Source organism: Typopeltis vanoorti, chromosome 20, assembly GCF_054136105.1.
Source record: "Typopeltis vanoorti isolate ZY-2024b chromosome 20, IOZ_Tvanoo_1.0, whole genome shotgun sequence".
Taxonomy (NCBI): Eukaryota; Metazoa; Arthropoda; class Arachnida; order Uropygi; family Thelyphonidae; genus Typopeltis; species Typopeltis vanoorti.
In genome coordinates, this window is record NC_143568.1 from 21,130,604 (window position 1) to 22,284,036 (window position 1,153,433).

Sequence of the window (1,153,433 nt, forward strand, 5' to 3'; positions counted from 1 at the left end):
TATTATTATCCCCTTACATCATACATTAGGACTTTCTTCCTAGGCACAAGCAAATGTCAGCAGAATAATTATTCATTCGCTAATTTGAGGAAATGACATTTTACAAGTTCAAGCAGAAATCTGCTTCTGTTCTTGACCATGCATGAAATCTGTTTTTGCCTTTCCCGTAAACGAGGGCACCATTTCTACACTTTTAATTATGTGTAACACACACACACACACACACACACACACACACACACACACACACACACACACACACACACACACACACACACACACACACACACACACACACACAAAGCAACTTAGCCTCTTATCAATGTATATATTAAATAGACAAAGTAAAAAAAATCTTATATAAAGTTGATAAATTTGTACCATTCCGAAAATTGAGAATAATCCACATGATATACAAAAGCTACAATGATAAACTTATAAATTCGATCATTTATTTTATTTGCTCGAATAACGTCGAATTATTTTTAATCCAGTGAGGGAGTTGGCAAAATTATTTGTTCTGGTACCCTAGATGGATAAATGATGTGAAATTTCGTTTAAAGTTATGTTTTAAAAATCAAGTTGTCATGGGATCAATTCTAAAAAGTTTTTTAGGGCATTCTGAGGAGTAAAAGGAGTCAAACACACACACACACACATACACACACGCACACAAATATTACAGATACTAGATGTTTCAAGAAAAATAAGTTTTATTGCTTCTACATCTTCTTCGGTTACAGCAATTAAGACATACTTCGATAGCGGGATTAAAAACCCGAGTTTCCGGGAGGAAAAACCCTGCTATCTCCGTATGAGATCGGTTAACTCACAATGAAGTGAGTAAACCTCTACAAACAATCATCCCGTCATGAGTAAAACTGAAGTTAAGTCTTTTCCGGTAGAAGGACGTCAATCATCCAACTGCTTTATGAAGACTTGCATTTCTGAAAGCGGCTACAAAATATCGCCTTTTGTACTTGAGTAGAATCTTCTGAATTCAGCAATGGAAACTCTTCCGTGTTTTACAACAAATCTCTCTCTGTTACCTTTAAGAAAAGGAAAAGAATTCATTACTCAACCGGATCTTTAGACGAGATTTCCCTTTCGGAAGGACACCAGCACGAACAATGAGTGTCACCGTTTCCTCCCCCTCCTAACGGGCAAACATATGCTGCGCTGATGGCCCCACCCCATCGTCCGGATCCGGTTGTGCTGATCAATACTCAGCTTAACCTAACTTACGTAACTAATTGGCTCGTGGCTGCCAGCTCAGAAGAGCGGCTCAACACGGCCTGTAACTCTGTGACGAACCCCTTCTGGATGGACGCGCCGCATTTCAACTACGCAAGACGTTGTGTAGGAACTATCACCGTATCCTCCAACTCCTAACGATGAAAGTTCGACTACAGCAAGGTGCCGTTCAGTTAAAAGCCAACACGCCCATCGTTCGTCACATTTTGGGCTTCTCAACGAATGAGAATGATCACCTTCAGACCAACAAAAACAAAACCAAATAACTGAAAAAGACAATAACAAAAGAAAAAAAAAACCAAATCTGAAACCAATGTTGAATTTCCTAATCAATAATTAAAATTACCATGAAATGGAAAATAAAAACTAGATGAATAAATAAACACTCTCATTAAGAATAATATATAAAATTAGCTTTTTCTTGCATTTTACACTCGCCACTCATGACACCATTCACTCGCATGCAAGTTACCAATCAATCATTGATCTGAAGTTTTCATCTTTTTGTCAACTTCTGTAAATTCACTTGTGACATCGCATAGATACTTAACGGAGACGAAGCGTTCTATCTTCCGATTGAAGAACTAATTCCTGTGGCAAATGTAGTGTTCACTTTAATCTCAACAGAAGAACCCACCATTGTATGGGTTCTTTTGTTGTGAAAGTAAATTTCAGCTTTTCTGTCAACAATGGAAAGCATCCTAACTGAGGCATTTGCTGTTGAACCAACGATTGTTGATTCTTCATTGTTTAATACAGTTTGCCTCTATGAAATAAATAAATCTGAAATAAATAAATATGAAATAAAGCTAGTAGCTAGGACAGATTTTAAGATGAATGCTACATAATGTTTTTGTGAACGGTAGAAGTGAAAACGAAGGGGGGTGATCAAGAATGATCTGTGTTTTTTTCTTTCATGGTTGTGCTTCTACTTCCACATGATGCTATGGGGAAGTGCAAACGTAATTTTCTCCCCGCATTTTAGATTAGTCGAAAACTCAACTGTGCTTAATATTTTTCAACTTTCTGCTCAAAGCTTCCGTTTTCAGTGTGTTCTTATAGCTTGTTAAAAAAAAAAAAGAAGTAAGGACTGTGATTTGTACCGAGTGTTCAAAGAACAATACCTAAGTTCAAGATACCAAGCAATTTTATAAGCTAGGTTTTAATCTTTTTTTCCCAAGCAGGCAAACAGACAAGTAAGTGAAGTTTGCGCCTGCACGTAGTGCATCTGGCTCCCACTGATGAGACCTCAATAAAGGTCGAAACCGGTCTGGGTAATGGCCCTTAACTTTAATGCATAGCTTCATACATCTCCACAAGGGGATGTGCTTTGCATTAGAGGAAAATACTAAGGAAAGTGATTGGAGCTTACTCCACCTTTACCACGAGTTGCCGCAGACGTGCACTACGTGCAGGCGCAAACTTGACTTACTTGTTTGTTTGCTTATTTGGGAAAAAAGGATTACAACCTAGCTTATAAAATTGCTTGGTATCTTTAACAGCATATACCCAAGTTAAAAAACTTTCTAAATACCTAAGTTGTTGCAGCTCAGTTGGGAGGAAATCTGCCTTCTATTTGAAAAAAAACAAAACAAAACAGTGGTTTGGATCTCGTTTCTAAATCGCAAGGAACACACACACACACACACATATATATTTTGACTACAGGCAAGTTCTAGGCCGTCACCAGATTAGATCGCGCCTTGAGGCGAACAATTAAATATCCCCCCCAGATCCGATTATAAGACAAAAATATAAGAAAATCTCCAATTGCTATTTTGTTTTCATTACAAGAGAAACATTAATGCAAAACAATTACATAACAATATTAATTAAATGTCTCTACGGGGATATCGCGCAATAAAACTGTTTATAAGCTCTTCTAAATTTAAATTATAAGCTATGTCCGCCTCTATCGATATAGTTGCTGGACCAACCAATCTCTCTTGGGTGACTGCTGTTCGCAAATAATTTTTAATCAGTTTAAGCTTGGAAAAATTTCTTTCCGCACTTGCTACGCTAACAAAAATTGTTAACAATATCCTTAGGGCGGTGTTTCTACAAGATTATAGTTATATATATATATATATGATAAAATTTGGTGAGGATCACTTTTGTGTTGTATTATTTTTGAGAGAATTTTTAATTCTTTAAATAAACCTATTGTATCTACATCAGATGTAAAATATCTTGTTGCCCTAATACGGCGCCTACCGCAATATGGCTGAACGAATGCCTTTAATTAAGTGGCGCCTCTCTATGCTACACCCTGTCGATGGTACAGCGCGCGCGTACGCACGCACGCACGCACGCACGCACGCACACACACACACACACACACACACACACACACACACACACACACACACACACACACACACACACACACACACACACACACACACACACACACACCGGAAGGTCTTATTCTCTCCATTTCTGATAATTCTGAAAGGATGAGTTTTTTCTTCGACTTTCTTCAGTTTATGGGATGAAATACCTGACGAGGAAAAATCTCGCTTTGCCTGCGCCAGAGATCGACTAACTCGGAAACCGTTCGAAGAAACGCTTGAAAAAAGTTCTTCTAGTTGCGACTAGAACTGAACTTACGCCATTTTTCGGAGAATTTTAAGTCATTAGTATGAAAATCGACTGTAGAAGACAGACAACAATATTGCAGTGTGCCTTCTCTTCACTGTATGCCGTTGAAAATTAACTAATCTTGGGCCAGCTATCTCTCATTGGCTACCGGTGAAGAATGAACTTATCACTCAGTCTTGAAGAGTTAGAGAAGGCTAGCAACTCCCTATAAGGAAATAAAATGCGTTAGAAGATTTAAGAGCATGTAATTGATATTTATTCTTCCCACTTTGGTCTAATATGGCTTAGCGTAGTTGCATCCACTGTACTGCTCTCCTTAACTGGCAACAGGTCTTTGTCAGCATTGGATTAACAACCATAGCTACAGTTGCAACAATCTCCCCCTCCATTCTCACAGTTCCCCGAGAGTGGAAAAGCAACTTTCTCCTGTAAGTGTAAAGGTCAAGGACAATAGGAGTTGAGCCGGTATAGCTCAGTGGAAGTGGTGGTTGTACTTGACGATACGTGATTTCCTGAAGGAAGACTCAGGTTCAAATCCAGTCACCGACTAGAGGAACTTTTTCTAAGCCTTTCTTCGACCAGTTCTCGAGTTAATCAATCTCTGGCACATGCATGCGGGTTGTTTCTCCAGGAAACTCGGGTTTTTCGTCCCACAAACTCAAGAAAATCTACCGTAAAACCAACACCATCTCAGACAATGAATATATAGTGTTAGGATTAGAGACCACGAGGTGGCGGCACTTGTCAGTCGCCTCTCTTCAGAATCTGGTTGTTTGTGATTGTCTTGGGTCGGCTGTCACTAACTGTCCTGCAGAGAGTTCGATTTCCACAGGAACCTCCGGTGGATATCGATCTGTTTCCTCAGTTTCCAAAAAGCTGGGCTAAAACGGCCTTGCTTACTTCCTGTATGGGAATCAAAAGGTGTGAGCGGTTTTTTAGCTGTTTTCTCACTATTACCTCACATCTCCAGATCCAAGGGCTCATCAAGGGAAGGAATTCCACTCCACTGCACATAATTCATCATCATCTCCACTACTTATGTAATCGGCCAACCACACAGTGCCATCAACCATCCATCATCAATAGTATTTATTGTTTGTAAATTAAGGGTAGTTCTTCTGTCAGATTTGCTGTCTGCAGGATGATGAACCCCAATTTCAGGGAGAATACCACTGCTATCTCCAATCAATCGAATAGCACAGCGTAATGTGGTTTTTGCAGTTCTGCTACGGAAGAAAAATTTTCCTGCCCAAACATGGGACTTCTCAAGGAGGAGCAAATCTGTAAGCTCTTTTGCCCTGAACTTTGTTACTTTAAAATAAATTTGAAACTTAGAACTAAAGGAAACATCAAAATTGTGGTATGCGATGAAATCGAGTTAGGAAACAGTGATAATAAAAAACGACTTTAAAAAAGCGTAATGATAACTGCAATGCATACACTGTAATTCGATGAGTGCGACAATATTAATAAACAAAGGCGAAGCTGACAACAATTTAATCCAAGATGATCCATGATTTCATTGGCGTCCAGGAGTAGAAGAGTATGGTACACAATTGTCGACCGTCGTGGTCCCTATCTCTATCACAGGATGCAATGGTTGGTTTCTTTTAAATTACAGTGGAAGTAACTAATTCTAATGCACATGTAGCGGTTTTGTTAATTTCATATGTTCTTTTGGCCCATTTGCCTGTTGGGAGATGAATACCCGAGTTTCTGGGAAGACATTTACAGATATTCTACACTAGAGTCATAGATTTAGTTGCTTCAGCTAAATTCATACATTCTACATGTGAAACTATGCATGAGGAGCCATTGAATTAGAAAAACCCATAACAGAATATGGCAATAGAAATCCTCTTCAGATCGTCTGTTCCTGAAATGAAGAGAGCTTTAACTGTTGATCCGTAAAATTACTTAAAAGCTGATTTGTGGTTACCTAAGGCAATGTCGCAAATTCTTGCTTGTGTTCTTACATCCAATCTTCTTGCTCTGTTTATGAGTTACATATAATCAAAGGAAGCTTGATAATATTTTATTCAAGTTTAGATCTCAAAGGCCTTAGAAGTACATAAGTCAATAACGCGAAAACTGTATTTAAATCCTACATACAAGTAATAGACAAAAAATGAAACATTGAGCTATCGGGTCGCGTTATGGGCAGTAGCAATACAGCGACTACGGTGCACCAAACACAAATTCAGCTGGTATGCAAATATACTTTCGACATTACTAAGTGTATATAAAGAAAAACGGCAGGTGCATCTGTGACCAGAACAGCAGAAATTGTACATGTTAGCCGAAGAACGGTCTCTAAGGCAGTGTTCCTGAACGTGGAGCATACGCCCCATAGGGGGAAATTTGAATATTTTGGGGGGGAATTAGAAAATGATGTTGCATTCGTCACCTCATCACTGATATACTCAAAACACTCACCATTGTCGGCGAGGGGGACATCAAAATCTTTAAGGCGTTGAAGTGGGGCATGATCCAAAAAACGTTGGGAAATACTGCTCTAAGTATGTCAGCATGTCAGTCGAGAGGACACGCATATCAGCGAAATGCAGTAGTGGACGAAAGGGCTTACTGCAAGAGAGAGACGTTCGAGCATTAATGCGTTGTACTACCAAGAAAAATAGGCGGGCTACTGTGGAGCAGCTGTGTGAAAAATTCAAAACCGGTTGTGAGAAATCCATTTCAACGAAAACCCTGCGAGGAATTACATAGAGTTGGATATCAGTATCGGGTTGCGTTACACAAGACTTTGATCACTTTCGTCAACTCACGTCGTCGCGTCTAATGGTGCAAAGATCACATGGATTGGACTACACAACAGTGGAGGGATGTGGAATGGTTCGATAAATCCACGTTCACACTTTTTGCTGTAAACGGACGAATAAGTTTATGGCGTCAGTCGAAAGAAGCTTACCAGCCAAAGTGCTTGTTTCCCACTGTGAAAGGTTTTGGTGGCTCAGGGGAACATTCTCATGGTGTGGTTTGGGTGCACTTGTTATATTGGAAGGCAAAGCGGATGCTGCACGTTATCTTTCAATCATAAGTGATCAACTTCATCCCATGTTGACACACTTTTCTTCTATGCAGCCAGCCACGTTTCAACAGGATAATGCTTGCATTTCTCGAGCAAATGAGATCACCGAGGGTTTGCTGAACATGACAGTGAGATGTTCTGGCTGCAATGGCCATCCCCATCGGTAGACTTAAACCCTATAGCACATTTATGGAACATTTTGGAGCGAGCCTTCAGGCAACGTTTCCCACCTCAAAAGAACAAATGCTAATTGATCCAGTTTCTGTAGTACGAATGGTGTAAAATTACGTCTATTGAGTTTCAAATACTGACAGCGCCTCTCCCTCGAAGAATGCTGGCTGTACACGGCGGACCAACATCAATCGAAACGGGTCATTGTTTCTATTTTTTCCCCCATTACCTTTATGGATTGCAAGAAATTAGAGCCCTCACACTTTCTTTTGGAATATGTATGGGTAATCTTTAAAAGGTATCTAGAGTAAACTTCTTAATTCGGAAAAAGTATTCGAAAATTTCAGAATAACCAACGCTGATTTCAATAGCGCATGTAAAAGTAAAATAGTGCATGTGAATGCAAATAAATTTTTTAAAAAATTACATAGCTACTAAAAAAAAAATGAGCTAACTCAGGTTTCGTTCCTGCATAGGGGGTAGGCGAGTCCGTATTAGCCCGTATCTAATTTTTGAAAACTAAGTGCGTAGTTCAATCTTCACTAGTAGCCAATCAATGATAGCTGGCCCAAGGCTATCACTAATTAATCGGTATGCAGTCAGGGAAGAAGATGGCTAACAAGTGCCACCATCTCGTGGCCCTAATTTTTTTTCTATTTTTTGAAATGTTTGAATTAATGTTTGAAAATAGTGTGGGTTCGACGGCTGTGGATTGAGTTTACAGTATGAAAAAACCGAGTTCACTGAAGAAAAAATCCGCTTCCCAGAGATCGACTAACTCGAAATCCGGTCGAGAAAAATTTAGAAAATGTTCCTCTAGTCGCCGACTAGAATTTACCCAAATATTTTGCCATGCGATCAAGCATCGTAGAGTGCAAACGCGACTTCTGCTGAGCTACACAGGCACTAAATAAATAAATCAAAAAAAAAAAAAAAAAATCAGCTAACGCCTTTTTATTCCCGTATACGGGAGTAGGCGAGGCCATTTAGCCCTATCTAACTTTTAGAGACTGAGTGGGCAGTTCAATCTCCACTGGTACCCAATCAGAGACAGATGGCCCAAGGCTATCACTAATTAAGCGGTACACAGTGAAGAGAGACGGCTCAAATGTGCCGCCATCTCGTGGTCCCTAACCCTAACACAATATATTTAATGTCTGAAATAATGTGGGTTCACATTATTTTCTACCGATTTTCTTGAGTTTACAGGACGAAAAACCCGAGTTTCGGGAGGAAAAACCTGCTTGCCCGTGCCAGAGATCGACTAACTCGGGAACCGGTCGAAAAAAGGCTTAGAAAAATTTCCTCTAGTCGCCGACTATACTCGAAACCAAGTCTTCATTCGTGCGGCCAAGCGCGGTGGTGTGCAAACGCCACATTCACTGAGCTACACAGGCTCTAAATAAATAAATAAATAACATAAGATCCTGTGTAGCTCAGTGGATGTGGCGTTTGCACACCACAGCGCTTAGCCGCACGAAGGAAGACTTAGTTTCGAGCCTAGTCGGCGACTAAAGGAAATTTTTCTAAGCCTTTTTTCGACCGGTTCCCGAGTTAGTCGATCTCTGGCACGGGCAAGCGGGGTTTTCCTCCCGGAAACTCGGGTTTTTCGTCCTGTAAACTCAAGAAAATCGACCGTAGAACCCACGTTATTTCAGACATTAAATATATTGTGTTAGGGTTAGGGACCACGAGATGGCGGCACATTTGAGCCGTCTCTCTTCACTGTGTACCGCTTAATTAGTGATAGCCTTGGGCCATCTATCTCTGATTGGTACCAGTGGAGATTGAACTGCCCACTCAGTCTCCAAAAGTTAGATAGGGCTAAATGGCCTCGCCTACTCCCCGTATACGAGAATAAAAAGGCGTTAGCTGATTTTTTTTTTTTATTTATAAATAACATATTGATTACTCACGGGTCTTTAGTTTGTCATTACCAAAATTTTAGGACATTTTTAACTGAACGCCTAAATATATGTCTATATTCTTCAGTATATATTCTCCTGTCTCCTTTACCTAGGTGTAGGATTTTCACAACACACCGAAAAGCTCATTGTGGGTGCCGTGTTGTTATTACCACTGACGAAAGATAAGTGGTATTTCATATTTCAGTTAACAATATTAGGTTAAATCATTGTAGTTTTTGTTTTATCAGGGGTGGGTGGATTGAGTTAATTAGGTTGTAAGTAAACCTTAAAAAAATCAGCTAACGCCTTTTTATTCCTGTATACGGAGTAGGCGATGCCGTTGTTAGCCCTATGTAAATTTTGGAGACTGAGTGGGCAGTTCAATCTCCACTGGTACCCAATCAGAGATAGCTGGCGCAAGGCTATCACTAATTAAGCGGCACGCAGTGAAGAGAGACAGCTCAACAAGTGCCGCCATCTCGTGTTACCTAACTCTAATACAACATATACTTAATGTCTGAAATAGTGTGGTTTATACGGTCGATTTTATTGAGTTTACGGACGAAACACCCGAGTTTCCGGGAGAAAAAACCCGCTTGCCCTTATAAAAGATCGACTAACTCTGGAACCAGTCGAAAAAAGGCTTAGAAAAATTTCATCTAGTCGCGACTAGATTCGAAACCAAGAAGTCTTCCTTCGTGCGGTCTAGGACCATGGTATGCAAACGCTACATCTGCTGAGCTGCACAGCTTGCAAGCAAATGCATTTCTTTGATGGATACTGGAAAATATCCATAAGTAAATCTTGTAATTTTTTATTATTATTTATATTTTTAAATGCGATATTGTCGGTTTGTACAGCACAGTGTGTGTGTGTGTGTGTGTGTGTGTGTGTGTGTGTGTGTGTGTGTGTGTGTGTGTGTGTGTGTGTGTGTGTGTGTGTGTGTGTGTGTGTGTGTGTGTGTGTGTGTGTGTGTGTGTGTGTGTGTGTGTGTGTGTGTGTGTGTGTGTGTGTGTGTGTGTGTGTGTGTGTGTGTGTGTGTGAAAATTAAAGGATTTATGGGAAAAGACATACTTCTGAACTACTGAGCATTATATGTTTTACACAGCGAATGTTAGTCGAGTAGACAGTATGTTAACGTCGAAATTAATATTGAACGTGCTGCGGTGAAAATACAGGAAAAGGAACCAGATTTAAACAAGCAAACGGCACTTGCATATTACGCTTCACAGAACAAAGCGCGAAATCGAAAATTTGCAGAAGCAGCAAGAGATTAATAGTGCTGAGAAGTGAAAGAATTAGATGATGCGAGATAAGAACCAGATAATTTGAACAAACGAGAAAAACAAGGTGAAGAGAAAATTATATATGGAGACCCTGTAATCAGAGGAGAACTTAACGAAGGGAGTTGTGGGACGAAAATGAAGAGCGAGAAGTTGAGGATTGTGTCTCCTGTCACGTTATAATAGGGGGTGAATTGAGGAAGATGGAGTTGATAGCAAATGAGTCAATGCGCAGGCGATGCAGAAGGAGTGATGCAGAATTTGTGGACCTGTAGCCGGAGTTTGATACGAAGCAGGATTTGTATAATGCTTGTGGACTGCATCTAAATGGTTTTGATGTTAGGTATTTATAGAAAGCTTTGTTCATCGACAGTGCTGAAGTGCAAATTCAGGAAAATACAAGCAGTTAGGGCGGATGCAGGTGAATGTGTGTTAAGGTACTTATGAGGAGAGTGAGTGTAAGAATGACCAACAAGTGCAGTATCACTCAAGCAAAACTATTGATTAGGGTAGTCATGCAGAATGTAAAGTTGTTTGGGACCCCAAACGGCATTTCTATATACTAATGTATCAGGGATAAGAAGGAGGAGTTTTGGGCATTGGTCAGTAAAACCTCGCCAAAATTTATAAGCATTAGCGAGACATGGCTAACAGCAGACCACATAGTTACAGGGATAGAATGTGAAGTGTTTAGTATTTTCAGGAAAGAGAGAGAAGACAGGATAATAGAAGGAGGGGTACTGCAGATGATAGCAAATGAATTGCAGCCAAATGAATAGGAAGTAAATGGAAGGGTGGCTGTTCATTTGAAGCTGCCTTAATGTGAGATCAAGGCCAATAAGACAAGATATCTGATCGGTTGCTGCTATCGATAAGGGATATTTTAAGAATGAGCCAGAAATTAGTACAATGGTTGTAGCTCGAGTGATTATCATGGGGGACTTCAACTGCTAATATATAGATTAGGAGGAAAAGAGATCACACAGCAGGAAGGAAATAGAATATATACATCTACTGAGAAATAGTTATTTGAAACTGCATGAGATGGAGGGGACACGGAATGCAAGCGTATTTGAACTGGTCAAAATAATCAGAGGAGCTATCCATAACCAAGGTGGCCACACTGCTCCCAAATGGAGTAAGTGACAATGCGGTCTCCTCATTTGAGTAAAAGTGATGAAAGAATATTCTGTGAGTAACGGGTGTATGTGGAACTTCAAGAAAGATGATTATGGCAAACTTAGGAGGAGGCTCAAAGCTATGCCACTGCATATAATCTTGCGATGGACGGATGTGAGTGACGCATGGGAAATCGTTAAGGAGATTCTAGAGGAAGCAATTTTAAATTGTGTGCCTAAGGCAATCAAGGCTAATCAGGTAGGAGTTAGGGGAATGAGTAATATCATTTAGCACGAGCTGCAGAAGAAGGAGATGCTGTGAAGGGTATATCAAGAGAAAGGTGACCAGCAAACTAATGAACAGTACAAGTTTAGGCAAGAGAGGTCACCAATATGGTAAAGAAGTTGAAAAACCCATATTATGAGCAGAAACTAGATTAGCACGCAAAAGTAAATCCTAAAGATTCTTTCATTACATGGCAAGTAAGAGGAAGAATGACTATGGAAGATTAACTTTAATGAGTAGTGATGGTCACTGGGTGATAGAAGCAGATGAAATAGTTGTATTACCATTTTGCAAGGGTATATCACCCAAATGAGATAACCGCTTTAACATATTTGACAGACACTAGTGTAGAACACGAGGTGGATGAATTCTTAGTATATTGCAGAATTTAAATGTGAATCAGCTGTGGGGATGTCTATGGGAACTGGAAATGCCTCTGACTAGGCTGTTTAATTCAAGTCCCAGCTTTGATAGCATTCCAAGGGATTGGAAAGAGGTGAAAATAATTTCCTTGCATGAGGGAAGTTCTAAGACTACCAATCAGTTATAGACCAATCAGTATCTCAGGTGTGGTAAAAGTACTGGAAAAATTGGTCAAAAACACAATTCAAGAATGTAAATGCATGGATAAGAATATGATACTCTATGAGAGGCAAAATGACTTTGCGAAGGGTTCGTCATGATTTAGTAATTCAGTAACTTTTTATAATAAAGTGTCAAATGAGCTGGAAACAGGTAGACAATGAATTTACTGGATTTTGCAAGGCATTTGAGTGAACACCAAATGGAACTTGTAAATCAAATGAGAACAAATGTGGATGGATAGGTTATTGGTTGTGTGAATAAGAGGTGGATGTGCTCAGCAGGTATCAATATTGATATAATGAGGAGCAGAAGTCAGGCGAAATATGATGACTAGTGTTGTGCCATAAGGTTTAGTGCTAGGACATTATTGTTTAATTTGTGATATATTGTTTAATAAATGATATAGGAAATAATTCAGTTGTTTGTTGATCATGTAAAATTAGGTAGAGCAATAGGATGATTGCAAGATGATTTAAGTAGCCAGTCAGTTTGAGCAAAAATAATGGGTGTCATCCTCATTAAGAGGATAAATGTAAATTTATGCATTTGGGATAAACAGATTATAAGCTATGTAGCGCATTGATGCAACTGTACTCCAGGAAACAGACGAAGTTGCAGATTTAGAGATGGTGGTAGACAGATTTACAGTTTAGAGGACTTGCTAAAGTTGCTAAAAAAAAGCTCATAAGATTCCTTGATTATTGAAAAACACATTAACAAGTAGAGATAAGGAAGTTCTTATTCCTCTTTTTAAGGCCTTGACATGTCTGCATCTGGATTGCTCTACTAATGTATGATCTACATGGTTTCTTGGAAATAGTGGAGAGAGTTCAGAGGTGAACAACCAAGATGGTGAGTGGTCTGTGGAATGTTTTCTATGAGGACAGTTTGAGGATGTGGGCATCAGAAGATGTTTGATAGGCGATAAAGACAGGATATGATATAAACATTTAAGATACTTGAAGGCTTTTTACAGAATTGATGCAGGGGAAATGATTTTGCACTTGGCTAGATGGGGTTAAACAAGAGGTAATTCCTGGATTTTTCGTCTGTGGACTTGTGAATAAATGAATGGAATGGGTTGTCAGAGTCTATTGTTAGTGCTCTGTCTATTATTGAATTCGAGGAGAGGTATGATAGATTGTGGATAATTTGGGTATCCCGCGATGGGTCTTTGTACTCCATGGAGGTACCCATACAACAACAACAACATTAACAATAATAATAATAAATTAGAACTCGAGTTTCTGTGAGGAAAAGTCCCTCCACTTGTGAGACTTACTAACTTATCTTGAACTGAAAAATCGTGTTAATCTTGAACTGAAAAATCGTGTTAGTGGTCTTTGCGCTGTCGACAGGATTAGAAGTCAGGTAGTTCCAACTTATGGGCTTTTATCAAATCGATTTATGTTAATATAGCAGGTTCTCTTTAACTACCAAAAATGTAATGTTTGCGAAGGTCTTATAACAGCTTCGGAGTATTTATACCATAAAAGTCCATACCTCTGCCAGAATTATATAGAGCCCTGTGAGGTCTGATCCAAAGTTTTTGACTGGTAGTAAAGGAAATTTTGAACTTGCCCTCTTAATGTGTACTATTATCTTTAAAGTAATTCTAGACAAATTTCCCTGTGTCAAGTAATCTGCAAAATCCATCCCTGAAGGGAATGCATTCACTTTTCACTTTCGGTTTTCTTTAATTGATTTAATGACTTCAGATCTATTTCTCTTCATATGAATCATGAAAAAAAGGCTCCCTGAAACACTTGCATTTCCATTTCTGGCCAGCGAACTTCTTTCCATTCTTTTAAAGAAGTTCGCTGGCCAGATAAAGCAGTGTGCGTTTCTTGGTGCAAAAACAAGTTGATATATATATATATTTCTCTGATCGCTTTCTTCTTTATTTATCCAGCTGTAATATACAAGTTGTAATCCAAAAGTTGAAAGCTCCAAGGAAATATAAAATAACCAATCTTATTGTTACAGTAGGAAGTAGTTAACATGATTTCAAAGAATTTCACTTTTTTTGGCAAATTTTATCATTGAAATGACTGATTGAAACTAAAATTTAAGTTACTGAACACGTTCAAAATACTGGAACGAATACTAAACTAGGAAACCGACAGAGTTGTTTCCACTGTAAAATTCAACGAGAGGTATGAAAAATCTGGGTTTGATGTTTGTTATGATATGGAGGATCTTTATATGGACTTTTCAAGTGACGATAAAGTAGGTCTTCTATGGAGATAACATTTTATGCTTCTAGAATTGCTATGTAGTGGGTAATAGACAGAATAGTGACTTGTGTGCTGCGGATTGTGTAGTGAAGAGTGGCCTCTCATGAGGAGTTAGAATCTGGAGGTGTCTTATTCTTAAAGTAGCTTCTCCAATTTGAAGGTTAGCAATCATGATATGCTAATATGTCTGTATTTGCGACCTATCATAATTATACATTGAACTAGTACTGTAACTACACTCCAAGAACCAGTTACAACAAAATCCGCTAAGCGAACGCCTTTTTATTCCCGTATAGGGAGTAGGCGAGGCCCTTTTAGCAATATCTAACTTTTGGAGACTGAGTGGGTGGCCTTGAGCTGGCTCAAGGCTATCACTAATTAAGTGGCATGCAGTGAAGAGAGACGGCTCAACAAGTGCCGCCACTCGTAGTCCTTAACCAGAACACAATATATTTGATGTGTGAAAATTGTGTGGGTTCTACGGTAGGTTTTCATGAGTTTACAGGACGAAAAACCGAATTTCCAGTGCCAGAGATCGACTAACTCAGGAACCGGTCGGAAAATGGCTTAAAAATGTTTCTATAGTCGCCGACTAGATTCGAAAGCAAGTCTCCCTTCGTGCGGTCCAGCGACGTAGTGTGCAAACGCCACATTCACTGAGCTACACTGGCTCTACAGTTACAACGGGGATATATGTATTCTACATCTGTACAGCAGCGAACAAATTAATCCAAACAAGCCGAATTTTTTTGTCAAGATTTTGTTGTTTGTTTCGTTTTGTCTTTCAGCTCACAATTTTGGTTTTCCTTTCGGTTTTACTTCACAACTTTGGTTGAGAGCTGCTTGTTTTAACTGTCTCTAAGATGTTTATTAATAGCGTTGTGCGATTTTAATAGTGTAAAGACATCGGCATTCGGAGTTTTTATTCACTTTGTGTGTGCCTATAAAATGGATACATCTCCAAGAAAGCATTCAAAAATACGTACTTTTTTTCAGCACACATCCTTCACTCAAAAAAAAAATATATATATATATTAATGAATGTGGCTTGGTTTTGATACTGCTAATGCGATTTTAAAGACGTTTAGGGAGAGAGGTACCTTTTTTTTCTGACAGAAAAGGAAAATGCAAAATGTTCTGGAGTTGTTTTACACATAACGGGGTAGGATTACCTGTGCCTGTTGATGGTATGATAAAAAATGACCAATGCATAAAAGTATCAGATCAAAAAAGAAAAAGAACTCATCTTCCAATAGGATCCCAGTCCATCCAACACTTCAAAAAAGTGAAAGAGTTCCTCAGAAATCACAAAATGTGTTCCACATTGGTAGAGTCCATGGCAAAGTGAATTAATGAACTTAATAAGAACAGAGAAGCAGATATGAATTATTCGGTAAAATTGGAGTTTAATTTTGATACTTATTTTCTTGCGTAATTAAAATTTTTCTTTAAAATGTGAGGGTTCGGATTAATTTGTTCGCTACTCTATGCGTACACAGGAAAAGTTTGCCTTTTTTGAGGAACCAAAACCCCGACTTTCTGAAAGAAAAAAACCTCCATCTGAGTGTGAGACCGGATAGGTGGCATTTTGATTGAAAAGCCCTGATAAAGTTCTTTGCGTCGTAGATGAGATTCGAATCAATCTATTTCCCACCAAAGCGCTTCGTCGAATCAATTGAGCTATCGACTGTGTCATGGAAGTTTTATCTGATAAAAATAATAATATTCAGTCAAAACAAAGAAATAACGTGGATATGGATGAACAAAATCAATATAAGAGGTATTTAATAATGTATTCCTAATGATAGGTATATGATTTTTTTTCAATGCACCTAAATGTGATCGTCAAAATTTTTATTATTATTATTATTATTATTATTATTATTATTATTATTATTATTATTATTATGGAAGACCTCCAGGGAATCATGAACTCATCGCAGGAGGCCATAATATTTGCACCAGCTCTCATACCTGTTCTTGAATTCATACACTCTACTTGCACATACACACACCACAACCAACAGTAATCCATTCTAATCACGCACTGCGCTATGAGAGACAAATCTAGCCCTAATCCCTTTCTAGATAGCATTTTTTCTCAACTTTCATGGATGCCCTCATGTCTTTTCCCTACTCTCTATAAAATGAAACATTCCATCTACTGAAATTCTGTATAACCTTTTTAGAAGTTTGCTGGAGAAAAAAGGTTGACAGATAAGGGTTGAAATTTGTACAAATTCTCAATCTGTCTTCATAATCTGTATTCCATTATCATAATATCATTTTAACACTCTCCTTTGCCCTCTGTACACTGTATCGAAATCACTAATGAAACTTTGACACCTAACCTGCGCACAGTAGTCCAAGTGAGGTTTTATCAAGGCCTTGTAGAGATGCAAAATGATTTCCTCATCTTTACATGTCAAGGTTCGTTTCAGTATTGACATTATTATCTGAGTTCTATTCACATTTTTTGCTTTATGACCCTTGAACTTTATCTTCCTGTCTACTGAAACTGAAACTACAGATCCCTAGTCTTCAGTTTCTTCTAGCATTATCTCACTAATATAATACGACATTGGATATCTAATCACTCCAAAGTGCAACATTTACTGACATTCAACTGACATCCATTTTCACATGCCCACAAATCCGGACTACTCAAATCATTCTGCATGTACTGCATGTCAGCAGCACTGCTGATTACCCTACCTATCTTTGCATCATCAGTAAATAGCTGTATGTCGCATGTCGAATCTTCCCAATGTCGTTCATGTTCTGACTCAATAACAATGAACCAAGGACTGATCCTTAAGGCACACTATTGGTCATTTTTAATCTTGCAGATTCATTATTCCCTATCTAATGTACGACTTTTTGATATCTGTCAGATATCAAAAAGTCAGATATCTTACCCATGCCAATAGTTTATAATCCAATCTCATATTCTCCAATTTATGCAACAATCTTCCATGCTGTATTCTGTCAAAAGCCAGCAAAATCCAAAAGTATCACGGTATATCAATTTCCCACAGTGGTAGAATGTGAGCAAGTTGGTATAACACGACTTCCCTTAGTAAACCAATGCTGTTCGTTACAAAGTAGATATTAAAAATATAATAAAATAAATGTTTTAACAAATTTTATTCACAAAGGGAGTAGGTGAAGCTCCCTACCTTTTTAAAGATCGATGGACAGCTGGACCCATTCAGCCATACCGATAATGAGTTGAGCAATCGATGAACTAAGAAGTTTCTGTAGCTCAGTCGGTTTCGAGGATGCCGTTTGGTTGGACAGACCTGAGTTAAATTCCGTCTAGGACGCAAAGAACCTTTATTAGGGCTTCTTTTCAACTGATGGTGAGTTAGTTGGTCTCATACAGAAGGAATTTCTTTCCAGAAACTACTCGGATTTTACATTCAGCAAAATAGACAAACCGGTCATTTAAAAAATAAATAAATAAATAAAAAACACCACTTAACTGTGACAGTGCAGTGGCCTGTGTTGCTTTGGCCGTAACTCCTAATCATCGATAATTCAAGGCTTTCAGATGGGAGAAAGAAAGATTACTGCAGACAAGTGCCAATATCTTGTAGCCATAGCAGATGTATATTACGTCTGAAGTACTGTGGTCGATTGTTTGAGGTATGAATTAAGATCACGAGTTCCCAGAAGGAAAACTCTACTTTCCTACACCAGAGATCGATTGGCTCGGAACTGGTTGAAGAAAGGTATCGAAAAAATTTCTCAAGTTGATTATTAGAACTGAGCCTATAACAGCCTTTCTTGAATTAATTAATTCTATTAATTGAATTAATATCTTTAATTTTATCATGACTCTGATGAAAAATGTTTACTCTTTTAATACACAGACCAGTAATCATAATAATAATCTGTGCAACCCAAGAATGACAACTCTGTTATTATTATCATCTAACCTCCATAGAGGCAGAGACTCATCGTGGGTTGGTATTTGTTATGTTTTTTTTTTTTTTTTTTTAGGAATAACCTTGGAAGGAGAGGGTATGCTTTATACCTTTGACAATGAATAATATGTTTTAGATATAAAAACAAACAAATCAAGGACCTTGTTTAATTGCTCTTTGCCCTTACATAGACCAGTTAAACCAGTCCCTCAAGAAGGACATTCATGTAATCTGAATTAAGAGCGGATGGCCGTAATTACGGCTTATCATGTTTAACTTCAAAGTTAAATATGTTACGTGACGGGATAGCAAAGGCTGAAACGTGGCAACTTGCGCGATGGATTTTTATTTTAATATGCTCTCCCTGTTTGTCGTTTTGTCGCTATCGTTGCTTGGAATCGAGCCGGAGTCTGTATGTCAGCGAGAGGGCCACGTGACGCTTGTGGAAAAATTGACAACATTTGGAGGTGTCACGTTAGCTAAAATGCCTGATGGAAATCTTAGTCCTGGAGATCCTAATTCGTTTTCAAGACCCGACTTATGTCTTTTGAAGCATATTCATGTTGATTTAGACGTCGATTTTAATAAGCGCATACTCTCTGGATATGTGGATCTAGATGTAGAAAAGAAAGTTCCTAACGTTCAATATTTGGTATATTTGTTTTCCTTTGGATACTTACATGATGATTGTATACAGTAATAAGAGAATTAATGAAACATCATAGCTGAAGTTTCATTTAATTCGCCTAAATTGTTATGTGAAACGACAGCTTTCCCGGAGTGGATTATTGGTATTTGTACTTACCGCTTAGGCATGATGATTTATTTGAAAATGGAGAGGTGCAAGAAATAACTGTACGGTTTACATTATTTAGTGTACTTGCGATGACAGTAATTGGGATATAGGTTACACTTAAATGGCAAATTATTTATTTAACTTTTTAAAGTTTTTGTATGGCTGGGATTTTGCCGCCCTCCAAACTTATCTTTCCTAAGCATTGCCTTAGGAAATAGAAGTGGTACTATCTAACTGCCAGTGATCGTAGAAAATGCTAGGGAGCGAAATAGTAAAACTTGAACATATGGTATATGTTCACATCTCTATGGAAAATTAACTTAGCCTTGGGTATGTTCAGGTTAAATGGAATTTCAGTCGGTAGACCAGTATTAAAATTGCATGTATAGAACTGTATTAACGTATACACGTTTTTCACAACATATCAATAACAATATGAGGCTTCATGATCATTAATGCAAACTCTTCAAGTTTCTTGGTCCTCTTTGCCTATTTCAACTGTAATACTTTTAATTCACTAGAACAGAATAACAAGTAACAGCTATGTATTGCACTCTCTTTGTGTTACAAGTACAAGGAGAACTCAATATATGATACGAATTAAGAGTCCAAAAGGAAAATTTGCTTAGTAAGAATAACTAAACCTCTTAGGGGGAGAAAAAAAAAGGCAATACACAGGTAATAGTTACAGCTACCAGAAGTATTTAATGGAACAGTTTGAGACAGACATTTTTATTTAGGTTAAGTTGATGAAGAGCTTTGCAGCTTTCTTATAATATTTTTTAATTTAAATTTTAATATTTTTTTCTTATTTTTTTTAATATTATAAAAAAAAAAGCTTATTTTTTCCCCCCCAGTTGCCCCTGCATCTGGGAGAAATAGTGCGATGGGAAGGAACAGATTTATGTGATTCTGATGTCTTATGCAATCTTGACGTTCCTTTAAGTTTGCAGTTGTTATTCCATTGTACCTAAAGAGCAACAAGAGCATGATCAGAAAATGAAGTTGGGCTTTTGTTAGAGCACAAATTGTAAATAGTAATTTGTTGAATCATAAATAAGATAGAAAGAGACTTGCAAATTAACAGCATGAAAAAGCCTAGAATATCTTCTCTGATAAACCTTTGAGATACAAAATGCAAACACCAGAAATGCCTGATTTCAGAGATTGAGGATGAATGCAGGAGTTATTACCTTATCTGCAAGTTGGGAGTTATAGCTGTTAAGAAAATTGTGGATGAGTTAGCATGTGAAATTCTTGTTGTGAAAGACCTTCCATGAATTGTGTGTGTGTATGTGATAAAGCAGTTTTAATAGTATTGGAATTATGAGAAGGGTGATGATGATTGGATGTTGTCTCAATGAATCATCCTGTGTTGAATGTTATACTATAGATTGAAAACTGTAAGATGTCTTGTTGGAGTTATTACCTTATTTGCAAGTTGGGAGTTTTAGCTGTTGAGATAATTGTGGATGAGGTAGCTTGCTGAAGTTCTGGTTGTAAAAGATCTTCTCTGAATTGTGTGGGTTTGCTAAGCCAGTTTTAATAGTATCTGAATTTTGAGAAGGACAATGATGATTGGATGTTGCTTCAATAAATCATTTTGTCTTGAATGTCATACTATACATTGAAAACTGTAAGTTGTCATCTCACTGCCTTTAGATAAATAAATCTAGGAATGAGAGGCTGTTAATGGTTTTTGTTGCCAGAGCAAATTTGATTCAAAGAATCAAATTTGCTCTGGCAACAAAGAGATTAGTTTTGTGGAGGAAAATGTACAGATTTGAGAGTGAGGAATTCTGTAAAAACATCATCCAGAAAGTGGAATCATATGGAAAGGAGTAGAGGTATTCAAGATTGAGATGACCTTCGCAGTTCCAATTTATACTGTGGACCGAAAACTTAGTAGAAAAATTTGCATGCAGTTCCAATTTACACTGTGGATTGAAAACTTAGTAGAAAATTTTGCATGAATAAGAGCATATAATTGTTTTTCTATTTTTTCCAATGTCCATACCATACATTTCTTCAATCAGAAACAAAAGTAAATGTTTTGTAAATGGGATAACATATGAAGTAGACAAAGACATAAATGCCAAAATTGTACCATGAATTTTATTATAAAGGCCAAAGTTACTGAAGTGCACAAATAAGATGCCTCCAAATTGGAATAAAGAAAAATAGTAGAAGTTTTGTGAATGACTGTTTGACTTATAGTATAAAAGTATTGTGAATAGTTATGCAAGGCTTGTTAATGCTGTGCTCAAAGTAACTAATAGATTATTATTCATGTAAAATTTATGTTTATACTTTATTGGAATAACGTGCAGAATATGTATAGTAGTTGAAATATGCTGGCTGATCTGGCTTTCAATATCCAGATTTTGCAAACTAGGCAACAACAATACTTTTTTTGTGTGGAGAGAATATTAGCATTGGAGAGAGAAATTTTCATTCAGCAGTCTCTACATTTTTAGAATTCTATGGAAAGTATTAACTACGTGCTGTGGTAAATGTTAACAGTAGCCTACACCAAACGAATACTCATATTAGAATGCATTTGTACACAGCAGCATATACACCATTAAAATTTGCAATATCGATGGTAGTTTCATCAGCTGCAGTGTAGGCTTTCAGTCATGGTTAACTCTCATTCTGTTCTGATGTTAACGTGCAGAATATTTTGCACCCAAGGAAGGATGAAATCCATTTCTGAATGTTTAACAACTGGATATGGAATTGCCCTCTCCTAATCCACCTTTTCTGACATCAAAAACAACACTTCATGGCTGAAGGATACTGTTTCATGTCCATGACTGAATAAATCATTAACATTGTGTAAAATTGCCATACTAGTGCAGAATATGTTAATCAACAAACATGCAGATTTTTCCTGATTTTCAAAATGCAACTCAGAGTTCTTTATAACTTATTGTTCATGAAAAAAACATGAAGAAATAGCTTGCTCGCTGCATGTTATTAATCTTTCATCTCTTTTTCATGCAGGACTTCCTCGAACTTCTCTTTATATTAATAAATGTTTTTGAACAATTTCAAAGTTTAGATTTGATTCACCCGTAGAAGTGATAATACTAGAGAATTGTTCATCTTTATCACCTCTAGAATACCTAGAGGTGATAAAGATGAACAATTTTACTGACCCAGTTTAAACTTGCTTGCAACAGTGATCAGAATAGTAAAGTGTTGATTTGTAAAAGAATAACAATCTTATGGTGATGGAGTAAGTCATCATTAAATTCCTGATATGTACCCTCAAGGGAGTGTACTTTTCATGTAGTACTAGATATTATTATTACATCACACCTCCAGGGAGTCCAAAGACTCATTGAGGGAGAGTATCTACTCTACAACTCCTCGTCTCACTACTCCTCCGACTTTCATCATATAACACCAACGCCATCTACTGCCGACTACCACTTCTAGTACTTTCACAGACATCCATGCCCATGGCGGGATTCGAACCCGCAGCCTTTTGCCTGGAGAGCGAATACTAGCCACTCGGCCAACCATGCTGGATATGGAATTGTCCTCTCCTAATCCACCTGACATCAAAAACAACACTTCATGGCTGAAGGATACGGTTTCATGTCCATGCCTGAATAAATCATTAATATTTTGTAAAATTGCCATACTAGTCCAGAATATGTATATTATATTTATTCTAAAGCACTTAGTCTTCCTCTAGGTCCTGTTTCTTTGCTTTAGATGCCTCTTTGCCAACTTTTCTTGTCTCATTTTGTGCAAGTGAACAATGTTAACCTGAGATTAGCTTGCTCACACATTTCTGAATACTACCAATACCAAGTTCCTTTTGGATATCTTCATTTTTAATATGATTCTGCCCGATATCATTTGTTCACTTATTTAATTTTTCTTTCATATTTGTGGTCTTCAGTCTTTGATCAACTGTTTTATTTCTAACCCAGCTCTACATCCATAAGTTAAATTTGGTTTGAACATAGTGCATATAGCTGCTTTTATTGTTTGACTAATTTCTCTTTTTTTTTTTTCATGTAAATTTATTCACTTGAGTCTCTGCCATACCAGCTTTTGCTCATTCTGTTGTCTTTACTAAAAATTGTGCTTAAATAGCTGAAACATTTACTTGTTCTATAGGTTTCCTATTCAGGATACAGCTGATGTCTTTAGTGTTTATACATGTTTTCATAATTTTTATCTTTTTTACTAATTTTCATACCAAATTTGTTAATGCAGTTATTCATTTTAGTTGTACTTTAGGACTTTATCTTTATTTAAGACATGTACTTTATTTAAGAGTATAATATCATCTGCAGAAAGTAAACAGCTTAGATTAGTATATCTAATTTTGATATTATGCCTAATTCCACTTTCCTTTATAATGTGATCTATACAGATGAATGAGTGGAGGCAGGTTGCATTCTTGTTTCATGCCTGATTTTTCATTAGTCTTACTGTACACTCCCCCCTTCAATTCTAACTGCTAAATTGCAACTCTGTAGACTACATATTGTTTGATATGTCTCATATCCACCACATAGTTGTAACATTTTTAACAGATTTTCTCTTGACTTCTTGTGATATCCTTTTTACAGCTCTACAAAATTAAATTCACATCCTTGTTATTTTCATATAATTTCTAAACTATTATTTATCTTAAAGTGAAAATCTGATTCTGACAATCTTGCCCCGAACTCCGCTTGTTTTTCTCCGAGTTTCTCTTCCACAGTTTTTTCAGTCTTTTTAATGTCTGGGTCTTTTTCCTGCCATGTTGACAGAAAAAAGACCCAGACTAAGTGTTTTGCTAACTTTTCCTCACTCATTCTATTTAAGTGGCCATACCACCTTAGATTAGCTCTGCTTACACATTCTTGACTCAATCCACCTAGACCTTCATCTTCCTCTGGGTCTCTTTCCTGCCATCTTCGCATCAAACATCTCTTTTGCTAATCTTTCTTCATCCATTCTATTTAAGTGGCCAATACCACCTTAAATTAGCTCTGCTTACACATTCTTGAATACTAATAGTGTCAAGCGCCTTTCTGATATCTTCATTTTTAATAAGATGCTGCCATTGATGTCATTGGTTCACTTTCCTAATGCTTCGCGGAACCCTCATATCTATGGTCTCTAGTTTTTGACTGAATGCTTTGTTTTTAACCCAACTCTCAGATGCATAACTTAAAACTGGTTTGAACACTGTCTTGTATACTTGTATATGTCTTGTGTACTTGTATGTCTTGTATATCTTGTATACTTTGAACAATGTCTAGTTTGATGTTTTGGCTAATTTCTCTTTTATTCCATATAAATTTATTCAGCTGGCTACCCACCATACCAGTTTTGCTTATTCCGTTGTCTATTTCCAGATTTAACCTGCGATGTTCACTAAAAACTGTGCCTAAATAACTGAAATATTTTACTTGTTCTATAGGAACTCCATTCAATATGCAACTGAAATTTTCTTGCCTATTTTCATAGTTTTTGGTCTTTTTATTGCTAATTTTCATGCCAAATTTGTTGCAGGTTATTCAATTTAGTTAGAGAATCCTGAAGACTTGCACTAGATGTGTTTAGGAGTACAACATCATCTGCATAAAATGAAGCGCTAAGTTGGAAATCTTCAATTATATCAGGCTTAATGCTGCTTTCTTTCATAACGTGATCCATATACATGAACCTTGTCTTACCCCTGATTTTACATCAAACCATCTTCCTGTATTTTCTTCAAATGTAACTGCTGACTGACAGCTTAAATATAGACTATGTATTGCTCTGTATAATGTTCCATTCACCCCATACAATTGTAGTGTTTTGTAAAGCTTTTCTCTGGGAACCTTGTCATATGCCTTTTCCAGATCTACCAAACTAAAGTACAGATTCTTGTCATATTCTCATGATTTCTCAACTACTTGTCTTAAAGTGAAAATCTGATATTGACAACTTCTATTTGGCCTGAACCCAGCTTGTTTTTCTCCAAGTTTCTCTTCCACAATTTTCTCAACCTCTTTTCAAGTATGCTTGCATAAATTTTACTTGGAATACTTAGAGGAATAGAAAAATTCCTCTGCAATTCTCATATTCAACTTTTTCTTTTTTATACAGGGTGTCCCAAAATTCATGCAAGAAGTAATTTTGATAGAAAACACAGGTTTTTAATTAAAAATTGTAATTTCTTATTGATTCATAAAGTATACAGTATAGGGTTATGCATGGAATAGCATATCGGGTAAATGGCCTCCACGGCTTTGCTGGCACATGCACACTCTTTTGTCGAAATTTTCCATGACCATTTTGCTTAAATGTGGCTGAATTTCGTTGATACAGCGCTCAGTTTCCTCCTTCAAGGCGTGGGTGGTCGTGGGCTTGTTGGCATAAACCTTAGACTTCAAAAAACCCCAAAGAAAAAAATTCCAACGGCGTTAAGTCACATGATCTGGGCGGCCAATTCTGATCACCAAAACGGGAAATTACACGACCAGGAAATGACTCGTACAGTAATTGAATTGTTTCTCGGGCTGTATGGCATGTGGCACCGTCTTGTTGAAACCACATGTCGTCCACATCTATATCTTGCAATTTAGGCACAAAAAACTAGATTATCATGTCGCAATAGCGAGCACCATTAACTGTTATTGCCTTACCAGCCACATTTTCAAAGAAGAATGGACCGATGATGCCTCCAGCCCAAAATCCGCACCAAACAGTGACACATTGTGGATGCATTTGTTTCTCAACAATCACTCGTGGATTTTCTGAACCCTAAATGCGACAATTTTGTCGATTAACGAAGCCATCAAGATGAAAATGAGCCTCATCGCTGAAGATGATTTTGTTCGAAAAATAAGCATCCACTTGTTGTTGTTCCATAATCCAGTCAACGAACTCTCTTCGCTGTGTGTGTGGTCATTTTTAATAACCCTGAACTGTCATGCTGTCTTTTTTTTCTCGTTGGCAACACTTTACCGCACAAATGGCGCTAAATTTAAATCTTGCGTGAATTTTGAGACACCCTGTAGATGGTACTATGAGAGCTCTACTCCAGTCATTGGGAATTTGACCGTCTGAATAATCCAGTGTAGCAACTACAAAACTTTTATACCTCCATACTTAAGCATTTCCGGTCGAATATCATCTACTCAAGCTGTCTTTCCATATTTCAAGTTTTTGATTTCTCTTGAAAATTTTTTAGTATGGTTCTGTCATGCTTGGTTCATTTAACAGTGTTTTATGGTAATTATTTATTTCAGACAACAAGGACATCCTATCTTCAATTTTCATGTCACCTTTATCATCTTTGATTCCTTTTACAGTACTGTTTCCTCCATTTCTAAGCTTCTTGAATAGCCTTCAGAATATTTTGCCATTTTCTTCATATTTATTATCCATACTCTTATCAAAGTCTTCCCATGACTTTTGTTTAGCTACTTTTACACATAGCTTAGCTCGCTTACATTTCTCTGTATTTTTTTTTTATGACATCTGCTGACTTATTTGCTAGGAACTTTTGGTATGCTTTCTTCTTTTCCAGGACTACTTCTTTAACATCTTGTGTCCACCATGGTGTTCTTATTTTTCTATACTTGCAGATAACTTCACCACATACCTCCCTAGCAGAATCAATCAATGTCTTCTTCAGGGTTTGCCAATGATACTCCAAGGTTTGGTTCTTGTTTTCAAATTGCTGCAAATTTATTTCAATAATGTTTGCATAGTTGAGTCTACAATTTACCTGTAAAAGATGCTCAACTTTAATTCTTTTAAAAACTTTCTTACATGCTGTTCTTTTCAATGTGATATCCATTTTTATCCTACTTAGTACTGTATTCTGAATCAGTCTTATGATATAACTATCAACAGTGACATAGTTCTCTCTCCATGTGAACTTGTGCACATCTTTATGTTGAAACATGGTGTTAGTAATGATCAGTCCGTGTCTTGAGCAGAAGTTCAGCAAATACTTATCATTATTATTAGCTTTGTCCTTTTCTCCAAATTTTCCCAAAATGTTCCTATATGCCTGGTGAGATTCATTTCCTGCTGTGTCGTTCAGATCTCCAACAAGGACCACTTTTTCCATTTTCTTTGTCAGCTGCCTGACAAAGAAGTAGTCCTGACAAAAAATTCTTCCACTTCTTCCTTAGAAGAACCTTCTGTGAGGCTATAGGCACAAATAAGTTTCATTGCCCATTTTGAAGTTTGCCCACATAACTCTACCGGAAACTGCCTTCCAATCAAGAAGTTAACTTCATGTTTGATGTTGAATCCTATCGCTATTCCTTCCTTTCCTTGATCATTATCTGAAAATAGCATCCTATACTTATTATTTAGTAATACCTCAATATGAATTTTCTTGCCCAAAAAGATTAATATTTTCATATTAATCTTTTGGGTAAGAATCTGTTTTTCTTCGGTCTGCATATGAATGAATGAATAATTGGTTAAAGGTGAAATGTATAACAGAAATTTATGCTGTAACCCTTAGCCAGTAGTGCTCATTTACAGTAAGATTGTGTCACATGATCCATTAATGGCAGCCTACTGTAGCAATACTTGTCATACCTCTATAAATTCATTTACTGTTTATTGCACTCCTCACGCCCCCCCTTAGGCAGTAAGTACCATCGTCCATCTTTTGCCATGAGAAAAATTATTCCTCAATCTTTGATCACACCTCTTGCTCATATCCAGGAATGAAATGTTCTCTATCCTGTATTTATATATATATATAATGTTAAAAATACCAAGCTATTTTAAACCTGGTTTTACTCCATTTCCAAGTAAGCAAGTCTAACTGATCCTGCACGTAGTGCAAGACCAAGGCAACTCATGGTAAAAGTAGAATAAACTCTGATCACTAATCTTAATATTTACCCTTAATGCAAAGCACATCTCCTGGAGGAGATGTATGATGCTTTGTATTAAAGGTAAGGGGCCACTACCCAGACCGGTTTCGACCTTTATTGAGGTCTCATGAGGGAGCCAGGCTAGAAATACCAAGATTTTAGTAATACAGAGCTTATAAGTATTTTACCAGAACAAGTTACCATAAGGTGTTTTAACCTTATTAAATAAAAATTTCAGGAGGAGATATAAATGTAGAAAGTATTTTACCTTGGGTATAATAAATGTTAAAAATACCAAGCTATTTTAAACCTGGTTTTACTCCATTTCCCAAGAGTAAGCAAACAGACAAACAAGTCAAGTTTGCACCTGCAAGTGAGTGTTGTAAGTCTATCTGATCCTGCATGTAGTGCAAGATGAAGGCAACTCATGGTAAAAGTAGAATAAGCTCTGATCACTAATCTTAATATTTACCCTTAATGCAAAGCACATCTCCTGGAGGAGATGTATGATGCTTTGTATTAAAGGCAAGGGGCCACTACCCAGACCGGTTTCTACACTTGCAGGTGCAAACTTGACTTGTTTGTCTGTTTGCTTACTTGGGAAATGGAGTAAAACCAGGTTTAAAATAGCTTGGTATTTTTAACATTTATTATACCAGGTAAAATACTTTCCACACACACACACACACACACACACACACACTCTTAGATCTGCGCTTGTTATTTTGGTCTATTTTCCACACTGTAAACTACATTCTTTCAGTCTACCCTTGACCACCATTCTATAGATTTTAATGTCATTTTAATTATTATTTTTATTACATGACACCTCCAATGAGTCCAGAGACTCATTGAGGGAGGGCGCCTACTTCACAACTCTCCATCTCCACTACTTAATCCACCAACTACATCAACGCCATTACCACTAGTATTTTTTTCTGTAAATTACATGTGTTTTCAAGACCGATTTGTGGACCTTTTCCAATCAAAAGGTGCTATGTACCATGGAATGCAGGAGTGGTGTAGAGGGTACAAAGGCAGGTAATTAAGCCTGCGTAGCACCTCTGGAAGAAGCTACGCAGGCTTAATTACCTGCCTTTGCACCCTCTACACCACTCCTGCATTTTCCTGAAAACCTAGGTAACCAAGTCTTGGTATATAGCATATGTACAGTCGAACCACAACCTTACACTAGTGGCCAAAATTGTGGAAACCTTTTGGAAAAAGTGTATTTTTGAGGTTTGATGGCTCATAACACCACTTTTTTTGGTGTAATACTTTAAAATTATATATCAATGGAAAGATAATTTAATTAAGAATGTAATGCAATAACTTTTATGAAGGATTTTTTATTAGAACAGGCAGTTATAAAGAAGAAAAGTGAAACACATAGAAAAAATTAGATATACAAAAATTCTCACAATGCGAGTTAATACTTAGTTGGGTAAACTTTAGCATTTATTATGGCCTTACAATGCCTTCCCATGGAGTGAACCAAATTTTTTAGTTCTGCAGCTGTTATAATGTGAAACCAAGGTTGCCAATGGTTATCCTTCTTTTCTGAGACACTGCTCCATCATACACAACTTGCTGGTATCATTCAGAAAACCAGTCTCCGATCCGTCTAATCAATATACTGTCTATTCCCATCTGTTGCAGCTTGTACACAAACTTATGATGTGGTAATCTATCAAACGCTTTTGCAAAGTCCAAGAATATCATTTTTGAAATTATGGATTCTACAACCGTGTTAAAATAACTCTTTTTATTATTATCCCAACGTTTCGATCTTCATATCAAGATCATCATCTGGAGCATACATAAATATACAGGACAAGCTACGTTACATTTGAAACTGAAAGCTAGAGAAACAATGATTTGATCACATGCTACTCACTGGCATGACCTCTAGTGAAAAAAAAAAAAAAAAAAAAAAAAAAATTGTCTACTTCACTAGTTGCTACATCACACCAAAACATGTTATGAACGCCAATTTAAAGACGTCTGTGAGATCATTATCAACCACCCCAATCTAAACAGTAATAATGGACTAAAAATCCCATATGTATGGGATTTTAAAATCCCATACATATGGAAGGAAATGTGCTTTGCATTATGAGATACTAAGGCAAGTGATCAGAACTTATACCACCTTTACCATGAGTTGCCCCAGTCCTGAAAATACTTCAGGTGCAAACTTTGTTTACTTACACTTGGATAAAGGATTAAACCAAATACAGGTAACCCTCATATAACGCATTACTTATACAGCGTGGTTTCGATATAATGTGGTCTACAAATTGTAGTAACCCTTGTTCATTGCAGTACTTATACAACCCGGTTTCGATATAACATGGTCTACAAATTTTAGTAATACTTTATCTTTTCATATTTTTCACTGCGCGACTTAAAAATCAAATTTTATTTTCGTTAAATTTGCGTCTGCCCGTATCACACATCTAGTTATAAGTAGGGAAAATACCCTTCAGCACTCATGTACATCAGTTATTTACAGTAAATGAAGACAATTGAATTTGTCTTCGTTTTCTTCCAGGAAAGCACATTAAAAATCATAAGTATGTTAATCTCAAGCTGAGCACTTTATTTTCTGATAAGTATGTATTGCTTTTCTGATGAACAATATGTATTGCTTTTTTTGTGTAAAAAATTTATTTTTATAGTAATGGCCACTTTTAGAGGGCTTTTGCGATATGGTTGAAAACGAAATTAGTAAATTAATTGATGGGAAAAATGAGGAAAATTCTGGTGAAGATTCTGATTGTGATGAATACATTAAAGAATTCATCTTAAAGAAATTAGCAGAAGGATTGGACTTGGCAAGAAAGTTAGGAAGCTATTTTATGGATAATGATCCCTCAATGGAGTGCTCCGGAAAATTCACGAGACAATTTGATATTTGTTTAGTTCCATATTATGAACTTATTAAAAATTGCAGCATAGTGGTAAGCAAGGTCTTATTAGCAACTTCTTGATAACTAAACCAGCCGAAGTATGCAATGAGATTTATGCAAATTGATGTCCAAGAGATTTCAAGTGATGACGTCTGGCCAATCGTAAATAAAGAACATCTATGAAATGTTAGTTTTGAAGACAGTGATGACAATTAAAATGTGCAGCTTATTTTATTTTCCCTAAAACATTTATGCATTATGTGCAATCAAGTTTATGTACAGTTTGTAATTTTATAAGTTTATATTATGTATTTGTTTCATAGTTTGTTTTCTTAACTTACATGAATTACCTGAATTAAATAAAAATTTTTTTTGTTGGGTATGTCATTGTTGTTTATATAATTAAAAAAAAAAAAAAGATTTTGGAAGCTAACCCTACTTTTCTGTGATATAAGTCTCGCATAATGCGTGATCTAAGTCCCTTGGCATTTCTAAGGAACCTAACATCTGCATCATATGAGGGTTACCTGTATATAATTGGTAGCATAGCCAAGTGAAAAAACTTCCATCAACTATCTCTAATCCAGAGAATTTTAATAATAAGGTATTGACACTTTTTTGCAACTGGTATATGGTGATATGACTTCTGCATTATTTCCACCTTGGTATCACCACCTCTAGGTCTGACTCCCACTGACGAGACCTCTAGGTCAAAACCAGTTGGATGCCTGAGTAGTGGATAGCAGTGCTGTAGCCAATGAAGTTTACTGAGGCACGGTTGTTGCTGCTACCCAGCAACTGTTGGATAGCAGCCTGTATGTGTGTGTGTGTGTGTGTGTGGGGGGGGGTAATGAATGGCAATGCTGTAGCCGATGAAGCTAACTGAGGCACAGCTATTGCTGTTACCCCACAGATGAAATATGAGCAGCTCTGCTCAGTGGTGGGGTGAGTGCTACAGGGTAAAGCCAACACTGAGAGTTCTTCTCAGTGACAGGGTGAGTCTGTTACTGAGGGGAACAACGTTGAGTTTTTGATCATGCGGGTTGCTCATTATTGGGTGATCCGGGGGATCCCATGAGTTTTTAGAGAAGTAATCTCACACTTATTATAGGAAACCCAGTCTGGGTAGTGACACTTTCCATAATGCATAGCATTATACATACCCATAAGTATAATACCCATCACGAGTTGCCCCAGTCCTGAAAATACTTCAGGTGCAAACTTTTTTGCTTACACTTGGATAAAGAATTAAACCAAATATATAATTGGCTGTTTAGTTTTATATGCATAAAAAAAATAATGCAATTTGCTTTAGATTTTGGACACCAGAAATCTTACCATTCACAATGTCTCAGATAAGAAGACAGGAAAAAAACTAGACTTCACTGTTGCAGATCCCTTTAAAACATTTGGCTCAAAGTTTGAAATTAGAATTCCAGAAGACACCAATAATAGGTATTTCATATTGCATTTCTGTTATTTAATTAAGAAATAATGTTTAATTTAACCATTGAGTAGACTTATTTTCAGGAAATGATGTCTTGTTCTGTGAAAAATCAATATCATTACATCTTGTGTAATGATATTGTGTAATTTTGAGGTGAGTGTTACTGTGTGATATTTGTTAGTTGATATGTGGTGTTTGGTTAAATTTTTTAGCTAGCATTATTTTAAATTCTTTGTTTCTTGTTTAGAGCTGCGAGCAAAATGGTGGTGAGAGAGAGAGAAAGAGAGATCATTGAGTAGGTCAACACAAAAGGCAAAGTGAATGGTATGGTGTCATGAGTGTAATATATATACATGGCAAGACATTTTGGAGAGGTTGAATAAGAGAGAGATGAGCAAGTGTATGTAGAAAGGGTGACATGCTAATGGACCAAGAGTCTTCTTTAAATCAGAGTAGAGAACATCAGAGTTTCAGAAATTCACTTGCCACGGGTGAGTTGTCAGCAACAAATGGCAAGTGAATTTTCAGCCTCATTCTAGATGCTCAAAACATATTGCTTTATTTTCTTCACATAATTTATACTTTTTTTCTTTTTCATTTTAAAACATCTCATTCACTTTCAGGCTATTTGATTACTAGTGGCCTCCACTGAATGTAATAAAGAAGTTTTATTTTCAACCAGGAGATATGGTTTCTTATGTGATTAATTTAATAAATTAATTCCTTCATAGACTTTGTCACTGCCAGATATTAGTTTGGATGAAGATATTCTCAATGATATCCACATTCTTATTTCAGAAATTTGAAGCATTCCAAACTATGACAACAGTTGGTACTATTTTTCTCTCACTCTCTGTTATGAATTTAAGTCTACTCTGCATTTACAAATTAATTTTGAAATAAATAGTCACAAATTCTCAAACAACAGAGATACCCTTAAACAAAACAAAATTTAACAAGACCGATTTTTTTTGTTTGTTTTTTTTGTTTTGCTGTCAACTGTAATGCAAAATAAGACATTTATATTCTTATTCAGGGCAAAAAAACCTGAGTTTCTAGGAGAGAAAAACCTGCTTGCTCATGCCAGAAATTAACTAACTCAGGAACCAGTTGAAGATAGGCTTATAATAAGTTCTTCCAGTCGGTGATTAGACTTGAACTTAAGTATCTTTTGGTAGCCTAGTACAGAGAATACAAGCGGCTGTTGCACTGAGTTACACAGGCCTCGTGACTAGTAGATTTAAGTGGTATTTCTGGAGCCTTGGGGAACGTGGCATATTAAGTGAAATGGATGTACAGAAAGAAGGTAACCATTAAGAAAGTGTTCGAAATTGATGGCAAAGAAAAGAGTGTGACTGACAATAAGAAAGCATCGAATAATTAGGATAAAAAAAGAGGGTGCAATTAATGTTGAAAGTTTATTTTTCACTTGGTCAGAATATAATAAATTTAGTTTAATCCTTTATCCAAGTGTGTGCAAACAAAGTTTGCACCTGAAAGTATCTTCAGGACTGGGGTAAAGTGGTACAACACCGGGCGATTCCTTGCAAAGGTGGAGCAAGCTACCAACACTCCTATCTCAGTATCTCCCATAATGCAAAACACATCTCCAGCTCCCACTGAAGAGACCTCAATAAAGGTCGAAACTACTCTGGGTAGTGGCCCTTCCCTTAATGCATAACATTATACATATCTGCAAGGAGATGTATTTTGCATTATTATTGGAGATACTGAGATAGGAGTGTTGGTAGCTTGCTCCACCTTTGCAAGGAATCGCCCGGTGTTGTATCACTTTACCCCAGTCCTGAAGATACTTTCAGGCGCAAACTTTGTTTGCACACACTTGGATAAAGGATTAAACTAAATTTATTATAGGTGCAATTAATGGTAAGATAACAAGTAAGCTGGTGACAAAACAGCATATATGAATGACAATAAGATAGAAGTAAAAAATTGAACTGACTAAGGTAGTTTCTGACCTCTGGAATGTTGAGTATGAGGAAAGATTGAGAAGATGTAATTTGCAGTGTCTGGTGGAGAGAAGGAAGAGGGGAGATATGATAGAGACCTACAAGCTGGTAAGGGGTTGTTATAAGATCAATAGTGGAGAAGTTCTACAGAGAATAGTGGGAGATCAGGGGAGAACCAGAGGTCATCCCTGGAAACTGTATAAAGAGGGTGTGAGTAGGGGAGTGAGAGGCAGGTTTTTTTTCGTGCAGAGTTGTGAATGATTGGAATGCCTTGCCTGAGAGTGTGGTGTCTGCAAGGAGTTTGAGTGTGTTTAAGACACGGTATGATGAGATGTGTTTGTGATAAAAGGACCTCCCAGATGAGTCTTTGACTCCATGAGGTCTTGGGAAATAATGATAATAATAATAACAATATTGAAAAGTTATGCAAGATTTGAAAGTAGAATTCATGAAGATAAGGCAAGAGATGAAATGTATGTGGTGTAAAATGAATAGAATTGTAGATATTTATGAAAGAGTGAAGAAGACTGAAATGAATGATGTAATCTGATTATTAAAAGTGTGGTGAATAAGAGGATGCATAAGGTTAATTTTCCTGAAGGTAGAATGAATAGAATGATTGAGGCATTGGAAATGAGGAGAAAGTGAACAAGAGTTGTTGGTGGCAGTAGGAATGAATGACTTGTTTAGAAACAAGAAGAATGGATATCGGGGGTAGGTTGAGAAAAATAAATGATAATAGTGTTGTAGAAAAGGTAGTGTGTTACCCAAGTATGAAGGGAGTTGAGATGAAACGAAGATTAAGAATGGTATGCTAGTGGAAATGTCTGAATAGAAAGGAGTGAAGTTTGTGGATGAGTTTGAGGGATGAATGGAACTGTATGAGTGATGAGTTGCATTTGAATGGTTTTGATCCGAGTCATTTGGGGAGGCTGCTGCTGGAAAGGAGATCGATGAGTGTGGAGAACTGATGTAAGCAAGAAGTGATGTGGCAAGCGAGAAGGGATTGAAGGAGCATTTTTGGAGAATGAGAGAACAGGAATGCAAGACAGATAGGCAAATGGGGGCAGTAGTGTGAATAGGAAGGACACAACATGAGAAAGGTCAATGTTCAAAGAAGTAGTAAAAGTAGACAGGTTAAAAATAGGATAGCCCGGGATGTGTTGGGGGGGGGGGAGAAGTCATTTGGGTCTGGAGAGGATTCTGGTATGGGTAACGTGAGAGAGAAATGGCTGGAGGAGGGCATGAAGCTATATCTAATAAGTGGTATCAGTGGAACTTATCATAGGCCCAGAAATTAACTGTTATGTTCGTACACAAAAGCTAGAAATAGCAGAAACAGAATTGTTGCATTGATTGAGTTCATTTACCAAAAAATTGTTGGAATAAGTGTGTAAACGTAGTTGGATGTATTCATAATAGATATATTCACCTGAAAATTGTTGGAATAAGTGAGATATGGTTAGATGAGAATGACATTCTGTCAGGAATGAAGATTGACAGATATGATGTTTTTCATGAAGATAGGGCAGAAGGGAAGGAGAAGTATTGTTGATGGTAGCAGAGGAGTTATCTCCATCTTAGTTGGAGGTGAAAGCAGAGAACATTGGCAGTGGTTTCGAAGCAATATGGTTTGAGGTAGAGGGGAACAGACTGAAATATCCAGTTTGGTGTTGCTATAGTATAGGCCTGGTAATTTGGAGGATAGTGAAACAGAAATGTACAGGCAGATTGGTCTTCCTAATAAGAAAAGGGTGATTTTAATTATAGTAATATAGATTGGAATAAAGAGAGCTTCTGGGGGCAAAGAAAATGAATTTCTTGAGTTTTTGATGAACAGCTACCTTAGGAAGTATGTAACAGAGAGTACACAGGGATCAAGGGTCTTAGATTTAATGATCTTATTAGAAAATGTTATTTTGAATGAGATGTCAGATTTCTCTCCAGTTGGTGTTAGTGATTACTTCATTGGTGGCCACCCATATGAGGACTTCTGTGTGAAAGGGATATATGTGGAACTATAAGGCTGGTGATTATGACAATCTGAGGAGACATCTTGCATTTATATCATGGAAAGGAGATCATTGCTGCTTGGGACTTGTTCAGGAACTGTCTGGAAAAGATAATGTCTGAATGCATTGCTATGGTCAGGTGGTCAAATAAGATGGGGTGTGAAATGGATGGATGAAAAGGTAAAGTGTGCAATTTGTAAGAAGGCTCTATAAAGGCAGCACAAGATGAGTGGTAGTAATAGTCATTTGCATGAGGAGTAAAAAGGACAAGCAAAAAAGGTATCTCACTAAGGAGAGCAAAAGTACAGTATGAGCAGCAGTTAGCTAGTGAAGCCAAAAGAAATCCTAGGGAGTTTTTTTTTTTTTTTTGGCTAGAAGAAGAATAATTTTGGAAGGATGATATTAGTTAGAAAAAATGGTAGAATGATAACCATGTGGAGAAATATAGTAAAGATGTTAAATGAGCGATTCATAAATGTTGTATTTCATCCTTGTGAAAATGACATCGTGCAGAATTTGAGTGCATTGTGGAGGGAGGAGGAGGAGACAATGATGGTCAGTGAGGAATTGAATAGACTTGATGTCAATAAGGCTGTAGGACTTGATGGTATATCACCATATGTCTTGATGCATGTTCCACAGAGATAACAGCTTGAACTTACCTCTTTAACATGAGTCATAGATTTTCCCAGGTTCTGAAGGAGTGGAAAGAGAACAAAATTGTTCCTCTTCATAAAGGAGTTAATAAGATTAAACCTTCAAATTATAAGCCTATCTGTCAGGAGTTGTGGCAAAGGTGTTAGAAAGGACCAAGATGCAGAATTCAGTTGACGACAACATTCTCTTGGACAGCATGAATTTCCTAAAGGAAAATCATGTTTAGCAATCTCTACTTACTTATTATAGATAACAGATGCATTGGACAAAGGGGGTTGCGTACACAGTCATATATTTTGCTAAAGCCTTTGATAAATTGCCACACTACCAAACTGGCAATTAAACTGGAATGGATAGGGTTGGATAGTAGATTAGTGCACTGGATTGGGGATTGGCTGCCTGATAGCTATCAGCAAGTTGTGCATGGGGAGTGGGGGGGTGATATCCCAGAGGAAGAAGGCCTCTGGTGGTGTGCCACAAAGTTCTCTTTTGGGAACATTGCTGTTTAATTTGTATGTAAATGATATTGGGAAGAACTGGAATGATGATGAACAAACAATTGTACATCATCAGAATGTAGAACTTGAGAGCAACGGTTAGGGAGGAGTATCCAATTATGGTGAGTGAGCAGGAGGTATATGAGGAATCGATTAAATTTGATGTGAGATCGGCTGTGGGACGTGATGGTATATCGGCATGTGTGTTGAGGGAATGTTTCAGGAGTTAACAACAGCATTGAGGTAGCTCTTTAACAAGTTCCAAGGAAGTGGAAAGAGCACAAAATTATTCCGCTTCCTAAAGGAGTGATAAGCCTATGACTGCAAATTACAGCCAATTTGTTTGTCTGAAGATAGGCTAGTGAGGACCAGGATTCAGAATTAGATTAACAGTATTCTCTTTGATGGACAGCATGTGCTTGCTAAAGAAAGATTGTGCTTCAACAATCTATGTATAGCAAGATATTGGGCAAAAGGGAATGCACACAGTGGTATGTTTAGATTTTGCTAAAGCATTTGATAGATTACCACATGACATGCTAGTAGTTAAATTGGAACAGATTGGGTTGGACAGTAGATTAGTGCACTGGATTGGAGATTGGCTGCCTGATAGGTATCAGTAAGTTGCGTATCGGGAGGGGAGTAATATCCCAGAGGAAGGTCTCTAGTGGTTTGCCACAAAAGGGTCTATTTTGGGACCAGTGCAATTTAATTTGTATGTAAACGATATTGGAAAGGGCTGAAATGGTGATATAGAGTTGTTTGCAGATGATGTGAAATTGGGAAGAGCTATGAGGAGTAGAATGGATGTTATATCCTTTTAAGTTAACTTGAATGGGCAAATGAATAGGACTGCTAGTTCAACATAGCAAAATGTTTAGTTTTAAAGTTCCAGAAGAACAGATGGGATGCAGAGCATGAGATTGGTGGAGGAGATAGGGAATCTGGAATGTTTGTGGATAGGGACTTGAAATTTTGATGACATTTTTTAAAACTGTGAGGACAGTTTTAGAAAATAGCACATTATGACAATGATGTGGCACTGACATAGAAGTAAGGATGATATTATGATTTTATTGTATAAGGCTTTGATCAGATGGCATATGGATTACTGTGCACAGATTTGGTCGGGTTATGTTAGCAAAAAACATAAAGATGAAGAAATGTTGAAAAGGGTTCAGACAGGATTGACTGAACCCTTTCATTCAGGGAATGCAAATTGTAAAGTCTAGTGGATAGAAGGAAGGGAGGGGACATGATTGAGATATATAGTTGGTAAAGAATTATTACCAGATTAATGTGGATCAGATTTTTCATAGAATGGGTGGAGACGGGGGGAGAAAAAGCATCCATCTCTGTAAGCTGTATAAGAAGGGTGTGAGCAAGGTGGGGTGGGGAGTAGGTTTTTTGTGTGGAGAGTTGTGGGTGGGTTGGAATGTATTGCCTAGAAGTGTGGTTGATGTGGACACAGTGAATGCATTCAAGTCATGGCATAATGAGCTGTGTGTGCGTGTTTTCTGGAAACTTTGATTTTTCCATCACCTATATAGGCAAATTGTCCAGAGAACATGCACAGTTATCAGTCAAAAATATAATTAGGTGTTAGCTTGTTTAGTGTGTAGATTGTGAAATACATAGTAATGTCCTCCATTGATGAGTCACTGAACTCCAGAGTTGTTAAAATTATAAAATAATTATTTCTAAATTATTATATTAATTTTAACAATTAAATTTATAAACTTAATTGATAATAATCTTTATTACTATTTCTTTATCATTTGATTGATTTTTTGAAAATCAATACATAAATCATCCCTATGTCCTGTTTACATTGTATGATATCACCATGCTACCTTTCAGTCAGTCTGTTGTTTTACATCAGTCTTGTGGAAGGAATAATAATGTATTTCTCAATTTGCAGGGATATCGCCATTGATAAAACTGGAAATTGTATTGTAATTGCAAGGTGGGATGAGGAGTAGGCTTTTTGTGGCTAATGCTACTCTTAGAAGGCATTGCAAAACAAAAACTTGTGTACGATGTTTAATTAGCAATCTGACTTGTTCACACCTGTTGTGCTTGATTGGAGGTAACAATTGTGAAGTCGTGTACTGCCTACTTTTTCAGGTTATTTTTGATTTTAATGGTTCAGTTCACACATTTAGTTCATTTTGAAGAGGTGACATTATTTAAGCTAATGTAACATTTTGAAATTTAAAGATTAATTCTGAATTTTCATTTTTATAATTGCATACTTTTTCTAGTTTTCTTTGTCTCCCATTAGTGTTCTGTTATCAGTGTATGAACTCCCATTTCCTTCCTGTTATTTCCTTTGTTCTCTTTACCACCATTTTCTTTGTTTACCTTAGCTACAGTTTTCTCTTTTCTTTTATTTTCTAGCTTTAATATAGAACATAAATTTTTATCCAGTACTCATACACAAAATAAAGTTGTTGGATTACTCCAACAGCTTTATTTTGTGATGTTATTTATTTTTTCTATTTCCATATTTAATTTTCAATCTTGACTAAAAACTATGCCTTGAATAGCTAAAGTATTTTACTGGGTTCTCCATCGAGAATGCAGTTGAAATTTTCTACTGTTTTCATAGTTTTGATGATTTTCATATCAAATTTATCACAGCTGTTATTCAATTTAGTTAACAAAATCTGAAGACTTACACTAGATTTGTTTAGGATTACGTAATCATCTGCATAAATCAAAAAAAAAAAAAACTAAGTTTGATATCTCTACTTATATCAAGTTTGATGCCACTTTCTTTCATAATGCATCTTATTCGTATTCATCATCTAGATGATGAATAAGAGTAAAGATAGCGTGCATCCTTATATTACTGATTTTACATCAAATCATCTGCCTATATTTTCCTTCAATTCTAGCTGTTAACTACAACTTAAGTATAGACTATATATTGCTCTGTATAATTTTTAATTTACCCCATATAATTGTAGAATTTTGAAAAGCTTTGCTCTGAGCACTTTTTCATAAGCCTTTTCCAGATCTACAAAACTTAAATACAGATCCTTTTCATATTCCCATTATTTCTGAACTATTTGTTATAAAGTGAAAATCTTATTTGGCCTAAAACAGCTTGTTCTTTTCTAAGTTTATCTCCCACAATTTTTCTCAGCATCTTCTTAAGTATGCTTGCATAAATCTAACCTGGAACACTTAGTAGGAAAATTCATCTGTATTTCTCACATTGAGCTTTATCCTCTTTTTCTTTGACTTTTCTCATACAATCAATCAGGTGACACCCAAGTCGATGTGAATTCTCCTCATGTTGGACTGTCATGTTTATTTCTAGTTTAAGCTAGTAGAGAGACAGTTTAGTAGCTATAAACAGGATGCAACTATTAAGGTGAGAATTGAGCTTTGGTTGGAAACTCTGTTTGGTTCTCTGCATTCCTTACAGGTGATGTGGAGGTCTCCTCCCAGTCATCTGGGTTTGATCCTTATTATTATTATTATTATTGTTGTTGTTGTTCCGGGAAACTCCAAGGAGTCGACAGACTCATCGAGGGAGGCCCTAACATCATGTCAAGAACAACTATTCAACATTCACACAGTATCTATCATACCTTGCCTCGAACTCATTCACGGTCGTAGCACCCATTCTTGCAACCCATTCTTGGTACTATCATATTAGATATGTGTGGACAGACTTATGTGTTCGTCGAACATGTTGTTTATTTTTTTACGGCATATATTAGAACACAGAAACTAAGTAAATAATTAATTTATTAACTTATTGCTGATATTTCGCTGGTGTTATAACCAGCATCTTCAGAGCACAAAAACACAGTTTGTTACAATACGCGAGACTATGACAACATGGTGTAATCAGCAGACTGGTTAAACAAAATTGTAGCAGCAAACACAAAGACTAGAGTCTTGATTTTTTGGTGCCTCTATCTGGGGGGGGGAATCTATAAACGAGCGAGTGTAGCTATTATGTGAACAGATTAACGCCACTTGTCTGGAACTAGCAAAATCAAATTCAACACTCAACACGCTACGTGAATCACTTTATAATATTCTAAATACGGAACTTTGGGAGATCCTAGATAACATCACTAACGCAACGGCGAAAAAAGAATTCGACAGAGTCAAAAACCGGCACCAAAATAAGTTTGAAAATCTCCAACAACGTAACACCAGACAAACACCGCAATTACAACAAGACCTCGTCATCGTGAATCTATCGTTGCTCACTTTAAGCAAAGAAGCCACTAGTGCTTTAAGTCAAGGGCACAATTTTGCCGTCATTCCCAAACAAGTTCCAAAAGCCGAAATAATGGCGTCCATTGAACGAGGAATATACGACCTGCCTCCAATAATAGCTAACAACATACATTTAGATGTGGCCAACATCTTAATCAAGTCCAAGCCTTCCAAAAATAACATCCCACATAAAGAATTCATTGCTATAAAAGAACTACAGAACAACAACCAGATTATCATAACAAAAGCAGACAAAGGAAATGCAACCGTAGTGATGGATACAACAGAATATGATAACAAAATGCACAGACTATTACAAGATCAGTCAACATACAAAATTATAGATCGCAATCCCACCAACACACGAAAGAATAAGGCACGAAAATTATTGAAAAAAGTCACCTCCTGGCCCAAAGACACAGTAAACAAACTCAAGCCCTTCCATGTTCAAACACCTAGGATCTATGGAGCACCAAAAATTCACAAACAAGGCACACCCTTACACCCAATTGTGGACAGTATAAATAGTCTCACATACAAATTGGCTAGACATTTAGCGAAGCTACTAGCCACTCTCACAAACAATTCTCCCTCCTTTGTCAAAAATTCGGCCCACCTAAAAAGCATCTTACAACACCTGACCCTAAAAAGCACAGACTTAATAGTAAGCTTTGATATCACCTCACTATACACAAATGTACCACTTACAGAAACCCTCAAACTACTGAAGTCCCACTTCCCCCCCTGATATATTTGAACTATTCAAATTCACAATACATGCAGGATATTTCACATGGAAAGGGAAAATATACAAACAAATAGATGGGACAGCCATGGGCTCCCCCCCCCCCCCCCCAGCCAACTTTTACATAGAACACCTGGAAAAACTAGCAATCAATACAGCCACTCTCAAACCAACACTTTGGCTACGCTATGTTGACGATGTACTGGCTATTTGGCCACATGGCCCAGAGACATTGGAAACATTTTTAGCGCATTTAAATAGCCAACATCCAAAAATCCACTTCACTATATAACTGGAAGCTAATAACTGTCTGCCCTTCCTGGATACACTTATCACACGTCTTCCAGATGGTTCCTTATCATTTTCAGTTTTGAGAAAACCCACACATACAGGGAGATACTTACACAAACAATCACACCATCATCCTTCTCAACAATATGGCATTTTAAAAACACTCATCCATAGAGCGAGAGCAATCTGTTCCAATGACAATGCTCTTGCTGCTGAACTGGCTCACTTACGCTACATCTTCTTGGCCAATGGCTATAATCAACACAAGATAAACAAAATACTAAACGCTCCTAAGAAACCCCTCCTACCATCCACCACAGAGAACTACAACAAAACAATCACCATCCCATACATCAAAGGCACATCCAAAAAGATTTCAAGAATTCTCAATAAACATAAATTACGCACTACATTCAGACCATGTAGCAAATTAGCTACCCTTATCCGCTCACCCAAAGACAGCATTCCCCCTTATCACATCCAGGAGTCTACCAAGTACCCTGCTCATGTAATCAAGCCTACTACGGTCAAACAGGAAGAACCGTGAACATCCGCATCAACGAACACAAAAGATACGTCCGGAATTATCATTATGGCAAGTCGGGCCTAGCAGACCATGCTCTGGATACCCCTGCACACAGGATCAATTGGAAAAACACAAAAGTACTACACAGAAACTCTTATAAGTCGAAAAGATTGTTCTTAGAGGCGACAGAAGCCCTGAAACACACTCCAAATCTCGACAAATATGGCTGTATTAACTTGCCTAAGATCTGGGAGACAGTCATCCTTAGAAAAAACTAGTATGCCTTTTTTTTTTTTTTTCCAGATAGAGGGCACCAAAAAATCAAGACTCTAGTCTTTGTGTTGCTGCTACAATTTTGTTTAACCAGTCTGCTGATTACACCATGTTGTCATAGTCTCGCATATTGTAACAAACTGTGTTTTTGTGCTCTGAAGATGCTGGTTATAACACCAGCGAAATATCAGCAATAAGTTAATAAATTAATTATTTACTTAGTTTCTGTGTTCTAATATATACCATAAAAAAAATAAACAACATATTAGATATGTTGCCTCTTCCATCCAAAAAATTAGGTTTTTCTCTTTTGTTAAAGGTGTTACAGCTATAACTCTGTCCATCATCTTCTCATAATGAGCTCAATGACCTGCCATGTCCATGTAACTTGGGCTTCTTAGAAATCTGATTACTACTAATGTTAATGCAGTTAATCCTATCTACATTATCTGCTATGTCTGTAATTGCATATGTTCTTCTGGCATGTTTTGTGAAATAAAAAATCATGCCATCTCTGTATGAGACCAGCTAACTCACCCTCACGTGATGAAAAGGATGCAATAAAGGTTCTTTACATCCTAGACAGCATTCAAACTCATATCTTTTCATTTCAGGGTCATTGTCAATACCAACTGAGTTGCAATGGCTGTAAATGTACCAGTCTCAAATTCATTCAGCCACTGAATGCTGTTCTCATATTTATGGTGGTGCCACTAAGAGCTCTCTAAGATCAGGCTGAAGCTTGCATTTTCTACCACTATTTTCATGGTCACTGTTCATCAGAATTGCTGTTGATAATTACCCTATTCTTCTAGTTCTGTTGAAACATGTATAGATTACCTTACCTTCTCCATGTTTCCTTTACTAGTAATCAATTCTCCTTTATAAAAAATATTCTTCATTTCAAAAACTATTAAAAACTGCTTTAAAAAAGAGACATCCTGGAGTCATTAAGTGGCTGTAAAAAGTTCCATGTTTGGTCTCTAGAGTAGGATTTTCATATTATGTAAAAAAAAAAAAATTAAAAAAATTTTTTTTTCATCTTTATTATTTATCCACCAGCAGTACTAAATAAAAAACCACCTGGTTACACAAGCCATGATAAAGTTTAAAGACTCATGTGGTTGCTCTTAATCTCCAGGACATTTGATCAAATTTAGTTATAGAGGGCTCCTTATCAAGCTACCATGTTATAGTTTGTCTTCTATCCTTTGTAATTGGATTGCCAGTTACTTCTCTGGTTGTTCATTGCATAATATTTATTGATTTCTCCCTACCCCCCCCTCTATGTTATGCTGTGAACTTTTGCCCATCCTCTTTCTCCTATAAAGTAATGTCCATCTCTCATTAACTTCCACTTTGTTCTTATCTCTGCTGATAATAGCATGCTCTATTCTTCTTATTTGACAAACTATGCAGTGATGCAAGTGATTCAAGTTTCTATAATCAGTCTTAAACAGTGATCTCCTCATAATTCTCTAGTGGTATGAAGTAATCTAGACAATATATTAAAATTGAGAAGGAAAATTACTTTCTTTTTCAATTCAGGCAGATGAATGTAATATTTATTGTTGTTGTTATTTGTCATCTCCATGGAATTAAAGACCCATTGTGGAAGATCCACTCTAACTATTGTTTACACAATACCTATCATACCTTTTTTTTGAACTTATTCACTGATAAGGCACTCACAACCACCTCTGGCCATTCACAATCACTCAAGCAAAAAACCTAGTCCTAACACCCCTTGCTTATTCATACTCTTATGCAAGTTCTAGGAGTGAGACCTCCTCCTCCCATTCTCTTTTCCTGCCATGTATTAAAAAAAAAAAAAAAACTTTGGTGACAATCCTATAAATTCCTATAATAACCAATGTTTATATTATTTCTCCTCTTATTTGCCCATCAGCCAATTTTTGAACCCCACAGCCTTCAGTCTATTCTTCTACCATAAAACTGGAACAATAATCTTGGTCACACACCTCTAGATCCTCTCCACTGCTTCATCCCCACAAAATACAGGGGACCAGATTTGTGCACAGAAGTCCAGATGTGTCCTTATTAAAGCAATATTAAGTGAAATAAATCTCTTTATTCCTGCTTGTCAGTGTGTTCTTCAACAAAGACATGCTGTCTTGTGGCAAGCTTTGCAATATATCCTCTAAACTTCAACTACAGATCCCAAAATCCATGGCCTCATCTATGAGAGTGGTTTGAAAAGTTCATAGCCTAACAATGAAAAAACGAATTTATAATTTCAAAATTATTTTTATTTTTCAACATAATCAAGATGCTTACACTTATTCTAGCAATGCTCCAGTGCCATTATCCCATCCCTATAGTGGTTCTTAGTAAGATCTGCAAAATACTCCTCTACAGCTGCAATTGCCTCTTGATTCGAAGAAAAACGCTGACCAGCGAGGAAGAGTTTTATTTTGAGAAGAGATAGAAATCAGAAGGAGCCAAATCTGAGGATTAGGGTGGATGTTCCATCAATTTATAGTGCAGATCTTTAATTTTCCCATTGCTAAAACACTGTTGTGGGAAGGTGCATTGTCCTGATGAAAGATGATTTTTTTTCTTCTGCAAACCAGGTCTTTTCTCGTGAATTTTTTTGTCTAGTGTGGTTAAAAGATCGGAATAATATTCCCCTGTTGTTTTACCCTTTTCAAGATAATTAATAAACAAAATGCCTTTAGCATTCCAAAACACCAATGTCGTGACTTTTCCTGCTGAAAGAACCAACTTTGTTTTCTTTGACACTGAACAACTGGCTTCTGTCCACTGTTTTGACTGCTATGTGGGTAATGGTGAATCCAAGTCTCATTCATAGTAATAAATTGACTCACAAAATCATTTTTATTCTTGTTAAAATGCTCCAAGGACCATTCACAGATTTTCATGCAAGTGCTTTTTTGATCTGCTGTGATCCACCTTGATATTTATTTTACCGAAGTCTTCCCATGACTTTTGTTTAGCTAGTTTTACAGAGTGTTTAGCTTTCTTACATTTGTCTCTTTTTTATCTCGAAGAGCACAAGCTGACTTATTTGCCAGGAACTTTCGATATGTTTTCTTCTTTTCCTTCACTGCCTCTTTAACTTTCTGTGCCCACCATGGAGTTCTGATTTTTCTATCCTTGCAGACAACCTCACCACATGCCTCTCTGGCTGAATCAGTCAGTGTTTTCTATGGGGCTTGCCACTGAATCTCCAAGGTTTGGTTCTGTTCTCAAACCGCATTTTTTTCTTGAATAATGTTTGTATATTTTATGTTACAGTTCACATGAGAGCTGTTCAGCTTTTTTTTGCTTTAAAACTTTCTTACATGTTCTTATTTTCAGTATGTTATTCAATTTTATTCTGCTGAAGACTGAATATTGATCACTTCCAATTTCAAATTTTCTGTACACTCTAGTATTCTGAAGCAGTGAGAAAACATCACTATCAACAATAATATAGTCACTGAGGCTTCTTATACTTTGCCTCTTCTCTCCATGTGAATTTGTGCACATTTTTATGTTGGAACATTGTGTTAGTAATAACTAGTCAATGTCCTGAGCAGAAATCCAACAGGTATTTGCCATTTTTTGTAGCTTTGCCCTTTTCTTCAAATTTTCCCAAAATATTTCTGTATGTGTGATAATCATTTCCTTCTCTACTATTTAGATCCCCAACAAGGACCAACTTTTCCTTTTTCATTGTCTCAGTTGCTTTCTCTAAAGCCTCAAAAAATTCCTCCACTTCTACCTTAGTAAAACCTTCTGTGGGACCATAGGCACAATAATAAATTTAGTTTAATCCTTTATCCAAGTGTAAGCAAACAAAGTTTGCGTGTGAAGTATCTTCAGGACTGAGGCAACTCATGGTAAAGGTGGACCAAGCTCTCATCATTCCTTGTCTCAATATCTCCCATAATGCAAAGCACATTTCCTTGCAAATATGTATAATGCTATGCATTAAGGGAAGGGCCACTTCGACCACTTCAATTAAGGTTTCGACTTTTATTGAGGTCTCGTCAGTGGGATCCAGACCCAGAAGTGGTGATACTAAGGCAGAAGCAATGGAGAAGTCATATTTACCTATACGAGTTTCCAAAAGGGTACCACCTTATTATTAAGTTACTCTGGATTTAGAGAAAGATGTTAGATGTTTTTTCCCACTTGGTTAGACTATAATAAATATAGTTTAATCATTTATCCAAGTGTAAGCAAACAAAGTTTGCATCTGAATCTAAACTTCTCTAAATACAGAGTAATTTAATAATAAGGTGGTACACCTTTTGGCAACCTGTATAGGTAAATATGACTTCTACATTGCTTCTGCCTTAGTATCACCACTTCTGGCTCTGGCTCCCACTGACAAGACCTCAATAAAGGTAGAAACCGATTTGGGTAGTAGTCCTTCCCTTAATGCATAGCATTATACATGTCTGCAAGGAAATGTGCTTTGCATTATGGGAGATACTGAGACAAGGAGTGCCTTAGTCCTGAAGATACTTCAGGTGCAAACTTTGTTTGCTTACACTTGGATAATGGATTAAACTAAATTTATTATAGTTTAACCAAGTGGGAAAAAAATAAACTTCCAACATAGGCACAAATAAGTCTCATTGTCCAGTTCCCCATTCTGATATTTGCCCACATCACTCTACTTGATATTTTTTGCCATTCAAGAAGATTAGCATTTTCTTTTGTGTTCAATACTATAGCTACACCTTCTTTTCCCTGATTGTCATTGCCTGAATATAACATTTTGTTTGTATTGCTGATAGTCAAATCCAATAAAGGTAATATAGAACTTAAGGATATTTTGACTAGAAGAATGTCAAATCTCCTTTTCATATGATTAGTTTGGTAAGAAATTCTTGCCCAACAGTATTAAAAATCTTCAGAGAAGACATTGATATGTAAGAATGTGAGAGGAAAAATTATCAAAACAGGTATTTGAAGCAAAATAGCATGAAAAAGACATAGCAAAAGACCTATAAAGGTAGGCTGACATGTAGGAATGCTTTAGAAAACTGAAATGTAAGAGCTGATCAAATTGAAGACCTGGAAAAAATTTGTTGATTGGGAAGTAGATGAAATATTGTTAGGCTGTCATAATATATATATATATATATATATATACACACACACACACACATACACAAACATGATAATATTGAAGTTAAATGGTTAATCAGATTGCCATGGGAGAATGTTTAGAGATCACTGTTTAAGGTTGGAGCAGTTTTAAGGCTGATGTGTCTGTGAGACATGATTTTACTTTAACAGAAGAAGATACTAGTTTTTTTTTTTTTTTTTAAAAAGTAATGTTTAATTACTTATTTCAGTAATGATTATCATCATGAGAGCAGGACTTACTAAAATTGCTAGTGATATAGAATTGATTCAGGCACATGGATGACTGCATGATGGTTTGACTTATAATGAATGCTGTTATTGAAAGAAAGTTTCAGAAGCCAGTTTCTCATATCCTTGAAGTAAACATTAAATCATTTTTACTTAGATTTGGATAATGCTATTAATTTAAAGAATGGAAGTTAATTTTAAGCAGCTAGAATGTAAAGCAAACTCGTAGGCAATGCTTTTGCTAAAGACCACCTGAACTGAACAACTAGAAACACATCATCCAAACCTAAATAAAAATTATTTCAAAGATAGAAATGTTATGCATTTTTGGAAATTATGGAGACAACTACCGTGTTTGAATAAAAACTTTAGTTTACTATTACTAAAATTTTACAATTCGACGTTTCGACCTTTATGTTAAGGTCATCTTCTGGAGCGTACAAATATACACAGGAAACAAGCTATACTACAATCATACTGGTTCGTTAAAGACACTGACTAACCGCTACCACAATTGTTGGCCTGACCTCTGGTGGAAAAAAAAAAAAAAAAAAAAAAATTGTACATCAGCGCTAAAGTCCTATTATTTGTGTTGTCTACTATATACATATATTAACATTTTATTAACATCATTCCAGCCAGTTGGAGTGGAATGGTTTCTAATAATAGCAGATTGGCTAGAGTCCTGACTTGTGTTGAATCTTTCAAATTAGGTTGGCTGAATGTGTGCCATCCAGATCCTTGGAATTTTCATACCATCTTTATTGTTGATATTTGGGTGGTTTATCAGGATTTCGCAGGATTCTTTAAATTTTCTTTCGTACCATGTTTTTGTACGGTGTAAGGAGCAGGTTCTTTTCCAGTTGATTTGGTGTAAGGTGTTGAGTGCGTGGTCTGAGAGGCCTGCTTCACCATAATGGTTATATTTAATGTGTCTAATGTGTTCTTTTTTGCGTATAGGGATTGTCCGTCCTGTTTCACCAATGTACGGTAAGTTACAGGTGCAGCGGATGCAGTAGACTCCAGGATGTGCTAATGGGAGGAGAGGGTCCTTAGAGGAGCTGAATATGGTTTTAAGTTTAGTGGGTGGTTTAAAGGTGGCATTAAGGTTATAATGTTGTAGGATTCTGTTGATTTTTTCTGATAACCCTTTAATGTATGGGATGGCTATGGTTTTACTGTAGTCTAGATTCGTTTTTGTTGTGGTTTTATAGAGTATTTTATTGACAGTATTTTTGTTATAGCCATTGTTTATGAATGTGTCACTAATGATTTTTAGTTCTTGTTTTAGGGCCTGCTGGTTAGAGCAAATCGTTGTGGCTCTGTTTTTAAGGGTGTTTATGACTCCATATTTTTGTGCTGGGTGGTGATATGAATTCGCATGTATGTATTGGCCCGTGTGTGTAGGTTTTCGGTAGACCGTGAAGGATAGATTGCCTGAAGGAAGACGTGTAACTAGTGTGTCTAGGAACGGGAGCGAATTTTGGTTTTCGATTTCGATGGTAAATTGTATGCGTTCGTGTTGTTTGTTTAGGTGGCTGAGGAATGTGTTTAGCGTTTGTCGACCGTGCGGCCAGATCGCGAACACGTCGTCAACGTATCTGAGCCAGATTGTCGGTCGAAGCGTGGCGGAATCAAGAGCCCTTTGCTCAAAGGTTTCCATGTAGAAGTTCGCGATTGGGGGGGATAATGGTGAGCCCATGGCCGTACCTTCCTTTTGTAGGTAGAATTTGTTTTGCCACACAAAAAACGGACTTTAGTACGTGGGCAAAGAGGGCCGTAATGTCGGGCGGAAATTTGTTCTGTAGTAGGAGAATTGTGTCATTGATGGGGACATTAGTGAAAAGGGCAGAAACGTCAAAACTGACTAATAAGTCGTCTTTGTCGAGTGTTATGTTTTTGATTATGTTTATAAAGTGTTGTGTGTTTTTTACGTAGGAGGGGGAATGACCTACCAACTCCTTGAGTGTTGCCGCTAATTTCTTGGCTAGGTGGTAATTGGGACTGTCTATTCCTTCCACTATTGGTCGAAGGGGCACATTTTGTTTGTGTATTTTCGGAACCCCATATATTCTGGGGGGGCGGGCGTAGTGGGGTTTGAGTTTTTTAACTGTGTCTGGTGGCCAAGAAGTGACGGACTGAAAATTCGGTATGAAAGACGGTATGAAAATTCCAAGGATCTGGATGGCACACATTCAGGCAACCTAATTTGAAAGATTCAACACAAGTCAGGACTCTAGCCAATCTGCTATTATTAGAAACCATTCCACTCCCACTGGCTGGAATGATGTTAATAAAATGTTAATATATGTATATAGTAGACAACACAAATAATAGGACTTTAGCGCTGATGTACAATTTTTTATTTTTTATTTTTTTTTCCCCACCAGAGGTCAGGCCAACAATTGTGGTAGCGGTTAGTCAGTGTCTTTAACGAACCAGTATGATTGTAGTGTAGCTTGTTTCCTGTGTATATTTGTATGCTCCAGAAGATGACCTTAACATAAAGGTCGAAACGTCGAATTGTAAAATTTTAGTAATAGTAAACTAAAGTTTTTATTCAAACACGGTAGTTGTCTCCATAATTTCCAAAAATGCATTCGGATCACCGTGCAAGCCTAAAAGAAAGGATTCAGATCATCCATGGAAATGATACCCACAAGCGCTGCAATCGCTATGGTAAGCTAAAGATTCGTATTTCTCTTCTGATCAATCGGCTGGCCTTTTTAAAGAGATGCAGAGACAATAACCTCATTCCGATCTGCATCAGGCTAAAAAAGAAATTTACGTCCGCTAAGGCACTTCGTATCTATGACCGCACAGAAAAAGCAATGCTTAGGGAACAGATCCAAACAGCCCGCCGAAACCTAGCTACAACACAAAATCTAGTCTCTGAATTACAATTAGAACTATCCAACTATGTTAACCAAGACATTCTACAAACACTTGAAAGAATTACTGACAATTCGGCCAAGCATACCCTGGAAAAGAACAAAGAAAAACTCGAGAAAAAATTCCACAGGTTGAAACAACGACAAAATATGGCGGCCAATCAGAGGACTTCCTCCCCGAGAAACAACAATGAACAACAAACAAGGGAGACAAGGAGCGACCAACCACCGACAAGCAAGAACCATGTGATCAACTTATCAAGCCACACCCTGAACAACGGCGAACTCACGCTGCTGAATAAAGGACTGAACTACGCAATAGCGCCTAAAAAGGTAAACAAATTAGATTTTATCTACCACATTGAAAGAGGCATCAGATCCCTACCTAACAACATAGCAGACAAAATACGACTAGAAACCAGTAATGTCCTAAATACCAAGAAAACCATACAGAATAACCTGACTAAAACAGAATTAGCAGCAATTAAATCATTAAAAGCCAAACGAAACATAATAATAACGAAAGCTGATAAAGGCAGTGCCACTGTTGTCCTTGACAGGTCAACATACATACTGCAAATGAACCAACTAGTAGCCGATAACAACACATATAAAATGGTGAATTATAACCCAACAAAGAGGATAAAGGACAAAACAGAAAAACTATTAAAGTCCGTCACTTCTTGGCCACCAGACACAGTTAAAAAACTCAAACCCCACTACGCCCGCCCCCTCAGAATATATGGGGTACCGAAAATACACAAACAAAATGTGCCCCTTCGACCAATAGTGGAAGGAATAGACAGTCCTAATTACCACCTTGCCAAGAAATTAGCGGCAACACTCGAGGAGTTGGTAGGTCATTCCCCCTCCTACGTAAAAAACACACAACACTTTATAAACATAATCAAAAACATAACACTCGACAAAGACGACTTATTAGTCAGTTTTGACGTTTCTGCCCTTTTCACTAATGTCCCCATCAATGACACAATTCTCCTACTACAGAACAAATTTCCGCCCGACATTACGGCCCTCTTTGCCCACGTACTAAAGTCCGTTTTTTGTGTGGCAAAACAAATTCTACCTACAAAAGGAAGGTACGGCCATGGGCTCACCATTATCCCCCCCAATCGCGAACTTCTACATGGAAACCTTTGAGCAAAGGGCTCTTGATTCCGCCATGCTTCGACCGACAATCTGGCTCAGATACGTTGACGACGTGTTCGCGATCTGGCCGCACGGTCGACAAATGCTAAACACATTCCTCAGCCACCTAAACAAACAACACGAACGCATACAATTTACCATCGAAATCGAAAACCAAAATTCGCTCCCTTTCCTAGACACACTAGTTACACGTCTTCCTTCAGGCAATCTACCCTTCACGGTCTACCGAAAACCTACACACACGGGCCAATACATACATGCGAATTCTATCACCACCCAGCACAAAAATATGGAGTCATAAACACCCTTAAAAACAGAGCCACAACGATTTGCTCTAACCAGCAGGCCCTAAAACAAGAACTAAAAATCATTAGTGACACATTCATAAACAATGGCTATAACAAAAATACTGTCAATAAAATACTCTATAAAACCACAACAAAAACGAATCTAGACTACAGTAAAACCATTGCCATCCCATACATTAAAGGGTTATCAGAAAAAATCAACAGAATCCTACAACATTATAACCTTAATGCCACCTTTAAACCACCCACTAAACTTAAAACCATATTCAGCTCCTCTAAGGACCCTCTCCTCCCATTAGCACATCCTGGAGTCTACTGCATCCGCTGCACCTGTAACTTACCGTACATTGGTGAAACAGGACGGACAATCCCTATACGCAAAAAAGAACACATTAGACACATTAAATATAACCATTATGGTGAAGCAGGCCTCTCAGACCACGCACTCAACACCTTACACCAAATCAACTGGAAAAGCACCTGCTCCTTACACCGTACAAAAACATGGTACGAAAGAAAATTTAAAGAATCCTGCGAAATCCTGATAAACCACCCAAATATCAACAATAAAGATGGTATGAAAATTCCAAGGATCTGGATGGCACACATTCAGCCAACCTAATTTGAAAGATTCAACACAAGTCAGGACTCTAGCCAATCTGCTATTATTAGAAACCATTCCACTCCAACTGGCTGGAATGATGTTAATAAAATGTTAATATATGTATATAGTAGACAACACAAATAATAGGACTTTAGCGCTGATGTACAATTTTTTTTTTTTTTTTTTTTCCACCAGAGGTCAGGCCAACAATTGTGGTAGCGGTCAGTGTCTTTAACGAACCAGTATGATTGTAGTATAGCTTGTTTCCTGTGTATATTTGTACGCTCCAGAAGATGACCTTAACATAAAGGTCGAAACGTCGAATTGTAAAATTTTAGTAATAGTAAACTAAAGTTTTTATTCAAACACGGTAGTTGTCTCCATAATTTCTAAAAATGCATTCGGATCACCGTGCAAGCCTAAAAGAAAGGATAGAAATGTTATCTCCAGTAGGAACGTATCATTTATTTTATTTATTTTTTGAAAAGCATTTATTGTACTTGAAGATAGCTTTATCCATAGAATGTCATGTTTTAATGGTTCTGTAAATTGGTTCAACTGCTGTCATCACAATTGACTCATGCCTGAATTAATTTTTATTGCTGTATAGTGGTTTTCTCAGTTTCAGTTGTTTTTTCTGATAATTCTAATTAACATTACTAGCAAAATATAAACATCTTAATTAAATATAAGTAGCTTTCATAGAAGAATGCTTTTATAGTCAACTCTTCTTGCATGAGAGAGAAAAAATCAAATCAAGAAATAAATATTGAAATAAGAATTAATCAGATTGCCATGGGAGAATGTTTAGAGATCCCTGTTTAAGGTTGGAGCAGTTTTAAGGCTGATGTGTCTGTGAGACATCTCCCACTTTAAGGAGAAAGGTGACCGGCAGGCACATGAACGGTATAAAGCGCAGGCCAGAAGGGTGACGAGTGTGGTAAGAAAAGCAAAAAGGGATTACGAAAGAACATTGGCCATGCGGGCTAAAGAGAATCCTAAACAGTTTTTTTAGATATGTAGCAAGTAAAAGGAAAAATGTACATGGCAGAATGATTTTAAAGAATGCCGATGGTAGGGAGGTAACTGAATCAGTTGAGATAGCTGAGTTACTGAGTGAGCACTTTGCAAGAATATATCATCCAGGTGGTGACATTGCAGAAACGAATAAACCAGTAGATTATACGGGAATTGTGGTTAATGAAGTGGAGGTGAGTAGTGTATTGCATAACCTCAATGTCAATACATCTGTGGGGTTGGATGGTATACCAGCTCGTGTAGTACGAGAAGCAGCTAATGAATTGTCAGTACCCTTTGACCATTTTGTTTAATTTGAGTCTCGGGTCTGGGTTAGTCCTGAGCGGGTGGAAGGAGGGGAAAATAGTTCCACTGCATAAAGGTGGTTCCAAGACCGCTGTTGTAAATTACCGACCAATTAGCATATCAGGAATCATTGTCAAGGTCTTAGGGAAATTAGTCAAGAAAAGAATACAGGATTGGATAGATGAAAATGGGATATTGTATGGGGGATAACATGGTTTTGTGAAGGGTAGATCATGCCTCAGTAACTTGCTCATGTTTTATAACACAGTAACAGCTGAATTGGATAGGGGTAATGGGTTTACAGTGATACTACTGGACCTTGCCAAGGCCTTTGACAGGATACCACATGGAACCCTAATCAGTAAACTGGAGCAGATGGGGATAGATATAGGGTTGGTAAGATGGATAGGAGGGTGGTTGAATGAGAGATACCAGAGAGTGGTTTATTCAGGAGCGGAGTCAAAAAGACGTCTCATGACTAGTGGAGTGCCGCAGGGCTCTGTTCTTGGACCACTGCTTTTCAATTTGTTCATCAATGATATTGGAAAGGATTTGAGAGGAAGTGTTCACTTGTTTGCTGATGATGCAAAGTTGGGTAGAGCAATTGTGAGTGCACCGGATGTCAAAATTTTACAGGATGATTTGGATAGTTTGGAGGACTGGGCTAGGAAAAATGGATGTCAGTTTAATGCGGCAAAGTGTAAGGTTATGCACTTTGGGGTGAAAAGAATAGCAGCAGTATATCGCATAGGTGGAACTGTACTCCAGGAGATTGAGGCCAGGGATTTGGGAGTGCTGGTGGATAGGGAGTTGAAGTTTAGGGGGCACATTGCAAAAGTAACTAAAACAGCTCACCAAATCACTTGGCTTATGAAAAATACTTTAACATGCAGAGAGAAGCAAGTTGTTGTTCCTCTGTATCGAGCCTTGATAAGACCCCATTTGGACTTCTGTGCCCAGTTATGGACACCAGGGTTTCTTCGTGATGGGGAGGAAGTGGAGAGGGTCCAGAGACGAGTGACCAAGATGATAGCAGGTCTGTGGAATGAACCTTATGAGAACTGGTTGAGGATTTGTGGGTTGCAGAAATTGGATGATAGGCGAAGGTGGGGTGATATGATTGAGACATTCAAATTAGTGAAGGGTTTTTATAAGATTGATCCAGAAGATATTTTTGAAAATATGACTGGTGGTGGGAGGACTAGGGGCCATGCATGGAAGCTGGGCAAGAGCATGGTTGACAAGGGTGTTAGAGCTAGGTTTTTTACTTGCAGAGTGGTATATGAGTGGAATAAGCTTCCAGAGTCTGTTGTGGGTGCTACGACCGTGAATGAGTTCAAGGCAAGATATGATAGATACTGTGTGAATGTTGAATAGTTGTTCCAGACATGATGTTAGGGCCTCCCTCGATGAGTCTGTCGACTCCTTAGAGTTTCCCAGAACAATAATAATAATAATAAGAAGAAATTGGAGGACATTATTAATATATAGAAGGAAGAGAATGAAATAACAGCCTTGTAGTGTATTATCATTAACTGCAAAGTTTGAGGATAATGATTTAGTGTGCAAATGTATAGAGAGAGCATATAGTGGGAACTTCCTTGAAGATACAGGAAATATATAGGAAATGTATACATGATATAGGAAATGGCTTAAAGGGAAATATTCAGTTGTTTGCTGATGATGCAAAGTTGGGTAGCGCAATAAAAAATCAAGCTGATGTTGAAAGTTTGCAGGATGATTTAAATAAGCTGGTAAAACGGGCAAAAGAGAATGGATGCCAGTTCAATGTGGAAAAGTGTAAAGTCATGCATTTTGGGATTAAAAGATTACCAGCTGTGTACTACATTGATGGAAAGGTACTCCAAGAGATTGTTGAGGCTAGGGACTTAGGGGTGTTGGTAGATAGGGAGATGAAGTTCGGAGGACACACTGCTAAGGTGTCCAAAATTGCAAATAGGATTACTTGGTTGTTGAGGAACACGCTGACATCCAGAGATAAAGAGGTTATTATTCCCCTTTATAAAGCATTGATACTTCCATATTTGGATTACTGTGCTCAGGTCTGGTCACCTGGATTCCTTGGAGGAGGCTGTGGAGAGGGTTCAGAGAAGAGTGACCAAGTTGGTGAGTGATGTAAAAAATGCTCCCTACATTGATAGATTGAGAGCTTGTGGATTGCAGAGATTGGTTGATAGGTGAAGAAGAGGGGATATGATAGAAATATTTAAATTACTGAAAGGTTTTTATAGGATTGATGCAGGGCAAATGTTTCAGCTGTGTGATAGTGATGGAAGAACAAGAGGTCATCCCTGGAAATTAAAGAAGAGTGTGGTTAACAAAGGTGTCAGAACAAGGTTTTTTTTTGCCTGGAGGGTGGTGAATGAGTAGAATTCATTGCCTGACTTAGTTGTGAGCTCTTCGTCTGTAAATGAATTCAAGAAGAGATATGACAGATGTTGTTTTGCTAGTTTGGGTCTCCTGCGATGAGTCTACTGACTCCATGGAGATCTGGCATGTTTTTTAAAGGAAATATTGTTGAATACAGACTTTTCATCCTAGCATATCAGTATATTCAAATCTTTAAAGTAAGGTAATGGATATGTTTTTCAAATTGGAGTTGTTTTACATAGAAAGGCCAATAAGAACTAATAAGTTAGTCAATAATTGCTAGGTATTTTGTATATGGAGCCTCCTATGCAATCCCTATAAATTTTTTTTTTTTTTTTTTTGGAAAGCCATAAATCATAGCTTTAGCTGATGAATGTTCTGAGTTTATGGATGAGTGAAATGGCTGTTGTCTTGGCTTAAGATAAGGTCGGGCAGTTATTTAGCAGTAACCCCAATTTTCTGTTCTAGTTGTTTTTGTCATGGATCACAACTTCTTTTGCTTTGTCAGCATTCTTTTTCTTCAGTTATGTTTGATAGAAAATCATACCTAGCATATTGTTTAAGAGATTGTTGGTGAATAGTGACTATATCCAGACTTGGCACTGCTGAATTTTTAAAGTATAAATGATGAAATTGGATTTTTTTTTTTTTTTTTTTAAGCAAAGATCAAGTTGCACATTATTACAGTTCCACACACACAAGTCAAAAGATTCCACTTCATCAACATCCCAGCATCAGTCTTTATTACCTTTCTATAGCCAACTAAGAACCACTTGAGAATGGCTACTGAAATACAGTTGAAGTGTCATGGGATACAGCAAAAACATACCTTATTACATAATGGTAAATTTTTTTTTTTTTTAATATTAAAATGCCTTCACTTTATGTGCCAATAAAAATTTATATAATTTATAAAGGTGTTAAGCGAGTTTAGTAGGATAGTAATTTGAATCCAGAGCTTTGTTTCCTTTCTTAGGAAGAAGTTGAACATAGGCTTATTTCCAAAGTGCATGATAATTACAAGGTGAATTAATTTCAAAACTGAAGAATTTGGAAACACAGCACCAAACATTAGTCAGCATTATAGTGCAAGTCTTCAAAACATCTTCCTTTTACTCTCTTTTACCTTGCAGTGTCGAGGGTTTATTAATCGTCAGACCTCAAACCGTTCACAGGATAAAGTGGTTAGGATACGCTCTACACGTATCCTATGTCCTGTAGTGTTGAGTTCTCAAGGCCAGTTTGCCTGCTTTGTGGGATGAAAATCTCCAAGATAAACTGAGGAAAAAACCCTACTGTCCACACCCAAGATCGACTAACTTGGTTATGGCTGAGGAAGATCCTTCAGCTTCTCATGTCACCGACAGGAATCGAACCTAGGACACTCCTTCCGCAGGCATATAGTTGCAAAATGCACAGCCTAACCTGGAAGGTTAGGCTAACCGTGCGTCTTCAAAACAGACTTCTTAAAAACAGCTTCTTTGGTATATTGACCAATTATTCTTTTGATCTCTTTCTGGCATTCAAATCAGAGGCATTGAATGTTGAACTTTTTTTAGATGGTTAGTTTTTTTTTTTTTTTTTCATTGCCACCTGTTGATTTAGCCTGAAGGAGTACAGAAAAAAAGACTACTTTTTGTAAGGAGGGCTTCATGCTGATAGTTGACTCACTCCCTAAATTCATAGAACTATGTGATGTTGGTTTCAGGGTTTTTGCACAGGTTTTGTATAATCACTATTAATTTTTTTTTTTTAATTAATGAAAAAGTTTAACAAAAGTGTTAAGAATACTAGTACAGTCATACCCCGACTTACGCGAATCCGGAGTTACGCGGTTTCTTATACGTACATATTCCCGTCCTGCTTCACGCCTCACCACTAGTTGTATCTTTCAGGTGCCAGCTGCATTCACCAGTGTCGCACATGCTGTGAACAAGCACTAACGTGTTTTGCGCGGTCTCCATTCATACACGATTTTTAGAATCTACAAACCTTGCGATTGTTTAATGTTATGTTCTTGATAAAAATTTTATCACATAAAAAATAATAATGTCATCCAAAAGAAGCAAGTCTGATTCTTCCACTGCTAGCAAGAAAAGAAAAACATTGACTTTGGAAACAAAACTCAACATTATTATGGATTTTGAAGGCGGAATGAAAATTTGTGAGCTAGCAAAGAAGTTCAATTTACAGGAATCCACAGTAAGAACAATCATAAAAGAAAGATTTACAGATTTTGGAGGACATAGATTCTAACGAGGAACGAACTGTAGCCACAAGGCAAGGAATAAAAAAATCATTAGCTTGCAATGAAGAAATTTTGCGTGACAAGAAAAAGGCCTTATGCCGTCAGACGAATCTATTAGATTTTATGAAACCATCGACATCGAAATAACTTTCTTTTTTTTTATGTACGAAAAACTACAATTATGATTATATTTCTTAAAAAATATAGGTGTTTTTGTAAACCTTTGGTCCCAATTGTTTGTATATATAAATTACATGCAAAATTATACCCCGAGTTACGCGAATTCGACTTACATGCTTTTTGTTGGTCCCACCTACCGCATAACTTCGGGGTTTTACTGTACTAATAAAAAGGATATGAAAATTAGATAACATAAAAGAATTCATTTTAAATTTCCAGCCTCTTTAATTGGACTTGTTCACTAGCTTAAAATAATAAGTTAATATACATTTCATTGAACTCATTCTTATAATAATTCAGCTGTTTTCATGAATTACATTCTTTAATTTTGAATGTCAGAATATGCTTATCTGATTGTTCATTTATTGATATAATTTTCCCGAGGTGCAGATTACAGATTCAGATAATGTATTCCACTGCTTCAACATCTAGTGCCCTTCAGTGGCTGAAGCCTGAACAGACTGTTGGCAAATATTACCCTTATCTCTTCAGTCATTGTGAGGTATCAAACTATTTTTCTTTGTAATGTGCAATATTTATTCACTTTTCACTTTTGTTTTTTATATAGCTTTACCATAAGGATTACTTATGAAACCTCATCTTCTGCTAGTGCTCTTCAGTGGTTGGAACCAGAACAGACTGCTGGAAAGCAACATCCATATCTCTTTAGTCAGTGTCAGGTAGTAATCAGTTGTATTTAGCACCATGAAACTTTTTTAATTTTTAAATGTTAATGCAATGAAATCCTGCTTAACTGAGATCAATTTTCTGACAAGTGAAAGTGCAAAAATAAATAAAAAAAAGTCATAAATGGATATTAGTTAAGCATATATAACAGTGATTTATCAAGTGCTGATTCACCACACACTCAATCTTGCAATGTAATAACTACAACTTAATGTTTTTAAATCAGTGTCTGTTGTAAAACGATCATTTTCTCTGCAATGCCTGATGCACATATTTTGTCAGATATCTCCCTCCACTTTTGGAGTAGTAGAATAATAATTCATTTCGATAAAGATTTCTATTCACAGCAGATAAAGATGAACATCTTTTTTTCATCCATATACCCTCAGCCTTCATTTTGGGTTCATTATATTGCTGAAGTTTTTGCTATCTAGTCCCATAAAGATAAGATAGATTTTCTAGATAAAGTAAAAAATGTTTACTTTATCTACATGATAAAGTAAACTTTATCATGTAGATTGATATAGAATCTCTCTTCGCAAATATTCTTCTTGAGGATACACTACATCTACTTTTAGAAGCATTTCCACAAGATATAGTGAAAGTGTATTTGAATTTGCTATGCACTCTGGATATTTCATTTGTCAGAATAAAGGTACAGGCAAGTTGAAGGAACTGCAATGGTAAGCCACTCTTCCCTGCACATGCTAACTTTTATTTAGAACATTTAAAAGACATCCTTTTCTCATTCATGCACACTCAGGCTTCATTGTGGGTTTATTATATTGACAATGTTTTTGCGATCTGGCCCCATAATGAAGACACATTGCCTACTTTTTTATTGATTATAAACAACTTACATCCACAGATTAAATTTACTATAGAAATGAAAAAAAAAAAAAAAAAAAATTCAATGTGCTCATACTGTTCATTCTACACCTCAACTATTACATCAGGAACTCTTAAAATATCAAACAATATATAAAGTGACAGTATGTCAAGTTCCAATTCCTTACATTTCTGGCATCTCAGAATCCATTTCCAGAATTCTTAAGAAATAGAATTTAGTGTCTACTTTTCTTCCTATCAACATCTTCAAAAGATAAATGGTCTCCTATAGCTCTCTCTCTAGTGTCTACCAAGTTCCTTGTGACTATCATCATTCTTACTTTCGACAAACTGGACGTTCTATGGAAAATACAAGAACACCAGTCTTACATTAGCAACAGTAAATCTGGAAAAATCTGGCTTGGCATAGCACAGATTACATACAGACCACAACATCCTATGATCTGAAACTCACTTATTTCAGTGTCAGTATAAATTTTAAACACTTGTTCAAAGAAAGCACTAAGGCTTTACTTCATTTAAACTTAAATCGGAGCAACTGCTCTCTAAGATATGGGAAAGTCGTATTTCAATCACACATCAATAATTTATTTTTTTTAAGAGCTAATGAATTATCAATGTTTTCTCCCTGGTGCAGGACACCAGAGTGTACAGAGAATTTGAAATTGGAAGCGATCACTATTTAGTCTTGAGCAGGATAAAATTGAATTTCATATTGAAAAGAATAACATGTAAGAAAGTTTTAAAGCAAATAAAAGTTGAGCAGCTCTCAGATGTGAACTGTAGACTAAAATATACAAAGATTATTGAAGAAAAAATGAAAGAGTTTGAGAACAGGAACCAAACCTCGGAGATTCAGTGGCAAGCCTTGAAGAAAACGCTGATTGATTCAGCCAGAGAGGCATGTGGTGAGGTTGTCTGCAAGGATAGAAAATTCAGAACTCCATGGTGGATACAGGAAGTTAAAGAGGAAGTGAAGGAAAAGAAGAAAGCATATCAAAAGTTTCTGGCAAATAAGTCAGCTTCTGCTCTTAGAGAATACAGAGACAAATTGAAGAAAGCTAAACACTGTGTAAAACTAGCTAAACAAACGTCATGAGAAGACTTTGGTAAGAACATAGAAAATAAATATCAAGAAGGTGGTAAGATATTCTTGAGGTTGTTCAAGAAACTTAGAAATTTATGCAAGATGCTGTAAAAGGAGTTAGAGATGATAAAGGTTACATGAAAACAGGAGAATAAGATATCCTTGAAGTATGGAGTAATTACTTCGAAAAATTGCTAAATGAAACAAGCAGTGATTGCACAGTGGTAAAAAAAAAACACTCAACAGGCTTACAGTCAGGAATACATATCCATACTTGAAGTAGAAAAAGCCATCAAAGGCTTGAAAAATGTAGAAAGGCAGCAGGAGTAGATGATATTCGACCAGAAATGCTGAAATATGGTGGTATAAAAGTCTTACAGTGGCTGCACTGCATAGTTCAAAAAGCCTGGACAGAGGGACGAATTCCTGATGATGGGAGTAGAGCTCTAATAGTATCCGTATATAAAAAGGGAAATAAAACTGAATTGAGAATTACAGAGGTATTTACCTACTGAGTGTTCCTGCAAGCATACTTGAAAAAGTTGAAGAATTGTGGAAGAAAAGCTTGGTGAAGAACAAGCTGGATTCAGGCCAAATAGAGGCTGTCAGGATTACTTTATGACATATAGTTGAGAAAGCATGGGAATATAACAAAGATCTGTATTTAAGTTTTGTTGATCTGGAAAAGGCATATGACAAGGTGCCAAGAGAGAAGCTATTCAATATGTTACAGTTATATGGTGTCAATGGGGCATTATATCAAGCAATACTTAGTCTGTAGTTGAGTTGTAAGTCAGCAGTTAGAATTGAAGGAAGTACAGGAAGACGGTTTAATGTTAAATCTGGTGCAAGGCAAGGATGTACGTTATCCCCATGTATGGATCACATTATGAAGGAAAGTGGTATTAAACATGATATCAGAATTGGAGATGTTAATGCAGGCGATGTTATACTTCTAAATAAATCCGCTACAAGTTTGCAAGAATCCCTGACTAAATTGAATAACTGTTGTAATAGATATGGTATGAAGGTCAGCATTAAAAAGACAAAGACAATGAAAATAGGTAGAATTGTTGAAAATGTCAATTATGTTGTGAACGGGGAACCTGTGGAACAAGTAAAACATTTCAGCTACTTAGGCACGATTTTTACTGAAGATGGTAAATTAAATATGGAAATAGACAACAGAATCAACAAAGCTGGTATGGTAGGAAGTCAATTGAATAAATTCATATGGAATAAGAGAGAAATTAGTCAGAACACTAAATTAGCTGTATACAAGACAGTGTTCAAACCAGTTTTAACTTATGGATCTGAGAGCTGGGTCAGAGAGTCCTGAGAAAGATTAGAGGCATGAAACAGATGGCATCCATGGCAATAGCATATTAAAAACAAGGATATTAGGAAAGAACTTGACATTGAAAGAACTTGGCATCCAGGAATGCATTAGCAGAGCTAATCTTAGGTGGTATGGTCACTTAAACAGAATGGGCGAGGAATGATTAGCAAAATTAGTGTTCTCTGCCAGGTTGGCAGGAAAACAACCCAGAGGAAGACCAAAATATAGGTGGATTGATACGGTACAAAGTGCCTTAGACGATAAAAATATAAGATCTGATAATGTTGGAGTCTTGACAAGTAACAGACTGATTGGAGCAAAATTGTAGATAGGAAGTTAGTAATGATGTAAACTTTTCATGTAGTACTATCATATCCTGTACACCCTTTGAGGGTACATGTCAGGAATTTGATGATGATGAATTATCAATATTGCAGTATTTCTTCAGTTATACCATCGTGTTTTATGTATAACATTAATGAGCTCTTAGTTTTTCAAATTAATCTGCTGTTTGCATTCTAATTTGTGATTAACTATTATTGCCACTGATGAAGGCCTGTAGTATTCAGGCTGAAATATATGGTATTAAATGAATAGTATTACTTATTCCTTGTGTTTTTTCATGTTAATTGCAGAAAGCTAAAGAGCATTGTCAGCTGCATTCTGAAGAAAGCCAATTAATATTTGGTGGGGGGGGGGTTGGATTTCTGATATTATATTGTCGTAAGTAAACCACTTTAAAAATTGTATACACCATGAATTCTGGTTTTTGATTTATAAATAGCTAGATATGATAGATTCAAAGCGTTGACAGTTGCTCTTCTACTGTATACTATTACTAAAATGTGTGATTGCTTCTAAAACTACATTGTTTCTTTATATGACAAGTTGTTTCACCTGTTGAATTGATTTCTTTTTCTTCACAAATATTCAACCCATTGACATTCTTTTTCAGTGATTCATTTAACTTGCTTTAAAATTTAGAATCACTTGATCCTTTTTAAGCAGGAAGTTACTTGAGGCTTCATTTTTCCCTGTCCAAATCTTTTCTTCAATTTTTTTTTTTTAATTAGAAAATGGCATGTAATAATCAGTGCTTTTTTTCTAGGAAAAAAAGGTGCCAGAACTCGCATCTTGTTAAGCTTTTTATTAAAGAAAATGATATTCAGATCTTAATTTAAATGAAATATAAAGCAGCTGTTGCTGTCACAGAGTCGCATAAATGAATTAAATATAATTTAATTTTGTGTGCAGCAAATTCTCTGTGATCGAACATTTTTTTTCGAAGTGAGCTCATCTGTAGCTTCCTATCTTTGCCAGAATATGTAATCTCATTGTTGGCCCATTCTTTAGAAATTTTCATTCCCATCTTTGTTTCAATACCAAGAGTTCTAACTTTTCTGCAACGTGTACAGCCAAGTTTCTCTTTGCAAATATACATCCATTCATTTTTCGAACAAAAATCATTTTTTTGATCTAATATCCAGCAATTGGGCCAGTCATTTTCAGTTTGACCTTGCTCCTCAAGATTAGCTTGAGATGATTTGAAATCTGTTATTATTCTGGGCTTTTTATTAATGGGACCGGTGGTTGAGAAGTAATTGGAAATCTTTTTCATTTTCAAACTTGGGGCCACTCTTTAACACTAAAGAGTAAAAAAAAAAAAAAAAAGTTAAAGGATATGAAAATGATGACGTTAAATTTATGTCAGTTTAATAAAGATATTTTTTGGATAAAGAAGTATTTTACCGAAAATATTTTGCATGTTGTCAATCATGTGTCCATACAGCCACAAACGTAGATCCTAATGGCGTGCTCATCTGTAGATGTGTTATGTACGCGCGAACATTATTTCAAAAATTACTTTTGAAAAATTAAAAAAATCTGTAAAAAAAATAGGTGCCGGAACACCGTTCCGGTGCGTTATGCCAGAAAAAAAGCACTGGTAATAATTAAGAAAGCTAAATAACTTGAGTAACCAGAATAAAGAACAGTTATGTATAGTCACCAGAAGAATTGTGGATAAATATCTCCTTTTTCAAGAAAAATTTTTATATCATTAATTAATACAAGAAATCTTTCTAAAAATTGACTTCTGCTGGGCCAGCAAACATTATTGTACAACAGAAGTTCCCTATCATCATCTGCCTGTAATTTAAATAACTGCCATTGCAGGGCTTTTCCTTGAACAGAATTTACAATTTTAAATGTAATATCCAAAACATCTTTTGTGTTTAATCTTTTACTACACAGTACTTGCTGGTGAATAATACCGTGGTATATTAAAAAATCTGGATATTTGTCATCTTTTTTACATAATGAAATGAAGCCTGATTTATAACCTATCATTGCAGGAACACCATCGGTAGTAATAGACACAAGTTTAAAAAGCGGAAGTTTGTGTTGTTTCACAAATTCATCAAGTGCCGAAAAAATGTCTTCTCCCCTAGTCCTTCCCAATAATGGTATAATTTTCAAAAGTTCTTCTTTACTGGAATAATCTTGAAATACCATGCGAATAAATACCATTAACTGAACAATATCGGTGAAGTCGTTTGATTCATCGAATTGTAATGAAAACGCAACACACAGGCGAATGTCTGACATTAACCTGGCCTGGAAACTTTTCTCCGGCAATTGGAACTCTTCCTTTCGGAAATTTGAAACCTTGTCTGCGTCCTAGAACTAGTCTCTCTCTAGCAGCATCTTGAACCGAGAAGCTCCTTTCTGGAAGCAGGAAACTCCTCTCTCAAGCAAGGTGGATCCGGGCAGTCTCTCTGAGGGCGACTCTGGACCGGGTGGCCTCCTCTCTGACAGCAATTCTGCAACCGGGACCCCTTCTGCTTGCTACAGTCACTTTTTATTAGACCTCCTCTGAGACCTCGCATGAAGTTTGGCAATCCCCAAAGAATCAGTATGAGTCTTTCATCTTAAGTTTTAAGTTCGGCACGCCTTTTGTTCTCTTCCGCTTTCTTTTGATTGTAAGTTGCCGGCCATCGGAAAGTTGTTTGAACTCTTTTCTGACTGACTTCAGGTTTACACCTAGAGCCTGCAAGCCTTTCTCATACATACAAGTTTCAATAATAATCTTTCTAATGCGCCATGTAGAGCTTCTACAACAAAAACATTGCTTTTGTTTTTAACGCTCTAACATATTCTTATTAAAGCAGTATATACAGTTAGCTTCAAAAGAGTTATTTACAAAAACATCTAATACAAGCTATACCAAGACAAAGTTTATTTTTTTACAATATTCACATGGGACTTTAACCTAAGTAAAAAATCGATGTAATGTGCTTTGGAATATTTAATATTTAAGCTACAGTCGAGTTTTTACACTTTGCTTATAATCGTATTCAATCAGCTCGCTGTTTGACTTCCAAATTAATTTATTTACCCGGACTTATAAGAAAATGACTGATTTGACAGTTTTAACGAAAAATAAATAAACAATAGTAATACACTTAAAGCGAATTAAAATTAATACAAAATAATGATAAATAAAATATTATATTTTCAGTTTTAATTAAATTTGTAAGTAAGGAGGAATACACGAGATCGACCAAAAATCGCTCTGCGATCGATTTGTTGAACACCCCTGGCCTATGATCTGATACATAAGATGGATTAATGGATCACTTACAAGGTTTCAGTTACCTGACCTAAATTCTGTGTCTTTTTATTATAAACATTTGAAAGCCTTAGTGTATTCTACTCTAGTGAGAAATGTTGACGAATTGCAGGAACATGGTGAACATGCATGTGCTGTCTTCAGATGTGAAGTTGTCATTGTCAAGTCATCACAAAAGTTGTGGCTGGCAGCAGGGGTCATTTTGAACACTTATGGTGTGCATTCATCCTATAATTTTGTAATTAAATCCACGTAAGCAATCCCAAGATCTATAACACAACAGTGCTGTGGGGAGGGAGGAGGGGGGTTAAGTGGTAAAAGAGAAGAAAGGAATGTCAATGTTTCTTGAAGAGCTTGGGGTTGCATTCTTTGAGAAAAATAACATGGGAGAGACTGGTCTTTAGGCTATAAGAAGATGAAGGAAGAGAATATTGCCAATTACCAGTGAATTTATGCTTATTTGTTGCCATTTTTGTCATTATTATGCTGCTTCTAAGTCTGTATCTCATAATTGTAAGGTTCCTGGACCCATGTTATCGGGACCCTTTCATTAGTTGAGAGGTGTGGAATAGTTGGATAGGGGTATTGGAATCATCCTCTCTGTATATGTGTGTGGAGAGAGAGAGAGAAGGAGAATGTAAACATGTGCTAAGATGAGATCAAGGTTGTTATCACAAAGAGAGTGATAGTATGCAAGGAATGACACCGAGAGTACTTTTGCCAGACCAAAAAAGCATTTATTTCAGTGGTGATGTAAGGAATTTGGTTAATAAATCAACTTGTGCTGCCTATTTTAACTGGTCAGGATTTTAATAGTTACTTGAATCCTGGTGGTTGGTTATCATACATCTTCATTAATGCCATAAGCATTAGGAACAAAGGTAGTGAATCTTCAGCAGTAGTAAATCATATGGGAACAAAAGTGATTGGCATTAGTGAGACCTGGCTAACAGCAGAGGATATGTTTACAGGAACAGAATGAGTAATAGTATAGTGCATTCAAGGAGGATAGGCAGAATTGAAAGAATGGGGGAGCATTGCCTATGCAGAGGGATTAAATCCAACTAGAATCCAAAATGGTAGTTGTGTTAGCATGAATAGTACAGACAGTGGATTTGAGGCTGGTTATCATCTTGGTAAAGTTAAAAGGACAAAATACATAGTTGTATGCCGCTACAAATCAGCATTATCTGAAACAAGATTGCAAACTGTATAGACAGATAAACAAATATAAGTAAATCTATCATTATGACTGATTTCAATTATGGCATATAGACTGGAGGAAAGAAAGCATGCAAGATGAAGAAAAGAAAGCAGTGTGTAATGGAAGGTACTTTTGGTGCAAGAATATTGGATCTATTGATAGCATCTGATAATCTATACATAAATGAGATGGCTCTTTTGCTTCTAGTTGAAGAAAGTGATTGCAGTTTTAACTTGGAAGGTATCCTGTTCAAACTTCAAGTTATATATATATAAAAAAAAGGATATGTGTTACCTCTATGGTATTTGCTATAATAGATGGACAAGACAGTTTAAAGCAGTAACCTTAGCATGAAAAACTGCAGAAGAATCACCAGTGGATGGGAAGTGATCAGAGAACATGTGATGGAAGCTATATTTGATTACACCTTTGACAGTTGAGAGAATAAATTTCATGAGAGTTAAATAATTGAAGCAAGAGCTAAATGGAAAAGAAATATAGAAAAGTGATGACCAGACCCAACAGTATAAAAAACAATCTTGGAGAGATAGCTATAGTGAGAATGGTGAACTCGAGTATGAAAATAAGTTAGCTGAACAAGTAAAAGGAAATCAAGAGAAACTTTTTTCACCGTGCGGCAAATTAAAGGAAAAATGGCCATGGAAGAATAACCTTAGTAAATACAGAGGGTAGGAAAGTATTGAAACTACATGTTTGAATCAGTGAACATGATTCGAACATGTAGTGAGATAGGATGTCAGTGAGGAATGTGCAAGAGAATTAGGTGCCTTTGATTGATCATTCAACTATCTCAACATAGCACATTTCCTAATGAGTGTAAGGAGAGCAAGATAATTCCATTATACATGAGTGTAGATGGGACAGAAACACCTAATTATATAAAAATTAGATTATTATTATCTCTGAAGCAGTCATTAAGGTGTTGGAGAAGCTAATTAGGATTATCATTCAGAAATGAGTAGATAGCACTTTTATCCTCTGTAGAGGATAGAGTGGCTATGTTGAGTGTGGATCTTGCCTTAGCAATTTTCTTGTTTTATACTAGAGCAACTGCAGAGTTAGAATCAGGTAAAGAAACGATGCTCTACTACACAATGATCCGCTCATATGACTCTTCAATTATGACTGCCCATTGATACAATCATGCATTCACTCATACAATGTTTTTAGCAACATGATGCTGTCATAAATCAACCGATGCACAGTACTTGTAACCTTAGTTTATTTATGACTAAGGTTACAAGTACTGTGCATTTTTTTTGCTTCATCTCTATGGGTTCATGTTTTGCTATGAATTCTAAATTGTTTATAACTATTATTTTATTTTATTGTTCTTAATAATGACAGATAAAATTCAAAGTAAGAATGCTGTTGTTCCAGTGAAAAGAAGTCGTAAACCTGTTGCATCATTCTAAGACTAATATTGTTAAATATTAAGATGAGAGTGTATCGAACACTGGGAGATGCTGCAGGATAGGTTCACCATACGCTATGTTTAAAAACAAAGTTCTAAGTGATACTACAATCATACTGGTTCGTTAAAGACACTGACTAACCGCTACCACAATTGTTGGCCTGACCTCTGGTGGGAAAAAAAAATAAAAAAAAAAAAAAAATATATATATATATATATATATATATATACACATCAACGCTAAAGTCCTATTATTTGTGTTGTCTACTTTATACATATATTAACATCATTCCAGCCAGTTGGAGTGGAATGGTTTTTAATAATAGCAGATTGGCTAGAGTCCTGACTTGTGTTGAATCTTTCAAATTAGGTTGGCTGAATGTGTGCCATCCAGATCCTTGGAATTTTCATACCATCTTTATTGTTGATATTTGGGTGGTTTATCAGGATTTCGCAGGATGATTCTTTAAATTTTCTTTCGTACCATGTTTTTGTGCGGTGTAAGGAGCAGGTGCTTTTCCAGTTGATTTGGTGTAAGGTGTTGACCACACACTCAACACCTTACACCAAATCAACTGGAAAAGCACCTGCTCCTTACACCGCACAAAAACATGGTACGAAAGAAAATTTAAAGAATCCTGCGAAATCCTGATAAACCACCCAAATATCAACAATAAAGATGGTGTGAAAATTCCAAGGATCTGGATGGCACACATTCGGCCAACCTAATTTGAAAGATTCAACACAAGTCAGGACTCTAGCCAATCTGCTATTATTAAAAACCATTCCACTCCAACTGGCTGGAATAATGTTAATATAATGTTAATATATGTATAAAGTAGACAACACAAATAATAGGACTTTAGCGTTGATGTGTGTATATATATATATATATATATATTTTTTTTTTTTCCCACCAGAGGTCAGGCCAACAATTGTGGTAGCAGTTAGTCAGTGTCTTTAACGAACCAGTATGATTGTAGTATAGCTTGTTTCCTGTGTATATTTGTATGCTCCAGAAGATGACCTTGACATAAAGTTCTAAGTGAAGTGAAAAGTATTTAAGTCATACGACTGCTTAAAAACATTAAACCATCACATGCATCTTCAAGTGAAAAAAAAAAAATAAAATTAAAGGAAAAAAAAAGTGGTGATTTACTATACAACTGGGGATTATGATAATCTCATCAAAACATGTTTTTCCAGTTTAACAGATTACCATCAGTATAGTTAAGTAAAATATCTATTTTATAAATTAATATGGAAAAATCTTATGAGATTTCACTTCATTCAGTGCATAATATGATAGAAGCATTGATGTTTTTTTATTTTATTTTAATTAGTATTATGATTTCAGGCTATCCATGCAAGATCCATGCTTCCCTGCCAAGACACACCTTCAGTGAAAACAACATATTCTGCTGTCGTAAGTTCTTTACTTTCTCTATTAGTAGTGTATTATCTTTCATGTATGTATTCAAAACTAACTAGATAAGTTAAAAATCTTCATTTCCAGATCTGAAAATAAACATTTTAAATGGCACTACTGTACTGAATCCCCCTCTTCAGAAGTGTTTCAGTTATAAGCAACAATAACAGCCAAGTGAGTTGATGCAGTTAGGAAACTTTAAAAGAATGAAATATAATTTTGTTAGGATTGTAACTATTTGAAATTCAACTGTTATGGTCATTATGCTGAAAAGAAGTTTCTGGCTTGATTGGTTAGTGTTTTGATAATGTCCGACTGTTGTCGGAAGGAGGGAGAAGTTTAATAATTGTTCAGCAGAGTATGGTAAATCTCTTTTTTTTCCTCTTTTTGTTGAGTTGGATTCTTGGATATTGGTTATTGAAATAGTTGATTAAGGCATCACCATCTCTCAGTTAATTGTATTGCTTAATATCATAGATTGCTAGATTTGCCTAACACAAATGAATAAGAAATCTTTTACTTACTTCCATTTTTCAGAGTACAAGGTACTCGGAAAATTGAAACATTAGTCTCACAAACATAGAAAACATGTTATGAAGTAGCAGAGCTTTCTAGAAATATAGGTAACTGGCTCGATTTAATAAAACCAGAATCTGATTTATCCAAACATTATTCTATATGTACGACTAAATATTATATCAGAGTTTGACTTTAGTGCTTGTAAGTGAATGCTTATAAAGAAGCAGTGTTCCGTTTAAGTTTGACTTTTTGCATCCTGCTATTTCATGGTGGAGCTAGAAACTGCCATTACTTGTTACACGTCAACAGGATGTACTCATGATGCAACAGATGAATTTTAAGCAGTATATAGACACTCTCTGTAGGTGCTGTGAGTGGCTTTGGTTGTTGTCCCAGAGGCCTTAGTATTTCTCTTTCTTCTATCTTGGAGAAAGCTCCATGTATCTATATTTATTAAGGTTAAGATGGTTTTAAAGCATGGCTGCAGAATTCCATGAATTCTCACTTGTTTACATTTGCTGCAGTATAATGCTGATTCTGGGATGTAAAACATGTTTCTTCCAGGCCTTGACTGTTCATAGTGTGATAGTAGTGGATGTATTTTTTATATGGTTCTGTGCATCAGGAAATCAAGTCAACCTTGATTTCCTGATGCCGATGAAGTGCATGGAGTTTTCACAGACTCAGAACTGAAAGTAATGTTTGGATTAATCTTGGATGGGGATGTGGATTTTCAGCCAAAGTACTTGTGGCATGTCTGTCTGTATGAACATGTACATATAAGAAAGTTTATTAGCAATTTAAATAACTAGATATTTTGATCCTGATTTAATAGGCTAACCATCTTCATTGTAACTGACAGAATGACAATAGATTTCATAATAGAGAAACAAATGACATACTACAGTAGTCACAATACAGTAGATATGAAATTGATACATATATATATAAAAAAAATATAAAAAATTCCAGTTAATAAGGATAAGACTTCTAAATCCTTGGTAGGGAAAGACGGTCATTACAGTTCATGTTGAGGCATTGTAAAAGTGCTTTGTGCTCTTTGAATAAGCAATCAAATTTGAAACCACAATTTGAATTGTCAGTTATTTAGATTAGTATCGGCAGGTCCTAGAACAGAAGATTCTATGGTCAATGTCAGCTCCCTGCCATGCAAGATAAGACTTAATGGGGGCCTGTTTTTATAAAGGATGTAGGACTGAAGTTCTCCCAGTCTCTTAACCGAATGTCATGTTTTGTTCAAAATACAAAAGAGGGCAATCACATGGGACCTGGGAGGGGGAGAGAGAGAGAGAGAGAAAAGTTTGCTTTGGTGGAAGGTAACATGGTGAATTTATTGACATGAAAGAAAAGAAAGCTGAAAAATATTTCAAGTCATTAAGAGTTTATGAAAATACAAACTTTTGACAGCAGTTTCCTTGATAATGCACACTTTAGACATACTGGAAATCTTCCTCTCCTGCTCTCCATCTGGCATGCTGACAACTTTAGTATATCGTAAACTTGCCTTCACTGGTCACTACATACAACATGACTCAGCACTTCATTCTTGTCAGAAAATTATCATCTGTTACAATCTCTCTTTTAATCTAGAACTGGACAGTATTCAAGGGATCATGCAGCAGAATAGCTTCAATCTATAAAGATATAGCACATAATAGTGGCTTATCTGTTCCTAAGAACTGTGTCCCTGTACATATAGTCCTGTCCTTTATATTACGAATCTCAGAACCACTGCAGGATACTGAAAAGTATAATTTGGGGATTACTTTCTTTCCTGTTGATAAACTCTTCTCTGTGTTACCTTCCACCACCACCAACAATAATAATGTCTCCTCTCTACTTCTAAGGTGTTTACCAGGTCTCTTGTGATTTCCTTCTCTCATATTTTGAACAAATAGGATGTTCCATTTAGAAAAGGCTGCAGGAACATCAGTCCTTCATCCTTTGAAAAAATAAAAAATAAATAAATATCTTGTCTAGGATCCTCTTCTTACCTAAATGCTATTTCATATTTGAGCACTTATTCAAGGAGAATGCTGGGGTGCTTCTACATTGCATAATCTTGAACCATAATGACTGTCTCCATACCAAAAATTTGGGAAAATCTTATTCTTATTAATTGCATACAATATTTATTATTATTAAGAGAGACCTCCAGAGAATCAGGGACTTTCAGTTGAATTCCTGATTACTCTGCCTATCTTTGCATCATCCAATGATGCAAAGATAGGCTGAGAAATATACAGCAAATAGCTGTATATTTCCTGTTAAATCCTTCCCAGGTGTTATTAATGTAAAGATTGAATAACAGTGAACCAAGGACTGATCCAGAGTGTACTACTAGGCAGTCACCTTAAATCTTGCCGACTTTCATCCTCTTATCTATGCTAATACTTTATAATTCAATCCCATATGCCTCAAGTTTTGGAACAGCCTTCTGTGCCGAATCCTATCAAAGCTTTAGTAGTCAACAAGCATCATAGTATATCCATCCCCCTTGTCTGACTCATCCATCATGTTATTATAAACGTGAGCATGTTACTCAAACATCACTTTCCCTTAGTGAACTCATGCTGTTCATTGTAAATTATAGATTCTTGCTGAGACTCAAATTATACAGCCAGGTCAAAGGAATAGCCAGTTTCATCTGAATGCTCTTAGCATCTATGCTGATATCCCATTCGTCCCTGTTGCCAAATTCTTGTTGAGTTTGTGCAACATCTCTAGTACCTACTCCTCATACTGAGTTTATTCATTCAGTGAAGAGATAGTAAGCTCGATGCTACATATAACCTGGTTTGGTAGCTTTTAGCAAAATGAATACTCATTAGTTGAACAATCTCTTTTGCGTCTGTGACCTAAATACTGTCTGCATTGATGAGAATATTCTTTCTCATTTTTTCTTACTTTTTCCCAACATAACGATGGAATTCTTTTGGGTTGTCTTTAGCTTGCAGTGCCAGTTTCTTTTCATACTCACACTTATCTTTCCATACAATAGTTGTAACTCTTCTGGGTCCACACCTTATAGTTATTATAACTGACATCATCCTCATGTACATGGTATTTTGGTATTTCTTCCACATAATCTTTTCTTAAGAATTTCTTGCTAAATAAGATTGCACATGCATTTCACTCTCACCCTGTTTTTCTTCAAACTCTAGGGACATGTTCCAATATTTCACCACTGTCGGATTGTGATAGATTGGAATTTTAGCAACTCCAATCTTATCACAGTCTAACATGCATTTCCAAACAAAAAAGGAATATAAATACATGTGATTGCCTCTGAGTATTAAATTAATGCTATATAAACATATCAAGTAAATTTTACTATGAGAAAACAAATAAGTGTGCATTTAGTACCACTCACAAATGAGTTAAAATCAATAATGGAAGTGTAAACCTTTAGCAGAGTTTTATAAAGTAATATGTATTCAAAGATATAGAATGTTAGCACAAATTCAAGATGGGGGAGAAGTGAAGTCCAAAGGTCACGGAGCAGTAACCCAAGGAGCGGCTCGCCCCGAGCAATTGCGTGACATTAGCGCACGTGCAATAGCGGAGAAGGCTGGATGCCGTGACGTAAGACCACGTGAGTGTGTTGGTTGGACATCGCGGAATGCGAGAAATGCCGAGAAAGAAAAGTGGAAATAAAAGGGTCATGCACCCCTCACAAGAGGCTTTTTGTTCCTGGATCTCCTAGAGTGTTTGTCTCGCGGTGCCGTGAGCAGGTGAAGGGTGGCAGTGCCTCCATTCCGGAGGATTTCGATAAAGGCAGCAGCAGAACTCAGCGGTCGTATCTCCGCAGAAGGAATAAGCCCAGCAGTCCATAGAAAGCCAGATTGGAGCACGTGGACATTTCGTTTGTGGAAAGGCAGATTCTGGTAGACCATTGACACGATACAGAACAAAAGGGCAGATAAGTAAACTTTATCTGTATTTAGATGATTGTGAATGAGAGATTTGTGCCACATTGTAAAAAAACAGAAGAAAGAACATTAATGATATTAATTAGGACCATGTTGCTATGATATAGAGAGGGTTACCTTAAATCTTACTGTCTCCTATTGTGATAGAGTTACATAACATGTTATAGGAGGTTACGAATATGCCTAGAGTGAGGAATTGCTATTTAATGAAGGGATTGTAAAAGATATAAATGCTATCTTGTGGGTTTGATTGAATTACAGAAAGTTAGAGAGTTATTGTGATAATCATGCGTGATTAAGGTATTCTGGAGTATAAGTAAGAATCTTACTTTAGAGAATTACAGCATAATCATTTTTAAGTATACTTATATTATTGTATTGCTTTAACTCTATCCTGACTGTCAGGAACTCCCTTAAGATGGGAATTAAGCTTATTGTATTGTATGTACACATTTATGATATCTAATAAGCCTTGCTTTTGTATCTAACTAAGCTATCTGTGAATTTTGGAATCCGATGCACCTCTTATAAAAGTAATAATATTGCTATGCGGGAGACTAGAGAAAAGTAGAGTTTGGCCACATCTGCAAAGTTACTAGGTATCACTTAAGTACTGTCTTGAGATCACCTCTTGATTGATAATGTTGTTTAATCTAATAGTGCTAAGTGGCACAGCGAAATATAAATTTTCTTGGCGTTTTACGAGAGGTAGATCTCAGACACTCTGGTGTTGCCTCGATCTCGAGGCAATTCCATTGTCCCCTACGTGATACCCATATGAGAGTTTAACGGGGATCTGACCCAAAGACTAAAGGATAGTTATATGAGTAGAAAGTCGACACAACACCAGTGATGTATTTTTCAAATACTTCCAGTGCACTGTCAACATCCTTCCCATCTATCAACTGATATCATGGGATCAAACTTAGTATTCTTATCAGTTGGTCATAATTGACATTCAAAATGTAATCATTTTCTAAATGGAATGTCCATACATTTAAGCACTTCCCAGGTCAATACAATATGAACACTGTCACCAACTGTGGAGGCAGAACAGGCAAAATCCCCTCTGACACTATAATCAGGTCTAATTATAGCAGCATGATCACATCTTTGACCTCAAGGTCCTTCTATCACATGCTGCTTAATTAAGTTGTCATGAAAGCTCAGTAAATTCAGCTTTATTCTTTTCATGAAGCTGAATATATATTTGGTATGTGTTTTAGAAAATTTTTCCATTTGCTTAGAAATTAAATTAAACTTGTCAAGAAATTATATTCTGTTTAATCCTTTGTGCAAGTGTAACAAACAGTTGTGCATAAAATATCTTCATGACTAGGCTATATACTTCACATCAATTGCGTGATTATCTATCCCATAATGCACAGCACACTTTCAGAAGTGTATGTTGCTATGCGTTATGGGAAGGGTCACTACTAAGACTGGTTTTTACCTTTATTGAGGGATGCCTCTCCAAAAATCCTGAATGATCTACAGGATCACTCTAAATCTCATTGAGTGAACCTAAAAGATCACTACTAAACTCATTACTGCTGACCTGAATTACTCCAGGACAGGAAACTCGGTGGTCATTCCACCCAGTAACAGGCAAAAACTTGCCATCGAGCAGAATCTCTCTATTCCCCAGAAAGCAAACAAACCCAGTGATGAGCATTAATAAATGTCATCAACAGGAGCCAGATCCAGAAGAGATATCAATAACACCAACAACAAACAACAGCGCTACCAATATAAGGAGTGAAGTGAGCTTTTCATATTCTCCTTTATCTGTGTAAAAAGTCATGCTGGTAAGAATAGTTTGTGAGTTTTCAGCTCGCCCTTTGGAGGCTGTGGGATTAAATGCACTCAATGGATAGTAAAATGGCCTTAGGTCTTTTATGCTTTGGTGGTCATATTCATCGTAGTCTGCAGCTTGTTTGATCAGTTGATTTGGGTGCGTGGCCACGTTTGAAAAAAACTTTGTTGCTAGATAATGAAGAAAAGAAAAGATATATGGGATATTGGTATTACGGTGAATATGTTAATTTATGATGAACCATGGGGCATCTAATATCATATGTAAACGTTTGTTTTGTACTTGTAGTCTTAGTGTGTTAGATTTGGAAATATGGCTCCAAACTGGTAGGACAAGCAATTTTAGATCATATCACAATCTGATAAAATAATGGTTTTATTTCTTGTATTTAGTTTTGCTGTGTCAGTTAATCATGGGATAATGTTAAGCAATAGCTTTGAATACTTTTGTACAGATGAGTTTGCTGTGACTATTAAATCGTAGTCCTTGCATCCCAAGATATTTAGTTTCTGTTTGCCATGGAATTTTAGTAGTAAACAGTTGAATATCTCTTTTGAGAGATGCTAGCCTTCTGGTGAAGAGCATGTCTGTGCTTTTTTAAGGGTTACTTGAAACTCCAATCGGAAAACCAATTTTCCAACATGGAGATACCGTCTTGAAGTCTTCTAGTTACCAGGCAAAGACAGAGATCTTGTCAATATTGCAGTATCATCTGCATATAGAGCTATGATATCATCTTAGGGTTTTGTGGGATATCTGCCATGTAAATAGAGATAAAAATGGAGCCAATAAGGAGCCTTGTGGAACTCCAACTAAAATTTTGTGGTGGGTAGAATTTGTGCCACTAATCTTGACCTGCATTTTTCTGTAGCTGAGGTATGATTTAATTAGACGTATCATATTTATTGGTATATTTACTCTGATAAATTTGTATAGAGGACCTTGGTGCCAGATTTTATGAAAAGCTTTTGCAGTGTCCAGGAATACAGAACCACTCTGTTGTTTCCAGTTATATTCTGCAGTGATATATTTGACAAGTCTATGGATTTGTTGAGATGCCAAGGAAGAATTAATGCAGAAGTCATATATTTCATATTTCTTCTTATTATTATTAAGAGAGACCTCCAGGGAGTCAGGGACTCATCGAGGGAAGCCACATACTACATGCACCAGCTATCATATTTATCCTTGAATTCATTCACAATGCTTACATTCACAACATCCATTGGCATTCCAATCACTCACCACTTTATGAAAGAAAAATCTAGTCCTCACCCCTTCTTAGCAGCATTTATTCATTCTCAGCTTCCAAGGATGCCCTCTTGTCCTTTCTTCATCCTCCATAAATATACAAGTAGTAAAAAAGTGTATCATCTTATTGCTAAAATACTTCCACTTGGTTAGAAGTTAAGGGTAGTGACCCTTTAGTGATGCATGCTGTGCATTATGGGATACTAATGCAATCAATGTGAAACCATCATCCTCTATAGTAGCCTACTCATGAAGATAATAAGTTTAGTTTAATCCTTTATCCAAGTGTGAGCAAACAAAGTTTGCGCCTGAAAGTATCTTCAGGACTGGGGTAAGGTGGTACAACACCGGGAAACTCATTGCAAAGGTGGAGAAAGATCTCATCACTCCTATCTCAGCATCTCCCATAATGCAAAGCACATCTCCTTGCGGATATGTGTAATACTATGCATTAAGGCAAGGGCCACTACCCATACTGGTTTGACCTTTATTGAGGTCTCGTCAGTGGGAGCCAGGCCCAGTAGTGGAGACACCAAGGCAGAAGCAGTGAGTGGTCATCCCAATCTATAGGGTCATCCCAATCTATAGCCAAAGGGTGTACAACCTTATTATTAAATTACTCCAGATTCAGAGAAAGATGTTGAGAGTTTATTTTTCACTTGGTTAGACTATAATAAGTTTAGTTTAATCCTTTATCCAAGTGTGAGCAAACAAAGTTTGCACCTGAAAGTATCTTCAGGACTCAGGTAAGGTGGTACAACACCCACTGACAAGACCTCAATAAAGGTCGAAACCGGTTTGGGTAGTGGCCTTTGCCTTAATGCATAGCATTACACATATCCACAAGGAGATGTGCTTTGCATAATGGGAGACACTGAGATAGGAGAGATGAGAGCTTTCTCCACCTTTGCAACGAGTTGCACGGTGTTGTACCCCCTTACCCCAGTCCTGAGGATACTTTCAGGTGCAAACCTTGTTCGCTCACACTTGGATAAAGAATTAAACTAAACTTATTATAGTCTAACCAAGTGAAAAATAAACTCTCATCTCATGAAGATACTTTACGTACAAGCTTTGCTTATTCTTGGATAAAGAAATATATAATTTCTTGACAAGTTTAATTTCATATATACAGGGTGGCCCATAAGTCATGGAACACTGTAGAAAGGGCCTGTCTTTGTGAAGCAACTGCTTAAGTTTCTTTTTTTATTAGTTATGAAAAACCATATCACATAAATGCCTTTTCAGCTTTACTAAGACAGTTCTTTTCTATGGAATATTCCATGACTTATGGGTCACTTTGTGTGTGTGTGTGTGCACGCACGCATGCATGCATGCATGCACATTAGTAGCTTAGTTGTGAAGACTTCATGCACAAACTTTGTTTATGCTTGGATAAAGGATTAAAGAAATATTTAATTTCTTGGCAATTTTAATTTACACACACACACACACACACACACACAGTGTGTGTGTGTGTAAAAAATTACCTATAGATTTCATATCTGCTATACCGCATTTTGACCACTTTAGCTTGTGGTTTGATTTTTCTCACTCATGAAATCCATTGTTGTCAATTCTACCTTTATTGAATTGTCTGTTATTTAGATAAGTAATTCACTTTTTTTGTCTTTGTCTTCCAGATGATTTTTCAAATTTCCTAGGTTTGGGTTTTGGGATAAATGATATACTCTTTGGCACTGTTTCTATTAATGCAAAGTTAACTTTTTTTTTTAATTCACTGAGATGTGTACTTATTATCTCATTGTTGTAATTAATGTCTATGATGATAGAAATGAAACTAGTGAATATGAACAAGTAAACAAATTTCTTGTTATATAACAGTTTAGGAAACTTGTAAAGCTTTCAGAATTGTTAAATAATTTTTGTGATTTAATGGCATTCTTTTAAGTTAAGAGCATATGTACTTATACTACTGTATTATGCACATCTAAAAAAAAAAAAATTGAAAATTAATATTATTTTAGCCCTTAAACAGGTATGCAATATTACACCTTTTTTTAGTGCCAAATAGATAGAAGAAAAATAAAATATATTGATTTTTAAAGAAACATCAACAGCCAAACTAGCTGATTTTAACTTAATTATTTTATAACAGAAAAATATTTCTTAATCAATAGAATACATCAAAAGATTCTGGCATTTTAGACTGTGTGGAAAATTTGCTCATGTTTTATCATGTGGTGGGGTGCTTGCAGTGTCCTCTGTTTGGGAGTCTTAATTAAGGATTGACTATTGGTTATCAGAGAAGAAAAGAACTGAATAGGCTTCCATTTAGCAATGCATATTATTAAAAGAAGGAATTCTAAATAGCTATTCATTATTTTATATCAAATAAAAGGTGATATATATATATTTGCCTTTGAAGCTGTAAAAGGTTTCAAAAGTGATAGTTCATGAAACTACATACCTTTCACAGCAGTTGGCTTGTTATTGCACTATTTGAGATCTCTGCTCAGGCCCACATATATATTCATCTTTTGAGTTGTTTTTTTATTAAAGGCTTAACTGACCCAACAGCTGTTTCAAGCTATTCTTTCTCTACTGAGATAATGGTATGCATTTTTGTAAGCTCTTGATCACTTTTAAACCTTTAAAGTTTCAAAAGTGATTAAGACTGGAAAAGATTCTTCCCATTCACCTGGCCAAGTTCAAACAGAAAACCAGAAGAATTCAAGAATTATCTTAATAGCCTACACCATAGTATGAAGTTTACCCTTAAACTTTATACTATGGCAAGGTCATTGTATAAAGGTAAAATGGCAGGTCATTCCTTCATTCCTATAAGGCTTTCTTATTCAGTATACAGAATACTCACCAACACTAATGGATTCCTCCATGCTTTTCATCACCCACCCTCTTTGCATAAGGTGGGAATAATCAGGGACAGAGCATATAACATCTCCAGCAATGTAAAGAAGAGAAATAAAGAACTTAGTTACTTCATGCATACTCTTTCCCTTAATGGAATTGAACACAAGACGATCACCTGGATTTTGCAGACTTCCCCTAGACATTGCAAATAAGCAAGGCTTCAAAGACAATGTCACCTCCCCTTACATACATAACATTATGGACAGAATGTCTTGTGGTCTCTGAAGTCATGGCATAAAAGTCGCTTTCACTCCATTCTACAAGATCTCTAAATTCTTAGTCTCTAAAATCTCCTCACCCTCCCTTCAAGAAGCCTGATCTGTGTCTACAAGATTAACTGTTTGTGTGGCATTTGTTATGTTGGGCACACTGAGTGTTCTGGAGAAATTTGCATGTCAGAATATTTTAAAGATGTCAAGAAGAGAAGAAAAGAAAACAGATCTGGTGTATCTTTTCATACAACCAGTGAAAACCATTCTGGTACTGTGGCAAAAAACAGAAATGAATTATACTGAATATGATTGTTGTTCAAAAATTTAAAGAAGCTTCTGAAATGCTACACACCACTCCCACTCAGTGCATTAAGTTTGGTTTTCATTCACCAAAAATCTCACATTTACAGACCTTGTCTGTGATTTGCATCGTGTTAAGCATGTGACAGTATTAGCTAGTGCACAAAAAAAAAATCTTAATTTTTGTCCATTGTATTCTTTTTGTATTGCTTTCTGTGATACTTCTCTAGCTGTTTGCTTTATAAGCATGGCTCTTACAGAGTTTACCTGTCAGCACATGAAACTAGTTGTGCTATTGTATGTTTAACAAACATTTTATGTAGGTTTTCATCATGTGGTAATTATACTAGAATTTTGAAAACCTCTTATCAATTCATAACTGTTTGGAAACTCACTCATATGAAAACAGATTAATTGGTATTGTACATTGTTGGAAAGCTTTATTTGTTACTTCCAGTTAGTGGCTAAAGTAAAAGTGGAATAGGCATAAAAGAACAGCTCTTATGCCATTCTTCTTATTTTTACTACAGTAAAAATGTTCTTTGGAAATTTCAGAATGTTTTTCTGATAATTATTTTATCAAAATCATTTAACACATTTTTATTCCATGATTCCTCATATCTAGTATTATTTATTAACATACTAGATCACGGTTCCAAAGGATCTTGTCGTACTAATGAGTGCTGTAAGGGAAGAGCAAGAATCATCTGGTGATGAGTCAAAGAAGACATATAAATTTTCTCAAAAGGTAACATTATCATTCTCACTTTAGTTGCTGTTTTAAATGAAATCATTGGATTTACATTTACCTGATTTCCTGTGTACTATTTATCTCTGACATTTATATATATTATTTATTTTTTTTGTTATATAATTGTTAGTAAATGTTATTTGTATTATGAAGTTGGTTAGAAGAACTGCAAAAATTTATGGTATATGTTAAAATATATATACTAAATAATGCTTCATTATTTGACTAATAAAGTTTCTCTAGCATCACAATTCTATTGGTTTAACATATTTATGTTTTATTATTATTACATAACACACCTCCAGGGAGTTCAATGACTCATCGAGAGAGGGTACTCTTCATCTCCACCAACACCATCTACTGCCGACTACCACCACTGGTATTTTCACAATCACAAACATCCATGCCCACAGCAGGATTCGAACCTGCAGCCTTTTGACTGGAGAGTGGACACGCTAACCACTTAGCGAGCCAGGTTTGGGGCAAGAAGAAATTTCTAACGTGGTCCTTGACTGATAACAAGATGTTTTCTCTCATAGTGCATATCAGCAGACACACCACATATTCTGATGGATACTTCATTTCCAACCAAATAGGTTGGGGAGGGGATTGGATACTTTTGTTTCAGGATATATTATAAACCAGTAATTAAGAAGAATCCTATGTTTCATTGGTATATTTAAATTACTAAATCGTGTAAATATGTGAACTGACAGAATGATTGGCAAACATAAGGGATTGAAAGAACAAGTGTGATTAGATACTCTTTCATTAGAAACAAGTGAATTACTAATAATTTACAGATGTAGTGTTATGTATATGTCCAATAAGTTACTGGGGTGGAGCAAATTACATGTGGTCATATGACCTTTAGACGTTTGCATTTATGATTGGAATAATTAAAAAATAAAATAAAAATAAAAACCTTATTATGTGAAATTTGTTTTGAGTGGAGCAAGAATAGATGTGGGTTGTTGAAACAGCAGCCTGTCTTTTCAGTTTGTTGTGCTTATGTTTATTTATTCCCATTTTTCTGATGAAAAATAATTTCCAATCATCATTGGAATTATTCACCTGTTCAAGAATTCTACCTTCATCTTGAGTATTCTTGTCAGCAGCTCTTCTCTCTTATCAATTATAGATATCCTGCATATGCTAGTATTTTGTTGGAGATTACTAGGTGTAGTCCTCTTCTTAGAAAACATAGGATTCAATCAAAAATTCTCAGTTACACAAAATACATGGTATTTTCTACAACTGAAAATAATGTTATAGCTGTTTAAAATGCAATAATGAGTGCAGAAACTAAACAATGTATAAAGATTGTGTGTGTAACTTGAAATCAGTTCAAATTGCATTTGAGAATTTTATTATCATTAAAATAGCTCACAAATCCTAATTTTAAAAATAAAATTTTACCCAAAAAGCTAATAATAATGGCAAATACCTGTTGGATTTCTGCTCAGGACATGGACTGGTTATTACTAACATCATGTTCCAAAATAAAAATGTGCACAAATCACATGGAGAGAAGAGGCAAGGAATAAGAAAAGTCTCCTTGACTATGTTATTGTTGATAGTGATGTTTTCTCCTTGGTGCAGGACACCAGAGCGTGCAGAGGATTTGAAATTGCAAGCAATCACTATTTAGTCTTGAGCAGGATAAAATTGAATTTCATATTTAAAAGAATAACATGTAAGAAAGTTTTAAAGCGAATAAAAGTTGAGAAGCTCTTAGATGTGAACTGACTAAAATACACAAAGATTATTGAAGAAAAAATGAAAGAGTTTGAGAACAGGAACCAAACCTTGGAAATTCAGTGGCAAGCCTTGAAGAAAACGCTGATTGATTCAGCCAGAGAGGCATGTGGTGAGATTGTCTGCAAGGATAGAAAAATCTGAACTCCATGGTGGACACGGGAAGTTAAAGAGGCAGTGAAGGAAAAGAAGAAAACATATCAAAAGTTCCTGGCAAACAAGTCAGCTTTTGTTCTTAGAGAATACAGAGACAAATATAAGAAAACGAAACACTGTGTAAAACTAGCTAAACAAAAGTCATGGGAGGACTTTGACAAGAACATAGAAAATAAATATCAAGAAGGTGGCAAAATATTCTGGAGGTTGTTGAAGAAGCTTAGAAATGGAGGAAAGAGTGCAGTAAAAGGAGTTAGAGATGATAAAGGTGAAATGAAAACAGGAGAAAAGATATCGTTGAAGTATGGAGTAATTACTTCGAAAAATTGCTAAATGAAACAAGCAGTGATTTCACAGTGGTAAAAAACACTCAACAGGCATACAATCAGGAATACATATCCATACTTGAAGTAGAAAAAGCCATCAAAGGCTTGAAATGTGGAAAAGCAGCAGGAGTAGATGATATTTGACCAGAAATGCTGAAATATGGTGGTATAAAAGTCTTCCAGTGGCTGCACTGCATAGTTTAGAAAGCCTGGACAGAGGGACGAAATCCCGATGATTGAAGTAGAGCTCTAATGGTACCCATATATAAAAATGGAAATAAAACTGAATGTGAGAATTACAGAGGTATTTCCCTACTGAGTGTTCCTGGCAAGATCTATGCAAGTATACTTACGGAAGAAAAGCTTGGTGAAGAACAAGCTGGATTCAGTCCAAATGGAGGCTGTCAGGTTCAGATCTTTACTTTACGACAAATAGTTGAGAAAGCATGGGAATATAACAAAGATCTGTATTATATTCATATGTTCTGATGTTCTTATATTAAGTTTTGATGATCTGGAAAAGGCATATGACAAGGTGCCAAGAAAGAAGCTATTCAATACGCTACAGTTATATGGTGTCAATGGGGCATTATATCGAACAATACTTAGTCTTTATTTGAGTTGTAAGTCAGCAGTTAGAATTGAAGGAAGTAAAGGAAGATGGTTTAATGTTAAATCTGGTGTGAGACATTATCCCCTCTGTTATTCATTATGTATGGATCACATTATGAAGGAAAGTGGTATTAAACATGATATCAGAATTGGAGATGTTAATGTCAGCTCTTTGCTTTATGCGCACGGTGTTATACTTCTAAATAAATCCGCTACAAGTTTGCAAGAGTCCCTGACTAAATTGAATAACTGTTGTAATAGATATGGTATGAAGGTCAGCATTAAAAAGTCAATGAAAATAGGTAGAATTGTTGAAAATGTCAATTGTGTTGTGAACGGGGAACCTGTGGAACAAGTAAAACATTTTAGCTACTTAGGCACGATTTTTACTGAAGATGGTAAATTAAATATGGAAATAGACAATAGAATCAACAAAGCTGGTATGGTAAGAAGTCAATTGAATAAATTCATATGGAATAAGAGAGAAATTGTCAGAACACTAAATTAGCTGTATACAAGACAGTGTTCAAACCAGTTTTAACTTATGGATCTGAGAGCTGGGTCAGAAGTAAAACACTTGACCAAAGACTGGAGACCACAGATATGAGAGTCCTGAGAAAGATTAGAGGCGTGAACAGATGGCATCAATGGCAATATCATATTAAAAACGAGGATATTAGGAAAGAACTTGAATTGTCAGCATCCAGGAATGTGTTAGCAGAGCTAATCTCAGGTGGTATGGTCACTTAAACAGAATGGGCAGGGAAAGATTAGCAAAACAAGTGTTCTCTGTGAGGTTGACAGGAAAACGACCCAGAGGAAGACCAAGATATAGGTGGATTGATACAGTACAAAGTGCCGTAGACAATAGAAATATAAGATCTGATAATGTTGAAGTCTTGACAAGTAACAGACTGATTTGGAGGAAAATTGTAGATAGGAAGTTAGTAATGACGTAAATTTTTCATGTAGTACTATCATATCCTGTGCACCTCTTGAGGGTACATGTCAGGAATTTGATGATGATGAATTTTACCAAACAAATTGCAACTAACATGGCCATATATATATATATATATATATATATATATATATATATATATATGGAAAACTGCAAAAATGCAACTGTCTATATAATATAGGCAAGTGCATTTAATGAGTTAAAGCTCCTACATGAAATGCTGCCCAGAATAAACATGTTAAAGTAAGTTAAGTTAAGACTTCCAAGAAACACAATGGTGGCTTTACACCAGACAATCCTGTCAATTTCACCAAACATCGATGCCCATAGCATCGATGTTCGGTGAAAGTTGTGTGAAGTTGTCCTTTGGTCAACAAGACTAGCAAATGAGTAATGGATAATTTAATTCTTCCCGAACTGTGTAAGTTTTACAGATTGTATCCAATATGACACCAAACCATGCTATACAGTTGGTACTACTGCAACATAATTTGACAAAAATGATCTAGAACAACTTGAGTGACAAGCACAGATTTCTAATTTCAAATCAGTATAACAATTTTGAAACAAAATAGAACATCTAGTATATACCAGACCACACATTTAGCATACTTAAAAGAATGGAAAGTACGACCAGGGCCAAAAGAGGGTAGCTCACTAGTGTATACAATTTAAATTTCTCTAAAATGTGGCATTATCTCAATACTTTAAATATCATTCCCATACATCAGGGATATCAGAACCTATATAGCTGCGGCCATTAGTTACAAGAAAATAAATCTTTTAATATATGTGTATATATATATATATAATAGCTGGAGGTTGTAATCCCTGAAGAATACTTAATTGGATATTTTGTCCAAAAATTGAAGTAGTTCTCTTTCAGAGTAAGACCAGATTGTAAAGATATCGTATACAAGGTTGAGAAGAAATGGTATTAAAAATCTAACTGTTTAAATTTATTAAATTAAACCAGCCCTGAAGTTGTCTTCTTTCTTACCACTTATCAAAAATATATTATCACCTCTGTCCTTGCTTGGTATTTATCAAATACGCTGTTCTTGTCATCTTTGCAACATTGGAACAGACTAGCTATTCTGTTATTATAATCCAAGAATATCAAGATTATATAATATTTCTGAAATCAGAAGGTTCAGGACTTGCTTCTCATGCCATCAACAGTAGACACAGAGTTCACTGGAACCAAACCAAGATGCTGCACTACATCAATAATAAGGCATTAATAATAATGCCTGATTATTAATAAGGTATTATGATTAGATCTTAAAGCTTGAATTATTTGAACTCTGCAGGACCAGGACTTCATGAATGAAGAAGAAAAAGAAGAGTGGAGTGCATTATTATCAGCAAAGCTATGGATAGAATTTAAGATTAGTGAGGGAAGGTCATTGATGCATAGGAGAAAGTGTGGTGAATGCACACACAGGAACTTTGGGTACCAAGCATTAATAGTAGTTAAGAAAACATCTAGTGTTAGGTGAGTGGAGAAGATTTTGTGGTTGTTAGATGGATGGTTTGGCTGTCGCTTGCTTACAGCAAATACCTCAGCTTCTCTTCCAGTTTTGTCAATAAAATTAAAAAACAAAATGGGAGCTAGTTGGAATTGTAGACATTAGTCACCAAGAAAGTTGCCTTAACTCTTTGGGTAGTTTGAACGCAGTAAATCAACCTTCAAGAAGTCAAGGAGATTAAGGTGATTTTCAGAACTAGGGAGCAGTAAAGAGTAGATGAATGATATTTTATGGGGAAAGGAAACCTTAAGCATTGAGAAGCCCTTGAGATTGGTCAAAAAAAAGAACATTGCCAGAAGGAATCATAGAAAGTATAGTTTGGACATTTAACATGGACTGTGGCTATTATAGTTAAAATTTGGTGTTTGGTCAGAAACAGGTTAGGTCTGGGTGTCAGCAACCAATGATGCACATAATTTAAGTTTATGTTAAAGCCACCAATATTGGTGATGTGGATTTTTTTTTAATAAACAAAAATTAGGAAATGGGCACGCAATGAGAAGCTTGCCTCACCTATATAGAGAGCATTTGGCTTCTATACTATAAGCTGGCCTCAACAGCGTTTTCCAACACATTATAGTATATAGCCTTTCTTCAGGAGCAATCTGACAGTAAAGATTGTAGCAGTATGCACCAGTTGATTGGGAAGCTTCCTAATATGTTGCTGTCAGATTTAGTCCAGTGTACCATGTGTCAGTCAACCTGCAAAACTGCTTTACTGCTGTATCCCCAAATGGAGGAGGCACTGGTTCTCTTTATTATTTTAGCATAATATGTATATGCCAACTTAGTTAGCTGAGTGGATAGCATATCTTCTCTGCAACTAACAGGCTAGGTTTGATTCCCATTGTAGGCACAGATGTTTCATGGTGGGCAAAGAATTTCCTTGCCCAGTGAGAGACCACCATTCTGCCTATTTGGAGGCCTAAAGTGGCTTGAAAAAACTTTCATGTTTGGTCTCTGGAGCAGAGTTTCCAGATAAGAATTAAAAATAAAAATAAAATGAAGAACTTGGCCTACTAGTGTAGCAATCACATAAAATAAAATAAATGCATTCTGCTAAGAGTGACTGGTTAACAATAGATCAGAATGTTCAATTATTTTGACCAAGTAACTTTCACTGTGCAACTAATGCAAAAAAAAAAAAAAAAAAGTTTATTTCTAAACTGTGCACTTTTCTAGTTAATAGTAGTCATAAAATCAAGGAACTCATTGGAATTTTCACCCAGCAAATGGAAAACATGGGTATAGCAGATGAACTATACATCTAAAAATTACAAGTAAATTACACTTATTCTAAAGATTCTCCATTAATAGAGCAAGATGAGATAACAACTTGTCTGTGAAAAAAAAATAAGTGTTCAATATAATTTACTAGAGTTTTTTCTTCAAATTTGCAGGGAGTCTAATCTGGATGTGGTATTATCTGTGGATAATTTACACTTGCCAAATTTATACACTGACATAAAAATTTAGTATATTTTTTCTACATGGAAAAATGCAATGGTGCAAGAAAGAGTATGATGAAAGTTGGTCAGTGGAGCAACTTTCATCATAGTGATGATTAATTAGTGATGCTGATACTGAATGCATATTAATGATCAAAGTGGTATTAAATTTATAGCAAATTTTGTGTATAACAGTTAACTAAGACAAAAATGGTGGTCAACCAGATGCAGAGCATGAAAATTCAGATTGTGTGGATTTTACTGAGATGGTTTATTGTCAGGCAAATGTGGCAGATGGGTTTGTTGCATGATAAACAAGAGGGTGAAAAAGTGAGAGATTGTAAAAAGTGTGATATATTAATGGATTTTGGTGATTTGAATGAAATTTGGGAACTGGAAGTGAAGAATACCAGCTGAAAGGCAGTGATGGATAGAAGACTAAGAATGATAGACAGGAGAGAGTGAGCAAGAGTGTGGAGAACGTGATTGTGAATACAGAAATTATTAAAAAAGGAAAATCGAGCATAATTGCCAAAGTGTGCCTGACTGCTGAACGGAAGAAAGTCCGACTTATGGAGCAGTAGTGTGAATAATTGCTGAAATGCAAGAATTTTAAAGAATGAAATGATTGAGAGACGAGGCGTGTACAGAATGAAATTAGATGTATGGTGGATATAAATGGAACAGTGCAAAAAGAATCAAATGAAAGATAGTGGAGAAAAAGAAGTAATAAATGACTCAAGAATATCACTATGTTGAGATTTTATCATAAAAGTGTGGTGAATGACAGCGTGCACAAGGTTTGTTTTCTAGAAGGGAGAATGAATAGGGTGATTGAGGTGCTGAATATGAAAAGTAAGCATCCGAGGGAGTTAGTAGTTGTAACAAATGATTTAGTTCGTATAGGGAAAATGTAATGATGGATATCAGGGGATTATTAAGGAGAGTGATAGGCATCCGTGTAGTAGAAAAGTAGTTTTTTTTTTTGAAAATTAGCCATTCGAGCTAAGAAATATCTGAGTAAGTTCTTTCAATATGTGGCAGGTAGAAGAAAAAATGACTATTGGAGGATGCTAGTTGATGACACTGGCAGGTTAGTAACCGATGTGTTGATTGGATGTAATCAGATAAATTAATCACTGATAAATTCAATGATTAATTTATCAGTGTATTTCATCCTTGTGAAAGTGACATCATAAGAAGCTAGTGTGTAGAGGGTATGGTGAATGAGTGGAAATTGCATGAGGAATTAAGTAAACTTGAAGTTAATAAGACAGTAGGACTTGACAGTATATTGCCCATGTCATGAGGCCATGCTCTGTGAAATGAATGACACTTTTGGCACACCTTAACATGTCTCTTGCAACAGAGCAATTCCCAAAGGAATGGAAGGTGGGAAAAATTGTTCCACTTCACACAGGGTGGAGAGATTAGACTAAGGTAACAAATTATAGACCAGTCTGTGTGTCTGGGATTGTTGTCAAGATATTAGAGAAGTTGATGGACTAGGATTCAGAAATGGATTGATAATAGCAGTATTCTTTATGATGATTAGCATGAGTTTGTTAAAGGGGAGGTCGTGTTTTAGCAATCTGCCTACATATTACAACGAAGTGACAGATTCACTTGATAAAGGAAACGCGTGTATAGTGGTATACTTGGATTTTTCAGCAGCCTTTGATAGACTACCATATGACAAGCTAGTAGCTAAATTGAAACAGATGAGATTAGATAACAAACTAGTGAGTTGGATAGCTGATTGGCTAGCGGATAGATATCAGCAGGTTATGTATGGAGGAGTGGTATCCCAAAAGAGAAAAGTTTCTAGTGAATCACCACTCCTGTGACATTAAGTAGTAACGTTCCGGTCAGTTTTTAATACCATTGTAGTTTAACTTGTACATTAATGATATTGGGACTGGCTTAACTGAAGATGTGCATATGTTGTGGCCTTGCACAATGATCTGAATAGACTGAGTGAACAAATGAGTGGAGCTGTCATTTTCATGTTGCAGAGTGCAAGGTTGGAATGCAGAGTATACAATTATGGGGGAATTTTGAAAGAACTGGAAGAGATCTGAAAATAATTATGGACATTGTGAGGTTATGATCCCTTGTACAAGACTTTGATCAAGCTATGTATGGACTACTGCGTACACATTTGGTCACCTGGTTTTCATAAGGATAAGGATGTATTGGAGAGAGTCCAGAAAAGGTTTATTAATGTTAGGCCTATGGAATGTCAGATATGAGTAGAGATTAAGGAATTGCAACTTAGGGACTTGTGAATAGAAGAAGAGAGGATATGATTGAAACATAAGTTGATGAGGGGGTTGTTATTGGATTAATTTGGAGGAGATTTTTTTATAAAGTAGAGAGAGGCAAGGATAGAACTAGAGACTATCCCTGGAAGCTGTATAAGGAAGGTGAGAAGCAGATTCTTTGCATGGAGAGTGACTGGTGAGTGAAATGCATTGCCTGAAAATATGTTGAGTGTGGAAAATGTGAGTGGGTTTAAGGCACAGTTTGATGATCTTTTTGCATGAGAGAGTATAGATCTCCCATGATGAGTCCTTTGATTTCATGGAGATCAGATGGTAATAATAATAAATTTACCAAATTAGTAATTGTTGCATAGCAGTAACTTTTTGTTTGCCATGAAGAAATGCATGCTTAGCTAACATCAGCATAACACAATAACAAAAGCTGTGGTGAGTTAACTGTTGCCCCAAACCATCTGTGAAATGGAATTTCTCTGCATAGTGGCCAAAGACTGTACCGGAAAGTTCCTAACATGTTAGATATATTGGAATTATTGTTAAAGCAAATTGGTATATAATCTGAAACATATTAGAATGAGTGCATAAATATCTTTTCTTTGACTACCATGATATGCAGTTTTTTATGTGACTCACCTATAAAAAGCTTTGAGCCTGTAGAACGTATTAGTAATGTGAGCAGGATAAGGGTTAGGAAAACCTTTGCTCAGATCAAACATGGAATTTTTGGAGCAACTTAGACCACAAAAAAAAAAGTAGTGATGGTTTTCATACCAGGCAGAAATTCAGCTACCATCTGAAGACAATGACAAAATTCAGAGTAGGATTCTTATCCACAGTTGGCTGGAGAACACCTGCCCAACTTACTGGTATGAAATACACACACACACGGAATGAACATTTAAATTATATTTTTAAAAAAATATTTTTTAAATTTTACATCATTCCATATGACATTTTGACATACCGTGTGTGTGTGTGTGTGTGTGTGTAAATGTAAGTATAAAATATATTTTAAAATATTTAAATAAATGTATATTAGCATAAAATATATATTTAAAAAGTCCATTATACAGTATGTTATGAAGCAATATATTTGATTGAAGGTATATCTGTTAAATATACCAAATTAAGACTGCTGAAAATTTGTTTTAATCTACTAGTTGCATGCATATTATAGTACACTTCTCCGTTAGGCTAAAATAAAATAATAAACTAAATTGATATAACATTAATTGGGTTCACACTATGATTATTTCACATTCAGAATTCATGTTGTTTTATAATATGTAGTGATGAGATGGCTCAGATCTCTTGCACCAGGTTTTTGAAAGATGATCAAACTTTGTTTTACATTGATTAGGTTGTTGTTTTTTTTTTAAACACTTCCAGTGATTCTTTGAATACTCTGAAGAATTTGTAGTTAATTGACCATTTCTGTAAGCTGTGTAGTATTTAATGGTTTTCACTGTTGTATGTGCCGTACTATTTCTGATTTATGCTTTTCACTTTTCTTTACTTTCTTGGTGTTTTCTGACTCTCCTGACCCGCCTGTTTCTCACATAGCATTTTCCAGGTGAACAATTTTTGAGTGGTGAGTGAAGAGGTTCTGGAAGGCAAATGGAATGTGATATCTTGTTTGCCACAGAAAGCAACTTTTATGCCATGTTGATGCAATATCTTTGAGATCTTTTCCATGAGACAGGGGGATAAGCATTTTTTAGGATGCTCTCTATTATTTTGTTGGATCAGTTTTATTTCAAAGCATAAAACTGATCTTTGAGTTTGTGACTTTTCCCATACTGCTGGAAATGTTATATGTCTGTCTTATAGGCATTTTATAATAACTTTTTGTGATGATTGGTGATGGAATATTACATGCAGGTATTATTATTATTACCCAAGACACCATGGAGTCAAAGACTCATCTGTTAGGTCCTTTTATGATATACACAGCTCATCATACCCTGCTTTAAACACACTCAAATTCTCTGCAGACACCACACTCTCAGGCAAGGCATTCCAATCCCTCACAACTCTGCATGAAAAAAACTTGCTTCTCACTCCCCTACTCACACCCTCTTTATACAGTTTCCAGGGATGACCTGGTTCTCCCCTGATCTCTCACTATTCTCTGTAGAACTTCTCCACCATTGATCCTATAACAACCCCTTACCAACTTGTAGGTCTCTATCATATCTCCCCTCTTCCTTCTCTCCACTAGACTCTGCAAATTACATCTTTTCAATCTTTCCTCATACTCGACATTCCAGAGGTCAGAAACTACCTTAGTCAGTCGCCTTTGGACCCTTTCCAACATCTCTTCATCCTTCTGAAAAACTGGTGACCAAATCAGGGCACAATAGTCCATGTGTGGCCTAATCAAAGCCCTATACAATGGAACAAGAATCTCCTTCTACAAGTCAATGTCCTCCACATCATTCCCAGAAGCCTGTGTGTTGTCTTCACAATTTTGACTATCCCCTAAATTTCAGATGGTTATCCACTATCACCCCCAGATCTCTTATTTCCTCCACCTCCGACAATATATCCTTACCAAGCATAAATTCTGTATCCCATCTTTGTTTTCTAAATTTTAAAACCTTGCAATTTTGCAACATTGAACTTACATCCCCATTTTTCATGTGTGCATATGCGTTCATGTATATGTGCACACATGCACCCATCTGGATTTTCTATTGATTGAATGGCTAAGTTTATTTTGTTTAGAGACATCTAGGAGAGTATCTAGGCAGAATCTATTTTCTAATTTTGGCATTAAACTTTGTACCCTGTGTAAAGGTGTATGCATTCACAGTGCTAGGCTGTCTGAAGAAACATCATTTATAAGTTTGATTCTAGTTATTAACTAGAGGAATTTTTTCTAAACCTTTCTTTGGCCAGTTCCCAAGTTAGTCAGTCTCTTGCAGAGGCAAGTAGGCCCCCCCCCTCCTGAAGACTCAGGTTTTTAAATTTGCAACTCAAGAAAAGTGACCATAGAACTTGCACTATTCCAGACAATAATACATAATAATAGGGAACACATGATGGTGGCAATTATCCACCATACTCTCCTTCCTAGATGCCTATTAAAATCATTAGTCACGAGATTTCAAAAGTTAGGGCTTAAGCAACTGCAGCCTCATCTACTCCCCTAGTAGATGACTTTTTTAGCAGATAGTGGAAACGTCATACTTGGATGAATGTTAAAATGATCAGCAAAATCCAGTAAATTGTTTTGCCAAGCTGAGCCACAAAATTAAGATTTTTTTTTTCATTTTTTTTTTTAAATTTATAGCTGTAATTCAAAGAAATTCATCCTCCAAAATCTCCCCATTCGCCACTCAAAAAACCCAGACTGTACAAGATCATATTTGTACAATCTTGCATAGAAAATTCGTGTGGAATTTTCTATTTAAGGCAAACATGCTGGTTCAGGAGAAATACATATGTCAGAATGCATCATGGATGTCTTAAAAAAAATTTTTTTTAAAAAAAAGCATAAATTAGGACTCAGTACATATACCAAAGATAAATCAGTTGGCAGTGTATTGAAATGACCTATATTGATTACAGTTCTTCAAGAGGACTCAGAGAATTATTGGAAGTGTTAAAAATAAAAAATCCCTAATCATATAACAAGAAACAAGATGTGATTCTTTGTCAGGTTTGGTGATATTTGATCAAAAACCTGGTACAAGCAGATCTCAGTATTTTGTGCATCACATCACCACATATATATAGTGTAAATTGTACACATGCAAGGTTGTTAGTTCATATCAAATATTATGTATTATTGATATCATTGGCTTGCTTGTTGCAAAACACAATTTATGTAATATACATTCAGTTTATTTCACCTTCCTGAAAAAATGTACTATAATATACATGAAACTAGTAGAGAGTAAACCTTATTGTTCAGTGAACAGCCTCCATGTAGTACATAAGTACCACATGGAGACTGTGTTACATAAGTGGTACAAATAATAAATTTAGTTTAATCCTTTATCCAAGTGTAAGCAAACAAAGTTTGCGCCTGAAAATATCTTCAGGACTGAGGTAAGGTGGTGCAACTTGCAGCAAAGGTGGACCAAGCTCTCATCACTGCTTGTCTCAGTATCTCCCATAATGCTAAGGGTGTAAGGTCCAGTGACCATGTCAGCCAGGCTGTGGGACTCATTTGGCCTATCCATCTGCCAGGAAGTTTGATGTTCAAAAGGGACATGACTTCATGATGGATATGTGACAGTGTATCTTGCTGAAAGACAGTATTTGGTCTGTCATTCAGAAGTTGTGGCAATAGCCATATGTCACAGTGCACAATTCTGGTTACATTTCTTCAGGAAACATGAAAGTTTATAAACTTTATCTTCTGTCAGAGCACAAAACACATTTACCTTTTGTCTGTCCCTTGAATGTTGAAGAGCTACATGTGGAGTTCTTGCACATTCGTAATCTGAAACTCAAACTCTGAGTTTCTTTTTCCGTTACTGCATGTTGTATTTTCCTATTGCCAATCATTTCTTCATAAAAATTGATAGAAATCGCTCACATAATTTTAACTCACCCTATATATATATATATATATATATATATATATTTTTTTTTTTTTTTTTTATTTTTTATTTTTTTTTTCCAGTTAGTAAAATGGTTTATTTTGCTTAAATGATTTCAGGTGCCTATTCCCAGTTACCTGATTGCAATTGTTGTTGGAGCTTTGGAAAGCCGGTATGGTACATTTTTAAGAGTACTTAAAATTTCTTTATATATAACATATATATTTAATGATTCCTTTATATGTTGATTAAGCATATGGAAATTTGTCATATCATGTCATTGCTCCATCAAGGATGTATTTCCAAATGCTTCATTTCTTCAATACAATTTTTCCGTTTGCAAAACTGTTCAGCATTCTTAGTGAAAATTTTCTACCACCATTCCATCATCTCATGTTTCATTTAATAATCTTTTAATGTAATTATTCAAAACATCTAGAATATTTAATTTTTATGGCACTTTTATCATCTTCCATTTCATTTACAGTACACTTTTCTCCATTTCTAAGCTTTTTCAATAGTCTTCCAGGACATTTTACCACCACTCTGATATTTATCTATTTTCTTACTAGAAAATTTTCCAGTGATTTTTTTTTTTTTTTAGCTGCTTTTACACATTGCTTTACTCAGGTACATTTTTCTCTGTATTCTTAGTGTTGTTCATCCCTGTCCTGTAATATCATGATTAGTTTAGGTATATTGTTTCACTTCACTTCTTTATTAGATACCATTGAATTACTCATTCAAGATTTCCTTTCTGATATTGTTAAACTTCTTGATTTTGTTATTTTACCTGGATATTTTATCTTTCAAAATAAATTGTACCAACCAATTGAAGGTAGAGGAATGGAAAGTTCTCCTTCATCAACACTTGCAGAACATTTTGAACCTACATCTCCTCAGTGATATTTCTCCCAAACCTATGCTTTAGTACAGATATGTTGACATCCTTGCAATTTGAAACAGTTCTTCTGATCTAGAATATTTCATTTTCAGAATAAAAGTAGTTCGTTCCATAATACACTTCAGTTTTGACAAAGAAGAAAACAATGAATTAGCCTTTTTGGATTTGCTAATTTGTCAGCCAGATTCTCACTTCTTTCATCACTTCTCAATGTTTCTAAAGAAAACTTACACTGGCTGTTATATTCAAAGTCAGACTATCATCCTAGTCAAAAAATTGGTACTTGACAAATGGTTTTCATGAAGCCTTTATTAACAATGCTTTCAGTAGTTATGATTCCTGCCCTTTCTGCCCAAGAAATTATTATTCATGTATAATTCTCCATGCTAAAGGAATACCTGAACATATTCTAAAATTTTTTAAGTAAAGCTTTGCATTATTTATGTGGAACTTCATCTTGTCAGAAAAATATCCATGTTTTTTCTCTGTACCTTTCCAAGTGTTTACCAGATCCCTTCTTTTTGGCCTATCTTATTTTGTGCAATCTGAAAGACTTGCCTCTATATATGGCATTTCTATTTCTTGTCTGACTATTTTGTTGCCTAAATTTATGTGCCACAAGTGCAATGAATTTTGTATATAACTGTTTTTTTTTTTTTATACGAGGATGTGTGGAGGCTTTGGTGGGTGCAATAACCTGGAAATCTTATATATTGGGAAAAAAAAACTTTTTAATGTTGTAATCATGAAGCATTATTGCACAAACCTTTGTCCATAACATTCTTGATACAAGGTAATGTAACTGCATTTTTAAAATCTTGTTTATTTGAAGGAACTCATAGAGGCATAACAAGAATTTTGTTAATTGTCTTTGTTTTGCAACCATTGAGGGAAAGAGCATGCCTCAGGTAATGCAGCTCTTCATTCTTTTTTTCTAATGTATTGAAAATGTTGTAGTTTCTGTTATGGAATGTTTTTATCATGCCTATGTTTTGTAATGGATGGTAGTGGTGGTGTGAAGCTAAATTTTTTGTTTAAATTATATTTCTATTGACAACAGATAAGGCTTTATTGGACATAAGTCTGTCTTCTGAACTGTGGGACAGACACATCCAACAATGCTTTTCTGTTTTCAATAGAAAGAAATATAATTTAAACAAAATTCAACTCCTTCAGAGGGACAAAGAAACATTAAAGATAGCGAGACTTCTTGAAAGTTGTAATAATCTCTCTTCAAAAGTTTAATCTCATATGGAAAAGAACTTTTTTCCAATAGGTTTTTATTTTGCCTTATCTCTAGATAAATATCCCTAAAGTGGATGTGACACATGTCAAGAAGGGATTATGCCATTTTCAAAAGATTCTACAGACCTTATCTGCATTCTGATGTCTACTGTGTTACTCAGAACTAAATTACAAAACCTACAAATATCCCCAAATTAGAATAAACGATTCTCAAAAATTGCAACACAACAAAAACATTGATTGTCAGAGGATAAAGAAAATGCAACAGTGGTGATGAACACAAATCGGGGTTGCAAATTTACCAACTTTTTTTTTTATTACTGGTAATATGGTAAATTTTCAAAATGTTACCAGTAATTTTTAAATTTTGACTCCAAATGTGAGAATTTGAATAAATAACATTGTGCTAATGAATTTTATTTAACACTTTGGAATTGCAACAAATTACAAAAATATCCTTCACAAATTTGTACCAATATCTGTGTGAAATGTTATCCAGATATGTTGTGTTCCATGAAGTTGTCAATAGTTGTTGAAAGTTTTTACTTGGTTATACTATAAATTAAAGATACCAAGAAATTATGTACTTGGTTTAATCCTATTTGAACCTTGGTATCACCTCTGGGTGATACCGTGTCCGGCTCCCACTGATGAGACCTCAATAAAGGTCGAAACCAGTCTGGGTAATGACCCTTCCCACAATGCATAGCATTATACGTGTCTGCAAGGAGATGTGCTTTGCATTATGGGATACTAAGGCAAGTGATGTGAAGTCATACCACCTTTACCATGAGTTACGCCAGTTTTGAAAATACTTCAGACACAAACTTTGTTTGCTTACACTTGGTTATATGATTAAATCAAGTATATAATTTCTTAGTATCTTTAATTTGAAGTTGGCAGTAGTAGGTGAAATAGGATTGCCCAAGGCTTTTCTTTCAATTTGTTGATACTTTGTTTTTAAAGGAGAAATAACCAGAATGTATAACAAAATCAGATATTTAAATTAAGGGAATATTAAATCCCACATTGTTTTAAAAGCGAATAAGAAACTCAAAGATTGGAATCGGAGAGTTTCATGCCGAATATAGTGAATATAAAGTATCGGCGATTACTAGCGTGAGCTAATGCAAGTAGTCCTAGTACGTAGTACAATCTCGGGCAACTCACAGTAAAGGTGGTAAAGTTCTGATCGCTATTCTTGGTATTTTCCATAATGTAAAAACACATTTCCTAGGAAATGTATGCTGTTATTACATTATGGTGGGAGGTCACTACCCAGACCAGTTTCATCCTTTATTGAGGCTTCATCAGTGAGTAGCTAGACCAAATAAATACCAAAGGGTATAGCGAAAAGAACTTATATACTCTGCTATATGAGTTGTCAAAAAGGTGTAATATTAGATTACTTAAATATAAAGAGCCAATAGGCTTCATTTCGGCGATATAAACATTATTTAAATTAAGGGGATATTAAATCCCACATTGTTTTAAAACCGAATAAGAAACTCAAAGATTGGAATCAGAGAGTTTCATGCCGAATATAGTGAATATAAAGTATCGGCGATTACTAGCGTGAGCTAATGCAAGTAGTCCTAGTACGTAGTACAATCTCGGGCAACTCACAGTAAAGGTGGTAAAGTTCTGATCGCTATTCTTGGTATTTTCCATAATGTAAAAACACATTTCCTAGGAAATGTATGCTGTTATTACATTATGGTGGGAGGTCACTACCCAGACCAGTTTCATCCTTTATTGAGGCTTCATCAGTGAGTAGCTAGACCAAATAAATACCAAAGGGTATAGCGAAAAGAACTTATATACTCTGCTATATGAGTTGTCAAAAAGGTGTAATATTAGATTACTTAAATATAAAGAGCCAATAGGCTTCATTTCGGCGATATAAACATTATTTAAATTAAGGGGATATTAAATCCCACATTGTTTTAAAACCGAATAAGAAACTCAAAGATTGGAATCAGAGAGTTTCATGCCGAATATAGTGAATATAAAGTATCGGCGATTACTAGCGTGAGCTAATGCAAGTAGTCCTAGTACGTAGTACAATCTCGGGCAACTCACAGTAAAGGTGGTAAAGTTCTGATCGCTATTCTTGGTATTTTCCATAATGTAAAAACACATTTCCTAGGAAATGTATGCTGTTATTACATTATGGTGGGAGGTCACTACCCAGACCAGTTTCATCCTTTATTGAGGCTTCATCAGTGAGTAGCTAGACCAAATAAATACCAAAGGGTATAGCGAAAAGAACTTATATACTTTGCTATATGAGTTGTCAAAAAGGTGTAATATTAGATTACTTAAATATAAAGAGCCAATAGGCTTCATTTCGGCGATATAAACATTATTTAAATTAAGGGGATATTAAATCCCACATTGTTTTAAAACCGAATAAGAAACTCAAAGATTGGAATCAGAGAGTTTCATGCCGAATATAGTGAATATAAAGTATCGGCGATTACTAGCGTGAGCTAATGCAAGTAGTCCTAGTACGTAGTACAATCTCGGGCAACTCACAGTAAAGGTGGTAAAGTTCTGATCGCTATTCTTGGTATTTTCCATAATGTAAAAACACATTTCCTAGGAAATGTATGCTGTTATTACATTATGGTGGGAGGTCACTACCCAGACCAGTTTCATCCTTTATTGAGTAGCTAGTCAATCTTGCATAATGTGTAGCTAGACCAAATAAATACCAAAGGATATAGTGAAAAGAACTTATATACTCTGCTATATGACATCAGTGAGTAACTAGACCAAATAAATACCAAAGGGTATAGCGAAAAGAACTTATATACTCTGCTATATGAGTTGTCAAAAAGGTGTAATATTAGATTACTTAAATATAAAGAGCCAATAGGCTTCATTTCGGCGATATAAACATTATTTAAATTAAGGGGATATTAAATCCCACATTGTTTTAAAATCAAATAAGAAACTCAAAGATTGGAATCAGAGAGTTTCATGCCGAATATAGTAAACTATAAAAGTATCGGCGATTACTAGCATGAGCTAATGCAAGTAGTCCTAGTATGTAGTACAATCTCGGGCAACTCACAGCAAAATCAGATAGTTTAACAACATCTGAAGGAAATTCTTCTTGAAGTAATTCAATGGTGTCTGATAAAGGAATATTATTAAACAAGGATACAACATCTAAACTGATCATTTTTTTTTCTGTCGATGTTTATATTTTTTTTGGATTATATATGAAACAAACTATTTGATTAGCCAAATCAATCTTGGTCCCAGTTAGTTGTTAATTAATGTTCTAACGTATTAACTACGACTCTTTAATAAATTTAGTTTTCACCAATTTAAAAAGTTATTAGTTCTGCAGTGTTACACCAGCATTATCTGAGCTAATTCAGTGACCATGGAAACTGTTAAGTATCATTGTTTCTCAAGTGTTTTGATCTGTTGAGTTTATTGCAGTAACATACCCTGTTGAGAGACTGCAAATTCATCATCATTTATTTATAATTTTACAATTCTAAATAGGGAAATTAATCAAAACAAATAAGTAGTCTGTGTACGCTAATACAGGACTTGGAGGTTCTTATGATGTGAAGGAAAACCAGACTTCTCTGTCATATGCTAACTAACGGATCTCTGACAGAGAGTTGGGAAGAAACGAAGAGAACATTGCGATGTATTTCCAATATTGAGTTCGGGATCTGCCTCTTGTTCTTATTCTGTCTGTAGGGACACAGAGGACCAGAACATCAGAAGGTGCAGAGGGTGGGTGTCTGAGTTGGTGGCCGAGCCATTTTATTTGGTTTCTTTGAACAGTGCTGGCTGGAGGATCTTGCTGGGTTTCATCTAATATAGTAGAGTTGGGAATGTGGTCTTGCCAAGAGTAATCCAGGATATTTTTTAGACGAGCAGTTTCAGAGCTGTTTAAAATATTGGTTGCTGCTTTTGTTGAGATGTTCTGGGTCTGGGAGCCATATAGTAAGATAGACTGGCTGGTGCACTTGTAAAGATGAACCTTCATCTCCTTTGAGATGAGGCTCGATTTCCATTTTTTTATTAAAACTTCTGTGGAACTGGAGTGCTTTGTTTTCTTGTCTGAATGTCTGTTAAGGAATCTGAAATGTGTGATCCTAGGTATACAAAGTCCTCTACTTCATCAAGGTGATCATTTTGATTTATATAGATGTGCCCATCTATCTGATTTTTTAATATCTTTGTTTTTTGGGAGTTTATTTTTAGTCCAAATACTTCTACAGTTCTCTTAAGGCTGTTGAAGTGGTTTTGGGCATCTGTAATGTTGGGGTCAGTAAGGACTATATCATCCTCAAAGCTCAGGTCTTCAAGGTGCATCTGTATATATGAGTCTTTGATGAGGATTCCAGATTTAGCTTGAATCAATTTAAAAATATAGTCAACCACTATGATGAATAGATATGGAGCCAGAGTATCTTCCTGTCGGACTCCTGTGGTGATGGGAAAACTGTCTTTTTTGTCTCCATTAACTAGTACTGTGGCTTGATATCCTTGGTAGGGTGCCTTGACTGCCCTGATAATTTTTGGTGGAATGCCATAAAGTTTGAGTGTTTCTCATAGTCATTCCCTATCAGTAGAATCAAATGCTTTAGTAAAGTCAATGAAGTTCAAAAGCAATGGTAAGGAAACCTTGGGTTGCAAATTATGGAGATAGAATTATTATTACCCTAAGTCCCCATGGAGTCACACTCATCTAGCAGTTCCCTTTGTCATACAACTCATCATACTGTGTCTTAAACACATTCAAATTCTCTACAGGCCACACTCTCAGGAAAAGCATTCCAATCATTCACTACTCTGCATGCAAAAAACCTGCTTCTCACTCCCTTGTTCACACCCACGTTATACAGCTTCCAGAGATAACCTCTTGTTCTCCCCTGATCTCCCACCATTTTAGGAAAAACCTTTTCAATATTGATCTTATAACAACCCTTTACCAACTTGTACGTCCCTATCATATCATCCTTCTTCTCAATTAATTATTAATTAGAAGTAAACTAGAATTAATTATCCCGTTTGAGTAAACTTCTATGGTGATGGATGAAGAGAATAAGAATATTCAAAGGTAACAAGGATGTATTTGGTGTGTCATTTGTATAGCTGTGTATTCTCAGGTGCATTTGTTTCTTAGGAGAAACTGCAGGTTTCCTTATGCACATAGTAAGAGTTCTGAAAAATATTAAGCATGAGCTGCATCTTCTATGATTCATGGATCATTTCTTCTTTCTGTTTTTGATATTTTAGAATTAATTTCCTTTATATGCATTTCTTGAAAATTAACTTGAGAAACAATTAAATGAAACAATTTTCTGCTAATATGTTTCTATAGAAAATAAGTCCAGTGCTAGTAAGTTAAGAATGAGTATCACACTATGTTCCACAGTTTCATTATTCAAGTAAGATTTACAGGTTTGTATTCAGGATTATAGTCTGTTAAAAAGAGATGCATGTTATGAATGGAGTTATAAACATTTCTGTTCTTCTTTGAGATAATGTTTTTTTTACCTTAAATTTGTTCATAATGGTATCCATAATAAATCTTGTGCATATACAGGGTGTTCGGGATAAATTTGACATATTTATAATTAATTATATTTTTCCGTAAGTTACATGTATTAACACACACTTCTCTTCATTTAAAAGTTTGGACCCTTCTTCATTCACATACAAGATGTCAGAAAGGATGGATAGCTGGAACCCACCTGAATCATGGAAGAGAATAACTTGTATCATGATGATTCGTGCCCGCCATCAAAATAAGGATATTACGACTGCTGCCCAATGCTCCCTGAATACAGTAAAAACAATCAGGCATGAACTAGAGACTTGCAATGGTGACTACGAGGATGTAGCAAGAAGAAAGATCCCTAGCAGACGATCTGATTGCGTTCGTACAGCAGAATTCCTCGCAAATCTGCAGGAACAGGTGTTGAAGAACCCTGGCATTGGAATTCGGGCTTTGTTCGTGGAGTTGCTAACTGTAGTCAAGCCCTGGATAACAAGGGTAGGCAATGGTAGGCCGTATGTATGGCAGCAGGATTCGGCCCCTTGCCACACCTCTGGGAAAAGTCAAAAATGGTTGTCTGAAAATTTCTACGACTTCACCAGTCCAAATGTTTGGCCTCCAAACTCCCCAGACCTTAACCCCATGGATTATTTTGTATGGGGCGCAGTTGAAAAAGACACCAATCGCACTTCCAGTAATACAAAAGCCCAGTTAATGGATAAAATTAAAACAGTTTTTGCGGCCCTTCCCAGGGAGACTGTAGCATCCGCTTGTTCGAGGTTCCGAAGCAGAATTGAAGCTGTGATCGATGCTAATGGTGGCTATTTTGAGTAAATCTTGTTGATAGTATTGTAATTAACACTGCCTGTAATGTTTTTTTGTCAATTCATTAAATTTAATAGATACAAAGAAGATTTTCTTTTTCCTTACGAAACTGTCAAATTTATCCCGAACACCCTGTATATGCTTGAATTTTGACATTGTGCATGTGCGTACACACACACACACACGTATATGCATATATATATATATATATATATATCAAGATGAAATGCATAAAAAGACATTGAGCAGCACTAAACGTGGCTAGCTTTTCACATCATAAACAAAACATTGTCTTTCAATTATTAGATCACGGAGTTTGGATAATTTGTTATAATATCACACCCTACAGAGAAGTTGGTTGACATGCAAGGGTTGGTTAATTGAAGAGTCATTGTTTCTCCTTTTCTATCCACCAAACTCTGCAGTCCGCATTCCCTCAGCCGATCCTCATAATTAACATTGTACAGTCCTGAAACCTTCTTTATCTGCCTCTGCATTCTTTCCACAGTTAATTTATCCCCTTCAAATCCTCAAATTTGAGAACAATAGCTAAGTGTGGTCTGATCAGGATCTTATACAATGGAATGATAACTCTTCTTTTCTGCAGGTCAGCATCCTTCTCAGTATTGCTGCAATCCTCTGGGTTACCTTCACCACCTTTGCAATATGCTCCCTGAATTTCAATTTTTTATCAATCATCACCCCCAGATCTCTTGTTTCCCCTACTTTCTCCAATACAGCTCCTCCAATTGAGTATGCAGCCTTCCATTGATGTATTCCAAACTTCAAGACTTTACATTTTGCTGCATTAAACTGAAACCCTATTCATTTGCCCATCTGTATAGTTTATTCAAATCCTCTTGCAGGGCCACCACATCTGCACTATTACTAGTAACACTAATAACTCTTCCCAGCTTCACATCATCTGCAAACAACTAAATATCTCCTTGCACCTTCACATCAATGACATTGTCAATGGATATTGACAATGTCATTGATGTGAAGGTTAAACAATACAGGCCCCAGTACTGAGCCCTGTGGAACCCCACTTTTAACCTTCTGCTTCCTTGATATTGTTGCCCCACCATACACAACTCTGATACCTATCAGACAGCCAATCCTGAATCCAGTTGACTAACTCAACATCTAAACCCATGTGCTGCAACTTAAGTGTCAGCTTATCGTGTACCCTATCAAATGCCTTTGCAAAATCCAAAAAAAGGCAGTGTATGCCTTTCCCTTCAACTGCTCTTGTCACTTTATTATAAAAGGCAATCATATTAGTTAAGCAAGAGTGCCCCTTAACAAATCCATGTTGATTCTCACAGATAACATTACTCTCATCTGCCCAACACTGTATATAATCCCTCACTAATTTCTCCAAGACCGTAACAACTACTGATGACACACAAACTGGCCTATAATTAGACACTTCCAGTCTTCTGCCACCCTTATGCAATAGCACTATGTTACCTTCCTTTCATTCCTTAGGTACCTTTCCCATAGCCAAACTTTCACTGAAAAGCCAGGTCAAAGGAGCTGTCAGTTCTGTAGCACATTCTCTCAAAACCCATGGTGAAATACCATCCAGTCCTCCAGCTTTACTGACATCTAGAGTACTCAGTATTTGGAACACACACTCTCTTCTTGAACCTGCCTTACCCCTTTAGTATTAAAACCTTCTTTTCCAGAATGAAATACTCCAATAAAGTGCTCATTGAACAACTCCACTATGTCTTCTGCATCAGTCACTCTATTCCCATTTTTATCCCACAATGTCAATCTATTTCTCCTCCTACTGGCCACATTAGCTAAAAAATTCCTTAGATTTTCTTTGGATCTTAGTGCCAATCTTTTCTCATATTCCAGTTTTGCCTTCCTCCTCATACTAGTCACTCTTCTGGCCTATGTCTTATATTCTTCATGCATCTGCTCTAACCCTTCTTATATCTCTTCCGTAATCTCTTTTTCACCTGCAGTTCTTGTTTGATATTGTTTATTCATTCACTTTACACCAAATTGTGTCTGCTTCACTCATGGAATACAGCTTACTATTGCTGCTAACAAATATTTCTTCACAATTTCCCAAGCACTAATGATATCCTGGCCTTCCAATTCCTCCCTCCAAGGAACTGCCCCAAGTTGATATCTAAGACTATTATAATAGCCTGCCTTATAATTCCACTTTATATGTTCCTATTCATCTTCCAAGTCAAAATCATATGGTCACTCTCTCCAACTGGGGGAAGAGATGTCATCTCAGTTATTATCAGCTCTTCTGATGCAATGACCAAATCCAAAACTCTTGAACCCCTTGTTCCCTGTATCACATGTTGTCTAAGACATTTGTCTCTCAAGAATTCTAGAAATTCCATTCCCTTATTTGCATCATCTCCTGCTCCCCACCCTCTATACTCCTTGGCTTGTAGCACCACCCCACTAAATATCCTGTCTTACCCACCTTTACTTCACACCATATGCTTTCAAAATCATTAGTGTCACTGCCTTCCAAAGCCTCTACTCTTACAGGATGTCAGTCATCACTTATCATAAGCAGTACTCCACCACCACGTTTTCCCCTCCTATCCTGCCAAAAAATGCTGTACCCTGCTATTTCTATTCCTGTTATTATATCTTTCATAAACCACATCTCAGTGATCCCAATAATCTTTGGCCAGGCTGATGCTATCAGCTCCACCAATTCATCTCCTTTATTCTGGATACTCCTGGCTTTTAGTATAAAGCATAAAAATGTCATTGTTTCTATATTTATTATTATTCTCTCCAGATCCCACTGGACTCAGTGTTACCTGATGCCATCCCCATTCCCACAAGGGGCCTGCTACCATCCACCCTGGGAATTCTAGTTTCCCTGCATTGACAAGCATTGACTCTTTCAGAAAATGGCAATCTCTATCTCCAGATGTCTACGTCCTTCCTCATTCAAATGCAAGAATCTCCCACATACAGTTCCCTCCTGTCCTCAAATGCCCTCCATGCTAAGCTCCACATTATCATACCAGGGTAACACATATGCTATCTTTCCTCTCTACATTTTCTTTTGTGCAACCTCAAGCATGAATCTCAGATCTCTCACCACTTGATTTACACTGCCTCTCAAGTCATTCATGCCCACCATCACAATCATTTCATCCACCCTTTCACCTCTGCTTAATTGCCATAGCTGCACTTTCTGTCGTTCCTCCAGGTAAACACTCCTCTGGCATCCTATCTTGCACACCACAGATCATCAAGTCTCCATACATCACACTTCTTACCACCCTGTTCCTTGATTGCTTACCTGCATCTCTCAGTCTCTCTCTCCTCTAACCGTTTCTCTCAGTGTTCCCCAACTTACCTGCTGTCCTGGCATCACTCAATCCCTGGTTCCAACACTCCCTCACATTATTCTCATTCTCTCTCTCTCTCTGTCTGTTTCCATTCTCTCCTCTTCTATCATTCCCATAATTCTCTCTCTCATTCCCTTCCTTCCACTGTTTCTAATCTCTACTTTTCTATCATTTCCATACCCCTCTTTCATTCCCTCTCTTCTACTGCTCGTATTCTCTCCTCTTCTATCATTCCCATAATTCTCTCTCACTCCTCCTCTGATTCGCCTTGCATTCATCTCTTCCATTCACCCACTCTCATCTTTCATGCTTCTCATCTCATTCCTGAGACATTTCAACTCCTCTCTCTCTCTCTTTGGAAGTTAGTCACTCTTACTTGCCATTCATCCTCCCAATCAAGACCATCTCCAAAAAATCACAATCATTCAAGTCTTCCACACTCCCCATTCTTATTTTTTCATTCATATTTCGCTCGTTATCCTCACCTGTCACACTACTTGTCTCTCGAGATTCTCCCACTCCTGACGCAATGAGGTCGATTATCGTAATATCAAACTCACTGAATTCCTCCCATTGCCTACATTTTATGCAAATGCACATTCACCCACCACATCCAACTGCTGGGATGCATACATGCCACAAAATCCTTTGTTACACAAAATAGAGTCCTTGAATGGGAGAGGATTTGGTGACACTATTTTTAATTGGAGCTGCGGTTGCCACCATCATTAACTTAGGCCGAGGAACTACAACTAAACACTAAACTATATTTAACATACTAAACAACAAAAACTTCTTCTCTTCCACCGCAGATGCGTTTGACTCTGACCTTGCCTTCTCAGTAACCCAAAAATAACACAATATAACAATTAAACTCCAAAAGAAGCACCACTAAAGAATACTTATGCTACTGAGAAAAAAATGTAGCACAATTTGTGACAGAGTCACATTCTAGGAGTAGTTAAAAATCCTGAATATTTGTTGTAATTAAAGCAGTATCATCTGCATAGTGTGTTATTTATTAATTGGCCATTCATGATTACTCCTTCTTTTTCTTCTTTCTAAGGCCTTGAGAAATAAGACTTCTGTTAAACAAAAGTGGGGATAGTACACATCCATGTCTCTCATCTCTTTCAATTTTAATATTTCCTGTCTTGATGTCTATTAGGACAGATGCAATCTGTCCTCAGTAGAGGTTTTTAATGTTTATAACATCCTTATCATCTAGACCTAGTTCTAATATGTTTGAGTTTATTATGCTTTACCTTATCAAATATCTTTTCAAAATCAATAGAACAAATATAAAGGTCAGTTTTTGTTGTTCTCTACATATTTGTGCTTAGATACATGAGCAGAAAAGTGCTTCTCTTGTTCCTAAGTCATTTCTGAAACCAAACTGAGATCATCACATTTTTGGTATATTCTGTTATGAATATTTTGAGAGTCTGGTTCATTAGGCTAATCAGTATAAAATTACCATAAGTTTTTGTATTAATTTTTTTTAGGCAATGCAATGAAGATTAAGTTCATCCAGTCTGTGAGGGTAGTTAACTGTCATAAATTCTGTTGTTTTATTTTATAGCTTTATCAATATTACTGTCAGGTCCACATGTTTTACCATTTCTTGATAATTTGATCATATTTACTACTTCAGACTTCAAAGTAGGTGGGCCTGTGACTATATTGTTTGAATTTGTTAAGTCTTGTCTATTATTAGAAAATAGTGCCTTAATGTATTCAGTCCAAACTTGTTCTTTTTTAGATGTTTCTAGGATTATCTCTCCTTCAGTAGCACACGGTGTTGATGTTGTTTTTTCATCGTTCCTGATAATTCTTTAATTTTTTTGTGGAGATTGAAGTCATGTTTTTTGTAGATCCTCAATTTCATTCCATTTTTCTTTCATCCAGTTTTCTTTGAGTTTAGATTTTATCTTGACCTGTATCTCTTTATATTTTGGTAGTATCTTTATGCAATAATAAATTTAGTTTAATCCTTTATCCAAGTGTTAGCAAACAAAGTTTGCGCCTGAAGATACTTCAAGACTGAGGCAACTTGTAGCAAAGGTGGATCAAGTATCATCATTCCTATTATCAGGAGTGATGCAAAGCACATCTCCTTGCGGATATGTATATTGCTATGCATTAAGGGAAGGGCCACTACCCAGACCGGTTTCGACCTTTATTGAGGTCTCATCCTTGGAAGCCAGGCCCAGAAGTGGAGATACCAAAGCAGAAGCAATGGAGAGGTCATCTTTACCTATACAAGTTGCCAAAAGGTGTACCACCTTATTATTAAATTACTCTGGATTCAGAGAAAGATGCTGAAAGTTTATTTTCTACTTGGTTAGACTATAATAAATTTAGTTTAATCCTTTATCCAAGTATTAGCAAACAAAGTTTGTTTGCGCCTGAAGATACTTCAAGACTGAGGCAACTCGTAATGGGTGGACCATGCTCTCATCACTCCTGTCTCAGTATCTCCCACAATGCAAAGCACATCTCCTTGTGGATATGTATAATGCTATGCATTAAAGGAAGAGCCACTACCCAGGATTAAACTAAATTTATTATAATAGGAAGGAGTGTGTAAGATAACTATGAGTTATGCAGAGCCAAGCAAGAACAATTTCCTGTTTATAGTCCCTGTGTAAACTAGACTGCCACAATTTAATTTCAGGCTTTATTTGATAGAGCTTATATCTGCAAGGAGATGCCCTTTGCATTAAGGGAAATTCTAAGACAAGGAGTGATGAGAGCTTGGTACACCTTTGCTACGAGTTGCCTCTGTCTTGAAACATCTTCAGGCACAAACTTTGTTTGCTAACACTTGGATAAAGGATTAAACTAAATTTATTATAGTCTAACCAAGTGGAAAATAAACTTTCAATATCTTTATGCAGTCTGCATTGCTCCATATTGGATAAGATCTCAGCAGTCATACAATCTTTCTGCTTGTGAGATGTTAGTTTAGTTTCTTCCATAATTCATTCATTCTATAGTACGCTCACAGTTTGTAGATCTCTGCTTGGCAACTTGCTGAAGAGGAGAAAGAAATGAAGGATGTACAATTGGTCGCCAACATGCGAAGTCGCATGCTTTCTTGTCTGTTGCTGTACTAGTAGTAGCTTGATTTTTGTTGTCGCTTTTTTGCATTATTTTTTTATTATTAATTTGTATGATGGATCCAATACTGTCAAGAAGTTCTGGTGTTAAACCTTTCAGTAGCTCTTGCAAAAGAATATTGAATAACGTGCTGACCTTCTGCAAAAAAGAATTGTTAAAAGGCAGTCTCCTTGTTTCCCTTTCTCAAGTCATAAAACGTGCAAGTGCAATTGCAGGCGTATCGGGGTTGACTGTTAAAAGAATTCATAGGGAATCAAAAGGTGAAGGTAAGCCAAAATTTAAATCTCCTAAAAAAAAAAAAAGCGCCAGAGAAAGAAAATCATCGAAAATGTAGCTTTGAATGATTTTGATGTAGACGTTATAAGAACTATTCATGAATTTTACATGATCAAGAAAAGAGTGCCAACTGTTCAGAAATTGATTCCTGTTCTTAAAGAAAAAATTAATTTTCCTTGGAAAAGAGAAACTTTAAGGAAAATACTTTATGAAATCAGATTTTGTTTTAAAAAGATGGCGATTAAGACACCGATTCAGATGACTGTGAAGATTAATAGGATTTGATAATGGTATTATTTTCTAACCTTTTTTTTTGCATGGGTTTGTTTAAAAGAGTCACAAGTCATAAATAATTAATCAGTTTAGGACATTAAAGCGTCTCAGTTCTCTCAACTGTAAGTTTAGAATATCTAAGTTCATTTGAAAAAATTACTGTTTTTCTGTATAATTATTTTTATTTTATACAAAACTTTCTTAAAAATAAATTTTGTTACATTTTTGTTTTATGCTATACCTTTTTTAATTTTGTTAATACTCGATGTACATTTTTCTAACTATTATACAAGCAAAATAGTTACCACTTTAAAAACTACAATGTTTGTAAAAGAAAAACTAAATTTTCCGACCTGTAATAATAAACTCATCCCAGAAGACTGATTGATTACCCTGTTATCGGAATGGATTCTCCTTTTTGTGGCATGCGCAGAAGTGTCGAAGAGTCTCAAATCTGTGGGCGTACTACAGTTTGTCATCACTGGAGTTCCAAGTAATTTTTTCTATAAGTTCTAATTTAAGTTCTTTTTTTATTTTTGTGTTCATTAAGTGTTTTAAATTTAGCTTTTTCATTTGTTTTGCATTCTGGATTTTCTTTAGTCTCAGTTTGAGTTCTGCTACTAATGGATTATGGTCTGAACCAATGTAAGTACTACGATAGGTCTTTTACTCCTTATGCTTCTTCTAAAACGCTAATTGACTAAAATGTAATCAGTTTGGTTTCTGACTGTACTGTTGCTATTGTCTTGTGGAGATTCCCATGTGTAGAGTCTTCTGTTTGCTGGCTCAAACCACGTGTTTGTAATTATTATGTCTTCTTCTTTGTCAAAATTGTATTAAGTGATCTCCTCTATAATTTCTTTACCCAAGTCCAAACTCCTACTGTGACTCCAGATGCTCTTTTCTCTACTTTTGCATTATAGTCTCCCATGATGAAGTTGATGTCATGTTTCTGTGTTATTTTGAGAGGTTCTTTCAGTTGAGACTAAAAAAGTTCAATTTCTCTATCATCCTTGTCTGCAATTGGTGCTTAGACTTGTATAAAATTGATATCGATTGCTTGGTCCGTGAGTTGTAGGAGCATTAAATTATTTGAGAATGGAATAAAGTTGAGTACACTTTTGGATTGTTTCTTTACTTATTAATATTCCTACTCCACGTCAGTGAGTATTATTACTGCTTCCAGAGTAACATAGGATCATATTATTGGAGCAGCATTTACCTGAGCTTGGCCATCTTATTTCACGCAGGCCTAAGATTTGTACTTTTAGTCTTTTCATTTTTTCAATAACATTTCTCAGTTTTTCCAGCTTTAAACATAGTTTTAACATTCCATGTTCCTATTTCGATTGGTTTCCCAGAGATTCTTAGCACCCCTGTCTTATTTAAGGGATGCCAAGAACTCAGGGCCATTGTTCTTGTTGTATTTGCCATGGTGGCTGGTCTGGGGAGGTTGAATGCAGTAGTTTTCCCTCTTGCTTTCTGCATCACAGTACTGTGGCCATTAAGGAAGTTCTATCCATGCCTATAGATATTCAGTCTTGAACCTTGCTGATGTCATTGATCTCTTCAGACTCAAGATCAGTAATGGTGTACACTGCTGCCCGCAACCATGGAAGTTGATTCGCCATATCTGGCTACTCCCACTGCATAAAACAAAATGAAATAGCAAAATAGGAAAGATTCATCCCCTAGCCCTCAAATACTCGAATAGCATTGGAGCTGGGGGGGAGGATTAATATTAATCCATAAGAGAAATTTTCAAAAATTCTGTTTTAATAATGTTTTTATTCTTCTCAGCATGCTTATGACACTAAGTACTTTAGTTAAAACAATTTTCTGGATTTATTTGTTATATAGTATTACTCATTATATTTTGATTTAATAGAAAAATAGGGCCAAGGTCACATGTTTGGTCCGAAAAGGAGATGATTGATAAGGCTGCTTATGAATTTTCAGAGGTGAGTTCTCTTCCTGAAAAATTTTTATAGGAACTTAAAATGAGTTTAATGAATATGTAACTAGGGAAAAGATTTTCTTTGTTACAAAAAGAGTATTTTTTTAATTACTATATATTTGAAGAACCAAGGTTTTATATATACTGAATATAAACTATTCTACCCATAATTACTGATACAACTTGAACAGCACATGAACTTTAATCTATCAGTAATTCATTTATAGCTTTCAGCACATACAAACCACATTTATATTGGGTATATAGCAGCACCGAATGTTCAAAATATCCCCCTTTTGCCTTCCCACATGCCCGAAGTCTGTGAGACCACATATTGATAGTGGCATGCACAACATCTAATGGAAATGCTGTCATTGCTCACTCCAAATCCTCCTTCAGGCTGGTGATGCTGGGATGTCATTTCTTGCAAACTACTCTCTCAAGCTCTGACCACAATTTGAAGTCCAATGGATTCAGATCAGGACTTCTGAGCAAAAGATAAAATTTCATATTTTGTCCAAAAGGGATCCTCACTGTTAGCTTATACAGTTGGAAGGAGACAGTAAGAGTGTTTTTTGTATTTTGAAGTGTGATATATTGCTTGTATAGTTAGGTTTTATTGATTATGCTGTGGATGGGGGTAATGTATATATTTTTTTTTAAATAATTTTTTTTTTTTTTACATAAAAGTTTTTGATTACTCATTCTCTTAATGAACTAAATGGTAAATAATTTAAGAGGACAAGTTATGTGAATGATATTCTGAGATATGAATCTGTGTGTAAGTTGATTGTAGTTTAGTTTCAGATAGTTTTGTATTTTAAGTTGAGTTAAACCATTTGGAATGGTTTAAAGTGATATTGGAGGGGAGACATTGGAGAAATTATTACTAAATAAAATAAGTGACAAATATGATTTATCATAATTCATTTTTATAGAACAGTCAAAAATTATTGGTTAAATTAAAAAATTTTCAAAGCAGAAATTTTGTGTGCACAGTTAATAGGCATGTTTGTGTGCATGTGCACACATTCTCACAACTTAGAGGGAACATTGATTGTAAACCTATAGTACATTAGTATGGTGGATGGAATAAGAGTTAAGTAATCTGGGAACTCTGTTGTAGAGACCAAATATGAGCTTTTCAAGCCACTTCAGGCCTCCAATAAGCATGATTGGCAGTTGTTTCACTCTGTGGAAACTGCCACCTTAGAGATTAATAAACATCCACATCCCTGTGGTATTATTCAACTCGCATTCTGTTGGTTAGAGAGTGGATAAGTCAGCCACATCGACATCATTGTCATGCCAGATTATTATTATTACGGGCAACTCCAAGGAGTCCATAGACTCATCGAGGGAGGTCCTAACATCATGTCAAGAACAAGTATTCGACATTCACACAGTATCTATCATACTTCGCCTTGAACTCATTTACATTCATGGCACCCACAATAGATTCTGGCAGCTTATTCCACTCATTCATCATTCTCCAAGTAAAAAACCTAGCTCTAACACCCTTGCTAACTTGCCCAGTTCCATGTATGACCTGTCCTCCCACCACCAGTCCTATTCTTAAAAATATCTTCTGAATTAATCTTATAGAAACCCTTCAGTAATTTGAATGTGTCAATCATATCAACCGATTTCTGCAACCCACAAATCTTCAACCAGTTCTCATACAGGATCCAGAGACAAGTGACCAAGATCATAGACCTGCTATCATCTTGTTCACTTATCTCTGGATCCTCTCCACCCCCTACCCATCAAGAAGAAACCCTGGTGCCCATATCTGGGCACAGTAGTCTAGATGGAGTCTTATCAAGGCTCGATACAGAGGAACAATAACCTGTTTGTCTCTGCTTGTTAAAGGATTTTTCAGCAACCAAGTGATTTGATGAGTTGATTTGGCCACTTTTGCGATGTGCCCCCTAAACTTCAACTCCCTATCCGCCAACACTCCCAAATTCCTTTCCTTGTCAATCTCCTGGAGTACATTTCCACCGATGTGATATACTGCTGCTATTCTTTTCACCCCAAAATGCATAACCTTACACTTTGCCACATTAAATTGACATTCATTCTCCTTAGCCCAATCTTCCAAACTATCCAAATCATCCTGCAAAAATTTGACATCCTGTGCACTCACTATTGCTCTACCCAACTTAGCATCATCAGCAAACAAATGAACAGATCCTTTCCTATATCGTTAATGAACAAATTGAACAGTAGTGGTCCAAGAACAGAACCCTGCGGCACACCACTAGTCACAGGCCATCTTTTGGACTCTACTCCTGAATAAACCACTCTCTGATATCTCTCCATCAACCACCCTCCTATCCATCTCACCAACCCTATATCCATCCCCATATGCTGCAGTTTACTGATTAGAATTCTATGTGGTATCCTGTCAAAGGCCTTAACAAGGTCCAGTAGAATAACTGTAAACCCATTACCCTTATCCAGTTTAGCCGTCACTGTGTTTATAATACGTGAGCAAGTTACTGAGGCATGACCTACCCTTCACAAAACCATGCTGTTCCCTATACAGTATCCCATTTTCATCTATCCAATCCTGTATTTTCCTCTTGACTATTTTCTCCAAGAACTTGACAACGATTCCTAATATGCTGATCTGTCGGTAATTTACAACAGCAGTCTTGGAGCCTCCTTCTTTCCACCCCTCCCTTTGTGACTAACCCAGACCTGAGACTCAAATTAAACAAAATGGTCAAGGGCACTGACAATTCTTTAGCCGCTTCACGTACCTCATGAGCTGGTATACCATCCAATCCCACAGATGTATTGACTGAGGTTTTATAATAGACTATTCACCTCCACTTCATTCACCACAATTCCCATATAAGCTGTTGGTTCTTTCATTCCTGCAATGTCACCACCATGATGATATACTCTTGCAAAGTGCTCACTCAGTAATTCCACTATATCAACTGATTCGGTTACCTCCCTACCATCGGCATTCTTTAAAATCATTCTGCCATATATATTTTTTTCTTTTACTTGCAACATATCGAAAAAATTGTTTGAGATTCTCTTTGCCCTGCATGGCTAATGTTTTTTCATAATCCGCTTTTGCTTTTCTTACCGCACTCATCCCTTCTGGCCTGCACTTTATGCCGTTCATGTGCCTGCCGGTCACCTTTCTCCTTAATTTCTCTCCACAGTTGTTTCTTTTTTTGCAGCTAAGCTTAATTCATCCATTTAATCCCTACTTGATTTATTATTCGGACTCTAGGTATACCATCTGCCATTGCCACCTGCAAACACTTCTTAACCACCTCCCATGCACTATCAACATCCAGCCCTTGCAGCTTTACATGCCATGGCACTGAACCAATCAAACTCCTAAGCTTGTCATACTTACCAGCCCGATAATTCCACATGTACCCTGTCTTAATTATAAATTCCACACCTTTAGCCACCTCCCAATTTAAGACCCTATGATCACACTCACCAGTCGGTGGCAACGTGGTCATATTCGTTACAACCAAATTCTCAGATGCAATTACTATGTCAAGCACTCTCTGACCCATAGTATTTTCCATTACATGCTGTCGCAGATAGTTATCCCTTAATAACTACATAAAATCCAATTCCTTCCTCCTGTGCGTCCTCTCCTCACTCCAATCAATACGACCATAGTTGAAATCTCCCATAATAATCGCCCTCCTTCCACTCATTTCTTCTATTTGCTTGTGCATACTGTCTCCACCATCTTTTCCATCACCTGGTCTATAGCAGCACCCAATCGTATATTTTGTTCTGCTAGCCACAATCTCACACCAAATGGCCTCAAATGTGCTCTTTTCTCTATCCTGCAATTCAACTTCTATTCTCCTTGGGTGTAGCTCATCAGCTATCATCAATAACATTCCCTCCCCCCCATTTTATTCTCCCTGTCACTCCTGAACACACCATACATCTCACATTCAATCCCACTTGCTATATCATCTTCTGTCAGCCATGTTTCACTATTGCTAATAACTTGTGGCCTGAAAGTGCCAACCAAGGCCAAAAATTCTTCCTTGTTGTTCCTAATACTTCTGACATTAGTATACATGAATTGCAGAAGCCCATTTTGCCATCCTTATTTTGATGCCTTATACTAACTATTCCATTCTGATTTGTTGTCCTTCTTACTCGCTCGTACACATTTATACACTCAACTGTCTCCCTAAAGTCTGCATATCTACTTCCCCTCCCCCCCTTAATAACTCTAGTTTCCCTGATTTCGCACATCCACTTCATTCAACAACACCTTTTCAAGTCTTCGTACACCAAATCCATTCAGATGCAAACCATCCATCTTATATAAATCCTTTCGCCCATCGAACTCACTCCACACGTCCACAAATTCGACACCACTCCTTCTGTATAATCCATGCATAAAGTCATTAGCAATTATGATCCTCCTTCTATACTCTTCACTGTCATTCTGCGGCAACAGACTCGCCATCCTAACTCTCTCACTTTTCTCTTTTGCTACCTTGAGTAATTCCTTCAAGTCCTCTCTCATAGCCATGCCATTTTATCTCCTTTCAAATCATTCATTCCTGCTACTACTATCAATTCTTTCACCCTTTGCTTTTGCATTCTGATAGACTTGCTTACATTCTTAATGTTCACAACAGGTTGGTACGATTTTGTCAAATTCTCATCTATCACACCTCTTACTAAAGAATCTTCTTACAATACTCGCTCTTTCATTTTGTTTACACTCACAATCGTACTTTTATTTTACTTATCATACTTTTGCCATTTATTAGTTGGTACGCTTGGTAAACATTTTTGCAAAAGCTCCAGCTGCCAATTCGCCCTATGCATTGCTCTGCACAACCGTGCAAGCTCACTCATTGCATCTATCTCAACATTTTTATTATCCATTAAACTATTCATTCTGTATTTGTACTTTCATTCTCACTTTCAACGCCGCTCTCACAGCTATCTGGTACTATCTTGCAAATATCACTATTCATACCTCTCGTATCACTATTTTCTACATTCTGACTTTCAACAACAATATCACTCTCACAACCTGAAACACACTTTAAATCCTTGCTTTCCTTACACTTTCTGCACATGTTCACTCCACTGTCATCATCTAACCAGACTCCAACCACTCTCCTCAAAGCATACATCTCACAAATGGTGCATTGAATAAACTCCTTTATATTAAAATGAAAACTGGTATATTGAAGAAATTATTTCTTTTTGAAGGCTGAATACATTTTTTATTATAAATATTATTCCAGCAGCTTTCATCATTGAAAGCCACAAGGCTGTGGGTTCGAATCCTGCTATGGGCATGGATGTTGTGATTGTCTGTGAAAATACTAGTGGTGGTGGTGGATAGTAGATGGCATTGGTATAGATAATGGTAATTCTTGTAGATAAACTTATACGTTGGTTACACATGACTCCAAATTTTTCAGGAAATGACAGCATATACTAAAATGTTAATTAAGAAAAACTTTAATCAATACTTTCCTATATTTCGGCAATGTTACATTGCCATCTTTTGGGAACAAAAAACAATGATATGTGCAATCAGGCACTAACAACTAGCAAATGAGACTAATGAAGGCAACTGAAATGGTCCTAGAGTCCTAAAGGTGCCCCCTAATGGGCTAAATTGGGTTGTCTTGGCTGATGTTCTTAGGATGCAAGCTTCCCAAATCAGGGGCAGTTTCATGCACCCAAATTCATTGAGATTTGGGAAGATTTTTAGAGCTGAGGCTGATTCCAGGAACAATCTTTCATATTTTTATTTGCTGCTGTGTAGTAAAGTGGCTTTCTTCCAGCTTATTCTGTGGTGAGTATCTAGAGCATGGTCAGCAAGTCCTGAGTTGGCTGTATTGGTGAAATCGGATGTAGTCTTTGTGTTTGAATATCCTGATATTAGCTGTTCTGCCTGTTTGGCCATAATACAGTTTTAAACTGCAAGGGACCTTGTGTACTCCAGGTAGGTCTAGGGGGAATGTTTGGTGGAGCGGATTTGTTATGATCCATCGAGTCGTTTCTGACTCCCGGCGACTCCACGAACATACTCTCCATTCCGATCTGTCCCTGACCATGTCTTTCAGAACCTCCAAGCTCACTCCAGTTGCTTCTTTAACTCCATCCATCCATCTAATTCTTGATGGAGCAGATAAGGGATGCCAATTTCTTATATGGTTTGTAACAGGTGGTCAGATCATATTTTATTTTTTTATGATTTTGGTTAGCTTTTCAGAAGTGCCCTAAGGAATGATGATAGATTTAGTGTAATCTCTGTTATGAAAGGGGGGGGCGGGGGGGATTGACTGGTTTTAATATTTTTTGGATTTTTTCGGGGTTGTAGCCATTAGCTTAGAAGGCATTAAGGATATGGTTAAGTTCAATAGTTAGGGCATTGCTATCTGAACAGATTAATTTAGCACTGTTATATAGGGTTTTTATATTATTGTGAGGAGGTGAGTGGTGTGATTGCTGGTGAATGTATCTACTTGTATGCATTGGTTTTCTGTAAACAGAATGCCAAGGATCCATCAGGCTGGCATTTAATCAGAGTGTCTAGGAAAGGGAGACTTATTTTCCTTTTCCAAGGTGAACTGGATTCTGGAGTATTGATTGTTTACGATGAATTAGAAATAAAACTGAAATACTGGAGTCCACATAGTTACTGACAAAACTTAAGGGAGTGAACAGACTCAACAGCATTGGAATCATTCATTTTGATAAATTATCGATATTACTGCCATGTTAAGAATAATTACATTAATTAATTTCCTGATATTTTGACCTTCATATTAATGTTATCTGAGTATACACAAAAAGAGAGAAAAGCTACATAACGATTCAAACAATATGCTGAAGTGACACTAATTTGATCAACCATGATTCTACTGTCCTGACCTCTAGTGAGCGAAAATAAACTGCACTAAAGCTATATCCTATTTTTACATGGCCAAAGAACAAATATTATTTTCAATAATTTAACATAACATAAGTGTTTGTTATATTAAGGCTAAGATCTTGGAGTACTCTAGTCTTAATTATAATTTATAGTGACCACTTAGAACAAAAGGTTATGTGGGTAGAATATGTGCTATCCATATTAGGATTTTTAGATCATCATCGTTGTTGAGATTTGGGTGGTTGATTAGAATTTCACATGCCTCCACAAATTTTCACCCATACCAAGTTTTGGTGTGACGTAATGAGGGTATATTTCAGTTAATTCTATGTAGCATATCCAGGGCATGAACTGGCAGAATCTTATTCAAAATGAAGATAAATCTTTGGGAGGAAAATGACATTGTTAGCATTCAGGAATGTGAGCAGAGCTACACTCAGGTAGTATAGTTACTTTAACAGAATGGGAAAGTAAATATTAACCAAACCAGATGTCTAGTGCCAAAATGGCAAGAAAAAGATCCCAAGAAATACTGAAATCTAGATGTATTGTACCTTAGAAGACTGAAATGTAAGATCTGACAATATTGGAGTCCTAATAGATGTAAGATAATTTGGAAAAAAATTTTCTCTAGATAGATAGCAGTAATGTAACACTATCATTGTATTCTGTACATTGAGGATACGTATGGAGAATTTGATGATTAATATGTTATCATGTTATGGTAGATATCATATGTCTGATTTGTTATGCCATATCTTACTATGATTTTACATATGCTTTAGAATGCTACTTCTCATCTGAATAACTTCCTATCCTCTGTGATTTTCACATTCTCAGATGTGGAATGTTACCACTATAGTTTAGGCATCCTCATTTTTTTTTTTTTTTAATACTGGATTATTTTTTTTTTAACACAAAGCAGATTGATTGACTTCATAATACTGACTCATATGTTTCACAGCATGTAATACTTAGTTTTGCTGCATAGTTCTTTTTCAATTATTTCCAGGATTATTGTTTATCTGAAAATTGATATTGACATTAATGAGTCTCTCAGTTTAATTTCAAATTCATCATAACATGCTAACTACTCCTTTAATTTACCTAGACTACCTGTGTTGTTTAGAAAACATTCATGAGTTTATCCTCGAAACTGCAGTTGGAGTGATTTGAAAGAAATGTCAGTGATATCCTTTCTGTCTAAACTGTATTTTCTTTTCACATTGATTGTACCTCCCTGTTTTTCTCTCAGAAAATATAATTTATTTAACAATGGCTTTTATATGGATTAATCTTCTATTTTTCACTAGCATTCTATCATTTTTTCATCAATGTCTCCATTCTCTATACGTTTTCACAATTGGTGTGTATGATGCTATATACGAATCCCTTAAAACATTTACTCTGGCATTGAAACTGATCATGAACAGCTTGTTCATGATCAATTCTACAAAATGTCACCCTCAAAGTGTATTCTTCAGAATATCAAACAGGTGGTGGTCAGAGGGTGCCAGATCCATGTTATGTACAGGATGGGGAAGATCAATAGACTGCTCACATCAATAATATCATCACTATACACACTTCTCAAATGAGTATGAATTTTCATCACTTATCTTCCACAGTAAGGAATGCAGTCATCATTCTCTGCTTTGTGCATGCACCTATAACTCCAAATTGCAGGCAGTGATTTGAGATCATGCTGTTTTTCACTTGGGCAGACTGCTCTAGGAAGAATAACAGTAAGGATTTTCACATGTATCAAAAGGTAAACACAGTCAAGTTTATAAAGAAGCTTGAATATAAGCAATGCCATATAATACTTTACCTATAATATTTATATATATATATTTTATTAATTGGTCCATATCATTTTAAACTAGCCATTTGAAAAAGAGGTATTTTTGCTAGTCACCCTGATGACCACAGTGTTTTAATAACACTTGCAAGTTACTAGAAAACAAAACAAAAAAAAACAAAAAACATGGTATATCTGATTATTGTGACAGTAGGAATTTTGTTTTCTAATAGCCCTACTCGTCTGAAAAATGACTAACCATTTGAAATGGTCACACAAATAGTTTTAGTTTCAGTGTAAAAAAAATACTAAAAATGCAAATCACAAAAACATCATTAGGAATAGCAATTTTTGTGACTATTTCCTTGGGTTTGCATCACTGGAGTTAGTTAGCATCTTAGGAAAGTTGGTTGCACAGATTTCCAGAGTGGACAGATTAATTATATGAAATTGTCACAGAGAACATGACTTTGTTAAGAGGCAGTCATGTATTGCTGCTCTATCATTGTTGAATTGGACACAGACATGACTACATCATGACATTACTATGCTCTACAAAATCTTTTGAAAACCATGTCAGGTTATTGCATAGATGTGCTTCACAAGTCTGTAAAGAAGTGTTAAAGACAACATTGATGAGGAAGAATGCTGTTAGTATTCCTGTAAAATCCTTTTCTAATTACAGCTCAATTATCATGCACAAATCTGCTTGTTTGAGTTTTGGTGAATGTTAAAGTGGTGAAGAAACAAAGATGAGTTAAGTAACATCAGAAATGTGAAATTTTGACTACAGAAGATTAAGAAAATATGGATGATAGAATTGGATAAATATAGTCAACCTGTTACTATAAGTAAACATTATTATAGGGAATTTTCAGAATTTTCTCATTATAACAAACAGTCAAAAAAAATGTAGTGAAAAATATGCTGGTGTTTTGTGTAGGATTCGTAGCAAGTGTTTTTTTGCTGGATTTTCAAGTACACTACTTGGAAAGAAGTCAACGGACACCTGCCGTGTAACAAATCAAGTGGTTGTAGCAAGTATAAATTGGAGGAATATGATGCTCCCAAGTCAGCGCAATCGTCCTGGTGAAATGGCTGTGAGAAGTGAATTTGACGTAGCTTGAAGGAGGCATGATAGGATGCCACATTGCAGACCTATCAGTTCGGGAAATTGTAGACAAATTGGACCATCCCAGGTCGACAATCAGTAATACCATACTGAGATGGGAGCACAGGGAGTCAACTGCAAGTGCTACCTGCAGTGGATGACCCACCACGTTCAGCAAACATTACCATAGGGTGCTATGAAGATTAATAAGCAAAAACTGCCATTCATCGGCCAACACATTGAATGCAGAATTCCAGGCATTGACTGGAACATGAACAAAAACAATCATAACCAAGGCTCACAACATGGGTTTCCATGGTAGGACAAAAATACTCAAGCCACACATTACCCGAACCAACATGCAGCATCTTCAATGGCGCAAAGAGCATGTACAGTGGGACATGGAAACTTGGAAGGCTGTGTTATGGAGCAACGAATCATGTTACATCCTCTACTGAGCAGATGGACAGGTGTGAGTGTGGTGGATGCCCAGTGAACATCTCTTACCAAAGTGCCTAATCCCAACTATGAAATTCGGAGGTGGCAGTGTGATGGTATGGTCCTTTTTTTTTTCTGGTTTGGCCTCGGACCTCTGTGGTGCCATAAACATTGAACTCCAAGGGGTTCTGAACATTCTGTACCATGTAATATTTCTTACTTTGTGGTTTCTTTGGAACTGACCATTGTCTCTTTCAGCAAGGCAATGCACTGTGTCATCATGCTGTTGCTGTAACTGCATGGTTTGTGGACATGAACATCATGACACTTGACTGACTTCTACAGAGCCTTGATCTCAACCCTAATGAACATCTGTGGGATGAAGTCAAGGGACATCTGCCCAACAATAGTCCAGGACTTCATTACATGCCTACAGGAAAAATGGTCCAAAATTCTCATTGATGCTTGTGCATGCTGTTTTCAGAAAGTGATCATATTTCATGCACTGTTTGTTTGCACTTGTATCTAGGAAATACAGTAATCCTTCAGTTATCTGACTACATCAGGAGAGTATAGAACAGTTTGCCAGTTAGATAACTGAAGTTCAAATACATGGTGCTGTTACTTAACATGTTACAAATACATGGTGCTGTTACTTAACATAACTATACATAATAAATAACGGAAAAACTCACGTAGAAATATTATTTATTAGTATAATTTTCGCCTGTGTGTCACAGGCATCTTCAGTACAATTAGGCACAAAAATTAAACATTAACTGACAATTCCAAAAAGCGCCACCTAAGTAGCTGGTGTAAGATAACTAAAAAGGTCAATAACTTTCCTAAAAAAAAAAAAATGTAATACAATAAAAAGTTAGGAAAGATTAGCTGATTTGTAAAGTACTATCTCCCATAAAGGGGATAGACGTAAGCCGTCGGATCTGTTAGGAGAATGAAGTAGAGTTTCACATGCTTCTTTATAAAGGCGTTCCATGAGAAACTGACTTTTGTGAAGAACTCTTGTCTTTCTCCAATGAACTCTGTGTCTAGTGAAGATGGCATGTTCTGCAAGTCCAGACTTTTCAGGTTTAAAGTATTCAATATAAGATTGGTGTTCTTCTAGTCGAATGGAGGCAGATCTTCCCGTTTGTCCGAAATAACATAATCCACAAGAGCACGGAATCTGGTAGACACCTGGATAATTAAGATGTGGAAGCTTGTCCTTTGGAGAAGCGAGAAAGGTGGAGATTTTTCTAAACGGTCAAAAGGCAACAAAAATATTCAGTGGTTTTAAAATTTTTGCTATACGTTCACTGATGCCTTGTATATAAGGGATGGTAATGCGCGTTATTTCCTCTGTGTTTGAAGAGGGAGACATATTAAATCTACTCAAAGTTCTTTAATGAAGGAATTCTTATAGCCATTAGATAGAAAGGAAGAAGTTATATATCGTATTTCTTTCTGTAAAAGATCGTCTGTAGAACAAAAGGAGTGGGCCCGATGAACCAGTGTTTTAATAGTTCCTGCCTTTTGACTGGGATGGTGATGAGATTCCGCATGGATATAATGGCCTGTATGAGTCTTCTTTCTATAAACTGAGAAATGTAGGTTACCATCTGGTTGGCGAAGAATTAGAAGATCTAAAAAGGCTAACTGCTTATTTGATTCTACTTCTAGGGTAAACTTGATCCTAGGATGAAATGCGTTTAACTTATTGAGAAATTGTTGAAGTTCATCAGAAGAGCCATTCCATACAGCAAAAATGTCTCATCGACATATCTGAACCAATGAGTAGGTCTGGGAGAAATATTGTCAAAGATACGTTGTTCAAAATGTTCCATAAAGAAATTGGAGATAGCAGGAGAGAGAGGATTACCCATTGCTGTTCCTTCAATTTGTTGATACAACTTATTTTTAAAAGAAAAATAACCAGAATTTATTACAAAATCAAATAAGTTTACAATGTCTGGAGGAAATTCCTGTTGTAGTAATTCAATACTTTCCGAAAGAGGCACATTTGTAAATAAAGAAACAACATCTAAACTGATCATGATATCAGAAACGTCCAAATGAAGATCTGAAATTTTATTTTTAAAATCCAAAGTATTTTTTATATAAGTATAAAAAATTTTGTTGCCTTTTGACCGTTTAGAAAAATCTCCACCTTTCTCGCTTCTCCAAAGGACAAGCTTCCACATCTTAATCATCCAGGTGTCTACCAGATTCCGTGCTCTTGTGGATTATGTTATTTCGGACAAACGGGAAGATCTGCCTCCATTCGACTAGAAGAACACCAATCTTATATTGAATACTTTAAACCTGAAAAGTCTGGACTTGCAGAACATGCCATCTTCACTAGACACAGAGTTCATTGGAGAAAGACAAGAGTTCTTCACAAAAGTCAGTTTCTCATGGAACGCCTTTATAAAGAAGCATGTGAAACTCTACTTCATTCTCCTAACTTAAACAGATCCGACGGCTTACGTCTATCCCCTTTATGGGAGATAGTACTTTACAAATCAGCTAATCTTTCCTAACTTTTTATTGTATTGCATTTTTTTTTTTTTTTTTTTTTTTTTTTTTTTTTTTTTTTTTTTTTTTTTTAGGAAAGTTATTGACCTTTTTAGTTATCTTACACCAGCTACTTAGGTGGCGCTTTTTGGAATTGTCAGTTAATGTTTAATTTTTGTGCCTAATTGTACTGAAGATGCCTGTGACACACAGGCGAAAATTATACTAATAAATAATATTTCTACGTGAGTTTTTCCGTTATTTATTATGTATAGTTATGTCTACTCACGGTTTACCTCTTTTAAAACTTGTTACTTAACATGTTAACCCTTTCAACGGTTAATTGAAGTTTTGTTCATTTGAAAGTTGAATAATTGAGCAATTACTGTATGATTTATGACCATGGGTCTAGGTCCTTCTGATAAAATCTCGATAACCAGTTTGGATAGTGATTGTCATCATAATGCATGACATTATGCATGCCCAAGAAGGGCATGTAAAATAAATAGAGAGTAAGTGACATCAAATTATCTTGATGTCAGATAACTTGATGTCACCTGCTCTCTATTTATTAGTTTGTTTGTTTTTTATGTTGCTCCCATCCATCAAAGGTTATTTGTAAACCTATAGTACATTTTGTACTGTGGATGGGCTAGGGATTTTTTGTTTTCTATTTTTTATCAATTTTATATATTTTTTTGTATTTTTCATTTGTTTATTTTGTACGTGCTCTGGAGACCAAACATGGAACTTTTCAGCCACTTAAGGCCTCTAATAAGCAGGGCAGTGGTCTCACGCCAGGTGATGACATTCATCTTCCACCTAAAGGCAATCACAAACATCAATGCCTATGGTGGGATTCGAACTTGCAGCCTGTTGGTTGTGAGAACTGATTTTAGTGAGAACTGATTTTAGGTGCAAAAAAACAGGATATGTCAGAGACATGATCTTATAACATAGGTATGGGAGATTTTTTTAACACATGATAAAAAAAATGAATGAGGAATGATTTTATGAAGTTGGGTAGGAGGAAAATCAGTAAAGAAATGAGGAGCATATTTATTTGTGAGTGCATAGAATATGATGCTAAAGACAGTAGTGTTGAATACATCAAAAGAAATTTAATGAGAAGTATGTTAGAGATTGTCATAGAATTTTCATAAGCTAGCACAAGCATTCTGTGATGAGTCCCATGACTCCATGAAGGTACCCAAATAATAATTAAGAAAATAACCTAAATATTTCACCTTGGCAATAACAGTTACTTTCAGAGATGTTCCATACTCTATTGCAGATTTCTCAGTTTCACTGAGAGAGCTTTTTTCCTTTTTTATATAGGGTTCTTCTTTCTGTTTATTCATGTCATATGCAATATACATATGGATCACATGACATTGTGTGATCCTTATGTAAATAAATAATATATAGTATATTAGGAAATTATTAAATGCATCACAGCCTCAGTGGCCTCCCGCTAATCTAAAGAATATGACCTATAGTATTCGTAAATTGCCTTTCTAAATTGAAGAGGCTTAATATAGTTTCTAAAAGTTCATGGTCACTGAAAATTAAATATATTGTTTACAACAAGATCCATGGTGCTATTTTATTATTATTTATTTTTTACAGACTGAGAAAATGTTACATACTGCTGAAGAATTGTTAGGACCTTATGTTTGGAAAATATATGACCTATTAGTTCTTCCACCTTCTTTCCCCTTTGGTGGGATGGAAAATCCATGTCTTACCTTTGTTACGCCAACATTACTCGTAAGTAATTGTTAATAATAGTTTTCTCTGAAAATGTGATGAAAAATTCATGGATTGATATAGAAATTATATAAATTTCACAATTTCTTTTGTTTATAATAAACTTCAATTTTATACCTCTAGGCTGTCGGACTTTTTTCCTCTTCCGCACTTTCTCTATGTTTCCATACGTGAAAAGAGAGAAAGTAGAATTTCTTGGAGGTGTGTGTGTGTGGAGAAAAGACAATGTTGTGGTTAGATAATAGTTTCATGTTTAGTTCATGGATGAGGTATCTCTTGACCTGAATCATCTCAAAAAAAAAAAAAGTGAAACATGCTAGAAAATATGGAAATCATTCTTTTTAATTGAAAAGCCACTGTCATGTTGTGCCATGCTTCAGCAAACATTGCTCTTATACTAGATCATAATAAAAAACTTACTTGTGAAAACATTGACTAATTTTATATAACTGGTAAGAAGTTTTTGTCATTTATGATTAAGAAAGAATGTAGTGTGGTAATTAACAATTTCTATCTGAGAATATAAGACTGAAAGAAGAAAATCAAATTTGGCAACCTTTCTCTATGATTAAGAAGTGGTGCTGTCATATTAAAAGAAAGTATGAACAGTTAGAGATTCTTAACCATTTAAATCAGAGGTCGGCAACGCATTGCCTGCGTGCGCCATGGCACCTGCAATGAATTTTTAGTGTGGCTTCAGAGAAATTATTGTACATTGCTTTGGAGCTCGCAGTGGTAATTTTGCAGCGTAGATCGCAGCATATCTGAGAGATACATTCATTACTAGTATGTGCTAAAATGCAAGAAAACATAAAGAAAAAACACTGCAAATATAATACATGATGGTACAAATTAAGTGAATATTGAATCTAACATTATTTCATAGCCGAATATAGAAACTACAAGAGTTTCGTGCCGAATACATAGAAACTAAAAGTCGACAGATGCAAGCATAAGTAGTGCCTTATGGACAATTCGTAGAAGGTGGAGAAAGCTCCAGACCTCTTTCCTCAGTATTTTCCATAAATGTAAAGCACATCTTGCAGAGGTCAGCAACCTTTTTAATATGAAGAGCGCAATATAAAATTTGAAAATTACGGAGGGCTCATGACATAGGCATTTTTCTTTCATTTCAGGCTTAGAAATTCTATGATTAGTTGTTTTTAAGAAAAATGAGATTTCAAATTTTAACATTATTTTATTTACCTCGCTTTTACAACATATTTTTGTCACATATGAATGAATATGAAATACCATTAAAAATAAAAAAAATTAATACAAAAAGAATATTCATGTTAACAATTAGCATGTATCTGTCAGATCAGATGCGAGCGCCTTGCTTTATCAATCATAAAGGGCTTTGTCTATATTGAATGAGCTGTGGAGGCTCTTGTGACGTCTATTTTTCCTTCCCATGATTTCACTATTGCTTTAGCTCTTCTGATCCAAACACCTGCTCAGACTGAATAACAGAAATCATCCTCGCAGGAATGAAGGCTTTCATCCCTCATTCTACTCCAAACTCTCAGCCACCATCCAAGCCTTGGTTCTCAAAAAAGTGTGTGTGAATGCTGTAAAAAGAAAAAAAAAACCTTTGCTTACCACGAATGGCTCAAGACCAAAACTCCAGCTGCCCACTCTGCCTATGCTGCAAACTCACCTCTTGCCCAAATGCCTCCTTCTGGTTCCTTGCCAAGGTCATTGGGTGCAACTTATGCCCACCGAGGTATCCTACACTCTCACATCCAAATGGTACTGTAGTTAACTCACCTAAAGACAAGGCCAACTTGCTGGCATCACTTTTCTCTCCTAATTCCTGCATTGAATATTGGAGGCAGAGTTCCCTCCACTCTACCAAGAACAGCTCCCTTCATGGAGCCCAGTCTTCTGACAAAAAGAAATCCTAAGAATCCTAAATAACATTTACACAAACGAGGCTTCTGGTCCTGATGGTTCCCCAGAACTAACACCTATCCTCTCTCCCCTCTTCAACATATCCTATTCAACTGACATGTACCCCAACATGGAAACAGATCCACATCCAACCCATCCTAAAGAAAGGTGATGAAATTCAACCAACAAACTACCATCCAATTTTGCTCTCACTTCTGTTCTCTCTAAAGCTATGGAGAAGGCCATCAACAACACTTGAACCACCTAGAATCACACCAACTAATTAGTGACTAGCAGTATGGTGCCACTTGTGATCTACAGCTGATCCTCTTGCTTACACCACTCACCTCTGGATTCAGGCTATGGAGAAACTCACATGGTTGCCCTCGACATTTCAAAGGCATCCAATTGGGTTAGGCACAAGGGCCTACTTAACAGACTGCCATCTTATGGTCTGCCTTCCTCACTCTGCAACTGGATTGCCAAGTTTCTCACTGATCACTCACTGCATGCCATGGTGGACGGTTTACTCTCCTCAGATTAACAGTCTACCCCACTCTGCTTTCCGACCTGCTCTCTCAGACTTCCAATCCTATCCATAGCTTTGCTGATGACAGTATACTCCATTCTTCTTTTTCATTTGACAAATTTTGCAGTGCTCAAGATTTACCACAACCAGCGACTTGAACTCAGATCTCCTAGTTATATCTCAGCGTGACAAGGACAACCTTGTAAACTTCAATGCCACAAAAACAGCATTCAAGAAATCAAGTTTTTTTTCTTTCTCAAGGTGTTACTTTATCTTTAGTTTTTTTTAAATATCTGATCCATATACGAAAGACCATATGACCTATAGCACATTAGTGACGTGTGTGGGCAAGAGGAATAGAAAAAAAGAGGAATCTGTTCACATTTTGTTTGAACAGCTGAGGGTTGTAATCTTTGGGTAAGGCAGAGTGGGAAAGACTGTTTCCCCCACAAAAACAGTCCTGTCTGATCTCTTACAGGAAAGAGCTTGTATGCTCCCCCCCCCCTTACCCTCAGTAATACTGTGATATCCAAGCACAGTCCGATTTCTCTTCTTGGACTGACCTGTACCTCAGATCTTTTCTGGCACAACCACGTTTCAACTATAGCTTCTGTAGCTGCCAAAAAACTTGTACTTTTTTTGCACAAGACACTACTTTACACCTTCAGAGCTGCTAACTCTATACATAGCCTAAATCTGCCCATCAATGGAATATTGTTCCCATATTTGGGGTGGTATACCAAAATCCTCTCTAAGGTTGCTTGACTCTATCCAGAAGAGGGTAATCCAGCTAATTAATGATTCCTATCTCACAAACCCTCTTCAATCCCTCTTTCAAGGACATTCAGTTTCTGTTGTACCTCTTCTACAGATGCTTTCATGGACAGTGCTGTGCTGAATTGGCAACTATTATTTCCCTGCTCTCCTCCAAGATCATTAAAACAAGAGTCACTGCTAACCAACACTCTTTTACAGTCCACCTTAAAACTCACCAAACTAACTTCATTGGCTCCTCTTTTATCCCATCTACTTCTGTGTGGACAAGAGGAATAGAAGAAAGGCGAAATCTGTTCACATTTTGCTTGAACAGCTGTGGGTTGTAATCTTTGGGTAAGGCAGAGTGGGGAAAACAATCTCCCCCACTCTGCCTTACTCAAAGATTACAACCCACAGCTGTTCAAGCAAAATGTGAACAGATTCCTCCTTTTTTCTATTCCTCTTGCCCACACACCTCACTAATGTGCTATAGGTCATATGATCTTTCGTATATGAATCAGATATTTAAAAAAAAAATGAAAGATAAAGTAATACCTTAAGAAAGAAAAAAAACTTGGTTTCTTGAATGCTGTGTTTGAGCTATACAATACATGTTTAGAAATATTGGAAGCTAAATGCCAGTTCAGATTTAATAAATGTTCAGATTTGGGTATTATGAATGTTTTTTTTTTCAGTATTAAGAGCAGAGTTAAAATATTAAAGTTAGCAGGATTATCAACTTTCCATTGTAGCAAGATTGGACAGTTTTTAAGATTGAAGTATTGCACATTTGTATAATTCAAGGTTTGCCAAATACCTATAACAAGCCTTGCACTTCTTTTGCCCATTGGCCAAGTTTTGTTTATAGCTGTGTTAATGACTGTTTAGTTTCCTAAGTATCATGTGACCACCTAGAGAGTGGCAGAAAGAAAGCATGGTATAACATCAGTTATTCCATTCTCACTTCACGTAAGTTTCCATTCGTATTGTGCGCTTGCATCTGATGTGATGACACTTATCATGAAATAGTGTTTTGTATTAAATATTTTATTTTTCTTTATGTAATTTATTTGTGTATTAAATTCATCATGTCTATGAATTATGTTAGTATTAATAATAATGATAAAATCTTATCTGAAACACATTATAGCAAAATTCCTGTGTAATTGTTTGTATTCAGCTTTATTTAATTTTATTTTTATTTATTTTTTGTAGCTTGATTTATGGGGAACCCATCGATGGGCAAGAAGAAACTTTTTCACATTTATCTTAAAGAGCTGTGGATTGTATGCTTCCTTGGGAAGCACATAAGATAGTAGACTTTTCCAGAGGGCAGCAGTGGAAGCATGAACGAACAGGTGGAGAAAATGTTCTGTGAGTTTGGAGATGCCCTATGAGAGAGAAAGAGAGTTGATTAGTTTCTGCATGCAGCTGAACTGATTTGACAGAGTGGAGTATTATTGATACTAATTCTGATGAACAGAAGCCGTAGAAGTATGTGTAGAAGATGCATTCAGTGGAAATGGAGTGCCTATTTGAAAATGAGTGAAGTGTATTAGTGAGTGTGTGTGTGGGGGGGGGGAGATCATTGATCAGTCTGACTGTCCTTTTTAGAGTCTAGTAATTTTTGAGAGTTCTTAAGAGGCACTACTGCAGATTTGTGATTTGTAAAAAGTTAGAAGTTGTTTGGAATTAAAGTAACACCTTGAGTGAAAAAGAAAACCTAATTTTTTGGAGGCAGAGAAAGCAGTATTTGTAATGTTTGTGTCAAGAGAGATTTGAAGTTAATGTTAGGCAAAGAAGGGAAAACAATTCTCTTTTGTGAAATAGTGTTTGTGCATGAAGTATGTATCAAATCGTGAAGATGCTTCATTTGCAAACATTGTTTGCTCACACTTGGATAAAGGATTAAACCAAGAATATAATTTATTGGCCTCTTTAATAAATAGTATAACCAAGTGAAAAAACTTTCAACATCTGTCTCTTATCCAGAGTATTTTAATAAGGTGTGACACCTTTTGACTACTTGTATATGTGTAATATGACTTCTGCATTATCTTAACTTTGGTATCTTTTCTGGATCTGGCTCCCACTAATTAGACTTTAATAAAGACGATTTTTGTATTTAAAAAGAAGCATTCTAAGAGATATCAAATTTTTGGCTAGGTGGTGTAGACCACCCACATTCAATATTCACCAGGGAGAGATAAAATTCTGTCTATTTTTACTGTGAGAGGTTTTTAAATGGTTCCATCATCTTAGTTCACTGTGGGCTTATGGTCATTTGTAGGGATGACTGGAGAGCAATCCCAGGCAGAGAAAGCCAACTCAAGACAGTTAACCCAGATGAGACTAAACACCTCGGTATTAGTCAGCTTTGCACTTTAGTTTCAATTGGTCTTTTGGTTGTTCATCTGCATGAGATTGGTGAAAAAGGAAAATCTTTGGCTATATGGTGATATAAAAGAGCTAAGGGCTTTTTCTCTATCTCTCACACTATCTTTTCTTTCTCCTAATACTACTAAGCTCCCTTGCATCTCTAAACTAACTACTCTAGGCCTATGATGAACAACCCTTTACTTTTCACCTTAATAAACGTCGAAATTGGTCTGGGTAGTGGCTTTTCCCATAATGCATTTCATTATACACATCTAAGTGGGTGGATTTTGCATTATAGGATATGAAGGAAATTGATGTGAAGTTATTAGCCTCTGTATACAAGTAGTCCAGTCATGAAGGTATTTCACATGCAAAATTATTTGCATGTGAAATACCCTCACTTGGATAATGGATTAAACCAAGAACATAATTTCTTGGCCTCTTCAGTATATAGTATAACCAATTAAAAAAAAAACTTTCAGCACACAAGATCAGAGCACTACCATTTCTATTCCATATATCCCAGGTACATCTGAAAAGTTAGCCAAAGTACTATTGACACATAACATTCAAATCACATATCAAATGAGCAAGTTGATCCTCTCTCTCTTCCCCCCCCTTTTTTTTTTATATTAATCCCATACAGGACAGGTTGAAGGACCTATAAGTGCTATGTCTAGAGTACAAATGTATTGACAATTTTTTTATTTATTTATATTTGTTGTTGAAGAGTTGAAGGTAGTAGCTGTATGGAAATACATCTTGCAGTCAGCTGTTCAAGAGGATGGAGGTAGATGAAATAAGAGGAAGAAGAAAAGTAGATTTGGTATGTTTGCAGGTGCATAGTAAGGGAGTACTTAGCAGTTGCTGCTGCTCCTGTATTAACAGGCGCAACAAAAAGTGGAGGAATGATGGTTGCCGCTTCAGTGGAGAAATGACTATTGAATTACTTGTAGAATAGACATAGCTGAATTTGCATCTATGAGATAGAGATTGAAGTGAATCAGTAAGAAAGGGATTGTCTGAGCCAAATTGCTCTCCTCTGAACAGTATTAAGAATTTTTAGAAAAGTTTTAGGTGCTTTTCCCAAACATTAGTATTCTAAGCATGGGTGAATTTGGATTTTATATATTGTTAACAGGTGGTTGGATGTAAAATAGCATCTTGAACAAAAGTGTGCCTAGTTTTATGGATGCTGAGGAAGTTGCTGTTGTAATGGGTTTGTGCCAGGAGAAGCTGGAGGTAAATAATAGTTCAAGCAGAGAGAAAAATAGTCTTGTCTGGTGACTTATGTTACTGAGGATAAGAGAATGTGAGCTGACATTACTTTTTGCAAGAGAAGAGGCAGGACTGTTTTGGTAGCACTGAACGTGACCAGATTTTTTTTTCACCCCATTGAAGGATAGTATGTAGAGTAGTATTTAAGGCACTAGTTATAGATGATCTTGATGCTTGGGATATCTGTGCATTGCATGCTTTGCCAAATAAGTAGAGTGGATGGAGAGAACTATCATCTGCAAAGCTATTGATAGGATTGGTGGTGATAGATGATGTGCATGAGACAGAGTAGACTGTAGGACAGAGTCCCAAGGTACTCATGCATTGTTGATAAAGCTTGAATTGAAGAAGCTAGTGCCTCAATTAGAGGGTGGCAGGTAAACCAAAGGATGGCAATTTGTTTAGCAGACCTCAATGGCACATACATAGTCAAAAGCTTTAGAAATGTCAAGGGCAACAGCACAAGTTTCTCTGAACCTTTCCATTACACATATCCAGTGGTAGGTGATGTAAGCTAAGAGATCAGCAGTGGATCTTGAATGAAGAAACCATACTGGTAGTTACTGATTAATTGGTGGGCCTCTAAGTACTGGAGAAGTGTCATGGAAAGGTTCAGAGAAACTTGTGCTGTTGCCCTTGACATTTCCAAAGCTTTTGGAAATGTCAAGGGCAACAAAAAGAAGTCTACCATCAAACTACCGACCAATTGCTATCACCTTTGTGCTCTCCAAAATAATGGAGAAGGTCAAAAGAGCCAATAGCAATTGGTCGGTAGTTTGATGGTAGACTTCTTTTGCCTTTTTTGGAAAATGATAGATATGAGATTGCTTCTGTTTACTGGGATAAGTACTAGATATGTATCATAGATTGTAGAGACAATGCAGGATGAGTGTTAGATCTAGATCTGGTACACAGTGTTTGAGAACAATTTGAGAGATGCCATCAGGACTAGAAGTCTTTTTAGTGTCCAAATTATTTAGTAGTTTTCTGATTTTTGATCTTGTTTTTGATTAACTATAGGAGACATGCTCTATTTGGATTCCTGTATGGTAAGCAGTGATGTCCCTTGGTCATCTTTGCAGGAGCTCAAGGTGAAGAGTGATGCCAGGATGTCAGCTTTATTTTTGGGCAAAGTAACAGTTGTGCCCTCAGAATGAAGAGAGAGGTGAAGTGCAGGAGAGCAGTTGCCCAACAGCCTTGACAAGGAACCAGAAGGTACAGCTTCCACTTGGACAAGAGACTTTTTTCTGTTGGCCTTTATGAAATCAGATTTGGATCTACTGATGACTGATTAATCGCATATGTTTCGTGTTTTGATGTAGGCAGAGTGTGAAGTTGGAGTTCATGTAGTAAGCTGAATTTGTTTTTTCTTCAACTGCTTTGATATGCTGTTGAAGTTTCTGTTGAACCAGGGCTTGGAAAGCAGACAAGGATTCTGAATAATGCCAGTGAGGATACTTTTGTGGCTTGTTCAGAGCATGTGTTAGGGTCTGTTGAGCTGAAGCAATAGTCTGACTATGGAAAGGAGGAGTAGAAATTCTGGAGGTCATCCCATTTGTCACTTTTGTGCCAGAGGATGCGTGATCAGGAGTGGCTTGAGGAAGGGTGTTCTGTGAGAAGAGATCCAGTATATTGGGTGAGTGAAGAGAATTGTCAGGAATTTGTTTAGATAGATGAATGATTTGCAATAGGTTATTGCTTATGGCAAAAATTTCCAGCTTGGTCAGCAGTTTTGGAGAAGAGGAGCCAATTGGAATTATGGACGCTGAGTGTACCTAGGAAGATGACCTCACTATTTTGGATGGCTTGATTGCAGGTCGTCGAATTTAATGAAGAGGTCTGAGTAGTTATCGGAATTTAGAGAACAGTAAATGCAGTAAATGATTACTAGATTGGACAAGGAAATTGAGCCAGAGGAGGTCAAAAGCAGGTAATTCTAAATTAGCCTCTCTCTCTCTCTCTCTCTCTCTCTCTCGCATGCAGTGTGTACAAAAGCACCCTTGTGGCAAAAGGAATTGTGTAATTTGGACATTGGAAATGGACAGTAGAGGATGTAGTTCATTATGATATTCACTATCACTTAGTCTTCCAAGACCAGACCTCTTAAATACAGTGTATCATTTATGTTGGTGCTAATGCCACAGATGTTAGTGAAGTGGATGTGAAAGTGAGTTTTTAATTAGGAGATTCTGGCATAATTTGTATGTAGTGATTGGTTGTATTGTTTTTTTTTTTACCTGAATTAGTTTTATGGAGCTTCCTTTTAATCTGTGTCACTGTCATTATAAGGTTCATTGTTAGTTTATTCATGGTTAGATGGAAGGATAGAGTGGGGGACGTGCAATGAGAGAAGATGGACTCTTGGCCATGTCATCCATACAGAGAGTGACCAGTCTCCTTGCCATAATGTGACCTCAACAGTGCCTACAGCATACCACTACTCTGACTCCTTTGTTAGGCATGACCTGGCAGAGTATGTGGCAGCAGAATTATCTACAAGTTGATTGGGAAGCCTCCTGAGTCATTACTGACAGGTTTGGGCCCATGCACTAACTCGCAGCCTGCCTACCACCATTTTAACTCTGTACCCTCAAAATGAAGGAGGTTACAGGTCTCTAAGTATGTATGGCATGGCTTTGAAGGATGTCACTCTCTCTCTCTCATTGCATGGAGAATGGGGGAGGAGAACAGAAATCAGGAGATGAGACCAAACATGGAATATGTGACTTCAGGCCTCCAAATAAGCCGTACTACAAACTCCATCTCCAATGTCCTCTGGCATATCCTGTAGTGTATGAAGTTCCCTGTGGCATAGCTAATTATGGACAGACAGGAAGATCTGTTAACATCTGCCTGGAAGAAGATAAATATTATGGCAAATCAGGACTGGCAGACCACTCTTTTGACACTCCTTCACACAGAATTATTATTATTGCTATGTGATGCCTCCAAGGAGTCCAAAGACTCAACGAGGAAGAGCACCTACTCTACAACTCTCCATCTCCACCACCCACATGAACGCCATCTACTGCCCACCACTAGTATTTGTGTTTTCAAAGCTGATTTGTCTGTATGTGGGATGAAAAATCCAAGTTTCCAGAAGAAAAACCTTGCTACTCTCCTGTATTAGATCGGCTAACTCACCTTCAATTATTTAAAAAAAAAAAAAAAAACATATTAAGATTCTTCTCATCATAACAAGAATTGAGCTTAGACCTTTTTCAGTCGAAGTGCACAATGTACCATTGTTCTTCCAATTGCGCTATAGAGGCACTAATTAGATGGAAGAAAACCAGTGTGCTATATAGAAGTAATTACAAATCATAAAGACTATTTTTCAGAGTCGACAATGGCTATGAAGCATTCTCCTAATATTAACAAGTATGACTGCATTAATCTGCCAAACATTTGGGAGGCTGTTATCTAAAGATCAATTCCTACTCACTTGTAGTGCTTTTTTTTTTATACAAAATTAGAAGGCGAGATCTTTTGTCCATTACAGTTTGAATTGTTTCTATTACTCTTCATTGCATTTAAACTGTAACTGTGTTGTTTTGCTCTGAAGATGTTCGGTTGTATAGGAATTCTTCTTCTTCTTAACGTTTGTTGCACTTTAAGGCAGGGTCCATTCATGTGCACTGCTTCCTCCATCTATGCATGCTTCTTGCAGAGAAGATGCAAGAATCATGCATAAGTTGGTATGGCCATGGGGCTTAATTTTGACAGCCAACGACCAAGAGTCGACCAAAGACACCTTGGCTTGATCGCGTGACTAAAGACATGCATACTTCAAAATTAAGCCCCATGGCCAATTTTGCCACAGAGTCCTCATTGCTATGTAGCACATGGCTATACCATCTTGTATCTTTTCTGTTACTGGTGCGATGCCGAGGATCTTACATATGTTGGTGTTTGGTATTCAGTTGATCCTGATGATGGCAAGTGTCCATCTCAGCAGTCTCATTTTCATAGTATGGAGGATTTCAGTGTGTTTCTTTGTTGTTGGCCAGCATTCTGCTCCATACATGGCTACTGGTCTAACAACTGTTCTATAGATCTTGGATTTTAAGTATAGCAGGATCTTCTTATTACAAAGAACTCCAGTGACTTGGCACTTTCCTCCATCTATGCATGCTTCTTGCAGAGAAGATGCAAGAATCATGCATAAGATGGTATGGCCATGTATCCATCCAACATTGGCTTGGGCTTCAGTATCTGTTGTTGTTGTATTGCCATTTGAGTTAGTACCTAGTGCTGGATACTAGGTATTTGAACTTTGTGAATTTTTCAGTCCACACCATCTGAGTGTGCCATCAGTTTGGTCACCTCCTTGCATATATTCTGTCTTCTTGGTGTTAAGTCTCATTCCAAACTCATATAAGTGAGTTTTCCATTTCTGCACAAGATGCTGGAGTTCATTTTGCAATGGAGTGCTAAGTATTACGTCATCTGCATATAATAGTGTTCAAGAATGTGGCTTTTGAATATCCTTGGTTAAGTGTCCTGGTGAAAAGGTAGGAGTTCACCAGGAATCTGGTGAACTCCTACCTTTGTCAAGAAGAAGTCTGTGTTTCCTACTGTGCAGTGTACTGCACTAGTGAGTTTTGATATAGCATTTTTATGCATTGCACATAGGCTTTGGGTACATAATGCGTTCTCAAAGTGTGGTTTTATAGGAATTATTTCAGGATATTTGATTAGAATTATGTTAGAAAATTGCATGTACAGACATTTTAATAATAGTTAATATTGTTGTTAATATTTCTTTATTCATCGCCAAATTCCTGATATGTGCCTTCATTGAGTGTACAGGATGCTATGACAGTACTATCTGATTATGTTTATTTTATGAAATTTTCCTCCACAGTAGTGTTTTATTTGTCAGGACTCCATCACAGGAATGGTTTTGAACCAAAATAAAATTAAAATGTTCCTCTTGGAACAGTTCAAAAGGAACTTTTTTAGCTGCATAAATTAATAATCCTGGATAGAAAATTTTTTGCTATCATGATTTTTTTTTTTATCTATCCAGATAGCTGTCTGGATTGGAATAATTTATTTGTTCTTCTGAAGATATATATCCTGGTTGGAGCAAAAAAAAAAATTTCACCCTCAGAAAATAATGCTTCGTCTGAAAAATACACATGCTTACACACACTGTATGTGTGTGTGTGTGCAAGCATGTGTATTTTTCAGACGAAGCATTATTTTCTGAGGGTGAAATTTTTTTGCCACTTGGAAAATATACACTGTGTGCATGTTCGTGTGTTTTGCAGATGAAGCATTATTTTCTGAGAGTGAAATTTTTGCATCAACCTGGAAATATATCTTCTGAAATACACACATACACATGGCTCCAGAAATACATCTTAAATCTACTTTATATGAATATTTTTATAGGTGATGTTTTAAAAAACTAAATGTTATAATGACAAAGTAATACATCGACATAATTATACAGAAATATGCTTTCTTGTAATGTGGATTTAAAATGAACACCACAACACAGCTCATCGCAACTCACTTTGGGCTTTCCTTTGTTTATTGTTTATAATGATGGGTGAATTTATATTAATTCTCCAAAAATGATTTAATAGGAAAAACAAATAATAAAATTCATGAAAAGAAGAAAGATAGCTATATGTGTGGAGATGCTCACTTTTTACTATGCATTCAGTCACATGATCTGGTCTTTTACTTATCTTTGTAAGATAATTATGTTTTTTTTTTTAAGTAACAATATTTAAAAGCATTTTTGTTTTGTAAAATTTTCAAGCATTTAATTTAAAAACAAAAAAACAAAATAATTGCTCCTCCGGATTAAATTCTCAAAGACAAACATAGAGCCCAAATATCAATTGCTTCATAGGATAGAAATATATGTACAAAAAAAAACATCATTCTACTCTGCTATTATTGTCTGAGGGTCAAAAAAAAAAAAAAAAGATTTCTTATTCGGATGTGTTGGTCTTTCAAGGCACACCTAACTGCTTCAATCCACCCATCTTCTGGTCTTCCTTTGCATCACTTTTGTAGCATCAGACACCTGTTTCACTAAATTTTCTTTTCCCATTCTGTTTAAGTAACCCTACCACCTTTCATTGGCTATGCTCACACATCTTAAATGTCAGCAGTGTTAGGCTGGCATTCAGGATGTGTTGATGTCTTCATTTTTAATAATTCTGCCATGGTGCTATCTGTTTATATCTCTTAGTTTTCTCTGCTATAAGTTTGCACCAGTCTGTTCAATGTGAATAGTCAGGTGTACTCATATAGCAGTTCCCTAAGATGTTATATAATCCTGACCCATAAAGTTTTATTTTTTTTCCCCCTTTAAAAAAAAAACACACAATATCATAGTCTTGACCATTCATTAGTTAAGATTTTTTTGTGTAACATAAATTATGTGCACATTTTGGAATGATATTTCTTCAAGTTTTTTTTTTTATTTTTTTATTTATTTACTTGTTAGGCTGGTGACCAATCATTGGCTGATGTAATAGCACATGAAATAGCTCATAGTTGGACTGGTAATCTAGTAACAAACAGAAATTTTGAACACTTCTGGTAAGTATATATCTCTTTAGATTAATTCAGTAATTTCTTATAATTGTTAAAGAATTACTATCTGATCTAATTAAGGATTATTAATATCACATTATACAAGTGTATTCTGATTTTCTATGGAAAATCAGTTTTTCAGAAAGAAAAAAAGTTTTTCCTTAATCATTGCAGAAGAAATGCAGATATTGTGCAAGAAAGAGAATTACTGTTATAGTTTTTTATTTATTTTTTTAAATTAGTCTCTCTTAGAAACAGTATATATAATTTGAAAGAATTGTGTATTTCTATATGTATTTTACTTCTTTTATTGTTTCATTTACTGAAATATTATTAAGAGAGATGTCCAGGGAGTCGAGAACTCATCAAGGGAGGTCACATGCTACCCACACCAGCTGCCATAGTTCTTGAATTCGTTCACATTACTGCACGCGCGCGCACAACATCCAATCTATTCCAATCACTCTGAGAGAAAAATCTATCTCTTCCTTCTTGACAGCATTCTTTCTCAACTTTGATGAATGAATCCTCATCCTTTCCTTACCTTTCATATAATGAAATATTCCATCCACTGAAGTCCTGTATGATCCTTTCAGAAACTTGTCTCAATCATATCACACCTCTTTCTCCTGTTTACTAGTGTCTGCAGTCCACAAAAATGATATCAGGATACCAATCCTGATATCATTTTTAGCACTCCACTATATCAGAATCACCAGGAAACCAGACCTGCACACAATAGTCCAAGTGAGTTCTTATGAAAAGTCATGTCAAAGTTTTTTCAATATTGCAACTATCCTCTGAGTTATATTTGCGATCTTTTGCTATGTGGCCTTTGAACTTCAACTTCCTATCTACTGAAACTCCAAGATCCCTAGCCTGATCAGTTTCTTCTAGCATAATCTCACCAATTTAATATCACATTAAATACCTCATCACACCAAAGTGCATTGGCTACATTTACTAACATGGAACTGATAGTCATTTACACATGCTTCCACAGATCCAGCCTGCTCAAATCGTTCTGCAAGTACTGCATATCAGTCACATTCTTCATTACCCTGTTTATCTTTGCATCTGCAAATAACTTTGTCACATGTCAAATCCTGCCTAATGTCATTAATGTAAAGTTTGAATAATAATAGACCAAGGACTGATCCTTGTGGTTCACCATTACCTTAAATCTTGCAAACTGATACCCTATATATCTTGCTCTGATATGTTACTCAGCCATCCTCTTATCTGCATCAATATTTTATAATCCAATCCCATATTCTCCATTGTATGCAACAGTCTTCCATGCTGTATTCTGTCAAAAGCCTTAGCAAAATCCAAAAGTATCATGATGTATTCATTCCCATTATCTAATTCAATGATAACATTATTAGAGAATGTGAACAAGTTGCTCGAACATGACTTTCCTTTAATAAACCAATGCTGTTCATTGCAAAGTATAGCTTCTCTGTCAACCCATTTCTGTATGCAATCTTTTACCGACTTTCCCAAAATCTTCACCACCACCACTCCAGAGATACCTGATAGATCGATAGTTGAATACATCAGTCTTTGCACAACCTTTATACAATGGGATTAGCATTCATTCCTTCCACTCCTGTGGAATCTTACCTGTTCTGAGTCTCAAATTATATAGCCTGATCAAAGGAACAGCCAGTTCAGCTGAACCCTCCTCTTATACCAGACTTTCTTCATCCATTGAAGAAGTAGCAATGAGTGCAATGTTGATAGCTTTTAGCAAAATGGGCACTCATTAGTTGAACAATATCTTCTGCATCTGTCACCTGCATGCCATATCCATTCATTAGAGTTATTCTTTCATATTCATTCTTTCTTTTACTTGCAATGTAATGATAGAATTCTTTTGGGCTGTCTCTTTAGCTTACAGGGACAGTTTCTTTTCATACTTAGACTTTGCTTTTCATACAACAGTGGTAACTCTTCTGGCCTGCACCTTATAATTTACATCACTGACATTATTCTTATGCACACAGTATTCCTTCTGCATCATGTTTTTTTCTTATAGATCCCTTGCTTAACAAGATTACACATCCATTTCACTCCTATGCTATTTATTCTTCAAACTCTAGGAACACATCCCATTAAATCATTTAAGTATTTTTTTTAAATGCTTCCCATGCACTGTCAGTATCCTTCTCATCTAGCAACCAATACCATGTTAAAGAACTTAGCATACTCCTCAGTTGGTCATAATTTTTTGCTTTGTAGTGCAGCATATAACCTTTTCTGAATGGAACATTTATAAACTTATAGTCAATTCCCAAGTGAGTATTGCATGATCACTGTCACCAACTGGAGGTAGAATGTTGTTAACTGAACTCCCCCCCCCCCTCTGTCACTATAATCAGATCTAACACTCTTTGACCTCAAATTCCTTCTCTCACATGCTGGTTGTGGAAATTAATAATAATAATAATAGACCAAGGACTGATCCTTGTGGTGCACCATTACCTTAAATCTTGCAGACTGACACACCATATATCCTGGAAGTTATCTTGCAACAGCTCAGTAAATTCAGTTTCTTTCTTTTAATGAGATTTCACTGCTCAATCAATGTTCAGATATTTAAAGTCCCCCATTATGATTACTTGTTTTTCACCTATCATCTTTATTTGGTAATGCATTTCTTCACTAGGAACTGATCCACTAGGTCTGTAACAACACCCCACTATTCATTTGATCTTGTTAAACTCCACCTCACACCAGATTGTTTCAAACTCACTGCCATAGGAAAAACTGTTACTAGTATTGTAGTCATAGGTCTCAACTCTAACCAGATTCAAGTTATCCAATATCATTAGCAGCATACCATATACACACACCATCCACTGAATTAGAAATTTGTTTTATGCACAGGTATGCAATTGTCAATACAAATCCTCTTCAGTTGCGTGCACATAGTTCAGTGAGATATGGGCTGGGAACAGCCTTCATTAAATGCTTTGGTCAATTGCTGCACACAGGAAGTTTGTTTGTCTGTACAAGCCTTCTCAGATGATGGCAATCTCATTCCTGTAGACCAGTGTTTCTCAACTTGTGGTCCGTGACGATGGGACAGGTGGTCTGCAGGCAGACTTAAATTAATTAATTAAATATATATTTTTTAATTATTCAAACAAAACAAATTAAAATTGAATAAGTAAGTAAAAATGACTGAAATCAAATGGAGACTTAAAAAACAACAAATAGCATCAGAATGTTTAAAGGCAGAAACAATAAAACTATATTGTTGTTCACTTCACCTCTCTTTTATTGTTCGTCATTCTGCTGCTACAATTGCTGTTTTGTCAGATTTGAAGTGGACATGTGTTATCCACATTTCCACCAATTGCTTGTTGTTTATTGATTTTTATTATTGAAGGTTTCCCTCCTTCAACCAAGGCTTGGCATATCTTCAGAAGTGCTAAGTGATACTTAGATAAAGTGTGTCATGAGTTAACCCCAGTATTTATATATTTTTCGGAAATGTTTTTTAATAATGGAAAAGTGGCTTAGAACTAGGACTAGGTTGTGCAAAAAGAGCAAATGAAACAGGTGATGCTAACCGTAATTGTGAAACGTGTTGTAATGGCGAGTAAATCTGATACTATTAAAGTAGTAGAAACAATCAGTTCAAAGAAAAAATACAGTAGGAAATATAACAGTTCATATTTGGAATTCAGGTTTACTTGGTGTGGAGATGAAAGTGAACAGAAACCTCAATGTGTTTTGTGTTATGAAGTGTTGTCGAATGAGTGCATGAAACCTGCGAAACTCCAACATTTAGAAACTAAACATTGTGATTTGAAAAATAAGCCAATTGAATTTTTTCAGCGACTCTTAGAGACATTAAATCATGGGGAAGATATAGTTTTGGCCATGGGTTTCATTAATAGCAAGCCACTGGAAGCATCCTATCTCTTAAGCTTGCAAAGCAAAAACAGGGAAACCTCATTCTATTGGGGAAAATTTGCTACTTCCAGCTATAAAAGATGTAAAAACTATGTTTGGCAACAAGTTACTAAAAGATGTTGATTTGATTCCTCTTTCAAATGACACTGCTGATGGCAGGTGATGTAGAATTTCAGTTAATCGAAAGAGTTAAGAAGAGCCCTTATTATGCGTTACAAATAGACGAGACTACTGATGTTACAAATTATGCACAGTTAATATGCTGTGTAAGATATACGCATCATAACTTTCATGATGATATTCTGTTTTGTAGAACTTTGCCATCCTGAAATAATTACAATAATTATTACAGGATTCAATAATTACATAATACACAAAGGGATCCAGTGGGAAAAATGTATAGGCTTCTGTTTGGATGGAGCTCGTGTTGCCCTTGTAGGCAGGCATAGTGAGGTTGTTTCTATGGTCAAGGAAGTAGCTCTGGATATGAATTGCATACATTGTTTCATACATAGGGAAGCATTAGTTTCCAAAGGAATGCCACCAGATTTTAAAACTGTGCTATACAATGCTGTAGAGCTACTTCATCATCATGCATATCAAGGATTTAGGCTTAGCGTGGCCTGTTCCGGCCTTCGAAATCATCATTGAATCGTTCGAGAGAACATCCAGGTTTTCTTTTTCCTAATGGGCATTAGGGGCAGTCATCTTGATTGTAAGGGAAGTGGCACTCCCATGGACCCCTAGCTGGATTTATTCTCTTCTTCTTCTTCTTTGAGAATGATCCACTCACTTTAATCTTTCCTATAAGGACCTATTCAGCCAACTATTCTTATTTTATGACCTTTATGAAGTAAAACTTTAATTCCAACATTCTAAAATGTTATTTTTCTTGCTTTTCTGTTCGCAAAATTGCCGATGACATTGTCGAAGTCTATTTCATCACTCAATTGCTGTTGTATGGCAAGATTTCTTAAATGCTGAAAAAGTGCCGCCCAGGGCGGATTCCCCCCCCCCCCCCCCCCAAGCTACGCCTCTATAGTTTAGTGGTCCGTAGAATTGTTTTAGGCATTTTACTGGTCCTTGGGCTTAGGTTGAGAAATGCTGCTGTAGACTATCTTAGGACCACAATTATGTCTCTTAAACAAGCAGTGTGGGGTTATTTTTCCACTGATTAAATACCCATGATATCTTGCCTTTTGAGAACCAGTCAGCTCTGCTGGTTTCAAAATTATGGCTCCAGCCAGATAGGCACCCACAATAAGCCCTTTATCGAGCTCCGAAACATCTTTTCTTTTTCCTATTGTGATCAACACTATTGACAATTACTGACAAGCAACATTCTTAAATAGTTGCCTAGAACACATGATGGTGCACATAACATTGGTATGTATACTTGAACTATTATTATATGACACCTCTGGAAGTCCAAAGACTCATCGAGGGAGAGCATGCTAACAGCATCGAACAATTGATTCCTTCCAACTACTAACCATGCTCAAACTTGCTTAACTTCTTTTGTGAGCCATTAGCAGCAGAGGCACTACCAATCGACCAACCTTTACTGGCAACTATGTATCATGTTACTAGGGAGTGTGCTCCTTCACTTGGAAAAACCTGAATTTGAACTCCTAGATGGAATGCAATTCTAGGAGTTCAAATCTTGAATTTGAACTCCTAGAATAATATAACAAGAATGCAAGATCTTGTTATATTATTCTCTATATCTAGAAAATAATTCAGTATAAAAGTGTCCCTGTCATTGAATTTTCTGTTATATAACCTTAATTTTTCTGGGTGACTTTTCTGGTTTTGTCAGATATCACAATTTATGTATGATCACAATTTATGATCATCAGTCAGAAGATGATCTCTCATTGTAAATGTATGCAGTAGTTTAGTGCTTTATTTAATGGTTGCTGTCTTAATTCAGCTTGTTTTTTTTGAAAAGCTGGCTGTAATAATAAGCAAAACATCAGCAGTTTAAAAAGAATTATTTTCTTTGTATGACATTTTTCTAGCATTGTTTTCAGTTTATTACTGGAAAAACTCATTTAATGACATGAGAATATAAATTCAATTTTTAAACATTAAGATATATATAAACATTCACAATCATCCAGGGTTATAAATCAGTTCAGTTATATAATTTGCAAATTTGTAAATTTTCTGAATTAATATATGTCACGGCATATTGAAGTTTTTCATTAAACTTTGATCATTATAATAGTAGTGGCAAAAATTTTATGTGCACCATAGTTGATTTAAAAATTATTATTATTATTATTATTGTTCCGGGAAACTCCAAGGAGTCAACAGACTCATCGAGGGAGGCCCTAACATCATGTCAAGAACAACTATTCAACATTCACACAGTATCTATCATACCTTGCCTTGAACTCATTCACGGTCGTAGCACCCACAACAGACTCTGGAAGCTTATTCCACTCATTCACCACTCTCCAAGTAAAAAACCTAGCTCTAACACCCTTGTCAACCACGCTCTTGCCCAGCTTCCATGCATGGCCCAATGAAGTAGAAAAGACTTCAACAAAGTTGCATAATTACATCTCACTATTATTTACCTAAACCTGAAATATATGCATGAGGGAACACTCACATGACAGAGAAATGTGAAATCTGAAACATTCTTATAAAAACAACTAATAAATCTAAGAACAATGGTAACAAAGTAAATGGTAAAGAAAGAGGTTTGTGTGATTGGTCAAGTAAAATAGAAAACATGACAAAATTAAAAAGAAAGTTATCGGAAATGATCAAAACAATAGAAACAGAATTAGAATACAAACAGGAAACAAAAAAAAAGTACAAAAGAAAAAAGGGAAAAAAAGGGAGAGGGGAATTATAACAGTACTATGAAGAATATTTCATTTTGAGTAAAGGGGATAAAAATCCCTTATTGTTTTTCAGCCAGTATGCGAAACTAAGATCTAAGAAACTAAAACAATAAGGGATTTTTATCCCCTTTACTTATCAACCTCGCCAGAAAAAATAGCCATTTGGCTTTTCATCTTAATATTTCATTTTATAAGTTTGGAAAACTGGACAATAATCTTAGAAATGTGGTTAAATTAGTTTTATTATTTTATAAATTTTAATTAATTTTAACCTTTGTAGTAAAATTAATAAGCTCATATATATGAAACAAAGAATGATGATAGTGAAAAATAAAAAAAATTTTCAGAGGATAATATAAATAGAGAAAATTATTTAAAAGCACTTCTTGGAATTCTTTAAGAGTTAGGAACACTGGAACTCAATTGGATTCATGGGACTGGAAACAGAAGTATTAGTACTGTTATCTGTTTATGAAAAAAAGGAATTATTCTCACTGGCTTTCATACTGAGAATAATTTCTGTAATTCATTTGCAGCAGTTAGGGTCAGATGAGTGGAAGCAGTAGTCAGACCAAGGAAAGTAGGAGCAGAAATTCTAGAGAACATTTCAATTGGCTCTTATTGTACCAGAGGATGTAAAGTTGGGAGTGGTTGGAGGAGGGGTTTTCTCTGATAGAGCAGATTTGTTCAAGATTGTGGTCTCAGTTGTAGAGGAAGGAGAGGTAACCTCTGTGGTGTATTTGGAAGAAGGTCAAAAAGAGATTTGAAATATTTTGGGAGTGAATCAGTTATCAGGAATTCAAGTAGGTAGATGTACATCTGCTTTTGACCATATCTGGCTCAAGTTTTCCTTGCCCCATTTAGTAACACCAATAACCACTCAGACCTCTTCACTTTTCTTCCCATGGAACTCGACCATATGCAATCCAACTATCTAATCTGTTAGATATCCAACTATCTAATGTTGAGGAAATCAACCTCAACATCCAAAATTTCAACTGGCTACCATATATCAACACTACCAACCAAGCTGGATGAGAAGCAGAAGTCACTGCTATAAGTAATGACCTAACACTGGGAAACGTGTGCCCCAGTTGTGGCAAAAAGTATAATGGGGTGTGTAGTTTGGTCATTGGAGATGTAGCTGCAACGTGGGTTTCTGTCAGGAAACCCACGTTGCAGTCCGGAAGACGGTAAATGTTAGTAAAGTAGATGTGAAAATGAGTTTAGTAAAGAGATTCTGTCTTGGTTTTGACTTTTTTGATGGGATTTGTTTGAGGGAGATTCACTTTCATCTCTGTTATTGTTTTCTAAGAGTCTTAAGTTTAATCATGATTAGATGGAAGGTTATAGTGAGGACATGCAGTGAGATTCTTGGATATAACATCTATAAAAAGAGAAACCAGTCTCTTTGTGATGATGTGTCCTTGAAAGTTCCCCACGCATACCACTACTCAGGCTCCCTCTCCAGACATGACCTGAGTATGTGGCAGTAGGATTATGTGCCAATTGATCGAGAAGCCTCCTGACCTGACCTGTTACTGATAGTTTCGGGCATGCACTAACTGCCAGCTAGCCTGCAGCCACACCATTTTAACTGATGCACCCTGAAAATAGAGGATAATGTGGCTATTTAAGTATATTTGTCATAGCCTTGAAGGGTATCACTTGCACTGCATAGAGAAGGGGAAGGGAGAAATGGAAACTAGAATCTCTGCTATGGAGACCAAACATGGCATTTGCCTCAGACCTCCAATAAGCTAGACAGTGGTATTTCATTGGGTGATGAACATCTACTACCTCGTAGTGTATAGTGTATATTTCTTCCAACTGGGAAAGTTTTGCATTAGGAATACTCTCTGATTTTGCCAGAGCCAGTTTTGTGTAAACAAGTTGCACTGCAAGAAGGCAGGGTTGACTTGACAGAGAAGCTGTATATTGTGCATTGCTGTCCATTAGTGGCACAAAACTATGTGCACATAGTTTTGTGCTATCTTTGGACTCCATTTTGATGCTGAAGTAAGAATATTATTGAAAAATGGAACTTGCCAAGCAATCTTGCTAAGATTTACAGACAGGAAGAAAAAGAAAACTGAAGGTACTTTACTTTAGTCCTTAAATTTGAATAATTGCTCTTTCTTGGTTGGTCAAGTGGTTAGCATCCCTGCTTTCCATCAAACAGGTCATTTTAAATCTTGCTGTTTCATGGTTATTTGTGAGGTCTTGAGATCAATGATTTCCATCATCCAATTATGATAACCACTCTACTTATTGGAAATCTGAAAAAAAAGTTGCATGTTTGATCTCTCTCGAAAATTAAATAAAGCAGATAACCTAATTCCTAGCCCACCAGTAATTCTAAATACACCCTCTGTCCAAAAAGAAACTGAACTTTTTGAAAATAGAAGAAATTAGTGCCCCACCTGTAGTATCTTTTTGTTGTCGAAAGCGGCAACCTTCGTTAGTGTTGTGTCAACTGTTTATGACATTTGTTTCGTTAGAAGCCGAGTTATAATGTCAAGAATGACTGTGTTTTGACGAACGGTCAGAAAATGAGTTTCAAACAGAGAACTGCGATTGACTTTTGTGTTAAACTTGGTAAAAGTTTTACTGAAATGCATACAATTCTTCAAAAGCATACTCAAGTTTACGAATGGTTTAAGTGATTTCAAAGTGATCGTGAGATGCTTGAGGATGACAAAAAGCCGGGCAGTCCAAAAAACTGGACTGAGCAAAGTTAACATCCAAAAAGTGCGTGATTTCATCAAAGAAAACCCAAAATCATCTGTGAGATTGATTGAAGATGAATTGGGGATTCCAAAATCAACTGTGCACAACGTTTTGACTGAGAGTTTGGTCCTTCGTAAATTGAATTCATGATTTGTTCCCCACAAGTTGACTGATGACCAAAAAATGTATCGAATTGAACACTGCAAGGACCTCATTAAAACTGCTCGTAAGGACTCGAACTTCCTTGAAACGATCGTTACTGGTGACGAGATGTGGTGTTTTGAGTATGAGCCTGAAACAGAGTGCTGAGTGGAGACCACCAGAAGAGGGGGCATCTGAAAAAAAGTCGCTTGGAGAAGTCAAAAGTAAAGACAATGCAATTTGTTTCTACGATTCCAAGGGCATTATCCACCAAGAATTTATTCAGCTTGGCCAAATGGTCAATGGTGAGTTTTATCTCGAAGTTTTGAAGCGAATGATAGCGAGAATTTGTCGCGTATGGCATGAATATTGTGATGCAGGCAGCTGGTCACTTTTGCACGATGATGCACCATCTTATCGTTCAAACATTGTGAGACAGTTTTTGAGCAAAAACCAAGTTTGTGTGTTGGATCACTCACTGTATTCACCTGATTTAGCACGTGTGAGTTTTCTCTTCCCCCGACTTCATTTGTTGATGAAAGGAAAGCGATACAACACCATTGAAAATGTTCAAGTGGCAGTAACCACAACCCTGAACAGTATCCCAAAAACCAATATAAAAAAACTCATTTAACAAATTAATTGACCGTGCTAAACACTGTATTGAAGCTGAGGGAGAGTATATTGATTGAAATAAATGATTTGAATAATTATAATTGGCCTGTGTTTTCTTTTCTATCATAAGTTCAGTTTCTTTTTGGACAGAGGGTGTATAAAGTAGCGCACACCTTTTTGTGGTTGGGATTCACATTAAAAAATAAATGCTAATCTTAAAAATTAGCTTAAAGTGTTTGATTGTGACACAAATTCACAGGAATCTCATTGCCCAATTATCTCTCTAATACCTATTTATATCTAATTCAATTATTTCCACTCAAAATGTACTTTTCAATTCAAAAGGCAAGAGAATTCTGCAGCTACATAATGCTTTAAATTATAGGCTTAAATTATGAAATTATTATAGCTTAAATGATGGTTTACTGTATCTATTGGTAGCCTCATTGCTCTAGCTGCTTCGACATTGATTCTTGACACCCAATAATTAAAGCTAGTCTTTAGTTGAGTTGTTAATCTTTTTTTCAATCTAAGAATATGCATGCAAGATACACTATGCTTATAAGCTGTCCCACTTTGGCCAGTCAGGCAGATCCTTCTCATCATACAGGAACATGAAGAGGATTTCATCTATTGATTCTTTGAGAATAACAAATATATGTGATAAGAAATTATATAAACTGTTTAGCTTTCAGAATTGTTCATCGCTTTTGAAATCTCATCTTAGTACTTATGTAGCCAGTCCAAGTATCTATATTCCCCTTTTTATTTTTTAAATGTAATTTATTTTAGGTTAAATGAAGGTTTTACTGTATTTATTGAACGAAAGATGGCAGGACTGATGCACGGAGATCCTCTTCGCCATTTTGAAGCAATTGCCGGATGGAAAGAGCTACAATATACGGTAAGTTTTGCTTAATTTGTATCATCTTGAACTGGATTTTTCTTCTCATAATCAAATTAACAACTATATAACAACAGACACAAGTCGAGGACAAATAGTCCTTGACTCATGTCTTGTTGCTGAGAGAAACTTAGCATGTTTAAAAGGAAAATATGGCTAAAATTTATAAGTTTGAATTGTAAATAAACAAATAGCAGTGCCAAGCACAGATAATTAGAATATGATAATTGTAAAATGTTTTTACAAAAGCTTCCATAATAACAATACCTTTTGATTGGTTTCATATCCTTTGTCTGTTATATCCTGTAAGAGACCTTTATGACAACTTCATCTGAATATATGCAGTATACATATACAGTACAAGTCTCCGTAACTCATTTGGTATAGACGAAGCCCTTTGGTTGGAAAGACCTGCGTTCAATTCCCATCTACGGCGTGAGGAACCTTTATCTGGTCTCTTTTGACTAAAGGTGAGTTAACCGATTACGAAGGTGGTGATTTTTTCTTCGTGACTTGGGTTTTTCATCCTTCAGAACAGGCAAACCAGTCCTGTTAACATACACGGCTACAATCATAAAATATACTACAGCAAGGAAGGCAACAGGAAACCATCTTGCTCATAATGATCTCCATAGTACGGTAGAATATTGTAGAATATAGACCCCACACTAGCCATATGGCTGAAATTAAAATATCCTTATAGACGTGTATAATGCTATGGGTTATATGCCCAGACTGACTTTGACCTGGATAGGATATCCATACAGTTGAATAATACTATGGTATGAATGTTTGTAAAAATTATTTGTCAGCTTGAAAATTATTAGTACTTCCCCTTTTTCCCAAATAGTGGGAGATGACTTTCATTGCTAGGTGTGATACTATCATTTTCCTTACTGGAGACCTGAAATGGCATAAAACAGTGTTTAGTCTCATCTCTAGGTAGAGTTCCTGTTTTTTTTATTATAACCAGTGTATAACTCTTTACTCACACAGGCTGGAATCTTATAGTACCAATGTGCTATAAGAGTTCAGCTTATAGTATTGTTTTAGCAAAGATTTAAAAAAAAACAAATAACTTATTTTACAGCTTTTCTTCTGGGCTTCTCACATAAGTTATGCCAAGATAATATAGTTAAATCAATGTACCTGTAGCAGTTATTCCTGGACTTCCATTACAGTGTGCAAGGTGTTTTGCTCAAGTGGTGGTGGTATTTTTTTGCATTTCTTTGGTTGATAAATAACACTTACGAATGCTAATCAAATGAAAATGTATGTAAGCAAAGTTTCTTCTATATAAAATGCAAGGTTGTTATATTGAAATATAAATTTTGCATAAGAAGTCCAATTCTGTGTATAGTGCCCACCACATTGTGCTCATTTCAAGGAAGGATGCTAAGATAAACTTACTTATTGGTGACCAAAGTGATTTTAAAAAAATCGTAAATTAAAGATGCCTATAAATTATATTTTTGGTTTCATCCTTTATTCAAGTGTAAGCAAACAAAGTTTGCAGGTGAAGTCAATTCATAGCTGGGTTACTTGTATACAGAGGCTAATGACTTCACATCAGTTGCCTTGGTATCCCATAATGAAAAGCAAATATCCTTATAGACATGTATAATGCTATGGGTTATACGTAGGACCACTACCCAGACTGAATTTAACCTGTATTGAGGTCTCGTCAGCGGGAACCAGACCCAGAAGTGCTACTGAGGTTGAAGTAAAGCAAAAGTTGTATTTTCATATACAAGTAGCCAAAAGGTGTCACACCTTATTACTAAAATACTCTGGATTAGAGGTAGATGTTGAAAGTTTTTTTCACTTGGTTATGCTAGCCTCTATATACAAGTAATGCAGTGGTGAAGTGACTTCATGCACAAACTTTGTTTGCTTACAGTTAGATAAAGGATGAAAATCAGGAATATAATTTCTTGGCATCTTTAATTTATAGTATAACCAAGCGAAAAAAACTTTCAACATTTAAAAAAAAAATGGTTTGATCATTAATGCACTTCCTTTGAATTATCTAATCTTTAACCTGCCACAGACTTATGGGCTACAGGCTTGCAAACCTTTTGTAGTGGAATTATTTTCAAAAATATTAAAATAATTTGTCACACATTATAAACTAATTTTAATGACTTGATAAACTTTTTTTATTTAATGTGAAATCCTATCCATTAACCTATAGTATTAGTACTATGTCATTGAACTTTTTCAAGCCACTTCAGGCTTTCAGATAGCAGGGTGTTTTTCTCACATTCTGGGTGATGAAATTCATTTCCCACCTAAAAAACATTTGCAAAACATCCATGCCAGCAGTGGAATTCAAACCATGTTTTGTTAGTTGAAGAGAATGAAAATGCTACCCAATCAGCCAACCATGTGGTAAACAGGCTCACTAGATCTGTTACAGTATTACTAAGCATCCTGAGAGAAAAAAAAAAAATTAATTATATAAGTATATATTGCATTCTTTCAAGTAACTGCTACATGTGGTAGGAGAGAACATTAGTAGAGTTTAGGGAAACCGAGAATTATGGCTTATGTGGCAGCTACCCTACCCCTTCCCAAACACACAGCACTGGTATGCTGTAGGTTTTACAGTCTTTTATGTGTGGAGTTGATATTAAATGGAGGGGGGGGGGGGGAAGGTTGTGTTGTTTTTGTAATTTTACATACTGTCATTTTCACACTGTTTGATGGTGTGCGAAGCAGGGGAAAGATGCTTTTATATCATGTCATCAGAGTATTTTAGGAATTTTGTTTATTACATATTGGAAATAAGGAACTATTACTGCACTTTTTATTCTTGATTGTTTATCCTTGTCAGGAGGACGTTTGCAAGGACTTGTTGATCGTCTTGTACATACATCCATTTTGAGAAGGGATAGCTAAATACATTTCAGTTCTTGATATTGTTTTTTTTCAATTTGGGAAGCAAATCAAAGCATGGAAGTTTCATATCAATATTATTTAGGGGACGAAGGAGTACTTATCATTCATAACTTTTCATAAAATCAAATGCAGATGTGAAACATGTCTTGCACTGTCATACAAAATGTGGAATATCTAACCAGAGGAGTTTCTTTCTTTATTTTGAAGTCTTATTTCACAGAACCAGAACAACAGAAACAGTACATACGCATGTATCACCCATTTGTGATTCATGCATGGCATGTACCTTTTCAAATGACTATCATAGAACTTGGACTTTCCTTAAATCTTTTTAGTGTCATTTTTGCTTCAGGACACATTTTGCTATTTTTCATTCCCTAGTCTGTTATTAATAAGAAGCCTGAATGGCAAAGAAATGGAGCTAGTTGAAGAATTAGATAAGTACCAGATCGACATAATAGGGGTGACTGAAACAAAAAAGACAAAAACTGGTGAAATCTTCCAATGTTATATTCAGGCAATAACAATCAAGGAAAAGAAGGAGTAGCCATAGTATTCAACACAAAATACGAGGCTAATCTTCTTTCTTCTTGAATGGCAGGCAGTCTCAAGTAGAGTGATGTGAGCAAATATCAGAATGGGGGATTGGACAGTGAGACTTATTTGTGCCTATGGTCCCACAGAAGGTTCTACTAAGATAGAAGTGGAGGAATTTTTTGATGCTTTAGAGAAAGCAACTGACATAGTGAAAAAGGAAAAGTTGATTCTTGTTGGAGATCATTTCCTACTCTGCTTTAAGATCCCCAACAAGGACTAACTTTTCCTTTTTCACTGTGTCAGTTGCAAAAATATTTTGGGAAAATTTGGAGAAAAGAGCAAAGCTAATAATAATGGTAAATACCTGCTCAGGACGTGGACTGGTTATTACTAACACCATGTTCCAACATAAAAATGTGCACAAATTCACATGGAGAGAAGAGGCAAGGAATAAGAAAAGTCTCATTGACTACGTTATTGTTGATAGTGACGTTTTCTCCCTGGTGCAGGATACCAGAGTGTACAGAGGATTTGAAATTGGAAGTGATCACTATTTAGTCTTGAGCAGGATAAAATTGAATTTTGTATTGAAAAGAATAACATGTAAGAAAGTTTTGAAATGAATAAAAGTTGAGCAGCTCTCAGATGTGAACTGTAGACTATAAAATACACAAAGATTATTGAAATAACAATGAAAGAGTTTGAGAACAGCAACCAAACCTTGGAGAAAACCCTGATTGATTCAGCCAGAGAGGCATGTGGTGAGGTTGTCTTCAAGGATAGAAAAATCAGAACTCCATGGTGGACACAGGAAGTTAAAGAGGCAGTGAAGGAAAAGAAGAAAACATATCAAAAGTTCCTGGCAAATAAGTCAGCTTTTGCTCTTAGAGAATACAGAGACAAATGTAAGAAAGCGAAACACTGCGTAAAACTAGCTAAACAAAAAGTCATGGGAGGACTTTGGCAAGAACATAGAAAATAAATATCAAGAAGGTGGTAAGATATTCTGGAAGTTGTTGAAGAAGCTTAGAAATGGAGGAAAGAGTGCTGTAAAAAGAGTTAGAGATGATAAAGGCGAAATGAAAACGGGAGAAAAAGATATCCTTGAAGTGTGGAGTAATTACTTCGAAAAATTGCTAAATGAAACAAGCAGTGATAGCACAGTGGTAAAAAAACACTCAAATGGCATACAATCAGGAATACATATCCATACTTGAAGTAGAAAAAGCCATCAAAGGCTTGAAATGTGGAAAGGCAGCAGGAGTAGATGATATTCGACTAGAAATGCTGAAGTATAGTGGAATAAAAGTCTTACAGTTGCTGCACTTCATAGTTCAGAATGCCTGGACAGAGGGACGAATTCCTGATGATTGGAGTAGATCTCTAATAGTGCCCATATATAAAAAGGGAAATAAAACTGAATGTGAGAATTACAGAGGTATTTCCCTACTGAGTGTTCCTGGCAAGATCTATGCAAGTATATGGTTGAGAAGAATTGTGGAAGAAATGTTTGGTGAAGAACAAGCTGGATTCAGGCCAAATAGAGGCTGTCAGGATCAGATCTTCACTTTATGACAGATAGTTGAAAAAGCATAGGAATATAACAAAGATCCATATTTAAGTTATGTCGATCTGGAAAAGGCATATGACAAGGTGCCAAGAAAGAAGCTATTCAATACGCTGCAGTTATATGGTGTCAAGGGGGCATTATATCAAGCAATACTTTGTCTTTATTTGAGTTGTAAGTCAGCAGTTAGAATTGAAGGAAGTACAGGAAGATGGTTTAATGTTAAATCTGGTGTGAGACAAGGATGTACATTATCCCCTCTGTTATTCATGATCTATATGGATCACATTATGAAGGAAAGTGGTATTAAACGTGATATCAGAATTGGAGATGTTATTTCAGCTTGCTTTATGTGGATGATGTTATACTTCTAAATAAATCCGCTACAAGTTTGCAAGATTCCCTGACTAAGTTGAATAACTGTTGTAATAGATATGGTATGAAGGTCAGCAATAAAAAGACAAAGACAATGAAAATAGGTAGAATCGTTGAAATTGTCAACTGTGTGTTGAACGGGGAACCTGTGGAACAAGTAAAACATTTCAGCTACTTAGGCACGATTTTTACTGAAGATGGTAAATTAAATATGGAAATAGACAACGGAATCAATAAAGCTGATATGGTAAGAAATCAATTGAATAAATTCATATGAGAAATTAGTCGGAACACTAAATTAGCTGTATACAAGACAGCGTTCAAACCAATTTTAACTTATGGATCTGAGAGCTGGGTCAGAAGTAAAACACTTGACCAAAGACTGGAGACCACAGATATGAGAGTCCTGAGAAAGATTAGAGGCGTGAACAGATGGCATCAATGGCAATATCATATTAAAAATGAGGATATTAGGAAAGAACTTGACATTGTCAGTATCCTGGAATGTGTTAGCAGAGCTAATCTCAGGTGGTATGGTCACATAAACAGAATGGCGAGGAAAGATTAGCAAAACAAGTGTTCTCTGCCTGGTTGACAAGAAAACGACCCAGAGGAAAACCAAGATATAGGTGGATTGATATGGTACAAAGTGCCTTAGACGATAGAAATATAAGATCTGATAATGTTTGAGTCTTGACAAGTAACAGGCTGATTTGAAGGAAAATTGTAGATAGTAATGATGTAAATTTTTCATTTAGTACTATTATATCCTGTACACCCCTTGAGGGTACATTTTCAGGAATTTGATGATGATGATAGTCTGTGTACCACTTCAGATTAGTTCTGCTTACACTTTTTTTGAATACTAAGTATAATCAGTTTTATTTTTATTTTATCCTTATTATATTTTACTTTATTTTATCATCTTTATTTTTAATGTGGTTATGCTATTGAAGCCACTCATCACTTATCTGATTTTCTTAAGTGCTGTCATATCTATTATTATTAATATTCAGGCCTCTATTGAGTCAAGAGACTTATATCACCTCTACTTCTTTCTACCAAACTCGGCAGTCCACATTCCTTCAGCTGATCCTCATAACTAACATTGTACAGTCCTGAAACTTTGTTATCTACCTCTGTACCCTTTCCACAGTTAATTTATCCCCTTCAAATACTGGGGACCAAATTTGAGAACAAGTGTGATCTGATCAGTCTTATACAACGGAATGATAACTCTCTTATCTCTTCAGGTCAGCATCCTTCTCAGTATTGCAGCAATCCTCTGGGTTACTTTCACCACCTTTGCAATATGTTCCCTGAATTTCAGTTTTCTATCAATCATCACCCCCAGATCTCTTGTCTCCCCTACTTACTCCAGTATAGCTCCTCAAATAGAGTATGCAGCGTCCCATTGATCTGTCCCAAACCTCAGGACCTTACATTTTGCTGCATTAAACCGAAACCCCCCATTCATTTGTCCATCTGTCCAGTTTATTTAAATTCTCTTTAAGTGCTGCCACATCTGCACTATTGCTAATAACCCTGCCCAGCTTCACATCATCCTCAAACTAAATATCCCCTTGCAATCCATCGACAATGTCATTGATATAAAGGTTAAACAATACAGATCCCAGTACTGAGCCCTGTGGAACTCCACTTGTAACCTTCTGCCTACTTGATATTGCCCCACCATACACAACTGTGATACCTATCACAGCCTATCCTGAATCCAGTTGACTAACCCGACATCTAAACCCATGTGCTGCAACTTAAGTATCAGCTTATCATGTAGTACCCTATCAAATGCCTTTGCAAAATCAAAAAAATTGCAGTATATGCCTTTCCTTCATCAACTGCTCTTGTCACTTTATTATAAAAGGCAATCATATTACTAAAGCAAGAGCTCACTTTAACAAATCCGTGTTGATTCTCACAGATAACATTACCCTCATCCACCCAACACTGTATATGGTCCCTCACTAATTTCTCCAAGACCTTAGCAACTATCGATGACACACAAACTGGCCTATAATTAGACAGTTTGTAGTCTCCGGCCTTCAGTCAGCCTTGAAGACTTTTGTGTATTGTAACTTGGTGTCTTGAGTGATTTTTCTCGGGTTCCATTTGATTTTATTTAGCTGACACCACACTATCTCTTTAAACATATTTAGCTCAGTGGGACTGTCATGTCTTTGTTTTAAACCTAATTAATGCTGCTATAGAATATTTGATGCTGACTGCTTTGTCTCCTATCTCTCAATTACATGTGGTTTCCAGCATCTTTCTACTAGTAAAAAATAAAATAACTACCCAGTCTAGCCATAAATACTGTTACAACTGGAACACCACATAAACTTTTAATCTATCAGTAATCATTACAGCTGTCAGCACATACAAACCACATGTATAGTGGTTTGTAGTGTGCATATAGCAGCATTCAATGTTTGAAACTTCCCCCTTTTGCTTTCATACACACCTGAAGTTCACGAGCCCACATATCGATGAAAGCATGCACAACATCCAGTGGAAATGCTTCCACTGCTCACTCCAAATCCACCTTCAAGCTAGTGATGCTGCGCTGTCATTTCTTGCAGGCTACTATCTCAAGCTCCAACCACAATTTGAAGCCCACTGGATTCAGATTGGGATTTCCAGACTGCCAGTCAGATGGTGATATGTGGTCAGGCACATTTGTCTTCAACCACTGTTGTGTTGTCCTCACCTTGTGTGCAGGAGCTGATCCTATTGTAAAATCCACTGCCTACCGTGAAACAGGATTATGTTCAGGAGCCTTACCACAGGTTTTGTTATGGTGTGTTGATGCACTTTGACCAAGGTTTTGGTCCCTTTCTCGCAGAAATGCAAGTTGGATACTCACCCCAAACCAAACCATCACTGACATGGGGTGATTACCTCACTGAATCCTCATGGGTGAAAATATAGTGAAAATTTTCTCATCTGTGAAGGATATCTATGCGACTATTGTGCACATACCATGGAGGACTGCGTTTGATTTTATCACCATCTTCTGCATAAGTTATGATGTTAGGAAGTGCCCAGTGGAATAACGATAGGCTCTCACCCCAAAGTCATTAGTACACATGACATCATTCTCTGCAAAACGTTAATCTCTCTCTCTCTCTCGACATCACTTTCTGCATTCTCACAAGATTACGATTATGCCTTCACAGCCCTCACAAGCTGTTGCGTGCTAACACATTTTGGTCGAACTGTTCTTTGGCAGTCAGATACATCTTCTATATCATTATAATAGTCAATAGTTCAATACACAAACATTCTACTGATTCTGAGTGTTTTTAGCATGTTGAAAGTAGCAGGTGGCTAGTTCTGTGTCTGTGCCAGTGTGGAAATTGTAGCAGTATTTATGGCAAGACTGTATAAATAAATAAATAGATGCCTTCATATGATAGCAATTAACTTATCCTTAAGTTGAAAAAGCTATTATACAGGGTACTTGCATCTAAGATCGATTTAAATCCATGACTTTTCAACTTAAGAGCTTCATCTCTGCCAGGTGAACTGTGGCAGCTCACTCGCCATACCAGCCTTACTTTTTCTATTATCCATATTTAATTTACCATTCTTACTAAAAAATTGTGTACCTAAATAGTTGAAATATTTTGGTGTTCTAGAATGCAATTGATATTTTCTATTTTTTAAGCTAATTTTTATACCATGTTTGTTTAGCAGCTATTTAATTTGATTAGACACTTCAGTTCTTCATGTGGAGGTTTAATGGAATATTAACAGCACTAAGAAAGGATTAAAAGCTATTTTAATTCTTCCAAATGTCTCAGTAACTGAATTTCACCTCAGTTACTGAGACATTTTCAGATAGTACTGAACATGTGGGTATGCCCACAGGATCTTCTGGAAGAAAAAACAGACTCTTTATTAGGATCTGCAGCTGCACTCAGAAATTGACTGAATTCAAATAAATACAGATGCAAGAAAGTTTCCAAAATATGTGAGATGCCCTCTATGGGTGTTTGTAGAAGGCCTAGGTTGTACATTGGGATCTGAGGTTTAATGTTTCACATATTTTGGAAACTTTCTTGCATCTGTATTTATTTGAATTCAGTCAATTTCTGAGTGCAGCTGCAGATCCTAATAAAGAGTCTGTTTTTTCTTCCAGAAGATCCTGTGGGCATATCCAATACATGGATGTACAAGACCAAATTGACCATAGATATGATTGCAGATGTATGTTTTTTATTCATCTGTGTGGATGGTTGTGATCTGCCTGTCTGTTCACAAAGTATGCCAACTTGTAGGAACAGGGCACTTTATATACTACAGGCACTGAGAGAGGAGGACATTGATCTTTAGTGGAACAGATAAACATAGCAAGTTTCCAGTGAGACTTGAACACTGCAAAGGCTGTATTTTTTAAAGACCTGGCTATTTTTTTCAGATATACCTCAGATATAGGAGGTTGTGAGGATATATTGGAACAATTAAAATAGTTTTTAATCCTTTCTTAGTGCTATTAAAACTCTAGTATGATGTCCTCCCAACACTTAATCCTTAACACACTTGAATGCTTGTTGAAATTTACTTTTTCTTCAAATATTTCTATGGTTGCTGTTCATCAGAATTGGCATTGGCAATTCCTCAGTTCTCCTCTAAATTTTTTAAAAGATGTGCGTCAGCATTCCTTCCACTGCTGTCTTATTTAGACAGTCGGTCCTCTTATGTTTTTCCTGCTTATTAAAATTTACAGATCTTCAAATTCAGTGCTAACATTTTTTTTCCTAAATTTTCTGCCCATTCACAGTATTAATATGCTATCAGTTGAAAAAAATAACCGGCGTATGGGATTACTATTAAAAAAAAAAAAAATTAGTAATCAGAAATTACTGCATAGAACCATCAAAAAGGTAATCCTGTAATGTATATAATCAAGTTGCTTAAATTTACATAATTTATTATATAGATTAAAACAAGAGGTGAGGATGATCCACTGACCAAACTGGTCCCTGATCTTAAAGGAATAGATCCAGATGATGCTTTCTCTACAGTTCCTTATGAGAAAGGCCATACATTTCTGTTTCATTTGGAACAAATACTTGGAGGCCCAGGTAAGTAAACTAAAATATAAGTGTATGTTGCATTGGCTTCAATTAATCCCAGTTAAGTAACTAATGAAAATAAATCATAAAGAACATCTCTTTACCCCAACTGGCCACGACGTCCATAGACGTTGAGCTAAATCTATTTTGAATAAATGAATAACATGGATAAGAGGTGCAATTTGGTGTCACTATTTCATCCACATTGACCGGTAGGGAAGTTAATGAAGAAAAGATCCTAAAAGAATTCAGCTTGGTTTTTATTATTAAAAAAATTTCATCAGTTTAGAAGATTCATCACAGGAAATCTCACTCATCTAGAAAACTTATCTATCATTTTGAACAGTCATCTGATTTACATTCCTAACATTCTCAGTACATGCTCTGCTAATGCATTCCACCCAACAACCCTCTGTTAAAAAATCGAACCATTACTATGAATATTAAAAATTCTGCTAGTTCTGAGGGCATACTCCAGTTGTTCTCAAACATTGTGCCCCAGAACTAATACGTGTTCAGTATATCGTCTGTACAATCTTTTATATTTTGCCAGTACTTATTCTAATGAAAGCAATTGTATATCCAGTGTATTCCAAAAAAAAAAGGGGGTGGAAATAGAAGTTTACTGTCAAAATACAAACCAATCACCATCACCTCAGTCCACACCAAAATCATTGAGAAAGTGATCATTAGCCAACTTCTCCAGTACCTACAGGCCCACCAATTAATAAACAGCTGCCAGTATGGATTTGGCCATTCAAGATTCCCACTGACCTCTTAGTTTACATCTCCCACTACTGGACATATGCTATAGAATGGTTCAGAGAAATTTGGGCTGTCGCTCTTGACATTTCCAGACCTTTCGACCATGTCAGGCATTGAGGCCTGCTAAACAAATTGCCATTCTTTGGTCTCCTTGCCACCCTCCAATATGGGTAGCCAGCTTTCTCTCTGGTTGTTCACTACATGTCATGGCAATGGCTCCCTCTCTTTAAACTTCACTATCAGTGAAGGAGTGCATCTCAGAATTCTGTTTTATCATCTACCCTTTCTCCTGTACATAAATAACCTACTTTGAGTTATCACTAATCCTATTCATAGCTTTGCAGATGATAATACTCTCCCTTCATCCTCATTTGACAAACCATGCAGTGCTCAGATATCCCAGGCTTCAAGATCATCTACAACCAGTGCCTTAAATGTTGATCTGCGTACCATCCTGCAATGGAACAAGAACAATCTGGTAACCTTCAGGTCCACCAAAACAGGCTTCCTTTTTTTTTCACAAAAGAGAGCTCAATAACCCTTACTCTCAGTAATACATGAATCACAAAATAGGATCAAATCTCTACTTGAACTAACATTTGCTTCCGATCTCTTCTGGCATAAACATATCACATCAATATCTTCTATGGCATCAAAGAAACTAGACTATTCTTTTATTCAAGATGCTATGTTATACCTACCCAATTCTTAACTCTATACAAATCCCAGATCTGTCCATCCTTAGAATGCTGCTCAGATGTTTGTATTGGTCCACATAAAATTTCTCTAAAAATTCTTGATGCTGTTCAGAGGCGAGTACTTCACATAGATGATCCGTCTCTTACAGATTCACTTCAACTTCTATCTCACAAATACAGTTTTTGGCACTGTCTTGATTCGGTTCAGTGGAGAATTATTCAGTGCATAGATGCTTCTCTTATAGATTCACATGAACTTCTATCTCAAGGTGCAATGTTTTGGCAATGGCCATTACTCCATTGAACTGGTAACAGTCTTTCCTCCACTTTCTATTAGAGCTGTTTATGGGGGGGAAGGGGGGGAATTGAATCACTCTTCATAACCATTTCACAGTCTACATTGGTGGTTCCCAATACCATGCTCATATCAGAGTTATGCTGCTAGATATATTCTATTGAATATCATCATTAACTTCTTCCTGACATGTACCCTCAAGGGATGTACAAGATATGATAGTACTACATGAAAAATTTACATCATTACTAACTTCCTATCTACAATTTTCCTCCAAATCAGTCTGTTACTTGTCAAGACTCCAACATTATCAGATCTTATATTTCTATCGTCTAAGGCACGTTGTACCATATCAATTCACCTATAACTTTGTCTTCCTCTGGGTCGTTTCTCTGCCATCCTGGCAGAGAACACGTGTTTTGCTAATCTTTCCTCGCCCATTCTGTTTAAGTGACCATACCACCTGAGATTAACTCTGCTAACGCATTCCTGAATGCTGACAATGTCTAGTTCTTTCCTAATAACCTCGTTTTTAATATGATATTGACATTGATGCCATCTCTTCACTAATTCAATATTTTTTAATTCAATTCAATTTTTTTATTAATTCAATTATTCAATGTATTTTAGTCTACAGTTCACATCTGAGAACTGTCAACTTTTATTCACTTTAAAACTTTCTTACATGTTATTCTTTTCAATATGAAATTCAATTTTATCCTGCTCAAGACTAAATAGTGATCACTTCCAATTTCAAATCCTCTGTACACTGTGGTGTCCTGCACCAGGGAGTAAACATCACTATCAACAATAGCATAGTCAATGAGACTTTTCTTATTCCTTGCCTCTTCTCTTCATGTGAATTTGTGCACATTTTTATGTTGGAACATGGTGTTTGTAATAACCAGCCCATGTCCTGAGCAGAAATCCAACAAGTATATGTCATTATTATTAGCTTTGCTCTTTTCTCCAAATTTTCCCAAAATATTTTTGGTGTCTGACAATCATTTCCCACTCTGCTATTTAGATCCCCAACAAGGACCAACTTTTCCTTTTTCATTGTGTCAGTTGTTTTCTCTAAAGCATCAAAAAATTCCTCCACTTCTACCTTAGTAGAACCTTCTGTGGGACCATAGGCACAAATAAGTCTCATTGTCCAATTCCCCATTCTGATATTTGCTCACATCACTCTACTTGAGACTGCCTGCCATTCAAGAAGATTAGCCTCATATTTTGTGTTGAATATTATGGTTACTCCTTCTTTTCCTTGATTGTCATTGCCTGAATATAACATTTTGTATTTATTGCTCAGAAAGATCTCGCCAGTTTTTGTCTTTTTTGTTTGTCATCCCTGTTATGTCTATCTGGTACTTATCTAATTCCTCAGCTAGCTGCATTTCTTTGCCATTCAGACTTCTTATGTTGATATTGAGTTGGGGTGTGCTTTCAGATTTGTTCTAGTAGCTGACTTTTCGCTGTTCGCCCTGGTTCCCTGGTGAAAACAATGGGGGCCTTGTTTAACCAGGCGACGCCCCAGCCGGCATGAAATTTTGTCTTGTTGTACCATTATTTTGTATATTGGTTTAAGCCAATAAGAATGCAATTTGGTCAGCTAAATCCCAAATTGCCAGACCATCCTCGTTCGTTCAGTATCCAGGTAGATACCCAACATGGTGCACTACGAGAAGGTGAGGATTGGACATTAGGTCAGAAGCCCTGGTCGGTTCTCCACATTCCTTTAAAGGCTATGTGGAGGTCTCCTCTCAGTTATACAGCTTTGACCTTTAAGCACCCCACACATACAAGGGTGGACTGAAAAGTTCTTGGCCTCGACCATAGATGGCGACACTATCGGCGATTTTTTTTTTTTTTCTAAGTTGGTATGTCTGTCATAAGCATCCATGTGAAATTACAAGTCATTCCATCAAGTAGTTTGTTTTATAAAGCTGTCTGAAGTGAAAGCATTGTCTGTATCCCTTGAAATTGATAAAATTGAGTATCATGCGGTTATAAATTTCTTTGGAAAAGAAGTCTTAATGCCAAAAGAAATTCATTCGAAGTTCATAAAAGTTTATGGGCACTGTTCTCCTTCATTTTCAACAATTAAGAAATGGGCTGCCGAGTTTAAATGTGGCCGTACCAGTCTTGAAGATGATCCACGTGATCCAAAAAGTGTAACAACACCAGAAATCATTGATCAAGTGCACGATATGGTATTGGATGACTGGTGAGTCAAAGTGCGTGAAATTGCTGAGACTATAGGCATTTCAAAAGAACCTGTAGGATATATTTTGCACGAAGAATTGCATATGAAAAAGCTTTGCGCAAGATGGGTGCTGTGTTTACTCACAGCAGATCAAAAATGCACCTGCATGAAAATATCTGAACAGTGCTTGGAGTGTTTTAACAAGAATAAAACTGATTTTGTGCTTCAATTTATTATTATGGATTAGACTTGGATTCACCATTATACAAACCAGAATCCAAACAGCAGTGAAAACAGTGGACAGAAGCCAGTTGTTCCGCTCTAAAGAAGACAAAGTCTGTTCCATCAGCAGGAATGGTCATGACATCGGTGTTTTGAGATGCTAAATGCATTTTGTTTATTAATTATCTTGAAAAGTGTAAAACAATAATCGGGGAATATTATTCTACTCTTTTAACCAGACTAGACGAAAAAATTCATGAGAAAAGACCCTGTTTGCAGAAGAAAAAAATAATCCATCAGGACAATGCACCTGCCCACAAAGGTGTTTTTGCAATTGGGAAAATTAAGGGATCTGCACTATGAATTGTTGGAACACCCACCTATTCCCCAGATTTTGCTCCCGCTCACTTCTGTCTCTTCCCAAAACTAAACCGCTTCCTTGCTGGTCAGCACTTTTCTTCAAATCAAGAGATGATTTGCATCTGTAGAGGGGTATTTGCAGATCTTACTGAGAACCACTACAGGGATGGTATAATGGTGCTGGAGCATTGCTGGAATAAATGTATTAGTCTTAAGGGAGATTATGTTGAAAAATAAAAATAATTTTGAAATTATAAATTTTTTTTCATTGTTAGGTCGAGAATTTTTCAGACCATCCTCGTGTGTGTGTGTGTGTGTGTGTGTGTGTGTGTGTGTGTGTGTGTGTGTGTGTGTGTGTGTGTGTGTGTGTGTGTGTGTGTGTAACTTGGAATGGAATATATATATTCCATTATATCACTATTCTGCCAGATTTCAATCTCTGCATAAACATGATCTCTTGCCTTCCTTCACTGCATTTTTACTCTTATTTCCAAGGGAAATATTGTGATGTCATATATTAGGCAAAGGGGTCCATAAAATTTTAAAAAGGTCACCAGAGTGCTGGGTGTTCAAAAGATGGAAACCCCACTGGTCTAGATACTGCTTTGGGTTCTTCATCTCTGGGCTCTCGCATTTCTTCATCACATTGGAAAACTAGGCGACCAGTACATTTGTGGTTTTTGATCATTGCTTTTTACAATGGCATCATCTCTATTTTTGCTTGTCAGTATCTTACTTTAGGGTAAGAAGTCTAAGAAGAGAATCCTGGGGCTGTACTGGTTATTTAACTTTCATTTTCTTTACTTATTTACACAAAATCACAAGGCATTGGTGATAGAATTTATTTGTTTGGAAGACTAGATATTTTGGTCTGAAACTTACACACCATTTTCAGTGGCAGAGTGACAGTTGATTACAAGGTAGAATGCAAACAGTGGATTGAGTTGAAACAGAAAGAACCATGTGATGTTATGCTTACAACAACATAATGTTTGTAACTGAGGAAACATAGGCTAATCAAAACTGTAAAAAAAAAATTATGTGTTATTCTAATAAGACTTTCCCATATTTTAGATGAAGATATACAGTTGTTCTGCTTTCAATTGTATCAGAATGACTGCCTATCTTTAGTAATGGGGTAGTCCTTTAAGCTATTGGGCACTTTTGCAGTTTGCTCTCTGAACTTCAGTTCTTGGAGTATAGTTCCATCAGTGTAGTACACAGCAGGGAATCTTTTTATCCCAGAATGCATAACCTAACACTGTACCACATTAAACTGACAGCCATGCAAAAAGTTAGAAGTTTTTTGCATCTTCGAGAGGGATTCAAACTTTGGTCTATCCCAAACTACATTGTCATTACCCACTGCTCTACATAACTCACAAATTTGGGCACAACAGTGTGACTGCTGTTTGTCAGTGGAATTTGCTAATACTTTAAAGGCAAAGTGGAGCAAGATACCACTACATTATCTACCTGAATCTAGTAGAAAGTCTTCCAGATTCATTTAAACAGTTATGGCAAAACAGAACAACACTGCTAATGTATGTCACTGAAACATGTTATATATATAATCTGTACATGTTTCATAACTTGCAGGGTTACATGTGTGAGGTGGGAAGAAGGGGAATAGTTTGTGTCTGGTAGGAAACAATAACAGAATATACTGCTATATTTATACACTGGTGTTCAAAAGCTAAGAGCAAACTACATTTTTACCTGTATATGAAAAAATTTTCTTGAAAAAATGTGGACAAATTTATTGCCAGCATACTAATAAATTATGTTACACAAAAAAGATGTTATAAATTTCATACAAATTAAATTGCAGTATGTTTTTGGCAAAAGTTACAAATTTCCCAGGGATGTATGTAGTTAAGGATTTAATGTAAGTGCTTACAGAAAACTATGCGGAGATACACATCTGTATGGAATATGTCTCCACCTCGAACTGTGATGCAGCTCTCACAACGTTGTAGCATGCTTAGCTCCAAGTGATTCAGGAATTCTTGAAGCAAACCAAGGATAAGGCCTTGTTTGTTTTCTGGAGGGGAATTTCAAGCAGCAATGATTCTCCCTATTATGTCCCAAACATGTTCTATGGAGTTGAGATCTGGGGAGCATGCTGGCTACTGGATTTGATTAATATCCTTGGTCTCTAGAAGTATCTCCACTGCTCTTGTATGATGTGGTGTGGCATTGTCATCCATAAAAATGAATCCTCGCCTACAGCACCACAAAACATACATTGAAGAACTTTGTTGCAATATCGTTTACCAGTCGTATTCCCTTTTTCCAGCACTTGTAGCTCGTTGCATCCATTAAGCATAATACCTCCCCAGACTATGACCCTAGCACAATATCTATCCTTTTTTAAGAACATTCTCATAATGATAATCAGTACCACTTTCACTCCAGATCAAGTGTCTTAGAATCAGAGTAAAGACTAAAACAACTCATATGTAGAATACATTAGCCCATTGGTGTCTTGTCCAATTTTTATGGATACAACACCACTGAAAACATGCTCTACAATGAACTGTGGATAAATGGACACAGGCTAAAGGCCTTTAGGTGTGTAGGCCTATGTGTTGCAGAAGTCTTGCCACAGTTTGTCAAGATATCCATGTACCTGTGCTTGAACAGAGCTGACCTTCCACGGTGTGTCGATTGCGTTTTGCTGTTATAACCAAAAATTTGTCTTTGTGATCTGTGATAGAGTGAGGACAACCTTTAACTAACGTGTGGAACACATTCCATTGGTTTGAAATGTGTCCTGAACCTGGATACGATGCTATGTGAGATTCCAAACTCTTTGGACAATATCAGTAATTCTGCAGCCTTCTTCAAGCTTTTCAATAATTCTTCTCCCCAAGAAATCATCTATGTTATCTTTTGAGACATCCAAGTTTGCAACTTTATTCCTTCATGAAAGCACTTCCTTAAAACAATTTGCTTCATGCAGCCTTTTGCCCTTGTCTTGTTGAGTGCTACCACGTGAATCCTTTATGTGTGATTCAAAAATTTGAATGTGTATTCACTTTATATTCAAAATTTCCAGTTATACAAATTGCCACAAGCCGATTTGTCTGAATTTGCAGTGGTGATCTTCAGAAATAGTGTTCATCCTCAGGTTTTGAACACCAGTATATAAATGCAGCTGTGTACTTCTTCAGATATACAAAATTATTGTCTACAGATTCTTGTCCTTCACTTGCAAATGTAGTCATAAAGACCTAATACTTGAACTTAATGATTACTTTAGATCTCCCAAATTTTTCTTTTTGTCTTACAGCATCTGTTAGGATATCAGAAGCATTCCAGACAGTACATGGTCTTTTTCAGCTATATCATCATTGAGGTTGGCTGAGGATAACATATAATGAGAGCACTGTCATCTTGATTCTCTAGTACTCTGTCTCCAGCATGCTGTTCAATAGTTGTTCCATCTGTCCATATTATACATTATCACATTCACACCATACACAATAAATCCAGAATATTTTGTAGGCCATGTGTAAGCTTAACACTTCAAAATAAGGTTTGCAATTCAGTGAAGAAATTATCACTGTTCTGATTTTATGCTTCGAGGATTTTGGCTGGTTTGATAATAATGAAGCCGATATAGGAAAGAGAAATATGTCCCTCCAGTTTCTTCATTGCTAAATATGTGTTTAGTCTTGGTGATGTGTGATATCTTCGGGTGGTTTATCATACTCATTTTGTATGATAATGGAATTCGTTTTCATGCTCATTATTAATAAGATGGTAAGACAAAACATACTCCAAGAGGGTGATGAATAATTTATGAGCTTTATAATGATGTCAGGCAGCAGGAAAGCATATATTATTGTGGTTGATTTCCTATAGATTGATTTTTAGCTTTTTCTATGATCTGATCAGTTTTATATCCAGGAAAGAAAGAGAACCACTTGTCACCAGTTTACTGGTAAATTTTAATAGTGAGGTGTTAGTAGTTGAGATTTTTAAGGAATTGTTGAATGTGGCTTCATACTAAGAAAGCATCAATTAATCTTTTCCATAATTTCAGCTTGAAGAGATATACTTCTGACACTTTTTTTAAATTATATTTTATTAGTTGTTTGGCTGTCTTTTCAGATGTACCTCAGATATATGGAATAGGAATGGTGGTGTTTTGTGCTTTGAAGAGGAAGTAAGAGGACCATGTACTTTATCTGTTTTGTAGGAGCTGTAGCCATTGGCCATTATGGTGGTGATAGTTTTCTGTGGAAAGAGCTCCATTATTAGAATAAATAGCCATATCTCTGTGTGTTAAATTAAAGATTACTTGTTTTTAAAATTCCATATTGTTGGGCAGGATGATGTGATTGTTTATGTAGATAACTTTCTGCGTAATGGCTTTCTATAAATGGAAAAATATAGTGGAAAGGTGAATCAATGTGTCAAAAAAAGATGGATATTTGATTCTTTTTCTTCTGCGAAGTAAATTTTGGAGTGTTGGCTGTTAAGGTAAGTTCCAAGGAATCCAAAGTGTTTTTCCATGGGACCAAATGGCAAACACATCATCAACAAAATGTAATAACCACACTAAGAATTTGTAAGTAGCTGGGATAAATATTTTGTTCTCAAAATGGTCTGTGTAAAAGATAGCTAATGGGTAGGGGGCAAAAACATTGCAGTATCATGAATTTCTTTGTAGAGTTTTCTTTGCCAAGTAGAGTAATCTGCATACATAGGAAATTTGAATAATTCAACAATAACAGAGGGGAAGTTACTTTATTAAATCAAGAGTGTCTGTTAATTGTACATTAGTAAGTAATGAAGTGACATCAAAACTAACCATTATGTCTGAATTTTTAAGGATGTGATTTTTAACCAGTGATTTCAAATGGACAGCATTTTTTTTTTATATATAAAAGTCGAGAAGTTGCCAGTCAGTAGCACAAGTGACTTAACTGTTCAAGTTTATAAGGAAGACTATATATATACCATCAGCTATAGTTGATACACCACATTCAAGCCATATGTCAAATTGGCAATTTGAATCTACTCTCCTAAAGATAAGTTCCAACATATCCTGAGTTAACAGTAACCAATATTTTGTTCTTGGAAACTTGGAAAAGTGATAATAAATGAGGATGATGGAGAGATCCTGCAGGATGACTTAAATTGACTGGTAGTATGGGCAAAGGTAATTGGCTACCAGTTTAATGTGCCGAAGTGTAAGGTTATGCACTTTGGGAAAAAGAGATAACAAACTGTGTACTATATTGATGGGACTGAACTGCAGGAAACTGATGGGAGATTTTTATTTTTTATTTTGTGTGTGTGTGTGTGTGTGTGTGTGTGTGTGTGTGTTGGGGGAGTGACTGTGGACAGGGAGTTAAAGTTTAGAAGGCATATTACAAAGGACGGTCTAAACAGCATATCATATTACATGTTATGTGGTTGTTGAAGACCACACTAATAAGCAGGGATATGGAGGTTATTCTTTCCTTTAATAAGGCAACGTCTGGACTACTGCCTACATAGATCTGGTTACTTGGATTCCATGGGAATGAAATGGTAGAGGATCATGATAAAGATTGTGACATGTCTATGGAATGCTTCCAGTGAGAGTAGATTGAAGATCTGCACTCAAAAAAATAAACTGACTGATACTCCACAAAAAAGGAGTATTATAGAAGCATATTAGTTAATAAAGGGATTCTACAGGATTGACACTGAGGAATTTTTCCATACATAGCAGGAAGGAAGAGATTGAGTGGTCACATATGTGAAATTGTCTAAGAGTGTAGTTAGCAAGTGGGGGGCTAGGACTAGATATTTTGCTTGTATAGTGATGAAATTTGTTGCCAGGTTGAGTTGTGAGTGGTTTGTCACTGAATGAGTTGAGGAGACCCATTATTCGTACAGTACTTACTACTGTACGAATAATGGGTCTCCTGCAATGAGTCTTCTTACTCCATGGATATACCTGTATAATAATAATAGATAAAAAGTTCTGAATTTCTGATTTAGATGTAAGTTTTTGACCTAAATTAATTTTAATTTTATACTCTGCACATATTTAGTTCATTATGAAGATTTCAGATAAGTGACATTAATTTTAAGCTAATGCAACATTTTGAAATCTAAACACTAGTTCTGGATTTTTGTTTTTATAATTTTGTACCATTCTCTCTTATGTCTTCAATTCTTGTTTGCATTTGTACTTTTTCATGTTGTCAATTTATGTGCTTTATGTATGGTTATTATCAGGTTCTTTCTGTTCTGTTGAAAATTGTATCATGTACAATTTTCCACCATTTCTTTTGTTCTATTTCTTAGTTTCTTTTTTTTTTATTTCCTATCTTTTATTTTACGCCTTGCAATTTCCTTTTGTTTTAATTCCCATGATTTTTTGTTATTATTTCCCTTGATTTTTGATTATTCTGTTTCCCATGAGTCTCCTTTGTTGGAAGTTTTTTCACTTGGCTATGCTACCAATTATATATTTGGTTTAATCCTTTATCCAAGTGTAAGCAAACAAAGTTTGCGCCTGAAGTATTTTCAGGACTGGAGTAACTCGTGGTAAAGGAGGTATAAGTTCTCATCACTTGACTTAGTATCTCCCATAATGCAAAGCACATCTCTCTCTCCTTGCAGACATGTATAATGCTATACACAAGTTGCCCCAGTCCTGAAAATACTTCAGGCGCAAACTTTGTTTGCTTACACTTAGATAAAGGATTAAACCAAATATATAATTGAGTCTCCTTTGTGTTCTGTCCTAAATGTATGATTTTTGGTAGCATAGCCAAGTGAAAAAACTTCCATCAACTTATCTCAAATCCAGAGAATTTTAATAATAAGGTGTGACACCTTGTAGCAACTGGTATAGGTAAATATGACTTCTCCATTACTTCCACCTTTAGCATCACCATCTCTGGGTCTGGGTAGTGGCCTTTCTCTTAATGCATAGCATTATACATGTCTGCAAGGAGATGTGCTTTGCATTATGGGAGATACTAAGGCAAGTGATGAGAACTTATACCACCTTTACCACGAGTTACCCCAGTCCTGAAAATACTTCAGGTGCAAACTTTGTTTGCTTATACTTGGATAAAGGATTAAACCAAATATATAATCGAGTCTCCTTTGTGTTCTGTCCTAAATGTATGATTTTCCACTATTTCCTCTGTTAACTGATTGTGACATCATTGTGTTTATAATTGTGAGAAGCTTATAATGATATTGGTTGCATGGTACTTAAGTCATGACTTTTCCATAGTTTTAGTGTATAATTTTGTCAGTCTCTGTAATGTGCATCTACTATAATTTGTAATTGAAGGGAAAGTAAGAACTATTTGGTTAGGATCAGGTTACTCCAGCATTCATTTGGTGTTAAAGTAAAATTTCTCCTTTTGCTAATAATGTAGAGGAGTTCATTGTTCAGATTATTTCTCTGTTCTTTTTAAGGATAATTGTTAAAGATTGGAAGAGTGAATAGTGAATTGGGGATTGAAATTTATTGTTAATAACTGCAAATATATGCAGTTTGATAAGATAGTAGTATTAGAAAAAAATTAAAGGAAGTTGAATAGATTAATGAGTAAATGGTTTGCTTTTTGGTACTAGAGAATTAAGTTTAAAAATTATATTTCTGATATCCTCCTGTAAGTCTATCAGGCAATATTGAGTATGGCTCTTAATTGCTTATCCATATTACCAAACTTTTCTGGATGGGATTGAGACTGAAAAAAAAAAAATTTGAAGTTTATTAGTTAGTTCAATCATTGAAGTAGGAGAAATTTCTTGTACTTGGCTCAACCAATCTCTATTTGAGGGCATTATTATTATTAGATCTTCAGGAAATCAAGGACTCATTGAGTAGGCCATACATCATTCACACCAGCTGTCATACTTTCCCTTAAATGAATGAGTTTTTCACACTAGATACACTCATTACCCTTTCTTAACCACATACAAACTTAACTTCCACAGATGCCCCCTTGTCTTCTCTCCACCTTTCATATAATTTTATCAACCAATATTATTATTATTATAGCATGGGCACCTCCATGAAGTCCTGACTCATCATGGGAGATCCAAACTATCAACACATTATCTGTCATACCTCTCCTTGAAACCATTAGCAGACAGAGCACTCACAACTTACTCAGGCAACCCATTCCATTCAGTCACCACTCTCCAAGCAAAAAAATCTAGTCCTCATGCCCTTGCTAACCACACTTAACCAACTTCTAAGGATGACCTCTAGTTCTATCCCCTCTAGCCAAGTGCTGAAACATTTCCCCTGCATCAGTCTTATAAAAGCTTTTAAGTAGCACATTAGTATCCCACCTTTGTTGCCTATCAATCAACTTTTGCAATCCACAGACCTTCAGTCTGTCTTCATAAGAAGCATTCCACAGACCACTCATGATCTTGGTTACTCACCTCTGGATCCTCTTCACCGCTTCCTCATTTCCCAGAAACTCAAGTGACCAGACCTGAGCATAGTAATCCAGGTGTGGTTGTATCAAGGCTTTTTATAAAGAGGATTGATAACGCTCTTATCTCTGCTTGTTAGTGTGTTCTTCAATAACAAGTAATCCTGTGAGCTATCTTGGCATACTTTAGCAGTATGCCCTCTAAACTTCAACTGTCTGTCTACCACCATCCTCCAGTCCCTGGCTTCAATTTCATGGAGTATGCTTTCCTCAATGTGATACACAGCTTGTAATCTTTGTATCCCAAAATGCATAACTACGCTTTTCCACATTAAATTGACATCCATTATATTTTGCCCATACTGTTAGCCTATTTAAATCATCCTGCATGCTTTCTACATCACCTTGCTTAGCTATAACCTCACCCAACTTTGCATCATCAGCAATCAAATGAATATCTCCTTTCAGGTTATTTCCTATATCATTTATATCCTATATTGCCTTCTCAAACGTTATAGACCTCTATCACATCACCCCTCTTTCTCCAGTCTGACAATTTCTTCTCCACATATTCTATCTGTCCTCGTAATCTACATTCCACAGTGTCAGTATCATCTATATAACTATTTTTCAGCCTTTCCACAGCTTCTTTATCTGTTTAGAACCCAAGAGACCAAATCTGTACACAGTAGTCCAAGTTAGGTTGTATCAAGTAAAGAAGTAAAATGACTTCCATATCCTTACATATGTCATTTCAGTGTTGTAATTGCGACTTCATCTACCATAACTCCAAGATCTGTAGCTTCATCAGTTACTTCAAGCATAATCCCACCAATATAATATGCTGTTGGATATATTATCATAGCAAAATGCATAAATACACTTACTAACATTGAATTGATAGCTTTTATCACTTCCACAAATTTCTACATTATTCAAATCACCCTGTAAACACTGTATATCAGTAACATCTCTGATTGCCCTGCTTATCTTTGCATCATTTCATTCATTCATCAGTGGCTTTAACAGGCACTTAAGTGCCCATAGTTTCTTCTCCACATGATAATGTAAGGATAAGGCAGTTATCCCTATGCCTCTAAGTATTCGTGTCTATGAATTGTGTGTGTTCTACTAGCCGGTTTGCCTGTTCTGAGGGATGAAAAACTCGAGTTTCTGGGAGGAAAAAACCCTCTATCTCCATATGAAACCAGCTAACTCACCTTTAGTCAAAAGAGACCAGATAAAGGTTCCTCACGTCACTGACGGGAATTGAACCCAGGTCTTTCCAAACAAAGGGCTTCGTCTATACTGACTGAGCTATGGATGCTCTTTGCATAATCAGCAAACAACTGAAGATTTCCTGTCAGCCACTTTCCAGTATCATTAATTTATAGATTAAACAATGGTCCAAGGACGGACCTGGGTCACACACTGGTAGATTAAATCTGGCAGATTCACATCTCCCATATACCACTTTCTGATACCTGTCTGTCAGCCATCCACTTATCCAAACTAATAAGTTATATTCCAACTCATATTATCCATATATTCAACTCAACATATATTCATCTCATATTCTCTAGTTTATGCAACAGCCTTTCATGTGGTATCCTATCAGATACCTACACAAAGTCCAACAGAATAATAGTGTATCCATTCCCTTTAAAAGCAGCTGTAGCATTGTTATAAAATATGAGCAAATTGCTGAGGCATGACCTCCCTTTAGTAAACTCATGCTGTTTCTTGCAAAGCAGCTTCTTTTTCCACATATTTCTGTATGCAGGTTCTTACCAGCTTCTCTAAAATCTTCATAATCACTCCAGAGATACTGATAAGTTGATAGTTGGACATATCAGCCTTTGCACCACTTGTGCAATGTTATTATCATACATTTTTTTCATATCTGTGGAATCTTTCCTGAGCTGAGACTCAAATTATACAAACATGTCACTGCTTTTGACACAACAGTACTGTCCATTCAGTAAAGTTATTCTCCCACATTCATTTCTTCTACTTGCATCATAACAATAAAATCCTTTCATGTTTGCCTTTAGCCTGCACAGTCAGTTTCTTTTAATACTCAGATTTAACTTTTTACACAACACTCGTAACTTCTCTGGACTGCACTTTATATATTTCATGACTTCTCTCATTATTATTCTCATGCTATTCCTTCTACAACATCTTATGGATCTCTTGCTTAGGAAGATTGCACCATTTCACTCCCACCTTATTTGTTATTTGATCTCTAAGGACACATTCAGTTAAATCTAGGGACACTTCCCTAATGTGTCCCTAGAGATCTGAAAGCTTCCCATTCAGTAATTGATACATAGAACCAAAGATAGTATTCTCCTGAGTTTGTCATAATTTCTATATTTGTAATTCAACATGTAATCTTTCTGAATTGGAACATCCATATAGTTGGTTACTTCCCAAGTTAGTGTCGCATGATCACTGTCAGCCACTGGTGGCAAAACAATTACTTCCTTAACTGAGACACCTGACATTATGATCAAAAGTAATAATCTTTGTTCTTGAGTTGCTTCTGTACATGTTCTTTAGAAAGGTGTCTTGCAACAGCTCAGTAAATTCTTCTTCATTCATATTATGAGTATAGAAACAAGTGATTCTAGTGGTTAAGATATTAAGTAGATTAGGCCCATTAGTTACAAGCCTTATTGTAAATCAAAGATTTGGAGAGCTAATGTGCCTGCTGTTGTAACTTGGATAATTGGTCTTCCAAATGTATCAGTTTTTTCTTTGGCATTTTAGTTTTTGCTACACCTTTGGAATGATAAGAGCAGTAAACTCTTTTTGAATATTCAGCATGTGTGGCAAAGTTTGTGATGTCAACTTGTTATGCATATTTCATCTCAAATTCTATGCTACCATACCCAAGCAATATTCAGATAATTTAAGTCAACTATAATGATTATTCATTTAGTACCCATTAGAGTAAATTGGTGATGCATTTCTTTTTCCCCAGCAGCTGAACCGCTAGGTCTGTAGCAACACTCCACCAAATATTTCATGCTTTTAGCCTCCACTTCACATCATATGGCCTCCAACTCGTTGCTATATGGGATGTATTACCATTACTGCTTTCATGAGTTTCTATCCTAATTGAACTCAAGTCATCTGATATCATTAGTAGAACTCCCTCTAATAAAAAGATAGTAAAGATAAAAAGAAAGTAAAGATAGTAAAAGATACTAATAAATGATAAAAAAAAATAGGTCAAGATAAGAGAAAAAACATACCAAGTTCTTAATTTTTTTAATTTTATTTTCACTGTTAGATCAAATTTATGTAACTTTAAGAAAGAACCACATAGTTGTTATGACTGAAATATAGGTTATTTAAAACATTCATAAGGATTATTTGATTTTGCACTTTAAACACATTAAGATTGTTGTCTCTTTGCATGAACACACTATGTAAAAAAATAAAGTAATGCAAGTGAGAGAATGAATAGGAGGAAAAGATAACAATGTCAAGTAGATTAATTTTTGTTTCTCATGTTGATTTGGTCATAGTAGTGATTATTTGTTGTAGCTCATTTGCTTGTTTTGTTTTGCCAGTAACAAATTAATCTCAAGCTGTGGAGTTGACTTTCCTCTGGGTATTTTAATTTTTTCCTCACAAATATAAAATTGACCACAAACACATTTGGTGGTAGTTACATGTACTATGGATTTGGATAATTCATGAATTTATGCTGTTTTTACCTTAGTTGGACTTGAGTGTTCTGGTGGAAAGCCAATAATAATAATAATATCGACATCACTTTCTTCATCAGGTGAAACAAGTGATTCTAGTGGTTAAGATATTAAGTAGATTAGGCCCATTAGTTACAAGCCTTATTGTAAATCAAAATTTGGAGAGGTAATGTGCCTGCTGTTGTAACTTGGATAATTGGTCTTCCAAATGCATCAGTTTTTCTTTGGCATTTTAGTTTTTGCTACACCCTTGGAATGATAAGAGCAGTAAACTCTTTTTGAATATTCATGTATTCTTGGAAAGTTCTATAATGTTTTGCTACCTACCTCTATTTTACATGAGAAAACTACAAATTTAACAAAATGTCTGGAATATTTATATTATCTCTTTCTGAGATAATGCATAGCTGAAAACTAAACAAAATAAATTAAAGATAAGAAGAAATTATATGCTTGGTTTAATCTTTTATCCAAGTGTAAGCAAACAAAGTTTGCACCTGAAGTATTTTCAGAACTGGGATAACTTGTATATAGGAGCTAATGACTTCACATCACTTTCCTTAGTATTCCATAATGCAAAGCAGATATCCTTATGGACATGTATAATGCTATGCATTATGGGAAGGGTCACTACCCAGACCAATTTCGACCTTTATTGAGGTGAAAAAGTAAAGGATTGCTCATCATAGGCCTAGAGTAGTTAGTATAGAAGTGCAAGAGAGAGCCTGATAGTATTAGGAAAAAGGAAGACAGATAGATAGCATGAGAGAGAGAAAAGGCCTCGGCTCTTTTATATCATCATATAAAATGACTATCAATCATTTCATTATCAGCCAAAGACGATCAGTTTTCCTTTTTCACCAATCTCATATATGAACAACCAAAGTACCTATTGAAAATAAAGTGCAAAGATGACTGATACCTAGGTGGTTAACCCCCATCTGGGTTAACTGCCTTGAGTTGGTCTTCTCTGTCTGGGATTGCTCTCCAGTCATCCCTGCAATTGACTATAAGACCACATTGAATTAAGAGGATGAAACTATGTAAAAAAACCTATCATAGCAAGAATAGACATAATTTTATCCCCCCCCCTTGTGAATATTGCCTAATGTCTGTAGTCTACACCATCTAGTCATAAATTTGATATCTCCTAGAATACTTTCTAAATACAAAATTTGTCTGACTGAACAATAAAATTTCCACAGTACAATATTATAAAGCATTTGGATGTAATATTGCTGGTTTTCAAATCCATGTTTCTTTCTAACCTTCCATAAATGGTATTTTAATTCATTAATTATAAAAATCAAAATTATATTCACATTGCTTGACAGGTGGTGGGTATTGCAAAAAAAATAACCTTTTCTGTTGTAATGGAATGTTCAACACATTAAATAATCTGTTCCAAATATGCAGGGCAAGAGGGCAGCTGTAGAATGCATGTTATATGGTTTCCAATTCAGTAATAGATGTCACAGATTGGATCTCCGATGTTAAAGTACCTCTATTTGATGGTATAGACTGGAAGGCAGCCATATGCAATTCTCCAAGCAAGATCCTTCCTGTTAGGTTATCCTTGGAACTTCAAGTTATGAAACAAAATATTGTTGTCAGTACCCAACTGTGCAACTTCACGGCAAAAGAGATTAAAGATTTCATTATACCAAATTTTACTTTTTTATAATGGAAAGAATGTCAATTCCAGAGTGTTTTAGTAGTCTTACAGTTAATCACAGAGTGTTGTGGTATTTAGGAACAATCTCAGCTTTTTGACCTTTATAATCATTAACTCCAAACAGGGGAAGATGAAAACCCAAGTAGTACCGGAAAAGGTCTGTGCATGTGTGATTAGTCAGCAATATTTTATGGATTTTAGAAGCTGTATTGCTTAAATAGCAGAATTTTAAGACTGGAAGTCCAAATCCTCTGTGTTTCTTTGATAGTTGAAGAAATTCCTTTTTAACTTTTTGGTATCGGCTGGACCAAAAAAAATTGCACAGGTTTACTATATAATTGCTTTTCTTCAGCTTCTGTGATGTTTATTATGTACAACCGAGCAGGAAAGATTATGGTTTTAAGTACAGGCAGCCCTCCGTTTACAATGGTTCAATTTCATTTTATGCCGCTTCACAATAACGCTGGATGTCTGCATGTGCTTTCTTACTGTAGTGTGGTCTGACTGAGGAGAATGACTCTAGCAGGCACTCTAGTGTTTACTGAGCTACTACGACATATATGTATCAAACCTAGTTTTACTGTTGAATCTACCTAATTGTTCTATTTAATTTTTTTTTTTTTTACATACAATGTCTGATAAAAGAAGTGCAGAAAAGTTAGCAGAACTTGGTGTTAAGAAGGCGTGGAAATCATTCACGCTTGAAAAGAAGATGGAGGTGATTCGAAGAATGGAAGATGGGCAAACACGTGCTAATGTCTGTAGAAGTATGAACTTACTTCCATCGACTGTTATTACAATTATGAAAAATGCTGATAGAATAAAACAGTCTGTGCAACAATCTACGCCAGTACTAAATGCAAAACGTAAGTTATAGCAGGGGTAAATTTCATGAAAAAATTGAAAAATTATTATCATTATGGGTGGGTGACTTGAATCAGAAAAACTCCTCTGATGTAGGCTGTTTTAACTGAGAAAGCAAAAAAACATTTTTAGGAAGCAAAGGTTGGTTCATGAAATTTAAGTCTCGAAATAAGTGCCATAGTGTCAAATTATGTCGTGGGGCGGCAAGTGCAGATGTTGCAGCAGCGGCTGCTTTTCCTAAAGAATTTCATGACTGTGTAGAACAAGGAAGTTATCCTTCTGATCTTATTTTTAATGTTGATGAGACTGGGCTCTACTAGAAAAAATTGCCATCACACACCTTCATTTCCTATGAAGAACATTCTGCTCCAGATTTTAAAGCTGCAAAAGATAGACTTATGCTTTTGTTGGATGCAAATGTCTTCAGAACTTTGAAGCTTAAACCAATGTTTGTGTACCGTTCATAGACACCATGTGCCTTCAAGGGTCTAAAAGCTATGCTGCCAGTCTATTGGAAATGGAACAAGAAAACTTGGGTTACACAAGATGTTTTTATAGATTGGTAAACAAATTATTTTTGTCCTACTGTGCTTCGCTTCTGTAAAGAAAATGATTTGCCAGCCGAGGCATTGCTTCTCTTGGATAATGCCCCTGGACATCTTCAAAATCTTGCTGAAATAAGAACACCATTGGATGTCAAGGTTGTTTACATGCCCCCAAACACATCGCTTTGGCAACTGATGGATCAGGGGATTATATCAATCTTCAAAGCCTATTACCTCCGTATAACATTTATGGAAATGGTAAGAGTCTTGGACACTTCAGGAAAAACTATTAAAGACTATTGGTGGTCATTCGATATTTTGAAGGGCATTAACAGCATCAAGGCAGCTTGGAACGAAGTGTCAGCAAAGTGTTTAAAAAGAGCGTGGTGAAAACTTCTTCCAGCATTTATGCATGACTTGGAGGAATTAGAGCAAGAGGAGAATGTTATTGAAGACTGACATCTTCAATAACATTCTTCTCTTGCTCCAAGCTTGTGCGAGAGGTGGGATTGGATGATATTACAGCTGAAGATGTGACGGAAGTCTTAGAGCCATGATAAACCACTTTCCAATGAAGACTTAAAAGAATTAGCCAAACAATTAAGTCAACATCCAAAGGAGGAGAAAGAAAACGAAGAAGGTCCTCTGAGAGAGATAAAAATGGCTGATTTACAGTGCATTCTTGCAAGCATAGAGACATTGACTGATAAACTCTGCGAAACGAACCCGATTGGGAACAAAGTGCAAACGTAAAAAGGAGTGTAATCGCATCTATTCGACCTTACACTGAACTCCTTAAAGAAAGAAAAAGAAAATCTAGACAGTTCACACTGGATACTTTCTTCAAAAAAAAATGCAGGTGATCCAAAACCAGGAACTTCAACGTAGAAATATGTAATATCTTTTTGAAGTTTCATATTTTTTGTATGTAATTTTGTTTTGTTTTCGTTATTAATAATTTTATTTTAACAAATATATATGTATGTATTATCAAAGCTTTAAACATAATAATGTCATACATACTTCATGTGCATATTTTTTGACTGCGCAGAACATAACTTTGTACCTCCTATTAAAATGGTTTGTTTTATGCAGATTTGGTTTACGCCTGTTTTTTAGGAATGAAAGTGAGGCGTAAACCGAGGGCTGCCTGTACTATGGCTTTAGAAAAGGAGAGTGGCTCTATTTTCCAGGCTTCTAACATTTCAAAGTTCTTGGACTGGTAATATTGGGTAAGTGGAGAAGGGAATTCCAAGTATTAATGAGGGGTCCTCTCTTAGGGGTTAGTCCAAAAGGAACACCTCCAAGATCCCACTTTCCATAAACTTTTAATTTTGTCTTGGCTGCATTAATAATTAATCCACTGCTTTTGCTGAATTTTTCCAAAATATAAAAAAAAATATATGGAATCATTGTCCTTCAGAGTTCTTACTACATCATCAGCATATGCTAATACCTTATTTTCTTTTATAGTTGAAGGAACTGTTATTCCTTACACAGCATTGTATTGTTGACTTCCTCTAAGAAAGGTTCGAGAAGCATTGCAAAGAGCAGTGGACTAAGAGGGCAACTTTGCTTGATTCCTTTTCGAATTTTTACCAGGTCTGACAGAAACCCCCATTAACTAGGAGGCAGGTGGTTGAATTGGCATAGGCTCCTTTGATAATGGATTGCAGTTTTTTACCTACACCAGTTTGCTGGAGGATGTGGAATAGAAAGGGATGCCAGACATTATCAAATACTTGAGTAAGGTCTGCTGATAGCACTGCCATCGACCGCTTTTTCGTATTAACTAAACAAATTAGATCACATAGCAGAATAGATTAAATTCTACTTCTCAACCTCGTACTCCATACACCTGTGTGCTTTTAATTATGTATCTCATTCCCACTGTGAGCCTGTTATTGGCAATGTAGAAAATATCTTGCAGATATTTTTAGATTGAAGAATAAAAGTATTATTCAGTATTAGATAGAGAAATAGGTCTCCAGCTGCTGATTAAGGCGTGATCTCTATTAGGTTTAGGAATGAGGACAGTATGTCTTACTACAAATTCACTTGGTATGTGTCCTGATGAGAGAGAAAGGAATTAAATAGCGTAACTAGAATTGGAAGAATAAAATCCCAGGCCTCGCGATAAAGTTCTATCCCTTGACCATCAGGTTCTGGGGATTTTCTTGTCTGGCATTCTTTATAGGCTGTGGTAACTTCAGATGCTGTAATCAGTCTGTCAAGTCCATCTTGGATATGAACAGGAAAGCCATTAATGTTCCAAGAGTTAAAATTTCCAACAGTACTATTGTCTTCAAACAGATTTTTGTAGTGTTTTTGGAAGGAGTAAAGGATGTCTTGAGTAGTGGGCATGTCTCCTCCATCAGTGCAGATTTGAATGATAATCCTTTGCAAAATTTTGTGAATTGTCTATTGAAAAATGCAGCTGAAGGGCTATCTGCTAAGCGCTGATGTATTCTTATCTTAAAATTTCTTTCTTCTACTTGTTTCTGCCTTTCCACTTCTATCTCTATGTTAATGTTTCTAATGAGGTTGCTACGTTCTATACCATTGTGTTAGTTTGTTGCGAACCAGCTTCTCTCTTTATACAGGTCTTTCAACTGTTTCCTTTCAAGGAAAGATCCCCATTCCATCATATTCTGCTTTACTGCTTGTTTGAATTTTAACCACATATCCCAATTCCAGATAACATTATTCCAATTTGAACAGAGGGTCTGGAATTTAGTTTAAAAGATCAATGGAAAATTTGGAAGTCTCCATGATCCAGAAGAGATCTCTACTTTTTTCCATGCAGTGGAACTTAAGTAGAACTGGGTTATGATCTGACATGTTGATGTCAAGATGTTTTTATCTGAATTAACCTATTTATAAGGGAAGAAGAGATATAAATTCAATCAATACGAGTACCAATACCTTGATTCATGTACGTGTATGCCTGGAGATTAGGATTGCGAATCCTCCATATGTCTACTAGTTGATCATTGTCAAGACATGTTTTTAACTGTGCATATCTCACTTTTCCACTCATGAGGGTGTCCTCCTATTTTGTCTAATGTGGAGTTTTCAATACAGTTCCAGTCTCCAGCTGCTATGTGATGTATTGGGCACCATATAAATATGGCTACAATTCCTGGAAGAATTTTTGTCTAACTGTTCCATTGGATGGAGCATAAACATTTATAAACCTTATTACACATCCACAGTAATTCCAATCTATTGTCAAGATTCTCCCTTATGCATACCTTTGGATATCACAGAATGACCCAAGGAGGGGTTATTCTGTAATATCCAAAAATATAAAAAAAATATATCTGTAATATAATAGCTAGTTCTAGGGGCAAGAATGAGAACTCCTACTGCAGCCCTGTTAAATCTTTCAAAGCTCCAATAAGAAAGAAGCGAATATCTATCTGTTAAACTTTTTATATCTGTAGAAGTATGTTTCTTGAATAAATAAAAACCTGATATTATGGCATAGCATAAGTTTCCATATAGTTGTTTAATTTGCCTATGGATTCCTCAAATATTTAATGAGGCAATGCAGAAAGGAGATTCTATGATTAATGACGTGTCAGTGGTAAGGCTTTAACTTCTAAATTTTGGATGATCCCAATGAGGTCTTCAATCTGTGAAGGAGCAATTGTGTAGCCTGCTTCTTGTAAACTGTTTTCCAGTTTTTTTACAGCTGCTTTCCGTTATTTCAATTTCATGCCTATCATTATTGATTTGGAAGCTAGTTATTTTCTTTTCATGTAGATGATAATTGTACTGAGAAAACTTTGAATCAGTAAACTTTATTATATTTTCTTTAATTGTATCTCTTGTTCCCTTTATTAGCATGAGTTGGTTCTTCATAATCCATAAACTCTTCTGAGTCTGAAGCGTTTTCATTTGATGCTCCACAGTCTTCTTCAGCTGTACATTTTTTATTACTTCTTTTTCTTTAGATGTAGTTCTTTTTTTTTTAATTTTTTTTATTTATCCTCAATTTTTTTTTTATTAATTCACTTTCTTTTTTTGATGATCTTGTCTGCATATTAAGCTCTTTCAGTTGTCTTGCTTGCTTTTCTGTTTCTTCTCCAGTTTCCCCTTGTAGAACAGTTTCATGTGTTTGCGTTTTGTTTTGTACCTGTTCAGTTGTTATACTAGGTTCATCATTGGTAATTTCCACCGATGTTCCAACAATATTTGACTGGGAAAGTGGCTTCTGCAGTTCTGGTATTCTGGGGCTAATTTCTAGCTGATTTGGTTGTACACTTTTTGTGATTTTACCAAGTGTAGTTTGTTTAAAAGCACCGTCTTGACTAGACTGAATTTGAAGATCTGAGAACTCTTCATTATGTCTCTCCGATATATATACGGTGTTCTAATGGGCTCTACCTTTGCTCCCACTCTTTCAGCAAAAGTTCTAAAGGGAAGGGACAGGTGTTAATGTGATTTTAAGAACTTGCGCATTTCTGACAGGGTTTGAGACTGATTAGCAATATGTCTGATCTCCATGCAGTTGAAACATTTAGATTTATGGCAGTTATCACCCAAGTGATCATATGAACCACAACGCAGGCACTGCCATTGTACTGTGGGATAGTTTACCATAACTTGGGTTGTACAGATGTTGGCAAAATTTGGTACAGGCGTCTTCATATCATTGTGAAGGTGACATCATGAGAAAACCAATTTGGATTCTTTACCTGATATACCCTTTCGTATATTACTAATCTTACCCCATTTCAAAAATGTGTAAGAATTTCATTACTGTTCTCTATATATTCCATTGGAAATCTTTCTATTTTTACTGTTTTTACCTAGCTCCCAACCATTACAGGAATAACTGTGCTATTCCTGTAAAAGATAAAACCTTGTAATAGTTTGTCCCTTGTTTCCACATCTTTAACTTTAATTAAATATTTCCCTCTGCTATAAGGGGGTGAAGGAATAAATCTTATTTGCGCTGACTATCTCTTTTAAATCTTAGTTACCCATCTCGCTTCTTCACATCCAGGAATTTCAATTACTGGAGTTCACACCCTTGGAGGAATTGGTACCATGATCTCAGATTAGGAAAAGACTATAACCTCTGTGTTTGATTGTAAGAGAAAAAAAACCTTTCAGTCATAAGATTGAGAATTAAATAATCCCATGATACGAAATAATTCTACACCACCAGCAAATGCTTTATTTGAGCTACTATAAAATGGTGGCTGTGATACCACTAAAAGTAATCCCGTAATACAGATATTAACTGCACTACCAGCAATCTTAATGTTTATTTTAAAAAACAAAACAGTGCTAGTGGGGACTAAACCACCACTAGCACCAGTAAAATAAAATTAAATTAAAAGTGAAAAGCAAATGAAAGAAAACCAAAGTACTGATACATGTATAATGCTATGCATCATGGGAAGGGTCACTACCCAGACCAGTTTTGACCTTTATTGAGGTCTCTTAAGTGGGAGCCAGACCCAGAGGTGATACTAAGGTTTAATTCTTTATCCAAGTGTAAGCAAATACTTGGATTTCTGCACCTGAAATATTGTATTGGACTGGGGAAACTCGTATATTAGGAGCTAATGACTTAACATCACTTGCCTTAGTATCCCATAAAGCAAAGCAAAGCCTTATGGACATGTATGCTATGCATCATGGGAAGGGTCACTACCCAGACCGGTTTCGACCTTTATTTGAGGTCTCATAAGTGGGAGCCAGACCCAGAGGTGATACTAAGGTTGAAGTAATGCAGAAGTCATATTTTCATATATGAGTAGCCAAAAAATGTCACACCTTATTATTAAAATTCTCTGGATTACAGATAGTTGTTGAAAGGCAAGTAATGTGAAGTCATTAGCTACTATATACGAGTTGCCCCAGTCCTGAAAATACTTCGGGCACAAACTTTGTTTGCTTCTGAAGTGTTTAGTATTCCTTCTGTTGTGTTTATTACTGGATTAGAGAGAGAGAACTTAAGAGCTGCTTTTATGACTGTTAATTCACAAGTGAAGTTTGAAGCTATTTTGGCTGTGGTTTTAATTTTGCATTTCCTTGCCTCCAGGTAGAGTTAGAAAAACCCCTGATCCTCCTTGGTTGAGGTCTTCATCAAATGGTCCATCAGTATAGGCAGTGACATAGTTTAGTTTATTTAAGTGATGTATAGTGTCAAGTCCTTTTCTTTTATTTTCATGCTGTGAATCCTTTTTTGAAGAAATCTAGAACCTTCTTAAGTTAATAATTTTTTTTCTGGTAGCATAGTGGAAAAGAATTTCTCTTTGCTTATTTCAATGGAGAGGTGCTCTAAGTTGACCTGTTTTCTAATTTCATGATCATATTGTAAAGTAGATGATCTCTTTAGTCTATATTTTCCTGTCCAGGCATCAAAAGTCCTAAGTGAGGTGTGATCCTGTTGTTGGCTCTGATTCTGTTAGTGAATTTAACTGTGGAGAGTTTTCTTCTGTCTTCTAGTATGTGAAGCCTACATACTTAGAAGGCTGTGGATGAGACTGCATTTATAATAATTTTTGCTGCTCTTGATTGTACTCTAAGTTTTTCTTTTGAACTAGTAGAAGCTGGAGCCCAGATTGGTGAGGCATATTCCATAGTGGGTCGTATGAGGATCCTAGTCTCTGCTATATATACATAGTGTATATAGATATGCAAACTTTGCTTATCTTCATATGATATAGTAAATATCTTGGAACAGAGTAGTCCTGCTTTTATAAAGTTTGTAATTTTATCATTAACAAGATCTTTTAGATCTTGTCATTCATTATGTTTAATATGTTGAGGCTATTATTATTACATGACACCTCCAGGAAGTCCAAGGACTCATCAAGAGAGGGCACCCACTTACAACTCTTTGTCTCCACTACTCAATTTACCAACTACAATGAACCTCAACTGCACCAATGCCATCTACCGCTTGCCACCACCACAGGTATTTTCACAGACAATCACAAACATCCATGCCCACGGTGGGATTCAAACCTGCAGCCTTTTGGCTGGAGAGCGGATATGCTAACCACTCAGCCAACCAGGCCGGCTATGTTTGATGCATGTTACAGTATTAACATTTTATCAGCATTAGTGCAGTTCCATCAGTATATTCCAAAGCTTATATACCAGGATGTTTATTTTTTTATTTTTTTTCATAAATGAATTAATCAGATTTTTTTTCTTCAGTGGTTTTGATCAAAATAATTTTTAAATGAGTAATTCTCATTGAAAGATTCACATACGAACATAAGTAGTAAGTTATAAATTATGATAAATTTACTCATAGGGAGCAAAAGAAACTTTCTCCATTTAGTTCTGTTCATTTTATTAATTCTGCTTTACAAAAATTGGATATGTACTTATGCTCAATGTGTTTCTACAAACTGTAATATCAAAAAAAGAGGTGTATGATCAATTTTTGTGCTTTGTGTTTATCATGCATGCATGCATGCTATGAAATGTTTTGCATGATTTTATCGCTGTTTTTGTAATAATGACTTTCACCTACTTTTGTTATACATAATTAATGCAGTATTAATGAGATGGCATGTTGCCCTCTGTGCTACAAGAATGTGCAAGAGATTTGACAATGTCTTTTATGAAGTTGTTCAATCTAAGTCTTAGATCTGACAAGGTTTCAATTAGTAGAAAGAGCGTAGGATAGTTCAATTGCATAAAGGTGGCTCCTAGACAGAAGTATCAAATTACAGACCAGTTATGTCTCAGGGATGCTGGGCAAAGTGTGAGAAAAGTTGGTTAAAAATTCAGGAATGGGTGGATAGAAATATGATGGTGAGCAGCACGGCTTTGTAAAAGGTAGGTCTTGCATTAGTAATTTATCCACATTTTATAAAGTGGCAGTGAAATTGGATAAAGAAAATGGTGACATCATGATGCTATGGACTCTGCAGAGGCACTTGATACAATACTGAATGGACAGCTATTACATAAGTTGGAGCAAATGGGGATGGATACGAAGCTGGCGACATGGATAAGGGAGTGGCTGACAGAGTAGTATAGTGGACTGGAATTTAGGAGAATGAGGGTGTCTAGTGAAGTGCCTCAAGATTCTGTGCAAGGGCTACTACTCTTTAATTTGTATATTAATGATATAGGGAATGATTTAAAGGGGAAGAGATATGTTCAGTTGTTTGCTGATGATGCAGAACTGGGGAGAGCATTAGTTAATAAAAATGATGTACACATACCAGCCACTAAATTAGAAACCTTTTTATGCAGTTGTACGTAAATATCACTTATACAACATGTGCAAAATACTTAGTCACGTGTTCTAGGCAACTATTTAAGAATGCTGCTGGTCAGTAATAATCAATAGTGTTGATCACAATGAGAAAAACAAAGGATCTTTTAGAGTTCAATAAAGGGCTTATTGTTGGTGTCTGCCTGGCTGGAGCCATGATTTTGAAAACAGCAGACCTGACTGGTTTCTCAAAACGGTGAGATAACCTGGGTGTTTAATCAGTGGAAAAATAATCAACATTACTTGTCTAAAGGACACAGTTTTAAGACACAGACTGTCTTAAAACTGTGGTTAGAAACTTAAAACTGTCTTAAGACAGTCTGTGAGGAACGAGATAGCTGTCATATGAAAAGCCTTGTATGGATAAGCTGAACTTCTTGTGTGTGCAGCAATTGACCAAAGCATATAATGAAGGCTGTTCCCGACTCATATCTCACCAAACTATGTGCAGGGAATTTAAGAATCAGTATTGGCAGTCGTATCCCTATATTGAAACTGCTGATTTCAAGAGTACCATGACTGGACACTGGAGCATCACAGAAAAAAGTTGTGTGGTCTTAGTCATGGTACACCTTGTTCTGTACCGACAGTAGGCAGAGAGTTTCAGGAGCCTCATGAAGCAATGATCCTAGCTTGCCTTGTAAACACAACTTAAAGTTCTAGAGGTGGTGTCATAGTGTGGGACATGTTCTGTTGGTATGGAACTGGTCCCCTGATATTGCTAGAAGGTTTGATGTCCTCTAGGGAATATCTGAACATTGTTGCCAATCAAGTCCATCCTGCAATGTTGTCTTTTGATCCAGCAGGTGACGGTTGTTTCATGGACAACAATGCTACTGTCCATCAGGCAAGGATTGTTCAACAATGGTTCTGCAAGCATGCCAGTGACTTCCACCATCTTCCCTGGCCAGCACATAGCCTGGATTTGAAAATCCCCATTGAGAATATATGGGACATGTTAGAAAAAACTGCTCCAGGAACAAAGTCCTCTTCCATCCAAACTGAACCAGTTAAAGGACTGTGTGGTGAATGCCTGATATGTTGTAGCCATAGATGCAATCCAACACCTTGTGGGCTCTATGCCAAACTGCATATGTGTTAGAATTCAGGCTAAAGGAGGTATTATAAAAATTTCAATTCAGTGGCTGGTATCTGTAGATATCCTGCAAGATGATTTAAATATATTGGCATTATGGATGAAAAACATAATAGCCAGTGAAGTTTAAAAGGTTGTGTGTGTGTGTGTGTGTGTGTGTGAGTGAGTGAGAGAAAGAATGATCATTAATTTGGTTAACATGAAGAATTGAATGACTAGAACCGAGATTAACAAGGTTTTAGTATAAAAACACTACTAGTTTCGGCCTGTAACAGCCTTCATCACGTGACATTATAAAAGAAAGAAAAAACACTAAACACTGAAGATTAAAGACTATGAACAACATAGAGACTCTCTATGTTGTTCATAGTCTTCATAAATATATATATATCCCTTTTTATAAGACACTTATTCTACTACACTGTGCTCAGATTTGGTCACTCGAGTTTCTTAGGAGATGGTATAGGTGGAGAAATGAGTGGCCAAGCTGGTGACAGGTCTGTGGAATACTCTCTACATGTATTTATTTTATTTATTTATTTTTTTTTTTTTTGTGGTTCTACCCATGAAAGGGGCTAAGGACTTTTTTTCCCATTTTTATTAATTTTATATACTTTTTTGTAATTTTTTATTTATTTTTACATAGTCTAGAATTCCTACTCTATAGACCAAACATGGAACTTTTTAAAGCCATTTCAAGCCTCCAATAAGCAGGTAGTAATCTTTCACTGGGTGATGAAATTTATCTCCCACCTAAAGACAATCAAAAACACCCTTGGTAACAGTGGGATTCAAACCTGCAACCTGTTGGTTGGAGAGCTTGTATGCTATACTAACCACTTGGTAAACTAGGCAGGCCATTTGGTTTGACTTAGGAGTTGATGAAAATTAAAGCTGATAAAACTGTTATCATTCTTATGTTTTTGGATGGTCATGAATCTTCACTCTATGCTTGCACACATATGCTATATAAATTGATACAGGGGTTTGTTTGACTTTCATTGTTTCTGGACTCCTCCCTACTGCTCTTTGCAGTAGTGATGTGTTGTTGGGTGGGTGGGTGGGGGGGCTTCTGAAATAAGAACTAAAATTTGAAAGTAACTGAAAATTATTTTATCTTCCTGATATGTGACATCATTTCTGTTATTCACTTTTGGCATGTTGTTTTGATTGCACTTTGGAACAGATTTTACTGCTAGAGGATGAAGATTAAAATATATGAATCCTCCTACAAATTTATAAAAAAAATGCAATGTTTCATAAAAATTCTAAATCATAATTTGCAAAATAGTGTCAGACCTTAGTGGGCTTCTGTAGAACACAGTTTTAAAATCCTTGAATATTGACAAAATAAGGATATAATTTTTATATATTATTATATACAATGATGATACTATATCCACTTATTATCCTTCATTTCTTACAAACTGTTTGTTTCTGCTGGCTGTGACTAGTCATAGAGACTAGTATTTAATACAAGTTGTATGTAATATACAAGCCAGATATAATATTTAGTTGCCAGACTGGTGGGCCAGGTGATTAGCTTATCCACTCTCCACCCAACCAAAAGTCCACAGGTTCAAATCCTGCCAAGGACATGGATGTTTATGATTGTCTTTAGGCTGGAGATGGATTTCATTACCTTGTATCAGACCACTGCCCTGCTTATTTGGAACCCTGAAGTGATTTGAAAAATTTCATGTTTGGTCCTCTTGAGCAGGGTTTTTGGAATGTGTAAAAAATAACATATATAAAAATTAATAAAAATAGAAAAATCTTCAGCCTACTCATGGTACCAATGTACTACAGGTCTACAGCCTTTCCATCAATGGAAGTCACATAAAAAAAAAAAAAAAAAAAATTGTTAAAAAATATGTGAAAAAAACCGCCTTAAAAATTTTGGGGGCTTGTTAAATCTATTAATTTACATTTTTTTTGAATTCATTTCTTAGATGTATTTGATCCTTTTATGAGGGCTTACATGGAAAAATATAAATACCAATCTATAGATACAGATGAATGGAAGACTTTCCTTGAAGAATATTTTCATAATAAGGTAATCCGTTAAATTCTATAAGCTGGACACCCTATCATTTATTTTTTGGTATAACGTCTATACCAAATAACAGTTTGAATTTGATATGTTTATTCTAATAGTGTCTTGAAGGTAATTATAAGTAATTTGAATACCTGTAACTATAATGCTTCTATTTTCTTTGATGATAAAAGTGGCAAAACTTGTATATCTTGTTCTGATACATTCCACAAATTCTCAGGATAAGAAAGGATTCCATATAAATGAAGATTGTGAGTAATGCAAGACACACATTTATTTCACTTCACTGACAATGAAAGGAGCCACTGCCTTCAAGGCAGAAATGTTATATTTTAGGATGTAAAGGATCTGTAATATTAAATACGTGGTGTCATTTGGTCATCCCTTTAGAAATATCCAGTACTATCCTGAACGTTCTGAGAACTATCATGTTATTATTCTGTCTTCTGTAGTTTGTACAAAATTGAAGTGAGGTATGAACAAGTCCATTGCCTACTGTGGAGTACAACAGATCAAACAGTATTAATTGAATTAATTTGATTATAATACTTTTTTTTTAAGCCTCTACATACTAATTAACTGCTGATATCACTGGATTGTTTGTGTCTGCTTTCTACTGAAATGAATGATTTACAATCAGAATAGAAGTTACTCACCTCCACATTTGTATTTTCATCATTTCAAAGTTTTTTTTAAAGCTTTTGTCAAAATTCTGGAATCCTTCATGTATTGTATCTTTATCTGTAACAGTTGATCATACCAGGAAAGCTCCATTTTCTGTTTTGCTTGTTGAAAGTTTTTTCAGTTGGCTATACAAATAAATTAAAGATACCAAGAAATTATATACTTGGTTTAATCCTTTATCCAAGGATTAAACCAAAGTTTGTCCTGAAGTATTTTCAGGACTGGGGCAACTCATATAAGGAAGCTAAGACTTCACATCACTTGCCTTAGTATCCCATAATGTAAAGCACATCTCCTTGCGGACATATATAATACTATGCATTATGGGAACGTCACTATCCAGACCAGTTTCGACCTTTATTGAAGTCTCTTCAGTGGGAGCCAGACCCAGAGGTGATACTATAATGTATAGCATTATATATGTCTGCAAGATTGCATTATGGGATACTAAGGCAAGTGATGTGAAGTCTTAGCTTCCTTATACAAGTTGCCCCAATCCTGAAAATACTTCAGGCATAAACTTCATTTGCTTACACTTGGATTAAGGATTGAACTAAGTATTAATATATAATTTCTTGGTATCTTAAATTTATAGTATAACCAAGTGAAAAAACTTCCAATAACTTTCTCTAATCCAGAGTAATTTAATAATATGGTGTGACACCTTTTGACAACTTGTATATGAAAATATGACTTCTGCATTACTTCAACCTTAGTATCACCTCTGAGTCTGGCTCCCATTGAAGAGACCTTGATAAATCTGAAACATGTGACTTGTTATCTGGAACTATACACCTTGCCCATGGTGGTGTCTGGTGACTTCTTTCCAAGCAGTGTATACAAAAAAGTGAATATGTAATGTAATATCACAACACAGATATTTAGAAAATCCCTGTAATGAAAGGGATCATACGAGAAGAGTCTTTAAATCCATGTATATTTAACATAATTATGGATGAAATAATAAAAATTTAAGAAACAGGAATTAAATGGAGTGCTTAATTACTGCAAAGGGGCTAAGAGGTGTATAATTTAGAATGCCTAATCTAGACAGCAAAATTCACTGAAATTCATTTGCCACTTCATCTATCCACGGATGCATTCAGATATCAACTCACATCTCAGTTGAAATAAACTTGAAGTTTATTAGGTTGATTATGAACTGTATTGCTGGATAACTGAGAGGTGACCTCCATATTGTCTTTTAAGGAATTTACATAACTGATCAGGGGTTCTGTCCAATTCTCACCTTGTGGTGCACCCTGTACATAACTGGATAATGAAAGAGCAAGGATAGGTTAGCAATTTGTGAATTATCCAACCAAATTATATTCTTACTGCCTTAAAACTCTAATGCAAAATGTTGATACAACATGTCAGAATTTTATGCTGGATAGGGTGCCACGCAATTAAACAAGCCTCCTGCCCCATAGCATCATCAAAGTTCAAGATTGGCTCCATCAACATAAGCATCAGTGGGAAACAAATGGAACTAGAAGAAGAATTGGATGAGTACCAGATAGGCATAAATAGATCTTACCTAAAGAAAGAAGACAAAAACAGGTGAGATCTTTTTAAACAACAAATACTAGATTTTGTATTCAGGTAGTGACAATGAGGGAAAAGAAGTAACTATAGTATTCAACACTAAATATGAGGATAATATTCTTGAATAACAGGCAATATCACATAGAGTGATATGAGCAAATATCAGAATGAGGAACTGAACAATGAGACCTATTTTTACCTGTGATCCCACAAAAAGTTCTACTATGGAAGAATTAGAGGACTTTTTTTCAAGGCATTAGAAAAAGCAGCTGACACAATAAAAAAGGAAGAGGTGGTGCTTGTTGGAGATCTAAACAGTAGCATAGGAAATGATTACCAGACATAGAAATGTTTTAGAAAATCTGGAGAAAAGAGTAAACTTAAAGTACTGCTGGGTTCAGGACATGGACTACTTATTACTAATCAGAAAAACATTCCTCTGATGCAAGCTTTAACTGAAAGTAAAAACAATTTTTGAAGATCTTAAAAAGACAGATGGAGGCAAGTCTACAGAAACGGATAAGAAAATTGTGGAAGGGAAACTTGGAGAAGAACAAGCTGGATTCAGACCAGACAGAGGTTATTGGGGTCAAATTTTCATCTTAAGACAAGTAACTGTGAAATGTTGGGACTATGACAAGATCTATATTTGAGTTTTGTAGCACTGAAAAGGCATATAACAGTGGGCCAAAAGAAAAGCTGTTCAAAATGCTACAGTTATATGGTGTAAATGGGACATTATTTTAGTCTTTATTTGAGTTGTAAGTCAGCAGTTAGAATTGAAGGAGGTATAGGAAGATGGTTTGATGTTAAATTAGATGTGAGACAAGGAGGATTAATATCTCCACTCTTGTTGTTGTGTTGTCCTTTGAGGAGTCTTAAATATTTCCATGTGCTCTTTGAACTGCTTTGGCTATGTTTTATGATTTTGTTCATATAGAGTTGTTCAAGATTAGAGTCTATTGCTTGCAAGGCTACTGTAATTGCTGTAATTAGGTAAAAATGTGAGTGGGTGTCAGTCAGTATTAAGGCAGTTATTGCAGTTTCCATATGTTCTCGTATCATCTGTATTGATCTTCCTTCCTCTAAGATGTCCTGTTTGGAGTCTTGCTATAATGGTGGAGGTCATTCTGTCAACATTAATTTCAGGAATTTGGTTTTGTATCCATGATTTTAGTGGAATTAGTTTAGATTTTGCTAGGGTGTTAACATCAGCAAGAGTTATCATGTCAGTTTCTTGGTTGAACTCTGCCTCTTTTGCTAATTTATCAACTGCTTCATTATAATTAATGTCGACATGAGCAGGAATCCATTGCAGAATGCGACTTTTTCCCAGACACTTTAGTTGGCTTAAGAGTTTATGGATATCTTGGGTGAGCTTCATGTTGCCATTTTTGATTGCCTCCATAGCTGATCTTGTCACTTTAAATTATAATTCCCTCTGATTGTTGAGATGGTGATAATTTTAAGTAAGTAAGCTTCAAGTACTTTATTTATTGCATAGAGTTTGCTGGTAAAATTGGAAGCAGTTCTCCCAGATCCAACTTTTATTGAAATTTTTTTTGCCTTTCGGGAGTAGGAGTGCACCAGCATTCCCATTAATCATATCGGTATCTGACGATCCATCAGTATAACAAGTAACCTGTTTGGAGGATGAAAGAAGTTTGATAGTATTTAGACCTTTTTCTTTAAGCATTTCTTTTGATTCTTTTTTTGTACAGAGTTCAGTAAGGTTTAGATTTATGGAGATATTTGAAGGTAAAGGTCTGGAAAATAGAGGTTCTTTGCTTATGTGAGCATTTAGATAATCAAGGCCTTCTTTCCTGATAGTGTCATCATATTGTAAAGTTGATGGATGATCTGCGAAGTCTGCATTTTTGATTAGAATATTCATAAGTTTTTAGAGAGATATGATCGCTTTGGTAGCTTCTGATATTATTAATGAATCTTTATATTGGCAAATTTCCGTCTGTCCTCCAGCAAGTCAAGCCCAAATTCCTTTTGGGCTCTGTTGTTCGTGGATGAGATTGCACCAATGATAATCTTTGGCCCTTTTGCTTTGTCTAATTTTTCCTTTACCAATGAAGCAGAAGGTGACCGGATAGGTGGTGCTGCATATTTCATTATTGGTCTTATTAGTGTAGTGTAAATAGTTTTGAGAATTTTTGGCTTCACATCCCAGTTTGTTCTGCAAAGCCTTTTCAATATATTTAGTTTTTTGAGAGTCCTGTTGGAAGTGTCAGAAATGTGTTTAGCAAAACGTAATTCCTCAGGTAATACCAGGGTTTGGATTTGCGACTTTTATAACCTTTTGTAAACAGGATTCACATAACCAAATAGATAAACAAATAAGAGACAAGATTATGAAAGATAAGAAATTATCCTAAGTAAATTTGTAACAAAATTTACTTTAAATCAGGTTAAATAGATCACCATGTAAATTTGCATATTTTCCATCAAGAGCCCGGACTGGAGCCCCAGACACATCAACTGTTCTGGATGCAGTAGCATTGATTGGTTTCTTCCTGTGATTCTTCATTGGAAAATTTGCATGCCTTTGGCATGTGGTATATAGTCCTTCTATAACATCATCTGCATCTACTTTATGCAGATGATGTTATACCCCTAAATAAATTTAGTACAAGCCTGCAGATTACCTGACTAAATGGAATAACTGCCATGATAAATTTGGTAGGAAGATCAGCAATAAACAAACAAAGGCACTGAAAATAGGCAAAAACAGAAAATATCAACTGCACTCTGAATGGATAAACTGTAGAAGTAGTAAAACATTTCAGCTAATTAGGCACAATTTTTAGTGAAAATGACAAATTAAATATTGGGGGAATAGACAACAGATTAGTTCAGCTGGTGTTATAGGAAGTCAACTAAATAAATTTATATGGAATAAGAGAGAAATTAATCAAAACACTAAACTAGCTGTATGCAAGACAGTATTGAAATCAATTTTAACTTATGGATCTGAGAGTTGGGTTAAAAATAAAACACTTGATCTGAGACCATAGATAGGAGAGTTCTGAGAAAGATTATAGGGGTGAATAGATGGCATCAATGGCAGTATGATATTAAAAATGAGGATATTAGGACAGAACTTGACATTGTTTGCATTCAGGAATGTTGTTAGCAGAGCTAATCTCATGTGGCATGGCCACTTAATCAGAATGGAAGATGAAATTTAGCAAAACAAGTGTTATTTGCCAAGATGGTAGAAAAAAGACCCAGAGGAAGATCAAGATCTAGGTAGATTGATACAGTGGAGCATGTCCTCAGAAGAGAGAATATAAGATCTGATAATATTGGTTCTTGACAGATAACACATTAATTTGTAGGAAAATCATTGATAGAAAGTGAGTAATGATGTAACTGTTTTATGTAATATCATAATCTACTGTACAACACTCCCTGAGGGTACATATCAGGAATCTGTTGATGAAGGGAAATGGAATAACAGAGCCTCCGTAGCTCAGTAGGTATAGACGAAGCCGTTCGGTCGGAAAGACCTGGGTTTGATTCCCGTCACTGATGTGAGGAACCTTTATCTGGTCTCTTTCAATTAAAGGTGAGTTAGCCGGTCTCATACGGAGGTAGAGAGTTTTTTCCTCCCAGAAACTCGAGTTTTTTTGTCCCTCAGAATAGGCAAACCGGCCGCTTGAACACGTGCTACTACAGTCAAAAAATATACTTAATCCCTCATTAGGAGAGCTCAACCAGTCCTAAGAGGCAGTTCAGGAATGGGGAGAACCCCACATGAATAAATAAATAAATAAATAAATGGAATAATAATCAAAAAAGAAAATTTAATATGGTTGGATATGCAGTTGATGGTGTATTACTTACAGGAAATGATCTCCAAAGCTAATTATGGTCAAAAGAGAAATCAAAAGCAATAGTAATGTCAAAATAAATATGCTATTTATTCCATTAAACCTTAAAATGAATCATTATGATGTAAATTGGATGAAATGGAAAAAAGTAAAAAGATAAATAAGTTTCATTAATTGAAAAAAATACATGTGAGTTGTTGACATGTTGTTCCTGCATGTATTCTTTTGGGGACAAAGCCATCTGCTTAGCTTGCAGACACACACACAAACATTGTCTTTATTTTCAAAATAAAAAAGTTATATATTTATATATATATTTTTAGAAACTAACTGTTCTTAACCCTCTGTTGCCTATAGCCATTTTTATAGAGATTGCTAATAAAATTTGTAACCTAATAAATTTTTCTTCCTTCTGTGAGGTATCTGTGGATGAGAATACATCTTTAGAACTGCTAATTGTCAAAATTTATTGAATGTGAATCTCTGCTGGTTTCGCATACAATATAACAATTGAGTTACACAATAATCAAATATTGGAAAGCATAAACATGAAATATTTGAAAAAAGACAATGGTGAGAGAGCACTCATGACTTCTGTTGAATCATAATGGTTAGCTATGTGATGAAAAGAGCATCTGAGATCAGCATGCATCAGGATTTTGATGAATGACCATCTTCACAGGTCAATTCACTGAATTAGAAACTTTTATTTAATACAGTGTTGGTCCCCCTTTAATCTGGATTACAGCACATATGCCATTTGGCATAGATTCCACGAAGTGTTGGATTGCATTTATGTTTACAACATACCAGGCATTCACCAGACAGTCATTTAACTAGTTCAGATTTGACAGAAGAGGAGTTTGCTCCTATATCTGTGTTTCTAACATGTCCCATACATTCTCAATTGAGTTCAGATCTGAGCTTTGTAGTGGCCAAGGAAGATGGTGGAAGTTGCTTTCATGCTTGCAAAAACCACTGCTGAATAATTCTTATGCTATGGACAGTAGCATTGTTGTCCATGAAACAACTGTTACCTGCTGGATAAAATGTAAACATTGCAGAATGGTCTTGATCAGCAACGATGTTCAGATATTCCTTGTAGGACGCCTGACCATCTGGCAATATCAGGGGACCTATTCCACACTTAAAGAACATGGCACCACCTCCAGTACCTTTAGTTGTGTTTATAAAGTTCATTGCTTTGTGGTGCTCCCGACAAACTCTTTGCTTGCTGTTGGTGCAGAACAAGGTGTACTATGACTCATCAGACCACATGACTTTTTTTTTCCAGTATCCAGTTACTGTTCTTGACACCACTGTAAGCAAGTTTTCTGTTGTTCGCAAAAATCAGTAGTTTCTGTATATGTGACTACCAATACCTATTCTCTTCAATTTCCTGTGCATAGTTCAGTGAGATATGAGTCGAGCACAGCCTTCGTTAAATGCTTTGGTCAATTGCTGCACACAGTAAGTTTTGTATGTCCATGCAAGTCTTCTTAGATGACAACGATCTCGTTCTTGACACACTATATTAAGACCACAGTTGTGCTTCTTAAACAAGTAATGTGGGTTATTTTTCTACTGATTAAACATCCAGGATACTTTACCTTTTGAAAAACCAGTCAGTTGTGTTGTTTTCAGAATTGTGGCTCCATGCAGATCTGCATCCACAGTAAGCTCTTTATTGAACTCCAAAAGATCCTTTGTTTTTCCCATTCTGATCAGCACATCGATGATTACTGACCAGAAGCATTCTTAAATAGTTACCGAGAGCACATGCAACCAAGTATTTTACATGTATGCTGCGTAAGTGACATTTACGTACTTCTGCATGAAGATTTTTAATTCAGTGGCCAGTATGTGTAGTACTTAATATCTGTTACATGTGCTACTAATCTTGATTTATGTCTTCTTTTTTTTCTCCACATCCTTGATGTGCTCCGACATGCAGGTGTCTTCCAAATGGCTCATCTCTTTTTTTTAATGGATTTTGATCCTTGTTGTCTTGTCCATGGCAGACCAAATATATGGGAGGGATACTGTTCCTCTATACTCCTTTTTTTCTCTATCCATCTGTTTGGGAAGCTCTTTTAGAATGCTGTCAACCACTTTTAAATGGATCAGACTGTGGTATTTGAGTTTTTGGCTTCTCTGTACTGCTGGAAATGCTATATGCCTTCTTTTGAAGGGTTTTATAATACCCATTTTTTTCGTGATGGACTTTGCATGGAGATATATTCCTGTATGTGATAGTTAGTGTAGTCAGGATGCAAACTGAATATCAAAGTATATTTTGTTCAGAAACCTCCATTAGTGTGTCTAAAAAAAAAGCAAAGATCTCTCGTTTTCCGATTCAGTTGTGAACTTAATACAGGGATGAATGTTATTAAGATGATCAGCAAAGTCTTATAGTTGCTTAGTTGTTTTTCAGAGAATGTGATAAATCTATTATCCAGATATTGCAGCAAGAGGTCAGGGCATAATGCATAATTCACTAGGACCTGTTTTTTCAAATGATTCCATGAAGATGTTAGCTAAGAGTGAAGGATTAATAAGCCCATCACCAGGCCTTTTTTTTTTTTTTTTGTTAGTAGAATTTGTCCTAGAATTGAAAGAATGTTGTTAATGAAGTGTTCAAATGACTTCGTCTGGTGGGAATAGTTCTTGTAGTTTCTGTTCAAGGAAATTTGTTGAATAGGTTGATGATGTCCAGACTTGCTAGTAAATCTGAAGATTCTGTAACACAATCCTTTGTTTGTTTTTCAGTGAAGTGTGTTGTGTTTTTCTGATGTAGATATCCATCTTGCCTATGAGCTGGATTATCATCAGTGCTAGACAGAAGAGAAGTTGGTGAATATCCAGTATTTCCTTTTTGGCAAAGTGGTAGGTCTTGTTTGTGTACCTCATGAACTCCATAACTTCTTGGAACTAAATGATGTCTAGATGTGAGACTTTTCTTGATATCATCAGGCCAGTGGATGAGATCTGTGATTTAATTATTCATGTTGTGGGGGGGGGGGGTGCCAAGTGGAGTCCCAGTCAAGTGAATTGTAGGTTTTTGTATCACTGGGTAAGTTTTGCATTTTAGAAATAATGATGTTATCTTTTGTATCTTAAGATTGAAATATATTTTATGCTGGGCAAGCATAAAAAAATCCACAAAGAGCATATAAGTGTTAGCAGGTTTCAATTCTCTCAAATAAATTCATAAACTTTCTCTCTTCACACATTTAGCAACTTCCTTACTGTGGAACACCACAGACGGACTTGCTTCAAACAAAGCTTATTCAATTTCCACTGCAAATAAGGAGACTTCAAAGAAAAAAAAATTTCAAATAACTTTTTCAGCTAATGGTAATGCCATTGGTAGTCATGAAGAAGAAATGTGTTGAAAAAAATGCAAAACTTGGATGGCAGCTACTTCAGTCAACATGACTGAAATCCCCCACTTGACATACCCACATCATGATGAACAATTTAATCAGAGATTAAATTGCTATTCGCTTTGTATCTTGACCACAGGTAAAGATTGAAATATATTTTATGCTTGGCAAGCATAAAAAAATCCACAGGCAAACAGAAGTAGCCTCCACACAGAGCATATAAGTGTTAGCAGGTTTCAATTCTCTCAAATAAATTCACAAACTTTCTCTCTTCACACATTTAGCAACTTCCTTACTGTGGAACACCACAGACGGACTTGCTTCAAACAAAACTTATTCAGTTTCCTCTGCAAATAAGGAGACTTCAAAGAAAAAAAAAAAAAAAATTTAATAACTTTTTCAGCTAAAAAAGATTGGCTTATCAAATGTATACCCTACAACAGGGGTTCCCAACCTTTTCGTTTCCTAGAGCACATTCTAAAATACCGATAGGGCGATGGGCACCATCTATTTTTTCAAGCAAATTTTTTTAATTCTTTTGTTAAATGAATACATACAAAGTTTACATTATAATCAAATGTTTTATTATTTAAAAGTTTACATTATATAAAAATTTAAATATATATATATATATATGTGTGTGTGTAAGTTAGTGTGATCTTTGGCATTGCATTTCATTGGCCAGTGCTTCATAATTAGGAGCATATGATGATATTCCAGTTCTTAAACTGGAATGAACAACTTAGAATGCACGTCTACTTTACATTGTATGCGTTTAATACTCGTGTCATTAACCATGTGTCATATAGCATACCATGAATTGTTGCGTGATTATTTCAAACTATATGGCACATGGTTGAACAGCGGCGGGCACACACAAATTGGTCGACAGGCACCATGGTACCCACAGGCATAGGGTTGGGAACCCCTGCCCTACAACAATTGTAATGATATATTTCTTGTGTGCTTACAATTACTGAACTCCTCATCTCATCTAAAGGTTTCAATTTTTCCTTATCTCCATGTAATATACCCAAGATTTACGTAATTGCTAATGAAGAGAAGAGGTACCCGTGGGCATAGGGTTGGGAACCCCTGCCCTACAACAATTGTAATGATATATTTCTTGTGTGCTTACAATTACTGAACTCCTCATCTCATTTAAAGGTTTCAATTTTTCCTTATCTCCATGTAATATACCCAAGATTTACATAATTGCTAATGAAGAGAAGAGGATGAAGAAATTACCAATAGATGCTGCAGACTTAATCTGGATTCAAATCCATAATTCTGAAAGCCAGACAGCCATGGAGAAATATCCCAGCTATTTCTGGTCAAAGGTAATGCCATTGGTAGTCATGAAGGAGAAATGTGTTGAAAAAATTGCAAAACTTGGATGGCAGCTCCTTCAGTCAACATGACTGGAATCCCCCACTTGACATACCCACATCATGATGAACAATTTAATCAGAAATTAAATTGCTATTCGCTTTGTATCTTGACCACAGGAAGATATCTCCATTCAAAATCCCACAATTACAAAAAATGGATATTATAAAACCCTTCAAAAGAAGGCATTTCCAGCAGTACAGAGAAGAGAAGCTAAGAACTTAAATACCAGTTTGATCCTACCAAAAATGGTTGATGGCATTCTAAAGGAGCCTCAAATAAACAGATTGACAGAAAACATGAGAGTGTAGAGGAGCGGTATCTCTTACATTTGGTTTGTCACAGACAATATAGCAAGGATATTGTGTCAACAAAGAATGCAAATTGCTTTCTTCATGCTAAACAAGATCTCAAATCACCTTCAACATCTAAACTCCCCATTTGTCATTCAAAAAGGCAAGTGTGTACAATATCACTAGTTCATGTTAAATTTTCTAAGCCCAACAGATGGGCCAATCAGGAGACATACACATGTTACAATACTTCAAGAATGTGGGGGAAACACAAATCGTGATTAGCAGTGCAAGCTTTGTGAGAGCATTCTCAGTCATTGAAAGTATTAGAAAACGCATATTAGTGCAACAAGAAGCATGTTTTTTTTTTTTCTTTTTTTTTTATGTGGTTACCACCCACGAAAGGTTATTACTAAACCTATAGTACATTTATACTATGGGTATAAACGTGAGTGGGCAAGGATTTTTTTTTTTTTTTCCATTTTTGTATATTTTTTGTAAATTTTTATTTATTTTTACATTGTCTGGAAACCTGCTCTAGAGACCAAACAAGAAACTTTTTCAGCCACTTCAGTCCTCTAATAAGCTGGGAGGTGGTTTCACACTGACAATGAAATCCATCTTCCACCTAAAGACAATCACAAACATCAATGCCCACAGCAGGATTTGAACCTGCAACCTGTTGGTTGAAGAGTAAATATGCTAACCACTTAACCAACCAGGGCAGTGATATGATCCTACATCAGATTTTTTTATCTTTCAGCAAAAACCTGATTCACAAGATCTCAGATGCTCTTTTCATCGCATAGCTAGTCATTAGGAGTTCTCTCTCTCTCCCTCCCCATTGTTAACCTGTTTTCAAATATTTTATGTTTATGCTTGTAACCCAGACTTTTTTTTGTTGTTTTTCTAAAGAAAAGTACTGTATTATACTATATGCAAAACTAGTAGATATTCAATAAAATTCGACAATGATGAACAGTCTTACATGTGGAATTTAAAAAACTGAAGACTAAGAACATTAATTTTGTGCAACAATTTTTTTTATATTTTGCTTATCATTTTTAATGTTTTTTTTGCAATCCTATCCTTGAAGGGTTGTTTTCCCATGCTGCTGCAATACTGCAGACGATGGGCAGAAAAGCGAGAAAACAAACTTTTTCACATTGGATTTGAAGACTTGCAGATGTACTCTCTAGGTAATACATCAGGTGGAAGACATCATTTGGAACAGTAGATGGAATGAATGAAGAGGAAGAAAAATTTTTTAAAGCAGGAAAATAAACTTCAATTTTCTTACAGTAGTAAGGTGATGTGATGACTTAACCAGCTTAGCAATATGGCCTCTGAACTTTAACTCTTTTGGCCACTATAATTCCCCAAATCTCTAGCTCCCTTCACTACTTGAAGCATATCTCCATATATTAATTACCCTTGCTTTATTTGCTTTTATTAAATTGTATTTAATAAAACTCATGCTGTTCTCTAGAAGATACCAAGTGCTTTCTACCTGCCTTTGGATGTAATTCCTAATTTATCTATTTGTTACTGTGGTGACCACACATACTAATTAGTTCATAATTCGTTGCAACTTTCTTAGCTCCACTCTTGTATAATAAAATTATTTTTCTCTCCTTCATTCATTAGGAATTATGCATGTGCTCAGACTCAAGACAAACATCAGGTCAGGAACATTGCTAACTCTATTGCAAATTCCATGCTAATATCTCATTCTATCCTGTTTTACTGCTCTATTAAAATCAAGCTCTTGAAGCAGCTGTAATATATTTAACTCATCTATCTCTATTCTTTCATCTAGTTCCATTTTAGCATCCTGAAAACTAACAAGCCTGTTTGGAATGGATATCTCACCAAAGTGAGCACATAAGTCAGCTATTACTGGTGTCTGACACTCTTAGCATTCACTAAGATAATTCTTCCTTTTACTTGCTAAATAGCAATAAAATTCACTCAGATTTTCCTTGGCCTCTTTTGCTAACTTTTTTTCATAATCTAATTTTGCATTTCTCACCATAGCCCATCACTCTACTGGCCTGCTCTTTATCTTCATGAACCTCATCATCACTGTTCCCATGATATCAGATTCATAATATTCTCTCTTTATGCAGCTCATACTTTAAATATTTGTTCATCTGTTTAATTTGTATGTGATTTATTTTTCTAACTCTGGGTATGCCGTTAGATATAGTTTTCTTCAAACACCCTTTTACTACCTTTCATGCACTTTACTACTATGCAGATTCACATGCAAAATATACTGATTTCAGGTGTTTTTTTTTCTTCAGAAATAGCATTTACACAAGTATTTGTTAGTTGAGCTCATCTCTCTCTCTCTCTTTATCATTTATCAATGAACTATAAAAGGACAACATTAAAATCATAAACATTCATGGTAATTCACTTTACAGTGTTGTTCACTCAGTATACACTTCACCTATTTACATAGTAATCTATGTAGCCTGATTTAAAGTAAATTTTGTTACAAATTTACTTTAAATAATATCTTATCTTTCATAATTTTGTCTCTTATTTGTTTATTTATTTGGTTATGTGAATCCTGTTTACAAAAGGTTATAAATGTATTCTATATTAGTATCATGGGTGGACTAAGGATTAGATAATTTGGGATCCTTGCTCTAGAAACAAACATTGAATTTTTATATGCCATTGCATGCTCAGTAAGCAGCATGGTGGTCTCACACTTAACATTGAAATTCATCTACCACATAAAAACCACAAATAGCCACCATGTGAGATGTTAATTAATTATAAATTATTAAACTAGTCTTAGTAAGCAATTAACATCAGTTTTCATTAGTAAAAAATCCAAATTTGTTTCATTTTGTAATGTAAAATATTTCTTCTCTATACTACATCTAAATAGGGAGATATCCTTGCAAGTATTGACTGGAATGCTTGGCTGTACACCCCTGGAATGCCTCCTCTCAAACCAGAGTAAGTGTAGATGATTCCAGTATTTTTTCCTGCTGCACTCCTATCAGTGCACTGATATTTGACATCCATTCTTATTCTTTTGATTAGCAATTTTCATTTCACTAAAAAGTGAAATTAAAAATATTGAAATAACAAAATATTGAAATTACATCTTTATTGTGAAATTCAGGTAAAAAAATTCTGTAAATTGAATCGCAATACACCAGCTTCATGCACTTAACATGGCTAAATGCTTGTTTTCTATCTAAAATGCAATTCACATATTAATTATAATTAACCAATATAAATTTAATTAATATGTGAATTGTATTTAGATATTTTTCGAAATAAAGCAATTGATGAACAGAATGGCATGTACTAAGTTTACTGCTATACATGGTGAAGCTGTCTGGTATGGGAGTAATGTGAGCAACTAATTTTTTTTTTTTTTTCTGTCAAGCGAGCTAATTTCTTCTGTTGCATTCAAAATGAACCCTGTCATTTGTTAGGATTAGGTTTTGTTTTGTTTATCATTATGGCAAATATTTCATTATCATTAAATATCATTATAGCTAATGGCAAACATAAGGAAAAAGTATAAAAATTACTGTACACTTTGTTTCCTTCAAAGACTGCAATTTTTTTTTTTTCCTTCTCTGTCAAGGACTATTCATTTTTTTCTGCTGCATTCATAATAAATCCTATCATATGTTAAGAACTAGGTTTTGTTTTGTTTATCACTAATTTATATGGCATCATGTTTATGACGTAAGTGATTCCATTATTTATTTTTTAATGGTGCACAATCACAACAGCATGCTAAGTTATATATTATTTGCCACAGTATGAAATAGACAAGATGATACTAATTTATAAGTTAACCAATTACCCAGTACTTTTCTTCTTATGTTCAGTAAAAGCAGAGTGAACTATTTCATGATAAAAATATTTTTTAGATGAAAATACAATCAACTTCAACAAATACCATTGTGACAACTCGCTCACTGTATTCAACTATCCCTGCCAAATCGCTATAGACAGTGTACAGTGTAAATACACCAAATTTTCTAAAGAAAATTTGGTGTATTTGCACTGTTCACTTCACTTGACAAGCTATTCACTATAAGAAACTGCTCTTGTGGTACCTTGAAGTTTTCTGTAATGAAAGTTTGTATACTCAACAGTTAGTACAGGTCAAGATCAGAACAAAATCCAGGAAAATAAATAAATAAAAATTTACTCACCAACTGAGAAGTTTAAATTATGCTGAAAGTCTCGTAACCTGCATACTGTCCAAACAAAATATAAAACAAAATCAAGTATTGTTCATTGTAAGTAGGGGTTGACTTCATTCAGCATTGTCTGAAGCTGGCAGTAATTCTGAAGAATGATTTGTTAGATTGCCATCTCTCACCTATAGCAGAAGCATAGTGGTAATGCAATGTAGCTCTGTCCATGGCTTGTTTATGGCTTATTACATTGAGAGTTTTATTGTAATTCAACTGCTGATCTGATATTTCATTCAAACGAAGGGTAAAATTCACAAGTTTTAAATATTTGCATACAGTCCTCAACTTATGATAATGGTATTCCATTCTGATCCCAAAACTTATCTGATAATTCTAATATAACATCAGTTTCTTGATACATACTCTCAAGGCGTCGGGGGGGGGGGGGATACAAGATACCAAGACATTACCACATAATTAAGTTTACATTATTACTAATCTCCTAGCAACAATTTTCAGCAAAAAACTGGTAATTAGTTTACAGAATTAACAATGCATATAAAGTATGTTAATTAAAGGTAACTTTAATAAATAACTTCTATATTTCGGCAACGTCACGTTGCCATCTTCAGGAACATAAAGATATGGTATGTGCACGCAGGCACTAACAAAAGCAAATGAGGAAGAAAGCAAGAAACTAATATTGTTCCTAAAGTCCTAATGGTGCCCTCTGGTGGGCTAATTTGGTTGACTTGGCAGTTGGTCTGAAGTTCTCAAAATGTAAGTCTCCCAAATTTGGGGTAGTTTCATGCACCCAAATTTGTTGAGGTTAGGAACGTTTTTTAGAGCTGCTGAAGATTCCTTGAATAATCTTTCGTATTTAAACTTGCTGCAGTGTATTATTTTTGTTTTCGTCCAACGAATTCTATGGTGGGTATCTAAGGCATGGTCTGCCAGACCAGAGTGGCTGTACTGTACTGATATTTGTTGTTCTGCCTGTTTCGCCAAAGTAGGACAATTTGCAGCTGCAAGGGACCTGGTATACACCAGGTAGGTCTAGGGGAAGTGGTTGGTCTTTGGTAGAGCGGATAAGGGATGCCAACTTTTTATATGGTCTGTAACAAGAAGTAAGGTCATATTTCTGAGGATATTGGTTATTTTCTCAGAGGTGCCCTGGATGTAAGGGATGGTGATAGATTTGGTGTAATCACTATGGGATGTAATGGCACATTTTGTTTATGTATTTTTGGGAGAGAACGTGGGATTCGCAACCTGCCTAACAACGTCAGACTGGATGTAGTCGGTGTTCTCACTAAAGCCAAACCTCCAAAAACCAACTTATCCAAAGATGAATATGCAGCCCTACAAGAAATGAAGAATAACAAAAAAATAGTAATCACCAAAGCGGATAAGGGAAACGCCACTGTGGTGCTAAATCAAAAGGATTACAAAGGTAAGCTTAGTGCTTTAGTACTAGACCGTACTACTTACCTCCCTATTGAATATAATCCTACCAGCTCTCAGATTAGAATTCTCCACAGACTCCTTAAGAAAGTCACTTCTTGGCCTGTGGAAGTCACTAACAAACTAAAACCTTATAACTCTAAACCCCCCCGATTATATGGACTCCCAAAAATACACAAACAAAATGTGCCATTACGTCCCGTAGTGGATGGCATTGATTCCCCCACATATAAATTACGCACTATACTGGCAACACACCTTCACACATAAAAAAACTCAGCCCACTTTAAAGCCAGTGTAGAAAACCTCTCACTCCAACACACTGACATAATGGTCAGTTTTGGCATCTCCTCCCTATTCACTAATGTCCCACTCAAAGAAACTCTAGAGCTCATCCAAGCCAAGTTTCCTCCTGATATCTCAGCCCTATTTCAGTTCACAATGAGCCCAGGCTATTTCGTTTGGCAAGGAAAGTTCTACAAACAGATAGAGGGGACAGCCATAGGTTCACCACTTTCCCCACCCTTGGCCAATTTCTTTATGGAGACCTTTGAAGAGAAATCCTTAAACTCCGCCCCACAAAAACCCACTATTTGACTTCGTTACATGGATGATGTGTTCGCTATTTGGCCACATGGCTCAGACTCACTTCACTCCTTCCTAACACACTTAAACAACCAACACCCCAGAGTCCAGTTCACCTTAGAAAAAGAGGAAAACAACACCCTCCCCTTCCTAGACACTTTAATTACCCGCCAGCTTGATGGATCTTTGGTTTTCTCTGTTTACAGAAAACCCACCCATACTAACCAATATCCTCAGAAAATATGACCTTACTTCTTGTTACAGACCATATAAAAAGTTGGCATCCCTTATCTGCTCTACCAAAGACCAACCACTTCCCCTAGACCTACCTGGTGTATACCAGGTCCCATGCAGCTGCAAATTGTCCTACTTTGGCCAAACAGGCAGAACAACAAATATCAGGATTTCAGAACACAGACTACATCCGGTTTCACCAGTACAGCCACTCTGGTCTGGCAGACCATGCCTTAGATACCCACCATAGAATTCGTTGGACGAAAACAAAAATAATACACTGCAGCAAGTTTAAATACGAAAGATTATTCAAGGAATCTTCAGCAGCTCTAAAAAACGTTCCTAACCTCAACAAATTTGGGTGCATGAAACTACCCCAAATTTGGGAGACTTACATTTTGAGAACTTCAGACCAACTGCTAAGTCAACCAAATTAGCCCACCAGAGGGCACCATTAGGACTTTAGGAACAATATTAGTTTCTTGCTTTTGTTAGTGCCTGCGTGCACATACCATATCTTTATGTTCCTGAAGATGGCAACGTGATGTTGCCGAAATATAGAAGTTATTTATTAAAGTTACCTTTAATTCATATACTTTATATGCGTTGTTAATTCCGTAAACTAATTACCAGTTATGTATGACCAACGTATAAGCCTTGCTACTAGAATTTTCTTCAAAATTAGTTTTAGTTGTGAGCACTCCAAGATTCTCATATCTAATATTTCTATCTTCTAGGAAACTTGTGACTGAATCAATCCATCTAAATCTTGGGCTTCTTCTGAAGCTCTTTTCTGTTGTTTTAGCAACAAATACCTGTTTTTCTAAACTTTACTCTCCCATTCTGCTCATGCGACCATACCACCTTAGATTATCTCTGCCTACACATTCTTGAATGCTAACACTGTCAAGTCCCTTTCTAATATCTTCATTTATAATATGATTCTGCCATTGATACCTTTGCTCTTCTCATTTTTCTCAGAACCATTATATAGTGGAAATATTTTACTTATTCGATATGTTCTTCATTCAGAATGCAACTTAGTTTTGGCATTTTTATTGCTTATTTTTCGTGCTAGATTTGTTACCGATGTTCTTTAGTTATAGAATCCTGAAGACTTGCACTGTACGTGTTTAGCATTATATCTGCAGAAAGCAAAGTTTTTTTTTTTCCCCCCTAAGTTTTGATATCTCTGATTCTAACATCAGGTTTAATACTACTTTCTTTCATAATGCAATTCATATAGATGATGAATAAGAGTGGATATGGTGTGCCTAACCCTTTTATATCTCCTCCTTACCGGCAATCACCATAACTTAGATCGTTCACCCAGCACGTAGAATTTTCGTCACATGGGTCTGACCTCACAACGTCCATTCTCTCTCCACTTGTTTTCTTCACGTGCCGTGAGCATGCGACTGCTGGAGGCAACCGTCTGCTTGCCCCCAAACTTTGAGCTTTTGTTCAACAGATTATCTTTGCCGTTTCTCTTGCAAGTTATTTTACATCAAAGGTAATATCAACTCTAAATCAATATTATTAACTTACACTTATCATTGGCATTTTTTTCCCCATACATATATATTTTTTTTTCTTTTATCAAGTAGATAATGTCTCCTTGAGTTATTTTACAATTAAATAAAATTTAATTGTAAAATAACTCAAGGAGTTATTTTACAATTAATTTTAAAATTACAATTTTATTGTAATTTTAAAATTACAATAAAAAATCTTTAAAACTAATGTATTCAATATTATACAAAGAGCACAACAACACACACTTAGAAACAAGCATATATTTAAATTTCTTATGGGGTCTTTGCCTGTTAAACGGTGATAAGTGGAATCTTAGTATTCTAGACTTATCAAAGTTTAACGCTTGACAACCTCTATTTGGCCTGAACCAGTTTGTTCTCTAGATTTCTCTTCCACAATTTTTCTCAACCTCTTCTCAATTATTCTTGCATAAATCTTATACGGAACACTTAGTTAAAGAAATTCCTGTGTAATTCTCACAATCAGCTTTATTGCCTTCATTACAGATGAGAGCTGTGAGAACTCTACTTCAGTCATCTGGAATTTGACCTTCTAACCAGGCCCTCTGAATTATTGCAGTGTAGCCATGGCAAAACTTATTTGATATGCATTTCTCATATATATCTCTATACAATGCTATTGTATACTGCTAATGTGGTGTTTTGGCTAATTTCTCTCTTATTCCGTATATCTATTCAGCTGACTACCACCATACCATCTGAATATTCTATGTTCAGATGCATTCTGAACTTCAGAATAGACTACTTCAGAATGCATCTGAAGTATTCTATGTTCCTATCTATTTTCATAGTTTTGGTCTTCTTATTGCTGATTTTCACAGCAAATTTGTTACAGCTGTTATTCAATTTAGAGAATCCTGGAGATTCACTAGATATGTTTGGGAATTCAACATCACCTTTGGCCCAAACCCAACTTCTTGTTCTTCAAGTTTCTATTGCAAAAAGTTTACCTAGAACACTTAGCAGAAGAAATTCCTCTAATTCTCGCATTTAGCCTTATTCTTTTTTTTTTTTTTAATAGATGAGATCTATGAGAACTCTATTCCAGTCACCTGGAATTTGACCTTCTGGTCAGGCTCTCTGATTTATGTAGTGTAACCACTACATAATTATACCCACTTATACCTCCATGTTTAAGCATTTCCAGTCAAATATCATCCATTCTAACTGCCTTTACTCATTTCAGGCTTTTGAGAACTTTATCTGCCTCAAGTATTAACATGTACACTTTTCTACATTTCTCTTGAAGATTTTTACTACTGTTCTGTCACTGATTGTTTCATTTAACAGTCATTGTAAATAATTACTCCAGATATCTAGAAAATCTTTAAGTTTTCATTTCACTTTGATATGATTTATTTTATAGCACACTCTCTCTCTCTCTCTTTGATTCTAAGCTTTTTCATTAGCTTCTAGAACACATTTTGCCACCTTCCTGATATTTATCTTACGTATTCTTACAGAATTTTCCCATTACTTTTTGTTTAGCTACTTTTACACGTAGTTTAGCTTTTACATTTTTTTTTTTCTTGCATTCTTTTACAGTATCTGCCGAACTTATTTGCTAGGAACTTTTAGCATGCTTTCTTTTCCAGTACTGCTTCTTGTGTCCACCATGGTGTTATTAATTTTCTATCCTTGCAGACAACTTTGCTGGATGCTTCCTCAGCTGAATCAATGTTTTCTTTACTTTGTCACTGAGACTCCAAGGTTTGGTTCTTGCATTTGTTCAATGTGATATTCATTTTTATCCTGCTTAAAACTTAATGATGAACATGATCACTTGCAGTTGCAAATCCTCTGTATACTTTTGTATCTTGAATCAGCAGAAGGATATTACTATCAATAATAGCATACATTTATTTCATGTCTTTGCTTTTCATAAACGTGTGCACATGGTTATGTTGGAATATGGTGTTAGTAATGACTATACCATATCCTGGACAGAAATCCACCCATACAGGCAGATACATCCACCAACAATCCCACCCCCCACCCCCCTCACAACAATATGGAGTGGTAAAAACACTATACAACAGGGCTAAACTAATTTGTTCTAATGACATAGCCCTTAACACTGAACTAAATCACATCCTCAACACTTTCTCAGCCAATGGCTACCCCCCCCCCAAAAAAAAAAAAAAATCCAAAAAATATTAAAACCTACAAACCACAGCCCCCCCCCTCCTTCCCCCCCCCTCCACAAAAAAGATTACTCTAAATCCATCACCATTCCCTACATCCGAGGCACCTCAGAAAAAATTACCAAAATTCTAAAAAAACATGACCTCACCTCCTGTTACAGGCCTTACAGAAAATTGGCATCCCTTATCCGCTCTACCAAAGACCAACCACTTCCCCTAGACCTACCTGGTGTATACCAGGTCCCTTGCAGTTGTAAACTGTCGTACTTTGGCCAAACAGGCAGGACAGCGAATATCAGAATTTCTGAACACAAGGACTACATCCGGTTTTACAAGTATAGCCATTCTGGTCTTGCAGACCATGCTCTGGATACTCACCACAGAATACGGTGGAAGAAAGCAGCAATAATACACCGGAGCAAATATAAATTCGAAAGATTATTTATGGAATCAGCCTCTGCCCTAAGAAACTCTCCAAACCTCAACAAATTTGGTTGTATGTGACTGCCCCAAATTTGGGAGGCATACATCAGCAGACCTTCAGCCCAATGGCCAAGAATGCCTACTTAGCCCGCCAGAGGGCACCTGGCGCATCAGGACTTCTAGGAGAACGATAGCTTCATATCTTCATTCTCAGTTACTGTATTGTTAGTGCCTGTGTGCACCTGCCTTTTTGTAAGTTCCTTTAGAAAATGTCAATGTGACATTGCCGAAATATCAGAAATATCTATTAAAGTATTATTTAATTTATATTCGGATCTACGTTGTTTCAATTCCCTAAGTGATTTAGAAATGCTACCATCTTGATCACTCGCTGCTCAGATCTGTGTGCAGTAGTCAAGACTGGGTCTTATCACTTGATAAAGAGTAACAATAACCATATTGTCTCTGCTCGTCAAAGTATTCTTCAGTAACCAAGTGATCTGATGAGCTGCTTTAGCCACTTTTACTGTCTGCCCCTCTAAACTTTAACTTCCTATCCACTCCCAAGTGCTCTGGCTTTGTCTATTTCCTGGAGTACGGTTCCACCAATGTGGTATACCACTGATAATCTTTTCACCCCGAACTGTCTCCAACTTGGCATAGACCCATCTTTGTTTGAGAACTGTCTGCCTAGAAGGGCTCTATTTATTTTGTATGAATTAATTGTGTTGTGTTAAGTGTTATAACTAGTGACCACGTGAGTGTGGAATGTGTGATAACTTGTGTTGAGATAATGTTAAGTTACATATAGAGGGTCCAAGCAAATTTGTTCATGTATTTCATTAGTAGTAATGAACCAGAGGCCTTACTAAAATTTTATTCAGATTACCTAGTAGTAAGACTTTCATGTATCATTTCTTTAATTAATAAATATGTTTCTTAGTACCTGCCTGATCTGGTTTAGTATATGAATTCAAACAGCCACTCATAAAAAATATTATCTAACTTAGCGGGAAGAACCCACGTGTATAATTTAATGAAGCGGACCACGACTGCATGCAAGAATATAGTGAACGGAAGTTAGATATCTATTGTAGTTTAATTACTGTGTATCGCTATGAGAGAGCCATCCTGGATAAGAATCTCATCTATCCTCGGTATTGGCTGGTGCAGTTAAAAAATAAATTTGTCAATGCTTAATCAGGTGGACTGTCTCCTCTGAGACAGTCCACCTGATAAGCTGTTTAATGGCTGCATCTCATTCTAGGACAAAGCCCTAATCATTAAGTATCCTACACGTGACTAAACTTAAGAGCGGCCAAAGATTTTGTTTAATTAAATAGGGGAAAGATTTAAGAGATCCCGAAAACAAAAGTTAGTAAATAGATCAATCACAGTGAGTTGATCTTTGAATTCATATCAGGCAGGCAAAAGACTAGTGAGAAAAATAATATATTAGAATACTTCAGTAACATCTTATTGTGAGCCAAAATACCAACTTGTCTCTGCCTACAAGTTCCAACATGGACAACGAAGAATTTTTTAGATCCTAAATCCTGCACAGGTATTCCCACAATATTCTGGGAAAGACACTGATGATGTGGTGGCCTTCTTCAAATACATTGAAGAACTAAGAAAGATTGGCCACTGGAGTGATTTCCAGCTACTCATATTGCTACGCAGCAAATTAGTGGGGAAGGCCAAAACATATCTCTGTTCATCCCCGACCCTTAAGGAAACACTTGACTACAACAGATATAAAGAGATCTTAATCTCACAATTTTCTAAAGTCAAGAATGTAGGGCCTAACCTATGGAAGCTCCATAGGTACAAGGAGATAGAGAGAGTGTATCTGACTTTTATGACAGAATACTCACTCTCTCAAATACCTTGAACGTTCCAGGTGAAGACAGACACCACTTGGAATTGATGGTTTTCCAGCACTTTAGGATGGGCCTGAAAAGGGAATTGAGAGAAACAGCCTTTGGAAGGGGGATATCTAACCTGAAAGAGTGTTATGCAGCAGTAAAAGAAAGAGAGCATCTGATTGGAGACATATGTCCCGCAGTCAGCATTGGATCCCTCAACATGATTCAAGAGAAAAGGGAAAACAATAGGGATCCTAGAATCGTAAATGAAAGTCAAGAAAGGAAAGAGAGACCGAAGGCACAGAAGGGCAGTGAAGAAAACAGAACAGAGTCAATTTGTCAGGTTACTGCTAACAATCCCAACCTTAGCGAAGTTCGCCAGATAATTAAACAAGAGGTGGAGAAACTTCATCAACTCATGATGGAACGCTTTGATAATGTGATTGGTCAACTGATGACAAACTCTACAAAGTCCCAGGAAAACTGCATCACTAAGGATGAGAGAACAACTGAACTAATTCACAGGGAAGTAGAAAAGCTACAAAAGCCTGTGCTAGACAAAATAGACTTTATAATGCAAAAGTTGGCAGAACTATCCACTCGAGATAACACATATGCTCCTTTGTCCTCGGACGGAGATTATGACAAGAGTAATCAAACAGAGCCCCAAGGTGCTACAGGTGCAACAAACTGGGGCACATTGCACGAAAATGTGATGTCAGACAACGGAATCCAAGAAGGGAATATCAGAAAGAATATAGGTCCCACATTTGCACCAGAAATACCTGGGAAAGAAATCAAAAGGGTCAGAAACAATTCCCTGGTATTTATGTAGAAGGACGAATCTGCAATAGGAGATTTAAAGCCTTGGTGGACATAGGTTTCCAAGCATCCTTTATCTCAGAAAGCCTCTTGAGGGAGCTGGAACCCCATGCACAGGGCAAAGTGAAATACCTAAAGGAAACCATAAAGCTAGTTGGGATATCCCCAGTGGTAGTTCACGTGAATAATTCTATAAGGGTAAAGGCAAAGCTGCCTGAGTTTAACATGTACGCCTGGCACCAGTTTCTAGTCTTACCAAGAGATTCTCCCCCATATCCAAAACTGATACTAGGAAATGATTTTTTGAAAAAACATAAATTCACATGCGATTACAGTAGAGAGGAAATGTGCTTTATGGGAAGAAAGAGAAATGTGAGAAAACCGAGTAAGGAAGAATCACAAAACGTAAGTGCAAGAAGGCTCATGTAAAGTGGGGATCCCAGAGAGCAAGTAAAGGAAGACTCTCAGACAAAGGCTCTAAACCTGTTGCATGCAACACAACTATGTCGGTTGAGGCTGCCTGTTCAAAGGATCCTGACACCATTAATCAAATAGGCAAGTTGGTAATCACTGATTGAAAGGTCGCTTCCGAATATGAGAATGAAAGAAGCATGAAGACTAGGGCAGATAACCGTAAGGATGAGGACACAACAAACTCCCTCAAACGAAAACGAGGTGCCAGACATGAAAGAAAGAAAAGGAAGCAAAGAATTCATGATCACACGGATCACGAGAATAAGGAAGCTAAGAAAGCTACTAAGCATACCTTATTCAAGCATAATATGGGTGATAGAAAAACAAATCTTAAGGGGAATGATTTAGAAAACAGGAAGAAGAAAGCTGTAAAAGAATTTTTCAGATGTAAAATTTTTTCTTAGATGGTAGGGACCTATGTTGTGTCCTGAATAAACCAAGAAAAAGAATTACCAATTTTATTTATTCAGGAACAACTCTCTTTGAAAATAGGCAGAGAATGTGGTGTGTTGGCTATAAACTGGAAATGTATATATATGTATATAACACTAAGATAGGAGAAAGAAATTATATAACAAATGAAACAAAATTGTAAGACCTAACCTGTTATGTATAAGGGTCTGATAGAGAAATTATTTAATGTACTGAATTAATTTAAGAATCCCATTTTATGTGTCATAAGATAGCAAAATCTGTAAGCCAGAGTCCAAGGGTCACCTTTTGACCGTCCAGTGTTACGTGTGCCGGGGAGGGGAGGGGGGAGGATTATAATTATTATTATTATTATTGTTCCGGGAAACTCCAAGGAGTCGACAGACTCATCGAGGGAGGCCCTAACATCATGTCAAGAACAATTATTCAACATTCACACAGTATCTATCATACCTTGCCTTGAACTCATTCACGGTCGTAGCACCCACAACAGACTCTGGAAGCTTATTCCACTCATTTACCACTCTCCAAGTAAAGAACCTAGCTCTAATACCCTTGTCAACCACGCTCTTGCCCAGCTTCCATGCATGGCCCCTAGTCCTCCCACCACCAGTCATATTTTCAAAAATATCTTCTGGATCAATCTTATAGAAACCCTTCAGTAATTTCAATGTCTCAATCATATCACCCCTCCTTCACCTATCGTCCAATTTCTGCAACCCACAAATCTTCAACCTATTCTCATAAGGTTCATTCCACAGACCTGCTATCATCTTGGTCACTCTTCTCTGGACCCTCTCCACTTCCTCCCCATCACGAAGAAACCCTGGTGCCCATAGCTGGGCACAGAAGTCCAGATGGGGTCTTATCAAGGCTCAATACAGAGGAACAACAACTTGTTCGTCTCTGCATGTTAAAGTATTTTTCAGAAGCCAAGTGATTTGGTGAGCTGTTTTAGTTACTTTTGCAATGTGCCCCCTAAACTTCAACTCCCTATCCACCAACACTCCCAAATCCCTGGCCTCATCAATCTCCTGGAGTATGATTCAACCAATGTGATATACTGCTGCTATTCTTTTCACCCCAAAGTGCATAACCTTACACTTTGCCACATTAAATTCACATCGATTTTTCCTAGCCCAGTCCTCCAAACTATCCAAATCATCCTGTAAAATTTTGACATCTTGTGCACTCACAATTGCTCTACCCAACTTTGCATCATCAGCAAACAAGTGAACACTTCCTCTCAGATCCTTTCCAATATCATTGATGAACAAATTGAAAAGCAGTGGTCCAAGAACAGAGCCCTGTGGCACTCCACTAGTCACAAGATGTCTTTTAGACTCCACTCCTGAATAAACCACTCTTTGATATCTCTCCTTCAACCACCCTCTTATCCATCTCACCAACCCTATATCTATACCCATCTGCTCCAGTTTACTGATTAGGGTTCCATGTGGTATCCTATCAAAGGCATTGGCAAGGTCCAGTAGTATCACTGTAAACCCATTACCCCTATCCAGTTCAGCCGTCACTGTGTTATAAAACGTGAGCAAGTTACTGAGGCATGATCTACCCTTCACAAAACCATGTTGTCCCCCATACAATATCCCATTTTCATCTATCCAATCCTGTATTCTTTTCTTGACTAATTTCTCTAAGACCTTGACAATGATTCCTGATATGCTAATCGGTCGGTAATTTACAACAGCAGTCTTGGAACCACCTTTATGCAGTGGAACTATTTTCCCCTCCTTCCACCCGCTCGGGACTAACCCAGACCCAAGACTCAAATTAAACAAAATGGTCAAGGGTACTGACAATTCTTTAGCTGCTTCTCGTACAACACGAGCTGGTATACCATCCAATCCCACAGATGTATTGACATTGAGGTTATGCAATAGACTACTCACCTCTCACTTCATTAACCACAATTCCTGTATAATCTACTAGTTTATTCGTTTCTGCAATGTCACCACCTGGATGATATACTTTTGCAAAGTGCTCACTCAGTAACTCAACTATCTCAACTGATTCAGTTACCTCCCTACCATCGGCATTCTTTAAAATCAATCTGCAATGTACATTTTTCCTTTTACTTGCTATATATCTAAAAAACTGTTTAGGATTCTCTTTAGCCTGCATGGCCAATGTTCTTTCGTAATCCTTTTTTGCTTTTCTTACCACACTCGTCACCCTTCTGGCCTGCGCTTTATACCGTTCATGTGCCTGCCGGTCACCCTTCTCCTTAAATTCCCTCCATAGTTGTTTCTTTTTTTGCAACTCAAGCTTAATGGTGTTATTCATCCATTTAACCCCTACTTGATTTATTATTCGGACTCTAGGTATACAGTCAGCCATTGCTTCATGCAAGCACTTCTTAACTACCTCCCATGCACTATCAACTTCTAGTCCTTGCAGTTGTACATGCCATGGCACTGAACCAATCAAACTCCTAAGCATGTCATACTTTCCAGCCCGATAATTCCACATGTACCCTGTCTTAATTGAAAATTCTACACCTTTAGCCACCTCCCAAGTTAAGACCCTATGATCACTCTCACCGATTGGTGGCAATGTGGTCATATTTGTTACAGCCAAATCCTCAGATGTAATTACTAGGTCAAGCACTCTCTGACCCCTAGTATTTTCCATTACATGCTGTCGCAGATAGTTATCCCTTAATAACCGCATAAAATCCATTTCCTTCCTCCTGTGTGTCCTCTCCTCACTCCAATCAATGCGACCATAGTTGAAATCTCCCATAATAATCACCCTCCTTCCACCCATTTCTTCTATTTGCTTGTGCATACTGTCACCACCATCTTTTCCATCACCTGGTCTATAGCAGCACCCAATTGTATATTTAGTTCTGCTAGCCACAATCTCACACCAAATGGCCTCAAATGTGCTCTTTTCTCTATCCTGCAATTCAACTTCTATTCTCCTTGGCTGGAGCTCATCAGCTATCATCAACAATACTCCTCCCCCCATTTTATTCTCTCTGTCATTCCTGAACACACTATACCCATCACATTCAATCCCACTAGTTATATCATCTACAGTCAGCCATGTTTCTCTAATACCAATAACCTGTGGTCTGGAAGTGCCAACCATGGCCAAAAACTCTTCCTTCTTGTTCCTAATACTCCTAGTATTAGTGTACATGAATTTAAGACCCCCATTAGCCCCAACCCTACCTTGATGCCTTATATTAACTATCCCACTCAGATTTGTTGTCCTTATTTGCTCTGGCATATTATATTCATTCTTACATTCAACTGCCTCCATAAGGACTGTATCTCTACTCCCCCCCCCAACAAATCTAGTTTCCCTGAATTTGCACATCCACTACATTCAGCAACACTTTCTCAAGTCTTCTTACACCGTAACCATTCAAATGCAAGCCATCCATCTTATATAGATCCTTTCGCCCATCAAACTCACTCCACACATCCATAAATTCCACACCACTCGTCATACATAACCCACGCATAAAGTCATTCGCAATTATAGCCCTCCTTTTAAACATTTCACTGTCATACCGTGGCAAAAGACTAATCATTCTAACTCTCTCACTCTTTTCTTTTGCTACCTCAAACAATTCATTCAGGTCTTCTATCATTTCCATTTTATCTCCTTTCAAATCATTCGTACCTGCCACAACAATCATTTCTTTCACCCTTTCCTTTTGCTCTCTAATAGACGCAGTTATGTCCTTTATGGTCGCACCAGGTTGGTACGATTTTGTCAAATCCTCTACTAACACACCTCGTACTAACGAGTCTCCATACAGCACTCTATCCTTCATTTTGCTCATGTTCACATTCATACGTCTATTTTTCCTGTCATACCTTTTATTATTGGTTGGTTCATTCAGTCTACTTTTGTTCATGCACTCTAGCTGCTGTTTTGCTCTTTCTATCGCACTATTCAACAACAACACGATCTCACTCAATGCATCTATCTCATCTTTTTTGTTCTCTGAGAAACCATTTATACTATCATTCACACTTTCTACATTCACACTCTCACAATTTTCATGTACAACCTTGCCGTTTCTTGTCATATCCCTATTTCCTTCATTCTGAAGGTTGACAAAAATATCACACTCATGATCCGAAATACACTTCAATTCCTCATTCTCCCTACATTTTCTACACACATTCAATCCTTTATTATCATCTGACCGCACTCCGCAAAGCTACATTTCACAGCTAGTACACTGACTCATTTCTTTTATGCTACCGTTCTTTGATAACGATGGCAAACCTTCATTACTGGCCGCCATTTTCCTTCGCACAGGTGCCATCCTTATTTGCAACGTGTTTTGTCAAATTATACGTTATAACACACCAAAAATAGACGCACTAAAATACGCAAGGCAAACAAAACAAAACTACACAATATTAAGTAATTTGTATCGATAACTGAAAATGATACTTATCTTATCTGGAGCTTGCACGAACACTACACATTACGAATTCATCTAGCAGCGACTTCCCGACATAGATTATGTTATAAAACACTTTAGTACACTAACCACGCTAATAAAGCTCCAATAATATACCAAAATTACACACTTAAGTCCATTAAATTGAATCCAAAACACCAATAAATCAACAAAAAACACAAATCTCTCAGGAGCTCTCCGATAACACGTCCGTTCACCAGCTAGCCTCGACACAAAAATTAACCAATTTACAACAGCAGTCTTGGAACCACCTTTATGCAGTAGAACTATTTTCCCCTCTTTCCACCCGCTCGGGACTAACCCAGACCCAAGACTCAAATTAAACAAAATGGTCAAGGGTACTGACAATAAGAAAGAGAAACTAGAGCGCTTTCTAAGAAAACATCAAAAGCATGTGCGATGTAGTGGAAGGAGCTGGATGCCGTGACGAAAACCCACATGACCGTGTTGGCGGGCATCGCGATATATGAGAAACACTGGGAAGAGCATGAAAACAAAAAGGTCAAGCAATCCCCACTTGAGGCTTTTTTGTTCCTGTTTCCTGACCTCTCGGACGTTGGTCCAGTCCGCCCCTACAGAAAAGTTCCAGGCTGGCCGTGGAAGGTATGAGTTGTCTGCCACAGCGTATGGAATAGGGCTAGCTATTTCCTTGGACGAGTATAGCTATGCTATATTGTGCAACAAAAAAAACAAGTAGATGCCGTCCATTCTGGCTAAGCTCCTGAGCCACATCGCCCTTCCCACTGAGAATCCGGCCGTAGAGTCGTCGAAGGTGACCAGACGAGCAGCAGACTGAGAAGAAGCCTTGATGCCCAGACAAGGCAAAAGAAAGGAGCGAGTATCATTTCAGAGATGGTAATGTAGACTCTTGTGTTATATTTTCCAGTTAAGGAATTGTGTGTTTTCCAAAGAACATTTTGTGTAGTGGACTTATTATATGCAACCTTAGGAACTGTCTCCAACTTGGCATAGACCCATCTTTGTTTGAGAACTGTCTGCCTAGAAGGGCTCTATTTATTTTGTATGAATTAATTGTGTTGTGTTAAGTGTTATAACTAGTGACCACACGAGTGTAGATTGTGTGATAACTTGTGTTGAGATAATAATGTTAAGTTACATATAGAGGGTCCAAGCAAATTTGTTCATGTATTTCATTAGTAGTAATGAACCAGAGGCCTTACTAAAATTTTATTCAGATTACCTAGTAGTAAGACTTTCATGTATCATTTCTTTAATTAATAAATATGTTTCTTAATACCTGCCTGATCTGGTTTAGTATATGAATTCAAACAGCCACTCATAAAAAAATGTTATCTAACTTAGCGGGAAGAACCCATGTGTATAATTTAATGAAGCGGACCACAACTGCATGCAAGAATATAGTGAACGGAAGTTAGATATCTGTTGTAGTTTAATTACTGTGTATCACTCTGAGAGAGCCATCCTGGATAAGAACCTCATCTATCCTTGGTATTGGCTGGCGCAGTTAAAAAATAAATTTGTCAATACTTATCAGGTGGACTGTCTCAGAGGATATGTTTAATGGCTGCGTCTCATTCTAGGACAAAGCCCTAATCATTAAGTTTCCTACACGTGACTAAACTTAAGTGCGGCCAAAGATTTTGTTTAATTAAACAGGGGAAAGATTTAAGAGAACAACGAGTTAAGTATAGACTAACCTTAAAGGCTAAAAGCAAAATATAGAAAAAGATTAGTTATAACACTATGTTCACTGAGCATCTATAGATGCCGTATGGTCACTCCGATGCTCGGTGATGTGCCACACCAGGCCTCGCCATGTAGTCCTGTTGTTTGCTTTTCTGGTGGCCTCAACTCGCTCCACACACACACCATCCATCCATCTCATTGATGGTCTACCCCTGCCTCTTTTTCCAGGAACTTTACCTTCTATTACTGTTCTGAGAAGTCCTCCTTCCATCATTTCTATGTATCCAAAATATTTTTGCTTTCTTCTGTCAATATCCTTAAGGAGCCTTAAAGTTCTACTGATCTTTTCTAAAACCCATTGATTTGTATGCCTTTCAGTATATGATATCCTCAACAGCCTTCTGTAACACCACACCTCAGAAGCAGATGTCTGTTTCTTATCTGACTTCTTTAGGTTCCAAGTCTCACATCCATAAGTCGCTGTTGGAAAAACAACTGCATCTAAAATCCTCAGCTTTGTTCCCATGGAGATAGATCCATCCTTCCAGATTTTAGACAGGTTTCTGACTGCTGTTTTAGCCATTCCTGACCTTTTTCTGATGTCTTCTGAACAGCAATTCTTCACACTAATAATGGATCTCAGGTACTCAAACTTGCTGACTTCCTCAATTCTTTCTCCATTAAGGTACACTTGTTTCTCAAGAGCTTTCCTGTTTGCATTTCCTTTGAGAACCATAATCTTTGTCATTGCTAGGATTGAGTTGAAGGCCTCTGTTATTACTGATCTTGTTAACTTTGTCAAGAATTAGTCCCAGTTCTTCCATGTCATTACAAAGGAGTACTGTATCATCAGCATACCTCAGATTGCTGATCAATCTACCTCCTATCCTAATTCCTGTTCTGAGCTCATCCAATGCTTCACGCATGATGTCCTCCGCATATATACTAAACAAGTGAGGAGAAAGTAAACATCCTTGCCTAACTCCTTTTCCAACTTGAAGCCAGCCAGTCAATCCAACACCTGTTCTTACCGTGGCTTCTTGCTCCTTATACATGTTGGCTATCAACCTGATAGTGTGTTGAGGAAAACCCATTCTTTTCATTACTTCCCACAGTTTCACATGCTCAACACAGTCGAAAGCTTTAGAGTAGTCTAAGAAACACATTACCAGAGGGAGTCTGAATTCTTTATATTTTTCTATGATCTGTCTAAGGCAAAGGATCAGAGCTGTGGTTCCCTTACCTTTCCTAAAATCTGCTTGTTCCTCGGGCATCTCTGCCTCAACTTTGGCCTCAATCCTGTTTAGCATGATCTTCAATAAAATTTTGATAGCATGAGATATCAAAGATTTTGATATCTCATGCTTGCATGAGAATATCAAACTAATAGTTCTATAATTCTTGCATGTCTTCATATCACCTTTCTTAAGTAGTGGTATGAAAACTGACTTCTTCCAGTCTCTAGGCCATGAGCCTGTCTCCCATATCCTTGTAATCAATCTATGAAACACTGTTCTCCCTCCATCCCCTGTGGCCTTAATTAACTCTGCTGGGATTTCATCTGCACCTGGAGCCTTATTGCTGTTAAGCTGCTTAACTGCTCTTTCAACTTCATGTCTAAGTAGAGGAGCTTCCAAATCAAAATTCCTGGTGAGAGGGCCTCCACATTTTCTTTACACACACTCTGCTGTACAGTTCCTTACAGTATTCTTTCCATCCATTTTTGATTTTCAACTGTTCTGTTAGTAATGATCCATTCCTGTCTTTGATGACATTCAATTTAGGCTTCAACTTGTGCTTTAAGTCACGAACTAAATAAAACATTATTTTATAATTGTGCCTTCTCATCTGAAACTCTATTTTTTCACATTTGTTAGTATAGAGCTTTTCCTTGTCCAGCTTGATGGCGCTTCTGACTTCTCTATATAATCTCTTGTATTCTTCAGTCGCTGTCTCTCTTTGTTTTTCCAACTGCCTTCTTTTGATTAGTTTCCTTGTTGAATCTGATATCCTTGGGTCTCTTGGTCTACTTATTGGGCCGAAATACTTCTTCGCTGTATCATGTATTATCACCTTGACTCCTTCCCAAAGCATTTCTGGTGAGTTCTCCTCGTTGGTTTTCAAAAAATCATCCAACTGAGTTGATGTTTCAGCTCTTACTAGCTGATGGTCTGTACCACAATTTGCTCCAGAACAAGTATGTACATCAGAGATGCTTGTCTTCCACTGCTGGAGACCCAGGATGTAATCAATCTGGTGCCTTGACCTATCAATGTTAGATGTCCAAGTATAGGTCCATCATTGGATGTTTCTGGAAGCAGGTATTGGTAATAACTAATATGTTAGCACGGACAAATTCCAACAGTCTTTCACCATTGATGGTGTTACGTTCACCCAGACCAAACATGCCACACTGTGGTCTGACTCTCATACTCTTTCCCACTTTTGTATTTAATATTTTATATTTATTTTGTATTTAATAGGAATCCTCATTCTCTTCTTCAGGCCTGTCCATGTGGGGTGCATAAACTACCACAATTGATACATTGGTAAGCTGAGCCTTAAATCTAATAGAGAATATCATGTCATTAATGGGATTATAACCAAGAAGGCTTCTTGCCTGAGCTGTCTTCAGTATCACAGCTACCCCATGATGTTTTGAGTCGCCACCTGAGTAAATAACTAGCTTACCATCCTCTCTTTTGAAGTGACCTTCTCCATTCCATCTGGTCTCTGTAATTCCAGGATGTCAATTTTATACCTATCCATCTCTTTACAGACAATCTCGAGTACCCATCTGTAGACCCCGGACATTCCATGTGCCTATGTAAAATTCCTTTCTAAGGTTAATCTTATACCTTCTGCATTGCTTATTCACAGTATCGCTGACTTTTGGTGGAGACTGTAATATACTTTTCGAACAGGACCCTCTGCCTAAGCCCTGAACGTGGGTTCTGATTATTCTGCGCGACAGCCGATGCAGCATGAGATGCATTACAAGGCACAACCATATTAGCATTTTCTAATACTACTTTCAGAAAACTAAATATATAGAAATCATCCAAATATCATAATAAAACTAAAATAAAGGTTTTCAATAGAATGTTAAGGATAAGCTATTTTAAAAAATATATTGATCCAGTTTATTGCACAGTATTGCAAAAAAAAAGACATTATTTCATCATTTCCAATAACAGTTTTGCTAATTATTTTTTTAACATTACTAAGCTAATTTTAGATTCTGTATTTAATATAATCAATTCTTATTTAGATATGATACAACTCTTGTTGACCGATCCACCTCTTTATGCCAGCAGTGGGTGAAAGCAGATGATAATGATCTTGAAAAATTTTCCTCTTCAGATATAGAAGGAATGACATCAAAACAAATTTGTGAATTCTTAGCACAGCTTCTTAACGAGGTATATCTTTTTCTTTTGTAAGTTAATACTAGAGTATTTGTAGTGAAGAATTTATGGAGATACAAATACGCGTGTTGAAGTAATTACTTATAATTAAGAAAATAACCCTCGATGTTTCAACCTCTGTATCGAGGTCATCATCAGGAAAACATGTACAGAACACAAGCTATGTTAAACTACACAAAATAAGATAAATCTTGTTCAGGGTTATTTTCTTAATTATAAGTAATTACTCCAACATGTGTGTTTGTGTCTCCATAAATTCCTCACTATGAATGCTGACCACTGTGTAACCATAAAAGAAAGACTAGAGTATTTCTGTACATTAATAAATAATGGATAAAACATTTAATATTTTAATTTCTGTTTTATTAAGTATAGTTATTTAAAAAGTAATGATGAATGAACTTTGGACAAACCTACTCATGTTTCTTCAACACATTCTTCTCCTTCTTGAATTTTAATGTTGTGAAGAACTGAAAATCTGAGTTCACAAAGATAATAGTATAAAAATTAAAGTACAACTTTAAGAACCTTCTTTTACAGTGAGGTGTTTGAATCATTTTGAATAACTACTCTTTTTTTGAGTTTGTCTTGTGCTTTGCTTCTTTTTTGAATGGTTTTTCAAAAAAAAAGCAAAGCTTTGGGTAATTCAGATGTGGAAAAAAAATAGTATCTTCAGCTTTTGTCAAGGAAACTACACTCAGTGTCATCCCCTGTGTAGAGTGAAGTGTACCCAAACTGAATATTAAATAATCAGGCATCGGGCTGCCCAACAGTATATCACAATCGATGAACATGGATAAATGTGATCTTAACAACTTTGATCATGAACATATTATTGATGTGATAATACGTCCATGATGGATCATTCTATTGCCTGAATGGTAAGAACCCTAGGGATCTTGAGGACAACCATATCAAGGATCTACCATGAGTATACCACCAATGGATGTACCACCCAGAGAGCAAATGGTAGCCAACCACATGCCATTGATGACTTGGGTCGACGTAGACTGTCCAGCCTTATACAGACCAACCGCAGGGCAATGATGGCACAAATCACATCCAGTTTCAACGTTGGAAGTCCAAGCAGTGTCGGCAAATGAACAGTACAGCATATCCTGCGTACCATGGACTATGGGAGCTGACACCCTAATTGTATACCACTGTTGACAGTTTGTCATTGGGCATTATGCCTTGCCTGGTGTTGGGACCAAGAGTGGACCAGAGGCACACATCATCTGATGAATTCAGTTATCAGTTCTACCAAGCTGATAGCACGGTGCAGGCGTGCTGTCAGTAGCATGAGGCCATGGCCCCATCATGGCAGATCTGTTCTCTTCAAGAAGGTGATGGTGGTGGCGGCTCTGTGATGGTTTGGAGATCCTTTTTGTATGACTCATCAGGTCCCTTGGTGTCTGGCTGATCACCTACACACTTGCTTGGCCTTCATGCATCTTGCAGCCGATTTCAGCAGAACAATGCGACACCGCACCAGGCTACAACCAATCAGGCATAGCTTGAGGAACAAGTATAAATATGTACGGTACTTTAAATAAAAAAAAAAGGAACATAGGTAAAACTTTTTTATTTGACTTTCTTCAATGATTATAAATTGTATATTACACTTTGTATATTATAAAACATAAATCAACCTGAACTCGGGAAAATAAAATCCAAGTTAATGCGATCCTTGAGCTTGATGTCTGCTGCAAAAAGATTTTATTTGAGGTACTAATTTAGTCGATCTCAAATCCCCACGATTTACAATATCCAGATGATTTCTTTTTTTTTAAGTAGCAAGTCATTTATAGCACTAAAGCCACATTTAACTAAATATGACGACGGGAAGGGCATCAGTATTTTTTTTGCAAAACTAGTTGAATTTCGGTATTTCATTTTTGTCTCGTCAGAAAGCCATGCCATTGTTCCTTTTATGTTAAATATATTTTTAATAGACTCATCATTTTGCTTTTCTGAGAATACTTCTTATGGATATATGGATATTTATGTTGACTGCTGTACTAGTGATGTCAGCTTTTTTTCTCAGAAAGTCAGGGTTGCAACATTAATTTATCGCCGACAAAGGTGTTTTTGAGTATATTGGTGATGAGGTGATGAATGCAACATCATTTTCTAATTGCCCCCCAAAATATTCAAATTGTCCCCTTGTGGGGCATATGCCCCACGTTGAGAAACACTGCATCAAACCCATGTATCTGGGACCAATATATATCAAAGGCACATTTCTGGACAATGCTGCAACAGGCATGGCTGGAATTAGCTACGGCAACCCTCCAACATCTGGTGGAGTCAATGCCTCGGAGAGTACAGATTGTTATTCGCACTAGAGGAAGTCTGACATGCTGTTAGGTAAGTATATCTAATGTTTTGTCTACCTTTGAGTGTAGATTTACATATGACATATTTACATTTATATTTTTCTGTATGTTGTTGATCATGGTATTCAAAATCAACTAAGTATAGTTACTTATCAGGTTGAACTTTTAGTGTCCAATCCACTGGATTTACCTGTTAATGATTTAATGCAAAATGATTGCTAGATGAAATCCATGGAGACTTGCATTGTGAAGGATATTAGAAAGCTCTGAAGAAGAATAATTGAATCTTCTGTGCCTTTGAGAGGCAGAGAGAATATTAAATACGATTTAAAACTAATTCCTAAGAGTAAAATACCCTTTGTGAATTCTCCACATAGTTCTAAAATAATTCAATGGATTTATGCAGGTCAATAGAAATTCCCATCAGATACACCATGTAATAAAAGAAGTTATGTCTGTTTAATCTTGCTAAATTTCCTTCTTAAAAAATTATTTATGTAGGTACTCCATGGATTCAAAAGACTTATCGCAGGGGATCCACACTATCGATTAATACAATACCTGTTATACATCTCCTTAAACTTATTCACTGTTAGGATGCTTACAACCACCTCTGGCAATCCATTCCACTCATTCACCACTCTCCTGATAAAAATAAGATAGAAATGAATATCAGATTATATATATATATATATATATATATATATATATATATAATCTGATTTTATTTTATATATATAATCTGATCTATTTTTTATATATATATATATATAATATATATATAAAAGAAAGTTTTAAAAATAGTCAATCAGTTTTAGTGATGAACTGTGGACTCAAATATACAAATATTATTGGAGAAAAACTGAAAAAATTTGAAAACAAACCTAGGAGACTCAGTGGCAGACTCTGAAGAAGACATTGATTCAGCATCAAAAGCATGTGGTGAAGTTGGCTGAAAATTAAAAAAATCAGAACTCCATGGGGGACTCAGGAATTCAAAGAGCCAGTCATGGAAAAGAAGATATCGTATCGAAAGTTCCTTTCCCGTAATTCAGCATGTGTTCTGAAAGAATGCAGAAATAAACATGAGAAAGCTAAGGAATGTGCAAAAGCAAACAAACTGTCTTATTTAGTTAAAAGGTAAATTATGCTAGTTGATGCTGCTTCACATCACTAATATTTAGATTTACTTTATTTTGAAATCATAATTCTGTGCTTAAAAGGAAACTTAATATAGCTGATTAAGTAATTTTTAATAATATTCAGTGTTGTTGCTATTTCAGGAACCACCCTTATCTATACACAAAATGGAAAAACTCACAGATGTTTATTCTTTAAAAGATATATTGAACTCTGAAATTCGTTTCAGGTATGAATTTGTTTTAGTTACTAAGTCTCATTGGCAATTTTTTTCAAATAATCTTAGAAATTATTTTGAAAATAATTCCTAAGATATATTATTGATTTTGCTAATATATAATATTATTTTGAAAAATAATAAACTTTAAGAAATGGTATTGCTGTTACTTTGTAAGATCACTAAACTTTGGTTGGAAAAACAAATCCCATCTAGAATGCAAAGAACATTTATTACATTCTACTACTGCAAGTGACTTAAGTCCTCATGCAGATATCACAGGATTCTCCTCCTGGAAACATTCAATTTTTCCATCCCACAGAACAGAAAAAGAAAATTACATTGATAAAATTAACTACCTTGTAATAGTTAATTATGTTTTATATGAAGCCATAGAGCCTAACATATAAAGGGAAAATGAGATAAGCATTTTATAATAATAATAATAATTATTATTATTATTATTACACCCTCCATGGAGTTGGCAGACACATCATGGGAGATTCATTTAAATGATAACATTTATTATTGCTGAATTTTAAAATTGATAACACTCTCTGCATTAACAATATACTGCATTCTGGTAATGCGTTCAATTCACTGGGCTTTCCATGTAAAAAATATACTCCTCTTCGCCACATTCGTAACTTCCAAGGATGGCCTCTAAACAATCTTTCTATAATCCCCTATGGATGAAATCCTCTCACAAACTTAAACATCTATCATATCATCTCTTTTCCTCCTATCCACCAAACCCTGCAATTCCTCAACCTCTCTCCATAGCCAGCATTCCAGAGTCCTGATATTGTCCTGTCACTTATCTCTGAACCCCCCTCTCCAGTGTTTCACATCACACTAAAAACCAGGTAACCAAATCTGAGCACAATAGTCCAAGTGTTGTATGACCAGTGCTTTAATACAGTGACACAACCATCTCCTTATCCCTACATCTTTTCATGACTGCATTGTGATAGGCAGTCTTTACGACATTTGCAGTATGTCCTATAAACTTCAGTCTTGTCAACCATTATTCTCAAATCTTGTCCACTTCCTGCAGTATACAGCACCATCGATATAGTACACAGCCTTATATTTCTGCACTCTAGAATGCAACACCTTGGACTTATTAATATTAAAACTACAACTGCAATTCTTTGTCCAAGTCAAAAGTCTACTCAAATCTTCATGAAGGGAATTAACATCAGCCGTGCTGCTTATAACTTTGCATCATCAGGAAACATCTGAAGATCACCAGTCATTCCACATGATATATCATTTACAAACAAGTTAAACAACAGGGGTCCAAGAACAGAACCATGACATGCAGCTGGTTACCTTCCTTTTTTTGAGATGCATCATACACAACTTGCTGGTATTGTTCAGAGAGCCAATAACCAATCCATCTTACCAATATATTGTTGATCTATTCCCATCCTGTGCAGCTTGTACAAAAACTTACCTTGTGCTAACCTATCACACTTTTGAAAAGTCCGAAGAATATCACTGTACATGATTCTCCCTTGTTTAACACACTCATTACCATATCATAAAGCAAGTAAATTACTAAAACAAGACATACCTTTTACAAATCCCTGCTGCTAATTATAAAGAATATTATGCCCATCAATCCAATCTTATATTCTATTGTTGTTAAAGTTTTTACACTTGGTTATACTATAAATTAAAGATCCCAAGAAATTATCATATCACCTATCAGGACAGGCAACTTGTATATAGAAGATCATGACTTCACATTACTTGCCTTGGTATCCCATAATGCAAAACACATATCCTTACTGACATCTATAATGCTATGCATTATGGGAAGGGTCATTAACCAGATGGATTTTGACCTTTATTGAGATCTCATCAGCAGAAGCCTGACTGAGAAGGGATACCAAGGTTGAAGTAATGCAGAAGTCATATTTTCATATATGAGTAGCCAAAAGGTGGCACACCTTATTAAAATTCTCTGGATTAGAGATAATTGTTAACAACTATATCAAATCTGTATAGTCATTTCTTGAACAAGCATGAAGATATTGGTATCAGCAATAACATAGGCAATAAGGCTCTTATTATATGTTATGTCTTCACTCACTTTGGATTTGTGCACATCTGTATGTTGGAACATGGTGTTAGTAGTGACTAGTACTGAACAGAAATCCATCAGATACTTAGTTCAGGTCTTGACAAATATACTCACCCATGGCAACTAGATTTTTACCATCTGGTGAATAGTTGCAGAATGGACAACATAGAATATTTTATATTTAATAAAAAGTAACTTTATAAACAAAATATTGAAAGTTTTTTCCCCTTTGTTATACTATAAATTAAAGATGTCAGGAAATTATATTCTTGGTTTCATCCTTTATCCAAGTGTAAGAAAACAAAGTTTGCACCTGAAGTTATTTCAGCACTGGGCAACTCGTATATAGAGGCTAATGACTTCACATCAATTACTTTAATATCCATAATGCAAAGCACATATCTTATGGACATGTATGCTATATATTATGGGAAGGGCCACTGCTCAGACCGGTTTCAACCTTTATTGAAGTCTCATCAGTGGGAGCCAGATCCAGAAGTCATACCAAGATTGAAGTAATGCAGAAGTCATATTTTCATATACAAATAGCCAAAAGGTGTCACACTTAATTACTAAAATACTCTGGATTAGAGATAGATGTTGAAATTTTTTCCACTTGGTTATAAAGGTAAGCAAACAAAACCCAGTCGTGAAATGACTTCATGCTCAAACTTTTTTTTGCTTTCCCTTGGATAATTCATGCATGAACTTTATACAAGTAGCCCAGTCATGAAGTGACTTCATTGCAAACTTTGTTTGCTTACCATTGGATAAATGCATGAAACCAAAGAACATAATTTTTTGGCATCTTTAAATTTATAAACAAACTCTTATTTTAACTTAAAGAAATCCAGATGAATATTAGTAATATAAAGGACTATTCTAGTAACAAAAATTAATGTACAAATTATATTTTTTGAAAAATCTGTGTTTATTTTTTTTTATTGTTTTTCCTATTCTTATACTTTATTGACTTTGCTTTCTTGAAATTACTCTCACAAGGAAATGTTCTCCAAACCACAAAACAGCACTATACCACTAATCACGTTATGGAACTCCTACTGACTGACTTGGACATATTATTGAAAACAATTAGCTTTCTTCTTTCCTTCAAATGTTCCCAAAACATTTTATATGTCTAATATTGATTTCCAACTATGCTGTTTAAATCACCAAAACTGTCTTTCCTCTTCTTCCTTAATAGAACCTTCTGTGGGTCTAATAGGCACAGGTGAATCTCATTATCCAATTTCCCACTTTGATATTTGCCTCAACACTTTGCTTGAAATTACCTGTCATTTAAGAATATTATCTTCATTTTCAATGTTGAACACTATAGCTACTCCTTTCTTTTCCTTATCATTATTGCCTGAATATAACATCCTGTAGTTTTTGTTCCATTAGCTTACTTTTTGCTGTTTTTCCTGGTTGCACAAGGAAAATAGCCAAGTATCCTTGTTTAACTGGGTGGTGCACCAGCAAGAATGACTTTTCATCTCCTTGGATCATTGTTTTTGGTTTAAGCCAGTACAAAATATGGTTTGGTTAGCTAAGCCCCAAACTTCAATCTCATCTACTCAGTATCTTGGTAAATTAAAGATGCCAAGAAATTATATTCTGGGTTTAATCCTTTATCTAAGTGTAAGCAAACAAAGTTTGCACATGAAGTAACTGCGTAACTTGGCAACTCTTATAGAGAGGCTAATGACTATGCATCACTTGCCTTAGTATCCCATAATGCAAAGCATATATCCTTACAGACATGTATAATGCTATGAATTATGGGAAGGGTCATTACCCAGACCAGTTTCGATCTTTATTGAGGTCTCATCGGTGGGAAATAGACCCAGAAGTGATAGCAAAGTTGAAGTAATGTAGAAGTCTCTAATCCAGAATGTTTTAGTGATAAGGGGTAACACCTTTTGGCTACTTGTATATGGAAACATGATGTCTGCATTACTTCAGCCTTGGTATCACTTCTCAGTCAGGCTTTCACTGATGAGACCTCAATAAAGGTCAAAATCCATCTGGGTAGTGACCCTTCTCATAATGCATAGCATTATACATGTCTGTAAGTATATGTGCTTTGCATTATGGGATACTAAGGCAAGTGATGTGAAGTCATTAGCCTCTATATACAAGTTGCCCAGTCATGAAATTACTTCAAGCGCAAACTTTGTTTGCTTATACTTGGATAAAGGATTAAACCAAGAATATAATCTTGGTATATTTAATTTATATAGTATAACTAAGTGGAAAAACTTCTAACGGTATCTTGGTAGATACTTACTAGCAAGTTGCACCATAAGAATGGGAGAATTAAACATTCAATCAGAAATCTCAATCGGTTCTCTGCATTTCTTTAAATGGCTATGTGGTCTCTTATCATTTGTTTAGCTTTAATCCTTAAGTAGCCTCTTTCTTGAATGTTAAGGATCATATTTATTATCCTAATCATTGTATTGGCTCAAAATAAGAACAAGAGGAAAAAAATTTGTATATTTCATTTCAAATTTTTGACCAATTTTCATGAACAGAAATATCAGAAAAATGCTAGTCTTTCCACAGTCATCAACATTTTACTGTGAACTACAAAAAATAAAAAATTTAAAACCTCTCACTAAATTTTGAGAAATGTAACTTTAGAGAAAGAGACAGAGAACATGCTCTATGATCTTTGTATTCTAAGTGTAAATATGAGAATAAACATCAGGATTTTTTTTTTTATTATCATTATTAAACCACCAAAAAGAAAATGCCTTTTTTAATGCTTATGTTAATTCTGTTTAATGGTTAGCTTTCTAGATTCAAACTCACATGAATAGTTTATTGTAGTTGGATATGTTGCTGTTGTAAATTGCATTTAGAACAGTGACTGCTTATGGTGCTTGCATTTGGACTTTTCAGTAGTTCGTTATAGTAGTGTTTGCTATAATGAGTGTTCACTATCTTTTTTTGAAGAACTGATTGAAGTATAGTAATATTGAATAATAATGTCTGTGAATACTTTTACAGGTGGCTTCGACTTGGACTAAGAGCTCACTGGAATGATATTATACCTTTAGCTGTAAAATTTGTCTCAGAGCAGGGAAGAATGAAATTTGTTCGTCCAATCTTCAGGTAAAATTTAGAGTTTGCAATTATCTTGATTACTTTACAGATATTTTCATATAATACTAATTAGCTATTATTTTATGGAGATGGCAGGCTTTTTCTTTGAAATTTTAATTTTCCCTTCCCATAAAAACTGTTGAACTGTTTATAGAATGTACATCATCAGACATGATGAGCTCACTTGTTTTATCATAATCCTACACGTCAACAACAACCTGTTCATTATATTCTGAAAAAAAATTCCTTTACTGCATCTTTATTATTAAGAGAAAACTCCAGGGAATCAGGGACTCATTGAAGAAAGCCATATCTTTTCTTAAATTCATTCATTTACCTGACTCATCATTTTCAATGGCAGTCCATTCCAATCATGCACCACTCTGAGTGAAAAATCTAGCTCTCCCCCTTTCCTGATGTCATTCATCCTCATCTTCCAGTGATGCTCTCTCATCCTTTACCCATCCTCCATAAAATGAAAACTTCCATCTACTGGTATCTTGTGTGACCTTTTTTTGTTGTTGTTGTTTAACAGTTATCAACAACTGTTAGGAAAAGAAGATATGGCGGTTGAGTTTTAATGACTTTTCATTTTTTCATAGTCTTTCATATAGAAAAAAGAAAATAGAATACGTTGTAAATCTTAAAGGAGATAAAAGGATTGAAGAAACTGAAGATGACTAGTTTACTTTATGATTTTTTAGAGAAAACTGGCAATTAAAATTGCAAGTGTTTTTGTAATTCTTTAAAAGGGAATTCTGTAATATTCAAATTAAGAATTTCAGATTCAGAAGTTTTATTTCCTGTTCTTTGTAAATAAAAGTGCTTTAATAAGTTTGTCGGCAGCCACCTGTAATCATTAACTTGACGATGAATGAATTTTTTTTTTTTAATTTTAAAATGAAAAAAAATATATATATTGAATTCATTTAGAATGAAGCTGAAAATCCACTTGCCTGTGGTGAGTTCGATTTCTGAAGCCCTAATACCACCAATATAATATGACATTGGATAGCTCATCACACCAGAGTGTGTGACTTTACGTTTAATAACGTTGAACTAATAGCATTTTCACGTGCCCATAATTCCAGCCTATTCAAATCATTCTGCAACTACTGCATATTAGTTGCAGTCCTATTTTCTTTGTATGCAACTCCTGCTTAATGAAGCTATTTATCCATCTAACTCTAGGTACACATTCAGACACTGCTTTCTTCAAACACTCCCCCTCCTCCCATGCACCAACACCTCTCCCCTCCAAATTCTTGTGTCATTGCTCTTCTGAAAGCTGTCTCCTCATCTTGTCACAATCACCTGCTTTGTAATTACACATCTATCTCCCTTCTTAATAGAAAATTCTGCATGTCTGGCAGTCTCCCAGGTCAAGACTACACAATCACTTTCTCCAAGTAGAGGCAGCATAGCTAGATTGGTTAGTGTTGTGATCAGATCTAGCACTCCTGAACCTTGTGTCCCCTCCATTACATGTTGCCTCAAGTAATTCTCTCAGCAGCTATATAAATTCCATTTCCTTCCCTCCTCGTGATCATTCCTCCTACCAATCTATGTCCCCATAGTTCAAATCCCCCATAATAATTACTCATTTAATTTGTGAGTGCAGGTCATCTACATTCTCCCATGTACTCCCTGGATTATAGAAACAGCCAGTTACATATTTTAAGCTATCACATCAGATAGCTTCAAATGAACTGTCCTCTGAATCCCTCCCCCAATGTAGAAATACATCAGGGGGACAGGGATTTAGTTCCTGATACTTTAATTCCTCTGCTATCATTAAAAAAACCTCTCCCCATGACCTGTTCCTTCTGTTCTCTCTCTCTCTCTTTCCCTTCCCCCTTTTTTCGCTTCTGTGTCATACCATCAAAAATTTCTCCAACCACCCAGTCTCTCACTTTGTTTGTGAGGAACTCCATTTAAATGTGTTGTCTTTTCCATTACTATCTGGTCACTCTCTTCATAATATCCTTTCTTAATAGAAATGAGGTCATATCTTAGGTCATACCTTTTGTTTTCACCTTTATCATGCCTCTTTCTATTAAGAAAGGATATGATCTATTAAGAAGATGAGCTCACTATTTGGGTAGCTTGATTGGAGGTGGTAGAGTTTCATGAAAAGGAATGTGAAGGATTTTGAGTGGTTATCAGCGTTTGGAGACCGGTAATGAACAAGTGAATGTTACTAAATGGGGCAAGGAAAACTTGAGCCAGTGAAGATCAAAACCTTTTTAAATTAAAAATTCTAAATTAGCCTTTCTCTGGCAGTCTATGTCAGATTTCACAAAGGCACTGGTGCCAGCCACTTTTGTGGTGAAAAGAATCGTGAAGTGTGTAGTTTAGGCAATGGTGGTGAACAATAGTAGACATAGCTGCAATCTGTCAAAAATAATACGTCTGGTCTGGAAGATTGCAAATGATGGTGAAAATCATTCATGTTTGTGTTAATAAAGTGGATGTGAAATGTTAGTAAAGTGTATGTGAAAGTGAGATTTTATTGAAGAGATTTTGATGTGAAGGAAGTATAAAAAGAAATATGATTAGCAATTACAAAGCACAGTCAAGAAGGATAACCAGCATAGTATTGAAGACAAAGTTAGATTATAAAAAAAATAAATCTCAAAGAGTTTATACTGTGTAGCAAGTAAAAGGAAGAATGATTATAGAAGAATAACAAATACATATGACAGTAAGGACAGAAGGAGAAGATATAGTTAAATTAATGAGCGATCAGTGCACAGATCATTTATAGTCTTTGGTCAGCATGGCTTTGTTAAGAATAAATATATTCTTTCACTGTTAAAACTAGCTGCTTGTGGTGATATTATTTTCAAGACCATTCCACATCTTCACCTTGGTCTTACTCTATTTCTCTTCCCCTTTGCTATGGTATGTAGTCCTCTACTTTCTTTGCCTCTGTTATCCTGCATTCTTTCTACATGATTTTTCTGTTCATTTCATTTCAGATCCAATCATTTATTGGCCATATTTTATAATTTTCTCTGATTTAGTTAGTTCCTAAATTTGTTTAATGTTGTTACATTTCACCTTCAGTGTTTCATAATGTTTTATCTCAATGGTGTCATTCACATATCTAATTTTTGTGGTTTCTGCTGCATATATACTCGCTTTCCATAATTATACACCATTACACTGCTGTACTTTGCTAATTCATTTGACAGGATACTACATGGAACTCTGTTATATAAATTGAAGTGTTGATATGGATAAGAGAGCGACTGATGAATGGACCTCAGAGTAGTATATATGGCAGAGAAGAATCCAGGAGAAAATAGTGATGGTACTGGGCTGCAGGGCTCTATGCATGTGCTTTTGGTTATTTAATTTGTATGTTAGCAAAATAGGGAGTAGTTTCAGAGGAATATTCAGTTGTTTATTAATGATGCTAAACTGATAGGAAAGCAAAGTAAATAAAGGTCATGTAGAGATGATCCTGCAGAATGATTTCACTAGACTAACATTGTAAGCAGAAGGATAGCAGTAGCCAGTTCAGTGTGGAAAACCTTACATATTTCCATGCTGAAACCCTTTTAGTCCAAAAGTGTATGCTCACTTTTCGGGAAAAATATTTAAATTGCTGCATGTTACATTGCTATGATTGCACCAATAAATTTATTTGGTCATGAATTTGGGGATAGTGGTTGACAGGGAGACAAGGCAATATAGTGTAGATGTCACTTGAATGTTGAAAAATAATTTGACAGTTAAAGATAAAGTTATTATTCCTCTCCATTAAGACAACATGTGGTAGTATTATACTTTGATATTATGTCTTCTGGCTAGTCTGCCCAGAATTTTTGCCTAAGTTTCTTTGGCAAAAAATCTGCTGTACAGATTTTTTTGCCAAAATTCCATTTTCTCATGGGATGAGAAAATGGAATTGATTCTCTGCTGACCAGGATGGTGACAATATATAAAATATTCAGTGTTAGAATAGTTGGAAGACTTGTGGGTTATAAAATTTACTTGGGAAGTGAAAGATAGGGGACATGATAGAAGCATCTAAGTTATAAGGGGATTTTATATGATAGAAGAAATTTTTCAATTTCAACATTCAGGGATTGAGTAAAAGTGCAGTTAACAGCGATATAAAATATGTGTTTTGCTTGGAGAGTGTTGATGGGTGGAATTTATGGAGATGGGTGATGGGCATTATATGAATACTGGTTAATGTGAACTGCCTATAATGAAATGAGTCATCAGATTCCATGTACCTAGATGATAATGATTGTTTATCATTCTGTGTGTTGTGCCATTTTTCATGTCTTTAGCATTTGTTCTTAAAACTCCTAAGAAACTCGATTTTTTATGTTATCCACTTTCATACTTTGACCATATCACTCGAAACTAAATTACCACCTAGAAATATCCTGAAATTAGGATTAACACTCTTAAAGAATTACTACAGTAAAAACATTGTGATAAAGTGGACAAAGGAAATACACCCATGGAGATGAACACAAATGATGAATACATGAGAAAAATGAACACTCTTCTAGAAGATTCCAAGACCTATACAGCCTTAGACTGGCAACCCATGTGGCACATACATAATAATAAAACTTTAATTGGTTGGAAGAAATGAAAAAATCTCTAACTTCGAAACATCCTTTAGTTCCATGAATTTATGGAACGCCAAAGACCCATAAATAGGATATTTTGTTATATCCTAGTGTAGATGAGAGAAAGAGAAAGATTCCCTGAATTTAATCTTTGCAAATTTTTCAAACCTATTAGCTTCACACACAAAAAAGATGGAATCTTTTGTGAAGAATAGCTTATATTTTATTGAAATAGTAGAGGATTTAAGTATAGAACCTTCAGACATCCTAATCAGTTTAGATATCAGTCTTTTCACCAGTGTCTCTAGGGATGACATACTGGATCTTCAAAAACTTTTTTTCCACCAAATAATCAGACTATTCAAACTGCATGGAAAACACTTTCTTCACATTTCAGGATACATCTCAGGAACAAACAGAAGGACTTGCCATGGGTTTCACCCCCCCCCCCTTGTCACCAGCTCAAACAAATCTCTTTATGTGCAATTTCAACAAGAAATTGCACATTTCAGTGCTATTGAAAATGATCACAACAAACCAAAAACTTTGCATTATATTAATGACATTTTTTTTTGTTGCTGTTTGGTTGGGAACAACAGACAATCTGATTCAATTTAAAAATTATCTGAACAGCTTGCACCCAAACATAAAATTCGCTCATGAACTGGAAATCACAAAACATCACTATTCCTTGACATCCTTCTCGAAGTAAATGAAGTGGAAGGGGTAAAAAAACTTTAATATTTTCAGTATACAGAAAACCTACTGCAACTGGATTGTTACATGGTACTTCACACCAATATCCATTACAAAATAGAACCTAGAACATTTCCAGTACAGTGAAAAACCACTGTCTGAGACATATTCTTGCCTTCAGTTGGTACAAACCAAAGATGATTAACAAAATTCTTGATATGCTTCTGAGAGCTGTTTACATAAACAAGATTTCAAGAATGCAGTTGCATTACTTTAAATCAAGAATGTTACAAAATTGCAACAATGCTTCATGATTACAATGTTAAAGTGGCTTTTTTGTCAATGGATAAGGTTCTTACATCCACATCCTCCCATGAAAAAAACCAGGAGTTACAAAATTCACTGCTCTTGTGGCACTTGCTACATGGGCCAGACAGGAAAGTCAGGAGAGATTTGCAAATCTGACCACATAAAGGATGTTGAAAAAAGAAAATGGCATAAATCAGGATTAACCTTCCATACAACAAGCACAGTTCACCAAGTAGTTTGGCAAGAAACAGAAATGCCATATAGTGATCAGAATTGTTTTACAAAGTTTAAAGACATGCTCTGTATTCCCACACAATGTAATAAAAATTAAAGCTAAATTGTTTGGTTTGCTTTCATCAAAAAGCTGATATCCACAGATATGAAATATGACACGTGTCATGCCACAGAATGAGATAGCAACAAATAGTATCATTCCAATGCATACATTGTAATTAATGCAACAAATAGTATCATTCCAATGCATACATTGTAATTAATGCATTTTTTTTTTTTTTTTTTTTTTTTTTTTTTTTTTTTTTTTTTTTTTTTTTTTTTTTTTAAATAAGTTTTTGTACCCTTGATGATGTAAGTCTGGCAACCTATGAAAAACTTGTTGGTTTGTATTGCTTATTTTAATATACTTGTTCTATGTTTAGAAACATGGTCTCAATACCAAAAATTAACTGAACATTTTAAATTTTCCTTTAAAAGAACACCAATAAAAACTAGCCAATAAATTTAATATTTAATTTAATATTAACATAACTTTTTCAGTTTATAAAAAATGATATGCAAAAATCTCATATGCATAGCTTACCACAGTGACAACATTAGAAATTATCTCCACAGGATAGGCTGTTATTTATCTATGTAAATCTAGAATTATTTGAATTTGTTTTTTCAATCATGCATATATTATATGTTATATTTAAGATTAATTTACCATTTTCATTTTAGAGATCTTCATGCTTGGGATGCAACTCGAGAACTAGCTCTAGGCACTTTCAAATCCCTTAAAGATACAATGATGTATGTTACAGCATATACAGTATGCAAAGACTTGGAGTGTGATTTCATGGGATAGAAAACCATCAACACATTCATTCTCTTTGTGATGGGAAATATGAGTGTCTTCATAAAACATTTCTTATTCTCTTATAATTGTGCACATTATGTAAATTTTTTTCTTTAAATCAGAATGCACTACTGCTGATAAAATTTTATATGAAGAAATAAAATAATATACAATGTTTAATTTTTTCTTCATATGTTATTAACATTTATATTTTCTGTATGAACCATAAAATAACATATCAGTGAGCATTAGGAATTTTCAACTCTAATATTCATCTATTGTAATGAACTAACCAGTTTCTTAGATATTATCTCATAGTCCTGTACAAACCTAACAAATGACAAAATGTCACAATAAGAATAGATTTTTATTTTTCAGTTATACTATTCATGTAAAAACACAAATAAGATAGACCTTAATTACAAATTTTCAACACTTCATCCTTTTTACAAAACATAGGAATAAAAGGAACAATGAATGTATGGCCATACTTATGAACAGGTGCACGAGGCTATAGCTGGGGTTCCCAAAAAAATGGGACCAATTTAAGGGCCCGGAGCACTCTGGTGCCTTAGGCTCTGCCTGCCTTGGAAAAAGCAAGTACGGCCCTACATGAATGCACTGTATTGTACAGGCACTATCCAAATATCTTGAAAAGCCTAAGTGATAATTGCTTTGTGATAATGGTTTACTAGTCTTTTTAGCTTAGTAGAATAGTTAAAGTTTCTGCTTGTTCCTTATAGATTCTTTCAACTAATCATTTTAAGGTTGAATGGAATAAATACAGCACATATGAGTCTAAACAGTTGATTCTTTCAACTAGCATTTCTAATACATTGTACAGCTTGCATATCTAAAGGAATTGGTGATTAACAACACAAAGGATTTTTTTTTTCTTCATTTTATTTTCAGGAAGTTATCATGAGGATAGATTATAAAGCTGTAAAATACCTTAAATGCTCTGGTTGGCAATACTTTTGTTCACCTTAAGTAGAACATCATGTTTTGCTCTTACTTGGTAGCATAATCAGGATGAATATCCAGTATGAAAAATCTCAGATGACTCACATAGTGTTTTTAAACATTTCGGAGTTGAAAGCAAACTCATACATGTAATGTATATAACACGTTTGTCACATGCAGTTAATTGTTTTGCATGACTAGTAGGTGATTGTTGGTGTCATGTTCTGATGTATTGTAGGAATGCTTGACTTTCAAATGTTTTGCAGAATGAGACCCTGATTCCTATTCAGACTGCCATGTAAGTGCACAGTATCACTTATTCCATGACAAGATCAACCTGGAGATTATTTTGCAAGATAAGGTATTGAAGCCGATAACCTTTTCATTTTATGGTGTTCCACCCTTAGTTTGTGGGTGACATTGCTACATTAACTGAACTTTCTAAAATTTCTTAACTTCTCCCAATCTGACCTACATAAGCTTGGAGCGTATAAAATCATTTGTTCTTACAGTAGCTTTTATAGATCCTAGGATTTTTCTGGACAGAATACTATTTTTTGGTTAGTTTTTAAAAGGCTCCAAAGTATGTGAACTGTTTAAAAGGATATTCTCACTCCTATGTCATGTATAGATGTTTTATATAGTGAGATGTCACCAAAGTATGGTAAACAAATGAAGTCTTTATATATGAGATTCATGTAGTCTATAAGAGATTTCTTCTGTGTATAATTCATAAACAGCTCTTTTTTGGGGTATCTGTTAAGCATAAATTGATCATAAAGAAGGGCTCCCCCCCCCAAGTCCAAGTAAGATATTGGTAGAGAATGTTGAGAATTCAGGTAGTGTTTTCTGTATTCCATGTCTATTTTCATCTTTGTAATGCTAATTTTCATAACTTGTTGCAGCAGTTATTCAGCTTAGTTAGTCCTAAAGATCTAAAGATTTTTAATGTATTTATTTAGATATGTAACTTTATCTTCATAAAGAGTTGAGTTGAAAATATTTTGATTTCACAATCTGGTTTAACCACTCAACCAGCATACATGATAAGGTATTGAGGCCTTATCATGGTTTTAATGACATGATGCTGCCATGAATAAACTGCTGATGACTGCAGCAATATTATGGGACTTACTCTCCACAAGCATACAATAGGGAGCAATAAGAATTTTAGACCATTCTTCTTGTATGCATGTAATAAGGTCCTGGACTGTTGTGGTAGACATCCCTTGCCTTCACCTAGCAGTCCAGTTCATCCCATATATGTTCAGTAGGGTTGTGATCTGGGCTCTGGAGGCCAGTCAAGTGTGTTGACGTTCATGTCCACAAGCCACGCAGTTATAACAGCAGTCTTATGACACAGTGCATTGTCTTGCTGACAATGGTTAGTTCCAGAAAACATCACAAAGTGGGAAACATTGCATTGTCCAGAATCTTCAGATACCTCTTGGAGTTCAATGTTCAAAGCCAAACCAGAAAAAACAGGACCATACCATCACATCACCACCTCCAAATTTCATAGTTGAGGTTATGCACTCTGGTAAGAGATGTTCACAGGGCATCCATCTGCTCAGTAGAGGATGTAGCTTGATTTGTTACTCCATAACACAGCTTTCTAAGCTTCTACAACACACTATATATATATATATACTCTTTGCACCAGTGAAGATGACATTCATGTTAGTTTGGGTAATGTGGGGGCTTGCATATTTTAGTCCTACCATGAAAACCCATGTTGTGAGCCTTGGTTCTTAATCTTTTTGTGCAGATTTATTTTTCCATTGATGCCTGAAACTCTACATTCAACGTGTCAGCCGATGAATGGCAGTTTTTTTCATGGCATCCTAGAGTCACATTTGTTGGGTGTGGTAGTCATCCACTACAGGTAGTACTTGCAGTTGGCTCCCTGTGCTTCAATCTCAGTGTGGTATTGTTGATCTGGGATGGCCCAATTTGTCAACAGTTTGCCGAACAGATAGACCTGCAAGATGGCATCCTATCACAATGCTTCTTTCAAAGTCCATCGCATCCATTTCAATGGATACAGTTACTGACTTGTGTTATATTCCTGCAATTTATACCGGCTGTGAACATGTAACTCATTGCATGGTATGATATACCTAACCCATAGGGATGGCTGTTGACTTCTTTCCAAGCAGTGCATATCTGATACCCTAATGAATGCATGTGACAAATTCTCATGTTCTACCTTAAGATTAAGCATAACGTGATGATTTGTTGTTTCTCATGATGAACGTGTTAAATCAGTTACTAGTGTTATCCAAAGTGTTGAAGCATAGAGTAAAAAACAAAGAATTATTAGTTATTTTCCTCTTCCACAGTTAAGAAATTAAAAGTAAGAGTGAAGAAAGGTAAAAGTAAGGTTGGGGGGGGAGACTTCTGTGCAAGGTATAACTGGCGAAATTATCAAAGTAAGAGACTTGGATGTGCGTTTAACAAATTAGAAGTCTCGGAGTGGGAAAGAAGATAAGCATAAAAATTTCTAAGGAATGAGCAAACAGTGAATTTACCTATTTTGGCAAAAGTAGACAGCAACAGCTACTGTCTTTAAGAAAGAAATTTTTTAATCATAAGGAAACAATGGGATATAAAGCTGCTATCTCAGCTTTTTGCAGAAGCTGAGAAAGACTCCCTTGAAAATCTGTGTTTAAAAAGAATCTCATGAAAACTTAATAACAAAAAATTTTGCATACCACATATAAAGTGACCAAAGAAAATCAATGCTTTCATTACTTTGAATCAGTGGTTGACCAACAAGAATTAAATGAGATTGACATGGGTCATGAATACGATCTAAAGTCAATCTCATTTAGTTTAGTTTCAACTAACACTTATATTAAACATTCTGAACCACATTAGTTATGAAATGAGAAAAAACACTTAGCTAGTAAAATCATCATGCTGCTCAGTAAAATTTCACTGATGATTGAGAAATCAACCACGTTAATTAGCAAATCCACTTTAATTATCCAACTTTGAACTCGAAACTTTTACTGAGAAACTGTTTCAATTGACTTCAGTCATACAGAATGACAGAAAACTTTAAAATCTCATTTAGTCTGTGTAGCATCATGTAATCATCAATTAGAATGTTGGTGCACATATGAACTACAAAAAAAAAAAAAAAGTACAACTACTTCATGAAAGACAGTTCCAGGACAATATTTCAAAGATCCTGTCAGAAATCTATGATTTCGATGAGTATCGTTTCATGGGATAAATTGATAGAAATTATTCTCCAATCGATCTGAAAGCATTCTACAGAACATTGAAACAATCAATAGAAAGCAGACTAGTGTTGACGCTGATTTGCAGCGTCAACTAAAACACTGAGCCTGTGTAGCTCAGTGAATGTGGCGTTTGCGTACCACGGCGCTTGGCCGCAGGAAGGAAGACTTGATTTCGAGTCTAGTCGGCGACTAGAGGAAATTTTTCTAAGCCTTTTTTTTGACCGGTTCCCGAGTTAGTTGATCTCTGGCACGGGCAAGCAGGTTTTTTCTCCCGAAAAATCAAGAAAATCGACCGTAGAACAACATTATTTCAGACATTAAATGCGAATGTTAGGGACCACGAGATTGTAGCACTTGTTGAGCTGTCACTTCACTGTGTGCCGCTTAATTAGTGATAGCCTTGGGCCAGCTATCTCTGATTGAGTACCAGGGGAGATTGAACTGCCCACTCAATCTTCCAAAAGTTAGATAGGGCTAAAAACGGCCTTGCCTACTCCCTATATACGGGAATAAAATAGAGTTAGCTGATTTTTTTTTTTTAACTAAAATACTTATTAAGAAACGCTGACTTGAAGATATTAACTCTCTCGAGTGACATTTGGCAAGAGAAGTTAAATTGTTAATTAGACTTCAATGAAATGTGAGAGAGATACAGTTAGTGGATTCTGTAAATACCTAACTGATCAGGTGGTTTCAAAAAACAAGCATTTGATGAACGCTCAGAGTACGATACCCATTTCAATACGTGAATGTGAACAAAGATTTTTACTAATGAAGTTGATCGCCATCCCAAAGCTTCATTGATAAAAATAATTTATTCACCACTAATTAAAATTGTAGGTCTGCCACTAACACACCTCTATCGTGACAAAAAGTATCCGATCAGTGACTGCGACACCAACGTTGTATGTATGTGTGTGTGTATATATATATATATATATATATTAGGATTACTTTTCCTTAATACATCAGTTTTGTTCAAACTGAACAGTTATGAATATAAATATGATTAACAAAGAAATAAAATTTATTACAAAAAATATTTTATAGTTACGTTTAACCAGAAATTAGGTGAATGGAAATCAAACACTGAAAAAAAAAAAATATGCAATCATTCTTTGATTGGGAAATATGTATCCGATCTCAAAGTCAAGTTTGTTTGTTTTTTTTGTTATTCCTCCTTTAGCACGAATGATGGTTTTCATCCTTCATGGCATGGACTGAATAAACCTCTGACAGTCAACCCTTTCAAAAGTTTGTACCTATCAATCGCATCACCCTTCTCTTGTTTTCTAGTGTCTGCAGCCTACAAATTCTCAATCTATCTACATAATCAGTATTCTGCAATCCTATTATCATTTCTGACACTCTGCTTTGCACTCTCTCCACTGTATCAGAATCCCCACAGAAATCAGGAAACCATACCTGCATGCAAGTGAGATCTTATCAAGGTCTTGTAAAGAGGCAAAATGACCACATCTTTACATGTCAAGGTTCATTTCAGCATTGCAGTTATTCTCTGAGTTGTATTTACAGTTTTTGCTATATGACCCTTGATCTTCAACTTCCTATCTTTTAACACTCCAAGATCTCTTGCCTGATCAATCTCTTCTTTCATAATCCCACCAATATAATACGACATTGGATATCTAATCACACCAACGTGCATTACCTTACATTTCTTAACGTTGAACTGACAGCCATTTTCACATCCACAATTCCAACCTAATCAAATTATGAAAGTATTGCATATCAGCATCGCTCCTTATCACCCTACCTATCTTTGCATCTTCAGCAAATAGCTGTATGTTGCATGTGAAATCATTCCCAATGTCATTTATGTATGCATTGAACAATAGACTGAGGACTAATCATTGAACCACACCACTGGTTACCTCAAATCTTGCAGATTCACCCCTCCCGTATACACACCAGGGGTGTTTAGACGCACCCCCCACTTGTAAACAACCTTCAGCGAGATCATGGAAGTGGAAGACATCGTAGAATCAATAAAGGTATGTACCAAAAAATTTTTCCACCTCTTTTATTCTACCTTAATTGCCTTCTATACTCACCAATAATGCCCTAAATATATATACCCCTTTGAGTATTGATAGCCAATGTATTTAAATAAGGGTTACTCCTAAACAAAAACAGGCTATAATAGCCATAATTATAATAACAGTGTTTAAGAGGAGTAACATGGGATTTCCCAGAGACTATACTTAACAAAAAAGCATGTTCAGTGTGATTGAAAACTAGCCCAAGTTCTTTTGAGTTAGCTTCTTAATTGTAACATTCTCTTCTTGTTTGGACTCCGTATCTTCTTCATATGCGTGCTATTCTTCTAGTTGAAGGAGACCATTCTCGCTTAAGTGTTCTGAATGGGAATCGAGCAAGTTTCTCACATCTTAGTTATCCAGTTCATTAAATCCAAGTTCTTTTCTAATTGCGCTAATTTCTTCAATGTTATCAGCTGAGTTATTAAATCCAATGAAATTTCGCATAATGTAAAAAAATTCGTGTTAACTGATTAATAGTATAATTTCACTCAATCGCGCATATCGAATTAGCATTAAGCGAGTTATGTCCGATTTTCTTCCCATATTCCCCCCCCTCCAAATATTCTTCATATATCTCTCCATATAAAACATCAGTAATGTCCTAGAATTTGGGTAAAAAGCCAATGACATTATGAAAAAGGGATACTCCTAAACAAAAATAGGCTAAATAGCCATAAAAGTAATACTTCCATATGTTTAGAGTCCGAGGTCATTTGCTCAAAAAGCACGCTAATAGAAATCAAAGAATGGTCCTTGACATCTGGAAATCATTAATTAACATGTCTAAAATTAAAGATGTCCTATGCCAGCAATGGCATACAGAGTTTACACAACAATAGAAAGACTGCATGTAACGCGCCCAATAATACTTGATTAGACTCTCGTTCCAGTCTTTAGTGCAGATATTAACTGCTGTTGGAAAACTCTTACTTTTTTGCTGATTTTTATTTATGTTAAATGATGATGCTGTTAGCCATATAGACAGCAAAGCATGTCCAGGAAATATATCTAGTATAAACAAACAATTGCGTGTCAGTTAAAAACTTGGTTATTATCAACCAAGCTAATGTACTCGCAATGAATCGCAAAAATATTAACTAATACTCATGCGTTGAAGATTACTCGAAATACTCAAGCTACCAACGTTTATACCACACATTAAATTTTTGAAATGTTATTAATGAAAAAATGAAATATGTTAAGAAAATGTGAAACCTGAAATCCTTTCTTTTAAGCTTACACGGTGATCCGAATGCATTTTTGAAAATTATGGAGACAATTACCGTGTTTGAATAAAAAATTTTGTTTAATATAACTAGAAATCTACATTCGACGTTTCGACCTTTATGTCAAGGTCATCTTCTGGAGCATACAACTATACACAGAAAACAAGCTACACTACAATCGAACTGGTTTGTTACAGATACTGACCAACTGCTACAACAATTGTTGGCCTGACCTCTGGTGAAAAAAAAATTATACATCAACGCTAGAGTCCTATTATTAGTGTTATCTGTTGGTTGTAGAAATACATTGGGCACAACAAGTATCTATCTATCTCTCTATATAGATATATTAACATCATGTACATTCCAGCCAGTTGGTATGGAATGGTTTCTAATACTAGCTGGAGATTGGCTAGAGTCCTGACTTATGCTAGATCTTATATATTAGGTAGGCTGAATGTGTGCCATCCAGATCCTTGGAATTTTCATGCCATCTTTGTTGTTGATATTTGGGTGGCTTATCAGGATTTCGCAGGCTTCCTTAAATTTCCTTTCTTACCAAGTTTTTGTGTGGTGTAAAGAGCAAGTGCTTTTACAGTTGATTTGGTGTAAGGTGTTGAGTGCATGGTCTGAGAGGCCTGCTTCACCATAATGGTTATATTTAATGTGTCTAATGTGTTCTTTCTTGCGTATAGGGATTGTCCATCCTGTTTCACCAATGTACGGCAAGTTACAGGTGCAGCGGATGCAATAGACTCCAGGATGTGCTAATGGGAGGAGAGGATCCTTAGAGGAGTTGAATATGGTTTTAAGTTTAGTGGGTGGTTTAAAGGTGGCATTGAGGTTATAATGTTGTAGGATTCTGTTGATTGGAGCCTGTGTAGCTCAGTGGGTGTGGCGTTTGCACACCACGGCGCTTGGCCGCATGAAGGAAGACTTGGTTTCGAGTCTAGTCGGCGACTAGAGAAAATTTTCCTAAGCCTTTTTTCGACCGGTTCCAGAGTTAGTCGATCTCTGGCACGGGCAAGCGGGTTTTTCGTCCCGTAAACTCAAGAAAATCGACCGTAGAACCCACATTATTTCAGCCATTAAATATATTGTGTTAAGGTTAGGGACCACGAGATGGCGGCACATTTGAGCCGTCCCTCTTCACTGTGTACCGCTTAATTAGTGATAGCCTTGGGCCATCTATCTCTGATTGGTACCAGTGAAGATTGAACTGCCCACTCAGTCTGCAAAAGTTAGATAGGGCTAAATGGCCTCGCCTACTCCCGTATACGGGAATAAAAAGGCGTTAGCTGATTTTTTTTTTTTTTTTTATGATTCTGTTGATTTTTCCTGAAAACAGTTTAATGTATGGGATGGCTATGGTTTTACTGTAATCTAGTATGGAGTATTTTATTAATAGTATTTTTGTTATAGCCATTATTTATGAATGTGTCGCTGATGATTTTTAGTTCTTGTTTCAGGGCTTGCTGGTTAGAGCAAATTGTTGTAGCTCTCTTTTTAAGGGTGTTAATGACTCCATATTTTTGTGATGGGTGGTGGTATGAATTAGCATGTATGTATTGGCCAGTATGTGTCGGTTTTCGGTAGACCGTGAAGGATAGACTGCCTGAAGGAAGACGTGTGACTAGTGTGTCTAGGAACGAGAGCGAATTTTTGGTTTTCGATTTCGATGGTAAATTGTATGCGTTCATGTTGTTTGTTCAGGTGGTTAAGGAATGTGTTTAGTGTTTGTCGCCAGTGCGGCCAGATCGCGAACACGTCAACGTATTTAAGCAGGACTGTCGGTCTTAGCGTGGCTGAATCAAGAGTCCGTTGCTCAAAGGTTTCCATGTAGAAATTAGCGATTGGGGGGACAGTGTGAGCCCATGGCTGTACCTTCTTTTTGTAGGTAAAATTTGTTTTGCCACACGAAGTAACCTGACTGTAGTACGTGGGCAAAGAGGGCAGTAATGTCGGGCGGAAATTTGTTCTGGAGTAGGAGAATTGTGTTATTGATGGGGACATTTGTGAAAAGGGCAGAAACGTCGAAACTGACTAATAAGTCGTCTTTGTCGAGTTTTTTACGTAGGAGAGGGAATGACCTACCAACTCCTTGAGTGTTCACGCTAATTTCTTGGCTAAGTGGTAATTGGGACTGTCTATTCCTTCCACGATTGGTCGAGAGGAACATTTTGTTTGTGTATTTTCAGGACCCCATATATTCTGGGGGGGGGGGGGAACGGGCGTATTGGGGTTTGAGTTTTTTAACCATGTCTAGTGGCCAAGAAGTGACGGACTTGAGTAGTTTCTCTGTTTTATCCTTTTTAGTGAGTTATAATTTACCATTTTATATGTGTTGTTATTGGCTACTAGTTGATTCATTTGAAGTACATATGTTAACCTGTCAAGAACAACAGTGGCATTGCCTTTATCCGCTTTCGTTATTATTATATTTTGTTTGGCTTTTAATGACTTAATTGCTGCTAATTCTGTTTTTGTGAGATTGTTCTGTATGGTTTTCTTAGTGTTCAGGACATTACTAGTTTCTAGTCGTATTTTATCTTTTATATTGTTAGATAGGGACCTGATGCCTCTTTCAGTGTGGTAGATAAAATCCAATTTGTTTACCTTTTTAGGTACTATTGCGTAGTTAAGTCCTTTATTCAGTAGCGTAAGTTCGCCGTTGTTCAGGGTGGGGCTTGATAGGTTGATCACATGGTTCTTGCTTGCTGGTGGTTGGTCGCTCCTTGTCTCCCTTGTTTGGTATTTCATTGTTGGTGTACATTAAAAAATTATAAATAATTAAAGCTATTTTAAATCTGGTTTTACTCCATTTTGCTTACTTGGGAAATGGAGTAAAAACCAGGTTTAAAATAGCGTGGTATCTTTAACATATATATTTTACCTTGATTACCTTGATGGACCTGTGCTTTCAGTCAGGATTTCTCCATGACTGCAGGTCGTAAAGAGTCCAGCTGTTCCTGTCTTGGGCTTTTCTTCTCCATTTTCTTCCAACTTTCTTAATCATTGGGTCTTCCCACCTTAAGGCTGGTCTTCCAGGTTTCCTTTTGGTATCTCTCGGATACCAGAATATGAGACAACAGATGACTCTGTCCATCTGTTGTCTCACATTCTAGCGAGATGTCCTGCCCATCTTTTGCTGTTGTAGATTGTTTTTATTATATCTGTGAGTCCAGACTTCTTCCTGATTTCTGTGTGTCTTACGTGGTCTATTGTGTTTATATTGCATATTCTTCTTTCTATTGCACGTTGAATTGTTATTAGGCTTTGTTCTTCTTTTTAAGTTATGTTCCATGTTTCACTGCCATAAGTTAATGCTGGTAAGATGTGAATATTGAAAAGATGGGCTCTTATGTCTATATCTATGTTTTGGTTGGTAATTGTTGATTTTATTTTATTGAAGGCTATCCAAGCAGTTCTCTTTCTCCCTGCTATTAATGATATATATCATTTGATATATCATCATTCATTTTTATGGACTGGCCGAGGTAGATGTATTCTTCAACTTTTTCGATGGTGTGAGATTCTAGAGTGATTGTGTAATCTTTACAGTATTTGTTTTTCATCCATCTTGTTTTGTTAGGGTGTATTACCAGTCCAATTTTTTGACAGTTTTGGCTTATGTTATTCAGCATTGATTCTAGTAGTTTGAGTGAGTGAGATATTAATACCACATCATCGGCAAATAATAGGATACTTAATATTTCACCATCAATGTTTATTCCATCGTTCATGTCAATTTTTCGAATGATGCTGTCCAGAGTAGATGTGAAGAGATTAGGTGATAAGACATCACCCTGACGTACTCCGATACTTAAGTTAATTTTAATCGAGTGATTGAAAAGGGTGATATTTGTTGTGCTTTCTTTGTAGATATCTTTTATGAGTTGGATGTATGCTTTTTCTACGCCTTGTTCTATTAAAGCTTGGAATACTGCGTTATGCTCAACAGTGTCAAATGTCTTTTTAAAATCTACAAAAAGAAGACAAAGTGGGATCTGATATTCTCTGCATCTTTCTAGTAGCTGAGTAATAGTTCGAATGTGATCTATTGTTGAAAAGCCTTTTTTGAAACCAGCCTGTTCTTTGCAGCTATTTTCATTGATGGAGGTTTGTGTTCGGTTTAGGATGATTCTGGCGAATATTTTATATGTATGTGCTAATAGACAGATAGGTCTGTAGTTACTGATGTCTTCTTTATTACCATTTTTATGCAGAATTATGGTCTTTGATGTTTTCCATTCAGTAGGTACTTTCCTTAATTGTATATATATATCGGGTAAACCTTTCTGCTAGAGCTTTAAAGAGTATTTCTCCACCCATTTTTAATTCATCAGATTTTATACCGTCAATTCCTAGTGATCGGTCATTTTTCATATGGTGGATAGCCATTTTTATTTCTTCAGGTAGGACAGATGGTATTTCCAGATTTTCCAAATTTTCGTCTGGTATTGGAGCTGTGATTACTTGTTTAGATGAATAAAGGTTCTCATAAAACGATTTCACTATTTTTTCCATTTCACCTCTGTTTGTGTGTCTGTTTCCTTGATTGTCTATGAAGGCTGACGGTAGTGGTTGCTTTAGATTTATTTCTTTCTCTACTTTTTTTTAGGCTACTGCCGGGTCTAGCTGCTTCTGCCAATTTTGTTGTTCTATATATGTTATAGTCGTCTTTGATATTGTGCCTCAGTAGTTTACAAATAATTTTATATTCTATACGATCTTTCCCTGTATCTTTCAGATTCTTCTTTTCTTTAATAGTTCTATTGTTCTTGCTGATAGACGTTTCCTGGTCTTAGGGGGAAGTTCATACGGGGTTCTTTCTTTGCAGTTCATTAATTTATTGTTAAAGTTTGTTAAATCTTCGTCGATGTCATTTTTTAATTTCCAGTCGGCTTCTTCCACCTTTTTTCTAAATTCTTCTGGGTTTATCTGTTTTCAGCGTTTTTTTTTTATGGTTGGACTGTGCTCGTATGCGTTCTTGATGTTTTTTTAATGTATTTTGAGAGTGGCTCTTATTGGACGGTGGTCTGAATGAATGTCGCAGTAAGTTTTCCCAATGACTTTTACATTTTTTATTATTCTTTTGAAATCTGTTAGGATGAAATCAGTTTCATTTCTTGTCTCTCCATTTGGAGATTGCCAAGTCCATCTTTTTCCAGTTCTCTTTTTAAAGAAACTATTCATAATGTACAACCTTTCTGCTTCTACAAATTCTGCCAGGAGTTCACCTCGTTCATTTCTTTCCCCTTTTCCCCCACGGTCCAATGTATTTTTCTTCAATAAATCCTGTACCAATCTTTGCGTTGAAATCTCCACACGCTATTGTGTATGTTTTTTTTTTCCAGTAATGTTTCTCATTATATATATATATATATATATATATATATATATATATATATATATATATATATATATATACACAGGGTGTTCGGGATAAATTTGACATATTTATAATTAATTATATTTTTCCGTAAGTTACATGTATTAACACACACTTCTCTTCATTTAAAAGTTTGGACCCTTCTTCATTCACATACAAGATGTCAGAAAGGATGGATAGCTGGAACCCACCTGAATCATGGAAGAGAATAACTTGTATCATGATGATTCGTGCCCGCCATCAAAATAAGGATATTACGACTGCTGCTCAATGCTCCCTGAATACAGTAAAAACAATCAGGCATGAACTAGAGACTTGCAATGGTGACTACGAGGATGTAGCAAGAAGAAAGATCCCTAGCAGACGATCTGATTGCGTTCGTACAGCAGAATTCCTCGCAAATCTGCAGGAACAGGTGTTGAAGAACCCTGGCATTGGAATTCGGGCTTTGTTCGTGGAGTTGCTAACTGTAGTCAAGCCCTGGATAACAAGGGTAGGCAATGGTAGGCCGTATGTATGGCAGCAGGATTCGGCCCCTTGCCACACCTCTGGGAAAAGTCAAAAATGGTTGTCTGAAAATTTCTACGACTTCACCAGTCCAAATGTTTGGCCTCCAAACTCCCCAGACCTTAACCCCATGGATTATTTTGTATGGGGCGCAGTTGAAAAAGACACCAATCGCACTTCCAGTAATACAAAAGCCCAGTTAATGGATAAAATTAAAACAGTTTTTGCGGCCCTTCCCAGGGAGACTGTAGCATCAGCTTGTTCGAGGTTCCGAAGCAGAATTGAAGCTGTGATCGATGCTAATGGTGGTTATTTTGAGTAAATCTTGTTGATAGTATTGTAATTAACTCTGCCTGTAATGTTTTTTTGTCAATTCATTAAATTTAATAGATACAAAGAAGATTTTCTTTTTCCTTACGAAACTGTCAAATTTATCCCGAACACCCTGTATATATATATCAGCTTATAGACATATTTGAAAATTAATAATTATACTGACTAAGAACACAGAGAAAGGTAAGAAAACTTTAATATAACATGACTAGTGTCGTCGGAACGCCGACTTCTTCAGGTGTGTAAATAATAACAAAAAAAAATGGAAAAAACAAGGTAAAAAACATGGACTTCTCAAATTAACAAATTAGGAACTGTAACAGTCATATCTGAACTGATGTCCGCATGGCAGGACTAGCGTGAATTGTGAGTGGCAACTGATTCGAGAGCGCCAGAACTCAATCACTGCGCTGTGGACGTCGGGCAAACTGTAGCTTAAATTGTTCGTGTGATGGGTCCAGAACTATCTCTTTAGATTCTACGATACGTCTCTCAAGTTCGTCACCGCAATTATAGATATTGATCGTAAGATTCTAGTGTATCTGGTGTTGAAGTTCTTCTAGATTGGAGTTAGCGGAGAAAAGAACATGACTGGAGAGTGCGCTTGCACGGGTTCTTATGTAAGAGATGTCACGCTGGTGTTCCTCAAGATGTAGTGAAATAGACTTATCAGTCTGTCCTTAAATAAAGTTTACTGCAGTTGCAGACGACTTTATAAATTCCTGGAAACTGAAGCTGGTTTTGTTTTGGTTTGGGGCGACTCAGAAAAGAACGAAGCTTTAGTAGGGGGGGATGAAGCAGGTTTTAATGCTGAATTTCTGCATTATTTTGGCCAGTTTTGGAGATAGAGAGCTTATGAACGGCAATTGGATGTGAGAAATAGGATTGGAGTTATCTTCTTGTCGAGGTTACCAACTCTCTCTGATACCTAATCTCCTACAAGGGAGCTTCATAACACTAACAACAACCTTCTCAGATCTACTTCAGAAATTCCTAGGCACACTAGACTATCTCTCGCTCTCTCCATGTCCTTATTCCCCGTTTGTACGGCCTTCCGAAGATCCACAAGGTAGACACACCTTTAAGACCAATAGTTGAAGGTATTGACTCACCTACTTACACCCCTCTCTAAATACCTAGCCGTTTCCTTAAAACATCTCATTGGTAATTCTTCCTCTTATATCAAAAGCTCTGAAGATTTCATTTCGAACACGAAAAATTTAAAACTTGAGGATTCTGACAGAATGGTTACTTTTGGCATTGTCTCTCTTTTTATAGATGTGCCAACAGAAAAGTACTCAATCTGATTAAAAAAGTTTCCAAGAAAATCTTTAAGCTCTGTATTACTTAACCTTGGTATTTCTTAGCTTAGCTCCCACTGATGAGACCTCAATAAAGGTCGAAACCGGTCTGGGTAGTGGCCCCCTTGTCTTTAATGCATAGCATCATACTCTCCTCAAGGAGATGGGATTTGCATTAAGGGTAAATATTAGGAATAGTGATCAGAGCTTATTCCACCTTTACCACGAGTTTCCTAGACTTGTACTACTTTGTCGGTCACTTAGACTTACACTTCGTGCAGGCGCAAACTTGACTAATTTGATTGTTTGCTTACTTGGGAAATGGAGTAAAAGCAGGTTTAAAATAGCTTGGTATATTTAACTTTAAGTAAGAGCCTGTGTAGCTCAGTGGATGTGGCGTTTGCATACCACCGCGCTTGGCCACACGAAGGAAGTCTTGGTTTCGAGTCTAGTCGGCGACTAGAGGAAATTTTCTAAGCCTTTTTTCGACCGGTTCCCGAGTTAGTCGATCTCTGGCACGAGCAAGCAGGTTTTTCCTCCCGGAAACTCGGGTTTTTCGTCCTGTAAACTCAAGAAAATCGACCGTAGAACCCACATTATTTCAGACATTAAATATATTGTGGTAGGATTAGGGACAACGAGATGGCGGCACATTTGAGACGTCTCTCTTCACTGCGTACCGCTTAATTAGTGATAGCCTTGGGCCATCTGTCTCTGATTGGGTACCAGTGGAGATTGAACTGCCCACTCAGTCTCCAATAAAGTTAGATAGGGCTAAATGGCCTCGCCTACTCCCGTATACGGGAATAAAAAGGATTTTTTTTTTTTTGGTATCTTTAACATATATTATACCCAAGGTAAAAAAAATTTCTACATCTATCTCTTATCCTAAGGTTTTTATTTAATAAGGTCAAATCACATTATGGTAACTTGTTTTGGTAAAATACTTATAAGATCTGTATTACTTAACCTTGGTATTTCTTAGCCTGGCTTCCACGGATGAGAGCTCTATAAAGGTCGAAACCGGTCTGTTTATATATATATATATATATATATATATATATATATATATATATATATATATATATATATATAAACAAACCGGTTTCGACCTTTATTGAGGTCTCATCATCATCTCTCTCTCTCTCTCTCTCTCTCTCTCTATATATATATATATATATATATATATATATATATATATAGAGAGAGAGAGAGAGAGAGAGAGAGAGAGAGAAGCAGTTGAAGTAAAGTGTTGTCTGTATCCCTTGATAAGGATAAAATTGAGTAGCGTACGGTTATAAAAGAAGGTTTAACGCCAAAAGAAATTCAATCGAAGTTCATAAAAGTTTATGGGCACTCTTCTCCTCCGTTTTCGACAATAAAGAAATGGGTTTCTGAGTTTAACCATGGCCGTATCACCCGTGATGATGATCCACGTGAAGGACGTCCAAAAAGTGGAATAACACCAGAAATCATTGATCAAGTGCATGATATGATATTGGATGGTCGGCGAGTCAAATTGGTTGAAATTGCTGAGACTATAGGCATTTCAAAAGAACGTGTACGATATATTTCGTTTGAAGAATTGCATATGAAAAAGCTTTTCGCAAGATGGGTGCCGTGCTTGCTCGCAGCAGATCAAAAACGCATTCGCAGGAAAATCTCTGAACAGTGTTTTTGGAGCGTTTTAAACTGATTTTGTCATCGATTTTTTACTATGTATGAGACTTAGATTCACCATTACACACCAGAATCCAAATAGCAGTCAAAACAGTGGACAGAAGCAGGTTGTTCGGCGGCAAACTGGACAAAGTCGGTTCCAGCAGCAGGAAAGGTCATGGCATCGGTGTTTTGGGATGCTAAAGACATTTTGTTTATTAATTATCTTTAAAAGGGTAAAACAATAACCATGGAATATTATTCCGAGCATTTAACCAGAGTAGATGAAAAAATTCTGAGAAAAGACCCGGTTTGCAGAAGAAAAAATCATCTTTCATCAGGACAATGCTAAGGTGATTTGGCAATGGGAAAATTAAGGGATCTGCACTATGAATTATTGGAACATCGAACATCCACCCTGTTCCTCAGATTCGGCTCATTTTGACTTCTATCTCTTCCCAAAACTAAAACTCTTCCTAGCTGGGCAGCATTTTTCTTCGAATGAAGAGGTGACAGCAGCTGTAGAGAAGTATTTTGCAGATCTTACTGAGAACCACTACAGGAACGGGATAATGGCGCTGGAGCATCTCTGGAATAAATGTATTAGTCCTAATGGAGATTATGTTGGAAAATAAAAATAATTTTGAAATTTATAAATTCGTTTTTTCATTGTTAGCACACACACACACACACACACACACACACACACACACACACACACACATATATATATATATATATATATATATATATATATATATATATTATATGTGTGTGTGTGTGTCTCAGCCAAGTAAATCCGTTATATCATCAGCTAACGCCTTTTATTCTCCGATTGGGAATAGGCGAAGCCCGTTAAAGCCATAGTGAGCAGTTCAATCTCCACCAGTAGCCAATCAGAAATAGCTGACCCAAGGCTATCACTAATTATAAGCAGCCACCAATGAAGAGATAGTCAAACAAGTGGGGACAAATCTTACTTAAAGGGCACTTACCCCTAACAGGATATGTGTCTGTTAAATAATGTGTGTTCTATGTCGAGTTTCCTAAATTTACGAAAAGAAAGGCTTACAAAAAGTTCTTCCAGTCAGCACTAGACTTGAACTTAAGTCTATCGTCATGCGGCTTTGCACAAGGGATGCAAGCGTCACTTCCACTGAGCTTCACAGGTCTCATTGTATCGTGCGCGCGCACACCACACACACACACACACATGTTGACAAAAGTATTTGGACACCCAGGTGTGATCAATAAATGAGTTTTAATTACATTTCTGGTACCAAATGAGATCACCTTTTGCCTGAATGACAGCAGCTACCCTTTAGGGAAATGCTTTCAACTAATTTATGTAATGTCGCAAAGGGAATATTCTTGCATTCCTCCTGCAAAGCTACCCCAATTGCTGATGACAGCTTCTGTTGTATGGAGCGATTAGCGTTCTAATTCTAACAAAGTTGCTCGATCGCATTGAGGTCTGGACGGTAAGCCGGCCAGTCCAACACTTCTATGTTGTTTTGTGGAATCCAGTCTCAGACATGATGTGCTGTATGGTATGGAGCATTGTTACGTTAAATCGTGCGAAGGTCACCACCAAAGTATTTTCACATCGTCGGGAGCATAAATTTGTCCAGGATGTCCAAGTAGCCATCAGACGTCATTATTTTGGGCACGTCCACCAATGGTTTAAGCCCCATCCAACTGAAACACTCCCATTCTATTACTGAGCCTTCATCAGACTTGACAGTTGGGATGATGCAGTCCTATTGGAATGGTTCCCTGGGTAATCTCCCAATTTAAACACCACCTTCAGAGTGAAACATTTGGAAGCATGATTTGTCACCCCACGTAACCCCTTTTCTAATCATCAACGGTCCAGGAATGGTGTGAAAGACACCAGTCCAAACGTGGTTTGGCATTGAGGGGAGAATGTGTAGCTTGTTTGCAACACCTCTGCCATGGTAACAACTCTCTTCAGACAGTTCTAGTGATGACATGATATGTCCCTGTAGCATTTTTCAGGTTGACTTCAAGGTCTGCCACTGATTACGCGTAGACTGCTAGAACATTCCGAGAGTTCGTCGATCTCGGTCAAAGAGTATCTTTGGTTTTTTCCTGCTGTGGTAGCACTGCAGGAAACAGGGCCGCCTCTAGAAATTTTGTCACCCCGTGTAGTAGCATATTTTCCACCCATCCCCCCCTTATTTTTCGTATAGTTTATGCCAATTTTGCCATCCCCCAAAAAAGCTTGTCGCCCAATGCAAATACACGTCTTGCACCGTCGGTAGAGCCAGACCTGGTAAATAATATATATACAGTGCTGTAACTAGGCAGGTGCACAGGCACGGGGTCTAGAATGAAGGAGCCCTGAAATGAGGTATCAAAAATAATCAATATTATATTTTCATTTTCAAAATTTAAATTTTGAGGCAGTATGAGCTGACTTATAAACATATTTGATAATATGCGATATTTATGATATACGATAATAACTGGCAGAGCCTGTGTAGCTCAGTGGATGTGGCGTTTGCCAACCACAGCGCTTGGCCGCACGAAGGGAGACTTGGTTTCGAGTCTAGTCGGCGACTAGAGGAAATTTCTTTAAGCCTTTTTTCGACCGGTTCCCGAGTAGTCGATCTCTGGCACGGGCAAGCAGGTTTTTCCTCCCGGAAACTCGGGTTTTTCGTCCTGTAAACTCAAGAAAATCGACCGTAGAACTCACATTATTTCAGACATTAAATATATTGTGTTAGGGTTAGGGACCACGAGATGGCGGCACATTTGAGCCGTCTCTCTTCACTGAGTACCGCTTAATTAGTGATAGCCTTGGGCCATCTATCTCTGATTGGTACCAGTGGAGATTGAACTGCCCACTCAGTCTCCAAAAGTTAGATAGGGCTAAATGGCTTCGCCTACTCCCCGTATACGGGAATAAAAAGGCGTTAGCTGATTTTTTTTTTTTTTGATAATAACTGGCGAAGCGGTTAAAGTGTCCACTCTCCACCCAGAAAGCTGCGGGTTCGAATCGCTTTTTTTTTTGCTGTTTATTTTTCCAAAAAAGGGGAGCCAAAAATAAAATCTTGCACAGTACCAATGAAAAACTATTTACTACACTGTATACATATATCGTATTCTTACTAACTTCAGGTAGCAATTCGCAGAATAGCTCATCCAGTGTGCAGTGATGGCGAAAGGAAGAGAGAACGTAAAGTCTTCCGATTTATAAAATTTAGTACTAAAAGCATGTAGCCCTCTTGAGAGAATGAGAAGGCATTGATATTAAACTAATCGTATTTCTAGTTTTTTAAAGATCTTTCACAAATCTAACTTAAGCTTATCGCGTCAATTTATAGAATTAAATATCCGCAGTTCATTCAATTAAGTTCTAGGAAGAAATGTATGTGGATTTCACAAATACTAATTCGAGAATTACATGAAAGAATTCTCGAACTTATAAGCATTCCACAAACTGAAACAAATAAAGAACTTTTCAATATTTTTAGTAAAGTCTGTCACTTTGTATAAATTATAATATATATCATATTAAAAAAAAATTGAGATTTTTTCTTTTGTTGATCTTTGTTATATTGAAATTCCAATGTATTTGTTTCTAAGTTATGAGTTAACAAAATAGATGGCATGCTTTGTTTCTGTCTGCTGTCACAGATTGGATGCTACAACATAGATAAACATATAGTATATGAATTTAGAGTCGGGGTTTGGGTGCTGATTTAATTATGATCGATTTTTAAAGCGCACATTGTCATGCTTGAAAGGTATTTATGGCAATAGTTTTATAATAAAAATTCATAAAGATGGGCCCAAGGCCAGTATTAGAAAAGCTTCATTATTTTTTATTTCATTTGTAACTATATAATGCAAAGCATAGAATTATACGGTGTGGGATTCAAAGAATTTCTGTGACAGCCATAATATTAATATATAGCAGTGAACTGGCAAAAGAAAGAAAAAAGTTTCGTCACGTGGTTTTCAACCTCCTTCTAGGGGACATTTGAAGAAGAAGTGAACTGACAAGGATTTGTTTACGAAATTGCATCTTATGTGATAAAAGTAACTCAAGTGCCGAGGAAGTTCGAGGTCGGCTAGTTCCGAAGCGGCTACGCAACATTTTTTTTTTTTTGCTATTATAGTATTGCTCAAATATCAGGGGAACCTGCATTCTTAATAATTAAAATGCTTCATGTGTAGGCCCTGTCGTGGTAACGTTTCTTATACAATAAATGCAAGGAGATAGTTATAGGTTCAATTCCAGTTACCGCTTAAATTATTATTATTATTATGGGCAACTCCAAGGAGTCCTTAGACTCATCGAGGAAGGCCCTAAACATCATATTCAGAACAACCATTCAGCATCCACACAGTATTTATCATACTTTGCTTTAAACTCACTCACTTTAAACTAGCTCTAACACCCTAGCAAACCACATTTTTGCCCAATTTCCATGGACGGCCCCTATTTCTCTCACCACCAGACCTGTTCTGAAAAATTTCCTCTGAATTAATCTTGTAAAAGCCTTTCAGTAATTTGAATGTCTCAATCATATCACCCCTCTTCTGCCTATCAACCAATTTCTGCAACCCATAGATCTTCAACCTGTTCTCATAAAGTTCATTCCATAGACCAGCTATCATCTTAGTTATTCACCTCTGGATCCTCTCTACCTCCTCCCCATCAAGAAGAAACCCTGGCATCGAGATCTGAGCACAGTAGTCAAGATGGGGCAGTTGCGTAGCTAGAGGGGGGGGGGTCTTCCCTGGGGCACTTTGAACCTTTTTGAACTTTTACAGTTAATCCTAAAGTACAGTCTCAAGAACGCAGTTCCAACTGCTGCAAATTTTCCTCACGATTGCTGTAAGTGTTGCTAGTTGTGGGTGGAGTTTTTCTAAATAAAATTGATTAAGAATTACCTACATTATTATGAAATGGATTTCGACAATGTCATCAATGATTTTGCTAACAGAAAAGAAATATAACATTTTAGAATGTTGAAATTAAAGTTTTACTTCAAAGATAACCATAGCATTTTAATTTATTTCCCTATACGTCGTTTTGACTTTCTGTAGTATTTTTGGTGTGTATTGAGAGGGGAGGCAAACTCAGGGAACACCCCGGATGGTAAAAGCTCTAGCTACACCACTGAGACGGGGTCTTATCAAGTCTCGATAAAGAGGAACAATAACTTGCTTGTCTCTTTGCTCGTCAAATCAAAGCATTCTTCAGTAACCAAGTGATCTGATGAGCTGATTTAGCCACTTTTGTAATGTGTCCCCTAAACTTCAACTCCCTGTCTGCCAACACTCCCAAATCCCTGGCCTCGTCAATCTCCTGGAGTACAGTTCCACCAATGTGGTACACTGCTGCTATTCTTTTCACCCCAAAATGCATAACCTTACACTTTGCCACATTAAACTGACATCCATTCTCTTTAGCCCAGTCTTCCAATCTATCCAAATTATCCTGCAAAATTTTGACATCATGTGGATTCACTATCGCTGTACCCAACTTTGCATCATCAGCAAACAAATGAACCGTTTCTCTCAGATCCTTTCCTATATCGTTAATGAACAAATTAAACAGCAGTGGTCCAAGAACAGAACCCTGCAGCACACCACTAGTCACAGGCCTTCTTTTGGACCCTACTCCTGAATAAACTACTCTCTGATATCTCTCCATCAACCAGTGGTGTAGCTAGAGCTTTTGCCGCCCGGGACGGTCCCCGAGTTTTCCACTTCTCTCAATACATAAAAAGTCAAAATACCAAAAATACTACAAAAAGTCAAAATGACATATAGGGAAATAAATCAAAAACACTATGTTTATTTTTGAAGTAAAACTTTAATTCCAACATTCTAAAATGTTATATTTCTTGCTTTTCTGTTAGCAAAAAACATTGATTACATTGGCGAAGTCTATTTCATAGTAATGTAGGTAATTCTTAATCAGTTTTATTTAGAAAAACTCCTCTCATAACTAGCAACATACAGCAATTTTGAGGAAAATTCACAGTAGTATTACAATATTTGGAAATTAGTTCTCGAGACTGTAAGAATTAACTGTAAGAGTTCAAAAAGGTTCAAAGTGCCGCCTGGGGTGGACCGCCCCCGTTGCTCCCCTCTAGCTACGCCACTGCCATCAACCACCCTCCTATCCATCTCACGAACCCTTTCTCCATCACCATATGCCGCAGTTTACTGATTAGAATTCCATGTGGTATCCTGTCAAAGGCCTTAGCAAGGTCCAGCAGTATCACTGTAAACCCATTACTCTTATTCAGTTCAGCAGTCACTGTGTTATAAAACGTGAGCAAGTTACTGATCCATGATCTACTCTTCTCAAAACCATGCTGTCCTCCATACAGTATCCCATTATCATCTATCCATTCCTGTATTTTTCTCTTGACTTCTTTCTCCAAAACCTTGACAACAACTGATATGCTGATCGGTCGGTAATTTGCAACAGCAGTCTTGGAGCCTATTGCATAAAGGAATGGAATATTGTAAAATAGTTCCATTCCTTTATACAATGGAACTATTTTACACTCCTTCCATCCCCTCGGGACTAACCCAGACCTGAAACTCAAATTAAATAAAATGGTCAAGGGCACTGACAATTCTTTTGCCACTTCACGTAAGACCCGAGCTGGTTACCATCCAAACCCACAGATGTATTCACATTAAGTTTATAATAAATTTAGTTTAATCCTTTATCCAAGTATGTGCAAACAAAGCTTGCGCCTGAAAGTATCTTCAGGACTGGGGTAAAGTGGTACAACACCGGGCAACTCCTTGCAAAGGTGGAGCAAGCTACCAACACTCCTATCTCAGTATCTCCCATAATGCAAAACATCTCCTTGCGGATATGTATAATGGCCCTTCCCTTAATGCATAACATTATACATATCCGCAAGGAGATGTGTTTTGCATTATGGGAGATACTGAGTTAGGAGGGTTGGTAGCTTGCTCCACCTTTGCAAGGAGTTGCCCAGTGTTGTACCACTTTACCCCAGTTCTGAAGATACTTTCAGGCGCAAACTTTGTTTGCACACACTTGGATAAAGGATTAAACTAAATTTATTATAGTCTGACCAAGTGAAAAATGAACTTTCAACTTCAAAATATTCACATTAAGGTTTTGTAATATACTATTCACCTCCACCTCAATTCCTGTATAAGCTATTGGTTTCTTCATTCCTGCAATATCACCACCTGGATGATATACTCTTGCAAAGTGCTCGCTCAATAATTCCACTATTTCAACTTGTTCATTTACCTCCCTACTATTGGCATTCCTTAAAATCATTCTGCCATATACATTTTTTTTTTTACTTGCAGCATATTCAAAAAACTGTTTGGCATTCTCTTTAGCTTGCGTTTGCTAATTCCCTTTCATAATCTGCTTTTGCTTTTCTTACAACACTAGCTACTCTTCTGGCCTGTGCTTTATACTTTTTGTTGCCTACAGGTCACCTTTCTCCTTAAATTCTCTCCACAGTTGTTTCTTTCTTTGTAGCTCAAGCTTAATGGTGTTATTCATCCATTTAACCCCCACTTGATTTACTATCTGGATGATATGGTATGTAGTCAGCCATTACCTACTGCAAATGCTCTTTAACCACTTCCCATTCACTGTCAACATCCAGCCTTTGCAGTTTTACATGCTATGGCACTGAACCAAGCAATCTCCTAAGCTTTGTCATACTTACCAGCCCGTTATTTTCCACGTGTACTGTCTTAATTGAAAATTCCACAAATTTAGCCACCTGGGAGGTGGCTAAATGTGTGGATCAAGACCTTATGATCACACTCACCAATTGGTGGCAGCGTGGTCATATTCATTACAGTCAAATTCTCAGATGCTATTACCAGGTCAAGCATTCTCAAACCCCTAGTATTTTCAATTACATGCTGTCTCAGATAGTTATCCCTTAATAATTGAATAAAATCCAGTTCCTTCCTCACATGTGTCCTCTCCTCCTTCCAATCAATGTTACCATAGTTGAAATCCCCCATAATAATTACCCATCTTCCACTCATTGAGTCTATTTGTGTTATTCCATTTCCTGGTCTATATAACAGCACCCAACTGTATATATTTTGTTCTGCTAGCCTTGATCTCCCACCAAATAGCCTCAAATGTGCTCTTTTCACTATCCTGCAGTTCAACTTCTATTCTCCTTGGCTGCAGTTCATCAGCTATCATCAATAACACTCCTCCCCCATTCTTTTCTCTCTGTCCCTCCTGAACACACTATACCCTTCACATTCTATCCCACTAGCTATATCATCTTCTGTCAGCCATGTCTCACAAATGCCAATAACCTGTCGCCAGGAAGAGCCAACCAAGGCAAAAAATTCCTCCTTGTTCCTAATACTCCTGGTATTAGTGTACATCATAAAGTGCAGAAGCCTGTTAGCCCACCCCTATCTTGATGTCTTCTACTAACTATCCCATTCTGGTTTGTTGTCCTACATACTAGCTCAGGCATATTATACACATTCTTACACTCAACTGCCTCACTGATGTCTGCATATCCACCCCCCCCCCCCCAATAGCTCTAGTTTCCCTGATTCTGCACATCCACTTTCACTTCATTCAGCAACACTTTTTCCAGTCTCTGCACACCAAATCCATTCAGATGCAAACCACCCTTCTTGTATAAGTCTTTTCGACCATCAAACTCATTCCACACCACTCCACCTGCTTAACCTGCTCATAGATCATTCGCAATTATGGTCCTCCTTCTCAACTCTACTCTGCCATACCACGGCAAGCGGCAACAGACTCACTTTCTTTTGCTAGCTCTAGTAATTCCTTCAAGTCCTCTCTCATAGCAAATTTTTCCACCCTTTAAATCATTTGTTCCTGCCACTATCATTTCTTTCGCCCTGTGCTTTTGTGCTCTAATATTATTAGTCTGTTATTCCGAGTGAGTTGATTTTTGTTGCAGGCAAGTAGAGTTTTTCCCCGAGAGGAAAACTAAAAAAATTGCCCTTAGAACTTACAGACAGCAATAGGAGTGTTAGGATTTAGGGAGTTGGGTTAGGAAACTGCCACGAAATGGCGGCAATTTCCTTCTGTACTCATTTTCCCCAACACCCTGAAGGCATCGAATGCCATGGGTTTAGCTTTTGATTGTTAAGAGTGGGCTGCCTACATCCCTTGGAGAATACAAAGGCATTAGAGATTATATTTTATTTTAATTTTTCACAGTTAAAATGAGAATGTCTAATTTTTTTTTTTTTTTCTACTCACACATTCACCTCTGAATCCAGCATCCCCATGTTTCATGTCACATTTCATGCTGGCCTGGTTGGCCGAGTAGTTAATGTATCTGCTCTCCAGCCAAAAGGCTTCAGGTTCAAATCCTGCTGTACGCATGGATGTTTGTGATTGTCTGTGCAAATACTAGTGGTGGTAGTGGCCAGTAGATGGTGTTGGTGTAGATGATGCGGTTCACTGTAGTTGGTGGAATGTGAGTGGTGGAGACAGAGAGTTATAGAGTAGTTGCTCTCCCTCAATGAATCTTTGGACTCCTTGGAGGTGTCATGTAATAATAATAATAATTATTATTATTACACCCCCATTTCCCTGTTTGTGTTGCACTTCCACTCTCTCATTTACTTCACTCATGATATTCATCTCTCCATTTGCAAGCCTCCCTATCCTGCTTTCTTGCTCTTTCATATCATCTCGTACCACCTCAGATCTCTTCGTTACAGTTATTACTTCTCCTTCCAGTAACAATCTCTTGAGCTGACTCACACCAAAACCATTTATATACAGCCCATCTTCTTTATAGAGTTTCATCCATCCTTCAAATTCATCCCACACATTCACAATATGCACTCCTTTTCCTCATAGCCGTGCTAGCATAGCATTCAATCTTTGCTTGCAGTTTTCATCACTCATACCTTGGCAACACACTGACTACCTTTCCTATCACACTGTTATCTCTTACTCTTCTTAATAATGTCCTGATATCCAATCTGATACTTTCCTTGTTCCCATCAAAATCATTCATCCCTACTACAACCACCAACTCTTTTGCTCTCTCATTCGTCATGTCCAATGCTTCAATCACTCTGCCCATTCTACCACCAGGAAAACAAACCTTATATACCTTCTCATTCGTTAGAGGTGTGGTGAATATACATTCACCACACCTCTAATAATGGAATTTCCATAAAGAGCCACTCTCAGATCATTTCTTACATCTTTCACATGCCCATCTTTCCTTGCACTCTTTTTCACTCTTTCATGTATGTCTGCAATTCTTCTCATTTTATTTCGCATGTACTTCATCTCTTCTCTCATTTTCATCAACTCTACTTTCATCAACTCGGCCACCTTGGTTGGCCGAGTGGTAAGCGTATTCGCTCTCCAGCCAATAGGCTGCCGGTTCAGATCCCTCCGTTGGCTTGGATGTTTGTGATTGTCTGTGAAAATACTAGTGATGGTGGTGGGTGGTAGATGGTGTTGGTGTGGTTGCGGTTCATTGTAGTTGGTGGATTGAGTGGTGGAGACAGAGTTGTACTCCTGTTGGACTCCCTGGAGGTGTCATGTAATAATAATAATAATAATGTGTGAATCCAATATATGGTAACATAAAGATTCATGTCTGATATTATCATGCAGTTTCATATGATGCATTTGGTTGTGCAGCATCTGTAGCAGCCCTCACACTAATGTGATATGAGATCTCCAAGGAATAATGAATTGACTTGTGTCCTCAGCAACACTCTGACCTTGTAGTTGACGCTGCTGATCATGTACTTCATTATTGGTTGGTGCAACAGCAGTAGGCACTCTGGATGATCCCAAAATATCATCATTATCGTGGAACTATTACTTTGATGTGAAGGACTGGCAAAAGGCAAAACTGCAGTTGCAGGTAATAAGCGTTAGACAAGGTTCAGTATGTTGTATCATATTATGTGCAACTTGAACAAGAAGTAGATAATTCAGGTGACACAGAACAGGAACTAATATTTGGCTATCACCACATGGCCTTGATTCTATGTTATTTCATTGAGTTTTGACTAACTCAACAGTATTAAGAATAGGTGTCATTGATCTGATATTAATTCCATAACTGGAATTAACATCAGATCTTGGTGCATATTGTCAAAAGATGTTGTCACGGCCAGTGGTTCCTCCATTTCTATTACTGTATCTTCATTCTCCCAACACTGAACTCTGCACATGGAATTAATAATAATAATTAAAAATTAATAATTTCTGAGCTGAACTAATATATATACTTGAATGAGAAGCAGAAACTTCACTTAGTGTCAGAGCTTTCAGGAACTGAAAGCTCTGACCTTCCTCTACTTGCAAATAACTCAATTGGCCTGTTAGTATCTTCTGTAGTGTGTGTCTTGTTCATGCATTCTTGATGATATGTTATTTTTATGTCTAACACTGTTAGAACTGCTAAGAAATCTACTCCAAGATGTTCCTCTTATTTACAGTGGCAATTCTGTGCTGTGTTCAATTTGGTTTCACCTCAGCAAATAACAAGGCCACGTTACGTTCACTCTTCTCCTGAAGATTAATATTGGAAGTATCCTAATGGTGCAACCTCTATGCAGATCTGCATGTGAGCAAATTCAAAAGACATAATTCAGAAACAGAGCATCTGTGGAGAAAATGATTGAAAGGAGCCAGCAAGATGGGAATCATCTATTAAGTGAATAGCTCTTCTGGATACAATCTAGCATTCTGAGGGAGATTTTTGGTGCTCTACTCTAAATGTGGATAGATTTCAATATTTAAGTAGCTGGATCTCAGAAAAAGGAACTTCATAGTTGGATATTAGAAATAGAATAGGCAAAGCTAAATCGGCATTTATGGAAATGAAGAGAATTTTAATCAACAAGATTATTAAAATAGATGTTAGAGTTGGCATAGTTAAAGCAACAGTTTGGAGTATTGCAAGTTATGGAAATGAGTCATGGACACTCAGAAAGAGAGCTATGGATAGAATTAATGCATTGGAAATGTGGTGTTATAAAAAGATGGAAAAATTAGCTATACAGAGAGAATATCAAATCAAGAAGTTTTAAGAAGAGTTGGGATGGAAAGAACACTGTTCAAGAATATTATGCAAAGAAAGACCAGATTTGCAAGGCATCTTCTGAGAGGTTCTTTGGGACACCTGACAAGAACTATATTACAAGGGAAAGTTGAAGGGAAGAGAAGACATGGAAGACCAACTAGAGAGTGGTTCAATGACATTGTGAAATGGACTGGTTTAAGAATGACCGAGGCGACAGACAGAGAGAAATGGAGAAGAGTTACTCATCTGCTGCAACCCTCTTGCTAGAGGATGCTACCGGACGACAACTCTAAATGTGCTTTGGGATTTATAAAATACAGTTGACAGGCTTAGGTGTTGGACATTATTCATAATTTATTTTAATTTTAATGGTATTACAATAATATTATCAAATACCAAACAAAATTAAATTATATAAAGTTGTTTATTAACTAACATATATTTTGCTGGATTTCAAACCAGTGAAACATGTGTTGCAGTTTGAGTGAAACAATTCAAATTGCAACCAATAAAAGATCTAAAGTCTTAATTTGGCACCCTCTAATGTTGAATGGAAAAGGTATTGCAGTTGAGTAGGAGTTGATCTCAAAATGAGAGTCTCCAAAATGTTTGGCAGATCCCTGGAAACTGTATAAAGAGGGTGTGAGTAGGGGAGTGAGAAGCAAGTTTTTTTCATGCAGAGTTGTGAATGATTGGAATGCCTTGCCTGAGAGTGTGGTGTCTGCATAGAAATGCCAACTTGGTTGGCCAAGTGGTTAACGTATCTGCTCTCCAGCCAAAAGGCTGCGGGTTCGAATCCTGTTGTGGGCATGGATGTTTTTGATTGCCTATGAAAATAATAGTGATGGTGGTGGACAGTAGATGGCATTGGTGTAGATGGCGAGGTTGAGTGATGGAGACGGAGAGTTGTAGAGTAGGTGTCCTCCCTCTCGATGAGAATTTTGGACTCCCTGGATATCTCAAATAATAGTAATAGTAATGCAGCCATACTTGTTATGGTTAAGAGAATGCTTCATAGCCATTGCTAACTAAAAATAGAGTTGTGTCCTGTAGCAAGTAACCTAACCTGTAGCAACTTCGATATAGCACATTGGTTCTCTTCCATCTAATCCTGTGTGAAGGGATGTCCAAAGTGTGGTCTGGCAAGTCTGAACTAAGACTTTTTGATATCTGTCCATCAGACACCCTCCAGTCCAAATCACCAGATTCGTACCTATCCCTATTTGTTCCAATTTATGCAACAGAATTCTATGCGGAATCCTGTCAAATGCCTTTGCAGTGTTCAGCAGTAATGCAAATCTACCTTTCACAAAACTATGTTGCCACTTATAAAGTGTCATATTCCTTTCCACCCAGTTGTGATTTCTGTCTTTTAGTAATTTCTTCATTATCTTAACCACCACTTCTGAGATACAGATCGGCCTATAATTTGCTACTTCAATCTTGGAGCCTTCTTTATGCAGTGGGACTATTTTCTCACTCCATTAGCACCCTCTCAGAAGTGCTAATGGAGTGATAATTCCCTTGCACAATATTTCATTTAATCCAGTGGCATGTTTGCATTAAGGTTCTGCAATATCCTAAACACTTCCAATTCTTCGACTTCTATTCTCCCATCAGTCAATTAATGTCTAGTGTCATTATTATTTTTATCATCCCAAGACCTCCATGGATTCAAAGACTCATCTAGGAGGTCCTTTTGTCATAAGCACAGCTCATCATCCACACCTTGAACACACACACACACACAAATTCTCTGCAGACACCACACTCTCAGGCAAGGCATTTCAATCATTCACAACTCTGCATGCAAAAAACCTCCTTCTCAATCCACTTCTCACATCTTATACAGCTTCCAGGGATGATCTCTGGTTCTCCCCTCATCTCCCACTGTTTTCTGTAAAACCTCAATAGCATTGATCCTATAACAACTCCTTACTAACTTGTAGATCTCCATCATATCACCCCTCTTCCTCCTATCCACCAGACTCTATAAATTGCATCTTCTCAATCTTTCCTCATATTCGATTTCAGAGATCAGAAACTACCTTAGTCAGTTACCTCTGGACCCTTTCAAACATCTCTTCGTCCATTTGAAAACCAGGTGACCAAATCTGTGCACAGTAGTCCATTTGTGGCCTAATCAAAGCCTAATGGAACAAGAATCTCCCTACTAATACAAGTCAGTGACCTCCACATCATTCCCAGAATTCTTTGTGTTGTCCTCACAATTTGGCCATGTTTCCCCTAAATTCAGATCCTTATCCACTATCACCACAAGATCTCTTATTTCCTCCACCTACAACAGTTATCCTCACCAAGCATAAATTCTACACCCCATCTTTGTTTCCTAAATTTTAAAACCTTACATTTTGCAACATTAACTGGCACATCCCTATTCCCTTCTCATTCACTCAATTTATTGAAGTCTTGTAAAGCCACAACATCTTCTCTACTCTTCATAGTTCGTCCCAACTTCGCATCATCTGCAAACAACTGTATATTCCCATTCAAATCTTCACCAATATCATTAACTTACAGGTTAAACAGCGATGGCCCTAAAACAGACCCGTGAGGCACATCACTAATAACTTTCCTCTTCTGTGATATTACTCCCACATATACAACTTGCTGATACCTATCAGATAGCCAGTTTCCAATCCAAGGCACTAATCTAATATCCATTCCCATCCGCTCTAGTTTGACTATCAACTTACCATGCGGTAATCTCTCAAATGCCTCTGAAAAATCTAAGTATACTACTGTGTATCCCTCTCCTCTGTCCAAGGAAGCTGTCACCTTATTGTAATGATTACTAAAACATGACCTTCCTTTAGCAAATCCATGCTGTCCATCAAGATAATACCATTGTTTTCAACCGGATTCTGGATCCTAGTTCTCACCTGCTTCTCCAACAACTTAACCACAACACCAGACACACAGATAGGCCTATAATTTGATGCTTGAGTTCTCTCACCTCACTTATGAAGTGGCACAATCTTGCCCTCTTTCCACTCCTTTGGAACTTGATCCAATGCAAGATTCATATTAAAAAATATGTCAAAGCAGATGTCAACTCCCTGGCACATTCCTTCAGAATATGTGATGATATATTATCAAGTGCCACAGCCTTATTAACATCAAGTTTGCTCAATTCCCTATACACATCTTGATCACTTACAGTCAGACTCTCCTTCCCCATCATCAACTGCTTTCAATCTCTCCAGGATGTCACATTCACAAGAAAGACCTTTATGAACTGCTGATTAAGTATCTCCACTATATCTTCCACAGTAGTTGTCCTTATTCCATTTTCTACAATCAATATCATCCTTCCATAATCATTCTTTTTTTTTGCTGGCTACATATTGAAAAAACTCCCTAGGATTCTTTTTGGCTTCATTAGCTAACTGCTGCTCATACTTCACTTTTGCTGCCCCTCATCAATCATGTAGAAAAGGGTATATGTGGTTCTACATATACCCTTTTCTTACAGAGGTTCTCACACTGCTGGCAACCACCCAGGTAATCACCTCATGGTCACTCTCACCGATTGGTGGGTGATTTGACACTTCATTTATAATTACATCCTGTGATGAGATGACCAAATCCAAGACCCTCAATCTTCGTGTGTCCTCTCTTACATACTGTCTGAGGTAGATATCCCTCAAAAATTCAAGAAACTAATTTTCTTTACTTCCAGTTGCTATCTTATCATCCCAGTCTATGTTGTCACAATTAAAGTTGCCCATAATTATCACCCTTTTCTTATGTGCTTGACTAATTTGATTATACATTTCATAGTCACTACCATCCACATTACCAGGTCTATAATATCATCTGGTACCTTGAGATACGAGTGCCCCAACATACGAGTTTTTTGAGATACGAGCCGTCACTAGGTCAATGATTTTTTGCCTTGAGTTACGAGCCAGAATTTGAGATACGAGCCTGCTTCGGTGACGTCACAACCACCACTCTGCTCAGATTCCCGAGGATAGGGTCAACCTATCCTTCATGCAAATGCAAGTGGCGGCTGCAAGATCGAGCCGCTGCTCGTATACCACTCAGAAAACCCCAGAGCATTCAAGACACATAAGGTTTTAAAAGAAAAACTGCAGGTTATGTGGAGAGCAAACCCAAGGGCATGGGTCACCAGGCAGTTTTTTGTGCAGTGGGTCAACTTGGTCTTTGGTCCTGCCGTTAAGGAATACCTCGAGGTCAATGATTTACCCCTGCAAGCCCTTCTCATCCTTGACAATGCTCCTGCCCACTCACCAAACCTTGAGGACGACATCCTCGAGGAGTTCAGCTTTATAAAGGTTCTCTACTTTCCACCCAACTCCTATCCTACAGCCCATGGACCAACAGATGATCTCCAATTTCAAGAAACCTTTTACCAAACACATATTCCGATGCTGCTTTGAGGTTACGGAGAGCACAAACCTCACCCTTTGAGAGTTCTGGAAGGACCACTACAACATTGTCATATGCCTCAAAATTATTGATATGGCCTGGCAGGGTGTTACAAAAAGGACCTTGACCTCTGCATGGAAAAAGCTGTGGCTGAAAAGGACTTTGAAGGATTTAGACCTGAACAGGAAGTGCTGGAGGAGATTGTGTCCCTCGGAAAGTCCATGGGCCTGGAGGTGGATGAGGGAGACATCGAAGACCTTGTCGCCGCACATTCTAAGGAACTGACGACAGAGGAGTTGACGGAACTACAAACGCAGCAACATATGGAGGTTCTGCAGGAGATTGGTACAACCGCAGAGGAGGTTATCTCTTCAAGTGAGATAAAGTGTTGGCAATGTGGGAAAAGTTTCGGTCTTTATTGAAAAGAAACACCATGAAAAAGTTGCAACTGGTCGTGCAGCGGTGCTATTTAATGACACTTGCCTAACTCATTTCAGATACATTCTAAAAGGGAGGAAGAAACAAAGTCCCTTGGACAGGTTTCTATTGAAATGTCCTGCAGATGAAAGTGATGAAAGCGTGGCAAAAAAGAAAAAAACTTGTGAAGAAGAAAATTAAGTTAAGCAAAAGTGAAGTGAAAGAAACAATTAATACCATATGCTAATCGGCTCCACCAACATCTGTTTATTTCTTTAGATTCTCTTTTACACGTATGTATGTACAGTATTTGGTTTTATTTTGTTTGTATACAATATTTGTTCATTATAAATACATTATTATAAAAAAATTGGAGTGGTTTTTTGGGGGCTGGTATGAATTAATCTCATTTTAATTAATTTCAATGGGGAAAGCTGATTTGAGATATGAGCATTTTGACTTATGAGCTCAGTCATGGAATGAATTAAACTCGTATCTCAAGGTACCACTGTATATTATTCTATTTGCCTCTATCTCACACCATACTGCCACAAAATCACTGGCACTATTTTTCTCTTGTGTCTCTGCTTTGTATGGACATAACTCTTTCTCTATCATCAATAGGACTTCCTCCTATGTTTTTACCCTTTCTATCCTAATGAAACACATCATACCCTTCCATCTCCATTCCTGTCAGGATCTCATTCTCGTCCAACCATGTCACACTTATTCTAACAATTTTGGGGTGAGCAGACTCAATTAATGCAACCATTTCATTTGCCTTGTTTCTTATACTTCTAGCATTTGTATGTAAACACAACAGCTTATTCCTGGATCTATAGCTAGTTCCACTGATGCCACTTATTTGATGTGCCTTCTCCATGCTTAACTCTGAGCCATTGCTTTTTCTGCTTATTCATCTTAAAACCTTCTTTAAATCCAACTGTTTTCCCTTGATCCCAGGTCATCCCCTTCCTTTTTTGTCTACACACACACATCCTCTTAGAGCATATACCTTTCTCATGATGTGTTCCTCTGTCCACCCTGAGCCTCCCTGTTTCTCTGTCTGTCTTATACACCTGCTCTCTCTCTCTCTCTCTCTTTCTCTATACCCATGCTGCTCACTTCTTCATTTATAACTACCTCTTCAATCTATCCCGTCTTACTCTCCTATTCTTCCACATTGCTTTCCGCTTGATCAAATTCATGCTCGGCACTCACTTCTCTACCTTTCAGCAGCAGCAGTCTCTCCAAGTGACTCACACTGAAACCACTCAAATGCAGTCCATCTCTCCTATACAGTTCACTTTGTCCTTCAAATTCATTCCACACATTAACAAACTGCACTCCTTTCTCTTCACACATTTCTGCTACCATTTCATTCAAAATCCTTGCTCTCCATCTCATCTCATCTCATCTCACCAGTGTCATACCTGGGCAACATGCTTACTACCTTTGCTATCACACTATTCTCTTTTATCCATCTCAACAACCTCAGTTGGTATTGCAATATCTCAACAACCTCTAAAAGTATTGCAATATCACCTCCAAAATGGTACACCCTTAGAAAATAATCCCTCAGTAATTCAACTATTTGGTTTGCTTCTGTTACCTCCCTATCATCAGCACTTTTTAAATCCTTCAGTAGCCGTTTCTCAGTTTACTTGCCACATAGCAAAAGAACTCTTTAGGATTTCTTTTGGTCTCATCAGCCAGCTTTCTCCATAATTAGTTTTAGCTTTCCTTACCCCATAGGCCACCATTCTTGCTTGTGCCTCGTACTACTATGAGCATGCTGATCATCTTTTCTATATACTCCCTTGACAATTTTTTCTTTGTGTATAACTCCTGCTTAATGATGCTATTCATCTATTTACCTCCTACATGATTTATCTGTTTGAATATGAGTATACAGTCTGATACTTCAAACACCACTTGACCACCTCCCATGCACCACCAGCATCTCTCCCTCTGGCACTACTGAAAGCTGACTTCTCAGCTTGTCATATTCATCTGCTTTGTATATGTACAAAGAATATTAATCTTTTGATTAACATTGTATCATTTGCAGAAATTTCATCAGGAAATAATTTTCATTTTCTCTTTTTGTTTTCCTTTCATTCCTCTCTGTTATTATTATAGAAATTGTTCTGGAAATACAAAATAATAATAATAATAATAATAATTATTATTATTATTATTTTGTATTTATAATACAAAATACAAAATAATAATAATAATAATTATTATTATTATTATTATTATTTTGTATTTATGGAACAATTTCTGTAATTTATTATAGAAATCTATAATCTATTATTATTCTGCAAGTTTCTGCTTTGTGAAGGACAGTATTACTTAGTATGTTACCTTGTGTTGCAAAAATTATCCTGACATCAGAGTGTTTCTCAAATCTCAATACATCTTTGGCCATGATCACTTATCACTTCTGCTTCCTTGAATTCCTTATGTTAATCAAATGCATAGTATCCCATCCTTGCCTTTAAAATTCAAACCGTACACCTCATATCATTGAATCGATAGTTTCATTCATATGCCTATAGAAGTCTATTTAGATCCTCCTGAACATAGGGAACGTTGAAAGTGGCAGTGAATGTGTGTATGAAGATGTGGGTGGGGAAGTTGAGACTGAGCAGATATGTGTGGTAAGTGACAATAAAGGTGATTGGGCAGGTATGGTGGGGAAATCACAACCAACAACTTGCTTGGATTGGACTGGTTATAGACCTAAAGAATTACTGTTTGTTTACAAATGCCAGAGTTATCAGAAATAAGGAAGATGAAATGGTTTCACTGATTGAGTTTATTCGCCCCAAAATCATTGGATTAAGTGAAACATAGTTGAATGAAGATGATATTCTAACTGGAATAGAAATGGAAGGACACACTATTTTTTGCAAAGCAGGGGAATTATGTCCACATAAGGTAGACATAAAAGAGGGAAATGGAGGCAATGGTTAGGTCTGCGCGGTTAGCCTAGTGGCTTTGCGCTTTGCAACCATATGCCTGGGGAAGGAGTGTCCTAGGTTCGATTCCCGTCCACGACGTGAGGAGCTTAAGGATCTTCCTCAGCCATAGACAAGTTAGCTGGTCTTGGGCAGCAGGGTTTTTTCCACCAGTTTATCTGGGGTTTTTCATCCCGCAAGCAGGCAAACCGACCCCGTGAACCCACAGGTTACAGTCATAAATACTTACTTCAAGGAAGGCAACGGGAAACCACCTTGCTCATAATCATCTCTCCCTAGAATGGTAGCTTATAGCTACCCTCCCGCGGCCGTATGGCAGATGGGAACCAGAAGAAGAAGGTTATGAAGCAGTGTGGTGTAACGTGGAGGTTGACAGAAAGACATATTTAGTTGGATGTTGCTATAGGCCCTGGAATGTGAAGGATGATGAAGAAATGTATAAACAACTTGGATATTGAAAAGGGAAGGGTAATTATTATGGATGATTTTAATTATGGTGGAGATAGCATTTGGGAATGAGGAAAACGAATTTCTCGAGTTCTTGAGAGATAACCATCACAGGCAACATGTAAAGGAGAGCATGTAACAGCAAGAGTTTTAAATCTGATCATTTCATCAGAGGATGTAATTGGGAGTGGGGGAAAGTGTGAGCATGATCACTCTCACTCACTCTCATTCCTCCAGATGGTGAGAGTGATCATGAAGTGATCACCTGGGTTGTCGCTAGCCATATGCACACTTTTTGTGAAGAAAGGATATGTGTGGAATTATAAGGCTAGTGATTATGACAAGCTTGGAGCTATAGCATGGAACAAAGTTGAGCAGAGTAAGAAAATAAATGCTTCTTGGGAACTGACAAAGAAATACATAACAGCATCAATGTGTGAATGTGTTCTGAAGACCAAAAGGCTGAATAAGGTATGTGTAAAATGGATGAATGAGAAGATTAAACATGAAATCTGGAAGAAGAAGAAGAAGAAGAAGGTACTTTGGAGTACCTTCAGTTACATGAAGAGTATAAAGAACAAGCCAGGACAGTGACTCAGTTAGTAAGGAAAACAAAAGTGCAGTATGAGCAGAAATTGGCAAATCAGGTTAAGAAAAACCTTAAGAGTTTTTTAGATATGTGGCAAGTAGAACGAAGAATGATTGTGGTAAGATGATGTTAATGGATGAAAATGGTAGTTGATAACTGTTGCAGAAGACATTGTTGAGGTATTCAGTGATCAATTTATAAGGGTGTTTCATCCTGATCAGGGTGGAATCATGAAGAACTTGAGTGTAGAGAACATAGGAGAGAATGGCTTAATTTTGAGTGAGTAGGAGGTATTTGAGGAAATATCCTTGATGTCAATAACGCAATAGAATTTGATAACATATCACCACTCATCTTAAGGGAACGTTCCAGGAAATTGGCATGCCTGTTTAATAAGAGTCTTACAACAGCATAAGTTCCAAGGGAGTGGAAGGAGGGTAAAATTGTTCCACTGCTTAAAGGTGGTGATGAGGCTGTAGCTTCAAATTATAGATCAGTCTATATATCTAGAGTTGTGGTTGAGATATTGGAGTGTTTGGTGAAAAGTAGGATACAAAATGGGTTGATAACAGTATTCTGTGTGGTTATCAGCATGGATTTGAGGGTGATCATGTTTTACTAACTTATTTATGTACTATAACAAGGTGACAAATACCTTGGACAGGGGAGGTGTATATACAGTGGTGTACTAGGATTTTGCAAAAGCTTTGGATAGACTGCCACATGACAAGCTGTTAAATAAATTGAAACATATGGGATTGGATAACAGATTATTTCTGAGATGGATCGATGACTGGCTGTCAGATAGATATCAGAAAGTTGTATATTGGGGTGCAGTATCCTGAAAGAGGAAGGTCACTAGTGGTGGCAGGGATCAGTTTTGGGATCATCGTTGTTCAATTTGTATGTTAACGATATTGGGATGGGTTTAATTAGTGATATACAACTGTTTGCAGATGATGCAAAATTGAGGAGAGCAATACAGAGTCAAGTGGATGTTATGGCCTTACAGGAGAACTTAAATAGATTTCATAAATGGGTAGCATTACAACATTGAACTGATAGTTCAATGTTGCAAAGTGTAAAGTTTTGAGATTTGGTTAGGCAAAAATGGGATGTAAAGTATACACTTGGTGGGGAAACTTTAAAGGAAGTAGAGAAGATGAGAGGTCTAGGAGTGATGATGGAGAAGAACCTGAAATTCAGAGACCACATTGCACAAGTTGTGAAGATGTAACATTGCATAATGGCAATGATATGCAGAAATGAAGTAGATAAGTTGTGATGCCATTGCATAAGGCATTGATCATCCTCATATGGATTATTGTGCACAGATTTGATCACAGGTTTTTATGGTGAAGAGGATATGTTGGAAAGGGTCCAGAGAAGATTCACAAAGGTGGTTAGTGGTCTTTGGAATGTGGAATACAAGGACAGATTGAGAGAATGTAAGTTGCAAATTCTTGTGAATCGGAGGAAGAAGGGAGGGGGATATGATTGAGACATATAAGCTAGTCAGGGGTTGTTATCAGGTTGAGATAGGAGGGTGGAGGAGAACAAGAGGCTATCACTGGAAACTTTATAAGAAGTGTTTGAGCAGAGGAGTGAGGAGTAGCTTCTTTGCATGGAGAGAGGTAGGTTGGCGAGTGGAATGCATTGCCTGAGTGTGTTGTGAATGTAGACGCATGGAATCAGTTTAAGTCATGGTTGGATGAGCACTGTGTGCAATAGGGTGTACATCCCACAATGAGTCTGACTTCATGGAGGTCAGATGTTAATAATAATAAATAATAATAACAATAACCTGATGCTTTGACCTTCATATTACAGTCATTATCTGGAGCACATATATATGAAGAGACAAGTGGCATTACATTTGTCCTTACAGTATGCCAGAGTACTTCTGATTTGATCAACGAACACTATTAGGTTTGATTAGTGGTGATTAAAAAAAAACACATCAAAGCCTATTATTTATATGACAGGAAACCCTATAAATCATTTTTATGGCCTCATTAATGCTTTATAAAATGGAACAATAACTATCCTAACCCTTGTTGTCGTTGTGTTTCTCAACGACCATATAATTTAATGCGCTGTTTAGGTCATCTTTGCAATATGACTTCTACACTTCAGTTCTTGCTCCACAATCACCTCCCAGTCCCTTGCCTTATTAACTTTTTTGCTGTTTAGCTCCATCAATATAGCATAGCACATGATCTCATCCTCTTAAAGTGCATCACCTTACACTTAGCCACATTAAAGTGACAGCCATTTAACTTTACTCATACCAACAGCATATTTAAGTCATCTTGCAAGATCTCTACATCACCTTCGTTGACTATGGCTCTTCCCAGTTTTGCATCATAAGCAAACAAGTAGATATTTCCTCTCATATTATTTTCATATCATGCCTTCTCCTGAATTCACTCTATAAACTACTCTTTGATATCTGTCATCAATCCTCTAATCGAAATCACCAGATTCGGATCCATTCCCATTTGCTCCATTTTATACAAACAGAGTTCCATGTATAATCCTGTCAATTGTTTTTGCCAAGTCCAGCAGTATCATTATTATTATTATCATCTCGGACAACTCCAAGGAGTCAACAGACTCATCGAGGGAGGCTCTAACATCATGTCAAGAGCAACTATTCAACATTCACACAGAATCTATTATCTCGCCTTGAACTCATTCATGGTCATAGCACCCACAACAGACTCTGGCAGCTTATTCCACTCATTCACCACTCTCCAAGTAAAAAACCTAGTTTTAACACCCCTGCTAACCACACTCTTGCCCAGCTTCCATGTATGGCCCCTAGTCCTCCTAACACCAATCCTATTCTCAAAAATATCTTCTGGATTAATCCTATAGAAACCCTGCAGTAATTTGAATGTCTCGATCATATCACTGCTTTTCCACCTATCAACCAATTTTTGCAACCCACAAATCTTCACCCTGTTCTCATAAGGTTCATTCCACAGACCTGCTATCATCTTGGTCACTCGTCTCTGGATCGTCTTCACCTCCTCCTCCCCTCAAGAAGAAACGCTGGCACCCATATCTGGACACAGTAGTTGAGATGCGGTCTTATCAAGGCTCGATATAGAGGAACAATAACTCGTTTGTCTCTGCTTGTTAAAGTATTTTTTTCAGCAACCAAGTGATTTGATGAGCTGTTTTGGACACTTTTGCAATGTGCCCCCTAAACTTCAACTCCCTATCCACCAACACTCCCAAATCCCTGGCCTCATCAATCTCCTGGAGTACGGTTCCACCAATGTGATAACTGCTGCTAATCTTTTCACTCCAAAATGCATAACCTTACACTTTGCCACATTAAATTCACATCCATTTTCCCTAGCCCAGTCCTCCAAACTATCCAAATCATCCTGCAAAATTTTGACATCCTGTGCACTCACAATTGTTCTACCCAACTTTGCATCATCAGCAAACGAACACTTCCTCTCTGATCCTTTCCTATATCGTTAATGAACAAATTGAAAAGTAGTGGTCCAAGAACAGAACCCTGTGGCACACCACTAGTCACAAGCCATCTTTTGGACTCCACTCCTGAATAAACCACTCTCTGGTATCTCTCCATCAACCACCCTCCTGTCCATCTCACCAACCCTATATCCATCCCCATCTGCTCCAATTTACTGATTAGAGTAACGTGGTATTCTACTGGACCTTGGCAAGGTCCAGTAGAATCACTGTAAACCCATTACCCTTATCCAGTTCAACCGTCACTGTGTTATAAAACGTGAGCAAGTTACTGAAGCATGATCTACCCTTCACAAAACCATGTTGTCCCCCATACAGTATCCCATTTTCATCTATCCAGTCCTGTATTCTTCTCTTGACTAATTTCTCCAAGACCTTGACAACGATTCCTGATATGCTAATCAGGCGGTAATTTACAACAGCCGTCTTGGAACCTCCTTTATGCAGTGGAACTATTTTTCCCTCTTTTCACCCCCTCGGGACTAACCCAGACCCGAGACTCAAATTAAACAAAATGGTCAAGGCTACTGACAATTCTTTAGCCGCTTCACGTACAACACAAGCTAGTATACCATCCAATCCCGCAGATATATTGACATTAAGGTTTTTCAATAGACTACTCACCTCCACTTCATTCACCACAATTCCTGTATAATCGGTTGGTTTATTCATTTCTGCAATGTCCTGGAAGATATATTCTTGCAAAGTGCTTGCTCAGTAATTCAACTATATCAGCTGAATCGGTTACCTCCCTACCATCGGCATTCTTTAAAATCATTCTGCCATATACATTTTTTCTTTTACTTGCAACATATCGAAAAAACTGTTTAGAATTCTCATTAGCCTGCATTGCCAATGTTTTTTCATAATCCTTTTTTGCTTTTCTTACCACACTCGTTACCCTTCTGGCTTGTGCTTTATACCATTCATGTGCCTGCAGGTCACCTTTATCCTTGAATTCCCTCCATAGTTGTTTCTTTTTTTGCAACTCAAGCTTAATGGTGTTATTCATCCATTTAACCTCTACTTGATTTATTATTCGGACTCTAGGTGTACAGTCAGCCATTGCTTCATGAAAACACTTTTTTACCGCCTCCCATGCACTATCAACTTCTAGCCCCTGCAGTTGTACATGCCATGGCACTGAACCAATCAATCTCCTAAGCTTGTCATATTTTTCCAGCCCGATAATTCCACATGTACCCTAATGTACCCACATGTATCATAACTTACTTTATTATACAAAGTAAGTTACTAAGGCAAGTCCTACACCTACACATCCACCTTTCTCACAGCTTGAGAAAGGTGATTGCTCCAAGAGAATGTGAGAGCATGTGTAGACAGAAAAGTAATGGGATGACCTGGGATCAAGTGGAAACAGTTGGAATTGAAGAGGATTCTAAAATGAATAAGCAGAAAGGTAAATGGCCCCAGTCGAGCATGGAAAGATCACATCGAATGAGTGGTATTAGTGAACTTGCTGAAGATCCAGGAATGAGCTGTTGTGTTTATATATAAATGCTAGAAGTGTAAGAAACAAGGCAGAAGAAATATTTGCACTAATTGAGTCTGTTCACCCAAAAATTGTTGGAATAAGTGAGACATGGTTAGATGAGGATGACATCCTGACAGGAATAGAGATGGAAGGATACGATATGAAAAAGGGAGAGTGCTATTGATGATAGAGAAAGAGTTATGTCCATACAAAACAGAGATGCAAGAGGGAAATAGTGCCAGTAGTTTTGAGGCAGTATGGTGTGAGATAGAGGCTGGAATGAAATACTTGGTTGGATGTTGTTATAGACCAGGTAATGTGAATGGTGGTGGTAATGAAATGTATATTCAAATTAACCAAGTAAATAAGAAAAGGGTGATCATTATGGGTGATTTTAATTATGGCAATATAGACCGGAATGATGAAATAGCAACTGGAAGTAAAGAAAATTAATTTCTTGAGTTTTTGAGGGATATCTACCTCAGACAGTATGTAACAGAGGGCACACGAGGATTGAGGGTCTTGGATTTGGTCATCTCATCAGAGGATGTAATTATAAATGAGGTGTCAAATCATCCACCAGTTGGTGAGAGTGACCATGAGGTGATTACCAGGGTGGTTGCCAGCAGTGTGAGGACCTCTGTGAGAAAAGGGTATATGTGGAACTACAAGGGGGGGGGGATTATGAAGAGCTCAGGAGACAGATTGCAGGTGTAGCATGGAGTGAGGAGTTAGCTTGAAAAGAGATCAATTTAGCTTGGGGGATTTTCAAAAACTATCTAGTAAATGCAATGTCTAAATATATTCCATGTGTAAAAAGGTTAAATAAGTTAGGTGTGAAATGGATGAATAAAGAGATTAAGCATGCGATACAGAGAAAAAGGGCATTATGGAGGCAGCATAAGAGAAATGGAAATAACCAATTCCACGAGGACTACAAAGACCAAACAAGGCGGGTGACTTGGTTGTTGAGGGTAACTAAAGAGAGGTATGAACAGCAGTTAGCTAATGAGGCCCAAAAAAGAATCATAAGGAGTTCTTTCGATATGTAGCCAGCAAAAGAAAGAATGATCATAGACGTATGACACTGATTGTAGAAAATGGTATAAGGACAACTGCTGTGAAAAATATAGTGGAGATACTTAATCAGCAATTCGTAAAGATCTTTCAATCTTGTGAATGTGACTTCATGGAGAGATTGAGAGCAAGAGGTGTATGGGGAGTTGCGCAAACTAGATTTAAATAAGGGACTTGATAATATATCGTTGTGTATTCTGAAGGAATGTGCCAGGGAGTTGACGCCAGCCTTGACATATTTTTTTAATACGAGTCTTGCAGTGGGTAAAGTTCCTAAGGAGTGGAAGAAGTGCAAGATTGTGCCACTTCATAAAGGAGGTGATAGAACTCAAGCATCAAACTATAGGCCTATCTGTGTGTCAGGTGTTGTAGTTGAAGCTTGTGAAAACTAGGATTCAGAATTGGATTGACAACAATGGTATTATCTTTCATGGACAGCATGGATTTACTAAAGGGAGGTCATGCTTTAGTAATCTACTTACTTATTACAATAAGGTGACTACTTCCATGGACAGAGGAGAAGGATACACATTAATATACTTAGATTTCGCAAACGCTTTTGATAGATTACTGCATGATAAGTTGATAGTCAAACTAGAGTGGATGGGGTTGGATATTAGATTGCTGCATTGGATTGGAGACTGGCTATCTGATAAGTATCAACAAGTTGTGTGTGTGTGGGGAAGTGATATCCAGCAAAGGGAAAGTTACTAGTGGTATGTCTCAGGGGTCTGTTTTAGGGCCATTGCTGTTTAACTTGTATATTAATGATATTGGTGAAGATTTGGATGGAGATATTCAGTTGTTTGCAGATGATGCAAAGTTGGGACGAAACATGAAGAGTAGTGAAGATGTTGTGGCTTTACAAGAAGACTTGAATAAATTGAGTGATTGGCCACAGGAATAAGAATGTGAGTTCAATGTTGCAAAATGTAAGGTTTTAAAATTTGGAAAACAAAGATGGGATGCAGAATTTATGCTTGGTGAGGATATATTGTTGGAGGTGGAAGAAATATGAGATCTGGGGATGATAGTGGATAAGGATCTTAAATTTATGGGACACATAGCCAAAATTGTGAAGACAACACAAAGACTTCTGGAAATTCTTGTTCTGTTGTATAAGGCTTTGATTAGGCCACACATGGACTATTGTTCCCAGATTTGGACACCTGGTTTTCAGAAAGATGAAGAGATGTTGGAAAGGGTCCAAAGGCGATTGACTTAAGGTAGTTTCTGACCTCTGGAATGTCGAGTATGGGGAAAGATTGAGAAGATGTAATTTGCAGAGTCTGGTGGTAGATATGATAGAAACCTACAAGTTGGTAAGGGGTTGTTATAAGATCAATGCCAGAGAAGTTCTACAGAAAATAGTGGGTGATCTGGGGGAGAACCAGAGGTCATCCCTGGAAACTGTATAAAGAGGGTGTGAGTAGGGCAGTGAGAGGCAGGTTTTTTTTGTGCAGAGTTGTAAATGATTGGAATGCCTTGCCTGAGAGTGTGGTGTCTGCAAGGAGTTTGAACATGTTCAAGGCATGGTATGATGAGCTGTGTGTGTGATAAAAGGACCTCCCAGATGAGTCTTTGACTCCATGAGGTCTTGGGGTAATAATAATATTGAATATATTATTTAAAAGATAGAGGTCATTATTGTCAAGTTAGTTCAGTGATACACCCTCATCCATTTGTGTTGGCACTACCCACAGAACGTTTCCTATTAAAGTCACCCATGAATACTATGGGCAGTGGTGAGCTATAGAAATTTTAACAAAGGGCTCACATCGTCGAGCAGAAAAAAGGCCATATTTCACACAAAAACGTTTATCAATACTGCTTGTGTACAAATGCCAATCAAAAAGTATAAAGGGAGATCCTGTAAAGGCTATCATTTTTAAACTAATATTTCATGACCTAAACATGAAATATTTGCACACAATCATCTGTGTTAATTTATCTTACATAAGAAAAACATTTTTTTACTATTAAAATATAATAAGAATAAAATCTTTTGTAATCCCACATATGAAATAGGCTGCATTTTTTATAAACAAAATGAATTTCTTTTGTTTGCAATAGAAATTTTTACGACAAACATAATAATAAATAAATATTGCTGAACACAATAATATTTGAATTATATTTTATTTCTCTTTGTTTTTATACTTCAAGTGATAATCAATGGTACCAATCAAGGGGCATTATTTTATAGTCCTATTTATTTATTTATATGCTATTACCAAAAATGAATTCTTATTTGTAAAATGGTAGTAACAGTAACTATAATATGTTATTTAATAAAATCACTTTGTTAGGTTACCATATGAGTTTGTCACTTAATATATTTCAAAAAAATTATGTTTTTTTTTTTTGTTTTTTTTTGAAAAAATAAAAAAGTAAACAAGAAGAACAAGGGGCTCACAAATTTGAGAAAAATTTAACAAAGGGCTCTGGTGAGCCCCTTATAGCTCACCACTGAGTATGGGTCCAGGTAATCGCAAGATAAGCTTATCAACATCTATTTCGTTTAACCAGCACCCAGTGGTAATAAATTGAGCATACTGTAATACTGTAATAAGAAATGCCATCGATAAGTGAATCGCTACTGAATCAAGAGCAATATTAAGTTGGACATGATGGAAAAAGGAGTATCACTGCCCATAGCTACTCCTCCATGAGTAGGATTATTTGGTATTAGCGGTTAAAATAAGTTATGAATATTGAATATATTATTTAAAAGATAGAGGTCATTATTGTCAAGTTCATTCAGTGATACAACCTCAACCTGTCCAGTTCTGTTTTTGTGTATAACAGTGAAATTCCTTAGGTTGGATCCTCATTGGATCTTAAATATGTTTCTTACAGACAGAAACAGAAAAGGTTTGTGTTTCTGCAGTAAAAATCTTGATAGCATTGATATTCTGGCAAAACCCACAACATTTCAATTGTAAAAAATGTCCTATTGTTTTGGTTTTGTGGACTTGTCCATTTTTCAGGAAGGTGAGGATATACCTTTGTCAGGCTGATATTTATTAATTGATTTTGGGAGGTATAGGTGGCCATTGGCTATCTTTTTTTCTGGTAAAATATGAGGATTGTTTGAAAAGTTTGATAAAAAAAAATAAGTTAAACACATTTTTTTGGAAAACATCACCTTTATTTTTCAACATAGTCTCCATCGAGGTCTACACATTTGGTCCAGTGAGTTTCCATTTTTTCATCCCATCTAAAAAGTTGGATTTGTCAAATTGTGCAAAACAGTCATAAGTTTGATGACAACTTTGATGACATTCTTGTTTGAAGAAAATTTTTTTCTCACCGAGCCAAATTTTTAAGTTTGGGAACAAGAAGAAGTCACACAGGGCCAAGTCTAGAGAATACAGTGGAAATGGAACCAATTCAAACCTCAATTCATGCAATTTTGCCATTGTGATGGCCGATGTGTGGGATGGCGCATTGTCTTGATGAAAGAGCACTTTTTTGTGCACCAATCTTGGCCATTTTTTCTTCAGTTCTTCTTTTAAGTGGCCCAACAATGATGCATAATAGACTCCTGTTATTGTCTTACCATTTTCCAAGTAGTCTATCATGATAATTCCTTGGGAATCCCAAAAAAGCAGTTGCCATCACCTTCCCAGCTAACAAAACGGTCCGCTTTTTTTGGTAATCTTTCACCAGGCATTGTCCACTGTTTTGACTGCTGCTTGGACTCAGGTGTGTAGTGGTGGATCCAAGTTTCGTCTGCAGTCATGAATTGATGCAAAAAATCCTGCGAATTGCAATTAAACATCGCCAAACACTGTGTTGAAATGCCTTTTCACATACGTTTTTGATCAACAGTCAACATTCGTAGCACCCATCGTGCAAACAGCTTTTTCATGTACAATTTTTTGTACATGATATTATACACCCATTCAGTTGAGATGCCTATAATCTCAGCAATCTCACACACTTTCGCTCGACAGTTTTCCGTAACGATACCATGGATTTTGTCAATCATTTCCTTCGTAGAGACCTCAGTTGGGCATCTGCAGTGCACTTCATCTTCGATGGACTTACAACCATGTTTAAACTCATTTATCCAAAAATAAATAGTCTTTAATGCTGATGCAGAGTCCCCATGAACTGCATCTAACTTGGCTTTAATCTGCACAGCCATCCACTTCTTCAAATAAAAGTGTTTTATCGCTGCACGAAACTTGTTTTTCTCCATTTTTATGAAAAATGTGAACACTGTCATTTAAAATGTTTGCCAAACGAGAACTACATGTGCACATAGCTAAAATTTTGCCAGGGGTCATGAAAAGATGATACGTGCTGAAACTGGTATGAATGGTGTTGCCATCTATTGGAAATTTACCAAATGTTCAAACAACCCTCGTATTCAATACATCTTATATGTCGGGGTCAGTTGGCAAATTTAATTTACCTTCAGCAAATACCAAAGTATGCTTCTTTCTGTGGGATTGTCTGGTGGTTTCTCTTAAATGATATCCTTGCCATAATTTTATTGACAAGTGGGTTCTCATTGAATGGTACCATTTTTTGGAGTTGTTTCCGGAGTGAGACCATAGATTATGTGATCGATGCACTCAGCAGAGACTCATGATCATAAATTTCGGATATGGTGAAATTATGAAATGATGGAATAGACATGTGTTTGAGATGCTGTTGACATATTCTTTGCTGCCACCTTCTCAGCATATGAGTATCTCCAGACAGGTGTAGTGGTGGTGGTTAACTTCCTTTTTTGCATTGTGATATGATATATTTTGTCCTTTTTTTTTTTTTTCATCTTTCCATCTTTGACGTGCATGGGAGTAAGCTGAGTGATCTTCCTGACAGTTGACACATTTAGCTTTTTTTTTTTTTTTTTTTTTTTTTTTTTTTTTTTTTTTTTTTTACGCAAAGCAAGATTTATTATCCTTCTCTTTACTACCACATTGGGCACAGGTGGTGGTAGAGCCACAGCAAGCAGTTTGGGCACACCCATATTTCTGACATTTAAAGCAGATTAGGGATGTACAGTCTAATAGGACAGTTGAGATACCCTGCTTTTACAGATGTTGGAGACTTGAGTGTATCAAAAATAAGGATGATGTTCCTGGTCTGAACCAGGTGACCATCCCTGTGTATCAGGATGTGCCTTACACCTGTCACTACCTGATCTTTAAGCTCTGAACATATCTCTTTATCAGCAACATCAAGGAGATCCCGTTCTGATATCAATCCTCTACAAGAATTGAGTGTTTTATGAAGTGTTACTGTGATTGATATTCCATCCATTGATGTTGCTCTCAGCAGTTTCTCAGAATACTGCTGACATAATGTTTCCACAAAAATATCACCAGTCCTTCTAAACCTTTTTGAATAAAGAAGGGTGGCATTTTCCCTATTGGATTTTCATTTGTTGTGTGAAAGATTGGAAACACTGTTTCTAATTAGTGTTTCTAATTCAGAGGCCAGAGTAGTGCAAGACTACTAGGATCTTCCTTTCCAGATTTCCCTGGGTCACACTGCGCAACAAACATGATGGGAGGACATTGGATCCCAGTGATAATGGCTTGGGAAAAAAAAGACCGCAAAAAAAAGAGTCAGGAGAAGTACAGCAAAGAATATGGGAAGAAAAGTGAAGAAAAAGAGTAAAAAGGGCCATTACTGGGAGGACCCCTCCATCATGAACATGTGCCCTACAGGAAGGAGTCAATCTGCAGGGATGAAGACTCTCTCTCTCTCCCTGAGTCATGATGGATGTATGACTGCAGATGTTTAAACACTTTATGAAAGAGATGTAAGAGAACAGGAGTAACTGTAATTGGATGGTAGTCAGAGGGTACAAATGCATCTTCCTTCTTTGGAATGAACACTGTCTATGGAATGAACAAGCTCTGCACAGTAAAGCTGCCTGATGAACTAGTTGGAATTGAAGACTATTTCATCAAAAGAAGAAGGACAGAAAAGTTCTGCTTCCAGAATGGACCCTGAGACAGAAGGAAGTACTAAATCAGGTAGGTATGGTGGAGGGGAAAAGACATCCCTCCAAAAGTAGACTAACTTCTCATGCATCTCACTTGGAGGAGGAGGAGGAGATACTCCATCAAGCATTGTTCTAGCACAAATGCTTCTATTCTTTTTTTATATAATGCCTGCATTTGGGCATAATGATGCTTTCTGTCTTTCTGTTTGGATTGAACAGATGATGCAGGACATTACTAAGTAGGAAGGAGGATGTAGCCTGGAAAATTCTATTTCTAAATAAGGATTCAACTTTGTTGTAATAGATACCTCATTGAGTGACAATCTAATAATATTCTTATTATGCTTAATAATGCTGATCTAACCTTATGACTATACTGAAGAAGAAGAGGGTAATTGAGATTTTGTAAGGCATACTTGAAGAGATGTTATTGTACTGGCCTTACTCCTCTCTTGAGATAATAGCAGTGGAGCAGGAGGTATACGGGTGCTTTTGTGGGATCTTCTATATAGATGTCTGCAGGGATGTAATTTATGATGTGATCTGATTGTAGCTGTTGTCTGCCTTAGCAGAACCTCTGCCAAAACGTCATTGATGTGAACTGTATCTTCTATAGTTAACAAAGCTTCATGGAAGGCAAGACAGTGTTCCTCTTCAACAGTCTGCCATGCCTTTGCATGGTTGGTACAAATTTCATCATTAACAGCAACAGGATGTTTTGCACAGTGGTGAACACCAAGACCAATAGAGGTGGTAAATTCTCGCTGACATTCTGGGCAGACAAAGTTATCTTTGAGATAATAGTCCTGGTTGGACTAAGTTATATTTTGATAGCTGGATGTTGTACGAACACTGGAAGTTACAGAATATTCCTCTTCAGTAGTCCATTGTGTTTTTGCCTGCTCAGTATAAACTTCCACATTAGTAGCATTAGGATGTTTTGCATGGCATTGAATGCCAAGACCAGTAGCAGTGATAAAAGCTCTAGCTCTCTGACAGTATGAACAGACAAATTGTCTCTGAGGTAATGGTCCTGCTTGAACCAAGATATTTTGAAAAATGGATGTTATGGGAAGAGTTAAAGGTCTCAGAAGGATTCACAGAGTGAACCCTTCTGAGACTTTAACCTTGACTACTCCTTCTGGAGTAGTCAAGGCTTTACTGCAGTTGGGAAAAATATATTGTATCTGTGTTAATGGTTGCAACAGAATCATATTCATTCTAGAATTCAGTGCTAATCTAATGGCTGATCTTCTCATGGAGGTGGTTGAAGTTAATTTGTAGGCATTGCTGGAATGGGTGACGCAGACATTGCCATCCAAGTCAAGTAGAAGATCAGTCATGAGAGTGGAGTTCCATGGTCCCTCCCTAAGTGAGAGAGCGACGGTCTCTATTCTGCTTTGTTGTACTCATAGTGATGGAGGAGCAAACCCTACTGGGCTGCTAACTCTAAAAGGGAGAAAATAGCATAGTAATTTAAGTACCCAAAAGTACCTAATCAGGTCCCACCACTAGGAGACAACCCACTTCTGCACTTGCCAGGTGTCTCAGACCCAGTGGGCATGCTGCCAAGACTTCAGGGACCCTACATATAGTTGTGTATATATATATATATATACCTTCTTGATAACAACCTTTTCCTGTTTGACCACCTTCCAAACCAGTTTGACCACCTTCCAAACTTCTTGGTAAGCATGATCACGCTTACCAAGAAGTGGCAGTATTGATTCATTCACAACCACATCTTGTGAGGATATCACCGAACCCAACATCTGAAAACCTCATGCTGCTTCCATCACATGCTTCTTATGACAGTTATCCTGTAGTAACTCAACAGATTTACTCTCTTTGTTACTATACACTGTCTCTTCTTTTCGATCCACATTCCTATTATTAAAATTTCCCATTAGGATCACTTTCCTTTTACTTGTCAAATTAATTTTTCTAAACATTCCACATTCCCTGGCCTATAACAAACATCCTATTAGGTATACTCTTTTATTGATCTCAACTTCACATCAAATATCTTCAAAATCTTCACACACACATTACTGTTTTCCATTTCCACTCTTGAAGGACACAGTTCCTCTGGTATCATTAACAGTCCCCCCCGTCCTGTTTTCATCTTCCTATCCATTCAGAAGATATTCTGTATCATATAGAAAATCCTGTCAGTATATCATCTGCAGACAACAAAGTTTCACTTATATCAATTATCTTTGGGCATCCTGAGATGAATGCTGCAAACTCATCTCCTTTATTTACGATATTCCTTACATGAGTATACAAACAACAGTTTCCCAATCTTTGAGTCCATCCCACCAACACCATCACTCTGTACTCTCTCTCTACTCTATTTCATCTGACCATCCCTGTTTCCCTTATTTTTGATCCTCATTTTAATTCATATCCTTATCATCCCACTTTTTTACACTACATCATTCTACCCTTCCATGATCACTTACTTTTGTATCCATCGTCTTCCTGGCCTTCCACAACCTGCTTCTCAACCTCTCTCTCTCTGACCCTTATTGATACAAATTTCGTATGAACCCTGTGAACAGAATTTTGTCAGCCATTTTGTCATCCAGTATCGTTGCTCTCCTTCTCAGTTCACTACTGTCATATCTGAGCAACAAACTAACCACTTTCCCAATGACACTAGTATCCTTCATCTCCTGTAACAACTTCGTATTCTTTTCCACATTTTTATCTCTCTATCAAGTCATTTATGCCCACTACTACCACCAATTCTGACACTTGTTCCTTCTTTCCATGCAAAGCATCATATATTCATTTCATTGCACTACCTAGTAATCGTCTTATTTACCTTATTATTTATCACACCTTTAATGATTGAATCACCATATAAAGCCACCCTATGATCTTTAGATACTTGCTTCTTCCTATTAACCTCCTCGTTTGCATTAGTTAATCTTTTTAAAGATTCAATTTCCTCCTCCTAATGTTTAACCTCACTCTTCTTTTTCATTAACTCCTACCTAAGCTCTTCCATGCACTTCTGTTACTGTCGTTGCCATCACTTCCATCCATTTTCTAATTTCTTCCGAGTGACACCATTCTCATTTTTGGAAAGTGCCCTAACCTTTCATCACACTTTTCACACTCTGTAATTATTCCTTCTTCTCATTTAACATAAAACTCCATGAATCTTTAACATTTTTGGGCATATACGTGTAACAATTGTCGCAGTATATTTTTATTATTATTACATAACACCTCCAAGGAGTTCAATGATTCATCGAGGGAGGGTGCTCTCCATCTCCACCAACTGCAACTACCTTCATCATCTACACCAACACCACCTACTGCCGACTACCACCACTAGTATTTTCACAATCACAAACATCCATGCCCACGGCAGGATTCGAACCCGCAGCCTTTTAGCTGGAGAGCATACACTAACCACTCAGCCAGCCAGGCCTGCCACTGTAAAAAAAAAAATAAAAAAAAAAAGTTCAGCTATCTATGCATGAAATTCCATGTGGATAGATAGCTGTTTGTTTCTTTGTTTATTTTTATTTATATATTTTTCTATCATTTTTATTTTCTAAATTTGCTCAATAAAGAATTTTGAAAACTCACTGTCATTAAGTGAGCTTTAAAATATGTTTTTGTTTTCATATAACTATCTAAAATGGTCTATATGTGGAACTGTAAGGTGGACGATCATGAGAAACTCCATAGTCAACTAGCATCAATACATTGGGTTGATGAATTATGTAGAAAAACATATTGAAAGTGCATGGGAAATAATAAGACAGTATCTAATACAAGCAGTGCATAACTGCATATCAAGAGTTAAGCAAATAAATAGAGTAGGAGTGAGATGGATGAATAGTGAAATCAAGCAGTGTTACAAAAGAAGTTGTTATGGAGGACGTACAGGATAGTTTGCAACGAACAGATGCATGAAGAATATAAACTGCAGGCTAGAAAAGTGACAAGCGTGGTTAACAAAAAAAAGTAGAATATGAGACATTGGCCAGTCAGGTCAAAACTAATCCAAAGGAATTTTTCTGCTGTATAGCAAGCAAGAGGAAAAATAATTAGTGCAGGTTGACACTGGCGGATAGTTATGAAAGCAGAGTAACCATAGCAAATGATATAGTGGAATTATTTAATGAACACTTCATCACTATATATCATAGTGGTGTGAATGATGCTGTTCAACATGTAGAAGGGAGGCTAGTATTAGGAGAATTAAAGGTAAAAGAATCAGAGATGTATTAAGCATTGATTTGGATAGATGTTAATAAGGCTGTGAGAATGGATGACATACCACATATTTTTAAAGAATGCACAAAAGAGTTAACCATGTCCTTGACTTGGTTATTTAATGAAAGTCTTGCAATGGGTAAGGTTCCTAAGGGAGGGAAAGAAGGCAAAATAATACCTCTCCACAAACATGGTTCTAAAACAGAAGTTTCCAATTATAGACCAGCCTGTATATCTGTTGTGATCAAAGTATTGGAAAAATTTGTTAGAAATAGAATACAAGATTGGGTTGATGGACATAAGATTGTCTATGATGGTCAGCATGGGTTTTTGAAGGATCGGTCTTGTTTTAGCAATCTGCTTACGTTTTATGATAAGGTGATGAATGTGTTGGATAAGAGAGATCCATATTCAGTGATTTTCTTGGACTTTCCAAAGGCATTTGATACATTACCACATGACCGATTGGTTTATATAAAATTGAAAATACCAGCAAGTTGTGTGTGATGGAGCAGTGTCTCAGAAAAGGAAGATGACCAAGTGATGTCGAGGTTCTGTACCTGGATCCTATGTTTAACTTATTTGTTAATACATTGACAAATAAGTTAATAAGCTGGGGGATCTTCAAATGTTTGCTGATGATGCAAAGTTAGGTAGCATTATCATGAGTAGTGCTGAGGTTAATTCTCTACAGGAAGATTAGACTTTTGAATATACTTTTAGCCTGGACAAATGAGTGGGGTTGCAGTTTTAATATTAATAAATGCAAGGTGTTACACTTCGGGATACAGAGATATAAGGATATGTACTGTGCTGTACTGTACTGTACTGGTGGAGCTGTACTACAGGAAGTTGATATCTTGGAGTGATGGCAGATAGTGGACTGAAATCCTGAGGACACATCACAAGTGTTGCAAAATCTGCACATTGTATTTCTGCTATGATAAAAAGTGCATTGACATATTGGGATACGGAGGCGATGATGCCTCTATATAGGGCATTAGTCAGCCCACACATGACTATTGTGCTCATATTTGGTCACCTGGTTTTCATTGTGATCTGGAAATACTAGTGAAGATCCAAAGATGAATGACCAAAGTGATATCAGGACTCTGGAGTGTTGGTTATGACGAGCATTTGAGAGAAGGTGGATTACAGAGGTTGGTGGATAGGAGGAAAATAGGAGATATGATAGAGACCTTCAAGTTAGTTAAGTAATTCTATCAGATTAATAAAGAAGGAATTATAAAAAAAAGCAGTTGTTAAGGTGGGAAGAACAAGAGGTCATAACTGGAAGTTGTATAAAGATGTGGTGAAGGGTGTGAGAGTAGATTTTTTACATGGATAGTTGTTGGTGAGTGGAATGCATTGCTGGAGTGCATTGTGAATTCAAGGAGTGTAAATAACTTCAAGGGATAATTTTCTTTACAGGTAATTATTCTAGAGTAAAGATATGCGCAAATAGATATCTCAGAGACTTAGCCTCTTCTTTACCAGGACCACACTGCATTCACATCCTTCTAGAAGTGCCCCGTTTTCACAGAACAGTGCAGATCTAGACTGGAAAGTCAAAAAATATTCCAGAGGAAGACAATGGCAAACCACCTCTGTACCTTGTCAAGAACATTCCATGAACATGCCAAAAATGAGAAAGTATGATATGGTGCTGGATGGTAAGACCCCCAGGCCTGAAGGCATCCAACATGCAACTGGGGAAGAACAGAGGGCTTCCACAAGTAGAACTAGTTTTTATGATGTGTCCAGGTCAAACCTAGAAGGAAGCTTGGTCATGGATGTTGCTGGTTGGAAAAGGGAGGCTCCCTGTTTCACAAGAAACCACAGGATTGGAACTTGGAATGCTAGAAGTATGAACCAAGGATAATAATAAGGATAATAATAAAGATGTCAATAGAGCACAAGAAGCTGGATATATTGGGAATGAACTTAGATGGACAGGAATGAACCAATTTTCAGTCATGGAACTATATGGTGTATTACTCAGGACATGAGACAAGTCGAAAAAATGGAGTATCTTTCTTACTCAGGAAAAAGATGACTATGTATGTATTGGGCTATAATTCAGTGAGTGACAGAATCATTTTTCTCAGAGTGAGTGAACATCCAATGAATATGACCATCATCAGGTTTATGCACCTACTACAGAGGCATCAGAAGAAGACATTGAAGAATTTTATGGCAAGTTACAAGTAGTGATAGATGCAGCACCAAAGCGAGATTTATGGCTACTTATTGGAGGTTGGAATGCAAAAGTGGGAGAGACTGAGGAGCAAGGAATAACAGGTCATTTTGGTTTAGGTATTTGTAACACTGTAGGGAAGAGACTAGTTGAGTTTTGTGCAGAGAATTCTTTGTTTGTTGCTAACACCTGTTTTAAACAGCACAAAAGAAGATTGTACACATGGATATCACCTGATGGACAATACCGAAAACAAATTGACTATATACTTGGACAAAGAAGATGGAGAAGTGCAATTCAGTCTGTCAAGACTTTTCCAGGTGCAGACTGTGGAACAGACCATGAGTTGTTAGTGGCTATGATACATGTGAAACTACGGAAACTGAAAATAACACAAATGTCAATCAGATATGATCTTGGAAGCATAACAGCTGAATACAATATTAGCATACAGAACAGATTCAACACACTCAGTTTGTGTGAAAGAGAACCAGATGAACTATGGGAAGAGGTTAAAGATATAATTAAAACAGAAGCAAAGAAGAATATTCCAACAGTTTGTAAGAAGTCCAAATGGCTGTCAGAAGACACCATCAAGACTGCTCAGGAAAGGAGGAAAATGAAGGCCACAGGAAATTTGCAGGAAGGACGGCATTTGACTGCAGAGTTTCAACTACAAGCCAGAAGAGACAAGGAAAAATACTTTAACCAAGAATACCAACAAATAGAAGACCAAAACAAGAAAGGAAAAACAAGAGATCTTTTCAAAAAGATCAGAGAACTAACAGGGAAGTTTAGTGCCAAGGTGACAATATTGAAAAGTAAACACAAAGGATATCTTACAGAAGCTGCAGACATCACCGAAAGATGAAAAGAGTATAGAGAAGCCCTTTACAGAAAGGACTCCAAAATTACTGAGAAATTTGAAGAGCAGGATTACTGTATACACAGGAGCCAACACCACTGGAGAGTGAAGTGGGGGTAGGCACTGCAACAGCTATCCGGTAAGAAAGCACCAGGAGGAGATGGAATACCCATTGAGCTGCTCAAAGCCCTGGGAGAAGAGGTAGTTAAAATTTTAACAGCTCTATGTCAGCGAATTTGGATCACAAATTCGCTGACATTTTCCATTCTCTACATGGCCTAGGGAATGGAAAAAATCAGTTTATAGACCTTTATTGAAGAAAGGCAATGCAAGAGAGTACTAAAATTACAGAACTATAGCACTGATTTCTCATGCAAGTAAAATCTTACTTAAGATCATTCAGAAAAGACTGGAACCATTCATGAAGAGAGAAATGCTAGATGAACAGGCAGGATTTCGAAAAGGCAGAGGAACAAGAGATCAAATTGCCAATGTGAGATGGATAATAGAAAGAGCACAGGAATATAACAAGAATGTCTACCTTTGTTTCCTTGACTATAGCAAGGCTTTTGACTCTGTAGATCATGTGAAATTGTGGAATGTGTTAAGAACAATGGGAGTCCCAGAGCATTTCATTATCCTTCTGAGGAATCTTTATTATGAACAAGAAGCTAGTGTTCTAACTTCTTTTTCAAGATCTTCTAAGATCTTGGAGAAACTGAGTATTTCACAATAGGTAAAGGGATGCGACAAGGATGTATTTTATCTCCGTGCCTGTTTAACTTGTACAGCGAATTTAAGAATGGCAGGGCTGGGGGGAGTCTTCATTTGGAATTAAAATTAGTGGAAAAAATATTAATAATTTGAGGTATGCAGATGATACCACCTTGCTAGCAGAATGCAAAGAAGATTTGAAGGAACTTATTATGAAAGTTAAAGAAGAAAGTGCTAAATATGGTCTTAAACTTAACCTCAAAAAGACAAAAGTTATGACAACATGTGAACTTAATGATTTTGAAGTAGATGGGGAGAAAATGGAAGCAGTTAACAATTTTATGCTCCTAGGATCCCGAATTGATAAAGATGGTTATTGTACTGAAGAAGTTAGAAGAAGATTATTATTCGGAAAGAAAGCAATGACAAATTTAAGCAAGATCTTTAAAGATTAGCCTTGCAACAAAAATCAGAATCGTGACAGCAATGGTATTCTCTGTGGTACTATATGGATGTGAAAGTTGGACCCTAAGAAAGAGTGAAAGAAGGAAGATAGATGCATTTGAATTATGGGTTTGGAGACGCTTATTAAGAATGCCATGGCCTGCAAAGCAAACGAATAAATCTGTGATAGACAGAATAAAGCCAGATTGCTCTGTCGAAGCTATGATCATCAAACAAAAATTGTCATACTTCAGACATATTATGTGAGCAAATGACAGTCTGGAGAAGATGATGATGCTTGCTAAAGTTGATGGAAGCAGGAGAAGAGGAAGACCAAGAATTAGATGGGTGGATGGAGTTAAAGAAGCAACTGGAGTGTGCTTGGAGGTTCTGAAAGACATGGTCAGGGACGGATCGGAATGGAGAGTGTATGTTCATGGAGTCGCCAGGAGTCGAAAATGACTCGATGGAACATAACACACACAGAAATAACTTCAAAATTCATTATGATAGACATGTTGCTGGTTTAGTGAGCCTCCCACTATGAGGCTCTTGATTCCATGGAGGTTACCAAAATAATAATAATAATATTTTAGTCATTAATTTCTGAATGGTATAAATTAGAATTAATATGTTTGCTCAGATCCATATTATGTTTTTATTTGCAGAAAGGTTTACTGAAGAAATTGCCATTAGAACAGCAGAAATTTTTTCATATACACACATATCCTGTCTATAAAAGAGTTACAATATATTATTTTATGTAACATGTAGCAAGGTTTAATTTTTCCTTCAGCTGAATATGGATAAAGGCAAGTTAATTGCCATAATCTTAGCCAACATTGGTGTTAGTATGTGCATCGCCATTGTTCCACCATTCTTTCCTGGTCAGGTAAGAAAATGTATAAACTTCATATTGTTATTGATGCATTTATGCATTATTACCTTTTTTTCTTTAATATTTATAGGCTTATTTAAATTTATTTTAAGTTTAATTATAAAATGATAATATGGCATACTTGAAGGAATACATTTAGACTTATATTGAGTTTCAATATGTTTCTTATATTATTATAAAATGAACAGATGAAAAGCATTTATTAATGTTATGAATCTTTTCTTTGATTGCATATGATGCAATCCAGAAAAAGAAGAAAGTCAACAGGTGTCCTGAGAGAACAGAGAAAAAAAAATCTTAATCTGTAACCTGTGTATAAGAGCACTTAAACAAAAGTTATGGGAAGACTTTGGTAAGAATATAGAAGATAAATATCAAAACGGTGGCAAAATGTTCTATAAGAGATTTTGAAAAAGCTTAGAAATGGAAAAAAAATACTGTAAAAGGAATCAGATGATAATGGTGATATCCATCCTAGTTGTTTGAAGTAATTACTAATAACAGGTAGTAATAATTAATAGCAATTAGCAATAATAGGTATAGAAATACAGACAATTCATTGATGTTTCTTTATACAAATGCCAGGAGTATCAGAAATGAAGGAGATGAATTAGTGCATGGGTAGCTTCATCTGTTCAAAAGATTATTGGGATCAGTAAAACCTGGTTGAATAAAGAAGATATACTGACAGGAATAAAAATAGAGGGGTATAGTGTTTTTCATCAGGATCGGAAAGGCAAATGTGGTAGAGTGGATTATTGCTTATAAGTGATGAGTTGTGTTTTCTCAGAGCGGCGGATTTGGAGAGAAAGTTCTAATAGTTTTGAGAGTATATTATTATTACATAACACCACCAGGAGTTCAAAGACTCATCGAGGGAGGGCACCTACTCTACAACTCTCCGTCTCCACCACTCCACCAACCGCAGCTATCATCTACACCAATGTTATCTACTGCCCACCACCACCACTAGTATTTATGGAGTGAGGATGTTGCTATAGGCCAGGGATAGAATTTGAAGAGCAAGAAATGTTTAGGTAGTTAAGTTTCACAAGTGCGAAACAAGTGATCATTATGGGAGATTTTAATTACAGTAGCATCATAAATTGAGAAGAGGAAACAGCACATAGTATTAAGACAGATCAGTACATAGTATTAAGGGAATGAAATTTCAGAAATTCTTGAAGGACAGATGCCTCAGATAACAAGTAGTAGAAGAAACAAGAGGCTCAAGAGTTTTGGATTTGGTCCTGGCATCATAGAACCTGACTGTAACGGAAATGTAATTCCTTCCACCAGGTGGAGATAGTGATCATGTGGTCTTGACTTGAGAGATGAAGAGATATTATTATTATCACGTGACACCTCCAAGGAATCAAAAGACTCATCGAGAGAGAGAGGGCACCTACTCTAGAACTTTCTCTCTCTCCAACACTCAATCCACCAACTACAGCGAACCACAATCATCTACACCAATGCCATCTACTGCCCACCACCACCACCAGTAGTATTTTCACAGACAATCACAAACATCCATTCTCACGGCAGGATTTGAACCCTCAGCCTTTTGGCTGGAGAGCAGATATGCTAACTACTCAGCCAACCAAACCAGTGAATATGTGTAAATATTATTATTATTATTATGGTTATCTCCATGGAGTCAGTAGACTCATCGCAGGAGACCCAAACCAGCAAAACAATATCTGTCATATCTCTTCTTGAATTCATTTACAGACAAAGAACTCACAACTAAGGCAGGCAATGAATTCCACTCATTCACCACCCTCCAGGCAAAAAACCTTGTTCTCACACCCTTGTTAACCACACTCTTCTTTAATTTCCAGGGATGACCTCTTGTTCTTTCATCGCTATCACACAGCTGAAACATTTCCCCTGCATCAATCCTATAAAAACCCTTCAAATTTAATCATATCCCCTCTTCTCCACCTATCAACCAACCTCTGCAATCCACAAGCTCTCAATCTATCAATGTAGGGAGCATTTTTTACATCAATCACCAACTTAGTCACTCTTCTCTGAACCCTCTCCACAGCCTCCTCATCTCCAAGGAATCCAGGTGACCAGATCTGAGCACAATAATCCAAATGTGGAAGTATCAACACTTTATAAAGGGGAATAATAACCTCTTTATCTCTTGATGTCAGTGTGTTCCTCAACCACCAAGTAATCCTATGTGCAATCTTGGACACCTTAGCAATGTGTCCCCTGACTTCATCTCCCTATCTACCAACACCCCTAAGTCCCTCATCAATCTCTTGGAGTACTGTTCCATCAATGTAGTACAGAGCTGGTAATATTGAGAAGAAAAGAATTTATGTGGAATTATAAGGCAGGTTGTTATAATAATCTTAATCCAAGTGTGATAATGAAAAGGGACGCTATCACCAGTGCATGAGAATTAGCAAAGAAATATTAATAGCAGCAATGGTAAGTTGTATACCTCGAGTTAAAAAGAGAACAAGATTTGATGTAAAGTGGATGAGTTCTCAAACGAGAACTGCAGATGAAAAGGAGATTATGGAAAAAGTATGAGGAGATGGGTGGAGAGCAGTTGCATGAGAAATATGACAGGCTAGGAAAGTGACTAGCATAATAAGGAAAGCAAAACTTAAATATGAGAAGAGATTATCCTGAGATCCAAAGGAATTCTTTCATTATGTGGATATTAGAAGAAGAAATTATTGTGGAAGAATGACAATGTTAGACAGAAATGGGAGTTGAGTGATTGATGCAGAAGACATAGTGGAGTTGTTTAATGATCACTTTATTAGAGTATTTCATCCTGGAAAAGAGGTTTTTATTTCTAGAGGGATGAGGAGGGTCAAGGTTTGGAAACACAGAGGAGAGTGTGTTAGAAATACTAAGTTCTCTGAATGTCAATAAGGCAATGGGACTGGATAGGATTTCATGTGTTTTTAGAGAATGTGCTAAGGAACTGACAACTCTGCTGACTTGGTTTTCAGTGACAGTCTAGCTGTGGGAAAAGTTGTCCAAGAAGTGGAATGAGGATAAGATAGGCTTATTGCCTAAGGATGGTGGTAGAATAGATTGGTCAAACTACAGGCTGGTTTGTATTTCTTCTGTAGTTAGGATTTTTTCCAAAATCCTAACTACAGAAAAACCAGGAAAGGATTTAACACAAGCAAATAATTATTGATCTATTGCTCTGACCAGCTGCCTTTATAAGATATTATAGAAAATGGTTAATTCATCTACTGAAAAGTTTCCTCCCATTGTAAACAATGTTCTATATGTTGATGACTTCACAATTTACTGTCACTCTCATAACATGAGAATAACTGAAAGACAACTTCACAAGTGATTGATTGTGTCTGTCTCTCTATGGGCTCTTAGTAATGGGTTCAGGTTTTCAGTAAAAAAAAAAAGTGTGTATGTACACTTCTATCGAATGCACTCTTCATCCAGATCCTGAATTAAGAATGGGACAAACTGTTATCCAGTAGCAACAGAAGCTAAGTTCTTGGAACTGCTCTTTAAGAGAAAACTTGCATTCCTTGCACATTTGTCAACTAAGAGAAAAGTGCAAGAAAGCACGGAATCTCTACACTCCATCCTAAATTGAGTGCAGAGATTGCTTCGTCTTTATTCTTGCACTTATTCATTCAAAACTGGATTATGGGTCTCAAGTATATAGTTCAGCAAGGTAGAATAACCTGCAATGGTTGGATCCCGTCCATCATCAGGGAATACAGATAGCTATTAGTATGTTTTGCACATTGCTCACTTAGTCTTTATGTTGAAGCAAATGAATTGGCTCCATAACTTACACAGAAACAGTTGTCTCTTAATTATGTCCTAAAAATAAAGTCTCTTCCAGAGCATTCTATGTGGACTAGTCTCTTTTCTCTGCATTGAGAAGCTCAATATCACACACATCAGACTGTCATATGTCCTTTTGGCATGTGTATGTGTGTTGCAAGCTGTTGCCATGAATGTTGACACCAAACATAACAGAATCCCTCCATGGCAGGTTTGTACTCCACCCTGCAACCTTTCACTTTGTCAAGTACAGATCTCATACTCTTATCATCTGTCTACCTGCAATTGTTTAATGCACACAGAGCATATATATAGTTGAAGTCCCTCATAATGATCACTTGCTGTGTACTTGCCAAACTAATTTTCTTAAACATTTCCTGCTCATCACCAATTATATTCCCTGGTCTATAGCAACAGTGCACTAAATATCTTGTCTTATATTTGTTTCAATAATGAGTTGGCATAATTAAAATAATTATAAAAACAGAGGAAAACTCGCATAAAAAACTTTATTAATGTCGAATTTTTACCTAAGTATCATAGGCATCATTAGTACAAGATCACAGAAAGGCAAATAAACAATAACAGACAATTCTAAAATGTGCCACTTAACTAACTAATGTAAGATAACTAAAAAGGTCAATAATTTCCTAACTTATTAAAAAAAAAAACTATATATATATATGCACACATACACTCCATGGACAAAACATTAGAGATACCTACCTAATAGCATGTCCGTCCTCTTCTAGCATGAATAATAGCCTGTACTCTCCGAAGCATTGACTACACCAGATGCTGGAGGTATTTCCAGCCATGCCTGTTGCTGCATGGTCCACAACTGAGCCTTAGACATTGGGCCCGAATTCATGGATCTGATATCCTGCTCTATAGCATCCCAGAGAGAGAGAGAGAGAGAGATTCGATCAGATTTAAATCTGGGGACCTTGGAGGCTACTGTATGTCCCAAACTCAGATGAGTGTTCCTCAAACCATGCCTGGATGGTTGCGGCCTCAGTGAGTTGGCACATTGTCCAGCTGAAGCATAATGTGTCACATGAGAAGGCTCCCCAGACCATCACAGAGCCACCACCTCCTTGAACAGAGCTGACTTGGCATGACGGGGCCATGGCCTCATGCTGTCAACACCACACCTGCACCCTCCTGTCAGTTCGGTACAACTGATTACGAGATTTGTCAGACCACTCGACTCTGGTCCACTCTCCAGAGATCCAGTTTTGATGATCCCAACACCAGGCAAGGTGCAATGCACGATGATGAGCTGTCAACAGTGGTACATGATTAGGATGTCAGCTCATGTAGCCCATGGTATGCAGGGTGTGCCATACCATTCGCTTGCTGCTGCTGCTGCTTGTACCTCTGACATTGAAACTTATGTGATTTGTACCTTCATTACCTGCAGTTGATCTGTATGAGCCTTGACAGCCTACATCAACCCAGGTCATCAGTTGCGTGTGGTTAGCCGCCACTTTCTCGCTGGCACTGGTATGTCCATTGATGGTATACTTGTGGCAGACCCCTGATATGGTTGCCCTCGAGAACCCTAGGGTTCTTACCCCTTGGCCAATAGAATAACCCATCTATCTTGTGTTGATAATATGTTCACAATCAAAGTCGCTAAGATCACTACATTTACCCATGTTCGTCGATTGCAATATACTGTTGGGAAGCTCAAATGTCTGCCTGCCTATTTACCATTTGCATTTGGTTTGGGTATGTTTCATTCTGCACGGAAGATGCTAATGTCAACTTCCCATTTCTCCTATCTAATGTTTTGTTCATTGAATGCACACACACACACTGTGTGTGTTTGTGTAAGATGATCAAAATTAAAGTATCCCTCTTTAAGGTCTTGTAGAATGCCACCCATAATCCAAATGCTGTGAAACTTTGTAGGAGTATATTTTGCATTGTGCAGAAGTGTATCTAAGAAAAAAAGTATTTCCAAGATCCATCAACAGGAAGCACTGTATGATGTACCGAATATAGATGTATTAATTTTTCTGTGTTTATAAGAAGAAGAAAAGTGACACAAGTATAAATAACACATTTTTATCATTTCTATTATGCATTCATGGGCTGTACTGTTCAATGTGCTGTCCTTCCTGGTATGCCACGTTTGCATCATTAGCACAGTGTGTAAAATGGCAGAATGCAGCTGTTTGGGACTAATGTCGTGCACTTTCTGCTTTATGCTCTCTTTCAGCACTGGCACATTATCAGAATGATCCTGATAGACAGTAACTTTGGGTGAATACAAAGGAATTTGTTGGATTGTATGCATGTTTTGCATAGCCCATACCTGACGATTGTGTTTATTCACAGCTCTGTTTAGGTGAAAGTGAGTTTCATCTTCCTACAAAATCATCCATGGCCACACAGCTCCCAACTGCACTCAAGCAAGGAGTGTTAAAGTGAATGTCAGTTGACTTTCAAAGTCCTACAGGTGCAACTGTGTTAGGGTGAATTTGAATGGGTAGAAATGTAGAATTTTCCAACAGTTGTGTAAGACATATCCATATATCTTGATATATGGATATGTCCTGCTCCACAATGGCAGTAGCAACTTCATTCACTTGTAAACTGATTAGTTTACAATCTCTGCTAGGTCTAGCTACCAACAATGCCATTTCTTCAGAATGACTCGTCATTTTTCACAGAGGTACATGGAGAGTGCAGACCTCATCAACATTTGTTCAGGCAACGAAATTCACAGAGTGCAGCAACAGCATTGCAATTGTTTAGGTAGTACAACTTCATGAGCAAAGCACATTGGGCCAAGGTTAGTGCCATCACTGTGGACGGTATTGACAACCAAAATGAAGGTTAAAATCCAATGTCCACCTTCTTTAAAACCATCCTAGTACCTGAGTTGTGTGATATGCAGATTCCATGCATTTGGTGTTTACAATGACCCTGTCAGTGAATTTTGGAACAACTTTTTTTATCTCAGATACCGCTTCCGCATGACACATAATGTGTTCCTGCAAAGTTTCACAGCATTTGGAATACTGGATGGCATGGCACTTAACAAGACCTTAAACAGGAATATTAATTTTGATCACCCTGTACATATACAAAATAAAGTTAGGAAAGATTAGCAGATTTAAAAAGTACTATCTCCCATAAAAGGGATAGACATATACCAACAAGTTATATACCGGCATAATTGTCAGCACCTGATCTATCATGTTATAAAATTAGTTTTTTAAATTTTCAAAACTAGACAAAGTTATTTTAAATTTTTAAAAATTTTCATTGTTCCTTCTGTTATCCACACAATGGGTATGCCTTCGAGTTCTGGGGAAATTATGATAACTTACACATTTTCCCTGAATTTGCATGAAGCAGTGGCCAGCAAAAGCTCAAGCAGCACCAATATTTCATTACCAGGCTCAGCTGGAATTGGTCGAAGGTAGCAGGATTCTGATAATCAGTGAAAAGAAGCCGGCCAGAGTCTTAGCTACAGTGAATGGAAAGACATCAGTCTCAGTCCTGCTGAAAACAATGGACAGAGGTCAGTATTCTCTCTCTCTCTCGCTCTCTTTTATGTCAACATTGTATCTAATATCTCCACACGAATTACTACTACTGGGACAACGACCACCACACATACAAACATACAACTAACCAACTGCATTTGCCAAGACAACGGAATAGTAATTTTTGCAATTGAAAATACCCCATTAGAGAGATATTTAGACTCAGTTGGGCATTTTCTGCCAAAAATATAACCCACATTTCAAGGGTTGCCAGACCATACAAATGTACTTTAACAATGCATCTTGCTCTGAGACATTAATTGAAAAAGGAATAAACATCAGAGCATGCCATATGAATGTCTCACAATCTCGCAAGCTTCTGCAAAAGTAACAGTGTTAAATGTTCCATCAAATACTCCACCAAATTCTTCATGGATTACTGCCAAAATAAGGTGCAGGGATGACAGGTAAAATCTGAATGCTACGAGCCTCTACCACTAGGACTGAGTTACTTACATCAAAAGTTTTAGAAGACAGCTCTAATGCACTTTGGTGACAACATAATTGGCTCCATACCTAAAATAATCAACATGGAAATAGATGTAGTACCTTACATTTCTTATATTACTGTTGCTGCTCAGTGCTTCTACTGCCACAAAGAAAGGAAGTTATGTTTGTATATACACCCAAAAATGAGAAACCGGCTAACAGTACTACCAACCCTAACAGATCAGAAAAGTAGAGGTATGAAACATTCAACTCAAAAAAACAGAGCATTCCTAACAAACAACAAAAGTCTCAAGCAAAAAACTCTGTCATATACTGAGGAGATAAAATCAAGTGGCACTAATGAAACCCAGTTTTCGGAAGAACTTATGCCAACATTGTCTAAAAGCCATCTTAGAGAAAAGGAAATAAGAAATAGACAAATAACCAACTCTGATAAAAAATAATGATGAGGAGCAAGAAACAAAAGCAGAAAAAGACAGAGATGAACCAGCACAGCTGCAACAGAGAATATTTGCCTACAAACATTCTGGAACCCACCCACCTACCCCCAACAGCCTGCAGAGGGGATGAGGAGAACTAGCTTCTTGACTCCTCAGATGATGAAGAGAAAACTGAAAATGCAGGTCTTCCTCACATTGAAGGCCCACTAACAAATGTTAGCTTCAGAGCTTTCTTGAGGAAGTTCGAGGCTCTTCACAAAAACTGCTGACAGCATACAACTACACTGCCAACATCAGTGGCCTTATTACCTACCTAGAAGAATTAAGAACCATTCTGACAGGAAAAAGAGGAAGAAAACCATCAATCTCAGGAAAAGAATATACTACCTGATTAGCAGGCTTGAGTCCCAGCAGCAGCGTAATTATCCCTAAAGTAAGTGAGAATTACTCCTCCAAACTAAATAAATCAGGATATAATGAGCACCTCAGTAAACTTTCTCTCACTAAATGCTAGAGGATGTGCCACGCCACCGTGAAATGGGCTTGTCCTTGCCCATTGGCCAGAAACAGTTATGCTGCAGGAAACTAACCTCCATTTCACTAGCAAAGCTTCAGATCTATGTACCATTTTCTTGCCATACTTCATGGATCAGAATCAGTATTGGAATCCACAAAAAAGCACCCTAAAATTACAGATCATTGATACCGTTCCTAGGTGTGCAATATATGCACTCATAACAATTCAGACAGGAAAGAAAATACATATTATTAATGTTTACATGCTACAAAGCGAACAGCTTGTAGTTCAGGTAGTAGAGTTCATCCAAAACCACCTCAGCAAAGTCAGTGACCATCACATATTCGCAGGGTATTTAACTGCACTCAGGATCATGCAATGGACAGACATGCCAAGAACATCAGCTCTTACTAGCTCAGCTTTTCCAGGATGTAATCAATGACTGTGAGCTGACTGATATCTTCAGACTCCTGCACCCACATGAAAAAGTGTTCTCCTGGAGGGGCCAAAGGTGGTCCTACCAGAGCCCTATACCAGACACTGCTCGATAGCTACCCTTCATAAGGAGAGTCACATACCATCTATCTCATGCATCAGACCATGATTCTTTCTGAGCATTTGCATTCCTAGATGCACTGGATACAAAGGAGGAGCATATTGGATATTTAATAACAGCCTACTACAAGACACAGAATATCTCAAAACCTCCAAAAACTATATCTCAACTCTCATCAGAGACATGCCTATTTCCCAACCAATTTCTGAGTAATGGGCACTCTTTAAGGTCAAAATCAGGGTATTTACTCACCAAAGGAATTTGAATAAACAGTCAGTCCTAAAAAAAAATCTGCAACAACAACAGTAATTACATCATTAGAAATCTGAATATCAATCCCTAGAAGCCACCATCTGCTCACATTTGAGCACTCTGCAAGAGGAACACTAATGAGAACATGACGCAGATACATTAACTTCACAACTGCACCCACGAAGTATTTCTTTTCACTGGAAAAATGCCAACAAGATTGATAACAACAGATAATAGAAACATCATAGAAAATCATGATGAAATCCTTTTATATATACCTTGCAGTACTACAAAAATTTATACCAAGCTAACTCAACATCCATGGATACCACTGATATAATTCTCTCTGATGTGAAAAAACTCTCACCAGCAATGTAGCATAAGACAGAACTTCCCATCATGCTACATGATTTGACGACAACTGCCTGCACCTCCTTATCAAAAGATAAATCTCCTGGCATAGACAGGCTCACCACTGAATAATACCAGTCCTTCTGGGAACAGCTTGGACCTATCTTCTACAGAGTATACATTGAAGCCAATACCAGTAGCTTCCCACTCAATATCACAACATCTGTTAATGAGCTTATCCCAAAGAAAGGAGATGCGACAAAATTAGGAAACTGACGACCATCATAAACACCGACTGCAAAATAATATCAAAAGCCATTGGCAACAAACTTAAACCCACGCTGAAACAAAATAATAGATAGGCATCAGAGCTATTCCATCTCTGGATGATCTAGCCATGAAAATTTACACCTCATAAGGGATCTCATAAGCATAGACAACAACAACAGTGAAACAATGGGTCTTGTAACACTAGACCAAACTTTTGACTGCATTGAACATCCATACCTATTCAACTGCTTGAAAGCCCTCGGCTTTGGCTCAGGCATCATTCAATCCATTAAGATGTTATATGCTAAAGCATACTTTTTGCATGAAAATAAACAACAGGTTCACCATATCTGTACCTTACAGCAGAGGTATTAAACAAGGCTGTCCACTTTCCAGTCCTCTTTACATAATTGCCATAGAGCCCTTTTTGCATAAAGTAAATATGCTGCTTAGGGCATCCCATTGTAAACTTTTTTACCAAGTCATAACCCTAACACATATGATGATGATGTTACAGTTATAATTTGCAAAGAAGAGGATTTCTATAACATACTAACAGTACCAAGCAGCCTCAGGAGCCAAACTAACTGCACATAAAACCATAGGACTGTGGTGTGGCAAATGAAAAAACTGAACCGATTCCCCAACGTCTGGTCGCTGGTCCGCAGAGGAAAACAAATACCTGGGAATTTATCTAGGAAACATGCCATCTTATGTGAATAAGAACTGGGAAACACTAATTAAATGTTTCAAGCAAGCACTGGGAAAGTGGGCAGCAATGCGAGCCTCTACCCCCCCCAATAATTGTTAACCAAATAGCTACCAGTATCCTTTGGCATATACTAAAGATTCTCGCACTACCAGTACAATTTATCCAACAAATACAGTCAACCATCTATCGACTGATATGGAACCAAACAAACTGGCTTTCCTACTCCAAGTTAAAGAGGACAAAACTTGACCTCCATTGACAACAGGATAACAATATTTCACACTCACTTTCTCCTTAATATGCTACAACAGGAAATGGCACACAACCGCACTACCAAATATATTTTCAGTTCTGCCACTAGAGGTCTCTCTTTCTCCACAACTTTAAAAATGACAAGAGCACATGTGCCAGTGAATGTAACATATTTCTACAAAGATACAAAGAATGAAGAAGTTAAGTCTCCAGCACACAATGAAGACAGCATCACTTCCTGAAATCCTCATGGAATCCATCTTCCATAACATGATGGTAAGAAACCCCATCACTCAGAAAGAGATTTTCTTTCCTGCATGGAGCTGCTGAGGCATGAGGGTCTTGGGTGACATTCTTTCTCCGAGCCTCACTTTGCGCTTTCCAAAATCACTCGCAAACTTAGAATACAGGAATCAGGCTGAGCAGATACACACTGTGAAATCTGCTTTTCAAGCTAATATGCCTGATAACATAACTGAAGAGGGGTTCAATCCTCCTGATGCAGAAGATCAGGTGCCTATCTTCTTAACAAAAATAAACAATGCATGGGAGAAACTTACACCCTGCAACATAAACAAAATCTACAGCACTAATACAACAGTCAAACCAAAGCACTTCATTGGAAAATCCTGTATCATCCCACTAAACACTATTTCACTAGGACCTACCATATAGCACAAGAGCCACCAAACCTGACTCAGATATTCCGTGGAAAATGTGGCACAGTTCACCACCCACTCCAACTATATTATGGAAATTTATCTGAAACCTAGATGCTTTAGATAACTGCCGGTTCTGTTACCAATCAGGAACAGTCCTGTATATCTACTTAGAATGTCTGTGAACACTCAGTTAATCCATTTTTCTCGGGGAACAACAGCCTCGACCTGCAGTTGCCTCCATACAGAAGAATATCTCAATCTTGTCCACGCAGAGTCAAATAAGCATTTGATCTACAACTACTTCTTCATTACTATGAAAGTAGTAATATACAGTTTCTATCTTCACACAAGACCAGACAGCACAATGGTTTCACTGAGAGGAGGCTGACTATCTCCTTGCAGCCTTCAAACAAAAAGTGAGAAGTCATATCCTACATGAGCATCATCACCACAGGCTGAACAACACCTAAGACCTTTTCCACCCAGACTGGAATCCACAGAATCAACTCCTGGCTGAGCAGGGTGACTGCATCACAGTCCACTTTCCAACATAGAAGTGACATCATCTCTCTCCCCCCCCTCCCCACTAAAGAAAGGGGAAAGAAAGATATTTTTGTGCTTAACAGCGTGAATAATGATCATCTGTTAGTTTCATGTAAATATGTATTATTGACTTATAGCAAATGTTTATTTCTTATAAGATATAGTATTATGTCATAATAACTGTTAATGGTATAAAAAGTGTAATTCATCTTATAACAACTGTTATTCCTATGTAATATACCTCAACAAACAATGAGCATGTAACCTCTCTGCTTGACTGCAGAACCAAAACTGGTAAATCCTGAATATAAGATTGTTATTTAAAAAATAAATAAATAAATAAATAAATATATATATAAAAGTTAGAAATTATTGAAATTATTGTTTAATTGCCTTTCTTGATCTTGTGCTGACAATGGATATGACACTTAGGCAAAAATTCTACATTAATGAAGTTTTTTACATGTGTTATCCTCCAATTTTATAATCCTTTTAATCTTGTCTTATAAATGGCTATCTCACACTATATAATCTCAAAGCCATTATATGTTATTTCCACTATGATTTTCCACTCTGAGAGGGCATAATTCATCTTTTATCACGAGTAATACTCCAACACCATTTTTAACTTCTGTGTTCTGATTTTTCTATCTTCGCTGACAACCTCACTGCATTCCTCAGGCTGAATCAAGCAATATTTTCCTCAGGATTTGTCACTGCATCTCAAGGTTTGGATCTTGTTTTCTAACTCTTTCATTTTTTCCCTGTGTGTGTGTGTCTATCTGTCTATCTACAGTTCACCTCTGAAATCTGCTGAACTTGGATTCATTTTAAAACTTTCTTACAAACTCTTCTTTTCAATATGATATTCAGTTTTAGCCTAAATAAAACCAAATGTGATTACTGCCAGTTTCAGATCTTCTGTATTCTCTTGTGTCCTGATCCACTAGGAAAACATTGCTATCAACATTAACATAGCGAATGAGACTTTTTTTTTTTTTATTTCTTGCATCTTCTCTCCATGTGAATTTATGTAGTATTAGTGATATTACTAATACATGGCATTAGTAATAACTAGTCCATGTCCTGAACAGAAATCCAACATCTACTTACCATTATTATTAGCTTTGCTCTTTTTCCAAACTTTCCCCAAACATTTCTATATATTTGATAATTGTTTTCTACTCTACTGTGTAGATCATCAATGAGGACCAGTTTTCCTTTATTGTTATGTCAACTGCCTGCTCTAGTCCCTCAAAATTCTTCTACTTCTTCTTTAGTACAAACTTCTGTGAGACATAAGCATAAATAAGTCTTATTATCCAGTTTCTCATTTGCCCACATCATTCTACTTGATATCAGTTGCCATTCAAGATTATCCTTGTATTTAGTGTTGAATGCTATGCCTTTCTTTCCTTGATCATTATTGCCTGAATGTAACATCTTGTATTAGTTGTTAGAAAGATTTCACCTGTTTTTATCTTCCTTGTGTTGGTAACACCTGTTATGTTGATCTGGTTCTTATCTTGTTTTTCTGCTAGTCACATTTCTTTTCCATTAATGCTTCTTATTTTGATGGTGCCTATCTTGAACTCTGCTGATGTTGATTCGGGATTTGTTTCAGTGGTTGACTTTTTGCTGTTCAACCTGGTTTCCTGACAATAACAACAGGGACCTTGTTTAACCAGGTGATGCCTCAGCCAGCATGAAATACTATGTTATGCCGTTATTTTGTATTATGGTTTAAGCCAATTAGAATACAATTGGTCAGCTAAATTCCAAATCACTAGTCCATATCCTCGTTCATTCAGTATCCAGATCGTACCTACTAATGAGGTGCACAACAAGAAAGGAAGGATTGGACATTAGGTCAGAAGCCCTGGTTGACTCTTTGCATTCCTTTAAAGGCTACATAAGATCTCCTCTCAGTTATTCTGCTTTTATCCTTAAGTACCACAATTTATAGAAAAGTGGATATGTAAGTAGTAATGAATGTATATGAGTAGACAGCAAACGAATAGTATGGCCTGGGATTCAAGAGGAGCATTTGAATTTGAGAAAATTTGAGATAGCGGTTGATAGTGAGAATGGATAAGGGCAGGAATGCAGGGATCATATCTGAGTAATGATGTCAGTAGAACTGTTATAGTCTCAGAAGTGAACTACTATATTTGTTTACAAATGCAGGAGCACGAGAAATAAGAAAAATAAAATTGTGGCACTGATTGAGTACATTCATCCAAAAATCTTGGAATAAGTGAGATGTGGTTGTATAAGGATGACTTCCTGACTGGAATGGAGATAGAAGGGGATGATGCTTTTTAAAGAAGATGGAAAGTGCAGGAAGATAGGAGTGCACTGTTAATGATAGCAGAGGTGTTTTGTTCCATGCAAGAAGAAAATAGTGGCATTGGTTTTGAGGCAGTATGGAGTGAGATACAGGTAGAAAGGATGAAATATGTAATTGGATATTGCTATAGACTTGTAGTTTGGAGGGTGGCAACAAGGAAATGTACAGGCATTTAGCCTAGCAAATAAGAAGAGGGCAATCATTACAGATAATTTTACTTATATTTTTTTTATTTGAATGAAGGGATATCATCCAGGGATAAAAAGAACAAAGGATTACTGAAAACGAAAGCCAAAAGACTTCACTTCGGCGATGCAAAATTATTCAAATTAAATGGATATTGAATCCAAAATTATTTCAAAACTGAATAGAGAAACTACAGGAGTTTCAGAGAAACTACAAGAGTTTCATGCCGAATATAGAAACTATAAAAGTACGCTTGGATCTGCAGAAACGTTCATAGTTTCTATATTCAGCATGAAACTCTTATAGTTTCTCTGAAACTCCTGTAGTTTCTGTATTTGGCTTTGAAATAATGTTGGATTCAATATCCACTTAATTTGAATAAGAGAACAAAGGAGTTTTTGAGGGACAACTGTTTTAGACAGTATAACATATCACTCACAAGGATTAAATGTGTCTGTTTGATGATTTCATCAGAAGATGTAATTATAAATTGATTGCTCAAACTCCTTCCAGTTAGTGAAAATAACCATGAGGTGAATACTTGAGTGATAGCCAGCCATATGACAGCTTCTGTGAAGGAACTTCTACTGTGTTCATGATTATGCAAAGATTAGGAGAACTTATCATGCAAGGAGGAATTGGGCAGGAAGGTAGTTAGTGCTGCTTGGGCAATATTCAAGAAGTATGCATCATCATCATCAGCCATTGTCGATCCACTGCTGGACGAAGGCCTTTCCAAGATTACTCCAAAACTCTCTGTCCATGGCTCTCCTTTTCCATGTCACTCCTGCATATCTGATGATATCGTCAATCCACCGTGATTTAGGTCAGTGTCGTGGTCGTTTTTTCTCTCGTGGAATCCAATCCAGTACTTCTTTTGTCCATCGCTGATCTTGTCTTCGAGCAATATGCCCAGCCCATTGCCACTTCAGATGTTTTACTCTTTCTATGATGTCAGAGACTTTGGTTTGATTTCTTATCCATGTATTCTTTTTGTGATCCAATCTTGTGATACCAAGCATACTTCTTTCCATACTAAATTGCGTTGCTCTTAATTTTTGAATTTCCTTTGCATTCAGTGGGCATGTTTCACTGCCATATGTCAGTATAGGAAGAATACTATAAAACTATAAAAGTATTGGCAATTAGTAGCATGAGCTAATGCAAGTAGTCCTAGTACGTAGTACAATCTTGGACAACTCGCAGCAAAGGAGGTGAAGTTCTGATCGCTATTCTTGGTATTTTTCATAATGTAAAAACACATTTCCTAGGAAATGTATGCTGTTATTACATTATTGTGAGAGGTCACTACCCAGACCGGTTTCAGCCTTTTTTGAGGCTTCATCAGTGAGTAGCTAGACCAAATAAATACCAAAAGGGTATAGCCAAAAGAACTTATATACTCTACTATACGAGTTGTCAAAAAAGGTGCAACCATTAAGTTACTTAAATATAAAGAGCCATTAGGCTTCATTTCGGCGATATAAACATTATTTAAATTAAAGGGATATTAAATCCCACATTGTTTTAAAACCGAATAAAAAACTCAAAGATTGGAATCAGAGAGTTTCATGCCGAATATAGTAAACTATAAAAGTATTGGCGATTACTAGCGTGAGCTAATGCAAGTGGTCCTAGTATGTAGTACAATTTCGGGCAACTCACAGCAAAGGAGGTAAAGTTCTGATTGCTATTCTTGTTATTTTCCATAATGTAAAAACACATTTCCTAGGAAATGTATGCTGTTATTACATTATGGTAGGAGGTCAGTACCCAGACCGGTTTCAGCCTTTTTTGAGGCTTCATCAGTGAGTAGCTAGACCAAATAAATACCAAAAGGGTATAGCAAAAAGAACTTATATACATACATTTCCTAGGAAATGTGTTTTTACATTATAAAAAATACCAAGAATAGCGATCAGAACTTTACCTCCTTTGCTGCGAGTTGCCTGAGATTGTACTACGTACTAGGACTTCTTGCATTAGCTCATGCTAGTAATCGCCGATACTTTTATAGTTTACTATATTCAGCATGAAACTCTCTGATTCTGATCTTTGAGTTTCTTATTCGGTTTTAAAACAATGTGGGATTTAATATCCCCTTAATTTAAATAATGTTTATATCACCGAAATGAAGCCTATTGGCTCTTTATATTTAAGTAACTTAATGGTTGCACCTTTTTGACAACTCGTATAACAGAGTATATAAATTCTTTTCGCTATACCCTTTTGGTATTTATTTGGTCTAGTTACTCATTGATGAAGTCTCAAAAAAGGCTGAAACCGGTCTGGGTAGTGACCTCCCACCATAATGTAAAAACAGCATACATTTCCTAGGAAATTTGTTTTTACATTATGGAAAATACCAAGAATAGCGATCAGAACTTTACCTCCTTGCTGTGAGTTGCCCGAGATTGTACTACGTACTAGGACTATTTGCATAAGCTCACTCTAGTAATCGCCGATACTTTTATAATTTACTATATTTGGCACGAAACTCTCTGATTCCAATCTTTGAGTTTCTTATTCGCTTTTAAAACAATGTGGGATTTAATATTCCCATAATTTAAATAATGTTTATATCACTGAAATGAAGCCTATTGGCTCTTTATATTTAAGTAGGAAGAATACACTGGTTAAAAACTTTTCCCTTCAGGCATAATGGTAGTTGGCTTTTGAATATTGAATGTAATTTTCCAAATGCTTTCCACCCAAGCATCGTGTGCCTTTTAATTTCATCCATGATATTTTGTTCCATTGATATCTGTTGTCCTAAGTATATGTAATGATCTACTTGTTTAATTTCCTCATTATTGATTTTTATTATTTTTGGTTGGACGTAGCTATTGAACATAACTTGGGTCTTCTTTAGGTTTATCTTTAGGCCTGGTGTTCTGCTAGCAATTTGGAGCTCATGGATACGAGTCTGTAATTCATGTGCAGTTGAAGTAAAGATAACTATGTCATCTGCAAAGTGTAAATGGCTTAAATATCTTCCATTTATCTTCAGACCTTTCCCCTCCCAATCAAGAAGTTTGAATATTTCTTCTAGGCATGCCACGAATAATTTTGGAGATATTGTGTCGCTCTGTCTTATACTTCTCTGTATTCACACGCACTAGAGATGTTTCCATTGAAATGAATTGCTGCTGTGGCATTGGTGTATTCTGATTTGATTGTTCTGATGTACGGCTCCTCCACTTGTTTGTTTCATAATGCTTTAAGTATTGCACAAGTTTTAAGTGAATCAAAAGTTTTCTCATAGTCAATAAAACCAAGACATAGTGGTAATTGATATTCATTACACTGTTCAATAATCTGCTGTACAACTTGAATATGGTCCATTGTACTAAAGTCCCTTCGAAAGCCTGCCTGTTCTTTTGGTTGTGCTAGGTCCAGAGTCGCACAAAGCCTATGAACTAAGACTTTTGTAAACACTTTGTAGACCACTGATAGTAGACTGATAGGTCGGTAGTTCGTCAAGTCTTCTATCTCACCTTTTTTATGTATCAGAATTAGGATAGCCTTCTTCCATGTTCTTGGTACATCATTTTTCTTCAGGCATAAAGTAAATAGTTTTGCTAAGAGTTTGTAGATTATTTCTCCACCTGTTTTTAGAAGTTCAACTATAACTCCATCCTCACCTGCAGCTTTCCCATTTTGGATGCTCTGCATAACTTCTGGTAGAATGTGACACTTCAGCTGTGTCGTAATTGTCTTCTTCTTCATTTAATTCATCATCCTGATATAATATTGAGTAGACTTCTTCAATTCCTTTTGCTATAGCACATCTGTCTCTGGTGATGGTCCTGTCTTGTAGTTTGACTGCAACTATCTGTTTACTGTTCATCAATTGCTGTTTGGCTTTTTTGAGACTACGGTTGTTTTCAATTGTTTGTTGTATGAATTTACAATCAAATTTTCTTATTTCTTCTGTGATACGTTTTCTGATTGTTTTGCACGATTCAGTGTATTCAATTTTATTCTGTAGGTTAACTGATTGTTTCATTTCTCTTCGTTTCTTCAGAGATTTTGTCTTGTTTCTGTTCTGTGGTACCAGCTATTTCAAGTGAGCATTGCAAAAGTTTTGGATAATAATGTCATTACTTTCTGATTGATCAGCACTGATAATAAGATGTTTAAATCTATTGTTTAAATTAAGGGGATATTAAATCCCACATTGTTTTAAAACCGAATAAGAAACTCAAAGATTGGAATCAGAGAGTTTCATGCCAAATATAGTAAACTATAAAAGTATCGGTGATTACTAGCTTGAGCTAATGCAAGTAGTCCTAGTATGTAGTACAAACTCGGGCAACAGGCAGCAAAGGGGGAAAATTCTGATTGGTATTTTCCATAATGTAAAAACACATTTCCTAGGAAATGTATGCTGTTATTAGATTATGGTGGGAGGTCACTACCCATACCGGTTTCAGCCTTTTTTGAGGCTTCATCAGTGAGTAGCTAGACCAAAATTAATACCAAAGGGTATAGCGAAAAGAACTTATATACTCTTCTATACGAGTTGTCGAAAAGGTGCAACCCATTAAGTTACTTAAATATAAAGAGCCAACAGGCTTCATTTTGGCGATATAAACATTATTTAAATTAAGGGGATATTAAATCCCACATTGTTTTAAAACCGAATAAGAAACTCAAAGATTGGAATCAGAGAGTTTCCACTTTCTTTGTGTTTTTTTCTTGAAAAAGGAATTCATTATATATATATATATATATATATATGACAGAATGATCATTGACTCGGTTAACATACATAGTTTTATGAAAAAAATTGAATGACTAGAACCGAGATTTAATTAAAAAAGGTTTTAATATAAACACACTACTGGTTTTGGCCTGTAACAGCCTTCTTCAGGTGACATTATAAAAGAAAAAACACTAAACATTGAGGGTTAAAAGACTATGAACAACATAGACAGCCTTTATACATAATTAGCATGAAAACGTTGTAGTTGTATTTGAAGCTGTTCTTTCATTTATTGCATTGTTGGGAGAGTGCGTGCTTGCTGCATCACGTGAATGCCAGTACATGATTACAGCTGAATGACTATCTGGGAGGTTGTAGCTTAAGTTGTTATTTAGATGAACAGGATTGAAGATGATTTCTCTCGATTCCACAATTTTTCTCTCTATTTCATCACTGCAACGGAAGATGTTTGTAGATTTTTCCCAGCAGACTTTGTGACTTTGGTTATCATCATTAGGATTAGCCGAGAAAAGGATATGACTTGATAATGCACTTGTTTGCTGTCTCTTGTAAGTAATGTCTCTCATGTGTTCTTCCATACGCATTTCGACAGATTTGTCTGTCTGCCCGAAATAAGGAATATCGCAGTCACATAATATTTTATATATGCCAGGGTATTTGAGTTGATGATGACAAGGTTTTGGGTGGCTAATTAAGGAATGGATCTTTGGAAGTGGAGTGAACAAGGTTCTGATATTGTATTTTTTTAGAACTTTTGCTAATTTATGTGAAACAGTACTTATGTAAGGAATAGATATATTGCTTTTGAATCTATTTGTTTCTTCTGAGTGATGTCTAGGAGGATTAAGAAGGAATTTGTTAATGATTTTCTTGGAATATCCATTAACTTCGAAAGAAGTTTTCAGATGGTTTATTTCTGTAAGCAGTTCATTTGGATCATCAAGAAGAGAACGGGCTCTATGTCCCAAGGTGGAAATTATTCCAAGCTTATGAGGAGGGAAATGATGGGACTGACTGTGCAGATATCTGTTGGTATGTGTGGGTTTTCTATATATTGATATTTTTAGTTTACCAGAAGAGCGAGTCAGTTTGACATCAAGAAAAGGCAAGGAATTATCCGTTTCAAGCTCAGCAGTAAACTTAATACTTACATGTCGGCTATTGAGATGTTCGAGGAAAACCATAAGGGATTCATGTCCATGGCTCCAAATAATGAAGACATCATCCACATAACGTTTCCAAACTTTAGGTGTTAAAATAAAGGAAAAGATAGCCTTGGTTTCAAAATCTTCTAAGTAAATATTTGCAAGAACTGGAGATAAAGGATTACCCATAGCCAGTCGATGATTTTGTTTGTATATATTATCTTGAAATTTGAAGTAACCGGACCTGATGCATTCCTTCATTCCTTCCCCAAAATTAATACCAAAGGAGACACTACTTACAAAAATAGAAAAAGCTGCTTCTTTTCTCCCTCCACAAGATGCAAACCTTCTACGTATTGAATCAATCTTTATTATCAATAACGCAAAACCACCTGCAGACAACATTACTTCAACTGAACGCAAAGCTATTAAAAGTTTAAAAAACAACAGAGATATAATCATCCTCCCTGCAGATAAAGGAAATGCAACAGTCATCCTGAACTCCGAAGATTACAAGAATAAAATGATGGAATTACTACATAATGATACCTACTCAATACTTGAGAGAGATCCAACTCGTGAACTTCAAAATCGTACAAACAACTTATTAAAAACAACAACTGAATTATCCCGAAACGTCCGTTTATCTCTACGCTCTCTCCATCCGTTAATTCCTCGCATTTATGGTGTTCCTAAAATCCATAAAGAGAACACCCCATTACGCCCAATTGTAGAAGGTATCGATTCTCCTACATACAATCTTTCAAAATACCTTGCCAAATACCTCAAAAGTTTTTCAGAGAAATCACCATCCTTTATCAAGAACACTACAGAATTTGTTACATACATCAAGGATATTACAGTTGATGAAAATGACATCATGGCTAGCTTGGACATAACTTCTTTGTTCACTAATGTCCCAACAGATGAAGTCCTAACATTACTCAAGGACAAGTTATCCAAAAAAATGTTAGCCTTGCTTACACATTGCATCAGGTCCGGTTACTTCAAATTTCAAGATAATATATACAAACAAAATCATGGCTATGGGTAATCCTTTATCTCCGGTTCTTGCAAATATTTACTTAGAAGATTTTGAAACCAAGGCTATCTCTTCCTTTATTTTAACACCTAAAGTTTGGAAACGTTATGTGGATGATGTCTTCATTATTTGGAGCCATGGACATGAATCCCTTATGGTTTTCCTCGAACATCTCAATAGCCGACATCAAAGTATTAAGTTTACTGATGAGCTTGAAACGGATAATTCCTTGCCTTTTCTTGATGTCAAACTGACTCGCTCTTCTGGTAAACTAAAAATATCGATATATAGAAAACCCACACATACCAACAGATATCTGCACAGTCAGTCCCATCATTTCCCTCCTCATAAGCTTGGAATAATTTCCACCTTGGGACATAGAGCCCGTTCTCTTCTTGGTGATCCAAATGAACTGCTTACAGAAATAAACCATCTGAAAACTTCTTTCGAAGTTAATGGATATTCCAAGAAAATCATTAACAAATTCCTTCTTAATCCTCCTAGACATCACTCAGAAGAAACAAATAGATTCAAAAGCAATATATCTATTCCTTACATAAGTACTGTTTCACATAAATTAGCAAAAGTTCTAAAAAAATACAATATCAGAACCTTGTTCACTCCACTTCCAAAGATCCGTTCCTTAATTAGCCACCCAAAACCTTGTCATCATCAACTCAAATACCCTGGCATATATAAAATATTATGTGACTGCGATATTCCTTATTTCGGGCAGACAGACAAATCTGTCGAAATGCGTATGGAAGAACACATGAGAGACATTACTTACAAGAGACAGCAAACAAGTGCATTATCAAGTCATATCCTTTTCTCGGCTAATCCTAATGATGATAACCAAAGTCACAAAGTCTGCTGGGAAAAATCTACAAACATCTTCCGTTGCAGTGATGAAATAGAGAGAAAAATTGTGGAATCGAGAGAAATCATCTTCAATCCTGTTCATCTAAATAACAACTTAAGCTACAACCTCCCAGATAGTCATTCAGCTGTAATCATGTACTGGCATTCACGTGATGCAGCAAGCACGCACTCTCCCAACAATGCAACAAATGAAAGAACAGCTTCAAATACAACTACAACGTTTTCATGCTAATTATGTATAAAGACTGTCTATGTTGTTCATAGTCTTTTAACCCTCAATGTTTAGTGTTTTTTCTTTTATAATGTCACCTGAAGAAGGCTGTTACAGGCCAAAACTAGTAGTGTGTTTATATTAAAACCTTTTTAATTAAATCTCGGTTCTAGTCATTCAATTTTTTTCATAAAACTATATATATATATATATATATATATATATATATATATGTATATATCATGATATATATATATATGTATATATGTATGTATGTATATATATACAATGTATGATGTGGCTTTTTATCATATAATTGTGCTTCGTTTTTTGCTGTACATACATGTCCTTCAGTAGAGTGTTGTTGGAATTTTGTTTGTTTAATTGTGTTTTTGCTACTTGTGTGTTCCTACTGCTTCTGCTCTCTTCTAATGGCATCCGTAATGCAGAGCACATTGGTGGCATGGAAAGCTTTAGCACAAAGATTGAATGTTACCCTGGATTTTTCCCTGTGGATGCATTGCAAAAATTGTTTCATGTATGTACTGAAAAATATGAAAGATTTGTGGACTATTAGAGTGAATGAAAAGAAGGAAAGCATTAATATATGTAAAAAGTATATTGATAGGTTAGGTTAAAGCATCTAGAAATGGGAGCTTAATAAGTTTAAGTTTATGAAAAAAACTGCAAAGTATACTCTATTCAATCACAAAAGAAATTATGAAAGAATTAAACCAGGAATCAGTAGTAGACAAAATTAAAAAATATAAACATGAATGGATGGAACATGTTGAAAGCATGAAAACAGAAAGATTACAAAAGCATCTCTTAAATTACAAACCATTAGGAAAAGAAAACCAGGATGCTCTCAAAAAAGTTCAATGATTAGTTTAAAGCCAGAACTGGCCACTGTAAGCCTAAATCCTTGAAAAGCCTGATGATGATGATGATGAATTTAAAACAAAAAAAGGGACATCAAACTGAGGGAGGAGGGTTGAGATTTCTTCAAAAAAAAAATAAAAAATTCAGTGACCTAAAATTCACTAAAAAGGTACCCTTGTTCTTTTGTTACATTTTTTAATGTAAAAATATTTAGTATTTTAATATAAAGTAATTGTGTAATTAAATTCACATATTAATTTATTTAATAATAAGAAAGTGAAATTATTTAAAGTAAAATACATAGCAAGTACCATAAAAAATTAAGTTTGAAATCCCAGCAGTTTTTTTTTTTTTTTGGAATTTTTCTGTTTTGGCTGATGCAGCTGATCTCTTATATACTTTTCAGAACAATGTATCTTTTTTAATATTATTTTTCTTTATGCATAAACTCATGAGAATAATCACATTTCATTCCTTTGAAATAGATTTTTATAATTATCTTTAATTTTACTGTTTCAGTATGTAATCAGTTTTTTAACCTTGCTCTAATAAATTCACTAAAGGAAAACTTTTTTTACTTGAGTAATGGAACCAGGCAGTGTCAAAATAAATTCAACTTTTTTTTTTTAAATTCTTAAAAGGAATGTTTCATTATGGAGTGTTGCAAAATTGTGTGAAAAAAAAGTCAAACATTTTGATAATAGAAAGAAATCCATATATGATTTACAATAAATATGTTTGCAATAATACTCTTCATTACTGCATCAGTTTGCTTTACAAATGTTACTTGATAACATTTCATTTTGGAAATCAGATATTGAAAAACAGGACATATTGTCATCCAGAAAGCATCTCTGAGGGCGCCAAAAAATTTTGTGAAAATGAGACGGATGGTCACGCTATGCTAAACAGCTACCATATTATTATTCTGTTCTATTTAATTACAATTCCAAGAATCAACAGTATTATATTACTAACATTCTAAGAATTTCAAATAAATTGCACAGTTCAAAACTGACTATAATTCAGAATATTTTCAGAAATATTATTGCTTCCCTAATTCCCCAAGGATGTTTCCTTCTTACTCCAGTTAATGTAAATCTAACTGAGGTATCTCTCAGAGTACTGTTAACTAATTTTTTACTGTGATTGAACCAAAAAAAGCTACCTGATCTAAAGAATCTGCATCTACAAGAGACCCATGTTATAATTAAAAAATAGCCAAGTTTTCAGTCAGTGGGAGAAAAGAAGGTGGCAAAACAAACAGGATGATAAGACATATTTCAAAATATAATCCAATCTGTATATCTTAAATTGTTTAAAATGTTAGAATATTTGGTTAAGCTGCAATCCAGATTTAGTTCATTACAGCAGGATTCTCAGTAATCAGTACCATAGGTTTGTTAAGGAGAAGTCATGTTTTAGCAATTATTATTATTATTTACAGCATCTCTATAGAGTCTGAGACTCATTGCAAGAGACCCAAATCAATCATCATTATTATTATTATGGACGACTCCAAGGAGTCCTTAGACGCATCGAGGTAGGCCATAAACATCATGTCAAGAGCAACTATTCGACATTCACACAGTATCTATCATACTTTGCCTTGAACTCATTCACTGTCATAGCACCCACAACAGACTCTGGCAGCTTATTCCACTAATTCACCACTCTAAAAGTAAAAAACCTAGCTCTAACACCCTTATTAACCACACCACACTCTTGCCCAGCTTCCATGGATGTCCCCTAGTCCTCCCACCACCACCAGTCCTGTTCTCAAAAATATCCTCTGAATTAATCCTGTAGAAACCCTTCAGCAATTTGAATGTCTCAATCATATCTCCCCTTTTCCACCTATGAACCAATTTTTGCAACCCACAAATCTTCAACCTGTTCTCATAAGGTTCATTCCATAGACCTGCTATCATCTTGGTCACTCGCCTCTGGATCCTCTCAATCTCCTCCCCATCAAGAAGAAACCTAGGTGACCAAATCTGGGCACAGTAGTCGAGATGGGGTCTTATCAAGGCTCAATACAGAGGAATTATAACTTGCTTGTCTCTCGTCAAAGTATTCTGCAGCATCCAAGTGATTTGATGAGCTGATTTAGCCACTTTTGCAATGTGTCCCCTAAACTTCAGCTCCCTATCCACCAACACTTCCAAGTCCCTGGACCTTCTTTGGTGCTGAAGAAGTATGAAATTGGTTTCCCTATTCCACAAATATACACAATACATATACACAAATCCTATCATTCTTCTCCTTGAATCAATTTCACCGTCAGGGAGCTCACAATCAATTCTGCAATCCATTCCATTCACTCACCACTCTCCATGCAGGAAATCTAGTCTGCACCCCCTCCACCCCCATTAACCACACTTACAAAACTTCTATGGATCGCCCCCTAGTTCTCTGACTATTTGTCATATATAGAAAAAATTCACTTGCATCAATTTTATAAAACCCCTTTAATATCTTAAAACTTTTTATCATTTCCCCCTCTTTTCTGCATATCAACTAAATTTTGTAACCCATAAACCTTCAACCTATCCTCGTAGGAATATTCCACAGACATGTCACCATCTTGGTCACTCGTCTTTCCTGGACCCACAAGAATCATAGTGTGGCTGAATCATAGCTTTATAGAGGGATATAAAGAGGAATAATAACTTCCTTATCTTTGTTAGTGTGTGCTTTTCAACATCCAAGTAATTATTTGACCTATGTTGCCAACTTTTGCAATATGCAATCTACTTACATATTACAAGAGATGACAAATGTATTGAACAAGAGAGATGTATATACAGTAATGTATTTCGATTTTCTAAAAGCTTTTCATAGATTGCACATGACAGTTAACAGATTAGTGATTTGGATATGTATCAGCAAGTTTTGTTTGGGGAGCAGTACCTTAGGAAGAGGAAAGTTACTTTATATGTTTGTGATGCTGTAAGAGGTTTAAATGGGGATATGCAGTTGTTTGCCAGTAGATGATACAATGTTGGGGAGATCTATGAAGATTGGAGCAGATTCTTTATAGCACAGATTGAATAGACTGAGTTGGAAAATGAGCTTACTGCCAGTTCATTCCTTGAAATGTCACTTCGAAAGCATAGACAGTTACGAGATAATTACTTGAAAAGCACATAACTGAAGGGATACGTGGTATGAGAGTGTTGGTCCTGGTCATTGGTTCAGAGGATATATGCATAAGTAAGGTGTCCTGTTACCTCCAATTGGTGAGAGCGATCATGTGGTATTGACTTGGGAGGATGCAAAATTTGTAGATTTCTCTCTTAAGAAGGGTTAGGTAATTATAACAAGCTTTGGAGTGAGCTTGCAGCAGTCCCATGGCAGAACATATTGCAGGGGAAAGATGTTAGCAGTGCATGGGATAAAATAAGCAAGTATCTGAGGAAGGCAATATCAGATTGTGTCCCCATGGTCAGGAAGACAAACAAGGTGGGCATTAGATGGATGAGTAGTAGTATCAAGCTTGATCTGCAAAAAATGAAAATGTTATGGGGAATTTAAAAGGAGAAAGGCGATCAGTACACCCATGAGCAGTACAAGGCTCAAGCTAGGAAGGTTACCAGCATAATAAGAAAAGCTAAATCAGATTATGAGAAGACCTTAGCCAAGGAGATCAAGGGTAATCCCAAAACATTCTTCTGCTATGTGGCAAGTAAAAGGAAGAATGACTTTGGAAGGATAACCTTAGTGGGTACTGATGGTATCAAGGTGACCAATTCAGATGTAATAGTAGAGTTACTGAGTGATAATTTTTCAAAAGTCTATCACCCAAGTGAGAATATCTCTGTACCTGTAGCAATAACTAATGTGAGAATTGAAGTTAAGAAAGCAGCGGTACTTAGTATATTGCAAAATTTAAATGCGAACACTGCTGTAGGTTTAGATGGAATATCAGCTCGGGTGTTGCGTGAATGTGCAAAGGAATTTTCAACACCTCTTACTTAGTTATTTAACTTAAGTTTGAACTTCATTCCCTAGGGAGTGGAATGAAGGAAGGCAAAGTACTTCCTTTGCATAAAGGTGGCTTTAAAACTGCCGTAGTTAATTACAGACCAATCACCATCTCGGGAGTGGTGGTAAAAGTATTGGAAAAGTTGGTTAAAGACAAAATTCAAGAATGGGTGGATCAGGATATGATACTCAATAAGGGGCCAACATGATTTTGTTAAAGGTCGATCCTGCCTTAGCAATTTATTACCTTTTATATAATAGAATGACATCTGAGTTGGACGAAGGAAATGGCTACACAGTGATACTTCTGGATTTTGCTAAGGCTTTTGACAGGATACCCCATGGAATAATGTTGTGCAAATTGGAGCAGATGGGGATGGATACTAAACTGGTGATATGGATAGAAGAATGGTTTGGGGAGAGATACCAGAAGGTGGTGTATGGAGGAGCAGAGTCCAGGATGAGGCAGGTGACCAGTGGTGTGCCTCAGGGCTCTGTGCTTGGGCCATTGTTGTTTAATTTGTACATAAATGATATAGGAAATGGCTTAAAGGGAGATATTCAGTTGTTTGCTGATGATGCAAAGTTGGGTAGCGCAATAAAAAATCAAGCTGATGTTGAGAATTTGCAGGATGATTTAAATAAGCTGACAAAATGGACAAAAGGTAATAGATGTCAGTTCAATGTGGAAAAGTGTAGGGTTATGCATTTTGGGATTAAAAGATTACCAACTGTGTACTACATTGTTGGAACAGCACTCCAAGAGATTGATAAGGCTAGGGACTTGTGTTGGTAGATAGGGAGATGAAGTTCAGAGGACACATTGCTAAGGTGTCTAAGATTGCACATAGGATTACTTGGTTATTGAGGAACACATTAATATCCAGAGATAAAGAAGTTATTATTCTCCTTTATAAAGCATTGATACTTCCACATTTGGATTACTGTGCTCAGGTCTGGTCATCCGGATTCCTTGGAGATGAGGAGGTTGTGGAGAGGGTTCAGAGGAGAATGACTAAGTTGGTGAGTGATGTAAAAAATGCTCCTTACATTGATAGATTGAAAGCTTGTGGATTGCAGAGGTTGGTTGATAGGTGGAGAAGAGGGGATATGATAGAAACATTTAAATTACTAAAAGGTTTTTATAAGATTGATGCAGGGAAAATGTTTCAGCTGTGTGATAGTGATGGAAGAACAAGAGGTCATCCCTGGAAATTAAGGAAAAGTGTGGTTAAGAAGGGTGTGAGAACAAGGTTTTTTGCCTGGAGGGTGGTGAATGAGTGGAATGCATTGCCCGACTCAGTTGTGAGTTCTTTGTCTGTAAATGAATTCAAGAAAAGATATGATAGATATTGTTTTGATATTTTGGGTCTCCCGCGATGAGTTCTACTGACTCCATGGAGATACCCATAGTAATAATAACAATAATAGATGGGATCCAGTATATATAGTTAGTGGGGATAACTTGAAGATGGAGAAGGTAAGGGTTCTAGTAACTGATGATGAAGAACAACCTCAAATGTAGAACCAATGTGGTAAAATTGTCATGATGGTGCAATGGATTATGGTAAATGATGAGGAGGATGTTGAAGCATAGGAATAAAGAGGTTATGGTTTTATTTATAAGGCCTTGATCAGGACAGTAGGGATAACTGTGCACCAATTTAGTTACCCGTTTTTCAAGAGAAGAAGGTATTTTGGAAAGGATTTAAAGAAGAGTGACTGTGATCACTAAAATATTGCATATGAGGATAGAATGAAAGAATGCCTTTTGATAGGAAGAAGGAGCAACATGACTGAGACATAAGTTGGTGAAGAGTTTTTACAAGATTAATATAGAAAATATTTTTCATAGAATGGATGGTAACAGTGGTAGAACAAGAGGCTATCCTGGAAGCTGTGAAAGGAGAGTATGAGCAGGTAGGTAATGAAGTAGGTCTTCAAGGGTCGTAGGATGCTGTACCTGAGTGAGGTGAATACGGAAACAGTGAATTAGTGTAAAGCATGACTTATATGTAACAGTGAGGACCTTCCATAGATTCTTTGCTTGAAAGTTATTCAAGTCCAAAACAACATGCAGCTTTAATTCGTAAATCTGCTTTTAATATCAAAAGCTTTTTTTTTTTCATTTTCTTTTAATGTAGCTCCCACCCACAGAAGGGTTGTTTGTAAACCTATAGTATGTTTGTACTGTAGGTGGGCTAAGAATATTTTATTTTATTTTATTTTATTGATTTTGTATTTTTTTATTAATTTTTTTACCTAGTCCAGATATCTGTTTACATCTGTCCACATTTGAGGAAACTGTTATTCCTCATGTTAAATCTCTTCATTTAAAAAAATAAAATGTTTAGTTTTTCATTAGTTGTTTCTACAGACTATAACAGATCATTATCTAGTTTGAGCCAGATAATAAACTGGTAGATGGATTTGGCAGTTTTAAGGTATAATGTTTTCATCGGGGGGGGGGGGCTCTAGTGCTAATTGATTGTTTAATTTACATTTTCTACACTTATCATTGGTTAATGAAACAAGGCCCAAACTACCAGCAGTAAATTACATAAAGAAATGAAAGTAATTAATCTTTATTAACTCCTTATCCTCATTAATTCAACAAAAAATATTTTTAATATTTTGCATAGAACATTTATTGAAAACTATTTAATTTAGCTACCTGTTTTTTAATCAGTTTCCTTGCCTCTGATTCATATAATAATATGCCTTAACATTGCTATTGGAGTTCTTTATTTTGATTTTATTATGGTATTTTGAAGATTTCCATATATTACTTGATTTTTTTGAAAGTAGTATTAGCTTTTGTCAGTCTTTGCATTATAATTCTTGTCATTTCTACCTTTAGTATCTACATTTGCTCCCAAGTATGTAAAATTCTTAACTTCTTCTATAGCATGCTGATCAATTTTGATCTCTTTGTGGCATTTGCTGTTTAGTTTAAGCACTTTCATTTTAGTCATTTATTTTAAGGCTAACCATTTGAAGCCATCTAGTGTCAGGTGGAATCTACCAAGATCAATTACACAGTGGGGTGTTGTTACAGACCTGGTGGATTGGTTGCTAGTGATGAAGAAATGCATCACCAAATAGAGATGATGAGCACGAAAAGAGTAATCATAATGGAAGACTTTAATTATCCAAGTATTGACTGGGAAGCAGTAAAATCGCATGAGAAGAATGAAACTGAATTTATTGAGCTGTTGCGGGACTTCCTCAAGCAGCATGTGACAAAAGAAACTCGAGATCAACGAGTGTTAGATTTGATTATAGTGTCAGAGGGAGTTAAATATTTTTAATATTTTGCATAGACGTTTATTTTGAAAACTATTTAATTCTGAGCAGGGAAGTAAGAAAGTAGATCTTCAAGGATTGTAGGATGCAGTACTTGAGTGTGGTGAATACAGGAACAGTTAAAGTTGTAATTATTCTGCCTCCTGTTGGTGACAATGATCATGCAGTACTCACTTGGAAAGTGATGATTAAGTTTATGAATGTTCCATTCCAAAAAGGTTACATGCTGAACTACAAAGCTGGAAATTATGACCACCTGAGGAGTATACTGACTTCATCAGAATGGTATCGGTTGCTGGATGGGAATATTGACAGTGCATGGGAAGCATTTTAAAATATACTTAAATGATACAATATCTGAATGTGTCCCAAGAGTTCAAAGATTAAATAGGGTAAGAGTCAAATGGGTGTGTAATCTTATTAAGCAAGAGATTTATATGAAACGGATGATGTAGAATGAATACTGTGTGCATATGGATGATATCCGTTATGAAAATTATAAGCAGCAGGCCTGAAGAGTCACAACTGTTGTACAGAAAGCTAAGTATGAGTATGAAAAGAAACTGGCTCTTCAAGCTAAAGACAACCCACAAGAATTCTATCAATATGCTGCAAGTAAAAGAAAGAATGAATATGAAAGAATAACTCTTCTGAATGCAGATGGTGTGAGGGTGACAGATGCAGAAGAGATTGTTGAACTAATGAGCGCCCATTTTGCTAAAAGCTATCATTCTGGTGTATGCAACATTGAGCTTACTGCTAACTCTTCTGAAGAAACTCAGGTGTATGAAGAGGAGGTATTAGAGCTGTTGCACAAACTGAATAAGAATTCAGCAATAGGGACTGATGGGATATCAGCATTTGTGCTAAAAAAGTGTTCAGCTGAACTGGCTATTCCTTTGACCAGGCTATATAATTTGAGTCTCAGAACAGAGAAGATTCTGCAGGAATGGAAGGAATGTATGACAATCCCATTGCACAAGGGTGGCGCAAAGGATGGTTCATGGACAATTCATCGCGACAGGGAAAATTAAAATTCATCGTGGAAAAAATTCACTCAAAGCGTTATTCGTTAGAAAATTGAAATGATATTGCTTTGATACTGATATATGAAAAGTAAATGCAGTGCAAGATAAATTTCACAAAATATAGTTTTTTATGTATTTATTTATTACATGTTTAAATTTTAATTAGGTTTTCATAATATTTTTATTCTTATACAATGATTTATGAGTTTCCTAATTTTCGGTTTCGTCTTAAAAACTTGTAAATATTTTTTATTACTTAAATACTAAATGTTCTGCTGATGGAATATTAATATTTACAAAACTAAACTGAAAAAAAAAAAAAAAAAAAATATATATATATATATATATTATCTGAACTAATTCAGAAGATCAAGTGTTTCAATTATTGAATACACGTGTATTTTGAAAATAACTCCACTATTCCTGCATATGAAAGATGTGTTGTACGCGATTGTCATTTACAGAGCTAGTTTAAGATCATAGATGAACTTTACATAAATCCTATCATCATTATGAAAATCAGCATAAGCTAAATTGCCATCTAAGGCTTCAGTACTAGTCATTACCTTTTCCTCCAATACTAGTTTTTTATAACACTAAGAAATTTTATATTTCATATTTAGTCTTCTTTACTGGAAAAATATATATAAATAGATAGGTATAGATGCATGCTCCCAAAGTGAAATACTTAATTAATTACTTCTCTTGTGAAACATTCTTATGTGGGAAATTTTTTCCTTTACATATATCCACGATGAATTTTCGTGCGACTAATTTTCCCCGCGATGAATAGTCTCCGTGAAGAATTTTCCTCGCAATGAATTGTCGGCGATCAATTTCCCCACGATGAATTGTTGGCAATGAACTGTCCGGACATGAAGACCGACGTATCCAACTATTGTCCATTCAGTATCTTAGGAGTGGTAGTGAAGATTTTGGATAAATTGGTTAGGACCCACATTCAGAAATGGGTTGACAGTAAATCTCTACTTTGCAATGAACAGCATGGGTTTACTAAGGGAAGATCATGTTTTAGCAACTTCCTCACATTCTATAATAATTTTACCATTGAGTTGGACAAGAGGAATGGATACACCATGATACTTTTGAATTTTGCTAAGGCTTTTGACAGAAAACAGCATTGAAGACCGTTTCATAAATTGGAGAATATGGGTTTGGATTATAAAACATTAGCATGGTTAAGAGAATGGCTGACTGACAGATATCAAAAAGTGCTATTCGGGAGATGCAAATCTTAAAGATTTAAGGTAACTAGTGGTGTACCACAAGGATTAGTTCTTGGTCCACTGTTATTCAATCTGTGCATTAATGATATTGGGAAGGATTTGACAGGTGACATACAGTTATGGGAAAATGGATGTCAGTTCAATGTCAGTAAATGTAATGTCATGCACTTTGGCATGATTAGATACCCAGTGTCATATTAATTGGTGGGATTATGCTAAAAGAAACTGATCAGGCTAGGGATCTTGGAATGTTATTAGATAGCAAGTTGTAGTTCAGGGGTCATGTAGCAAAGATTACAATTGCAACTCAAAAGTTAATTTAAATGCTGAAATGAACTTCCACATGTAAAGATAAGGATGTCGTTTTGCCTCTTTATAAGGCGTTGATAAGATCTCTCTAGGACTATTGTGTTTAGGTCTGGTGTTCTGGTTTCCATTGTGATTCTGATACATTGAAGAGAGAGAGAGAGAGAGTGCAAAGGAGAGTGTTAAAAATGATATTGGGATTGTGGAATACTGATTATGAAGACAGATTTAGAATTTGTAGACTCTAGCAAACAGGAGAAATGTGTCCTCCCTCGATGAGTCTCGGACTCCCTGGAGTCCGAGACTCATCGAGGTTACTCATCATAATTTCAGCTGTTTTATAGCAGTCTTCCGAGTTTGTTTGTATATCATTGTATTTTAATGATTATTGATCATGCTAATTAGTATTTAAATGGTAAATAAATTTGATTAATAGTTTTCCTAGTCTGTCACAGTTTGAGGGAACTATTATTTTTTACTGTCATATATCATTTAATTTTTTTATTGTTATTTCCATAAACTCTAACAGTTCATTACGGTATATAGTACAGGCTAGAAGGGTAACGAGTGTGGTAAAAACAGCAAAAGCCGATTATGAAAGGAAACTAGCTATGCAAGCAAAAGAGAATCCCAAACAGTTCTTTCAATATGCTGCAAGCAAGAAAAAAACTGTACATGGCAAAATGATTTTAAGGAATGACGATGGTAAAGAGTTCACTGAACCAGTCGATATAGTGGAGTTACTGAGCGTGCACTTTGCAAAAGTATATCATCCAGGTGGCGACGTTGAAAAAATGAAGGAACCATTAGTTTATATGGGAATTGTGATGAATGAAGTGGAGGTGAATAGTCTATTACAGAACCTTAATGTGAATACATCTGTGGGATTGGATGGTATACCGGCACGGGTCTTGCATGAAGCGGCTAATGAATTATCAGTGCCCTTGACCATGTTGTTTAATCTGAGTCTCAGGTCTGGCTTAGTCCCGAAGGCGTGGAAAGAGGGGAAAATAGTTCCACTGCATAAAGGAGGATCCAAGACTATGGTTGCAAATTACCGACCGATCAGCATATCAGGAGTCGTTGTCAAGGTCTTGGAGAAAGTAGTCAAGGGAAAAATACAGGAATGGATTGATGAAAATGAGATACTGTACAGAGGACAGCATGGCTTTGTGAAAGGTAGATCATGCCTCAGTAACTTGCTCAAGTTTTATAACAGGGTGACGGCTGAACTGGATAAGGGAAATGGGTTTACAGTGATACTGCTGGACCTGGCAAAGGCATTTGACAGGATACCACATGGAATTCTAATCCGTAAACTACAACATATGGGAATGGATATAGTGTTGGTGAGATGGATAGCTGGGTGGTTGATGGAGAGATATCAAAGAGTAGTTTATTCAGGAGTAGAGTCCAAAAAACGGCCTGTGACTAGTGGTGTGCCACAGGGTTCTGTTCTTGGACCACTGCTGTTTAATCTGTTCATTAACGATATAGGGAATGGTCTAAGTGGGACAGTTCATTTGTTCGCTGATGATGCAAAGTTGGGTAGGGCGATAGTGAATGCAGAAGATGTCAAAGTCTTGCAAGATGATTTAGATAGATTGGAGTTCTGGACTAAGGAGAATGGATGTCAATTTAATGTGACAAAATGTAAGGTTATGCATTTCGGAGTGAAAAGATTAGCAGCAGTATACCACATTAGTGGAACTGTACTCCAAGAGATTGATGAGGCCAGGGACTTGGGAGTGTTGGTGGATAGGGAGATGAAGTTTAGGGGGCACATTGCGAAAGTAGCTAAATCAGCTCATCAACTCACTTGGTTGTTGAAAAATACCTTGACGAGCAGAGAAAAACAAGTTATTGTACCTCTGTACCGAGCCCTGATAAGACCTCATCTCGACTACTGTGCCCAGATTTGGTCACCTCGGTTCCTTCTTGATGGGGAGGAGGTTGAGAGGATCCAGAGGCGAGTGACTAAGATGATAGCAGGTCTATGGAATGCACCATATGAGAACAGGTTGAAGATTTGTGGGTTGCAGAAACTAGTTGATAGGCGAAAAAGGGGAGATATGATTGAGACATTCAAATTGCCAAAAGGATTCTATAGGATTAATTCAGATGATATTTTTGAGATCAGGACTGGTGGTGGGAGAACTAGGGGACACCCATGGAAGCTGGGCAAGAGCGTGGTTAGCAGGGGTGTTAGAGCTGGGTTCTTTACTTTTAGAGTGGTAAATGAGTGGAATAAGCTGCCAGAGTCTGTTGTGGGTGCTATGACAGTGAGCGAGTTCAAGGCAAGGTATGATAGATACTGTGAGAATGTTGAACAGCTGTGTGAACATGATGTTTAGGGCCTCCCTCGATGAGTCTAAAGACTCCTGGAGTAGCCCGTGGTAATAATAGTAATAGTAATAGTAATAGTAATTACATAGCTGAGCCAGCTAATGAACATTTAGTGGAATATGCAGTTTAAGGCACAATGTGCTCATTGTGGGGGGGCACAATGAGCAACAGTGTGAAATGCCTCTTTTTTGTTTAACTTATATTTGATGCTCTTATTATTAGTTGCTCTGAAAATGGCTCTTGAAATAAGGCCAAAATATTGATTGATTTTTTTTGATTGTTGTGAAATATATTTAAATTATTTTCAGGCTTTAAAGAAAAATATAAATCCAGCACTATATTCTCTGGTGTTCGCTGTTTTTACTGTGTCAAGATTTCTCTCTTCACTCTTGTGGGCTCGTTGGGTATGTACATGGAGGTTGAATGAAATTTGAATAGAAACAAATAATATTAAAATAAAACCAAATTAATAGGAATAAGAAAAATCAAATTAAAAATTAAATATTGATTAAAAAAAATTCATATTACAGATGCTTTGCCATTAATTCTTTTCAATAAAATGATTTTTTAATTATCTTTGGAATTTTAAGCTTTATGAATTATTAGATTGCATTCCAGGAGTTAGGAAAACAAATTATGGCAGAGTAGCACAAAAATAGATACATGCAAGAGAGGAGAAAGCAGAGTATGAAGAAGCAAAATAGGGAGTGAAAGAAGAGTTTTACACCATAATAAGAAGAGTGTCTTGAAGTTGCCTCAAGTTTCTCTAGGGCAAATAGTAAGGATATTAGTGATGCCATCAGAATGCAGAGATGGTAAGTGAATGACGTTGATTATATTGGCAGGTACAAATGATCTGGCAGACAATACGAGGGTGTGCTGAAAAGTTGTGATAATCACCATGAAGGAATTGAGGTAGAACCATGTAACTTACAGGTTATTCTGCATATTCCCCATGTAGTGTTAAACACTTGTTACAATGCTGCTGCATCATTTGCAATCCTCTGAGAAAAAAAAGTCTTTCCCTTGTTGCACAAACCAGTCCTCAGCTGCAGATATGACTTCATCATCTGTTGTTAATTTTGTTCCTTTCAAGTGTTTCTTTAAATTTGGGAATAGGAAATAGTCAGATGGGGCCAGGTCTGGTGAATAGGGTGGGTGAGGCAGACACTGAAAGTCCACGTTGTGTATTGTCTGTTGGGTTTCATGAACAGTGTGAACAGGTGCATTGTCCTGCAAAAGCAATGTGCCTCTGCTCAGTTTCCCGTGGTGAAATTTCAGTACTTCCTTCAGAGCCGTTGAAAAACTGATGTTGTAACAGTTTCACCTTTTTTGCAGTACTTGGTAAAGATTAGACCATCCATATCCCGAAAGATAATGGCAAGAACCTTCCCTGCTGACTTTTGGGTATGGAACTTCTTTGGCTGTGGAGAACCTTTGTGTCTCACTCCACTGACTGTTGTTTGGTCTCTGAGTCATAGTGATGAAGCCATGTTTCACCAACAGTCACAATACAAGCCAAAAAATTTGCACCTGATTTCTCAAAATGATCCAAAATCCTTTGAGATGAAAGATCTCTTTTTTTCGACATTCACACATTTGGGGACCCACTTCACTAAGACCTTCTGCATGTCCAGATGTTGGTGGATAATGACCCCAACTCATTCCTTGGATATCCCTAGAATCTTTGCAATGTTTTTGGATGGTATTCATTTATCATCAAGGATCAGGGCATGCATTGCATCAATGTTTTCAGGTGTGATCGCTGAAGATCTTCCTGACCTGGGGGCATCTGTTGTCTCAGGATGCTTAGTTTTAAATATCGCCACCCATCTGGCAACTGTTGGATACGCTGGAGCATAGTCCCCTAAAGTCTCACACGAAGTTTGAATCTCAGTTGCAGACTTTTCTCGCAGTATGAAAAACTTGATGATAGCCTGCACCTGTGCCTTTCAATTTCTTCAAAACCTCTGACGTGTTATATATCCTAAAAGAAAAAGAACAAATTATTATAATTTGATGAAGCATGGGGTTTAATGGGTTTTAAGATGTTCTTTCTTGCGTTATTCTTCTTCTTATTATTACGTGACACCTCCAGGGAGTTCAAAGACTCATCGCGGGAGGACACCTACTCTACAGCTCTCTCTCTCTCTCTACCACTCAATCCACAAACTACAGCAAATCACATCATCTACTGCCCACCACCACTAGTATTTTTACAGACAATTACAAACATCCATTCCTGCAGCGGGATTCCCGCAGCCTTTTAGCTGGAGAGCGGATATGCTAACCACTCGGCCAACCAGCCGGCATATTAGTTATATACCAGTTATATTAGTTGCTTTCATATCATTTTTGTTCGAGGTGTTTATCAGAACTTTTCAGCCCCTGCCCGCCTTCATAATATGGAAGCCAAGAAGATATGAGAGTTGTTGGAACATGCAAGTGAGAGAGCAAAGATTGTCAGTTTGTTGCCATGTGTGATAGAGATCAGTTGAGAAGAATGGTTAGGAATGAGTCAGTGCATAGGTTGTACAGGAGATTACTGCAGGGTTTGTGGATGTATGAAGTGAGTTTGATGGATAAAAGAACTTATATAAGACTGATAGTTGACATTTCAGTGGATTTGGATTTAGGTTTATTGAGCAAGTATTGATAGGTGAGAGTTCAAAAGTGCAGAATCAGGGAAACTACAGTTTTATTTTTGTTTTACAGTCATGGCCGAGTGGTTAAGGCGACGGATTAGAAATCCCCTGGGGTTTCCCTGCACAGGCTTGAATCCTGTCGACTGCAAAAAGTTTTGTTGGCCTGGTTGGCCAAGTGGTTAGTGTATCTGCTCTCCAGCCAAAATGCTGTAGGTTCAAATCCCACCGTGGGCATGGTTGTTTGTGATTGTCTGTGAAAGTGGTGGTGGGCAGCAGATGGCATTGGTGTAGTAACGGTTCATTGTAATTGGATTGAATGGTGGAGACAGAGAATTGTACAGCAGATGCCCTCCCTCAATGAGTCTTTGGACTCCCTGGAGGTGTCACATAATAATAATAATATAGGTGACAGGCAGTTCTGAATTGGAGTGAACAAGTGGAAGAATGATCAAAGCTGCATGTAGCTCTTCAGGTTATGAAATTGAGCAAGAGAGACAACACTAAGTGTGAGGGAGGTTGGAGCTGAAGAGGATGTTGTAGTTTATGTATACTGTTACTAAAAGCATGCAGAATAAGGAGAGGATTTTTTTGAATTGGGTAGTTCAACTTAGCCAAAGGTTATAGGCATTATCAAGATTGGTTGACAGAGGATGATATAATCATAGGGATAGAATGCAGTAGGTATTGTAGTTTCAGAAAGCACAGAGGAAACAGGATGTGGGAGGTTTTGCTAATAATAGCAGAACTGAAACCAAACAGAATAGGAGTTCTGCAGGAGGATAGTGCATTTATGACTACTTGGTGTGAGATAGAGGCTGACAGGTTAAATATGCAGTTGGTTACTGCTATAGGCCAAGGGTTACAAGGAAGAATATAGATGGCATGAAATGACAAATTAGCATGAGTGCAGATTGAGTAGCTATTATTGGGATTCAGTTACAGACCAGAAGAAAATGATTCCATTTTCTTCTGGTCTATCAGCATTCCTCTTTCCAAGTTATGCTGCTAAGAGATAATTATGTGAGATAGCAGGAATGGAGAGGACTCAAGGTATGGGAGTGCTATAGATCTTTGTGATAGCATCAAAGAACTAAGCAGTAACCAAAGTAGTAATATTGCCTCCATTTAGGGAGAGTGATGATGATGCATCTTGATCTGAGAATTGCCAGACGTGAAATTTTCAGTTAAGGAGTAGAATTACAAAGCAGATGATTATGACAAACTGAAGAGCCAGCTTGGAGCAGTACCATAGCATAAAAATCTGGAGGTAAAAGATGTTAGCATTGCATGAGATATAGTCAAGGGATGTTTGATGGTTGTATCTATACCCAGAGTCGATTGAATAAACCATGTAGGAGTTAGATGGATGAAGAGTATCATTAAGAATGACCTACAAAAAGAGAAAAACTTGTAGAGAGCATTTAAAGAGAAATGCAGTCAGCAAGCTCATGAGCAGTACAAGGCACAGAAAAGAAGGATTACTGGTTTGGTAAAGAATGGAAAGCAAAAGCAGATTATGAGAGGAAGCTAGCCAAAGAAAATCCCTGAGTGCTTTTGCTGTATGCCAAGTAAAAGGAAGAACAACTGTGGAAGGATCACCTTAATGGGAGCTGATGATGTGGAGGTAACAGAAGTAAACAAAGTAGTTGAATTACTGAATGATCATTTTGCAAGGGTGTACCATTCAGGTAGAGATATTGCAGTACCTCATGGACTGATGTGAGAATAGAAATAGAGGAGGTGCTTAGGATATTGCAAAACCTTAATGTCAGTACAGCCATGGGATTAGCTGGGTTATTAGTCCATTTATTATGATAATGTGCAAGGAAAGTGGCACCTCCTCTGCCAAAGCTGTTTCATATAAATTCTTTAGCCCTAGGAAGGTGTGAAGGGAGCAGAAAGAAGGAATCGTATAAAGGATGTTCTAAGACAGAATAGATTGAATTATCAAATTACAGACCAGTCAGTATCTCAGGAGTTGGTAAAAGGCAGAATTCAGGAATGGGTGGATAAGCATATGATATTCTATTGGAGGGACAGCATGGGTTTTTTGAAAGATAAGTCTTGCCTTAGTAATTTGCTCACTTTTTTTTTTAATAAGGTGGCATTTGAATTGGATAAAAGAAATGACTGCACAGCCATACTGCCGGACTTCGTAAAGGCATTTGACAAGATATTACATGGAACTGTACTACATAAATTGGAACAAATGGAATTAGATATGAAGCTAGTGATATAGATAAGAAAATAGCTTATATATATCAAAGAGTAGCATAAGAGATTGAATCTGGGAGAGGATGGTTAACTAGAGATGTAGTGCAGAGCAGCCACTATTTAATTTGTACATCAATGATATAGGAAATGATTTAATGGGAAATATTCACTTGTTTGTTTATGATGAAAAACTTGGAAGAACAATAATCAATGAAGAAGATATAGTGATATTGCAGATGACTTAAAAGGCTGGCATTTAATAACATCTGCTATTTTAATACCTACATACATACATAGTTTATTCACAATATGATACAATGTGAAAAGGGAAAAGCAATTTATATTAAAAATTAAATATTGCAAATTATGGTCTTCCAAGTCTCTCTATCTTGAGCTAGATGGAGTTTTGCAGTTCAGCCAACTGATGGTTTCATATATGTATTGCCAAAATTGTTTGCATGGTCTTCCTCTACTGCGTTTGCCATCTTCTGGTTTGTACAGGATGAGAGATTCCAAAAAGGGCAAGACTTCAGGATGTCTGAGTTGATGCCCAAGCCATCTGAGTTGTAGTTTTTTGACTATACTGAAAAGTAGTTCTTGCTTAGCCAGATTTAGCACAGCAGAGTTAGTGATGCAGTCCATCCAAGTGTATCCAAGGATCAGTCTGAGACATGTAGTTCCAAAGGAGTTAATTAGATCTGTAGTTTTTTTGGTGCTTATTGTCCAGGTTTGAGAACCATGCAAGAAGATGGATCTACTGGTTGCATGGTATAGTATAATTTTAATTGTATCTTTAATGATACTAATGATGATTTCCAGATGGGATGGAGTTTGTTATGGGAGACTAGAGCCAGCTGTTTACGTTTTCTGATATCATTTTCTGTATTGCTGATGTACGTTCCAAGGTATTGAAAGTCCTTGACTCTCTCTAATGGTTTATTGTTTATATGAAGTATAAAGTTTTCACAACCTATTGAGAATACTTTGGACTTTTGGATGTTGATCTGCAGACCAATAAGTTTAGCCTGTGCCTCTAGTAGACTGAGATGTTTTTGTGCATTGTTGGTTCTGTATCAATAAGTACAACATCGTCAGCAAAGCTAAGATCAGTTATTTGCATAGTGTGGGTAGATGTTTTAATGTTAAAACCAAGATCTTCTGTGTTGATGTTCCAGAAGATGTTTTCTTCAGTCCAAGCATATTAAAAACAAATGAGGTGCTAGTACATCATGTTGCAGGAATCCTGTTGTCACTGGAAATGATTCAGATGTTTCTGTTTTAAAGATTACTGTAGCATTGTAATCTTTATGAGGCATTGAGATTGCTTGTATGAGAGTTTCGAGGGTAGACCATAGAAGCTAAGTATTTTAAACATTGCTTCTCTATTAATGAAGTCTAAAGCTTTTTTGAAGTCTGTAAAGGTTAAAATGAGTGGTAAGTTTTTATCACGTGAACCTTCTATGATTCTTTTGATGCAGTGTATCTGTTCTATTGTACATTGTTTTTTTAGAAATCCAGCTTGGTTTTTTTTTTCCTTAAAAGTGGTGTTAAGAATAGAGTATCATCCTACAATAGGATGATACTCTATTCTTTTGAGTATCATCCTATTGTAGATTTTAACTATGGTTGATAGCAAAGTAATGCCTCTGTAGTTATCCATTCTATTGAAACTGCCCTTTTTGGGTATAGGGACAATAAGGCCTTGTTTCCATTGTTGAGGTATTATTCAAGTGTTTAAAGCTTGATTCATTATGGCAAGGAGATTGGAATATGTATTATACCCAGCATTTTTGAAAGCCTCTGCTGTAATTCCATCAATCCTTGGGGACTTCCTGCTTTGGTTCGATCTATTTTTGTTTTTAGTTCCATTTCAATGAAGTCTTAACAATTTATTGGTAGAGTGGTGGTTAGATGCAGGTCCGCTAGCTGACTTGAATGTTGTGGATTATCAACATTCAGTAATTCTTGAAAGTAATTTCTCCATTCTTTCATCAAGTTCGAATTTACTGATAGCTGTCTACCATTTTTGTCATGTGTGACAATATTTCCACTTCTTTTTGTTTTATGGTGATAGATATGATTTATCATTTGAAAGGTGTTTCTAGTATTGAGTTTATTTTTCACTTGGTTAGACTATAATAAGTTTAGTTTAATCCTTTATCCAAGTGTGAGCAAACAAAATTTGCGCCTGAAAGTATCTTCAGGACTGGGGTCTCCTATAGGTTGGGATGACCTCTCACTGCTTCTGCCTTGGTATCTCCACTACTGGGCCTGGCTCCCACTGACGAGACCTCAATAAAGGTCGAAACCGGTATGGGTAGTGGCCCTTCCCTTAATGCATAGCATTACACATGTCCGCAAGGAGATGTGCTTTGTATTATGGGAGATACTGAGATAGGAGTGATGAGAGCTTTTTCCACCTTTGCAACGAGTTGCCCGGTGTTGTACCACCTTACTCCAGTCCTGAAGATACTTTCAGGTGCAAACTTTGTTTGCTCACACTTGGATAAAGGATTAAACTAAACTTACTGTGTTTCTAGTATCCCCAGTTTTATTATAATTTTCAAGTTCCTCGCAGTATTTATTTATTTGATTTTCTTTGTCTTTGGTCATGAGTTCATTGACTTGGTTATTTAAAGTGTCTAGTTTATCTTTATTTATTTCCTTCCTGTTTAAGCGGTAGAGTTTCCTTGCTTTATTTCATTCATCTATATATTTTTCAGTTTCAGGGGTGATCCATTTTTCCGAGTCTTTTTTGTTGCTATTTTTAAGAATTTTTGGATGTTATATTTATTGCTTTAATGATACCCTTATACTTTTCATTAACTGGATCTTTAAGAATGTTTTCTATATTGTCTTCTAATGTGCTGTTGAAAGATGCTGCAATTTGTGTGTTATTTAGTTTGTAACAGTTGTATTGTTTCTTTTTAGGCTTGTTATTTTTAGAGGCTTTTAGTGAAAGTTTAATGTGGGCACTGATTATTCTGTGGTCAGAGTTTAGTTCAACCGTGTTATATGCTCGACAGTTCTTGATTGATCTGATCCACTTTCCATTGATTAGTATGTGGTCTATTTGGGAATGAGAATCATTTGGATGTTCCCAAGTCCATAGTCTTCCTTTTGGATGGGGAAATTTGGTTTGGATGATTACTGTGTTATAGCTATTGCAGAAGTTCATAAGAGAATGTCCATTGTTATTTGTGGTTTCATGATAAGTGTATTTACCCACGTTTTTATTAGTATTGTCAATGTCTTTACCATTAAAATCGCCACCCAATGTCACACCCAGTGGGTGTGACATTGTGACAATTCACAATGTCCCAGTTCACAATGTCACACCCACTGGGTGTGACATTGTGAACTGGGATGTTCATGACAGTTTCAGAAAGATCTTTATAATAGGTGTCTCTGTTTTCTAGTGGAGCACATTCTGTAGGAGCATATGTGGATATTATTGTCAGTTTTGGGTTGGTACTTATGGTTATGAGGAGAATTCTTTCAGATACCTTTTCAATTGATGTTACTTTTTCTGCTAGTTCCTTCTTGAGCATTATTACAATCCCTCCAGTACCATCATTGTTTGCTGAGTTATAAATAAATCTCCATTTTTTGTCAGCTCATGATGTTTCATTCATTTCGTGATTGTCATTATAATAAATTTAGTTTAATCCTTTATCCAAGTGTGAGCAAACAAAGTTTGTGCCTGAAAGTATCTTCAGGACTGGGGTAAGGTACATCTTTCTCTAAATCTAGAGTAATTTAATAAAAAGGTGGCACACCGTTTGGCAACTCCTATAGTTAGAGATGACCTTGCTAATGCTTCTGCCTGGTATCTCCACTTGGGCCTAGCTCCCACTGAAGAGACCTCAATAAAGGTCGAAACTAGTCTGGGTAGTGGCCCTTCCCTTAATGCATAACATTATACATATCCACAAGGGGATGTGTTTTGCATTATGAGAGATACTGAGATAGGAGTGATGTTAGCTTGCTCCACCTTTGCAACGAGTTGTCCAGTGTTGCACCACCTTATCCCAGTCCTGAAGATACTTTTAGGTGCAAACTTTGTTTGCTCACACTTGGATAAAGGATTAAACTAAATTTATTATAGTCTAACCAAGTGAAAAATAAACTTTCATGACTGTCAGTTCTCCATCTATGTTCTTGTATACATATAATGTCTATGTTGACTTTTTCTGCTCCTCTAAGTAGCTCAAAAAATTTTCCAGTTTTCTTGAGTGTCCGTACATTATATGTTGAGAAGATGACATTAGATTTCTATAATTTAATTTGATCACACTTTCTTGTACCTTTATTCAGCCAAGAATTTCCTGGAAGGCTTTAATCCTTGGTATGCATAGTAACTATATCAGCAGTTGAAGCACAAGTCTGTGTGGAAGTAGCTGATATTATCTCGTTTCCTTTCATAATCATTTAATATCCACATATTGGGTGATTGGCCCTAATATGTTTTACCAGTCACGTTAAGCCTACTGGGAATTCACTCAGGGTCCCCAGGGGCACCACGAGAATGCGTCCTTTTGCTTGTCGTCCTCAACGTGCTTTTACTTGTTAAGTTGTTTTACCTTAAACAGTGCAATGCCATAGTGGCCCCCTTAGTTGGTGGTGTTCCCAACTTGTGTGTCTTGAAAGAGAACATAAAACAGGCTGTTATGAACATCTAGTCTGACTCCTTATGCTCAGCTGTAGAGCATGTCGCACACCGGATGCAATTTTTTGTACATAAGAAAGGTCAACACATTGAAAATTGTGTATGTGATCCAGAGGACCCTGATTCTGATGAATAAAACATCATTTCTTGTGAGTTCAATCAGTACATTAATTTCTGTGTCTTTTGCAAGTTGTTGTTTTAGTTTAATTATTATTATTCTTATTATCATTGTAACGTGCCACATATCCAACTTGAATGAGTGATGCAGCTGTCGCTTATGTCGTCGAAATGTTATTATTCCATTTTATTTGCCTTTAATGTAATTATCTGCCTGTTTTCTGCTCTACCAGCACCAAAATTTCCCTTATCGGTGACTTTTGGTACTAAATCTTTTTTTCGCGGAAATCATCTCCCCGTGCCTTCAAAAATCTCAATGTAAAATTTGGTCTCATTCCGTGTATTGGTTTTAGCTACAGATGCCTCCGAAAAGGGAAAGTTATTTTATGGCCACCCTGTATTTTGGGAAGAAGCGATCACAAGCTGATTACTACATTGATTTAACTGGACTATGGGAAATTGATGAGATCAGGGATTGGAGTGTAATTGTGGATGGGGAGTTGAAATTTAGTGGATATATTGCAAAGATGACCAGAACAGCACATTATTTTGATTTTGAAGATTATACTGAAAAACTAGGATAGGGAGGTTGTAATTCCTCTTTATAAGGGTTTAATAATGTCACATTTGGATTGTACACAGATCTGGTCACCTGGATTCCTTGGGAATGAGGAATGGTGGAGAGGTTTACAGATGAGTGACTTGGATTGTGACTTATCTATGGAATGTTCCCTATGAGAACAGATCAGACATCCGTAGGTTTCAAAGCTAGTCCATAGGCATACGTTTTCATTTAATAACTTATGTTTATGAGATTGACACAGAAGACTTTTTTCCCAATACATGGTAGGAAGTAAGAAAGCAAAGAATTGTTTCTGGAAATTGTGTGAGTGTGACTAGCAAGATTATGTGCTTTTTTTTTGCTTGGAGTGGTGTTGAATAGTAGATTGCCAGAAGCACTTTTCAGTGCTTCATTATCACTGAATGCATTTAAGGATTGGAAAAATGGTTAGCATGAGCCCTGCTATGATGAGTTTTTGACTCCATGAAGATTCGTAAGAAAATAATAATAATAGAGGAAGAGTTCATTAATAATAAAAGAAAAAAGTTATCTAAATTGCCCAAATAATTTCCAATATCTAATGTATGGAAAAAGTATGGATAAATAAATAAATAATGTATGGATAAATATATGCAAAATGTGTGGATAAATAAAAACTACAACTTTTAAGTAAACAACAGCATGTATATTCAAATTTTCAGACTCCCTATGGGCCAAAACATCAGCAGACAATGAGCAGAATTGTTCCTAGCACACATAGAATCCTCCCCCCCCCCCCAGCATCACCTTTTGTGGCCAATATGTGGATGATATTCTATGCATTGGAGAACCAACACACATCATCACCTTACAAGTGTCCCTTAACAATTACAGCAACAGACTAAAATTCACCATAGAAACCGAACAAATCCACCAATTTTCTAAACCTGACATTAATCAGAACAAACAACAAAATAGCCACGGAAATATACCACAAACCCAAGCATATCGGAAACTACCTCTATTTCAACTCAAGCCATCCATATTCAGTTAAAAAATCGGTCATCCTATCACAATTTATAAATGCTTACAAGTTTTCAACTAACCGTAATTATCTCAACACAGAAATAAAGAAACTAACACAGATTTTTAAAAATCGAAATTATCCTACATAACCAATAAATTACGCAAACAGGACAGCAAAAACCTGTCAAAGCAACCCAACAACCAAAACAAACTTCCCAACACAAAAAAAGTTATCAACCTGCCATACACCCAGAACACATACAAAGCCTACAAATACATTTTCAACCATATTGACTATAAGCTGGTATTCACCACAAACCAAAAATTGGCAACACTTCTAAAGCATACTAAATCTCACACACACACCCTCAAAGAAATATTACAACACTACAATGTAGTCTACAAATTTCTTTGCCAAAAAGATTGGGATGTTACCTACACAGGTTCTACTATCAGGTCTTTCTGGACAAGACTGCAAGAACACTTTCGTGAGTGTAACATCCCTATTCCAGAACACTTAAACACTAGACAACAAAAAGAAAAATAGAATATAAAGTACAGTGAAAACAGAAATAGCAGTTCGTGCCCTTGAACAGAAACATACCCTGCAAATCGACATGGCCATAATAATAGACAGACAAGACAATGAAACAATGCTTAGAATATCGGAAATGATAGTCATAAAATATGATGCAAACTCAATCAATGTCCACCAACACTACATAATCTCTGAGTGTTGGAAGCTCCATAACATAAAAATTGGGTCACAGCTCCAACCACTAGGCGATAACACAAGCACTTCAAAAGCAGAAACACCAAGCCAATATGACATAGCATCCACTTCCCCCATGAGTTTCAACGACGATGAACGGCCGAAATGGCTCACACCCCGTTAACTGCCTCCCCTGACCCCTTCTCCCATAAACCCTTCCTCAAAAAAAATAATTTCTATTTTTCAGAACCTTTTTTTTTTTTTTCATCTCTTCCCCCTCCAAAAAAGCGCTCTGCCCACCTTTAATAATAATATTATATATATATATACTATATAGGGGTGCTTAAGGGTCAAAGCTGTATAACTGAGAGGAGACCTCCACATAGCTTTTAAAGGAATGCGGAGACCCAACCAGGGCTTCTGACCTAATGTCCAATCTTCACCTTCTCGTGGTGCACCCTGTTGGGTATCTACTTTGATACTGAACGAACGAGGATGGGCTGGCAATTTGGGATTTAGCCGACTAAATTGTATTCTTATTGGTTAAACCAAAATAAAAAATGATGGTACGACATGACAAAATTTCATGCCGGCTGGGGCGTCGCCCAGTTAAACAAGGCCCCCGTTGTTTTCGCCAGGGAACTAGGGCGAACAGCGAAAAGTCAGCTACTGGAACAAATCTGAAAACAAACCCCAACTCAACATCACCAGAGTTAAAGATTGGTACTATCAACGTAAGAAACCTGAATGGCAAAGAAATGGAGCTAGCTGAGGAATTAGATAAGTACCAGATCGATATAATAGGGGTGACTGAAACAAAAAAGACCAAAACTGGTGAGATCTTTCTGAACAATAAATACAAAATGTTATATTCAGGCAATGACAATCAAGGAAAAGAAGGAGTAGCCATAGTATTCAACACAAAATACGAGGCTAATCTTCTTGAATGGCAGTCAGTCTCAATTAGAGTAATGTGGGCAAATATGAGAATGGGAAACTGGACAATGAGACTTATTTGTGCCTATGGTCTCACAGAAGGTTCTACTAAGGTAGAAGTGGAGGAATTTTTTGACGCTTTAGAAAAAGCAACTGACACAATGAAAAAGGAAAAGTTGGTTTTTGTTGGGGATCTAAATAGCAGAGTAGGAAATGATTGTGAGACATACAAAAATATTTTGGGAAAATTTGGAGAAAAGAGCAAAGCTAATAATAATGGCAAATATCTGTTGGATTTTTGCTCAGGACATGGACTGGTTATTACTAACACCATGTTCCAACATAAAAATGTGCACGGCACAAATTCACATGGAGAGAAGAGGCTAGGAATAAGAAAAGTCTCATTGACTATGTTATTGTTGATAGTGATGTTTTCTCCCTGGTGCAGGACACCAGAGTGTACAGAGGATTTGAAATTGGAAGTGATCACTATTTAGTCTTGAGCAGGATAAAATTGAATTTCATATTGAAAAGAATAACATGTAAGAAAGTTTTAAAGCAAATAAAAGTTGAGAAGCTCTCAGATGTGAACTGTAGACTAAAATACAGAAAGATTATTGAAAAGAAAATGAAAGAGTTTGAGAACAGGAATCAAACCTTGGAGATTCAGTGGCAAACTCTGAAGAAAACATTGACTGATTCTGCCAGAGAGGCATGTGGAGAGGTTGTGTGCAACGATAAAAAAATCAGAACTCCCTGGTGGACACAGGAAGTTAAAGAGGCAGTGAAGGAAAAGAAGAAAGCATATCAAAAGTTCCTGGCAAATAAGTCAGCTTTTACTCTTACAGAATTCAGAGACAAATGTAAGAAAGCTAAACAGTGTGTAAAACTAGCTAAACAAAAGTCATGAGAGGACTTTGGCAAGAATATAGAAAATAAATATCAAGAAGGTGGCAAAATATTCTGGAGGTTGTTGAAGAAGCTTAGGAATGGAGGAAAGAGTGCTGTAAAAGGAGTTAGAGATGATAAAGGTGACATGAAAACAGGAGAAAAAGATATCCTTGAAGTATGGAGTAATTACTTTGAAAAATTGCTAAATGAAACAAGCAGTGATGACAGCACAGTGATAAAAAACGCTGACCTAGCATGCATTCAGGAATACATATCCATACTTGAAGTAGAAAAAGCCATCAAAGGCTTGAAATGTGGAAAGGCAGCAGGAGTAGATGATATTCGACCAGAAATGCTGAAGTATGGTGGTATAGTCTTACAGTGACTGCACTGCATAGTTCAGAAAGCCTGGACAGAGGGACGAATTCCCGATGATTGTAGTAGAGCACTCATAGTACCCATATATAAAAAGGGAAATAAAACTGAATGTGAGAATTACAGAGGTATTTCCCTACTGAGTGTTCCTGGCAAGATCTATGCAAGTATACTTGAGAAACGGTTGAGAAGAATTGTGGAAGAAAAGCTTGGTGAAGAACAAGCTGGATTCAGGCCAAATAGAGGCTATCAGGATCAGATCTTCACTTTACGACAAATAGTTGAGAAAGCATGAGAATATAACAAAGATCTGTATTTAAGTTTTGTCGATTTGGAAAAAAAGGCATATGACCAGGTGCCAAGAAAGAAGCTATTCAATACGCTGCAGTTATATGGTGTCAAGGGGGCATTATATCAAGCAATATTTAGTCTTTATTTGAGTTGTAAGTCAGCAGTTAGAATTGAAGGAAGTACAGGAAGATGGTTTAATGTTAAATCTGGTGTGAGACAAGGATGTACATTATTCCCTCTGTTATTCATTATCTATATGGATCACATTATGAAGGAAAGTGGTATTAAACCTGATATCAGAATTGGAGATGTTAATGTCAGCTCTTTGCTTTATGCGGATGATGTTATACTTCTAAATAAATCCGCTACAAGTCTGCAAGATTCTCTGACTAAATTGAATAGCTGTTGTAATAGATATGGTATGAAGGTCAGCAATAAAAAGACAAACACAATGAAAATAGGCAGAATCATTGAAAATGTCAACTGTCTTGTGAATGGAGAGCCTGTGGAACAAGTAAAACATTTCAGCTACTTAGGCATGATTTTTACTGAAGATGGTAAATTAAATATAGAAATAGACAACAGAATCAGCAAAGCTGGTATGGTGGGAAGTCAATTGAATAAATTCATATGGAATGAGAGAGAAATTAGTCGGAACACTAAATTAGCTGTATACAAGACAGTGTTGACACCAGTTTTAACTTATGGATCTGAGAGCTGGGTCAGAAGTAAAACACTTGACCAAAGACTAGAGACCGCAGATATGAGAGTCCTGAGAAAGATTTGAGGCGTGAACAGATGGCATCAATGGCAATATCATATTAAAAATGAGGATATTAGGAAAGAACTTGACATTGTCAACATCCAGGAATGCGTTAGCAGAGCTAATCTCAGGTGGTATGGTCACTTAAATAGAATGGGAGAGGAAAGATTAGCAAAACAAGTGTTCTCTGCCAGGTTGGCAGGAAAACAACCCAGAGGAAGACCAAGATATAGGTGGATTGATATGGTACAAAGTGCCTTAGACGATAGAAATATAAGATGTGATAATGTTGGAGTCTTGACAAGTAACAGACTGATTTGGAGGAAAATTGTAGATAGGAAGTTAGTAATGATGTAATTTTTTCGTGTAGTACTGTCATATCTTGTACACCCCTTGAGGGTACATGGCAGGAATTTGATGATGATGATGATATACTATATAAAAAAAAAACTGTTTTTTTTCCAAATTAATTCTCTCACATTGCCTCACCCCCCCCCCACACTTTTTCCAAAAAAAACCCTTTCCTTTTAACAGCCTAACAGCAGAAGTATACACATTGCAGAAAGAAGACAGCAACAACATCCATCTAAAAAAGGTATGTGTGAATTCTCTTTCTCTATTATTCTTCATATGCATCTGTAATTCCCTAAGAATTCTTGAGTAAAAAGCCAGTGACATTAAAAAAGGGGCACTCCTAAACGAAAGCAGGCAAAATAGCTGTAAAAATAACAAAAACTACAACATATTCTTAAGCATGGTGCAGAAATATGGATTTTCATCCTTATCTTCATACAAGCTGTAGAATTTTGTGTGGTATGAAATTGACATTTTATGTAGCTTTTATGCTACTTCTATATGTACAGTAAACCCTTTCCGAGTGCGGATTTGTAGAACACGATTTTGCACATGCGTGTTATCTTAATTGTTTCCATTTAATTTGTCCAGTGCTAGAATTTGCTAGAATATCATTCATATGTGGTATGCTGCAGAGCATTAGCAGACTAATACAAGAATTAGCAGAGAAACTTAATTCATCATGGTCGACTGTCCAAGAGCACTTACATAAGAGTGACAAGGTTCTTAAACAGGGTGTATGGGTACCTCATGAACTGTCAGAAAACAATAAAGCAGAGATGGGCAGTTTGCAATTCATTATTGACCAGACAACAAAATGACCCCTTTTTGGAACGAGTCGTAACTGGTGACGAAAAATGGGTGCTGTATAAGAACAAAACGCAAAAAACAGTGGCTTTCTCCAAATCAAACTCCAATTCCAATACCTAAAAATGGACTTCATCCACAAAAGGTTCTTTTTTGCGTTTGGTGGGATATCCATGGAATTATTCATTACGAACTCATGGAACAAGGTACGACTATCACAGCAGCCATCTACTATGAACAATTAGAGCATTGTTAATCTACTATGAACAATTAGAGCATTGTTAATCTACATCAAGCATTGTTAATCAAACGTCCTGCACTTGTCAATCGAAAAGGGGTAATTTTGCAGCAAGATAATGCAAAACCATATTCTGCAAGAATGACTCAAGAAAAAATTAGGCAGTTAGGATGGGAACTTCTACACCATTCTCCATATTCGACGGATTGCCCCTAGTGACTATCATTTATTCAGGTCCTTAGAATACAGCATAAGAAATAAAAACTTCCATTCGCAAGATGATGTCCAGAGGAGTTTGATATCATTTTTTAACTCCAAAGAAAAAACTTTTTTTTCAAAAAAGGAATTCTAAACTTAGTAGATCGTTGGAATAAGGTTATATTTAACAATTCCGATTAATTAATTATATTAAGTTGAAAAAATTGATTACTTTCTGGTCCCCCTTATATATCACCACGTATTCTGAAGGAATGTGCCAGGAAGTTGGCACCGGCCTTGACATATTTTTTTAATACGAGTCTTGCACTGGGTCAAGTTCCTAAGGAGTGGAAGGAGGGCAAGATTGTGCCACTTCATGAAGGAGGTGATTGAACTCAAGCATCAAACTATAGGCCTATCTGTGTGTCAGGTGTTGTAGTTAAGTTGTTGGAGAAGCTTGTGAAGACTAGGATCTAGAATTGGGTTGACAACAATGGTATTATCTTTCATGAAGAGCATGGATTTACTAAAGGGAGGTCATGTTTTATTAATCTACTTACTTATTACAGTAAGGTGACTGCTTCCATGGACAGAGGAGAAGGACACACAGTAATATACTTAGATTTCACAAAGGCTTTTGATAGATACCGCATGATAAGTTGATAGTCAAACTAGAGTGGATGGGGTTGGATATTAGATTAGTGCATTGGATTGGAGACTGGCTATCTGATAGGTATCAACAATGGAGCGATATCCACGAAAAGGAAAGTTACTAGTGGTGTGCCTCAGGGATCTGTTTTAGGGCTATTGCTGTTTAACTTGTATATTAATGATATTGGTGAAGATATGGATGAAGATATTCAGTTGTCTGCAGATGATGCAAAGTTGGGACGAACCATGAAGAGTAGAGAAGATGTGGCCTTACAAGAAGACTTGAATAAATTGAGTGATTGGGCACAGGAATGGGGATGTGAGTTCAGTGTTGCAAAATGTAAGGTTTTAAAATTTGGAAAAGAAAAATGGGATGCAGAATTTATGCTTGGTGAGGATATATTGTCGTAGGTGGAAGAAATAAGAAATCTGGGGGTGATAGTGGATAAGTATCTGAAATTTAGAGGGACACATAGCCAAAATTGTGAAGACAACACAAAGGCTTCTGGGAATGATGCGTAGAATACTGACTTGTAGAAGTAGGGAGATTCTTGTTCCATTGTATAAGGCTTTGATTAGTCCACACATGGACTATTGTGCCCAAATTTGGTCAACCTGGTTTTCAGAAGGATGAAGAGATGTTGGAAAGGATCCAGAGCTGACTGATTAAGGTAGTTTCTAACCTCTGGAATGTCGAATATGAGGAAAGATTGAGAAGATGCAACTTGCAGAGTCTGGTGGACAGGAGGAAGAGGGGAGTTATTATTATTATTATTATTATGGGCAACTCCAGGGAGTCCTTAGACTCATCGAGGGAGGCCACAAATCATATTCATCGCAACTATTCGACATTCATACAGTATCTATCATATCTCGCCTTAAACTCATTCACTGTCACAGCATCCACCACAGACTCTGGCAGCCCATTCCACTCATTCACCACTCTAAAAGTAAAGAACCCAGCTCTAACACCCTTACTAACCACACTTTTGCCCAGTTTCCATGGATGTCCCCTAGTCCTCCCACAACCAGCCCTGTTCTCAAAAATATCTTCTGAATTAATTTTATAGAAACCCTTCAGTAATTTGAATGTCTCAATCATATCTCCCCTCCTCCTCCTATCAACCAATTTTTGCAACCCACAAATCCTTAACCTGTTCTCATAAGGTTCATTCCACAGACCTGCTATCATCTTGGTCACTCGCCTCTGGATCCTCTCAACCTCCTCCCCATCAAGAAGAAACCTAGGTGACCAAATCTAGGCACAGTAGTCGAGATGGGGTCTTATCAAGGCTCAGTACAGAATAACAATAACCTGCTTGTCAACGTATTGTTCAGCAACCAAGTTATTTGATGAGCTGATTTGGCCACTTTGGCAATGTGCCCCCTAAACTTCAACTCCTTATCCACCAGCACTCCTAAATCTCGTGCCTCATCAATTTCCTGGAGTACAGTTCCACCAATGTAGTAAACTGCTGCTAATCTTTTCACCCCAAAATGTATAACCTTCCATTTTGCCACATTAAATTGACATCCATTCTCCTTAGACCAGACCTCCAATCTATCCAAATCATCATGCAAAATTTTGACATGATGTGCATTCACTATTGCCCTACCCAACTTTGCATCATCTGCAAACAAATGAACTGTTCCTCTCAGATCATTTCCTATATCATTTATGAACAAATTAAACAGCAGTGGTCCAAGTACAGATCCTTGTGGCACACCACTAGTCACAGGCCGTCTTGTGGACTCTACTCCCGAGTAAACCACTCTCTGATATCTCTCCGTCAACCACCCTCCTATCCATCTCACCAACCCTATGTCCATTCCCATATGCTGCAATTTACTGATTAGAATTCCATGTGGTATCCTGTCAAAGGCCTTGGCAAGGTCCAGTAGAATCACCGTAAACCCATTACCCTTATCCAGTTCAGCCGTCACTGTGTTATAATACGTGAGCAAGTTACTGAGGCATGACCTACCCTTCACAAAACCATGCTGTCCCCGATACAGTATCCCATTTCTATCCAATCTTGTATTTTCCTCTTGACTATTTTCTCCAAGACCTTGATAACTATTCCTGTTATGCTGATTGGCCGGTAATTTTCAACAGCAGCCTTTGAACCACCTTTATGCAGCGGAACTATTTTCCCCTCTTTCCACCCTACTTGGAACTGACCCAGACCCGAGGCTCAAATTAAACAAAATGGTCAAGGGCACTGACATTTCTTTAGCCGCTTCACGTACGACACGAGCTGGTATACCATCCAATCCCACATATGTATTGACATTGAGGGTCCGTAATAGACTATTTACCTCTACTTCATTCATCACAATTCCAGTATAAGCTTTTGATTCTTCCATTCCTGCAATGGAATGGAAGAACCAACAGCACCTGGATGATATACTCTTGCAAAGTGCCCACTCAGTAATTCCACTATATCGACTGATTCGGTTACCTCCCCACCCTCGGCATTTTTTAAAATCATTCTGCCATGAACATTTTTCCTTTTACTTGCAACATATTGAAAAACTGTTTGGGATTCTCTTTAGCCTGCAAATGATAGAGACCTAAAAGGTAGTAAGGGGTTGTTATAGGATCAATGCTGGAGAGGTTCTACAGAAAATAGTGGGAGATCAGGGGAGAACCAGAGGTCATCCCTGGAAACTGTATAAAGATGGTGTGATTAGGGGAGTGAGAAGCAGGTTTTTTTCATGCAGAGTTGTGAATGATTGGATTGCCTTGCATGAGAGTGTGGTGTCTGCAGAGAATTTGAGTGTGTTTAAAGCATGGTATGATGAGCTGTGTGTATGATAAAAGGTCCTCCTAGATGAGTCTTTGACTCCATAGGGTATTGGGTAATAATAATAATAATCAGCCAGTCTTATGAACACATGCAGTTGACAGCCATATTATTTTCAAATATCTGTATGGAGTTCAGAGACTCATCGTGGAGACCTAAACTATTATGATATGCTAATGATAAATAATATACCCATGCTCATGCCTCAGTAATAATTTTAAATAATCAAAAGTTGGATTTTTTAATAATTATTCAAAAAAATATATTTTTTGGATTTGTAATATTTCACTACATGAGTTAATTAGAGATAATTAACAAAGCTATTTGTGCTCTTGAAGAAGAGTTTTCGTGCACTTTAAATCATGAGCTTTGGTCAGTTTTACATGACATCTCGTGTACCGCAGCAGACAAAGAATTTGAAAAAATACGAGGTCGACAGATAAAAAATTAAAAAAGAACTCTACTATCGATCCAAAACTTCCCACTAACACCATAATCAACCTTTCTTCAGTCGCCATGAAGCCTGAAGCACTCAGTGCGCTTTCACGTGGCCACAACTTCACCATTGCTCCCAGAAAAATACCTAGTGAGGATATTATGATCCAGATTGAACGCGGAATCTGCCACCTTCTGAATCAAATTGCCAACAGTGGAAGACTCGATGTAGCTTGTGTCCTCTCCAAAACAAGACCACCAAAAACCAACATACCCAACAAGGAATATAAAGCTCTGCAGGAAATGAGGAATAATATAGAAATAGTTATCACCAAAGCAAATAAGGGAAATGCAACTGTAGTCTTCTTCTTCTTCTTTCACTCTGCCTTATCCCATGTTAAACGGGGTCGGCGCATGAATCTTTAACCTTCCTCTTCCAAGTTCTCCGGTCCAGGGCATCCTTTGGACTCAATCCTTTCTCCCTAAGATCTGTCATCTGGCTGGTGACTTGGAAATGCAACTGTAGTACTTAACCAAAAGGACTACAGAGGTAAGCTTAATGCTTTTCTATTATATCGGGCTACTTACCTCCCCATCAAATACAATCCCACCAACTCACAAATCAGAAAACTTTACAAGCTCCTTAAGAAAGTCACTTCTTGGCGCTTGTAGAAGTTACTAACAGATTAAAACCGTTTAACTCTATTCCCCCCCCCCCCATATTTATGGACTCCCAAAAATACATAAAGAAAATGTGCAATTAACATCCCATCGTGGATGGAATTGATTCCCCAACATACAAATTAGCTAAACATTTGGCCAAAGCACTCACACACTATACTGGCAACACACCATCACACGTAAAAAAACTCAGCCCACTTCAAAGCCAGCATAAGAAAACCTTACACTCCAACATATTGACATAATGGTCAGCTTTGGCGTCTCCTCCTTATTCACAAATGTCCCATTCAAGGAAACTTTAGAGCTAATCCAAGCTAAATTTTCTCCCGATATCTCATCCCTATTTCAATTCACAATGAACTCAGGCTATTTCGTTTGGCAGGGAAAATTCTACCAACAAATAGAGGGGACAGCCATGGGTTCACCACTCTCCCCACCCTTGGCCAATTTCTTTATGGAGACTTTTGAAGAAAAAGCCTTAGCTTTTTCTTCAAAAGCTTTTTCTTCCTCTGCCCCACAAAAACCAACCATATGGCTTTGCTACGTTGATGATGTGTTTGCTATTTGGCCACATGGCTCTGATACACTGCTCTCCTTCTTAACACACTTAAACAACCAACATCCCAGAATCAAGTTGACTCTGGAAAAAGAGAAAAACAACAGCCTCCCTTTCCTAGACACACTAGTTACCAGCCAGCCTGATGAAACCTTGGTTTTCTAGTTTATAGAAAACCCACCCATACAGGCAGGTACATTCACCAACAATTCCCCCCCCCCCCCCTCACAACGATATGGAGTGGTGAAAACACTTTACACCAGGGCTAAACTAATCTGTTCTAATGACAAAGCCCTAAACACTGAACTAAATGACATCCTCAACACTTTCTCAGCCAAGTGTCTACCCCCCTCAAAAAAATCCAAAAAATATTGAAACCAAAAAACCACAATCCTCCGTCCCCCCTTCACAACAAGGATTACTCTAAATCCATCACCATTCCCTACATCCGAGGCACCTCGGAAAAAAATACCAAAATTTAAAAAAAACATGACTTGACCTCCTGTTACTGACCATACAGAAAATTGGCATCCCTTATCTGCTCCACTAAAGACTAACCACTCCCCCTAGACCTACCTGGTGTATACCAGGTCCCTTGCAGCTGTAAACTGTCTTACTAAAGGCAGGACAGCGAATATCAGAATTTCGGAATACAGCGACTATATCCGATTTCACAAGTACAGCCACTCTGATCTTGCAGATCATGCTCTGGATACACGCCACAGAATACGGTGGAAGAAAGCTACAGTAATACACCATATCAAATACAAATTCGAAAGACTGTTCATGGAATCAGCCTCAGCCCTAAGAAACTCTCCAAACCTCAACAAATTTGGTTGTAAGACTGCCCCAAATTTGGGAGGCTTACATCAGCAGATCTTCAGCCCAATGGCCAAGAACACCTACTTAGCCCACTAGGGGGCACCATCAGAACTTTTAAGAGAACAATAGCTTCATCACTTCATTCTCAGTTACTGTGTTGTAGTGCCTATGTGCACGTGCCTTTTTTTGTAAGTTCCTTTTGAAGATGGCAACTTGATGTTGCCAAAATATCAGAAATATTTATTAACGTGTAATTTAATTTATATTCTTATCTACGTTGTCAATTCCTTAAGTGATTTAGTAATGTATAACCGACGTATAAGCTTGTCTATGAGAATTACATGAGTTAAAGATTAGGATGAAAGAAAGAACCATATTAACATTGGATTGGATTATCTGCTGGTTGTAGGTGTGTGAAACTGCATTCAAAATGGAAGTAGAGAAAACAAATATAAAGGGAAAAGTAGTTCAATGAGTTTGAATTTGAATAGCATAGTGCATTAGAGATAATTGAGTGGATAATTCTAATGAATAGTGTTCTTGGTAATGCCTGTAGAAAAGGCATTCACCATAAAATAAAAATCTATGCAATGAACAGATCATGAGAGGATGTGGTTAGAAATGATTATATGGATGATTATATTATATGGATTAGATATATTGTATTTTCAGGAAGGACTGAGAGAACAAAGGAACATAAATTTTACTGATGATTGCAGAATTTCAGTCAGCAAGAGTGGAGGTTCAGCATGAAAACAATACCAGGTTCTTGAGCGACAGTGGATTTGAGTTTGTCTAGTGTAAATTATAAGCCAGTGGGATAAAATACTTAAGGCCTGTTCATAAATTACATAATGCATGCTGTTTTCAGGAATTTTCGATCCTCGCTCCTCCTATATCGCAAACTGTCACACAGCAACCTTTCCCTTAAAAACTGCATAACAACTAAAATGTGAATAATATTATTTTAATAACTTGGCTTCATAATACAAAATAAAATATATTACTTTATTTAATAATAAGATGAAGATTCTTCTTGTTTGAGTGCCATCTCCTATCGGAGGTCGGTTGACCACCTTGGCAAATTTTGAGCAATCCTCAGCCACTCTGAACAGTCTCTCAGAATTCACACCAGTCCACTGTCTGATGTCTGCCAGCCAAGATTTTCTTCTTCCATTTAACTTTCCTTTTATAATCAATTGAAATATCTTATATTTTTCTTGAAATATCTATGATTCTTGATTGGACATTTTTGCTGTCCATGGGATTTCATCTGTATAACCACATCTCAAAGGCTTCAAGTGTTTTTATCAGTGTTGTTTCCAAGGTCTATTTTTTACACTGTACAGCAATACAGACCATACATAGCATTAAACCATGCATACTCTTAATTCTCGTGGAAAGGCTTAGACGTTGGTTATGCATTTTCACTAAATTATTTCAGGAAATTACAACATACTAGGATATACATTAAAATAAATTTTAATATATTTCAGCAACGTCACGCTGCCATTTTCAAGAACTTAGGTACAAGATATGTGCACGCAGGCACAGCACAAACAATAAATGAGTAAGAAGAATGAAGCTAATATTTCTCCTAAAGTCCTGATTGTGCCCTCTAGTGGGCGATGTTGGTATTCTTGGGCGATTGGGCTGAAGGTCTTCTGATGTAGGTTTCCCAAATTTGAGGAAGTCTCATGCAGCCAAATTTGTTGAGGTTAGGCTCGTTTTTTAGGGCTGAAGCTGATTCTATGAAAAGCCTTTCATATCTGTATTTGCTACGGTGTATTATCCTGGCTTTTTTCCACCGTATTCTATGGCAGGTATCCAGAGCATGGTCAGCAAGACCAGAGTGGCTGTATTGGTGAAACTGGATGTAGTCCTTATGTTCTGAAATTCTGATATTTGCTGTCCTGCCTGTTTGGCCAAATTAGGACAGCTTACAGCTGCAAGGGACCTGGTACACACCAGGTAGGTCTAGGGGGGGAGGTTGGTCTTTTGTTGAGCGGATCAGGGATGCCAATTTTTTATATGGTTTGTAACAAGAAGTTAAGTTATGTTTTTTTAGGATTTTTGTGATTTTTTTCTGAGGTGCCTCGGATGTAAGGTATGGTGATGGATTTAGAGTAATCCTTGTTGTGAGGGGGAGGGGAGGGTTGTGGTTTACTGGTTTTAATATTTTTTGGATTTTGGGGGTGGGGGGGGGGTAGCCATTGGTGAGAACGTGTTGAGGATGTGGTTTCGTTCTGTGGTTAGGGCATTGTCATTCGAGCAGATAAGTTTTGCCCTGTTGTGTAGTGTCTTAATGACTCCATATTGTTGTGAGGGCGGGGGTGGGATTGTTGGTGAATGTATCTGCCTGTATTGGTGGGTTTTCTATATACTGAGAAAACCAAGGTTCCATCAGGCTGGTGGGTGACTAGTGTGTCTAAGAACGGAATGCAGTTGTTTTTTTCCTCTTCCAGGGTGAATTTGATTCTGGGGTGTTGGTTGTTTAAGTGTGTTAAGAAGGAGAGGAGTGCATCGGAGCCATGTGGCCAAATAGCGAATACATCATCTACATAGTGAAGCCAAATGGTTGGTTTTTGTGGGGCAGAGTTCAAGGCTTGCTCTTCAAAAGTCTCCATATAAAAAGTTGGCCAAGGGTGGGGAGAGTGGAGAACCCATGGCTGTCCCCTCTATTTGTTTGTAGAATTTTCCTTGCCAAACAAAATAGCCTGAGTTCATTGTGAACTGAAATAGGGCTGTGATATTGGGAGGAAATTTAGCTTGGATTAGCTCTAAGGATTCTTTGAGAGGGACATTCGTAAATAAGGAGGAGACATCAAAACTGACCATTATGTCAGTGTGTTTGAGTGTAAGGTTTTTTATGCTGGCTTTGAAGTGGGCTGAGTTTTTTATGTATGAAGGTGTGTTGCCAGTATAGTGTGAGAGAGCTTTGGCCAAATGTTTAGCTAGTTTATATGTGGGGGAATCAATGCCATCCACTATGGGACATAATGGCACGTTTTCCTTGTGAATTTTTGGGAGTCCATAAATCCGGGGGGGGGGGGGTATGGAGTTATATGGTTTTAGTTTGTTGGTGATTTCCACAGGCCAAGAAGTGACCTTCTTAAGGAGCCTGTGGAGTTTTCTAATTTGTGAGTTGGTGGGATTATATTCGATGGGGAGGTAAGTGGCACGATCTAACAATAGAGATTTCAGCTTACCTGTGTAATCTTTTTGGTTCAGCACTACTGTGGCATTCCCTTTGTCAGCTTTGGTGATTATTATTTTCTTGTTTTTCTTTAATTCTAATAGAGATTTAATTTCTTTACTGGGCATGTTGGTTTTAGGTGGTTTGGCTTTGGTCAGAACACAAGCTACATCCAGTGTAATATCGTTGGCGACGTGGCTTGGGAGGTGTCGGATCCCGCGTTCAATCCGCGAAGAGAAACGGTGCTTCAATTTCACACAGTTGGGGATTACCTGGTTATCCCGGCAGCGCTTCAGGAAGGCGAGACGATTCAGTTGTCTTGCTAGTTTCAACTTCAATTTACCGTAATGGCGTGCTTTACGTGCGGTAACATCTCCGTGGATTATCGTAATTCTCGTGGAAAGGCTTAGACGTTGGTTATGCATTTTCACTAAATTATTTCAGGAAATTACAACGTACTAGGATATACATTAAAATAAATTTTAATATATTTCTATATTTCGGCAACGTCACACTGCCATTTTCAAGAACTTAGGTACAAGATATGTGCACGCAGGAATTGAAGCACAGTTTCTCTTCGCAAAAGGCACTTCGTATCTATAACCGTGCCAAGCCTTACTCAGAGAACAAATTGCCGCCACTCGCCGTTTCCTGAGTGAAGCTAACTCAGATATACAGGCACTCGAAGATGATCTTTCAGGCACCTTAAGCCACGAAATTTGGTCGATTTTACACGACATCTCGTGCACTGCAGCGGAGAAAGAGTTTAAATTAGTCCGAGACCAACACATCAAAAAATTCGAAAATTTAAGAAAGGTCGCGATCTCTAAACCGCAACTTCCTACCAATACAGTAGTGAATCTGTCATCACTAAGTGAGAAACCTGAAGCACTCGTTGCCCTCACACGTGGCCACAACTTCGCCATTGCGCCCAAAAGAACCCCTGCTGAGGATATCATGATACGGATTGAACGCGGGATCCGACACCTCCCAAGCCACGTCGCCAACGATATTAGACTGGATGTAGCTTGTGTTCTGACCAAAGCCAAACCACCTAAAACCAACATGCCCAGTAAAGAAATTAAATCTCTATTAGAATTAAAGAAAAACAAGAAAATAATAATCACCAAAGCTGACAAAGGGAATGCCACAGTAGTGCTGAACCAAAAAGATTACACAGGTAAGCTGAAATCTCTATTGTTAGATCGTGCCACTTACCTCCCCATCGAATACAATCCCACCAACTCACAAATTAGAAAACTCCACAGGCTCCTTAAGAAGGTCACTTCTTGGCCTGTGGAAATCACCAACAAACTAAAACCATATAACTCCATACCCCCCCGGATTTATGGACTCCCAAAAATTCACAAGGAAAACGTGCCATTATGTCCCATAGTGGATGGCATTGATTCCCCCACATATAAACTAGCTAAACATTTGGCCAAAGCTCTCTCACACTATACTGGCAACACACCTTCATACATAAAAAACTCAGCCCACTTCAAAGCCAGCATAGAAAACCTTACACTCAAACACACTGACATAATGGTCAGTTTTGATGTCTCCTCCTTATTTACGAATGTCCCTCTCAAAGAATCCTTAGAGCTAATCCAAGCTAAATTTCCTCCCGATATCACAGCCCTATTTCAGTTCACAATGAACTCAGGCTATTTTGTTTGGCAAGGAAAATTCTACAAACAAATAGAGGGGACAGCCATGGGTTCTCTACTCCCCCCACCCTTGGCCAACTTTTATATGGAGACTTTTGAAGAGCAAGCCTTGAACTCTTCCCCACAAAAACCAACCATTTGGCTTCGCTATGTAGATGATGTATTCGCTATTTGGCCACATGGCTCCGATGCACTCCTCTCCTTCTTAACACACTTAAACAACCAACACCCCAGAATCAAATTCACCCTGGAAGAGGAAAAAAACAACTGCATTCCGTTCTTAGACACACTAGTCACCCGCCAGCCTGATGGAACCTTGGTTTTCTCAGTATATAGAAAACACACCAATACAGGCAGATACATTCACCAACAATCCCACCCCCGCCCTCACAACAATATGGAGTCATTAAGACACTACACAACAGGGCAAAACTTATATGCTCGAATGACAATGCCCTAACCACAGAACGAAACCACATCCTCAACACGTTCTCACCAATGGCTACCCCCCCCCACCCCCAAAATCCAAAAAATATTAAAACCAGTAAACCACAACCCTCCCCTCCCCCTCACAACAAGGATTACTCTAAATCCATCACCATACCTTACATCCGAGGCACCTCAGAAAAAAATCACAAAAATCCTAAAAAAACATAACTTAACTTCTTGTTACAAACCATATAAAAAATTGGCATCCCTGATCCGCTCAACAAAAGACCAACCTCCCCCCCTAGACCTACCTGGTGTGTACCAGGTCCCTTGCAGCTGTAAGCTGTCCTAATTCGGCCAAACAGGCAGGACAGCAAATATCAGAATTTCAGAACATAAGGACTACATCCGGTTTCACCAATACAGCCACTCTGGTCTTGCTGACCATGCTCTGGATACCTGCCATAGAATACGGTGGAAAAAAGCCAGGATAATACACTGTAGCAAATACAGATATGAAAGGCTTTTCATAGAATCAGCTTCAGCCCTAAAAAACGAGCCTAACCTCAACAATTTGGCTGCATGAGACTTCCTCAAATTTGGGAAACCTACATCAGAAGACCTTCAGCCCAATCGCCCAAGAATACCAACATCGCCCACTAGAGGGCACAATCAGGACTTTAGGAGAAATATTAGCTTCATTCTTCTTACTCATTTATTGTTTGTGCTGTGCTTGCGTGCACATATCTTGTACCTAAGTTCTTGAAAATGGCAGCGTGACGTTGCCGAAATATAGAAATATATTAAAATTTATTTTAATGTATATCCTAGTACGTTGTAATTTCCTGAAATAATTTAGTGAACATGCATACTCTTAAGCTCTAAATTTAAATTGTGGTTACACAGTGTTGATTTCATCAGGAGAAAATTTTTTCTTGTCATTTCAATACTAACTTTTATTTCCATTTCTCGGTTGCTTTCTTTATTTAACCAGCATCCAAGATATTTAAATTTTGTTGCTCTTTCTGTTTGTTTCCTGTTTAAAGAAAGTGCTGAATTAAGAATTGGTTTCTTGCTTATGACAATGAATTTAGTTTTGGCGATATTTATTTTTAATTCCATTTTTTCACTCTCTTCATTTACTAGTTCCAGAAGATTTTGAAGATCCTGAATATTGTTAGCCAGGAGAGAGCTGTGTCATCAGCATATCGGATGTTCTTGATGACTTCACCATTTACATTAATCCCTTCCTCTCTTCCTTTTAAGATTTTTTGAAATATGACTTCTGAGTATATGTTAAAAAGGAGAGGTGACAGCACACATCCTTGTTTTACTCCTCGTTTGATTTTAATGGAGTCTGTGATAATATCATCAACTTGAACAAATGCTTTTTGGTTCCAATATAAGTTTTCGATGATCCTGATGTCTTTACCATCTAATCCAATTATTTAATAATTCGATCATTTTAGTATGTTGGACTTTGTCAAATGCTTTCTTGAAGTTGATGAAGCAAATGAATACTTCCTTGTTTTGGTCACTACATTTTTGGAATAAGATTTGAGAACAGAAAAGAGCCTCTCTCTCTCTCTTTCATTCTCAAATCCTTTTCTAAAGCCAAATTGAATATCACTGATGGTGTCTTAACATTTTCTGTATATTCTTTTTTGAATTATGTTCAGAAACATTTTGAGAAAGAACATGACTCATTAGACTGATCATTCTATAGTCATTACAAGTTTTCCCATTTGCTTTTTTTTTGGTAGCATGACGAGGGTCGACTGTAACCAATCTTGAGGGATTTTGCCTGTATTATTGTAGATCTTATTAAATAGCTTTACTTATATAGTAATATTGTCGCCTTCTAATAACTTTACTATTTCTGCTGGTATTCTATCAGGACCTAAGACATTACCATTTTTAGCTGAGTTCACCGCACATTCTACCTCTGATCTTAGAATGCATGGACCTTCCATTTTTCATAAGTATTTTCTGGGTTTTGTCTGTTATCAGTAAAGAGTTTTTCTACATATTTCATCAATTCTTGTATTTTCTCATCCTTTTCAGATATTATTTCTCCCTTTTTGTTTTGAAGGATATATAGTTAGTTTTTTCATAAATATAAAACGGGGGTCTCTTTCAGCTTTTTGTGTAGATTAAAACTGTCATGCTTTACCTGTAGAAATTCTATTTCTATACATTTTTCATTCATCCAGATTTCTTTTGCTTCTTTGATCTTGCCTTTAATAATTTTCTGAACCTCTTTATGAAGTTTGTTGGACTATGATTTTTATATGATCTGTGTTGATCCATGAGAGAAAGAATTTTGTCAGTTATGCAATCTTTTTTTTTCACTGTTCTATCAGGACACAAAGTATTGGCACATTTCTCTATGAAGACAGATTTTAATTTGTCACATGATTCATCATCCCTCATGATGTCATCATTCTTGATAAGTGATATCTCTTGATTCAGATCTTGACTCGGTTTTTTTTTCTTATCTCTGGGTTTTTTAACTTTCCTAGATCAAACCTCTTTTGCCTGCCGATGTTTTCAGTCTAAGTTTTAACTCTGTCACCAGTAGATTATTATCAGTAGCAATATCCACACTAGGATAGGTGTTTTTGTACTCTTTATGAAACTTCAAAATCATTGATTAATTAGCAAGTAATCAATTTGGTTTCTGACTATATTTGTATTATTATCCTGTGGTGATCACCATGTATATAGCCTTCAGGATGGTAACTTAAACCATGTGCTTGTGATTATTAGTTCTTCTTCTTGGCAGAATTGAATAAGATGGTCTCCTCTGACATTTTTTGTTCCCAGTCCATATTTGCCAACTATATCTCCACTTCTACCTTTCCCAACTTTAGCATTGAAATCACCCATGATGATGTTACTATCATGTTTCTTTGTATTTTTCATTAGTTCTTTTAATTGATCATAAAATTCTTCGATCTCAGTATCATTCTTATTAGCAGTAAGGGCATAGATCTGTATAAGATTGATATCTAGTGGTTGACCTTTCAGTTTAAATAAGATCATCCTATCTAAGTAGGGAATGAAGGTCAACGGTGATTTATTGGCATTTTTGTGTAATATTATTCTGCCTCCATTTTGGTGATTGTTTTTGCTGCTTCCAGAGTGGTACATGTCATGTCATCAACTTGAGTTTTGCCTGATCCTGGTCACCTAACTTTACTCATTCCTACATTCCCAATTCCAAGTCTTTTCATTTCCTAGATAGTGTTTCTTAGCTTACCTACTTCATACAGTTTACTGACATTCCAGGTTCCTAGTTTTAGTGAACACACCATTTTGAGCACAGAAATTCTTCACACCCCTGTCCCATTTAAAGGACACCAGGAACTTGGGGCCATTTGTCTAGATTTGCTCGCCATGGTGTTTATTCTAGAGAGAACAGAGCAGTAGTTTCTCCATTTGCTTCTTTCTGCTCTGCAATATTACAGATGTACACAATAATCTGTATTACCATCTGAAATGTTCTAATCACAAGATTTACTGTCATCATGAGACTTCAAACTTGTGTCAGTACTGACAAAGCTGCTTCCCTTTGTCAGAGGATTGAATTCTTTAATTTTCCTTATAACCTTAGGTAGGGGCCCTAACCAAGTACTATAACCTGAGCTAGCTGAGCCCAGGTTGTTTATAGAGGTTCTGCTCCTCTGAAGATTCTTCCACACATTTCACCATTAGGATATGAATACTCTTCTGCTAACTTGTTTGTTGTTCTTCACAAGGTCTGCAAGCATCCTTGTAGGGAGTTACCCATGGAAGGTCCCAGGGAGCATGACAGGGATGGACTTGCCACACTCCCCCATAAGATGATTAATAATTCTTATGGTTATTTTAATAATAATAAGGTGATGTTGGAAGAAGATCACTGGTAGAACTGCTCATGCCAAGATAAATTTTATTTTCTGTAATGTTGGTGAAAATTGGTTTGCAGTTTGGTGATTATTTCTTTATTAGTGATAGTTGAAACTGAATGCATAGTAATTGTTGATGCATAGTAAGACTTTGTCTTGATTTTTGTGTTATATGGCTTACTGTTAATGAAGGCAAAATGGTGGTGAGAATGACCAAAAATGGAAAGTGGTGAGTGGTGTAGATTTTTCAAAGATGGTTCACTGTTGGGAGTGTAATATATAGGGGAATGTGGAAGATGTGTTTGTCAAGAGAATGAACAAGAGAAATGAAAGGATATAGATATGAGAAAGTGTGATATTTGGATGAATTGCAAAGAGTGAATATTCGATGAAAGGTGGAAGATGGTGAGGAGTGTGGAAGATGTGTTTATTGAGAGAATTAACAAGGGAAATGAGAGAATGTGGATATGAGAAAGAGTGATATTTTGATAGATTGCAGGATATTAAATGAAAGTTGAGAACTAGGAGTGAATATTACATGAAAATTAGAAGACAGCTAGGAGCACCAGAAGGGTGAGGGAGAGAAATATGAATGTGAAGAATATGATTGTAAATACTAAAGAGTCTGAGAGAGCAAAAACAAGCATGAGTGCAGGACTAGAACATAGCATGCCTATGTATGTCTAAAACCATGTCACTGGTATTTTTCTGAAGAATGTATTTTTTTAAATACAGGTAACCCTCATATAACACGGTACTTATGCAACGCGGTTTCGATATAACGTGGTCTAAAATTGTAGTAACCCTTGTTGAACACAGTACTTATACAACACGGTTCCGATAAAAACATGGTCTACAAATTGTAGTAACCCTTTATCTTTTCATATATTTTTCACTGCGCAACTTAAAAATCAAATTTTATCTTCGTTAAATTTGTGTCTGCCTGTATCCCGCATGTAATTATAAGTAGCGAATTTATATTAGGGGAAATATCCTTTAGCATGCATGTACCTCAATTGTTTACCATATAAAACGTTTATTGTTGAAAATTGTCCTAGTTTCTGTCAGAAAAATGCATTAAAAATCATAAGTGTGTTCATCTGTTGCTTTATATGTAATGCTTGTTTTTTTGTGTAAAAAATTATTTTTATAGTAATGGCCACAAACTACAACGAAAGGGAAAAACCAACATTGAAAACAAAATTAATTTCTCTGGAAGAAAAATATTCAAAATCTTGGATCGGTTGAAAAATGGAGAAAAATCAGGAGTTTTTGCAGGGACTTTGAATTTAAATGAATCAACAATTCGAACAATCAAACAAAATGAACATAAAATACTAGAAAGTGTAGTATTTTAAACGATAAGTGCAAAGCTCGTGTACGCGATATTTTAATGGAAAAATGGAGAAATCTCTAATGATTTCGATAGAAGATTGCACCTCAAAAGAAAATTCCTATGGATGGAAATCTTATTAAACAAAAAACTCTCAAAGTTTATAAACATTTATAGTGCATACCAGGTGTTCAGTGCGGATGAATCCGGGTTATATTTGAAAAATGTGCAAAAACGCACCTGTATTTCGAAAAATGAAAGACCAGCTCCTGGATTCAAAGTTTCCAAAGATAGAATTACTCTACTGTTTTGTAGTAATGCATCAGGTGATTACATGACAAAACCAGTGTTTATGTATTTGTTTCATAGTTTATATGTTTTCTTAACTTACATGAATTACCTGAATTAAATAAAAATATATTTTTTGTTGGATATGTCATTGTTGTTTATATAATTAAAAAGAAAAAAAAGAAGAAAAAAAAAACGATTTCAGAACATAACCCTACTTTTTCTATGTGATCTGAGACTCGCATAACGCGATTTATATAACGTGGCATTTCTGCGGAACCTAACATCTGCGTTATATGGGGGTTACCTGGATATTATTTGTAAGAGATAGCAACTGACTGATACACCACCAAGTGGCAGGTAGGGTAGCAGCGTTAAATACTCCTACCGCCATCCTTACCCAAAGGAATGTGTTTTTTCGCTGTCCATGGCCTCTTGTGTCTGAGCATGCTTCATTTTTTTCAGTGAACACCCTGCATGCTATCTTTAAAAAGAAATATTAGTTATATTTTGTATGTTGCACTGGGAAAGGGTTGTGAAAAATGAAATCATTAAAACAATAAAAGACTGGAACAAATACTAAACCAGATGGGATGTTGGGACAACAGGCATAAACTGGACATATAGTCACTCTATTCATTGTGATGTTCTCACAATTTTAGCCATGTGATCCCTAAACTTTTAAGTTTCTGTCCACCACCACTCTCAGATCCCATCTCTTTCATCTCCATCAAAATTTCCCTATTAATTATATGTTCTGAATCACACCCCTGCCTGCCAGCAGAGAAACATTAAAATGGCAGCTTTACTCACTTGCCACAATACATGCTCTACTTCTCAAACATCCCAACTTTGTATCATTTGCAAACAGCTGCATATCTCCAGTTAAGGCTGCTTCAATGTTATTAGCATAATATTTCCAGCCTGTTTTTCTGAGTGATTAATATATGCAATGTGTCTGTTAGGGACTGTTAAAAAATACTCCTTTAGGTAAGGATGGTAAAAGGAGTATTTAACGCTGTTACCCTGCCTGTCAATTGGTGGTGTAAAAACTAGTTGCTATCTCTTACAAATAATATATTTAAAAAAATACATTCTTCAGAAGAATATGAGTGGAATCTTATTAGAGATAGATATGCCCAATCAACTGATTAAAGTACATGAATATTTACCAGGAACAATTATTCTGTTTATATAATTTTTTAGAGGATCATTTAAGGGTCAAAGCCAAACTGGGAGGAAACCTCCACATTGCCTTTAAGGAATACAGAGAACTGACTGGGTATTCTGACCTAATGTCCAATCCTCATACTGAAGGAACGAGGATGGGCTGGCAATTTGGGGCTTAGCCAACCAAACTGTACCCTCTATTGGCTTAAACCAGATATGAATATGATGGTACTACCTGGTACATGATGTGATTTCATGCTGATTGGAGCATCGCCTGGTTAAACAAGGCCTCTGCTAATTTTGTTAGGGAACTAGCATGAACAGTGAAAAGTTGGCTAGTGGAATAAGATCTAGCTGAACATCTAGAAGAAGAAGAATAAACTCAACAGCAGAAGAACTGAAGATAGGAACTATCAATATAAGGAGTATTAATGGAAAGGAAATCGAATTTCCAGAAGAATTGGAAAAGTTCCACGTGGACATAATTTGCAGTACTGTGAGATCTTACTAAATGATAAGTATAGGATGTTAGTAGATTAGGTAATGATGATCAAAGAAAAGAAGGAGTAGCAATAGCATTCAACATCAAACATGAAGATGAACTTCTTGATTGGAAGGCAGTTTCAAGTAGATTTATGTGGGCAGACTTCAAAATGAGTACATGGAGAATGAAACTTATTTGTGCCTATGGTCCCACAGAAGGCTCTTCCAAGAAAGAAGTGGAGAAATTTTTTGTCATTAGCATAGGCGGTTGACATAAAGAAAAAGGAAAAAATGGTCCTTGTTGGAGATCTGAACAGCAGAATAGGAAATGATTCTCACCAGGCATATAGGAACATTTTGAGAAAATTTGGGGAAAAGGGCAAAGTTAATAATAATGGGATTTACTGGACTTCTGCTCAGGACATGGACTAGTCATTACTAACACTATGTGTCAACATAAAGATGTGTACAAGTTCACATGGAGAGAAGACACAAGAAATAAGAAAAGCATTATTGACTACATCATTGTTGATAGTGATATCTTCATGTTCGTCTGGGATACAAGAGTGTACAGAGGATTTGAAATTAGAAGTGACCATTACTTAGTACTAAGCAGGATAAAAAAGGATATCACAATGAAAAGAACAGTATGTAAGAATGTCTTAAAAAGAATGAAAGTTGAGCAACTTTTATCAGTAAATTGTAGACTCGACTCTACGAACAGTATTGAAGAAAAAATTAAATAAATTGAAAACAAGAACCACACCTTGGAGTTTCGGTGGAAAAGTCTGAAGAAGACATTGATTGATTCGGTAGGAGGTTTGTGATGAAATTATTTGCAAGGATAGAAAAATAAGAACACCATGGTGGACACAAGAAGTTAAAGAAGCAGCCCTAGAAAAAAGAAAGCATACCAGAAGTTCCTAGCAAATAAATCAGCAGATGAACTAAAAGAATACAGACAAAAATTTAAGTGAGCTAAGCTACGTGTAAAAGTAGCTAAACAAAAGTCATGGGAAGACTTTGGTAAGAATATAGAAAATAAATATGGAAGGTGACAAAATGTTCTGGAGGCTATTAAACAAGCTTAGAAATGGAAGAAAGAGTACTGTAAAAGGAATCAAAGATGATAAAGGTAACACTAAAATTTAAGATAAGGTTATCCTAGACGTCTGGAGTAATTACTTTGAAAGACTCTTAAACGAACCAAGTGGTTACAGAACCATACTAGAAAATTTGTGTATCTTGAAGTAGAAAAAAACTCTGTTAAAAACTTGAAATGTAGAAAGGCAGCTGGAGTAGATGATATTCGACCAGAAATACTTAAGTATGGAGACATAAAAGTTTTGCAGTGGCTACACTGCATAATTCAGAGGGCATGGTCAGAAGGTCGGATTCCCAATGATTGAATAGAGCTCTCTCATAGTACCCATCTATAAAAAAAGGGAATGAAACTTTATTCGTATGGCATAAATAACAAAACATGCCAAAATCGTTCTAGCTCAATTAGCATTACACAGGTTGCACTCAAGGAGGCGAGCCAGATTACACTCTGGGAATAAAACTGAATGTGAGAATTACAGAGGAATTTCTCTACTAAGTGTTCCAGAGAAGATTTATGCAAGTATACTTGAAAAGAGGTTGAGGAAAATTGGGGAAGAGAAACTTGAAGAAGAACAAGCTGGTTTCAGGCCAAGTAGAGGCTGTCAAGATCAGATTTTCACTTTAAGACAAATCGTTGAGAAATCATGGGAATGTGACAAGGATCTGTACTTCTCTATTTGGTAGATCTGGAAAAGGCATACGACAAGGTGCCAGAGAAAAAATTTCCAAAGCACTACAGTTATATGGGATGAATGAAACATTATATACAGCAATGTATAGTCTATATATTTAAGTTAGAATTGAAGGAAATACAGGAAGATGGTTTGATATCAAATTTGAGTAAGACAAGGATGCATGTTATCTCCACTCTTATTCATCATCTATATTATTATTGTTATTATTATTATTATTGCACCCTCCATGGAGTCAGCAAACACAATGTGGGAGGTTCATTCAACTGACAACATATTTATCATACCGAATCTTAAAATTCTTAATACTCCTTGCAATAACAACACATTCTGTAATGTGTTCCATTCACTGACAATTCTCCATGTAAAAAATCTACTCCTCACACTCCTCTTCACCACACTCTTACATAACTTCCAGGAATGGCCTCTGGTTTTTCTCCTCTCACCTTCTACTCTTTTTATAATCTCATCTGGATTAATCTGATAAAATCCTCTCACTACTTTAAATGTCTCTATCTTATCACCTCTTTTCCTCCTATCCACAAAACTCTGGAATCCACATTTCTTCAACTTCTTTTATCGCCTTATACTAAGGCAATATCCCGATATTGCCTTAGTCCCTCGACTCAGGATCACCTCCAATGTCTCCACGTCACAATGGTGACCAGATTTCAGCACAATAGTCCAAGTGTGGTCTGACCAGTGTTTTTACAGTGGCTCAACCACTTCCTTATCCCTACATGCTAGAGTACTTCTTATCATAACAGTGCTACAATGTGCAGCCATTGCAACAATAGCAATATGCTCTCTGAACTTGATCTGTTGTCAACCATAACCCCCAAATCTCTAACCTTATCTATATTTCCTACAGTACTTCGCCATCGATATAGTACACAGCCAAAATGCAAGACCTTGCACTTTTTGATATTAAAACTACAACCCCACTCTTTTGTCCAAGTAAAAAGTCTATTCAGATCTTCCTGAAGGGAATTAACATCATCAGTCTACTTATTCTTCCCAATCCTTGCATCATCAGTAAACAACTGATGATCCCCACCTCATTCCACATGATATATCCATATTTACAAATTTAGGACACCAAACACACGTGTTGAAAAGATTATTTTACTAATAAAATACAACTTGATATTTTGACCCCTGTATTGAGGTCATCATCAGAAGGATACATGTGTAAAGGGAACCAAGCTACATGCTCTAGCCCTGTATACTGGTAAATTAAATCAACGTTTTTAATTAATCCTTTTCCTAGCCTGACCTCTGGCGATAATTAAAGTCTACTACAGACCTACACACACAGGCCAGTACATACACAAAAATTCTTACCACCACCACCCAACACAAAAACTAGGTATCATAAGCATCCTTAAACACAGAGCTCAAACTATTTCTTCTAATGAACAAGCTCTAAACCAGGAATACAAGATCATCAACCAAACATTTATAAAAAATAGATACAGTAAAAAACCCTCCTTCTTTGAGACATGCTAGTATCTTTTAGAGAGCCAATCTCTGATCCATCTAACCAATATACTATCTATTCCCATCCTCTGCAGCTTGCCAACTTATTATGTGTGTGTGTAATCTATCAAATGCTTTTGCAAAGTCTAAGAATATCACTATATGTGATTCTCCCTTATCTAACACACTTGTCACCTTATCATAAAATGCAAGTAAATTACTAAAATAGGACCATCTCTCCAACACCTTGACCACAACCGCAGTTATACAGACTAGCCTATAATTTGAGACTTCTGTCTTAAAAAATTCTTGTGGAGTGGTACTATTTTGCCATCTTTCCACTCTTTTGGAACCCTATCCACTGGAAGACTTTCATTAAATAACTAGGCCAATGGCATAGGCAACTATGTTGCACATTCCTGAAGAATATGTGGTGATATGTCATCCATTCCCACAGCCTTGTTAACACCTAACCCAAGTTTCACTTATTCCAATTATCTTTGGGCATACTAACTGAATCAATGCAACAAACTCAGCTTTCTTGTTTCAAATACTCCTTGCATTTGTGTACAAACATAATCTCTGTGTCTTGAGGCCATTCTACCAGCACCAACATTCTCTGTTCTAGCTGCTATACTACACCTCTCTCTTCGATCTGACCATTTCCGATTTCCATTCCTACCTGTCTCATCCTCATCTTTATGCATTCCATCGTCTTATGTTGCTGCAACTACATCTTCAACATCATATCTGTCTTCCTCCTGCCATACAGTCTGCTGATTTAGGCTATCCTGCTTCACAAGTAGATCCTGATCATATGCTACATTAACTTATAGACTTTGTGCCTTCTCAGAAAACAATAACCTTTCTAAATGCCCAGAACCACACTCATTCAAATGCAATCCATCAACTTTAAACCATTTCAACTTTCTTTAAAATTCACTCCACAGATTTACAAATTTGAAACCATTTGCCTCACACACCTCAGCCATCTTACTGTTCATTATTTCTGCTCTCCTTCTCAATTCACTGTTGTCATATTTGGCAACATGCCTATGACTTTTCTAACAATGCTATTCTTCTTAACCTGCTGCAACAACTTCCTCAAGTTTCTATCACATTCTTTTTTTCTCTCAACTAAGTCATTTATGCCCACACTAATTTTGACTGCTGGTTTTTCCTTTTCTGCAATGCATCAGTTATTTGCTTCATTGTTCCACCTGGAAAGCATGTTTTGTGCACTTTATTTGTCATCACACCTCTAATGATCTAGTCTCCCCATACAATGATATACAACTATCCTTTGACTCTTTCTTCATAATACTAATTTCCTCCTTCTCATTCTCATCAGCCAATCTCTTCTTTAAATGTTTAACATCCTCTTCTGGATGTTTCATTTTGCTTTCCATTTTCACTAACTGTTGCCTAAGCTCTTCTAATATAATAATAAAAAGTGATAGGAAAAATAAGAGTATGAGTGTGAATGTAAACAAAATGAAGGAGAGTGTGCTGTATGGAGATTCGTTAGTACAAGGTGTGTTAGTAGAGGATTTGACAAAATCATACCAACCTGGTGCGACAATCAAGGATGTAACTGAGTCTATTAGAGAGCAAAAGGAAAGAGTGAAAAAAATGATTGTTGTGGCAGCTACGAATGATTTGAAAGGAGATAAAATGGAAATGATAGAGGACCTGAATGAATTGTTTGAGGTAGCAAAAGAAAAGAGTAAGAGAGTTAGGATGATTAGTCTTTTCCACGGTGTGACAGTGAAGTGTTTAAAAGGAGGGCCATAATTGCAAATGACTTTATGCGTGGGTTATGTATGATGAGTGGTGTGGAATTTGTGGACGTGTGGAGTGAGTTCGATGGGCGAAAGGATCTATATAAGATGGATGGCTTGCATTTAAATGGAATCGGTGTAAGGAGAATTGAAAAAGTGTTGTTGAATGAAGTGGATGTGCAGAATCAGGGAAACTAGATTTATTAAGGGGGGGGGGGAGTAGATATGCAGACCCTAGGGAAGCAGTTGAGTCTATGAATGAGTATAATGTGCCCGAGCGAATATGGACAACAAATCAGAATGGGATAGTTAGTATATGGCATCAAGGTAGGGATGGGGCTAATGGGGGTCTGAAATTCATGTACACTAATGCTAGGGGTATTAGGAACAAGAAGGAAGAATTTTTGGCCATGATTGGCACTTCCAGACCACAGGTTATTGGCATTAGTGAAACATGGCTGACTGTAGATGATATAGCTAGTGGGATTGAATGTGATGGGTATAGTGTGTTCAGGAATGATGGAGAATAAAAGGGGGGAGAAGTATTGTTGATGATAGCTGATGAGCTGCAGCCAAGGAGAATAGAAGTTGAATTGCAGGAAGAAAAGAGCACATTTGAGGCCATTTGGTGTGAGATTGTGGCAAGCAGAACAAAATATACAATTGGGTGCTGCTGTATACCAGGTGATGGAAAAGATGGTGGAGATAGTATGCACAAGCAAATAGAAGAAATGAGTGGAAGGAGGTTAATTATTATGGGAGATTTCAACTATGGTCGCATTGATTGCAGTGAGGAGAGGACACACAGGAGGAAGGAATTGGATTTTATGCAGTTATTAAGGGATAACTATCTGCGACAGCATGTAATGGAAAATACTAGGGATCAGAGAGTGCTTGATCTAGTAATTGCATCTGAGGATTTGGCTGTAACAAATATGACCACATTGCTACCAATTGGTGAGAGTGATCATAGGGTCTTGACTTGGGAGGTGGCTAAAGGTGTGGAATTTACAATTAAAACAGGGTACATGTGGAATTATCGAGGTGGTAAGTATGACAAGCTTAGGAGTTTGATTGGTTCAGTGCCATGGCATGTACAACTGCAAGGGCTAGAAATTGATAGTGCATGGGAGGCAGTCAAGAAGTGTTTTCATGAAGCAATGGCTGACTGTATACCTAGAGTCCGAATAATAAATCAAGTAGGGGTTAAATGGATGAAAACACCATTAAGCTTGAGCTGCAAAAAAAAGAAACAACTATGGAGGAAATTTAAGGAGAAAGGTGACCGGCAGGCACATGAACGGTATAAAGCACAGGCCAGATGGGTAACGAGTGTGGTAAGAAAAACAAAAAAGGATTACGAAAGAACATTGGCCATGCAAGCTAGTGAGAATTCTAAACAGTTTTTTCGATATGTTGCAAGTAAAAGAAAAAATGTATATGCCAGAATGATTTTAAAGAGTGCCGATGGTAGGGAGGTAACTGATTCAGTTGATATAGTTGAGTTACTGAGTGAGCACTTTGCAAGAATATATCATCCAGGTGGTGACATTGCAGAAATGAATGAACCTATAGATTATATGGGAATTGTGGTGAATCAAGTGGAGGTGAGTAGTCTATTGCATAACCTCAATGTCAATACATCTGTGGGATTGGATGGTATACCAGCTCGTGTTGTACGTGAAGCGGCTAAAGAATTGTCAGTACCCTTGACCATTTTGTTTAATTTGAGTCTCGGGTCTGGGTTAGTCCTGAGGGGGTGGAAATAGAGGAAAATAGTTCCACTGCATAAAAGAGGTTCCAAGACTGCTGTTGTAAATTAATGACCGATTAGCATATCAGGAATCGTTGTCAAGGTCTTGGAGAAATTAGTCAAGAAAAGGATACAGGATTGGATAGATGAAAATGGGATATTGTATGGGGGACAACATGGTTTTGTGAAGGGTAGATCATCCCTCAGTAACTTGCTCACGTTTTATAACACAGTGACGGCTGAACTGGATAAGGTTTACAGTAATTCTAGTGGACCTTGCAAAGGCCTTTGACAGGATGCCACATGGAACTCTAATTAGTAAACTGGAGCAGATGGGGATGGATATAGGGTTGGTGAGATGGATAGGAGGGTGGTTGATGGAGAGATACCAGAGAGTGGTTTTTTCAGGAGTGGAGTCCAAAAGACGGCTTGTGACTAGTGGTGTGCCGCAGGGTTCTGTTCTTGGACCACTACTTTTCAATTTGTTCATTAACGATATATTAAAGGATCAGAGAGGAAGTGTTCACTTGTTTGCTGATGATGCAAAGTTGGGTAGAGCAATTGTGAGTGCACAGGATGTCAAAATTTTGCAGGATGATTTGGATAGTTTGGAGGACTGGGCTAGGGAAAATGGATGTCAATTTAATGTGGCAAAGTGTAAGGTTATGCATTTTGGGGTGAAAAGAATAGCAGCAGTATATCACATTGGTGGAACCGTACTCCAGGAGATTGATGAGGCCAGGGATTTGGGAATGTTGGTGGATAGGGAGTTGAAGTTTAGGGGGCACATTGCAAAAGTGGCTAAAACAGCGCATCAAATCACTTGGTTAGTGAAAAATTCTTTAACGAGCAGAGACAAACAAGTTATTGTTCCTCTGTATCGAGCCTTGATAAGACCCCATCTCGACTACTGTGCCCAGATATGGGTACCAGGGTTTTTTCTTGATGGGGAGGAGGTGGAGAGGATCCAGAGACGAGTGACCAAGATGATAGCAGGTCTGTAGAATGAACCTTATGAGAACAGGTTGAAGATTTGTAGGTTGCAAAAATTGGTTGATAGGTGGAAAAGGGGTGATATGATTGAGACATTCAAATTACTGCAGGGTTTCTATAGGATTAATCCAGAAGATATTTTTGAGAATAGGATTGGTGTTAGGAGGACTAGGGGCCATACATGGAAGCTGGGCAAGAGTGTGGTTTGCAGCGGTGTTAGAACTAGGTTTTTTACTTGGAGAGTGGTGAATGAGTGGAATAAGCTGCCAGAGTCTGTTGTGGGTGCTACGACCGTGAATGAGTTCAACGCTAGGTATGATAGATACTGTGTGAATGTCGAATAGTTGTTCTTGACATGATGTTAGGGCCTCCCTCGATGAGTCTGTGACTCCTTGGAGTTGCCCGGAATAATAATAATAGTATGGTTCCGACACTGTACATATATTGTAGATATTACGGGCAGTATACAGTAGATAATAAATGTAAATACAGATTGTTATAATTGAATTAATTTTTTTTTTAAATTTTAAATAAATGGTGGATTTTAAACAGTTTGCTTATACTAAACATTTTACACATTAACAGGTAGTTCAAAAGCATGTTTCATGCAGTCCACTATATTAAGAGCAATTGTTGGAATTCACTAGATGATTGTGCAAATCTGTCCATAATTGCTTCTGCATGCAATTCATCTAACAATTCCTTTTCAGTGGATAGCAACATGTATGATTCCAAGTTCTCCTCAGACAGTGAATTTCTAATCCTTGTCTTTATTATCTTTAGCTTTGAAAATGTCCTCTCACATTGGACTTGAGTAACTGATAGTGTTTAGAAGACTTCATAAAGTTCATAAAGGTTATCATATTCCTTGTCATGAAGTCTGTTGGATGCCAGAATTTTTAGTACACACGATGGGCAAGTGCTACAAATTTTACACTTGCTGCAACTGGAATCCAGATTCTCACCATCATTAAGCAATAGCTTTAATACATCAAAGTTCAAAGCAAAAGAAAACAGTTCCAATATTACTTGATCTTTGCTGATTTGTGGAGACAGCTTAATATCATTATTATTATTATTATTATTATTACATGACACCATGTAATAATAGTGAGTCCAGGGAGTCCAAAGACTCATCAAGGGAGGGCACCTACTCCACAATTCTCCATCTCTAACACCAACTCCATCTACCCCCAATCACGGCCACTAGTATTTTCATAGAAAATCACCACATCAATGCCCACAGCAGGATTTGAACCTGCAGCCTTTTGGCTGTAGAGCGGATATGCTGACCACTCAGCCAGCCAGGCCAGTGATAAATAGATTTATCTTCCAGTGCTTCTTCTTCAAGGTCCTTCTCTGCAATTGTTTTAAGCTTTGCTTGGTCCAAACAGGATAAATCTTTATACAACTTTTTGTGTTGTACAAAGTGTGAATCTAGTGACTGGACAATGCAGTCCATTATTAGGTTAAACACATTTACTTGAAAATCAGCTAGAGAATCTGAGGAATTTCCTTCATCATCTATAAACTCATCTGCCATTCTTTTCTTCTTCCCCTACCTCTTAACTGGCAATGCTGTTTCCAAAGAGTCAATTTTCAATGTTTGATTATCATCCATATTCAACTGTGAAATCTTGTCATTACATTTATTTACAAATTCTGATGCCTTGCTGTGAACATTATCAAATGTTCTTGTCTGTTCCTTCAACTTTGTTGAGCTGAATCTACTAAACTCCATGCAGTAAACATATCTAAACCACTTGTCTGTAAATAACTTGATAATTGGGCTGTAGTTTCAAATATATATACAAGTAAGTAAATGCTGTCAATATTGTTTCAAACTTTAGAAGGTTTTGAAGTAAAACATTTGCTTCTTGTTTTGTTTTTGCATGAAACTTGTCTGAATCTTGTATCATTCATAAGCATGTCAATAGATTTACAAAATTACTAACAGCTGCATTCAAAACGTCCAAATATAGTTGTTGCTGCATTGGATTTTCCTGACCATCTTGTCTCACCAGTTAGCTTTAATTGTTTCATTTTTTCTTGTTCTAGATGTTTTCTAAACATCTAGAACCAAACAGCCATTCTCGTGTGTGATGTTGTCACAAAAGTTGCTGAATTCTGGAGCAAATTGAAAAAAGAAACTGCAGGCATGCAACATTTTGTTGTTTCAGTTATCACCAAATTCAGGACATGGACATAGCACCATATATTAACATGTTGATCAGTCACATCAGTAATTTCCTTTGTAAACTATTATAATGGCCATGGTAGCTTGCAGCTCCATCTGTACTATCAGATAAAATTTTACTTTGTAAACCATTATACTGGCCATGGTAGCTTGCAGCTCCATCTGTACTATCAGATAAACATTGGGATCAATTTTAAGATGCTGTAATGTTTCAGTCAATAGATCAAAAAGTCCCTGTTCTGTAATATCATTACTTGGCACAACTGAAAGTAGTTGCTCACAGATAACACCTTTAAGCACATACCGAATAATAATGCTCAACTGATCGATGGATGAATTATCTTGTGTTGAATCAACTTGAATAGAATAATGTTTTGCTTGAGAAACTTCACGACTAATTTTTCTTTTATCTTATTCTCCATAATTTGGATTAACATGTTAATAGTGTTTTACTCAGGTATGTAAAAAGTCCACCACAACCTTTACTTTCAGCTTGTCCTTGTTGTTCTAATTATTTGATTCTTTGTATAGACCTGTTTTGTGTTGCAAAAACGTGAGCTTCCATAATGGGGTCATATTTTGCCATCCACTGCACTGTAGCCAAAAAATTGACATGATTCAGAACCTCATTATTGAGAGTGTAGGTCAATTCATTTCTGTGACCTTGCAAAGGAATTGCTTGCTTGCCTAACATCTTCATTATGTCTGTAAGCCTCATGACAATACTCCTCTGCTTCAATACTTCTTTCTTTTTAATTAGTGAAGATGCAAAAAATTATCTAAGGTGCTATCATTAACCACACTGATAAATTACTGAACATTTCTGACGTGTTGTTGTTGTCGATTCGTTTAAAGCCAAGCTCTGGCTAATACACCTGTAGTCACTAAAGTCATGTACAAAGGGTGATGGATTAAAGTGTTGGGAGACTCAAGGGCCAAGCAGTATGAACAATAGAAGCACCTGTTTTCTTTGTTATATGTTAGCCATTTTCTTGGGACTAAGTCATTCATAATTTTCCTCTTGTACAAATGAGCATCAAATGGTGGATCATCAAGTGGCTGAAATGGATGTTCAGCAAAAAAGTGTTTCAGATTTACTCATGATGGATATTGGAAGATTCCAGCAGTTGGTCTTTCATTTTCTTGTGTAGGTTCATTTATAAGATGTACTTCAGAAACCAAGTCATTTATGCCTGAAGATATAGCTGATTCCCCTGTAACTAGTTGAAGCTGTGTGTTCAGATGCTGCAACTACAGGTAGTAAAGATACCAGAACAATGAAGCCAGAAGTACTGGACCTGGGGTCAGTGATTAAAGGATGCTATTGTATTTGTCTCTACATTCAAAGTAGCTCTTTCCTATTCTTGTAACTCACAAGTCATTGCATCATCACCACGAGTATTGTTTCTTGCTTCTTGATTATTTGTTGCAGAACTGTACATTGATGTGGATGGTGGTTGTGGTATTATAAGATCTGTAATAGACCTGCATCGCTTGACTGATTCCTGTCTTTCTGCTTCTTGTCACTCTTTGCGTTTCAGTGATCCAGATTTATGCTTTTTTCTTTTCCATGCTGGTAGGGGTAATATTCCTAAAATGAAAACTTAATTAAAAATAATCCACTTTGGGAAAAATGAACATCTACAATTACAATTACGCTGCAAGAACACATCAATGGAAATATGCTTTATAGATACATCTATTATTATTAACAACAATTTTAACAGTCACAGTAATTTTAATTGCAGAGTAAATAAAAGGTATCATTATTTATTGAACTTCCATTATGCATATATATATATTATTATTTGAGACTGCTGCTTAAATATAATTACTATCTAGTATTTTTATACTAATTTTATGCAGTGAAAGAAAATACATTATATTTAAATTAAAGGGCATTGGGCAGTATATAAAAAATATTAATTAAATACATACCTTTTATAAAACACAGCAAGCACAAGGTGAAGAGCTGATAAAGCGCACTCAAACTGAGACCGACGCAATTAAAAATATTTGCTGTCTTTGCAATGTATGCAATATCTCAATACAAAGTTGACTCCAGCTGCATATCACGATCCCAGGCTGGGATTCCCAGCTAAGCTTCATTGTGCAGTCGCATTATTAAAAATCCGAGCCTATATAACATATATGTCGGCCTCACATAACCCGAATCAGAATTATTTTTTCAGAGTTATTTATTAAATATAAATAAAGATAAGGTATTTTCTTAAATATAAGGTATCCTCAAAAAATGATTTTATTAATTTTTTTTATTAAAATAATAATACAGTTTAAATTTTAGTTGCATGCAGTAATAATATTGGAACTTCCACTCTATTTTCAAGCTACTAAAAGGTCATTAACATTTTTAACATATTGTCTAATGTTTAAGGGATCCCACTTGCAGTGGCATAGCTAGAGCTTTTTGCCACCTGGGGCGGTCCCTGAGTTTGCAGCTCCTCTCAATACACACCAAAAATACAACGAAAAGTCAAAACAACATATAGGGAAATAAATTAAAACACTATGTTTATTTTTGAAGTAAAACTTTAATTCCAACATTCTAAAATGTTATTTTTCTTGCTTTTCTGTTAGCAAAATCACCGATGACATTGTCGAAGTCTATTTCATCACTCAATTGCTGTTCTATAGACAGTATGGCGAGATTTCTTAAATGCAAAGTGCTGCCCATGGTGGACCATCCCCTCCCCCCCCCCCCAGCTATGCAAGGCACTGCCCACTTGCCATCGGGCTAGCTGATACCCTGGCCAGTCCGTCACTGCTCATACTTTAATGCTTTCTTTCTTCTCGTTTACCCAAACAGTCCGTAAATTTTTCACATTTTTCGGTGCACGCACGCACACATAACACATATAGCAAATTTTGCAATGCATCCACTGCAAATAATCCAAGGCAGATTTAGATCTCCGTACCAAAACATTACATGCTGTCAGTGTGAGTTCCTTTGTCGACAACATTTTCAGAAGCAGTAGGACGAAAAAGCAAGTAGCAAAATATAGTATAAACAAAAAAAATTCCAAGAACAACACTACTTGAATGACATTCGTATCCAAACTGAAAAAAAATGCAATAAAAAGCCACACTATACGCTAATTAAAAACACTTTTTTTTAACACAGCTCAAATCTACTGCTATTCACTTACGACACCAGTGACACTACATGGATCACATTATGAAAGAAGGTGGCATCAAGCCTGATATTAGATTGGAGATGTCAAACTTAGCTCTTTGCTTTAAGCAGATGATGTTGTACTCCTAAACACATCTAGTCCAAGTCTCCAGGATTCACAAACTAAATTGAATAACAGCTGTAACAAATTTGGCATGAAAAAATCAGCAATAAAAAGCTCAAAACTGGAGCATGGAAAACTTCAGCTGTTCTGAATGGTGATCCTATAGAACAAGTAAAATATTTCAGCTATTTAGGCATAGTTTTCAGTGAAGATGGCAGGTTAAATCTGGAAATAGACAAAGATAAGCAAAGCTGATATGTTGGGCAGCCAGCTGAATAAATTTATATGGAATAAGAGAGAAATTAGCCAAAACTAGCAGTATACAAGACAGTGTTTAAACTAGTTTTAAGTTATGGATAGAAATAAATAAATTTGGTCACCTGGTTTTCAGAAGGATGAAGAAATATTGGAGAGGGTCCAGAGGCGAATGACTAAGGTAGTTTCTAACCTCTGGAATGCCGAGTATGAGAAAAGATTGAGAAGATGCAACTTGCAGAGTCTGGTAGATAGGAGGAGGAGATATGATAGAGACCTACAGGTTATTAAGGGGTTGTTATAGGATCGATGCTGGAGAGGTTCTACAGAAAATAGTGGGAGATCAGGGGAGAACCAGAGGTCATCCCTGGAAGCTGTATAAGGAGGGTGTGAGTAGGGGAGTGAGAAGCAGGTTTTTTTTTATGCAGAGTTGTGAATGGTTGGAATGCCTTGCCTGAGAGTGTGGTGTCTGCAGAGAATTTGAGCGTGTTTAAAGCACGGTATGATGAGCTGTATGTATGATAAAAGGACCAAAGGACCTCCTAGATGAGTCTTTGACTCCATGGGGTATTGGGTAATGATAATAATAATAATAATAAAACACTTGATTAAAGACCACAGATATGAGGGGTCTGAGAAAAATTAGGGCAGTGAACCAGTGGCATCAGTGGTAGAATCATTAAAAATGAAGATATTAAAAAGGAACTTGACATTATTACTATTCAAGAAAGTGTCAACAGAGCTAATTTAAGGTGGTACTGCTACTACTATGTTCACTGGACATCTACAGATGCTGTATGGTCACTCCGATGCTCGGTGATGTGCCACACCAGGCCTCGCCATGTAGTCCTGTTGTTTACTTTTCTGGTGACCTCAACTCTGAAGATCAGTTTAAGGTGGTATGGCCACTTAAATAGAATGGTGTTCGATGCCAAGATGGCAGGAAAGCCCAGAGGAAGACCAAAGTCTAGGTGAATTGATTCAGTCAGAAGTGCTTTAAAAGCATGAAATATTAGATATAGCAATATTAGAGCACTCACAAGTAATAGATTGATATGGAGGAAAATTATTGATAGGAGATTAATATTAATGCAGAGTTAATCACAGTGCTGTCATAGTAACCCAAACATCCCTTGGGACTACATATCAGGAAATTGATGATGATATAATTTTTTAATGTATGCATATCTAATATAATGACTTATTTTTATTTAAAGTACATCAGCATATTTCTTTAGGAAGAATTTCATTTTTGAAAATAGTTTTTAATTGAACTATTTTATAGATCCAACATGTCAGTCAATAAATAAATATTTCAAAATATTATATAATTTTAATTATTTTATCCATCCCCCTCCCCCATTCACTCTCAAAATTGTCCCTGTTTAAATGATAATTATATAGTCACCCTAACAATGGATTATTGGCAGTGATTCGACCTTGACATGCAAAAGCAAAGAGGTTATGGTTTTCTTGTATATAAGGTCTTATTCAGAATAGTTTTCATCACCTGATTTTCAAGGGGGGATGAGGATATCTTAGAGTGTCCAAATAACATTTTTTATTTATTTATTATTATTTGACACCTCCAGGGAGTCCAAAGACTCATCGAGGGAGGGCACCCACACCACAACTCAGTCTCTGCCACACAGTCTACCAACTACACCATCATCATCAAATTCCTGCCATGTACCCTCAAGGGGTGTACAGGATATGATAGTACTACATGAAAAAATTTACATCATTACTAACTTCCTATCTACAATTTTCCTCCAAATCAGTCTGTTACTTGTCAAGACTCCAACATTATCACATCTTATATTTCTGTCATCTAAGGCACATTGTACCGTATCAATCCACCTATATCTTGGTCTTCCTCTGGGTCGTTTTCCTGCCAACCTGGCAGAGGACACTTGTTTTGCTAATCTTTCTTCGCCCATTCTGTTTAAGTGACCATACCACCAGAGATTAGCTCTGCTAACGCATTCCTGGATGCTGACAATATCAAGTTCTTTCCTAATATCCTTGTTTTTAATATGATATTGCCATTGATGCCATCTGTTCACGCCTCAAATCTTTCTCAGGACTCTCATATCTGCGGTCTCTAGTCTTTGGTCAAGTGTTTTACTTCTGACCCAGCTCTCAGATCCATAAGTTAAAACTGGTTTGAACACTGTCTTGTATACAGCTAATTTAGTGTTCTAATTTCTCTCTTATTCCATATGAATTTATTCAGTTGACTTCCTACCATACCAGCTTTGCTGATTCTGTTGTCCATTTCTATATTTAATTTACCATCTTCAGTAAAAATCGTGCCTAAGTAGCTGAAATGTTTTACTTGTTCCACAGGTTCTCCATTCACAACACAGTTGACATTTTCAATGATTCTGCCTATTTTCATTGTCTTTGTCTTTTTATTGCTGACCTTCATACCATATCTATTACAATAGCTATTCAATTTAGTCAGAGAATCTTGCAGACTTGTAGTGGATTTATTTAGAAGTATAACATCATCCACATAAAGCAAAGAGCTGACATTAACATCTCCAATTTTGATATCATGTTTAATACCACTTTCCTTCATAATGTGATCCATACATAATGAATAACAGAGGGGATAATATACATCCTTGTCTCACACCAGATTTAACATTAAACCGTCTTCTTGTACTTCCTTCAATTCTAACTGCTGACTTACAACTCAACTACAGACTAAGTATTGCTTGATATAATGCCCCATTGACACCATATAACTGTAGCATATTGAATAGCTTCTCTCTTGGCACCTTGTCATATGCCTTTTCCAGATCGACAAAACTTAAATACAGATCTTTGTTATATTCCCATGCTTTCTCGACTATTTGTCATAAAGTGATCCTGACAGCCTCTATTTGGCCTGAATCCAGCTTGTTCTTCAAGCTTTTCTTCCACAATTCTTCTCAATCGTTTCTCAAGTATACTTGCATAGATCTTGCCAGGAACACTTAGTAGGGAAATACCTCTGTAATTCTCACAATCAGTTTTATTTCCCTTTTTATATATGGGTACTATGAGAGCTCTACTCCAATCATCGGGAATTCGTCCCTCTGTCCAGGCTTTCTGAACTATGCAGTGCAGCTACTGTAAGACTCTTATACCACCATACTTCAGCATTTCTGGTCGAATATCATCTACTCCTGCTGCCTTTCCACGTTTCAAGCCTTTGATGGCTTTTTCTACTTCAAGTATGGATATGTATTTCTGACTGCGTGCCTGGTCAGTGTTTTTTATCACTGTGCTGTCATCACTGCTTGTTTCATTCACCGACCACCACCACTAGTTTTTCCACAGACAATTACGAACATCCATGCCCACTGCAGGATTCGAACCCACAGCCTTTTGGCTGGAGAGAAGATATGCTAACCACTCGGCCTTACTAATAAGTCATTGTTTGCTTCTCTGGAATATGGGATATGAAGACAGATTTAGCTAATGCAGTTTGCAGAGCCTTGTGATTAGAACAAGGGGAGGGAATATAATTATAAATTAGTGGGAGATTGTTACCAGATTCACATGGAGATTTTTCTCAGAGTAGAAGGAGATAAGATACTAAAAAAGGCCATTCCTGGAAGCTGTATAGGATGTATATGAGCAATGCAGTGAGTGAATTATGAATGAGTTAAAACCACAGTTCAATAATGTTTTTTATATGAAAGTGTGAACCTTCTACACGAGTCCATGTATGTGTGATGATGAAGACGATGATAATTAAACTGTAGGAATTATTCAAAAAGATTATCAGAATCATAAGTGTTCTTGGACAATATTTGTCTAAATGTGTAAAGATATGAGGTGTGTGTTATTCAACTCATCAGTTGTCCACACCCCATTCATACATGTTTACTAAGTTTCACCTTAAGAGATATAAACACCCATTGCATCTAATTTAAGAATATCAATACCTATTGCACCAACAGAATCTGTTTGTTACAATATAATCCAGTGATGTCTGTTGTCCATGTTAATGAAAATACCAAGTTATTCATACTTTGTGACGATGAAATGCAATTACTGACTTGTTTTGTATAGCATAAGTTAATTAAAATTAACAGTATAAATTATATATATATATATATATGAGAACAGTCATTAAAGCTTTTCTATATATATATATATATATATATATATATAAAATTAGGCTTTGGCATTATGGCATGGAAAGATGGTCATTCTCTGTATGGATGCTACATCGAAGAGTCTTCTCCTCTCACTGCACTATCACACCTTATCCTTCCATCTAACCATGAATGAACTTATGATGAATCTTACAAATGGTGACAGTGAGACTGTGGTGAAAATGAATCCCAACAAAAAAAAACAGGACACAAAAACAATGAATCACAACATACGAACCAAGCCAGAATTTCCTCAATAAACACTCACTTTCACATCCACTTTACTGACATCTGTGGAATTAACACCAATATAAATGATGTTCACTATCATTTGCAGTCATTCAGATCAGACATCTTACTCTTGACAGAAACTCATATTCCAGCTACATCCAATACTGTGCACCTCCAATGCCCAAATTACACACTTTGAATTGCTTTCTGCAGAAGAGTGGCACCTCTGCTTTTGTTAGATCTAACATTGCTTGCAAAGAAATCTAATTTAGAATCCCCTACTTTTGACCTCTGGCTCAAGATTCTATGTCCCATTTAGGAACATTCATTTCCTGCATTTACTGATCTCCAAACTCTGGTAACCACTCTGACTACTTCAGATTCCCTGAAACCTGATCATCTGCAATCCAGCTATTAAAATAATGTGGTCATCTTCCTAAACACAAGGGCCACAATTCCAACTGACTGCTCTTTTCCAGTACCACTGGCCAAGTCAGATGAGAAGATGAAGTCTTTGGTATAACAGTGACTTCACATAAATCATATATCCACATTCAGAAATTCCTGATAACCCTCTTCACTCTCCCAATCCTCTGGATCTCTTTTTTAACCACTCCTTCCAGATACATTGTAGGGGTCACCTCTCCTCTTGGCAACTCAGACCACAATCTTGTACAAGTCTCCTCTCCCACAGAATGCCCCTCCTCCATTCACTCTTGACCTCACATCTTCTGGCAGTACAAAGAAGCCAATTGGGATGACCTCTGGAATTTCTACACCTCCTTTCCTTGGTTTAACTATTGCTTCTGCTCATCTGACTCTGACAACTGCTTCAAAATGAGTTACAGAAATTATGAGAGAAGGCCTTCATCCCTCATTCTACCCCAAATCTTCATATACCTGCCTTCCAAACCCTGGTTCAACAGAGAGTATCAAAGCAGTTGCAGGAAAATTTCAGTTTGCTGCAGGTGGCCTGCATTAAGAATTCCAGTTTTTATACCCTGCCTGTGCCAAAGTACACAAATGCAAGTCATCATCAAATCTAAATCATATTTCATAAAGGCTAACAACAGAAAACTTGCCTTCTGGTCCCTTGCTAAGACCACTGAATGCTCACCTTCACTTCCACCTCTCTCCTCCTGATGGCACAACTGTAACTTGCCTACCTAGATGACCGAGAAAAATCACCTCCTACCTTACTTAAATCTGAATATAGTATTGTATGCCTCCTGTAGTTTTACAACAAAAAGACATAAAATTACTATAAATAACTTGGACACTAAAAAGGTTTCTGGTCCTGATAGTTTTTCTTTGACTGTTCTCAAACATGCTTCAGAGCTAACATTTGTCCTATATCCTCTCTGCAATCTATTGTACATAGCAGTACTTATCCCAATACGTGGAAGCAGTCTCATATCTGGCCTATTCTAAAAAGAGGGAGATAAAAGTCTACCATCAAATTGCTGACCAATTGCCATCACCTCAGTCCTCTCTGAAATAATGGAAAACATCAAATAGCCAACTTTTCCACCACCTAGAGGCCCACAAATTAATCAGCAACTACTAGTATGGATTCTGCCATTCAAAATCCACAGATGACCTCTTAGCTTACATTACCCACCACTAGACATATATCATAGAAAGGCCAGCTGAAACTTGTGCTTTTATTGACATTTCCTGATCTTTTGACTTTGTCTGGAATCAAAGCCTGTTAAACAGATTTCCATCGTTTGGTCTCCCTGTTACCCTCTGTAATTGGGTAGCCAACTTTCTCTCTGATCATTCTCTGTGAGTCATGATGGATGGTTCCCTTTCTTTGAAGTTCACTATCAATACCTCAAGGCTCTGTCCTATCACCTAGTCTCTTTCTCCTGTACATAAATGACTACTCTTATACACCACTAATCCTATCCACAGCTTTGCAGGGGATAGTACACTCCATTCATCCTACTCATTTGACAAACTGTGCAGTGCTCAGACATCCCAAGCTTCAAGATCATCTACAATCAGTGCCTTAAACATTGATCTTTGTACCATCTTTCAATGGAGCAAAGACAATTTGGTTACCTTCAATGCCGCCAAAATGCAGTGTTGCTTTTTTTTTTTATCAAAGAAAGAGCCATATAGCTTCATTTCAGTGACATAAATTATATGGAAATAGTGAATATTAAAGATTATTTCAAAGCTGAATATGTAGAAAATTTGAAAATTTCAAAATTTTGATCTGAGCTTATGAGAATACAATTCTCAGCATTGGAGTTGCCTTAGCTTGCACTACTTAAAAGATGCAAGCACTGCCCAGACATCCACATATTCACCTTTTATTAGTGCATTTGATAAAGGTTTCACTGACCTGACAGTTGTTTTGAACTGGTTGGTTTTCATCAGTCTTCTCTCTCAAAATGATGAAGACTGATCAATATTGACAAATCACCAGACAGGATGAAATCTCTCTCTGCTTGGACTAACATTTACCTTCAGTCTCTTTGGCATAAACACATCACATCAATAGTTTTCTCAGAATGCAATAAAACTAAAGAAGATATTTTTTTACCCACCCAACTCTTAACTCTATAGAAATTAAAAATCTGCCCATCCTTAGAATACTGCTCACACGTTTGGGGCGATGCACCTAAAACTTCCTTGAAAATTCTTAATGCTGTTCAGAGGAGAGCAGTTTGGCCCATAGATGATTCCTCTCCTATTGATTCACTTCAACTTCTATCTCACAGATGCAGTGTTTAAGCCTGTCTATTCTACGGGTACTTCAGTGGTCATTACTCCACTGTACTGGCAGCAGTCGCCTATTCAGTTTCTGTGAGCCCAGTGAAAACAAGAGCAACAGCTGTCCAGCAGCCTATGCAAGCATATCAAACTTGCTTCTCTTCTTTCTCTTTTATTCCATCTACCTCTGTCTGCTGGAACAGCCTTCTGCACAAAGCATTCCCAGATGACCATAGTCTATAATCTTTGCCCCTGAAGAAGGTAGGAAAGAGGATTCCGAACAGTTTCATGAGGAACTACAAAATCACTTAAATGTTAGTCGATCTCTGGCACGAGTGGGTTTTTTCTCCCGCAAACTCAGGATTTTTATCCTGTAAACTCAAGAAAATCAACTGTAGAACCCACATTAATTCAGCCAGTAACATATTCTGTTAGGGTTGGGTACCAAGAGATGGCAGTACCTGCTTGCTGGTTTCTCATTGGTGGTGGCTTATAATTTTTTTTTTTTTTTTTTTTTTTTATGTTGGGCCCATATACTGGAGGTTGGCTGGTCAACCTATAGTACGTTAATACCATATATGGGTGATGGTTGTGAAAGGAGAAACTTGTTTACATTTGATTTGAACGCCTGTATATTGTATTCCTTGGGAAATACATCAGGGGAAGACTGTTCCACAGTACTGCAGTAGCAGGGATGAATGATGAGGAGAAGAAACTTGATGCTGTTTCAGATGAACCTTTCCTGTGAAAGTATTTATAGAATATACAGATTGCAGAGACCAAGCGTCTATGTGAAAGTGGGGGGAGTGAGTTGGTGAGGGATGGGTCATTTATTAGTCTAATTGCTCTCCTCTGTATTGAGTCCAGCATTTTGAGGGAGCTTTTTTGGAACCCCACTCCAGATGTGAGAGCAGTTTTTGAGAGCTGGGCGGATTAGTGACTTGTATAGTGTTAACAGCTGTTTAGAGGTAAGTAGCACCTTGAGTGAAAGAGAAAAACCTAGTTTTTTGGAAGCTGAAGATGCAATGGTTGTGATGTGTTTATGCCAGGAGAGGCCTGATGTCAAGGTAATTCCGAGAAGAGAAATTTCATCTTGTCTGTGAATTTGAGTGTTATCGAAAACAATGCTAGGGGAAAAATGGTTCTTTTTTTGTGAGAAATAAGACAAAACTGGGTTTTACTAGCATTGAAGTTGACAAGGTTGTCTGAGCCCCCATCAGAGGATGGCTTGGAGGTCGGAATTAAGGGCAGTGGTGGTTGATGTTCTGTGGGATGAAGTGAGTTGTGTTGGGTAGGGTTTGTCAAATGAAAGGGAGGAATGTTGTGTGCTGTCGTCTGCAAAACTGTTTATTGGGTTACAGGTCAACTGAAGTAAGTCATTGATATATAGAAGGAAGAGGGTCAGCGAGAAAACTGAACCTTGAGGGACCCCGGCATTAGTTGCATGGTGAGAGGATAGGGAGCCGTCTACCATCACACGTAGTGTGCATCCAGACAGGAAACTGGCAATCCATCTGCAGAAGTCCTGAGGCAGCCCAAATGATGGAAGTTTGCTTAGTAAGCCTTTGTGTCAGACTTGGTCAAAAGCTTTGGTGATATCAAGTGCAACTACTTGGGATTCGCCAAATTTCTCCATAGCACTTGTCCAGTAATGGGTGATGTATGAGAGTAGATCTCCTGTTGAACGGCTTTGGCAGAATCCATACTGGTGGTATGGATTCCATTAATAGCTGGGTACCTTCGAGGTAGATTAGGATTTGAGAGTTGATAATTTTCTCCATTACTTTAGATAGGACTGGAGTGAGTGACATAGCGCAGTAGTTAGATTGCAGTGATTCGTCACCCTTTTTAGGAATGGATTGAATATAGGCCAGTTTCCAGATTTGGGATATATATACCAGTGGAGTAAGAGAGTGTGTACAGGTGACATAGGATAGGAGTTAGTTCAGATGTACAGATCTTCAGAATAATTGGAGGAATTCCATCTGGGCCAGGAGACTTTTTTGTGTCTAATTTAGACAGCAGGTTTGTGATATCTTTTTGACAAAAGGATATAGGGGAATTGTATGTTGGGCAGTTGGAATGACTGGAGGGCATCTGCCATCGTCAGTTATGTGTGCATTGGAGGCAAAGTGTGATGCCAGGAGGTTAGCTTTTTCTATGGGTGATGTTGCAAATGAGCCATCTAGGTATGACAGAGGTGGGAATAGTGTGGGCAAAAGTTACGGCCAATTGCCTTGGCAAGGGACCAAAAGGCACGGCTTCCGTTTGTACAGGCTGCAAGCTTCCTGCTTTTTGCCCATTCAAAATCTGTTTTGGAAGTATTGATAGTTTTCTTGCATTTGTTTCAGGCTTCAGTGTATGCATTGAATGAGGATGGGGTTCTTGATTTGAGCCAGTTGTGGTATGCCTGATTTTTCATTTGTACTGCCTTGGCACATTTTTTGGAGAACCAGGGTTTAGTTAGGGGATGACAGGTCTGAGTAGTGTGGGGAATATATGCTTTCATGCCAGCGAGGATCACTTTGGTGATGCGTTCGGTGCATATGTCTGGACTGGAAGACCGGAAACAATAGTCTAACCATGAGAATGAAGCATAGTAGTCTCGGAGGCTGTCCCATTTGGCACTATTATAATGCCAAACTACTCTTGTGTGGGAGTAACTGTGTATGCGTTGTTGCATGGGGAAGGAGATAAGCACTAAGTTGTGGTCAGAATTACCCAGGGGACTTACTACATTCACTGCATATTTGGAGGGGTCATTAGTAAGGAAGAGATTTAGAGTATTTGGGGAGTGGTTGGGTTATCTGGTATTCTGATCAGTTTTTGAACAATTTGCGTGAGGTCATTAGTGACTGCAAATGTTTCGGCATCTCTGCCTGCAGGATCTGTATGACTGGAAGAGGAAAGCCAGTTGGTGTTATGGATGTTGAAATCACCCAGGAGGATGATTTTGCTGTTTGGGGAGTGGGACTGGAGAAAATCAACTTTTAAGGAGAGGAAATGAAAGAGCTCTGAGTGATTGGTGGTGTTAGGAGAACAATAGAGACAACAGATGAATTTGACTGAGTGGGGGAGGGATATCTTCAGCCAAAGAAGGTCGAAGTCGGGTGATTCCAAGCTAGTTGTTCTCTGGCAGGGTATGTCAGAGCAGATATATGCACAGACCCTTGGGTCGGAAGGAGTTAAATAGTGTATAGTTAGGAAGGTTGAGATGAATAGTGCTGGGAGGTGAGATTTGAGTTTCGGTTAAAAAGAGTAGGTGGGGTTTGGTGGACTGCAGGTGGTAGTGGATGCTATTCAGGTTAGAGTTGAGGCCAGGATGTTGGTGAAGTGAACATGCAAGGTTCTGTAAGGCATGGATTTAACCCCAAGGGTCCTGCATGTTTCCTATGCAGTGCCTGCATGCTGGTGTTCTTGGTGGCTACTGACGTCACTTGGTTTTTGTAAGTTTAGTAAGTAAGTTTAGTTTTTGTAAGTTGCTCATACGTGCTCTCACGAGCACGTATGAGCGACTGGGGCCAAATGTCCTTTAGCTTGTTGTTTATCGCTGTTATAAGTTTGGTTGTGTTTATTGGTGAGTCGCAGGTCACTTTCACGAGACATGGAGAGTTCGTTCCATCTTTCTTTTTTTTTTGATTATGGGTCCGATACGATGGCATTTGACGATGTTTCTGGGAACGAAATTGCATTCTCCTGCAAGTTTGCCGATATCTTCTTTTAGGGATTTACCATTTTCTGTTGGAAAGTTCAGTGATAATTAGTGATATTCATGTGCCAGTTATCTCTGATTGACTACCAGTGGAGATTGAACTGTCCACTTAGTCTCCAGAAGCTAGATAGGGTTAAAAGGCCTTGCCTACTCCCTATAAAGGGAATATAATATTAATGCTAGAGTTAGGTAATCCAATCCCAAACGTCTTAGGAAAATAGAGAAATTTACATGTATAACAATGGTCAAGAGCTATTAGACTTCTGTACTAGCAATAATTTTAAAATAACGAATACTTTTTTCAAAAAAAGAATATAAATAAATATACTTGGAATGGCAGAGGAACAAACGTTATAATTGATTATATCATTACTAATCAGAAACTAGCTTCGCAAGTGAGAGATATACATGTTAACAGAGGAAGTGAAATTTTTTCAGATCAATACTTGTTAGTCTCTAAAATAGAAATACTAGCAAAAGGGAGAAAGGAAGTAAATAAGAAGAAACAAGAAATAGAACCAGTATACATAGTTTATCTGTTACAAGAAGAAAGCATTAGAATGCTATATCAATCGTGATTAACAGATTATCTATAAGAAGCCCAAACCAATGAAGATAGAGAAGAAGATAATAAGTTTAGTTTAATCCTTTATCCAAGTGTGAGCAAACAAAGTTTGCGCCTGAAAGTATCTTCAGGACTGAGCTAAGGTGGTGCAACACCAAGGCGACTCGTTGCGAAGGTTGAGAAAGCTCTCATCACTCCTATCTCAGTATCTCCCATAATGCAAAGCACATCTCCTTGCAGATATGTGTAATGCTATGCATTAAGGCAAGGGCCACTACCCATACCATTTCGACCTTTATTAAAATTTCATCAGTGGGAGCCATGCCCAGTAGTGGAGACACCAAGGCAGAAGCAATGAGAGGTGGTCATCCCAACCTATAGGAGTTGCCAAAAGTTGTACACCTTATTATTAAATTACTCCGAATTCAGAGAAAGATGTTGAGAGTTTATTTTTCACTTGGTTATACTATTGAGAGTTTATTTTTCACTTGGTTAGACTATAATAATTTTTGTTTAATCTTTTATCCAAGTGTGAGCAAACAAAGTTTGCACCTAAAAGTATCTTCAGGACTGAGCTAAGGTGGTGCAACACCAAGCGACTTGTTGCAAAGGTGGAGAAAGCTCTCATCGTCCTATCTCAGTATCTCCCATAATGCAAAGCACATCTCCTTGCTGATATGTGTAATGCTATGCATTAAGGCAGGGGCCACTACCCATACTGGTTTCAACCTTTATTGAAATTTTGTCAGTGGGAGCCAGGCGCAGTAGTGGAGACACCAAGGCAGAAGCAATGAGAGGTCATCCCAACCTATAGGAGTTGCCAAAAGGTGTACAACCTTATCATTAAATTACTCCAGATTCAGAGAAAGATGTTGAGAGTTTATTTTTCACTTGGTTAGACTCTAATAAGTTTAGTTTAATCCTTTATCCAAGTGTGAGCAAGCAAAGTTTGCGCCTGAAAGTATCTTCAGGACTGAGCTAAGGTGGTGCAACACCAAGGTGACTCGTTGCAAACTTTCTCCACCTTTGCAACGAGTATGGATAAAGGATTAAACTAAACTTACTATAGTCTAACCAAGTAAAAAATAAACTCTCAACATCTTTCTATGAATCCGGAGTAATTTAATAATAAGGTGGTACACCTTTTGGCAACTCCTATAGATTTGGATGACCTCTCATTGCTTCTGCCTTGGTGTCTCCACTACTGGGCCTGGCTCCCACTGACAAGACCTCAATAAAGGTTGAAACCGATATGGATATGGGTAGTGGCCCTTGCCTTAATGCATAGCATTACACATATCTGCAAGGAGATATGCTTTGCATTATGGGAGATACTGAGATAGGAGTGATGAGAGCTTTCTCCACCTTTGCAATGAATCGCCTTGGTGTTGCGCCACCTTAGCTCAGTCCTGAAGATACTTTCAGGTGCAAACTTTTCTCACACTTGGATAAAGGATTAAACTAAACTTATTATAGTCTAACCAAGTGAAAAATAAATTCTCAATATAGAAAAAGAATGGAATACTAATGATGATCATCCATAAAGCAGGCTGCTGATGTCCGACACAGATATTCCCTATATATGTGTTCCAAATTTTTAATTTGGAACACAGATATAGGAAATGTAATAAAAGAAAAACAAATGGCTTACAAACCACTCCTTCAAAAACATACAAAGGAAAGAGAAGAAATATACAAAAACAAAAGAAATATAGCTAAAATCATAGTACAGAAAGCTCACCAAAATTCTTGGGACATGGAAAACAACACAGCCTACAAAATATGAAGATAATTAAACAGTGAAGAAAGAGATACAGCACAAATCAACATAAAAGAAGAGAAACAATGGATAGAGCATTATAAGAATTTATGGTATAACCCAAACTTAATAACAGAAAATAATAATGAAGATATCAGTACTGATATAGAACCATTAAAATTGGAAGAACTAAAAGGAGCAATAAAGGTATCAAAAAATAGAAAATCGACTGAGTTAGATGGCAGAGTTACAGAGCTTTTGAAATATGGCAGAGAATATTTACATCACAGAGTCTTAAAATTAATATTTAAGTTAAGGGATATTATATCCCATATTGTTTCTTAGCCGAATAAGAAACTCAAAGAGTTTCATGCCGAATATAGAAACTATATAAAGTTTGTCGATTCCAAGTGTAAGCAAATACCTGGATAGTGCAGCAACTGACCCTTGAAGGTAGTGCAAGCTGAAGCAACTCATGTAAAAGGTGGAGCAAGCTCCAATCACTATTCTTGATATTTACCCATAATGTGAACTTAACTCCTAGGAGCTGTATTATTGTTCAACATTATGAGAGAAAGTCACTACCCAGACCGGTTTCGACCTTTTTTGAGGTCTCATCAATGAGTAGGTAGACCATTCGGCATTAAACTCTTTGAGTTTCTTATTCGGCTAAGAAACAGTATGGGATATAATATCCCTTAACTTAAATAAGTTCATGTCACCGAATTGAAGCCTTTGGCTCTTCATTATAATTAATACATTAAAATTAATAAATAATTATTGGAGGAAATGTGAGGTTCCATCAGATTGGTTAAAAGCTGAGGTTATAACTATATTTAAGAAAGGAGACAGATGATTGTGGAAATTACAGAGGAATAAGTTTATTAAATATAGGCTACAAAATTTACAGTAAAATCCTGAATAAAAGACTTAGAAATATTGCAAACAATCTACTTTCAGAAAAACAAAATGGCTTCAAACATGGAAGATCAAGTATAGACCATATTTATGTGTTAAAACAAATTATTGAAAAAAGATGAGAATTTTATTTAGACATTCATATGGCCTTTATGGATTAAGAGAAAGCTTTTGATAAAATACACAGAGAAAAACTATGGAATATAATGAAAAAACAAAGATATCCTTGTTTTTTCATTATATCGGTACAAGCTGTACAAAGTTTACATAAAAATACAGTTACAGTTAGGTAATTAATTAACAAAAGAGATTGAAATAAATCAGGGTATCAGACAGGGATCTCCAACTCTATTCAACATATATATATATATATATATATATTGACGAATTGTGCTACATTTCTCTCAGTATTAGAAGTGTTCTTTAGTGGTGCTGCTTTTGAAATTTAGTTGTTGTTTTATATTGTATTATTTTTGGGTTACCAAGAACACAAGGTCAGAGTCGTACATCGGCAGTAGAAGAAAAGATAAGTTTTTTGTTATTCGCTATTTAGTTTAGTTAAATATAGTTTACACTTATAGTATTAAGTAAGTAAATTTGCTTATAGTAGAGCATATAACATAATATTTAGCATTTAGGTTTTGGTTGATTGGTAGAGCCTCTGCTACTAATGGCTCATCAAAAAGTTAAGCAAGTTTGAGCACGGTTAGTAGTTGGAAGGATCAATCATTTGATGCTGTTGGCACGCTATCTCTCGATGAGTCTTTGGACTTACTGGATGAATAATAATAATAAATTTAGTTTAATCCAAGTGCAAGCAAACAAATTTGCATCTGAAGTATCTTCAAGACTGAGACAACTCGTGGTAAAGGTGGACCAAGCTCTCATCACTACTTGTCTGAGTATCTTTGTGCTTTGCATTATGGGAGATACTAAGACAAGTAGTGATGAGAGCTTGGTCCACCCTTGACCACGAGTTGCCTCAGTCCTGAAGATACCTCAGGCGCAAACTTTGTTTGCTTATACTTGGATAAACAATTAAACAAATTTATTATAGTCTAACCAAGTGGAAAAAATCTTCCAACATTTAGATTTAGTTGTAGTAGTATTTAGAATTTAGCATTTCAGTTGTTGTAATTCCTCGGCACAATATAAATGGTAGCTGCCGCTGAACCAATTACAAATGGTGTGTGTCACTAAGTCCTCCCCCATTCAAGGATTCTATTTTACGTAACATAATAAAGGATTTTGTGGCATGTATGCATCCCAGCAGATGAATATGTGGTGGGTGAGAGAAGGGGGAGTGCGTATATGCTTAAAATCTAGGCAATGGGAGGAATTCAGTGAGTTAGATGCTATGATATCCGACCTCATTGCATCAGGAGTGGGAGATCTTCGAGAGATGGGTACTGTGATAGGTGAGAATAATGAGCAGCAAAATATGAATGAAGAAATAAGAGTGGGTAGTGTGGAAGGCTTGAACGATTGTGAAGTTTTCAGAGATGGTCATGATTGGGAGGATGAATAGCAAGTAAGAGTGGCTAACCTGCAGAGAGAGATAGATGAGCTGAAAGAGATGGTGGAATGTCTCAGGAAAGATGAGAAGTATGAAAGACGAGATTAGGCGAATGGAAGCGATGAATGCAAAGCGAATCAGAATAGGAGTGAGAAAGAGTTATGGGAATGATAGAAGAGAGAATAGAAACAGTAAAAGAGAGGGAATGAGAAAGAGGTATGGGAATGATAGAAGAGTAGAGAATAGGAGCAGTAGAAGAGAGGGAATGTTAGAGAGAGAGAGAGAGAGAGAGAGAGGTATGGGAATGATAGAAGAAGAGAGAATAGAAACAGTAAAAGAGAGGGAATGAGAAAGAGGTATGGGAATGATAGAAGAGAAGAGAATGGAAACAGACAGAGAGAGAATGTGAAGAATGCGAGGGAGTGTTGAAACCAGGGATAGAGTGATGCCCAGACAGCAGGTAAGTAGAGGAACACAGAGTAAAACAGGTAGAGGAGAGAGAGTGAGGGATGCAGGTGAGCAATCGAGGAACAGAGTGGAAAGAGCTGTGATGTATGGAGACTCGATGATCCGTGGAGTGCTAGATAGATGCCAGAGGAGTGTTTGCCTGGAGAAATGATAGAGAATGTGGCTATGGCAATTAAGCAGGGTGAAAGGGTGGATGAGATGATTGTGACTGTGGGCCCAAATGACTTGAGAGACAGTGTAAATCGGGTGGTGAGAGATCTGAGATTCTTGCTTGATGTTGTATGAAAGAAAATGCAGATTGTAAAGGTTGTGTGTGCGTGCGTGTGTGTTGCCCAGGTATGATAGTGGCGAGTTGAACAGAAGAGCAGTAATAATGAATAGCCAGAATGTGTCAGAAGAGAGGATTGGAGTATGTGAGAGACTGCTTGCATTTGAATGAAGAAGTACGTAGGCATCTGGAGAGATTGCTGTTTTCTGAATGAGTTGGTGTGTCAATGCAGGGAAACTAGAATTCCCAGGTGGATGGTAGCAGGGGTAGCATCTTATGGGAATGGGTGCTTGGGGAAAGGAGGACAACATCAGGTAACACTGAGTCCAGTGGATTCTGGAGGAGATAATGATAGGTCTAGAAGCAGTGACATTTTTATGTTTTATACTAATGCTAGGAGTATCCGGAATAAAGGTGATGAATTAGTGGCACTGATAGCGCCAGCCTGACCAAAGATTATTGGGATCTCTGAGACATGGTTGACGGAAGATGATATAATAACAGGAATAGAAGTAGCAGAGTACAGCATTTTTCAGCAAGATTGGAAGGGAAAACGTGGTGGTGCAGTACTGCTTATGATAAGTGATGATTTACGTCCTGTAAGAGTAGAGGCTTTGGAAGGCAGTGACACTAATGGTTTTGAAAGCATATGGTGTGAGGTAGGGGGGGGGGGGGGGCAAGACAGCATATTTGGTGGGTGTTGCTACAAGCCAAGGAGCACAGATGTTGGGGAGCAGGGGATGTTTAGGCAGTTGAGCTTGGCAAGTGCAAGAAGAACAATCGCTATGGGAGATTTTAACTACAGCAGTATAAGCCGGGAAGAGGAAAATGCATGTATAATAAGGGTATGAAATTTCTAGAATTCTTAAGGGACAAATGTATTAGGCAATATGTAATAGAGGGAACAAGTGATTCAAGAGTTTTGGATTTGGTTATAGCATCAGAAGAGCTGATAATAACTGAGATGATATCTCTCTTACCAGCTGGAGTGAGTAACCATGTGGTTTTGACTTGGAAGATGAATAGACATGCAGGAGTATCAAAGAAAAGGGAATGTATGTAGAATTATAAGGCGGGTGATTATAATAGTCTTAGATATCAACTTGGGACAGTTCCATGGAGGGAGGAATTGGAAGGGCAAGATATTATTAGTTCTTGGGAAATTGCGAAAGAATATTTGTTAGCAGCAATAGTAAGCTGTATTTGAATGCTATATGTTTAACTATATCAATGATATAGTTCACAATGTTAAAGGAGATATATTCAGTTTTTTTTGCTGATGATACTAAATTAGGAAGAGCAATGTCAAGAAGTTCTGATGTCATTGTTACAAGAGGTTTTGAACAGATTAGTGCTTTTGGCTGAAGAATGGGGGATGTCATTTCAATGTTACCAAGTATAAGGTTATGTATTTTGGTCAGAGAAGATGGAATGAAGTTTACCATATTGGAGGAACTTGCTTCAGAAAGTGGAGGAGGCAAGGGATCTTTGGATTTTGCTGGATAGGGAACTGAAGTTAGGGGACACACATTGCAAAAGTTGTAAGGGTTATCCAGAAAACTGCTGCCATAATGCAAAGAATGCTGTGCTGTATTGATAATGATGGTATAGTTCCACTGTATAAGACACTAATCAGGTCCTCATTTAGATTTCTGCGCAGGTCTGGTCACCTAGCTATACTGGTGATAAGGAAATATTGGAGAGAGTGCAGAGATGAATAACTAAACATAGCTTAGTGGATAAGAGAAGGAGGCAGGATGCTATGATTGAGATGTATAAGTTGGTGAGAGATGCCTATCATAACAGATACAGAGGAATTACTGTGTAGGATAACAGATGATATGAGAACAAGAGATCATACCTGGAACTGTGCAAAGGTCAAGTGAGTAAAGAAGTGAAAAGAAGATTTTTTGCTTGGCAGGTGGTGAATGAATGGAATGCGTTGCCAGATGGTGGCTGCTATAGAATGGGTGGTGTGTGCTCCAACATTGAATATATGCAAGCCAAGGTACTATAGTTATTATCATCTGTGAGTGTTCAACATCCTGTGATGAGTCCTCTTGGACTAGATGCTTGGAAATAATACCAACATTATTTCTTTTAATAAATATGAATACCAACACTAATAAATAACTTTTAATCAAGTTATTATCAGCAGATATTTTGCATTGCATATTTTCATATGCAGAATGATATGAAATACATATGTGCATGCAAGCACAGCAGCAGCCCACAAACCAAAAAAAATGTTCTTATAAAATTACTAGATAATGTTAAATCCCTCTAGATTTAGGGAGTTCCCAAAATACACAACGGAGATAATTTTGAACACCATCTGTGAAGATAGATTCATTCTGTTCCTTTTACCAATTGACAAAGGATTTATGTACACTATTCCTTTTATCTGCATTGCAGGTTCTCAGCATTTGTTCTGCTACTAACAAAAGACCGTCTTGTATATGTAAGGTTTCTGGATACTTGTTTATTGGGATCTGTTTTGTTTGCTTTGAGAGAATACGACTTTAAAGTACATACAGGGATATTATGAGAAATTATTAATTGGTATGAGACCTAACAGAGAGAGAGAGTCATGGAAACTTAATCTTAATGAGAGGAATGATGAACATCTGTGTGTGTAAAAGTGACAATGTTATATAACTGTTTTAATGATGGAATGTGCATTATCCTGGAAATGATTATGAGTAGAGTATGTTTTTGTTCTCATCTGGTTCAGATTTAGCATGTGCAAGGATGTCTGCATAACTAAGGCACTAGATAGAAACAAAGTTCAGCAATTTTTCCAACTATAACATGCAGACTACAGAGAAGAGTATACAAAAAAAACATGCAGGTAACTTTTGTCTGTATACAAATGCTAGGAGTATAAGAAACAAAGGGATAGAATTTGTTGCCTTGATGTGAATACATTGTGGACCTGAGATTGTAGACATTAGTGAGATATGGCTTTCAGAGTGGACATACTAACTAGTATTGAGTATAAATGGTACAGTATTTTTAGAAAGGATAGGCGAGAAGAGGATATTACTGTGTATCCCTCTCCTCTGTCCAAGGAAGCCATCACCTTATTGTAATAAAAAAGTAGATTTCAACCCAATTCTGGATCCTATTTCTCACAAGCTTCTCCAACAACTTAACTACAACACCTGACACACAGACAGGCCTATAATTTGATGCTTGAGTTCTAATCACCTCCTTTATGAAGTGACCCAATCTTGCCCTTCTTCCACTCCCTAGGAACTTGACCAGTGCAAGACTTCTATTAAAAAACTATGTCAAGGTCGGCATCAACTCCCTGGCACATTCCTTCAGAATATGTGGTGATATATTATCAAGATATACGACCTTATTTACATCTAGTTTACTTAATTCCCCATACACCTTTTGCTCACTTACAGTCAGTGTCTCCTCCCAACCATCTCTCAATCTCTCCATTAAGTCACATTCACAAGATTGAAAGACCTTTAAGAACTACTCGTTAAGTATCTCCACCACACATTCTGCAACAGCTGTCTTTATACCCTTTTCTCCAATCAGTGTCATCCTTCCATAATCATTCTTTCTTTTGCTAGCTACATATTGAAAAAACTCCTTAGGATGCTTTTTGGCTTCATTAGCTACTGCTGTTCATACCTCGCTTTAGCTACCCTCACCAACCAAGTTACCCACCTTGCCTGGTCTTTGTAATCCTCATGGAATTGGTCATTTCCACTTCTCTTATGCTGCCTCCATAATGCCCTTTTTCTCTGTATCGCATGCTTAATCCCTTTATTCATCCATTTCACACCTACCTTGTTTAACCTTCTCACCCTTGGAATACATTTAGACATTGCATGTACTAGATAGTTTTTGAAAATCACCCGAGCTGCATTGATCTCTTTTCCAGTTAACTCCTCATTCCATGCTACACCCGCAAGCTGTCTCCTGAGCTCTTCATAATCATCCCCCTTGTGGTTCTACATATACCCTTTTCTTACAGAGGTCCTCACACTGCTGGCAACCTCCCAGGTAATCACCTCGTGGTCATTCTCACCAATTGGTGGGTGATTTGACACCGCATTTATAATTACATCCTCTGATGAGATGACCAAATCCAAGACCTTCAATCCTCGCATGCCCTCTGATGTGGTATTGGAATGTCCCCCAGTTTTAAAGAATAAATAATGTAGGATAGAAATGGATATGCAATCTTATTAAGCAAGAGATTTGTAAGAAAAAGATGATTTGGGAAGGAATATCATGTGCATAAGGATGACATGTCAGTTAGGAAAATTATAAGGAGCAGCTCAGAAGAGTTATAACTGTTGTACAGAAAGCTGAGTATCAAAAGAAACTGGACCTGTAAGCCAAGATACAGCCCAAAGGAATTCTATCATTACACTGCAAGTAAAAGAAAGAAAGAATATGAAAGAATGATTATATAACTGTATAAGAGTGAAGGACTGCATTTGGATGGTTTTGGTGAGAGTTATTTGGAAAGGCTGCTGCTGGAAGGTTGAGAAATTGAAATGGGGCTTATTAATGAAGAAGTGGATAGAATGATTGTAAAGAATGAAAGAACAAGTGTACAAGATAAACAGGGAGATTCAGGTTGGAATGGGAAACATAGCATGAGAAATGTTGATGTTCCAAGAGGATGTGAATGTGTGTGTAGACAAAAAAGGGAAGGTGGGATGACCTGGGATCAAGGGAAAACAGCTGGATTTGAAGAAAGTTCTAAGATGAATAAGGAGAAAAAGAAATGGCTTGAGTTAAATATGGAGAATTCACATTCTAATAAGTGGCATCAGTGAAACTTGTTATGTTTGTATATAAATGCTAGAATTACAAAAAACAAAGGAAATAAAAGTTGCATTGATTGAATGAGGATAACATCCTGACAGGAACAGAGATGGAAGAGTATGATGTACTGTATTTTTCGGATGATAAGACGCACCCCAAATTTATGAGACGATTTTTAGAAAAAAATATTTTATTATATAAAGATATTTACAAATTCTTACTTAATTTTTATTTATTGTTACAATCATTTGTATTAGCAATATTCAGTTCATCTTCACTCTCGGTACTATCACTGGTCTTGTTAATGTCACCGTTCATATTACTTTCGTCTGAACTATTGTTGTCACTCCCTTCAAAAACTGCGTCATCTTCAGTACCATCCATCGTATAACTTATCCCGTATTTCTTAAATGACTTTATAATCGTCTCTTCTTTCATAACTTCCCATGAATTTTTCACCCAGGTACATACTTCTGAAATTGTTGGCCGTTTCATACGTCCTGTTGCTGTAACATCATAATTTGGCTTTGCCATCCATTTGCTCCACTCTTCCTAAAATGTTTCAATAAAAGATCCATCCAAGGGATGTGATTGACTTGCAAGGCCTCCAGGAATGACAGCTAATTCTGTATTCATTTCTTTTAGAAGCTTCTTGGTTGATTCTGTTTTATGCGCTCTGAATTGATCCCACACTAACATTGCAGGCTTTTTAAACAACACACCTGGACGTTTTGCCCATATCTTTTTTATCCATAATTTCATTCCTGTTTCGTCCATCCAGCCTTTATCTTGAATGTGGATAATAATGCCACGACGAATTTCATCTCTCGGTAATGTTTTTCTCTTAAAGATTAACATGGGGGGGGGGGTAGTTTTGTTCTGTTTGCACAACAAGCTAAAACTACAGTGTAGTGAGTTTTTTCGTGACCTGTTGTTTTGATCACAATTGATTTGGTGCTTTTTGAATCTACTGTCCGATTTGAAGGAACATCAAAAGCTAGAGGCATTCATCCATGTTTGCAATTTGATTAAGCTCGAAGTTAAATTTCCTTCTCGCTGATATGACAAATCTATGGAATTCTATAATTTTAGTTTCATAGTCAGCCGGCATTTTTTGGGCTAGAGTGGTTTTTATACGCATGCATAACCCGTGTCTTTTCATAAATCTAAAGCACCAAGACGGTAATCCGGTAAAATCTAAAATTCCATTAGCAGTTGCCCATCGTTTCGCTTCAAAATTTATAATTTTCGTAGAAACAGATATTCCCATGTTTCGATGATTTGTTACCCAAATTTTCATTTGTACTTCTAATTCTAACCATTTTTCTTGTGTTTACATAGCAGTTTTAATTGTTCCTCTTGTTTTCTCCACTCACGAACCATTTTTTCTGTTGGTGGTGGACCAAAATGTCTTTCTGCTGCTCTGTTTCCATATTGTTTTGCATAATTTATCACATTTAATTTATAACTCATGTTATATGAAAGTCTTTTTTGTTTTACACTCATTTTTTCTAATTTTAAGATAAAAATTTTAACGACTAAAATAATTCAAATGAACCATACAAAAGCACATATGTTTACACACTAATGACCATTGATGCTCTAAATCACCCATATGCAGCAAGATAACTTAGGTACCTACCTTCAGTGGCGTACTTACTAACTTTATTAAAATATTGCACCAGTAATTGAACTTCGCTAACAGCTTCGGTACAGTGTAAGGATTCGTATTTTAATGTTACCTTCGGACCATAAGACGCACCCCCAATTTTAAGTCGATTTTTCTATGTAAAAAGGTGCATCGTATGGTCCAAAAAATACGGTATTTGGGAATACCGATAAAAAGGATTGGGGGGGGGGGGAGAGTTCTATCGATGACAGAAAAATAGTTATGTCCATACAAGGTACAGATACAAGAGGAAAATAATGGCAGTGATTTTGTATGGCATGAGATAGAGGTTAATAGAATGAAATAATTTGTTGGATGTTATTATAGACTTGGTAATGTGGATGGTATTGAAATGTATAATCGAATTAGCAAATGGGAAAAGGGTGATCATTTGGGGATTTTAATGTGTGATGTGATTGGATTGTAATGTGATGCGAGGAGATGTGATTTTAAGTACAGCAACGCAGACTGGAAGTAAAAAAAAATTAGTTTCTGAGAGATAACTACCTCAAACAGTATTGTAAAAACTCGATGTTACAAGAAATAATAATACCTCTAGTACATCGATTTTTACAGTAGGAACACACCTTAAATACCTTGTATAAAATATATCTATGCTTCCTATGTTTAAATTTTGTATAAACACCAAAATAAGCCCAAAGGGAATTGACTCACTCATTGTTTTAAAAACAGAAGTAGGATGTTTGAAACCAAGGGTAACATCGCTAAGTCAGCAGTTTCCTCTGAAAAGTGTTTACAAGTCCTGTAGCAGGTGACCTTCGGGATCAGTACTGAAAAGGTGCAGCTGGCATCAAACGGAAAGTCCCATAGGCCACAGCCGGATTAAGGATGCAAAAAAGGGAAGAATAAGATTTGTCGGCGAAAGTTCAAGAACTGCCAAACTCGTGCTGTTGTCTGGGGTTCTTGTTAGTACCCCAGTTCTTGTAAGTACGCAGTTCCTCGCCGGTCAGTTCCAGACACCGGAAGAAACCTATCCAGTATCCTGTTGGCCGATGCGATCCCTCGACAGTGCCCTGAGACTCTTATCAAGGAGAGGAAGAAAACACAGAACGGAGAAGAGACCCCTGAAGTACTGGTAGAAAATAAACAGAACAAAGAGGGAAGATGTGTGCAAGACAGTCAAAGACCCACGTGAGCCAGAATGTTCATTTCTTTTATGTGTGCGAATTAAGACCCTAAAGAACTTTTGAACTGTTTAGTATATAAAAATAGAGTTTTGTCGTGCATGAATTATTCGTAGATCTGTATAAATGATTGATAAGCTAAACATGAGTGTAGTTAAATTCCCTAGGAAGTAATTGGGCTAATTGAATTCCCTTCTAATAATTATATGTGTGCTAATTTGAATGCTTGTTGTAAATAATAGGAATGTTTAATCTAGAAAGGATCAAATCATGCTAATGTGATCACCAGTGACATAACTAAGTTCTTAAGTTAGAGAGTGAGAATCTAAGAGATATATAATGAGTGCATGGTGCATGTGTAAAGGCTAATTATGATTGTTATTCGCACCTAAAATATTTGCTTGTTATATGTGAAAAGTCTTTGAAAAGTTTGTAATATGAAATGTACCAATTAAGATTTATTTGAGAGGGTATGAGAGAGTTCATTAAGCATCACACCTGGGAATATATTCAAGACTAAGAATTTCTAAGGTGAATGAAATATTAATTTCATGTATTATATATGACTATCTAACCAGTAATTAAATTTTGATTGTTTATTAGTACATAATGATTCTGTCTCAGTTTAATCTTTTTGCAATGCACTGATCCCAAATAAAACTAATTCGGACCTGTAAGGTGGGGAAACCCAGAAGTTATTGGTTATTTGAGTTCAATATAGAAATTTAGGTCATGACTGCAAACCGTGCTAAATTTTGAATAAGTTCTTTGTTCAACTAGGGTATTAATGCTTTCTTGTGTCTTAAGGGGAACTTCTGAGGCGCAGTCTTGAAATTCAAATAAATATCTAGAGATCCCAGGCACAAGGGGGAGTACCTTATAATAGGACAAAAAGGGAGTAAACTGAAAGTAAGATTAAGTCTATAGAGAAACCCCTAAGAGGAATTAGAAGTCGATATAAGGTAAAGAGATAAAAGTAATACATAAAGTTAAGAAATAAATAAATAAAAGCTGAAACAACAATTAGAAAGATATTACAGTGTCGCAGCATCGACATAAGGTTAGAAAAGTAATAACGTCAACGAGAGATACCGAACATTTATTATATAGAAATACAATTTAAGACAATAAAGAAAAAACAAACAAATAAAAGTGTAAATATTATTACAATGGTGCAGCCGGTAGGATAAAATATTTGCATAATTTTTGAATGAAACTATTTTACAGTATGTAACAGAATGTAATTTTACAGTATGTAAAATATTTTGTATTTTGTATGTATTTTACAGTATGTAAAATATTTTGAATGCAAAATATTTTACAGTATGTAACAGAAGGCACACGAGGATTGAAGGTCTTGGATTTGATCATCTCATCAGAGGATGTTATTATAAATGAGGTTCAAATCACCCTCCAATTGGTGAGAGTGACCATGAAGTGATTACCTGGGTGGTTATAGGCAGTGAGGACTTCTGTGAGGAAAGGATTTGTTTAGAACTACAAGGCTGGTGATTATGAGAGGCTCAGGAGACAGCTTGCAGGTGGTGTGGCATGGAATGAGGAGTTGTTTGGAAAGGAGATCAATGCTGCTTGGGTGATATTCAAGAACTATCTAGTAGAATCAATGTCTAAATGTATTCCAAGGGTGAGAAGATTAAATAAGGTAAGTGTAAAAATAAATGAAGAGATTAAGCATGCAATACAGAGAAAAAAAAGGCATTATGGAGGCAACATAAGAGGAGTGGTAATAATCAATTCCATGAGGAATACAAAGAACAGGCTAGGAGGGTGACACAGTTAGTAAGGATAGCAAAAGTTCAGTATGAGCAGCAGCTAGCTATAATGAAGCAAAAAAAAAAAAAAAAAATTCCAGGGAGTTCTTTCGATATGTAGCCAGCAAAAATAAAAACAATTGCAGTAGGATGGCACTGGTTGGAGAAAATGAGAAAAGGACAACTGCTGTGGATGATATAATTAAGATATTTAAGCAATTCATAAAGGTCTGTCATCCTCGTGAATGTGACATCACGGAGGGTTTGAAAGCAGTGCATAAGGAGGATGGGAGACTGATTGTGAGCAAGGGAGGTGTATGGGGAATTGAGCAAATTTGATGTTAATAAGGTTGTGGGACTTGATAATATATCACCAAATATTCTGAAGGAATGTGCCAGGGAGCTGACGTCTGCCTTGACATATTTATTTAATATGAGTCTTGCACTTGGTCAAGTTCCAAAGGAGTGGAAGGAAGGCAAGATTGTGCTGCTTCTCTCAAGGTGACAGAACTCTCAAGCATCAAATTATAGGCCTATCTGTGTGTCAATTGTTGTGGTTAAAGTGTTGGAGAGGCTGGTGAGAACCAGCATCCACAATTCATTTGCATTCCTCAAATTTAAAAAAAAAATGACATGCATGAAATTAAAATGAATTACTAATGAAATCAAATAGGAACTATTTAGCAATCTTTGCCATGTCACCCTTGAACTTAAACTTCCTATCTAAAACTAGAACATCACTAGTCTGATCAGTTTTCTAGTAAACCTATCAATATAATATGGTGCTATATATTTTATTATAATGAAGTGCATGACTACATTTTCTAACATTAAACTGATAGCCATTTTCATATGCCTTCAATTCCAGCCATTTCAAATAATTCATTCCAGATTACTCTATCTTTGCATAATTTTTGAATGCAACTATTTCCACATATTCTGTATTCCAGCTCCCCCCCCCTTTCATCACAGTCTAACATTCTCTTGCAATTCTTCTATCCATGGAAGTGCTTCTAGCTGATTTCTAATTATTCAGCCTCCAAGTCAAGATTACATGATCACACTCACCAGTGAGAGGGGGACAAAAATTGTGTCTCAGTTACCATCAGATTCTCTGATGTACGGAGCAAATCCAAAACCATGGAACCTCATGTTCCCTCTACTACACATCATCTAAGTCATTTGTCCCTCAAGAATTTCAGAAATTCCATTCCCCCTCAATTTGTACTGTTATAGTTAAAATATCCCATAATGATCATTCCTGTTGCATTCACCAAACTGATTTGCATAAACATTTTCTATTTCCAACATCCCACTAAATGTCCTGTTCTGCCCACTTCCACCTCACACCATACACTTAAAACTATCATTGCCATTTCCTTCCAAATTCTTTGGCTTATGACTTATCATAAGTACCCCTCCACCACCTCATTTGTGCTTTCTATCATGTGTAAATATGCTATACCATTCTACTTCTATTCCTGTAAGAACATCATCTTCTGCCAACCAAGTTTTCACTGATTCCAATAATCTTTGGACAAGCTGAGGCTATCGATGTCACCAATTCACTTAATTTATGCATGATATTCCTGGAATCTGTATGAAGAAAAAGCAATACACTGTCACCATTGCTATCTATTATTATTTCCTCCAGACGCCATTTGACATTGCAAATGTACCATACATTTTCCAATCTCCCAAGTGGCGACCCCACAAGAGGCTGCAGCTGTTAACATGCAAACTCTATTTTTTACTGTCTAACACTCTCATTTGCCCAGAGAACAACAATCTCTCCAGATGCCTATGCTCTATCAGATTCAAATACAGTTAATTTCTTGTATACAGCTCTCTTCTATTTTCAGATGCACTCCAAACATCCACATATTCCAGACCCCCCCCCCCCCTTCATCACATTTTCACTATTATGTCATTCACTGCTGCTCTCCTCCTCAGTTCTGCATTATCATATGTCATGGGCAGTCATTATCTTCCTTCTCACACTTGTCTGCTACAGTTCTTAACATTAACCTCAAATGAATTTTGTTTGGTTAGATTCACATAGTTCTTCACTTTCTTACATTTTTCTGAATTCTCTCAAGAACACATGCTGACTTTCTTGCCAGGAACTCTCAATATACTTTCTTCTTTTCCTTACTGCCTCTTTAACTTGCTCAGTTTACCACAGCACTTTGAGTTTTCCATCTTGCAGACAACCTTGCCACATGCCTGTTTAGTCTAATCAATGTTTTCTTCAGCATCTGCCAATGAATCTCCAAGCTCTAAATTTATTTTTTCTTGAATACATTTTATCTTTGAAAGTTGCTGAACGTGATTCTTTTTAAAATTTTCATACATGCTTTTCTTTTCAGTATGCCATTCAATTTTATCTGCTCAAAACTAATAATGGTGATCACTTACTATTTCAAATCCTCTGTATACAATCGTGTCTTGAACCAGTGTGATGATATCACCATCATTGAGAATATAGTAAAAGTGAGGTTTTTTTTTTCATTGTCTTTTCTCCATGTGAATTTGTTAGTCAGTGTTAGAAAATAGTGTTAGTGACAAACTAGTCCATGTGCTAAAAAGAAATTCAGTAGGTATTTACCATTATTATTAACTTTATTCTTTTCTCTAAATTTTTCCAAAACCTTTTTATAGTCTGGTCATCATTTCCTACTCTGCTGTTTAGATCTCCAGCAAGAACCAGTTTTTCCTTTTTTGTTAGGGCAGCCACCTTCTCTAATGACTCAAAAATTCCTTCACTTCTTCCTTCATAGAACCTTCTGTGGGACCATGCACAAAATAAGTCTCATTTTCCAATTTTCTGTTCTGTTATTTACATGCATCACTCTACTTGACATTGCCTGCTATTCAAGAATATTACCCTTATATTTAGTGTGAATACGATAGCTATTTCTTTTCCCTGATGATTACTGGCTGAACATATCTTGTATTTCTTGATTATGAGAATCTCACATGTTTTTGTCTTCTTTATTTTGGTAACGCCTATTATTTCGATCTGGTACTTATTCAATTCATCTGCTAGTTCCATTTCTTTTTCATTGACTACGTATGTTAATTGTGCTTATTTTGAAGTCTGTTGATGTTTAGTTGGATTTTTTAACTATGCAATGCCTGAGTTGACATGAAATTCTATTATGTTGCACCATCATGTTATTTTGGTATTTAAACAATAAGAATATACTTCGGTTGGCTAAATCCCAAATTTCCAGATCATCCTTATTTGTTTACTATCCAGACATATTTACTAATGTGGCAGATGAGGATTTGTCATTAAGTTAGAAGCCCTGATTAGTTCTCTGAATTCATTAAAAGGCTATGTCAAGATCTCTTCCCAAGTTATCCAGCTCTGATACTTTAGTCTTTCCATCCTGCCACTAGGTTTCCTCTCTCTCTCTTTGATCTATATCTATCCACTTCTTTTGGTAGCTAATATATTTCCGTTCTAAACAGATGTTCTTTCCATTTCTCTCTATATTCCTTGAGCTTTTTATTTACATTATAAATATCTAGTTCTTCTCTGATATCTTAATTTCTTATATGGTTGTATAAGATTGTATTTGATTTTAAAATACAATCGAAAAAAAAAAATTATACATCAACACTAGCGTTGATGTATAATTTTTTATTTTATTTTTTTTTTCGCCAGAGGTCAGGCCAACAATTGTTTTAGCGGTTGGTCAGTGGCTGTAACAAACCAGTTTGATTGTAGTTTAGCATGTTTTCTGTGTATAGTTGTATGCGCCAGAAGATGACCTTGACATAAAGGTCGAAACGTCAAATGTACATTTTATTATATTAAACTAAAGTTTTTATTCAGACACAGTAGTTGTCTCTATAGTTTTCATCTTGTTTTTTTATTCAGTGTCCTTTTAATTGTTCCACAGATTTTCTGAAATTTCTATCTCTTTTTTTATCTATATGTTTATCTTTTAGATATGTTATTATGTCTAAATAATTAAACCGTGTCATCTCATCTTCTTTTTCCTTCTTTTACCTTGCGATGTCAATGGTTTATTAATCATTGGACCTCAAACCGTTCACAGGATAGGGTGGTCAGCCCTATGCCCTGGTGTATCCTATGTCCATAGTCTTGAGTTCTCAAGGCTGGTTTGCCTGCTTTGTGGGATGAAAAACCCCAGGATAAACTGGGGAAAAAACCCTACTGTCCACGCCCAAGACCGGCTAACTTGGCTATGGGCTGAGGAAGATCCTTCAGTTCCTCACGTCACCAACGGGAATCAAACCTAGGACACTCTTACCCAGGCATATGGTTGTGAAGCATACAGCCACTAGGCTAACCGAGCGGACTAAAACTGTGTCATCTGTTCTATAATTTAATTTTCTATAACTATTTTTGATCTACATGATCTCGAAATTTTTAAATTGCATTATTGCCTTACTTTATTTAATTCGTAAGCTGATTTTTGAGGGTCATTTTCATTGTCTTGTAACATAATCTGATCATCTGCATATAGCATGTATTGATAACAGTTCTTCTGGTTAACTGGGTAATAAAGCTGGATACTTGATTGTTATTTTCCATATTTTAATAATCTGATCAATATTATTATCATTCAGAACTTCATGGAATCAAGAAACTCATCGTGGTAGGACCTTCCTAGGAAACACAAAGTCTATCATACCACTCCTTGGACTCATTGACCGTTCTTGCTTTCATGGTTCAACCACCCTCCTTGCAAAGAAACCACTCCTCACCCTCTTTCTCACAGCTTCCTTTCGTAACTTCCAGGAATGGCCCCTTGTTATTCTCTCCTTCCCGCTGTTCCACCAAGTGAAAGAATGCTCCAGTGTCAACCCTGTAACTGCCTCTCAACAGTTTAAAAGTCTCGATCATATCACCTCACCTTCTTCTAACCACTAAGCTCTGCAGTCCACATTCGTCAGCCGATCCTCATAACTAACATTGTACAGTCCTGAAAACATTTATTTTTCTTATCTGCCTCTGTACCCTTTCCACAGTTAATTTATCCCCTTCAAATCCTGGGGACCAAATTGAGAACAATAGTCCAAGTGTGGTCTGATCAGGGTCTTTACAACGGAATGATAACTCTCTTATCTCTGCAGGTCAGTATCCTTCTCAGTTTTCTATCAGTCATCACCTCCCAGATCTCTTGTCTCCCCCACTTCCTCCAGTACAGCTCCTCCATTTGAGTATGCAGCCTACCATCGATGTATCCCAAACTTCAAGACTTTTACATTTTGCTGCATTAAACTGACACCCCCATTCATTTGTCCATCTCTCCACTTTATTCAAATCCTATTGAAGGGCTGCCAGATCTGCACCATTACTGATAACCCTTCATCTGCAAACAACTGAATATCCCCTTGCAATCCATTGACAATGTCATTGATATAAAGGTTAAACAATACAGGTCCCAGTACTGAGCCTTGTGGAACTCCACTTGTAACCTTCTGCCTCCTTGATATTGCCCCACCATACACAACTATCTGATACCTATCAGACAGCCAATCCTGAATCTAGTTGACTAACCAGACATCTAAACCCATGTGCTGCAACTTAAGTATCAGCTTATCATGTGGTACCCTATCAAATGCCTTTGCAAAATCCAAAAAAATGGCAGTATATGCCTTTCCGTCATCTACTGCTCTCGTAACTTTATTATAAAAGGCTAGCATATTGCTAAAACAAGAGTGCCCATTAACAAATCCATGTTGATTCTCACAGATAACATTACAGTCATTTGCCGAACGCTGTATATGGTCCCTCACTAATTTCTCCAAGACCTTAAGAACTACTGATGACACACAAACTGGTCTATAATTAGACACTTCCAGTCTGCTACTGCCCTTGCACAATAGCACTATCTTACTTTATTTCCATTCCCTGGGTACCTTTCCTGTAGTCAGACTTTCATTGAAAAGCCAGGTCAACAGAGCTGTCAGTTCTTTAGCACATTCTCTCAAAACTCGTGGTGAAATACCATCCAGACCCCAGCTTTACTGACATCCAGAGTACTCAGTATTTGGAACACACTCTCCTCTTGCACCTCTAAACCTCGAACTTGCCCTATCCCTCTAGTATTAAAACTTATTTCTCCAGGATGAAATACTCCAATAAAGTGTTCATTGAACAACTCCACTATGTCCTCTGCATCAGTCACTCTATTCCCATTTTTATCCCATAATGTCATTCTTCCACAATCATTTCTCCTCCTACTGGCCACATAGCTAAAAAATTCCCTAGGATTTTCTTTGGATCTTAATGCCAATCTCTTCTCATATTCCAGTTTTGCCTTCCTAACCATACTAGTCACTCTCCTGGGCTGAGTCTTATATTCATCATGCATCTGCTCTCCACCACTCTCCTCTCCTTTATATCTCTTCCATAATCTCTTTTTACCCTGCAGTTCCTGTTTGATATTGTTTGTCATCCACTTTACACCAAATTGTGTTTTCTTCTTCACTCGTGGAATACAGCTTACTACTGCTGTTAAGAAATATTCCTTCACAATATCCCAAGCACTAATGATATCTTTCCCTTCCAATCCCCCCTCTCCATGGAACTGTCCCAAGTTGATATCTATGACTATTATAATCACCCGCCTTATAATTCCACATGCATTCCCTTTTCTTTGATACTCCTGCATGTCTATTCATCTTCCAAGTCAAAACCACATGGTCACTCTCTCAAACTGGGGGAAGAAATGTCATCTCAGTTATTATCAACTCTTCTGATGCTATGACCAAATGCCAAAACTCTCAAACCTCTTGTTTCCTCTATTACATGTTGCCTAAGACATTTGTCCCTCAAGAATTCTAGAAATTCCATTCCCTTATTACTACATGCATTTTCCTCTTCCCAGCTTATACAACAGTATAAGCTGGGAAGAGGAATTATCAGCATTTTTAATTTATACATTAATAGCTTTTAACAGTTTTATAGAATTATATCTTGTTTGATCTGATTTGTTAATCTTAGCATAATATATCTTTTTGTAGTTGACAAGAGGTGAAGTTGGTTGTAAATTCCTTTTTATGTCAGGATTATTTTTGGTTGGTGCTCCTACTGCACTGTTTGGGTAAGTTTTTAAATATCTATCTTTACCTCCATTAGCAACAATTAACTAGATACTAGTATCTATAAATCCATAGTGTAAATTAAGGAATCATCTAAGTATAACCTAAACAGACCATGCATCCGTAATTTAAGTGTGGTCTGTTTCGGTTATACTGACCGCACTTAAATTACAGATGCATTGTACTTTTTTAATAACAAAGGAAAATGCATTTTATCTGCAGCCCATCAATTTCCCTAAAATTTCTAGTGTAGGTATATTATATATGTTTATTTATAAAAGTTTTTAAAATCCAATTGAATAAACTGCATTTCAAAATAAAATTATTTCTTGAATTAGGTACTGTTGTTTATGGATCAACAAAAAGAAAGTCCAGAGTAACTTGTTTTGTTAATATTTGTGTTCTCACTAATTCTCTCAATTAACCAATGAAAACAAGAAATTGTAAAATCTTTTATGGATTTATCTTCTCATAAAATTTAGCAGTTCATTAGAACACCCCTAACAGAGAATAACCATCCAAGTACCATATTTTTTCTTTTAGAGTTCTGACCAGTTCTTTGACTGTTCTAAGTGTATATTTTTATACACTTAGAACAGCGAAATAAAATAAATTCACTGAGTCTACTTTCCTGTATCTCCGATTGATAACCACAGTCTTCAGTAAGGGAACAAGGGAGATGCATAAATTGGACAAGGGAGAAAGTTTGGTGGATTGGTAGAGCCTCTGCTACTAATGGCTTACAAAAAAGTTAAGCGAGTTTGAGCACTGTTAGTAGTTGGAAGGGAATTAATCGTTTGCTGCTGTTGGCACACCCTCCCTCAATGAGTCTTTGGACTCCCTGGAGGTGTCACATAATAATAATAATATATACACAGCGGTATATTTAGATTTTGCAAAGACCTTTGATCATTTGCAACATTACAAGCAGGTAATTAAATTGGGAAGGGTGCTGATGGATAGTAGATTAATGTTCTGGATAAGAGATTGGTTGCCTGATAGATATCAAGTTGTGTACAATATTCAAGATAAGGAAAGTCACTAGTAGTATGCCTGAAAGGTCTTCTCTTTGATTTTGTATGTTAATGATATTGGAAAGGGTTTGAATGCTGATATGCAGATGTTGTAGTCTTGCAAAAGGACTTGAATAGACTGGCTGAATGGGTAGAGTGGGGTTAGCAGTTCAGTGTTGCAAAGTGTAAAGTTTTAAAATTCAGGAAGCATAGATGGAATGCAGATCTTAGAGAAAGTGGAGGAGATGGGAGATCTGGGAGTGATGGTGGAATGTACAAGGACCTGAAATTTCAGGGACATGTTGCTAAAATTATGAGGACAACACACAGCAGATTATGTCAGTGATATGGAGGACACTGATGTGTAAAGATGTTATGGTTCTATTTTATAAGGGCTTGATCAGGCCACGTATGGATTAATGTTGCACATATTTGGTCACCTAGTTTTGAAATGGATGAAGAGATATTGGAAATGATCCAGAGAATATTGACTAAGGAGGTTGCTAGTCTCTAGATGTGGGATATGAAGATAAATTGAAGGAATATATTTTGCAGAGTAGTGGATTGGAGGAGGTGGGGGTAGAAAGATTGACATATAAGCTGGCAAGGGGGTTATTACTAGATCAGTATGAATGAGGTTTTTCATAGATTGGAGGTGGACAGAGAGAGGACAAGAAACCATCCCTGGATGTTGTATAAGGGGGGTGTGAATAGGGACAGATGAGGAGTAGATTTTTTTGCATGGAATGGGTGATTGGAATACGTCTAAGACATGGCATGATGAACTGCATGTGCAATGGTAAGATTGCTCATGATGAGTCTTTGGACTCTATGGAGGTCTGATAATAATAATAACATTATGACAATATACAGTTCTGTACTAAATCGAGGAAATTAGGCATAAAATTTAGGTAGCTACAGTACATAGCATATAGCAAACTAATTCCAGTTCAGAACAACATAACAAACAAGTAAAACTTTAGGTTTTCTAAAGTACTTTATGTTTTTCAGTATTATTATTATTATTATTATTATTATTATTATTATTACTACTCCAAGACCTCATGGAGGTCAAAGACTCATCTGGGAGGTCCTTTTATCACACACACACACATCTCATCATACCGAGCCTTAAACATACTCAACTCCTTGCAGACACCACACTCTCTCAGGCAAGGCATTCCAATCATTCACAACTCTGCACGAAAAAAACCTGCCTCTCACTCCCCTACTCACACCCTCTTTATAGAGTTTCCAGGGATGACCTCTGGTTCTCCCCTTATCTCCCACTATTCTCTGTAGAACTTCTCCACCATTGATCTTATAACAACCCCTTATCAGTTTGTAGGTCTCTATCATATCTCCCCTCTTCCTCTTCTCCACCAGACTCTGCAAATTACATCTTCTCAATTTTTCCTCATACTCAACATTCCAGAGGTCAAAAACTACCTTAGTCAGTCACCTTTGGACCCTTTCCAACATCTCTTCATCCTTCTGAAAAACCCGGTGACCAAATCTGGGCACAATAGTCCATGTGTGGCCTAATCAAAGCCTTATACAATGGAACGGAACAAAGCCTTATACACGTGTAGAAGTAGGGAGACAAGAATCTCCCTACGTCTACATGTCAGTGTCCTCCGCATCATTCCCAACAGCCTTTGTGTTGTCTTCACAATTTTGGTGATGTGTCCCCTAAATTTTAGATCCTTATCCACTATCACCCCCAGATCTCTTATTTCCTCTACTTCAACAATATATTCTCACCAAGCATAAATTCTGCATTCCATCTTTGTTTTCCAAATTTTAAAACCTTACATTTTGCAACATTGAATTCACATCCCCATTCCTGTGCCCAATCACTCAATTTATTCAAGTCTTCTTGTAAAGCCACAACATCTTCACTACTCTTTATGGTTCGTCCCAACTTTGCATCATCTGCAAACAACTGAATATCTCCATCTGAATCTTCACCAATATCATTAATATACAAGTTAAACAGCAATGACCCTAAAACAGACTATTGAGGCACTCCACTAGTGACTTTCCTTTTCCTGGATATCACACCCCCATACACAACTTGTTGATACCTATCAGATAGCCAGTCTCCAATCCAATGTACTAATCTAATATCCAGCCTCATCTGCTCTAGTTTCACTGTCAACTTATCTTGAAGTACTCTATCAAAAGCTTTTGTGAAATCCAAGTATATTATTATTGTGTATCCTTCTCCTCTGCCCAAGGAAGCAGTCACTTTATTTTAATAAGTGACCTCCCTTTAGCAAATCCATGCTGTCCATCAAAGATTATACCATTGTTGTCTACCCAACTCTGGATCCTAGTTCTCACAAGCTTCTCCAACAAGTTAACCACAACACCTGACACACAGATAAGCCTATAGTTTGATGCTTGAGTTCGATCACCTCCTTTATGAAGTGGCACAATCTTGCCCTCCTTCCACTCTCTAGGAACTTGACCAAGTGCAAGACTAGTATTAAAAAAATATGTCAAGACAGGTGTCAACTCCCTGGCACATTCCTTCAGAATATGTGGCGATATGTTATCAAGTTCCACAGCCTTATTAATATCTAGTATACTGAAATCCCCATACACCTCTTGCTTGCTTACAGTCAGTCTCTCCTCCCCATCATCTACTGCTCTCAATCTCTCCATGAAGTGACATTCACAAGATTGAAAGATCTTTATGAACTGCTCATTAAGTATCTCCACCACACATTCTGCAACAGCTGTCTTTATACCATTTTCTCCAATCAATGTCATCCTTCCCTAATCATTCTTTCTTTTGCTGGCTACATATCGAAAGAACTCCTTAGGATTCTTTTTGGCTTCATTAGCTAACTGCTGTTCATACCTCTCTAGCTACTCTCACCAACCAAGTCACCCTCTTTGCTTGGTCTTTGTAGACCTCATGAAATTGGTTATTTCCACTTCTCTTATGCTGCCTCCACAATGCCCTTTTTCTCTGTATTGTATGCTTGATCTCTTTATTCATCCATCTCACACCTACCTTATGCTTGAAAAAAAAATGTCCTATAAAGATAATCAGTTTAATGAACTACACTCCTGGTTTTCCATGAAACTTGACAAAATCTTAACCATCCTTTATTCTCTCTAACTTTTAATTCACACCACATTCATAGACTAGCAACTTTCTATAATTAAAAATGATTCTCTCATACTAACAAATAATATGCAATATCACTGTATAGCTTGTTTAGATAGAGATAAGTCATTATTATTGGTTTAAGTACACTGTTTGAAAACAAATATATTCTGAACAAACAGATGAGATTTTCTTTCTTTTTCGTTAGGAATTCCTATATTAAAAATGGAGATTGCTTCAAATCACAAATAATGACCTTAAAATAATTAATTTTCTCCAGGAAAAAGTTGCTAAATTTAATTGGTCTTTTCATATCTAATTTATATGATAGCATGAAGTACATGGACTTATATATACTAAGTTCACAAAAAACAGTTTTGTGGTTTATTAATAAAATCATAATTTAATTTTATGGCTTAGTTGGTATCGATGATGCCCTTTGATTGGAAAGAACCTGGTTCAAATGCTATCTAGGATGTGAAGAACCTTTATCAGGACTTGGCAAATGAAAGTGAGTTAGCTGGTCTCATACAGAAGATTTTTCTTCCAGGAACTTAAGTATTTCATCCTGCAAAACAAGCAAATGAGCCAGAAGAACTCGATGACAGTGCAGATAGGATTAACTGCCCTGTCATAAGTAGTAACCAGGTTTCTAAGACATCGAGTTACTTGGCTGCGATCAAGCCATTGAGCCTAACATAAAAGTAAGGGGGGGGGATGATATAATTAGCATGTTATGGTTTCTTTTTGAGTAAAATTATTTACATTTAAATAATTAAATATGAACAGACTTCATTGTATTGCAAGTTCCAATGAATTATATACAGTTTATTGCTTATTTAACGTCACACAATGGCATCGAAAGTGTCATTGTGTGAAATTAAATAAGCAATAAACTGTATATAACAGTTTTTTGAAGGACTTTGTTCATTGCAATGTGTGTAAAATGTACTTGTTACTGAAGATAAATTTGGTTTGAAAGCAAAAGTCATGGGAGTGCATGCCTATACTATGAAAGTGAGTGTTAGAAGCACTGGTTGGTTTGAGCAGTGGAAGCAAGTCCTTCAGGTTGAGTCATATACACATATGATTCATCCTGATCATCAATCACATCACATACACGTATGCGATGGTCTAGTGGAAGATAGGATTCAGAGAGAGAGATTAATAGTAATATGATTGAGAGAGAAAGAATAAAAGTGATGTACAAAAGAACAGTAGTATGACAGATATGAAGAATGAAGAGTTGGTTATAGTAATAGAGGAGAGATAGTGCAGTTACATGGAGTAATACACAAGACGAAGCATGAGCTAAAGTGAATGCAGAAACATCTGGTGAGTAGCTCAGCTAAACATAAAGAAAGACGTCCAAGAAAAGAGAAACGAATACTTGACTAAGAGAGAAGGAAAAATTAAGGAGAGAGTCTTATATGGTCTACTATAAGAGTTTTGCTTGATTGACAAAATTATGCTTCCCTGGTGCAAAAATTAACAATGTTATCAAGGCTATTAGAATGCAAAAGAATAAAGAGAAAGCATTGATTGTTTTGGCTGGAATGAATGATTTTGAAAGAAGGCAAGTATGGCATGAGGGAAGACATGAAAGAGTTACGAAAAGTAGCAAAAGTAAAAGAGCGAGAGAGTTAAGATAGTGAATCTGTTGCCGTGGTATGACAGAGTTGAGTTGAGAAGGTGTGCCATTATAGTGGGGTCAATGCAGGAGGAATGATATGGAATTTATCGATATTTGGCGTGATTTTGATGGACAAAAGAGCTTATACAAGATGAATGGTTTGGTCTGAAAAAAAGGTGTTGTTTAATGAAGTGAAATTGAATATGCAAAATCACGGAAACTACAGCTTTTAGGGAGTAAGCTGTTAAGCGAGTTGAGTGTAAGAATATGCAGATAACTTAGTTATCACCACTGGTAACAAACGAAAATGAGATAGTTATTATAAAGTGTAAGGACAGCAGTGGTCCTGAACAGCTATTGTACTTTATGTACACTAATGCTAGGAGCATTCAGAACAAGAGGAAGGAGTTTATGGCATTATTACAACCTACTCAAAGGTTATTGGTATTGGAGAGATATGACTGACAGAAGATTATTAGTCAGTGGGATACAATGTGAAGAGTATAGTGTTTTCAGGGAGGATAGATAGAAAAGAATGGGGGGAGGAGTATTATTGATAACAGCTGATAAACTGAAACCAAAGAGAAAGTTCAACTACAGGCCAGTGAAAATAGCACATTTGAAACTATCTGGTGTGAGATACAGGCCAGCAGAACAAAATATACACTTGCTTGCTTCTATAGACCAGGGGATGAGAATAGTATTCGTATGCATTGGCAGATAATGAGTGTGTGTGTGTGTGCAGTAATTATTCTGGTGACTTCAACTATAGGAACATAGATTGGAAGGAGGAAAGGACACTTAGGAAGAAGGAAATGGAATTTATACAGTTGCTGAGGAATAATAACCTAAGTCAGTATGTTATGTAATGTACTTGGGGTTTGAGAGTGTTAGATCTAGTAATTGCATCAGAGAATTTGTCTATAACCAATATGACGACATTCCCATCAACTGGTGAAAGTGATCATATGGCTTTGACCTGCAAGGCTAAATATGTGGAATATTCAGTTCAGAGGGGGAGATAGTATATGTGGAATTATAGGGCCTGTGAGTATGATAAACTTAGGAGATTTCTTGGAGCAGTGCAATGGCATGTGAAATTGCAAGGACTGGATATTGTAGTGCATGGGAAGTTGTAAAGGAGTGTTTGAAGGAAATAACAGCACACTGCATACCTAAAATCAGGAGCATAAATCAAGCAGGACATAAATGTACGAGAACCATCATTAAGTAGTAGCTACAAAAAAAAAGTAAATTCGTGGGTGGGAATTTGGTGGGCACATGAGCAGGACAAAGCACAGACCAGAAGAGTAACCAGTATGGTAAAAAAGGCAAAATCAGTGTATTAATTAGCAAGGAAATTAACAATACAAGGCAAAGATAATCCAAGAGTTCTTTCAATATGTTTTAGTATTTAAAGGAAGAATGATTATGAAAGAATTATTTTAATGAATGCCAATGGTAGGAAGGTAACTGAAATCAGACTGAAATAGTGGAATTACTAAAAAAAAAAAACACTTTTCAAGAGTATATGATCCAGGTAGACATATGACAATAACAAGAGAGGCAAGGGCTTATATGAAAATAGATAAAATGAACTGAAGGTGCATAGGATTTTACAGAACCTTGATGTGAATACAGCTATGTAAGAAGATGACACCAGCTCAAGAAAGTATTAAGATACTGGCAGTGCCTTTCATAACATTGTATAATTTAAGTCTTAGTTCTGGGTTAGTCCCAACAGGGTGGAAAAAGAGAAAAATAGTTCCATTCCATAAAGGAGGTTCCAAGACCTGAGATAGCAACTTACTGACCAAGCAGCATATCAAGAGTGATAGTCAAGGTATTGGAGAAGTTGGTTAAGAGCAAAATACAGGAATGGATAGGCAGAAATGGGATAATATGGGATGCAACATGGCTTTGTTAAGGGTAGGTTGTGCCTCAGTAACTTGCTTTCCTGTTATAATACAGTGACAGCTAAGTTGGATAAAGATAATTGGTTTAGAGTGATACCGCTAGGCTTTGCAAAGGCTTTTGACAGGATACCACATGGAATTCTAATCAATAAATTACAGGACATGGAAATAGATATAAAGTTAGCAAAGTAGATAAGAGGGTGGTTGATGGAGAGATATTAAACAGTAGTTTATTCGGGAGTAGAGTCCAGAGCCACAGAACTCAGTTCTTTGGCCACTGCTATTCAATTTGTACATTAACGATATAGGAAATGATCTCAGAGGAACTATCCAGTTGTTTGCTGATAATGCAAAATTGGGTAGAACAATAGTTAATAAAGATAATAAAATTTTGCAAGATGATTTAGATACACTGCCACAGTATGGACAAAGGAGAATGGATGTCAGTTTAATGTGGCAAAGTGTAAGGTTATGCATTTTTGGGTTGTAAAGATTACCATCTGTGTACCACATTGATGGAACTGTACTCCAGGAAATTGATGATGTAATAGATTTGGAGGTGTCAATGGGTTACACAAATTGATTGATAGGAGCAAGATCATAGTTAGCAGGAATGTGAAGACTAGATTTTTATGCTTGGAGAGTAATGAATGAGTGGAATAGGTTGTTAGAGTCTGTTTGGGTGCCATGACTATGAATGAGTTCAAAGCAAAGTATGATAGATATTGCACAAATGTTGGATAGTGCTTCGCATAATGTTTAGAGCCTTCCTCGATGAGTCTTAGGACACCATGGAATTGCCCATAATAATAATGATATTACGGGCTACTCCAAGAAGCCCTTAGAATCATCGAGGGAGGCCCTAAACAAATGTTGGATAGTTCTTGACATGAACTATCTAATCTATCAACTTTGCTTTGAACTCATTCACAGTCATGGCACCCACAACAGACTCTGGCGAATTCCACTCATTTACTACTCTCCAAGCAGAAAACTAGTTCTCATGCTTTTGCTTACTACACTCTTACTCAGTTTCCATGGGCCCTAGCTCTCCCACCACCAGACCTGTTCTGAAAAATTTCCTCTGAATTAATGTCGTAAAAACCCCTAAGTGATTTGTATATCATATTCATATTACTCCTCTTCCTCCTATCAACCAGTTTCTGTAACCCACAAATCTTCAACCTGTTCTCGTAAAGATAATTTCATAGACCTGCCACCATCTTGGTAACTTTCCCTTTCTACCTCCTCCTCATCAGCAAGAAACCCTGGCACCCGGATCTACATGCAGTAGTCAAGATGGGGTCTTATCAAGGCTCCATAAACAGAAACAGTAACCTGCTTGCCTCTGCTCGTCAAAGTATTCTTCAGCAACCAAATGATCTGATGAGCTGCTTTAGCGACTTTTGCTATGTGCCTTCTAAACTTTAACTTTCTATCCACTAACACTCCCAAGTCTTGGGCTTCATCAATTTCCTGGAATACAGTTCCACCAATGTGGTATACAGCTGGTATACACCCCAAAGTGCATACCCTTACACTTTGCCACATTAAACTGACTTCCATTCTCCTTTGCCGAGTCTGCCAATCTATCCAAATCATCCTGCAAAATTTTGACATCATGTGTATTAATTATTGCTCTACCCAACTTTGCATCATTGGCAAATAACTGAACAGTTCATCTCAGATCCTTTCCTATATCTTGAATGAATAAATTAAATAGCATTGGTCCAAGAACAGAATCTTGCAGCACACCACTAGTTACAGGCCTTCTTTTGGACTCTACTTCTGAATAAACTACTCTCTGATATCTCTCCATCAACCACCCTCCTATCCATCTCACCAATTCTGTATCCATCCCCATGTGCTGCAGTTTACTGATTCGAATTCCATGTGGTATCCAGTCAAAGGCCTTTGCAAAGTCTAGCAGTATCACTATAAACCCATTAACTTTATCCAACTCAGCTGTCATTGTATTATAAAACATGACCTATTATAGTTTTGCATATCTTGGGAAATTTTACACATCGACCTTTATTGAGATTGGGTCGGTTAAAATCTGCTGCTGATTCCAAAAAAAAAGTTTCATGTTTGTATTTACTGCAATAATGCATACTGATTTGAAGTATGGTAGTACAGGGTGTCCAGAACATAGTTTTCTAGACTGGCATTGTAGTGTCAGATGTATTTAAGTTTTTCCTGATTTAATAAATTTTGGATGAAGGATTTAAAATGGATATTATTATTATCCAAGACCCCATGGAGTCAAAGACTCATCTAGGAGGTCCTTTTATCAAACACACAGCTCATCATACCGTGCTTTAACACACTCAAATTCTCTGCAGACACCACACTCTCGGGCAAGGCATCTCCCCCACCCTAATCACATCCTCTTTATACAGTTTCCAGGGATGATCTCTGGTTCTCCCCTGATCTCCCACTATTTTCTGTAGAACCTCTCCAGCATTGATTCTATAACAACCCCTTAATAACTTGTAGGTCTCTATCATATCTCCCCCTCTTCCTCCTGCCCACCAGACTCTGCAAGTTGCATCTTCTCAATCTTTCCTCATACTCGACATTCCAGAGGTCAGAAACTACCTTAGTCAATCGCCTTTGGAGACTTTCCAACATCTCTTCATCCTTCTGAAAACCAGGTGACCAAATCTGGGCACAATAATCCATGTGTGGCCAAATAACTCATCTATTATCTAACCCCATCTGTTCCAGTTTATTTACCAGCTTGTCATGTGGCACTTTATTCCAGGCCTTTGAAAAATTCAAGTCTACCATTGTGTTGCATTTCTTGTATCCAGTGAATTTGTCACTTTGTTGTAGTACATAAACAAATTGTTAAACCATGACCTCCCTATAACAAACCCATGTAGACCATCACAGAGAATATTGCTGAGGGGTGCTTAAGGGTCAAAGCTGTATAACTGAGAGGAGACCTCCACATACCCTTTAAAGGAATGCGGAGAACCGACCAGGGCTTCTGACCTAATGTCCAATCCTCACTTTCTCGTGGTGCACCCTGTTGGGTATCTACTTGGATACTGAACGAACGAGGATGGGCTGGCAATTTGGGATTTAGCCGACCAAATTGTATTCTTATTGGTTAAACCAAAATAAAAAATGATGGTACAACATGACAAAATTTCATGCCGGCTGGGGCGTCGCCTGGTTAAACAAGGCCCCCGTTGTTTTCCCCAGGGAACCAGGGCAAACAGCAAAAAGTCAGCTACTGGAACAAATCTGAAAACAAACCCCAACTCAACATCACCAGAGTTAAAGATCGGTACTCCATTTCTTTGCCATTCAGGTAAGAAGCCTGAATGGCAAACAAATGGAGCTAGCTGAGGAATTAGATAAGTACCAGATCGACATAATAGGAGTGACTGAAACAAAAAAGACCAAAACTGGTGAGATCTTTCTGAGCAATAAATACAAAATGTTATATTCAGGCAATGACAATCAAGGAAAAGAAGGAGTAGCCATAGTATTCAACACAAAATACGAGGCTAATCTTCTTGAATGGCAGTCAGTCTCAAGTAGAGTAATGTGGGTAAATATGAGAATGGGGAACTGGACAATGAGACTTATTTGTGCCTATGGTCCCACAGAAGGTTCTACTAAGGTAGAAGTGGAGGAATTTTTTGATGCTTTAGAAAAAGCAACTGACACAATTGGTCCTTGTTGGGGATCTAAATAGCAGATTGGGAAATGATTGTGAGACACAAAAATATTTTGGGAAAATTTGGAAAAAAGAGCAAAGCTAATAATAATGGCAAATATCTGTTGGATATCTGCTCAGGACATGGACTGGTTATTACTAACACTATGTTTCAACATAAAAATGTACACAAATTCACATGGAGAGAAGAGGCTAGGAATAAGAAAAGTCTCATTGACTATGTTATTGTTGATAGTGATGTTTTCTCCCTGGTGCAGGACACCAGAGTGTACAGAGGATTTGAAATTGGATGTGATCACTATTTAGTCTTGAGCAGGATAAAATTGAATTTCATATTGAAAAGAATAACATGCAAGAAAGTTTTAAAGCGAATAAAAGTTGAGCAGCTCTCAGATGTGAACTGTAGACTAAAATACAGAAAGATTATTGAAAAAAAAATGAAAGAGTTTGAGAACAGGAATCAAGCCTTGGAGATTCAGTGGCAAACTCTGAAGAAAACATTGATTGATTCTGCCAGAGAGGCATGTGGTGAGGTTGTCTGCAAGGATAAAAAAATCAGAACTCCCTGGTGGACACAGGAAGTTAAAGAGGCAGTGAAGGAAAAGAAGAAAGCATATCAAAAGTTCTTGGCAGATAAGTCAGCTAGTGCTCTTAGGGAATATAGAGACAAATGCAAGAATGCTAAACACTGTGTAAAACTAGCTAAACAAAAGTCATGGGAGGACTTTGGCAAGAATATAGAAAATAAATATCAAGAAGGTGGCAAAATATTCTGGAGATTGTTGAAGAAGCTTAGGAATGGAGGAAAGAGTGCTGTAAAAGGAGTTAGAGATGATAAAGGTGACATGAAAACAGGAGAAAAAGATATCCTTGAAGTATGGAGTAATTACTTTGAAAAATTGCTAAATGAAACAAGCAGTGATAGCACAGTGGTAAAAAAACACTCAAATGGCATACAATCAGGAATACATATCCATACTTGAAGTAGAAAAAGCCATCAAAGGCTTAAATTGTGGAAAGGCAGCAGGAGTAGATGATATTCGACCAGAAATGCTGAAGTATAGTGGAATAAAAGTCTTACAGTTGCTGCACTTCATAGTTCAGAATGCCTGGATGATTGGAGTAGATCTCTAATAGTGCCCATATATAAAAAGGGAAATAAAACTGAATGTGAGAATTACAGAGGTATTTCCCTACTGAGTGTTCCTGGCAAGATCTATGCAAGTATAATTGAGAAACGGTTGAGAAGAATTGTGGAAGAAAAGCTGGGTGAAGAACAAGCTAGATTCAGGCCAAATAGAGGCTGTCGGGATCAGATCTTCACTTTGCGACAAATAGTCGAGAAAGCATGGGAATATAACAAAGATCTGTATTTAAGTTTTGTCGATCTGGAAAAGGCATATGACAAGGTGCCAAGACAGAAGCTATTCAGTACACTACAGTTATATGGTGTCAGTGGGGCATTATATCAAGCAATACTTAGTCTGTAGTTGAGTTGTAAGTCAGCAGTTAGAATTGAAGGAAGTACAAGAAGACGGTTTAATGTTAAATCTGGTGTGAGACAAGGATGTACATTATCCCCTCTGTTATTCATTATGTATGGATCACATTATGAAGGAAAGTGGTATTAAACATGATATCAAAATTGGAGATGTTAATGTCAGCTCTTTGCTTTATGTGGATGATGTTATACTTCTAAATAAATCCGCTACAAGTCTGCAAGATTCTCTGACTAAATTGAATAGCTGTTGTAATAGATATGGTATGAAGGTCAGCAATAAAAAGACAAAGACAATGAAAATAGGCAGAATCATTGAAAATGTCAACTGTGTTGTGAATGGAGAGCCTGTGGAACAAGTAAAGCATTTCAGCTACTTAGGCACAATTTTTAGTGAAGATGGTAAATTAAATATTGAAATAGACACCAGAATCAGCAAAGCTGGTATGGTGGGAAGTCAATTGAATAAATTCATATGGAATAAGAGAGAAATTAGTCGGAACACTAAATTAGCTGTATACAAGACAGTGTTGACACCAGTTTTAACTTATGGATCTGAGAGCTGGGTCAGAAGTAAAACACTTGACCAAAGTCCAGAGACCGCAGATATGAGAGTCCTGAGAAAGATTAGAGGCATGAACAGATGGCATCAATGACAATATCATATTAAAAATGAGGATATTAGGAAAGAACTTGACATTGTCAGCATCCAGGAATGCGTTAGCAGAGCTAATCTCATGTGGTATGGTCACATAAACAGAATGGGCGAGGAAAGATTAGCAAAACAAGTGTTCTCTGCCAGGTTGACAAGAAAACGACCCAGAGGAAGACCAAGATATAGGTGGATTGATACGGTACAAAGTGCCTTAGACGATAGAAATATAAGATCTGATAATGTAGGAGTCTTGACATGTAACAGACTGATTTGGAGGAAAATTGTAGATAGGAAGTTAGTAATAATGTAATTTTTTCATGTAGTACTATCATATCCTGTACACCCCTTGAGGGTACATGGCAGGAATTTGATGATGATGATGGTGATGAGAATATTGCTGTTATCAACCAATTCTAGATTCTAGCCCTTACCAACCTTTTCAACATCTTTACTATTCCAGACACATAGATTAAAGCAGAATTCAAAATCTGTCTTATCACTTCCCCTCTATGTGAAGTGGAACATTCATAACATCATCCTCCATTAATCATTCTTTCTTCTACATTTCAACATATGATAGTGAAAGAACACTAAGATTTTTCATAGGCTAATTGGCTAATTTCTGTTCATACTTCACTTTTGCTATTCTTACCAAATGAATCTCCTTCCCTTCCTGCTCCGTGTACTCCTTGCAACTGATTGATGTCCTTCAACTTGTGCTGTCTCCATAAATCCTTCCTTTTACTGCTGATTTATTTATCCTTTTCACTCTTTTGGGATACACATAGGTATTGCTACTGTTAATTATTTCTTAATCATTGCTCAAGCAGCACCTAAATCATTTTTCCATGCTATAGCTCTTATATGTCTACTAGGTTTTTCATAATCACCAGCCATGTAGTTCCACATATATATCCTTCACTAACAAAGTTTTCATATGACTAGCTACAATCTAGGTGATCACCTCATGATCACAGTCACCAACTAGGAGATTAGATACTCCATTCAGAATCATATCCTCTGATTTGATCAGATCTAAGATTCTCAAACTTTGTGTGGTCTGTTACATGTTGTCTAAGATGGTTGTCTCCTAAGAACTCAAGAAATTCATTCTCCTTATTTCCAAATGTCATCTCGTCATTTCAGTCAGTATTACCTTAATTAAAATTACCCATAGTGATCACCCATTTCTTTCTCACTAAGTCAGTTTGCCTATACATTTCTTTTTCTTTACTCTCCATATTCTGTGGCCTATAGCAATATCCAACTAAATATTTTATCCTATTAACCACCTCCACCTCACACCATACTGCTTCAAAAAGTTATCAGGCAGTAGTGATCAGGGAAGTAAAACATAGCTAATGGCATTCAATATCAGACACAAAAATAAACTTGGATGTCAGGCAATTGTAAATAGAGTGATGTGAGCAAATTTCAAAATGAGAAATGTGCCTGCAGTCCCAGAGAAGGTTCTACTGAAGAAAAAATGGAAGAGTCTTTCATTTCATTAGAGAAGGTACTCGACATAAAAAAGTAAAGGCTGATTCTCGTTAAAGATTTAGACAATAGATTAGGCAATAAATATCAGACATATAAAAATGTTTTTGAAAATGGAGACTTTAGAAGCAGAGCAAACAATAATCATAAGTACTTGCTGAATTAGTGTTCAGGACATGAATTAGTCCTTACTAACACCATCTCCAAATATAAAACTGTGCACAAATTGGAAAGATGACACAAGAAATAAAAAAAAAGTCTTATTGACTGTACTATTATTGATAATGATATCTCATGGTGGATTCACACGTAAGATTATAGAGAGGATTGTAAACAAGTCATTGATTGTACTATTGTTAATGATGATATCTTCATGGTGATTCCACATACAAGAGTATAGAGAAGATTATAAACAGGAAGTGATGACTATTTGGTTTTGAGCAGGATAAAAGTGAATATCATATTGAAAAGGATATGTAAGGAATGATTGGACATAAAACAGAGGCAATATGATTGAGAGCTACGCAGATTTTCAAAACCTAAGGATGAACACTATTTCTAAAGATTGCAACTTCAAATTAGATGAATTACTTTGAGGTAGTTTGTCTATCTGATCATTCCGAGTATAAAGTGGGTATACATTCAAATTTTTTAATTGCACGCAAAGGGGTCATCATGGTAGCACTCAACAGGATAAAGGGCAAAAGGTTGCACTAAGCAAATTGTGTTTAAATGAAACTCGTTTCATGAAGGAATAAAGTTGTAAGAATAAAGCTTGGAGAAGGCTGCAGAATTACTGATATTGCTAGAGAGTTTGAAATCTCACATAATGTCGTATCTAGGCTCTGGTCAGCATTTCAAAACCATTGGAATATATTCCAGAGCATGAAGACAGACGTTTGATTATAACATCAAAACATAATCGACACACCACAGCAGGTCAACTCCATTCAAGCACAGGTATGCAGATATCTCAACAAATTGTGGCAACATGTCTGTGACAAGTAGACCTGAAGGGCTGTAGTCTGTGTCCCTTTATCCACAACTCATCATAGACCATGTTTTCAGTGGTGTTGTATCAATAAAAATAGGATACTACACCAATGGGCTAATGCACTCTTTACAGATGAGAGTCATTTTAGTCTTTTCTCTGATTCTAGGCAACACTTGATCTGGCGTGAAAGTGGTACTGCTTACCATCATGAAACAATTCTTGAAAGGGATAGATGCAGTCATGCTGAGGGTCATGGTGTAGTGAAGCATTATGCTTAATGGATGCACACCGAGCTACAAGTGCTGGAAAAAAGGGAACTGTGGCTTGTGAATGATATTGCAACGAAGTTCTTCAGTGTCATGTTCCATTGTTTCATGGTGTTGTAGGCAAAGAATTCATTTTTATGGATGACAATGCCACATCACATTGTACATGAGCATGGAGTTAGTTCTGGAGACCAAGGATATTAATTGAATCAATCCCATGGTACATGTTTGGGATGCAATAGAGAGATGCATTGTTGCTCAAAATTCCCCTCCAGAAAACAAACAAGGCCTTATCCTTGCTCTGAAGGAGAAGTGGGCAAGTTTGCCTCAAGACCTCCTGAATCACTTGGTGCTGACCATGATATGACATTCTGAGATCTGATCACAGTTTGGGGAGGATATATTCCATACTGAAATGTCTTTGCATAGTTTTCTGTAAGCACTATGCATTAATTTCTTAACCACATCCTTAGGAAATTTGTAACTTTTTCCAAAAACATATTGCAATTTAATTTGTACAAAATTTATAACACATTTTTTGTGCACCATAATTTATTAGTATGCTAGCAATAAATTTATGTCCACATTTGGCTGTATCAATGAATATTTTTTCACATATAGGTAAAAATGTACTTTATCCTTAGCTTTTGATCACCAATGTAGTTACATTGTTGGGACTAGGGAGATCTTTCATATGGTGGAGCAAGGACAATGGACCATCCCGGGATGCTGCAAATGGAAGCGGTGAGCAAGAGTTTGAGAAGTGGATTTTTTGCATGGAGGGTTGTTGAACTGTAGAAGACATTTCCTGATAGGGCAGTGACAGTATGAATAGTGAACAAGTTTAAGGAGTCATAGCGAAGAATTTATGGAGACACAACACACATGTTAGAATAATTACTTTACTTATAATCAAGAAAGTAACATTTGACATTTCAACCTCTGTATTTATTGACGTTCAGGACTGGGGTAAGGTGGTACAACACCAGGCAAACTCGTTGCAAAGGTGGAGCAAGCTACCAACAATCCTGTCTCAGTATCTCCTATAATGCATAACACATCTCCTTGCGGATATGTCTAATGTTATGCATTAAGGGAAGGGCCACTACCCAGACTAGTTTCAACCTTATGAATAAGTAAAGCCGTCTCTAAAAATTCGGACGATCCCTAGGCCACTCAATCGTGGGCGAAAGACCTTCCATCTCAGCGTTGGCTCCACTCAGTGATGGCCTTCCACCCACACGCCACCACCGAGCATAACCGCTCAAATTCCGAAGAAAAGCATTCACCGACAAAACCCCTCAGCGGGCCGTGCCTGGGAACACTTTCCCCGGAGACTCAAATTGCTCTCTTAAGGCAAAAACCTTAAGAGAGCGAACTCATAATAATAGCCCCCACTAGTTTCGACCTTTATTGAGGTCTCTTCAGTGGGAGCCAGGCCCAAGCTGAGATACCAGGCAGAAGCATTCGCAGGTCATCTCTACCTATAGGAGTTGCCAAATGGTGTGCCACCCTTTTTTAATAAATTACTCTGGATTTAGAGAAAGATGTTGAAAGTTTATTTTTCACTTGGTTAGAGTATAATAAATTTAGTTTAATCCTTTATCCAAGTGTGAGCAAACAAAGTTTGCGCCTGAAAGTATCTTCAGGACTGGGGTAAGGTGGTTGGTAGCTTGCTCCACCTTTGCAACGAGTTGCCCTGGTGTTGTACCACCTTACCCCAGTCCTGAAGATACTTTCAGGCGCAAACTTTGTTTGCTCACACTTGGATAAAGGATTAAACTAAATTTATTATTAACCTCTGTATTTAGGTCATCATTAGGAAAACATACATGTGTACAGGACACAAGCTACATGACACTATGCTATACAAAAGTAAGATGAATGCTTGTTAATCAGTCTTTGACTCCATTGGGTGTTGTTTAATAATAATAATAATTTACCCTATCCTGACCTCTAGTGAAAAAAAAAAGCATTAAAAATTAATTCACAAAATAACAGCCTTTTCATGCTAATATACAGATCATAAAAAAAAATGTATAGCAAAACTACATTAAACAATTTCTAAAGTCCTCGCATATTAGGGTTTTCTTCTCTTTCTTTTAAGGTTACACGGTGATCAGCATTCATATTTATGAAATTAGGGACACAATACACACATGTTGAAATTATTATTTTTACTAATTATTAATAAAATAACACTTGACGTTTCGCCCCCTGTATTGAGGTCATCATCAGAAGGAAACATGTGTATAGGGAACCAAGCTATAGTTCGCCCACTGATTAGAGATCCTTCGACACTTCTGCGCTCTCAGAAAAAGGAGAATCCATTCCGATAATAGGGTAATCAATCCGCATTGTGGGATGAGTTGTTTATTATTACCGGTTGGAAAATTAACTTCTCTTTTATGATTATTGTAGTTGACTATGTTGCTTGTATAACAGTTGGAAAATTTTACCTATAAAGCACGTGATTGCGTGTTGGCGACCAATTCAGACGTCCTTCATTTCTTTCTCCCCTTCAGCATGAATCGATTATTCTTGGAAAGACGCGAAGCAGGGACCTACAAACGGTGGGCGAACTATACATACTTTTGCACTCTATACTGGTAAACTAATTCTACACTATTAATTAATCTATTTCTTAGCCTGACCTCTAGCGATAATTAAATAAAATAAAATAAAATAATAATTGGGAAAAAAAATTTAAATAAATAAAAAGAAAAATATATTTTTTTAAAATAATTAATAAATAAAATAAATAAAAAACTACAATAAACTCTGCTAAAGTCCTCATGTACTAAGATTCTTCTGAATTTGTACAGTGCAGATTGTCATTCTATGATTTTCTTAAGGACTTGTACAATTCAAGTTGTTATTGAATGTTAAAGGGGAAAAAAAACACTTCACCAAGTCTTCTTGTAGTGGGATTTTCCTTTGGCTTGTTCTGGTTGCTATAAAGGTTGCAAATGAGTCCTCCACATTCTTGGAATGGTTAGGCCATCATTTTTGTTCAGATTTGGATTATGTTTGAGCATTTCACAAGCTTCTTTAAATTTCCTCGTACCAGGTTTTGGTGTAGTGTAGGGACTTGGTATTTTTCCAATCAATTCTGTGGTATATTTGGAATGCATGGTCAGAAAGGCCGGTTTTTCCAAAATGGAGGTATTTAATGTGTCGTTTGTGTTCGTCGATTTTCAAAAAACTGCCCTTTCTGACCACGCACTCCAAGCATACCACAAAATTGATTGGAAAAATACCAAGTCCCTACACCTCACCAAAACCTGGTTCGAGAGGAAATTTAAAGAAGCTTGTGAAATGCTCAAACATAATCCAAATCTGAACAAAAATGATGGCCTAACTATTCCAAGAATGTGGAGGACTCATTTGCAACCTTTATAGCAACCAGAACAAGCCAAAGAAAAATCCCACTGCAAGAAGACTTGGTGAAGTGTTTTTTTTCCCCCTTAACATTCAATAGCAACTTGAACTGTACAAATCCAAAAGAATCTTAGTACATAAGGACTTTAGCAGAGTTTATTGTAGTTTTTATTTATTTTATTTATTAATTATTTTTAAAAAATTATTTTTATTTTTATTTATTTATTTAATTTTTTTTTCCAATTTTTATTTTATTTTATTTTATTTAATTATCGCTAGAGGTCAGGCTAAGAAAAAGATTAATTAACAGATTAATTATTAGTTTACCGGTATAGAGTGCAAAAGCATGTAGCTTGGTCCCTTATACACATGTATCCTTCTTATGATGACCTGAATACAGGGGTAGAAACATCAAATGTTATTTTATTAATAATTAGTAAAATAATCATTTCAACACGTGTGTTTTGCATCCCTAAATTCGTAAATATGAAGGGTTTTCTTCTGTTTGGGGTTGTGATGCTATATGGGTTGAAGATGTGTTCTCCAAATTCTTGGAATAATTAATCCATCATTCTTGTTCAGATTTGGGTGATGTATCAGCATTTCACAGGCTTCTTTGAACTTTCTTTCAAATCAGGTTAAGTAGTGTTCTGTTTTTCTATTTACTAAAATAAAAAGACAAAGGCTTCATTTTGGCAATGCAAAATTATATAAATTAAGTGGATATTAAATCCAACATCATTTCAAAGCCGAATACAGAAACTATAAAAATTTCGTGCAGAAACTATAAAAGTTTTGTGTGAAAATTGACCAGAGAGCTTGCGGGAATACATCGCTGCCATACTACGACTTGCCCTAGCCGAATCTAATATGAAAAGCACGAATGCTAAAATCACCCATATATTGCCTTCTTCTTCTTCTTCTGCGTCTATGATCTCTTGTGCTTTTAAATGTTGAGATTTTGCCAAAGAGATTTCCATGCCATCCTGTCCAAGGCTTGTTGTTTTGCTTCTTTCCAGTTAATTCCCTTCTTTTCCAGTTTTCTTTAATTTCCTTTTGCCAACCTTTCCTGGGCCTGCCCATGTTTCTTTTCCCTATTTTCTGGCTTTCGTATACAGTGTTTGCTATTCTTCCTTCTTCCATTCGATTAAGATGTCCAAACCACCTCATTTGGGCTTGTGTTATGAATTGGTTCAGAGGTGCAACTTGAAGGCTGTCTCTTATAGTTTGATTTCTTATTGAGTCTAGTCTTATTTTTTTGTGCCACTTTCCTAAGATATTTCATTTCAATTGTTTGTAGTTTATTTGTGTTTCCTGTTATTAAACACCAAGACTCGTAACTGTATGTTAATGTTGGTACAAACACTGAATGGTACTCTGCCATTTTGGTATTCTGGGTAACTTCTTTCTTTTCTAAGAGTGGACCTTTCATTGCAGAGAATAGCTTTGTTACTCCAGTTATCTTGTTAATTTCTGTGTCTAGTCTACCATCTTCTCGTGTATATATATATATATGTTAAGAATACCAAGCAATTTTTAAACCTGGTTTTACTCCATTTCCCAAGTAAGCAAACAGACAATGAGTCAAGTTTGCGCCTGCAAGTGATGCAAGTCTAGCTGATCCTACAGGTAGTGCAAGACCAGGGCAACTCGTGGTAAAGGTGGCATGAGCTCTGATCACTAATCTTTATATTTACCCTTAATGCCAACACACATCTCCAAGAAGGATATGTATGATGTTTTGTATTAAAGGCAAGAGGCCACTACCCAGACCGGTTTCGACCTTTATTGGGGTCTCATCAGTGGGAGCTAGGCTAGAAATACCAAGATTTAGTAATACAGAGCTCATAAGTATTTTACCAGAACAAGTTGCCATAAGGTGTTTTAACCTTATTAAAGTAGTGAGGGACAGTGTACAGCATTGGGCAGATGAGGGTAATGTTATCTGTGAGAATCAACATGGATTTGTGAAAGGACGCTCTTGTTTTAGCAATATGCTAGCCTTTTATAATAAAGTTACAAGAGCATTAGATGAGGGAAAGGCATATACTGCAATTTTCTTAGACTTGGCGAAGGCATTTGACAGGGTGCCACATGATAAGCTGATATTTAAGTTGCAGCACATGGGTCTGGATGTCAGATTGGTCAACTGGATTCAGGATTGGCTGTCTGATAGGTATCAGAGAATTGTGTATGGTGGAGCAGTTTCCAGGAGGCAGAGGGTTACAAGTGGGGTCCCACAGGGCTCAGTACTAGGACCTATATTGTTTAACCTTTATATCAATGACATAGCCAGTGGATTACAGGGGGATATTCAGTTGTTTGCGGATGATGCGAAGCTGGGAAGGATTATTAGTAATAGTGCAGATGTGGTAGCCCTGCAAGAGGATTTAAATAAGCTAGATGGATCGGCAAATGAATGGGGGTGTCAGTTTAATGCAGCAAAATGTAAGGTCTTGAGGTTTGGGAAACATCGATGGGATGCTGCATACTCTATGGGAGGAGTTATACTGGAGAAAGTAGGGGAGACAAGAGATCTGGGTTTGATGATTGATAGAAACCTGAAGTTTAGGGGACATATTGCAAAGGTGGTGAAGGTAACACAGAGGATTGCTGCTATTATGAGAAGGACACTGACCTGCAGAGATAAGAGGGTTATCATTCCGTTGTATAAGTCTCTGATCAGACCACACTTGGACTATTGTTCTCAGATTTGGTCCCCAGGATTTGAAGGGGATAAATTAACTGTGGAAAGGATACAAAGACGGATGACAAAGATGGTTTCAGGACTGTACAAGGATAGTTATGAGGATCGGCTGAGAGAATGTGGACTGCAGAGTTTGGTGGATAGAAGAAGGAGAGGTGATATGATTGAGACTTTTAAACTGTTGAGAGGTGGTTACAGGGTTGACACTGGGGAGTTCTTTCGCTTGGTTGATCAGCGGGAAGGAGTGATGACAAGAGGCCATCCCTGGAAGTTACGAAAGGAAACTGTGAGCAAGAGGGTAAGGAGTGGTTTCTTTGTGTGGAGGGTGGTTGAGCCGTGGAATGCATTGCCTGATGGAGTGGTGGGAGCGAGAACGGTCAGTGGGTTTAAGGAGTGGTATGATAAACTTTGTGTTTCTCAGGGGGGGGGGGACCTCCCCTCGATGACTCTTGACAGACTATGTCTTAGAAAGGACCTCCCTCGATGAGTCTTTTGACTCCTTGGAGGCCTGAATAATAATAATAATAATAAAAATCTCTGGAGGAGATATAAATGTAGAAAGTAATACTTTCTACATTTATATATATATATATATATATATATATATATATATATATATATATATATATGATCCCAAGTATTTATAGGAATGAACTTGTTCCAGTTGATGGTTCTCTGTTTTTATTATGTGTTTTGGTTGGTTTCTAGATATGATCATTGTTTTAGTTTTATTTATATTTATGGTCATATTCCTTTTCTTTGTTTCTTCATACCAAACATTGATGTTGTACTGCAAATCTTCAGCTGCATTTGCTAGAATCACTACATCATCTACAAAAGCCATATGTGAAATCCTGGTTTCTTTCAGTTTCCTGTATCCTAAGTGGAATTTTTTTGTTTTTGTTTGGCATGCCTTTAAAATTTCATCCATTACTATAATGAAAAGAAGAGGGCTGAGGATACAGCCTTGCCTCAGTCCTACATTTGTTTCAAATTCTTTTGATCTATTGTTACAGGTTCTCACATAATTTCTATTACTTTTGTAGAGGCTTTGTATGGCTGCTATTAAGGTATCTTGTTTTTTTTTTTAATGTTTGCCATATTAAGTGTCTGGGAACTCGGTCAAAGGCCTTTTCGAAATCTATAAAACATTCATGTAGTTCTTTTTCATATTTTCCATATTTCAATGTTTTCTCTGATATTTGTCTAAGACTGAAGATAAGATCCTGTGTGCTTCTATTTTTTCAAAAGTCATATTGCATCTTCCAATAATTCTTGGAAGTACTGTTTCCATCTTTCCATGATGTCTTCGGAATTTGCGAGTAACTTTCCATCCTTATTTTTGATAAACTTTATGGGGCATTCTTTCTCTGACCTTATTCTTCTTAAAACATTATAGAAGAGTTTTCGGTTTCCTTTAAAATTTTCTTCTAAAGTATGTCCAAAGTCATCCCAGCATTTTCTTTTCTCTTCTTTCACTAAGGTTTTAACTTTATTTCTTTGGCTGTTGTATAGTTCTCTATCAACCTGCAGCTTTGATATTGTATATCTCTCTTCCACAACTGCTTTTTCTTTTTAATTTTTTCTTTTAGTTATTCAGTCCACCAGGGTGTTTTATGTTTCTTCTGTTTATTATTTAATGATACACCACAAATTTCTTTGCTTGTTTCTAGAAGAAGTGTTTTGAACCTGTACCATAGACTTTCTACATCTTGGTCTTCATATATCTCTTTTTCTACTTCTTTCATCTTCTCTTCTATTTTACTTTTATACTCAATGGCTATTTCTTCTTTCTTTAGTTTGTAGTTCTTTATCTTAATATTTATTTTTTTCACATTTTTCAACTTTTATTTTATGGATCGTTTCCAATACTAGTAAGTAGTGGTCACTGCCTATTTCAGGACCTCTATAGACTCTTGCATTTTTTGTATACTTCCAGTATGATCTGCTTATGATGCTGTAGTCCAGAGGTCGGCAACGCAGTGCCCACGGTTGCCATGGTGCCCGGAGTGAATTTTTAGTCTGCCTTCAGAGAAATTATTGTAAACTGCTTTGGAGCTCACAGCAGTAATTTTGCAGCGTAGATCACAGTATATCTGAGAGATACGTTCATTACTAGTATGTGCTAAAATGAAGAAACATAAAAAAAAGCACCAAATATAATACATGATGGTACAAATTAAGTGAGTATTGAATCCAACATTATTTCATTGCCGAATATAGAAACTACAAGAGTTTCGTGCTGAATATATAGAAACTAAAAGTCAGCGGATGCAAGCATAAGTAGTGCCTTATGGACAATTCGTAGAAGGTGGAGCAAGCTCCAGACCTCTTTCCTTGGTATTTTCCATAAATTTAAAGCACATTTTGCAGAGGTCAGCAACCCTTTTAATATGAAGAGCGCAATATAAAATTTGAAAATTACGGAGGGCTCATGACACAGGCATTTTTTCTCTCATTTTCAGGCTTAGAAATTCTATGATTAGTTGTTTTTAAGAAAAATGAGATTTCAAATTTTAACATTATTTTATTTACCTCACTTTTACAGCATATTTTTGTCACATATGAATGAATATGAAATACCATTAAAAATAAAAAATGAATACAAAAAGAATATTCATGTTAACAATTAGCACGTATCTGTCAGATCAGATGCGAGCGCCTTGCTTTATCAATCATAATGGCAAATGTATTTGTTTATTATACAATAATAGTGTGGCTATTTCTAAAAAAAGTAATATAGAAAGACATTTCAAAACCATTCATGCCAATTGTAATTTTAAGTTTAATTATTTAAATCAGGAGGAGTCGGCAATGCAGTGCCCACGAGCGTCATGCCACCTGCAGTATTGCGCCCTTCATATTAAAAAGGCTGCTGATCACTGCCATAGTCAATTATAGAGTTCTCATTTCTACTGGGCTCTTCCCTGGTAAACTTATGGATTTCTTTATGCTTGAAGATAGTATTCGCTATTACTAAATTATAAGGCCAAGATTTATTATTCTTTCTTCATTATTATTCCAGGTTATTTCTCCTTGTGATCCCAAGGATCCTTGTTTCCTCGTCTACTTGATTCCCTACCTGGCCATTAAGGTCTCCTAGTAGTGTAATATGCCCCTGAACTTCTTCAATTGTTTTTTGTAAGAGTTCAAAGAATTCATCTTTAATTTCTTTATTACAGTGTTTCTCAACCTGAATTAAATTAATTAAATAAATATATATTTTTTAATTATCTAAACAAATTAAAATTGAATAAGTAAGTAAAAATTACTGAAATCAAATGGAGACTTAAAAACAAACAAACAAATATCATCAGAATGTTCAAAAGCGGGAGCAATAAAACTATATTGTTGTTCACTTCACCCTTTTTGTTATTCGTCATTCTACTGCTAAATTTGTAGAGGTAGAATGACAATAATAAAAGAGGGTGAAGTGAACAACAATATAGTTCTGTTGCTTCTGCCTTCCCCCTGCTGTTTTGTCAGATGTGAAGTGAATATGTGTTATCCACATTTCAACCAATGGCTTGTTGTTTATTGATTTTTATTATTGAAGGTTTACCTCCTTCAACCAAGGCTCAGTATATCTTGAGAAGTGCTAAGTGATACTTGGACAAAGTGTGTCCTCAGTTAACCCCAGTATTATATATTTTTCGGAAACATTTTTCAATAATGGAAAAGTGGCTTAGAACTAGGACTTTGAAAAGAAGGACAAAGGAAACAGGTTATGCTAACCCTAATTGTGATACAAGTGTTGTAACGGCAAGTAAATCTGATACTATTAAAGAAGAAGAAACAAGCAGTTCAAAGAAAAAATACAGTAGGAAATATGACAGTTCATATTTGGAATTCGGGTTTACTTGGTATGGAGATGAAAAGTGAACAGAAACCTCATTGTGTTTTGTGTTATGAAGTGTTGTCGAACAAGTACATGAAACCTGCAAAACTCCAATGACATTTAGAAACTAAACATTGTGATGAAAAATAAGCTAATTGAATTTTTTCAGCGATGCTTAGGGACTTTAAATCATGGGAAAGATATAGATTCAGCCATGGGTTCCATTAATAGCAAGGCACTGGAAGCATCCTATCTCTTAAATTTGCGCATAGCGAAAACAGGGAAACCTCATTCTATCAGGGAAAATTTACTACTTCCAGCTATAAAAGATGTGTAAAAACTATGTTTGGCAACAAGCTACTAAAAGATGTTGATTTGATTGCTCTGTCAGTCACAGAATTAATGATATGGCAGGTGATGTAGAATCTAAGTTAATCGAAAGAGTTAAGAAGAGCCCTTATTATGCGTTACAAACAGACGAGACTACTGATGTTACAAATGATGCGCAGTTAATTATTATTATTATTATTATTATTATTCAGGCCTCCAAGGAGTCAAAAGACTCATCGAGGGAGGTCCTTGCTAAGACAAAGTCTGTCAAGACTCATCGAGGGGAGGTCCCCCCCCCCTGAGAAACACAAAGTTTATCATACCACTCCTTAAACCCACTGACCGTTCTCGCTCCCACCACTCCATCAGGCAATGCATTCCACGGCTCAACCACCCTCCACACAAAGAAACCACTCCTTACCCTCTTGCTCACAGTTTCCTTTCGTAACTTCCAGGGATGGCCTCTTGTCATCACTCCTTCCCGCTGATCAACCAAGCGAAAGAACTCCCCAGTGTCAACCCTGTAACCACCTCTCAACAGTTTAAAAGTCTCAATCATATCACCTCTCCTTCTTCTATCCACCAAACTCTGCAGTCCACATTCTCTCAGCCGATCCTCATAACTATCCTTGTACAGTCCTGAAACCATCTTTGTCATCCGTCTTTGTATCCTTTCCACAGTTAATTTATCCCCTTCAAATCCTGGGGACCAAATCTGAGAACAATAGTCCAAGTGTGGTCTGATCAGAGACTTATACAATGGAATGATAACCCTCTTATCTCTGCAGGTCAGTGTCCTTCTCATAATAGCAGCAATCCTCTGTGTTACCTTCACCACCTTTGCAATATGTCCCCTAAACTTCAGGTTTCTATCAATCATCAAACCCAGATCTCTTGTCTCCCCTACTTTCTCCAGTATAACTCCTCCCATAGAGTATGCAGCATCCCATCGATGTTTCCCAAACCTCAAGACCTTACATTTTGCTGCATTAAACTGACACCCCCATTCATTTGCCCATCCATCTAGCTTATTTAAATCCTCTTGCAGGGCTACCACATCTGCACTATTACTAATAATCCTTCCCAGCTTCGCATCATCCGCAAACAACTGAATATCCCCCTGCAATCCACTGGCTATGTCATTGATATAAAGGTTAAACAATATAGGTCCTAGTACTGAGCCCTGTGGGACCCCACTTGTAACCCTCTGCCTCCTGGAAACTGCTCCACCATACACAACTCTCTGATACCTATCAGACAGCCAATCCTGAATCCAGTTGACCAATCTGACATCCAGACCCATGTGCTGCAACTTAAATATCAGCTTATCATGTGGCACCCTGTCAAATGCCTTCGCCAAGTCTAAGAAAATTGCAGTATATGCCTTTCCCTCATCTAATGCTCTTGTAACTTTATTATAAAAGGCTAGCATATTGCCAAAACAAGAGCGTCCTTTCACAAATCCATGTTGATTCTCACAGATAACATTACCCTCATCTGCCCAATGCTGTACACGGTCCCTCACTACTTTCTCCAAGATCTTAACAACTACTGATGACACACAGACTGGCCTATAATTAGACACTTCCAGTCTGTTACCACCCTTATGCAATGGCACTATCTTACCTTCCTTCCATTCCCTGGGCACCTTTGCCAAAGCCAGACCCTCATTGAAAAGCCACGTCAAAGGTATTGTCAATTCCCCAGCACACTCTCTCAAAACTCGTGGCGAAACACCATCCAGTCCCACAGCTCCACTGACATCCAGAGTACTCAGTATCTGAAACACACTCTCCTCCTGTACCTCCATACCTCGTACCAGTCCTATCCCTCCAGCATTAAAACCGACTCCTCCAGGATGAAACATTCCAATAAAGTGCTCATTGAACAATTCCACTATGTCCTCTGCATGAGTCACTCTATTCCCACTTTTATCCCACAATATCATTCTTCCACAGTCATTTCTCCTCCCACTGGCCACACAGCCAAAAAATTCCCCAGGATTTTCCCTGGATCCTAGGGCCAATCTCCCCTCACACTCCAGTTTCGCTTTCCTTACCACACGAGTCACTCCCCTGGCCTGTGTCCCATATTCCCCATGCATCTCTTCACCTGTCTCCTTATATCTCTTCCACAGCCTCTTTTCCACATGCAATTCCTGTTTAACACTGTCCGTCATCCACTTCACTCCAAATTGCGCCCTCTTCCTCACTCGTGGTATACAACCCACCATTGCTGATAACAAATACTCCTTCACAATTTCCCACGCACTGGTGATATCCCTGCCTTCCAATTCCTCCCTCCATGAAACCCCCCGAAGTTGACGTCTAAGACTACTATAATCACCTGCCCTATAATTCCACATAAGTTCCCGTCTCCCCGACACTCCTGCATGTCTATTCATTTTCCAAGTCAAAACCATATGGTCACTCTCTCCAACTGGTGGGAGAGACGTCAACTCAGTTATTATCAACTCTTCTGATGCTATAACCAAATCCAAAATTTTTGAACCTCTTGTTCCCTCTGTTACATGTTGCCTAAGACATTTGTCCCTCAAGAATTCTAGAAATTCCATTCCCCTATTGTTACATGCATCTTCCTCTCTCCAATTTATACTACTGAAGTTAAAATCTCCCATAACAATCATTCTTCTTGCACTTGCCAAACTTAGCTGTCTAAACATCTCCTGGTCCCCATCCTCTGTGCTCCTGGGTCTGTAGCAACACCCCACTAAATATCCTGTCTTGCCTACCTCTACCTCACACCATACGCTCTCAAAATCATTTGTCTCACTACCTTCCAAATTCTCCACTCTTAGAGGACATAGGTCATCACTTATCATAAGCAGCACCCCACCACCACGCTTTCCCCTCCTATCCTGGCGAAAAATGCTATACCCAGCGACTTCTATCCCTGTTTTTATATCCCCTTCTGTCAACCACGTCTCAGTGATCGCAATAACTTTTGGCCAGGCTGATGCTATCTGCACCACCAATTCCTCTCCCTTATTCCGGATACTCCTGGCATTAGTATACAGCATATAAATGCCATTGTTTCTATACCCAGCATTATCCCTTCTAGACTCCACTGGGCTCAGTCTTACCTGACATTGTCTCCCTTCTCCCAAGTATCCATTCCCACAAGAGGCCACCCCTGCTATTATCCTCCCTGGGACACACTGACTCGTTCAGAACAGCAATCTCTCCAGATGCCTACGTCCTTCCTCATTCAAATGTAAACGGTCTCTCGCAAACAACTCCTCTCTTTCCTCAAACACACTCCAAGCATCCACATATACCCTAATATGCTACGAAAGATATGTGCATGATAATAACATTCATGATGATATTCTGTTTTGTAGAACTTTGCCATCCCAAACAACTGGAGAAGAAATATTTCACACTCTCGATAATTACATAATACACAAAGGGATCCAGTGGGGGAAAATGTATAGGCTTCTGTTCAGATGGAGCTCTCACCCTTACAGGCAGACAGGCATAGTGGAGTTGTTTCTATGGTCAAGGAAGTAACTCTGGATATGAATTGGGTACATTGTTTCATACATAGAGAAGCATTAGCCTCCAAAGGAATGCCACTAGAATTTAAAACTTTGCTATATAATGCTGTAAAGCTAGTTAATTTTATTAAAGCTCGACCGTTAAATAACAGGTTATTTTCAGTACTCTGTGGTGAAATGGGCAGTGAATATATACAACTTTTGCTTCATTTTGAAATTTGCTGGCTTTCTAGGGGCAAAGTACTATCAAGGTTATTTCAATTAAGGCACGAAGTTTTATTGTTTGTAAATGAACATAATTCTGATTTTGCATCACTTCTTGTTGATGAAGCATGGTTATCAACACTATCCTATCTTTCAGACATTTTTTGGAAATTAAATGAACTAAATCTCTCCATTCAGGGAAATTCTTTAACTATTCTTGATGCCTACGACAAAATAAAGGCATTTGAGATAAAACTGGTTTTATGGATTAATATTTAAAAGACAGACAAATTGCACCTTTTCCAACATTGGAATCCTTTTTAGTGGAAAATGATATTTTTGTTGATTTTGAGTTTCTGGAAAGAGTTTGTGACCATCTCAAAAATCTAAAACGGAATTTTGAAACATATTTTCCAAATAACTTTTATAAGAAATTTCTGTGGGTTCGTGATCCATTTCAGGCTTGCAGTCACGAGAACGACCTTTCATTATCGAAAAAAGAACAGTTAATTGAGCTTTCAAGTGACAGTGGACTTAAAATGCAATTCCATGAACTTGGTTTGGCTTGATTTTGGATCTCGCCTTCAGTGAGAAGTGAATTTCCAAAATTATCTGAACAAGCATTGAAAATCGTCGTGTAGCTACAACCTATCTTTGTGAGAAAGGATTTTCATCGCTCCTTGAAATAAAATCAAAATACAGAACTCGTCTTCTTCTCGATATTGGTCAAATTCAGTTGAAGATCGGCACACAATTATGATCAATAATTAGATCATATTATTTATTGTTTAATAAAAATTAAAACTTTGTTCAATGATGATACACTTTTAATCATTTACTTCCAATTTAATTATGTTTCCATATATATTCAAAACATGCTTTTAGATTTATTATGTTATAAATGGCTCAGCTTTTCCGAAATGTTGATAATTCCTACTTAGGCTTTTAAAAAAATTACGAAAAGTCAAAATGACATATAGAGAAATAAATTAAAAACACTATGTTTATTTTTGAAGTAAACTTTAATTCCAACGTTCTAAAATGTTAGTTTTCTTGCTTTTCTGTTCACAAAATTGTTGATGACATTGTCGAAGTCTATTTCATTACTCAGTTGCTGTTTTATAGACAGTAAGGCAAGATTTCTTAAACGCCAAAAATGTGTCACCCGGGGCGGATCCCCCCCCCCTCCCCCAGCTACGCCTCAGTGATCCATAGAATTGTTTTCAGCATTTTACTGGTCCTTGGCCTTAGAAAGGTTGAAAAATGCTGCTTTATTAGCATTATCATTTGGGCCATATGCAACAATTACAGTGAATACTTGGTTATCTGATTTAAATCTATAGTGATTGTCAACAACCTTTCGTTTATTAGTTGCCATTTAGTAATATATTCTTTGAGATCTGATTTAATTATGCATGCTACTCCTTGTTTTCTCCATTCTCTTGGGTTTACCCCTGAATAGAAAAGCATATATCTATCTTTCATTTTCTGGCAACCTTGACCTTTCTTTTTTGTTTCTGTGACTGCTAGCAGATCCAATCTCAATTTTTTAAATTCATCTATTAATTCGTTTTCTTTTCCATGTAGACTTTTAATGTTCCATGTTCTGTATCTCATGTACCTTTTTCCTCGCTGTTAACCATTTAGGCAATTCAGCTATCTCTTTATTATTTCTTTTAATGGGTGAAATTTTAAGGTGTGTAGGGGATTAGCCTTCAGCACCTTGAGTCTGGTGGTGGTGGGGCTGCTACCTTCGAGGTCCCCCAGACCAGCCTATGAGAGAAGTGTAAGAGAAGTATAAGACAGAATTCATTAAAGACTGGAATGACATAGCAGAATTTCTTGCACCTTGTGATAATCTACATAATTGATATTCTAAAATAGTTTAGTCATTACCAATCCTGTCGACTGCTCCATTGTTATTTTTTATAGATTATATATTCCCTCTTTTTTTATTTATATATATTATATTCCCTCCTTTTTTTATATATATAGTATATTAACTATTTAGTCTACCGGCTGTGCCTTTGTTAATAATTATACTATATACTTATGAGGTGATTTATTATATAAATCTCTTTTACTAACAATTATTTTTATTTTGACTCCGAGTGTCCCTATATGTTATTGTATTGCACAAAAGTTCACTCCAATTGGTGCAATGACTTTAACTATCTCTTTCAGAATCCAACTAATCATTGACTCAAAACCAAGTACAAAATAAACACATTTAATAAAACTAAAACAATATATATATACACTTCTAGCAATAATACATAACTATGACTACAGATTATATGGATCCAAGGCCTTATTTAAAAATATAAACTTACTCTTAAGACTACACACTTTTTCTTTCACAATCACAAAAAAATGTTCATAGTCTTTTTCTCTTTCTGTTAAGGCTCTTTTCCAGAAGTTATACGGCTCTGTACTTCATTTTCAGGATCCTTTTCATCAATCAATGTAACACACATAAAAGGCTTCTTGACTAAATCTTGTTTCCTTTTAGTAGCAATACTCATCAGATCATGCATCCTTAATACCTATAAATCTTCTTAATCAATATATTTTCTAAACATTCACTTTCAAGCATCCTTAATACTTATAGAACTTTCTTATCAATATTTTCTCTAAGAAAAACATTCACTTTAGAATGTAAGCAACAAGTTCTTCTTTCATTCACAATGCTAAATGACAGTCTTAACTTTTTCCACTTAAAAAAAACTTACAGTTTCAAGATTTCCTTTTATTCATTACTTATTCCTCCTTGAAACCTATTATTTCCACTATTCCTTTTTCGGAATACACTATAAAATTCCTTCCGACTGCCACACACAAAAAAATCAAGTTCCTTCCAACTTGAATATTTACCGGCCAGTGTTCTAAAAACTTCCGAACGCTCTCTTGTTTACAACCGTTACTTGGATACGCAACGCTTTCCGTGTCAGCTGTCAATCACATATCAAATCCTCTCCGGGAGCATGCGCACTCCACAAAAGTCAGAAACTACGCACTACAATAAAATGGCTGACTCGCTGTATCCATTAGCGCTAAGAGAAAGTCTTTCACAAAACACAAAATTCACCAATTTTAAACCACAACAAACTTTCTTATAAGTAACACAAATATTCAGTTTTGTAAGTACATCAAATTTTTTTTACTTCTTTACATGTTACTTCTAATATAATATTTTCATAACGAGCACATCACAAGTGCAGACACTGCGTGTATGAAAACAAAACTAGCAAGCATAATTAACACGTAAAAATATTCAGAATTTTTAATATGATTATTTTTACACTATCCTGTTGGTCTGCTGGAGGTATTTCATTCCCCTCCTACCCTTCATAGTAAACTATGATGAGCTTTCTCCGATCTGCCACCAGGAGACATGCTTGATGGGGGGTTACAGGTGTCTCCACATGGGTATATTGCCTTCTGTTGGTCTATTTTGATAGGTTTCATTAGTCTGACAGCTGTTTCAAACTCATTGGTTTCATCAAAGACTAGGTAGAAACCTAAGATAGCAAAACTCTTTATTTTAGTAAATGCTTTATGCACTGACTGAGAGTTTGCTTATGGAAAATACACCTCTCCAACACTTCAAGGAAACTTCAAGTGTCGGAGAGGTACGGCTAGGGCAACTTATAGTATGGTGGCGGTGTATTCCCGCAAGCTCTCTGGTCAATTTTCACATGAAACTTTTATAGTTTTATTCGGCTTTGAAATGATGTTGGATCTAATATCCACTTACTTAATTTATATTTTTTCTATGTCCGTAATTTATGGTATGGTTATGGCATTCTTGGAATCTTTTTTGCTTTTAATGGCATTTTTGTGGAGGATCTTGTGAACTATTTTTTTAATGTAGCCATTTTTTACAAATGTTTGCTAATAATTTCAGATTCTTTGTTCAGAGCCTGTTCATTGGAGCAAATTGTTAGGGCTCTGTGTTTGAGGGTGCTGATAATGCTTAGTTTTTGTGTTGGATGGTGGTATGAATTTTTATGTATGCATTAGCTCTCTGTGTAGGTTTCTGGTAGACTCTGAAGGAGAGGCAGCCTGAGGGAAGACATATGACAAGTATGCCTAGAAAAGGAAAAGAGTTGTCATTTTCGGTCTCGTTGGCGAATTAGATACATTTGTGTTGTTTGTTCAGGTGGCTTAAGAATGTATTTAGCATTTCACGGCCATGGGGCCAAATGGCAAAAATATCATCAAGATATATAAGCCAGACTTTAAGCTTTAGACTCTCTGAATTTAGAGCTTATTGCTCAAAGTCTTCCATGTAAAAATTAGCTATTGTGTGTGTGTGTGTGTGTGGGGGGTGATGAACCCATGGCTGTATCTTCTTTTTATATGTAAAAATAATTTTGCCACATGAAATACCTAGAGCGAAGTATATGGGCAAAGAGGGCTGTGATTTTGGGAAAGAAATATGTTCTGTAAGAGAAGAATAGTATCATTGATTGGGACATTAGTGAGAAAGGCAGTTATGTCAGAGTTGACTAATAAATCTTCATCATTGAGTGTGATATTTCTAATTTTGTCTATGAAGTGTTGTGTATTTTTTTATGTAAAAATTAATACCACATTATTATTACTAATACCTTGTGGTAATAATCAATTCCACGAGAAATACAAAGAACAGGCAAGAAGAGTGACTCATTTGGTAAGGTTAGCAAAAGCATTATGCTTAATGGATATCAAGTATTGGTATGAGCAGCAGTTAGTTAATGAAGCCAAAAAAATGTGGCCAGCAAAAAAAAAAAAAAAAAAAAGAATGATTATGGTAAGATGGTATTGATTGGAGAAAATTGTATAAGGACAACTGCTGCAGAGGATATATACTGTAGTTGAGATATTTAATGAACAATTCATATAGGTCTTTCATCCATATGAATGCAACATCTTGGAGAGTTTGGAGAGTAGTGAATGATGCTGACTGTGAGTGAGGAAGAGGTATATGGGGAATCAAACAAACTTGATGTTAATAAGACTGTGTGACTTGATGATATATCACCACGTATTTTGCCATAGAGTTGAAATCTGCCTTGACATATTTGTTTAGTCTATATTTGTTAATATTAGTCTTACATTGGGTCAAGTTCCAAAGGAGAGTGGAAGGAGGGTAAGATTGTACTGCTTCATAAAGGCAGTGACAGAATTATTATTATTATTATTATTAAAACAAGACCTCATGGAGTCAAAGACTCATCTAGGAGGTCCTTTTATCTTACACACACATCTCATCATACCGTGTCTTAAACACATTCAAACTACTTGCAGACACCACGCTCTCAGGCAAGGCATTCCAATCACTCACAACTCTGCACGAAAAAAACCTGCCTCTCACTCCCTTACTCACACCCTCCTTATACAGTTTCCAGGGATGACCTCTGGTTCTCCCCTGATCTCCCACTATTCTCTGTAGAACTTCTCCACCATTGATCCTATAACAACCCCTTACCAACTTGTAGGTCTCTATCATATCTCCCCTCTTCCTTCTCTCCACGAGACTCTGCAAATTACATCTTTTCAATCTTTCCTCATACTCAACATTCCAGAGGTCGGAAACTACCTTAGTCATTCGCCTTTGGACCCTTTCCAACATCTCTTCATCCTTCTGAAAACCCGGTGACCAAATCTGGGCACAATAGTCCATGTGTGGCCTAATCAAAGCCTTATACATTGGAACAAGTATCTCCCTACTTCTACATGTCAGTGTCTTCCGCATCATTCCTAGAAGTCTTTGTGTTGTCTTCACAATTTTGGTGATGTGTCCCCTAAATTTTAGATCCTTATCCACTATCACCCCCAGATCTCTTATTTCCTCTACTTCCAACAATATATTCTCACCAAGCATAAATTCTGCATCCCATCTTTGTTTTCCAAATTTTAAAACCTTACATTTTGCAACATTGAACTCACATCCCCATTTGCTTGCCCAATCACTCAATTTATTCAAGTCTTCTTGCAAGGCCACAACATCTTCACTACTCTTTATGGTTCGTCCCAACTTTGCATCATCTGCAAACAACTGAATATCTCCATCCAAATCTTCACCAATATCATTAATATATAAGTTAAATAGTAATGGCCCTAAAACAGACCCCTGAGGCACTCCACTAGTGACTTTCCTTTTCCTGGATATTGCACCTCCATACACAACTTGTTGATACCTATCAGATAGCCAGTCTCCAATCCAATGCACTAATATAATATCCAACCCCATCCGATCTAGTTTGACTGTCAACTTATCATGAGGTACTCTATCAAAAGCTTTTGCGAAATCCAAGTATATTACTGTGTATCCTTCTCCTCTGTCCAAGGAAGCAGTCACTTTATTGTAATAAGTAAGTAGATTACTAAAACATGACCACTCTTTAGCAAATCCATGCTGTCCATCAAAGATTATACCATTGTTGTCAACCCAACTCTGGATCCTAGTTCTCACAAGCTTCTCCAACAACTTAACCACAACACCTGACACACAGATAGGCCTATAGTTTTGATGCTTGAGTTTGATCACCTCCTTTATGAAGTGGCACAATCTTGCCCTCCTTCCACTCTTTAGGAACTTGACCAAGTGCAAGACTCGTATTAAAAAAATATGTCAAGGCAGGTGTCAACTCTCTAGCACACTCCTTCAGAATACGTGGTGATATATTATCAAGTCCCACAGCCTTATGTACATCTAGTTTACTCAACTCCCCAAACACCTCTTGCTCACTTACAGTCAGTCTCTCCTCCCCATCATCAACTGCTCTTAATCTCTCCATGAAGTCACATTCACAAGATTGAAAGATCTTTATGAATTGCTCATTAAGTATCTCCACAACACATTCTGCAACAGCTGTCTTTATACCATTTCCTCCAATCAATGTCATCCTTCCATAATCGTTCTTTCTTTTGCTGGCTACATATCGAAAGAACTCCCTAGGATTCTTTTTGGCTTCATTAGCTAACTGCTGTTCATACCTCTCTTTAGCTACTCTCACCAACCAAGTCACCCTCCTTGCCTGGTCTTTGTAGACCTCATGAAATTGGTTACTTCCACTTCTCTTATGCTGTCTCCACAATGCCTTTTTTTTCTGTATTGCATGCTTAACCTCTTTATTCATAGAATTCAAGCATCAAATTATAGGCCAATCTGTGTGTCAGGTGGTTAGTGTTGGAAAGGCTGGTGAGAATCAGGATCCAGAAGTGTGTTGACAGCAATGGTATTATATTTGATGAACAGCACGGATTTGCTAAAGGGGAGGTGATGTTTTAGTAATCTACTTACTTATTACAATAAACTGAAAGCAACATTGGATGTAGGTGATGGATACATTATTGTTGGAAGTTTTTCCCACTTGGTTATACTATAAATTAAAGATGCCAAGAAATTATATTCTTGGTTTAATGCTTTATCCAAGTATAAGCAGAGTTTGCATCTGAAGTATTCTCAGCACAGGGTAACTCCTATATAGAACCTAACGACTTCACATCACTTGCTTTGGTATCTCATAATGCAAAGCACATATCCTTATGGACATGTATACAATCAAAAAAAAAAAAAAATCAGCTAATGCCTTTTTATTCCCATATATAGGGAATAGGTGAGGCCTTTTTAACCCTATCTAACTTTTGGAGACTGAGTGGGCAGTTCAATCTCCACTGGTACAGAATCAGAGATAGCTGACCCAAGGCTATCACAAATAGCAGCACGCAGTGAAGAGAGACATCTCAACAAGTGCCGCCATCTTGTGATCTCTAATCCTAACACTCGTATTTAATGTCTGAAATAATGTGGGTTCTATGGTCGATTTTCTTGAGTTTACAGGACAAAAAACCCGAATTTCCAATAGAAAAAACCACTTGCTCGTGCCAGAGATTGACTAACTTGGGAACCAGTTGAAAAAAGGCTTTGAAATTTTTCTTCTAGTCACCGACTAGATTCGAAAACAAGAAGTCTTCCTTCCTGCAGTCAAGCACCATGGTATGCAAATGCCACATCCACTGAGCTACATAGACGTGTATAATGCTATGCATTATAGAAAGAGTCACTACCCAGATTGTTTTTGACCTGTATTGAGGTCTCATCAGTGAAAGCCAGGATATGTACTTTGCATTATGGGATACTAAGGCAAGTGGTGTAAAGTCATTAGCTTCTATATATGAGTTGCCCTGTCCTGAAAATATTTCAAGTACAAACTTTGTTTGCTTACACTTGCATAAAGGATTAAACCAAGAATATAATTTCTTGGCATCTTTAATTTATAGTTGTATATTTAGACTTTGCAAAGACTTTTGATAAGTTGATAGTCAAACTAGAGCAGATGAGATTGGACATTAGGCTAGTGCATTGGATTGGAGATTGGCTGTCTGATAGATATCAGCAAGTTGTGTATGGGAGAGCAATATCCCAGAACAGGAGAGTCACTAGTGGTGTCCCTCCTGGTCTGTAGAGATAATGACAGGTATTAGCTCTGGAGCACAGTGTTTGAGAACAATTGGAGAGATGTCATCAGGACTAGAAGATTTTTGTAGTGTCCAAGTTATTTAGTAATTTTCTGTCTTTTTGTCGAACACTACAGATGGCATACAGTGCTTGGATTCCGATGTAAGGAGTTGATCTCCTGTAATCATCTGTGCAGGATTTTTGGGTAAGCTTTATCTTTGAGGAAAGTAATATTGATGCCATCAGGATGAAAACAGGGTGGAATTGCAGATGAGCAGAAGTTGCATCCAATGGCCTTAGCAGTTTTGCATTTTTACAATCCTCCATTCAAAATTTCCGTAATGTAACACAGAGTCTCATTCTATCATATTTGTGATAGAATGAGATAGTGATGTCTACATTATTTTTTTTTCTATCAAAGAATTTCTAATTTACCCACTTATAATTGGTGAACACCAATACCATATTAATCTGGTAGAAAGGCTTATTGTACGTTGGCTATTCATAACTATTATTTTTCATGAAATTACAATGTATACCAAATTTCAGCAATATTTCATTGCCATCATCTGGGATCACAGAACATTTGTGTGCATATAGGCACTAACACTGGGTAAATGAAGCTGAAGAAAGGCTACAAAGTCAGGCCTAGAGTGCTAAATGGCACCCCTAGTGAGTGGACTAAATTGGATGGTCTTGGCTGTTGGGCTGAAGATCTGAGGATAAGTGTTTCCCAAATTTGGGGCAGTTTTGTTCACACAAATTTGTTGAGATTTGGAAGGTTTCTCAGGGCTGAGGCAGATTCCATGAATAGCTTCTCATATTTGTATTTGCTGTGGTGCCTTCTTCCAGTGTATCTTATATCATGGTCATCAAGTTCAGAGTGATGTAATGTTGGAACTAGATGTAATCCCTGTGTTCAGAAATTCTGATATTGACTGTCCTGTTGCCTGTTTGGCTGTAGTATGACAATAGGCCTGGTAGTCACCTGGCAGGTCTAGGGAATGTGGCTGTCTTTAGTGCAGCAGATATGGGATGCCAGTTTTTATATGGTCTGTAAGTGGTTGTCAAGTTGTATTTTGTTATGATTTTTCTTAATTTTTCAGATGTGCCCTGGATGTAGGAAATGGCGATACATTGTGTTTTCTCTGTGCTGAAGGGGTAAGGGGAGGGGTGGAGAGTTGTGGATATTGGGTTTAATAGTTTTTTGGATTTTGTGGGGATTGTAGCCATTGATTGAGAAAGTGTTGAGAATGTGGTCAAGTTCAATAGTTAGGGCACTGTTGTCAGAGCTGATTGATTTTGTCCTGTTATATAGGCAGTGGTGTAGCCAGAGCATTTGCCCCCTCTCTCAATACACGCCAAAAATACTACAAAAAGTCAAAACGACGTATAGGGAAATAAATTAAAACACGTTTATTTTTGAAGTAAAACTTTAATTTCAACATTCTAAAATATTATTTTTCTTGCTTTTCTGTTAGCAAAATCGTCAATGATATTGGGGAAAGTCTATTTCATAGTAATGTAGGTAATTCATAATCAGTTTTATTTAGAAAAACTCCTCTCACAACTAGCAACACTTACAGCAGTTGTGAGGAAAATTCACAGTACTATTACAATATTTGGAACTAAGTTCTGGAGACTGTATTTTAGAATTAACTGCAAAAGTTCAAAAAGATTCAAAGTGCTGCCCGGGGTGGACCGCTGCCCTCCCAAAGCTACGCCTCTGTATATAGGGGTTTTATAATCTCATATTGTTGAAAGGGGGGGGGGGGTGACTGCTGGTGAATTTTTGCTTGGAGAGTGGTGAATAAATTGGGTTATGCATGTTTTGTTAGTGAATGAGATTGAGTAATGATATAAACCTACAGAAAGAAGAGACCAAAACGTCCAAGATTAAGGTGGAAAGATCAATTTCATCTGCAGAGCGGAAACAGGACATAAAAAGCCTATACCTGAATTGCTCGGATGACGACGACGAGTTTGAGTAGTGTGTTCTCCCACAAAAGACTGTAGAGACAATCTTATAATAATAATAATACGATGAACAAAATATGGGCACCTCATACTAATGGCTCGCGCAAAATGTTAAGCAAGTTTGAGCATTGTTAGTAGTTGGAAGGGGTTCAATCATTCGATGCTGTTGGCACACACCTCGATAAGTCTTTGGACTCCCTGGAGGTGTCAAATAATAATAATTATGAAATACAATCTATCATACCTCTCCTTGAACCCATTAATAGACAAAACACTCACAGCTGACTCTGGCAATCCATTCCACTAGTCACAACTCTCCAAGCAAAAAACCTAATCCTCATGCCCCCTACTAACCACACTTTTATTCAACTTCCAGGGATGACCCTTTGTTCTGGTCCTTCTAGCCAAGTGCTGAAACAATTCCACTGCATCAAACCTATAAAACTTTTGAGCAACTTAAATGCTTCTATCATATCCCCCTCTTTTGCTCCTATCAACTAACCAACTTCTACCATCCACACACCTTCAATCTATCCTCATAGGAAACATTCCAAAGGCCACTCAACATCTTGGTCACTCACCTCTAAATCCTAAAGCACAGTAATCCAAATGTGGACATATCAAGGCCTTATAAAGAGCAATAACAACTTCCTTATCTTACATGTTAATGTGTTCTTCAATAGCCAAGTAACCTTAGCAATATGTCCTCTAAACTTTAACTCTCTGTCTACCGCCATCCCTAAATTTCTAGCTTCATTTGTTTCCTGGAGTACAGTGCCATCAATGTAATACACAGCTTGTAATATATTTTCACATCACCTTGATTAACTATTACGCTATTAATTTTGCATCATCAGCAAACAACTGAATATTTCCTTTCAGGTTATTTCCTGTATCATTCATGTACAAATTAAACAGCAATGGTCTCAGCACTAAACCTTGCAGCACACCACTAGTCACCTGTTTTCACCTCGATTCTGCTCCTCCATATTCCACCTTTTGATATCTGTCCAGCAGCCACCCTCTTATTCACTTAACCAGTATCACAACCATCCCCATATTGTTCTAATTTTTATAACAGGCGAGGCATGTGAAGACAAGGAATTAATGCTAAATGACTTTTTTTTGCACATCTTGGACATGAGGTGGTGTTCAGTCAGTCAGCTTCCATAATGTGTTGTCATAGGCTGCATTATTACTTATCAGTTAGTTTTTATGCAAATACAGCACAATTAGAGAATTTACAGAACAATCAAGCAGACCACATAAACTAATGGAAAAAGATATGTGTATGCTGAAAACAGGTGTGAATTCCTCTGATTTTGCATCAATGATACTCTCGACCAGGCATTCATTGCATCTACAGCAATAAAAGTTTCTGCCAGAGCCATTATGTACTGAAATCTGTAACTTCAGTGAATGGCTGCTGTATACAAGCTAAACCTCATCCCAAACAATGCTCATCCTCATCACAAAAAGCAAGCCTTATGCTTTTTCAGTAGCTTCACATTAGACCATTAGAAAGCTATAATAAGATGATTAAAAGTGTGCACTGTGATGATTAATCACAATGTCAGAAGAATGTTATATACCAGAGTTTATCATTTCATTTGTTAAATGTCTTGGTGTTATGCTGTTGGAATACTTTTGACATTCGAGACAGTTGCAAATATTTCTGTGGTTTAGTTCTGTGGAAAGTTTTCAGTATCGAGACCACATTATAATATAAATAAAGATTTTAATAAAAATAAGCAATTAAAACCTGACAAGTTTTGTACGTCATAAGACTTACATCATCAGTAGTAGTGGTACATAAAAGTTTTACACAAAAGCCTATTAAGAATTAATTACACATATTAGATGTTTTTGATAACTTCACAACTGTTAAATAATTGATTAACCAGAATACAAATGGTAAATTTGTTACTATGCTTGTTGGAACATTTCTAGTTGTTGCTATCATGTTCTGTGGCATTACACGTGTTATCTCCTGTGTCTGTGGTAATTAATTTTTGATGAAAATAGACCATATTCAATGCAAAATTAAGCCTTGATTTTTATTGCATTGTTTTGGGATCCTAAGCATTTGCGAGGCTTCTTTAAATTTTTTTAAAACAATTATCATGATCAATATATGACATTTTTTGTTGCCAGCGCACTTGATTGCTAGCAGTGGTTGTGTGGAATGCCATGCCTGATTTATGCTCTTCTTTTTTTTTACTGTCTTTTGCATGTTCAGACATTCGGATCTCTCCCAACCTTCCTGTCTGATCTATGTTATAAATGCCACAAAAGTAATAAATCCCATAGTCACCTGGTTTTTTCATGGGGTAATATGGAGGTTTTGGTGGATGTAAAAATCTTGATTTTTTTTGTAAAGACCCTTTTATATTGTATTCACGGAGCAATGCAGCCACTTTGTCTGTGACATTCTTGATGTAAGGTAGCATAATTGCATTCTTGAAATCTTGTTTAAGTTAAGAGAGTTGCAGGAGATGTATTAAAAATTATTTTCTGATCATCTTGTGTTCAAAACCATTAAATGTGAGGTTCTTCTGTTTCAGGTAGTGCAATTCTTCATTTCTTTTAATTGATGTGCTTGATATATTGTATGCCCTGTCTCATAAAGTTTTAATTATTCCTATCTTTTGCAATGCACGTGGTGTGAAGAGGCATTTAAAAATATATTGTATGCCCTGTCTTGTAAAGTTTTAATTTGACTATCTTTTGCAATTGATGGTGGTGTGAAGCAGCATTTAAAAATCTTCCTGTTGTGATAGGTTTTCTGTATATGGAAAAGGATAATCTTTTTTTTTCTCTTTGTTTACTTCAACAAGGATATCAATTTTTTTTTTTTTTTTTTCACCAAAAAAAATTATGTTTCTTGATATCTTTGTCGAAGTAAACAAAGAGGAAAAAAAGGTAATCCTTTTCCATATACAGAAAACCTACCACAACAGGAAGATTTTTAAATGCTGCTTCACACCACCATCAATTGCAAAAGATAGTCAAATTAAAACTTTACAAGACAGGGCATACAATATATCAAGCACGTCAATTAAAAGGAATGAAGAACTGCACTACATAAAACAGAACCTCACACTTTTTTAATACATCAACTGCAACTCCCTTAATTAAACAAGTTTTAAAGAATGCAATTATGCTGCCTTACATCAAGAATTTAATAAAATCTTTATATTATAATGCAGTCTCAATACTGAAAACTTCCCACATTCAGGGCAGTTCTTTGTTGCCTGCACTTTGGTACAGCAATCCCTTGATTAATGCACCTCCGATTAGTGCGCCTCTGAAATTCAATTAGTGCATCTATATACATCTTAAAAATAAATGTTACAGATTTTAAAAATTTCTGTGTATACATTTTTATAGCTAACTATTTAAAACATTTTACCAAGATATTTTTTAATGGCATACGACACTATTTCCATGTACACTATCTTCAAAATTTATGTCATCTGCTAATTATATAGTATTTTGATGATCATATCTCGTGCCTTCTTTGCAATTATTTTCCTTACTTTTTTATTTTAAAGTATTTTCCCAATCTTTCATCATGAGTAAAAAAGAATTAGTGAGCAAAGAAATGGAAATGTGAAAATGATTCGAAAAGTAATCTGATTGGAAGAAAAATTTGAAATAATAAAGAAAAATGAACAAGCCAAGTCAGACCAAAGATAGGAAAAGAACACAAAAATGGGTGAATCAACTATAAGAGCCATTTTAAGCAATCTGCTGAATACAAAGAGAAAGGTAAGGCTGCTTCAAGTTTATCATGCATGCAGTCAAAATCAAAGTATTATAATGATTGAATTAGACAGACTTCTATATGGATTGAAGACTGTAACCAAAAACGGATCCCGCTAAGTACTGTCCATATTAAATCAAAAGCATTAAGTCTTTTTGCAATCTTAAAAGAAAGGGCAGTCAATGATGGAAAGGAAGAAGAAGAATTCCAAGCTAGTGCTGGGTGGTTTGAATGTTCCACAAAGAGAAATAGCCTACATAAAGTTCTAATGCTGCAAATGCAGTAAAGGTGACCACAAATTATCCAGAGATTTTGAAGAAAATTGTGGAAGAAGGGGACTATTGGGATCAACAAATATTTAATGTCGATGAAATTGGCCTTTTTTGGAAGCAAATGCCTTCCAAGACGTTTCTGCCAAATCAGAAAAATCTCAGGTTAATCCTGGTTATAAAGTCACAAAGTTGAATGAAATTACTGCTACCAATATGTGAAGCATTTGGAATCACATTCTTTCACATTGTGCAAATGATTTTAGAGGCTTTTCAAATGAATCTAATTAATTAAATCTCATTCTGAGAAATTGAGTGATTCCGACCTGATAAATTTAGATGCAAAGCGGAAAGATCCTGAAGAATATGAAGAAAATTTAAATCACTTACTAGCCCAAAGAGATTCAGAAACAATTTAAAAATATTTTTCGTGCAACCGAAGTTCTTAAGCAGCAATGCTTAGAGGCTGACCCTGGTGAAGAAAGAACCAGTAAAATTTGCAGAAGAGGCAATAGGGCAATACCATCAGTTGTATGAAAAAAAGAAACAGAATGCTCACCAAACTATGTTAGCTAAATTCTTTGTTAAGAAGTAGAATAATAAATTTATATTCTGAATATGTTTTATTGTCTTTCAGCCTCATGGTTTTCCTTTAACTAGGCCCTGAGACATACTCTAATTCTTTTATAAAAAAATTAAACAGAAATAAAAAAAAAAATATATATATAAAAAAAAAAAAGAAACAGAATGCTCACCAAACTATGTTAGCTAAATTCTTTGTTAAGAAGTAGAATAATAAATTTATATTCTGAATATGTTTTATTGTTTTTCAGCCTCATGGTTTTCCTTTAACTAGGCCCTGAGACATACTCTAATTCTTTTATAAAAAAAATTAAGGGTCAAAAAAGAAATTTGAGGAACGAATTATACATTTTCTCATAGGTTATTATATTCGATTAGTGCGTTTTTGATTAATGTGCCTGTTTTGAAGAACGCATTACGCGTATTAATCGAGGGATTGCTGTAGTTCTATGAAAATGAACTAGTTAATACTTACGTCATAATCCAGTCCAACTGCACTAGAGACCCAAATTTGTACATTTTTCCCCAAGCCATTTCATGCTGCTAGTAAACAGGGTAGGGTAGTGGTCTCACACCAAGCAGCAAATATTGTCTCACTACAAGCAATGTGGCTGCATGGTTTGAAGAAATTAAAGAGTGTAGCGATTAAATTGCACAGCAGGAGTCTAATCTAAATCCTGAAGATGAGACAAATATATACCGATACATACTTTTGTTATAAAAACTGCCATTTTGTAGAGGTGTGGGCAAAAATACTAATCTGTTTATCAATATTTACTGGCAATATTTTGAAGATAACTTCCAAATATTGCCAGTAAATTTTGACTTAACAATTTTTTTAAGTTATCTCCTGAGTTTTCAGGAGATAACTTAAAAAAAAAAATGGGGGGGGGGACTTTTTATTTACATTTTTTTGGAATAACTACTAAAAATGTCTATTTCCAAAATGTTCCCGAACAAGGGGGGGGGGGGGAAACAAAGACTTCATACTGTATCATTTTCAAAAGTCAGATGAAAGATTTTGATGATTACATCCTAATAACTTAACGCTTATGTTAGAATTATTTAATGATTCAATTGTGTAATATCCTAGTGAATTTACAAACCTCTTAATTGTAATATTTTAAGGATGCTGGAGTTTATTCACAGAAAATGGTCATTTTTCATAATTGCAATTCTATTACGTATAACGGCTGCTGTTGGTACTTCAGCTTTTAGTCTGAGCCTCTATACTATAGTGCAGATGCTCTTTGAAACCAAGGCTAGCTCAGCTTTTGTAAGTATAATTTATAAAAATATTATTATTAATATTTATTATTATTATTCAGGCCTCCATGGAGTCAAAAGACTCATCGTGAGAGGTCCTTCCTAAGAAACACAAAGTCTATCAAGACTCATTGAGGGGGAGGCCCCCCCCTTGAGAAATACAAAGTCTGTCATATTACTCCTTAAACTCATTAACCGTTCTCACTCTCACCACTCCATCAGGCAATGCTTTCCATGGTTCAACCACCCTCCATGCAAAGAAATCACTCCTCACCCTCTTGCAAACAGTTTCCTTTCGTAACTTCCAGGGATAGCCTCTTGTCATCACTTCTTTCCACTGTTCAACCAAGCGAAAGAACTCCCCAGTGTCAACCCTGTAACCACCTCTCAACAGTTTAAAAGTCTCAATCATATCACCTCTCCTTCTATCCACTAAACTCTGCAGTCCACATTCCCTCAGCCAATCCTCATAACTACCATGGTAGAGTCCTGAAATCATCTTTGTTATCTGCCTTTGTACCCTTTCCACAGTTAATTTATCCCCTTCAAATCCTGGGGACCAAATCTGAGAACAATAGTCTAAGTGTGGTCTGATCAGAGTCTTATACAACTGGATGATAACCCTTTTATCTCTGCAGGTCAGTGTCCCCCTAAATTTCAGGTTTCTATCAATCATCAACCCCAGATCTCTTGTCTCCCCTACTTCCTCCAGTATAACTCCTCCCATAGAGTATGCAGCATCCCATCGATGTTTCCCAAACCTCAAGACCTTACATTTTCTTGCATTAAATTTGCTGCATTAATATATCATATAATATAATCAGGAGTGTTATATAATAATGAAATTAAAATAAAGTAGATAGCAAATTGTAAAGTGTATACAGTGCGATTTTTTTTCATATAATTGTGCTTTGTTTTTGTCATGCTGGATAAGTCTTCCTCTGCAGTGTTTGTTATTGGAATTTTGTTAATTTGTGTTCTTGCTACTTAATTGTGTTCCTATTACATTCTGCTTTCTGAAAATAGCATTAGTAAGTGTACCTCTGCAGCATGGAAAGCTTCAGCATGAAGCAGTGGCAGCCCGTACATAAGCAGTAAGACACTGCAGCACCCCCAAGGAAAAAATTAAAAATTTAGATTTTTTTTGTGTTTATAAATAATAACATTGCTTACAACCAGAAGTGGCGCTAGGGTCTTTGGTGCCCACATGGAATTTCTATCTAAGCGCCCCTGTAACGATCCGGGCATGTGTGTGCAGGCACAAAGGGGGTGTCTCCCCGGTGGTGGCGCCCCCTTCGTAGCGGTGCCCGCATGCTCTGAATGCCCGCTTCCACCAGCTCTGCTTACAACATTATATAAATGCAATACAACATGTTAAAGGTTACAGCTTATGTTTTCGCATTGATTAAATAGTCGATAATTGGAATTGTTCAATTAACGCTTTAGATTATGAAACAAATGCATTGCGATCTTACGCCGATATTCGTTTGCGCTTGACATTGCACGTTACGTCATTCCCACACTTCCCAAATGGCAGTGTATCTTTAGTATGCTTATGCGCATTATTTCTGTGAGATATGAAACATTTACTATTGATGCGTGTGCGTGGCGAACTATTTTTTGTCAGTCTTATTTTATTTTGTTAAAATAACATATAATTATTTATTTATTATAGATATTTTGTTAAAAATATGAAAAGAAATATATATTATTTCAATTATCATTACACGAAACAAATGCACTGCGATCTAACGCCGATATTCGTTTGCGCTTGTCATTGCACGTTACATCATTCCCACACTTCCCAAACAGCAGTGTGTCTTTTGTATGCTTACGCACGTTATTTCTGTCAGATATGAAACATTTACTATTGATGCGTGTGCGTGGTGAACTATTTTTTGTCAGCCTTATTTTATTTTGTTAAAATAACATATTTATTTATTTATTATAGATACAAGGTTGATTTATGACGAGTGTCACTGTTGAAAATATGAAAAGAATTATATTTTTCCAATTATCGTTACACGAAACAAATGCACTGCGATCTAATGCCGATATTCGTTTGTGCTTTTAATTGCTATTGATACGAAACTTTTTTTATTGATGTTTGTTCATGGTGAGGATGAAATATTTTTAAGTTTTGACCTGGATGTTTCTCAGTAGATGCATTGCAAGAAGTGTTTTATGTATGCACTAAAATGTGAAAGATTTGTGAACTGTTAGTATGAATAAAAAGAAGGAAAGTGCTTATGTATGGGAGATGTGTAATGATAGGTTAGAACATTTTGAACTGGGGGCTAGTGTCGTCAGTAGTAAACAGAAATCGGTGGAAGTGTTAGTAATGATAACCAAAGGAACATAGTGGAAGATCTTAAGCAAGATTTGATGAAAAAGAGAAGTGAAATGAAGCATCTAGATCTATATTAGATCAATATGTGTATTAGATCCAACATTATTTCAAAGCCGAATGTTTGTACAAACTATAAATGTTTCGTAAGTTGGCCTGAGAGCTTACAAGAATACAGTCCTCGGCATCCCTGAGTTGCCCTAACTACTTAAGTAATGTAAGCTAAGGCAACTTGGGGATGCCAAGGATTGTATTCTTGTAAGCTCTCCGGTCAACTTACAAAACTTTCATAGTTTCTGCAAACATTTGACCTTGAAATAATATTGGAATTAATATCGACTTTGCCTATATAATTTTACATTGCCGAAATGAAGTCGTATGGCTCTTTCTTTTAGTAATAGACAATTCATAAGTTTTAAATTGCACATCTGTTCTGAGTGGTACTTGATTATCAGATCGACTGTCGCAGTATTGCAATGCTTGTGTTCAAGTAACCCTTATTTTGCTTAATAACGGCCCCAAAGTGTAGTGATGCTAGCAATTCGGATATGCCAAAGAGAAGCCATAAAGTGCTTCCTTTTAAGTGAAAAAGGTGAAAGTCCTCAACTTCATAAAATAATAAATAAATAATAATAAAAACAAAACGTATGCTGAGGTTCCTAAGATTCCATTCACATTCGGATAACTTTTATTACAGTATGTTGTTATGATTGTTCTATTTTATTATTATTATTGTTAATCTCTTACTGTGCCTAATTTATAAATTAAACCTTATCTTAGGTTTGTATGTATAGGAAAAACATAGTATATATAAGGTTCAATACTATCCACAGAGTGTCTTGGAACATATCCCCATTGATAAGTGGGGACTACTGTATTTCTATCTTGTAAGGCACTTTCTACTGTATCAATACACCTATGGTCTTCCTGTGGGTCTTTTCCTCGCCAACCTGACAGAGAACACTTGTTTTGCTAATCTTTCCTCTCCCATTCTATTTATTTATATATAAAGTTCAGTATTATCCACAGTGTATCTTGGAACATATCCCCCATTGATAAGTGGGGACTACTGTATTTCTATCTTGCAAGGCACTTTTTACTGTATCAATCCACCTATATCTTGGTCTTCCTCTGTGTCTTTTTTCTGCCAACCAGGCAGAGAACAGTTGTTTTGCTAATCTTTCCTCTCCCATTCTGTTTAAGTGACCATACCACCTCAGATTAGCTCTGCTAAAGCATTCCTGGATGCTGACAATGTCAAGTTCTTTCCTAATATTCTCGTTTTTAATATGATATTGCCATTGATAACATCTGTTTATACCCCTAATCTTTCTCAGGACTCTCATATCTGTGGTCTCCAGTCTTTGGTTAAGTGTTTTATTTCTAACCCAGCTCTCGGATCCATAAGTTGCCATGGCCACCGGCCTGGTTGGCCAAGTGGTTAGTGTATCTGCTCTCCAGCCAAAAAAGCTGCAGGTTTGAATCCTGCCATGGGCATGGATGGTTGTGATTGTCTGAGAAAACACAAGTGGTGGGCATTAGATGGCATTTGGGTAGATGGTGCCTCTCACTGTAGTTGGTGGATTTAGTAGTGGAGATGGAGAGTTGTAGAGTAGGTGCCCTCCCTTGATGAGGCTTAATAATAATAATAAGTTAAAATTGGTTTGAGCACTATCTTGTATACAACTAATTTAGTCTTTTGGCTAATTTCTCTCTTATTCCATCTAAATTTATTCAGCTGACTTCATACCATACTAGCTTTGTTGATTCTGTTGTCTATTTCCATATTTAATTTACTATCTTCACTAAAAATTGTGCCTAAGTAGCTGTTTATGTTTTACTTGTTCTATAGGTTCTCCATGATGCAGTAGATATTTTCAGTGATTCTGCCTATTGTCATCGTCTTTGTCTTGTTATTTCTGATTTTCATGCCAAATTTATTGCAACAGTTATTCAATTTTATTATTATTATTATTACGGGTATCTCCATGGAGTCAGTAGACTCATCATGGGAGACCCAAAATATCAAAACAATATCTATCATATCTTTTCTTGAATTCATTTACAGACAAAGAACTCACAACTGAGTCAGGCAATGCATTCCACTCATTCACCCACCCTCCAGGCAAAAAACTTCGTTCTCACACCCTTGTTAATCACACTTTTCCTTAATTTCCAGGGATGACCTCTTGTTCTTCCATCACTATTACACAGCTGAAATATTTCCCCTGCATCAATCTTATAAAAACCGTTTAGTAATTGAAATGTTTCTGTCATATCCACTCTTCTCTGCCTGTCAACCAATCTCTCAATCTATCAATGTAGGGAGCATTTTTTACATCACTCACCAACTTAGTCATTCTCCTCTGAACCCTCGCCAGATTCGCCTAATCTCCAAGGAATCCAGGTGACCAGACTTAGCACAGTAATCCAAATGTGGAAGTATGAACGCCTTATAAAGAGGAATAATACCTCTCTATCTCTGGATGTTAGTGTATTCCTCAATAACCAAGTAATCCTATGTGCAATCTTGGACACCTTAGCAATGTGTCCTCTGAACTTCATCTCCATATCTACCAACACAAGTTCCTAGCCTCATCGAACTCTTGGAGTGCCGTTTCAACAACGTAGTACACAGTTGGTAATCTTTTAATCCCAAAATGCATAACCCTACACTTTTCCACATTGAACTGACATCTATTACATTTTGTCCATTTTGCCAGATTATTTAAATCATCCTGCAAACTCTCAATATCAGCTTGATTTTTTTATTGTACTACCCGACTTTGCATCATCAGAAAACAACTGAATATCTCCCTTTAAGCCATTTTCTATATCATTTATGTAAAAATTAAACAATAATGGCCCAAGCACAGAATCCTGAGGCACACAACTGCTCACTTGCTTCATCCTGGACTCTGCTCCTCCATGCACCACTTTCTGGTATCTCTCCCTGAGCCATTCTCTTATCCATATTACCAGTTTAGTATCCAACCACATCTGCTCCAATTTGCACAGCAGTATTCCATGGGTTATCCTGTCAAAAGCCTTAGCAAAATCCAGAAGTACCACTGTGTTGCCATTTACTTTGTCCAACTAAGATGTCATTCTGTCATAAAAAGTTAATACATTGCTAAGGCAGGATTGACCTTTAACAAAACCATGTTGGCCCTATAGAGTATCATATTCTGATCCACCCATTCATGAATTCTGTCTTTAACCAACTTTTCCAATACTTTTACCACCACTCCCGAGATGGTGATTGGGCTGTAATTAATTACTGCAGTCTTGAGGCCACATTTATGCAAAGGAACTACTTTGCCATCCTTCCACTCCCTAGGGACCATGCCAGAATTCAAACGTAAGTTAAATAACCAAGTAAGAGACTTTGACAATTCCTTTGCACATTCATGAAACATCTGAGCTGATATTCCATTTAAACCTGCAGCAGTGTTTGCATTTAAATTCTGCAATATACTAAGTACCTCTGATTTATTAACTTCAATTCTCACATTAGTTATTGCTACAGGTACAGAGATATCCTCACTTAGGTGATAGAGTTTTGAAAAGTGATCACTCAGTAACTCTACTATTACATCTGAATTGGTCACCTCATACAATCAGCACCCACTAAGGTTATCCTTCCAAAGTCATTCTTTTTTACCTGAGGATAATCCTAAAGAGTAATCCCAATGGGTAATCCCAAAGAGTTCTTCCACTATGTGGAAGAACTTTTTGGGATTACCGTTGATCTCCTTGGCTAAGATCTTCTCATAATCTGATTTAGCTTTTCTTACTATGCTGGTAACCTTCCTAGCTTGAGCCTTGTACTGCTCATGGGTGTACTGATCGCCTTTCTCCTTGTAAATTCTCCATAACATTTTCTTTTTTTGCAGATCAAGCTTGATACTACTACTACTCATCCATGTAACGTCTACCTTGTTTATCTTCCTGACCATGGGAATACATTCTGATATTGCCTTCCTCAAATACCTGATGATTTTATCCCATGCACTGCTAACATCTTTCCCCTGCAATATGTTCTGCCACAGGACAGCTGTAAGCTCACTCCAAAGCTTGTTATAATTTCCTAACCTGTAGTTCCGTATATACCCCTTCTTAAGAGAGAAATCCACAAATTTTGCAACCTCCCAAGTCAATACTACATGATTGCTCTCACCAATTGGATGTAACGAGGACACCTTACATATGCATATGTCCTCTGAATCAATGACCAGTTCCAACTCTCTCACACCTGTTTCAAGTAATTATCTCTTAGAAGGTGTACGAATTCCATTTCCTTTTTGCTATGCGATATTTCCTTCTTCCAGTTGATATCACCATAATTAAAATCCCCCCATAATAATCACTAACCCTGCACTCATTGCACTAATTTGCTGATGCATGAATTCAATATCACTCCCTGTAACCTCTGGCCTATTTCACTAACCAACTGTATATTTGGTTCCATTGGTTACTATTTCAGACCAGACCGCCTCAAATGAACTATCATTAACATGTCTATCCTCTTGATATACTACTTTCTTTGGCTGCAACTCATCAGCTATCATTAACAGTACTTCCCCCCCCCCCAACCCCCCATTCTATCTTCTCTATCCTCCCTGAGAATACTGTGCCCATCACATTCAATTCCAGTAACCACATCTTCTGCTGACAGCCAAGTTTCACTAATGCCTACAACGTTTTGTGAGATTGCACTGACTAATACCAAAAATTCTTCCCTCTTATTTCGAATGCTTCTTGCATTATACAAAAATTGCAGATTCCCTTCAGTTTTTGTACCAGCTTTAGAACTGATATACATGTCACTAATTTCCATAGTCCACTGCCAATTCTTATCCACTCTATTCTGCAATTTATTCTGCAAATAAGGATCAATAAATATACATTCCCTACATAAGTTTCTCCCTCTTACACTCAATCTTTTCAATTTTAGTTTCCCTGCCCAATTACTTCAACTTGTTCAGAAAACAGTAACTTCTTCAATCGCTTATGACCTTCCATGTTCAGATGCAACCCATCTCTTGCATACAGCTGTCTTTTGCCTTCAAACACACTCCAGACATCAACAAATTCCAGACCTCTTTTTTTGCACATTCTTGCAATCATACAATATCATTCATTATCATCGCTCGTCTACTTAACTCATGATTGTCAAAACGAGGCAGCACACACACACACATTATCCTCCCTTTGACACTTCTTTTCATGATATCTAACAATGTTCTTAAATCTTTTGCTACCCAATTAATACTACCACTCAAGTCATTTATACCCACCATAACTATCATCTTTTTCTGCATCATGCCCTCTCCTTATTGCTAAAGTCACTCTCTCTATTGTTCCGCCAGACAAGCACTCCTCAGTCATATCGCTCTCCATCCCCTTAATCATAGAATCACCATATATTGTACCACTCATAACTTCATTCAAATTCAAACAAGTGTCACTCATGGCCTAATTTTCTACACTATTCAGTATGACTCTCCCAGTTTCATTACTTTCCCTCAACACTCTTTTACTTACTCCCTCACTTTCACGACATCTCATTTCTTCTAGACCTCTTGTGCTTTCATTCTGTTGACTCCCAATCACTCTTGTACTATTTATTACTTCATCTTTCACCAAAGACTCTCCCTTACTTAATCCTGTTCTAGTTACTTCAGCTAAAGTAATCTCCAAGTCCTAATTTCTCTATTCAACACATTTAAAGTTTTAATTTTCAGAACGTTCTTACCGAGCACCAGTTCCTCTTGTAGGAGATGAAGGTCGCTTTTCATTTTCATGAACTCCTGCTGAAGCTCTTCTGTTACAGTCTCAACGTCTGTTTCCATTCCTAATCACTCCAGTCTATCCCGACACTTCTCACATACGTCGACGTTTTCATTCTTCTCAGTTAGCCAAAAACAGTCCACGGGTCCTTCACATTCTTCAGTGCATACATATAGCAGTTTCCGCAACACATCCACTGTGAAAAATCCAAGGCAGAGCCAGACTTTCGTATAGAAGTCCTCCTCTGAGCCACTGATGTACATTTCTTGTTGGACGCCATCTTTAGATGCTGAAGTAGTGCAACAAACAGCAGCGAAAACACAATATATATACAACAAATGTTTCAACTATAACACCACTGAAGGACACTTGTATCCAACCGATACAAGTGTCCTTCAGTGATGTTTAAAAACACTTTTTCTAGCATAGCTCAACACGACCACCACATTCGCTAGCGCCACCGACACATAGCGCCACACCAATTTAGTTAGGGAATCTTGCAGACTTGTACTTATTTTATTTAAAATTATAACATCATCTGCATAAAGTAAAGCTGAGATTAACATCTCCAATTTTGAAAACAGGTTTAATACCTCTTTCCTTCATTCTGTGATCCATATAGATAATGAATGACAGATGGAATAATGTACATCCTTGTCTGACACCAGATTTAATATCAAACAATCTTCTTGTACTTCCTTCAGTTCTAACCACTGACATGCAACTCAAATAGAGACAAAGTATTGCTTGATATAATGTTCCATTGACCATATAACTGTAGGGTTTTGAATAGCTTTTCTCTTGGCACCTTGTCATATGCCTTTTGCAGATCTACAAAACTTAAATACAGATCTTTGTTATATTCCCATGATTTCTCATCTATTTGTTTGTAAAGTGAAAATCTGATTCCAACAGCCTCTTTTTGGCCTGAATCCTGCTTGTTCTTCACCAAGCTTCCCTTCCACAATCCTTCTCAATTGTTTCTCAAATATACTTGTATAAATCTTACCAGGACCACTCAGTAGAGAAATATGTAATTCTCACATGCAGTTTTATTTCTCTTTTTTATATATGGTACTATGAGAGCTTTACTTCAGTCACCTGGAATTCATCCCTCTGTCCAGGCCTTCAGAATTATGCAGTGCATCCACTGCAAGACTGAATTACTTCCATACTTAACCATTTCTGGTTGAATATCATCTACTCCTGCCTTTCCACATTTCAGGCTTTTGATGGCTTTTTCTACTTCAAATGTTGAGTCTGAATGAAACTTGAATTAAAGTAATTTACATTTCATACAGACTTAACATGGGCCTTACACTTGGAAATAAATATTGATATATCAGACTTACTGAGCACTTGTGAATTAACCAAATGTTACTAAAATGTTAATAAATCCTTCAGTTTTAAATGTTGTCTTATATTGTAAAGTTTTATGAATTATTAAGTTGCTTAAACCTTAATGTTTTGTAAGTACTTAACAATTGCTGGAAAAGAGAGATAATCCTATTATGCGAAAATGACCGAAGTCTATAACACATGCAACGGAGTACAGATATATCTTTTGTAAGCACGCTGCCTCCCCCCCCCTTCTCCTACACTTCATAGATTGCGAATGGATTCTGTGTGGGGCGCTGTGTACTTGGTGACATGGGAAGACACTAAAGATATTGGAAAGAGAAATTGATGATGTAGTATGAACGGTTGGCACGCAGTTTAAAAGGGCATGCAGTTCCGAAAATCTGGCCTTGCTCCTGTTCTCTGGTTCCCGTGCTCTCAGATGGTCTCGTAGGTCCTGGATCTCGTGCGTTTTGCGGTCGTGCTGATGTGTGTGGAGCCTCCACGTGGTATCTCCTTCGTTCGATGAGGTTTTCGAGACAATGACTCAGAAGTCTACCACTCAGCGGTCAGCCCAGCAGACGTGGTGTCTAGAACGTAATTCTTAAAGGATAGAATTATAATTTGTGTTTTGTATGAGAAAATTTTGTTGAGAGCAATCTGAAAAAAGGAAAATATTGAATAGGTCTGTTAAATAATGTACATAGAGTTGAAGGTTAAGAGTGATATATCAAGTGAATATTTAGTTATCATGAGTGAGATTCTTTGAATGCAATCCATGAGAGAGATTAAGAAATTGTAAACTGAGTGCTCATTCGTTGTCTATTTTAGAATGTCTGTTCAGTTTAGTACTATAAAGTGTATGATATGTCTTTTGAATTAAATGTTTTGTTTTGAGTTTAACTGCTGCCTTGCCTAAATTTTGTTCTATTGCACTTGCTCATAAAATTTACCAACCATAGTGGGAAGTTAGATAATAGATAGGCTACGACTGTAGAAAAGAGAATTATAGTTTAATAAGATTGAATGCTAACTGTGTTCTGGTTCCTTGGTCATACAAGCTTTGTTAATCTAGGATTTGGGATGGCGCAGACAAAAAATAAATTTTCCCTAAATCCGAATAAGGAATTAGAACCAGTGCTGAGACAAAGGAATAGGTATCTGCCATTAGTAATTCCTTTGTCCCACAAACCAATAGCTTTACTCTTATTAGTAATTCGGCCTAGAGATTAGTTTGAGTTAAGGAGATAAACTTTATAATATAGAGAAATATTGTAGAAGAAAGACATTGGAAAGATTTTACAATTTAACAATGGTGAGCCAGCCAGGATTTCGATTTAGGAAGGTTTAAGTACGAAAGAGATAAGTATAAGTAAAGTATAAAGAATATTAAAAACATTAATAAGACGTATAAAAGGATATTCTGTACGAATTAACACAAGTGTAGATATGTATTCCTGATTGCATGCCTGTTGAGTGTTTTTTTACCACTGTGCTGTCACTGCTTGTTTCATTTAGCAAATTTTCAAAGCTCTAAGAGCTTCGAAAATTCCTGACTTATTTGCCAGGAATATCGATATGCTTTCTTCTTTTCCTTCACTGCCTCTTTAATTTCCTGTGTCCACCATGGAGTTCTAATTTTTCTATCCTTGCAGACAACATCACCGCATGCCTCTCTGGTTGAATCAATCAATCTTTTCTTCAGGGCTTGCCACTGAATCTCCAGGGTTTGGTTCATGTTCTCAAACTCTTTCTTTTTTCTTGAATAATGTTTGTGTATTTTAGTCTACAGTTTACATTTGAGAGCTGCTCAACTTTTATTCGCTTTAAAACTTTCTTACGTGTTCTTCTTTTCAATATGAAATTCAATTTTATCCTGCTCAAGACTAAATGGTGATCACTTTCAATTTCAAATCCGCTGTACACTCTAGTGTCCTGAACCAGTGAGAAAACATCACTATCAATAATAACATAGTCAATGAGACTTTTCTTATTCCTTGCCTCTTCTCTCCAAGTGCATTTGTGCACAGTTTTATATACATAACCAGTCCATGTCTTGATCAGAAATCCAACAGGTATTTGCCATTAGTATTAGCTTTGCTCTTTTCTCCAGATTTTCCCAAAATATTTTTGTATGTCTCACAGTCACTTCCTGCTTTACTATTTACATCTCTAACAAGGACAAACTTTTTCTTTTTCATTTTGCTTTCTCTAAAGCCTCAAAAAATTCCTCCACTTCTACCTTTGTTGAACCTTCTGCAGAACCATAGGTACAAATAAGTCTCATTGTACAGTTCTCCATTCTGATATTTGCCCACATCACGCTACTTGATATTGCCTACTATTCAAGATCAGCCTCATATTTAGTGTTCAATACTATAGCTACTCCTTTTCCCTGATTGTTATTGCTTAGAAAGATCTTGCCAGTTTTTGTCTTTTTTGGTTTCAGTTTCCCCCTATTATGTCAATCCGGTACTTATCCAGTTCTTCTGCTGGTTCCATTCCTTTCCCATTCAGGCTTCTTATGTTGATAGTACTGATCATGAAGCCTGGTGAATAAGACAAATTCTTATTTGTCTTATTCAACCAATAAGAATGCAATTTGCCAATAATTTCGGATAAATCCCAAATTATCGGCATATTCTCATTTGTTCAGTATCCAGGTAAATAACAGGGTTCACCATGAGAAGGTGAGGATTGGACATTAAGTCAGAATCCCTGGTTGGTTCTCTGTATTCCTTTAAAAGATATGTGGAGGTCTTCTCTCAGTTATACAGCTTTGACCATTAAGCACTGGTGTAAATGATGCCATGCAGTGTATAGAGGGAAGGCAAGTATTGGGGGAACTGGAAGTGAAAAAATCAGAGGGCATGTTGTTGATTGGGTTAGACGTTAAAAAGTTGTGGGAATGAATGACATATCATTATGTGATCTTAAGGAAGGTGAAAAACAGTTAGCTATGGCCTTGACCTGGTTATTTAATGAAAGTCTTGCACTGGGTAGTGTTCCTAATGAGAGGAAAGAAGACAAAATAGTACCACTTCACGAGCAGGTCCTAGGACAGAAGTTTCCAATTATAGACCATTCTGTATAACTGCAATTATAGTCAAGGTGTTGGAGAGATTAATTAGGATAAAAATAGAAGATTGGATTGATGGACATAGTATTCTTTATAATAGTCTCCATGGATTTGTAATGGGTAAGTCTTGTTTTCACAATTTACTTGCATTTTATAAGGAGACGAGCATGTTAGATAATGGAGAATCATAATATTCTTTGGGCTTTGTAAATATGTTTGATAGATTACCACATGATAAGTTGGTGTGCATGCTGCAATGGATGGGAATAGATAGTATATTAGTTAGATGGATTGGTGATTGGCTCTCTGAATGATACCCGCAAGCTGTGTATGATAAAAGCAGTGTCTCAAAATAAGAGGGTAATCAGTGGCATACCCCAAGATTCTGAAAATCCTGACTGAGGATTTTCAGTTGTTTGTGCAAAGTTGGGAGAATTATATGTAGCACCGTTGATGTTAATTCCCTGCAGGAAGATTTGAGTAGACTTTAGACTTGGACAAGGAGTGGGGTTGTAGTTTTAATATTAATAAATGCAAGGTGTTGCATTTTGGAGTGCAAAAATATAAGGTTGGATAATATATTGATGGTATTGTACTGCAGAAATTTGATGAAATTTGGGGGTGATGGATGATAGTAGACTGATGTTTAGAGAGCATATTGCAAATGCTGCTAAGAGTGCACATCGTAGTATTGCTATGATAAGAAATACTCTAACTACTGTAGGGATAAGGAAATGGTTGTGCCACTGTTTAAGACACTGGTCAGGCCACACTTGGACTATTATGCTCGGATCTGGTCAACTGGTTTTCACTGTGATGTGGAGACATTGGAGAAGGTCTGGAGGTGAGTGACTAAGGCAATATTGCCGCTTTAGAATGTTGGCTATGGAGAGAAGTTGAAGAAATGTGGGCTGCAGAGTTTGGTGGATAGGAGGAAAAGTAGTGATGTTTAAGTTAGTGAAGGAATTTTATAGGATTAATCTAGAGATGATTATAGAATATAAAAAATAGTAGTGTGTGAGATAAGAAGAACAGAGGCTATCACTGGAAGTTACATAAAAGAACGTGGTGAATAGGAGTAGATTTTTACATCGAGAATTGTCAGTGAATGGAACACATTACTGGAATATGTTGTTAATGCTGGGAGTGGAACTAAAAGGCAGGTGATTATGACAAGCTTAGAAGGAATCTTGAAGCTGTGCCATAGCATAAAAACCTGTAATGGAAAGATATTAGCAGTGCATGGAGATGATGGTCAAGGGATGGTCAAGAGGGAGAGTATAAGATTGCATACCCAAGGTCAGGAGGGTTAATCATGTAAGGATTGGATGGATGAGTAGTATCATTAAGCAGGAGCTACAAAAATAGAAAGTGTTATGTAGGTTATATAAGGAAAAAGGTGACCAGCAAAGATCATGGACAGTACAAGGATCAGGCAAGAAAGGTGACCAGCATGGTAAGAAGGGCAAAATCAGAATAGCAATCTGAAGGAAATCAAAATAAGTTCTTTTGTTACATGGCCCATAAGATGTAAAATGACTATGGATGTATAGCCTTAATGAGTACTGATGGTCACGAGTTGACAGAAGCAGATAAAATAGTTGAATTACTGAGTGACCACTTGCAAGGGTTTAGCATACAAGTGAGGTTAATGCTGTGACAAATGTGATAGAGATTTGTATAGGAACAGAGGTGGATAAATTGGAAATTCTTAGGATATTGCAGAATCTCAGTATAAATAGAGCTGTGGGATTACATGGGATATCAGCTCATGTTTTGTAGATATATGCATGGGAACTGGCAGTGTCTCTGACTTGACTCTTTAATTTAAGTCTCAGCTCTAGAAGTAGAGTTCCGAAGGTGTGGAAAGATGGCAAAATAATTCCCTGGCATAAGGGAGCTTCTTAGACTTCAGTAGCCAATTATAGACCAATCAGTATCTCAGGAGTGGTGTGTTGGTGGTAAAGAGAATTCAAGAATGGGTGGATAAGAATATGATACTCTGTGGAGATAACATGGCTTTGTGAAGGGTCAATCATGCCTTAGTCATTTACTAAATTTTTACGATAAAGTGACAGCTGAGTTGGATGGAAGAAATGGCTACACAATGATTCTGCTGGGTTTTGCAAAGGCATTTGGCAGAATACCTCATGGAACTCTGTTATGCAAATTCAAACAAATGGGGATGGATATGACGCTAGTTATGTATATAAGAGGGTGGCTGCTGGACAGATAGATATCAAAAAGTGGTATGGAGAGGCAAAATCGAAGTGATTACTGGTGTGCCGCAAGGTTCAGTGCTAAGACCACTACTGTTTAATTTGTACATAAATGATATAGGAAATATCCTGAAATGAATATTCAGTTGTTTGCTGATGATGCAAAATGTTCAGAGCAAAGGAGAATAGATGTCAGTTTAGTGTAAGGTTATGCATTTTGGAGTGGAAAAATTACCTACTGTATACCACGTTGATTGAACTGTGTTTCAGGAAATTGACAATGTCAGAGATTTGGGAGTGTTAGTGGATAAGGATAAATTAAAGATAACAAGAAATTATATACTTGGTTTAATCCTTTATCCAAGTGTAAGAAAACAAAGTTTTCACCTAAAGTATTTTCAGAACTGGGGCAACTTGTATATAGAAGCTAATGATTTCACATCAGTTGCCTTCCCATAATGCATAGCATTATACATGGCTGCAAGATATGTGCTTTGCATTATGGGATACTAAGGCAAGTGATGTGAAGTCATTACCTTCTATATATGAGTTGCCCCAGTTGTGAAAATACTTCAGGTGCAAACTTTGTTTGCTTACACTTCAATAAAGGATTAAACCAAGTACAGTCGGATCTCTTTTTATGCAGTAGATACGTTCCACAGAAAACCGTATATAAATAATCACACAAAAAAAACACCTAACTTACGTTGAAAAATTAGGGATACGTTACATAATTTTCTAAAACTGCATAAAACCAAAGCAATGAATTAAAATAAACCTAAAATTGCATAAAAAAGTTTATAAAAATTCAGAATAAGAATGCCTATGTTTGTTTTAAAGCTTTATTCATTTAATTTTATTGAAAAGTAGTGCATTTTTTTGAAAATTATGGAGACAACTACCATGTTTGAATAAAAACTTTAGTTTAATATAACTAAAATCTACATTTCACGTTTCGACCTTTATGTCAAGGTCATCTTCTGGAGCATACAACTATACACAGAAAACAAGCTACCCTAAAAGAAAGGTTATTGAAAAGTAACATTTTTTTTTTACATTGTTTCATCAGAATTATCGTCGCTATTAGACAATATTCGGCAACGTTTGCGAACTGGTGCAAAATCACTTTCATCACTAGAAGAGATTGTCAGTGCATCAGAAAGGGAATGGTTCTTCACAAACAGAATTAGCTTCACCTCCGTTCTGTGCTGATGTTTTCCTTCTGACAATGTAATCAGTGATTAAACTTTGTGATGATAATTTTACTAATTTTTTATACAGCTCACGATATCCAGACATACAGTTCTTCAGCTCACTTTGGAATTTAAAAGCTCGTTCAGAATTTGTGTCATCAACAAGAAAATGATTTTCCAATTTATTGCACAGTTCAAAACCTTGAATTATATTTGCAGTGAGGGGACAGGTTTTTCTTTTGCTTCACTATCGTTTTCTGGATCTTCGACAATATCTAAAGTTAATCGATATCCAATAATATAATCGTCACTTAAGGCATTATCCACAAGCAATTCGTCCACATCATTCTGGTGGAATGTATCAAAACCTCCACCAGTTTCATTTGCCAAAGTAATGATTTCAGCTGATAATGTAGATGTTTGAATGGTTCCATTGTTTGCAACACATTCAGGCCAAGTTGCTTTCCAGCAAGCATTTAAAGTTTGTAGTCTTATTTCAGCATAGCATATGCAACATGATTTAAACAGTCCAAAATAGAAATTTTTTTCAAACGTCAGTTACTATTAATGATTCATTTTCTAGTTTATCCAATATAAATTGAAAAGTGTGCTTAACGTAATATGTTTTGAAAGTAGCAATTATACCTTGATCTAGTGGCTGAATAATACTTGTTTTATTGGGTGGAAAAGAACACTATCTGCATATTTGGATGTTCTAAATGCAGATGACTTGGTGCATTGTCAACAATTAATAAAACTTTAAAATAGAGAGCTTTTTGATTCATATATGTTTCCACTTCTGGTACAAAGCAATTATTGAATCATTCAGTAAATATAGCAGCTGTTATTACCCAGACCTTTGTATTAGTCATCCAATGTACCGGTAGCTGTTTTAGATCTTTGTCTTTTAGAGCATGTGGTTTTAGATTTACTAAGAGGGGTTTCAACATTCAATTTCCTGATGCAGTGTTAAAAGTAACAAGATTACTCGATCTTTGCTTGCTTTAAATCCACTTGCTTTTTTCTCAGACTTTGCGATGTAAGTTTGACAAGAAATTTCTTCCAAAACAATCCTGTTTTGTCAGCGTTAAGCACTTGATCGGGAAAATATCCACCATCTTCAATACTTTTGGCTAACTTCTCTTGAAAATTTTTGGCTGCTTCTTCATCTGCTGCTGCAAACTCGCCTGTAATCTTCAAGTTATGAAGTGCATTCCTTTTTAAAAAACTCGGTTAACCATCCTTTGCTAGCCGAAAATTCTTTATCAGCTTGGGAAGCCATAGTAGACGGCTCCAATTGCTTCATCTCTTCATAAAACCAAAGGGTTTTTTTGTTTAATTAAATAACCACTTATAGGAATTCTTCTTTGAGTTAATTCTTCAATCCAAATTACGAGCACTTGTTCCATTTTTTCTAATAAAGCATCACTTGAGTACAATGATAATTTGGCACTTAGTTTTGTGCCAGAAATGACAGATTTTCTTATTGCGACTTCATTCTTTTTAATTGCTCTTATAGTAGATTCGCCTAAATTAAAATGTTTACCAATCACTGTAGATCCCTCTCCTTTTGCTAAGCGATCTAAAATTGCAATTTCCATTTCCAAAGAAAAGCAATTTCTTTGGTGCTTTTTTTCCTCCATTGGGCCAAATTAAATCTTTAAAATAAAAATTAGCAAAATTTAGAATTTCGATAATGAAAAGGCAAACACTTACTCACATGCAAAATTAAACTTCATGGACACTCACTGCTTACACATTATCACGTTCCGCCAGAACGTGCTGCAACACGCTGTTCGTTATGTACAATGTTAAATTAGTTTTGAAGTTATGCACCTCATAACTTCAAATCTGCATAAAAAGAGACCCGACTGTATATATTTTATTGGTATCTTTAATTTATAATATAACCAAGAGAAAGTTGTTGGAAAAATTCCAACAACTCTCTATAGTGGATAGGGAGTTAAAGTTTAGGTGGCACATAGCAAAAGTGGCTCAAGTAGCTCATTAGATTACTTGGTTAATGAAGAATACTTTAACGAGCAGAGACAAGCAAGTTATTATTCCTCTTTATCGAGACTTGATAAGATCCCATCTTGACTGTTGCACACAGATCTGGTGATGTGGATTTCTTGATGATGAAGAAGAGGTGGAGAGGATCCAGAGACGAGTGACCAAGATGGTAGCAAGTCTATGAAATGAACCAACGAGAAGGTTGAAGATTTGTGGATTACAGAAACTGGTTGACAGGTGGAAAAGGGGTAATATGATTGAGACATACAAATTACTGAATGGTTTTTGCAAGATTAATACATAGGAAATTTTTTAGACCAGATTTAGTGATGGGAGAAGTAGGCAGCCATCTTTGGAAACTGAGCAAGGGTGTGAGAATTAGGTTTTTTGCTTGTACAGTGGTGAATGAGTGGAATAGGTTGCCAGAGTCTGTTATGAGAGCCATGACTGTGAATGACTTCAAAGAAAAGAATGATAGGTACTGGAGCAAAAGTTGGATAGTGTCTGGCATGATGTTTAGGGCTTTCCTTGATGAGTCTAAAGACTCCATGGAATAGCCCATAATAATAATTTTAAAATATCATCTTCAACTCAACCTTAATTTTTTTACTTTTTTTTTATGATATAATTAAAACTTTAGCATTCAGAACCTTGGCAATTAGAACCTAGAAACATATCATTAGATGCATTCTTTCTCCTTAACTACTTTATCCACACATGGCTTACTTGTGCTATAGGTTTTGCTCAAATCCTCAGGGATATTTGCTTAAATTTTCTATTAGGGATAAGGACAACCTAGATATCATCCTTGTCCCAAGTTGTTTAGCATAATCATATGGTCTTGATTTGGAAGATGAATATGCATGAATCACAATGATGAAGGAAAAAGAAATTTTTCGGGAATTATAAGACATAATAGAATTAAACATTTCCTAGTTAAGAAATATTTATTAACAGAAATGGTACATTTTATACTCTGAGCATGAAAAATAAAAATATATTGGGGTGACAAGGAAATCAAACAGGAATTGCAGATGAAAAGAATTCTGGAAAAGATATAAAGGAGATAGAGGAATTGGTTGCATGAGGAATACTGTTAACTCTCATTATTATGAAAGTATCAAAAAGTCCTGATAGAATCCTCATAAGCACAATGCCATTATTATTATTATCCCAAGACCCCCATGGAGTCAAAGACTCATCTAGAAGGTCATACACAAAGATTTTGTTGTACCATGCCTTAAACACACTCAAATTCTCTCTGTGGATACCACACTCTCAGGCAAGGCATTCCAATCATTCACAACTCTGCATGCAAAAAATCTGCTTCTCACTTCCCTGCTCACAACCTCCTTATACTGCTTCCAAGGATAACCTCAGTTCTCCTCTGATTTCCCAACATGGCCTAAAGACATTCACAAGCATCCATGGGAACAGTGGGGTTTGAAACCTCTCCAACATTGATCCTATAACAATCCTTACTAACTTGTAGTTCTCTATCATATCACCCTCTTCCTCCTATCCACTAGACTCTGTAAATTGCATCTTCTCAACCTTTCCTCATATTCAACATTCCAGAGATCAGAAACTACCTTAGTTGCCTCTGGACCCTTTCCAACATCTCTTCGTTCTTTTGAAAACCAGGTGACCAAATCTCTGCACAGTAGTCCATGTGTGGCCTAATCAAAGCCTTATATAATGGAACAAGAATTTCCCTACTACTAAGTCAGTGTCCTCTGCATCATTCCCAGAATTCTTTGTGTTGTCCTCCAATTTTAGTAATGTGTTCAGATCCTTATCCACTATCATCCCAAGATCTCTTATTTCCTCCACCTCTAACAATTATCCCAGCATAAATTCTGCATCCCATCTTTGTTTCCCAAATTTTAAAACCTTACATTTTGCAACATTGAACTGGCACATCCCCATTCCCTTCTCATTCACTCAATTTATTGAAGTCTTCTTGTAAGGCCACAACATCTTCTTTAATCTTCATAGTTCGTCCCAACTTCACACCATTCCCAAACAACTGAATATCCCCATTCAAATGTTTGCCAATATTATTAACATACAAGTTAAACTGCAAGTTAAGTTGTCTATGGAAGAGCAATATCCAGAGACAACTTGCTGATAGCTATCAGATAGCCAGTCTCTGATCCAATGCACTAATCTAATATCCAGCCCCATCCGCTCTAGTTTGACTTTCTACTTATCATGCGGTAATCTATCAAAAGCCTTTTTTGCGAAATCAAAGTGTAGTACTGTGCATCTCTCTCTCCTTTGTCCAAGGAAGCCTTCACCTTATTGTAATAAGTAAGTAGATTACTAAAACATGACCTCCCTTTAGCAAATCTATGCTGTCTATCAAAGATAATACCATTGTTGTCAACCCAATTCTGGATCCTAGTTCTCGCCAGTTTCTCTAACAACTTAACCTAACACACAGATAGGCCTAGAATTTGATGCCTGAGTTCTTATGAAGCGACACAATCTTGTCCTCCTCATTTGGAACTCGACCCAGTACAAGACTCATATTAAAAAAAAATTGTCAAGGCAGATGTCAACTCCCTGGCACATTCCTTCAGAATATATGGTGATATATAATCAAGTCCCACAGCCTTATTTACATCTAGTTTGCTCAATTCCCCATACATCTCTTGCTCATTTACAGTCAGTCTCTCCTCCCCATTATCAGCTGCTCTCTCTCTCTCTCTCTCTCTCTCCATGATGCATTCACGGGTCTGAATTCACATTCAAATCTCAATTCATTTCAGAATTGAAGGATGTACATGTAGGTGATTTAACAGAACTTTATCATCTAGATGGATCTCATTATGTAGAAAAGTGTCATTAAATATGATATTAAAATTGGAGATATTAAACTCAGCTCTTCATTTTTTGTACATGGTGTTATACTCCTAAAGGAATTCAGTACAGATCATTAAAAACTATTTGACTATATATATATATAAAGTATGGAATAGCTAGGAGCATAGAAAATATTAACAACATTGTCAAGGGAACGATCAAACTAACAGAAGAGGTAAAAGATTTTAACTATTTGTGGTTGCCTACCTGATTGGTTAGGTGGATAGTGTCTCTACTCTCATGCCAACAAGCTATTTTTTTCAAACCCCACTGTTCCCATGGATGCTTGTGAATGTCTTTAGATGATAGACAGTTTTTGTCACCTAGTTGGAGATGACTATAATTTGTTTACTGGAGGCCAGCAACTTGAAAATATAGCATGTTTGATTTCTACATCAAGGGAAACCAGGTTGAAACCTAATCCTTCAGTACTAATTTGAATGGGATTCACATAAAAAAATTAACAGTTCACATAAAGAAATAAAAAGATGATGAATGATAGAATTATATTAAAAATTTTTGACATGAAAGAATGTATGAGTAGGCCTAATCTAAAGTTGCATGGTCACCTAAACAATATTATAGAGATTGGCAAAAGAAGTGTTTGATAAAATGAATAAACATGCACGCACACACTGGATCACAAGCGAATCAGTATACACTACAGTGAAATATGATTAAACTAAATTCATTATAGTCTAACCAAGTGAAAAATAAACTTTCAACATCTTTAAGTATAGCTGTTTTGGTCAACCGACTTCTAGTGGGGAAAAAACCTTAAATACATTGGTAAAGCTGCATCAGTGGTTTACAATAGTCATTTTACTTTTACTTTAAAGTACTGTTTGTTGTCTGAGAAGCATGGATCATCATAAAATCAAATTCTTCCTGGTAAAATATATGGATCTTCCTTCTTGAAAATTTGTTTTAGTTCTTTTTCTGGATTGTTTTTCTGGATCTGGGTTGGAAATCAGCTATCCAAATCCGTGGGACTTTTAAGCTATCATTTTTGTTGAGATTGGGGTTGATGGATATGCATTTCACAGGCATCTCTGAATTTACATTCATACCAGGTTTTGGTCTGATGTAAGGATTGGATGCTGCCTTTCCAGTTGGTCCAGTGATACATTTGAAGTGCATGGTCAGAAGGGCCCAATTTTCTGTAATGAAGGAGAATGATGTTTTGTTTATGTTCTTCTTTTCATTTGGAATTCTACATTCTTTTTCCCATGAGTATGGTAGGTTACAGGTGCAGTTGTTCTAGTATACACCTGGATGGGCAAGAGAAAGAAGGGGGATATTTAGAATAGTTATAATTATTATTATTATTAAGAGAGACCTCCAGGAACTCATTGAGGGAGGCCATACTATTTGCACCAGCTGTCATAACTGTTATTGAATTCATTTGCACTGCTTGCACAAACAGCATCCAATGGCAATCCATTCCAATCATGCACCACTCTATGAGAGAAAAAGAGATCTCACTCTCACCCCCCACCCCTTCTTGACAGCATTCATTGACAACTTCCAAGGATCACCTCATGTCCTTTCCCAACCCTCCAAAAAATTAAAAATTTCATCTACTGAAATTCTGTATAACCCTTTCAGAAGTTTGTAACTCTCAATCATATCACCTCTCTTTCTCCTGATTGTTAGTGTATGCAGCATACAAATATATATATTAACCTGTATGGAATCCTAAGTGAGGTCTTAGGATTCCATACAGATTCTAAGATTCCATACTTAGAATCCTAAGTACAAGTGAGGTCTTATCAAGGCCTAAAAAATGTAAAGAGGCTAAATGACTTCCTTATCTTTACATGTTAAGGTTTGTTTCAATTCCAACCCTATTGCAATAAGGATTGCAATTATTCTCTTCAATTCCTGTCTACTAAAACTCCAAGATCCATAACCTGATCAGTTTCTTTTACCATAATCCCACCAATATAATACGACACTGGATATCTAATCACACCAAAGTGCATGACCTTACATTTATTAACATTGAACTGAGATAGGGTTGAGATTCTTTTTGTTTTCATTAGTAGCTTAAAAGTGACCTTAATATTTTTGTAGCATATTGTCTATTCTTTCAGATATCCCCAATCTATATAAAGAATGGCTATGGTCTTATGGTATTTTTTTATTATTATTATTTTTGGTTGTATCTTTGTGAAGGATTCTGTGTATTGTTTTGTTATTGTAGCTATTTATTTTTTATAAATTCTTTTCTTATTTATAATAATTATTTCATATTCAAGTTTCAGAGCCTGCTCATCAGTGCAAATTAGGGCACTGTGTTTTAGGATACTGTTGACATATCACCAATACTAACAAGTCATGTTTTTATTTAAAAAAATGGCTGCAACAAGAAAACAATACATGGAATCTTTCAAAAAAAAAATGCAACTAGAAAATGAAATTTTAAGTTTGTGTTTTTAATGGCTTTTTTTTTTTTTTTTTTTTGTTACACGTTTCTTTTATTGCTAGTAAGACACAAAATCTTATCCTTAAGAATCTTATGAGTATTATAATAAGGCCATAGCCATCCCTTAAAAGAATAGACAACACACTTCAAAAATACAGCCATAAGGCCACTTTAAGTAACCAACGAAAGTATGCTCAGCTCTTTTAAAGACCTTCTTTCCTTTGTCCATCAAGGTATATATATATATATACCTTGGATGACAAAATATTGCAGATGGATGACTCATCTGCAATCCCCACTTAGCATAAAGAAAAAGAACTCCAACATTTTTCAAGGAGGAATAATCCACATATTGAATACCAGGAAGAATAGAATTTTAATTTTATAATAATCCAGTAGCTCTCAGACCAAAAACAGAGCTTAAAGTAAAAGTACTTTATAGGAAACTATTAACTGCTAATATAGTTTTATCAATGTATTTATGACTTTTTTGCACCAGAAATCAGGCTGCAGTCATCAGTTGACCACAGCAATTATTATACTTGGCCCACTGTAGTGTTTACTGACATAGCCTGCAATGCAGTGTGTGTTCTTGAGGATAACCTTGATATAAAGGTTGAAACATTGAATTTTATTCTAATCTAATTAAAGTAAGTTCTCTAACACAATAGTTGGAAACCCAGAGAAAGCACAAGATCTAGGTAAATTGATGTGTTTATAGAAGTATCGTAAAAAATTGAAATATAAGAGTTACAGTATTGGAAATTCAACAAATAATAGATAAGAAGATTTATGATAGGAAGTCAGTGATAATGTCACCTTAATCATACAATGCCATCATAGAATTTTGTTCATTCCTTCTGGGGACATATCACAAATTGATGATGACACACATACGCACACATGCACACACAAAAATTTGATCAGGAAAGTTCTCAGAGAAAGCTTGTTGTTGAGGAGCTGCAGTAAAGGTCAAAATTTTTTTGTTTACTGTTCTTTATTAGAATTAATTTCACTGGATATTATCCTTTGAATATATGCAGTATTATTATTTCAAGTGATCATTCATTCATTAATATCATTAATGTAAAACCAGTGTAGTAGAACAAATAGAGAGCCCTGGCATACCACTGGTCATGTGTCTTCTTGATTCTTTGCCATCATATTATACTATTTAATTGTCTGTCTGTCTGTCTGTAAGCCAACGTGTTATCCATATAATGAGCTTCATATCCATCCCCATTTATTCTAGGTTGCTTAACAGATTTCCATGCAACATCAGAAGTCCAACAGTGTCATAGTGTGACTATCCCCTTTATCCAACTAAACTGTCACTTCGTTATAGAAAGAGAATAAATTAAGACAAGACCTCCACTTCACAAGGCAATTATTCCCCATAAAGTACCATATTCCTGCCTAGCTGTTCCTGAATTCAGAGCTTAATAACTTTTCTATAACCTTAACTAATACCTGTTGTTATTATTATTATTAACGTCAGACCTACATGGAGTCAAAAGACTCATCATGGGAGGTCCAAAATCCTGCAAAGAGTCTTTTGCAAAAAAAAAAAAAAAAAATCATTGAACCATGGCATTGCTCACACCATCCTTATACAGCTTCTGCAGATGGCCTCTTGTTCTACCCTTGTTTCCCCTTTACTCTATGAATAATCTAGTCCACATTCATCTGGTAACAACCTGTTCCCAACTTTTACATCATATCCCTTCTCCCTCTATTTATAAAACTCTACAAACTGCATTCCCTCAGTCTGTCCTCATATGTAACATAACATTCTATAGATCTGACAGTTAACATTTCAGGATTCATTCTAAGATATCTTCATCCGTTGAAAACCAAATCTTTGCTCAGTGGTGTCCATATGTAGCCTGAAGAAGACCTTACACAAGGAAATTGTAACTTCTCTGTTTTTGAATGTCAAGATTCTCCTATCTCTGTCATAATCAGTTATTATGATGTTCTTACAGATTTTAGCAATGTAACCCTAAATTTCAATTCTCTGTCCACTGTCACTCGTTTATCCCTTTCACTGCTTCCCTCTGAAACAGTCTTCCATGTTTTCCAACGAATGCAACCCACAGCTTTTCAAATCAAATATCAATAAGTTCCTTATTGTCCATCCATGATAAAATTTAAAAAAAAAATGTCATTTCTCATCTTAATCATTTCATTCTAGCAATCATGCTCTCTATTGAAGGTGACATTTCTGATATTGCAGTTCTTTAATTTGCAATCTCTGTCTTGGAACCTCATATGTAATGGAGGAATTTCCTTACACTCAGTGACCCACCAAGCCTGAGACTTAATTGAACAACCTGATTATTACAAGCCCTGCCAATTCTCTTGCATTTCATTGTGGTACATCCTATCTAATCCCATTGAAATTTCTTAATATTCTTAGCACCTGTTTCATTCATATCTATTTTCACCCGATTCATTATGTTATCTCTGACTGGATGATTCATCTTGTGATATTATCATTCACTAATTTAACTTTTCTTATGCTTGGGTAAAGAATTAAACAAGAATATAATTTCTTGTCTGGTATAAATTTCTTTCTAATCAAGTGGAAAACTTCCTAAATCGCCTCTCATTCAGTGTTTTAATGATATTCTGATAAACCACTTTTCTACATGGAATCTTTCATGTTCCATTCTATTTAAGTGAGATTTGCTTTGCTGTGATCATGAAGTTTTCGCCTGGGTGATTGGTTAGCCATCCAAGTGAACAGCTCATTATAGCCACCACCACTGAAGCTGTACTGAGGAAAGTATATATAGAACTACAAGGCTGGTAATTAGGAAAGCTCAGCAAATTTCCTAGAACAGTATGAGCATGAAATGAGGAGTTAGGTACAATAGAGATCTGTGCTGCTTGGGTAAGAAATGTTTTAAATTAAGTGCTGTGTGAATGTATTCCAAAGTTCATTAGGTTAAGTAAGGTAAGTGTAAAATTTATGAATGGAGAGACTAAGCCTCTGGAAGAAAAGAAGGCATTATGAAGAGAATATAAGGAGAGAAAGAGAGAGCAATAATCAGTTATATGCAGTGTAAAGAGCAGAACAGAAAGGCAACTTTGTTTGAGGAAGGTGAAACAGAAATTTACAAATCATGCCAAACAAAAATTTCAGAAAGTTATTTCTATATGTAACAAGTAAAAAGAATGATTATAGAAGGATGATATTAGTTGATGAAAAGAGAAGACTTATTAGTATGATTATCCCAAGACCTCATGGAGTCAAAGACTCATCTGGGAGGTCCTTTTATCACACACACAGCTCATCATACCATGCCGTGAACACATTCAAACTCCTTGCAGACACCACACTCTCAGGCAAGGCATTCCAGTCATTTACAATTCTGTACAAAAAACACCCTACCTCTCACTCCCCTACTCACACACTCTTTATACAGTTTACAGGGATGACCTCTGGTTCTCCCACTATTTTCTGCAGAACTTCTCCGGCATTGATCCTATAACAACCCCTTGCTAACTTGTAGGTCTCTATCATATCTCTGCAAATTACATCTTCTCAATCTTTCCTCATACTCAACATTCCAGAGGTCAGAAACTAACTTAGTCAATTGCTTTTGGACCCTTTCCAACATCCTTCTGAAAACTAGGTGACCAAATCTGGGCACAATAGTCCACGTGTGGCCTAATCAAAGCCTTATACAATGGAACAAGAATCTCCCTACTTCTACACATCAGTATCCTCCTCATCATTCCCAGAAGCCTTTGTGTTGTCTTCACAATTTTGGCTATGTGTCCCCTAAATTTCATATCCTTATCCACTCTCATCCCCAGATCTCTTATTTCTTCCACCTCCAACAATATCCTCACCAAGCATAAATTCTGCATCCCATCTTTGTTTTCCAAATTTTAAAACCTTACATTTCAATTTACTCGATTTATTCAAGTCTTCTCGTAAGGCCACAACATCTTCACTACTCTTCATGGTTCGTCCCAACTTTGCATCATCTGCAAACAACTGAATATCTCCATCCAATTCTTCACCTATATCGATAATATACAAGTTAAACAGTAATGGCCCTAAAACAGACCCCTGAGGCACTCCACTAGTGACTTTCCTTTTCCTGGATATGAGGTACCCTATCAAAAGTCTTTGCGAAATCTAAGTATATTACTGTATATCCTTCTCCTCTGTCCAAGGAAGCAGTCACTTTATTGTAATAAGTACGTAGATTACTAAAACATGACCTCCATTTATCAAATCCATGCTGTCCATCAAAGATAATACCATTGTTGTCAACCCAACTCTGGATCCTAGTTCTCACAAGCTTCTCCAACAACTTAACCACAACACCTGACACACAGATAGGCCTATAGTTTGATGCTTGAGTTCGATCACCTCCTTTATGAGGTGGCACAATCTTGCTCTCCTTCCACTCCTTAGGAACTTGACCAAGTACAAGACTTGTATTAAAATGTCAAGGCAGGTGTCAACTCCCTGCCATATTCCTTTAGAATACATGGTGATATATTATCATATCCCACAGCCTTATTTACATCTAGTTTACTCAACTCCCCAAACACCTCTTGCTCACTTGTAGTCAGTCTCTCCTCCCCATCATCAACTACTCTCAATCTCTCCATGAAGTCACATTCACAAGATTGAAAGACCTTTATGAACTGCTCATTAAGTATCTCCACCACACATTCTGCAATAGCTGTCTTTATACCATTTTCTGCAATCAATGTCATCCCTCCATAATCATTCTTTCTTTTGCTGGCTACATATCAAAAGAACTCCCTAGGATTCTTTTTGGCTTCATTAGCTAACTGCTGTTCATACCTCTCTTTAGCTACCCTCACCAACCAAGTCACTCTCCTTGCCTGGTCTTTGTAGACCTCATGGAATTGGTTATTCCCACTTCTCTTATGCTGCCTCCACAACGTTCTCTTTCTCTGTATCGCATGCTTAATCTCTTTATTCATCCATCTCACACCTACCTTATATAGTATTAGATCTGAAACGGCTACCTCACTCTAAATGAGGTTACCCTTCCAGAGTCTAACAATAAACATAAATTAAATAAGCATACTTATCATTTGGCACAGTGTGACTATGTTTTTATAGGAAATAACATCTTCCAAATTAAATTTAGAACTGTTTAAAATGAAGTTAATGTATTTATATATATGAAATGAAAATGTAAGTCAACAAAAAGGGGCAGTTATAAGAGAAATTTTCAGTAATATTGTACAAGTAAAAGAATGCCAATAATTTGGCAGAATGAGGCAAAGGTTGCCCAAATGCTACAAGAGCAGCGTAAGCACCCGTGGGTGTTGCATCTGAAAAAGTTTCATGATGCATACATTCCCGGAATTAGAAAGCCCTCTATGAGGATCGGTGAGGTCACCCAGTCAGGGACCAATCGGCAGGACGATAGAAGAAATCAAACTCGGAAAGATTGAGCTCTTGGGGAGCATATAAAACCCGCAACACTGAATTGAAACGCCCCTGTTTTGTTTGTTCCTGTATTCTCACTGTGTGCTACAAGTGTTCATCGTGGTTCAGGTCTTATTTTTAAGAGCTGACCTTCGAGAAGTTCCAGCATGGCACTGCCACAGAGCACGGCAAGATCAAACGTAGGCCGTCAATGAGAAGAAGCGTTGACGTAAATCCATAGCAAAGAAACAGCGCCCGATTCAGGAAGGGCACGTGAATCCCACGTGCTGGTAGAATCAAGATAGCCTGAATCTTCACAAAGAAGGAAGGATGAAGAGAAACCGAAACAGTGTAGATAAGTACTTTCATATGTTCTAGCCCCTTTTAGAGAAATTGACTAACAGTATGGAAAAGAGCGTATTTCGAATTTGTGATAAAAGGAAGTATGAAGAATTGAAATTTATGTGAATAACTCTATACCTTTGGACTGAATTTTAAGAACTATTAGTTTATTAGATATTTTGTCGTGATCCACTCGAGGGAAAATATTAATGTGCTAAATGCCTATCTGGTCTAATGTGTTGTAAACTAAAATATCAAATAAGTTGAAAAATTTGAATTGTAAAGATTTAGAAATCAATGTTTATTTTTAAGAATGAGAGAGTGAGAGGAAAGTAAGAGTTTAACTTAGTATTAATAATTGTTTTGTTCCTGTATTATATTAAATAATGAATTCATTAAAATTGTTTGATATCTCTCATGCCTGTGTTTCTGACCATGCTGACTGACCCTGACCCTTCATAAAAGTTTGAACCTGTGATCATATATATGCGCTGGGATATCCCAACTAAGTAAGAAAAGGGGCATGACTGCAAATAAACTAGAAAACCTAAGGCTGCTGAATTTTAGTAAATGATATTAGTAGCACCTGATACCCTATACCCTTAAGGCTCAGGCTGGCACAGTAAATAAATTTGCCTGAGTGAATAAGGATAGCTTATAGTGATCAGGGAAAAGGCATTTCTGGGGGCCCAAAATTGAGAAATTTGCTAGATAAGCGATAAGATCACGTATTCAAGTAAGATAGATGACTTAGGGATACATGAAGTTGAAGACAGCAGATAGAAGCCAAAATATATATAGGAAAGTAAATCACGCACAAAGAATAATATATAAAGATAAAAGATATAACAATGAGCAAGGGTAGAAACGAAACATAACAATGGCGCAGACCCGACGACAAAAACATTAACAATAGCCTTCTCACCCATGGAATACACTTAGACATTGCATCTACTAGATAGCTTTTGAAAATCCCCCAAGCTGCATTGATCTCTTTTTCAGCTAACTCCTCATTCCATGCTACACCCGCAAGCTGTCTCCTGAGCTCTTCATAATCACTCCCCCCCCCCCTTGTAGCTCCACATATACCCTTTTCTCACAGAGGTCCTCACACTTCTGACAACCACCCAGGTAATCATCCCATGGTCACTTCCGAAATACACCCTACCTTTCATCCATTAGAACAGTACTTCCCAAACTTCTGGATGTCAGGGCCCCCTTTGCAAAAATTAAAATATTTCACAGTCCCCCTCGAAAAAAAAGTGTAATAGAGAGATATATTATTATAATATTTATTGTATTTATATTCAATACAAAACATACACAGTGAATATTGCAAAAATCAAATGCATATATTACATTTTTTGCCTCTTACCGTTTGGTTCTGAAGACGATGCAGGCTGCTCTCGTAAAATATGAAATGCTTTCCTTTTTTGAGTCTGCTTCTGCTTCTTCTGATTGTTCACGGGATTTTTTTTTATTTTTTATCAGCCACTTATCCATCTCAGGGTTAAATTTTTTAATGTAGAATAGATCAAATAATATCACGACTTACCGATACTGGCACACCACAAACTGATAACATGAAATTAGTGAATATTACCTGAATAAGGGAATCCCCAGACCAGGAACATTTTTCTCTTTTGTGACTTTTCTCCCTTTACAGTAATTAAGCCTAATGCGAAACAGACAGCAAAGGAGGCAGGTTATTAAAACGTGCATATGATTGGTGCGGTATTAACAAAAGATCGTGCAACTGAAAGATAAAAGCAGAGGTGACAATTGAGTTGAAATGCTAACTCTCTTCAACCAAATTCCATATGTGAAACTGCCATAACATTCATTATATATATATATATATATATATTGCTTAGTTTTAACACTTTTACGAATTTTAACACGTTCGGTTGAATTTTATTGCTACCTTGGGAAATCGAACTCACACACACATCTAATTAATAACAATAGTTTTTAGTTAGATATGTTTGCCCATGCAACATATGGTTTTGTTTCAGTCTATACAGCATAGTTTCTGTATGAGGGGACATGTGATTCATTAATTAGTGTGTTTTTTTCCCAGTTGTCTCTAATTGCACTATTTGTTGAGAAATATATTACACAGACTCTTTATACCTTATTCACTGGCATAATAAAAGTACTTGTTTTTATTGCCTCTGCAGTATAGTGGCTGTTAGGGAGGGCATGTTGTTTACCACTGCAAGCGAGTTACTATCTCCCCACATGAACTTGTTTAAGCTTTTTTTCATGTGTGAAGTATATGCAAAACTTTTATTGGTAACAGAAAACTAGCTCGAATGACAGTGATAATATAAAACGAGTTTTGATATGTATATAAAGTCAACATCAACAGTCCAATTATGAATGTGTGATGAAAAGGACAGGAAGATTTGGAACTTCCCTGAATAGCATTCGAAGTAAATACAATTAACCACTGCTTTGAAACGAAACATATGAATAAGCAATATTTACTGATATTCATTAAGTGCCGAAAGTTTGTGAACTAACACCAATGTGTGAATTTTTCCATTAAAATATAAAAAATAACAAAAAAAGAAATAATAAATAATAAAAGTTAAATATGTTTCTTTTAAAATAAAAAAAATCTACTTAGTCTTAAAACATTTTAAATTTGTTTTCATTATTTCACGCCCCCCCCCCCCCTTGAACAAAACCTATGGGCCCCAAGGGGGCCACGGCCCACAGTTTGGGAAGTGTTGCATTAGAAGATAAATTGAAGTATTTAATGAACCTGTCATTAAAGTATTTCATTATTATAAAATTTGAGCTCTGCATAAATGTGATATTATGCAGAGCTCAAATAAGGATGGAATGCCAGACAAGAAACTGGTAGTTAATGAGCAGGTGGGTTGTAAGAAATTAAGTAAATGTGATCTTAATAAGACTGTAGAACTCAATGACTGATCACTACTCAATCACAGATCACAAATCTTGCAATAGGACAAGTCCCGAAGGGTTTAACGAGAAAATTATTCCACTTCACAAAGTGGGGGAGATGGGGTTGATAATATTGGGACTTTGGATTATAAGCCAGTCTGTATAATTGAACTGGTTTAAGGTTTTACTAACAGCACAAAGCAGAAGACCGCTATCAATAGATAGGCAGCTCATCAGTGAGATATGTATGAATGAGATGATGAGGTGAGTGTAAGGAAATGAAAGTGGATTTCCATTTGTATCACATAATTCCTGGTTTAATCTGGCCTTCAAATTTCATTCGATGTTAACAGATTAATAAATAAATCAGTGCATTAATGAATCAACAAGGTGGTATACAACAAAATGCTGCCTCTTCTATTCTTCCAAGAAAACTCGGTGACATTTAAGTGAGTTCGATTTCCAGGAATAACATTGAGTAAGTATTGGCAGAAAACAATACTTCTAGTTCTCGAAGATTAGTGGATCACAAACTAAAAAAGGAAAAAGGGGAAAATTTCACTCCACAAAAAGTTTCTAGTCATTAACATTATATCAGCATTATATGAACATTATATAATCCACAACAGGAGATGAGTCTAATGGCATGGATAGGGGAATAGCTGATGGACAGACACCAGAGAGTAGTATATGGTGGAGTGGAGTCTAGGAGAATGGTGGTGACTAGTGGTGTACCTCAGGCTTTGGTACTAGGGCCACTACTCTTTAATTTGTATATTAATGACATAGGGAAAGATTTATTAGGAGATATTCAGTTGTTTGCTGACAGTGCAAAATCTGGGAAGAGCAGTAGTTGATAAATGTGATGTAGGTATTCTGTAGGATGATTTAAATAAATTGGCATTGTGGGCAAGGATAATGATTGTCAATTTAATGTTGCAAAATGTAAGTTATGCACTTTAGGTTGAAAAGGTAGCATATGGTGTATCATATCGATGGTATTGGCTTGCAGGAAATTGATGAGGCTAAGGACTTAGGGATAATGGTAGACAAAGAGTTAAAGTTCAGAGGATATATTACAAAAGTTTGTAAAATAGCCCAACGAATTACTTGGATGTTAAAAACATGCTAACAAGATAAGAAAGCTATTATCTCTCTTCATAAGGCTATGATTTGGTCACATCTTGACTATTGCGCACAGATTTGCTTACCTGAGGTTTCTTGAGGACCAGGAGGTGGTTGAAAGATTCAGAGATGAGTGACCAAGATGGTGATTGGTCTGTGGAATGCTCTCTATGAGGATTGGTTGAATGTTTGTGGATTGCAAAGTTTAATTGATAGGTAGGAAAGAGCGGACATGATAGAAATATTTAAGATATTAAAGGGGTTTTATAAAATTCATGCAAGTGAAATTTTTCAATATATGACAAATAAGATGTAACTATTCTACCTCCAGTTGGTGACAGTGATCATGCAGTACTCACTTGGGAAGTGACTAAGTTTATGAATGTTCCATTCAGAAAAGGTTACATGCTGAACTACAAAGCAGGAAATTATGACCAACTGAAGAGTATACTGAGTTCAGTGGAATGGGATCGGTTGCTGGATGGAAAGAATATCAACAGTGTATGGGAAGCATTTAAACAATACTTAAATGATGCGATATCAAATTTGTCCCAAGAGTTTGAAGAATAAATAGAATAGGAGTCAAATGGATGTGTAATCTTATTAAGCAAGAGATTTGTATGAAACGGATGATGTGGAAGGAATACTGTGTGCATAAAGATGATGTCCGTTATGAACGTTATAAGCAGCAGGCTAGAACTGTTGTCCAGAAAGTCACAGCTGTTGTACAGAAAGCAAAGTCTGCTTATAAAAAGACACTGACTTTGCATGCTAAAGACAACCCACAAGAATTCTAGCGATATGCTGCAAGTAAAAGAAAGAATGAATATGAAAAAATAACTCTTCTAAATCCAGATGGCGTGAGGGTTACAGATGCAGAGGAGGTTGTTCAGTTAATGAGTGCCCATTTCGTTGAAAGCAACATTGAACTCACTGTTACCTCTTCACTAGATGAAGAAATGCAGGTGTATGATATGAGGTTGAGGTATTACAGCTGTTGCACAAACTAAATAAGAATTCAGCAATAGGGACTGATGGAATATCAGCACGTGTGCTAAAAGAGTGTTCAGCTGAACTGGCTATTCGTTTGACTAGGATGTTTAATATGAGTGTCAGAACAGGGAAGATTCTGCAGGAATGGAAGGAATGTATGGTAATTCCATTGCACAAGGGTGGTGCAAAGATCGAAGTATCCAACTATCGACCAATTAGTGTCTCAGGAGTGGTAGTGAAGATTTTGGAAAAATTGGTTAGGGCCTGCATTCAGAAATGGATTAACAGTGAATCTCTACTTTGCAACGAACAACATGGGTTTACTAAGGGAAGGGCATGTTTTAGCAACTTGCTCACAATGTTACCATTGTGTTAGACAAGGGGAATGGATACACCATGATACTTTTGGATTTTGCTAATGCTTTTGACAGAATACAGCATGGCAGACTGCTGCATAAATTGAAGAAAATAGGTTTGACTTATACAATATTAGCATGGATAAGAGGATGGCTGACTGACAGGTATCAAAAAGTGGTATATGGAGGATCTGAGTCTGCAAGGTTTAAGGTAACAAGTGGTGTACCACAAGGATCAGTGCTTGGTCTACTGTTAATCAATCTGTATATTAATGATATTGGGGAGGATTTGACAAGCAACATACAGTTATTTGCTGATGATGCAAAGATAGGTAGGGTAATCAGGAAAGCTGCTGATATGCAGTCTTTGCAGAATGATTTGAATAGGCTGCAATTGTGGGCATGGTAAAATGGGTGTCAGTTCAATGTTAGTAAATGTAAACTCTTTTCACTTCAGCATGATTAGATATCCAATGTCGTATTATATTGGGGGATTAGGCTAGAAGAAACTGATGAGGCTAGGGATCTTGTAGCATTAATAGATAGGAAATTGAAGTTTAGGGGCCATGTGGCAAAGATTGCAAATACAACTCAAATGATAATTGCAATGCTGAAACGAACGTTCACATGTAAAGATAATGTTATTTTGCCTCTTTACAAGGCCTTGATAAGACCTCACTTGGACTATTGTGCGCAGGTCTGGTCTCCTGTTTCCGTTGTGATTCTGATATATTGGAAAGACAGATTGAGAATATGTAGACTGCAGACACTAGCAAACAGGAGAAAGAGGGGGTGATATGATTGAGGCTTACAAATTTCTGAAAGGGTCATACAGGATTTCGATTTATGGAGGAGGGTGGGAAAGACAAGAGGGCATCCTTGGAAGCTGAGAATGAAGGTCGCCAAGAAGGGTGTGAGGGCTAGATTTTTCTCTCAGAGGGTGGTGCATGATTGCAATGGATTGCCATTGGATGTTGTGAGTGCAAGCAGTGTGAATGAATTCAAGAATAAGTATGATAGCTGGTGTGTGTAGTATGTGGCCTCCTTCGATAAGTCTCTGACTCCCTGGAAGGCTCTCTTAATAATAATAATAATAATAATAATAATGGTCAGAGAACTAGGAACCATCCATGGAAGTTGTGTAAGAGTATGGTTAGTAGCAGTGTGTGTACCAGATTTTTTTCAATGGTGGAGAGTGGTGAATGAGTGGAATGGATTGCCAGAATTGATTGTGAGTTTCCTAACAGTGAATGGATTCAGGATCTTTTTCTGTCCAGTTTATAAACTTAATACCTTCTTTGTCTCTCAAAAAAAAAAAAAAAAAAAAAAGTCTGCCTCTTTCTTACCTGGGTGTTTACATAATCCCTTGTTCTTGCAGCCTATGTTATTATGGACAGATTGGTTGTTCCTCACAAACTCGTCTTGGAGAACATCAAGAATATATTTCACTTAAAGAGCATGATAAATCTGGTTTACTGAACCATGCCTTGTATACAATACAGAATTCAGTGGAACAATGCTAAAGTCCTACATAAAAGTTATTTTCTTCTGGAATAATTGTACAAAGTAGGCTGTGAAGCAATTCACAATCCTAACCTTAACAAAAATGATTGTATTAAACTTTCTCAAATTTGAGAAGTTATCCTAACTAATACTCACCATTCATGTGTTTCATAAAAATTTTAATTAATTAATTATTTAAATTTAAAATATTTTATTACTTTTATGGCTATTATAGCCTGTTTTGGTTTAGGAGCATCCCTTATTTTAAATACATTGGCTTTTTTACTCAAGAAAATTTTTAGAGCATTATAAGTGTATGTTAAAGGAAATTATAGCAGAATGATTGAGGAAGAAAATTTTGTACATACCTTGTTTAGATGCTAGGATGACTTCATTCTCCATATTTTTGCTGTCGGGCTGTTAAAAGGGGGGGGGGGGTGTTGATGCAAGGCAGTAAGAATAATTTTGAAAACCCGGGTTTTTTCTAAAATAATATATATACATATATATACCGGGTGATTATAAAATAACGTCAAGTGTTTAGAGCCCTCTAGCGAGTAATGTATTGGATGAAACACACCAATATTCGGTAGACGTACACAGTGGAACACGGGATTCGATGTAATGAAAAAAAAAATACTACCAAAAGTCGCCCATAGGGGACATTTTGGTGCTGTTTACTGAGTAAAATGCATTATCACATTTCTTGTGAGCGATGATGCAATAAAAGGAAAGTCTGTGAGATTTCTTATCATTCGTAGACGAACTGCTTTTTGATGCCTCTTAGCTTATGTGAGCGTGCTTTGTTAGTCAAACTCTATTATCAACGGAACAATAATGCCAGTGCTTGTCTTCGTGATTTTCGGTGCATAAAAAATTTACGAAAAGGACCGATTAGCGTAACAAACTTACGAAAACTGATTCGCCGATTTGAAACTACTGGAACTCTAATGGTGCAGGGGATGCAAACCAATCAATCACCAACAAGTTGAACAAGTTGCAACTGCTGTTGTGGAACAGGAGATGATGAATGTGCAGGGTACCAACAGTGCACAAGCAAATATCCTGGCAAATGGATATCACATACACAACGGTGTGGAAAATCCTACGTCAGATGTTGAAGTTTTACCCCTATAAAATCAGTCATGTTCAAGGATTGCGCCCTAGGGATGCGACCACACAAATTCACTTATCTTTGAGATTCTTAACGCACATGGAAGTGGATGATGCATGGCCGTGGCAGATTTTATGGAGTGACAAAGTGCACTTTTATTTGAACGCCGATATTGACACACGCAAATGTTGCATATGGGCTGCAACTAATCTGCACGTGTGTCTGCATTTGCCCAAAGTCACAGTATGGTGCAGATTTACGGCATCTTTTATCATTAGTCCATACTTTTATGAAGACAATCACCAAAATGGACCAGTGACCTGTTCCGTCAATGCTAACAGGTATGCCAATATGCTACAGAACTTTGTGGTTCCACAACTGTAGCAAAGAGGATGTCTCGATTTGACCATCTTCATGCAGGATGGTGCACCACCCCACATCGGACTTCAGGTACAGCGTGTTTTGCGACAACATTTCTCTGACAGAAGAATCATTAGTCATGCATTTCCCATGCCATGGCTACCGAGATCGCCTGATCTCAATCCTTGTGACTTTTGGCAGTAGGGATTTCTTAAAAGCATTATATATCAAGGACATGTACCCGATATTCCAACTTTGAAAGATCAAATAATGTTACACGTGAGACAAATCAATTCCAATATGTTGCGAACCACTGTGGAAAATGTCATGCACGGTATGCAGTTCCTGGAACATCAGAATGGTGGTCATATTGAACCTCGTTTGTAATTAACAATAAACGTCATGAAATTGATGTGTGCTGTCTCTCATTTGCCAGTTAGTCATTCATTAGTCACACCTAATAAAATTAATTTGGCAGCGCCAAAATTTCCCCTGTTGGAGACTTTTAGTACTATTTTTTTTTCTTTAAATCGAATCCCATGTTTCACTGTGTGCATCTACCGAATATTGGTGTGTTTCGTCCAATACATTACTTGCTAGAGGGCTCTGAACACTTGACATTATTTTATAATCACCTGGTATATATTATTATACTTAAGGGCGCTTCTTTGGGGAAGGGGAAGGGTTTTATGGGAAAACTGGGGTGGGGGAGAGCGTTTCCCATAAAACCCTTCCCCTTCCCCAAAGAAGCGCCCTTGAGTATAACAATATATATATATATGTATAATCAGTGGTGAGCTATGGAAATTTTAACAAAGAGCTCGCATCATCGAGCAAAATGTTAAAAGTTTATTTTTCACTTGGTTAGACTATAATAAATTTAGTTTAATCCTTTATCCAAGTGTGAGCAAACAAAGTTTGCGCCTGAAAGTATCTTCGGGACTGGGGTAAGGTAGTACAACACCAAGCAACTCGTTGCAAAGGTGGAGCAAGCTAATATCACTCCTATCTTAGTAACTCCCATAATGCAAAACACATCTCCTTGCAGATATGTATAATGTTATGCATTAAGGGGAGGGCCACTACCCAAACTAGTTTCGACCTTTATTGAGGTCTCTTCAGTGGGAGCCAGGCCCAGACGTGGAGATACCAGGCAGAGGCAATGGCAGGTCATCTTTCTCTAAATCCAGAGTAATTTAATAAAAAGGTGGCACACCGTTTGGCAACTCCTATAGGTAAAGATGACCTGCCATTGCTTCTGCCTGGTATCTCCACGATTAAACAGATTAAATTAAATTTAATCCATTTAATCGTGTTTAGGATTAAACTAAATTTATTATTATCATCGAGAAAAAATAAATAAATAAATAAAACCACATATTTCACACCAAAACTTTTACTAATACAGCTTGTGTACAAATTCCAATCAAAAAAGTAGGAGAGGATAATCAACTTCTAAAGGCTATCATTTTTAGACAAATATTTCATGATCTAAACATGAAATATTTGCACACAATCAACTGTGTTAATTTATCTTACATAAGAAAAACATTTATAACTATCAAAATATAATAAGAATGAAATCTTTTATAAAACATTTGATTGGCTACTGGTTTTACCATATGATTGGCTACCAGAAGGGAGAAGGGTGCACTTAAGTGTGTGAAGGTGTGTGAAAATAAAATAAGTGCATGCACTTATTTTATTTTCAAACTTGAGCGCATTCTTCATAGAGGAGTTGAAACATTAATTCCAAATAATCTATACACTGCTGATTAGACTAATTTTTCTTAGGTTACCATATGAGTTTGTCGCTTAATATGTTTCAAAAAATTTTTTTTTCGAAAAAATAAAAAAGTAAACAAGAAGAATAAGGGGCTCGCAAATTTGAGAAAAATTTAACAAAGGTCTCGTGCGAACCCCTTATAGCTCACCACTGTGTATATATATTATTTTAGAAAAAACCCGGGTTTTCAAAATTATTCTTCCTGCCTTGCATCAAACACTCTCCTCCCCCCCCCTTTTTTTTTTAACAGCCTAACAGCAGAAATATGGAGAATGAAGTCATCTTAGCATCTAAACAAGGTATGTACAAAATTTTCTTCCTCAATTATTCTGCTATAATTTCCTTTAAAATACACTTATAATTCCCTAAAAATTTTCTTGAGTAAAAAGAGAGGAAGATGCATGTAACAATAGGGGAATGGAATTTCTAGAATTCTTGAGGGACAAATGTCTTAGGCAACATGTAACAGAGGGAACAAGAGGTTCAAAAATTTTGGATTTGGTTATAGCATCAGAAGAGTTGATAATAACTGAGTTGACGTCTCTCCCACCAGTTGGAGAGAGTGACCATATGGTTTTGACTTGGAAAATGAATAGACATGCAGGAGTATCAAAGAGACGGGAACTTATGTGGAATTATAAGGCAGGTGATTATAATAGTCTTAGACGTCAACTTCGGGAAGTTTCATGGAGGGAGGAATTGGAAGGCCAGGATATCACCAGTGCGTGGGAAATTGTGAAAGAATATTTGTTATCAGCAATGGTAAGTTGTATACCACGAGTGAAGAAGAGGGCGCAATTTGGAGTAAAGTGGATGACAAACAATATTAAACAGGAATTGCATGCGAAAAAGAGGCTATGGAAGAGATATAAGGAGACAGGTGAAGAGATGCATGAGGAATATAAGACACAGGCCAGAAGAGTGACTCGTGTGGTAAGGAAAGCGAAACTGGAATATGAGAGGAGATTGGCCCTAAGATCCAAAGAAAATCCTAGGGAATTTTTTAGCTATGTGGCCAGTAGGAGGAGAAATGACTGTGGAAGAATGATATTGTGGGATAAAAATGGGAATAGAGTGACTGATGCAGAGGACATAGTGGAATTGTTCAATGAACACTTTATTGGAGTATTTCATCCTAGAGGAGTCAGTTTTAATGCTAGAGGGATAGGACTGGTACGAGGTCTGGAGGTACAGGAGGAGAGTGTGTTTCAGATACTGAGTACTCTGGATGTCAGTAAAGCTGTGGGACTGGATGGTATTTCGCCACGAGTTTTGAGAGAATGTGCTAGGGAATTGACAATACCTTTAACGTGGCTTTTCAATGAAAGTCTGGCTTTGGCAAAGGTGCCCAGGGAATGGAAGGAAGGTAAGATAGTGCCATTGCATAAGGGTGGTAACAGACTGGAAGTGTCTAATTATAGGCCAGTCTGTGTGTCATCAGTAGTTGTTAAGATCTTGGAGAAAGTAGTGAGGGACCGTGTACAGCATTGGGCAGATGAGGGTAATGTTATCTGTGAGAATCAACATGGATTTGTGAAAGGACGCTCTTGTTTTAGCAATATGCTAGCCTTTTATAATAAAGTTACAAAAGCATTAGATGAGGGAAAGGCATATACTGCAATTTTCTTAGACTTGGCGTAGGCATTTGACAGGGTGCCACATGATAAGCTGATATTTAAGTTGCAGCACATGGGTCTGGATGTCAGATTGGTCAACTGGATTCAGGATTGGCTGTCTGATAGGTATCAGAGAGTTGTGTATGGTGGAGCAGTTTCCAGGAGGCAGAGGGTTACAAGTGGAGTCCCACAGGGCTCAGTACTAGGACCTATATTGTTTAACCTTTATATCAATGACATAGCCAGTGGATTGCAGGGGGATATTCAGTTGTTTGCGGATGATGCGAAGCTTGGAAGGATTATTAGTAATAGTGCAGATGTGGTAGCCCTGCAAGAGGATTTAAATAAGCTAGATAGATGGGCAAATGAATGGGGGTGTCAGTTTAATGCAGCAAAATGTAAGGTCTTGAGGTTTGGGAAACATCGATGGGATGCTGCATACTCTATGGGAGGAGTTATACTGGAGAAAGTAGGGGAGACAAGAGATCTGGGTTTGATGATTGATAGAAACCTGAAGTTTAGGGGACATATTGCAAAGGTGGTGAAGGTAACACAGAGGATTGCTGCTATTATGAGAAGGACACTGACCTGCAGAGATAAGAGGGTTATCATTCCGTTGTATAAGTCTCTGATCAGACCACACTTGGACTATTGTTCTCAGATTTGGTCCCCAGGATTTGAAGGGGATAAATTAACTGTGGAAAGGATACAAAGACGGATGACAAAGATGGTTTCAGGACTGTACAAGGATAGTTATGAGGATCGGCTGAGAGAATGTGGACTGCAGAGTTTGGTGGATAGAAGAAGGAGAGGTGATATGATTGAGACTTTTAAACTGTTGAGAGGTGGTTACAGGGTTGACACTGGGGAGTTCTTTCGCTTGGTTGATCAGCGGGAAGGAGTGATGACAAGAGGCCATCCCTGGAAGTTACGAAAGGAAACTGTGAGCAAGAGGGTAAGGAGTGGTTTCTTTGTGTGGAGGGTGGTTGAGCCGTGGAATGCATTGCCTGATGGAGTGGTGGGAGCGAGAACGGTCAGTGGGTTTAAGGAGTGGTATGATAAACTTTGTGTTTCTCAGGGGGGGACTTCCCCTCGATGAGTCTTGACAGACTTTATGTCTTAGAAAGGACCTCCCTCGATGAGTCTTTTGACTCCTTGGAGGCCTGAATAATAATAATAATAATAATAATAATAATAATAAAAAAAAGCCAATGTATTTAAAATAAGGGATGCTCCTAAACAAAAACAGGCTATAATAACCGTAAAAGTAACAGTTTCAAGAGGAGTAACATGGGAATTTTCCCAGAAATAATATCTATATTAAAATATTTTATTTTTTATTTTAATTTATTCATTGATATCTATTAATGTAAGCGGAGTTATCTTCTTGCAGTTGATAGCACATATAATACCACATGCTTTCAATTTAATTGTTTTCATTTTTATAATTATATCTTCTTATTGTACTGTATTGAAAAATGGCTATGAAATATAGTCAAAAATTCTACCGAAATAAATAATTATGTAAGTGACCTCTGTAGTTATTTATTGTTATAATGTATCCATTAAATCTCAGTATTTAAGTCAATCCAGTGCTTTTTTGGGCAGGAGAGTAGGCAATGGCATGGCTTACCAGCACCTTTATTAACAGTGACATACGACATACAGATGTGGTAGATTTAGAAATTTTTAGTATTCAGTACTTTTTAAAGATGTTTACATGAAATGTAAACATGTTTTCATTTTTTTGCATATATATATCAAGATTTCCTGGAATATACACCACTGAAGTTCAGGAAATGATGATGATGATTAACTCATTTCATTCATAGCAGATGAGAGGGGGGAAGGAGAACTTGTCTATAAAGGGTGTATAAAAGTGATGAACTGTATATTAGGAAGTTAAGAAACAGATTTTTATTTTATTTTAATAAGGAAAACAATAGATGGCTAGAATGCATTTCTAGCCATCATGGTGCAGTGTAAGCTGGGTGTGAACATCAGTAGATACGCTGGTATTTGGCTTGTGACTCATAGAGGATTGAGGATAATAATGGCAATAATAAGATATAAAACAATTGAAAGAAATATTTTAGCCTGGTATACTAATTCATGTTACATCCTGTTTAGTGTCAATCATTTGTACATAACAAACTAATAACCATAATTTTTCATATTTTTTCAGGCAACTATAGAAGGTACTTCTTCATTTGCATATATAGTTGGATTGCCAATTTCAGGAGTACTTTATCAAGTGAGTTATATTATTATTTAATTAATTTTTTTATTATTATTTCTTATGGTAATCCTCCCCCCCCAGACACACAATATATGGATATCAAGGATGGATGAGAAAAGAAAAAAGCAAATGCTTTATTGACATGTGATGCATAGATTTGCAGTGAAACAAAAAACTGGGAATTTCAGGTGACAGCAGGAGAAGAAATGAACAAAAATTATTATTATCCAATAAAGAATATAATTTGGTCAGCTAAAAAAAGAAAGAAAAATTTTTTAAGGGACAATTTTCCTTCTTTTTTTGTTCATTTCCTCTCCTGCTGTCACCTTGAAAGGCTCAAAATAGTCAAAAACAAATATCAGCACAAACAAAACTGATTTTGAAGGAGAAAAAGCAGAAAACCTGCATCATGTTCAAATGACAGTAATACAAACAAAGGAATTGCAATGTGGTATTTAGCTGACCAAATTATATTCTTTATTGGATTAAATCAAACAAGAATGATGGTAGAACATGATGAAAAATCAAGTCACTTGGTTAAACAATATCCTCCTGTTTTTGTCAGGGTACCATGTGTGAACAGCAAATAGTCTGGAACAAACTCAGCATCAGCAGAATTCAAAATAGCAGCCATAGACCATAGACCTGAAGAGAATTGTAACTAGCAAAAGAATTAGAGAGGTACTGCATTTACATAATTAATTTTTACTGAAATAAAGAAGACAAAAACAGGTGAGACTTGTCTAAATAACAATTTCAAGATTATATTCAGGAAATGATGGTCAGGGAAAGGAAGGAGTAGATATAGTCTTCAAAACTGAACATGAAGATAATTTTCTTGAATGGAAGGTAATATCAAGTAGAGTGATATAGGCAAACATCAAAATGAGAAACTGAAAAATGAGACTTATTTGTGTCCTTGGCAGGAAGCTCTACTAAGGAAGAAGTGGAAACATTTTTTGTCATTAGAGAGGGCAGCTAATATAAAGAAATAAGAAATGTTGGTCCTTGTTAGATCTGGTGATCTAAACTTCAGAGTGGGAAATGAATACCAAATATACAGAAATGTGTTGGTAAAATTTGGAGAAACAGGCAATGATGATGATGATAAAAATGTAAGTACCAGCTTGATTTATGTTCAGAACGTGGACTAATTATTGATAACACCATGTTCCAGTATAAAGATATGCACAAATATATGTGGCAGAATATACAAGGAATAAGAAAAGTCTTGTTGGCTATGTTATTGTGGATAACAATATCTTTATGCAAGTTTAGGACACAACAGAGGATTTGAAATAGGAAGTGATCACCATTTAATTTTGAGTAGAGTAAAATTGAATATCACACTGAAAAGAAAAATACATAAGGAAGATCTAAAACAAATCTAAAGTTAAAAATGAAGACATTAGAAACAAACTTGACATTGTTTGAATTCAAGAATGTGTGAACAGGGCTAATGTAATTTGGTATGATCACTTCAATAGATGGAAGAGATGAAAGATTAGCAAAACAGGTGTTTGATGTCATGATGACAGGAAAATGACCCAGAGGACAACCAAGGACTAGGTGGATTGATTCTGTCAGAAGTACCTTAGAAGAATAAAATGTTAGATATCAATATTTCAGTGCTGACAAGTAATAGACTAATTTGGAGGAAAATTATTGACAGGAGATTAATAATAATGTAAAGTTAATCATATAGTGTTGTCATTATAACCTGAACACTCCTTGAGGATACATATCAGGCAATTGATGATAATTTTTAAAATTAAAAAAATATTAATTAATATTTTATGATGCTGTTACAGTTATTAATATAATTATAATTAATCTTTATTCAGTGCAAATATAACCAAATTTGGCACATACCAAAAAAGTCTCCTGGCCCTGATGTCATCCCTCTAATTTTTATAAAGGCCTTTGCTCCAGAGTAGACTCCTATTTTATGCTGCGTGTTTACATTTTCTTATTCCCCTGTTATCTATCTTGCAGTCTGGAAATTAGCTCTTTACCTTCAACCTGCCATCCAATTTCTCTCACCTCAGTTCTTTCTAAAATAATGGAAAGAAGCACAGGCACAGTGGCGTTTGCACTCTACAGCGCTTGAACGCACAACAAAAGGCTTTCGAATCTAGTTGCCAACTAGAGGAACTTTTTCTAAGCCTTTTCTTGACCGGTTCCAAAGTTAGTCGATCTCTGGCATGGGCTAGTGGGTTTTTCCTTCCTGAAACTCGGGTTTTTCGTCCTGTAAACTCAAGAAAATTGGCTGTCGAACCCACACTATTCTCAGACATTAAATATATTGTGTTAGGGTTAGGGACCACGAGATGGCGGCACTTACTAGCCACCTTCTTCACTGAGTGCCGATTAATTAGTGATAGCCTTGGTCCGGCTATCTCTGATTGGCTACCAGTGGAGATTAAACTGCCCACTCAGTCTCCAAAAGTTAGATAGGGCTAAAAAAGGCCTCGCTTACTCCCTATATGGGAATAAAAATGTGTTAGCTGATTTTTTTTTTTTTTTTTTTTGGAAAGAAGCATCAACAGCCAACTCCTACACTACCTTGAAGACTCCCATCTAATAGTGACTAACAGTGCAGATTCCTTCACTGTCGATCAACAGGGTATCAACTAATCTTCCTCACCCATCTCTGAACAAACACCCTGGAAAGGTTTGGAGAATCTAAAGTTGTTGCTCTTGATATCTCCAAGGACTGAGTTTAGTACAAAGGTCTATTTGGTCTCCCATCTGACTTCTGAAATTAAGTAACCCAAACTTTTTGGCCATACGCTTAGAATAATGGTAGGGTCACACAAGGTCCTGTTCTCTCGCCCACTCTCATCCTCTTATACAAAAACGATCTACTCCAGCTGATTGCCAATCTGGTACACAGTTTTGCTGATGAGAACTGTTGCACTCCTTTTCATTTGATAAATCCTGCAAAGAACAAATCACCACAACCTCCAGAACCGTAACCTCTATTACCTTAAATTCCGATCTTCAAAGCATTCATCATTGGGGTTTAGATAACATTATCAACTTCACTGCTAGCAAAAGCACAGCTCTGCATTATTTCCCACAAAAAAAAAGAAGAATCCTTTTATTCCAATCTTACCCTTGATTATACTCAAATCCTTATAGAAGAGGAGATTCACCTGTTTGGAATAACTCTAACCGCTAATCTCTCTCTCTCTTTGCACAAACTTATCACAAATATTGCTCCTTTGCATCCAAAAAATTAGGCTTTCTCTTTTGCTTGAGGCAGTACTTTAACCACAAACAGCTCTTAACCCTATACAAATCACAAATCCACCCAACCATTGAATACTACTTTCATATCTGGTGTGATGTCCCTAAGAGCTCCCTGAAAATACTGGATTCTACACAGAAAAGAGTAGGTAACTTGAATGACAACTCCTCTCTCACTAATATACTCCACTCATTTTTGCACAGACGTTCGGTCTCTGTGGCCTGCATCTTCTATGGCCACCTCATCTGAATTGGCATCAACAATTCCCCAATATCCACTGAGCAAATTCCTATTCTTCGTTTATCCCTTCCACTGCTGCCCTCTGGAAGTGTCTTTGACTGCATGTGTTTCCAAAGGAATACAGCCCACAGCTTTTCACATCAAATGTGAATATTTGTTCACATTTGATGTGAATTAGTTCCTTATTGTCTATTCACAATACTAGTGTACTAGTGGTTGACCAACTCTCATGGATGGGTTCTCCATAAAAAGTATCATGCTTGGTGGAAGATTCATAAAAAATTCAATGTTAAATGCAATTCACTGAAAAAAAAAATTTTAGCACTACACGATTAACCTTCCAACCAGCCAGGACATATATACATGTCCAGTAAATCCTGGATAAGATTTAGACCACCTGTTGAAAGAAAATTGATGTGCAGTTTGACCTTGTCCATTAGAAGATGCAATAATCCTTCACGCTGAGGAGAACTCTTAACCAGATTACCTCTCTCGTACATGGCTTGGTTCAGTTACCTATGGCAAGAAACAGTTGCTTGCCGTTTGCTCAGTATCTGGAATCAAAGTTATATTAGACTAAATACCTACAAGTTATATTTATTTTTGCTACTTGTTTTATCATATAATTATAGTTTTTTAATGCCAATGCAAAATAAGAGATCCTTTCATACTTTCTTCACTTAATATTGTATCACTTTGGAAGATCGATGTCACTATCAATTTTTTTGCTAATTATCTTAGTCACTAATACACTTTATTCTTTCAGAACTTGATTCAAGGTAATTATTTTTGTCAAACAATTATTTTATAAATTCATGAAAATCCGAATCTTAAAATAAATACAGCCTCCATCTGTTCCAAATTAAGTTTTCTTTATTTTTTATCCATAATCTTAGTTTGAATGTTAGTTCATAGACTGTGTGAAGGTTTGCACTTTTACGATTTTGCTTTCTATAGAATCCTACATAAATCTTGAGTCATGTCACGTAATGTATAATCTTTATAACATAATCTGTAGTTCTTTGCACTTCAGCTTTCTTGGTTTCACCCAATCACTCACCAGAAATCGAAATAAATGGTGGTTATGAAGTCAACTGTTACGTACATATTTTCTGCTAAATTTGATATTATGCTTCAGTTTTGAAGTAGTGATTTCCCTACAGTTTATCATTCAAAATATGTGTAAGTGAATGCATCAAAATGAAATTTTATTTCCAAAATTTTCATAATATAATTAAAATTGTATTTAATCTTTGATGGCTAACCCCCCATCCAAATTATCACACACACTCACAAACAAACATATATAAAGACTGCTAGGTAAATATGTCCACATTCTTTTTGTTTGAATTTGGTATTTTTCCAAAGTAATTGTACCAGATAAGTTTTAATATTCTGATACCAAAATTAAATTGTGATTATAAATCATTAAATTATGTGATATTTGGGAAATTAATGTTTAAAAGAAAATTTCATCCTACAAAAAGCAATATCAGAATAAATTGTTTCGAATATCTATAAATCAACCAGAGGTATAAAAAAAAACAATCTTTGTGTATTCAGCTATTGTTAGAGACTTTTTACTGTGTCTACTGGATGTGTTCTTTCTTCATTTTCTCAGTAATTTTCATTAGCTTATAGCCTATTACTCTGAGACACAATTCATTTCTGAGATGGCAAGTCATAACAACAGTAGCATCAGTTTTGAAATACTTTCTCGCTTTGTGATGATCACCCATCTTGTGCATGAAGACATGTCTAAACTACATGCGAAATCGCTATCTTCACAGCTAGAAAAATTTCCATTATCAACATCAGCAGAGCAAGAGCTGCTTGAAAGGCAGCTCCAGATTTTCTGCATCTCCAGAACTTTTCTTTTTTTACCCTATACAAACAAAATTCATGTATAAGTGCTGTGCTGCACCTTATGCCATTCAAAAGCAGATGGAAATGTAAACAGTATATTCCCCAAAAGAAAGCAAAGTATGGTTAAAAAAAGAAAAGTTCAGGAAATGCAGAAAAAAATTTCAAGCAGCTCTTACTCTAATGATGTTGATGAGGGAAATTTTTCCAGCTGTAATGATAGCGATTTTGCATGTAGTTTAGACATGTTTTTGTGAGGAAGATGGGTGATTGTCGCTAAACATATACCAGCTTGTCAGAAGTTTTTTCACTTGGGTATACTATAAATTAAAGATGCCAAGAAATTATATACTTGGTTTAATCCCTTATCCAAGTGTAAGCAAACAAAGTTTGTACCTGAAGTATTTTCAAGAGTGGGACAACTCGTATAAGGAAGCTAAGACTTCATATCACTTGCCTTAGTGTCCTATAATGCAAAGCACATCTCCTTGAGGACATGTATAATGCTATAGATTATGGGAAGGGTCACTATCTTTTAATAAAGGTCGAAACCTCAATAAAGGTTTCGACCTTTATTGAGGTCTTGTCAGTGAGAGCTCCCACTTAATGCCCCTATGGGTAGCAACCCTTCCCATAATGAATAACATTATACATGTCACTCGCCATAGTATCCCATAATGCAAAGCATTATGGGATACTATGGCAAGTGATGTGAAGTCTCAGCTTCCTTATATGAGTTGCCCCAGTCCTGAAAATACTTCAGGTACAAACCAAGTAGATAATTTCTTAGTATCTTTAATTAATAGTATAACCAAGTGAAAAAAAAACTTCAAGCAATTTCTCTAATCCAGAGTAATTTAATAATAAGGTGTGACACCTTTTAGCAACTCATATATGAAAATATGACTTCTGCATTACTTCAACCTTAGTATCACCTCTGGGTCTGACTCCCACTAATGATACCTCATTAAATCCGGTTGGTGGTTTGATTCTGGGGGAGCAGAGTTTTTGCTCCCTTAAGGTTTTTGCCTTAGGGAGCTTTTGAGCATCCAGGGATTTGGATCCGTTGGGTGGCCTGAATTAGGGATTCCTTGGCTGATGCTTCTTTTCCTGGAATTTGAGCTGTTCTGCATGATGGTAGGGGAGCCTGTCACTGAGCAGAACCACTGCTGAATTAAATGATCACTCAGGTCACTCATTGTTGGGTGATCTGAGTGATCACGCAAGTTTTTGGAGAGGTAACCCTGCACTTAAACAGGTTTCCCTGTTTAAGTGCAGGGATCTGTAAATAGGAGGTACAATCTGTAAATAGAAGGTACGCTTGCACGTGCTATCTTGCCTGTTGAGCTTGTATCATTTATCAGTAAATAGAAGTAACTGTATAACATTCATAAGCATTCATTTTTGTGAATTCATAAAGAAAAGACTTCCGATGTCCTTTATTATTGGTTGTACTGCTTTATATGAATTAGCGATTTTGATAAAATACTGTTATTAATTTTAGAAATTCTGCATTGTCTAAATCCGTACTTTAAAATATGGAACTGAAATTCCTGGGATTCCATGGAGGTGTCATGTAATAATATTAATAACAAAATAAAACAAAACTAGATATGTGACTAGTAATTATCTTTGGAACTTGTCTAATGAAAGAGAAGTTGCAGCGAAGGACTCAATGATTTACATAAATGTTTTCTTTCCACACACACACACACACACATATATATATATGTACACATACATATGGGGGGGGGGGAATCTGTGTAATAGAATAACAGTATTTTGAATATATGCATACTGTATGCAAGTTAATAAGATTTTCTTATATTTCAATATGAACTTTTAGAAAGCAAGCAAGCAGGTCAATGATAATTTATAACTTATTTATGTTTACATGTATAAATATATACTTTTAAAAAGAATTGAATGACAAAAACCGAGAAAAAAGGAAAAAGGTTTAATAGTATCACACGACCAGTTTTGGCTTTTTACAGCCTTCTTCAGGTGTTTTTATAAAAGAAAAACCTTAAACATTGAAGATAAAAAACTGTGAATAGCACAGGAAAGTCACTATACATATTTAACTTGAAAACGTTGTAGTTAACGTATTCAAAGTAGTTCCTTCGTTGGTCACATTGTTGGGTGAGTGCGTGCGTATGGCATCTCGTGAGCGCCAGTATTTGATCACAGCAGAATGACAGTCTGGGAGGTTATAGCTTAAATTATTATTTAAATGTACAGGATTGTGGATGATTTCTCTAGATTCTACAATTTTTCTCTCCAATTCGTCATGGCAAAGGAAAATGTTGTTAGATCTATCCCAAAGGATTGTATGACCATGGGTTTCATCATCAGAATCGGCTGAAAAAAGGACATGGCTGGATAAAGCACCAATACGTGTTCTCTTGTAAGCAATGTCCCTCCTGTGCTCCTCCATACGCAATTCAATAGACTTAGCTGTCTGGCCAAAAAAGGGATGTCGCAGTCACACCATATCTTATACACACCGGGATATTTTAGATTGTGATGGCTAGGCTTTGGATAACTCACTAGGGAGCGGATCTTTGGAAGCGAAGTAAATAAAGTAATAATTTTCCATTACCATAACAAATTGGAGAGAAAAATTGTAGAATCTAGAGAAATCATCCTCAATCATGTACATTTAAATAATAATTTAACACGTTCACTGCCATGCTACTTCGGCATAGTCTGTTCCCGTACGCCAAGCAATTTCACTTCTCCAAGGTCAGTGCGGTAAGCGTCATACAAGTATACTCGTAGTTGGCTTGTGCAGAACGCATATCATCTACGAGTATACACAGTTTTGCTGCTAGCTCCACAAGCCAAGCATGTTCACTTCTTCAAGGTCAGTACGGTAATCTTGTTGCCGGCGGTAGGCATCATACGAGTATACTTGTAGATGGCTTGTGTAGCTCATATACGAACTACGAGTATACTCGTAGTTGGCAGCGAACAATGTGACCAACGAAGGAACTACTTTGAATACGTTAACTACAACGTTTTCAAGTTAAATATGTATAGTGACTTTCCTGTGCTATTCACAGTTTTTTATCTTCAATGTTTAAGGTTTTTCTTTTATAAAAACACCTGAAGAAGGCTGTAAAAAGCCAAAACTGGTCGTGTGATACTATTAAACCTTTTTCCTTTTTTCTCGGTTTTTGTCATTCAATTCTTTTTAAAAGTATGTTTAACAACCGAGTAGATGAACCTCCATGCATATATATATATATATATATATATATATATATATATATATACATACATACATACATACATACATACATACATATATATATATATATATATATATATATATATATATATATACACATACATACATATATACATATGGGGTGGGATCTGTGTAATAGAATAACAGTATTTCCAATATCATTATAAATCATTATAATCATTATGGTATTACTAGTTTGGATGAGCTCCACAAGAAAAAAAAAACATCAAAAAATGCATGATCAGCATATGGACATTACAGGTTCACAAGCCAATTTCTTTTATGATGCATCTGCACCTTATACATAAAGCATTGCACCATCTCATCATAACACCTGTGCTCTTTATTTTGATAATAGAGGTTGGGAATTGCCAAATTTCTACACTGAAACATATATACAAGATTGCTTTCATTCAGCAAAAAATAATACTTTTTGGACATAGTAATCCTAGTCTGTATGGAAACAAAGAAGAATTTTATGACTGGTTATGCAGGCATCAAAACCAAGGGGAGAAAAAAGAGTTTAAATGATGAACATAGGCTTCTACTGGCACATTGTTTTTTCAGATTTGACAAGTGAAAGTGAAGATCAGCAGCAGCTGTTAATAATAAAAGAGGAAGGGTGAGAGAGAGGCAAGAGAAAAAAAGTTTTCAGTTATAAAAATGCTGATTATTTAGCTCAGAAAGGACGTATCAAAATTATTCTGGGAACTATGAGCATGTAAGCATGGACTATGAAGTATTAGATATTTTGTGAAAAGCAAGCCATGAGGAGATATCGAATGTACATAATTGTTCCCCCCCCCCCCATGTATACGTGTGTCTCACCATAGGTTTTAAACCTGGTCTTCCACTTAGTTATGAAGTAAATGAACATTCAATGTTTTTAGTTCTTGAAGCTCAAGAGTTTCTCTCCTACTTCTATAAGAAGTAGCCCATATAAAAATGTATATGTACCAGATAAAAATCTGATTTTTTTTAACTCAATAATGTAGAAGTAATGCTAATTATAGTTTAAAAACAAATTACAGTCTTCTCTTCAGCGATGTGTAGGTTTACCCATTGAAAACCATGTAGTGTAGTGTATCATTTTGCATTCCATATGTGAAAAAAAAAAAATTACAATTCAGAGTATAAGTTTTCCCTTTCTTTGGTCATGTGCTGAGCAAAAAAGAGACTTTTTTTGTGGTTCTTTCTTTCTACTTCCTTCTTGTTTTAGTACACAAGAAAGAGACTATGATTCTTCTCTGCTACAATCTTATCTTTCTGCAGTGATTTGTGATTTTGAAGGATCACAAAGTTGATTCTTGATTTGATTTAATCAAATGTCCAGTGATTGGAATGCAATGAGTACAGAGATGGCATGATTTTATGAGCTGTGTGTGTGTGTGTGTGACTGAGGGACCTCCTTCAATGAGTTTTGACTCCCATGAAGGTCTTATAATGAAGATGATAATAATAACAGAACTGAAAGTTTGGAAGACAGAATGAGGAATGTGATGTGTGGAGATTCTGGGAATTGAAGTACACAAGGTATGTTAGAAGAATATTTGCTGGGAATGAAGAGAGTAACTGTAGCAATGAGTCACCAAAATGTATTGGTTAATACAGTTGACCCAAGGAAGAGTTTACTGGGTAACAAATGATATGAGAACGAGGAGGAGTGGTTCCTTGCATAGAGGGTGGTTGAACCATGGAATGCATTGCCTGATAGAGTGGTGAGAGCATGAATGGTCAGTGAGTTCAAGGAGTGTTATGATAGACTTTGTGTTTTCTAGGAAAAACTTCCCACAAGAGTCTTTTGACTCCATGGAGGCCTGAATCATCATCATCATAATAATTATAATATATGCATACTGTATGCAAGTTCGTATGATTTTCTTATATTTCAATGTGAACTTTTAAAAAGCAAGCAGGTCAATGATAATTTATAACTTATTTATGTTTACATATATAAATAACATAGTTAAGAATAATGAACCTCATGGAAAGCATTTTAGTCAATTTTTCATCTGGGATAAGTATTATTTTGTACTACTTTCATTACTGTTCATTCTTACTTATTAAAGCTGACCACAATTATTTGAAATTAGAAATGGGGCATATATTCTGGCTGGGTATACTCTGTTGTGGATAGCAATACTAAATAAATGTTAGTACTATTTATGAAATTTTAACAAATGTTCATTCAATTTACACAGAATAAGCAGTGATAAATATGATTTGGCAGGTGGTGGTGGGGAAATCAAATTTTATGAGCAGTGCCATTGGTAAGCAGGAATCAGGCAAATTATTTAAACAAGAAAGCAATTTATTGATAGTCAAAGAATGTACAAAAAGGTCAATACTAAAATTACAAGCAAATTCAGGTTCTGTACTTCAATAGCAACTCATGAATGCAAATACAATCATATACAACGGAATGATAACCCTTTTATCTCTGCAGGTCAGTGTCCTTCTCATTATTGCAGCAATTCTCTGTGTTACCTTCACTATTTTTGCAATATCTAACCTAAATTTCATGTTTCTATCAATCATCAACCCCCAGATCTCTTGGCTCCCCTACTTCCTCCAGTTTAACTCCTCCCACAGAGTATGCAGCTTCCCATCGATGTGTCCCAAACCTCAAGACCTTACATTTTGCTGCATTAAACTGATGCCCCCATTCATTTGCTCATCTAGCTAGCTTATTCAAATCCTCTTGCAGGGCTACCACATCTGCACTATTACTAATAACCCTTCCCAGCTTCACATCATCTGCAAACAACTGAACATCCCCTTGCAATCCACTGGCAATGTCATTGATATAAAGGTTAAACAATATAGGTCCTAGTACTGAGCCCTGTGGGACCTCACTTGTAACCCTCGGCCTCCTTGAAACTGCACCGGTCTAGGTAGTGACCCTTCCCATAATGCATAGCATTATACATGTCCACAAGGAAATGTGCTTTGCATTATGGAATACTAAGCTAAATGATGTGAAGTCATAGCTTCATTATATGTGTTGCCCCAGCCCTGAAAATACTTCAGGTGCAAACTTTGTTTGCTTACACTTGGATAAAGGATGAAACCAAGTATATAATTTCTTGGTATCTTTATTTTAAATACCAGCTTGTTCACAGTTTCCATTCATAGTTAAGCCAGGAACTACTGAAGATTTTGACACAGCAACATTTTAGGCATCTATTTCTAGACAATGATATTCTTAATGTATGGAAGCGAAATCTGGACAATAAAACAAAAAGACAAACAAAGATTAACAACACAGAAATGAAGTTTATGAGAAAAACTGCGAAGTGTACCCTATTTGATCACAAAAGAAATGAAGAAATTATGAAAGAATTAAACCAAGAACCAGTAATAGAAAAAATTAAAAAATATAAACATAAATGGATGGAACACGTTCAAAGAATGAAAACAGAAAGATTACCAAAACAAGCCTTAAAGTACAAGCCATTAGGAAAACGAAAACCAGGACGTCCTCTTAAACGATTCAACGATGACTTCTAAGGCCGGAACAGGCCATGCTAGGCTTAAATCCATAATGATATTCTTTCCTTCATAGTGGAACAGACTTGCCTTTATGCTTGCCAACAACAACAGCAAGTTGAGTACAGTCTGCATTCTCGCAGTACACTTTGGAGACCAATTGATATCAACATGCCACTTACATTTATGACGCTCTTCATTGTGCAGGGTATCATAAAAACCCCGCTCAAAACATGTATTTCTACATGTATGGTCTATAGATTGGATTCCGAACACGTCAGTGTTTTGTGATGTTATGACTGAAAAACAATTCAGTCTCATTGTGAAGTGTTTGCATTTTCAGGATAATGAGGAATATGATCAGGCAACACATCCTTGCCCAGTCCTCAACAAAATTTATGATTTTCTGATGAAAAGTGATCTAAAGAAATTTAGATCATTATACATTCCTGAGAGAGATAGACGTGATTATCAATGAAAGCCTTATGCCATTCAATGTAAACAGTATATTCCCCAAAAGAGAGCAAAGTATGGTGTAAATTTATTCTTTGCGAAGTGCAAAGCGGATAACTTTGAGATTTTAAATCTTATAGGGGAAAGCAGATTGTACTCAAACATGATAAATATTCAGATCTTCCCTTATCGATGCTGTAGTAATGGAATTACTAGACCAATTGCTGGGAAAGGTTACTCAGTTATAATGGATAAGTACTGTGTGTGTCCTGAACTTGCTGATTTGCATTTACAGCATCATACAGATTGTTATTGTACCTAAATGCAAAAAGGTGAGCATCCTCCAGATCTGGCATTAGGAAAACTGTCAAAGTTTTCCACTAACCACTTGGCCAACCAGTGGTTGGTCAAGTGGTTAGTGTATCCACTCTCCAGCCAAAAGGCTGCAGGTTCGAATTCTGCCATGTGCATTAATGTTTGTGATCATCTGTGAAAATACAAGTGGTCGTGGTAGTGTACCTGTGGTTCATTGTAGTTGGTAGATTGATTGGTGGAGAGAGAGAGAGAGTTGTAGAGTAGGTGCCTTTCCTTGATGGGTCTTTTGACTCTCTGGAGGTGTTATTTAATAATAATAATAAATCCATGGAGAAGTATGGTTTCAAGAAAGACAAACCCATTGCTTTGTGGGCATATACCGACACTATGGGAGGAGTCCAAAGGTGCGATCTGTAGGTATCATTTTACTGTGTAATGAGGAAGCAGTGTAAAAAATATTTCATTGGACATATATTGAATTTTATTATTTGGAACAGTTTCCTCCTTTACAAGAAAAGATATGTCTACCATAACATATCTAGATTACAGATTAGAAACTGCCAAAGTATTGCTACAAGTTTATTTATGGTCTTTCTTCAACAAGCTGGAAAAACAGACAATCCTTCCAGATATCTGTAGTTGTATGCTGCCAACTCTAACTATTTCTCAGAAACTTTATCACTCACAAAAATAAATAAATAAACACTACAAGCAAAGTTCCATACTGTTCAAGATATATAAATTTTGAACAGTATGAAAACAAAAATATTCCCTTTCATGGCCATCAAGACACTTTTCCAGATTCCAAGTACTGATAGAGAGAGATGGCTGAGTGTAGTGATTCCAGTTCTTCTTGAAGAGAAATTTGTTTACGTTGTTTTTATAACACACAGAATAATATATCATTCCTCTCGAAGTGGCTAATAGAACTTTTTTTAAGGGAAAAAAGTAAAAATCAGGAGGATCATTAGGACACATGCCCTCTAGGTGCAAACACCTAGAGGGCATGTGTCCACATTAGGACACATGTGTCCACAACCGCAAAAGTTTGGAAATCTATAACACTTTAATGCTATATGTAATTAACATCACAGATAAGACTAAACTTTTTTTTTCAAGCCTCCAATAAACTGGGTGATGGCCCTGCACTATGCTATTTACAGAACCAAATCTACCCGCCTAAATATTTTCATAAGCATTTGCCAGTATTGAAGATTCTAATTTGCAACCGCTTAATAAAAAAAGCAGTGACCCTCTCCAGTTGGCTACCCAAGTTTAGTTGTCTCAATCAGGAAAATAACTGAGTAGACTAAGACTGCAATTTTGTTTTGATTGGAATTATGGCAAAAGCAACTATGAGACAAGTACACTGTGTGTTTATTTTCCAGTGCTTTGCCTGTTTTCTGAAAAACGTGACTTCCTGGTAGGGAAATACCATCATAACAGTAAGAGACTAACTTATTTTCAGTAAAAAGCCTGATGAAGTACTACATAGGTTTCAAACTAAGGTTTTATAAATGAAGAAAACTGTTGCAATCTCCACACATCTGCTTCAGAGTCATACTATGGACGGCATATCTCATATCTGGGAAATGGATTTATTATTATTATTATCGAAGACCCCTCATGAAGTCAAAGACTCATCTACGAGATCCTTTCATCAAACACACAGCTTATCATACCGTCCTTTAAACACACTCAAATTCTCTGTAGACACCACACTCTCAGGCAAGGCATTCCAATCATTCACAACTTTGCATGAAAAAAAACCTGCTTCTCACTCCCCTACTCACATCCTTCTTATACAGCTTCCAGTGATGACCTCTGGTTCTCCACTGATCTACTACTATTTTCTATTTCTCCAACATTGATCCTATAACAACCCCTTAATAACTTGTAGGTCACTATCATATCTCCAATCCTCCTACTCCTGTCCACCAGATTCTGCAAGTTGCATCTTCTCAGTCTTTCCTCATACTCGACATTCCTGAGGTTAGAAGCTATCTTACTACCTTCATCCCTCTGAAAACCAGGTGACCAAATCTAAGCACAATTGTCCATGTGCTGCATAATCAAAGCCTTATACAACGGAACAAGAATCTCCTTACTTCTACACATCAGTGTCCTCCGCATCATTCTCAGAAGCCTTTGTGTTGTCTTCACAATTTTGGATATGTGTCCCCTAAATTTCAGATCCTTATCCACTATCAGCCTGATAGGTCTCATTTTCTCCACCTATGACAACATATCCTCACCAAGCATAAATTCTGCATCCCATTTTTGTTTTCCAAATTTTAAAACCTTACATTTTCCAACTGAACTCGTATCCCCATTCATGTGCCCAACCACTCAATTTATTCAAGTCTTCTTGTAAGGCCACAACATCTTCTCTACTCTTCATGGCTCGTCCCACCTTTGCATCATCTGCAAACAACTGAATATCCCGATCCAAATCTTCACCAATATAATTTAATATACAAGTTAAACAGCAATGGCCCTAAAAAAAAAAAACCTGAGGCACACCACTAGCGAATTTCCTTTTCCTGGATATCATTCCCCCATACACAGCTTGTTGATACTTATCAGATAGCCAGTCCCCAATCCAATGCACCAATCTAATATCCAACCCCATCCACTACAATTTGACTATCAACTTATCGTGCGGTAATCTATCAAAAGCCTTTGCAAAATCTAAGTCTATTACTGTGTATTCTTCTGCTCTGTCCATGGAAGCAGTCACCTCATTGTAATAAGTAAGTAGATTACTAAAAACATGACCACCCTTTAGCAAATCCATGCTGTCCATCAAAGATAATACCATTGTTGTCAATCCAATTCTGGATCCTAGTTCTTACAAGCTTCTCCAACAACTTAACTACAACACCTGACATACAGATAAGCCTATAGTTTGATGCTTGAGTTCTATCACCTCCTTTATGAAGTGGCACAATCTTGCTCTCCTTCCACTCCTTAGGAACTTGACCAAATGCAAGACTCGTATTAAAAAAAAAAAGTTAACCCTGGCATCAACTCCCAGGCACATTCATTCAGAATACATGATGATATATTATTAAGTCCCACAGCCTTATTTACATCTAGTTTGCTCAACTCTCCATACACCTCTTGCTCACTTAACAGTCCGTTTCTCTTCCCCATCATCAACTGTTCTCAATTTCTCCATGAAGTCACATTCACAAGATTGAAAAACCTTTATGAATTGCTCATTAAGTCTCTCCACCCACACATTCTGCAACAGCTATCTTTATACAATTCTCCTATCATCATCCTTCTATAATTATTCTTTCTTTTGCTGGCTACATATCGAAAGAACTCCTTAGGATTCTTTTTGGCTTCATTAGCTAACTGCTGTTCATACCTGTCTTTAGCTACACTCAACAACCAAGTTACTCTGTTGCTTGGTCTTTGTAGTCCTCATGGAATTTGTTATTTCCACTTCTTTTATGCTGCATCCATTACCCTTTTTCTCTGTTTTGCATGCTTAATCTCTTTATTCATCCATTTCACACCTATCTTATTTAACCTCCTCACCCTTGGAATACATTTAGTGCGTCTACTAGATAATTTTTGAAAATCCCTAAGCTGCATTGATCTCTTTTCCATTTCAGCAGGCAAATTTGTTTGATTTGCACGGTTGAAGAGCTCTTATTTCTAAAAAGGAATGAACTGGGATAATTTTTCTGTTGTTTCAGAAATCTCATGATCAGTTCTTACAGTGCAAAGTTTTCTGGATGAGCTATTATTATTATTATTTCTGCAAGACCTCATGGAGTCAAAGACTCATCTGGGAGGTCTTTTTATCACACACACAGCTTATCATACCATGCCTTGAACACATTCAAACTCGTTGCAGACACCACACTTTCTGGCATTCCAATGAGTGGTGTAGCTAACGGGGTGCAGAGGAGGCGGTCCGCCCGGTGCGGCACTTTGGACCTTTTTGAACTTTTACACTTAATTCTAAAATACAGTCTAGAGAACTCAGTTCCAAATATTGTAATACTACTGTGAATTTTTCTTGCAATTGCTGTTAGTGTCTCTAGTTGTTAGAGGAGTTTTTCTAAATAAAATTTGATTAAGAATTACCTACATTACTATAAAATAGACTTCGCCAATGTCATCGATGATTTTGCTAACTGAAAAGCAAGAAAAATAACATTTCGGAATTTTGAAAATAAAGTTTTACTTCAAAAATAAACAGCGTTTTAATTTATTTCCCTATATGTTGTTTTGACTTTTTGTAGTATTTGGGGGGGGGGGGGGCTTGAGCAGGGGGTGGCAAATTCACAGACCACTCCGGGCGGCAACAGCTCTAGCTACGCCACTGATTCGAATCATTTATAACTCTGCATGAAAAATACCTGCCTCTCACTCCCCCTACTCACACCCTCCTTATACAGTTTCTAGGGATGACCTCTGGTTCGTCCCCAATCACCCACTATTTTCTGTAGAACTTCTGCAGCATTGATCCTGTAACAACCCCTTACCAACTTATAGGTCACTATCATATCTCTCCTTTTCCTCCTGTCCACCAGACTCTTCAAATTACATCTTCTCAATCTTTCCTCATACTCAACATTCCAGAGGTCAGAAACTACCTTAGTCAATCGCCTTTGGACCCTTTCCAACATTTCTTCATTCTTCTGAAACACAGGTGACCAAATCTCGGCACAATAGTCCATGTGTGGCCTAATCAAAGCCTTATGAAATGGAACTAGAATCTCCCTACTTCTACACGTAAGTGTCCTCCGCATCATTATCAGCAGCCCTTGTGTTGTTTTCACGATTTTGACTATGTGTCCCCTAAATTTCAGATCCTTATCCACTATCACCCCCATGTCTCTTATTTCTTCCACCTCCAACAATATATCACTCAACGTCAACAAGCATAAATTCTGCATCCTATCTTTGTTTTCCAAATTTTAAAATCTTACATTTTGCAACATTGAACTCACATCCCTATTTCCATGCCCAATCACTCAATTTATTCAAGTCTTCTTGTAAGCCATAACATGTTTACTGCTCTTCATGGTTCATCCCAACTTTACATCATCTGCAAACAACTGAATATCTCCATCCAAATCTTCACCTATATCATTAATATACAAGCTAAACAGTAATGGCCTCAAAACAGACCCCTGAGGCACTCCACTAGTGACTTTCCTTTTCCTGGATATCGCTTCCCCATACACAACTTGTTGATACCTATCAGATATCCCATCTCCAATCCAATGCACTAATCTAATATCCAACCCTATCTGCTCTAGTTTGACTATCAATTTATTATGAAGTACTCTATCAAAGGCCTTTGCAAAATCTAAGTATATTACTGTGTATCCTTCTCCTCTGTCCAAGGAAGCAGTCACTTTATTGTAATAAGTAAGTAGATTACTAAAACATAACCTCCTATTAGCAAATCCATGCTTTCCCTCAAATATAATACCATTGTTGTCAACCCAACTCTGGATCCTAGTTCTCACAAGCTTCTCCAACAACTTAACCACAACACCTGACACACAGGTAGGTCTATAGTTTGATGCTTGAGTTCAATCACCTAATTTATGAAGTGGCACAATCTCCCTTCTTCCACTCCTTAGGGACTTCACCGAGTGCAAGACTCGTGTTAAAAAAATATGTCAAGACAGGTGTCAACTCCCTGGCACATTCCTTCAGAATATGTGGCGATATGTTATCAAGTTTCACAGCCTTATTAATATCTAGTATACTGAAATCCCCATACACCTCTTGCTTACTTACAGTCAGTCTCTCCACCCCATCATCTACTGCTCTCAATTTCTCCATGAAGTCACATTCACAAGATTGAAAGATCTTTATGAACTGCTCATTAAGTATCTCCACCACGCATTCTGCAATAGCTGTCTTTATACCATTTTCTCCAATCAGTGTCATCCTTCCGTAATCATTCTTTCTTTTGCTGGCTACATATCGAAAGAACTCCTTAGGATTCTTTTTGGCTTCATTCGGTAACTGCTGTTCATACCTCTCTTTAGCTACCCTCACCAACCAAGTCACCCTCCTTGCCTGGTCTTTGTAGACCTCATGGAATTGGTTATTTCTACTTCTCTTATGCTGTCTCCACAATGCCCTCTTTCTCTGTATCGCATGCTTAATCTCTTTATTCATCCATCTAACACCTACCTCATTTCACTTTCTCACCCTTGGAATACCCTTAGACATTGCATCTACTAGATAGTTTTTGAAAAAGCTGCATTTATCTCTTTTCCAGCTAACTCTTCATTCCATGCTACACCTGCAAGCTGTCCTCTGAGCTCTTCATAATCATCTCCTTGTAGTTCCACATATACCCTTTTCTCACAGAGTTCCTCACCCTGCTGGCAATCACCCAGGTAATCACATCATGGTCTCTCTTATCCCAGAAATCATCCCACCAACGTGGATGATTTGACACCTCATTTATAATTACATACTCTGATGAGATGACAAATCCAAGACCCTCAAACCTCCATGCCCTCTGTTACATACTGTCTGAAGTAGTTATCCATCAAAAACTCAAGAAACTCATTTTCTTTACTTCCAGTTGCTATCTCATCATTCCGGTCTATATTGCCATAATTAAAATTGCCCATAATGATCATCCTTTTCTTATTTGCTTGGTTAATTTGATTATACATTTCCTTATTGCCACCATCCACATAACGCAGTCTATAACAACATCCAACCAAGTATTTCATTCTGTACACCTCTATCTCACACCATACTGCCTCAAAACCACTTGCAACTATTTCTCTCTTGCATCTCTACTTTGTATGGACATAACTCTTTCTCTGTCATCAATAACACTCCCCTCCCTTTTTACCCCTTCTATCCTCATGAAACACATCAAACCCCTTTCATCTCTATTCCTTTCTGGATGTCGTCCTCTTCCAACCATGTCTTACTTATTCCTACAATCTTTGGGTGAACAGACGCTGCAATTAATGCACTCATTTCATCTGCCTTGTTTTTTATACTTCTAGCATTTGTATATAAACACTACAGCTAGTTCCACTGATATCACTCACTCGATGTGATCTCTCCATGCTCGACTGGGACAATTTCCCTTTCTGCTTATTCATTTTAAAACCTTTTCAATTTCAAAAAAAAAAGCTATGAAATCCTCAACAATTAGCAGATGTAAAAGTAGCACTTGGAAGAGTTTCCGCTGGTCCTCCTAGAACATACCTTGCTTTGAATTTTACATTACTTGAAAGAAAAACAAGAAATATGGCTACTCTCAGAATATAGAACGTAGAAAGTGTTATTATTGTGAAGATATCTTCCAGTATCTGTGGGCTTTCTGTAAATGAATAATTTGACACTGTTAGGTTGTTTTTCTATCAAGATATCTAAAAAATGCAGTTGGTTGTTGTTTTCTACTTTCAGAGTGAATTTTATCTTGCTATGTATTGAGTTGATTTTATCCACAAACGATTTTAGGTTGTCTAAGCTGTCTTTCCATATGATGAATATATCATCCACTTATCTCCACCATGTAGATGGTCTCGGAGAGATTGCAGAGAGAATTTCTTTTTCAAGTTTTTCCATGAAAAGGACTGCACAAGATGGTGATAGTGGGCTTCCCATTGCTAGGCCTTCTAATTGTTGGTATATGGTGTTGTTAACCTTGAAGAAATTAGATTGAAGGCAGTGTCTAAAAGGTTCTTAAGTTCCTTAAACGTTGCTGGGAATTCTCCATCATTCCTAAGTTCCTTATAGTCAGAGGTCATATCAATTCTATATCAGCTAAAAAAATTTATCTACGCACTTCGTTGGTGCTTGTTAGAGAAAGGATCCAACGCACGAGATACGAACTTAATAAAAGTGATATTAATTGCCGCAAGTTCTTTGATGCAATTTCCAACAACGTAGAATACACCATATGGAATCAATTAGATCAAATGATACAACGCAGTTATGAAAAAACTTTCAAACTTTATAAGGACAAACAAATTAGGAAATTCAATGAACTTTACAAGAAAAAATATAGGACACAAAACAACCTCGCGGATCACAAAGTGATTTTCAATTTGTCAAATCATAGCCTCACAAAAAATGAATCTGATATTCTCAAAAAAGGTTTTAATTTCGCGATTACGCCCAAACACATTCCTAAAATGGATTTTATGTGTGGAATTGAAAAAGGCCTATATCCACTACCAAAAAACGTTGCCGGCACTATTAGATTCAAAAGTACAATAATCCTAGCCAAAGCCAAACAACCTGTTCTCAACACGTCTCCTTATGATAGAAAGGCAATTCTCAACTTGAAGAAAAATAAAGATAGTATTATTACAAAAGCTGATAAAGGAAATTCTACAGTTATTCTCAACTCTAAAGATTATTATGATAAGTTAAACGTATTACTATCAGACACCTCAACTTATAAAATCCTAGACAGAGACCGCACAATAAAAAATCATAATGAAACAAACCAACTAATCAGAAATTGTAACAATTGGCCAGAAGAAGTGAAGAGAACACTAAAATCCTCACATCCTATCACTCCAAGACTATATGGGGCACCTAAAATACATAAACAGGATATACCTCTCCGTCCAATAGTTGATGGAAGATCATCACCAACCTACCTTTTGGCAAAGCATCTTGCAAACTTTTTAAATAATAAAATAAGATCAACAGAATCCTATATCAAGAATAGTCAACATTTTGTAAATAAACTCCAAGCCATTAAGATTGCACCAACTGACATGCTAGCCAGCCTAGATATTGTATCCCTTTTCACCAGTGTTCCAGTAGAAGAGGTAATAAACATCAGCCAAGACCTCTTTCCTCTAGACATCACACAGATGTTTAGACACTGCCTTCAATCTAATTTCTTCAAGGTTAACAACACCATATACCAACAATTAGAAGGCCTAGCAATGGGAAGCCCACTATCACCATCTTGTGCTTTCATGGAAAAACTTGAAAAAGAAATTCTCTCTGCAATCTCTCCGAGACCATCTACATGGTGGAGATATGTGGATGATATATTCATCATATGGAAAGACAGCTTAGACAACCTAAAATCGTTTGTGGATAAAATCAACTCAATACATAGCAAGATAAAATTCACTCTGAAAGTAGAAAACAACAACCAACTGCATTTTTTAGATATCTTGATAGAAAAACAACCTAACAGTGTCAAATTATCTAAGTGTTATTATTATTAGTAGTAGTAGTAGTAATTTTCATTTTACATTTTGATAACACAATAAGTTTTCTAATATAAATTGATACATACATGGAAGGAGTCCCTTTATCCCACATGTAGTAGTAATAGTAATATTTTACTACATGTGGGATAAAGGGACTCCTTCCATGTATGTATCAATTTATATTAGAAAACTTATTGTGTTATCATAATGTAAACTGTATTCTATAATAACAGCATAGTGATAATAACAGTAATATAATATTCTGTTATTATTCACTCAGGAAGAACAAATAAAATAAGATTAACTGATACTGTCATTGTCATTTTTTTTCCTAATGAGAAAGAAAAAAACCATACCTACAGAGTAATCGTCAATGAAGATGTTCATGTTATCTCATAATATTCAAATTCTGTTTTTCATGAAATATCAATTTTTATCAATCCAGGAAACAAGCTACAATTGAAAAGTAAATTATTTCACAAAAAAATTTTAAAAAATAAAATAAAATACATAAATAATAACGTGAACATTTCCCCTTTGCAGCGCACAGCATTGATGTGAGTTCCAAATTTCTTGTGTGGGAGATTTATATATATATATACTCTATAATATAAAATGATAAGCCTTTTTTTTTTGTAATGTTTTTGTGTCATGATGTTTTTTGTCAAGTTATTTGAAATATTTTGAAACTCAGGGTTACCCTGAGTGTCGAGTCATCAGAATTCAAGGAGAACCGGCCTACCAGTCCGGAACTCGGGGTGGGGGTGGGGCATAGGCGTCAGGGGGGGTGGAGCCCCCACCTGTAATATATAAATATATATATATATATATATATATATATATATATATATATATATATATATATATATATAACCGTATATTTTTCAAACTCTTCTGAATAGTAGGCCTGAATCATTCTCTGAGATATTTTATTTCTTAATTTTTAAAACATTCCGTGTACCACAATCCTGTCTAATGCAACTGTTTTTGAAATGTGCCTATTATAAGATTGTTTTTAATAAATAAGAATATAGTTTGCCAAAAGTGAAACTTTGTGCATTAAATTTTCAAAGCAGTGTGTGCCACAGATTAGAAATTTTTTTATTACAAAAACTGCAAAGTTTTGTAGTAAAAATTTCTGCTACAATAAAGTTTGACAGATTCAACAATATTATTGCTTTATTTCTCTTTCTTTATAGAATTACTCTGTAGGATTACTCTGTGGGAGAAAAATGGTAAAATGTTACTCTTATAATTATATCAGATATTCTGCAGGCAACTTAGACTATTGTTCTCAGATTTGGTCCCCAGGATTGGAAGAGGATAAATTAACTGTGGAAAGGGTACAAAGGTGGATAACAAAGATGGTTTCAGGAGTGTACAAATCAGGGGCACACTAGTAGTGTCCGGCACCTGTGTGCAAAACTTTAGTTGGTACCTCTATACCCTCCCCCCCCCCCCAATAAAAAATCACTTTATAAAAATGTATCAGTGAGTTAAAATGAAATACGAAATATATTAATTATAAGTTTATTGAACAAAAAGCAGAAATTACAAAAAAAAATGTATAAAAAACAATAAACATACAAGAAGGGTACAAAAACAACAAAAATAATCTGAAAAAAAAAAAAAGTAAATAAATAATAGTAACTTACAAGTATATAAAATAGGAACATATTAAACATTATTGGGTAAAAAAATAGTTAAATATTTAAACAGAAAGAAAAATCACTTAGTGAATTGAACTTTTCTAGTTTTCATTAATGAAAATTCTCAAATAATATCATGTATATCAAGTTGATCCAAAATATCAGACTCCATTGATATAATGGCAAGATTTGAAAGTCTGTCTTGTATGATTGTGGAGTGCAAGTATTTTTTAATAATTTTAAGTTTAGAAAAGGACCGTTCTGCAGATGCTATTTATATATCGTTTATATATCATTTTTAAAATTAGAAATAAATGGTTGACAGTCTAAAATTTCTTCGCATAAATCATCTGTGTCAATGTGTGAACGATTCTCATGTGTTAATTTTTGTCGTAACTTTTTACAACAAGATAATAAATATTCTTTATTTCGTGAAGTACTTAACAAATACAAAAACTGAAAGGAATTCATATGTTCTTTTAATAAAGTAAATCTTTCCTTCAAAGATTGTAATATTTGATCTATTATGCAGAGAAAAAAAATTACTTTAAATGAAATTTCAGGATCTACTATATTTTCATTTTCATGTTCGTAATCAAATTGTGTTGTCTTTTTACGTTGCCTTAGTGGTCTACTACTACAAAATACAGATTCTGCAACATATTTTGCTGCAATTAATTTTAGTTTTCTACAATTTCTTCAGTGGCGAATTCTCCATGCTTGCTATGCTAGCTGTGCAAGCTCATTAATTGAGAAAGAAGTAATATTTATTTGTTAATAAATGCATGCATTTATAAGCATTCTATTTAGGCTTTTATTTTTGTAGACAGAAGGCGTCTTAAGCTTGCGCTGCAATAATTGAGCTTTGCATTGTGTATCGAAGGCCAATGCTTGCTCGTCTAGTCAAAGCTACCTTGGCTTGCTTGGTTGTAGGGCTTCCAGGTCCTCGCTGCAGCACTGTGATTTCATGCATGCGCATAGCCATTTCTGCTCCCTTCACGTCGTCTTAAACACAAGGCCACACGGTCAAAGTAGCTCTAGCCAGTGAGCGTCAACCAGCTTTTACAAGTGCGCGTGTTACTGGAAAATTAAGTTACAACCAACTTTTTATAACGATGTTATTGACCAGTTCATAAAGAAGAACTGTAGGGTAGAATTTGTATTGAAGTAGCTAAACTGAAAAAGATAGAATATCATTTGTAAAATAAATGTTGTATTTGTATGACTAAATATACATAAATTTCTAAATATATAGTTTTAAATGGTGAGTAATTCATTATTACGCTAATCAGACTTCAGTCACACCTCTCACTCCCTGAATGATAACAAGAGCAAGCGTGAATTTCAAGACCAGCCTTCACCCTTGAATTTCTTTGAAAGTTTCATCCAACCTATAATCATTTAAAAATTGATTTAGATCATTCAATTCATCTAAAGTAAGTTGGAGATTCATAGATAAAGACTGCAGAATTTTGCTGACAAAATTCACTTTATTTAAAATATCATACCAAATCTTTGGTGCCTTTACTATCCTGGCACCTGTGTGCATCGCACACATTGCATATATGGCTGGCACGCCCCTGTGTACAATGTTAGTTATGAGGATCGACTGAGGGAATCTGGACTGCAGAGTTTGATGGATAGAAGAAGGAGAGGTGATATGATTGAGACTTTTAAACTGTTGAGAGGTGGTTACAGGGTTGACACTGGGGAGGTCTTTCACTTGGTTGAACAGCTGGAAGGAGTAATGATAAGGGGCCATCCCTGAAAGTTACGAAGGGAAACTGTGAGCAAAAGGGTGAGGAGTAGTTTATTTGCATGGAGTGTGGTTGAACCATGGAATGCATTCCATGATAGAGTGGTGAGAGCGAGAACAGTCAATGAGTTTAAGTAGTGTGTTTCCTAGGAGGGACCTCCCACGATGAGTCTTGATAGACTTTGTGTTTCCTAGGAAGGACCTCTCGCAATGAGTCTTTTGACTCCATGTAGGCCTGAATAATAAATATAGTGAGAAAATAATCATCTGCACATTCTTTTCAAAAAACACAAAGAAAGAACATTATAAATTCACCCATTATATATTAACATGGGAGAATACAAGAGGGCAAAAATCTGTAAATTGATTACATTATAATGAATAGAGAAATCATGCCAGAAAAAAAATATTTATGTAAGAATTCTAACACCAGCAAATATAATGACATTTTCTTCTAGTTTAGATACATGCCATTGTTTAAGTAGCTAAACTTTTGCTACTGTATTTTAAAATGCATGAGCATGTTTTCCGAGTGATTTACATTTGTAACAATTGTCTTGAGAATGAATTTTAAAATAAATTCTCTGAAATATCTGCAGATTGAATAGGTTCATAACTCCTCCCCCCTCAAAAAAAAGAAAAATGATTATGTAACACATATGTGCCTTTTCTTTAAAATAATTCAAATCCTCTTTTTCAAGATAAGTAAGAATATAACTATTAATTCTTTATAAATTAAGAAATTATTTTGGCATAAATACCGTATCAGCCTGTAAAGGAAATGTCAGTATTTCTGTATTAGGATGTCTGCTAATCAACAATTGAAAATGAAACAAGACATTCTTGATGTATCCTGCATAGCTTGAGACATTTTAGTGCAACTTCTGATGACGTGTTCTCTTTTCTTTCCCCATAGCAGTGAACACGTCGTCAGAAGTTACACTAAATGTCTCAAACTATGCAGGATACATCAAGAATGTCTTGTTTCATTTTCAATTGTTGATTAGCAGACATCCTAATGCAGAAATACTGACATTTCCTTTACAGGCTGATACAGTATTTATGCCAAAATAATTTCTTAATTTATAAAAAATTAATAGTTATATTCTTACTTATCTTGAAAAAGAGGATTCCATTTATTTAGCTTTTCCTCCTGCCGAGAGAATTATTATTATTATCCAGCCCTCCATGGAGTCATGAGGACTCATTGTGGGTGGTCGTTTTTAGGAAACACAAAGTTTCTCAGACCACTCCTTGAACCCATTGACTGTTCCTGCCCTAACCACTCTCTCAGGCCATGCATTCCACGGTTCAACCACCCTCCATGCAAAGAAATCACATCTCACCCTCTTGTTCACAGCCTCCTTTCATAACTTCCAGGGGTGGGGCCTTGTCATTACTCCTTCCTGCTATTCGACCAAGCGAAAGAACTCCCCAATGTCTACCCTGTAACTGAATCTCAACAGTTTAAAAGTCTCGATCATATCACCTCTCCTTCTTCTATCCACCAAACTCTGCAGTCCACATTCCCTCAGTCGATCCCCATAACTGACATTGTACAGTTTGAAACCATCTTTATTATCTGCCTCTCTACCCTTTCCACAACTAATTTATCCCCTTCAAATCCCAGGGACCAAACCTCAGAACAATAGTCCAGGTGTGGTCTGATCAGGGTCTTATACGACGGAATGATAACTCTTTTATCTCTGCAGGTCAGCATCCTTCTCAGTATTGCAGCAGTCCTCTGGGTTACTTTCACCTCCTTTGCAATATGCTCACTGAATTTCAGTTTTCTATCAGTCATCACCCCCAGATCTTTTGTCTCTCCTACTTCCTCCAGTACAGCTCCTCCAATTGAGTATGCAGCCTCCCATCGATGTATCCCAAACTTCGAGACTTTTACATTTTGCTGCATTAAACCGACATCCCCATTCATTTGTCCATTTCTCCAGTTTATTCAAATCCTATTGAAGGGCTGCCACATCTGCACTATTACTGATAACCCTTCCCAGCTTCATGTCATCTGCAAACAACTGAATGTCCCCTTGAAATCCATTGACAATGTCATTGATATAAAGGTTGAACAATACAGGTCCCAGCACTGAGCCCTGTGAAACACCACTTGTAACCTTCTGCCTCCTTGATATTGCCCCACCATACACAACCCTCTGATACTTATCAGACAGCCAATCCTGAATCCAGTTGGCTAATCTGACATCTAAACCCATGTGCTGCAACTTAAATATCAGTTTATCATGTGGCACCCTGTCAAATGGTTTTGCAAAATCTAATAAAATGGTAGTATATGCCTTTCCCTCATCAACTGCTCTTGTCACTTTATTATAAAAGGCAATGATATTACTAAAACAAGAGCACCCCCTTCACAACTCCATGTTGACTCACAGCTAACATTACCTGCATCTGCCCAATGTTGTATACGGTCCCTAACTAAGTTCTCCAAGATCTTAACAACTACTGATGACACACACACAAACTGGCCTATAATTAGACACTTTCAGTCTGCTACACCCTTGTACAGCAGCACTATCTTACCTTCCTTCCATTCCTTGGGTACCTTTCCCACAGCCAGACTTTTATTGAAGAGCCAGGACAATGGAGCAGTCATTTCTTTAGCATATGCTCTCAAAACCCATGGTGAAATACCATCCAGTCCCTCAGCTTTACTGTATCTAGAGTACTCATTATTTGCTGTTACACACTCTCCTCTTGCACCTCTAAACCCTGAACCTGCCCTATCCCTCTAGTGTTAAAACCTATTTCTCCAGGATGAAATACTCCAATAAAGTGTTCATTGAACAACTTTACTATGTCCTCTCCATCAGTCACTCTATTCCCACTTTTATCTCGCAATCTCATTCTTCCACAATCATTTCTCTTCCTACTGACCACATAGCTAAAAAATTCCCTAGGAAGTTTTTTTTTGGATCATAATGCCAATCCTTCTCATATTCCAGTTTTGCCTTCATCACCATACTGGTCACTCTCCTGTCCTGCGTCTTATATTATTCGTATATCGGCCCTCCACCTCTCTCCTTATATCTCTTCCATAAACTCTTTTTCAACTGCAGTTCTTGTTTGATATTGTTTGTCATCCACTTTACACCAAGTTGTGTCTTCTTCGTCACTCGTGGAATACAACCTATTGCTGCTAACAAATATCCTTTCACAATTTCCCAAGCACTAATGATATCCTGGCCTTCCAGTTCTGCCCTCCATGGAACTGCCCCTAGTTGATATCAAAGACTATTATAATCACCTGCCTTATAATTCCATATGCGTTCCCTTTTCTTTGTCACTCCTGGATGTCTATTCATCTTCGAAGTCAAAACCACATGGTCACTCTCTCCAACTGGTGGGAGAGAAGTCATCTCACTTATTATTCTTATATTATTATTATCATATCACATTATTATTATTGAGTATTTCTAAGAAGTAGATTATTTCAGAAATAGCAACCAGCAGCATTATAAGTATTAATATTTACAATTTTTTTAAAGAAAAAGAAACAAAAATAATACTATACATTATGTATAATATAATAACACTATACTATACATTATATATAAGGTCATCATCTGGAGTATACACATATATACAAAGAAACAAGCTGCACGACAATCTACATGGCATGCTAAAGTTACTGACCAACCGTTACAACTATTGGCCTGATCTCTGGTGGAAAAAAAAAAACTTTCTATGCAGTGGTGAGCTATAAGGGGCTCGCCCGAGCCCTGTGTTCAATTTTTCTTAAATTTGTGAGTCCATTGTTCTTTTTGTTTACTTTTTTATTTTTTCAAAAAAAAAATATATAATTTTTTGAAATATATTAAGCGATACTCATACGGTAACCTAAGAAAGTGATTTTATTAAATAAAATATTATAGTTACTGTTTCTACTATTTTACAAATAAGAATTCACTTTTGGTAATCACATATGAATAAATAGGACTATAAAATAATGCCCCTTGATTGGTACCATTGATTATCACTTGAAATACAAAAACAAAGAGAAATATAACGTACTTCAATGTTATTGTGTTTAGATAATATTTATTTATTATTTATAGATTGTTTGTCATAAAAACTTCTATCACAAACAGAAGAAATTTATTTTGTTTATAAAAAATGCAGATTATTTCATATGTGTGATTATAAAAGATTTTATTCTTATTATATTTTGATAGTAAAAAAATGTTTTTCTTATGTAAGATAAATTAACACAGATGATTGTGTACAAATATTTCATGTTTAGATCATGAAATTTTTTTTTAAAATTGATAGCCTTTACAGGTTGTCCCTTCATACTTTTGATTGGCATTTGTACACAAGCTGTATTAATAAAAGTTTTTGTGTGAAATACAGCTTTTTTTTGCTCGACGATGTGAGCCGTTTGTTAAAATTTCTATAGCTCACCACTGTTCCTACGTCAAAGCTAGAGTCCTATTATTATTATTGTTATCTATTAGGTTGCAAAATTAAATTAAGCTGGAGAAAAACATGTTTATAAAAAATTAATAAATTATTTTTTTAATAAATAAATTAATATATTATTTAATAAATAATAAATAAATAAAAAAATTACTTAAATAAATATCTATATAAATTACAACCAACCGCTATGGATAGTGGCTAATAAAAACTGAAAAATTGTTTAGAGTCCTAAAGTCAGGGTTTGCTGGAAACTAAATGGACCGAATGTGTGCCATCTAAATTTTTGGGATTTTTATGCCACCATTATTGTTAAGATTAGGGGGTGGTTTATCAAAATTTCACAGGCTTCTTTAAATTTCCATTCTTACCAGGTTTTTGTATGATGTAATGCACAGGTACTTTTTCAATCAATTTGGTGTAGGGTGTTAACTCATTTTATCCCAGCGTACTCATTTGAGTACAGCACCTAAAATGGCCTAGTGGTGACATCTCTTGCACGACAGTCAAACATTGGGGAAGGTTAGTTTTAGAAAGCCCTATTCTGCCACATTTTCGCAAATTAAAAGTTAGGTGACGCTGTAGTCATACTTTTTCAGTACATATTCTAAAACTGACCTGTCAATTCCTGTATGATAATTCAAGTGCTTTTTTTCTTATAGTTTTTTTCAAATATTTTTTCATCGTGCTGACTTTATGTGTTACGAAGGTAAGTACTAAATACATTTTTTATATATCAGCACCTCTGTTTGATTATGCATTGAGAACGTGTACAAAATGGACCTGTACTCATTTGAGAATGGTGGGCTTATGAGGAGTCAATATATTTTTTTTGTTCTAGGTTTAGTACCTCTCAAAAAAATGGACTGCGATGAATTTCAGCCAATAAGTCCAGTTCAATTTTATGGAAAGCGTTACAGAACACTTGGGTTAGCTGCGGACCACATAACAAATTTCAGTTGCAATTCCAAGATATATCCATAGTTATCATTCCTCCCGATGTTGATTATCAAACGAATAATGAGGATATTGATGATGATGATCATCAGCCTGACCTCCTTCCCAATAACGTTCCAGGGGAAATCGAGCTTCGTTATGCATGTGACGAATTAGACAGTGATGACGATGATCTTCTTCTAGCCACGATAAGACAACGTTGCTTGGCTGCACAAGGTAAAGTAATTATCAATGAGCCAGTATGGAGAGAAGATATCTTAGACATCAGTATGGCAGTAACTACAAGGTATGTGTACCATCTGAATAATGTGAAGGACCAAATCCAAAATAAAACTCCAGTTGAAATATTTGAAAGATTTATCAATAAAGAAATTATTACCGTTATTATTGAACAGACCAATTTGTACGCTATGCAGAACAATAATCATGTATTTCAAGTAACTGAAGAAGACATCAAGGTATTTATCGCAATTCTACTTTTGAGTGGATACCACAGGTTGCCAAGAGAGCATCACTATTGGTGTTTAGATGAGGATCTCCTGGTTCACCCAGTGGCCAACACTATGTCAAGCAACCGTTTTCAAGAAATCAAGAAATATCTATATTTGGTCGATAATTCACAAATAGATAAAGTAAAACATTGGTGTTCTGCTGCCAAAGAAAAGATAGGCATGCCTCAACCAAAACTGTTTTCCTCGTATAATGCTTCAATGGGAGGTGTCGATCTTTTTGACCAAGCTGTCAATACTTACAGAATTAGCATACAAGGAAAGAAATGGTGATGGCCACTTTTTACTCACATGCTGAATGCTGCTCTTGTCAACTCTTGGAGGCTACAAATGATAACTGATGGCAATAAAAAAAAATGGATTTGTTAACTTTCCAAAGGAAGGTAGTATGCCATTATCTGAGATGTTTCCAGAAATCTACCTACTCTAGGAAACGCTCATCTGGTTCGATTCCAACCAGCCTAATTCGCAATGAAGAAGACCACTTTCCAAAAAAACTTGACAAACAACTTCGATGCTGAAGATGTCATCAAAGAGCATGTTGGGAGCGTATAAAATGTGAAGTCACATTGCATCTGAAACCTGAATGTTTCATAACTTTCAGGTTTCAGTAGTTATTTATAATAAATAAAAGGATTTTAGTATTATGTAAATTTTAGTAATTTTGATACCTGATCTGCTCATTATACTCATATGAGTACACACATTTTTTTTTTAAATTATGCTTCTTTTTTTTAACTGTCAGTATAGTTTTAAGTTTATTTTTCACTTGGTTAGACTGTAATAAATTTAGTTTAATCCTTTATCCAAGTGTAAGCAAACAAAGTTTGCACCTGAAAATATTTTCAGGACTGGGGAAAGGTAGTGCAACACCAGGCAACTCCAAGCAAAGGTGGCGAAGCTGTCATCACTCCTTGTCTCAGTATCTCCTATAATGCAAAGCACATCTCCCTGTGGACATGTATACTGCTGTGCATTAAGTGAAGGGTCACTACCCAGATCAGTTTCAACCTTCTGCCTTAGTATCTCCAACTTGGAGATACTAAGGCAGAAGCAATACAAGAGCTCATATTTATCTATAGGAGTTGCCAACAGGTGTACCACCTTATTATTGAATTATGCTGGATTTACAGAAAGATGTTGGAAGTTTATTTTTCACTTGGTTAGACTATAATAAATTAAGTTTAATCCTTTATCCAAGTGTAAGCAAACAAAGTTTGCACCTGAAAATATTTTCAGGACTGGGGTAAGGTAGTGCAACACCAGGCTACTCCAAGCAAAGGTGGCCAAGCTCTCATCACTCCTTGTCTCAGTATCTCCCATTATGTAAAGCACATCTCCTTGTGGACATGTATACTGCTTGCCACTGACAAGACCTCAATAAAGGTTGAAACCGGTCTGAGTAGTGACCCTTCCCTTAATGCATATCAGTATACATGTCCACAAGGAGATGTAAATTTTAATGTGCTTTGCATTATGGGAGATACTGAGACAAGGAGTGATGAGAGCTTGGCCACCTTTGCTCAGAGTTGCCTGTGTTGCACTACCTTACCCCAGTCCTGAAAATATTTTCAGGTGCAAACTTTGTTTGCTTACACTTGTATAAAGGATTAAACTAAATTTATTATATGTCAGTATAGTGTAGCATTTTGACACATTTTCAACTAAATAATATGAAAAAAATTGCCTTTTTTAAAAAAAAAAATTCTTGGGATCAAATGGGTTAAGAACGTGATCTGAGAGGCCTGCTTCATCAAAATTGTTGAATTTAATTTTTTGTCGTTTGTTCTCTTTTTCGTGGATAGGGATTGTACATCCAGTTTCCCAATATAAGGTAAGTTACAGGTGCAATAGATGCAATAAACTCCAGGATATGCCAATGGAGGAGAGTATCCTTAGAGGAGTTGAATATGTTTTTTAATTTTAAAGGTGGTTTAAAAGTGACATTAAGATTGTAATGCCACTATTAATTTTTTCTTATAACCCTTTAATGTATGGGATAGCTACGATTTTACTGTAATGTATATTATTTTTTGATGAAGTTTTATCAAGAACTTTATCAATAGTATTTTTGCTATAGCCATTATTTATAAATGTATTGCTAATTATTTTTAATTCTAGTTCATTGGAGCAAATTGTTATAACTCTGTTTTTTAGGGTGTTAATGACTCCAAATTTTTGCGAAGGGTGATGATATGAGTTAGCATGTATATATTGGCCATTATGTATAGGTTTGTGGTAAACAGTGGAGGAAGACAGCCTGAGAAAAGACATGACTAGTGCATCCAGGAAAGGGAATGAGTTCTGATTTTCAATTTCAATAGTAAATTGTATGCACTCATGTTGTTTGTTCAGGTAGCTAAGGAATGTGTTTAAAGTTTGGCAACTGTGTGGCCAGATAATGAAAACATAATCAACATATCTAAACTAAACTGTATGTTTTAGAGTAAAGGAATCAGGAGCATATTGCTCAAAAGCTTCCATATAAAAGTTAGCAATTGGGGGGGGGGGGGAGAAGTGAGCCCATGGTGTATCTCCTTTTTTGTAGGTAAATTTTTTAAAATTTTTTTTATGCAAAATTTATTTTGCCACAGGAACGTAGTATGTGGACAAAGAGAGTCGTAATGTTGGACGGAAATTTGTTCTGTAGGAGAACAATTGTGTCACTGATTGGGACATTTGTGAGAAGGGCAGAAACGTTGGAACTGACTAATAAGTCATCTTTGCTGGGTGTTATGTTTTTAATTTTGTTTAGAAAGTGTTGTGTGTTCTTTAGAAAGTGTTGTGTCTCCTTGAGTGTTGACTCTAATTTCTTGGCTAGGTGATAATTAGTGCTGTCTATTCCCTAAACTATTGGCCAAAGTGGAACGTTATGTTTGTGTACCTTGGGAACACCATATATTCTGGGAGAACAGCGTAATGGGGTATAAGTTTTTAAACAGTGTCTGACTGCCAAGAAGTGATGGACTTAAGTAATTTCACAGTTTTTTTTTTCTTTATCCTGTTCATCAGATTATAGTTCACAGACTGATATGTGCTGTTATTGGAGACTAGTTGATTCATCTGATGGATGTAAGTTGATCTCTCAAGGACAACTGTTGCATTACCTTTGTCCGATTTTGTTATAATTATATCTTGATGAGCTTTTAATTATTTGATTGCTGCTAGTTCTGTTTTTGTAAGACTGCTACATATGGTTTTCTTTTTATTGAACACATTGCTGGTTTCTAAATGAATTTTATCAGCTATATTATTTGGAAGAGACTTAATGCCTCTTTCTGTGGGGTATATAACATCCAGTTTATTAACAGTTCTAGGTACTACTGTAAAGTTTAGGCCTTTATCTGTTAACGAAAGTTCACCATTATGTAAGCTATGGCTAGATAGGTTGATCACATGACTGTTTCTTGCATGTTTGCACAATTTGCTCTAATGAACAACTCTTAAACACGAATTAAAAATAATTACCAGTAGATTTATAAATATTGGCTATAGCAAAAATACTATTGATAAAGTTCTTCATAAAACTTCATCAAAAAATAATATACATTACAGTAAAACTGTAGCTATCCCATACATTAAAGGGTTATAAGAAAAAATTAATCGAATCCTACACCATTACAATCTTAATGCCACTTTTAAACCACCTTTAAAATTAAAAAACATATTCAACTCCTCTAAGGATCCTCTCCCCCATTGGCACATCATGGAGTTTATTGCATCTATTGCACCTGTAACTTACCTTATATCAGGAAACTGGACGTACAATCCCTATCCATAAAAAAGAGCACAAACGACAAAAAATTAAATTCAACAATTTTGGTGAAGCAGGCCTCTCATATCATGCTCTTAACACTCTACACCAAATTGATTATAAAAGTACCTGTGCATTACATAATACAAAAACCTGGTATGAATGGAAATTTAAAGAAGCCTGTGAAATTTTGATAAATCACCCCCTAATCTTAACAATAATGGTGGCATAAAAATCCCAAAAATTTGGATGGCACACATTCAGTTCACTTAGTTTCCAGCAAACCCTGACTTTAGGACTCTAAACAATTTTTCAGTTTTTATTGAAGTATTTATTATTTATTAATTTTTTCCTTTTTCTAAACATGTTGCTCTCCAGCTTAATAATTTAATTTTGTAATCTAATAGATAATAATAATAAAGGACTCTAGCTTTGATGTAGTAAGGTTTTTTTTTTCCACCAGAGGTCAGGCCAATAGCTGTAATGGTTGATCAGAAAATCTAGCATGCCATGTAGATTGTAGTGCAGCTTGCTTCTTTGTATATATGTATATACTCGAGATAATAACCTTAGTGTGAAGGTCGAAATGTCGAGTGTTTATTTTGGTTTATATTAAACTAAAGTTTTACTCAAGCACAGTAGTTGTGTCCATAATTTTCATAATGTATTAACGCTTAGAATAATTTCAGCAGACAGCTGACTTTAGAATGCAAAGAAATAGTACAGAATTAGAAGCTTCAATGATACAACAATATTATTGGCTAATTTCTTTTGTGAAAATGGTAAAATGTAGTATAGATTTTGAATACTGTCTGTGAAAGCTTTCAAACCAATAGAAATTTAAAGTAGTTATGTAATTGAGTTACAGGATGGGAGAAGGATGAGGGGGGGGGGGCAGTAATTGAGTTCTTCAAAATGAGCATAAATTTTGAATCATTCCATATAGAACACATCAACAGTGGTCGCACACTGGATTTTTATTATTATTATTATTCAGGCCTCCATGGAGTCAAAAGACTCATCATGGGAGGTCCTTCCTAAGAACATAGTCTGTCAAGACTCATTGAGAGGAGGCCCCCCCTAAGAAACACAAAGTTTATCATACCACTCCTTAAACTCATTGACCGTTCTCACTCTCACCACTCCATCAGACAATGCATTCCACGGTTCAACCACCCTCCATCCAAAGAAACCACTCCTCACCCTCTTGCTCACAGTTTCCTTTCGTAACTTCCAGGGATGGCCTCTTGTCATCACTCCTTCCCGCTGTTCAACCAAGCGAAAGAACTCCTCTGTGTCAACCCTGTAACCACCTCTCAACAGTTTAAAAATCTCAATCACATCACCTCTCCTTCTTCTATCCACCAAACTCTGCAGTCCACATTCCCTCAGCCGATCCTCATAACCAAAATTGTACAGTCCTGAAACCATCTTTGTCATCCTTCTTTTACCCTTTCCACAGTTAATTTATCCCCTTCAAATCCTGGGGACCAAATCTGAGAACAATAGTCTAAGTGTGGTCTGATCAGAGACTTATACAACAGAATGATAACCCTTTTATCTCTGCAGGTCAGTGTCCTTCTCATAAATGCAGCAATCCTCTGTGTTACTTTCACCACCTTTGCAATATGTCCCCTAAATTTCAGGTTTATATCAATCATCAACCCCAGATCTCTTGTCTCCCCTACTTCCTCCAGTATAACTCCTCCCATAGAGTATGCAGCATCCCATCGATGTTTTCCAAACCTCAAGACCTTACATTTTGCTGCATTAAACTGACCCCCATTCATTTCCCATCTATCTAGCTTATTCAAATCCTCTTGCAGGGCTACCATATCTACACTATTACTAATAATCCTTCCCAGCTTCACATCATCTGCAAACAACTGAACATCCACTGGCAATGTCATTGATATAAAGGTTAAACAATATAGGTCCTAGTACTGAGCCCTGTGGGACCCCACTTGTAACCCTCTGCCTCCTTGAAACTGCTCCACCATACACAACTCTCTGATACCTATCAGACAGTCAATCCTGAATCCAGTTGACCAATCTGACGTCCTAGTACTGAGCCCTGTGGGACCCCACTTGTAACCCTCTGCCTCCTTGAAACTGCTCCACCATACACAACTCTCTGATACCTATCAGACAGTCAATCCTGAATCCAGTTGACCAATCTGACGTCCTAGTACTGAGCCCTGTGGGACCCCACTTGTAACCCTCTGCCTCCTTGAAACTGCTCCACCATACACAACTCTCTGATACCTATCAGACAGTCAATCCTGAATCCAGTTGACCAATCTGACGTCCTAGTACTGAGCCCTGTGGGACCCCACTTGTAACCCTCTGCCTCCTTGAAACTGCTCCACCATACACAACTCTCTGATACCTATCAGACAGTCAATCCTGAATCCAGTTGACCAATCTGACATCCAGACCCATGTGCTGCAACTTAAATATCAGCTTATCATGTGGCACCCTGTCAAATGCCTTTGCTAAATATAAGAAAATTGCAGTATATGCCTTTCCCTCATCTAATGTTCTTGTAACTTTATTATAAAAGGCTAGCATATTGCTAAAACAAGAGTGCCCTTTCACAAATCCATGTTGACTCTCACAGATAACATTACCCTCATCTGCCCAATGCTGTATACGATCCCTCACTACTTTCTCCAAGATCTTAACAACTACTGATGACACACAGACTGGCCTATAATTAGACACTTCCAGTCTGTTACCACCCTTATGCAATGGCACTATCTTACCTTCCTTTCATTCCCTGGGCACCTTTCCCACAGCCAGACTTTCATTGAAAAGCTAGGTTAAAGGCACCGTCAGTTCCCTAGCACATTCTCTCAAAACTCGTGATGAAATACCATCCAGTCCCAAAGCTTTACTGACATCCAGAGTACTCAGTATCTGAAACACACTCTCCTCCTGTACCTCTAAACCTCGAACCTGCCCTATCCCTCTAGCATTAAAACTGACTCCTCTAGGATTTCATCCTAGAGGAGTCAGTGAAGTGTTTGTTGAACAATTCCACTATGTTCTCTGCATCAGTCATTCTATTCCCATTTTTATCCCACAATATCATTCTGCCACAGTCATTTCTCCTCTTACTGGCCACATAGCTAAAAAATTCCCTAGAATTTTCTTTGGATCTTAGGGCCAATCTCCTCTCATATTCCAGTTTCGCTTTCCTTACCACACTAGTCAGTCTTCTGGCCTGTGTCTTATATTCTTCATCCATCTTCTCTTCACCTGTCTCCTTATATCTCTTCCATAGTCTATTTTTCGCATGCAATTCCTGTTTAATATTGTTTGTCATCCATTTTACTCCAAATTGTGTCTTCTTCACTCATGGTATACAACTTACCATTGCTGCTAACAAATATTCTTTCACAATTTCCCACACACTAATGATATCCCGGCCTTCCAATTCCTCCCTCCATGAAACTTCCCAAAGTTGACGTCTATGACTATTATAATCACTTGCTTTATAATTCCACATAAGTTCCCGTCTCTTTGATATTCCTGCATGTCTATTCATTTTCCAAGTAAAAACCATATGGGCACTCTCTCTCCAACTGGTGGGAGAGATATGATCTCAGTTATTATCAACTCTTCTGATGCTATAACCAAATCCAAAACTCTTGAATCTCTTGTTCTCTCTGTTTCATGTTGCCTAAGACATTTGTCCCTCAAGAATTTTAGAAATTCCATTCCCCTATTGCTACATACATCTTCCTCTCTCCAATTTATGCATGCTATGAAAAAAAAAGTCTAGTCCAATTTTAAGCAAAGGACGAAGATGAAAAATCCCTGATAAAATATCATTGGATATAAATTTTTGATATTAAAAAATACTCGCAATAGGAAACTTAGTAATGCAGTTTAACATCATTTGTTCTTCATAAAAACAAAAAATCGTTTCTAAAACTGAAATGTGACGATCCACATAAATGTATTTTGCAAGGAAAGAAAGCAAAAGGTCATGCTTATTTCAATAAATGTTATTTAAAAAATATAAATATTTGACATAATATTTTCATTGCAAACAAATATTTTAAAATTTGTGAAAATAAAATGCTTCTGTATTATCAGTAAAGTGAAAGAACATAAAGTTGTCTTGTTCTGTATCCTCTGATTGAAGACTAAAAGACAGCAGATTTAGTATTGCTAATTAGATTCGTTGCAAAGGATGACCTGCAGTTATATCAGGATTGATATTTATTTTCGCACATGTGAAATTTGTGTTTATTTTTGGAAAGATACACAATAAATAAATTGTGCAGCAAAAAAAGGTCAAATATTGTAGGACAGTAAAGGAAATTCCAATTAACACAGTACATGTAAAGACAAGTTACATAAAGGTCGCTCCACCAGAGTTAATCTGCTAATGGCTCTAAAATTGCCATTAAAGGATTAACGGTGGAGGAGGGTAATTACATGATAAAAGGTAGAATGCTGATGAAGTTTTGATCCATGAAAAATGCAGGGTGATCTGGCATTTCATCCACCTCGGTGGGTAGGGAAGTTAAGTTTACATTATTATTAATCTCCTACCAACAGTTTTCCTCCAGATCAATCTGTTACTTGAACATTCCAATATTGTCATATCTAACATTTTGTACTTCTAAGGCACTTCTGACCGAATAAATTCACCTAGACCTGGGTCTTCTTCCTCTGGATCTCATTCTACCATCTTTGCATCAAACACTTGTTTTGCTAATCTTTTTACTCATTCTATTTAAGTGGCCATACTAATGATATAATATTTTCAAACAAGTTGAATGCTAATAATGTCAAGTTCCTTTCTAATGTCTTCATTTTTAATATGATTTGCCATTGATGTGCCATCAGCTCACTCCCCTAATATTTCTAAGAACTTTCAGAATCTGTGATTTCTAATCTTTGATGAAGTGCTTCATTTCTAACCTGTCCCTCCAATCCATAACACTTAAAACAAGTTTGAACATTGTCTTATATACTGCTAATTTAGTGTTTGGGCTAATTTTTCTCTTATTTCATATAAATTTATTCAACTGGCTACCCACCACACCAGCTTTACTTATTCTGTTGTCTATTTCCAGATTTAGCTTGTCATCTTCATTAAAAACTGTGTCTAAATAGCTGAAATAGTTTGCTTGTTCTCTAGGTTCTTCATTCAGAAAGAATCATAAAATACTTCATTCAGCTGAAGTATTTTATGTTCCTGCCTAATTTCATAATTTTATTTATTTTTTATTGCTGATTTGCATGCCAAATTTGTTATAGCTGTTTATTCAATTTTGTTAGAGAATCTTGGAGACTTGCACTAAATGTGTAGGAGTACAACATCATCATCTGCATAAAGCAAAGAGATAAGTTTGACATCTCCAATTCTAATATCAGGCTTGATGCCACTTTCTTTCATTATTTGATTGATATGGATGATGAATAAGACTGAGGATAATGTGCATCCTTGTCTTACTCCTGATTTTATATCAAACCATCTTCCTGCATTTCCTTCAATTCTGACTGCTGACTTACAACTTAAACATACAGTATGTGTTGCCCTGTATAACTTCCATTTATCCCATATAACTGTAGTGTTTTGAAAAGCTTTTCCCTTCACACTTTGTTGTATGGCTGTTTTTGAGTTACAAAACTTAAGACAGATCCTTGTTATATTCCTATGATTTCTCAACTATTTGTCATAAAGTGAAAATCTGATCCTGACAACCTCTATTTGGCCTGAATATAGCTTCTTCTTCTTCCACTTTTTCGTCCCCAATTTTTCTTAATCTCTTTTCAGGTATACTTGAATAAATCTTACCTGGAACACTTATTACAGAAATTCCTCTGTAATTCTCATCTTCAGCTTTATTCCCTTTTTTATAGGTGGGAACTATGAGAGTCTACTCCAATCATCTGGAATTTGACCTTCTGACCAGACCCTCTGAATTATGCAGTGTGGAAACTTGTATTATTTCTCTTGAAAATTTTCTACTACACTTCTCTCAGTGCTTGTTTCATTATTATTATTATTATTATTATTATTACGGGTATCTCCATGGAGTCAGTAGACTCATCGCGGGAGACCCAAACTATTATTATTATTATGTTACACCTCCATGGGGTCCGAAGAGTCATCGAGAGAGGGCACCTACTATACAGCTCTCTGTTTCCACCACTCAATCCACCAGCTACAATGAACTGCAACTACACTAATGCCATCCACCACCACTAGTATTTTCACAGACAATTACAAACATCCATTGCCCATAGCAGAATTCAAACTCACAGCCTTTTGGCTGGAGAGTGGATACGCTAACCACTTGGCCAACCTGCCCGTGTGAGACAGTCTAAGGGTTTTTCAAATGGAAAGCAAGTCAAACAATTCTCTGCTTTCTAGACAGTAAGCAATCTTTTTAAGAATTGTTCATTGACTGAGCTATGGAGTTTCCACAGGAATTGGCTAATTGAGGTATTCCCTAGAGGCATGGTGCATAAATTTGTGAAAGTAGTTGTTGATGGCAATGAAAATATAGGATAACTAATCAAAACATAAAGGAAAGAGAAAGTGGATTAGCAGATAGCAAAAAATTAACACTGGTGTGTGGAGGGGAGGGGGCAGTGCTAAGTTTTCTTAACAGAGAAAAGAATGTTTTCATTTACACTGTTCACCTGAAGATTACCAGAATAAGGGCTATGCTTTTATTATAAAATGCATGACAACTGATTGTTGATTCAGTAATGTCTACTCAGTTCAGACATTTCATAACAATCAACTATAACAGTTATGAATTAAATATGACAATGGGAGCACTGCAGGTAGACAATGAATATTAACATCCAAAGTTTTGCCTACTTTTTTTTTATACAATGCTGAAGGCAGGTATTAGATAATTGGAAGTCCTTCTACAGAAGTATCAGACATAATTCCTTTTTCAGGCCAGTTCAGTCCTTTGATAAGCAAGATTGTGATCTCACATTAAGATTGACAAAAATGTCAGAATAATGTCTTTAACAGGTATTTAAGCCGAATACTCTCTAATATGTGAGTGTTTGCAAACTAGAGTTGGTTAACTTTTGCTTCTCTATTACATAATTATTGAATGTGACATCTTTCCATTTAGGCCTAGATTCTGTTTATTACTTCTAACATAATTTTCCATACATGCAATAAAAATATAACACATTTTCTTAAATTAGTGACTCCTCCTATCAAATGTCATTGAATGCAAGTAAACTTCTTTCTCACCAATATTTATACATACCCCAAACTATGTTCAATTACTTTTAAATGCTTTTAAAAACTTATTTTTATTTTATTTTCCTTAGAATAAGTTCATTACACTCCACCATTAACAGAATTAAGGTGCTTAACACCCTATCAAAACAATATCTATCATACCTCTTCTTGAATTCATTTACAGATGAAGAACTCACAACTGAGTCAGGCAATGCATTCCACCCACTCACCACCCTCCAAGCAAAAAAAATCTAGTTCTCACATTCTTGTTAACCACACTTTTCCTTAATTTCCAGGGATGACCTCTTGTTCTTCCATCACTATCACACAGCTGAAATATTTCCCCTGCATCAATCTTATAACAACCTTTTAGTGATTTAAATGTTTCTATCATATCCCCCTATTCTCTGCTTATCAACCAACCTCTGTAATCTTCAGGCTCTCAATCTATCAATGTATAGAGCATTTTTTACATCACTCACCAACTTATTTTAACAGTCTTTCAAAGTAATTACTCCAGACAATTAAGATATCCTTATCTTTAGTTTTCATGTTACCTTTATCATATTTGATTCATTTTGCAGTATTCTTTCCTTCATTTCTAAGCTTTTTCAGTAGCCTTCAGAACATTTTCCCACCTTCCTGATATTTACCTTCTCGTATATACTTACCAAAGTTTTCCCATGAATTTTATTTATCTACTTTCACACATAAATAACATAACATAGCTTAGCTCCCTTACATTTTTCTCTGTATTCTTTTAGGATATTTGCTGACTTATATAATCAAATTAGTCAAGCAAATAAGAAAAGGGTGATCAATATAGGCGATTTTAATTATGGCAATATAGACTGGAATGATGAGATAGCAACTGAAAGTAAAGAAAATAAGTTTCTTGAGTTTTTGTGGGATAACTACCTCAGACAGTTTGTAACAGAGAGTATGGAGGTTTGAGGGTCTTGGATTTGTCATCTCATCAGAGGATGTAATTATAAATGAGGTGTCAAATCATCCACGTTGGTGGGATGATTTGTGGGATAAGAGTGACCATGATGTGATTACCTGGGTGATTGCCAGCAGGGTGAGGAACTCTGTGAGAAAAGGGTATATGTGGAACTACAAGGAGATGATTATGAAGAGCTCAGAGGACAGCTTGCAGGTGTAGCATGGAATGAAGAGTTAGCTGGAAAAGAGATAAATGCAGCTTGGGGGATTTTCAAAAACTATCTAGTAGATGCGATGTCTAAGGGTATTCCAAGGGTGAGAAAGTTAAATGAGGTAGGTGTTAGATGGATGAATAAAGAGATTAAGCATGCGATACAGCAAAAGTGGGCATTGTGGAGACAGCATAAGAGAATTGGAAATAACCAATTCCATGAGGTCTACAAAGACCAGGCAAGGAGGGTGACTTGGTTGGTGAGAGTAGCTAAAGAGAGGTATGAACAGCAGTTACCGAATGAAGCCAAAAAGAATCCTAAGGAGTTCTTTCGATATGTAGCCAGCAAAAGAAAGAATGATTATGGAAGGATGACACTGATTGGAGAAAATGGTATAAAGACAGCTATTGCAGAATGTGTGGGGGAGATACTTAATGAGCAGTTCATAAAGATCTTTCAATCTTGTGAATGTGACTTCATGGAGAGATTGAGAGCAGTAGATGATGGGGAGGAAAGACTGACTGTAAGCAAGCCAGAGGTGTATGGGGATTTCAGTATACTAGATGTTAATAAGGTTGTGGAACTTGATAATATATCATCACATATTCTGAAGGAATGTGCCAGGGAGTTGACACCTGTCTTGACATATTTTTTTAACCCGAGTCTTGCACTAGGTGATGTCCCTAAGGAGTGGAAGAAGGGCAAGATTGTGCCACTTCATAAAGGAGGTGATCGAACTCAAGCATCAAACTATAGACCGACCTGTGTGTCAGGTGTTGTGGTTAAGTTGTTGGAGAAGCTTGTGAGAACTAGGATCCAGAGTTGGGTTGACAACAATGATATTATATTTGATGGAAAGCATGGATTTGCTAATAGGAGGTCATGTTTTAGTAATCTACTTACTTATTACAATAAAATGACTGCTTTCTTGGACAGAGGAGAAGGATACACAGTAATATACTTAGATTTCGTAAAGGCTTTTGATAGAGTACCTCATGATAAATTGATAGTCAAACTAGAGCAGATAGAGTTGGATATTAGATTAGTGCATTGGATTGGAGATGGGCTATCTGATAGGTATCAACAAGTTGTGTATGGGGGAGCGATATCTAGGAAAAGGAAAGTCACAAGTGCCTCAGGGGTCTATTTTGTGGCCATTACTGTTTAGCTTGTATATTAACGATATAGGTGAAGATTTGGATGGAGATATTGTTGTTTGCAGATGATGCAAATTTGGGACGAACCATGAAGAGTAGTGAAGATGTTATGGCCTTACAAGAAGATTTGAATAAATTGAGTGATTGGGCAAGGAAATGGGGATGTGAGTTCAATGTTGCAAAATGTAAGGTTTTGAAATTTGGAAAAAAAAGATGGGATGCAGAATTTATGCTTGGTGAGGATATATTTTTGGAGGTGGAAGAAATAAGAGATATGGGGGTGATAGTGGATAAGGATCTGAAATTTAGGGGACACAGCCAAAATTGTGAAGACAACACAAAGGCTTCTGGGAATGATGTGGATTACAATGATGTGTAGAAGAAGGGAGATTCTTGTTCTGTTGTATAAGGCTTTGATTAGGCCACATATGGACTGTTGTGCTCAGATTTGGTCACCTGGTTTTCAGAAGGATGAAGAGATATTGAAAAGGGTCCAAAAGCGATTGACTAAGGTAGTTTCTGACCTCTGGAATGTTGAGTATGAGGAAAGATTCAGAAGATGTAATTTGCAGAGTCTGGTCGACAGGAGGAAGAGGGGAGATATGATAGAGATCTACAAGTTGGTAAGGGGTTGTTACAGGATCAATGTTGGAGAAGTTCTAGAGAAAACCAGAGGTCATCCCTGGAAACTGTATAAAGAGGGTGTGAGTAGGGGAGTAGGAGGGAGGTTTTTTTCGTACAGAGTTGTAAATGATTGGAATGCCTTGCCTCAGAGGGTGGTGTTTGCAAGGAGTTTGAATGTGTTCAAGGCACGGTATGATGAGCTGAAAGTTTATTTTTCATTTGGTTAGACTATAATAAATTTATTTTAATCCTTTATCCAAGTGTAAGCAAACAAAGTTTGCACCTGAAAATATCTGCAGGACTGAATATGGTGTTGCACTTACTTACTGGGGTAAGGCAGTGCAACTCATAGCAAAGGTGGAGCAAGATACCAACACTCCTATCCCAGTATCTCCTATAATGCAAAACATATCTCCTTGCAGATATGTATAATGTTATGCATTAAGGGATTGGCCACTACCCAGACTTGTTTCAACCTTTATTGAGGTCTCTTCTGTTGGAGCCAGGCCCAGTGGTGGAGATACCAGGCAGAAGCAATAGCGAGGTCGTCTTTACCTATAGGAGTTGTCGAAAGGTGTGCCACCTTTTTTATTAAATTACTCTGGATTTAGAGAAAGATGTTGAAAGTTAATTTTTCACTTGGTTAGACTATAATAAATTTATTGTAATCCTTTATCCAAGTGTGAGCAAACAAAGTTTGCGCCTGAAAATATCTTCAGGACTGAATATGGTGTTGCACTTCCTTACTGGGGTAAGGCAGTACAGCTCCTGGCAGGAGATGTGTTTTGCATTATGGGAGATACTGGGATAGGGGTGTTGGTATCTTGCTCCACCTTTGCTACAAGTTGCCCGGAGTTGTACTGCCTTACCCCAGTAAGGTAGTGGAACACCATATTCGGTCCTGAAGATATTTTCAAGTGCAAACTTTGTTTTCTCACACTTGGATGAAGGATTAAAATAAATTTATTATAGTCTAACCAAGTGAAAAATAAACTTTCAACATCTTTCTCTAAATCCAGAGTAATTTAATAAAAAAAGTGGCACACCTTTTGGCAACTCCTATAGGTAAAGAGGACATCGCTATTGCTTCTGCCTGGTATCTACACCACTGGGCCTGGCTCCCACTGAAGAGACCTCAATAAAGGTCAAAACTAGTCTGGGTAGTAGCCAATCCCTTAATGCATAACATTATACATATCCGCAAGGAGATGTGTTTTGCATTATGGGAGATACTGGGATAGGAGTGTTGGTAGCTTGTTCCACCTTTGCTATGAGTTGCCCTGAGTTGTACTGCCTTACCCCAGTAAGGTAGTGCAACACCATATTCAGTCCTGAAGATATTTTCAGCTGCAAACTTTGTTTGCTCACACTGGGATAAAGGATTAAAATAAATTTATTATGGTATGATGAGCTGTGTGTGTGATAAATGGACTTTCCAGGTGAGTCTTTGAATTCATGAGTGCTTGGAGTAATAATAATAATATTATTAGCGATAGTATTATATATAATTGGTGGTATTTTGTTTATTTTTGACTGTGTCGTTAAGTGGTGGTGTTTAGTCAACTTTTATTACACGATAAACATTTTTCATTATGGCACTGATGCATGCAAGAAAAATGTCAACCAAGACATCGATGTTGACTGATATCAACATGCAGAATTTAGTTCAGTGTAGTGTGTGTTTAATGTATTTGTTGCCAAGAGTGAATGGTTTGTGGTATGAGAGTGAGAATTCAGAAAATATTTGTTGGAAATGTTACATAAGTGAGTATAAGAAATGCAAGTCATGTCGGGAGTGAAAGAATCAAGTGACTGATATTATAGATATAAGGCAAGATTGTGTAAGTGTTGTGAACAATGTAGTGGAAGCAGTGAATGATAATGCACAAAATCCAAATGAGAATTTCAAGGAAGTGATTGGAAGTAATAATGTGGATGATGAGATGCTAGTATAGAAAGAAATTGCACTCTTGCACAGACTCCTTCACAGGACAAAACATGAGCTCGAGTGACTGGAGAAATTATTGGTGTGTGGTACAGAAGGATAGAGAATGAAAGAAAGAGTGACTGGGAAAATCATAGAAGTGCAAGAAACTGGGAGAAAAGAAATAGTATTGTATGGAAATTTGATGATAACAGTATACTTAATGAGAAAGTGATGAAAGCATGTTTTCCAGGTGTAAAGATAAAGGATCATAGTGAAGCTGTAAGTTTGCAGAAGAAAGAAGCAAACAAATCAATTGTTTTGGTAGGCACAAATGGTTTGAAAAGTTTGAAATATGCAGTGAGAAAAGATATGAATGAAAGAGTTGTTAGAAGAAATAAAAGTCTGTTTCTTGTAACAACTTGTGAGTCTGCTGCCTCGATATGATAGGATAGAATTGAGAAGAAGGGCCATCATTGTCAATGAGATGATTGTGCAGGAAGAATGGTGTGCAGTTTATAGATATGTGGAGTGAATTTGATGAATGTAAGTACCTGTATATGACTGATGGACTGCACTTAGATGGTTTTGGAGTTAGGTGCTAAAGAAAGCATTGTTCAGTGAGAGTTTGGAAGTGCAAAATCAGGGAAACTAGAGATATTAAGGGGAAAGCAATCAAACATGTGTCTAGCCACCCCAGAGATAAGTATAAGTACAGGAATGATTATGAAGTGCTTGGTGCAGTTTCCCATGTTTTGAATCAGATTGGGCAGGTAATGATATTATGTAAGAGAATGTTGAAATGCATGTACACGAATGCCTGAAGCATAAGAAATAAAGGATAGGAGTTTTTAGCATTGGTAAGCTCAGCTTTACCAAAAATTATTGGCATCAGCAAGACCTGGTTGTCAGAGAATGATGTAATTACATGGACAGAATGTAATGGATATTGTATCTTCAGAGAAGATAGAAGTAATAGGGCAGGAGGAGGGGTATTATTAATGACAGCTGAAGAACTTCAACCATCAAAAATAGAAGTTAAGGAAGATTGTAGATCTGATGGAAATGGTTCATTTGAAGTTGTCTAGGGTGAAATAGAGGCCAATATTACAAAATATATTGTTAATTATTGCTATAGACCTGGGGATTCAGAAGAAAATGTGAACAACATGCATCAGCAGATGAGCACAATGAGTGCAGGCCGAGCAGTTATTATGAGAGACTTCACCTATGATGATACAGATTGAAAGGAAGAAAGGGCACATGGCAAACTGGAAATGGAATTTATACATTTACTAAGGAATAATTACCTTAAACAGCATGTGATGGAAGGGACCGCAGGGGGGGGGTGAGAGTGTTGGATCTGGTAAAAGCATGAGAACAATTATCTATCTATAACTGCAGTAGCAACTCTACCTCCTATCGGGGAAAGTGACCATGCAGTTCTTGTCATGGGAAATTGCCCGACATGGAAATTTCAGTCAAGAAAGGGTTTATGCAGACTACAAAACTGTTATAACAAACCTAGGAGGCAACTTGGAGCAGTACTATGGCATAAAAAACTACATAGAATGAATGTTATTAGTGCATGGGAAGTGGTCAAGGATTGTTTGAGTGAGACAGTATCAGATTGCATATCCAGGGTCAGGAGGATAAATCGAGTGGGGATTAAGTGGATAACTAGCAATATAAAGCAGGAGCTGCAAAGAAAAAAAGCATATCATCATACCCATGAGCAGTATAAAGCACAAGCAAGAAGGGTAACTAGTCTGGTAAGAAAGGCTAAATCAGATTTCAAGAGAAAATTAGCTAAGCAGGCCAAAGTAAATCCAAAGGAATTTTTTCACTGTGTAACAAGTAAGAAAAAGAATGATTATGGAAAGATACCTTTACTCAGTGCTGATGGTAGGAAAATGACAGAATCAGAAGAAATAGTTCGGTTACCAAGTGATCACTTTGCAAGAGTTTATCATCCAGGTGGTGACTTTGCGGTTACTGAGGTGACAGAGACTGATATGAGCATTGAGGTAGATGAAAAGTAGGTATTCAGTATATTGAAAAATATCAATGTAAATACAGCAGTAGGCCTGGATAGTATGTCTGCTCATGTGCTATAAAAATGTGCACGTGAACTTGCAGTACATCTGGCAAAGTTGTTTAATCTATGTCTCGGCCCTGACTGAGGTGGTAAGAGAATAAGATAGTTCTACTACATCAAGGTGGTGAGACAGAAGTAGCAAATTATAGACCAATTAGTATCTCTGGAGTGGTGGTTAAAGTATTGGAAAATTTTATTACAAGTAAAATTCAGGAATGGGTAGATAGGAATATGATACTTTATAGGGGGCAGAATGGCTTTGTAAAAGGTAGGTCCTGCCTCAGTAATTTATTCACATTTTATAATAAGGTGATAGCAGAATTAGATAAAGAAAATGGCTACCCCCCCCACCATGATACTGCTCAATTTTGCAAAGGCATTTGACAAAATACCACAAGGGTTTATCGGAAAACTATTACACGAGTGGGAGAAAATGGGAATGGATGTAATGCTGGTGGCATGGATGGGGGTTGCTGATAGACAGACCTCAGAGGGGTAGTGTATGGTGGAGCAGAATCATGGCAGATGAGGGTGGCTAGTAGAGTACCTAAGGGCGCTCTGCTAGGACCGCTACACTTTAATTTGTATATTAATGCCATAGTAAAAGATTTGAAGCGGGACATTCAGTTTTTTGCCGATGATACAAAACTAGGGAGGGCAATAGTTGAAAAGGTGATGTAGATATCTTACAAGATGATTTAAATAAATCAGCAGTTTGAGCAAAGAACGATGGTTGTCAATTCAATGTTGTAAAATGTAAGTTAATGCACTTCAAAATGAAAAGATTATACACTTCTTATCATGTTAATGGTACTATTTTACAGGAAATTTATGAGGGTAGAGATCTAGGAGTGATGGTGGATAGAGATTTGAAATTCAGAGGACATATTGCATTCAGAGGATTACTTGGATGCTGAAGAGCACATTGATAAGTAAAGGTTAGGAAGGTTATTATCCCTCTTTATAAAGCTATGATTCAGCCACATGTTCACTATTGTGCACAGATTTGATCACCTGCGTTTCTTGGGGATCGTGAGGTGGTGAAGATTCAGACAAGTGACTAAGCTAGTGACAAGTCTGTAGAATGTTCCCTATGAAGATAGATTGAAGGTGTGTGGGTTGCAGAGTTCAGCTTACAGGCAGAGAAGAGGGGGATATGATAGAAACTTATAGTTACTAAAGGAACACTATAAGATTGACACAGAAGAAATTTTTTAATATTGGGGAGTAGGGAGAAAACAAGAGGTCACGCTTCTATCTATCTATCCCAATGGCTTTAACAGGCCTTTAAGGCCCACAACCTTCCAAGCATGCTTGGATTTCGTAACCGAAATACGAGGATAGAATGGTCACTCCTATGCCTCAAGGTATTCTTGGCTGTATCCCTGTGTGTGTTCACGGGGCTGGTTTGCCTGCTTGCGGGATGAAAAACACCAGATAGACTGGCGGAAAAAACCCTACTGCCCGTGCCCAAGACCGGCTAACTTGGCTATGGCTGAGGAAGATCCTTCAGCTCCTCACGTCTCCGACGGGAATCGAACCTAGGACACTCCTTCCCCAGGCATATGGTTGCGAAGCGCAAAGCCACTAGGCTAACCGCGCGGATGGGGTCACGCTTGGTAGCTGCCTAAGAGTGTGGTTAGTAAGGATGTGCAGACTACGTTGTTTTCTTGGAGAGTGGTGAATGATTGGAATGGATTGCCAAAGGGGGTTCTGAGCTCCCCGACAATGAACAGATTTAAATAGACTTATAATAAGTATTGTGTTAATGGATAAAGTGAGTCTCCCACAATGAGTCTTTAGACTCCATAGAGTACCCATATAAATAATAATAATGAATAAAGTTTGTCAAATGAAGAAGAGGAATGGATTAGAAGAGAAAGAGAAATGAAAAGGAGAAAGCCATTAACTGTGACACATAATGAATAATCAGAGAGGAAGATGGCAACTCATTGCAGAGAGTAGAAGACAGACCATATGACTGAGCAACTTCTGTGCTAGACTTGATCACATGCTCTAGAAATATCAAGAGTGACCACATGAGTTTCTTCAAACCTGTCCATTGGCCTGAGTCCAAATATGCATGGTGAATTGGAAATTGGCTGTGGATTGAGTAGAGCAAAATCCATATTGCTTATTACCAATTAGCTCATGGGCCTCCAAGTGGTGAAGAATTATCTCTTGATTTCCTTCATCATAATTTTTGAGAGAACTGAAGTAAGAGCAGCTAAAGTAGTTTGTTGACTGACTTTTATCAGTTTTTATGAATGGATTGAATATAAACTCAATTTCTTGCTATAGGATAGAAGCTATTCAAGTAGGAAAGATTAAAAAGGAATAGGTATTAATTTTGTGGGCACATTAATTTTTAGCACAGTATAATATCAGATCAAGTGGCTTGTTGGTGTCTGGGGTATTTGGGATTCTAATGTATTCTAATGATTTCTTTCTGACAAAATGGTTATCACTGCAGAAGTTAAAGTTGAAGAATTATTATTATTATTATTCGTGACACCTCCAAGGAGTCTGAAGACTCATCGCGGGAGGACACCTATTGTACAACTCTCCATCTCCACCACTACACCGAACTTCTACTACCAATCATCTACATCAGCACCATCTACTGCCCACCACCATCACAGCTATTTTTTTTTGTCTGTAAATTGCATGTATTCCGAGGGTCGATTTGTCTGTATGTGAAATGAAAAACCCAAGTTTGTGGAAGAAAAAACCCTGCTACCTCCATATGAGATCGACTAACTCGCCTTCAATTGAAAATGTCCATATAAAGATTCCTCCCGTCATAATGAGACTCGAGTTTAGGCCTTTTCCAATTAAAGGGCACAACATACCGTCGTTCTTTTAATTGCGCTATGGAGACACCTACATATGCCTCTTTAAAATTTCTGTACTAGACTTGATGATGCAAGTAAGTCAGCCTTGTGTTTGGATGAGTGGAAGATTTAGAAAATTGTTCTACTTCACAAAGCAGAAGAGAACAGGATGCCAAGATGCCATCCAACATAGCAGCATTATCAGGCAGCATATGTATAGACTACCATATACATATACATTTTGTCGACTATTTTTCAAGAAAAATAGATGAAAGAATATGAAGCTATATTGAGAGAATAATATCTGCATAGCCTGTATAGATAACAGAAGGAGAACGAGTGGTATAATTAGACATATAAGTTGAAGGGATTCATGACTTATTTTCACAGTATTAACAACACCACACAATTTTATCAAAAAGATGTTTTATTAACTGCGTATATTTCGCTGATTTTCAACTCAGCATCATCAGAGCACAACACACTTGTACATGCAACAGTGAGTGAGTGAAACTATACAATTGCAATGGACAAAAGATCTAGGCCTATTTTTGGCACCCTCTAATGAAGGAAAAAAAAAACAGCTATGCAGGACTTTCTCTTAAGATAACAGTCTCCCAAATTTTTGGCAAATTAATGCAACCATATTTGTTAAGGTTGGGAGAATTCTTCAAAGCATTGATGACTCAAAAAATAATCTTTCAGATCTGTGATGACTCCTAAATAGCACATTCGTTTTTCTCCATTTAGTCTTGTGTGAAGGAGTGTCCAAAACATGGTCTGCCAGTCTCGACTTGCCATAGTAATAGTAGCAAATGTATTTTTCATGTTCTTCAAGGCGGATGTTAACTAATCTTCCTGTTTGCCCATAATAGTCCAAGTCACAGTCACAAGAAACTTCATACACTCCTGGGTGTGCTAAAGGGTGAAATTTATCCTTAGGCGAGCTGATCAGAGTTGCCAGCTTGACTTAAGGTTTGAAAGTGGTGCGAAGGCCATGTTTCATCAATACTTTGGCTATCTTTTCTGATGTACCTCTGATATAAGGAATAGAAATGGTCATGTTGTGTTCTTGTGTATTAGGAGAGGGCAGAGTAATGGGCTTATGTAGTATTTTATTGTTGAAGGGAAGAGAAGTTGAAGATTTGGTATAATATTAATACAGAGATTTTTGATCGAGTAGAAGACAGTGTTAGACCAAAAGGTCATTCATGAAACTTATCTAAGAAGGGCATGATCAGGTGAGTGAGACGTAAGGTTTTTTGCTCAGATAGTAGTTGGTGACTGAATACATTAACTGAAGAAACAGTGAAGAAGTTTAAAACATAGTTTGATGAGTATTGTGTTTGGTAGTGTTCACCTCTCCTAATGAGTCTTCAGCTCTCAATCTGATGAGGATAATAATTTGTATACCAAAAAAAAAAAAGCAAACAGCCTGCACTATTGTCATTATCACTAGGCTTGTCATTACAGCAAGTTGACTAAATATTTTATTATACTTATTTGAGGAACTGGGAGTATTTTGTTTTTCATTATAGTAATTAAGGAATTTAGTCATTTCTAATGACTGGATAACTGTTTCACTTGGAATTGCGGAATGTTTTTATAGTTGAAGAACTTAGTACCCAAGCAAACTTAATTAAGCATGAAGTCTTTCATTTTTAGTTTCACTGGTACAGTTATGACCACAACATGGGTTTATATCACTGAAAATTATGTTAGTAGAATTATATTGAATTTGTTATCCATCAGAAATGCATGTAATCAACTATGTTCAGGTTTCAGGTTTCTACCTTCCATTTTGCTGCGCTGGTGGATTTGTCATTATTATTTCCATCATTGTTTATTTTATAGTTCCTGATTATTGTGGTAAGCATAATATTATTTGAGTTAATTGAGATATGTATATTTTACAATGAGAATCAAAATAAGAAATATATATATCTATATTGCTTAATTTGTTAAGTTCGTTATATTATTATTATTTTCCTGACCCCCATGGAGTCACAAGACTAATCATGAGAGGTCAACACTAACGAACACATTACACAATCATACACAGTCTGCATGTTCACCACCTTTTTAGTCATTGCATCCCTTGCTCCTACTACTGATATCCCCATGATTTTGCCAACCCTTCCAGCTTATTCAAATCATCTTTATTATTATTTTTATTATTATTACGTGACACCTCCAAAGAGTCCAAGACTCTTTGAGGGAGGGCACCTGCTCTACAACTCTCCATCTCTACCACTCAATCCACCAACTACAGTGAACTGCATCATCTTCACCAATGCCATCTGCTGCCCACCACTAGTATTTTCACAGGCAATCACAAACATCCATGCCCACGATGGGATTCGAACCTGCATCCCTTTAGCTGGAGAGCAGATACTGACCACTCAGCTTCACATCATCTCCAAACAACTGAACATCTCCCAGTAGTTCTGTGACAATATCATTGATATATAAAGGATGAACAGTAATGGTCCCACGACTGAACCTGGGAACTCCACTTGTAACCTTCCTACACCCTGATACTGCTCTCCCATATACAACTCTGATATCTATCAGAGAGCCCGTCACCAATCCAGTCCACTAACCTGATATCCACACCCATATGATGCAACTTAAAAATCAACTTGTTATGTGGCATCCTGTCAAATGCCTTGGAAAATTCCAAAAAAATGACTGTGTATGCCTTATCTTTGTCCACTGCTCTTGTTACTCTGTTATAAAAGGTAACCAGATTACTAAAACCAAGAGCACCCTTTAACAAATCCATGCTGGTCTACATAAATAATATTACCCTCATCTTCCCAATTCTGTGTGTGAGTTCTTACTAATTTCTCCAAAAACTTAACATCTACAGAAAAAATACAAATAGTTTGATACCTACATTCTTTCACTCTCTAGGAATGTGTCCCATTATAAGACTTTCGTTAAACAGCCAAGTTAATGGCACAGTCTGCTTCCATAGCACATTCCCTTAAAACGTGGTGAAATTCCATTTCTTCTGCCTGCTTTACTGACATTTAGTGTACTCAGTATTCTGAATACATCCTCTTCATTCACTTCTAATACTTCACCACTCATTATCCTTCTAGGAATAAAGCCTGTAGTACCAGGATGGAACATGCTAATAAAGTGATCATTAAATAGCTCAAATTATTATTATTATTGTTATTATTAGTGACACCTCCAAGGAGTCTGAAGACTCATCGCGGGAGGACACCTACTGTACAACTCTTCGTCTCCACTACTACACAGAACCTATACTACCAATCAGCTACATCAATGCCATCTACTGCCCACAACCACCATCACCACCGCTAGAATTTTTTGTCTGTAAATTGCGTGTGTTCTGAAGGGCCGATTTGTCTATATGTGGGATGAAAAACCCGAGTTTCCAGGAGAAAAAATATATAAATATATCATCTGCTTCGGTCACTTGATTCCCATCTCCCTCCTGCAAGATAATCCATCCACTATCATTTTTCCTCCTACTCACCACATACTGAAAAAAACTCCTTGGATTGCAGTACCAGAGTCCTCTCATATTCTGATTTTTCTCTTCTTACAATACTAGTCACTTTCCTAGCATGGGTCTTATATTCCTCATGCAACTGCTCTCCACCTCTCTCTTTATATGCCTCATATAATAATCATCTCTTTTTCTTTTGTAATTTCCCCTTTTATTCCTTTTATCATCCATTTGACTCCAAATTGCTTTATCTTTTTCACTTAGGTATACAATCTGTCAATGTTGTCAACAATTTTTCTTAAGTATTTCCCCTGCACTAATTGACCCTTCTTCCTTTAAATCCTTTTAAAGAAAGAGAGGTCAAATGAATGCATGCAAGTCACCTGCCTTATAATTTCACATGACTTTCTTCTGTTTTGATATCTACACATGACTGTTTATCCTCCAAGTCAGGACTACACGGTCACTCTCAGTAACAGTCAGATCCTTTGATGATATGACCAAATCCAGAACTCTCAATCCTTATGTTCCCTCCATTACATACTGCCTAAGACAACTGTTTCTCAAAAATTCTAAAAATTTTGTTCCCTTATTACTGCATGCTGTCTCCTGTATCCAGTTTATATCACTATAGTTAAAGTTCCCCATAATGATTGCCAAACTAATTTGCCTTAACTTTGTGCTTGCCAAACTAATTTGCCTTAACATTTCCTGCTCATCACCATATAGATGGTGACGATCAGGAAATGTTAAGGCAACATCCCACTAAATATTTTGTATTGTAAACATCTATCTCACACAATATACTCTCAAAGCCATTAGTGTTATTTCCACTGAGATTTTTCCACCCTGAGAGTGCACAATTCATCTCTTATGAGTTACACTCCACCACCATGTCCACCTTCCCTATCCTTCCCTTTTCTTTTTTTTTTTTTACTTTCCTTTCCCTAACATCATGTATATAAAACAGCTAAAATTTAATAGTGCTCTAATTAAAAAAAAAATTAATAAATGAAATGTTATACATCTGCACTGAACATCATAGCAAATTTGGTACAGTAACTTGAGTTAATAGAGATTACTTGCGTTAGTTGCTATATTTATTATTTTATATTGATAATCATAATAAAAAATATAAATCTATGTTGATGTGTTATTTTTTTTCATAAATTAACAATTTGGATTTGTGTTTTGGTGTTGTTGTTTTTTTTTTAATATTTTTCATAGCTTAGCATAACTAAATGATTGTGGAGCTTTATGTGTTTGAAAGAAATGTTTATTTGACTATTTTTTTGAAGCTTAAGATGAATGATGACAAAATGGCAGTACAAATGAGATCTGCACATTTCGCAGTATGGAAATCAAAGGTAGTTAATGGCATGGACTTTTCAAGAACAGTTTATCATGAATGCGATATATATATATATATATATATATATATATATACATGGCAGAACATGGAGATTGTGTTTGTGGAGAGACTGAACAAGAGAGAGTGAGAGAGAGAGAGAGAGAGAGAGAGAATGGATATGTCAAAAGTGTGATATTCTGTTTGACTATAAGTTATTTGTAAATGCAAAACTAGCTAATGGAATGAAAAAGTGTGTAATTGCAGAGCAAATGATTGTATGAATCACAGAACAGAAACAAGCAGAATTGTGGAAGTAAATGGCTGTGTAAATCATGAAATTATGCAGAATCCCTGCAAAATCCCTGCAATCTCTCTCTCTGACTCACACCAAATGTATTTTAAATGCGACATGCACTTTTTGTATATTTCCATCCTTCCCTTAAATGCATTCCACACATTTATGAACTCTACTCCCTTCTTCTCACACAGCTCTGCCAACATATACTATTCATGATCTTTGCTCTCTCTCTCTCCCAACTCATCATTATCATACCTTGGCAACTCACTGACTGCCTTTCCAACCACTCTGTCATCTTTCACTGTCCTCAGCACCTCCTCATTATTCATTCTCACATTCTCTTTATGTCTAACCAAGTCATTTTTCCAACACCACCATCACCACCACCAACAACAACAACTTGCCTACTCCTGTGCTTCTCATGTCTAATGCATCAATTATCCTGCTAATTCTCACTTATGGAAAACCCACCTTATGGAATCTATCATTTACCACATCTCTAATAATGGAATCTCCAGCATTGCTGCTCTCAAGTCATTTGTCACCTCTTTTCTCTGCTTTCCTTCATCCTAACCTTTTCTTCCATTCCTATCCACCAAACATCTCACTGTGCACATTTTTCATTTCACTTCTCATTGCAGAGCAAATGACTATATGAATCACAGAACAGAAGCAATCATAATTGTGATAGCAAATGATTATGTAAATCATGGAATGGAAGCATTCAAGACTATGAAAGTGGAAGGAAGTATAACTAATGAAATAAAAGTTGGTGACACTGTGGAAGCAAAGGAAATGAATGACAGACTAACAGATGGCACAGTTACCAGGATGCAAGACTTGAAAATGAGTCTTGCATCCTCGTAATTGATCTCTGCTTGATAGAGATCAATTACCAGGAAATATATCATATGAAGGATATGATATTTTTTGTGAGGATAGAAAGGACAAGCAGGTAGGGATGTGTGATGTGAGCAAGAGAGCAGAGAAAGTAAGAGTTGAAACAAAAGATCAGGAGAGAGATCGCAGCTGGTGAGACTAAAGTGGTTGTAAATGAGAACAGTAGTAGTAGTGTGAGATATAATGAAGAATGAATTGTTGGAACAAGAATGCAAGATGAACAGAGAAAGTCAGTGTGTCTCCTTATACAGGGAGACACAGTATAAGGAGAGTGGATGTTGTAGATAGTAGTGAATATGTGTGTCAGGATGGTGAGTATGGGAATGGAATAGCTTAGGATGTATGGGGTGTAGTTGAGTGTTAGGAGATAGGTTAAGTTGTGATAACGATGGTAGGGAATGGTTAGGTGTGGAGAAATTATGACCTACAAGTGGCATGGGCAGTGCTGGTTATACACCTAAAAGTGAATTGGTTTGTTTATTTACAAATGTCAAAAGCATTAGAAATAAAGGAAATTAAATGGTTTCGCTAATTGACTTTATTTGCCCAAAAATTGTTGGAATAAGTGAAACATGGCTGGATAAGGATGATATCCTGACAGGAATAGAAATGGAAGGATATGATAATTTTTGTGAGGATAGAAAGAACAAGCAGGGAAGAATGGATCCTATTAATGATAGCAGGTGAATTATATCTGTGCAAAGTGCAGATGTAAGGCAATGACTTTGAATCATTGCCACTATTTAAGGTAGAGATTGAGGTTGACAGAAAGAGATATTTAATCGGATGCTGCTATAGTACAGAGAATGTGGAGGGTGATGATGAAGAAATGTATAAACAACTTGAGTTAGTGAACAAGGGAAGGGTGATTATCATGGATGATTTTAATTATGGCAGTATAAGTTGAAATGAAGAGATAGCATTTGGAAATAAGGAAAATTAATTTCTTGAGCGACACCTATCTTAGGCAGTACGTAAAGGTGGACACACGAGGATTGAGAGTGTTAGATCTGATCATTTCATTTCAGAGATAGCATTTGGAAATAAGGAAAATTAATTTCTTGAGCGACACCTATCTTAGGCAGTATGTAAAGGTGGACACACGAGGATTGAGAGTGTTAGATCTGATCATTTCATCAGAGGATGTGATTATGAGTGAGATTTCACGCTTTCCTCCAGTTGGTGAGAGTGATCATGAAGTTATCACCTGGATTGTGGCTAGGCATATGAAGACTTCTGTGAGGAAAGGATATATATGGAATTATAAGGCTGGTGTTTTTGAAAAGCTGAGGAGACAGCTTTGAGCTATAACATGGAATAAGATGTTGAGTGGGATGGAAATAAATTCTTTGTGGGAACTGACCAAAAGATATTTAAGAACATTGATGTGCAAATGTATTCCGAAAGTCAAACTACTGAATAAAATAGGTGTCAAATGGATGAATAAAGGGATCAAGCATGAATTTGCAAGAAGAGGATACTGTGGAGATATATAAAAGTAGCAGTCAATTGCATGAGGAGTATAAAATGCATGCCAGGAAGATGACTGAGTTGGTAAGAACAGTAAAACTACAGTATGAGCAGAAATTAGCAAATCAAGCCAAGAAAAACCCTAGAACGCTTTTCATATATGTAGTAAATAGAAGGAAGAATGATTATGGTAAAATGATGTTGTTGTTGTTGTCATGTGGGATTCCCCCCAATTTTCCTCATCCATCCCTTTAGGATCGTTGAGGTTGTGCCCTCCAATGAGACTTCTAAGTATGTGCTTACGGGGCTGGCTTGCCTGTTCTGAGGAACAAAAATAACATGATGTTAATGGATGAAAATGGTATAATGGTAACTTCTGCAGAGGACATAATGATATTTAATGATAGGATATTTAGTGAACAATTTATAAGGGTGTTTCCTTCTCATTATGATGGGATCATGAGAAGCACAAGTTTAGAAGAAATAGGAGTTATATAAGAAATGTTATATTGAGGAAATAAATAAGCTTGATGTCAAAAATGCAATAAGATTTGAGGACATATCATCACATCTCAAGGGAGTGTTCCATAGAGGTGGCAGTAGCACTATCATCTGTTTAATCTTGTTTAAGTCTTGAAGCACAGGTCCCAAGAGAGTGGAAAGAAGGTAAAATTGTACCACTGCATAAAGGTCATGATAAGGCTGAAACTACAAATTATAGGCCAATCTGTATATCTGGAGCTGTGGTTAAAGTATTGGAGAAATTAGTGAGAACTAGGATACATAAATGGGTTGATAACAGCAATATTCTCTGTGATTGTCAGCATGGGCTTGTTAACAGGTAGGTATTAAAGAAAGATCGTACATTACCAACTTACTTATGTACTATAACAAAGTGACAAATGTATTGAAGAAGGGAAATTATTATTATTACGGGCAACTCCAAGGAGTCCTTAGACTCATCGAGGGAGGCCCTAAACATCATGTCAAGAACAACTATACAACATCCACACAGTATCTATCATACTTTGCCTACTGAAAAATATCTATCATACTGAAAAATATCCTCTGAATTAATCTTATAGAAACCCTTCAGTAATTTGAATGTCTCAACCATATCACCCCTTTTCTGCCATCAACCAATTTCTGCAACCCACAAATCTTCAACCTGTCCTCATAAGGTTCATTCCATAGACCTGCTATCATCTTGGTCACTCGCCTCTGGATCCTCTCCATCTCCTCCCCATCAAGAAGAAACCTTGGCACCCAGATCTGGGCACAGTAGTCAAGATGGGGTCTTATGAAGGCTCAATACAGAGGAACAATAACTTACTTGTCTCTGCTTGTCAAAGTATTCTTCAGTAACCAAGTGATTTGATGAGCTGATTTAGCCACTTTTGCAATGCGCCCCTAAACTTCAATCTTCAATTTCCTGGAGTACAGTTCCACCAATCTGGTATACTGCTGCTAATCTTTTCACCTCAAAATGCATAACCACTTTGCTACATTAAATTGACATCCATTCTCCTTAGCCCAGTCCTCCAATCTATCCAAATCATCCTGCAAAATTTTGACATCATGTGCATTCACTATTGCTCTACACAACTTTGCATCATCAGCAAACAAATGAACAGTTCCTCTCAGATCCTTTCCTATATCGTTAATGAACAAATTAAATAGCAGTGGTCCAAGAACAGAACCCTGCAGCACACCACTAGTCACAGACTGTCTTTTGGACTCTAATCCTGAATAAACTACTCTCTGATATCTCTCCATCAACCACCCTCCTATCCATCTCACCAACCCTATGTCCATCCCCATATGCTGCAGTTTACTGATTAGAATTCCATGTGGTATCCTGTCAAAGGCCTTAGCAAGGTCGTACAGCAGTATCACTGTAAACCCATTATCCTTATCCAGTTCAGCCATCACTGTGTTATAAAACGTGAGCAAGTTACTGAGCCATGATCTACCCTTCACAAAACCATGCTGTCCCCCATACAGTATCCCATTTTCATCTATCCATTCCTGTATTTTTCTATTGACTACTTTCTCCAAAACCTTGACAATGACTCCTGATATGCTGATCGGTTGATAATTTGAAACAGCAGTCTTGGAACCTCCTTTATGCAGTGGTACTATTTTCCCCCTCTTTCCACCCCCTTGGGACTAACCCAAACCTGAGACTCAAATTAAACAAAATGGTCAAGGGCACTAAAATTCCTTAGCCGCTTCATGTACGACACAAGCTGGTATACCATCCAATCCCACAGATGTATTGACATTGAGGTTTTGTAATAGACTATTCACCTCCACTTCATTCACCACAATTCCCACATAATCTGTTGGTTCTTTCATTCCTGCAATGTCACCACCTGGATGATATACTCTTGCAAATTCCACTATATCAACTGATTCAGTTACCTCCCTACCATCGGAATTCCTTAAAATCATTCTGCTGTATACATTTTTTCTTTTACTTGCAGCATATCGAAAAAACTGTTTGGGATTCTCTTTATCTTGCGTGGCTAATTTCCTTCCATAATCCGTGTTTGCTTTTCTTATCGCACTCATTACCCTTCTGGCCTGTGCTTTATACTGTTTGTGTGTCTGCAGGTCACATTTCTCCTTAAATTCCCTCCACAGTTGTTTCTTTTTTTTTTCAGCTCAAGTTTAATGTTGTTATTCATCCATTTAACCCTTACTTGATTTACTATCCGGACTCTAGGTATACAGTCAGCCATTACCTCCTTCAAACACTCCTTTACCACTTCCCATGCACTATCAACCTCCAGCCCTTGCAGTTTTACATGCCATGACACTGAACCAAGCAATCTCCTAAGCTTGTCATACTTACCAGCCCGGTAATTCCACATGTACCCTGTCTTAATTGAAAATTCCATACATTTAGCTACCTCCCAGGTCAAAAGTCATTTAGCCACCTTATGATCACACTCACCAATTGGTGGCAACATGGTCATATTCAATGCAGTCAAATTCTCAGATGCAATTACTAGGTCAAGCACTCTTACATTACGTAAGAGTGCTTGACGATTGCATGCTGTCTCAGGTAGTTATCCCTTAATAACTGCATAAAATCCAATTCCTTCTTCCCATGTGTCCTCTCCTCCTTCCAATCAATGGTACCATAGTTGAAATCCCCCCATAATAATTACCCTCCTTCCGCTCATTGCGTCTATTTGCTTTTGCATACTATGCCCACCATCTATTCCATCACCTGGTCTATAGCAGCACCCAACTGTATATTTTGGTCTGCTAGTCTCAATCTCTCACCAAATAGCCTCAAATGTGTTCTTTTCACTATCCTGCAATTTAACTTCTAATCTCCTTGGCTGAAGTTCATCAGCTATCATCAATAACACTCCTCCCCCCCATTTTTTTCCTCTGTCCCTCCTGAACACACTATATACCCTTCACATTCTATCCCACTAGCTATATCATCTTCTGTCAGCCATGTCTCACTAATGCCAATAACCTGTGGCCAGGAAGAGCAAACCAAGGCCAAAAATTCTTCCTTCTTGTTCCTAATGCCTCTGGCATTAGTATACATGAAGTGCAGAAGCCCATTAGTCCCACCCCTATCTTAATGCGTTATATTAACTATCCCATTCTGATTTGTTGTCCTTCATATCAGCTCGGGCATATTATACACATTCTTACACTCAACTGCCTCACTGATGTCTGCATATCCCCTCCCCTCACCCTTCTAAAAGCTCTAGTTTCCCTGATTCTGCACATCCACTTTCACTTCATTCAGCAACACTTTTTCCAGTCTCCGCACACCAGATCTGTTCAAATGCAAACCATTCATTTTATATAAGTCCTTTCACCCATCAAACTCACTCCACACGTCCACAAACTCCACACCACTCCTCCTCCTGCATAACGTGCGCATAGAGTCATTTGCAATTATGGCCCTCCTTCTCAACTCTTCTCTGTCATACTGCAGCAGCAGCAGCCACACTATCTTAACCCTCTCACTCTTTTCTTTTGCTACCTCTAGTAATTCCTTCAAGTCCTCTCTCATAGCAAATTTTTCACCTTTTAAATCAATCGTTCCTGCCACTACTATCAGTTCTTTCACCCTCTGCTTTTGCGCTCTAATGTATATAAAATATATACATTGACAGTGGTATACTTAGATTTTTTCAAAGCATTTGATAGACTTCCACATGACCAGCTGTTAAATAAATTGAAACAAATGGGATTGGATAGCAGACTAGTGAGTTGGATCAGTGACTGGCTGTCAAATAGGTATCAGAAAGTTGTATCGTTGCTATTGTTGTTCAACTTGTATATTAATGATATTGTGATGAGTTTAACTGGTGATATGCAACTATTTTCAAATTATGCAAAACCAGAGAGAACAATAAAGAGTCGGGCAGATGTTATGGCCTTACAGCAGGATTTGTATGAATGGGCAGGTAAGGTGAACTATCAGTTCAATGGTGCAAAGTGTAAGATTTTGAAATTTTATAAGCAACAATAGGATGCAAAGTATACACTTGGTGGTGAAACTTTAAAGGAGGTAGAAGAGATTATTGTGTACAAGGACCTGAAATTCAGGGGCCACACTGTGCACAACTTGTAAAGTCATCACATCAGATAAGTGTAGCACAATTGGAAGAAAGATTACATGTTGCAACCTTTGAATGGAAAAAGCCTAAGATCGCTTCTCATTATGATGAGAGGAATCTTTATGTAGTTTTTTTTTTCAATTGAAGGGGAGTTAGACGATCTCATACAGAGGTAACAGGGATTTTCCCGGAAACTCTGGTTTTTCATCCTGCATACAGACAAATTGACCATGAGAACAAATGCAATTTTCAGATAAAATTACTAGTAGTGGTGATGAGTAGTAATGGTGTTGTGTGTAGTTGATGGATTAAGTGGTGGAGACAGACAGTGGTGGAGTAGAGTGTCCTCCATCTGCAAGTACCCTTGCAGGTGTCATATAATAATAATAATTGCAATGATGTGGAGGACCTTTACATGCAGAAATAAAAAAAGGTTATGATTCCACTCTATAAATCCTTGATCCGGCCTAATATGGATTATTGTTTACAGATTTGGTCACCTGGTTTTGATTGTGATGAGTTGGATATGTTGGTGTCCAGAGCACATTCACAAAGGTGGTCTTTGGAATGTGGAGTATAAAAGACAGATTGAAAGAATGTAATTTGCAAAACTTCATAAATAGGACAAGGAGGTGTGGTTATGATTGAGACATAGTTGGTCAGGGGTTATACCAGGTGAACATGAAAGAAATTTTCCTAGAATGGGACAGGGGTAGAACAAAAGGCCATACTTGGAAACTGTATAAGGAGGGTGTTAGCAAAGGAGTGAGGAGAAGGTTCTTTGCATGGAGAGTTGTTTGTGAGCAGAATGCGTTGCCTGATTGTGTTGTAAATACAGACTCATTGAATCAATTTAAGGTACGGTTTGATGAGCTTTGTGTGTACCTTCCACAATGAGTCTCTGACTTCAAAGAGGTCAGATGTTGATGATAATAATGTTGTGGTTTGATGTACCGTGTGTGTGTGTGTGTGTGTGTGTATTGTCTCCACAACTCCACTTAATATCTCTCTTGTCTTGTCAGATGTCATCTCCTTCCAGGAGGTCTTGACTACCATGAGCTTCCATCATGTACGATTTTGTGCTTCTCTTTTGCATTCTTCATAGGACAAAAAGGTCCAGTTCTTAATATTTTCCATCCAATCTGTTCTTTGTCTTCCTCTTTTTCTTTTTCCTTGTATCATTACTTCTAGAAGTGTTTTTGTAGGGATTCATGCCTTAGTATGTGACCAAGGTAGGTGATTTTCCTTTTCTTAATGGTTTTTAACGGATTCCTATCTTCTCCAATCATCTCTAAGAATTCTTTGGAAGATCCACATCTCAAAGGCTTTTAGTTTATTTTCACAGTATTTTGATATTGTCCAGGTTTCTGCTCCATATAGCAGTGTTGACCGTACATAGCATTTGGACAGGCTAATTCTTGTTTTTGTGTGAATTTCCTTTAAAGTCAGAATGTTTTTCATACTAATGAAGGTTGATCTATCAATTTCTATTCTGCTTAATATTTCCTTATCACACTTTCCATTCTCTGTAATTAGTTGACCTAAATATATATAACTTTCTACTTGATCTAAAGTATTTCCTATGATCTTAATATTTATATCAGATATTTTCCTTTTTTCTCTTATTACCAGCATGGTTTTGGTTTTGGTTTTTTTTTTTTTTTTTTAAGTTGAAATTAAGGCAGTGTTTTTCACTTAGCTTCAGCATCTCTTCTAGTAGGTTTTGAACATCTTTTTTATTTTCAGATAGCAGTACTGTATCATCTGCATATCTTAAGTTGTTTATATTCATGACTCCTTTAAATTCTTCTAATTGCTGGAAGATATTTTCAGTATAGAGGTTAAACAATATAGGAGATAGAACACAGTCTTGTCTGACACCCTTCTTTACTGGGAATTCCTCCGAGATTTCTCCTGATATTTTTATTGAGACAGTTTGCTCCCAATATAGATTTATCAGTAATCTGGTATCTTTACCATCTACTGCTAAATTTCTGATGCATTTGATTAGTTGTTCATGTTGTATATTGTCAAAGGTCTTTGTATAGTCAATAAAACATAAGGACTTCTTTCTGCTTCTCCAGATATCTTTCTATAATAGTTCTAATGTTGAAGAGTCCTTCTCTAGTTCCTTTATTTTCCCAGATACCAGATTGTGTTTCATTAACCATTTTGATTTTGTGTTTATTTCTTTCTAGGATGATATATAACATAACTTTTGCTATCTGACAGATCAGACTGATTGTTCTGTATTCTTCACATTTGATTGTCTTTTAGGTATTGGTAGGAACATTGATTGCTTAAAATCTTTTGGCAGGTGTCCAGTTTCGTATATTTTGTTACATATGTCAGTCAGTGATCTTATAGCCTTATCATCTAAAGCATTTAGATATTCTTCTAATACTATCCATTCCTGGAGCTTTTCCTGGTTTCAGTTTCCTAATGGCATTTGTTACTTCCCAGGTAAGAATAGTAGTCCCGTTCAAATCTTCTTGCATTGGCTTATCTATTCTGTCATGATTGTAGAGCTCCTTTGAATACGCTACCCATCCATCCCTTACTTCGTCTTTCTCCATTAGGATGTTTCTACTGGTATCTTCAATGCAATGAGAGCCTATCCTCCTAACTTTGAAGTTCTCTGGTTTTGTGCTTTTTATCCAGAAGTTCAATTTCCTTGCATTTGTTGTTGAGCCATCAGTGGTGAATTCTCCATGCTTGCTATGCTTGCTGTGCAAGCTCATTAATTGAGAATGAAGTAATATTTATTTGTTAATAAATGCATGCATTTATAAGCATTCCATCTAGGCTTTTATTTTTGTAGACAGAAGACGTCTTAAGCTTGCATGGCAATAATTAAGCTCTGCATTGTGTATCGAAGACCGATGCTTGCTCATCTAGTCAAAGCTACCTTGGCTTGCTCAGTTGTAGGAGTTTACAGGTCCTCGCAGCAGCACTGTGATTTCATGCGCGTGCATAGTCATTTCACGTCATCTCACTCTATTGCTTAAACCACAGGCCATACGCAGTCAACGGCTCTAGCCAGTGAGCTTCAGCCAGCCTTTACAAGTGTGTGTGTTGCTTGGGAAAATTTAGTTACAACCAACTTTTTATGACGATGTTATTGACCAGTTCATGAAGAAGACCCGTAGGGTAGAATTTGTATTCAAGTAGCTAAATTGAAAAATGTAGAATATCATTTGTAAAATAAATGTTGTATTTGTTACATAAATTTCTAAATATATAGTTGTAAATGGTCAGTACAGGTAATCCTCATATAACGCGGTACTTATACAATGTACTTTTGACAAAAACACAGTCTAGAAATAGTAGTAACCCTTTATCTTTTCATATATTTTTCATCGCGCAACTTAAAAATCAAATTTTATCTTTGTTAAATTCGTGTCTGCCCGTATCGCACGCAGGTAGTTATAAGTAGCGAATTTATATTAGTGGAAACATCCTTTAGTACAGCACTTCCCAAACTGGGGGCCGTAGGTTTTGTTGAGGGGGGCCGTGAAATAATGAAAACAAATTTAAAATGTTTTAAGACTAAGTATATTTTTTTATTTTAAAAGAAACGTATTTAACTTTTATTATTTCTTTTTTGTTATTTTTTATATTTTAATGGAAAAATTCACACATTGGTGTTGGTTCACAAACTTTGCTTCCTGCGTATTTCAGCGCTTAACGAATATTATTAAATATTGCTTATTCATATGTTTCATTTCAAAGCAGTGGTTAATTGTATTTACTTCGAATGTTCTCCAGGGAAGTTCCAAATCTTTCTGTCCCTTTCATAACGCGTTCGTAATCAGGGACTGTTGATATTGACTTTATATACATATCAAAACTCGTTTTTTATTATCACTGTCATCCGAGCTAGTTTTCTGTTACCAATAAAAGTTTTGCATATACTTCACACATGAAAAAAAGCTTAAACAAGTTCATGTGGGGATATAGTAACTCGCTTGCAGTGGTAAACAACACGCCCTCCCTAAGAGCCACTATACTGCAGAGGCAATAAAAATAAGTACTTTTATTATGCCAGTGAATAAGGTATGAGGAGTCTGTGTAATATATTTCTCAACAAATAGTGCAATTAGAGACAACTGGGATAAAAACACACTAATTAATGAATGACATGTCCCCTTATACAGAAACTATGCTGTATAGACTGAAACAAAACCATATGCTGCATGGGCAAACACTGTATCTAACTAAAAACTATTGTTATTAATTAGATGTGTGTGAGTTCGATTTCCCAAGGCAGCAATAAAATTCAACCGAACGTGTTAAAATTCGTAAAAGTGTTAAAACTGAGTAATATATATATATATAATGAATGTTATGGCAGTTTCACATATGGAATTCGGTTGAAGAGAGTTAGCATTTCAACTCAATTGTCAGCTATGCTTTTATCTTTCGGTTGCGCGATCTTTTGTTAATACCGCACCAATCATATGCACGTTTTAATAAACAGACTGCCTTTGCTGTCTGTTTCGCGTTAGGCTTAATTACTGTAAAAGGAGAAAAGTCACAAAAGTGAAAAATGTTCCTGGTCCGGGGGATTCCCTTATTCAGGTAATATTCACTAATTTCATGTTATCAGTCTGTGGTGTGCCAGTATTAGTAAGTGGTGATATTATTTGATCTATTCTACGTTAAAAAAATTTAACCCTGAGATGGATAAGTGGTTGATAAAAAATAAAAAAAAAATCCCGCGAGCAATCAGAAGAAGCAGAAACAGACTAAAAAAAAAAGGACAGTATTTCATATTTTACCAGAACAGCCCGCATCGTCTTCAGAACCAAATGGTAAGAGGCAAAAAATGTAATATATGCATTTGATTTTTGCAATATTCGCTGTGTATGTTTTGCATTGAATATAAATACAATAAATAATATAATAATATATCTCTATTACAATTTTTTTTCGAGCGGGCCATGAAATATTTTAATTTTTGCAAAGGGGGCCCTGACATCCAGAAGTTTGGGAAGCACTGCTTTAGTACACATGTACGTCAATTGTATACCGTATAAAGTGTTTATCGTTTTCTGCCAGGAAAGCGCATTAAAAATAATAAGTCTCAAGCTGAGCACTTTATTTTCTGGTGAATTACATACATAATTAATATGTAATGCATTTTTATGTAAAAAAATTATTTTTATAGTAATAGCCACAAATTGCATTGAAAGGGAAAAAATGAATATTGAAAAGAAAATTTGTCTCGAAGAAAATTTCTCTTGAAGAAAAAAATTAAAATCATTGATCAGTTGAAAAATAGAGAAAAACCAGTTGTAAGGACTTTGAATTTAAATAAATCAACAATTCAAACAATCAAACACGAAGAACATAAAATCTGAGAAAGTGTTTATTGCCGGGTCAATGGTAAGTGCAAAGCTCGTTGCTCGTGTACACAATTTTCTAAGAGAAAAATTAAGAAATCTCTAATGATTTGGAAAGAAGATGCACTCAAAAGAAAATTCCTTTGGATGGAAATCTTATTAAACAAAAAACTCTCAAAGTTTATAAACATTTATAATGCAGACCAGGTGTTCAATGCTGATGAATCCAGGTTATATTAGGAAAAAAATGCCAAAACACACCTATGTTTCGAAAAATGAAATATCAGCTCCTGGATTCAAAGCTTCCAAAGACAGAAGTACTCTACCATTTTGTAGTAATGCATCAGGTGATTACATAACAAAACTAATGTTTATTAACTGATCCTCAAATCCTCGTGCTATGAAAGATTAAAATATGCACTTATTTTTATTTTGCCTAAAACATTTATGCATTACGTGCAATGAAGCTTAACACGTTTTCGCTGCCAACTACAAGCATACTCGTATGATGCTTACCGCCGGCAACGAGATTACTGTACTGACCTTGAAGAAGTGAAAATGCTTGGCTTGTGGAACTAGCATCAAAAGTGTGTATTCTCATAGATGGTATATGCTCTGCACAAGCCAACTACGAGTATACTCGCATGACGCTTACTGCCGGCAACGAGATTACCGTACTGACCTTGAAGATGTGAAATTGCTCGGCGTACGGGAACAGACTATGCCGAAGTAGTGTGGCAGCGAACGTGTTAATTACAATTTGTAATTTTGATAATTTTATACTATGTATTTGCATCATAGTTTATGTTTTCTTAACTTACATGAATTAGCTAAATTAAATAAAAATATATTTTTGTTGAATATGTCATTATATATATATATATATATATTTTTTTTTTTTTTTTTAAAAAAAAAACGAAATTGGAACATAACCCTACTTTTTTGTATGTGATCTGAGTCTTGCATAACGTGATTTATATAATGCGACATTTCTATGGAACCTAACATCCGCGTTATATGAGGGTTACCTGTAATTCATTATTCCGATAATCAGATTTCAATCACACCTCTCACTCCTAACTGCGAGCCGTAGTTCTTTTGCAATTCTACATTCTTTCCTGATCTCCTTGTTTAAGTTCTTGTATTCAGGACGATTTTTATGTTTCTTTATTTCCTCCCTCATTTTCAGTATCTTGTCATTAATCCAGGGCTTACTCATTTTCTTCTCAAATTTGGGAATTGTTTGTTTTACTGCCTTTTTTATGCCCTCTTTAAATTTCTGTCGTCTATCTTCAATCTCATCTTTAGGGTAAGGATGCTTGGTGGGATCAGGAACATTAACAGCAGTGGATTGTGCCAGTTCCTTTAAAATTTATCTTGTATTTCTTGATTTTTAAGGGAGCCAAGATCATATTTTTCTATGTTTAGAGGTTTCATTGTTTTCTTTAATTTTATTGCTACTTTAATGACCACAGGGTTGTGGTCTGATTCAGTATCAGCCCCTGGGTATGTTTTGGCTTGTAAGATGTTATTCCGGAATCTTTTTTTAATCATTATGTAGTCAATCTGGTTCCTACAGCTGCCTCCAGGACTTTTCCATATGTAAAATCTTCTAGAAGGGTGGCTAAATAAAGTATTTGCTATTACCAGATTGTTTTCTTTCTCCTCTTGAATTTCTATGTCCCCATGGTTTCCCATGCAGGAAGAGATCTTTTCTGAGCCTACTTTAGCATTTAGATCTCCCATAACGATAGTTTATGTCATCTGATTTAGCGTTGTTTAGTGCATTTTGAATGTCTTCATAGAAACATTCTACATCTTCATCTGGGTAATCAGAAGTAGGTGCACATATTTGGATAATAAAAATATTAAAAGGTTGAGCTGCAATTTTTAATGCAATTATCCTGTCACTTATGGACCAAAATCCAAGTAAGGATTGCACAATCTTATTTTTTATATAACTGTCTCCACATGAGTATATAATTGAATAGCTCTGTTTATTTTTCCTATTAGTCCATTTGACTTCACTGATACCAGCAATGTCAATTTTCATTGCTTAAAGTTCTTGTATAAGGTTATCTTACTTCCCAGCTTCATATAAGATCCTTACATTCCAAGTTGCAAGCCTTAAGAGAAGATTCTTGGTTTTCAGATGTGAAGGATCAGGAGATACCCTCCCTGGAGGGTTTAAGGTATCTTCATCATATGCTATTTTCATAGTATCCATCTTACGTTCCCAAGTTTCTTTCTCTTCTTCCCTGTAATGTTTCCAAGAGACAAAAGTTGCAGAGAGTCCAACCTTGTCTCTATTTCTTAAATCTGACATGGTTCTCTGTTTCATGGGTTACTACGTGGTGAGGTTCCTGTCTCTTCTACGGAGACTGGCCACATCTCTGTTTTGTCTCGGAGTGTGCCCGGATTATATCACATAGTTTGCTGTCATGCCTTCATTACCATTGTCAAATTAAATTTTGGTCATCTGTTAACTCAGCCATTCCAGCCTTCAAGTGCAACAAGGAGGAGACAATCTCCTTCACTATAGCATAAAATGCTGATACCCTCATTTCGTTTTGCATGCCAGTCGAGGCATGGTCTTGGGTGCGGCTGCTAGTGCACTCTACCAGCTGCTTGGAGCAATAAGTGAGAGTTGTATGAGCAGTGGGGACCAATTCCACCCAGCCACCAAATATTTTGATGCGACTGCTGAGCAGGCAAAGGCGCCACCCCTACTACCCATACCTTACACCCCACTTAATATCTATTTATTAATAATGAATCTGTTAATAAAAACTGAAGGCTGAAGACATTCACTTTGTATTGATATCAGTTTATGTATGCATCTACAAACACCAGAATTTTATTTTCATTGCCCTTTGAACAAAAAACTGAGCTTAGTTTATACAGGTAAGATGCTTGCTTTGTTCAATCAGTATGATGAAGTAACCTTGGCAGATTGTTGTTGTTAAGAATATCATAACATATATGGAGAAATTTGTAGTGGACAAATGGCAGAACTGTAATAAAATGTTGGATATGTGATCTGGCATTTTATAACTATCACAGGGACTTGTGGGAAAAATGCAAGAAGTTATTAACAAGTAAGACACTATATTAGTTCTTACTGCTTATTTTTTTCATATTAATATCTGAAGTATACATTCTAGCTCCTCCATCTTGGTCACTGGTTAGTTTTGTTTCCTTCCACATTGACTTGAGTATTTCCTGTGTCTTCAGTATCTGATATTTTGCCTATTCAAGTTTGGTTTCATAAGGTCTCAGCCAGTTCTTTAGAAAATCCTTCTAACTTGAATATTCATCTGTGAGTCATTCACATATTTTCTCATAGTATTCTGTCATCAGAATCTAGTGTTCCTGTCTGCAGAAACAGGACCAAGAGATATTGTAACTTGGCGAATTTATAGAACATGTATCAAAATAGTATTCAAAACACATACCCCACTAGACCCCACCTTACCAAAAGTGTGACTATATTTACTTCCAAAACGCATATATATTCTACTAAAATATTATCATTACTGCTGTATCTTCTGTATTTTTACATACCAGCTATAAGCAAATACATTTTCATAAATATTTAGAGAATATTTTGAGAATAATATCTTTTTTTTACCAGATGAGTTACGAGCAGGAAGAACAGAGGTTATGTCAACTTATAGATGACTCTTTGACAGATGAGGAGCATTTAGCAGAGATGATGATAATGTAATTGATTTAGAATTAATCAGTAACCATGAGTCTGATACAGAACAAGACTGTAAAGAAGAATCTTAAGCAATACGTAACCTAATATCGATTAAAAATATATGAATTTCTATAATACACTACATTATTTGGATGGGTTTGTGGGACCCCACCTTACCACTTTTGTTACATTTTCCCACCTCACCAGCACTGGGTTAAATAAATGTTCCCCTCTGGAGGACAAGTTTGTAGTACTGGTCAAATTGCCTTTCATATATACATTTTTAATTTGTGTAATAAAATACCTTTTATTATTAGTATTATTAACAAATCTCTCAGGAGTCATTCAACTCCTCACTGCTTGCTCATTCAGCAGCATATGTACCATATTTAACCTTAAACTCATTTGTCTTTTTCCCTCTTATCTATGAATAATCCCCTCTGTACTGATCCTGTAAAATCACTATACCAACTTAAATATCTCTGTCATAATCACATTTCTTTTGCCTCTCTTCATTAAACTGTTTCATTTTCTCACCTCTATTAATAACCCAAAGGCCTGGTTCACCTTAGTTACTTATGTTTGGACCCTCTCTAGACTTTCCTCATTACAGTGAAGATCAGAACTAAATCTGTACAATTTCTATGTGGATAAGCTAATCAGTCTCTGCACATGACTTTGTATAATAATACAACCATTTTCTTTTTTTTGGATATCCACTCTTTCACCCTTTGCACTTCACAGAAAATCAATATGAATACTACACACATACACAAGCCCAAATTAAGTTACATTTTGACTTAGCTCCACCTTCCCATACGTACCTTATAGACTCAAAGATCGAGAAATAGATCAACTAAGGACTTGATTGTCATCATCACCATCATGACTTGTGTATATATCTTCAAAAGGATATACTAGGTACTTGATAGTCCAACACAATATTTTGTGACTGTTTCTGCTCAACGACTTTTATATATTTATTCTTTTTTTCAAATTGGTCTGTTGTTTGTCAGCCCTGATATGATCAGTATTTATATTCTGAGTTGTAAAGCACTCCAATGCAAACTGTCTCCTCTCATCTGTATCTTAGTAATCTTTTCTCCCATTTTTGCTTTCATCATTTATTGCTCTTTCATCTTCTGTTATGTTTAAGGGATCATTGCTATCTCAAAATTCTAATATCTGTGAAAACTCTTATATCTCTCATATATATCTAGCCTTGGATCATCTGTTGGATCATGGGCTTAAACTCCAGCCCATGTGCTAAAACACATTTGAACATTCTCTTATATGTTACTTTATCAATGTTTTGATTGATTTTGCTCCCAATTCCGACCATGCTAACCTTGCTTATTTTCCATATTTAATTAAATACTTCTATATTTTATCTACTATCTTCTTAAAAATTATGTACAAATAGCCAAAAAATCTGCAGTCTGTTCTATAGGTCCATCGTTGAGAATGAAAGTTGATGTTTTCCATTTCCCTATTTTCTGTTTTCCTGCATTTATAATTTTAGCCATTTTATTATTGATTTTCATAACAAATTTGTCACATTAATTATTGATTTGGTTAAAGATCCTTGAAGACTTGCAGCAGATTTATTTAAAAGGATAACATCATCTGCATAGAGTAAAGAGCCAAGCTTAAACTCCTCCCATTTAAATACCAATTTATTATTATTATTTGACACCTCCAAGGAGTCCAAAGACTCATCGAGGGGAAGGCACCTACTCTACAACTCTCTGTCTCCAACACTCAATCCACCAAGTACAGCAAACTGCATCATATATGCCAATTCGATCTACTGCCCACCACCACCACTAATATTTTCACAGACAATCACAAACATCCATGCCCAATGCGGGATTTGAACCCTCAACCATTTGGCTGGAGAGAAGATACACTAACCACTCAGCCAATCAGGCTGTATTGCTCTCCATTTACAACATATGGATTTAGTATTAAAGCCTCCATTCAGTAATGACTTTCAGTTGGAAAGACCTACTTCAAATCCCATTTAGGATGAAAAAAAAAACCCTTTATATGGACTTTTAAGCTGAAGATGAATTAGCCAGTCTCATATGGAAGGAAGGAAATGGAATTTATGCATTTACTAAGGAATAATTACCTGACACAGAATGTGATGGAATATATTAGAGGTTTAAGAGTGCTCGATCTAGTAATTGCATTTGATAATTTGTCTATAAGCAATATGACCATGCTGTCGCCTATTGGTGAGAGTGATCATATGGCTAAATGTGTGGAATTTTCAATTAAGAGGGGGGGGGACAGGTGGAATTACAGGGCTGGTAAATATGACAATGTTAGGAAATTGCTTGGATCACTGCCATGGCATATGAAACTGCAAAGGCTGAATGTTGATAGTGCATGGGAAGTGGTAAAGAAGTGTTTGAGGAAAGTAATGGCTGCATATCTAGAGAGACAGGAGAATAAATCAAGTGGGAGTTAAACGGATGAATAACATTATTTCAGAGGGAATTCAAGTGGAATGGTGATCAGCAGGCACGTGAGCAGTGCAAAGCACAGGCCTGAAGGTTAACCAGGTTGGTAAGAGTATGAAAGGAAATTAGCAGTGCAGGCCAAAGATAATCCAAAACAGTTTTTCTGATATGCCCTAAGTAAAAGGAAGAATGTTTATGGTAGATTGATGAATTCCAATGATAGGGAGGTAACTGAATCAGTTAAAATAGTAGAATTACTAAGTGAATATTTTGCAAGAGTATATCATCCAGATGGAGATATTACGGTAATGAGAAGACTTGTATGGGAACTGAGGTAAATGAAATGGAGGTGCATAGCATATTACAAATCCTTAATAGGGAATACAGCTATGTGATTAGATTGTATACTAGCTCAAGCTTTATGTGAAGGTGCTAGGGAGTTGTCAGTGCCTTTGACCACATTGTTTAGTCTAATCTCAGCTCTGGGTTAGTCCCAAGGGGGTGAAAAGAGATGAAAATAGTTCCATTGCATAAAGGAGGCTTCAAGATTGATGTAGCAAATTACCAACTAATCAGCATAACATGAGTTGTTGTCAAGGTACTGGAGAAGTTGGTCAAGAGCAAAATACAGAAATGGGACACTGTATGGGGCAACATGGTTTTGTGAAGGATAGTCATGCCTCAGTAACTTGCTCACGTTTTATAATACATTGAGAGCAGAGTTGAATAAAGGTAATGGGTTTACAGTGATACTGCTGGACTTCGCAAAGTCATTTGACAGAATACCACATTGAATTCTAATCAATAAACTGCAGCACATGGGTATGGATAAAAGTTTGGTGATGTGAATAAGAGGGTAGTCGATGGAGAGATATCAGAGAGGAGTTTATTCAAGAGCAGAGTCCAGAAAAAGGCCCGTGACTAGTGGCATGCTACAGGGCTCTGTTCTTCAGTCACTACTGTTTAATTTGTAATAATGATAATTATCATTAATGATAATCATAAGAAAGGATCTGAGAACTGTTCCGCTGTTTGCTGATAATGCAAAGTTGGGTAGAGCAATAGTTAATACAGATGTTAAAATTTTGCAAGATTGATTTGGATATACTGGCAGTCTGGACTAAGCAGAATGGATGTAAGGTTAATGTGGCAAAGTGTAAGGTTATGCATTTTGGGGTGAAAAGATTACCAGCTATATACACATTGATGGAACTCTACTTCAGAATTTGATAGATCACTAACACTCCCAGAGATTTGGGAGTGTTAATGGATAGGGAGTTAAAATTTAGAGGCCACATAGCAAAAGTGGCTAAAGAAGCTCATCAGATTACTTGGTTACTGAAGAATATTTTGATGAGCAGAGACAGGCAGGTTATTATTCCTCTTTATCAAACCTTGATAAGACCCCAACCTGACTACTGTGCACAGATCTGGTCAACTGGGTTTCTTGGCAATGAGGAAGAGGTGGAGAGGACCCAGAGGTTTATGACCAAGATGGGAGCAGGTCTATGGAATGAAACTTATAAGAACGGTTTGAAGATAATGTGAATTACGGAAACTGGATGACAGGCAGAAAAGGGATGATACAATTTACTGAAGGGTTTTTACAAGATGAATACAAAGGAAATATTTCAAAACAGGTTTGGTGGTGGAAGAACTAGGGCCATCCTTGGAAACTGAGCAACGGTGTTAGAACTAGGTTTTTGGCTTGAAGAGTGGTGAATGAGTGGAATAGGTTGCCATAGTCTGTTGTGGGTGCCACAACTGTGAATGAGTTCAAAGCAAAGTATGATAGATACTGCACAAATGTTGGATAGTGATCGCATGATGTTTAGGCCCTCCCTCAGTCATTCTAAGGACTCCATGGAGTAACCTGTAATAATAATTATATGCTTTTTCTTTATCTGTTCGTTAATGCTTATATAGATTTGTTTGGTATTTCACTGATTTCTCAATTGTTTGTCATATGGTAAAAATTTGATCTTTAAGCCATTCCAATCATTCACAACTCTGCATGAAAAAAACCCTGCTTCTCACTCCCCTACTCACACCCTCCTTATACAGCTTCCAGGATGACCTGGTTCTCCCCTGATCTCCCACTATTTTCTGTAGAACCTCTCCAACATTGATCCTATAGCAACCCCTTAATAACTTGTAGGTCTCTTTCATATCTCCCCCTCCTGTCCACTAGACTCTGCAAGTTGCATCTTCTCAATCTTTCCTCATACTCGACATTCCAGAGGTCAGAAACTACCTTAGTCAGTCGCCTCTAGACCCTCTTCAACATCATAGGAGGGCGCTAGTGGGTCAAGCGCTACGAACGTGCTTTGAAGAGCTCCTGATTCAGATAAGTTTTACTAGGAATAATTAAGTATATATGCGTAATTGTTTAAGTAAGAGCGGCTGTAAACGTTGTACGCTACCGATATTATTAGTGTGGGTTTTTTTTTCTTGCTTAAACTAAATACGAAAACGTTAATATTAGACCTAGTAACCTGCAGAGAAAAAAAAATGGCGGCTGCATTGTCATTCCATGATTTTAATTTGGATTTCAGTAGGTTCGTTAAGTGTGAGGTCTGTTATATGTATTCCTTCGATTACATAAATGATTTGTGGATGTTTAGTGCGGATGGAAGAAGGGTGTGTGCGAAATGTGACCTGAACGAGGAATTGATGAATGCGAATATGAAGTTGATGACAGAAAGTGCTAGTACCGATTGTGTCTCGAGTGCACGTTTGAAAGAGTATGGCGAGAAAGACAGGCGAAAAAATGTTAAAAAATCAGGAAAAAAGAAAAAGAGCGATTTGATAACCGTAACGGATGTTAAAAGGGACGAAAGTGAGGCGGAAAGAAACGAAATTGAGAGAACGAATGAAAGTAGAAATGGTGTGGTGCAGAAATCGCAAGTAAAAAAAATCGAAAGAATGAATGATAGCGAAAAAAGAATGACTGATGGCGAAAGTTGGACGCATGTTGGAACGAAAGTACTGAACCAAAGAAAGATGAATGACAGTAAAAGTGAGAAGAATGATAGCGAAAGTTGGACGCATGTTAGTCCGAAAGTACGGAAACAAAGAAAGATATGTGAGAGTGAAAGTGAGAAGAATGACGGTGAAAGTTGGACATATGTTGGACCGAAAGTACGGAAACAAAGAAGGATGAATGAGAGGGAAAGTGAGAAGAGAGGGTCGAGAGTTAGAAAGATTTAATGATAGAATGAATGTGTCGCGAGGTTCAGAAGGTGAATTGGATTGGATGAAGCAAGAAATGAAATGGATGCGGAATGAAATTAAGAGAATGCAGGTCAAAACTATTAAAATAAATCATGATGGCATGAAAGAGTTAACAAAAGATGAGCGAGTGGCGTTGTATGGCGACTCCATTATTAAAGGTGTGCTAGAGGATAAAATGCACAAGGTATGTTTTCCAGGCGGTAAAATGAGTAGAGTGATTGAGGCATTGAATATGAGGTGGGAACGAGCAAAAGAGTTAATTGTATTAATTGGTACGAATGATTTGAGAGAGAACAAAGAGCATGTCAAAATGAATGTCAGGAGACTGCTTGGAAAGATAAAGGAGAATAGTGTGATAGGAAGGGTGGTCAGTGTGTTGCCTAGGTATGATTGTGGTGAAATGAGGCGGAGAGCAAGGATTATGAATGATATTCTGGCTGAAATGTGTGAGGAGATGGGAGTACAGTTTGTTAATGTGTGGAATGAGTTTGAGGGACGAAGTGAGCTATATGGGAGCGATGGACTGCATTTGAGTGGTTATGGTGTGAGTCGCTTGGAGAGACTGCTGCTGGAAGGTAGAGAAGTGAATAGAGAGAATGAATCAGATCGAGAGGGGAGTGATGTGGAAGAGCAGGAGAGTAAGATAGGAGAGATTGAAGGAGTGGAAATGAATGTGGAAGTGAGTGGTATGAGTATAGATAATGAGAGAATGGGTGTGCAAGAGGAGCAGGGAATTCCAATGGGTGTGCAAGAGGAGCAGGGAAACGGGGAGGCTCAGAGTGGACAGGGATACACAGCGTGAGAAAGGTGGATGCTCCAGTAGGAGGTGAGAGAATGTGTAGGCAGGAAAGTAATGGGATGATCAGGGATCAAAAGGAAACAGATGGAATTGCAAAGGGTTCTAAAATGAAGAAGCAGAAAGGGAAATGGCCCCAGTCCAGCATGGAGAGATCACATCAAGTGAGTGGTATCAGTGGAACTAGCTGTAGATCCAGAAATGAGTTGTTGTGTTTGTATACCAATGCTAGAAATATAAGAAACAAGGCGGATGAAATGGTTGCACTAATTGCGTCTGTGCACCCAGAGATTGTCGGAATAAGTGAGACATGGTTAGATGAGGATGACATCCTGACAGGAATAGAGATGGAAAGGTATGATGTGTTTCGTGAGGATAGAAGGGGTAAAAAGGGAGGGGGAGTGCTATTGATGATAGAGAAAGAGTTATGTCCATACAAGGTAGAGATGCAAGGGGGAAATGGGACCAGTGGTTTTGAGGCAGTATGGTGTGAGATAGAGGTGAATAGAATCAAATACTTGGTGGGATGTTGTTATAGACCTGGTAATGTGGATGGTGGTGATAGTGAAATGTATAGTCAAATAAGCCAAGCAAATAAGAAAAGGGTGATCATTATGGGTGATTTTAATTATGGCAATATAGACTGGAATGAAGAGATAGCAACTGGAAGTAAAGCAAATGAGTTTCTTGAGTTTTTGAGGGATAACTACCTCAGACAGTATGTAACAGAGGGCACAAGAGGATTAAGGGTCTTGGATTTGGTCATCTCATCGGAGGATGTAATTATCAATGAGGTATCAAATCATCCACCAATTGGTGAAAGTGACCATGAGGTGATTACTTGGGTGGTTGCCAGCAGTGCAAGGGCCCCAGTGAAAAAAGGGTATATGTGGAACTACAAGGGGGGTGATTATGAAGAGCTCAGGAGACAGCTTGCAGGTGTAGCATAGAATGAGGAGTTAGCTGGAAAAGAGATCAATGCAGCTTGGGGGATTTTCAAAAAATATTTAGTGGATGCAATGTCTAAATGTATACCACGGGTGAGAAGGTTAAATAAGTTAGGTGTGAGATGGATGAATAAAGAGATTAAGCATGCAATACAGAGAAAAAGGGCATTGTGGAGGCAGCATAAGAGAAGTGGAAGTAACCAATTTCATGAGTTCTACAAAGACCAGGCAAGGAGAGTGACTTGGTTGGTGAGAGTAGCTAAAGAGAGGTATGAACAGCAGTTAGCTAATGAAGCTAAAAAGAATCCTAGGGAGTTCTTTCGATATGTAGCCAGCAAAAGAAAGAATGATTATGGAAGGATGACATTGATTGGAGGAAATGGTATAAAGACAGCTGTTGCAGAATGTGTGGTGGAGATACTTAATGAGCAGTTCATAAAGATCTTTCAATCTTGTGAATGTGACTTCATGGAGAGATTAAGAGCAGTTGATGATGGGGAGGAGAGACTGACTGTAAGTGAGCAAGAGGTGTTTGGGGAGTTGAGTAAACTAGATGTAAATAAGGCTGTGGGACTTGATAATATATCCCCACGTATTCTGAAGGAATGTGCCAGAGAGTTGACACCTGCCTTGACATATTTTTTTAATACGAGTCTTGCACTTGGTCAAGTCCCTAAAGAGTGGAAGGAGGGCAAGATTGTGCCACTTCATAAAGGAGGTGATCGAACTCAAGCATCAAACTATAGGCCTATCTGTGTGTCAGGTGTTGTGGTTAAGTTGTTGGAGAAGCTTGTGAGAACTAGGATCCAGATTTGGGTTGACAACAATGGTATAATCTTTGATGGACAGCATGGATTTGCTAAAGGGAGGTCGTGTTTTAGTAATCTACTTACTTATTATAATAAAGTGACTGCTTCCTTGGACAGAGGAGAAGGATACACAGTAATATACTTGGATTTCGCAAAAGCATTTGATAGAGTACCTCATGATAAGTTGACAGTCAAACTAGTGCAGATGGGGTTGGATATTAGATTAGTGCATTGGATTGGAGACTGGCTATCTGATAGGTATCAACAAGTTGAGTATGGGGGTGCAATATCCAGGAAAAGGAAAGTCACTAGTGGAGTGCCTCAGGGATCTGTTTTAGGGCCATTACTATTTAACTTGTATATTAATGATATTGGCGAAGATTTGGATGGAGATATTCAGTTGTTTGCAGATGATGCAAAGTTGGGACGAACCATAAAGAGTAGTGAAGATGTTGTGGCCTTGCAAGAAGACTTGAATAAATTGACTGATTGGGCAAGCAAATGGGGATGTGAGTTCAATGTTGCAAAATGTAAGGTTTTAAAATTTGGAAAACAAAGATGGGATGCAGAATTTATGCTTGGTGAGAATGTATTGTTGGAAGTAGAGGAAATAAGAGATCTGGGAGTGATAGTGGATAAGGATCTAAAATTTAGGGGTCACATTGCCAAAATTGTGAAGACAACACAAAGGCTTCTGGGAATGATGAGGAGGACACTGACGTGTAGAAGTAGGGAGATTCTTGTTCCATTGTATAAGGCTTTGATTAGGCCACACATGGACTATTGTGCCCAGATTTGGTCACCCGGTTTTCAAAAGGATGAAGAGATGTTGGAAAGGGTCCAAAGGCGACTGACTAAGGTTGTTTCTGACCTCTGGAATGTCGAGTATGAGGAAAGATTGAAAAGATGTAATTTGCAGAGACTAGTGGAGAGAAGGAAGAGGGGAGATATGATAGAGACCTACAAGTTGGTAAGGGGTTGCTATAGGATCAATGGTGGAGAAGTTCTACAGCGAATAGTGGGAGATCAGGGGAGAACCAGAGGTCATCCCTGGAAACTGTATAAAGAGGGTGTGAGTAGGGGAGTGAGAGGCAGGTTTTTTTCATGCAGAGTTGTGAATGATTGGAATGCCTTGCCTGAGAGTGTGGTGTCTGCAAGGAGTTTGAATGTGTTTAAGACCCGGTATGATGAGATGTGTGTGAGATAAAAGGACCTCCTAGATGAGTCTTTGACTCCATGAGGTCTTGTTTAATAATAATAATAATAATAATAATCTCTTCATCCTTCTGAAAACCAGGTGACCAAATCTGGACACAATAGTCCATGTGTGGCCTAATCAAAAGCTATACAATGGAACAAGAATCTCCCTACTTCTACAAGTCAGTGTCCTCCGCATCATTCCTAGAAGCCTTTGTGTTGTCTGCACAATTTTGGCTATGTGTCCCCTAAATTTCAGATCCTTATCCACTATCACTCCCAAATCTCTTATTTCCTCCATCTTGGACATTATATCCTCACCAAGCATAAATTCTGCATCCCATTTTCCAAATTTTCAAAACCTTACATTTTGCAACATTGAACTTACATCCCCATTCTCATGCCCAATCACTAAATTTATTCAAGTCTTCTTGTAAGGCCACAACATCCTCTCTACTCTTCATGGTTTGTCCCAACTATTTCGAGCTTCTTGAAAGCAAAACCAAAGGATGTGATGAATGCAATAGACAAACAGAAAAGAAAAGTTTACAGATATTAGTGCCTGTGGGCACAAATGATTTAAGTAGTGATAAATATAGTATAAGTATGAGAGAGTGAAAATTCTTAGTTTATTACTAAGACTCAATACTGAGTTAAAAAGGAAGGCTATGATAGCAAATTATTCAATGTGCTGACTGTTTAAAAAAAAATGGGTGTGAGTTTTTGGATATGTAGAGTGAATTGATAGAAAAGACCTGTATAAAAAGGATGGATAGTACTTGAATGGATTTGGAATCAGGACCCTTGAAATTATTTATTGGAGTGAGACCTGATGTAGTGAGAAATGAAAATGAGATCATCTTGATAGGATCACAGAGAATTTGTAAGTTCAGTTGATATACAAATATGATAATGATATAAATGTCAGTGAGCATGGTTATGAATCTGGTGAAGGGATGGACCTGTATACTTTGGGTTCAGACTTTTTGAGTGTGCTTGGGGACAAAAAAGAGGAAGTTGCCAAACCAGGCCAAGTAGACTGCAGGTGTAAGTATATGAAGTAGCAAGGATGTCTATACACAAATGCCAGGAACATCGAGAATAGAGGATTGGAGCATATTGCTTTGTAACTATGCTGTGGCTTAAGATTGTTGGCTGAAAGTTTATTTTTCACTTGGTTAGACTATAATAAATTTAGTTTAATCCTTTATCCAAGTGTGAGCAAACAAAGTTTACCACCTTACCCCAGTCCTGAAGATACTTTCAGGCGCAAACTTTGTTTGCTCACACTTGGATAAAGGATTAAACTAAATTTATTATAAGATTGTTGGCATTAGTGAAACCTGGCACTCAGAGTCGGATATAGTAACTGGAATCAAGTGTAAGGAGTATAGTATTTGTACGAAGGATGAGGTAGGAGAGAGAGAGAGAGAGAGAGAGAGAATACTATTAATGATAACAGAATATGAGTCCATCTAGGGTAGAAACTAATGAAAACAGGAGTAGCTATAATGCTCCATATATAGCAAGTTTTGAGGGTATCTCGTGTGAAGTGGAGATTAACAGGATAAAATACAGGGTGTTCGGGATAAATTTGACATATTTATAATTAATTATATTTTTCCGTAAGTTACATGTATTAACACACACTTCTCTTCATTTAAAAGTTTGGACCCTTCTTCATTCATATACAAGATGTCAGAAAGGATGGATAGCTGGAACCCACTTGAATCATGAAAGAGAATAACTTGTATCATGATGATTTGTGCCCGCCATCAAAATAAGGATATTACGACTGCTGCCCAATGCTCCCTGAATACAGTAAAAACAATCAGGCATGAACTAGAGACTTGCAATGGTGACTACGAGGATGTAGCAAGAAGAAAGATCCCTAGCAGACGATCTGATTGCGTTCGTACAGCAGAATTCCTCGCAAATCTGCAGGAACAGGTGTTGAAGAACCCTGGCATTGGAATTCGGGCTTTGTTCGTGGAGTTGCTAACTGTAGTCAAGCCCTGGATAACAAGGGTAGCCAATGGTAGGCCGTATGTATGGCAGCAGGATTCGGCCCCTTGCCACACCTCTGGGAAAAGTCAAAAATGGTTGTCTGAAAATTTCTACGACTTCACCATTCCAAATGTTTGGCCTCCAAACTCCCCAGACCTTAACCCCATGGATTATTTTGTATGGGGCGCAGTTGAAAAAGACACCAATCGCACTTCCAGTAATACAAAAGCCCAGTTAATGGATAAAATTAAAACAGTTTTTGCGGCCCTTCCCAGGGAGACTGTAGCATCAGCTTGTTCGAGGTTCCGAAGCAGAATTGAAGCTGTGATCGATGCTAATGGTGGTTATTTTGAGTAAATCTTGTTGATAGTATTGTAATTAACTCTGCCTGTAATGTGTTTTTGTCAATTCATTAAATTTAATAGATACAAAGAAGATTTTCTTTTTCCTTACGAAACTGTCAAATTTATCCCGAACACCCTGTATATGGTTATGGCATAAAAGAAGGATAGTATTTGCTGAATGTGCATTGCTTCTTTGAACTAGGATAAATTAATTCACCATAACTTCAAATAAATACAGGGAGTCCCTGCTTTGTGAGTCTTTATTAACCAAGCCCCTGCATTTACATAGTTTTTGTGGCAATACATGCCAAATTGTTTCTTTCTTCCATATATCTCTTATGCTCACTTGAGTCACGTTGTTTCTTTGTTGCTGTTGCAAGTAAATAGCCGCATCATGATTTTGCTTAGATTTACAGTAGTATCTTTTTTATTTTGCATGTTATTACTGTTCCTTTGTGTACAAATCTTAAAAGAATTGGCAAAGGCAGTTCCTGTGTATAAAAGAAAGCATACACTGTGGCTGGATATTAAAGTTGATGTTATTAAGAGCAAGCAAAGTAGTAAGTGAGTGAGTCAGTGACATTTATGTATAACTTGATATGCCAGAGATGTGAACAGCTATGTGGAGATCGAGGAAAATTCGGTCATTGGAAAAGAGACTAATGACCCTGAACCAGAATCATCTAGTCTCCAGACACCTGAGTAGTAAATGATAATAAGATAGAAGTTCACTTAGATTTTCATTTCTCCTTCATTTTCTGACTAACAAACCAGCAATTTAAATGAGTCTTTTACATGTGTCTTTCCATAAGTATGAGTGTCAGTTTTTGTACAATAAACATGCATTTTCCATTGGCATAGATGTCACATCCTGTCATAGTCCCCGTTAAACCTTCATCGCATTTGCCAGAATACCACTTGAAAAACTACTATTCAGGATGGCTCATAAGTCACAAAGGAGTTTAAACATTTATTAACGTTTTACTTATTAGTTCTTTTTATTTTTTTATTATAATATATAAAAGATTATTAATAATAATAATTATTATTTTTATTATTATTATTATTATTATTCAGGCCTCCACAGAGTCAAAAGACTCATCGTGGGAGGTCCTTTCTAAGAAACACAAGTCTATCATACCACTCCTTAAATGCATTGACCGTTCTCGCTCTCACCATTCCATCAGGCAATGCATTCCATGAGTCAACCACCCTACATGCAAAAAAACCACTCTCACCCTCTTTCTCACAGTTTCCTTTCGTAACTTCCAAGGATGGCCCCTTGTCATGACTCCTTCCCGCTGTTCAACCAAGCGAAAGAACTCCCCAGTGTCAACCCTGTAACCACCTCTCAACAGTTTAAAAGTCTCAATCATAACTCTCAATCATAAAAATCTCAATCAATCAATTAATAATAATAATATATTATTATTATATAAAGGACCCATTTAAATTGCTGGTTTGGGGTTAGTCAGAAAATGAAGGACAATCAAAAACCTAAGTGAATTATTTACTTCTCTCTTATCATCATCTGCCAGAATGGTTGGCAGAGTGGTTAGCGTATCTGCTTTTCAACCAAAAGGCTGTGGGTTCGAATCCCGCCGTGGGCATGGAAGTTTGTGATTGTCTGTGAAAGTACTAGTGGTGGTCAGCAGTAGATGGTATTGGTGTGGATGATGAAGGTAGTTGCGGTTGGTGGAGACAGAGAGTTGTAGAGCAGATGCTCTCTCTCGATGAGCCTTTGGACTACCTGGAGGTGTTATGTAATAATAATAATAATGATGAAATACAGAACCCGGAGAATTTTTTATTAATTATGGAAACCCACATCACTTAAATGCCTTCCATTTTCTGCTTCACAAAGACAGGCCCTTTCTATCCTAATATCTGCACGAATGTTCTCCTTCAGCTTTTGGATTATCTGAGACTTGTTCATGTACACCTTTTACTTACAAGTAAACCCCATAGGAAGAAGTCGGGAGCCATCAGATCTGGAGAACATAATGGCCAATTAATTGCAGATCTTTTCAAAATTATTCGCTCACCAAATATTTGAGTTCCATTGTGACTGTAGCAGTGTGGGCAGTGAAAAATCTCCATTCTGAATTTCATTTATAACAGAAAAAACAATAAAAAAAATTATTAAATGTTTTAACCCCTTTGTGACTTATGGGTCACAAATGGGAATGATACAAAGCTGAAGGCTTGGTGGAGAAGGGGGGGGGGGAGATTTAACAAGCATATACCAGAGAGTAATATGGGGTGGAGTGGAATATAGGAGGAATGATGTTGACTAGTGGAGTGCCTCAAGGCCTTGTACTAGTGCCACTACTTTTTACCTTGTGTATTAGGGAATGATTTGGGGAGGGGGGATATTCAGTTGTTTGCTGATGATTCAAAAGTGGGCAGGACAGTAGTTAATAAAGGCGATTTAGATATCCTGCAGGGTGATTTAAATACATTAACATTGTGAATGAAGATAATAGTTATCAATTTAATGTTGCAAAATGTACGATTATGCACTTTGGATTGAAAAGATTACATGGATGGTACTGGATTGCAGAAAATTGATGAAACTAGGGAGAGGTAATGGCAGATAGAAAGTTTAAGTTCAGAGGATACATTGCAAAAGTTGGCAAACTAGCTCAGAGGATTACTTCGATGTTGCAAAAGAGACTAACAAGTTAAGATAGGGGTGATTATTATCCCTCTTTATAAGGCTATGATTTGGTTGCATCATAACTACTGTGCACATTTTTGATCATCTGATTTTCTTGGGGATCAGGAGGTGGTGAAAAAGAACCAGAGATGATGGCCAAGCTAGTGACATCTCTGTAGAATGCTCCCTATCCCTCAATTATGGTTATCAAATCAGAAGCAAAGTTTATTTGATAGGTGAAAAACAGGAGACATGATAGAAACTTATAAGTTACTGAAGGAGTTCTATAAGATTGACACAAAAGAAATCTCTCAATATATGATGAATAGAGAGAGAGAACTGTGGCTCACCCCTGGAAGTTGTATAAGAGTATGGTTAGTAAAGGTGTGCAAACTAGATTTTTTTACTTGGAGAATGGTGAATGAGTGGAATAGATTGCCAGAACTAGTTGTTAGTTCCCGACAATGGTAAGTTCAAGGAATGTAAGATGGATATTGTATAAAGGTTAATGTGGGTCTCCAATCCTCACCTTCTCGTGGTGCACCCTGTTGGGTATCTACTTGGATACTGAACGAACAAGGATGGGCTGTCAATTTTGGATTTAGCCGACCAAATTGTATTCTTATCGGTTAAACCAAAATAAAAAATGATGGTACAACATGACAAAATTTCATGCCGGCTGGGGCGTCGCCCGGTTAAACAAGACCCCCGTTGTTTTCACCAGGGAACCAGGGCGAACAGCGAAAAGTCACCTACTGGAACAAATCTGAAAACAAACTCCAACTCAACATCACCAGAGTTAAAGATTGGTACTATCAACGTAAGAAGCGTGAATGGCAAAGAAATGGAGCTAGCTGAGGAATTAGATAAGTACCAGATCAACATAATAGGGGTGACTGAAACAAAAAAGACAAAAACTGGAGAGATCTTTCTGAGCAATAAATACAAGATGTTATATTCAGGCAATAACAAGGAAGAAAAGAAGGGGTAGCCATAGTATTCAACACAAATTACGAGGCGAATCTTCTTGAATGGCAGGCAGTCTCAAGTAGAGTGATGTGGGCAAATATCAGAATGAGGAATTGGACAATGAGACTTATTTGTGATTATGTTCTCCCACAGAAGGTTCTACTAATGTAGAAGTGGAGGAATTTTTTGAGGCTCTATAGAAAGCTACTGACACAATGAAAAAAGGAAAAGTTGGTCCTTGTTGGGGATCTAAATAGCAGAGTAGGAAGTGATTGTCAGACATACAAAAATGTTTTGGGAAAATTTGGAGAAAAGAGCAAAGCTAATAATAATGGCAAATATCTGTTGGATTTCTGCTCAGGACATGGACTGGTTATTACTAACACCATGTTCCAACATAAAAATGTGCACAAATTCACATGGAGAGAAGAGGCAAGGAATAAGAAAAGTCTCATTGACTACGTTATTGTTGATAGTGACGTTTTCTCCCTGGTGCAGGATACCAGAGTGTACAGAGGATTTGAAATTGGAAGTGATCACTATTTAGTCTTGAGCAGGATAAAATTGAATTTTGTATTGAAAAGAATAACATGTAAGAAAGTTTTAAAGCGAATAAAAGTTGAGCAGCTCTCAGATGTGAACTGTAGACTAAAATACACAAAGATTATTGAAGAAAAAATGAAAGAGTTTGAGAACAGGAATCAAACCTTAGAGATGCAGTGGCAAACTCTGAAGAAAACATTGATTGATTCTGCCAGAGAGGCATGTGGTGAGGTTGTCTGCAAGGATAAAAAATTCAGAACTCCCTGGTGGACACAAGAAGTTAAAGAGGTAGTGAAGGAAAAGCAGAAAGCATATCAAATGTTCCTGTCAAATAAGTCAGCTTTTGCTCTTAGAGAATATGGAGACGAATGCAAGAATGCTAAACACTGTGTAACACTAGCTAAACAAAAGTTATGGGAGTACTTTGGCAAGATATAGAAAATAAATATCAAGAAGGTGACAAAATATTCTGGAGGTTGTTGAAGAAACTTAGGAATGGAGGAAAGAGTGCTGTAAAAGGAGTTAGAGATGATAAAGATGACATGAAAATGGGAGAAAAAGATATCCTTGAAGTATGGAGTAATTACTTTGAAAAACTGCTAAATGAAACAAGCAGTGATGACAGCACAGTGGTAAAAAAATATGCCCAGGCACGCAGTCAGGAATACATATCCATACTTGAAGTAGAAAAAGCCATCAAAGGCTTGAAATGTGGAAAGGCAGCAGGAGTAGATGATATTCGACCAGAAATGCTGAAGTATGGTGGTATAAGAGTCTTACAGTTGCTGCACTGCATAGTTCAGAAAGCCTGGACAGAGGGACGAATTCCCGATGATTGGAGTAGAGCTCTCATAGTACCCATATATAAAAAGAGAAATAAAACTGAATGTGAGAATTACAGTGGTATTTCCCTACTGAGTGTTCCTGGCAAGATCTATCCAAGTATACTTGAGAAACGGTTGAGAAGAATTGTGGAAGAAAAGCTTGGTAAAGAACAAGCTGGATTCAGGCCAAATAGAGGCTATCAGGATCAGATCTTCACTTTACGACAAATAGTCGAGAAAGCATGGGAATATAACAAAGATCTGTATTTAAGTTTTGTCGATTTGGAAAAGGCATATGACAAGGTGCCAAGAGAGAAGCTATTTAATTCACTATAGTTATATGGTGTCAATGGGGCATTATATCAAGCAATACTTAGTCTTTATTTGAGTTGTAAGTCAGCAGTTAGAATTGAAGGAAGTACAGGAAGATGGTTTAATGTTAAATCTGGTGTGAGACAAGGATGTACATTATCCCCTCTGTTATTCATTATCTATATGGATCACATTATGAAAGAAAGTGGTATTAAACATGATATCAAAATTGGAGATGTTAATGTCAGCTCTTTGCTTTATGCGGATGATGTTATACTTCTAAATAAATCCACTACAAGTCTGCAAGATTCTCCGACTAAATTGAATAGCTGTTGTAATAGATATGGTATGAAGATCAGCAATAAAAAGACAAAGACGATGAAAATAGGCAGAATCATTGAAAATGTCAACTGTGTTGTGAATGGAGAACCTGTGGAACAAGTAAAACATTTTAGCTACTTAGGCACAATTTTTACTGAAGATGGTAAATTAAATATAGAAATAGACAACAGAATCAGCAAAGCTGGTATGGTGGGAAGTCAATTGAATAAATTCATATTGAATAAGAGAGAAATTAGTCGGAACACTAAATTAGCTTTATACAAGACAGTGTTCAAACCAGTTTTAACTTATGGATCTGAGAGCTGGGTCAGAAGTAAAACACTTGAAAAAATACTAGAGACCGCAGATATGAGAGTCCTGAGAAAGATTAGAGGCGTGAACAGATGGCATCAATGGCAATATCATATTAAAAACGAGGATATTAGGAAAGAATTTGACATTGTCAGCATCCAGGAATGCATTAGCAGAGCTAATCTCAGGTGGTATGGTCACTTAAACAGGATGGGTAAAGAAAGATTAGCAAAACAAGTGTTCTCTGCCAGGTTGGCAGCAAAACAACCCAGAGGAAGACCAAGATATAGGTGGATTGATACGGTACAAAGTGCCTTAGACGATAGAAATATAAGATCTGATAATGGTGGAGTCTTGACAAGTAACAGACTGATTTGGAGGAAAATTGTAGATAGGAAGTTGGTAATGATGTAATTTTTTTCATGTAGTACTATCATATCCTGTACACCCCTTGAGGGTACATGTCAGGAATTTGATGATGATGATGATGATGATGATGAAGAAATTTTCACTGTTGATTGTCATTTTTAGATCCCCATTATCCACTTATAACTAATACTCCCTCTGTATTATAATATATCTTGATATAAATGTAATATGAAGTAAACAGTAACTTTCTATTATTTAATTTTAAAATTTGCTTCTGATTTGATAACCATAATTGAGTTAGTAATTTTATTCATTTAATTTAATTTAATAAGTGAACATGTGTTAAACATTAAATGTTATGCAACTGCAATGATCATCATATAATAAAAAAGAATAAGAATATTTCTGCACACACATGCACATGTATTGATTGATTGAGTGATTATTTTTTTATTATCTTATTCTTTTTTTTTTATTTTAGTGACATCCAAAGAAAAATATGGGATTAAAGAATTCCTGAAGGTTTCACTGGTGTTAGTAGGACTTGTATATATCTGTTTAACAAGATTATCATTCACTTTCATGAATACAGTGTTAGAAGTTAATTTGTTAGAGGTAAAGAAAATGTGTGTTACATGTATCTTTATAAAATAATATTATATAAGCTAAATTTATATATAAGAAAAAACAATAACGATTGATGTTGTTTTTTGCTTTTGCTCTTCACAATGTGAATGTGTAAATGAAAGAAGATAAAAAATAAATCTGTGTAAATCAGTGAAGAGTCTCTGTAGCTCAGTCAGTATAGACAAAGCCCTTTGGTTAGAAAGACCTGGGTTCGAAAAACTCGAGTTTTTCATCCGCTGAACAAGCAAACTGGCCCCATGAACACACGCTTCTACAGACATAGGACACCTCCAGAAATAAGGATTAACCATCCTATTCCGTAGGGCTTTGATTCTGAATGCCTACATGGTAAAATGTGTAGGCATGATTTTCCTAATTTACGCATGAGTATAAATTAGGATAGGATAGGAAATCAGCCAAGCAAAATACACTATTATTTTCATTAAGAAATTGAAGTTTCTGAAAGTGAGATCAGTATTATGATATAATTGCATGTATGATAGTGATGAATAAGCAGAGAGCAAAGATCATGAGTGATATGTTAGTGGAAATGTGTGAAAAAGAAAGGAGTGCAGTTTGCAAATATGTGGGATGATTTTTGAGGGATGAATGAAACTATATAAGAATGATGGACTGCATTTGAATGGGTTTGGTGAGGCTGCTGAGAGTGGATCTGAGCAAAGAAGTGATGTAGAAGAGCATAAAAGTAAGGAAGGAAAGATTGAAAGAGCACTTATGAATAGAGAAATGAGTATCACGAGTGAGGAAAATGAGAGAACAAGAGTTCAAGACAGGCAGGAAAAAGATGGAGAGGGGATCAGGGTGAAGAGATCAGCATGAGAAAGGTTTATGCTGGATATGAATGCATGAGTATACAAGACAGGAATGGGTTCTGGATGCATGACTTGTTATAGACCCAGAAATGAACCATTATGTTTGTATAGGAATGGTACAAGCACTACAAATAAGGAAAACAAATTGATTGAGCTCATTCACCTAAAAATTATGTGAATAAGTGAGATTTAGTTGGATGAAGACAACATCCTAACAGGAAAAGAGATGCAAGGGTGTCATGTTTTTCTTGAAGATAAAAAAAGGAGGTGGAATGCTGTTGATGATAGAAAAGAAAGAAGTTGTGCCCATGCAGGGTAGCAATGCAAAGGGGAAATAGTGGCAGTGGTTTAGAGGCAGTGTGGTGTGAGATAGATGTGAATATAATGAAATATTTAGTTGGATGTTGTTCATACACCTAGTAATGTGCAGGGCACTGACAGTGAAATATATAAGAAAATTAGCCAACAAATAGAAAATGGTGATCATTATGGATGATTTTAATAATAGTAATTTAGATTATGTGATAACATCCAAAAGTAAAAAAATTAATTTCTCAAGTAATTGAGAGATGACTTATCTTAGGCAGTATGTAAGAGAGGGCACATGAGGATCTTGGATTTGATCCATCAGAGGATGTCATTATAAATGATGTGTCTAATCTCCCTCCAGTTGGTCACTCCCAACTGGAGGGAGATTAGACCCAGGGCCAAAAAGTGATTATGAGGGTGGCTGCCAGCTATATGAAGACTTCCTTGTGGAAATGATATATTGTGGAACTACAAAGCTGGTGATTATGAAAAGCTCAGGAGACAGCTTGCAGCTGTATCATGGAATGAAGAGTTGGATGGAAAGGAGATCAATTCTACTTGGATGCTATTCAAGAATTATCTAGCAGAAGCACTATGGAAATGTATTCCAAGAGTCAGAAGTTTCAGTAAAGCAAGTGAGAAATAAATATACATGCAGTCTGGAGGAAGAAGGCATTATGGAAGCAGCATGAATGAGCAGTATTAATGCATGAGGAATATAAAACAGACAAAAAAAAGAAATGTATGCGCAGCAGTTAGCTAATGAAACAAAAAAAAAATAGTAGCCAGTGGAAGAAATAATAATTATGGAACGATGATATTGATTGGTGAAAATGGTAAAAGGATAACCACTGCAGAGGATATAGTTGAAATATTAAATGAGCAGTTTATAAAGATATTTCATCCTCATGAATGTGACATCAGACAGAGTTTAAGTACAGCAGAAAGGTAATAGGAAAGACTGACTATGAGTTGAGTAGGAAGTATGTGTGGAATTGAGTAAATCATGTTAGTAAGGCTTTGGGACTTGATGATATATCATTGCATGTTTTGAGGGGAATGTGCCAGGAATATGACATCTGTTTAATTTAACACTCAAACTTGGACAAACCTGTTAATTCTGAAATACCTGTCTTACATTGGGTCATGCTTCAAAGGAGTGGAAGGAAGGCAAGATTGTACCACATCATAAGGGAGGTAACAAAACTCAATCTTCAAATTATAGGTCAGTCTATGTGTCAGGCATTGTGGAATGTTGGAGAGATTAGTAAGGACCAAGGTCCAGAATTAGACCAACAACAGTGACATTCTCTCTGATGGATAGTGTGTTTGTTAAAGGAAGATCATGTTTAATAATCTGCTTACTTTACAATAAGGGTGACAGATGCATTGAACAAGGGAGATTTATACACACTAATATAGTTATATTTTGCAAAGGTTTTTGATAAATTGCCACGTTGATGGTTAAATTAGAATGAATGAAGTTTGAATAATAGATTAGTGCATTTGATTGGAGATTAGCTATTTGATATTAGCAAGTTGTGTATTGGGGGGGGGGGGGGTCCCGAAAGAGGAAGACCACTGGTGGCATGTCTCAAGAGTATGTTTTAGGACCATTGCTGTTTAACTTGTATGTTAATAATATTGGGGAAGGAATGGAACATGCAGTTATTTGCAGATGATGCAAAGTTGGGAAAAACTTTGGGGAGCAGAACAGATGTGGCTTTACAAGAAGGCTTGAATAGACTGAGTGAATGGGCAAAGGAGTAGGTTGCCAGTTCAGTGTTACAAAAAGTTTAAGGTTTTAAAATTTGGAAAGCAAAGATGGGTTATAGAGTATGTAATTGCTGGGAATATATTGGAGGAGGTGAAGGAAATCAGAGATCTGGGATAATGGTGGATAGGGACCTAAAATTTAGAGGGACCATTGCTAACTTTGAGGACAGCACATTGCATACTGGCAGTATGCTGACTTGTAGAAGTAAAAAGATTATGATTCCATAGTATAAGGCCTTGATTAGGTCAGCCATATATGGATTATGTACAGAATTGGTCACCAGGTTTTCAAAGGTGATTGACTAAAGTGGTTTCTGATCTCCCACATCAACCTCTCTGACAATAACCACAACTCTAGACATGCAGATTGACATATAATTTGCAGCCTCAGTCTTATCACTACCTTTGTAAAATAGAACAATATAGTCCAGTTTCCACTCCTTTGGAACTCTCCTTCCTTTATCAAAAATTCTATTCACTTTAAAACCTTAATAAAAAAAAAAAAATTAAAAAAAAAAATCTTAACCTGAATGTCTCAGACATCATGTTCAGCTTTGATATTACTTCTTTGTTTATCATTGTATGATATAGAAACCATAGATCTTATCAAGCCATATTTCCCCTGACATATTTGAATTTATTCAAATTCACCATTTATTCAGGTTATTTTTTATGGAAAGGAAAAATATACAAACATCTAGATGGGACTGCATTGGATCCCCCCCCCACCTTGTGTTAAATTTCTGTTTGGAATTTCTAGCAAATTCAGCAGGCATTTGGCAAGCTACATGTAAATCATCAGTTTGGCTATACTATGTACAGCAGTAGATGATGTGTTTGCTATTTGACTTCATGTTCCAGACATGAAGCTATGAAGCATTCCCTCAATCTCAACAAATACTGCTGCATTAAATTTCCAAAGATTTTAAAATCATCATTCTCTAAGACCACATTTAGCCTGACTTCTGAGTTAACTTCAGTTTTATCTAGCACCTAGAGGGCACCTTACTAGGACAATAGTTCATTTTTTTTATTAATAATTTGAATTTGTTTCTACAACTATCTAATTGAGTGCTGTGTGTCTATCATATTTGTGATTTTGTGCTCTGTGGATGCTGGTCAGAAATTCAGTGAAATATCAGCATGATGAATAAATTAATTCTTGATCTTCATCTATTGTTTCTACCATGAAGCACTGTTATGAATAAAAACCAACACCTAAGCCTATGTAATACATACGGAGGGAGAGCGTCAGAGGAGATCGTGTGGGATGCAAGTGAGCAAGGAATTAATAGATCCGTAATAAGTGTATTGGAGGAATGATAGTGTGACCGTGACAATGATGTGAATGAGACAATAGTGATAGTTGGGATGATGAATGACCTGAGCATTAGCATGAATCAGGTGGCATGAGATCTGAGGTTAATGTTAGTGGTCATGCAGCAGAAAAGTGTGAGAGAGTAAAGATAATAAAATTGCCCAGATATGATATGATGATTCAGAGTTGAGAAGAATAGCAGTAAAAATGAATGTATCAAAAGAGAAGTCTGGAATATGTGAATGTATGGACTGCATTTGATGCTAGGAAAAAAAAAAGCTGTATGCCAGAAATGGGATGCATTTCAATATTGAAGGATACAGGCATCTAGAGAGTTTTTTGTTCTCTGGGAAAGTGGGAGTGACTACATCAGGAAAGCTAGAGTTGCCATGGTGGAGGTAGCAGGGACGGTCTATTGTGGGAATAGCCACTTGGGAGACTGGAGATATTTGCTATATCACAAAGTCAAATGGATTCTGGGGGGGGGGGGGATAATAGTAGCATGTCAACATATTTATTTTTATTATTATTATTATTTCGTGACACCTCCAAGGAGTCCAAAGACTCATCGAGGAAGGGCACCTACTCTACAAATGTCCATCTCCACCACTTAATTCACCAACTGCTACTACCATCATCATCTACACCAATGTTACCATCATCATCTACACTACTGCCCCACCACCACCACCACCAGTATTTTTTGTCTGTAAATTGCACATGTTCTGAAGGTCGATTTTTCTGTATTCAGGATGAAAAACCCGAGTTTCCAGGCAAAAAAACTCTGCTACCTTTGTATGAGATCAGCTGTCTCATATATCATATCGCTGATATCATATATGATATCAGCGATATCATAAGTATGTTGACAATGAGTGATATAGAAGATTCCCTTTTTTCGATGAGTCCTTCTCTGGAGGGGTTTCATAATCGTAATAAAAGTCTAAAAATAGCATTGCTATGTGAGCACATAGGTTTCACAAACTATCACACACATCTAATGAACTTCCAAACCAAAAATTTATTTAAATATTCTTGAAGGTCTTGACATCCTCATTTTCCACATTGTTTGCCTTATTTTATTATTCTCCATTTCACTCCTGCCTTCTTCTTCTTGCTCATTACATTGCAGATTTCATTTGGTCTGCTGACCAGTCTTCTCTCATATTGCACTTTTTCCTTCCTTATCATGCTTGTCAATTTTTTATCTTGCATTTTACACTTATCAGGAATCTGAATATTGCTTGCTATCTTATTGACTCTCTGCAACATCTTTTTCAGTACTATTTGTTTTATTTTGCTGTTAATCCATTTCACTCCCACCTTAATTATTTGCCTGATTCTCCCCCCCCCCCCAGTGTACATTTACACCTTGTTTCGGATATACTCCAACCAGTTTTTTGTGCATTATCAATCTCTTTCCCTTGCAGCTCATCATTCCTTGGTATCAATATAAGTTCTCTACATAACTTTTTATAATCACCTGTTCCATATAGTTCCATACATGCCTCTTTTTGACATTCATTTGCTCATCTTCCCGAGTCAGTATCTCATACTCACTCTCATTAGCTTGATGGCAGGTCTAATACCATATTCAAAACTACATCCTGTGAGGCCAAACTATTTCCAGTTTGAGCACCGTAAAACTTTGTCTTTCATCACATACTTTCTAAGATACTTCCTTTAAAAGCTACAAATTCACAGCAACACAGTATTGATAATTTCCTTTGTTTCTGCTACAAAGTGTGTACTTTCTTTTTTCTCTTGATGACCTATATAAATTCCCAATTTATCACTAAATAAAGATTTCATAATCATTGTTTCCCATAGGTTGTGATTTTCAAGTACTAGATTGATAGATATGGAGTGTTCTGTTATTCTTCTGTAAATGTAAATTTGATTTTCTTTTTTTTATTTACTTAACAGTTTACATAAATAATAAAAATCTCACATCTTTTTTCATCTTACATTTAAATTAAAAAATAAGATATCGAATTGCTTTATCACACTTTGTAAATTTAATTATAATACAGATATCTCTGCTAACTGGCAATTTAATTAAAGCAGTTGCTAACCATCAGGTTAGGATGATCATTTTATAATACAAAGTAGAAAATGTGTGGCTAAATATTCTGCAATTTAATGTTTATTTAAGTTAACTTAGATAAAAATCCTTTTTAATTTAGTTTGAGATTGATATGCATATCAAAACACGTTTTGAATGTTCAAGTTCTTCTGTTTTTCTTTTTCATCCAACATTGACTAGGCAGAGGAAGCAGCATACAATAAGGGAACTGAATTATTAGACTTCTTGAGGGACAGCTGTCTTAGGCAGCATGTGGCATAGGGAACACAAGAATCTAAGAGTTTTGGACTTTCATAGCATTGGAAGATCTGATTTTGACTGAGATGTCATACTTGCCCCCAGTACTGATTGGAGGATGAATATATATGTAGAAATATCAAGACAGAAGGAATTTGTGTGATTATAACAATGGGCTTATAACATCAGGCTTAGAAATTGGCTTGGAGCAACACAGTGGATGAAAGAATTTGAAGGAAGAGAGGTCAGTAGTGCATGGAAGATATTTAAGAAAGAATTGTTGACTGCAGTGACAGATTTACCTCGAATGAAGAGGATAAAGCAATCTGGAGCAAATGGATGGCTAGAAAAATTAAACAGGAATTGCAGATGAAAAGGAGATTTTAGAAAGCATATAAAGAGAGAAGTGGAGAACAGTTGCATGAGGAATAGAAGGTGCAGGCTAGGGGCTAGTACAGTGAGGAAAGAAAAATTAGAATATAGGAGGAGATTATTAGTGCTGCAATCCAAAGACAATTCCAAGGAGTTTTTTGTTATGTGGTCAGTAAAAGGAAAATGGGATAAAGTGTTAGAAATTAGTAGAAGTGAATGAAGAGGATGTATATGTATTCCAAATACTGAGTGTGCTAAATGCCAGTAAGGGGACGAGATGAAATGTTGCCACATGTTTTAAGGGAATGTGCTGTGGAACTAACTGTGTCATTAACCTGGCTGTTTAATAAAGGTCTTGCAATGGGACAAGTTCCTAGAGAGTTTAGGGAAGGCCATTGCATGTGGGTGGTGGCAGAATGAAAGTATCAAACTATAGGCTAGTTTGTATTTTTTCTGCAATGTTAAGATTTTGGAGAAATTGGTAAGAACTATATTCAGATTTGGGCAGATGAGGGCAATATTATTTATGCAAGCAAGCATGGATGAGTGTACGGCATACCTGTCATGCATATATATTATTATTATTATTATATTTTTAACCAACATGACAAGTTGGTTAAAAAAAAAGTTATCTTATATTGGATATTTATCTGATATCAGATAAATATCAGGGAGGTCACAAGTGGAATTCTACTGAGTCAATACTGGGACCATTACTGTTTAGTGATGGCAGTGATACAGTCGCTGGACTACAGAAAAATATTCATTTGTTTTCAGATGATGTAAAACTTGGGAAAGTTATTAGTAATAGTGCTGATGTTTTGGCTCCACAAGAGAATTTGAATAAGTACAAAAGGTAAGCAAAGGATGAGGATATCAACTTAATGCTATTAGAGGGAAGGTTCTGCAATTCAAGATCTGCACATCGGTTGCTTTACTCACTTAGAGGCATTATACTGGAAGAAATGGAGCAAGAAAGCAACAATGGATCTTCAGAGTACATATTGTAAAGGTTTTGAAGTACAACTCAGAGAATTGACTATAAGATATAAAAGGCTGATGTTCCATTGTATAAAGCTTAGATGATACTACATGGTCACTGGGAATGAAATAACCTTGGAGAGGTTGCAGAGACAGCTAATGAAATGATATTAAGACTTATAATGTCAGTTATCAGGATAAACTTAGGACATGCAAACTACAAAGTTTGGTGGGTAGATGATGAAAGGAGAATATGATTGACAAATTTAAGCTGATGAGAGGTTATTATATGGATTGATACTGGTAAGATTTTTCATATGGTTGAATGATGGGAAGGAACAAGCACTAGAGACATCCCTGGAAGTAGCAAAAGGAAGTGGCAAGTAAAAGGGGAAGAAATAAATATAGGTATCCGGGAAGACTCCCATGTCCCACCTTTTAAAGGGAAGAAGTAAGTTTTTTTTGCATGGAGAGTAGCAAGAGTAAGGAATGCATTGTTTGAGAGGGTGGTAAAAAGTGCAAACAGCAGATGAGTTTAAGAAATGATATGATAGACTTTGTGTTGTCTAAAGTTAACCTCCCAAGATCAATCTTATGACTCCATAGAAGTCATGAAAATACTATTAGTACTACTAATAATAATGATTAGCTTATTATTATTATTATTTACATTTTGTTTGTGAAGCTGAAAATGGAAGGCATTCACATGATGTGGTTTTTCATAACTAATATAAAAAAAAGCTAGTGATGTTAAAAAAAGAAAACTTATGCAGTTGCTTCACAAAGACAGGCCTTTTCTACAGCATGTTACATGACTTATGGGATACCCTGTAGCAGTAGTACACTAAGGATTTAATCTTGGGAGGGGTGGGCAGTTGAGTAGACGATTTGAGAATAAACACTACGCATTGCATACGACCTATGACTGAGCATTTGCAATGATTGCTAATTCATAAGTAGTATAGAAATAGAAGACATGACACAACATAAATAAAAAAATGAATTTTAATTAGGAAAAGATTTTTGGAAACTTTTCTAGTGTTTTTTACCTTTTTCTTTGGGGAGGGCAGGCTCCCCCCCCCCCATAGGTGCACCACTGCCGTGTAATTACGAAAGAACTTGCCCACACAATAAAACAAATGAATAAAATGAATAAAACAAATGAAAAAAAGGTATCCAAAAATGGAAATTACATTTGGAATCAAAAATAAACAAGCTTTGAGCAAATTTAAAGAATTTAAAGCAAGGAAAATTTAAAAGATCAGTGCAGTCGTGTAAAATGATACAACCTTGAAACAAATCAATCACTGAAGTATCAGAAGAATTAAAACGAAGAACTGTGGCCACTGCAATAAAAAAGATTATTCTCTATGAAAGCAGAATAAGTTAATACAGGTAACATATTCACATCAAGACTAAATAACATCAGTTTTATCAAAATATTGATGGGGAAATCCCCAAACACTGTTGAACACCTGAACGCAGAAGATCAAGCTCTGGAAAGAGTTCTGGGATAATCCAAAAGAACAACAAAACTAAGATAAATGATGTTGAAAAACATCTGAACAACACTCAGATGCAAGACCTTGTGATAACCACAGAAATGATCTGAAGGCAAGCAAAGAAAGTGAAGAACTGAAATGCACAAGGCAAAGATAACTTGCATGGGTTTTGGCTCAAATACTTGACTAATACTCATGCTCAATTGGCTCAACTGAAGAGTGGATCACAATTAGAAGGACATTTCTGACTTTGAAAGAACATAGAAAAGAAGCTGTCCCAAGTAATTACTGCCCAATAACTTGCCTGCCAGCAACATTCAAATTATTCAGTGGGCTTCTTGCAACTTCAATTAGTCAATATTTATCTTGACACCAAATTCTGCCTATCGAACAAAAAGGATGCTGCTGAAACTAACTCAAGAGGAAGAAAAGACAAGTTGCTAATTGACAAAATGATTTTTAAAAATTCAAAAAGATGAAAAGTAAACTTATATATGTCATGAACTGATTACCATTCAACTTCTTGCCACATACTTGGATTAGAAACTGTCTAGAAATTTTTGGAGCGAGTAAAACATCAGAAAATTCTAAATAGCTGTCATGACCACATGAAAACTCAACTAATAGTCAATGGAGATAATGTGTGTACAGTGAATATCAAAAGAGGGATTTTCCAAGATGACTCACTATTACCACTATTGTTCATCCTAGCACTGATTCCTCTAACTTTCTTGCAGAAAGATTGCTCATGCAGACTTTTTTTATGTAGTTCCAACCCACGAAAGGTTATTAGTAAACCTATAGTACATTTGTAACTATGGGTTGGCTAAGGGGTTTTTTTTTCTCATTTTTATCAATTTATTTATATATGTATATATATTTCGTAATTTTTTATTTATTTTTGAATAGTCTGGAAACTCTAGTCTAGAGACCAAACATGATACTTTTTCAGGCCACTTTAATAAGTAGGCAATGGTCTCACACTGGGCAGTGAAATTCATCTCCCATCGAAAGGAAATCACAAACATCCATGCCCATGGAGGGATCCGAACCTACGACCTGTTGGTTGAAGAACAAGTATGCTGACCACTCAGCCAACCATGCCTGCAGACTATGAAGACATGATCAGGTTGCAAAAGCTGTGCATTGGAGTGTGTGTAGAAAGATGGTTTCTTAACTTACAAAACTCCTTAGGAATACTCAGATGAAAAAAGTTATTGATAATAAAAATGCAAAGATATTATGTGACTAAATTCAGACAGACAGACATCTGGAACATAATATAGCACACATCTCTGCATTTGAACAACAACATCTGTGATTTATTGATGTGGATATACCAGGGGATAGCAGAGTAGAAGAAAAAGTGCATGAAAAACTAATGAAGTATAGAAATCTGGAGATTAAAATTCAATCACTTTGGAAAAAAAAAAAAAACAATGACATTCCCCATTGTCATAGGAATGCTAGGAGTAATATCAAAACCAGTTATGAAACTTGGAAAAATCTTAGCCTCCCAGACACCATCAAAACTCCAGAAAACAGTACTCTTAGGAACATTTTACAATGATATCTAGTCGATTCCTAGTCCTTTAGATAAGGCCCGAATTGGACATTTGCAAGTCCAAGATTTTATGCTATTATTCTTTCTCTCACTCTCTCTCTCTCTCTCTCTCTCTCTCTGACTGTGAACCCTGTTAATTGAATATAATAATAATAATAATATGTACTCTGTCAAGACATAGAAGATACAGACATGAGTTCTTTATTCACAATTCTTGCAAACTTTGGGTTTTCATGGATGTTGCTTAACTGAACCTATAACCTATTAATAAATTGACAGCGGCAGCTGATCAACACATATAGCCAACTTCAAACCCATCCAACTAGCTTTTTCCTTTTTTTCTTTCTTTTTTCTTTCATCCTCTCCACATCTATTTTCTGGAACAGCCTTTCTCATCTGATGTTCTAGAAGGTTCTTTCTGGAACGTTATATATATAATCATTGGCAGGTATGAAAATATACAACCATTGACTTTTAGAATGGAAATTCTGTATTACATGAATACATACAAGGGGGGTCTGAAAAGTTTTTGGCCTCGACCATAGATGGCAACACTATCAGCAAGAGCTTTTTTTTTTTAAGTTGGTACATCTGTCATAAGCATTCATGTGAAATTGCAAGTTCTCTCAAGTAGCTTGTTTTATACAGCTGTCTGAAGCAAAAGTGTTGTCTGTATCCCTTGAAATGGATAAAATTGAGTATCGGGCACTATAAAATTCTTTGTAAAAGAAGGTTTAACGCCAAAAGAAATTTATTCGAAGTTCATTAAAGTTTATTATTATTATTATTATTGTTCCGGGAAACTCCAAGGAGTCGACAGACTCATCGAGGGAGGCCCTAACATAATGTCAAGAACAACTGGTCAACATTCACACAGTATCTATCATACCTTGCCTTGAACTCATTCGCAGTTGTAGCACCCACAACAGACTCTGGAAGCTTATTCCACTCATTCACCACTCTCCAAGTAAAAAACCTAGCTCTAACACCCTTGTCAACCACGCTCTTGCCCAGCTTCCATGCATGGCCCCTAGTCCTCCCACCACCAGTCATATTTTCAAAAATATCTTCTGGATCAATCTTATAGAAACCCTTCAGTAATTTCAATGTCTCAATCATATCACCCCTCCTTCACCTATCGTCCAATTTCTGCAACCCACAAATCTTCAACCTATTCTCATAAGGTTCATTCCACAGACCTGCTATCATCTTGGTCACTCGTCTCTGGACCCTCTCCACTTCCTCCCCATCACGAAGAAACCCTGGTGCCCATAACTGGGCACAGAAGTCCAGATGGGGTCTTATCAAGGCTCGATACAGAGGAACAACAACTTGTTTGTCTCTGCATGTTAAAGTATTTTTCATAAGCCAAGTGATTTGGTGAGCTGTTTTAGTCACTTTTGCAATGTGCCCCCTAAACTTCAACTCCCTATCCACCAACACTCCCAAATCCCTGGCCTCATCAATCTCCTGGAGTACGGTTCCTCCAATGCAATATACTGCTGCTATTCTTTTCACCCCAAAGTGCATAACCTTACACTTTGCCACATTAAATTGACATCCATTTTTCCTAGCCCAGTCCTCCAAACTATCCAAATCATCCTGTAAAATTTTGACATCCGGTGCACTCACAATTGCTCTACCCAACTTTGCATCATCAGCAAACAAGTGAACACTTCCTCTCAAATCCTTTCCAATATCATTGATGAACAAATTGAAAAGCAGTGGTCCAAGAACAGAGCCCTGCCGCACTCCACTAGTCACAAGCCGTCTTTTAGACTCCACTCCTGAATAAACCACTCTCTGGTATCTCTCCTTCAACCACCCTCCTATCCATCTCACCAACCCTATATCTATCCCCCATCTGCTCAAGTTTACTGATTAGGGTTCGATGTGGTATCCTATCAAAGGCCTTGGCAAGGTCCAGTAGTATCACTGTAAACCCATTACCCCTATCCAGGTCAGCCGTCACTGTGTTATAAAACGTGAGCAAGTTACTGAGGCACGATCTACCCTTCACAAAACCATGTTGTCCCCCATACAACATCCTATTTTCATCTATCCAATCCTGTATTCTTTTCTTGACTAATTTCTCTAAGACCTTGACAATGATTCCTGAAATGCTAATCAGTCGGTAATTTACAACAGCAGTCTTGGAACCACCTTTATGCAGTGGAACTATTTTCCCCTCTTTCCACCCGATCGGGACTAACCCAGACCCGAGACTCAAATTAAACAAAATGGTCAAGGGTACTGACAATTCTTTAGCTGCTTCTCGTACAACACGAGCTGGTATACCATCCAATCCCACAGATGTATTGACATTGAGGTTATGCAATAGACTACTCACCTCCACTTCATTCACCACAATTTCCGTATAATCTACTGGTTTATTCGTTTCTGCAATGTCACCACCTGGATGATATATTCTTGCAAAGTACTCACTCAGTAACTCAACTATCTCAACTGATTCAGTTACCTCCCTACCATTGGCATTCTTTAAAATCATTCTGCCATGTACATTTTTCCTTTTACTTGCTACATATCTAAAAAACTGTTTAGGATTCTCTTTAGCCTGCATGGCCAATGTTCTTTCGTAATCCTTTTTTGCTTTTCTTACCACACTCGTCACCCTTCTGGCCTGCGCTTTATACTGTTTTTGTGCCTGCCGGTCACCTTTCTCCTTAAATTCCCTCCATAGTTGTTTCTTTTTTTGCAGTTCAAGCTTAATGGTGTTATTCATCCATTTAACCCCTACTTGATTTATTATTCGGACTCTAGGTATACAGTCAGCCATTGCTTCATGCAAACACTTCTTAACTACTTCCCATGCACTATCAACTTCTAGTCCTTGCAGTTGTACATGCCATGGCACTGAACCAATCAAACTCCTAAGCTTGTCATACTTTCCAGCCCGATAATTCCACATGTACCCTGTCTTAATGGAAAATTCTACACCTTTAGCCACCTCCCAAGTCAAGACCCTATGATCACTCTCACCGATTGGTGGCAATGTGGTCATATTTGTTACAGCCAAATCCTCAGATGTAATTACTAGGTCAAGCACTCTCTGACCCCTAGTATTTTCCATTACATGCTGTCGCAGATAGTTATCCCTTAATAACTGCATAAAATCCAATTCCTTCCTCCCGTGTGTCCTCTCCTCACTCCAATCAATGCGACCATAGTTGAAATCACCCATAATAATCACCCTCCTTCCACTCATTTCTTCTATTTGCTTGTGCATACTGTCACCACCATCTTTTCCATCACCTGGTCTATAGCAGCACCCAATTGTATATTTAGTTCTGCTAGCCACAATCTCACACCAGATGGCCTCAAATGTGCTCTTTTCTCTATCCTGCAATTCAACTTCTATTCTCCTTGGGTGTAGGTCATCAGCTATCATCAACAATACTCCTCCCCCCATTTTATTCTCTCTGTCATTCCTGAACACACTATACCTATCACATTCAATCCTACTAGCTATATCATCTACAGTTAGCCATGTTTCACTAATACCAATAACCTGTGGTCTGGAAGTGCCAACCATGGCCAAAAACTCTTCTGTCTTGTTCCTAATACTCCTAGTATTAGTGTACATGAATTTAAGACCCCCATTAGCCCCAATCTTACCTGGATGCCTTATATTAACTATCCCACTCTGGTTTGTTGTCCTTATTTGCTCTGGCATATTATTTTCATTCTTACATTCAACTGCTTCTAAGGACTGTATATCTACTCCCCCCCCCCTTAATAAATCTAGTTTCCCTGAATTTGCACATCCACTACATTCAGCAACACTTTCTCAAGTCTTCTTACACCGTAACCATGCAAATGCAAGCCATCCATCTTATATAGATCCTTTCGCCCATCAAACTCACTCCACACGTCCACAAATTCCACACCACTCGTCATACATAACCCACGCATAAAGTTATTCGCAATTATGGCCCTCCTTTTAAACATTTTACTGTCATACCGTGGCAAAAGACTAATCATTCTAACTCTCTCACTCTTTTCTTTTGCTACCTCAAACAATTCATTCAGGTCTTCTATCATTTCCATTTTATCTCCTTTCAAATCATTTGTACCTGCCACAACAATCATTTCTTTCACCCTTTCCTTTTGCTCTCTAATAGACTCAGTTACATCCTTTATGGTCGCACCAGGTTGTACGATTTTGTCAAATCCTCTATTAACACACCTCGTGCTAATGAGTCTCCATACAGCACTCTGTCCTTCATTTTGTTCATGTTCACATTCATACGTCTATTTTTCCTGTCATACCTTTTATTAATGGTTGGTTCATTCAGTCGACTTTTGTTCATGCACTTAGCTGCTGTTTTGCCCTTTCTATCGCACCATTCAACAACGCGATCTCACTCAATGAAGTTTATGGGTACCCTTCTCCTTCGATTTTGACAATTAAGAAATGGGCTGCCGAGTATAAACGTGGCCATACCAGCCTTGAAGATGATCCACGCGAAGGGCGTCCTAAAAGTGTAACAACACCAGAAATCATTGATCAAGTGCACGATATGGTATTGGATGACCGGCGAGTCAAAGTGCATGAAACTGCTGAGACTATAGGCATTTCAAAAGAACATGTAGGATAAATTTTGCATGAATAATTGTATATGAAAAAGCTTTGCACAAGATGGACCATGCTTGCTCACAGCAGATCAAAAACACACTTGTATGAAAATCTCTGAACAGTCCTTTGAGTGTTTTAACAAGAATAAAACCGATTTGTGTGTTGATTTATTACTATGGATGAGACTTGGATTCACCATTACACACCAGAATCCAAACAGCAGTCAAAACAGTGGACAGAAGCCGGTTGTTCAGTGGCAAAGAAGATAAAGTCGGTTCCATCAGCAGGAAAAGTCATGGCATCGGTGTTTTGGGATGCTATAGGCATTTTCTTTATTAATTATCTTTAAAAGGGTAAAACAATAACCGTGGAATTTTATTCCGAGCATTTAACCAGAGTAGATGAAAAAATTCATGAGAGAAGACCTGGTTTGCAAAAGAAAAAATCATCTTTCATCAGGACAATGCACCTGCCCACAAAAGTGTTTTGGCAATGAGAAAATTAAGTGATCTGTGCTATGAATTGTTGGAACATCCAGATTTGTCTCCCTCTGACTTCTATCTCTTCTCAAAACTAAAACTCTTCCTCCCTGATCAGCATTTTTCTTCGAATCAAGAGGTGATTGCAGTTGTTGAGGGGAGTATTTTGCAGATCTTACTGAGAACCACTACAGGGACATTATAATGGTGCTGGAGCATTGCTTGAATAAATGTATTAGTCTTAAGGGAGATTGTGTTGAAAAATAAAAATAATTTTGAAATTATAAATTCTTTTTATCAATGTTAGGCCGAGAACTTTTCAGACCACCTTCGTATTATGTAGACCATTTGGAAGAAAAAATTTCAACCACCCTAAATCCAAAACCATTCCTCCAGATCTCTGTTGTATTGATTTATATTGAAGATGTTTATTAACTCAAAACACATAGATCAAGAATTGAATGCTTTTCTACAAAAAAATCAATGCTCTCCATCCTAAAATCAGAGTTACTCTTTAAAAAAGAATCACAAGCAATCAATCTTATCCTTTTCCAGTGTTCATTTTAAATGTAAAATATGTGTGTGTGTGTGTGTGTGTGTGTGTGTGTGTGTGTGTGTGTGTGTGTGTGTGTGTGTGTGTGTGTGTGTGTGTGTGTGTGTAGAAAATATTTTACCTTGGGTATAATAAATGTTAAAGATACCAAGCTATTTTAAACCTGGTTTTACCCCATTTCCCAAGTAAGCAAACAGACAAACAAGTCAAGTTGCGCCTGCACATATTGGAAGTCTAGCTGACCCTCAAAGTAGTGCAAGTCAAAGCAACTCATGGTAATAGCATGAATTGCCTTGACTTGCACTACTTTGAGGGTCAGCTAGACTTCCAATACGTGCAGGCGCAAACTTGACCTGTTTGTCTGTTTGCTTACTTGGGAAATGGAGTAAAACCAGGTTTAAAATAGCTTGGTATCTTTAACACACACACACACACACACACACTCACACACAAATATATATATATATATATACATACACCTATTCACTTCTGTCTATCACACACCATTTTATCTGGATCACCAAATTTCACTCTTCTCATTGGGTACCAAAAATCATTTAAGAAATTATTCAGCTTTCCACATACTCCAAATCAAGATGAAATTCACACAATTCCTATCTCATATATTAATAACGCTATGGGACTTGATAATATATCAAGTCCCACAGCATTATTAACTTATATATACATGGTGATATATAATACTGAATATATCACCACGTATTCTGAAGGAATGTGCCAGGGAGTTGACATCTGCCTTGACATGTTTTTTTTAATATGAGTCTTGAACTGGATCGAGTTCCTAAGGATTGGAAGGAGGGCAAGATTGTGCCACTTTATAAGGGAGATTGTCAAACTCGAGCATCAAATTATCGACCTATCTGTGTGTCAGAGCTTGTGAGTAAGTTGTTGGAAAAGCTGGGGAGAACTATGATCCAGAATTGGGTTGACAAGAATGGTATTATCTGTGATGGACAGCATATATTTGCTAAAGGGAAGTCATGTTTTAGTAATATACGTACTTATTACAATAAGGTGATGGCTTTCTTGGACAGAGGAGAGGGATACACAATAATATACTTAGATTTCGCAAAGGCTTTCGATAGATTACCACGTGATAAGTTGATAGTCAAACTAGAGTGGATGGGGTTGGATATTAGATTAGTGCATTGGATCGGAGACTGGCTATCTGATCTGTATCAGCAAGTTGTGTATGGGGAGTAATATCCCGGAGAAGGAAAGTCACTAGTGGTTTACCTTAGAGGTCTGTTTTAGGGCCATTACTGTTTAACTTGTGTGTTAATGATATTGGTAAAGATTTAGATGGAGATATTCAGTTGTTTGTAGATGATGTGAAGTTGGGATGAACTATGAAGAGTAGAAAATAAATAGAGTTTATTCTATAGAAAAAGACTTGAATAAATTGAGTGATCTGGGGATGGGGATGGAAGTTCAGAGTTGCAAAATGTTAGGTTTTTAAATTTTTGGAAACAAAGATGGGATGTAGAATTTATGCATGATGGGGATATTATCAGAAGGGGAGGAAATAAGAGATCTTGGGGTGATAACGAATAATTATCTGAAATTTAGGAGACACGTTGCCAAAATTGTGAAGACAACACAAAGACTTCTGGGAATGATGCAGAGGACACTGACTTGTAGTAGTAGGGAAATTCTTGTTCCATTATATAAGGCTCTGATTAGGCCACACATGGACTACTGTTCTCAGATTCATTCACCTGGTTTTCAAAAGGACGAAGAGATGTTGGAAAGGGTCCAGAGGGGACTGACTAAGGTAGTTTCTGACTTCTGAATGTGAGGAAAGATTGAGAAGATGCAATTTACAGAGTCTAGTGGATAGGAGGAAGAGGGGGAGATATCATAGAGACCTGCAAGTTAGTAAACGACTGTTATAGGATCAGTGTTGGAGAGGTTCTACAGAAAACAGTGGGAGATCAGTGGAGAACCATAGATCTTCCCTGGAAACTGTATAAGGAGGGTGTGAGCAAGGGAGAGAGAAGTATGTTTTTTTTACATGCATAGTCGTAAATGATTGGAATGCCTTGCCTGAGAGTGTGGTGACCAGGGCCAGCAGAAGTGGGCATGCGGGCACCACTGCTGCGGCACCGTTCATAAGTTCATTTTTAAGAAACAAAAATTTTATGATGAAAACAAAAAAATCTTAGAATGATCAATATTAAAATAAATATTGGCCAGATACACCAAATAAAAATTTTAAAAAATTGTATATTAGCCTCTTTGATTAGCCGGCTGTTTACAATTTTGCAGTGAGAGCAGGCTAAATGCTTGCCTAAAGAATGTTGTGTCTACTCAGTCTACCTAAAGTGAAATGGTGAACGGTTTTATGTGCAGAAACGAATTTTCATACAAAACATTTGTTGCTAGTTAACCAGTCATATGGTACACATCTCAGTAGGCTAGTGACAGTAGTGCAGTGTGGACTATTATTTCGTGTCTGTGTTGTGTAATAATTTCTTGTGGATATAAAATAGAAATGGAATCAAAAATTAAAAAAAAGTTATCCGGTGCACAAAATCGTAAGCGTCGTGCTGCGAAAGAAGCAGATGTTAAGAAACAAACTGGGGCTCATAATAAATTTGTTAAAATATTAAAATGTTCTGATGCAGATTATAACCAACTCGATACATCAGAAATCAGAGTTGAAGAACCGTGTACATCATCCAGTTTTCATGAACGTACTATTGCAACTATTGAACAAGATAACAAGATGCATGATTTAAGTGAAAAATAGTTAGGAGAAGATTTAGTTGTAGTTGACCATGAAACTAACACATTGTTAGTCTCTAAATTTAGAAGATCCAGGTGAATGGGGAAATACTGATGAAAACTTACGAGTTGTTTTAATTGAAATGGGACCTGTTCAAAAGAAAAATATAATATATCCCAGAGATACATATGGTCATAAATTTGGTGACAGTATTATAATTGAAAAATGGAAAACGGTGACCTAGTGCCAAGAACATTGCTCATTTATTCCGAAACTTTAAATTCTGTTTTTTGCTTTTGTTGCAAACTTTTTGCACCTACTGAATCAAGTAGTCTTTTAGAAGGTTATAACAATTGGAGAAATGTAAGTGCAACTTTGCATAGACATGAGACTAGTTTAACTCGCATGAAAAATTTCTTAAAATGGAAGGAAGTTGATAAAAATTTAAAAAACAAAACTACTATTTGGACGAGTGTTTTAGAACACTCGATTGAAATTATAAAATTCCTTGGTAGCCAAAATTTAACTTTTTGCGGATCATCTGATAAATTATATGAAAGAATTAATGGCAGTTTTTTAAAATTATTAGTCGAACTGTTTGCAAAGTTTGATCCCATTATGGAAAATCATGTTGAAAGGACCCTACAACGAAACAATAGAGCACACTATTTGAGAAAAGACAGTCAAAATGAAATATTGGAAACTTTAAGTAATGCAATCAGGGATACAATTTTATTATCAATTCGAAAATCTAAATATTATTCCATAATTTTAGACTGCACACTTGATGTAAGTAAAACAGAACAAATGACGATTATTATTCGCTTTGTTTCCTGTGACAATGGAATTGTTAAGATCAGGGAAAACATTTTAGGTTTTGCAGATATATCAGATTCCACAGTATGTGATTTATGTGCAACAATAATGGAATAACTGGAAAAATGGAACATTCCCATTGAAGACATGCGAGGTCAAGGGTATGACAATGGGACAAATATGGGCTCCAAAATTTGCTTTTAAACAAAAATCCTTGAGCTTTCTAAAAGTTCCTAAAGTTCCTAAAAAAATTAACATTGAAACAGCCATTAGATACGCAATGGGAAAGTAAAATTAATGCAATCCGCCCTCTACGATATCAGTTACGAGAAATTTACGATGCACCTTTTTGAAATTTTAAATAATGAAGATTTTAATAAAGACACTCAGCATGAAGCACAAACATTATGTGCTAAAATAAAGGACTACAAATTTATTTGCTCTCTTATAACTGGGCATGATTTACTTAACAGAATAAACCCTGTGAGTAAAATGCTTCAAGACAAAAAATGAACATTACACTTTCTTTAGAATCTATCAAAAACTTAAAAATATTCTTACAAGAGTATCGATCAGATACAAATTTTAAAGAAGTTCTAAAACGGCAAAAGAACTGAGTGAAGAGGTGGATGGAGAACTAGAATTTAAAACTGGTACAGAAGTCCGACGACGAAAGAAGACAAGGCAATTTGACTACAAGCATCATGACGAAAGGCCACAATCGCCAAAAGATAAATTTACAGTGAATGTGTTTTATACACTTCTGGACTTTGCAATGTGTTTGTTAATAGAATGTTTTGAACAACTAAAAACATATTATGATAATTTCAATTTCTTGTATAGATTACTACAAATTAATAACGAAGATTTATGAAGAAATTATAACGATTTAGAGATTCTCTTGAAGGACAGTGACAATAAAGACGTAAATGCAGTAGAACTATATGACGAGTTATGTACTTTCTGGGATATTTTTCGGAAGGATAATTTAAATATTCAAAACCCTTTCTATATTCTTAATTTTATTTTGTCCAATAATTTATCTTTCCCTAACTTTTCAATTGCTTTAAGAATACTGTTAACCTTACCTGCTAGTGTAGCGAATGGTGTACGTTCCTTTTCCAAGTTGAAATTGATTAAAAGTAGGTTTTAATTTAAAACCTACTTAAGAACAGGTATGTGACAAAAAAGGCTTGTTAGTTTGGCATTAATAGCTATTGAAAATGATATGTGTGCGGAATTAGATGTTATGACCGTTATTTCTAATTTTATGAATATGCAATCAAAAATCCTAAAATTTTAATTAAAAAAAATGTCAAGTATATTTATGTAATTTAATTTATTTTCTGTTATTCTGTAAAGATGTTATTTTTTGAATACTTATATTAAATATTCTAATTATTTTTGAATTCTTTTATTATTTTCTCATCTATCTTGAGTTTCTTTTATTTTCCTAAAAGATAGTTCCACTTATAAAAATTATTAAAAAATTTTTTACATTTTACAAGTTACTAAGAATTTAGTAACTTGTAAAATGAAAGAATTTTTTAAACTTTAGCTCAAATAAATTTTAACTTTAATTAAAATTCATTTTAATTTTGTTAGCGATTCAGGTCGGTGAGAAGACTATAATCCCTGTATCATTATATTCAACGATTAAAGTGAAGTGGCTTTATCAAAATTTGCTTGAACTTTTGAGAATTTTTGACTATTCGGGTTTTTAACGATTATCCTGCTTAGTCAACACCCGCGGTTCGTCACATTTAGCGAACCAACGTGCGGCTGTTCTGTCAAAATTTATTTAAGAAATTTCAAATAATTTAAATTTTTATTATCGTAAAAGAACCACACATGCCCGGATCATTACAGGATCATTACGCTTAGAGAGACATTGCATTCGGGCGGCAAAGAACCTAACGCCGGCTCTGGTGGTGTCTGTAGAGAATTTGAGTGTGTTTAAGGTGCAATATGATGAGCTGTATGATAAAAGGACCTCCTAGATGAGTCTTTGACTCCATGGGGGGTCTTGGGTGGTAATAATAATAATAATATGTAAAAGACATGTTCACAATGTGTTAGAAAAGTTTTCAAGAACTTTCAGCTTATTAACAGTTTCAAAACTATCAGTCAAAACCACCAGCTGTTTACATTGATGTACTTGCTATCAAGTGTCATTCTCCTGTGATTTATTTTAATACTATCTAGTTGGCCAATCAGCTTTGAATCTGAATTAGTCCAACATGGAGCTCACACTGGTCATAGAATGATAGTTTATTTATTCCCAAAATTTGGGAAATTGCAAGTTTAAACTCTATTAAATAATTTTTATTTATTTTTTAGAATCCAAATAGTGTTAAATTTTAAACCTAGTATAAATGCACTTGCATCTAAAAGAGTTAACTATTGTTATAGCTTATGGTCGTAATCTGTTGGATCCAAATTTTCTATTGTTTTTCTTTGATCAATCAATTAATTAATTCAACATTAATTAACATTTTTTAAAAAAATTTTTACTATAGTTTTGTGTTCTTCAACTTATTTAACGTCTTGTACAGTAGAACATTAATTTCTTTATCTCTGCTTGTCATTATCCTCCTCCTCATCATCACAGCTCTAACTATATGTTATGAAACTTGTTTATGCATTGTGATTGGTTGTTAAATAAGAATTTCTTATTCATCTTAAAATATATTTTCTGATGTCATTTTAAAAGCACTATAAATAAAATTGTTTGATTCCTAAAGTATTTATTTCTGTTTCACTCAATATTTATAGCTTCATGCAAGCTATGCACAAATTGGCCTTGTGTTCTCCAGCAATAAACTTAGTTACTTTATTGCCGTAATAATAGTTGGGATATTCATAGATAAATGGGTGAGTTGATGCTTTTATTTTATCTCTAAGTAAAATTTATATTGATATTTTTAATATATTTTTTGTTGTCTCGTTTGAATTTTTTCTGCATGTGCAGAAAAGATTATAGCAGAGGTAGCCCCCATCTTGGCTCTCGAGATGCATGCGGCTCGGATCCATGCATCATGTGGCTCTTCATGCCCTACCAGAAAGAAGTAAACAAAATGAGAAGAGGCAACAACAAAAAAGAGAAACACAATAAAAAAAAGAGGGAGAGAAAAACATGGTTAATAAAAATTACAATAAGAAAAATTTTAAAGTCGAAACACAATAATTTTAGTTACTTATTTACTAGTATCCATTGTCTTAGCAAGTTCTTTAAAATTAGGTGTGTAATTAGTCAAAGCAGTTCTTACAAGCTCGTTCAAATGTTCATCATGTAAAACAGATTGATATTTAGATTTAATAAATTTAAGAGTTAAATATAGCGCTTCACAGGAGTGCATGGTACCAAAAATGGAGATCAGTTTTCTGCCACTGCTTAAGTGTTGGATACCGTTGGTCTGGAACTTGCTTTCAAACCTCAATTATGCAATATCCACTTTTCTTCACTAGCTTCAATCCTTCGTCCTCTTGAAGTTCCGAAAGCTCCAGTTCTGCATCTGCGACAATCATCACAATTGGTTTTGAAATAGGACAACTGCACGCAAACATGTTTGTGAAGAAAGGATTTTCCAAAAAAGCAAATGTTGACTTAAGTTCTCTAAGGTCGCAAACTCGATTGTTGAATTCTTCGGCCTGATCATTTAATTTGCTTAACATAAGATTCCATTTCTAATTCCACTCCTGGTGAATTTTAGCAGTATTTTCTTTAGACATACGAAGTGAGTAAAAGTTTCATTTTGCAAGTCTCTCTGGAAAAGTTGCAGTTTGTTTTGGAAGCTTAGCACAGTCTGTGTGAGATTGGTTATTAGTTTTTCTTTCCCTTAAAGTGAAACGTTTAATATCTGTAGATGCTGGAAAACATCCGTGAAATATGCCATGTCTAACAACCACTGAATTTCTTCAAGATGAGGGAAAAATTTCTCCTTCTCTCTAAGAAACTGTTTGATTGGGTCTAACAACAACTACAAAAAAATTGCTTAATACATTGCTAACTGAGAGCCAACTTACTAAGCAAAACCATGATATGTCGTTAGGAATCTCGTCACAATTCAACTCATCAAGAAAGTTTTTGAATTGTTGGTGTGTTTTAGCACTTGAATGAATAAAATTGACAATTCGTAGCACTACTTCCACTACATGTTCAAATTTAAAACACTTGGCAACTCAATGTTCCCTGTGAATAATGCAATGCACAGGTAGGAAAGCAGGATATGATTCATCATTCCCAAGGAGCCTCATGAGCCCTTTAGTTTTTTTACCCCTCATTGCTAGAGCACCATCATTTGCAATGCTGACAATTTTTTCGCGTGATACCGAAGCTTTTGTAAGTGCAACATCGAGAGCTTCTTTGATGTCAAAGCCACATGTTATATCTTTCAAAGCTATCTCCAATAGCTCTTCCTTGACGTCCAAGTCGTCAGCTACAAAGCGGACAAATGTAGCTAGTTGTGGTTTGTCCTGAATATCTGTAGATTCATCCAAAGCCAGACTAAATGTAGCACAGTTTTTCAAGTTATGGTGTAAGTTATTTACAATGTCAGCACTGATAACAGAAATTCTCCTTTCACTTGTATATCCCAGTAGCACAAGAGGCCAGATCTCTGGAACTTTTCTTTAAGAGAATATTAAAATTCTCTACATGCATTGTCATCTTCAGGAAAAGTGCAAAAGAGCATTGAATATCCTCTACTGAATTGGCCACTGATTGAAGTTCTTTACTATGCATTTATTGTGCACTTCTGCACACAAAACTTGATTATGGATCCCAGGTTTATAGTTCTGCAAGGAAGAGCATGCTCTACTGGGTGTTGGACCCTAACCATCATCAAGGTATTTGAATAGCTACTGGTACCTTTCACGCATCACCCATTCAAAGTCTTTATGTAGAATCAAATGAACCCCCTTTTATCACTCAGACGAAAATATTTGTTGCTCAACTATGGCCTAAAAATAAAGTCCCTTCCTGATAACTCTACATGGATCAGTCGCTTTTCCCTATGTCATGAGGTTAATATCAACTCACACTTATAATATAACAGAAAACTCCTACCAAAAGTGCATAATTTATACAGACTCTTTAAGCTCTTTACAAGTTATCTCTTCTCTGGTGTATAATCCACACCCAGTGCTTGATGAGATGCTACCACTGTTATAGAAAATAAAGATCCTTAATATCGACGTTCAGTTTTGTTGGATCCCCAGCCACATCAGAATTAAGGGAAATGACATCACAGATGTGGCTGCTAGATCAGCTCATTCCTTCTCGACATCTTGTTTGACCATTCCATATACTGACTACACAAATAATAAAATCAAAGTTAAAAGCCCAATGGCAGTACTCCTGGCAGGAAGCACTAACAAACAAACAAACTGCATGAGATTAAACCTGAAATTAGGCACTGGCAGTCTAGTCAACATAGGAACAGGAAAGTAGTAGTTCTGGCTAGGTTCCGCATAGACCACAGTCATCTAATCCACTCATATTTACTGAAGGCTGATAACCTACCTATGTGTGAGGAATGCAACACTTGTTTCACTATTAGTTGTATTCTGGTAGAGTGCCGGTGCTTCACACAAGAAAGGAATAGCATCTTTACTCATCTGACCAAGCCTTATACATTCAGACAGATGCTGTCAGACTCAGACAAACTGCATGATGCTTTTAAATTTCTACAAAAAATCAACCTGTACAAACACATTTGATTGTAATTTTATCTATAAATAAATCCCACATTGCTCAATTTTGTGCATACACATAATCTTATTATTTATCCTTGACTATTTATGTACTTCTACAACTTCGCTGTAATTTTACTCATATGTAGATACCACATTGTTCAATTAAATTTTAGTACATAAATATTATTTAATAAACCCTAACTATATATGTATTGCTGTAACCTCCAACCTTGTGTACTACTCATGGCCTTAGATGTGACTTTATTTGTATGTGAATGCTACACTACTTAACTTGATCTTTGTACATACAGTTGTACATATATACTAAGTTGTCCTCAGCCACTTGTGCGCTACTGTAGCCTTTACTGTACTTCTGTTTATATGTAGCTGCTGCATTTTTTAATTTAATTGCGTGCATATTATCTACTGATTGACCCTGTGTACCACTGTGGTCTTTGCTGTGGCTTTTTTTATATGTGGAAGCCACATTGTTTAACTTGACTTTTGTACATATACCTCTCCACAACTTTCACATTGTTCCTATCCTCCCATTCCGGAATTCTCTTTTTGACCAATTTTTCCAGTACTTTTACCACTACTCTTGAGATACTAATTGGTCTATAATTAGTTACTGCAGTCTTAGAACATCCCTTATGCAAGGGAATTGTTTTACCCTCTTGCCACACCCTTGGAACTCTACCAGAGCTAAGACTTAAATTAAAGAGCTATTTAGGAGTTGTACAAAGTTAACATCCAGACCAATGAACGTAACACTTGAGAAGAAAAAGACACCAAGTTGTTTGGAGATGTATCCTCCTTGTTGTTGAAAGTTTTTTCACTTGGTTATACTATAAATTAAAGATACCAAGAAATTATATACTTGGTTTAATCCTTTATCCAAGTGTAAGCAAACAAAGTTTGTGAGAATTAAAGAGCCAATTAACATTGACTATTTAGGTGTTGTACAAAGTTAATATCCAGACCAATGAATGTAACCAGGGCCGGCTGGTGTCATGTGTGAAGTGTGCGATATACATAGGTGCTGCAGAAGAAAAGGCGCCTAAAAGATTTCAAAAAATATAATATGAGATAAGAGTTTAAACGAACATCGAACGGTGCATATAATTATGAATATACATCGTCTTCCATTCGGGCCCCTTCAGATCTTCCCGGAAACGAACGAATAAATTTTGAAATTGTGTCCTGGACCCGATTATATCACTCTAATTTTTTATTAAAATTTACAAAAATATACCTAAAATAGTTCTTCTTTATTTTTTGATGTATCATAAATCAACTTATGATTAAGTTCCATGTAAAAAAAATTGTATAAGCAGGACTAATCCATAGGTAACATTATACTGTAAATCAGTTTTCATTTGTTTTTCATTTCCTGTTCGTTTTATTCACACTTTATTCAAAAAAAAACTTTTTTGGAAAGGCACCGAACATTAATCGCACACACAAGAAAAAGGACTAGGCGCCGCCGCTGAACATAACACTTGAGAAGAAAATTACACCAAGTTGTTTGGAGATTGTATCCTCCTTGTTGTTGAAAGTTTTTTCATTTGATTATACTATAAATTAAAGATACCAAGAAATTATATACTTGGTTTAATTCTTTATCCAAATGTAAGCAAACAAAGTTTGCGCCTGAAGTATTTTCAGGACTGAGGCAGCTCTTGGTAAGACTTCACATCACTTGCCTTAGTGTCCCATAATGCAAAGCACATCTCCTTGTGAACATGTATAATGCTATGCATTATGGGAAAGGTCATTACCCAGACCTGTTTCCCTGTATTATGTGTGGGGGTTACCTCTCCAAAAACTCGTGATCTCCCAGATCACCCAACAATGAGTGACCTGAAGGAACTTTTAACTCACCATTGTTCCACCCAGCAACAAGCTCACCCCGTCACTGAGAAGAACTCTCAGCAGCGTTGGCTCTACCCAGTGGCAGGCCCACCCCACCACTGAGCAGAGCTGAGCCTCAGTTAAAACTTCGTTGACTACAGCATTGCCATTCATTACCCCTCAACCCAAGGGTAACAGCTACAGCATTGCCATCCATTACCCTGGGCAGAAACTCTGCTTCCCCGGAATCAAATCACCAACCCGTTTCCCTGTTTAAGTGCAGGGTTACCTCTCCAAAAACTCATGCGATCAGCCAGATCACCCAACAATGAGGGAAACTGGTCTGGGTAGTGACCCTTTCCATAATTCAGATAAGTTTTACTAGGAATAATTAAGTATATATGCGTAATTGTTTAAGTAAGAGCGGCTGTAAACGTTGTACGCTACCGATATTATTAGTGTGGGTTTTTTCTTCCTTGCCTAAACTAAATACGAAATCGTTATTATTAGACCTAGTAACCTGCAGAGAAAAAAAAATGGCGGCGGCATTGTCATTCCATGATTTTAATTTAGATTCCAGTCGTTGCGTTAAGTGTGAGGTCTGTTATATGTATTCCTTCGATTACATAAATGATTTGTGGATGTTTAGTGCCGATGGAAGAAGGGTGTGTGCGAAGTGTGACCTGAACGAGGAATTGATGATGCGAATATGAAATTGATGACAGAAAGTGCTAGTACTGATTGTGTCGCAAGTGCACGTTTGAAAGAGAAGGGTGGTGAGAAAGACAGGCGAAAAAATGTTAAAAAATCAGGAAAAAAGAAAAAGAGCGATTTGACAACCGTAACGGATGTTAAAAGGGACGAAAGTGAGGCGGAAAGAAACAAAATTGAGAGAACAAATGAAAGTAGAAATGGCGTGATGCCGAAATCGCAAGTAAAAAAAATCGAAAGAATGAATGATGTCGAAAGTTGGACGCATGTTGGAACGAAAGTACTGAACCAAAGAATGATGAATGACAGTAAAAGTGAGAAGAATGATAGCGAAAGTTGGATGCATGTTAGTCCGAAAGTACGGAAACAAGGAAAGATATGTGAGAGTGAAAGTGAGAAGAATGATAGTGAAAGTTAGACGTATGTTAGACTGAAAGTACGGAAACAAAGAAGCATGAATGAGAGGGAAAGTGAGAAGAGGGAGTCGACAGTTAGAAAGTTAGAAAGATTTAATGATAGAGAGAATGTGTCACGAGGTTCGGAAGGTGAATTGGATTGGATGAAGCAAGAAATGAAATGGATGCAGAAAGAAATTAAGAGAATTCAGATCAAAACTATTAAAATAAATCATGATGGCATGAAAGAGTTAACGAAAGATGAGCGAGTGGCGTTGTATGGCGACTCCATTATTAAAGGTGTGCTAGAGGATAAAAAGCACAAGGTATGTTTTCCAGGCGGTAAAATGAGTAGAGTGATTGAGGCATTGAATATGAGGTGGGAACGAGCAAAAGAGTTAATTGTATTAATTGGTACAAATGATTTGAGAGAGAACAAAGAGCATGTCAAAATGAATGTCAGGAGACTGCTTGGAAAGATAAAAGAGAATAGTGTGACAGGAAGGGTGGTCAGTGTGTTGCCTAGGTATGATTGTGGTGAAATGAGGTGGAGAGCAAGGATTATGAATGATATTCTGGCTGAAATGTGTGAGGAGATGGGAGTACAGTTTGTTAATGTGTGGAATGAGTTTGAGGGACGAAGTGAGCTATATGGGAGCGATGGACTGCATTTGAGTGGTTATGGTGTGAGTCGCTTGGAGAGACTGCTGCTGGAAGGTAGAGAAGTGAATAGAGAGAATGAATCAGATCAAGAGGGAAGTGATGTGGAAGAGCAGGAGAGTAAGACAGGAGAGATTGAAGAAGTGGAAATGAATGGGGAAGTGAGTGGTATGAGTATAGAAAATGAGAGAATGGGTGTGCAAGAGGAGCAGGGAAACGGGGAGGCTCAGGGTGGACTGGGGTACACAGCGTGAGAAAGGTGGATGCTCCAAGAGGAAGTGAGAGCACGTGTAGGCAGGAAAGAAAAGGGATGACCACAGATCAAGAGGAAACAGATGGAATTGCAAAGGGTTCTAAAATGAAGAAGCAGAAAGGGAAATTATCCCATTCCAGCATGGAGAGATCACATCGAGTGAGTGGTATCAGTGGAACTAGCTGTAGATCCAGAAATGACTTGTTGTGTTTGTATACCAATGCTAGAAGTATAAGAAACAAGGCGGATGAAATGGTTGCACTAATTGCGTCTGTGCACCCAGAGATTGTCGGAATAAGTGAGACATGGTTAGATGAGGATGACATCCTGACAGGAATAGAGATGGAAAGGTATGATGTGTTTCGTGAGGATAGAAGAGGTAAAAAGGGAGGGGGAGTGCTATTGATGATAGAGAAAGAGTTATGTCCATACAAGGTAGAGATGGCAGAGGGAAATAGGGCCAGTGGTTTTGAGGCAGTATGGTGTGAGATAGAGGTGAATAGAATCAGATACTTGGTGGGATGTTGTTATAGACCTGGTAATGTGGATGGTGGTGATAGTGAAATGTATAGTCAAATAAGCCAAGCAAATAAGAAAAGGGTGATCATTATGGGTGATTTTAATTATGGCAATATAGACTGGAATGAAGAGATAGCAACTGGAAGTAAAGAAAATGAGTTTCTTGAGTTTTTGAGGGATAACTACCTCAGACAGTATGTAACAGAGGGCACACGAGGATAAAGGGTCTTGGATTTGGTCATCTCATCGGAGGATGTAATTATCAATGAAGTATCAAATCATCCACCAATTGGTGAAAGTGACCATGAGGTGATTACCTGGGTGGTTACCAGCAGTGCGAGGACCTGTGTAAAAAAAGGGTATATGTGGAACTACAAGGGGGGGGGGTGATTATGAAGAGCTCAGGAGACAGCTTGCAGGTGTAGCATGGAATGAGGCGTTAGCTGGAAAAGAGATCAATGCAGCTTGGGGGATTTTCAAAAAATATTTAGTAGATGCAATGTCTAAATGTATACCACGGGTGAGAAGGTTAAATAAGTTAGGTGTGAGATGGATGAATAAAGAGATTAAGCATGCAATACAGAGAAAAAGGGCATTGTGGAGGCAGCATAAGACAAGTGGAAGTAACCTATTTCATGAGGTCTACAAAAACCAGGCAAGGAGGGTGACTTGGTTGGTGAGAGTAGCTAAAGAGAGGTATGAACAGCAGTTAGCTAATGAAGCCAGAAAGAATCCTAGGGAGTTCTTTCGATATGAAGCCAGCAAAAGAAAGAATGATTATGGAAGGATGACATTGATTGGAGGAAATGATATAAAGACAGCTGTGGCAGAATGTGTGGTGGAGATACTTAATGAGCAATTCATAAAGATCTTTCAATCTTGTGAATGTGACTTCATGGAGAGATTAAGAGCAGTTGATGATGGGGAGGAGAGACTGACTGTAAGTGAGCAAGAGGTGTTTGGGGAGTTGAGTAAACTAGATGAGTAAATAAGGCTGTGGGTCTTGATAATATATCACTGCGTATTATGAAGGAATGTGTCAGGGAGTTGACACCTGCCTTGACATATTTTTTTAATAAAAGTCTTGCACTTGGTCAAGTCCCTAAAGAGTGGAAGGAGGGCAAGATTGTGCCACTTCATAAAGGAGGTGATCGAACTCAAGCATCAAACTATAGGCCTATCTGTGTGTCAGGTGTTGTGGTTAAGTTGTTGGAGAGGCTTGTGAGAACTAGGATCCAGAGTTGGGTTGACAACAAAGGTATAATCTTTGATGGACAGCATGGATTTGCTAAAGGGAGATCATGTTTTAGTAATCTACTTACTTATTACAATAAAGTGACTGCTTCTTTGGACAGAGAGAAGGATACACAGAAATATACTTGGATTTTGCAAAAGCTTTTGATAGAGTACCTCATGATAAGTTGACAGTCAAACTAGAGCAGATGGGGTTGGATATTAGATTAGTGCATTGGATTGGGGACTGGCTATCTGATAGGTATCAACAAGTTGTGTATGGGGGTGCAATATCCAGGAATAGGAAAGTCACTAGTGGAGTACCTCAGGGGTCTGTTTTAGGGCTATTACTATTTAACTTGTATATTAATGATATTGGCGAAGATTTGGATGGAGATATTCAGTTGTTTGCAGATGATGCAAAGTTGGGATGAACCAGATGAACCATAAAGAGTAATGAAGATGTTGTGGCCTTGCAAGAAGACTTGAATAAATTAAGTGATTGGGCAAGCAAATGGGGATGTGAGTTCAATGTTGCAAAATGTAAGGTTTTAAAATTTGGAAAACAAAGATGGGATGCAGAATTTATGCTTGGTGAGAATATATTGTTGGAAGTAGAGGAAATAAGAGATCTGGGGGTGATAGTGGATAAGGAACTAAAATTTAGGGGACCCATCGCCAAAATTGTGAAGACAACACAAAGACTTCTGGGAATGATGCGGAGGACACTGACGTGTAGAAGTAGGGAGATTCTTGTTCCATTGTATAAGGCTTTGATTAGGCCACACATCGGCTATTGTGCCCAGATTTGGTCACCTGGTTTTCAGAAGGATGAAGAGATATTGGAAAGGGTCCAAAGGCGACTGACTAAGGTAGTTTCTGACCTCTGGAATGTCGAGTATGAGGAAAGATTAAAAAGATGTAATTTTCAGAGTCTAGTGGAGATATGATAGAGACCTACAAGTTGGTAAGGGGTTGTTATAGGATCAATGGTGGAGAAGTTCTACAGAGAGTAGTGGGAGATCAGGGGAGAACCAGAGGTCATCCCTGGAAACTGTATAAAGAGGGTGTGAGTAGGGGAGTGAGAGGCAGGTTTTTTTCGTGCAGAGTTGTGAGTGATTGGAATGCCTTGTCTGAGAGTGTGGTGTCTGCAAGGAGTTTGAATGTGTTTAAGACACGGTATGATGAGATGTGTGTGAGATAAAAGGACCTCTTAGATGAGTCTTTGACTCCATGAGGTCTTGTTTAATAATAATAATTATACATGTCCATAAGGAGATGTGCTTTGCATTGTGGGATACTAAGGCAAGTGATGTGAAGTCATACCACCTTTACCACGAGTTGCTGCAGTCCTGAAAATACTTCAGGCACAAACTTTGTTTGCTTACACTTGGATAAAGTATTAAACCAAGTATATAATTTCTTGGTATCTTTAATTTATTGTATCCTCCTCAGTTTATGCTAGGAATAGTTAGAGGTAAGGAGAAGTGAACTGAAATCTTGATAGCGTTGTAGGTGGCTTGATTGTGATTGCTTGAGTGTAGATAGAGACAAAAGATTAGTATTAAAAAGGCATTGGTTGTAGAAATCTTCAAGCTTGGAATAGTTGTAAACTGCATGGTTTGTCAAATAACTAGGAGAAATAGAGCATACTATTATCAGCAAAACTGTAGAAATATGAATCTGGAAATCACAGAGAGAAAGTCATTTATAGGCAAAAGTGTTAGAAGAGAGTTCCTTTCTATACCAAAGCAAAAGTACTTTAGTATGGAATGCTGAACATTATCCACCAGAGAGAAAGAGAGAAAACTGGCTGTTCAGTTATAAAGGAAGACAATATAATAACAATTTGCTGAGTTGCCTTCTATGTCAAACTATATATGTTACTATCGAGGTGGCTAAGATCAACAGTAGAATTTTCTCCAAATGTTTCCATGGCACATGGCCAGAAATGGGTGATGTCAGCAAAGAGAATTGCCATGGATGTAGTATTACAGTATTTGTATTGGTGGATCTCTAGAAGGAAAAAGTTGATAATAGTCTGAGACTTTCTCCATTATTTTTGAGAGGACTGTGAAGAGTACTGTCAATCAGTAGTTTGATGGCTGACTTTTATCTCTGTTTTTATTTGAAATTGGCTGGATACAGATTTGCTTCCATACTGTAGGATAGACACCAGCTGAGTATAAAAGAGTATGGAGATGATCTTATATCAATAGAATAGAATTAACTTTTTTAAGTACAGATGAAGTGGAATCCCATCACTACCAGGAAATTTTTGGTATATTCAAGATTATTTTGGATATCTTTTTAGTGAAAGGCCAGAAAGGAGGTTTGAATGACAGACCATAACAGAACCATAACTGGTTCTGTTATGGTTGAAGATGATTTTCCTTGGTCACTTGTGCTGTTAGAGTGGAAGAATGATCATTGAAAGTAAGTTTTGTCATTAGGTGTTATTGATATAGTGTCATCTGGATGAGAGATAAGCATACAGAGTGACTGAAGTTTCACCTAGTTTACCTTTACAGCAAACCAAAAAGCATAACTTTCATCAGGAAGAAAGATTTCGTTTGAATTATTGCAGGTTTCAGGTAGGTTATGAACCTGGAGTTTCTGTCTGAAGTCACTGAGACTTGTGATATGCTGCTTTTTTTATTGGAATACCTTGGCACACTTTTGGTAAACCAAGGTCTTAGGTTGCAGGTAGGAAGTTTAGAATGGGCAATGAAGACTTGTTCTAACATGAATGATTTCTGTAACTCAATCAAAGCAAGTGTTTGGATTTGGAGGACAGAAACAATGGTCCCCATGTAATGAGGAATAAAGTCCCAGAATTCATCTCACTTGATGCTGTTGTAGTGCCAAACAACAATGAAAGTGGCTAAGAGAAAGTTGTTCCATGAAAGATGAAACGTGTACAAAATTATGGTCAGATTTGTGGCTTGGAAAGAAATATAATTAAGAAAAGATGTGGAGGAGTGCCATGTATTCTGTTGTAGGCTACTGCAGATGTACAGACTAGTATTCTTTCATACTACTCTCCCAAACCTTTTGATACCCATGTGATGTTTATCTGCTATTTTTTTCCCAAAATCTTCTTGTGACATTTTTTTTAGTATTTGGTTATTGTTCACACAATACAGCCTTCTTGCATATTCTCTGAAGGTCTAATGCAGATTTACTTATAAGGAATATTTGAAAAAATATCTTTCTTTTTTTTTTCCAGAGTCCATGAGAGAATTCCAAATTTTAATTTTCTGGTTGCGATAACATAACCACTGTTGAAAGTTTATTTTTCACTTGGTTAGAATATAATAAATTTAGTTTAATCCTTTATCCAAGTGTGAGCAAACAAAGTTTGCGCCTGAAAGTATCTTCAGGACTGAGGTAAGTTGGTGCAACACCAGGGTGACACCTTGCAAAGGTGACGTATTAAAAAGGTGAAGCAAGCTACTATCACTCCTGTCTCAGTATCTCCCATAATGCAAAACACATCTCCTTGCGGATATGTCTAATGTTAAGCATTAATGGAAGGGCCACTACCCAGACTAGTTTCGACCTTTATTGAGGTCTCTTCAGTGGGAGCCAGGCCCAAGTGGAGATACCAGCCATAAGAATTAGCAAGGTTATCTCTACCTATAGGAGTTGCCAAATGGTGTGCCACCTTTTTAATAAATTACTCTGGATTTAGAGAAAGATGTTGAAAGTTTATTTTTCACTTGGTTAGAATATAATAAATTTAGTTTAATCCTTTATCCAAGTGTGAGCAAACAAAGTTTGCGCCTGAAAGTATCTTCAGGACTGAGGTAAGGTGGTGCAACACCGGGGCGACTCCTTGCAAAGGTGGAGCAAGATACTATCACTGCTATCTCAGTATTTCCCATAATGCAAAACACATCTCCTTGCGGATATGTCTAATGTTAAGCATTAATGGAAGGGCCACCCCAGACTAGTTTCGACCTTTATTGAGGTCTCTTCAGTGGGAGCCAGGCCCAAGTGGAGATACCAGCCAGAAGGATTAGCAAGGTCATCTCTACCTATAGGAGTTGCCAATAAGGTGTTGCACCACCTTACCTCAGTCCTGAAGATACTTTCAGGTGCAAACTTTGTTTGCTCACACTTGGATAAAGGATTAAACTAAATTTATTATATTCCAACCAAGTGAAAAATAAACTTTCAGCATCTTTCTCTAAATCCAGAGTAATTTATTAAAAAGGTGGCACACCATTTGGCAACTCCTATAGGTAGAGATGACCTTGCTAATCCTTCTGGCTGGTATCTCCACTTGGGCCTGGCTCCCACTGAAGAGACCTCAATAAAGGTCGAAACTAGTCTGGGTAGTGGCCCTTCCATTAATGCTTAACATTAGACATATCCGCAAGGAGATGTGTTTTGCATTATGGGAGATACTGAGATAGGAGTGATAGTACTTACTCCACCTTTACAAAGAGTCGCCCTGGTGTTGCACCACCTTACCTCAGTCCTGAAGATACTTTCAGGTGCAAACTTTGTTTGCTCACACTTGGATAAAGGATTAAACTAAATTTATTATATAACATAACCACTGAACATTTTCTCAAAATTTGGTCACCCTAGTTATGCCAGTTCATATCTGAAAGGTATGTGATTATTTTCAAAACTAGATGGTAGCCATTTACTCTTTTGTATCCTCTGTACCCAGTACATTCATATCCTAGATCAATTTTAAGATATTGCTCTCAACAGTAAGACTTTTTTTATCATTTATGTTCTTTCCATGTGAATTTATACATTTTTAAGTTGGAACATGATTACTGATGACTAGTCTGTGTCATGAGAAGAAATCTTGCAGGTACTTAACCCTATTATTAGCCTTACTCTTTTATCCAAATTTTTGAATGATATTATGGTTCCATGAAAATTCATCAAAAAGGCAATTCATCGAAAGACAATTCATCGAAAATTTAAAATTTTTGATAATGTTATGATAAAAGTGATCCGTTTAGAACAAAAACTGAACTGTGCAGACAGCTTCTTGTACTAGCAACTTCTACTAATTCCGCTAAGTCAGAGAGTTATTGTAATACATAATTTGGACAAGTTATTTCTTTGTTGCCCTGAATATAGCTTAACTAATAACTGAAATGGTTTTTTCTTGTAAAAGTTTCAAATAGCGAATCTGAGTAAAATTCATCCCATAATAATTCCTGTATTGAAGTCGCATATTACTACTAGCAACAATAATAATAATAATGGAGCCTGCCTTGTTCAGAGAAAATGGATCAATTTTTTCATAACATTTTCAAAAATTTAAAATTTTCAGTTAATTGTTTTTTCGATGAATTGCATTTTCGATGATTTGTCGTTTTCGATGAATTGCCTTTTCAATGAACTCTCCGGATACCGATATTATTGTAGTCCAGGGGTTACATTTCCAACTCTGGTAGTTAGGGCTCAAAAAAAAAATAGCTTTTTCTTTATGTTGGCTACACTTTCTACTAAATTCTGCTTTCTCATTAATGACACCTTCCTTCAGTGAGACTGGAGGAGCTAATATGTCATGTCTTCCAGTTTTCCTGTTTTAAAATTTTGTCACATTCCCTCTTTTAAAGTTGATTTTCATGCAAGAAGTTTATCTACATGCTTAGTGTGAAACACTGTAGCTACTCCCTCCTGTCTCTGTTTAATGAATAAATCTTTATTTTGTTTCATTAATTTTTAATTTTTTTAATGTACATGGTATTTCTCTAATTCCTCTGTTTGCTGTATCTCTTTTCTGTTGATGCATAATATACTCTTCTTGCCTGTCTTCAGTTTGAGTTTGTTTAAGACAACTCTTATTAGTAGTTCTCTTTCTTTCTTTTCCCCTCCCCCATTGGCCTTCTTATACCTAGAAGTGAGAGGAGAATTAACCTAATCATAGTTTTAAAAATAATTAGACATGTAGGAGTATTATATCACTGTCTTTGTTATTATATTAGTCTATTCAGATTTTGTTTACAAAAATTAAACAGAATAAATATGACTAATGAAATTTTTTAAAATGTCAGAATGCTCATGTCCCTAGGGTTCGAAGAACAAATAACATGGGAATGAAATGGATGCAGGTATTGTTTACAATATTTAAACAGACAATAAATATGACTACTGCAATTTTTAAAAATATTAGAATGCCAATGTCTCTAGATCTAGTTTGAAGAACAAGTAGGGTGAAAATGAAATGGATGTCCAATTGTACGAAGAGATCTATGAGATGACGTGGAAGGAAATATCGTAAGAATCGGAGTGAGAAGAGTTATGAAATATGTAAAACAAAGGCCAGAAAAGTTATGAGAATTATATAGAAAGCTAACTCAGAGTATGAACAGAAATTGACCGTGTGGGCTGAACACAGTCAATGACAACCCCAAAAGAATGTTATTGTTTTGCTGTGTTGGATCCTACTTTGTCTCAATCTATACTTTGGATCCGACATTTAGTTATTACGATGTTCTTAACCTAAAAAAATAGTTGCTAATTGATTTCTAATACAAATATAGAGAAAATTTATATTTATAGACTGCGCCACTCTATATCTGAATTAGTTCAAGAATTGAAGATAAATCAACCCTCAACCATTTCTCCTTAATATATATACTGGCCGAGTATATTTGACTTACTTAATATACCCGCTTTGGTTCGAATATTTTATGAATGGTGCAGTAAAAGAGATTCAGGCAAAATACAACTTTAGATAAACAAAAACAAACATTTAATTTAGAATCACAAATTTTACACTTAAATTCAAATCAGTAATTAAGATATCACAAACATTTTAACTCCTCAGGTAAATTCAATCATTCAACTCATACAATGGTAAACCTGTTATCTCTATAAAACAGTCTTCTCACAGTTCCTTAAGTTCCAAATACAACAAAAATTGCAGTAATCTCTTCACAAACAAACACTTTTAAATTTACACTTCAGTTAATCTTCGCAATAGTTACTGTTAACATAAGGAAATTCTAGGATGAAACACACTCACATCTCTGCATAGGAATATTAATGGTTGGAATAATCTTACCGATAATCTTCTTTCTTCATCAACTTACACACAAACACTTTTTATAACCGTAAACACTTTTAACAATTAACAGCACTCATTAAAATCAATCTTCTAAGCATTAACTGAATTAATTCACGGTCACAATACACATAATCAGTAGCGCTTCTTACATGAAGCACTACTGATCACTCATGAATTTAAAGTAACACAATATAATTCCTTAACTTGAGGTTTTATATGCACAGTTATTCACTCTTCCAGCATTCAATTAATTCTTTAGACACTACAATCCTAAACACAGCTAACGGTAAACTTCAGTTTTACAGCCTCTACTATTCTCTAGTTACTCGATGCTTTATTTCAAGATTCTGCGTGTCCTTGACAGGTCGGCCCTGAAATTATATCTCAATTCAAGTATCGCTAGTCTAATTAATAGTCTCTCAGCTGTTTTCCGTAGCTATAATTGTTATTCTACAACTTATTAGCTAACCGCCTCTCAACTAGTAGACGACTTTATTAGCTGCCTGAGTGACTTGCCGACTCGCTATTATCGCACTGTAATTGCCGAATGCTCCGATTCCAACCTGATGCCAATCCTCTCCTTTCTCTCTCTCTTAATAAATCTAATCTCTGTTTTATAATTTCAGCGTTCTTCCTTTTTTATATCCATTCTTCCCGCCTAAATTGTTCTCGTGATCTCTTTTTACTAAAACTCTTTTCAATAAACCTTCTCCTCACGTTCTGTTCTAAAAACATGCTCGTTCACTTACATACGTCTCCATGACAACCAAACAAAATATAATAAAATTGAGGCATCGCATAACGCTAAACTTTTACAAATAGGAATAAATAAAGAATATTTACATTTCAATTAATGCGCAGTTAAAATATCAAATACAAATTCTTATAATATTAACATAGTAATAAATAAAATAGCTTAATAATATTTAATACAGTCTTTTCATTATTAATACATATATCTTTGATTAAATAATTAAATATTAAGTAAGGTTAAAGGTAGTTATATGAATAGAATATTAAATTTTAAACAAGTAAATTACATTAAATAATATTTACAAGTCTAGCCTTTGTGATGGAAGATCATGTTGGATTCTGAACCAAATAATAATTACTCTAATCTCTACATAATCAGAATCCAACAGCTGCAAGTAAAAAAAAAATTTTAAAAAAAATGAACGTGGAAGAATAACTTTAGTGGATGCAGATAGTATAGTATACCCACAGATAAGAGACTCTTCGACACTTCTGCGCATGTCAAAAGCAGGAAAATCCATTCCGATAATTGGGTAATCAATCCTTATTGTGGAATGAGTGTTTATTATTACACATCAGAAAATTAACTTCTCTTTTATGATCATTGTAGTTATTAAAGTGGTAACTATTTTGCTTGCGTAGCAGTTGGAAAATTTTACGTATAAAGCACGTTATTTTGCGTGTTGGTGACCAATTCGTACATTGCCTTATTTATTTCTCCCCTTCAACATGAATTGACTCTTCTTGACAATCTGCCAATGACAGCTCTCGCATATGTGATCGGACTATACCCTTGTGTTAGAAGCAGATGAGATTGTTCAAATAATGAACGCTCCCTTCAGTAAGATCTATCAACCAGATGAATGTAACATGACACAGTGCTACCACTTAGAGGTGCATGAGAAGGAGTTCAGGAGCTCTTGCATAACCTGTATATGAATTCAGCAATGTGGACAGATAGTATATCAGTACATATGCTAAAGAAATGTTCATCTAAATTGGGTAGATCCTTGAGATGTTTGTGTAATCTGAAAGTATCAACCTGGGAATGGAAAAAATATATGATAATCTCATTGCACAAAAGTGAGTCAAAGACTGATGTGTCTAATTATCGACCTGTCAGTATATCTAGAGTGATTATGAAGATTTTACGGAAGTTGGTAAAAACTTGTATACAGAAATGGTTTGATAAGACAAGCTATATTTTGCAAAGAACAGCACGGGTTTACTAAAGGGAGGTTATGTTTTAACAATTTGCTCATATTTTATAATAATATTATGACTGAGTTGGACAAAGGGAATAGATACACCATCAAATGACTTAGCAAAATCCGACAGTATCTGTTAAATACAGTTGGATTTAACAGATACTGTTGACTTAGCAAAATCCAACAGTATTTAATAGGATATCACATGAAAGTCTTCATACAGAAAGGCTTAGGTGTTGTTCATTATCCATAATAAAGCTTAACTGTATAACTAACACCAAGAGGGGAAAAAATCACACATTTCTCTCTTGTTTTCTCTCTCTCTCTCTCTCTCTCTCTCTCTCTCTCTCTCTCACACACATCTTGATGGCACAATGGTATCACCACCTAAAAATAAGTCAGACTTATTTTTAGGTGGAGAAGGACATCAGAAAAATACTCAAATAACCTTGATGCTAATAAGTCTCACAGTCCTGATGGTATCCCTCCACTTGAACTAAAAGCTTGTGTTTCAGAACCAACACCTATCTTGTATCACCTCTGCAAGCCATCATGCTTATATGGTATCCATCCGGTAGGTTGAAAGCAAGTTTTCTCTGTTCCCACAAAGAGAGATAAAAGTCAGCTTAAACTATCATTGTATTGCTCTCACTTTAATACTCACAAAAATAATGGAAAAGTTCATCAATAACCAACTGCATCACTACTTTGAGACTCACCAATTACTTAGTGATTACCTATATTTATTCCACCATTCCTACTCCACAGCAAATCTGCTAGTTAATGTTATCCACTCTTGGATACAAGCATGGAAATGTTTAGAGAAACTCAAGTGGTCACTCTTAATATTTCCAAGGCATTTTGCACATCTTACCAAACTATTATCTATCTTTATGGTCTTCTTCCTGCCCTCTGTAAGTGGATTGTCATCTTCCTCTCCAATCATTCACTGCAGGTCATGTTGGATGGTTTCTTCTCATTAGATTTTTCAGTTAATGCTGGATACCCCAGTGCTCGGTTCTTTCATTTACACACCTCCTCCTATACATCAATGAGCTTCTCTACTCTCCCTTTCTCTTTCTCTCTCTGACATCTAATGCCATTCATAGTTTTGCTGGTGATTGTTTTCTCTATTCCTCTTTTTCATTTCCAAAACCTGATATTCCTCAGATTTTGATTTGGTTTGGTTTATTTAGGTTTATGGCTGAAGCAATTCAGGCTATGAGGCCAGTGTATTATGTATGTTAATTGCATGTTTTCTAATAGCCAGTTTGCCTGTTCTGAAGAATGAAAAACCTGAGTTTCCAGTCAAAAAAAAACTCTCTATCTCCATATGAGATCAGCTAATTCACCTTCATTTGAAAGCTCTAATAAATGTTCTTCACGTCCTAGGCAGGATTCGAACCCAGGTCTTTCCAACCAAAAAAAGAGCATCATCAAAACTGACTGAGCTGAGCTATGGAGGCTCCTGGTCCTCAGGTGATTCAGACTTTAAGAACTATAATCAGTGCCTTAAACACCGATCTCCTTGTCATTGTCAAGTGGGGTGATTGTAACCTAGTGAGCTTTAATGCCACCAAAACTTAATGCAGTCTTAATTTCCCTGGAAGAAAGGCTATGCTTCACCTTCCCTCACTATATCCATACTGTTGGGCGGTGAATTTTGAGGGGGGAATTGATTATGGAAATTGATATCTTGGTCTGACTTACACATCTAGCCTAACCTGGCACAAACACATCAATCCACAAAGTGAATGTTTTTGTTCTCTTAAGGTTTCTGTTTAATCTGTGAGGAGAATTAATCAGTTCGAAACAGCTGTCAGGCAGTGAAGCCTTATCAAAATGGACCAATAGGAGGCGATATATGGACGCTTGGGCAGCGAGCATGTTTCTCATAAGGTCCACAGTTGGGAAACTCATAAATGCCGGCCAGTGTATTCCCATAAGCTCTCTGGTCAAATTTTGTATGAAACTTTTATAGTTTCTGTATTCGGCATTGAAATAATGCTGGATTTAATATCCACTTGATTTATATAATTTTGCATTGCCGACATGAAGCCTTTTTGGTTCTTTATTTTAATAAATACTTTATGCACTGACCAAGAGTTCGCTTACGAAAAATACACCTCTCCGACACTTAGACTTCCTTAGTACTGAATGAGAGTTTTTGCTCTCTTAAGGTTTCTGCCAGGTCTCTGAGGAGAACCAATCAGTTTTTGAAACAGCTGTCGGGTCATTGAAACCTTATCAAAATGGACCAATAGGAGATAAATATATGGACGCTTGGGCAGCTATCATGTTTCGTATAAGGGAAACCGATCTTGGGCTGAATTGGCCACTGTCATCCTTTACTTTCCTCTAATAATGTACAAATATGAGCAGCTACTGGTCAATTCTCATATACAATTTATTCCCAAACATATTGAACCAACTTCTCATCATCCTTCTTCATTCATTACATATACTTCTGTTCTCTGGAAAATTCTTCACCATACTGTTTTTTTCCAATGATTACAACCTCAAGCTCTTGAAGAAACACATCAAATTCCTTTCTTCTCTCTAATCACTTGTCCACATATGACAATGTTGTGACATAGGTCTTGTGTGGGGACTGGTATTAAAAAAATATCTTCGACTTGTACTCAAATGTTGTGTTGCAAAACCGACACTCATTCTGTATTATCCTCGCACTCTTTATATTCATCTGACATCTACACATGGTTCCATGAAAATTCATCAAAAAAATAGTTAATCGAAAGACAATTCGTCGATCAACAATTTGTCAAAAATGCAGTTCACCGAAAATTTTAACTAAAATTTCATTAAATTGATCCAGCCAAAGCGGAATTGCTAATATCATTTTGAAACTTTTTTTTGAAAATGTTATGATAAAAGTGATCCATTTAGAACAAAAACTGAACCGTGCAGACAACTTAATAGAAGTTAAGCTGTCTTAGCTTATCTTCTACTAATTCCACTAAGCCAGAGAGTTATTGTAATACATAATTTGGACACATTATTTCTTTGTTGCCCTGAATATAGCTAAACTGAAAACTGGAACAGTTTGACATTTTCTTGTAAAAGTTTCAAATAGCGAATCTGATTTCAGATTCGCTATTTGAAACTTTTATTCATCCCATAATAATTCTATTTGAATTATTATGGGATGAATAAAATTCATCCCATAATAATTGCTGTATTGAAGTTGCATATTACAACTAGTAACAATAATAATAATAATGGAGCCCTGCAGGCTGGGCTTTTCCTCCTGGAAACAGGCAAATCAATCACATGAACAGACATAAACAGTTATTGGACAAGAAAAACAATAAGAAACCATATTGTTCTATAATTATTCCCTATTAAAGTAGCATTGTTTTCTCACTCTGCATGGTTCAGTATTTGTTCTAAATGGATCACTTTTATCATAACATTTTCGAAAAATTAAAATTTTTGGTGAATTGTTTTTTCTATGAATTGCATTTTCGATGAATTGTCATTTGATTAATTGCCTTTTCGATCAGTTGTTTCTCCAATGAACTCTCCTATACACTTAGCATGGAAGTAAGTCTATATTCAATTCATTCCAAAAAAGGACAAGATAAAAGTTTTCCATATTATTTAATAGAGTAAGTGGAATCTCCTTTAGAACTGTTCTGTCAAATTTTGTAACTTCTGTTGACTGTTATTTCCATGCTGTGCTTGAAAAGTAAAGAGAGATCTATAAACTTCTCTGCTGAAGGAACAGATATATGCATGCATAATAGGTGAAATTAAATTTTATATTGTGATCAAAGGAATCAGAGAGGTAAGCTTTCAATTGAATGGGTGGATGAATGAATGGGTGGAAATGAAAAAGAAAGAGCAGTGATTACAATTAACAACAGCAAAGGAAATTAAGTTTCCTTTATAGTCAGATGAAACTTATAGCTGAATGCATTGTTTCTTTCTTTTTTTGTTTCTCTCTCTCTCTCTGTGTGTGTGTGTGTGTGTGCGTGCACACTTGTATTGATTAATATCATCTCTTAGAGATGAAATCAAATCTTATGTTAATATATCCTATTTGTGAAAATTATAAAGAAAATTCTGCTAGCACACAAAGAGAGATGCAATGCATAATGTGAACTGTTAAAAAAAAAGATAAGTATTCAAAAGGATTATTTATTTGTATAGTTGTATGGTATTTTGTTAGAATTTTACTGTCTCTGTGTTTTCTTCACATGTATCGATTATATTTAACACGGGAACTGCCAGTTTTAGTACTACATCTAGTCCCCACACCACCACCACCATTTAAAGAGTATGTTATTCCTAACCTAGTTGATGATATTGTAGCTTCATAGTATGTATGCATCTTATTTAAGAATATGGCAAGTGGGAGACAGGAATGTATATATGTGCATGAATTGTGGCAGTTGGAGATGCTGGAAGATGTGTCTCGATCTCAGGATTTAGCAATGGTGCTTTGGAAACAGGTGATTTTCAGTTTGTGGATGCCAGTGGTGTATTGGAGGATGGAGAAAATGTTAAAGAACTAGATATAGATTTATCCTTGGGAAGTTTAATCAGCAGACATGAATTTTCTCATGGCCATGATTGTATGAATGTCAGTTGAAAGCAGAATGTGTGGAGAGAGAAATAAAAATCTAAGAAAGGAAATAGAAGGAATGAAGCTGAGTAGAGAGTGAATGAAAATCTTGGGAAGATAGAGGGGCTGGCTAGTGTGAGAGAAATGAGAGTAGGTGTAAGAGAATGACATCAGAGAGCAAGAGAGTGAGAGGAAGGTGAGAGAATGGGAGTGAGTGTGTAAAGAGTCAATTGCAGAAAGACAAGAGAGGGTGGAAGCAAGAGATAGAGAGGGAAGCATGGGAGAGAAATGAGAGAGAGAGAGAGTGGGAAATTGGAAGCCGTAAGTCAGGGATGCCAGTGAGAGAAGAATGAATTAATGAATTTGTTCAGAGTGTCATCTATGGAGATACGGTGATTTAGGGTGTATAGAATAGGGTGCCAGAGGAGCCCTTTCCTGGTGTAATAATAGAGTATGGCAATGAAGAAGTGTGGAAAAGAATGGTTGGGATGAATGACCTGAGAAGTAATGCATATTGTGTGCATGAGATTTGAGGTTGATGTTAGACATGATGCAGCAGAAATGTGTCTGAGGAAGATAGTATGTATGTTACTCCAGTATGATAATGCAGAGTAGAGGAGAAGAGCAGTGATGACAAATGAGATGATAGTGAGAATGTGCAGGATAAGAAGTCTGGAATATATGGATGCATGAAGTAGGATAGAAGAGATCTGTATGCAAGAGTTGGATTACATTTGAATGCAGAAGGGCAGAGGTATTTAGTGAGACTGTTGTTTTCTGAGCATGATTGTGTCGGGACAGGGGAAACTAGAATTGCACTGGTGGAATGTTGCAGGGATGGGCTCATGTGGGGATAGTGGCTTGAGAAATGAAGGAATGCACACTATATTACAGAGTCAGGTGAGTATGAGGAGAGTAATAATGACTGTAAGAATACTGGCAGTACACTGTTTTTTCTGTATACAAATGCTAGGAGTATTAGAAATAAAGGGAATGAGTTTAGGGCATTGATTGAATCAGTCTCTCCAAAGGTTGTTGGTATTGGTGAAACAACTTAGTTAACTGATGGATGAAATGGTTGCACTAACTGCGTCTATGCACCCAGAGATTGTCAGAATAAGTGAGACATGGTTAGATGAGGATGACATCCTGACAGGAATAGAGATGGAAAGGTATGATGTGTTTCGTGAGGATAGAAGGGGTAAAAAGGGAGGGGGAGTGCTATTGATGATAGAGAAAGAGTTATGTCCATACAAGGTAGAGATGCAAGAGGGAAATGGGGCCAGTGGTTTTGAGGCAGTATGGTGTGAGATAGAGGTGAATAGAATCAAATACTTGGTGGGATGTTGTTATAGACCTGGTAATGTGGATGGTGGTGATAGTGAAATGTATAGTCAAATAAGCCAAGCAAATAAGAAAAGGGTGATCATTATGGGTGATTTTAATTATGGCAATACAGACTGGAATGAAGAGATAGCAACTGGAAGTAAAGAAAATGAGTTTCTTGAGTTTTTGAGGGATAACTACCTCAGACAGTATGTAACAGAGGGCACAAGAGGATTAAGGGTCTTGGATTTGGTCATCTCATCGGAGGATGTAATTATCAATGAGGTATCAAATCATCCACCAATTGGTGAAAGTGACCATGAGGTGATTACTTGGGTGGTTGCCAGCAGTGCAAGGACCCCTGTGAAAAAAGGGTATATGTGGAACTACAAGGGGGGGTGATTATGAAGAGCTCAGGAGACAGCTTGCAGGTGTAGCATGGAATGAGGCGTTAGCTGGAAAAGAGATCAATGCAGCTTGGGGGATTTTCAAAAAATATTTAATGGATGCAATGTCTAAACGTATTCCAAGAGTGAGAAGGTTAAATAAGTTAGGTGTGAGATGGATGAATAAAGAGATTAAGCATGCAATACAGAGAAAAAGGGCATTGTGGAGGCAGCATAAGAGAAGTGGAAGTAACCAATTTCATGAGTTCTACAAAGACCAGGCAAGGAGAGTGACTTGGTTGGTGAGAGTAGCTAAAGAGAGGTATGAACAGCAGTTAGCTAATGAAGCTAAAAAGAATCCTAGGGAGTTCTTTCGATATGTAGCCAGCAAAAGAAAGAATGATTATGGAAGGATGACATTGATTGGAGGAAATGGTATAAAGACAGCTGTTGCAGAATGTGTGGTGGAGATACTTAATGAGCAGTTCATAAAGATCTTTCAATCTTGTGAATGTGACTTCATGGAGAGATTAAGAGCAGTTGATGATGGGGAGGAGAGACTGAATGTAAGTGAGCAAGAGGTGTTTGGGGAGTTGAGTAAACTAGATGTAAATAAGGCTGTGGGACTTGATAATATATCACCGCGTATTCTGAAGGAATGTGCCAGAGAGTTGACACCTGCCTTGACATATTTTTTTAATACGAGTCTTGCACTTGGTCAAGTCCCTGAAGAGTGGAAGGAGGGCAAGATTGTGCCACTTCATAAAGGAGGTGATCGAACTCAAGCATTAAACTATAGGCTTATATGTGTGTCAGGTGTTGTGGTTAAGTTGTTGGAGAAGCTTGTGAGAACTAGGATCCAGAGTTGGTTTGACAACAATGGTATAATCTTTGATGGACAGCATGGATTTGCTAAAGGGAGGTCGTGTTTTAGTAATCTGCTTACTTATTACAATAAAGTGACTGCTTCCTTGGACAGAGGAGAAGGATACACAGTAATATACTTGGATTTCGCAAAAGCTTTTGATAGAGTACCTCATGATAAGTTGACAGTCAAACTAGAGCAGATGGGGTTGGATATTAGATTAGTGCATTGGATTGGGGACTGGCTATCTGATAGGTATCAACAAGTTGTGTATGGGGGTGCAATATCCAGGAAAAGGAAAGTCACTAGTGGAGTGCCTCAGGGATCTGTTTTAGGGCTATTACTATTTAACTTGTATATTAATGATATTGGCGAAGATTTGGATGGAGATATTCAGTTGTTTGCAGATGATGCAAAGTTGGGACGAACCATAAAGAGTAGTGAAGATGTTGTGGCCTTGCAAGAAGACTTGAATAAATTGAGTGATTGGGCAAGCAAATGGGGATGTGAGTTCAATGTTGCAAAATGTAAGGTTTTAAAATTTGGAAAACAAAGATGGGATGCAGAATTTATGCTTGGTGAGAATATATTGTTGGTAGTAGAGGAAATAAGAGATCTGGGAGTGATAGTGGATAAGGATCTAAAATTTAGGGGACACATCGCCAAAATTGTGAAGACAACACAAAGACTTCTGGGAATGATGAGGAGGACACTGACGTGTAGAAGTAGGGAGATTCTTGTTCCATTGTATAAGGCTTTGATTAGGCCACACATGGACTATTGTGCCCAGATTTGGTCACCTGGTTTTCAGAAGGATGAAGAGATGTTGGAAAGGGTCCAAAGGCGACTGACTAAGGTAGTTTCTGACCTCTGGAATGTCGAGTATGAGGAAAGATTGAAAAGATGTAATTTGCAGAGTCTAGTGGAGAGAAGGAAGAGGGGAGATATGATAGAGACCTACAAGTTGGTAAGGGGTTGCTATAGGATCAATGGTGGAGAAGTTCTACAGCGAATAGTGGGAGATCAGGGGAGAACCAGAGGTCATCCCTGGAAACTGTATAAAGAGGGTGTGAGTAGGGGAGTGAGAGGCAGGTTTTTTTCGTGCAGAGTTGTGAATGATTGGAATGCCTTACCTGAGAGTGTGGTGTCTGCAAGGAGTTTGAATGTGTTTAAGACCCGGTATGATGAGATGTGTGTGAGATAAGAGGACCTCCTAGAAGAGTCTTTGACTCCATGATGTCTTGTTTAATAATAATAATAATAATATAACTGAAGAGGATGTTCTAAGAGCATATTTCAGCAGGATAAGGAAGGTAAACATGGTGGTGGAGTGTTACTCATGATAAAAGATGATTTATGTGCTCTCTCAGGGTGGTGTTGTATCATACTTCTTGCTCAATTATGTTTTATCGTCTATAACTCTCTCTCGTTAGTATTTATTGGTTGTAGACTGATATATCAATCGAATATGGAGAAAATTTATATTATACTGTGCCATTCCATATTCAGAAATGGCAAGAGCAACTTAGATAAATCAACCTTCAACTGTATCAGGTTATTAAGTTGATTTTAGGCCGAGATTTTTATTTTTATTACATAGGGTTCCCGCTGAGATTCGAATTATTTTAATGAATATTCCAGGGACATTACGATTGAATGAATATAAAGCTCTCATTAAGTCACTAGTATATTACTCAGCTGAGCTTAAACTTTATGATTAAAGATTATATTTAACAGATCTTATCCTTCTTATTACAAAGAACTTATGTCATAACTCTACTCTGATTAAGGTTACATTTCACTACATTTTTAAATATCAGATCAGTTCAAGATATTCAGAAGAATACAACTCATGAACATTCAGACATTCATTTGTAATTCTTTAGGCTCAGTTAATCAATTTTAGTTCACGTAAGTTTGAGATTCCTAAATTACATCAAATAGGCTTCACAGTATTCTCATTCAGTTAAAGAACACTTAATTCAATAACATAGCATTTATCATTTGAAGAGGGAAAAGTCTTAGCACATCACATATTAAATCTTGACTCGCTGAATACTGCAACTAGGAACAATTTACTTTCAGCAGAATTAATTTTTGTTACTTCTTGCTAAGTATAGTAAAGGTAATCTTATCAGAATATAGCTTCAACACATCATAAGTAGATCGAACAACAATTTTTACGTCCTTGCTGACTTTTACTATGTGGTAACACAAACTTAAAAGAATCTTCCATTTCCACGACTGATTTATACACTCAGGAGAATATAACCTTTATGCACTTGGTTTAAGTTATCTACTTATTTCTTCGTTTTCTTATACGTATTAACCTATTTCTTGCACTATTTCACTGCTAGGCATTAGGAAGTTTAGGTAAAAATCCAACTCTGAAAAAGGTAAGTTAAAATACCAAGCGATTCCCAATTCTTTAAATACCATTTTCGGCACGTCAAAATTCCCCTCCAGTCTCCAGCTACCGTTCTCTATACTCCCCTATTCGATTCTGTTTTTTTTTTTCGTTTTCATATCCTCTCCTTCCTTTTTCCTGCGAAAAACTGGTTCTCACTGGTTTAGCTCACATCAAACTTGCCTTTCCCTTCGTATATAGTAGTTCACGCTCCAGCACGCACTACGAGAAATTTGCATGTTTTCTTATAACAACCAATCAAATGATACCACAAAGAATCTTCTGGATATATTAAAATTACATATATTACAGTTTCTTATATTATTATCAAAGGAATAAAGTAAATAAAATAATTGACACTTTAATACAGAGCCTTTTCATATCTATATGTTTTCAAATCGCATAAATAAAATTAACTAACAAAATTTAAAAGGAATTAGATGAATAATATTTTATAAGCAAGAACACTAACAGAATAAATTTAAATAACTCCTGCTTATGATATGGTAGATGATGTTAATTATGAATGAAGTATTATTATTATAAATATCTTCATTCACAATTTAACAAAGGCTCACTCTTTCTCTGAAAAATTTTTCTTTAAAGAAAAGGTTTTCTATTCACATAAATTTCTGGTAGGATTCAGATTTTCTGCTTCTTTCTTGATGTTTCAGATAGTGCCTAGTCTGAATAAAATCTAATTTCTTATTACAGTCTGTGTATTTATCTCTCTCCACTACTCCAATTGAATTTTTGCTGTTTTTATCACAGCTAAAAATTTGATTGCTACACTTATAGCAATCAAATTTGATAATGATAATCATGTGATAATGTCTTTTCAGGGCAGAAGTTCTGTTCTCTGTCACTAGAATTAAGTCTTAGTTGTCTCACGACTGGGTGATTTGTTCTATTGGTAATCCCTTTGTGATCACTCATTCCTTTGTAATTTCTTCCTCTTCTCATATTTCTAGTTATGATATGTAAAGCAGATACTTTGACAAAATTAATTTCAACTGACAGTTGATTTCCAGCACCAATTTCTTGTTCAGGATTGGACATTTAATGTTTTGATGTTAAGTCAGTGTTAAGTTGTGTCACAGGCTGATCAAGTACATTAGTGTTTGTATCACTATCTTTCACAGTTGGTTTATTTACTGATAATTGCACTCTGTTAAGAGTTTCTTCTTCATTAGGTATACAAAATCTTCCTGTTAGATGTTTCTTTTCTGTGCATACAGACTTATTATTTATTCTGACATTTATTTTGCTATTCATTGAAAAGTCACAAGAGAAATTATGCTTCTCCATAAAATTTGTTCCTAATATTATATGAGAACCCAAGCTAGGACTGAAAGGAACAATAAGTAAGTCTTGGTATACACACAGTCTAATATCTGATAGATAAATTTTTGTGCGAACCTTTTCATATGCTGTAGAGTTCGAGTCAGAGAGAGTGGTAATTCTGACGGGTCTCCTTAATTTGGTAACGTTTTTCCATAACTTATTTTCAAAAAATACTACTCACTGATGGTTGAGGCATTACAACCTGTGTCAAACAGAATGTTACATTTATAACCTTGGACATTTCCTGTAATCCTCATCATTGATTCTCTCAATCTAGAGAAATTTCAAAACTTATTATACTCTCTGTGAAGAATGTGTCCAAAATTTGAATTCCACTTGTTGTCAGAGTAATTTCTTCTATTATTATTATTATTATTATTATTATTCAGGCCTCCAAGGAGTCAAAAGACTCATCGAGGGAGGTCCTTTCTAAGACATAAAGTCTGTCAAGACTCATCGAGGGGAGGTCCCCCCCTGAGAAACACAAAGTTTATCATACCACTCCTTAAACCCACTGACCATTCTCGCTCCCACCACTCCATCAGGCAATGCATTCCACGGCTCAACCACCCTCCACACAAAGAAACCACTCCTTACCCTCTTGCTCACAGTTTCCTTTCGTAACTTCCAGGGATGGCCTCTTGTCATCACTCCTTCCCGCTGATCAACCAAGCGAAAGAACTCCCCAGTGTCAACCCTGTAACCACCTCTCAACAGTTTAAAAGTCTCAATCATATCACCTCTCCTTCTTCTATCCACCAAACTCTGCAGTCCACATTCTCTCAGCCGATCCTCATAACTATCCTTGTACAGTCCTGAAACCATCTTTGTCATCCGTCTTTGTATCCTTTCCACAGTTAATTTATCCCCTTCAAATCCTGGGGACTAAATCTGAGAACAATAGTCCAAGTGTGGTCTGATCAGAGACTTATACAACGGAATGATAACCCTCTTATCTCTGCAGGTCAGTGTCCTTCTCATAATAGCAGCAATCCTCTGTGTTACCTTCACCACCTTTGCAATATGTCCCCTAAACTTCAGGTTTCTATCAATCATCAACCCCAGATCTCTTGTCTCCCCTACTTCCTCCAGTATAACTCTTCCCATAGAGTATGCAGCATCCCATCGATGTTTCCCAAACCTCAAGACCTTACATTTTGCTGCATTAAACTGACACCCCCATTCATTTGCCCATCTATCTAGCTTATTTAAATCCTCTTGCAGGGCTACCACATCTGCACTATTACTAATAATCCTTCCAAGCTTCGCATCATCTGCAAACAACTGAATATCCCCCTGCAATCCACTGGCTATGTCATTGATATAAAGGTTAAACAATATAGGTCCTAGTACTGAGCCCTGTGGGACCCCACTTGTAACCCTCTGCCTCCTGGAAACTGCTCCACCATACACAACTCTCTGATACCTATCAGACAGCCAATCCTGAATCCAGTTGACCAATCTGACATCCAGACCCATGTGCTGCAACTTAAATATCAGCTTATCATGTGGCACCCTGTCAAATGCCTTCGCCAAGTCTAAGAAAATTGCAGTATATGCCTTTCCCTCATCTAATGCTCTTGTAACTTTATTATAAAAGGCTAGCATATTGCTAAAACAAGAGCGTCCTTTCACAAATCCATGTTGATTCTCACTGATAACATTACCCTCATCTGCCCAATGCTGTACACGGTCCCTCACTACTTTCTCCAAGATCTTAACAACTACTGATGACACACAGACTGGCCTATAATTAGACACTTCCAGTCTGTTACCACCCTTATGCAATGGCACTATCTTACCTTCCTTCCATTCCCTGGGCACCTTTGCCAAAGCCAGACTTTCACTGAAAAGCCACGTTAAAGGTATTGTCAATTCCCTAGCACATTCTCTCAAAACTCGTGGCGAAATACCATCCAGTCCCACAGCTTTACTGACATCCAGAGTACTCAGTATCTGAAACACACTCTCCTCCTGTACCTCCAGACCTCGTACCAGTCCTATCCCTCTAGCATTAAAACTGATTCCTCTAGGATGAAATACTCCAATAAAGTGTTCATTGAACAATTCCACTATGTCCTCTGCATCAGTCACTCTATTCCCATTTTTATCCCACAATATCATTCTTCCACAGTCATTTCTCCTCCTACTGGCCACATATCTAAAAAATTCCCTAGGATTTTCTTTGGATCTTAGGTCCAATCTCCTCTCATATTCCAGTTTCGCTTTCCTTACCACACGAGTCACTCTTCTGGCCTGTGTCTTATATTCCTCATGCATCTCTTCACCTGTCTCCTTATATCTCTTCCATAGCCTCTTTTTCGCATGCAATTCCTGTTTAATATTGTTTGTCATCCACTTTACTCCAAATTGCGCCCTCTTCTTCACTCGTGGTATACAACTTACCATTGCTGATAACAAATATTCTTTCACAATTTCCCATGCACTGGTGATATCCCGGCCTTCCAATTCCTCCCTCCATGAAACTTCCCGAAGTTGACGTCTAAGACTATTATAATCACCTGCCTTATAATTCCACATAAGTTCCCGTCTCTTTGATACTCCTGCATGTCTATTCATTTTCCAAGTCAAAACCATATGGTCACTCTCTCCAACTGGTGGGAGAGACGTCAACTCAGTTATTATCAACTCTTCTGATGCTATAACCAAATCCAAAATTTTTGAACATCTTTTGTCCCTCTGTTACATGTTGCCTAAGACATTTGTCCCTCAAGAATTCTAGAAATTCCGTTCCCCTATTGTTACATGCATCTTCCTCTCTCCAATTTATACTACTGAAGTTAAAATCTCCCATAACAATCATTCTTCTTGCACTTGCCAAACTTAGCTGTCTAAACATCTCCTGGTCCCCATCCTCTGTGCTCCTGGGTCTGTAGCAACACCCCACTAAATATCCTGTCTTGCCTACCTCTACCTCACACCATACACTCTCAAAATCATTTGTCTCACTACCTTCCAAATTCTCCACTCTTAGAGGACATAGGTCATCACTTATCATAAGCAGCACCCCACCACCACGCTTTCCCCTCCTATCCTGGCGAAAAATGCTATACCCAGTGACTTCTATTCCTGTTTTTATATCCCCTTCTGTCAACCACGTCTCAGTGATCGCAATAATTTTTGGCCAGGCTGATGCTATCTGCGCCACCAATTCCTCTCCCTTATTCCGGATACTCCTGGCATTAGTATACAGCATATAAATGCCATTGTTTCTATACCCAGCATTATCCCTTCTAGACTCGACTGGGCTCAGTCTTACCTGACATTGTCTCCCTTCTCCCAAGTATCCATTCCCACAAGAGGCCACCCCTGCTATCATCCTCCCTGGGACACACTGACTCGTTCAGAACAGCAATCTCTCCAGATGCCTACGTCCTTCCTCATTCAAATGTAAACGGTCTCTCGCAAACAACTCCTCTCTTTCCTCAAACGCACTCCAAGCATCCACATATACCAGTCCTCTCTTGTCACACATTCTCGCTATTATGCCATTCAATATCACCGCTCTTCTGCTCAGCTCATCACTATCATACCTAGGCAACACGCACACTATTTTTCCTCTCTCTGTCTTCTTCCGTACAGTCTCAAGCAAAAATCTCATATCTCTCGCTGCCCGACTTACATTACCACTCAAGTCATTCGTTCCTACCATCACAATCATCTCATCCACCCTTTCACTTCTCTTAATTGCCATAGCCACCCTTTCTATTGTTCCTCCTGGCAAACACTCCTCACGCATCCTATCCTGAACACCACGGATCATTGAGTCACCATACATTATACCTCTTACCATTCCATCGCTCCTATTGTTTCCATTCTCTCCTCTTCTTTCATTCCCATACCTCTCTCTTCTACTGTTTCCATTCTCTCCTCTTCTTTCATTCCCATACCTCTCTCTTCTACTGTTTCCATTCTCTCCTCTTCTAGCACTCCCATACATCTCTCTCATTCCCTCTCTCCTACTGTTTCCATTTTCTCCACTTCTAGCACTTCCATATCCCTCTCTCATTCTGTCTCTCCTACTACTCTTTCCATCCGCTCATCTTCTAGCATTCCCATACCTCTCTCTCATTCCATCTCTCCTACCATTTCCATTCTCTCCTCTTCTAGCACTTCCATATCTCTCTCTCATTCCGTCTCTCCTACTGTTTCCATCCTCTCGTCTGCTAGCATTCCCATACCTCCCTCTCATTCCCTCTCTTCTACTGTTTCCAATCTCTCCTCTTCTAGCACCCCCATACCTCTCACTCATACTCCTTAAATTCTCTCTCTCTCCTACTCTGATTCGCCTTGCATTCATCTCTTCCATTCTCCTAATCTTATCTTTCATACTTCTGCTCTCATTCACTAGACATTCCACCTCCTCTTTCAACTCATCTATCTCCCTCTGCAGGTCAGTCACTCTTAATCTAAATTCACTCTCCCAAACAAAACCATCTCCTAAACTTCCACAGTCACTCACACCTTCCACACTATCAACCATTATTTTCTCATTCTCTCCTATCATACTACTTGTCTTCCTACATTCATTCTCCGTTCCTGGAGCAACAAAGTCGGATATCGATATATCTAATGTACTTATTTCCTCCAACTGCCTGCATTTTGCGCACATACGCTCTCCACTCTCTTTAACATACCACATATGTAATTCCTTAGAAGCATACATGCCGCAAGTACTGCATGCCACAAAGTCCCTTATGATATTGCTAATAATTGAGTTCTTAAATGGCGGAGGACTTGGCGTTACGCCACTTGTGACTGCTGCTGAATCCACCATCATTCCTTACTGCCGAGTAGCGTAATCCTTAATAATTATTCAATTAATAAATAAGAGGGGAAAAAAGTACAAACATCAGAACATTTAAGTACTAATATAATTAAATAAAATGAAATATAAGAAACTATTAAAGAAGCAATTCCTGGCAATGTGTCCAACTTTGTTGCAAATAAAGCACTTAGGAGGATCTCTATATCAGTGAGATATTCTCCCTTTGTCTGAAGTTGAGAAACAATGGGCATCTGTTGTTTAACATTCTTTAGAGCTTGCATTACCTTATCCAGATTAGCCAAAATGGGTTTATTTTGTCTTTCTACTTCCAGTTTGATCATCTTGCTAATTTTATCTGCTGTGGGCTTGTAGTCTTCTTGAGATTTCTCAGTGATTACTGCTAATTGTTTCATCACTTCACCAAAACTATTCATTATTGGTTGTTGCAACTTCTTTACTGGTGAACTAAGGTTTGTACTTCCTTCATTAACTTATTGTTAGATTGTTCATTACTCTCAGATAAACGGTTACAATTTATGGAATTCTCTTCATTAAGTTTCTTCCCTCCCTCTTTCTTTTTATTCTCCTTTGAGGTTTCATTTAGGCCTAGGGAACAATCAGTCCTTATAGCTGTTCTTTCTCTTGGACAGCTATAAGGCACTCTAGTGTGATGATCTTCTTTTTATAGGCTGTTTCCCTCAGTTCTGGCTTAACACCTTGTCGAAACTGTTGATATACTGCCCAATCCAAATGAGGTTTATCTGCATTGGATACATTCAGACTGTTAGAAAGAGTTAACAAGTGATTGTAGAATTCAGCAACACTCTCCTTATCCTTCTGTATGATCCTTTGTAGTTTCCACAGATTTGGTCCAACACTTCTCAGTTTAGAAAATTGAGATAATAAAATTTCCTTAAATTTTGAGTATTCAAATGTTTCTCTAAGTATTGGAGATGAGTATAGAAATGTTTTTGCTTTATGAATTAATTTGTTTCTGAGTAATATCAATAACTGAAAGTCAGTCCAATTTGCTATCTCTCTGAGTTTATCAATACAGGTAAAAAATGACAATACATCATCTGATTCCTCTCCTAAAAATTGAGGAAGATGCGACTAACAGGAAGATTTTGTATACCTAATGAAGAAGAAACTCCTAATAAAGTGCAATCATCTGTAGATAAACCAACTGTGAAAGATAGTCATACAAACACTGATGTACTTGATCAGACTGAAACACAACTTAACACTGACTTAACATCAAAACATCAAGTGTCCAATCCTGAACAAGAAATTGGTGCTGGAAATCAACTGTCAGTTAAAATTAATTTTGCTAAAGTAACTGCTTTACATTTCAGAACTAGAAATGTGAGAAAAGGAAGGAATTACAAAAGAATGAGTGATTGAAAAGGGATTACCAATAGAACAAATCACCCAGTCATGAGACAACTGAGACTCAATTCTAGTGACAGAGAACAGAACTTCTGCCCTGAAAAGACATTATCACACTATAAGTGTAGCAATCAAATTTTTACCTGTGATAAAAACAGCAAGAATTCAAGTGGAGAAGTGGAGAGAAATAAATACACAGATTGTAATAAGAAATTAGATTTTATTCAGACTAGGCACTATCTGAAACCTCAAGAGAGAAGTAGAAAGTCTGAATCCTCCAAGAGATTTATGTAAATAGAAAAATTTTTCTTTAAAGGAAAATTTTTCGGAGAAAGAGTGAGCCTTTAAACATGGTGGTGGAGTGTTACTCATGATAAAAGATGATTTATGTGCTCTCTCAGGGTGGAGAATCTCACCAGAAATAACACTAATGGCGTTGAGAGCATATGATGTGAGATAGATGCTTACAAGACAAAATATTTAGTGACATTTTGCTACAGACCAGGGAATATAGATGGTGATGAGTAGGAAATGTTTAGGCAAATTAGTTTGGCAGGCATAAAGCAAGCAATCATTATTGGGGACTTCAACTGTAGTGATATAAACTGGACACAGGAAACAGCATGCAGCAATAAGGGAACTGAACTTTTGATTTCTTGAAGGACAACTTTCTTAGGCAGCATGTGTTGGAAGGATCAAGAGTTTTGGATTTGGTCATAACATCAGAGGATCTGATTGTGAATAATATGATAGACTCCTGCTCCCTGTTGGTGAGAGTGACTGTGTATTCCTGATGTGTTGGATGAATAGGCATGTGGAGGCATCAAAACAGAAGGAAGTTATGTGAAATTATAAAGCAGGTGACTATCATAGACTTAGAAATCAGCTTACAGCAGTACAATGGATGAAAGAATTTGAAGGAAGAGTAGTCATTAATGCATGGGAAATACCTAAGAAAAAATTGTTGACAGCAATGACAGATTGCATACCTCGAGTGAAAAAGATAAAGCATTTGGAGTCAAATGGATGATAAAAGGCATAAAAAAGGAATTGTGGAAGAAAAAGAGATTATGGAAGGCGCATATAAAGAGAGGGGTGGAGAGCAGTTGTGTGAGGAATATAAGGCTCATGCTAGGAAAGTGAATAGTTTTTTTTTTTTTTTCACTATGCGGCAGATAGGAGGAAAAGTGATAGTAGATGGATTATCTTGCAGGATGGAGATGGCAATCAGGTGACCGAAGCAGATGACATAGTTTAGCTATTTAATGATCACTTTATTAGAGCATTCCATCCTGAGGCTTGTACAACATTATTCCTAGAAGGATAATGAGTGGTCAAGTGTTAGAAGTGAATGAAGAGGATATATTCTGAATACTGAGTACACTAAATGTCAGTAAGGCAGAGGGACTAAATGGAATTTCACCACGTGTTTCAAGGGAATGTGCTATGGAACTGACTGTGGCATTAACTTGGCTGTTTAACAAAAGTCTTGTAATAGGACATGTTCCTAGAGAGTGGAAGGATGGGTGGGAAGGAGGTAAGATAGTACCATTGCATAAGAGTGGTGGTGGTGGTGGTAAATGGAAGCATTAAGCTACAGACCTGTTTGTATTTCTTCTATAGTTGTTAAGACTTTGGAGAAATTGGTAAGAACTCATATACAGAATTGGGCAGATTAGAGTAATATTATTTATGTAGGCCAGCATGGATTTGTTAATGGATGCTCTTGTTTTAGTAATCTGGTTATCTTTTACAATAGACTAACAAAAGCAGTGGATGAAGATAAGGCATACACTGTCATTTTTTTGGATTTTTCCTAGGCATTTGACAGGGTGCCACATGACAAGTTGATTTTTAAATTGCATCATATGGGTGTGGATATCAGGTTAGTGGATTGGATTGATATCAGAGAGTTGTATGTGGGGGAACAGTCAGGGTATAGGAAGGTTACAAGTGGAGTTCCACAGGGTTCAATCATGGGACCATTGATGTTCATTCTTTATATCAATGATATTGTCACAGGACTACAGGGAGGTGTTCAGTTGAATGATATAATCACGTAATCACAAGAAAGATATTTATTTAACCAAATATTTCGGTCTGGAAATAGCAGACCATCGTCGGTGGTATTAATCTTTCTTGTGATTACGTGATTATATCATTCAGTCTTATGTCGCAAGTATCCTTAAAACAACAGGTGTTCAGTTGTTTGGATATTGTGTGAAACTTGGGTGGGTTATTAGAAAAAGGTTGTTAGTGCTCGTGTTTTGACTCTTCAAAAGGATTTGAATAAGCTGCAAGGGGGGCAAAGGCATTTGGATGTCAGTTTAATGCAACTAAATATAAGATTTTAAAATTTGGGATCCACAGATGGGGTGCTTTATACTTACTTATACTGGAAGAAGTGAAAGAAGCAAGTGATCTTTTAGATAGGGGTTTAAAATTCCGAAGATATATTGCAAAGGTTACAAAGACATCGCAGAGAATTGCAGCAATATTGAGGAGAACATTGACTTCAAGAGATAAAAGTGTTCTAGTCCCATTGTATCACCAGGATTTGAAGGGGATGTAGTAACCTTAGAGAGGGTGCAGAGATGGGTAACAAAAATGATATCAGGACTGTACAACATTGATCATGAGGATAGACTGAGGGCATGCAGATTGTAGAGTTTAGAGGATAGAAGGCATAGGAGATATGATTGAGACATTGAAGGGTTATTTTTGTATTAACACTGAGAAGATTTTTCATATGGTAGAACGAGGGAAAGGAGCAAGGACTAGGGGGCCATCCGTAGAAGTTGCAAAAGGAGGTGGTGAGTAAAAGGGTAAGAAGTAATTTTTTTTACATAGAGAGTGGTAGAAGCATGGAATGTATTGCCTGAGAGGGTGTTGAACATGCAGGCTGTGGATGATTTTAAGGAGTAGTATGATAGTCTTTGTGTTGACTAGTGTTGTCCTCCCACAATGAGTCTTTTGACTCCATGGAGGTCAGGAAAATAATAATAATACAATCAATAAATAAATTATCTAGTAAATTACTTGTATGAGTCTAGAAGAGAATGTTCACACAATGTTCAATCTGTAGAATAGTCTTAAATTTAAAACCCATACTGAATTTATCTTTCTATTCAAAAAGGATTTTAGAGGCTAAAATTGTTTATATTAAATACTTTTTATAGTTTTATTTTTCTTTCTTTGTACTTTTGATAACAATTTTGAATATCAGTGTTGATTTTGATGCATATTGATGATCTTGAAGTTTAGTGTATATTGATTCAAACTGTTTATTGATTTTGATATTGATACACCAGATATTGATTTTGATATTGATACACCAGATATTGATTTTAAAAAAATCAAGGCACCCACAACTTGCAAATTGAAACTATCCTAATGACCAATGAACAAGAAAATCTGATCATATCTCGCCTATTCTGTGACTGTAATTAATATTTTAGACTAGATAGACAAAGAATGGAGTTAACATAACTCATTGATGACTCCTTTCTTACAAATGTGTTGTGACTTCTATCCCACAGATGTGCTGTTTAGCCTTTTGTGTTTTTCTATAGTACTTCCGTGAGTGTTGTTTGAGTGAAAAGATAGCATGAACAGTAAATGTTCTCAGTGTCCAACAACAAACCTACTGAATTAGCTCCTCTTTCATTCCATTTACTTCACTTCTTTTCTCCGGAAAATTCCTCATGCCAATTATTCCCAAAGGACTACAGGAATAAGTTCTTGATGTCTGCCTGCACATACTACTAAATGCTACTGGTTCTACAACCTGCTATGTAGTACTAATTCTCTTCTTCTTCTTTTCATCCATTTCAGTTCGACAGTTCATCATCCCATCTTTTTAGGATGTCCTCTGCCTCGTTTCCCCTTCTTTTGGAATCCACTTTGATAGTATGGTGGTCCATCGCTCGTCTTCTCTTCTGGATAGATGTTTGTCCATTTCCATTTTAGACGCTTGTGGTAAAGAATGATGTCTGTGATAGGAATCTGGCTTCTTATCCTTCTTTCTTATTCTTAATGTGATGCCTAGCGTCAGCCTTTCCATTTTTCTTTGAGTTGTTGCTAGATTATTTGTCAGTGCTTTTGTCAGAGACCAAGTTTCACAACCATATGTGATGACTGGAAGAATACACTGGTTAATTGAATGTACATCTACTGGAGTACATTCAATTTTCCAAATGTACTCCAGGCTAGTTGAGCTCTTCTATTTATTTCCTTTTGGAGTCCACTGTTTAGATCAATGAGATGACCTAAGTATGTGTATGAAGAGACTCTTTCCAAGAAATAATTTTCTATTATTATGTTTTTTGTTGCTACAGAATGATTAAACATGGTTTTAGTTTTTTCTCTGTTTATTTTTAGACCAACTTTCCTGCTTTGATTATTAGATCTTTAATTATATTAAGGTCTTTTGGAGTGTTTGCAAAAATTATATCATCTACATATCTTAGGTGTGTTAAGTTTTTGTTATTAATTTTTATACCAAAGTTTGTCCAGTTTATATTATTAAATATTTCTTGAAGGACAGCTATGAAGATTTTGGGTAGATGATGGTCTCCTTGTCGGACACCTTTTTCAGTTGGTATTCTATTTCTAATTGTGTGAAGTTGTCACACAATTAGAAATAGTAAGAAGCAGATTATTTATAAATTAAATAAATTTATTTATTTATTAATAAAAATTAATAAATAAATAAATAAATTATTAATTTTATAATTAATAATTAATTAATAATATTTATTAATTATTTTCATAATTAATAAATGCTAAACAGAGAGGCAACTGGTTTTCTTATGCTTTTTCTATTCTTCGTTTTACTGCATGAATATGATCAATTGTGTTATAGTCTTTACAGAATCCTGCTTGTTCTACTGGTTGATTTTATTATTATTATTATTTGACACCTCCAGGGAGTACAAAGACTCATTGAGGGAGGGCACCTGCTGTACAGCTCTGTCTCCACCATTCAATCCACTAACTATGCCAATACCTTCTCCTGCCGACCACGACCACTAGTATTTCCACAGACAATCACAAACATCCATGCCCACGTCAGGATTTGAACCCACTGACTTTTGGCTGGCGAGTGGATGCACTAACAACTCGGCCAGCCATGCTGGCAAACAACAACGCCCAAACAGGGATTTGAATCTAAAAGAGGGGTTAACCTGTTTGTTATTACTTTCGTGAGAATTTTATACAGATTACAGTGAATACTAATTGGTCTATAGTTCTTTACTTCTTCTTTGTCTCCTTTTTTAAATAATAGTATCAGGGTAGCATTTTTCCAGTTAATGGTATCTTCCCCTAATCTAGACATAAATTTAGTAAGTTTGTGACATGCTGAATTATGTTGTTTCCTTCCCATTTAATTAATTCTATGTATATTAGATCTTTACCTGGACATTTTCCATTTTTCATTTGTTTTAATGCTTGTTTTTATCTTAACTGAAGTGAATGGTGGGATGAATTTCATATTTGATGGGGAAATGTTATTTATATTTAATTTATCTGTTGAAGGATCACTATAGAGTTCTCTATAAAATTCTTTTAGTCTTTTTAAGATTTGTTCTTGATTCCTTATTGTGGTTCCATTCTTGCCTCTTTTATTGCAGTTATTTGACCATTACCAACTGATAAATGTTTTCTTAGTATTTTTATTGTTTTCAATTATTTATTTTATTTTTATAGTGTTATAAGATCTTATTTCATTTCTCATATTTTTCCTTATTTTTTGCGAAGTTCTACATATTCTATTTTAGAAGTTAAGTTTTGGTTTTGTTTCATATTTTACCTCTTTTTTAGTAGTTGTAAGGTTTTCTCTGAAAGTTTTTGGTCTCTATGCTTGTTGCTTTTGAATTTGCTGGCTGCTGAGATTATTGTTTCTGTTAGGCTTTTGTTCATTTTATTTATGTCTTCTTCAAATATGTTTATTAAGTCTAGTTGTTGATTAAAGTTTTCTTTATAATCTTTTTCTTGTTTTCAATAGGTTTTAAATCAAAACTTCTTGATTTTTTGCTGTTTAGCCATTTTATTCTTTCCAATTTGGGGTTTATTTTAATTTTGTCTCTTACCAGTCAGTGGTCACTTCCTGTTTTTATATGATTTAGTACTGAGGTGTCTTGGACTATTTCTTTATTATTACACAGTATATAATCTATTTCATTTTTTTATTTCTCCATATCCATTTTCTTTTCAGAGCCTTCTTTAAATAAATGTGTTCATAATATAAAGCTTGTTACTGATAGAGAATTCTGTAAGAGCCATTTCTGAGTTACTATTTGTACCATATATGTATGGTCCTATTGTTTTAATTTTAATACCAATGGGTGATTGGTATTAAAATCACCCATTACTATAGTAAAGTTTTGATTGCTATTTCTGTTTTTGTCTAGAGTGTGCTGCAGTAAATCATAAAATGCTTCATTCTCTTCATCAGAGTGGGATGAGGTGGGGGCATATATTTGGATGATCCTGATTTTAAGTCTAAAGTTTATTTTAAGTGTGATTTCTATTATTCTTTCATTTGTATAATTAAATTATTCAATAAGGTAATAAGGTGTGCAATAAACATTCATCCCATCTGTGTACTTCACTTAAGCTTGTGATATTATTATTATTATTATTATTATTATTACATAACACCTCCAGGGAGTCCAAAGACTCATCGAGGGAGGACACCTGCTCTACAATTCTCCTCCATCACTCCACTACCTTCATAATCTACACCAGCGCCATCTACTGCCAACCACCACCACTATTTTCACAGACAATCACAAACATCCATGCCCACAACGGGATTCAAACCTGCAGCCTTTTGGCTAGAGGATACACTAACCACTCGGCTAATCAGGCTAATACACTAACCACTTGGCTAGAGAGCGGATACACTAACCACTCGGCTATTTAATATGTTGTGATATTTAGATCTGGGGAGGGGTGTGATATCAGTGATGACAGACAGGAATGGACACGAGGAGAGTGTGGAGGAGTCATATCTGAGAAGTGGGATTAGTGGGACTTGTTATAGAAATATAAATGAACTAGTGTGTACATTTACAAATGGTAGAAGTATTCAAAACTAGGGGAATGAAATTTGGCATATGGATATCCTATTTAATATGTTTTAGTTTGCTGCAAGATGGTAAGGTCTTCCTCTTTTTTAAGTGTTCTACAATTAAATGTTCCTATATAGAGGAAAAGAGGTTTGATTAGTATTGTATTTATGATTTCTATGGGCTGTTCTGTTGCTTAATATTTGGGAAAGATTTTCCACTACATCGTGCTCCAGCCTCCATACTCTGGTTTCGATCAGAGTAATCATATTGTCAGAGAAATTGAGTCACATTCCAGTGTTTGCCCATTTTGGCCATGGGCTTTATGGCCTTTCTTTCTTCTTCTAGGCATTGTAGTGAAAGGGTTGTGGCTTAATCTCCCATGCTGGCCACTACATGTCTTGGGAGATGCATTTTATAGCTTTCTGCAAGCTCTTTGATCAGTATCAACTTAGCCATGGTTCATTTGTGTATATCAGTTCAAAAGGATTAAGATAGTCAAGGATGTGCGGGTGATATTTAGGTCTGGGGGAGGGGTGTAATATCATTAATGATAGACAGGAATGGACACAGGAAGAGTGTGGAGGAGTCATATCTGAGAAGTCTGGTTAGTCGGGCACTTGTTATACAAACAGAAATGAACTAGTGTGTATGTTTACAAATTGTAGAAATATTCAAAACAAGGGGAAAGAAATTTGGCATTCATAGAGTTCATTTGCCCAAAAAACTGTTGGTATTAGTGAGACATGGTTGAATAAGATGACATTTGGACAGGGATAGAGATGGGGGAGGTATGTAGTCTTTCATGAAGACAGACAAAGCAAGAAGAGAGGAGTATTAGCGATGATAACAGAGGAGTTGTGTCCATCTAGGGTGTAGATTCAAGGAGCAAATACTGACAGTGGTTTTGAAGCAGTATGATGTGAAGTGGAGGTGGACATGATGAAATGTTTAATAGGATGTTATTATAGACCTGGTAATGTGGAAGGTGGTGAGAAGGAAATGTTTAGACAAATTGGTCTGGCTAATAAGAAAAGGGTGATCATTATGGACAATTTCAATTATGGTAATATAGACTGAAATGAAGAGATGACATCAGGAACCAAAGAGAATAAATTTCTTGAGTTTTTAAGGGATAACTACTTTAAACAGTGCATAACAGAGCCCACATGTGGATCAAGGGTCTTAGATTTGATTATCTCATCAGAAGATATTGTTGTGAATGAAGTTCCACTCCATAAAGTGATCACTTGGGTAGTGGTCATCCATATCAGGATTTTTGTGAGAAAGGGTTATATGTGGAACTATAAGGCAGGTGATTATGGCAAACTCAGGAAGTGGCTTGCAGCGATATCATAGAATGAGGAATTGCATGGGAAGAAAATCAATGCTGCTTGGTCTCTACTGAGGAAGTATCTGGCAGAGGCAATGACTGAGTGTATTGCAAAGGTCAGGAGATTAAATGAGGTAGATGTAAAATGGATAACTGAAAAGGTGAAGCATGCAGTCTGGAAGAAAAAGGCATTGTGGAAGCAGCACAAGATGAGTGGAGATAATCAATTACATGAAGAGTACAAATAGCAAGCAAGGAAGATGACTCACTTAGTAAGGGTAGCAAAAGTGCAGTAGGAGCAGCAGTTAGCAAATGATGCTAAAAGAAATCCTAAGGAATTTTTTCCACGTGTGGCCAGTAGAAGGAAGAATGATTATGGGAGGATGTTTGTCAATGATAATGAGAGAATGATAAACACTGCGGAGGATATAGTAGAGATGTTTAATGAGCAGTCATTAAAGAATTCCATCCTTGTGATTGTAACATAATGCAGAACTTGAGAGCAGTGGGAATGGGGAAGAAACCAATGTTGGTGAGTGAGCAGGAGGTATATGAGTAATTGAATAAAATAAACTTGGTGTCATCAAGACCATGGGACTTGATGGTATATCAACACATGTCTTGTGAGGAAAAGTTCCAGGGAGTTAACAATGGCTTTAATTTACATTTTTAACACGAGTCTTAGCTTTAAGGAGCCAGGTTCCAAAGGAGTGGAAAGATGACAAAATTGTTCCACTTCATGAAGGGGGGGGGGGGTGATAAGACAGAGGCTTTGAATTATAGGCCAGTCTGCTTATCTGGAGTTGTAGTCAAGGTGTTGGAGAAACTAGTGAGGATAATGATTCAGAAATGGATTGACAGCAGTAGAATGCTCTTTAATGGACAGCTTGAGTTTGCTAATGGAAGATCATGTTTTAGCAATCTGCTTACTCATTATAACAAAATGACGAATACATTGGAACAGATGGGGTTGGATTGGAAATTGGCTGTCTGATAGGTATCAGCAGGTTGTATATGGGAAGCGATATCCCAAAAGAGGAAAGTCACTAGTAGTGTGTTCCGGGGGTCTGTTTTGTGGCCATTGTTTTTAATTTGTATGTAAATGACATTGGAAAGAGCTTAAATGGTGATATACAGTTGTTTGCAGACGATGCAACGTTGGGGAGAGTTATGAGAAGTAGAATGTATGTAGCTTTGCAAGAGGACCTAAATAGACTATCTGAATGAGTGAGCATCTAGGGATATCAGTTTAATGTTGCTAAGTGTAAGGTTTTAAAATTTGGGAAGCAAAGATGGGATGTGGAGTATAGGATTGGTGGGGATATTTTAGAGGAGGTGAAAGATCTGGAGAGTGATGGCAGATAGGGACTTGAAATTTTATGGACTTTTTGCTAAAATAGTGAAGACAACAGCAGTGTTGTCTTCAAGTCTTTGATCAGACAGCATATGGATTGCTGTGCACAGATTTGTTGACAAATTTTCAAAAGGATGATGAAATGTTGGAGATGGTTCAGTGGAAATTGACTAAGTTGGTTTCTGGAATGTGGACTATGAGGACAGGTTGAGAGAATACAAATTACAAAGCCTATTGGATAGAAGGAACAGGGAAGACATGATTAACATATAAGTTGGTAAGGGATAATTACCAGATTAATGTGGATGAGATTTTGAATATCTGGAGATGGGGGGAGGGGGTGAAGAATGAGAGGACATCCCTAGAAGCTGTATAAGGTGGGTGTGAGCAAGGAGGTGAGGAGTAGATTTTTAGCATGGAGAATGGCGAGTGATTGGAATGCATTGTCTGAGAGTGTGGTGAGTACAGGAACAGTAAATATATTTAAGTTGAGATATGATGAGCAGTGCATGTGGGAGTGTGACCTCCCACAATGAGTCCCTTAACTCCATGAAAGTCTATTGATGATAATAATAATAAGATTTAATAACCTGTGGTATACAGTACTATCACTGTAGATATTGTGAACATTGTAAAGCAATATGAAGCTGGATTTGAAACTAAGACTAGATTTGAGACATTGCATAATTAACAAAATCAATCATTCTAATTTCACTTATAAGAATTTTTTTTGACATTTATTTCTTAGCAATGAAATTGCATGTTATGAAAGTTTTTGAAACATTTCTAGTAATATTTTTTTTAATTTTATTTATTTTTATAAAGGGAATACAGCTTTTAATATATTTTCCAAAGATTATCTTTAGAATCAGTTTTTCTAAAGACTTCAAGCACAATTAGTGTAACGATTTTTGATTAATAGAAATTGTATGTATTAAAAAATATATAAAAAAACACTTAAGCAGCTTTAAAAAAAAAAAAATATATATATATATATATATATATATATATATATATATATATACAAATGCAAGTAGTAAATAATTTTTGTCTAATGCTTTTCAAATTTGATGAAGCTTTCAAAATTACACCTTTCAAAATTTCATAGATTTAATGTTTTGTTTTCAGAAAGTAATTGCTCCATTCTTGATAATTGGGCTCATGTTAAAGTTCTTTGCATATTTGTTATGGACATCTCCACACTATTTCCCTGTTAAACAGTATGTAATTTTATTTAAAACCAATAACTGTCTAAATTTCTTGTAGTTCATAAATGAAGATAACTAAAACTGTTTTGTCCCAATAATACGAGGATGGTCTGAAAAGTTCTCGGCCTAACAATGAAAAAACGAATTTATAATTTCAAAATTATTTTTATTTTTCAACATAATCTCCCTTAAGACTAATACATTTATTCCAGCGATGCTCCAGCACCATTATCCCATCCCTGTAGTGGTTCTCAGTAAGATTAAGATCTGCAAAATACCCCTCCGCAGTTGCAATCACCTCTTAACTCAAAGAAAAATGCTGACCAGCGAGGAAGAGTTTTAGTTTGAGGACGAGATAGAAGTCAGAGGGAGCCAAATCTGGGGAATAGGGTGAACGTTCCAACAATTCATAGTGCAGATCCCTTAAATTTTCCATTGCCAAAACACCTTTGTGGGGAGGTGCATTGTCCTGATGAAAGATAATTTTTTTCTTCTTCTGCAAACCGGATCTTTTCTCACGAATTTTCTCATCTAGTCTAGTTAAAACATCGGAATAATATTCCCCGGTTATTGTTTTACCCTTTTTAAGATAATTAATAAACAAAATGCTTTTAGCATCCCAAAACACTGATGCCATGACCTTTCCTGCTGATGGAACTGACTTTGTCTTCTTTGGCACTGAACAACCGGCTTCTGTCCCCTGTTTTGATAGCTGTTTGGATTCTGGTATGTAATGATGAATCCAAGTCTCATTCATAGTAATAAATCAATGCACAAAATCAGTTTTATTCTTGTTAAAATGCTCCAAGTACTGTTCAGAGATTTTCATGTGAGTGCATTTTTGATCTGCTGTGAGCAAACACAGCACCCATCTTATGCAAAGCTTTTTCATATGTAATTTTTCATGCAAAATATATCCTACACATTATTTTGAAATGCCCATAGTCTCAGCAATTTCACGCACTTGGACTCACCAGTCATCCAATACCATATCGTGCACTTGATCAATTCAAATTCTTATGATTTTCATCTTGTTCTGTCATCCACGATGGGAATTCAATGGGTGAGGTTTGCCTTAAGTGTCTGCTTCACTATGTAATTCAGAAGGAGATGAAACAGTTGTTAAGAAAATGGTGACTGCAATAAGCGTTTTTTTTAACGACTGCGTAATAGAATATTTATCTGTTTTGTTTTCTTTCATAGGCTAAGCAAAGCGTGGGAGTCGTTGATCAACTTCAAACACTTGGAAGGTCAACTTGATCGATGATTTCTGGTGTTTTACACTTTTTGGACATCCTTCATGTGGATCATCTTCAAGGCTGGTACGGCCATGTTTAAACTCAGCAGCCCATTTCTTAATTGTCGAAAAGGATATTGAAGAGTGTCCATAAACTTTTATGAACTTCGAATGAATTTCTTTTGGCGTTAAACCATCTTTTACAAAGAATTTTATAACCGCACATTACTGAATTTTATCCAATTTCAAGGGATACAGACAACACTTTTGCTTCAGACAGCTGTATAAAACAAACTACTTGATAGAATGACTTGCAATTTCACATGGATACTTATGACAGATGTACCAACTTGGAAAAAAAAATCTTGCCAATAGTGTTGCCATCTATGGTCGAGGCCCAAGACTTTTCAGACCACCCTCGTACGAATTCATTATTATTATCATTACATCACACCTCCAGGGAGTCCAAAGACTAATCGAGGTAGGGCATCTACTCTACAAGAGAATTTCCATTCTAAAAATTAGTGGTTGTATATCTTCATACCTGCCAATGTTTATATATATAATGTTCCATCTCATGTAATGCTCTAGATAGAACCTTCTGGAACATCAGATGAGAAAGGCTGTCCCAGAAAATAAAAATAGATGTGTAGAGGATGAAAGAAAAAAAAAACTAATTGGATAGGTTTCAAGTTGGCTTTAGGTGTTGATCAGCTGCTGCTGATTTATTAATAGGTTACAGCAGTGTTTCTCAACGTGAGGTGTATGCCCCACAGGGGGACAATTTGAAAATGTACATGAACATATTTATACATTATACTTTTTCAGAACTTGGCTGACTATTATGCTAGAGAGGGGACATCAAAATCTTTGAGACGTTGAGGTGGGGTGTGATCCAAAAACGTTGAGAAACACTGGGTTACAGGAAGGTGGGAAATGATGATGGTAGTTCAATTAAGCAACATCCATGAAAGCAGCATCAATAAAGAAGCCATAAGATACAAACAGACCAACTGTGATACCTATTGTGAATCTGCAAGTGAGAGTGGTCTCTTCAGCTGGCTAAATCAACTTTTATAATAAATTTAGTTTAATCCTTTATCCAAGTGTGAGCAAACAAAGTTTGCGCCTGAAAATATCTTCAGGACTGAATATGATGTTGTACTACCTTACTGGGTAAGGTAGTCAACACCGGACAACTCATAACAAAGGTGGACCAAGCTAACAACACTCCTATCCCAGTATTTCCCATAATGCAAAACACATCTCCTTGTAGACAACACTTACCTTACCCCAGTAAGGTAGTACAACACTATATTCAGTCCTGAAGATTTTCAGACGCAAACTTTGTTTGCTCACACTTTAATAAAGGATTAAACTAAATTTATTATAGTCTAACCAAGTGAAAAATAACTTTTCAAAATCAACTTTTACTATATGCAAAATACAAGAACAGTACTTTAAGGTAGATTGAATTCAGAATTTAATGACTGCCCAGGAATGAAGCAATGTTTGGGGTGGAAGGGAATGCTGATTTTTGTTTAAGGAGATATAGATATCGTGTGTCTATGCCACAAAAGTGTTTTTTGAAGATCTGAGTATTATCACAGATAAAGGGACACAAAATAAGATTTTCTGTAAGAAAGGACTGCATTTTCTTTGCATCTAAGATTATCCATGCCTCACTTAAGAATGGCATGGTGATCAGTATGTAAAGTTCTAGTCTTGAATGATCTTGGAATGTTTAAATGGAAGCACATATTCCCCTTTCCCATCCCCTAAGTAAGCCTTGGCTCTCCAAAAAATGCACCAAGAGTACAAATGAAGAACCAAGTATACCACAAATGGCAATTAGCAAGAACTCTGTCTTATCTCACTACTTACACCGAAGCCTGAAACAGCTGCATGAAAATCATCAATGTATTGAAAACTGATTTCCAAAGAGCCAAAAGCAGGTAACTTGCATCATGCCCAAATGGCAGCCATTCATTTTGGTCTCTGACCATGGCTTTTTCCCCAAAACTGCTCCCATCTTTTCTACACCTATATGGGTCTTGTACATCACTCACAGAGAAAGCCAATCTCCTGGCATCATACTTTTTCTGAAATGAGTTATTTTTGGTAAACGTTCTCCAACCATTCCAAACACCCAATACTCAATGCTTCATCTAACTTTTCACCAGGAAGTGATCAGAAAAATCCAATCCAAAATAGAAACCAAAAAGTCCCCTGGCCCTGGTGGCATTCCTCCAATTGTCCTGAAGATTTATGCTCCAGAGTTTACTAATGTTCTGTGCCACCTCTTTATGGTCTCTTACTCTACCGGCACCTTCCCCACACCATTGAAGTTAGTACATGTCCAACCTATTCCCAAAAAAGATGACAGATCCTTATCATCAAACTACTGCCCAGTCTTTCTTACCCCAGTCATCTCCAAAGTGATGGAGAGAATTATCACAGCTAACTCCTATGCAATCTTGAAAGTAATAAACTAATAAATGACTCCCAGTATGGATTCTGCTAATGCCATTCAACAAGTGATCTGCTCACCTATGTCACATATCTCTGTATAAGCACAACGGAAAAGTTTAGTGAACCCAAGTGGTTGCACTAGATATCTCCAAGTCTCTTTGCTGGGTCTGGTAAAAATGCCTGTAAGCATCTACTATTCTTTTTGTCCCATGATTTCTGCAACTGGGTCAACAGTTTTCTCACTAGATCCATGTAATGGTTGACAGTTCCCTATTTTCCAACTATGCAACTAATGCTGTTATCCCAGAAAGTTCTTTCTTTTCACTCACCCTATTTCTTCTATACATTAATGACCTACTCCATTTTCCCTCCAGTCCAATATGCAGTTTGCATACATTATATTCCTTCTTGTCACTTGGTAAACCTTGCACCAAACAAACGACCACAACTCACAGCAATAGCCTCTGCAAGTTCTGATTTCCAGACCATCTTTGAAACACAGTTCTGCCTTATTTCCCACAAAAAAAAAAAGAACCATATTATCCCAGCTGACTTTGACAATCCCCAAATTTCTAGGCAAGATGATCTCTCTCTCTCTCTATCCCCCCTTGGGATTACTTGGACATCAAGACTCTCTTGGGATAAATACATTACAACTGTTGCTTCCTCGGCATCCAAAAAAATTAAGATTCATCTTTTGTTCAAGGCATTACTTTAACCCCCCCCCCCCCACGAACAGATATTAACCCTCTAAAAATAGTGTTTGGGGGGGGTTTGCAGAATAGAAAAAGAAACAAAGTGAAAGCTATCCTCCATGACATGCAGTAAGCAGCCTAAGAGAAAAATGACCATTCATTTGCAAAGAATGAGAAACAGAATTTAGGTGATGTGATGTGATGCTTAGAAAATAGCTACCTAAACAAGCTTAATTGTCAGATCCAATGAAAAGACTTGGAAATGTCAAGAGTGAGTGCGTGAGTTTTTCTATCTCTTTCCATGATACACCACTACCAGGAAGCATTGGCAACCTTCTAGGTAGTGAAGAAGTTATTGATGGTCTTTATCTATCATTTTAGATAGATAAAATGATATGAAAAAATTTATCATTTTAGAGAGAGCTGAGACAAGAGTAATGGGAAGTAATTCAATGGCAAACTTGTATCTCCCTTTTAAGAATGGTTGTATATATGCTAATGTTCAAACTGTAGAGATAGAGGGCAGAAGAATATGAGAATATCTAGAGAGCACAAGATGGTCATTAATTCTGAAACATGTTTTTTATTACCACTCGTGGGGAATAATATTGGAACCAGATTTTATATAAGCTAACAAGAGATTCTTCTGATGTCTTTCTAATGAAAGATCAAAGCAATGGATGCAATTTATTGTTTTTATAGAATTGTTTGTATTATAAGAGGTGAAATGACGATGTTATCAATCCAATTGAGGAATAGCCATGGATGTTAAAATGCAATCAAGAAATAATCATGGATAGGAACCAGGAGGCATCACTACCATTTGTGCAAGTTTTTGTATTTGGTCCTTTCAAATTGAATTGGAATTCATTAATGTATTGACCCAGTTGTTGCAAGCTTCTGAATAAAGTAAGAGTGAAATTGAACATTTTATTTCAAGCTCATGATGTGCTGCACTTTTGTATGGACTATGTTGACATACTTTTTAGAGAACCAAAACTTGGATATTGTGAGAAAATGTTGAATGGAAAGGAAGCTTGAAGCTTGTCATCCAGCAAGAATTATGTCTGTAACTCAAACATCCTGTGTCTTAATATCGAAAGTATAGTCTTAATATGAACAGTTTGAGTATAAATTCCAGAACAAACTCATGCAAAGGTATGGATAAGGAATGTTCTGTTAGAGGAAACTTGCACCAATTTATGGTCCCAATTATATAGAGATCTGACTCCTGTGGTATGTATACAAAAAGATAACTTGTTTAGGAAAAGACCAAGAGTTCAGATTTTCTCATATTCAGTGTGTAAATTTATGTAGAAGATGAATTTCAACACTTGGTGTGAGACCACCACCACTCTGCTTACTGGAAACCTGAATAGGTCTCAAAAATATGTGTTTGGTCTTTGGAGCACAATTTCTAGCTTATCTAATAATAATAATGATAATTATTATTGTTAGATAATAACTTTATTTGATACACGTAATTGATACATAGTCAAAACAAGATATCATTTAAACTACATTTGACTGGTGATACAGAGCAATTCAGATTCTGCCCAAGAATATAAGAATAGTCTGTCAGATAGCGTTGTAAAATATGGACTGTTCCAAGTAATACTGTTTTTAGTAGAGCATGTGGGGGCGGTCACTTCAGTGATGTTCAATTGCTGTAAATAGTTGGATAGGTTCTTTGAAATTGCACTAATAACTATTAGGATGACTTTGATGTGTTTAAGCCACAGCCGGGCCAACTTTGATTCCAGATCTCTATATTTGTGTGAGGTGTGAGGTAGAGGTAGACAAGACAGGATATTTAGTGGGGTGTTGCTACAGACCCAGGAGCACAGAGGATGGGGACCAGGAGATGTTTAGACAGTTAAGTTTGGCAAGTGCAAGAAGAATGATTGTTATGGGAGATTTTAACTACAGTAGTATAAATTGGAGAGAGGAAGATGCATGTAGCAGTAGAGGAATGGAATTTCTAGAATTCTTGAGGGACAAATGTCTTAGGCAACATGTAACAGAGGGAACAAGAGGTTCAAGAGTTTTGGATTTGGTTATAGCATCAGAAGAGTTGATAATAACTGAGATGACATCTCTCCCACCAGTTGGAGAGAGTGACCATATGGTTTTGACTTGGAAAATGAATAGACATGCAGGAGTATCAAAGAGACTAGAACTTATGTATAATTATCGAGAGGTGGTTACAGGGTTGACACTGGGGAGTTCTTTTGCTTGGTTGAACAGCAGGAAGGAGTGATGACAAGAAGCCATCCCTGGAAGTTACAAAAGGAAACTGTGAGCAAGAGGGTGAGGAGTGGTTTCTTTGGATGGAGGGTGGTTGAACCGTGGAATGCATTGCCTGATGGAGTGGTGAGAGCGAGAACGGTCAATGAGTTTAAGGAGTGGTATGATAGACTTTGTGTTTCTTAGGGGGGGGGACCTCCCCTCTATGAGTCTTGACATTATGTTCTCAGGAAGGACCTCTCACGATGAGTCTTTTGACTCCATTGGAGGACTGAATAATAATAATTATTTAGTAATTTTTTCCGGTTCTTTGTCGATGTTCGATATCTGGTCTATTGTGTTCCAAATGCCGATCAGTTTGTATTCTAAATCCCAGAGAATTTTTTGCTGTTTCGTTTTCCAGTACTATTTCTATTTTATGCTGCCACCAGTTATCAGAAGTAGATAGTCACATTTTTTTGTATGCATGCGAATGAATTATTTTGACCACTTGATCATGGTGGTATTTATAATCAGTTTGAGCTATCTTGCTGCTGGCACTGATTAAGATGTTCTACAGTCTCATCTTTCTGATCGCATGGTCTGCATTTGCTGTTATTATTGATGCTCAAAATTTTTGCTTTGATTGCAGTAGTTTGTAATGCCTATTCTTGAGCTGCTAGAATAAATCCTTCTGTTTCTTTTTTAATATATCCATATTGTAGCCATTGAAACGTCTTGTTCACGTCAATTTTTTCCTCAATATCTCTAAGAAATTGGCCATGCAAGAGTTTATTTATCCAGTGCATATATTGGTTATTTTGCTGTTCCTTTTTGTAATTAGATTTGTTTCCTGTGGCTTTCAGAAAGCCGTCTTGTGTAATTGCTTGAAGCATTTGCTCAGAGCTATTGTCGATGTAACTTTTTAAACTAATTTCTTCTTCTTCCACAATCTGTCTCACTTGCAGAAGATCCCATCCACCTATTCTCCTTGGTAGGTACAACCAGTCAACATCATTTCATGGATGTAATGCATGATACATAGTCATTAATTTTCTAGTTTGTGGTCCAATTTGTCCAGGTCTTCTTTTGTCCAATCTATTATGCCAGCTGTGTATTGGATCACTGGTATAGCCCAAAAATTCATTGTTCTGTGTTTAATTCCATTTAGTTGTGTTTTCAGAATATTTTTAACTCTTTTGATGTATTCTATTACTGCCTGTTGTTTAACTTTTGAGTGGAGAATATCACTGGCTTCTAATATTTCTAGGTATTTATAGTGTTCATTAGCTGAAATTGTTTTTATATATTTCTCTTGATCAAAATGAAAATTGATAGTGTCATTAATTTTTCCTCATTTAATTGATAAAATTGCTCATTGATCTAAACCAAATTCCATTTTGATGTCCTAACTGAAAATACGAACTGTGTTTAATAAAAAGTCTATTTACTGTGCTGATTTTCCATAGAACATCAAGTCATCCATATACAACAGATGGGAAATTTTAATATTATATTTGGGAATTTCATAATATCTCTGAATCATTCATTATTGACTATTAAAGTTGTTTTCCATGATTTCATAGCAGCAGCCAGAAACGAACGTATGTGATTTCCAAATTCCAAATATTTGTAGTGATTTTAGGATCCAGGAGTGTGGGAGGGAATCAAATGCTTTCTTATAGTCTATCCATGCCATGTTTAAGTTAGTTTTTCATCTTTTTGAATTTCTAAGAATCATTTTATTAATAAGGATCTGGTCTTTTGTTCCTCTAGATTTTCAAAAAGTACCTTTTTTCAATTGGATGAATCTGATTATCTGATAAGTAGTGGTATATAGAATTTGCTATGACTGCAGTGACAGCTTAAGCATAGTTGGTAGGCATGTTATTGGATGATAGATACTTGAGTCCACACCTTTATCTTTTATGAAGAGAAAAGTATGCCCAGATATCATCCAGTCTTCCACTGAGCCAGACTGCAAAAAATAATTAAATTGTTTTACCATTCGATCATGTAGACTGGTTAGATGCTTTAACCAAAATCCATATAGTTTGTCTTTGCCAGTTGCACTCCAGTTTTTTAATTTTCTAGCTTGTGCACTGACCATTTCTTTGGTGATAATGACATTTTGCATTTGTTTTTGTTTCATTTCTGATTCTATATCCTTAATCCATGAGGCATCTTTATATGTTCAATAGGATTATCCCAGATTGACTTACAAAATTTGAGTGTTTCTTCTTTTTCTGGTGAATTGTTTGCATTTGTATTTCTCTGGAGAGACTGAAAGAAATGACATTGGTTTTGTCAAAATTGCATATTTTGTACATATTGGTTTATTCTTGCTTCATATCTTTTAATTTTCTATGCAGTCGCTATAATTCTTTGTTTTAGCTCCTTGGTAACTTCAGCAATTGTTTTGTTGGTGAAATTATATGTATTAATCAGTTGTTTTTGATGTTATTATTTTTCAACTGTCCTTCAAAACTCTTTTAGTTGCTCAGCTCAGCAAAGTTTGTTGACTTTTCGTTCCAACCAGATTTTCCCTGGTGCAGATTGCTTCATTCTCATCTTTTGCTCTTATGGTTTGCAACCAAACTTCACTTTGATGATGATATAGTGCTGTATAGGAGTTGATTTCTTTCCTTTATACTGTTGGTTGGGATGTTTTTAACACAGCATTTTCATCAAAGAGGAGCTGTTTTAGCTTAGATTTATGTAAAGCTTTTAATTGTGGTAGTCTTATATGGTCATTTATGGAGTTCATGTTCCAATATCCCTGACTTCATTTTTCACTGTACTTCTGTCAAAACATTCTGAGATATGTTGTCAGCTTGATGCTTACTGAGTTGAATTCCAAAGTTAGATATAGCTGCCTCCTGATGATTTGCTGTTACTGGAGTTGTTGGTTTATTACGTAACTCTTGCATCTCAAGTTCAATAAATATTTCGTTATGGAAAATGAAATTCTTTTGGTCCATAAGTCTTTGTTCAGTTATTGCAGATTCTGGGAATTTTTGTTTCCAAATTAAATGCATACATTTTCTATAACTCCATTTTTCTAGTGTTGATCTGTAAAAACATTTCACAACTTCTCTGTTTTCTTCTACAGTCCATTTTTTATGTTTGGTTTCTTATAGTTGCTTTTCAGCTTTTTGCCCAGCAAGGAGAGCTGGGTTCTGTAGCCCACTTGTTGCCTGATACCCAGGATCCCCATCGTTTGATGCAGTCCTTGATGACCTAGGCGTCAACTGATCTGGTATATGGATTTCTTCTTGCTTTTCACCATTAAGATGGGAGATAGAACACTGTTAGTCTGGCTCCTCAGTTGAGACCTGTCTGACAAGAGTGGCCCTGCTGGTAGCTATGCTACCACCAGCATAGTTCTCAACATCATTGTAGCACACAAGCCCCACTGCCACAACAAGGCCATGTTCCTTGGAGGGATTATTATTATTATGCAAGCTCCTCCAAGAAGGCAAAATCTTATCAAGAGAGGACCTCTTGCAAGTCACACAGTGCCTAAATACCTATCATATCTTTCTTTGAAAATCTTCACTAAAAATGTACCTAACAGTATCCACTGGTAACCTATTCTACACACTAGACTGCATCCCCCTCTGTTCCAGCAACCAAGCAGAACAACTTGCTATAGTTTATTCACTTAAATATCTCTGGGAATTAGAACTCAACACCTCTCATCAAAAGACAGCAACAATTTACAGTGACAGTAGAAGCACTATGGATGACATAAAAATTCAGAACAACCATCTAGTGTTAATCTCACTCTAGAGGGATAGGAAATCAAGTTCTGCTGGGTGAGTGCATACTGGGGTAGCAGAAAACAAGAGAGAGAACAAATCATCTGGCTAAAGAAGCGGCTATAAACGAACAGTTAGAAATAAGTCACCAAAAGTACTCAAAATCTGCTATAACAACACTTGCTGAAGAAATAAGCCTAAACTTGTGGGAAGTGGAAAACATCCAAAAACAGATCCTCAACAAAAGAATTCTTGGCACATATGAGAAGCAGACTCTGGCTGAAAATACATGCCATCTCTCCAGGTTTAACCATGCTACTAACAGGACATGGAAAATTAAGACACTACCTTCACAGATTCCATATTCTGGAATTGTCATTATGCATTTGTTGTCCACACCTTCAATAGACTGTTAATCACTTACTTTATGACTGTCATCTACTGGACTCCATTCATATGCCCCTAATGCAACACATCATCAATTCAGGAGACGAGTGGCCAATGTCAAAACAGAGACTTATCCAAAAGTATCACTCAGAATTACTTAATTTTGTCACTGTTAATGTAATATAAATTACTGTAATGTTTGGATTGTATAGTGTAAGTATATGTAGATATAAAAATATCAATGTAAATATGCATATTGATAGAAAAATGTAAATGTAAATTTAACATAAATGTTAATCAGCTACTTGGAAGCTACAGTATGTAAACATGTGCCTTGTATACAATGGAGCATGTAGGAAATAAATTACCTTCTGGTAGGGTTACTATTGGGAGAAAAACAAACACACATACACTCACACAGTGCGTCTACAGGTGTGTGTGTGTGTGTGTGTGTGTGTGTGTGTGTGTGTGTGTGTGTGTGTGTGTGTGTGTGTGTGTGTGTGTGTGTGTGTTGTAATTATTATTATTATTATTAACACACACACACACACCCTGAGAAAAATCTGGACCTCACATACTTCCTAACCACATCCTTATGCAATTTACAGGAATGACCCAGAGTTCTCTACCACTTTCCCCAATCTGTAAAATTTCACTCATGTCTATACTGTAAGATCCCATTACTAACATATGTGTTTCTGTTATAGCCCCCCCCCCTCATTCATCTATTACTCAAACCTTGAAAACCACATTCCCTCAATTTCCCTAGTGTGGTGTTTCTGAAACTTCAGATATTCGTGTACCCCTTCTTCAGTTTTCATTATTACCATATACCCCCTTATCAAAATAATAATAAATAAATAAATAAGTGTATTTCATTGTAAATGTCTATTTTATTTGAATTTAGATGTTGTAAACAAAAAATATGATTTATTTGTTATAGACCAAATTTATAAAGATGCTATAAACAGTTACTTAATTTAAATAATTTATCATCAATGAGAGGAGTGAAATTGCTTATGGTGGGATAAAATTTCAGCAAAATTTGGTTCTATAGTTGTTAATTTCAATCTCAGATGTGGTTCGACATCTATATGGATCCTCTTCTTTGTCTTAAGATCTTTGTCTATTGTCGACAGAACCTTTGGCATAGATTTGTTGATATTGAAAGGATATTGTATCCACAAAATATTAATGTCCAATTCAGGGAAATACTTTTCTAGATTCATTTGTATCTTGAATATGAAATATAGAAATTCCCTTGCCTTGTAAAGACAAATTAAGATTATTTAATTATTATTATTATTATTATTATTGTTCCGGGAAACTCCAAGGAGTCGACAGACTCATCGAGGGAGGCCCTAACATCAGGTCTGGAACAACTATTCAACATTCACACAGTATCTATCATATCTTGCCTTGAACTCATTCACGGTCGTAGCACCCACAACAGACTCTGGAAGCTTATTCCACTCATTCACCACTCTCCAAGTAAAAAACCTAGCTCTAATACCCTTGTCAACCACGCTCTTCCCAGCTTCCATGCATGGCCCCTAGTCCTCCCACCACCAGTCATATTTTCAAAAATATCTTCTGGATCAATCTTATAAAAACCCTTCAGTAATTTGAATGTCTCAATCATATCACCCCTCCTTCGCCTATCATCCAATTTCTGCAACCCACAAATCCTCAACCTATTCTCATAAGGTTCATTCCACAGACCTGCTGTCATCTTGGTCACTCGTCTCTAGATCCTCTCCACTTCCTCCCCATCACGAAGAAACCCTGGTGCCCATAACTGGGCACAGAAGTCCAGATGGGGTCTTATCAAGGCTCGATACAGAGGAACAACAACTTGCTTCTCTCTGCATGTTAAAGTATTTTTCATAAGCCAAGTGATTTGGTGAGCTGTTTTAGTTACTTTTGCAATGTGCCCCCTAAATTTCAACTCCCTATCCACCAGCACTCCCAAATCCCTGGCCTCATCAATCTCCTGGAGTACGGTTCCACCTATGTGATATACTGCTGCTATTCTTTTCACCCCAAAGTGCATAACCTTACACTTTGCCACATTAAACTGACATCCATTTTTCCTAGCCCAGTCCTCCAAACTATCCAAATCATTCTGTAAAATTTTGACATCCGGTGCACTCACAATTTCTCTACCCAACTTTGCATCATCAGCAAACAAGTGAACACTTCCTCTCAAATCCTTTCCAATATCATTGATGAACAAATTGAAAAGCAGTGGTCCAAGAACAGAGCCCTGCGGCACTCCACTAGTCACAAGACGTCTTTTTGACTCCACTCCTGAATAAACCACTCTCTGGTATCTCTCCTTCAACCACCCTCCTATCCATCTTACCAACCCTATATCTATCCCCATCTGCTCCAGTTTACTGATTAGGGTTCCATGTGGTATCCTGTCAAAGGCCTTGGCAAGGTCCAGTAGTATCACTGTAAACCCATTACCCCTATCCAGTTCAGCTGTCACTGTGTTATAAATCGTGAGCAAGTTACTGAGGCATGATCTACCCTTCACAAAACCATGTTGTCCCCCATACAATATCCCATTTTCATCTATCCAATCCTGTATTCTTTTCTTGACTAATTTCTCTAAGACCTTGACAATGATTCCTGATATGCTAATCGGTCGGTAATTTACAACAGCAGTCTTGGAACCACCTTTATGCAGTGGAACTATTTTCCCCTCCTTCCACCCGCTTGGGACTAACCCAGACCCGAGACTCAAATTAAACAAAATGGTCAAGAGTACTGACAATTCATTAGCTGCTTCTCGTACTACACAAGCTGGTATACCATCCAACCCCACAGATGTATTGACATTGAGGTTATGCAATAGACTACTCACCTCCACTTCATTCACCACAATTCCCGTATAATCTACTGGTTTATTCGTTTCTGCAATGTCACCACCTGGATGATATATTCTTGCAAAGTGCTCACTCAGTAACTCAGCTATCTCAACTGATTCAGTTACCACCCTACCATCGGCATTCTTTAAAATCATTCTGCCATGTACATTTTTCCTTTTACTTGCTACATATCTAAAAAACTGTTTAGGATTCTCTTTAGCCTGCATGGCCAATGTTCTTTCGTAATCCTTTTTTACTTTTCTTACCACACTCGTCACCCTTCTGGCCTGCGCTTTATACCGTTCATGTGCATGCCAGTCACCTTTCTCCTTAAATTCCCTCCATAGTTGTTTCTTTTTTTGCAGCTCAAGCTTAATGGTGTTATTCATCCATTTAACCCCTACTTGATTTATTATTCGGACTCTAGGTATACAGTCAGCCATTGCTTCATGCAAGCACTTCTTAACCACCTCCCATGCACTATCAACTTCTAGTCCTTGCAGTTGTACATGCCATGGCACTGAGCCAATCAAACTCCTAAGCTTGTCATACTTTCCAGCCCGATAATTCCACATGTACCCTGTCTTAATTGAAAATTCTACACCTTTAGCCACCTCCCAAGTCAAGACCCTATGATCACTCTCACCGATTGGTGGCAATGTGGTCATATTTGTTACAGCCAAATCCTCAGATGTAATTACTAGGTCAAGCACTCTCTGACCCCTAGTATTTTCCATTACACGCTGTCGCAGATAGTTATCCCTTAATAACTGCATAAAATCCAATTCCTTCCTCCCGTGTGTCCTCTCCTCACTCCAATCAATGCGACCATAGTTGAAATCTCCCATAATAATCACCCTCCTTCCACTCATTTCTTCTATTTGTTTGTGCATACTGCACCATCTTTTCCATCACCTGGTCTATAGCAGCACCCAATTGTATATTTAGTTCTGCTAGCCACAATCTCACACCAAATAGCCTCAAATATGCTCTTTTCTCTATCCTACAATTCAACTTCTATTCTCCTTGGCTGTAGCTCATCAGCTATTATCAACAATACTCCACCCTCCATTTTATTCTCTCTGTCATTCCTGAACACACTATACCCATCACATTCAATCCAACTAGCTATATCATCTACAGTCAGCCATGTTTCACTAATACCAATAACCTGTGGTCTGGAAGTGCCAACCATGGCCAAAAACTCTTCCTTCTTGTTCCTAATACTCCTAGTATTATTGTACATGAATTTAAGACCCCCATTAGTCCAACCCTACCTTGATGCCTTATATTAACTATACCACTCTGGTTTGTTGTCCTTATTTGCTCTAGCATATTATATTCATTCTTACATTCAACTGCCTCCCTAAGGACTGTATATCTGCTCCCCCCCCTTAACGAATCTAGTTTCCCTGAATTTGCACATCCACTACATTCAGCAACACTTTCTCAAGTCTTCTTACACCATAACTATTCAAATGCAAGCCATCCATCTTATATAGATCCTTTCGCCCATCAAACTCACTCCACACGTCCACAAATTCCACACCACTCGTCATACATAACCCACGCATAAAGTCATTCGCAATTATGGCCCTCCTTTTAAACATTTCACTGTCATACCGTGGCAAAAGACTAATCATTCTAACTCTCTCACTCTTTTCTTTTGCTACCTCAAACAATTCATTCAGGTCTTCTATCATTTCCATTTTATCTCCTTTCAAATCATTCGTACCTGCCACAACAATCATTTCTTTCACCCTTTCCTTTTGCTCTCTAATAGACTCAGTTACATCCTTTATGGTCGCACCAGGTTGGTACAATTTTGTCAAATCCTCTACTAACACACCTCGTACTAACGAGTCTCCATACAGCACTCTGTCCTTCATTTTGTTCATGTTCACATTCATACGCCTATTTTTCCTGTCATACCTTTTATTATTGGTTGGTTCATTCAGTCGACTTTTGTTCATGCAATCTAGCTGCTGTTTTGCCCTGTCTATCGCACCATTCAACAACGCGATCTCATTCAATGCATCTATCTCATCTTTTTTATTCTCTGAGAAAAAACCATTAATACTATCATTCACACTTTCTACATTCGCACTCTCATAATTCTCATGTACAACCTTGCTGTTTCTTGTCATATCGCTATTTTCTTCATTCTGAAGGTTGACAAAAATATCACACTCACGATCCGAAATACACTTCAATTCCTCATTCTCCCTACATTTTCTACACACATTCAATCCTTTATTATCATCTAATATATACAGTAAATATATCTGCCTTGTATGCTAATTGAGCCATTTCCAATTATGTAAATGTTTTTCAATTCAAGTTTTTCGAGAATAACTTGTAGTTCATTCCGAAGTTCAAATAAACGAGTAAATACTTTTCCACGAGAAAGCCAACAAACATTGCTATGGAAAAGAAGTTGTGTAGGATTACTTCCCATTTCTTCGCAAAGTTGAGAGGAAAGTCTGGCATTTAGAGGACAGCCTTTAATATAATTTATGATTTTTACAACTTCATCCAGAACTTTTCTTAGGTCTGTAGACTTTTCTTAGGTTTGGCTACATGTGTAGCCAAAGCCTTCCTATGTATGCAGCAGTGTGTCAGCTTTGCATCTGGTGTAACAGCTGGAATCCTTGATACAGGCCCTTTTTTTTTTTTAGATCCGATCATGGATTTCGCTCCATCCGTATTTATTCCAACACAACTTTTTCAATCAAGCTTGTTTTGATGCATAAATGTATTTATATTGTTGAATATTTCTTCTCCTGTTGTATGTTCTGGCAAGGGATGGCAATATATAAAAGGTCATCATCAAGTTTTTGATTTTTTTCATACTTAGCGAACACTAGAAGATTTGCAAAATTTGTAATGTCAGTGGATTCATCAACCTGCAATGCATTGCATAATAATGACTCTTACGTATATCAGATAACAATGTTTGTTTTATATTTTCAGCCATTTCAGTGATTCTTCGATGAATGGTACTATTTGAAAGGCAAATACAATCAAAAGACTTTTTTTTTGCATTATCTCCGATCGTAATTTCTGCTATTATTTTTGCTGTAGGCTTGACCAAACGGCGGTCGGTCTGTCGGTTGTGTGTGTGTGTGTGTGTGTGTGAGAGAGAGAGAGAGAGAGAGATGGGTTACCATTGCTGGATTGGGGAAACACCAATTGTTTCCACTGCACCACTTTTTGCTGTTAATAGCAACACACGATATGAATCTTCTAAAGCCTTCATATTTTCCACCTGACACAATAGACATCATTTTTTGAGATTCTTTTAAATTTTTTAGTTTATTTTGAAAAAATTCTACAGATTTGTCCTTGTAATCATTATGTTTCAATTCAAAATGGTGAATTAAATTAGATGGTTTCATGCTTTAATTTTTTAAAGTTTCACCACAAATAACATAATGGAATAGGTTCCTCTTCATTTCCCATCCATGAAAATCCACATTTCAAGTAACTCATATCATACTTATGAAGTTTTTACATCTTCTTCCTAGTTGGTTCTTTAGAGATATCAGACGACACACCCTTATCAATTTTATTTGATCCAGATACAATATCAATGTTTTCTTGTTGCTTACAGCTACTTGTATCTGCTATATTGCTCTCTTTTATGCAATTTATAAATCCAGTCTTTAACCAATGATCCATACTTAAGAATTTGAAAGCTAAAACAATTGCCCTATTTACTTGAATATAACTCGTGCTTTTTTTCCCCAAAATGAAAGCTAAAAATCGTGGTGCGAGTTATGTGGAGATTTTCGGAAACTGAGTTTTCAAGAAGAAACTGAAACTGGGTATAACTTACCAAGAAGCTGTTATTCGTAATCGCTACTTCCAGCCTCGAGAGCGGTTTCCTTGTGTGCGTCGTCAAAGTCATCTACCCAAATAGCGTCATCTTCTTTCCCATTATTTCAAGCAAAAATTACCAGTAATTTACGACACTTGAGATACATAATGAACAGTCATTCACAAATGAGAAGTGAAAGCAAAGCATGAAACAGACAGCAATGGCAGGCCAGTAGAGATAGAGCAGCTATGAAGACGTACATATGATTGGTGCAGTATTAACAAAAGATGGCGCGACCCAAAGACAAATTCAAGTGGACAGTTGAGTTGAAGTGCTAATTCTCTTCAGCCAAATTCCATATATGAAACACTTTCACTATATATTTCTTAGTTTTAACACATTCATGACGGGGTGGTGTCAAGCAAAACCATGTGTTGCCGGTGCAACATATGGTTTTGCTTGAGTCTATACAGAATAGTTTCTGTGTGAGGGGACATGTGATTGATTAGTTAGTGTCGTTTTATCCCAGTTGTTTCTAATTGCACTATTTGTTGACAAATATATTACACAGACTTCAAATGTACCTTATTCAGTGATACAATAAAACTAGTTTTTCTTGTGGCTGCAGTATAGTGGCTGTTGGGGATGGTGTATTGTTTGCCACGGGGAGTAAGTTACTATCGCCCCAAGGTGAACGTCGGGGTGATAGTAACACGCTTATATATATATGTTTAAAATAATCCCTTTTTTTCTTAATAATTATTCCATGTGTTAATGATGCATAGTTGAAAATTGCCACGTAACCCCTGAAGACCTTTCATGTACCCCTGGGGGATACATGTGCCACACTTTGAGAAACACTGCCATAGTGGGTGGTGAATGCTTTGAAATATTCACTATCTACTAGGACAACTTAATCTACCCTTCACCATGAAGAAAAATTTCTTTCTCATTTCCTTAATCAATATTTTCCAGCAAGGCTCTCTGTCTCCCATCAACTATTACCCTGTGCAATAATCTCTCCCCATCTGTTTCAGTCATATCACTCTTTCTCCTCCTATCTACCCAGCTCTCAGACTACATTTCCTTACTCTTTCTTTTTCCTAAACATTCCAGAGTCCTGGGACAGCCTTAGTTACTTGCCTCTGTCCTCTCAATGTTTCTTAATTGCTCATCCAATAAGGTGACTATCTATGCACAGAAATTGAAATATGGCCTGATTAGTGCCTCATTCACTGGAAATGTCTTGGTTCTCACATTATAGCAGCAGTTTCTGGGTAACCTTTGTGATATGTCCCCTAGACATCATTTCATTTAACCACCAAGATCCCCAAAATCCACCTCATGGAACAAAGTTCCTCTGATATGATAAACCTTATTCCATCTTCTCTGCCCAAAATACATGACTTCACACTTAGCAACATTGAAGTGGCATCCCCATTCTTCAGATCATAACACCAACATATTCAAATTCTCTTATAACAGCATCGTGTTAAAAATTTTGGACATCATTCTTCCCAATTTAGCATCATTAGCAAACTAGTGAGTATCTCTCCCTCTGACTTCAAACTGTATCTTTCATAAAAAAATAATCATAGTGATTCTAGAACAGAACTCTGCAGTACCCACTTGTCATCTTTTTTTCAGGACACTTCACCCCAATACAGCCATCCCTGTAACCAAACTACCAACTGACTATCCATTCCCATCTGGCTCAATTTCAAGTAATTTATATACTTGAATAAATTACTTGAAATGTTGTGGTATTCCATCAAATGCTTTAGTAAAATCCAGAAAAATCATTGTATTAAGCATCTTCTCTGTCCAGTACACTAGCCACCCTGATATAAAATGTGACCAAGTTAAAACTTCTTACCAAACCCATGCTGCTCTCTCAAATGACTTCCATTACCATCAAGCTAGGTTGGTATTCTGTCTCTGATCGGTCTAATACCTTCACCTGATATACACAAGGCAATAGTTGGATACCGTTGACTTGGATTCTTCCTTGTGCAATGGAACTGTTTTTTCCGACTTTTGTTGAACAACATTAATGTGGAGTACGAGGACAGATTGAGAGAATGTTGTAAGTTGCAAAACCTTGCGAATAGGAGTAAAAAAAAAAGGGGGGGGAGCAGGATATGATTGAGACATATAAGCTAGTCAGGGGTTGTTATCAGGTTGATATGGAAGAGATTTTTCTTAGAATGGGAGAGGGAGGGGGTAGAACAAGAGGCCATCGCTGGAAACTGTATAAGGAAGGTGTGAGCAGAGGAGTGAGGAGAAGGTTCTTTGCATGGAGAGTGGTTGGTGGGTGGAATGCATTGCCTGAGTGTGTTGTGAATGCGGACACTTTGAATCAGTTTAAGGCATAATTAAAAGAAACACACGTGTTAACCACAGTGAAAATTATTTAATTGTAAATATTTCATCCTAAGTATCTTAGGACATCATCAGTACAGGAGTTTTAAACAATAATAGGAATAACATACAGTTAGGGCGCATGATTACAATAGAATCTCATTAAACGTGCATAATGTGCGTGCTACAGTAGTACAAAAAAAAAAAAAAAATTATTTAACACAATTTTGTATGACAATTTCCCATACTTTAGGAATAGTAAGAACGTCGTTGCAGTTTAAGTTTGGTCTGTGTAGTAGGGCTTCAGAACTTTCTTTGTATAAACATTCATGTTTATATAAAGATCTATGTAAAAGTCTAGACTTTTCCCAATGGATCCTATGGTTTGGATTTTCAATTCCGTGTTGAGAGAGGCCAGATTTCTGCAGTTTAAAAAGACGAATGTGGTCTTGATGTTCCGAGATGCATTTCTGAACAGACCTACCTGTCTGTCCAAAGTAAGATTATTTGCATGAGCATGGAATCTCATAAACGTCAGGCAACATCAAAGGTGAGAGTTTGTCCTTAGGAGAAGGTAACAAGTTGTAAATTTGGTTGATACTTTTGTAAGTAGTGGCAAAATTGTATTTCTTCATAATTTTAAAAAGACGTTCTGAGATGCCTTTAATGTAAGGTATGGGAATCCTATGGACTTCTTCCTGTCTGGTTTGATGTGTGGAGAAGTGACTACTGATGATTTTTTGAGTTGTTTTAGGATTATATCCATTTAGGATGGCTGTATTTTTGATTACTTCTAATTCCTGGTTTAAAGATTCTTCAGAGGAGCAGAATTTGTGTGCTCTGGAAACTAGTGATTTAATAACGCCAGATTTCTGAGATAGATGATGAGCAGAAGAATTGTGAATGTAGCGACCTGAGAATGTAGGCTTGTGAAAGACAGACGTGGCGATGAAACCGTCTTCTTTTCTTTGGATGCGTAAATCCAAAAAGGAGATACCCTGTGGAGATTCTTTTTCTAACATAAAGTTGATGCAATGATGAAGAAGGTTAATTTTATCTAGAAACAGTTGTAATTCATGTTCGGGATGATACCAGACTGCAAATACGTCGTCGACATACCTTAACTAAATTTTTTTGGATTGGGTTCAAAAGTAAATATTTTTTCCTCAAGGTGTTCTAGAAACAAATTTGCTAGGTTTGGTGATAAAGGAGATTCCATTGCTGTTCCTTCTTCTTGCTTGTAAATTTGACCTTTCCAGGTGAAGTAACCTGATGCAATAACAAACTTGAACAATTCAACTATATCAGACGGAAATTTTTCATCGTCACATCAACTTCTTCATCATCGCATCAACTTGACGTTAGAAAAAGAATCTCCACAGGGTATCTCCTTTTTGGATTTACGCATCCAAAGAAAAGAAGACGGTTCCATTGCCACATCTGTCTTTCATAAGCCTACATTCTCAGGTCGCTACATTCACAATTCTTCTGCTCATCATCTATCTCAGAAATCTGGCGTTATTAAATCACTAGTTTCCAGAGCACACAAATTCTGCTCCTCTGAAGAATCTTTAAACCAGGAATTAGAAGTAATCAAAAATACAGCCATCCTAAATGGATATAATCCTAAAACAACTCAAAAAATCATCAGTAGTCACTTCTCCACACATCAAACCAGAGGAAGAAGTCCATAGGATTCCCATACCTTACGTTAAAGGCATCTCAGAACGTCTTTCTAAAATTATGAAGAAATACAATTTTGCCACTACTTACAAATCTATCAACCAAATTTACAACTTGTTACCTTCTCCTAAGGACAAACTCTCACCTTTGATGTTGCCTGACGTTTATGAGATTCCATGCTCATGCAAATTATCTTACTTTGGACAGACAGGTAGGTCTGTTCAGAAATGCATCTCGGAACATCAAGACCACATTCGTCTTTTTAAACTGCAGAAATCTGGCCTCTCTCAACACAGAATTGAAAATCCAAACCATAGGATCCATTGGGAAAAGTCTAGACTTTTACATAGATCTTTATATAAACATGAACGTTTATACTAAGAAAGTTCTGATGCCCTACTACACAGACCAAACTTAAACCGCAACGACGTTCTTACTATTCCTAAAGTATGGGAAATTGTCATACAAAATTGTGTTAAATATTTTTTTTTTTTTTTTGTACTACTGTAGCACGCACATTATGCACATTTAATGAGATTCTATTGTAATCATGCGCCCTAACTGTATGTTATTCCTATTATTCTTTAAAACTACTGTACTGATGATGATGTCCTAAGATACTTAGGATGAAATATTTACAATTAAATAATTTTCACTGTGGTTAATACGTGTGTTTCTTTTAATTATGATCGCACCAGAGGTTTCTTTATTTAAAAAAGTTTAAGGCATGGTTGGATGAGCATTGTGTACAATACTGTGTACCTCCCATGATGAGTCTCTGACTCCATGAAGGTCAGATGTTAATAATAATAATAACAATAATAACATCAATTCAAGGGCATTGCTAGCTCTTTTGCATGTTCCCATTCCATTAATATACACGGTGATATCCCATCAAGTCCCACAACCTCATTAACATCCGAGTTACATAAAATTCTAAACACTTCCCATTCTTGAATAAGAAGAAGGACACTGACAGTTCCTTCTTCTTATTCAAGAATGGGAAGTGTTTAGAATTTTATGTAACTCGGATGTTAATGAGGTTGTGGGACTTGATGGGATATCACTGTGTAATAGTGATATCCCATCAAGTAATAGACACACAGAATATTATTGAACATTTTCACTGCATCTTCCATCAATGATGCCTATGTTCCATTTTCAAATCTTCCACATTCACTCTTTCTTCTATTAGCAGTATAACTGTAGAATTCTCTAGGATTTTGTTTTCCTGCTTCAGCCAATCTTCTTTTATATCCCAATTTCTCCTTCTTTACTACCTTGTTAGTGACCAGTATTCTAGTCAACAATGCCTTATACTCCTTGTGTTGCTGAGGAGTTCCCTGTTCTTTATATCTTTTCCATAACATCCTCTTTCTCATTAGTTCCTGCATAATTCCATAATTCATCCATTTTATCCCCATGTTTATTTATGTAACCTTAGAATACAATCTGATATCACCATAAGTAATTAATTTCTGATCAAATCCCAGGCATTTGTGATTTCTCTTCCCTTCAATTTATTAAGCCATAGCAGATCACTTCTCTGTTTTCTTAAATTATCATAATCTCTTTCTGTATAATTCCACACATCGCTTGTTCCATGAAGCTTCTCACAATTACTTCATTGTGGGAAGTATACTACATGTTAGTGTACTTCTGATCATAACGATAATATGATATTCAGTCTACTGTCAACTATCACTCCCAGATCTTGAATCTCATTTACTTCCTGCAGTGTAGTTCCATCAACATAGTACGCAGCTGTATATCGGCACTCCAAAATGTAGCACCTTGCACTTATTAATATTAAAACAGCAATCCTACTCAATTATTATATTAAAGAAGGATATTAATATGACATATCTGTATGTGTATTTTTGAAAGGTAAGGATGACATAATGCTTGGTATGTAACTTGATCTGTGTTGAGATGGTATATTATTATTATTATTATTATTACGGGCAACTCCAGGGAGTCATTGGACTCATCGAGGGAGGCCCCAAATCATATTCATCACAACTATTTGACATTCATACAGTATCTATCATACCTCGCCTTAAACTCATTCACTGTCACAGCATCCACCACAGACTCAGGGAGCGCATTCCACTCATTCACTACTCTAAAAGTAAAGAACCCAGCTCTAACACCTTTATTAACCACACTTTTGCCCAGTTTCCATGGATGTCCCCTAGTCCTCCCACAACCAGCCCTGTTCTCAAAAATATCTTCTGAATTAATTTTATAGAAACCCTTCAGTAATTCGAATGTCTCAATCATATCTCCCCTCCTCCGCCTATCAACCAATTTTTGCAACCCACAAATCCTCAACCTGTTCTCATACGGTTCATTCCACAGACCTGCTATCATCTTGGTCACTCGCCTCTGGATCCTCTCCACCTCCTCCCCATCAAGAAGAAACCTAGGTGACCAAATCTGAGCACAGTAGTCTAGATGGGGTCTTATCAAGGCTCGATACAGAGGAACAATAACCTGCTTGTCTCTGTTGTCATCGTATTCTTCAGCAACCAAGTGATTTGATGAGCTGTTTTGGTCACTTTTGCAATGTGTCCCCTAAATTTCAATTCCTTATCTACCAACACTCCTAAATCTCGTGCCTCATCAATTTCCTGGAGCACGGTTCCACCAATGCAGTAAACTGCCGCCAATCTTTTCACCCCAAAATGCATAACCTTACATTTTGCCACATTAAACTGACATCCATTCTCCTTAGCCCAGACCTCCAATCTATCCAAATCATCCTGCAAAATTTTGACGTCATCTGCATTCAATATTGCCCTACCCAACTTCGCATCATCCGCAAACAAATGAACTGTTCCTCTCAGATCATTTCCTATATCATTTATGAACAAATTAAACAGCAGTGGTCCAAGTACAGATCCTTGTGGCACACCACTAGTCACAGGCCGTCTTGTGGACTCTACTCCCGAGTAAACCACTCTCTGATATCTCTCCGTCAACCACCCTCCTATCCATTTCACCAACCCTATGTCCATTCCCATATGCTGCAATTTACTGATTAGAATTCCATGTGGAATCCTGTCAAAGGCCTTGGCAAGGTCCAGTAGAATCACCGTAAACCCATTACCCTTATCCAGTTCAGCAGTCACTGTGTTATAATACGTGAGCAAGTGACTGAGGCATGACCTACCCTTCACAAAACCATGCTGTCCCCGAAACAGTATCCCATTTTCTTCTATCCAATCTTGTATTTTCCTCTTGACTATTTTCTCTAAAACCTTCACAGTGATTCCTGATATGCTAATCGGTCTGTAATTTACTACAGCAGTCTTGGAACCACCTTTATGCAGTGGAACTATTTTCCCCTCTTTCCACCCGCTTGGGACTAACCCAGACCCGAGACTCAAATTAAACAAAATGGTCAAGGGTACTGACAATTCTTTAGCTGCTTCTCGTACAACACGAGCTGGTATACCATCCAATCCCACAGATGTATTGACATTGAGGTTATGCAATAGACTACTCACCTCCACTTCATTCACCACAATTCCCGTATAATCTAATGGTTTATTCGTTTCTGCAATGTCACCACCTGGATGATATACTTTTGCAAAGTGCTCACTCAGTAACTCAACTATCTCAACTGATTCAGTTACATCCCTACCATCGGCATTCTTTAAAATCAATCTGCCATGTACATTTTTCCTTTAACTTGCTACATATCTAAAAAACTGTTTAGGATTCTCTTTAGCCTGCATGGCCAATGTTCTTTCGTAATCCTTTTTTGCTTTTCTTACCACACTCGTCACCCTTCTGGCCTGTGCTTTATACCGTTCATGTGCCTGCCGGTCACTCTTCTCCTTAAATTCCCTCCATAGTTGTTTCTTTTTTTGCAACTCAAGCTTAATGGTGTTATTCATCCATTTAACCCCTACTTGATTTATTATTCGGACTCTAGGTATACAGTCAGCCATTGCTTCATGCAAGCACTTCTTAACTACCTCCCATGCACTATCAACTTCTAGTCCTTGCAGTTGTACATGCCATGGCACTGAACCAATCAAACTCCTAAGCTTGTCATACTTTTCAGCCCGATAATTCCACATGTACCCTGTCTTAATTGAAAATTCTACACCTTTAGCCACCTCCCAAGTTAAGACCCTATGATCACTCTCACCGATTGGTGGCAATGTGGTCATATTTGTTACAGCCAAATCCTCAGATGTAATTACTAGGTCAAGCACTCTCTAACCCCTAGTATTTTCCATTACATGCTGTCGCAGATAGTTATCCCTTAATAACCGCATAAAATCCAGTTCCTTCCTCCCGTGTGTCCTCTCCTCACTCCAATTAATGCGACCATAGTTGAAATCTCCCATAATAATCACCCTCCTTCCACCGTTTTCTTCTATTTGCTTGTGCATACTGTCACCACCATCTTTTCCATCACCTGGTCTATAGCAGCACCCAATTGTATATTTAGTTCTGCTAGCCATAATCTCACACCAAATGGCCTCAAATGTGCTCTTTTCACTATCCTGCAATTCAACTTCTATTCTCCTTGGCTGGAGCTCATCAGCTATCATCAACAATACTCCTCCCCCCATTTTATTCTCTCTGTCATTCCTGAACACACTATACCCATCACATTCAATCCCACTAGTTATATCATCTACAGTCAGCCATGTTTCACTAATACCTATAACCTGTGGTCTGGTAGTGCCAACCATGGCCAAAAACTCTTCCTTCTTGTTCCTAATACTCCTAGTATTAGTGTACATGAATTTAAGACCCCCATTTGCCCCAATATAATTAGAAGTGTTGAAAATAAAGAACCAGTAATGAGGAGTGTTTAAGGGTCAAAGCTGTATAACTGAGAGGAGACTCCACATAGCCTTTAAAGGAATGCAGAGAACCGACCAGGGCTTCTGACCTCATGTCCAATCCTCACCTTCTCGTGGTGCACCCTGTTGGGTATCTACTTGGATACTGAACGAACGAGGATGGGCTGGCAATTTGGGATTTAGCCGACCAAATTGTATTCTTGTTGGTTAAACCAAAATAAAAAATGATGGTACAACATGACAAAATTTCATGCCGGCTGGGGCGTCACTCGGTTAACAAGGCCCCCGTTGTTTTCGCCAGGGAACCAGAGTGAAAAGTCAGCTACTGGAACAAATCTGAAAACAAACCCCAACTCAACATCACCAGAGTTAAAGATCGGTACTATCAACGTAAGAAGCCTGAATGGCAAAGAAATGGAGCTAGCTGAGGAATTAGATAAGTACCAGATCGACATAATAGGGGTGACTGAAACAAAAAAGACCAAAACTGGTGAGATCTTTCTGAGCAATAAATAAAAAATGTTATATTCAGGTAATGACAATCGAGGAAAAGAAGGAGTAGCCATAGTATTCAACACAAAATACGAGGCCAATCTTCTTCAATGGCAGTCAGTCTCAAGTAGAGTAATGTGGGCAAATATGAGAATGGGGAACTGGACAATGAGACTTATTTGTCTCATTGTCCAGTTCAACAGTAGAACACAGAAGGTTCTACTAAAGTAGAAGTGGAGGAATTTTTTGAGGCTTTAGAAAAAGCAATTGACAATGAAAAATGAAAAGTTGGTCCTCGTTGGGGATCTAAATAGCAGAGTAGGAAATGATTGTGAGACATATAAAAATATTTTGGGAAAATTTGGAGAAAAGAGCAAAGCTAGTAATAATGGCAAATATCTGTTGGATTTCTGCTCAGGACATGGAGTGGTTATTACTAACACCATGTTCCAACATAAAAATGTGCACAAATTCACATGGAGAGAAGAGGCAAGGAATAAGAAAAGTCTCATTGACTACGTTATTGTTGATAGTGACGTTTTCTCCCTGGTGCAGGATACCAGAGTGTACAGAGGATTTGAAATTGGAAGTGATCACTATTTAGTCTTGAGCAGGATAAAATTGAATTTTGTATTGAAAAGAATAACATGTAAGAAAGTTTTAAAGCGAATAAAAGTTGAGCAGCTCTCAGATGTGAACTGTAGACTAAAATACACAAAGATTATTGAAGAAAAAATGAAAGAGTTTGAGAACAGGAATCAAACCTTAGAGATGCAGTGGCAAACTCTGAAGAAAACATTGATTGATTCTGCCAGAGAGGCATGTGGTGAGATTGTCTGCAAGGATAAAAAAATCAGAACTCCCTGGTGGACACAGGAAGTTAAAGAGGTAGTGAAGGGAAAGAAGAAAGCATATCAAAAGTTCCTGTCAAATAAGTCAGCTTGTGCTCTTAAACAATATATAGACAAATGCAAGAATGCTAAACACTGTGTAAAACTAGCCAAACAAAAGTCATGGGAGGACTTTGGCAAGAATATAGAAAATAAATATCAAAAAGGTGGCAAAATATTCTGGAGGTTGTTGAAAAAGCTTAGGAATAGAGGAAAGAGTGCTGTAAAGGGAGTTAGAGATGATAAAGGTGACATGAAAACGGGAGAAAAAGATATCCTTGAAGTATGGAGTAATTACTTTGAAAAACTGCTAAATGAAACAAGCAGTGATAACAGCACAGTTGTAAAAAACTATGCCCAGGCACGCAGTCAGGAATACATATCCATACTTGAAGTAGAAAAAGCCATCAAAGGCTTGAAATGTGGAAAGGCAGCAGGAGTAGATGATATTCGACCAGAAATGCTGAAGTATGGTGGTATAAGAGTCTTACAGTGGCTGCACTGCATAGTTCAGAAAGCCTGGACAGAGGGACGAATTCCCGATGATTGGAGTAGAGCTCTCATAGTACCCATATATAAAAAGGGAAATAAAACTGAATGTGAGAATTACAGTGGTATTTCCCTACTGAGTGTTCCTGACAAGATCTATGCAAGTATACTTGAGAAACGGTTGAGAAGAATTGTGGAAGAAAAGCTTGGTGAAGAACAAGCTGGATTCAGGCCAAATAGAGGCTGTTAGGATCAGATCTTCACTTTACGACAAATAGTCGAGAAAGCATGGGAATATAACAAAGATCTGTATTTAAGTTTTGTAGATTTGGAAAAGGCATATGACAAGGTGCCAAGAGAGAAGCTATTCAATACGCTGCAGTTATATGGTGTCAATGGGGCATTATATCAAGCAATACTTAGTCTTTATTTGAGTTGTAAGTCAGCAGTTAGAATTGAAGGAAGTACAGGAAGATGGTTTAATGTTAATTCTGGTGTGAGACAAGGATGTACATTATCCTCTCTGTTATTCATTATCTATATGAATCACATTATGAAGGAAAGTGGTATTAAACGTGATATCAAAATTGGAGATGTTAATGTCAGCTCTTTGCTTTATGCGGATGATGTTATACTTCTAAATAAATCCGCTACAAGTCTGCAATATTCTCTGACTAAATTGAATAACTGTTGTAATAGATATGGTATGAAGGTCAGCAATAAGAAGACAAAGACAATGAAAATAGGCAGAATCATTGAAAATGTCAACTGTGTTGTGAATGGAGAACCTGTGGAACAAGTAAAACATTTCAGCTACTTGACTTCACCATACCCTGGTATGGTGGGAAGTCAATTGAATAAATTCATATGGAATAAGAGAGAAATTAGTCGGAACACTAAATTAGCTGTATACAAGACAGTGTTCAAGCCAGTTTTATCTTATGGATCTGAGAGCTGGGTCAGAAGTAAAACATTTGACCAAAGACTAGAAACCACAGATATGAGAGTCCTGAGAAAGATTAGAGGCGTGAACAGATGGCATCAATGGCAATATCATATTAAAAACGAGGATATTAGGAAAGAACTTGACATTGTCAGCATCCAGGAATGCGTCAGCAGAGCTAATCTCAGGTGGTTTGGTCACTTAAACAGAATGGACGAGGAAAGATTAGCAAAGCAAGTGTTCTCTGCCAAGTTGGCAGCAAAACGACCCAGAGGAAGACCAAGATATAGGTGGATTGATACGGTGCAAAGTGCCTTGTACGATAGAAATATAAGATCTGATAATGTTGGAGTCTTGACAAGTAACAGACTGATTTGGAGGAAAATTGTAGATAGGAAGTTAGTAATGATGTAATTTTTTTTCATGTAGTACTATCATATCCTGTACACCCCTTGAGTGTACATGGCAGGAATTTGATGATGATGATAACGAGGAGTGTCAAAAATATTTATCAGATAGCCAAAAAAGCATGAGTAAATCTAATAATGAAAAAATTAATTAAACAAGTATGCTTTTAAAAAAACTGAAAATAAAGAGAAAAAAAAAGGAACAAAAAAAAGCCTGTTATATACATTCCAAGCTAGCTACTGGTTCATTTAAAATGCTGTCAAGTGTAAAATAGGCCATTAATTGCCTCATGGTTTTATGAAATAATGTATTAAGAAGAGTCAATTGGATATGAGAGTATTGGAAATTTGGTTGGTTTAAGAGTTGTGCAGAGTACCTTATTTTGTTTAATTGCCACAAGGGTGAGAGTAGATGGGATCTTTTTTGTGTTTATGGCATATTGGACAGTTCCTATTGCTAGGAGTTCTTTTTTTTTTTTCTTGGAGATCAATAATTGTGACCTTTTCAATTTCAGTGATGTGTTTGGATTGTATTGCATATAATGATATCCCAATACATTAGTCCAAAAAACGGCCTGTGACTAGTGGTGTGCCACAGGGTTCTGTTCTTGGACCACTGCTGTTTAATCTGTTCATTAACGATATAGGGAAGGGTCTAAGTGGGACAGTTCATTTGTTCGCTGACGACGCAAAGTTGGGTAGGGCGATAGTGAATGCAGAAGATGTCAAAGTCTTGCAAGATGACTTAGATAGAATAGAGTTCTGGACTAAGGAGAATGGATGTCAATTTAATGGGACAAAATGTAAGGTTATGCATTTCGGAGTGAAAAGATTAGCAGCAGTATACCACATTGGTGGAACTGTACTCCAGGAGATTGATGAGGCCAGGGAGTTGAGAGTGTTGGTGGATAGGGAGATGAAGTTTAGGGGGCACATTGCGAAAGTAGCTAAATCAGCTCATCAACTCACTTGGTTGTTGAAAAATACCTTGACGAGCAGAGAAAAACAAGTTATTGTACCTCTGTACCGAGCCCTGATAAGACCTCATCTCGACTACTGTGCCCAGATTTGGTCACCTCGGTTCCTTCTTGATGGGGAGGAGGTTAAGCGGATCCAGAGGCGAGTGACTAAGATGATAGCAGGTCTATGGAATGAACCATATGAGAACAGGTTGAAGATTTGTGGGTTGCAGAAACTAGTTGATAGGCGGAAAAGGGGAGACATGATTGAGACATTCAAATTGCTAAAAGGATTCTATAGGATTAATTCAGATGATATTTTTGAGATCAGGACTGGTGGTGGGAGAACTAGGGGACACCCATGGAAGCTGGGAAAGAGCGTGGTTAGCAGGGGTGTTAGAGCTGGGTTCTTTACTTTTAGAGTGGTAAATGAGTGGAATAAGCTGCCAGAGTCTGTTGTGGGTGCTATGACAGTGAGTGAGTTCAAGGCAATGTTGATAGATACTGTGAGAATGTTGAACAGCTGTGTGAACATGATGTTTAGGGCCTCCCTCGATGAGTCTAAGGACTCCTGGAGTAGCCCGTGGTAATAATAATAATAATAATAACAATACTGGGATATCATTATTTTTTTGTTTGTTTGTCTGGGTAATGGAAAGTAAGTAGCCTGATATGGAAAAATTGTAATCTCAGTTCTATTAAGTGTGACCTTATAGAATGAATGGTGATATAACGTAATAGTTATCGCATCCTGATTTGGGGTTAAATTTGTAAACACCATTATGCCATAATAACATGTTAATTGTAGTTTTGTGTTTTAGTAAGTTTTGTAGTTTGTTGCTAGTGTTGCCACTGTGAAGACAATTTTATAATTGGAATATTTGAAGATGTGTTTTTATGACTTTATAAATGTTATAGATATATGGAAATTTTAAGACTATATGGGGGTTTAGATATGTTGCTTTTAGAAGATGGTACGTGATTTGAGCTGGGTGCATAGCATGATCTGTTAGTTGTTGGGGCTACTGTTCAGGATGGAAGATCTCCTTCAGATGTGCAGTTTCCTAGTTTAAGGCAGTGACAGAAGATGAATATTTTTAGGTGTTAATGAACTGTATTAATATGACTTTTTTTGATACAATAAGGATGACAAGAGGTGAAATGCTAATAATTTCCAATGTTGATAGGTTTGTGGTATACTTTAGTACCGATGTAAATGGTCAGACCTAGTAAGGGAGAAATTTAAGAAATTTATAGATTTATTTTCTTCCTATTCAATGGAGAATTTTAATCTGTGGCTAAACATGTTCGAAGAATGGAATAACTGTTGTCCCGATACATAGATCATCATCCATATACCATAGTAAGAGATGCTAAGAAGAGGAAATAAGAATAAGAAGTGAAGAGAATGAGAGAGAAATAGTGTTTCCATATGTGCAAGGAAAAGTTCAGTGAGTAGACCACTAATGTTTTGGTCCAAAGGAAAGATTGAAAATTTGTTCCTCAAAGTGGTCATTGTATAAAAAATATTAATTTTTTAAATAATAATCCTTTTGAATCATAGCTGTTAGCTTTGGAGAGTAACACCTAAAGCCATATCACCAAAGTATAGCTGAAACAATCTTGGATAAATATTCACAAGATTATTTCATCTGCAGGTGAATTATCAAGTTTCATATGAAGTTGGCAAGATTTTTCTAAAATGATGCCCCCTCCCTTCCTACATACACATATATAAAACAGACAAATTTCCTGGAGAATATATGTAATAAACAGATATAATAAATAGACTCACCTCATGACTTAGTTATCTTTCAATAATTCTAAACCAACTCTATTAATAAAGCAAGTTATTTGGTTAAGTCTTACAGCATGCCAAAGGGGAGGGGGGGGAAAAAAGCCAAGAAAAGTGGCAGGAACATGTTAATTGTCCATGTATGTTATTATTATTACTACTCTAACCTCCATGTAATCAATAGACTCATTGTGAGAGGCCTACTCAGCCAGCACCAAATACAAAATGCTGGCATGGTTGGCCATGTCATTAGTCTATCTGCTCTCCAGCCAAAAGGCTGCAGGTTCGATTCCTACCATGGGCATAAAGGTTTGTAATTGTCTGAAAAAATACTAGTGGTGGTGGTGGGCAGTAGATGGCATTGGTGTAGGTGATGATGGTAGTTACGGTTCCCGTAGTTGGTGGATTTAGTGGCTCAAGACGGAGAGTTGGTGCCCTCCCTCGATGAGTTTTTGGACTCCTTGGAGATGTCATGTAATCATGATAACAATAAAAAATACTGCCATAATGAAATCTGAAGAGGAACTCTGACTCCCACAATAAGTTTATTGACTCCACAGAGGTTAGTGTAATAATAATAATAATAACATAAAAAATCTACACCTAACACCCTTCTTCACCACATCCTTATGCAACTTACAGGGATGGCCTCTCATTCTTCCTATCTTAACATCTACTATTTTTATAATTTCTTCTGTATTAATTTATCAGAATCACCTCAACTTGAAAGTCTCTATCATAGTTCCTCTTTTTCTTCTATCCACCAAAATCTCTAATCTACATTCGCTCAACCGATCTTCATAACCAGCACTCCAGAGTCCCAAAATCACTTTAGTCATTCATCTTTGTATCCTCTCTAGTATTTCCACATGAGACTGAAAATAGTCAACCAAATTTGATCACAATAGTCTGTGGGTCAGACCAATGCCTTATATAGAGGCACCACCACCTTCTTATCCCTACATGTCAATGTACTTTTTATCATAACAGCACTATGATGTGCAATCTTCACAATATTTGCAATGTGCCCTCAGAACTTTAGTCCACTGTCTACCATCAGCCTAAAATCCCAAATCTCATCCACTTCCTGAAGTACAACAGCACCAATATGTAGTCTTATATCTCTGTATACCCCAAAGTATACAGAGATATAACCTTGCATTTATTAATATCAAAGCTGTAACTCCACTCATTGGTCCAAGCTGAATATTCAAAGTTTCCTGTAGAGAATTAATATTGGCAGTATTACTGATAATACTACCTAGCTTTGCATCATCAACAAACACTTGAAGATCCCCAGTAAATCCACATGAAATATCATTCACAAATATGTTAAGCAGTAGGGGGGGGGGGCAAGAACAGAATTCTGAGACATGCCACTGGTCATCATTCTTTTCTGAGAGACTGCTCCATTATACACAACTTGCTGGTAATTTTCAGAAAGCCAATCTTCACTCCATCTAGCCACTCTGTTATCCAGTTCCATCTTCTGCAGTTTATATAATCTGTCATGTGGTAATTTATCAAATGCCTTTGCAAAGTCCAAGAAAATCACTGTTTATGAATCTCCCTTATCCAACACATTCTTCACCTTATAAAATGTAAGCAGATTGCTGAAACAAGACCTGCCCTTCACAAACCCATGCTGACCATCACAGAGAATCTTATGTTCATCAACCCAATCCTGTAATCTATTCCTAACCAATTTCTCTAACACTTTGACCACAACTGCAGGTAACAGACCACTCTATAATTGGAAAAATCTGTCCTAGAACCATGCTTGTGGAGATGTACTATTTTGCCTTCTCTCCTTGAGATCTTTCCTCAGTGCAAAACTTTCATTAAATAACCAGATCAAGCTCATGCTAACTCTTTTGCACATTCTTTAAAAATATATGGCGATGTGTCATCCATCCCACAGCCTTATTGACATCTAACCCAAGCAACACTTCATACACCTCTGATTTGATTTTTTTTACCTTTAATTCTCCTAATACTTGCCCCACTTCATGTTGCATAGCATCATTCATACCAGTAGGATATATATTGATGAAGTGTTCATTAAATAATTCTACTATATCATTTTCTATGGTTATTCTGCTAACCATAACTAAGCCATATTATTTTTCCTCTTGCTTTCCATATAGGAAAAATTCCCTTGGATTAGCTTTCAATTGACTGGCCAATCTCTCATATTCCACTTTTTCCTTTTAACCATGCTTGTCACTTTTCTGACCTGAAGTTTATATTCTTCATGCATCTGTTTATTACAGACTGTCATGTACCTCTTCCATAACAACTTCTTTTGCCATATTGCTTGCTTGATTTCACTGTTCATCTATCTCACTCGTACTCTGTTTATTCTCTTAACTCTTGGTATGCAGTTATGCACTGCTTGTGTCACTACTACCTTATCGTTTCCCATGCACTTTCAACATATATTCTGCACAATTCATCAACCCAGTGTATCGATGCTGGTTGACTTCAGAGCTCATAATCACCACCTTATAGTTCCACATATATACCTTCTTGATAACAATATTTTCCTGTTTGCTACTTTCCAAACCAGTACCTCATGATCACTCTCCCCAACAGGTTGCAGTGATGATACCTCATTCACAACCATATCCTCTGAGGATATCACCAAATCCAACACCTGAAAACCTCATGTTGCTTCCATCACATGCTGCTTAAGACAGTTACCCCACAAAAACTTAACAAATTCACTCTCCTGTTACCATACGCTATTTCTTCTTTTCAATCCACATTTTTAAAATTAAAATCTCTTATTAAGATCATTTTCCTTTTACATGCCCATTTGTGTAAACATTTCACAATCAGTGCTGTTGGCATTCCCTGGCCTATAACAACATCCTATTAGATATTATTATTATTCTCTGAGACCTCCAAGGGAGTCAATGACTTATCAAAGAAAGCTATGCACCCAAACCAGCTGTCATACTTTCCCTTAAATTTATTCACACTAGATGCACTCACTACCTCTAAAGGCAAACTTTTCCACTCATTCATTGATGTGTGAGAGAAAGACACAGATCTCATCCCTTTCTTGACTGCAAACAAACTTACTTCCATAGATCCCCCCCCCCCCATGTTCTCTCCCCACCATCCATATAATGAAAAATTTCATCATATGATATCCTATAACACTCATTCAGAAGTTTATAGACCTGTATTATATCATCCCTCTTTCTCCTGTTAATAAGAGTCTGTTATCCACATACTTGCAAACTGTCCTCATAATCTAAATCCTATAATCCCGATATAATTTTTTTCTCTTCTTTCACCCTTTCCAACCTAGTATATCAAATCTGCACATAATAGTCTAGGTGCAGTCTTACCAAGGCCTTATAAAGACACAAAATGATTTCCTCATCCTTACATGTCAATGTTTGCTTCAACATCACAATTATCCTCTGAGTTGAATTTGCAAATTTTGCTATGTGACTTCTGAACTTCAAATTCCTATCCACCATTATGCCAAGATCCCTAGCCTCATCAGTTTCTTGTACCATAGTCCTGCTAATATGCTGCTGGAAATATTATTTAATGTTGAGCAGGATAAAATTGAACTTCATGTTTAAAAGAACGGTGTATAAGAAAGTTTTGAAATGAATCAAAGTTGAACAGCTATCAGATGTGAACTGTAGACTCAAATACACAAACATTATTCAAGAAGAACTGAAAGAGTTTAAAAACAAGAACCAAACCTTGGAGATTCATTGGCAATCCTTAAAGAAAACTTTGGCTTATTCAGCCAGAGAGGCATGTGGTGAGGTAATCTGCAAGGATAGAAATATCAGAACCCCATGGTGGACTCAGGAAGTTGAGGCAGTTCAAGGAAAAGAAGAAAGCATATTGAAAGTTCCTGGCAAATAAGTCAGCTTAAGAAATACAGAGAAAAACTGTAAGAAAGCAAAATAAAGTAAAACGAGCTAAACAAAAGTCAAGGAAGGCTTTGGCAAGAACATAGAAAATAAATATCAGGAAGGTGGCAAAATGTTCCGGAGGTTATTTAAAATCTTAAAAATGGAGGAAAGAGTATATGTAAAAGGAATTAGGGATGATAAAGAAGGCATGAAAATTGAGGATAAAGATATTCTTGATATATTGAGTAATTACTTTGAAGATTGCTAAATGAAACAAGCAGTGACAGTATGGTGGTAGAAAACACTCAACAGGAATGCCATCTGGAATATATATTTTTACTTGAAGTAGAAAACGCTATCACAAACCTGAAATGTGGAAAGACAGCTGGAGTAGATGATATCCAACCAGAAATGCTAAAATATGGAGGTATAAAAGTTTTATGGTTACTACACTGCATAATTCAGAAAGCTTGCTCAAAGGGTCAAGTTCCATATGATTGGAGTAGAGTGCTTAAAGTACCCATCTATCAAAAAGAGAATAAAATGTGAGAATTACAGAGGAATTTCTCTGCTGAGTGTTCCAGGTAAGATTTATGCACGCATTCTTGAGAACTAGCTAAGAAAAATTGTGGAAGAGAAGATTGGAGAAGAACTAGCTGTGTTCAGGCCAAACAAAGGTTGTCAGAATCGGATTTTCACTTTAAGACAAATAGTTGAGAAATCATGGGAATATAACAAGAATCTGTATTTAAGTTTTGTAGATCTAGAAAAGGCATATGACAAGGTAGAAGAAAGCTGTTCAAAATGCTCCAGTTATATGGTATAAATGGGACATTATATATCACGTAATACATGGTCTTTATTTAAGTTGTAATTCAGCAGTTAGAATTGAAGGGAGTACAGGAAGATGGTTTAGTTTTAAGTCAGGTATGCCACAAGGATGTACATTATCTCCACTGTTATTCAGCATCATCATCTGCATGGATCAAATTATGACTGAAAGCACTTTTAAACCTGATATCAAGATTGGAGATGTTAATCTCAGCTCTTTACTTTATGCAAATAATGTTATACTTGTAAATAAATACAGGACAAGTTTGCAGAATTCCCTGACCAAACTGAATAACTGCTGTAATAAATTTTAGTATGAAAATCAGCATTAAAAAGAGAGACAATGAAAATAGGCAGGAACATTGAAAACATGAACTTCATCCTGAGTGGAGAACCTGTAGAACAAGTAAAACATTTCAGATATGTAGGCACACTTTCTAGTGAAGAGGGCAAATTAAATTTGGATATAGTCATCAGAATTAGTAAAACTGGTATAGTAGGAAGTGAAGTGAATAAATTTATATGGAATAAGAGAGAGAGAGAGAGAGATTAGTCAAAACACTAAACTAGCTGTATACAAAACAGTCTTCCAACTAATTTTTACTTATGGATTTGAGAGCTGGACTAGAAATAAAACTCTTAATCAAAAACTGGAGATAACAAATATAAGAGTCCTGAGAAAGATTAGGGGGCTGAACAGATGGTATCAATGGCACTATCATATTAAAAATGAAGAGTTTTATTTCTAATCCAGCTCTCAAATCCATAAGTTAAAATTAGTTGGAACACTGTTTTGTATACAGCTAGTTTAGTGTTTTGACTAATCTCTCTCTCTCTCTCTCTCTCTCTTATTCCATATAAATTTATTCACTTCACTTCCTACTATACCAGTTTTACTAATTCTGATGACTATATCCAAATTTAATTTGCCCTCTTCACTAGAAAGTATGCCTACATATCTGAAATGTTTTACTTGTTCTACAGGTTCTCCATTCAGGATGAAGTTAATGTTTTCAATGTTCCTGCCTATTTTCATTGTCTCTCTTTTTAATGCTGATTTTCATACTAAAATTTATTACAGCAGTTATTCAGTTTGGTCAAGGAATTCTGACCAAAATGTGTTAGCATCTCAGGTGGTCACTTAAACAGGATGGAAAAGGAAAGATTAGCTAAGCAAATGTTCTTTGCCAGGATGGCAGAAAAAAGACCCAGAAGAAAACCAAGATGTAAGTGGATTTATACAGTAAAAAAGTGCTTTAGAAGACAGAAATATAAGATCTGATAATATTGGAATGTTGACAGATAAAAGGCTAATATAGAGTAAAATTGTTGATAGGAAGTTTGTAATGATGTAATTTTTCATGTACTGTCATAAGATCCTGTACATCCCCTGATGGTATATGCCAGGAATTTGATGATGATGGAAATCTCATCACACCAAAGTGCATAACTTTACACTTACTAATGAAACTGATAGTCATTTTCGTTTTCCCAAATTTCCATTTTATTCAAATCATTCTGTAAGTTAGATATCACTACTGGATATAAGTAGCATACCTGACTGCTCTGCCTACCTTTGCATTATTAGCAAACAGTTTCACATCTCTTGTTAGATCCTTTCCAATGTTATTAATGTATAAATTGAACATCAGTGGCCCAAATACTAAATGCTGAGGTACACCACTGGTCACCTTACATCTGGCAGATTCACACCCACCATATACCACTTTTTTGATATCTGTCTGTCAACCATCCACTTATCCAAGTCAAGAGTTTATATTCCAATTCCATATTCTCCAGTTTATGCAACAACATTTCATGTGATATCCTGTCAAATGCCTTAGCAAAATCGTAGTGTATCTTAGCATTATCATAGTGTATTCATTCCCTTTATCCAACTTGGCCTTTAAAACATGACCTTCCTTTAGTAAACCCCATGTTGCTCCTTGCAGTGTAGCTTGTTTGTTTACCCATTTCTGTATGCAAATTCTTGCTAACTTCTCTAAAATCTTCACCACCACACCAGGGATACTGATAGGTCAGTAGTCAGACACATCAGTTTTTGATATCTGTCTATCAACCATCTGCTTACTGTTCTATTCTATTACATATACATGTATTATTCTTTACTATTCTATACTATACACACATGTATCATTCTAGTGATCTCAACTTCGCACCAAATAGCTTCAAAATCTTTACATGTATACTACTGTTTATCATCAGTGTGCATATTATGTATTTTTCATGTGAATAAATTATGGAGACAACTACCATGTTATAATATCATAACTTCATTTTAATATAAATCAAAATAATCACCTGATGTTTTGGCCTTCATATCAAGTTCATCATGTGGAGTATACAAATATACGTATATACAAAGAAACAAGCTGTATCACATGTAGTATGCTAAAGTGATTTGGTCAACTGTCAAATGCCTTAGCTAAATTATAGTGTATCCATTCCTTTTATCCAACTTGGCTGTAACTTTGTTATAAAATATGACCAAGTAGCGCATGATGGTAGGACTGTGTTTAAAGAGCTCCAAAAGCTAAATTATTTATTTAGTTTTAAAAAATAGCATTATCAGTTAAAAAATTGTGTTAGTTAAAAATCAGTTAAAAAGACTAAATAATGTTAATTTAGTCTTTTGTAATATAATAAGTAGCATAGCACATGTCACCAATGCAAAGCAGAACAATGCAGTCCAAGTCTTTATCATTGTTTAAAGAATTTAATCAAAGGGACTTTGTGCAGTGCAGTGCAGTGCAAAATATATGCATTACCAAAGGCAGCTGGAATTTAGTTTGTAAACAATATGAGTGGGAAAGTGTGCTGAAAATGTCATGAGTGAAGATCAAAAGTGTGTCTCAGGTCGTGAAATTGAAGTAGCGGATGCAACTCAGAATACAATTGTAAATTGTGAAGTAACGCCAGATAGCACTGAGAGGATGATTAAATGTGGCATGGTTGAAAGTGAGAGTAAAAGTGTTGAATGAAAGAGTAATTTGACTGATGTAAAGAATGAAGAGTTGGGTGCAATGAGGAAGATAGTTAGGTTGTGCAGAGTGATACATAGAGCAAAACGGCAGCTGAAGTGAGGATAAGCTGATAACAAAAAGAAAGAAGAGCGAGATAAGAAAAATGAGAGAATGACCAAGAGAGGAAGAAAAATTAAGGAGCGAGTATTATATCGCAATTCAATCGTAAAAGATGTGATCGATGAGAGTTTGACAAAATCATGCTTTCCTGTTGCGAAAACTAATGATTGGTGAGGCTATTAGAACACAAAAGTGTAGGGTGAAAGAAATTATTGTAGTGCCTGAAACAAATGATTTAAAAGGAAAAAAGTGTGGTATGAGAAAGGACATAAAAGAATTACTGGAAGTAGCAAAAGAAAAGAGTGAAAAAGTTAAGATAATGAGTCTGTTGCTGCAGCAACAGACTCATTATCTGTTGCTGCAGTATGACAGAGTACAGCTGAAAAGTAGGACCATAATAGCGAATGATTCGATGCATAGATTATGCAGGAGCAATGGTGTGGATGTGTGGAGTGAGTTTGACAGGGAAAATAACTTATTATTATTATTACCCCACCTCATGGAGTCAAAGACTCATCTGGGAGGTTCTTTTATCACACACACACACACACACATCTCATCATACTGTGTCTTAAACACACTCAGACTCCTTGCAGACACCACACTCTCAGGCAAGGCATTCCAATAATTCAAAACTGCACGATAAAAACCTGCCTCTCACTCCCCTACTCACATCCTCTTGATACAGTTTCCAGGGATGACCTCTGGTTCTCCCCTGATCTCCCACTATTCTCTATAGAACTTCTCCAGCATTGATCCTATAACGACCCCTTATCAACTTGTAGGTCTCTATCATTTCTCCCTCTTCCTCCTGTCCACCAGACTCTGCAAATTACATCTTCTCAATCTTTCCTCATACTCGACATTCCAGAGGTCAGAAACTACCTTAGTCAGTCACCTTTGAACCCTTTCCAACATATCTTCATTCTTCTGAAAACCAAGTGACCAAATCTGGGCCCAATAGTCCATGTGTTGCCTAATCAAAGCCTTATACAATGGAACAAGAATCTCCCTGCTTCTACACATCAGTGTCCTCCGCATCATTCCCAGAAGCCTTTGTGTTGTCTTCACAATTTTGGCAATGTGTCCCCTAAATTTTAGATCCTTATCTACTATCACCCCTAGATCTCTTGTTTCCTCTACCTCCAACAATATATTCTCACCAAGCATAAATTCTGCATCCCATCTTTGTTTTCCAAATTTTAAAACCATACATTTTGCAACATTGAACTCATATCCCCATTTCCGTGCCCAATCACTCAATTTATTCAAGTCTTCTTGTAAGGCCACAACATCTGCACTACTCTTTATGGTTCGTCCCACCTTTGCATCATTTGCAAACAACTGAATATCTCCATCCAAATCTTTGCCAATATCATTAATATACAAGTTAAACAGTAATGGCCCTAAAACAGACTCCTGAGGCACTCCACTAGTGACTTTCCTTTTCCTGGATATCGTACCCCCATACACAAATTGTTGATACCTATCAAATAGCCAGTCTCCAATCCAATGCACTAATCTAATATCCGATCCCATCTGCTCTAGTTTGACTGTCAACTTATCATGAAGTACTCTATCAAAAGCCTTTGCAAAATCCAAGTATATTACTGTGTATCCTTCTCCTCTGTCCAAGGAAGCAGTCACTTTATTGTAATAAGTAAGTAGATTACTAAAACATGACCTCCCTTTAGTAAATCCATGCTGTCCATCAAAGATAATACCATTGTTGTCAACCCAACTCTGGATCCTAGTTCTCACAAGCTTCTCCAACAACTTAACCACAACACCTGACACACAGATAGGCCTATAGTTTGATGCTTTAGTTCAATCACCTCCTTTATGAAGTGGCACAATTTTGCCATCCTTCCACTCCTTAGGAACTTGACCAAGTGCAAGACTCGTATTTAAAAAATATGTCAAGGCAGGTGTCAACTCCCTGGCACATTCCTTCAGAATACACGGTGATATATTATCAAGTCCCACAGCCTTATTTACATCTAGTTTACTCAACTCCCCAAACACCTCTTGCTCACTTACAGTCATTCTCTCCTCCCCATCATCAACTACTCTCAATCTCTCTCCATGAAGTCACATTCACAAGATTAAAAAAATCCTTTATGAACTGCTCATTAAGTATCTTCATCGACATTCTGCAACAGCTGTCTTTATTCCATTTTCTCCAATCAGTGTCATCCTTTTATAATCATTACTTCTTTTGCTGGCTACATATCGAAAGAATTCTCCCTAGGATTCTTTTTGGCTTCATTAGTAAACTGCTATTCATACCTCTCTTTAGCTACTCTCACCAACCAAGTCACCCTCCTTGCCTGGTCTTTGTAGACCTCATGAAATTGGTTATTTCCACTTCTCTTATGCTGCCTCCACAATGCCCTTTTTCTCTGTATTGCATGCTTAATCTCTTTTTTCATTCATCTCATACCTACCTTATTTAACCTTCTCACTCTTGGAATATGTTTAGACATTGCATCTATTAGATAGTTTTTGAAAATCCCCCAAGCTGCATTGATCTCTTTTCCAGCTAACTCCTCATTCCACGTTACATCAGCAAGCTGTCTCCTGAGCTCTTCATAATCATAATCATCCCTTTGTAGTTCCACATATACCCTTTTCTCACAGGGGTCCTCGCACTGCTGGCAACCACTCAGGTAATCACCTCATGATCACTCTCACCAATTGGTGGATGATTTGACACCTCGTTTATAATTACATCCTCTAATGAGATAACCAAATCCCAGACCTTTAAACCTCGTATGCCCTCTGTTACATACTGTCTGAGGTAGTTATCCCTCAAAAACTCAAGAAACTCATTTTCTTTACTTCCAGTTGCTATCTCATCATTCCAGTCTATATTACCATAATTAAAATCACCCATAATGATCACCCTTTTCGTATTTGCTTGGCTAATTTGATTATACATTTCACTATCACCACCATCCACATTACCTGGTATATAACAACATCCCACCAAGTATTTGATTCCATTCTCCTCTATCTCCTCTATCTACTCAAAACCACTGGCACTATTTCCGTCTTGCATCTCTACTTTGTATGGACATAACTCTTTCTCTATCATTAATAGCACTCCCCCCCCCTTCCTTTTTACCCCTTCTATCCTCACGAACCACATCATACCCTTCCATCTCTATTCCTGTCAGGATGTCATTCTCTTCAAACCATGTCTCACTTATTCCAATAGTCTTTGGGTGAACAGACGCAATTAGTGCAACCATTTCATCTGCCTTGTTTCTTATACTTCTAGCATTTGTTTACAAACACAACAGCTCATTTCTGGATATACAGCTAGTTTCACTGATACCACTCGCTCGAAAATATCTCTCCATGCTCGACTGGGGCCATTTCCCTTTCTGCTTCTTCATTGGTTTGCATCTGAATGGATTTGGTGTTCAGAGACTGGAAAAAATGTTGTTGAATGAAGTGAAAGAGGATGTGCAGAATTATGGAAACTAGATCTTTTAGTGTGGGGGGGGGATAAGCTGTTGAGCAGATATGCAGACATCAGTGAGGCAGTTTGGTTTAAGAATGTGTATAATATGCCTAAGTGAGTACCACTTATAACAAACCAGAATGGAATAGTTAGTAGAAAGTGTCACAATAGCGGTAACCCTAAGGGGATTTTGCACTTTATGTACACTAATACCAGGAGCATTAGGAACAAACAGGTGGAATTTAGCATTGGTTGGCTCATTCCAGGCAAAGGTTATTGGCATTAGTGAGACATGGCTAACAAAAGAATATATAGTTAGTGGGATAGAATGTGAAGAGTATAGTGTGTTCAGGAAGGACAAAGAGAAAAGAATGGGGGGGGAGTGTTATTGATGATAGCCAATGAACTGCAACCAAAGACAGTAGAAGTTAAACTGCAGGACAGTGAAAATAGCACATTTGAGGCTATCTGGTGTGAGATTGAGGCCAGCAGAACAAAATATAAAGTTGGATGCTGCTATAGACCAGGGGATGGAAAAGATGATGGAGATAGTATGCATCAGCAAATAGACTCAATCAATGGAGTACAGGTAATTATTATGGGAGATTTCAACTATGGTAACATTTATTGGAAGGAGGAGAGTTCATATGGGAGGAAGGAAAAGGATTTTTTGCAGTTACTAAGAGATAATTACCTGAGACAACAGTAATGGAATATACTAATGGTTCGAGAGTACTCAATCTAGTAATTCCATCTGAGAATTTGTCTATAACGAATATGATCATGTTGCCACCAATTGGTGAGAGTGATTATATGGCTAAATGTGTGGAATTTTCAGTTAAGATGGGGTATATGTGGAATTACTGGGCTGGTATGACAACTTTAGAAAATTACTTAGGTCAGTGCCATCCCATGTAAAACTGCAAGGGCTGGATGTTGTTAGTACATGGTAAAAGGTAAGTGGTAAAAGAGTGTTTGAGAGAGGTAATGGCAGATTGCATACCTAGAGGCAGGAGAGTAAATCAGGTGGAGTTAAATGGATGAATAACACTACCAATCTGGAGCTGCAAAAAAAGAAACAATTGTGCAAGGCTTTGTCTGGATGTTAAGGAGAAAGGTGATCTGCAGGCACATGAACAGTAAAAGGCACAGGCCGGAAGGGAAAGTAGTGTGGTAAAAAAAGACAAAAGCAGATTATGAGAGGAAATTAGCAATGCAGATAAAAAAAGAGAATCCCAAACAGTTCTTTCATTATGCTGCAAGTAAAAGAAATAATGTATACATCAGAATGATTTTAAGGAATACCAATGGTAAGGAGGTAACTGAATCAGTCGAAACAGTAGAATTAACTGAACACTTTGCAAGAGTATATATATCATAACTGAACACTTTGCAAGAGTATATATATATATATATATATATCATCCAGGTGGTAATATTGCAGGAATGAGGGAACTGGTGGCTCAAACAGGAACTGAGATGAATAGCATACTACAGAACCTTATTGTAAATACAGCTATAGGATTGGATGGTATACCAGCTTAAGTTTTACATGAAGCAGCAATGGAATTGTCAGTGCCCTTGACGATATTGTTTAATCCAAGTTTTAGCTCTGGTTTAGTTCCGAGAGGATGGAAAAAGGGGAAAATAGTTCCATTGCATAAAGGAGGATCCATCATCAAATTCCTGATATATACCCTCAAGGGGTATACTACACGAAAGATTACATCATTACTAACTTCCTAGCTACAATTTTCCTCCAAATCAGTTTGTTACCTGTCAACACTCCAACATTATTAGATCTAATATTTCTATCTTCTAAAGCACTTTTACTGTATCAATCCACCTATATCTTGGTCTTCGTCTGGATCTTTTTTCTGCCGACCTGGGAGAGAACAGTTGTTTTGCTAATCTTTCATCTCCCATTCTGTTTAAGTGACTATACCACCTTAGATTAGCTCTTCTAACGCATTCCTGGATACAAATAATGTCAGATTCTTTCCTAATATCCTCATTTTTAATATGATATTGCCATTGATGCCATCTGTTCATGCCCCTAATCTTTCTCACCACTCTCATATCTGTGGTTTCTAGTCTTTGGTCGAGTGTTTTACTTCTGACCCAGCTCTCAGATCCATAAGTTAAAGTTGGGGGGAATACTGTCTTGTATACAGCTAATTTAGTGTTTTGGTTAACCATATAAATTTATTCAGTTGACTTCTTACCATACCAGCTTTGTTGATTCTGTTGTCTATTTCCATATTTAATTTATCATCTTCACTCAAAATCATACCCAACTAGCTGAAATGTTTTACTTGTTCTATATGTTCTCCATTCACAACACAGTTGATATTTTCAATGTTTTTGTCTATTTTTATTGTCTTTTGTCTTTTTAAAGCTGACCTTCACGCCATATCTATTACAACAGTATATTCTCTTTAGTCAAGGAATCTTGCAGACTTGTAACAAAGGGGATAAAGTACATCCTTGTGTGATACCAGATATAACATTAAACCATCTTCCTGTACTTCCTTCAATTCTAACTGCTGACTTACAACTCAAATAAAGACTAAGTATTGCTTGATATAATGCCTCATTGACACCATATAACTGTAACATTTTGAATAGCTTCTCTCTTGGCACCTTGTCATATGCCTTATCCAGATCTACAAAACTTAAATACAGATCTTTGTTATGTTCCCATGATTTCTCAACTATTTGTCGTAAAGTGAAGATCTGATCCTGACAGCCTCTATTTGGCCTGAATCCAGCTTGTTCTTCACCAAGCTTTTCTTCAACAATCCTTCTCAACCATTTCTCAAGTATACTTGCATATATCTTATCAGGAACACACCCTAGAGAAATACCTCATTCTCACATTCAGTTTCATTTCCCTTTTTATATATGGCTACTATGAGAGCTCTACTAACAATCATCTGGAATTCATCTGTCCAGGCCTTCTGAACTATGCAGTGCAGCCACTGTAAGACTTTTATACTTCAATACTTGAGCATTTCTGGTCAAATGTCATCTATGTCCTCCAATGACTTTTGTTTAGCAAGTTTTACACAGTGTTTAGCATTTTTACATTTGTCTCTGTATTCTCTAAGAGCACAAATTGACTTATTTGCCTGGAACTTTTGATATGATGCTGTCTTTCTTTCTTTCACTGCCTCTTTAACTTCCTGTGTCCACCATGGAGTTCTGATTTTTCTATCCTTACAGAAGACCTCACCATATGCTTCTCTGGCTGAATCAGTCAATGTTTACTTCAGGGCTTGCCATTGAATCTCCAAGGTTTGGTTCCTGTTCTCAAACTCTTTCATTTTTTTTTTTTTTAATAATGTTTGTGTATTTTAGTCTACAGTTCACATCTGAGAGCTGCTCAACTTTTATTCGCTCTAAAACGTTCTTACATGTCATTCTTTTCAATATGAAATTCAATTTTATCCTGCTCGAGGCTAAATGGTGATCACTTCCAATTTCAAATCCTCTGTACACTCCGGTGTCCTGCACCAGGGAGAGAACATCACTATCAACAATAACATAGTCATTAGACGTTTCTTATTCCTTGCTTCTTCTCTCCATGTGAATTTGTGCACATTTTTATGTTGGAACATTGTGTTAGTAATAACCACTCCATGTCCTGAGTAGAAATCCAACAGGTATTTGCCATTATTATTATTAGGTTTGCTCTTTTCTCCAAATTTTTCCTATATATTTTTGTATGTCTGACAATCATTTCCTACTCTGCAATTTAGATCCCCAACAAGGACCAACTTTTCCTTTTCATTGTGTCAGTTGCTTTCTCAAAAGCCTCAAAAAATTCCTCCACTTCTACCTTAGTAGAACCTTCTGTGAGACCATAGGCACAAATAAGTCTCATTGTCCAGTTCTCCATTCTGATATTTGCCCACATCACTCTACTTGAAATTGCATGCCATTCAAGAGATTAGCCTCATATTTAGTGTTGAATATTATGACTACTCCTTCTTTTCCTTGATTGTCATTGCCTGAATATAACATTTTGTATTTATTGTTCAGAAAGATCTCACCAGTTTTTGCCTTTTTGCAAATTATTGACTGATCAGCATATCAAGAGTCAGTGTTATAGTGTTGGAAAAGTTGGTCAAGAGCAAAATACAGGAATAGATAGATTGAAATGGGATACTTTTTGGGGACAACATGATTTTGTGAAGGGTAGGTCATGCCTTAGTAACCTGCTCACTTTTTATAATACAGTGACAGCTGAGTTGGATAAAGGTTTATAGTGGTATTGCTAGACTTTGCAAAAGCCTTTGACAGAATCCCACATAATTCTAATCAGTAAACTGCAGCACATGGGGATGGAGACATATCAGAGAATAGTTGACTCTGAATAGAATAGTTGACTCAGAGAAAAGAACAGAACCCTGCAGTACACCACTTCTTCAAAAGAAGTGGTGTACTGCAGGGTTCTGTTCTTGGACCAATACTATTTAATTTGTTCATTAAAGATATAGGAAAGGATATGAGAGGAACCGTTCAGTTGTTTGCCGATGATGCAAAGTTGTAGAACAATAATTAATACACATGATGTAAGAATTTTGCAGGATGATTTGGATAGATTGGCAGACTGGACAAAGGAGAATGGAATTCAGTTTAATGTGGCAAAGTGTATGAATATGCATTTTGGGGTGTATTCCAGCTGTATACCACATTGGTGGAACTGTACTCCAGGAAATTGACAAAGTCCGAGAGTTGGGAGTGTTACTGGATAGGGAGCTCAAGTTTAGTTTCACATAGCAAAAGTGGCTAAAGCAGCTCATCAGATTACTGGTTGCTGAAGAATACTTTGACGAGCAGAGACAATGAAGGCAGAAAAGGGGTGATATGATTGAGGCATTCAAATTACTGACTGGTTTTAACAAGATTAATTCAGAGGAAATTTTTCACATATGGTGTGGTGATGGGAGAACTATGGGCCATCCATGGAAACCAAGTAAGAATGTACTTAGCAAAGGTGTTAGAACCATGTTTTTTGCTTGGAGAGTGGTGAATGAGTGGAATAGGTTTCCAGATTCTGTTGTGGGTGCCATGACTGTGAATGAGTTCAAAGCAAAGTATGATAGTTACTGTGTAAATGCTGAATAGTTCTTGACTTGATGTTTGTTGCCGCCCTCGATGAGTCTAAGGACTCCTTGGAGTTGCCCATAATAATAATAATAATAAAAACTGTTAACACTGCTGGTCAGACCTCCAGTGTAAATATAAAAAAAAGAACTTTATTGCATCAAAGCTAGAGTCCTATTATCTGTTTTATTATTATTATTTGTCACCTCCAGGGAGTCCAAAGACTCATCGAGGGAGGGCACCTACACTACAACTTGGTCTCACAATTCACCAACTGACCGCAACCACACCAATGGCATTTACTGCCCTACTACCACTAGTATTTTATTTCCGCAGACAATTGCAAACATCCATGCCCACAGCGGGATTCGAGCTGGAGAATGGATACAGTAACCACTCGGCCAGCCAGGCTGGCCAAGAAATTTGCTAGAAATTGCTAGCAGATAAATTAACAAATGTTAGACTAGCGATTACTCACAATTAAATTAATTTTAATCCATAAAAAAAAATGAACATAAAAGACATAAAGTTTACTAAGTATGGTAAATTGGGCCTGAGATCATATTCTTACCACTCTTGACCAAAATTATTGGAAAGGTATACCTGTTCCTTATATCATACACATTCCTAGTATGAATGCAAATTTAAAGAAGTTTTTATATACGATAAAGTTACTATTGTGGAGGTGCAAGGTATTGAAATTTGGTGCGCAAAGTTGGGTTGCAGACTATACCATTAATGGGGAAATTTTGAACAAGGTGGAAGAGATGAGACATCTGGAATTGAGGGCGGACAGAGACTTGAAGTTTTTGGGTCTAGTTGCTAAAATTGTGAGAATATCACAATGGATTATGGCAATAATAATAATAATTATTATTATTATTTACTTTCATGCAGTTGGGAGAGACTCATCATGGGAAGTTCATTCAACTGACAACATATTTATCATACTGAATCTTAAAATCCTTAATGCTCCTTGCATTAACAACACATTCTGGTAATGCATTACATTCACTGACAATTCTCTGTGTAAAAAATTGACTCCTCGCACCCCCTCTTCACCACACTCTTACACAACTTCCATGAATGATCTCTGGTTTTTTCTCTCTCACTTTCTGCTCTTCTTATAATCTCATCTGGATTAATCCGATACAATCCTCTTACGAACTTAAATGTCTCTATCATATCACCTCTTTTTTTCCTATCCACTGACTCTGCATTCCACATTTCTTCAACCTCTGTCCATAGCCAACATTCCACATTCCTGATATTGTCATAGTCACTTGTCTCTGGACCCTCTCCATTGTTTCCACATCACACTGAAAATCAGGTGACCAGATTTGAGCACAATAGTCCAATGTGGTCTGACCATTCCTTTATACAGTGGCACAACCACTTCCTTATCTTTATATGTTAGAGTACTTCTTATCATAGCAGCACTATGATGTGTAACCTTTGCAACACTAGCAATATGTCCTCTAAACTTCAGTCTTCCGTCAACCATCATTCCCAAATCTTGAATCTCATCCACTTCTTGCAGTACGGTACTGTTGATATATTACACAACGTGATATTTCTGCACTCCAAAATGCAACACCTTCCACTTATTAAAACTAGAATACCACTCCTTTGTCCAAGTCAAAAGTCTATTCACATCTTCCTGAAGGGAATTAACATCAGCAGAACCACTTGTAATTCTTCCCAACTTTGCATCATCAGCAAACAACTGAAGATCACCACTCTGTCCACATGATATATCATTTACAAACAAGTTAAACAGCGGGAGGACCAAGAACAGAATCCTGGGGCATGCCACTGGTTGCCCTCCTTTTTGGAGACACTGTTCCATCATATACAACCCGTTGATATCATTCAGAGAGCCAGTCTCTGATCCATCTAACCAATATATGATCTATACCCATCATTTGCAGCCAGTACACCAACTTATCATGTGGTAATCTATCAAATGCTTTTGCAAAGTCCAAGAATATCACTTTATATACTTCTCCCTTACCTAACATGCTTATTACCTTATCATAAAATGCAAGTAAATTACTGAAACAGGACCTGCCCTTTACAAATCCATGCTGATCATCATAAAGAATACTATGTCGATCAACCTGGAGACTTGTATTAGAACCATGCTTGTGGAGTGGTACTATTCTGCCTTCTTTCCACTCCTTAGGAACCTTAGCCACTGGAAGACTTTCATTAAATAGCCAGGTCAAGGGCATAGCTAACTGTTATGCACATTCCTTAAGAATACATGGTGATATATCATCCATTTCCACAGCCTTATTAGCATCTAACCTAATCAACACCTGATACACCTCTGATTTTTCACTTCCAATTCTCCTAATATTTGCCTCTCTTCTATATATTGCATGGCATCATTTATGCCAGTATGATATATGCTGATAAAATGCTTGTTCAATAATTCCACTAGATTCTTTGCAACTGTCATTCTGCTGGCATGACTATCCACTAGTGTAAATCTGCCATAATTATTCTTTATCTTGCTTGTCATATAGCAGAAAAATTCCCCTGAGTTAACCTTGACTGGACCAGCCGGTCTCCTCTTTTCTTTCTTAACCATGCTCGTCACCTTTCTAGCCTGCACTTTATACTCTTCATGGATCCAATCACTACCAACTGTTTTGTACCTCCTCCATAGTATTTTCTTTTCTAGCCCAACCTGCTTGATTTCACTGTCCATCCATTTCGCTTCTACTGTATTTACTCGCTTAACCCTTGGTATGCAGTTGTACATTGCTTTTGTCAGATACTACCTTATGAGTTTCCAAACATTGTCAACATCTTTTCTGCTCAGCTCATCTACACAATGTACTGATGCCAACTGACTACAGAGCTTCCTATAATCATCCACTTTATACTTCCACATATATCCATTTTTGGCAACAACCTTGTCTTGTTTCACCAATACCCAAACAAGTAACTCGTGATCACCCTCACAAACTGTCGGCAGTGTCCATGTCATTTTCAACTACATCTTGTGAAGTTATCACCAAATCCAAAACATTAAAATTCTCTAATTGCTTCAGTCACATCCTGCTTAAGATATTTATCTCTCAAAAATTCAACAAACTCAGTCTCCTTGTTCCCATACACTATTTCCTCCTTCCAGTCTATATTCCTATAATCAAAGTCTCTCATCAGGATCACTTCTTTTTAGATGCCCAACTAATTTGCCTAAACATTTCACAATCAGTATTCTCTAATTTTCCTTACCTATAACTGCATCCTATCAGATATACTAGCCTATTAATTTCAACTTCACACAAAACAGATTCAAAATCTGTACATGCTATCAACTTCCACCCTTTGTGGACACAATTCCTCTATATTTGAAATTATATATCCTTCCACTTCTATTCCTGACATCACCTCCTCCTCAGACAACCAAGTTTCACTTAATGCAATTATCTTTGGCATACTGACTCGGTCAATTCATCAAACTCAACTTTCTTGTTTCAAATACTCCTTGCATTTGTGTACAAACATAACAATTCCTGTCTCTTTGTGGCCATTTTACTAGCACCAACATTCTCTGTTTCTATCTGCCAAAACACAAATCTCTCTTTCTTCAATCTGACCACTCCCATTTCCCTGATCCTGACCTTGATTTCCATTCCTACCTATCTCATCCTCGCCTTTATGCATTACCTTCTGCTGCTGTAACCACATCTTCAACCTCATATCCATCTTCCTCCTATCATACAATGTACTTTTCGGCTGCACAGCTAGACTCTGATCATTTACTACACTAACTACTCCGTGCCTTCTCAGAAAACAATAGAGTTTCTAAATCCCCAGCATCAAATCAATTCAAATGCAATCCATCAACTTTAAATCTAATAAATTTAGTTTAATCCTTTATCCAAGTGTGAGCAAACAAAGTTTGCGTCTGAAAGTATCTTCAGGACTGGGGTAAGGTGGTACAACACCAGGGTGACTCCTTGCAAAGGTGGAGCAAGCTACCAACACTCCTATCTCAGTATCTCCCATAATGCAAAACACATCTCCTTGCAGATATGTCTAATATTATGCATTATGGGAAGAGCCACTACCCAGACTAGTTTCGACCTTTATTGAGGTCTCTTCAGCGGGAGCCAGGCCCAAGTGGAGATACCAGTCAGAAGCATTAGCAAGGTCATCTCTACCTATACGAGTTGCCAATTGGTGTGCCACCTTTTTAATAAATTACTCTGGATTTAGAGGAAGATGTTGAAAGTTTATTTTTCACTTGGTTAGAATATAATAAATTTATTTTAATCCTTTATCCAAGTGTGAGCAAACAAAGTTTGCACCTGAAAGTATCTTCAGGACTGGGGTAAGGTGGTACAACACCAGGGTGACTCCTTGCAAAGGTGGAGCAAGCTACCAACACTCCTATCTCAGTATCTCCCATAATGCAAAACACATCTCCTTGCGGATATGTCTAATATTATGCATTATGGGAAGAGCCACTACCCAGACTAGTTTCGACCTTTATTGAGGTCTCTTCAGCGGGAGCCAGGCCCAAATGGAGATACCAGTCAGAAGCATTAGCAAGGTCATCTCTACCTATAGGAGTTGCCAATTGGTGTGCCACCTTTTTAATAAATTACTCTGGATTTAGAGGAAGATGTTGAAAGTTTATTTTTCACTTGGTTAGAATATAATAAATTTAGTTTAATCCTTTATCCAAGTGTGAGCAAACAAAGTTTGCGCCTGAAAGTATCTTCAGGACTGGGGTAAAGTGGTACAACACCAGGGCGACTCCTTGCAAAGGTGGAGCAAGCTACCAACACTCCTATCTCAGTATCTCCCATAATGCAAAACACATCTCCTTGCAAATATGTCTAATATTATGCATTAAGGGAAGGGCCACTACCCAGACTAGTTTCGACCTTTATTGAGGTCTCTTCAGTGGGAGCCAGGCCCAAGTGGAGATACCAGTCAGAAGCATTAGTAAGGTCCTCTTTACCTATAGGAGTTGCCAATAAGATGTTGCACCACCTTACCTCAGTCCTGAAGATACTTTCAGGCGCAAACTTTGTTTGCTCACACTTGGATAAAGGATTAAACTAAATTTATTATATTCTAACCAAGTGAAAAATAAACTTTCAACATCTTCCTCTAAATCCAGAGTAATTTATTAAAAAGGTGGCACACCAATTGGCAACTCGTATAGGTAGAGATAACCTTGCTAATGCTTCTGGCTGGTATCTCCACTTGGGCCTGGCTCCCGCTGAAGAGACCTCAATAAAGGTCGAAACTAGTCTTGGTAGTGGCCCTTCCCTTAATGCATAATATTAGACATATCCGCAAGGAGATGTGTTTTGTATTATGGGAGATACTGAGATAGGAGTGTTGGTAGCTTGCTCCACCTTTGCAAGGAGTCACCCTGGTGTTGTACCACCTTACCCCAGTCCTGAAGATACTTTCAGGTGCAAACTTTGTTTGCTCACACTTGGATAAAGGATGAAACCAAATTTATTATATTCTAACCAAGTGAAAAATAAACTTTCAACATCAACTTTAAATCCTTCCAACTTTCCTTCAAATTTTCCCCACAGATTTACAAATTGAATCCCCCTTTGCCTCACACAACTCAGCGATCTTACTATTCATTATTTCTGCTCTCCTTCTTAATTCACTATTGTGATGATGACATTGACATGCAGAAGCAAAGAGGTTCTGTTTCCCTGTTCATGGCTTTGATTAGGCCACAAAATAGAATGCTGTGCACATATTTGGTCATCTGGTTTTTAGGAGGATGAAGATGTACTGGAAAGGGTAAAGAGAAGGTTTACTAAGTCAGTGTCAGGTCTATGGAATGGAAGATATGAGAAGAGATTGTGGGAATGTAAGCTGCAGATCCTTATGAATACAAGGAGAGGGGGATATGCTTGAGACATACAAGTTGGTGAGGAGTTGTTACCAGATTAATGTGGAGGATATTTGCCATAAAGTAGAGGGAGAAAAGGGTAGAGCAAGAGGACATCCCCTGAAGTTGTATAAAGAGGTTGTGGGGAGGGGAGCGAGAAGCCAGTTCTTTGCATGGAGAGTGATTGGTTAGTGGATCAGTGGTGGAGACAGAGAGTTGTAGAACAGGTGCCCTCCCTCGATGAGAGTTTGGACTTCTTGGAGGTGTCACGTAATAATAATAATAATGCGTTGCCTAAGAGTGTGGTGAATGCAGAAACTGTGAATGGATTTAAGGCACGATTCAATCTTTTTTTATGAGAGAGAGTATGGACCTCCCACAATGAGCCATTTGACTACATAGAGAAAAGATGTTAATGATAATTGTGGTCTAAGAATCCCAAAAATATGGATGGCACCCATTCAGTCCACTTAACTTCTTTTCATGTATTGCAGCAAACCTCAGTTTAGGACTACAGATAATTTCAGCTCTTATTTCATAAATTGGCCACCATCAATACTGTTTTTGTTCTAATTCACCTAGCCAGTTTCCAGCCAACAGATAACGGGGCTCTAGCTTTGATGTAAGGTTTTTTTTCACCATAGCTCAGGCCCTGCCAGTAGTGTTAATGGTTGACCAAATTAGTGTTCCATACTATGTATGTTGTAGCATAGCTTGTTTCTTTGGATGTATGTGTATAATCCAGATGATGACCCAATATGAAGTTCAAAATAGGTGATTATTTTGGTTTATATGAAGCTGAAGTTATTACTAGAACATGGTAATTGTCTCTATGATTTATTAAAATGAATGCTGATCATTCTGTATTTGGGAAAGAAAGGATCATATGTTTTTGTGGCTATTAACTTTGCACATGATGTGTATGTCATCTGAAGCCATTTAATGGCACTAGTCTAAGCAGTAACTAAATAAGCTGCCTGGTTACCAGGCAGCTTATTTACACCTTGATTTGAGAGATAAGATACTGATATTATATTAATAAAATTGCAGTTATCAGAATGGACTAAGTGATTGGTTATATATGAATAGCATTTATTAAGAATGATATGAATTTATTAAAAATGGTAGTTACCAACCTATGGAATGTCGAATATGAGGAAAGTTGAGAAGATGCAATTTATAGAGTCTAGTGGATAGGAGGAAGAGAGCAGATATGTAAAGACCTACAAGTTAGTAAGGGATTGTTATAGGATCAATGTTGGAGAGATTTTCAGCAAACAGTGGGAGATCAGGGGAGAACCAAAGGTCATCCCTGGAAGCTGTATAAGGAGGGTGTGCACAGGGGAGTGAGAAGCGAGTTTTTAGCATGCAGAGTTATGAATGACTGGAATACCTTGCCTGAGAATGTGGTGTCTGCAGAGAATTTGAGTGTGTTTAAGCCACGGTATGATGAGCTGTTTGTTTGATAAAAGGACCTCCTAGATGAGTTGTTGACTCCATGGGGTCTTGGGGTAATAATGATAATAATAATAATAATATCTTAGCAGAAATGTGTCAAGAGAAAGGAGTGCAGTTTATGAATATGTGGGATGAGTTTGAAGGATGAATGGAACTGTATAAGAGTGATGGACTGCATTTGAATGCTTTTGGGATGAGTCATCTGGATAGGCTGCTACTGGAAGGAATAATGTTGCATGCAGATAATGGATCTGAGCAAGTAATAAATGATGTAGAAGAGCAGAAGAGTAAGGAAGAAGAGATTGAAGTGGTGCTTATGAATGGAGAAGTGAGTAGCATTAGTGTAGAAAATGAGAGAACAAGTGTGCAAGAGAGATAGGGAAACAGGAAGAGTCAGGGTAGACAGGGGAACACAGCATGAGAAAGGTAATGATCGGTAATGAGAGAGAGAGAGAGCTATGGCTGGGAAAAATATGGAGGGGTCATGTTTATGAAGAGCTATCAGTGGAACTTGTTATCAACTTAGAAATGAACTATTATGTTTTCATAAGGCAAACAAAATTATTGCATTGATTGAGTTCATTCACCCAAAAATTGTTGGAATCAGTGAGATATAGTTGGATGAGGACAACATCCTGACAGGAATAGAGATGAAAGAGTATCATGTTTTTTGTAAAGATAGAAAAGGCAAAAAAGCGAGGTGGAGTGCTGTTGATGATAGAAAAGGAGTTATGTCCATGCAAGAAGGGGAGAGATAGAAGCGAAGAGAATGAAATGTTTAGTCAGATATTGCTATAATGTGGAGGCTAATAACCATGAAATGTATAAGCAAATAGGAAAAGGTGAATCATTATGGCTGATTTTAATTATGGAAATATAGCTTGGGATGACAAGATAGCATCTAGAAGTAAAGAAAATGAATTTTTTTTTTTAATTTTATTTTTTTTTAAGAACAACTACCTTAGGAAGTATATAACAGAGGACATGCAAGGGTCAAGGGTATTGGATTTGATCATCTCATCAGAGGATGTCATTATAAATGACATCCTCTGATGTCATTTATGATGATGTTAGAGGTGGCAAATTTCTTTCTATCTGGTGAGAGGACCATGAAGTGATTACCTGGTGGTTGCCAGCCATGTGAGGACTTCTCTAAGGAAAGGATATATGTGGAATTACAAAGCTGGAAATTACAAAATTACAAAACTTGCAGCTGTAGCATGGAATGAAGATTTGGGTGGTAAGGAGATCAATGCTACTTGGGTGATATTCAAGAATTATCTAGCCAAACCAATGCCTAAATGTATTCCGAGGCCAGAAAGTTAAGTAAGGTAGGTGTAAAATGGATGCTTTCTTTTAGTGTTGCACGGTGATCAGCATTCATTTTAGAAATTATATAACAGAGGAAATTGTTCAGGGCATGATCAGAAAGGCCAGCTTTACCTGATCATGCTCTGAACACTTTACATAGAATTGACTGGAAAAGCAACAGTTGCTTACATCACCAAAACATGGTATGAACGCAAATTTAAGGAAGCCTGTGAGATTCTTATCAACCACCCCAATCTGAACAATAATGATGGCCTAAAAATCCCTTGCATATGGAAGGTACATATTCTACCCGCAGAACCTTTCTCCCCAAGAGTTAACTGTAAACAGGATTGTAGATAATCCAGAATCCTAAATCTAATATAACAATTGTAATGTTAAAAATAAGACATCATTATCACTGTAAAAAAACTATCTATAAGAAAGAAATTTTCTCTCATGTTATCTTAAATAGAATTTAGTTTTGATGTTGTTTCTAAATAATTAAATTAATTTGTAAGTTTATCTGTATTTTTTATTTATTTATTTTTTCACTAGAGGCCATGCCAGTAGAATAACTGGTGATCAAATCATTGTTTCTTTAGCTTACTGTGTGAAATGTAACTCAGTTTGTCCTTGTATATTTGTATATACTCCAGATGATGATCTTAATATAAAGATCGAAACATCGGGAAATTAAAATAGTTATTTATAACATGGTTGTAAAGTCCATAATTTCTAAAATGAAAAAAATGAGTGTGAAATGGATGAATGCAGAGATATAGAGGAAGAAGAAAGAATTATGAAGGAACCATAAGATAAGTGGTAATAATAATTTTAATAATAATAATAATAAGAGCACAAAGAACAGGGAGAATGAATCAGTTGGTATGGGTTTCAAATGTGAAGTATGAGCAGCAGCAGTTAGCTAATTAAGCCAAAAAAAAAAAAAAGAAATTCTTTCAGTATGTAGCCAGCAGAAAAAAAAAAACATTGATTAAAAAAATGGTAAAAAGGTAATTGCAGAATATATAGTTCAGATATTAAATGAGCAGTTCATAAAGTATTTCATCCTTTTGGCATCATGAGAGCAGTTGAAAAGGAGGAGAGGCTGATTGTGAGTGAATAAAAGATATATGGAGAATTGGAAGTTTTTTCACCTGGTTATACTATAAATTAAAGATACCAAGAAATTATATACTTGGTTTAATCCTTTATCCAAGCATAAACAAACAAAGTTTGCACCTGAAGTATTTTCACGACTGGGACAACTCATGGTAAAGGTGGTATGACTTCACATCACTTGCCTTAGTATCCCATAATGCAAAGCACATCTCCATGCAGACATGTATAATGCAATGCATTATGGGAAGGATCACTACCTAGACCTGTTTAAGTGCAGGGTTACCTCTCCAAAAACTTGTGCGATCAGCCAGATCATCCAACAGTGAACAACTCGAGTGATCATTAACTCAGCATTGGCTTCTCCCAGCAGTAGGCTCACCCCACCACCAAGCAGAGCCATAATCTCAGCTGTAACCCCACTCAGAGACAGGCAAAACCCTACCCCCTTGCAGAGTCACTCATATCTCAGGGAAAGGACCACTCCTTCTGCGCAAAGCACATCTATGAGAGCCAGACCCTGAAATGGCAATAGCCGAGCCTCATTTAAAACTTCATTGGCTACAGCATTGTCACGACCACTCTCACGGATGTGCTTTGCGCAGAAGGGGCAGTGACCTTTGGATAGTGACCCTTTCCCATAATGCATTGCATTATGCAGCAGAAAAAAAATGATTGTAGGATGACATTGATTTAAAAAATGGTAAAAGGGTAATTGCAGAATATATTAAATTTTTGAAATATTAAATGAGCAGTTCATAAAGATATTTCATCATTTTGGCATTATGAGAGCAGTGTAAAATGTGAGCCAGACCCTGAATGTGCTTTGTGTTATTGGGTACTATGGCAAGTGATGTGAAGTCATACCACCTTTACCATGAGTTTCCCCCGTCCTGAAAATACTTCAGGCGCAAACTTTGTTTGCTTACACTTGGATAAAGGATTAAACCAAGTATATTACATTGAAATATTTGATGATACAAAGTGTATGAGTGGTGTATTTTATCCATATTGGCGTTGAGGTGGTTAATATGTGTCTTACATTGAGTCACGTTCCAAAGGGGTGAAAAACTCAAGCTTCAAATTATAGGCCAAATCTCTGTGTATCAGATGTTACAATTAAAATGTTAGAAAGGTTAGTGAGAACCAGGATCCAGAATTGGGTTGATAACAGTGGTATTATTCTCTTTGATGGACAGTATGGATTTGGTAAAGGAAGGTCATGATTTAGTAATTTGCTTTCTTATTACAATACGGTGACAGGTGCATTGGACAAGGGAAATGGATACAAAGTAGTATATTTAATTTTTTTCAAAGGTTTTTGATAGATATTCACATGATTAGTTGATAGTTAAGCTAGAACAGATGGGGCTGGATATTAGCTTTCTCTATTAGACTGAATGGATACAGGAGTGGACTTGCCATTTCAATGTTGCAAAATCTAAGGTTTAAAATTTAGAAAACAAAGATGATACACTTTGTGGATATTCTCAAACATGTAGAAAGGCTTATATGTTCGTTGTACATGTTGAATAATTTTGATGGTATATATTAGAACACTGACTGATAAGTAAATAATTATTTATTGACTTATTACTGATATTTCGCTGGTATTCTAACCAGCATCTTCAGAGCACAAAAAAACAGTTTGTCACAGTGCATGAGACAACAACAATCTGGTGTAACAATGGAATGGGGATGGGACTAGTTTGAACAACTGTAGCCCCAACATAAAGACTAAAGTCCTAATTAGTCGCCCTCTATTTAAAAAAAAATTAAATTAAATTAAAAAAATAAAACAGAACGAAAGCAGGTACTAGTTCTGTCTTAAGATGATTGTCTCCCAAATCTTAGGCAAATTTATACAGCCATACTTGCTGAGGTTTGGAGTGTGTTTCAAGGCTTCTGTTGATTCTAAGAACAATCTCTCTGACTTGTAAAAGCTTCTGTGCAGCACTTTTGTTTTGTGGACACCCCTAAGCTCAGGATCAACTGGTGCAGATCAGTGGTTCAGCTATCTGTCTATTCTAACTGGCAACTGCCATTCCTCCAATTTATGTTCTTCTCTACTGTATATTTGCAGTTCTTTCAACTGCAAATATACTAAACCTGCTCTTATTTATTCTCTTTTCTTCCATTTACCTCTGTCCTCTGGAACAGCCTGTCACAAGAAGTATTTCCAATCCACTGCAATCTTCAACTCTTCAAAAAAAGTGTCAATAAATTTTTATCTGACTCCTCACCTGCACTGCACTGCAGATACAGCACTGATGTCCTATGACCTCTCGTGTGTAGGATCAATATAAATATATATTTTCTGTTTTTTAAATTTTAGTTTATAAATTTTCAGATACAGTTTAGAACATGATATATTAAAAATCACTGTGGTATTTTGAGAAATCCTATCCTAATTTCACTCTGATTTTCTAATTTCTAATCCTGTTCTAATTTCACTCACTTCTGGTGGTCAAACATGACTAAAGATGGTGGCATGAATGACTTGAAGGTAGTGTGAATAGGGTAGCAAGATATCTGAGGTTCATGCTTGAGATTGTATGGAAGAAGACTGAGAGAGGAAAGATAGTGAGTGTGTTGCCCAGGTATGATAATACAGAGCTGCAGAGAAGAGCATCAGTAATGAAGAAGATAATAGCCAGAATGTGTTGAAACAGATGCTTGGCATACATGGATTCTTGGAGGGCATTTGAGGACAGAAAGGAATTGTATGCAAGAGACAGCTTGTATTTGAATGAGGAAGGATGTAAGTATCTGGAGAGAATGCACTTCTCTGAACAAGTCAGTGTGTCAATGTAGGGAAACTAGAATCATCAGGGTGGATGGTAGCAGGGGTAGCCTCTTGTGGGAATTGGTGTTTGGGAGAGGGGGGGGGAATCAGGTAATGTGGAATCCAGTGGAGTCTGGAGAGGATAATGATAGGTATAGAAAGAGTGGCAATGCCTTGATTCTTTATGCTAATGCCAGGAGTATCTGGAATAAAAGAGATGAATTGTTAGTGCTGATAGTGTCATCCTGTTCAGCGATTGTTTGGATCTCTGAGATGTAGTTGACGGAGGCGATATACTGACAGGAATAGAAGTAGGAGGGTATAGCATTTTTCGACAGGTTAGGAAGGGAAAATGGTGGTGGAGTACTGCTTATGATAAGCGATGACTTATGTCTTCTCAGAGTGGAGAATTTGGAGGACAATGGCACTAATGGTTTTGAAAGCATATAGTGTGAGGTAGAGGTGAGTAGGAAAGATATTTAGTAGGGTGTTGCTACAAGCCAAAGAGAGCATAGAGAGTTGAGAATGATTATTATGGGAAATTTTAACTACAGCAGCATAATTTGGGTAGAAGAAACCTGCATGTAGTAATAAGGGAATGGAATTTCTGCAATTCTTGAGGAACAATTATCTTAGACAACATGTAGTAGAAGGAACACAAGGTTCAAGAGTTTTAGATTTGGTCACACATCAGAAGAGCTGATTTTAACTGTGATGGCATCACTGCCCCTGGTTTGAGAGAGTGACCATGTGGTTTTGACTTGGAAGATGAATAGACATGCAGGAGTATCAAAGAGAAAGGAATGTATGTGGAATTATAAGGCAGATGATTATAATAGTATTAGATATCAACTTGGGGCAGCCCCATGGAGGAAGGAATTGGAAGGGCAAAATGCCATCAGTGCTTTGGAACTGGAACTTGTGAAAGAATATTTAGTAGCAGAAATAGCAATTTTATATTGCAAATGAAGAAGAGAACACAATTTGGTATAAAAGTGGATGACAAACAATATCAAACAGGAACTGTAGGTAAAAAAGAGGTCATGAAAGAGATGTTAGAAGAGGCGTGGAGAGCAGCTGCATGAAGAATATACACCAGCCAAGAATGGTAAGGAAGCCAAAACTGGAATATGAGAAGAGATTGGCTGTGAGACCCCAAGAAAATCTTAAGGAATTTTTAGCTATGTGGCCAGTAGGAGGAGAAATGATTTCATTCTGGAGAAGTAAGTTTTAATACTAGAGGGATAGGGTAGGTTCAAGGTTTAGAAGTAATTCTTGTAGATAAGCGTATATGTTGGTGATACATAATTAATTAACATATACTATTATATTAATTAAAAAACTTTAATTAATACTTCCTGTATTTCGGTAATGTTACATTACCATCTTCAGGGAACATAAAAAATAATGATATGTGCACTCAGGCACTAACACTGAACAAATATGGCTGAAGACAACAACTGAAGTCGGTCCTAGAGTCCTAAAAGGTTCACCTAGTAGGCTAAATTGGGTAGTAGTCTTGGCTGTTGGACTGATGTTCTAAGAATGCAAGCTTCCCATATTTGGGACAGTGTCAATGTCCCACTCAATGATACTTTGGACCTCATCCAAGCCAAATTTCCTCCCAATATCTCAGCCTTATTTCAGTTCACAATGAACTCAGGCTATTTCATTTGGCAGGGAAAATTCTATAAACAAATAGAGGAGATAGCCATGGGTTCTTCACCTCTGGCCAACTTCTTTATGGAGACCTTTGAAGAAAAAGCCTTAAACTCAGTACCACTTAAATCTACTGTTTGGCTACGCTATGTAGATGATGTGTTTGCTATTTGGCCGCATGGCTTGGACACACTTCGCAACTTCTTATCACACTTAAACAATCAAAACCCTAGGATACCTTGTTTACCTTGGGAAAAAAAAAGAAAACAATAACAATCTCCCTTTCCTAGACACTCTGATTACGTGCCAGCCTGATGGATCCCTGGCTTTTTCTGTTTACAGAAAACCTACACATACAGGTGGATACATACACTAGCAATCACCCCCCCCACCTCCCAACAATATGGGATTATAAAAATCCTATATAATAGGGCAAAATTAATCAGATCAGATAACATTGCGCTTACTACTGAACTTAACCATATTCTTAACACTTTTGTAGCCAATGGCTACAACCACCATAAAATCCAAAAAATATTAAAACCAATTAACCTCCCCTCCTCCATAACAGGAACTACTCTAAATCTATCACCATTCCTTATTTGGGATACTTCTGAAAAGCTAACAAAAATCCTAAAAAAATATGACTTGACAACTTGTTACAAACCATATAAAAAATTGGCATCTCTTATCTGCTCCCCCAAGGACCAGCCACTTCCCCTAGACCTACCTGGAGTATACCAGGTCCCTTTTAGTTTCAAACTGTCTTACTATGGTCAAACAGGCAGGACAGCTAATATCAGGATATCTGAACATAAGGATTATATCCGTTTCCACCAATACAGCCACTTAAGACTTGCTGACGATGCTTTGGACACCCACCATAAAATACACTGGAAGAAAGCCACCTTACTACACCGCAGCAAGTATAAATATGAGCTTAGTGCCTGCGTGCACATATCATTATTTTTTATGTTCCCTGAAGATGGTAATGTAACATTACCGAAATATATGAAATATATTAATTAAAGTTTTTTAATTAATATAATAGTATATGTTATCTTTCCCTTAAAATTAACAGTTTTGAGGTTTGGAAGTGCAAGAAGAAAGTGTGTTTCAAGTACTGAGTACTGTATCTGTCAATAAAGCAATGGGACTGGATTGGGATTTGCCATGCGTTTTGAGAGAATGTGCTAAAGAACTGACAGCTCCCTTAACTTGGTTTATATATATGAGTCTGGTCACTGGAAAGTGCTCAAAAGGAAGGAGGATAAGATAATTTCATTGAATAAGGGTGGTAGTATAATGGAAACGTCAAACTATAGACCAGTTTGTATTTCATCAGTAGTTGTTAAGATCTTGGAGAAATTAGTGAGGGATCATTTATAGCATTTGGAAGACGAGGATAATGTTATCTGTGAGAGTCAGCATGGATTTGTTAAAGGGTGCTCTTGTTTTAGTAATGATTGCCTTTTATAATAAAGTGACAAGAGCAGTTGATGGGGAAAAGGCATATTCTGCCATTTTTTTTGGACAAAGACATTTTTCATGGTACCACATGGATAAGCTGCTATTTAAGTTGCAGCACATGAGTTTAGATGTCAAGTTAGTGAACTCTGATAGATGAGAGTTGTGTATGGTGGAGCAGTATCAAGGAGGCAGATGGTTACAGGTGGGATCCCACAGGGCTTAGTACTGGGACATGTATTGTTTAACCTTTATATCAATGACATTGCCAATGGATTGCAGAGGAAGAGGGTATTCAGTTGTTTGCAGACAGTGTGAAGCTGGGAAGGGTTATTAGTGATAGTGCAGATGTAGTAGCCCTGCAAGATGATTTGAATAAACTGGGCGGATGGGCAAATGAATGGGATATGAGTTTAATTCAGCCAAATATAAAGGCTTGGAGTTTGGAATACATTGATGAGAGGCTGCATGCTCTGGTGGATGAACTGTACAGGAGGAAATGGGGAGGCAAGGGATCTTGGGGTGATGACTGATAGCAACCACAAAATTCAGTGAACATATTGCAGATATGGTGAAAGTAATCCAGAGGATTGCAATACTGAATAGGATACTGTTCTCCAAAGACAAAAGTTGTCATTCCATTGTATAAAGCTCTCATCAGACCACTCCTATTTTGTGCTATTGTGCTCAAATTTGGTCCCCAGGATTTGAAGGGGATAAAGTAACCATGAAAAGAGTGTAGAGGCAGATAACAAAAGATGGTATCAGGACTGTACAATGTTAGTTATGAAGATAGGCTGAGGTAATGTGTACTGCAGAGTTTGATAGATTGAAGGAGAGGTGATATGATTGAGACTTTTAAACTGTTGAGAGGTAGTTACAGGGTTGACAGTGGGGAGTTCTTTCATTTGGTGGAATAGGGGTAAGGAGCGAGGACAAGGAGTGGTTTCTTTGTGTTGGATGCATTGCCTGTTGGAGTGGTGAGAGTACGAACGGTCAATGAGTACAAGGAATGGTATGATAGACTTTGTGTTTTCTAATGTGGGACTCCCACGATAAGTCTTGTGGCTCCATGAAGGCATGAATAATAATAATAATAATAATAATTAGAGGGAATAATCAGATGGCATCAATGGCAGAATCATATTAAAAATGAAAAAGTACCTTAAAAGACTGAAATGTTTCATGTGACCATATTAGAGACCTGACAGATAATAGATTAATTTAGACGGAAATTGTTAATAGATAGCTGCTAATAATGAAATTAAACAGGAACTGCAGATGAAAAAGAGGTTATGGGGAAAAAAAAATTGATAAGGAGAGAGAGAGATGGAGAGCAATTGCATGAGGAATATAAGTCTCAAGCTAGTAAAGTAACTGGTATGGTAATAAATAGGAAGGCAAAAATGGAATACAAGAAAAAATTAGCACTGCAATCCAAGAAAAATCCTACGGAATTCTTTTGTTATGTTAGCAGAAATTCTTGTGGATGAATGATCATGTGGAATAGAATGGAGTTGAGTAACCAATGCAGGTGGCATAGTGGATCTATTTAATGATTACTTTATTGGGGTATTTCATGCCAGAAAAGCAGATTTTATTCCTGGAGGGAAGGACAGGGTTAAAAGTTTAGAAGCATGAGAAAAATGTTTTTTTGAATATCATGTACTCTGGAAGTCAATAAGACAGTGGAATCGGATGAGATTTCACCATGTTTTAAGAGAGCCTGCTAAGGGACTGACACTTCCATTGACTCAACTGTTTAGTTAAAGTCTAGCTACTGGGAAAGTGCCCAGTAAGATATTGTATTCAAAATTGGACAGACGAGGGTAACATTATCTGTGCAGATCAGAATAAATTTCTTAAGGGACATTCTTCTTTCTTATTTGCATACATTTTATGATAAAGTAACAAAAGTATTTGACAATTCTAGGCATATATTTTGCTATTTTTATTTTATTATTATTATTACGTGACACCTCCAGGGAGTCCGAAGACTCATCGAGGGAGGACACCTACTCTACATCTCTCTGACTCCACCAACTACACCAATGCCATCTACCACCTGCCACTGGTAATCAACATGGCAGGATGTTGGTGATTATCCATGGCAGGATTCAAACCCGCAGCCTTTTGGCAGGAGAGTGGATATGCTAACCACTTGGCCAACCAGGCCAGCTTTAATTTTTTTTTTTTTTTTTTTTTTTTTTTTTTTTTTTTTTTCAAATGCATTTGACAGGGTGTATATTATAAGTTGATATTCAAGTAGTTGTAACACATGGAGTTAGATATCAGGGTTCTATATGGGGAAGGGGGAGTGAAGTATCAAGATGAAGGAAGATCACAAGTGATATCAAGACTCGGTACTGGAACCTTTGCTGTTAAACCTTTATGTCAATGATGTTGTCACTGAATTGCAGGGAAGTTTATATGCCATGCTAGTTGCAACTCTTTTGGCAGAATTTTATTTGAAGTTTGCATTTGTGATCTGTCTTAATGACATTAAAAATTTCAAATGCAATTGAACAAACACTTATTTCATGTAATTGAAAATTTGGACAAATGTTAGGACAATTATTTTTAGTTACATACAGCGCTTGTATCAACGAATGGTTTTGCTTGAGTCTATGCAGCATAGTTTCTGTGGGAGGGGGATATGTGTTTCATTAGTTAGTGCATTTTTATCCCAGTTGTCTCTAATTGCACTATTTTGTTGACAAATATATTACACAGACTGCGAATCTCTCTACCTTATTCAGTGACACAATGAAATTACTTGTTTTTCTTGCATCTGCAGTATAATGGCTGTTAGAGAGGGCATGTTGTTCACTATATAGGGATGCTGCTTCCAGTCTTCAGACAGTATACATGTATGGAGTAAAATTTATTCCTAACTAAAAATGAATCCATCTATATTCTATAAGAAGAATGCATCTGATGAAAGCCAACAAACCAGAAACATATGTTGGAAATCCACATGTTCTAGTGATGAGTCTCCTGAGCTTCTGTCAAAAAGAAAAGAAAAAAAAACACTCGATGAAGTTTGAATTTTTGGAGTCGTAGTGAGTAAGATATTTCACAAAGTAAGATTTCTGATCTTCAGTTTCAAACAAATAGAATTCAGTAAGTAACATTGCAATGCTGGTTCAAGAGTACATTAGAGAAGATGAATTAGTTTTACTACTTGATGCGGAAAACCCATCTGCAGTGTACTCTGCATTTCTAACTGATGACAAAAAAAGATGGAATTTATGGTAAGAGAAACTAACAAATATGCAGATCAGTGCTTATCTACAACATAAGATTATGAAACTCCGGGTAGATAAGTGAATTTCAGGTAGATAAGTGATTTGTACAAGAATTAAACTTATTAAGAACAAAATTATTTATGTATATATTATATTACTATGTAACACAACACTAATCATTAGTAACTAAAAGAAATATCAGAAAATAAAGTGAATAACGGGTATCCCTTGCTTAACGCAGATTTGATTATCGCAGCGAAATTAATTGCGGCAAGAGTTTTGATTAACACGCCTTTAAATTTGCCATGCAAAATCCAAATGGTCATCCAAATTCTCTTAATGATCTGTGTGAGAATGTGAAAGTTTTATTTTTCCCACCAAATACAACATCATTGTTAAAACCTATGTACATGGGAATCATTGCAACTTTCAAAGCCTATTTTCTTAAGGTTACACTTAGGTGTAACCTAAGCTGCTAGTTTGTTTACAATGTTTTTATGTTCCTTTCAATTTGCATTTACTAGTTTTTTATGCTTTTCCGTAAACGCCTTGAAAAAGCTAGACAGTTTGCTAGCGAAACTGGTAGGCAAATAATGTAAGAATGTTTGTATGCATTATAATATGGTCAGTATTAAAACAATAAGTTTGTATGTTTAATATTCAAAAACTATTTTGGATGAAGCGGTAAAAATTATCAATTATGTAAAATCTCAACTACTTCAATCCAAATTATATAAAATTATTATTACGTGACACCTCCAGGGAAGAGTGTCCGAAGACTCATCGAGGGAGGGTACCTACTCTACATCTACACCAACTGCAACTATCTCATCGTCTACACCAATGCCATCTACCACCACTAGCATTTTCACAGACATAAACATCCATACTCACAGCGGGATTCGAACCTGCAGCCTTTTGGCTGGAGAGCGGATACGCTAACCACTCGACCAACCAGGCCGGCAAAAAATTTCCAAGTCATCCAAATAGGGATTTCAGTTGTAACCATTTTGTAATATTTGCAGTTTTATTTTATATTCCAGTACTCTAAACTATTACTCTAAAAAGTTTGTGCAATGAAATGGGTACTGCACATAATGCACTTTTATTGCATATTGAAGTTAGTCTTGTAGATAGGCTTATACGTTAGTAACATATAACTATTAAATTATTTCAGGAATTTACAATGTATACTGGAATATTAATTAAAAGAAACTTTAATAAATACTTCCTATATTTCGGCAATGTCACATTGCAATCTTCATGGGAACATAAAACTATAACACGTGCATACAGGAACTACAGAGAGCAAATGAGGCAGAAGAGTGTTGTTCCCAGAGTCCTAAAGGTGCCCCTTAGCAGGCTGTATTTGGTTGTTTTGGCTGTTAGGCTGAAGTTCTCAAGATGCAAACTTCCCAAATTTGGGACAATCTCATGCACCCAAATTTGTTGAGGTTTGGAAAGTTTTTTAGACCTGAGGCTGATTCCATGAACAATCTTTCGTATTTAAATTTGCTGCGGTGTAATAACATCGCTTTCTTCCAGCGTATTCTGTGGCGGGTATCCAGAGCATGGTCTTCCATCCCAGAGTGGCTGTATTGGTGAACCGGATGTAGTCTTTGTGTTTCAATATACTGACATTTACTGTCTTGCCTGTTTGGCTAAAGTGGGACAGTTTACAGCTGCAAGGGACCTGGTATACTCTAGGTAGGTCTAGGGAAAGTGGCTGGTCTTTGGTGGAGCGGATAAGGGATGCCAACTTCTTATATTGTTTGTAACAAGAGGTCATATTTTTTTAAGATTTTGGTTAACTTTTCAGAGATGCCCTGAATATAGAGAATGGTGATAGATTTAGTGTAATCTTTGTTATGAATTGGGGGGGGGGGGGTTGTAGTTAACTGGGTTTTTTGGGGGTTGTAGCCATTGGCTAAGAAGGTGTGAAGGATGTGGTTTAGTTCAGTGGTTAGGGCATTGTCATCTGAACTGATTAATTTTGCCCTGTTATATAGTGTTTTTATAACCCCATATTGTTGTGAGAGGGGGGGAGAGTGGTGAACCTATGGTTGTTCCCCTCACCACTCTCCCCACCCCTGGCCAACTTGTTTATTGAGACTTTTGAAGAGAAAGCCTTAAACTCAGCCCCACAAAAACTCACTGTTTGGCTACGCTATGTTGATGATGTGTTTGCTATTTGGCCACATGGCTCAGATACACTCCACTCCTTAACACACTTAAATCACCTTGGAAAAAGAAGAAAACAATAGTCTCCCATTCTTAGACACTCTAATCACTCACCAGCCTATGGATCCTTGGCTTTTTCTGTCTACAGAAAACCTATTGACAGACAGATACATTCAACAGCAATGACTACAACATCCAAAAAATATTAAAACCAGTTAACCACAACTCCCCCCCCCCTTCATAACAAAGATTACACTAAATCCATCACCATTCCCTACATCCGCACCTCTGAAGAGTTAACCAAAATCTTAAAAAACTATGACCTGACTTCTTGTTACAAACCATATATGAAGTTGGCATCCCTTATCCACTCCACCAAATATCAGCCACTTCCCCTAGACCTACCTGCAGTTTACTAGGTCCCTTGCAGCTGTAAACTGTCCTACTTTGGCTAAACAGGCAGGACAGCAAATGCCAGGATATCAGAACACAAAAACTACATCTGGTTTCAACAATACAGCCACTCTGGGCTGGCAGACCATGCTCTGGATGTTCCTTCCCTTTCTTCCAGAATACGCTGGAAAAAAGCCACGTTATTACACTGCAGCAAAAAATATGAAAGATTGTTCATGGAATCAGCCTGAGCTCTAAAAAACTTTCCAAACCTCAGCAAATTTGGGTGCATGAAACTGCCTGAAATTTAGGAAGCTTGCATCTCTTGAGAACTTTAGCCTAACAGCCAAAACAGTATAGCCTGCTTGGGGCACCTTTAGGACTCTAGGAACAATGCTAGTTTTCTCTCTTCTGCCTCATTTTCTCTTTGTAGTGCATGTGTCATAGTTTTAAGTTCTCATGAAGATGCTGATGTAACATTGCCAAAATATAGGAAGTATTTATTAAAGTTTCTTTTAATCAATATTCCAATATACGTTGTAAATTCCTGAAATAATAATTTAATAGTCATACTGAAGTGAGATGGCTATCCAGAGGAAAAGCATTATTGAGCCTTTTTAACTTCGTAGTGAGTTATTGGTCTTATTGATGTCACATAATTTTGGACAAAATTTTATTGAATTTTTAACAAATTCTTTATGGTTGATGAGTCTTGCATATCTGTCAGATATTTTTACAAAGTGGAATGAAATTAACTTATCATTACAAGGAAAGAATATTATAATTTTTAATATAAGAAATAAATTGATTCTTTTGACAGGAAGTTACAATTCTGGATTGCTATAGTTGAACAGAATAATTTTGATTGTTTTCCCACCTTGAATAAATTTTTGACTGAAATATATTCTAAAGTAAATGAAGAAGTTTCTAACATCATTTTAGAACACTTACAATCAACCCTTTTGCAATAGTTTCCAAAATCCAATGAGGACAATTCCTGGGTTCTGAATCCATTTAGTGACATCTAAGCCAGCAGGTTTCAGCGCAAGTGATTATGAAAATCTATTTGACTTAATTAGTGACTCTGATTTAAAACAAAAATACAAGGAACTGCCATTAAATGATTTCTGGACAAATTTAACAGAAGAGTACCCAGCCTGACAAAACTAGCTACTCTTGTTTTATTTCCTTTTACAACGACATATTTATGCGAGGCAGGATTTTCATATTATGCTGCAACCAAATCTAAGTTCAGGAACAGACTCTACATGACACCAGATATGAGAATTCAACTTTCTAATATTGTGCCTGATATCAAAAGAATTCGTAATTCAAAGACCTGAAAAAAATTGATATATATACGCTAGTCTATTTTACTGTTTTTATGTGTTTTGTTTTAAATAATTAACATTTGAGAATAAATGTTTGTTTTTTCTTAACGCTTAGATTTATTCATTTATTTTATTTATTATTTATACCTACCTACCCTACAAAATAACCAAGGTGTTCCGTTAAAATAAAATTTCGGGATTTGCAAAGTGTTTCGTCGTAGGAAAAGTTTAAGAAACACTGTTTTAGTAAATCAAGTATAGTAATTAATAATCAAATATATCATTCTCTTTAATTATTGTTTTTGAATATATTCTGAAAAGAACATTTGAAGTGCCTCCATAGTGCAAATGGAAAAACGATGGGACATTGCACCCTTCAAGTGGAAAAGATCCACGTTCACTCCTCTTCTTCATGAGAGAAACCTTTTTGAAAAGTTAACCAAAGGCTTTAAAAAGTTAACCAGTCTATACAAAAGTCTTTGTATAGACTTTATGAACTGAAGATGACTTAGCTGATCCCATACGTGGAGAAAAAGAAAAGATAACAGAGTTTTCTCCCTCCTGGAAACTGGTTTTTTCCACGATGAGTTTCTGACTCCATGGAGGTTGGATGTTAATAATAAAGAACATTCCTCCCCCCCCCCCCCACTATGCAGGATTAGTTACAATCAAAGAAACCATCACGAAAAGCAGTTCATCTAATGATGCAGGAACGAAATTGCCAGTAATTCTGCTCACTTTGCCAGATGATTAGGTTCGGGGCAGGAAAGCTGTTATTGCCCAGACATGAACATGTTAATGGATCTAAATGTAAGGCCTTGAAATTTGGGATCCACTGATGAGAGGTTGTGTACTCTATTTTGGAACTTCCTTTTTGTATAGTTCCAAAATAGAGTACACATTCTCTCTGGATGAGCCAAGGAATCTGGGGTGATAAAAATCTGCAGTTTAAGGGCATATTTTGAAGGTGGTGATGGTAGCCGAGAGGATTGCTACAATACCTAAGAAGGACTTTGACCAGTAGAGATAACAGAGCAGCAATTTTATTGCGTAAAGCCCCCAGTCAGACATCTATATATTATTGTGCTCAAATCTTGTCATCATGATTTGAAGGGGATAAAGTAACCTTAGAGAGAATACAGAGGTGGATAACAAAAATGATAGATAGGTTGTATAATGTCAATTATGAGGATAGACTGAGAGCATGCCAACTGCAGAGTTTGGTGGACTGAAGATGAAGGTAACATGTTGAGAGGTATTTACAGGATTGACACTGAAGAGATTTTTCAATAGTAGAACAAACGGAAGGAACACAGATAAAGAAGCCATCCCTGGAAGTGGTGAAAAGAAGGAGGTAGTGAGTAAGAAGGTGATAACTGGCTTTTTTTCTTGGAGGACAGTTAGAATGCATTGCCTGACAGTGTGGTAAGAATACACACAGTGAGTGGCCTTAAGGAGTACTGTGATAGACTTCCTGTTGTCCGTGATTGGCCTTCTGCACAGTCTTTGGACTCCATGAATGTCCTGAACAGTAGTAATAATAAGAACTTTTTTTTTTCCTGGAAGGAAAGGATATGCTTAACAAGAAATTATATTGTTGTTTACATTCTCATTTTAGGTCACTGGGAAAAGTTGATATGAAATCAGTTACAAGTAGTTTTGTCATGAAGATATATTTCACATACAAACGTCTCTTCTTTGTTTACTACAAATCTTTTTCTTCTTATTATTATTATTATTACATGACACATCCAAGGAGTGCAAAGACCCATCAAGGGCACCTACTCTACAACTCTCCATGTCCACCACTCAATCCACCAACCACAATGAACCACAACTACCATCATCATCTACACCATAGGTGGCCAACAGCAGGCCCATGGGCCACATGCGGCCCATAACATGATTTTGTGCAGCCTGCAGCAGGATAAAAACTATATTAAAGTATATGTATTATCAATTTAGCTATTAGTTTCGACCCCAGATTTTCTGATTGATATACTAGTAATATTCAGGTTTCTAGTAATAAACAAGTTTCTCCTTTCACAACCCATCACCCATATACGGTACTAATGTACTATAGGTTGACCAGCCAACCTCCTGTATATGGGCCCAACATGAAAAAAAAAAAAAAAAATAATATATATATATATATATATATATATATATATATATATATATATATATATAATATATATATATATATATATATATATATATATTCATTATTTCTGATGGCGGAAACAATTTTTATTCTCAACACGGAATCAAAATTGCTTTAAAAAGATTACTCATTTATAAACTCTACTGCTTTTCTGTGCGAGTTATAGTAGTGGGAGTGGTAGATTTCTATGCACTCTAGAGTAACTCATCATTGAAAGTCACTTGCTGTGCTTTAGTTACAGCGATCAATTTCACAGTTAACAGTGTCACTGTTGCAGTTTGTGTCCCCTGGTCAGTTACTTCAGCCTTTGTGTACTATGAGTAAGAAACGTAAGATCTGTGAAGAAAACAAGTCATTTCAGAAGAAATGGGAAAATGAATTTCTCTTTATAAACAATAACGACAAACCACAGTGCCTTGTGTGTTTGCAAGTATTGTCTGTGCACAGGGAATAAACCTCAAACGTCACTACATATACAGCACCATGCTGCTAAATACCAAGAATACGTTTTCGACAAATATACTAAAATTGTACGTAATTTGAAGAGAAAGGTTAGAACTCAATGTGAAGTTACAGGAACGTAACCAAACAATTAATATGATACTAAACTCCTTAAAAAATTGAACAAATTTCAGTGGCTAAATGTTAGTTAACATCAGTATTATTGATGTTATTGTGAGACAAATACCTTTCTAAAAATATTAGATGGAAATAATTCTTCTGCATAACTTAGAATCTTCAGGTAACATATCCATATACAACACCCAAGGAAACTAGATAACGGTGAGAATAAAAACTGAGGTCTTTGCTGTCCTCTGGAATTGTGTATTGGATTTAATTTATTGAAAGTTCTACTGTTTTTTTTTCTGCAGAATAAGGGTCTCTCAGATCTTCAAGTGTTTTATGCATCTGTATTCCATCCTAATCTAACATGAGATAGTGTGGCCACTTCTAATAAGAGATGCTGAGACTTGTATTTGTTTTTGTGGATGGTGGCGATTTTCCTATATACAGTGGTACCTCTACTTATTATTATTATTATTATTATTCCTGATACCTCCAAGGAGTCCGAAGACTCATCGTGAGAGGACATCTACAATTCTCTCTACACCTAACCTCTACTACGAATTATCTCCATCAACGCCATCTACCGCCCACTTCCAACACCACCACAACTAGTAATTTTTGTCTGTAAATTGCGTGTGTTCTGATGGGCCGATTTGTATGTATGCAGGATGAAAAACCCGAGTTTCCGGGAGAAAAAGCCTGCTACCTCCATATGAGATCGGCTAACTCACCTTCGATTGAAATCGACCAGATAAAGATTCCTCCCATCGCGACGAGAATCGAACTTAGGCCTATTCCAATCGAAGGGCGCAATGTACCGTCGTTCTTCCAATTGCGCTACGGAGGCGCTTATGAACTGCTTGACATACAAACTTTTTTCATATCCCATTTTGACCTCTAGATACAAACCTAGACTCGAGATACGAACTGTGATGCTTTTCCTTTCAAATGAACTAAAGCCTGTTTTACATTATACTTATTTTAACTTTTTATGCACGTTTAGCTGAGCGCACGCTGAACTGTCTCTAGTGTAACGATTGTTGCTACTATGTCGTATTTATCTGAAATACGACGAACGCTGCATGTATTTCCTTTTTTGTGTATCTATTTTGGTATTTGTGTAAACAAACAATACACTTCCTGAAGATTTTTTTAGGTTTGTATTTATATGTATTTCTTTTTATAAGTGACTTGTTTTATTGTAGCTTCATGTTTATTTTCTGAATAATCTACCAGATAAGCATCATTTCACTGATCAGCGTATTATTTTCAACATGGGGCCAAAGAAAACTAAGAAAGAAGAGAAGAAGAAAATCACAATAGAAATGGAGAAAGAGATTTGTGGAAAAATATGAGAAAGGAGTCAGGCAAAGTGATGTGATCTGTGCAAGCAGTATGACTTGTCCAAATCCACCATAGCTACAATTGTCAAGAAAGCAGATTTTTATAAGGAACTGGATGTGGCCAAAGGAGTATCTATTGTGTCATCTCGAAGAAATAAAGTTAAGGACAAAATGGAAATTTTACCACTCGTCTGGATTAATGACATGCAACTGAAAGGAGAGTATGGTATACCTTGGGTATGCTATACATTAAAGATATCGAGCAATTTTAGAAACTTGGTTTTAATCCTTTTTCCCAAGTAAGCAAACAAGCAGGTAAGTCAAGTCTGAAGTATTTTCAGGTCTGAGGCAACTCATGGTAAAGATGGAGTAAGCTCTGATTACTTTCCTTAATATCTCCCATAATGCAAAGCACATCGAAGAAATAAAATTATAGACAAATGGAAACTTTACCACTCGTCTAGATTAATGACATGCAACTAAAAGGAGAGTATAGTATACCTTGATATCTTTAACTATACGTTAAAGATATCAAGCAATTTTATAAACTTAGTTTTAATCATTTTTCTCAAGTAAGCAAACAAGCAGGTAAGTCAAGTTTGCACCTGAAGTATTTTCAGGTCTGAGGCAACTCTTGGTAAAGGTGGAGTAAGCTCTGATCATTTTCCTTAGTATCTCTCATAATGCAAAGCATATCTCCTTGTGGACATGTATGATGCCATGCATTAAGGGAAGAGCCACTACCCAGACCGGTTTTGATCTTTGTTGAGGTCTCATCAGAGGGAGCCACTGATTTATTTACAAAGATTTTTTGCAGAACTTGCCATCCACTAGCAGTAGCAAAGACATCGGCGAAGAGTTTAAAGCTAGCAAAGAATGGTTTGAGAAATTCAAGAATAGAACTGGTATCCATAGTGTTGTTAGACATGGAGAAGGTGCTAGTGCTGACAGAGAAGCCACTAAAAGGTTTGTGAAGGAATTTCAGAAACTGATGGAGTCAGAAGGTTACAGACCAGAACAAGTTTTCAACTGCGATGAAACTGGACTTTTCTGGAAGAAAATGCCTAAGAGAACGCTCTCATTAAGGAGGAAATGGCATTCCAGGACACAAGCCAATGAAAGACAGACTAACTTTGCTTTTTTGTGCCAATGCCAGTGGTGACCTGAAGATAAAACCTCTGTTGGTTTACCACTCTGAAAATCCTAGAGTCCTTTAAAAAGCAGGAAGTTAACAGGCACAAACCCAGCATTATGTGGAGAGGTAACAGCAGAGCCTGGGTAACCAGGCAATTTTTCTGTGAGTGGATGACAGGGGTCTTTGCTCTCACAGTGAAGTGGGTCTTGTAGATTCCAGCACAACCACCACAGTTGGAAGAAGATTTGGATGAAGAGTTTAATTTCATCAAAATTAAGTTCTTGCCTCCTAATACCACACGACTCCTACAACCAATGGATCAATATGTTATTTCCAACTTCAAAAAGCTTTATACCAACGCTCTTTTCCAAAGATGTTTCAGTCATCACTGACAGAATTAACCCTTAGGGAATTTTTCATTGTTTGCATCTTATTAGTCAGGCATGGGAAGATGTTTCTGTGAGAACTTTAAAATCAGCCTGGAAAAAGGTATGGCCCAACTGTGTCTGAAGAACTGCATTGGAAGGACCTGAAAGCAAAATTGACATTGTAGATACAGTTGTCTCACTATGCAAAACAATGCATTTGGAAGTTGATGAAGTAAACATAGAGGAGTGGTAGAGGAGCATAACGTTGAGCTGACCACTGAAGAGCTACAGGAGTTAAGAAGAGAGCGGGAATAGAAAAGGATGAGGAGGAAAAGCAAATGTCTTCAGAGGATGAAGAAGATAGCAACAAAAAGGGAGCAATTCCAACAAGTGACGTAAAAAAAATCTTGAAGCACTGGGGCGAATTGCAAGAATTGGTTAACAAGTGGCATCCAAATCAAGGTGTTGTTTCTAGAGCCACCAATATCTTCAATGACAATGTCATTAATCACTTTAGAAGGGTGCTAAGGAAAATACAGATTCAGTCAACATTGGATAGGTTTTTTAAAGCTCCCTCACCTAAGAGACAAAAAGAAGCAACTGATGACAATAAATCGAAAACTCCTTAACCATAAAACCAGCCACAAGAAAATTGATTTTTTTTACAATTTAACAGAAGATGATTTTCACACTAATCTTGTAAAACCAAAGATTTCATAAATAAAAATTAATATGTAAGTATATAAAATGCATATTTATTGTGTAAAAATGATCCTTCTCACTCCTTCTCCATTTCTTTGCATTTTCTTCATTTAGTTGAGAATAGTTTTTTATTTTTTTTTATTTTTGAATCTGGGAATGGATTATTTGATTTCCCATAAGAATTAATATAAAATTTGGTTTCGAGATACATGCTTTTCGAGATAGGAACCGCGCTCAGGAACAAATTAAGTTCGTAAGTCTAGGTACCACTGTACTTGATTTTGTATCAGATGTCCAGCGCATGATTTGCTATACTTTCCTGCTATATAGTTGCTTTGTGTGCTGTACATAATTTAAAAAGTGTTGATGGTATAGAAATTACAGAAGCAAATCAAATAGTTCAGTTACTTAGTGATCATTTTGCAAAAGTGTACCGTCTTGGTTGTGATATTGCAGTGCCGAATGTCTCATCGACTGATGAGAGTCTAGAGATAGATGAAATAGAGGTGCTTAATATATGACAGAACATTAATGCTAACACTGCCATTGGGTTAGATGGCATATTGGCCCATGTGTTACGAGAATGTGCAAGAGAATTAGCACCTCCTCTAACCAGGCTGTTTAATTTAAGCCTCAGTTCTGGGAGGATTCAGGGCAGAGGTAGCAAATTATAGACCAATCAGTATATCTGGAGTGATGGTTAAGGTTTTGAAGAAATTGATAAAAATTAGAATTCAGGACCAGATGGACAGCAATATGATACTTTATAAGGGGTAACATGCTTTTGTGAAGGGTAGGTCTTTCCTTAGTAACTTGCTTATTTTCTATAATAAAGTAACAGTTGAGTTGGATAAAGTAAATCCTTACTGAGTGATACTGCTGGACTTTGCAAAGGCATTTGACAGGATTCCATGCAGAACTCTGTTGCATAAATTGGATCAAATGGGTATAGATCCAAAGCTGGTCATTTGGATTAGAGGGTGGCTGATGGATAGATATCAAAGAGAGTGGTTTATGGAGGAGCTGAGTCCAGGAGAAGGCAGGTGACCAGTGGTGTACCTCAGGGCTCACTTCTTGATCCTCTATTGTTTAATTTGTACGTTAATGATGCTGGAAATAATTTGAAAGGAAATATCTATTTGTTTGCTGATGATGCAAAATTAGGAAGAATAATAGTCAGTTCAAATGATGTAGATATCTTATAGGATGACTTAAATAGGCTGATGATATGGACTGAGATAAATGGCTGTCAGTCAGTTTAACATGGCTAAGTGTAAGGTGATGCACTTTGGGAGGATGAGATCACATACTGTTTACTATATTAATGGAACTGAACGCAAGAAGTTGACAAGGTAAGGGACTTGGGAGTAATTGTGGACAGAAAATTTAAGTTTAGATGGCATATTGCAAAGGTGGCCAAAACATCACATCAAATTACATGGTCATTGAAGAACACACTGACATGCAGGGATAAGGAAGTGATTATCCCACTTTATAAGGCATTAATAAAACTGCATTTGGATTATTGCACACAGATCTGGTCACCTGAATTTCTTAGTGATGAATAAATGGTGGAGAGGATTCAGAGGCGAGTTACAAAGATTGTAACTCACTTTTTTGGGCTCCAAAAACTAGCTGATAGATGTAGGAGAGGATATATGATAGAAACATATAAATTATTTAAGGGGTTTTATAGGGTTGATACTAATGACTTTTTTTAAGCCCATTGCAGAAAGGGAAAGAACAAGGGCCATCTGTGGAGATTATGTAAGAATGTGGTTAACAAGAGTGTTAGGACTACATTTTTTGCTTTGAGGGTTGTGAATAGGTGGAATGCATTGCCAGAGGTGGATTGTGAATGCTTTGTCTGTGAATGAATTTAAGGAGAGGTATGACAGGTATTGTCTGAATAATGGTTAGTATGTCAATGTCAATCAAAAGACTCATCTCCCACAATGAGTCTTTTGACTTCATGGAGACACCATTATAATGATAATAATAATTTATTTTTAAGTATATCTGTTATTTATACAAAACATTAGAAACTAGTAATCTCAATTGTGATGATTTTACAGAGACAATGCAAAATATTTCTTTCTTCAATACTATTTCAGTACTGTTTATATTAATTAATTTCACAGTTATATAAATTAGTGTGTATTAGAAAAATGATATTTGTTAATTAATTTAGATCACTTTTACAAGTTACATCTTTAGTTTGCTTATCTGGAACAGCAGATGCCCTACTGCTAAATGGATCATTCAGTCTTATGAAAAATGCAGCTCTGTAAGTATTCTAATATATTGCTTCTATAAAGCAGCAATTCTAGATTTCAGACATCATAATGATATTTTTTTCTTTTTTTTTTATGTGAATCTCATCTACAAAAGGTTGTAAACCTGTTGTACATTTAGTATTCAGTGGGCAGGAACTCTACTCCAATGGACCAAACATGGAACACTTTCAATCTTAAGGCCACCTAAAAGAAGGGTATTGATCTTACACTAGATAATAAAATACACTCTTGCCTAAAGGCATTCACAAACATCCCATGCCTGCAGTGGGATTCAAGCTCATGAAGTATTGACTTCATGGCCACTTGACTAAATAAGCTGGCAAATGAACTGTAACATTAACTATATCAACATCAACTCATTGCCAACTGCCAGAGATAAGAACTTCTCAGTTTATTTTTTTTTCAGCCGATTTCTTGCTTGCTTATTCCCATTATATTTTCTCTTTGTGAAAACATTTTCTGGTTTACATAGATCATTATTATTATTATTATTATTTGAGAATAAATATTTAGAAATTCACTACCACAATCATGCATAGATCATATCAGCTCCTATTAATACGTACATGTAATCACCACCAAATCGCTGATCACTGTTTTATTAAATATCTGTTCCACAATATCCCCTGAACTTCCCCCACACGATGCAAAACTCCACCATACACACACATGCATATGTCATAGTAAAAAGCATTACTGATAACCTTATAACTTTATATGAGAGCCTCTGATTCCTGTTTACAGAAATAAACAAAACAGCAACAAAACACCTAAGAAAGACAAACACATAACTCATTGATAAATGAATTAAAGATGCCATGAAATTAGATTCTTGGTTTAATCCTTTATCCAAGTGTACGCAAACATGTATATGGAAAAAGAGTCTGTTGTGGGTGCTATGACAGTGAATGAGTTCAAGGCAAGGTATGATCAATACTGATCATACCTTGAGAATATCGAATAGTTGTGTGGACATGATGTTTAGGGCCTCCCTCGATGAGTCTAAGTACTCCCTGGAGTTACCCATTATATCCATGTTGAATCTCATCACCATCCCAGTCAAAAGGCAGGAACTATTAAAACACTGGTTCATCGGGCCCACTCCTTTTGTTCTTCAGACGATCTTTTACAGAAAGAACTACAATATATAACTTCTTCCTTTCTATCTAATGGTTATAAGCATTGCTTCATTAAAAGAGCTTTCAGTAGTTTTAATGTCTTCCTTTTCAAATACAGAAGAAATAACGCACATTCCTATCCCTTATGTACAAGGCATTAGTGAACGTATAGCAAAAATTTTAAAACCACTGGATATTTTTGTTGCCTTTCGACCGTTTAGAAAAATCTCCACTTTCCTAACTTTTTATTGTATACTTTTTTTTTTTTTTTTTTTTTGTTAGGAAATTTATTGACCTTTTTAGTTATCTTACACCAGCTACTTAGGTGGTGCTTTTTGAAATTGTTAGTTATTGTTTAATTTGAGCTTAAAATGTACTGAAGATGCCTGTGACACACAGGCAAAAATTATCCTATTAAATAATCTTTGTACGTGAGTTTTCCGTTATTAAATTTGTATCGTAACATAATAAAGGACTTTGTGGTATACAGCATTTGCAGCATGTATGCTTCCCGGGAGTTGGATATGTGGGAGTGAGGGGGGGGATACATATATGTGCGAAATGCAGGCAGTGGGAGGAAATCAATGAATTAGATATTTCGACAACTCACCTAGTTGCTTCAGGATGGGAAATGAATGTCGGGAGACGAGTAGTGTGATGGGAGAGAATGACGAGTAAAGTATGAGTGAGAAAATAAGAGTCGGGAGTGTGGAAGGCTTGAATGACTGTGAAGTTTACGGAGATGGTTTTGATTGGGTAAATGAATGGTGAGTATGAGTGACAAACTTGCAGAGAGGGATAGATGAGCTGAAAGTGGAGGTGGAATGTCTTGTGAATGAGATGAGAAGTATGAAAGATGAGATTAGGAGAAGGGAAGAGATGTATGTAAGGCGAATCAGAGTAGGAGTGAAAGAAAGTGAGCTGAAAGAGGAGGTGGAATGTCTTGTGAATGCGATTAGAAGTATGAAAGATGAGATTAGGAGAATGGAAGAGATGTATGTAAGGCGAATCAGAGTAGGAGTGACAGAAAGTTTTGGGAATGATAGAAAAGGAGAGAATAGAAGTAGTAGGAGAGAGGGAATGAGAAAGAGAGCTTTGGGAATGATAGAAGAGGAGAGTATAGAAGCAGTAGGAGAGAGAGAGAGAGCTTTTTGGGAATGATAGAAGAGGAGAGAATGGGAACAGTAGAAGAAAGGGAATGAGACAGTTATGTGAATGACAGAAGAGGAGACAGTAGGATAAGTGGAAGAGAGGGAATGAGCGAGAGGTATGGGAATGATAGAAGATGAGAAAATGGGAACAGTAGAAGAGAGGGAATGAAAGAGAGTTATGGGAATGATAGAAGAGGAGAGAATGGAAACAGTAGGAGAGAGGGAATGAGAAGAATGTAAGGGAGCATTGGAACCAGGGATAGAGTGATGTCAGGAAGACTGGTAAGTAGGGGAACACAAAGAGAAAGTGTTAGAGGAGAGAGAGAGAGAGAGAGAGTGAGGGATGTATGGGAGCAATCGAGGAACAGGATGGTAAGAGGTTTAATGTATGGGTTCTCAATGATCCGTGGTGTGCAAGATAGGATGCATGAGGAGTGTTTGCCTGAACGAACGATAGAAAATGTTGCTAAGGCAATTCAGAGGGGTGAAAGGGTGGATGAGATCATTGTGATGGTAGGAATGAATTACTTCAGAGGTAATGTAAATTGGGCAGTGAAGGATATGAGGTTCTTGCTTGAGGTAGTACGAAAGAAGACGCAGAGAGGAAAGACATTGTGCGTATTGCCTAGGTATGATAGTGACGAGCTGAGCAGAAGAGCAGTAATGTTGAATAACATAATAGCTAGAATGTGTCAGAAGAGAGGATTAGAATATGCGGACGCTTGGGGTGCGTTTGAGAACAGAGAGGAATTGTATGCGAGAGACCGCTTGCATTTGAATGAGGAAGGACGTAGGCATCTGGAGAGATTGCTGTTCTGAACAATCAGTCTCTCAATGCAGGGAAACTAGAATGCCCAAGGCATTCTGTGGAAAGATGATATTGACTGTGGAAGAATGATATCGTGAGATAAAAATGAGAATAGAGTGCTGATGCAGAGGACATAGTGGAATTGTTCAATGAACACTTTATTGGAGTATTTCATCCTAGAGGAGTCAGTTTTAATGCTAGAGGGATAGGGCTGGTTCGAGGTTTAGAGGTACAGGAGGAGAGTGTGTTTCAGATACTGAGTACTCTGGATGTCAGTAAAGCTTTGGGATTGGATGGTATTTCACCACGAGTTTTGAGAGAATGTGCTAGGAAACTGACAGTGCCTTCAATGAAAACCTTTTCAACGAAAGTCTGACTGTGGGAAAGGTGGCCAGGGAATGGAATGAAGGTAAGATAGTGCCATTGCATAAGGGTGGCAACAGACTGGAAGTGTCTAATTATAGGCCAGTCTGTGTGTCATCAGTAGCTAAGATCTTGGAGAAATTAGTTAGGGACCGTATACAACATTAAGCAGATGCGGGTAATGTTATCTGTGAGAGTCAACATGGAGTTGTGGAGGGGGCGCTCTTGTTTTAGTAATTTGCTTGCCTTTTATAATAAAGTTACAAGAGCAATAGATAAGGGAAAGGCATATACTGCCATTTTCTTGAATTTAGCGAAGGCATTTGACAGGGTGCCACATGATAAGCTGATGTTTAAGTTGCAGCACATGAGTTTGGATGTCAACTGGATTCAGGATTGGCTGTCTGATGGGTAGGATGGGCAGAGAGTTACAAGTGGGGTCCCACAAGGATTGCAGGGGGATATTCAGTTGTTTGCAGATGATGTGAAGCTGGGAAGGGTTATTAGTAATAGTGCAGATGTGGTAGTCATGCAAATGGATTTGAATAAGCTAGACAGATGGGCAAATGAATGGGGTGCAGTTTAATGCAGCAAAATGTAAGGTCTTGAGGTTTTGGGACGCATCGATGGGATGCTGCATACTCTATTGGAGGAGATATACTGGAGTAAATAGGGGAGACAAGAGATCTGGGGTTGATGATTGATAGAAACATGAAATTGAAGGTTTCAAAGTTGCAAAGGGGGTGAAGGTATCACACAGGATTGCTGCAATAATGAGAAGGATGCTGACCTGCAGAGATAAGAGTTATCACTCCATTGTGTAAGACCCTGATCAGACCACACTTAGACTATTGTTCTCAGATTTGGTCCCCTGGATTTAAAGGGGATAAATTAACTGTGGAAAAGGTACAGAGGCAGATAACAAAGGCAGTTTCAGGACTGTACAATGTTAGTTATGTGGATCAGCTGAAGGAATGTGGACTGCAGAGTTTGGTGGATAGAAGAAGGAGTGGTGATATGATTGAGACTTTTAAACTGTTGAGAGGTAGTTATAGGATTGATACTGGGGATTTCTTTCGCTTGGTTGAACAGTGGGAAGGAGTGATGACAAGAGGTCAACCCTGAAAGTTACAAGAGGAAACTGTTTGCAAGAGGGTGAGGAGTGGTTTCTTTGCATGGAGGAAGGTTGAACCATGGAATGCATTGCCTGATGGAGTGGTGCGAGCGAGAATGGTCAATGAGTTTAAGGAGTGGTATGATAGACTTGTGTTGCCTCCCGTGATAAGTCTTTTGACTCCTTGGTGGCCTGAATAATAATAATAATAATTTGTGAATATGATAATGACACAAGGACTATTCTGAAACAAAAAAACTGCAATAAATTGAAATTAAAAACTGCGATAATCACACTTTACAAACAGGGGAAAGAAATGACATTCAGAACTAGAAATCTCTTAGCTAACTTACCAGCCATCTCTAAAATTCTTGAAAAAGTAATACACACAAAACCACTTATAGAAATGCATCATCTCACAAAAGTCGTACAGCTTCTCGAAAACAATAAGAGCACCACATTACTTGACATTACAGACACACTAAACAGAGTCCTTGATAAAAACAAATTGCTATCCTTATTCTTCTTGACCTAGCCAAAGCTTTTGACACACTTGACCATTAAATACTGCTAACCAAATTATACTCAGTTTGAATAAAAAGTACCCTACATACCTGGTTTAAGAATTATCTCTCAGAAAACAAAAATAGGCATAAATTATAGCCAGAGTGTACAGATACAACACAGACCATGAAACCAGAGTATACAGAAAAGTATACAGAAACAACACAGACCTTCAGAGTCCCTCAAGGAACAATATTATCACCTACTCTGTTCGACATATACAAAATACAAAAATAACATTCACAAATGGCCAGAGTCAAATATATCAATATGCAGATGATACACATTACTAATAGTGTTTACACAAATCTTAGCACTGCTTTCTCCAAAGCACAACCTCACCTAAACAAAATAACTACTACTGTTTCTATCACAGTTCAGTTATAGTAAACAACAGTAGAATTCAAGTGCTAATTATAAAGAACCAAAAAATCACATACCTTAAATCACTGCATTAACAGTAGCCTTCACCATTCTGAAATCATGCTCATTCTTTATATAAACAGAACCTTAAATGGACTAAACATACCTACATTACTCTGCACCATTGCTGCCAATTTCTTCCAAGCAAAAGACATCATGAGAACTAACATAGAAAATCTCATATATAAGGAAATTTGTGAAATGATACTGAAATACAGTATAACTGTCTACACAATCACAGCAAACAGTCACCTATCGTTTTTCCATTCAAAAAAACACTGAAGATTTGTTTCAATGTTTCATTGGAGGTCCAATACACATCAATCAGTAACCAAACCCTTTACAAACCCATAACACAAAATTCTAAGCATAAAAAGAGAACATGTACTATTACTAAGAAATTATTTCAATAATGCTTACCATAATAACAGACACATATGTTGTAACACTACAAGGTACTACAATATCATGTATACTAGGCATACAAAATCGAAAACATCAGTTGCACAACAATAATAAACGTTAAATCTTGATTTTATTTAAGTTAAGGGATATTAACTTAAACTTAAACTAAGGGTGTGGAATTTTCGATTAAGACAGGGTATATGTGGAATTACCGTGCTGGCAAGTATGACAAGCTTAGGAGATTGATTGGATCAGTGCCATGGCATGTACACCTGCAAGGGCTGGACGTCGATAGAGCATGGGAAGTGGTCAAGGAGCATTTACAGGAGGTAATGGCTGATTGTATACCTAGGGTCCGAATAGTAAAACAAGTAGGGGTTAAATGGATGAATAACACCATTAAGCTTGAGCTGCAAAAAAAGAAACAACTGTGGAGGGAATTTAAAGAAAGGGGTGAACTGCAGGCACACGAACGGTATAAAGTGCAGGCCAGAAAGGTAATGAGTGTGGTAAAAAAAAGCAAAAGCGGATTATGAAAGGGAACTAGCTTTGCAAGCAAAAAAGAATCCAAAACAGTTCATTCAATATGCTGCAAGCAAGAAAAAAACTGTACATGGCAAAATGATTTTAAGGAATGACGATGGTAAGGAGGTCACTGAATCAGTCGATATAGTGGAGTTACTGAGCACACACTTTGCAAAAGCATATCATCCAGGTGGTGACATTGAAAAAATGAAGGAACCATTAGTTTATACGGGAATAGTGATGAATGAAGTGGAGGTGACTAGTCTATTACAGAACCTTAATGTGAACACATCTGTGGGATTGGATGGTATACCGGCACGGATCTTGCGTGAAGCGGCTAAAGAATTATCAGTGCCCTTGACCATGTTGTTTAATCTGAGTCTCAGGTCTGGCTTAGTCCCGAAGGTGTGGAAAGAGGGGAAAATAGTTTCACTGCATAAAGGAGGATCCAAGACTACGGTTGCAAATTACCGACCAATCAGCATATCAGGAGTCGTTGTCAAGGTCTTAGAGAAAGTAGTCAAGGGAAAAATACAGGAATGGATTGATGAAAATGAGATACTGTATGGGGGACAGCATGGTTTTGTGAAGGGTAGATCATGCCTCAGTAACTTGTTCAAGTTTTATAACAAGGTGATGGCTGAACTGGATAAGGGAAATGGGTTTACTGTGATACTGCTGGACCTGGCAAAGGCGTTTGACAGGATACCACATGGAATACTAATCCGTAAACTACAAATATGGGAATGGATATAGGGTTGGTGAGATGGATAGGTGGTTGGTTGATGGAGAGATATCAAAGAGTAGTTTATTCAGGAGTAGAGTCCAAAAGACAGCCTGTGACTAGTGGTGTGCCTCAGGGTTCTGTTCTTGGACCACTGCTGTTTAATCTGTTCATTAACGATATAGGGAAGGATCTGAGTGGAACAATTCATTTGTTCGCTGATAATGCAAAGTTGGGTAGGGCAATAGTGAATGCAGAAGATGTCAAAGTCTTGCAGGATGACTTAGATAAATTGGAGTTCTGGGCTAAGGAGAATGGATGTCAATTTAATGTGACAAAATGTAAGGTTATGCATTTTGGGGTGAAAAGATTAGCAGCAGTATACCACACTGGTGGAACTGTACTCCAAGAGATTGATGAGGCCAGGGACTTGGAAGTGTTAGTGGATAGGGAGATGAAGTTTAGGGGGCACACTGCAAAAGTAGCTAAATCAGCTCATCAACTCACTTGGTTGTTGAAAAATACCTTGATGAGCAGAGACAAGCAAGTTATTGTACCTCTGTACCGAGCCTTGATAAGACCTCATCTCGACTACTGTGCCCAGATTTGGTCACCTCGGTTCCTTTTTGATGGGGAGGAGGTGGAGATGATCCAGAGGCGAGTGACTAAGATGATAACAGGTCTATGGAATGAACCATATTAGAACAGGTTGAAGATTTGTGGGTTGCAGAAACTAGTTGATAGGCGGAGGAGGGGAGATGTGATTGAGACATTCAAATTGCTAAAAGGATTCTATAAGATTAATTCAGAGGATATTTTTGAGATCAGGACAGGTGGTGGGAGAACTAGGGGACACCTATGGAAGCTGGGCAAGAGTGTGGTTAGCAGGGGTGTTAGAGCTGGGTTCTTTACTTTTAGAGTGGTAAATGAGTGGAATAAGCTGCCAGGGTCTGTTGTGGGTGCTATGACGGTGAACGAGTTCAAGACAAGGTATGATAGATACTGTGAGAATGTAATCGCATAGTTGTGTGGACATGATGTTTAGGGCCTCCCTCGATGAGTCTAAGGACTCCTGGAGTCACTCGAAATAATAATAATAATAATTACATCCCATATTGTTTCATAGTCGAATAAGAAACTCAAAGAGTTTCATGCTGAATATAGAAACTATATAAAGTTCAGCGAGTCCAAGCATAAGCAAATACCTGGAGTGTGCAACACCAGGGCAGCTCATAGTCCACCTGGTAGTGCAGCATGGGGCAACTCATAGTAAGGGTGGAGCAAGCTCCGATCACTGTTCTTAGTGTTTATCCATAATGTGAAACCCAGCTCCTAGGAGCTGTATTGCTGTTCTACATTATGAGAGAAGGTCACTACACAGAGGTTTCAACTTTTATTGAGGTCTCATCAGTGAGTAGGTAGACCTAGACAATACCAAGTTTGTAGCAAACAGAACTTACATACCCTACTATAAGAATTGCCAAGAAGGTGTCCTAATAAATTACTAATTATATGAAGAGCCAAAGGCTTCAATCTGGCGACATGAAATTATTTAAGTAAAGGGATATTACATCCCATATCATTTCATAGCCAAATAAGAAACTCAAAGAGTTTAATGCCGAATATAGAAACTATATAAAGTTGGGCGAGTCCAAGTGTAAGCAAATACCTGGATAGTGCAACACCAGGGAAACTCGTAGTCCATCTGGTAGTGTAACACCAGAGCAACTCATAGTCCATCTGATAGTGCAACACAGGGCAACTCTTAGTGAGGGTGGAGCAAGCTCCGATCACTGTTCTTGGTATTTACCCATAATGTGAAACCCAGCTCCTAGGATCTGTATTACTGTTCTACATTATGAGAGCATTTCACTACCCAGACCAGTTTCAACCTTTATTGAGGTCTCATCAGTGAATAGGTAGACTTAAATAATACCAAGTTTGTAGCGAACAGAATTTACATATCCTGCTATAAGAATTGCCAAGAAGGTGTCCTAATAAATTACTAATTATATGAAGAGCCAAAGGCTTCAATTCAGCAACATGAAATTATTTAAGTTAAGGGATATTACATCCCATATTGTTTCATAGCCGAATAAGAAACTCAAAGAGTTTCATGCCGAATATAGAAACTATATAAAGTTTGGCAAGTCCAAGCATAAGCAAATACCTGGATAGTGCAACACCAGGGCAACTCGTAGTCCATCTGGTAGTGCAACACGGGGCAACTATGAAGCCTTTTGCTCTTCATATAATTAATCATTAAATCTTGAGCTGTGGAAACTGTATCAATACCCTTAGTATAGCAAAAAATGACACCCATGTAAAATGTAGAAACCACAATAACAAATGCCAACAAAAAAAAGAAGAAAAGAAACATAAATAGATTATATTACTATTACTATTACTACCCCAAGACCTCATAGAGTCAAAGACTCATCAGGGAGGTCCTTTTATCACACACACACACAGCTCATCATACCATGTCTTAAACACATTCAAACTCCTTGCAGACACCACATTCTCAGGAAAGGCATTCCAATCATTCACAACTCTGCACGAAACAAACCTGCCTCTCACTCCCCTACTCACACCGTCTTTATACAGTTTCCAGGGATGACCTCTGGTTCTCCCCTGATCTCCCATTATTCTCTGTACAACTTCTCCAGCATTGATCCTATAACAACCCCTTACCAACTTGTAGGTCTCTATCATATCTCCCCTCTTCCTCCTGTCCACCAGACTCTGCAAATTACATCTTCTCAATCTTTCCTCATACTCGGTCAGAAACTACCTTAGTCAGTCACCTTTGGACCCTTTCCAACATCTCTTCATCCTTCTGAAAACCCAGTAACCAAATCTGGGCACAATAGTCCATGTGTGGCCTAATCAAAGCCTTATACAACAGAATAAGAATCTCCCTACTTCTACACATCAGTGTCCTCCGCATCATTCCCAGAAGCCTTTGTGTTGTTTACACAATTTTGGCGATGTGTCCCCAAAATTTTAGATCCTTATCCACTATCACCCTCAGATCTCTTATTTCCTCTACCTCCAACAATATATTCTCATCATCATCATCATCATCAAATTCCTGCCATGTACCCTCAAGGGGTGTACAGGATATGACAATACTACATGAAAAAATTACATCATTACTAACTTCCTATCTACAATTTTCCTCCAAATCAGTCTGTTACTTGTCAAGACTCCAACATTATCAGATCTTATATTTCTATCGTCTAAGGCACTTTGTACCGTATCAATCCACCTATATCTTGGTCTTCCTCTGGGTCGTTTTCCTGACAACCTGGCAGAGAACACTTGTTTTGCTAATCTTTCCTCTCCCATTCTATTTAAGTGACCATACCATCTGAGATTAGCTCTGCTAACGCATTCCTGGATGCTGACAATGTCAAGTTCTTTCCTAATATCCTCATCTTTAATATGATATTGCCATTGATGCCATCTGTTCACGCCTCTAATCTTTCTCAGGACTCTCATATCTGCGGTCTCTAGTCTTTGGTCAAGTGTTTTACTTCTGACCCAGCTCTCAGATCCATAAGTTAAAATTGGTTTGAACACAGTCTTGTATACAGCTAATTTAGTGTTCCGACTAATTTCTTTTTTATTCCATATGAATTTATTCAACTGACTTCCCACGATACCAGCTTTGCTGATTCTGTTGTCTATTTCTATATTTAGTTTACCATCTTCAGTAAAAATTGTGCGTAAGTAGCTGAAATGTTTTACTTGTTCCACAGGTTCTCCATTCACAACACAGTTGACATTTTCAATGATTCTGCCTATTTTCATTGTCTTTGTCTTTTTATTGCTGACCATCATACCATATCTATTACAACAGCTATTCAATTTAGTCAGAGAATATTGCAGACTTGTAGCGGATTTATTTAGAAGTATAACATCATCCGCATAAAGCAAAGAGCTGACATTAACATCTCCAATTTTGATATCAGGTTTAATACCACATTCCTTCATAATGTGATCCATATAGATAATGAATAACAGAGGGGATAATCTACATCCTTGTCTCACACCAGATTTAACATTAAACCATCTTCCTGTACTTCCTTCAATTCTAACTGCTGACTCACAACTCAAATAAAGACTAAGTATTGCTTGATATAATGCCCCATTGACACCATATAACTGCAGCGTATTGAATAGCTTCTCTCTTGGCACCTTGTCATATGCCTTTTCCAAATCGACAAAACTTAAATACAGATCTTTGTTATATTCCCATGCTTTCTCGACTATTTGTCATAAAGTGAAGATCTGATCCTGACAGCCTCTATTTGGCCTGAATCCAGCTTGTTCTTCACCAAGCTTTTCTTCCACAATTCTTGTCAACCGTTTCTCAAGTATACTTGCATAGATCTTGCCAGGAACACTCAGTAGGGAAATACCTCTGTAATTCTCACATTCAGATTTATTTCCCTTTTTATATATGGGTACTATGAGAGCTCTACTCCAATCATCGGGAATTCGTCCCTCTGTCCAGGCTTTCTGAACTATGCAGTGCAGCCACTGTAAGACTCTTATACCACCATACTTCAGCATTTCTGGTCGAATATCATCTACTCCTGCTGCCTTTCCACATTTCAAGCCTTTGATGGCTTTTTCTACTACAACATGACAAAATTTCATGCCGGCTGGGGCGTCGCCCGCCCAATATATTCTCACCAAGCATAATTTCTGCATCCCATCTGTGTTTTCCAACTTTTAAAACCTTACATTTTGCAACATTGAACTCACATCCCCATTTTCGTGCCCAATCACTCAATCTATTCAAGTCTTCCTGTAAGGCCACAACATATTCACTACACTTCATGGTTCGTCACAACTTTGCATCATCTGCAAACTGAATATCTTCATCCAAATCTTCACCTATATCATTAATATACAAGTTAAGCAGCAATGGCCCTAAAACAGACCCCTAAGGCACTCCACTAGTGACTTTGCTTTTCCTGGATATCGCTCCCCCATACATAACTTGTTGATACCTATCAGATAGCCAGTCTCCAATCCAATGCACTAATCTAATATTCAATCCCATCTGCTCTAGTTTGACTGTCAACTTATCATGAGATACTCTATCAAAAGCCTTTGCAAAATCCAAGTATATTACTGTGTATCCTTTTCCTCTGTCCAAGGAAGCAGTCACTTTATTGTAATAAGTAAGTAGATTACTAAAACATGACTTCCCTTTAGCAAATCCATGCTGTCCATCAAAGATAATACCATTTTTTTCAACCCAACTCTGGATCCTAGTTCTCACAAGCTTCTCCAACAATTAACCACAACACCTGACACACAGATAGGCCTATAGTTTGATGCTTGAGTTCGATCACCTCCTTTATGAAGTGGCACAATTAATATAAATAGATTTTATTAATCCCACTCTCGTCAAAAACACTAATGCCAACTTAGAAGTTAGTAGGATTATACTGCTTCATTGTCTCTTCACTTAGCATTACTAATATTATCATTATTTAACAAATTTTCTTAAAACATGTATCGATTCCTTTACATTACTTTAGGCCATAATTTATACACACAAATCATGTAACGTACAATATACATCATATATTATTTTATAACTTGAAATTAAAGATGCCAAGAAATTATATTCTTGGTTTCATCCTTTATTCTCAAGTGTTTGTGCCGTAAGTAACTCCACAACTGGGCTACTTGTATATAGTGGCTAATGACTTCACATCAGTTGCCTTAGTATCCCATAATGCAATGCACATATCATTGCAGACATGTATAATGTTATGCATTATGGGAAGGGTCCAGACCAGTTTCGACTTTTATTGAAGTCTCATCTGTGGGAGGAACCAAACCCAGAAGTGATACAAAAGGTTGTTGATATCTTGCTTGCATCACACACTGCACTTACATGCACTTCCATCTAGCATTACTTTCTCCAGTGTAATCGCTCCAGAGCCATTCAAATGCAACCCATCATGCCTGTATAATTCTATTATTCCTTCTCCAATTTTCAATTGGTCATAACCATCTGCTCTGTATTTCCACATATATCTTTTTTAACTCTGAATACATATAAATATATATATATCAGTGGCATTATGTGCCTATTTAGGTTGGGTGTACTGTCATGTGGCTTATGGAATCCACTCTACTATATATATGTTACCGCTCATATTTCTCAAATTTACTATATATGTGTTACCGCTAAAGTGCAGAAATCAGTTATTCTGCAGATTATCTAGGTATTGTGCAGATTAACTAGGGTGATCCGTTAACGTGCGGAAAATTGTTTCATTTCTCAAATTACCTAGGTAATCTGCAAATTACCTAGATAATCTGCACATTACCTACTAGGCACTCGTTAAAGTGAAAATAAGATCTTTGCTGGAACAACAGCAATGTTTCTGTACACATAATGTTATTTATTTATTTTTCGATATCTAAAGAATCAAGTTAATACAATCAAACAATCAACAAATTAGCTGATACAATCAATCATCAATCAATTAAAAAACTATAATACAAAGAATCAAACGGTTTAAAATATTATTACAATTAAGGAAATAAATTTGAAAACATAGGATAAAATTATGTTTACTTATTAAAAAACCAAACTAAAAGTGGAGGGAGAGGGGGAAGGAGTAGGGAAAGGAAATGAGAGAAACAAACTTTTGAACTTTAACGATAGGGAAGCCGTTAATGTGCACATTACCTAGGTAAAATGCGGAAACTCTTGATTCTGCACATTAACGGAGCAAATCAGTTAATCTGCAGATTAGCTAGGTAATGTGCACATTAACGGCTTTCGAACTTTAGCGGTAACATATATATATATATATATATATATCAGTGGCATCATGTGCCCATTTAGGTTGGGTGTGCTGTCATGTGGCTTATGCAACCCACTCTACAAAATTCATCAGTTTGACGGTATAATTGCATTTTTATTGATGTATGAATTAAGAGTGCCTAAGGCACTCTTATTTGAGCCAATGCAATTAATTGTAGGATAATTTTGAATATTTTAATTTATCAATTAATATAATTTTAGATATGTTGAAAGTTTATTTTTCACTTGGTTAGACTATAATCAATTTAGTTTAATCCTTTATCTAAGTGTGAGCAAACAAAGTTTGCACCTGAAAGTATCTTCAGGACTTGGGTAAGGTAGCACAACACCGGCAACTCGTTCCAAAGGTGGAGCAAGCTAACGTCACTCCTATCTCAGTATCTCCCATAATGCAAAACATCTCCTTGCGGATATGTATAATGTTATGCATTAAGAGAAGGGCCACTACTCAGACTAGTTTCAACCTTTATTCTGTGGGAGCCAAGTCCAGAAGTGGAGATACCAGGCAGAAGCATTAGCAAGGTCATCTCTACCTATAGGATTTGTCAAATAATGCATAATGTCCTTAATGCATAACATTATACATATCCGCAAGGAGATGTGTTTTGCATTATGGGAGATACTGAGATAGAAGTGATGTTAGCTTGCTCCACCTTTGCAACGAGTTTCCAGGTGTTGTGCTACCTTACCCCAGTCCTCAAGATACTTTCAGGTGCAAACTTTGTTTGCTCACACTTGGATAAAGGATTAAACTAAATTTATTATAATTTTAAGTATGGAAAGCATAAAGGTCAATTGAACAATAGCTGTGCTTCACACATGCTGTTTATGTGAGGAGCACAAAGAGTTTATGCTTTGTGGTGAGATTAGATTATCATTGGCAAATACTAGAGTGAGACAGAAATAATTTCAATTTTGATATGATTTTTAAATACAGCCATATAATACACATAAAAATCGTAATAAGTAATCATTTGAGAAATTATTATTTTTCTGGATTGAACCAAAGAAAGGCTGAAATAACTTGCTTGTTTTACTTATTTATACGCAAGTTCCAACCTTCTTTGACTATAATCATCATGCAATCCGTGAAATCTCTGGCAGAAAATGGACATTCAGCAGATCATCAACACTGTTTCCTATCGTAAATATGGGAAAAAAGTTATAAATTATTTATAAAAAATTATATATTAAAAACTTGTCTATATCTGTGTCCTAAACACGTCCATTCACACTTCATGCATGCAAAACATTTGACCGGTTTTGACAATTGAACACTGTCATGACAAATGACAGTGTTCGATTGGATTGGTTGACACAACAGCCAATCACAGTCACTGATTTCTGGGTGCTATTTCTCAGTGCACACCCTGCCTCACCTTCTGAGTGGTTTAAAACCACTGGAATGCTCAGAATTTGACCATCCGCTGTACGTCTATTCAAAGGGCTCAAAGGTATCCGTATTTGTGACTGCACACCCAGACTGTTAACATGAATGTGATGCAATATTTACATGTCAAAAAGCATCCTCTTCATGAAGCATTAGTATATTGTTTTTCATTTTAAGAATCACGCAAAGCCAGGAAATAATTGGGAGCATCTTTAATAAATAAATGCAAAATATAATATCAGTGATATTCCTATTAAGTCCACCTCAGACCTTACACACCCATATGCCCCTGATATATGAGGTGTGACAATTTAATTTCCAGAATGCACCTGTAATAAACCTACATTTGGAACTATACATGAGTGGCTACTGTCGCCTTTGAAGTAATACCCTTGTGCATTTATATACTAGTTTAGACAGTGTTCCCATTTTCGAAAACATGCCTGGAACTCTTTTTCCATAATACTCGTGAGTTCCTTTATCACATTATGCTGGGTATCAGAAAATCTTCGTCCTTTTAGTGCAGTCTTTGATTTTGGAAAAAGATAGAAATCACGGGGAGCTAAGTCAGGTGAATAAGCAGGATGACCTAATTCGGTAATTGATTTTTTAGCCAGAAAAATCAATGGCTTTATGCATTGTCATGATTTCTTTTGTATATCCAATTCTTCAGTCAAAATTACCTTGACTATTTCTCGATTCATTTGCAGTTCATCAGCCATTAATTCATGGTCTGTCAAACTGTACCAAATCTTGCACTCTGTTCACATTTGCATCCTTCATTTTTGTTTTTGGCTGCCCACTTTTGGAGTCGTTGTTCACATCTTCTTGCCCACCATTGAATCTCTTATGCCACTCGAAGACACGACTTTTTCAGAGCATCCACACCATATGCCATGTTGTTAATGTTGCTTCTGCAACAGCTCCAATGTTTCAGTAACAATTTTGCTGATTTTCACACAAAATTTGTTCTTAACATGCCACTCCAAATTTCAATCACACATTTTTATGCCAAAATTTACATGCAGTTCTCTATTGTTTTTGCAATAGCCAACTAGCAAATGGCTCCATCGGTTTGAGATTCACACACATGAGTTAAAAAAGTACCAACACAATTACTCATGTAACTCCAACCAAATCACCACACGGGCAACACTATGCAGCCATTCCGGGAATTAATTTGTCACACCTCATGGATGTGTAAAAGATTGGTCTGAAAAGTTCTCGGCCTAACAATGAAAAAAAGTAATTTATAATTTCAAAATTATTTTTATTTTTCAACATAATCTCCCTTAAGACTAATATATTTATTCTAGCGATGCTCCAGGCGCCATTATCCTGTCATTGTAGTGGTTTTCAGTAAGATCTGCAAAATACCCCTCTACAGCTGCAATCACCTCTTGATTCGAAAAAAAAAAAACGCTGACCAGCAAGGAAGAGTTTTAGTTTTGGGAAGAGATAGAAGTCAGAGGGAGTCAAATCTGGGGAATAGAGTGGAAGTTCCAGCAATTCACAGTGCAGATCCCTTAATTTTCCCATTGCCAAAACACTTCTGTGGGCAACATTCTTAGTTTCAACATTTCTCTATAATAATTTATATATTATTCTTTTCTTTTGTTTTATTGTTTTTTTATGTAGTGCTTGTGGATTTGCAGAAGACTTAAAAACTTATGGATTTCTTGCAATGGTATATAATGTGGGAGTTTATTTTGGGTAAGTGCTTTATTTTTTTATTTAGAATATTTTATTTTACTTTTATAGAAGGTGCATATCAAAATGCCATATTCACAGTGCGTGAAACAACACTGTAAATATGGCATGTAGATCACTCTTTTCTCTCATATAATTTGCATATCATTTGTCTTTTTTTTTCTTTGCTCCTCCCCCCCTCAGTTTTCCTTCCATCTATGCAGAAAATGTTTCCAAGCAACTAGAAATTTCTAAATAAGATTAGATGTTCCCAAATAAGACTAAAATGAAGGCAGGAGAATAAAAGACAAGATTAAAATTCAGTTCCATTTGATATCTTATCAACCAAATCTTTCTACTATTTTTTATTGTGCCAACTCTTTTCATTTCCACAGAATAAGCTGGGAAGAGATTATTAAGTTTTTGTCATCATTGTCAACAATAATATAACAAAAATAGTTTAATCTGTCTACAAAAGTATTAAAATTGTTGTTATTGTTATCAAGAAACTTAAGTTCATCTAGAGTTACAGTGACATAAACTCCATAAATTTATCATTTGATTCTCTCAACCAAATTCCCATAATCTACATCTGTAGAGTCTTTTGCCAATGAATGTCGGTATTAAATTCCATGCCTTCTCTTTCCATGAAAGAGCTATGGCATGCTTGACCAACATTATCCTAAAGAAATGCTTCACATCAACTCTCTGGATGGGATGGGATTGGATAATAGACCATTGGAATACTGGGGTATAGAGTGAAAAATCATGATAAACATTCTTCATATCAGATGGATGTGTTCAGCAACTGCCTGGGGAATGTCTTTTTATCTCACTGTATTTGTCATCCTGTAAGTGTGGTAGCAATAGTGTTGTGGTATGGGGATGCTTCTCCTTGTTTGGCCTAGAAAATAGACATGAAATGTTATGTTGGCATCCTGAATAATTCTATGTTCCCACTGGCTTTTCTGTAGAAATAACCCAGTATGGTAATGTACAATAAGGGAATAAGGAGAATGAATTTCTTGAGTTCTTGAAGGACAACTGTCCGATCATATCACCAGGCAATGCAAATCATGAATTGAGTGTCTGTCTCTACCATTTTGGCATGAATGACCATGTGGTAATCACTTGAATTTGAGTTAGTCATGTGAGAACTACTTTGGGGGAAAGAATATATACAGAACTACAAGGCCAGTGATCATGAAAAACTTAGGAGACAAATGGGACCACTAGCATTGAAAGAGGAGTTGGACAAAAAGGAGACAGATGCTGCTTGGACAATGATTAAGAGATATTTAACAACAGCAATGTCTGAGTGTATTCCAAAAGTGAAAAGCCTTAATAAGGTAGAAGCAAAATGGATGACTGAAAATGAAAGGTAATCGATTTGATAGTACAAAGAGCAGGCCTTGAAGATAACTCAATTGGTAAATACAGTAGAGGTGCACTATAAGCAGAAATTAAGCAGTCAACCCAAGAAAAATCCTGGAGCATTATTATTATTATTATTATTATTATTATTATTATTTTCGGGCTACTCCAGGGAGTCCTTAGACTCATCGAGGGAGGCCCTAAACATCATGTCCACACAACTATACGACATTCTCACAGTATCTATCATACCTTGCCTTGAACTCGCTCACTGTCCTAGCACCCACAACAGACTCTGGCAGCTTATTCCACTTATTTACCACTCTAAAAGTAAAGAACCCAGCTCTAACACCACTGCCAACCACACTCTTGCCCAGCTTCCATAGGTGTCCCCTAGTTCTGCCACCACCAGTCCTGATCTCAAAAATATCCTCTGAATTAATCTTATAGAATCCTTTTAGCAATTTGAATGTCTCAATCACATCTCCCCTTTTCCGCCTATCAACCAGTTTCTGCAACCCACAAATCTTCAACCTGTTCTCATATGGTTCATTCCATAGACCTGCTATCATCTTAGTCACTCGCCTCTGGATCCTCTCCACCTCCTCACCATCAAGAAGGAACCGAGGTGACCAAATCTGGGCACAGTAGTCAAGATGAGGTCTTATCAAGGCTCGGTACAGAGGTACAATAACTTGCTTGTCTCTGCTCGTTAAGGTATTTTTCACCAACCAAGTGAGTTGATGAGCTGATTTAGCTACTTTCGCAATGTGCCCCCTAAACTTCATCTCCCTATCCACCAACACTCCCAAGTCCCTGGCCTCATCAATCTCTTGGAGTACAGTATACAGATTAGCAGCAATATACCACCCATGTGGTATACTGCTGCTAATCTTTTCACCCCAAAATGCATAACCTTACATTTTGTCACATTAAATTGACATCCATTCTCCTTAGCCCAGAACTCCAATCTATCTAAGTCATCCTGCAAGACTTTGACATCTTCTGCATTCACTATCGCCCTCCCCAATCATCAGCGAACAAATGAACTGTTCCACTTAGATCCTTCCCTATATAGTTAATGAACAGATTAAACAGCAGTGGTCCAAGAACAGAACCCTGCGGCACCCCACTAGTCACAGGCCGTCTTTTGGACTCCACTCCTGAATATACCACTCTTTGATATCTCTCCATCAACCACCCACCTATCAATTTTTTTTCTTTCGACATGTAACAGTTCAAGAAAGAATGATTATGGAAGGATAAGGCTGGTAGATTGGTAACTGCTGCAGAGAATATACTTGAGATATTCAGTGAGCAGTTTATCGGGATGTTTCATTCTCATGAACATGTTATCATGAGGAACTTGAGCATAGACGGTATAGTGGAGAAAATAGTGAGTGAGTGGAAGGTATCTGAAAACTGAAATAAACTCCATATTAATAACTCATTAGGACTTGACAGAATATCACAGATTCTCTTGAAGGAAATGCCCCAGGGAGTTAATGACACTCTAGACACACCTGTTTAACATGACATTCTAGAGGGCAAGTTTGGAAGGAACAGAAAGACAGTCAAATCGTTTCACTTTTCACCTGGATGATAAGATGACTGAGACTGCAAATTATAGGACATTCTGTGTATCTGAGATTCTGGTCAAGGTGCTGGAAAGTTTCGTAAGAGGTTATAATTCAGAATTGAGTTGATAATATCAGTATTCACTATTATATTAGCATTAAGGGGAAGTCATGTTTTAGCAAACTGCTTGCGTACACTTTCTAATCAAAAATATCTGGACTCCTGCACATCCTAATTCTCACTTTAATATGAAATGGTTTTAATATGGAGTTGGTCCACCCTTTGCTGCTATAACAACCTTCAGTCTTCTAGGAAGACTTTTCACTAGATTTTGGTATGTTGCTGTAGTAATTCCCTTCCATTCCAGTCGGTCACAAACTGGACAGTTTGGCCTGGCTCACAATCAGCATTCCAATTTTTCTCACAGGTGTTTAATGGGGTCAAAATCTGGGCTCTGCACAGACCAGTCAAATTCTTCGACACATCTCATCAACTATTTCTACACGGATCTTGTTTTTTGGACAGGGATATTGTTGTGTTGATACTGGAAAGAGCCTTCATCAGACTGTTGCCATGTGAACTGGAGTTATTATTATGTGCAATTCCATGGTGTCCTTAGACTCATTGAGGGAGGCCCTAAATATCATGTCAAGAACTATCCAACATTTGTGCAATATCTATCATACTTTGCTTTGAACTCATTCACAGTCATAGCACCCACAACAGACTTTGGCAACCAATTCCACTCATTCACTACTCTCCAAGCAAAAAACCTAGTCCTAACACCCTTGCTCAGTTTCCATGGATGACCCCTAGTTCTCCCACCACCAGTCCTGTTCTGAAAAATTTCCTCTCAATTAATCTTGTAAAAACCCTTCAGTATTTTTTATCTCAAACGTATCATCCCTTTTCCACCTAACAACCAGTTTCTGTAACCCACAAATCTTCAACCTGTTCCTGTAAAGTTCATTCCATAGACCTGCCACCATCTTGGTCACTTGCCTCTAGATCCTCTTCACCTCCTCCCCATCACTAAGAAACCTTGGCACCCAGATCTGCACCCAGTAGTCAAGATGGGATTTATCAAGGCTCAATAAAGAGGAACAATAACCTGCTTTTCTCTGCTCATCAAAGTATTCTTCAGTAACTAAGTGATATGATGACCTGCTTTAGCCACTTTTGCCATGTGCTCCCTAAGCTTTAATTCCCTATTGACTAACACTCCCAAGTCTCATGCTTCGTCAGTTTCCTGGAATATGGTTCCACCAATGTGGTATACTGCTGATAATCTTTTCACCCCAAAATGCATAACCTTACTAGTGTGTCTAAGAAAGGAAGGCAGTTGTTTTTTTATTCTTCCAGGGTGAATTTGATTCTGGGGTGTTGGCTGTTTAAGTGTGTTAGGAAGTGCATCGGAGCCATGTGGTGCTCCTCACCCTTGGCCAACTTTTATATGGAGACTTTTGAAGAGAAAGCCTTAAACTCTGCCCCACAAAAATCAACCATATGGCTTCGCTATGTTGATGATGTGTTCGCTATTTGGCCACATGGATCCGATGCACTCCCCTCCTTCCTAACACACTTAAACAACCAACACCCTAGAAACAAATTCACCCTGGAAGAAGAAAAAAACAGCTGCCTTCCTTTCTTAGACACGCTAGTTGCCCGCCAGCCTGATGGAACCTTGGTTTTCTCAGTCTATAGAAAACCCACCCATACAGGCAGATACATTGACCAACAATTCCTCCCCCCACACACACACAACAATATGGAGTCATTAAGACACTACACAACAGGGTTAAACTTATCTGTTCAAATGACAATACCCTAACCACAGAACTAAACCACATTCTTAACACTTTCTCAGCCAATGGCTACCCTCAAAAAAATCCAAAAAATATTGAAACCAATAACCTCCCCCAACACACACACACAACAAGGATTACTCTAAATCCATCACCATACCCTATATCCGAGGCACCTCGAAAAAAATTACAAAAATCCTAAAAAAAACATGACTTAACTTCTTGTTACAGACCATATAAAAAATTGGCATCCCTTATCCACTCTAATAAACACCAACCTCCCCCCCACTCCCTAGACCTACCTGGTGTATACCAGGTCCCTTGCAGCTAGCCAAACAGGCAGGACAGCTAATATCAGAATTTCAGAACACAAGGACTAAATCCGGTTTCATCAATACAGCCACTCTGGTCTTGCAGACCATTCGCTGGATACCCGTCATAGAATACTATGGAAGAAAGCCACAATAATACACCGTAGTAAATTCAAATATGAAAGGCTTTTCGTGGAATCAGCCTCAGCCCTAAGAAACAATCCAAAGCTCAACAAATTTGGTTGCATGAGACCGCCACAAATTTGGGAAAACCTACATCAGAAGAACTTCAGCCCAATCGCCCAAGAATACCAACATTGCCTGATGGAAGCTAGGGGGCACCATCAGGACTTTTAGGAGAAAGAATAGTAGCTTCCTGCTTCATCCTCATTTACTGTTTGCTGTGCTTGTGTGCACATGTCTTGTTTTTAAGTTCCTGTGAAAATGGCAACATGACGTTGCCAAAATATTAGAAGTGTATTAAAATTTATTTTAATGTATATCCTAGTATAAATTGTAATTTCCTTAAGCTATTTAGTAAAGATGCATACTATCTCCATCTTTTTTATCCCCTGGTCTATAGCAGCATCCAACTATATGTTTGGTTCTGCTGGTGCTCAATCTCACACCAGATAGCTTCAAATGTGCTATTTTCACTGTCCTGCAATTGAACTTCTACTCTCTTTGGTTACAGTCCATCAGCTGTCATCAATAACGCTCGTCTCTCTTCCCCCATTTCTTTGTCTCTATTCTCCCTGAACACACTGTATCTTTCACATTCTGTTCCACTAACTGTGTCATCTTCTGTCAGCTATGTCTTGCTAATGCTAATAACATTGAAAGTTTATTTTTCACTTGGTTAGAATATAATAAATTTAGTTTAATCCTTTATCCAAGTGTGAGCAAACAAAGTTTGTGCCTGAAAGTATCTTCAGGACTGGGGTAAGGTGGTGCAACACCAGGGCGACTCCTTGCAAAGGTGGAGCAAGATACTAACACTCCTATCTCAGTATCTCCCATAATGCAAAACACATCTCCTTGCGGATATGTCTAATGTTATGCATTAAGGGAGATACTGAGATAGGAGTGTTAGTAGCTTGCTCCACCTTTGCAAGGAGTCGCCCTGGTGTTGCACCACCTTACCCCAGTCCTGAAGATACTTTCAGGCTCAAACTTTGTTTGCTCACACTTGGATAAAGGATTAAACTAAATTTATTATATTCTAACCAAGTGAAAAATAAACCTTCAACATCTTTCTCTAAATCCAGAGTAATTTATTAAAAAGGTGGCACACCATTTGGCAACTCCTATAGGTAGAGATGACCTTGCTAATGCTTCTGGCTGGTATCTCCACTTGGGCCTGGCTCCCACTGAAGAGACCTCAATAAAGGTTGAAACTAGTCTGGGTAGTGGCCCTTCCCTTAATGCATAACATTAGACATATCCGCAAGGATGTGTGTTTTGCATTATGGGAGATACTGAGATAGGAGTGTTAGTAGCTTGCTCCACCTTTGCGAGGAGTCGTCCTGGGGTTGCATCACCTTACCCCAGTCCTGAAGATACTTTCAGGCGCAAACTTTGTTTGCTCACACTTGGATAAAGGATTAAACTAAATTTATTATAATGCTAATAACCTTCAGCCAGGATGAGCCAACCAGTGCTAAAAATTCCTCTTCCTTGTTCTGAATGCTCCTGGCATTAGTGTAAATAAAGTGTCCACTATTATGCAAAAGCCCCTTAGGTGCATCACTGTCCTGACACTTTCTACTAACAATGTCATTGTGGTTTGTTACCAGTGGTACTCACTTAGGCATGTTATACACATTCTTACACTCAGCTGCCTCGCTGATGCCTGCATATCCACTCAACAGCCCCCCCCCCCCTTAAAGGTCTAGTTTCTCTGATTCTACACATCCACTTTCACTTCATTCAACAATACTTTCTCCAGTCTCCAAACACCACATCCATTCAGATGCAAACTATGCTTCTTGTATAAGTCCTTTCACCCATCAAACTCACTCCACACATCAACTAACTCCACAATACCCCTCCTTCATAACCTAACCATTGATTATTCACTATTGTGGCTCTCCTTCTCAGCTGTGCTCTGTCATACCTTCTTTCACCATACCCTTTTCTGCTCTAATAGCCTCACTAACATCATTAATTTTCACACCTGGAAAGATGTGAAACTCTTGTCAATCCACATCTTTTATGATTGAACCTCCGTACAACATTCGCTCCTTGATTTTTCTCTGTCTTGGTCAAGCCCTCATTTCTCTTATCTTGAGCTTCTTTCTTTCTGTTATCAGCCGAACCACTCACCCAACATTTCTGCATTCGCTGCAGCTACCTCTTCATGCTGTGTATCACTCCATGCAACCAAGCTATCTCCCTCATTGCAGCCAACTCTTCATTCTCGACATCAGTCATGCTATTCTTTCATTCAACACTTTTACTCTCTCTTAATCTTATCACATTTAATCTCACTGCCATTAAATCACACACATTTTCAATCATATTCTGAGTTCCATCCACTACCTTGACTTGCAACCTGAGACACAATTTTAATCCTCTCTCTCATGGCATTTTTAGCACTCTTTCCCACCACTATCGCCTTCAAACCAAATTCCAGCTGCTTTCTGCATACATTTTGCAGACATTGCACTGCATGAAGTCACCTTGATTAAATTCTTTAAACAGTGACGCCTTGGATGATAACCAAGATCCATAACCAAGGTGGCTACATTACCTCCGATTGACAAAAGTGACCATGCAGACCTGACTTGGGACATTGTAAAGCATGAGGAGCATTCTCTCAAGAAGGGGTATATGTGAAAATACAAGGCAGGTGATTATTACATTCTTAAGAGGAAGTTTGAACCTGTACCATAGAATAAAACACTGCAAGTGAGGGATATTAGTAGTGCACAGGAAATAGTTAAGGGACATCTAGAGGAAGCAATAGTAAATGTTTACCTAAGGTAAGGAGGGTTAATCAGGTTAGATGGATGAGTAATATTATAAAGCATGGGCTGCAGAGAAGAAAATGCTGTAGAGGGTAATCTAAGGAGAAAAGTCAGCAAATTATAGACCAATCAGTATCTCAGGAGTGCTAAAAGTACTGTTAAAATTGGTCAAAAAGAGAATTCAAGAATGAATGGATAAGAATATGACACTGTACGAGAAGCAACATGGCTTTGTGAAGGATCAGTCATGAATTAGTAATTTACAAACATTTTATAATAGAGTAACAACTGATTTGGATAAGGGTAATGGCTACACAGTGGTTCTGCTTTTGCAAAGGTATTTGGCAGAATACCTCATGGAACTCTGTTACTTAAATTAGAGCAAATGGGGATTTAATTGGAAAAGGCCTAAATATGGACTTCTTCAATCGAAGGTGAGTTAGCCAATCTCATATGGAGGTAACAGGGTTTTTCTCCCGGAAACTCGGATTTTTCATCCCTTATACAGACAAATCAGCCTTTCAGAACACACACAAAAAAATATTAGCTGTGGTAGTTGTGGGCAATAGATGGTGCTTCTGATGTAGATGATTGGTAGTAGAGGTTCGGTGTAGTAGTGGAGACAGAGAGTTGTACAATTGGTGTCCTCCCGTGATGAGTCTTCGGACTCCTTGGAGGTGTCACGAATAATAATAATAATATGATACTGGCTATGTGGACAACAGGGTGGCCTGTACAGATATCAAAAAGTAATATATGGAGGGGCAGAATCTCAAGATAACTAGTGGTGTGCTGCCAAGTTCAGTCCTGGGATTACCACTCCTTAATTTATACATAAATGATATAGAAAAGAACATGAAATGAATAGTCAGTTGTTTGCTGATGATGATGCAGAGAGCTTGCAGGACAATTTAAATAGGCTATGAATTTTAGGATTAACATAGGCTTATCCAGAGATAAGCCTATGTTAATAGATATTAGATATTAGTTAATAGATGATGCAAAGTTGGGAAGAAGTATGAGCAGATATTGTAGCCTTACATGATGATCTGAATAGAACTGTGTGAGTGGGCAGGTAAATGAAACTACCAGTTTGATGTTGCAAAGTATAAGATCTTGAAATTTGGTAGGCAAGGATGCAGTGGCAGCCCGTACATAAGCACTGTGACACTGCAGCACCCCCAAGGAAAAGATGAAAAATTTTAATTTCGTTTGTGTTTATAAATAATAACAGTGCTTAAAACATTATATACATGCAATACAACATGTTAAAGGTTACAGCTTATGTTTTACCATTGATTGAATAGTTAATAATTGGAATTGTTCGATTAACACTTTAGATTACAAAACAGATGCACTGCGATCTAACGCCGATATTTGTTTGCACTTGTCATTGCACGTCACGTCATTCCCACACTTCCCAAAGCAGTGTATTTTTAGTATCCTTCCACACGTGATTTATGTGAGATATGAAACTATTATTGGTGCGTGTGCATGGTGAACTATATTTTGTAAACCTTATTTTATTTTGTTAAAATAACATATAATTATTTATTTATTATAGATACAAGGCTGAATTATGACGAGTGCCACTGTTGAAAATATGAAAAGAATTATATTTTTTCAATTATCGTTACACGAAACAAAAGCACTGCGATCTAATGCCAATATTCGTTTGCACTTGTCATTGCACATTACGTCATTCCCACACTGCCCAAAGCAGTGTATTTTTAGTATCCTTAAGCACATTATTTCTGCGAGATATGAAACGTTTATTATTGGTGCGTTTTCATGGTGATCTATTTTTTGTCAATATTATTTTATTTTGTTAAAATAATATATAATTATTTATTTATTATAGATACAAGGCTGAATTATGACAAGTGTCACTGTTGAAAATATGAAAAGAATTATATTTTTTCAATTATCATTACACGAAACAAATGCACTGCAATCTAATGCCGATATTCGTTTGCGCTTGTTATTGCTATTGATACGAAACTTTTATTATTGGTGTTTGTTCGTGGTGAGGATGAAATATTTTTAATAAAGTAATTTTTAATATGTAAATTTATTTATTAATAAATTCGTTACTGATTAGATTTTTTTTTTTTTTTTTTTTTTTTTTTTTTTGTATATGCAGCACTCCCACTTAAAATTTTCACTGGCTGCCACCGCAAGGATGGGATTCAGAGTATATAGTTCATAGGTAAATTTCAAACAAGATAGAAAATATGAGAGATCTAGAAATGGTGGACAGAGATTTGAAGTTCATAGGGCCATTGCCAAAATTTTGATGACATTGCAATGTATTATGACAATTATGCAGAGTATCTTTACATACAGAAGCAAAAGGTTATGGTTTCCCCTTGTAGAATGCCTTGATCAGGCCATACATGAACTACTGTATGCAGATCTGGTTGCCTGGTTTTCAAGAGAATGGTGATATCTTAGAGTGAGTGAGTGCAGAGAAGATTCACTAAGTTGGTACTGGGCCTCTGGAATATGGGCAAAAGATAATGGATATCAGTTTAATGTGGAGAAATGTAAAGTTATGCATTTTAGGATAAATGGATTACAAGCTGTGTACCACATTAATGGAACTGTACTCCAGAAAATGAATGAAGCTATAGATTTAGGAGTGGTTTTAGACAGAGTTAAAAGTTTAGAGGACATATTGCTAAGGTTGCTAAAGTAGCTCATAAGATTACTTGGCTATTGAAGAACACACAAATAAGTAGACTTAAGGAAGTTTTGATTCCACTTTATAGAGCCTTGATACGTCCACATCACATTTGAATTACTGTACTCAGGTCTGGTCTCCTGGGTTTCTTGGGGATGAGGAAGCTTTGGTGAAGATTCAGAGGTGAGTGGTGTATGGAATGTTCCCTATGAGGATAGATAGGATAGATTGATGGTGTGTGTGGATTGCAGAAGTTGGTTGATAATAGAAAATGGGGGGGGGGGTGATAGAAACATTTAAGTTACTTAAAGGGTTTTATAGGATTGATGCAAGGGAAATGTTTCAGCACTTGGCTAGAGAGGCCAGAACAAGAGGTCATCCCTGGAAGGTGAATAAAGATGTAGTTAGTAGGAGTGTAAGGACTAGGTTTTTTGCTTGGAGAGTTGTGAATGAGTGGAATGAGTTACCAGAGTCAGTTATGAGTGTTTTTTCTGTTAATGGATTCAAGGAAAGGTATGATAGATTGTATAGATAGTTTGGATCTCCAGCAATGAGTCTTCAGGCACCATGGAAGTGCCTGTATAATAATAATAATATTAAGATAGGCTTTTCCAGAGATATGAAACTGTTTACGATTATGATAATGCAAAGTTAAGAAGTATGAGCAGATATTATAGCCTTACATGATGATCTAAATAGACTGTGTGAGTGGGCAGATAAATAAAACTACCAGTTTGATGTTGCAGAGTATAAGATCTTGAAATTTGGTAGGCAAGGATGGGATTCAGAGTATACAGTTCATAGGTAAATTTCAAACAAGATGGAAAATATGAGAGATCTAGAAATGATGGACAGAGATTTGAAGTTTATAGGACCATTGCCAAAATTCTGATAACATTGCAATGTATTATGGCAATTATGCAGAGTATCTTTACATGCAGAAGCAAAAGGTTATGGTTCCCTTGTAGAAGGTCTTGATCAAACCAGGCAACCAGATCTGCATACAGTAGTTCATGTGTGGCCTAAGGGAATGGCGATATCTTAGAGTGAGTGAGTGCAAAGAAGATTCACTAAGTTGGTACTGAGCCTCTGGAATGTGAGATACGATGAGATATGATGAAGAATTGAGAGAATACAAATTGAAGAGCCTCGTGACTAGAAGGAGGAGAGGGGACATGATTGAGGTGTGTAAGTTGTTAGAGAATACAAGGGTAGAAAAAAGGTTGTATGAGATTGTGGCCTTCCTGCAATGAGTATTTTGACTCCATGGAGATCTAATAATGATAATTGTATGGACATAGTTTCAGGAAAACAAGAGTCTTGATCTGAAGTATATTTTATAGAGCAGGCCTGCACAACTTGATTGTCTTTGAGGGCCAAACCCAACTTGACCACCTGACCAAGGGCCAGATCACTTCAGACCTTGAATCTTAGACTAGTCTACCTCAGCTAAACTTAAGTAAATTTGTTAGTAGGTCTACAGTAAATACTAATTAATATGCATATTTTAATTTTTTAGAGAGTTACAATTAAAATTATAATCAAAATTATTTCTCATGCACTGGTGATAACTTCCCTTTTCATTATCACACGTGGATTAAGATTATTATAACAACCTGCCTTATAATTCCACATAAATTCTTTTCTTCTCAATATTACCAGCTCTGTACTACATTGATGGAACAGTACTCCAAGAGATTGATGAGGCTAGGGACTTAGAGGTGTTGGTAGATAGCGAGATGAAGTTCAGGGGACACATTGCTAAGGTGTCCAAGATTGCACATAGGATTACTTGGTTGTTGAGGAACACACTGACATCAAGAGATAAAGAGTTTATTATTCCCCTTTATAAAGCGTTGATACTTCTGCATTTGGATTACTGTGCTCAGGTCTGGTCACCTGGATTCCTTGGAGATGAGGAGGCTGTGGAGAAGGTTCAGAGAAGAGTGACTAAGTTGGTGAGTGATGTAAAAAATGCTCCCTACATTGATAGATTGAGAGCTTGTGGATTGCAGAGGTTGGTTGATAGGTGGAGAAGAGGGGATATGATAGAAACATTTAAATTACTGAAGGGTTTTTATAGGATTTGATGCAGGGGAAATGTTTCAGCTATGTGATAGTGATGGAAGAACAAGAGGTCATCCCTGGAAATTAAAGAAGAGTGTGGTTAACAAAGGTGTCAGAACAAGGTTTTTTGCCTGGAGAGTGATGAATGAGTGGAATGCATTGCCTGACTCAGTTGTAAGTTCTTCATCTGTAAATGAATTCAAGAAGAGATATGACAGATATTGTTTTGCTAGTTTGGGTCTCCCGCGATGAGTCTACTGACTCCATGGAGATACTCGTAATAATAATAATAATAGTTGCAAAATTCCTCAATAAAAATCACTTAAACATAAACACAAAATTTACTAATAATTTCACTGAGAATATCACACTTATTCTCAGTGAAATATCAGTGACTGAATGTCACATTGCATTTCTTTGTTGCCACTATTTTATCAAAGTTTATGGTGTCATGTTTGAAGTGGCCATTCTTAATATGGCCTCTAAATTGATATCACTTAATGATGAACGCTGTTTGGTATTGTTCAAGTTCATGACCGAAAATGTTTGTTCACAAGTATATGTGCTCCCAAACATACAAAATACCTGGTAGGCAGTATCCAACAAACTTTTAAATTTATCCTGATCCGTAAAGTGCTCTCCCTATGATTGACCAGATAGTTTTCAGAACACTAGAGATCAATAACTTCCATCCTGCTTCGACAGAAAATGGATCCTCAATCACTTTTATGCGGACTTCGTCTTCATTACTCAGTGGCATTCTTTTCTTGAAACTCCTCATTTTCAAGGGATATATGCTTCTTATATTTTCCACCCACCATTTAATGATAATCTGATGGAATATTCTGTCGAAAAGTTAAGAAATGTGACATATCCCCTTTACCAAGTTGATTTTCAAACAAACTTAATTTCATTTTAAATGCCTTTATAAGAGACATTAACTGAAAAACAAACTTATTTTTTCCTTGAAGCTGTAAGTTAAGGTCATCCAAGTGACCCAAAATGTCACACAAGAAAAATAAATGTTGATTCCATTCTTCATCCATTATTTCTTTGAATTTTTCCATTTCTTGAGATTCCAAAAATTCAACTAGTTCATTTTTTTAGAGCGACAAAGCGTGACAAAACTTTACCATGGCTCAACCAACATGCATCAGTGTGGTATGGTAGATCCCTGTACTCGGCATCATTTTCTTTTAGAAACACCTGAAACATTCTGTGTTTCAAACCCTGAGCTCGAATATAGTTGACCAGAGCAAATACTACTTTAATCACATGATCAAACTGCAAAATCTTTGAACATAACACCTGCTGATGAATTAGGCAGTGAAATTTTGTCAGTGGTTTATCTGCATACTGTTCAATAAATGTTGCAGCACCAACATTTTTTCCATGCATAGATGGCGCACCATCAGTGCAAACTGCTACTAAATTCTTGAAATTTAAGGATAGTTTTTCGGTTACACACATCTTTACATTTTCTGCAATCTCCTTTCCTGTTGTTCTTCCTTTCATTGAACACAAACCAGCGAACTCCTCTGTCACCTCAAAATTTTTATTAACATCTCTTACACATATTAAAAGCTGTGCAGTATCTTTCAAGTCAGTACTTTCATCCATAGCAAGCGAATAATAGACAAATTCACTAGCCGATTTTTGCTGGTTATCTTTAAGATCCTCGGCAATATCAGCCACCCTGCACTGTGAACAGTCGTATGGGACAAACTGATATTTTCAAAATTATTTTTCTTATCAGGACATAATTTGGAAACAGCAATCATCAGACACTTTTTTTTATCAACTCTCCTTCAGTAAATGATTTGCCAGCACAAACTATTTCTTGTGATATTTTTAAGCTTACCTTTGTGGCATCTTCATTTGCAAATGAAACTTTTTTTTAAAGGCTTGTTGTTCATTGCTAAGGACTTTCAATAACTTTGCTGCTTTTATTTGCTTTTCACTTGCATCCAACTTGCCAAGGTTAGGATGTTTCGATTCAAAATGACGTCTCAGATTGTACTCTTTTGGCACAGCGATAGATTCCCAGCAAACAATGCACACTATTTTGTCCTTAAACAACATAAAAAATATTTGTTTGTCCACTCAGGGTTAAATGCTCAATGTTTTGAATCTATTTTACGCTTTTTACTTAAGCTCATTGTGTCGAGATTGACAATATTAATTACAAAAAACTAATGATGAAAAACTCACAATAATGCAGGTTATGATAACAGTTATGTAATGTATTGCTCCAGCTACAACCAACCACTACACTGCCAAAGCCAGTCAAGGCACGGCCAACTTTGTGTAATACGATTCGTTCTCATTCTTAGACATCAAGTCATTATCATGGAGATGTAACTTTGAATTTCCCACAGCGACACTAGTGCTAACAAAACCTCGAAGCAATTATAATAATTTGTTATTAAATACGACAGTGGGAATAACTCCAAATGTAATTTATTTTCAAGTTGAAAGAAACATGATTGTGACATTAATTGCATAAACGTAAATATGCAGAGTCTTAGTAAAAATTTAATTCAAATCGTCTAATTTCATATTCCCCATATGATTAATTAATTTCAGTCAGGCCGATGGGCCAAAATAAATAGCATTGCGGGCCGTATGTTGTGCAGGCCTGTTATAGAGCCTTTGTTTTATATAAGGTTCTATAAAATATATAATTTTATAGGAAGTGCTATAAGTAATGGGCCAAGATGTCTGTTTCACTAGCAGTTTGACCCATTCCTCCACCTAAATGACAAAATTGTCATTTAAGTGGAGGAATGGGTCAAAGTTTTCATATCTTTGATCAATAATTAATGAAAAATCTGTTGATGATGATAGTTTCTTCTTAATTGCAGACAAAGCAGTTTCAATATTGTACTGCTGTTTCTATAATACTTATGAGGATATGTAGAATTTAAGTGTATGCAGAATTTTTACAGATATATTATTATTATTATTATTATGGACAATTCCAAGGAGTCCTTAGACTCATCGAGGGAGGCCCTGAACATCATGTTCATCAACTATTCAACATTCAAACAGTATCTATCATATTTTGCCTTGAACATATTCACAATCATAGCACTCACAACAGAGTCTGGCCACTGTAAAAGTTAATCCTATAGAAACCCTTCAGTAATTTGAATGTCTCAATCATATCCCCCCCCTTTTCTGCCTATCAACCAATTTCTGCAACCCACAAATCTTCAACTGTTCTCATAAGGTTCATTCCATAGACCTGCTATCATCTTGGTCACTCACCTCTGGATCCTCTCCACCTCCTCCCCATCTAGAAGAAACCCAGGCAACCAAATCTGGGCACGGTAGTCGAGATGGGGTCCTATCAAGACTCGATACAGAGGAACAATAACTTGCTTGTCTCTGCTCGTCAGTGTATTTTTTAGCAGCCAAGTGTTTTGATGAGCTAATTTAGCCACTTTTGCAATGTGCCCCCTAAACTTCAACTCCCTATCCACCAACACTCCCAAATCCCTGACCTCATCAATCTCCTGGAATACTGTTCCACCAATGTGGTATACTGCTGCTAATTCTTTTCACCCCAAAATGCATAACCTTACATTTTGCCACATTAAATTGACATCCATTCTCCTAGCCCAGTCCTCTAATCTATCCAAATCATCCTGAAAAATTCTGACATCATCTGCATTCACTATTGCCCTACCCAACTTTGCATCATCAGTAAACAAATGAACTGCTCCTCTCAGATCCTTTCCTATATCATCAATGAACAAATTAAATAATACTGGTCCAAGAACAGAACCTTGCGGCATACCACTAGTCACAGGCAGTCTTTTGAACTCTAATCCTGAATAAACTATTCTCTGATATATCTCCATCAACCCCACCTATCCATCTCACCAACCCTATATCCATCCCCATATGTTGCAGTTTACGGATTAGAATTCCATGTGGTATCCTGTCAAAGGCCTTAGTCAGGTCCAGCAGAATCACTGTAAACCCATTACCCTTATCCAGTTCAGCCGTCACTGTGTTATAAAACTTGAACAAGTTACTGAGGCATGATCTACCCTTCACAAAACCATGCTGTCCCCCATACAGTATCTCATTTTCATCAATCCATTCCTGTATTTTTCTCTTGACTACTTTCTCCAAGACCTTGACAACAACTCCTGATAATATGCTGATTGGTCAGTAATTTGCAACAGCTGTCTTGGATCCTCCTTTATGCAGTGGAACTATTTTCCCCCTCTTTCCACCCCTTCAGGACTAAACCAGACCCGAGACTCAGATTGAACAATATGGTCAAGGGCACTTACAATTCTTTAGCTGCTTCACATAAGACCCATGCTGGTATACCATCCAATCCTACAGATGTATTCACATTAAGGTTTTGTAATAGGCTATTCACCTCCACTTCATTCACTATAATTCCCATATAAACTAATTGTTCCTTCATTCCTTCAATGTCATCACCTGGATGATATACTCTTGCAAAGTGCTCGCTCAGTAATTCCACTATATCAACTTATTCAGTTACCTCCCTACCATCGGAATTCCTTAAAATCATTCTGTCATATACAGTTTTTCTCTTGCAGCATATCGAAAAAACTGTTTGGGATTCTCTTTAGCTTGCATGGCTAATTTCCTTTCATAATCCCCTTTTGCTTTTCTTACCACACTCGTCACCCTTCTGGCCTGCGCTTTATACCGTTCATGAGCCTGCCGGTCACCTTTTTCCTTAAATTTCCTCCACGGTTGTTTCTTTTTCTGCAGCTCAAGCGTAATGGTGTTATTCATCCTTTTAACCCCTACTTGATTTACTATTCGGACTCTAGGTATAGAGTCGACCATTACCTCCTGCAAACAATCCTTGACCCCTTTCCATGCACTATCAACATCCAGCCATTGCAGTTTTACATGCCAAGGCACTGAACCAAGCAATCTCCTAAGCTTTTCATACTTACCAGCATGGTAATTCCACATGTGCCCTGTCTTAATTGAAAATTTCACGCATTTAGCCACCTCCCAGGTCACTGGGAGGTGGTTAGATGCATGAAATCACTTTCACCAATTGGTGGCAACATGGTCATATTCATTACAGTCACACTCAAGTTCTCAGATGCTATTACTAGGTCAAGCACTCTCGAACCCCTAGTATTTTCCATTACATGCTCTCTCAGATAGCTATCCCTTAATAACTGCATAAAATCAAGTTCCTTTCTCACATGTGTCCTCTCCTCCTTCCAATCAATGTTAATAGTTGAAATCCCCCATAATAATTACCCTCCTTCCACTCATTGCATCAGTTTGTTTATGCATGCTATCTCCACCATCTATTCCATCACCTGGTCTATAGCAGCTCCCAACTGTATATTTTGTTCTGCTAGTCTCAATCTTGCACCAAATAGCTTCATTTAAGCTCATTTCACTATCCTGCAATTCAACTTCTATTCTCCTTGGCTGCAATTCATCAGCTATCATCAGTAATACTCCTCCCCCCATTTTATTCTCTCTGTCCCCATTTTATTCTCTCTGTCCCTCCTGAACACACTGTACCCTTCACATTCTATCCCACTAACTATATCATCTTCTGTCAGCCATGTTTCACTAAATCCAATAACCTGTGGCCAGGAAGAGCCAACCAAGGCCAAAAATTCTTCCTTCTTGTTCCTAATACTCCTGGCATTAGTATACATGAAATGTAGAGGTCCATTTGTCCCACCCCTATCTTGATGTATTATACTAACTATTCCATTCTGATCTCTTGTCCTTTGTACTAGCTCAGGCACATTATGTACATTCTTACACTCAACTGTCTCACTGATGCCTGCATATCCTCTTCCCCCCCCCCCTTAATGGTTCTAGTTTCCCTGATTTTGCACATCCACTTTCACTTCATTCAGCAACACTTTTTCCAGTCTCTGCATACCAAATCCATTCAGATGCAAGCCATCCATCTTGTACAAACAAATCCTTTTGCCCATCAATCTCACTCTGCACGTCCACAAACTCCACACCACATCTTCTGCATAACCTGCGCATAGAGTCATTTGCAATTATGGCCCTCCTTCTAATCTCGTCTCTGTCATACCGCGGCAACAGACTCGCTATCCTAACTCTCTCACTCTTTTTCTACCTCTAATAATTCCTTTAAGTCCTTTCTCATAGCAATTTTATCTCCTTTCAAATCATTTGTTCCTGCCAGGAAGAGGCAACCAAGGCCAAAAATTCTTCCTTCTTGTTCGTAATACTCCTGGCATTAGTATACATGAAATGCAGAGGTCCATTTGTCCCACCCCTATCTTGATGTATTATACTAACTATCCCATTCTGATCTCTTGTCCTATTATGTGTAGTTAATTAACATTTTGTTGTTTGAGATCTGCATAAAAGGGAAATTTTTGTGTGTGTGTGTGCGTGCGTGTGCACGTGCATGAGTGTGTATTCTGTTATTACAAGTAGCACATTTGGTGACCAGATCTGAGCACAATAGTTCAAGTGTGGTCTGATCAGTGCCTTATATAGTAGCATAACCACTTCCTTATCCCTGCATAACATCATACATAAGTTATTGTTTAAATAGCTCTTTATTACTATGGAGGTCACTGAAGAGCACATCATGCTTTATGAGGCACATCGCCATACACTTCTTGCAACAAAAATATGCAAGAAGTGTATGCCAATAATCTTTTGAATGTGCAAAAGTGCCAGTGATGGTTCCAAAAAAATTTCAACAAGGGGACTTTAGCTTGAAGGACTCCCCTCGTTCTGGGCGCCCTCTCTCTTTCTTCTCTCTCTCTCTCTCTCTCTCTCTCGATAATGTTATGCTGGAAGCCTCTATTGCAAGAAATGCAATGCAACTTTTGAACACTTAGCCCAAAACTGTTGAAGATTTTGCAAAAGATCTTAATTCATCATCATCGACCATCAATCACCATTTGCAAGAACTTGGAATAGGTCTTAGCTCAGCAATTTTGTTCCTCACAAACTGATGAACAACAATTGAAGAGAGCACATCAACATCTGCCCTGCTGTTTATTATCAAGAGATTTGACCATTTTTGAGTCATTAGTCACTGGCGATGAGAAGTGGATACTTTACAAGAATGTTAAATGTTGAAGGCAGTGGGTTCGTTCAGGGGAACAGGCTAAACCTCAACCAAAACAAGACCTTCACCCTCAGAAGGTTTTGTTAAGCATCTGGTGGGATATGACTGGTATTATGCACTTTGAATTCTTGCCACAAAACCAAACAATCACAGCTGAAGTATACTGTGAACAACTTGATTGACTGAATGAAAAATGGAGAGAAAAGAGGTGTTCTCTGGTCAATCAAAAGAGTATTGTTTTTCACCATGATAATGTATGCCCTCATAGTGAAAGAATCACCTGTACCAAGATTGAGGAACTCAGCTGGGAAAAGCTTCGACATCTTCCCTATTCTCCTGATCTTGCATCTTAAGAATACCACTTGTTTTGAAGTTTGCATCATTTCATTAATGAAAAACAATATGATACATTAGAGGCACTGAAATTGAGCCTGTGTGACTTCTTTGCCTCCAAATTTCTTGAATTCTATAGAAAAGGCATTATGAAACTTTCACAACGTTGGAAGAGAGTTACTGATTCCAATGGAGAATATACTTGATTAAATTAGCAAGTGATTTATCTTTTATATCTTTTATAATCTTTCAAAACTTAATGCTAAAAACGACATTACTTTTGGAATGGCATGATATGATATTCATACATTATCTCACTAGCTGATTTAATCAATGTTTTTTGATTCAGTATTTCCCATAGTATGGTACATATATCCCCAGAAATATTCAAGGCGCATCATCACACACTTCTTACTTGAAGTGTGTGATGTATGGCGATTGCAATACACTTGAACAATAATTTAAACTTCATTTTTTTTTAAATTTTCATTGCTTTTTTTCCTTTTGATATTTTTGTTAGTTGTATTGCTTGAGATAAGTGCAGATCTCTATTCTATAATTAATTTTGTTTGATAACTAAAAATCTAAAGGAAGTTTTAGACAGTCTCTCAGCATGCAACGAAATTAGACCTCCATTAGGCCCACATCTGGTTGACAGGACGATCATGTGCAAACTGCATGGTTTGAATAATTTATCCACGTGGTAACTCAGCTAAATTTTGCAGTCATTTGTATCTTAAATTGTAACTTTTCTAGGTGATCGTTTCACCATCTAAGCATGCATCTATATTAATTGTATCACAAGTTATGACCGATGTTCGGGTTATACATGCAAAGTTGGATTTTCTGTGCTTTTAGGGCTGAAAATAAAAAAAATTAAAAAAAAAAGAAGAAACCATCTTCTTGATGCAAACCCCACCTATGGCTGTAAATAACAAGTATATAATCAAATATTTCATCAAACTAACTTCTTCCCAACAGAAACAGTTTCATTCATCTCATTAAATTTTTATTATTGAAAATTTAATTTTATAATTTTTGTTTCTATTGTATGCATATTGGATTCATATAACTCAGATGTATTTCATAATTTAAAAAATGTTTCACATGTTTGTAATTAATTATAATGCAAATGTTAAAAAAAAAAAAAAAAAAAACCTCTAGAATAATTTGTGTTTGAATGAAGTATTGTTATAACTACTCCCAAATTCTTTGTGTGTTTGGGGGTGGGGGTACTCTAGTGTTACTAAACTTTTAAAGGGGTACATGGAAACTGAACGTTTGTTAAACACTGTTTTATGATATGTATAATTTCCTCTCAATCAAAATACCAACATCCATTTATATTCATTAACTCCTAATGCATGTCCCAACTTGCATTCAATTCGACCTTCTTAGGTGTATATTCTTACACTTGTGCACATTAAATTTTAAACTACATTTCCCTGTTCACTCTTCCAAACTTTTTTAACAATCATCCTTTAATGAACTGAATTTATCTTAACAGTTTTATCTACCACTCAGCTTACAGAGAAATTTTACTCTTAATATTTGTACTTAAATAATTAATGAATATGTTTAAATGGATCCTAAAACGGTACCCAAGGAACTAAGCACCTAACTCTTAGATGTCTCTCTCTCTCTCTCTCTCTCTCTTCTAAAAACTACTTCTTAATATTAGCTTACCAATTTCATACCTATTTTGCTGTAATAGTCATGGATACCAATTTGCAAGTCTTTGCTAAAATCTAAATGTCATGCCATTACTAGAGTCTTTTTTCTTTTGACACCTCTTCATAAAAATTTAGAATTTGTCAAAATCAGATACAGTCCTTGAATAAATGTTCAGATAGGACATCACTTGCTGTCTTACCAACAAGGGATCTCTATCAAGGACATTCTGAATAGAAATCCTAATTCATTTTTTACTTGTTTTAATAATTTTATGAGAACAATCAGTCTATTATTTTCAATCACCCTGTTTTATGAATTCATATGATCCATGCAAATTATTATTATTATTACTACCCAAGACCCCATGGAGTCAAAGACTCATCTAGGAGGTCCTTTTATCATACACACAGCTCATCATACCATGCTTTAAACATACTCAAATTCTCTGCAGACACCACACTCTCAGACAAGGCATTCCAATCATTCACAACTCTGCATGCAAAAACCTGATTCTCACTCCCCTGCTTACACCCTCTTTATACAGTTTATAAGGATGACTGCTGGTTCACCACTGTTTTCTGTAGAACCTCTCTAACATTGATCCTATAACAAACCCTTACTAACTTGTAGGCATCTATCATATCTCCCCCTCTTCCTCCTATCTACCAGACTCTGTAAATTGCATCTTCTCAATCTTTCCTCATATTCGACATTCCAGAGGTCAGAAACTACCTTAGTCAGTCACCTCTGGACCCTTTCCACCATCTCTCCATCCTTTTGAAAACCAGGTGACAAAATCTGTGCACAACAGTCTATGTGTGGCCTAATAAAAGCCTTATACAATGGAACAAGAATCTTCCTACTTCTACAAGTCAGCATACTCCGCATTATTCCCAGAAGCGTTTGTGTTGTCCTCACAATTTTGGCAATACATCCCCTAAATTTCAGATTCTTATCCACTATCACCCCAAGATCTCTTATTTCCTCCACCTCCGACAATATAGCCTCATCAAACATAAATTCTACATCTCATCTTTGTTTCCCAAAATTTAAAACCTTACATTTTGCAGCATTGAACTCGCATCTCCATTCCTGTGCCCAGCCACTCGATTTATTCAAGTCTTCTTGTAAGGCCACAACATCTTCCCTACAATTCATGGTTCATCCCAACTTTGCATCATCTGCAAACAACTGAATATCTCCATCCACATCTTTGCCAATATAATTAATATACAAGTTAAACAGTAGTGACACTAAAACAGACCACTGAGGCACACCACTGGTGACTTTCCTTTTCCTGGATATTGCTTCCCATACACAATTTGCTCATACCTATCAGATAGCCAGTCTCCAATCTAATGCACTAATCTAATATCCAACCCCATCTGCTCTAGTTTGACTATCAACTTATCATGCGGTAATCTATCAAAAGCCTTTGCAAAATCTAAGTATATTACTGTGTATTCTTCTCCTCTGTCCATGGAAGCAGCCACCTTATTGTAATAAGTAAGTAGATTACTAAAACATGACCTCCCTTTAGCAAATCCATGCAGTCCATCAAAGATAATACCATTTTTTTCAACCCAGTTCTGGATCCTAGCTCTCACAAGCTTCTCCAACAACTTAACTACATCACCTGACACGCAGATAGGCCTATAATTTGATGCTTGAGTTCTATCACCTCCCTTATGAAGTGGCACAATTTTGCCATCCTTCCACTCCTTAGGAACTTGACCCAGTGCAAGACTTTTATTAAAAAAATATGTCAAGGCAGGTGTCAACTCCCTGACACATTCCTTCAGAATACATGGTGATATATTATCAAGTCCCACATCCTTATTAACATCTAGTTTGCTCACCTCCCCATACATCTCTTGCTCACTTACAGTCAGTCTCTCTTCCCCATCATTAACTGCTCTCAATCTCTCCATGAGATCACATTCACAAGATTGAAAGACCTTTATGATCTGCTCATTAAGTATCTCCACCACACCTTCTGTAGATGTTCTCTCTCATGAACAACACCATTTGCAGTGTCATCATCATCTGATGAGATGATGAAATTCAAGATGTTTTATCCTCATATGCCCTTCCATTACATATTTTCTGAAATATTTGTTCCTCAAAATCCCAAGAAATTCATTCTCTTTGTCTCCAGATGCAGTCTCTTCAATTCAGTCAATCTGTATTATCATAATTAAAATCATTCTTTCCTTATTTTCCAAGCCAATTGGCCTAAACATTTCCTTGTCACCACTCTTCACATTCTCAAGCCTATAGCAACATCCAACTAAATATTGCATCTTTTCCACCTCCACTTCACATTCCTCTAAACTGCTACCACTATTTTCTCATGGCATCTCCATCTCGCTCAGGCATAACTCTTTTGCTATCACAACAGCATTTTCCCTTCCTTTTTTTCCCTCCTTCTTATCTTCATAAAAACACCATACTTTCTGTTTCTATTTCCATCATTATCTCATTCTCATGCAATCACGTCTCATTTATTCCGACACTTTTCAAATGAATAAGAAGAAGATACTCTATTAAGGCAATAATTTCTTCCTTCTCTGACACTCTTTACATTTGTGAACAAACTAGTGACTCATTCCTGGGTCTATAACCAAGTCCTATCCATGCTATCTCTCAAATGTGACACCTCCACATCCCCTCTTATCTATTTCTCTTTCTCTCTCTCTCCCAACACCCATTCCTTTGTTTTTTTCAAACACATTCACTATTGCTTTGATTTTTTTATTCCTTTTTAGTTAAATATTTGTAATATATGGCATTTATTTATTTATTTTTCTAAATTGATACCTTTTTTTAACTAATTTTTAAATGTAACAGAATTTTTTAATAATTTTTTTGCAAAACAGCATCTTTCTTTTAATGTAGTGTCTGTCTAACCATTTTGCTTGTTGCTGGTACCAGCTCTGATAGTGAGTATTGTGACTCTACAGATGCAAACTGGTAATAGCTGTAATGATGATATATGAAAAAGGGAAGGGGATATTTAGATGTAAGTTACAAGCAGGATCAAAATGTTTTTTTTTCTTTTTTTTTTTTTCACTGTTAACCTAATGCAGAAATAATGTTAAAATTATTTTATCTGCATTTATATACTGTTTTAACTACTATACTTAAAGATTGTTATTGTATACTAAAGAAAATAAAAGTTTTCATGTCTATTCAAAATGGTTATTTCAGTTTTATATTTTCCAGATCTTTTTTGGGTGCTGTAAGTTGTGGAATAATGATTGATTATTTTGGCTTAACAAAATCTGCCCTAATTGTGGCTTGCATCTTTGGCTTTATGGTATGAAAAATATTTAATTTTTAGAATATAAAATATATTAGTATTATTTTATGCTATTGTGCAGCTAGCATAAAAGTTTTGCTTGTCATATCCTGTCATATTTTGGCTTCAACTCTTAAATCCTAAAATACTGAATAGGTGTAGAAATGATATCAACAAAAATTATTATTATTTAGGCCTCCAAGGAATCAAAAGACTCATCGCGGGAGGTCCTTCTTAGGAAACACAAGTCTATCAAGACTCATTGTGAGAGGTCCCTCCTAGGAACACAGTCTATCATACTAATCCTTAAACTCATTGGCCGTTCTTGCTCTCACCACTCTATCAGGCAATGCATTCCATGGTTCAACTATCCTCCATGCAAAGAAACCATTCCTCATCCTCTTGTTCACAGTTTCCTTTTGTAACTTCCAGGGATGGCCCCTTGTCATCACTCCTTGCCGTTGTTCAACCAAGCGAAAGAACTCGCCAGTGTCAACCCTGTAACCATCTCTCAACAGTTTAAAAGTCTCAATCGCATCACCACTCCTTCTACCCACCAAACTCTGCAGTCCACATTCCCTCAGCTGATCCTCATAACTAACATTGTACAGTCCTGAAACTGTCTTTGTTATTATCCACTTCTGTACCCTTTCCACAGTCAGTTTATCCCCTTCAAATACTGGAGACCAAATCCGAGAACAATAGTCTAAGTGTGGTCTGATCAGGGTCTTATACAACGGAATGATAACTCTTTTATCTCTGCAGGTCAGTGTCCTTCTCATTATCAATCATCAACCCCAGATCTCTTGTCTCCCCTACTTCCTCCAGTTTAACTCCTCCCATAGAGTATGCAGCATCCCATCGATGTGTCCCAAACCTCAAGACCTTACATTTTTCTGCATTAAACTGAAACCCCCATTCATTTGCCCATCTAGCTAGCTTATTCAAATCCTCTTGCAGGGCTACCACATTTGCACTATTACTAATAACCCTTCCCAGCTTCACATCATCCGCAAACAACTGAATATCCCCCTGCAATCCACTGACAATGTCATTGATATAAAGGTTAAACAATATAGGTCCCAGTACTGAGCCCTGTGGGACCCCACTTGTAACCCTCTGCCTCCTTGAAACTGCCCGACCATACATAACTCTCTGATACCTATCAGGCAGCTAATTCTGAATCCAGTTGACTAACCTGACATCCAAACCCATGTGCTGCAACTTAAAGATCAGCTTATCACATGGCACCGTGTCAAATGCCTTTGCTAAATTCAAGAAAATGGAAGCCTTATCTACTGCTCTTGTAACTTTATTATAAAAGGCTAGCATATTTCTAAAACAAGAGCACCCCCCCCTCCCTCACAAATCCATGTTGACGCTCACAGATAACATTACCCTCATCTGCCCAATGTTGTATACGGTCCCTAACTAATTTCTTCAAGATCTTAGCAACTACTGATGACACACAAACTAGCCTATAATTAGACAATTTCAGTCTGCTACCACCCTTATGCAATGACACTATCTTACCTTCCTTCCATTCCCTGGGTACCTTTCCCTTAGCCAGACTTTTATTGAAAAGCCAGGTCAAAGAGCTGTCAGTTCCTTAGCACATTTAATCTCAAAACTCATGGTGAAATACCATCCAGTCCCACAGCTTTACTGACATCCAGAGCACTCAGTACTTGGAACAAGTTCTTCTCCTGCACCTCTAAACCTTGAACCTGCCCTATCCCTTTAGTATTAAAATTTACTCCTCCAGGATGAAATACACCAATAAAGTGTTCATTGAACAATTCCACTATGTCCTCTGCATCAGTTACTCTATTCCCATTTTTATCCCACAATGTCATTCTTCCACAATCATTTCTCCTCCTACTGGCCACATAGTTAAAAAATTCACTAGGATTTTCTTTGGATCTTAGGGCCAATCTCGTCTCATATTCCAGTTTCGCCTTTCTTACCATACTAGTCACTCTCCTAGCAAGTGTCTTATATTCTTCATGCATCTGCTCTTCACCTGTCTCCTTATATCTCTTCCATAGCCCTCTTTTTCACATGCAGCTCCTGTATAATATTGTTTGTCATCCACTTTACACCAAATTATGTCCTCTTCTTCACTTGTGGAATACAGCTTACTATTGCTGCTAACAAATATTCCTTCACAATTTCCCAAGCACTAATGATATCCCAGCCTTCCAATTCCTCCCTCCATGAAACTTCCCCAAGTTGATGTCTAAGACTATTATAATCATCTGCCTTATAATTCCACATATGTTCCTGTCTCTTTGATATTCCTGCATGTCTATTCAACTTCCAAGTGAAAACCACATGATCACTCTCTCCAACTGGTGGGAGAGATGTCATCTCAGTTATTATCAACTTTTCTGATGCTATGACCAAATCCAAAACTCTTGAATCTCTTGTTCCCTCTATTACATGTTGCCTAACATATTTGTCCCTCGAGGATTCTAGAAATTCCATTCCCTTATTGCTTCAGGCATCTTCCTCTCTCCAATTTATACTGCTGTAGTTAAAATCTCCCATAACAATCATTCTTCTTGCACCTACCAAGCTCAACTGTCTAAACATCTCCTGGTCCCCTCCCTCTGTGCTCCTTGGTTTGTAGCAACACCCTGCTGAATACCCTGTCTTGCATATCTCTACCTCACACCATATGCTTTCAAAATCATTAGTGTTACTGCCTTCCAAAGCCTCCACTCTTAGAGGACATAAGTCATCACTTATCATAAGCAGTACTCCACCACCATGCTTTCCCTTCCCATCCTGCCAAAAAATGCTGTACCCTGCTACTTCTATTCCTGTTATTATATCATTTTCTGTCAACTATGTCTCAGTGATCCCAATAATCTTTGGCCAGGCTGATGCTATCAGCACCACCAATTCCTCTCCTTTATTCCGGATACTCTTGGCATTAATATAACGCATAAAAATGCCACTATTTCTATACCCAGCATTATACCCTCTAGACTCCACTGGGCTCAGCACTACCTGATGTTGTCCCCCCTTCTCCCAAGTACCCTTTCCTACAAGAGGCCACCCCTGCTACCATCCACCTTGGGAATTCTAGTTTCCCTGCATTGACACACTGACTCGTTCAGAACAGCAATCTATTCAAATTCAAAGGTCTCTCGCATACAGTTCCTCTCTGTCCTCAAACACTCTCCAAGCATCCACATATTCCAATTTTCTCTTCTAACACATTCTAGCTATTATGTTATTCAATATTACTGCTCTTCTGCTCAGCTTATCACAATCACACCTAGCAATACGCACACTATCTTTCCTCTCTGCATCTTCTTTCATACTACCTCAGCAAGAATCTCATATCTCTCGCTGCCCAGTTTACATTATCTCTCAAGTCATTTGTTCCTACCATCACAATCATCTCATCCACCCTTTCACCTCTCTTAATTGCCATAGCCACACTTTCTATTGTTCCTCCAGGCAAACACTCCTCACACATCCTATCTTGCACACCACGGATCATTGAGTCACCATACATTACACCTCTTACCATTCCCTCTCTCCTACTGTAAGTGGTTCAATCTTGCAGTATTTCTATCCGATGTTACACTTAGAGATAATTTTATTAGGAACAGCATTTAATAACAAGTGGGATCCCCTTTTGCCCTTAAGAATGGCCTGTATTATCTGTGGCATTGATTCAACTAAGTGTCTAAAACTTCCTCTGAGATGTTTGTCCACTCTGTCATAATGGCATTCTCCAGTTGTTGTTGATTGGATGTTGTATGTTGCTGCTGCAAACTGCTCATTCCACCTCATCCCTAGATGCTCTATTGGGTTGAGGTCTGAAGATTAAACTGGCTATTGAAGTAAAGGAAATTCACTGTCATGTTCCTCAAACCACTTCAACATTCTAAACATTTTGTAGCATGGTGCATTGTGTACCCATTCTTTTGGCAACACCAAAATCTCTGGACAGGATGAGATTTCTCTTTTTGTTATAACTCTAAGAAGAGAAAACTAAGAACTTTCCTAGTAAAGCAAAGCCATATTAGTCATGTCTACCTATAAGTTAGTGTCTATATCAGGTGTAGTGGTGAATGTGTTAGAAAGGCTGGTCAGAGAAATAATTCAAATTTAGATTGAGAATTAAAATATTTCAAGAGAGCAGCATGGGTTTGTTAAGAGGAAAGGAGGTCTTGCTTCAGTAACTTGGTTACATTTTATAATGGGATGACTAGTGTATTGGACAGAGGAGATACTTATATAGTGATTTTTCTGTATTTTGCCACAACATCTGATAAAATGTCACATGATGAACTACTGTTGAAATTGAGCAGGATGGGATGGATAGATAGTGAGTTGGAACCTTGGTTACAGGGGTGGTTAACTGATGGGAGCCAGCCATTTGTGTATGGGTTACAGTCAAGATTCCAGTAATACAACCTTAAATCTACTAGCCACAAAAAAATTTTGCTCACCCAACATATTGGTTTACTTCCTATAAATATTGTTATATGTGATGTGTTAAAAATATAAATGTTAGATGATAAAACAAAGTAATACATTCTATAATGCTTAATCCAAATTTTGAATGCAATTCAGAACAAAGCTGAAAATTTACTCACCACTCGTCTCTTATAACTCGCCACAGGCGAGTTATAAGAGACAAGTGGACACTGTGATTAGGGCTGCAGAATCCTGAAACGAGAAGATGATAAGTGGAGTACCACAGGATTCTGTTCTAGGATCGTTGTGTTTCATTGAGATAAAATATTCAATTGTTTGCCAATGATTCTAAATTAGGAATAACTCTAAGAACCAGAATAACTCTAGAACCAGAGGCCATCCTCAGAAGTTATGTAAGAATGTAGTGAAGAGGGATGTGAGGTGTTGATTTTTTTACATGGAGAACTGTGGGTGAATGGAACTCGTTACCAGAATATGTTGCTAATCCAGGGAGTGTTAAGGATTTTAAGATTCAGTGTGTCAGTTGAATAAACCTCCTATGATATCTGCCAACTCCATGGAGTGTATGATAATAATAATAATAAATTGTATATTACACTGAAGGCTTTGGAAGAATGTTGTTCAAAATTCTCCATGATATAGTTAGTCAGTGTGATAGGATGCATTTGGGGATAACTCTGTATAATGTACATCACCGTAAAGAAATTAATTAGTGGACTGTTTAATTGAGCATTATGATTTTTTTTATCCTAGTTTACATACAGTAAATACATATATAATATTCTAGCAATAGATTTGGTTACCTGGTTTCCAATGAAATGAAGAAATCTTAGGGTCTGGAGAATAGTGCATAAGCTGGTGTCTCTAAAGACATCTTGAGGGAATATCATCTGCTGAGCACAATGGATGGGAAGAGAAGGGATGATATGATTATGCAGTAGTTTGTGAGGAATTTTGTGATAGATTAAAGTAGAAGAGATTTTTTATAGAGCACATGAAGACAGAAGTAGAACAAGAAACTATTCCTGGAAGTTGTATAATGAGAGTGTGAGCAGGAGAGGGAGAATTATTTACTTGGAGAGTGGTAAAGTAGGCTTCTTCTGCAACTTTCCTTTTCTGTCATAAATCCATCAAATTTTCTCCTTGGGTTGGTTTTATTTTATTTATTATTTTATGTGTATCCCACTCTTGGTGTTAACCTATACTGCATTAATACTAGGGAACTTTTTTTTTTAATTTCTTGCATAGAAACCCTTCTCTAGAGACCAAACATAAAAAAAACTTTTCCAAGCCCAAACATATCCACTTCATGCCGCCAATAAGCAGGCTGGTTGTCTTACACCAGACAATGAAATATATCTCCTACCCAAAGATCATCAACTTCTATACCCATGGCAGGATTCAAACCCTTTGTCTGTAAGTTGGAGAGAGCATGTATATTAATCACTCCATCAATCAGGTCAGCAAATATAATTCTGCTAATTGGAAAGATATATAATATCTTTAAATCCGGTGCTGCTATGATTGCAGAGATAAATAAAATCTTTAAATATAGAGACTGTCCAATACTCATTTTAAATCTCAACATGGTGAACCTAGTCATAAACATATCCAAATGTAATCCTTATTATGTACAAGAGCTCTTTCCAGCATAAACCATCAGACTTTTCCAACAGTTTAGATAGAAAAATTTTTCTAATATGATAATCATCATAGATGATCAGCATAGAAATGGAATAGATTGGAATGTGAGTGGCATAGTTGAGACTGAGCAGATATATGTGGTAAGCTGTAATAAAGGTGATTGGGCATGGGCAGGTGTGGTAGGAAATTCACAGCCCAACAAGTGGCTTGGGTAGGATGTCATAGACATAAAACATGAACTGCTGTGTTTATTTACAAATGCTAAGCATATCAAAAATAAAGGAGATGAAATTGCTTCACTAATTGAATTTATTTATTTGCCCCAGCGTTATAATAAGTGAAACATGATTGAATGAAGATGATATAATAGAAAAATATAAACAACTTGGATCAGTGAACAAAGGAAAGGTAATCATCAATGGCGGCTCATGGCTTGAAAACGTGGGGGGTGCTGCAACTTTCGAAATATACTACACACTATAAGTACAGTGTATACATGTTTGGATAAAATATCAAAATTATGGTAAAAATTTAAAAAAAAAATTAAACATGAAACAGTATTGCTTATTATCAATAAAATTATAGTTTGGTATAATTCAAAATTACTTAAAAATAAAATCCATTATCATAACCCTAATAATGTTCTAAAATAAAAACTATAACAAATTGTCTTTAAATGTAATGTCCAAATATTTAAAGAGATGGAGTAAACACGATGAGCACTACGAACACTCTACTACTGCATATAAACAACAGTGGAACTGCACGACACACAGTGCAGATGCTAATAGCTCGCATCTCACTATGACATGCATATGCTTGTGCACGTAGCAATATGACACTGTGGTAAACACAGTGCTGCTAGAATCCTTCGCCCTCCTAAGTGCTACAGGATGGATTTTTATTATTTTTTATACAAAATAAGAGAATTGTATAGGATTGTTGATGATAAAATTAAATATTACAAGCAAATATAAATAAATTAATAAATATATTTATATATCGAGAAAAATTGGGGGTGCTGCAGTTCTGCAGTGCCTATGCAAGAGCTGCCCCTGGTAATCATTATTAGGAATGGAAAGGTACAGCGTGTTTGTGAGGATAGAAAGGGAGGGGAATGTGCTGCTGATGGTAGCAGGGAATTATGTACACATAAAGTAGGCATGAAAGAGGGGAAATTGTGGCAATGGTTTAAAGGTAGTGTGGTGTGAGGTGGAAGTTGACAGGAAGAGGTATTTAGTTGGATGTTGCTATAGGCCAGGGAATATGGAAAGTGGTGATGAAGAAAAGTATAAAAAACTTGGATCAGTGAACAAAGGAAGTGTAATCATCATGGGTGATATTAATTATGGCAGTATAGATTGGAATGTAAAATGGATGAATGCCGGCCTGGTTGGCCGAGTGGTTAGCGTTTCCGTTCTCCAGCCAAAAGGCTGCGGGTTCGAATCCTGCCGTGGGCATGGATGTTTGTGATTGTACGTAAAATACTAGTGGCAGTGTTCAGAGGTAGATGGCATTGGTATAGATGATGAACATAGTTCTAGTCAGTGGATTGAGTGGGGGAGAAAGAGAGTTGTAGACTAGATGCCCTCCCTTGATGAGTCTTTGACCTCCTTGGAGGTGTTATGTAATAATAATAATAATGAGGGGCTTAAGCATGAAATCTTGAAAAAGAAAAAGGCACTTTGGAGGCAGTACCAGATAAATGATGGTAATAATCAGTTATATGAAAAGTATAGAGAACAAGCCAGGAGAGTGACTCAGTTACTAAGGGCAACAAAAGAGCAGTATGAGCAAAAATTGGCAAATCAGATGAAGAAGAAAAACCCTAGAGAGTGTTTCTTTTAGATATGCAACAAGTAGAAGGAAGAATGATTATGGCAAGATGAGGTTAATGGATGAAAATGGTAGGATGGTAACTGCTACAGAAGACATTGTTGAGTTATTCAGTGATCAATTTATAAGTGTGTTTCATCCTCATCAGGGTGATATCATGAGAAACTTAAGTGTAGAGAACATAGGAGAGAATGGCTTAATTGTGAGTGAGCAGGAATTATTTGAGGAAACAAATAACCTTGATGTCGATAAGGCAATAGGATTTGATGACATGTCATCATATGTCTTAAGGGAATGTTCCAGGGAATTGGCAGTAGCATTAGCATATTTGTTTAATAAGAGTCTTACAACAGCACAGGTTCCAAGGGAGTGGAAAGAAAGTAAAATTGTTCTACTGCATAAATGTGGTGATAAGGCTGTGGCTACAAATTATGAGGTGCTATCAAAAAGAATCCAGAGAAGGTTAATAAAATCTTTACAACTTACCCAATTTAAATTTGGACTCAAAGTACTTCTGAGTTCATGCAGCGATCCCACCACTTTTACCATGCTCCAAATGCTTCCTGGAAACTTTTTTGTTGAAGCATATCAAGCACCACTTGCAATTCATCTTGGGTCTCCTTAATGGTATCGAACTGCTGCCCCTTCAGCTTCAATTTCATTTTTGGAAACAAAAAGAAGTCCCAAGCAGCTAAATCTGGCAAGTAAGGATTTTGACAGACATTCACATGGTGTTCCTTCTGGTCAGAAGTCAAAAGACAGAAATGAACTTGGCAATGATCTGATGCATGTTCAAATCTCTTGTGATGATTGCTTGAGCTGCTCCATATGAAATCCCAACTATGTTAGCAACTTCCTGGATGGTGATGTGTCGATCTGCATAGATGATCTGTAGAATTTTTTCAATATTTTCATGGGTCATACTGCTAGACGGTCGTCCCAGCTTCTCACCATTCATAGTGAAATTGCAGAGCAGCATAAACACATGATAAGAATAACGTACGTTATGCAAGTTCTGGTGCACACAGCTCAATGCACATGGCTGGCTGACTCAATAATGTCTACACCACTGACATCTGGCAGTGTGAGACTGTAACTTGATTTGTCACTAAGAATCCGGCACAGTCCGGTTTCTTTTTGATAACACCTCGTATATGCCAGTCTGTATATCTGGAGTTGTGGTGAAGGTATTAGAGTGATTGGTGAGAAGTAGGATACAGAAATGGATTGATAACAGCAGTATTCTCTGTGGTTATCTACATGGGTTTCTTAAAGGGAGATCATGTTTTACTAACTTAATTATGTACTATAACAAGGTGACAAATGTCTTGGACAAGGCATTTGTCATCTTGTTAGGGAGATTCATATATAGTGCTTTACTTAGATTTTGTAAATGCTTTTGATAACTGCCACATGACCAGCTGTTAAATAAATTGAAATGGATTGGATTGGATAACAGACTTCTGAGTTGAATCAGTGACTGGCTGTCAGATAGGCATCAGAAAGTTGTATATGGGGGTGCAGTATCAAGAAAGAGGAAGGTCACTAGTGGTGTGCCACAGAGGTCAGTTTTGGGGATCATTCTTGTTCAATTTGTATATTAATGATATTGGGATAGGTTTAGCTAGTGATATGCAGCTATTTGAAGATGATGCAAAATAGAGGAGAGCAATGCAGAGTCAAGCAGATGTTATGACCTTACAGAAGGACTTGAATTGATTGCATGAATGAACAGGTAAGTGGAACTGTCATTTCAATGTTGTGAAGTATAAGGTTTTGAAAAAAGATTTTTGGTAATTTTTGGATGGGATGCAAAGCATACATTTGGTGAGGAAACTTTAATGAAATTCAGAAGCCACATTGCACAAGTTGTGAAAATGTTACACTGGATATTGGCAATGATGCGGAGGACAAGACCCCTTACATGCAGAAATAAAGAGGTTGTGATGCCGTTCTATAAGGCTTTGATCAGGCTTCATATGGATTATTGTGCACAGATTTGGTCAGCAGGTTTTCATGGTGACGAGGATATGCTAGAAATGATCCAGAGAAGATTCACAGAGGTGGTCAGTGGTCTTTGGAATGTGGAGTATGAATACAGATTGAGAGAACGTAAATTGCAAAGCTTTGTGAATAGGAGGAGGAGGAGGGATATTGTTTTGAGATTGATCTCTATGATGATTTTTTTTCTACCTCTGTAAAGAAAGATTTTTATTCCGATTGACGCAATGACTTTTAACTGTTTCTTTTAGAATCCGGAAATCACTCACTCAAGACCAAATACAAAAATATACACATTTAATAAAACAAAACAATATATACACTTTAAATAAAATTACATAACTACAAAATACTGGATCCAAAGCCTTTTAAAATAAATCTATACTTTAAATATTTTCTTATCAAAAAATATTAAAATCACCCATTCTCTGATTCATTCTATTACTGGATTTTTGACATATACAGTAAAACCTCGATATAACAGATTAATTCAGGTGAGGGGGGCAGTCCGTTAAATCCGAAAGTCTGTTATATAATAAAGTAGATTTTCCGAATGCATATGTTAAAAAATTGACAAATTAGCTAATTTACATGTTTTTACTTATGTAGAAACTTTTATGTAATTAAAATTAAGTACTGTATCTATGAAAAGTTTAATTTCATAGAAAAGTTTTCTATATGTATTATTGCTTATAACCTCACTGTAGTTTTGAGACTTTTAAAAAGAAGTCTGCGATCTATATCGAAATAAATAAACAAACATCACATATCACAAATTTTTTTTATTTTGTCTTTGTTATTTTTGATATCCTATACAGATTGCTTTTTTATGCCATATTGCTCACATATACGAGACACAGACACTCCCAAATCCAAATTTTGTTTGACTTTAATGTTAAATGAACTCTTTTCCGTTTGTCCATATTTTAAGGTTAGGGTTACAAAGATGTGTTTTACCATTTATACATATCTAATTTTAAATTTATATTGAATAAGTCTATAAAATGCATACGTGCATAAACCATTCACTGCTAGTAAACAAATGCACATTATTGGGCATGGTTTAACACACGTCGGAACATCGGCCGGCACACGTTAAAACTGCCACAGAAAGTCATGCCACGGGACAAAAGAACCAAATACAGTACGATTGGTGTGATCATGTGCTAATCATTCACTGAACATGTTTTATGAGTGTGACTCATTTATGTCTGCTAAATTACTACAATGTTTTTCCAACATATGATGGCCTATTCGCCAAAATTTGTTTAAAATAACAGGAAATTAATAACAAAAAATAACTGTTAATTTAATTATAAGCAAATCTTGGTTAAAAGCATTTTAAAATTAACAGGGTGTCATGTATGTCACACATGACATATGGGCCGAAAATTTTGTCCGTTAAATCTGAAGTCTGTTAAATCGAGGGTTTACTGTACTTAATCACATCTACCACACTAAACACCTTGTTTTCACAATAATAAAATGTTCATAGTCAATTTCTTTGTTAGGGTCTTTTCCGAAAATATAAACATTTTCTTCTTTCCATGGGATCTTTTTCTCATTACCCCTATGTAGCATACAATATTATTTCTCCTGTCTCGCTTACATATAAATACTCTTACCTCTTGCAGTTCAATTTGATGCACAATTTACTGTACCAGAGAAAAACAATTTCTTCTACTACTTCGTAAACAACATATCCAAGTTGAGCTAATTCCATCGCCTTTTCCAGTAGAAATAACAAATAGATCTGGCATCCTTAAGACAGATGAAACTTTCCAATCAGCATTTCCTCAAATATTCAATTAGAGCAGTGATTGCATTATCTTCTTTTATTTACTTAATTCCTATTAACAGTCTCAACTACAATTCCTTTTCAGAATCTTGTATTAAAAATTCTCCCTACTGGCATGTAAAAACTTAAAGCTTTCTAACAACAAAATTTCCCAGTGTGTGTTAAACTTCTTAAACTTCCATTAGCTCTCTCTTGTTTTTCTTGTTACCTTGATACCGAATGCTCTCTCTGTCAGCTGTCAATTCACGCATCAATCTCCTCAGTGATTATGCGCACTCCTTGTAAGTAGCAGGCGAGAAGTTAAGTATAATAGCTGACACGTTGTCTCCGTTAGTGTAAACAAGAATGTCTTTAAAAAAAATACAACACTTAATAATTTTAAACTACAATAAAAATTCTGAAAGTAACACAACTATCTAAATCCAATAAGTACATAAATTTTTGAAACATTTTACATTTCATTTTGACAAAATAACATTAATAACAAGCACATCACAAGTGCCAATAATGCGTGTTATGAAACCAAAACTAATAATATACTAAACAAACCATTTGTAAAAATATTTATAATTTTAAATTATGACTATTTTTACGATCCAGAGAAGATTCACAGAGGTGGTCAGTGATCTTTGGAATTTGGAGTATGAATATAGATTGAGAGAACATAAATTGCAAAGCTTTATGAATAGGAAGAGGAGGACAAGGAGGAGGGATATGATTGAGACATAAGCTAGTCAGGGGTTGTTATCAGATTAACATGGAAGAGATTTTTCATAGAATGGGAGAGGGATGGAGATAAAACAGTGACCATCACTGGAAACTGTATAAAGAGGGTGTGAGCAGAGAAGTGAGGAGAAGGTTCTTTGTGAATGTAGACATATTGAGTCAGTTTAAGGCATGGTGGATAAGCTTTGTGTGCGATAGTGTGTACTTTCCACGATGAGTCTCTGACTCCATGGAAGTCGGATGTTAACAATAATATAATAAATTTGGATGAAAATCAGCAATAAGTCTGTTCGGTTAGCCTAGTGGCTGTGTGCGCTTCGCAACCATATGCCTGGAGAAGGAGTGTCCTAGGTTTGATTCCCGTCGGTGAGGTGAGGAGCTGAAGGATCTTCCTCAGCCATAACCAAGTTGGCCAGTCTCTGGGCATGGACAGTAGGGTTTTTTCCCCAGTTTATCCTGGGGGTTTTCATCCCACAAAGAAGGCAAACCGGTCTTGAGAACTAAACACTACAGGACATAGGATACATTAGGGCATAGGGCTGACCACCTTATCCTTGAACGGTTTGAGGTTCGATGATTAATAAACCCTTGACACTGCAAGGTAAAGGAGGATAAAAAGAAGATCAGATGACATGAGAATCAGCAATAAAAAAACAAAAATAGTGAAAGGCAGAAATGATGAAAACATCAGATGCTACTAATGGGAAATTTAGAGAACAAGTAAAAGATTTTGACTGTCGTAAGCCCAGTATTTAGGAAAGATGGCAAATTAAATATGAAAATGGACAATAAGCAAAGCTAGTTTTGGTAGAGAGTCATGCCTTGCTTATTGCATATAAACTTATTGAATCATCTTAATATCACATGAAATAAGAAAGATATTAGCCCAAAACAGCAAAGTAGCAGTGTATTACAAGACATACAAACCAAATTTAAGCTTATCAACCTGAGATCTGAGTTAGAAGTAAAAGTTGATCACAATCTGGAGACCACAGATATGAGAGTTTGATAAAAGTTAAGAGAGAGTAAACAGATGGCATCAATGGACAGATATTAAGAAGGAACTTGACAGTAGCATTCAGGAATGTGTGTGTGGAGAGCTATTCTCAGATGGTATAGTGACTTAAACAGAATGGGAAAGAAAAAATTAACAAAATAGGTGTTTTTTATCAGGATGACAGGAAAATGACCTAGAGAAGGCCAAGATCAAAATGGATTAATATAGTTAAATAAATTTAGTTTAATCCTTTATCCAAGTGTGAGCAAACAAAGTTTGCGCCTGAAAGTATCTTCAGGACTGGGTTAAGGTGGTACACACCAGGGCAACTCGTTGCAAAGGTGGAGCAAGCTACCAACACTCCTATCTCAGTATCTCCTATAATGCAAAACACATCTCCTTGTGGATGTCTAATGTTATGCATTAAGGGACGGGCCACTACCCAGACTAGTTTCGACCTTTATTGAGGTCTCTTCAGTGGGAGCCAGGCCCAAGTGGAGATATCAGGCAGAAGCATTAGCAGGTCATCTCTACCTATAGGAATTGCCAATTGGTGTGCCACCCTTTTTTAATAATTTACTCTGGATTTAGAGAAAGATGTTGAAAGTTTATTTTTCACTTGGTTAGAGTATAATAAATTTAGTTTAATCCTTTATCCAAGTGTGAGCAAACAAAGTTTGCGCCTCAAACTTTGTTTGCTCACACTTGGATAAAGGATTAAACTAAATTTATTATACTCTAACCAAGTGAAAAATAAACTTTCAACATCTTTCTCTAAATCCAGAGTAAATTATTAACCAAACTTTGTTTGCTCACACTTGGATAAAGGATTAAACTAAATTTATTATACTCTAACCAAGTGAAAAATAAACTTTCAACATCTTTCTCTAAATCCAGAGTAAATTATTAAAAAAGGGTGGCACACCAATTGGCAATTCCTATAGGTAGAGATGACCTGCTAATGCTTCTGCCTGATATCTCCACTTGGGCCTGGCTCCCACTGAAGAGACCTCAATAAAGGTCGAAACTAGTCTGGGTAGTGGCCCTTCCCTTAATGCATAACATTAGACATATCCACAAGGAGATGTGTTTTGCATTATAGGAGATACTGAGATAGGAGTGTTGGTAGCTTGCTCCACCTTTGCAACGAGTTTGCCCTGGTGTGTACCACCTTAACCCAGTCCTGAAGATACTTTCAGGCGCAAACTTTGTTTGCTCACACTTGGATAAAGGATTAAACTAAATTTATTATACTCTAACCAAGTGAAAAATAAACTTTCAACATCTTTCTCTAAATCCAGAGTAAATTATTAAAAAAGGGTGGCACACCAATTGCCAATTCCTATAGGTAGAGATGACCTGCTAATGCTTCTGCCTGATATCTCCACTTGGGCCTGGCTCCCACTGAAGAGACCTCAATAAAGGTCGAAACTAGTCTGGGTAGTGGCCCTTCCCTTAATGCATAACATTAGACATATCCACAAAGAGATGTGTTTTGCATTATAGGAGATACTGAGATAGGAGTGTTGGTAGCTTGCTCCACCTTTGCAACGAGTTGCCCTGGTGTGTACCACCTTAACCCAGTCCTGAAGATACTTTCAGGCGCAAACTTTGTTTGCTCACACTTGGATAAAGGATTAAACTAAATTTATTATACTCTAACCAAGTGAAAAATAAACTTTTAATATAGTTAAAAGTATCTTAGAAGACTAAAATATAGAATCTGTCAGTGCTAGTATACCAGTTTATTGCACAGATTTACAACTTTTCTTGGGAAGAATCTACATAAATATTAATAAAAAGAAATGAAGTGAATCATAAATGATTAAGGTATGAAAAGCATTCCAAAAGTGATACCTTCATTATAATAGCTCTCCTATTATATACCATAAACCAATTACTATAAACTGACCTATCCATAATTTTCACTCTGAGATGTATATTCTATTTTCATCCCTTGATATATGATTTCCAATGGAGCCTACCTAGCCCAGGCTTTAGAGAGAATGTACATAACTTCATCCACTTCAACATCTATCAAAGAGACCAAATTGAGTTATGGAACATCCAAAACTTGGCTCCATTAGCCCTTGGGTTATTTCCTAAATTGAAGGCACATCTAACTGGTATTCATTTTGAAAATTATAAATAGGTCAAAGCACAGGGGAAAAAAATGGTTTCCAAAATCAACTTGAAGAGTTTTACTACAGTAGCTTTGAAAAGCTTATAACACAGTAGAGAAAATTTATTATAAAGGGCAGAGATTATTGAGAAATAGTATATGAGATAAAGCAGAGATTTCAAACTATCTTTTTTTTTTATTTCACTGAGATATCTCTTGTGGGCGATTGCTATCACAATAGAGATTAATTTTGGAACTCTCCCCCCACCCTTTTCTTCATATATTCTTACTTGTGTCTTAATATAATCCATAACTCCATTGTATTCCTGAAATAAGACTTTTCCTTATGCTGTACTGAGTTATTTTGTTTTGCTTATAAAGATAAATAAATTTATATAATAAAAAATTGAATGTTTGATTTGATTATATTATTTTATATTTGTAATGAAAAATTTTTTTTTTGATGTAATTAGAATTTCTTTGAATTTTCAGCTATTAATCTATGTTAAAGTTTTATTCTGCTTGAAAATAAAGAATATACAGCCAGTTATACAATATCAAGTAGAAGATGAACAGCAATCTTTAATCTGAGCCTTCATACATGATTTATTTTTTTTATTTAGAAGGATGGATGGATGTGTGTGTGTGTGTGTGTGTGTGTGTGTGTGTGTGTTAGAGTTTATTCAAACCTCTTACAAAATCTTATATAGATGTCTTATGTACTTGTAACTATTTTTTTATAAAATTATAATAAAATAATCTGTGACAAAATCATAACCTCCATATGTTCACTCTTCCCAGCTCCATCTTCTTAATGATAAATTTATATTCAATATCCTGTCTATTAGATAACAAATATAAACTTATCTTGATATGCCCATAGAACATGTTGTAAACTAACAAAGTATAGTAATGATGGAAAAATCATAAAAAGTGCATTTGTATTCTAGACTTTCCTAGAACAATGAATCTACTTATAGCTACAATTCTTAGAACTGCTGCTGCATTGTTGTCATTTACATCAAGCAGGTAATTAATTAATTGGCTAATTTATTTAATCTTTATACAGTGCAATAGCATTCATACATAATGAGATCATCAGCATCATAATCAAATTCCTGACATATACCCAGAGGAGGGTGGAGTGGACGGTCTGCCTTGGGCGGCAAAAGGAACCTTTTTGAACTTTTGCAGTTAATTCTAAAATACAGTCTCGAGAACTCATTTCCAAATATTGTAATACTACTGCGAATTTTCTTCACAATTAATGTAAGTGTTGCTAGTTCTGAGAGGAGTTTTTCTAAATAAAATTGATTAAGAATTACCTATATTACGATGAAATAGACTTCGCTAATGTCATTGACGATTTGCTAACAGAAAAACAAGAAAAATAACATTTTAGAATATTGAAATTAAAATTTTACTTCAAAAATAAACATAGTGTTTTAATTTATTTTCCTCTATGTCATTTTGACTTTTTGTAGTATTTTGAGGGGGGGGGCAAATTCAGGGATCTCCCCGGGCAGCAAAAGCTCTAGCCACACCACTGCATATACCCTCAAGGAGTGTACATGATATGATAGTACTACATGAAAAATTTACATCATTACTACTTCCTATCTGCAATTGTCCTCCAAATCAGTCTGTTACCTGTCAAAACTCCAACATTATGAGATCTTATATTTCTGTCTTTTACTCTATCAATCCACCAATATCTTGGTCTTCCTCTGGGTCTTTTTTTTTGCCATATAAATTTATTCAGTTGACTTCCTACCATACCAACTTTGTTGATTCTGTTGTCTATTTCCATATTTAATTTGCCATCTCCACTATAAATCATGCCTAAGTAGCTGAAATGTTTGACTTTATTCTATAGGTTCTCCATTCAAAATGCAGTTGATATTTTCAATGTTTCTGCCAATTTTCATTGTCTTTTTAATGCTGACCTTCATACCATATCTATTACAACAGTTATTCACTTTAGTCAGGGAATCTTGCAGACGTGTAGCCAATTTATTTAGAAGTATAATATCATCCACATAAAGCAAAGAGCTGACATTAACATCTCCAATTTTGATATCAGGTTTAATACTACCTTCCTTCATAATGTGATCCATATAGATAATGAATAACAGAGGGGATAACGTACATCCTTGTCTCACACCAGATTTTACATTAAACCATCTTCCTGTACTTCCTTCAATTCTAACTGCTGACTTACAACTCAAATAAAGACTGAGTATTGCTTGATATAATGCCACATTGACACCATATAGCTGTAGCATTTTGAATAGCATCTCTCTCTCTCTTGGCACATTGTCATATTTCTTTTCCAGATATACAATACTTAAATACAGAGCTTTGTTATGTTCCCATGATTTCTCATGAGAATATAACACGTAAAGTGAAAATCTGATCCTAACAGCCTTTTTTTGGCCTGAATCCAGCTTGTTCTTCACCAAGCTTCTCTTCCACAATCCTTATCAATCCTTATCAATCGTTTCTCAAGTATACTTGCATATATCTTACCAGGAACACTCAGTCAAGAAATACCTCTGTAATTCTCACATTCGGTTATATTTCCCTTTTTATTTATGGGTACTATGAGAGCTCTACTCCAATAATCTGGAATTCATTCCTATGTCCAGTCCTTCTGAACAGCCACTGTAAGACTTTTATACCTCCATACTTGAGCATTTCTGGTCAAATATCATCTACTCCTGCTGCCTTTCCACATTTCAGGCTTTTGATGGCTATTTCTACTTCAAGTATGGATACATTCCTGACTGCATGCCTGATGAGTGTTTTTATCACTGCTTGTTTCATTTAGCAATTTTCAATGTAATTACACCTACTTCAAGGATATCTATTTCTCCGGTTTCATGTCACCTTTATCATCCGTAATTCCTTTTTACAGCACACTTTCCTCCATCTGAACTTCTTCAACAACCTCAAGAATATTAATATTATTATTATTATTATTTAGACCTCCAAGGAGTCAAAAGACTCATTGCAGGAGGTCCTTCCTAGGAAACACGAGTATATCAAGACTCATCATGGGAGGTCCCTCCTAGGAAACACAAAGTCTATCACACCACTCCTTACACTCATTGACTGTTCTTGCTCTCACCACTCTATCAGGCAATGCATTCCACAGTTCACCCACCCTCCATGCAAAGAAACCACTCCTCATCCTCTTGCTCACAGTTTCCTTTCGTAACTTCTAGGGATGGCCCCTTGTCATCACTCCTTTCCACTGTTCAACCAAGCGAAAGCACTCCACAGTGTCAGCCCTGTAACCACCTATCAACAGTTTAAAAGTCTCAATCATATCACCTCTCCTTCTTCTATCCACCAAACTTTGCAGTCCACATTCCCTAAGCTGATCCTCATAACTAACATTGTACAGTCCTGAAACTGTCTTTGTTATCTGCCTCTATACCCTTTCCACAGTTAATTTATCCCTTCAAATAGTGGGGACCAAATCTGAGAACATTAGTCTAAGTGTAGTCTGATCACGGTCTTATACAACGGAATGATAAAGCTTTTATCTCTGCAAGTCAGAGTCCTTCTCATTATTTCAGCAATCATCTGTGTTACCTTCACCACCTTTGCAACTTTGAAACCTAGAATTCCAGGTTTCTATCAATCATCAACTCCAGATCTCTTGTCTCCCCTACTTCGTCCAGTATATCTCCTCCAATAGAGTATGCAGCATCCCATCGATGTGTCCCAAACCTCAAGACCTTACATTTTTCTGCATTAAACCGAAACCCCCATTCATTTGCCGATCTGTCTAGCTTATTCAAATCCTCTTGCATGATTACAACATCTGCACTATTACTAATAACCCTCCCCAGCTTCACATCATCTGCAAACAACTGAATATCTCCCTGCAATCCACTGACAATGTCATTGATATAAAGGTTAAACAATATAGGTCCTAGTACTGAGCCCTGTGGGACTCCACTTGTAACCCACTGCCCCACCATACACAACTCTCTGCTACCTATTAGACAGCCAATCCTGACATCCAAACCCATGTGCTGCAACTTAAATATCAGCTTATCATGTGCCACCATGTCAAATGCCTTTGCTAAATCCAAGAAAATGGCAGTATATACCTTTCCCTCATCTACTGCTCTTGTAACTTTATTATAAAAGGCTAGCATATTACTAAAACGAGAGCACCCCCTTCACAAATCCATGTTGACTCTCACAGGTAACATTACCCTCATCTGCCCAATGTTGTATATGGTCCCTCACTAATTTCTCCAAGATCTTAACAATTACTTATGACACACAAACTGTCCTATAATTAGACACTTCCAGTCTGCTACCACTCTTATGCAATGGTACTATCTTACCTTTCTTCCGTTCCCTGGGCACCTTTCCCATAGCCAGACTTTCATTGAATTGTCAAAGGAGCTATCTGTTCTTTAGCACATTCTCTCAAAACTCATGGTGAAATACCATCCAGTCCCACAGCTTTAGTGACGTCCAGAATACTCAGTATTTGGAACACGCTCTCCTCCTGCACCTCTCATTGAATAACTCCACTATGTCCTCTGCATCAATCACTCTATTCCCATTTTTATCCCACAGTGTCATTCTTCCACAATCATTTCTCCTCCTACTGGCCACATAGTTAAAAAATTCACTAGGATTTTCTTTGGATCTTAGGGCCAATCTCTTCTCATATTCCAGTTTTGCCTTCCTTACCATACTAGTCACTCTGCTGGCCTGCATCTTATATTCTTCATGCATCTGCTCTTCACTTGTCTCCTTATATCTCTTCCATAGCCTCTTTTTCACATGCAGCTCCTGTTTAATATTGTTTGTCATCCACTTTACACCAAATTATGTCCTCTTTTTCACTTGTGGAATACAGCTTACTATTGCTGCTAACAAATATTCCTTCATAATTTCCCAAGCACTATTTCACAATCTCGCCACGTTCTTGATATTTTTTCTATGTTCTTACCAAAGTCTTCCCATGACTTTTGTTTAACTAGTTTTACACAGTGTTTAGTTTTCTTACATTTGTCTTTGTATTCTCTAAGAGCACAAGCTGACTTATTTTGCCAGGAACTTTTGATATGATGCTGTCTTCTTTTCTTTCACCGCCTCTTTAACTTCCTGTGTCCACTATGGAGTTCTGATTTTTCTATCCTTACAGACAACTTCACCACATGCCTCTCTGGCTGAATCAAAAAATGTTTTCTTCAGGATTTGCCACTGAAACTCCAAGATTTGGTTCCTGTTCTCAAACTCTTTCATTTTTTCCTGAATAATGTTTGTGTATTTTAGTCTGTAGTTCACATCTGAGAGCTGCTCAACTTTTATTCGCTTTAAAACTTTCTTACATGTTCTTCTTTTTAATAAGAAATTCAATTTTATCCTGCTCAAGACTAAATGGTGATCACTTTCAAATCTTGTAGCATTTGTGCATTAATCTTATGTTTTGTCAAATAAGTTCTGTTTATTTTCCTGAAGTATTTCATTTCAAAAGCTAACAGTTTCCTCTCTACTTCTTTTTTAAGTTTCAGTTTCTGCCCCATAGAGAGCTGTTGGTAGATCTATATTTGTGTATAATGTTATTTTTTTGGTTGTAAGAATTTTGTTGGTTTTCCAAATTTTATTAAGTTTATGCATCATTCATAATACAGAGTCTATGTTTTATTTTTGCTATATCATTGCTATGATATTAAACAAGAGAAGTGAGAGAGAGAGAGAGAGAGAGAGATAAATTCTGTAGAACGTATGTGTTAATGGATTGCAATGATTTGAATGAAAGTTAAGAAGTGAAGTGAAGAATACCAGACAAAAGGCGGTGATGGATGTAAGACTAAGAAGAGCGACTGTGAGAAAATGAATGTAGAGGATGTGATTGTGAATACAGAAATAATTAAAATGGGAAAAACCAGGTGTAATTATGGAAGTATCCCTGACTGACGAAGTAAAAGCTGGTGTGTAGAAGAAAGTTGGACTGACAAAGCAATTGCGGGAGCGATTGCAAGAATGCAAGAGTTGAAGAATGAAATGATTAAGATGAGGAATAAAATGAGGTATGTACAGAATGAAATTAGATGTATGGTGGATACGAACAACAGTGCAAAAAACTAAAAAGAAAGCAGAGAGAAAGAAGTATCAAATGACTCAAGAAAAACAATATATGCAGAATCTATCATAACAGGTGTGGTGGATAAGAGGATGCACAAGGTATGTTTTCCAGGAGGAAGAATGAACTGGATAATTGAGGCACTAGTTATGAGAAGTAAGCATGCAAGGGAGTTAGTGGTTGTACTTAGGACAAATGATTTGGTTGGGCATAGGAAGAACATGGAATTGGATATCAGCAGATTATTCAGTAGAGTGAAAGCCAACAGTCTGGTGAAAGGGTTGTTTGTGTGTTGCCCAGGTATGACAATGATTAGTTGTGGTGGAGAGCAAAGATCTTGAATGGAATGTTAGCAGAAATGTGTAAAGAGAAAGGAGTGCACTTTGTGAACGGGTGGGATTTTGATTGCTGCTGGAATGAAGGAAGTGTAATGAGTGATGCATACAAAGTATTGGTAGAAGTCAAAGATAAATGAGCAGGAGTGTGGACTAGATAGACTGATGTGGTTGTAAATGGAGAAGAGAATGTGACAACAGGAAAGCAAGTTGGACAGGGAAACTGGGTGGACGAGGGGACATCAGGGTCACGGTGTAAGGTGAGCGGATTCTGGAAGTAGTAATGAATGCAAGTTTGTGGATGGTCAGTGAAGGAATGGAATAGCCAGGAACACATGGGGGGGGGGGTAGTCTGGGAGGCTATGTGAGGTAAAAGATGAGCAGACAGGAGCAGGTGAGGAAAAGTCACAGATGAGGGACAGCATGAGTAGGACTGGCTATAAACCAGTCCTACTTATGCTGGACTTGGTTTTTTTTTTATTTGAGAAATAAGAGCATCAGAAATAAGGAAGATGAAATTGTTACATTGATTGGGTTTATGTGTCCAAAAATAATTGGAATGAGTGAAACACGGTCAGATAAGAATGACATCTTGATGGGAACAGAAATAGAGGGTTATGATATTTTTCATGAAGATAGTTGCAGTTGATAAGGGAAAGGCATATACTGCCATTTTTTTGGATTTTGCAAAGCCATTTGACAGGGTGCCACATGATAATCTGATATTTAAGTTGCAGCACATGAGTTTAAATGTCGGGTTAGTCAAATGAATTCAAGATTGGCTGACTGATAGGTATCAGAGAGTTGTGTATGATGGGGCAATATCAAGGAAGCAGAAGGTTACAAGTGGGGTTCCACAGTACTTAGTACGGTCTCAGTACTGGGACCTGTATTGTTCAATCTTTATATCAATGATATTGTCAATGGGTTGCAAAGGGACATTCAGTTGTTTGTGGATGATGTGAAGTTGGAAAGAGTTGTCAATAATAGTGCAGATGTGGCAGCCCTGAAAGAGGATTTGAATAAACTAGACAGATGGGCAAATAAATGGGGGTATCAGTTCAATGCAGCAAAATGTAAAGTCTTGAGGTTTGGGATCCACCGATGAGAGGATGCGTACTCAATTGGAGGAGCTGTACTGGAGGAGGTAGGGAGACACAAGATATCTGGGGGTGATGATTGATAGAAAACTGAAATTCAGTGAGCATATTGCAAAGATGGTAAGGGTAACCCAGAGGATTGCTGCAATACCGAGAAGGACGCTGACCTGCAGAGATAAAAGAGTTATCATTCCATTGTATAAGGCCCTGATCAGACCACACTTAGACTATTGTTCTCAGATTTGGTCCCCAGGATTTGAAGGGGATAAATTGACTGTGGAAAGGGTACAGAGGCAGATAACAAAGACAGTTTCAGGACTGTATAATATGAGTTATGAGGATCGACTGTGGAAATGTGGACTGCAAAGTTTGGTGGATAGAAGAAGGAGAGATGATATGATCAAGACTTTTAAACTGTTGAGAGACAGTTACAGGGTAGACATTGGAGAGTTCCTTCACTTGGTGGAACAGCGGGAAGGAGCGATGACAAGGGGCCATCCCTGGAAGTTATGAAAGGAGGCTGTGCACAAGAGGGTGAGAAGTGGTTTCTTTGCATGGAGGGTGGTTAAACCTTGGAATGCATTGCCTAAGAGAGTGGTTGGAGTGAGAACGGTCAATGGGTTCAAGGAGTGGTATAATAAACTTTGTATTTCCTAAAAACGACCTCCCACGATGAACCTTTTGACTCCATGGAAGCCTGGATAATAATAATAATAGGAAAGACAAGAAGGGAGGGGGAGGGGAGTGCTGCTGATGATTGCAGAGGAATTATGTCTGTACAAGGCAAAAAAAAGTGGCATTAGTTTTGAAACAGTATGGTGTTGAAGTGGATGTTGATAGAAATATTTTGTGGGATGTTGCTACAGGCCAGAGAATGTAGAAAGTATATAAGAAAATGTATAAGCAACTTGGCTTAATGAGCAAGCAAAGGATGATCATTATGGGTGATTTCAACTATGTCAATATTGACTGGAATGAAGAGATAGCATTAGGAAATATGGAGAATGAATTTCTTGAGTTCTTAAGGGACAACAATCTTAGGCAGTATAGAGGGCACATGAAAGTTAAGAGTCCTAGATCTGGATATATCATCAGAGAGTGTGATTGTGAGCAGAGCATCTAATCTTCCTCTGGTTGGAGAGAGTGACCATGAAGTGATCACATTGCCTGCAGCTAGTCACACGAGAACATCCATGAAGAAGGGATATATGTGGAACTGCAAGGCTATGGAAACCTTAGGCGACAACTGGAAACTAGCATGGAAAAAAGGAGTTGAGTGGAAAGGATATAGATGATGCATGGACACTGATCAAAAACCATTTAACAGCAGCTATGTCTCAGTGTATTTTAAAGGTGAAAAGGCTAAACAAGGTAGGAGTAAAATGGATGAATGAAGAGATTAAGCATGAAATTTGGAAGAAGACATTGTGGAGTCAACACAAGATGAATGTTGGTAATGATCAGTTACATGAAAAGTACAAAGCTCAGGCCAGGAAGGTGACTCGGTTGGTAAGAGCAGCAAAAGTAGAGTATGAGAATAAATTAGCTAATCAAGCTAAGAAAAATCCTGGTGAGTTCTTTCAATATGTGGCAAGTAAAAGGAAAATTGAATATGGGAGGATAATGCTAGTTGATGACACTGGCAGATTGGTAACCAACACAAGGATATAGTTGAATTATTCAATGATCAATTTATGAGTGTTTTGCATCTAGTGAATGCAGCATCAGGAGAAGCTGAGTGTGGAATGTATGGCAGAGAAGGGACTGGTGGTGAATGAGCAGGAAGTATATGAGGAATTAAGTAATCATGATGTTTATAAAGCAGTAGGATTTCACAGTATATCACCACAAGTCTTGATGGAATGCCCAATGGTTACAAATTATTGGCCAGTATGTATGTCTGGGGTTGTTGTTAAGGTATTGGAGAAGGTGGTGAAGACTAGGATTCAGAAATGAGTTGATAATAGCAGTATTCATTATGATGGTCAGCATGGGTTTGTTAGTGAGAGGTCATGTTTCAGAAATCTGCTTACATATTACAACAAAGTGATAGGCTCACTTGATAAAGGAGAGCATATACAGTGCCGGATTTACATATAAGCTAAAAAAGCTACAGCTTAGGGTCTTGCAATCTGCTGGGGCTTCAAATAAAAAAAACAAAAAGATCAGCTGATGTATTTTAAAACAGTAGGGGGCCTCTGGATTTTGTATAGCTTAGGGCCTCAGCAAGTCTAAATCCAGCCCTGTGCATATACAGTGGCATATTTGGATTTTTCAAAGGCCTTTGATAGACTGCCACATGATAAGCTGGTAGATAAACTGAAACAGATGAGATTAGATAACAGACTAGTAAGTCGGATAGGTATCAGCAGATTGTCTATGGAGGAGTGGTATCCCAAAAAGAGGAAATTCACTAGTGGAGTGACAGAAAGATCTGTTTTTGGGACCATTATTGTTTAACTTGTATGTTAATGACATTGGGACTGGCTTAACTGGAGATGTGCAGCTGTTTGCCAATGATGCAAAGTTGGGAAAGGCTATGAGAAGTAGAGCAGACGTTGCAGCCTTGCAGGAGGATCTGAATAGACTATGTGAGTGGGCAAATTATTGGGCTGTCAGTTTAATGTTGCAAAGTAAAAGGTCTTGAAATTTGGTAGGCAAGGTTTGGATGCAGAGTTTACAATTATGGAGAAATTTTGAAGGAGATGAAAGATCTGGGAGTGATGATAGACAGAGACTTGAAGTTTAGGAGTCACATTGCTAAAATTGTAAGAACATCCCAATAGATTATGGCAATAATGAGAAGGATATTGATATGCAGAGGCAAAGAGGTTATGGTTCCCCTGTATAAAGCTTTGATTGGGCCACATATCGACTACTGTGCACAGATTTGGTCACCTGGGTTTCAGGGTGGATGAAGATGTATTAGAGATGGTCCAGTGAAGATTTATTAAGTTAGTGTCAGGTCTATGAAATGTCAGATATAAGAAGACATTGAGAGAATGTAATTTACAGTCTTGTGAATAGAAGAAGAAGAAGAGGGGATAGGATTGACACATAAGTTGGTGAGGAGTTGTTACCAGATTAATGTGGAGAAGATATTTCATAGTGTGGAGAGCAGCAAGGGTAGAACTAGAGGCCATCTTTGGAATCTGTATGTGAGCAGGGGAGCAAGAATTAGGGTCTCTGTGTGGAGAGTAATTGGCGAGTGGAATGCCTTAAAGTGTGGTGAATACAGAAACTAAAATTGACTCCTTCCTCCTGTGACTATAGATCTCTCACAATGAGTCCTTTGACTCCATGGAGGTCAGATAATAATATTATTATAATATCATTTAAATTTGAAGTCAGGTTTGCTCCTAGTAATTAAAACCATTAACTTGTTCTGTGGTTTTCTGATTCCTGGACATTTCCTAACATAGGCCATATGGAACTTACACCAAGAGTCAGGCAATTAAATAAGGTAGGAGTAAAATTGATAAACAGCAAAATTACACAAGCCATTTGGGAAAAGTTGTTATGGAGGAGATATAGGATATTAAGTAATGACTATGATCAGATAGATACATGAGGAAAGAAAAAGTGTAATATGATAGAAGATTGACCAGTCACACCAGAGGAAAGCCAAGGGAGTTCTTCCACATTGTGCAAACAAGAGGAAGAATTATGGAAATGTGAGACTCGTGGATGGTGATGCAGTCAAAGTGATCACTTTAACTGCATTACTCAGTGGCAGCCTGTGAAGCTTTAAGTGGGAGTGCTGCCTATACAAAATAATTTTTAAAAAATTATTTTTTTCCTAATCAGTAACCAATTTATTAATAAATAAAGAATTTTTTTAAAATTATTTTGTATAGGCAGCACCCCCACTTAAAGCTTCACGGGCCGCCACTGGCATCACTCTTAATAATTACACTATATCCTTCTGTAGTGTTGTTGTATTTCATACTAGTATAAATCATTCTTTGTGGAGAAGGGTAATATTTTTTTTTTATTTAGTACCACTCACGAAAGAGTTTTTGTAAATCTATAGTACATTTGCACCTTGGTTGGACTAAGATTTTTGTTTTCTGTTTCTGTTGATTTTATATATGCAATATATATATATATTTTTGTATTTTGATTTATTTTCTACATAGTCTTGAAACTCTTCTCTAGAAACCAAACATGGAACATTTTTCAAGCCACTTCAGACCTCTAATAAGTGGCAGTGGTCTCATATCAGGTGGTGAAATACATTTCCCACCTAAGGACAGTTGCAACATCAATGTTCATAGCCAAATTTGAAACTACAGTCTGTTGGTTCGAGAGCAGATATGCTAACCACAGCAGTGTAATACCCAGAAGGAAGAAAAATACTGTACAGAATAGAAATTAATGAACCAGAAGTGTAATGAGGTATGGATTATGTTAATATGACTGTTCAGCTAGATGATATGTTGCCATATATTTTTAGGGAATATGCAAAAGAATTCATTCTGCCTTGACCTGGTTGATTGACATATAAGAAATAAAAGGAAGGACGAAATAGTGCCACTGAACAAAAGTGATGCTATGACAGATGTTTCTAATTATAAACTAGTCTTATGTCTGCATTTTTATGTTGAAGGTATCACACAGATTTTTTATGAATAGGACTGAGTTGATAGGTATAGAATTCTTTATGATGGTCATTTGCAAAGGTACAAATATTATTATATTTGTATTATATAAGACCTGGTATGATGAGATGTGTGTGAGATAAAAGGACCTCCTAGATGAGTCTTTGACTCCATGAGGTCTTGTTTAATAATAATAATAATAATAATTATTATTATTCAGGACCTTCATGGATTCACAAGACTATTACTGGGAGGCTTTGATTAGGCCACACATGGACTATTGTGCCCAGATTTGGTCACCTGGTTTTCAGAAGGATGAAGAGATGTTGGAAAGGGTCCAAAGGCGACTGACTAAGGTAGTTTCTGACCTCTGGAATGTCGAGTATGAGGAAAGATTGAAAAGATGTAATTTGCAGAGTCTAGTGGAGAGAAGGAAGAGGGGAGATATGATAGAGACCTACAAGTTGGTAAGGGGTTGTTATAGGATCAATGGTGGAGAAGTTCTACAGAGAATAGTGGGAGATCAGGGGAGAACCAGAGGTCATACCTGGAAACTGTATAAAGAGGGTGTGAGTAGGGGAGTGAGAGGCAGGTTTTTTTCATGCAGAGTTGTGAATGATTGGAATGCCTTGCCTGAGAGTGTGGTGTCTGCAAGGAGTTTGAATGTGTTTAAGACCCGGTATGATGAGATCTGTGTGAGATAAAAGGACCTCCTAGATGAGTCTTTGACTCCATGAGGTCTTGTTTAATAATAATAATAATAATTATTATTATTCAGGACCTTCATGGATTCACAAGACTATTACTGGGAGGCCCATCCTAGAAAACACAGTCTTGAACCCATTCACTATTCATACTCTCACACTCTATCAGGCAATGCATTCCATGGTTCACCAATCCACCATGCGAAGAAGTCACTTGCTCATGACTTCCTTTTGCAACTTCCAGGGATTGCTCTCTCTTGTCCTTGCTCCTTCCCCCTATTCCACCAAATGAAAGAACTCCCCGGTATCAACCCTGTAACACTAGCTCTTAACAGTTTAAATGTCTCAATTATATCACCTCTTCTTCTTCTTCTATGCACCAAACTTTGCAGTCCTCTGTCTGTCCTCATACCTAACATTGCAGTCCTGATATCATCTTAATTATTTGCTACTGCACTGTTTCCAAGGTTAATTTATCCCCTTTAAATCCTGCAGACTAAATTCGATCAGAGTAGTCCAAGTGTTGTCTAATTGGGGCTTTATATAATTGAATAACAGCTCTTTTATCTCTGCTGGTCATGTCCTATTCAGTACTGCAGCAATCCTCTGGGTTACTTTCACCACATCTTTCTATCAATCATCACCCCAAGATCCCTTGCAACCTCCCCCTGCATCCTCCTTCATTCAAGAGAGTATGCAACCTCTAATAGATGTATCACAAACTTCAAGACAACATTTATATGAATTAAACTAACATCCAATTTATTTGCCCTTCTCTCCAGTTTATTCAAATCCTCTTGAAAGGTTATCATATCTGCACTATTACTAATAACTCTTCCAAGCTTCATATCATCTGCAAACAATTGAATATCCCCCTTGCAATCCATTTACAGTGTCATTGATTATTTATTTAGTGTATGATGTACAGGTCTCAGAATAAAACATACAAATTACATAAAACAGCATAAAAACAGTTGTAAAAATCATATTAATATTGGTACACTAGGTTGAATTGATTAAACATCAAAATTAAGAATCAGGAGTCAGAGCTTAATCCTTAAATCCCAGATCCACTCCAGGGATTCTGGGGTCAGTTTAAAAAAGTCCTCTTTAAAACCCGAGAATGAGTAGATACAGCACTCAAGCACAATGTGATTGATAGTGTGGATTCCTCTTCCGCATTCACAGTTTGGCGTATCGGACCAGTTCCATTTATGCAAGAGATGCTTACATCTCCCATGTCCTGTTCTGATCTGATTTAAAGTGGTCCATACATGTCTAGGGAGATTGAAGCCCTCTAGACGAGATGTCGGATTTGAGATGGGTATTTGAAGATTGGAAGTATGTTGAAACTAATACTCTCCCCATGACTTGCATAGGTCGAAGTTCTAGTCGTTTATTTGTATTCCACTCCTCCAGTCAGGGGTGCCTAGATTTCAGTCTTTGTGAAGTATGGAAGGAAATGTCTTGGTGGATAGGCAAGGAACTGTTTCCAATTATTTTTGTCCATAGTTTGCTTAAGGTTTGGATCCTGAAGAGCGAGGGAGGGGCTATATTACCGAGAGTTGGGAGCCTCTAGCCAGGAATAGATCTTAAAGCTCCAGAGATTATCCTCATAGTTTGATTCAGCTGGACATTGACTAAAGAAGCGTGTGTGTGCTGTTCAGCCACACAGGAGCACAATACTCTGCTGTGGAATAGACCAAAGACAGTGTGGTAGTACACAGTGTGTTGGCATCAGCACCCCAAGAAGTACCAGCAAGTATGCATTATATTATTACGAGTTTTTAATTTCCCAGCAATATTTTCTAGATGATATTTAAATGTCAAACTTCTGTCTAGGGTAACTCCTAGGTATTTTGGATGATTTTTAAATTTCACCTGTTTATTTCTGAAGTAAACTTTTGGGATATATTTGGCCTGGATATTACTTAAATGAAAGGATGCTACTTCAGTTTTGTTCTAAAGTATTATCAAGTACAGCCAGATCTTCAGTTAAGGTGTTCTCAGCTTTTTGGAATGTTGAGTTGCAATGGCAATATTGTCAGCATACATGAATCTCCGTGATGCTGTCTCTGGGATATCACTAATATATAAGTTAAAGAGCAATGGGGCAAGAACTGACCCCTGAGGTAGGCCATTTTTAATCTTAAAGAATTTACTTTGGGATTCATTGAGAGATACTTGTATCCATCTGTCTGCTAGTATTTGATTAAATAAGTTGGCTAGTTTTGGTGATGGGATAGTTTCTAGGAATTTTAAGATAAGACCCTCTCTCTACACTGACAGCAGAGCAGTCCACGAACACTGCTATTGTTTTCAATTGTTTTTCATAACCTTTCTCTATAAAAGTTGTCAAGGCCAGTACTTGATCACGACAACTTCTGTCAGGTTTGAAGCCAGCATGTTCCTGTGGAGTTCGTTCTGTTATGTATACTTGAAGAAATTCTGTTGTATAGTATTCTTTCGAGAAGGTTCAGGCAGATACTTAACAAGGCAATAGGATGGAGTTGGAAGCAATTGTAGGGTCTTTGCCAGGTTTTAAGACAGCAATGCTTTTAGATCTTTTAAAAATTGATGGAAGTATGCCAGAGTTCAGGATATTATTGTACATAGCAGTAAGCCATTGAATAGTTTTGGGTCCACAGTTCTTAATGAATTCAGGGTAGATGTTATCGAGTCCAGCCGCCTTCCCAGTCCTCAATGAGTTAATTACCTGGGAAGTGAAACCCTGAGATAGTGATGACGGTGGAAGATCTGTTTTAAGATTTTTTAGTTTTTGTTTCACCTCTCTCGTAGCTACTTTATCTTGAGGATATTTAGTCATCAAGACTATATGCTTTGCAATGTGTTTTGGGTCTATGGCGGGAAGTTTACCAGAAGTCCTTGTATTAGGGTCAAGCTTCCTAATCAGGGACTAAGCTTTTCGACTGGAATGATTAAAATTATTCATTGTTTTAATCCATTTGTCTTTTCTAGCATTGTCAAGAGACTTCAGTAGCTCAGTGGCTACTGTAGGGTTATTATTAGTAGAGAAGTCTTTATACAGTTTTTCACTGTCACTATTCCAGCCTGGGATATATTTTCTCCTAAAACCTCTTGTAATGGTTCGTTTGGCAGCACCAATAACAATGCCAACAAATCTATTGTAATATTGTGTACAGTGGGTTTTATGAATCTTATTACAATGTCAACCTGTTTCTTAAAAGAATCCCAGTCAGCTTTGAGAAAGTTCCATCTAGGTTTTAATATTGTTCTTATGATTGGAATATTTAGGCCTACTTTATAGATTATAGGTTAGGTCGATGTTGGCTATTTGGAAAACTGTCTAATACTTTCCTAGAGATGGGAATTTGACCGCCATACAGTACAGAAGCACAAATCATGGTTATATCCTCTTTCCCAATCAGAGGAGAGAAAGCTCGGTTTATCTTTGGCATCAAAGATCAGATAGAGGTTTTGATTTCCATCCAGTTCACTAGTAGGGTGCCATTTAGGTCATCCTTTCTATAGCCCCAAAGGGAGTGATGACTATTAAAATCTCCCAGGATTATGCTTGGATGTTGTTGCTGGGACAGTACTTGATCAGGCCATTTAGTTAAGGGAGGTTTATACACGTTGATTATAGTATAACCAGATATTATAATAGATACACTATATATGTATATGTCCTTGCTGGTACTTGGTTCACAGATCTTATAATTAGAAATGTCATTTTTTATATATGTTGTTTTTATATATAACTGCATAAACCATACCATATTTGGGATGGTTTATGCAGTTAATCATCTTGTAACCATATATTTTCCCTCTCATTAGTAGATCTAGATCATCCTTAGTGTGAGTTTCCTGTACTACAACTACATCTATTTGATGGTAATTCAGGATCTTAGTAAGAACTTCCCAGTACTGAGTCCTGTGGGAACCACACTTGTAACCTTTTGCTTCCTTGATATTGCTCTATCATACACAATTCTCTGATACCTATTAGACAGCCAAATGCCAATCTAGTTCACTAACCTGACATCTAAGCATATATGTTCTAACTTAAATATCAGCTTATCATGTGGCATCCTGTAAAATCCAAAAAAAAAAAAAAAAGGCAGAATATGCACTCATGCTGAATAGCTTAGAAAATGAGGCCGTGAGTGACACTTGTTTGGATTTGAATGAAGTTATGAGTGGTACAATATAATATATAGCGATTCTATGATTAAGTGCATGGAGAGCGGTATGCCTGAGGAGTGCTTGGCTGGTGGAACAATAGAGAGAGTGGCTTTAGCAATAAAGAGAGGGCATGATGCAGAAAAAATGATAATTATGGTGGGTACAAATGACCTGAGTGGTAGTATTAATCGGGTAGCAAAAAATTTAAGAACATTGTTAGATATCGTGAAGAAGAAAAGTGTCAAAGGGCAGCACACACACACTGATAGTGTGTGTGCTGCCTCATTTTGACAATTATGAGTTAAGTAGATGAGCGATGATAATGAATGATATGATTGCAAGAATGTGCAAAAATAAATAAATAAAAAAAAGAGGTCTGGAATTTGTTGATGTCTGGAGTGTGTTTGAAGTCAAGAGATAGGTTGCATCTGAACATGGAAGGTCATTAGCAATTGAAGAAGATACTGTTTTCTGAACAAGTTGAAGTAATTGGGAAGGGAAACTAAAATTGAAAAGGTTGTGTGTAGGAGGGAGAAAACTTATGATTGTGTATTTGTTGATCCTTATTCGCAGATTAAATTGCAGAATAGAGTGGATAAAAATCAGCATGGGACTACTGAAATTAGTGACATGTATACCAGTTCTAAAGCTGATACAAAAACTAAAGGTAATCTGCAATTTTTGTATACCAATGCAAGAAGCATTTGAAATAAGAGGGAAGAATTTTTGGCATTAGTCAGCGCAATCTCACCAAAAGTTGCAGGCATTAGTGAAACTTGGCTGTCAGCAGAAGATGTGGTTACTGAAATTAAATGTGATGGGTACAGTATTTTCAGGGAGAATAGAGAGGGGGGGGGATACTTTTGATGAAAGCTGATGAGTTGCAGCCAAAGAAAGTAGTATATCATGAGGATAGACATGTGAATGATAGTTCATTTGAGGCGTTCTGGTGTGAAATAGTGACCAACGCAACCAAATATACAGTTGGTTGCTGCTGTAGGCCAGGGGGTGATATTGAATTCACGCATCAGCAAATTAGTGCAATGAATACAGGGTTAGTGATTATTATGGGGGATTTTAATTATGGTGGTATCAATTGGAAGGAGGAAATATCACATTCCAAAAGGAAATGGAATTCATACATCTTCTAAGAGATAATTACTTGAAACAGCACATAACTGAAGGGACACGTGGTGTGAGAGGTGTTGGACCTGGTGATTGGTTCAGAGGACATATGCATAAGTAAGGTGTCCTCTTTACCTCCAATTGGTGAGAGCAATCATGTGGTATTGACTTGAGAAGTTAATTTGTGGATTTCTCTCTTAAGAAGGGGTATATACAGAACTATAGGTTAGGTAATTATAACAAGCTTTGGAGTGAGTGTACAGCTGTCCCATGGCAGAACATATTTCAGGGGAAAGATGTTAGTAGTGCATGGAATAAAATCAGCAGGTATCTGAGGAAGACAATATCAGAATGTATCCCCCCCATGGTCAGGAAGACAAACAAGGTAGGCGTTACATGGATGAGTAGTAGTAGTATCAAGCTTGATCTGCAAAAAAAGAAAATGTTATGGAGAATTTACAAGGAGAAAGGCAATTAGTACACCCATGAGCAGTACAAGGCTCAAGCTCGGAAGGTTACCAGCATTGTAAGAAAAGCTAAATCAGATTATGAGAAGACCTTAGGCCAAAGAGATCAAGGGAAATCCCAAAGAGTTCTTCCGCTATGTGGCAAGTATAAGGAAGAATGACTTCGGAAGGATAACTTTAGTGGGTGCTGATGGTATTGAGGTGACCAATTCAGATGTAATAGTAGAGTTACTGAGTGATCACTTTTCAAAAGTCTTTCACCCAAGTGAGGATATCTCTGTACCTGTAGCAATAACTAATGTGAGAATTGAAGTTAATAAATCAGAGGTACTTTGTATATTGCAAAATTTAAATGCAAACACTGCTACAGGTTTAGATGGAATATCAACTTGGGTGTTGTGTGAATGTGAAAAGGAATTGTCAACGCTGCTTACTTTGTTATTTAATTTAAGTTTGAACTCTGGTATGGTCCCTAGGGAGTGGAAGGAAGGCAAAGTAGTTCCTTTGCATAAAGGTGGCTCTAAGACTGTGGTAGTTATTATTATTATTATTTGACACCTCCAGGGAGTCCAAAGACTCATCGAGGGAGAGTGTGCCAACAGCATCGAACGATTGGTCCCTTTCCAACTACTAACCGCACTAATTACAGACCAATCACCATCTTGGGAGTGGTGGTAAAAGTATTACAAAAGTTGGTTAAAGACAGAATTCAAGAATGGGTGGATCAGAATATGATACTCTATAGGGCCAACATGGTTTTGTTAAAAGTTGATCTTGCCTTAGCAATTTATTAACTTTTTATGATTGAATGACATGACATCTGTTGAAAGTTTATTTTGCACTTGGTTAGAATCTTCAGGACTGAATATGGTGTTGTACTACCTTACTGGGGTAAGGTAGTACAACACCGAGCAACTCATAGCAAAGGTGGACCAAGCTACCATCATCCTATCCCATTATCTCCCATAATGCAAAACACATCTCCTTGCGGTTATGTATAATGTTATGCATTAAGGGATTGGCCACTACCCAGACTAGTTTTGACCTTTATTGAGGTCTCTTCAGTGGGAGCCAAGTCCAGAAGTGGAGATACCAGGCAGAAGCATTAGCAAGGTCATCTCTACCTATAGGAGTTGCCAAAAGGTGTGCCACCTGTTTTATTAAATTACTCTGGATTTAGAGAAAGATGTTGAAAGTTTATTTTTCACTCGGTTAGACTATAATAAATTTAGTTTAATCCTTTATCCAAGTGTGAGCAAACAAAGTTTCCGCCTGAAAATATCTTCAGGACTGAATATGGTGTTGTATTACCTTACTGGGGTAAGGTAGTACAACACCAGGCAACTTGTAGCAAAGGTGAACCAAGATACCATCACTCCTATCCCAGTATCTCCCATAATGCAAAACACACCTCCTTGCTGATATGTATAATGTTATGCATTAAGGGATTGGCCACTACTACCCAGATCCAGACTAGTTTCGCTCTTTATTGAGGTCTCTTCATTGGGAGCCAGACCCAGAGGTATCTCCACCTCTAGGCCTGGCTCCCACTGAAGAGACCTCAATAAAGGTCGAAATTAGTCTGGGTAGTGGCCAATCCCTTAATGCATAACATTATACATATCCGCAAGGAGATGTGTTTTGTATTATGGGAGATACTGGGATAGGAGTGATGGTAACTTGGTCCACCTTTGCTACGAGTTGCCTGGTGTTGTACTACCTTACTCCCAGTAAGGTAGTACAACACCTACCTTACCCCAGTAAGGTAGTACAACACCATATTCAGTCCTGAAGATATTTTCAGGTGCAAACTTTGTTTGCTCACACTTGGATAAAGGATTAAACTAAATTTATTATAGAATGACATCTGAGTTGGACAAAGAAAATAGCTACACAGTGATACTTTTGAATTTTTCTAAGGCTTTGGACAGGATACCCCATGGAATACTGTTGCATAAATTGGAGCAGATGAGGGATGGATACTAAACTGGTAATATGGCTAAGAGAATGGCACAGGGAGACATACCAGAAAGTGGTGTATGGAGGAGCACAGTCCAGGATGAGGCAGGTGACCAGTGGTGAACCTCAGGGCTCTGTGCTTGGGCCATTATTCTTTAATTTGTACATAAATGATATAGGAAATGGCTTAAAGGGAGATATTCAGTTGCTTGCTGATGATGCAAAGTTGGGTAGCACAATAAAAAATCAAGCTGATGTTGCAAGTTTGCAGGATGATTTAAATAAGCTGGCAAAATGGGCAAAAGGTAATGGATGTCAGTTCAATGTGGAAAAGTATAAAGTTATGCATTTTGGGATTAAAAAGATTACCAGCTGTGTACTACATGGATGGAACGGTACTCCAAGAGATTGATGAGGCTAGGAACTTAGGGGTGTTGGTGGATAGGGAGAATGAAGTTCAGGGGACACATTGTTAAGGTATCCAAGATTGTACATAGGATTACTTGGTTATTGAGGAACACACTAACATCCAGAAATAAAGAGGTTATTATTCCCCTTGATAAGGCATTGATAGTTCCACGTTTGGATTACTGTGCTTAAGTCTGGTCACCTGGATTTGAGAGCTTGTGGATTGCAGAGGTTGGTTGGTTGATAGGCGGAGAAGAGGGGATATGATATAAACATTTCAATTACTAAAAGGTTTTTATAAGATTGATGCAGGGGAAATATTTCAGCTGTGTGATTGTGATGAAAGAACAAGAGGTCATCCCTGGTAAATAAGGAAAAGTGTGGTTAACAAGAGTGTGAGAACGAGGTTTTTCACCTGGAGAGTGATGAATGAGTGGAATGCATTGCCTGACTCATTGTAAGTTCTTCATCTGTAAATGAATTCAAGAAGAGATATGATAGATATTGTTTTGATAGTTTGGGTCTCTCGCGATGAGTCTACTGACTCCATGGAGATACCCGTAATAAAAATAATAATAGTCAACTGCTGTTGCAATTTTTTTATAAAGGGCAGTCAGATTACTAAAACAAGACTGCCCCTTAACAAATCCATGCTGACTCTCACAGATAACATTAACCTCATCTTTCCAATGCAATGCAATAATCCCTCACTAATTTCTACAAAATCTTAACTACTGATGAAATACAAGCTGGTTTGTAGTTTGACATTTCCATTCTACTACCACCCTTATTCAATGGAATTATCTTACCTTCCTTTCATTTGAGCACTTTCCGGTGGCCAGACTCATATATATAAACCAAGTTAAGGGAGCTGTCAGTTCTTTAGCACATTCTCTCAAAACCCTTGGTGAAATCCCATCCAGTACCATTGCTTTATTGACATCAAAGGTACTCAGTATTCGAAACTAACTTTCACAATCTAAACCTCGAACCTGCCCCATCTCTCTAGTATTTAAATCTACTTCTCTAGGATGAAATGGAGAGTTCATCCTAGAGAGTAGTTCAAGTGTTCATTGAACTACTCCGCTCTGTCTTTGCATCAGTCATGTACTCCCATATTTATCCAACAATGTCATTCTTCCATAATCATTTCTCCTAAGCCACATAAAGAAGAATTACTTAAGATTTTCTTTGGATCTCATTTCCAATTTGTTCTCATATTTTAGTTGTGCCTTTCTTGTCATGCTAGTTATTCTCCCTGACCTAAATGTTATATTCTTCATGCATCTGCTCTCCCTCCTCTCTTTATATCTCTTCCATAACTTATTTTTTACCTGCAGTTCTCGTTTTATATTATTTGTCATCCACCTTATGTCAAATTGTGTTTTCTTTTTCACTGATGGTATACAGCTTGCCATTTCTGCTAATAAATTAGAAATGGATGCAGATGATGCAAAGTTGGGAAGAATTATAAGTAACACTGCTGTTGTTAATTCCCTTCAGGAAGATTTGAATAGACTTTTTACTTGGACAAAAGAGTGTGGGTTGTAGTTTTAATATCAATAAGTGCAAGGTGTTGCATTTTGGAGTGCAGAAATATAAGGCTGTGTACTATATCGACAGTGCCATACTGCAGGAAGTGGATGAGATTAAAGATTTGTGAGTGATGGTTGACAGCAGACTGAAGTTTAGAAGGTATATTGCTAGTGTTTAAGAAGTACTCTAATGTGTAGGGATAAGGAAGTGGTTGTGCCACTATTGTGCTCAAATCTGGTCACCTGGTCTACAATGTGATGTGGAGACATTGGAGAGGGTCCAGAGACAAGTTACTAAGACATTGTGAGGACTTTGGAATGCTCATAGAGAGAAGTTGAAGAAATGTGGATTACAGAGTTTGGTGGATAGGAGGAAAAGAGGTGATATGATAGAGACATTTAAGTTAGTGAGAGGATTTTATCAGATTAATTAAGCAAAAGATCCACAAGAAGAAGATGATGTAGAAAGAATATTGTGAGAATAAGAGTGAGAGGATTTATTAAATATATAAAGCTCAGGCCAGAAATGTAACGAATATTGCGCAGAAAGCTAAATCGGAATATTGAAAAGAAATTGGCCATGCAAGCTAAAGAAAATCCAAAAGAATTTTATCGTTATGCCGCAAGCAAAAGAAAGAATGAATGTGAAAGAATAACTTTATTGAATGCAGATGGTGTCAGTTAATGAGGGCTCACTTTGCTAAGATATATCAATTAGGTGTATGTAACATGGTGCACAGTACTACTGCTACATTGGATGAAGAGTTATATGTTCATGAAAATGAGGTTGAAGAGCTTATGCATAACTTGGATAAGAATTTGTCTACAGGGACAGATGGAATATCAGCTTTGTTTAAGGAGTATTCAGCCGAATTGGTTTAGCCCCCCCCCCCTCACATATTTGTATAACTTGAGTTTCAGCTCAGGAATGATATCACAGGAATGGAAGGAATGAATGATAGTTCCATTGTACATGAGTGGTGCAAAAACTGATGTATCTCTAGTGTGGTAGTGAAGATTTTAGAGAAGTTGGTAAGAACTTACATACAGAAATGGGTAGACAAACAAGCTATATTCTGCAAGGAGCAACATGGGTTTACTAAAGGAAGATCATGTTTTAGTAATTTGCTCATATTATAACAATGTTATGGCTGAGTTGGATAAAGCAATGGATACACTATGATAATGTTGGATTTTTCTAAGGCATTCAGTAGGATTCCACACGAAAGGCTGTTGCATAAACTGGAGAATATGGGAAAAGAGGTGATACGATAGATACTTGGATCAGGGGGTGGTTGGTAGACAGATATCAAAACGTGGTGTACAGTGGGTGTGAATCTGCCAGATATAAGATGACAAGTGATGTACCTCAGGGTTCAGTCCTTGGGTTGCTATTGTTCAATCTGCATTAACGACATCAAGCAGGGTCTAACATCAGATGTTCAATTGTTTGCCAAGATGTGAAAATAGGCAGGGCAATCAGGAATGCTGCTGATATTCAGCACTTACAAAATGATTTGAATCGGCTGGAAATTTAACCAAAGATTTAAAATATGATTGGCAGTTAAATCTGACGTTTTTGCGGGTAAATTTGAAAACTCCAATATTTTTAATATATAGTTTATGGAATATGTGTACTGGAGATATTTAAAAACTTTCGCAGCTTACACATGTAAAAAATATATATAGTTAAATAGTAACATAGTAAAACATACTAACATTGGAGTCATGTCAATCGCATTTACATCCAAAGCACTAGGCCTCCTAATAAAAAGATCATTCGTAGTTCGATTCTAGTCTCCTTGCTTCGAACAGTTTCTGAGTTAGCCGATCTCTGGCACAGAAATCAGAGAGAGCTACTTTTGACCGAGGTGACATATTGTTTGTGCGGTGTTATTTAGTGCTCTTAAAAGATAAGTATTTTTTTTCATATTTTAGTTAATATTATGTTAACTCGTTTTTGTTTTATACGGATGTGTGATAGACTGAGTTATTTAACTTAAACCTTTAAGTAAACCTAGTTTTTCTTTAAATGCAGTGTTAGTATGGCGCCAATGCTAGAGCAAGAGCAGTAAAGACATCGTTGCTGAACAATTTGAATTTCCGTGATTTTGTACACTGCATTCGGAGAGACAGTACCGTCGAAACGGTGTAGCATAGAGGCAGCCTGCCTCAAGTTGCTGATTAATAAGGGCGTTGTTCAGCCATATTGCGGTAGGTGCCGTCGTTACGTTAACAATTCCTGTTAGCGTAGCAAGTGCGGAAAGAAGTTTTTCCAAGCTTAAACTGATTAAAAATTATTTGCAAACAGCAATGACCCAAGAAAGATTGGTTGATCTAGCAACTATATCGACAGAGGCAGACATAGCTTATAATTTAAATTTAGAAGAGCTTATAAATATTGTGCGATATCCCCGTTGAGCAAACATTTAATTAATATTATTATGTAATCGTTTTGCATTAATGTTTCTCTTGTAATCAAAACAAAATAGCAATTGGAGATTTTCTTATATTTTTGTCTTATAATCCAGTGCCTCCCAAACTTATGGATATAAGGCCCCCTTTGGAAAAATTAAAATATTTCACGGCCCCCATCGAAAATACAAACATATTATAATATTTATTGTATTTATATTCAAGATTTTGCATTTGTAAGCGTTTGGTGCTTCTTATCGATACCTTTTGAAATAAAACTTATTTGAATAAGCATATATTTACTAATATTCATTAAACACCCAAATATGCAGGAAGCAAAATTTGTGAACCAACACCTTCTTCTTCTGCAGCTTTTCCCACTTAAGTAGGGTCGCTATTTGTGGTGTGTCTCCTCCACAACCTCCTGCCTTGGGCTGTAGTAGCCACATCCAAGTTCTTCATCCTAAAGTCCATCTCTTCTTTGGCCATCCGTGCTTTCTCTTCCCCTGCACATCCACCTCCATGACCATTCTTCCCACATACTCTTCCTTCCTCCCTCATCACATGACCAAACCATCTCAACCTTGCCTCCTATATCTTTGCTCCTAAGTTCGTAACGTTCACTTTGTAACGTTAACAAAATCATTTCTCAGACGATCCTTTCTGGTCGCACCGCACATTGACCTAAGCATTCTCATCTCCACTACCTCCATCCTGCTGATGTTATTTTTCCTCAGGGTCACAGTTTCCATAGCATATGTCATAGCTGGTCTCACTACTGTCCTGTAGATTTTGCCTTTAAGATTGATTGGTACCTTCTTATCACATAGCACTCCAGTTCCTCCATCCTGCTTGTATCCTGCATTCCACTTCCTTCTCAGCCTCACCATCTTTCATTATTGAACCTAAGTATCTAAAGTCACTGACCTTCCATGACCATTCTTCCCACATACTCTTCCTTCCTCCCTCATCACATGACCAAACCATCTCAACCTTGCCTCCTATATCTTTGCTCCTAAGTTCGTAACGTTCACTTTGTAACGTTAACAAAATCATTTCTCAGACGATCCTTTCTGGTCACACCGCACATTGACCTAAGCATTCTCATCTCCACTACCTCCATCCTGCTGATGTTATTTTTCCTCAGGGTCACAGTTTCCATAGCATATGTCATAGCTGGTCTCACTACTGTCCTGTAGATTTTGCCTTTAAGATTGATTGGTACCTTCTTATCGCATAGCACTCCAGTTCCTCCATCCTGCATTCCACTTCCTTCTCAGCCTCACCATCTTTCATTATTGAACCTAAGTATCTAAAGTCACTGACCTTCCTGATGACATTTCCTTCCAGCTCTAGATCTGTCGCCTGGCTGCCATCCACTTTGCAACACATACTCTGTCTTACTTCTGCTCAGTCTCATACCTCTCTTCCAGTACTTTCCTCCAACTTTCCAGTTTAGCTGCCATTTCTCTTGATTCTGCACACAGCACGATGTCATCTACATACAACATAGTCCAAGGCGCATCTTCTCTCACCACCTCCATCAGAATATTAAACAGAAATGGACTTAATGCTGACCCTTGATGCAAGCCAACTGTCACTGGAAAACTTTTTGTCCCTCCCAGGCAGGTTTGAACGCTTGTCTTCACATTTCTGTACATCTCCTGCACCAACCTAACATATTTCTCTAGTACCTTCTCCTCCCTCAAACACCTCCAGACTTCTTGCCTTAGCACTCTATCATAAGCTTTCTCCAGATCAATAAAAACCAGATGTAGCTCCCGTTACTTCTCTCGAAACTTTTCCATCATTGGTCATCGATCGATCAGGCATGAAGCCAAATTGCTCCTTTGCAATCTCCACCTCCTTCCTCAGTCTTCCATCAAGAACCCTCTCTAGGATCTTCATTGTGTGAGACATCAGCTTTATTCCTCTGTAATTCTTACAGTCTTGGGCATCCCCTTTACTCTTGTAGATGGGGACAAGCAGGGCTGACGGAAGCGGGCGTGCCGCTGCCGGAGGCATCATTCATAGGTTCATTTTTAAGAAACAATTTTTATCATGAAAACAAAAAATTCTTAGAATGATCAATAAATTAAAATAAATAAGGCCATATACATCGAATAAAAATTGAAAAAAAATGTATATTGCCGCCTCTCTGATCAGCCGGCTGTTTACAATTTTGAAGCGAGACCAGGCGAAATGCTTGCCTGCAGAATGTTGTGTCTACTGCAGTCTATCTAAAGTGAAATGGTGAACGATTTTTGTGTGCAGAAACGAATTTTCGTACAAAACATTTCTTGCTAGTTAACCAGTTATATGGTATGCATCTCGGTAGGCTACTGACAGTAGCGCAGTGCACACTATTATTTCGTCTCTGTGTTCTGTTGTGTAATAATTTCTTGTGGGTATAAAATAGAAATGGAATCAAAAATTTAAAAAAAAAAAGTTATTCGGCGCACAAAATCGTAAGCGTCATGCTGCGAAAGAAGCAGATATTAAGAAACAAACGGGCTCTTAATAAATTTGTTAAAATATTAAAATATTCTGATGCAGATTGTCACCAACTCGATATATCAGAGTTGAAGAACTGTGCACATCATCCAGTTTGCATGAAAGTACTATTGCAACTATTGAACAAGATAATAAGACGCATGATTTAAGTGAAAAATAGAAGATTTAGTTGTAGTTGACCATGGAACTAACACATTGTTAGTCTGTAAATTTAGAACATCCAGGTGCAAGGGGAAATATTGATGAAAAATTACGAGTTGTTTTAATTGAAATGGGGCCTGTTCAAAAGAAAAATATAATATATCCCAGAGATACATATGGTCATAAATTTGGCGACACGTATTATAATAGAAAAATGGATAATGGGGAGCTCGTGCAAAGAACATAACTCATTTATTCCAAGACGTTTTTTGCTTTTGTTGCAAACCTTTCGCACCTACCGAATCAAGTAGAAGGTTATAACGATTGGAGAAATGTAAGTACAACTTTGCATAGACATTAGACTAGTTTAATTCACATGAAAAATTTCTTAAAATGGAAGAAAGTTGATAATTTAAAAAACAAAACTACTATTGATTGCCAGACTCAATGGAAAAGAAACATTGGACAAGTGTTTTAGAACGCTTGATTGAAATTATAAAATTCCTTGGCAGCCAAAATTTAGCTTTTCGCGGATCATCTGATAAATTATATGAAAGAAATAACGGCAGTTTTTTTAAATTAGTCGAACTGTTTGCGAAGTTTGATCCTGTTATGGAAAATCATGTTGAAAGGACCCTACAACGAAACAATAGAGTACACTATTTGAGTAAAGACAGTCAAAATGAAATATTGGAAACTTTAAGTAACGCAATCAGGGATACAATTTTATTATCAATTCGAAAATCTAAATATTATTCCATAATTTTTGACTGCACACCTGATATAAGTAAAACAGAACAAATGACGATTATTATTCGCTTTGTTTCCCGTGACAATGGAATTGTCAAGATCAGGGAAAACTTTTTAGGTTCTGCGATATATCAGATTCCACAGGACGTGGTTTATGTGCAACAATAATTATTGAACAACTGGAAAAATGGAACATTCCCATTGAAGACATGCGAGGTCAAGGGTATGACAATGGGGCAAATATGAAAGGGAAAAAATATGGGCTCCAAAATTTCCTTTTAAACAAAACTCCTCAAGCTTTTTACATGCCATGTGCTGCTCATACTCTAAATTTAATCATTAACGATGCAGCCAAAGTGAATGCATATACAATTAGTTTCTTTGCAATTATTCAAGAAATATACAATTTCTTTTCATTCTTACAAACGTTGTTGGGCAATCCTTTTAAAGGATTGCCCAACGTTTGTAAGAGAATGAAATATCCTTCATGCTGAGTTCGTAAAAATATTGACGTTGAAACAGCCATCAGAAACGCGATGGGAAAGTAAAATTAATGCAATCCGCCCTCTACGATATCAGTCAGGAGAAATTTACGATGCACTTTTTGAAATTTTAAATAATGAAAATTATGAGCCTGTGTAGCTCAGTCGATGTGGCGTTTGCCAACCACGGCGCTTGGCCGCACGAAGGAAGACTTGGTTTCGAGTCTAGTCGGCGACTAGAGGAAAATTTTTCTAAGCCTTTTTTCGACTGGTTCCCGAGTTAGTCGATCTCTGGCACGGGCAAGCAGGTTTTTCCTCCCGGAAACTCGGGTTTTTCGTCCTGTAAACTCAAGAAAATCGACCGTAGAACCCACATTATTTCAGACATTAAATATATTGTGTTAGGGTTAGGGACCACGAGATGGCGGCACATTTGAGCCGTCTCTCTTCACTGAGTACCGCTTAACTAGTGATAGCCTTGGGCCATCTATCTCTGATTGGTACCAGTGGAGATTGAACTGCCCACTCGGTCTCCAAAAGTTAGATAGGGCTAAATGGCCTCGCCTACTCCCCGTATACGGGAATAAAAAGGCGTTAGCTGATTAATAAAGAAACTCACCATGAAGCACAAAGATTATGTGCTTCATGCTAAAATAAAGGACTACAAATTTATTTGCTCTCTTATAACTGGGCATGATTTACTTAACAGAATAAACCTGTGAGTAAAATGCTTCAAGACAAAAATATGAACATTACCCTTTCTTTAGAATCTATCGAAAACTTAAAAATTGTCTTACAAGAGTATCAATCAGATACAAATTTTGAAGTTAAAAACTGCAAAAGAACTGAGTGAAGAGGTGAACGGAGAACAAGAATTTAAAACTGGTACGGAAGTCCGACGACGAAAGAAGACACGACAATTTGACTATGAGCATCATGATGAAACGCCACAATCGCCAGAAGATACATTTAGAGTGAATGTATTTTATACACTTCTAGACGTTGCAATGTGTTCGTTAATAGAACGTTTTGAACAACTAAAAACATACTATGATAATTTCAATTTCTTGTTTAGATTAGTACAAATTAATAACGAAGATTTACGAAAAAATTGTGACGATTTAGAGATTCTCTTGAAGGACGGCGACAATAAAGACATAAATGCAATAGAACTATATGACAAGTTATGTTCTTTCCGGGATATTTTTCGGAAGGATAATTTAAATATTCAAAACCATTTCGATATTTTTAATTTTATTGTGTCCAATAATTTATCTTTCCCTAACTTTTCATATGTTTTATGAATACTATTAACCTTACCTGTTAGTGTAGCGAGCGGAGAACGTTCCTTTTCCAAGTTGAAATTGATTAAAACCTACTTAAGAACAAGTATGTTACAAAATAGGCTTGTTAGTTTGGCGTTAATAGCAATTGAAAATGATATATGTGCGGAATTAGACGTTAAGACCATTATTTCTAATTTTATGAATATGAAATCAAAACCCTAAAATTTCAAGTATATTTATGTAATTTATTTTCTGTTATTCTGTAAAGATGTTATTTTTTGAATACTTATGCTAAATGTTCTAATTATTTCTGAATTCTTTTCTTATTTTCTCATCTATCTTGAGTTTCTTTTATTTTTCTAAACGAAAGTTCCACTTATAAAAATTATTAAAAAAATTTTACAAGTTACTAAGAATTTAGTAATTCTTAGTAATTCATACAATTCTTAGTAATGTCACAGCTATGAGCCTGTTCAGAGGAAATTGATATTTTTCAAAAATGCTCCACACGGCGTCAAAAATGTCTTCCCCTGTAGTGGTTCCATTGATGGGAATCGTTTCGAAGAACTCTTCAGTAATTCATTTTAATTTTGTTAGCGATTCGGGTCGGTGAGAAGGCTATAATTCCTGTATTATTATATTCAACGATTAAAGTGAAGTGGTTTTATCAGAATTTGCTTTAACTTTTGAGAATTTTTTGAATATTCGGGTTTTTAACGATTATCTTGCCTAGTCAACAACCGCGGTTCGTTACATTTAGCGAACCCACTTGTGGCTGTTCTGTCAAAATTTATTTAAGATATTTCAAATAATTTAAATTTTTATTATCGTAAAAGAACCACACACGCCCGGATCGTTACAGGGGGCACTTAGATAGACATTACATGCAGGCGACAAAAACCCTAGCGCCGGCTCTGGGGACAAGAGTAGTTTCCCCCCATTCTTCAGGTATATTTTCCTGTTGACAAACTTTTATTAACAGGTCCCACAGCAGGTCAATTCCCTCTTCTCCTGGTGCTTTCCTTGTCTCCACTGGGATCCTGTCAGGGCCTACTGATTTTCCATTATTCATCCTCTTTATGACTTCCTTCACTTCCACTCTACTAATGTTCTGCACCATCCCATCATTAGGCTCCCCGTCTTCTCTGTGAGTCCTTGCATTTTCTTCGATTCAAAAGCCCTTCAAAGTATATTCTTCGAAGTATCAGAAACAAGAAGGAGGAGATTTTGGCAGTGGTTAGTGCAACCTCACCAAAAGTATAGGAATTAGTAAGACTTGGCTAACAGCTGATGATGCAGTGACAGTGATAAAATGGAATGGGAAGAGTTTAATATGTTCAGAGTGGTGGGGGAGATACTTCGGATGATATAGTTCGCCCACCGATTAGAGGTCCCTCGACACTTCTGCGCATCTCAGAAAAAGGAGAACCCATTCCGATGATAGGGTAATCAGTCCGTATTGTGGGATGAGTTATTATTACCGGTCGGAAAATTAACTTCTCTTTTATGATTATTATAGTTAACTATGTTGCTTGTATAACAGTTGGAAAATTTTACCTATAAAGCACGTAATTTCGCGTGTTGGCGACCAATTCGGACATCCTTCATTTCTCTCTCCCCTTCAGCATGAATCGACTATTCTTGGAAAGACGCGAAGCAGGGACCTAGAAACGGTGGGCGAACTATAACAAATAAATTGCTGCCAAAACGAATATGTGTTATGTGGGAGGGTAGCTGTCTATTTGCAGCAGTCTGTTGTGAGTTCAAGGCTAATAAGATAAAATATACTTTTGGTTGCTGCAATAGGCCAGAGCAGGAGTGTCAAACTCAATTGGATCGCGGGCCATTTGCTATAAAACTGTATCTCAAGTGGGCCCCAAATATTTTCGACAAAAAAACCCTGCAGTAATTAGAATCGTAGGAAAGTGAAAAAATAAGTATAAATAAATTGGAAATAAAAATTAATAATAAAAATTTTATTTATTCTAAGTCATTACAAGACATAAAGAATATTTATATTATATTAATATTTACAATAGATAGCATTTAATCCAAATTAAACTGAAATTAAATTTTATTTGAATAAATCAAATATTTATATTAATACATTCTAAAAATAAAAATAAAAACTCATTAATAACCATCAATGTGCGAAAAAAATTTCTTCTATATTTTTTTTTGTGGGGGGAGCCTATATTTTGGGGAATATTTTAAATGTTAGGGAAAATATTTTGGGAAAAAAATGTAATATTTTCGGGTTAAAAAATATATATATATATTTGCATAATATAATTATAGTAATTTAATTTCGGTATTTTATTTTTTTTTTTCCCTACACTTGATAACGTTTAATAATAACCAACCTGCCAAAATTTGGAATCAAAGATTGTGAGCATACGACCTTCATTATGGCTGAAAGGTTGACTTCGGTTAATCTTGATCTGTCAGCTGTTTTGTTACCTTTCATACATGTGAATAATTGTTCACATAAATAGGTGCTTCAAAAATAACATAGAATATTTGCTGCAAACTGTTTTTATTTCCGGATACTTTTGAACTAAATAACTGTATATTTTTGATACACCAACTTCTTGGTATTTCGCTTTTAGAATGGAATCATTTTGGAAATCACTAAGTTCCATTTGAATACGGGTAGGAGCTTTTTCGAAATTAAAGGAAAGAAGATCTGCAAAAAGCAAAAACACTTCTTGCTCCTTAAAATGTTTAAATCGCCTATCAAATTCTTCTTTTATCTTTTCTAGTTTGAGACAATATTGAGAAAAGATAAAACTAATTCTTATTGTTCAACTATTCACACATAGGAAAGTAATTTAGAATATTGTCCTTTAAATCATTTTGAAACAAAACTAACTTACATCTTAAACTTGCCAGTGCATCATACATGTGTGTTATTAACTGATCTTTCCCTTGACGTTTGACATTTCGATCATTCTAAAAATGCTAGGTCTTTTATCCATGTCTGATTATTAAGAAATGCATCATCATGATTTTTCATTTCTAGGAACAATTTGATCTCCTCTAAAAGTAAAAAAAAAGGTTTAGCTGTTTAGAACCTTATGACAAGATAACCAACGAATTTCTGTGTAATAAGGTAGCCCTTCAAATTTATTCTCCAAGTCTTTTAGAAATTGTGCAAACTGGCAGTGATTGAGGCCACTGGATCAGATGAAGTTCACGTTATTTGTCACAGGCTTGAGTTTGCAGCTTATTTCCAACACTTTGGGGCACAGGACCTGCTGATGAATAATGCCGTGGAAAGATTGCAGTTTTGGAATATCTGGATACATTTCCTTTAATTTTGCTGCAAGTCTTGACTCAAATCTTTATTTTTGCCTGTCATTGCTGGAGCACCATCGGTTGTCACAGCTACGAGCCTGTTCAAAGAAAGTTGATATTTTTCAAAAATGTCCCACACGGCGTCAAAAATGTCTTCCCCTGTAGTGGTTCCATCGATGGGAATCATTGAATCATTTCCAAGAACTCTTCAGTAATATTCATATTGTCGTCGCAAGCCCGAAGAAACAAAGCAACTTGAGCACGTCGTGAATATCGAAACTTTCGTTAAGTGCAATTGAAAAGTACTGAACGTTTGCGGATATTTCTTGCAACTGGTCACGCAGATTATCTGCCATTTCGGTTATTCTTTCGATCACAGTATTTCTGGACAACGAAATATCGCAAAATACTTGCACATTTTTTGGGACATACGTTTTCGGCTGCTTTTATCATACACTCCTTAACCAAGGAATCATCACTAAAAGGTTTGGAATGTTTCGCCAATAAATAGCTGATTTCATAACTGGCTCTCACTGCTGATTCATTATCTTTCATAATTTTGGAAAATACTTGTTGACTTTGAATTGAATTCTTCATACTTTTTAATATTTCTTCTCCAAGTTTACCCTCAAAGCGTGAATATTGTTCTTAGTGAATTTTATCGTAGTGCCTTTTTATATTATATTCTTTGCCGCACTAATTGTTTCGTTACAAATAATGCACACAATTTTGTTAAGTGAAGAAGTATTTCAATTCCCATTTTTCTTGAAATTTTCTTCCCTCATCAGCTTTTCTATCTCTTGATGGCTTGCAAAGCGACATTGCCTCGGTGAATAAATAATTTATTATTATCAACACCCGACCTCCATGGAGTCAGAGACTCATCGTGGGAGGTACTCACTATTGCATAGAATGTTTATCTAACCTCGTCTTAAACTGATTCAATGTGTCCACGTTCACAACACACACACTCAGGCTATCATTATTATTATTATTATTATTATTTTAACGGCGAGAGCCTGTGTAGCTCAGTGGATGTGGCGTTTGCCAACCACGGCGCTTGGCCGCACGAAGGAAGACTTGGTTCCGAGTCTAGTCGGCGACTAGAGGAAATTTTTCTAAGCCTTTTTTCGACCGGTTCTCGAGTTAGTCGATCTCTGGCACGGGCAAGCAGGTTTTTCCTCCCGGAAACTCGGGTTTTTCGTCCTGTGAACTCAAGAAAATCGACCGTAGAACCCACATTATTTCAGACATTAAATATGTTGTGTTAGGGTTAGGGACCACGAGATGGCGGCACATTTGAGCCGTCTCTCTTCACTGAGTACCGCTTAATTAGTGATAGCCTTGGGCCATCTATCTCTGATTGGTACCAGTGGAGATTGAACTGCCCACTCAGTCTCCAAAAGTTAGATAGGGCTAAATGGCCTCGCCTACTCCCCGTATACGGGAATAAAAAGACGTTAGCTGATTTTTTTAGCTGATTTTTTTATTTTAACGGTGTCTCCATGGAGTCAAAAGACTCATCGCGGGAGACCCGACATTGACACACTAACCATTATTTACACAATACCTGTCATACCTCTCCTTAAATTCATTCACAGTTGAAGCATTCACAACCAGTTCTGGCAAAGCATTCCACCCATTCACAACCCTCCAAGTAAAAAATCTAGTCCTAACTCCACTATGCATTCCACTCACCAACCACCCTCCATGTATATTATTATATTATATTATATTATATTATATTATATTATATTATATTATATTATATTATATTATATTATATTAAAAATTTTTTTATAAAAATGTTTGAATAAAAACGCCCAAAACTGTAGACCAGTTCACGATACTATTGCAAATAAAAATTTAAAAAATAAAAGGAATTCTCTCACTGCTAGGTTGAATCGTGTTCGGCGCACTGATTTCGAAGATCACTGATTGACTGTAGCAGGCAATTATAAATTCGTAGCTGGATTCGCATGAGTACTGCTGCGCGTCATGAACAGCTGGTAGCCAATAGAATTCGACTTTTTCAGCACGCTACCAGCAGCACTATAAATTAACAATGAAAGCATAAATATAGTTTACGATTGATTAGGATCGGATCTAACATTGAAATTGCGATATAAATTTTTATTAGTGCAATTATATTATAGCAGGTCGCTGCATCAATATTATAACTATAAGTGTCGTATGAAAACGAATAAATCGATACCATATTTAATCAAATATAACTCGCACTTTTTTCCCCAAAATTAAAACTAAGAAATCATGGTGCGAGATATATGCAAGGATTTTTTGAAACTAAAGTTTTCAGAAAAAAAACTGAAAATGGGGATGACTTACCAAGAATCTCCTCTTCGTTATAGCTAATTCCGGCCTGGAGAACGGTTTCTTTGTGTGCATTGTCAAAGTCGTCTATCCAAATAGCATCATCTTCTTTCCTATTATTCCAAGAAAAATTACAATTAATTTACAAGATTTTAGATACGTAATGAACACCCTTCACGAATGTCTGAGAAGTAAAATAGACAGAAATGGTAGGCCAATAAAGATAAAACAGCTATGAAGATGTGGATATGATTGGTGCGGAATTAACAAAAGATCCTGTTACCAAATCACAAAGTCAAGCTGACATTTTTGAGCTGAAACGCTAATGAAAAAGGATATATCATTCGCGTGAGGTTAATTCAGTGACAGATTGATGCGGGAACAGATATGAAGGTCAAAAGTCCTTGCGATATTGTAAAATCTTGGATTAGGTATGATATCAGCTCGCGTTTTGCAAGAATGTGCAAGAGCAACTGGCAATGCCTCTGTTTGAGCTCTTCAATTTATGTCTCAGTTGGTTCTAAGACTGCAGTAGCAAACTATGGACAAATCAGTATTTCAGAAATGGAGGTAAAAGTAGTGGAAAATTGACCAAAAAGATAATTCAAGAATGGCTCGACAACAATATGATACTCTATGAAGGGCAACATGGCATTGTAAAGGAGCCTGTATAGCTCAGTGGATGTAGCGTTTGCACACCACAACGCTTGACCGCACGAGAGAAGATTTGCTTTGAAATCTAATCGGCGACTAGAGGAAATTTTTCTAAGTTTTTTTTCCAACGGTTCCCAAGTTATTCGATCTCTGGCACAGGCAAGCGGGTTTTTTCTCCTGGAAACTCGTACTTTTCGTCCCGTAAATTCAAGAAAATCGACCGTAGAACCCACATTATTTCTAACATTAAATATATTGTGTTAGAGTTAGGGACCACGAGATGGCGGCACTTTTTGAGCCGTCTCTTTTCACTGCGTGCTGCTTAATCAGTGATAGCCTTGGGCCAGCTATCTCTGAATGGGTACTACCCACTCAGTTTCCAAAAGTTAGATAGGGCTAAAACGGCCTCTCCTACTCCCTATACGGGAATAAAATGGCATTAGCTGTTTTTTTTTTTTTTTTTTTTTTTTTTACTAACTAGTAAAATAATTTCTTTCCATGAGCAAAGGACTGCAACAAATTATAGACCATTCAACATTTCAGGAGTGGTGTTAAAAGTGTTAAAAAATTTTGTCAAAAAGAGAATTCAAGAATTGATGGATAAGAATATGGTGCTCAACGTGGCTTATTTTTTATTTTATTTATTTATTTATTTATTTTTATTTATTTATTTTTTTGAATGGGACATTTATAAATCACCCATTTCCCATGTGAATAGCGTATGATCAATGTCATCAACCGGAGACAGAATAGTTGTCTTTAAGTGAAACACCATCTGCCACTATAATAAAATCGCTAAATAAATAAAATAATAAAATCTAATACTCTTTGACCTCTAGTTACTTCTGCTGATACCGCTTGAAGAAGTAGTAATATCGCAACAACTCAATAAATACAGTTTAATTTTTGTTTTATCTTCTCTGAATAAATCATTGTATATATCGATATTTAGTATCGAACAATGCGACTTCATGGTTATACAAATTACTGGTATCCATGATATTGATATACGATTATAGGTTTTGAATAATAATTTATGATTGACCAATATTAAAGTATATTTATAGTTTTTGTTAAAACGGACATTTTCATTAAAACGACGCGACGGCCGGAAAATATGAAAAAAAAAAAAAACGGTACTGTCCCGTTCAAAACGGTACGTATGGTCAGCCTAGACATCGGTCGTATGCGATGCGTAGTTTGTATTCTCAAATTGTACTCGCCTACGCCTCCCCCCCCCCCAAGAATAAATTCTGAATACGCTACTACTCCAGCCCATGATCCCATTTCCCATATCCTTGTGATCAATCTATGAACACTTATCACTCCATCCTCCTATTGTCTTAATTAACTCTGCTGGGATTCCCTCTGCACCCTGGGCTTACTGTTATTAAGTTGTTCAACTGCTCTTTCAACATCGTGCTTAAGTGTAAAAGGTTTCAAGTCGAAATTTCACTGATCTTCTCTGATGTACAGTTCTTCGCAGTATTGTTTTCTCTCTGATTGGGGACAATAATCAACTCTCGGAATAGTTAACAGGTAAATCCAATACACTAATAAAAGACCAATACGGTGTACTTCAATGGTTCAATACTAAAATAACTCCTTATGTAAAATGTAGTATAATACCTCTTGATCACTATCGTATTTTGTGCGTTGAAGAGTCTGATATGACCATACGTACCATTTTATTATATATGTTTTATTATATATCCACCCAGTTATAATAATAAATAACTTGAGTATGCATTATTGTTTCTATTTATTTATTGTTAATATTCTATTTATTTTCTACTATTTTGTAGTCATCATCATCATCATCATCATCATCATGCATATCAAGGATTTAGGCCTAGCATGGCCTGTTCCGGCCTTAGAAGTCATCGTTTAAGAGGACGTTCCGGTTTTCTTTTTCCTAATGGCTTGGACTTTAAGGCTTGTTTTGGTAATCTTTCTGTTTTCATTCTTTGAATGTGTTCCATCCATTTATGTTTATATTTTTTAATTTTTTTCTATTACTGGTTCTTAGTTTATTTCTTTCATATGATGAGTCTTTTGACTCCATGGAGACACTGTTAAAATAATAATAATAATAATAATAATAATAATAATAATTTTTTCATTTCTTTTGTGATCAAATAGGGTATACTTTGCAGTTTTTCTCATAAACTTCATTTCTGCTGTTGGTAATCTTGTTTGTCTTTTTGTTTTAGTGTCCAGATTTCGCTTCCATACATTAAGACTGGTAGGGCTAATGTATTGTATACTTTTATCTGGTTTGATTTTGAACTAGGTTTGGTTTGAATATAGAGTTAATTACACCTGTTATTTTTAAATATTTTGCAATTTTTACGTTTATATCTTTTTCATTTTCATATGTGATCATACATCCTAGGTAGTTAAATGAATTCACCTGTTCTAAGATCTTGTTATCTATTACTATTTCAGTTCTTGATGGATCTTCTTCTTTAAAAGCCATAGTTTTTGATTTTTCTGTCGATACTATCATACCATAATCTTTGGATATTTCATTTAGATGTAAAATAGCTTTCTGTAAGTTATCTTCAGAATTTGTAATTATTATTTGGTCGTCGGCAATGAGGAGAGTGTTTAAGTTTACTATAGGAGAAAGATTAATTCCTTGATGTAAATTTTTATTCCATTTTATTATTATTTCATTTGAGTAGATATTAAAAAGAGTTGCTGAGAGGGGACATCCCTGTCGGCCCCCTTGGTTTATCTCTCTCGTATATGATAGCTCGTGATTTAATCTTATTTGTATTTGATTATTTTCATATATACTTGTGATAGCTTTTAGGATATTATTTGGTATTTGTGTTTCTTTTAATATGTTAAATAATATGTTTCTTTTAACTTTGTCAAATGCTTTTTCAAAGTCAATAAATGCAATACGTGTTTCTAAATTGTATTCTCTTCTTTTGTCTATTATTAATTTTAGGCAAAAGGCCGGGTCTATACGTGATCGTCCTTTTCTAAATTCATTCTGTACTTCTAAAATAAAGTTTTCTGAATATTTCATTAGTTTGCTATTTAATATTCTGCTATGTATTTTGTAACAGGAATTTAGGATACTGATACCTCTATAGTTTTTAGGGTTATCTCTATTACCTTTTTTAAAGATAGGAATCACAATTGCTTTTTTACATTCTTTTGGGGGAATACCAGTTCAATCAATTTATTTAAAAACAATAAGAGTCTTTCTTTGAATCTTGTTCCTGCATATTTATATAGTTCTGAACCTAGTTTATCTTCTCTCGGTGATTTTCCGTTTCTTGTTTCTTTCAGGCTGATTTCTAATTCTTCTTTAGTTATTTCCTTTGCATTTTCGTTAATTGTTTGCCAGTTGTCTTTTTAAAAATATTTGTCTGTCCACAGTTCTGTGTAGTAATTTAGAAATTCTTCTAAATTCAATTGAATTTTTAATTTTATGTTTTCTTTGGTATCTGCATTTAAGTGTTTCAAAATCTTATATACATTGGGTCTTATTTTATATAAATCATGTTCTAAATTAGAAACAAATTTGTTCCATGATTCTCTATGTCTTTTTCTGACTTCTCTTTTAGCTATGGCTCTTATTCTTTTATATTCTATTTCATCTTCTAATCTTTTACTGCTTAACCATTTGTGATAGGCTTCTTTTTTATTGTTGATTATTTCTTTGATTGTATCATCCCAGATCTTCAATTTTTTCCTTTTATTGAATTTTTTGGTCTTTCCTAAGCTTTCATTTGCTGCTGCATTTAGTATCGTTTTTAAATTAAGCCATTCTATTTCTTCATTTTGTTTTATTTTATCTAGATATTGGTTAATTCTTTGTTCATATAGCCATTTTACATTTGTGTCATTCAATAGTCTACTTTTATAAACAAATGTTTCAATTTTTCTTTCTGTTCTTGTTACTTGTAGCCATTTAGGTGGTAATCTTATTTTTATTTTAACAAGGAAGTAGTCACTGCTTATTTCATATCCTATGTAAACTCTAACATCTAGTGAAAATTTTGATGTCTTTTCATTTAATATGAAGTAATCTAATATTGATTTCCATCCTCTTGCTGCCCAAGTATATTTATGTGTCTTTATGTTTATAGAAGGAATTCATTATTTTTAGGTTATTATAAACTACAAAGTCAATCAATTTTTTACCATTCCTGTTTAGAGTATGTTTTCCATGTATTAGTATTACTTTTCGGGTCTCCAATTCTTGCATTTAAGTCTCCTGCTAAAATTGCGTAATCATTTTTATTTATTTTATTATATATGTTTTGTAGCTGATTATGAAAATCAATATTATCTCGTTCTCTTCCTTCTTCTGGGGCATATAAACCAATTATTGTTAAATAGCCTCTATCTATTTTTATTCTAGCTTCTATTATTCTTTCATTCCATAATTTATAATGTTTTGAAAGGGAATTATGAATCCAAATCATGACTCCTGCTTGTGCTCTTTGGTCTCTGTCGTTTCCACTGTATATCATATTAAAATTTTCGGTTCTCATAATTCCTTTTAATTTCTTTTTTGTTTCAGTGATTATTGCTATTTTAAAATTTCTTTCATTTAATAATTGGTCTAATTCTATTTCTGTATATGCTATTCCTCTTACATTCTAGTTTTCTATGTGTATTATATTTTGTCGTTTCCATTTTTGTTTTACCATATGGGAAACGACCATTCCATGGTCGTTTCCCATAGATTCAATCAGATTATCTTTTTCTGTCAGCTTACAAGTAGGATTATGTTCTCTACGTCAGGGGACTATCCTGACAATGGAATAGTTCAGTGGTAGGGCTGCTACCTTAAGGCTTCTGAACTAGCCTTCTTCCGAATTTAAACCCATAGGAGGAATAGGGTATATTGAATGGGAAAGAGTAGATTATAAAAGAATTATAGTAAGGTTTATAGGGAGGGCATAGTTGTAAGGCCTGAAATGAAAAGACCCCATGGCCCTCGAGTACTCTAATAGCATAAGGGTCATAAAATAAGAAGAGTTGGCTGATAAGGCCTTATAGGGAAGATTAAAGTAAGTGGATCTTCCTCAAAGTAGAAGAAGGAGAGGACAGATCCTGCTAGGGGTTCATGGGAGTGCCGCTTCCCTTATAATCAAGACGATTTCCCCTTATAGCCCTTGTTGGTTCACGAGTCCTTATTCAATGTATTTGGACCACCCTACCATATATATATGCACACACACACACACACACACACACACACACGCACGCACACACACACACACACACACACACACATGGTGCCCCCCCCTATCCGCCACCCAGGGGACGCGCTCTCTAGGGGTTACAGGGTCCCCCGAGAGATTATTTTATTTTATTTTTTATTATTATTTTATAGTTTTCTATTTATTTATTATTGTTTATTATTAATATATGTATTTTTTTTTTTTTTTTGTATTCCAGTAATTGATTTAATAAGCGTATACTTTTAAAACTAGATGGCGGGCTTGCCAGCACGTCATGATCATGATTTTGGCGAGAATGGTGATTTGATATTTGTGAGTGTTGTATTTATAAATATTTTAAACAGTAAATAAATTTAAGGAAGAATTTCCCACGAAAAGTTACCCCTGCTGACTATTACAAGAAGCGAATAAGTTATATCAGGTAAGAGCAGAAAAAAATTCGATTCGTCTTTAGTAGTTTATAGTAGGCTTGTTTAATAAACGTGCTTCCGTGTGTCGAATATCATGCTTCCATATTGTGCACTATATATTATTATTATATATGATGTACCAGATTTGCTTGGTGCATCTGACAATGGAAGAAACTCAAATGAATAAAACTAAAGGATAACAAAACAGAAAAAGCTTTATCTTGAACGCTCGACTGGTTTCGTCTTATTATTATTATTAAAACAATTATTCGGGTGCATAACATAAGAGAAATTTGTGGAGAACAGCAGCTATAAATTAAATTGCAAACGGAATGTTGACATTTGAAAGCGCTCTGGATCCTACAATATTGTTGAGAATGTTCACGTGGGTATGGAACCCTCTTACTCCGGAGTTTGATGGCAGAAGGGTAACAGTCAGAGAAATGAGATTGAGGTGGACATCTTATTGCGAGAAGAATTTCAATTGCTTCAACAGTTCTTCTTTTAATCTCATATAGTATCAAAAAATCACTGGGTCAGTGTTGTAGAATCGTGAGGGTTAGACAAAATTAAAAAATGTTATTAGATGAGTAATGGCTCTAGTTCTGACATAGGTGATGGCTCTCACACATTCCTCCATATGTGGAATGGATTTTTCTGTCTGACCAAACACAATAAACCCCCTGGATATTTTAAACTATCATGTTTTGTATTTGCTATATTTGGAAGGAATGGAGTTAGGTTAAATGAGTGAAAGAAGTGTGAATGTTTTATATATATATATATATATAATCCACTTGTTCACCTACTGAAATAATAATAATGTATATCAGCTCTGTTTCACCAGTTAGACAAATTTCTAATATATATATATATATATATATATATATATATTTGTCTAACTGGTGAAACAGAGCTGATATACATTATTATTATTTCAGTAGGTGAACCACAAATATATATATATATATATATATATATTAGAAATTTGTCTAACTGGTGAAACAGAGCTGATATACATTATTATTATTTCAGTAGGTGAACAAGTGGATTAAACAGGAACTTATAGTCTGCTTATGATAAAAGGTTATTAGAAGTAACTTTACTTCTGTGGCGTCTCTTCTTCGCTGATGGAGCGAGTGAGCATGTTTCCTTAATGTAAATATGATGCCAAGCTTTTGGGATGAATAATGATGGTATCTCATTGGTATATCTGGGTTTTCTGTAAACAGGATTGTCAATTTTTCTGACACAAGTGTAAGTTTGACATCCATGTATGGGAGAGAACCATTAACTTCCACTTCTCCAGTAAATTGTATTATGTAGTATTGTATTGTTTTGTATTGCTGTTGAGATGGTTCAAGAAGTTTTGGTGGGAATCCACACCATGGCTCCAAATTATGTAGGTATGATCTGTCACACAAAAACACACACACATCTTTTCCATAATCTTGGTTTCAGTGGTTTCAATGAACTGATGTCTTCCACTCCAGGCTTTTAAATACAGTAAAATCTGCTTATGATTGTGGATAATATTATCAATTGGCTATTGTTATCAAAATCAGTTGGTTCCGAAACTCCTTTTAAAATGAATTCAAAATAAATCTATTATAATGAAAGTTCCAGTTATTGTTATCAAAATCTTCAAATGTTTAGCCTTTTAGATCTCAGAATTAAGAATTTTAAGGATTAATCAGGAGAAAATTTGACAAAGAACATTTGTCGAAATCTGACTTTTGTGTTAATTTGTTTTTAATCTTATTATATATCTTCCAGGCAAATGCAGGTGGGTATAAATACAGTTGAATTGTGATTTTTTGAGTTTATTTTCATGCTTTTGACTTTAACTGCTCGTTATAACATCCCTTAGCATTATGGCAGAAGCAAGTAAATAACATAAAGAATATCTTTTTATCTTTTCAAGAAAAGCAAAGAATTTGAGTGCTATGTTGATAAGTTGCCCAAAATGAGTCAGCATAGTGTGGCTGTACATTTAAAAATTTCACAACTGCTCTTGTCTAAGATCTTAAAAAACAATTTAAGCATTGAAACTTCAACTCTTACTAATGAAAACATAGATCAGAAGAGAGCCCAATCTGATAAGGATAATCAAGTTGAATCAGAATTAAAAATTTGGTTTAGTAATGTTCATAAAAAGAATTCTTCGATTATTGGGACTTTGATTTGTCAAAAAGCAGAACTTGCAACAACAGTGGGCAAAGAAAATTTCACCAACTGATGGATGGTTTAACAGGTGGAAAAAGTGAGAGAATATTGTGTACAAGTGTATTCATGGTGAAGAAAAAAGTGCTGATATTTTATCAGCACTGATGCGTGGATTAAGACCGAGTGGCCAAAAATTATTGCTGAATATTCTCCTGAGGATATTTACAATGCAGACGAAACAGGACTGTTTTTGTGCAATGCCTGAGCAATTTATTCATGAACTATTATATTCAAACACACAACAGACAATACTAGATAAGTTTTTAAAATAAATTTAATGTTACTTATTAAAAAGTTGTTTATAACAATAAATTAAATAATGTTCATAACAATAAATTGAAATAAATGATGTAAATTTTTATATCCTTTGCTTATTGTTATCGAAAAACGACTGTCCCAAAGTGATCACAATAAGCGGTGTCTACTGTATATATATTTGCCAATATAGGAGATAACGGTTGTCCATTGCCAAACTGAAGTTTAGTCTTTAAGTTTCTTCTATTATATAGTATAGCTGTTTGTATCTGATACATTAACTTGAAATAAATTGTAATAGATTATTATCTGTTAAGCTAAAGCAAACTAGAAATGTTAGAATTATAGTTGATTATGGGTTTGATCATCTGTATTGAAATATAAGAGAAATGCCATAAACCAAATAGTATATTTCTATAAACATGCACACTTCATGTTAAAACTAGTCATTTTTACACTTAATTAGATGTATGAATAATTTTAAACTTACTGCGTTATAGCAAATAACTAGCCCTCGTTGCATGTGATGGTTGATAGTTGTAACCTCAGTTTTCTACCTCATTGCTGAAGTAATGATGAAGCAATCACTACTTAGGTCTTTACTTCATCCATTCTTTCCCTTCCTTATAAAGAAGGATTATCCTGGCATTGTCAGTGACTCCAAAACCAAATGACCAAAGATTTAAAATGTTGCCCATACTAGCATAACAATTACTTCATTTGACCCATGTTGATTATTAACTACAAGAAGTCAGAAACTGTCTTTCTGAGGATACAGAAATCTTTCAATTCCAACTCTGTTTAAATGATCATGTGCTCTTAGATTAGCTCTGCTTATACATTTTTGAATATTAAATATGAAGTTTTTATTATTATTATTATTATTATTATTATTATTATGTGACACTTCCAGGGAGGCTAAAGACTCATCGAGGGAGAGTGTGCAACAACATTGAATGATTCGTAGTCCAACTACTGACCATGCTCAAACTTGCTTAACTTTTTGCATGAGCCATTAGCAGCAGAGGCTCTACCAATTGACCAACCTTTGCTGGCCTAAGATAACTTCAATTTTGATATGGTGTGGAATTGGAACAGTCTGTTCTTTCTGTCAATTTTGCTCAGGATTCTCATATTTGTGGCCACAGTCTTTGAACAACTGCCTTATTTCTAACTCTGAGATATATATGTTAAAAATTAACAGTTAGCACCTCTTCTTTATCTGATTAATCTCTTTTCTGTATAAATTTATTGAACTCCCCCACTTTCTCTATTTATTTCCATATTTAATTTTTTTTCTTTCTTCACTAAATATTGTATCTGAATAACTAAAATTAGTTACCTGTTGTATAGTTTTGGTTGTAAGAATATACTCATATATTCTTACAAAAACTCATAAGCAAGTTGATGTTTTCTGTTTTCCTGCCTTATTTTCAAAGTTTTGGACTTCACTGATTTTCATACTGAATTTGTCAATGCAATCATGTAATCTGGCTGAGGACTTGTAGATTTATTTAACAGGACATCATCTGCAATAAATAAAAAAATCAGCTTAATTCCCCCCTGTTTTGATATCAGATGTAATATAATAAATTACCTTCAAATATTTTCATGCCTCCACAGTCACAAGAATCGTGGGAGGTTAAACTCTGTACAGATTACACTTTGTTATACCCTGCCTTGAGCATAATTAACATTGTGCACTCACCATTCACTCCAGCACTATATTCCACTCATTTACAACTCTTCATGCAAAAAATTCTGAATCATCTTTGGAAATGTATCCCCTTAACTGCAGTGTTTCGCAACGTTTTTTGGATCATGCCCCACCTCAACGTCTCAAAGATTTTGATGCCTGCCCCTTTAGCATAATAATCAGCTAAGTTCTGAAAAAGTATAACATAAATGTGTACATGTACATTTTCAAATTTCTCCCCTGTGGGGCATACACCTCATGTTGAGAAACACTGCCTTAACAGATATCCCCAAATTACCGGCAAAATTCCACTAGTACAATAACATCTCATCCCAATTCTTCTGGCCAAAGTTCATAGTTTTACACTTGGTGACACTGAATTGACATCTCCACTCATCTGACCCATGTGCCAACTTATCCTCCTCTGCCATTATCCTTACCAATCTAGCATTATCTGGAAACAGCTGAATATTTCATCTCTAACTTTAAATTAGGTGGATTGGTCATGTTAGTAGTGATATGATCAATGAATAGAAGATGAGAATGTTAATTTGACAGTGTTGGAGATCTGATATTTTTTGCAAAGAAAATTTTCGTTATGGAACTAATGCAAATTAATTAAATAATACTATCATCAGGGCTTTAAAAATTTTGTGCTTGCTCACCAATCAGGCAAACATCTTATTTGTCAGATGTTAGCCTGGGTATACTCTACACCGGTTACCTGTTATATCAGTTGTATGCTTATTCCTGGATGCTGCCAACACATAAGCCTTTGTTAATGTTATGGTTAATTTTTATCCTGTATAACTACCAGTGTTAAAGCAAATGTGTTAACTATTTATGTATTAGTGTGTGTATCTGTCTGTAAAGAAATGAAATTCATGCATTTTATAAGTAATACAAGACCATTTATTATTACTGATGAATAATACCATTTTTCTATGCATTTTCATTTTTAACACTTATATTTTGAATCACTTTTATGGGGAGGGGAAGCAACTGGTTTATTCTCTACTATTATAAACACTGAAAACTACATTAGTGTATTTCTGAATTATTATCTGATTGGCTCTGAAACATTGTGAGATGGACACACCAGTGATGTGACATGATGGCAACTTAGACAACAATTGAAACACATTTCATTTACATTCAATGTAATGAAACATTTGGGGGAAAATAATACTCCTTTCTCAACTTTCCAAGTTTTAATATCCTCTATTAACAGTCAATTTCTGCATATTTAATTGCAAGTGAGAAATAAACTAATTACTGTGTCAGTACATACAGAAATACAGTTTTTCCATTCAAGTTGTTTTCAAGAGGCTTACAAAATAAAATATCTCAAATATTGCATATTGGAATTTTCCATGCACAAAAAACGAGTAATTGTGCTAGCCCACCTATGTCTGTCGACTCATCCACTTGTATTGCAAACCACAGGCTACATTAAATAGCCTGAATGAGTTGGTCCTTAATATTACATATCTTTAATTCTCCTGCAAACTGTCATTTGACAAATCAATGGTTCTGGCCAGGTTTTCCCCTCTTTTTGACCAAACATACATGAAGCTGTTTCTTCTGCTGCTGGCTGGAAGAATGAGTGGTTCGCCTGTTGTGCAAGTCTTTCTTGAAGGCTTACTTTGTAAGATGCTTTAAATGCACTTTCATTTTCTTCTACACCAGAAACAGCTTATTTATGGTTTTTCTACTACTGAAGTTCTTCCAAAAGATGTTCAAAATAGTTAAGGGCTCATTTTTTGTAAATGCTTATGTTTTATTTCAAAGTGTCACTGTAAAAGAGACAGTTGCATAGAATTTTGTAACAGGACTTCAGGGCAAACAATGCACTGTGGATTTGGTTCTACTAAAAACTTCACTGTAGAAGATAAGATTTTCTGTTGTATACTTAAAAATCCAAATAATGATATTTATGTTTTTTTAATTTTTTTATCACTTAATTGTTTGACATTTAATCTTTAAGTTACTGCTGAATCCACCTCTTTACTCACATGAGATGATGTAGATGTAGAAGCAATCGGTTCTGACTCTGTGTTACGTCTTAATTATCCCTTTATCCATGTTTCAAGGCACTTTAGAAACACATTCATTTAACTTAACAGTAAACTGAAGACTAAAAATAACTTTAAGCATAGCAAGTGAAATAAATCGCAATGAATATATAGAGCAGTAAGAAAGCACATTAACTCACTTAGAATGGATGTTTTGAATGGGTGATCAGCTGTTCGGATAGGTTTGGCTCTCAGATAGGCAAGGAGAGGAAGGATTCACAAACGTGTATAGACATGGACTACATCGACACTCTTCATCACTCAGTTTACAGAAATTAATCAGTGTTACCAACTTAGCAACTTTGTTACTAGATCTAGTGACTTTTGAGCTCTCACATTACACCCCCCAAAAATTTTACCACATACCCCAAGAATTACACATACACCTCATTGAGAACTCCTGCTTTAGAGACTTTCAAGCCATTTCAGGCTTTCAGTAAGCACACCAAGTGACAAAAATCCTTTATTATGGGAAGAATTTCCAAACTTTTATGTTGTATTGGGATTTGGACCTTGCCATTTGTTGGTTGGAAGGCTTTCAGGCTATCTGCTTGGTAATTCTAGATGTGCTGAAACATATTTTAACTTGTTCATATAGATCAGAAATAACATTTTCAGGTAGTTGAGATGCTAGTTATCTCATACTTTGTGTTGAGTATTCCACATTATGGCATAGTTTGTTTCCAATGAAACAAACTATATAAAGGAAAAAGAATAATCTTTTGGTTTTTAGAATATCTCATAACTTTCTTTTTTTTTTTTTTTTTTGCAATGTATTTATTCACTGTAGAAGATAAGATTTTTTGTTGTATACTTAAAAATCCAAATGTTGATATTTGGATTTTTAAGGATTTAAAATCTTCCAAGATTTTAAATATATACATATATGTTTTTGTATATTTATTATTCAAATAAATACACTGATAATTTATTTTAATCACAACTGTGTATATCTTTTTTTTTTTTTTTTTCAGATAATAATGGCAGAGTGGGATCTTACAACACGAATGGGTCCATATTTGGACCGGCACATGGTTTTTCCATTGTTAGAATTTTTGTCCGTAAAAAAGGTAAATTTAACTGTTTCATTTTGTTCATTTATTTTCAAACATTGGGTTGGCAAATAAGTTTGTTCAGTTTTTCAGAGTGGAATGAAACACCTTTTATTTAATATATATAATACATACTAGTCAGTTATATATTGACCCTCTATCAATGACATCTTACCATCTGTCCACCAACTTCATTATGCTGCATTCATAAAACTCCTGAGGTTTACTGGCGAAAAACTGATCCAAGTGTCTTTTGATAGCCTCCTCATTAGTGAAGGTTTCCCTTTCAGAGAATTCTGCAACGATCGGAATAAGTAGTAATCGGAAGGTGCCAGGTCCAGTGGATGCGGCAAAACATCCCGGCTAAGATGTAACAATTTACTCCAGGTTGTTAACGATGTGTGTGGTCTGGCGTTGTCGTGGTGAAAGACAACTCCTTTCCAATTTGCCAATTCAGGATGTTTTGTGCTAATTGCATGGGCCAGTCGCGTTAACTGTGAGCAATAGACAGTTGAATCAATCGTTCTGCCTGAAAGTAACACCTTGTAGTGGACAACACCTTTATAATCCCACCACACAGAGAGCATGATCTTCTTTGGGTGCAATCCTGCTTTCGAGGTTGTTTGCGGCAGTTCGCTCTTGTACCACATTATCGTACACAACCCATTTTTCATCTCCTGTAATCATTCGCTTCACAAATAGGTCGTTTTCTTGGCGACGTCATAGCGAATCACAGATGGATATGCGAGCAGTCATATTGGCCTCAGTCAATTCATGCGGCACCCAAACATTGAGTTTTGAAACATATCCCAGCTTGTGCAAATGGTTTTCAACGCTTGTATGGGATATGTTCATACTGCAGCAATCTCCCGCACTGTTTGTGATGGATTTTTGTCGACGGTATCCTTCACAATACTCGAATCAACCTCGGTCGGGCAACCGTCAAAATCTCCAGAACGGAATTTGGCATACGCGTTCTGTTAAGGCACCGTCCCCATATACACTGCATATTTTTTTATGGGCCTCCACAACTCATTTGCCTTTTTTGAAATAAAAAAGCAAAATATGCCGGTAATGTACGTTATTTCCTTCCATTTCTAAAAATATGTTACACACACATGCAACTGAAGTAGGCCGAATAAAAATTCACTGAAAGGTTATGTGAAATGTCGACTTTCAACTGCGCAATAGCATTGCACGGTAGCGCAATAATAGTGACAGGCAAAGCGGCGTAAACTTGTACTAATACATATACCGAACGAACTTATTTGCCAACCCAATACTTGTTCTCTAATATCTTTACATTATTCTAACCCCTTTAGATACATTTTTTAATGTTTTTCTACTCTAGTGAATTAATATGTAGTTTCCAATTTGCTAATTTTATACTTTTGCCTTTTTTCTTTGTCTCTAATGCACAAATTGTAATGTTATGATTTTCAAGTTCTTCAATTAATTCTTCTTTTCCTGTTAGAGATTGTGCATTCCAGGTACCAGTCCTTAGCATTTCCCTTGTGTAGTTTTATTTTCCTTATACTGTTCTAGATCGGTTCAGATATAGCTTTCTGGTCTTTTAAACTTTGGTTCCTTGAGAAGTTGGGTTTAACGTTTCCTGGAAAGCTGCTAACCCAACCAAAAAACATTTTTTATGTTAGCCCGGTATAATGATGTAACCTTCATACCTAGGGTGGCCCTTCTACAAGTATACCCTTCTAGTATGCTCCACTTCCACACCAAAATGAGGTCCCATTTGGTATGCACATGAAAGAGATTATGCAAGCAAGTGGCAAATGTGTAATTTGATACCTCTGTCTTGGAGCTTCTTTGATGTAATGGAGCCATCTTCTTTCCTTCTATTCCCTTGGATCTTGCTAAAGTTTTATTTGTCTTTGTATATGATTGTTGAATACTTAGAAACATGCAGAGAGAAATGCTTAAACTATCTTAATGTAAATAAATTGTTTTAACGAACATTTTGTATTAAAGAGAGATAGATGATTGTCTTTAGAAGAGTGTATGTAGGAATTGTTTGTGAATTGGATATACTATGATTAATGAATTACTTTGTGTGTGAAAAGCGATAAGACTATATACATTAGTTTTAGTACCATGAGTAGGCTACTGATTAGATAAGCTGGAAACCCCACTTTAAAGACCAGGCATGGAATTTTTCCACTTTAATAAGCAGTAATGATGAAATTCTTCTGTCATCTAATATAAACAACCATACCATGGTGAGATTCAAGCACATTCTATTGGTTGGAGAGAAGATACATATCCACTTGGCTAATCAGGAAAGCAGGGATTGATGTGATGTCTTTTAATAGCTAATGATGTTGTTTCATCTGCCAGCAGGTTCTGTTTAGTCAGAATTCAAAAGTAGCTTTTTCTACAGGTTCTGAACATTTATCATAAAAAAACTATTATCAAATCCTGTAAAATCCCAAATCATAGTATATATCAAGTGCAGCTCCTTTGCACTTATTGTATTATTGTCATATCTTCAAGCAACAAAACCCCTTTCGCTAATGATGTTCATCCCTAACTCCTATCTAGTTTCCCAGTTGTGCAACTCCTGTCTAGTTGGGAAACTAGACAGAAATACTAAAGAATCGAGAACAAAAGCTGAAAATTTGAATGGTTTGTTTACAGTCAAATATTTGGGTTGTATTGATAAACAAAATATTTGACTGTAACTAAACCATTTACATTTCATGCTTTTGTTCTTGATTCTTTAGTATTTCTGTCTAGTTTCCCAGTTGTGCTTATTGCTTCTCTTTAAAGTAGTCTTTTGTGCCAGTTGACTGTTGATAAATGTTGTTGGTGTCTACCAGTTCTTTTCGTATTTTCCACTCTTTTAAGATTTACCATTCCACAGGTGGTTTATAGTTTTTGCTCTCTCCTGAAATAACATGTTAGACATCATTATCAACTATCTGGGAATATGATATCCCTTTCTATTAGCTCTGAAAAGAGCACAAGTTTGCTAACTGATACATAGCAAGTAGGTTTTCAAAAAAAGCATCACTTACCTTTTACTATATACAAAACTTATAACAGTGATACTTTCTAATTCTTTGCTGTTATAAAATGCAAAAGCTTCAAGATTTATTACTTAAAAAACTACTGAAAATAATGTGTTATTATTAAGATTATTATTAATGTTAAGAGGTTATTACCAGATTAATGCTAGGGAGGTTTTGCATATAATGGGTGAAGAAATGGAGAGAACATGAGGTCATTCCTGGAATGACCTCTTGTTCTCTCCAGGAATGAGGTCATTGCTATCAAAGAGGATATCTTTGATAATTATCAAATTCTCAAGTAATTAATCTTTTATTAAACCTCTATAAAAGAAGACAAAAAAATCTTCAGTTTCCAAAGTTTTTGACAGTAGCACTAAAATATCATTTTTAAGAGCATCTGAACAAGAATTATAGATTCTTTCATTTTCAGATTTATGATGAGACAGAACTGCTACATGGCAAGTTGGACCTACTGAGTAACACAAATATGGTTGATTTTTCAATGGATGTTTATAAAAGTCTGTATCCTGATCAAGATATCCCACAAGGTATGCTTTATTTTCATTTTATTTTTGCTGTATCCAGTGAATTAAGATGGTGGCAGATTATTCAGTACAAATTGCCTTCAATTAATTGCCACCTTTAGCAAGGATTTTTAGACTGTTTAAGACCCCCCCCCCCCCATTCTTTTCTCTCTGGATATCATTATCTCCCTTTCTATTAATTCACTGTGATGGCATGTACATAAGCAAAATTATTTAAACTTCATTGAATGCTTAGAAATAAAGATTAAATTACTAAATGATGTTTGCATCCTAGCAAACACCATTATGAAAAAATGGATATCGTGTGTTGGCCATTCAGTTTACATGTTCTATCCATATTTGTTTATTTCTTCTATTGATTTTGTTTTTGGTTGTTTTAAAATGTCTTTGTTGCAAAATGACAATACAATTGAGCATTAAGCAGTTACATGATAAAAGGCATTCTGCCTTTTATCATGTAATTACCATTCTCTGCTATTAATCCCTTAACGACAATTGTTCCTATTTTTTGTATAATAATGTGTATTTTGCAGACATTTGTTCTTTGTTCTTTTTTTGGTATAATAATGTGTATTTTGCAGTTCTTCTCATAAATCTCATTTCACTTGTTTTTATTCTTTGTTTATTGCCCCAAAACTTTCTGCTATAATGAACTTCTTTCATTCCTATAAGTTCTCCTATAAGCATTTGCAGTCTAGAAAAGGGGAAAAAAAATCAAAAAGAAAGGAATAATTAAAATGTTAGTTTCTTTAAGTTACATAAATTTTCTCAAATTTAAGAAATAATTGGGGGCACCACCCTTCATTAGATAAGAAAACTAAATGAACAGATTTTAAAACTGTGATCAAAGATAACCATTGTTTCATTTCATTCAGTTCAAGTATAATTATTCAGTATACATAATTTCCTGAATTTTAATTGTACATCATGTGGAAATGTGTTTATAAGTACAGTCATCTTTCACTATAAATTGTATTGCCCTTGAATAGTTTGCCATGGTGAATTTTCTTCAGAATAGCATTGTACCTATGGGACCTTGATTGGGATATTTTGGTTGTTTGTTATTAGTAATCAAGCTTGCTATAATGCTGCTGTTTGCTGTTGTGAGAGTTGACTGTATAATTTATTGATATTTTACAGAAAAAAAAGTTCTCTATTTTTATTATTGCACAGCACCTTCTTGCAGACATTGCATGAGTCCACTCTGCACTACATAATCTATCCCAGAATTGTATTTCTGTTGTTAAAATGCCCAATTTATGTGTTGTACTATAGGAAAACTTGAGTTTTTACAAGAAAAAATCCTACTGCTGCCTCTTTATGGAATTGGATATTTCACCTTCTTTTGCAAAACCTATGTAAAGATTCCTTGTGTTGATTTTTTCTTCCTACTACTGCTAGAGATACCATAACAACAGTGCTATTTTTTAGCTTGACACTTTCAACCTGAGGTTCCGAAATTTATTATAACAAACTGCATTTAAGTCAGTCATGATAAGAGGAGAAAGCTAGTCATATTTAGTACTTTAGTTATTACGTATTTATATAAAATTTACAAAAGTTTGATGGGCATGGAGCCTTTTATTGAACCAGAGTTTAAACCATTGTTGGTTATTGTCAGAGGAAGCTGTATAACAAATCTGATCCTGGTTCATATAGTTTAGATAAATATTCACCATTTTTGGTAGGTTCACTATTTTGGGAGGGCCATCCAAATCCTTGCACATCCATTTTATGATACATATTCATGGGAACAGCTGAGGCCACATTGTGATTTTGAGACTGGATTCTCTCCTTATGGGTAACATGTTCAAGAGTCTATTTTCTTGTGCTGCATGTTCACCTTTCATAACAATGAACATGAAACTAAGCCTAATTAAGTATGGTGTCTCTGCAGTTAAACTAAAAAATAAACCATCCTCAAAAAATAAATAAATAAAATAAAATAAAATTAAATTAAATTAAAAATTGCACAAAAGAAAAATCTTTCATATTCACTTTACCAGCATCCGTGGATAAATATATATATAAACAGTAACTTAACCTCCCAACTGGCCAATGTGGATGAAATATAGCACTGTAGGATTTTCATGGATCAAAACGTCATTGGCATTCTGCCTTTTATCATGTAATTACCCTTCTCCACCATTAATCCCTTAATGACAATTGTATTGCTTAATGGATTAACTCTCATGCAACAAATGCACCTTCTTATCCTTGTTCTTTCAACAGATAGCATGCATTGTATCTAAATTTTGCTGAACACACACACACACACACACACACACACACACACACACACACACACACACACATATATATATATATATACAGGGTGTTCGGGATAAATTTGACAGTTTCGTAAGGAAAAAGAAAATCTTCTTTGTATCTATTAAATTTAATGAATTGACAAAAAAACATTACAGGCAGAGTTAATTACAATACTATCAACAAGATTTACTCAAAATAACCACCATTAGCATCGATCACAGCTTCAATTCTGCTTCGGAACCTCGAACAAGCTGATGCTACAGTCTCCCTGGGAAGGGCCGCAAAAACTGTTTTAATTTTATCCATTAACTGGGCTTTTGTATTACTGGAAGTGCGATTGGTGTCTTTTTCAACTGCGCCCCATACAAAATAATCCATGGGGTTAAGGTCTGGGGAGTTTGGAGGCCAAACATTTGGACTGGTGAAGTCGTAGAAATTTTCAGACAACCATTTTTGACTTTTCCCAGAGGTGTGGCAAGGGGCCGAATCCTGCTGCCATACATACGGCCTACCCTTGTTATCCAGGGCTTGACTACAGTTAGCAACTCCACGAACAAAGCCCGAATTCCAATGCCAGGGTTCTTCAACACCTGTTCCTGCAGATTTGCGAGGAATTCTGCTGTACGAACGCAATCAGATCGTCTGCTAGGGATCTTTCTTCTTGCTACATCCTCGTAGTCACCATTGCAAGTCTCTAGTTCATGCCTGATTGTTTTTACTGTATTCAGGGAGCATTGGGCAGCAGTCGTAATATCCTTATTTTGATGGCGGGCACGAATCATCATGATACAAGTTATTCTCTTCCATGATTCAGGTGGGTTCCAGCTATCCATCCTTTCTGACATCTTGTATGTGAATGAAGAAGGGTCCAAACTTTTAAATGAAGAGAAGTGTGTGTTAATACATGTAACTTACGGAAAAATATAATTAATTATAAATATGTCAAATTTATCCCGAACACCCTGTATATATACACACACACACACACACACACACATACAGGGTGTCCCATAATTCTTAGTGCAGTTTTGATCTTTAACTGCTTCAAAGTTACAGAGTTGCAATAAATATCATTTGAAAGTATAACTATTAGAATTGTTGATGCATAAATATTATTATTTCATTGCATTTTTGTCTTTTTTGGCTGGTGTGATTGAAGATAGTAAATGTTGAAGAAAAAGTCAATTGCATTCTGTGGCTTGCTGAACTCACGTCCATAACAGCAGTAAGAAGAAAATTCTCTGCCCATTATACCAAGGGGGCTTCTCACAGAAATTTAATAACTGGACGAAAAAATCCAAATAAACTGGATCAATTCATGACAAACTCAGATCAGGGAGGCATTCATTAAGGGAAGCAAATGTGGTCAAAATCGAAAGGGCATTTGATAAGAGTCCCAAGAAATCAGTGCTACATGCTGCTGTTGAGTGAAATATATCAAATACCACAGTGCACAGAATTTTAACCAGACAACTCCATAAACATACAATCATCATCATCAAATTCCTGCTATGTACCCTCAAGGGGTATACAGGATATGATAGTACTACATGAAAAATTTACATCATTACTAACTTCCTATTTACAATTTTCCTCCAAATCAGTCTGTTACTTGTCAAGACTCTAACATTACCAGATCTTATATTTCTATCATCTAAGGCACTTTGTACCGTATCAATCGACCTATATCTTGGTCTTCTTTGGGTCGTTTCCTGCTAACTTGGCAGAGAAGACTTGTTTTGCCAATCTTTCCTCGCTCATTCTGTTTAAGTGACAATACCATCTGAGATTAGCTCTGCTAACACATTCCTGGATGCTGACAATGTCAAGTTCTTTCCTAATATAATCATTTTTAATATGCTATTGCCATTGATGCCATCAATGGCAATAGCATATCTAATCTTTCTCACAACTCTCATATCTACAATTTCTAGTCTTTGCTCAAGTGTTTTACTTCTGACCCAGCTCTCAGATCCATAAGTTAAAACTGGTTTGAACACTGTCTTGTATACAGCTAATTTAGTGTTCCGACTAATTTCTCTCTTATTCCATATGAATTTATTCAATTGACTTCCTACCATACCAGCTTTGCTGATTCTGTTGTCTATTTCCATATTTAATTTACCATCTTCACTAAAAATCGTGCCTAAGTAGCTGAAATGTTTTACTTATTCCACAGGTTCTCCATTCACAACACCGTTGACATTTTCAATGATTCTGCCTATTTTCATAGTCTTTGTCTTTTTATTGCTGACCTTCATACCATATCTATTACAACAGTTATTCAATTTAGTCAGAGAAACTTGCGGGCTTTTAGCGGATTTATTTAAAGTATAACATCATCTGCATAAAGCAAAGAGCTGACATTAACATCTCCAATTTTGATATCATGTTTAATACCACTTTCCTTCATAATGTGATCCATATAGATAATGAATAACAGTGGGGATAACGTACATCCTTGTCTCACACCAGATTTAACATTAAACCATCTTCCTGTACTTCCTACAATTCTAACTGCTGACTTACAACTCAAATAAAGACTAAGTATTGCTTGATATAATGCCCCATTGACACCATATAACTGTAGCATATTGAATAGCTTCTCTCTTGGCACCTTGTCATACGCCTTTTCCAAATCGACAAAACTTAAATACAGATCTTTGTTATATTCCCATGATTTCTCCACTAATTGTCGTAAAGTGAAGATCTGATCCTGACAGCCTCTATTTGACCTGAATCCAGCTTGTTCTTCACCAAGCTTTTCTTCCACAATTCTTCTCAACCGTTTGTCGAGTATACTTGCATATATCTTACCAGGAACAATATACCTCTGTAATTCTCACATTTTTTATTTCCCTTTTTATATATAGGTACTATGAGAGCTCTACTGGAATCATCTGGAATTCGTCCCTCTGTCCAGGCATTCTGAATTATGCAGTGCAGCCACTGTAAGACTTTTATATCACCATATTTCAGCATTTCTGGTCGAATATCATCTACTCCTGCTGCCTTTCCACATTTCAAGTCTTTGATGGCTATTTCAAGTATGGATATGTATTCCTGACTGCATGCCTGGTCAGTGTTTTTTATCAGTATGCTGTCACCACTGCTTGTTTCATTTAGCAAATTTTCAAAGTAATTACTCCATACCTCAAGGATATCTTTTTTTTCTCCCGTTATCATGTCACCCTTATCATCTCTAACTCCTTTTACAGCACGCTTTCCTCCATTTCTAAGCTTCTTCAACAACCTCCAGAATATTTTGCCACCTTCTTGATATTTATTTTCTTCTATGTTCTTGCCAAAGTCCTCCCATGACTTTTGTTTAGCTAGTTTTACACACTGTTTAGCTTTCTTGCATTTGTCTCTGTATTCTCTGAGAGTACAAGCTGACTTATTTGCCAGGAACTTTTGATATGCTTTCTTCTTTTCCTTCACTGCCTCTTTAACTTCCTGTGTCCACCATGGAGTTCTAATTTTTCTATCCTTGCAGACAACTTCACCACATGCCTCTCTTACTGAATCAATCAGAGTTTTCTTCAAGGCTTGCCATTGAATCTTCAGTGTTTGGTTCTCGTTCTCAAACTCTTTCATTTTTCCTTCAATAATCTTTGTGTGTTTTAATCTACGGTTCACATCTGAGAGCTGCTCAACTTTTATTCGCTTTAAAGCTTTCTTACATGTTATTCTTTTCAATATGAAATTCAGTTTTATCCTGCTGTAGACCAAATAGTGACCACTTCCAATTTCAAATCCTCTGTACACTCTGGTGTCCTGCACCAGGGAGAAAATATCACTATCAACAATAACATAGTCAATGAGACTTTTCTTATTCCTTGCCTCTTCTCTGTGAATTTGTGCACATTTTTATGTTGGAAATGGTGTTAGTAATAATCAATCCATGTCCTGAGCAGAAATCCAACAGGTATTTGCCATTATTATTAGCTTTGGTCTTTTCTCCAAATTTCCCCAAAACATTTTTGTATGTCTGACAATCACTTCCTACTCTGCTATTTAGATCCCCAACAAGGACCAACTTTTCCTTTTTCATTGTGTCAGTAGCTTTCTCTAGAGCCTCAAAAAATTCCTCCACTTCTACCTTAGAAGAACCTTCTGTGGGACCATAGGCACAAATAAGTCTCATTGTCGAGTTCCCCATTCTGATATTTGCCCAAATCACTCTACTTGACACTGCCTGCCATTCAAGAAGATAAGCCTCGTATTTTGTGTTGAATACTATGGCTACTCATTCTTTTCCTTGATTGTCATTGCCTGAATATAACATTTTGTATTTATTGCTCAGTAAGATCTCACCAGTTTTTGTCTTTTTTGTTTCAGTCACCCCTATTATGTCGATCTTGTACTTATCTAATTCCTCCTCTAGCTCCATTTCTTTGCCATTCACGCTTCTTACGTTGATAGTACCAATCTTTAACTCTGGTGATGTTGAGTTGGAGTTTGTTTTCAGATTTGTTCCAGTAGGTGACTTTTCGCTGTTCGCCCTGGTTCCCTGGTGAAAACAACGGGGGTCTTGTTTAACCGGGCGACGCCCCAGCCGGCATGAAATTTTGTCATGTTGTACCATCATTTTTTATTTTGGTTTAACCAATAGGAATACAATTTGGTTGGCTAAATCCCAAATTGCCAGCCCATTCTCGTTCGTTCAGTATGCAGGTAGATACCCAACAGGGTGCACCACGAGAAGGTGAGGAATGGACATTAGGTCAGAAACTCTGGTCGGTTCTCCGCATTCCTTTAAAGACTATGTGGAGGTCTCCTCTCAGTTATACAGCTTTGACCCTTAAGCACCCCTAAACATACAAAATTATTTCAAATGCTACAAGAAGAGTATTATCATGCCAGATTGGATTTCTGTCAACTGATGAAGACAAATGGAAAATGACACAGCTGTTATTGACATGTTGAATTTTTATGATGAAGCAACATTCCATATAAGCGGGAAAGTTAACCGTCACAACTGCTGCATTTGGGGTACAGAGAAGCCTCAGGAAATGTGGCAACATGAAAAAGACTCAACAAAAGTTAAATGTGTGGTGCACGGTTAGAAGGTATTTCATTATCGGGCCATTCTTTTTCAATGAGCCCACTGTCAGGTGTGAATCTTATTTAGCAATGCTTCAGAATTTTTTATATTCCCGAAATAAAGAGATTAAATCTTATGAATAAAACTATTTTCCAACTGGTTGGGGCACCCTGTCCCTGTGTGACAGGTATGAAAGTTTCTGGATGATACTTTCACAGACAGGTGGATCATGTATGCTTCAAAACCTGCTTCTATCAACGACCTTCAAAATTTAAATTACAAACGCAATCAGTGCAGTCATTTCTCATCAACTATTAAACATTTTCCATAACTTTGAAAATTGCTAGTTACATGCATCGCACAAGGTGGTAGTCATGTTGAGCACTAATAAGAAACAAATCATTGTAGATAAAAGTTAATTACATACTGTTTAAGCTATTATATACCGTAAATCTGTAACTTTTATAATGTTGGACCTGTTCAAGTTTAAAACTGCACTAGGAATTATGGAACACCCTGTGTGTGTGTGTGTGTGTGTGTGTGTGTGTGTGTGTGTGTGTGTGTGTGTGTGTGTGTGTGTGTGTGTGTGTGTGTGTGTGTGTGTGTGTGTGTCCTGGCCAATTGTGGAATTTGACATGCATGATCTTCAGTCATCCAAACCTGATGTTCTGTTTTTGACAACCTCAAATTTCTACTATATCAACCACTGCTCATCTTAATTGGCCAAATTGCACTCTGTATATCTCCTTCTGCCATAAGGGAGGTGCTTATACTGTTATGTGTTCTGATATATTTCTTGCCAAAGGATGCCCAACCTAGATTCTCACCTTTTTGATCTCCTGTGGCTAACAATTTCTTTGCCACGTTGTTTCATTCATCTGCTGCCTCTACTGTTTGTTCATTTCTGAGAATCATTCTAACCTTCTTTGTCTTCCAAAGCTTAGTTTCATTCAGTCAGAATTTCCAAACAGTGAAGTCATCCTTCTTTGGTTGACTTCAATGTCCATAATTCTAATTGGTTCCTTTTTTTTCAAATTTCAATTATCTCTATCACTCTTCCAGTAAGCAGTGACTTAGAACAGATCATTCATCTCCTTTTCAGAATTCCCAACAATCCTCTTCACTCACCCAACACTCTAGATCTCTTCTTAACTAGTTCTCCTTCCAGGTCTACTGTTCGGGCAACTGCTCCTCTTGGTCATTCAAACCACAATCTAATCCAAATTTCATTATCTGGTGGAATGTCCTTCCTTCAGCCATTCAGAACCGTGCATGCTCTGGCATTACAACAATACCAAATGAGAGGACTTATGTGACTTTTATTCCTCATTTCCTTTGTCAAACTACTGTTTTCATTCTTCTGATCCATATACCTGTTTTGATCTTTTTACAGAAATAATCCATATTAAAACAGAAACTTTCATTCCTCTCAAATTTCCCAACCCATATCTAAACCATGGTTCTCCAAGAAGTGTGCCAGAGCTATCCTAGAGAAACAAACAGCATTTCACAAGTGGCTTGAGACCAACCATTTCCTTCACAGCCTACATAGTTGTCTGCAACACTTGTAAAACTACCATTAACAGGATGAAAAATCTAAATTCAACAAGGATAAATATAGAAAACTCGCTGCGTGAGCTACTGGCAGTTGCTCCTTCTGGTCTTTTGCCAAAGCTGTTGGACCCAACTTTTGTCTATCTCTGCTACTACCTCCTCTGGCTCATCCTAATAGTAGCATTATAACATCACCTAAAGACACTGCTGATGTCTTGGCTTCATTCTTCTCTTCCATTGATGACCATCTCCTTCTTTGCCTAGAACATCAGTTCCCAACCGGTGGTAAGCATACCCCCGGGGGTACATGCTGGGTCGTTCAGGGGTACACGAAAAATAATCAGTAATGGTGGAAAAACAAGTAAAGTAAACAATTTTACATTAAGATAGGCACTGAACAAAAGTGTCAGTATTTAAAAACAGCTATTTTAAAAACAAGGGGTACAATTTATAGAAATGGGTTTAAAAGGGATACACAAGTGGAAAAAGGTTGGGAACCACTGGCCTAGAACATTGAATCTTGTGGTATCCAAGTCATTCAAGAAGAATGACTTGGATACTACAAAGGCAACCATTCCTGGAATCCCACCCATAGAAATGGGTTTAAAAAGGATACGCAAGTGGAAAAAGGTTGAGAACCACTGGCCTAGAACATTGCATCTTTGTGGTATCCAAGTCATTCTTCTTGAATGACTTGGATACAAAGGCAACCATTCCTGGAATCCCACCTATAGAAATGGGTTTAAAAGGGATACACAAGTGGAAAAGGTTGGGAACCACTGGCCTAGAACATTGGATCTTTGTTGTATCCAAGTCATTCAAGGAGAATGACTTGGATACTACAAAAGCAGCCATTCCTGGAATCCCACCCATTGTGCTCAAAAGATGTGCTACTGAACTAACACTTTTTTTTTTACTGAACTGTACCTAGCTGGCATCCACCCTACAGTGGAAGAAAGAAACCCATATACAACCAGTTCCCCAAAAAGCAGTACAAAAGTGTCAAGCTATCAACCTATTACTCTCACATCAGTTTTGTCTAAAGTAATGGAGAAGGTTTTCAACAGTCAACCTCTTCAGTGCCTTGAGAACTGCTATCTAATTAATAACCATTAGTATGGATTTCACTAATCTAGATCCACAGAAGATCTACTGGATTATGCCAGTACCTTTGGACCCATTCCATGGAAAGGTGTGGAGAAACCTGTGTCAGCACTCTTGACATAGTCTTTTGATAGGATCTGGCATCGAGTGCTTCTCAACAAGTTACCATCATTTGGATTGCCAGTTTTATTTCAGATCGATCCCTATGTAGGTGTAATGGTGTTCTTGTTTCACTTTCCTTTTTAATGCCAGTGTCCCTCACGACTGTTATTTCACTCACCCCTCTTCCCAGTTTATATAAATGACCTGTTCTCATTGACTACAAACCTTATTCATAGCTTTGCAGATGATAGCACACTTCACTCATCCTACACATATGGACAAGCCTCACAGTGCCCAAACATTTCAGGCTTCAAGATCATCTGTAATAAGTGCCATGAACATTGATATCAACATTATCCAGAATTGGGGTGAAAGCAACCTTGTCAACTTCAGTGCTTCCAAAACAGTTTTGCTTGCATTCTCATAATTTTTGATAATGCTCAACTCAGCAGTCAAGACCAAATCTCTCTTCTCAGATTGACTCTTACTCCAAACCTTTCCTGGCACAATCATATCACTTCTATAGCATCATCAACTTCCAAATAAACTTGGTATCCTTTTCCTCTTAAGATATTACTTCTCTCCTGAACAATTAATTACTCTGTTTTAAACCATAAATCCAACCAACATTGGAATATTGCTCTTGTGTTTGGGAGTGATGCACCTAAGATCTCCCTAAAAGTTTTATGCTGTTCAGAAAAGGGTGGTTTGTTTGATTAATGACACTTCACTTACAGACTCTCTTTAGCTACTTTCCCATAGAAGATCATTTCTGCATCGTGTCTCTTCTACAGTTATTTCCATGGTCATTGTTCAACAGAACTAGCAACCATTATGCCCCCCCCCCCCCCAGATCTACAGTAACATCTTGCTCAACATCCTTTTACAGTCAAACTGCATGCCCACTGAACTTGCTACTCTCAGTCATCTTTCATTCTTTCCACCTCAATTCTGTGAAACATCACTCCAATAGTTTAAGAACAATATCAACAGATTACTCTACTTCTGACCCTGCCCACACATGCCATTTGTTTGCTATAGGCTCTTTTGCCTTTCCTGTGTGGGAGAAATATATATATAAAAGGGGGAAAGAGATCTATAAGATGATGAGGTAGAAGGAATATTGTGAAAATAAGGAAGAGAGGAGTTATGAAATATGTGAAGTGCAGCCCAGAAAAAGTTAAGAGTGATGTGTGAAAAGCTGAGTCAGGGTATGAAAAGAACTTAGCTGTGTGAGCTAAAAGCAAACCAAAAGAATTTTATCATTATGCTGCAAGTAGAAGAAAGAATGAATGTGGGAGAATAACCTAAAAATAAAGCAATAGTTAATACTACTTGTATTAAAGAAAACAAAAAATCTCTTATAGTATTCAAGTATTTTACATATCGACTATTTTCTCCCCCTTCACCATTAACATGTTCATTGCCGATCATGCGTTATCACGTGGACGTTGCTATCAAGTAAAAAAAATTTGTCCACCACATGAAATTCCAATTTTCAGCTTGGCAATGAACGTGTTAATTGTACAGAAATGTACAGATTTCTGACATAAAGGCATCTCATGGTATTTAAATCATGGAAAGCTTTGGATCAGTTGTGTTTCTTTAAACAGAGGGAATGAAACTTGCTAATTCTTTTGATATATATTTTTCTCTTTTTTTATGCAAAAAAATAAGTATTGTTTTTAGTAAATTCATGTGAGATTGCACAGACTGAAAATAATAATAATAGAAAGTCATACTTTGTTTCTGGCACTTGATATTCTTTGCAGCATCATGATAAATGTTTTCATTAATTTGGGATTTAATGTAATTAATATTCATCCTGCATAAAATAACATCTGATTCTTTACAATAAAATTATAACATTAATACAAAAGAGATCGATGTTGTTATCTCTCTTGAACTAACTATTGTTGCTAAGTAAAAGTGATGAATCCTTTTAAATATAGTATATTTTACATGGGGCAACTCTTATGGTTTAGAAACATATGTGTACTTACATCAGTTAATATTATTATTAGAGATTTCTAGATATCACCTACAAAAAAAGTTGGCATATCTATTCTTGAAATCATTTACATTACCTGCATTCATCACCTCTAAAGGCAAACCATTCCAATCATTCAATAAAATTGAATGATTACCCCTTTGACTGCATTCATTCCCAACTTACATGAATGCTCTCGCCATGTCTTTACTCTCCATAAAATGAAAAATTCCATCTACAAGTATCATATCACTCCTCTTTCTCCTGTTTGCTAGTGTCATACATTCCACAATCCAATATCATTAACACTCCTATGCATCCCCCCAACTCTCTCTCTCTCTACCTATATCTGCATTGTTGCCTCAGATACCAAGAGACCAAATCTGTATCATTAGATTAGGTGTGGCCATATCAAGCCTAGCATCAAAATGACTTTCTTATCCTTACACATCAGTGTTTGTTTCCGTGTTATGTGGCCCATGAACTTCAACTTCCTATTTAATAAAACTCCAAGATCGTTTAGCCTAATCAGTTTCTTTTAGCAAAAGCACCATACCATCACACTGAATGCATAACTTAATATTTACTAACATTGAACTGATAACTTTTTTCACATACCAACAATTCTACTGTGCTGAAATCATTCTGGAATTGTACGTTTGTTGCATTCCTGATTATGTTGCTGATCTTTGGATTATCAGCAAACAGCTGTATGTCTCTCTTTCAGTTTCAGTCCTTACATTAATACAAAGATTGAATAATATTGGACAAAGGACTGATCCCTCCAGTATACTACTGGTCACCTTAAATCTTGCAGATTCACACCTCCCATACACTATTTCTTGATATGTCAGTAAGTTATCATCTTATCCAAACTGATAATTTATAATCTAACCCTATATACTCCAATTTCTGTAACAGCCTTCCATGCTATATCCTTTCAAAAACCTTAACATTTGAAAAGTTAAGTATCCTTTCAGATGTATCATGGTGTATCTATTTCCCCTTGTCTTACTCAAATATAATGTTACCGTAATAAATCAATGCTGTTCATTGCAAAGTATATATACAGATTCTCTGTTAACCTCTTTCTGTATGCAAGCTCTTACCAACTTTTCCAAAATCTTCACCACCACTCCAGAGATAAAGATCGGTTGATAGATTATTGCAAAAATTCAGTGCCGTCATTTTGAACTTTCCAACGGAAAATCAACAAACATCAACAAATTAGCTGAAGAATGCAACATCGATTCTAAGAATATCATCAGGTGCCGTCGTTTCGGGCCTGTAAATAAAAGAAAGGGCAGAACAAACTTTCCGCTCCTAGTAAAAGTGACTTGCAACACACAGACAAGCACATCAAAACTAATAACAGTGAATAATAACAAGTTCAAAGACACCTGTCCTCAATCGCGCATACGTGCTCGACCAGATTTATCATCTGGACAAAGGGAACAAAGATGCCAACTTCGAAGACAACTCAAAGAAAAACGTCAAAATGATGACAACAGTGGATCATCAACTACAGACAAGATAAACTGGTGCAAAAACCAAGTGATACCACTAGCAGCCACCATGGAGACCAGTATGCAGGTATGTCTGGCATTTAAAAATATCTTTGGTTAAAAATATCCCTTCTCCACTCGGTCAAATTCATTTGCTATCTCTATTGCTCCCCCAATACAACCAATCACTCTGAGCCTCTTTAATTTCCTCTCCTTAAAAATTGACTTTCTCCAATCCCACTTTCCCAACAACGAAATTATCCTCCTAGGAGATTTTAATGTCCACAACACTAGCTGATTTTCCTCCTCCAGTTGTACAGATCTTGCAGGCAGAGATGCTGAAACATTTGCCATCATTAATGACCTTACACAACTTGTTCAGATACCGACCAGAATACCAGATAACCCAAACCACTCCTCAAACATCCTAGATCTCTTCCTCACCAATGACCCCTCCAAATACATAGTGAAAGTAGTGAGCCCCCTGGACAATTCTGACCACAATCTAGTGCTCATCTCCTCCTCCATACAACAACCCTTACACAGACACTCCCATACAAGAGTAGTTTGGCATTATAACGGTGCCAAGTGGGACAGCCTCTGCAATATCTATGCCACATTCCCATGGTTGGACTATTGCTTCTGGTCTTCCAACTCAAACATATGCACCGAACTTATTACCAAAGTAATCCTCACTGGCATGGAAATATACGTTCCATACGGTACTCTGAACTGCCATTCCCTAACGAAAACCCGGTTCTCCAAAAGATGTGCCAAGGCTGTACAGATGTAACACCAGACATACCACAACTGGCTGAAATCAAAAATCTCATCTTCCTCTAAAGCTTATACTGAAGCCCTAAATGGATACAAAAAAAAAACAATTAATGCTTCCAAAACAGAGTCTGAAAGAGCAAAAAGCAGGAAACTAGCAGCCTGTCCAAAGCAGCCAAGCCTTTTGGTCTCTCACCAAAGCAATTAGCTGTAACTTCTGTCCAACGCTATTCCCACCCTTATCATACCCAGGTGGCTCTATTGCATCATCACCCACAGAAAAAGCCAGTGTTCTGGCTTCACACTTTGCTTCCAATGCATGCATAACTGACAATGATAAATGTCCCCCAACCATTCCAGACACCCAACATATAATGCCCCCCCCCCCATATCCTTTTGCCAGGATGACATCAGAAAAATACTGACCAAATTAGACACAAAAAAAGTCTCCTGGCCCTGATTGCATTCCCCCCCAATTGTCCTGAAAGTTTGCACACCAGAACTGACTTCTATCCTATGTTGCCTATATATACTCTCTTACTCCACTGGAATGTATCCCACAAACTGGAAATTGGCCTATATTCAGCCCTTTCCCAAGAAGGGTGATAAACCACTGCCGTTCAACTAATCCCTTATCTCGCTTACCTCAGTCCTGTCAAAAGTAATGAAAAAATTATCAATTCCCAACTCAATTCCCTACACTACCTTGAAGACATCCACCTAATAAATGACCGCCAGTATGGATTCCATCACTGCTAATCAACAGGAGATCTGCTCACATATGTCACCCATCTCTGGACAAATGCCATGGAGAAGTTTGGCGAATTTCAAGTGGTTACACTTGATATCTCCAAAACCTTTGACTGGGTCTGGCACATAGGCTTACTAAGCAGACTACCATCATTCAGTCTGACTCAGAACTTCTGTAGTAGGATTGCCAGCTTTCTGTCTGGATGCACACTGGGTGATGGTGGATGGCTCCCTATCCTCTCACCATTCAATTAATGCTGAGGTTCCACAAGGTTCTGTGTTCTGACCATCCCTCTTCCTGCTATATATCATCGACCAACTTCAATTGACCTTCAACCCAATACACAGTTTTGCAGACGACAGAACACTACACTCCTCGCTTGCATTTGATAAACCTTACCTTACACAACTCACCTCAACCTACAGAACATCAACCACCCTCAATTCCGATCTCCAAGCCATCCTACAATGGGGTTCGGATAACCTCATCAATTTCAATACTAATAAAACCCAGTTCTGTACTATTTCCCATAAAAAAGAACCATTTTTTCTCAGTATCCTTTTTGATGATACCCAAATTTCCAGACATTTTGAGATCTCTCTTCTTGGAATTACCCTCACATCAAACCTCTCCTGGCATAAACACATCACAACCATTGCATCCTCAGCTTCAAAAAAACTAGGATTTCTCTTTTGCTCAGGACGTTACTCTGCCCCTGAACAGCTGTTAACATTATACAAATTGCAAATCTGCCCAGCTATTGAGGGTGGAGCCCCTAAAAGGTCTCTCAAAATGCTTGACTCAATACAGAGGAGAGTAATTAGACTTATTAATGACCCATTTCTTACCAACTTCCCTCCACTTTCACACAGATGGTTTCTGCAGTATGTATATTCTACAAATATTTCTATGTTAAATGCTTATCTGAAATAACATCAATAATTCCTCCACCCAGTACTAAGCTCATTGGAACACGTGCAGCTGCTGCTCAACATCCCTTCACAGTACACCTAGAAACAAACAGAACAAGTTTCTTTTCCTCCTCCTTCATCCCTGCAACTGCTGAACTGTGGAACAGTCTCCCACCTGCTGTGTTTCCTAAGGAATACAATTTACAGTCATTTAAATCAAATGTAAACAAATTCCTCCTTTCCCAACCCACTATTCATACATGGTACTAATGTATTATAGGTTGATCAGCCAACCTTTTGTGTATGGGTACAACATAAAAAAAAAAGTTAGACACATCAGTCTTTGCCACTATCCTTGTGCATTGGGATTATTATACAGTCAATGCTAAAGGCACAACCAGTTTAGCTGAACACTTTTAGCATCCATGCTAATATCAATCAACTCCCAGCACTGAGTTCTTATTCAGTTTATGCAACACATGTAACTCTTCCTCCAATGGATGAAACTTTTATACTTGAGTTCCTTCTTCCAGTGTTGAGGTAGCATTGCATTCCATGTTTGTACACCAAGTTGATGATAGCTCTTAAAGAATAGTTGCTTATTAGTTGAACAATCTTCTCTGCTTCTGCCATCTGCACACATCCTCATTTTATTTGTATCATAATGACAGTTCTTTTGGATTGCCTTAAACTTGCAGTCAGTTTTTTTTTTTTTTTTTTTTTTTTTTTTTTTTTTTTTTTTTTTTTCATATTCAAGCTTAGCTCTCTGTACAATACTTGTAACTCTGCTGGCCCACATCTTATAATTTTCCTAATTGACATCATCCTTATGCACAGAATATTCTTTCTACATCATCTCCTTCTTAAGAATCTCTTGATTCATAAGATTGCGTATCCATTCACTCCTACGCTATTTATTCTTCAAACCTGGGGACAATTTCCAATATTGCATCATTTAAATATCTTTTTAATTCTTCTTCTGTGCTTACCAATATCCTTCCCATCCAGCAGTATACCAGTTGATTAAACTTAATATTTTTCCATCATTTGGTCATAATTTCCTGCTTTGTAGCAGGTCAGCATATAACCTTTTCTGAATGCAACTTCCATATGTGTAGTCACTTCCCAGATCAATACAGCATGATCATTGTCACCAACCAGAAGCTGAACAGTTGCATCTTTAACTGAAATGTAATTTGAAAGCTATTGAAACAAAAAATTTCAGTCCAGTGGCAAATGTTCAAGCATATGCCAGATTGAATTTCGTTACCAAAATTTTTATTTTGGTGACCTTGGAGATTCGTTGGCAGACATTGAATATTGATGTATTCAGCCAAAGAAGCATATGGTAAGGTTTTTTGCAAGGAGGGAAAAATCAGAACTCTGTGATGGACTTGGAGGGTTAAAGAGGCAGGCAAGGAAAAGAAGAAAGAGATAAAAATATAAGAAAGCAAAGCACTATGTAATTCAGCTAAACAGAAGTTGCAGAAATACTTTGGAAAGAACATAGAAAATAAATATCAGGAAGGCAGCAAAATATTCCAGAGTCTATTGAGAAAGATTACAAATGGAAGAAAGAGTACTGTAAAAGGAATCAGAAACGATAAAGGTGACATGAAAACTGAAGTTAAAGATATAATAGGTGTCTGGAGTAATTACTTGGAAAGATTACTAAATGAAATGGAAGATTACTAAAAGAAATGGAAGAAATGAAATTCCTCTTGAAACATTCAAGATGAATGCAATCAGATTACATATTGATACTTAAGTAGAAAAAGCCATCGAATGTGTGGAAAGGCAGCTGGATTAGATGATATTCAACCAGAAATGCTCATATATAGGGGTATAAAAGGTTTACAGTGACTATACTACATAATTCAAAAGGCCTGATCAGAGGATCAAATTCCAAATGATTGTATTAGAGCTCTCATAGTACCCATCTATAAGGAAAGGAAATAAAACTCAATGTGAGAATTATGGAGGAATTTCCTTACTGAATGTTCCTAGTAAGATATACAGTATGGCACAAAAAAAAAAACTGAACTTTGACACCCCCCGTTCGGTACACATGCTATGAGGTATATCATTTAACTGCATGCACATTAATAGAAGAGCACGTGTAGTGTATATGCCATTGCATTTAGCTGTAGCAATGGTATTGACTTTGGAAGAAAAGACACTTATTGTTGAGCATTATTTTCGTTCATGCGGAGTTGGTCCAAACCTACATGTTTGTGAACAGTTTGTTTCTCATTTCCATAAGTGTGCCTCAAGCAATAGTGTCATCATTGCCTTGATTGAGAGGTTAGGACATACCGGGAGTGTTCAGCTGCAATGCAAAGGGCATTCAAGGAGTCAGCATCAAACAGCAGTAAAACTTAGATACAGAGGTGGTTTCCAGCCTTGGTATAATTGGTCCCTACTTCATTGAGAGGGTGGTGTAACCATAACCTTTAATAGCAAATGCTACACGAAAGTGTGTTGGTTCCATTCACCCAGGATTTGCATGTAATGTATCATGCAATACCATTCCTTTTTCGTGCACAGGCACTCCACCAGGACGGAGCAACCTGTCACACATCACAAGGTTCTAGAACCTATTTATCAGAACATGCTCCAGGAGGCCCGTTTCGAGGTTTATAGAATTCCTCTGACCTTCACGTTCTCCTGATCTCCCATCACTTGATGCCTTCGTTTGGAGTATGTTGAAGGAATGGGTATTCCACCATGACCTGCCTTCAAACCTTGATGAACTAAGAGATAAAATTACACAATATGTCTAGCAAATTTTCCAACCCTTGTTTTCCAAGATGACAGAGAACCTTTGCATGAAGTAAGAAACTTTCATATCATGTGCTATTAAAAGGCTGAGTGTTATAGTAAGGCTTTTTTTTTTTCATAGCAAAAGTAAACCAGGATGATGGGGGGGGGGGTTGTAATTTTAGAATTCCTGCTATATTTGGGAATGTTATAATGCAGTTATGCTGCATATGCTGTGAAAGGATGTTTACTAAAATATAATAGAACTCATTTTAGTTTTGATGTAAATGGTCAGGAAACATGTTTTTATGATTATCTTAGATCATATCATGCATTTAATCTATAATTGCTGTAAAAATTATTATTTTATGATGTATAGTAGTGTATGCCATGCTAGCATTTCTGATCAGTGTTTTGTTTTCAACTACTTTAAAAAAAAATTATTTTTCAGCATTACACTATAAAAATGCTGTACATTTATGGTCTCATTCTGTTTTTTTTTTTTTTTTTTTTTTTTTTTTTTTTTTTTTTTCAGAACTTCGAGAAAAAAGAGCAAACATAGTTTCACAACTGAAAGAGCTTCGCAGTGAAAGTGAACCAATATATAAAATATTTGCAGATCAAAATGTATCGCAACAAATTCAGAATACACGGTAAGTAACCCTTTCGCAATAAACAACAGATTTGATAATTTTTATATTGAACCAATGTGAAATTATTAATTCACAAAAACAATTTCATGTTGGGAAGTTCTGATATTATTCAAAAAACGAGGCAAATTATAAGAAAATTAAAGGTCCCAGAAAAATGCTTCCTGCAAATGCTAAAGATTATGGTTTTCAGAACTATAATATAAGAAGATTTAAAAGGGTGTTATTAGGGAAACCCTATGAAATTACAAGTAAAAAGAGATATGGTTCTGTGATGATTATGAAAAAAAATTATAATTTGCAATTATTAATATTTTACAAAGGATTTTATGCATTAGAATACTTATTAGTTTCATAACCACATATGATTGACACTTGCCATATGTACATTTAAAAAAAAAAAATGAAGCTTTTTTTTTTTGGATTAAATTGTACTTATTAGAAACCTGATGCTTATGATTTTAATGGTATTGATTTAATTCACAAAATTTGTTTAAATTTACATTTTATTGTGTAAGCATCCTTGTTTCACTAATGACAGTGTGACAGCTATTATTAACTTCTCACTTGCCACATAGCTGAACACACTTGCGCATATGCAATGAAAGATCGATAGCTGGACTCAGAGAGTATTGTATCCAAGTAACTGATGCACAAGGAAGAAGGTGAAGAATGGAGTTTAAGTTCACATAAGACCTTATGACTAGAATAGCAAGTCTCTCTGAAAATAAATTTTGAAGACAAGGGGAATTCTATAGCTCCTTTATGGTACTATTATTTATAAAATAACAGTACCATAAAGGAGAATCTCAATAGACATTCTATTTCCACATGAAAAATGCTGAAGGGAAGTTTCCTTTTGTCTTAAAGATACAAGTGATATGATAAATTAATGGTTATTATTCAGAAACAAGGGCAGGAATTAGACAATTTTTAAAGCAGTGCAAATAAAGAAGAGTCTTTTGCTGATAACATTCTATTTGTATGACATCAAAAGAAATTGTTTTCACTAGTAAAAGAGGATCTTTCCTAATCTGAGATAAGACAATATACGTGCTTAGTGCAACAGAGTGAGGGAGAAGATATATGGATAGTATATACTAGATGAAGAATTACTGCATAGTCTTATAGACTATGCAGTAAGACTATTTGGACTCTTCGCATTTGGACTCTTCCCTTTACAGATGTAGCCGGTCTTTGTTGTACTTTGTTGTAATATTTGTTGTACTACTTATGAATGGAGTTCGCAGCAGGATACTCCTTTTTAGACTTTGTGCTATGGAGCTCCAAAACGCAAAAAGCATGCTCTGATCTACTCACCATCTTGTCTTTTTCTACAATGGTGAAATGCTTTAGTTTTATGTTTATTTAAATGAAAAAGGCATAGGGAACTAGATATATTACAAAAGACAGTGGTATGTCTAGTAAGGTTATTACAGATGAAGAGTTTTAGGTTAATGAAAGTATGCTCTGTACCAGTACCTTCTTTTTCATGTTATATTCATGAGAACATAGAAACATTTTAATTTTAAAAAATTAGCGACTTAGGAAAATGGTAATATTTCCATCTCTTAATAATGCTTAATAATAAATTAGTAGGTAATGCCAGAACATTTCTGAATACATCATCCTTTAAAAATTTTCTCCTATCAGAATTATCTAATGTTGGGAAGGAGCTAGGCCTTCACATCTGGAAAATCTGTTAGTGCTCAAGGTAATGAACTACTTTTGGGTATTGCCCATGATTTAAATATCCCTCCTGCAGAGAAATCCTCTTTAGAATAGTTACTATTTTATCAATTTATGCATGGCCTGTTAGTTTGAAAGAAAGAGCATACAAGAAAAAGATTAACAGTCTTGAACAATGCTATTAGCTTATCAAGGAAAGGGAGGAGAGACTTGAAGATATGTTTCGTTCTGTTCACACTAAACGGATACTCTGTTCAGTACAGTGATAGAAAGTGATTATACAGATAAAGGGAAAGGAGGGCAGTTTCAAAACTTTAATCTGCTGAGAGAAAGAAAAATGCAGAAACAGAAAAGAAAGCCACCAATAGAAAGAACTGGAAGGACATGGTGCTGCACCCTCTCACTGAGGAAGCTACATGAAGAAGAAGAAGAAGAAAGAGAAAGAAACAATCTAAGGAAATTTCAAGGAGTTTAACTATAATTGTTTCATAATCAGAAACCAAATTAAAATAAACAATAATAGGAGAATAAATGGCACTAAAAATATTTTTAAGTGAAGAAATAGTCACAGAGACCTATTGTGAATAGAAGGAACTTCTATTTAAGATGTTATCTGATTTATCAGTAATTTTAAGAATTCTCCAGATAATTAGTCTGTCTCTAACAATTCTAATGTTAATAACATAACAAAAAGGATGTTACGAGGTCTGTTCATTTTATCAAAGACTGTTAGGTTGGAGATAAATTTTATCATTAACATAAGAAATCTGAGAGCGAAGGAAAATTAAGAAACAAATATAATTCTAATGTGATATTGGCTAGAATAGAACTATCAAGGCAGCTGAACCTCATGAAAGTGAGTTTGATTTAGCTAGTTCTGCCAAGGATTATTGAGAGTGTATCTTGTAACAATATAAAATTTAATACCAAAGGATATTTTTGAAAACACCTTTATTTCAATCCCTTGTTTTCCTTTGAAAGTTTCTCATCAATTAATAATTCTTCTGCAGTCCTCTAGTCCAAAAAGTGCAGTTAATATTTCAGATTCATTTCTTGAAATGTCATGCTTTCTGCATCTAAGTTTTTTGGGTGGTACAGTATCCTTTTGTGAACTACAATACTGTTTTGACAGGACACCAGTTGACAAAGTAGAAGTACAAAAATCTAGCAGCTTTTAAAGATGCTGAGAACAGCCAAGATCAACTGTTAAGTATTGAGATTTTAAATACTGATAGGAAGAATACATTGAGAAAGGTAAAAGAGAACTTAATGGAGAATTCACCAAAATTAACATCCACTATTGAAGAAAGGGAAAGAATTGCAAATCAGGTTTTGAAATTTTTTTTTTTTTTTCAAAAGTTTTCCCCAAGGATATGCTGTGTTCAGCTGTTTTATTGATTTAAGAAAGCTTTTGACAACAGACTGTGGATTGTAATGAGATCAGTTGGAATACCTGAGCATCTAATTCTCTTGATAAAAGAACTGAATAAATAGAATAACACATGCCACAGTAAATATCTTTTTATTATGTAAATATTTCATCTTATATCATCAGTATAACTAGCAAACAACAATCAGAATTGAATTAAAAAAACAGTAATGTGCATGCTTAAATTGTAATCCCTCTAAATATAGTCTCATGTTCATTGATTAAAAACTACTGGGCTGAAATTAAAATAAAAATATAGCAGAAAAAAATTATTGAATATAGAGTTAAGGATAACAATTTCCCAAACTTTTGGAATAGTGAGATGGTCATTTCGATTAAGATTAGATCTTTGAAATAAGGCTTCAGTGCTTTCACAAATGAATAAGAGTTCTGAACTCTGCTCATTTCTACAAAAAATCAACACCCTGCATCCTTGTATCAAGTTCACACTAGAAAAGGAATCATCAATCAGTATGTAGATGTCCAGCACAAACAAGATGGATCCATTTCCACTTCCGTCTACTGAAAACCAACTTTTTCAGGTTGTTATATCCATAATACATCAACTCACCATCCATCTCAAAAATATAGTATCATAAAATCTTTAGTATCCAGAGCAAACAAGATTTGTTCTTCTGAAGAATCCCTAAAAGAAGAATTAGAAATTATCAAAGAAACAGCCTTACTAAATGGATATAATCCAATAACAACCCAAAAAATAATTAATTCTACAAACTTGTCTGGATTGATTCTACAAATCAACCCTGACAAGAAGCCCACAGGACTCCTATTCCATATATTAAAGCATCTCTGAACGTGTGGCAAAAATTATGAGAAAATATCAACTCATTGCTACCCACAAACCCATCAACCAAATTCACAACTTTTGTTACCTTCTCCAAAAGACAAACTCTCCAATGATGCTACCTGGCGTATGCCAAGTACCATGTTTGTGTAACTTGCCTTACCATGGACAAGCAGAAAGTCTATAAATAAACATATCTCTGAACATCAAGACCATATCCGCCTTATCAGACTTCACAAATCTGGCCTTTGCGCAGCATAACATGGAATCAAAAATGCTAACCACAGGATCCAATAGAACAATGCCCAAGTTAATACGTAGATCCATATATAAACATGAACAGTTATATAAAGAAAGTCCTTAATCAAAATGACTGTCTCACTATTCCAAAAGTTTGGGAAATTGTTATCCTCAACCGTATTCAATAATATTTATCTGCTATATTTTATTTTAATTTAAGTAATTTTAATTTCAGCCCAGTAGTTTTTAATCCATGAACACACGACTGTATGCGTAAAGGGATTCCAATTTAAGCATGCGCATTACTGTTTTTTTGAATTCAATTCCTATTGTTGTTTGTTAGTTGTACTGATGATGTCTTATGATACACAAGGTGAAACATTTACACAACAAAAAAGTTATTTACTGTGGTATATATGTTATTCTATAGATATGGATACCCCACAGGTTTTCACTATATTAAAAAAAGAGAGAGAACTGCATAACAACCAAGAAGCTTCAGTAGAAACATTCTTTGGAAAGACAGACGGTGTTTGAGTGGAAAAAGGGTTGTATACTGTCACCCTATCTTCTTAATATTTATAGGGAATATGTTGTGAGAATAGTTAACTTAGACTAATCTTAATTCAAGCTGAGTTTAAGTTAACTATTCTCACAAAATAAATGATTTAAGATATGCAACTGATACAATCCTCATAGCAGAAAAACTAAGGAAGATCTAGAGGAGCTGATTCTATCGGTTAAGAGGGAAAGCAATAAAGCCAGGCTTAATTTAAACATTGGTGAAAAAAAGTGATGGCTTCTGCCAATTTGAATGAATTTATGATAAAGGGAGATAAAATATAAAACAAAGTTATGATTTACTTGAGCCCAGAATAAATGGGAATTGTGAAGAAATTAAAAGAAAGAAAGATAGCCTTTGGGGGGGGGAGATCTTTGTTAAACCTGACAAAAATTATGAGAGATAAAGGTGTGGGTAAAGCCATGAAAGTTAGAAATGTTAAAGCAATGGTATTTCCTGTAGTGGTGTATAGATGTGAAAGCTGGATTATTAAGAAAGACAGAAAGCGAATTGCTTCATTTGAATTATGGGTGTGGAGTAGGCTATTAAGAATTTCTTTGACTGCAAGAATGATTAATCTGATTAGGTCATAAAATTAATAAAGCAGGAATTATGTCAACCCACTCAAGTGTAGAAGGTATAAACTTTCTGCTAAAAACTTCTAAAACAGTTAAAACAAATTGGTAATTTATTGCATGTTAAATATTTATAGGAAATTTATTCCAAACTGTTCAGAACAATCAAGACTGTTAATGTGTTTAACAAAGAAGAATGCTTGATTCAAATAACATGGCACTCACATCATCATATGAAACTAAATTTGGCAAAGCTTTTTATCTCTGTTGATAAAGAGAGGTATCAACAGAAATATCCAGTACAGCTGTATTAGAGCAAAAATAGAAGATTTTAAACCAGTTGCTTTTATAAGCAGGAAATTGTAGATCTGGAATTAAAGTTATTCAACTTTAGAAAAGGAGGCACTGCAATAATCTTCCTATTGAGAAAACTCAGATATTTGTTCAGGATAATACATTAAAGTAAGATCCGATCACCAGCCTTTGTTATTCCTAACAACCATGAAAGATAAAAATCATTAGATGGGCATTGGAATTTCAGGAATATAATATTGATCTTTTATTCCATGAAGAAGAAATCTTAAAATAGTAGATGTTGTGTTTAGACCTTTAGGAATCAACCTAAAGGTCTAAAGGTTGATTCATATAACCTTTTGAATCAACATGAAAAGAGGCTCCAGATTCATGTGCCATAGATAAGGTAGATAAGGAACCATGCTCACATATCTAGGAAAAGGATCAGATTGTTCAATCTCAGAAAATTGATCCTATATTAAGATTTATTTATGAAGCAGTATTGATAGGTGAAATGCATTTTGCAACTTTGAGAACTTAGATTGAGATAAGGATGGATGATTCCAATCCAGAAAATGGAAAAAGGAAGGAAGGTAGGTCGAAAGTGAAAATATTGGCACAAATTCAGATGATACTGTGGATCATGTACACTTTCCATGATTCTGATTTGGCAAGTCACCAAGAATTTTTCTAGAACTTTGCACGGAATAAAAGATAGCCCTACCACCTAACTTACTTTCATTCAAAAGTCCTTGTAAAAGAACATGAACAATGGAAGATGCAGAAAACCTTATCAAGGTCCAAGACAGGGTTGAAACTCAGTTCTTTGCAACCAACACTCATTGTTATTAATGACAACTACAGACACTTTGAAGATTAATAAATGTCTTATTTGTTTTTTGTGGTAGTGTGCTTAATACCATTTAACCTAAGATGAATAACTTCAAATACATAATATTATTGACTAATTTATTTTGACTATTATTGACCTAATATATATATATCATCATCATGCGTATCAAAGATTTAAGCCTAGCATGGTCTGTTCCGACCTTAGAAGTCATCATTTAAGAGGATGTCTTGGTTTTCTTTTTCTTAATGGCTTGTACTTTAAGGCTTGTTCTGGTAATCTTCTGTTTTCATTCTTAGAACATGTTCCATCCATTTATGTTTATATATTTTAATTTTTTCTATTACTGGTGCTTGGTTTAATTCGTTCATAATTTCTTTTGTGATCAATTGGGTTTACTTAGCAGTTTTTCTCATAAACTTCATTTCTGCTGTTATTAATCTTTTTGTTTTATTGTGCAGACCTCGCTTCTATACATTAAGACTGGTAGGGCTAATGTATTGTATACTTTTAGTCTGGTTTGTTTTTGAACTAGGTTTGGTTTAAATATAGAGTTAATTACACCTGTTATTTTAAAATATTTTGCAATTTTTACGTTTATATCTTTTTCATTTTCATATGTGATCATACATCCTAGGTAGTTAAATGAATTCACCTGTTCTAAGATCTTGTTATCTATTACTATTTTAGTTCTTTCTGGATCTTGTCCTTTAAAGTCCATAGTTTTTGATTTTTCTGTTGATATTATCATACCATAATCCTTGGCTATCTCATTTAGATCTAAAATAGCTTTCTGTAAGTTATCTTCAGAATTTGTAATTATTATTTGGTCGTAGGCAAAGAGGAGAGTGTTTAAGTTTGCTGTAGGAGAAAGTTTAATTCCTTAATGTAAATTTTTATTTCATTTTATTATTTCATTTGAGTAGATATTAAAAAGAGTTGCTGAGAGGGGACATCCCTGTCGGAGCCCTTGGTTTATCTCTCTCGTATATGATAGCTCGTGATTTAATCTTATTTGTATTTGATTATTTTCATATATACTAGTGATAGCTTTTAGGATATTATTGTATTTGTGTTTCTTTTAATATGTTAAATAATATGTTTCTTTTAACTTTGTCAAATGCTTTTTCAAAGTCAATAAATGCAATACGTGTTTCTAAATTGTATTCTCTTCTTTTGTCTATTATTAATTTTAGGCAAAAGGCCGGGTCTATACGTGATCATCCTTTTCTAAATCCATTCTGTATTTCTAGAATAAAGTTTTCGGAATATTTCATTAGTTTGCTATTTAAGATTCTGCTATATATTTTGTAACAGAAATTTAGTATACTGATACCTCTATAGTTTTTAGGGTCATCTCTATTACCTTTTTTAAAGATAGGAATCACAATTGATTTTTTCCACTATTGGGGGGATACGAATTGAATAAATGTTATTTAAAAACAATAAGAGTCTTTCTTTGAATCTTGTTCCTGCATATTTATATAGTTCTGAAGCTAGCTTATCTTCTCCAGGTGATTTTCCGTTTCTTTCAGGCTGATTTCTAATTCTTCTTTAGTTATTTCCTTTGCATTTTCGTTAATTGTTTGCCAGTTGTCTTTTTTAAAATATTTGTCTGTCCACAGTTCTGTGTAGTAATTTAGAAATTCTTCTAATTTCAATTGAATTTTTAATTTTATGTTTTCTTTGGTATCTGCATTTAAGTGTTTCAAAATCTTATATACATTGGGTCTTATTTTATATAAATCATGTTCTAAATTAGAAACAAATTTGTTCCATGATTCTCTGTCTTTTTCTGAATTCTCTTTTAGCTATGGCTCTTATTCTTTTATATTCTATTTCATCTTCTAATCTTTTACTGCTTAACCATTTGTGATAGGCTTCTTTTTTATTGTTGATTATTTCTTTGATTGTATCACCCCAGATCTTCAATTTTTTCCTTTTATTGAATATTTTGGTCTTTCCTAAGCTTTCATTTGCTGCTGCATTTAGTATCGTTTTTAAATTAAGCCATTCTATTTCTTCATTTTGTTTTATTTTATCTAGTATTGGTTAATTCTTTGTTCATATAGCCATTTTACATTTGTGTCATTCAATAGTCTAGTTTTATAAACAAATGTTTCAAATTTTCTTTCTGTTCTTGTTACTTGTAGCCATTTAGGTGGTAATCTTATTTTTATTTTAACAAGGAAGTAGTCACTGCTTATTTCATATCCTATGTGAACTCTAACATCTAGTGAAAATTTTGATGTCTTTTCATTTAATATGAAGTAATCTAATATTGATTTCCATCCTCTTGCTGCCCAAGTATATTTATGTGTCTTTATGTTTATAGAAGGAATTCATTATTTTTAGGTTATTATAAACTACAGAGTCAATCAATTTTTTACCATTCCTGTTTAGAGTATGTTTTCCATGTATTCTTATATTACTATTACTTTTCGTGTTTCCAATTCTTGCATTTAAGTATTTAAGTCTCCTGCTAAAATTGCGTAATCATTTTTATTTTATTATATATGTTTTGTAGCTGATTATGAAAATTAATATTATCCCATTCTCTTCCTTCTTCTGGGGCATATAAACCAATTATTGTTAAATAGCCTCTATCTATTTTTATTCTAGCTTCTATTATTCTTTCATTCCATAATTTATAATGTTTTAACTGTTTTGAAAGGGAATTATGAATCCAAATCATGACTCCTGCTTGTTTGGTACCTAATATATATATATAGACAGGTTAATACTTAACCTGTATACTTGTTTATTTGGATGTGCATATGTGTACATATGATTCTGCTGACTTATATGATTAAAATCTCATGGACCATTTAGTTCTGGAATTGACTGGATAAATTCCAGACACAGAGAAGAGGAACCTACTAGAAAAGGTTCCTCTTGTCTGTGTCTAGAATTGATTGTATGAGTAATGGCAGGTCATTAGTCATAGGTTGAGAATGATTTGATTCTGTTGACATAAATGAAATATTTTAATAAGTGCAGGCAATGTTTTTGATAAATGTGTAGATTTATAAATAATTAATTTAGAAGTTTTTATTTCCATTTTAATTAAAATTTGATTTATCTATGGTCTATTTTTCCAGAGACAGCCGCCAGCTGGTAGAATTTTTAGTTGAAAAGTATAATGTAAGTATATTTTTCATTCATGAAAACTTGTGATTTCTTATAATAACAATGAGAGCGTATGTTTAGATTATAGTTGTTTTGGGTATGTTCTGTATTTTATATATTATTGATATCCCATTGGAATTAACAGGTTTCCACTGTTTTACTTTGTCTTGGTTGAAAAAATAAATTATGCTGCATTAGGGTTCATGCTATTTTAAGTAGTATGACTTGTCCAATAATTGTATGCTCATATCTCTAATGAAAATAACTTATTCATGCTTGAGCTGTTATAAAAATTGAAATGAATAAACAGTGAATAAATAGTCAATGAGATTCATTGCACTTGTGTGGCATTTCTTATGTAGGCCAGACAGGAAGATCAGGAGAGAGATCTGCATGTCTGAACATGTAAAAGACATTGAAAAAAGAAGAGAGCATAAATCAGGCCTGGCATTCCACACAATCACTACTGGCCATCAAGTACTTTGGAAACAAACATAAATGTCATATATTGATAACTGTTTCACAAGAAAATTTAAAGAAGCCTCACAAATGCTTAGGGTCCCTAAACAATACAATAAAAATCAAGGCTTAATTTTACATCAAGTATGGTCTGCTTTCATCAAAAATTTAACTGCCACAGACCTAGGATATAGCATGCGTGATAGCAACAACTAGCAATGTTCCAGCATACATATACAGTAACAAATTTATCATTTGTATTCTGGTTTATGAATTATTTAACAGTTTTTGAAGTTATCAAAAAGGTCTAATGTGTAATTAATTGTTAATAGGCTTTTGTTGTGTAAAACTTTTATGTATGTACCACTACCCCTGATGATGTGTCTTACAATACACAAAACTTGTTCGGTTTTAATTGCTTATTTTAATAAACTCCTTATATTACAATATGGTCTCAATACTAAAAACTTCCTACAGAATAAAGTCTTATTTTACTGGAAGAAATATAGTTCTGTTAAGAAAATCCATATACCGCACAATAGTTATTATTGCATTCAGAACGCTCTCCCCGCCCCTCCCCTCCCTTCTCATATGTAGCAGCATAGATTAAATAACTTAGTATGACATAGTTTGCATTCAGTGACTAATCAGTATTGGGCTGCATCATCAGTGCTTTGTATATCAAATGATTGTGTCAGATATCAATGTTTCAAGTTTTTATTCCCTGTTTGCATTTATTAGTAGCAAGCAGATAGATGTTGACTGTTATATAAGTATTGATAGATTGATTTTCCTCTTTTATATTACCTATATTGTTGTGATAAAAAGAAGGCAACGGGAAACCACCTTGCTCATAATCAACTCCCTAGTATGGTAGCATATAGCTACTTCCACCAGCCGTATGGCTGAGGGAATAGGATAAATGAAAAATGTCAAAAAGAATGAAAAGTAAAATTAATGTGTGACAAAATCACTACAGGAGTGGATATGTAAAGAGGAAAGCCTCACCCTCTCTCGCTCTCTCCTTTTATGCATTTAGACTTCATAACAATTAATGCATCCAAACTTCACTTGGTCTCTGCTTTATCACAGAAGAGATACTGAGGTTAGCTCTGCTTTCAAGATAGTAAAGGGGTGTGCTGAAACTTTCAACTAAGTTTGTTCATAAGAGCAAACTTGATGTTGACCTACTGTGAACATGACTGCAAGTTTTTATGTCACTTGATGAATAGGTTCTGTTTGTTGAGTAATAATTTTTAATTACTCCATTTTAATGAGTAATCCATAGGGACTGCTCCTTATTTAGTGATTAAACTAAAAGCCTCAGGCAGAACATGATTTCAGTTTACCCAGTCTGATAAGTAGTTATTAAATTATTATTGGTTAGGAGGTGAATTTCTTTGCCCAGTGTGAAATCACTACCCTGCTTATTGAAGGGGCCTCCATTATTCAGTAAATATCAATTATGCCCTTTCGTTGGAAAGAGTAGAACTCTCACAGCACCCATCTATAAATAAGGAAATAAAACAATATGAAAACTAAAGAGGTAATTTTGCAACTAAATTTTTCTGGTAAGATATATGCAAGCATACTTGAGAAAAGGATAAGAAAAATTGTGGAAGAGAAGCTTGGAGAAGAACAAGCTCGGTTTAGGCCAAATAGTTTGTTCAGTTTTTCACTTTAAGACAATCATCATCAAATTCCTGACATGTACCATCAAGGGATGTACAGGATATGATAGTACTACATGAAAAATTTACATCATTATTAACTTCCTATCTACAATTTTCCTCCAAATCAATCTGTTACCTGTCAAGGCTCCAACATTGTCAGATCTTAATTAAAAATAAAATTAGACTGGGATATATTGAATTTATATAATTTTGTACTTGTTTATGTTTCTTTCTTGACCTGTTTTTTATCACCTTATGTATGTCCAGACGAAGCCAACAGTCAAGTTGACAAAACTAGTTGGCTTAATGTGTTATTAAAATCTTCGGCCAATATATCCCAGTCTAATTTTATTATTGAATTCAAGTAGGTGGTCGAAAAAAATAGAATTAAATTATTCAGATCTTATATTTCTATCTTCTAAGGCACTTTTTACTATATCAATCCACCTATATCAGGGTCTTCCTCTGGGTCTTTTTCCTGCCAACCTGGCAGAGAACACTTGTTTTGCTAATCTTTCCTCCCCCATTCTGTTTAAGTGACCATACCACCTTAGATTACCTCTGCTAACACATTCCTGGATGCTAACCATCTCAAGTTCTTTCCTAATATCCTTGTTTTTAATATGATATTGCCATTGATGCCATCTGTTCATGCCCCTAATCTTTCTCTGGACTCTCATATAATAGCAGTCTCTAGTCTTTGGTCAAGTGTTTTACTTCTGACCCAGCTCTCAGATCCATAAGTTAAAACTGGTTTGAACACTGTCTTGTATATAGCTAATTTGGTGTTCTGACTAATTTCTCTCTTATTCCATATAAATTCATTCAGTTGACTTCCTACCATACCAGCTTTGTTGATTCTGTTGTCTATTTTCATATTTAATTTACCATCTTCACTATAATTCATGCCTAAGTAGCTGAAATGTTTTAGTTGTTCTATAGGTTCTCCATTCACAATACAGTTGATATTTTCAATGTTTCTGCCTATTTTCATTATCTTTGTCTTGTTATTGCTGACCTTCATAAAATATCTATTACAACAGTTATTCAATTTAGTCACGGAATCTTCCAGACTTGTAGTGGATTTATTTAGAAGTATAACATCATCTGCATAAAGCAAAGATCTAACATTAACATCTCAAATTGTGATATCAGGTTTAATACCACGTTCCACTTTCCTTCATAGTGTGATCCATATAAAGATAATGAATAACAGAGGGGATAATACACATCCTTGTCTGATACCACATTTAACATTAAACCATCTTCCTGTACTACCTTCAATTGTAACTGCTGACTTACAACTGAAATAAAGACTAAGTATTGCTTGATATAATGCCTCATTGACACCATATAACTGTAACATTTTGAATAGCTTCTCTCTTGGCACATTGTTATATGCCTTTTCCAGATCTACAAAACTTAAATACAGATCTTTGTTATATTCCCATGATTTCTCAAGTATTTTGTTGTAAAGTGAAAATCTGATCCTCACTGCCTCTGTTTGGCTTGAATCCAGCTTGTTCTTCACCAAGCTTTTCTTGCACAATCTTTCTCAACTGCTTCTCCAAGTATACGTGCGTAAATTTTACCAGGAACAGTCAGTAGAGAAATACCTCTGTAATTCTCACATTCAGTTTTTATATATGGGTACTATGAGAGCTGTACTCCAATCATCCGGAATTCATTCCTGTGTCCAGGCCTTCTGAACTATGCAGTGCACCCATTGTAAGACTTTTATACCTCCATACTTGAGCATTTCAGGTTGAATATTATCTACTCCAGCTGCATTTCCACATTTCAGGCTTTTAATGGCTTTTTCTACTTCAAGTATGGAGGGATATGTATTTCTCATTGCATGGTCAGTGTTTTTTTACCACTGTGCTGTTATTGATTGTTTCATTTAGCAATTTTTTCTCCAGTTTTCATATCACTTTTATGATCTCAATTTCTTTTTACAGCACTCTTTCCTATGTTTATGAGTTTCTTCAACAACCTCCAGAATATCTTGCCACCTTCTTGATATTTTTTCTATGTTCTTACCAAAGTCTTCCCATGACTTTTGTTTAGCTAGTTTTACACAGTGTTTAGCTTTCTTACATTTGTCCATATATTCTCTAAGAGCACAAGCTGACTTATATGCCAGGAACTTTTGATATGCTTTCTTCTTTTTCTTCACTGCCTCTTTAACTTCCTGTGTCCACCATGGAGTTCTGATTTTTCTATCCTTGCAGACAACCTCACCACATGCCTCTCTGGCTGAATCAATCAATGTTATCTTTAGATCTTGCCTCTGAATCGCCAAGGTTTGATTGCTGTTCTCAAGCTCTTTCATTTTTTCTTGAATAATCTTTGTGTATTTTAGTGTACAGTTTGCATCTGAGAGCTGCTCAACGTTTATTCACTTTAAAACTTTCTTACATGTTCTTTTTTTCAATATGAAATTCAATTTTATCCTGCTCAAGACTAAATGGTGATCACTTCCAATTTCAAATCCTCTGTACACTCTAGTGTCTTGCACCAGAGAGAAAACTTCAATATCAACAATAACAGTGAATGAGACTTTTCTTATTCTTTAAGACAAACAGTTGAGAAATAATGGAAATATAATAAGGATCTCTATTTAAGTTTTGTAGATTTCGAAAAGGCATGCAACAAAGTTTCCAGAGGAAAGCTTTTCAAAAAATAAATATCATACAGAGCGATGTACAATCCTATATTTTAGTTGCAAGTTACAATTGAAGGAAATAAAGAAAGATAGTTTGATATAAAATTATGTTTATATCCTGACAGCATGACATAGAAGACAGCGTGCACAAGCTGGCACGCTGTCTTCTATCATCCATATCAGGAATGCACAAACTTGTTAAGGCCGAGGGCTGCTTAGTTCCACTGTTACTTATGGGAGGGCCGCCAAAAAAAACTTAAAAGTTATCTAATATATATTGTTTATTTTATTTATCATCATCATCATCAAATTCCTCACATGTAACCTCAAGGGGTGTAAAGGGTAGGATAGTACTACATGAAAAATTTACATCATTACTAACTTCCTATCTACAATTTTTCTCCAAATCAGTCTGTTACTTGTCACGACTCCAACATTATCAGATCTTATATTTCTGTCATTTAAGGCACTTTGTACCATATCAATCCACCTATATCTTGGTCTTCCTCTGGGTCGTTTTCCTGCCAACCTGGCAGAGAACACTTGTTTTGCTAATCTTTTCTCGCCCATTCTGTTTAAGCGACCATACCACCTGAGATTAGCTCTGCTAACATATTCCTAGATGCTGACAATGTCAAGTTCTTTCCCAATATCCTCATTTTTAATATGATATTGCCACTGATGCAATCTGTTCATGCCTCTAATCTTTCTCAGGACTCTCATATCTGCGGTCTCTAGTCTTTGGTCAAGTGTTTTACTTCTGACCCAGCTCTCAGATCCATAAGTTAAAACTGGTTTGAACACTGTCTTGTATACAGCTAATTTAGTGTTCCGACTAATTCTCTCTTATCCCATATGAATTTATTTAATTGACTGCCTACTGTACCAGCTCTCTTGATTCTGTTGTCTATTTCCATATTTAATTTACCATCTTCAGTAAAAATCGTGCCTAAGTAGCTGAAATGTTTTACTTGTTCCACAGGTTCCCCGTTCACAACACAGGTGACATTTTCAACAATTCTACCTGTTTTCATTGTCTTTGTCTTTTTATTGCTGACCTTCATACCATATCTATTACAACAGTTATTCGATTTAGTAAGGGAATCTTGCAAACTTGTAGCGGATTTATTTAGAAGTATAACATTGTCCGCATAAACCAAAGAGCTGACATTAACATCTCGAATTCTGAAATCATATTTAATACCACTTTCCTTCATAATGTGATCCATATAGATAATGTATAAGTGACCATACCACCTGATAGAGGGGATAATGTACATCCTTGTCTCACACCAGATTTAACATTAAACCATCTTCCTGTACTTCCTTCAATTCTAACTGCTGACTTACAACTCAAATTAAGTATTGCTTGATATAATGCCCTATTATCACCATATAACTGTAGCGTATTGCATAGCTTCTCTCTTGGCACCTTGTCATATGCCTTTTCCAGATCGGCAAAATTAAATACAGATCTTCGTTATATTCCCATGCTTTCTCAACTATCTGTCGTAAAGTGAAGATCTGGTACTGAATCCAGCTTGTTCTTCAGCAAACTTTTCTTCCACAATTCTTCTCAACCGTTTCTCAAGTATACTTGCATAGATCTTGCCAAGAACACTCAGTAGGGCACATTCAGTTTTATATATGGGTACTATTAGAGCTCTACTCCAATCATCAGGAATTCGTCCCTCTGTCCAGGCTTTCTGAACTATGCAGTGCAGCCACTGTAAGACTTTTATACCACCATACTTCAGCATTTCTGGTCGAATATCATCTGCTCCTGCTGCCTTTCCACATTTCAAGCCTTTGATGGTTTTTCCATACTTCAAGTATGGATATGTATTCCTGACTGTATGCCTGTTGAGTGTTTTTTACCACTGTGCTATCACTGCTTGTTTCATTTAGCAATTTTTCGAAGTAATTACTCCATACTTCAAGGATATCTTTTCAAGGAAATCAAGGAAAAGAAGGGGTAGCCATAGTACCCCTTCTTTTCAAGGGAAAGAAGGGGTACTATGGCTACCCCTTCTTTTCCTTGATTGTCATTGCCTGAATATAACATTTTGTATTTATTGCTGAAAAAGATCTCACCAGTTTTTGTCTTTATTGTTTCAGTCACCCCTATTATGTCGATCTGGTAATTATCTAATTCCTCAGCCAGCTCCATTTCTTTGCCATTAAGACTTCTTATGTTGATAGTACCGATCTTTATCTTCTGGTAATGTTGAGTTGGGTGTGTTTTTGGATTTGTTCCAGTAGCAGACTTTTCGCTGTTCACCTTGGTTCCCTGGCGAAAACAACAGAGGCCTTGTTTAACCGGGCGATACCCCCAGCCCGCATGAAATTTTGTCATGTTGTACCATCATTTTGTATTTTGGTTTAAGCCAATAAGAATACAATTTGGTTGGCCTAAATCCCAAATTGCCAGCCCATCCTCGTTCGTTCAGTATGCAGGTAGATACCCAACAGGGTGCACCTCGAGAAAGTGAGGACTGGACATTAGGTCAGAAGCCCTGGTCGGTTCTTCGCATTCCTTTAAAGCCTATGTGGAGGTCTCCTGTAAAAAAGTTCATACATTCTATTTCTGATTTATACACATACATCATACAATTGAGTATTCTAATTCCTTCATTGTAATAATTTCTTTTAGTCTTGATATTTCCAAAGTTAATTCGTCTTTGATATCCTCATTAGTTTTTAAAATGGCATGATTCTGTTCACTGGAGCAAGCCTTCTTGGTGTAAAAAAAAGTAGAAAAAGATATCCTTGAAGTATGGAGTAATTACTTCGAAAAATTGCTAAATGAAACAAGCAGTGATAGCACAGTGGTAAAAAACACTCAACAGGCATACACTAAATACGAGGCTAATCTTCTTGAATGGCAGGCAATCTCAAGTAGAGTGATGTGGGCAAATATCAGAATGGGGAACTGGACAATGAGACTTATTTGTGCCTATGGTCCCACAGAAAGTTCTACTAAGGTAGAAATGGAGGAATTTTTTGAGTCTTTAGAGAAAGCAACTGACACAATGTAAAAGGAAATGATTGTCAGACATACAAAAATATTTTGGGAAAATTTAGAGAAAAGAACAAAGCTAATAAAAATGGCAAATACATGTGGGATTTCTGCTCAGGACATGGACTGGTTATTACTAACACCATGTTCCAACTTAAAAATGTGCACAAATTCACATGGAGAGAAGAGGCAAGGAATAAGAAAAGTCTCATTGACTATGTTATTGTTGAGAGTGGTGTTTTCTCTATATTTTTGGTGGGTAGCCAATGGCTACTATCCCAAAAAAATATAGAGAAAATTATTTGTTCAATGATTTTCTCTAACCTCCCTCCAAAAAAAATTGGAAACTTACAAACCACACCCCCCCCCCCCCACAACAAGGATTACTCTAAATCCATCACCATTCCCAAGGCACCTCAGAAAAAATTACCAAAATCGTAAAAAAACATGACTTGACCTCCTGTTACAGACCATACAGAAAATTGGCATCCCTTATCCACTCCACTAAAGACCAACCACTTCCCTTAGACCTACCTGGTGGATACTAGGTCCCTTGCAGCTATAAACTGTCTTACTTTGGCCAAACAGGCAGGACAGCGAATATCAGAATTTCGGAACACAAGGACTACATCCGTTTTCATAAGTACAGCCATTCTGGTCTTGCAGACCATGCTCTGGATACATGCCACAGAATACGGTGGAAGAAAGCTAGTAATATACCATAGCAAATACAAATTCAAAAGACTATTTATAGAATCAGCCACAGCCCTAAGAAACTCTCCAAACCTCAACAAATTTGGTTGTGTGAGACTGCCCCAAATTTGGAGGCTTACGTCAGCAGACCTTCAGCACAACGGCCAAGATCACTTACTTAGCCCATTGGGGGGGGGGGGGGGGGACATCATCAGTTCTTTAGGAGAACAACAATAGCTTCATCACTTCATTCTCAGTTACTGTGTTGTAGTGCCTATGTGCATGTGCCTTTTTTGTAAGTTCCTTTTGAAGATGGCAACGTGACGTTATCGAAATATCGGAAATATTTATTAAAGTGTAATTTAATTGCACTTTAATAAAAACTAAGGTGTCAATTCCTTAAGTGATTTAGTAATGATGGTACAAATTAACTGAATATTGAATCCAACATTATTTCATAGCTGAATATAAAAACTATAAGAGTTTCGTGCCGAATATATACAAACTAAAAGTTTTGGCGGATGCAAGCATAAGCACCTTCTGTTGCTTATGCTTTGGGAGAGAATTTTTATGCTCTGGGAGAGAATCAAATTTTTTTTTTTTTTTCAATAGGATTTTCCATTTATCAAAATAAGTACTTACAATTAAAATGGAAACCACAATTGAACAACTTTTTTACAGGAGAAAAGTGGACAAAAGGAGTTTCAGAGATGAAGGCGTTTTGCTTGTTGCACATGAGGCTCATGTAAGCTCCAGATCAGTTTCCTTAGTATTTTCCATAATGTAAAGCACATCTCTTAGAGGACATGTATGATAAATAAGCCTTGGCTCTCTATTTCAGTAATACATGATGGTTTATTTATTTTCAGTTACAATCTAGAAATTATTGAACAAAGAATAAAAAAAAAACAACTAAACCATACTATACTGATATCAGAGGTCGCAGTATCTCTCAGATACAATTTATTGTATCTGAGAGATACCGTGACCTCTGATTTTTTACACACGCAGTTGACATTTTCAACTGCATTGTGAACAGAGAACCTATGGAACAAGTAAAACATTTCAGCTACTTAGGGACGATTTTTAGTGAAGATGGTAAATTAAATATGGAAATAGGCAACAGAATCAACGAAGCTGGTATGGTAGGAAGTCAATTGAATAAATTCATATGGATTAAGAGAGAAATTAGTCAGAACACTAAATTAGCTGTATACAAGACTGTATTCAAGCCAATTTTAACTTATGGATCTGAGAGCTGGGTCAGAAGTAAAACACTTGAACAAAGACTAGAGACCGCAGATATGAGAGTCCTGAGAAAGATTAGAGGCGTGAACAGATGGCATCAATGGCAATATCATATTAAAAACGAGGATATTAGGAAAGAACTTGACATTGTCAACATCCAGGAATGCTTTAGCAGAGCTAATGTCAGGTGGTATGGTCACTTAAACAGAATGGGTAAGGAAAGATTAGCAAAACAAGTGTTCTCTGCCAGGTTGGCAGGAAAGCGGAGGAAGACCAAGATATAGGTGGATTGATACGGCACAAAGTGACTTAGAGGATAGAAATATAAGATCTGATAATGTTGGAGTCTTGACAAGTAACAGACTGATTTGGAGGAAAATTGTAGATAGGAAGTTAGTAATGATGTAAATTTTTCATGTAGTACTATCATATCCTGTACACCCCTTGAGGGTACATGGCAGAAATTTGATGATGATGAAAACAAATTAACTAGTGTGATGAATACTTTACTGCTGGAAGAACTCTTCATTCATGCAGAGTGAGAAGAAATAGTGAATACTGTCATATCATGGATTATTTGCTTTTCAGCTCTAGCATATAATTTGCACAGTGGTAATGGGAGTTATCTATTTATGAAGATAATTTTTGGAATGTAAACTGGCTAGAGACATGTATTTTACATATTCACTTGTCTTACAACCACCATATATTCTAGTGTGCAAGATGACTGATCGTTTATGATGACCCCCTGAAATTTTTTTTCAGAGTGTTTATTTTCTGCTGTGCTGATCAATAAAGACCATCGCAAATTTTACACTTACCACTGACAACTTCTTGAACATTACTTTTCATTCATTCATCAGTGGCTGTTAATAGGCACTTAAACGCCCATGGCCTTTCAGGTATCCTTGGACTTGCCAACCCTAATACGAGGATAAGGCAGTTACCCCTATGCCTTGAACATTATTTTTACTTCAATATAATTAAAAATAATCTGAATGCATAATATAAAAACATATAAATCACATCGGGTATTCTCTTTACTGTAGTTTATGAACAAAGTCTTCCTGTACAAGACAATCAGTAAAATTATTTGATATTTTTATACCAGTCTGTGGTTTCATATATTATACTTCATGTGATCAGGCCAGTAAGGTTTCCTTGGCATTTAAATGGAAAAAACTACATGCTTACTCTACAGAATACATTTATTTAATACAAATGCTTATATACAAAATATAGTAATATACTAATATATTAGAATAATAACGTGCTAATTATCATAATCAAATTCCTGAACATGTGCCCTCAGGTGTACAGGGTATTATGACAGTAATGATATAACTTTTTCATGAAGCACTAACTTCCAATCAAAACTTTTCCTCCAAATTAAGCTGTTAGTAGTCAAGACTCCAATATTATCAGATCTTATATTTCTTTCTTCTGAGGCACTGTTTTTTTGTTGTATCAGTCCATTATCAATCCAAAATGCATTATGTGAAGGACCACTGTCCAGTTTTGACCTTTACTGAGGTCTTATCATTGGGAGCCAGACCCAATGTTGTAGTAATGCAGAAGTCATATTTTCGTATACAAGTGGTCTAAAGGTATCACAACTTATTACTGAAATACTCTGGATTATAGATAGATGTTGAAAGTTTTTTTACTTGGCTATACCATAAAGGAATGATGCCAAGAAATTATATTATTGGTTTCATCCTTTATCCAAGTGTAAGCAAAAAAAGTTTGCATGTGAAGTTACTTCACTACTGGGCTAGTTGTATATATTTCCAATCCCAGTTTTATGACGCAGTTGATATAATTGTAGTTAGTGTGTTTAATGAAGAAAAAATTTGTATGGTTTAATGATATTTGGAACTAACAGTAGTTATGACATCTTATTTTACAGTTCAAGTCTGAAATGATTGATTTCCTCTACACCTTTGCCAAGTTCCAGTATGAATGTGGGATCTATTCTGGAGCTGCTGAATTCCTATATTTTTATAGGCTTTTAGTAAGTATTAAAAAAAAACAATCATTTGTTTATTCTTTTCTGTACATTATTTTTTAAATCTCTGAAAATATAAATAATGGCAATTATTTTAATTTAATTAAAATCAATTCTTTACTCAGCAAACAAAAAACTTGTCTAAAATTTTTTCTTCTACATGCACTTTTAAACTCTTTACAGACAACTTCGGGTGATTGGGACAATTATGCTATCCCAGTATTGTCTAAATAAATGAATTCACTGTACTTCTTTAATTTGAGTTCCAACAAATGTATCTTCCTTAAGTTTGGTTTCTGAAAATTTTAGAAATATAATTTTGCAGTTGAGCACTGAAATTCAATTTCATTTTTCTTCAGTTTGTTTTTTCGTGTAGTTTTTTTGTCAAATTCAGTTTAATATGAAGTTGCTGTTACTTTCTAAATTTTGATAACTTCTGACATTTTTCATTATTTATCTTTGCAGCTTGATGAATTTGCCTTCCTTGAGACAGACAGTCAGCAATGATCTTTCACAAATTGTCCATCTGTCTACTATAATACCTTAAGATCCTCTCCTGATATTCTCGATCGCTTCTAACTTATGTTAGAAGCCTGACTCTGACTTTTTCTACCTCAGTACTCAAGGTAAAAAAAGCCATCTTTCTATCCTTGTGCTGTCACTGCTTGTTTCATTTAGCAGTCTTGCAAAGTAATTCTAGAATATCTTTATCTTAAGTTTTCATGTCACCTTTATCATCTCTGATTCCTTTCAGAATACTCTCTCCTCCATTTCTCAACTCTTTCAATAGCTTCCATAATGTTTTATCGCCTTCCTGATATTTATTTTCTATGTTGTTACCTCTTACAATGCTTTTGATATTGCTTGTATAACAGTAGATGTTGATGTCATCTGCATCATCTTCCAAATGTGAAGTGAAATTCCAGTTTTATTCTTGCCATTGTAACATTTTTCAATATATCTCTGTCTCACACCAGTCCTATCTCAGTATTCTAATATCACCATTCTAATGTTGTTTATATGCAATGACACAGATTTTAATCTCTTTATACATTTCTTTTATTATTCTAACATATTTATCAGCAGTTCCATAGCTTCTATTAATTATCTGCTAATCTTCTGTCTTCCTGATGACACCTTTTGTAACAACACCTAAAGATAAAGGAGAGACCTCTTGACATTCATTCTTCTCCTCTAATTCATGCCAAAGCAAATCACCTTCTCCTATACTCGAGACAGTGCACCATATGCATCTTATGGTCTTTTGGACAAAAAACAAAATCCAAAGATTTTTCACATGGTTATATTTTCTGTTCAAAATATGATTTATATTATAAACAGATGTGTTATTTCTCAGTAGATGTGAATGTTTATATCAGTATTAGCTCTCGCTGTGCCTCTGAAATTACATTTGAATATGCTCACCTGTGATTTAATGTATTTATTTTGAAACTGAAACATAAAAAAAAATATAAGGATATTTTATTCCTCTTGAATAAAATAACAATGTTCTTAGAGTTGGTGTCTTTTTTCGTTTAATACAAACACTATAACCAAAAAATTCAGTAAGGATCTGAATTGCATTCATGCCAACTTATATTGGTCAGGTAATTTTCTGTAAACATAATTAGATGCTTCTTTTAGATATTTAAAACTCCAGAAAATAACCTTGAATTGTTTTTAATAGTTATTTTCTGGAGTTTTTTTGAGAAGGAATGTACACGACAGCTGTTTTTCTTGATATATCTCAAGCATTCGACTGTGTTCATCATGATCTATTGCTATTAAAACTGTCCAAATACAGCATTAGGGGAATTACTAATGACTGATTCAGATCCTATCTGAATAATAGAAAACAATATACCAGGTATGATATATTTAAAAGCACAACAAACATAATAAAATACGGAGTCCCACAAGAGTCAGTACTAGGAGCCATCCTATTCGTAATATATGTTAATGATCTATGTAAATACAAACTTTTTGGCAAAAAATTATATCCTTTGCTGACGATACGGCTTTAGTATACACCGAAACAACCCTTGAAAATCTAAAAAATCGGATTAATAGCGATATGTTAAAACTAAGTATGTGGTTTAGCAATAACGGATTTAACATTAATACCGACAAAACAAGATAATGTACTTTACATTAACAGACAAATTAAATCACAGTATAACTATAAAATGGCATGAAAGGAAATGTAGTGATACTCTAAATTGTAATTGTAGCTTAATCAAAAAAACAAAAACCATCAAGTATTTGGGCCTCCATATCGATAGCAATTTGAAGTGGAACTCCCACACCACTTTCTTAACAAATAAGTTTAAGTTCATAATTAACAGAATATATTATGTTAAAAAATTTGTAAATGCAGCATTCTTAAGATGTTTATACTATTCCTGGGTAAATTCTTCACTGCAATATAGCATTACCTGTTGGAGAGGAGACTATTATAACAATCTGCTTCTATTAATAAGAATACAAAACAGAATAATTAGAGCCATAACTACTACCGACTTTGCACATTCAACCAATGATCTGTATATCGTTCATAATATTTTACCATTTCAGAAACTATATCTCTATGGTTGTCTGTTATATGTAAAAAGAAACACAAAGTTTCTTGGTATATAATGTAGACTACGGATTGTGCTGCGGTCGAAACACGCTGGAAGTACCTAAGGCTAACAAAGAAATTTTTCATAAATTTTTCGAGTACATTGCGACAAGCAGCTATAATAAACTTCCGAATGAAATTAAATCTATAACCTCAGAATATATATTCAGAAAAAGATTGAGAAACTACCTTATGGGATTAAAGAATGTTGACAATTATTTTAACCTTCCAAACGGCCAGGATGTCTATAGACATCCAACTAAATCTGGATATGATTCAGCCCACCTGTTTAAAGAACCAGGATAAGAAGTGCAATTTGACCATCCTGTCCATTAGAAGGTGTGATAGACCCTCATGCTGAAGAGAACGGTTAATCGGATTATCTCACGTTCATAGCTACCTCTCAGTTGCCTATAACAAGAAACGCACATCGTTGTTCTATGCTGGTCAACTGGATTTTAGTTATATAGGATAGACTAAAAATAGAGAAATTATTTATATTTTTGTTTTCTCTTTTTATTGTACAATACAATTTTCATTTCTGGACAAAATAAAGGTCTTGCATAATTTCTTGACTTAAATATTGCCTTACCTTCGAGAACCAATTTCATTTTTAATTTTTTTGCACTAATTTTTTTCTAATCGCTTTCTAGACAAAACATTATTCTTTGTTCTTGAAGAAATTAATTCACGATAATTATTTGAAATATTCTTTTAAAAAAAGAAAAGAAAACTGGCTGCCGACGTTCCAGATTATTTTATTTTTGTACAAAACTCAAAATCAAATAATACTTCCAGATTTTCTTTAGGACACGCTGGAGCAACTTTGCTTTATAGAGAATAACGTGAAATTCTTTAATCATATCACTAATTTTTTTTCTTTATATTATACAGTAATCTACTGTTCTTTGTACTTTCACTTTCTTGGTTTCCCTGTATAATTGGTCATTACAAAATGAAATTAACAGTTATAGATATTTACTGCATAATTCAGATACTTTATTCTCCAATTTTTAAACTAAGCGATACATTTGCTTATTTTTATCATTCAAAATATGTATATCAAATGCATCAAATGTGAAATTTCATTTCCTTTCACAATACAAATGAACTTTATTTCGACTTTGATAGCATCACCCCCCCCCCCTTCCTGTTGCAACATTACCAGACACCCGAACGCTGTTATGAAATAAATATAGGTACAGTTTTTATTTCATTCATGATTTTTCCATAATAATTGTTCCACATAACGTTTAATTTTTTCGACACAGACACTAAGTTTTGATTATTATAAATTTGCAAATTATAAATAAGAAAATATACATATTATTTCCCTATTATTATAAATCAGGAAGTTATGTGATGTTGGCTAATAGGGGAAATTAATATTTAAAAACACTGTCATCCTACAAATGCAATATCAGAATATGCTTCGAATGTCTGCTAATCAATCAGAAAGATGGAAAAACAGAACAAGGAATTTCTGCCTGTAAAATATTCAGTTATTGCACGAGGTACTTTAGTGTTCTGCCTTCTGGGCATGTTCTTTTGATCTGGTTCCCGGTGGTGGTGGGGGGGTTGGTAATCTCCGTTAGTCTACGAGTTGTTACTGGGCAGAAAGGAATATAAGAAAGTATGCCCAATATACAATTCATTTGTGAGATGGCAAGCAAGAGCAGCAATAGCAGTAATTTTTTTCAAGATAATTATCAAATAATTTAGAATTTTTGGCATAAATACTTCATCAGCCTGTAAAAGAAATGTCAGTTTTACTATGTTAGGATATCTGAACAACTGAAAACGAAACAAGACATTCTTGCTTGAGGCAGTTTAGTGCGACTTCTAGGAAACTTTCTGTCTTGTGTTTCTCAATAGAGTAATCTAAGACGTTTAGCTTTTCCTCTAGGTAAGCAGATTATTGTCCAGCATTTCTAAGACGTATTTCAGAAATAGAAATAGTAATATTTAGATTTTTTTTTTAAAAAAAAAAAAAAAGAAACAAAAATAACACAATTGAAATTTCTTTGTGTGGTATACAGTTTTACATGTTGAAAATACAGCATAGTATTTCTAAATGTTAGAATAATTTCAGCAGACCGCTGATTTCAGATTCAAAGAAAGAGTATAGAATTAGAAGCTTCAATATACAACAATATTATTGCTTTATTTCTTTTGTCACAATGGTAAACTGAAATAAGAGATTTTGAATACCGTCTGAAAGCTTTCAAAGCTATAGAAAATTAAAGTAGTTATGCAACTCAGTTCCAGGACAGGAGGGGGGGGGGGGGTTGCAGTTAAAAATCCTAAACATCAGCATAAAATTTTAATCATTCCATACAGGATATCCTTCCTATTCTATTTTCAACATATCTACAGTGGTTAAGCGCTGGATATTATAGTAATGTGCATCCTACAAAAAAAAAAAAAAAAAACCTCTGTTGCAATTTTCGGCAAAAGAAGAAGGCAAAGAGTCTCTGATAAAATACCATTAGGTATAAATTTTTGATACTAAAAAAGATACAATATCGGAAACCGAGTAATGCAGTTTATAATCATTTGTTCATTTAAAAAAAAAAAAAAAAAAAAAAAAAATCGTTCCTGAAATTGAAATGTGACAATCCATATAAAGTTATTTTGCAAAGAAAGAAAGAAAGCAAAATGTCATATTTATTTCACTAAATGTTATATAAAAATATAAATATTTGACAAAACATTTTAAACGTAAACAAACATTTGAAAATTCATGAAAAAGAATCTATACTGTCAGTAAAGTGGAGGAAATTAACTATTACTAAAGTATGTTCATTGCAAAGGCTGATCTATGGTCATTTCAGGATTGATTATTATTTTGGCAGTGTGAAACTTCTATTTTTGGAAAGAGAAACAAGAAATAAATTGTTCAGCAAAAAAAAAACGATCAAATATCCTAGTACAGTGAAGAAAATTCGAAGTAACAGAGTACATGTAAAGACAAATGATACAAAAGTCCTTGACCACAGTTAATCCGCTAATGGCTCTCAAATCGCCGTTAAGGGATTAACAGCGGAGGAGGGTAAATACTTGATAAAAGATAGAATGCCGATGAAGTTTTGATCCGTGAAAAAGTCTAGGGTAGTCTTGCTATTTCATCCACCTTGGCTGGTAGGAGGGTTAAACATATAGTATAAGAGATCATTATAACTCATATATCATAACCAATTAAGGTATTGATTTACAAATTGGTTCATTCAATTAGGAATTAAAATATCAACATGTACATTATTATAACTGATGAGGGAGCCCTCTTAATGCAAATATGCAAATATGTATAACCTTGGTTATACATATTTGCATTAACTAACTTACATTACTCTAAACCAATTACTTATCATAACTTTGAAACCATTCGAAATATGTTATATTCTACTTGCATATATGAGAGAACTTTTTATTAACCATAATAAAATAATAGCCATAATAAGTGTTAGTACCAACAGAATATGATAGTAATACCTGAATTTTATTTTGTAACATTGTACTGTGCATTGAATTGTATTGTGAAATATTGTCATAATTATACAAGTTGAATAGTATAATATGTATAATTTGTATACGTGATGTGAATAATAAACATTAAACAAACAAACAAAACAAAAAAAAAATACTGAGTAGGTAAGGTATCCGTGGAAATTGAAAATGAATGCAATCAGAGGAGTGAGAACTACATTTTTCTCTTATGAAGCAGTGCATGATTGGAATAATTTGCCTTTGAAGATTGTGCATACAGGTAGTGTGAATGAATTAAAAAAAATAGCATGGCAGCTGGTGTGAGTGATGTGTGGCTTCCTTTGATGAGTCTCTGACTCCCTAGAGGGAATCAGAGACTCATAGAGGAAATGAGCATTTCAAACCCAATTAAATTTCTTGACCAACATTTTAAGTTTGTATATCTTTTCCAATACTGAGGCTTTTTTTCAATCAGGCTAAACAAGGCAGTCTTGTGCAAGGGTATGAGGACTTTCCTTGTGACAGTAAGCATATCACGCATATGTACTGCAGTTATTAATACAGCAGCATGTCTTAAACTGATTCACTTCCCTATCCTGCCAAAATTTGATTAGTGAAAGCCAATTTTTTTAGCCATAATATGGCATTAAGCCTAATACATAAATAGGAAATGATAACTTATAATTCAGAGAGGACCCAGAATATAGAGAATCTGTAGTGCACGTGAAATATTTCAGCTATTTAGGTTCAGCACAATTTTTTAGTGAAGATGGCAAACTAAAATGGAAATGCACAACACAATAATTTGATGATAACTTAGCTGAGTTTATCTGAATTCTGACTCGAACAGCGAGATTTTACAATACATTTAACTAGTCTTTTTGCCGTGGTTCCTTAAAAAAAGTGTCATTAATATTTTTTATAAATGATCAAGTCGCTACTTTTAATTTGTTTTAAAAAATGCTATGTACAAAGCAGATTTCTTGAAACAGTTATAAATGGATTAAAATATGGCATCTTTGATGAGTTTTCCTCAACACACTATTGGGTTGATAGCCAACTTGGACAGGAAGCAAGAGGCCATGGTAAGAACAGGTGTTGGATTGACTGATTGGCTTCAGGTTGGAAAAGGAGTTAGGCAAGGGTTTGTTTAGTTTATATGCAGAGAACATCATGCATGAAGCATTGGATAAGCTCAAGACAGGAATTTGGATAAGAGATAGACTGATCACTAATCTGAGGTATGCTGATGATACAGTATTCCTTTGTAATGGAAGAACTAGGACAAATTCTTGACATTGTTAACAAGATCAGTAATAACAGATGACTTCAACTCATTCCTAGCAAGACAAAGATTATGGTTCTAAAAGGAAATGCAAACAGGGAAGCTCTTGAGAAACAAGTGTACCTTAATGGAGAAAGAATTGAGGAAGTCAGCAAGTTTGAGTACCTGGGATCCATTATTAATGTGAAAAAAACTGTAATAATAATAAAAATGTTTTTTTTCAAAACATTTGATACTGTTAACAGTGACTTTTATGAAAAGATGTTATAATAATGGTATTGTGGCATATTGAATCCTTCAGGTGATATTATGGTCATTATCAGGATGAAATTTGTATAAGGAAAAAAAATTCCAAATTCATGTAAAGGAAGTATATTTTTAATGAAAATATTTCTCCCATTTATTAGTGTCGAGCAGTTTATTTATGCCATCTGAGTTCTCTTAATCAAGAATTTGAGTTACTACTAATATTTATAACGGTCTGTTTTCAAATTTTGTTGCATGTGTCTTCATCAATGACATATCTTTATTTGCTATTGCTTTCAAGAAATCTGCTAATCATTATGTACTACTGTTTATTTCTTCATTATTTTATTGCTTAAAATCTCATAGAGACTTAATATAATGTTCCTTCAGTTTATGATAGCAGTGAACATTAACCTTATATGCACATTATTAGAATTAAAGAATAACAAAAACTTTAATAAAGGAAATTTTATTTCCCTGTAGGTACCACCTTCAGATAAAAATTTCTTAAACAGTTTATGGGGTAAGCTAGCATCAGAAATTTTAATGCAGAATTGGGAAACTGCCTTAGAGGATTTGACTCGACTAAAGGAATATATTGAATCAAATGTAAGTTTATGTGTTTGATCTGAGCTTAGTAATTATATATTTTTAACCTGTTTAGTCACTAAAATATAAATATTTTAGTGACCAAACTGGGTGCATTCAGGATCCACACATTTCCTGCTGTTCCTGAAACTTTTTTTTGTAATGCCAAATAGACTCTTAAAAGTTGAAAACATTGCATTGTTTTCATGGTTGTTAAATTTCAGTAAATTTATTTATGTAATTAAGGGAAAGCCATATTTATTAAGATGTTTAATAAATCAGATTAACACATTAGTCTATACTTAAATTTTATTGCTCTCTCAAAAATCATTGTTTTTTCTTTTCCAAGTTAACTTTCAATACTTGTTATATTAAAAAATAAAATAAAAATAGTAATGTGCATGCTTTATATGATTGTGTAGTTATTTCACTTTGTCCATAAGTGATGTATTCTCCTCTGGATGTAGAAAATGTTTGTGCAGTTTTCAGTAGAGTTTGCTGCAATGACTTGCTTTATCTTGTAGTGGTTTGCAAAGTGCATTTTTTTTTGCATGTGTCATAAGACACAGATATGCATCAGTCAATCAGTGTGCTCTAACTTGGTGTGTACTCTTTTTCTGTGACTTTGAACCCTTTTAAAATGTCAGTTGAACCTGGTGTAATTCAGGCTTGTTTGCTTTATGAATTTAAACTTGGTTTGAAGGCTTCAGAAGCATCCCATAAGATATGTGTGGCATTTGGAAAAACTGCAGCAGCAGAACATACTCTGCAGAAATGGTTTAAAACATTTGTTTCTGGTGATGAAATCTGAAGATGCACCATGTTCAGGAAGACCCTTCGTTATTGATAATGAAGAATTACATGCTGCTGTTAAAAATAATTCAAGATTAATATGTCCAGACCTTTCACAAATGTTTAATGTGAGTGGTGAAACAATTCGTTTACACTTGTATTGACTGGGAAAATCATGGAAGCTAAGCAAATGGGTTCCCACATGCATTAGCAGACGATAATAAAATTCAAAGGCTATCAATTTGTTCTTCACTTCTTTCACATCATAAAAACGAGCCGTTTTTGGATTACTTATGATGAAAAATGGATCTTGTACTCTAATAAGAAGCGAACTCATCATTGGTTGTCACCAAACAATCCAGTACTGCATACTTCAAAGGCACCACTTCATCCCCAGAAGACTATGCTTTGTGTGTGGTGGACTTGAGCTGGTATTGTCCACTACAAGTTTCTCTCTGTAGGCCAAACAAAAATGGAAGAGATTTACTCAGTGCAACTTGAGCATGTGCGGGATGCATTACTTTGGAAACAGCCAGGTTAGTTAATTGGAAGAAAGTGCTTTTTTTACAAGACAATGCAAAACTTAACTAAGAAGATTTATGCTTTAGGATGGGAGATACTCCCTCATCCTCCATGTTCTCCTGACATCTCTCCAGTAATTATCACCTTTTTTTGGCACTAGACAATCGCATGTGAAAGAGACATACTTCTAAAGAGTATGAAAAACTGCACAAACTTTTTTGGTTACCTGATATATTGGAAAAATAATTGTAATTCACGTAGTAGTTATATTGGGCTTTACAAAAAAAAAAAAAAAGCCATACTTCATATTACTTTGCACTAACTATTAAAATTGGGAGCTGCCATATCTCAATCAATATGATCTTTGATTGGAAAAACTTAGGTTTGAATTCTGCCTATGACTTGAAGAACCTTTATCATGGCTTTTCGACAGAAGATGAATTAGCCAGACTTATACAAAGGTGGCGGGGTTTTTCCTCCAAGAAACTGAGATTTTTCATCCAGCAAAGCAGTAAATTGTGCAGAACATGCACAATTTACTGACAATGCATATAGGATTACCTGCCCTATCATAAGCAGGTTTCTAAGAGATCATTGAGTCTAACACTAAAGGGAAGTGGAACATAACTGAACATGTTTGTTTATATTCTTTCTCTTATGTTCAAGTTCTGTTTCTAGTTTATAACATCAAGAGTTGAGCTGCTGCAGCTTCTTGATTTTCAAGTTATGTTTAACACATTTAAAAAATAATGCTTGGCTGATCGAGCATTCTTTAACCATGTAATTGAAGTAATATGTCATTCTCATTTTTTTGTTATATATTTGGTTACTCTTTGTTTAATGCAGGATTATGAACTTTTCAAGCATATCAGTTATATTTATGAAATTGCAATTCAGGTCCGCATAGCTCAGTTAGTGTTGCCAATGCCTTTTGTTTGGAAAAATCTTTCTTCAAATCCCTAATAAAGATTCTTTGTCTAGAACAAAGAATTTATAATTATGAGGGCTTTTTAATTGAAGGCAAATTAGCTGGTTTCATATGGAGGTGGCAGAGTTTTTCATCTTGCAATCAAGCAAACCAGCCAAAAAAATACATACAAGTATACTTATGAGAAAAAAGCTACTTTATTAGTTATGAAATCCAAGAATACTTGGAAGGTCAGTGGGGCCACCCAGAATGGCGTTACTAGTTTTGTCTGACAAAAAGTAATGATTGTGGCAGTGGAATGAGGAATTTGGTTGATGAATCAATTCAACCTGTTTATTTGAACCAGTTAGGTTTTAAGAGTAACTGGAATATGCATCAGCCTGGTGATTGGTTATCAAGCACATTCGCTAATGCCAAAAGTATTAGGAATAAAGGCAGTGAACTTTTGGCATTGGTAAATGAATGATTTGGGAACAAAAAATAAAAATAAATTACCTTGATGGAGTAATTTATTTTTATTTTTTGTTTCCATATCATATTAAGTAATAATAAATAATTGATTGATTAAAAATAATGATTAGCATTATTAAGGTCTGCTGACAGAAGAGGTATCTTTTCAGAAATAGAATGAGATAGGTATAGTATATTCAGGGAAGACAGTTAGTAATGCAGGCAGTGGGTTTAGGACTTTTTTTGATGTTAGGTAAAGGTTAATCAGATAAAATATGTAGTTGGAGTTGCAGGATCATCAGAAAAGAAATAGATCTAAATAGTGAAATGTAAGATGACAACATAATAATAAAATTACAGAGTAATAATTTAAATATTTTTTTTCCTAGCATGTCATTATATCATTGTGTGATTTTATCATTACATAAAAAAAGGACTACTTCCCGGACAGATGACACCTTATGGAAGCATGTAGGACTTTCATTTTGAGTGATTTCATATAGGAATATAGACTGGAGGAAGGAGAAAGCATACAAAATGAGTGGAAAAGAATTTATAGAGTTACTGAGGGATAGCTACTTTAAGTAGTACGTGATAGAAGGGATTATGGTGCAAGAATATTAGAGTAATAGCAAATTCATATATAAATGAGGTGTTTTGCCTTCCATCAGAAAGATTGAATATTCAGTTTTCAATTTTTTTCCCAGACAGATGACACCTTATGGAAACATGTAAGACTTTCATTTTGAGTGATTTCCTATAGGAATATAGACTGGAGGAAGGAGAAAACATACAAAATGAGTGGAAAAGAATTTATAGAATTACTGTGGGATAGCTACTTTAAGTAGAACGTGATACAAGGGATTATGGTGCAAGAATATTAGAGTAATAGCAAATTCATATATAAATAAGGTGTTTTGCCTTCCGGCAGAAAGATTGAATATTCAGTTTTAACCAAGGAGGCTAAATATGAAAAGGGATATTTGTCCAGTGGGTTGGCTGAGTGGATAGCATAGCTTCTACAGGCTGTGGGTTTGAATCCATTGGCATGAATGTTTGTGATTGTCTTTAATTAGTACATAAATTTCATTGCCTGGTATGAGACCTCTGCCATGCTTATTGGAGACTGGAAGTGGCTTGTAAACATGGAACATTGAAAAGTTCCATGTTTGATCTCTAGAGTGGGTGGGGGTTTCCAGACTATTAAAAAAAAAAAAAAAACACTCGAGGTAATATAGGCTTATAACCTTTCACAAGTGGGAATCACATAAATAATATATATAGTCATCCCTCGACTTATGTCTGCTTGAGTTACGTCCTTTCGAAGATACGTCCATGATCCCATATGGGAATAAATAACATTTTCAGCTATACTTTTGAGCAAGACGCAAGTAAGGTAAAGCATATAGATTGGCTACAGCGCTTTCAGCGCCAACCTCCCTCGGCAGTCGGAATAGGTTTTCTTCTGTTTCTCTATTGATTTTCTGTTTGAGAAATGGGTTATTTGTGTATTTATCATTAAATATTTAGGGATGTTTTGTGAAACATGGTCCCCTACACGCACAATCAAAAAACCTAGTGAAGAATCACAAAAAAAAGCGAGCAATTGATCTTGAAACGAAGTTGCAAAATATGGAAAAGTTACTTGCATCATGGATAGAACCTGAACCAAAAGAGACCATAACTACTAAGACACTAAGGCTCTTCAACATGTTGAAGGAGAAAGCAGGGCCTGATTGTGACTTCGAATTCAATGCTTCTTTCGGTTGATTTATGAGATTCAAGCAGAATTTTGCGCTGCATAACGTGAAAATGTATGGTGAATCTGCAAGTGCCGATGAGAAGCCTGCCAAAGAGTTTGTGGAAAAATTGGATAAAATTATTACAGAGGAAAATTATTTGCCACACCAAATATTTAATATGAATGAGACCTCCTTCCTTTTTTTCGGAAAAAAATGCCCTAGCAGACATTCATTCACAAAAAGCTGAAATCTATGCTTGCTTTCAAAGCTCTTAAAGCTTGTATTACGATTCTGTTAGGGGTAATTTGGCTGCATATAAACTGAAACTATTTGTGAAACAGCACAGTGAGAATTCACGGGCCTTCAAGAACATTAGGAAGCATATTCTTCCAGTTCATTATCAGAACAATAAGAAGTCATGGATGACTCAAAATTGTTTGAGGATGCCTTAATTAACTGTTATGCAAGTGAAATGGAAAGCTATTGTGTGAAAGAAAATGTAGAATTTAAAATTTTATTAATTCTAGATAATGTTCCAGGTCATACGTCTTATAGTGGTGATCTTCATCAGGTTCAAGATCATGTTTCTCCCTCCAAACACTACTTCATTGATCCAACCGATGGATCAGGGAGTTCTTGCAGTGTTTAAGACTTATTATCTAAGGAGAACTTTTTCACAAGCCATTTCTGCTACTGGAGGAAATGATCAGACTTTCATGCAATTCTGGAAAACATTCAATATTTATCATGCTATTAAAAATGTTATTGTGGTTTGGGATGAAGTGACCTCTCAATGTATGAGATGAGTGGCATATGGAAAAAACATTAAAATGGTTTGTGCACAATTTTGGAGGTTTGTAATAGTGGACCTAGCAAACAATCTAAATCTCGAAGTGAATGATGACGACATAATTCAACTCATAGAAAGTTCCCCTGAAGAGTTGATCAATGAAGAATTGGTCGAACTGGAGGGAACAACCTCTTACAGAAGAGGAAGAACGAGAAAAGGAAGAGGAAAAAGAGAAACAAGAAGAGGTAGTTAATCAGTTTACAGTGAGGGGTCTTGCAGAAATGTTCTATGCAGTTAGCGATGTTCTTAAAATGGCTGAAAACATGGACTCCAATGTTGAACGCTACTTATTAGTTGAAACGAAAGTAAATGATGCATTTACTTGCTATAAACAAATTTATGATGAAAAGACGAAGAGAAATAAGCAAAGCACATTGAGCATTTTCATCAAAAAACAAAGGTTACACCAGAAGACCCACCGGCTGATCGTTCACATAGGGAAGGTAATGAAAATGTGATTGTGGAGGAAGATTTGGGTGATTATTCTCCTGTTTTATAGTGGCAGTAACACACAGTACAGTTTTATAATAAGGTTTAAAAATTAAAATGACAGTATACTTATTACAGTTAAGTCCCTAACCCCTATAATTCTGTTGATTTAATGTATCGACTTACGTACGACTCGACTTACGTCCTACCGGATGGAACAGAACCCGGACGTAAGTCGAGGGATGACTGTATATATATAAAAGTGGAACTGTAAAGAGCTGTTATGATAGACTAAGAAGGCATTGCCTTGACATGAAAAATGCATGGTAGAGGAGAGAGAGCAATGCTTATGAAGTGGTCATAGTATGTCTGAAAGAAGATAAGCCAAACTGCAGCCTTAGAATTCTGAAAGTTAAATGAATAAATAAGATTTAAAAAAAAAAAAAAAGCAGGCTAGGAGAGTAACAACCATGATATGGAAGGCAAAATCAGATTATGAAAAGCAGTTAATCTTATAGGCAAAGGAAAATGCAAAAGAATTTTCTGCAATATAGCCATATTGTAAGAGGAATAATGACCATGGAATAACCATAGTGAATTCAGAAGGTAGAAAAGTGTCAGCTTTTTCAAAAATAGCAGAATTGTTAAGTGATCGCTTCAGTAAGGTATATATACCTTATATAAGGTGTATAAGGTATATATCCCAGACAGATCCATTATCTTTCTTGATGCTGAGACGGAACTTGAAAGGATAAAGGGGTGAATAAGATGGTAGTATTAAAACATTTGAAAGAGCTTGATTCAATAGTTTTAATTTGGCATTGGATGGGATATTAGCAAGGATGCAGAAGTAATGTACAAAAGAATTAGCAGTGTCTCAAACTTTGTTATTCAACTTGAGTCACAGCATGAGCATAGTTCCTAATGAATGGAAAGAGGACAAGATAATTCCATTATACAAAGGTTGAACTAGAACAGAAGCAACCATTTGTAGCTAATCAACATCTCTGAACTGGTCATTAAAGTGTTTAAAATAACTAATTACACATCCAGATACATGTAGATAGCACTTTAATCCTGTATACAGGACAACATACTCTTTTTGAAGGTACATCTTTCTTTAGCATTTGCTCATGCTTTATAATACATTGACTATAGAGTTAGCTAAGAGGATTGGATATAGGAGATGATACATTTTTGGATTTTGCTAAGGCATTATGATAGAATTTCACACTGGAAGGTTATTGCATAAACTCAGAATAGATTGGTATGTAAAACTGGCTTATAACATGGAGAGTTTCTGAGTGATAGGTATCGTTAGTAATGTATAGAGGTACTGAGTCTAAGGAGGATGACCAGCGATGTACTACAAAGTTCTGTATTGGCCATTGTTTTGTACTTGTATATTAATGATATTAGGACTGGTCTGGATATAAAAATTAGGATTTTTATAGGAAATAAATTAATACCCGTTTTTATAGTACAATTAAAAAATATTTGCAAAATACTATCCCATCCCATCTCCCTTTATATTAATGTTAGGCACAGTGGCCTGTCATGGCAAAGTAACATGGCTTCTAATGTTTCTTATGAATAGGGCAGTTAATCCTCTTGATATTGTCTACTATCACTGTAAATTGCACTTGTTCCTCTGGCTTGTTGACCTGTTTTGTGTGATGAAAAATCCTCCATCTCTGTATGAGACTAACTCGCCTTCAAATGCCCTCATAAAGGTTCTTCACATCTGGGATGGGATTCAAATCTAGGTCTTTCAAACCAAAGAGCTTTGTCTATACTGATTGAGCTACAAAAGCTCTAGGAAATATTATACTAAAAGATTTTAATGATTTGTCCAATAAGTTTGTTTTTGATTTACAGAATTCTGGAACTCATCTTCAGTCTCTACAACAGAGAACGTGGTTAATACACTGGAGTCTCTTTGTGTTTTTCAATCATCCCAAGGGACGAGACCTGATCATTGATATGTTTTTATACCAACAACAGCAGCAGTAATTATGCTTTTTTTTATATTTATTTAACTGGTTTTTTTTTACTTAATTTTATTATAATAGATAAGCAGTAGTAGAAAATGTAGAAAGTTTTTTATCTTGGGTATATATTATGTTGAAGATACCAAGCAATTTTATAAGCTAGGTTTTTTAATCCTTTTTCCCAAGTAAGTCAAGTTTGCGGCTGCACATAGTGCAACTCGTGGTAAAGGTGGAGCAAGATCTGATCACTTTCCTTAGAATTTTCTTCTAATGCAAAGCACATTTCCTTGCGGAAATGTATGATGCTATGCATTAAGATAATGGTCACTACCCATACCAGTTTCGACCTTTATTGAGGTCTCGTCAATGGGAACCAGACCTAAAAAAATGCCGAGGGTGAAGTAATACAGAGCTTATAAATATTTTACCTAAACAAGTTGCCATAAGGTGCTTTGACCTCATTAAATAAAAATCTCAGGATGAGAGTAATATTTAAAAAGTTTTTTTTTTTACCTTGGGTATATATTATATTAAAGATACTAAGCAATTTTATAAGCTAAGTTTTTTAATCCTTTTTCCCAAGTAAACAAAAATATTTATAAGCTCTGACTTCACCCTTGGCATTTTTTAGGTCTGGCTCCCACTGACGAGACCCTCAATAAAGGTCGAAACCGGTATGGGTAGTGACCATTATCTTAATGCATAGCATCATACATTTCCGCAAGGAAATGTGTTTTGCATTAGGGGAAAATTCTAAGGAAAGTGATCAAAGCTTGCTCCACCTTTACCACGAGTTGCCTAGTGTTGCTCTACGTGCAGCCACAAACTTGACTTACTTGTCTGTTTGCTTACTTGGGAAAAAGGATTAAAAAAAACCTAGCCTATAAAATTGCTTGGTATCTTTAACAATGTAGTAGAAGAGCAAATAATTTTTTTTTTTTACAATAGATAAGCAATAGCGTGTTTCTCTAAATTTTGCATTGTGCCTCCATAGTCACAAGAATGATCATGCCAGGAATGTTCTTCATGAGTTTAATCTGTATTCTGTTATTTCATTCAAAAAAAAAAAAAAACAGAATAGGAATGTCCACACCTTTTGTTGAAAAAACCTTGCCTGAAATTTGTTTGTTATAAACTTATTTTAACAAAGGTAATGAATTAACTTTTGGAATAGTTTCCCAAGATTTAACCCAGTTAGTAAAAGGGAAATTTAAAGAAATAGTAATATGTTTGTATTTAAAGGAAGTATTTTGACTCTGATTAGAAAAACTAAGGTTTGGTTCATTGAAGAATATAATTATATACAGGAACATCACTGATTTTTTGCACCCTTGGTTCCAGAGCCTTGTTGGATTAACCATTTTGCTATGTCAAGGGAGATGACAATAATTCATCAGTACACTCTGACTCCCTAATTATACTTCTCTCTGTCTTTAAAGCTTCATAAACTGCTAGAAACTTAACCATTAAATTAAATGTGTGCTAAGTGATTAAATCAAATGCATTAGTATAAATGATTCAGTACAAGTTTATTCTTTAAGAGATACTTGTGCCATAAGGTTACTTTGGTTCGCACAAAAATACAGGAAATAAGTGAATAATATTTATCTTGGAATAAATAAATATTATTTGTTATTTCCTTGTATTTTCGTGTGAATTGAAGAAACAGTACAAGTTTGTTAGTGTAACAAGAAACACGATTATTAAGTGAATTAAATGATTTAATATAATTCATACATTAGAACTGGTTTATTAATTACTATACTTAGTTCCATTGCCAGATTAGAATTTTACTGGTATTGTAGAGCTAATCACAAAGTTGGAAAGTTGAGAGCTGTGTGGATTACTGTCTGTTTCGTAGCTGATTCATCATGGATCTGTGATGTTGCATTGGGAGACATCCAAGGTATTTGAAGTTGAAGCCACAGAATTATCAGTTGTAAGCCCACTGCTCTGAGCCTTCTTGGTTATGTGATCTTTTTTAACATTTCAAATCCAAGCAAAGTTACTTGAATGTGCTTTGATCTCTCTCCCTGTGTAAATTTTCATACATCAAATGAAAACTCATTAGATTTGTTGTTACAAACATGCTTTAACTCCAGCCCTTTGAATTTGCTAGCCAACTCAACTGACTTTCAATAATAAGTTTTCCTCTACATCTCTTCATGACTATCATCATAATACTGTGCAAATAACCCCTCATTATTTGCACAGTAGTACAAAACTTATTACCTGTGTAATACTTTTTGCATGCTAAAGCAAATCATGGACAACTCCTTTTTTCTTTGATATAATAAATCCTATAAAACCATTGCCTGGCTTGTCTTCATAAGGCCATTGAAGCATTCATTATGGCCATTGCTAGTACCTTCTCCCAACCATTAGCAACAAACCAAAGCACTTCTTTCATATTAAATTCTTTAATAAATGTTTCAGGCTTCTCAGCATTTATCTCATTTAGAAAGGTTTCATTAGTATTATTTCTTGGGGTTGGATAAGGGATATACAGTTTGGTGGTTAATGCACTGTTTAAACATTTTTTATGCTGGAGTTAAAGTTCAGTTCCGGGAGAGGGGGAGATGAACAGTTGTCTAGAATAAGAACTTTGGAAAGTTCTGGGCCCACAGATGTGCCTCTTGCTCGGGCTACAATCACACAAAACTTTTCAAATCCTTTCTTGCATAATCTGGGTAATAATCCAGTTTTTATTTTCATTGTCAATTATAGAGCACCTTGCATCTGTGCTTGCTTGCTCCATTTGATTGAATCCTGTTGGCCCTTCTTTGTCTTCTGCTGTTAATGTTCTTTACAGTGCATTGTCAGTATAATGCAGTTTCATCAGCATTACACACTTGTTCTGGACTGAGGATCTATCCAGAACAAGCAAATTCGTCCACATATTTGTGGGCGATTGTTATTCACCACACATTGTATTATAGAAATTCCATAATGCTCTTAACCCTTTAAAGCCATTGTTCATTATAGTCATACATGTTTTAATTAAGTTCTTTATGGAATAAATTGCCTCTTCCTTTAACATGCATTTAATATCCATTCAAGTCCACCGCATCATTTCAGTGCTGTCATAACCATTTCATCATGCTCGAGTACTCTTGCCATTTTTCATAGTTTTTCTAACACTCATTTGCATCTTGGAATTGCTATCTACAAAGAATTTCAGAAGTTTGTCCCTTTTGCTTCTTTATTTCAAAAATAGTTAAAGAAACTAGTATCATGCATATAACACAGTTTCTGTTCTGAAACATGATGGTTGAGTTAATTCAACATTTCTACCTTTTCTTGTAGTGATATGGACTTGAGCTTAATATTACTTCCATCATTGTGAACTGGACCTTGCTTAGAAACCCTCACTATGATTAAGAAATTTGTCTCAATATTCGAATACCATGACTGGGTATAATACTAAAAAACTATAAAATGGACTGAGGATCTATCCAGATCCTCAGTCCATTTTATAGGGGGGGGGGATCTCACTTTAAATGTAAGAAAATAAGTTACAAATCACTTAAAATCAAGGGATTGCCACCAACTGCAGATGTAAATAATTAAGCAAATGTGTGCCATGCACAAAGCCATATGGCATGCTGAAATAGTCGGTTGTGAGAATTTCAAGTGCACTCTTGTGATTTCGTCTGGACCGAAGGGTGATTTCTGGAAAATCGGTGGTGTACCTGTAGTTACATAATTACACTTGGTGCCCACATATTAGTCATCCACATGCAAGGATTGCAGAAGAAAGATTTATGCGTTTGATTCTTTCAGCCAGTTTCAAAATTATTCAGTTTTTAGTAAAAGTATGTTGGATATCCCTTTCCTTTATGAAACTCAGATGGCTCAGTGTGAAAATAGAGCACATGCAAGTACATCCAAATACATACTAGTTAAGATTAGAAATATTGCCTTTTGTCTTTAATGTTGTGCAAATTCACTTAACTGTGATGATTCTGAAAGGTCAGGAGCAGCTCGCTGCTTGTTGATTTCCAAAAGACTGCTTTAAAAGAAAAATGTTACTGTTACTCCCTTAGGAAAATTTAAAAGACTTCGGATAAACACACGTTGTAAAAGTGCTTCACCAAAAGCTGCCAAGGCTAATGAGGAGTAAGTACTGCTCCACCACTTGAATTGTTTCCAAAATCTCTCTCTCTTTCTGTGGTGTGTATGTGTTGCTTTATATCAGCTCAAATCTAATTGATAATTTTGCTGACCTCTTTGCCCAATGATTAACATATCCACTGTCCACTTACCAGGCTTTGGGATATGAATTTTTGTCCAGTGTGAGATCACCACCCCATTTATTGGAGGACTAAAGTGGCTTGAAGATTTTACAGGTTTGGTCTCTAGCAGGGTTTCCAACCTATATAAAAATATAATAAAAAATACAAATGAAAATTTAAAAAAAATTTAACTGGGATGCTTAAGAATCAAAGGTATATAACTGGGAGGAGATCTCCATTTTGCCTTCAAGGAATGCTGAGAACCAACTGGAGTTTGACCTTTTGATCGATTCTCACCTTCACATGATGGATCTCTTTAGTAGTTATCCACTGGGCATCAAATAAATGATGATGGGTTGGGAATTTGGAACCTTGCTGTTGGCTTAAACCAGAAACATGATGAGATTTCATGCTGACTGGGGCATTGCATAGTTATACAAATCCCCATCTTGCTCAAAACAACAGAATAACATAAAAGAAATCGCTGAAGATGGAACAAAGATAATCACCAGAATTAGAGCAAAAGAAATCATGGGAAATAAAAGCAAATAAACTGCAAAAAATGAAACAAAGAAAATTGTAGAAAACTGACCAAAATTGCCAGAAATAGACCAAAAGAAATAGCAAGAAAGAATTTGGGGAAATAATATGAACAAAATCATTTTTTTTTAAATGTAACAAAGAAAACCACTAGAAATAAAACAATAAAAATCATGCAAAATAAAAGAAATCATGGGGAAATACCACAAAAGAAATCCTAAAAAATATAAAGAAAATCACAGGCTACAAAACAAAGGAAATCACCAGAAATAAGATAAAAGAAATTGTGAAAAACATATTAACAAAAATTATGTGAAAAAAGAACAGAGAAACAAACCGGCAGAAATAGAATAAAATAAATGGCAAGAAATGAGAGGCTGTGGAAAATAACACAAAAGAAATTAAGAAAAATAAAAGAAATCACAAAATTGTAGACTGAGAAAATCATAGGAAACAACAAAGGGAATAGTGAGAAATTGTATACTGACAACAAAACACAAAGGATTGGCAGGAACCATACCTAAAGCATACAAAATGACCACATTAGAAAGTACAAATGCAAACAACAATAGGAATATAAGAAAGAACTAGAAGAACATAAAATTATAAAAATCTAGAATTAACATTTAAATTTCAAAATGTTACATTAGTTTACAACCTGAAATCTTCATAATAAACTAAATATGAGCAGTCTGTACCATTAAAATAAAAAAATTATCTGGAAACTTCAGTAGTCAGTGAATTTGGTCACCTGATTTCAAACAGGAAAAGAACAGAAGTAATGAATATTAGTCAGCATTACTCCACCTTAAGAAGAGGAGAAAATTAATGTACGGCTGGCATATTGACTGTTTTTATTTAATTTAAAATTTAAATAAAAGTAATAAAAATTTGTTTGAGTGGCAGCCTATTTTGTGTTCGGAAAAATCTTTATCTGTATGGTAAAAAATTCTAAATTTGTGACTTCAAAATTTTTAGGACTTTGTAATCATCATCATCAAATTCCTGATATGTATCCTCAAGGGATGTACAGGATATGATAGTACTACATGAAATATTTACATCATTACTAACTTCCTATCTACAATTTTCCTCCAAATCATTCTGTTACTTGTCAAGACTCCAATATTATCATTATCAGATCTTATATTTCTATCGTCTAAGGCACATTGTACCGTATCAATCCACCTATATCTTGGTCTTCCTCTGGGTCGTTTTCCTGCCAACCTGGCAGAGAACACTTGTTTTGCTAATCTTTCCTCTCCCATTCTATTTAAGTGACCATACCATCTGAGATTAGCTCTGCTAACGCATTCCTGGATGCTGACAATGTCAAGTTCTTTCCTAATATCCTCATTTTTAATATGATATTGCCATTGATGCCATCTGTTTATGCCTCTAATCTTTCTCAGGACTCTCATATCTGTGGTCTCTAGTCTTTGGTCAAGTGTTTTACTTCTGACCCAGCTCTCAGATCCATAAGTTAAAACTGGTTTGAACACTGTCTTGTATACAGCTAATTTAGTATTCCGACTAATTTCTCTCTTATTCCATATGAATTTATTCAGTTGACTTCCCACCATACCAGCTTTGTTGGTTCTGTTTTCTATTTCCATATTTAATTTACCATCTTTAGTAAAAATTGTGCCTAAGTAGCTGAAATGTTTTACTTGTTCCACAGGTTCCCCATTCACAACACAGTTGACATTTTCCACAATTCTACCTATTTTCATTGTCTCTGTCTTTTTAATGCTGACCTTCATACCATATCTATTACAACAGTTATTCAGTTTAGTCAGGGAATCTTGCAAACTTGTAGCAGATTTATTTAGAAGTATAACATCGTCCGCATAAAGCAAAGAGCAGACGTTGACATCTCCAATTCTGATATCATGTTTAATACCACTTTCCTTCATAATGTGATCCATATAGATAATGAATAACAGAGGAGATAATGTACATCCTTGTCTGACACCAGATTTCACATTAAACCATCTTCCTGTACTTCCTTCAATTCTAACTGCTGACTTGCAACTCAAATAAAGACTAAGTATTGCTTGATATAATGCCCCATTGACACCATATAACTGTAGCATATTGAATAGCTTCTCTCTTGGCACCTTATCATATGCTTTTTCCAGATCTACAAAACTTAAATACAGATCTTTGTTATATTCCCATTACTTTTCAACTATTTGTCGTAAAGTGAATATCTGATCCTGACAGCCTCTATTTGGCCTGAATCCAGCTTGTTCATCACCAAGCTTTTCTTCCACAATTCTTCTCAACCGTTTCTCAAGTATACTGCCATAAATCTTGCCAGGAACAGTCAGTAAGAAATACCTCTGTAATTCGCACATTCAGTTTTATTTCCCTTTTTATATATGGGTACTATTAGAGCTCTACTCCAATCATCAGGAATTCGTCCCTCTGAACTATGCAGTGCAGCCACTGTAAAACTTTTATACCACCATACTTCAGCATTTCTGGTCAAATATCATCTATTCCTGCTGCCTTTCCACATTTCAAGCCTTTGATGGCTTTTTCTACTTCAAGTATGGATATGTGTTCTGGACTGTATGCCTGTTGAGTATTTTTTACCACTGTGCTATCACTGTTTGTTTCATTTAGCAATTACTCCATACTTCAAGGATATCTTTTTCTCCTGTTTTCATGTCACCTTTATTCATCTCTAACTCCTTTTACAGCACTCTTTTCTCCATTTCTAAGCTTCTTCAACAACCTCCAGAATATCTTACCATTCTTGATATTTACTTTCTATGTTCTTGCCAAATTCCTCCCATGACTTTTGTTTACCTAGTTTTACACAGTGTTTCACTTTCTTACATTTGTCTCTGTATTCTCTAAGAGCAAAAGCTGACTTATTTGCCAGGAACTTTTGATATGCTTTCTTCTTTTCCTTCACTGCCTCTTTAACTACCTGTGTCCACCGGGGAGTTCTGATTTTTCTATCCTTGCAGACAAACTCACCACATGCCTCTCTGGCTGAATCAATCAAAGTTTTCTTCAAGGTTTGCCACTGAATCTCCATGGTTTGGTTCCTGTTCTCAAACTCTTTCATTTTTTCTTCAATAATCTTTTGTATTTTAGTCTACAGTCCACATCTGAGAGCTGCTCAACTTTTATTCGCTTTAAAGCTTTCTTACATGTTATTCTTTTCAATATGAAATTCAATTTTATCCTGCTCAAGACTAAATAGTGATCGCTTCCAATTTCAAATCCTCGGTACACTCTGGTGTCCTCCACCAGGGAGAAAACATCACTATCAACAATAACATAGTCAATGAGACTTTTCTTATTCCTTGCCTCTTCTCTCCATGTGAATTTGTCCACATTTTTATGTTGGAACATGGTGTTAATAATAACCAGTCCATGTCCTGAGCAGAAATCCAACAGGTAATTGCCATTATTAGTTTTACTCTTTTCTCCAAATTTTTCCAAAATATTTTTGTATGTCTAACAATCATTTCCTATTCTGCTATTTAGATCCCCAACAAGGACCAACTTTTCCTTTTTCATTGTGTCGATTGCTTTTTCTAAAGCATCAAAAAATACCTCCACTTCTACCTTAGTAGAACCTTCTGTGGGACCATAGGCACAAATAAGTCTCATTGTCCAATTCCCTATTCTGATATTTGCCCACATCACTCTACTTGAGACTGCCTGCCATTCAAGAAGATTACCCTCATATTTTATGTTGAATACTATGGCTACTCCTTCTTTTCCTTGATTGTCATTTCCTGAATATAACATTTTGTATTTATTGCTCAGAAAGATCTCACTAGTTTTTGTCTTTTTTGTTTCAGTCGCCCCTATTATGTCGATCTGGTACTTATCTAATTCCTCAGCTAGCTCCATTTCTTTGCCATTCAGGTTTCTTATGTTGATAGTACCGATCTTTAACTCTGGTGATGTTGAGTTGGGGTGTGCTTTCAGATTTGTTGCAGTAGCTGACTTTTCGCTGTTCGCCCTGGTTCCCTGGCAAAAACAACAGGGGCCTTGTTTAACTGGGCGATGCCCCAGCCGGCATGAAATTTTGTCATGCTGTAGCATCATTTTGTATTTTGGTTTAACCAATAGGAATACAATTTGGTTGGCTAAATCCCAAATTGCCAGCCCATCCTTGTTCGTTCAGTATCCAGGTAGATATCCAACAGGGTGCACCACGAGAAGGTGAGGATTGGATAATAGGTCAGAACCCCTGGTCGGTTCTCCGCATTCCTTTTAAAGGCTGTGTGGAGGTCTCCTCTCAGTTATACAGCTTTGACCCTTAAGCACCCCTTAGGACTTTGCGGTTAACCTAAAATTTTAAATATACACGTATTTATATGCATTCTTTATGAAGTTTTTTGTTCTGTCCACAGTGTAAGATTTCCTGCTGTTTTCTTTGTTCTGTTTCCAACAATGTTTTGTTTTATTACTCATAATTTTTACTTTATTTATGCAGTTTTCTTCTGTTACATTTTCCATTCATTTCCTTTGTATTGTGATTTTGACATTTACTAGCAATTTCAGTTTGTGAACTTTCAGCTTTCACTGTTTGTAATAGTGAGCTTGAAATAGCATTGGAACATATGTTATGCATTGGAAGCAATTACAATGCATTATAACAAACAATGCTTCCATGGTTTATTATAATACATTATTTCATTATAGTGATGTTCACTATGGTGTCTGTCTACTTCAATTTGTTATAGTAGATAGTTTGCTACAGTGAATTTCCTGAGAACAACATTGTGCTTATCAAAACTTTGGGCAGGACTTTCTGGTTTGTTTTCACATTGTTTGCTATAGTGAGAGTGAACTATATTTGTTAGATTCAGCTAAGATTTCTTTAGTCCAAACTAACATGCATTTGACTCACTATCAAACTCAGGCACCACAAGAATAGTTTGCTATAGTGAATTTCGTGTAGAATAGCATGTATATTATGAAGTTTGTTTAGGTGGTAACAGTTTTTAATAGTAAATTTGGTTGTAATGGTATGTGCTGTAGTGAGAGTCAACTATGTAGATAAATTAAGAATAACTAAAAATACTACTGTGCATTCTGTATTACAGATATTTAAATGCAATCCAGACAATTTGTCCCCACATCTTACGATATTTGGCAACAGCTATCATCACCAACAAACAGCGCCGTTCTGTAATGAAGGACTTAGTTAAAGTTATACAGCAGGTAGGTTCATTTCATTTTTTCTTTTACAATATATTAAAATACTTGCATTACAGTTATAAAACAGTAAAATATTTTCAAAATCTTAGGAAAAAATTCTTTTAAAACTTTTTTTTTTTTTATAGCACTCACTAAGTTTACTATGCATTAGCATGTTACTGCCTTTAGAGGGCAGCAGTCTTAATGCCATAGTTTATGAACAGTGGATCTTCAACCATCTTATAGAGCAGATATTACATTGTATTATAATATATATTTAAACAGTCATCATAACAAACTACCAAAAAGTTTCAACTGAAACATTTTAGGTAAGGTGCTGTTCCAAAATTTACTATAACCAACTATTTCTGTGTCCCTATGTCTTTGCTATAGTGAAGATCAACTGTACTAGTTTTTTTAGACATCCCACCCATGGTTATAAACCTATTATATTTAGTTCCAGGTTGAGCTAATGGTTGAGTATCCTGCTTCTGCATGCCAGACCTGAGACTCCAACTTGGGACCAAATATCCTTTATTTATTTTTTTTCCAAATAGTAACACCTGAAGATTTTCATCAGTATCCATGCTATAGTGAGATTCAAATGCACATCTCAGTTGGATGAGCAGAAGGGGACATAACAGTAATTAACAATTAATAAAATTAAAGATCAATAATGGCTTATCTTAAGAAATTAAGATTTGCAGTAAAGGAATCTTTTCTAATGCAATCATATCCAACATTGAGAAATCAGTGAGAAATGCATATCTTGACTGACTTTGTGTTGGGAAACAAGCTCATCGTATCAGCATTACGCACAAAATTCTGTCCTGCAATCACAGTATGTAATGATGCTGAGCTGCATATCATACAACTTACAGTAGAGCACAAAAGAACTTCTTTACTTGCTTATAGGCAACATGCAATACTTTTTTTTTTTTCCAAATACAAAGAATATTCTCTCAAACTTGGTCACTTCTAGACATTTGCTTGTGTTGAATACCCAAGCCTTTAACCATGCAAACGACCACATGGATGAAATATAACAATTAATGCCTCATATCAATTTTACTTCAGTAGTATCCAAATGATATTACAAATTTAATGTGCACTTTGCATTGTAATTATTGACATGTAAACACATCAAGGATAGTTATGTAGTTAATTAAAGAAAATAAGAGTGCATATGTAACTAGTTCAGCTTGGATCTATTCCAAATACTATTTGTCAATCTTCTATACTGACTGAATTTATAAGAAAAATGAATCTATCAGTGTGCAGGGAGAAAACTACAAATAAATTACATGTTACAAAGTTTGAGGTTTTTCATGCAAAACACTCAGATACTGGAACTTTATATGAATATCCCACCAACAAAAAAACTAAGCTATGGTATTAGCACCATTGATGGGCGGAAGGTTAAAAAAAACCCAGAAATTCTGCTCTGGAAACCAAATATTGAACTTACTGGGGGCCACTTCAGATCCCCAGTAAGTAGGGGATGATGAAAGTCATTTACCACTTAAAGATATTTGCACACACCCGTGGTGAAATTCAAATTCAAAGCCTTGATGGGAGAGTGGAAATGCTGACTATTTAGCCAATCACATCACCAAATATTCCTAAATATTTTCTGCCATCACACTACTATTGCTAATTCTTCTTTTGGTACTCAGCCCTCTGTTTCTAAGCTTTTCAGTAGCTTCCAGTGTCTTTTGACATCCTCCTAGTAGTTATTTTCTATATCTTCCCAAAACTTTTATGTGACTCTCCCATCCACAAAAGGTTGCAAACTTTGGGTGAGCTAAGGTTTTTTATTTTTATATATTTTTATATAACCTGGAAATTTGTTCTAGAGATAAAACATGGAAATCTTTCAAGCCTTCATATTATTTGATCTTATGCCAGACATTGAAATTTGTCTCCCATCTAAAGACATTTACAGTCATCTGTGCCCATATGGAATTCAAATGCATGGTCTCTTAGAATGGTAGTTTAATTGTTTAGTTACTTTTATATGTTGGTTTGATGGCCAAGTTGTTAACATATTCAACAGACTGTATGTTTTTAGGTGATATATATGAATTTCATTTTCCTGTATGAGACAACAATCCTGCTTATTGGAGGTCTAAATTGGTTTGGCAAAAGTTTCAGATTTGGTCTCTAGAATAGGGCTTCTGGATTATATATCCCTAAGTAATAATTTTCCAACACACTCTTTATTAACCTCTGCACCGCCAAGCTCGAGTTTTCTCAAGCAATATAAAAATGACTTAAAAAATCTCCTCCAAAGCAACTTTTAACATGTTCGAATTTCGTGGGCATGTGGACACATCTGTTAGGAAAATAATTCGGTTAAAATGATGCACTTCCCTGCCTTCATCTTTCTGGAGGAAAATATTTGCACTTTTGCTAGCAGGAGAAATCTCCCAGAACCTGCTTTTATGCAGAACTGCAAGACACTTTATGAACATCAGCGAAGGGTGCCTGTCAAGATAAAATTAAACATATAACCATTCCTTATGCTGAAGACATTTCCAAAGGCTTTGCAAAAAGTGCTTTAGCCACTTAGTGTTCATAAAATATGTTCATTTCTAAGTTTTCGTAAAAGATGTACTTTTCAAATTAACTGTCCCTGGTGTCTTATCAAATCACTTGTGGTTTATTGTACTGTACTGTACTGTACCATATCAGAATGATAGATCTCTGGCCATTTATTGAGTAACATCAAAATTACCTTGAGCTGGAATGTTCTGTTATCTCTAAATGCAAGATTCTTTCGAAATAAACTATGACACAAATGTAGCTTGTCCAGGATTGAGCATGAACATGTTACTTTTTCTCCAGATTTTCCAAACATTTTTGTGTGAATCTGGAATTTGTTTCTCACTCTACTGGTTATTATTAGATCTCCAGGGAGTCAAGGACTCATCAAGAGAGGCAGGCCATACAAACCCACACCAGCTGTCATACCTTCTCTTAAAAGTCACACTAGATGTACTCACTACTTCAACAGTTCCATTCACTCGTAATAAAAAAATTTAATCAACCGAATCCCATAATGACATCTCAAAAGTTTATAGACCTCTATCATATCATAGCCTGTTTCTTCTATACCATTGTCTGCGGTCCACATATTCTCAATCTATCCTCATAATCTACATTCCATAATTCCAATATCATCTTTGTAACTCTTTGCTTTATCCCTTTGGAATCTAGGAGACCAAATCTATGCATGGTAGTCCAAGTGCATTCACGTCAAGACCTTGTAAAGAGGCAAAGTCACTTCCACATCTTTGCATGTTAATGTGCATTTCAACTTTGCAGGTTTCCTCTGGGTGATATTTGCAGTTTTTGTTATTTGACCTCTGAACTTCAATTTTCCATCCACTAACTCCAAATCCCTAGTCCTGTCAGTTACTTACTTACTCCAAACATAATCCCACCAATATAATATACTGTTGGATATTGTATCATGCCAAAGTGCATAACTTTACACTTAATAACAATGAGTTGATAGTCATTATCATTTGCCCACACTTCCAGCCGATTCATATCACTCTGTAAATGCTGTACCTCAGTAGCATCTCTGATTACTTGCCTATCTTTGCATCATCAGCAAACAATTGAATCGGACCCTGTCAAACATTATTAACATAACTGGTCACCTTAAATTTGGCAGATTCACACTCCCATATACCACTTTCTGGTGCTTGTCTGTCAGCCACCCACTTATCCAAGCCAATAGTTTATGTTCCAATCCCATATTTTCTAGTTTATGCAACAGCCTTTCATGTGGTTTCCTATCAAATGCCTTAGCAAAGTCCAAGTGTATCATAGTATATCCATCCCCTTTATCCAACTAGCACAATGGTGGTGCAAAAGACCAGTGTTTCTGCCAAACTTTCAGTATTACTGAAGTGATTGTAAAGATTTTGAAGAAGTTGGTGAAAACTTTCATACAGAAATGGGTTGACAAACAAGATATACTTTGCAAGGAACAGCAGAGGTTTATTAAAGGAAGGTCATGTCTGAATAATTTGCTCATATTTTATAACATTATCATAAAATATGATCTGAGATCTAGCTACTCAATGTGATTAATATCCTTGGTCTCCAGAAGTATCGCCACTGCTCGTGTATGATGTGGCATGGCATTGTCATCCATAAAAATGATGTTGAAGAACTTCGTTGCAATATTGTTCGCTAGTCATTCCCTTTTTTTCAGCACTTGAAACTTGGTGCATCCATTAAACATAATGCCTCCCCGTATCACAATCCCAGCATTGCCATATTTATCCTTTTCAAGAGCATTCTCACAATGGTAAGCAGTACCACTTTCGTGTCATATCAAATGTTGTCTAGAATCCGAGAAAATGTTAAAACAACTCTCATCTGTAAAGAGTACATTAGTCCATTGGAACCACTGAAAATGTGCTCTATAATGAGCTCTGAAGAAAAGAAGCACAGACTACCGCCCTTCAAATAATAGCCCTATTTGTCACAGGTATCTTGCCACAGTTTGCTGAGATGTCCACCGAATTTCAATGGTCCATTGATTACGTTTTGCTGTTATAACCAAAAAATCTGTCTTCATGCTCCATGGTAGAGCAAGGCTAACCTCTTAGTAAACGTCTGGAACACATTCCATTGGCTTTAAATGCCACCCAGAGCCTGGATGATGTCTTTCATATGTTACAAGACATCCAAGTTTGCAACTTTATTTCTTCATGAAAGGTGCTCCATTCAAACACAATTCGTGTAGTGCAGCCTTTTGTCTTTTATCCTGTTGAATGCTCCCATGTGATCCCTTTGCATGCAATTCAAAAATTTAAATGTGTACCTGCTTTCTACTCGAAATTGCCAGTTATACAGATTGCCACAAGCTGATTTCTACTCGAAATTGTCAGTTATACAGATTGCCACAAGCTGATTTGTCTGAATTGGTGCTTGTAATCTTTAGAAATAGTGTTGGTTCTTAGGTTTTGGACATCAGTGTAGTCTCACCTTTTTTTTTTATTTTTTATTTTTTTTTAAGAGTTCTTTGTCATATGAGTTGTCAGTATGCTAACTTGTCTTCTATTTTCACCTTTTTCTTTTGATGTATATTGATGATGTCTGTGTTCAACTTCACAATAGCTGATTCCTCACTGTTTGCTCTGGTTCATGAATGAAACAGCAGTGTCCTAGACAACATGATATCTGATTAATAATTAATCAGATGTTATGTTGTACCCTCATAATACTTTTGTGTTGTAAACCAATACAGAATACAACTTAGTTACTAAATCCTAAATTGGCATCTCATTCTTTTGTTCCCTTGCTGGTACTCATACAGATAAGGATATGCCACTAGAAGGTGAGAGGTGGACGTTGACTTGCAAGTCCTGATCAGTTTGTTCTTCATGTTCCTTCCTTTACATGCTCAGTGGAGGTCTCCTTCCTAGTTATATAACTTTGAAATTGAATACTTGAATGAATATTCCAACTTTGGGATTTGACTACATGATAACATTCCTTGTTTTAGGAATGTTATGTATCAAATATTAATTTACTTGTGCTATATCTAGAAACTGGGGGAGTGGAATCGGTAGGGGAAAGCTGTACAAACGCTGAGCCTTTTAATTGATCCCATATTTCTATGTATCCTCTACTATTCCTGAAGTATTAGGAAATTCCTGAAATGTAGCATACAAAATTCCTTGTAAAAGAATTGTTTCCAAAAGTGAACCTCAAAGCCTACAAGAAGTCAGGAAAGATACAAGTTATCATTATCATCTTATCCAGTAGTAGGCCTGGTGACCTGTTCCAGTCTCATGCGATTGCTAGGCTAGTCTTCCTAGCAATTCCTCTCAGAATCTATCCTGGTCCGTCCTGTACATTCTGTTTGCATGCTGTAACCATTTTTGTCTGTTGCTGGATATAGGTATCCTATTTAGTTTTTTTATTATATGTTTGGTTTATTTTCATCTGGTTTATTTCACCTTCAGTATTGTTCTTGGTGACTGGACCTGATGATATCCCCATAAAAGCATGAGGAAACATTAGTACACAAAGAGGGTTGGAGTTTTTAACAGGACTGTTCAACAAATGCATCAAGGAAAATGAAATCCCATTTGACTGGCATACTAGCACTACAGTACCCATTTGGAAAGGCAAAGGTGATGCCACTGTCTGCACTAACTACCACCCCATTTGCCTCCTCTTCCACACCATGAAGATTTTTGAATGCATAATCGATGCCCATTTAAAAGACATTAGTACTATATCACCAAATCAACGTGGCTTTGTGAAAGGTTATGGAAAGACACAGGGAGAAAAGTAAGACAATCCACGTGGCCTTTTTGGACCTGGAGAACGTGTTCAGTCAGGTTCCACATGAACTGATTTAGTACTCTCTATGTACCCATGGTGTCCCTAAAGCCTATACATACTGAGTGCAGTTCCTTTACACTAACATCACTAGCTCTGTCTGCTGTGCTGCTGGTGTCACCAAGCCATTTAACATTTGGGCAGGTGTCCACCAAGGATCTGCCATATCACCACTTCTGTTTATCTTGTGCATGGACACAATGACTACAGACCTGCAACAATCTCATCCATGGACCCTACCGTATGGCTACAATGTTCTGCTGGCCCACAAGACTAGAGTGGAACTTGAATTACTGGTCACCCAGTGGAAAACATGACAACTTAGGTTTGCGACTTAACCTGACAAAAACTGAATTAGAATGTGGCACCCAAACAAATGGCAAAATCCTAGTCAGTGGTACTGAACTTACTATGACCTCTAACTTTCAGTATCTTGGATCCCATGTGACATCTGATAGTAGTATCTTCCCAGATGCAAGAACAAGCATTAATGCTGCCTGGCTGAAATGGCACCAGGTCACTGGAGTCCTGTGTGACAAGAAAATACCCCAGCATCTCAAATCCAAGATCTATTATACAGTCATCCAACCAGTTGCACTTTATGGAGCAGAGTGCTGGTCTGTAACAAAACAGCATGAACAAGAAGAAGAAAGATTACTTTGAGTGTTGCTGTAATCTTTGGTTTGATATGTATGACCTTTGCTGTCTTTGCACCAATAAACTCCTTATCAACCAACCATACTCATCTGGTTTAGTAATGTATATCCTGTGGCTTTTCTCATAAATTTCATTTTAACTGAGTAAGTCATTTATTAAACTTTTTCAGCAATAAGATTTAAATGATGCATGGAATATAATAAAATTAGTTTAATCCTTTATCCAAGTGTGAGCAAACAAAGTTTGCGCCTGAAAGTATCTTCAGGACTGGGGTAAGGTGGTACAACACCAGGGAAACTCGTTGCAAAGGTGGGTCAAACTACCAACACTCCTTTCTCAGTATCTCCTCTAATGCAAAACACACCTCCTTGCGGATATGTCTAATGTTATGCATTAAGGGAAGGGCCACTACCCAGACTAGTTTCGACCTTTATTCAGGTCTCTTCAGTGGGAGCCAGGCCCAAGTGGAGATACCAGGCAGAAGCATTAGCAGGTCATCTCTACCTATAGGAGTTGCCAAATGGTGTGCCACATATTGTAATAATTCTTCATTATTGGCCAGAAATACTTAATCATCTATACATAACTGTATCAAGATGGCCATCATTTCTTAGTGGGATATTTTCACGAACTATCATTCTCCATGTCCGACAATGGCATTGATATATACGTTAAAGGGTAATGGTGATAAAGGGCAACCTTGTCAAATGCCACAACCTAATGGTTTCCAATTTCATATTTTAGTTCCTAATTTTAACTGATATGAGGTTATATCTTTAAAATTGTAAATTGCTACTATTATTTTGTTTGGGGTTTCATCATCAGTGAATGTTTCTGAAAGTTATAATGCTTAATATTTGATTTTGCCCAAATCTTTATAATTTATTGTACATTATACTTTTTTTTACATGTTACAGGAATCATATGCATATAAAGATCCAATTACAGAATTTGTGGAATGTTTATATGTGAATTTTGACTTTGATGGAGCACAGAAAAAATTAAGAGAATGTGAATCTGTTCTGGCCACAGATTTTTTTCTAGTGGCTTGTCTTGAAGACTTTATTGAAAATGCTAGACTCTTCATATTTGAGACTTTTTGCCGCATTCATGAATGCATTTCTATTAAGTAAGTTTTCATTTTATTTTCTTAATTAATTTTTCATTTAAAATTAGTTTTATCTGTCTTCTCTAATTGCATTTTCATTTGTTAATGTATGATGAATAGTTCAATTTCAGGATTTGACTAATAACATTCCTTGTTTTAGGCATGTTATTTATCGAATATGAAAATTGACTTATGCTATATCTAGAAATTGAGGAGGGGGGGGGTATGGAAAGCTGTAAAAAAACGTTACTAATTTTGTTATGTGGGTGGAGACGAAATCAGATTACAGGTATCCCTTGATGTTGCCACGTATATATAAAAATCGTGTTAATCAAATATAATAATCAATGGTAAAAAGTACAATTCGTCCATGATCGATTACTGTATTAATAGTTCATTTTATTTGGTACTCTTTTAGGAAAGATAAAAAATGAATGCAAAGTAAATGTTTAATAAATACTTGTACCTACATTAGTTACTGCAATTTTTTTATCAAAAGAAGTTATCAAGAGTCATTTGAACAGTTTTAGTTTTTTTCTTATCGGCATAAATTCTACGATAACAAGCAAAATGACTCTCCAGACCTGGGCAAACAAGCATTTTTCTATTAACATCTGGATCTATATCCATTACTTGCTGCTTAAGCGATTCTAAACTGCGAAATATTCCATTCAGTTCTTTGACTGTTATCTCCTTTGGAACCTCATCTTCACATTCCATTTGTTCGTTGTTGTGGAATTTCAGGAATATCGTTATCACTGAAATCTTTTGAATTTGAATCCAATAATTCTTTAACATCTTCTGCATCAACACGATCAAAACCAAGGTCTTCACCAATTGCAACGATTTCTTCGACCACGTTGTTCACATGATTTTGAAAACAACCTAAGTCATTAGTGCATTCTGTCAAAAGGTATTTCCAAACAGCTTTCATGCAACTAGAAGACACTTGCTCCCACGAGTCATGAATGTTTTCAATTGCATGTTTAATTTTAAATTTTTTCCTAATTCTTGGAGCTTAATTGCATTTTCTTCCATTGTTGTTTCTACTGCCCTTGAGGATGTCTTTTTAAGAAAATAGGCTTTGGAAGTCGCAATGACGTCCATGTCCATAGGTTGTAGCAATGATGTCGTATTTGGTGGGAAAAATAAAACTTTCACATTCTCACACAGATCATTAAGTGAATTTGGATGACCAGGTGCTTTATCTAAAGTCCTTGGATTCTGAGTTCGACAGACAAGCAGCGGCTTCAATTTAAAATCTCCGTTAGCATTTCCTCCAAGCATAACAGTTAAGTAATCTTTTGATACTTTATAGCCAGGCTGCGCTGCTTCTTTCTTCTTCTTCTAGATGCCATTTTTTTTTCCAGTTTCATCTACGTTGAAATTTTGGCAATAATTGTAATCATTTTCTTCGGTAATTTTCCGCAGCTCAGCAGGAAATGTGGATGCAGCATCTTCATCAGCACTTGCAGCAGCTTCACCTGTTATTTTCACATTCTTTAGTCCAACCCTAAACTGCAAATTTTGAATTGTCTTCTTTATATTTAGTCTCTTCAAGTCTTGAAAACAGGCTTAGAGCTTTGGCCATGATATTATAGGCACTAACTGGAATTCTCTTTTGATTGCGGTCTTCCAGCCAAATAATCAACAGATCTTCCATTTCAACCATTATAGCACTCTGGTTACATGTGCATTGCATACTTGCAGATATAGATGCAACTTTACCTTGCACACAATACTCATCAGCTTTGAATAAAATAGTCCATATTGTAGACTGGTTAAAACCAAATTTGCTTCCAATCTTACTTTTACTTTCACCACGTTTAAATCTTTTAATTATATCAAGTTTTGTATCTAAGGTAATTACTTTCCTCTTCTTTTTTCACTTAATGACCCGTTGTGGGATTGCTCTTATTCTTCGACATGATTAATGGGCTGTAAAATTTACAAAGAACGTAATTTGTAAATACGTACAGCAGAACAACTGAAGCTTGTAATACACCCACTCTTAATGCTAGCAGCGAAGTAACTGGCTGGCACTCAGGCCCTGGGAGCACAGCTGCATGGGAGGAATGACATCGTGCTCATGCCATGAGGCTTGCGTGTTTTTGCATGGTAAATTTAAAGGCGCATTAATCGAAACTCTTGCCGCCTATATCAAGGGATTGCCGCAGTTAATTTCGCTGCTTTAAGCAAGGGATCCCTGTATATGCCTCATCTAATAGAATGCTAATTCCTAATTTATGAGTTATAAAAGTTTTTCATACAATATGGTTCGCTAATGGACAGGTAAAGTACAATATATACTCTCCTAATAAACTTTTGCCCTAGGTGTGATCTGTTCCTCCCTTAGGGGAGGGGGGAATTCAGGCAGAAACAATGGGTATTCCCAGCAAATAGCTGTATTCCTAGTTCTGATCGCATGTTTGGTCTCCAGAGGATTTTGGCTTCTTTCTTCCCCTCCTTCCCTCCCTCCTCCATGATGCAAAGAGCCAAAAGGGATTTTCTTTTGTTTGAAGGTGAATTAGCCAGTTTTATACAGATTTTTTTTTTTTTTAACCCATAAAATAGCCAAACCAGCCAGAGAATATGCAGTTAACAGTCATAATACACTGACTTCAATATCTTTAGTTACTTTGGCTGTAATTTCAACAATTCCCTCCCCCCCCCCCTTTTTTTTTTTTTTTTTTTTTTTTTTTTTTTTCATGAAATCCAAGTGATACCCTTCAACATACTATGGACTAGAACTTCCTCCACTCTAGAGTGTAGCAGCAATAGAGTGATTCCATTTTAGCCAGCTGCTAGTACATGGAACCAATTCTGAGAGTAAAACATCAAGAGCATTCCCATCTGCTGGCTTATAATCCTGCTGCTGCCTACTCTGTCAGACCATCCTTGGAAGAGAGGGACATTGGGAAAATCATGACTGCAGTGAACTGGTGTTTTCTTTATGAATGTGAAGAGTCTTTTCTTCATATTACTTATTCCTACTCTCTGTTTACCAAAATTGGACTTTTAAAAAAAATAAAGTAATAAGGTCACTGTAGTTAAAAATAAAAACTTGTCCAAAGTATTTAAAAAAAAAAAAAAAAAAAAAAAAAAACTTTTTTTTTCCAGATAACTTCAGCATTTGCAGAATAAATGTAAAACATAAATGATGTATATCTCCACTCACAATATCTCCACTCACAATCATCTGAATCTCAGATATCAACTACAACTACTGTATGTATCCTGACTCTTCAAATTACACTCCTCTTCGCCTAAAATCAAGAAACCCTTTCTGGTCCATGGACAAACTCTCTTCAGCTGCCTTACCATCAACATCTGACATGTGGAGAGAACACTGGTCCAACAATCTTCCAACAAATGGTTTCCTGGTTGAAGATCCCTGTGCTCCGAAGCCTGGTTTTGCCCTTCCTAGGAAGATTTGGTATCTATCAACAGGATCAGAACTAACCAGGGCAGATGTGGCTACCTACTACATAAATGGAGACTGTCAGACCACTCTTATTGTGACTGCCCAAGGTGCCAATTTCATGGTGATGGCCTCCAAGACATCCATGAGGTGACAGATGAGGCCCTGGATTGGCTTTCTGATCTGGACATTGACCTATAGCTGCTTTTGTCATAAGAATAAATAAAACAGACATTGTACTTGTGATTTCATGCCAGAGAATGCAAAATCTAGAATCCTCTCTTTTTGAATTATTTTCAATATTTAAACATTACTTTTCCCCTCTATCTTTTTTCTCTCTGAGGCTTGATTTGCTGAGGTCCAGCTGCCTAAACATTAAAGTCCTGTCAGTCGTTTGTCCATATCTCTAATCCCCCTCCTCTCACCAATCCCAAGTTCAACCAAAGAAGTATTTGCTGTAAGTGGTGATGCAACAAAAATTGATGTTTTATCAACCAGCCAGCCGGAATACTAGGTAACACTCCTTCACTAATTTGGTCACAACATCCCTAATTATTTCTCGGCTAGTTCTCATTCAGGCTTGAAACCATTATAATCTTGTGCAAGTTTCAACACAATAGTGTTGAAACTTGTGGGATCTAGCTGATCCCATTGTGGCTTGCCACACTGGCATCAACCAGAATTTAATTTCCTCTTTAGGGGTTTTTGAGGCTGCAGACACTGCAGCTAGGTCAGCTCATTTCTCAAACTTTCACTAGCAATCTATTCCCTACACTGATCACAGTCAGATCATAAGACAGAAACATTTATCTCTGTGGCAGTTATCATGGAATAAAGATACCAACAACATGCTCCATCAAATCAAGTATAAAATCCAATTGTAGTAATCTATACTGCACAGGGAGACTATAAAGAGGAAGTTTTTCTGGCTTGGCTCCACATAGGTCATAGTTACACACTCCATTGAAACCCTTTGATGGAGCTCTTTTCATGGTAAATGAAATTTGAAAGCCTTGTTGCAGTGAAGAAGGGTTTTTCAGTTATTCATAATAGCGTAAGACCTTGTTAAAAATGATACTCTGCAAAGTGTGAACCAAAGATATTTCATATTGATGTACAATAATGTTATAACTATAAATGCAGATATGATTAATGGAGATTTCAGATTAAATTTTTATGCATAGTTTAGGTTTATTTTAAAGGAAAGTTTGTATTAGTGTGAAATGTTATTTAGTTTATAAATTTACACTTGGCTCTCTATTTTCACCCCAGTATGCTTGCTGAAAAATTGAACATGACACCTGAGGAGTCAGAACGTTGGATTGTTGATTTGATCCGCAATGCACGACTGGATGCAAAAATTGATTCTAAACTAGTAAGCATTCATTCTTATATTCTTAATATGAGATATTTTTTATTCTTTGTTAAATTACAGCAAAGTGTTTGCTGTTTTAGTGGTATTAAGTCATCTGCGAATGGCATGCAAAAATTAAGCATACATGTACTGCAACATGAATGTGAAAAACTAAAAATAATTTTTCATCTAGATCAGTGTTTCTTGAAATGTGGTACGTGGACCCCCCGGGGGGTCCGCGAACGGTCTTCATGGGGTCCGTGGCAATTTTCGGCTATGCGTCATTAACGCATGGAATAAAATTAAGTTTGAGAATGTAAAACGTTCCTATTGTATCACTGAATAAGGTACAGAGACATCTGCAGGCTGTGTAATATGTTTCTCAACAAATAGTGCAATTAGAGACTACTGGGTAAAAACGGAACTAATGAATCGCATGAACCCCTCCCACATAAAATGCTGTATAGTAGACAATCAAAACCATATTGTGCACCAGCAATATATGTTTTGTTTGAGTGAACGTGTTAAAACTAAGAAATATATAGTGAATGTGTTTCAGATATTATATAAGGAATTCGGTTGAAGAGAATTAGCATTTCAACTGAACTGTCGGCTTGCTTTTGTCACTTAGTAGCGCGATCTTTTGTTAATACCGCACCAATCATATGGACGTCTTCATAGCTGCTTTATCTCTACTGGCCTACCATTGCTGTCTGTTTCGAGTTCTGCTTTCACTAGCCATTTGTTGAAGGACTGTTCGTTAAATACTGTAATTTTTTTTTTTTTTAGCTTTCAAATTCTTAAGTATGGATCACTGGTTAAAGACTGGATTTTTAAAATGCTCAAAAGAGAGTAATATAGTAGATACAAGTAGCTGTCAGCAACAAGAAAATGTTGATATCAAGTGAAATTGATAAGTGTGTGTTGTCTGACATCTCTTAAGAACCAACTAGGAAGAAAATGAGAAAACTTCGTAAGTACGATATAAATTACTTGAAATGTGGATTTTCATGGACGGGAAATGAAGAGGAACCTATTCCATTATGTATTATTTGCGGTGAAACTTTAAAAAATGAAAGCATGAAACCATGTAATTTAAATCGCCATTTTGAATCGAAACATAATGAATGCAAGGACAAACCTGTCGAATTTTTTCAAAATAAACTAAAAAATTTAAAAGAATCTCAAAAAGTGACGTCAATCGTGTCAGGAGGTGAAAACATGAAGGCTTTAGAAGCTTCATATCGTGTGTCGCTATTAATAGCAAAAAGTGGTGCAACAGAAACAATTGGTGAAACTTTGGTCAAGCCTGCAGCAAAAATAATAGCGGAAATTATGATAGGAGATAATGCAAAAAGATCTTTTGATAGGATTTGTCTTTCATATAGTACCGTTCATCGAAGAATCACTGAAATGGCTGAAAATATAAAACAAACATTGTTATCCGATATACGTAAGAGTCGTTATTATGCGTTGCAGATAGATGAATCCACCGACATTACAAATTTTTCAAATCTTCTAGTGTTTGTTAGGTACGAAAAAAATCAAAAAATTCATGACGACCTTTTATATTGCCAACCCTTGCCAGAACATACAACAGGAGAAGAAATATTCAACAGCATAAATACCTTTATGCATCAAAACAAGCTTGATTGGAAAAGTTGTGTTGGAATAAGCACGGACGGAGCGAAATCCATAGTCGGATCTAAAAAAGGACTTGTTTCAAGGATTCAAGCTGTTGCACCAAATGCAAAGTCGACACACTGCTGCATACACAAGGAGGCTTTGGCTACACATATGATGTCTACAGACCTAAGAAAAGTTCTTGATGAAGCTGTAAAAATCTTAAATTATATTAAAGGCCATCCTCTAAATGCCAGACTTTTCTCTCAACTTTGCAAAGAAATGGGAAGCAACTATACACAACTTCTTTTTCATACCGATGTTCGTTGGCTTTCTTGTGGAAAAGTTCTTACTCATTTATTTGAACTTCGGAATGAACAACAAGTTTTTCTTGATGAAAAGTTTGAATTGAAAAAGTATTTACATAATTGGAAATGGCTCAGTCAATTAGCATACCTGGCAGATATATTTACTGTATTAAATAGTCTTAATTTATCTTTACAAGGCAAGGAAATTTCTATATTTCATGTCCAAGATAAAGTGAACGCCACGTTGGCAAAAGTGGGTTGGTAATGGAGAATTTGACGTGTTTCCATCGCTGCTTCGTGAATTGCTCGCAAGTTCAAATGAACAAATTGATGATGATGTGAAAATTACTATCATGCAGCATTTAAAAAGCTTACAAATGAATCTAGAAAAGTATTTCCCTGAATTAGTCATTAATATTGAGTGGATAAGATACCCTTTCAATAAAAACAAATTTATGACAAAGGGTCTATTGTCAATAGAAGAACAACTTTTAGAACTAGCTTCTGATGGTTTTCTAAAAAATAAATACAGTGCGATTACGTTATCATCATTTTGGCTACAAATACAGAATGAATTTCCTGAATTAACAGATAAAGCTCTAAGGTTCATTTTTCTATTTCCAAGTTCATATCTGTGCGAAGTTGGATTTTTGGCCCTCGTAGCTATTAAGACGAAGAAGAGGAATCGCATTATAGATGTCGAACCGCATCTGAGATTGAAATTAATAACTATAGAGCCAAATTTTGCTGAAATTTTATCTCACCATAAGCAATTTCACTCCTCTCATTGATGATAAATTATTTCAAGTAAGTAAAACTTTATAGTATCTTTATAAAGTTTGTTCTATTAAAAATAAATCATATTTTTTGTTTACATGAACATATAAATTCAAATAAAATAGATTTTTAATATTTTGAATTAATTAATTAGGGTACTTGGTAATAATGAAAATTTAAGAAGGGGTCCGTGGATATCTGAAGTTTGAGAAACACTGATCTAGATAATTCATCCCCTCCATCTTTTTTAGATTGTATATCTCATCCACAGCCGTGCATATAATACGCAGATTGACTGAGAGTAAGAAATTTCAGGAACCCTGCTGTAGAGATCCAACATGAAACTTTTTCAGACCTTGAGACCACAACTCTCCAATAAGCATGGTTGTAGTCTCACACCAGGTGATGAAAATCATCTGTCTTAATAAGTAACGACTAGTTTTAGTTTCTTCACTTTCACGTCTTATTTACTTTTTTGTCATAAATTATATGTAATCATGATTTAATTTAATGCTGAACCAGCTGGTTGGTTGTTTTTGATTTATAACTGAAACAGCTAAGGCTTTGAAGCCAGAGTAAATTGCATAGGCTATAAGGCCATGTCTGCAAGTTCTTATGGCCAGTTTGCCTGTTGTGCAGGATTCAAAACCTAAGTTTCCAGAAAGCAAAACTCTGCCTCCTCCACACACACACACACACACACACACACACACACACGTGTGTGTGTGTGTGTGTGTGTGTGTGTGTGTGTGTACAGGGTGTTCGGGATAAATTTGACATATTTATAATTAATTATATTTTTCCGTAAGTTACATGTATTAACACACACTTCTCTTCATTTAAAAGTTTGGACCCTTCTTCATTCACATACAAGATGTCAGAAAGGATGGATAGCTGGAACCCACCTGAATCATGGAAGAGAATAACTTGCATCATGATGATTCGTGCCCGCCATCAAAATAAGGATATTACGACTGCTGCCCAATGCTCCCTGAATACAGTAAAAACAATCAGGCATGAACTAGAGACTTGCAATGGTGACTACGAGGATGTAGCAAGAAGAAAGATCCCTAGCAGACGATCTGATTGCGTTCGTACAGCAGAATTCCTCGCAAATCTGCAGGAACAGGTGTTGAAGAACCCTGGCATTGGAATTCGGGCTTTGTTCGTGGAGTTGCTAATTGTAGTCAAGCCCTGGATAACAAGGGTAGGCAATGGTAGGCCGTATGTATGGCAGCAGGATTCGGCCCCTTGCCACACCTCTGGGAAAAGTCAAAAATGGTTGTCTGAAAATTTCTACGACTTCACCAGTCCAAACGTTTGGCCTCCAAACTCCCCAGACCTTAACCCCATGGATTATTTTGTATGGGGCGCAGTTGAAAAAGACACCAATCGCACTTCCAGTAATACAAAAGCCCAGTTAATGGATAAAATTAAAACAGTTTTTGCGGCCCTTCCCAGGGAGACTGTAGCATCAGCTTGTTCGAGGTTCCGAAGCAGAATTGAAGCTGTGATCGATGCTAATGGTGGTTATTTTGAGTAAATCTTGTTGATAGTATTGTAATTAACTCTGCCTGTAATGTTTTTTTGTCAATTCATTAAATTTAATAGATACAAAGAAGATTTTCTTTTTCCTTACGAAACTGTCAAATTTATCCCGAACACCCTGTATATATATATGACTAGCTAACTCATCTTCAGTTGAAAAGTCCGGATAACAGTTCTTCACATCCTAGATGGGATTTAAACACAGGTTGTTCCAGCCATAGGGCAGCATTAATACTGAACTAGTGCCACAGTTTAACTGAGAGTGTGTCTCCTCCAGCCAGTAGAAACTTTGCTATCCAATAGTTCAGCATTGACTTTGCTATGGTGCATTCATTGAGGAATTAGGTTGTGACCAGTGCTAACTACATGAACTATATACTGGAATATATTTATATAAATGTGACTATACAGAGGACTTCTTCATATGTATAAAATTGAGAAGTTGTAATATAGAAAATAGTAAATAAATATTACTGGTGTTACTTAGACAGGATTCATAATCGGATTGCTGATATTGTACCTCATGGTGGTTTTTTTTTTAACTCCCCCCCACACACACGAAAGGTCAAAAAGACAATAACACACTACAGTATTAAGTGCAGCAAGTGATTAAGGAGAAAAATGTAACCCGTTGACATGTTTCTTAAAGAGTGGGAGATTATACTTAGTGGAGAGATTGTTCCAAAGAATAGAGGTGGATGGAGCGAAGGAATCTGATGAGAAGTTAGTTTGGTGTGTTCGAAGTTGGACGGTGTATGGGTGTTATCCAGTGGCTGCTCTAGTTCTATGATTAGAAGATGTGTGCTTCTCTCACAGACTGAAGGGAGTCTGTGAGAGAAGGATGGGCTATTCCTCAACTGAATAGCCCACCCTTCTCAGGAGTGTAGATATGCTGTACTTGCAAAATGATTTAAATAGACTGGAATTGTGGGCACTGGAAAATGGATGTCACTATAAGGTCATGCACTTTGGCTTGATTAGATATCCAGTGTCATATTATATTGGTGGGATTATTCTATAAGAAACTGATCAGGATAGGGATCTTGGAGTGTGTAGATATGAAGTTGAAATTTAGGGTTGAGGTGTAACAAAGATTGCAAATGCAACTCAGAGAATAATTGAAATGCTAAAGGAATTCGCAGTTGATGTGTTCAATGTTTCTTGTCTATTTTTGTTGCTGATTTTCATACCAAATTTGTTACAGCTGTTATTTAATTTAGTTAGAGTAGCCTGGAGACTTGCTAGATGTGTTTAGGAGTACAACATTATCTGCAGAAAGCAAAGAGCTAGTTTGCTATCTCCAATTATAATATCAGATCTAATGCCACTTCTTTCATGTGATCCATATAGATGATGAATAATATGCATCCTTGTCTTACCCCTGATTTGACATCAAAACCATCTTTGTGTATTTCCTTCAATTCTAACTGCTGACTTACAACTTAAATATGGACGGTGTACTGCTCCGTATAATGTTCTATTTATTCCATATAATTATAATGTTTAGAAAAGCTTTTCTGTGGGCACCTTGTCATATGCTTTTTTCAAGATCTATGAAACTTAAGTACAGATCCATGTTATATTCCAATGATATCTCAACTATTTGTTGTAAAGTGAAAATCTGATCTTGACAACCTCTATTTTGTCTGAACCCACATTTCTCTTCCACAATCTTTCTCAATCTCTTTTCAAGTATGTTAGCATAAATCTTACCTGGAGCACTTAGTAGAGAAATTCTTCTGTAATTCTGGTTGAATATCATCTACTCCAGCTGCCTTTTCACATTTCAAGTTTTTGGTTGCTTTCTCTAACTTAAGTATTGATATGTACTCCTCTTTGCATGCTGCTTGGAAATGTTCTTGTATGGATCTGTCACTGCTTGTTTTGTTTAAACAGTCTTTCAAAGTAATTAATCCAGACATCTAGAATGTCTTCTTTATCATCTGTGATTCCTTTTACAGTACTCTTTCCTCCATTTCTAAGCTTTTTCAGTAGCCTTCAAAACAGTTTTTCACTTTCCTGATATCTGTTTTCTATATTCTTACCAGTCTTCCCATGACTTTTTTATAGCTACTTTTATACATAACTTAGCCCTCGCATATTTTTCTCTGTATTCTTTTAGGACATCTGCCGACTTATTTACTAGGAACTTTAGGTATGCTTTCTTCTTTTCCATAACTGCTTCTTTACCTTCTTTTGTCCAGTATGGTGTTCTTATTTTTCTAAAATTTCAACTTCACCACATACCTCCCTATCAGAATCAATCAATCAATGTCTTCTTCAGAGTTTTCCAATGAGACTCCAAGGTTTGTTTCTTGTTTTCAAATTATTTCAGATTTTCTTCAATAAAGGTTTGTATAGTTGTCTATAGTTTACCAGTACCTGATAAATGCTGCTCAACTTTAATGATTTTTAAAACTTTCTTACATACTGTTCTTTTCAATGCTGATATCCATTTTTATCCTGCTAAGTAATTGTCACTTCCAATTTCAAATCCCTTATACACTCTTGTATCTTGAACCAGCATGAAGATATCACTATCAATAATGACATCAATGAGGCTTTTCTTGTTTCTTGTGTATTCTCTCCACATGAACTTGTGCACATCTTTATGTTGGAACATGGTGTTAGTAATGACTGGTCCATGTCTTGAGAAGAAGTCCATTAAATACTTACCATTATTATTAGCTTATCCCTTTTCTCCAAATTTTCCCAAAACGTTCTCGTATGCCTGGTGGGATTCATTTTCTATTCTGCTGTTCAGATTTCCAACAATGATTAGTTTTTCCATTTTCTTTGTCAACTGCCTGTTCCAATGACTTGGAAAATTCTTTCACTTCTTCCATAGAAGAACTTTCTGTGGCACCATAGACACAAATGCATATTTATGAGATATTTCTGTATATGACCCCGCAATGGGGACAGGGGCACAAACTAGGAAATTGTCAATTTTCCGATTTTGAAGTCCCACATCACTCTACTTGAAACTACCTTCCAATCAAATGGAATTCTGATCATTTAAAACATCTGTGCACAGGTGCACATACATGCTTTCAAAATACTTGAATTGTTGCTATAAAACCATAAAGAGCAAAGCTCAGATTTATGTTTAGATGAATGGATTTAATACAAATTTGCAGATTCTAAGATTTTTCTTTCTGTTTCATAGCATGTGAATTGTTTGTTGAAAATTTTAACCAGTAGATGACATTGCATCTACTGGTTAAAATTAAAATAAAATAAGATGCCTCATAAGTTTTGTGGGACACTAATGTAGATTTCACTGCATCCAACTGCATACCATAAGATGGTATGCAGGTGGCCAGTGAGTAGCTATTTTGCTAAAAGCTATCAACCAAACATATGCAACATTGAACTCATCACTACCTCTTCACTGTATGATGAAACTCGTGTATGAGGAGGAAGTACTAGAGCTGTTCCACAAACTGAATAAGAATTCTGCAATAGGAACTGATGAGACATAGGCATGGATGCTAAAAGATTATTCAGCTTAACTGGTTATTCCTTTCACTAGACTATATAATTTGAGTCTCAGAACAGGGAAGACTCCACAGGAGTAGAAAGAATGTATTGTATTCCCATTGCACAAAGGTGATGCAAAGACCAATGTATCCAACAATCGACCAGTCAGTATCTTGGTGGTGGTGGGGGGGGGGGGGTTGGAAAGGTTTGAATTGTTGCTATAAAACCATAAAGAGCAAAGCTCAGATTTATGTTTAGATGAATGGATTTAATACAAATTTGCAGATTCTAAGATTTTTCTTTCTGTTTCATAGCATGTGAATTGTTTGTTGAAAATTTTAACCAGTAGATGCAATGTCATCAAGATGCCCCATAAGTTTTGTGGGACACTAATGTAGATTTCACTGCATCCAACTGCATACCATAAGATGGTATGCAGGTGGCCAGTGAGTAGCTATTTTGCTAAAAGCTATCAACCAAACATATGCAACATTGAACTCATCACTACCTCTTCACTGTATGATGAAACTCGTGTATGAGGAGGAAGTACTAGAGCTGTTCCACAAACTGAATAAGAATTCTGCAATAGGAACTGATGAGACATAGGCATGGATGCTAAAAGATTGTTCAGCTGAACTGGTTATTCCTTTCACTAGACTATATAATTTGAGTCTCAGAACAGGGAAGACTCCACAGGAGTAGAAAGAATGTATTGTATTCCCATTGCACAAAGGTGATGCAAAGACCAATGTATCCAACAATCGACCAGTCAGTATCTTGGTGGTGGTGGGGGGGGGGGGTTGGAAAGGTTGGTTAGGGCTTGTATTCAAAAATGTATTGACAGAAAATATTTTGCAGCATGGGTTTACTAAGGGAGGGTCATGTTTTTAGCAACTTGCTCACATTCTATAATGTTACCACTTAGTAAGACAAGGGGAATAGATACACCGTGATACTTTTGGATTTTGCTAAGGCTTTTGACAGAATACAGCATGGTAGGCTGTTGCATAAATTGAAGAATATGGCTTTGGATTATAGAATATTAGCGTGGATAAGGGGATGGCTGACTGACTTATATCAAAAAGTGGTATATGGGGGATGTGACTCTGCGAGATTTAAGGTAACCAGTGGTGTACCACAATGATCAGTGCTTGGTCCACTGTTATTCAATCTGTACATTAATGATGTTGGAAAAGATCTGACATGCGACACAGCTGTTTGCTGATGATGCAAAGATAAGTAGGGTAATCAGGAGAGCTGCTGATATTCAGTACTTGTAGAATAATTTGAATAGGCTGGAATTGTGGGCACTTGAAAATGGCTGTCAGTTCAATGTTAATAAATGTAAGGTAATGCACTTTAATGTGATTAAATATCCAGTGTCGTATTTTGGTGGGCTTATGCTAGAAGAAGCTGATCAGGTTAGGGATCTTGGAGTTTTAGTAGGCAGGAAGTTGAAGTTCAAGTGTCATATAGCAAAAATTTAAATACAACTCAGAGAATAATTGAAATGCTGATACAAAACCTTAACATGTAAAGGTAAGGAAATCATTTTGCCTCTTTACAAGGCTTTGATAAGACATCACTTGGACTGTTCTGGTCTGGTGTCCTGGTTTCAGTGATGATTCTGATACATTGGAGAGAGTTCAAAGGAGAATGTCAAAAATGATATCAGGATTGTTGAATACTAATTATGAAGACAGATTGAGAATTTGTAGGCTGCAGACACTAGCTGACAGGAGAAAGAAGGATAATATGACTACAAACTTCTGAAAGGGTTATACAGAATTTTTCATTTTATGGAGGATGGAGAAAGGAGACACACAAGGACATCCTTGGAAGTTGAGAATGATTGCTGTCAAGAAGTGGATGAGGGCTATATTTATCTGTCATAGAGTGATGTGTGATTGGAATGGATTGTCATTGGATGTTGTTCGTGCATGTAGTATGAATAAATTCAGGAACAGGTATGCACACCTGGTGCAAATAGCATAGCCTCCCTCGATAAGTTCGTGACTCCCTTGAGGTTTCTTTTAATAATGTAATAATGAGTTTTCTTTTGTGTAGTTTTAAATTTGCAGGAGCCTGTTATTGGTATTTAATTAATGGTCCTGAGGTTGAATTAAGTGTATTACCTAATTCAACCTCAGGTAAGCTTTTTAAATGAAAAGCTGTGAAGAGTTTAATGACACCCTGTTTCTGTAAGCCTGATAAAAAGTACTATCTTCTCTCTTTGAATCATAATATTGGAAAAAGATAACAAGAGATACCACTGTATTTGAAATTGATTGCAAAAAATTATTACTGTTGCATTGCATAAATGTAACTTATAATGCATTATAAGTTAAAAATATTATGTCTTCAATTTATTTCAGTGTTTTCATGTGCATAGTTTCATTTATTTGTGTAAATTTTAAAGTTGTTGCATGTGTTTTTACTGCATATGACAGTGCCCTACTCTGTGTTTTTGTTCTCATTCTTTCAGATAAGGCTGTCAACTAATCCATACTTTGTGTAATGCCAGTGTTGTTGATTTGTTTTTATTATTTTTCTTTTGATTTCTAATTTAGATTCTTTAGTAACTGCCTTTTTTGTGCAGTATTAAATGGATTTTATAATCTTTGTCAGTCATCTTCATTTTAAACTATTAACCATTAAAACATCCATATTGATGAAATATATCAACCGTCTTACCTTTTCATATCCATGTTTTGGGTGACATAAATCATGGCCAGTTAGGTTTTTTTTTTTTCATTCATCACTAAGATAAATAAGATGAATTACCTTGTCTAATTCTTTGGTTACTTTAATTTCTTTAGTTTGTTCATATTCTGTATTTATTATAGAACTGTTATTTCCTTTTGTTTCAGTCAACATAATAGGAGTGACTGAAACAAAAAAAAAAACCAAAACCGGCGAGTTTTTTCTGAGCAATAAATACAAAATGTTATATTCAGGCAATGGCAATCAAGGAAAAGGAGTAGCCATAGTATTCAACACTAAATACGAGGCTAATCTTCTTGAATGGCAGGCAATTTCAAGTAGAGTGATGTGGGCAAATATCAGAATGGGGAATTGGACAATGAGACATATTTGTGCCTATGATCTCACAGAAGGTTCTACTAAGGTAGAAGTGAAGGAATTTTTTCATGCTTTACAGAAAGCAACTGACACAATGAAAAAGGAAAAGTTGGTCCTTGTTGGGGATCTAAATAGCAGAGTAGGAAATGATTGTCAGACATACAAAAAATTTTGGGAAAATTTGGAGTAAAGAGCAAAGCTAATAATAATGGCAAATACTTGTTGGATTTCTGCTCAGGACATGGACTGGTTATTACTAACACCATGTTCCAACATAAAAATGTGCACAAATTCACATGGAGAGAAGAGGCAAGGAATAAGAAAAGTCTCATTCACTATATTATTGTTGATAGTGATGTTTTCTCTCTGGTGCAGGAGTGTACAGGATTTGAAATTTGAAGTGATCATCATTTAGTCTTAAGCAGGATAAAATTGAATTTCATATTGAAAAAAAGAACATGTAAGAAAGTTTTAAAATGAATAAAAGTTGAGCAGCTCTCAGATGTGAACTATAGACTAAAATATACAAACATTATTCAAGAAAAAATGAAAGAGTTTATAAGAACAGGAATCAAATCTTGGAGATTCAGTGGCAAGCTCTGAAGAAAACATTGATTGATTGATTCTGCCAGAGAGGCATGTGGTGAGGTTGTCTGCAAGGATAGAAAAATCAGAACTCCCTGGTGGACACAAGAAGGTAAAGATGCAGTGAAGGAAAAGAAGAAAGCATATCAAAAGTTCTTGGCAAATAAGTCAGCTTGTGCTCTTAGAGAATACAGAGACAAATGTAAGAAAGCTAAACATTGTGTAAAACTAGCTAAACAAAAGTCATGGGAAGACTTTTAAGAACATAGAAAATAAATATCAAGAAGGTGGCAAAATATTCTGGAGGTTGTTGAAGAAGAGAAATGGAGGAAAGAGTGTTGTAAAAGGAATTAGAGATGATAAAGGTGACATGAAAACAGGAGAAAAAGATATCCTTGAAGTATGGAGCAATTACTTTGAAAAATTGCTAAATGAAACTAGCAGTGATGACAGCACAGGGATAAAAAACACTGACCAGGCATACAATCAATAATACATATCCATGCTTGAAGTAGAAAAAGCCATCAAAAGTCTGAAATGTGGAAAGACAGCTGGAGTAGATGATATTAGACCAGAAATGCTCAAGTATAGATGTATAAAAGTTTTGCAGTGGCTGCACTGCATAGTTCAGAGGGTCTGGGCAGAGGGACGAATTCCTGATGATTGGAGTAGAGCTCTAATAGTACCCATATATAAAAAGGGAAATAAAACAATGTGCAAATTACAGAGGTATTTCCCTACTGACTGTTCCTGGCAAGATTTATGGCAGTATACTCGAGAAACGGTTGAGAAGAATTGTGGAAGAAAAGCTTGGTGATGAACAAGCTGGATTCAGGCCAAATAGAGGCTGTCAGGATCAGATATTCACTTTATGACAAATAGTTGAAAAGTCATGGGAATATAACAAAGATCTGTATTTAAGTTTTGTAGATCTGGAAAAAGTATATGACAAGGTGCCAAGAGAGAAACTATTCAAAATGCTAGTTGTATGGTGTCAGTGGATCATTATATCAAGCAATACTTAGTCATTATTTGAGTTGTAAGTCAGCAGTTAGAATTGAAGGAAGTACAGGCAGATGGTTTAATGTTAAATCTGGTGTCAGATAAGGATGTACATTATCCCCTCTGTTATTCATTATGTATATGGATCACATTATGAAGAAAAGTGGTATTAAACATGATATCAGAATTGGAGATGTTAATGTATGCTCTTTGCTTTATGCGGACGATGTTATACTTCTAAATAAATATGTTACAAGTTTGCAAGATTCCCTGACTAAATTGAATAACTGTTGTGATAGATAGCCAAAGGAAAGATAGATGCGTTATGAAGGTCAGCAATAACAAGACAAAGATAATGAAAATAGGCAAAGCAGTGAAAATATCAGTTGCATTGTGAATGGAGAACAAGTAAAACATTTCAGCTACTTAGGCACGATTTTTAGTGAAGATGGTAAATTCAATTTGAGAAATAGATAACAGAATCAACAAAGCTGGTATTGTAGGAAGTCAACTGAATAAATTTATATGGAATAAGAGAGAAATTAGTCAAAACACTAAATTAGCTGTATACAAGACAATGTTCAAACCAATTTTAACTTATGGATCTGAGAGCTGGGTCAGATGTAAAACACTTGACCAAAGACTAGAGACTGCAGATATGAGAGTCCTGAGAAAGATTAGGGGTGTGAACAGATGGCATCAATGGCAATATCATATTAAAAACGAGGATATTAGGAAAGAATTTGACATTGTCAGCATCCAGGAATGCGTTAGCAGAGCTAATCTCAGGTGTATGGTGACCTAAACAGAATGGGCGAGGAAAGATTAGCCAAACAGGTGTTCTCTCCAGGTTGGCAGTATCAATCCACCTATATCTTGGTCTTCCCAGAGGAAGCCCAAGATATAGGTGGATTGATATGGTAAAAAGTGCCTTAGAAGATAGATATCTAAATATAAGATCTGACAATGTTGTAGCTTTAACAGGAAACAGATTGATTTAGCAGAAAATTGTAGGTAGGAAGTTAGTAATGATGTAAATTTTTCATGTAATACTATCATATCCTGTACACCTGTTGAGGGTAAATGTCAGGAATTTGATGATGATGTTCTGCTATTTATTTTGGTATGTTTCTTATTTTTTGTGTAGTCATTATCTTTTAACTTTTAAAGCATTTTACCAAATGCTTTAAATCTGTCTTGGGAGGTTTATTGCATTCCAATAATTGCTGTGTTATATGCTTTAATATAAAAATATTGTGTGTATTGTGCATTTGTTTATCCAACCAATAGATTTAATAAGTTGATCAAATTATTTATGATATTTCCAGTTATTTTTGTACATAAATTTTAATGTTGTGCAAAGGAAATTTATTCCTCTGTAGTCACAGGAGTTTTTTTGATATTGGTATTATTAAACTCTTTAGCCAGCCATTTAGTTTTTTTATTATTATTATTATTATTTTATTTTACAGTCATTCCTTGGCTTATAAACATGCAATTTACCACTCAACACTTAAGGATCGCAATCCCATTAATATATTCATCGAATACCACCTCCTTCCTGCAACCCATGTGCCACGGTGTTATTGCTGCCACTTGAGGGTGAGGAAACTCTTAGAAACATTTTACAATGCAATATCTTGCATTGTAAAAAAATGTAGATGCCAAGCAAGGCACCATCACAGTATATCAGTAGTGTTTGGAAGAAGCGTCTAAAATTATATATTCATACATTCACACGATTTCACAAGGACAAAGCCTTAGAAGAAGTTAATGACAAGGTAGTACCATTGGCTAAAGAGTTGGAGGTTGACACTGAGAATGTAGAGTAGTAGTTGGTGAAAGCTGTGGAAGAAAAGCTCTCAAATGAAGACCTATAGAGTTAGAAGCACAAAGTTTCAGAAGAAGGAAAGAGAGAGAGAGAAAGGTGGGGTGGTGGAGAAGAATCTGATCCCAAAAAAAAAGGTCTACATTGAAAAAATTGGCAGAAGAAATAAATATCAACGTAGAGAGATTTTGTAGAGAGAAGTAGACAGAATGATGCAAGCTTCAGTTGCTTGCTATAGAAAAATTTATGCAGTAAAGAAAATACAAAGTATCGGGTTAAGTTGTGTGTAATGTACAGATACAGATTTTTAAAAACCCACTTCTGCTGTCTGCCACTGACCTTATGAAGAGATGAGCCTAGACCCTCTAGAAGTTGTTTGTTTAACCATCCTTCAAATGCTTTATTGCAATTTCTGAATTTGAAAAATTTGTTGTTGATGAACTAGCCTCCCCTTCCTCCACTGATGAATCATCCAATTAATAATACAGCATTGTAAACTGTTAATATTTGGTCCCTTTACACTAAGTATGAGAAATTTTCTTTTTGGATTTATTAGTCAACCATAGTTCTATATAAATATATACAATCGTCGACAAGTTTCACCAGCTTAAGTCTGTCTGGCTTCTTCAGGACAAGAAATGAGTACACTAACGTTAAATGCTAAAAAAAGATTAAAAAATTAAAACAAAACTGAAAATATAAGTGCATGTGACAATAGAATTCAAAGAAATAAATTTTAAATTATAATTACTAATTTTTTTAAGCACAGGAATGTTGCTTAGGCATGACTTCCTAAATTTGAAAAATTGGAAAGGCAGTCATTCTTGTTGAGGTTTGGTCTCTTAATGTGTGGCTTCACAACTTTCTTTATATAGTCTTTCAAGTAAAAAATAACTTTTGTGTAAGACAAGTTTTATTCCAGTGAATTTTATACCTATTAGATAAGGTATGGCTGTCCAAACCAGACTTATTGGACCCATGAAGTAAAATATAGTCTTAATGTTCTAGACAAGCTGAGCTGAACAATCCATTGTCCATAATACAAAGGCCACATGAGAACTGGATTCTATAAACTCCAGGATGAGAAGGCAGAGAATATTTGTCATTCAGAAAGTCTAGGAAGGAATTTAATTTCTAAACGTGATAAAAAGAAACTTGTAAGTCAGTTTGGCAAAGTGGTCTCAGTTCTTTCCAGTACATTACGTATGGAATAGAAATTCTAGAAAACCTCTTCTATAGGAGGATTTGGATGAGGGCCATAATTATTAATTATTTTGTTAAATATTGGTATTGTATTTATTAGAGATGAATGTAACTCTGATAAAGGGCAGTTCATTTAAAAGAGAGCCAGTAGAACAGTTTATGTGCAATTATTTTACTGAGCACACAGAACTGTACTGTGTATGAACAGTTTTATTTATAATTTGTACGTTGCATTGCATTTCACTATACACAAATGATAAAATTAGTTTAAAATGTAATAAAACAGACCTATATGTTTTAGCATTCAGGCATTTACTTAACATATCCTTATAGTTCATACAGTGATTTCTGACGACTTTTCTCCTTATGGCAGGATTGTTGGAACATGTCATGAATTAAGGACTGACTATACTTTATTTAAAATATCACGATTTTTTTTTTCGTTACCTGCTTCCTTTCATATTTTTATTTGTTCTGTGAAATGTCAGAAGTTGAGCAGGGAAAAAAAAGTATTGTTTATGATAAAAAAAGAATACCAAACTCTTATTGAAGCTGTGGATGTAATGCATTTGTGCCAGGATTGGCTAGATGTGAAAGTCAACCAAAGAAGAGAACAGTGATTGGGGATAGCAAAAGTGAGGGAGAGGGGAATTGTTGGAAGCATTATAAGTCATGAGATAATCTTCCCCTCACTTGAGAATGACAAGGAGATTGGTGTTTAAGACATTGGTTGTAAAACATCTTGAAGCTTGATTCATTAGAGCACTACACGATTTTGTGAATGAATAAGAGGAATAGAGAGTTCTGTCATCGGCTATGAGAAAGTATTTTGAAAGTATGATTAAAAAGTATTCTGAATCTATTCAAATGGAAACCATCGACCTTATATAAGACCTTTCATCTATCAAATTCACTCCGCACCATTCTTCTGCATTAACCTGCAGACTGACTCATTTGCAATAAGTCTTCTTGGCTCACTACTATTATACTGTGACAGCAAATTTTTCAATCTTTACTTTCTTCACTCTTCTTATTTGTGTGCACCAGCAACTCTCTTGTATTTTCTCGCATCCCACATTTGTCATCTGCTAGATCAGTACCCACCAAAATAATTATCTCCTTCACTTTCTCAATCTGTATCCTTAAACACTGCTAACATCTTTAATTTTGACCTCAAAGAAACATGATTTCACCATCCTCTATACAAGCACTCCTTATTGTGAAATCTCCATAAAAAATTTGATCCTTATCCTGTATCTTTCACCCTTTCATATGCTTTCTCTCCCTTTACATCTATCTCTTTCACTTTCTCTCCCATGTTTTGTTCTCTGAAGAACTCCATGTAGGTGCTCAATCTCTTAATTCCCATTGTCGTTCTCTTCATTTCTCACCATTTTGTTCTTTCTATCACTTGTACTGCATGCATCCTCACTTGCTCCCAACACTTTACTTGCAACAACAACAACAACCTTGCTGACATTCACATTTTCTCATTTTTCATCGTTCAATTCTCACTTTTCTTTACTCTCACTACACTTATGGCACTCACTCTCAAAAATTCCTGAGGCATGAAGTCACCAGTTTCACTCTTTTTCTGCAAATCTCTCATCCTACGAAATGAATACATTTCACACATGCTGCAGCAAACAAAATCACACACATATTCAAATTAACTACCAATGGTTTCTCATTTATTTATTTATATTTATTTATTCTTATGGCAAAAGCAGCTGCAGGTCAATGTCCAGGCCAGAAAGCCAATCCAATGCCTCATCTTTCACCTCATGGATGTCCTGGAAGCCACCACCACGAAATTGGCACCTTGGGCAGTCATTTGCGATATGAGTGATTGTCTGGGTCACATAAGAACAGTCACAATAAGGGTGGTCTGACAGTCTCCATTTATGCAGTAGGTAGCCACATCTGCCCTGGTTAGTTCTGATCCTTTTGATTGATGACTGAATCTTCCTAGGAAGGGCAAAACCAGGCTGGCAGAGCAGAGGGATCTTCAACCAGGAAACCATTTGTTGGAAGATTGTTGGACCAGCGTTCTCTCCACATGCCAGGTGTTGATGGTAAGGCAGCTGAAGAGAGTTCATCCATGGACCAGAAAGGGTTTCTTGATTTTAGGCAAAGACTAGATGGATTTACCAGGGCAGGATCGGGCTCTCGTTACTTTATTAAATACTTTAAGCAAGGCTTGTCTTCTCCATATTTGGTGGAGCAATGTTATTAGGACAGGCAGCCAGGGGAGAGGGGTGCTTCTCAGTGTCCCACTAATTGTCCATGTGTTATCTGGTAGAGTTTAGCTGGGTGTCTATAATGTTAGTGTGCACACTTCTTTCCCAGACATGGCACAGTATTCTGCTGCAGAGAATGCAAAGGCTAGTGCAGACGATCTTAAGACATCAGCACCACAACCCCAGGTTGTTCCAGCAAGCCATGAGATATTATTTCTCATTTTAATTTTGTTGGACCTTTTATAGGTTAGGCTTCTGTCCAGGCTCACTCCAAGGTATTTCAGGTGAAGCTTATTTTCTACCATTTTGCCACAGAAAGAGAGGTTGAGGTGTCGATTCGCCTCTGCATTGTTCAGGTGGAACACTGTTTTTGTTGGATTTGGCTTCAGGTACCACTGCTTGAAGTACACCTCCAGGATGTTCAGGTCTGTGTTCGAGGTTGTTTCCAGGTTGACAAACCTGGAGACAGACTGGTTTAGGATTGTGAGATCATCGGCGTATATATATATATATTTGCTTGAGCTGGTATGTGGTAAGTCAGACATGTAGATGCTAAATAGTAAAGAGGATAACACAGAGCCCCTGTGGAAGAATCTGGGCCTGCTCTTTTTTCCACTAATATTGGCCCGGATTTTTCTGTTGGAGAGAATCGATTCAAAAAGCTGGAAAGTTGTTTTGCACCTTATGATATTGCTTGGCTTTTAGGAGAAGGCCCCTGTTCCAGACTGTGGCATAAGCTGATGTTAGGCCAATGAAAATGACTCGGAATTTAAGTTTCTTCTGGAAGCCTCCTTCAATCTGTGTGTCAGGGCCAGGACCTGGTCACAGTAACTTCTTCCCGGCCTGAAGCCAGTTTTTTCAATTGAGAGTGCTCTTTCGATGAGTGGTGAAATTCTTTTAAGGAGAATTCATTCAAAGAACTTAAAGGTGGAGATAGGTCGTAGATTTTTGACATTATTTGGATCTTTCACTGGTTTCGCAGCAATTATTTTGGCTTCCCACCACAGTTTTGGTAGTTTTCCATTTATAATTTTTTAAGAAAAGGGCAGCCAGGAGGATACCATCGACTCCTCCAGCCTTGCCATTCTTGGTGAGTTTTAAGGCTTCCTGTAACTCTTCAAGAGAAACTGGCTGTACAAGTTCAGGAATTAAGGCCATCTTCAGATTTTTTTCTGATGGAAGATTGCACGGTTATTTTCCCAGTATAGCTGGGACTTATCTTGGAGGTTTTCAGTAAATGATTACTGAAAATCATTTTTTGGTACTGCCCCCAACCCTCCTCCAATTTTCTCAGAAGTGACTTGCACACATTATTTCCCAAAATGAAAGTTTAAAAATCATGGTGCAAGATATATGCGAGGATTTTCAGAAACAGTAAAGTTTTTAGGAAAAAAACTGAAAATGGTATAACTTACCAATTTTCAAAGAATTTGCTATCGCTACTTCCGTCCTCAAGAGCGGTTTCCTTGTGTGCATCGTCAAATTCATCTACCCAAATAGCATCATTTTCTTTCCCATTATTTCAAGCAAAAATTACCAATAATTTACAAGACTTGAGATACTTAAACAAACAATCTTTCACAAATGACTAATGAGAAGTGAAAGTAGAGCGTGAAATTGACAGCAATGATAGGCTGGTAGAGATAGAGCAGCTATGGAAATGTGCATATGATTGGTGTGATATTGACAAAAGATTGCATGACTCAACAACAAAGCTATCAATTATTGAGTTAAAGTGCCAATTCTCTTCAACCGAATTCCAAAATATTTGAAACTGCCATAACAACATTTACTATATATATATTTCTTAGTTTTAACATGTTCACATTGGAATGGTGTTTCGCCCATTTATTGTTCCAAGGGGACTTCTCATTATCATTTGTATATCGCTTCTGTGTCATGCGGACAGGCGCAGCTGACACAAAGTTTCAACTATTCGGTTTAATGTTATTGCTGCCTGTTAGCGTGCCGCTTCCGCATTAGTGCTGTTGGGGAGGGCATGTTGTTTACCGTGCCAAGCGAGTTCCATTGTGAACATCTTTAAAGTTTTTTTTGTCTGCGAAGTATATGTGAAACTTTTTTTGTAAAGTAAAATCAGGGGTGTGAGTTATGCACAAGGGCAAGTTATATTCGAATAAATATGTATTTGTCATCTGAATGGCTGATATGCACTTTTATATTATTTTGTATTTTATATAAATTCATTAAATATTATCACCTTAGCTTAAAACTGTTTTACTATTATTTCTAGGGACACGTAGTAATGGGCACTCAAGCAGTATCTCCTTATCAGCAGCTAATTGAGAAGACAAAAGCTTTGTCTTTCAGATCACAGCTATTGGGTATGAATCTGGAAAAAAAAATAAGTGCCACCTATCCTGATAGAGTAAGTATGTTATTATGAATGTTTAAGAAAATAAAAATAGCTTAAGAATAAACACAAGTTTAAACTAATTGCACTCCAATGGTGAAATATTATTCTCAACATTCTGACTTGAATAGTACTATGTGAGCACAACAGGTTTAAAAAAAAAAAAAAGAAGAAGAAGCAAATATTTTATTACCAATTTTTGCCTCCCGTTACTAAGACATTTTCAAGGTTCGAGCAATTACAATCCAATCATCATAAAGGCACACAATGTAAAACCAAATAAAAATTCAAATTTTCAAGCTAATTTTAACATCCTAACTATATCCCTCTGGCTACAGTCTTATTTGAATTTTATAGTCTCTTAAATCATGCATCTTTTACAGCCAAATCAGTTTATATTGATTCCCAGAATAGTCTTTCCCTTTTGGAGTGGCATATTTTAAATCAGTGCTTTTTCTCCATCTTATTGTGAAGGGTGTAAGATGTATGTTCTGCTTTTATTTTTTTATCTATATTGATTCATAAATATATAATTTTGGTGTTCTCTTTTTAACCTCATTTAACACCAGGCTATCTGTAATAAGCAAGTATACATTACGTATATAAGTGAACACTTTCGGCACTGAATGGGTGGATTTCATCTTAAGAAGAATGATTAAGTTTGAGTATTGAATTATCAATATGTGTACTTGTTATTGTTGAATGTTTATTGTCTTGTAAGTTCTAAGTGTTTCCTATTAGTCTGTTATTAGGAGGAGAGGATAATCTTTTTTATTTGATGGATTATTTCCATTACTATTTAAGATGAATGTAATTCTTTTGATTATGATGTCATTAGAGCATCATCTCACATTGTAAAATGAATTCATTTCCTCCCTAAAGGCAGTCACAAACATCCATTTCTATATCAGGGTTTGAATTTGCAGCCTGTTGGTTGGAGAGTGGATATGCTTACCACTCCAGCAAATGTGACAAATCAGTTATAAATTTAACTAATAGGTCTTTCACCCATGAAGAGTTAGGCGTATTATCAAAGGTCTGGATTTTGCATGATCACCTTGACAGGTACCTTATTTAGATTTCATAATAGGTGTGGGAAAGGGCATCAGTATATACAGATGAAGCTAACAAACTTCAATTTGAAATTTGAACATACTAATTAATTTTGTCCTAAGATAAAAAAAAATTAGAAAGTTCTTATAATTGTCCTTAGTACTGAACTTGAACACATTCTTAGCTAATGACTACAATTCCCACAAAATTCAAAACTATTATCTCCCCTTCCCTTCAGAATAGAAACTACACAAAATCTATTACCATCCCTCATATGTAGGGCAAAAATCAAAAAAAAAAAAAAAAAATACAACATTGCAACCACTTAGACTATATAAAAAATTGGCAGCTGTTAGCTGCTCGGTGTTTTCCAGATTCCTTGCAGTTGTAAATTGTCCTACTATGGTCAGGCAGCCAACATCAGAATCACCAAGCATAAGGACTACATCCAGTTCCACCACTATGGCCACTCAGGTCTTGCTGACCATGCTTTAGACACCCATCACAGGATATGCTGGAAGGCCACTCTACTCAACTGCAACTAATATAATATGAGAGACTATACCTAGAATCTGCCTTGGCCTTAAACTACCCAAACCTCTCATCCCAAATTTTGGAAGCACTCACCATAAGAACTTTGGCTAAGAACACACACACTTTAGCCATTAGGGGGCACTATTTAAGATTTTAGGCTCAGCATTGGTTGCTGTACTTCAGCCTCACTTACTCAATATAATGCCTGCATGCACATAGCAGTTTCTACTATGTTCCCTGGCAATGGCAATTTGACTTTGCCAAGATATCAGAAATATTGATTAAATTTATTGTAGTTAATATTCTATCTATGCTGGAAGTTCCTTAAAACTTAGTCAGAAAAATACAGGAGACCTATGTTATCTATAAAAGCGCCAAAACAAAAGTCATGGGAAAATTTTAGGAAGAATACAAAAGACAAGTATCATGGAGACAGTGGAAGTTCAAGAGGTTATTGAAAATACTTAGAAATGAAAAGGAACTGGAAATATAAAAACTGAAGATGAGAATCTTCTTCACATGGAATAATTTTCTGAAGGCTGGTTGAACAAATAGATAATGCTTCTGCTCTTCAACAGGCTGTCAGTTGAAATCCCACTAGAGATGGCTTATGGATGTCTTTGTATTTGTATGCATGAATACTTCCCTCACATCAGGAAGAGAACAATTAGGTTGACCCATCTCTTACCATTTCACTCCACTCACTTTCATACAGGCATTTATAGAAGATGCATGCAGCATTTCTACTGCATGCATCTTCTATAAATACTTCCATGATAACTGATCATCTGAATTAGCATCAATAATACCTCCACTCTGCTAAATCCATTGAAACACTTGCAGCAGCAGCTACCTAAAACTCCGTTACAGTTGAACTCCAAACTCATAACAAATTGCTCTTCCTCCTCATTCAGTCCCTGTACTACCATCCTCTGGAACATTTTCTCATCCTATGCGTTTCCCAAGAAACAATTCACAGATCTTCAAATCCAAATCACACATGAATAAGTTGCTTCTTTCTCAACCTCTTTGCCCATCCATGGAGCTAACATACTCTAGGTTAATCAACAAATCTTGTTTATGGGATAAAAAAATTTTTAAAAGAAAGTGTCAGAAAATATCCAGAAGGAATTCAGTAAGTCAGCTGGAGTGGATGATATTCAACTTAAGAAGCTCAGATATAGAGTTTTGGAAGCTTTACTACATGCTTCAGACTTCCTTTCTTTATGGTTGAGCCTGACATTTATAGTGGAGCTCATTGTACCTGTCTCTAAAAAGAAAAATGAAAGTGAATATGGTAGAGAGGAATTTTCTTACCAGGTGTAGAGTGATGTGGGCAAATATCAGAATGGGGAATTGGACAATGAGACTTATTTGTGCCTATGGTCCCACAGAAGGTTCTACTAAGGTAGAAGGGGAGGAATTTTTCGATGCTTTACAGAAAGCAACTGACACAATGAAGAAGGAAAAGTTGGTCCTTGGGGGGGGGGGCTTGTTTAACGGGCAACGACCCAGCCGGCATGTAATTTGTCATGTTGTACCATCATTTTGTATATTGGTTTAAGCCAATAAGAATACAATTTGGGGGTGCTTAAGGGTCAAAGCTGTATAACTGAGAGGAGACCTCCATATAGCCTTTAAAGGAATGCGGAGAGCCGACCAGGGCTTCTGACCTAATGTCCAATCCTCACCTTCTCGTGGTGACCCTGTTGGGTATCTACTTTGATACTGAACGAACGAGGATGGGCTGGCAATTTGGGATTTAGCCGACCAAATTGTATTCTTATTGGTTAAACCAAAATAAAAAATGATGGTACAACATGACAAAATTTCATGCCGGCTGGGGCGTCGCCCAGTTAAACAAGGCCCCCGTTGTTTTCGCCAGGGAACCAGGGCGAACAGCGAAAAGTCAGCTACTGGAACAAATCTGAAAACAAACCCCAACTCAACATCACCAGAGTTAAAGATCGGTACTATCAACGTAAGAAGCCTGAATGGCAAAGAAATGGAGCTAGCTGAGGAATTAGATAAGTACCAGATCGACATAATAGGGGTGACTGAAACAAAAAAAGACCAAAACTGGTGAGATCTTTCTGAGCAATAAATACAAAATGTTATATTCAGGCAATGACAATCAAGGAAAAGGAGTAGCCATAGCATTCAACACAAAATACGAGGCTAATCTTCTTGAATGGCAGTCAGTCTCAAGTAGAGTAATGTGGGCAAATATGAGAATGGGGAACTGGACAATGAGACTTATTTGTGCCTATGGTCCCACAGAAGGTTCTACTAAGGTAGAAGTGGAGGAATTTTTTGAGGCTTTAGAAAAAGCAACTGACACAATGAAAAAGGAAAAGTTGGTCCTTGTTGGGGATCTAAATACTAGAGTAAGAAATGATTGTGAGACATACAAAAATATTTTGGGAAAATTTGGAGAAAAGAGCAAAGCTAATAATAATGGCAAATATCTGTTGGATTTCTGCTCAGGACATGGACTGGTTATTACTAACACCATGTTCCAACATAAAAATGTGCACAAATTCACATGGAGAGAAGAGGCTAGGAATAAGAAAAGTCTCATTGACTATATTATTGTTGATAGTGTTGTTTTCTCCCTGGTGCAGGACACCAGAGTGTACAGAGGATTTGAAATTGGAAGTGATCACTATTTAGTCTTGAGCAGGATAAAATTGAATTTCATATTGAAAAGAATAACATGTAAGAAAGTTTTAAAGCGAATAAAAGTTGAGCAGCTCTCAGATGTGAACTGTAGACTAAAATACAGAAATATTATTGAAAAGAAAATGAAAGAGTTTGAGAACAGGAATCAAACCTTGGAGATTCAGTGGCAAACTCTGAAGGAAACATTGATTGATTCTGCCAGACAGGCATGTGGTGAGGTTGTGTGCAAGGATAAAAAAATCAGAACTCCCTGGTGGACACAGGAAGTTAAAGAGGCAGTGAAGGAAAAGAAGAAAGCATATCAAAAGTTCCTGGCAAATAAGTCAGCTTTTACTCTTACAGAATACAGAGACAAATGTAAGAAAGCTAAACAGTGTGTAAAACTAGCTAAACAAAAGTCATGGGAGGACTTTGGCAAGAATATAGAAAATAAATATCAAGAAGGTGGCAAAATATTCTGGAGGTTGTTGAAGAAGCTTAGGAATGGAGGAAAGAGTGCTGTAAAAGGAATTAGAGATGATAAAGGTGAAATGAAAACAGGAGAAAAAGATATCCTTGAAGTATGGAGTAATTACTTTGAAAAACTGCTAAATGAAACAAGCAGAGATGACAGCACACTGATAAAAAACACTGACCAGGCATGCAGTCAGGAATACATATCCATACTTGAAGTAGAAAAAGCCATCAAAGGCTTGAAATGTGGAAAGGCAGCAGGAGTAGATGATATTCGACCAGAAATGCTGAAGTGTGGTGGTATAAGAGTTTTACAGTGGATGCACTGCATAGTTCAGAAAGCCTGGACAGAGGGACGAATTCCCGATGATTGGAGTAGAGCTCTCATAGTACCCATATATAAAAAGGGAAATAAAACTGAATGTGAGAATTACAGAGGTATTTCCCTACTGAGTGTTCCTGGCAAGATATATGCAAGTATACTTGAGAAACGGTTGAGAAGAATTGTGGAAGAAAAGCTTGGTGAAGAACAAGCTGGATTCAGGCCAAATAGAGGCTGTCAGGATCAGATCTTCACTTTACGACAAATAGTCGAGAAAGCATGGGAATATAACAAAGATCTGTATTTAAGTTTTGTCGATTTGGAAAAGGCATATGACAAGGTGCCAAGAGAGAAGCTATTCAATACGCTGCAGTTATATGGTGTCAATGGGGCATTATATCAAGCAATACTTAGTCTTTATTTGAGTTGTGAGTCAGCAGTTAGAATTGAAGGAAGTACAGGAAGATGGTTTAATGTTAAATCTGGTGTGAGACAAGGATGTACATTATCCCCTCTGTTATTCATTATCTATATGGATCACATTATGAAGGAAAGTGGTATATCAAAATTGGAGATGTTAATGTCAGCTCTTTGCTTTATGCGGATGATGTTATACTTCTAAATAAATCCGCTACAAGTCTGCAAGATTCTCTGACTAAATTGAATAGCTGTTGTAATAGATATGGTATGAAGGTCAGCAATAAAAAGACAAAGACAATGAAAATAGGCATAATCATTGAAAATGTCAACTGTGTTGTGAATGGAGAACCTGTGGAACAAGTAAAACATTTCAGCTACTTAGGCACAATTTTTACTGAAGATGGTAAACTAAATATAGAAATAGACAACAGAATCAGCAAAACTGGTATCGTGGGAAGTCAATTGAATAAATTCATATGGAATAAGAAAGAAATTAGTCGGAATACTAAATTAGCTGTATACAAGACAGTGTTCAAACCAGTTTTAACTTATGGATCTGAGAGCTGGGTCAGAAGTAAAACACTTGGCCAAAGACTAGAGACCGCAGATATGAGAGTCCTGAGAAAGATTAGAGGCGTGAACAGATGGCATCAATGGCAATATCATATTAAAAATGAGGATATTAGGAAAGAACTTGACATTGTCAGCATCCAGGAATGCGTTAGCAGAGCTAATCTCAGATGGTATGGTCACTTAAATAGAATGGGAGAGGAAAGATTAGCAAAACAAGTGTTCTCTGCCAGGTTGGCAGGAAAACGACCGAGAGGAAGACCAAGATATAGGTGGATTGATACGGTACAAAGTGCCTTAGACAATAGAAATATAAGATCTGATGATGTTGGAGTCTTGACAAGTAACAGACTGATTTGGAGGAAAATTGTAGATAGGAAGTTAGTAATGATGTAATTTTTTCATGTAGTACTGTCATATCCTGTACACCCCTTGAGGGTACATGGCAGGAATTTGATGATGATGATGAATACAATTTGGTCGGCTAAATCCCAAATTGCCAGCCCATCCTCATTCGTTCAGTATCCAGGTAGATACCCAACAGTGTGCACCACGAGAAGGTGAGGATTGGACATTAGATCATAAGCCCTAGTCGGTTCTCCGCACTCCTTTAAAGGCTATGTGGAGGTCTCCTCTCAGTTATACAGCTTTGACTCTCAAGCAATACTTAGTCTTTATTTGAGTTGCAAGTCAGCAGTTAGAATTGAAGGAAGTACAGGCAGATGGATTAATGTTAAATCTGGTGTCAGACAAGGATGTACATTATCCTCTCTGTTATTCATTATCTATATGGATCACATTATGAAGGAAAGTGGTATTAAACATGATATCAGAATTATAAATGTTAATGTCAGCCATTTGCTTTATGCGGATCATGTTATACTTCTAAATAAATCTGCTACAAGATTCCCTGACTAAATTGAATAACTGTTGTAATAGATATGGTATGAAGGTCAGCAATAAAAAGACAAAAACAATGAAAATAGGCAGAATCGTTAAAAATGTCAACTGCGTTGTGAACGGAGAACCCGTGGAACAAGTAAAACATTTCAGCTACTTAGGCACGATTTTTACTGAAGATGGCAAATTAAATATGGAAATAGACAACAGCGTCAACAAAGCTGGTATGGTAGGAAGTCAATTGAATAAATTCATATGGAATAAGAGAGAAATTAGTCAGAACACTAAATTAGCTGTATACAAGACAGTGCTCAAACCAGTTTTAACTTATGGATCTGAGAGCTGGGTCAGAAGTAAAACACTTGACCAAAGACTAGAGACCGCAGATATGAGAGTCCTGAGAAAGATTAGAGGCATGAACAGATGGCATCAATGGCAATATCATATTAAAAATGAGGATATTAGCAAAGATCTTGGCATTGTCAGCATCCAGGAATGCATTAGCAGAGCTAATCCTAAGGGGTATGGTCACTTAAATAGAATGGGCAAGGAAAGATTAGCAAAACAAGTGTTCTCTGCCAATGTGGCAGGAAAATGATCCAGAGGAAGACCAAGATATAGGTGGATTGATATGGTACAAAGTGACTTAGAGGATAGAAATATAAGATCTGATAATGTTGGAGTCCTGACAAGTAACAGACTTATTTGGAGGAAAATTGTAGATAGGAAGTTAGTAATGATGTAAATTTTTAATGTAGTACTATCATATCCTGTACACCCCTTGAGGGTACATGTTAGGAATTTGATGATGATGAGGATCTCTATGTGAGTTTTGTGAATCAGGAAGAAAAGATGCATCATTTATATGGTTTAAAAGGACATGTTCAGAGCACTATATAGATTGTTGAAGTGTGTAAGAATACACACTGCATCCACTGATCCACATAAATGATTTTTATCATTTATGTGGGTCACACCTTGATATCAAAATAACTGGTGTAGCAAATTTGGTATAGAAATAGGCAGAATCATATGCATTCTCAGTGGTAAAAATTCACCTGATAAAAGTGAAGTCTTTATGCATAATTTTCAGTGAAAATGATATGTTAAGTATGGAAATTGATAGTGGAATAAACAAGTCTGGTTGTAGGGAATTTAATCAGGTGAATAAGTTTACATGGAATAGAAGAGAAAATTAGCCAAAACACCAAACTAGTAGCATACAACATCAAAGCAATGTTATGTTTGCATCTAAAAGTTCAGTTTAAAAAAAAAAAAAAAAAAGTAAGAAGAGAGGAGGATTGCAGACTAGAGACTTATGAGATTGGAAATTTTATGGTGGTATTGTTCTTTTAACTGAATGGAAAAGGAAATTAAAAAAACATTAGCAAAGATGGTCGATATAAGAAGGACAGGGTTGATTAATGGAGTTTTGATGCCTTAGAAGATGGAAACAAAGTGCTTACAGTTTTGTAAACCTGACAAATCACAGATTAATTTATATGTTTATGTGAATCTCACTTATGAAAGGTTGCAAACCTATTGTACAATTTGTTGCCTAAAAGTTAGATTATTGTTTTGCATCCATGACATGAATTTCTGAATTTTGCATAATTTGTGGTTTGGTATTAATTATATCTTTAAATAGCAGAAGAAAAAAAAAAAAGACTACTACTATCGTAAAATCACTATTGAATACGCTGTATTATTAAATTATGCTCTCTCTCTCTCTCTATTTTATATATATATATATATATATATATATATATATTCACACACAACAGTGCGAGAGACTGGAAAGTTCTGATAAACTAAAAGAAACAACATACTAGTAGCAGAATTATGAAGGTAACTTATGTTCTTTCTTGTGGTTATATCAGTTACTTTAATATCATTTTTGTTCTAGATGTTTATCACAACTCCCCTCCCCTTTTTTTTTTTTGTATATATACAATATATTTATTTATTTTTTGTTTATTTTCAGATGTCTCAGTGGGGAGGTCAAGACTTGTAATAAAGTATTTTAATAGCATGATGTAAAAAAAAATGTGAAAATAAAGAATTGATTTTTTTTTCCATTTGTAAATAATTATGGATTCATTAGGTATTAGATAATTTGACACATGATTATACAACCAAGTTCCACCTGGAGATGGAACTTGGTCCCAGCATAATTGGAAATACTTTTAAAAACTTAGCTCTCACCAGCCATAACTATTTTGCAAAAATAATCCAGTGTTGGTCCCTTGTTATTATCCGGACCTTAGGTGACACGATCGCTAGCCCAAGTATCTGTATATTTGCCTCCTATTGATCCATTTTGATAAGGTTTCACTGTCCTGACATCTGTTTCAAGCTGGTTGGTTTCGTCGGAAACCTTAAGAGAGCAAAAACTATTTCAATACTAAGGAACTTGAAATTGGAGAGGTATTTTTCATAAGCGAACTCTCAGTCGATGCATAAAAGTATTTACTAAAATAAAGGGCCAAAAGGCTTAAGTTCACTGATGCAAATTTTATAAAAATCAAGTGGATATTAAATCCAGCATTATTTCAAAGCTGAATACAAAAAATTTGACTAGAGAGCTAACAGGAATACACTCGCTGGCATTTGCGAGTTGCCCTAGCCGCAACTATTATTAAATAATTAAATATTTAAATATTAAAACCAGCATTATTTCAAAGCCTTCGGCTTTGAATTAATGCAATCGTGTCACCTGTAAAGTCTGGCAAGGGTATTCTCTTAAGCTCTGGTCAAATTTCATACGAAACTTTTATAGTTTCTGTATTCTTCTTTGAAATAATGCTGGATTTAATATCCACTTGATCTATATTATGAGTGCATAAAGGACCCCCTCTTTTTTTTTTTTTTATAACTTTATATATATAATTTGTATTTATTTTTTACATACTCTAGAAATGCTGCTGTTCTAGAGATGAAACATGGAACTTTTTCATTCCTCCGGTAAGCTGGGTGATGTTTCCTGCCAGGCAATGAAATTCGTTTCCCACTTAAAGATAGTCACAAACATCCATGCCAAGATCCTTAGTGTCCAATGCCACTGGCCACATGGCAAAAAGATTTGTGGTGAATTGATGCTTCTAGTATTGCAATATAAAAAATTAAAATTTTGCATAAAAAAATTGAAAAATTCTTTAAAAAAAAATATCAGTTTTATGGCTTGTATGCCTAGATGTATCATTGCTGCCATTTGCATGCTGCATTATTTTGAATGCAAACCTTAGGCCAGTTATGCCTCTCAGCTTTTCATACTTCCACTTAAAGATAGTCAGAAACATCCATGCCAAGATCCCTATTTGCAATTGTTCTGCCACTGTAACATGTGGTGTCATATTTTCAACAACTATAATGAATCTCAGATATTGAAGTAATTGCAAAGTTGTTGAAATCTAAATATCATTCATGTATTTTGGATGAAACTATGGAGGCAGAACTAGGATGTGTACTGTCTAATTCCATGTCAAATGTTAATCTTTTGATTTCAAGAAAACAGTGCCAATTATCACATTAAGGACAATAAGTATTAAATACACATTTGAATTTCTTTGTTTTAAAATATATATATATATATGTTAAAAATTGTTTTTTTAATCTGCATGAATATAATTTAATTTTTATTGTAACAATTACTATCATTGGTATTCATTCCATAGGCTCTAATGAGTTGGTAATGTTGGAGGTGGGTGTGACATTTGTTTGGGAGAGGCTATGTAGTGCAGCCTGGAAAAAACAAAACTTTACTGTTGATAACCATGCATTGGTTATCAGAGTAAAGGAATGGAGGACATGCCATTCCTAGTGTTGGTCTGGATGCCAAAGTCAACCCACTCCATACATCCTATTTTAGCTGGTAACCAACTTGAGGGAAATCATATTACTCAAAAGTCTGCAAACTTCATTGGAGGCAGTTCTTTTGGATATAGACTGACAGGATAATGGATACAGAAAACAGATAAATGGGAAAACCAGAATTGCCACCTGGAAGGTTCAGCTCCTATCTATATATTCCTCTGCCATACGGCTGGTGGGGATAGCTATATGCTACCATACTAGGGAGATGATTATGAGCAAGGTGGTTTCCCGTTGCCTTCCCTGCCGTACTATATCCTATGGCTGAATCCTGTGTGTTCACAGGGCCAGTTTGCCCTCTTGCAGGATGCAAAAAACCCAGATAAACTGGCAAAAAAAACCCTGCTGTCCATGCCCAAGACCGGCTAACTTGGCTATAGCTGAGGAAGTCGACATGAGTCGAACCTAGGACACTCCTTCCCCAGGCATATGTTTGCGAAGCGCATAGCCGCTAGGCTAACTGCACAGACATGCAACTCCTAATATTGTACAAATCCCAAACCTGTCCTGTCTTAGAATGTTGTTTTCACATATGGGGGATAACGCATTAAAAACCTCTTTAAAAATAATTGGTGCTGTCCAGAAGGGTGGTTTGGTTAATTGGTGACCCTTCTCTTACAGGCTCAGCCATTATCTCACAGATGTAGTTTCCAGACTCTGGAGCTTCCCAACACAATTTTTCCCTAAGTAGTATACACCTTCAATTGTTCAAATAACACAGCATGTTCTTTCTTTCTTCTTGACACTTGCCCACATGTGACATTGATGTGTTACAGGTGTTAGTCTATCATGTGTGGGATTGATATACATATATAATCAAAATGGAAGTTAGTATTAATCATCCACAGGAAATATTTTGAAAGATCCTGCCAAGGAAGTAAAGAAATTTAGTAATTACTTTGCAACTGTTTATGTAGAAGTAGATGGAATCAAGTTGAGAAGATAATGCAACTATAGGTTGAATACAGGATGAGGAACTTACTGATATTTTAAAATATCTGGTAACTAGTAAGGCATGAGGTAGAGATGACACATCACCCTTAGTAATGAATAAATGCATATCAGAAATAATTAAACTGCTGGTAATTATTTTTAACAAGTTGCTGAGATTCCAATCAAAGGGTTGATGGGAATTTCGGTTGATAGGATGCTATTGAGTCAAATGATGTTTGACTTGATAGCATCCCCACTTTCCAGCCTAAAAGTTATAAATCAGTCCCACTAAGGCATGGATGTTTATCAAAGCTTTTAGATATTAGATGATTTTCATCACTGTTCACTGTAAGTCAGAAATGGCCTGAAATTATTTGTTCTTTAAGAGCAGGATTTCTGGTTCATCTACCATTTGACCACTAACATTACTGAATCTAGTGCTGTGTAATTCCACCTTGATATACATGGAACTGACATTTAAAAAAAAAAAAAAAAAACATTTTCATGGACACCAGAATGAACAGATTGTGAGTGTTGAAAGCAATTTTTATTTTGTTTGTGCCTATGTATACCCACACCCATAATGCCAAAAGAAAGACCATCCTAGCTGACAGCTAGAGGAACTTTTTCGACCAGTTCACAAGATATTAAATTTTTGGTGTGCAGACAAGTACAGTTTGTTCTCCTAGAAATGCCGGTTTTTAATCCCACAACTCAGGAAAATTGATCACAGAACTTGCACTGTTTCTGACATTAATATGCCATTTAGAAAGGGTCATCATAATTCACTAAGGAATGCCTAGGAGCTACAAGTTTGGATGACAGAAAAAACTGACAAAATTGTATGTCAACCATAAAAAGTTTTTGATCAGCATAGTTTCTTGAATTTAGTAGCAGCAAAATAGTGCTTGCTAGGGGCAGCATATATTTTTACAACAGTCCTGCATTTAGTGTTAGCCATTTCTCCCACCTCAAAAGTCTTGAAATTATGAACTCAGTTACTGATGATGACTCAGGTTGGATGCTTGGTGGTTTCCAAGCATCCAAAAGTTAGTTCAGGCTGAAAAAATTCTCATTTCTTTTGTGAAAAGTAAGGGGTGTCAGAGCATTTATTTTTTTAACTTCTCTATACATCATTGGAACAGTTCAAGTATTGTTTTACATGAATAGTGCACTCACATTCGATGCAGTATGCAAATGTGCCATTGAATGAGCTTCCTCAAGCTATACGATTTGGTGTAAATATGTTAATCATAATAAGCCGTGACATGATTACCATACTACAATATCCTGATCTCTATGTGTAAGGTAAAAATCATAGTAACATCACTTGGTTATGGGCAGTGTCGGTGCTAGGGTCTTTGCCGCCCACATGCAATTTCTATCTAAGCGCCCCTGTAACGATCCGGGCGTGTGTGGTTCTTTTACGATAATAAAAATTTAAATTATTTGAAATTTCTTAAATAAATTTTGACAGAACAGCCACACGTAGGTTCGCTAAATGTAACAAACAAGGGGGGGGGGTGTTGACTAGGCAGGATAATCGTTAAAAACCCGAATATTCAAAAACTCAAAATTTAAAGCAAATTTTGATAAAGCCACTTCACTTTAATCGTTGAATATACAGGGATTATAGCCTTCTCACTGACCCGAATTGCTAACAAAATTAAAACGAATTTTAATTAAAGTTAAAAATTTTTAAACTTTTATATAATTTTTATAAATGGAACTATCTTTTAGGAAAATAAAAGAAACTCGAGTTAGATGGGAAAATATGAAAAGAATTCAGAAATAATTAGAACATCTAATAAAAGTATTCAAAAAATAAAATCTTCACAGAATAACAGAAAATAAATTAAATTACATAAAAATACTTGAAATTTTTTTAATTAAAATTTTAGGGTTTTTGATTTCATATTCACAAAATTAGAAATAATGGTCTTAACGTCTAATTCCGCACATATATAATTTTCAATTGCTATTAACGCCAAACTAACAAGCCTATTTTGTGACATACTTGTTCTTAAGTAGGTTTTAATCAATTTCAGCTTGGAAAAGGAACGTTCTCCGCTCGCTACACTAACAGGCAAGGTTAGTAGTATTCTTAAAGCAATTGAAAAGTTAGGGAAAGATAAATTATTGGACACAATAAAATTAAGAATATCGAAAGAGTTTTGAATATTTAAATTATCCTTCCGAAAAATATCCCGGAAAACACATAACTCGTCATATAGTTCTATTGCATTTACGTCTTTATTGTCGCCGTCCTTCAAGAGAATCTCTAAATCGTCACAATTTTTTCGTAAATCTTCGTTATTAATTTGTAGTAATCTATACAAAAAATTGAAATTATCATAATGTTTTTAGTTGTTCAAAACATTTATTAACGAACACATTGCGACGTCTAGAAGTGTATAAAACACATTCTCTTCTGGCGATTATGGCGTTTCGTCATGATGCTCGTAATCATATTGTCGTGTCTTCTTTCATCGTCGAACTTGCGTACCAGTTTTAAATTCTTGTTCTCCATCCACCTCTTCACTCAGTTCTTTTGCCGTTTTTAGAACTTCTTTAAAATTTGTATCTGATCGATACTCTTGTAAGAATATTTTTAAGTTTTAGATAGATTCTAAAGCAAGTGTAATGTTCATATTTTTGTCTTGAAGCATTTTACTCACAGGGTTTATTCTGTTAAGTAAATCATGCCAAGTTATAAGAGAGCAAATAAATTTGTAGTCCTTTATTTGAGCACATAATGTTTGTGCTTCATGCTGAGTTTCTTTATTAAAATTTCATTATTTAAAAGGTCAATAAGTGCATCGTAAATTTCTCCTAACTGATATCGTAGAGGGCGGGTTGCATTAATTTTACTTTATGGCTGTTTCAATGTTAAATTTTTTACGAACTTTAAAAGGATTGCCCAACGTTTGTAAGAGAATGAAAAGAAATTGTATATTTCTTGAATAATTGCAGAGAAACTAATTGTATCTGCATTCACTTTGGCTGCATCATTAATGATTAAATTTAGAGTATGTGCAGCAGATGGCACGTAAAAAGCTCGAGGATTTTTGTTCAAAAGCAAATTTTGGAGCCCATATTTTTTCCCTTTCATATTCACCACATTGTCATACCCTTGACCTCGCATGTCTTCAATGGGAATGTTCCATTTTTCCAGTTGTTCCATTATTGTTGCACATAAACCACGTCCTGTGGAATTTCATATATCTACAAAACCTAAAACGTTTTTCCTGATCTTGACAATTCCATTGTCATAGGAAACAAAGCGAATAATAATGGTCATTTGTTCTGTTTTACTTGCATCAGGTGTGCAGTCTAAAATTATGGAATAATATTTAGATTTTCGAATTGATAATAAACTTGTATCCCTGATTGTGTTACTTAAAGTTTCCAATATTTCATTTTGTCTGTCTTTACTCAAATAATGTACTCTATTATTTCGATATAGGACCCTTTCAACATGAGTTTTCCATAACGGGATCAAACTTCGCAAACTAATTTTAAAAAATTGCCGTTATTCCTTTCATATAATTTATCAGGTGATCTTCGAAAAGCAAAATTTTGCTACCAAGGAATTTTATAATTTCAATAAAGCGTTCTAAAACACTCGTCCAATGTTCCTTTTCCATTTCATACATGCTTTGAGTCTGGCAATCAATAGTAGTTTTGTTTTTTAAATTTTTATCAACTTCCTTCCATTTTAAGAAATTTTTCATGTGAGTTAAACTAGTTTCATGTCTATGCATATAGTCACATTTCTCCAATTGTTATAACCTTCTACAAGACTACTTGATTCAGTAGGTGCGAAAAGTTTGCAAAAAACAGAATTTAAAGTTTCGGAATAAATGAGCCATGTTCTTGGCACGAGCTCCCCGTTTTCCATTTTTCTATTATAATACGTGTCGCCAAATTTACGACCATATGTATCTCTGGGATATATTATATTTTTCTTTTGAACAGGCCCCATTTCAATTAAAACAACTCGTAAATCTGCTCTCGTTGCAAAATTGTAAACAGCCGGCTGATCAAAGAGGCGGCAATATACAATTTTTTTTTTTTTTAATTTTTAATCGGTGTATCCAGCCTTATTTTAATATTGATCATTCTAAGAATTTTTTGTTTATATGATAAAAATTTTGTTTCTTAAAAATGAACCGTGCCCCGGCGGCGGTGCCCCCTTCGTAGTAGCGATCGCATGCTCTGCATGCCCGCTTCCGCCAGCTCTGATTATGGGCATCTGTTGTGGTGTAGGTATCCCTAAAGCAATGCTTGACCACTGTAATGAATACAGATCCTTAAGAGTGATAGTATGAGTGTTTAAGTTATATAGCAAAAATGATGTAAGTTTTCTCCCTGCATCAAACTCATGGGCCCACTAAATTCTAATCCCTCTTCCCTGAATATTATTTGATTTCTGTATGTTAGTTAGTTGAAATTCATGTACTGTAAACAATTTCTTTCTTTCTTATATTATTTGCAAAGGCGTGTGTAGTCCTGTGGAAATGGTGTTTGCACCACAGTACTAGAGTACCTGAATAGAGACTGCTCTAAGTTTGATCCTAGTTGCTAATTAGAGGAACTTTTTCTAAGAATCTGACCGTCCCGTCCCCCCCCCTCCCCGAGTTAGTAGATCTGCGTCACGGGCAAATTTTCATTTCGTAAACTCAAGAAAATCGGCAATAGAACTCACTGTTTCAGGTAATAATATATACTGACCACAATATGGGAGTGCAGGTGCCAATTAAAGGCTAAGGGGGTAGAGGCTAGCTGACTGCTAGCCTTTAAAAGTTAGGGCTAAATGCCCTCGCCTATTTCCCTTTGGGGAATAAAAGGCATTAGCAGATTTTATTATTTTTAATGTTATAGAAGTGTTGAAATCTCTTATCTTGTAATTCTAACAGAATCCTCTCCCTACTGAGATCGCCTGCTCCCTTTGGGGAACAATAGGTGTTGCGGATTTATTTTTAATGTTTATTAGAAGTGAAAAGCAATCAGCCTCCGAGTACATAAATCTGCTCCTTTTCAGCAAGATGATTGAGAAAATTTAATTTTTTTTTTAATTAACACCAACTGCAGTAAGCATTTTCATAGGGCAAGCTAAAGCACATGCCTTGATGTGAGGTATCTGATCTTTTATAATAATTTTTGAAGGTGTTTTGCCAATAACACAAACTTTTAAAAAACTTGATATCGAAAAGTTCGTCTTATCCCAATCACAGAAGCCATATAGTAGTATATAGTGCAAAGTCCAACTCTACCAACTACAACTCTACAAAGTCCAACTCTTTGGGATGCAAAGTCCAAATCTACCTTCCTGTGGTGTACCCTGGGGTGTTGGGAATTCTAACCATTATTGGATACTCAACATCACTAACAGAGCTCTGGCAAACACTTCAGAACCCTGGTCAGGAGAAGTGTGTATGCAACCACAGCAAAGATGCCACTACTACAACAACAGAAACGGCCTCGAGTCCTGCGCGGCCCACACTCGCCTTTCTACAGCAGCGGTAAGGCACCTAGTGAGGCCAGGAGTACTAAGAATCTCACAGATGAAAACAGGCCGCCTCTTAAATCTATGAAAATGGCATTCGGTACCCTCAATACTCGAACTTTGGCAAGAGCACAGAATAGATTTATTAATAAAAAAACTAACCGATATCAACTTAGATATCCTGCTAGTTAATGAAACAAAAAGATTGAAGGAACTGACAGCAAGATAGTACAATGGCTCACAGATACTCCTCGGAGCATCCTTAAACAATGACAAACAAGGCGTAATGGGCTTCATTGTTAAATCTAAGCTCACCAAGTCGATCCTTTCTTATAACATACCTGAAAGAATAGGTGTATTCCTAATTGAATTGGGGACAATATAACAAAATTAATATCCTGCTATGCTTCAACAGCTGTAGCTGATGATCAAGAAACAAAATTTTTACATGAATCTTGAACAGGCATTAAATTACAAGTCAACATACACATTCGTTGGTTGTGACTTTAATGCCAAAATAGGATGTGGAAAAGAAAACGAAAAGTTTATCGGACCACATAGCCTGGGGAAAAAACTAGAAGAGGAGAGAGATTAGCTGAATTTGCTGCAGCTGAACAACTCTTTATCGTGAACATTTTTTTCAACAAACGCCCAGAAAGAAGATGGACTTGGCAATCACCGAATGGAGACACAAAAAATGAAATTGACTACATTTTAACATACTGTAAAAGACGTACAAAATGTTGGTACAATAGGCAAAACATACTTCAACATAGATTCTGACCACAGACTCCTCAGAGCCATTATAAGAATAGACCACAAAAAAGAACAACATATCAGGGCAACATCAAACCACAAAAAACAACCCAAACAAACAGACTACCACAAGTTCAGGAGGTACATAGAAGATACCGAATGGACTATTAAGAACTGTTACAAAAATGATGACTATATTGACTTTATTAATAAATTCAACGAGTGCAAGAAAAAATCAGAAATTCCTGTGAAAGAAAAGAGAACGACTCTCTCACCTCAAACTATAGAACTACTGAAAAAGAGAAAAGAACTGAAGAAATCTGAAGAAAATTTTCTAGAATACAAAATTATCTGTAAGTTACTAAGGAAAAGAATCCCAGAAGACTACAAAACCTTCAGGATATAAAAAAAACTAAAAGAAGCAGTGCAGGCAAAAACCAGCCTGAAAAAAATAGAGAAAGACTTAAATTTTAGAGAGTCAATTCCATTTGCTTTACAGGATGAAAATAGAGAAAAACATACTAATAGAAAAAGGATAGAAGAAATTGTGCAGAATTTTTATAATGATCTCTATGCAACTAAGTGCCAAGTTTCAGACCCTACCATTCCAAAACCAAACAATATACCAGGTGTACTTCCAGAGGAAATAGAACAGGCCCTTAAGAAAATGAGTAACGGTAAAGCCTCAGGACTTGATCTTGCTAAGGCTGAAGAAATCCAACAAGGTGGACCAATTATTTTCTAAGTCTTGGCTGCCAGATTCATGTAGTACTTCAAAGAAAGAAAGACTCTAGAAGAATGGAAGATCTCAAAAACCATACTTCTATTCAAAAAAGGGAACAAGGAAGACAAAAAATTATCGTCCAATCTGTCTACTCTCTCACATATATAAAATAATGAACAGAGTAATACTGAACAGAATCCAACGCACTCTCGAAGACAACTCCAGTAGAGAGCAGGCAGGATTCAGAAAAAGCTTCTCCACAATAGATTATATCCAGGTCTTTCACAACTAACAAAAATGCAGAGAATACCGAATCCCTCTATTTTCCTCTTTATTGATTTTAAAAAAGCATTTGATACCATACAACACAATGCAGTCATTAGTTCCTTGCTGAAAATAAATGTGGACCCTACTTACATCCACATAATAAAAGAAATTAACAGAAATCAGCCCACACAAATAACCCTATTTGATCAACCTATAAATATAGATATAAAGAGAGGGGACCGCCAAGGCGATGTGATCTCCCCAAATCTATTTACCAGCACTTTAGAATACATTCTGAAAAAAATAGACCTAAACAGAGGAATAAGCTTAGATGGTGAAAAACTACAAATCCTTATGTTTGCCAATGATCTAGTACTGATATCCCATAACCCAAAAGAACTAGAAGAAATGGATGGAAAAATATACACAAACAGCAGTAAGATAGGCTTAGAAATGAATAAAAAAAAAAAAAAAAACGGATCAAAAACATCTACACAAGTGACAGTCACCTATGTATTAATAACATCCCTATAGAACAAGTTGACTCGTACAATTACTTATGACAAACAAAAATGAATAACGATTTATCTGAAGAACTAGCAAAAAGAAAGAAAGCTGCATGGGTATCATTCAACAGACTAAAAGAAACACTTTCTGATCCAAATCTTGACATCTCTGCCAAGGCAAAACTATTTAATAATAGTGACATTCTTTCATCACTCACATATGGATCAGAAACATGGAACATTATTACATCACACCTCCAGGGAGTCCAAAGACTCATCGAGGGAGGGCATCTATTCTACAACTCTTCGTCTCACTACTCCAACCTTCATCTAACACCAACGCCATCTACCGCCGCCTACCACCACTAGTACTTTCATAATCACAAACATTCATGCCCACGGCGGGATTCGAACCCGCAGCCTTTTGGATGGAGAGCGGATACGCTGACCACTCGGTCAAACAGGCCGGCAGCATGACAAGAAAAGAAGAAGAGACTCTCAGAATAATCAGCGTGCAATAAGGACAGGATTTTTAACATCAGCAAAATGGAGCATGTTAGAAACACGGAACTAAGAAAGAGATCAGGCATAAAAGATGTAACTGCAGTATATGAAAGCAAGATGAGATGGGCAGACTCAGGGATAACAGATGGACATATAGAATACTCAACTGGCAGCCAAGAAAGAGAAAGACCACCTACAAGAGGGGAAGATCCACTAGTGCAATCTATGGGTATAACATGGAAGAGAGAAGCTCAAGATCGAGATCGTTGGAGGCATCTTTGTGACCTGCACTCATCAGTGAAGCACAGGTCCATCAAGGATTCGAGGATATAGTAGTATGAGAAAAAGTAGCGTACAGAAAGTTAACTGAGATAAGTTAACCGAAATATCATTTTAAAAATTTATTAAATAGTATTTTAAAAAAAAAGGTGAAATTATACGTAAGTTGTAGTCAGTCTAGTAAGTAAACTAATGTTTATTCTATGAAACGTCGCAAGTAATCCATATTCTTGAGTTGCAGCAGTGCTGCACTACTTGAAAGACACGATCTCTAAAATAATCCACACAAATGTAACTGCTACGATGTTTTGTAGGTATCGGTTGCAAATTCTTTTACGGAACTTCGTTGGATCATTTGCCTTGTGACCCCAAAAAGTGAAGTTACGTATTTTCTCTTCCTCTACTTCACCTCCCTTCCAACAATGCAGGAAATTCGAGATTTGCAACACTCTTGAGAACTGAATCTCCTTTTATTAGTTGGCGCCTTGATTAAGGTTTCCATTAACTTGACGTACCACTTTCGAACTTTTGTTTTGATTCTGCTTAGAGGCCAAGTAGAAAGCCAGAATACGTATACAGGGTCATTGTGAAAGTTATTCATGTGTGAGCTACCATGACAATCGAAATTGTCATAGTTATAAAGAAAGAGCTTTAAAATACTCGTTTTAGCAGCAAAATTTTTAAAGAAAGGATAAGATAATCCATACATTGTTATAGTCAAATCCTCGCTAGCGCTGTTGAAATTCAAAAGAAATTCTGAAAAACAAATACTAACGATAGGATTCTGAATAAGTTAGAATCTTCCTCCATTCCCAAGACACATCTGCTATCTCTCTCTCTCTCTCTACACTTTTTATATTTCACTGTAAAATAATGGATAGCAAATATCGGAAATGTTTTTCCTGCTTTTAAAAGTAAGAATGCTAGGTAGTAGGCATTAAATGGTTTTAAATTTTGGTTCTAAAATTTGCCATTCCAGAAAGTGTAAATGTAAGGAAAATAGCATGTTTTCCAGTAAACATGCTATAAACACAACCCCTTTGTATTAAGTTATTTTTTCTTGTGGATCTAAAACACTGGAATGCTGTTGAATTTGCCACGTATTCTAACATGGTGAAAGCAACTTAGGTATATAACCCATGTCTCAATCGTTTTTGCGGTTTTCTTTGCTTTACCAGATCAAATCCGTTATGAAACAGCCCACAAATGTTTCCGGTATTAATAGCATTCATTCAAGAGCGTGATTCATAGGAAGTGAGTCAATGAAACATTAGCTGCTAAGTTCTGGAAGCATTTAATAAATAGAGTAACAGAAATTCCGTACGCCCTAACCAATTCCCTGAAATGACTAGGTGATATTTATGAGTTCTTTGAACTACTAGCAGATGGCGCCAGTTTTGTATTCCATAGAGATAATTACATAACAGTTCTTACTTTCCGGAATAGTACATTGGAAAACGCAATGTGCTATGCCAAAAGGCATGGTTTTCTTGAAACAGCACACACAAAAAAAAAGAACAAGAATGATTACCAAGTGAGGTGGGAGGGTGGCTGCATTTCGAAATTTAATCAAGGAACGCTAAGTGACTAAATCAAGTACAAGAGCCACTCAATGCCTGCTCTTATAATATTACTAGAAAAAAAAAAGCGTTCCAAATTTGAACGTTATCTGACAAACTGAAGCGATCGCTGAAATGAATAAATCAAACAACTAAAACACTTTGAAATATGAAAAACACCCCAGAAAGGGTGGTTTCCTCCTTCTCGAATGTTACAAGTCGCACTGTTTAATAGATTTCGAACAATTTTGAAATAAGTTCTTTCCTATGTTGTTAACATACCCTGATAATTTCAGCTCAGCTGGCCTAAAATGAGCAGGGATGGGACAGCTCTGCCTTAGATGTCGATTTTTGCAGCATCATGTCACAGTTTTCGACCAAACTTGGAATAGTTATTTCTTACTTTGTTTAAGATCCTCTAGGAAATCTAGTCCACTCGGACTAAACTGAAAGGAGGTGACTGTAGGCTGATAATTTCCTCTTCAGATTGAAGGATCTTGGAAATTGCGTAATCGGACTAAAAAAAAATGGCGGGGTACACAAACATCTGTACAGGTTATATCGTGCGACCAAATTTGGATTATAGTTATTTGTTAAGTTTTTTTCACGTCCCTTTGACAATTTCTGGCACAGGTGAACCAAATGGACGCAAGTTTATAAAGGAGAGAAAAGAAAATCGAATTGTGCAGCAGATGGTTACATACATCGGATCGTTCAACTGATTCCACTAGTTATTCTGCGACTTTTAAATATGTTATCTAAAAAATAATAATAATAACAATCATCATAATCAAATTTCTAAAATGTGATCTCAAGAGGTGTACAGGATATCTTGATAGTACTACATGAAAGCTTTCAACATTACTAACTTCCTGTCGATAATGTCCCTCCAAATTAGTATGTTATCTGTTAGGAGTCCAATATTGTAAGATCTTGTATTCCGGCCTTCTTAGGCACTTCTAACTGCATCAGTCCAGGAGTTGGTTTTCCCTCTAGGTTTTTTCCTATCATCCGGGCATCAAACCTGCTTTGCTAATCTTTCTTCCCCATTCTGTTTAAGTGGTCACACCACCTGAGATTAGCTCTGCTCTCTCCCTTAATTTTTCTCAGAATTCTCCTATTTGTGGTATCTGGTCTTTGATCGATTGTTTTATTTCTATGCCAGCTCTCAGATTCAAAACTTAAAAAATAGGGTTGAACACAATCTCATGTACAGCTAATTTAATATTTTCAGTGATTGCTCTTATTCCATATAAATTTATTTAGTTGATACCAACCATGCTAGCTTCGTTTATTCTGTTGTCGATGTCCATATTTGTCACATTCACTAAAAATTGTGCCTAAATAGCTGAAATATCTTAGATTCTTCATTGACGCAGACAATGAACATTAGCTATGTTCATTGTCTGCGTCTTTTTATTGCTAATTTTCATGCCGAATTTGTTCCAGTTATGTAATTTAGTCAAAGAATCAGGCTTGTACTGGATTTACCGAATAAATCTGAACAAAGTAAAGAATTAAGATTAATATATTCAATTTTGATATCAGGTTTAATGTCACATCCCTTCATAATTAGGCTGACCATATTTCCTTGAGACAAAAACGGGACGAGGTTTATGTAATATTCTGTATTCATGAAAAAGTAAGACGATAAAAAAAGTTTTATTACATAAACATATTGAGCATTATTCTTCAGTGACAGAACCCATACAAAAATGTAGGTAGACGTAGAGGGGGACTGTATTTCACCAAGATCGTACCATGAATATTTCTCCAATGAAGTGATCTTACGCAGCAAATTTTCTCTTTCAACATCTTATCATAAAACTTCTCACACTCCAAGACACAATTTTGTCTTACAATTAACATAGCCCTCATTGTCTCAACGCTTAATCTAGATTTCTCCTTTGACCACATACTGTTCATAACAGAAAATATTCTCTCAACGGGTGCTGTATTTCCTGGAAGACAAAGAATAAACTCTACAATATTACAAAAGTCTTGAAAGTCTAGGCGTTTTTCGCTCATTTCAGAAAAAATCTGTACTTTTGTTCCATCATTTGTACACAGCTGTGTCCAGTTAAATAAATTTGAATTCTTTCTGGAGATCGTCATTCATTAAAACTGCAGTTTCGCCTCTTTGACATTGATAAGACTTAAAACTTTAAAAAATATGAAATTTAAAACACCGGCATTGAATAACAAAGCCACCGGTTAGCATACAGGAAAACAAAAACTAACGCTACAGCAGAACAGACGCCGGGTCTGAGACGCGCAAGTGTTGCCAACATGCATTTTTTTTTTTCTCTGAATAAATCACTGCAGATATCGATTAGTATCGAACAATGCGACTCCATGGTTATACAAATTACTGGTATCCATTATATTGATATACGATTATAGATTATGAATAATAATTTATGATTGACCAATATTAAAGTATATTTATAGTTTTTATTAAAAACGGGACAAAACTGACATTTTTATTAAAATGACGGGACGGCCGGGAAATATGAAAAAAAAAAAAAAAACGGTACTGTTCCGTTCAAAACGGTACGTATGGTCAGCCTATTTATAATGTTATCCCTATAAGATGGAAAATAACAGCGGCGATGGCGTGCACCTTTGTCTTGATTTTACATCAAATCCTCTTCCTGTACTTCCTTCAATTTTAATTACTGACTCACAACTTAAATACCGACTATATATTGGCCTGCATAATAATCCATTTATCCAATATAAGTGTTTTGAAAACCTTTTTTCTTGACATCTTGTCGTATGCTTTTTTTTTCCAGATCTACAAAACTTAAATACAGATTCTTATCATATTCTAATGATTTTCATCTGTTTGTCTTAAAGTGAAAATCTAATCCTGGCAACCTTTGGCCTTAACCTGGCTTGCTCTTCTCTAAGTTGCCCTTCCATAATTTTTTAAACCTCTTTTCAAGTATGCTTGAACAAATCTTACATGGGAAATTCTCCTGGTTCTCGTATTCAATTTTATTATTCTTTTTTTTTATATATACATGGGTACTATGAGGAGAGCTCTACTTTAATCGTCTGTAATTCGACCTCCTCACCAGACTTCTTGAATTATACAGTGCAGCCACTGTAAAACTTTCACGTCTTCATATTTCACCATTTCCAGTGGAATATCATCTACTTCAGCTGCGTTTTCCCAGTTCGGCTTTTGATGTTTTTTCTATCTCAAGTATCGTTTTTGTTAAAATTTTATTCTCTTAATTTATTCTGCAGCACAGAAAAAACATCTACAAAAACTAGACTATGATATGGATTGCTAATACGGACAGTAAATAAATCCCTTCCCTCCACACACACCTTCTTTATAACTTTTTTTACTTCCTTAAAACAGTTAGCACATGAACACACTAACGAGACTGTATTCATATGTTGATTTCATTCATTTCAGTATTAACAGTAAGAGTTATGTAAATATTAACAAAAACAGCTTGATCTCTTAAGGCGTAATAATAATAAAATTTAGTCCATATTAATAACAGCAAATGATTTAGCTTATGAATACCAAAAGTGTAAGAAAAAATTGTGAACACTTTCTAGCAGCTGTACCCATTTTGAATACAAAATGTTGCCAGGCAACATGCTGGTCCAGTTTCGAAATTTCCATTCAAGTTTCCTAACATGATTCAGAATTAATATTTTAATTTTTAAGTCCGTTATTATAATCATATACAGTATAACTAAACTGTTGTTGACGAACTGTAATTTATACTATCAGACGTAGAGAAGTTGCCGGCCCAATTAGCTGAGTGACATTCCAACAGACTGCGAGGTCTAGTCCAAACATGGATGTTCGTGATTGTGAGTAGGTGGGAGACCATTTCCCTGTTATATACTGAATACCTGAAGTGGCTTGAAAAGGATTTATGTTTGGTTTCTAGAGAGGGGTTATTCGGATTATGTAAAAAATAAATATGAATAATATTTATTACAAAAATGCATAAACTGTTTAAAAATTAAATAAAAATCATAATAAAAAATCCTTAGTCACCTAATACAATACAGGTTTTTACAACAATCCTTGGTGGAAGTGAAAAAAAAATCATATTAAGATACTTTTAATTATACCTATTTCAACTATATATATATATATATATATATTCGATGATATACGATAATAAATAACTTTTTTTAAATATAAAATCACATTTTTTTTAATTATGAACGGCACACATGAGAAGATGCAAGATTAATAGAACAAAGTAAAATTAATAATTTCGTATCGATAATTATTAAAAGTATATTATATTTTCTGTTTTCACTTTTAAAAAATATTTTAAAAAAACGAACTGTTGTTCGTTACAATGTAACGCTAGCGTCATTACCTGTAAATCAGTGATCAGAAGTCAGTTTTTTGCTTTTAGACAGCGAGAGATGGAAGAGACTAATTACATGATTTCAGAATGGAAAGGCGAGATATAATAATCTGAAAACGGGAAAATTAAACAGTTTAAAAATACTTCAAATAAAGCACGTTTTTCCTTTTACGAGAAATTTGTTTTTTTCTAAACAGCAAATAAAGTCTTTGCCAAACTCGTAAAAATCAAATATAAACGAAAGACAATAATTTCTGAATCCAACAAAATATTACAAGTTCTGCATATTTGTGGTCTAAGTTGGCTGGAATGCAGAGCGTTTAGAAGTTGGTGGTAAGCCTCTGAGCTATGAGCGGATCGCATATTTTATTCTTGACCGCATGAAATTGTTGCCACCCAAATTTGCATCATATGTGTCTTAAATTAACAAAGAAATTTTAGTTGGTGAACGATTTATTCAGCTTATGTGAAGCCACCACTGTATGCTTACTAGAAGCCTGAAGTGTTAAAAAAGTTCAGTGTTTGGTGTCTAGAGGCAGAGGTTCCAGTTATTTAACCCTTAGTCCACCCAAAATGTAAAATAATTTTAGACTTTCGTGGGTAGGATTAACAGAAAGAAGTCAAACTGCATATAGAGAGTTTTTTGTGTAATATTAGTCTAAAAAACATCAAATTTAGCAAGCTGAAGATATAAGCTTTAATCTTGTAAGTGTAAATCGATACAAAATATACTAACGACGAATGAATAAACTAGCTTAAGCAGTAAAGCAGTTAAAAGTAGGAAGTATTAGTGGCATGGTGAATTTAGACAGCGGATAATAATTAACTGTACAGTATTGATAATCATTACAAACATGAGGACATAACGCAAGAGCGGCCAACCGTTAACTCTCAGCGAAGGATTGTCCCGAAGATCAGGTGCGAGGGACACGGCAAATCAACATTTACAGAGCTAAGTTAAGGGGGATAGTAAATCTTGTATTATTTTACAGCCGGGTACGAAACTCGGAGATCGAAATCTAAGAGTTTCATGCCGAAGAACTATCGGCGAGTCCAAGCGTAAGTCATCACTTGGGTAGTACAACACTCGGAGCAAAGGTGGAGCAAGCTCCGTCACTACCCTTAATATTTTCTCATAATGTAAAACGCAGCTCCTAGGAGATGTATTACTGTTTTACATTTTGAGTGATTTACCCAAGTGATGACTTACACTTGGACTCGCCGATAGTTCTTCGGCATGAAACTCAGATTTCGATCTCCGAGTTTCGTACCCGGCTGTAAAATAATACGGGACTTACTATCCCCTTAACTTAATTTATGTCGCCGGAAAAATAGCTTCTTGGCTCTTCATCGTTTACAGAGCTATTCAAAATATTATAAGGCATTGATTTTTTATTGTTAGGAAAAGCCGAGCACTGCAGATCCATGTTTCACAGCCTCCCCAAATTTTCATATCTTATTTCATTTCCGTGGATTTTTCTTGGGTTCCTTCAGGAAACAGGACCACTTTTAAAGCAAATCAAATGAGAATAACGATAAAAAAAAGTAATTGCAACATCAGGAAATAAAGTATTTTAATGTCCTATTTTTATATTATACTAATATATTAATGCAATACGAATTCTTAAACGTTTGTACTTGAATCCAAGGCATTAGCTGAAAATATTTGAATCTATTTACTTTCAAGATAAACTGGATAGTTTTAGACCTTAATTATTAATAATCTGTGCCTGGTTTCAGGAACAGATTGTTAGTAATTAAGGACAGTTGTAATTATTCTTAAATTAGGTCGACATAAGCAAAATTTGCCTACTACTTACTTGCCTTGTACTTATGAACATTCGAAACCTATTAGACTGTTAATGGTTTGGAATTCGCAGCAACGCAAAATAATATTAAAGAAATTCGTGTTAAGCAACTACACAGTAACATGATATGACAGCTGTCAAATTACGTTTTTGTGGTTTTTAATTCGACAAGAAACACACACACACAACATGGATTATTAGTTGAAAGAGTAGGAGGGATAAATGTTAGGTCACTAGCTCAATAAGGAAAGACCAGTACGTCAACTTTTATATATACATGTATGCGTTATGTAAAAAATAAAATATAAATTAAAAGTCTGCAATTCAAGATTTATTAAATTCTCATTGATTATATTACTCCCAGATGATACGCTATTGGAATATTTTATACCATTGGCGTCTTGGTTAAAAATTGATTAAAAAGAATTTTAGTGATTGTTTAAAAAAAAAAAAAAAAAATCCAGAACTTTTCGCTGAACTCTTGGGAGGAGGTTTCAACTGCAACAAAAACAGTGTAGAGGGGAATTTTGCAGTAATCCATTTCGAATATACTCCTAGCGATTAGTATATTTCCACTGGTCTGCAGTATGTGAAGAGTGCCACTAAGTTCACCAAATGGCATCTCCAGGTGCGGAGTATCTCGAGTATCCCCTCTATCGCTCTCAAGATTATTTTAATCCAGGAAAATTTTTCAATGACTGGATTTTTGTAAAGCAAATTTACAATCAAAAATCCTATCAATAACGAGCATTCATTCAAATTTTATGTAAAATCTTACCCACGCAAGGTTGGAAAATAGGATCCTAAGTACACAGTCATTAGATAATAAAACGGATTACATGTGAAATTAATTATTTAATTTTACAATTAAATTATGAATTTCACATAAACCATCCAAGTTAATATTTAATGTAAAGTTGTAAACATATGGCACATTTAGCACTGCTGGTAAGGTAGGCTAAGAGTTAAATAACTGACAGACCCTATTCCAAAGACCGAACATGGGATATCAAGACACTTCAGACTTCCAACAGCGGGAACTGGAGATGCTTTATATTATGCAGTCCATCAAGGCACTGAGCCAGGAATATCTAGGCTCCAGTCAATTTAAATCGACGTGTTTTTTTTTTGTTGTTGTTACTAAGTCCCTCGTTTATTGGTTATAAATACCTTTACTCAAATACCATAATCGATGCGAGAAATTTTATCCAGACCTGTTTTCAAGCGAGGATGATTTAGCAAAGTATTCGTACTTTGGCACGCAAGCAATTCATACAAAATACGAAGCTTGAATGTATCATCTTTAATCAAACAGCCAATCTTCAACTCCCATCCAAAGCAGCATGAAAAACAAACTTTTTGAAAATATTCATTTCGCTCCCTTTCTATATACTCGTATTTTGTATACTGGAGTTTAAGCGTGCGTCAGCATTATTTATTACTACAAATGCAAACACGTTTGTCTTTTTCCAATAATGCCCTACCGAAGTATCAAACGACCAATATTAAATTCCTTTAAATAACAAAATAAGACTTAATTATCATTTTACTTCCAAAAATCTGGAATGTTATCGATGACAACATGAAGATTAACATAGTTAATTGTCATATGCTTCGGGTCAAGAAAATTCGAGAATATATATTTCAGACCCCTCAAGACTTTCGCGAATAATGCTGAATGAGAGTTCATCTCTCTATACACACACAGAGAGAGAGAGAGAGAGAGAGAGAAAGAAAGGGAAAATAAATTAAACTTTCAACCATATACACTGCTTGGAAAGAAGTCACCGGTGACTATCTTTTGTAGAAATATACGTTCGACCGTAGGGCGCTACAAAAGATAAATATAATAAACGACATTCGTCAGCAGACACGTTAAATACGGAATTCTGGGAATAGACTTGTACAAGAATCTGCAGAAAAACATTTAAAACCGAGACTCGCGAAAGGAGTTTCCATGGTAGTACCGCAATATGCAAGTCCCACATTACTCGAACCACAGGACGTGGAAGCTTGGAAATCTGTGTTATGGAGCGACGAATCACGCTGCACCCTCTACCGAGCAGATGGACGGGTGTGGCAGAGAGTGCGTAACCCCAACTATGAAATTAAGAAGTGGCGGTGTGATATTATGGTACTGTTTTTCTTGGTTCGGCCTCTGTTTGTTTGGCAATGAACATTTAACGTATTTCTTCTGATCTCCTTCATCAGCCATTTTCTGTCCACTGTTGGACGATGGCTTCCCTAAAGTCTTCCATCCAGTCCTATCTGGAGCTTTTCTATGCCACTGAGTTCCAGCCATCTTGTTAATCTCATCCTCCCACCCTTTTAGTCTTTCTGTACTCTCTTTCCATCTCTGGGATATCATTCAGATATTAACTTTGTCTCTTTTTGAATGTTACTTCTTTCAATATGACCTATTCATTGCCATTTGGATTTTTTAATGGCTGTTATAATGTCTCTCGTCCTAATCTGATCTTTGACCCACTCTGACTCTTGATCTAATCTATGGATTATCTTTACATGCAAGTTTTCGATCTGCTTTGTGTTTGCAGTTCTTGTCCTATATCCAAAGAAGGGTTCCATGGAGCATCAGAAATGTATAAATTCTATATTCTGTCCTGACATTTTGTCACGATAGGATAAGGAATTTTAACTGCGCTTTGGCTATTTTACCTTCCCATCAATGACTTTTGAATCGCATGTTCGGAAGATATCAGTTCCATCAAAATTGAGCGTAAGTAGTTTTATAACTGCATTAGCTAAGCATCAAATCCACAAAAAAATTTAGAACATGAAATGGCAAATGTGCAAAGTTTTTTAAAATAGCATGATATACAAGCCCAGTCGGGAATATGGCAGGCATTCCTGTTTCTTTGCTTGATGTTTTTCTCTTTTTTTTTTTTTTTTTTTGTGACTCTCATTCACGAAAGGTTGTAAAAGTACAGTATATTAGTACTATAGGATGGGTGGAATAATAAAGATGTTTTCATTAATTTTATATACCTTTTTGTATTTTAAAATGAGAGATGAACTTCATCTATCTAAAGACAATAGCAAACATTCATGTCCGAGGCGGAATTTAGGACCGAGCCGAATTTGAACTCTTCAGAAATACAAGTTAATTTTGACAAGGCCCCAATGTCTCCAGTTCTTTCTTTAAAACAACGATTAAATTTTACATAATATCATGCAAACGGATATATTGGGAAGGTAATGGTTCTCGGAGGTCACTAAATAAGTTCTGTCTATAGTACTACGTCGTACGTACATTTATAGTAAACTTGTCTTAAAAAAAAAAAAGATCCGAATCTCGTCCAGGACGCGAAAAACATTCATAAGGACTTTTATAACTGATTTTCCCTGCTAGGGACATGGGTTTCTCATCCTCGAAACTGACAACCATCCAAAGAACACACACACAGTTATCAGACAATACACTAGCTTCACAAGCTTTGCTGCTTCAGTCGTAATTCCAAGCCAACCTTAAAAAATCTCCATAGTGTAATCCGGTAAAAATCCGATTGCCGTCGCAGAACGACAGGAAAGTTTATGAAGACTTTTTTTTTTACTGAAAGTGACGTAATCAAACTCTTACGGAAATGGAAGAGTTCCCACTCCGGCAAAAAAAAAAAAAAAACATACCAACTGAAGAACTCCCACAGCTGAAGGACATAATAGCGTTAGTTACATAAACAACTAATATCACAAAATATCTTTATTGCAAAACTTCCTGATCTTATGCTAAAGACGAAATATGCATGTAAGTGAGGGCGACCATGAGTTTGAAGAATACCTCTGTGAGGCTAGTTAGTTAACAGCGTTGCAAAACGCGTGGAAAGAACGGCACCACATTTTTCGTGTTTATTTTCATTTTCAGTGCTCCTACACCGTATCAAACAAAACAGCAGTACACAAAAATCATAGCCTCAGAGACTTGATTGCTTTCGAAATAATTCCAACCAGTGCAACAAAAAAAAAAAAAAAGTGTACCGGTACTCTCTTTATACAAAACGAACCAGTGCAACAAAAAAAAAAAAGTACTCTCTTTATACAAAACGAAATCCATTATTGTAGTGCATTGTGTTTAATAATTTTGATGTTGAACAATGAGAACGACCAAAGTAACTGCACACCTGTCTGCTTTCATTTTTTAGTTCTTTAAATGTGGCTGGTTTTCCGTGTATACAACAGCTTTCAGGTAGCTGTGCAAGTAAACTTCAGATGGAGTTACATCAGATAAACATATGGGGAGAGATTACTCAGCACTTTTTCAGCTTGTCCACTTGTCTCAAAAATGCTCATTATGGTAAGCCTTAATAAAATGGTCGCCATAATAATGGAGATTCGGAAGGGGTGGAAGATATTCTGGTTAGTTGTCAACTTCATCGTGATACAGTTGATGAGCATGAATTTCTTAGATTGTTGCTTTCACAATACTGTAATTATCAAATTTATCAGAAAATTTTGAAATTTTTCTTAGTGAAGAAGGCTCGGTGAAAACTTGTTTCCGTTGTTACGTTTATATTCTCGAAGATTTGTCATTTCAAAATGACTCGGCATTATTATTGTTCGACCGTCATTTGTCCTTTTGCCTTGTTTTCAACGCTTTATACTCTGGATATATTTTTCGCTTTTATATTTGGAATTATACAAGGAAAAACACCTCTCAGTTTATGCAGTTTTACAGTCCATAAACTCCACAAAAATCCATTAAAGTGTGAAACCACCGAATGTTTTTAATGGGAACGCAATAAAACTGCAGGCGCCAGCGTTCTTCACTGACCTCACTTTAGTTTCCTTTTCGTCAGGAGGAGGAAAAATCTCATACTAATGAATAATAAGAAAAATTTCCCACCTTTTATCCTGTTTGTTTTTGTGTTACTTTTCCGGACACAAAATAATGAGAGGATTCGATCTATTACAATTTAAGCTTGCTTCCTCCACCGCACATCTAGAATCCTTATACTCCTTTTAACTATCCACCTCGTGATAGATGTTTTGTTTTGTTGAATTGCTTAACAATGCTTTCCCCTCCATAATGGTCACGATAACAAGTAAAGTCACATAAATACTTTTCATGCTCAATGTGATTACTAACGAAGCATAAGAGATCTCCAAGTATCAGTGAAAATAAATTTTCTAAATTGTGGGAGAAGTATGTGTCAAGAGGAAGAGAATTACGGATTAATTTTTAAATAACTTTCAATAATTAAAATTATAAATTAAACATATTTAACTTAAATGTTTCGTTTGTTGAAGAATATACACAAGCGAGAATCCGAAACCTTAATTCCCAAACTTTGGGAATCAAGATTATAAACGTTTATAGATGTAGATGAAGTACATATCATAAATTGGAATTTTAAACATTATTTCGAAAGTAATTATTAAAGAACAAAATTAATACAGATCACTGTTTTATAAATTATAACTACTGACACCCAGATGGATAATAATGTAAGGTTTTAGACTAATAAAACGATTTGTTATTACCATTCTGGTTATGCGCAAGAACACCTCAATTTGAATGCAATGAAATTATTCACTGCAAAAAAAAGGAGGGGGGGGGATACGTATCCGCTCTTCAGCCAAAAGGCTGTGGGTTCGAATCCCGCCATGGGCATGGATGTTTGTGATTATCTGTGGAAATACTAGTGGTAGTGGACGACGGTAGATGGCGTTGGTGTAGTTGCAGAGAGCAGGTACCCTCCCTCGATGAGTCTGTGGACTCCCTGGAGGTTTCAAATAATAATAAAAGTGCATCGTGGATAGGGGAACGTTGTTATATACTTTGAAATTTGCATCTGATTAAACTTAAAAGATAAACTTGGAAATTACTGAATTAATGAAGGCAAACATTCTAAATTAATTAAAAATTTGACTATTACCCGAACGCAATAGTCAGACTTTTAATTTAGAATGTTCGTTTTTAATTTATTTATTTATTTTTGATAACTAAATAAATGAATTTCTTTAATTATCCAGTTTATTTCAAAACAAGAACGTGAGTCGGTGTGCAATTTATGTTCTGAAACAAGTTCCCTGAAATGGAACCACATCACAAATGTAATTTAAAATTACAGAATGGATTGTTTTATCTTTCGTCTCTAAATTCGGAGGGCATGAGAACTTTGTAACTGTGAGTTATCTAAAATCGTGTCACACTCTTAAGGAAAAGAATGTCATATACATAAAATGCTGTGCTGTTAGAGTAGAAATGTTTTCTTGCAAAGTTTGAATTTTCAGACACAAACAGTAACTTAATGTATCTAAAAATAAATATGGAAATAACCCAGGACAATCTTTAAAACAGCATTATTGGTATAGCAGCGATGACAATATAATAGGCGGTCTATGAGTCGGATTTGGTGCTAAAACTGACGAGTTTTAGTAAATATCCCAAATATCATTAAAATCCATCCCGTAAGGGTGGTGTTTTGCGTAAGTATAAACGGTCGGGGGAAAAAAACGAATTTAATAGGTGCTTTATTCAAGAGGGGTAGGGATAATAATAATGAATAAACTGAATTTGTGACTGGCAATATGGATACTAAAGAAACCAAATGCTTTATGTGAAGGAGAGATGTCAGGAATCCGTAACTTAGTTTAAGTTTTCATAAAAGATACACATTTAGTGTTACGAACGAATAAGAAGTGGCCCAGATCAACACAAGTTTCCAAAGTTAACAAAACTAACAGGATAAACGTATCCCCCCCCCATCCTGCTGTTACTTGTTTATGACTGGTAGCACCACTCTTGTGCGAACGTTTGAAAATTCAATGTGCTTTATTTCAGTTTCAAAAACAGCTGAAATAGCTAGGGCGTACATCTACCTGTTTCAAATATGTGTCGATCTTTTTAATAGTGAGATGCAGTTCTTTAAAAGAGCCAAGCAAACAATACTTAAACTGTCAAGCATATACCTTGAACAGTTTTAGTCAACAGAAAAATACATGGAGGTAAATATCCATGAAATAACTGTGGAGAGTGAGGGGAAGGTAGATGACTTTTTATGTCTTTTGGCACTTCCTTTCCCCGCACAGGGCAGAAGTAATATATATATATATATATTAAAAAAAAAGATGAAAAGAATGAGGGGGGAGGGGTAAAAAAAAAAAAGAAGAAAAACGAAAGGGGCACACGTCCCGCACCTGCTCTGAGCACGTGGCCACACGCCTGGGATGACTCCAGTCGAAACAAATAACTATCCACCACCTGCGGTGCTAGAGGCTTTCTAGGTAAGCATGCACACCAGGTGCTTGATACGACTTCTGTCAGTGGGAATCCGTTATTGTAACCTTGGCATTGGTTATCGTCAGAACCCTTATAGCCTGCAGAGGACTGCTCGTATTATTATGAGGGAAGAGATGCATTTATTTTGGCATGCTAAGCTTTAGTAAACTACATCGTGTATATATAAAGGCAAATTGTGAGGTGATAAAACTGTAGGCCTGGTATAAAGCCTACAATTTAGTTTCAACCAAACGAAAAAAAAAAAAAAATCTTTGGTAACTTTGGTCATATATTTTGAATTAAAACGGATTCTTACCATATTTAAATAAAATATTAGTGTCTAGTAAGTTTATTTAGAGAGTTTTTTCCATTTAATAATATTAAAATTTTATTATTTCTTACATTGTTTTTCGTATTTGCTATACATTTTCTTCTCCAACTTTTTGTTTGAAAGTTGCTCCCACCCACAAAAGGTTATTTGTAAACCTATAGTACATTTTTGTACCGTGAAGGGGCTAGGGATATTTTTTTCTATTTTTATCAATTTCATCTATCTATATATTTGTATTTTTCACATAGTCCGAAAACACTACTCTAGAGACCAAACATGGAACTTTTTAAATCCACTTCAGGCCTCCACTAAGCGAGAGGTAGCCTCACACCTAACAAACATCCATGCTCATAGCGAGATTCGAACCCACAGCCTACTGGTTGGAGAGCGGGTACGCTAACCACTCGGCCAACCAGGCCGGCAAACTGCTTTAATATTCATCCAAAGCGAATTTGCATTTTCTTCTCCCCACCCATCTGCCATAATATGTGATGTAATACGATTTTTATGCCCTCTCCAACAAGTTTTCGCTGGGTCCCTTTAAATTTTCCCCGATATTATAGCGTGAATGAATACCTACCATATTTAGTGACTGATGCGACCCAACACTTTACGGCGAGTAACTGAAGCTAGAGGCGAGTTACATTACGAACAACTATGGAAACGATTCGAGAGAATTATAAAAAAAGTGAACCAATCTTTTTTTTTTTTTTCAAAAGAAAAAAGAAAAAAGTCTGAGTGCATTTTCAGATTCAACGATTAGTCAATGATGAAAATAGCTTGTATAGTAAGACGTGGAGGCATAGAAAGCAGTGTTATGCAGCGACGAATTACGCTACACCTTCTATGGAGCAGATGGACGGGTGTGATGTGGTGGATGTCCGGTGAACGTCTCTTACCAGAGTGCACACCCTCCAACTATGAAATTCGGAGGTGGCAATATCATGGTATGATAACGTTTTTTCTGGTTTGGCCTCGGACCTCTGTTTGTGGTGCCACGAACACTGAACTCCCAGAGGTATCTGAACATTCTGGACAATGCAATGCAATGTAATGCTTCCTTCTTTGTGGCATTTCTACAGAACTGATCATTGTCTCTTTCAGTAAGACAATGCACCGCATCATAAGACTGCGGCTGTAACTGCGTGGTTTGTGGACATGAACGTCACCACCCTTGACTGGCTCCACAGAGTCCTGATCTCAATCCTACTGAACATCTGTGAGATGAAATGGAGCGTCGCATAAGGTCAAGGGACGTTAGCACCCACAGCAATCCAGGACCTAATTACATGTCTACAGAAAGAATTGTCCAAAATTCTCATTATCGCTATCGTACGCTTGTGGAACGTAGGATTGCTGCAGTCATCGCAGCGAAAGGAGGTCCTACATCTTACTAAGGTGGGAGCCATGGCTGTTTGTTCCTCACGCTATAATGTTCATTGACCTCTTTTCAAGCAGTGTATATATCAGCTCCAGACCCATGACACGGCAGTGCCGTATGTGGTCAAGTAGTTAGAAGAAAGGAATTTATTGTTGCGTTCATACAGTGTCTAGTTCGATCAAAACTGACATGGCTAGACAATTTTTGGTAACACCTACCATACAAAATTTCATTTAAACAAATCCATTTCAACCAGACATTGTTATATGCATATATATGGACAAAGAATAGAAAATGTAAAAAGTTTTGAATACCTTGGGAGTTGGATAACAAAAGACAATAGATCTGATTATGAAATTAAGAACAGAATTAAGAAAGCAAAAGCAGCATTTTTCCAAATATACGACATATTAGGAAACAGAAATCTGAACAAACAGTTAAAAGTAAGAATCCTCAAGACAATGATCTGGAGCGTGGGGCAGTATAGATGCGAGTCCTGGACGATCAATAAGGAGATGAGTCACCGATTGAATGCATTTGAAATGTGGTGCTTAAGAAAAATGGATCGTATCAGCTGTACTGAAAGAGTGAGCAATGAAGAGGTTCTTAAAAGATTCAAAATGAAAAGAGACTATATGGCTAGTATCCAAAGAAGAAAAATAGCGTTTGCAGGACATTTGATGAAGGGTTCTTCTGGAGCTTCCCAGAAGAGTATTGCAGGGGATGGTGGAGGGAAGGAGAGGAAAACCCCGACTGCAATGGAAATACAACATCAAAGATTGGAGACGGGCAAGAATTTTACAGAAGAGACAGAGGCATGGAAGCGGACTGTTCATCAGCTGCAACTCTCTTAAAAGAGGAGGCCACAGGATTAGATTAAAGATCGGTGCACGAACCGAACTAATAAGTGCTTCAGCATTGTTACGAAACATCCCAAAAACGGTATTTTTTTAAAAAAAAAAGTTCACAACTTGATTATTATAGAGTTGTGCATTAGATAAATTCATATGATATATATATATATATATATATATATATAATATTTGATATTGATAAACAGCAATCTTTGAAAGCCTAAAACTGATATAATTATAAAATAATGATATTCTAAATTAACATTTCCTGAGCAGAATTAAGCCTACAAGCGTATCCAATCATTGACGGCTTTCGAAAGTAAAGCCGTTTTTTTTTTTTTTTTTTAATTTTTAGGCTCTTTCTCTAATACTAGCCTCCAACATATACACGTCCTCTATTACAGTGTCTTATACTATAATGGTCACTCCAGACCTCTGTTTATAAAAGCTTTCCCTCTCCCTTCCACTCAACATCCTCTCTCATGAGCATTATGTAATTTAAGGGTAGTTTTTACAAGAAATGTTCCTTCTCTTTGTTCATATTCCTTCCAAAAAAAGGATGTTGACCGTACAGGTGACCACAGCTGTTTTAGTGGCGTCTTGAAAGATGAAGATTTTAGTTTAAAAAAAAAAAAAGCGTCACCTGGCTTCACTAATTCGATTCATCATTAATTCCTATAGGTTGTTCATCATAAGCGATACGAAATGCCGGAGGCTGACACAGAAAATGTAGCAGTTTCATTGTGATTCTACCGCTGCAAATGGTTTAAGTAAGCAGGTGTTTCTGCTGAGTCGCGTGCATGTCCAGGGGCTCATCTTAAAAGGAGAAAATTACTTCAGCTATGAAGGGAGAAGCTTCCGCCAGATAACTGTAGTTGATCACGTGATTCAAAATAAGAAAAGGGCAGGTGATAAAAAGCAGGTAAAAAAAATTTTAAAATTGGCAGATGGTTCGCGACCAGTCTGACGGAATGATATATATATATATATATATATATATATATATATATATATATGTGTGTGTGTGTGTGTGTGTGTGAAGATTGGTATATATATGCACACACACACACACACACACAGACGTTGCATTTCAAACTTCTGTTGAAATTATTTGTTCTTTAAATCATTATATTTCTTGTTTGATATCATGTTTAAGACTAATCTGGAACAGATAGTTTAAAACGAGCGTGTAAACTGGGATGCTGGTTTGGACTTCGGTAGATATCTGCTTTTCTGGCAATAATAAAATTTTTCTTTTTCAGCTTTTGTTTCCTTAAACTATCAAAGTTTCAAAGGATATATGAATATACTCGACGAACACCCTCGCCCGATTTTGCCAGCTGGCGAGTAACCTAGATAAGAGAGTTGCTAATTTTTAATAATTTAAAAATAATTTCCGTATATATGTTTTTCATATAATTTTGTACAACTTCTTATCATCTGCTACTAAACGCAACAAATTGTAGTACAAATGGTAACAAAGAACATATTTAAAAATCGGTCCAACCAGAAGATTACCGCAATTATTAAATGCAAGCAAGTTCGAACTGACATAATTATAACAGGCTCTTAAGCAGTTTATGAATGCACATCAGAAATGGGAAGAATGAGATAATAAGCAAGCATTAAAAAAAAAAAAAATTGAATTCAATGAATTCTTTGGTTTAGAAACGGTCGCGAACACTTTCATCAGAAGCCGCCTAGCCAGAGTAGCTTTCTTATCTGTTATATGATATCTGGACGGCAGACAGAACTTAATAATAGGTACTTAAGCCTGCTCTGTGATCATTTCCATGCTCTGTGAAACCAATGCCGCGAAACGGAATTCACCTAAAAAATGGAATCCAGAAGGTAATTGCGCAAAAATATGTTCGTAACTCTTTATCGTACGGTGAAAAATAGTCTTTAAAAGTTAACAGTCGAAATTGATCGGCAGATTTTTCAACCAGAAGGAATTGTGAAAGCTGTAATGAAGCATTTACCTGTCTTATGGCAGTGACAGGCAGAAAAAAAAAATTATGTCGAAATTATGTTTTTGATCAATTAATAAAGTGTTTAAAAGAATCTGATTGAATGAAGTAAATAGTTCGTCCTATTATGAGGTACATTTAAATTTACCTTGGGGGGGGGGGCATTTAAAAGGTATCTGGTGGCCAATTAGAATCCGTTCCTTTGCCTAAACATGTGTTAAAATTATTAATATCATGTTCATATCTTACATTTTTATCATATCACGGTATTCTTAATAATTTACGTTTATTATAAATATTCGTTTTCCAGGTTTCGTAAAACTAAAGATGATGTCATTTTAAGGATGTGTTTTTTCGCAACTCTTGAAAATTCTCAGTAAATAACCTTACATTCCGTAATCTTATACTCTGGGAGAGGTCCATTTAGAAGCAAATAGCGGATGTTATGCAATCCAAGAAAAAAATAGAGGGAGAAAACATTCTCGGAGTTAATCCTACAAACAAAGAAACCTTTGCTAGGCAACCACTGATGGTTACCCTGAGTACAACCTGATTGGAGCTTTTTGGCGGGAACGTTTTTCCGTCCTAGTGGCCTTGTTGGTCTCATGTCGATGAACCCGTTCCAAGGCGGTGGTTACAGTCCTTTTAAGTGCGAAGGTGGCGCAGAATGAAGGTCAACTGCAACAGCTGTACTGTTTTCTTCGTAATCCGTAGTGAGTTGCGAATGGATGACCTTGAATATCAATTTCGCAGTAGTATCCCCCTTTTTTTTTCCTCCCCTTTCTCCTCTTCCGACTATAGAGTTTGTTGGTGATTTGCACTCTAATTCGGATGCAGAGACGGAAGTGTTCCGAAGACCAGATGCACACCAATAGTGGAAGAAAATCATTAGTAATATTATATCATGTGTGTGTGTGTGTGTGTGTGTGTGTGTGTGTGTGTGTGTGTGTGTGTGTGTGTGTGTGTGTGTGTGTGTGTAGTGATATAACCACTCATTTTCAAATAAACTAACATAGAGTCCATCCATAGCCGCATTTTTATTTATATTTTTAATGAAAATTGAAAATTCCAGGGCGGCCTGCAGATATTCAAAACCTGCTCTTTACAGTCAGAAAGCAAGGGAAAAAAATACTTATGTTCATACAGCAAAGTTACTTCGGTAATCCAACTGGTCAGTAATTCATATGATGGCGGCAGGATTTTTCATTCTACGGAACAGGCAAACCGCCAAAAAGAACAGGCGCAATTTATAAATCATATATATACCGGACTCACAACCTCAACTACCTCGGCTTAATTCCAAACAACGACAATCGCTTCAATAACTGATATGTTGTACACTACCTTTGAATAGTAATATTAACCATATGAGAGTAAATAAGTTTTTTTTTTTTTTTTAATGTTTAGGAATAGTAGTATATTCACTGTGCATATCAAAAAACTACTCAATACAGCAGACCCACTTTGACGATCTGATCGGTTCCTGGGAAACCGTCGTTAAGCAAGCCGTCGTAAATGAACCCTAATTTTCCATACTCAGTGTCATTGAACTGAGGTTATCTTCCTGGAAATAAAGTTTGGATTCTATATTATTACAATATAAACATTTTTATATGTGCAAAAGAATGGGGAAACTGAAACTTGGATCAAGTTTCATCAATTTCATTCTAGATTCTTCATTCATCATCATCATCAAATTCCTGCCATGTACCCTCAAGGGGTGTACAGGATATGATAGTACTACATGAAAAAATTACATCATTACTAACTTCCTATCTACAATTTTCCTCCAAATCAGTCTGTTACTTGTCAAGACTCCAACATTATCAGATCTTATATTTCTATCATCTAAGGCACTTTGTACCGTATCAATCCACCTATATCTTGGTCTTCCTCTGGGTCGTTTTCCTGCCAACCTGGCAGAGAACACTTGTTTTGCTAATCTTTTCTCTCTTTAAAATAAAAAATGATGGTACAACATGACAAATTTCTAGATTCTTGAAAGTTGGAAATTTCATGCTTCCCTTGTAATCTTATATTCTTTTCCGTTTCTTTAAGGATTTTGTATTCTCACATTCATTCTTCCTCCTTCTGACATTTTTGAGGGCATACTGTACTGTAAATAATTTTACTCAGCCAGTCAGCAATATCAGATACCAAGTGGATACCATCTCTATTCTCTCTAGCCTACAAACTGTCGTTTCGAATTCCAATTTGCCGGATGTTTGTGAAAATATTTAAGCCGTAGATGGTTTCATCGGCCGGTGTGAGATCGCCATCTGCTTATTGGAAGTCCGGAGTAACTTGACAAAGTCACTCCGGACTTCCAATAAGCAGATGGAAATGTTTTATATGGAAGTGTTTTATATGGAAGCTATGAGAATAGTATGTATTAATGACTACAAGGAGGGGGAAGGAGTGAATGTTTAGTTTTGTTTACAGCAAGAGAGGCTACCAGAAGTATCATCTGTCGGACAAAAAAAAAAAAAAAAGAAAAAAAGCATTGATATAAAGTTATTAAGTATCATAAAAAATAGAGTGTGACAGTTAAAGAACAACGATTGTTATAGCAGAGAACTTTGATAATATACGTCATACTGAAGGACCGAGCCATTCCATATTTTAGATTTAAACATATAGTTCGCCCACCGATTTGAGGTCCCTCGACACTTCTGCGCATGTCAGAAAAAGGAGAATCCATTCCGATAATAGGGTAATCAGTCTGTCTTCTGGGATGTAATAATAAACAAACTGAGTTTGTTTATTATTACAGGTCGGAAAATTTAGTTTTTCTTTTACGAACATTGCTGTTTTTAAAGTGTAACTATTTTGCTTGTATAACAGTTGGAAAAAATGTACGTAGAGTGTTAATACGTGCAAATACTGCGTTCTACATAAAACAGTGTCACTTCGCTCCATGATAAGTTTCCTTTTATTCTGGGACTTTTTAAAACAAAATCCGATTTCATAAAGTATTTTCCTTAAAGTTTAGCTTTTCCCAGGAAAATTAATTTTTTTTTTAAGCACAGGAATCAATTTCGGAACAGTTGGCACTCTTTTCTCGACCACGTAAAATTCGTGAATAGACGTTAGTCTACATCAAAATCATTCAAAGCTACGGTTTCGATGATTTTCTTTCTCTGGCGCTTTTTTTTTTTTTTTTTTGAGATTTAAATTTTGGCTTACCTTCACCTTTTGATTCCCTACGAATTCTTTTAACAGTCGACCCCGATACGCCCACAATTGCACTTGCACGTTTTATGACTTGAGAAAGGGGAACAAGAAGACGGCCTTCTGACGATTCTTTTTCGCAGAATGTCAGCACATTATTCAATATTCTTTTGCAAGAGCTACTGAAACGTGTAACAATAGAACTTGTTGACTGTACTGGATCCATCATACAAATTAATAATAAAAAAATAATGCAAAAAGAGAACAACAAAAATCAAGCTAGTACTAGTACAGCGACAGACAAGAAAGCACGTGATTTCGCATGTTGGCGACCAATTCGTACATCCTTCATTTCTTTCTCCCCTTCAGCATGAATCGACTATTCTTGGCACCAAGCCAAGAAGGGATCTAGAAATGGTGAGCGAACTATACTGATGTGTACGTTCTCTTTGTTACGCCTGGACTTTACTGCTACATACGAGCTCGTAAGTCGAAAAGATATATCCCCAGAGTTAACTGCACCTGTATATTGTCAGTGGCGCCGTGAGAAGAACATAATAGACTTCACATAAGATATACTATATCAGCGATAAATCTATTCATGAAAAGTAAAATACGTCACTACCCAAAATTAACAGCACCTAGCTCAAGAAACGCACAGGAAGCTAACACCAAGGAAAAACACCAAATGGTGCTTGGAAGGACGATATGGATATCTACACAGTCCAATGGAGAAACGGTCAACCAGGAGTTTCAAGAGTGTGCGGAAATTCTAATTAGTAGACACTATGTGAAATGTGAAAGGCTGCAGAATCTCATCTCGGTTTCTAGAAAATAACACTTGCACATAAGCTAAAAATCATCCAGTGATGATCAACAACTCAGATTAGTTGGGATAATGAACATCATGGGACACTGCACTCGTCCATATGCCCTATGGACGAGTGCAGTGTCCCATCTGCGAAGTTTTGTTGTGGAAGTGTAAAAATCCGGGTCCATACCTGGGGAAAGAATTCAAGATAATTACGCTTCCACTTCCCAAATTTCGCAGTTGGATGATGCACTCATAATTATTTCCAAGGCCACGCTATACTCTACGCAGTTATTTAAATGTCCGAATGGATGAATGCCGATGAATTTTTTAATGTGACTCCCAAGGGAAAATGAGATAGAGAAAAAAAAAAAAATAATTGGAAGGAACTATAACTCTTCTGGCACGCGCGCCCAGCCAGTGAGTCCGAGAACATGGTCTTCTTGAAGAAAGAACAGGCCAAGCATTTTGACTAGTCTTTTTCCAAGAGGAACTCTACGTCCTGCCTTTGTGCTATACTGACTGGGATGGTAAAAGCCTCCTGAAGCACGGAAAACAGTACGCGGTAAAACAAATAGTTTTTAATACGTTTTAAAAGTTTCAATTAAAATATTTCGAAAACATTAAAAGATAATACTATACTATAAGCGAGGAGATTAATGTTTATAACAAAAAAAAAAAAAAGTGGAAGAAACTATGAAGGCATGACTGGTTCTTAAGTTAATCCCTGAAACTTTTTTTTTTTTCATATCTAATATACAGAGAGAGAGATTAGTTTATAATGACCAATGCCTGACAACAACTGGTTACGTAAAACTTGCTATTAAATATTATTTTAAATACTTTTTCTTAATAATTTATATATTGCTGCTTTTAAAATTAATAGGAAAAACAATACACAGTTGTAAACAAAAGTTACATTTTAGTATGTACTTGTGTACAATATTAAGCATGACAACACTTTCAGACAACACTATTATTATGTGATCCTTTAATATTATGATTCAGTTCGTTGTTTATTTATAAATTGGAATTATATCCACCTTTCTTCAACGCGTTAGACTCAGTGGTTTTTCGCGGCATTTGGAATTATACATTTATCCGAATTTCTAAATTGAATTTTATGTAAAAGTAAATTAACAACTGACATTCCAAATTTTTGGGAAAGCTCAGATGTTTCGCATTAGCACCCCATAGGAATGACGAGACTTCCGCGAGTTCGAGAAACAAACCCACATCACAGGTGGGAAGGGGGCTAGCATTACAGATAATTTTTTTCGTAAAATGGAGTACATCATACCACCATTAAGAGGTATCAAATTTCCTCGTGCAAATGGCTGGGATGAAGGTATTGAAGATCCCCCAAATACACACACACACACACCTTTTCAGTCTTCTAACATCGTTAAGGGATTTTCGGCCTGGGGAGGGATTTAGACTCTGGTAGACCATTATCTCTTCTGGTTTGCTAGTGAAAATAATTTGGAAGACAGGATTTGGAATATGAAGTGGATTCGTAAGGGTGATTCATTGGGCTTAGAGATTTACCAATAACTCGGATCGTATATCTCCGAGTTGTTAGTAAATTGGAAGAGTTTTTTAATTAAATAAAATGAAGCTGATATAACAGACTGCCTTGTCTAGTACGTATGAGGATATATATATAAGTCGTTTCAGTGTGTGTATACATGTGACTGCAAGTTAGTAAAGCAGTTGCCAATATTTTTTCTCCTCTGTGTATGTATAGATAGGAGTTAAAAGATTAGCAGTCCTTGCTAAATTCATTATTGTATAGAAAATGTTTCAATATATATAACGGTTTTTTCTGCCGTCACAACACGATTATTCGTTTTTTGACCTTATTTACAGGTGAGTTCTCACTTTCTTGCACTGATTGTCCTTTGAGAAGTCCAAGGTGCAGCTTGTAACATGACAGGATTGTACAACTAAACGATAACATGGAGATATGGATATTGTTTTTTCACTTAAAACTGGAGGTAAGAATTGTAAAATTTTCCGCAGTATGCGGGTATTGACCCTGACATAATAATTATTACACTAAATAAAGTATGCTGGTTGTATTATCAATAATCAAATTTGAAACAAGACTAAATGGATTTTAATGAATCATTGGATAAAAAATCATTGGATTTTTTTTAAATACAGAATATAGGAGATGTCACAAACCTATAACAGAATAGTCACGTGTGAACAAGTGATTAGGAAGAAAGACGGAATCTGTTTATTTGTTTCTTGAAAGGCTGGGATTGTATTTATTGGGGGAAACGGTTTGGAAATAGATGAAATGAAAGATGTATATGAACAGTTGGTGCAATATGTTTAGAGGTGGACGTTGACTAGCATCTGTTTTTTTTTTTTAATTATTATTGTTTACATGATTAGAGAAAGGAGATGAATGGTGTTGGAAACAACAGTGGAGCATCGTCCATACAGGAAAAAAGAAACAACAACAACAAAAAAAAAAAAAAAAAAACCGCAGAAACAGAGAATCTCTGAAAAAGCGAATGGAAGAAGTTTATGAGAGATGAGTCATCTGCCATCTTTTGGACAACATAGAACTTTTTTTTTTGGTTCATCACCCAAAATAAAGGAATTTAATTAGGTCAGTGGGGGATATGAGATTTATGAAGTATTAATTGGTCATGGAAGTAGTATTTTAAACGAAAGAGAGAATACCGGCTTTGAGAGGGAGGGAGCGAGGAGGATTTGTATATGATGTGATGTGTTTGTGGCAGGATAGGCTAGACGTGAAAGTCAATCCAAGCAGAAAAACCAATATTGACTGGAGATTGGTGAATATTGTCAAAAGGGAAGGACGCGAACTAAGACCTTTCTTAAGAAATAAGGCAGGATTTGTTTTGGTAACACTGACATTCACTAGAGTATCCTCACCTCACTTGAGAATGGTAATGATATCAATGTTTACACCAGTTATGGAAGAGCTAGTCAACTTGATCAGACGAAAAATGGAGTTAACTGTCGTCAGAAAAACTATGAATATGATCTGAGACTGGAATGATATGACTTGGATAGTGAGGGAAGGTCACTGGCTCATGGCATACAGAGCGTGGAGTGAAAGTACGGAGCCCAGGGCTGACATGGATTGACAGAGATTTGATGAGGAAAACTATCCTCCATGACACGGAATATACGAGTTGAGAGGAAAATGGAGTCAATTACAAAAGGCTGGAAGGAGACCATAACATGGTAGCTTGGTAAGAAGAATGTCAGACTCAATTAAATATCTTAGAAATATCAAGAGCAACTACGTGAGTTTCTCCAAATGGCTTGCATCCAAAGGCGATAAAGTTAGCTAGGAATTCTGAAAGGGAACGAGACTGGCAGTATCCATGTCGATTATAATTGATTTAATTGATTCAAAAGTCTAAATGGTGAAATAGTCTTAAATGGCCTTCTCCGTTACTTTTGAGAGTAATAGAGTGACGGCAATGGATCGATAGTTTGATGGCTGATTTTTATCTTCCTTTTTAGAGACAGACTAAATAGCAACTTGCTTTTAAGTGTTGGGTAAATGCCAAATAAGTATGACAACTTGTATAGACGACTTAGAATGGGTGTTATATCTAGGTTATTACAGAATTTTCGTATGTCTTCTTTGGCGAAAGATCAGCGGAGACATGCAGTAAGTTGTTTGTGACTACGTGAGAGGTGATTTTCCTTTGTCATCTAAAAACAGCTGTACAGACAGCCATGTCAGGTCAGTCTTATTTAGGTGATGCGACCATGGTATCATCTGAATATGAGAAGGGTGGAATCATGGAAAGAGAGAGAGAGGTTGCATGGTTGCATCCAATGGCCTTAACAAGGGATCAGAAGACTCAACTGCCGTTTGAATAGGAGACACTTTTTTTTTCTTTTTTTATTTATTTTTTTTCCGCTTTGGTGCGTACTCCGTCTATTTTGAATTCGTTGATTTTTTAAAATCGTTTGCAGGCTGTAGTGTAAGTTAAGTGCAAAACTGGAAATTTTGATTTAAACGACAGCGGTTTGAACAGAAGTCGGGTATTTTTTGTGTGAGGTGAAAAACGAAGACCCTCATTCCGACAAAGGTTATGCCATTTATAAGATCAGAGTAGATGTTTGTGTCAGGAGAACAGAAATAGTAATCAGAAATTTTACATGAAATCCCAGAGGTCATTCCAGGAATCATTGTAGTGCCTTGAGATATGAGGCTGAGACTGGCTGGGAGAATGTTCATCTGTAGAAAAGGAAATGTGGGCAAGTTTATGATTGGAGTAGCCAAGAAGAAAGAATATCTACAGTGTATGTGGATGGAGAACTGGTTAAGAAGGTTAGGAATTGGGCCAAGGTGATCGGAGAATGAAGATTATCATGTGTTCTGCTTGGTAAGTGAACAATTTATATTAGCTGATCTATGAAAAGAGAGGGGGGAAATACTTAATAAGATAAATATTATTACTGAAATAAGAGCCAACAGGCTTCACTTCGGCGAAGTAAAATTATTCCAAATTAAGTGGCATTGCACTACCAGTTGCAATGCCACTTAATTTGGCTTACGCTTGGACTCGCCGAACTTTATATAATTTTCTATATTCGGCATGAAACTCTTAGATTATATAGATTAGATTTCCTATCTTTGAGTTTCTTATTCCGCTAAGAATTAATGTGGTATTCAATATCCAGTTAATTTGGAATAAGATAAATATGTTTCTAACACTTCGCGTGCAATAAGATGCCAAAACGTGTGCTCAAACGAGTGCCATTTTCAGTAACTCTAACCAGTGTTCTCGTGAGTAAGATAGAAGTATTTTAATAATGAATACCAAATTTATTTTACCACTAATGCTAACATAAAATTGATATTCATAAACAAAATCAATGCCTGAAGAATTGTCCCAGAGCTTCGCTCATATTGTACAATCCATCCATGAAGTAGCAGCAAAAACTTTGATCACCAAGACTTTTTCATCTATTGGGCAAGGAAAGTAATGAGAAACCACCTTGTTTTTATATTTTTTCTAGTGGGTGCTGAGGGAAAACACCCACTAGAAAGCGCGTGTGTGTGTGTTTTCGGGAAAAAGAAGAAGAGTGGAAGGTCGCGACGAAGAGGTAAAGAAGAAAAATATCGTAGAAATGAATTTTTCTGCATATGATGGATATTTTAATTTCGAATTTTAATATAATACATTTCACCTTAAAGTTGTATTCAGTTACAAATAAGAATTTGAAGACAGAAAATGTCTGTTAAAGCTTCAATTTTCCATTGTTCAAACTGTATAATTTTACTCATGGGTTGGAAAAGATTGTCCAAATTGTGAATCAAATATTTTAAATTCTGCTGGAGGATAATCAGAATTGAACGAATTATCCATATGTTGCTGTGATCCACACGCTGATTTTTCGTGAATTGTTTATTCTTTTTACTACGCAAATAACTGAAAACCAATCGCGATTGAATCTAAGATATTGACACTCTTTGAACCGAGGCAGGTTTTCCAAGAAATTTAAACTACAAAATAATTTGTTGAGTTATTTTAAAACATGAGGTAATTGTGAAAGTAAATTTTGGATCATTCATCGAAAAAAGATTATAGGTTTTTTTATTATTATTATTTTATTATTATCCTTAATAGTTTCTTATTTCAATTCACTAGGAGGTGAAGTGATCTATTTCATCTCTACATTAAAATGAACTATCATTGTCATCTGTTTTTTAGAAATACAAAATGCCTTCGTCAAAGTGAGTTCTACTCGATATTGGTTGCTGTAGGAGTTCGCAAATCAATTTCTTTCAATTCCTGTCGCCTTCGCTTTGCTTTATAATTTGGCACAGTGTAACGCAGTCATAGATCGCGAAGGAGATCTCCACATGAATTGCCAGAATCGGTCATGCCAGTTTAGCAAAGTAGGGTGCGTACAGATAAAGAATTAATTGCAACATACCATGCAAAAATATGTAACATGTTGAACGTGACAGGACATGCAGATGAATCGTTATCAGTACGATACCACAAAGCTTATTGCTTTGGAAATATGGCCGCTTTCGTACTATAAGTACATATTTAAGAGGAAAAGGATTTAAAAACTTGTTACATATCAGGTAATGCTAAGCAAAAAGTTCTATTATAAAATTAAATTGTCGGACTGCCTGGCCGACTGGATAATGTTTCCGTTCTCCAAAGCTATGGATTCGAATCCTACTTTTTTTTAATGCAGTTCCCACCCACGAAAGGTTAATTTCAAACCTTTTTCATTTTTATCAGTTTTATGTATTTTTATATAATCCGGAAACCCTGCTCTAGAGACCAAACATGGAACTATTTAAAGCCACTTCAGGCCTCCAATAAGCGAGGGAGATGAAATTCATCTCCCACTTAAAGACATTCACAAACATCCATGCCCATAGCGGCATTCGTGCCCGCGACCTGTTGGATAGAGAGCAAGTATGCTAACCACTCAGCCAACCAGGCAGGCACCCCTTCAGGCCTGAGCTGTTGTATCTCTTTTTATTATTATTTATTGATTTTGTGTACTAATGCAACATATAAGGCATATGAAGGAGGGAGGGTCCAATTTCTCTCTGTGTGTATCATAGCTCTTGCTTAGGCGCCTAGGACGCGAATTCATTGTACGCATACATACTTCCCAATATGTATGACAACTGTATCGTATATTCTCAGGCAAGTTCGTCTCTTTCCATAAGAGGAAAAAGTCTTCCACCTTCGTATGTGAATCGCTAAAAGACCGTTTCTTTCTTACAAATATTCTGACGTCACTAGCAAAACTCGATTCCAGGTCTTATCCAACTACGTTGGGGAGAGATGTGATCGACTTCAAATAGTTCTTATTTAGGAGGAATATGGAGTTTTTGAACATTCAAAAGCATACTGGTTAACGGGCAGAGAAGGGATGAAGAGGAACAGCTGCAATTCAATTTTTTTTTCTTCTGTTTCTTTTTGTTGACGCTGGCCTGAATTATTGTTGATTGTAGTCTTTCTTTCTTAATCCTCCTCTTCTACCTTTTACGGTGTCGAGGTTTCTTATTCTTGCAACCGTAACAGTCTCGAGGATAAGGTGGTTGGCCCTATGCCTCCCGGTGTGTCCTATGTCTGTAAACCCGTGTGTTCACGAGGCCGGTTTGCCTGTTCTGGGGGACGAAACACCCGAGTTTCCGGTTAAAAAAAAAAAACCCTACCTCCGTATGAGACCGGCTAACTCACCTTTCGTCGAAAGAGATAGGTTAAAAGTTCCTCACGTCATTGACGGGAACGAACGTCGGTCTTTCCGACCAAAGAGCTTCGTCTATATCGACTGAGCTACGGAGGCGCTTATGCGTAAGTTAAAAATACGAATTCATTTCGAACACGGTGTTTACCAACATGCTTGAAACAGAGTTTTGTTTGTTTGTTTTTTTTAGGCTTTTAATTTAGTTAAGAAAAATAAGTGTTCAATTTTGGGTTAGTAAAGTTAAATGAATTGATCCAGGAAGAGAAAGGAACCGAAAGTATTATGATCGTTTCCTGTAGCAGGAAGTAGGAAAGATCTGCTGTTAAAGCTGAATGGAAATGGCACAAGCTAGTAATTGTCATTTTAAGGAAATAAAATTATAACACTTTAATGGTATTGTACATTTGAAATAACACTGACGGGATATTTTTGGTCAAGAGTGAATAATGAAAGGGTAGCAGAAAGTTTTTTTTTTTTTTTTTTAGTTCAGTACCTAACATAAAACAAATATGATGCAAAAAATGTCATTTGTTATTACAATTTTTCTTGAAGATTGATTCTGTAGAATTGAAAATGCGATCAAGTTTGGAAACGTGTTCTGCGCACAAACTGACAAAAGCTAATTTTCTGTGTAAATTAACGTTAGCTATATTAATTTTTTGTTTCTTTTTAATTAACAAAATATGAAGGTTTTTCTATTGACTATGTCTTAACTCTTTTGTTTTTCCCCCAAAAAAAATCCAAATCTAAAATTTTCTATGAAATTTTATATTAAAAAAAAAAAAAATCAAAAGTAATCTCATAATGACTTTGTTTAGTCACTTTTCGTGTTAAATTGCTTTGAAATGCGATCATCATGCGGCTGTTTTGTTTATCGTCATCCGTCGCCTAAAGATATGTTTTTATTAGTTTTCTCTAAAGATACTTGGGGGAATGTATTCCGGAAATAGTAAAAAAAAAAAAAAAAAAAAGAAATATAAAAACTCTGAAATAATTAACCTTGATTTGTCTTAAAGGACGTGATGCAACTCACTTCCGGTGAGTATTTTTTATATAAATGTCCGTTCGTTATTAACGTCATCTAGTAATATATTCACCTGTTTCTATACAAAAACACGAAACCGAGCCACGTGAATTCTTTTCCTATTAACAATAACTTGCAACACATTTTATTCACATCTTTATGTACAATGATGAAATAACACCATCATGTACGGACTGTATTAGGTTCATGAAGAAAGGAAAACCAGGATATGTTCTAAATGCAAATCCGGATCATTCTGCACACTATAGGAACTAAATTTCAAACAAATGAAAACGTTTTTGTTACTCAAGTCTAAATATGACACAGCTGCTACTCGTCATGCGCATTGCCGCTTGAATGGAAGGCATGAATTGTAGAATTCAGATATAGGCAACGATATTGGAGATACGTTATTAATTGTTACAAACTTTCCGGATGAAGTTTGTAACAATGAAATTTACTATAAAATGTTTTAATGAAATCTACTTAATGAAAATAAAGCCCTAATTTGAAAAGAGTTCTGATGCTATACTACTAGCTTGGTTGGTTTCTTTTCAAACCGGTATTTTCAAGTTTTGTAATTGTGAAGGCGCGTCAAAATTTACTTACATTAGCAGATAAGAGTTAGCCGCTTGTGGGAATTATTAAAGCTCAATGGCACCTGGATTTGTTTAACGAAAAATATTTGGAAAGAGTAAATTTCAGCAGTTATTTCAGCATATAATCTTCAGACTAGCAAACGGAAACACCCACTTCATTGACCTTGGAATATAGTCAGTAGTTTCCTACCTTTCGTTTACTTTCTCTGTTTATTTTATGGTGCAACTTGCTGAGAAGAATAACAAAGTTTAACGTCAGGTGCTTATCTTCGGTTTTCTGATTACACAGGCGAATTCTAGAAATTAAAATAGGTCACAATGACAAGTGATGATTGTTCAGACAGACGGGAACATTCCCGACGGAAAGAAAAAGAAATTTATTCGATCAAAACGAATGTTCGAATAAATAATATTTGAATTGATCCCAGCTCAGAGAAAGTGATACCTTAAATGGACTCATAATCGCTGACGGATGCCTCCAACTCTAATGTTAAAATTTGCATCTTCCTTTGTTGCCCTGAGCAGAACACACTTCCTGTTTGATCGTGTTTTAACGGTACCTTGAGTACGGGGGGGGGGGTTTGAGTCAGATCCACCAGACTGTAACGGTTCCAGCACAATTACACTTAATTGTTGCATTGTATGCCTATTAAATCAATTGGGGGAGGGGGTTGTCGTTTTCGGTTGTTTCCCAGGCATCGGCGATTACCTTCTGTCTCACCCACAAGAGCAATATTAGCTACGGAAAGTTAAGTACCGAATATATTTAAAGCATAATCACCTGTTTCGCCTTTGTTGGGAGCTGATCAGAAAGAAGATAGAAATTCTAAACGGTCTGTGTCCGAAGATCCCACACGGGTTTACTGCGAGTGCTTTTCTTATACAGTGCCATTGTACTCAGTCATGAGAGTAGTATTACTACGATTCCCCTAACCAAGTGGTGCCACATACTGAGGTTTTCTTCTACCTCCCACCCCACGATCGTCAACAAAAGATCTCCTGCAGCCAGCCACCAGCGAAAAATAATATTTGTGCTGCACGCCCTCAAAGCACTCCCTCTGATCTTTATCTTTAATTCTTATCCTCAACGATGAGTCGTTCCCAATGGTCAATGGCCATTAAGTGATGGTTTCCGGTCAAAGCTCCGATCACCAGCAGACGCAGCTGAAATGGACAATACGTTTTCACAAGTTGGCATTTTGCCAACTGTCTGCTCACCGTCTGTTATGATGTGGGAATAATAACATACAAAAGCAATATTGATGATAGATTATAGACGAGATCCGTGTGAAACTGAATTATTATTTGATCTTATTTCTGGAAATTTCCAGTGCACTTTGTCTCCCTTTATCTATATGTGTTTGAATGAAAGAGTGTACATTTATCTTTACTTCAACGACTGTAATTGCTAGCCTCCCCGAAACAAGCTGTTTTGGACTCCCTCTCTCCCTTTCCCGCGCCTTTAAGGCTCTCATTGTAAGCATTCTTGGATCCACTTGAGCTCTTTGTTCTCCCTGCATCGAGAATTTGCAGTACAATAGTATGCTATTTTATATATTTTTATATTTAATTGCTTTTTCATCCCCCCCCCTCTCTCTCTGTTCTTGTCATATTAACCTTTAAACAGCAAACTTCTCCTAATATTTAGCGTTTTCCTTATGTTTGCTTATGTTCATATAATGTTCAGTATGTTTTTTTTACCACAAAACTAATGTAATAAAAATAACATCTTAAAAAATTACAAAAAGAATACTACTCTCTAATCCCTCTCTACAACAAATCCATGACATTCATTACAGAACTTCAATTTCCATTCCTTTTGTTGGCGAACTTTCGCAAAAATATTGCTAATCTTCTGAAATCTCACCACATTAGAGTAGCCTTCAAACCGATGATGACAGTACAAAATCTGTTACGCTTACCCAAGGACCACAACTCTTTCAACAAACATCCTGGAGTTTACAATATCCCATGTTTTTGTAGCCTTAATTACATAGGACAAACTTTGAGAAGCTTAGAAATAAGACAAAGGAAACATATTGGAGACATCAACAACAACAGAGAAGACAATTTAGGGTTGGCATTCCATTTCTCCAACACTCACCACAACACTGAATGGGATAAGAGCTCCATGCCATACGGAGAAGAAGACTACAGCTCCCGCAAAGAAGCTGTAGTTTTCCTTGCGGGATGAATCTGTGTGAGATTTGGAAATCAATGATCAGATCTCTAAACGCATCACAGTTCCATTTCTCTGCTAACTTGTCGGACACACCTGCTGAACAATAACTGACCAAGTGCCAGCATCCATGCTCCACGTGTTTCTATTGTACTCATGTAACGGTTCCTACGCATTCGGTATTTTTTTTAGTAATGTATTAATTCATAATCAAAGCTGGTTGTTTATTTCTATTTGTGCGTTCATCCAAACCCAGACGAAGCCACTAGTCAACGTGGCGAAACTAGTCGGTAACTAGTTGTATCAAATTCTTTACGACCAATAAACCCAATGTTAGTTATTTTTATTACATTAATATAATATCTTGGATCAGCGAGATATTTTATGACTAACGATCGTCACTAAGGGTGAAAAAGATGGATTCTGACACAAACATGACACGAAAACGTTTCATTGTTGTGCAGTTAAATAAACAAGTGATAAAGATAGAACTTTATCACTTCAGTGAGTAGATGTATTATCTTCATTATAATATGCTTGCACTCTTCAAGGTCCTTTTTTATTATATTTAGTAGATATTACGAAAGATCTACTAAAATGACGCACCAAATTTTAATTATGCAGACCATGGGAAAATGACTGTGCTACCTTTACCGATGACTTATGAGACTCAGATAATCACCGATTCCAAAACTTTAATGCAAAATTTAAACCAAATGTAAATATTGGTCATCTCTCAACTCTGGATATCCTCTATCCCGTTGCGGACTGAGCCTGAGCGTTACTTGGCAAATGACAGGTAACTCATATCTAAATAATGCAAGCCCGTGTTTGTCAATTTCCAAATATACGCTAGGATTGCGTTTTTGTTTCCGTTCTGCTCGAACCTGGAACCGTAAACCATTTTTGTATTTATACGATCAACACAAAAATTTGTGTTGATCGTATAAACACAAATTCCTATACGATAGTCGTAGCTACAGAAGTTCATTTGATCATTATTTAATTATTAAGTTGAATAAAAGTTCTTATTTTCTAACCAAGCAAGCAATAAAAGGAAAATAGAAATGTTTAATAGTACGCACACACACACATTGGGGATATTATACGTATCCCCCATATTAAGTAAGAGTTTCTTTCCTTTTCTGTTTTGTCAGAAATAAAGATTTTTTTTCCGCGACTTAATAAAATACTTAGTGGTATCGGCTATTCTTGAATTATTTCTGACTCATTCTTTTTTAAAGTTTCGTACATTAATTTATTCTGATCAAAGCTAGCCATTTAAAACTCAAAATTTATGAAGAAACTGAATACAGCAATGCAAATGAAAATCGAATGATTCTTTAAAAACCAAAAAGTGAAATCTTGAAATCATGTGGACCACACCCATTTCGGGCCAATTGTTAGAGACTACAACTACTAATTCCATTTGTGTTTTTTCAAGCACAAATGGAATTAGTAGACAAGTGATTTTTAGAAGTTTTGCGAAAAACAACTACCGATTGTATGATGCTGATGGAGAAAAATAAGCCAGTTAATCAGGAATAATACAGTTAAGAAATTCTTTGATCTTATGGAAACAAATGATCAAGTATTGATCTAGTCTGCTGTTCAAAGAAAAGATTTATTCTGGCATCATATGACGAATGTTACTTTGTATGCTATTAAAGATTAAACAAAAAAAAAAAAAAAAAAAGACAGGTGGCACTTTAAGCAAGCTAATGAACATTTAATATTTAAGTCTGCGAAAATTGTTCCACACGTTCACATCTATGGACTCCAAAATCAAAGCAAATGAAATTTCAAGAAATTAACCATGTTAAATGTTTATTAGTACATTTGAATTTAATTGTTGATCTTAAATAATTTTTATTAATTTTAGTTTTGAAACGATCGTTTTCCTTCCACATTAGTAAACCTAAAATTATTCTCGATATGATTGAAATATTTGAAAACAGTTGTATCCCGATGAGGTCGAGCTAAGTTCACTTGTTGTATCCGTGTTTTCACGTCCCATATCCGTGAAGTTCTCAACTTCACGTGCTATATCCCTGTTTGAATTCAAATGTACTAATTCTTTCAATAATTTTCATTTCTCAAAAAAAAATTTAAACTCAAGTAGTGAAGCTAGCTGAGTTTAAATCCAACAGAAATGCTATTCCCCTTCTTTCTTTTCATATATGATTTCAGAGTTTCAAAGAAATAACTGAAGCATCAATTCGGTTTCTACGCAGTTATACTAATTCAAGGACCTGACCTTACTTTTTTTTTTTTTTACCCTCTTAATATTGGTACAAAATTTTAGAAATGTTAAGAGAAGGCGAAAAGGCCTCAGCTCATGGAGTGGAGAGCTTCCATTTGACCCCGTCCCTAAGCTTATGAGAGTTTTGCCAGATTTAATCCATCCCTGAATTTTCTATCATCTTGTTAAACTGATGATAGAAAATTTAAACATTCCTAAGCTTTAAAAAGTGCGTTTTTTTTTTATCGTCTTCTATTATATGATTTGAAGATAATTTTGAATCACACGTTATTTCATCAGCAGATACAAAGTCCTATTCTTGTCCTTTATAAGAAAGAAATCTACTTTAAACACATGTAGTATAGGACACAATTGACATGCACAGACATTGACCTTAATCTCAAACGCAACCCTTTACAGCAGTGCCAATAAAGGTCACCGTCTCGAACATTCTACGGATATCATTTTTTGGAACAAGAGAGATCCATTCTATCTATAGATCTGTCGCTAGACACCAGTGTTGATAACAAAGCCAAATTTGTTATTTAAGGGTCTCAATCCTCAAAAACTCGGATAACAGTAGCAAAACGAGTTTTTTTCTTTTTTCATAAAAAAAAATCTATATAGATGAACTGCCTCCCAATTCCAAAAGCTTTTAATCATATATTTTATTGTTGTTTTTGTTTTCAACGGCTAAAATATTATGCCTGTGCCCTCTGTTGTTTTCTATTGTTGTAATGGTCAGTTGACCGAGACATATGGCAAACGGTTGGTAAACTGCTCTACTGTATTTTCAACGGATTTCGTATCTCCGATAAGATTGTGTGTGTGTGTGTGCGCGCGCTCTACTGAACTGATAAGCTTCTTCTGCAATACATATTGCAGAAGAAGATGCTTATCAGTTCTGCGATATGTATTGTAGAATATTTTTAAAAAATACAATGTTGCCGATGTGAGTCAGCATGCAAACAAGCAGACCTGCCTTCAGTAAAGACTGACATTGTAAAAGTGGGCAACCTTCAGTCTGTTCCTAGCACAACGACAAACCACCTGCCGACACCGAATGATAGACCTCCAAACCTCCCTCAGATAGCGCTATCTTTCCTTCTGTTTCGCAAACAGGAAATATGGGACGCAGGGAGAGATAAGTAGTTTATTGTGAGTACTACACGCCTCCCCCGAATGATTACTGGACGTCTGTTCATTCAGTAAAAGTAACAGGGAGCGCCACCGTAAGGAAATAACAAGAGACAGTTCGGAAATACTCTCTCCAACACTGTATTATTACTACATTTATTGCAATCTCCGTAGCTTTCCGTTCTTCCTACATACCAGATCTGGTTGCCTAGGCAACTAACATCGAGACTATCTTGAATAACGAGAACCCGCATCTAATTAACGTTTTTTTTTTTTTTCCGTTGCACGACATTCATTTATTTTCGTTAGCATTCACTTAGTTTCACCAGAAAACCATGCTTGTATTTAGAATCTCGTTATAACAAAACAAAACTTTTTATTCTGCCAAAGAAGAAAACGTCATCATTCTTCATATTGCAAACGCACTGTTGAGCGAGAGATTTTTGAGAACTGATAGCTGTCTGTGTTATGAAGACAAATTATTCTTTTATTATTATTATTATTAGAAAAACAATCACTTTGTACTGCAACTTATCGTGTGAAGTTTTCACATTGCAACGTAGTACAATATGTAATCGATCAGAGGAAAAAAAAAAAAAAAAAGGTAAGCTCAACTGAAACTGAATCCTAAGCTTAAAAAAAAAACATATACGATGGGAATTCACAAAGGAAAACCATTTTGCGTGAAAGAATAACACAACATGTCCTACCCGTTGCAGAGGTCATTATACTTACTTCCTAGTTAAACAAGTCTAAACGTGTCTTCTCAGTTTGCTGGTGCTCGTTCTACAGTGAAAGGTAAACATGTCAGCTCTGCTTTATGAAATGCACCGTTAGTGAGCAACGTGTGTTTCCATCACATTCTTGTGATCAGATTTGCAGAAGAATGTTAGCACAGTATGGTGAAAAGTGTACGAATGGCAGAAAGGTTCAAAAGATAAACTGAAATCTTCTGTTTGCAAAAAACGAAGAAAATTACTGTCAAGAGATGCTGCATCCTGACAATGCTCGACGTTATCAAATGCAACTAGTGAAACAATTCAGGAACTTAAAATTGAAATTCTACTTCCTCATGCACCTTGTTGATCTGCCCTTGTCCCAAGTGATTATCACCTATTTTCGTCCTTTAAAAAAAAAACATTTTCACATAATGAAAAATCAAAGAAGTGGTACATGCTTAGCTCCAGGATGAGCCGTAAACATTCTTCTCAAACTACATTAAGAAGTTAGCGAAAAGATTTTAACGAATGTATGAAAAAAGCAAAGGGGAATGGGCTGAAGCAAGTACTAAAAGTCTGTACGTTTTGGTATTATAGATTCAATTAAAAAAATAAATCAATTTTACTCTTTTTTTTATGTATTTACAGTAATTCCTATTAGAAATAAGATTATTTAACAGTAACGCTGCACTTTGTATTATTAGGATATTTTTCGTGCAAGTGAGAGCCATATAAACATCGAGAATAAAGATGATTGGTTATAAAACAAAATACTTAAAAAAAAAAGGAGGGGGATCTGAATCTAGAGTAGTTGTTGTCATTGTCTGAAATTAAGGAAGAAGCAGCTAAGGCTAGGAGGCCGGTTTAGCTATTTTGCGGGGCTTAAAACAAAAAAAGAGTTTATGTGAGGGAAAAACCCTGCCCCCGCTCGAAGAGATCGGCTCAATCATCTTCAGATGAAAAGCCCTTATAAAGGTTCTTCGTATCCTAGACGAGATTGGTACCCCTAGTCTTTCCGACCGAAGAGTATCGTCGATTCCGACTGAGCATTTGTGTCAATAGGATGGGAAATACATGAGTTCCATCACTTATATATCAACGGGTTCCAATCCCACCATAAATAATGGATGTTTGTGATTGTCTTAGATAGAAGATGAATTTCTCCTGGTGTGAGACCAGAAGAAGAAATTCATCCCACTTACTGCCCTTTTTAGTGGAAGCCTGAAGCGAAATAATTCCATGTTTGATTTCTAGAGAAGGGATTCTAGATTAAGTAAAAATTAAAAACAAAAGTATTTTAAAAAATAATAGTTAATTTGCTTAGTTCACCCACAAGTTTCCCATCTTTCGTGGACAGGAATCACATAGTTTTATGTCTGCTGCTATTCCACATGTCTACATCATTCGGTAGAAATGCGAGTATCAGTAATCTGTTGTCATTTTAGTGGGCTCTTTTTTTCTATTAGCAACTTTCAGAATAAATAATCGCTGGATATACTGTACAAAAATTGCAATATTAATAATAATAAATTCACTAATAAAGCACTTTCAAACAAAATATACTTTGCATTGTTTAAAATGTATGTCGCCTGTACACATAAGCGTCGATGTTTGTTTATCCGCTATCCAAATTTGCTTCATTATATAACTGTCACTAAATTTTACATGTCCTCCCTTTTAACAGTTGGAAGATAACTCGTTATATTTAAATCCAAAATTTTTATATCCTTGGGTAATTGGCACAAGAATATAAACGGCGATTAATGGAAGCGATTTTTGCTTATACGAGTATCTCGAGAACCGATTGGCTTACGAGGGTGGTCTGAAAAGTTATCGGCCTCGACCATACATGGCAACACTATCGGCAAAATGTTTTTTTCTAAGTTAATACATCTGTCATAAGCATCCATGTAAGATTGCAAGTCATTCTATCAAGTAATTTGTTTCACACAGCTGGCTGAAGCAAAAGTGTTATATGTATCCCTTGAAATGGATAAAATTGAGTATCGTGCGGTTATAAAATTCTTTGTAAAAGAAGGTTTAACGCTAAAAGAAATTCATTCGAAGTTCATAAAAGTTTATGGGCACTCTTCTCCTTCGTTTTCGACAATTAAGAAATGGACTGCCGAGTTTAAACGTGGCCGTACCAGCCTTGAAGATGATCCACGTCCAAAAAGTGCAACAACACCAGAAATCATTGATCAAGTGCACGATATGGTATTGGATGACAGGCAAGTCAAAGTGCATGAAACTGACTATAAGCATTTCAAACTGATAATGGATGTAATAATAAAGTTATGCGATTCCCGTCCACGAAAGATGGGAAACTTATGTGGGTGAACTAAGCAAAACAAATATTATTTTTTAAAATACTTTTGTTTTTAATTTTTACTTAATCTAGAATCCCTTCTCTAGAAAAACCAAACATGGAATTATTTCGCTTCAGGCTTCCACTAAACAGGGCAGTAAGTGGGATAAATTTCTTCATCTGATCTCACACCAGGAGAAATTCATCTTCTATCTAAGACAATCACAAACATTCACAAAGTGCATGAAACTGACTATAAGCATTTCAAACTGATAATGGATGTAATAATAAAGTTATGCGATTCCCGTCCACGAAAGATGGGAAACTTATGTGGGTGAACTAAGCAAAACAAATATTATTTTTTAAAATACTTTTGTTTTTAATTTTTACTTAATCTAGAATCCCTTCTCTAGAAAAACCAAACATGGAATTATTTCGCTTCAGGCTTCCACTAAACAGGGCAGTAAGTGGGATAAATTTCTTCATCTGGTCTCACACCAGGAGAAATTCATCTTCTATCTAAGACAATCACAAACATCCATTTCAAACTGAAACTGAGACTATATGCATTTCAAAAGAACGTGTAGGATATATTTTGCAAATAAAAAAGCTTTGCGCAAGATGGGTGCCGCACTTGCTCACAGTAGATCAAAAACGCACTCGCATGTTCTTGCCATCAAGCCTACTACGGACAGACAGGAAGAACTGTGGACATCCGTCTCAGTGAACACAAAAAATATATCCGACACTTTCGCTATGGCAAGTCGGGTCTGGCAAACCATGCTTTGGATACCCCTGCACACAGGATCAATTGGAAAGAAACAAAAGTAATGCATAGAAGCTTCTACAAGTCAGAGAGGTTGTTTCTGGAATCAACAGAGGCCTTAAAACACACTCCAAACCTTAACAAATATGGCTGTATAAATCTACCAAAGATTTGGAAGACAGTCATCTTAAGACCAAATTAATATTTATTACTTTTATTTTATTTCATTTTTTCAAACTTTCTACGACTATCATTTGGACTACTATTTAATTTTTTTTTTTTAACCTAGATGACGCCATATTAGGACTTTAGTCTTGTGTTGCACGCTGCAATTACCGTTACTAGCCCCACTGTTACACCGGACTGTCGTTGTCTTGCATTTGTAACAAACTTTGTGTTGTGGGCCCTGAAGATGCTGGATATAATACCAGCGAAATATTAGCTTTTAAGTTAATAGTTATTTTCTTATCCATCTGTGTTCATATCAAAACCGTGAAATTTATTACAAAAATGTCTGACGAACACATAAGCCTATCCACGCGTAAGGAAGATTATGTTGAAAAATAAAAATTATTTTTAAATTTAAATTCGTTTTTTCATTGTTATGCCGAGAACTTTTCAGACCACCCTCGTACAACAAATTTGGCGGCTTCCTATGTATTTGAACTTACCGCCGCTAAATTTCAGGGACTCTCCTAAGGCTCTATGTGAGCCAAAATTTTTAACAAAATTTCTCAGCGTGTGGTTTTCGGATTAAAAAGCGAGTTGTAGCAGTATAATTTTTCCCCCTTTTCAAACGTTTTCAATAGACAAGAACAATAAGGTGAAAAAGTCGTTTCCATATGACAATAATGATTCGCATTTTCCCTCTTAAATTTTGAAAATTAGTAGTAAGAAATTTACTACTTAGAGCAAGATCAGTAGCTATAAAATTATGAGTAGTTATAGGAGTCAATGGGAAAAAATTGGTTTAGATATATGCCAGTAGTTTGAGGAATGAAGTGCGTAAAATAATTATTTCTTCAAGAACTGCCATATTTGAAAACATTATTAAATTATGATGTTATAATGTTAAATAATAATAAATAATAATTGGATTAAAGACCCGAGAAACATGCATAGCCCACAAATTTATCCATGAATGGTCTTACACGCTCTATCTATCGTTGATTTGAATAATTTAGAATGCAGAAAGATTCTCTGAGATCCGTTTGTGGCCAAAATCAAAATTCCGTGTCGAATCCCCTATAGGGATGGAGGGATGGAGACATGGAAGATGATATGATAGCCTGCTATCATATCATCCTCCATTATCTCCTGAGGTTTAACGGGATATGAATCTCCTTGTTAAATGTCATTAGAGTATGATTATATTAATTTAAATGTTTAATTTCTCTCCTTTAGCAAAACTGACGTATGATTGTAGCGATGTCTGTTCGATCCATGAACAGACATCGCTTTCTCTGTATAGATAAATTGATGGATTGATTGGCTCTGGAAAAGCAGTGAATTAATGAGATTATTTCACACAACGCCTCCCGAGAAGAAAGAAAGAAAGAAAAATTAAAATCGTTACATAACCATAATATTCGCTATGATACCATCAATCATTTACTGACCTCCAGCGAACCGTTGCTCCAATACAAAAAGGAGATCAGGTTACCAGGACGGAGCTTCCAGTTACCCTTAATTGTTTTTTTGTTTTTTTTTTCCTGTTGTTAGGCGATTTTTCTTTATGTATTTCCAGTGAAATTTGTTTTATTTCAGAATAACGTAAGCAACTTCTCTCCGACCAGGTGTTTCCACCACCTATTTGAGTATTGTTAGTTTTCATTGTTAGGTAGGTAGGTACCTTACTGACCCAATTATAGCAAATTATCCCATCAGCTTCCCTGTTTTAACACGCAGTGATAAGCGTTTCAAAAGCAATTTCTCCTGTCCGGTCTGTCACAGTGAGCGACCTCTGGTGGACCGGAAAGAGTGGCAAAATGACACGCAAGTAATTGCACCAATTCCTATAACGCAGACAAGTCTAACAAGTTTAATCTCCACTTTATGGTCAAGATACAATAAATACAGTACACGTATAAATGGTGACATGGTAAATATTGTGTTTTTGTTTGTTTGTTTTTTAAGACAACAATAATAATAAATATATATACACATCCGACCGATATTTACTACTCAGAATAGTAATGCGAAAGTTGAACTTGAAACCAATGCAATAGTTCTATTAGTTCGTTTAAAAACATAAATAAGTAAATACTTAAAACTAGTAAGTGAATATTTCTTATTATTCATGGAATGAAATGATGAAGAAACGCTTTTACACTTACATGTGTTCGCAACTGAAATTATCAGAGGACCCACTCTGCACATTATGAGCAATGAAAATGAGCTGTGGTAGTCCTCAGAAGATGTTAGGATACTTACTACTTAGGACAATACGAAATAATACAGGTGACGGATCTTTCTGAAATATCCGTCATGACTGAGCCTAAAACATGTCATATTTCTGTAACAAGTTTTTTGGCCAATGAAAATGAACTGAAATAGAGCTAAAAGATTATTATTAACGTATGACAACACGAAGTCTGAAAAAACTCATTTCTTCTACCATGTTGTAAATTTAAAGTCAAATAATAGCACAGTTTTACTGACCATATTCCCTCCTCAGATTTGAGACCGGTAATATTAGTTCTAGTTTCTTACTAGAACTTAGGTGTACATTATTGACTAAAATTTTGTTATTTATATTTATTTGTTTATCTATTTATTATTGCATTTCGAAAGAGTCGATATTTATGCGACAGAAATTGAACGAAATGTTTCGAAGCGTGCGAGCTTACCATTGAGCTACGCATGACTTTCCTGTATTGTTTTCAATTTATTGTTGCTGTGGAAACGTAGAAGCATTACTCCACATAAGTGTTAAGCCAAAACGGTTATTTTTTTTAAAAAAAAAATGCGTACAGAAATCTTGACTGCATTTCTCTACAATATGGATTACCTGCTGGCGTATTTGTCTGTCCACCTTTACATAAGCACTTGTTAGCGAGTTCTGTAGCTCGGTTTCTATTGACGATGCCCTTTGGCTGAAAAGACTTCGTTTTCAATCCCGTTTCGGATGACAATAATAGCTTTTCAAGTACATCATCTGAATTAGCTGGTTTCATACGGCTTTGGAAGATTTTTACTAACGGAAATTAAGGTTGTTCTTCCGGAATAACAGGCGAACCAGCCAGAAGAATATATGTAATTAACGGACACAAATGCACTGACCGCACACAATATATTTTAATTTAAGAAAAATTAACTTTCCTACAAAAATCTTTTTAACTTTAAGAAAACACAGATGCAGCACCAATCATTTTATGGAACTCCTAGGGACTTATTGAAATATATCATTAAAAAATGGGGATGGGAGAGATCTTGGGGAGTACATTGTTGGCGTGATGAGTTTTTTTGCATAACTTTTCAAGTCCTAGTTATATATATATATATATATATATATATATATATATATATATATATATAAAAGACTTATATATATATATATATAAGATAAGGTGGTCAGCCCTACGCCCCGGTGTATCCTATGTCCGTAGTGTTGAATATATTTAAATAACTTATAATTATTATACTTCATCCCATATTAAAGTTCACACTTTATATATATATATATATATATATATATATATATATATAAACTCACCTCATGATTGTAGGTGATGTTCTGGGTCTAGGCTAATTCCGCGCTCATATCCTTACTGATTCTCCATTCGCTGTTGACAAAATCATAGATAGTAGGGATGTGACTGGAAATTTTAATAAACGTTAAATTTACATTATGAAAAATACTACCACATTTAGCATAGAAATCGTGGGCAATTGTTGCTTTGTCTCTGTAAAAATTGTGCAATGCGGAACATAGTACAAGTATGCTATTGCACTCTTTCACATCGAGTTTTGCAACAGTTAACAGCACGGTATAGAAAACATGCTTAGCATTTATAATACACAGATAGGTTTTCATCCTCATTTCAGTGTATTGTAAAAAATATTTTGTTTTTGCTTATTATTGTATTATCACGTAATTTCTTTATTTTTTTTTTTTAATCTCTCGAGTGGACTTTAATATGGGATGAAGTATAATAATTATAAGTTATTTAAGCATATTCAACACTACGGACATAGAATATACCGGGACGTAGGGCTGACCACCTTATCCTGTGAACGGTTTGAGATCCGATGATTAATAAATCCCCAACACCGCAAGGTAAAAAGAAGAAAAAGGAATTCGATTATCTACAACCCTCTTTAACCTAACCGTGAAAAAAGTAATGAGAACAACCAAATATACGCCAGAGAAGTACCATTTTCAGCAATAATACAACTTAATAGCTATAATCTTGAATAATTTAAAACAGAGTTTCATTAAGTTGGATTGAGCGTGTAAGGAGATTGCCCTGATGTAAATACTGATAATCATAATATCAAAGCACATATTGGCTTCTACGAGCAAAAACAATGTCTTTAACAACAGGAGAGTTAGAACAAAATATTAGAATATCTGTTACCTCTCGTGACAGAAATAATACTATTTCCGAAAAAATCAGCGCCAAGATCACAGCAGGCAACCAAAGTACATCAGTAAAAATGCAAAACTGTCCATCTACTACATGGCAGTCCGACCGATTTTTGTATGTGGATCAAAAGCATGACCTTTGGTAGCAAGGAATGACGAAATGTTAAGAAGATCAGAAAGAAAAGTATTACGAAAGGTACATGATGAAAAAACTTAATGAGAAGTTGATGTGTTTATACCAAGAACTTGAAATTTCCAATGAAATTAGGTTAGCACACCTTCGGTGGATTAGACATTAGATGCCATATAGATGATGCCAGTAGCAAGGAAAATATTTAATAGAAACATCAGGTGGCAAATGCAAACAGGACAGATCAAGACAAAGATCGTTGAATGCAGATCATGAGATTAGTTCGTTGGAATTATAACGGCTATTTCAGCATTCGATAGGCTTGCAAACCTCTTTGAGAGTTTTAATGAGGCTGCAAAGTCAATTCCCATCATGCCACTAAGCGATATATTATTCCTTTCCCACCTCTAACTCACTCTCTCCCCACTGTTATTATTTCAATAATTAATACTGAAGAGAAAATATTTTCATGATGAATGATAATTTCAGTGTTAATATTTGGAAGGGGGGAAAAGTTGTTCTTGATATCCTGATAATTTCAGTGCGTAATAACTAATCGTTTGTTTTCAGGCTATCCCGGATTCGAGCTGACTCTCCTTCCTTAGATAGAATGTAAATGTAGTGGAACATAACTTCATTGGCAGTATCGCCCTGTTTTCAAATCACTCACTCGACATCCGGTGTGTGAACGGCTGGTATTTTGGCAGTTAGCTGCTCGAATGAGTCACATGTTTGGTCTTCTAACTGGGAACTCCTCGCGACCTCCATTCGGGAAACAGCTGAACTCCAGAATAGCATCTCAGCTGACTGGCAGTTCCATCTCCAAGAGGTTGTTTTCGGGGAAGAAAAGAGGATAAAACAAGAACGCTTTCGTCAGCTGACCGCCGGGCGCCTTTTAATGGCTCGTGTTAAAAATACGCCAGACGTTGGCATTCATTTCGTGAGGTTACTTGCTACCGAAATTTCAACCCTAACTAGATGACGTAGGCATGTCATACTTGACAGCACCATCTGCCGGTAAGAATGCTTGGCGACATGCGATGCGGTTAAGTGTTACTCGGAAGGCAGAAAAAGAGACCGCCTTGCGATGCTTTAGTTTTGGCCGTTGAAAGATAGAAAGAGTAGCAAATTCATCCTCGAAGTTGTGAAAACAGGAAGATCGTAGCGCCCTAAGGGTTTCCTTAAAAACAGGAAGATGACTATAATTATGCATACAACAGGAAACTCCCGCCAGCTTAGATAAAAGAAGGCGACAGCACATTAGAAAATCACCTCACTGATTGCCCTAAATGAATTTCCAGCGACTGAATTTGTGAATTCTAGTTCATTATGTAAATTATTTCTTACACGGGTTTAATGTTAATCCTGTTTAAAGATTTAAATCTTTAAACTGAACGTCGTAAACAAATTTATTTTATTTAGCCTTTGTATTAATTATAACGGGACAAACTACGTAATTTTTATAATTTATTTTGATTTCCATGATATTCCGGTTAACAGAGGATATATATATATATATATATATATATATATTAAATAAATACTCAGTTCAATATTTAGTATTCTTAATGGCAGTTCATTATTTTTTCATTTGGTACTACGTAACTGCGTACAACAAAATACGCATTGTAGTGGCTTTTCATTCATATGGAACACGGGTCTTACAAATGAAATGTATACTTTGGAAACATTTATGTAATAATAATAAAAGTTTCTAACGCATCTGTGAGAGTTGACATAACTACAATCTTGGCCACACAAGATGCTAATGCGTAATGCTAATGCGTACAACGTGATGCTAATGCCGGTACAACGTGCTTTCTACTGTTGATTCATAATTCACAACGTCAATTCTGGCATGTTGGTTTAGTGAACCAGATCTGTGACTTTCATTTAGAGACGATTTTTGCCTCTGTAGCAGCAATACCCTTCGGTTGGAAAGACTTAGATTCATTTCCTGTTGTGATATAAGCGGAATATTTAGAAGAGCTTTTAAGTTTCGAGTTGTATTAGACAATTTTATACGGCAGTGACTGGGATTTTTCCTCCCGTAATCATTAATTCTTCAAACATGTGATCTAAATAATCAACTATCAGAGACGGTTTCGAAGTGACTTTAATGTAGAACTACCATTTGCATGTCTATTTATTCCTGGTGTAAGCCATCTTTAGCCTTTGTTTACAGATGCGATTAAGTGTAAGCCACCTGTAAACGAAGGTTGTTTATGCAAAGGTTGCATAATAATAATTCTCGAATGGTTTGATTTGCAAGTGTTTTCAATGTGAATATTTTGGATTATTCTGTAGACGTCTTATGCAAAGATATTAAAAAGCCGATTTTTGTAATAAATGTTGCATAAAGGTAATTTGTGATAACCTTGTATTATCTAAGTAATAGCTCCTGACTTCTCTCAAATAATAAAGAATACAAGATTAAAATCTGGAATATGAAAACCTTTCTGTTGCGATATAACAGCAATATCCTTCAACCAATAAGACATTGAGACTGCTACTGAATTGAAACAGAACTATTCTTCCTCAAGACAGAATAACCAAATTAGGATCATAGGGAGAATATACCAGTAAAACTTTCTCTCTCTCTCTCTCTCTGCCTATAGGAAATACGGTATCAACAGATGAGAATGGCTATGATCACCACCAAAATTCTAAGTTTTTTTTTTTTTATCTCCACTTCATAGGAAAGCAAGCACTCAATTTTTATTGGAATCAAATGTCGATTCATAGATCTGTGCACTTTTTGAAGTGTCCTTTGAAGGAGGGAACTGACACGTGATACGGAAGCGAGCAATAAAAAAGAAAGGCAAACTCATCTGACCATATAACATTTTAATGCTGCTTCAGCGTTCACAGAAGGCGTTCCTGACACAACTGAACAGTTTTTGTTGCTTAAGAAGAAAGGGGGGAGAGAGAGAGAGAGACGATAAACGAACCGAAAAGTGCTATGAGAATGGGTGACTCCTGGCTACCATTGAAAACTTATCACTGAAAATTAATACATTTTTTTAATATTTTGTTTTTCTCTCACTGTCTAACTTTTTTGCTGCTTCCATCTGTCTCGTTGGTCTCCATAGAACTTTATCACAGAGAGCAATTTATCTCTGACTGCCATACATTTTCTACACTAATGCATTTTTTATTTCTTCGTGAGTATCCACATTTGTCCTGATTGTATTCAGTATTCTTGTTGTGTGTATTTTCTCTAGGATTACCGAAGTACAGTTCATCATATCTTTATCATAAAATCATGAGTGAAAAAAACCCAATCAATCTTGTTTTTCACACTTGAAACGTGTGAAGAATATGATTAGTTGGATTCTTTTGACTTAGTGTCAATGTTATAGGTCGGCGGTGTTCGTCGACTGCATGTATTCTCTCAACTGCTTTTCTCTTTTTCGAATAAAAACTGGAGTTATTCATTTTTATGCATATATGTTCAGCACGGAGTCCCTCTGGAGAGTGTTTCCCATTACGAATATTCGCGTTTTCTCCTCAGAAATATAAAACCAGCCTGTAACATAGTTTTTGTAGTAGTGTTACTTTTAGTTCAGTGTGAAATAGGCATTGAGTAATTCGTAAGGCAATTATCATCCTAAATGGACTTACGTCGCTTATTTCGAAGTGTCAAATAACAATAGTAATAATAAATTCTTTCACTCCCCCGTCTTAAACTGAATAATACAACCTTACCCATAAGAAGGGAGAGAGAGAGAAAGTAGAGGAAAAAAAAACATGTTCGAAACACTTGCTCGTCCTGTCGAATACACTACGAAAGCATTCCAACAAACATTTCGCACCAGCAAGATATTACACTAATGCTCCTGACCAGCTTCTTTGCATATGTATGTTTACCATATCGTTATGAGTACTTCAAAAGTCACATGTTTATCGTTAAAACAATACCTATCTTTCCCCTATAAATGCAATAAATGATAGGTGCCTAACTGCAACTGAATAATAAGCATGCACAATAGCACGAATAAGTCGTTTCTTTTTTCAACAAACAAAAAAAAAGCTTGAGGTATTGAATGAATATCAACCCATCGTTATTTGTTGATTTTTTCCAAATCAATTCCGAGATATCTGGAAGTCGATACGATCTTCTGCATATAAATGTTATAAAAAATTAAATAAATAAAAAATAGAAATAAAAAAATCCAGGGAAAAAGAATTACAAATTACTCATGAGGTGACCTGCATCACTAACACACCCGGGGGCATTTTTGCACAATAGTAACACTCCATTTTCCTTCGACGAAGATTTGGCAGCACTCCACTACTTCGTCTAGGATTTCTTAGCATAACAACATGGTCAGGCATAGCAAACACAGCTTGACGACATAGTGCATTCTACCTTAGGTTCAAGGCAAGCCATTCGGCTCCCGCCAGGGCTGGTTGCCTGTACACAGGAAGGTACAATGATACTGACTGTCGGTCTAACTTGGCACAAAGCCCGTCCACTATTCTGTAAGGGAGAACATCCCAAGGTCACGTGAAACTAAGCTTCTACGATTTTATGAGAGAGTAACCATGAAAAAAGTCCCGCACTTTTTTTCCCTCCCCACTCCATGAATTTCTTATGACGTCATATATCCTTGGACGAAGCCACTTGCATATCTACAGTTTCATTTATTCCTGTCTCATTTTCGTTTTGTTTTAATCTAGTGAAATCATAACTCTAGAAAAATTTAAACATACTTATTTTTGAGAAAACAAAACAACTTATTATAAAAATTTTATTTTATTTTATTTTTTTTCTTAACTTTTCTCATTTTTATAACAAACAGACTTTTTTTTTTTAAATTAAATATTACAAAAATAGCAAGAAATTTTGTGATTCATTTTGTTTTTTTTATTATCAGGCCGTGGACAAATTTTGCCTGGTATGCCATTTGCAAAAAATAAATAAAAATATGCGATTTACAAACATTTAATTAAAAAGGCATCCCATTTCGATTATGTTCAAGCGATATTTATTTGCGTTAATCTCATCAAAAAAACAATAAATAAACAGATAAATAAGATGTTTCTGATTTATATTTTGCCCATAAGAGGGAGATGACGTTTAGCCCTATCTTCTTATGAGTGCTCTCATTCTTTTTCTAGTTCATCTTTGGGAGTACATTCTGATTATGAATGGCAACTCATTCGCTCGTACTATTACATCTACGCATACGTGGTGATTAAGAGCTTAGAAATTCTGTTGTTCCCACCCATCTTGGTTACTTGTATTTTTTGTTAACGTGCAATAGCCATCCACCCAGAACTGTCTTTCCGACAACCTATACCCCCTTATTCAACTCACGTTATTATATCACCGTACAAAATCACGTGCATGAACGATGTTCATTTCATCTAACGCAAGATCTCGTGACGCGATGAAAGAAAAATCTGAACAGCGTCACGTGATTCACCTACATAAATTCTTGTCAATTGCAGTAGTGACGTCACGTGTAGTGGAGGTCTGCAATTTTTTTCCCCTTTAACACAAATTATATTGGTGTAGTACTTTCTCAACCAGACTTCTATCACCCTCCCTTTTTTTTACTAGTCTGCATATCAGATGGCGCTCCTGTCGCATTCTCAATTGACCTGCTTTTAAAGGTCGATATCGTCTGGAGACGTTGAACTTAATCTATTACTGTTGATGTTCTCACATGGTGTGGTTAGCGACGGTTAGAGAGAGAGAGAGAGAGAGAGAGAGAGAGAGAAAGAAAGAGAGCGAGTGAGATGTCCGTAAAAGAAGTATATTAGAATACGCAGTGTAGTGCAGATCATTATTCAATTATTAGTGAGCAATAATTGTGCAAATTAAATGTATTTGGATTGTTTACTTAACTTATAAAAAATTAATGGACAGATTAAAATCCATTCTATTTATAACAGCTCGAGATGTCTCAGAGATTCATAAGTTCAAAAAGTCAATAGCCGGTCAGTTTGTGTGTACACTTTTGTCTTTCTCTAAGACCTCCTGTGGTTTTATTAAGACAAACACGGAAGTCACGTGTAGCTTTTATTTTGGTATTGCTAAAATTAGACAACAGAAGTTCATTTTCTTTTAGGGAACAAGAATGTTGGTTAAAAAAAAAAGTAAAGTAACGCGGCTCTTATGTAATATGTAGCAATTCATTTGTCTAAATGCTCTAAGATAGCTTTGTATATTGCATACTGAAGATTGTAAACAATTTATTATGCTTGCATCACAAGTCTGGAGACACTGTTTCAATTTTTTTCTTTTTGTCGATTTCCATTTTCAGATATTCTGTTCTAATTGTCAGGGATGCTGAAACAGCAAAACTAGTTTTAAGAAACAGAAGGAAATAATGCTGGAAAGTATGCTTCCGTGGCAACAATAGAAATAAAGTTTGACCTGTAACAAACATCATAAATAATAACATTATAATTTTTAAAAAAATTGATGATAATGTTTTTGCCATTCTTCTGGATTCTGGACAGTGGTCATTAAATTTTAAAGCTTCTTCCTTCTTTCGTAATAAACTTTCGTATAATTCTCTGAGCTAGTCGGTGTTCCGAGTTGCTCGATTTAATGGTACCATATTCTGAAGAGGCATGTTACATTTTCTGAAGTGTGTATAAACGAGAAATATAAAGTTCACGATAATAAAGCACCCGGTTAAAAAAAAAAAAAAAAAAAAAAAAAAATTGGGCATATATTAGAATATGAGAGCCATCCGGAAGTATGATAATATTAAATTCTATATATCTAGTACAACAGGAAGAATAATCTCTCTCTCACCCCCTCCCCACACAACGTATTTAGCATTAACCTTTATACTAGCATTACAGTAAAAACAAATATTTAATTTGTTTTTTTTTTTTAATTCAGTTTCTTTTATTATTATTATTATTTGTTTGGTTTTGTTTTGTTTTTCCAAGTTGAATTTTCCTTTTAATCAGACTTACCATATATAAGACCTGTCTGACTGAAACACGAGGTTGCCAAACTCTAGCGCACATTTAACGCATGTTCTTAAAAAAAAAAGAAAAAAAAAACATGCTGATATGTTTCTTGTGAAGTTGGGAGGTTGTAGTTCTTGGGAAACGCAGTGTAAGTGTTTCAAAGAACAGAGGTAGATGGAATGAAAGAGGAAAACGAGTAGTTAGTTCAGTAAGCTGGAAGCTGAATTGCGTATAGATGTTGGTCAACAGGCTGAATGGGGAAAAATAGAGGAGAAATGACGTGGCCGATTCAGCAGCAGAGAAATGTACACGAAAAAGGATAAACCAGGAACAGAACTATGAGAAAGTGAGAGGAATAAATATGTAAGAGAGAAGGATAATCTATTAACCCATTTTTTTTTTTTTTTTTTTTTAGGGAAAGTATCTTCGCTCTCTAATCTAGCCTTGAGTCCCACTGTGGCATGTATATGTGAATGTCTTTTAGGTGACTGATGAATTTCATTGCCTGGTATGGGACCGCTTATGGGAGGAGACCTGAAGGTGGCCTGTAAAAGTGTCATGTTAGATGTCTAGAGCAAGATGGCGGACATAGGTTATATTCTCCTATGTAGAATATAACCTATAGCAACTTACCGTGATATACTATATACTGGTAATATTTTATTTATTTTTAATAAAAAAAATTACAAATCATTCAGGAAAAAAAAATCATTTGGATTTCACGTAACTCTAGAACCCACTCATGAATTTAAATGATGAAAGGAGAGGGGACCAAGAACAGAATTAGGTTTACAAACTTTATAATCCACGCGAGAACTCTATTCATTGAGAATCTGTAGAATATGGCAATCTCAAAACTGAGGCAGATATACACATCAGCAGGACTAGTCGCTTTGTGAGAGCTGAAACTGACAGAATTTTGTGTTATGATCTGTTTTTGCTGATTTGGACTCAGTAAATAAACCAGCAAATACTAACTACCAAACACTTTCAACCATTGTGTAATTGTGTAAGAGCTAAATATTCTTAGGTTTAATTTTCTTTATAACACAGAGATCAGCAAACTGAATCGGCTTAACTAATCTTCCCCAGTTTCAACGTTATAGTGATCACGACATAATAAACATCTGCATCTTGTAAATGCTCAAAACGTTTCTTACAAACTAAAATGTTTGGAGTTGAATTTCTTTTCTTTCTTTCTTTTTTTTTTTTTTTTTGTTGTTAATATTTATTTCCTATCAATTTTATCTAAAAACAGAACTAATCTGTAATTTGTAATACGAAATACGAGTCACATCAAACTATAATCTAAAAATACAGCTAAAATTGCAGAATTTTTGACCTTACTTCGTACATGCAGTTAGAATTTTCTCTTTGCGAAAAAATACTTTGTTCTGCCTCTTTTTATAATAACTTTCTGTTTAGAAAGTGCGAGATAAGATTTGAAAAACACGAAAAGTGCAGTGACTTAGGAAGATGCAATGCAAAATGAGAAAATTAGATCCGATGATTTGTATTAATCTGAACGGATGAAAGGTAAACGACCACATTTAAACGCCAGTGCTTCTGAGTCTTTAAGAAAACCTTATATTAGATTTAATATAAATTTTCCCATTAGGCAAGTTTAACCTCCAATAAAATTAACGCGTTACCGTAACTTTTGATAGTAGAGTGTAGACATTGCATTTCGTTTTCTTGCATTGCCTCCCATATACGCAAGAGATATCCAGGGTACTGTTTGCTGAATAATATAACGTGAGTAAATATTATCTATTGTCGTAACAGGATAGCAATAGCAATCTCCTGTATCAGTACGAGGTCAAGATATGTGATGAGTCACATACGACTTCAAGGCATTCCTTTTTCAAGTACAGCAATAATGACGTATTATCTCGGCATATTCTATATGTCCAGTGGCGACAATAAAAATTCCTTCCCCGCATGACCGATTTAATCGTTAAATCAGGAAGATTTCGATTTTATCAGTTTCAAGGGTACACCTCGCTATGTATTGCAATCTATTTTCACTTTAAAGATAAAGAGAGCTTCTGAGAACTTCTAGTAGTTTCAGAGTCAATGACCGCCCATCGTCTCACACACACATGTAAAAATATATCACTAACAGTTTTTTTCACTTAAATACCTACATACTTTTAATCCAATAAGAATAGAGTCCAAACCTAGCAATCCCTTTTATTTCTGTACCACTAATTTTAGAAAAAGAAATTTAAGAAGTCCTCTAGGAAACAATCGCCTCAGTAGATGTAAGAAGGGGGGAAAAAACCGCTTAAAAATAAATTCGTGTCTCGTGCAGAGAACTTTCACGCAAACGGGCGCACACGCGAAATTGTACAAAAAAAAAAAAAATTAATTGTCGATATGAGTAAGCATGTAGAATAGGAGGCGGAGCATAATTTGTCAACTGATATGCCAAAGTATGTGACATATTTACTTATTGAAACAGAACAAGATTATTATTCATTTAAATTGGCAGTATTATTAGTTATTTAATTTTTTAAGTAAATCAGAGTTTTAAACTTATTTTAATAACAATTCCCATAAATTTGCGTTTTCTTTGCTAAACAAGTATAATGTATCACGTGAAAAGTATGACGTGTTCAGTGGAAAGCACAAAAACAGTTATTTCCATAAAAAAATGTAATCTTCCTGGTCATTTCCAATAGTTTAATAACAATGGAAAACAGACTTAAATTTTGTGGGAAGCTTTTAGTAATGAGACCACATTACGATGTAAATAAAGAGTTTAATAAAAAAAAAAAAAAAGCAATTAAAACCCCGACAAGTTTCGTAAGTCGTAAGAATTACATCATCAGGGGTACTAGTACAAAAAACTATAAACAATTAATTACACATATTAGATGTTTCATAACTTCACAACTGTTACATACAAATGAGAAACCAGAATAAAAACGTTCAATTCGTTACTGTATGCGTGTTGGAACATTGTTGTTATCGCGTTCTCTGGTATCACGCGTGCTATATCCTAGGTCCGTGGCAGTTAGAGTTTTAATGCAAGCAGACCATACTTGGTGTAAGATTAAGCCTTGATTTTTATTACATTGTGTGGGGATCCTAAGCATTTGCGAGGCTTCTTTAAACTTTCTTGTAAAATAATTGTGATCAATATATGACATTTCTGTCTGTTGCCAAACAACTTAATGACCTGTGGTAGTTGTGTGGAATGCCAAGCCTGACTTATGCTGTCTTCTTTTCTCGACGTCTTTTACGTGTTCAGACATGCGGATCTCTCCCGACCTTCCCGTCTGGCCTACATAACAAATGCTACAAGAGCAATGAATCTCATAAACGCCTGTTTTTTTTTCATGGGGTGATGTGGAGGTTTTGGTGGATGTAGAAATCTTGAGTTTTTTTGCAAAGGTAAAAAAAGCCACTTTGATGTTGTACTCGCGGAGCAACCCAGCCGCTCTGTGTGTAACATTCTTGATGTAAGGTAGCGTGAGTGGATTCTTAAAATCTTGATTTAATAAAAGAGCTTTTATTAAACTCTTTATTTACATCTTAATATGATCTCTATACCGAAAGCTTCCCACAAAACTGCTAAACCACAGAAACTTACGTTTTAATCTAGAAGCTCACGACGAGTGGCTATAGTCTAAAGTTACACAACTAGAAAAATTATGCATTAAAAGTAAGAACTTTATTAACAGAATAACGTTTCTGGTTCGATGTAGAGACAATGATATTACATCTAAGTTCGTGAGAACCAAACATACATTCCATTCAACCAAAGCAGATATAATCTACAAGAAAATAGAACTAGCTATATTAAGAGAACAGATATATTAGAGCTTTCAAAGATAGATCGAGATACATTCACTGTACATAGTGAATCAGCGATCTGGTAGCAAGTTGCTACCAGGCGATCTATGGGATATTATCGACAGACTCACATTCAACAAAGCCGCAGCGGATGCAGATAAAAAGAAATATAAATTCATAAAAAAAAAAAATTTAACTTGCTTCAACAAGAAATGGAAAAACAAGAAAAACATCTAGATCATCCAAAGTTGTCATCAATCTTTCTTCCAAAGTCTTATTTAGCACCGAAAAAAATCTCCTAATGAGAGGTTTTAATTTGCCTTATCTCCACAAAACATTCCAAAAGTAGACATCATAGCGCAAAATGAAAAGGAAATTCGCAATCTTCCTAGAGGTTTTGCAGATCTCATCCGCATACAAACTTCAGCTTTATTGCCATAATCTAAACTAGCACGTAGAAACATAACAAAATTGGAGTTAATGGCCCTTAAAGAATTAAGAAGAAATAAAAACATAGTAATAATTAAGGCAGACAAAGGAAATGCAACAGTGGTTACGTATTCAGACGAATACGTAATAAAAACGAACAGCCTACTAGAAGATTCTAATACCTATTTATCCTTAGACCGGTATCCCACATGGTACACACACACACATAATAAAACCAATGACTTGATCAAAAAGTTACCTAATTGGCCAGAAGTTGAAAAAAAATCTTTATCATCGAAACATCCATTAGTCCCAAGAATTTATGGCGCACCAAAAATACACGAAAAATATATACCGTTACGGCCAATTGTAGATGGGAGAGATTTCCCGATCTCAAACTTAGTAAAATATCTGTCAAACCTGATATCACCACACACAGGACAAACAATTTTTCCTGTGTGTGTATGGTGAATAATTTGTAAAAAATAGTTTACATTTTATTGAAAAGGTAAAGGATATAAACAAAGAGCCTTCAGACATCTTAGCAATTTTAGATGTAGTCAGCCTCTTCACCAATGTACCCAGGAATTTAAACACTGTATGGAAAACACTTGTTTCATTTTTCAAGACAAATATTGGGAACAAAAAGTACTTGCCATTGGTCCCCCCTTTCTCCAGCCTTAGCCAACCTGTTTATGGAAAATTTCGAAACCAGTGCAATAAAAAACTATCAGTAGAAACCAAACATTTGGTTACATGACATTGATGAATTTTTCGTTATTTGGTCAGAAACAATGGATGAGTTAATTAATTTCAAAGATTATCTGAACAACTTACATTCCAATATAAAATTCACTCTTGAACTAGAACAGCACAAAAATTACCGTTCCTTGATATCCTTGTCGAAGGAAACGAAGAGGGGAAAAAAAAGGTTATTCTGTTTTATATACAATATATCATACAATTCAATACAATATATCAAGCACGTCAATTAAAAGGAATAAAGAACTGCACTTGCTGAGACAGATTCTGAATTACTCTCCTGAAAATACATTGGGAGAGTAGCTAATGAGGTACGCAGTTCCTTTCCTTGTCTTATACGCCTTTCCAGAATATCCCATAAGTTCGGTAGGATTCAGGTCACCAGACTATGCTGCTTATAACATTGTTTTCAAACAATATCATGCTCTCGCAACATTCCTACCTTTTCTGGTCACTGGATAACGACGCTGTCATTCTGAATGACTCCATCAGTGGAACAGGATGTTGTCGTCACAGGGTATACATAGTCGGATAGGACTGTGAGATTACAAGGCCGGCAGGAAATACAGCAAACATTTCTCTCCCAACCATGAGAGATCTCCACCATGTCGATATTGTTCTTGTTTTCCCATCTACAAGATGTGGAGTTAAAACCTTTGCATAATGGAGACCTGAAGTGGCTTGAAAAAGTACCATGTTTAGTCCTCTAGAACTGTGTTTCTCGATTATGGGTTGGAAAGACCTGGGTTCGAATCCTGTATAGGACGCGAAGAACCTTTATCAGGGCTTTTCAAGTGAAAGTAAGTTAGCCCGTCTCATACGGAGGTGGCAGGGTTTTTCCTCCGGAAATTCGGGTTTTTCATCCCACAAAGCAGACAAACCGGCCATTAGAGTACATGCAATTAACATACATAATACACTGGCCTCATAACCTGAGTTGCTTTTGCCGTAAATCTAAATATACCAAATCCTGGATTAGGTAACCCTTTTCTACCCACGTTACTAATACTCCACAGGTTTCCAGTCTTCTGCCCTTTATGTATTTTTGTATATGTATTTATGTATTTTATTTTAATTAAAATAAAATACATAAATAAAAACTCCCCGGTTATACTACGATGAGAATCGAGGAATCATCAGTTCTCAACAAATAAACCTTTGTATTGAAGACTCCATCGCAGAGCATTTAGTGAAAAGGTATATTCGTTGACTTTTTAGTGCATTATGTATTTAAAGACAAAATTATTTAAAATGATCAACGATGCCCTTTGATTTGAAAATACCTGGGTTCGAAATCCGGACGCAAAAAAAAAAAAAAAAGGAAAGAAAAGAAAAGAAAACCTTTTATAAAGGCTTTTCAATTGAAGGTGAGATAATGTCTCATACTCAGGCATCCGAGTGTTTTTCAGCAAGAGACAGGCTAACCGGCCCTAGAATACACAAAATGGACAGAAAAATTACACTACGCAGATGGATTAACCGCCTTACCAGAAAATTAATTAGACTTCAAGCCAAGCTACTTGGCAGAGACAGGCCACTGAGAAATCTTATCTTCCCTGAAAGAGTGGGATTTCAAACACTTCATTTCATTATCGGTTCTACTGAATGGGGTCAAAAATGGAATCAAATAATAAAAAATAGTTAAAAATATATAATAAAGGTGTAATATTGCAGATTACACTAAAAGATTAAGCGATCTTACTTGCCCACAATAACTAAATAATAATAATAATAATAATAATAATAATAATAAATATATTTTTCCCAATCCAGAGTAACTGAAAATTGTACTACTTCAGAAAGATTTTCGATCACTCCAAAAAAGTTGACAACCCGCTAAAGAAATCTTAAGCACTTGTGTTTATAAGGGACTACAGCATTACTGTCGTGCAAGTCTGCAAAAATGCTTCTTAAAATCAATTCGAAAATTAATTCACATTTATTTTCTTGTCAAGTGTGTGTGGATGTTTTTCAGAATGTCATATGCCGCATCTTTAATGATACTTGATTTGTTGGTGATTTTTCGGTAAAGAAAGTAAATAGTTTTAAAATTTTGACCAGCTGGAGTATACATATAATTTTCTTTTAAAATTTGAACAAAAACTGCACTTATGGTTAGCCATGCGATGTTTTAACAATGAAAAATGACTACCTGTGACTTGTGACTGACAAATAATTCTCAAGTTGAAAAAAACAACAAATTCGCAAGAATGAAACGATTTGTGATCCTTAATGCTTCTCTCAGATGAAGGACTATGCATTGCATCTGCGATATACAGAAATGTTAATTGGATAAGAAGAAAGAATGGACAGGGCACTGACCTACCAAACACACGACAATGCCAAAGAAAACAGAACTGACAAAATTCCTATTAAAAAAAAAAAAAAAATGCTGACAGTCAGTAATAAGTAAGAAAGACATGATTCTCCTTGCATCGACGATCACAAAGAATTACTACTAATTTAAAACAGAACCATTCTAAAAAAAAAAAAAAAAAGAAACAGAGAAAAGCTTAAGCCGACATTTGCGTATAAATATTCCACGGTAATAATAAATGCAAATTAACCTAGGAATTCTTTCTGAAATTGCAACAGAATGCCATTTACCTGACATCATGTAATTCGCCTTCAAGTGATAATATACTGTTAGGTGTAATAATTTAGCAAAAGGACATAATTTATCGCCTAATTGCATTTTAAAGATTATTAGTAAACCTATAGTACGCTACGAATTTTTTTTCCATTTTTCATCAATTATATGTATATTTATTTATTTATTTTTGCATAATACGGAAACTCAAAAGTTCCATATTTGGTCGAGAGACTAAATATGGAACTTTTTCAAGCCACTTCGGGCCTCCAATAAGCGGGAAGGTGGTCTCACACCGGGCGATGAAATTCATCATCCACCTAAAGACAATCACAAACGTTCAAATCCCGCCCGTAGTAGGATTCGAACCTCAAGACCTCTTGGTTGGAGCGAGTACGCTAAACACTAGGCCAATCAGGCCGGTAACACAGTTAATGCGAATACTTGTTTTCGAGTAATTAATTTGAATAATTTTTTTCATCTGAATACTCGTGGTGAAGTTCATATAAATATAAACCTACAGGAAAAAGAAACCGCGAACGTTCAAGATTATATATATATATGTCGTCGTCTTCTGAGCAATTCAGGTATAGTCTTTTTATGTCCTATTCCTACTCTACAGATGAAGTTGATCTTTCTACCTTAATCTTTCACGTCCGCGAAATATAAACCTACAGGAAAAAGAGACGTCCGCGGTCTCTTTTTCCTGTAGGTTTATATTTATATGCTAGTTTGGGAATCCTATTGTTATTCATCCTTTCTATGTGGTGTAGTCAATTTTGCCGATATTCTTCTATTTCTTGTATGATGTTTTTTGTATCTAATCATATTTTTTGTACTACAAAATATTTTTTCTCTTTGGAAAAAAAATGCCAGGCAGCAAACTGCATCTCCGCTATTAGATTTCAAGATGGCAGCATCACAGAAGATCCAAGTAAAATCACTTCTGAAATCCTACAATACTACAAGAAAGCATACAGCTCTACAGGAACATCCCTTCATGCCATTCACGAAATACTGAAAGAAACAAAAAGAATCTTTGCAACAGATCGGAATTACTTAGAAAACCCAATCACTCCAGAGCATAGGTTCCCAAACTTTTTCGGGCCACCGCCCACTTTGCAAGACATAAATTTTGTAACGCCCCCTCCCTCCATTATAACATTTTTCCGCGTTCAAGCCGTTTGATATTTTTGACGTAAATAGCAACTAATGATACATTACTGCTTATGCCGTTAAATTTTTAAAAAGAAGTGGCCAATATATGCTTCATCTTGAACACAGATATTGCTGTACCGATTTTGGTGAAACGTAGCCCATATGTAAAGATTGTAAAATGTATGCTCGAATAACATTATGCACAGTTTCATACAGTGGTTTAAATATGAAAATGTGGAATACAATTAAGAGATTGCATTGCATTAGTAAGAATCTTATTGTAATAATTAAAACACCATTAAATATATTACAAAATTGTTTATTTCTAACTTATAAAGTAAAAATACAAAGCAAAAATGACAAATTAATGCGAAGTTTCATACAATGGTTTAAATATGAAAATTCGGAATACATATTAAGAGATTGCATTACATTAGTAAGAATCTTATTATTAGTAAGAAATTTAATTAATAATTAAAACACCATCAAATGTATTAGATGGTTTATTTCGAACTTACAAAGTAAAAATACAAAGAAAAAATAACAAATTAATGTGAAGGAATTAATGTGACAAATTAATATCTTCTATAAAGAGCCACCGACCCCTAGACCGCCTGAACGCTCCCAAATGCTTCTGGTCCCACTATAGCCCCCCTAGAAGGCTTCAGCGCCCACGCGGGGGCGATACCGCCCACTTTGGGAAGCTATGCTCTAGAGGAACTGAAAACTGCATGCACATCCTTGCCAAAGAATAAATCTATCACCTTGATGGCCTCACAAGAGAATTTTTCCAGGTCTTCTGGAATCAACTCGGACCACTTCTCCTTAAACACTGTAAGAAGCCTACCTCAATGGGCTCCCAGAATCCGTCACGACCCCAGTAGCACGATTGATGCCAAAGAAAAGAGACCACACAGATATCCGAAACTGCCGTCCAATCTTACTAATCAATACAGATTGCAAAATCATTTCCAAAGTTATTGCAAATCGACTAAAGCCAACACTGCCTGAAGTTATTGGCCGACATCAAACTTATTATGTTCCTGGAAGATCAATACATGATAACCTCCATTTAATAAGAGATCTCATCCACATCGCAAACAGCCAAAATGAAGACCTAGCGCTTGTCAGCCTTGATCAGGAGAAGGCTTTCGACAGGGTAGAGCACGAGTACCTTTATGAAGTCCGAAAGGCATTCAGCTATGGCCCTCTCATCATGGAAACAGTGCAATTGCTATACAGAGATGCACTGTTCTATTTAAAAATTAACAACAGGCTCATCTGCACTTTGCCATACTCTTGAGGGCAGGGCGCGCAAGTAGTGTCCGGCGCCGATGTGCAAAACTTTAGTTGGTGCCCCTATACCCCTCCCCCCAATAAAAAAACACTTTATAAAAATGTTATTTTTAATATTTGATGCCAATAAAGTGAGTATTTCATTTTGAATTTTATCTCCTAAATAGGAGGGCATATTTTTAAAGTCAGGATCATTAGCTACACGTCGCGTATGTTCCGATATAAAAGAATCAAACTTTTCTAACATCTCAGCGCATTTTAAAAAATTGCAACTGCTGCGATCGTAAAGTTTATTACTTTTACCACGAAGAGCTTGATTTTGTTTGCCTAAAAACTGTAGTACAAAATTTATTATTTTTATAACTTCATACCAACGTTTCCTTTCATTATCTAAAACTGTTTGCTGCAAATGATCAATACAAGTTTTAATTTTTAAGGATGTAATTAATTCTGTCCATTTTTTGTAATTGTTCAAATGATTTAAATTTTTCTCATGACGATTCGGGTACATTGCAAGATGTTGCCTATATTCTGCTGATAACAGCAGAATATAGAATAAAGTTAAAAACTGCAGCAGATTTTCTTATATATGTTTAGAGCAAATGCGAGTGTGAACAAGATTACGGTAAACAAATTCAAACGCACGTCATCCTGTAAACAGTAAATTCACGCAAGTTCAAGTTTTTACTTGTTTACGCTAAACTACTTGTTAGAACTAGGATCAGAATAAAATAAGATCTTAAGGAATAATAACAAATTAGTGATTATAAATAATTTGTTTAGGACAAATCTATAAAATATAATTAAAATTTAAACAAAAATGTAATTTATTTTGATATAATTAATGAATAATACTTAAATATAAAGAGCTAATAAGCTTCATTTCGGCGATATAAACATTATTTAAATTAAGGGAATATTAAATCCCACATTATTTTAAAACCGAATAAGAAACTCAAAGATTGGAATCGGAGAGTTTCATGCCGAATATAGTAAACTATAAAGTATCGGCGACCACTAGCGTGAGCTAATGCAAGTGACCCTAGTACGTAGTACAATACTGGAGAACTCGTAGCAAAGTCGGTGAAGTTCTGATCACTATTCTTAGGTATTTTCCATAATGTAAAAACACATTTCCTAGGAAATGTACATTATGGTGGGTGGCCACTACCCAGGCCGGTTTCAGCCTTTTTTGAGGCTTCATCAGTGAGTAGCTAGACCAAATTAGTTGTCCGGTATTGTACTACGTACTAGGGTCACTTGCATTAGCTCACGCTGGTGGTCGCCGATAGTTTATAGTTTACTATATTCGGCATGAAACTCTCTGATTCCAATCTTTCAGTTTCTTATTCGGTTTTAAAACAATGTGGGATTTAATATCACCTTAATTTAAATAATGAATAATATTTTTTTAAGTATTCCCTCCTCGCCTGAAATCTTTGACGCCTTTACTATCCTGACGCCTGTGTGCGTCGCACACATTGCCGGCGCGCTCCTGCTTGAGGGATCAAGCAAGGATGTCCTCTCTCTGGACAATTATACACACTGGCCATAGAACCCTTCTTAAAAAGAGTACACGACACCATCATCTCCAAACGAACCAGCATAATAGAGCCACATCAAAAAATAACCCTATCGGCATATGCTGATGACGTCACAGTAATAATCCGTAATGACAAAGAAATGACAGTAACCAATGAAGCACACAGACTATATGCACAAGCCTCAGGGACCAAATTAAACACTGCAAAAACCACTGGTTTGTGGTCAGGCAGATGGAAGGCCAGAACTGATTCTCCGATTGAATGTACCTGGTCAAATGAAGGACAAACATACTAAGGTGTACACCTTGGCAACACCAAAATATATAATGCACTGAACTGAACACAGCTACACAACCGATTTAAACAAGTGCTAGGAAAATGGAACAGCATTCGTTCAATGTCTTCACTTAGAGGAAGAATCCTATAATCAACCAGATGGCTGCGAGTGTGCTATGGCAAACCCTCAAAGTACTAACAGCCTCTGAAGGCTTTCTCCATCACATTAAAAAGGCAATGAAACGTTTCCTCTGAAACAATACTAACTGGACATACTCTGAACTCTGCAAGCCACTCAATAAGGGAGGTCAAGGCCTGATTTCCCTTGACAACAAGATCACATCCTTCAGGATAATTCTTCTCCTAAAAAGACACTTCCGTCCAATCATGCTTATGTAACCACCTTCTATTACATCATGAAATCATCCACCAGAGGACTTACACTTTTCACAATCCTCCGAATGGCCAGTTTGGTACCATCACCACCTCCTAAACTACCTCGTTTATACAAAGATGCTCTACAGCGGTGGAAAAATACGGAACTTCATCACACAGACAGGATCAACAGAGTCAGCAGTACTAACAGAACCACTGTTTTCGAACAGAAACATAGGGGACCTCCTGACCCAGAAGCTAAACTGGAAAACACTAACATGCCTACCATTGAAAAACTCAAAAACTGAAAAGCAATATCAACTGATTCAAGTTGCTAATTATAAAAGCCTTCCCAGATATCGCTGCTCCTCAGGGAATCCATATTTCTTCTAGAAACTGCGGGGAGCCTACCTTTCATCTTGCATCATCTGAAGCCTCACTTCCAATTCTTCCCTCACAACTACAAGAAAATATACCACTTCCTCATATCAGTGCCTCCAACTTTGCCCTTCGGTGGAATCTTCCATATAAATCGAGGTGTACCAAACCAGATTCCGACATACAGTGGAGGCTATAGCATAACATCTTGCCAACTCTTACTAAGCTCTACAAATTTCAGCTAAGAGAATCGGATCAGTGTCTATTCTGCGAAGTTTCAGGCACCTTAGAACATACATATCTAACCTGTCCTGCAAACAAAGCGATGATCATCTACGCCCTGAATACAGCCTCTAGCACCTGTAACTACGCACACAGCCAAGAAGACTACTGGAATTTAGTCCATACAAAAGAGACCAAACACAGAATATGCAATTTCCTCTTCATCTGCTCCAAGGCCTTCAGTTACAGTTTCTATCTTAAGCACACAAGAAATAACTAGCACCCATCCATCACTAAATCGGAACAAACCCTCATGTGTAGCCTACGTCGGAAACTACAAAGCAGGTTTTCACTGGAATTTGATTATTACAAAGAAACAGGAACTGTAGCAAAATTCATAGAGGAGTGGAATCCAACTTGTACCCTGTTCTGGATTGCCGACGACAATACACTTCAGCTGAAAAATAAATAAAAAGTGATACTGAACTGTAATATTGACTCTTACTGAAAAGATACATCCTGCCTACAACTAATGTACTTTTTCCCCTCATTTCTATTGTATATCTAAAAAGAAAATTCTTTTTTTCTCTGTAATATGCATTCTTATAATATGTAAATAGTCTTTTTTATTAAAAAAAATCTCTATCTATCTATCTTTTTTTTTTTTGTGTGCTTAACAATGCGAATATTTAATCAGCTATCACTCTCATGTAAACAGATAATACTGTCCTATATATATATATATATAGTGTTACTATCAAAATTGCGTTATTATTTTGATACACAACGCAACATCGTCATTATCGCGAAGATTCTGACTAGACCGGCGAGGAACGCAGTACCACCTTCTGACGTGTCAAACAAGAGAACTCTATGAATGAAACAGACCTAGACCTATTTCTGTTAAGTTATCTAAAACTAGACGCCTTCCGCTAGCAGCAGCAACCAGACGATGGAGCTTGGAGACCGGGAGGTATTTCTCGTGCGATGAAAAGAAAATGTTATCTTGTACGGGTGCTATACTTGGAAAACTTTCTTCTCCGGATCTCCCACACGAATGTTTTTCCCTTTATTAGTGTGCGGATATTACGGATATATTTTCGATCCTGATCCAACAGGATGAAGCCAAAAACAGAGCACACACAACAAATGTTGTATCCCATCTCAGATTTCAATAGCGGAATATCACACTCTTGGACATTATTTTATCGAAACTGAATATTCATTTTTCAGATGATCATAGTGAAATGTACGGTGACATTTTACTTCTACTAAATCATACACGCAATGATAAAAAAAAAGCATTTCACAACGCTCTAGTAACTAGCTAAGATTATAATATAAATCGTATTTTGTGATGTTCCACACAACCGTTTGTGCAAATAAAATCTTCAAAGATAACTAAAATGGTGATGCAGGGCGCATGTCCCAAATAGGAAAAACTTGAAGCTTTCGGTTGCTATTTCACTCTCATATTATACTTAGGTAACTTATCCAAAGGGAACTGCGCTATGGAGGCGCTGTAACGGTTAAATAAAATAGTTAAATATATTCGAGAAATAATATTTTCTCGAATATACAAAATTTGTTTTAATATCAAGTGCAATTTCATCTTCAGATTTTTTGAAAAACTTTCCCCGAATAGGAGTGCCATTATCAAATTATAACTTATTTAGTTTTATGACTTATCTGCTTAAAAGGAAAAGAAAAAAAAAAAGAAAAGGTAGGCTTTGCTGCACTTTTTAAGTTGTAACTTATGTATTCAAATTTCAAAATGTTTCACGACATCTCATTCAACGCGCTCTTCATTACTAAAAAAAAAAGAAAAATAAAAAAAGTGTTTAATAAATATAATCATTGCTCCTTACTCATAACACATGCACGCATAAAACGGCAGGGGAGGTTTTATCAGTAACTGGTAATATGAACCTTTAAATATTATATAACTCATTTTAATGGATTCCTTCAAGAGTTTTCGAAGTTAAGTCTTGTTAATTGTCGACCATAGCTAAATACTATTGTTTAAAATTACACTAAAATAACTACGACTAAATTAAGATCACTAAACTGTTTGTTAAAATTATGTTTTCTGTTCCCCTTTTTTTTTGGGATGGGGAGAGATGAATTAGGAGGGATCAAGTTTCCGGGAACGAAATCGTACTATTCTGTCCAAGACTTAGCATCCTACTCAAATTTGATAATGCTGTTTTAGTATCCCACTAAAACAGCATTATCAAGTAAATACTTTGTCATCTTAATCACTGGAAAATTGCGATCTTTATTCGCATATGCATATAGTTATAATAAAATTATAATAAAAATAAATTAATATTGTAAGTGGTCCATTTATTTAGCCAACCTACGTTTTCTTAGAAATTTAGTTTTATAGTATATAATTGCTGATTTTTCATTTGCACATTATCAGTAATATTATACTTTTATAGATTTTGATGTTTTCATAACTATTTTTGATATATTGAAATTTTAAATATTGTTGGAGAATAGCGCCTAAAACGCACAAGAATCGAGAAGCAACAAAACGGAACGCCAACAAAAACAATGATGAAAACAAATAAGGCTTGCCTGCTTGAAGAGAAACTCGAGGATAAAAATGAATTAACCACCGAAATCGCAAAACTAAATCAGATTATCAGACAAACGACGCGGAAATTACAAAGTCGAGAGGCATTTAAAGGAGCAAATGAAGGACAGGAAAGTTAAGCAGCAAAACAACAAACAACAAAGCACTGAATTGGGTAAGATACTGCATAATGATAATCAGGTAGGTAAAGTCTATTATAAAATTAAAAAAAAAAGAAAGATATGTGGTATGGCGATTCCATCACAAAACATGCCACTGATGATCGGGTTATTACTTCGCGTTTTCCAGGAGAAAAAAAAAAATCAAAAATATAACAAGTACAATTGCAACAAATGCAACTGAAAAAAATAAAGAAAAGTAAAAGAGATGATAATTCTATGTGGATAAACGATTTAACTAGAGATAAGTTCAGTATGGCATTATATGAAGGACTGTTGGAAAACGTGAGAGTTAAGAATGAGAAAGTGAAAATCGTTTTACATTCCCTACTTATGAAAGAAAATAATTAAGGACGATAATGCCAAACGATTTTGATGCGCAGGCTATGTAGGAGGAATGGATGCGAGTTTTTGGATGCGTGAAGTGAGTTTCTCGGAAGAATGGATTTGCATAAGAGGGACGCACCCTCTTATACAAATCTATTCCAGACGGCCTAGAGGTGAATGTGTTTGATATTAGGAGTGTAGAGAAATTATTAAACAGTATGAGACCTAACACAGATAGTCAGGGAAACTAGGTAATGGTGGTGAGATTGTGTCCATATTATGCAATTGTATTAATGAGAGGAATGTGCATTATCATAGAAATGATTATGAGGAATGAACGATTGTGTGTGTGTGTTCATCCGGTTTGGACTTATTAAGAGTATGCAAGGATGTCTGCATTAGTAAGCAGACATCCTTAATTAGATAAAAACAGATTTGCAAGTTGTCCAATTGAGTCACGCAGACTACAGAAACGAGTATATAAAAAAGCATGTAGTATCTAACTTATTATGTTTGTACACGAATGCCAGAATATTAGAAACAAAGTGATAGTTTATTGCCTTGAATACCTTGGGGCTTCAGTTGTAGGCATTAGTGTGACCTGCTTTCAGAGGTAAATTATAATACAGGTAACCCTCGTATAACGCGGATGTTAGGTTCCACAGAAATGCCGCGTTATATAAATCGCGTTATGCGAGACTCAGATCACACAGAAAAAGTAGGGTTTTATTAAAAGTAGAGATTAACACACTTATGATTTTTAATGCGCTTTCCTGGCAGAAAATGAGGATAATTTTTAACAATAAACACTTTATACGGTAAGCAATTGACGTGCAGCGTGCTAAAGGGTATTTCCCCTAATATAAATTCGCTACTTATAACTACATGCCCGATACGGACTCAAATTTAACGAAGATAAAATTTGATTTTTAATTCGCGGGGTGAAAAATATATGAAAAAATCAAGGGTTGCTACAATTTGTAGACCGCGTTTTTATCGAAACCGTGTTGTATAAGTACCGCGTTGTACGAGGGTTACCTGTAACTGACATCGAACGTAAAGAGTACAGTATTTTTAGGAAGGAGAGGCAGAATGGGAGAGGAGGGTGCTGCTGACAATGGTGAAGTCCAAATACTTGTAACAGCTTTCCATGTGGCAGTGAGTTTGAAGCCATCTTGAGTGAGATAGAGTCTAACAAGATCAAATACATAGTAGGGTGTTGTTACAGACCTACTGAATAGGTTACTCGTGAAGACGAAACATGATGGGTGCGAAACGAGTGATCATCATTAGTAATTTTAATTACTTAAACATTGACTGGATGGCGGTGAAATCTCGTGAGAAGAATGAAACAGAATTTATTGAGCTGTTGTGAGACAACGTTTTCAAGCAGCACGTGACAGAAGGACCTCGACATCAGAAAGTGTTAGATCTGATCATGGTGTCGGAGGGGAGGAGGATCAGTTAAAGACATGACTGTTCTGCCTGGGATTGGTGACAATGATCATGTTGTACTGAAGTAACTAAGTTGATGGTTGTTCCATTCAGAAAAGGTTACACACTGAACTCCAGAGAAAAAAATTATGATCAACTGAGGAGTGTACTGGATTCAGTCCCATGCAATCGATTACTAAATGGGAAGGATATCGGCCGTGCATGGGAAGCATTTAAAAGCACTTAAATGATGCATTATCGTGTTCAATGTGCCCCTAGAGTTCGAAGAATGAATAGGGTAGGAGTGAAACGAATGGGCAATCTTATTAAGCAGGATGATCTTAAGAAAATGATTATGTGGAAGGAACACTGTGTGCATACGGATGATGTGCATTATGAAAATTATAAGAAGCAGGTTGGAAAATTTATAGTTGTTGTACGGACAACCAAGTCTGAATAAGAAAAGAAACTGCCTCTGCAAGCAAAACACAACCCAAATTAATTCTGTTGTTACGCTGCAAGTAAAAAAAGGAATGAGTATGAAAGAATAATTCTACTAAATGATGGTATGCGGGTGACAGATGCAGAAAACACTGTTCGACTAATAGATGTCGATGTTCCTAAAACATATCAGCCTGGTGTATGCAACATTCAGCTCACTGATACCTCTTAGCTGGATGACGACACTTAGGTGCATGAGGAGGAGGTGCTATTGCTGTTGCACAACTTGAACAAGAATTCAGCCATCACGGCTGATGGGATATCATCAGAGTTGCTAAAAAGTGTTCAGCTGAACTGGCTGTTCCTTTTATAAGACTATATAACTTGAGTTACAGGGAATATTCCACAAGAGTGGAAAGGAATGCACAATAATCGCACAAGGGTGGTGCAAAGACCAACATAACTATCGATCTATCAGTATCTCTAGAGTCGTGATGAAGATTTTGGAAAAGTTGGTAAGAGCTCGCATACAGAAAGTGGTTGACAGAGAATCTATACTTTGCAATGAACAGCATGGGTTTACTAATGGATGGTCATGTGAGAAACTTGCTCACATTTCATAATACTACTGTTGAGTTAGACAAGTGGAATGGATACACCATGATACTTCTGGACTTTGTTAAGCCTTTTATTAAGAATTATTTGTTAAGAATTATAAACCATTGGCGTGGATAAGAGAAGTGTTGATAACATATATCAAAATGTAGTACATGAGGATGTGAACATGTAAAATTTAAGGTGACACTGGTGATGTACCAGATGGATCAGTTCTTCCACTTTTATTCAATCTTTACATTAATGACATTGGGAAGGATTTCACAGATGGCATATAGCTGTTTGCTGTTGATGCAAAACAGACAGGGTAATCAGGAATGCGGCTGATATGTAGTATTTGCAGAATGATTTTGAATAAGTTGGAATTGTGGGCATGTGAAAAATGTTATCAGTTTAATGTTAATAAATGTAAAATTATGCACTTTGGTGTAATAAAATATCCAATATCATATTATGTTGGTGGGATTATGCTAGAAGAAAAACTAATTAGGCTAGGAATCTTCGAGTTTTTAGTAAATTGCAAGTTGAAGTTCAAGGGCCATATAGCAAACATTGCAAATACAGCTCAGAGGATAAATGCAATGCAGAAACGAACTTTAACACGTAATTATAAGGAAGACCATTTTGCCTCTTCATAAAGCTTTGATGCGACCTCAACTGGGACTACTGTGCGGAGATTTGGCCTCCGTGTTGATTCTGATACAGTGGAGAACACGCAAAGGGGAGTTTTAAAGATAATATAAGGATTGTGGAATGCAGATTGAAAATTTTTGGACTGCAGACACTAGCAAACTGGAGAAAGAGGAGAGATATGACTGAAACTCACAAACTTGTGAAAGGGTCCTAACAGGATACCAGAAAATTGAATTTTTCACTTTATGGAGAATGAAAGTCGGATTTTTCTCTTATACAGTAGTGCGTGATTGGAATGCATTGCCTCTGGGGTGGTGAGCACAGGTAGTGAGTGTGAATGAATTCAAGAAAACGTATGACAGCTAGTACGGTGATATGCAGCCTCCCTTGACGAGTCCCTGACTCCCAGTTGCCTCTTATGATAACAACAACAACAATAATAATTTAAATATAAATAGGTAAATCCCAAAGTCAGTATAATAATAAAGCATAGGAATGTTTGAGAATTACGATTGCTGTTATTAACGATTCTTTACTTCCTACTGGGATGACCAGGAAACGTATAATGAAAAACTGTCTGCACTTTACACATAATGGCAGATCAATCTGTTCAATTTAGAAAATGGCTCCTAAAAGTGTTCTCTTGGTTTGTATTTTAATAAACATCTCCTATAGAGAAAGGTGCTCATACGGAGGCCATCAACCGGGTTGCTAATCAATTTTTCACGGATACCGGGAAATTTGAACCTAACTCAATATGCGTACATAATCACTATTGGTGGGATTGTGCCAGAAGAAACTGATCAAGATTATTAATAATATCACATGCCTTCTTTCTTCAGGAAGTGTGTGTGTGTGTGTGTGTGTGTGTGTGTGTGTGTGTGTGTGTGTGTGTGTGTGTGTGTGTGTGTGTGTGTGTGTGTGTGTGTGTGTGTGTGTGTGTGTGTGTGTGTGTGTGTGTGTGTGTGTGTGTGTGTGTGTGTGTGTGTGTGTGTGTGTGTGTGTGTGTGTGTGTGTGTGGTAAAAGAAATAATATGTAGATATGTAGTCAGTTACGCATAAGGTAAAACAACATTTCAGAAAACTGAACTTCATAAAAAAATAAGTTTCATTGTCGGCTAAATGAGAACAAAATTTGCTACAGATATCAAGAACAAATATGATTTTCAGATTTTGGAAAACTATCCCAGATGAGAAGTGCCTTTTTTTAAATAACTTCATACTTAATATATCATCTTCTTCTATCCTCAACCTAATGGTTGGTAGCAATGCTGCTTTACTAGGGCATAATAATTAAGAACAACATAATTTCCCTTCGACAGTAAGTATTTATGTCTGTAGATGTGTGTGTGTGTGTGTGTGTGTGTGTGTGTGTGTGTGTGTGTGTGTGTGTGTGTGTGTGTGTGTGTGTGTGTGTGTGTGTGTGTGTGTGTGTGTGTGTGTGTGTTCGTACGCGAGACAGGTTTGCAGGATGAAAAACTATTTCCCTGAAGAAAAAATCCTTCTACTGCCGTATGAGGCTGGCTAACTCACCTTCATTACAAAAGCCTTGATAAAGGTTCTTCGAATCCTAGAAGAAATTCGAACCCAGGTCTTTCCAACCATTCATCTACACTGAATGAGCTACGGAGGCTATACATATTGCAAATGTTTTGTAATAATTAATAAAAGGAAATAAAATATATTCTGAAATATAAAGTGGATTTGATGTTTTATTAATTTTCGTCTAAGGAGTCCAGACAAGTTATCATATACTCGAAAGAAAACTAATTGCTAAATCTTCTTCCTATACCAACGAGGGAGCCGGCGACTCCGAATGACTAAAACAGTTCCACTTTGTGGGTTGAGTAAAACGAGGGGGAGGAATGAAGTTCAATGAAATACTCACCAAGCATTGATCACGACACATAAAATGAAGATGAATCTTTCTTTATTTTGATAATTAAAAATGTTTCGCCACGTAAAACCACACAATAAAGATAAATAAAATACGAAACTACTCAACACGCACCAAACAGAAAACAGAAACACGCACCAAAATTGCTACGTATGACTTGATGCCCTGTGAAATGCATAAGTTTCGTATCAAAGGGCAAGACTACGTTACATTACATTGTTTATTGGTGTAGCTATATACAAGATTTAATTCGGCCTGGTAGGCCGGGTGGTTAGCGTATCCACTCTCCAGCTAAGACGCTGCGGGTTCGAATCTCGCCATGGATGTTTGTGATTGTCCTACTAACTGTTTGTGAAAAGGACATCTGCGATTATAACCCTTCTTCTAGCAAAGGCATCACTCCCAAAACCCGGTGAGATACGGGAGTGACCATACGGCGTCTACGAACGTCAAATGTGAATTTTTTTAAACTAAAAAAAATTGAATTAGCAATTTTTTAATTCAACGAATTCCTTAAAATGAGTACTGAAGTAGTTTGCAATTAAAATGCTCGAAATAGACTCTAAATTTGATAAACTGGTCGATGAGACTTAACTCAAAAGTCACCAATGACTTAACGCCTTTTTATTTCCAAAAGGGAGCAGGCGAGTGTTTTGCTGTAACTTTTTTGAAGAGCAATGCAGCTACATTCCACCTTTAGCCAATTATTGAGAGCTGGCCAGGGCTATCAATGATTTTTAATAAGAATCTGGGGAGGAGAGTACGGCAGCAACTGCTGCTATCTTGTAGGGTTAGGGAACCCTATACGAGTGTCTGAAACAATGCGAGTACTATGGTTCCACTGCTGTCCGTTCAATATTAGTAAAGTTATGCATTTTTGTGTGATGAGATATCCAGTGACGTATTACATTGGTGAATTATGCTAGAAGCTCATCGGGGTGGCGGTGGGGAGATCTTGTAGTTTTAGTAAATAGGAAGTTGAAGTTCAGGGTGATATAGCAAAGACTGCAAATACAACTCAGAAGATAACTGCAGTGTGATGAAACGAACATCGATAAGTACGAATAAGGAAGCATTTTGCCTTCTTACAAGGTCTCGATACTTCATCCGGACTATTGTGCAAAGAACTAGTCTCCTGGTTTCCAAGGTTATGGAGATACAGTGGAAAACGTGCATAAGCAAATGTTAAAGATGATAACGGGATTGTGAAATTCAGATTATGAGGACAGGTTGAAAATGTGGACACTAGCAAACAGGAAAGCTACAATTGAAACTAAAAAGCTTGTGAAAGGGTAATAATAGGATACCATTAGATAGAATTTTTAAATTTATGGAGGGTGGGGAGAAGACGCGAGGGTATCTGTCGAAGTTGAGAATAAATGCAGTCAAGAAAGGGGTGAGAGAGCTAGATTTTTCTCTCATAGAGCGGCACGTGATTGGAATGGCTTTCCTTTGGAGGTGGTTAGTGCAGATAGTGCAAATCAAGAGAAGGTATGACAGGTGGTGCCATACCTTCGAGGAGGACCACATATCATTCCTTCGTGAATGATATGTGTGGCCGCCCTCGATGAGACATTGACTTCCTTTCTCTTTAATAATAATAATAATAATCTCTTACAACAAATTAAGTCTGCACTTTTTTCATTTCTCGGCTATTCATAATGTTTTGGGCAACACATTGTATTATGTTTCTCTTGAGTTCACGCACTAGTACTCGAACGCGAATTGGTGCTATTATTCGGTTAAAAAATATAAGAAAAATATATATCGCTGCAGAGAATACTTTGAAAGCACTTGGATAAAGGATAAAACCCAATATATAATTAGTAGCATAGCCAAGTGAAAAAACTTCCATAAACTTATCTCTAATCCAGAGAATTTTAACAATAGGGCGTGACACCCGTTGGCAACTCGTATAGGTAAATATGACTTCTCCATTACTTCCACCTTAGTATCACCACCTCTGGGTCTGGCTTCCACTGATGAGACCTCAATAAAAATCGAAACCGGTCTGGGTAGTGACACTTCCCTTAATGCATAGCATGAGATGTTTTGCATTACGGAGATACTAAAGCAAGCGATGAGAACTTATACCACCTTTACCACGAGTTGCCCCAGTCCTGAAAGTACTCCAGGCGCAAACTTTGTTTTGCTAACATTTGACTAAAGGATAAAACCCAATATATAATTAGTAGCATAGCCAAGTGAAAAAACGTCCATAATACTTTGAAAGCACTCTTTCAACTATTACTGTAGCTGAATATGTCACATGAGACCTAACAACAAACTGAATTGCAGAGTGAACAATATATTAATTATTTAGACTTAAAGAAGTATTCAGCCACTGTTTTGCACGTAGCATCATGAAAACAGTTTATACAAGCTACAAACATCAACTTTTGTCAAAAAAACTTACAGGACTGTTGATTGTATAAGATCACGCAAAATTAAAAATCTGGGAATACTGATATGCTCTGAAACGCATAGTTTCCAAAGTGCTTGACATTGCATAGAAAAAAAAAAAAAAAGAAAAAATAAATCTAACTGAAAGAAAAGAAACAAATATTGGACGTAACACTGCAGTCAGAGGTCAAACATATTTTTTCCTCCTCAGCGAAGAATGGCTTCGGCTAAAACAAATAATCTTGATCATGTCATAAAGTGTAATTGAAGCAAATATTAGGCGTTGAAAATAAATAAAACCGTCAAGAATTTTGATGTATTCCAAGTCAACCTGCTAGACAAACATGTGATTATATTGGACGTTTACTTTTCTGATAAAAGTCCCGTGCATTTAAATGTTTGGCTTTGGCAACAAATAAAATCTGAAACACTAAACACAAGTTAGAACTCAAGAAGAGATTTAAAAAGATATTTGTTCACTTTCCGTTCAGGAAATCAGCTCAGGAAGCTGATTCATGCCGATTTCCTTGTAAATTATTGGTCCTCGTGGACCAATAATTTATTGCTCCGTTTAATTGCATAGTTATTTTAACTTAACATTCAAAATAAAATGGTTAAAAGGATTTCTTGTTATTTTTATTTATTTATTATTAGTAGTATTATTGGAAAAACACTGCAGTAACTTTGCAGACTTTATAGAGTTATGCTGCAGAGCAATAAATGTAAAAAGGTAAGTAAAAATATTTCATTACATACCTGTTCCAGAATACGAGTCCCTATAGCGTCGATATTTGCCCTGTCTTTCATATATTATAGTCAAACGTACGGAAAGAAAAAAAAATCTGATCTGGCTGGACGGCTTTTGATTAAATCTGTCTAGCCAGAGATACGGATATATGTTTCCACTGAAAAATTTAAACTATGTCTGAATATATGTGTAAAAATCCGTTTGAGTTGTTTGTATTTTGATAAACAAATTTTTACAGCTATTTCACGTTTTTGATCCCTAAAATTTATAGTTTACTCGCAGGTAATTTGTTCATTTGCTTTTTGTAAAATCAAAGCATTTCACACGAAAATATTCGAAACGTGCAATTAAGACAACTGCGCACATTATTTATTATTATTTTATTGATTTAGTATTATTTCATTATTTATTAAAATAATAATAATAAATCGTCTAAAACACAAAATACTACTTTTTTTTTTTTTTTTTTCAACTGGGAAAAGTTAGAATCGAATCCCAAACTCTTGAAAGTTGAAGTAAACAGTAAACATTCTACGACTAAGCTAATATTTTAAAGTAGCATAACCATCTATTGTCACTAAAACTTTTATCAGTCTCAAATGAAACTATTATACACATACACTGGAGCTTCGGTACGCGTACAGCGTATAAATATTGTCTATTCCATTCTTAAACACGATCCGCACAGCTTTGTCAAGTCGAACTAGAACACAGAATGTTTCGAAGTAGTAGTGGGTATCTAACACTAAGCTAAGGACGGTCTATATATATATAAGGACGGTAAAGGACGATCTATCTATATATATATATATATATATGTATATATATATAAGGACGGTCTATGTATATAAGGACGGTCTATATATATATATATAAGAACGGTCTATATATATATATAAGGACGGTCTATATATATAAGGACAGTCTATATATATATATATATATATAAGGACGGTCTATATATATAAGGACAGTCTATATATATATATATAAGGACGGTCTATATATATATATATAAAAACGGTCTATATATATATATATATATATATACAGGGTGTTCGGGATAAATTTGACAGTTTCGTAAGGAAAAAGAAAATCTTCTTTGTATCTATTAAATTTAATGAATTGACAAAAAAACATTACAGGCAGAGTTAATTACAATACTATCAACAAGATTTACTCAAAATAACCACCATTAGCATCGATCACAGCTTCAATTCTGCTTCGGAACCTCGAACAAGCTGATGCTACAGTCTCCCTGGGAAGGGCCGCAAAAACTGTTTTAATTTTATCCATTAACTGGGCTTTTGTATTACTGGAAGTGCGATTGGTGTCTTTTTCAACTGCGCCGCATACAAAATAATCCATGGGGTTAAGGTCTGGGGAGTTTGGAGGCCAAACATTTGGACTGGTGAAGTCGTAGAAATTTTCAGACAACCATTTTTGACTTTTCCCAGAGGTGTGGCAAGGGGCGAATCCTGCTGCCATACATACGGCCTACCATTGGCTACCCTTGTTATCCAGGGCTTGACTACAGTTAGCAACTCCACGAACAAAGCCCGAATTCCAATGCCAGGGTTCTTCAACACCTGTTCCTGCAGATTTGCGAGGAATTCTGCTGTACGAACGCAATCAGATCGTCTGCTAGGGATCTTTCTTCTTGCTACATCCTCGTAGTCACCATTGCAAGTCTCTAGTTCATGCCTGGTTGTTTTTACTGTATTCAGGGAGCATTGGGCAGCAGTCGTAATATCCTTATTTTGATGGCGGGCACGAATCATCATGATACAAGTTATTCTCTTCCATGATTCAGGTGGGTTCCAGCTATCCATCCTTTCTGTCATCTTGTATATGAATGAAGAAGGATCCAAACTTTTAAATGAAGAGAAGTGTGTGTTAATACATGTAACTTACGGAAAAATATAATTAATTATAAATATGTCAAATTTATCCCGAACACCCTGTATATATATATATATATATATATATATATATATATATATATATATATATATATATATATATATATATATATATATATATATATATATATATATATATAATGGAGAAAGAGAGAGAGAGAAAGAGTTTTCTCCCTGAGACTAGGGTTTTCACTCCGTAAAACAGGCAAATCAACCAGAACACACACGTAATTTGAAGACAAAATATTTCAATAGGCATAAGACCACTTTATCCTACTTAAATAGAGGTTACGGAAACCGACGATACTTGGCAAGTCTCATGAGTTTTAAGGCCCGGAAAACAAGACAAAAAAAAAAAACTGTCATATTAAATTCTGAAAAACTACAGAATTTGTTAATGCTTCTGACTGATTTCGGTCTTCAGATACCAAAGGAATTTAACTAAGCAAAAAAGATGTATTGCTATTTTGCAGCGATATACTGTCAATGTTACATTATTATACATAGAATATCCACATGCATTTGGATGTTCTGCATTGAAAAGTCAAATTGGTGTTGAGCAGTAAGGGCATACTATTGTTCATTAAAGGTCTTAAAACATATTTAATTCTTCTACTAATTCCATAGGCTAAAAAAGTTACCGGATAATAATATGCAAATACTACTCCAACATTGTTGAATGAAAACAGCAAATCAACGCAGTAGTGAAAATATTCGGTATGCTAAACCGAAAAAAACAGAAAAGTGAAAAAGAAACGACTTAAGATAACACGGTAACATATCAATTATTAAATTTAACTTCAACACAGCAAAAAACACATGCGACTTGGCCATCTAGGTCTCATATTTTTTTCGCGAGCGCGTGCACACACACGCACGCACGCACAAAAGTCTGGCAAAACAATTTAGATGTACCATTTAACGGCGTTATCCAGAAAACAAAAGCATTCCAAATAGCATTTGAGAAAATATGCTATACACACATATCGGTATTCTGTTCTGCATTAACGTGATTTAGTATTTAACGAAGATAATATTTAGCCATATAAACAGAAAGCGGAACCATGGACGGTCCATCCATTCATCTACTCGTTGGACATCAGCATATGCAGTATGGTCACTCAGTTGCTCGGTGATGTGCCACAACAGTCTTCGCCAGGTCGTCATGCTGTATACTTTTCTGGAGGCTTCAACTCTCTAAAGATCAATCACTCCAGGCACACTGTCCATCCATTTCACTGAATGCCTATCCCTTCCTCTTTTTCCAGGAACTTTACCTTCTTTTACGGTTTTGAGAAGTCCGCCTTCCATCCTCTCAATGAATCCAAAGTATTTCAACTTTCTTGTCAAAACTTTAAGGAGCCTTAAAGTTCCTGATCCTTCCTAACACCCATCCATTTGTCCGCCTTTCAGTATATGATATCCTCACCAGCCTTCTGTAACCACATCTCAAATGCAACTATCCTTTTTCTATCAGATTTCTTTAGGTTCCTGTTGGGAAAACGGCTGCATCCAAAATCCTCAACTTTGTTCCCGTGGAGAGAGATCCATCCTTTCAGATTTTAGAGAAGTCTCTGACTGTTTTAGCCATTCCTAATCTTCTTCTGAACAGGAATTCTTCACATTAATTATGGATCCCAGGTACTCGAACTTGCTAATATCCTCACTGCTTTCTCAATTAAGGTAAACTTGTTTTTCATGAGCTTCCTTGTCTGCATTTCCTTTGAGAACCATAATCTTTGCCTTGCTATGATTGAGTTGATATTCTCAATTCTTACTGATCTCATTAACTTTGTAAAAGATTCGTCCTAGTTCTTCCTTGTCATTACGAAGGAGTATTGTATCTGATGATACAGTATTCATTTCAGATTACCGATCGCTCTACCACCTATCCTAAACCTGTCTTCACCTCATCCAATGCCACACGCATGAAGTCCTCAACATAGATACGAAACAGATGAAGAGAAAGTGGGCATCCTTGCCTAACTCCCTTCCCAACCTGAAGCCTATCAGTTAGTCCAACACCTGTTCTTAGCGTAGCTTCGTGCTCACTGTACAAGTTAGCCATCAACCTGATAGTGTGTTAAGGAAAACCCATTATTTTCATTAGTTCCTGCAGTTTCACAAGCTGAACACAATCAAAAGCTTTAGAGTAGTCTATGAAACACAAATGCGGTTATGTGAGGTAATTTTCCACATACTTCAGTTACAGATGACAAATTTTAACGTTATCTGGAAAAAAAATTCAAAAAAAAAAGAAATAATAAAGAAAAAGCCTAGGATATTTTAAATCAATTAATTTATTTTAGTTCTATGCTTTAGAAAGCTCGAATATAACATTTAAGAAAATTTTTGAATTTCACTTGATTGATGTACAGTACAGATACCATTCATCGCATTGATTACGTTTTTCAATAGTAGCACACGTGATCGTAGAATGCATAGCTATCGAGAAGAAAGTGGTGATTTGAGTAGCAGTCAAACGGCACATAGCGATAGCCGTGGTCAGAATCTAGAGCGCAGAACATTGCGTTATGGCTGTTATAATCCACGCGTTTGAATTCTCATCACAGCAAGGTTTTTTAGAATAAAAATCAGAAAATTTGTGTTCTAAATTACTTCTTTTCGTTTCATTTATTAAGTTATAATTTTTTTTAGTTTTGATTAAAATGAAATTAATTAAACTCAAAGCAATATATGGAATTCTTTCATGACCCTTGCCAGGAGTTATGACGCATTGAGGAATAACTGGAAGAAATTAAAATATCGACTGCTATAAAGTTGTTATATAACTGAGCCATTTGCTTGGTAAGAATGTGTGGGGAGGGATTCGCTCTTGCTTAAATTCAATAAGCATTACTCCACTGGGTCCTCAGTTTCTCGGTTAGCTGCAATTTATGACGGAGACTCGATGTTGGCCTTGGTAAGTTAAGCGTAGTAATGTTAACTCAAAATCCAAAAGGTCACAGCATCTCCTATCACTATGGCAACAGGTTGTGCGGAATTTCGACGTCACTCCATTTTGTCCTTAAGACTTTCGCGAATGAACTTGAAGCAACAGGCCATTAGAATTTGAATCGATTTTTTGTAGCATTGTTCGTGTTTTTTCGTTAATAAGATTGCATTGAATTAACGCGGGTGGTTTAAAGAAATTATGAATGGGTAGAACATCCATTATGCGCAAGGTCAGAAATTGCAATACAGTATTTGCTTTACCTTAAATGAACGTGAACGTCAATGATTAGAAGTAACCATCCGTAAAGAACAATCATTATTCATGTGATTTCGATCATTATTTTAATCACGGTTTTAATCATTATTCTTTTCATATATAATAAAATAATAATAATTTATTATTTGAATGAAGTAAAGATTAATAAAATAATTTACACGTAACCAATTACTGTGCAGTAATTATATTAACAGTAAAAATGTACGCCTCTACTTTAACTTTAAACTATGATAAGTGCATTCATTTTCAACTTATTCCTTAATGATGCACCCATTTTGATAGCGATGATATAAACCTCTTCACGATGTGATACACCTATTTGGTGATGCATTGTCAATAATTAATAACTGACTGAATATATATATATATATATATATATATATATATATATATATATATATATATATATATATATATATATATATATATATATATATATATATATATATATAGAACTGGCTCTGCGTACTAAAGACAATCCACAAGAATTCTATCAATATGCTGCAAGTAAAAGAAAGAATGAATATGAAAGAATAGTTTTTCTAAATGTAGATGACGCGAGGGTTACAGATGCAGAAGAGGTTGTTAATGAGTGCCCATTTTGTTAAAAGCTATCAACCTGGTGTACGCGACATTGAGCTCACTGCTACCTCTTCACTGGATGAAGAAACTCAGGTGTACGAAGACGGGGTATTAGAGCTGTTGCACAAAACTGAATAAGAATTCAGCAATAGGGACTAATGGAATATCTGTACGTGTGCTAAAAGACTGTCCAGCTGAACTGGCCATTCCTTTGACCAGGATGTTTAATATGAGTCTCAGAACAGGGAAAATTCTGCAAGAATGGAGGGAATGTATGGTAATTCCATTGCACAAGGGTGGTGCAAAGACCGATATATCCAACTATTGACCATATCTCATATCTCAGGAGTGGTGGTGAAGATTTTGGAAAAATTGATTAGGACCCGCATTGAGAAATGGGTTGACAGTGAATCTCTACTTTGCAATGAACAACATGGGTTTACTAAGGGAAGTTCATGTTTTAGCAACTTCCTCACATTCTATAACAATGTTACCATTGAACTAGACAAGGGGAATGGATGCACCGTAATACTTTTGGATTTTGCTAAGGCTTTTGACAGAATACAGCATGGTAGACTGTTGCATAAATTGGAGAATATGGGTTTGGATTATTTAGAATATTAGCGTGGATAAGAGGATGGTTGACTGACAGATATCAAAAAGTGGCATATGGGGGATGTGAGTCTGCGAGATTTAAGATAACCAGTGGTGTACCACAAGGATCAGTGCTTGGTCCACTGTTATTCAATCTGTACATTAATGATATTGGGAAAGATTTGACATGCGACACAGCTATTTGCTGATGATGCAAAGATGGGTAAGGTAATCAGGAATGCTGATGATATGCAGTACTTGCAGAATGATTTGAATAGGCTGGAATTGTGGACATGGGAAAATGGATGTCAGTTCAATGTCAGTAAATGTAAAGTCATTCACTGTCATTCAAAGTCATATTATGGTGGAATTATATATACATAACGTCCTTTTGTGCTCCCGAGATAGCTCACGCACGTGGTTAACTTCAATTGGAACTTTAGCACGTTTTCCTTTTTAAACTATACTACAGTTTTTTTATATTAGATCTGTTGTTGTTGTTATTTTTTATATAATTCTTTGTATTTGACACCTGAAGAAGTTGATTTTTTTTAACGAAACTAGTAGTGTCTCACGATTAAACCTTATTCTTTTTTATTTTCGGTGTTATAGTCATTTAAACTATATTAAAATTCATATATATATATCTTTTAAAAGTAAATCGTCTTTTCAAATGGAGCAGCAATTTAATTTAATTTATACATAAAATTTAACACTGATCATCAGTACACTCGTGTATAATTTTAAAATTATGAGTATAATTTTCATTTAATAATCATTTCACGAATTCTTTAAAACTTATAACAATTTTAAATTACTATTAATATGTAATAAACGCTAATATAACACATTACATTGAATATCATGTAATTTATTATTAAAAAGTATAATAATTATACTGTATTACATACAATATAATTACTAGATTTGCAAATACGAAAATCGCTCATCGAAAAAACAGTAGTACTATGAATAAAATTATGTAACGGGGATTTAAAAAAGTTTCTTTAAATGCAGACGATTTTAATATATAATATAATAATATTAATAATTTATTATTTGAATGAAGTAAATGAGGGCCTCCGTAGCTCAGTTAGTATAGACGAAGCCCTTTGGTCGGAAAGACCTGGGTTCGATTCACGTACAAGACGTGATGAACCATTATCTGGTCTCTTTCGACTAAAGGTGAGTTAGCTTGTCTAATACGGAGGTAGGGGGATTTTCACCATTAAACTCGGATATTTCGTTCCCCAAAACAGGCAAACCGGCCCCGTGAACACACACACTTCTACAGTCACAAAAATTGTTCCTTCCCCCAACTCCAGACTCTGCGACAAGCCACTTGGGTTTCCCACAGTCGCATAATCATTGCGGACCCTACTCCTAAGCGGGATAAAATTGCTATAAAGAGGAAGAAGAAGAAGATTTGAATGAAGTAAAGAAGATCAATAAAATAATTTACAGCCAATTTGAAGTCGCTTTTATAAAACGGACATTAAGAATAGGGAAGTTAAGAAATCTTCTCAGCTACACGAAGAGAAAAGAGTCAGTTCTTTACTAAGACATTGTTTATTTTCAAGAAGAAGAAGAAGAAGAAAGAGAGTTATTGCTGTTTCCTTTTATTCTAGTCCACTGAGCCAAAAGGGCTTAAATTCTGTCGAAGCGCATGGCAACACTGCCCCAGTCATAAATATAATGCAGTTTGCAGAAGTACTTTCCGCAACTTACAATTCCGTAATGAACCCTCAAGTAAATGTTAAAAGAAAAATAAACATATGTATGCAGAAAATTCCTTTTAGTGGCCTTTAATAATGAAAAGATCGGCCTTCATTTTTTGTGAATTAGGAGTCTCGAGAGTCCTGCTGAGTACGGGAGCATGATGCAAACGTGTTTTCTAAGTACGAAATGTGTGCAGATCGGTGCATGTCAAAATCATGAATCACGGAAAACACCAGAGCCTTGCTATATGAAATCTTGATCAGTGATAATAGGCTCTTAGATATTTTACTGTTTGTCGGCATGCAGGCCTGTTTCGTCAAGCGGCCTAAGTGTGCCTCTGCATTCCAACCTATAGGCCGTGGATTCGAATCCCACTTTGTCATGGAATGTCTATGAATGCCTTTAAAGTGGTGGTCGATCGTCTGGTGTGCGATACCACTCTGCTTATTAAAACGCTAAAGTGGCTTAAAAATATTCCCCGTGTGGTTTCTAGAATAGGATTCCCAGATTATCTAGTCCTTAGCCCATTCACGGTACTAATGTACTTATACAAGGAGGGTCTGTAAAGTTCTGATAAACACCTAGACAATAATTATATTAAAGCAACTGATATAACCACAAGAAAGAACATATAAAGATATAAGAACATAAGTTGCCTTCATAACTCTGCTACTAATATGTTCTTTCTTATGGTTATATCAGTTGCTTTAATATAATATTTGTTCTAGATGTTTATCGTAACTTTCCAGATCCCCCCTTCCCCCATAAGTTTCCAACCTTTCATACGTTGGATTCACATAAAAAAAAAAAGTAACTAGAAAACAAATCAAGTTATTTGCCTAACAGTTACTCGGAAGTGAGATGTCTGAACTTCATGATATGTCTTCGAAAAGTAATTAAAAAATTCTCGGAGCATTGGCAATAAAACTTACCTCCTTTGTTGTCTGTTATTAACTTTGAACAAATCTCTTGACAAAGATAGTATTAGACCATATTTATTCCCCTCCTTTTTTTTTTTTGTTCTCGCCTGACTAATTATTTTTCCAGATTAATAATGATCAATTCATTCATATGGTGATTCAACGGCCGTGAGCCCCTTTTACGAGAGGTACGGCACCACCTCAATTCCCCCTTATTTTTATCCGGGCTCGGGACCGGCATAGCTGACAATTCAGACCTATGGCTGGAGGGATTGTCTAAAATATTCCTGACTGTATCCGTGTGTGTGTTCACGGGGCCGTTTGCCTGCTTGCGGGATGAAAAACCCGAGATAAACTGTGGAAAAACCCTACTGTCCACGCCCAAGACCGGCTAACTTGGCTATGGCTAAGAAAGATCCTTAAGCTCCTCACGTCGTCGACGGGAATTGAACCTAGGACACTCCTTCCCCAGACATATGGTTGCGAAGCACATAGCCACTAGGCTAACTGCGCGGATATATTGATCAATAAGTGAGTTGGAGGCACTTTTTAATTGTGAAGTCTTTGAAGGTACTATGATCAATGTCCCAGACGATAGTTTGGATAACTGACCTTAAGACTGTTACTGTCTTCAACATGCATACTGGATGGAGAGACTTTTCCATCTCCTGCAAAGTTCCATCTCCATCCCATCCCTTTATAGGATGCTGTCCGGTTCTCGTGTCCTATTTTTCTTAACCGCTAGAAAGACAAAGCAGAGTAGAGAGTCAAGGATGTCATAACGGAGAAGAAAATTTCCATCTATTTCTCCGATCTTTTCCTTCTTCAAGCATCTTATAGATGCTTTAACACCACAATGCAATGTTGCTTGCTGATGGTTTGAATTAATTAAATCAATCAATATTTAAATATTGATTGATTTAATTAATCCATTTTTTTAAATTTTTGATCAAATAAATAATTAAATATAAAAATAAAAATGGAGTTCACATTTTTAACTCCATTTCCTAAGACACTGTGTTAAGTAGTTCTGCATAAAATTTAATGTTCACATATATTTTTTTCTCAAAAGTTGAGATGTTGAGGTAAGTGCGCCATACTTAAACAGCTTAGTGCGAATGGCCAAAGCAATTCTGAAACACAGTAAAACGTTTCTGAATTACAGCACTGAGAACTTTGAATAATACCTCCCTACATTAACTGAAATAGGTAATTCAGTAAATATAAATAGCCTTAAATTATATGGCGATGCTGAAGAGAAACGGAGCCAGTAGGCACGACCGCACTGTTTCTCAACCACTACTATTTTGTAGTAGTAAAGAAGGAAAGGCCGAAGAGGTTTTCTTTTTTATTCTTCTTTTAATAAAAATAAACATGTTTATCTCAAAATGCTCGCAACTCCTTCCTGAAGAAAGCTATAAGATGACCTTTATTAAGAGCCGCTTAACCGTAAGTTTTCGTCGGAGTAAATCACATTCCGAGATAAACATTCGTATTAAACAAAATAATTATTTAATCCATTCTATGTGAACCATGCAATAAATTAAACAATGCAATCGCAACCAACTCAATTTCCTTTAAATTAATTAAGTTAAAATCTCGAAGCACAGAGATCAGAATGTTATGAGTACAACATAATGTGGGAAAGTGTTACTATAGCAATACAGAATTTTCACTGCTTCATTTAAGTCTCATGCTCAATATGTCAGAATTTGTTATTTACTGCAGTTATGTTTCTACAGTTAAGTTCAATGCGTATATATTGCTAAAGGTTTTATAATACTTGGAATGCTTTGTTCTATCATCATCGATTTCTGTTTGATTCGCGTATACATATAAAAGTTAGTTGCATATTAAAATAAGAATATTAATAATTTTCAACTCAAAAGCAATAGTTGGATAGAAAAAGATAAAGACAGATAGTTGGATATAGCATCAAGATAAGTTGATGAATAGCAGTTTTTTCCTCTTTTTTTGTTTTAAATTGAAATAATTAACTTTCACGGCGCGAGACGAAGAATATGAAGTTAAGAAATTTTGAATTATACTCAAGGTAGAAAAAAATCATATAAATTTAAAAAGATTAAAAAACAACAGCAACTTAATTTGCTTTTGTAATTAGATTCGCAACAGACACTAAGGAACAGAGAAAGAGAGTGAGAATTTAATTTTTGTACTATATTAACTTTATGCCTTTTCACCTATTGGTCCATGCATTATAAGAATGCAGTGATGTAATAATTTGGACATTCCAACGCCCTCTCCGGAAGCTGTAAAGAGCACGGAATGCTAGCTAACACGTTTTCTAGTTAACCTTGAACTTGATTAAAAAAAAAAAAAAAGCAAGTTTTACAAGGACATTTTCATTAATTAAATATAATTATACGGAAAAATAATGATTCTGTTATACGCTATATTATAAACCTAAAGGTTAACGGAACACTTTGGTAAACTGAAGACGTTAATTTGATCTTACAGCTTGCCGATATATATTAATTACGCCGTGATTATTTCGTTCTGTAATGTAAGAAATGGGAATTAAAAGTCACTCATATATTGATGATATGTCTGAGTCATATCCGGCTTTCAATTTGCTGGGGGAAACTCCCCCCCCCCCCCCACTGAAACAGTAGCCAGTAGAACACCTCGTAGTCTAAAGAAGAATCCTGTCCATTCAAATTAGTAGACAACTCTTTAATTTTTTTTTTCTTCTTATTCTGATCATGAATGTACAGTGGGTTGGAAATTCCCCAGTATACGTGAACAATAAAAATGACTGTGGTTTCATCTGAAAGCTAGTCATCACACTATGTGCAGTATTCTTTCTTTCGGGTAATAAAATCATTCAACCATGGAGAGAGAGAGAGAGAGAGAGAGAGAGAGCTTTGGATTTTTTTAGCCTGTCTGGAAAAGTGGGATGAATGTAAGTCCACTGAACTGGACAGAATACAACCAAACAATGTAAAATGTTGTCCAATTATTACAATGGTCACAGTTAGTTAACAATGCTTCCAAGAGGAGGAAAAATATCACGTCAAATTATGAGCAGATTGCATCTTATCTTTTCCAACTATGACAGAGAGTGGAAGAGAGGCGGTAACGTCTGTGATAACTGACCTTGAACGCACTGCCACTTGTAAAGAAGGAGCTAACTAGCAAGCCCTGATGAAATCCTCAAGCGATCAAATCCGAAGGGCAAGACGCAACCATACTAGGCGAGCGGGAAATATCCAAGGGCTTCCCTGCAAGCACTGGGGTAAAGTAGGTTGAACTGTCTGCGGTTTAAAGGAACGCTAAACACTTCCGCTGGGTTTATTACAGGATAGAACTTGGATAGAAGTCTAGTCTATACTGTGATGCTGAGACGTGCTTGAAATACAAAAGCCTCGACATCAGTCTACTTGACGAGGCTCTTGTATCCAGACAGATGACCATATTAAGAAATTCCGTGCATAGCTTGTGTAATTTGCCAGTCAACTAAGGAATGCGTAAAAAGGGGAAAGGTGGGCCATTCCATCCAATCAATTGTCAAACAAGAAATTAGTTCCTGAATCAGCCACCAGGGGGATATCAAAGTATGCATCAAAAGTTAAAAAGAAAATCCGAATAAAAAAATAACGTTTAATATTTTAAATTAAACTAATTAGTTACTTGAACTTAATATTTAAAAACTACTTGTATTATTTCAAAATAATAAATTATACTTTGAAGCATTTATATTTTTATAATCGTTAATTCTAAAATATTATTATCAGTGTCATTAAAGTACGAACATAAGCTCTTTTCCAAAACAAAGCGGGAAATGAGAAAGCTGCTCTTCCCTTTCACAAAATAAATGCCTCTAGATGGCGCTGTGGTTTCAGTATGATGTACAAAGTATGGATGATGCAATTATTGCAGCTGAAGTGGGTGGTTGCTAGTCGAGCGTGCTCAGTCAGTGACACTGTGGCGACTACTGTTAGAACTAGACAACCTTGAACATTTATAAATGTATACTAAAGATGGCGTCGTCTTCTCAAACAACAGAATGCTGTACGTCTTTATTTTTTTTTTTTTTTTTTTTATTGTAAATTCGTTTTTTTCCTTAATTATTTTCACATAACACTTTCCCATAAAAATAAATATTTTTATCCCGAGTATATATACATCAAAACTTGAACACAAACATGAAGCGTAAAAAAACTGGATTTTCTGTGCTGTGAATTAAAGTTAAAATGAATAAGATGAATAATTACAACGTGAAAATAAATTTATGAATATATTTTAATAGCCAGATGACCACACTAGTTACGAGTTTTATCTTACTTACACCAAAAGATACCATTTAAAAAGCAAAGTACAAGGTCTTGCACAGATAAAAACGAGTTTAAATGGAAAGTTTATCATTTATATGTTGCAAAGATACCATATCCTTGTTGAAACACTGTAAATTGTTGTATTACAAAGTATTTGTAAATAGAGAGAAAGGAACTGTAGATATCTGTATTATCACTGGATCAGAATAAATATAATTGGGAGTTTTACTTACTGCTATAGAGTAGCGATAAAAATGTATAAAGATTTTCATAATCTTTATCATTGTAAGAATTTAAAATTTATCACTCGCTGTACTTAAAGGTGATCATTATCATTATGAATTTCTTTATAAGTTTTCCTGATAATAGCTAGGTTTAACTCTGCTAAGGCTAGTTTTCAGGTAAAAAACGCACTTTTTGTCTACTAGTTATCTATCACTTTTAAATATCGGCAATGAATTAACATTATCAGTAGGCGACTTTAGCAATGAAAGTCAGCATAATTGATAGTCAGAAGCCGACAAAGTACTGAATCACAAGTTTCAGTAACTCGATGTCTCAGTAGTCACATAGCGAACTTTGAATGAAACTATCAAATAAAGCTAGCCGACCGGCTAGACAGACGATAGTTCAAAGCGTCGCGACGTGAGATGAGCAATTATACAGTGAAGGGGAGGCGAATGTGAGAGTCTACTGTCTCAAACTAAACATTCAAAATTTATTTTGGAGAAGAATGTGTTTATTCAAAAAGTGGCGAGTATCTTTTTTGCACATTGTCTTTATAACCATGGAAGCCGAAAAATATAGAAAAAACAGAATCGGAGACTTTTCTTAAAAACAAGTAAATCAAGAATAACAAGAATAAGGTTATCACCCTGTTCATCGGAATGCAATTTTTTTGAGAAAAATAAACGCTTAACATAGCCTGCGAAGAGGCCATTATCCTACTGATCAGGGCATTCAATATTCGTAGTGATAAAAACAACATTCTGAAGGTCAAAGTACTTCAATAAAATATTTTGATCCTGAATAAACTAAAAAAAAAAAAAAAAAATCAAAACGAAAAAGAACTTTCAGTGAAATACAGATAAATTGAAAATTATCAATTTTAGTTTTTAATACATTTTAATATCTGAAATAATATTTGCATTTTTACTGTATAATTCATTTAAATTTCTTTATCTTAATAAATTATAACTGGCTTTTTATTTTTAAGAAATTAAACATTTCTTTAATTAATATTACAGAAATAGGAAAAATTTAAATGACTGCTCTTAACATTTTTTTTTTTTTTTAGTGTGAATTCCACTTACGAGTGGCTGTAAACCTAGTGTTCTAGTAAGCGAATGGAATAAGGGTTAGAATCCATCTGCTTTTGGCCTTCAATAAGCAAGATGGTGGTTTCACATCTGGCGATGAAATACATCTACCACTTCAAAAAAAGTACTGTCAAATACTGTAAATGATAAAATTTTATCGTTACAATACGATTGTAAATAATATTTCAGTAATGTTAGATGAACATTCTGAGCAGCAATTAAAAATGAGATATTTGTTCTTCTTTGAATTTTCCTTTTTTTTCCCCTTCACTATTTAGGATAAGCTATCTCCATTTTCAAGATAATAGTTGTAATAAATTTAACTATTGTTTTTATGTATCTTTATTATGATTCTTGAATGAAGCTTCAAGATGCCATTTTTCTCTACCTTACGAAATGAATGCAGCAGCCAACTAAAAAATATTTCCAATATTATTAGCATTCAAAATTTGACAGGCATAAAATTTCTCGTATGTGTATTTTTATTCTCTCTCATTCTCTTTTTCTCCTCCCTCTTCTAAAAAGGGCATTTCTCGCCAATGCCTTATTCATATTTCGTCTCTCCAGAAACCAGGATGAAAAAAAAAAAAAAAAGTTTACCTAGACGTGCGACCTCGTTTAACCCCTTCTTGTGGCGTGCAACGCCCAGGGCCTCCTATAATCCAGACATTTGCACAGACAATCGGGCACGGATCCAGATGATCCCTGCATCCTTGAGGTATTCAGTCAGTCCTTCGCATGTCACGTTTTAGCTGCATGATGAGAAGAGCAGCCGATGTATCACAGCCATTCGGATGTACGTGTAGGGATGTGCGCTTGCGCCGCTGTACCGTCCTGTACAATGACCCAGACAGCACAGCTTCTTGGCATTCCTCCAGGATACCAAACATGATCGGTTCAGTCAGAGTTCAGTTGATGGAGTAGAGCTAAGAGATGAAAGGAAACAGGGAGAAGAAAAAAATCTAATTCAGAAGTTGCCCATACTATTCATACTAAGTTATGAACCGAACTTTTTTTTTTTTTTTTTTTTAATGCGCCCATCTTGCTAAGTCAGGGATATTGGGGGACATCGCGATTTATCTTGAAGCCAAATGTTTGGTAAGAGCTGAAGCGTATTCATTTAGGTAATACGCATGCAATTATATTTAATCCATGTATGTAAACAAACAAGACATACTGCATAAAGAACAAGAACTGAAAAGTTTTGAGAAACAATGTAAATTACAGTGTTGCGAAAAATAATATGCTGACTGATATCACCGATAAAATATCGGTTTATAATAGGGGAAAAAACTTTTGTTTTCGATTAATCGTTGGGAAGTGCAGAATTGTGTATCAGAAAAGGCAGCATGGAATGAATGTAAAAAAGCCGTATTTTCAAGTGAGTTTGTCATTCAAAAGAATTTCATTAACGAGATACTATTCGTGTTCAGTTTTGTGATATATTGGCAGATTTAAGGGAGCAAAAAGCTCCAAAGGTGAATGCAATCAGAGAAATCAAGGTCATAAACCATGAAAACTTTCTAGACAAAGTAATTTCTTAATAGGGTGACTTTTTCTGGAAACTACTACTCAGTCTTACAGCTTGAACTTCACTCACAAGGCAGAGTGTGTACTGTAACAAATCTCGAAATGAGTACCACTGAAAACCAAATAGCTTAACGAAATTTGCGAGATTCCAGTTTAGTTGTATGGAATTAACGTCGAGGCAGCTAATTTGAATATACTATGTCTATCTCTTGCGGATGTCAATGGCTTATCTGTTTTTTGACAGGAAAACTCATACATTTCCGTCCGAGATGCAAATAATCAATACATTATTTTAAATACATATTTTTCATAAAAACGTCACTTTTTGGGAAAGAAAGAGGTTATGAAGGTCGGCGAAACAGATACCAGACGCACTATGATAAATCCGGTCTTCTTCAGTAGTGACTATTATTATTATTATATTTTAAATTGCAGCTTTTCGTTTGCAAAAAAAATTTGTTCTGAACGCTGTTGTTGTGTTCGTTAATAAGCACTTCATTATAAGGAATAATAATTTAATTTAATCATTTATTTACTCATCCCATCCGTTCCCCTAAACTTTAGAAATAGGGGAACGTTTCGCGAATCACATTGGAAAACACTATTCCATTTAAACAGCGAGCTTTGAATTGATTCCACTCGAGATTTTCAGATCCGTTTCCCGGAATCTTAGACTGCAACTTGAAGTAGCATTAGATTTTTTTTTTTTTTTTTTTTGAGGGGGAAAAAAGGACGTATTATTTATAGCGTGTGCTATTTTCCTGGCTCTTGATTTTATCTCATTAATATTCGCAGTGGTTCTGAAGGGGAAGGGAAAGAAACCGCCTTGCATTTCATTAAATAGCGGTTCTACTAATTCTAAGAGAATAGAATTTTTGAGGTCCACTTCACTTCAAAAATAAATCAATAGCCTATTCCTTTCTTTTGGCGCACAAGAAGTTCAGAAGATTTTTTTGTTTAATTTTTATAATACGAAGTGTATTCATTCATAATTTTGCGGATTTTTAGAAAGAAACGAGTGCAAGTTGTCCACGTTAATTTCTATTTTTTCCATTTTTCATATTTAGTAAGAAACAAAATGAAAACATCGAATTCACTTAGCTATCAACATTTCCTACTCTATCTTAAAACTGCTGGGTTAGCCATTGTTTTCAACTAGGCCTTGTAATATATATCAAATACGAGGATATTTCGAATGCTTCGTTCAAGGCAGTGGACTTTCTAAAAAAAGTGTCTTCGTATCATATCATCAAATAATTTTTTTAAAAAATTATCATATCATAATTACGTTAGGGCTGCATAATCTACTTGCAATATTTATGTTATATGCTGCATGAGCTGCATTCAGAATCTTGTGCTAAATGAAAAAAACAAAACAAACGGCATTGTTAAAAACTCTTAGTTCGTTCATTTAAAATGATTATATCAGGCATTATGGATCATCTGACAATTATGTAGATATTTCGCAATACAACTCTACTTCACGCGGCAAAAATGTGCCATTCGTAATAACAAAACCCAAACAAAAAACTCATATGTATAGAGGATATCATCCATAGTTGCTTTTCTCCTTCTGTAAACTTTTTAAACCTGTGAGATGTCAAACTTTAAATCATGTTCTGTAAAACTATAGCTCGTAGGCTGTGTTCTGTTAAGAGAACCTACTTGCAGCCCTTCCTTCCATATTATTAATCCAGTTTACTAATACCATTGACCTCTATCTACCCCCTTGTCAAAATCATACACTCAAGGGTCATTCCTCCCTTCATGTGTCCCATTTATTTCTGAGCAAAAGCTCACGTGTTCAGAGAAGAAATCTCCACCACCCTTCCCGGAAATATGAGGGATATAAAGGGGTGTGTCCAAAGTTTCCGTCTCCCCAATCTGTCAGATACATAATAAGAAGAAGGAAAAAATGCACATCAATTAAATTTCGGGTTAATGTATCTTACAGATCATTTAGAGAGACAGACTGGTATATACCTTCCCCACTTCCACACCCTAAATATTCCAAATGCTCAAGCCTTGTAGTGTATGTTAATAAACATGCATGACGTCATTGGTGAACTAGGCGTAATATGTTTTACATATCCGCATATCGAAACCTTGCTTACACCAACATCGGATAAAACGAACGATCAGAAAATAAAACAAACAGCAATAACCGAAATCCAGCAGTGATGAAGAAAAATCTCTGCGAAATGTATTAATAACACATTTCGCCAGTTCCATTTTTATAAACGCGTACTCTGCCTAAAAACATTTTACAGTGATATGTGCGTTGCACAAGTTATTCTTGTGATCTTATCAAATCTGTTTTGTCTGGATCGAACGACAATTTTTGCTTTGTCCGTTGAAATTAAGGCCATCTTCGGTCCTCTACCTCGGTACCTGTATTTGGGCATTTTGCCAGGCAGCTGGGTTCTAGTTTGCGCATGTACATTTCGCCCAATAGAATGAAGCACTAAAACCACAAGCGCAGCGGACGGACGAAGACTTAAAAAAAAAAAAAAATTGATGCACTGCACCATCTTTTATACGCAAACCGCTAATTTGAATTTAAGATGTTGATAAATAGAACAATCTGCAGTTGCAAAAATTCAAGACTATCTCATCGCAAATTCGGTCCGCGATTTACTAAATATTCCCAACTTTCAATTTATTAATATCCGTGTGGAAAATGAAATTAGTGAATAATGAATTTTTAATATTTTAATGTACGCAGAATTTAATGATGAAAATAGCTGTACAATCTTTCTGTGATGGTATTTTTTTTAATAAAGTTCTTATTAGTGATGAATAAATGATCAAGAAAGCCATAGAATTTCACTAACGCGTTGTGAAAATTCCATAAATAAATACAAAAATAGGAGCTTCTCTCTCACCAATTTAATCCGAATCTTCCGAATTTAGGTCAACGGTTTTCCATTCATCTCATTCTCTACAGGAGATGGATGCTTTTTTTAAGTCTCCCTCTCTCTCGCCCTCTCTGTCTCTATGTAAAGACGCTTTTCAAAGGATAGGGGACGAATCTAACCACCTTACTGGTCGCCCCTCAAGATCTCCAGCCAGACTTTTTTTTTGGCGCCTCTTAGAAGAACGAGGAGAGGGAGAGAGAGAGAGGCTTCAGGTTTTAAGAGTAGAGGAATAAAAAAAAAGTGTATGTTCTGTATATGCACACAGAAGCGTGACTTGCTTTGCCTAAACAGTTCGTTAACCTGAGGTGGGTTCGGTGACCATTATCAACACTTTTCCCAAAATTATTATATCACGGACCATTTTAAAATCAAAATCATACAAAGTTGCATGCGCGGCACTAATATGCTATAGATTCTGACATCTCGCGTGGTAAATAAATAAATGAAATCCAGCAGCGAGAATTACGCCAGTGCAAATTTTTATTAAGCCTAAAATTCGTGTATACGAATTAGAATATTAAAGCGACTGAAATCAGGCTTAGTCAACAATTGCTTACAATGAAGTTAAAACCTGAAAAAAAGTCATTCATCATTCAATATGATTCCTTACTTCTTTATTTTGCATTAGTCTAGGACTAATAGATTCACTTTCATTTATTTGTGTAATGACTGAATGGATGATTTTGTAACAAAATATCTGACATTGAATCGAAATTTCTTCGAATCATATTTCGAATGATAATGCATCATCGAAATCATGCTTCATGATTCGAAGAAGACAGTTGTTTTAAAGATTATTTGTTGTGGAAGACGAAGTGAAAAAAAAAGATATCAGAAAAAAACTACTGGTGGGCTGTTCTGCCATACTTAAAAAATAATAGGCTGTGTTTTGGCTGAAAATACGATGCTTGGAAAGAAGTCAATGGACACCCTTCCATGGGTAAAGTATATCGAGCCACGTAGCGAGTCACGTGTTTGTGCAGGTATAAAGTGAAGGAATATGATGCTCCCAATTCAGGAAAACATGGTGCAGCCCACCCATTTTATGTACCTTGAGTGATGCGCCGGTTAAATTTTGTCTGTTTCTGTTATAGTGGTTTTTCTTTCTCGTCAGAATGTAATTTTAAGATCTAATTCTTACAGAATCTTCTTGGGTCTTCTCTCCTCTATGGTCTTTCCCGGAATGAGTGGACGACATTCACGGACTGGGCAGGATAACTCCAGGCGGTCAGCTCGGAAGGGGCAGATCATCCAGTTACCGCTCACCCTCGGGTCCCGTCTAACAAGGATCTGTGAGTTTTATATTACTGAGTACACGATGAAAGAGACTAACCGATAGCTTTTAGCTAATAAGATGAGAATTGTGAGCTGAGGCCTTTTCCCACCACTACTTCTACTATTGCTATTTTTTTTCGCCATTTCTTCCTCTCCTGTGAACGAGCTCACTTGCCTCTGTAATTCTTTCATTGACATTTCAGTTCCGAACGTCTCCTACCAGAGTGTGTAAACCCAACATAAAATTCGGAGTTGTCTGATGATATGGTCCTGTTTTTCCTGGTTTGGCCTCGAACCTCTGTTTGTAGTATCACGAACATTGAACTCCGAGAGGTATCTGAACATTCTGGACAATGCAATGCTTCCTACTTGACTAGCCTGCTGAGCCCTGATCTCAACTCTATTGAACATCTGTGGGATGAACTGGAACTTCGAGTGAGGTCAAGGGTCGTCCGCCCCACAACAGTCCACGATCTCATTAGATGCCTACAGGAAGAATAGTTCAAAATTCCCATTGATCGCTATCGTACCCTTGTGGAAAATATCCCCCGTAGGATTGCTGCAGTTATTGCAACGAAAAGAGGTCCTGCATCTTATTAAGGTGGCTGTTTGTTCCTCACACTATGATGTCCGCCGACTTCTTTCCAAGCAGCGTATTCTTTATCTGTCAGAGACACAGCTGCAACAGAACGAATTTTCTTAGGCTTTTGGACAAAAATAATTCGAAGCCTGTTTTTAAAATTTTGTTGGAATGAATTGATAATTTTTAAAAGTTATAACTTAGACAAATGTCTGCTTCTTCCACAACCTTAAAGCGACATCCATCATAAAACAGCTGGACCAGTGCATTTTACGAAAGCTACAAATTTATATATATATATATATTTCATTTTTAAAATAACATGAAATTTAAACAGTAAAATACCAATATTATGATTAATTCCTATATTCAGCATACCTTCCATTTCTTCGTAACACGATGATGATATAATATACTATTGCTTTAGCAATCTAAAAAGAAATTCTAGGTTAGTGCTGATAATTAAAAAATTATAATTTTTGTTAAATTAAAATTGCAATTTTTGGTTACTATTAACATTGGAATGTTTTTTTACATTAAAACCAACTCAGATGCATTACAAATTCAAATAAAAAATGCAATCAATTACAGTTATATACAGTGAGGCCCAGAAGTAATTAATTAGGGCAGTTACCCTAACAACAATAGGTATAGTAACTTTATTATTATTATTATTTGAATTTTGCTTGACGTTATTACGTGTTTAAATTTGTTCTGCACATACTTGGCATGTATAATACCTATGTTGGCATAAGTATTTAGACACCTAGTTGTGGTAAAAAAAAAAAAAAAAAAGCGTTTTAATTACATTTCTAATACCGAGTGGGACCACCTTTCTCCTGAATGACAGCAACTACCCTTCGGCACATGCTTTCAACCAATTTCTGATGCGTCGAAACAGGAATATTATTCCATTCCTCGCGCTACCTCTATTGCTGATGACGGCCACTGTGATCTGGAGCAAATTCGGCATTCTAATTCGTCAAAAAGATGTTCGATGGGGAAGGTGCGGACTCTGAGCCGGCCAGTCCAACACATCAACGTTGTTTTGCGGAAACTGTCTTGAACACGCAGTGCAGTATGGGATGGAACACTGTCGTGTTGGAACATGCAAGGGTCACTGCCGAAGTACTCCCACAGCGTCGGAAGCATGCAGTTGTCTAGGATGTCCATGTAGCCATTATGGTTTAGGGCACGTCCACGAAGGGACCAAGCCCCGTCCAACTGAAATCCCTTAAACCAGTATAAAACCTCCACCAAACTGGAATGATGCAATCTTGCCGGAACCGTTCCCCGGGTAATCTGCAGATCCAAATACGACCTTCAGAGTGAAACATTTGAAAGGGTAATTCATTGCTCCACAGAACTCTTTTTCAATCATCTACGGTCCAGGAACGATGTGAAGGACACTAGTCCAAATGTCGTTTGGCGCTGAGGGAGGGTGACGTGTGATTTGTTCGCAGCATCTCCGCCAGAAGGCATGCACTCTCTACGGACAGTTCTAGTACTAACAGATGTCCCTGCAGCATTTTCCAGGTTGACTGCGAGGCCCACCGCTGATGACTTGTGGGATGCTCGAACATTCCGAGAGAGAGAGAGAGTCGGTGGCCTCCTAGGGCATCCTTCTGCTTGTGGTAGCAATGTCACGGACAGAAAGACCACTGATGTGACACCTCAACTACCATCCCAAGTTGGAAGTCTGTCAGTTCGGCTGAACGCGGCATCTTGACATCGAGTACAGTGCAAAACATACAGCACACCCCCACACTTACGCAAACATTCCCTGAATATTTGCATGTAGTAGGATTCGAAATTGCATGACACGTAAGGCGTCCAGATACTTTTGTCGACATAGTGTATGTCTGCAAATAAAGTTTTCCTGCTTAAATTCTCTGACTGCGCTATATTTACTTCCGGGTCACGTTGTAAATATTTTTACAATAGATCGTTTCTTTACTTGAAACAGTTCCTCAGATTTCTTTAAAAAAATAATGCGGTTAAGTATTTAGGTATTTTCCTCCCTCGTGAGTTTCTTTCTCATGTCCCAGTATAAAACACTGTTTATTTGCTGTTGTTGTTTTTTTCCCCCAAATACTGTAACTAAACATAGTTACCTTAGAATTATGGTTCTAGAAATAGAAAAATTATCATATTGGAACCTAAGCAACATTTGTCAACTGAACTTACTGCGGTAAGTTAGTTTTAGTGCAGTAAGTTTTAGTGAGTCCGCGCGGTTAGCCTTGTGGTTGTGCGCTTCGCAACCATATGCTTGGGGAAGGAGTGTTCTAGGTTCGATTCCCGTCGGTGACGTGAGGAGCTGAAGGAACTTCCTCAGCCATAGCCAAATTAGCTGGACGTGGACACTACGGTTTTTTCCCCAGTTTATCCTGAGGTTTTTCATCCCGCATTACGGACATAGGATACACCGGGGCGTAGGGCTGACCACCTTATCCTGTGAACGGCTTGAGGTCCGATGATTAACTAACCCTCGACACCGCAATGTAAAAGAGGGGAAAGGAAGATGAGATGAGATGAAGTTTTAGTGAGAGATGTGATTTAAACGAAAAATTTTAAAAATTATATGAGGAGAATCACAATGATCAACTATATTATCTAAGTTATGATGATGATGCTCCAAAATCAGTGCAACTGTGTCCAGGTAAAATGGCTGTGAGAAGGGAATTGACGGAATTTGAAAGAGGTGTTGTGATAGGATGCCTTGTGCAGATTTATCTGCTCCGCAAACTCTTGACAAATTTGGCCATCCCAAGTCAACAATCAGTGAGATGGAAGAGCAGGAAATTAACTGCAAGTGCTACCTGCAGTGGACGACCCTCCACGCCCACTGAACGTGACTGTATGGTGCTACGAAGGATAACATGCAAAAATCGCCATTCGCCAGCTAATACGTTGAATGTAGAGTTCCGCGCATCAACTGGAACAAGAATCTGTCCCAAGATTTATATAATTTTTCGCTTAAGTGAAAATTTCAGAAAATTTCGATCTCTATTCATAATTAAGACTCAATGAAACAGAATCACATTTCAATGCCTATTCGGCATAAGTAAACATAATGTGAATTGTGTTTACTACTATATTCTGCACACCAGAAATATTCTTTAAGGTGTTTCGAACTAATTCAAGGAATACTTTTCTTTTTTTATAAATACATTCTAAAGAATATTCTTCCATCTGTTGTTTTTATATTTATTTATTTTTACTCTTCGAAGAAAATGGTTCAGTATTCATCAGCGTAACCTTCACTTCTCCCCTACGTATATTCCGGCGTCGCCCATTTTGCGGAACGGGCGTGATTGTTCTCCATTAATCGCAACGATAACAACCATATCACGTGACCTGTGTTGTGACGTGAATGCAATTGGCGTCCCTGCCTAACAGTAGCAGATCTGTCCCGCCAGTCATCACCTGGATCGGAATTCCTACCGAGCTCAATGACGAGAAGAATTAATGACGCCACGATATGGGGAATCCTTATTGTCGATGTTCAGTAAGCCAAGGCCTCAATTTGGAGAAAACTGTTTCCGTTCTCCCCAAATTCATAATTTATATGTTAATAACGTACTTAAAGTTAAGGCCAATATCAAACAGTATTACTAATCTACAACAGGGTTAGGTTATCAAAATGCAAACTTTTTCTTAACTATTTTAGTAAGAGGTTCTTGGATCTCAGCCAAGGATCTTCAGAATAAGGGACACAGGGTGAAGGAGTAATTGTATTCCGAGAATGATCGATAGGAAGAATCCAATTGACCTTAAAAAGATGAAGGAAAACTCCTACAATTGTGTGATGAAAAATAACCAGCATACCGGGAAGAATCGGTAATGAACGAAATACTATAAATAGCAACAGATGACTGATGAGACTGACAAAATAGTGAATGACTGAGGAAGGGTCAAAGGTCAAAATGAAAATGAGCCTACTGCATGTTTTCTGTACGACTCTCTCTCTCTCTCTCTCTCACTCTCTCTCTCCTATTTTCATCGGAAAGTTGACAGACCTAAATATAATAAATAAACGTCCATTAATTATTCAATATTTTTTCCATTTTTTTGCTAAAAAATACTATTCTGTTAAGAATCGAGTTGTTACTCGGGAATACCATGAGTACAGAAACAATTTATGAAATATCATTGCCATTTTTTAAAAGCATTGATGTTTTCGCTTGTTTATAGGAAGGCTGATTTTATAATAGAAATGTTTTAATTGAGCTATCTACATTCTGTATGCTTATATACTATTTTCTTATTTGTTTGTGTGTATTAGCACGTATTAGGTGTTAATATATATATTACGTATACATAGGCATACGATGCCCGCATCACAAGTTCAAGGTTAAACTGAATTGGATATTTTTTTGGCAAAGAGCCAAATCGGTATATAGGAGAATAGAGGAGGACACAGCAAGGTGATCAAGTTGAGCGTCCGTCCGTCCGCAGTGACTTTGGAAAAAAAAATAATAAAAAACATGAAACCAGTACTAAAGGAAAACACACACACACACACACACACACACACACACACACACACAGAGAGAAATTAAATGACGAAATTTCATTTAATGTAAATACGGAAAGTAGCTTTTCCAAATATACACTTCTTGTTTATAAAGTATTCGATGAAAACAGCAGCACACGAAGGCTTCTTCTTTCACTTAATTTAGTGGGGGAAATAATCTCGTGTCTTAAAAGTGTGCTAAGCGAAGTATTGAGAAAATATATTTTCGCTAGTTAAAAATGACTACTTGGCAAAAATCACTTTTTATCAGCAGTATTGCAGCTGCTGTTGCTCTGGAGAGGGGAATTTACATTTTCAACAAGTAAAAAATAATGTCGGATAAGTAACCGCTTTGAAATTAGCCAATATTCTGCTTCTTCAATACTTGGCTCATATTTATATGATATATTTGATGAAATACTGTTTATTTCTTAGATAACGTAGGTAAGTCAGTCGAGAAATAACTAGCTGAAAGCCGATTGAATGATGCTATCTGAAAATGTGTCTGCAGCATTTTGCTTTATTCTCCGTTCATTACAATCTCCCCTCCATTTTGACTTGATTCGATCAAAATCTCAGGATAACTTCAGTAACATAAGAAATCGCTAAATTCCAAATTTGTCGAAATTATTTGAACAGTGTAGCATGTAGAAGTGTTTACGGAAGAAAGAAAAGAAGAAGACAACGTTTTAGCTGTCTCGCTAATTTCAACGTGTTGTGATTTATTATTATTAACTGAATCCAATAAATGAATTAATTATTCAATAATTGAACTGAACTGAGTTGATAATAATCAACTTAGAAACGAAGTTATTATAGAATGTCGAATTTTGGCTCAACCATTTGGCTAAACGTTAGTAGTTTACATCATCCTTTTTTTTCAGCATTGTCCACGGTCCACTAGTGAGCCGTGTGGTTTTGCTTTTGGGCCACAAAAGAATTTTATCAGTAAGTAAATATTTTTGCCATAGTTTGTAAATTTTCAGATATAGTTTATAAAACGATATATTATAATCCTATTAATTAACAAAAGTTCTTTTACATAATTCGTTTAATATCAATATAATAATAATAATACGCGAAATATTTTGCCACACGCTTATATTTCCAGCTTAAAACCTGACATATGTTAGGTTTTACTTGATATTTTAAAACCTAACATTTTTACCAGTGTCTGAATCAAAATACTGCCGTTATGTGCATTCATATATTTAATATATTTTGTACTTTTTTTTATAAAAACTTAATTCCTCGAATGCTTAAGCTGGAATAAACAATTAAATATTTCACAAGTGTCTCAATTTTTTGGTATAATTCAAAATATATCCCATTTCTATCCTAATTTCCTACCACTTACTTTTCCACTAAAAATTATTGTCTGTGTATGTTATGCCAGGTACTCCTCCACAATTTTGTACTTGTGGCAGAATATGAAGGATCATCTCTAGTGGTAAATATGACCGTCGATATGGGGGGGCTAGCAGACCACAGTTATATGCTTTCCATGTGGACCGCGACCAGTAAAAGGTTCAGAAACACTTATTTATACGATCAGCATTTTGGTATTCGAACAGCGAAAACAAAATGCTGTCAACGATAAAAGGTTTAAAATTTGATTTTAAAAAAAGTTTAAACAAAAATTCGCTACATTCATGATCAAAGCAGTGGCGCTAGGGTAATTTTTGACTGAACTCACAGAGATAAAGACAGTGAGGAGAGTGAAATTAATTTCTCCCTCCCTCTATTTCCAAAGAAGAAAAACCAGAGGTTCTGAGAGAAAAAAGTTTTCACTGCCATTCAATATCGGATAACTCACCTTCAGTTGACAAAGCCTAGAAAATCTTCCCAATATCCATCAGACTGCTTCTAACCAAATAGCACGCGTTCATTTTTCTCATGTAAGTAGGAAAGAAAAATAATAAAATAATATAGATATTATTTCTGGGAAAACTCCCATGTTACTCCTCTTAAAAACTATTATTTTTACGGCTATTTTGCCTGCTTTCGTTTAGGAGTGTCGCTTTTTTTAATGTCATTGGCTTTTTACTCATGGAGGAAGACTTACTCCTTGAGTTCAGACGACGACACACACAGTTGAAACGGCTCGCACCCCGTTAACCCTCACCCCGTCCGCCTTTTCCCTATAAACCCTTCCTCAAAAAAACAGTTGCTATTTTCCAGCCCCTTTTTTCATCTCTTTCCCACCCTACAAAAAACTGCTCTGCCCACCCTTAAAAATAATATATCTATATATTATATAAAAAACCTGGTTTTTTTCATATTAATTCTCCCACATTGCCTACCCCCCTTCCCTTTCAATACCATAACAACAGAAGTATGCACACCAGAAAGATGACAGGCAACAACATCCAAGAAAAGGTATGTGCGAATTTTCTTGTATTATGCTACATATATTTGTCTCTGAAATACATCTGCAATGCCCTAAGAATTCTTGAGTAAACAGCCAATGACATTAAAAAAAGGGGCACTCCTAAACGAAAGCAGGCAAAATAGCCGTAAAAATAATAAAATAATAGATTAATAAATGAAACGAAATGGGAAGAGATCCACTGTCCGAATTTGTGGTGATGGTGGTGGTATTGGGGGGGGGGGGAAGGAATTCTACATTCTACTTAATAGCATCAAAAAAAAAGATATTTACATATTACCTGCATATTCATCTATAAATATGATAAATACTATTCTTCACTTATATTTCATTAAACAGTAATCCAAAAATAAGTATAATTATGACTGAGTGTAATAATTAAATAATGGTTGTTTTTTCAGAGTACTAAAACATTGGATGCGTTCTCCTCCTTCACCTGTACCCCATTAGTTAAACCCGGTATTTACTATTAATGGGATGTACTCACGACATAACTGCTTCCCTTTCAGCGGAGTAATTTAAGAAGTCGGAAAAGCCGTGACCTTACCTCGGACGCTCGTGCTCAGTTACATCAGCAGACGCCGATTCTAGGATGCATCCTTTTCAAGGGAACTTAATAGGTCACAGCTGAAACGTCTTGCGGAAGTCATTAAGACACTCGTCAATTGCTGCACAGTGAGGGGTTACGAATATCTCCATTCCCACTCTTCCTCGTTTTATGTGTTGAACATTTCGACCAGTGTTGAATTCAGGAAGAAAGACATCACCGAACGCAGCTAATACAATCACATGAAGATCTGCACTTTTTTTCCCCCGCGGGGGAGGGGGGAGATGATAAACAGGCTTATTCGAGAAATAGAAGAAAGAACATCGACAATAGAATTATTGAATATTAGTGAATTATGGAATTCTTAGCAGTGAAAAGGGAAACCTCTCATCCAAAAATCCTGAAACAATCCTCTTATAACAATGGTGGGTTAAGCTCTTGGTGGATTAAAGCGTGAAGAAGGGGGAGGGGATCAGTTGTCCTATGCACTAATAGACAAAACTTCAATTTATTTTAATTTTTTTAATTTAATTAATTTTTAAAAAAATGAGTTAATTTACAAATGTGATTTTAAAAATGGTGTTGAATCATGTCCTGATACCAGAAAAGTTCATCACTTCTTTGCATTAATTTGAAATGTCGACCTAGTATTTTGGGACCCTTAAACAAGCATAAGTATAAATTTACTTTTAATCGCACTAAATGCTATGTGAAATTCTGCTTTTCTTTTCAAGTTATCTAATAGTCGCTCCCCCTTCATAAATTAGAAAAGTCATTTTAATAGCTCTCCATAATGCCCACTTATCACAGACTACCTAATTCTTATGTATGGCTTGAGTTGTCCCAGTTATATAAATTTCATTCTCGTTCGTTTCGAGTGGCCAATCGGGAATCGTATCTTTTTTCCCAGAAATCTTGACGTAAATTGCATTTATGTTTATTCGACTTCCTTACATCATGCACCACGTATCGTTTCTTCAAAAGAAAGTTAAGCTATCCAAAAAGGACTCAGAATTCAGGACAACATTTGAAATGTCATTAAACTTAAATTACTAAAACAGAGCAAGAAATATTTTAATTTATGAAAGATGGACTGAGATGCTTGTTAATTTAAATCATGATTTCCGAAGTATTAATTTTATTAGAGTTGCGAAGTTTACTTACTTTATACTACGGAGAAGGAGATGCCTGAATACAAAACCAAAACTTTCTAGGAATTTGGATGGGAGAAAAAGCAAAATGAAAGAAAGCAGTCAAATGCTAACAAATACGTGTTTCTTTTCCTTGACGTAAGTTATGTTATATACAGTGGTGAGCTATAAGGGGCTCGCCCGAGCCCCTTGTTAAATTTTTCTCAAATTTGTGAGCCCATTGTTCTTCTTGTTTACTTTATTTTTTCAAAAAAAAACATAATATTTTGAAATATATTAAGCCACAAACTCATACGGTAATCTAACAAAGTGATTTTACAATTTACACAATTATACACCATTTTACAAGTAAGAATTCACTTTTGGTAATCACATATAAATAAATAGGACTATAAAATAATGCCCCTTGATTGGTACCGTTGATTATCACTTGAAGTATAAAAACAAAAGAGAAATATAACGTACTTCAATATTATTGTGTTTAGATAATATTTATTTATTCTTTATAGATTGTTTGTCATAAAAATTTCTATCGCAAATAAAAGAAATTTATTTCGTTTATAAAAAATGCGGACTATTTCATATGTGCGATTATAAAAGATTTTATTCTTATTATATTTTGATAGTTAATTAATGTTTTTCTCATGTAAGATAAATTAACACAGATGATTGTGCAAATATTTCATGTTTAGATCATGAAATATTGGTTTAAAAATTATAGCCTTTACAGGTTGATTGTCTCCTAATACTTTTTGATTGGCATTTGTACACAAGCTGTATTAATAAAAGTTTTTGTGTGAAATACGGCTTTTTTTTTTTGCTCGACGATGCGAGACCTTTGTTAAAATTTCCATAGCTCACCACTGGTTTTATATATATATATATATATATATATATATATATATATATATATATATATATAAAATAAAAAAATATACTCGCCCAAAACTCCATTGGGCGAGTATGTCAAAAAGATTTCCATAAATTGATTAGTAGTATTGTATCTTTGTTTTTTAAAGTTTAAAAGGTTTTGTTTAGAAAGTTATTTTTATTAAATAAAGAAAATATTCTATTTTATGTGGTCTGCAAACATATTTGTCGAGCCCTATATACCATTAAATATGTGGTCTCGACAAATATTAAACATATTTGTCGAGCCCTATATACCATTAAATATGGTCAGAATAAAAAATATTTTCTTTAAAATATTAAATTATAGAAATATTAAAAAGATTTTTTAAAATATTACTGTTGTTAATATTTGTTTTAACTAACACACACACAAATATCCGGAACAATTAACTTTAGCATGCGAGACACGCGATTCCAATACAAGCAGATTTTAATACGTCAAATGAAATCCAACAAAACCCTATGCTACAAAATTATATTTTGACTGCTGTGCGGAGTGGAGTAATTTCTCAATACATATTATCAATTGACGGCATTCCTTCCAACAACCAAAGAATAAAATATTATACCTAACTTCATTATCGTACACTTGAACGCTATAAGATAATACAATCCGATATTCAATATCGCAAGAAAAACACACGTGTGGATTTGCTGTTTGTGTTTTATTTCATAAACAAACGTCACTCCCCACTTTCATTCGCAATCTTTGAAAGTCTGTTTACGTTCATTAGAAAACATCAATAGTTTTGTTTTTGTTTATTTTTATTTATTTATTTTTCGTTTTATTTTTATTCTATGTATTTGAAGCAGCGAGAGAAATTTATATAGAACGAGAGAAAAGCCAGTAATGTTTATATCGATTTTAACCAAATCTAAGAGTTGGATTAGAAAGAAAACATCAAAGACGGAAGACAAGTAATAAATATGGGAGTTCTGAGAAAAATTACAGGAGTGAACAGATGGCATAAATGGCACAAACGTATTAAAATGAAAATATCAGAAGAGAACTTGTTATCTCTTTAATATTCAAGAATGTGTAAACAGACCTAATCTAGTGTTATGCTCATACCATCTCAGGTTAGTTCTGCTTCCACATTCTTGAATATTAATAATGAATACAGTTAACACTTCATTATAAGATAGATAGAGCTGACCGTATTGAAGATCTGGCAAATAACACTAAAATACAAAAGGTTTTTTTTTTTTTAAATTGTGAAAAAATAACTGATTTTAGTATACGTATTTCAGACATTCAGAGCTATGAATGAAATAAAGAAATCCTTCTGATCACTCGTAAATTACAACACTTTTTTCATAATATTTAGATGAAATAAAGAATAATTGTAATCATAAGAATAGTTAAAATATTAAATGTGACTGTCATTAAAAACATGTAAATCGAAACCGCCCCTCTCTCTCTCTCGCCGCGACTAACCATGGTTATCTTTCAAGCCACATTTAAAATATAAACAAGCTGTAACTTGCAAATTAGTTTCATTGTAGGGTGTGATTCCACAATTTCACTGAAGCTTGGTTTTGTTTTGATTTAATTGCCGTGTCGTGAAGCACTTTCCAATTAGTTTTGTTTATGTACGTAGCGCAGTGTTGGAAGAACGAGTGAGCAATGGATCCTTCGACTGGAAAAGGCCTAAGTTCGATTCTCGTCATGACGCGAGAATTTTATATGGAGTTTTTAAATTTAAATTGATCTGATCTCGTGGAGGTTTCAGATCATCTCACTCTTGCATTCAGGGAAATCGGCCAGAGAACACACGCACTTAACAGACAGAAATACTATTAGTAGACTGGCGTAGAGTGTAGATGGAGGATTAAGAACGTAGCTGGTGGTTGTGTACTGGATTGCCTTCCAGCGATGAATCGTTGGACTGTGAGGAGTCGTATTTTTTTTTTTTTCATATTTTAATAAACTGCAATAACATTTTATTTATCATCATACAGAGTATTTACATGTATACAATAAAGCATACTATTAATTTTTCTGTTCAGTACAAAATGTAGAGCACAGTGATTTTTTTAAAATGTAAATGTACATAATTTTTTTTTTTCAATATCAATATCATAGCTTATTATTATACAGCCTATTTACATATACTTTTATATATATATCTATCAGTATCTTCATTATTATTATACACAGTACTGACTGTTTTGTTACATAATTTGCAGTCGTTGATTACGCGGATTACGTGTAGTTGAATGAGGCGGATTAATCCCACCTACTTCGAAGCTTGGGTTAGCTTTTATGAAGAGTGGGATTAGCCTTCACTATTTATGTTGCTGTTACTGTTTATGGATGGGATGTAGGCATTGGATGCTGATAATTTGTGATGTGTATATTAGTGTTAATGGTATATTAACTTTGTTGGTATATTTTCCAGAGTTCGTATTTTAATGTTCTGTATGTGTTTTAAATTTCTTGGTAAGTTGTTGAGTAGCGTGGGTATCTGATGTGATCTCACAAAAGAACCGTATGAATTGTTGAAGGGTGTAGGGATATAGAGAGTTGTTGTGGGTCGTGTTATACGATATGTCTCTGTTGTTTCGATAGGTGATGTTGAAGTAATTCCTTAGTAATATTATGTAGTGTTTCAGATTTTTTAACGCTCAGGATTCTGTGTATCGCCCTGTGCTGGTCGGATATTGGCTGCTGTGTATAAAGTGTCCAAATCAGTGTTGACACAATTTTCCTATGTGATATTTCTAATTTTGTTAGGTGGATGTTTGATGTGTTTGCATAGACTGTTATATCGTATCTGAGTAGGGATTCGCAGATACCGTGATATAGGAGTTTTTTATGTTAGATGAAATAATGTCTTTTGCTTGGAAGAGTTTTGCTGTGATGATGCGGAGTTTAGTGTGTGGGTAATCTATATGTTTTGTCCATTTAAGGTGGCAATCTATGTAAAGACCAAGGTATTTTGCATTTGTTACAGGTTTGATTCGGTAAATTGGCAGGCTTTTTTGTTGTTAATGCAGCAGTATGTGTGACAGTGTATCGATAGTGGTGGGGGGCGCATGATTCTCGGGTTGTGCATTATTAACATCTGTGTTTTGGTGCAGTTGATTACAATTGCGTTTTGTTGCATAATAATAATAATAATAATAATAATAATAATAATAATAATAATAATAATAATAATAAATATGGTGGTGGCATTTCGCTCAAATATCCAAATTCATTTTGGAGAGTTGGTCTGTGGATAAACAAATTCAAGGTCTCACAGTCTTGTAAAAAAAATATATTATACCTATATTAAAATTAAACTCGGTGATTAAAACAAGCCCTAAGGTCTTTCACAAAGTTTATTGCACTTTCGTTGAAGCATTATGATTATGGAGTCAAGGAAAGAAAGTTATATCATTTTGGCACTCATGTGGTTCGTGTCGAACCACACTGACAACTTCCACTTTTGATCATGAGACGTAAAGGGGTCTACTGTTTTTGCGAATGCAACTTTATGGATAATGGCAAACGTGTTTTTTACCGTAAAAATATTGCTTCTGCAAAAAGAGTGATATTTCAGAACTACGAAATTCTTGCTCCCCTAAGCCCAAAATACATCATCATGGTGATTCCAAAGAAAAATGACACTTCAGAAAATACAACAGATATGTCTTAGAAAACTTTGCTAGTTTGCATTGACAAAGCAAACTAGACAATTTCGTAAGAGATCTAAATCTTTAAATCACTCTGCAATACTACTAGAAACAAACAAACGCGTGTAATTTTGTGAGTTTTATTTGTGTGTGTGTGTGCGTGTGTGTGTGTGTGTGAGAGAGAGAGAGAGAGAGAGAGAGAGAGAGAGAGAATAATTGTATTTTTTGTGGGGGAGGGAGATAACCATAAGCACCATAATCACAAAAACTACATAAATAAATAAATCATCATGCGTATCAAGGATTTAGGCCTAGCATGGACTGTTCCAGCCTTAGAAGTCATCATTGAAGCCTTTAAGAGGACGTCCTGGTTTTCTTTTTCCTAATGGATTGTATTTTAAGGCTTGTTTTGGTAATCTTTCTGTTTTCATTCTTTGAACGTGGTCCATCCATTTACGTTTATATTTTTTAATTTTTTCTATCACTGGTTCTTGGTTTAATTTTTTCACAATTTCTTCGTTTCTTTTGTGATCAAATAGGGTATACTTTGCAGTTTTTCTCATAAACTTCATTCCTGCTGTTGTTAATCTTTGTCTTTTTGTTTTATTGTCCAGATTTCGCTTCCATACATTAAGACTGGTAGGGCTAATGTATTGTATACTTTTAGTCTGGTTTGTTTTTGAACTAGGTTTGGTTTAAATATAGAGTTAATTACACCTGTTATTTTTAAATATTTTGAAATTTTTACGTTTATATCTTTCTCATTTTCATATGTGATCATACATCCTAGGTAGTTAAATGAATTCACCTGTTCTAAGATCTTGTTATCTATTACTATTTTAGTTCTTGCTGGATTTTGTCCTTTAAAGGCCATAGTTTTTAATTTTTCTGTTGATATTATCATACCATAATCTTTGGCTATCTCATTTAGATCTAAAATAGCTTTCTGTAAGTTATCTTCAGAATTTGTAATTATTCTTTGGTCGTCGGCAAAAAGGAGAGTGTTTAAGTTCACTGTAGGAGAAAGTTTAATTCCTTGATGTAGATTTTTATTCCATTTAAATTTTTATTCCATGTAAATATTAAAAAGAGTTGCTGAGAGGGGACATCCCTATCGGACCCCTTGGTTTGTCTCTCTCGTATATGATAACTCGTGATTTAATCTTATTTGTATTTGATTATTTTCATATATACTTGTGATAGATAAATAAATAAATAATAAAAATAAATTAATGCTCACGTAACTTGGGTGCAATATGAGCTTAACAGTTAATTTTCTACATTTGCATTTGACCTTATCAACGGTAATAAAAAAAAAGGAGAAAATGTTTTAGCAGGACATTAAAAACATCAATAGGCAGAAGATAACAAGGCATGAGAAACGCTCCCATGGTGAAATTTTGGATTCACTGTAGGATGGTATGATAGGTATATTGTGAACGATGTTTGTGGGTCTTCCGCTAATAATAATGATTACTGCTAGATTGTAAGCAAGGAAACCGACGAAGAGAGTTATAAAAGAGCAATAAAAAAACGGACATTTTAAAAACTATATTCAATTATTTTGAAATAAAATTTGTATGTTTGTGTGTCAGGATTCCTATGTTTAATAACAATTTTAATAGAAAATATATTTTATCATTTATTTTTACTCAAACTTTTATTGTAATGCTGAACCGTCTATGATAACATTCATAACTACGGAATCCCCACAGGTAAAATAAAGGTTATTTTAGAAATTAGCACTATTAGTGTGATACTTCCATTACTTCATATAATTACGTTCACATCCCATTTCGTTATTCTGAAATTTATAGACTACTGGAATAGGCTAATTTGGAAGAAACGTGTTGCTAAGATAGTAATTAAACAGTAATCGTGTTGCATTCTTTATATGGACTTTTTCAATGAAGGTGGGGGCTAACCGATCTCATACGGCAGTAACAGGGTTTTCCATCCCTATACAGGAAAATCGGCCATGAGAACACGCGCGATTTACAGACAAAAAAAAAACCAAAAAAAAAAAAAACCCACTGTATTGTATTTTTTACTGTTTACTGTATATCACATATACAGTAAGTGGAAATGTTACAATGATGTAGATATCTCGATATCTTCTCCTAGGTAAGCCACGTACTTGCAGCAAGCACAATTTAACAGCGGTACTGGTATTTTCATCCAGTGTCATGATTTACAATTGGGCTATGAAGACGGATATACATACATATATATTTGTGGTGGTGATAGACTGTACTTTTAGATGGTATTAGTGTCGTTGTGTTTTGTAGTTAGAGGTTCAAGGAGGAGGAGACGGCTAATTGGGTGTAGTGTGCCCTCCCATGATTAGTCATTGGACTCTCTGGAGGTGTTAAATAGTAATATTCCCTCAAATGATATGCGCACGTGCATGGGTTCTGTTAATGCTCTTTAAGATCACCTTATAGCAGTTGAAATAACTAAAGCCATGAGGTGCTATTCCAACCAATACCTCAACGAGAGAGTTTCAGTCGGTGAGGTATTGGATGGAATTAAGATACAAGGCAAACTTGAGGAATGAGGACAGCATATTAGACACCATGCTATCAACAGACCTAGTATACAAACTCTGTTGATAGCGTGTCTTCTCTCCGATTGGTTTGTCTATTTTGCGGAGCTAAAAACTCTTATCACCTAAGTATGAGACTGATTAACTGATCTTCAGTTGAAAAGTTCTTGTAAATGTTCCTTGTGTCTCGCAGGTTTATGACAGAAAAGGACGATTTCTCACCTAAAGTGAAATGGGAGTTTTTTTCTCAAGCAGGATTAAGCGAAACAGGAACACATCAAGAAACTTTATATTTATACTACATTCACCTCGCTTAATTTTTATTTGTATTACTTTTTTTTTCATGAGTACAGAACAAAAATATGCATCAGCTTGAACCAAAAATCGACAATTTGTGTACATAAAAATAATTAAAAGTTCTTTATTTTATTTTTTCTTATATAAATAAACATATTACTTGAGTAAAAACTGAATTGTTTGCAACATTTTATGTGGTGTCTATTAAAATAATATTTCGCTAAATAATTACAGAGCCAAAGTTGATTCCGTTCCCCCCACATCTCACAGTTAGATGGTGAAAGCTTTCCACTACTTAGACCAGAAGACAAATATTTTCTCAAGGGACTTTCCTATTACCTTTGATCTTATTAGGGCAACAAACTACAACGTCTTCCAAACAACTTCATTTCAGCTTAAAGTTTAGTCATTTGATCCCTGCGTTGAGTAATATGATGGAATAAAGTTCAAGTTGAAGGAAACACTAAAACAAATGATGCAATTTTTGTTGAAGCTGCAGTTTTAGCACCACTTAAAAAGTGTTTCTTCACAATAATGAAGCACACACTCGGTCACTATTGGTAAAAGTGAAATTAAATATTATTAAGATATTCTATAACATAAATTACTGTTGATGTATATTAGAATGCTATAATATCTATACATCAGGTTTCGAAATGGTATAACAGGAAAAAATCTGCATCACATACCAAGGAAAAATCAAAAGTAATTTCAGAGATGATTAAATATTTGAATAAACTCGTGTACCTTTAAGTACATGTATTACAGAAACATTTCAGTCATCGTCACATATACAGTAAACGGAAATGTTACAAGGATGTAGATCTCGATATCTTCTCCTAGGTAAACCACGTACTCGCAGCAAGCACAATTTAACAGCGGTACTGGTACTGGTATTTTCATGCAGTGTCATGGCTTACAATTGGGCTATCGACATTTTTTAACGTTTATTTTGTTCTGGCTTCAACAGTGCAGTCACCATGGCATTCGTGCTCGTGTTAACACAAATAGCAGACGAACTGTGAAGTTGGCTTGTAAAATAAAAATACAATATTTAAAAAAATAAATAAATAAATATTGAGAATAAAATGCTTACTTACTAAAATGCTGTATTGAAGAATAAAATCACTTGCGTATTTCTCTTACAGAATACTAAATAATATAAACTTTAATTAAATTATTATAACTCAAGTTTTAATTAACAGCAACAGATATGACGAAAATTGTTGGCCCTCTTGCGGAATTTTAAATTACAATTTACAAATATTATTTGTCATATTTCGAACAAATATTAAACATTAAAACTGAAAATATTAATATAGCAGTGACGATAGAAACAAAAAAGACTATAACGATATAGATTGTTCGAGCAGAGTGGCCATTTTAATTGATAATAAATAAGAAAACAGAATACAAAAGTACAGTTTTGTAAATAATCGAATTATAACATTAAATTAAAAACAAATAGAAGCTGCTTAAATATCATAGGAGTCTGTGCCCCTGAAAAACGTAGAAAAGAGGATTTCGAACAGCTTTATGAGGAACTACAAAAGCAGTTAAATGTAATAAAACGTTTTATATATTAATGGCTGTGATCTTAATGCTAAAAGGGGAAAATGGCTACATTTTTCTCTAATAGGGTGGTGCGTGATTGGAATGGATTGCCCTTGGATGTTGTGTGTCCGAGCAGTGTGAATGAATTCAATAATAAGTATGATAGCTGGTGTGTGTGTATTATATGGCCTCCCTTGATGAGTTCCTGACTCCCTGGAGATCTCTCTTAATAATAATAATAATGATAATAATAATAATAATATAGAGAAATTTGAACAAATCGCAATTGTCAAGAACTATTACATTTCATATTTTTATCATTTAAAAATAATTAGTGATTTTTTTTTTTCGAAAAAAGAATATAAATAAATATACTTGGTATGGTAAAGATACAAGATTATTGATGAAAAACTAAATACACGTATGAGAGATGTAGGTGTTTACAGAGAAATGAAATCTTTTCAGATCATTATTTAATAGTTTATAAAATAGAAATACTAACGAAAAGAAGTAAATAAGTAAAAACAAGAAATAGAACAAGTATGCAAAATATATTTATTACAAGAAGAAAGAATTAGAATACTATATCGATCACGATTAACCGATTACCTAAAGAAACCAAAATTAATGAAGATATACAAGAAGAATGGAAAAATTTACTAACAAGAATTCACAAGGCAGTTTCTAAAGTACTTGGAATGAAAAACAAAATATTATCTGGAGAAAAACATTAAAAATTTTGAATACAGATATAGAAAATGCAATAAAAGAAAAACAAGTTGCATACAAATAATTTCTTCAGAAACTATTAAGAGGAAATTATACGGTAAAGAAAGGGATACAGATCAACATAATGCAAGAGAAACAATGGATAAAACATAAGAATTTATGATATGACCCAAATTTATTGATAGCAAATAACAATGAAGGAATTAGTACAGATATAACCAGTTAGATTGTAAGAGCTAAAAGAAGCAATAAAGATATCACAAAATAGAAAATCAACTGGATTGGATGATAAATACAGAACTTTGGAAGGACGGAGGAGAATATTTACATCAAAGATTCTTAAAGTTAATAAATAACTGTTGAAAGAAATGTGAGGTTCCATCAGACTGGTCAGAACCTAAGGTTGTATCTACCTCGTATATTTAAGAAAGGGGGATAGAGATGACTGTGAAAATTACAGAGAAATAAGTTTATTAAATGCAGGTTACAAAATATACGATTATAGTAAAATACAAACAATAACAATCTCCTCTCAGAAGAACAAAATGTTTTCAGACATGAAAGATCATATATATTAGACAATATTTATATTTTAAAGCAAATTATTGGAAAAAAGACGAGAATTTAATTTAGAGACTCATTTGGCCTCTTTAGATTTTTAAAAAAAAAAAACTTTTAATAAAATATATAGGGAAAAAAGGGTATCCATTACATTTAGTACAAGCTATATAAAGTTTAGAAAGAAAAATAAAGCTACAGTTAGGTAATAAATTAACAGAAGAGACTGAAATTAATCAAAGTATAAGACAGGTTAGCCTGGTGGCTTTGCAACCATATGCCTGGGGAAGGAGTGTCCTAGGTTCGATTCCCGTCGACGACGTGAGGAACTTAAGGATCTTCCTCAGCCATAGCCAAGTTAGCCGGTCTTGGGCGTGGACAGCAGGGTTTTTTCCGCCAGTTTATCTGGGGCTTTTCATCCCGCAAGCAAACAAACCGGACCCGTGAACACACAGTTACTACAGTCATAAATACGGCAAGGAAGGCAAAGGGAAACCACTTTGCATCACTTGCGTTTATGAATTTAATAAAATAAGCCACAGTACAACTTAAAAATTTCGCAAAAGAAAACAAAAGTCATGGCATTTAAGAGTTGAGATCATATTAGATCAAAATTAGCATTGAATATAAAATAATAGACTATGTGACAGTGTTTAATTATTTAGATTGCGTAATAGAATATCTAAAAGACAAAGATGGATGAAAGAATAAAAAAAACTAGAAAATTCTATGGAACAATTAAAAGGATCCTGAATAAAAAAATAAAAAAAAAAGAATACAAACCAAGCTTAAGTTTTACAAAGTAATGTTTCCTTTGTTATACGGTTCGTAAATATAGACTGTTAATAAGAAAGATCAAAGTAAAATATAGGCAGCAGAAATGAAACTATTAAGAAAAATTAAAGGATGCACAAAATTAGAATAAAAAAGAAGACATTAGAAGAGAGCTAGGTATTTACAGAGTAAATGGAAAGATCAATGAATATGGAAAGACCGCTTATATAGAATGACATAAGTGATATAAGAAAGATATCTGTTACTAAAGGAAGTGGATAAACATAAACCAAAAGGAGGACGAGAGAGAGAGATAAGACCAGCTACAAGATGGAAAGACCAGTAATGCCGAAACAGACAAATGCCTAGTCCTTGATAAGAAGAATTAAACATTGAAGCAGTTCTTACAAGAAATATTTAAAAATTATTAATAGTAAGCTTGTGTAGCTCAGTGGAAGTGACGTTTTCATGCACAGCACCAAGCTGCCCAAAGAAAGCCTTAAGTTCGATTCTAGAGGAATCTACTAGACCACCGACCAGAGGAACTTTTTGTAAGTCTTTCTTCAACAGGTTCCTGAGTTAGTCGCTACCTGGCATAGAAAATCTGGGTTTCTTTTCCAGCCTTGGTTTTTTTTTTTTTTTTGTTTCATAAACTCAAGAAAATCTATCATAGAATCTGCTATTTCAGACAATAACATATTTTATTAGGATCAGGGACCACAAGATTACTGGCAGCACTTGTTTACCGTCTCTTCACTGGATGCCACTTAAAATTAGTTATAGCCTTGGGTCAGCTATCTCTGATTGGCTATTGGTGGTAATTGAACTCACTCAATCTCCAAAATTTAGTTATGGCTAAAACGGACTCACCTATTCTCTATAAGAGAATAAAAGGAGTTATCTTATTTTTAGTCGACTATTATTATTTTGAAAAGTTTAGGCAAATAAACTAAGAAAAGATTTCCGTTACCAAATACATAAGAGGTAGGCATATAAGCTAAAAAATAAAATACGGAACTTACTGACGAAATAAATATTTTATTTTCAATTTTAGCGAAACGAACAAGCGAAAATTATATAGCGCGTCTTATAATAAATGATATTAAATGCAGGAGGAGTGCTCGATATGTAATTATTAGAATTCGAGATAAAGACATTGAAATTATTATAATAATTAGTTTCGTATGATGATACAACGGCCGTGAGTCCCTTTTACGGAAGCTACAGCACCATCTCAATCCCCCCCAAATTTTATCCGGGCTTGGGACCGGCGTAGCTGACGAATCAGGCCTACGGCTGGGTCACATCGTCGGCGGTAATCGAACCTAGGACACTCCTTCCCCAGGCATATGGTTGTGAAGTGCAAAGACATTAGGCTAACCGCGCGGATATTATTATAATGAATGAACTATTTAACACAGTTATGACAAGTATTGAGCAGTATAACATACAAAATTAGGAAGATCTCTCAAAAATCGATCATGTCTAAAAAAAACTAGAATCCTAATCATTCTCCAAAAACAACCTTTTTCCAATACTCCGAAGGTATACCGCAGCTGGTATTACCCTGTAGGCAGTTCAAGTGGTACCTAGTGTTAATTTATTCTCTTACGAAGCCACACTCACATAGCTGCTCTAGTACTCATGTCTTAGCATTATAAAATGGAACACGTGGATTATCTGCATAATTTCTATGCTTCATTTCAGGTAGGTTCATCCAGTCACTTGAAGAGCCAATCACTAAAACTATTTTATTTATTCTCTTACGAAGCCACACTCACATAGCTGCTCTAGTACTCATGTCTTAGCATTATAAAATGGAACACGTGGATTATCTGCATAATTTCTATGCTTCATTTCAGGTAGGTTCATCCAGTCACTTGAAGAGCCAATCACTAAAACTATTTTATTTTTATATGTAAGGAAGCATGGAATATCTCATTTCATTTAAAATTTTCATTTCTTATCTAAGAACTAGTTCTCCAAGAAGTATGTGTTGCACCAAGGGCTGTTGAAGAGAAGAATCTAGCATATTGTAACTGGCTCCACCTTCCTTTTGTACCTATACTAAATTAAAAATAACCGTGAGAAAATTAACACAACTGATTTTTTTTTAAATAGACGTAGAAAACTTGCAACATTCGAAATGATAGTTTGCCTGCTGGTCTCCTCTGCAAAGTTATTGGTCATGAAGTTTTCCCGTCCTGCTCTCCACCTTCCGTTGCATCGTTATCCACACACAATAAAAAAGATCAAACCTTCTTGCTTCACACTTTCATCCATTTCTTGCATCGTGTGAAACGGTCAACAATTCCAGCCCACAACATTCAATATCCTCTTTGATTTATTCATAAAAAACAGAAATCTTGTTCACTCTGGGCAAATACATGTGAAATGGGCATTACTGAATATTTCTGACTGTTGATTCCGGTCTTGTTATATATACAGTATATAAAGAATTTTATCCTCAAATGTTGTAATTATTAAGATACCTAAGTGCTCTTTTCTTTCACTTATTCTCTGTATATGAATGACCTCTAGTTCATGATAAATCTTTTACTCCAAAAGTATCACTACAAGAAAAAAAAATTAACCGCTGCTTTCTTCTACTGTAACTTCTGAGTACTGTATATCAAAATCTCTAGCCAAGATGAGGTTGATCATCTTGGAATAAAGATGAGCTTCAGAATTTCTGGCATAAATATGTCAGAAGTATCACTTCCTCAGCATTCGAGAAAATGCTTTTTCTTTTTCGTTACATTTCTCATCAGATAAATGCGGTTATCACATATAGGACAGTGTTCCTAAGATATCGCTAAAATTCTTGTAATAAAAGTCCTCATTTCAGAAGAAAGTAATTGAATCGATTAGTGACCTGACGTTCGTCAGTTTAGTGCACTATTTCACACCTTTAGTCCAAAATAGTAATTCTGTTCAATGATCAGACCTTATCTGATGTTACGAACTCTAATTCTCAAAAAGCATTAGCAGTTCTTTCACATCTTTGGACACCTATTTCGACTATTCAAAACTTCCTTCACAATTAAAATAAATTGTCTCTTTAAGGATGATTGCGCAGGTCAAGACAGATCCCGTAGCAATTCGAGTCATGGAACACATGCTGAATTAGGAATTTTGATTTATTTCATCACCATACAAATGTTTCCCATTGCTCATCAGCTTAAACTCTGTACTTGTGAGACGGCTCTAGGTGTTATTTCCCAATAGGCATGCAGTTGCCATTTTAGTCAAATAGGTGCATTGGAACCTCTATTGAAACCTGAGGCAATCTCACTTGTTAGCTCACTTGACAAAGGAAAGTTGCGCGGTTCTAAGATGAATTTCTAGATGTCACTTGTTTCAATATTTGTGTTCGTAGAACCTTTCCTACACCGACTGATGTGATATGTAAATTTTCTGTGAAACTGACTGATCGATGTGTGGTTTCAAACGATTTAAAGCAGAATATGTGGGATATATATGTACATCTCTATCTATAGTATAGTAGCAGGCAAACCAGCCGAATTTCACCCTTGTCAAATAATAATAAAAAAAAAAAAGCAGCTATAGGTACTGGAAAGGAAAAACTAGCATCTGATTTGATGAATTTTCTTTCAGATGTTCCATGCTGATAGGATATGAATTGATTGTGTGAATTGGGATGACAAAACTTCGGAAGGTTTTCTCGGAATGTTAATAAGAAACATTTCATAATGGTGGATACCCCAATAGATGGTTGGGTATTGAACGTTATTCAATGCAGATTGAATAACGTTCAATTATATATACAGGGTGTTCGGGATAAATTTGACAGTTTCGTAAGGAAAAAGAAAATCTTCTTTGTATCTATTAAATTTAATGAATTGACAAAAAACATTACAGGCAGAGTTAATTACAATACTATCAACAAGATTTACTCAAAATAACCACCATTAGCATCGATCAAAGCTTCAATTCTGCTTCGGAACCTCGAACAAGCTGATGCTACAGTCTCCCTGGGAAGGGCCGCAAAAACTGTTTTAATTTTATCCATTAACTGGGCTTTTGTATTACTGGAAGTGCGATTGGTGTCTTTTTCAACTGCGCCCCATACAAAATAATCCATGGGGTTAAGGTCTGGGGAGTTTGGAGGCCAAACATTTGGACTGGTGAAGTCGTAGAAATTTTCAGACAACCATTTTTGACTTTTCCCAGAGGTGTGGCAAGGGGCCGAATCCTGCTGCCATACATACGGCCTACCATTGGCTACCCTTGTTATCCAGGGCTTGACTACAGTTAGCAACTCCACGAACAAAGCCCGAATTCCAATGCCAGGGTTCTTCAACACCTGTTCCTGCAGATTTGCGAGGAATTCTGCTGTACGAACGCAATCAGATCGTCTGCTAGGGATCTTTCTTCTTGCTACATCCTCGTAGTCACCATTGCAAGTCTCTAGTTCATGCCTGATTGTTTTTACTGTATTCAGGGAGCATTGGGCAGCAGTCGTAATATCCTTATTTTGATGGCGGGCACGAATCATCATGATACAAGTTATTCTCTTCCATGATTCAGGTGGGTTCCAGCTATCCATCCTTTCTGACATCTTGTATATGAATGAAGAAGGATCCAAACTTTTAAATGAAGAGAAGTGTGTGTTAATACATGTAACTTACGGAAAAATATAATTAATTATAAATATGTCAAATTTATCCCGAACACCCTGTATATGTAGCATTATTCCGCAATATTAATAGGCAGAGATCGTCCGGGATGACAATCAAATAGGAGTTTGCCATTTTAACACGTCCACTTTCGGCTGTGCCCGTTCCTTATGTTGCACTAGCACAACACGAAATACATCCCAACGTGCGTTTAAAGCAGCACCACACTTCCCTAAATGTTCTGCTTTACCAACAAGCTTTTAATATATAAATTATTTTATTATTCGTGACACCTCTAAGGAGTCCGAAGACTCATCGCGGGAGGACACCTACAACTGTCTCAACCACCACACCGAACCTCTACCACGAATCATCTCCATCAACCACTATATCCACGTTGTTTCCAGTAATGTCTCACTATGAATTTCTAAGATCCACTTCGGTGACTGCGTACCGAAGTGGATCTTAGAACTTCGTAAACCATTTTTTCCAATGCGTCGTTTTGTAAGACGAAAGCTAATTTCGACAGAATTCAGTTTTGAAAAGTGTTCATAGAGCCTTTTCTACACAGACTGATGTGTGTAAACTTACTGTGAACTGACTGAGAAACTGGGGCATGTAATAAGAAATTTTGCTTCTGTAATCATTCGTCCTTTTACTTGCCGCTCAGCAAAGAACTCATTGGGATTTTCTTAAATTTTGGAGTACACCTTTAATGTCACTTTTAAGGACTCTGACTACCGGTGTCAGCATTATCTCCATTTTTTAAGAAATTAGAACCAATTGAATGGTGGCAGGATTATAGTGTTTCTAATTTCTTACGATATTTTATACATATTTAAATTTGATAATATATATATATTTATTCGATTACACTTTGAAGGATTAAAATTTCTTTAGTATAATTTACCCATTATGTCTCCTCTATCAACCAATCTTTTGTAGGCCATATATATATATATATATATATATATATATATATAGGTCTGACACCATGTTGGTTACTAGCTTCTAAATATACTTCACCTAATTCCCCCCCCCCCTCCACGAGCCAAAAAACTCCCGCGAATGTACCAAAGCCTTATATAAAGAGGATAACTCTCATCTCCATAAGTTTTTCAACATCCAAGCAATGTACAGCTTCTCATTTTGCAACATAACCTCATCTTCAATTTGGCTATACTTCTAAATCTGTGGCCTCAATTTCTGTGCTTTCACCATCTTAAAATAACAGCTATCTTATAGAATCTACATACCATTTGTATTTACTATTGCCCTCCTTAATTTAGGATCAATAGCAAAAGGCTGGATATTACTCTTCATTCACTTCCAATAGAAGTGAAGCAAAAACTATAATGCAAAAGTATTCAACCAAGTACAGAATGTGGCACACCACTCTGAAGTTACCATACTTTTGCTTTTCCAAAACCATAACCCTTCAGCTATTAGCAAATTGACAATTTTCTACCTCTTTTGGATTCACTATTATGTAATGGAACTAATATTATCCTTCTTCCACTCTTGGAAACTTATTTTTTAAGCTGATTCAGTTCTCTTGTTCCTGTAACAGATGGCTGATATTCATATACCATGGCCATATTCACATTGAATATTTTGTATTGTAACATTCAAAGTACTTCCAATTCATTTACCTCAATTCTCATATCAGTTCCTGTCACCTCAATCACTGCATCATCTTTGTCTGGGTAATACATCATTGCAAAATAATCACTCAGGAATTCAACATCCATGTAAAGATCCTATATACATACACACACTACTTTTCTTTCTCTCTTCCACACAAACCATGGAACACATGTAATTACCAGACAAAAATAGTGTGGAGTAGCCTCTTGCAATGGAGGTGGGCCATGTAATAAGAAAATTTCCTTTTGTAATCATTCATCCTTTTACTTGCCACATAGCAAAAGAACTCATTGAGATTTTCTTAAATTTTGGAGTACACTATTAACTTTTGTCATATAATTGCAGCATTCTAATCCATGGTAAATGCAAGATGTATAATTATAGCATTGTTATTTTGATAGTCAAATCATAGATGTATTGCAATATGCCTATTCCATTTAGTTTTAAAAATTTGTTTTAATGTTAGTAATTAAGTTAAAAATGCATTTTATGCATTTAAGTGTTATGCCAATTTTCAATGCATTCTTTTTCCTCGAAATTTCTTAATGACAGAATTGACTTAAGAGATGGCATGCTTTGATTTTGTTTAGTTGCCTATATTTCAGTGTTCATACTGGAATGATAATAGTATTTCAAAGCCAGTGCTGTTTTGAACTACTCAGTTGTTGAGGGTAATCACATTGAAAATCAAGAACTAGGTATTCTTTTAATTTCTTTGCAAATTACGATGCATCAACTTATTAAAAAATAAAAAATTACTGCCCCTCTATTGAAGCTAATTGTAAGATTTCACTTCAAAATACTCTAGAATTAAAACAGTAAATACAACATTTACATTTTGAAGTTGAAATGATTACAGTATTTTACAGCTTCTCATTTTGCAACATAACCTTGTCTTCAATTTAGCTATACTTCTAAATCTGTAGCCTCAATTTCTAGCTGTGCTTTCACCAACTTAAAACCACAACTATCGTGTAGAATCTATACCACTATACAGAGGGTTGATATCTATATACACATTTCTGAACTTGAACAGCCGTGCTACTTTTATTACAATTATGCTTTAATGACTGTTAGTGTGAAAGATATTTAAATATTTCCAGTTAAGTGTGAGGAAAGGTTATCACACATTTTTGAAAATGGTACATACTTTTTTTACTGTTATCTGTTCATAACAATTGCCAATAAATTATCACAACTACATGAAGTCTATAAACTTGCACTCTCATTTCAGTCACTATGCTTTTCATTTCCCAGCCAATACTAATTCATCTGAACAAGAAAAAATAATCCAACTGACAATACTTGACATGCAAATTAGTGTTTGGAATTGCAGTTTAAGCAATTAAAGCTATGAGGCAAGCATTTTAGGTCTCATGGCATGCATTATTCTGGCAAGTTTGACACAGGATGAAATATTCAAGTTTGCTTGGGAAGAAGTAGCACCATCTTTGAATGAGACTAACTCACCTTAACTGAAAAGCCCTTATATAATATTCTTCCCATCTAAGAGGGGATGAACTATGTATACTAAGAGCTATGCTATTTATAGTAATTTGATTTTTCCATTATAACCTTGTAATGAACAAGCACTTTGTTTAAAATGCTAATTATGCTGGATTTCTGTCATGTATCTCAAGGATTTCTAAATTCCCTGGCAACAGCTTTTCATTCTTCTGATTTTTGACTGCTCGAAATATTCAATACTGTTAAGCAGATCTAAGTTTAATGCCTTAGCTTCTAGTGTGATGCTAGATATTCTCTAAACTGTATAATATAATAGAAATAACAATTGCATGAAAAACTGTGGTTTGAGAAAGGGGGAGGGGAGAAGGAATCAATTACAACATCATAGTCATTATCTCAGCACTAACTCCAAGGTTGATCCTATTTATACACAAGCTCAACTCCCAAATGTGCTTAAGATTACAGTACACTTGTTAACCAGAATTAGAGATAACTATAAAACAAGGGGATGTTAGTAGCACTTCATATTACTGTTAAAGACTAATATCCAAATTCTGATAAAGACTAACTGAATTCATTCTAAACCTTCAGCTATAGCTCAGCTTATGAATTTATATGCAAGACCAGCTCTGTTTATGTTGCAATAGGTGTAACAAGTTTGTCCATAATTGGACAATATTACATTTAAATTATATTCTTGTTTTGATCAACTTCATCCACTTTTTTCTTTTTGTAGCAGATAGCACTTCATTGATAAAACTTTAAAGGTTGAAACGAGTCCAGGAAACACCTAGCACATAAGAAAATGCTCTGCAATGTGGGATATTTATAGCAACTTTGGAGTAAATTGCTCTCGTTATACAAAATTTTGAGTATATGGTAATTTTCCTTTCTTCCACTAAAATTTAATTAACTCAGTAGGAAATCTACCAATTTTAGTTCTGAATAAAACGAGTACATTTTGCATAAACAATGCTTGTTGATTGGTAGCAGACAACAAAGTATCCTATGCATTGTGCTTTCCACTTTGCAGCAGTTGGATGTGCATGTCCTTTGAAGACTTGGACTTGAATCCCATCTAAGCAAAGACTTATAAAATTCTTTTTACTAAAAAAAAAGTTTCTCTTGCTATATGGAGTTGTTTTGGCTAGGAACTTTTATTCCATGATAAAACTGGCTTGAGACCACACTTCTCATTGCTGAAGTCTAATGAGAATGACTAACCTGTTTAGCTAAATAATTATGCCAAAAAATCACATTTTAATCAAATTTGATTTGTACTAACCAGCTAAAGTTAGGAATACATTTAAAAATAAGTTGCTTTGTTCAACAGGGTGGCTTATATTTAATTTAAATGAGATACATCATAAAAAACTGAATTGTTGACATATGACATTTTATAAAATACATGCATATCAGTACTATAATTTTGTAAAAAAAATGTCGAAGTATGCAATTTACATTTACAAAACAAATTACATCAACACAAAAAACCTTTTTATTCGCAAGTTCATAATGCACTTATGTGAAGATATTAAAAAGAATACAGATGTTAAATAAAAATTTATGATGCTAACATTTTTATCCATTTAACAACACTATATATACACAGAATGAAGTCCTTGGCAATAACTCACAAATACTGGGAAGAAAAAAAATTTGTTTTTAATTCACAGAACTAAATGCACATTTAACAGTAGAATGCAACTTAATATATCTACTAAATTAAATAAACTATGCTAGGTATGATAGATTTTTTTACGAAACTAACTACTGTTTGAAAGTACATAAGGCAATTGTTAAGGCATCTACCAAGAGCAAATAATGCCCAGGTTAATGAAACTGTTAAAATGAATCTTGTATTGATATCCTATCATTCTGATGGTAATGTGCTTGAATAATGATTAGCTAGACTTGCATATTAAGCCTTAGTAACTAGTTACAAAATTAATTGTGGCACAAAATTTAGTAAAAAGTTAAAATTTTAGATGTGCAAATGCTTTTGTAGCAAAAATCTTCCCTTTAAATAAAATCTCAGGATGGATTGAGAAAATCCAAGAACAACATTAAATACTATATATAGCTGCCAGATAACATACAAGCAAACAAATCACTACTACTGGAACAAAATCCTTGATTTTATAAGCTAATATAGATATAGTTCTGCATTATAATCTGCAGATTTAAAAAAAAAAAAAATTAACATTCACATATAGTATTTTTATACAAGTTAAATGAGTGCTGCCCCATTATCTGCAACTTGCAGAATAAAATTTAGTTCATTTTAACTACCAGTGAAAATTACTTCAGGGGCAATTCATGCAAACTTGCAAATGGCTTTTTGCATTGAAAGTCTGACAACAGTACAACTATCCATGACAACTATCTCAATCGATACTGTAATATTTAATTCCAAAAAACTAGTTTTTTTTTTTCATAGCCAATTATTTGCCAAACAAGTTCAGACCTATACTAACTTTATTGTTCCAGTAAAGTATTTTTAATACTTTCTGAACTTGAGAAAAATTGTATACAACTGCTAATTACCATAATTGAAAGCTACCAATCTTTTGCAATTCAGAAGATACAGCATTGTCATTAACTACCATGTAATTTACATGGGCAAAGACTGAGCCAAGCCTATGCTAATACTGTTCTACATAGCAATCCTCGGTATTTGAAGGCGACATCTTAACTGGATGAAGTTAACATTTAAATTCACTTTCTTAAACAGGGTTCATGGACAGACTAGTACAATATTTATGTTTTAGTAAAACACTGTATATAGATGATTAAATGTACAATTTAATATATTATAAATATCCTGGGTAAGTGACAGTTTCCCATAGAACTGACATACATTAAAAAAAAATGTCAACCAGCAGTTTCAAAAACTGAAAACTTGGTTAACTTTACAAATAGATGACATGCAAACAGCATGACAAATTCTTAAGCAAAATTGTAGTATTTAATAACACCAAAAATATATATAATAAACACAAACATCTCTAGTGAAAGCATGAGGTAATAGGTTGTCTATCTTATCCTATCTTGCAATCCCAAAAATACACCATAAAATTACAAATAAATCAACTTTTGAGCCAATTTCTCATAAAAAATAAAAACACCCACTTATATAATACAGTAATACAACTTGGTACAGTTCCTGTGGCAAACATAGGAATTATATAGGCCATAAGTTAAACCCCCAAGTACATTTCAGGCTAAGGGCCAAATGTTACACAGGAATTCAAATCTTGAATATAAAGGCTTTCATATTTAGTGCTAATATCATAAACTATATTTATGTCTATAATATGTACCTATATACATATGCAGTAGTGAATATCTAGGAATCTCATGAATTAGTCTTGGAAGAATTAAAACAAAACGACTAGAAAGTAATATTACAAACCCAGTTTAGCACAAGACACCCATTCCTTAGGGAGAGGGCGAATTAAAGTCTTAGCGGTAAACAGAGCCAAGAAATGACGTATTATAAAAGAAAAATGAACTACCAGGATGTTACAAGCAGCGCAGACAACCCCACTTCCGTTTTCACTTCGGTTACCTAGGAAACGGATATTAGCCCATGTTCTTTTCGTAACCTATGCAGACGTCTGACGAGGAGTTCCCGTCTTTTTAGCTCGGCTCGCATAGTTCTGTCTAGACCTGAACCTGTGGAAGATAACTGCTTAACGTAGGTGGCTGCGGAGGTCAGAATGGTCAATTTTGAAGCCTTCGGGTTGTCTTTAAGAGCCGGCACGTTTTCGCGAAGTGTCTGAAATGCGCATTTCAGGTCGATGCGCCGTTGCCTCTCCATACTGTTGTGCTGAGTTCTCTTTTCGGTGTCTTCAGTGTCCGAACTTGATCGGCTTTCGCAAGTAGTTCTGTTAACGGCTCCCAGATGTCGTAAATATTTTATCTCGTCTCCGTTGGCCGCTTCTTTCAATTTTTTTGCAACTTCATCTATTACTTTAGAACATCCACTATTAGTCGCAACACTACTATTACTGCTAGTAATAGTTATATTAGTTGTAGTCGTGGAGGTTGTAATAGGAGAAACAGACTTAGCAGCTACTGACAGAGGTCGTTTGAGCGTCCTATCTGAGTGTTTTTTCCTGTTGACCGATGAGGCGACAGCGAGGCGATACGACTTTGGCAAAGCTCCGCGCCGCTGAGGAACGTGGCCCGACGATTTGGGTCTTCCAGGCAATCTTTTCTGTCGCCTTTCAACTACTGTCACCACATCGATTTCCTCCTCCTCCTCTGGGTAAGAAAGAAAATATACATTTAACAAGTTTTGAATTTCAGAATGAAACAATGGATAACAGTTTGCTATGGGAGCTCACGTGCATATGCAAATCACAGATTAAAAGTCAAGGAGAAATAAGGGAGATGCTTGAGTCCCAATACAAACTTATCCAATAAACACTAAATATAAGTAATCCAAAAACTAATGAAATTAAAGCGTTTAATACAAGATAATTTTATTTCTTTCTGATAGTCACTTTCATTATTTGCTTACAAAACTTGCTAAAAGGAGCAATCTTTTGTCAAGTGGTTTTACAATGACAAAAGGTGGCTCCTTCCTCTTTCTGGGGGGGGGGGGAGAAAGTACACAATGGCAAACAAGATGTAATATTTCACAGGGATATAGGACAAACTAACTCCCCTCCCCTAACAAAGAGGGATTAAAATAAAATTCTCCTATATAACACTTTCAATTGTTTCCAAAAATTAAAATGTGCTAAGTGGCAAGTAAAACACTGAAATTGGAAAGTAATATCTAAAGAACACTACTTTCCAATTTCAGTGACTACACTAGGACTAATATATTAAAATCTACTCTTTCATGCAGTGAGAGGAAGGGGAGAAAGTTTACATTAAGTAGTTGACTAGATGCCACAGAAAAACATCAAAGTATTTAATATGATAAATGCATATTATATATAGTATGCACAGAAAATGTTTTTAAAAAAATGTCAATGCTTTTAGATTTGCTAATAATACCAAAGTGACAAGACTTCAAGAAAAATCCAATTTCTGTTCACACATTAAAGAAACATGACAAATATGTTCCTTTCATGGTACATATTTGTCATGTACCCTTGATATGCATAACTGTTTATAAGCAGACAAGAAGAGTATATTGTGTGGGTAAAAAAAAACTTGTGGATGCTAAATTTGAAAACTATGCTAGCTATGAGCTAAGTAATGGCATTTCAGCTATCAAAAGCACTCAAACTCACTGTGTAAATCAGATGGCCTAATAACCAAATACCTAATTAACAAAATATCAAGTTTGCAAATGGACACAAAAGTTTCTAACTTGATGTACCTTTGTCATTTAACAATAAAAATGAAAAAATAGCCATAGTTCAAGCTTATTTCATAATAGCTTTTAAGATCATGCAATGTAATATTCTGAGGAACCATATAGCAAATTAAAGTTCACAGAAAGATTATATTTAAAAAAAAAGTACTATTAGAGAAATATGACTCAGGAAATAATCACTTTGCACTTAAAAAAATTAGCACATCCAACACTTAACAGCCTGAGTTCTATAGGAACAACAGTATTCAAAACAAGATGTTTCCCATACAAACTAAGTTCATTTATTATGTGTTGAAATGAATAAAATGACTACTTACAATAGTAGTATAAAAAATTTCAGTACTAATGACCCACATTTAGGATTTCCTAAATGTGGATTTTAAGCTCACACGCCCTCTATCCAAAAAGAAACCAAACTGTTGATAGAAAATAATGATTATTCAAATAATTTATTTCAATTTTCAATCAATATACAGTAAAACTCCGAAGTTATGCAGTAGGTGGACCAACAAAACGCGCGTAAGTCGAATTCGCGTAACTCGGGGTATAATTTTGCATGTAATTTATATATACAAACATACAATTGGGACCAAAGGTTTACAAAAACACTTTTTTTTTAAAGAAATATCATAACTGTAGTTTTGCGTACATAAAAAAAAAAGTTATTTCGATGGTTTCATAAAATCTAATAGATTCGTCTGACGGCATAATGTCTTCTTCTTGTCACACAAAATTTCTTCATAGCAAGCTAATGATTTTTTTTTTTTTTTTTTTATTCCTTGCGGCTACAATTCGTTCCTCGTTAGAATCTATGTCCTCCAAAATCTGTAAACCTTTCTTTTATGATTGTTCTTACTGTGGATTCCTATAGATCGAACTTCTTTGCTAGCTCACAAATTTTCATTCCGCCTTCAAAATCCTTAATAATGTTGAGTTTTGTGTCTAAAGTCGATGTTTTTCTTTTCTTGCTAAGCTATATCAGAATCGGACTTGCTTCTTTTGGACGACATTTTTTATGTGATAAAATTTTTTATCAAGAACATAACATTAAACAATCGCAAGGTTTGTAGACTATAAAAATCATGTATGAATGGAGACCGCGCGAAACATGTTAGTGCTTGTTCACAGCATGTGCGACACTGGCGAATGCGGCCGGCGCCTGAAACATCCAACTAGTGGTGAGGCGTGAAGCGGGACCGGAATACGTACATATAAGAAACCGCGTAACTCCGGATTCGCGTAAGTCGGGGTATGACTGTACTCACCTTCAGCTTCGTACAGCGTTTGGCACAGTCGATTAATTCGTTAAATGAGTTTTTTAATATAGGTTTTTTGGGATACTGTTGAGAGTCGTGGTTACTGCCGCTTGAACGTTTTCAATGGTGTCTTACAGCTTTCCTTTCATCGGCAAATGAAGTCGGGGGAAGAGAAATAAGTCACAGGGTGACTTATTTCTCTTCCCCCGAAATCAGGTGAATACGGCGAGTGATCCAACACAAGCTTGGTTTTAGCTCAAACTGTCTCACAATGTTCGAACGATGAGATTGTGCATTATCGTGCAAAAGTGACCAGCTTCCTGCATCACGATATTCATGCCGTACGAGACGAATTCTCGCCATCAATCGTTCAAAACTTCGAGATAAAACTCACCATTGACAGTTTGGCCAGGCGAAACGAATCGAATTCTTTGCGGATAATGTCCTTGAAACCGTAGAAACAAATCAGCATTGTCTTTACTTTTGACTTCTCCAAACGACTTTTTTTTCGGATACCCTCCTCTGGTGGTCTCCACTCAGCACTCTGTTTCGGGCTCATACTCAAACACCACATTTCGTCAGCAGTAACGATCGTTTCATGGCAGTTTGAGTCTTTACGAGGGTTTTAATGAGGTCCTTGCAGTGTTCAATTCGATACATTTTTTGGTCGTCGATCAACTCGTTGGGAACAAATCGCTAATTCAATTTACGAAGGTCCAAACTCTCGGTCAAGATGTTGTGCACAGTTGATTTTGAAATCCAATTCATCTTCAATCAATCCCACGGACGACTTCGGGTTTTCTTTGATGAAATCACGCACTTTTTGGATGTTAACTTCGTTCAGTCCAGGTTTCGGACGGCCCGGCTTTTCGTCGTCCTCAAGCGTCTCATGACCACTTTGAAATCGATTAAACCACGCGTAAACTTGAGTACGGGATAAGCATTCATCACTGTATGCTTTTTGAAGCATTTGATGAGTTTAGGTAAAACTTTTACCAAGTTTAACACAAAAGTCAATCGCAGCTCTGTGTGAAACTCATTTTCTGACCGTTCGTTAAAACATACCGTCACTCTTGGCACTATAACTCTGCTCCTAACGAAACAAATGTCAAACAGTTGACACAACACTAATGAAGGTTGCCGCTTTCGACAACAAAATGATACAACAGGGTGGCGCCACTAGTTTCTTCTATTTTCGAAAAGTTCGATTTCTTTTTGGACAAAGGGTGTATATCAAGATCATACTGAATGCTGTATAGTCATTCTCCAGTTTTGGAAGAGTGCAATCTCCGCTAATGATTGACCTTATGTAGTACTATCATATCCTGATACATGTATTATGATATGATGTCATGATTATCTCTGCTAGAATGTGGGGTGAGATGCCATTTCTACATAGAACGAATAAGATAATCAGATCCATGCCCACCACACTGGGATTTGAATCCAGAGCCTGCTGGAGAGTGGATACATAATCTACTGGCCATCTACATCAGCCTGAAGGTAAATAGAAGCTTTAACAGTTATGTTAAAGTAATAATTATTTAACAAACATTACTTTGATTTGAATTGTCACTAGCATTGTCAATGCTAGTATTACACTAGAGAACCACAAAGTAAAATTTAATCCAATTTCTTTTAAATGTTTAAATAATTAACAGAATTTAATATAAACATATCAACATAGAAAAAGTGAACATTTATGCTCAGAACTCAGAATTTGGTTTGAAGTATAATTGCTACAAGATGAAGTACTGGATTAGTCAAGACATTCATTTATTCAAGAGGTCTGCTCAAAGATTTTGAATCTTACTGAGATAATTCTAACTTTGAATTTTTAATAAAATTAGTTATTTGACTGAACTTGATTATAAAAATGACTTCATCTTGCACACATTGTGAAAAAATTACTCATTCAACAGTGAAAAATTATATGAACTTTCATTTGGTTTGAAAGCAAAATGTTTCAAATTGATATTTGGCAAATCATAATAGCAAAATTGCTAGAGAAAAAAAATTGTGTACACACATTTAAAACAGAATTATCAACTAAATAAGAATGCTACTCTACAAATGAAAATAGTATACTTACATAAAGAATAAAATCAGAGGTTGAACTTGTGCAAAATGTAAGCATTTTAACCAGAAATGTATTTAAAAAAAAAATATTTGCAAATTACAGTAGAGCAACAGAAAAGAATAACACCAAATTACTTTAAGGCATCAGCATACCTAAACCCAAGCTCAATATTATGCATCCCCAAACAAAGGTGATATCTATGACAACCTTTTCTTTACTGGTATCTCTAAGCCTAGCAGTCAATTCTGTATAAATCCACAATTCTGTGGTGCGCATTTCAGCAGGAATTTCATAGTGTATGTAAGTTATAAAGACCACAAAATTAAAATATCACACAGTGGTGTGGAATGACATGTAGGCAATATAACAAACATTTTTTATGAAACTGCTAGTTTAACTATTTCACATTACACAGATTTGTTATTAATTCATTCCATTATAATTAGGGATTTTGAATGTCCACCTCTAAGACACGGGTGATGAAGTTTAAGGTCAAAATGAACTCAAAAGTTTCTAAGGACTTTTCCCTTATCCCTGAGATCACCAGAAAACTCAATGCTGATTTCGTTACATTCTTGACGTTTCGCGACAGCTATGTACAGAAGAAAAATATTCTTAAAAAAATAAAGTATTCTATAGCAGTTGCAAGGCTTTAATTTCAAGCTTAACTCTGAGCGTATTTAAATATAAAAGAAAATTGAGATTAAAAAACATTACCTTAATACATATCCATAAGGTTTTCATACCAAATATTAAATAAAACTAATCTGCTACTGGAATTCACAATAAATAATCAATTCAGAGAATTAAAGTATTCACTTAGATTTCACACCCAAATTCGCTTTCATGAACTTGCATTAAAAGAGATAAAAAAAAAAAAAAAAAACTGCGCTCTTACTACGGTTCCTGATACACTAGAAAACAGTTCAAGCACTACAGGCGTGGGCGAAGTGACAGCTAGTTACCCTTAATACAACCGGCATCAAGGCGCTACTCACCTCCAGGCAGGGAGGTAGTGGAGCAAGTGACGCTGTGGATTGCATATTTGGATAAACAAGTGCAGTTTACTATCATTCCATGTACTTTGCTAATACGTAAAAACTGGGGGGGGGGGTAATAAAAAATAAAGATGTTAATAAATTTTAATTATTTTGTTTGTTCCCGATTTTTTTTCCCAAAAAAAGTAATCTCCACTTTCGAAATAATTCACAACCGAACTTGCATGAAAATTGCAAGTCACGCTCATTTCATAGAAGGTGAGCTAGGAAGGCCCAAAACAAACTGAAAGTGGGAGAGGGCGTTCAGGCCAAAGATACAGGGCTATAAGATTTGCTGTTCATTAATGAAAATGGAAGAAGAAAAAAAAGTTAAAATCTTGAATATTTAGTTATATAGAATAGGAAAATTGTATATAGGTAATCTGAACATGAATTTACTACTCAACTGCCAAATAAAAATTACTAAATTCATTAGGCGATAGAAGTTTCAGAAAATTGGATGATTCTATTCAGAAAATTGAAATGACACGCTTATCAGCCAACTGATTTTGAATATATTTATATACAGGGGCCGCTTACCACTCATTGCCAAATAATGAAAGCTAAGTTTATTAGGAATAGAAGTTAAGCGATTGATTTGGGTAACAAGAGAAAAAGTTCCATAAGCAGTTCTCGTAAAAGGAACTATGCAGCACTGAAAGCTGTTAAGAATCCCCCCCCCCTCCCTTCCATCTCACGTGTCTAAAATCTAGCATCCGATCTGACTCGGAAGAATTCTTGAGGTTCTCCGTTGCCGATATACGGTGTCGCCTTGCGCTTGGAAGCACCGTTTCTGTATTTCATTAATTGCATTGAACCCGATATAACAACGAATCAGTTATTAATGCGTTTTAACTACAATATTAAGTCAAACGAATAATATGCATTAATTTCCTCTTTTTTTAAAAAAGAAAGAAAACAAAATGGAGTTTTATATTGTGATGAAGTATACTTACGAAATTAAAGTATGGTATTCTAGTGCTAAGCACTTCACTCGGGAGAAAAATCCACAATGTTGTATTTAAGACATAATACAGACGTTAGGTACGCACAAGATTCAATTCCCCCCCCCATGCAAAGCATCAATGCCCTATATATTTTAATTTACATTCGACACCGTTTACAGAAAACATTTTGCTCCGCAAGCAGTAGCCTGCGGCAAAGATTAGGGAAGAGAAATCGGCTCCTTCCTGTAGAATTCTGAACTGCGCTTACGTTACGGAATACATGCTCTGCATTTGCCAAGTAGTTAAGTGTTCTTGACAATAATCATTTCATTTACTCAAGAAACCGGAATCAGAGCCTACTTCACTTCATAATCAAACTTCAAAGTAATCTTACCTGAATCTGAAGGAGTTTCGCTTCCAATATGGTCCCTAGTGCACTGCGCCCTACGAACAGGAGACGCAACCTTGTGAGTGGCGTTGCAAACACCAGCTACAACTCGATTGGCTTGATGGTAACAATGATCATTTAGAGGCGAGTAAGGTAGGAGGGACAGCGGATCGACACAGTTTGCTGCAGCAACGTCTACACCGAGGATGTCGGCCGTAGCTGCTACGGCCTCTGCAGCACTATCAGTAGTACTGGATGTGAGCGGTGTTCCCTTACCATTGATAGGAGACGATACGCTAAAATGTTCACAAGTAGGAGTAGTAGGTGAAACAGTACACGGAGTTACACTACCTTTCACTTTCTTGGTACTGTACTGCTTGCAGTTTTCCGTACAACGTCCTGACCACATGCAATCGTGTAAAAGTTCATTACGAAGGCCAGACAATTTAGCAGGATTAATCGAATCGACATATGCTTCAATATCATCCAACTGGCCTTCCACGCCGGAGAGGTCTCCATAATCGGACTGGACAATGTCTTCTAGAAGCACGAAGTCCGAGTATTTCGAAGATAAATCTCGACTTGGTGAACGTGGTGGAGTTGGCAGAAAATCGAATTTCTTCCAGATGTCCTCGCTAGGTGCCGGAGTATTATAGAATTCTATGTTACCTACACAATCATCCATTTGGTTTTCAATCAAGAAAAACGCTTGAGTTGCAATATCAAGATCTGCAGTCCCACTGTCACTGAATGATGGCATATTCAAGAATCAAACACGAAACTGAAAAAATTATAAATAAAATCAACTACTGATAAGTTAATAAATGAAATTAAATTTTAATATATCAAACTTAAACCTCTAAGAGCCTGTTGTGTCAACCAATTAAACATTCTTTATATGTCTCGAAAATATTATCAGCCATATTAATGACCCCAGACATGTATCCAAGCATTTCTTACCCTTCCGCTATAGATTTAATACCAGTTTTGAACAGGATTCAGGTTCAAAAAACAAGGTCTTAGCCAAAACCGGTTAACAAGGTGGGAATTCCACTTATATTATAGCTGTAAAACATTTTAGAAATTCGAATTTTTTTTTTTTTTCCCCTTCTTGGACCGGTTACAATACGAGTGCAATAATGAAAAAAATGGGGGGAAAATACGCGCAATAAAGGAAACAAAATCCTGATTATGATAAGGTACGATTCATACTAGACTCAAGTAAGTATTAAATAATGTAATAGATGAATACAGCAGTCTGGAATACGAAGGTAACGACCGGCATTTCAGACGACGAAGACAACGCCCCTACACAGTTACCGTAACAGGTTCAACGCCGGTGGCTTTTAAGTCTTAGACAGCAGTATGGTATACATCATATTTTAAATTCTATTAAACAGGTACACATGTATTAACGTATCTTTTAACTTTTGAGAACAACTTTCATTTAGACTGTTACAGTTACAAACCATTTAAAATATTTACGATTAAAAACAACGGAAGATTTTGGGGAGGACACGTCATAATTATATTATGTGTGTGTGTGTATATATACATACACACGTGTATATATCTAATATAATGCCTACTGAAATTCAAATTTTTATACTCCTGCTATACAAATAAATTAATTTGTCATTACGGCGAGAAATCAATCGGCTTACTACGCATGCCAACCGGCATCTCCTGCAATATCCTTTTTTGCGAAATGTAGTACTCTTTGACAAAACAAAACAAATGACAAGCTTCGCACTTACCTGTGGGTAAATGTACTGAATGTAAGGCGTTGTCAATGTATACTTTCACAAAAGCGCTTAAAAATTTCTCGCCCTGACTTATCCTCTACCGGCTTAGCATTCCACAGCACCGCCATTACACGCACAAACCTTGCCGCGAGTTAAACTCCCTTTTGCTTATGTGTAACCAAAGTAAAATAGCCCATTTGAGATATCTCTACGCTAACGCGCGAAAGGCGTCGCATTGCGTACCAAGATTTATTTATGAACAGAGGCTTATTAAATTTACTACACTCATACATATATAATAAAATTATAAGATAAATCTCCCTGCACTGCATTTTTTATAAATATTTATTATTTTAAAATTAATTTCAATGCATTTCGCGAACTATTTCTTGCGTAAGCACTTACTGTAACTGCAGTAGCTAAGAGGCACACAGTGGCGGGAAAGAGAACTAGGCGTGGCTTATTTAAGTGACCAATGGCGTTTCAGACATTTTACGCGTAAAAACACGTGTTTCAGGCGTGTTGACATTTCGCGTGAAAGAGAACGTTAAGTTTAAAACTATCATAAGCCTTTTAAGTGGTAAATAAAAAAACAAATATTCAACTTTTCATCTTGTCTTTTTTAATTATTCTCTTTAAGAATTTTCAAGCTAATTCAGGATTGGGTTTACAGAGTATTGTGCAATAGTAGTGGTGTCATACATCTCAGAAAGAGTGACTAATCCATGTGACTAATGGACAGTATAAATCTATAATTCTAATTTAGAATTTGTTCACTGAAAAAAAAAACAACAAAAAAAACTTGGAAATATGCAAATTAACACAACTTTAATTCGAATTCTCACAAAGATGGTTATTAATTGTATTTTAAAGTTTTCTTTGTTTTCTCTTAGATATTTTCATGTCAGAAAGTATCAAAATATTTAATAAGTGAGTATTTATAATTAAAAAGCATGGAATACGATGGTTAATTATTAGTGAAGGAATGGAGAGCAAAACTGTTATCCTAGTTTTTGTTTCCTAAATTGCTTAGTTTAAATTTAAAAATCAATCTATCACTTTCATAATAGCGATGAGTCCTTGGATTGCTTCGAGGCATCACATAATTTAATAATAATGTCTACAATGGATTTCTTCCATCGAATTAAACAGTTCTTTCGGTTCAGACACAGTATATCTTTTGTTGTCATCATTCGACTGTCATTTAATAGATTTAATAAGTGTGAACTTAAAATTACAGGAATTCTCATTTTAAGAAAACTGATTACATCTTGATAAACCTGTTACAAGGCCTTGAAAACCAGGATGTTCAGAAATTTAAGGAAGAGTAAGCTTGTCTACGAACCTTTCGTTAAACAAAATAAATAATTATTGTGCACATAAAATCAGTTAGTGTTGGATTTGTTTAAAATCGAAAAAGAACTCATTTGAAAAGAATTATATTAGCTATTGTAAATGGTGTATTTTAATAGTTACTCTTTAAAACTACATCCATTAATGAGTGATTTCTCATTCATGAATGGATGGGAACTGAGTGAATGAATAATAGTATCTTCTGTTCATCCATTCATTCAGTTATAAATGCTTAAACCTTTAAAAGATTTTCGGCTGACTGTGAGTTTGCTTATTTCATGCGAAGGCATTCGTTCCAATCCCGGAAACCCGGGTTTTTCATTTCGAAAAACAGACAAACCAACCAGAGAACACAAACAATTAACAGTAATAGATTAGCCTTATTTGCTTTGGCCGTAATTAAAACTCATTCAACCAAACGACTGGTTTAAAAAAAAAAAAAAAAACGTTTGACGTAGCTGAATTCGTATATAGTGTTAAATCCAAAGAAATTAATTTCGTTTAGGCTTACTTTTATTTCTTCAATACATTCCTTCATTAAGTATCATTTTAATCTTTAGTTTGAAGCCAACCTGTTTTTAATTTTAACAATATTATTATCTTTCTTCTTGTACTAAGTTAATTTAAAGAAGGACTGCTGGAGTGTGCAGTTCGATCCAGTCGTATAGCTAGAGCTTTTGCCACCCGGGGTGATCCCTGAGTTTGCCGACCCTCTCAATACACACCAAAAATACTACAAAAAAGTCAAAACGACGTATAGAAAAAGAAATTAAAACGCTGTTACTTAATATAAAGAGCCAATAGGCTTCATTTCGGCGATATAAACATTATTTAAATTAAGGGAATATTAAATCCCACATTGTTTTAAAACCGAATAAGAAACTCAAAGATTGGAATCAGAGAGTTTCATGCCGAATATAGTGAACTATAAAGTATCGGCGATCTAGCGTGAGCTAATGCAAGTAGTCCTAGTACGTAGTACAATCTCGGGCAACTCGCAGCAAAGGTGGTAAAGTTCTGATCGCTATTCTTGGTATTTTCCATAATGTAAAAATTCATTTCCTAGGAAATGTATGCTGTTATTACATTATGGTGGGAAGTCACTACCCAGACCGGTTTCAGCCTTTTTTGAGGCTTCATCATATTTAAATAATGTTTATATCATCGAAATGAAGCCTATTGACTCTTTATATTTAAGTAACTTAATGGTTGCACCTTTTTGACAACTCGTATAGCAGAGTATATAAGTTCTTTTCGCTATACCTTTTGGTATTAATTTTGGTCTAGCTACTCACTGATGAAGCCTCAAAAAAGGCTGAAACCGGTCTGGGTAGCGACCTCCCACCATAATGTAATAACAGCATACATTTCCTAGGAAATGTGTTTTTACATTATGGAAAATACCAAGAATAGCGATCAGAACTTTACCACCTTTTGCTGCGAGTTGCCCGGTATTGTACTACGTACTAGGACTACTTGCATTAGCTCACGCTAGTAATCGCCCATACTTTTATAGTTCACTATATTCGGCATGAAACTCTCTGATTCCAATCTTTGAGTTTCTTATTCGGTTTTAAAACAATGTGGGATTTAATATCCCTTAATTTAAATAATTAATTAAAACACTATGTTTCTTTTTGAAGTAACACTTTAATGTCAACATTCTAAAATGTTATTTTTTTTTTTTTTTGCTTTTCTGTTAGCGAAATCGTCGATGACATTGGCGAAGTCTATTTCATAGTAATGTAGGTAATTCTTAATCAATTTTATTTAGAAAAGCTCCTCTCAAAACTAGCAACACCTACAGCAATTGTGAGGAAAATTCGCAGTAGTATTACAATTTTTGGAAATGAGTTCTCGAGACGGTATTTTAGAATTAACTGTAAAAATTCAAAAAGGTTCAAAGTGCAGCCCAGGGTGGTCTACCCCTCCCTAGCTACGCCTCTGGTTCGATCATTATATATACATTAAATATAAAATAAATTGTTATTTTAGATATTAAGCTATTGATCGAAACGGTATTTTTCAACTGGAGGAGGAGGGGAACAAAGTTAGTTTCTGTGCAAATATTTGGAGTTCGACTTATGATTAATACTTTTTCAATTGAAGCAAAATACCTAATTAAAACATATTTGTAAGTAAGTACTAGCTCAGTAAGTAGCATTTCTTTCCTTCTGGAAATTTTGGATTTTAATCCCGTAACTCAGAAGAATGGACCATAGAGCTCACACATAATACTAGTTACATGCTTAAATGACCTACTTCCAAAACAATTTAGGATTAGAAAGTGCGTTTGAGGTATGAAAAGAAGAAGGGTATTTAGTTTACTTTTCATAGGGAAAAAAAAAGAAGCATCTTTGCCAAAAACGAAGCCAGTCAATCACAACTGAAAATTAGGTTCATAATAAGTCAAGCCGAGAAAGCAGGAAAAAGGGTATAAGCTAATCTCGGAACAGATTAGCGTCTACCCTAATCGGTTAACTTAACAGGCCACACCTTAGTGGAGTTTTGTTTTTTCAAATCTGAAAATTTTCGAATGGATAGCCAACCATATCTATTCTTTCTTCTTCTCCCCACACAGCCAGAGCCGTTGTTAGGGTATATGTCGATCGACCCCAGGACAAGCACTATTTTGCTGTCCCTAAATTAAAAATAAATAAAGCTAGAATTGTTATTATTTATTTATTTTATGTTTGACCTACAATTTTGTGCTTTTCCCGCCCTCCAAACTTGTCGTTCTTAGGTATTATCTTAGCTGCTTAGTGCGTTGCGACGGTTCTGTATACAGCGAATAACTTTGCATTTCTCCCTAACTTACACTTTAGTCTATTCATGTTTTCTGTCAGACTGGGGTGGAGAGCGTCTCTGCTCTCTTGCTGGCTTCTGTTCGAGTCCCCCGCAGGCATAAATGCTTGTAATATCTTTGTGATAGACGATTTTCGTTACCTGTGAGCAGTGGCGGCCAGTGGAATTTTAAATGGGGATGCTGCCTATACAAAAAAAAAAAATAATAATTCTATTTTTCCAATTTTTTATTTTAGGCTCACCAAACATGAAACCTTTTCAAGCCATGCCTTCAATAAGCGGGAAGGCGGTTTCGCACTGGGAGATAAAATTCATCTTCCACCTAAAGACAACCACAAACATCTATGCGCACAACGGGATTTGAACCCGCAGCCTGTTAGTTGGAGAGCGGATGCACAAATCACTCGCGGCCAACTTAGGCGGTGATTATGAAACTTTTCATATTTGATATGTAGGTTTTCTATGAGCTTCCGTAGCTCAGTCGGTATAAACGAAGCCCTTTGGTCGGAAAGAGCTGGGTTCGATTCCTGGCAATGACGTGAGGAACCATTATTTGGTCTGTTTCGATTAAAGGTGAGTTAGCCGGTCTCATACGGAGGTAGAGGGTTTTTTCTCCCGGAAACTCGGGTTTTTCGTCTCTCAGAACAGCCAAACCGTCCCCGTGAACACACACATTTCTTCTTTCACTACGCGTTATTCCCTCTTCCTATGCAGGGTCCGCGTGTTACTTAAATGTGACTTCTTGTTAGTACCACTCCCAACCGGTTCGATTCGACGGGAATCGAACCTGGGACACTCCTTCCCCAGGCATATGGTTGCGAAGCGCAAAGCCACTAGGCTAACCGCGCGGACCCGTGAACACACACGCTGCCACAGTCAAAAAATTCATACTTAATCCCTCATTAGGAGAGCTCAACCAGTCGTAGGGGACGGTCGAGGAACCACACACGAATAAAATAACTAAATGTAGGCTTTATAGCCTTTTTTTTTTAATTTCTTCAAATTTCTTAATTGTCTTTTCTTCTAATCTTCATAAACTCTTCGCTACTTCTCATTTAACAAATTTCCACTAAATGTTTTATTGCTGAACGAAAGCGTTCTCTTTCCCTCTTCCATAACTTTCTAACCGTTTACAGCTCTAGCTTAATCTCTCTTTCTCTCGCACGTCCAACTCCAAGCCATTTTTTAAACTTCAACTCCACGCCATTATCTCTTATGGCTATCACAAATGCTTATTTCCCCAGTGAAGACCACACGACTCACCTCATATCTATTAGCACAGTTGCCGTATTATTCACAATCACATCCTCCAACCATACCAGCTTCTCCTTAACACAGTTGCGAGGACGATGCGAATGTTGTTCTTCGAGTTGAAACATCTTTTCTAGTCAAGTATAGGACTCGAGAAACCTTAATGTAATCTTTTTAGATGAAGTAATAAATCTCTCTATAAAATCGGGGTTTTTCCTCTCACGAAAGACTAATTAATTAGACGTAGAACACACACAATTAAGACAAGGTTACAGTGGACTCTTGACATTATTGGTCGATTCTGTGTATTATTACAAATCTAGTCCTCTAAATCCTCGTCTTCCTCTTCTCCATCACATGATAAATAAGGCATTTATCCCTCAAAGTCAAAATTCACTTTTCTTTATTTCTGTATACTATTTACCTTTCCACTTTATATTTCTATAATTATATCATATTGTTAAGACCTCTTTATATTATCTAAACTAATTTGTTTTCGCCATCTTAAACATCTATAAGCTTAAACTTATACATTTGAAATTAACTGGATTGGAGATTTCCCACATCCAATGAGATGGTAAGATCTCGGTTCCATGAAAATTCATCGGAAAGACAATTCATCGAAAAGGCAATTAATCGAATGAACAATTCATCGAACGACAATTCGTCGAAAACGTAATTCATCGAAAAAAGAATTCACCGAAATTTTTAACTAAAATTTCATTAAATTGATCCAGCCAAAGCAGAATTGCTAACTTCATTTGGAAACTTTTTTCGAAAATGTTATGATAAAAGTGATCCATTTAGAACAACTGAACCGTGCAAACAGCTTCTTGTACTGATATTTGGACACGTGATTTCTTTGTTGCCCCGAATATAGCTGAACTAAAAACTGAAACGGTTCGACATTTTCTTGTTCAAATAGCGAATCTGAATCAGATTCGCTATTTGGAACTTTTATTCATCCCAAATTAATTGCTGTATTGAAGTCTGATATTACTACTAGTAACAATAATAATAATAATGACGCCTACGTAGGCTGGGCTTTTCCTCCCGGAAACAGGCAAATCAGTCCCATGAACAGACATGCAACAGTTATCGGACAAGAAAGACAATAAGAAACCATATTGTTCTATAATTATTCCCTATTAAAGCAGCATTTCTTTCTCACTCTAACTGTTCAGTATTTGTTCTAAATGGATCACTTTTATCATAACATTTTCGAAAAGTTAAAATTTTCGGTGAATTGTGTTTTCTATGAATTGCATTTTCGACGAATTGTCGTTCGATGAATTGTTCATTCCATTAATTGCCTTTTCGATGAATTGTCTTTCGATTAATTGCCTTTTCGATGAACTCTCCGGATACCAAGATCTCCCAGTCACTCAAAAAATCAGAAAAAAAAAATGCAAATTTAAATAACAAAATTGAAACCTATTCGTATATTTTATTTGAATTATAAGACATTGCATTGAATTATAATGCACTATCTTATTTTCCTTTACTCAAAACTACGTTCCTGATCAGTCACTACTTCATATAAAACGCTCTCAAAAACATTGCCTCCCTCCCCAGCTTCTCCTCTGCTATCAATAGGAGGCATCTCTCCTCCATATTTACTCTCCACCCATTTATTTCTGTCCCTGTTCTGATATCGTTTTTAACCACATTGAATGTCAGTTATTTATGCACTGCATCATCCAAATTCATAACTTACCACTATTGTTTCTTAGACACATTGCATTGGTATATACAAGCAGCGGAAGTGAGCTATTCAGACATACCTTATCTCCGCAAGGATCACTTTACGAGGTGACCCCTCCCTCTTCCTCCCTTCCTAACAATAGCAAATATATTATCGTATTTGTCACATGATTCTGTTGCACCTAGTAAACAAACCTGAATGAAAGTTCTAGTCTTCATTCCTATAAATATCGCAAGTTTTAGATTTTAGATTTTTGGGGGGGGGGTCAATATTTTTGAGTCGGTGGTTTATGTGGGTAGGTTGCGCTGCTGCTATAAATAAGGCAGAAGGCTACATATAATATAGAATTTCTACCATCTGTAAACCACAGTAGAAATCGAATACGTATGTCCTGTCAATGGAAAAGCCAAGGCGATACCTATCAGTCACTGAAGTTGACATTTCTATAAATTGTTTTTGGTTTTGTTTTTAGTTAAGCTGAATATTACTACTCAACTTAAGTAGAAAGTCTGTCTTAGCCAACAGTGCCGCTGTATATTGAACAGCGGAGACGGTGTGTTGTGACCTTCCACGATGATTCCTTGGACTCCTTGGAGGTGTTACTATAATAAAATTATTATTTGAAGTTGAAATAATAAAAGATATTATTTCAACTCCAAACGTTTAGAATCTGTAGTCTTTTATAAATAGTTTTAATATCACATGTTTTTGAAACAAATAATTATTCTTCGGAAGCCAGTGTTTGTATGGGTAAGAGCAATAATGATTGTATGCATCCAGAAATTCAGCTGCAGGCGACATGACAAAATATAAGAAGTAGAGTGGTATGAAACCGCCACCCTGCTGACTGAAGATATATATATATATATATTTGAACAGACGTACAGATGGCGCAGCGGGTCAAATTCTTATCGTTTCTGTTGTTTTAAACCGCCCAGAAGGCGAGGCATGGTGTGCGCTGAGACATTAGCACCTAGAAATCAGTAGCTGTGATTGATTATTGTGTCAACCAATCCGATTGAATGTTGTCATGAGTTACTGTTTTTGTTTTCTGAGTTTCATATGTTTTGCGTGCGTAAAGTGTGAACTGACGTGTTTAGGACCCCGACATAGATAAGTTTTTTTTTACATATAATTTTCTATAAATAATTATAACTTATTTGCTCGTATTTACAATGGGAAATAGTGTTCACGATATACTAAAGGTCGTTTTCTGCCAGAGCTTTTGCGGATTGTGTGGTAGAAGGAAGTAAATTTTAAATTTAAAGCAAATTTACTGAGCAAGCAGAAAGACTCAACCCAGATTTGGTTACAATTAATTGATAAATTAAAGTATTCAAAGTTATCCTGCAATTAATTGCATTTATTTGGTCCTTAATTGGTCCTTAATTGGACCAATTAAGTTGAGCGCTGATGCGATATACGCTTTTAACACTTTCATACATCGATAAAAATACAATCATACGTCAGATTGACGTGAATTTTGAAGCATGGGTTGCATAAGCCACACGACAGCATACCCAACCGAAATGGACACGCGACGCTACTGATATACATATCTTTGTTATTAATGCTACAATTACACAGGTTAAGCCTGAGACTCGGTAATCTGTCTGTCTTTTCCAAAACATATAACACCTTTCAAATGAAATCAGCTAAAAAAAATAAAATTATTAATTTTTTTCCCGTATTTTTTGATGGTACCGAATGCAGCTTATCATGCCAAATTATTTTATGTGAGAGATTTGCAATGTTACTCTCAAAAGATGCTGCACAACTACATTCATTCATCGGATGAGATTTCTAACCATAATGCATATGTTAGCTTCCCCCAAAGAAATTTATATCGCATATTGGTGCTGATTAATTATTCTATGATGCCTGTCTAATACAGTTATTCTTAGCATTGGTTTTTTTAAACATTTTCTTAACAAAGAATGTTTATGAAGTAATAAGATCGCCGAGATAATTTTATTATTATTTCGTGATACCTCCAGAGAATCCAAGGACTCATCGAGGGAGGGTATCTACTCTACAGTTCTCTGTCTCCACCACTCAAACCAACCAACTACAAGGAATCAACGCCATCTACCACCAACCACCACCACTAGTATTTTTTACAGACAATCATAAACATCGGTGCCCACAGTGGGACTCGAACCCGCAGCCCTTCAGCTGGAGAGCGAATACGCTAACCACTCGGCCAACCAAGCTGGCATATGAAAGAAAATCCTACATTCCTGATTTTACTTTTTTTTCCCTCATCTAAAGCCTTGGTTTTGCCAACAGATGTGCTAATAAGGTTGCTCAAAATATCAATGAATTGTAACTTAGCTTATTTTAACTTACTAGTAAACTTAGCCAACCAATGATATGACGGAGTGATATATAATTTTTAATAACAATTCCAGGAGGTTGTTATTAAAAATGGTACGTATCAAAATCAAACATCCTCTTTAGTTCCTATCAAATTAACATTGGAAATAGATACAAGATATCGAGAAATCAAAAAAAAAAGTTAAAAATAAGAAACTTGTACGTAATCAAATGTTGTATTAGAAACATCTTAATTAATGTCGATGCCAAAAACTGCTTCTGACTCTAAGGAGTGGGATCTTTCCAGTTATTCTTAAAACACCAGTGTTCCTATTTCGAGTCTTTTTTTTCCCACATGTTTCTGTTTTACTGCTATTTATTATATAACATATTAAATTAAAAGGCTTGGTGCGTCACTTTGTCATTTGTATAATAAACAAAGAAAGAAATCCAGAAACTCTCAACTTTACTACATCTAAATCAGCCATCTCTAATTAATGATCATCAGCGAGAATTACATCGCTGCCGATCCAGGTCCTCTCTTACGTTCTCTGCTGTTAAAACAAATTATTATAATATTGCTATACATTTTACGAAACTTTTCTCAAAATCAGTTCCATAATATTAACTGATATCATTATTTTAATCTGATATCATTCTTATTAACTTGATTTGTAGCAAACTCTTGAAGAAAACAATTTAACTTTATATGAATACTTTGACTCATTTTAAGCATGAATCTACCTTCAATATTTTTCTGTCTTTATAGCAACACGGAAAAGAAAATGCACGACTTGCATTAGCATAATTATTATAGCGAAGACTATCTCTACAGCGAAGAGTGACATCGACCTAGTCTAGTCTTGTGTAAAGCCTTTTCAGTTAGCAATGTCAAGTGTTTGAAGGTTGTTCAAGTATACAGATAATATTGAAAAGGAATGTGATATCTTTTATTGATTTCTAGTTTGTTTTTATTACTGCCTGTCAATTTTCATCTAAGAATTAAATTACTCTGCTTTGGCTTTTTTTTTTTTTCTTTCAGAAAATTGTATGCCACTCGTGACAATGTAATCATAATAACCACAGTGTCATGTTCAAGGACACAAATGTATATAAACACAATCCACTGTCTTATTCCGAAGGGGAAAAAAAAAAAAAAAAAAAAAAAAAAAAACGGACGTGGTTTTCTGTTAAACAGTGCGACATTTTATTTGATAATACTGTAATGTAATAATAATTTATTTGTAATAATAAATAATGTAATAATAAATAATTTACAATTAATGTGAATTCTTTTCAAGAAAGGTTTTAAACCTATTCAAAAATCGAAAGGTTTGTAAACATATAGTATATTAGTATGAGCACTAGTGGCTTGAAATCGTGGGGGTGCTGCAACTGTCGAAATATACATACCCACTGTAAGTACAATGTATACGTGTTGGGATAAAATATCAAAATTATGATAAAATTTAAAAAAAAAAATTAAACATGAAAAAATATTGTTTATTATCGATAAAATTATAAAGTTCAGTATAATTCAAAATTATTTTAAAATAAAATCCATAATCATAATTTCAGTAATGTTCTAAAATAAAAACTATAACAAATATTATGTCTTTAATTGTAATGTCCAAATATTTAAAGAGACGGAGTAAACACGATAAGCACTACGAACACTCTACTACTGGCGCAAACTGCATATAAGCAACAATGGAACTGTGCGATGGACAGTTCCACAGTGCCGCATTACGCTAATTGCTCGCATCTCACTATGACGTGTATATGCTTGCGCGCGTAGTAATATGACACTGTGGTAAACACAGTGTCATATTACTACGAAGAGAATTGTATAGGATTGTTGATGATAAAATTAAATATTACAAGCAAATATAAATAAATTAATAAATATATTTATATATCGAGAAAAATTGAGGGTGCTGCAGTTCGGCAGTGCACGAGCCGCCCCTGATGAGCACTATAGTTATGTTAAGGGTTAAACAATCCTTAAATACTAACCGAGACTGGCCAATAATATTTATCTCCCAACGAAAGACACTCAAACATTCCATGTCCAAGGTGGTTAGAGAGCAGGCAGTATCCACTAGAACATCCAGACCAGCGTTGAGGTAAGTGGTGGTGGTGTGTGTGTGTGGGGGGGGGGGGGGGGCATGAGTTCCAAGATGTGTGTGTTAAGGGTGTTATATTCATCGCCCACACCCTAAAACATTTATAATCTTCCAGAGAAACGTCTTTCCCACATACCATAAACGCACAAATATATCCCAGGCAAAACAGCAATCATGAAGCAATGAAAGAGCCGCACATCTCAATTAAAAGTTAAGCCATCTATCTATCAGTCTTAATCTTAAGCATTAGCAAACTTGATCAGGCAAGCTTCTCTGGAAAACTTACCTAAAAAAAACTTATTAAATGAACAATGCACTAAACAATAAATTAATGTGCGCTCCTCTTAGCATTTATAGCAGAGGTTAATTAATTATTATTAATGAAATATCTATTTAGATATCTAATAAACAACATAAGATTTTATATCTACTGATATAATATCTTATGATGATAGAGAAGAACCTTGAAATTCCTTTTGCTTTAACAGTTCTTTAATATACGAGAAATTGGAGAAGCTTATATTGAATCTTTTAGTTACATTATATACTTGGGATACCAGACACAGTATGCCATTGCGATGTTATTCCCCAACCAGTATTTTCCTTTTGGGGCTAGATTTCACTGAAGCTTTTTATTTATTTATTTATTATATTATCGTTTTTATGTATTTTAGTAATTGCAAGAACAGTCGAATAAAATAGTGATCGGTTAGGCGCCAAAGAAATTCTCCTTGTAGATACTCATCAACCATTGTTGTACATGTCAAAAGCAAAGTAAACGTTTCTTAGCGCCCTCTATTATGATCTGTGTTGCAGATTTTATTATTCCTTTTGGTAATATCTGGATTATCTATATTAACAATGAAAGGAACTAAATATTGTCAACTTATTTATTATTTTGCTTGCTTAAAACTCAGCTGGAAAGTGTAAGAAAAGTCTCAATAAACAACCGGCATGCGTTTTTATGTTTGTGTTCATTATTTCGAAGTAGTTAGCCTACTGGTACACAAAATGATTCATGATTGCATTCAGCAGTTGTTTTATTACGCCATAGCGTAGTTTCTCACACTAAGAGTATGTATGTATGGTTTTAGTTTTTGGTTTATGTTTGCGATGATATAACGACCATCTCAGAAATAAAATGGATTAAACTATTCATAAACTGGTAATTTTTTAATTAATTTTTTGCGGATTCCAGCTATCACAATTACATTACATCAACAAGATCATATCTATTATCTCCCTAATTCCACTTTCGTGAGAAGGTGAAAAGGAATGACATATTTGAATGAAAAAAAAGCTGAAACCCAGAAGTCCAGAACAAAATAAAAACTTGAATGAAAATCAAAAGAGAAACAAATGACTAAAGTGAGTTTAGATAAACAAGATAAATTCGAAATATTCGATATGATACGGATGATCACAGGAAGGAGACGCATAGAGGTTAAAGGCGCCATCATGACAAGGTCAGTAGAATTCAGGAAGAGGTAGTTTCCTTTCGGAAAGCAATAACAGGATGCAGTGCGTATGTGTGTTGGGGGGGGGGGGTAGAACGATGACAGTTCTGGTTTCAATGAATCAAAAAAAAAAAAAAAATTGTAATAGTGAGTGATTCCAGTTTGTTTTCTATTGATATTTTAATGTATTGTTCAGGGAACAGCAAATTACATTTATTTTTTATTTCAGATGTTTCATAAGCATTTAATAACTAGCGAATACAGTATTTCATAAGCGATTGCGGAAATCGGAACCCTCGACATTGGAACGGTTATGGTTTCAGAACAGTGACCTACTGCTCGTTGGTATCTCATCATGCGTAGCAGAGAAATAGTTATTTCCGGAGTGATAGAACAATAACATTTAGCACAGCTAAATTTGATTCGGAGGACAACAACTGCGATTAAAAAGATGAATTCTATTAATTTTCTATCATTGTGGAAATGTTTTTAATTGTGTTCGACCTTGAAACCGTGAAGAGGTCGGAAGATCTTCCTGGTAGTTTCGTTTGACAGATTTTTTTATTTTTATTTTTATTGTTAAGTCAATGAAACTTTTTTCCTTTTTTTTTTTTTTTTTTTTTTAACTGAGGAAATAAGAAATAACAAAATCGGCGATCGTCGAGAGTTTATGCCGTAGAAAGTGTTAAACCAGGAATGGTCAACCTATGGCCGCTGAAGATTTTAATACGGTCAGCAGAAAGTTATTGAATATGACTGAAATGTTGAAAATTATATCAGTGAAATATTGAAAATGAAATTAAAAGCTTTATATATGTTCCATTAATAAAAATCTTTGCTTTTGGTGTTGTTTAACATACACTTGAATTTCTAAGCGCGCCCTCGATCTTCCATGGAATTGTTTCGTATATTATATTTATTGTATATATCTATTGTATATTTCTATTGTATATTTATTTCTATTTGCATCGCATTGTTGATATATTACGAACCAACTTGTTTCTATTTGAGAAAACCGGACAAGTCCAAAACTAAAAATGGGATATAATGATCATCTTCTCTGTTTATTGAAAATTAATGTATCATTTTTAAAAGGAGTTTATTTATTTATTTATTAACGGTCTAGGATAATTCCCAGATGTCCAATTGATATGCTTAGATTTTGTAACATGACGGTAGGAAGTAAGTTTTACATATTTTAATGAATATTGTAATTAAATTAGGCTAGACAAAGATTATATTCTTGTTTAATCCTCTATCCGAGTGTTAGCAATCAAAGATTGCACTTGAAGTATCTTTGCAACTAGGATACTTGTATATATAGAGGCTAATGACTTCACATTAATTGCCTTATCATCCCAAAATGGAAAACACACTTCCTTTCGAGTGTGTATAACGCTATGCATTATGGGAAAAAAACAGACCACTTTCGACATCACTGATCCCCATCAGTGGGAACTAGGTCAAGGAACTGAGGTTAAGACTCTGATCCTGGATCTAGCGCCGACTGAGGTCAATGAAGGTGGAAACAGGGCTGAGTACTGATCCTTCCCATAATACATTGCAATATACTCATCTGAAAGTGTGTTGCGTATTATTGGGGTACTGAGGAAATTAATGTGAAATCATCAGCCTCTATATACAACCATCCTAGTTTGAAGATACTTCGCGTACTGACTTTGCTTACGCTTGGGTAAAGGATTAAAACTAGAATATAATTTCTTGTCTATTATAATTTACTTTATAACCAAGGGAAAAACTTTCACCAAATATTTTCTAGTGAGTGCTTTTTTCTTCTTCTATAGTTGCGTGTATTTTATTGTTAGGTTTCTTTGGATAACGATTACATTCCCCTCGTTCAGTTTTTAGTTAACCGATCACCAAGCATCCCCCAATTCTAACAATAAAAGAACGTAATAGCTAACGAGGCCAATATTAGTTTTGTGGACAGTGTCTCTGGTTTGTTTGTTTTTGGAAGGAAAACCTTCTACCTTCGAATGAGACCTGCTAACAGATCTTTAGTCGAAAAGTTCTCATAAAAGTTTCTGGCATAGTAGACGAATTTAAAATCCAGGAATATTCCAACCGTAGAACAAATGGCACGTTCTTGCTATTATGCTGCAGATGCGCTTTCTTTAAGGATGTTTTTATTTTAAAATTTTCAGAACTACTGCTTTTGAGCGTCATAATGGTTTGACAGACTGAAATAAGGATGCCAACAAAAGCGTACTGATCATATGCGGGAGAAGGGAATACGTTCAAAATTTTATTGCATTTTTTCTTATATATATATATATATATATATACGTTTTTATTTTTTGCAGATGTCCAATGCATTACTAAACTGGTAACTTTCCTTGACCAAATGTATTTTCTGGCATCAGCTTCCGGTCTTGCTGTGGATGTGGACCACGTTTAGGACTTCGAATAAAGACACGTACTTACAGTGGCATCTGGACATGTAGGTATATTTCATTGTAGTAATACAAACTATATAAGTGCTCTGAGATATCTTCAAAATTATTAAGTTTAATATATAGGTATTATTAAGTATTTCTCTTGATTATACAAAATTCTAGTCCGTGTGGGAAATGAAAAGGAGTTACAGGATTTATTTATATTTAGTTTTGCAATTACACATTTTTGCTGTTTTTGGCATTTTATTTTTCAAGAACGCTTTTTCAGAATATAGATCATTGTTATGTAACTTGTTAATGGATATGGTAATATGTGAGTGAACCTGATATGCCCAATATAGAAGTGGTTTCAGATCACACGTCCTCCACCTTCTATTTGCCAAACACTTTTAAACGCAGTCTCTTCTTCAGCGTATAATTTTAATGTTTTGAAGCCTGTTCAAGATTTTCCATGAAGACAGTTCTTACTCCAACACTGCAGCTCTCTCTCTCTCTCTCTCTCTCTCTCTCTGGTTTACTCTTTTTATGACAAATCCACAAATACAGTTTGCTCATTCATCACGCTTTTCTCTCCACTAATTAAGGAGCACGCTTATAAATTGCCATTTTACAAGTGACGTCATTGCAACCATATTAAAACAGAGCATAGTAAACAACTTGGTGCAACTTGGGCAGTTGATTCATGTTAATAAACCATAGAGAGAGAGGGAGAGAGAGAGCAACTGCGAATTATCCTGTTGATTGTTTTGTACCACGCTCGCTCATATTTTCCTTGATTGTTCCTGATTTTTATATCCTCCAACTGGGTAGTACTGAGTATTTTTTGGGTAGTCCTGAACTGTCCATTCTTTCGATATGTTCAATCCACTTCTTTTGGTATTCATATACATTGTCCAATACTGAGTCTATTTTTAGTTCTTTAGTATTTCTGTGCTTCTTCTTTTATCCCAGAGAGCATCGCCTACCGTCCTTCGCAGGAATTTCATTTCTCCAGTTTCTATTCTTTTTTCTTCTGCAGCGTTTATGGTCCATAATTCAATTTCGTACAGTAGAGGAGGTCTTGCCAAAACTTTCTAAACTCTTATTCTTGTATGATTTTGAACTTGGTTAAGTTCGAAAACATTAATGATCATTCCTTGTTATCTTTAGAAAATTTGAAATTTTGATTTCAATGTCAGCTTCTTTTGTATATGATACAGCACATCCAAGATATTTGAAGCACTTAATTTGTTCTAAAATTTTATTTTCAATCATGATTTTACTTCTGACTGGAAATGGTTCTTTTAAAAGCCATAGTTTTTGTTTTGTCTGTTGATATTTGCATTCCAAATTTTTAAAGGCATATATTGATTTTTAGAGTTCATCTTCACTTCTTGCTATGATTATTTGGTCATCTGCAAACAAAAGGGTATTAAGTATAGTTCCACGATCCAGTTTAAATGCCTATTTTATATTTTCCATCCATTTCTTTACTAATTCATCTATATAGATATTAAATAACAGTTGTGACACTGGGCATCATTGGACGAGGCCCCCTCCGTTTATTGATTTCCATTCTGTAACTTTTTCATTGATTCTTACAACTATTTGGTTGTTCTGATGCATGTTAGTCATTGCAGCAAGTAGCTGATTTGGAATGTTTGCATTCTTGAGTATGGTCCACAGATTGTTCTCTAAGACTCTGTCAAATGCTTTCTGGTAGTCTACAAATGCTATGTGCGTTTCTATGTTATATTCGTAATGTTTTTCCATTAAGATTTTTAATGTAAAAGCTGGGTCAATGCACGATCGCCCTTTCCAAAAGCCATTTTGTTCTTCGCAAAGTTTATCTTTTACATATGATTTAAGTTTTGAAGTTAATATTATCCGTGCATATAACTTATAACCAGTATTTAGAAGAATAATCCTCTGTTTGCGTTGAACAAAAAATGTGAGAATGCCAAAATGACATATTTCGGCAGTGAAAGTGAACACATGGGCAAATATTGGCTGACGAAAAAATAATAAAGAAATAAAATAAAATAAATAAATAAGTAAAATTCCTAATAAACAAACACTGCAAAAGAGATCAGCACAGGAAAGACCTTTCTCAGAGTTCGTATTTAATTAATCTCTCTCTCTCTCTCTCTCTTTCTTTCTCTCTCCAACCTTTCGTCTATGGGACTGACATCAAAAATGTAATAAAATCACATCAAAAACACCACTGGGTGTGATGAATTGTTTCCATGGTAATAACGGGTTCCGTTTCAGTAATTCTGTCGTAGTTGCCATCACTTCCAAACGTTCTACTTTCGAATCCAGGCTTCCGATTACAGATATTATTATTTAAAAAAAGAAAAGAAAAGAAAACGAAATAGGCAATGTTTTAGGTCACTGCCTGCGCTAAGGGCCTAATTAAATTAATCTAATATATATGTATATTATATATAATATTACCTCATTAGTATACTCTGTTACTACAAAACTGGCAACCCCTCCCCACCTCAAGATCCATCTTACTTTTGAAAATCGATGTATTTTATAAGATATTTCATATTATATTTTGAAGTATAATATTTTAAAATATTTTAATATTTTGATATTTTAAAATTTCAAACTTTTGGATCATCTCCAGAATTGGATGTCTGGTATGTTACTCGCACACACACACACACACACACACACACACACACACACACACACACACACACACACACACACACACACACACACACACACACACACACACACACACACACACGCGCGCGCGTCTGAGAAAATTCAGAAGATAAACTATAAGCTTGAATAAACACGTTTATAGCTTATCTTTCTTCTTATAGCTTGTCTTCTAACTTATCTTATAATATACCAACCAATATGGAGGATGGTGAATTCTTATTACACGTATTGGTTTGGTAGCGGTAACAATCACTTAGTATATTGCATACCTGGTGTCCAATTTTTTTATATATTTTATTTTATTTTTTTTTTTAAGTACTGAGTTGCGTGTATTTTCTTCTGGGTGCTCCGGTTTCGGAATTGTATTACATAATCCGAATAAACAGAAAAGAGAAACTGGGTAATTTATGAAGTCTCCGCGGTTATCATATTTCTTAATCTGTTAGTAAACAACAATAAAAACACAAGGTTCAACTTGAAAACAAACTCATGTAAATGGCTTTAGTTATTGCTGATTTGGTTGAAAATTAATTTTTTTTTTTTCAAATTTTGGTTGAACGCGGGAGAAAATCTTTCAAACTTTTTTTTGTAATACCGAAAAGTTTTTATTTATTTGTATTGTATTTAAGTATGGTTATAATATTATAACTGCTTTTCAGAATATTAATTTGATACATATGAGAAAAATTAATCAAGAATATGATTAGTGATAAGAAACATTTTCTGTTTAAACAGAGATCAAGTACCGCACTGAGATGCCCCTTGACTTTCCAAAGGAGTGCTCATGCCACTAAATAATAATAATAATAATAATAAAACACGAGAGGGGTGGAGGAATCTGTTCTAGGTGAGACGCTGTCAGAAGTATTCGTAGTCACGTGCACCTGCTAAAACTTCACACTTTGTACAGGTTGTGCGATAAAAAGAAATAAATAAAAATACTCCCAACTTTTAAGATGACAAACTATTCGGCATTCCTACCGGTTGAGGGGGGGGATCTATTTTGGAATTTCTTTTTAATTTTACCGTAACCAAATGTTTTTTAAGAATTTCCGTTGGTAATAAAAGATTATTTTAGCAAGCAATTTGGCAAAAAAAGAAAAAAAAAGCGCATTATTTATTTATTTTTACATGGGACCTCTGCGCACCTTTAATTTCAGTGGAAACAAAATACTCTTTTTCGTTCTCAAGTCACAATGAAAATTAATTTGTTTCCCTAACACGGAACTAAATTCTCGTGTCACTGTACTGCTGTCAAGACACGCTTCTATTCTTAACGGTGAGGGGCACGTATTCGCTTATTGCGTGTTAAACGCAACAAACTCTCCCATCCACCCACCCACATAGAAGGAAAAAAATTCCTTAATGATTTAAACCGCCCAGACAGCCGGCGCCTTCCGCTAGGTAGCGTTAGGTATAGCTGGAAACATGTGGTGACTAACCCAACTTCTCCTTCCCTTTTTATGATGACCCAGCGATAAGATGGGAGTAGACAGACAGCAGGGTAGTCTGGAAAGTGAACCGGGAATGACATATTCAAATAGCATTATATTTGGCATAACCGGCACTCCTTTGACGTCTGACACTGCATATGGATGGTGCAAAAGTTTCAATAGAATTCTGGGAAATCCTTTCGCTGTAGACAAGGTGTACGAAGCTTCTATTATGAAATGAAATTTGTGAGGAGTATCTGAAGTCGCAATTATCTGCAAGTTCAGATACTTCGCATCCAGTAGTGCAGATAATTACCATACCCAATACACCAATATTCGTTTAAAAAGCTCACGTATTGCACACATCGTCTCCCACCGTGACTGTGTTTATCTTGGTAGACAGTGGAGAAAAAAATGACATTTTCTGTTTGAATGAAAGTCTGCTTAGATGCTCTCAATACGAATTGCATCGTTGGAATAGCAACAAATGCTCCGTGCCTCCCCTCCCCCCACATTTGATCATGTTCCGACTGTAGAACAAGTTTTCATCTAAAATTCTGAACTCTTGGAATAGAGATTTTCTTTTTTTTTTTCTTTCTTTGTCGATTTTTGTTTATCGAGTAATAATACTGAAGAGTCATGCTTCTGATTGGGCCCCAGTAATTAATGGGTTTTCACTGTCAGTATTGAATCTATTGATGTTCTTAATTGTTATCAATGTACTGTAATACCAATCGTGAAATTAAACATTTAAATTGGTAGACCATACCAAAGTGGGAAGTATAGTTAGAGACTCAAATTAAGAACTAACGGTATCAAGGACCTTCAAATGGGTAGCAAAAATCCCAGGGAAGTCTGTTATTTAGATGAGGATAAACTCAAAACAGTGAAGATGAAAAGAATCTGGGACAGTGAATTTTCTAAATTCACGTTGAAGTACACTGCTGTTTCTAGATCCTTTTCACCTTATACGTTTTCAAATTCACATTGCTGTCTGTTCCTTCAATGCGAGTTTAAAAAATTCACAATGAAGAATTCGAATTCTAAATTCATTATTTTTTAGGAACTTTAAATACGTTCTTCAGACTTGCTGCCAGCTAAAATTCATTTTTAGCTGGCAGCAAAGTTATTTTTTTAAAAAAACACCATTTTTTTAAAAAAAAATTGCGTATTTTCTTGAATTTAGAGATGGTAAAATAGTGCTTGCCTAGAGGCTGCACATACCCTAACAATCCTGATTACAATATGTAAATAGATATTATATTTCATTTAGAATACTGTATTGAGGAATGTTTTCCCAATATCTGAGAAAGGATATTGATGTATGTTGGCAACGTGACCACACACTGATATCTGACGCTAGGCTAATCTTATGGAGAAAGGCTTACTATAGAGTTAAGACGAATAAACGGTAATAATATTTATAAAGCGGTTGAGGTAAACAATAAGTTGGATTATAGTTTTTTCCTTCCAGAAATTAAATACCAATAGGCTTTTTTTTAATTAAGGAGGATCGTTGTAGGTTAATTAAACCTATGTAAAAGTTATTTTCGCGAGAGCAGTCAATCATTGGAATAAATTTCCGGAAATGATTGTAGCAGTACCTTATGATTAAAGGGATCTATAGGCAATATTTTTTTTTTGAGTACTTTAATTTAGTAAACTGTTTCCTTGTAATTTTTGTTTGAATATAATACTTTTGTTGGGAATGATTGCACGAGACCATCAAGGATATTTTGGCATTTTACTCTTCAAGATTCTGTTCTGATCGATGTTTTGTTGACCTTTCTTCTCTAAATCGGATTAAATACTAATATTATACATTTTTGGAAAATATACTTTTTTTTGGAAAGATCGAATTATCCTGTCAAATGGAAACTGGTGTTTTCTCCTGAAAAACAAACACATCGGATGGTAAACACACACGATATGCAATCAGCAATTCTGCCATGCTATTTCAGCTGAAGAAGTTAAACGCAATTCCGATTATTCTAATAGAGTCTAAATATTGTGCTATTAAAAAGTTATTTTGACATCCAACTCTTTAGAATGGGCGTCTTGTCTACAAAACGAGATTTCTTAAGAAATTTAACAATTATTATTTCTAAGAAGGATCGTACATGCCTTAATAACCTAACATAAATATTAGCATTATTTAAGTGTATTTTTATGATGTCGTGAGAGGTCAGGGAGAGACAAAGCACTTCATTGCTTACAGTTTACTAGGAAATATTATTATTATTATTTTTACCCCAAATCCTTGACTCTACTGAAGAAGCTGCCTTCATGATTCATTACCCACAATGGCATTTACAAAGTTACCAATTAAAGTTTCATTAGGGAACATTTGTGTTTCATACTGCACAGTGCTTTTTGAGGACCTGCTTTACGTAATCTTCTTTCTCCCTTTCACTGCTTCACCCTCCCCCACTTGAGGTTAATTACCCCCTACGTCAGTGGTGGTCTCCCAGTAAGTAGATTTCCTCAAATTAGCTCTTATTTGCCCAGAGGATATTTGGGCCCCTACTACAACCCTGACTGGCCCCTCAGTTAATGGTGCAGAAATTTCGTTGTTATATGGTCTCTGAAATTAACATCATTTTCATTATCTTCTTTCGCTCCTTTATTCCTTTTGAAGGGCTCATAATTGGATCAGATATTCTGAAGTACTTGGAGATTGGGGACCAGATAAATTAACGGCTTCCTGATTCTTTTCCAGATATGAATCATATCCGGAAGTCATTCCGAATCGTATTCATTGGTAATCAATCATCTATTCAAAAAAGAAAATAAACTTATCAGAAATGTGGTTATTGTAAGTAAATCAAATTTAGTTTTAAATACGAAATTTTTAGAAAACCCTAAATGTTAAATATGAATATGTTTTAAAACAATCTAGAGTCCACTATGTGAGTATCGAGTTTGTGATTTAATCCTCTCATTATTGATGTTTAGAGTATAAAGGTGGTGCTGAGATTCAGCAGAGTCAGAAAAACAGATAGAGTGAATAGTAGAAAAGAGGCCTCAATTGACTCATCTACTTCGAAAACGGTCGTTTGACTTTTCACTCTTTAAAGAAAAAGCGTCCGAAAAAAAAAAAAAACAGAGTGAACGAAATAAGGATAAAAAACCAACAATAAACATTGTTTAAAACCAACATAACGTAGAATAAAAACCAATAAAGCACGGAATCAAATTTGAGAGGCCTGCCTCTGAGATCCGGCTCTAAAATAGCTGGGAACCGCTTCGCTGTTGGCTTTCAACTAACCCCTTCCTACCTCTGAATATAAACTCAAATGAAATTAATCATGATTATGACAGTAAAATCAATAGTGTGAGATAAAAGCCCTATAAACTCAATGATAATTGCAATTAAATTCCAACTTTAATTTTTCTCGGCGACATATTGTTGGTGGCCTACACTAATTCCTTAGGAACCGTACTTCGCCCAATATGTATTTCCCTTGTTCCAAGAAACGAGATAGGAGATGTTTCTACGGTGAGGAGATGTTTCTTCCGCATCTTCATAGGTGGTATTTTAACGCATTCATTAAATATTTCTGATTTTTTTCCTTACGTAATGAATGGAAACTATGGGAGAGCCACTTCGAAAAAGTTTGCAGTCACTGTCTCCCTCGTTAATATTTTAATTGACGCTTAAGTAGATGTTTTTGCAGGCTAGTTAAAAAAGTTCTTAAAAGAACTGGGCGATGGACTGAGTCCTTGACTCTTTATCCCGTCATCTGAATGAAGAAAATCTGTGTGGATGAGATGTTATTGAGCTAAAAAGCCCTAGTCATAGCTGGGTAACGGCAATAGCCGAACCTCAGTTAAAACTTCATTGGCTACAGCATTGCCATTTGTTACCCTGGAAGTCCTAAAAAGGACTTTTCATCGACCGCAGGCTAGTTAAGATTACATGCAGCTAGTTAAGATTACATGACAATACAAACTTGTGTATTTGTATTGTCATAAAATAATCGTAATATCATGATATAAAATATTAAAAGGTGTATATTATAGTTTTAGAATTTAAGCAAATAAATTTATTATTTAATGTATCACTTAATTTTTTAAAGAAAAAATATAAGTTGCATTATTATTTCAGAAAAAAAATAGAAATAATTTAAGCTATATTTTTTAAAGTGTACAAGTGTCGTAATCAGTTTTATATAGAATTTACAGTGATAGAATTACATAATTTATAAGACAAATATATACATTATTAAATATTAGATTAATATTCATATTAACTTAAGTTACTGTCTCGGTTTGCGATTTATACACGTCACCAAGCGTCACGTCATTACAAGCTATTTGTAATGAAACGAGGCCATCTCAATCTTATAGCTGGTTCCACATTACTAGCTGAACACCCATCAAAAGTTGCTTTGTGCTATTTCTGAGTCATCTGCTCAAGATTAAGACGCAGTTTCGCCAACCTTGGAAAAGTCACTCACACAGGTTACAACACCTCACTACCACCTGCGACACCCAGCGAGTACCGATTACGGAACGTGAAAGTCATGTTGCACACGACAGAGGACAAGATATAGTTCAGAGCAACGGAAATTTGAACAAAAATAGATCAAGTATAATCTGAAGATAAAATCGTTCTTGATCGTTAACCATTTTACAAGTGTGGTACTTTATGACGGTTTCTAGGAAAACTCCTTAGCGACTAATATACTGCAGAACCCAGACAGGCCATCGATTTAAGTGAAGGTTGGTGATACTTTCCTAATGAAAAATTATGAGCTGTTCAACTTTCCCTTTGTTGACGACATGTCGCTGACGGTCTTGTTCCACATCTTCTAACAGAATATATCCAGTCGGTCATTGGTAGGCAAATTAACATATTACACGTTTTCATCTTCCAAATTTCATTCACCTGACGTTTAATCATGCTTACACATTCCCTTGACCCAGATTTCCGGCAGTTCTGAGTAATGCTCAGGTGACAGATTTTATATTCTAACTTCAAAGAGTTAATTTTTATAATTGAATTTATATGGTATATTGTCTTTTAAAGATAAGCACGCTATATTGCATATATTCAATAATTAATTTTTAAAATTGAATCTATTAATTGTACTCTCTTTATCGTTTAAGCTCAAATCTTTTTTTATTTTTCGTCAAGTGATTAAGGAGAAAGAAGTGATCTAATAATATATTTCTTTAAATAGCTGGGGACTGTGCTCATTGGGTAAAACAATATGGGGGAGATTTGTCCAAGAAGAGAGATGGAGGGAATGAAGGAAAATGATAAATGTCTCGATCAATGTGTGAGTGTTGTCCAGTGCTGCTCAAGTTCTTACATGTTTAGAAAAGAAATTGAAAGGGCTAGTGGGAAAGCGTATTTGTGAAACCCTGGTCGGCAAAATAAACTTCAAATCCAAAGAAACGCGAAATTCCAACATCCTAAGATCAGTTTTTACCAAGAATAAATGGCTGAGTTAACCAATCTCAGACTAAGATATTAGTTTTTATTCTTCCCGAAAATCAGACAAATCGGTCAGTGAACCCACAACTGATGCATGATACGCTGGCCTCCTGCTGTTAGCTATGAATTTTAAACAACACAAACCATCTTTTTAGAATAGTTGATGAGACATTTTGTCATAAACGAGACCCTTTTTGTCCTAACATGTTAAGAATAAGAAATCTAACATAACCGTTTTACCGGCCATTGAACTATCTGTCAATCATGACATAATCAGACGCCCAACCACAACCGACCAGCTGCGTGTCAGTAGACCGTTTGCATGTCAATCATTAAGCACTGCGTCTACATTACAAGGAAGCCAACAGACAGAGCGAGTCACAATTAAAGTGTATTACTGAATAAAGACCTTTTTAATTTCATAAATACAAATCCACGTTCGCATAACATTTGAATGTAAATACTATAAGTCGAAAGGAGAACAGAATAAAATTTACATAAAACAAGTAAAACTGATAGTGACTGTACCTAAGTGTGACCTGCAAGTGAACTAAGTTTACATTTAAGATCGTATATAAATTTGTCTGGTTATTTCAGTACAATACAGTAGTGGCGCACTCAGGATTTAATCTTAGGGAGGGGGGGGGATAGTTGAGTAAGACGATTTGAGAATAGACACTACGCATTGCATACGACCTATGACTGAGCATCTGCAGTGATCGCCAATACATGATACCCGTGATCTCCTCTGGCCCCGCTCGGTCCGCCCGAGCACTACTTCGTTTGCCCGAGCAGGGCCAGAGGAGATATAGGGTATTCCCACCTTATGTGACTGCTGATGCATAAGTAGTATAGAAATAGAAGACACGACACAATATAAATAAAAAAAAATTAATTTTAATTAGGAAAAGATTTTTGGAAAATTTTCTAGTGTTTTTTTTCTCCTTTTTCTTTGCGGGGAGGGGTCCCCCCTGGGTGCACCACTGCAATAGAGACAAAATGTTTCTATGGGATAGATACAGAATTATACTAAATGGCAAGTAAATCGTCTACAGTACACGTGCTATAAACAGCTCGAGTTTCAATTGATGAAGTGTGAATGACGTTACTATACAAGAATGCTATTGAGAAATGATCTTCTTTAAGATCATTTCGTATCATTTTCATACTAGTTTTGTCGCTGTGTTTTTAGTTTAATATAAGCTGTAACCAAATCGTTCTTCAGAAGTGAAATCCAGTGCGAGAGATCAAAATCATATAACCCTAAATCTTATGATTATCGCTTCGCTGTTGAAAAACGCAAGAAAACGACGGGGCTTCAAATTAAGTAGGGAAAGTGGAAGATTACCGACTATCATACCGGTAACACGTTTTTCGTTATAGCAAAGTTATTTTCACATTGAAAATTCCTTTTATTAATCGTATACCCAGAGGCGTAGCTGTTATTCAACATTCTAAAATGTTATTCTAAAAATAACATTTTAGAATGTTGAAATTAAAGTTTTTCTTCAAAAATAAACAGTGTTTTAATTTATTTTCCTATACGTCGTTTTGACTTTTTGTCGTATTTTTGGTGTGCATTGAGAGGGACAGCAAACTCAGGGATCGTCCCTGGAGGCAAAAGCTCTAGCTACACTACTGCGTATATTATACTGCTTGTTCATTTAACGTCATCAGATAAAGTGGAAGATGAATTATCAACCGAGTACATGGGATGCGACATAAATTGATCCCAGTATTCTAAAGTCCCTGAAAAATTGACAATATAATTAGATTATTGACTTTCGCATGAAATATAATTTAGAAGTTACTGAAAATTATAGTTTCAGTTTTGGGTTGGCTTAATTGGAATGATAGATTACGTAACTCAAGCTATAAAGCTAATGCATTGTGCCTGTTAAATAAGTACTCCTCCTGAGTTTCCAGGAGGGCAAAATGCTTCTCCGCCATACAACATCGGATAACTTACCTCTAATTTAAGAGCTCTCATAAAGGGCCTTCATTCAGGTCTTTCTAAGAGACAAATGTCGTGTCATCCTTACAACTACGCTACAGTGGTGCATAGTTTCGGTTTATAAATAAATTATAAATATTAAATAATGGTATGTGAACTAAATTAATAATATGTATGAGGCTCCGAATTGGGATAGCAATGCTATTTTGCTAAGGAATAATTAGAGAACAAGATAGCTTCCCATTGTCTTCCTTATCCGGTAAGTGTGTTACGTATGTAGATATAAAGGGCTTCGTTTATAGCGACTGAACTATGGAGGCGCCATTATTATTATTATTATTACTAATAGTAGTATTAGTATGTGACGTCCGCACCAGTTATATGGGGATGAATTTTACTCCGATTTGGTATTTGAACCTTTTGCAAAAATTTGTCGAATCGTTCCAGTTTTCAGTCCAACTATATTCGGGGCTATAAAGGGACAATATGACATTTTATATTGCAATAACTCTCTGACTTGGTGGAATACACAAACTTAAAACGCACACGAAGACTGTGTGGTTCAGTTTTAGTTCCAACAGGATCACTTTTATTAGAAAATTTTGGTAAGGGAGTTTCGAAATGATATCAATAATTCCTCTCTAGCTGGATGAAATTTTATAGTTTAAGATCTATATTAAATTTTGTCAGCTTTAATTACAATCTGATCATTGTTGTTGTGAAAAATTAGGTAGAACGAACTTGTTAGTTTAGAGATAAATCACTATCAACACGATGAAGTAGCAGGTACACTTACAGAATAATGTTGTAAAAATGATTATAACATCTCAATGTAGACATATGTTGTCTACATCTTAGGTGACGTTAGGTATTCTTACTAAATACTCTAATATATAGTTTTCAAGAAAATTCATCTTTCGATGAATTATTAATCATCGGAAAATTATCGGTGAATTGTTTTTTCGACCAATTGCACTTGCGACGAATTGTCATGCGATGAACTGTCGTTCGACGAATTGTTAATTCGATAAATTGCCTTTTCGATGAATTGCCATTCGTTAAATTGTTGTTCGATTAATTATTTATTCGATGAATCGTAGTTCGATGAATTGCCATTCGGTAAACTGTCTTTCGATGAACGGTTTTCGATGAATATGAGGCTAAACAGAAGTACGGGATGACTAGGCTCTGCTGGGAGCAAAAACGAAGTAGATGATTAATAAAATTTATGTAGACGCGGCATTTTTAGCCTGATGATGATAATACTCCAGTTTGTCCCCTGAAATAGTAGCGAAATTATTATTTTTGGCCTAGTGATTCGACCGATCTAAAACTCTAGCGGCACAATGAAAGCTTTCACTGGGCCTCTCGAATTTTAGCTAAGTCACTTTTCAGCTTTCGGGGTCTTCGTTGGCTCCATTAACCTAGCAGTCCCCTTCTCATTCCTCCCTCCTCTCCCCTCTGCAGGGTTTCTCAGTATGATAATTATTATACGGTAGTTATGCCGCTATCTGGAAATATGTTTGAGTAATCTCCAAAACATGCAGTCGCCCCTACAGAAGATTTGCAACTATCCTTGTGATTTCATCTTGAAATTGTTCCTATTTTAGCAGATGTACAGTCCAGTCCATAATTGATATGCTCAACATTGTAGTTTATCATTTTATCAATTAATGTTCATCTAAAAATGGGTTGGAAATAAGTTATTATTTAATACAGGGTGTCCTCCCAAAATTCACGCAAGAAGTAATTTTGATAGAAAACACAGGTTTTTAATTTGTAATTAAAAACCTGTAATTAAAAATTAAAAATTGTAATTTCTTATTGATTCATAAAGTATACATATAGGGTTATGCATGGAATAGCATATCGGATAAATGGCCTCCACGGCTTTGCTGGCACATACGCACTCTTTTGTCGAAATTTTCCTTGACCGTTTTGCATAAATGTGGCTGAATTTCGTTGATACAGCGCTCAATTTCTTCCTTCAAGGCGTGGGTGGTCGTGGGCTTGTTGTCATAGGCCTTAGACTTCAAAAAACCCCAAAGAAAAAAGTCCAACGGCGTTAAGTCACATGATCTGGGCGGCCAATTCTGATCACCAAAACGGGAAATTACACGACCAGGAAATGACTCATGCAGTAATTGAATTGTTTCTCGGGTTGTATGGCATGTGGCACCGTCTTGTTGAAACCACATGTCGTCCACATCCATATCTTGCAATTTAGGCGCAAAAAACTGGATTATCATGTCGCGATGGCGAGCACCATTAACTGTTATTGCCTTACCAGCCGCATTTTCGAAGAAGAATGGACCGATGATGCCCAAAATCCGCACCAAACAGTGACACGTTGTGGATGCATTTGTTTCTCAACAATCACTCGTGGATTTTCTGAACCCCAAATGTGACAATTTTGTCGATTAACGAAGCCATCAAGATGAAAATGAGCCTCATCACCGAAGATGATTTTGTTCGAAAAATAAGCATCCACTCGTTGTTGTTCCATAATCCATTCAACAAACTCTCTTCGCTGTGTGTGGTCAGTAGGCTTCAGTTCTTGAGTCAACTGAACTTTGTAAGCATAAAGATGCAAAACTTTGGTGAGAATACGCTGTTGAGGGAGCTTCTCGAAATGCCCAATCCAAGACCACGGTGCCGAATTGATGTTCCTGGACTCTCAGCAACACTCTCACGAACTGCTTCGATGTTTTCTGTTGAACGACTTGTTGAAGGACGGCCAGAGTGTATAAGATCACTAATTGATCCAGTTTCCTTAAATTTTTTAATTAATCTTTTCACAGTTGATGAAGTTAAATCACTATTCCGACCATATTTTGTACGAAAATTGCGAACTGTAGCTGCCAAACCTTCAGTATTTTTAAAATATTGCTCAACAATGAAAATGCGTTGTTCTTTCGTGTAGCGCTCCATTTTTAATAACCCTGAACTGTTAGCTGTCATGCTGTCTTTTTTTTTTCTCGTTGGCAACACTTTACTGCACAAATGGCGCTAAATTTAAATCTTGCGTGAATTTTGGGACACCATGTATATATATATATAAGGTTTTGTTATTTTTATACAATACTCTGCCAGTTTCAAGTAAATTAAAGTTTATTCTTTACTTGACTTTTCACTCTTATAAAGCGTTGACCACAAGGAAGAAATGGAGTGTTCTTTCACAACTCCCTCCTTCTCTTTTATTATACAGAGGAGGAGGAGGAATGTTTCTTTATTATAAGCCTTTCTCCAGGTGGGCTCAATGGCTGAGCTAGCAGGTTAGCGACCTTCACTTCATCATTGTCAACTATACTTCGTTAATTAAGAAAAGGTGAAGAATAAGGTTAGGTGTCTTATTTATACAGACGAGCCAAGAGCTGTGGCAGACGATGCGACGGAGAGGAGGGGGGGGGGTTGTCCTCAATTAACTCTACTTTGGAATGCGACCCTCAGAATAGAAGAGCAAACTGGTATTTGTAAAGTGCAAGAGTTAACCGAACTGAACTCAGTTTACAGCTACCCTCTAATTTTCAAACGGTGGTCATGGGGTGGGGGGAAGTATCTGAGAAGCGGGTGATTGCTCTAATGGCATGGGAAGTATTATTCTGTCAACTCTTAATTGCATGGTGCGTACACCTCCAAGACAAATCACTCTCATTTATGCTTTGTTTAATTGTTAAATCAAATTTGAAGTCATTGGCACACACACACACACACACACACACACACACACACACACACACACACACACACACACACACACACACACACACACACCAAATGTGTGTGCGTGCGCGCGTGAATATTATGGAGAACCTTGTTGGCTTCTGTATTACAGTTCATTGTAGTTGCATATCTGGACATGGGTGGGGAGTATACCTAGAAATCAGAGCAGAAATCCTTCACATGTAATATAATATAAATTAACTATAATTAAAAATAATTATATATCAAATGACGCATTTAAATTATGGGAGAAAAGCAAGCTAAACAGAATTCATTTTTATTTTTTATTTCCATGTCTTATTACGTGTTATAAGCTGGTCATATTAATACAATATTAGATGTTTTCAAAAATTATGTGAAAAAAATGCCATAAAAAGCATTCTGATTTTTATTGAATATTTCGCTTTTTCTAACATTATTTTTGTGAGAGGGCGCTTCTTTCATCGTTTGCAGAAATCCAAACAATTTTGTGTCAGTTGAAAGAATTTTTTTTCAGGTGACTTGTTATATTATCTAAATGTCAATTTGTTCGTTTATTCATAATTAAAATAAGTAATTTCTATGGCAAATGAAGTAATTTCTTTGAAAAGAAAAGAAAACCCGGTGAGTTTAACTAATTATATATATATATATATATATATATATATATTTTTTTTTTTTTTTTTTTTTTTTTTAACAAAACGTTTGTTTTACTTATACTAATTTACGATCTATAATTTTCGTGGCAGCAGTAAAATAACTTTCCATTCTTCACTGTTGCAGAATTAACGGTAAATACATTGTCGTGCATGTATTTAAAGTACCAAAGAAATTAAATATGTGAAATTATTAATTGAGAAATACCCTGAATATTTTGGCTAAGTTGAGAGCTATTT

The 1,153,433-nt window shown here is 36.2% G+C and overlaps 4 protein-coding genes across 8 annotated transcripts; 3 read left to right on the plus strand and 1 right to left on the minus strand.

Annotated features, from left to right (window-relative positions):
* The first annotated feature begins 18,719 nt into the window (after positions 1-18,719).
* LOC150095275 (leukotriene A-4 hydrolase) lies at positions 18,720-246,018 on the plus strand. Of its 3 annotated transcripts, none has more exons than XM_090410547.1 (17): positions 18,720-19,072; positions 32,290-32,429; positions 60,498-60,609; positions 71,697-71,765; positions 83,361-83,462; positions 97,213-97,265; positions 114,514-114,586; positions 128,992-129,132; positions 142,440-142,534; positions 153,592-153,703; positions 164,044-164,188; positions 195,257-195,360; positions 209,411-209,481; positions 230,105-230,255; positions 233,884-233,969; positions 239,065-239,169; positions 245,721-246,018. In XM_090410547.1, the coding sequence occupies exons 1-17, from the start codon at positions 18,758-18,760 to the stop codon at positions 245,845-245,847; spliced, it is 2,001 nt and encodes a 666-aa protein (XP_090266673.1). In that variant the 5' UTR covers positions 18,720-18,757; the 3' UTR covers positions 245,848-246,018. The 3 variants fall into 3 exon arrangements, with proteins under 3 accessions (XP_090266673.1, XP_090266672.1, XP_090266674.1); XM_090410546.1 differs by lacking the exon at positions 60,498-60,609 and adding an exon at positions 60,676-60,787 and having other exon boundaries at positions 18,725-19,072; XM_090410548.1 differs by lacking the exon at positions 18,720-19,072 and adding an exon at positions 19,275-19,546.
* A 20,216-nt stretch (positions 246,019-266,234) lies between these two features.
* On the plus strand, positions 266,235-811,344 carry LOC150095276 (MFS-type transporter SLC18B1-like). 3 transcript variants are annotated; one of them, XM_090410476.1, is made up of 14 exons: positions 266,235-266,306; positions 304,650-304,873; positions 341,204-341,299; positions 422,304-422,383; positions 468,817-468,964; positions 511,960-512,028; positions 565,960-566,050; positions 603,923-604,056; positions 627,016-627,114; positions 672,554-672,645; positions 752,671-752,766; positions 769,865-769,939; positions 795,034-795,127; positions 811,187-811,344. In XM_090410476.1, the coding sequence occupies exons 2-14, from the start codon at positions 304,784-304,786 to the stop codon at positions 811,283-811,285; spliced, it is 1,263 nt and encodes a 420-aa protein (XP_090266602.1). In that variant the 5' UTR covers positions 266,235-266,306; positions 304,650-304,783; the 3' UTR covers positions 811,286-811,344. The 3 variants fall into 3 exon arrangements, with proteins under 3 accessions (XP_090266602.1, XP_090266606.1, XP_090266603.1); XM_090410477.1 differs by having other exon boundaries at positions 266,247-266,306; positions 304,778-304,873; XM_090410480.1 differs by lacking the exon at positions 752,671-752,766.
* A 41,221-nt stretch (positions 811,345-852,565) lies between these two features.
* eIF3e (eukaryotic translation initiation factor 3 subunit e) lies at positions 852,566-972,194 on the plus strand. The gene is made up of 13 exons (XM_090410758.1): positions 852,566-852,720; positions 859,936-860,031; positions 863,470-863,587; positions 882,889-883,006; positions 892,549-892,591; positions 904,246-904,350; positions 912,465-912,590; positions 920,161-920,291; positions 930,130-930,247; positions 938,170-938,381; positions 943,054-943,156; positions 963,065-963,199; positions 972,103-972,194. Exons 2-13 carry the CDS (start codon positions 859,942-859,944, stop codon positions 972,130-972,132), a joined length of 1,329 nt encoding a protein of 442 aa, XP_090266884.1. The 5' UTR covers positions 852,566-852,720; positions 859,936-859,941; the 3' UTR covers positions 972,133-972,194.
* A 138,412-nt stretch (positions 972,195-1,110,606) lies between these two features.
* Positions 1,110,607-1,122,064, minus strand: LOC150095278 (transcriptional regulator Myc-B-like). The gene is made up of 3 exons (XM_090410370.1): positions 1,121,930-1,122,064; positions 1,120,179-1,120,953; positions 1,110,607-1,113,395 (listed from the first exon to the last, which is right to left on the minus strand). Exons 2-3 carry the CDS (start codon positions 1,120,930-1,120,932, stop codon positions 1,112,698-1,112,700), a joined length of 1,452 nt encoding a protein of 483 aa, XP_090266496.1. The 5' UTR covers positions 1,120,933-1,120,953; positions 1,121,930-1,122,064; the 3' UTR covers positions 1,110,607-1,112,697.
* Between the last annotated feature and the right edge of the window lie 31,369 nt (positions 1,122,065-1,153,433).

What these genes read in the sequence shown, in the direction of transcription:
- LOC150095275 (XM_090410547.1), top strand. Translation starts at nt 18,758, where the DNA reads ATGGATTTTTATTTTAATATGCTCTCCCTGTTTGTCGTTTTGTCGCTA. An exon ending in CCAGAAGACACCAATAATAG is followed by an intron (nt 32,430 to 60,497) that starts GTATTTCATATT and finishes CCCGAGGTGCAG; the next exon opens with ATTACAGATTCAGATAATGT. An exon ending in AACTCTGAAATTCGTTTCAG is followed by an intron (nt 233,970 to 239,064) that starts GTATGAATTTGT and finishes ATACTTTTACAG; the next exon opens with GTGGCTTCGACTTGGACTAA.
- LOC150095276 (XM_090410476.1), top strand. Translation starts at nt 304,784, where the DNA reads ATGGATAAAGGCAAGTTAATTGCCATAATCTTAGCCAACATTGGTGTT. An exon ending in CCAAGGCTAGCTCAGCTTTT is followed by an intron (nt 468,965 to 511,959) that starts GTAAGTATAATT and finishes ATATTTTTTCAG; the next exon opens with GCAACTATAGAAGGTACTTC. An exon ending in AATGTGGGAGTTTATTTTGG is followed by an intron (nt 769,940 to 795,033) that starts GTAAGTGCTTTA and finishes TATATTTTCCAG; the next exon opens with ATCTTTTTTGGGTGCTGTAA.
- eIF3e (XM_090410758.1), top strand. Translation starts at nt 859,942, where the DNA reads ATGGCAGAGTGGGATCTTACAACACGAATGGGTCCATATTTGGACCGG. An exon ending in TGATCAAGATATCCCACAAG is followed by an intron (nt 863,588 to 882,888) that starts GTATGCTTTATT and finishes TTTTTTTTTCAG; the next exon opens with AACTTCGAGAAAAAAGAGCA. An exon ending in TATATTTTTATAGGCTTTTA is followed by an intron (nt 904,351 to 912,464) that starts GTAAGTATTAAA and finishes ATTTCCCTGTAG; the next exon opens with GTACCACCTTCAGATAAAAA.
- LOC150095278 (XM_090410370.1), bottom strand. Translation starts at nt 1,120,932, where the DNA reads ATGCCATCATTCAGTGACAGTGGGACTGCAGATCTTGATATTGCAACT. An exon ending in CGAAACTCCTTCAGATTCAG is followed by an intron (nt 1,113,396 to 1,120,178) that starts GTAAGATTACTT and finishes TTTCTTACCCAG; the next exon opens with AGGAGGAGGAGGAAATCGAT.